Genomic DNA, 1,153,433 nt, shown 5'->3' with positions numbered 1-1,153,433 from the left:
GTGATGTAAGTAATGGGAACCAACCAGAATCTCAGGGCCAATTTAGAGTTTGGTGGATGGACAAAAGGCAGAAAGGGTGGCAGAGGACTTTATATCTGCCACCCTATCTTTACTCTGCCTGTCAAATTTAGAATTACCGTCTGACTGCGGTCAACTTTGTGGGTTTTTATGAACCGCAATTTTGGCAGCTCACACAAAGCTATTTACAAGTTTGGTGTGTGCTTGCCATTGGTGACAGATGCTCAACCCAAACATTTAAAAGTTTCTACTTTTCCAAAAACAAACTCCCAAAGCTGGAGTTTATGTTTAGAAAATAAAAACGAATGCCCCTAATTCTATGGGAGTTTTCCTACAATAGTGTAGCAGTATATTTTTATTCTTACTGTTCCTCACCACCAGGACGATATTACTGGAAGTAACAGAAAATAAAACAAAAGCCATCCAGCAACCCACTCTAAATAGGTTGGATGGTCAGATTTTAGTCTGTTGGTGTAAATCTGGTGGTCCGTCCAACTCAAAATGTGGTATTCAGACTGATAGGATAGGACAGGATACTCTGTCGCCATTGTGATGGAGTACCCTGTCCACCATACTCCAACCTGGGCTTTAAGTATCCTATATGTGTCTAAAACTTGGATATTGATGGAATGGTTCACTTCCTCAGTGCTTGTGCTGAGCTACCACCTCTCAAAGGCCACACAAAAATCTCTATGTGAAATAGATGTTTGTACTGTGCTGTCCTGTCAGAAACATTCGTACACTTGAGATGATGGTTTAATGAAAATAAGAGGATGTCTCCGCAGAATTGTTTCATTGCTCTGAGACCAGCCTCTCTATTTGTGGCGCTCAGGGTGCTCAAAGCCCTACCGCTGCAAAGGGCCTTTTAACACAAAATTGCAATCTACTTTCATTATGATTACTAACAGAAATCGGTTGCGACATCCATCCTAGTACTCACACTTACAATGTACCTTCCCTTAAGGGGACAGAATTCACAATATCGAAAACAGTGGCACAATGATTACGCAATGTAAGGAGTACATACAATGGCCTGCGGGACCATGTCTTCATACTCTTACACCTTCAGCCTTCACAAGCAGAGTGTAAACTGGCAAAAGATGACAACTTATACCGTTCGAATGATTTACCACGTGCACTTAGAAGGCCCTTATTCCAAGCTTTGAAATTCCAAAAATGGTTACAAAACATTTGTGCATCCCTTGTGGTGAATGCTTTAGGCCACCACTTTCCCTTTGCTACACACGTGCTTTCACAGAGCTTGCACTGTGATTCTCAATAGGTGTTACAGATCACTAAACATATTATAAATCTACAGTATTTCATACATCAGGCCCTGGGTCTTCAGCAGAGGGCCTTGGGAAGGTTTAGAAACAGATTAGTTATTAGTATTGAGCAATACATTAAACTATAGGCAACGGCATAGCGAGCCGTTCCACGTGCAAATAAAGGTTGTTCTGCCCTGATATTCAGAATGTGTTTTGTCCTCAGTAAGCAAGGTCTTGCACATAGAAAAAAAGCTTAGTGTGCTGTTGATGATGCTGCAACTAAGTTAACATTAACGAGGTTCCAATCACAGGAAAGTGAGGATCTTGTGCTCAAATAATCAGCTAAAACCATTAAGGAAAATGTACACAACTAGGCAACTTGCAGTTCTCAGTTTGTAGATGTATTTACAGGTAACATTCATCCGTACAGAAAGTAAAACGTTAGAATCAAAAGCCAATTAATTAATAGATGTAATAGTACAGCGGGCCTTTAAGAAATTCACTACCCAGAGTACATATGGCAATTGTCAAATTAATAATTACAAGTCCTAATACTGCGCAGTGCATCCCCAACACAAATCCGCCTCGCAGCAAACAGCATCTCATACAACAACAGTTTCAAAGCCATATTATAATTAGTTCTCAAATCAATGACTTATTGCAAATTCACTTTAATCAAATTAGCACCATTCCAATCATCTTTCGTTATGCTTTTCGGTAACACTGTAGATTCAGAGTCTCCATCCTCCACATGACTCAACACTGCTTCTTAAACCACTTTATGAGATGTCTGTCTCCATGTCAACATTTCTTTCTTTCTTTGGAGTTATATCTTCAGCAATACACTCACTGTTTGAGTGTTTTTTGGGGATTCCCCTTAATTTTGGCATTAAATTGCGGTATTCTACTGTTGCTATTTTTCATTCACAATGGCTGCCCCATCACAACGAAGAGGAATGATGGTGCTTCCACCAGCCCAAGTGTGTTGTGAGCGCATGATGCAGTACTTTAGAGTACCACTCCTGAAAGTGCTGGAGTCAAACTTGTCGCTGTCACTCAGATTGGTTCTGAATTGCATGCAGCCTGTCTTTCGATGTTTGTGGTGCCCATTCGAACACACACCCGAAGTGTGTCTTGCTATGCTGTGCGTACCTAATTTGGATGCAGGTCTGATTGTGTTCTCGCTGAGGGTTCAATACCAGATGGGCCCACCACCACCCAAGAAGAAGCTGGAACAACGTCTGATGACTACCTTCCACCAATCACCACCGCCGGTCACCACAGATGCCAACATATCAGCATGTAACTTTCACAAATGGATCTCCGGCTGCGCCAGTACTCTGGCCCCTCTCAAGAAACCCTCCGACAAGCAATCCCACAAGAAAGTTGGCTTCCCTGCCCTCAAAGAATCCATACACACCTGCAGACGGCTAGAGAAAAGATGGAGGAACAGCAACACCATGCAGCCTTCAAAACTGCCATCACGACATACCACCACCTCATCAGAACCACTAAGAAAACGGACATCCAAGAACAAATCAACGCCAACGCACACAACAGCAAAGAACTCTTTACCATGATCAAAGAATTCACCAAGCCCAGAGCGACACCCAGGACCGTCCCACTTCACATGCAACCACCACACCCATAGGACCTGGATCCCAGCCAACCCTGCACAGCTGGACCATCCTCTCCATGGACGACACCTGGAAGCTCATCAATATAACCCACTCTGGAGCCCGCTCAGACTGATGCTCTCATCACATCTTCAACCAAGCCTGCTCTGCCATTGCCCCCGAACTATGCAGCACCAACAACTTCTCTATTGGGCCTGCCACCTTTCCGTTAGACTGGAAGCATTTGGAAATCAACCCACTGCTGAAGAATCCCTCTGCCAAGTCAACAGAGCTCAAGAACTTCAGACCCATCCCGTTACTCTCCTTCTGGGCCAAAGTCATTGAGAATGTAGTCAATGCCCAACTCACTGAATTATTCTCAACCAACCACATCTTGGACCCCTCCCAATCGGGCTTCAGAAGCAACCACAGCACCAGGACTGCACCTCTCACAGCAACGGACAATATCTGCATTCTCCTCGACCGAGGTGAAGTTGCAGCCCTCATCCTATTGGACCTCTCTGCCACCTTCGAAACCGTCTCCCAACACACCTTCGGCACGAGTCTGCATGACCCTGCCATCTACATCAAAGCTTTGAAATGGATCAACTCCTTCCTCACCAGCCGAACCCAGAGAGTCAGGCTCCCACAGTTCACCTCACAACAGACAGAGATCAGCTGCGGAGTTCCTCAGGGCTCCACCTGAGCCCCACTCTCTTCAACATCTACATGGCCCTGCTCGCTGGCATCGTCAGAATCCACTGACTCAACATCATCTCCTGTGCAACGACACCCAACTGATCCTCTCCCTCACCAACAAGCCTACAACCGCAAAAACAAAATGTTCACAACGGAAAAAGAGCAATCACTGCCTGGATGAAGGACACCTGCCTGGAGCTCAACTCCAACAAAACTGAGGTCCTCAACCAGTGTTCCACACCCTCTGCCTGTGACGACTTCTGGTGTCCTTCAGCATTCAGAAGCCCCCCACATCCACTGACCACACATGCAATCTCTGTTTCATCCTGACTCCTTGCTCTCAATGAACTACCAAGTCAACCCCTTAGCATGCTCATTCTTCCACACACTGTGCCTGCTCCAAAAGATCTTCACAGTCACCCAGGCACTTGTCACCACAAATTAGACTATGGCAATGCACTCTATGCTGGCACCACCCAAGCACTCCAAAAGAAACTGCAGAGAATCCAGAACACCTCAGCCAGACTCATCCTGGACATACCCCACCGCTGCCATATCTCCAGTCACCTGATAGATCTTCACTTGCTCCCAACCAACAAAAGAATCACCTTCAAGCTCCTCACAAACGCATACAAGGCCCTCCACAACATCAGACCCGCATACCTCAATCACTGCCTGACCTTCCACACTCCCACCAGACACCCTCACTCCACCCAACTGGCCCTCGCTACGATCTCAAGGTTCTACCAGAACTCAGCTGGTGGAAGATCCTTCTCTTACCCCACCTCAAGACCTGGAACACTCATCTGCTACACCTCAGACAATCACCCTCACTACCTCAATTCATGAAGAACCTCAAAACCTGGCTCTTCAGCTGATCTTCTACTACCCGCCAGTGCCTTGAGATCCTCACGGGTGACTAGCCATGCTTTACAAATACCTGATTGATTGATTGATTGAAACTGCAGTTGCTGCGGGATGCTTCCTATGAGCCACCCGCCGTGGATCTGGTGGCTCCTGGTGCTAAAACAGCTGGCACTGCATGGAATGCTGCCTCCTCAACCAGATCTATGGCTGTGGCATCATAACAAGAGTGCTCCCTCAGTTTTATTGCCAACAAGCTGATTAACTTATCGTGCTGCCTGTCAGAGTAGGATCTTTTCTGGATGTCATCACTTTTGATATTGGTGATTTTTTGTGGATCAAAACTAATGCTGAACTTTGCCATTTGGCCTTTTTTCATTTATGTTCAAATTCTACATTAATCATTTTAATTTGGCCTGACTTTGGTCTGTCCTGCTTGTCAGCATGGACATGTGATATCTTTTCATATGCATTTTGAGCCTCCTTCAAATAGTAATTTAGGAGTAGTGATCTCAGCATACGATTTTAGGATTGACCTCTGCACGTTTGCACCAACAATGGGGAGGGTGTCATAGGGTTATTTTAGTGCTTTGCATGGGCACATTTATTTTTGCTTTGGGCCTCGGGCCAGTGCCCTTATACCTAGTTCATTTCATTTATTCCTTTTTATTATTTTAGCAAGGCTTCATTTTAGTGGAGATGTGTTATCATTTTTTCATCTTGTGCTCAGCCCAAGGCTGTACTTGATAGTTTACTGAGTATTGCCTGCCCAAGTGTAGGATATCTACCTTACACAGAAAAGACACATTATCATGTCAGGGCAGTTTTCAGAACAATATGGTTTGTTCTTAAACAACACACTGCCTCAAACTAAGTTAGAGGGGACATTCCAGCCATCCATCTCACACTCTACCATGTTGTCGCAGCTCTGCTGAACTTGGCCTCATCGCTCCATCTACTTAGGAGGACAGTCAGCAGATTATAGGCAGGAAACTCATGTTTATTACTCCAATATGGGGGTGGGGCTTCCTTGTAGAGGATAGCATGAGCAGATTAGGACAAACACTGCTATCGCTCACATGTAGATTTTTATTAGTGCAGGTAGGAATTTTAGATTCACTAGTGTGACAGAATGTTGGGACTTTTCATCTGTTTGTTTCACTTTCCTGGTCACAATAATTGTTGTGTTGCTTTTCATCTTCCTAATAATCACAATGTATGCCTTTGTGCATAGAATGCAGTTGCTTCAATAAATGTATTGAACTAAATCTTGCTCCTGTTTGTCTTTGCATGTATGAGGCGTGTGTAACTGAGAGAAAAGCGCAAGATATGTTCCATCACAACTTCCCTGAGAAGTCGGAGAGTGTCATGCGTAAGGGTACCACAAATCACATTTACTTTTAGGTTTAGGTTAGGTGCTGCTAGGTAGCTGAAAGGGTTAGACGGACAGCTACTAGAAGGTGTGGGATTGACTCAGTCCCCCACACACAGTGGTGCTGCCGCCCAAAACCAGCAGTGTCCTCCCCTTGACCACAACAGTCCCACACCTCATCCTCTCCATCAGAATCCCTCTTTCTCTCATTTTGTACATAAACACCTTTGATTTACCTGTTGTCTGAACCTCAGCTATTGCAGGGAGCAAACCACCCGTTTCCAACACTGTAGTAGACTATTATTTTTTCTTTAAATACAACTTAGCATTCATCCAGTCATGAACAGCTTTACCAACCTGGTCTTTCAACATTTTCTGTTGTGCTTTCATATTGGCCCTAGTATATCCCACTAATTTAATATTTGAAAGTGTGCAGGCATTTGTTGTGTAGTTGTAGTAAACATAAGTTGTCTCAAGTAAGCAATTTTACTGAACTCAAAAGTACCATTCTCTGGAATTTCCTTGTTTTTTGTCCCCCTCAATACACTTTTCCCACTCTTTAAGCCATTAAAAGCGTGTATTCTGTCATTCAAATGCATCTCATAGGCTGGACTTTCAACTGGCAGTAGGGATTGTGCTTCTGCTAACAGCTTAGATTGAGACTTTTGCAAACTTGCACTCATTTTAAATCCAGTCTTCCTAATGCACTACACAGTCAAACACAATGTAACCACAACACACTATGGGGGGTCGTTATGACCCTGGCGTTCCTGCCCTGTCACGCCCGCCGGTGGCGGCCAGACTGCCGACAGTGTGGTGGTGCAGGACCGCCAAATTATGACCACTGCAGTTCACCATCTGTACCACCAGGAGGGGTGGGACCGCATGGCCGAAGGTTGACCACCTTCGGCCCGGCAGTCCACCTAGCACTGCCTGGGGTATAATGAGTATCCTTACCACCAGGGATTCCGTGGCGTCAGCCCCGCCATGAAATCCCTGGCGGTAAAGATACTGGTGACAGGAATATTAATTCCTGTCGCGACTACAGGAGCCCTCCTCCCCCAGCCCCATCAGGAGCCCCCCACCCCCTCCAAGCAGCGACACCCCTTTCCCTGATCCACATACTGACCCTCCTCCCCTCAATCCCCGTACTGACCCCTCTACCCACGATCCCCGTACTGGCCCCCTGATCCACACATGCACACACCACACATACTGACATACACGCACACATCCACACATACATACATACATCCATGCTCACCCATTCACACAGACATGCACACATGGCCACAACACTCTCCCCACCCCCACATACACGCATTCACACAAGCACACAGACACTTGCACACACACGCATTCTCACAAACACACACCATATCCTCCCACCCCCCTCCATTCACACACACACACACACCCATTCATGCACACAACACTCAACACCCCAACCATCGGTCGATCGCCTTACCAGGTGGTCATCCAGGAAGGAACGGGGTCCATAGGGCCTGCTCCGTCATCACCTCCCCGTCACCACAACCATCAGGCCGATTACAAGGTTGTAGTACAACAGGCTGTGTTTTGATGATGTGGCAGTGCCAGCAGAGCAACCTCCACTAGACCGCTGACCGCCCGTATGGCTGCTGGCAGCTTTCTGCCCAATTCATGGCAAAGAGCTGCCAGGAGTTAATATATGGCGGTCTCCTGGCGGCGATGACTTCGGCGGTCAACTATTTTGATCGCCGAATTCATAATGAAGGGCGGATTTTCAAATACAATAATTCACACGCAATACAATAAAATCTGTGTCTGTGTTAAGGGAAATGAATGAAAATTAAACTCACAACAAGGGCAGTGGAGCTTCAAGGCACCACGCAATCACACATCGAGATGGGCTTTGCCCGGAAATGACCGACCTTTGGACCTGAAATAGTTTACTTTGTAAATTGTGTGTACAGAATACTTTACCACTATGCCACTCCATAATAGTACAGTCATAACTTGACTATTAAGAAAATCATAAACTCAGAAACTTGATGCCTCACCTTTTGACTTCCATAAACAATATACCCAACTTGTGAGTTCTCTAAAAATCAGAAATCTAGGGGAGCGTGGCTTCGGGCATCAAGATGGCAGTCGCACTCTAAGAGTGTTCCGGACCCCTCTGTCATCTGCCGGCAGAAGCCCCCACCATCCTGCACCCAAATTGCCCCGACGGTCCCTGGTCGAGGGGTGAGTCTGGGGGTCGGCGAGGGCCAAGTGAGCGCCGCAAGGGAGCGGTGGTTGAGCCAATGAGGCTGGGGTCAGCAGTGCGGCCTGGGTGGCCGCGGCTGGAGATTGGGGCTGCCCCTCAGGCATCGCGCCATGGCGGAGCCCGGCCATCGATGGCACAGCCACATCAGAAAGTGGAGAGGAGGTGTGTAAACGGCCTGTGAGGACAAAATTGGATCCGGGGGCGACCAGAGTCGCGTTGGGCGGTGAAGAGCCAGAGCGGCCCCTGTGGGAGGTGTGGGGCCAGTTCCCGAGACCTGGTGGACGGCGATGCGGCGGTGGCGGGTCAGCCACCATCGAACGCGGAGTGCAATGGCGTGGTGACGGTCACCTGAGGTGGAGTCTGGAGCCGGGGCGGCAGAGCAAAGAGGACCCACGCGGCTGGAGGGCGAAGGCAGCAGAGCTGGGGCCTGGGGCCTGGTCGGCGGCGGCGAGGCAGGGACGGGCTGACCTGCTTGAGGTGACGGGCCCCAGAAGTAGAGGCCAGAACCAGGAGTGAGTTGAGGCATATCAGACGGAAGCAGGCCCGTGCAGCAGTGGAGCGTGAAGAAGCCGCAGCTGGTCCTGGGCCTGCCCAGTGGGTGAGGCGCAGTGGGGGCCCGAGTGCCAAACAGCGATGGTGTGACGGTGGCCGGCCGGACTGCTCCCCAGGTCCGGTGATACTATTGGGGCCCGCTGAATACGTTGTGGTGTGGAAGGGGGGGCTTTTTTTTTCTGGTGGTGACCGGGGGCCCTGAATGTGTGGTGCCACCCCCGGTTGGGGCCGACAGGTGGAGGCCCCAGCGAGCAAAGCAACGAGGCATGCCAGGGCCTGGGGCCTGAGCCTAACGGCTGCCCCGGCAAGAAAGGAGTCAGGAACGCCAGGACTGCGGTGGGGGACCCGCCAAGAGGACTCCTGAGACCTGCAGCTGAGGAGCAAGGTAAGCGGGGTGTGGTAGGAGTCTCCCCTTCCCCCCTCCCGGAGTCTTTTACCTCCGTGGTGCCGAGTTACATCAGTTAAGGCGGCCTTGAGAAGGGAACATAACGCACTAGATGAAGTTTTGGGGTGCTCGGCCCAGTGAGGCACTATGGGGAAAGACAGAGCTGGCAAGCAGCCCCCCGCGACCCAGCAGCGGATTGATCAGTTCGCTACGCAAGCACCCCCCCAGGGTGTGGGAGACCTGGCGTCTGGGGGGTCTACACCGGACGGAGTGAGCACAATCCTCCAGCCTATCCAGTCCTCGTAGCTTGTAGTAGAAACCAAGATTGGTGAGGGACGTGAAGATGTAGGCCTGTTGCGACAAGACCTCCAGACTGCCGTGGGTCGAATCACAGAGGTAGAAGTCCGTGTTTCCCAAGCGGAAGACAAGCTTGCAGATCTCAAGACTAAAGTAGCCCAGTTGCTGACCCGCACTGGCTAGTTGCACCGCCGTGCTGAGGATGCAGAGAACCGCTTCAGGTGCAACAACCTGCGCTTCTTTGGCTTCCCAGAGGGGGTGGATGTGAACCAGGCGCTTGAGTTCTTGGAGAGCTGGATTCGATCCTGGATGCCAGAGCAGCGTCTCTCCCCCTGGTTTGTAATCGAACGGGCGCACAGGGCGCTTGCACCCAGACCCCCACCCGGAGGACCTAGGAGACCAATGATCGCCCGATTCCTGAACTTTAAAGACCGGGATATCATCCTTAAAAAGGCCAGACTGTGTCCAGACCTCCGGTGGGAAAACCACAAAATCCTAGTATTTACGGACTACACCCGGGAGGTCCAGGCTCGGTGCCGCTCATATGAAAATGTCAAGCAAAAACCCACGGCGATGCAGCTCACATAGATGCTCCTCTTCCCCGCTCGCTTGAAAGTCCTCATGGATGGGAAATCTTTCTTCTTCGAGTCACCTGAGGCGGCATGGGAGTGGCTGACTGAGAAGGGCCGTTTGGTTCGGAGGTCCCGTCGCAGGAGGCGGAGCGGTCCGGGCAGCCCAGCTGAGAAGGATTCGTGGTGGGGGCCTGGTTGCCCGACAGGAGAAAATCCCCTGGACGACCCCAGGGTCCAGGGACCCGCACGAGGGGAAGAGGAGGACCATCTCAGCCAGACTCCTGCGCTCATCTGATGGGCAGAAATGTGGCCTCCGGGCTGGTGAAAACACCTGAGGACGCATCCTCCTTGGCAATGGCTGGTGCGGTTGGGGGGCCTAGATTGCAGATAATCCGGCTGAATGGAGGGGTCCACCGCTTCATACCAATGACAGGCCACTTGGTCTTCAGGTTTTGGTTGGGTCTTTGGGCAACAGATGTTTCAGGGGTAGAAGTATGGGGTGGGGGGCACTTGTGGGGAGAGGAGTTACTTAATTTGCTAAGTTGTGATGTTTCACCAGGGTTAAGCTGTTGTCACACTACCTTTTCCTTTTCTTCTGGGTGGTCACTCCTGGGCCCACTGGCAGGCATGCAACACACAGTCTCATTGGTACACCCCACGCACGGCGCCCTTTGATGAAGGCCCTTTCATGGAACGTGAACGGGCTCCTGGACAATCAAGAGATCCGCGGTTTTGAACACTGTTCGCAGATATGCCCCCCCTGTGGTTCTGCTCCAGGACACTCATTTGCTTGGCACTAAATGCCCCATGCTCACACGGGGTGATATGACAGAGTCTACCACGTAGGGTTTTCTAGGGGCCCCAAGGGGGTGGCGGTCTTGTTACACCGCTCCCTGCCCATAGTGATAACTGCTGCCCAGTCAGATCCACAAGGGCGCTATGTTGTGGTGCCCGGTACGCTCCAGGGGCAGGCGATTAATATTCTGAGCGCTTATGCCCCTCCTGGAGCACTTGACCTCTTTTTTCTCGCTCTCTGGGACGTGTTGTCTGGGCTCCCGCCGGGGCTGACCCTACTGGGCGGCGACTTCAACTCTGTACTAAATCCCATGATGGATGTCTCTGGTCCCATGTACGCGAGTCGCTCCCATTGGGCGTCAGGGCTGAGCAGTTGGGCCGAGAGCCTTGGCCTGTGTGAGGTATGGCGAATATGGCATCCCAGAAAACGGCAATACACTCACACTTCGGCGGCACATCATACACATGCCAGAATTGATCTCATCTTCATGCTGGCACTGGATAATTCTAGTGTCACTGAGGCGGAGATATTGCCGCACGGGGTCTCGGACCATGCACCATTACAAATCCATCTGGGAGATACAGACCCAACCCTGCGACCTGTGTGGCATCTGAATGCCTGGTACCTCCAAGATAGGGAGTATACCCAAGCGGTGAAAGACCACCTCACTCAATACTTCGATCACAATCTGGGGTCAGTGCAATCACCTGCCATGGTCTGGGCGGCATGCAAGGCCACCCTCCGGGGGCAAGCTAAACATCTCCTACGCATAAGGGAGAGGGCACGTAACCTCAAGGTGTCAGACCTTGAGGCCAGGGCACTATGACTCGAATGTCAGCTCGCTGTCTCCACGCAGGCCTCCACGGCAAGGCAACTTACCCTGATTAGGGAAGAGATGAGACACTCGGTTCTTGAGACAGCAAAGCATATCTGGCGAGCCTCAGCAGCCCGGGTGTATGGCTGGGGGGACAAAAATGGAAAGCTCCTGCACTGGTTGGCGACCAGGCCGCTGGCAGATAGAGTTGTTTCTGAGATAGTTGACGATTCAGGAGCTCTTTCCAAAATTCCTAGCAAGATTGCACAGAGATTCATACGTGACTTTAGGAGGAGCGGCCCCAGCAGCAGTCAGAAAAGGAGGCCCCCCTGTTGGGAGATGTTGTCCTCCTAAGGCTTTCACCGACGGACAGGTGTAATTTGGATGAGGCCATCAGCCTCGAGGAGGTGGGGAATGCGATTGCAAAGCTAGTATCGGGCCTGGACGGCTTCCCGGCAGAAATATATAGTAAGTGTAGAGATATTATAGGCCCCCACTTGTCCGCTTTGTATGAGGAGGCCGAAGAAACAGCGGCTTTCCCTCGGGTATCGATCAGGCCACTATAGTGGTAATTCCCAAGACTCATCCCCCGTTGCGGCATTGCTCTGCCTATCACCCCATCTCCCTTCTTAATACTGAGATCAAGATATTGTCCACGATCTTTGCAACTAGATTGAAAGGGGTGCTGCCCTCGCTGATTCACCCAGATAAATGCGGCTTCATGCCCACGCGAAGCACTAGGCACTGCATCAGACACCTGCATGTGGCATTGGCTCACCGGGGCATCCTGACCCCTCCATAGCGCTCCTCCTGCTGGATTTTGAAAAGGCCTTTGACACCGTGGACTGGACTTACCTGGACCAGGTGTTATTGAGTAATGGGTCCGGTCCCAGGCCAACCCCGCCCGCAGTGGACCCCGGGCACTACAGATCCTAGGCCTGTTCTCAGAGGCTTCCGGTTTGACTCTAAATCCTAGTAACTCCCTGCTGGTGTCGCTACACCCTTCCAGAGACTGTGTGGACTGGCAGCAGGGCATCCCTATTAGGCATAACAGCTTCAGGTACCTGGGTGTGCAGGTGGCCTTGTTGCCAGAGCTGGCCTGGGGGCTTAACGTCTACCCACTCACCCGACGGGTCAGGGAGGATCTTCAGCGCTGGCAGACCCCGCCCCTTAACCTGCTAGGCAGAATAGCACTCTATAAAATGATGATCCTCCCCCAGTTCCTTTATCTGTTGCAGAATTTCCCCTACCCAGTGCCTTGGAAATGATTTGGGGAAATGGATGCATTAGCGCAACAGTTTCTGTGGTGCGGCACTCGACCCAGGCTAGCCCTTGGCACTTGCCAGAGAGATGTTTATGCGGGCGGGCTGGGGATGTCTAACATCTATTATTACTATCTTGCAATGCACCTGCTGGTGATAAATGACTGGATGGGGGAGGCTGGTCAGACCCGGCGTACCAACTGGAGCTTCAGATGATGGGTTTCCCCAAGGTGCTTGGAGCTCTGTATGGCTGCTCCCTCCGCCGCGCATTTCCGGATGTCACAAGAGTGGTTTTGACGGGCTGGCGTGAGGCCCACAGGGTATCAGGTTGGTGGGGCCGTCTCACTCAGCATACCCCACTATGGCACGGGGGTGGTTGGTGGAAGTCTCAACCTTGGAGGGATTTCAGAGATGGGACCTCATAAGAATCTCTTTACTTGGAGATGTCTGAGAGGGGTCGCATATGCGGTCTTTCGAAGAGCTTCAATGGCACTTTTCACTTAATAAGACCCAGTTCCACAGGTACCTGCAACTCCGGCATGCACTACATGTACGTCCGGGCGGGGGAAGTCCTTCCTGAGTTCAGTCCCATGGAGGCGAAGGTGTTGATGAGAGGTGTGGGTAGGGTGGGTATTGCGGATCTACCGCTCTCTAGTTACCAACACTGCTCAGTCGATGGACAAGCTCCATCAGAGGTAGGAGGAGTGGCAGGGCCCTATGGATGAGGAGGACTGGAGAGATGCACTGATGGCCCCCAGGGCCCTGACCATGGCCACCCGCTTTCACGTATTACAGACATACTACCTGCACATAGCTTACCTCACACCCATTAGGCTACATAAGGCACGTCTCAGATCCCACGCGAACTGTCCCCGATGCTCTGGTCCATGAGCCTGTAGTAAAGGGTAGTACATGTACCCAGGGCATGTAAATTAAATAAACATGTCTCAGGCCTGGCACTGCAGCCTGTTGTGCAGTTTTAGACTGCCATCTCGACCTGGCAAAATAATCCTTTTGCCATGCGTAAATATTCTGTTTAAATACTTATAGGTCACCCCTAGGGTAGGTCCCAACAGTTCCGAGGGCAGAGGGCATGTATTTAAGATGTAGGACATGTGTACTTAAGTTTTACATATCCTGGCAGTGAAAAACTCATAAAGTAGTTTTTCAGTGTGGTAAGGCCTATCTCTCCCATTGACTAACACAGTGTTACCTTATTACATTTAATGAGTGCTAACTTAAGATTGGGACCAGATAGAAAAATGCTATTTAGATTCAAATTAATTTTAATTTAAATCCTTCTTTAATTGTAAAATTGGACTTTAAGTGACTATTAATAAAAGGTCACTTTTAGATACACATCTTTCAGCCTAAACCAATTGTGCCTTTCTGCCAATGTCCAGGGTCACATGACTGCGATTGGCTTTCCTGTGTTGATTTGTGTATTCCTTCTTGACATGGGAACAAAAGGGCCATGGGTGTTGGGAAGGGGATTCTCTTCTAAGCAGGATGCCCTGAGGTATTCTACTCAATCTTCCTGAGCTTCAAAAGGTTGCCTCAGTGCTTTGCTTACCCCCTTACTGTAGAGACTGGGCCACTCACCTGAAAAGCAGGATGTCTGCAGGGGCGATGGTATGCCCCCCGACCTCCTGGAACATCTCTCTGCACTTTCTGGTGGACACAGACACCCTAGCAGGTGTCCCAAAAGGAAAGGGGGAGTGGAAGAGAAAGAGACAAAACACTGCCATGCCTTGCCGGTCCAGCCAGACACCCTGTTTTTTGGGGGGGCAGGTCGTCATTGACAGAGTGATAGTAGAGTAAGTGCACTCAACTTCCTTGACACTGAATCTCTCTTTCTGATATGGGCACGGGAGCGGTAGAAGAACACTGGGATGCTCCAGCACTTTTCTTGGATAATAATAACTGTTGGCACAATTACTAACACTGCATTACCAAAAACCCAAACTGAGTACCATAACAATAAGTACTGCGACACTGTGGTTGCACTTATCATGCACAAGAAGGATTAACAAGGGCATTAATTATATCACGTATAACTTTCCTGCATGCATAGGGTTAAACTAAAAGGAACAAAAACACTCCAAGAAATACAAATGTCCACTCTGGGTTTAAACAGTTAGGGTGGCAGAATTTGATTTGGTTTCACTGTGTGTGTGAAAAACCCTTCAAAAGCATATTCCTCAAACCTGAAACACAAGCATGAATGACACAATTTAAATCAAAGAGTTATGCTATTAGAGAAAGAAAAGTCCCATAAATGCTCTTTTAAAATTGCACTGTCACTTTTTGTAGTACTTGAGCTCAAGCAAATTTCCTGAAGCACATTTAGGCAAGTAACTACAATAATAATGTAGAATGTTCAGAAATGCATGTGTCTCTTCAAGATAAGCCAAAATACGAGGTCTGAAATACACCAGCTTTTCTAGGAAAGCTTGGTGCTCAAAGAACAAACTCCCTGGAGAATACTAGTCACTTAGCTGCAGTCTTTTCCGGAGTGCTGGAGGAATGCCTGGTGTCAGCTGCTACAGGAATGAAGAAAATAATTCCCTCAAAAGTCCTGAATACGAGGATGACAGCAGGGGCTGGACTGCCAAATCAGATGCTGAGATCAGGAAGCAAAACAAAGATAAGCAGGGAGGCATGCTTCACTCTGCTATTTATAGCCAATCAGGAAAGCAGTTGAGTTTCCACATGTGGATGAGTCACCACACCCAATTAGAAGCACATGTCTACACCACACCCAATTAGAAGCATGTCTACACCTGCTCACATTAGCAAACAAGCATTGGTAAAATAAGCATTGATAAAACCAATTGTGTAACACAGCACATTATGTGCACTTAGAAACATGAAGGTTTAACAAAGAACAGAGATACGATTTAACCCTAATCCCTGGGGTTTCTGACAATGCAGGAGGCACCTTGGGGATTCCTGACACTGCCTGGCTTCCTTTGGCTGCCTGTTCTGCCACACACTCATACCTAGCCCTTCATGCCCTTTCTTACCCTAAACAGTTTTTGACTGGGGAACTGTTAGACAAATGGGGCATCCCCACCCACAAGCAGGCACTGAGGATACAAATGCCACTTCAGAACCTCTCCTTAGAAAACTCCTGATCCTGTGGAAGTTTCAGAAGAAGGACTGCCCTGCTGTGTGAAGAAGGAAGACAGGTTCTGTTTATCTTGATCTCAGGCTTCCCAGAAGTGACTCCAAGGATCAAATGGCTAGCCTCCTGTTTGAGCTACAGGGACACAACCAGCTTCTAGAGGTCTTTCCTGTAATTGCCCAGCTGACCAGCACCAAGTTGACCTGCTTGAGTCCTAGTACCAGCCTCTGCTGCAGTGAGTCCTGATCTCCAAGAGGTGCTCCTCAAGGTTGTGGATCCTTGGCTGGTATCAGAATGTACTCTTCCTGACTCAAAACCAAAAGTGTTGCAATCCAGGTGAAGATCCAGATCTTTTTGGTCTTTTGCAACTGCAAGGACCATCCCTGATGCCCACTAAAGCGAATCTCCAGTGATGGCCTGCTCTTCACATCCTGTCCTAGTACCAGCACCAATGACAACCTTCCACTTCGACCCCTGCACAGGAGGCACAGGGGGAGTGTTTGAGTTGGGCACACAGGAACTGCTGCAAAATTGGGTAAGGTTACCCCTGGTAAATATTTCCCTAGTGGTTACGGAGGGGGCAAGAGTCACCCCCCTACCCACAGGCTAGTGCAAGGCATAAATGTGGAACTGGAGGCACCCTCGTCAGAACACTACTGGACCTATGGAAGACAGAAGGTGGACTGCACCTGTTGTTAAGACCCATGAGGAGATCTGAGGGGTTGGACCTGCTCCCACTTATACCCAGCACTAAGAAGTGAACTCCAAGGGTCAGTTGGATGACCTCCTGTTAGGCAACAAGGACACAAAGCTGCTTGATGAGGCACCCTTTCCTGGAAGAGCCCAGCTGACCAGTTTCAACTGGAACTGCTTTGGACTGTGTTGGTGGCTTTTGGTGAAGTGAGAGCTGACTCCTCCTAAGTGCGGTTCCCGAGGTCCTGGAACCCTTGGTTGGTATCAGAATGTACTCCTCCCACCTAAACCTGGAAACATGGTACTTAGAATTTTTTTTGCAAACATTTTGCATGGAGATCCATAAAGAAACCAGGGCCAACCTGCCAGCCGATCCACTAAGGGTGCATCACCAATGGTCGTGACTTAGCCACAGCTCCCGCTATATTTTTCTCTGCAGCTTCAAATACACTTAAGCAGGCCCAATGTCAACCAGCATTCAACAACATCAATCCTCCCTTGGCTACAGTTTGCTGCCTTGCCCCACTGAGAAAATTGACTTCCAGAAAAGAGTCCAAGTCCAAAGGTACGAAGCTTCACTGGACCCGATGCCGAGCAGCATCCAATTGACTTGAACGTATATCTAGGCGTGAACTTGGGTTTTTCCAGATGGAGATTTTCCCACCTTTACTGCTGGCTTCACCTTGTCCTTCATCAATCTGTCATTGATGATCCTGTCTTGCTTGCATCCATGCCCTGCTGAAGACTCTCCTTTCTTTTACATTTTTAAAATGTGAAGATCATTTTTCATTTGGGGCCAATCCAACCTGTGTATCTGACATGCACTCCATTGTGTCAACCTTGCCTTTGTCCTTGTCTAGAGTGACCAGTTGCCCGCAGTTTGCACTTTGCATTTTATGGAACTATTTTTATTTAAAACATTAAAAAGTCATCTCTCAGGTTTCCTTTATTGTTTTTTTGTCAATTCTGTGTTATTTTGATCAATACAACATCCTCTATTTATCTAAATTGGAGTGGGATACTTAATGTATTGAGTTTTTGAATTTTTAACTGATTTGTTCCTTCTAAGTTAAGTTAAGCATATCGGCTCTGTGCCAGCTGGGGTTGAGCTCAGGTTCAAAACACTAAAACGTTTACCTGGCCTTACAAAAGTAGTGACATTGTAACTTGTGGTTATCCACCATCCACCACAACTAATAATCCACTTTCTCACACCTGTAGACACTACACCAAGTAAAATTACTTTCTAGTTAATTGCTCCATTTACAGACAATGGCTGCTGACTACTGTTCCTTGTTCCTGTGTATCTCCTGGTCAAATACCTCTGTCTGCCTTTCAGATTCCTTGAACATGTAGAACTTTTTTTTGGGGCTATGTATAGTTGTTTAAATAGCTGGGTCACAAAGTGTGAATCTCTTACATGGCAGTCTGTGTAATGAGAGACCAGTAAAAAAGACAGGCCGAAAGTGGCTAAGCAAAGGGATCACAGAAGTAACTGCAGAAACAATAGCAGGTCTCATTCCACCCTTGAGCCCATCCATTGAGCTGAGTATTACCAAGGTAGGTACGCTAAATATATGCAACTCTATGGTTTATCCTGTGGCATGGCATTTTTTTTATGTGCATATCAAGGGATTACATTTGTGTAATAGGATAAAATAGCATTGTAGAAGCCGCCTGACAAGCCCTGCCAAGTGACATACATTGCGGGTCGACTGAATGTATTTTAGTGCATGCCCATCTTCAAAACACTAAGGCCCTCATTATGACTTTGTCGGTCTTTTCTTAAGAACGCCGAAGCCACAGGCGCCAGAAGACGGCCAGTGCTGGCTGTCTTCCGCCTGCCATATAAGGGTACTGCCGGATTTCAGCCACACTTTGGGTGGGAATCCGGCAGTATCCATGCTGATGGTCGGAGGAGTCTGGGTGGTGCTATCCCCTGCGCCACCCCACCAGAAAGACGTCGCCAGCTGTAATAAGACCATTAATACAGCCTGGTTGTGTCCTGCTGGTGGGGCTCTGCTGGTGGTGGCAGCACCCCTTCCATTCCCTGCTGGATGACCTTCTCACCGGACAATGTAAGTCAGACATCTGACAGGGGAGGGGGGTGTTGTGTGTGGTGTCTGCCCGTGTGTATGAATATGTGTGTGCATGTGTGAATGCGTCTGTGAGTATTGTGGTGTATGCGTGGTTGTATGCATGTAACTGAATGCTTGTATGAATGTTGCGGTGAGTGCGTGTGTGCATGTCAGTGTGTATGCGTGCGAGTATGCATGTGAGTATTTGTGAGTGAATGCATGTATGGATGAGTGTGAGTGGATGCGTGTCTGAAAGTTGAGGTGAATGGGTGTATGCGTGGTGCGTGAGAGTGTTAGTGTGAATGTGTGCAGGGAGGGGGTTGGTGGGCACTATGTGTGGGGAGGTGGGGGCAACATGTGTGTAGGGTGGTGGGGGTGATATATGAGTAGGGGGTGGGGGTTGGGGGGCGACATGTGTAGGGGGTGGCAGCGGCCAACCCGCCACACTCATAATGTGGCAGTATACACTGCCAATGCCACATTAACTCTGGCGGTCAAACGACCGCCAGGGTCTTAATGTGGGCCTAAATACCAATGTCACGCCTATTAGTTGCTCTGTGCATTGCTAGGGAGGCACTCTACTATCAGCAACTTGGTACAGCCAGTGCTAGGTGTGAATTATACATTGTGTGTGCCCCAGGCAGTCAGAGTGTGAGGTGGACTCAGGATGGAGAGCTAGCTGTTGTTGCCACAGCTGCAACATTCAGCCTGGGCGAGGTTTGTTTACATAATGTGTTGCTTCCAGGGTCAGATTGGGAAGGTGGGCAGTCAGGGGGCCGGTGCCTCAGGGTCACCTGTGGGCTGATTGAAGGCACCAGCAGGCTGGCGGAGACCCAGTTACCTTCGGACTCATTACAAGGTTGCACACCACCAACATTTCCGCCGCGGTCGGACAACCACGAAAAGGCAGCCGGAAATTAACTATATAGAGGAGACACTCACCTCCAGCGAGCCATAGTCATCTGGAGCCGCCATGGAACCACAACTAGATGTCAACCCACTGCTCCTGCTTGCCGAACGACAATGGAATATTCGCAGCTGACGACGACAGCAACCATAAGTGCACACACTCACCTGTTACAGTTGTATATTGTGACAATATTGTACAGTGACATAACATTCCTTAGGGAGGGGGATGCAAGGGCAACACTCACACGTACACAGCACACACTGCAACCAGCACACACACACACCACACATCAATAACACACGCTTGCGCATGACAATACAGGACAGGCCCATTCTCACACAATCACACAACATTCCAACAAATCACAACAACACTACAACTGCAACATCATAAACACATTGTCAAGCACTCACAACTGACACTGGCGAGGGGCTCTTCACACATACAACTCAAAGTACAACTAACAAGGGATGAACACACACAATTAAACAATCATACAACTTAGCAATTTACACACACATCACACAGCACATCATACCTATCATACCATGAACAATACACGCACACTCACACAGTCAAAGCACACAAAGCCACACACCACAACAACAGACACATCTCAACACAAGCATCATACAATACCATCAATTTAACATGTCTGTCACATACACATGCGCATCACACAACACTCACCCTATCCCTGGGGGACAAAATCACTGCACATTCACACACTGCCCAAACAATACAGGAAGCGCAACCACCACACACACAAGTACTCACACACAACCAATGCCAGGCGGGAACGATGTAACAAGTAAACCAACATAGTTGAAGTCTATTGGCCAGTCCAAAATATATACATATGGGTATGCCAAAGGCACTATACAGTGCCACAACTTGACTCCTGACTGGCATGTAACCTCCACAGGTAGGGGCATCAAGGGAGCAGGCAAGCATCTCAGGGATGATCTGGAGGGGGTGGTGGAGGGAAGGTTTAGGCTTAGGTCAGGGAGGGGGGTTTTGGCTTTGGCTTGGGAGGGGGGCATTTGGTTTTGGCTTAGGGGAAGGTTGAGGCCTCTTGGGAGGGGTCAACTTCTTGGCAGGGGAGGGGCATATATACTGGCAGGGGGTAGGGGACGCCTTGGAGGTGGCAGGGATGGCCTTGGGGAGGGAACCTGCATGTCTAGGGGTGTCATGGGGGAGGAGTAGGGAAAAGGTCAAACTTCAAGAGAAAATACTTTTTGCCCACATGGGGACGGTCATAACAAAAGAGTTTAGGTGTTGAGGGAGAGGGAGTGGTTGTATGAGGTGTTTGTGTGGATGTCTTGGGTGCATGTTTATGGGAGGTATCCTTGTGGGTGATGGGTGTCTGTTGGGTGGCTGAGAGCAGGTGTTTATGGGAGTGATTCTGATATTGGCGGGCGGCGGGAGCCGCCCGCCAAGCGGGAACCGCCAGAAGACCGTACCGCGGTCGAAAGACCGCGGCGGTCATTCTGGGTTTCCCACTGGGCTGGCGGGCGACCGCCAAAAGGCCGCCCGCCAGCCCAGTGGGAAACAGCCTTCCCACGAGGACGCCGGCTCAGAATTGAGCCGGCGGAGTGGGAAGGTGCGACGGGTGCAGTGGCACCCGTCGCGTATTTCAGTGTCTGCATAGCAGACACTGAAATACTTTGTGGGGCCCTCTTACGGGGGCCCCTGCAGTGCCCATGCCATGCGGGGAGACCCGCCAGGAACAGGATGGCGGTAGGGGGTGTCAGAATCCCCATGGAGGATTCTCAAGGGCAGCGGAAAGTCGGCGGTACACCGCCGACTTTCCGTTTCTGGCCGCGGCTGAACCGCCGCGGTCAGAGTGCCCAGCGGTGCACCGCCAGCCTGTTGGCGGTGCTACCGCGGTCATTCGCCCTTGCGGTTTTTACCGCCAGGGTTAGAATGACCACCTATGTGTCTTGGGCTGAGGAGTGGTGGAGGTGCTTGGGGATGCCATGGTTGGCTGTTTGTTGGGGTGTTGACTATAGGTATGGTGGATGTGCTGCATGTAGACCTGTCAGTTGCTATTGTGTCTGCTATTGTCGAGACTGGGGTGGATGTCTGAGTGTCTGCTGGGGTGGTGTCTGTGGGTAGGATGGGTGTGGTGGCTGGATCAGTGAATGTTGGTGTGGTGTCCGTAGGTATGTCAGGTATTGTGTCTGTGAAGCTAGAGGTGGTGGGGGGGTGAGGGCTTAAGCGTATGTTTGTTTGCTGTACTCTTGGATGTTGAGGTGGATGCATGCCTGTCTGTGTGCTTTTGGTGGGTTGGGTAAGGGGGGAATGGGATTGGGAAGAGGAAGATGGAGGGGTGACGGTAGACAAAAGGTAACTGGCTGCCATCAGTGTGGAGGCCAGAGCCTGACATGATCTCTGTAGGCTAGCCACTGTGAATGCTCTCCAGGAGCACATTACCCTGTTGTATCTGAGTTGCCAGTCCCTGGATGGCATTCATGATGGTCAACTGACCCACAGAGATCAACCTCAGGAGGTCAATAGCCTCCTCACTGAGGGCAGCAGGGCTACTAGGAGCTGGGGCAGAGGTGAAGGAGATGCCCACCCTCTTGGGTGAGCGGGCACGGCCAACTGGGTGGGGAGTTACAGGGAAGGCAATGATAGAAAGGGAGTGGTGGACAGGGATGGTGCTGGGGTGGTCCTAGATAGGTCCGCCACCGCCAGGCAGTGTCCACTGGAGGAGGACACCGAAGATGATTAACTAGAACCAGTCTCCCTATGACAATACCCTCATCCTCCAGGCCACTGGGTCCCTCTGTGTTCTCATGACTGGAGGTGCAGTGGCCAGAAGCTTCCCCACTCGGCTGTACCCTGTCTCTTTCACCTGCCGATGCTGATGCAGGTAAATATAATGTCAGGTAGGGTCATCACATTCTTAACATACCACTCACATCACATTGTACACATTAGAAACATCATATCTAGTTGTATAACACCTTCAGGTAGTACCAGTTTAGTGCCAACATCATGTCACAATAAGATACAATGTATATCCCTCAATCAGAACATAGTCACACTCCAGCTAAGCTACCTATGTCACACGTACAATACCATGATATCAATAGAACCACACTAACCATTGCATGACAAGGCGACTTGGCCACATGATACTGGGTCCCTACACACAGCAACATAGTCAACCAACAACCAAGCTATGGGAAATAGATGTAACATAGACTTCCATATATCACCTTTACAAACTAAACACATACTAACTAATTGGCCTGATGTCATGTACCAGGCAGGAAAACATATAGCACAGTAAACACAAGCAAACATGTTGCACACAAACCATACCCACTTCATTTCACTGACAATAGATCCTTCATAATGGAAAGTTGCAAACATGCAACAACTCAAATTGGCATAACCAAATGTGAAAAATGAAAGAGTCAGAACACATGTCACCTACACATGTACCAATAGTGATGTAAGAAAGGATTACACATACTTTGTGGACCAAGTCATCTAAGTCATTGTCCTCCTGAAAACAAATTATAGCACTCTCATATGGGCCTAATAAGCTCAGAGCTTTTACTCACACACAACCACAGGTAGTACATCTACTATTTCAAGACAATGGACACCTGTTATGTACATGAAGGTGACATACAGTGCAACGTATCATGCAAGTGTTCCATCATTAGCCCAATGACTGATTGGCAACATCACTAAACACACATCAGACATGACTAGCCCTATATCTGTTTGGGGAAAAATTCAGAGAGGCAAACCACATCTGAGGCTACTATGGCAGGTACACCCACGATGATGCAAGCCAAAGGCCTGAGCACACATACCATACCATTCACATGTGTATGTCATCTACCACACCTACACCACAATGGTGTCAGTGCAAACAATAGGTTTCCATACAACAAGGACTCGCAACGTATCCAAAATAGCAACAGAAATAATGTTTATAACTCTTTTAAATGTTGACTCATAATGTAACCTTTCAACGTAAACATGATGTTGGCAAAAAAAAACAGTTGAGATTGTAACTGTCAAGAATATGTTTTGGCCTATTTATCATGCCTTCTACACTATGGCTAAGGAAATACCTCTGTAACCACTTCCCACCCACAGAACATGACACCCTGAAAACCAATGTATGTGATCGAATAGGAGTCTAGCAATACCAACATGTAGGATGTCCAGTTAGATGACACATTACACAGGCCTATGTACATGCCTCACTTACCAATGGGGTTCACCTTGTAACAGGTTTGAATAAGTCATGCAAGTATGGCATGTGAAATGTCAGATGGACATCGCAGCCCTACATGATGCTGTCACTCATCAGAAACCTTTTGAAAAGTAGGAAGGACTTCAAATTGTCAGATTATATGTTGCACATAGACATGGATGAAGGGACATTGAAGTGGAGAGAGGGCAAAGACCAGAACAACTTACCATCATGATATTGGGAGTATTGACCTGTAGGTGGAAAGGAACAACCACAAGGGTATGAAAAACTATTTAGTGGTACACACATTTGACACAGTCACATGTGCATCATCATATGCTTCTGTACAGAGGGAACATCATAGGTGAGTAATATGTCCCTATACAAATTAGAATGTGCACTTCTGTGTATCAATGTTGGGGACTTAACATCAATGTGTACTTACAACATTGCCACAGCTTAGAAACCTCCACATCATAAACTAAACTGTTAAACTAACCTGTTAAAGGGATGAAAATGTGCCAAGTCCGGACTTACCCCCTTGTGGCTTCTGTGCTGCCCTCAAACGCCCATCCAACTCTGGGTAGGTAGCATCCAATACATGGGCCATTAGAGGGGTCAAGGTCTGACAGGCACCCAGTCCTCGTTGGGAGCATCCCTAGCTGGACCTCTGCGGTCTTCCTGGCCCAGCGTCTCAGGTCCTGCAGTGGGTGCTCTGCCCAGCTGTGGACCCATGGGGTATGCACCTTCTTGTTGATGGCACGCCAAACCCTTTTTTCTGTTGAGCGTTGACTAGCATGGCTGACACAGACAAGAAGAGAATGGCATGTCCACATACACAATACCAAAACAAGCAGGGTGAAAATACAAGTTAGTGCAACTAGCCATCCACAGACTGCCTTCAGCTTCCCTACATGAGGGACGACCATCTGCAGTCAGCCCATGTGTGATGATAAGACAGGCATACAACATGCATATCCAGAACCAGGTATCAGCTTGAAACATGTGACCAGACCACAAGCATATCTCTAAAAATTGTATATCTTTCCAACAATTTTTCAGACTACATTCACTGATCATGTATTACAGTCTGCATTTGGGTCAGGCTACATGCGTCTCACACACACTCTGCTGTGCCTCAGTGCTCAAAAACTATCTGTACACATATGCACATGCCCATCTGTTCACACATTTACCACGATCCTTCATTCCACCACATTCCCTGGACTTCATCATACACATAACCCTTAAAACATTGCACTCGCATTGCAATTACCTGTTCCCCTGGTGCACCATAGAGCTGTCCATACAGTGGTAGGACCTCCTCCACAAGCTTTTCAAGCTCTTCAGGGGAGAAGGCAGGGGCCCTATCACCTGTAGGACATGGCATGTGTGCTCCTAGAGGCAGTGCACAGCAACTCAGGTTGTGGAGGTCTTGCTGGCAGCAGTGTCAGGAGTCAAGTCAGAGATGAAGTATGAGATGGCAGTCAAGTCCACCAGGTAAAAGAGTGTCACCCCAAGCAGCATCGCCATTGGCCCAAAACCGCCAAAGGCAGCAATGTGTTCCAATGGCACTGTCCACCGCCCTTGTATCTGCTTACCGCCATGATGACCTCTGCCGGTGGACTTAGGTCACTTCCTATTGTCCAGTACACTAGGTCAGGCAGCTGCCATTTTAAGACTCATCTATGAACAAAAAATACATTTTAAAGTTGCCTCACAAGCTGTGAAGCATACAAACAACATTGTGCTCACTGCTGGCTTTGATGCCAAATTGATGTGTTTTAAGAATTGTAACTGTAGTAGCATAGTCAGCAGAGCAATTACAATCTGACATGTGATATATATGTCCCATATAAGTGCTACATGTTACTAATATTAATGTTACATAGACTGTGACATGCTTTCCCATTTCTAACATATGCTAGAGGAAAGTAGATGTGAATGCAGTAAAAAGCCATTATTTAGGTAGATATGTTCAGTGTTCATTTCAACGGTTTCATGTGGCATTTTAGAGCATTATATGCAACATAGATATGAACACACTCATGGTGTACAGAATGAGTGATACACATACATTCTGATTTTCTCCCACATAGTTACTCTGGCATGAGAAAAGGGAGACAACCTTCATTGTATTGTCCACTAGCAGACCTACAGACTATGGAGGAGCAACATGTGATTCAGATCTAAGGCCTGAATAGGCATACAATTATGTATTTCTATTGTCAGTTGGAGCCAGATCTGATGCTTGCCATTTGTAATTCCCATAGCAAACCATCCATTGTACAAGTTATGTCAGTTTTGCACTTCCTGGCCAGAGACACCTTTCAAAATACAGTGGCCCTAACTCCAGGGATGTCAGAGGCTATGTTCGGTCTGGTCTTGAATTCTGTACTGTCTGCTTTGTTGAAACACTGGAAAACTACACCAGATTTCCACAATGTGAAGATTTGGCCCATATAAAGGCAGATTTTTATGTTTTGGGATACAATCCACATGTAGCTGGGGGCCATACATGGCTCCCATGTAGCCTTAGTTCCCCCAAAAGCCAAGGAACAGGTGAATAGGAACTGGGAAAACTTCCACTCCATCAAGTTCTTTGGTCTGTTTGGCTTACCTCTACATTTCACAAGTTTGAGCAAGGTACCCAGGGTCATCATGCAGAATTGCAAAATCCTACTGGTGAATGCACAGCAATACACAGAGAGGGCCTGGCTGGTTGGTTAGTCACATATGTCATGTGTGACTGGAACTTTTATCTGCTAACTAGTGTGTGGGTGTCTGTTACTTAGGTTTTCCTTTCTAAACCCAAACCTTCCCTGGTTGTTGACGCCAGTGAGGTACCCAAGCATGCCAGGGGAAGTCCGCTTCAATGAGGCCCATAGAAGGACAAGGCAGGTCGCAGAGCAGAATTTCGGCCTCCTGAAGTCAAGATTCCGTAGCATTGAAGAAAAGAAAAAAGCAGCCTGGTTCACCGACGAACTCATCACCTCCAAACGTACCTGCCAGAAACTAAAGAAGAAATGGCTCCTCGAACGCACACCGGACAGCCTGGCAACCCACAAGGAAGCCACCCGCAAGCACCACCAACTAATCCGACTCGCCAAACGGTCCCACTTCACAGAACGCATAAACAACAACGCACACGACAGCAAAGAACCCTTCTGCATCGTGAAAGAGCGCGCCAACTTCAACGACATCCCACCATCCCAAGAACTCTGCGACGCCCTGTCCACCTTCTTCTTCCAGAAGATCGCCGGCATCCACGACAGCTTTAACACCACGCCTCCGCCTGACCCAACCCCGATAACTCCGCCCACGCCAACCGCCTTACCGCCTGGACTCACGTAGACGATGCCGAAACTTGCAAGACCATGGACTCCATCCACTCAGGATCCCCTTCAGACCCTTGCCCACACCACATCTACAACAAAGCCGACTCTACCATCGCCCCCCAACTTCGAAAGGTCATCAACCTATCCTTCGAAACCACAACTTTCCCGGACAGCTGGAAGCACGCCGAAATTCACGCCCTCCTCAAGAAACCCAAGGCTGACCCCAACGACCTCAAAAACTTCTACCCGATCTCCCTCCTCTCCTTCCCGGCAAAGGTCATTGAGAAGATCGTCAACGCTCAGCTCACCCACCACATCGAGGACAACTCCATCCTGGACCCCTCCCAGTCCGGTTTCAGACGCAACCACAGTACCGAGACTGCGCTCCTTGCCGCCACAGATGACATCAGACTACAAATGGACAACGGCGAAACTTCTGCCCTCATCCTCCTGGATCTTTCCGCTGCTTTCGACACAGTCTGCCACCGCACCCTACTAACACGCCTCCACGAAGCCGGAATACAAGAAAAAGCCCTCAAATGGATCTCCTCATTCCTCTCCGGCAGAACCCAGAGAGTCCGACTCTCACCCTTCCACTCTGAGGCCACCAACATCATCTGCAGCGTACCCCAAGGCTCCTCTGAGCCCAACGCTGTTCAACGTCTACATGGCCCCCCTCGCATAACTGGCCCGTCAGCACAACCTCACCTTTCTCTCCTACGCCGATGACACCCAGCTCATCATCTCCCTCACTAAAGACCCACACACCGCCAAAGCAAACCTCCACGAGGGATTGAAATCCATCGCCGAGTGGATGAGAAACAGCCGCCTGAAATTGAACTCCGACAAGACGGAGGTCCTCATCCTCGGACACACCCTCTCGGCCTGGGACGACTCCTGGTGGCCCACTGTGCTGGAACCCCCTCCAACGCCAACCAACCACGTATGCAACCTCGGTTTCGTCCTCAACTCCGCCCTCACCATGTCCAAACAGGTCATCGCAGTTTCCTCCTCCTGCTACAACACCCTCCGCATGCTCCGTAGAATCTACAAATGGATCCCAACGGAAACCAGAAAAACAGTGACTCAGGCCCTCGTCAGTAGCAGACTAGACTACGGCAACGCACTCTACACAGGCATCCCAACAAAAGACCTCCGACGACTCCAACGCATCCAAAACGCCTCTGCCCGATTGGTCCTCGACGTACCCCGCCGATGCCACATCTCCCACCACCTGAAGGACCTCCACTGGCTCACCGTGGACAAGAGGATCACCTTCAAGCTCCTCACCAACGCTCACAAGGCACTTTACAATGCCGGACCCACCTACCTGAACAACAGACTCAACTTCTACGTCCCCTCCCGCCAACTCCGCTCTGCCAGCCTCTCCCTCGCCATCGTTCCCCGCTTCCAACGCAAGACATCGGCGGAAGATCCTTCTCCTACCTCGCTGCCAAAACCTGGAACTCCCTCCCGACCCCCCTACGACAGACCCAGGACCTTCTCACCTTCAGGAGACTCCTCAAGACCTGGCTCTTCGACCAATAGCAGCAACCGACCCCCCCACCCCCCCACAGCGCCTTGAAACCCTTACGGGTATGTAGCGCGCTTTATAAATATTGTGATTGATTGATTGATTGATTGGTAATTCTGGTGGAGCCCTCCTCTACTCACCCACCAAAGTAGGTTAAATTATTGTTGCCTGCTGCATGCTCCACAACCTTGCCCTGAGATGTAAAATTCCATTAATACCAGATGATGGGGAGCCAGCAGTTCTAAGTGGGTGAGAATGCAGATGTGCCAAGTGAGGATGAGAATGATGAGGATGAAGCTGGAGACATCAGGGCAGATCTCATCAATCAATACTTCATCTGACTTTAGGTATGTGATGTTTGTGATGTGATTTCAGGTACTCAGTGGGGTATTGGTGGGGTTGGGGATGCTTGATAAGGGTCTTAGTATAACCATCAGACAGTTCATAAGTAGCTTCAAAACACATAACTCTGGTGCGCATGCAGAATGTTACATGGAGTAGTGTGAAGGTTTTTGATCACCAAAGTTATTTTCTCATAATGCACAGTCTGAGTCAACATTATATATGGGAATTGGCTGTATGATGTTTTAGTTTCACTGCGGCCTCTACCTTATGTTTGTCTTCTATAATTTGCGGATTACCTCATAACCTCATCATCATTTGGCAATATCTGACAGTGTTACAGGCAGGTGGAACTTGCTGACTGACAAGTGAGGGGAACATGGATTGTACAAGGTACTGTCAGGCATGAGAATTGTGGTGTGTGTCAGGACATTGGTATGGTAGTGTCCTATTCCACTCAATAGACCTGTATGGCATTGGAAGTTTGTTTAGTGGTGCCATGTATGTGTTTATTTGTCTCTCACGAGTCATCCTGTGCTATCCATACCCTCAAAAATCTGAATGATTTGTATTGGTAATAAGTGACTTGTATGTAGCAGTCACTGTGTTTCCTCACTGCAGGCCACTGTAGGTGTGCATCAAAACTGACATAAGAGAGTGGTATGCCTACTGATACCTGACCATGGTAAGTGTAAGTTTCCATGACTGGAGACATTTGTACTGACCTCTGCCTGTATGATGAGGTATGCTCAATTGGGAGCTATGGTATGGGTATGTGATAAGGCTTGAGCTGATGATACATTGAAACAACATGTTTGCCTATTGGGATACAGAAAGACTGACAAGTCCGTAACTTCAGTAGTCTATGTGTTGGTAGTATATGGTACCTATGCTGATACACTGAAGTGAGCAGCAGTACTTCACTGTGTAATCATTGGCATTCTCCCAACCTCTATGTGAGAAAGTTTGATGAAAGTGGTAAGAGTAATGTCTATCATTAGTATTAAATGCAAAATCTACCCAGACTAAACAGTAGACCTGAGATGGAACATTACAAATGTCTTACATTTGAGAGAAACTTCTTTGTGCAGGAGATGTTATAAATGACATTAAAATATGATTGATAAATGACTCTCACAAATGCTCCGTGGTTAAGTAGCATTAATTGGGGACTGCACAGCAAAATTAGTAAATTGGATCAAATATAACAGAAAGGAAACAGTGAAGGGTTCTGTCATGGTGGATGAAATCATCAGGGTAGCTGCTAAAACATTTGGAAACACAAGTCCAGTATCCTTGTACCATAGGAAAATGGAGATATGTTTCAGAAAAGTCAACAGGGTGTATATGCACCACACAAGGGATACCTATCTGTTTGCCATGGACTGTACAATAGTGGAGGGGACAGATGGGTTGAACTGATTGTTAATTTCACATGGAAGGCTATTTCACTTGCAGTACAGAGTTCTGTTTTCGTTAATAGTAGTACAGTTCATGCTCGGAGTTGTAGTGCTGTCAGTCCCTGTACTACCCATGCCATACACAGACGGTGTGCCTCCTGGTGAGTTAAGTTGACATGTGGTATGCCAGAGAGGGGTATTTGAACATTTGGACACAGGAGTGGTGAGTGTGTTGGCCGTTAAGGTGGCCAAAGGTGATTAGTGAGCATACAGGATATTGCAGTTTATTGACAGTTATTGAATTGTGGCTGACACAGCTCCACTCCCCCAGGTATTCCTCTCAAGCCCTCCAGATGCAGGATGTACAAGACCTTCTCCTCCCATGATGTGAATTGTGGGAGAGGAGGTGGGGACCCACTACCAGTCTTGAGGACCACCAGCTGGTGCCTGGCAGCCTTGGAACATACCTTCCCTCTGAGATTGTTCCATGTCTTCCTGATGTCCTCTCTTGTGCATGGGTAGCTGCCTACAGAATTGACCCTGTTGACTATTCTTTGCCACAGCTCCATTTTCCTGGCTATAGATGTTTGCTGGACTTGTGCTCCAAATAGTTGTGGCTTTACTCTGATGATTTAGTCCACCATGACCCTCAATTCATCATCTGTGAAACAGGGATGTTTTTGTGGGGACATGGTAGTAGTGGACGAGATGCTGCGGAAGAATGAAATAATTAGATAAATCAGTGGTGATGAGGTGTGGGTGCTGTGATGCGAGTTGTTGACCGGTGGTGTTGAATGTGTGTGGTATTAATTTATGTGTTGCGTGTGTTGTGCAGGCGTGGGATGAGTTCTATGTGAAGTGTGTAAGGGTGCCTATTCTATGTTTAAGAAATATTTTTGTGTGGCCTTCCTCTCGCGGTATCTGACATTCTGGTTGCAAAGAATTGAGGGGTGAGAAGGGGTGTGTTTTGTAGTGCAGTGTGTAGGTGTGTAGGGTGTGTGGATATGTCAGATGTGGGGTTTTCAAACTAATCAATGTGGTGTGATGTATATCTGATGACCACCGCAGTTTGCACTGCCACTGGCATTCCACCATGGAAGAACCGCTATTGTGAATTGTGGCTCGGAACAGGATCAGAGGTTTTTTGGAAGGCTGGCGGAAGGACCATCTCAATTCCCACCCTCAAGTGTCCTGGCGGTTTCGGAATTTTGTCTTTCGTCGGGCTTGTCTGTGTAGCTAGTAATATGGTGGTCTGTATGACCGACAACATGGCGGTCTTTTGGTTGCCGCCATTATGGCGGTCTTACCGTCAGACCGCCAAACTTGCAATGAGGCCAAAATATGTTCTGCTGTCCCTGTCAGACCACTATAATGTGACATCAGTACCATGGGCACTCCCTTGCCATGCAGTCAAACTAAGGCTGTGGCGCAGGTGTTGTTCTGGCTCTTAACCTTGGCACCCTGCTTCGAGTGGCCTGCCCAGCCCAGAAGCAGATCCCCTGCTGGGACACCACTTTCAGGCCATGGTGAGCATGAGAATGTGCAGAGGCCTCACAGGGGGGGCATTCTTACCTAAGCCCCCCCCTGGAATAGCAGCAGCAGATCTGTGCATTTCTTGACCCCCCTCCAAACCTGCCAGGGCATACCCTGAGGCTACAATGGGCTGGGGAGGGCATGAGTAAAATCAAGGGCCTCATTTCAACCTTGGCGGGTGGCGGAGGCCGCCCTCCAAGGTTGGACCGCCGAGCGGCCGCAATCCCGCCGGCTGCATTACGACATCCTCTAGTCCCGACGGCCCAGCGGGGATGTCGGCCGTATCATGGGAGCCGGCTCCTAATGGAGCCGGCGGTGTTGCGGCCGTGCGACGGGTGCAGCTGCATCCGTCACGCTTTTCACTGTCTGCTGTGCAGACAGTGAAAAGCAGGGTGGGGCTGTGCCTAGGGGCCCCTGCACTGCCCATGTCAAGTGCATGGGCTTTGCAGGGGCCCCCAGGGGCCCGGCGACTCCCCTTCCCACCAGCCCTTCTATGGCGGTCTCTACCCCCATGGCCAGGCTGGCGGGAAGGGGAGTTGTAATCCCCTGGGCAGCAATGCAAGCAGCGCTGCCCTGGCAGATTAAAACCGCCGGGACAACCATGGCGGGAAACCGCCGGCCCCGGAGGTGCGACTGCGGCGCTACCACCGCGGTCATAATATGCCAGATTGTACTGCCAGCCTGTTGGCAGTACAGTCGCCAAAACAGCCCTGGCGGTCTTTGACCGCCCAGGTTTGTAATGAGGCCCTAAGTGTCCTCGTCAGCAGCCAGGTGTTGTCCCACGTGTCCCATGTCTTTTAGGCCTTGATAGAGAGGAACTGGTGAGGCTTGTTCGTGTTCTGGTGTTAGTACAACATCCAGTTCTGTGGACAAATCAGTTACTTTTCCTATCTGATATGAAAATGAATTTGATCTTGTGCAATGTAGCGAGTGTTCCTGGTAATTCCTCCAAAGGGTTTGGGGCACGTTCTCGCCATATAAAACTACAAAAAAATAATAGCGATTTGGGAATATGGGCCACTTTTTTGGGGAGTGCCTGGGCCAATTTGTGATCCTAATCGGACCCTGGTGGATTAGCTCACAGTCTCTTTATGGAATCCAGACTGTGTACTCCGATTTGGGCTGTGCAGCGTGAGGCTGAAAATCATGGGCATTGCCTTTTCTTTACTGCCCACACAGACCGAAGGTCATATTCACAATGACCTGGGAGTCGGTGTTAGGAGAACAGACCCCGTCCAGGACTGACCAGGACTGCAGTACTCGAAGAGCAGCACTTTCAGCGGTGTAGCACACTGCACTCCAGACAGGCCCCCAAATGAAAGCGACCTCACAAAAATACAGTGCCTTATGCAGCTCAAGCTCAAAACTCTCCAACCAGGTGAGCTCTCTTACTGCAAAGACAACTACCCTCCCATCAGCCATGCACAACCTTCATGTCTGCCGGCCTTCACATTTTTCAGTGCACCATGACTTGCCCTGGTCATTGTGTGCAGGGGCCACAGTTAATTTTGAGTCCTACACATAATTGGAAATGAAGAGGAGCTGAGACTCATGAATAACTCTGCCTCCCAGAACTCACTGTCATCACAGCAGCCCCGATCAATGCTGTACAAAGATCAAACACAGCAAATAAAAATAGTGCCATAAACCGCAAGGTGTGAACCCATGGATATCATTTAGGGGTTACCAGGGGTCGTAGCTGGGACCCTGGCTTGCCCCTTGCAATCTCTGGCACCACCTTTGCAACCCTGGCCTCAGGGATGGCAAAATGAGTGCCTGGACCACAGGGACAGGGCGGCCTCATGAATGTCAGTTGGACTCCCACTTTCCTGGTTTAGTGTCAATTTCATTTTTTTTATTAATTCACTAATTGTCTAACAAAAATGGCATACAATTAACTAGAATATGACTTTCTCTGGCAGTTGAGGTAAATAAAAAATGCTTTTAATTGTGTGTTGTATGCCTGCTTGCGTGAGAGTGTGTTATGTGAAAGCAGTGCTTGAAATGGAAAAACAGAAGTGCAGGTACTCTATATCAGAGTACCTGCTTGTTTCTGAGAAGTGCTGGTACTCTCCAATTAAAAGTATTATGTTTATCTTGAGATACTCTCCCTCTCAAAATAAAAAAAAGTGCTGGTACTCAGTACCAGACAGTACCCGCCCATTTAAAGCACTGTGTGAAAGAGAGCGTGTGAATGTGTGTGTTTATGTAAACGTGTGTGTGAGTCAAAGTGAAGATCGAATGGCATGGCATGTGATGTCACTTCTGCTACCACTGGGATTTTGGTGAATTGATGTGCATGTGTCAACCACGGGCAACTGGTCAATCTAGGCCAGGAGAAGGGTAGGGTTCAACGCAATGGGACCTTGGCATGCTTACGGACTTTTCTCATTCTTTCCAATAAGCAGTTTCTGCTGGTGGGGATTCCTGAGGGCGGGGCAGGCAGCGCGCGGTGGGGCACGAGGGGAATTAATAACAAAATAAAATAAAGAAAAAAACTTACCTCTGACCCCGCAGCGCTCCTCTCCTTCTTCAGGATGCTCCCAGCCTGCCCTGTGGCCAATCCTGACCCTGCTCAAAGCAGCAACAGGATTGGCTGGGAGCACCCTGACTGGGTGCTCTCAGGCAGACTGGGAGCCTGTGCAGGCTCTCTCCAGCCCAGTAGCTGTGTTGCAGCTGCTGCTGCTGGCAGGGAGGCGACGCTCCTCCGCTCTTATGGAGGAGCCGCCCCTGCCAATAAGTAAATACAAGAACGCAAGAACGCGGAAACAGTTAATGTAAAAGTCGGAAGGCCTTTTCAACAGCCTGAAGCTAAAATACATCATGTGTAGGAGGTGATCCTTAATCGCAAAACGTTTTAAAAAAAGGCCTCATTTTTGGAGATCAAATCTGTTGAGCATTACTGAACTCAGTAAATGATTAAACTTATTTCATCATCAAAATCCTTGATTTATCAGCTGTAGAGTCTGTGACAAATATGAGTTTTGATTGCTTGATATTTCCATACCTCTCATGTAAGTCTTAGAAACATATCGCACATTCTGATCGTTTGTATTTCTACATAAATAGATCATGAATGAGCAACCGACCCATTGCCCTACATTAAGAGCAAGTTTTAAATTAGTGCTGATCAAGCAAATCCATCTGTCTTTTAGTATTCTTACCTCACCTTTAGTCTGGTGCCATTTTGTTTGCCTTTTGCCCCTGTTTAGAATTAAACTAGTTCTGAAATGAGAAGTTTGCACCTTTTATTTGAGGTGTTAATATAAATACTACACCTTGGAGTTCATCCTCATGGAGCATCCGGTGCAATAATGTTTTTGGCATGTGACACACTTTTAGCGAGTATTAACATTGCATCCAACAGCCAAATAAAAAGGAAAGTTACAAGCCCCAGAATGCAATAGTGGTATTGGGAAGGGACTACTTTTGCCTGGGCTCAGCAATTTATCAACTCTTGCTTTGCCAATAAATAATGCTACTGCAAAGCAGAAGCCAACTCCTTGCACCACAGTGCAAGAAGTAAGCATATCCCAACGTCCTGGCCATTGCATCTGTTATAAGGCCATTTGTAGTAGCTCACAGGGTTGTGAGTCCAGCTGTGGTTGATTAATAAACTGCATTTCGTGGACATAATAACTGCTTTGTTGTACTCATAATGAAGTGTCACTCAGAGTGTCACATAAGGGGTTAGAATGCCACACAAACATGCTGAGAACATTAAAATCACACCCTTCTGCAATCTGAAGACTAGGTCTGACCATTACGAGAAGTGTAGCCCCATGTAAATTAATTGTTACATATAATCTGTGAGGGAACAATGACTGTTTTTCTAATAAGAATTTTGTTATACTGTTTATTAACCTCAAGCAAATTAACTAAATATAATGCGCGTTGATGGGTTTGCAAAGTCATGTTGGTTTGGAAATTACCAAATAATTCTACATATCTTGTTCGCAGCAGACATAAGAAGTGGCAGCAAAGAGACCTAATTTGTCCAAGATCACGCAACAACTGATTTTTCATTTTGTGATCTCTGTTCCCGAGTGGCTGAAGCAGTACTGCAGGCTTTTCTGCTGCTCGGCTAGTTCACTCCGAAAGACTGATGGTAGGATTGGTTAACTCTCATGACTGTCAATGGAGATTAGAAATGTTCTGATTGATGAGGGCTTTAGGTGAGCTCGCAGGCTGGAGAGATGGATAAAGAGTGAGCTAACCCCTGGGGCCTATGTTTTCTGGGCTTGTTATCACTGCTCGGCGGTGCAGACCACTACATTACAGATATGGATCAATAGCGGTAAATCATGCAACAGAAGATCAAAATATTGAAAAAATAGTTAGGGTTCACTGAGTAAGTATAGGACGCAATAATATACTCAGCAATAATATTATAAAACAGGGAGAAACACTGAATGGCCATTTTCTTATGATGGGCCCCTATTCTCTAAAGAAGTTGATCCCCTTTGAGCATCCTAATCCAACTAGTAAACACAAAAACTGAAGATAGTGAAAAATCTAGTCACAGATTGATTACATGTACAATAAGTTTACTTGTGTTAAAAGATGGGATGTAACATACTTTTGGCATTCACAACTACTGAGAGAAGAGGGTCGAACAAATCACACACCCGTCACTAAATCACATTCTTTCATCTTCTTCAAGTGTGGTGATCAACTCAAGTGGTGCTTTCAGTAGTGTCCTGAGACTAACTTGTCTATGTGCTTCAGTTCCAATTCAAACAGTGATGACTTCCAATATAATTATAAACCCCACTCGAGATACACCTAAGTGGCACAATATAGATGCCTGGCTGGTGTAATATGCTGATGCTTTATTTACCATCACAAATGTCTAGGAAAGTTGACTGTGTGGCCTTCTTAACCAAACACTCTAGCACTATCACACAGTGAATGTACCACAATTCTTCAAACTGCCCTCACACCTTTTCACACAACTCAGGCTTCATTTGTCCCCTTTAATGTCTACTGATGCGAACAAACACTATCTAAACCTACATGAAAGTGGAAAAAAATCATTTCAGCAACTTTGTATAATTCCTGTCAAAACAGTTGTGCAAAACCAGTAGGTACTGGAACGCACGTTTAATGCGCTTTCCAGTGATTCCACTGAATCTTCATCTTTGCACTTTCTAATGGGCGAAATCTCCACCTTCTGCCCAAAAGCAGTGTGGGCTACAATAGAAAGGGGTTGTATTGGGACTCAAATACCACAGTAGTGAGCATGTAATTCAAGACTCTCCTAGAGTTCAACTGTGGACTTCACTGTGGTATTTTTTACAAGAGTATGTAAATATAAATCATCCCCGCATCGAGTGTGTCATTTGACAGACTAGTAGTTATAGCTTTTGAAGCTATAGTCACTGTCTTGGTCCGCCAATGTACTTGTATTGGAGTACAAACTCGCTAAGGCAACATTTCAACACTCTCCGGGTTAAAGCTGCATTTCATCCCCCTGGATTTGCAGCTTCCCTGAGCTCTCTTACGAAGTCATGAAATATTTCTATGATGCCCTCACTGGTCACAACTTGCGGTTGATTGCTTCATTCAACGAGATCCAGCCCACCTTACAGCTTGATCAGTCTTGGACACTGACACTATAAACGTAATATCCCTCCCCTTCTTGCCCCTAATATCCCTCCCCTTTCCCTCTTCTACTGCCAGTTCATTGCCCCTGCTTACCCTGCTTTCATTTATATTATTTATGGTATGTTAAAAGGTGTCCTACCTCTAATTTAAAAATTCACACTGCCCCTGACTGCGTCCTAATAGTACCTGATAGTAAAGTAAAGACTAAACAGCTAAGCCGAATGAAGAACAGCTCTTAGAGTGCAAAGATTTAAAACAAATGAAGAGCTTTTTTAGAGCTCCCTCTCCCTCATAGGATGCTTGTGTAGGAACTGGTAAAGATTCATCATTGAAGTCTGCAGAGAAAGTTTCAGTAGCAGGCGAGCAGCCATGTTTATACCAATTGCAATTAGCGAGTGGTGGAAGATGGAAGACCAAGGTAGTGAGCATTAGCATAATCAATCCGCAAAAACAATAAGTCTTGCAAAATTCAGTGTAGATTCTACTGAACAAAAGTTAGGCTTTTCCTCAGCATTTTAGAGTTGCAAAAGCAAGGTGATGACACTTTAGCAAGTTGTGCTGTCAAGGACAGCTCACCCCCATACAGCAGCGAGTCAGCACTTCTGGCTGTCACTGAACATCTATGTGTCTTTCTCGATCAAGGGGGGTGGCGGCCTTAATGCTCTTAAATCTCTTGAAGCATTTAACGCTGTGCCCCACTCTACCCTCATTAACTGTCTTCACAAACTAGGAATGTGCAAGTCTGCCCTCAGTTGGTTGCTTTCTTTCTTCACTGTCCAATGCTGTGTTGTAAAAATGTATTACTTGACACTCCTCTATCCATAGCTCTATCCGACCACCAAGATCTCTCAGCTGACCAATCAAAGCTACTTGTCTGTGGTTGATAAATGGAAAGAAGACAGAGGTGGGCAACCAACCCTTCCTTTCGTCTCCTACCTGGTGGCCTAGCGATCTCAGCCCTCCCTCTACGCCCAAACGTGAGGTAAATGGTCAAGGTAAATGACCAAGGTGGACTTGTGTTGGGGGGACTGACGCCTAGAACATGAGATGAACCCCGGGGACTCATAAGTCCATCCTTGCTGAGGGGGCCAGACCTCCACAGACGATGCGCTTAAAAGTGCTTTTGACATCCTGCAGCACGGTACATTACTGTGTGCTTGTGTTAGGGGGACTGACCCTTAGAGAATAAAAGTACTCCAGGGGACTCAACTCTATCCTGCAACGAGCAAGGAGGCGTGGTTGCTGTTGTGTGCTTTCCTGAGGAAGTAGGGCCTCTATTGATGATGCACTTAAAATCCCTTTTGACATCCCACAGTGCAGGACAATACTTTGTCCTTATGTTGGGAGGACTAACCCCTTGATCGTGAATGGACCCCAGGGACTCAAGAGTCAATTATGCAATGCACCAGGAGGCGTGGTTGCTGCAGTGTAATTTCCGAAGGGGGTGGGACCTCCACTAATGATGCATTAAAAAGTGCTTTTCACGTCCTGCAGTACAGGACATTACTGTGGCCTTGTGTTGGGGGACTGACCCCTGGAATATGAAAGGGCCCCCTGGGGACTCAAGAGTCCATCGTGCAACATGCCAGGAGCCGTGGTTGCTGCCCTTCGCTTTCCTGAGGGAGGCGGAGCCTCCACTGAGGACAGGCTTAAAAGCGATTTTGACATCTGACAGTGCAGGTCACGCAGGCCATGCCGGGGCAAATCTGGGCCAAGGGTGGGCCAATTCTGCACCCGTCTGCGACAGTAAGAGGTGGGGCACGGCCACCCCCTTGGCCTGTCTCTCCAGAGAGCTCATGCCTGTTGCAACTAGAATTAGTTTAGTTTCTGGGATTTGTTGTATTATACTGTGGACTGCCTGGAGGTTTCATTTTATGTTTTTTGGGGGGCTTCAGTTTGGACCATTGTTGATGGGAGGTTTGTCCTCATCTGTGGAGCTTTCTTTTTCAGGGGACTTAGGGTGTGAAAGGGTAGAAGAAGTATGGGGAAATGCAAAGTGATTTCCGGTAAGGTGCCTCCCCCACTTGATGCTCCCTGTGTTTCTACCATGGAGGGTTTTTTAAATCAGGCAGTATCTAAATAAATTGAACTGGCAGAAAGAAGGCTCTCCTTGATAAGGGATAGCTGCCTTTTACCTTCCCCATTCCTCATCTGAATGCAGTAGGGCCTTGGGAACGCCCTGTGACCTGATTGTTTCATGTGACCTGGGTCATCAGGGGGGAAGTTAGGAAGGGGGAGAGGTGGGGCATACTCTGACCATTTCCCCTTTGTTTCCGGTGGCTAACCCCAGACACAAGCGGAAAAGAAGAGGACCTGCCCCTACTCAATGCTCAAACAATGCTCATTTCAATTCCCGGGATGATCTGTTGGCTCAAACCGACTTCGACCCCACCTGTGTAGAGAGAGGCAATCTGTCCACCAAGGATTTATTAACTAAGGCTAAGGACAATCTAGATGTGAATCTCAATCCTATTCTGTCCAGAATCACTCACATTGAGGCTTGGATGGTAGAGATTCTGGTTCATATATAGTCCTAATAGTACAGACAAATTCCATCATTTCTGGTCGCCTTGCCCCAGGTCCTAGCCCTAGGGGCTTGCCTGGTGTGAAGGGGCCTTCTTTGCCTGCTCCTACACCCCAGAGTATGTCAGGGAGACCACAGGCAGCTCATTCCTTTCAAGCCGCATCTAGCAAGCTGGTTAGCCCATGTGTTTCAGCCCTTCCTCCACTTATAAACCCTGGTGTGGTGCACAACTTACCTCACCTCCGGAGGATACTCTCTATGTTGTGGTTTTAGGGAACGTCCCACCTCAACCCAACCTAGCCCCAGATTCCTTCAATGAGCTTAAAAAGTGATGCATTTCTCAACCTGCATTTTTACAGAGGCAGGGCATTGTCTGAATCCATTATAATGGCCCAAAGAGTCAGCTGGGTGGGTCCAGATAGGAAAATATGGAAGGGGGATTGGGTGGTGGTCTATTTCAACAATCCTCGGATTGTTGCTGATGTATTGTCTGCTCTGTCACCCTGAGGACAAGCAATCCATCTGGGGTACTTGCTCTACCTTTGGGATTTTAAGTCCAGCACGCAAGCACTTTGACTTGTTGTAAGGGTTGTGGGCTTTTAACCACGCACACATCATGTCCATCACTTTCATTTGTTTGTGGGCTTGCCTTTCAAAAATCACTTGATGTAATTGGTGAATGCTTTACGTTTGTCCCAGCTTAGGGTGGTTTGATTACCACCGTGGACACTGACGCTGTTACAGGGATAATTGCATGGTTGCCGATATACTTCAGCGTGGGCAAACTACTTTTTTATTTTGCCTGTGCTTCGTGCCTGCCATGGCTCTCACAGTTCTCAGAGCACAAACTCGATCAGCGGTATCGTTTTTACATTATATGGATTCTGATCTGTTAGTACAATTCTTTGCAGCAGGCAACCCAGTGTGCTACCTTATGATGACTCCAAGCTTCCACTAGACAAAAGTACATTCTCTTGGCTGCCATGGCACTCACAGCGCAAACTAGATCAGCGATATAGTTTTTACATCATATGCACTCTGACTACCTGAGTACACGTTGTTTGCAGCAGGTATATTAACCCTTTGCGCTACCTTATGATGACTCCAAGCTTCCACTAGACAAAAGTGCATTCTCTCTCCAGAAAGAACATAAATCGCCAAAATTAGTTTATCATTTTTGCATAATATGCATTTAGTGATTTGCCTAGCACACCTTCTTTGCAGCAGGGACAGAAACTCTCTGGCTACCTTATAATGAGTACACTGTTCCTAACTCTAGGGTGAACAATTAAAGTTTAGAAGCTAGAGCCCTCACACACCCAAAGGGTGTCATGCTTCATCATCGGGAAGCTCCTCGTCAGACCGGCAGGTGCAATGTCTGACGGGCTCCCCTTTCGGGGGCTCTTTGCCGGAGATCTTTTTATGTATGGTGGCTGCCGTTGAATCAAGAAGGTCAGGCACTCAATATGGCAGGAGAGTAGAGAAAATATTAAGATTGATTATACATAAAGGTGTGGTTATTCATGATTGTGTGGAAATTATTGACTCCTATGATTGTTAATGCTGTTGATTTGTGTTGGTACGGAGTCTCAGTGTGGGAAGTACTCTAAGCGCAGTCAAAAGGTCCATCGACCTACAAATGGATCCCCTTATAAATTAATGTCAATTAACCAAATAAGGTCAGACGCGCTAACATTAAATTAACAACAGCAAAGAAGAGTTCACCTAATGTAACCAAGTATTAATTATATTCACACTGACTCAAGTGTTTTTTTTAACTGCCCTGCACCTTTGCCCATTTCTGTATGGTCTACAGCAACTATACCATAATGTGGAAGAAGAGCAACAAACATTTTTAATGCAATGGGTCTCGCATTTGCTTGAGTTAGAGCTATTGGCATTGTAAATTCATAACTGTACTTTTCTTGCCACATAAATTGATCAACTCTGCTGCAAATTAGTGTTTCTTCAAATGCATCATTCAAAAAAATACATTTAATGCAAATATGAACAAACTTCAGACAATCTAATATCATCAAGGCCTTTGTAATAAACGCTTTGAAACTTATTTGCTCCTGGATTGAATACAATGGCAAGGAAATGTTGCCATTTAAAGATGTCATACAATTAACTTTCCCTCAAGCAGTGACTTGTGACCGATTAAATAACAAGGAACGACTTGGGAGGGGTGGTGGGGATGTCAAACACAAACAGGAAACTGAGGGACGGGTGGGGGGTGCAGGGCGGCAGTGTGAGCCGATTCAAACCACAAAGGAGAGACACAGAAGTCCAGGGAGGACCTGGCTTGGCAGGTCGGGCTGGACTGTTCCCATAAGGAACAGCGTCAAGACTGATTTGCATATGGCTGGGTCCAAACTTGGGTGGCCTGGTGAGCAAACAAAAGATGGATTAAACCCAGATCTTTACGACTGGGGGTCAGCGTTTGCATTGTTCAGCATTCCGTCCATCATTTGTTCTTTTTGCTTTTGTCAACATCTACAACAGACATAAAAGCGTGCCCTTCAGTGTGGGGTGTGCACGTTCAAACAACTTTAACATTCACTGAGTATACAAAAATTGGCTGTTTTTGGTTCTTCTTGGTGCTGAAGGCTTCCCCTCCAAATCCTTGAGAAAACACCACAAGATTATGTTAATCAGCTTCATTGGCTGCCGCAAATGTCAAGGGGAAGTGCGGGGGTAGTGGCGACGGGAGAAACGACATTTAAACGACAAAACAAAAAAAACATTTTTGTTGCACCGCCCGTCTCCTGCCACCTCAAGCTGCCTCACTCTTTTTGTGGTTCCCAGCATTCACTGGGACACCAGAAGAGGCTCCCCAGCAATCCTGGGACTGCTTTCATGCTAAACATAGCATGAATGCAGCATCAGGATTGGTCTGTGCGGCAGTGACTGTCGCAAAGACACAGCCCTGGGGTCTGTGCTGTTTCTCCAGCCCGGCTGTTAAACACAGTTGGGCTGCAGAAACCTAAGTGTGCATGTGTGTTTGGCCGGCCTGAGACTGCTGGCCAAAAACACATGCGCACTTAGGTGCACTCCCTTCTCCTCCCACCTCCCATGGCCCTGCCTCACCTCTCCCTGTACTGCTGGCTGCGTCAACATATGAAAACCAGCATATTTTATTTTTCATTAGGTGGCTCAGCCGGTGGGGCGACGCTCCTCCACCATTGCGGAGGAGCCTCCCCTGCTGTATTTATTAAGAAGAGATCTGGAATAGACCAGCTTTCCAGTGATACCAAATGTTTTGTATCATGCTTTGCCAACTGTGTTTCCAAAAGAAAAGCATTTGTTGTCTTTTTTAAAAGGCAATGAGGTATTTCCCCAAGCGTAAGGCGTGCAGCTGAGCAAGACAACTGCTTTGGCACCTAAACAAATATAAGCCAATAACTTAAAAAACATCTGCTCCTGGTGTGAAATGCACCTTTGTTCAACTCACTGTATACTCTGCAGAAAGGGTCAGTGAAAGGTTGCTGCATTTTAAATCTGGTGACAGCATATCACTCAATTTAGCTCATTTCAATGGATACATCCCAGCCAAGATCGGTCTAGGACTTACACAGTGTATCTTTACAATAGAATAACTGAATAATATTTCTTAGCCCTGCACAATCTATTCAAATAAATGCCGATATTACTGATGTAAAATTTGATACTTCTAGGGGGATTGTATGTCTCTCTTCGTGGTTGTACATCACCCTAGTGTAGAAGGCTGCGTGCATGAAAATAAGTCGATGGGTCTGTTATGAGGTGCTGTATTACGATGGACTGTAAACGTTTGTCAGTGGTTTCTTTAGCATTTGTGAGAACTGTTTTTATGTTTATAGGACATGTAATTAACATGTGAAGGTTGGGTGGTGTTCTGATTTTACACTAAATTGACTGCTGGCGTAGCAATAAATAGAAGAGAGTTGAATAATCCTTGCATCCAGAACGAAAATGTTCTGTTGTGAAAGCTACCAAATTTCACATTCACCCACCTTAATTGCACCTCAAAGCCACACAGAGGCAAACAAAAACTCTCAATTTCTGCTCCTCATGCTCTCTCCCCACTCCCTCTTTCTTTCCTTCCTTTCCTCCCAAACTCTCCCCAGCCTGACCCAGATTTGGAGCCCCATCTTTCTCCCTGCTCTTTTCCTCTTCTATCTTTTCAATCACCAGTCCCTCTCACTTACCCTTTCTCATTCTTCTTTCTCTCTCCGTCTCTCTACACCTCTGCACCAGTTGCGGCTCACTGTGCAGTGAAGGGGCGGAGCAGAGCATGACAGGGGGGCCAACATAATAAACATTCAATTAAAAAAGAAATAAATAAAAACTTACCTGCCTCGCTGCTGCGCCAGTCCTCTTACCTGGTCATTGAAGGCACAGGCTCCCAGCCAGCCCTGAGGCCAATCTTAATGCTGCATGAAAGCAGTGTTAGGATTGGCTGGAATGGCCTAGCTGGGTGCTCCCAGGCAAACTGGGAGGCAGTGCCTACTCTCTCCAGCCCGGCAACACAGTGCCAGGTTGGAGAGAGCACAGTGCGCATGTGTGTTTGGCAGGCCCGAGGCGGCCGGCCAAACATACATGCCAAATGAGGGGGGAGTGCTGGGCACTCCCCCATTGTCCCTGTCACCTCCCATGGCCCCACCCCTTTAACAAAAAAAAGATAACAAACAAAGTTTATTATCATTTTATTGGTACAGGTTTGTAGCAGCTGCTACTCGCAGGTAGTTAATTTCTTGTATACAATGTTGAGGGAATGGTTGTTATGGCTTCCCTTTGTTTTTTCTCACGTACTGATCAGAAGCAGTCTGGATGAATCTCCAGTTTTACCTCTTTGAAGTGTCAGTTATCTTCAGCAACTGATGAGTTGGATCCCAGGTTCAGAGCCCGTGCCTGCATTGGTGGATCGGTCTGCATGCAAGGAGAAGTTTCGTATTTGGTTCCAGTTTTGGGAGTTGAGGAACATTTGATGTTTCATAATACTGTTTCAGCATATTGACAGACTCAAGTTTGATTGCTGTTTATTTACAAAGAAAGAGGAAGTCTGATGATGTCAAGAGTTTATATATGTGGGCCATTTCTATGGTTTTTCACATGGTTATGAAAGTTATGGAAAGTGTAGTTTTAAAAAAAGATCTTTTTACTTGGCTGCTAAAAAAAAAAAAGCATAGAAAGAGAAGAATAATCTGAGCCTCCGGTCCTGACATAGAATTTACAGTTTACATGTGGTTAGTGTTTGATTCGGATGGGTTTTCAGTGAGGGTGATTGAAAGTACTTTTGTTATTGACAATTTAGTTGTAGCTAGTCTACCATGGTGGGTAAAGTAGTGTAGTGTGGTCATTTGTATGTATCCTTTGTGCGTTTGCTTCAGGCGTTAGGCCTTCGTACACTTTGCCCTGGATGTATTTTATTCCTTTGCTCACAGCATCGGGCCTCTGTGCACTTTGCTCTAAATGCATTTTATTCAGCTTTGTACTGTTATTATTCAAATAGCCAGTTCTACGGTCTTGTTTTATTTTTTATATCACACTGTTCAGCCTACTTCAGCACTGGAGTTCTCAATAACACATTCTTGCTCACTCTGTGCTTCAGTCAAGGATACAGTGTGGTACATTGCCGATAGAATTGGTAGGAGTTTAGTCTTTGGGTTGCAGCTTGCGTAGGGACGTTTTGTTACCACATCGACATGTTAGTTATAAAAACACTTCCTTGTCCTAATACACGTAAGAGAGAGATTCCGACCAGGGAACCACAACTACACGCTGACTGCCCTGTTGCAGATGCTGATCCAGATCACAGGTCTTTGCTCAGGTATGATGGTTGATGTCTTCCCAGGGAATCTGAAAGGCAAGCTTAGAGCTTAACATGCTGTGCTCGAAATAGAACTTACTTAGAGAGAACGTAACCTATTAACACTATGATAGCATTGTTCTTAAGTTTCACTCTCCTCATGACTATTTCAATCCTAATGTGTTGTATGGTTCTGGTTATTGCGGCTCACGCCTTATTATCTAAAATGCAGTCATTTTATTAAAAACAATCTATAAAACTTAAACTGCCTTTGTCATTTGTATATGAGATCATACTGTAAATGAGAGAGCTGGTTGGGATCTGAGCGACCACGACTTCCCTGAGAAGTTTTAAAGATGTCATGCGCTCGGCTGCCCAATCATCCCTTCCCCTTGGAAGAGATGAGGCACTGCTAGTTAGCCGGAGCAAAACTGGACTAAAGGTGACAGTGGTCCTTCTTAGTGGGTCAGACTCAGTCCCCCACAACCGGAATGACCCTGCTACCTAGAAATCCAGTAGTCTCATTTAGGATAATGAGAGCCAACGCGACATGGCGCCGCCAATGTTTGGTCTGGCTCTAATTTTCGGGTCCAGCTGACTCTCTCGGTCTCATATATATATTGACTCCTCGGTTCCGTTAACGGAGACGTCCGTGGCACTGAGGACTTCCGCCACCGCAATATAGGTAAATCCTATTTATAGAGGTTGGTTGTTCAAGCTTGAACTCTGAAATGAAAACCCTGATATTGGTGTGCCTTCTCTGAACTAGCGCTGTTTTCAAAATGGCGAGTCCCCAAGTAATGAACAAAGCAGTTAATATGCGACAACCGCTCACGGCTCATCTGCTAGCACATGGTCTAACAAACCAGGGGGGTCCGCTCACGTTTGTGGTGGACGCTCATGCAGCCTATAGAAAAGAACTTTTTTATTCTTGGGTCATATTTCCAGCAGTTGATGGGAATTCTAACACATTTCGTGATTACACCTAAGCGAATGTCCCTGGACAATACAGGGCATATGCATATTTAGAAATACCTCTCTCTTAACAAGAACATAATAATTGGCTTAATGGCGCCCTACCCCACACCATAGCACCTGTTAGGCTAGGTCCACTGAGTAATGATGGTCCTACCTGGCCTTTATTGGCTACATATACACCACATCCAGCGGTTGCTAGTTTGACGGTGGCTGAAGTTCGTCGTTTATATACAGAATTAACGGCTACATATAGACGCTTAGTACAGTTTGTGATGCAGACACTAAACACAAACCCAGCGCATGCTGCTCCAGCTCAACCACATGCAGTGGTTCCGGGTATCAATCCGGCAACTGTGCACTCTGTAATAGGCAAGGTACCGGCTAAACTAGAGGAAACTCCATTTTGGACGGCGCAAAAAATTAATACGCTGGAGGCAGTATTTCCCCATACGGGACCTCAGGATAAACATAGAATATTAACGATGTGTTTGCCGTTTGGTATGGTTCATACAGTGGACCATTGTAATACATGGGGCACGGTGTTTGCCGGGCTCTACACTACAGCACACGGTACACCGACATTGGCTAACTTACCGGAAGTGCTCAAACAAATTCAAGATGAATGTGGGGCTTAGATTTGGGGATGCAACTGATAGGCAATTTTGCCACGGTTTCTTCCATCATATTGAGTAATCTAAAAGGGGAGGCAATGGCACTAGCGGTGCGTATGCATCTTCGTGACGTCCCGCAACTAGATCAGGAGCGGGAACTGTCGAGAATAATAGCAGTATTGGTCGTGATAGCCTTGGGGCTAGACCACAGAAACTACAGTTTCAGGGAAATGGTAGTAAAGATACTACTAAACAACAGCAGCCTTAGGGTAATAAAAAGCGCTGGGAGAAAAAACAACAAACACCTAAAAAAGAAAGGGGAGAATCTCCGAGACCGGAGACTCCGCAGACAAGGTATAATCTCAGAAATAGGAATAATTTGAAGACGCCTGATAGATATCAATATACTGATACACGCCAATCTTGTTCCTTTCAGGACTCATCGGAAAAGAGAAATGAGAGAGGTGGGCGATCAGAGCGGCTAACAGAGTACGTGAAGCCAAGACAGGATTCACAACGCTCATCGGAGGTTTCTGTCAAGAAGGAAGAGAAACCGATCCAACAAAAACAGCAGTTTAAAAAGAAAAAGGTGGCGGCAGTCTCAGTTAGACATGCCCCACAGGAAGAGAGTTTTCTTGAAGAACAAGACATGGGCACTAGCACTGCTAGACAGCGCGGCAGAGGTCACAACAGTTCGCCGGAATCTTCTAGAGCATCTGGAGGTGAAAGCATCTGATGACTTCATACAAGTCGAAACAGCAGATATGCGTGTCTCTGATCCCGATAGAGTTTACACAGTAACTTTACAATTAGAAGGGGACATTGAGCGCACTATAAACGCCATCTTTTGGGCTTGTGTAGTCAAGATATATGACATTCTGCTGGCCGAACATGATTGGCCCCCTGACTTTGTTCGTGACTGTCCAGTTGGGGAGGAGGTTATTACACCTTCGTTCTCACCACTTGTTCCGGGAGAACTCGCAGAGTCCTTTAGCATTAAATGGGCTCTGGCACAAGCACCCGCCTTATATAGAAATCACGTAGGGTGGGATAGGGATTCTCCTTATCATGTAATTCCGATTAAGGGCGAACCTCAGCCACAACCGCAATATCCTATAAAATTTGAAGCAAGGGCATCAGTAAGAGATATACTTACACAGTTGGAGTACCAGGGAGTTATTGAACCCTGTGTCTCGCCGATGAATAATCCCTTATTCCCTGTAGCTAAACCAGACCATTCTTATAGAATAGTGGTGGACTACAGACATTTGAACGGACATGCACGCACATATGCTACACAAAATTCACATAGCGCAGCACTCATGAATAATATTGTGCGTAAAATATACAAAACCACTTTAGATATCTCGAATGGTTTCTTCTGCCAGAATATAGCGCCCAAAAGCAGGGATTTTACGAGCTTTAGTGCGTTTGGCTCTTGGAAAAAAATGTTTTGTTTGCCTCAGGGTATAAGGATAGCCCAGGACTGTTTTCGGCTTGTGTGACTGAAATATTGCACGAACTGGACCCTGAGGCATTGTCATATGTTGATGATATATATCTCACAGATGGCGAGTTACTACAACATTTAAGGCGGGTAGCCCGCATTGTTGTGGGATTTGCCGAAATTGGCTACAAATTTAACTTCAAAAAGTCGAAAATTGCCTTCCTCAGCGTCATTTTCCTGGGATATGAGCTGTCGAACGAAGGTAAGAGCTTAGCGCCACACTTTTTAGAATAATGTTCACAATTGCAACCTCCTAATACGATTAAGAAACTCCAATCGTTGTTGGGTTTTCTAAATTTTGCAGAACTTACATTCCTGATTATGCTACATGTATAAAACCATTGTACGAGTTGATTCACCCAGATTTTTCGAGTAGATTTTGGACGATTGAACATACACATATTCTACGAGACTTGCAAAATGATCTCTTAGCTGCAAAGCATTTAGACACACAGGACAGTAAGACACATCTGGTCATCAGGGTTATAGCTGGGGCCGTTGGGTTTACGTATGTCACCTTTAATGAAGGTGAGACAGTCCCGATCAGATACAAGTCTCATTTGTATTCGGCTGCGGAACAACATTTTGCACAAACTGAGAAAATTCTCACTGCTGTACAGATGGCTGTTTTTAAAGAACGACCTCTTGCCCAGGTCCAACGCATCATTGTCGTTTCCCCCATTCCAGCTTTAGAGGCTGTTACAAAAACGAGTGTTCCTAATGCGAAAGCACTACACCCGCGATGGATACAATGGGCTACGTCTTTGACAGCCACTGATGTAGATTACATTTTTGACCCAAAACTGCAGACACGGGAATTCCTCCAATATGAAATAGAATACCCGGTTCCTGCTGGCACGTTGCCTATTGATCAATATCAAGTAGTCATGTACACCGATGGCTCTGCGCAACCTGCGGTGGGAACTAAACAACAATATTCTGCTGCATGTGCGGTAGTGAGCGGCTATATGGAGGGGGAGAAGTTCTGCCCCCAACATACTTATACACAAACATTGGGGGACTGTACAAGACAGTTGGCTGAGCTGAAAGCTCTATTGTTAGCCTTAGAACATACGGATCTGGCACAGTTTACACTGTTTGTTTGTGATTCCTAGTACTGTGTTCAGTCTTTTAATGAATATTTGCATTACTGGAGATTAAATGGGTTCAGAGATTCCAAGGGTAACACCATAAAACACAGATTGCTGTGGGGGAAGGTAGCGGATCTGAAGGAGACGCTTCCTAAAGTCCATGTTGTACATGCTCTTGGACACCAGCGCATTGGAATACACGTTGCTGGAAATACTTTGCCTGATGAAGCCGAGAAATCGGCAGTGGCAGTTGCCACTGTGGCCGCCGTAACTCGTTCGAGTTCCAAACCAGACACAGAGATTTTGGCAGCCATAAAAGCTACGGCTGATGGCGCGCCATATCCTAAAGGATTTCCGTCTAAATATCATTACTCAATGGGTGGTATGCTGAACGCTGAAGTTAAGATTCCAGGCGTTGGTGTACGCGACATGCCCAATAAAGTTGTGCGACCTCAATTAATTCCTGCAGCACATGAGGGGGCGGCATCTGCACATGCTGGCGTGACTGCCACAATTTTGCTGTTACAGGCCCGTTACTGGTGGCCTGGTCTCTATAAAGAGACGAAGCAGTATGTCCTTTGTTGTGAAATCTATCAACAAATTAAAGTTTTAACGGCTAAACGCCCACAGCAGACGCCCCTTCTCATATCAAATAAACCATTACAGTGTGTGTAATTGGATCATTGTGGTCCGCTGACACCAGATAGTGCATACAAATATATTTTGGTGGCTGTAGATTCGTGCTCCAGATTTGTGTGGGTGTGGCCACAGCGCTCGGCTGACACTCGAACTGTTATCAAAGATTTGCGCATCTTTGTCGGTACATATGCAGTTGCGGCTTTCCATTAGGACCAGGGCCCTGCTTTTGCCTCTAAGGCATTCAGGGATGCCATGGCTTCGTTGGGGGTCCAGCTCCAGTTCTCGTCTCCATTTCATCCTGAGGGAAATTCTGTTGTGGAGCGTTTAAATAGCGATTTAAAGCAATCCTTAATGGCTAGAGTTATAGGTACGGGTCGTAGTTGGCTAACCCACCTGTATGGAGTACAGAGAGCACTGAATAACTTGCCTAGAAGGTCACTGGGGGGTCGTACTTCATATGAGTGCCTGTTCGGAGCACGTATGTTTGTTCCAGATCTAGATGGTCCTGGTGTGGAGGCAGCGGAAACACCGTTTGACATAAATGATCGTGTCACTATTTTGCAGGATTTACAACAATTCCGTGAAGATAACTCTTCTGCCAGTGCTGCCTCCACAGGAATTAAGGATGAACCAGTAACGCCTACTGGTTGGATTCCCAGAGTTGGGGATCTAGTGCGTGAAAAGGTCACAGTGAAGAAAGAATTTGGTCCTTCATTTCGAGCACCAGTCCCTGTGCTGGGAATCCACGGAACAAGAACTGTGATTTTGCCGCCATTGCAAGGTGCCAAGGGAATTCGCTTTGTCTCAATCGACAATGTCAAGTTACAACAAGTGGCCGATTCTGCACAGCAGACCAAGAGGAACCTTCTTCCGCTGCAGGTGATTTGCACCGATGCTTTTTCCTCTCCGGGCGTGGGGAGGGTGTACGCTGATCTTGCGATTGTTCCACTGACGGCAAGTAATTTGGACTCTTTTGATCAAGTTGCAGTGACTACTGATGTTACTGATGGTGTTATCTACAGCGTGCCACGGCGAGAGGCACCTGCTGCTCCTTTGTTTACGGTGGCATCTTTTGTGAGAACTGCCTCCGGATGTTTTAATACCAATGATGATGGTATGTCGGACTCTTTGTCCTCTTCTACACCAGGCTGGGGTCCACGTAAGCTGATGATTGGCTTAAAGATACAAATTTTGTTTTTCCATGGAACTATCTGTGGCTTTTCATGACTCTGTTGGCTTTTTTTCTGTGGATAGGGTTTGTTGTTACCTTTTTTCTAGTAATACATGGTCATTTTCTTCCTGAAAGATCAGAGGTTGAGCAAGTGGAGAAGGTGTTGAAACCACATTTTTCATCCCATATGGTTCGAAGAGACTTGTCCTTTGTGAACATTTCCGCTGTACCTATTCCGGATGGGATTGTGTGGGATAGAGTAATGTTTGATAAATATGGTCTCACTGAGATAATTCAGATTCCGTATGTTCTAAAGTTATCAATGAATGATATAGTTATACCAGGCATTGTATCTGATGATTGGGATGTGAAGACAGTTGATTCTATGTTGACGGAATTGCAATATTATACTGTCTATGAAAATGAAGATGCTTACTAGTTTAGGGATAATTATGGTGACATGTTTTGTTACAATTATTATGGACACCACTTTATTCATAAAGCCAGTAGCCCTAAAACGATATTTGATTATAAGCAATGGGAACATTGTCCAACTCCTCCGGTTGGGAGTTCTAAAGCATATTCTGACAAATTTGCATATTTTTCTGGGCATCATCAAAAAAATGCTAAGTCGTATTATTTTCAGATAAGTCTGCATGGACATAAGCAAACACTGTTGACTGATACCAAATTTCTGTATTCAAATTAGTTTGTTTCCCAACTGTCTATTAAAGGGTATGAATATTGGGTCAAGAATGTGGATTTAAAAAGTGTTTGGGGAACAAAACATTGGCAAGCGCGGGGTAGAGAAATGTTTTTTAGGGCATGTATTATTCCTGTCCAAATGATTTTCTTAAATGACACTGTACAACAGACTAGCTGTTTGGGCTTAGCATCTATTAGAGACTTGAATTTGCCTAGCATACCTGCCCCTTCCAAAATGAAAGATTGGCAGCACTATATTAATGCCACTTTTACTGAGCTTACAGAGTGGGTCCGGAATGGTACGTTTAACACTTCATTGACACGTCCAGGAGGGTGGTTATTGTGGCCCATTGACACTAATGGGTGTCATCAACGCTTTGTTACCACGTCCGGGGGTTTCAGGACAAGTAGGGCAGATCCTCGCTACATATCACCTGAACATGCTGATATAATTACTACATATAGCGTGGGGAAGCTATGTCAACAATGGTTAAAATCATCCACGCTAGATGCAGTTAAAACACATCTCACGCATCTGTCTAATTATACTGACTTGCAACGTTTTTTGTACGAAGTGTACAATGAGATATGGAAACTTTCTCAACAGGAGGCTTGAGGCAGATAGATCAGGAAAATTTAAAACAAGCATTGTCTGTTGTGGATAATGGAATACATATCCCGTCCGACCGTATATATGCGATTGACAACATTGTTTCCTCGCTATAGACATTATTAGATCAGATATGTCTTCTTTATATTATGGACAGAGTCAAACGCGGTCCATTATGCAGTTGGTTTGGACGATTCAGACACTGAAGGCGGGTCGCGTTCCTTGGCAGCACATCAGAGCCAGGGAAATATTTTTTTCTTTTAATTTGACACGTCAACAACAACTGATGGCGAAAAAGGAAGTGACATATGTTATGTTGAATATTGAAAAATTGGAAAGGTTGCCTTTTACTGTGGCCGAGATTCCCTCAGCTGAATGGTTGATACACGGGGTTATTAATCTGCCTATTTCTACTTTGCAATTCACTTCTTGTTTAAAACATATTCCGGTGGGGATAATATGAAAAATTGGGAGACAGTTATATACATGCGGTGGTAACTTCACTTTTTATACAGATGTCTTAATGGCATGAGAGAGGTTTTTCTTAGCGGTAGTGAATGCGAAACTTCTGTCAGCCATTCGATGGTTTGTAAGCAACTGTCCTTGCACAGGGCGTGTAATGCCTCGGTTGCGAACTTGGCTTGCTATCTGAAGGGAGTTCCAGTCCCCGTGATTAAAAAAAGCACAGGTGCTTTCAAACGGCAGCTACTTCCTCCTTAACAGTGAAGACTGTTGTGGCATGCGTGCCGGAATAGTTTACGTGGTTTTGGTCACCAAGGCCGTTACTTGCTGCGGGAATGTGTTGTTTCCCCCCACTAAATTAAGGGAGGTGGCAGACATCTGGCCTCGCGTTGCTACTTCCAAGGTGAATTTCGACAAGTTGAGTCGACTAAAGGCTCTATTGTTTCAAAAGCATGTGGCCCTTTCATCTGCACGCGAGACCTACGCACTTCAAGTGGCGAGGTCATCAGCAGAAATAGAGTCCCTGTTAAATACTAACTTTCCAAGCCACTTAGGTGAACTCGTGTGACGTATATTTAATGCGTCCAGCACTGCTGGGATTGCACATTTTTTCAAAGCTGTTGGTGCTGGTTTTGCTCATGCTTTCTCTTCCATATTCGGTTTAATACCTTCGGCTATTCATTCTATTTTCGGAAGCATTTTTGGAGGATTTCCGATAACTTTGGCTTTATTGGCTGGTGTTTTGCTGTTGCTGTTGTTCTTCTGCAATGGCTGTCCCGCCGCAACGAGACCAAATGTGGGCGCTCCCATTGGTGCAGCTGTGTCGTGAGCGCATGATGCATCATTTTGGAGCAACACTCCTGGGACATATGGAGTGTGACTGGTCTCTGTCATTTCGACCAGTTTTGGATTGTGTGCAACCTGTGTTTCGGTGCCTTTGGTGCTCGTTTGAACATGCACTGGCTCTCTGTCTCTCACTGCAGCGCCCCCAGTGGTTGATGCTGATCTGTTGATGTTCCCGGTTAGGGCTCATTCCCAGACATGTGCCCTGTGGTTGCATTTGCTTCGTGAGGCAGTTTACGAGATTCCCTTCCTGGAGGGAGATGGTATTGTCTCGTTCATAGGCCCTACACGGGATGCCGCATTGGATGGTTCTGGGGCTTTGGAACACACCTGCTCCATGATAGTGTTTGGTGTGGATTTTCCGGTGCTGACATCTGCCGAAGTGGAGAATATCCTGCCTTCCATGGCTTCCGTTTGAATTGGGTTTCTTCAAAATTGACATTGTATAAATTTGGCTCTTAAGTCACATGCTTACAAATTTACATTTAGTTTTGGTGCTTTGGTGTCCTCTGGACTTGTCGAAATGTAGGATTGTAGATTTTTATATCTAGGGCATATTTTTTATTTACGTTTTGATTAGAACAACTTTCTACCGACAAGGGGAGGGTGTAGTGTGGTGATTTTTATGTAACCTTTGCGCGTTTGCTTCAGGCGTTAGGCCTTCGTGCACTTTGCCCTGGATGTATTTTATTCCTTTGCTCGCAGCATCGGGTCTCTGTGCACTTTGCTCTAAATGCATTTTATTCAGCTTCGTACTGTTATTATTCAAATAGCCAGTTCTACGGTCTTGTTTTATTTTTTATATCACACTATTTAGCCTACTTCAGCACTGGAGTTCTCAATAACACATTCTTGCTCACTCTGTGCTTCAGTCAAGGATACAGTCTGGTACATTGCTGATAGACGTGGTAGGAGTTTAGTCTTTGGGTTGCAGCTTGCGTAGGGACGTTTTGTTACCACATCGACATGTTAGTTATAAAAACACTTCCTTGTCCTAATACACGTGAGAGGGAGATTCCGACCAGGGAACCACAACTAGACGCTGACTGCCCTGTTGCAGATGCTGATCCAGATCACAGGTCTTTGCTCAGGTGTAAGGAAATGCCTCCTTGGCATGGTTACCCGCTGACTTTTTGCCTTTGCTGATGCCAAGTTTTGATTTGAAAGTGTACTGAGGCCTGCTAACCAGGCCCCAGCACCAGTGTTCTTTTTCCTAACCTGTACTTTTGTTTCCACAATTGGCACACCCTGGCATCCAGGTAAGTCCCTTGTAACTGGTACCCCTGGTACCAAGGGCCCTGATGCCAGGGAAGGTCTCTAAAGGCTGCAGCATATCTTATGCCACCCTGGGGACCCCTCACTCAGCACAGACACACTGCTTGCCAGCTTGTGTGTGCTAGTGGGGATAAAACAACTAATTCGACATGGCACTCCCCTCAGGGTGCCATGCCAACCTCACACTGCCTATGAAGTATAGATAAGTCAACCCCTCTAGCAGGCCTTACAGCCCTAAGTCACTGTGCACTATACCATAGGTGAGGGCATAAGTGCATGAGCACTATGCCCCTACAGTGTCTAAGCAAAACCTTAAACATTGTAAGGGCAGGGTAGCCATAAGAGTATATGGTCTGGGAGTCTGTCATGCACGAACTCCACAGCACCATAATGGCTACACTGAAAACTGTGAAGTTTAGTATCAAACTTCTCAGCACAATAAATGCACACTGATGCCAGTGTACAATTTATTGTAACATACACCCCAGAGGGCACCTTAGAGGTGCCCCCTGAAACCTTAATATACTACCCGTGTAGGCTGACTGGTTTTAGCAGCCTGCAACACACCAGACATGTTGCTGGCCACATGGGGAGAGTGCCTTTGTCACTCCGTGGCTAGTAACAAAGCCTGTACTGGGTGGAGGTGCTTCACACCTCCCCCTGCAGGAACTGTAACACCTGGCGGTGAGCCTCAAAGGCTCACCCCCTTTGTTACAGCACCCGAGGGCACTCCAGCTAGTGGAGTGGCCCGCCCCCTCCGGCCACGGCCCCACTTTTGGCGGCAAGGCCGGAGGAGATAATGAGAAAAACAAGGAGGAGTCACTGGCCAGTCAGGACAGCCCCTAAGGAATCTTGAGCTGAGGTGATTCTGACTTTTAGAAATCCTCCATCTTGCAGATGGAGGATTCCCCCAATAGGGATAGGAATGTGCCCCTCTCCCCTCAGGGAGGAGGCACAAAGGGGGTGTAGCCACCCTCAGGGCTAGTAGCCATTGGCTACTAACCCCCCAGACCTAAACACACCCCTAAACTTAGTATTTAGGGGCTCCCCAGAACCTAGGAACTCAGATTCCTGCAACCTAAGAAGAAGAGGACTGCTAAGCTGAAAAACCCTGCAGAGAAGACGGAGACACCAACTGCTTTGGCCCCAGCTCTACCGGCCTGTCTCCCCACTTCTAAAGACACTGCTCCAGCAACACTTTCCACAGGGACCAGCGACCTCTGAAGCCTCAGAGGACTGCCCTGCATCTAGAAGGACCAAGAACTCCCGAGGACAGCGGCTCTGTTCACCAAAGACTGCAACTTTGCAACAAAGAAGCAACTTTGAAACAACACGCGCTTCCCGCCGGAAGCGTGAGACTTGGCACTCTGCACCAGACGTCCCCGGCTCGACTTGCGGAGAACAACCACTTCAGGGAGGACTCCCCGGTGACTACGAGACCGTGAGTAGCCAGAGTTGACCCCCCTGAGCCCCCACAGCAACGCCTGCAGAGGGAATCCCGAGGCTCCCCCTGACCCGGACTGCCTGCTTCAAAGACCCGACGCCTGGTAAAGACTCTGCACCTGCAGCCCCCAGGACCTGAAGGATCCGACCTCCAGCGCAGGAGCGACCCCCAGGTGGCCCTCTCCCTTGCCCAGGTGGTGGCTACCCTGAGGAGCCCCCCCTTGCCTGCCTGCATCGCTGAAGAGACCCCTTGGTCTCCCATTGCTTTCTTTTGAAAACCCAATGCTTGTTTGCACACTGCACCCGGCCGCCCCCGTGCCACTGAGGGTGTACTTTCTGTGTGGACTTGTGTCCCCCCCAGTGCCCTACAAAACCCCCCTGGTCTGCCCTCCGAAGACGCGGGTACTTACCTGCTTGCAGACTGGAACCGGGGCACCCCCTTCTCCATTGAAGCCTATGCGTTTTGGGCACCACTTTGACCTCTGCACCTGACCGGCCCTGAGCTGCTGGTGTGGTAACTTTGGGGTTGCTCTGAACCCCCAACGATGGGCTACCTTGGACCCAAACTTGAATCCCGTAGGAGGTTTACTTACCTGCAAAAACTAACAAACTCTTACTCCCCCCAGGAACTGTTGAAAATTGCACTGTGTCTAGTTTTAAAATAGCTAAATGTGATTTATGAGAAAGCTGTATATGCTATTTTGCTAATTCAAAGTTCCTAAAGTACCTACCTGCAATACCTTTCATTTGAAGTATTACATGTAAATCTTGAACCGGTGGTTCTTAAAATAAACTAAGAAAATATATTTTTCTATACAAAAACCTATTGGCCTGGAAATGTCACTGAGTGTGTGTTCCTCATTCATTGCCTGTGTGTGTACAACAAATGCTTAACACTACTCCTTTGATAAGCCTACTGCTCGACCACACTACCACAAAATAGAGCATTAGAATTATCTCTTTTTGCCACTATCTTACCTCTAAGGGGAACCCTTGGACTCTGTGCATACTATTCCTTACTTTGAAATAGTGCATACAGAGCCATCTTCCTACATTGGTGGATCAGCGGTGGGGTACAAGACTTTGCATTTTCTGGACTACTCAGCCAATACCTGATCACACGACTAAATTCCAAAAATTGTCATTAGAAACAGATTTTTGAAATTTGAGCTATTTTTCTAAATTTTTAAAAGTCCTGCTAGGGCCTTGTGTTAGTTCCTGTTAGCATTTCTTTTAGAGTTTAAAAGTTTTGTAAAAGTTTGAATTAAGCTCTAGAGATAGTTTTAGATTCTTAAAAAGTATTCCAACTTTTAGAAACATAGGCCCTCATTCCAACCCTGGCGGTCTGTGACCGCCAGGGCGGAGGGCAGCGGAAGCACCGCCAACAGGCTGGCGGTGCTTCCTACCGCCGCGGTCAGAAAAGGGGAACCGGCGCCGCCATGGGGATTCCGACCCCCTTCCCGCCAGCCTGTTTCTGGCGGTTGTCACCGCCAGAACCAGGATGGCGGGAACGGGTGTCGTGGGGCCCCTGGGTGCCCCTGCACTGCCCATGCCACTGGCATGGGCAGTGCAGGGGCCCCCTAACAGGGCCCCATACAGATTTTCACTGTCTGCTTTGCAGACAGTGAAAATCGCGACGGGTGCCACTGCACCCGTCGCACCCCTGCAACTCCGCCGGCTCCATTCGGAGCCGGCTTCCTCGTTGCAGGGGCTTTCCCGCTGGGCCGACAGGCGGCCTTTTGGCGGTCGCCCGCAGGCCCAGCGGGAAAGTTGGAATGGCCCCTGCGGTCTTATGACCGCAGGGCGGTCATTCGGCGGTAACCGCATGGCGGGCAGCGACCGCTGCCCGCCGCGGTCAGAATGACCACCATAATGTCTAATGCAGAAGAGAATGTGATAGAACTCGATCTCACCCCTTACCTCTATCTTAGGATGAGGGAGTTAAGGTCTCTCTGCAAATTAAAAAATATTAAAGCTGGTTTAAACCCTACCAAACTACAGCTCCAGGAGCTGTTGGCAGAGTTTGACAAAGCCAAACCCTCTGAGGATGACCTACCAGAGGAGGAAGCTAGTGATATGGAGGAGAATTCCCCCCCTCCAGTCCTAGTTAGGGAGAACAGGGTCCCTCAAACCCTGACTCCAACTGTGATAGTCAGAGATGCTGCTTCCCTCACAGGAGGGTCCAGCACCTCTGGAGTCACTGAGGATAGCTTCAGTGAAGATGACCTCCTGCTAGCCAGGATGGCCAAAAGATTGGCTTTAGAGAGACAGCTCCTAGCCATAGAAAGGGAAAGACAAGAGATGGGTTTTGGTCCCACCCATGGTGGCAGCAACATAAATAGGGTCAGAGATTCTCCTGACATGTTGAAAATCCCTAAAGGGATTGTAACTAAATATGAAGATGGTGATGACATCACCAAATGGGTCACAGCTTTTGAGAGGGCTTGTGCAACCAGAAAAGTAAACAGATCTCACTGGGGTGCTCTCCTTTGGGAAATGTTCACTGGAAAGTGTAGGGATAGACTCCTCACACTCTCTGGAAAAGATGCAGAATACTATGACCTCATGAAGGCTACCCTGATTGAGGGCTTTGGATTCTCCACTGAGGAGTATAGAATTAGGTTCAGGGGGGCTCAAAAATCCTCGAGCCAGACCTGGGGCGATTTTGTTGACTACTCAGTGAAAACACTGGACGGTTGAATTCAAGGCAGTGGTGTAAATGATTATGATGGGCTGTACAATTTATTTGTGAAAGAACACCTGTTAAGTAATTGTTCAAATGATAAACTGCATCAGCATCTGGTAGACCTAGGACCAATTTCTCCCCAAGAATTGGGAAAGAAGGCGGACCATTGGGTCAAGACTAGGGTGACCAAGACTTCCACAGGGGGAGACCAAAAGAAAGGGGTCACAAAGCCTCCCCAGGGGAAGAGTGTTGAGACATCCAAAGGGAAAAATAGTAAAGAGTCTTCTACAGGCCCCCAAAAACCTGCACAGGAGGGTGGGCCCAGAGCCTCTTCACAATCCAATTTTGGGTACAAGGGTAAAAACTTTGATCCCAAAAAGGCCTGGTGTCGTAGCTGTAATCAGCCTGGACACCAAACTGGAGACAAGGCCTGTCCCAAGAAAGGTTCCACTTCAAACTCTACTCCAGCTAACACTGGAATGGCCGGTCTCCAAGTGGGATCAACAGTGTGCCCAGAGCAAATCAGGTGTCACACTGAAGCTACATTAGTCTCTGAGGGTGGGGTGGATTTAGCCACACTGCCTGCCTGGTCCCCTAACATGCAAAAATACAGACAGCAGCTCTTAATTAATGGGACAAGTGTAGAAGGCCTGAGGGATACAGGTGCCAGTGTCACCACGGTGACAGATAAACTGGTTTCCCCTGGTCAATACCTGGCTGGACAAAGTTATCCAGTCACCAACGCTGACAATCAAACTAAAGTACATCCCATGGCTATGGTAACTTTAGAGTGGGGAGGGGTCAATGGCCTGAAACAGGTGGTGGTCTCCTCAAATATCCCTGTAGACTGTTTGCTTGGAAATGACCTGGAGTCCTCAGCATGGGCTGAGGTAGAACTGAAAACCCATGCAGCCATGCTGGGTATCCCTGAACTGGTGTGTGTCAATACAAGGGCACAGCGCAAGGCTCAGGGTGAAAAAGTGGTGTTGGAGCCTGGAAAAAGGGCCCAAACCACCAAGAGAAAAGGAAAGACAACTGGGGAACCAGTTGCAACACAACAAGAAAAAGAGAACCTCTCTTCTCAGGAAGAAGTTCTGCCCTCTGAGGGAACTGAGCCTCTGGAGTTAGAACCTTATCAGGTTGAGCTCCTAGGCCCAGGGGGACCCTCAAGGGAGCAGTTGTGTAAGGGGCAACAAACCTGTCCCTCTCTTGAAGGCCTTAGGCAGCAGCTGCTGAAGAGTCCAATGGAAAGAAAACAGGAACACATAGGGTCTATTGGGAAGATGGACTCCTTTACACTGAGGCAAGAGATCCCAAACCTGGTGCCACAAGGAGAGTGGTAGTGCCTCAGGAGTTTAGGGAGTTCATTCTGACCTCAGCCCATGATGTTCCTCTTGCTGGGCATTTGGGACAAACCAAGACGTGGGAGAGACTAGTAAACCACTTCTATTGGCCCAACATAACCCAGAAGGTCAAGGAGTTTTGTGTCTCCTGTGCTACCTGTCAAGCCAGTGGTAAGACAGGTGGACACCCAAAGGCCCCCCTCGATCCACTTCCAGTGGTGGGGGTCCCCTTTGAAAGAGTGGGTGTGGACATAGTGGGTCCACTTGAACCTCCCACAGCCTCAGGGAACCTGAACATACTCATAGTAGTGGATCATGCTACTAGATACCCTGAAGCAATTCCCCTTAGGTCCACTACTGCCCCTGCAGTAGCCAAAGCACCCATTGGTATTTTTACCAGAGTGGGTTTTCTTAAGGAGGTGGTGTCTGACAGAGGTACCAACTTTATATCAGCATACCTGAAACACATGTGGAATGAGTGTGGGGTGACTTACAAATTCACCACACCATACCATCCACAAACCAATGGTCTTGTTGAGAGATTCAACAATACATTGAAAGGCATGATCATGGGGCTCCCTGAAAAACTCAAAAGGAGATGGGATGTCCTCTTTCCATGTCTGTTTTTCTCTTACAGAGAGGTGCCTCAGAAGGGAGTAGGGTTCTCCCCCTTTGAACTTCTGTTTGGCCACCCTGTAAGGGGACCACTAGCTCTTGTAAAAGAAGGCTGGGAGAGACCTCTTCATGAGCCTAAGCAAGATATAGTGGACTATGTACTAGGCCTACGTTCCAGGATGGCAGAGTACATGGAAAAGGCAAGCAAAAACCTTGAGGCCAGCCAACAGCTCCAGAAGTTTTGGTATGACCAAAAGGCTGCTATGGTTGAATTCCAACCAGGGCAGAAAGTCTGGGTTTTGGAACCTGTGGCTCCCAGGGCACTTCAGGACAGATGGAGTGGCCCTTACCCAGTGCTAGAAAAGAAGAGTCAGGTCACCTACCTGGTGGACCTAGGCACTAGCAGGACCCCCAAGAGGGTGATCCATGTGAACCGCCTCAAGCTCTTCCATGACAGGGCAGATGTGAATCTGTTGATGGTAACAGATGAGGACCAGGAAGCTGAGAGTGAACCTCTCCTGATCTCCTCTCCACAGACCCTAAAGATGGCTCAGTAGATGGAGTGATCTATTCAGACACCCTCTCTGGCCAACAGCAATCTGACTGTAGGAAGGTCCTACATCAGTTTGCTGAGCTCTTTTCCCTAACCCCTGGTCAGACACACCTGTGTACCCATGATGTGGACACAGGAGACAGCATGCCTGTCAAAAACAAAATATTCAGACAGTCTGACCAAGTTAAGGAAAGCATCAAACTGGAAGTCCACAAGATGCTGGAATTGGGAGTCATTGAGCACTCTGACAGCCCCTGGGCTAGCCCAGTGGTCTTAGTCCCCAAACCTCACATCAAAGATGGAAAGAGAGAGATGAGGTTCTGTGTGGACTACAGAGGACTTAATTCTGTCACCAAGACAGATGCCCATCCCATTCCAAGAGCAGATGAACTGATTGACAAATTAGGTGCTGCCAAATTCTTAAGTACCTTTGACTTAACAACAGGGTACTAGCAAATCAAAATGGCACCAGGAGCAAAAGAAAAGACAGCATTCTCCACACTTGATGGGCATTATCAGTTTACTGTTATGCCTTTTGGTTTAAAGAATGCCCCTGCCACCTTCCAAAGGTTGGTGAATCAAGTCCTTGCTGGCTTGGAGTCCTTTAGTGCAGCTTATCTTGACAATATTGTTGTCTTTAGCTCCAGCTGGCAGGATCACATAGTCCACCTGAAAAAGGGTTTGAAGGCTCTGCAATCAGCAGGCCTCTCTATCAAGGCATCCAAATGCCAGATAGGGCAGGGAACTGTGGTTTACTTGGGTCACCTTGTAGGTGGAGGCCAAGTTCAGCCACTCCAGCCTAAGATCCAGACTATTCTGGACTGGGCAGCTCCAAAAACTCAGACTCAAGTCAGGGCATTCCTTGGCTTGACTGGGTACTACAGGAGGTTTGTGAAGGGATATGGATCCATAGTGACAGCCCTCACAGAACATACCTCCAAGAAAATGCCCAAGAAAGTAAACTGGACTGTAGAATGCCAACAGGCCTTTGAAACCCTGAAACAAGAAATGTGCACAGCACCAGTTCTAAAAGCTCCAGATTACTCCAAGCAGTTCATTGTGCAGACAGATGCCTCTGAACATGGGATAGGGGCAGTTTTGTCCCAAACAAATGATGATGGCCTTGACCAGCCTGTTGCTTTCATTAGCAGGAGGTTACTCCCCAGGGAGCAGCATTGGAGTGCCATTGAGAGGGAGGTCTTTGCTGTGGTTTGGGTCCTGAAGAAGCTGAGACCATACCTCTTTGGTACTCACTTTGTAGTTCAAACTGACCACAGACCTCTCAGATGGCTGATGCAAATGAAAGGTGAAAATCCAAAACTGTTGAGGTGGTCCATCTCCCTACAGGGAATGGACTTTATAGTGGAACACAGACCTGGGACTGCCCATGCCAATGCAGATGGCCTTTCCAGGTTCTTCCACTTTGAAAATGAAGCCTCTCTGGGGAAAGGTTAGTCTCATCCTCTTTCGTTTGGGGGGGGGTTGTGTAAGGAAATGCCTCCTTGGCATGGTTACCCCCTGACTTTTTGCCTTTGCTGATGCTAAGTTTTGATTTGAAAGTGTACTGAGGCCTGCTAACCAGGCCCCAGCGTTCTTTCCCTAACCTGTACTTTTGTTTCCACAATTGGCACACCCTGGCATCCAGGTAAGTCCCTTGTAACTGGTACCCCTGGTACCAAGGGCCCTGATGCCAGGGAAGGTCTCTAAGGGCTGCAGCATATCTTATGCCACCCTGGGGACCCCTCACTCACCACAGACACACTGCTTGCCAGGCTGTGTGTGCTAGTGGGGATAAAACGACTTAGTCAACATGGCACTGCCCTCAGGGTGCCATGCCAACCTCACACTGCCTATGAAGTATAGATAAGTCACCCCTCTAGCAGGACTTACAGCCCTAAGGCAGGGTGCACTATACCATAGGTGAGGGCATAAGTGAATGAGCACTATGCCCCTACGGTGTCTAAGCAAAACCTTAGACATTGTAAGTGCAGGGTAGCCACAAGAGTATATGGTCTGGGAGTCTGTCATGCACGAACTCCACAGCACCATAATGGCTACACTGAAAACTGTGAAGTTTGGTATCAAACTTCTCAGCACAATAAATGCACACTGATGCCAGTGTACATTTTATTGTAACATACACCCCGGAGGGCACTTTAGAGGTGCCCCCTGAAACCTTAACCGACTACCCGTGTAGGCTGACTGGTTTTAGCAGCCTGCCACACACAAGACATGTTGCTGGCCACATGGGGAGAGTGCCTTTGTCACTCTGTGGCTAGTAACAAAACCTGTAATGGGTGGAGGTGCTTCACACTTCCCCCTGCAGGAACTGTAACACCTGGTGGTGAGCCTCAAAGGCTCACCTCCTTTGTTACAGCACCCCAGGGCACTCCAGCTAGTCGAGTTGCCCGCCCCCTCCGGCCACGGCCCCACTTTTGGCGGCAAGGCCGGAGGAGATAATGAGAAAAACAAGGAGGAGTCACTGGCCAGTCAGGACAGCCCCTAAGGCCTCCTGAGCTGAGGTGACTCTGACTTTTAGAATCCTCCATCTTGCAGATGGAGGATTCCCCCAATAGGGATAGGAATGTGCCCCCCTCCCCTCAGGGAGGAGGCACAAAGAGGGTGTACCCACCCTCAGGGCTAGTAGCCATTGGCTACTAACCCCCCAGACCTAAGAACACCCCTAAACTTAGTATTTAGGGGCTCCCCAGAACCTAGGAACTCAGATTCCTGCAACCTAAGAAGAAGAGGACTGATAAGCTGAAAAACCCTGCAGAGAAGACGGAGACACCAACTGCTTTGGCCCCAGCTCTACCGGCCTGTCTCCCCACTTCTAAAGACACTGCTCCAGCGACGCTTTCCACAGGGACCAGCGACCTCTGAAGCCTCAGAGGACTGCCCTGCATCTAGAAGGACCAAGTACTCCCGAGGACAGCGGCTCTGTTCACCAAAGACTGCAACTTTGCAACAAAAGATGCAACTTTGAAACAACACGCGTTTCCCGCCGGAAGCCTGAGACTTGGCACTCTGCACCCGATGCCCCCGGCTAAACTTGCGGAGAACAACCACTTCAGGGAGGACTTCCCAGCGACTACGAGACCATGAGTAGCCAGATTTGACCCCCCTGAGCCCCCACAGCAACACCTGCAGAGGGAATCCCGAGGCTCCCCCTGACCGTGACTGCCTGCTTCAAAGACCCGACGCCTGGTAAAGACTCTGCACCCGCAGCCCCCAGGACCTGAAGGATCCGACCTCCAGCGCAGGAGCGACCCCCAGGTGGCCCTCTCCCTTGCCCAGGTGGTGGCTACCCGAGGAGCCCCCCCCTTGCCTGCCTGCATCGCTGAAGAGACACCTTGGTCTCCCATTGCTTTCTATTGAAAACCCGACGCTTGTTTGCACACTGCACCCAGCTGCCCCGTGCCGCTGAGGGCGTACTTTCTGTGTGGACTTGTGTCCCCCCAGTGCCCTACAAACCCCCCCTGGTCTGCCCTCCGAAGACGCGGGTACTTACCTGCTTGCAGACTGGAACCGGGGCACCCCCTTCTCCATTGAAGCCTATGCGTTTTGGGGACCACTTTGACCTCTGCACCTGACCGGCCCTGAGCTGCTGGTGTGGTAACTTTGGGGTTGCTCTGAACCCCCAACGGTGGGCTACCTTGGACCCAAACTTGAACCCCGTAGGTGGTTTACTTACCTGCAAAAACTAACAAACTCTTACTCCCACCAGGAACTGTTGAAAATTGCACTGTGTCTAGTTTTAAAATAGCTAAATGTGATTTATGAGAAAGCTGTATATGCTATTTTGCTAATTCAAAGTTCCTAAAGTACGTACCTGCAATACCTTTCATTTGAAGTATTACATGTAAATCTTGAACCGGTGGTTCTTAAAATAAACTAAGAAAATATATTTTTCTATACAAAAACCTATTGGCCTGGAATTGTCTCTGAGTGTGTGTTCCTCATTTATTGCCTGTGTGTGTACAACAAATGATTAACACTACCCCTTTGATAAGCCTACTGCTCTACCACACTACCACAAAATAGAGCATTAGAATTATCTCTTTTTGCCACTATCTTACCTCTAAGGGGAACCCTTGGACTCTGTGCATACTATTCCTTACTTTGAAATAGTGCATACAGAGCCAACTTCCTACATCAGGTATGAGGGTTGATGTCTTCCCAGGGAATGTGAAAGGCAAGCTTAGAGCTTAACATGCTGTGCTCGAAATAGAACTTACTTAGAGAGAACGTAACCTATTAACACTATGATAGTGTTGTTCTTATGTTTCACTCTCCTGGTGACTATTTCAATCCTACTGTGTTGTATGGTTATGGTTATTGCAGTTCACGCCTTATTATCTAAAATGCAGTCATTTTATTAAAAACAATCTATAAAACTTAAACTGCCTTTGTCATTTGTATATGAGATCATACTGTAAATGAGAGAGCTGGTTGGGATCTGAGCGACCACGACTTCCCTGAGAAGTTCTAAATATGTCATGCGCTCGGCTGCCCAATCATCCCTTCCCCTTGGAAGAGATGACGCACTGCTAGTTAGCCAGAGCAAAACCGGATTGAAGGTGACAGAGGTCCTTCTTAGTGGGTCAGACTCAGTCCCCCACAACCGGAACGACCCTGCTACCTAGAAATCCAGTAGTCTCATTTAGGATAATGAGAGCCAACGCGACAGTAGTGGTAGTTAAAACATATGTTTAAAGTCTCATGATGATGGATTCTCAGAAAATGGGCTTCTGTATAACGGTTTCCATCAAAATTAAAAGGATCCCTTGCACAGTAGCGTCAAAATATTGGTGTAACTTTTAGATTTCCTTGCGCCATTTTTTTGCCCCCCAATGGGTGAATGCCCCCTTTGCATACATTATGCTTGCCGCAGGCATGATGTAGCACAAAGAGTTACAAAGTACTGCAAAGCATGCATTATAAATATAGCGTGAGGATTTTGGCCTCATTGGCCCACATTAGTATCAAATAAAATGACGCTAATGTGGCGCAGGGTGGCGCTAGGGGCTTATAAATATGCCCCCAAATCTGCTATAAACGTTGTTTCAATATATAACAACAATGCCTTCTCTTCCTTCCAAAGTATTATTTTCAACATAAAAGCAACTCCATTTGGGTGACGTTTATTCCAACTAACAGATTCGAAATGAGTATGCGGACTTCATAACTTTTTAATATGATCTAGGTAGCACGATTACTGCGTGTGTTATACTGTTATATTACGGAGAAAAAACCAAAGCCACAACTGCCTATTTCAAATAAATAAAATGTAAGAACAACGTTGATAAAAAAAACTATAAAAGGAAGTCTGCAAAGAAAATAAATACAATAAATGCAAAGTATGACAGCAAATATATATATTTTTTCTCCAGAAAGAATGTCCAGCCTGCTAATAGGTACAGAAAACATTTCAGCCAAACATTTCATCCACAATCACAAAAGATCCGAAGTCAACAAATGGTTACGAAGTAGTGAGAAAGTATAACTTGAGGACATGTGGCAATGTATATGTGCAGGGGGAGGGTGCAAGGGGGTGTGGATGGGAACGGAGGAAATTTAGAAAAATATATTTTTTTAAAAACTAGTGTGATCACGCTGTGTAAAACCAAGCGAGATCAGGCTGTGTAGGAAATAAAAAGAAAAACTATTCCAGAAGCCATGCTGAAAACATGGAGCCTCGCATGTTTTCAGTAGTTACCCGTTGCGCTTGAGGTGGGCTAAACACCGGAAAAGGAATGATGTATGCATGCCTTTCACAAATGAAATCAAGCGGCTTTTAAAAGGCAATCCCACAAACCATCAAAGTGACAAGTGTGACAGGGGCATGTTTAGAAGCCCACAGAGAGGGTTACAACAGAAGCCAGAGTGCTGAAAATCAGAATTAAGCAAACAATGTAGCGCTGTAAATAGACAGATTTGCAGTCCTTTAGCTGCAATTTGGGGGTTATTTTATAATCAAGTTCTGAAGAATTCGCAAACACTAGTAACCACTCATCTCTTGAATGTATTTTTTTATGAATTTAACACTATCAATCTATTTTGAATCTCTCTTTTACCGTCTGAGCACGACATTTCAATAAACCTATTGTTACCCTCATAGGTGGACAAAAAATACCGGTTTCCTGTTGTATCATGAAACCATCGATCCAACCTCACTAAGATTCAATAAATGTTACAGTCTGGCTTTTGGGTGGACGCTTACAACCATTATCATGGAAGCATAGTACTTTCTCAATTTGACAACCACTTCAAGAGGAACTGGGATTGTAATTATTCGACTGTGTCTGTGGTTCGTCAGTTTTATGATGTGCGAGGTTGGTAGATGGTTTGTTTAATGTTTAGTTTAGAACCGGTTTGTTACGTTCGATTGACAGTAAAATAAATGAACATGATCTTGGAAGACCTTTATTGTGTCTTAAGTGTATGGACCGTTGTTTGGAAGGACTTATCAGTTTTTTGCTTACTGATGAGTTTAATCGGACCTGTGTTTTAATGTCAAAGCATCTATATTACAGTTTCGAATGTTAGGAATTTGTGGTGTAGCAGTAAATATAATTAGAGAACAACCCCAAGGCCCCTGCCATGAAAAGAGGCGCAACTGTTTAAGAACGGGGCAGCAGCAAAGACGATTAGAAAAGTAAAACGATGCACCAAGGTTACAAAGGCACCGAGGGCTGAGGTTGCACCTCGGAAGTAGTGGACACTGAGAAAAGACCAATTAACAAAATTAAATAAAAGCATTGAGGAGGGGACACATGGAACTGGTCACTGAAATACACCTGCACAGTCAGAGGACGAAATAGGACACTGATACGACTATCAGGGCAATCCAATGTAACACACATTACCCAACATCAGCAGGACACATTAACAATATCAACATCCATATCACATCATAACATTGCCATGCATAGGATAGGCTACATGTCAATTACAATTAAGTCGATGTGAACGCTCAGGGATTGGGGCAGGTCCTGAGAGTCAAGTGTGCTGCCAGGACCATCAGAACGCCAACAGCCAGTGAAAGGTCTCGCCATGAGAATGGATATACACGGAGGGTCGAGTAGGACAAAAAGGTGGCTATTCTCTATTTGGCATAAAGCAACACCTAGAGTCGATGAGGCTGACAAGTCTGATAACTCAATAACACACATGTGACACACAGGTGGGCCATAGGCCTGAAACAATGCCCATCTGAAGGACAGCAGATATCAATACAAAACAAGATCACAAAGTGAATTCATCAAAAGGCAGGCACGTCACGTCAAAATTGTCACAACACAGACACACTAATTGTACCCTGTTTCATTGCAGAGGAAGATGGATCTCCTGCCGATATGCCAGTCCCAGATTTCCCTGATGACATGGATGACGAGCCCATAAACATTCCCCAGGAGACCATCCAAAAGGTCCTTGAAACCCTCCAGACCCCACCTTCAGTCACAAGGAGGAGCACAGAACAAGTAGCCAGCGCAGAGGAACCACCCACCACCCCAATTGCAAGACCTGCCAGCTCCAATTCAGCTGAGGACTCTGACGACACTGGCACCAGCTTTGAAAGAACTGTAGTTGGAGTACAGCGGGAGCTGGCCAAGGAGGTGCGGGTGGGAATGCAAACTATGGCAGCCAGCCTTGAGGGGGTGCGTTCGTGCATGATGTCATCTGCAGATCAGACAGCAGCTATGCAAGCCCTAACATCCATACTGCAAGGACTACAAGAAACTGTCAAGGAATTCACCTCTGCAGTAAGGGAGTTGCCACAACACCTCGCACCCCAAACATTCCACTGCATGCACAAATGCAATCATGACTCCCTCAGGGCCGACCTGGCTGCCTACCATCGTGATGTGGCTGCTATTCCCAAAAAACAGCAGACCCTCCTTGCTGCAGTACTGCCCTTAAGACCTTCACAGGGAGCAGCAACCGGGATGTCTGACTCCACGTCTTCTAACACTGAGGTGTGTGTTGCCCCTTCACAACCAACAACAACAAGGACAAAGCAGGCAACACACACATCAGAAGAAGACATGGAACAGATCACATTCACTGTAAGTGTGCAAAACATGAGCTGCCTGACTGCTAGCATTTGTCATCCTTCACATAGTGCATCAATTACCCTGTATGTTTCCCTATCATTACACACAGTCAGCTACTTATCTGGCATTTTGGGTACCAATCATCTCATATCACTACACAGCTTTTAATTGTGAACATTTACATGATCTGTACTCACCAACATGGCCACCAATCATGATTCCCAGGTGGTCCAGCAGATCTTGCTCCCTGGAGATCAGGTCAGCCCAGCGGTGCTTCAGTTGATGCTCATTCCGTTGGCTCCCATACAGACGCACCAAGTGATGGTGCACCTTCCACCACCGGACTTTTCGGGACTCCGTGTGATACCCCTGTATCACCCTACCCCCAGCCTCCAGCATCAGTGGGAGGAAATGGCAAACCAGCCATATGAACCCCCCCAATTCCTCCTCACCCATCCTGGAAAGATGTGGCCTACCAGACATTTAGGCACAGAAAAAGGGGAAAAAGTAGTAGTCAAAAAAAAAAAAGGGGGAAATGGGGAAAGTTTGAGTGAGGAAATACAAAGAAAACTTAACAAATAGAAGACCCCAACTATCCCCTATATAACAGTACCCACAACAGACTCCCACAGACAATAAATACAACACTGGACTGGACAAATTTATACAACACACACTCAGACAGTATTCTACAACAATATATTGATGACAAAACAAAAAGTAAGATGGCACTCTGGACACAAAAGCACAAATTCACAGGACAACACTTTGCACACAGCCACACAGTCTAGAATAATCAGAGACTGCAAAGTGAAAGTGAAAGTACACCCACTGTACAGATTCTGTAAACAGGATATCCTATTACATCACATCCTGCATAACATGGCCGCCGTTTTTTTCCATTATGCGTCATATTTTCACGCATACAGGTTGTGCGTCATATTTTTTGACTCACAGGAGAGCAAATAATGCAGAGTCAAAACATTTTTAATAATTGGTAAATAATATTTGTTTGCGGCATAATTTACAGTTCCAGAGGTGAAAATTAAGCCACAGCCAAATATTATTTCTATTTATAAAAAATTTTTGGGACTCTGCATTATTTGCACTCCTGTGCGTCAAAAATTATGACGCACAAGCTGTATGCGTGAAAATATGACGCATAATGACAAATATGTATTTCATTTGTCCAAATGAGTGATGGAATTTTGCTTGACCAAACGGTGCTAAGTGACAAACACTGGGGTTAGCTATAGCAAATGTCCCTTATAGGATGTATAGAAGGTATTCACAGTGCAATAGTAATGATTGGCCATAATGGATATTACTCATAATTGCGCACACATTTAGGTAATTGCTGATTGCAACTTTCAAATTATGAAAGAGCTAACAGGATGTCTTCATTAGCTAATTTGTGAGCACATGTATCAAGCTATTCCAAATAGAAAAATGGCCATTTAGGTAATGCAAGTGTCGCCTAAACCTTTTTTGGGGTAACCATGTGATAATTACGAGTTAATGTAGCTAAAATATGTTTCACTATTGACATGTAGGGCACACATGCCCCTTATGCATGTGTGTGCTTCACATGTCCGTAAAAATGTCTAATTGGGGTGCAGCAGAGGGGGACTTAGGCCCCCAGCACCCTGGGGTTTGCTGTTCCTGACTTGCAAATTTATCAAAGGCTTTCCCAAATTCAGTAATGCTAAACCATTGGCAGCAGGACCATAGATGCAAATTGAGTATGATTCTCTTTTTGCAAATCTGTAATACCATTTGCCCATTTTAAGTTTGCCCTATTACTTCTTTAGAGAATTCTGACATACCATTTAGCATTGATTTAATAGCAAATTCTCAACGTTCCTTATGTCATGATAGCAAATAGGTTTTTGATGTATGTGGCCCTTTATGCATTACCTGGTTTAGTGGCATGTTTCAATCTTCCTGCTAGGTTACAACTGGGACACTACTGTGATAGGCTGCTTGCAACCATTTTGTTGATTGGATGGTACATGTACATGTGTGTGGTCCAATGTTGATCCAGTATCAACTGTTAAGGTGTATGTTTTCACTGTAACGTCCAGGTCTCATCATGAGTTATTGGCAGCTAATCTTGTATCTAATGAGTATCGTTTGTAGCTAAATGTGACTAAAGTCATTGAGGACATGGTAACCTACACGTGGATGGTCCCACCCTGTCACTGAAGACATGTAATGAGACTTTCAACTGGGCAACCGTGGTGTGCTGAGTGAGAGAATGTCTCAGGTGTCTGGATCCGGCATGTGTCATTGCAACAATTGTACTCAAGTTGGCCTCTGTGGATGGAAATGCATCAGGAAACATCATAGCCTCTGTGCAGAATTAAATGGCTGGTATTCACCACACACGAGCCATCTCTATTATTTGAACAATGTTACTCAGCGTGTGAACTGTCAGGGTCCTCATATGTGTCGACTTTTCATGGACATTATCTGAGGTTGCTGGTTCTGCTGGAGGCCACGTACACCATCAAAGGCTATGGCCAAGGTACACTGTCACACTTTGTAGTTTGGGCATTAATGAGGCCCAGACAATGGATGGGGCATGAATTCGCTATTCAAGGGCACTGTAACAAATATGATACAAATAAAAGTCAGATGATGCAATACAATGTATTTGAGTATACATTGATGAGGCAAATGACAAATTAGCCTCTGAGGAAAGAGAGGTTTTGGACAGCAAGTGTGGTCCATATGTGGCCACCGGGTATCTTTAAGGTGACCCACGGACAGATGCCAGTCAGGCTGACAGGATGCTGGGTCAATCAGGAGCCAGCTCTTTGACAAATGACATGATCAGTGGTCTGACTAGGACTGGTCAGAGGGAGCAGTAGACAGTTGACATGTCACACTGTGTATGTCCTGTGTTGTTTTGAAGGTGACACATGAACCCTGATAAAGTGTTACACGGCAACATTAGTAGCAATGCTTAATGGTGTAATTGCCCAAATGACAACATCTAGAAGTCATCAGCAGGGACGGGGCATGTAAATTTGGGTGGTGTGCATGGAGGGGATCACTGGTGTGGCCTCCATCACTGTCTCACAAGTCCTGTCGGATGAGATTTGCTTTAAAATGGCCTACAGTACCTTTCACACGGGAAGCAATCTACAGGTGATACCAGGCCTTAAAAACTCCAAGCCAGTGTATTATTTGAGCTGACTTCCATGCAGTGAGATGGCACTATGACAATGGTAGGCATAGGAAAGGGTGTGGCACACTGGATGACTCTTGTGAGTGTAAGTGTGTAGATTAGGGAATCTCAGGGTACACATATCAGCATTCCAGGGACCTCTTAAGACAGGTGGGGTGTGACCAGGCGCATGGGTGTGTAAGGTTTTTAGAAAAGGGCTGACATGTAGATTGGATGTGATGTGCTGGATGCCTGTCATATGTGTGGCACTTGTGCTGTGTATGTTCTGCTTATGTGTAACTCTAGTGACAGATAGTCATTGCAAAGATTGTATGTAGTTGGAATTACTGCTGCCTAGAGTCTGGTCATACCTTCCTGTTCCTGAAGCAAAAGCATGTCAACTGCCTGATGTATGAGGCCTGTTTTCCCCTAGTTGAGTGATGATGTTTTAGTTGTGTGCCATGTGCTGCGATGAACCATGTTTCCAACATGTATGTGTGTAATAGGTGTTGTCCTCAGCTATTGCCCTTCAAAGGTGAACTGTACAGGATGTCAGTCATATACATTGTGTGTGTATGTGACCGTTGTATGATAGGCATCACATTTGTAGTGTATTTTTCAGTGTCCTGATTGTTATATCATTAATGCTCCATGAGGCAACACTCTTCTTCTGATATTTAGAGCTAAAGGTGTGCCAAAATGAATAGCCAGACCATGATGTGGTGTTTGTTATCAGTGTTTATTTACAATAGTTCATTAAGTGGTGATGGTGATAATATTTTTAAAAAATTGTTCACAATGTGTTGGCGCCTATGCACTCCAGCAGCCGTGTTTGGTTGTTCCCCCTCCTGTTGCAGGGCAGCATCCTCCTCTTCCTCGTCTTCAGGCATGTATGGGTCTGGTTCCAAGAGGGGAATGTTCCTTTTGACACAAATGTTGTGCAATATTGCACATGTGAGGATGATCCTACAGACCATCTTGGGGGAATATAGGAGGCTACCACCAGTGATGTTGAGGCAGCGGAGCCTTGACTTGAGGATGCCGAAGGACCGCTCGACAATGCTGCGTGTCCTCTTATGGGCCTCGTTGTATGCACGCTCTGCAGCAGTACTCGGGTTGCCAAATGGTGTCATTGTCCATGGCTGGATGCCATACCCCTGACCAGCTGAAAGAGAAAAAGAATGGTATCATGTTGATGTAGATGGCCCTATTGAAAAGGCCTTTCATGGCAGTAGTTGTCTTGTGTTGTCTTTGACTCTTTTGTGTACTGATGTGACATCCTATACTTGTAGGCTATACCATCTGCATTGTGTTGTTTCCTTGGCTGAGCAAGTGTTTGTCTGCTAATCGTTTGTCATCAGTATGTTTGGGGATTTTCAGTGCAGTGTGCCCTCCCTAGCATTGTGACTTGTCATACAAGTGTCCTTGTGTCTTCACTTGGGGTGAGTTGATAGTTCAATGTAGAGTTTAAATTGTAAGTGTTGTTAACACGTCCCTATCAAAGTACCCTGGACATCCCATACCTTTAGGCTTATGCAATGTATTAATGTAAAGGTCATTGGGACACTTACAATTTTCAAGGTGACATTTCGGCAACCACACTCATTAATGTCTTCACATTAGGCTGTACAGTAAAATCCAATGTGTGACAGGTTCAATGGTTACTTAAGAAACATGGCTAGTGATGTAAGGACCTCAGTGTGTTCCTGTCTAGATGTTGCTGTTGTGGTGTATGTGTTGTTTGTCCTAGAGGGTTGCTGTGCAGTGTGTACATAAGTAGGTTTTTGTACTTACCAACAAGTAGTCCATTGCCATACCGTCCATCCTGGAAGTGTTGGTTGATGGTGCAGTGACAGAAGATGAATGAGTCATGTACACTCCCAGGATATCTAGCCACGATGTTGGTGATCAATCCCTGGTGATCGACTATGGCCTGCACGTTGATTGAATGTGTGTGCTTCCTGTTGCGGTAAAGGTGTTCAGTTGCAGCAGGTGGCACAAGGCGCACATGTGTGCAGTCGATTGCACCAAGGACGTGTGGGAAGCCACTGATTGCGTAGAACCCCTGTTTAGTTTCCTGCTGCTTCTGCAGTGTGTTAGGGAAGCAGATGTGGGGGGGTGTCAGGCGAATGATGGCATCCAGTACTTTGGGCAGAAATTAGGAGAATTATGGTTGTGATATTCCGCCTACCAGGGCACCAGTTGTTTGAAAAGAGCCACTTGCCAGCATGTGGAGTACGGCAAGCAGCTTTGTTTCTGTTGGTATGGTGTGGGGTGTCACCAAAGTGGGGGCCAACTGCTGTTCAATGTTTCGCAGCAGCTGCTGAATGGCCTGCCAGTTCAACCGGTACCTCTGTATGATGTCGTGTTCCCTGAGGCCCTGAAGGGTGGTTCTTGAACGGAATATCCTCTCCTGCCTTCTGCGCTGCCTTTGGGGTCCCTGCTGTTGTTGTTGTAGCTGCTGTTGCTGCTGCTGGGCTCTGCGTCTGCGTGCACGCTGGATTAGAATGACTTCCATGTCTCCCTGTTGCTGCTCTGCTGCTCTGCTGGTTGTTCTGTGTGTTTTGATTAAATACAGGTGTGTTTGCCCCATTTTAACGCCTGCCCTGACCCAGGAGTTAATTTTTGACGCAAATCGGGCTGTGCGTCATTTTCTGGCTCCGCCTCCCGTCCGTGCGTCATTTTTGCCTGAAAGCATAAATACGACGCACGGCCGTTTAAGCCACTTTTTGGACGGGAACGCCTACCTTGCATATCATTAACGCAGGGCGGGTTGCCGCATCCAAAAAATTATGCACACATCCTCGGGCGTCAAAGTTTAAATACGGGGCAACGTTTGCGCTGATTGTGCGTCAACATTTTTGACGCACAATTGGCGCAAACGAAGTATAAATATGCCCCCTAGTTCTTTAAACTATTTCAAATCATTACTTACGTTAGTCAGATTAGTAAGTAAATCTCTTATTTCCTTACTATTGTTAGGTATGTAAGAGCAGTAATGCCTAGAGTTAATCATTTTACAGACTCCACCATTGTTTGCTAAAAGAATGTCTAAAGCAAGAGTATTTTGAAGAGTCATAGCTCTATCCGCAGCTAATACAGTATCTCCACACCACACCCACACCACTATTAAACACACACCCACATTACCCACAACCCCTTACAAATACAAACAATTGCCAGCAGGGAGAGACAGCAAGAGCACCCACAAAACCAGAGCCACATACCATCATCACCTATACACCACCCACTTACCTTACATCACACACCCCATCACATCACCCTACACACCCTCACCCACACCACTCACACAACACCCATGGCACCACAACTACACCCCAGATTCTCTGAGGAGGAGCTAAGGGTCATAGCGGAGGAAATGATCTGGGAAGAGCCACAGCTATTTGGATCACAGTTGCAGCAGATATCCATTGCTAGGAAGATGGAGCTATGGAGGAGGATCGTGGACACGGTCAACGCCATGGGACAGCACCCCAGAACAAGGGATGACATCAGGTTGAGGTGGAACGACCTACGGGGGAAGGTGTGTTCCAAAGCAGCAAGACACCAGCTCACAGTACAGAGGACTGGCTGTGGACCTCCTTCCCCACAACTAACAAAGCAGCTTCAGGGATGAAGATCACAAGGCATGTTGCCCCCACCAGAGCATGTGGGCAAGTCACCCACTCCAGAGACTGTGGCCTTGCACTCCCCAGGATCAAGCACATGGCATTTTGCCGCCTCCACAGCATGTGGGCAAGTCACCCACTCCAGAGACTGTGGCCTTGCACTCCCCAGGATCAAACACAGGGCATGTTGCCCCCTCCACAACATGTGGGTAAGACACCCACTTGAGAGACTGTGGCCTTGCACTCCTCAGGACCAAGCAGTGGGCAAGTAACCCCCTTGAGAGACTGTGGCCTTGCACTCCCCAGGACCAAGCAGTGGGCATGTTAACCCACTTGAGAGACTGTGGCCTTGCACTCCCCAGGACCAAGCAGTGGGCATATCACCCACTTGAGAGACTGTGGCCTTGCACTCCCCAGGACCAAGCAGTGGGCATGTTGGCCCTTCTAGGACCAGTGGTGTTGTTCCATCTGCCGGCTGAGGGCCCCCCCGTTCCCCATCCCCCTGAGGTGCCTGCCTATTTTCGAACTGATACCCCTGCAGTGTTCTCTCTCTGTTGTTGCAGGAGTAAAGTAGGGCCTTGGATTTTGTGATGTGGCACTGTGGCCCTGTGGCCCACGAACATTGAGGACTGGGCAGTGTCCTTGATTTGTAAATATGTATATACTTTTAGACTGAATGCACATATTACTACTATATTTATCTTATTACACTCACTTTAATCTATTGGTGTTGTCCTTGCATTATTCCTGAGGGGTACGGGGTATGTATGTTATGTTAATGGATCTGCTTGTATGTATGGTGTTGGGGGTAGGGGTGTTGCGTGTTGCATGTGTGTGTCACTCTCTTTTCCCTCCCTCCCTCCCCTGTGTGCTAGGCGGCTGTACTTACCGCGGTTGTCTTCGCCGTCGTTGGTGTTCGTGATGGAGCAGGACGTGGAACAGCATTGGAAATATATGCAGTTCGGGCTCCATGGCGGCGTGGTTCTTCCCTGAGTCTCCACAGGTGAGTCATTTCCCATCTGTGCAGTGTTTCCGCAAGGCTTTTAATGTCGTTGGTACCACCCCAGAAAAGGTGGCGGATTGGTGAATCATAATACAGTGGGCGGTACATCTTCCGCCTGGCTGTTGGCAGCTACCGCCATGGTGCCTGTTGATTCCTCTCTGGCGATCGGTGTGTTAAAGTGGTTGTCTGTCTGAGCTGTTTCCGCCATAGTCATAATTTGGTGGTATTTGCCGCCAGCCTGTTGGCAGTATTACCGCTGCTTTATCACCGACTGCAAGGGTTGTAATGAGGGCCTAAGTCCACAAATATAATATATCCCTGGAATCGCAGGTTCCTGCCCATTCAATGTAAATGTCCATTTAATCTGAAACAAAAACACATGTTTACATTCACTCGTACCCACAAATAAAGTGTCAGTATGTGATTTTGGCCTATATATACAAAGCTTCCCTACGTGTAATGCATCTAAAGCTAGTTTCCCTTGCTTTTTAATTGCACTATAAACATAATCATTCTTGTAAGTTCTTTTCTCTAAGTCTTTTTCTAATTTCTCTTTCAGTGCCTTTCTCCTGTCATCAGAATGGTCTAAGATGCTCTTCTCTAAAGGTGTACGCAAGCATGTGAGGTTATTTTTGTGCGCATAAGCTGTGCCGAACGTTAGTGTAGGCTCAAATAATCCTCTAACTAATACTATGTCATTGTCCTTAGCTATTCTACTCAAATACCTATTAATAGGAACAAACGAAAAAACAAAGTCATAATTGGAGTAGAAATACTGAATGTACTCCTGGTTATAGAACCTTGTTAGTAACAGACTACAACTTATTCCAGAGGTTAATGGAATACTATGATAGGTGACTCCTTCCTCAACTGCTGAAGGAATCTACGTACACACAAGACAATCCCTTGCATCCATTGTCTCAATATACTCACTCAACAAGCGATAGAAAACGTTAGAAGAAAGTTCTCCTTCTGCATTAGTATAATCATGCAAATACTTCTCATCTAGCTTAAACCTCTCTAAAGCCGTTAGTGCAGCACTCTCAAGTAGTATGGTTGGCTCCTTTGGCATCAAGAACAGACATACCCACAATCAACACTATAAACAAAATCCCACACATAATTGCCAAACCAATGCTCATATTTTATTTTATTTTTAAATCATCACACACGCTTTATTTGGTCGTAAATAACCATCAAAGCAATACAAAAAAGCACATTAATCCAAAAGTTTAAAATCTTAAGAAAAAGGAGTTAAAATCATGGGAGTACATTTGCAATAAGTTAAGACCATTCATTTCCTATCCTATAATATACATATTTACAGACTTCTAAATATTTAAAAGATGGGTGCGTATATGCCATGCAGCCACAAGAAACTTGCTAACTGCATAGATTATAGGAGTCGAAGTGTCACTCTTCAAGATCCTTAAAGCAATACCACATTGTCTTCTGCCCAGTTTCTGACACTTACGTTGGGGACAGGCACACACTGGGCAAAAAAACTTAAAATGTTCAACAGATTTGAAAGCGTCATTACAGCCAGGATATAAATCGGATGTTGATGATAATCTCCAGCTGCCGGTTAAGGATAATAATGGTAGACATCCAAAACTAAAACGGGCGTACAAGCTCTTTCCCAATGAATCAGGAATAAGATCTAAATATGATTCAAACTGGAAATACCACCTAAAATCAAGAACTTGATTAGTCAATCGACCATATGACATAAAAAAGAGGTGATTATTTCCAAGGTCCAAGAAAACCAGAATCAAGGGTGTACTACGTGGGCACACAAGTATTGCTCTAGCAAAGCAATTTTCGCCCAGAGACAATTTATTAGTGTTACAAAATCCCCACGCCTCAGCACCATAGGCAGCAGCACCCTGCGCTTTTGCCAACTAGATCTTAATAGCCTGGAAGACAGCTTTCGTGGCATTACTTTTATAAAAGCGCAGGATAGCACCTGACCTATGTTGAAGGAAGTGTCACACTTCTGCTAATCTGATCCTCCCAATGAAAGTTGTTTGAGATCCTCACTCCCAAATAATCTATTGAACTGACCTCAGGGGGGCCCCATCTAAAATGATGGTACATCTCCTTACTGGTCCTGAACTAAAACCATTAGTTTGGTTTTACTAGCATTTAGTTCCAATCATTATCTACACAGAAGGACTTAAACCTGTCAATAAGAATCTGAAGACCAATTTGGGTCTTAGAAATGAGGAGAGAGTTATCTGCAAAAAGTAAAATAGGAATTTTCTGTCCATTCAGGGACGGGCATCGTTTTGACAGAGAGACACAGCTTGTACCACCTCATTTATAAATAGAGTAAATAGAGTTGGTGCCAGGACACATCCTTGGTGAACCCCTTTTAAAATAGGAATGTGATCTGTTAATTATCCCTGGTCATCCCATCTCACCTGAGCATATGTCTTCAATATGCTCATATATTTACAGTGCCTACCATCCCTAACCTCCTTATCAAAATCAGCCATGATCTGTAAAGAATCAGAAAGGAGAAGTAACTTAGAAAAGGTGCAGGGAAAATCTAAAATAGACAATTCTTCTTTCAACAGTTCAGTTTCACTTCCAGGAACCCTTCTTCCTTGTCAAAATCGGTTAGCAGCTTGTCAAAATTAGGTTTACAAAAAGTCAAATCAGGTTATCAATGTCTGTTCCGGTTACTTTCAGCAGTCTTTTTCTCAAACATATTTTCTCAGATTGTTTCAACAGTTCAGTTCATAAATCTTCTTCAGGTTACCTCAAAATATTCACTCGGAACGTGCCTATCAAAACAAAAAGACATAAACTCTTGCTGCCATTCATTTGTAGTTGCATATGCCCGTTCAGGACCTGTGTATCTTCGACTTGCTAGTCAACTTTCGATCACCATTCAGCTAAACTTCATTTAATTCTTCCTTTCACATAGTATCTACTTCTTCCCTATCATTGGTTCGACAATCACCTCTTTCCTTTTCTCAACTTGTGATTTCGGCCCCTGATCTCCTTTTTGTGAAACCTCTGTCAGAATTCTCTTCAGGATTGAACTTGAGTCCTTTTCTTTCTCTGTGGTGTTTTCTCTTGACGGACCTGCAACAGGTTCAGGAGGAGTCGGATCACTTTGACTTTGATCCAGCTCAATTCCTTCTTGGTCTGGCACTTGCTCTATTTGTCTCTCGGAATTGTCTGCTTCTGAGAGAGCTTCCTCTGTACTAGGCTCTGCTGCTGGTTCAGTTGAGATAGGTTCCCCAGCACCTTCCTGGAAATCTCCACCTTCGTCCCTCACAGAGGTGATGGAACAGTCCTCAACGAGCTCAGGTTCAGCTTCAGTTCCTCCTCACTCCTTTTCTGGTGCTGTAATTTGTCTCACTGTTGTTGGTACTCTCAACAACGCTTCTTCATGATCCAGTGGTCATGCCACTTTCTTTGTGTGACTCGCGTGAATCCAGTTCGGGATCCCAGCACACTTCACAGCTGTCGTAGTCGTTAGAACCACTTGGTATGGTCCCTTCCAACGAGGCTCCAAACATGTCTTACGCACATTTTCAGACAACAACCCAGTCACCAGCTCTCAGGTTGTATCTTGGATCATGGATCGGTAGCAGTGTGGTGGCCTCCACCTGCTGAGAGCGAACTACATCAGCCAGACCCTTGCAGTAATCCAACACCATATCATTTGTAATGTTGACAAGTGCATTAGCTGGAACTGCTGGAAACCCCATTGCTCTGCCCATGAAAATCTCATGGGGCGACAATCCTGTTTTCCTGTCAGGTGTGTTTCTCCTTGACATCAACACCAAAGGCAATGCATCAGGCCATTTCAATTTCGTAATTGCTCACATTTTTGCAATTCTTGACTTCAGAGTACCACTCATCTGCTCCACTAGTCGTGATGCTTCAGGGCAGTAACTGCAATGCAACTTCTGCTCAATGTTCAATGCTGCACACAACAATTTAATCACCTCATTATTGAAGTGCATTCCCCTATCTGATTCTAAAGAGATCGGAAATCAGAAGAAGTGCTGTATCATTTCCCTAAGCAACAATTTAGCTACAGTAAGGCTATCATTTCTTTGTGTGGGGTATGCTTCGATCCAATGACTAAAGATGCCCACAATCACCAACACATATCTCAAACCTCCACATGCAGGCATCTCAGTGAAATCCAATTGCATTCTGCTGAATGGACCTCCTACTCTTCAAATGTGGCTCAAATTAACCACTGTCCCTTTACCCGCATTTAATTGCTGTCAAATGACACAACAATGGCATACTGCTTCAGCTGCTTGTCTAAACTTGGGTTAAACCAGTCAATTTTGAACAGACGAACCATGGCTTCCCTCCCAATGTGTGCCTGACCATGATAGTACCTCGCCATCTGAGACAACAGGCTATTTGGCAAAACCAGTTGACCTTCTTCAGATACCCACAAATAATCTTGTCTTTGGACTATTTCATTTTGCTCCATGAACGTTTTTCCTCTTTGTCAACATTACTGTGTAAAGATTTTAACTCTTCCAATGTGTCAATCACTTTTAATGTAAAGCTTGTACATGTAGTGTCTTCTTCAGGTAACTATTCCCACTTGTCTTTGAACGATATACAGTTCAATGCGCAAAACCTTGCAACTTGATCCGCATATCCATTCCCCAATGGCACATAGTCCGGCGACTTTATATGTGCACTGCATTTCACCACAGCAATTTCTTCAGGGAGTTGAATCGCATACAACAACTCCTTTATCCTCTCACCATTTCTCACTGGTGATCCAGTAGAGGTTAGAAAACCTCTCTTCGACCACAATTGACCAAAATCATCAACTATTCCAAATCCGCATTGGTTATCTGTAGAGATAGTGACTCTCAGTCGAGCAGAAACATGGAACGCTCTAGTAAGGGCGACCAATTCCGCTACCTAGGCAGAATACACTCCTCGAAGCCAGGAAGCTTCTAAGGTACCTGTAACTGTGCACACAGCATATCCTGCTCTCAGAGTCCCTGTGCTATCTCTCAGAAAAGAACCATCAACGAAAACAATTTGATCATTTTCTTCCAATCGGGTATCTCTAATGTCAGGTCTCGGTTTTGTGCACAACTCAGTTACTTCGAGACAATCATGTTCAACATCTTCTTCTTTTTCAATTTCATTAGTATCGCTTGGAAGTAAAATTGCCAGGTTCAGCACTGTACATCTTTTCAATGTCACGTTTGGAGCACCCAAAATACTTGTCTCATGCCTAGTCAACCTAGCACCAGTCAAGTATTGGGTTTTCATCCTTGTCAATAAAATCTCAATCAAGTGAGGGACCATTACAGTCAGGGGATATCCAATCACTACGCCTTCACAGTGTGAAAGGCTCCGACCAACTGTGGCAACTGCACGCAAACAACCTGGTAAGGCTTCTGCAACTGGGTCCAAGGTAGCTGAAAAATACGCTACTGGGTGATGAGCTCCTCCATGGACGTGCGTCAAGACAGACAATGAACATGCATCACGCTCATGGCAAAAAAATGTGAAAGGTTTTGTGTAGTCAGGCATACCCAACGCTGGAGCTCAACACAAACCCTCTCTCAACTCAGTGAACGCTTTAATCTCATCCTGGTCTAACACTGTGGGATCTGTGACATCCTTATGAGTCAGCTTCTGCAATGGTTTTGAAATTTCAAGAAAATTTGGGATCCATTGGCGACAATAGCCCACCATTCCCTGGAACATCCTAACATCTCTCTGTGAAGTCGGGGGACTTATCTGCAGTATCATTGTCATCCTTTCTCTGGATATTTTCCTCAACCCCTTCTCAATCTGGTGACCCAAATATTTCACTACCTTTTGACAGTACTGCAGTTTCAGTGGTGACACTTTATGACCATACTTTCCCAAATGATTCAACGGGGCAACTGAGTCATACTTACACTCGTCCCTTGTCTTGGATGCAATCAATAAGTCATCAATGTACTGCACCAGAGTCGATTGAAAAGGAAATTCTAACAAATCCAAATTCTTTTTCAAGGTCAGGTTAAACAAGGAAGGTGACTCTGGGTACCCCTGAGGACGTCAACACCAGCAGTAGACTCGATCTAAGAATTTGAAACTAAAGAAAAATTGACTATCCTCATGAAGAGGCACAGAAAAGAACGCTTGTGACAAATCAACCACTGTGAACCATTCTGCATCACATGGAATCTGGAACATTATTACACCTGGATTTGGCAGTCTTAAAATGGCAGCTGCTTAACCTACTGTACTGGACATTATAAAGTGACCTAAGTCCACCAGTGGAAGTCGTCATGGGAGTAGGTATATACAGCTGCAGTGGACATTGCTATTTGAATACACTACTGCCTTTGGCGGTCTTGGGCCAATGGCAATGTCCGCTGGTGGTGACGGTCTTTTATGTTGCGGACATGACCGCTATCTCATGCTTCATCTCTCACTTGACTCTAGACACTGCTGCCAGCAAGACCTCCACAACCTGAGCTGCTGTGTACTGCCTCTGAGAGCAATCATGCCACATCCTACAGGTGATAGTGTCCATCCATTCTCCCCTGAGGAGCTTGAGAAGCTTGTGGGGGAGGTCCTACCCTGTATGGACAGCTCTATGGTGCACCATAGGAGCAGGTAATTGTAATGCAATTGCAATGTTTTAAGGGGTAAGTGTATAATGAGGTCAAGGGAATGTGGAATGAAGGACTTTGGTAAAATGTGTGGGTTGATGCACAGCCAGCGGAGAACCCACTGTAGGAAGAGGTGGGAGGACCTAAGACACTGGGCCCGGAAGACTGCAGAGGCCCAGGTGGGGATGTCCTCCCAAGAAGAACAGGGTGCCCGTCGGATCTTGACCCCATTAAAGGCCCACATATTGGCAGTGGCCTACCCAGAGTTGGATGGGCATTTGAGGGCAGCACAGCAGCCACAAGGTGGTACGTACAGACTTGGCACTTTTTCATCCCTTTACCAGGATAGTGTATGATGTGAAAGTTAATAAGCTGTGACAATGTGATAAGTGCAAATGGTCAAAGATCTCCAAGGAACATATTGGTGTACAGTCTCCAACATTGGTAAACAGGTGTATACAGTACATACTCATTTGTATAGTCACATATTACTCTCCTATGTTGTCCCCTCTGTACAGAAGCATATGATGATGCACATGTGACTGTGTCGTGTGTGCCGCTATTCAGCTTTTCCTGCACTGGTGGTTGTTCCTTCCCACCTACAGGTCAATACTCCCGATATCATGACAGTAAGTTGTCCAGATCTTTCCCCTCTGACCGCTCCAGTGTCCCTTGATCTATGTGCATCATAAAATCTGACCGTTTGAAGTCATTCCTACTTTTCAAAATGTTTCTGATGTGTGAAAACATTATGTGAGGCTGTGATGCCAACCTGACATTTCACATGCCATACTAGCAAAAAATATTCAGACCTGTTAAAAGGTGAATCTCCTTGGTCAGTGGAGGATGTACATAGGCCTCTGTAATGTGCAATCTGAGTGGACATCCTAGATGTTGGGAACCATGGAGGTATTCCTAGTGTTAGACTTTTCATCCTTGGCGAGGTCTCCTTTAACTTTGTGCCTCTGTTTGTGCTTGCTGTTTTTGTTACTATGGGCACTTTTCCACTGCTAACCAGTGCTAAAGTGCAAGTGCTCCTATACAAAATAGGTATGTAATTGGTTCAACCATGATTGGCATATTTGATTTACTGGTAAGTCCCTAGTGCAGTGCACTAGAGGTACCCAGGGCCTGTAAATCAAATGCTACTAGTGGGCCTGCAGCACTGGTTGTTCCACCCACAATAGTAGCTCTGTAAACATGGCTCAGATCTGCCACTACAGTGTCTGTGTGTGCAGTTTTTAACTGCCAATTCGACTTGGCAAGTGTACCCACTTGCCAGGGCTTAACCTTCCCTTTTCTTGCATGTAAGGCACCCCTATGGTAGACCCTAGGTAGCCCCAGGGGCAGGGTGCAGTGTATGTTTAAGGTAAGACATATACTAATGTGTTTTATATGTCCTAACAGTGAAATACTGCTGAATTCAGTTTTCACTGTTGCAAGGCCTATCCTTCTCATAGGATAACATGGGGGTTGCCTTTAAATATGATTAAAGTGTAGAGTCCCTTTGCGAATGGATAGACATGTGGAGTTTTGGGTCTCTGAGCTCACAATTTAAAAATACATATTTTAGTAAAGTTGATTTTAAGATTGTGTGTTTAAAAATGCCACTGTTGGAAAATGAAAATTTTCTTGCTTAACCCCTTCGCTGCCAGGCCTTTTCCCCCTCCTGTGCCAGGCCTTTTTTTGCCTATTTGGGGCAGTTCGCGCTTAGGCCCTCATAACTTTTTGTCCACATAAGCTAACCAAGCCAAATTTGCGTCCTTTTTTTCCAACATCTTAGGGATTCTAGAGGTACCCAGACTTTGTGGGTTCCCCTGAAGGAGGCCAAGAAATTGGCCAAAATACAGGGAAAGTCTAGTTTTTTTCAAAAAAATTGGAAAAAGTGGCTGCAGAAGAAGGCTTGTGGTTTTTCCCCTGAAAATGGCATCAACAAAGGGTTTGCGGTGCTAAACTCAGCAGCTTCCCAGCTTTCAGGAACAGGCAGACTTGAATCAGAAAAAACAATTTTTCAACACAATTTTGGCATTTTACTGGGACATACCCCATTTTTGCAATAGGTTGTGCTTTCAGCCTCCTTCCAGTCAGTGACAGAAATGGGCATGAAACCAATGCTGGATCCCAGAAACCTAAACATTTCTGAAAAGTAGACAAAATTCTGAATTCAGCAAGGGGTCATTTGTGTAGATCCTACAAGGGTTTCCTACAGAAAATAACAACTGAAAAAGAAAAATATTGAAATTGAGGTGAAAAAAACATAAATGTTTCTCTACGTTTTACTATGTAACTTTTCCCTGCAATGTCAGATTATCGAAAGCAGTATACCGTTACGTCTGCTGGACTCCTCTGGTTGCGAGGATATATAGGGCTTGTAGGTTCATCAAGAACCCAAGGAACCCAGAGCCAATAAATGAGCTGCACCCTGCAGTGCGTTTTCATTCTATACCGGGTACACAGCAATTCATTTGCTGAAATATAAAGAGTAAAAAATTGCTATCAAGAAAACCTTTGTATTTCCAAAAAGGGCACAAGAAAAGGTGTTGAGGAGCAGTGGTTATTTGCACATCTCTGAATTCCGGGGTGACCATACTAGCATGTGAATTACAGGGCATTTCTCAAATAGATGTCTTTTTTACACACTCTCCTATATTTGGAAGGAAAAAATGTAGAGAAAGACAAGGGGCAATAACACTTGTTTTGCTAATCTATGTTCCCCCAAGTCTCCCGATAAAAATGATACCTCACTTGTGTGGGTAGGCCTAGCGCCCGCGACAGGAAACGCCCCAAAGCGCAACGTGGACACATCCACATTTTTGAAAGAAAACAGAGGTGTTTTTTGCGAAGTGCCTACCTGTAGATTTTGGCCTCTAGCTCAGCCGGCACCTAGGGAAACCTACCAAACCTGTGCATTTCTGAAAACTAGAGACCTAGGGAAATCCAAGATGGGGTGACTTGCGGGGCTCGGACCAGGTTCTGTTACCCAGAATCCTTTGCAAACCTCAAAATTTGGCTAAAAAAACACATGTTCCTCACATTTCTGTGGCAGAAAGTTCTGGAATCTGAGAGGAGCCACAAATTTCCTTCCACCCAGCGTTCCCCCAAGTCTCCTGATAAAAATAATACCTCACTGGTGTGGGTTGGCCTAGCGCCCGCGACAGGAAACACCCCAAAGCGCAACGTGGACACATCCATATTTTTGGAAGAAAACAGAGGTGTTTTTTGCGAAGTGCCTACCTGTAGATTTTGGCCTCTAGCTCAGCCGGCACCTAGGGAAACCTACCAAACCTGTGCATTTCTGAAAACTAGAGACCTAGGGGAATCCAAGGAGGGGTGACTTGCGGGGCTCGGACCAGGTTCTGTTACCCAGAATCCTTTGCAAACCTCAAAATTTGGCTAAAAAAACACATGTTCCTCACATTTCTGTGGCAGAAAGTTCTGGAATCTGAGAGGAGCCACGAATTTCCTTCCACCCAGCGTTCCCCCAAGCCTCCCGATAAAAATGATACCTCACTTGTGTGGGTAGGCCTAGCGCCCGCGACAGGAAACGCCCCCAAAGCGCAACGTGGACACATCCAAAGTTCTGGAAGAAAACAGGTGTTTTTTGCGAAGTGCCTACCTGTAGATTTTGGCCTCTAGCCCAGCCGGCACCTAGGGAAACCTACCAAACCTGTGCATTTCTGAAAACTAGAGACCTAGGGGAATCCAAGGAGGGGTGACTTGCGGGGCTCGGACCAGGTTCTGTTACCCAGAATCCTTTGCAAACCTCAAAATTTGGCAAAAAAAACACATGTTCCTCACATTTCTGTGGCAGAAAGTTCTGGAATCTGAGAGGAGCCACAAATTTCCTTCCACCCAGCGTTCCCCTAAGTCTCTCGATAAAAATGGTACCTCACTTCTGTGGGTAGGCCTAGCGCCCACGAAAGGAAATGGCCCAAAACACAACGTGGACACAACATATTTTTTCAGAGAAAACAGAGGTGTTTTTTGCAAAGTGCCTACCTGTGGAGTTTGGCCTCCAGCTCAGCCGGCACCTAGGGAAACCTACCAAACCTGTGCATTTCTGAAAACTAGAGACCTAGGGGAATCCAAGGAGGGGTGACTTGCGGGGCTCGGACCAGGTTCTGTTACCCAGAATCCTTTGCAAACCTCAAACTTTAGCTAAAAAAACACATGTTCCTCACATTTCTGTGGCAGAAAGTTCTGGAATCTGAGAGGAGCCACAAATTTCCTTCCACCCAGCGTTCCCCCAAGTCTCCTGATAAAAATGATACCTCACTTGTGTGGGTAGGCCTGGCGTCCGCGACAGGAAACGCCCCAAAGCGCAACGTGGACACATCCAAATTTTTTGAAGAAAACAGAGGTGTTTTTTGCGAAGTGCCTACCTGTAGATTTTGGCCTCTAGCTCAGCCGGCACCTAGGGAAACCTACCAAACCTGTGCATTTCTGAAACCTAGAGACCTAGGGGAATCCAAGGAGGGGTGACTTGCGGGGCTCGGACCAGGTTCTGTTACCCAGAATCCTTTGCAAACCTCAAAATTTGGCTAAAAAAAACACATGTTCCTCACATTTCTGTGGCAGAAAGTTCTGGAATCTGAGAGGAGCCACGAATTTCCTTCCACCCAGCGTTCCCCCAAGTCTCCCGATAAAAATGATACCTCACTTGTGTGGGTAGCCCTAGCGCCCGCAACAGGAAACGCCCCAAAGCGCAACGTGGACACATCCAAATTTTTGGAAGAAAACAGAGGTGTTTTTTGCAAAGTGCCTACCTGTAGATTTTGGCCTCTAGCTCAGCCGGAACCTAGGGAAACCTACCAAACCTGTGCATTTCTGAAAACTAGAGACCTAGGGGAATCCAAGCAGGGTTCACTTGCGGGGCTCGGACCAGGTTCTGTTACCCAGAATCCTTTGCAAACCTCAAAATTTGGCTAAAAAAACACATGTTCCTCACATTTCTGTGGCAGAAAGTTCTGGAATCTGAGAGGAGCCACAAATTTCCTTCCACCCAGCGGTCCCCCAAGTCTCCCGATAAAAATGATACCTCACTTGTGTGGGTAGGCCTAGCGCCCGCGACAGGAAACGCCCCAAAGCCCAACGTGGACACATCCAAATTTTTGGAAGAAAACAGAGGTGTTTTTTGCGAAGTGCCAACCTGTAGATTTTGGCCTCTAGCTCAGCCGGAACCTAGGGAAACCTACCAAACCTGTGCATTTCTGAAAACTAGAGACCTAGGGGAATCCAAGCAGGGTTCACTTGCGGGGCTCGGACCAGGTTCTGTTACCCAGAATCCTTTGCAAACCTCAAAATTTGGCTAAAAAAACACATGTTCCTCACATTTCTGTGACAGAAAGTTCTGGAATTTGAGAAGAGCCACAAATTTCCTTCCACCCAGCATTCCCCTAAGTCTCTCGATAAAAATGGTACCTCACTTCTGTGGGTAGGCCTAGCGCCCACGAAAGGAAAGGCCCAAAACACAACGTGGACACAACATATTTTTTCACAGAAAACAGAGGTGTTTTTTGCAAAGTGGCTACCTGTGGAGTTTGGCCTCTAGCTCAGCCGGCCCCAGGAGGTGGTGGGGGGGGCAGAAATGCCCTAAAATAAATTTGACCCCCCCCAAACCTCCCCTGCCCGGGAACGACCGTTGCCTACGGGGTCGCTCCCCCTGCGTGACATTGGCGCCAAAAAACAAATCCCCGGTGCCTAGTGATTTCTGCCCCCTTGGGAGAAGATTGACCTAAAATTGGCCAATCTGCCCCCAGGGGGGCAGAAATGGTCTAAATACAATTTGCCCCCCAGGGGAGCGACCATTGCCTGATGGGTCGCTCCCCATCTCTAAAAAAAGAAGAAAAAAAATGGCCTAAAATAAATTGCCCCCCCCCCAAGGAATGACCCTTGCCTAAGGGGTCGCTCCCCTTGCGTGAAATTCCCGCAAAGAAAAAACTCCCTGGTGTCTAGTGGTTTCTACCCCCCTTGGGAGCAGATTGGCTTCATCAAAATAGGCCAATCTGCCCCCAAGGGGGGCAGAAATGGCCTAAATATAATTTTCCTCCAGGGGAGTGACCCTTGCCTAAGGGGTGGCTCCCCACCCAGGGGGGGCAGAAAAGGCCTTACCGAAAACATGCCCCCCCTGGGAGCGACCCTTGCCCAAGGGGTCGCTCCCTTTTGTCAGTATCAGTGAAAAAAATAAAATCCCTGGTGTCTAGTGGGGTTTCAAAAGCCGGATTGCAAGCAATCCGGCTTTTGAAACCCTCGGAGAGACTTCAAAGGGAAGGAAATACATTTCCTTCCCTTTGAAGCCCCTCCGGGCCTCCCCCACGTGATTGAAAGAGAAATGCTTAGCATTTCTCTTTCAATCGCGCTGGAAGCTCTGCTTCCAGCGTGATGGGGGAGGCCCCTGTGACTAATCAGCACGCGCTCGCGCGCTGACGTCACAGAGGGGTTGGGGGGGTCGGCTTGGGGGGGGAGGGGGGTGCACAGGGGGCGCGCTAGCGCTCCCCCAAGTTCCCATGTGCCATGGACGAGATGATCTCGTCCAAGGCACAGGGGAACTGTAGCCTTGGACGAGATCATCTCGTCCAAGGCACAGAACAGGTTAAACCATTTCTGTGACTATGGGGGTCATTACAACATTGGCGGTAAAAGGCGCTTACCACAGTGCAGAAGACCACCAATACACCGCCGCGACGGCGGAATCCCGCCACAGCTATTATGACACACATCTCGGAATCCACCGAAATTCAGTCACCCACACAAGCCCACCACACCAAAGGTCAGTGTTAAAATGGCGAAAACAAAACCTCCACCTCCACGCCAACAGAAACACGCCCATGCTATTACGACCCACGAATCCACGCGGCGGTCTTTCAACCGCGGTATTCCATTGGCGGTACACACCGCCGCGCTCAAAATACACACACATCTCCAAAACTCCGGCACATTGGACAATTCCAAATACACACACCTGATGCACATACAAACACCACACCCACAAACCCCTAAGACCAAAAATTGCGACAGAAGGCCAGAGAGACAGCACTGATTAGACAATCCCACCACACAGAGGCACACAACACCATCACCCACACACCATCCACGCAGTAAACACCACACACCACTACACATCACTACACTCATCACCAGATACACCACCTCACACATCACACACACCACCTCATGGCACGCCAAAGACACCCCCGCTTTTCCGAAGAGGAGCTCAGGGTCATGGTGGAGGAAATCGTACGGGTAGAGCCACAGCTATTTGGCTCACAGGTGCAGCACACATCCATAACCAGGAAGATGGAGCTACGGCGCAGAATAGTCGACAGGGTCAACGCTGTGGGACAACACCCAAGAAATCGGGAGGACATCAGGAAGAGGTGGAACGACCTACCGGGGAAGGTGCGTTCAGCGGTCTCAAGGCACAACATGGCAGTACAGCGGACTGGCGGCAGACCCCCACCTCCTCCCCCTCAACTAACAACATGGGAGGAGCAAGTCTTGACCATCATGCATCCAGAGGGCCTCGGAGGAGTCGGTGGAGGAATGGACACTGGTAAGTCAAATCTTAACTATCATATCCCCCACCCTACCTGCATGCTATCACACACCCCCACCCTCCCCTATCACTCCAAATCCTGACTAATGTACAAATAACACAAACCACATATCCCAACACCAAGCCCTGCATGACACAACTAAGCATGGTCACCACTCACCAAAGCATGCCCACTGCACATACCCAGAACAACCCCCTAACCATCATCACACAAGCCCCCACACAGGAATGCTAGCACTGGGGTACACAAACACCCACCCATTGCACACCATGACACACACACATGCAATAATCATGCTCTTATGCCCCTGCAGGATCACAAAGGACCGTCACCACACCGGAGGGTCCAGACATCTCCACTCCACCCACAGAAGAGGCCCACAGTGACGATAGAAGCTCTGCCCTACTGGAGCCTGATGACCAGCCCGGACCATCGTGGGCCTCGGGACAGTCAGTTCCCCTTGCACAGGCACAGCCCAACACTGACCTTCCACCCTCTGGTAACACCAGCACAGCACCCACCCAGCGGGCCCAAACCTCCGTACCCAGGACAGGTCAATCAGCTGTGTGTCCACCACTACAGGGAACCCAGGATAACCCACCACCCCAACAACAACAGGGACCTGGGGGCAGTGGCAGTGGGCACACGGTCCAGGGGACGGAGGCACAGGAACACAGGGGAACTGGGAGGGCTGCTGTGCGACAGGGGTGGACAGGCCAAGGGAACCCACTCTCCAGGAGGCCCTCTCCTCCATCATGGGAACATACCACCACTCCCAGGAGATGATGGCGACGGTCCTGGTCAAGTTTCAGGAGACCCAGCGCATGCAGGAGGAACAGTATTTGGGCTTCAGGGAGGAGCTCAGGACCATCAGCTCTGCCTTGGGCACCATCGTAGGGGTGCTGAAGGACATACAGCAGACCTTGAGGGACACCGTGGCACTCCAAGGGGCCCCTGACACTATCCAGGACGATGAACTGCCCACCACCTCCGCCGGTGCTAGTGGACAGGACGCCCCGCCACAGGACCACCACACCAGCACCCCACCCCCTGCAGACAGACAACCGCCACGCAAGCGGTCCCTGAGATCCAGGAACAGGATAGAGCAAGATGGCAAGACCCCCGCCAGGAAATGAGACCACCCTGATTGTCCCCCCACCGTCCCACTTTGTTACCCTGTCCATACTTTAACTGCCCCAGCTCCACTTCCTATGCCCAGATGGGCAGTGCACCTGTGAGACTAATAAGACTGGACTCTGCCATGGACATTCCTCCACCATCAACCCTCACCATTTTACAACCCCCCTCCAATATTGAGCACTTAAATAAACACCCTTGAACCACAAAACATTCTGGAGTCAGTCTGTTTTTGTAAAATGTATTATCAATGACAGTGTCAAAATGCGTTTATAGTTGTTAAGGCAACATACCAATGTCACACATCACAAGTCCTTGAAGGATGCTTGCAGATGACACACGTTGGTAACCACACCTGTGAAACCGTAATGGAAAGGAACAACTCAGTTACCAAATAATCCCATTAAATTACACACAGGATAGAGTAAGACGTGTGACAGTGAATGTAATGTTAAAAATGAAAATGTTCTCACCTATGTGTCACTGGAAACATTGCAGTATGACTGACTCCCTGTTGTCGTTGTCTTCTTCCTCAGCTTCCTCCTCATCACTGTCCACAGGCTCCACAGCTGCCACAACACCGTCATCTGGACCATCCTCCTGCAGAAAAGGCACCTGGCGTCGCAAAGCAAGATTGTGAAGCATCGGGCAGGCGATGATGATCTGGCACACCTTCTTCGGTGAGTAGAATAGGGATCCACCTGTCATATGGAGGCACCTGAACCTGGCCTTCAGGAGGCCGAAGGTGCGTTCGATCACCCTCCTAGTCCGCCCATGGGCCTCATTATAGCGTTCCTCTGCCCTTGTCCTGGGATTCCTCACTGGGGTCAATAGCCAGTAGAGGATGGGGTAACCAGAGTCCCCTAATAGCCACACACGGTGCCTCTGGAATTCACCTATCATATCAGGGATGCTGCTATTCCGCAGGATGTAGGCGTCATCCACTGAGCCAGGGAACATAGCATGTACTGGTCTGCCAAACAGACCATCTGTACATTCATGGAGTGATAACTCTTCCGGCTCCTGTACACCTGTTCACTCCTGTGGGGGGGGACCAGAGCTACATGGGTCCCATCAATAGCACCTATGACGTTGGGGATATGTCCAAGGGCATAGAAGTCACCTTTCACTGTAGCCAAATCTTCAACCTCAAGGAAAATGATGTATCTCCTTACGTGTTTCAGCAGGGCAGACAACACTCTGGACAGCACGTTGGAAAACATAGGCTGGGACATCCCTGATGCCATGGCCACTGTTGTCTGAAAAGACCCACTAGCAAGGAAATGGAGCACTTACAGCACCTGCACATCAGGGGGGATTCCAGTGGGATGGCGGATTGGTGACATCAGGTCTGGCTCCAACTGGGTTACATAGTTCCTGGATTGTGCTACGGTCAAACCTGTAGGTGAGGATTAAATGTCGCTCTTCCATTGTCAACAGGTCCACCAGCGGTCGGTACACCGGAGGATTCCGCCATCGTCTCAAATGTCCCAGCTGACGGCGCCTAGGAAGGACAACAGCGAGGATTGAGTCAACTTTTTTCCAGGTATGTACCCACAGTTAGACAGAACACGACACCAAACACAAAACCCTTCCTGTATGTGTGTTGAGTGTAGGCCTAGCTATGTGTGACACAGAAGTAAATGGAGCCATGTGGGCCCCTGAAATGGCGGCTGCCTGATCTCTAAACTGGGGCAATGGGATTGTGGGGTAACTGCGCTGGCGTTGCACACCATCGCGGTAGGCGGTCGTAGACCGCGGCGCAATGCTGCATTGGTTAACATTGGACCCTAGGGGTCCCAGGAGCCAATGAGGAAGTGCGCCGGCGGTGATGATACGCACCGCCGTGGACGTCACCGCCATTTTCTATCTGTTCAATCACTAGATACCTGACCTTTGTCAGGAGAGGACCTACACTGCAAGTGCTGCTGTGACCTCGGTCTGGAAGCGACAATGGCTGCTGCGTCTGGGGAAAGGGCCCCTGCCTTCACTGCTCAGGAGTTGGAGAAACTGGTAGATGGGGTCCTCCCCCAGTACACGCTACTCTACGGTCCTCCAGACCAACAGGTTAGTACACAGGGAGCACGTTGTATGGGCTAGGCCTGGGTGGAGAGGGCTGGTTGGAAGAGAGAAGGGGGCAGAGTTCAGGGAACATGAATGCATGTGAATGAATGTGCCACATGGCTAGGGTAGGGAGGGGGGCCACGCACATTGACGGTGCGGTTGTTAATGACTTTGCTTCTTACCTTGTGCATGTCATGTAGGTCAGCGCCCACCAGAAGAACGACATTTGGCGTACCATCGTCAAGGACGTCCGGACCCTGGGGGTCCACCAGAGACGGGGCACCCACTGCCATAAACGATGGGAGGACATTCACAGCTGGAGCAAGAAGACAGCAGAGGCTCAGAAGGGGATGGCCTCCCAACGTGGGAGAGGTGCCCATCGCCCCATGACCCCCCTGATGTTCAGGATCCTGGCGGTGGCCTACCCTGAGTTGGATGGGCGCTTGGGGGCATCACAGCAGCAACAAGGGGGTGAGTACACTATCATTCTGCTGACTTTGCGCGCAGTGGAGGGGTCTGGGTGGGGCAGGAGGGCTGTGGGTGTACCTTGGCCAGGCAGAAATACGTAGGCTAGGCCCCTCCGTACTGCAGGCCATGTGGCACCCTACCCCACCTCAGTAGAGTTGCAAGTACAGGTATAGATGCCCCTGTGGCATCCATGTGTGCAGATGTCCACCATAGCCATGTAGGCCAGATCCCAGGAATTGCATCTATAGAGGCCAGAAGCACAGCGTAGTGCAGGGCGCTGCTGTGTCTGTATTGTCCGCCAACGGTCGCGGTATGCCATGCACTCAACCTGTCTTTCTTCTGTCTTCCCTCCCCCTTTTTGTGCTCTCCCTGTTCTTTTGTTCATCAGCATCATCAGGCAGAGGTACAGTGGCACCGGAGCACGAGGGAGCTGCATCCCACATGGCCATGGAGGGCCACACCACGGACTCAGAATGCACCAGTGGGACGGAGGACGAGGGGAGCTCCACGTCGGCCACCGGATCAGCAACCAGCGACACGGACTCGTCCGACGATGGGAGCTCCCTTGTTGTGGCGGCACCATCTGTGCACCCCACTTCTACAGGTACAGCCGCCACCTCCCCTACCAGCACCGCCCTCCCAGCAGCCCCTCAGCGTTCATCCCGTGCCCGCTCACCCAGGAGGGTGGGCATCACCTTCGCCCCAGGCACCTCAGGCCCTGCCCCAGTCACCCCAGCTGCCCTCAGTGAGGAGGCCATTGACCTCCTTAGGACATTCACTGATGGGCAGTCTACCATTGTGAATGCCATCCAGGGTGTAGAAAGGGAGTTGCAACATGGTAATGCATTCCTGGAGGGCATTCATTCTGGTCAGGCTGTCCTTCAGCGAACCCTGCAATCTCTGGCCTCAGTACTGATGGCAGCCATTGTCCCTGTGTCTAGCCTCCCCCCTCCAACTTCCTCCACCCAGACCCAATCCTCTGTACCCCAGCCTATCACAAGCACACCTACAGACCAGCATGCACACACCTCAACACACAAAAGTAGCTCAGGCAAACATAGGCACCACACAACCCACAGGCACACACACAAGCATCACCCACATGCAGACACTGCAACATCCACTGCCTCCACTGTGTCCCCCTCCTCGTCGTCTCCCTCCTCCCTCCCAGTCTCGTCTACACTCTCACCTGCATGCACTACATCTACAGCCACTAGGACTGGCAGCAGTACACCCAGCACCACACCCCGCTCACCTGCACTCACCACCTCCACTCCCATTTACACGTCCCCTGTGTCCTCTCCCAGTGTGTCTGTGACGCCCCCCCCAAAGTACACAAACGCGGGCACCCACACACCCAACATCCATCCACCTCACGACAGCCTCCAGTACCTGCACCTGCACCCAAAACACCTAAAGTGACACCTCCTACAACCACCTCCTCTTCCTCCACTCCCAGACCCCCTCCAACTACCCACCCCAGTGTTTGTCAGAAACTGTCCCTGTGTAAAGTTGACCTTTTTGCCCCCCCTCCAATTCATCAGTGCCGTCGTAGCGCCGCAGCCAAAAAGCCTCCAAAACCAGTGGTGCCTGTTCAAGGTATGTGGAGTGCACCGGCCACCAGGGCAGGCAGTGTGACCCGGAGCCAAGGCACTGGCAGCCCACCCCCTGTAAAGGCTCTGAAATTGGAAAGTGGGCGACGGGACCCTGTGAAGACTCCTGGAGGCAAAACAACTCACAGGGGTTCCAGAGGGATTGCAGAGTCAGCTGTGACTCCTCCAAAGGTGGGGAAGGGCCAGAGGAAGTCTGCACAGCCTAGTGTGAGCAGCACGGCGGAGAAGGGCGGCATCCTTCCCGGCGGTCGGGACGCCACCGCCAGCACCGTCGTCACTGGTCAGGAGGCCACCGCCGGAGTCATTGCCCAGGAGGGCCCAAGTATCGTCACTGGTCAGGAGACCACCGCCAGAGTCAGTGCCCAGGAGGGCCCAAGTATTGTCACTGGTCAGGAGTCCACCGCCAGAGTCATTGCCCAGGAGGGCCCAAGTATCGTCACTGGTCAGGAGACCACCGCCAGAGTCAGTGCCCAGGAGGGCCCAAGTATCGTCACTGGTCAGGAGACCACCGCCACCGCCAGAGTCAGTGCCCAGGAGGGCCCAAGTATCGTCACTGGTCAGGAGACCACCGCCAGAGTCAGTGCCCAGGAGGGTCCAAGTATCGTCACTGGTCAGGAGACCACCACCGGAGTCAGTGCCCAGGAGGGCCCAAGTATCATCACTGGTCAGGAGACCACCGCCACCTACGGAGTCATTGCCCAGGAGGGCCCAAGTATTGTCACTGGTCAGGAGGCCACCGCCAGAGTCAGTGCCCAGAAGGGCCCAAGTATCGTCACTGGTCAGGAGACCACCGCCACCGCCGGAGTCAGTGCCCAGGAGGGCCCAAGTATCGTCACTGGTCAAGGAGACCACCGCCACCGCCAGAGTCATTGCCCAGGAGGGCCCAAGTATCGTCACTGGTCAGGAGACCACCGCCAGAGTCAGTGCCCAGGAGGGCCCAAGTATCGTCACTGGTCAGGAGACCACCGCCAGAGTCACAGCCCAGGAGGGCCCAAGTATCGTCACTGGTCAAGGAGACCAACGCCACCGCCGGAGTCATTGCCCAGGAGGGCCCAAGTATCGTCACTGGTCAGGAGACCACGGCCAGAGTCAGTGCCCAGGAGGGCCTAAGTATCGTCACTGGTCAGGAGACCACGGCCAGAGTCATTGCCCAGGAGGGCCCATGTATCGTCACTGGTCAGGAGACCACATCCAGAGTCAGTGCCCAGGAAGGCCCAAGTATCGTCACTGGTCAGGAGACCACCGCCACCGCCGGAGTCAGTGCCCAGGAGAGCCCAAGTATCATCACTGGTCAGGAGACCACCGCCAGAGTCAGTGCCCAGGAGGGCCCAAGTATTGTCACTGGTCAGGAGACCACCGCCACCGCCGGAGTCAGTGCCCAGGTGGGCCCAAGTATCATCACTGGTCAAGGAGACCACCGCCACCGCCTGAGTCATTGCCCAGGAGGGCACAAGTATCGTCACTGGTCAGGAGACCACCGCCAGAGTCAGTGCCCAGAAGGGCCCAAGTATCGTCACTGGTCAGGAGACCACCGCCACCGCTGGAGTCAGTGCACAGGAGGGCCCAAGTATCATCACTGGTCAGGAGACCACCGCCACCGCCAGAGTCATTGCCTAGGAGAGCCCAAGTATCGTCACTGGTCAGGAGACCACTGCCAGAGTCAGTGCCCAGGAGGGCCCAAGTATCGTCACTGGTCAGGAGACCACCGCCACCGCCGGAGTCAGTGCCCAGGAGGGCCCAAGTATCGTCACTGGTCAGGAGACAAGACCACTGCCGGAGTCAGTGCCCAGGAGGGCCCCGGCTGCCACAGCCCCACTGGGCAATGAGGGAACGTCATGCCCAGCACAGAGAAGGTCATGCCACACAGCAATGCCCAGTCTAGACAACGTCATGCCACACACCAATGCCCAGTCCAGACACCGCCATGGCAAAGCACCGCTGAAGATTCCTGTACCGCCATGGCAAAGCACTGCTGAACAGTCCAGAGACCGCCATGGTAAAGCACCTCTGAACAATGCATGCACCTCCATGGCAAAGCACCGCTGAAGAGTCCTGAACCGCCATGGCAAAGCACCGCTGAACAGTCCAGAGACCGCCATGGTAAAGCACCTCTGAACAATGCATGCACCGCCATGGCAAAGCACCATTGAACAGTCCAGAACCGCCATGGCAAAGCACCGCTGAACAGTCCAGAGACCGCCATGGTAAAGCACCTCTGAACAATGCATGCACCGCCATGGCAAAGCACCGTTGAACAGTCCAGAACCGCCATGGCAAAGCACCGCTGAACAGTCCAGAGACCGCCATGGTAAAGCACCTCTGAACAATGCATGCACCGCCATGGCAAAGCACCGCTGAACAGTCCAGAACCGCCATGGTAAAGCACCGCTGAACAGTCCAGAACTGCCATGGCAAAGCACCGCTGAACAGGGCATGCACAGGGTAAGAATGAAAAGGCCGCCACATCAGGCATTGTTAACCCATGTGCAGGTGGGACAGTGATGGGACAGGAACTTCCACTGGGAGACTAATCCAGTCTGGGCACCAGTCCCCCTCCAGAACCAGTGGAGGCTGTTATCTACTTGCGAAACTGTGGCTTTGCACTCCCCAGGATGGAACAGTGGGCAAGCCTCCCACTGTAGAGACTTGAGAGACTGTGGCTTTGCACTCCCCAGGATGTAACAGTGGGCAACCCACCCACTGTTATCGACTTGAGAGACTGTGGCTTTGCACTCCCCAGGATGGTACAGTGGGCAAACCACCCACTGTAGAGACTTGAGAGACTATGGCTTTTCACTCCCCAGAATACATCAATGGGCATGGACCCCCGTTGTGGATCTGGCTTTGCACTCCCCCGGCTGAGGTGCCCCCCCTTCCCTTCCCCCTGAGGTGCCTGTAGTCTTTCTATCTGATGCCCCGGCAGTTTCTCTCCGTGTGTGGACAGGTATCTATTGTGGGCCTCGCCCATGCATTTTTGGACTAGTGGTGCACGGACATTTCTATGTGCATATCTGAACTACTTCTCAGAATGTATATACTTTTGTATGATTTTCTAATATATCTGTATATTTTTGAGACATGTATATTTATACATTACAATGTTTGGACTGATTTAGTTTTGTCTTTGCATTCTTCCGGGGGGGTTCTGGGTTGTTACTGTGATTTTTGTGAATGCATTGGTGTGTGTGTTGTAATATGCGAGGGTGGGATTGGGGGTGGGGGTTTTGCGTGTGTGTCCCCCTAACTTTTGCCTCCCCCCTCCCTTATGTCATAGATGCTGTACTCACCGTTGTCATCGCCGGCACAGCAGTTGGCCTTCATATATGAGTAGGAATTCAAGGGCGGTAGGATTTGGAGTTCCGGCTCCATGCTATCCTCCTTCCTCGTGGGATGTGTTCAGGTGAGTGTATTCCCATTGCAGTAACTGTTTCCGCCGTGTTTTTATCCACGGAGAATCCGCCCCGGAAAAGGTGGCGGATTGGCGGGTTGTGATACTATGGGCGGTACATTGTCCGCCTGTCTGTTGGCGGTGACCGCCGCGCTGCTTGTCTGTTCTGCCGTGGAGGGCAGTGTGTTAAAGTGGCTGTCTTTGTTGGCGGTTTCCGCCAGGGTCATGATTCCCTTTTTTTGTCCGCCGGACTGTTTGCGGTAATACCGCCGCTTTAACACCGTCCGCCAGGGTTGTAATGACCCCCTATGCCTGTTTGTGGATTCCCTGTCTGGGTCAGTTGGACAGCTGGGCTGGTTACACCTCTCACTAGACAGTGACACAAAAGGAGCTGGGGGAAGCCTGCATATCCTGATGAGCCATCTGTGCTAGGAGGGAGGGGAGGAGTGGTCACTCACACCTGAAAGGGATGTTTCTGCCCTCACACAATGCAGTCTCCAACCCCCTGGTGTGTGTCTGGGGTCTGGCCTGGGAAAGGCAGGATTTCACAAACAAGAGAGACTTTTCTTTGAAGTAAGCCTACTTCAAAGGGCAAAATGGGTATAAGAAGGGCACCCAAAACCACAGACTTTAGATCACTTCTGGAAACCAAGAGGAACCACTGCCTGGAGAAGAGCTGAAGAGCTGAGGAAGAAGACCTGCCCTGCATGTGACTGTGCTTTGTGGAGCTATCCTGAAATTGCTGCTTCTGCCTGTGCAAAAGGACAAAGACTGGACTTTGCGTGCCTTACTTCTTGTGAAGAACTCTCCAACGGCTTGAAACTGAACTTGCCTCCTGTTGCTGAAGTCTCAGGGACAGCAAAGACTTCTCTCTGCCAGCACCTGAAGCCTCTGCTGAGACTCCTACCCTGCCAAGTGGTGCCCATCCAGTTCCTGGGACCCTGAAAGGAGAAGCTGGCAGGACAAGAGTAAGAAATCCACGCACAGACTGCCTTGTGGGGAAAAGATTGATGCAACTCCGAGACGCGGGTGAAAAATCAACACACCGCCAGCTTTATGGCTGAAATCGACACTTGCCTGCAGCGCAGCGGGAAGATCGATGCACGCAGCTGGAGAAATGACACGCAGCATTGCTGACGGAGGCTGGTGCGATCTCAACCTGCGCTGCGTGGTTTTCAAATCATCGTGCGGCAGGATTTCCGACACAAACATCACTGGGCGTGTAAAAATGACGCAAGCCCACCCGGACCCAGGAGTATTGTTCGGATCGAAGTATCGCTCTCCTGCGGAGAGAAGAATCGACGTATGCTGACCCGACTGAAGGAGAAACGACGCAAGGTCTCGCTCATGAGTGATACTGCCGCATTGCAAGTCCCTTTTGAATCACATTCGCCCATGCGGGTTTATTTTTGACGCGCCCAGGAACATTTCCACATTAACAGTGTTAGCGTTGTGGTTAAAATCACATGAAGACTCTTTTTGCTTTTTAATTGATAACTTGACTTGTGTATTGTGTATTTTTGTCATTTTGGTCCTGTTTTGTTTAGATAAATATTCTCTATTTTTCTAAACCTGTGTTGTGTCATGTTTTCATTAAGTTACTGTGTGTGTTGATACAAATACTTTACACCTAGCACTCTGAAGATAAGCCTCCTGCTTGTGCCAAGCTACCAAGAGAGTGAGTGGGGGTTAGCTGAGGGTGATTCTCTTTTACCCTGACTAGAGTGAGGGTCCTTGCTTGGATGGGGGTAACCTGACTGGCAACCAAAACCCAATTTCTAACACCTAGACTCCTATTGGATCACATACATTGGTGTCAGGGCTATGAATATTAGAACCATGTTCCTGTTCTGTAGGTGGGAAGTGGCTACACAGCTATTTCCTGAGCCATAATGGTGTAGGCATGATAAATAGGCCAAGATATACTAATCACAGTTACAATATGAACTGGTTTTTGCCAACATCATGTGTACAATGAAAGGTTATGTCATGAATCCACATTGTGATGAGTAATGAACATACTTCCTCTTGCATTTTGGATATGTTCTGAGTCCTTCTCATGTGGAAATCTATTTTCCGCACTGAGACCAATGTGGTGCGGGTGTGGTAGTCCACATACACATGTGATTGGTATGGTATGTGTATTTAGGCATTTGGCTGGCATTGGGTGTACTTGTCATGGTAGCCTCAGATGTGGTTTGTCTCTAAAAAAAAAATCCCGAACAGATGTAAGGCTATTCATGTCTGATGTGTTGATAATGATGTTGCCACTCATTCATTGGGCTATTGATGGAATAATTTATGATACGTTAAACTGTATGTCACCTTTATGCACAAGACAGGTGTCTATTGACTTGGAAGGGTAGATATACTACTTGTGGTTATGTTTGAGTAACTGTTCTGAGCTTATTAGACCCTTATATGAGAGCTATACTTTGTTTTTAGTGTAAGAAGGCTCTCATTATTCAAATGAGACTACTGGATTTTGAGCGGCAGAATCGCCTGTGGTGTAGAATACTGAGTCTGACCTACTACAGATGACACCTGTCGCCTCAATCCGGATTTTGCTCTAACTATCAGTCCCTCACCTCCACCCATTTGCAGGGATGACTGGGCAGCCAAGCACATGACCTAATTAATTTCTCAGGGAAACCGTGGTCACTCAGGTCTCATCCGTTTCTCCCAGTTACATTAGTCTCACATACATAATGACAAACAGAGGCAGTATATGTTTCAATAAGATTTCAATGAAGCAACTGCATTCTAGATAGCAAAGCATGTGCTGCAATAACCAGAACGATACAGCATGGCAACATTAAAATAGTGACAAGGAGAGTATAACATAGAAATAACGCTACCATATTGTCACTAGAGTCAATAGACTAATTCCTACCTTGGCTATAATATAGCACAGCATGTTAAGCTCTAATTTTGCTCTTCAGGTTCCCCTGGGAAGACATCATCCCTCATTCCTGAGCAAAGGCCTGAAGTCTGCATAAGCAGCTGTAGCGAAGCGTTCAGCAATCAGCATACCGCTGTGGTTCTCTGGCTGGAATCTCCCTCTAATGTGTAAGGGACAGGGTAGTGTTTTTATAATAAAACAGCTGATGTTCTGAGAAAATGTCCCTACCTAAGGATGTGTGTTTTTCTATAAATGTCAGAGACAAAACTTGTACCATGTTCACCGGCAACCTATCTTACTGCATCCTTGAAAGAAGCACAGAGTGAGCAAGAATGTCTTGTTTGAGAACGTAGTGCTGGCCTAGACAAAAACAGCTAGATAGAGAGAAATAAAACAAGACCTCAAAATTGGCTATTGTAAGAATAATAAAACAAAGCTGAATAAAACATATCTAGGTTAAAGTGCACAGCGGCAGGCCTAGTGTTCTAAAATAACTTGCATTGAGCTATAACTAAAATGGCTACACAACACCAGGAGGACAATAACTTAGATACCTTAGTCCACAAAGCATGCATAATCCTTTCTTACATCACTATTGGTACATGTGTAGGTGACATGTGTTCTGACTCTTTCATCTTCTAGCATTTGGTTATGCCAATTCGAGTTGTTGCATGTTTGCAAATTTCCATTGTGAAGGTGGTGAACTCTGTGAAATTAAGTGGATATAGCTTGTGTGCAACATGCTGTCTTGTTTCCTTGCCTGGTACATGACTTCAGGCCAATTAGTTAGTATGTGTTTAGTTTGCTATATGTGATATGTGGAAATCTATGTTACATCTATTTCCCATAGCTTGGTTGTTGATTGACTATGCTGCTGTGGCTAGGGACCCAGTATCAAGTGGCCAAGTCATCTTGTCATGGAATGGTTAGTGTGATGGCTCTAGTGATATCATGGTATTGTAGGTGTGAGATAGATAGCTTAGCTAGTATGTGACTATGTTATGATTGAGGGATGTACATTGTATCTTGTTGTGACATGATGTTGGCACTAAACTGGTACTACCTGGGGGTGTTATTCAACTAGATGTGATGTTACTAATGTGTACAATGTGATCAAAGTGGTATGTTCAGAATGTGATGACCTTAACTCACTAGTCTAATTTGGCATGCCTAATTAATATTCTCATCATGTTGAGGGAACATTGTGTATTATTTTCTGCCCATTCTGTCAACAGTTCAGGTTTGATTCCAGTATAAGTTGGCATTAAAAAAATACGTAAGCCCCTTGGAATCCTTTTGACCTCGATATATTTTTCTAAAGATAAAATTTCCCAACTCTTGTTAATTTCCTTGTTGTAATATTTTTCCAGTTCAAAAAATTGCTGTCTTAGAGAAAGCTCCTTTCTTGAATTTACATCACCTGATGTCGATTTTTCTTCCATAGATGCGGAACAGCCATGGGTATCTCCTTTTCTCCGAATTATGCCAACCTAGTGTTGGGTTGGTGGGAAAGGGAGATAGCATGGAATAAACAAAATGAGGAATTTGCTGAGAAAGCATTATTATGGGTTCGTTTCATAGATGACCTTTTTATAATTTGGAATGGATCAAAAGATGAATTTATGCAGTATTTTAATATTCTGAATAATAATGAAGTTGATCTAAAATTCACTTGTGAAACTAGCAAAACATCTATAAATTTCTTAGACATTACTATCTATGTTGAGAACAATAAAATTTAAACTACGGTGTACCGGAAGGAGACCGCTTGTAATAGTGAACTACATGGCAAAAGCTTTCATCCCAAACACTTGGTAAATAGTATCCCCTTTGGGGAATTTATTAGAATGAGGAGAAACTGTTCTCATGATAGAGATTTATTAACAAAATTGGATGAAACATATGAGAGATTTAAAACTCGAGGATATAATGAGAAGATCCTTAAGAGTAATATGAGTATTATTCAATCTAAGAAACGTGAGGAATTTTTGTTTAACAAAAGAGAAAGAGAATCTGAAGAAAGAGTGCGAATGATTATGCAATACACCAAGGAAAGTACATAAATTAAAAATATTCTGTGCAAACATTGGGGAATAATAGGAAAAGATTCGGATTTGGGACCCATAATAGGTTTGAAACCCTTGTTCTCATACAAAAAGGCACCTAGTATTAAGGATATATTGGTTAAAAGTCATTTTGTGTTAGAAAAAGATAGCAATTGGCTTGAGGTGGAGAACAAGGGCTTCGTCAAATGTAATTCCTGTAAAGCATGCAAAATAGGGCAATCAATGAAAAAAATCAACTTACCAAATGGGCAGGAATGGTTCATAAAACATAAAATTACATGTGAAACTAAATATGTAATCTACATAATAGAATGTCATTGTGGTCTAAAATACATTGGCAGTACAATTTGTGCACTCAAAAAAAGAATCCTTGAACATACTAGAGCTATTACTCACAAGGACTGTACATATGCGACAGCCAGACATTTACAAACACATACATCGAATGATTGGAGGACATTGAGATATTATGGTATAGATCATATCCCAGATCATGAAAGAGGAGGGGATCGAGTTAGAAAGTTAAGGCAATTAGAATCGAAGTTCATAATTCGAATGAAAACTAAGGCCCCTTTAGGGATGAACAATGATGAGGAACTTTATGTTCATTTATGAGTGTATAACCTAAGCAGCATAAATGAACTACGACAGTGACATCTTGGATCGGCTAAACTCTCAAATATTAATTATCCGAATTATCATTGTGAGCATTGGATACAAATGAAATTTGATTTTCTTCTGTTCTTAGAGCAAGTTCTAATTTATATGAAATTAGTTAAACAATAATAAAAAACTTTCATAACAGCACCACTAGAACAATTGAGTTAAAATATCAGTATATAGTTAATGAAGGCAACAAGGGAAATATGAGATTGAAATCATATACAAATGAAGTAAATTTGTAAGATATAAAAATATGGAAATTTAATTATGATTGTGTTTTCACTATGAATAGATTGTTTGCAAAATCATGTAATTCTGAAAATCTGTATTTAATGTATGCAATATTTGTTTAACTACAGCTCCCAGCATGCACTATATGAGTTTAATATATTCCACTATAAAAGGAACTTGCTTTGTGAATTGTTTGTTGAACTTGACAAAGACCATCCGGTCGAAACGCGTTGTTCTGCTCTTTTTTTGTTTCAAAATAAAATTCAAGAATTATTTTCACCCTGGTGGAGTGCACGGCTAAATTTTTGATGCAATATATATATATATATATATATCTTATTTTTTAAAAATATTTTTGGATCTATTTTTGGATCTTAGCATTAAAGGATATTTTTTTCAACATTTTTGTACTTATATGTTATGTTATATGTATAGGAAAACAATATTTATGTGCTCAATATTTTTGACACAATATTTAGGAGTTCGATATTTTGTCAGCGAAACCCTCTAGACAACTTTGAAAATGTTTTGTCAGAGCAAATTTGGCTAAAGAGACATAGGGATTACAGGCAATTATGGAAATTCTTGGTATGTTATATTAACATTTAATAAAGTGCAAACAGCTCACTCTACCAGGAGTAGCCTGGTACTATAAACTATTTTAAAGGAGGCGAGTAGCAGGCAGACCAGAAAAAGGGGCTGAATAATCAAAACAGCCACATATTAAAAACTTTTTGAAAACATTAAAACTGTGCCAGGAACGAATATGAAAAGACATCTCATTCCAGTGATAAGGTGCAAGGTAAGAAAAGGAGCGTCCTTCATTTTCAGTAGTCTGAATGCAGCAGAGGTGTAGCTAGTGCAATGTCAGATAATCTAAGTTTCCTGGCTGGCTATCAAAACCTCCTAATTCTTGTATGTGGGTATCTGCCTAAGCAGGATTCCACACTTGACTGTTGGCCTTTGGCCAGCAAGGGGAAATCACGCTCTGGCAGGCTGTACTATAATAAAGAGTTTGTTGTAAACATCACTGAAGACTGTGGGCCTCATTACGAGGCTGGAGGTCTTGAGACTGCCAGCCTTGCAGTGGCAGTCAGGACCGCAGCTAATGTGACGTTCCGACCACCACATTAAGACCCTGGCTGTTAGACCACCAAGATACCACCATCACCGCCAGGATCTATGATCCCGACGGGTTGGCGGAGGCCAGAATCAGCCAGGACGGATCTGCATGCAGTGCGCCCATGCTGATTATGACCTGGTTCTCCGCCAGCCGTTTTTCATGGCGGTATTATCACCATGAAAAGGCTAGCGGAGAACAGGTGCCGAGGAAAGGGCAGTGCAAGGGTCCCCCTGCCCAGCACCTTCACAATGTGGGCATTGCGAGGGTGCTGGTGCACCCTGCGGTGGCAGCATTGTCGCTGGCTCGATTACAAACTGGCAACAACGCTGCCGTCAGTTTCCAGCTAGGCTGGTGGGCAGAAACTGAGGTTTCCGCCCGTCAGCCCATCAGGAAACTCGTATTGAGTCCAACAGGGAGGTAGCCAGTGTGGGAGCAACCTCCCCGCCGGAAGTCGCAGATGGTTCAAACCTTCTGCTGAACTCCTAATCAGGCCCTCTGTGTTCATCACTACATTTTGGTGATGACTAGCCAACCAAGGAGCAGATGGATTTATGACAGACAGTAGACCTGTGATGAGCAGCTAAAAGTGCCCCTGCTTTCTGATTATCACCACATCGCAAACCTGCAACGCTCAATAAAAACTCGAGCTGCAATTCAGAAGCATGTCACCACATGAGATGCTTGCAGCCTTCAGTAGCTGCTTGAGCCCTGCTTAGTGCATGCGCATCCATTTGCTTCATGCAGTAGTAGGAGCCAATGCAGCCTTGTCTGTAGCTCGGCGTGCACATTGTAGTTTTACAAAGAGGAGGTACACACAATCTATCTTGTGAAAAGAGATAAAAAATGCCCTTACCTCTTTGAAGCGGACTGTGGGAAATTTCGAGATCATGGAGGCCCGCTGTACTGCATACGCACTCGACCTTGAATAACAGAAAGGAGAGCCTCACATCAGTGAGGCAGCAGCATCATGTGACAATTAGAGGAAAGTACCTTCCTTTAGAAACAGTCACCATAAAAAGTGGACTGTTTAACTTTACTACAGTTATCACGATTATCAGTATGGATTCTTCAATTGTTTTTCCTCCTCCTTTTTTTGCCACACCATAGTACACCTTCTATTCAGGGGGAGGACTGGATAGATTTATTTAAAAATACCTGATTACATTAGACTTTAAAGGAAAAAAAGCCCTATTGTTAAGTACTTTGGAAAAAGAAGGTCATCACAATTTTAAGTTTCTTGCTGAAGCGCTTGACATTAATGACCAACTAATTCACAATGGGCCTCATTCTGGTCTATGACCGCCAGGGTGGAGGCCGGCTGAAGCACCGCCAACAGGCTGGCGGTGCTTCATTTCTTATTCCGACCGCGGCTGTGAAGCCGCGGTCGCCCAGCCGGGTCCGGCGGTTTTCCGCCGGATTTCCCCCGGCTGAGGGAATCCTCCATGGCGGCGCTGCTTGCAGCGCCGCCATGGGGATTCCGACTCTCTTCCCGCCAGCCTGTTTCTGGCGGTTTTCACCACCAGAAACAGGATGGCGGGAACGGGTGTCGTGGGACCCCTGGGGGCCCCTGCACTGCCCATGCCACTGGCATGGGCAGTGCATGGGCCCCCTAACAGGGCCCCACAAGGATTTTCACTGTCTGCATTGCAGACAGTGAAAATCGCGACGGGTGCAACTGCACGCGTCGCACCCCTGCAACTCCACCGGCTCCATTCGGAGCCGGCTTCATTGTTGCAGGGCCTTTCCCGCTGGGCCGGCGGGCGATCTTTTGGCGGTCATCCGCCGGCCCAGCGGGAAAGTCGAAATGACCCCCGCGGTCTTTTGACCGCGGAGCGGTATTTCGATGGGGCATCTGCCGCCCGCCAAAGTCAGAATGACCCCCTATGTGTATAAACAGGGAAAGTTATGTTTGGAGCTCTGATCTGCCAAAGAGGAGTATATAGTCAAGATGCAAATTTTATACTAATCTACAAAAGTCAGGACAGTCAATGGATACATTTGTGTCAAGTTTGTGTGAACTTCCTGTCAAGTGTTGTTTTGGCCAAATGACTGTAGAACTCATTCGTGATCAAATGTTTAATGTAGGAGCAAAAAGCCAGTAGAATGGTGGTGTGCAGTGAAAACCCCTTCCTTGAAAGATGGTCTCAGAATAGCTAAAGTAGTAGAGGAATCTAAATTATGCATCAAGGAAATGAGTAAGAAAGATATGGCGAGTGGTGGAGATGAGGCATCTGTGGTAGACAAAAGGGAGGATCTCCATGAGAGCACTGGTGGTCTAAATGCTAACAACAAAATAGTCAAAGAGTGTGCAGAAGGGGGCAGTAGCAACCTTAAATCCTCTAAGGTCTGTTATAGATTTGGGAGTATTTTTGTGAGACAATGGCCACATTTGATGTTGACAACCAGGACCAATGATCCAAATAGACATAAAGGGGAAAAATAATTTATTTGGATATTTCCAGGCCTAAATTAAGTCCTTAACCTGAGAAAGCAAAGGGAAAGTGTATGTGGCAGAGGATGGACCGCTAATACTGTGTTGAGTGCATCAATATGATTTATAAATCATGATCAATCTGCATGCTTCCAATCACATTATGTTGGTGGAGAACATTGGCACTGATGATGTGCTTGGTAAAATATATGTTTAGAGTAAAGTTGGATCAATTAATGGGATATGTCCACAAATCACTGTGAAACAGGGAAACACAGCCTGAGAAAGGTAACTGTAGTGGTTAGGAGTAGAGTAAAAAAAAATTGGAAAACATGATGAGGGAGGGTAGCATTGAACCTGTAGAAACATCAAGTTGGGTCTCACCGGCGGTAACAATTAGAGAATCTGATGTCCGATTTAGGGTTTGTGTGGACTTGAGTAGTGTAGACCAGAATATAGTAACAGACAAGTTCCCTTTGCCCAACATCAATAAATTAATTTTAATACTTCAAGGGGGAAAGTATGATCTTAAGAGTCCATATCACCAGGCCCAGTTGCATGAGGAATCAAAGAATTTAACACAATTTGTTGTGATGGAGGGCAAATTTCAGATTATCAGAATGCACTTTGGTTCGTCATCAGCTGCAAGCATCTTTCAAAACATGATTGCTGAGGTATTTAAGGAGCTTTTGAATGTCAGCTATTTTCAGGATGACATATTGGTATCTGGTGAGAAAGTGCAAAAACATAATTGGACTTTAAAATCAGTCTTGAATAGGTTTCAAGATGCTTGACTCACCCTACAGAAGGACAAATAAAAATTTCTGGTAGAGGAAATGAGTATTTGAGTGACACCATTTCAGACGAGGGGGGTCAATCCTAAGGAGGCATCGCTTAAAGCTATTACTTTGTCTCCCATGCCCCAAGATAAAGGCCAGTTACGATCTTTCATGGGTCTCATTGAGTGCTACTCAAAATGTGTGGAGATTTTTTCTGGGAAGGCTGAGGGTTTGAGGCGTTTGTTGAGAAAAGGGTGTACATCTGAGTGGGAAAATGACTAGCAAGAATCATTTGATTGCATTAGGAAAGATGTTTTTGGAGCAGATATTTTACTACCATTTGATACCTGATTGAAGTCTATTGTGAGTGTGGATGCAAGTGGTTGTGACGTGGTAGCTGTTTTGTCCCAGTTACATGGAGGAGTGGAGAAGACTGAGACTTTTACTTCACACTCTCTGACTAATAATGAACGCAAGTATTCAGCCATAGAGCTTGAGGTTTTAGCTGCTGCTTGGAGCGTTGAGTACTTTAAAACATAATTATGAGGTTTGGGGTTTCCACTCAGCATGGATCACAAACCTTTAATCAAGGGACTAAAACCAGGAGGGGCTGGCAAGGGTTCGGCAAGACTGAAGAGACTAACTTCTAAGTTACAAGAGTTTTGATATGAGATTGAATACATTCCTAGTTGGCGGAAAGCGCAAGCATACTGTCTGTCATGTATGTCCAAGACTGGACTGAATTTGACAAAAAGGCAGTTTTGGCACAAGAACAAGAGGGAGCTGTGGCATGGATGTCGGATATAGAGGAGTATGGTTGTGGAGCTTTCACTTCAAGAGAATTGGGTGAGAGTATGGAGGTGGATGATGTTTTGAAGGCTGTTGAACATATTATTGTTGACGGAGGACAGAGGGGAAGCACTGCTTCTCCTGCTGTGAGGCCTTATGTTAGTATTCTTGATTAGTTGTCATTGTGTGGTAAAAACATTAAAATGAGGAATGATAAATTTGTTCTCCCTGAAGGGCTGAGGAGGAACATCATTGGTATAGCACGTCAGGGGCATCTGGGACAATATTAACCAAGAGAAGAGTAAAGGATCATTTTTGGTGGTCAGGGACGGCCAATCAAATCGCATTGTGGGTTGAAAACTGTAAGGCTTGTAAGGAGGGGGTGTGGCCAAGGTGGCCGCCGAGTAGGAGCATCCTGCCAGAGCTCTACCGTCGGATGGCACAGCAACCCGGATCGGGAACACGCTGCCGGTTGGACTAGGGGGATGCCCTGGGCCCCTTGGATGCTCCGGTGACCGGTTGGTGGCGCAGAAAGGTGATGTTCGGCCTTGTGGGGCCCGGAGCTGCAGACCGCCGAGGGCCGCAGCCAGAGTGGCTTCAAAATGGCGGCCGTGTGACAGTCACAGCCCGCAGGGCAAACAGCGGCTGTGGGTACGGAGCTTTTGTATTGGTTCCCCCGCAACAGTGTTGCTGGGGGAGACCGCTGCACCACATTGAGCTGCCCCCCGATTGCAGCGGCGGCAGCACGGGGAAAGCCCACCTAGCGGACCTGCAGCAGAGTGAGGGGGCAGGGCCCGGTCGGGGCCGGCCCGTGCAGAGGTGTTCGTGAGGGGCCTACGTGTAGCACAGATGAGAGGCGTCTGACGGCCTGGCCTACCAGATGCAGTAAAGCTGAAACAGAATGCGACTGGTGGAAGACGGTCTCCCATAGGGCGGGGTGCTTGGCAGGCCACTCCCGGGAGAGGAACCTTGGCTGTAAACAGTGTGGAGCAGAGGTGAGAGGCCGGCTGAACCAGAGGTACGGAAGGGGGTGGCTCGTGAGGGAACCCCGGAGTGGCGGACGGGGAGCCGACGGGAACGGACCCTGCAGTGCTGGGCCACAGAATAGAGTGAAGGTGGCCCAAAGTAAACCAAAGCCCAGCTGAGTACCCTGGCCGAGGCGATTTTAGAGAGGTGACACACCCACGGATTACATCAGTCATGTTGGGGCTTTTGGAATGGCATCCCAGAAGCATAGCAAAATGGAGGGGTCCTTCAGAGATTTTTTCGCCAAAACCCCTGCCAAAAGATTGGCGCAATCAGGACCATAAGAACCGGAGGGTGGTGATGAGACGGGACCTGCGCCGTCGGAGGGTGATGGAACAACTCTTTGGGTCCTTACGTGAAGACTTCACAATGCTGAAATGGGACATAGCGGCAGACATTAAAGACCTCAAAAAGGAGGTGATAGATCTGGGCCAGTGAGTGGACTCAGTAGAACAAATGCAGGATGTGAGAGAGGAAGAGCTGGACTGTCATAGAAGAGAACTCCTCACCCTACAGGATAAGAACCAAGACTTGCAATATCAAATAGAGTACCTCAAAAACAGATCACGTCGCTCTAATATTCGGATAAAAGGGATTCCGGCTCAGTCAGTGGCGGGGTCCCTGGAAGATTTTGTGGTGCGTCTCTTCCATCACGTGGCGCCGTCTTTGAAGGAGCAGGACATTGTGCTTGATAGAACGCACAGGGCAGGCAGACCCGCCCGCACTCCTGGACAGGCTCAAGACATATCAACTTGCTTACACTGCTATAAACAGAAAGAGGTTATCATGGCGGCAATACGAGACACAACAACTATCGAGTTTGAAGGCCATCGGGTCGGGCTATCTCAGGATCTTTCTACGTTAACACTACAGCGCCGTAGACTGCTCAGACCAGTGACTGAAATCCTCAGGGAGGAAGGCATCAAGTACCAGTGGGGTCACCCCTTCCGACTACTCTTCACATGGTGCAATGAACTACGCAGTATCCGCACCCTAGAAGAAGCTCAGAGACTGGGGGGGATGCCACAGAATCCTGAAGAGCGGGCCCAGATGGCGGCACTAATTAGAAGCCTACGCAGCCAGGATAGTGTGTCCGAAGTGGACTCGGACCACTGAACTACATTACGCAGCCATGCGCAATTTTATATGCCCTCTTGGACTGGACTCCCGTGAGTGGCCTTGGTGAATGCCTAACCGATGACATGGCCACAGCTATGAAGGACTGGGATATCCGGATGGCGGATCTCCACTTCAACAGAGAGATGGTCGAACCCTTGGCGGTTCAATGTACAGGAACAGACCCCAGACGATGTTGAAGACTGTTCCCAGGCGGGGAACGTTGTTTCAAGTTTTCCCCCTAGTTATTTGTTCACCTTACCCTATCCCGTACACCATCCTTGAGGAGACAGATGCCTTTTACCCTATCAATTCTGTCTACACGGGGGGAGTCACCTCACGCTTTACTCACTAAGACGACATATAACACAGCGACATCTGTCAGTTTTTAGATGATAACTATACTGAGTCTTAATGTGAGAGGTCTTAATGCTCCGGTGAAGAGACAGGTCCTCATGCTCCAGCTTCTAGACATGCACCGCCATATATGCCTACAGCAGGAGACACACTTACTCCGCCAATACTGGAAGAAGATGAGGACGCGTTGGTTTGACCGACAGTTCCACTCATCGGGCCCTGGGCGGCGGGGGGGGAGTGGCGATCCTGCTGTCCACGAACTTCCCGGGAAGGGTGAACCGAGTGCAGGCTGAGATCCCTGGCCGGCTCCTCTTGCTGCAAATTGATATGCAAGGGCATCACTTAACGATTGCTAACATATATGGTCCAAATGACTATCAAGAAAGCTTTCTAAGGGATGCACTGGGGAAGGTTCTGACGACACCTGACGAAGACATAGTGGTGGGTGGAGACTTTAACTTGGCACCAGATTCCCAACTAGACAGGTCAGCTCAAAGATACGGTCAGACCGGCGCTTTCACACAGGGTTTCCAGGATTGGCTTCAGGGGGCGGGCCTGACGGACATCTGGCGACAAGAACACGCAACAGATAGAGCATACTCTTTCTTTTCAGCTGCACACCAAACATACGCCTGTATAGATCTCTTCCTTACCTCACCACGCATCACCACCTTGTCCACTAGTTAGCTCGGCTATTAGGGTAGCCTCGATCTCAGATCACTCCCCACTCACACTTTCTCTCACGCTACCGGCCCACAAACCAGGTAGACGACAATGGCGTCTTAATACAAGGCTTTTAGCGTATGAGGACACCCTAACGGAAATTAAGGACACGGTCAGCCACTTTTTGGCAGAAAATGATACTCCTGAAACCAGTATTGCAACCCTCTGGGAGACTCAAAGTGGTCGTCAGAGGACAATTTATAGTGATAGCTGCAAGACAGAACGCCCTGCGTCGTGACAAGCATCAACAGCTAGAGGATGACATACGAACATTAGAAGAGACACATAGACAGTCCGGTTCCCTGGCAGTGAGAAGACAGTTCACCGTCCAACGAAAACAGCTATGAGCTTTAGATGAGGGTAAAGCGGAGTATGCTCTACTCCGCACTAAGCACAAATTCTACACAGGGGGGAACAGAGCGGGACGATTGCTTGCACATAGACTCTGTATGCAGGCCACGGAGCGCCAAGTGGCAGAGCTCAGGCTGCCTCATGGAACTCTGACCTGCCGGGAAAAGACAATCCGCCAACAATTTGAACGATTTTACGCAGACATATACTCCGCGGAGGGGGTTGACCAGTCGGAAGTGGAGGACTACTTGGACTCTGTGCCGGTGGCCCGTCTCCCCCCTGGTGGTTAGTGCTGCACTGGAGAAGGATATAACGCCCACGGAGGTCTTCGAGGCTAAACACTGCTTGAAGCCAGGCAAGGCTCCGGGTGCGTATGGCTTTGGGGCAGAGTTTTATACATCGCTAGGTGCACAGTTGGCTCCAATTCTGGCCAGACTCTATAATGCGTTGGGCCCATCTCTCTCCCTCCTGCCCATGATGCAACTGGGCATAGTGACAGTCATTCCTAAGCCCGGGAAGGACTTCCGGAGCTGTTCTTCCTATCGCCACATTACACTGCTCAATGTAGACGTGAAGATCTTTAGGGGCATATTGGCCCGCAGGCTGAACCCGTACATGCAGCACCTGATTGACCCAAATCAGACCAGCTTCATACCTGAACGGTCTTGTAGTGACAACACCAAGAGACTATGCCACCTACTGGACAAGGTTCATCGAGCTAAAATCCCAGCACTTCTCCTCTCCATTGATGCGGAGAAGGCATTTGACCGAGTTCGCTGGCAATACCTCCACACAGTTTTAAAAAGGATTGGACTGGGCCCCAGATTTCGAGGGTGGATTGGGTGCAGTTATGATAAACCTAGAGCAGCGGTTGCAGTGAATGGGGGCCTATCCCGGCCGTTCCCCATACAACGGGGCACTCGTCAGGGCTGCCCTCTATCACCACTACTATTTGCATTATAAATAGAGCCTTTTGCTGAGCACATACGAAAAAAAGCCCAGATGTTTCAGGAGTGCCAATGGGTGGCAGAGAACATAAGCTGGCCCTTTACGCAGATGATATGCTCCTTCACTTGGTACAGCCCCAAACTTTGCTCCCCAGCGTTATGGCGGAGCTGGCGGCTTTTGGAAAGGTGTCAGGGTTTAAAGCCAACCTAACTAAATCTTCCATACTGAACCTTACTACCTCGGAGGCCGACCAGACCTCCTTGGAGTCTGCCCTCCCCTTTCCGAGAGCCAGGCAGGGGATTATGTACCTGGGTTTGCGTATCCTCCCCACTATAGCGGCTACAGTTGACAGTAACTACAATCACTGGACACTACTCGCTCCGACTTAACCAAATGGAAGTCACATGGCCTCTCCTGGCTGGGGCGGCTAGCGGCAGTAAAAATGACACTCTTGCCTATGATACTTTATCTCATGCAGACCTTGCCACTGCAGCCCCTACCCACCCTATTGGACAAAATGCAAACCCTCATTCGGGAATTCATATGGGGCGGGAGGAGGGCTAGGATGTCAAGACCTCAGGCATATTTACCACAGTCCGAGGGCGGATTGGGGGTCCTACACCTTTTAAGATACTACCAAGCCGCACAGCTGCGCTATATGGTTGAATGGCACCGACGCATGACAGAGAAATACTGGTGCTTTATAGATCAGGCGGTGACAGGAGTTCATATTTGGAGGGTACCATGGCTGCCGAAGAGACACAGACCACCTGGGGTATATGTCTCACCGATCTTGAGGGCCACACTATATGCCTGGGACAGGGTACAGATCGCGAAAGAATTTTCCACATTGGTGTCACCGCAAACGGATAGGCGACCTTTTTGACGAAAATGGCGTCATGGACTTCAACACCCTCCAAAAAGAGTATGGCTCCCTTCCTTGGCCTACTGGCAATTCGTGGCCATTCATCACTGGGTGACTTCACCCACATTACGCCCACATGCCGGCCACCCCCTCACAAAATTTGAGCAATGGATACTGACCAGAGACACGGACAAACGGGTCTTGTCTGACATTTACGCCTTCCTGACCACAACACCTACACTCCCCATGACACCAGCAAGATGTAAATGGGAGGGGGAATGCAAGCACAGTTTCACAGATGGGGAGTGGCAGGATATCCTTCACCGAGCATGAGTCACAGCACAAGCGACGAACACCAAAGAAATGTTTCTGAAAATAGCACAGTACATGTACTACACACCTGTACGGGTAGCACAATGGAGGGCACACGGGGATGGCGAGTGTTGGCGCCGATGAGGTCCGAAAGGCACACTTACTCACATATTATGGCATTGCCCAGAGAAAGCCCCCTTCTGGCAAGCCATCCTCACCGCAATCGATGACATGTACACTACCGCTCCACTGCGCTTTCCAAGTTACGTGCTGCTGGGCCTTCCCAATCCTCAAACATATCCACTCCACACACCTAAGGGGAAAGCAATTACCCTGGCACTAGGGGCTGCTAAACTGTTACTGCTTTCTCACTGGGGTACAATGACCATCCCCACACACAATGTCTGGCTACACAGACTATGGGCACTCTTGGGCATGGAAAGGCTGACAGCCGCAGTGACTGGCTCATTGCCATGGGGACCATGTATACAATACCTGTCGGACGAATTTCGGGAACTAACCTGCCCTTCCTACTTGTACATCTTATGCCTGACGAACCCATCACAGACCTCCCGCAAACCAGACTGACGTTTGAGGCCTGAGTCCTTCTCCCACATCGTGCATGATTAGAATTAGTATGCTGAACAGGGTGCCTTCCATGACATAGGCTCAGCATTCATCTTCCCCCTCCTCTCTTCCCCCCCCTTCCTCACGTTCTCTGTTATCCCACCGGCCTGTGGTTGTAGGTGGGTATGTTGTACTTCTTTTGCATTACAAAACCAATAAAAGAGATTTAAGCCATAAGGATTGTAAGGAAAGTGAAAAAAAAACTCAGAACTGGTTTTCAAATAGTACCGGGTCACATTGAGCATCCGGGTAGACCAGGTTTGGACTTCATTGGGCCTTTAGTTGATGTAAGGAACAAAGTAAAGAAATATTTGGTTTTGGTGTATGTATACTCTAAATTTTTGGTGATGACATTTATGAGGGAAATGGCCATGAAGTGCACCATTTCTGTTCGAGAGAGGGGGTTTATGGAGGAGGGTTTCCCACAAGTACTTATTACAGATAATGGTACCCAACTCACCTCACAAGATATGAGAACGTTTTTGGAGCATTATGGTACATTATCACACAGCACTACACAACCCTCAAGCCAATAGTGTAGTGGAGAGGGCAAACCATCTGGTCATAGGGGTGATTTTAATGGCGATACAACGGGGGTATAATCTGGAGGAAATGGTGAATGACATGGTGTGGGCACATCACACTATAGAGAAAGGAATAACTAAGATCTCACCATTTGAGAGCATGAGAGGTAGGAAACCAGACACCAAATTGACTCTTGCATGGTTATTAAATTGTGGTGGTGGTGGAAAGGAGGGTAAATCTGGTATGGTGACCAATGGAGTCATTGAGGTGGGAGATTGACTGAAGGTGAGACATAGAAGGGTGAGTGCGAGTTTGTCCAAATTTTGGGGTTTATTTAAAATGAAGCAGGTTTGGAGTGATATTTGGAGCTGGGAAATGGTGACAAATGGAACCATCTCAAAGTGGCTTTGTATCAGAAAGGTGGTGTGAGATGCAATGTGGAACATAGTGACCAGGTAGGGATTAGGAGTTTCATGTTGATGGATGATGCAGAATTGGTTATAAACTCCAATGGGTGCATGAAGGGAGGTGAGAATGATTGCAGGATATGGGAAATAATGACTGCAGAGTGAATTCCCCTTCATCTGGTGGTAGTGAAGGGGGGGTTCAGAGCTGTCGTAGACCACCTCAATATTTGGAAGATTACATACAAGGTAATTGATTATTGGGGTAGCATGCTTAGTTTTACATTGTTGTGCATAGTATTTTTATAGACAGAGGCTATTGTGTTTATGCTATTTTGTTTTTATTCCTTTTCTTTTCCATGTCTTTCATTTTAGTTTTGGGTAGAAAGGGATGGAATGTGTAGTAAAGAGTTATGTCTTTAAGCGTCTTTAAGCCATGGTGTAATACCTTTCATGTAATGTATTCTACATGCCTTTGTGCTTTGCCTGAGCAGAATTCCATGCTTGACAGTTGGTCTTTAGCTGGGAAGGGGGAATGAAGCTCTGGCAGCCTGTACTCTATTAAACAGTTTGTTGTAAACCTCACTGAAGACTCTGGGGGTCATTACAACCCTGGCGGTCGGTGTTAAAGCGGCGGTAAAACCGCCAACAGGCCAGCGGTAAAACATTTGGAATTATGATCGTGGCGGAAACCGCCAACAAAGACATCCACTTTAACACTCCGACCGCCACGGCGGTACAGACAAACAGCACGGCGGTCACCGCCAACAGACAAGCGGAGGACATTGTACTGCCCACAGTATCACAACAGGCCAATCCGCCACCTTTTCCGGGGCGGATTCACTGCGGATAAAAACACGCCAGAAACAGCCATTTCAAAGGGAAAACGCTCACCTCTACACACCCCACGAGGAACGACGACACCATGGAGCCGGAACTCCATATTCTCCCTGCGATAGTCTTCCTGCTCCTATACGAGGATCAACAACGCCGGAGGCGAAGAGCACGGTGAGTACTGCACCTACGACATAGGGGAGGGGGAGGGAAAAACACAGGGACACACACAACCAACATCACAACCCCCACCCCGACCCTCACCCACTACAACACACACACCAATGCATATCCAAACATTACAGTAACAACCCCCAACCCCCCCGGAAGAATGCAAAGACAAAAGGAAATGAGTTGAACCATTGTAATATATCAAAATACAGTAACCAAATATATACATATATATATATATACACATTAAACAAAATATATACCACGATTAGTAGTGCAGGTAATGCCCCATTCATTGTCCGTGGACCACTGGGCCCAAAATGCATGGGCGAGGCCCACACTAGATACCTGATCAAAACGGAGAGAACACTGCAGGGGCATCAGATAGAAATACAACAGGCACCTCAGGGGGAAGGGAAGGGGGGGCACCTCAGCCGGATGAGTGCACCACGCCAGATCCACAAGGGGGCTCCATGCCCATTGATGTATCCTGGGGAGTGCAAAGCCACAGTCTCTCAAGTCTCTACAGTGGGTGGTTTGCCCACTGTACCATCCTGGGGAGTGCAAAGCCACAGTCTCTCAAGTGGATAACAGTCTCCACTGGTTCTGGAGGGGGACTGGTGCCCAGAGTGCTTCATCCTGTGCAGGACAGACGGAGTGGATGCATGTCTCCACTGGTTCTGGAGGGGGACTGGTGCCCAGAGTGCTTCATCCTGTGCAGGACAGACGGAGTGGATGCATGTCTCCACTGGTTCTGAAGGGGGACTGGTGTCCAGAGTGCTTCATCCTCTGCAGGACAGACGGAGTGGATGCATGTCTCCACTGGTTCTGGAGGGGGACTGGTGCCCAGAGTGCCTCATCCTGTGCAGGACAGACGGAGTGGATGCATGTCTCCACTGGTTCTGGAGGGGGACTGGTGCCCAGGGTGCTTCATCCTGTGCAGGACAGACGGAGTGGATGCATGTTTCCACTGGTTCTGGAGGGGGATTGATGCCCAGAGTGCAGCACTCACCCCGTGACGGTCCCAGTTGGGTCACTGCCCCTGCCGCTAATGGGCTAGCGGTGCTCGTCTTGGCGGTCTTTGCCCTGTTCAGCGGTGCATTCCATGGCGGTCTTTGCCCTGTTCGGCGGTGCTTGAGTTGGCAGTTTCTGACCTGTTCAGCGGTGCTTGCCCTGTTCAGCGGTGCATTCCATGGCGGTCTTTGCCCTGTTCAGCGGTGCTTGACTTGGCAGTTTCTGACCTGTTCAGCGGTGCTTGCCCTGTTCAGTGGTGCATTCCATGGCGGTCTTTGCCCTGTTCAGCGGTGCTTGAGTTGGCAGTTTCTGACCTGTTCAGCGGTGCTTGCCCTGTTCAGCGGTGCATTCCATGGCGGTCTTTGCCCTGTTCAGCGGTGCTTGAGTTGGCAGTTTCTGACCTGTTCAGCGGTGCTTGCCCTGTTCAGCGGTGCATTCCATGGAGGTCTTTGCCCTGTTCAGCGGTGCTTGAGTTGGCAGTTTCTGACCTGTTCAGCGGTGCTTGCCCTGTTCAGCGGTGCATTCCATGGCGGTCTTTGCCCTGTTCAGCGGTGCTTGAGTTGGCAGTTTCTGACCTGTTCAGCGGTGCTTGAGTTGGCAGTTTCTGTCCTGTTCAGCGGTGCTTGCCCTGTTCAGTGGTGCATTCCACGGTGGTCTTTGCCCTGTTCAGCAGTGCTTGCCCTGTTCAGCGGTGCATTCCATGGCGGTCTTTGCCCTGTTCAGCGGTGCTTGCCCTGTTCAGCGGTGCTTGCCATGACGGTCTTTGCCTTGTTCAGCGGTGCTTGCCATGGCGGCCTTTGTCTTGTTCAGTGGTCCCTGGCCTGTTCAGCGGTGCTTGCCAAGGTGGCCTCTGCCTTGTTCAGCGGTCCCTGGCCTGTTCAGCGGTGCTTGCCAAGGCGGTCCTTCATTGCCCAGCAGGCCTGTGGCTGGCGGTCCTTCATGGGTCAGCTGGGCTGTGGCTTGCGGGGCCCTCCTGGCCAGTGACGATTGGGCTGGCCTCCTGGGCAGTGACTCTGGCGGTGGCCTCCTGGCCAGTGACGATTGGGCTGGCCTCCTGGGCAGTGACTCTGGCGGTGGCCTCCTGGCCAGTGACGATTGGGCTGGCGGTGGCCTCCTGGGCAGCTGGGATGATGGCGGTCTTCTCCGCCGTGCTGCTCCTTCCAGACTTTGGAGATTTCTTCTGCCCCTTCCCCACCTTGGGAGGAGTCACAGCTGAGTCAACACTACCCCCGGGACCCTTGTGAGCGGCTTTGCTGGCTGGAGTCTTCCCCCCTCCCGCCGGGCACTGTCCAACTTCTGGTACTTCACAGGGGGGGGACTGGCTGTGCTGTGGCTCCGTGCCACACTGGCTGGCCTGGTGGCCGGTGCACTCCACATGCCTGTAACAGGCACCACTGGTCCCAGCGATTTTTTGGCTGAGGTGCTAGTACGGGACCTATGAGTTGGAGGGGGGGCGGGAAAGAGGTCAAGGTTGGCCAGGAAAAGTTTCTTAGGAACACTGGGACAGGTAGCTGGAGGGGGTTTGGGAGTGGAGGAAGAGGTAGTGGTTTTAGGAGGTGTACGTTTGGTGACTTTGGGTGAAGGTGCATGCGCTGGAGGCTGTCGTGAGGTGGATGGCTGTTGGGTGGGTGTGTGCCTGCGTTTGTGTATCTTCGGAGGGGGCATCACAGACACACTGGGAGAGGACACAGGGGATGTGTAAATGGGAGTGGGGGTGGTGACTGCACGTGAGCGGGGTGTGCTGGTGCGGGACGTAGTGGCTGTAGTGGTAGTGCATGCAGGTGAGAGTGTAGACGAGACTGGGAGGGAGGAGGGAGACGACGAGGAGGGGGACACAGTGGAGGCAGTGGATGTTGGTGTGTCTGTATGTGTGTGATGCTTGCGTGAGTGCCTGTGGGTTGTGTGGTGCTTATGTTTGCCTGAGCTTCCCTTGTGTGGTGAGGTGTGTGCAGGCTGGTCTGATGGTGTGCTTGGTATAGGCTGGGGTACAGGGGATTGGGTCTGGGTGGAGGAAGTTGGAGGGGGGAGGCTAGAGACAGGGACAATGGCTGCCATCAGTGCTGAGGCCAGAGTTTGCAGGGTTCGATGAAGGGCAGCCTGACCAGAATGAATGCCCTCCAGGAATGCATATGTGTGTTGCAATTCCCTTTCTACACCCTGGATGGCATTCAAAATGGTAGACTGCCCAACAGTGAGGGACCTGAGGAGGTCAATGGCCTCCTCACTGAGGGCAGCAGAGGTGACAGGGGCAGGGGCTGAGGTGCCTGGGGCGAAGGTGATGCCCACCCTCCTGGGTGAGCGGGCACAGGGCGTAGGCTGAGGGGCTGCTGGGAGGGCGGTGCTGGTAGGGGGGTGGCGGCTGTACCTGTAGAAGTGGGGGGCACAGATTTTGCCGCCACCACAAGGGTGCTCCCATCGGAGGACGAGTCCGTGTCGCTGGTTGCTGATCCTGTCCCCGCCGTGAAGCTCACCTCGCCCTCCGTCCCACTGGTGTATTCCGAGTCTGTGGTGTGGCCCTCCATGGCCATGTGGGATGCAGCTCCCTCGTGCTCCGGTGCCACTGTACCTCCGCCTGATGATGCTGATGCACACAAGAACAGGGAGACACAAAAAGGGGGGGGGCGACAGAAGAAAGACAGGTTGAGTGCATGGCTTACCGCTACCGTTGGTGGACAATACAGACACAGCAGCCCCCTGCACTACGTCGCGCTGTTCGGCTCTACAGATGCAATTCCTGGGATATTTCCTACATGGCTATGGTCGACATCTGCACACATAGATGACACAGGGGCATGTATACCTGTACTTGGCACTCTACAGAGGTGGGGTGGGGTGCCACATGGCCTGCATTACGGAGGGGCCTAGCCTCCGGAACTCGCCCTGGCCTAGGGAAACCCACAGCCCTCCTCCCCCACCCAGACACCTTCACTGCGCGCAAAGTCTGCTGAATGATGTTGTACTCACCCCCTTGTGTCTGCTGTGATGCCCTCAAGCGCCCATCCAACTCAGGGTATGCCACCGCCAGGATCCAGAACATCAGGGGGGTCATGGTTCGACGGGCACCCCTCCCACGTTGGGAGGCCATCCCCAGCTGAGCCTCCGCCGTCTTCTTGCTCCAGCGGCGAATGTCCTCCCATCTTTTCCAGAAGTGGGTGCTCCGTCTGTGTTGGACCCCCAGGGTCCGGACGTCCTTGGCGATGGCACGCCAAATATCCTTCTTCTGGTGGGCGCTGACCTACATGACATGTACAGGGGAAGAAGAGAAGTCATTACCAACTGCACCGTCGAAGTGAGTGGCCCACATCCCTATCCTTGCCATGTGGCACATGCATTCACAGTCCTTCATGCACGCAGAACTGTGCCCCCTTCATTCTTACAACCAGCCCTCTCCACACAGGCATAGCCCATACAACGTGCTCCCTGTGTACTTACCTGTTGGTCTGGAGGACCGTAGAGTAGCGTGTACTGGGGGAAGACCCCGTCCACAAGCTTCTCCAACTCCTCTGCAGTGAAGGCAGGGGCCCTTTCCCCAGACGCACGAGCCATTGTCTCTTCCAGACCGAGGTCACAGCAGCACTTGCAGTGAAGGTCCTCTCCTGTCGAAGATCAGGAATCGAGTGATTGAACAGATAGAAAATGGCGGTCACATCCGCGGCGGTCACGTCCGCGACGGTGCGTACCATCACCGCCGGCGTACATCGTCATTGGCTCCTGGGACCCATAGGGTCCCATGTTAACCAATGCAGCATTGTGCCACGGTCTTCGACCGCCTACCGCGACGGTGTACAACGCCAGCGCAGTTACCTCACATCCCATTGTCCCACTTTAGAGGTCAGGCAGCCGCCATTTCAGGGGCCCACATGGCCTCATTACCAACTGCGTCACACAGACCTAGGCCTTGTCGCGCAACACAAATACAGGCCAGATTTTGTGTATGAATGGTGTTCTGTGTACACTGTGGGTACATACCTCTGAGTTGTTTGACTCTGTGGTCGCTGTTGTCATTCCTAGGCACCGTCCGCTGGGACATGTGAGTAGATGGCGGAATCCTCCGGTGTACCGACCGCTGGTGGACCTGTCGACAATGGAGGAAAGACATTTGATCATCACCTACAGGTTTGACCGTGCCACAATCCAGGAACTGTGTGCCCAGTTGGAGCCAGACCTGATGTCAGCAATCCGCCATCCCACAGGGATCCCCTCTCAAGTGCAGGTGCTATCAGTGCTCCATTTCCTTGCAAGTGGGTCATTTCAAACAACAGTGACCATGGCATCAGGGATGTCCCAGCCTATTTTTTCCAACGTGTTGTCCAGAATGTTGTCTGCCCTGCTGAAACACACGCGGAGCTACATCGTTTTCCCTCAGGTGGAGGATTTGCCTACAGTTAAAGATGACTTCTTTGCCCTTGGACATATCCCCAACATCATCGGTGCCACTGATCGGACCCATGTAGCTCTGGTCCCCCCCCACAGGAGTGAACAGCTGTACAGGAACCGGAAGAGTTATCATTCGATGAATATACAGATGGTATGTTTGGCAGACCAGTACATCTCCCAGGTAACTGCTATGTTCCCTGGCTCTGTGCATGACGCCTACATCCTGCGGAATAGCAGCATCCCTTATGTGATGGGTCAACTCCAGAGGCACTGGGTGTGGCTATTAGGGGACTCTGGTTACCCCAACCTGTCATGGCTACTGACCCCAGAGAGAAATCCCAGGACCAGGGCAGAGGAACGCTATAATGAGGCCCATGGGCGGACTAGGAGGGTGATCGAACGGCCCTTCGGCCTCCTGAAGGCCAGGTTCAGGTGCCTCCATATGACAGGTGGATCCCTATTCTACTCACCAAGGAAGGTGTGCCAGATCATCATGGCCTGCTGTATGCTTCACAACTTGGCTTTGCAACGCCAGGTGCCTTTTCTACAGGAGGATGGTCCAGATGACGGTGTTGTGGCAGCTGTGGAGCCTGTGGACAGTGATGAGGAGGAAGAAGACATTGACAACAGGGACTCAGTTATCCAGCAATATTTCCAGTGACACACAGGTGAGAACACATTCCTGCCTACTACAAGTACTTTCACACTTCTACCTCTATCCTGTCTGTCGATTTCACCCAGTGTATGGTAACTGAGTTGTACATTTCCCTTATGGTTTCACAGGTGTGGTTTACAACGTGTGTCATCTGCTTAGATTCCTCATGGACTTGAGATGTGTGACATAGGTATGTTGACATCACATTTGAAAACGCATTTTGTCACTGTCATTGCTAATACACATTTTCGAAATCACAGACTGACTCCATATTGTTTTGTGATTCAAGGGTGTTTATTGAAGTGCTCAATATTGGAGGGGGGTTGTAAAATGGTGATGGTGGAGGAATGTCCATGGCAGAGTCCAGTCTATTAGTCTCACAGGTGCATTGCCCATATGGGCATAGGAAGTGGAGCTGAGGCAGTTCCAATATGGACAGGGTTACAAAGTGGGACAGTAGGATGACAATCAGGGTGGTCTCATTTCTTGGCGGGGGTCTTGGCATTGTGCTCTGTCTTGTTCCTGGATCTCAGGGACCGTTTGTGGGGTGGTTCTCCGTTTGCAGGGGGTGGGGTGCTGGTGTGGTGGTCCTGTGGCGGGGCATCCTGTCCACTAGCGCCGGCGGAGGTGGTGGGCAGTTCATCGTCCATGCTAGTGTCAGGGGCCCCTTGCAGTGCCACAGTGTCCCTCCTGGTGTTAAGTATCTCCTTCAGCACCCCTACAATGGTGCCCAGGGCGGAGCTGATGGTTCTGAGTTCCTCCCTGAAGCCCAAATACTGTTCCTCCTGCAGCTGCTGGGTCTCCTGAAACTTGGCCAGTACCGTTGCCATCGTCTCCTGGGAGTGGTGGTATGCTCCCATGATGGAGGAGAGGGCCTCTTGGAGAGTGGGTTCCCTAGCCCTGTCCGCCCCATGTCGCACAACAGCCCTCCCAGTTCCCCTGTGTTCCTGTGCCTCCGTCCCCTGGACCATGTGCACACTACCACTGCCCCCAGGTCCCTGTTGTTGTTGGGGTGATGGGTTATCCTGGGTTCCCTGTAGTGGTGGACACACAGCTGATTGACGTGTCCTGGGGACGGAGGTATGGGCCCGCAGGGTGGGTGGTGTGCTGGTGTTACCAGAGGGTGGAAGGTCTGTGGTGGCCTGTGATTGGGTGTGGGGAACCGACTGTCCCGAGACCCACGATGGTCCGGGCTGGTCATCTGGATACAGTTGGACAGAGCTGCTGTCATCACTGTGGGCCTCTTCTGTGGGTGGGGTGGAGATGTCTGGACCCTCCTGTCTGGTGACGTTGGGTAGTGGTCCTGCAGGGGTATAAAAGCATGATTATTGCATCTGTGTGTGTCATGGTGGGCAATGGGTGGGTGAGCGTGTACCCCAGTGCTAGCATTCCTGTGTGGGGGCTTGTGTGATGATGGTTGAGGAAGGTGTTATGGGTATGTGCAGTGGGCATGCTTTAGTGATGGGTGTCCATGCTTTGTTGTGTCATGCAGGGCTTGGTGTTGGGATGGGTGGTTTGTGTTATTAGTACATTTGTGAGGAGTTGGAGTGATAGGGGAGGGGGCGAGGGTGGGGGTCTGTGATAGCATGCAGGTAGGGTGGGGGATATGATAGTTAAGATTTGACCTACCAGAGTCCATTCCTCCACCGACCTTACGGCATTCGTGTATTAGTTCTTTAGGTGAATAGGTAATTTGTTGGCACTATGATTGAATTGATTTAACTGTAATAAAGAAATTACGTTTCAGTGAAAAATTTAGGTTTTCGCTTAGATATTTGGTTATATATTTATCTCTGTTGGATATTTTGTTTTCTGTATCTCTAGTTTGATGGACATTTCTAAGTTGTATATTGCCACATCATAAACAATTGATAAGGTAATAATTCTTCATTTGTTTATTCTTTATATTAATCAAGAGATACAACAACAATTGTTCAATAAAGGAATGTCCACAATTTGTTATGGTTGTATACTTGTATGTCAGCGTCAGCCAAAGTGATGTTGGAAATGCCACTGGGCACTATTCTAACTATTAGATGATGGCCACCATTATGCGAGGGATACTCACAAGCATGCAAGCATGGGCACAACATGTCAAGGATGGGGATCATTATATCATGATTGTAAGAAACTGGGTTATTGTTTGAGAGGTGTGAAGCCCTTTCTCAAGCAACAACCTCAGTCCCTGTCAGGGTGAAAACTAAGATAACCTGTGTTTAACCCTCTGGTAACTTGGCACAAAAGAAGTCAGGCTTAACTTAGAGTCACTGTGGTATGTATTTATGAAGCACTCAAACATCAAGAAAATGAAAACCCTGCACAAGAAAAATCTCACACTAATTTAGAAAAATAGTCACATTTTCAATAAATAAAATGGCACAAAATGAATTAAATCCTATCAGTAGAATCTGTGTTATGTGTTATGAATGTTTAAAGTTTTTAGTGAAAAATAGCACCTTAAAGAACAAAGGGGGTGATTCTCACCCTGGCGGGCGGCGGAGGCCACCCGCCAGAGTTCCCCCCTCCAGAATACCGCACCGCGGTCATTAGACCGCTGCGGGTATTCTGGGTTTTACACTGGGCTGGCGGGCGACAGCCAAAAGGCCGCCGGCCAGCCCAGTGTAAAACAACCTTCCCACGAGGACGCCGGCTCCGAATGGAGCCGGCGGAGTGGGAAGGTGCGACGGGTGCAGTGGCACCTGTCGTGAATTTCACTGTCTGCAATGCAGACAGTGAAATTCACTGTGGGGCCCTCTTACGGGGGCCCCTGCAGTGCCCATGCCATTGGCATGGGCACTGCAGGGGCCCCCAGGGGCCCCACGACACCCCATACCGCCATCCTGTTCCTGGCGGGCGAACCGCCAGGAACAGGATGGCGGTATGGGGTGTCTGAATCCCCATGGCGGCGCAGCTCGGAGGATTCAGAAGGGCAGCAGAAAACCGGCGGGAGACCGCCGGTTTTCCACTTCTGACCGCGGCCGAACCGCCGCGGTCAGAAAGCCCTGCGGGGCACCGCCAGCCTGTTGGCGGTGCCCCTGTCATTTTAGCCCTGGCGGTCGACGACTGCCAGGGTTAGAATGACCCCCAAAGTGCCATCCATGGGTATCTGGTCACGCGAGATCAGGGCAAAGTCAAATGTTACAGCTGACAACGATGTGTGGTTTGGGTACAGTAGGTGGATTGGGCTTGGTCTTGGCTTACCTTCAGACTTAGAAAAGATTTGGAGAAAAAGTTGAGGAGAAGGTTGAATTCAGCAAGGCAGCAGGCTGTGTCCGAGGAGTCATCATTGACGGGAAGCACTGGATGAGGTCTTGGTGAAGCCATTTACATTGGCAGGTATTAATCTCAGAACAAGAGAAGCCAGAGTTCCAGACCAAAGAGGTCACTGTCATTGATGGGGAGCTTGTTGCAATTGAGCCCGTTCAAGGTTTTTACCTTTGGAATTAGACAACTTCTTCAAGGTCAAAAACTTTCAATGGGCTGAAGCTGCAAGACTTAGGCAAAGAGGGCTCCATTAGGAGGGATACAGTCACTTGGAAGTCCTGCCAAACAGGATTTTCTGCTGCAGAGAAGAAAGTAGCGGGAGCTATACTGAATTTAAGTCAACCATTGATATCCTTTGGGTGGATTGGCTAACATGCAGGTCCCAGTCATCTGCTGGTTCTTCTGGCAATGTTTGCTGAAAATTTCTGTGAGTCACAACTTTTATAGTTAGGCAGGAGCAGCACCTCTATCATCACTTACAAGAGTCCAGAACCAGGGGGGCACAACTTGGTGGATTCGCGACTCATTTCAGCAGAGGTCATATGGAAGGTACAAGGTTTCTGGGGCTTTTTATGTCCCTGTAATTTACATAGGAGGCCAGCCAACTAGCTCTTGGAGTTACTCTACTGGGTTCAGGGAGATTGTCCTCTCACTTGCAAGCAGCAAGGCAGGCCTCAAGCAACAGGGCAGTCCTCTGAAGAACAAGTCAGGCCTCAGGCAGCAGGGCTGTCCTCTGATAGCAGCATGGCAGTTCTCTGGAGTACACGGCATGCTGTGTGATGTCTTCCACATGTTCAGGAGTATACTGAAGAGGTGGTTCAGGAGGTCTAATACTCATAACTGGTGCCAGCCTTTGATGTGGAAGTGACATCCTGGCTACCCTCATATCTGGTTCTGGAAAGTTATTCCTTTCCCCTCCGAATGCTCCAAATAGTCTGGGTGACAAAAGTTTAATGTCAGGTTCCTAGTGTGTGCATAAGGCAGCCCCTTGAAATGTAAGCGGGGGGCAGGAAACAGCTCTGCTCCACCTATCCTGGCAGGAGGTCCCATCCTGCCAACACTTAGTCCCCTTTTATCTCACTTTCTGGGAGGAATACACAAAGGCCAACTGACAAGCTATTCACAGTCATATGACCCAGGCGGCTGGTAGCAGGCATGAAATGGATAGGACAAGAAAATGGCAACTTTGTAAAAGTGGCGCTTTCAGAACTGCGACTTAAATTCAGCTTTACCAATAAAGAGGATTTTGAATTACAATTCATTTGAATCCACACATGGCATTCCTATCTGCTCTGAATCAAAAGTCAGCACTTATTATGTATAATAAGGTAACCCAATGTTATCCAATGGGAGAGATCGATTTTACAGTGGTGAAATGCAAATCTAGGAATTTTTCACTAGTAGGACATGTAAATAGTAACTTGTAAATTGTCCTACTTGTTAAATACAATGTACCCTGCACTATCAGCTTTTAGGGTACATTAATGGTGGAATATGCATTAAAAATGAAGGTTTAGGACTGACAAAAGGATAATTTTGCCAGGTTCAATTGGAAGTTTTAAAACTTCAATACAGGTTGCAAGGCAGGCCTGTGCCATGTTTTAAGGTGTTACTTAAGTGGGTGGACAACAACTGCTGTAGGCCCACTAGTAGCATTTAATTTACAGGCCCTGGGTACATATAGTACTGTATCTTAGATACTTATAAGTATATTATATGGTGCCAATCAGATTTAAGTGAATTGCACAATGTTTAAGGGAGAGAGCACAAGCACTTTAGCACTAGTTAGCAGGAGTCCTCATGCCAACAAAACTGGAATTAAAAAAACAGGAGGGGTTAAGGAAAAAAGTTTGGGTTGACCCAACAGAGAGGGCTGAGTCTAATAAGGAGTATGTTTTATTAGGTTAAGAATCACCCAATTTATCAGGCAGGAGTACACATTGGGCAAGAGCTACGATTGCTAAGCTATTTCCTTTATTTCACTAGTAGGACATGTAAATAGTAACTTGAAAATTGTCCTACTTGTTAAATACAATGTACCCTGCACTATCAGCTTTTAGGGTACATTAATGGTGGAATATGCATTAAAAATGAAGGTTTAGGACTGACAAAAGGATAATTTTGCCAGGTTCAATTGGACGTTTTAAAACTTCAATACAGGTTGCCAGGCAGGCCTGTGCGATGTTTTAAGGTGTTACTTAAGTGGGTGGACAACAACTGCTGTAGGCCCACTAGTAGCATTTAATTTACAGGCCCTGGGTACATATAGTACTGTATCTTAGATACTTATAAGTATATTATATGGTGCCAATCAGATTTAAGCGAATTGCACAATGTTTAAGGGAGAGAGCACAAGCACTTTAGCACTAGTTAGCAGGAGTCCTCATGCCAACAAAACTGGAATTAAAAAAACAGGAGGGGTTAAGGAAAAAAGTTTAGATTGACCCAACAGAGAGGGCTGAGTCTAATAAGGAGTATGTTTTATTATGTTAAGAATCACCCAATTTATCAGGCAGGAGTACACATTGGGCAAGAGCTACGATTGCTAAGCTATTTCCTTTATTTATTAGACAACCATTCTGCCACTGGTATGGCTTCACAGTTTAATCCATTGAGGTACTTTTTGCTCTGTTTTCGGAAGCCTGGTCATTGTTATTGCACAGACAAGAAACATTATTATGATTACTATTATGATCATTAATAATAACAACATTATTATTATTATTATTATTATTATTATTAACAATAATAATAATAATAATAATAATAATAATATTAAGTAATAATAACAACAATTATATATTTTAAAAGGGTGCACAATATTTACGGTGAACACCATTATGCCAGAGATGGCCACAATTAAGTCATGTGTCCACAAAAAAAGAAGGGATCCATCATACTAGCGAATGTTAGGGTGCACACAAAATGCCAATACGTCACCAGAGCAGCAGCTCTACCAGGGATATTCGCAAGTATGTTCAAAGTGCTCCAATATGCCCACTTCATATTTGTCAATAGAAAACTGTGGTAGTGAACAATCTGATGCCCCATATTCTGGAGGTTTTGTAAGGAATAGTGTTGTATTTTCCTTTGCTTCCAATTTAAGAATAATGTGTGTTAAGTAAATATATCCCTTAACGTTACACAAAGGGTCTTATTACGACCTTGGCAGATGGGATACGTGATGGATAACCTGCACGCCATTTTACAAGTTCCATACTATATAATGAAACTTGTAATACAACAGGTGGGACATCCATCAAGTTTGTGAAGGAATATCCCATCTGCCAAGGTCACAATTAGGCCCAAAGTGTCAGTAATCTAATTATCATAACCCTTACTAAGCCTAACCTCACTAAGCCAAAATAATTGATTAGATGTACCCACCCCCATATGTATATCCTCAAAAGTCATAGAATCTGTAAGAGACCTACAAGATGGTTGTTCAACAACTGGACTATTGACCAGCTACCTAATTGAAACCAAATATATTTAAAGTATATTTTCCAGATGGTTGCTGTAATAGTTTGGCAAAACGATCCTGGAAGTAGATGCCCTTTTCCTACCCACACTAGATTTAGGGGGGGCAGTCAGCAATGCAAAGACTAAAGGATAACTTTTCACTTAGATGAGAAACAATGGGGGTATCTTGTAATAAATCCATGCCTAAATGTTATCTTTGTATTTTGGGACTTAGATGTTTCCAATTATAAATGCAGAACTAGTAGTACCAGAATGCAAAAAAGATCTTTCTGACATATTTGAAGGCAAATAAGACCACAGCAGCCTCTTACCAATGCATTTAAGTGATTTCTTTACAAGAAAGGAAGCTTTTGTGGGTGCATATCATAATTAAAAATAACCCATTAAATAGAAATAACACACCAGGAAATACATGGAGACAAGCACAAGTCACATATAGAAACAACCACATACATGAACACGTGCACATCTACAATGTTCCAATTGGAACCATTTCATGTACTGTGCCTTCAGGGCATTCTGGATTTTAAGATCTGGACTGTCAAACTTTTTTTCTAGCACTAAGGGCCCAATTATGAGTTTGGCGTCAAACGACCAGTTCGCCTCCGTGTCGGTCTCCCGGCCGCAGTATTACGATATATGCAGGTTGAACCACCAACCTCATCCAAATCTTGTTTACCACCAGTGGCATGGCGGGCTGCAATGTTGGCGATGAATACTCCATCGCCGTCATGGCAGCAGCCAACCACTGAGCCTATTACATAAACACAGTTGACATGGCGGTCCCCTTGCTGCAGTGAGCTGACAGCAGTTGGCTGTTGCAGTACGCTCACAGCAAAGCACCAGAAGAGTGACCATTGGATAGATTCAAAAACAACACAGCTGACAATCATTGGCCAAGTGGACATACCTGCCAATCACACTATGAAACTAACTGCATCCCAGACCATGATACTTTGCCTCTCCACTGCAGCACAGCAAGGTAGAGATCACACTTCTTTTTTTCATTTTCGTTCCACAAGGCAGCCCTTTTTTTCTGATTTTACACCTTTGACAACTTCTTCTATTCTTTATCCTCCAATATCACTTGTCTTGTTTCGTTAGTCACTGTCACCCACTTTAATATTTAGTCATGTCACAGTCCAAAAATCCATGTTTTTCAGAGGATAAGTTGAGAGATGGTAGATTAAATCATAAGAGTAGAGCCACAATTATTTGGAGCCCAAGTCCAACATACTCCTCTCAGTAGGAAAATGGAATTTGGCAAAGGATTGTTGACAGAGTGAATGCTGTAGGCACCACCTTGCACACAAAGGGGGATAGTAGGAAAAGGTGAAATTACCTGAAGGAGAAGGGGACGGGCCATTCACTGGCCTCTAGGCAACACCTGGAGTCGCTAAAGACTAGTGGTGTCCCTCCAAGAGACTCATTACATTTTGTCCCTGGGTGGAGACAGTCTTGGCCATCCTGCATCCTGGGGGCTTGACAGGAATAGCTGGGGGAGCGGAGTCTGGTAAGTCACAGCACAAAACCTGTCAAAAAACTTCAATGTCCTGTATGCTCACATCTCAGCTTTTGCCATTGTGTTGTTCCTCTACTTTCAAAACCTACAATACCCCAAGTATCAGAGACGGTAGATTGTCAATGTGAAATTTCATACATAACATCACATGTATCAATCTCCATTACATGGCATATGTTGGAATGGGGTCTGTAAGTGTTTTAATATCAAATGATCATCACATGACCCATGGTATGTGTCAACATGTAAATGAAAGGTCCAACATAACTGCAGTGTTGCCACAGGTATGTCAGACTAAACATTTGTCAAGTGTTGAGAATTAGAGAGAGTGGCATGACTACAACTATCATGAGGCCCTCTTTCTGTAACTCAAAACAAGAGGCCATTGTGCACTTGCCCAAAGATGCTTGCTAACCATGTCACAACTGATGTTCACTTATCATGAAGTTCACCATTCGTCTAGTGTTGGTAGTTAGAAAATGGCATGACTACAAACCATGAGGCCCTTTTTCTGTAATTCAAAACAAGAGGCCATTGTGCACTTGCCCCACCTGGTATATTAGACTTTTGGGAGCTGCCACAGCAGGCGGAATTTGACTGCACGGTGGGAGTTGTACCTGTACGCCACAGTTTGAAAAATAACTCACTTCCCTCCTGATACTACTGCCATCAATGCCTGCTCCACTTTAGCTGCTGGGTGCTGCCTCTGGGAGCAATCATGCCAGGCAGGTAAAAAGTCCTCTGCCTTCTCTCTTGAGGAGCTGGTGAAACTTGTTGAAGAGGTCCTCCCCCTGTATGATCAGCTCTGTGGCTCACCAGAGGAACAGGTAACACCATCCTTTCCCTTCCCACAGGCTACAATGTGCCTCTGAGTCCCAGATATGTTTTTGGATGACTGTAGTTACATTCTGTAGTCCATACATAGGATTTACCTGCCATGGATTGTGGAGCCCTGTACTTTGTGTATTTCAAATGACCATTGTGTTGGGTGATGTAAGATAAACCCTAGATTCTCCTTCTGTTGCATTCACATGTCTTTGCAAGTAAACGTTTCAGGGTAACAATGATATATATGATGATCAGATGATGGGAAATGAGAAAATAAATGTATTTGCATTAAAACATGAGCTGTGTATGTATACTGTTAGAAGCAGTTGAGGAGGATGTTAGCAATGTGTACAGTCCCACATATCACTCAGCCCAGTTCAGGCCTGTTGTCTGAGAGCTAGTTAAATCTAACTGACCCATTCAGAGTGCCACACAACCTTGAGCTCACATATAGGATGGCTACAAGATATCACATATAGGATGGCCACAAGATGTACTGTTATGCATTGAAGTGATGGAAATGTGATGTTCCTGTTGGTTTAGTATGCACAGCCTGCAGAGTGCAAGGCCTGTCAAAGGTTTTCCCATTAGGGGAAATAGACCAGGCTGGGGCTGAGGGTAAAAACCCTTTAGACCTGCAGATCCTTGCATGTTCCCAAAATGAGACTTTGGAATGAATAGTAGGCCTGAATGCTTTTACATTGACTACATTTGGAATGGTGGCTGAGGTAACCCCTGACCACTACATCTTTCCATGGACCCACATTCTCAATGGGTGACATTTACTGCTAACAGGCCCCTTACTCCCACAGGCCTGTTGTCACTTTTCCCAAAGTCATGTTTGCACTGTACTGGCCTATTGCACAAGTGACAAACATACAGTGCAGATAGTTGGTCAATTCCGGAGAGATCATTACATGTGAATCTCTAGCTGTTTGTATTGAACCAATCAGACCAAACATACCTTGGTATGTTGAATGTTATCTCTGTATGAGTGCCACATATGGTAAAAGGTGTGTCCTGTGATACCACTACAAACCACACAACCTCAATCAGATGCAGCATGAGATTCCTTTAGGTAGTTCACACTTCCACACATCTATAGAGGGGAAGCTCTCAGTGACACCCATGCTAGTCCTTTCATTGTCACCTAAGTCTTAGGGTGCAGTCTTTACTATCGTAGTAGCCTGTATGGACCATATGCATCCATAAGTCAATATGCCTGGATGTAACGGTGTCTGTACAGTCATGCCCAAGTAGTTTACCCTTCAGAAGGTCACAATGGTGTGTTGTGTTTCTTAGTGGCTCACATCATAGTACATGTTGGTTAGCCCTGGGCTACATGATGTTAGTTGGCTTGGTTAGTCATGGTAGGCCATGACCAGGGTTGTGGAGAGTAAGCAGATGACTGCAAAAGTGTATATGTATATCCCTGTACTTATCAGCATGTGAACTTTCCACATGTAGTGTGCTAACATTACAAAACTGCTTGTGCTAGATGTCTACAAAATGTGTGTGGACCAAAAGGATATCCTAAATTATGCAATTATGATTTCTTCATTGGTCTGTTGTATGTATACAGGTCAACCCTCATCAGAAGCAAGACATTTGGTGAGAAATTGCATGGAAGGTGTGGACCCTGGGAGTTTATCGCCGACGAAGCATCCATTGTTGGAAGAGGTGGCAGGACGCTGGGCCCAGAAGATCATGGAGGTCCAGTTGGGGCTGTCCTCCCAACATGGACAGGGTATGCGCCGGACCCTGAACCCCCACTAATGGCCCACATACTGGGCAGATTTATACATGTTAGATTGCCACATGTATGCGTTAGAAGCAGCCATCTCCCCCTGAATATTGGAGGTGGCCCATGTGTGATGTAGAAGAAGAGTTGTTGTTTGTGTAGGTCTGGTAGTAGGTGCATGCCGATGTGCCTTGCTTATTGTCCAAAGGACCATGTACAAAACAGAGTCCAGTCCACTGCCACTATACTCTCCTGAGCAGACACATGGCTGAGTAAAGTGATCAATCAGCTTATGCTGTTTGATGTTGTGAGTGACATTTGTACCCAACAGGCTTGCTTGAAAAAAGATACACCGTTGTACCTTCAAATTGGGAAACAGACTAAACCACCTCTTCAGGTAATTGAGTTTCCCTGAGCCTCAACAACATTCAATTGACTATTGGCTTTTAGTTATGCAATTTATAATGGAGTTCCCACATGTACCAATCACAACTGGTGATTTGCCTAGGCCTGGATGATTGAATGTGCTGTGGATATTTGTTGACAAATCTCCCAGACATTTTGAGCAGTGTCTCCAGTGTACGTTTCTGTGCAACATGTTTTATAAGCTACATTAGTACTACTTTCATGAGACTATTTTGACAATGGACCTATTAGGAAGTTACAAATGGGATGTTTCTATAGTATGACACAGTTTTTCAATGCCATCTTCTTCCAGCTTCTGTACATCTTGCTGCTACATAGCTGTATTATTTAACCATCATTTCATCATGATGTGGTATGAGGCATCTGAACATTTGCTGACTGCAGGTCCTTGTGTGGAATCAGTAGGAATAAATTTGACATTGCCATAGTATTTGATGACAACAGATTACTGAGGTATGCTTCAAGAGCCAAACCATTCAAGGTGACAAGGTTTCCTACTTAAAACATGGGTATTGTGATTGCACAACTTCACTAATGCAATTGGAGCTGTCTGTGATTCTGGCTTTACAGTGGGCAACTGTTTACAGTTCATATAGAATGCATGCATATGGCTTTGCAAATGTTGAAACCACTTTGATGGACCTTGTAGCTGCGGTCTACTGTACATTATAGTAACGTTGTTATACTTACTGTTGGTCAAGTGTGTTCTGTCACATGCAATAAACCTATTTGTATTTGTCATTTCAGAATCATGCCAGGCAAGCAGAGAAGACGAGGTCCACATCTGTGGGGAAGCAGCTGGCCACAGTACCTCTAGTCATGACACTACAGACACAGAGGGACCCACTGGACCAGAGGATGAGGGGAGTGCCACAGAGGACACTGACTCCACATCATCATTGTCTGAGTCCAGCTTCAATGGACACTCTCTATTGGGGGTGGGACATGCAGGACCAGTTCCTACACCATCCTTGTGCACCACCCCCCTACCCACTCCACCCTTTCTGGTGCTCCCCACCCAGTTGGCTGGCCTGCTCACCCAAGAGAGGTGCCATCCCCTGCCCCTGTTCCCCCTGCTGCCCTGAGTGAGGAGGCTATTGACCTCCTGAGAAACATCTCTGTGGGTCACACAGCACTATTGAATGCTATCCAGATGCAGGGCAGCCATCTGCAACAGGTGGTTGCCTGCCTGGAAGGCATCCATGGTGCTATGTCTTCCCCACAAAGATCTTTTCACGCTCTGGCCTCCTCCTTCATGGATGCCTTCCACCCATCCCATATTTCCACCCCACCACCTGCCTCTTCCCCATCCAATTTCCCTATTCCCATACCTGTCCGAACCAGACTCACACATAAGCATACACATACCTCAACAGCCCCAAGAAGCACACATGAACAAAAATACCCCAAAACGCGCAAGCATGCAACCACTCACCAGACACTCATCCCACTCGCAACCACCCCCACTCCTACCATATCCCCAGACGCCACACCCGCAGATCCACCCACTACCCCACCGTACCCCAGACACCACACCCATACCTACAGACACATCCACCACTGCCAACATGCCCCCAGACACCACTCCCACACCAGCAGACACATCCACCACTCCCACCATACCCCCAAACACCACACTCAAACCAACAGACACATCCACCACTCCCACCATACCCCCAGACACCACAACCACACCAACAGACACACCTCACCCTCCCACCAAACCCCCAGAAACCACACCCACACCAACATACACATCCACTACTCCCAGGATACCCAGCACATCCACATCACATACCACAAAGAAATGCAAATGCTCACACTCACCCACACAACAGACACCTACAAAACACTAACATCATACTTCAGACACTCAAACAGCAGCACCAACAATACACACACCCACACCCTCCACTTCCACTTCCTCAACCTCCAAACCCCTAATCCCTCAAGGACACCCTACCGATTTCCCTAAAGAAAGTTTGATGTTTGCCCCTACCACTGTAAAAACTGCCCCCTCCCAAAGACAAAGGGACTACAGCCACACCCCAACCCATCCCTTCCACATCCAAGTCTTCCCCTGTGACACCTGATCCACCCCACAGAACCCAGCCATACCCCCAAAGAAACCCAAAAAAGGCCATTCCTCCAAAAGACAGGCCCACCCTTCCCAAAACCAAACCCACCTATCCCCAAACCAACCCTCACCCCTCCCAAAGGACATCATTAGGGGGCCTGGACTGCCCACTAGATGACCCTTCCTAGTGAGGTTCCCATGACAGTGTTCTGAGAGGCAGGTTTAGTGGCATAGCAGTGTGCTAGACCACCCATTGGACCATTGAATTGGCCTTTTCTACATGTGTTTTTCTTTCAAATGAAAAGAAGTTGTTAGTTTTTGTACACTAGTCATGCCATTACTTTTCTGCTGTTTTAATGTTAGTGGATACTTTGGGATGTATGACTACAAATGTGTTTGTTTCACCCTGATTGATGATCCATATGATCTGATCATGTAACCAGTGCCGGAGTCACCCAGGACAAGGGGAAATGTTCAATGGATGGATATATGGGATGTAGTGTTACTGGGGCTGACATTGCATTGGATGGAGTTTCATATGGTAACTATTTCATCTTGGCTTGGCCAATGTGAACATCAGTTAGGTTCCCTTTCTCCCTATGATGTAGGTTGGACATCTGTTTCATGTGTACAAGCTAGATTATTCAATTGTCATATCTATAAATAAATGTGTGACCTATGCTGTTACTGCTGTATTTTCTTTCATGACTTGCACTTACACCTCTTCCACATATGCATGGCACTTGGTTATACTACTGGTTGCCCCTGATATACATCAAGTCACAGTTCCTATGCAGATAGTGGTTTTGAGGGATGTGCAAAGTGGTATGTGACCCAGGGCACCAGTCTTGAGGGGACCCCCTGGTAGAGGCATAGCTATTCTGCACGGATTCTTTACATTGTAACCTTTGAATGTTTCTCTTACACTGAATATTTTGCATCCCAATCACCTTGCATTATCTTGAAATGTGACTGATATGTGGAAGTCCATACCTTAGGTTTAGCAGAGTGGGTGTGGTTCAGTTTCATGACACATCCATACAAATTTATCTTTTTTATCACAACAGGCGGGCCATGGCATGGCATGTGTACAACGTAAGGGTGTCACTTAGCTTTGTATGACACAATGATATGGACACATCACTTTCCCTGAATATTGGTTGTGCACACATTTAAAACTTCGTAGAGTGCAACTGTGCAGTGTCAGTGACCACGTACCCCATGCCAGGTCCATGGCGGGGCATCAATTTGCTTTGGAGTTGATTGTAACAGGTAAGTGTTTGGCTTACCATCAGTTGCGTCCTTGACGTTGTCAGTTTTGGGTGTCATCTAGCAGCAGAAGAGCATGTATGATCTGCTCCATGGCAGCACAGGATATGTGAAGCTGAGTACAGGTGAATTTCAGCCTTATATGCCTCCCTTTCCGCCAGCTCAGATGTGGTGGTTAGACTGCCACAGTCACGTCAGTGGAACACCACCTCGTAATTGGTCCTGCAGTTGCACTGGCGGTCTGCCCTCCGACAGACGCATTGGTCTATCTCACCAACGCATCAGTCTAGATTTGCTGGTGGTATCGGTGGGACCGCAGTGGTCTTTCATCTCTTTAACCGCATGCATCGTAATATGGCAGTCCAACTGCCAACACTGCGGTAGTGTGACTGTCGCTGCCAACATGGTGGTCCCAAGAACCACAAAGTCGTAATCAGGCCCTAAGCCTAAAACCACAATTCAGACTGAGCTAAAAGTCTGAATTGTAGCAGTGGACACATTTGGAGCTATTCACAAAGGTAAACTTACACAAGTTAATCTACACATGTATGTTTAGTCTTACAGTTCTTGGTAAATTTACTAGTTTGGGCTATTCCTCATTTCCAAGAGTAAATTTATCTCAAAGTGTAGACATACATGCCTCCACTCCCTCAGTTGACGGATGGAGTTAGAATAAATGTAATTTATGACTATAAAACTCCTAGTAGTATTTTATGTTCAGCATACTTTGTGGGACCGCCAATCTCTAGCAGAGATCCCCACACATACGGCAGACACCTGCATAACCTGGGTGGAGACCTCCACAGGGAAGGGAATAAGAGAATTATATATACCTGAAACCAGTCTTACACACCCAATGCCCCTTCCCTTCCAAAAACATAAATACTTTCCACACCAGAGGATCTTTTTTTTTTTTTATCTCTTCAGCATTCAGATCCTGCAGTCACTACCTTCTGCTTGAAGAATGCAGACCAGAGTTCGGAAGTGGAAGAAAAATTTCAATGATTTCAATGAGGAGACAGACCGTGTAGTTAAATGTGTGGTAAAATACAACAAACAACTACAAAAACTGTCAACATTCATCCTAGGTGAAGCCCTTGAGGCACTAAGTGACATACTCTATTAGTTCTTTAGGGAAGAGGCATGAACCTTGGGGGATATGAAAAAGTAGTGGCAAGATGAGAGGAGGTGGTTGAAGGAATTGTTCTCCAGCATTCAGCTGGCAGACGTTCTTCCTGGAGGGCCAACTGGATAGTGTATTCATCTCACCCCCCCTCCATATTGTACCCTGACCTGCTATATGGACTGCCTCTTTATGACAACACTGTTGTGTGATGGTAAAACACCCCCTCTCTCCTCTCTACGAAAAGCCAACCTACAATTACCCTGTCCTTCACACATTTCTCTATTGTTAGGAATACATATATATACCTCTCTAGCACAAGATCTACAAAATCCTTCTTGTTGTCTAATAATATTTGTATACACATATTTCATATAACTCTTTTGAATACATTGGTTGCTTCAGGTGGAGCAGGAGTAATTGCAACTGCAGCAGGTAAACACACAGGGCAGGTCTTGCAAAGCAACCAGTCTAAACACAGAGACATGTCCTTATGCCAACAACCTGAATAACACATTATAGAGTATTTTGATCACTTGTTTTTTTACAACCTAACAGTATATTTGACATGTTGGACAGAAGTGGTTTTTAATCTTGTTCATACGTAATCTTTACATTTATACTGTTCCACCATTACATACTCATATTTCTGTTTCAACCATTTTAAGGCCCTGTGTTGTCATCCCTTTCACCGCCTGCCACAAGCTTGACTTCTTTTCCTTGCAGAGCATCAAACCCTGGACTGGTCATACTATACACATGGAAGGCAGAGTCCGGTAAGTTAAATGTCTACTCTTTTGCCTTTGACTCTAACCTCTTTATTAAATTACTGACAGAGAGTAGGTGTGTGTTTTTGTCACTAATCCCTATAGGTACCATGCTCAAAATGCAATGCATATTGTATTACATGTTGTACATTGTCTTATGAAATTTCCGTTTGACTTGCCAATATAAACTCTCAAAATCAGTTCTTTCAATAAGTCATTTATCACTATTTTGTAAGTATATAAATTGTTATTATTATTTTTAATGATAATGTGTCAACAGTTGTGATCACAATGACTTTTTATAGATTGACAATATCCATTAAACATAATTTATATCTGTATAGGTGCTGGATCTGAAGATACTTTGAAAACAAAACTACAAGGACACAGGATCAGCAGCTGCCATCACAGAGGATCTGCAAAATTTGAATCTCTATGGCTGGAGGTAGTGAAATAGCATGTTGAGGTACAATAATTTGATCTGTGGATCAATCCTTATTTTCATGGTTCATCATACGCACTGGTACTAACATTAATAATTAATTGCAGAGCAATGTTTATTAAAGTAATGGATTGAAATATAGACACAAAACTGTACTTCAGGTGTTGAAATAGTCTTCTTCCATTCTTCCATGTACTGGGGATATTGCTCCAGATGGTGATGCTGAAACATCTACAAGCAGAGAATAGCGGAAGTCTGAGGAGAGAATCCAATGATCCTCCAGGCAATATCAGTGGTCAGCACTGCTTGACAAGATGAGGAGGGGAAAGAGGAACAGTAGCTGGTCAAGAAGGAAGAGGAGTAGGAAGAAGACCGGGATGAAAGGAGGACATTATTGCCCTTACACAAAACATCTCAAGAAGACTCCTTGATGGTGGGGCAGCAGTGCTCCTCCTAAATGACTTCTGACGATTACTAGTCCCCATTCATTAGCTAAGCAGGCACAAATGTGTGTTCCCCTTATGCTACAGTCACTTCCACACAGTCCTCAACTAACAAATACCTCTATACAATTTCCTACACACTATTTCCATGAAGGTGCATCTCCTGTGTTCTCCTGAGAGAAAGAACACCCATAGTGAGGAGCAGGTATCCCTTATTCATCATTCTTCACCCCACAAATACTCTGATGCACCCCTATATGTTAGACAGGAAAATATATGGGGGATGGTATGATATAAAGCTGCTCGCTGAAAGAATCAGTTTTATCAAGATCAGTTTAATGTACAAGGAGATATTCATTCACTGGGGGCTACTTTCCATGATATGACTGTCTCCATTAAAGGACTCCCTCAGATTATTCACAGGTAGACCCTTGCATAACATTACAAAATGTTACAAAGACATGACAATGATACACCAAGAATGTCTATGAACGTTTAGGGAAGAAAGCGCATGGCAACTGTTGGACTTTTGTGTTTATGCAGGGTCATCCCCAATCTTTTTGCCCCTGCCTCCTATTTTTTCTGACCTGTTGCTGTTGGCTTTTGAACTCTGAGCACTTTGCCACTGCTAACCAATGCTAAAGTGCACATGCTCTCTGTGTAAATTGTACGGTTAATTGGTTAATCCATGATTAGCATATTTGATTTACTGGTAAGTCCCTAGTAAAGTGCACTAGAGGTACCAAGGGCCTGTAAATCAAATGCTACTAGTGGGCCTGCAGCACTGGTTGTGCCACCCACATAAGTAGCTCTATAATCATGTCTCAGACCTGCCACTGCAGTGTCTGTGAATGCAGTTTTAACTGTAAATTTGACTTGGTAAGTGTACCCACTTGCCAGGCCCAAACCTAAGACACCCTAAGGTAGGCCCTAGGTAGCCCCAAGGGCAGGGTGCAGTGTATGGTTAAGGTAGGACATATAGGGGGTCATTACAACCCTGGCGGTCCAAGACCGCCAGGGCTGTTTTTACGGAAGCACCCACAACAGGCTGGTGATGCTTCCAAGGTCATTATGACCGCGGCGGAACCGCCGCGGTCGCATTGCCAGGGCCGGCGGTTTCCCGCCACATTTGCCCCGGCGGTGATAATTCGCCAGGGCAGCACTGCCCAGGGGATTACGAGTCCCCGTACCGCCAGCCTTTTCCTGGTGGTTTGAACTGCCAGGAAAAGACTGGCGGTACGGGGAGTCGCGGGGCCCCCTGACAGTGCCCTGTGCAGCTTTTCACTGTCGGCATAGCAGACAGTGAAAAGCGCGACGGGTGCAACTGCACCCGTCGCACGGCCGCAACACCATCGGCTCCATTTGGAGCCGGCTCCTGTGTTGCGGTCGAGATCCCCGCTGGCCCGGCGGGCAGAAACCAGGTTTCCGCCCGACAGCCCAGCGGGGATCTCAAAATGACCGCAGCGGGAGTGGGGCTGCTTTGGCGGCCGCCCGGCGGTCAGATCTTGGTGGGCAGCTGAAGCCACACGCCAAGGTCATAATGAGGGCCATAGTAATGTGTGTGCTTATATGTCCTGACAGTGAAATATTGCTAAGCTTGTTTTTCACTGTTGCAAGGCCTACCCTCTCATAGGTTAACACAGGGCTACCTTTAAATATGATTAAAATGTAGATTCCCTTTGGGAGCAGATAGACATCAGGAGTTTGGGGTCTCTGAGCTCACAATTTAAAAATACATCTTTTAGTAAAGTTGGTTTTAAGATTGTGTGTTTAAAAATGCCACTTTTAGAAAGTGAGCATTTTCTTGCTTAAACCATTTCTGTGACTCTGCCTCTTTGTGGATTCCCTGTCTGGGTCAGTTTGACAGTTGGGCTGGTTGCATCTCTCACTAGACAGTGACACAAAGGGAGCTGGGGTGTAGTCTGCATTTCCTGATGAGACATCTGTGCTAAGAGGGAGGGAAGGAGTGGTCACTCACACCTGAAAGGGCAGTGCCTGCCCTCACACAATGCAGTTTCCAACCCCCTGGTGAGTGTCTGGGGCCTGGCCTGGGCAAGGCAGTATTTCACAAACAAGAGAGACTTTGTTTTGAAGTAGGCTGACTTCAAAGGGGAAAATGGGTATAAGAAGGGCACCCAAAACCACAGACTTTAGAACACTTCTGGAAACCAAGAGGAACCTCTACCTGGAGAAGAGCTGAAGAGCTGAGGGAGAATAGCCGCCCTGCTTGTGACTGTGCTTTGTGGAGCTATCCTGCAGTTGCTGCTTCTGCCAGAATAGGAGGGCAAAGACTGGACTTTGTGTGCCTTCCATCTTGTAAAGATCTCCAAGGGCTTGATTTAGAGCTTGCCTCCTGTTGTTTGAAGTCTCAGGGACAGCAAAGACTTCTTTCTTCCAGCACCTGGAGTCTCTGGAGAGACTCCTACTCTGCCAAGTGGTGCCCATCCAGTTCCTGGGACCCTGAAAGGAGAAGGTGGCAGCCTAAGAGGAAGAAATCCACCCACTGACTGCCGTGCTGGGAAAAGATCGACGCAACTCTGATCTGTGGCTAAAAAATCGACGTGCCACCGGCTTTGTGGCTGAAAATCGACGCTCACCTGCAACGCGACCCGAAGATTGATGCCTGGAGCTGGAAAACCAATGCACCGCATCGCTGACGGAAGCAGGTGAGATCGCAACCCGCGCTGTGTGGTTTTCAGATCATCGTGCGACTGGATTTCTGACGGAAGTACCGCTGGGCATGTAAAAACAACGCAAGGCCTGCCCGGACCGGAGAGTGCTGACCGGATCGACGCATCGCTCTCCTGCAGAGAGAAGAAACTACGCGCCCGACCTGACGAAAGGAGAAATAACGCATGGTCTCGCTCGTGAGAGAAATCGACGCATCGCAAGCCCTTTTTGACGCACACTCGCCCGTGCATGGTTATTTTTGACGCACCCAAGGTACATTTTCATGTTAACAGTGTTAGTGTGTGTTTAAAATGACATGAAGACCCTTTTTGCATTTTTAGTGGTAACCTGACTTATGTATTGTGGATTCTTGTCATTTTGGTCTTGTTTTGTTTAGATAAATATTTTCTATTTTTCTAAACCTGTGAGGTGTCATTTTGTAGTGTTTTCATTAAGTTACTGTGTGTGTTGGTACAAACGGTTTACACCTAGCACTCTGAAGTTAAGCCTACTGCTCGTGCCAAGCTACCAAGGCGGTAAGCAGGGGTTAGCTGAGGGTGATTCTCTTTTACCCTGACTAGAGTGAGGGTCCTTGCTTGGACAGGGGGTAACCTGACTGCCAACAAAAGACCCCATTACTAACAGCAACATTATTTGGCTGCCAAGATGAGTATCAATGCAAATCGTCACAGCCAATGCATGTAGGAAATTCTGGAGAAAGGTCAGTGTAAGAGGGACACACTAGCTGCAAACTTCAGACAACCTGCACCACCTCTGGAATGAGAAGAGAGAGTCCAGCCAGTTGACTTCCTTAAAATGCCGAATTAATGAAGATGGTTGTGAGAGCTCCAAACCGGAGGCCTGGACCCTAAACCTCCCAAGTAATTAAGGTACTAGATTAATTGTAGGTGAGCTCCCACTCCAATTTTTTTTTCCGATAATGAGCACAATGCTTCAGTAGTTGTTTGGGAGTGGGAGCTCACCTACAATTAATCTAGAACCTGCACCACCTCAACCTGCACTGCCTGAACCTCCAACTCCACCAACGCATCCACCCACAACACAAGCACAGTCTTAATTAATCTTACCACTAGCATTGAATACGACAACCAACATAAAAAAGGTTTTACTGTGTCACAAATGCCAACTCTATCACTAACACTGTCACTATGACTGTAATTATGTTTGATTAATGAAAATATGGACCTCTTTCTGATAACAAACCTGAGTTACTTTCACCTGTGTTGCATGCTTCTTTTACAATATAGGAAAGTGTTATATAAGTTATGTTCTTTGTTTAACTCTAAAGTGTAATGCCATTTAAAAATCATTCTGATATAGAAAGCAACTTCTAGCTACTTATCTAACAACCTACAATTGTTTTTAAAAAAGTGAACAGCAAGAAAGACAATGATTGAGATTTATTTTGTATATATTGAAAAATACATTCTAAGAGGAAACAGAAAACTGTCCCTGGGAAAGGCCGATATATTAAAAAAGAGTCTTAAATCAGAGGGATAATGCTAACCTGTAGGGGATGGTTAATAAAGAAAACATGTCAGGAAACTTCAAGTGAGCAGTCTGTGCACAGAGGGGGAAAAGGTCAATAGTCCATAAATAGTCAAAAAACAAAAGTCTATTGCCTATCTCACATTAGAATTAAGGCATAGCCTCAAGAAAGAGGAGAAGTCCCAAACATCTTCCTAGCTTAGGGGAAAAAGTACTTAGCAATCATTGCTTTCTGTCATCACTCCAAAAGACCGATTGCGGAGGGATCTGGCACTCCATGGTAAGGAGGAAACACAGGGGTAACAGGAGTAATAGATTTCTCAGACAAACTGGAAGCTTGGGATAAATGAAAGACCTGCTGTCAATGAGATCATAAGGTAACATAAAGTTCAGAGCTGTTCATTGACCATCTCTCAGGGTATCCAGACCTCTTCGATTAAGTCCCAGATGTCCGGAGAGATCACCCTGTGAACCTTTCTCATTGGCTTCAGGGCTTCATTGAGAGCACCTAATGACACATATTCTGGAGGAAGGGAGTGGGCTACACAGGGTGGCCATTGGTGTCGGGGCTGAAGTGTCCATTGAATGTTAGTGTTCTTCAGGGCGGGTACTGAGAAGAAAGATGATACCTGTGCAGGGGTGCAGTTGTAGGCCATGTTGGAATGGATCTTCTGGACTTAAAGAAGGACTGGGGATGGGCCATAATGGTAGTGGTTTCTGCTTTTCGGACACTATAGGTTGTGAGTTCAAGGTGAGAAGGATCCCAAAGATCTGCAGTCTGCTGGCTGGTAGTGTCTATATACCCCATGCTCCCAGTTATGCTGTAACAAAATGGAGAACGTTAAAAGCATTGCTGTAATATTAGGATCAAATGTTTAGTCAATACAAACAAAACAACCACTATACTTAGATGTTAGCAATGGCAAAGTTAAACTGTTTTACATTTCATGGCACACAAATAACGCATGTTAAAGACAACATGCAAGGTTATAACAAAGCTCAAAGTGAACGCGTGAGGGGACACCGCTATCATAATACATTTACACTTAAGTGTATATTCAAAAAAACACTTACAGTCTCTCTGCTGCTCATATTCTTCTAGCTGAGCATGGAGGGCTGGCCAGGCAGCTCTCACGACCTTCCTGTACAGTGATGCCACATGGGAGTGCCGAGAATGTGGCTGGTAGATCACACCCATAATGATCTAAGTCTTTATTCAAGCCCAGCATTAAAAGTCCTCCCAGCTCTTGTGGCAGAACAAACTACAGCAGGTGTGGACATCCACTGCATTGCAGCATGTGGTGATGTCCAGCCAGATTTAGGCCCTCGCTGCATTACTCAGCTGGGTTGCCAGAGTGCAGTTCAGCTGAGGGTACTTTTAAATGACCCACCCCTTTTATGGTGTTTAATTTAGTACTGAATGGGCATACTACTCATCAAGTCTTGCAGCCATTTTGGGGGCAAGATTGTAGCAAAGAGCATCAGGAGGGATTGTAGTGGATCCTGTTTAGTATTAATAGGTCTCATTAGTTTAGCTTAGCCTTCTAGCTTGCAGGCTTGGGCCCCTGTCACCTAGTGACTTTTAACCTACTTAACTTGCTCTGTCTTAACCTATTTATTTTATTATTTATTTTAAAATGGCTGCTATGTTTATAGTTAGAGAAATGCTTTGATTTTATGTTATCAGTGCCACTCTGTGAAGGCATCACAATCAGCATCAAAGTCAAGTGATGTGCGTAGCTATTCACATCATGTCCCTTTGGCATTTACGTGTGAGAGGAACATAATTTATTTTTGGAGGGAATTGTTTACATAATTGCCGCCACAAGCCTGCCCCTTATCTATTGTTTGGGAACATACCTGCCTCAGGGGTCCTACAAGATCAAATGTAAATACATCATACACAGACAAGGTTATCAGAGGGATTCCTACCAGATCCTGTAGATGCCATTTATGTTGCACATCGGCTTGATGGAGATTCAGCCTTTGTGTCACCATGAAGTCTGACATAGATCTCTTTCCAAGGTAATGACGGTTGGGTGTGCGCTTCTCATAGACATGGTACTGGCAGATTAGGTTTATCCCACCTAGCTTGTATTAGTTAGGGATTAGGGGCCAGATGTACAACATGTTTTGCATAGCGCAAACTGCGAAATTCGCAGTTTGCGCTATGCAAAACACGCATCGTGATGCACATTCCCATTTTGCGAGTTGGTACCGACTCGCAAAATGGGAATACGACTCGCAAATAGGAAGGGGTGTTCCCTTCTTATTTGCTTTTCGCACCGCAGTGCAAAATTGCTTTGTGACCGCAAACGCGGTCGCAAGGCAATTCGCAGTTAGCACCCATGTGAAGTGGGTGCTAACTCATTCGCAAAAGGGAAGGGGTCCCCATGGGACACCTTCCCCGTTGTGAATGTCGCCAAAAGTAATCTTTCAGAGCAGGCAGTGGTCCAATGGACCACTGCCTACTCTGAAAAAATTAAACCAAGTGGTTTCATTTTTTCTTTTGTATCGCAACTCGTTTTCCTTTAAGGAAAACGGGCTGCAATAAAAAAAAAAAAACTGCTTTATTAAAAAAGCAGTCACAGAAATGGTGGTCTGCTGTCTCCAGCAGGCCACCATCCCTGTGAGTGCAGGGAATCGCAAGGGGGTCGCAAATTGCGATCCACCTCATTAATATTAATGAGGTGGGTCTTTGCGACCCCCTTACGATTCGCAGATGGTGTCAGGGACACCATTCTGCATATGGGATTGCGACTCGCAAATTGCGAGTCGCTCCGACTCGCAATTTGCGAGTCGCAATCCCAAACTTACCTACATCAGGCCCTAGGTTCTCTATGCTAGGGATTTTAAATTCTGTGTTTGTTGCAATATGGTGGGGTGTTTGTATTCACGATCCTCATCCTTGCAATCATGTTTCTTTTATTATGCATTATCCTAATTGTTGCAGCTCATGAATTTTATCGTAGATTGAAGCCTTTTTAATAAACATATTGAAAACTCTTCTGCATCTCCTTTATTGCCTGTGTGTGACTAAGACTTATTGCTCACGTGAGAAAAGGACAACTTCTGTTCCATCAAGACTCCCCTGAGATGTCGCACTCTAGAGTCCATGCATAAGGCTGCCAGAAATCACCTTATACTGTGGGTTTTTGGTGAGGTACTGCTTGTGAGCCTGCAGGGTTGGGCCAACAGTTGTGACTTGTTGTAGGATTGCCCTAGTCACCTACAAACAAAAGTGCTGTCATCCCTAAACCAGCAGTAACTTCTAGGAGAGAGAGTTTTGGCACTAATTTACAGATATCCTGAGTATCTCTGTCTCACACACAACAGTTACCCTAAGCAGCGTTATACAGAGCCATCCGTGGTATTGAGTAAGATCCTCCTTAGTTGAACAGGGAGCACCTAAATAGGCTGTAGGTTGTTCAAGCTTTGACTTTTAAAAGGACTTCTCCCCATTTGGTGTTCCTTCTCTTTACCCATTATCTAACATGGCTAACATCATAAATATTCCAGAAAAAACTAGACATGCATTAACACTACATCTAATAGGACATGGAATGAAAGATGAGGGTGGGGATGGTACATTCATAGTGGAAGCTAATGTAGGTTACCAAACAGAATCATTCTATTCCTGGTTCTCTTTTCCTGAGGAATAAACTACAACATATACATTTAACACATATGAAATAGAAAACGTACAACAATGGTACCAAGCTTCCCAGTATCTTGAAATACCGGTTACATATAAAGAACATCAGAATTGGTTTAATGGCACCCTACCACATGTAATACAACCTGTGCGATTAGATCCTTGAGGTAATGACTGACCAACGTTGCCAATGTTTGCCATGTATACACCACATTCAGGTGTACAAAACATGCAGACAGCTGATCTGTGCAATCTTTACAATGAACTAGCAACATTATATAGATTACCTGTTCATCTAGTATTGAGAACTTTGAACACAACACCAGTGCGCCCAGCACCACTAACACCAGCTGGATATCAATTGGCCGTTACCGTACATTCTATCATGGGCAAGGTGCCCACTGAACGAGAGAAAATCCGGTTCTGGATAGCACAAAAAACTAATCAGCTGGAAGCTGTGTTTCCCCATATGGGACCACCAGAAAAACAGAGAATTCTCACAATGTTGTTGCCATTTGGAATGGTTTCCTCAGTGGACGACTGCACCACATGGGCTACGGTCTTCGCTGCAATATACAGTACCACGCATGGTACCCAGACACTTGCGAATTTGCCAGAAGTGTAAACAAATTCAAAATGAGCATGGGGCTGCACCAGCCCTGGATTTGGGGATGAAACGATTATGTAACGTTGTCAGTCTCCTCATTAATGTTCAGTAACATTAAAGGGGAAGTGGTTGCATTGGCCATAGGCCAGTGGCTCCAGGAGATTCCACAGTTGGAACAGGAATGTCAGCTGTCGAAAATTATTTCTAGCACCTATACTAGTATAGGAGGGTATAGCTTTGGAGTCAAGATGAAAAAGCCTGATATTCAGAGTACCACCCTTAAGAATGGTACTAATCAAGCATAAGTGGGTTCCAAAAAGCACTGGGATAGACAAAAAAAGACAGATGAGGTCAGAGAGCAGACTCTCCACATCCAGAGAGCTCGACAAGGAGCTATAATCTCAAAACGAGAGAAAATATCAAGGCTCCTGACAGGTATACTGATTCACATCCCTCTCGTTCCTTTCAGGGTGCACCAGATAGATGTAGCGAGAGAGTGGGACAGTCAGAGCATTGTCCTGACTGTGTGAAACAGAAGCAAGACTCACAGTGGTCTTCAGACAAGAAAGAAGATAAATCCCTACAACAAAAGCCACAATTGAAAAAGAAAAAGGTGGCAGCAATTTCGATTAAACATACCAGAAAACTTGAGAACACTGCTGAAGAAGAAGACATGGGCAGTGACCCTACTGGACAGCACGACAGAAGTCACGATATGTCATCAGATTCTGAAAGATCATCTGGATGTGACAGCAACTAACATCTTTCTTGCAGTTGAGACTGCGGATGGATGTGTTCTACCACCCGACATGTTCTATTATTTAAATGTCCAGATTGAGGGATACATAGGGCTCACCATTAGTGTACTTTTCTTGGATGAACTTAATTGTGATATCCAATTGGCAGAAAGAGACTGGCCACCCGAACACGTCCGTAAGCTCCCACATGGGGAAGATGTAATTTTACCCTCTTTCTCTGATCTTGGTCCAGAGGCAGTAAAGCAAGCCTACGCTGTCAACTGGGCTACACCACAACCACATAGGGTGGGATAGAGATTCCCCCTACTATGTAATATCGATCAGGTCTACACCCCAGCCTCAGCCCGAATATCCTGTAAAACATGAGGCTAAAGCTCCAGTGAGAGAGATCCTCACTCAGCTTGAGTACCAAGAAGTAATAGAGCCCTGTACCTCTGCAATCAATGACCTGTTATTCCCTGTTGCAAAATCAGACAATTCATATGCAATAGACTGCAGACACTTCATACAAAATTCACACAGCACAGCACTAATTAACAACATAGTGCGTGAAAAATACAAAGCAACCTTGGATATTTCAAATGTTTTTTTCTGCCCTAACTTGGCACATGAAAATTGGGACATGAGTGCATTCTCATTTGGCTCCCAAAAATTACTCTGTCATCTGCCCCAGGGCTATAAAAAACGCCCACGGTTGTTCTCAGCCTGTGTAACATCACTATTGCATGATATTAATTCTGAGGCGTTATCCTATGTGGATGGCATCTATCTCACAGATGACGACCTCAACATTCATCTTGCCTGGGTTTATCGGTTTGTTCTAGGATTCACAGACCTTGGCTACTGCTAGAAATGGGGTCTTTGGTTGGCAGTCCGATTACCCCTGTCCAAGCAAGGACCCTCACTCTAATCAGGGTAAAGGAGAATCAGCCTCAGCTAACACCCGCTCATCCCCTTGGTAGCTTGGCACGAGCAGGCAGGCTTAACTTCAGAAGCAATGTGTAAAGTATTTGTACCAACACACACAGTAACTCAGTGAAAACACTACAAAATGACACAACAAAGGTTTAGAAAAATAGGTAATATTTATCTAAACAAAACATGACCAAAACGACAAAACTCCAACATACCCAAGTCACGATATGAATTTTTAAAGAATAAGGAACTCATTCTGACCCTGGCGGTCCATGACCGCCATGGCGGAGGGCGGCGGAAGCACCGCCAACAGGCTGGCGGTGCTTCCTGGGCGATTCTGACCGCGGCGGTAAAGCCGCGGTCAGAAAAGGGGAGCCGGCGGTTTCCCGCCGGTTTCCCGCTGGCCCAGGGAATCCGCCATGGCGGCGCTGCTTGCAGCACCGCCATGGGGATTCCGACCGCCTTCCCGCCAGCCTGTTTCTGGCGGTGTCCACCGCCAGAACCAGGATGGCAGGAACGGGTGCCGTGGGGCCCCTGGCATGGGCAGTGCAGGGGCCCCCTAACAGGGCCCCACAAAGATTTTCACTGTCTGCTGTGCAGACAGTGAAAATCGCGACGGGTGCCACTGCACCCGTCGCACCCCTGCAACTCCGCCGGCTCCATTCCGAGCCGGCTTCATTGTTGAAGGGGCTTTCCCGCTGGGCCGGCCGGCGGTCTTCTGGCGGTCACCCGCCGGCCCAGCGGGAAAGCCGGAATGGCCGCCGCAGTCTTTTGACTGCGGAGCGGTCTTTCGGCGGGAACCGCTTGGCGGGCGGCAGGCGGCGACCGCCGACCGCCGCGGTCAGAATGACCGCCTAAGTCTTAATCCTTAAAAAACAGTGAGAATGCTGTTATTGCACAAAAGTACCTGGGTAGTGTCAAAATAAAGTCTCACAGACGAGCGTATGTCAAAAAAAGCCACCGATGCATTGATTTCTCACCAGCAGGCGAGAACATGCGTCATTCCTCCTCCAGTCGGGTCGGCATGTGTCATTTCTTCTCTCCCACAAGACAGCGATGCATCGATCGGGACGGGCACCTCGGATCCGGGCAGGCTTTCCGTTGATTTTCCGTGCCCAGCGATGTTGCATTGAAATACGGTCACACACTATCAAGAAACCGCACTTGTGTCGTTAACAGCAGTTGCTGAGGGTGTTGCATGTTGTTTCTCCAGCTGCGTTGCATTGATCTCCCAGCCGCGATGCAGGTGGAGCGTCGATTTTAGCCATGAGGCCGACGGCGCGTCGCTTATCAGCCGCAAGGTTGGTGGTGCATTGAAAGTTTCCCCGCAAGGCAGTCTTTGCGTGGATATCTGTCCTTGTCCATCAGCTTCACCTTTCAAGGGCCCAGAGACAGGTTAGGGCACCTCTTGGCAGGCGGGAATCGCAGCAGAAAGCCCAAGTGCTGGCAGAGAGAAGTCTTTGTTGTCCCAGAGACTTCAACAACAGGAGGCAACCTCAGTTTAAGCCCTTGGAGATTCTTCACCAGTGGGATGTCACACAAAAGTCAGTCTTTGTCCTCTCTCAGGCAGAAGCATCTACTGCAGGCCAACCCAGCAAAGCACAGCCACAGGCAAAGGGGCAGTACTCCTCCTCCAGCTCCTCCAGCTCCTCCAGCTCTTCTCCTTGGCAGAGGTTGCTCTTGGTTCCAGAAGTAATCTGATTTTCAGGGGTTTTGGGTGCTCTTAAACCCCTTTCTGCCTTTTAAATATGTCTACTTCAAAGAGAAGTCTCTATTGTTTTCAAGATCCTGCCTTGCCCAGGCCAGCCCCCAGACACACACCAGGGGTCAAAGACTGCATTGTGTGAGGGCAGGCATAGCCCTTTCAGGTGTAAGTGACCACTCTTCCCCTCCCCTCTGCCCTGATGGCCAATCAGAATATGCAGGCCACACCCCAGCTTCCTTTGTGTCACGTCACATATAGAGGAGAGGTGCAAACAGCCCAACTGTCAAACTGACCCAGACAGGCAGAGTCACAGACTGGTTTAAGCAAGAAAATGCCTACTTTCTAAAAGTGGCATTTTCAAACAAGCAATCCAAAAACCAACTTCACTAAAAGATGTATTTTTAAATTGTGAGTTCAGGGACCCTAAACTCCAAATTTCTATCTGCTCCCAAAGGGAATCTGCGCTTTAATCACATTTAAGGGCATCCCACATGTTAACCTATGAGAGAGATAGGCCTTGCAAGTGTGAAAACTGTCAGGACATGTAAAACACATAAGTACATGTACCACCTTTAACATACACTGCACCCTGCACATGGGGCTACCAAGGGCCCACCTGGCCTCCCTTTTTCTACATGTAAGGATACATAAAACCTTACATGTATAAAAAGGGAAGGTTTAGACCTGGCAAGGTGGTACACTTGCCAAGTTGAACTGGCAGTTTAAAACTGCACACACATATACTGCAGTTGTAGGTCTGAACCATGTTTACGGGGCTACTAAAGTGGGCGGCACAACCAGTGCTGCAGCGCCACTAGTAGCATTTGATTTACAGGCCCTGGGCACCTCTAGTGCACTTTACTAGGGACTTACTAGTAAATCAAATATGCCAATCATGGATAAACCAATCACCAATACAATTTACACAGACAGCATATGCACTTTAGCACTGGTTAGCAGAGGTACAATGCCCAGAGTCCTAAAACCAACAAAAACAGGTTGGAAAAAATAGGAGGAAGGAGGCAAAAAGATTGGGGATGACCCTGCAAGAAGGGCCAAGTCCAACAGTTACATTCAATTTGAGGAAAATAGCCTTTCTCAGTGTATTGTTCCTGAGATACGAGCTATCAAACGAGGGCAAGGGCCTGGCCCTGCACTTTTTAGAAAAATACTATCAATATCAACAAACTGCAGTCTTGACTTGGTTTCTTCAACTTTGGCAGAACTTACATTCCTGATTATGCACAACGCATCAACGCATCAAGCCACTCTATGATTTAATATGCAGAGATTTCTTAAGCAGACAATGGACAATTGAACACACACGCATCCTTAGAGGATTGCAGCAAGACGTGCTACAAGCAAAACACTGACATACATGTGACAACAAAACAAATTTGGTCATCAGAATAATTGCTGGTGCCATTGGGTTCACCTATGTCACCCTTAATGAGGGTGGCATGGTGCCCATATCATATAAATCACATTTATACTCCAATGCAGAACAACGCTTTGCACCCACAGAAAAGATTCTGACTGCTGCACAGATGGCTGTCATCAAGGAGAGGCCACTTGCCCAAGGGAAACACATTATTGTCGTTACCCCGATGCCAGCTTTAGAGGCTGTCATCAACTGAAGCATTACTAACGCTAAAGCATTGCATCCACATTGGATTCAATGGGCAACCTCCCTGACTGCCACTGATGTTGATTACATCTTTGACCAAAAATTTCAAACATAAGAATTTCTCCTATACGAACAGGAGTACCCCACACCTCTTAATATCTTGCCACTTGACAGATACCACACTGTCATTTACACTGATGGTTCAGCACAACCAGCTGTAGGTACAAAACATCAATACTCAGCCATTTGCCCAGCTGTGAGGAGAGTGATGAAGAATGGTGTACTCCACACTCAGAATACCTATATGCAGCCCCTGGGGGACTGCACAACCCAGCTGGGTGAACTTAAGGTTCTTATCTTAGCGCTAGAACATTCGGATCCAGGACAACTCACATTGATTGTTTGTGATTTGTATTACTGTGTCCAGTCCTACAATGACTATTTTAATAATTGGCAGCTGAACAGGTTCAGAGATTCAAAGGGGAACACCATATAACACAGAACTCTGAGGGAGAGGGTGGTTGAGCTTAAGGATAAACTACCTGAGGCTCGTGTAGTACATACATTGGGCCACCAACTTGTAGGAGTACACAGTATTAGAAACACCCTGGCTGATGAAGCAGACAAAGCCGCAGTAGCTACGGCTTTTGTTGCTGCAGAGACTCATTCCCACAGAAGATTGGATAGTGAAATACTGGCTGTCATGAAAGCTTCGGCTGAAGGCAAGCCTCTCCCACAAGCATTCCCTACAAAGTATTCTTACCAAATCAGTGCACAGAATGTTGCCTTTGCAACAATTCCTGGGATTGGAGATTAAGTGATCCCCAAGCAAGACCAGAGATTAGATCTCATGAAAGCAGCGCATGAGGGTGTTGTATCCGCTCATGCTGGTGTCCAGGCCTCAATAACACTCTTACAGAAATGTTTCTGGGGTCCGGGTCTATCCAAACAGACCAAGCAATATGTTCTTTGCTGTGACATTTGCCACTTAATAAAGGGCTCAAACATCAGACGCCCACCGCAGACATCCCTCTTAGTGTCCCACAGGCCACTACAATGTGTGTACCTGGACCATTGTGGTCCCCTACAACTTGATTATTCATACAAATATATCTTAGTTGCTGTTGACTCTTGTTCTAGATTCCTGTGGGTATAGCCACAGTGATCGGCTGACACTCAAACTGTTATAAAAGACTTGCTTATCTTTATCGGTAAATATGCTGTTGCAGGATTTCTTTCGGACCAGGGCCCTGCCTTTGATGCTAAGGAATTTAGGTACACCATGAGGTTGATGGGTGTTGAACTCCATCCCCCCCATCCTGAGGGTAATTCAGTCATGGAGAGGAGGAATTGAGATCTAAGGCAGTCTTAAACAGTTAGAGTATTAGGTTCAGGTCACAGTTGACTTCATCACCTATATGGGCTCCAGAAAGCACTGAATAATCTGCCAAGACAGTCCTTGGGAGGACGCAGTCGTTATGAGGTCCTCTTTGGGATACCTATGTATGTCCCAGATCCAGATGGCTCTGGTATGGTGGCAGCAGACATACCTTTTGACATAAATGAATGTCTCACTGTCTTACAGGACCAGCAGCAATTTTGTGAAGATATTTCATCCGACAATTCTGTCACCTTAGGAATAAAGGATTTGCCAACAATTTATACAAGCTTGATTCCTAAAGTTGGAGATCTGGTTTGTGAGAAGATTGCTGTGAAGAATGAATTCGGCCCATCTTACAGAGCACTGGTTCCAGTCCTGGGAATTCAAGGCACTAGAACTATCATCCTACCACCGCTGCCAGGGTCCAAAGGGAATAGATTTGTCGCTATCAACAATATTAAATTGCACCATGTGGCCGAACCTGCACGGTAGACCCTGAAGTCCCTTGGGTAGTTACCGATCCCCTCTCACTACTCAACAGGACTAACAATGCTATAAAGGCCTCCTCAAGCATGGGAAGGGCAGAAAATGAACTTCTTCTGATACCTGTTATCAATTCACTAACAAGAACTGTCAAAGATGTGGATGTCTTTTACTCCAACTCAACACAACCAGATGACACCGTCTACTATGAGCCACCCTCCACGCGAAGTGGATCCATCTACTACTAATGCACCTGCTCCTGTTTTTCTACAGACTGCTTCTGGTTACTTAATCAACCAAGGTGTCTTTTCTTCAACTTCATCTACACCTGCAACTGAAACTGTTTCAAAGACATGTAAGATGTGCATATGGCTTAAAAATAACTATTTGGTTTATCCATGGTATTATCTTTGGATATCTTTGACATAGCTTGCCTTTCTATTATGGATTGGTTTTGTGACTCTTTTCTTTCTTTTCATAAATGGTAATTTTCATCCTGAACGCTCTTCTGTCGAGCCAATTAATGAAGATTTAACACCCTATCTTTCCTCACATAACATCCAAAGAGACTTGTCCCTTGTGAACTTTTCAGCACTACCAATTCCAGATGGGATTGTTTGCGATAAAGTTCCCTTTGATACATATGGGAGGTTATACAAATTCCATATGTCTTCAAAATTTCAATGACTGATGTAATTACTCATGGTGTTGTTTCTGATGACTGGAATGTTCAAACAGTTGATTCAATGTTTGCTGAGCTGCAGGATTGTACTTTATTTGAAAGTGATGATGTGTACATTAACACAGCGAATTATGGGGAAATGTTCTGTTACAATATTTGGGGATATTACTATCTGCATCAAGCAACCAGACATAGATCAGTATTTAATTACATGCAGTTGGAACACTGTTAAACTCCACCAGTGGGGAGCCCCAAAAACTATATAGACAAATTTACATTCTTTTATGGGTATAACACTAGAAATGCAGAGTCATTATAATTTTTAACTTCCATCTTCCAAGATGTGGAAAATTTTGCTAACTGACATCAAAGTAATCTTTTCAGATTCCTTTGTTTCCTGACTTGTAGTTGAAGGATACGAATACTGGAAGAACACTATTGATGTAAAAAGTTTATGGGGAGCACAAGATTTGCAAATTCAGGATAAGGAAGCTTGGTTTAGAGCATGTCTTATTCCTGTACAAATTATCTTTTTAAATGACACAGTTCAACAGACATCCTGGCTAGGGTTAACAAAAATAAAGGAAATCAATGTGCCCAGTATCCCTACAACAGCCAAATTCACCAATTGGCAATCATTCCTCAATATCACCAAGGAGGAACTAAATGCTTGGGTTCAGGATGGTACCTATAATTCCACACTTTCAAGCACTGGCCGGTGGTTATTGTGGCCAATAGACACAAATGGGTGTCAGTCGTGGTTTGTTAAATCCTCAGGGGGTTTCTAGATTAGGCGGCCGGACCCTCGCTTTGTCTCGGGTCAGCACTCAGGTATAGTTACCACATACAGTGTGGGTAAACTGTGCCAACAATTGTTACAGAGCAACACGTTAGCAGCAGTCAAGGAACATCTTAATGTCCTATCAGAGGGAGTAGACTTGCAAGATTTCTTGCTAGGTCTGTGAAAGCCACGCTCTAAACTATTCCTGTATGCCATATATAATAAAATATGGAAGCTTTCTCAAATGGAAGCAGCTGCACGTTTAAGGCAGATAGCTAAGGAAAATATAGAAAAAGCTTTAGCTGTTGTCGATAATGGCATGAATACTCCGTCGAACAGAATATACACCCTTAATAACATAGGCCCTCATTAGGACCTTGGCGGTATATACTGCCTACTGCCGCTGCGACGGTCGCCAAAAGACCGCCGCCGCGGCTACCAGCCGTCCGCCGTATCGTGACCATAGCTGGATTTCCACCAGAAGGATGGCAGAAATCCAGCTGTGGCCATGCCGGCGGATGGCCAGCAGCAGCGCCACGCCAGTAGACCGTCGCCAGGCGGATTATGAGAAATAATACAGCCTGGCAGTGTTCTGCTGGTGGACGTTGCTGCTGGCAGCAGCGCCTCGTCCTGTCTCCTGCCGGAGGACCCCCTGGATCCAGGTACGTAGATGCTCCGACAGGGAGGGGGGGTGTTGTGTGTGTGTGTGTGTGTGGGGGTGTGTGTGTATGTCTGTGCGTGCATGTATGCGGGTGTGTGTTGTATGTTGTATGTGTGTGCATGTTTGGGGATGTGAATGCATGTATGTTGAGTTGTGTGAATGCGTGTCTGCGTGTATGTCTGTAAGTGTGTGTGAATGGGTGTATGCATGCATGGATGAATGTTGGAATCGGTGAGTGTATGTGTGTGTGAAGGGAGGGACTTATATGATGCAGGGTCTGGAGAGGAAGGGGAAGTGGTGGGGACCCTGTCACGCATTCCTAGTCGCTGATAGTGCCTACCGCCATGGTGTTCGTGGCAGTAAGGATGCCGTGAAAACCATGGCGGTAGGCGGGGTCATAATCCCGCAGACGGGCAAGTGACGGCCGCTGGGCTGGAGTTGAAGACCGTGGCGGTCGGTGTGGTACATTGGCAGTTTGGGAGTACTTTCCTCCATATTAACACCGAACGCCAGGGTCATGATGACCCCCATAGCGTCTTCTGCAATAGACATCATTCAGAACGACATGTCCCTTTTACACCATGGACAAAGTCATCTGCGCTTCATCATGCAGTTAGGTTGGACGTTACAGTTAATGTAGCTGCGTCCCATGCAACTACATTAACAGTAGTGACTTGTTTTCTGCTTTTAATTTATCTGGGGAGCAACAGAAAATGTCTAAAAAGGAAGCAAGTTATACCATGCTTAACATTGAAAAGTTAGAAAAGCTGCCTTTCACAGTAGCAGAAAGTCCTTCAACAGTATGGCTTATTCATGGCATTATAAATCTGCCAATTTCCACCTATTGTTTCACGAAATGTTTGAAACATTTTGCTGTAGGCAGATATGAGCGGCTAGGAGATAGCTTTATTAAAGAAGAATGTGAGTTGCCTTTCGAGTACAAATGTCTGAACTGCAAAACAGAGGACTTTTTGAGCGGAAGCAAATGTTAGACTACTTTTAGTAATTTAATGATCTGCAAGCAGGTGTCACTTCATGACTTCCGCAATGGGGGGGGGACACAAACTTGGCATGCTTACTAAAGCGTACTCCTGTCCCTTTGTTTCGTCCAGCATTTCATATACTTTCCAATGGAAGTTATGTGGTCATGGTCGATCAGAGCTGTTGCTGAATGAGACCAGGAATTGCCTACGCAATCTTGGTGTCTCAAGTTGTAACTTGTTGTGCACATGTTCTATTCCCCCCACACAAGAGATAAGAGTATCTTAAATGTCACCTCACATTGCTACTACTAATGTAAATTATGCCAAGCTGAGCACACTAAAGGTGCTACTTTTCCAGAAACAAGTTGTGTTTACATCGGCCAGACAAAAGCATGCTCTCCAGATAGCAAGATCATCAGCCGAGATAAATCCCTATTAAATAATTAAATACCAACTTCCCCAAGCTCTTTGGAGAGCTGGTTTCCAGAATACTCAATGCTTCAAGCACTAGTGGGATTGTACATTTCTTTAAGGATGTTGGGTCTGGATACGTTTTCATCTTCCAGACTGTATTTGGAGTCATCACATCGGCTATCCATCCACTCTTTTCAAGTCTGTTTGGCAGCTTTCTGGTGACTTTGGCGTTGAATTGTGGGATACTGCTGCTGTCGTTCCTAACACGCAGTGGTTGTGCCTTCTCAGCTATGCAGAGTGATGGAGATACGACCACCAGCCCAGCTGGGCCATGATCATATGGTACAGTTCTTTGGTGCTCCGTTGCTAGAAAAATTGGAGCATGATTGGTCATTGTCATTCCGACTAATCCTGTGGTGCTTGCAGCCAGTCTTACATTGCACCTGGTGGCTCTTCAAGTGTCTACCAGTGGTGTGCCTTGCTGTTCCGCCAGTGCCTCCTGTGGACAGAGAACTGTTAATGTTCTTGATGAGGGTTCATTCACAGTCGTGCCCCAGGAGACTGAGGCTGATTTGCGAGGCCACCTATGAGGCCCCCATGGTGAACTATTTGGCTATTTCAGGCACTTTGGATGGTGCTGCCTTCGTGGGTGATTTGAGCTTGGGCTTCTGCACACTTCTGCTCCTTGGACATGAGTGCCAATCCTGTCATCGATCTGACATCTGATGATGTGGAGTAATTCCTGGATTCACTCCCATTCGATGACTTCAGAGACATTCTTCAAGATCAAGATCATTGTTAACTAATTTGACCATTGCCTTCATTCTAAAGTTTAAAATTATGCTGCATCAACATTGGCCTGCTATGCTTGTCATGGTCGACATTTTATCTCTTGTATGTTTTTAGCTAGTTTTTAATAAGATTTTATACATGTTTTAGATGTTTCAGCTTAGAGCATTTTTAGCGTTTTCTATGTTGTCATCATTATGGCATCATCCTTGTTCCGACAATGGGAGGGTGTAGTGGATCTTCTTTATTTTTAATTGGTCTCAGGAGTTTAGCCTAGCCTTACGGCTTGCAGGTCTGTGCTCCTGTCACCTAATGACTTTTAACCTACTTGGCTTGCTCTGTCTCAGCCTGTTTATTTTATTATTCCTTTTAAAATGACTGCCATGTTTATAGTTAGAGAAATGTTTTGATTTTACGTTATCAGTGCCACTCTGTGAAGGCGTCACTATCACTGTCAAAGTCAAGTTATGTATGTAGGTATTCACATCATGTCCATTTCCCACTTATGTGTGACAAGAACATAATGCACTTTTGGAGGGAATTGTTTGCATAATTGCCGCCACAAGCCTGCCCCTTATCTAATGTTTGAGAACATACCTGCTTCAGGGGTCCTACAAGATCTGCATAAATACATCTTGTTGGAAAGTGGATTATTGGTAAGGGCAGTTAAGTACCTACACTTAGCAGCAGGCCACTAACCTCCACTTAGGTGTAGTTAGGTCTCAATAAATTAAGCCCAGCTCAACCCTTGGTAGCTTGACAACGAGCAACAAGGCTTAACTTAAGAGACAAGTGTGTAAAGCATTTAAAAATCACAAAACAGTAAATAAGTAAACCACAAAACACAATAAAAATCCAACACTATTTTATCAAAATAGACTAAATGTGTATCTTCAAAATGGCACCCAAATGATTAAAATTAAATAAGGGGAACCGGGGATATGAATTTTTAAGGAAGTAATGTTTTCTAGCTCATAGAAGCACCTAGCGCTCAAAGAGTTAAAAAAAGTCACACTAGAAAGGGATAAAGTCCAGTGTTCAGGCCACCCATGAGATAACACTGTCACACTTACTTTCAAAAGTGTTTATTGATTCAGGAAAGTGGTCCACTGCACCAGCCAAGGGTTCAGAGGCTCTGGTTTGCTTCTTGGGGTCTGGGACTACAACTCCCACAATGCACCTCTTCAACTTATGGAGTTGCTCCAAACATTTCCAAACTTCTGGACCTGCTTCATGGGGTCATTTTGGGGTCCTTGAAGTGTCCACAACTTGATCCAAGGTTCCAGAAGCTCTGAGTTGCTCCTTGGGAGTTGGGACTACAATTCCCAGAATGCACCTGCTCAGAATCCTCAAATGGCCACTGGACGCTGGTCAGTTGGGCTCTGCTTGCAGGACTTGATGCAGGGGACTCAGGGCAGCTCCTTTGTACCTGTAGCAAACAAGGAGTCCCTTCTTGAAGCAGTAGAAGACAGGTAAAGTCCTTTTAGTGGTGAAGCCCAAGTGTGCAGCTGGTGCGGTCCTTCAGGGTGCAGTGTCCAGGTGCAGATCAGGGGTTCAGCAGGACAGTCCTTCTTCTTCTTTGTCTTGTTCCTTGTAGGGATCTGAGGTGTGGGTGCAGCTCTGCCATATTTATCCTTGTTCTTGGGTGGAAAGCAAGGGGGCCCTGGTTATACAGTCACAGGCAGGCTCCTTCCCCCTTGATGACCCCTTCCTGGGAAGTGTGGCAAAAATCAATCCCAGGGAACAACATTCTTCAAAAATCCAACATGGCTGAAATTGATTTTTGGAGGTTAGATCTGGCTGAGCTTACCCACTGGTGTTGCTAAAAATCCCAAACACTCCCCTCTCCTGCCCTCTCCTAATCTAATCAAAAGGGCACCTAATTGTCTGGGGTTGCAGGATTTGAGAGAGGGCCTGAGCTGCTCCAAATGTCTTTCCCTGCCTTTGATGACCAGTTTAGCCGCTCTCCCCCCATCCTGCTTCACCATCTGCTGAGGCAGATCTCCACCCCCAGGTACATCCTTTGTGTTCAGCCCAGACCACTTCACACCTCATCAAGGCAGCCTGGCTGGCCAATCAGAAAAGGGCACTACCGAGCTGAAGCTGGCAACTTTCAGGTAGAGTTTTAAAACTCTTTACCTGAACTAGTTATATTAAATCCAATAATTGCAAGTTGTGGGATTTATTATAACAATTCATTTGATTCCAAATTCAAGGTATCTGGCACTTAAGGGGACTTTGTTAATGAAAATAAGCCTCCCCCTTTTAGCCTATGGAGGCCCTTCACTACAGAGAGGAAAACACAAATTTGGCTACTTTACCTCACCAGGGCTTATAAAACAATTTTTATAAGGTCCCTGTCACATGGCAGCACACCCTAGGGGCACAGAGGGCACACCTTAGGGGTGACTTATATGCAACAATAAGGTAGTTTAAGACTTTGGCAGTACTTTGGCAGTACTTTTAATTCTAAAGACGAATTTGCATATAACTTTAGTTTAAAAGCAGCCAGCAAAGCAGGCCTGCCTTTAAAATCACACTGGGCATCTCTGCAGTGCACCTATCGGTGCACTACCTTTGCTGCGGTCCCTAAACCTACATATACTAGGGACTTATGGGTAGGTTGACATAGCCAATTATAACTAGCCTAATTTGCATACTCATTTTACACATAGCACAGGCCCTGGGACTGGTTAACAGTACCCAGGGCACCATTTGAGTCAGGAAAACACCAGCAAAAAGTGAAAAGTGTGGGCAAAAAGTTAGGAGGCCTCTGCAATCAGCCTTGTTTTCTCACACATCTCAAACAGACAAGGTTAGCAGATGGATTCCTACCTGATGCTATTGATGCCATCTATGCTACACATCACTTTGATGAAGATTTAGACTCTGTGTCACCACGAAGTCTGATATAGACCTCATTCCAAGGTAACAAGCATTGGGGAGCGCTTCCCGTAGACATGTTACTGGTAGATTGGGTTTATCACACCTAGCTCTCGTTAGGTTAGGGATTAGGTTCTCTATGCTAAGGATTTTACATTCTATGTTTGTTGCAATATAGTGGGAATTCTTTGTATTCACAACTCTCATCCTTACAATCATGTTTCTTTTATTATGCATTATCCTAATCATTGCAGCTCATGCATTTTATCATGGATTGCAGCCTTTTCATTAAACATATTGAAAACTCTTCTGCATCTCCTTTATTGCCTGTATGTGACTGAGACTTATAACTAACATGAGAAAGGGACAACGTCCGTTCCACCACAACTCCCCTGAGATGTCGCACTCTAGAGTCCATGCCTAAGGCTACCAGAAATCACCTTTTGCTGTTTGGGTTTTTGGTGAGGTACTGTTTGTGAGCCTGAAAGGTTGGGCTGATAGTTGCAACTTGTTGTATGTGAGAAACTGGGGCTGATTGCAGAGGCCCCCTAACTTTTTGCCCCCATTTTCCACTTTATGCTGGTGTTTTCCTGACTCTGATGGTGCCCTGGGTACTGCTAACCAGTCCCAGGGCCTGTGCTCTGTGTAAAATGGATATGCAAATTAGGCTAATTATAATTGGCTAAGTTAACCTACCTATAAGTCCCTAGTATATAGTAGGGCATGTAGGTTTAGGGACCACAGCATAGGTGGTGCACACCTAGGTGCATTGCTGAGGTGCCCAGTGTCATTTTAAAAGCAAGCCTGCCTTGCTGGCTGCTTTTAAATTAAAGTTATATGCAAATTCGACTTTGGAATTAAAGGTACTTCCAAAGTCTTCAACTACCTTATTTTTACATATAAGTCACCCCTAAGGTGTGCCCTATGTGCCCCTAGGGCTGGGTGCCATGTAACTATAAGCAGGGACTTTATAAAAATAGATTTATAAGCCCTGGTGAGGTAAAAACAGCCAAATTCGTTTTTCCCTCATTGAAGTAAATGGCCTTCATAGGCTAGAATGGGCAGACTTTATTTTAAATTTTAAAGTCCCCTTAAATGTTACATACCAAGAATTTGGTATCAAATTGATTGTTATAATAAATCCCCCAACTTCCAGTTGTTGGATTTAATATAACTAGTACAGGTAAAAAGTTTAGACTTTACCTAAAAAGTTGCCAATTTCAGCTCTGCATTGTTTTTGCTGCTGTGCTCTGATTGGCCAGCCTGCAGCAGCTTCTGCCAGGCTACTTTAATGAGGTGTGAAGTGGCCTGACTTCACACAAAGGAATGTGCTTGGGGGAGAGAATCTCCCCTCAGCAGATGGTGAGGCAGGAAGGGGGAGGGCTGCCAAACTGGTCTTCAAAGGCAGAGAAGGACATTTGCAGCACCCAGCAACACCCCCACATCCTGCAAACCCAGACAGCTAGGTGCCCCCTTGATTAGATTAGGAGAGGGCAGGAGAGGGGTGTGTTTATGATTTTTAGCCACACCAGTGGGTGGGCTCAGCCAGATCTCTCCTCTAAAAATCAGATTCATCCATTTTGAATTTTTAGAGACTGTTGCCTTCTGGGATGGATTTTTGCCACACTTCCCAGGAAGTGGTCATCACAGGGGGACAACCCTGTCCCTGATTGGAGGACCAGGGCCCCCCTGCTTTTCACCCAGGGGCAAGGATAAAACTGGCAGACCTGCACCCACGCCTCAGATCCCCACCAAATTTCAAGAAGAAAGAACTACAAGGAGAAGAAGGACTGCCCTGCTGGACCCCTGGCCTGCACCTGGACCCTGCACTCAGAAAGACTGCACCAGCTGCACACTTGGGCTTCACCACAAGAAGGACTTTGCCTGGCTTCCACTGGTTCAAGGAGGGACTCCCTGTTTGCTACAGGTGAAAAATTGCTAACCAGAGTCCCCTGCACCAACTCCTGAAAAAGTGACCAGCTGACCACTGTCCAGTGGCCAAAAAGGAGTTTGCGCCAGGTGCACTCTGGGAGTTGAAGTCCGCACTTCCCAAGGACCATCACAGAACTTCTGGACCCTTGGGGTGAGCTGTGGACCCCAAAAGAACCTTAAAAGAACATCTGGGTGAAGCCCCAGAAGTTTGGAAAAGATTGGAGAAATTTTGGAAAAAAGCTCCATAAAGTGACCGACCCGACGCGGAAATTCTAGCCGGCTTGCCTCAACCGCGACCCGGCCTGACTTCGTGGTTCGTCCCGGTAAAGAAAAACATCCAAAAAAGAGACTAAGTCCGAACGTAAAAAGTTGACCGGGACCTCCCAGCCATCGTATCCGAGAAGGGCTCCATGGACGTTGGATCAAGATCCAGGTTTACCCCGGTCGAAGGATTTTCATCTCGAAAAAACGACTAAGTCCGAAGGTAAAAATCACCACCGAGGAAACCGACTTCGCGTATCCGGACAAGGGCTCCAGGAGGTCGGATTCAACTGGCAGGTTCGTCCCGGTGAAGAAAAACTTCAAAATAAAGACTAAGTCAGAAGGTAACTTTTTAACCGAGGCCTCCCGCGACTTGTAGCCGAGCAGGGCTCCATCGCGGTCGGCCTGAAAGTTTGACTTTGCCCCGGTCCTGGTGCAACCAGATGACCCGATTGGCGCTTTTTGTTTCTAAGCGCTAGAAAATAATAATACTTTAAAAATTCATATCTCCGGTTCCCCTGAACCGATTTTAATCGTTTTTGTGTCATTTTAAAGATAAAAATATAAGCTATTTTTATAAATTGGTTTTGGATTTTTAAACTGTTTCCTGTGTTTTATTTAATTACTGTTTTGTGATATTTGAATGCTTTACACTTTGTCTCCTAAGTTAAGCCTTGACGCTCGATGCCAAGCTACCAAGGGTAGAGCTGGGATTAATTTATTGAGACCTAACTGTACTTACGTGGAGGTTTGTGGCTTGTTGCTAGGTGTAGGTACCTACCTGCCCTACCAATAACCCATTTTCCAACATAATTGGAAGCAGCGACGGGATCCTGTACTTGTGTTCAATATCACGTTACAGTTTTAGATAAAACAAATTAAAAATCCTTTAAATTGTCCTAGTGCAAAAAATTTTTTTAATTTTTAATTTTATTTTTTTTCAAAAAAATTAATTTGGATTAATTTCAATTATTGAATTTTTGTAATTTTTCTAAATTCCTGTTACCAATTTTTGCAAAACGTTTTTGTTGACACAAAACTAGGGAACCATGGAGCTTGATCTGGCTAGCCTACCTACACTGACAGTAGTCCAGCTTAGGGGGTTGTGTGTTGAGAGAGGGTTGCCTGCAACCACTAATCTCAGGAAGGAAATCCTAATTAAATCCCTGACAGCATGGCCTGAGGCCCAAGAGGTAGAGACAGAGGAAGCTCCAGAGGAGGAAGAAAAAGAGGAAGATGCTAACTCTAACCATTCAGGGGAGGGAAAGCATCAGACCCCAAGTGAGGAAGAGGAGGAACGGTCCTCACTGGATACAGTCACTAGGGGCAGACCCAAAGCTAGTGGTAGGAAGAGGGTCCTTTCAGGAGGAGAGAACCCATCCATCAGGGAAAGAGAGCTGGAAGCCCAGCTAGCCTACATAGCTTTGGAAGCAGAGAAGCTGGCCCTAGAGAAGAAAAAGTGGGCATACAAAGAAAAAAGAGATGGAAGCAGCGATAAAGAAGCTGAGGTGTCCATGGGTGGGGGAGTTTGCCCCAGATTACCCAAGGGGGTGGTCCCTGCTTATGTAGAGGGGGATGACATAGATAAGTGGCTAGGGGCCTTTGAGAGGGCACTCCAAATGAGAAGGGTTAAGCCTCAATACTGGGGTTCCCTTTTGTGGGAGTTGGTCCCCAACTCAGGGAGGGATAGGCTTCTGACCTTAAGGGGGGAGGAGGCAGATTCATACCCTAGTATGAAGAGGTGCTTAGTCAAGAAGTTTGGTCTGACCCCAGAGCAATATAGAATGAAGTTCAGGGACACCCAGAAGGTCAGTACCCAGTCTTGGGTTGACTTTGTAGACACCTCACTAAAAGCACTGGAGGGCTGGATTATTGGCAACAAAGTTAATACTTATGAGGGGTTATACAATCTGATCATGAGAGAGCACATCTTGACCAATTGTATCCAAGAAAGGTTACGCCAGCATCTAGTGGACTCTAAGCTGACCAACCCTAGAGAGCTAGGGGAGGCAGCTGATGAGTGGTTGAGAACCAGGGTGGTTGTCAAGTCCCAGGGGGGAGACTCCAAGAAGGGGGGGACAGGTCCCCAAAAACCTAAGGAGGGAGGTGGTAAGCCCACCACAGAAACTCCCTCTGTACCCCAGAACCCTAAGAAGGAGGAGAGTAAATCCCACTCCACTCTGACATGCAGAGACAGGGAGACCCAGGGTTAAAAAAGCTCTTGGACAGTAGGGCTTGCTTTGACTGTCAGCAGACAGGTCACTTCAGAGGAGATGCAGCCTGTCCAAAGAAAGTGGTTAGCACTGGGCTGTCCAGTGTAGCCATAGAGGAGGATTCCTCAGATGATGAAGTCCTCCTAGCATTGTGCTGGGAGACAGGACCAGATGGTAAGCTGGTGATCCCTGAGGGTGGGAGTAGGCACTTCCACCACATTCAAGTGAATGGGATCCCTACCACTGGCCTGAGAGACACCTGTGCCAGTCACACTGTAGTGAGTGACCGGTTAGTGACCCCAGACATGTATGTCCCAGGAAAGACAAAGAAAGTCAGGATAGCCACAGGGGAGGTCACCTCCAAACCTGTAGCCATAGTGCCCCTAGAGAGGGAGGGTATCCTTGACTGGATTAGGGTGGTAGTCAGTGCTGACCTTCCCCTAGATTGTATCCTGGGCAATGACCTCCCAGAGGTGAGTCTGGTCACAGATGGGGTGGTCGCCCAGGGCGCCCCCCCAACCCAAAGTCCTGGGGAGTCAGTCCCTACAGTTAGGAGACAGGGGTCCTCAAGAAAAGGAAAAAAGAAAAGGAAGGGTAGGCCACTCTTAAAGAGAGTTCCAGGAAGCCAAAGGCCTTCTGCCCCAGTAGGGGGGGAGCCCAGAGTTGGCACTGGTGAGGCCTCACCTGACCCCAAGGAAGTCCTGAGAAGTCAGGCAGCTGTCCAGATGCAAGGTGTTGCCCCTGCACTGACAGAAGGGAGAGTGGAAGGAGGGTGTCTGCCACAGGAGGTGGTAGCCCCCCACTCTAGACAGCAAGAGGGGTGCCAGGACCCCAAAGATGCCCCTAAAGCAGCTCAGCCACCTGTCAGTGGAGAGCTTAGGGTGTGGTTCTGGGTACTGACAGCTGTCAGTAGCCTCTGCTGGGTGCTAGCCTTCCTGGCAGCACTGTACTTGGCCTGGGAGGCAGACCCCAGGGCCAATAGCAAAGTAGGCCCCCTGACCCTATTGGTCATGGTGGGGTTGCTCAAGTGTTGGGTGACCTCTTTGGGTAAGCTAGGTGTTGCCCTAGCAAAGTTTGGAGTAGGGGAGGTGGGCACCTCACTACCCAAGTTGGCAGAGAGAGAGGAGGAAGACCCCCCTAGAGGGAAGTTTCAGTTTGAGTTGGGTCCTTTTACTGTTGGGATGGCTTCACTACCCAGAGGGAGTGACCCTGACAGGAGGATATAAGGCAGAGTAGGCCCTGCAAAGGGACAGCCAGTTTTCTTCACTGTCTTCCTCGCCTAACAAGCCAGGAAGACTCTCCCAGGGTTGGGCTGAGTCTCCTGGGCGTGTGGGCTGGGGGGGGTTGTGTGAGAAACTGGGGCTGATTGCAGAGGCCCCCTAACTTTTTGCCCCCATTTTCCACTTTATGCTGGTGTTTTCCTGACTCTGATGGTGCCCTGGGTACTGCTAACCAGTCCCAGGGCCTGTGCTCTGTGTAAAATGGATATGCAAATTAGGCTAATTATAATTGGCTAAGTTAACCTACCTATAAGTCCCTAGTATATAGTAGGGCATGTAGGTTTAGGGACCACAGCATAGGTGGTGCACACCTAGGTGCATTGCTGAGGTGCCCAGTGTCATTTTAAAAGCAAGCCTGCCTTGCTGGCTGCTTTTAAATTAAAGTTATATGCAAATTCGACTTTGGAATTAAAGGTACTTCCAAAGTCTTCAACTACCTTATTTTTACATATAAGTCACCCCTAAGGTGTGCCCTATGTGCCCCTAGGGCTGGGTGCCATGTAACTATAAGCAGGGACTTTATAAAAATAGATTTATAAGCCCTGGTGAGGTAAAAACAGCCAAATTCGTTTTTCCCTCATTGAAGTAAATTGGCCTTCATAGGCTAGAATGGGCAGACTTTATTTTAAATTTTAAAGTCCCCTTAAATGTTACATACCAAGAATTTGGTATCAAATTGATTGTTATAATAAATCCCCCAACTTCCAGTTGTTGGATTTAATATAACTAGTACAGGTAAAAAGTTTAGACTTTACCTAAAAAGTTGCCAATTTCAGCTCTGCATTGTTTTTGCTGCTGTGCTCTGATTGGCCAGCCTGCAGCAGCTTCTGCCAGGCTACTTTAATGAGGTGTGAAGTGGCCTGACTTCACACAAAGGAATGTGCTTGGGGGAGAGAATCTCCCCTCAGCAGATGGTGAGGCAGGAAGGGGGAGGGCTGCCAAACTGGTCTTCAAAGGCAGAGAAGGACATTTGCAGCACCCAGCAACACCCCCACATCCTGCAAACCCAGACAGCTAGGTGCCCCCTTGATTAGATTAGGAGAGGGCAGGAGAGGGGTGTGTTTATGATTTTTAGCCACACCAGTGGGTGGGCTCAGCCAGATCTCTCCTCTAAAAATCAGATTCATCCATTTTGAATTTTTAGAGACTGTTGCCTTCTGGGATGGATTTTTGCCACACTTCCCAGGAAGTGGTCATCACAGGGGGACAACCCTGTCCCTGATTGGAGGACCAGGGCCCCCCTGCTTTTCACCCAGGGGCAAGGATAAAACTGGCAGACCTGCACCCACGCCTCAGATCCCCACCAAATTTCAAGAAGAAAGAACTACAAGGAGAAGAAGGACTGCCCTGCTGGACCCCTGGCCTGCACCTGGACCCTGCACTCAGAAAGACTGCACCAGCTGCACACTTGGGCTTCACCACAAGAAGGACTTTGCCTGGCTTCCACTGGTTCAAGGAGGGACTCCCTGTTTGCTACAGGTGAAAAATTGCTAACCAGAGTCCCCTGCACCAACTCCTGAAAAAGTGACCAGCTGACCACTGTCCAGTGGCCAAAAAGGAGTTTGCGCCAGGTGCACTCTGGGAGTTGAAGTCCGCACTTCCCAAGGACCATCACAGAACTTCTGGACCCTTGGGGTGAGCTGTGGACCCCAAAAGAACCTTAAAAGAACATCTGGGTGAAGCCCCAGAAGTTTGGAAAAGATTGGAGAAATTTTGGAAAAAAGCTCCATAAAGTGACCGACCCGACGCGGAAATTCTAGCCGGCTTGCCTCAACCGCGACCCGGCCTGACTTCGTGGTTCGTCCCGGTAAAGAAAAACATCCAAAAAAGAGACTAAGTCCGAACGTAAAAAGTTGACCGGGACCTCCCAGCCATCGTATCCGAGAAGGGCTCCATGGACGTCGGATCAAGATCCAGGTTTACCCCGGTCGAAGGATTTTCATCTCGAAAAAACGACTAAGTCCGAAGGTAAAAATCACCACCGAGGAAACCGACTTCGCGTATCCGGACAAGGGCTCAAGGAGGTCGGATTCAACTGGCAGGTTCGTCCCGGTGAAGAAAAACTTCAAAATAAAGACTAAGTCAGAAGGTAACTTTTTAACCGAGGCCTCCCGCGACTTGTAGCCGAGCAGGGCTCCATCGCGGTCGGCCTGAAAGTTTGACTTTGCCCCGGTCCTGGTGCAACCAGATGACCCGATTGGCGCTTTTTGTTTCTAAGCGCTAGAAAATAATAATACTTTAAAAATTCATATCTCCGGTTCCCCTGAACCGATTTTAATCGTTTTTGTGTCATTTTAAAGATAAAAATATAAGCTATTTTTATAAATTGGTTTTGGATTTTTAAACTGTTTCCTGTGTTTTATTTAATTACTGTTTTGTGATATTTGAATGCTTTACACTTTGTCTCCTAAGTTAAGCCTTGACGCTCGATGCCAAGCTACCAAGGGTAGAGCTGGGATTAATTTATTGAGACCTAACTGTACTTACGTGGAGGTTTGTGGCTTGTTGCTAGGTGTAGGTACCTACCTGCCCTACCAATAACCCATTTTCCAACATTGTAGGATTGGCCTAGTCGCCTACAAACTAAAGTGCGGTCATCCCTAAACGAGCAGTCTTGCGAGAGTCCAACTACGACAGGAGGAGGATGGTGCTGCGACGAACAGAGAATAGCTCTGAATGATCCCAAAAAGGCAAAGTTCCTCTTCCTTTAAGTCATTTCCTGTTTGTTGCGGTAAGCAGAGGTCTCTGACGCCTCTGCGGCATTGCTGCCTCACATTCTACAAAATATAGGGCCTCATTATGACCCTGGCGGGCGGCGGAGGCCGCCCGCCAGGATGCCGCCCTCCAAAATACCGCGCCGCGGTCAAAAGACCGCGGCGGGTATTACAAGTTTTCCCCTGGGCTGGCGGGCGGTTGCTGAAAAACCGCCCGCCAGCCCAGGGGAAAACGACCTTCCCACGAGGATGCCGGCTCGTAATCGAGCCGGCGGAGTGGGAAGGTGCGACGGGTGCAGTGGCACCCGTCGCGTATTTCAGTGTCTGCAACGCAGACACTGAAATACTTTGCGGGGCCCTCTTACGGGGGCCCCTGCCATGCCCATGCCATTGGCATGGGCATGGCAGGGGCCCCCAGGGGCCCCGCGACCCCACCTACCGCCATCCTGTTCATGGCGGCTTTCCCGCCATGAACAGGATGGCGGTAGGGGGGGTCAGAATCCTCATGGCTGCGGAGCGCGCTTCGCAGCCATGGAGGATTCACACGAGCAGCGGAAAGTCAGCGGGAGACCGCTGACTTTCCGCTTCTGACCGCGGCTGAACCGCCGCGGTCAGAATGCTCGTTGGAGCACCGCCAGCCTGTTGGCGGTGCTCCCGTGGTCGGTGGCCCTGGCGGCCACCGGCCGCCAGGGTCAGAATGACCCTCATAGTTTGTCCATAGGCCTGTTAGAAGTTATGTTTGTGGAAGGATGAAGGTAAAAATATAAACATTTCCTCTTCATGATGCTTACAATTTGATTTGTAATTGTGTGCTGCTTATTAGTGTTTTCTGCTTTTTAATTGTCCTGAATTCTTAACAAAAACTGTTCTGAGTTACTACTTGACTTATTTGTATTTGCTGTGCTCCTTTCAAACGTTTTCTAGCCAGTGTTTAATACAGGCATGAAGCATCCCATGCGATAAATTATTGTAATGGTAAAGACAGCCTGCAAGAATCATTAGCATCCCTGGTCAGGCAGCCAGTTCCCGACTTGAATGATTGATGTATAAAACTAATCTTTTTTGCCCATTTTCTTAAGCAAATCTGGAATCCGTGCTTCCTTTCTGGTGGAAGACATTGGCAGTTCAACCAATCGAAAAGCCAGCAATTCCCTTGTTCTAAAATCTTCCAATGCATTTCGCACTAGACATTGCATTTAATTAAAAATGGGGTGCAATTGGAAACCATCACTTTCTACACTCTTGTTCATCCTGTTTGGATGAAGATAGTATAATAAAAACGTTATGTGCATTATTGCTTCACGGGAGCACAGATTCATAGCAGAGAGTAGCTATCACATCCCAAAACGCCACCTTTGTTGTAAGATAGCTCGGTGCTCTGTCAAAACTGATGCTGCCGTCATCCTCTGCTGCGACTGAATATGCATAAAACAGGTTTGTGCTCTTGCGCTGAAGAATAACACTGCTTGTTATTAATATGTCAGAATAAAACTCATTATTGTGCTAACCATCACTGACAAGGTTCCATGTCTGCAGATTATAGCTACTAATGCATATCTGATTTCAAAGGTCACTTAAAAAAAACACATTGGGAGGTTTCAAGTAAAAAGCTGCACACTGTTGTGACTGGAGAAAGCAAATATTATTTTAAGTACATGTAGAAAGGACATTTTGTTCACCTCAACTACATCAACCCAAGAAGAGAAAGGAAGAGGAACAGAAATACAAATGAAAAACCTATGAGTGACACGTGCATTTTATGTTGTATCTCAAAAAAAGCATGTGCGCATGCTAGTTGGTACAGAGAACCAACTAGCAAACACAAGGGACTTGGAAGGCCCTCATATCAAAGGCACACCCTAATTAAAGAGAATATTCAACTCCATCTAGGATGGAGTAGATGTTACCACCTGATCCCTTCATATCCATCAACTCTGTTAGACTTCCTGATAGTTGTTGGCAAAACAGTCAAATCATCTTTCTTTTACAAAAAACTACCCTGATAACATCCTTCAAATATCAATTATTCATGCTGGCGTTTTGTGAAGTGAAATTCAACTCTGCGGTACCTTTAAACTTCGCAACATGCCACCTAGAGGTAGCTTTATGCAAGGTCATTAACACTAGTTATTGCAGGTGGTATTTATGCCACAAAGGTCTCCATGTTGTTCTTGGGTTCTTTTCACCTGAATCCAATGCCACTGCTGAGTATCCACGTCTCTCACAATTTAAGAGTGAAGACTACTTATTCAAATGAGCAGCAAATACCATGCATACCTAGAGGATTAAATTCAGTAAAATGATAAGCCCCCTAACATGCCAGTTAACCACAGGGTCATTACATAAGGTAGCATAAAACAATGATGAAGAAGTATCCTTCGCACATACGTAAATTCAAAACTTATTAAAGAAGAAGTCTCCTCATGGACATGACCCTATGTGTGATAAGTCCTATTACCTTGCAATTCAAATCATTAAAACACCCAGTTATCCCATATCGTCTTTTGGTCATCAATACATTTATAACATGTGTTGGAAGGCGGATTATTAGTAGGGGTAGGTACACACCTACCACCAGCAATAAGGCCACCAATCCAATGTTAGGTCCAGTCAAGGTCTCAAAACATCGGCCCCTTACTCAACCTCTGGTAGCTTTACACTGAGCAGGCAGGCTTATTTAGGAGACAGCTATGTAAAGCATTTAAATACACCAATATAGTAAATCAGTAAGACACAACACACAATAAAAAATCTCACATTAATTTACAAAAATAGGAAATATTTATACCTTTAAAATGACACTAAAATGTCAAAATCCAATATAGGAAGCCAGAGTTATGAATTTTTAAAGATTAAATCAAAAATGTGCTTTCAAGTTCTTAGAAATCAATAGCGCCAACCGGGGACATCTGGTCGCACTAGACAAGGACCAAGTCACAATTTTAGGGCAACCACAATAGAGCCCTGCATGTATACACTGAGCGGGCAGCCTCAGTCAAAATTTTACCTTCGCACTTAGAAACTTTTGTGGAGTTTTTCTCTCTCGACATCATGCAGTCCTCATCTGGAGCTTTTCTCACTCAACATTGTGCAGTCTTCTGAAGCAAAGCTGATTTCAATGTGACATAGTCGAATTGCTTTCCTGGGAAGTCCCAGTCAAATCCTGGAAGTCTGAAGCTCTGGAGCTTTCAGCGGGATGAACCTGAAATTCAGGCCACGTCGCGGTTGAAGGTAGTCGGCTTGCCTCACAACATCAGGTCAGTCCACTTATTGAGCTTTTTCACAAAGTTGGTCTAAACATCTCCCAACTTCTGGAACTTCTTCCTGAAGTTCCTCTTGAGGGTTCAAAGTGTACAAAACACAAATCCAAGGTTCTAGAAGCTCTGAGATGGTCCTTTGAAGTTTAGGACTACAATTCCTACAATGCACCTGGCCAAATCCTTAAAAGTCCACTGGACGCATTACAGGCTGGGGACTTTTGTGACAGTTGGTGCCTTTTTGAACCAAAGCAAAGTTCTTAGGGCTGCTGTTCAAATGTGCAACAAGAGCAGTACATAAGAGTGCAATCCATTGGGTTGCAGACATGAGTTCCAGCAGGGCAGTCCTCCAGTTGGTGGTTTCACGCAGCAGATCCGAGTTGCAATTCTGTTCCCAGATATTTATTCAATTTGTTTGGGGGGCAAGCAGGAGGCACCGCTGTCAAGTGAGATACAGGGTGCCACCAAAAAGCATGACATCTTCCTCCAAAGTGTGCCATTTTCTTGTCCCACAAAGTGCTGCACTTTAAAATCCAAGATGGACGATTTCTCTCCAGCAGAGAAAGACCTGGCTAAATCAACATACTGGTATGGCTCATATCAATTAACACTCCCCCTCCAGACCATCTGAAAATTCATTTTCTGGGCCTGCTATCTGTCTGTGGAATACAGGGCGAGAGGGACGACCTGGCTAGCATTCCTTTCTGGCCTGCTTCCTTTGAAGCCCAGTTTGATTAACCCAGCCCCCCTCCTGGCCTGGCCTGCAGCTGCAGAACTCCCCCCATCAGATAACCTCTGCTCTTGGCAGGCCACCTATAACCTCATCAAATCATCCTGGCTAATACTGTTAAGGCTGATCAATCAGGAGAGGTCACTAGCAGGCTGGATTTTGAGTCACAGAAAAGAAACGTATTTTCTGAATGAGTTATGATAAATTCAACAGTGGCAAGTTGTTGGATTTAGTATTACCAATCTTGTGAGTCCGTTCATGGCTCATTGAGCTCCTTCCTAGCAATATTTATGCTTATGTGAAATATCCCCATGTTATCCTATGAAGCTAAGTATCTACAATGGGGGGAAATAAAATCAGTAGTTTTTCCCTCATCAGGGCATATAAATCACCTTTTATCATGTCCCTGTTTATAATTACATGCTACACCACCCCTGCAGCACCTAGGGGAGACCCTAGGGGTAACCTATATGTAAAAATATGGTAAATTATCAGTTTAGAAGTACCTTTAATTCCAAAGTCAAATTTGCACACATTTTACTTTTTTAAGGCAGTATGCAAGAGAGGGCTGCCTTTAAAATGACAGCAGGCAACACAGCAGTGCACACTCCAAGGCAGGAAATCTACTGGGACTCTAAACTTCCCTGCCCTATTATATACTAGAACTTATAGGTAGTTTGAGTACCCCTTGCCCAATTATATACTAGGGACTCAGAAGAATCTGTCATTGCCAATTGTAATTGTACCACTTTACCATATATCTTTTGATCAGAGCACTGGCCCTGGGCCTGGTTTGCAGAGCCCACGGCACAGTCAGGGTCAGTTTCTACCAGTATCAGAGGGACAAATTGAGTGTGAACATGCTAAAAGGATGACTTTCTCACAGCATGATATTCTTTCCTAATAATTTTACCTACTGTCTCAAACTCCCACCGACTGGTATTTGGGAATAAGTATAGAATAAAAAAATTAAGGGCCTGATTCAGGGTTTGACGGATGAATGGGTTACTCTGTCACAATGTGAATATTCTGTCTGCCTCATTAAACGTACCCATAACATCAGGGAAAACAAATTCATGCTTTGTAGGACAGACATTCTACAGAGGCAGCCAATGACCACTTTCTGTGAACTGATATAACAGAAATTATTGTATTGTCCCTCATGTCACAGAGATCATCTATATGTGACAGTTTATGAATTATGTTAATCACAGTATTAATAGTTTAGTTGTTAAGTGGTGCACTGAAAGCCATATCAAGGTATGTTCACTTTAGGTCAGCAGAATGAAACCCATGTGTTATAACGTTTTAATTTTATGTATCAAATAAATGTATCAAATATGCATGGAAGAGTACAGATGGAATCCAGTCACAAGAAAATCCTGTGAAACTTCACCGATATTGCATTTTGAATCGAATGACTGTCATTGGACATTTCACCTTTTGTGTCATGTGGAGTGACGGATGGATGAATCAGCTTGCCCTATGAACTTTAATATACTGTTCTCTAATTGGACTTAAAGCAGATTCTCCCTCGCAATACTCTTTGTACCTTCCTAGAAGGGAAGATTCATTTCCAGTCTTCACTGCTGCTGAACCCCTTGGACTCCAAGATGTATAGTACTCTCTACCATTTGTCTCTTTGAAATGCCTTACTGAGATTTAGAAAGATTTTCCTTTGATCCAAAGAAGAAGACTCTTGACTGAGCTTCTGACATGCTGACGCCTTCCCTTTATACTTTGTTTTTGCTAACCTTAGTTAGTCTCACGATTCCCCAGATTTCCTTTTTCTAAATTATTTTTGTCCTTTTTGTGCTTTTTGTCTTTTTGTCCACTTCTGATTGTCCCAGCACATGGTAAGTGGATTTGCTAATTCTTAAGGTATCCCTTTGTCAAGCTTATTGAAGAAAGAAGGCTTAGAAAAGCTAAATGACTAACATACCTAGGCCGGAGCACATTTCTTCCTTTTGGATTTTTGTTTTACTCTTGTGTGTTGCTGTGATTGTATTAGTCCAAACTTCATTAGGAGATTTAGACAGCCTATAATGGTTGTGTATCTTTATAGTCTTGTTTCGAGAATCATTTATGTTTATTCTGAGCATTGATTTATGATACGCTTTTGTTCAGCTTGGAGTATCATTTGTGTGGCTTAATGAGTCACAGTGAAAATTGTATTTCATTTTTGAAGTTTCATGCCAGGTGTCTCTGGCATGTTGGGTGAAAAAATCCATGTACCCTGTCCTAGCGTGTAATCTGCGAAGGAGAATGTGCTTCAGCAGAACCAATGCCATTTTAATGAATTTGGAATCAGTTTAAGGATTATCATGAAAGCAAAAACTGGAACACTTCCAGTCTTTAGACCTTTCAGACTGTAGGGAGAAGCCTGGGTGAATAGAAGAGCACCACCCTCCCTTCCTGCTTTGCATTTTTCGTAGACAGCAGAGGTACACTAATTCAGTATCCTTGTTAAATAAACAGACATGCGTACGAGCCTAGAGCTTGTTATTGAATTTCCTAAAGAATCAGTCAGCATTTTGATGAAGGACACTAATTTGTTTAAATTGATTTTCAATTTGATGATCATTTCACTACGAGCACTCAAACCGTTCTTCTTAAGTACAGTCCCTAGACAAAGAAGTAGTATGAACATTGAGTAATGCTAATCAATCTTCAAATTCTGCCATGAACAATAGAGAATAAGAGAGTATTCAGATCGTCTTTATTTTATTGCAAATAGTAGCCTAGAAAGTGAATATAAATTTTATGAAAATGCATGGAGACCAGTGTTAAGCATTGCTTAACTGTCTTATCTCAGCAGCAAAAACAGACCTTGGAACAAAACTGGGCAACATAAACCAATATTATCAGGGATTCTCCCCTTTCTTTGGATCTCTCATGTTGTGTTCTGTCTTTTATGCAAAGAGAATCAGAACTGTTATCTGAATTTGTTTCATTCCTTATATTTGTTATATTCTTACATCGGTTAAAATACATCTAATGGTTATATTACTGTAGTAGTGTGCAATCTGATGCAGGATTTTATTGTAATTGTACATGTAAGTTACATTTATATAGCAACTGCTTCCCTCGATGAGACACTGAAGCAACTTTTCACTGAGCAGAACACTACTCCACAACCCAAAGTTAGAGCTTTTTAGTTAATAGATTAGTAAAAAGGTTTTTTTTTATTTTCTTGGGGGATTAGTGATGGAAATTGTGCTAGGTAAGTACTCATTGAGAATTCATGCCCTAAGTGAATAGTATAGAATGGATAGATTTTGTTTATGTGGGATTAGTAGAGGGAAATTTATATTTCTATTGGGAGTGGTAGATATGTTCTCCTATTGGTTGGATTAATAGGATAAAGGAGGAATAAAGGAGTTTGGAAAGGGTTATTTAAGAGTTCAAAGAAGTATGAGAGTTTCAAGAGGAGTCAGAGAGTGCTGGTAGGTGCATAGTTTGAAAGAGGTTTAGGTTGAGTCAAAGAGTAGAGGAATGAGCAGAGTTGTAAAGAGTTTTCCCTCAATATTTCAATTGTTAAGCACTTAGACATACATTTCCTAAAACATTTTTACACATTGTGACAGACATGTGTTACAATAGAAAATAAACCCTTAAGCATACACTCATCAACTTATATGTTATTTATGTATGTGTCCTTACAGAGGATAAGGATTATATATGTATATACACGGTCCTTATTGTGACGCACATTCTTAGCTGGTGCACACGGAAGGGACGGACCTTCCCTTATTTCAATCTCCAAACAAAACAATTGTAAAACAATTGTAAATCTGTAGCACTCCAGGAGAGTTAATCCTTTTATTAATTATGTAATACAACACCAAATCCACCACCAACGCGTTTCAACCAACACGTCTTGTTCACAGTTTGTGAGTACATTTTCTATGTCTCGCTTTTATATTGTTACAAATACCTCTCTAATAGTGCATTGTGGGAAACAAAGTAAAATACTATTAAATCTGCTTCAATTGCTTAAATCTTTCCATGGAATCAAGGCTAACAATTCTTCTTTAAACATTGAAAATTAAATTAAAATTAAAGATTACAAAAGTTATTTTCCAACAATGTAAACACCCTATCCTTATTTATTCTCTCTACTAGTTAAATGCCTTCCTTTATTAATGATCATGCTGTTCTTCTATATCTGGACTCACTAATTGCAAGATATTATTCAATTTCACTTCCAACTCGATAGCCATCATGGTCATAAAAAACTCAGAATTACAGTGTATACCAATTTGCTTAATTCACTTATCTATAATAAGCAGCTTTTTCTTTTTTGTATTATTTATTAATGACTGTAAAGTTCTTCATCTCCATTTAGACTTAGTCTGTAATCTTATAATCAACCGTGATTCTAAGCGTCTTAATTTCAATTCACGATCTTCTGCTCTTTCACTTTTGTCAATACTAGTGATGCCAAATAAACTCATATTCATCCAGTCTTTTCCCTCATGTGTGGATAGATGTTTTGACATGGCATAATTCAAATCTTTATTTTGGACAGCTCTGATGTGCTCCAAGATTAATTTCTTCAAAGAACATATTGTGCTGCCAACATACCGTAATCCAGAAAAGTACTCTATTATATGCACTACATAAGTAGTGTTGCATGTGATCCTTTTATTGATCACCATTTTCTCCCCTGTAGAATCTTTATATTCTTTTGTGTTGATACCTATCCGGCATGCTTTGCATTTTCCACAACATGTAAAACCATTTCCATGTGCCTCTAGCCAATTCAGCGGTTTTTAGTTTGAAAATGGCTCCTCACCAGGAGATCTTGTAGTGATGGAACCTTTTTGTACATGGTGGTCGGTCTGGCTCCAAGTAGTTTACCTATGTCTGGATCTTTCCTTATTATGCCCCAATGTTTGTTAAGAATATTTAGGATTAGATGATTTTCTTTACTAAATGTCATCACCATTCTTATACTCAAATCTTCCTCCTTTTTCATTTTTTCATTGTTGCTGATTTATTCAGTATTTCAGTTCTAGTTAGAGACCTTGCTTTCTGTTCACCAGATTTAATGTCTCTATTTTTGTATTTCCTCTGGATAAACCTTTGTCTAGTCTCAACAAATAATATATATATATATATATATATATATATATATATATATATATATATATATATGCACATATACATCAAACGAAACCCAGAATGCGGAAGCTATGACGCAGCTGTCCCAGGCAGGCTCTGGAACTCCCAAGTATGCAATTATTTTTTCCTCTGAATTGAAGGAAAAGCCGGCACACCTCCAAGTTGCTGACAATAAATAAAGATTTATTTGGAAAAATGGATGGGAGTCAGTTTTCCAAATAAATAAAAGTGCATTACATGTGCCCAGGGCCTGTAAATTAAATGATACTAGCGGGCCTGCAGCACTAATTGTGCCACCGACATAAGTAGCCCCCTAACCATGTCTCAGGCCTTCCCTTGCAAGGCCTGTATGTGCAGTTTCACTGCCAATTCAATTTGGCATATAAAAGAGCTTGCCAGGCCTAAACACCCCTTTTTCTACACTTAAGTCACCCCTAAGGTAGGCCCTAGGTAACCCATAGGGCAGGGTGCTATGTAGGGAAAAGTACCTGTGTATTTTATATGTCCTGGTAGTGTAACACTCCTTAATTCGTTGTACACTGTTGTGAGGCCTACTCCTTTCATAGGCTAACATAAGGGCTACCCTCATATACTGTTTGAGTGGTAGAGTCTGATCTGAAAGGAGTAACAAGGTCATATTTAGTATGGCCAGAATGGTAATACAAAATCCTGCTGACTGGTGAAGTTGGATTTAATATTACTATTAGTAGTCAGCTCCCTTGTGCATTTGACTCAGTCACAACACCAAACACAGGATGCTCAGTCTCACCTGCACACATCTGCATACTGAATGGGTCTCCCTAGGCTGGGAGGGTGGAGGGCCTGACACTTACATGTCAAAGGACAGTGGCCTGCCCTCACACAATGGACTGACAAACCCCCTACTGGGACCCTGGCAGACAGGATGGAACTGAAAGAGGACCTTGTGCACTTCTAAGCCACTCTTTGAAGTCTCCCCCACTTCAAAGGCACGTTTGGGTATTTAAACCGGGCCTCTGACCCTACCAAGTTAGACAGTTCTTTACAAGATACCTACTGGGAAAGGAACTCCGAACCAGAACCTGCAACCTGCTAAGAGAAGCTGCCTGGCTGCCCAAAAGACTCACCTGACTGCTTTCCTGAAAAGGACTGCTGCCTTGCTGTTGCCCTGCCGTCTTGCTGCCCTCTGGCTCTGCAGAGAAGTGCTCTCCAAGGTATTGAGCTTGCCTCTTCTTTTCTGAGGTCTGAGGGCCAAAAAGACTTCATCTCTGCAAAGAACTCCTTGTGCGGCAAAAATCGATGCACAGCCTGCCGGAATCGATGCACAGCCTGCACTGCAGTGAGAAAATCACTGCAATGCTGAACTGGAATGACGCAGCCCAGCTCCCTGAGTGGAGATCGACGCAGTGCCAGTGTTGCGACCAGAACTTCAATGCACAGCCCACTGGATTGACGCACAGCCGAGTCGGAACGACACAGCATGACTTACTGTGAGAGGAATCGATGCAGCGCCTGCCGTGCGACAAAAAATTTCCCAGGATTAATGCAGCTCCTGTGACTTTTCCCTGCACGCCCAGGATTTCTCTGCATCGTTCCCAGGGCATCTAAATACCCCATAACCCGAAGAGGATCCAAGTCTGCACGCCGGAAATCAATGCAAAGCCCTTGTTGCATGAAAAAGCATCAACGCATCGTCTGTGTGCGCCCGGAGAAACCGACGCACACCTCCCCATTTTCCAGACATCCCCTCCTCTGCGGTCCCATGACGATAATTTTGACGCAAACCAGGTACTTTGTGCTTGCAAGAGACAATTATTGCTTTTTAAGAACTAAAGACTCTATTTATCATCAAATGCTATTTCAACTTGTACTTATCAAACCTTGATCATTTTGACCTTATTCTACTCACATAAATATTCTATATTTTTATGGTGTTTATACTGTGTTATTGCATGATTTATTGCACAAAAACATTACACATTGCCTTCTAAGTTAAGCTTGACTGCTCAGTGCCAAGCTACCAGAGGGTGGGAACAGGATGATTTGGATTTGTGTGACTTACCCTGACTAGAAAGAGGGTCCTTGCTTGGACAACCAAAGATCCTATTTCTAACAATATATACATCCTTATCTACTCCAGGAATTATCAGAATATATTAATAATAAATTACCCAGTGGTGGTTGCCACAGAGTACTTATAGTTAGGATTGTGTTACCAAAAGAAATGCATTTTGGTGTTGCTAATAATGTTAGCGTAGTTAGACTAACTTCCACAGAACTTTCCAAAAAAGTGCGCTTTTTTGGCTAGTATCTACATGGAAAGTTTCAGGATGATCATTCAACAGAAAAAAACATGTTCCCAAAACACATTTTCCTTATTTATTTTCCCACAGGAGCTTTAGACACAGCTACAGCTTAAACTGCTGAAAGGATTTGCACAAAATATGGCAGAAAGCTAGACAGGTCCAGAAAGAGCACTGTTTGTGTATTGCTGTTAATCTGTTTAGTAGTTTTTGAGTAATTAATGATAAAGTCACTTTGTATATATAGGTCCACAGAGTCTCTGTGAATCTCAACTGACCTAAAACTGAAATCGGATTGACTGCCACCACCTCGGCCAGGAAGTGGTGGCAGCCATGTTAGGACTTGGGACTCGGAATACGTTGATCACCTAGGCATAGTGGTTGTTCATAGAGGGATGCAGCCTGGAGCCAAAAATTAGTTTTTTCAAAATTTTTGGCAGAAATTAATTCGGGGAGGATCTGCAAATCTGTGGCAAAATGTAAAAAAAAAACAAGCATGGTCTCCCGCACTTGTTTTTTTAAGACCCCTCGGTGGGTCAGGCCCTGGGGGAAAGATATTTATAGTTTGAAGAGGTGGGAGTGGACCTCCTCCCCTGGCCACTTTCAGCCCCAGGAACTTCATCTTCTGGGACCCAGCTGTATTGGTAAAGGGGAGGGAAGCTTATGGTCAACCTCCCATCCTGTTTTTAGCCCCAGGAACCCAATCCTCTGACACTGGCTGTGTAGTAAATAAGGGGGGCATGCAGCCCCTCTCCCTAGCAGTTTTTGGTCCTTGGGATCCTACACCCGGGGCCCTGCCATGTAGTAAATGAGAAGAGGGCATGCACCAGCCCTTCCCAGGCTGATTTCCTCCCCTGGCACCTCATCCCCTGTAGCCCAGATGAATGTGGATAGGGGGAGGAAGACCCCTCTCGCTGACCCAATAATGTCCCTAGGGGGCCCAATCCCAGAGCCACCTCATATGCAATGTCCCAGGCTCCTGAACTCTGGGACATAGAGGTTTCCCTACCTGCAATTGCACGGGCAGAGAAACCTGTGTTTGCTCTCGTTTGGTGGGAGTAATTTGAAATCTCCCACCAAGCTGAAACAAATACAAAGTCTGCTCCCAGCACTTGTCCCCATCCCCTTAATTTTAATTAGTGACCCTGGGAGACGGGGTCCCCAGGGCCATAATAGGCTTGAGGAGGAGGAGGCCACTCGGCCCACCTCTTCTTTAAAAAAAAGGCCTTGTGGTCACCAGGGACAGGCCATGTGTCAACCCCCGCCCTACACTGCAGAAGGCTGCATGCTGTGTGGCCACCTCCCCCCGACACTGCTATTTACCCTACAAATTACATCATTCATGACATCTCCTTTGACATCATTGATAATATCACTGTGCATGGCAGGGGCACAAGTCATAATTACCTTAGGGCATGAGTTATAGTTACTTGGGGAAATTCTAAAAATAATTGGTGAATTTCAATGGTTTTTACAGTACAAAACTTTTCACCCAACTATAACATTAATTTAACCTTTGGTTTTTTTCAGTGATAGATATATAGATGCATACTCACCGATATAATTTAGGAGGGAAAACGTATACATATTTAGACACCATAATACACATAAGAAATGTATGCAAAAGTTATGTAACACTGAAGATCGCAGTACATCATAAACACTGATCTTTTAATGCATATCTTACTATTTACAGTCTGAGGCATTCATATGTAGTTATGTGAAAGATATATATATATATATATTTATATATATATATATATCTTCACACCAGTTTGACAATTGAGTCAAAATTGCTGCACTCACAGGATTACAGCAAGTTACTTTTATTTCATGACAGGACCCCAAACAAACTAACACCAACGCATTTCGACCCTCACGGTCTTGATCACGCAAGGGTCGCTCCCCTGTGGGGGCAAATTGTTTTTAGGCCATTTCTGCCCCTCTTGGGGGCAGATCGGCTTATTGAAACCACTAGATTTGTTTGCACCAATTTCACGCAAGGTTGTAATCTGAGTGTGTGATGATAGTTCTCTGATAGAGCATATTAGGTTTGTCAAACCACATGTTTAGGTCCTCAAGGATGCATAGGTTTGAAAATAGTGCAAAAAGGTTTAAAACTGTGTCTAGAAATGAGTCTAAGAATGGCTCATTACTAGGTGATGGTCTGCAAAGAAGGAAGATGTTACAGGAGAAAGTTGGTTTAAGATTGCATGTGGCAAGAAGAAACTCTCAAACGTGTCTGAAAACATCCTTAGCTTTGGTGAGATTAGTTGTTTCCTTCAATATAACAACTCTTCCTCTTTTGCCTTTGAGATTTTGTGTGACAGCTTGGTGGCATGGAGAAACAGCTTCATGCAATATTGGAGAAATATCTTCCCCAACCATGATTCAGGTATGAAGAGTAGGTTAGGTTGTGTGTCTGTGAGCTGGTCAAAGATGTGGCACTTGTTTTTAGAAAGGTGCTAATTTTATCACATTTTTGTTATTTGTTTATTGATGTTGCAGACATGAGTGCTATTTGAATAGAGCTTTGCAGGTTTTATCTTACCATTGGGTTCGAATGGTTTGACAGCTGTGATTGTTCCACTCTACTGTGGTGCACATTGGCAGCATGAGTGACAAGAACCGTTTTGAATGTCTCGAACTTGCTGCCTAATGTTCTTATTTGAAGATATCTCAAGATCTCTGAAAGGATAGCTAGAGTACCTTTTCAAAGCTTCATTTTTTTCTGCTCATACATTACACCCATGAAAGCAAAAAGTTGTGTTTAGTGGTAGGAAACTCAGGATTTAGAGAGTTTCCTGAAGCCAAATCCCACTTATGAAAAACAGATTATCCACTGTTATAGGTCCAGTGTTTTGTGTCGAACCATGAGTGCTTCCCAGAAGAGTGACTATAAAGAAATATCAAAAATAAAATATTTGCGGTTTTCATAAGAATTCATGCACAATTTGCACTCCTAACTTTAACAACAAAAACTGTCTGAATAAGTAGGCAGTCTGGGTTGGAAAGTGCCCCAAATACACTTTTATGAGTTACTGGGTTAAAGGTTTGTCCACCTGAACTGAGAAGCATTTGTACCTTAAATCTAACCCAAAATCTGGCCACAGAAAATGTGGTCGTGTTGTGTTATGTGTATCTATGGAAATCACTGCTTTCTCAGAATCCAGATTTATAGTTTAATGAACACTTAAAAATGAGTGTCATTACAAAAATCATTGCTGCGTTCCTCGGATCCTGAAGTTAAAGGTGTAAGGTACTACTTCAAATGTATAATCAATATCTATCCCATGTGCACTGAGTTGTGTCATCACCTCAGTATCGGACATGCGTTCCCTGTGCGGCACTCTCATAACCTTTATCAATCCTGCCCATATTGTACACTAAAATATGAAATAAAAAAACACTAAATGGATATATTGTAGCATCAGTATACTAATATCATTTAGGGTTTATCAAACTGCCAGGGGTGTTGCTTGCTCAGTAAGATTGGGGGTTGTAAGCTTCAGATTTCCAAACAATCACGCTGGCAAATAATGTTAAAATACGGCAAGCAGGGTGCACAGGAGGGGCTTAAAGGGCAGTGAAAATGGAAAGAACAGAGGATGGGTAGCCGTACTAAGTGAGAGAAAATAGTATTTCCAATTACAGTCAGGAAGAGAGTGATTGTGTGCGTTTTCGTCTGCCAGTGTAAAGATTCCTTGTGAAATCCTACAGACATCTCACCATATCGGTTGAAAGCACCTGTATCCAACTATTTCTTGCGAAATACATTTATAGGGGTGGAATTCCTCAAACACCCTCTTGAAACTATGACCCAGCAAATTGTGTGGCCTGTGGGGGAACAGAGTAGCAAACCTCTTTTGCAGGTGTAACTGGCGAGTGAAAAATACACACATGCTCTCAGCTACCCGAAGCATCTCCCGTGAAATGTTTCACATTCACATTGGACACACACTTATGAAGATATATTGTCTTTGCTCACAACCTGAATGCGTCCTATGGGAAATTAAGTACAGAATAAAATGGCAGCTTGCGGGCATGCCTCAGGCTGTGGCATGAAGTCTATTTTCATGTGATTACAGACTTTCAAGAAGGTAGGGAGGTTTAGTACAACTTAAAAGGACATTTATCACAGCATGTCGAACAGATCACGTATATAGTCAAATATCACAGTTCCTTCCAAATGTAAAAATAATCTCGAATAGAAGCGTTTACCACAGAGGGCAGGGTAAACTGGGTAACATGTAGATTACCCAGTTTTGTGATATCTTTTATGCAGATACATTGAAAAAGAAAGTAAGTCCAAGTGATACCACTATGTTTATAAACATTAATGAAAATCACCGTTGGCTTCCCAGAGAACTCGTAGGTTACTTTAAGAGCGTGAAGTACATGGAGCCAGGCCACAGATGACGAAGGACACATCCCCAAATGCACGAACAGGGGTATATCACACCAAAAGGACTACCTCTGAAGAGTCCTGTTCTCATTCCCTCACAACCTCAGGGTCTCAATCCATGAACTGGTTAACTTAACTATTATTGGCTCCACACAATACAGTCATGCTCCCTCTCACTCTGCAGGCCCACAGCTCTATGGAGATCCCTTACACCCGCCGACTAAAGCTGCAGGCCTGTATAGAACGCTACACATATCTCACCAATAAAGAGCGTCCGGAGTGTAGTTCTTCCCTCATACAGATAATAACGACGCGCATCAGATGATAAATCTGTCACTGACATTACAGGGAGACACCACACTCCCACGCTGCATAAACCATGTTACTCAGAGTCTTTTGCTCACTCATGCAGCACACCATCTTCTGTCACTCCACCTTGGGCCTCACGTTGCTAAGCTAGTTTACCACTTCTTCCTTTTTCTCATCTTCTTTTTAACGTAAAGCACTTTCTATATCCTATATCCTGCTCTAGTATTGGTTTGACTCGCTCTGCAGGCATCTTTCTCAGTATGTTGCTCGGGCAGTTCGCCTAATGCCTGAACAGACTCCATTCCCATCATTCTTAGATTTTTCAGACATGACCCGCCAGCCACTCATTATGATTTCCCTGAATATGATTGGCTTAACCCATTACATTAAACACAAGTAAACACTGGCCTACCTATTCTCCAAACATGTGGACAAAGCATCTATATAAGAAACGCACTTTGTGCAGGTTGAAACTGAGAAACTCATGAGGGACTAGGGGGAGAAAGTCATATTTAGTTGTCGCAAAACCCCGATAGAACACACAGGTAGCACACCCAAGGGTGCTCCAGACAGTGCTGGGCTGCCATTATGGTGCTGAAAACATTCCTGTGTGTGGGTGGTACAGACATTGTTGGATGATGACGGACGCTATGACTTTCACCAAACTTCAAATTGGAAACAGGATAGGTGGGCTTTGTTTAAGCTCTGAATGGAGTCAAATCGGTCTTCCTCTTCAATAGGGTCATCTCCAAAATGGCCAAGACAAGAAGAGGCTGTGGCGGAGGTGATTACATGGATTTGGAACAGGAGGGACCTGGAACATTGACACTGGATGCATTCATAGACTGCGCAGGCCAAATTGACAAAATCAATAATGGAGACAGAGCAATCATAAAAGACGACAAGGCTGACAGAGTTCTTCTGGATATCTGGCGCTTTCTTCATTCTGCTGGCAATTAATATTCTTACCTTTCAAACATTCACAACACCCAATCCAGACTGGATTACTCCCACACCACCTACCCACTTCCACCACTATTCCTTGACTGCTTGATGTTAGAAGGCTCCATAGCTGGCCCTTCGCCACTATAGCAATCAGTGGACAGGTGAATGTCCAAACTAGAACAGACACTATGGTACCTTAACACGTCCTATTACAAAATGTCCTCTGAAAAGCGTATCCCAAAATGCATGTTAAAGGCCTACATAGAAGAAAACAAAGGATCAGTGACCTTGGCTCAAACCCTTTAGACAGCTGCCAAGGCAACTATTCAAGGCCAATTCATGAGAGATACCATCACTAAAAACAGATATAAACAAGAACAAGCAGCCCTTGAACTCAATATTAAATCACAGACCCACCTATATACTGCAAATCCCAGTGACTCAATTAGACAACAGCTGAAAAAAGCAGAAGTGGAACTTAATCATCTGTATACTTCCAAGGTGGAATACGTGCTTTATAGAGTCAAGTCCTGATACTACAAACAGCGCAAGAAAGCGAGTAGATTATGTGCCACACAATTTAAAGAGGTAAGCTATGATGGCTGTCCCAGCCGTTCAAAATCAGATGGCTCAGACAGACAGCAATCCTTAGGAGATTGGCCCAATGTTTGCCACATACTATTGAGAATTGCATAGCACTGAAGTGGTAGAAGAAGCAGACCGCATAGATAAGTTCTTCAACACTCTACAACTCCAGCCACACCTCAATGAGAAGAGCGGAGAGCTACTGGATGGGGAAATAACCAAAGAAGAAATAGTCACAGCAATCTCCAACTTTCTGTACAACAGAGCCCTTGGGGAAGATGGCTTCCCCAGGAAATTCTATAAGAGAATCAAAGCTGAAATTCTGAATTTATTATACATTGTCTTTGAGCAGGCAGAAAAAATTGGTAGCAATACGACACTCTACAATAGACCCCTTATAAAAGTCTTCCCAATTACGGGCAAACACATCTTGTTATTCGGCAGCTATTTCCTGAATTCTCTTCTTAATGGAGATGGCAAAATTGTAGCATGGATATTGACCACCTGGCTCAAGCGCGTCATCATTACAATCATAGACCCATTCAGGTGCGCTTTGTGCCCAGGAGAATGTCTTAGAATCATTTATGAAACTTAGTACATTTCCTCTGTCTCTGTAAGGATACGACTGAAGAAGCCTTGAGTTTATTGCTCAACGCCAAAAAGACATTTTACTTAGGAAAGTACTTTACAGCTAATGTCAAATACTTATACGAGTCCCCACCGTTCAGGACAACTGCTGAGGTTTTCTGTGAGACCCCTTCGACATCAAGAGCGGAACATGACAGGAGTGCATGTTATTACCCTTACTGTTCCTCCTGGTGATGGAACCCCTGATGGCGGCTATCAGTTAGTCGAGAGAGATTGTCAAAATCCATACATTGAGTGGACCAAGACTAAAACTATTGTACACTGATGACGTTTTGCTAATGCAGTTCTCTTATCCATTATTGCAGAGTTTGTAGGGATTTGAGGGTAAAAAGTAAATTGGGAAAAAGTGAGGTGCTGCCCATGTCAAGTGTTATGCCGAAAGCATGCATCTTTGCTTATTAGTTTCAATGGACACCGGCAACACTCAAATACTTGGTAATATATATAAACAAAGGAATAAAGTGCATGGTCCTTCACAACATTGAACTAAATGGTCTCAACTACAGCTGTCCTTCTGGGACAGAATTCAAGAGGTGAAAATGGTGATAGCCCTCAGATTTATATACGCTCTTGGTATGCTACCATTACCGACCCCCATTGTCACTATTAAAATGGTGATATGTTTGTGTAAATTGATGCAACGTCCAAGGTCTCTAGCCAGATGATAAATCTGTCACCGACATTACAGGGAGACACCACACTCCCTCCCTGAATAAACCATTTTACTCAGAGTCTTTTGTTCACTCATGCAGCACACCATCTTCTGTCACTCCACCTTGGGTCTCACGGTGCTAAGCGAGTTTACCACTTCTTCCTTCTTCTCATCCTCTTTTTAACGCACAGCACTTTCTATATCCTATAACCTGCTCTAGTATTGGTTTGACTCTCTCTGCAGGCATCTTTCTCAGTATGTTGCTCGGGCAGTTCGCCTAATGCCTGAACAGACTCCATTCCCATCATTCTTAGATTTTTCAGACATGACCCGCCAGCCACTCATTATGATTTCCCTGAATGTGATTGGCTTAACCCATTACATTGAACACAAGTAAACACTGGCCTACCTATCCTCCAAACATGTGGACAAAGCACCTATATAAGAAACACACCTTGTGCAGGTTGAAACTGAGAAACTCATGGAGATGGAGAAAGTCATATTTAGTTGTCGCAAAACACAGATAGAACACACAGGTAGCACACCCAAGGGTGCTCCAGACAATGCTGGGCTGCCATTATGGTGCTGAAAACATTCCTGTGTGGGGTGGTACAGACATGGTTGGATGATGACGGACGCTATGACTTTCACCAAACTTCGAATTGGAAACAGGATAGGTGGGCTTTGTTTAAGCTCTGAATGGAGTCAAAACGGTCTTCCTCTTCAATATGGTCATCTCCAAAATGGCCAAGACAAGAAGAGGCTGTGGCGGAGATGATTACATAAATTTGGAACAGGAGGGACCTGGAACATTGGCACGGGATGCATTCATAGGCCGCGCAGGCCCAATTGACAAAATCAATAATGGAGACAGAGCAATCATAAAATACGTCAAGGCTGACAGAGTTCTTCTGGATATCTGGATATCTGGCACTTTCTTCATTCTGCTGGCACTGAATATTCTTACCTTTCAAACATTCACAACACCCAATCCAGACTGGATTACTTCCACACCACCTACACACTCCCACCACTAGTCCTTGAAGCCATTGTGTCTTCTTATCAAAGAGACATTTTCCACCTCGTTGATGAATTAGGTGATAGCTTGGTTATATCATCTCATTGACGTTATGAAGAGTCTGAGGAACGTAGCATTCGTCGAATCCATTTTGTAATAGGTTGAAAAGTTTATCTTTAATCTTCTGAGTGGGGTCCGATTTCTTTACATCTACCTTGTACGCAATTGACTAGCACAAGGAAAATATATGTCGTTTGCAATCACTATCACAATCGGGGCGGGTGGCACATTCACTATAATGTATATTAATCTTAAAGGATTTATTTAGCCCAACCACTCCGCTTTGTTTATTGCATAGGCTTCCCAGATCACCGTCCTGAGGAGACCCCAGAATCAGTGAGGTCGAAATGAGTCATCACTTGCCCAGAAGAAAGAAGGGCCTTATGTAATACTTGCTTCCATTAGATAGTCACATACACAAGGCATATATTAACCAACAAAGGCACTCATGGCCTTCGATATAATGAACTTGCTTTAAATATGTCGGCATTGAATTTACGCCTAGAGAGATGAGCTGTACCTTTGAAAATTTTGAAAGTGGCATTTGTGTTTGATTTTGTTCTCTTTTTGCTCTGTTTTTACTAAAATTAACGTTTTTCCGTGCTTGAGTACAATGTTGTGATATGAATGAGTTTATTTTTTTAATGAAGTCATAATTTAATATTGAATTGAAGAATGGCCGATAATTGATTTATTTTTCCCTTGAGCTGTATAATATTAATTTAATCTGCATAATTTTCCATGCGAGGTACTCCAATTTCTCGGCAAAACGTTCTGTATCAAAAGCATTGAAAGAATGCTTGAAAGAACACATATGGACAATCGAGCAAAGAGAAATCACACACATCTTGCAAGTAAGCATACGTTAAAAAGCACGTGGTATTCAACACATGGCACAAAATAGAAGAGACAGCTGCATTTTATATAACGTTTTGTCTTAAGAGATTTCATGATACACGCTATCAATGTATGTTCTGATCACAGAAGATACATATTAATGAAACGGGAATGTGTTAAGAAGTACTTGGTATATAATTTAAGGTGTCCTAGAAGTGTTGACTAGGTCTATTACACTTTGGTCTTGATTACGAGTGCCCGTGTTTTTAATGTATCAAGCAAGTTAATTATATCCTACTTGGGTAGTATTTTGCTGCTTACTACAGGAGACCTCTGCGTGTCTTAGTATCAACCCCTGGTAAATATGGTTAGGTTTGAAATGAATCTGAGGGTGTGTGGATTTTATTGTACCTAGAGGTTATTGAGTGCCATAACATCCGAACTTATTCCGACAAGTGCAATCACAGATCCTTCCCGTCACAATGCAAAGTGAGAGGAAAGAGCAGTGTGTCTTTTTGCTACAATTTCTGGGAGAAACAGGTACCCAAAAGCTGTAGATTTCAGTGAAGTAAGAATATTTCAAATTCAGCCAATGTTTAATTTTCATAGATGGCTCATGCATTTCCTAAGTAAACTCATAATAGAGATAAAAGCAATGACTATAAGTGGAAACAAATTGGTAACTGTTGGACCTGAGAGTCTTAGTTGTGATCTCTGTTGGACCTGACAGTCTTAGTGGTGATCTTCCCTCAAACTTTTTTCCTTCTCGCTTCCTGTTTCCTCAAATTCTTTTTTGCTAGCACAAGGCCTCTGTGCACTTTACTACTGCTAACCAGTGCTACAGTGTTTGCGCACTCTCCTTTAAACATGGTAAAGTTGGAGTGCGTCCACTTGGCACATTTAATTTGCTCATCAGATCCCAGTAAAGCTGTTCTACATGTACCCTGCAACTGTAAATTATATTCTACCAGTGCGCCTGCAGCACTTATTGCCCCACCCTCTTAAGTAGCCCTATAAAACATGTCTCAGGCCTGCCATTGTGTGCAGTTTTAAAATGACAATTTGACCTAGCAAAATGAACCTTTCCCAGGCTTAAACCTCCCTTTTAATAAATATACATTTGGGTGAGCATCAACATTGTTGGGCCCTAATCCCTAAGACATGCTTTAGGCAATACGTTTATTCTGGTCTTGGGTGACATGCATCTAGATACCCAGAAGACATACATGTGAGGACTGCATATGCACCTGCATTGGCCAGGGCCCTGATGAGGTTTTTTACCAGGTGGGGTTCCCTAAAGAATTATTGTCTGACAGTGGCACAAACTCCATGTTTGTCTACATGAGGTCAGTGTAGGATGAGTATGGGGTAACTTACAGGTTCTCCACACCCTATCACCCTCAGACCAATGGGTTTGATAAAAGGTACAACAAGTCCTTCAAAGGCATGGTTATGGGCCTACCACAGCCCATGAGGTGCAAATGGGATGTCCTCTTCAATGCCTTCTTTTTCCTAAAGGAGGTGCCACTGAAAGGAGTTGGGCTCAGTCCGTTGGAGCTCCAGCATGGCCAACCTGTTAGGGGAACTCTCAGTCTGCTGAAGGAGGGGTGGGAGCAAGCTCCCAGTTGCCTCCCTGGGATGCAATTAGCTACATGTTAGCTCTCAGAATTCGAATGCAGCTGTTCAGCAAGAAGGCTTCCAAGAACCTGGAAGCCAGCTAGGATGTAATGAAGCTCTGGCATGACCAGAAGGCCACTTTAGTAGGCTTTCAGCCTGGCAAAGCAGTGTGGGTTATGGAGCAAGCGGAACTTAGGGCTCTTCAAGACCACTGATCTGGGCCTTATGAGAGGGGAGGTCACATACCTGGTGGACCTCATGACCCCCATTTACCCCTTAAGGGTGCTTTGTGTTAACCGCCTCTAACCCTACTGTGAGATGTCTGAAGTCACTATGCCCCTGGTTACAGATGGAGGGGAAAAAGGTGATTGTGAACTTCTTCACGACCTCCTATCTTCCAAGGAGCATGATGAGTCAGTGCAAGGTGTCAACCTCTCCACTAGAATATGAGATGGAATAACTAGGTCCTAAACAACTATAGCCTAAACCACTACTGCTAAACAACTAAAAAGTCTCTACAACGAAGTACTGAACAACTACTGTCTAAACAACGATTTTGCCTGAATAACAATTGCCTGAACAACGAATTTTAAGGTACGTTTTTCTTTTTTTTTAATGGTTTATTGGTTGTCTAGAATTTATATTCATTATTATATATATATATATATATATATATATATATATATATATATATATATATATATATACATTCTAAACAACTTAGATATTTATATACATATCTATATTATTTAGATATATATATTCTAAACAACATATATATATACTATATAGATATATATGTTCTAAACAACTAATAAACCATTAAAAAAAGAAAAACTTACCTTAAAATTTGTTGTTCAGGCAATCGTTATTCAGGCAAAATCGTTGTTTAGACAGTAGTTGTTCAGTACTTCGCTGGAGAGACTTTTTAGTTGTTTAGCAGTAGTGGTTCAGGCAAGTAGTGGTTCAGACCTCGTTGTTCAGGATGTTTCCCTCTCCACTACCCTGACCACAAAGCAGCAGATGGACTGTTGCCAATTGCTGGACCAGTTTGCCTAAAGTTGCCCCACCTGGCGAAGACCCAGAACTCAGGTGGACTATAGTGGACTCAACTCAGTTATAAAAAATGACGCACGTCCCATCCCCACATTCATGAGCTCATAGATAGTGTGGGAGCCAACAAGTACTTTTGTCTTATTTTCTGGGTGCTGGCAGATTGCCTTAACCAAGGGGGCGAAGTAGAGGTCTACATTCTCTACCCCAGAGGACCAATTCCAATTCAGGGTGATGCCCTTTGAGTTAAAGAATGCCCCTGCCACTTTAAGAGGTTGGTTAACATAGTCCTGGTTGGGGTGGAGGCTTTCAATCGTGGCTACCTACATGACATTGGTGTCTTTAGTTACAGCTGGGAGGATCACCGTGTCCACCTCTAAGAGGTGTTATAGGCTCTGCAACAGCAGGCCTGACTATCAAGGCAACAAGTGCCAGATAGGGCAGGAAACTGTGGTGTATCTGGGATACCAGGTAAGAGGGCAAGGTGCAGTCCCTCCTCATCAAGATTGAGACCATCCTGGCCTGTGACCCTCCCAAGAATTAAAAAGAAGTGAGGGGTTTCATGGGCCTCACTATATATTACAGGAGGTTTGTCAAAGAATATGGCACCATTGTTGCCCCCTTGGCTGTGCTGACCTCCAACAAGCAGCTCAAAAAAGTGATCTGGACAGATGCCTGCCAGAAAGCTTTTGATACCCTTAAAGAGGTCATGTGTTCTTAACAAGTACTCAAGGCTCCTGGATTCTCCAATGAGCTTTTTGTGCAGAAAGATGCTTAAGAGCATGACATAAGGGCTGTGCTCCCACAGCTAAATGAAGAGGACCTAAATCATCCTGTAGCCTTCATCAGTAGGAGGTTACTCCCCAAGGAACAGAAGTGAAGCCAATTCACATGAGAAGCCTTTGCTGTGATCTGGGCACTGAAGAAGCTGAGCCCATACCTGTCTGGGACTCACTGCCAGGTTCAGCCATACCACAGGTGCCTCTGATGGCTCGAGCAGATAAGGGGTGACAATCTTAAACTGTTGAGGTTATCCATCTCTCTACAGGTAATGGACTTTACGGTGGGAAACTGCCCTGGGTCTGAACACTCCAGTGTTCATGGTCTATCCTGTTCTTTCACCTTTGTGATTAGAATTCTCATGAGGGTGTGTAGTTCAAAATGGTAACTGTTAGACCTCACAGCTGTTGTTGTGGTCTTTCCTCAAACTTTTTGCCTTCTCCCCTCCTGTTTCCTGAAGTTAATTTTTGCTGGCATTAGAACTAAGTTCACGTTATCACTGTTAACTGGTGCTAAAGTGCTTGTACTCTCTGTTTAACCTCTCGATTGCCTTGGACGAGGTCACCTCGTCCAAGGCATGGTAACTTGGGGGAGCGCTAGCACTTCCTCCCTGTGCTCCCCACCCACCCCCCCCAAGGCAGTGATGGAAGGGAAAGCCCTTCCCCATCCACCCCCGACCCCCCCACCCCCTCTGTGACATCAGCGCGCTCGCGCGCGCTAACAATCACAGAGCCTCCCCCATCGCGCTGGAAGCTGAGCTGGGGGCAGATCGGCTTATTGTTATTAGTCCGACCTGCCCCCAGAGGGGGCAGAAACATCTAGGCGCCAGGGCAATTTTTTTTGGGTGTTTTTTTGTGTTTTTTTTAGAGATGGGGAGCGACCCATTAGGCAAGGGTCGCTCCCCTGGGGGGTAAATTGTATTTAGACCATTTCTGCCCCCCTTGGGGGCAGATTGGCAGATTTTAGGTCAATCTGCCACCAAGGGGGCAGAAACCACTAGGCACCGGGGATTTTTTTTTGGTGCCAATGTCACGCAGGGGGAGCGACCCCGTAGGCAAGGGCCGCTCCCGGGGTGGGGTTGGGGGGCAAATTTATTTTCGACCATTTCTGCCCCCCCTGGGGGCAGAAACCTCTAGGCGCCAGGGCAATTTTTTTTTGTGTTTTTTTTTGGTTTGTTTGTTTTTAGAGATGGGGAGCGACCCATTAGGCAAGGGTCACTGCCCTAGGGGGCAAATTGTATTTAGATCATTTCTGCCCCCCTTTTTGGCGCCAATGTCACGCAGGGGGAGCGACCCCATAGGCAAGGGTCGCTCCGGGGGGGGGGTTTGGAGGGTGGTGGATCAAATTTATTTTAGGCCATTTCTGCCGGCAGATCGGCCTATTGTTATTAGGCCGATCTGCCCCCGGGGGGGCAGAAACCTCTAGGCGCCAGGGCAAATTTTTTATTTTTTTTATTTTTTTTTTAGAGATGGGTAGCGACCCATTAGGCAAGGGTCGCTCCCCTCGGGGGCAAATTGTACTTAGACCATTTCTGCCTCCCTTGGGGGCAGATTGGCCGATTTTAGGTCAATCTGCCCCCAAGGGTGCAGAAACCACTAGGCAAGGGTCGCTCCCGGGGGGGGGGGGATTTGGGGGGGTTGGGGACACATTTATTTTAGGCCATTTCTGCCCCCCTGTGGCCGGCTGAGCTAGAGGCCAAAATCTACAGGTAGGCACTTTGCAAAAAACACCTCTGTTTTCTTTCAAAAAATGTGATGTGTCCACGTTGCGTTTTGGGGCATTTCCTGTCGCGGGCGCTAGGCCTACCCACACAAGTGTGGTATCATTTTTACAGGAGACTTGGAGGAACGCTGGGTGGAAGGAAATTTGTGGCTCCTCTCTGATTCCAGAACTTTCTGTCACCAAAATGTGAGGAAAATGTGTTTTTTTTAGCCAAATTTTGAGGTTTGCAAAGGATTCTGGGTAACAGAACATGATCAGAGCCCCACAAGTCACCCCATCTTGGATTCCCCTAGGTCTCTAGTTTTCAAAAATGCACAGGTTTGGTAGGTTTCCCTAGGTGCCAGCTGAGCTAGAGGCCAAATTCTACAGGTAGGCACTTTGCAAAAAACACCTCTGTTTTCTTTTAAAAAATGTGATGTGTCCACGTTGCGTTTTGGGGCATTTCCTGTCGCGGGCGCTAGGCCTACCTACACAAGTGAGGTATCATTTTTATTGGGAGACTTGGGGGAACATAGATTAGCAAAACAAGTGTTATTGCCCCTTGTCTTTCTCTACATTTTTTCCTTCCAAATATAAAAGAGTGTGCAAAAAAGACATCTATTTGAGAAATGTCCTGTAATTCACATGCTGGTATAGTCACCCCGGAATTTATAGATGTGCAAATAACCACTGCTCCTCAACACCTTATCTTGTGCCCATTTTGGAAATACAAAGGTTTTCTTGATAGCTATTTTTCACTCTTTATATTTCAGCAAATTAATTGCTGTATACCCGGTATAGAATGAAAACGCACAGCAGGGTGCAGCTCATTTATTGGCTCTGGGTACCTAGGGTTCTTGATGAACCTACAAGCCTTATATATCCCCACAACCAGAGGAGTCCAGCAGACGTAACGGTATATTGCTTTCGAAAATCTGACATTGCAGGAAAAAGTTACAGAGTGAAACGTAGAGAAAAATTTATGTTTTTTTACCTCAATTTCAATATTTTTTTTTTTCAGTTGTTAATTTCTGTAGGAAACCCTTGTAGGATCCTCACAAATGACCCCTTGCTAAATTCATAATTTTGTCTACGTTTCAGAAATGTTTAGGTTTCTGGGATCCAGCATTGGTTTCATGCCCATTTCTGTCACTGACTGGAAGGAGGCTGAAAGCGCAAAAAATAGTAAAAATGGGGTATGTCCCAGTAAAATGGCAAAATTGTGTTGAAAAATGGGGTTTTATGATTCAAGTCTGCCTGTTCCTGAAAGCTGAGAAGATGGTGGTTTTAGCACCACAAACCCTTTGTTGATGCCATTTTCAGGGGGAAAACCACAAGCATTCTTCTGCAGCCCTTTTTTCGCATTTGTTTTAAAAAAACGAAATGTTTGCTGTATTTTGGCTAATTTCTTGGTCTCCTTCAGGGGAACCCACAAAGTCTGGGTACTGCTAGAATCCCTAGGATGTTGGGAAAAAAGGACGCAAATTTGGCTCGGCTAGCTTATGTGGACAAAAAGTTATGAGGGCCTAAGCGCGAACTGCCCCAAATAGCCAAAAAAAGGCCTGGCACAGGAGGGGGAAAGGGCCTGGCAGCGAAGGGGCTAAACATGGTAAAATTGGCTTGCACCCCATTGTCACATTTAATTTACTTATCAAACCAGAGGATAGTGGTAATACATGTAACCAACACCTTAAAGTTAGATTCTACCTGTGGGCCTCTCACACATATTGTGCCACCAACTTAAGTAGCCCTCTAAAATATGTCTCAGAACTGCCATTGCAGCTTGTGTAGAGTTTTAAACTGACAATTCAACCTAGTAAAATAAACCTTTTCCAGGTCTAAACCGACTTTTTTAATATATATGCATCACCACCCATGGTAGGCCCTAAACAGCCAATTGAGCAGGGAAATTGTATTCAAAAGGTAGGACATGTGTTGTTAAGTTTTACGTGTACTGGTAGAGAAAATCTCCCAAATTCATTTTTCACCATTGCGAGCCCTACCTCTCCCATAGGATAGCATTGGATTACCTTATTGCATGTAATAAGTGCTAACGTTTGATTGGGAACAGGTAGAAATGTTGTGTTAAGTCTCAAAAGAATTGGAATTAAAAATCCTCTTTAAAGCAAAAGTCGGATTTTAAGTCACAGTCCCGAAAATGCCACTCTTAGAACTTATTTCCATGTCCTAAACATTTGGTGCCTGCAGCCTGTGTCCTGGGACACTTGACTGAATAGTGGCTAGTTGGCCTTTGTGTTTTCCTACCAGACAGTGAGACAAAGGGGAGCCAGGTGATGGGCCATCCTGCCAGGATAGTTGGGGCAGAGAGGTTCCCTGTTCAACATACATTGCAAAGGGCTGCCTCCAGTACACCCACAAAGGAAATTGGCACCAGCCTTTTGTCACCCTCGACTACTTTGAGCCTGAGGAAGGGAAATAAGGATATGTCCAGAACAGATGAGGGAATTGCCTTGAAGTTTCCTCCACTTCAAAGGGTGGCACCATGAATACATATTGGATGCTCAGACCAGCTCTTCAGTACACTTCTGGACCTGCAGAGGACCCCCAAAAGGACTGCTTTATACTTCAGAAGACTGTTCTGCTGCTTGAGGCCTGCTTTGCACCTCAGAGGATTGCCCTGCTGCTGCTAGAGGACTTTCCTGGTGCTTGAGGCCTGCCTTGCCTCTTTATCCCAGGACTAACAGGGTGACTCAAAGAGCTACTTGACTGCCCTTTTGTGTGAGATACTGAGACATAACAAGTGGAAGAGGCCTTGAACCCTGCACCTGGCCTCTGTCTGGAGTGAGTCCTGCCACCCCCACATGGTGCCCAACCAGACCTGGACCTTTGAGAGTGGGGCTAAAAGTGCTTCTCCAGTCAAATCTTAAACATTTTCACAAAAAGGTGATCACAACTCCGACAGAAGACCAGGACCTACCTGCTTGCCTACCTACCCAAGGTACATCGCCGATCAGCCCGACTTCGCTGCTTCTCCGCAGCATCCAATCCTGTTACGGTGGACCTCTCGGAAGGGGTTTCTGGCCGTGTGGAGCCTCCTTCATCAGCTACAGTCTGCAGAGTCATTGTGCTGGAGATGTTTGACTTTCAAAAAGGTGACTAAGTCTGAATATAAAAAGCTTCAATGCAACTTAATTCTGCAGATCGCCAATAAGGATGCCTCTTCCTTGGACACCACTGGCTGGCTTGCCCTGCAAAACATTGCCTTCTCAGGAGCATTTCTTCCAATTTTTTTCTAAGTTCGAAGGTAAGCCAAGACCGGGCCCAAGCCAACTCATGGAGCCAATCCATACTCCATCGTGGTCAGCCATAAACTTTTGAATTTGCACAACTCTCAAACGAATAGATTTCCTCAGTTGGTGCTTTGATTTTTTAGGCAGTATTCACCACAGAAAGCTTTAGACATTCATAACTCCTTTTTATTGATTTGATTTAATTAATTTTGTGTCATTTTAACTATTAACATTTTCTCTATTTTTCCGAATTGGTGGGGATTTTTCTTATGTTGTGTTTTCACTTTATCGCGGTATGTGTGCTGCATAAATACTTAACACAGTGTCTCTACGTTAAGCCTGACGGCTTTTGTGCAATGCTACTAGAAGGTTAAGCACAGGTTCATTTACTGACTTTTGTGGTTCACCCTGACAAGGATTGTGGTTGTTGCTTGAGAAGTGTTTCCACCCCCTCCATTAAAAAACACATTTGTTACAGTAACAATGTTTTCACCTGCATTTTGTTTGCACAGGTGGGCAATTCTCAAAGCTGATATATGATGATTTTTGTTAGAATAATATGATTGCATACATTTGTATAATTTATAGTCTATTCAAAAACCCACAATATCCAGAGTCAACAATCAAGCTGTGGTTTGCATTTTTTTCACTGTACACCTATTATGAGTTGCTTGACAGAAAAACTCTAATGACTGCACATCTGATGGGCATTAAAGTTATCTATTTTTTAAATGTCTCCATAAATCTGAGTTTACAAATAGGGCGTCATTTTAATCACAGTGAATTTTGGTTGCATAACTCATAGTGCCAGGTTATTCTGCTGACTGTTTTTAAAATTGTTGCAGGAACGTGACTTACAGTAGGAAGGTAAAACAATAGGGAAATTAAATAGATAATAAGAAATGGCCCTGTTTCCATAATCCTCCTTGTTAAAATGGTATGCAAGTGTATGTGGACTTATCCCCTGGGGCAAAAAAGACCCACGGAAGTTACAAATTAAGTTGATTCTTGGGATGTGGATATATGCTTTATTTTGGCCCGAGGTTGGCCAGAACCTAGGAAATCAAACCAATCCTGCATATTCTGAAACCAACAGACTGGGGGTGCTGGTGTGGATTACCATGATGGCAGCACTTGTCCATGTGCAAAATGCCATGCAAACATAAAACATTGATTCTAAAGTCAGAACTTGCTCACATTTCCATAATGGCACTTGGAATTTCTGGACAACAAAAAAAAACTCTGCCCAGTGTTCCCACACTTCTTCTGATGAAAACTCACCTCACATTTGTGGGTGGGCCTATTGCACCTGACAGGAACAGATCAACACTGTGATATTGTAAAGCCGATGTAGCATAAATAAAGGCTTGATGCAGCCAAATGTTTGGCTTATTCCTGGCCTATGCCATAGGTGCAACCACACATATAGGGTACCCTTTTTACCAAGAGAAGCATGGGAATATCAAATGGTGGGACTTTTGTCATTTGCCAGATGTTCTGGAGCATTCTGTCACAGGACATTGATAAAATTATGATTTTCTTTATCCATGCTTTGAAGTTAGCAGTGTATTTGTGTGTGATCGAGCATGCTGGGATTAATTGAAGCTGTAATGCCCTGGATTTCACTGAATCTGTATTTCCTTGAGTGCTGGCCAAACCAGGATCTCAATACTGCAGTCATCCGTAAGGATTCTCCCTTATCAAAATCTTTCCATGGCCCCTACTGTGTAGATCCATGCTCAAGTCCACTGACAACCCATGCATTTCTGGCACACCCACACTCAGGAGACCAATGTAAACACAGATGTGTGTCAACCCTTGGCAGGAATATCTTTATGTATGAAGAAGTCTAAAGGGAATTGCCATTGTTTGAAAAAACAGTTGCTCAAAATCTGACAAATGTCATATTTATTGTTTTGTTGAGATCAGCCATGGCACGATTGGCATGGCATGATTCAGGCATGGCACATTGAAACATTAGGACATGTAGATGTTGATGTTGAAAATATAGGGTTACAGTGGACTGTCATTCAGCCAGTGGTTGATACCTGCAACCAAAACTGTTAAGGTACATTTCCATTCAACACACACTAATTACTTTTATCTAACCCTTGTCTGCTGTGAGCTTCTCAAGATTGCAGACTCTTAAGACTGAGCAGTGATGTGACCGTTCACCTGGTACAGCCAGTCTGACTCCATGGCTGGCAGGTGCTTGCTTCTACATTTGGCAGGGCAGTTTCTGTTGTTACTGATACAAGTCCTATTTGCACTGGTCATTCTTCTCCTGACTTTTGGACGTGGACCTCTTGTCTCAGACTGAAGAGGGTGACTACGGGTGAGCTACTCCAGAACACTGGTGGCATCACATGGTCTCTGTCTCCTGCCTCTCATTGGCAGTTCTGCATGAATGTTTATGATGTGGTTTCTGATACTGGGGAGTTTGATACCCAAAGCTCTTTGTCATGTTTTATCAACTGGGTTAGAGCCATTTTAGCTTAGGTATTCTACCAAATATTCCCAACTCAGCATTTCTACAATTACTTCCTATGATATTGCCTTCCATCTTTTCACCACTTCTTAATTAGGAGACTCAGGGATGTGACTCAGTGTGTTAGCTCATCACAAAATCGCTTCATGATGGATGCTTGCATTTTATCCTCCTGGTGCTATTTGTTCCTGACACATCTGCATGTCTGCTACCCTCCTGACTCAGGGTTACATAGAGCAAGAGAGAAATAAGATGCGCATCAAGCAATTCCTTGAAACTAAAAGAACAATTTCAACATAACAAAGACCAACCATAACAAAAACAGAGGTACTGTAAACCATAATTTCACTTTCAGTTGCTTTCTAAATGTCCCAAATGCACTGCATCTAGTTATTACCTTTAGGCACCCCACAGTCATGGAAAATTCCCATATGTCTGATACTGCCATGCTCAAGAGCCTCAGAAGAACGTATACAGGGGTATTCTCTTGCACAAGAGAGGCTAAAGGAAATTAGTAAGTTTTGGGAAAAAGCTGACAAAAACTTGACAAACACATGTTCAGCTTGTGCTAGCCAGTCAGTCTAGATATGGGAGCTCTGGCTTGCACCGATAGTTTCTTTAGGTTGTACAGAATAAAAAAAGATATAGGTCCAAATTCAGACATTGGCGGTAAAAAACACCTACCGCTGCGTCGAGGGCCGCCAAAAGATGGCGGAAATCCAGCTGCAGCCATGCCGGCAGATGGCGGTTATGTGGTGTTGCTGCCAACAGCAGCGCCACGCCAGTAGACCGCCGCAGACCGTATCATGACACATGATATGGCCTAGCGGTGTTCTGCTGGTGGACGATGATGCTGGCAGCAGCGTCCCATCCCGTCTCCTGACGGAGGACCCCCTGACATCAGGTAAGTTGGGTGCTCTGACAGGGGAGGAGGGCGGGGGGGGAATTGTTTGTGTGTGTGGGGGTGGGGGTGTATGTCTGTGTATGCATGTATGCAGGTGTGTGATGCATGTTGTATGTGTGTGCATGTATGGATGTGTGAGTGAGTGTATGTTGTGTTGTGTGAATGTGTGTTTGAATGTATGTCAGTGTGTGTGGATGTGTGAGTGAATGGATGAATGTGGGTATGAATGTGTGTATGCGTGTGTTCATGTGTGCATGAAGGTGCATGTATGTAGTGGGGGGTCTGGGGAGGAGGGAGGTAGGGGGAATCTGGGGAGGGGGGCAAGGAAGACCTCTATCAGTGACAGGGAAGGCATTCCCTGTCACTGATAGTGCCTACCGCCATGGTTTTCGTGGCGGTAAGGTTGCCACGAAAACCATGGCGGTAGGCGGGGTCATAATCCTGCAGGCAGGCAAGTGATGGCTGCCGGGCTGGAGACTGGAGTCTCCAGCCCGTGGTCATTACCGCCATGGCGGGCAGTGTGGTATATTGGCGGCTTGGCTTGGGCCAAACTGCCAATGTCTTAATATGGGGAAAAGTACTTCCAGCCTGTTGGCAGTACCTTTCTCCATTTTACCGCCATCTGTCGGGGTCATAATGACCCCCATAGTTTTTAGACTTTCCAAAATAATTTAGTTTAGTAGTTTTTACATGGCGCGAAGCTACCTGACTAGGCCTCCCAGCACCTAATGCAACAACCACTATCGTTTCCAAGTGATCTTGTAGTAGTAATTGCCAATTAGAAGTGGTGAAATTTTAAAAGTTATCTGAAACATATATCTAATTCTTGACTTCTGAGGGAGAGAGGAAGACTACACCACAGTTTGGGTACCAGGTTAAGCGAAGGATTGATTGCCAATTCTTGCCTTTCTGGTCCTATGTATCCATAAGCGTGGGACCACCCTCAACTAGAACATCCAGGTCTGAAGGGGATTTTGACAATAGATCTGAGGGTGATTTCTATATTCCTGACTCTGAACGGGGAAGGCTGACAGAGTGGGACCTGACCTATGTCTTATCAGGGGATTCTTAGTGACAGTAGCAGATGGTAATGCATTTCACATTTTATTCACTTACTCAAGAAAATGTTTGCTAACAAGTTGCATTGTTTGATAGAAGGCGGGGACCTGTAGAACAGGAAGGGAGACTCATTAAATCTTTTACTACCTTGAATAGTTCCTTTGGGTATTGGGCATGTCTTCTATTTTTTCCTTAAGATGGTCACATCTGGCCTGCTGTATGGTCTTTAAAGGCCCTTCTATATGAAAATTTGATGTCTTCATTATACACCTTCCTCCATTCTCTTTCCCTTCTCTTTGCTTCTTTCTTACACATTGTCAATTGTGGTGTATATCATGGGGCCATTAGGTCTGGGTACTTTAAGGGGAACTCAAGGCTCTAGTGTACTAGTAAACCAGTTCTCCAGGATATTATATCTGTCCGGTGTGTCACCCTTCAGAGTGGGAATTGATTCATTCAGCGCATCCTGCCATTCCCTCAGATTAAGGTTTGACCAGAGTCTCTAAGGTTTTTGAGGCAGGGGATGTCTTGCTGTTGTTTGTAAAACTTCAAGCATGAAGGGGACTATGAAACGATCACACCAGAGTACAGGAAGGGGCTCATCTACAGCCAGCATATTTAGATTCATGAACGCAGGATCAGGAAGATGCCCCTGGTCATAGGTAGATTTTTTTATAATTTGGCACAGTTGAAGTGCTTCCAGATCTTAGATTGTTTTTTGCATTTTCACAACCCATTTCCACAGAGTGCAAATTGAGATCCCCTAACAAGATGAAGTTGGCTTTCTGTAGGCTATGTTCAGCTATTAACGCCGGTAGATCTACGGTAAATTAGAAGACTGATCCAGAATGGCGGTATGCTTTGATCTCAGAGAATGAAAAGGTCAAGCTCACCTCTAGAGCAAATTGAAGTCCCTCACATCCCTGCATAATAATGGGAGTAAAAGTGACAACACACTCCTCTTTATGTATTGTAGCTAACCCCCCCTTCTACCTTCCCTGTTTTGACTTGCTATTAAATAGCTGGGTGGCAGGGCCACAGCAGTGTCTGGGGTTGACTCCTTCATGAGCCAGGTTTCTATTAGAAACATGGCGGCAGGTCTCCTCCTCTATAAACAGAAAAAGCTCTGCACTGTGCTTAGAGAGAGATCTGCATTGCAGGGGGTACATTTGTCGTTTGTAATGATAGCCCGGTGCTGTAGCACTCTTAGTCTTACCAGTGGGTGTACTACCACAGCTTCCCTTGCAAATGCAATTTCGGCATGATGAGGGTAAGTTGTCAACTTGCATTGTCCTCCGACAGCTGTTCTTTATGGAACTGTTAATTTGATGCAGTTCTTCTGATGAGTATATTCGACCCATCTTAAAAGAGCAGAGTTTACAGCCCCTGGCCCCCGGCTGGACATTCTGGGCGTGTCTGCTGCATGCCCGGGCCATGGTGTGCCTTAAATACCGGGCCAGACTTCTGCAAAACGACTAGATCGCACTGCCAACATGGCAGAACTAGTCAGTAATGATGATGACCTCGGAAGTGGCTCTAAACACAGCCATGATAAGCTCATGAAGTATCCCTTTTCCTTCAAAATTGCATCAAAGGTTCCTCCTTCAATCAAATAAACAATTAGCAGCACAAATTGGATGAACTAAACCCACAACAGGCGACCAAGCAGTTAAAATTATTAAAAGTCAGAAGTTTAAAAATAGGTTCAAAATAGAATCCACCGATACTGAGGTGGTGTTGCATTTAAAATAGTTCAGAGTTTGATATCTATCATCAAATAGACAGTGCTCCACAAATTGTGATTCTGTCATGTTTAAATTATTTATCTCAAAATTACATAATTGAGTGAGCAGTCTTATTTCCCTAGGAAAACCCACACATCTTTGCAGCTTCTGCACTCCAAATTTTCATAGCAATATTTCGCTAGTTATCATTCCCGGTTTTATGTTTGCCTGTTTGGGAAATGTAACAAAATATTGAAATAAATATTAAAAAATTAAACACATCTCCACATTTTTCAATATGTATTTAGGCTGCCATTATATTGACGTGAGGTGTACACCAATGCATATTCATGAATATTCTGAAACAAACACATAGGGTCACATTTACTATTATTTCACAACACCAACGCAGGTATCCTCAATATGCAGGATTGTTTGTGTGCAGGAAAGAAGACCTTCCTGCACAATAACAATTCTTAGATGCATATTTCTCTTTGTAACAGAGATGAAAAGATGAAGTAACATGAAGAAATAAAGATACTTCTCTTTATTAGTCACCTATCGGCCATTTCCACCATTTTACCACAAACCCAAGTTTACACGTTTTTGCATACATGGGTGGATGCATGGGAATGCCCATGTTACACCCAGGTAATGCCTACCTGATGCAAAGTAATGCAAGGCAGTGTTATGTGCTGCCTTGTGTTACTTTGTATTTACTAAACCAAATAAAGTGGCTTTGCATGGCATAGCAGATGCAAAAAATGGTTTTGCATCAGGGTTGTATGAAATTCATTTTGAATCTGTGGCGTAGTTTGTGTAGGTCATGAAGAGACTTAAAAAGTATGTGTATCTGAACATCTTAACAACCAAAACATCCTAGCAGTGAAAGAGTTAGGGGGTCATTATGACCCCGGCAGTAGGTGATAATGGGCCATAGCACCGCCAACAGGCTGTATACCGCCACATTATCACACTGGCATTCCTACCACCATGGCGGCAGCAGCCACCAGGCCAGAGATAACAATCTCCAGCCCGGTGGCCACTATTGTACCGCTGGCGGCATTTTGAGCCTGCCTACCGCCATGGTTTTCCAGGCGTTCGCAATGCCACGAAAACCATGGTGGCAGGCCATACCAGTGACACGGAATTCCTTATCCTGTCACTAGTAGGAGGCTCACCCACCCCCCCAAACAGTCCCCAGATGCCCCCCACACTCCCTCCATACATGCTCCCCCCTTACGATTCCCCACCCCCATACACGTACACACTCTCAGACACGCACCACGCATACACACACTTACTCATACTGGCATACATGCATTCATTCACGCATGCATCCATATATTCTCGCACACATCCGTACACACATTCACACTGACATCCAGACACGCATTCACATTTCCATTTGTACATGCATTCCCACACATGGATACACCCACGCAAACAACACTACACACACAGTCTCATTCATGCACAAACTCACAAATTCATGCACACAACACCACACACACACACAACACCCCTCACCCCCATCCCCTGTCAGAAGCCTAACTTACCTGCATCCAGGTGGTCTTCTGGAAGGGAACGGGACGGGCGCTGCTACCGCCAGCAGCGCCTGCCAGCAGAACACTGCCAGGCCGTATCATGTGTCATGATATGGCTTGCGCCGGTCTACCAGCTGTGGTCATAATCTGACGAACGGATGGCAGCAGCGGGGACGGTCTTTTGGCTCCCATCACCGCAGCCGTAGGCGGCTTATACCGCCATTGTCATAATGTGGGCCTTAGTGTTTTAGATGCTTCATAGTCACATGTTGAGTAACAAGTGAATGAGCTAATAATTTACTACTAAGCTTAATATACAATCTCCTAGTCAAGTGCTGGAGTTCTTAATTACTTAAAAATTTATATATATAAGTTGTTATTGTTTGAGCACATTATGTTTGTGTCCACTGGAATTATGTGACAGGGAAAGGCCCAAATTATGCAGCAGGGTTGATAAATTATGTAGTAAGAAAAAGTAAACTATGCAGCATAATGTGGGGCTTTTTGAAGCAGTAATATTTCAGTATTTTAAATTTTTTACACATATTTATACTGTATGGACAAAGATTTCACCTCCTTAGTATTAGTTTACCATCTGAAGTTAGCAATCGTCAACTGAAAGGTCATCTTCCTCTCCACTATAAAAGGCTTGCCTCTGTTCAGCAACGTGTGATAGCATTTTAGTAACATTGGAGCTAGAAACAACACTTTCTAGCCTCTAGTATCCCTATGACTCAGACTGGGTGTGGCCAGATGCAGTAGGTATTTAAACCACACCCACCCTGAGTGAATTGCTTGCTGTAAAGGTCACCGGCTGCAGAGAAGGAGTCTCTGCTTCTCCACATTTGATCTTCACGTTCAGTCCTGTATCTTGGATGCCACTTTTAGGGAGAGGAAGAGATCGAGAGAAGTAACTATGAAAATGGTGTTATGCCCATGTTACACCCAGGTAATGTCTACCTGATGCAAAGCAATGCAAGGCAGTGTTATGTGCTGCCTTGTGTTACTTTGTATTTACTAAACCAAATACAGTGGCTCTCTCCCTCTCTCTCTCTCTCTCTCTCTTTTCATCCAACCCCTTTCCCTCAGGACATTCTGGTGCTGATCATGTGCATTTAAGTGGGAGGCATGCAATGTCTAGGAGGAATTGGGAATAAGCAACTTGGTCAACATTGTGTCACCGTGGGACAAAAAGGCTAGTGCTTTTCACTACAACAAGCCCACGTTTAATTTTTCACCCAGACACACAAGAGGTTTACCTGGTGGATTTGGCACACGTTAGGGAGTTTGCAATGTGAAACCCAGGTATTGTCACAGCCTTTGGATGCTGTTCAGCCCACACTTGCAGCCCACCGCCTCCTTTGAGTAATCCTGCATTCTTTGGAGTAAGGCCTTAACTATTTCTAATAGGTGCTGCTCAGGAACAATCACTGAATAATGTCTTGTTATTCAGGTCACTCGACCATTTCCGGTACCTTTAACCCCACCACCGAGCACAATGCAGTAGATCCTGCTAACTTTGCGATGTTTTAAAATCAATGCCACCTTCATAATTTATGCCAACAAACCTCTTTGCCCGATGAGCAGTATAAGGTGGCATTTGTTCTCTCGTACTCGGCTGGTACTGCTGCCTCATGGGTAATTCCTTTACTAGAATGGAATGATCTGTTATTATGGGGGTCATTACAACATTGGTGGTATAAGGCGCTTACCGCCGTGCAGAAGACCGCCAATACACCGCCGTGGCCGCGGTAGACCGCCACAGCTATTATGACACACATCACGGAATCCGCCGAAATTCAGACACCCACACAATACCGCCACACCAAAGGTCAGCGATAAACTGGCAGAAACACATCCTCCACCTCCACGCCAACAGAAACACGCCCATGCTATTACGACCCACGAATCCACGTGGCGGTCTTTCAACCGCGGTATTCCATTGGCGGTACACACCGCCACGCTCAAAATACACACACATCTACAAAACACCACCACATTGGACAATTCCAAATACACATACACATACCTGATACACATACAAACAACACTCCCACACACCCAACACTATATAAAACACACACCCACATCACCCACAAACCCCTAAAACCAGAATTTCTGAGAGATGGCCAGAGAGACAGCACAGCTATTGACAACCCCATCACACAGAGGCACACAACACCATCACCGACACTACATCCACGCACAAAACACCACATACCACTACATTCACCACACTCATCAACACATACACCACTCCACACATCACACACACCACCCCATGTCACGCCAAAGACACCCCCGCTTCTCTGAGGAGGAGCTCAAGGTCATGGTGGAGGAAATCGTACGGGTAGAGCCAAAGCTATTTGGCTCACAGGTACAGCACACATCAATAACCAGGAAGATGGAGCTATGGCGCAGAATAGTCGACAGGGTGAACGCTGTGGGACAGCACCCAAGAAATAGGGAGGACATCAGGAAGAGGTGGAACGACCTACGGGAGAAGGTGCGTTCCACAGTCTCCAGGCACAACATCGCAGTGCAGCGGACTGGCGGCGGACCCCCACCTCCTCCCCCACAACTAACAACATGGGAGGAGCAAGTCCTGACCATCTTGCATCCTGAGGGCCTCGGAGGAGTCGGTGGAGGATGGGACACTGGTAAGTCATATCTTAACGATCACATCCCCCACCCTACCTGCATGCTATCACACACCCCCACCCTCACACCCTCCCCTATCACCCCAAATCCTCACTAATCTACCCATGACACCAACCACCCATCCCAACACCAAGCCCTGCATGACAAAACTAAGCATGGGCACCCCTCACTAAAGCATGCCGACTGCACATACCCAGAACACCCCCCCCAACCATCATCACCCAACCCCCACACAGGAATGCTTGCACTGGGGTACCACCTCACCCACCCATTGCACACCATGACACACACAGATGCAATAATCCTGTTCCTATACCCCTGCAGGAACCCGAAGGACCGTCACCACACCAGAGGGTCCAGGCAACACCACTCCACCCCCAGAAGAGGCCCACATTGACGACAGCAGCTCTGCCCCACTGGATCCTGATGACCAGCCCGGACCATCGTGGGCCTCAGGACAGTCGGTTCCCCTTGCACAGCCGCAGCCCAACACCGAGCTACCACCCTCTGGTAACACCAGCACAACACCCACCCAGCGGGCCCAAACCTCCCTACAGGTCAATCAGCGGTGTGTCCACCACTACAGGGCACCCAGGCTAACCCACCACCCCAACAACAACAGGGGCCTGGGGGCAGTGGTAGTGGGCACACAGTCCAGGGGACGGAGGCACAGGAACACAGGGGAACTGTCAGGGCTGCTGTGCTACAGAGGGAGGACAGGCCAAGGGAACCAGCTCTCCACGAGGCCCTATCCTCCATCATGGGAGCATTCCACCACTCCCAGGAGACAATGGTCAAAGGTCCTGGACAAGTTGCAGGAGACCCTGCGTCTGCAGGACGAACTGTATTTGGGGTTCAGGGAGGAGCTCAGGACCATCAGCTCCGCCCTGGGCACCATCATAGGGGTGCTGACGGACATTCAAAAGACCGTGAGGGACACCGTGGCACTCCAAGGGGCCCCTGACACTAGCCAGGACGACAAACTGCCCACCAACTCCACCGGCGCTAGTGGACAGGACGCCCCGCCACAGGACCAACACACCAGCACCCCACCCCCTGCAGACGGACAACCACCATGCAAGCGGGCCCTGAGATCCAGGAACAGGACAGAGCAAGATGGCAAGACCACCGCCAGGAAATGAGACCACCCTGATTGTCCCCCCACTGTCCCACTTTGTCACCCTGTCCAGATTGGAACTGCCCCAGCTCCACTTCCAATGCCCAGATGGGCAGTGCACCTGTGAGACTAATAGACTGGACTCTGCCATGGACATTCCTCCACCATCACCCATCCCCATTTTACAACCTTCCTTGATTTTTTTGCACTTAAATAAACACCCTTAAAAGTCCCAAAAATCTGGAGTCAGTGTGAGAAAGTAGCCTCTTTCTAGCCTTGTTACCCCCACTTTTGGCCTGTTTGTGAGTGTATGTCAGGATGTTTGTCACTGTTTTCACTGTCTCACTGGGATCCTGATGGCTAGGCCCCAGTGCTCATAGTGAAAACACTATGTTTTCAGTATGTTTGTTATGTGTCACTGGGACCCTGCTAGTCAGGACCCCAGTGCTCATAAGGTTGTGGCCTATATGTATGTGTCACTGGGACCCTGTCACACAGGGCCCCAGTGCTCATAGGTGTGCATGTATGTGTTCCCTGTCTGGTGCCTAACTGTCTCACTGAGGCTCTGCTAACCAGAACCTCAGTGGTTATGCTCTCTCATTAGTTTTAAATTGTCACTAACAGGCTAGTGACCAATTTTACCAATTCACATTGGCTTACTGGAACACCCTTATAATTCCCTAGTATATGGTACTAACGTACCCAGGGTATTGGGGTTCCAGGAGATCCCTATGGGCTGCAGCATTTCTTTTGCCACCCATAGGAAGCTCTGACAATTCTTACACAGGCCTGCCACTGCAGCCTGAGTGAAATAACGTCCACGTTATTTCACAGCCATTTTGCACTGCACTTAAGTAACTTATAAGTCACCTATATGTCTAACCTTTACCTGGTAAAGGTTGGGTGCAAAGTTACTTAGTGTGAGGGCACCCTGGCACTAGCCAAGGTGCCCCCACATTGTCCCTGAACTTTGTGAGTGCGGGGACACCATTACTCGCGTGCACTACATACATGTAGCTTCACAATGGTAACTCCGAATATGGCCATGTAACATGTCTATGATCATGGAATTGCCCCCTCTATGCCATCCTGGCATAGTTGGCACAATCCCATGATCCCAGTGGTCTGTAGCACAGACCCTGGTACTGCCAAACTGCCCTTCCTGGGGTTTCACTGCAGCTGCTGCTGCTGCCAACCCCTCAGACAGGCATCTGCCCTCCTGGGGTCCAGCCAGGCCTGGCCCAGGATGGCAGAACAAAGAACTTCCTCTGAGAGAGGGTGTGACACCCTCTCCCTTTGGAAAATGGTGTGAAGGCAGGGGAGGAGTAGCCTCCCCCAGCCTCTGGAAATGCTTTCTTGGGCACAGATGTGCCCAATTCTGCATAAGCCAGTCTACACCGGTTCAGGGACCCCTTAGCCCCTGCTCTGGCGCGAAACTGGACAAAGGAAAGGGGAGTGACCACTCCCCTGACCTGCACCTCCCCTGGGAGGTGTCCAGAGCTCCTCCAGTGTGCTCCAGACCTCTGCCATCTTGGAAACAGAGGTGCTGCTGGCACAGTGGACTGCTCTGAGTGGCCAGTGCCACCAGGTGACGTCAGAGACTCCTGCTGATAGGCTCCTTCAGGTGTTAGTAGCCTATCCTCTCTCCTAGGTAGCCAAACCCTCTTTTCTGGCTATTTAGGGTCTCTGTCTCTGGGGAAACTTTAGATAACGAATGCAAGAGCTCATCCGAGTTCCTCTGCATCTCCCTCTTCACCTTCTGATAAGGAATCGACTGCTGACCGCGCTGGAAGCCTGCAAACCTGCAACATAGTAGCAAAGACGACTACTGCAACTCTGTAACGCTGATCCTGCCGCCTTCTCGACTGTTTTCCTGCTTGTGCATGCTGTGGGGGTAGCCTGCCTCCTCTCTGCACCAGAAGCTCCGAAGAAATGTCCCGTGGGTCGACGGAATCTTCCCCCTGCAACCGCAGGCACCAAAAAGCTGCATCACCGGTCCCTTGGGTCTCCTCTCAGCACGACGAGCGAGGTCCCTCGAATCCAGCGACTCTGTCCAAGTGACCCCCACAGTCCAGTGACTCTTCAGCCCAAGTTTGGTGGAGGTAAGTCCTTGCCTCACCTCGCTGGGCTGCATTGCTGGGAACCGCGACTTTGCAGCTACTCCGGCCCCTGTGCACTTCCGGCGGAAATCCTTTGTGCACAGCCAAGCCTGGGTCCACGGCACTCTACCCTGCATTGCACGACTTTCTAAGTTGGTCTCCGGCGACGTGGGACTCCTTTGTGCAACTTTGGCAAGCACCGTTTCACGCATCCTCGTAGTGCCTGTTTCTGGCACTTCTCCGGGTGCTACCTGCTTCAGTGAGGGCTCTTTGTCTTGATCGACGTCCCCTCTCTCTTCAGGTCCAATTTGCGACCTCCTGGTCCCTCCTGGGCCCCAGCAGCGTCCAAAAATGCCAAACGCATGATTTGCAACTAGCAAGGCTTGTTGGCGTCCTTTCAGCGGGAAAACACTTCTGCACGACTCTCCAAGGCGAGAGGAATCGGTCCACCAAAGGGGAAGTCTCTAGCCCTTTTTGTTCCTGCAGAAACCTCAGCTTCTTCTGTCCAGTCGAAGCTTCTTTGCACCCGCAGCTGGCATTTCCTGGGCATCTGCCCATCTCCGACTTGCTTGTGACTTTTGGACTTGGTCCCCTTGTTCCACAGGTACCCTAGATTGGAAATCCACAGTTGTTGCATTGCTGGTTTGTGTCTTTCCTGCATTATTCCTCTAACACGACTACTTTGTCCTTAGGGGAACTTTAGTGCACTTTGCACTCACTTTTCAGGGTCTTGGGGAGGGTTATTTTTCTAACTCTCACTATTTTCTAATAGTCCCAGCGACCCTCTACAAGGTCACATAGGTTTGGGGTCCATTCGTGGTTCGCATTCCACTTTTGGAGTATATGGTTTGTGTTGCCCCTATCCCTATGTTTCCCCATTGCATCCTATTGTAACTATACATTGTTTGCACTGTTTTCTAAGACTATACTGCATATTTTTGCTATTGTGTATATATATCTTGTGTATATTTCCTATCCTCTCACTGAGGGTACACTCTAAGATACTTTGGCATATTGTCATAAAAATAAAGTACCTTTATTTTTAGTATAACTGTGTATTGTGTTTTCTTATGATATTGTGCATATGACACTAGGTGGTACTGTAGTAGCTTCACACGTCTCCTAGTTCAGCCTAAGTTGCTCTGCTAAGCTACCATTATCTATCAGCCTAAGCTGCTAGACACCCTATACACTAATAAGGGATAACTGGGCCTGGTGCAAGGTGCAAGTACCCCTTGGTACTCACTACAAGCCAGTCCAGCCTCCTACATTGGTTGTGCAGTGGTGGGATAAGTGCTTGAGACTACTTACCACTCTTGTCATTGTACTTTTCATAAGAGAAAAATATACAAAACAAGGTCAGTGTATATGCACATAGCCAAAAAGTTTTGCATTTCCTCTTTTCACTCTTTTCTAAGTGCTGAAAAGTACTTCTAAAAACTTTCAAAAAGTTCTTAAAAGTTTAAAAAGTTTTTTTTCTGTCTTTCCAAAAAGTTCTGAAAACTTTTTTCTCTTTGTCTATCACTTTAACTCTCTCTAAAAATGTCTGGCACAGGCCAAAATGTTGATCTGTCCAAACTTGCATATGACAACCTTAGCTGGAAAAGAGCAAGGAGTCTCTGTATAGAGAGAGGTTTGAGTGTAGGGAAGAATCCTTCCTTGGAACTGTTACTTAACATGCTTAGAGAACAGGATAAGGCCATAGGTGCCTCATCTGTTGAAAAAGTACCTAATAGTTCTCAATCTGATTCAGGGACTCCCCCAGGAAAAGATTCAGGAAAGAAACTTCCTAGCCTGCCCATTACTAGACAATCTAGCATAGATGGTAATGATGATGAGCCACACCATATAAATAGTGTTGTCTCACATCATAGCAAAAGCATTTATTCTCACCATACTGGTAGTAATGTTTCTGTTAACCAAGCTGTTAGGGTGGCTTCTGTAAGGGACAGGTCTCCTTCTGTTCATTCCCATCATAGCTCTGTTTCTAGGAATGTCCCTCCCACCAACCCTGATGACAGAATGTTAGAGAGGGAACTCAATAAGTTGAGGGTGGAACAAACCAGACTGAAGCTTAAAAAGCAACAGCTGGATTTGGATAGACAGTCTTTTGAATTAGAGAAGGAAAGACAGAAGTTGGGTTTAGATACCCATGGTGGCAGCAGCAGTATTCCCCATAGTCATCCTGCAAAAGAGCATGATTCCAGGAATCTGCACAAGATAGTTCCCCCTTATAAGGAGGGGGATGACATTAACAAGTGGTTTGCTGCACTTGAGAGGGCCTGTGTTGTACAGGATGTACCTCAAAGGCAGTGGGCTGCTATCCTATGGCTATCATTTAGTGGAAAAGGTAGGGATAGGCTCCTTACTGTGAAAGAAAATGATGCTAATAATTTCCAAGTTCTTAAGAATGCACTCCTGGATGGTTATGGCTTAACTACTGAACAGTACAGGATAAAGTTCAGAGAGACCAAAAAGGAGTCTTCACAAGACTGGGTTGATTTCATTGACCATTCAGTGAAGGCCTTGGAGGGGTGGTTACATGGCAGTAAAGTTACTGATTATGAAAGCCTGTATAACACAATCCTGAGAGAGCATATACTTAATAATTGTGTGTCTGATTTGTTGCACCAGTACCTGGTAGACTCTGATCTGACCTCTCCCCAAGAATTGGGAAAGAAGGCAGACAAATGGGTCAGAACAAGGGTGAACAGAAAAGTTCATACAGGGGGTGACAAAGATGGCAATAAGAAGAAAGATGGTGAAAAATCTCAAGATAAGCATGGGGATAAGGGTAAAACCAAAGATCCCACTTCAAATCTTAAACACTCTTCAGAGGGTGGGGATAAAACTAATTCTTCCTCTTCTTCTCAACCTGCACACATTAAAAAGCCTTGGTGCTTTGTGTGTAAAAACAGAGGCCATAGGCCAGGGGATAAGTCCTGTCCAGGTAAACCCACTGAGCCTACCACCACTAATACATCAAGCTCTAGTGCCCCTAGCAGTAGTGGTACTAGTGGTGGGACTGCTGGCAACAGTCAAGTTAAGGGTGTAGTTGGGTTCACTTTTGGGTCCATAGTAGAAACTGGGGTAGTCACTCCCAAGACAGTTTCTGTCACACCTAGTGGCATTGGCCTTGCCACACTGGCTGCTTGTCCCCTTACAATGGATAAGTACAGTCAGACAGTTTCAATAAATGGTGTTGAGGCCTTGGCCTACAGGGACACAGGTGCCAGTTTCACTTTGGTGACTGAAAACCTAGTGCACCCTGATCAACACATCATTGGACAACAGTATAAGAATATTGATGTCCATAACTCCACTAAGTTTCTTCCCTTAGCTATAATTCAGTTTAGTTGGGGTGGAGTTACTGGCCCTAAGCAGGTGGTGGTATCACCTAGCTTACCTGTAGACTGTCTCTTAGGTAATGACCTAGAGGCCTCAGGTTGGGCTGATGTAGAGTTTTATGCCCATGCAGCCATGCTGGGCATCCCTGAGGAATTGTTCCCTCTCATTTCTACTGAAATGAAAAAGCAAAGGAGAGAAGGCCTGAAAACTCAGGAACCCTCTCCATCAACAGGTAAAAAGGGTATCACAGTATCCCCTAACCACCCTACCATTCAGGATACCATTCCTGTGGTGGGAGAAACCTCTCCTGGGGTGGCACCTGTTCCAAGGGAATCATCAGTTGGCAAAACTGTACTCCCTGAGGTGGAAGTACCTTTCTGAGGGATAACTAACATTGGTTAGAAAAAGAGCACCATTTTAGTTAACATGGAGCATCCCTCCAACCCTCCCAGAGAAACTTTAGTGCAGAAACTCTGCACTGCCTCACAACACTTAGGACAGCATCCCTGCCCTAGTGTGGAGCTGATAGGACAGCATCCCTGCCCTGCTCCAACCCAAGAGAAACAGCACCCCTGTTCTCTCTTCCAGCCATATGGACAAAGTTTTTGCCCAGCTATGGCTTTTCTGAGACAGCATCCCTGTCTGGCATTTCCATCACTACAAATAGGTTCAGTGGACAATTCCCACTGCTCTAAACTAAAACTTACTGATAGAAACTCTGAAAATACATCTTCACATTGTTGCTTAGCTAAAAAACTTCAAACAGGGTGGTTTACATCCCCACAGGGAAGTAACCATATAGTGGATGATAAAGGGAGTAACCCGTCTATTGCAGAGCTACTCTCTACTTATCACCACTTAGACAATAAAGTCTCAACTGGCCAAGGTTAGCCTTATTGTCCTTCGTTTGGGGGGGGGTTGTGTGAGAAAGTAGCCTCTTTCTAGCCTTGTTACCCCCACTTTTGGCCTGTTTGTGAGTGTATGTCAGGATGTTTGTCACTGTTTTCACTGTCTCACTGGGATCCTGATGGCTAGGCCCCAGTGCTCATAGTGAAAACACTATGTTTTCAGTATGTTTGTTATGTGTCACTGGGACCCTTCTAGTCAGGACCCCAGTGCTCATAAGGTTGTGGCCTATATGTATGTGTCACTGGGACCCTGTCACACAGGGCCCCAGTGCTCATAGGTGTGCATGTATGTGTTCCCTGTGTGGTGCCTAACTGTCTCACTGAGGCTCTGCTAACCAGAACCTCAGTGGTTATGCTCTCTCATTAGTTTTAAATTGTCACTAACAGGCTAGTGACCAATTTTACCAATTCACATTGGCTTACTGGAACACCCTTATAATTCCCTAGTATATGGTACTGAGGTACCCAGGGTATTGGGGTTCCAGGAGATCCCTATGGGCTGCAGCATTTCTTTTGCCACCCATAGGGAGCTCTGACAATTCTTACACAGGCCTGCCACTGCAGCCTGAGTGAAATAACGTCCACGTTATTTCACAGCCATTTTACACTGCACTTAAGTAACTTATAAGTCACCTATATGTCTAACCTTTACCTGGTAAAGGTTGGGTGCAAAGTTACTTAGTGTGAGGGCACCCTGGCACTAGCCAAGGTGCCCCCACATTGTTCAGAACCAATTCCCTGAACTTTGTGAGTGTGGGGACACCATTAATCGCGTGCACTACATATAGGTCACTACCTATATGTAGCTTCACAATGGTAACTCCGAATATGGCCATGTAACATGTCTATGATCATGGAATTGCCCCCTCTATGCCATCCTGGCATAGTTTGCACAATCCCATGATCCCAGTGGTCTGTAGCACAGACCCTGGTACTGCCAAACTGCCCTTCCTGGGGTTTCACTGCAGCTGCTGCCAACCCCTCAGACAGGCATCTGCCCTCCTGGGGTCCAGCCAGGCCTGGCCCAGGATGGCAGAACAAAGAACTTCCTCTGAGAGAGGGTGTGACACCCTCTCCCTTTGGAAAATGGTGTGAAGGCAGGGGAGGAGTAGCCTCCCCCAGCCTCTGGAAATGCTTTCTTGGGCACAGATGTGCCCAATTCTGCATAAGCCAGTCTACACCGGTTCAGGGACCCCTTAGCCCCTGCTCTGGCGCGAAACTGGACAAAGGAAAGGGGAGTGACCACTCCCCTGACCTGCACCTCCCCTGGGAGGTGTCCGGAGCTCCTCCAGTGTGCTCCAGACCTCTGCCATCTTGGAAACAGAGGTGCTGCTGGCACACTGGACTGCTCTGAGTGGCCAGTGCCACCAGGTGACGTCAGAGACTCCTGCTGATAGGCTCCTTCAGGTGTTAGTAGCCTATCCTTTCTCCTAGGTAGCCAAACCCTCTTTTCTGGCTATTTAGGGTCTCTGTCTCTGGGGAAACTTTAGATAATGAATGCAAGAGCTCATCCGAGTTCCTCTGCATCTCCCTCTTCACCTTCTGATAAGGAATCGACTGCTGACCGCGCTGGAAGCCTGCAAACCTGCAACATAGTAGCAAAGACGACTACTGCAACTCTGTAACGCTGATCCTGCCGCCTTCTCGACTGTTTTCCTGCTTGTGCATGCTGTGGGGGTAGCCTGCCTCCTCTCTGCACCAGAAGCTCCGAAGAAATCTCCCGTGGGTCGACGGAATCTTCCCCCTGCAACCGCAGGCACCAAAAAGCTGCATCACCGGTCCCTTGGGTCTCCTCTCAGCACGATGAGCGAGGTCCCTCGAATCCAGCAACTCTGTCCAAGTGACCCCCACAGTCCAGTGACTCTTCAGCCCAAGTTTGGTGGAGGTAAGTCCTTGCCTCACCTCGCTGGGCTGCATTGCTGGGAACCGCGACTTTGCAGCTACTCCGGCCCCTGTGCACTTCCAGCGGAAATCCTTTGTGCACAGCCAAGCCTGGGTCCACGGCACTCTAACCTGCATTGCACGACTTTCTAAGTTGGTCTCCGGCGACGTGGGACTCCTTTGTGCAACTTCGGCGAGCACCGTTTCACGCATCCTCGTAGTGCCTGTTTCTGGCACTTCTCCGGGTGCTACCTGCTTCAGTGAGGACTCTTTGTCTTGCTCGACGTCCCCTCTCTCTTCAAGTCCAATTTGCGACCTTCTGGTCCCTCCTGGGCCCCAGCAGCGTCCAAAAACGCCAAACGCACGATTTGCGACTAGTAAGGCTTGTTGGCGTCCTTTCAGCGGGAAAACCCTTCTGCACAACTCTCCAAGGCGAGAGGGATCCGTCCACCAAAGGGGAAGTCTGTAGCCCTTTTCGTTCCTGCAGAAACCTCAGCTTCTTCTGTCCAGTTGAAGCTTCTTTGCACCCGCAGCTGGCATTTCCTGGGCATCTGCCCATCTCCGACTTGCTTGTGACTTTTGGACTTGGTCCCCTTGTTCCACAGGTACCCTAGATTGGCAATCCATAGTTGTTGCATTGCTGGTTTGTGTCTTTCCTGCATTATTCCTCTAACACGACTACTTTGTCCTTAGGGGAACTTTAGTGCACTTTGCACTCACTTTTCAGGGTCTTGGGGAGGGTTATTTTTCTAACTCTCACTATTTTCTAATAGTCCCAGCGACCCTCTACAAGGTCACATAGGTTTGGGGTCCATTCGTGGTTCGCATTCCACTTTTGGAGTATATGGTTTGTGTTGCCCCTATCCCTATGTTTCCCCATTGCATCCTATTGTAACTATACATTGTTTGCACTGTTTTCTAAGACTATACTGCATATTTTTGCTATTGTGTATATATATCTTGTGTATATTTCCTATCCTCTCACTGAGGGTACACTCTAAGATACTTTGGCATATTGTCATAAAAATAAAGTACCTTTATTTTTAGTATAACTGTGTATTGTGTTTTCTTATGATATTGTGCATATGACACTAGGTGGTACTGTAGTAGCTTCACACGTCTCCTAGTTCAGCCTAAGCTGCTCTGCTAAGCTACCATTATCTATCAGCCTAAGCTGCTAGACACCCTATACACTAATAAGGGATAACTGGGCCTGGTGCAAGGTGCAAGTACCCCTTGGTACTCACTACAAGCCAGTCCAGCCTCCTACAGTCAGTCTATGATTTGGAACTTTGTATTATCAATTACAGTGTCATAATGGGTTACCCATTGTAAGGCTAACATACCAATGTCACACATCACAAGCCCTTCAAGGATGCAAGCAGTTGACACGTAGGTAACCACACCTGTGAAACTGAAATGGAAGGGTACAACTCAATTAACAAATAGTGAGTGAAATGTAGGTACAGGATAGAGGTAGACGTGTGAAAGTTAATGTAATGTTAAACCAGAAAATGTTCTCAACTGTGTGTCACTGGAAATATTGCTGTATGACTGACTCCCTGTTGTCGTTTTCTTCATCCTCAGCTTCATCCTCATCAGTGTCCACTCACTCCACAGGCTCCACAGCTGCCACAACACCGTCATCTGGATCATCCTCCTGCAGAAAAGGCACCTGGCGTCGCAATGCTAAATTATGGAGCATGGAGCAGGCGATGATGATGTTGCACACCTTCTTCGGTGAGTAGAATAGGGATCCACCTGTCATATGGAGACACCTGAACCTGGCCTTAAGAAGGCCGAAGGTGCGTTCGATAACCCTCCTAGTCCGCCCATGAGCATCATTGTACCGTTCCTCTGCCCTGGTCCTGGGATTCCTCACTGGGGTCAATAGCCAGGAAAGGTTGGGGTAACCGGAGTCCCCCAATAGCCATACATGGTGACTCTGGAGTTGACCCATCATATCAGGGATGCTGCTATTCCGCAGGATGTAGGCGTCATGCACTGAGCCAGGGAACATAGCATTTACCTGCGAGATGTACTGGTCTGCCAAACAGACCATCTGGACATTCATCGAATGATAATTCTTCCTGTTCCCGTACACCTGTTCACTCCTGCGGGGGGGACCAGAGCTACATGGGTCCCATCAATAGCACCTATGACGTTTGGGATATGTCCAAGGGCATAGAAGTCTCCTTTCACTGTAGGCAAATCCTCCACCTCAGGGAAAATGATGTATCTCCTTACGTGTTTCAGCAGGGCAGACAACACTCTGGACAACACGTTGGAAAACATAGGCTGGGACATCCCTGATGCCATGGCCACTGTTGTCTGAAATGACCCACTTGCAAGGAAATGGAACACTGACAGCACCTGCACGTCAGGGGGGATTCCAGTCGGATGGCGGATTGGTGACATCAGGTCAGGCTCCAACTGGGTACATAGTTCCTGGATTGTGGCACGGTCAAACCGGTAGGTGACGATGATATGTCTTTCTTCCATTGTCAACAGGTCCACCAGCGGTCGGTACACCGGAGGATTCCGCCATCTTCTCATATGTCCCAGCTGACGGTGCCTAAGAAGGACAACAGCGAAGAACCAGTCACTATTCCTCCAGGTATGTACCCACTGTTACACACAAAAGTCCAGTCTTTGCCCTCTTACTCTGGCAGAAGCAGCAACTGCAGGATAGCTCCACAAAGCACAGTCACAGGCCGGGCAGCACTTCTCCTCAGCTCTTCAGTTCTTCTCCAGGCAGAGGTTCCTCTTGTTTCCAGAAGTGTTCTAAAGTCCGTGGTTTTGGGTGCCCTTCTTATACCCAATTTCTCCGTATAAAGGAGGCCTACTTCAAAATAAAGACTCTTTTGAATGTGAAATCCTGCCTTTCCCAGGCCAGGCGCCAGACACTCACCAGGAGGTCGGAGACAGCATTGTGTGAGGACAGGCACAGCCCTTTCAGGTGTAAGTGGCCACTCCTCCCCTCCCTCCTAGCACAGATGGCTCACCAGGAAATGCAGACTACACCCAGCTCCTTTTGTGTCACTGTCTAGTGTGAGGTGCAACCAGCCCAACTGTCAAACTGACCCAGACAGGGAATCCACAAACAGGCAGAGTCACAGAAATGGTATAAGCAAGAAAATGCTCACTTTCTAAAAGTGGCATTTTCAAACACACAATCTTAAAATCAACTTTACTAAAAGATGCATTTTTAAATTGTGAGCTCAGAGACCCCAAACTCCACATGTCCATCCGCTCCCAAAGGGAATCTACACTTTAATCAGATTTAAAGGTAGCCCCCATGTTAACCTATGAGAGGGACAGGCCTTGCTACAGTGAAAAACAAATTTGGCAATATTTCACTATCAGGACATATAACACATTACTATATGTCCTACCTTAACCATACACTGCACCCTGCCCTTGGGGCTACCTAGGGCCTACCGAGGGGTGTCTTACATGTAAGAAAAGGGAAGGTTTAGGCCTGGCAAGTGGGTACACTTGCCAAGTCGAATTTACAGTTGAAACTGCACACACAGACACTGCAATGGCAGGTCTGAGACATGATTACAGAGCTACTTATGTTGGAGGCACAACCAGTGCTGCAGGCCCACTAGTAGCATTTGATTTACAGGCCCTGTCACCTCTAGTGCATTTTACTAGTGACTTACTAGTAAATCAAATATGCCAATCATGGATAAACCAATTACATGCAATTTTACACAGAGAGCATATGCACTTTAGCACTAGTAGCAGTGGTAAAGTGCTCAGAGTTCAAAAGCCAACAGCAACAGGTCAGAAAAAATAGGAGGCAGAAGGCAAAAAGATTGGGGTTGACCCTGCATAAGCAACAAAAATCCAACACTTAGGCCCTCATTACAACCCTGGTGGTCGTGTTAAAGGCCAACGGTAAAAAGAAATTGAATCACGACCGTGGCGGAAACCGCCAACTTAGACAGCCACTTTAACACTCCGACCGCCACGGTGGTACAAACAAACAGCGCAGCGGTCACCACCAACAGACAGGCGAAAGACAAGGTTCCGCCCACTGTATTACAACAGTCCAATCCACCACCTTTTCCGGGTTAGATTCACCGCAAACAAAAACACTTTGGGGGTCATGGCGGAGGACGGAGGAAGCACCGCCAACAGGCTGGCGGTGCTTCCTGGGCTATTCTGACCGCGGCAGTAAAGCCGCGATCAGAAAAGGGGAACCGGCCCAGGGAATCCACCATGGCGGCGCTGCTTGCAGCACCGCCAAGGGGATTCCGACCCCCTTCCCGCCAGCCTGTTTTTGGCGGTGTCCACCGCCAGAACCAGGATGGCGGGAACGGGTGCTGTGGGGCCCCTGGGGGCCCCTGCACTGCCCATGCCAATGGCATGGGCAGTGCAGGGGCCCCCTATCAGGGCCCCACAAAGATTTTCACTGTCTGCTTTGCAGACAGTGAAAATTCGCGACGGGTGCCACTGCACCCGTCGCACCCCTGCAACTCCGCCGGCTCCATTCGGAGCCGGCTTCCTCGTTGCAGGGGCTTTCCCGCTGGGCCGGCGGGCGGCCTTTTGGCAGTCGCCCGCAGGCCCAGCGGGAAAGTTGGAATGACCGCCGCGGTCTTTTGACCGCAGTGCAGTCATTCGGCGGTAACCGCATGGCGGGTGGTGACCGCCGCCCGCCGCGGTCAGAATGACCGCCTTTGACTTTGAAGGGAAAACGCTCACCTCTACACACCCCACGAGGAATCACGATGCCATGGAACCCAAGCTCCAGATACTGCCAGCCTTTATCTTCCTGCTTCTCTACTAGGAACAACAAAGACAGCGGCGAAGACCACAGTGAGTACTGCACCTACGACACAGGGGAGGGACAAAAGAGTGACACACACATGCAACACTCCCACCCCCACCCTCACACACTACAACACACGCACAAGTACATGTTGATACATTACATTAACAACCTCCAACTCCCCCTTGAAGAATGCAAGGACAAAAGGAAATGATTCGAACGTTTGTAATCTATTCAAAAACAAAAATCAAAAATATAAACATTTGTATACATATATTTACACTAGAAACAAATATATACACCAAGAATACAAGTCCAAGGTATTCCACCATCATAGTCCGTGGACCACTGGGCCCAAAATGCATGGGCGAGGCCCACACTCAATACCCGATCAAAACGGAGAGAACACTGCTGGGGCATCAGATAGAAATACAACAGGCACCTCAGGGGGAAGGGAAGCAGGGGCACCTCAGCTGGATGAGTGCACAACGCCAGATCCACGAGAGAGCTCCATGCCCATTTATGTATCCTGGGGAGTGCAAAGCCACAGTCTCTCAAGTCTCTCCAGTGGGTGGTTTGCCCACTGCTTTATCCTGGGGAGTGCAAATCCACAGTCTCTCAAGTCTCTCCAGTGGGTGGTTTGCCCACTGCTTTATCCTGGGGATTTCAAAGCCACAGTCTCTCAAGTCTCTCCAGTGGGTGTTTTGCCCACTGCTTTATCCTGGGAAGTGCAAAGCCAGTCTCACAAGTGGATAACAGTCTTTACTGGTTCTGGAGGGGGCTTAGTGCCCAGAGTGCTTCATCCTGCAAGGACTGAGGTAGTGGATGCCTTTCTCCACTGGTTCTGGAGGGGGCTTTGTGCCCAGAGTGCTTCATCCTGCCAAGGACTGAGGTAGTGGATGCCTTTCTCCACTGGTTCTGGAGGGGGCTTTGTGCCCAGAGTGCTTCATCCTGCCAAGGACTGAGGTAGTGGATGCCTTGCTCCACTGGTTCTTGAGGGGGCTTTGTGCCCAGAGTGCTTCATCCTGCTTGTGGCGGCCTCAGTAGCGTCAGAATCTTTGGCGCTCACTGGCCTGCGGTGCTGGTGGCGGTGGTGTCATGTTCAGCGGTGCTGGTGGAGGCGGTGTCCTTGGCAGCGGTGCTGGTGGCGACGGTGTCCTGTTCAGTGGTGATGGTGGCGGCGGTGTCCTATTCAGCAGTGCTGGTGGCAGCGGTGTCCTTGGCAGCGGTGCTGGAGGCGGCGGTGTCCTGTTCAGCGGTGCTGGTGGTGTCCTGTTCAGCGGTGCCGGTGGTGGGGGTGTCCTTGGCAGCGGTGCCTGTGGCGGTGGTGTCCTTGGCAGCGGTGCTTGTGGGGGTCTTGTCCGCAGTGCAGGTTTTCCCAGACTTGCCTGTTTTACTGTGTCCCTTCCCCACCTTGGATGGTGGCGCAGCTGTCTCCACACTCCCAACTGGTCCCCTGGGAGAGGCTTTGGTGGAAGATTTATTTCCTCTCTCCCGCCGGGCACTGGCCAACTTTTTGTGCTTTTGAGGTGGGGGGCTGTCTGTGCTCTGGCTCCTTGGCACACTGGCTGCCCTGCTGCCTGGCGCACTCCAGAAGGCGATTACTACTGGCACCACTGTTCCCGCAGATGTTGTGGCTGAGGCGCTGGATTGGGACCTGGAGAGGTGGGCCCTAGGAGACTGAAAGGGTGGGGAAGGTGAAGGGAAGAGGTCAAGGTTGGACAGGAAATGTTTTTTGGACACACTGGGACGGGTAGAGGAGGGGGTTTGGGAGTGGAGGAAGAGGTAGTGGTTGTAGGAGGTGTACGTTTGGTGACTTTGCGTGAAGGTGCATGGGCTGGAGGACGTCGTGAGTTGGATGGCTGTTGGGTGGGTGTGTGGCTGCGTTTGTGTGCCTTGGGAGGTGGGCTCACAGACACACTGGGAGAGGACACAGGGGATGTGTGAATGGTAGTGGGGGTGGTGATTGCACATGAGCGGGGTGTGGTGGTGGGTGTGCTGGTGATGGAGGTAGTGGCTGACGATGTAGTGCATGCAGGTGTAAGTGGAGACGAGACTGGGAGGGAGGAGGGAGACGAGGAGGAGCGGGACACAGTGGAGGCAGTGGCTGTTGGTATGTTTGCATGTGTATGCTGCTTGCGTGAGTGCCTGTGGGATGTGTGATGCTTATGTTTGCCTGAGCTTCCCTTGTGTGTTGACGTGTGTGCATACTGGTCTGATGGTGTGCTTGGGATAGGCTGAGGTACAGGGGTTTAGGTCTGGGTGGAGGAAGTTGGAGGGGGAGGCTAGAGACAGGGACAATGGCTGCCATCAGTGATCAGGCCAGAGTCTGAAAAGCTTGCTGATGGGCTGCCTGACCAGAATGAATGCCCTCCAGGTATGCATTGGTCTGTTGCAACTGCCTCTCTACACCCTGGATGGCATTCAAAATGGTAGACTACCCAACAGTGAGGGACCTGAGGAGGTCAGTGGCCTCCTCACTGAGGGCAGCAGGGCTGACTGTTTGAGGTGCCTGAGGCAAAGGAGATGCCCACCCTCCTGGGTGAGCGACCACGGGGCAAATGCTGAGGGGCCTCTGGGAGGGCGGTGCTGGTGGGGGGGTGGTGGCTGTACCTGTAGATGCGGTGGGCACAGAGGGGCCCGCCACCGCAAGGGAGCTCCCATCAGAGGAGGAGTCCGTGTAGCTGGTTTCAGCTCCTGTCCCTGCCGTGGAGCTCCCCTCGCCCTCCGTCAAACTGATGGCTTTTGACTCCGCTGGGTCGCCCTCTAGGGCCATGTGGGGTGCAGCTCCCACCTGTGCCGGTGCCACTGCTCCTCCGCCTGATGACGCTAATGCACACAGGCACAGGGAGACCACAAAAAGAGGGGGAAGGCAGAAGAAAGACATCTTGAATGCGTCCAATACCGCTACCGTTGGTGGACACCACAGACACAGAAGCCCCCTGCACTACGCCGTGCACTTGGAGTTCCCTAATCAATCACAGGGACATGTGTTACAAGGCTATGCCCGATTGCTGCACACATGGAAGTCACAGGAGCCTGACTAGGTGTAGTTGGTTCTGTACACAGGTGGTGTGGGGTGCCACAGGGCCTGCCTTAAGAAGGGACCTTGCCTACTAAACTCGCCCTGGCCTAGGGGAACCCACAGCCCACCTCCCCCACCCAGACACCTACAATGCGCGCTGAATCAGCTGAATGAGAGTGTACTCACCCCCTTGTGGCTGCTGTGATGCCCTCAAGCACCTATCCAACTCTGGGTACCCCACCGCCAGGATCCTGAACATCACGGGGGTCATGAGGCGACGGGCACCCCTCCCACGTTGGGAGGCCATCCCCAGCTGGGCCTCCGCCGTCTTCTTGCTCCAGCGGCGAATGTCCTCCCATCTTTTCCGGCAGTGGGTGCTCCGTCTGTGGTAGACCCCCAGGGTCCGGACTTCCTTGGCGATGGAACGCCAAATATCCTTCTTCTGGTGGGCGCTGCCTTACAGGAATAGTACAGGGGAAAAGGAGAAGATGTAACCCTCCGCACCGTCACAGTCATTGGCCGGCATCCCTACCCTTGCCATGACGCACATGCACTCACCGTCGTTTCATGCACGCCTCATTCTCCCCTCCCCCATCTTTCATCCACACCACTCCAAACAGGCATTCCCCATACAGTATGCTCACAGTGTACTCACCTGTTTGTCTGGAGAACCGTAGAGTAGCGTATACTGGGGAAGGACCCCATCCACTAGTTTCTCCAACTCCTCCGTGCTGAAGGCAGGGGTCCTTTTCCCAGACTCACGGGCCATTGTTTTTTCCAGACTGAGGAAACAGCAGCACTTGCAGTGTAGGTCCTCTCCTGTCGAAGATCAGGTATCAAGTGAGTGAACAGAGAGAAAATGGCGGTGACGTCTGCAGCGGTGCGTACCATCACCGCCGGCGTACATTGTCATTGGCTCTTGGGACCCATAGGGTCCAATGTTAACCAATGCAGAATTGCGCCACAGTCTTCGACCTCCTACTGCAACGGTGTACAACTCCAGTGCAGTTACCTCATATCCCCTTGTCCCACATTACAGGTCAGGTAGCCGCCATTTCAGTGGGCCACATGGCATTATTTTTGACTGTGTCACACATATCTAGGCCTTGCTTAAACACTAATACAGCCATATGTAGATTTTAAAACATTTTCTGATTAAGTTGTTTTTACTTATCTCAGTGTTGGTTGACTGTCTGCTCGCTGTTCTCCTCCATAGAGTACGTCCGCTGGGGCAGGTGAGGAGATTGCGGCATCCTCCGGTGTACAGACCACTGGTGGACCTGTCGACAATGGACGAGCGACATGTAATTATCACCTACAGACTTGATCGTACCACAATCCTGGAACTGTGTGCCCAGTTGGAGCCAGACCTGATGTCAACTATCTGCCATCCCACAGGAATTCCCCCTCTAGTGCAGGTGCTGTCAGTACTCCATTTCCTGGCAAGTGGGTTTTTTCAGTCGATAGTGGCCATAGCATCAGGGATGTCCCAGCCTATGTTCTCCAACGTGTTGTCCAGAGTGTTGTCTGCCCTGCTGAAACACATGCGCAGCTACATCGTTTTCCCTCAGGTGGAGGATTTGCCTACAGTGAAAGGTGACTTCTATGCCCTGGGACATATCCCCAACATCATAGGTGCCATTGATGGGACACATGTGGCCTTGGTACCCCCCGCAGGAGTGAACAGGTGTACTGAAACCGGAAGAGTTACCATTCTATGAATGTGCAGGTGGTGTGTTTGGCAGACCAGTACATCTCCCATGTGAATGCCAAATTTCCTGGCTCAGTGAATGGCGCTTACATTCTGCGGAATAGCAGCATCCCTTATGTGATGGGGCAACTCCAGAGACACCGTGTGTGGCTATTAGGTGACGACATGGACCCAATACAGTGTGACTAGGTGTCTGGGGATGTCCCTAAGAGTTAGTGTGTGTCTATCAGTTGTCCCTCGACATTTGCAGGTGACTCTGGTTACCCCAACCTGTCATGGCTACTGACCCCAGTGAGAAATCCCAGGAAAAGGGCAGAGGAACGCTACAATGAGGACCATGGGTGAACTAGGAGGATTATAGAGAGGACCTTCAGCCTCCTAAAGGCTAGGTTCCGGTGCCTCCATATGACAGATGGTTCCCTATTCTAATCACCAAAGAAGGTGTGCCAGATCATCGTGGCCTGCTGTATGCTTCACAACTTGGCTTTGCGACGACAGGTGCCTTTCCTGCAGGGTGATGGTCCAGATGGAGGTGTTGTGGCAGCTGTGGAGCCTGTGGACAGTGAAGACGAGGAAGCAGAAGAAGAGGACATAGACAACAGGAACTCGGTGATCCAGCAATACTTCCAGTGAGACACAGGTAAGAAGACAACACTGCCTGCTACATCTGATTTAATTCTTCTACCTCTCATCAGTCTGTCATTTTCACCCAGTGTATGGACACTGAGTTGTCACTTTCCCTTACAATTTCACAGATGTGGGTCCCATTGTGTGACATCTGCTTTGTTTCCTCATGGACTAGAGCTGTGTGACATAGGTATGTTGACATTACAATTGAAAGAGCATTTTGCCACTGTAATTGCTAATACACTATTTCGAAATCACAGACTGACTCCAGATTGTTTTGTGCTTCAGTGGTGTTTATTTAAGTGCTCAATACTGGAGGGGGTTGTAAAATGGTGAGGGGTGATGGTGGAGGAATGTCCATGGCAGAGTCCAGTCTATTAGTCTCACAGGTGCATTGTCGAAATGGGCATAGGAAGTGGAGCTGGGGCAGTTTGAGGATGGACAGGGTGCCAAAGTGGGACAGAAAGATGACATTCAGGGTGGTCTCATTTCTTGGCGGGGGTCTTGGCATCATTCTCTGTCTTTGTCCTGGATCTCAGGGACCGCTTGCGGGTGGTTCTCCATCTGCAGGGGGTGGGGTGCTGGTGTCGTGGTCCTGTGGCGGTGCCTCCTGTCCACTAGGCCCGGCCCTCCATCCCACTGGTGGCTTCAGACTCTGTTGTTTCACCCTCCAGGGCCAAGTGGGATGCAGCTCCCTCCTGCTCCGGTGCCAAAGCTCCCCCGCCTGATGATGCTATTACAGACAAGAACAGGGAGACCACAAAAAGGGGGGGCAAGACAGAAGAAAGACATGTTCAGTGCATGCAACACCACTACTGTTGGTGGACACAACAGACACAGCAGCCATCTGCACCACGCCATGCACTTATAGTTCCTAGATTAATCACATGCCCATGGGGTACAAGGCCTAAGCCCGATTGCTGCACACCTGGAAGTCACAGGAGCCTGACTAGGTGTAGATGGCACTAACCAATAGTGGGGTTAGGGTGCCACAGAGCCTGCCTCACAAGGGACCTGGCCTAGGGGAACCCACTGCCCTCCTCCCCCACCCAGACACCTCGTAATGCGTGCAGAGTCAGCTGAATGAGAGTGTACTCACCCCCTTGTGGCTGCAGTGATGCCCTCAAGCACCCATCCAACTCCGGATATGCCACCGTCAGGATCCGGAATATCAGGGGGGTCATGGTGCGACGGGTACCCCTCCCACGTTGGGAGGCAATCCCCAGCTGCCCCTCCGCCGTCTTCTTGCTCCAGCGGCGCAGGTCTTCCCATCTTTTACGGCAGTGGGTACTCCGTCTGGGGTGGACCCCTAAGGTCCGGACATCTTTGGCAATGGCACGCCAAATATCCTTCTTCTGGTGGGCGCTGACCTAGAGGAATAGTACAGGGGGAAAGGACATTCTTTACCCGTCCGGACCGTCATACTCATTGGCCCACGTTCCCACCCTTGCCCTGACGCACATACACTCACCGTCTGCACATGCAGGCCTCAGCCCCCCCCCATTTATCTTCCATCCACACCACTCCAAATAGGCATTGCCCATGCAGTATGCTCACAGTGTACTCACCTGTTTGTCTGGAGGACCGTACAGTTGTGTGTACTGGGGGAGGACCCCATCCACTAGTTTCTCCAACTCCTCCGAAGTGAAGGCAGGGGCCCTTTCCCCAGACACTGTAGCCATCGTTGCTTCCAGACACAGGTCACAGCAGCACTTTCAGTGTAGGTCCTCTCCTGTTGAAGGTCAGGTATCAAGTGAGTGAAAAGACAGAGAATGGCGGTCACGTCCGCGGCGGTGCGTACCGTCACCGCCGGCATACATCGTCATTGGCTCCTGGGACCCATAGGGTCCAATGTTAACCAATGCTGGATTGCGCCGTGGTCTTCGCCCGCCCACCGCGATGGTGTAGAACGCCAGCGCAGTTGCCTCATATCCCCTTGTCCCACGTTACAGGTTAGGCAGCCACCATTTCAGGGGTCCACATGGCATTAATATTAACTGCATCACACCAATGTAGGCCTTGAATACACACAGTTACAGGCACATTGCAGATTAATAAATGTGTGCAAATGAATTTTTGTGATATGTCAGTGTTGGCTGACTCTCTGCTCGCTGTTCTCCTCCATAGGGCACGTCTGCTGGGGCAGGCGATGGTATGGCGGCATCCTCCGGTGTGCAGACCGCTGGTGGACCTGTCGACAATGGAAGAGAGACACATAATAGTCACCTACAGACTTGATCGTGCAACAATCCATGAACTGTGTGCCCAGTTGGAGCCAGACCTGATGTCAGCTATCCGCCATCCCACAGGAATACCCCCTCTAGTGCAGGTCCTGTCAGTACTCCATTTCCTGGCAAGTGGTTCCTTTCAAACAACAGTGGCCATTGCATCAGGGATGTCCCAGCCAATGTTCTCTAACGTGTTGTCCAGAGTGTTGTCTGCCCTGCTAAAACACATGCGCAGCTACATCATTTTCCCTCAGGTGGAGGATTTTCCCACAGTGAAAGGTGACTTCTATGCCCTGGGACATATCCCCAACATCATTGGTGCCATTGATGGGACACATGTGGCCTTGGCTTCTATGCCCTGGGACATATCCCCAACATCATTGGTGCCATTGATGGGACACATGTGGCCTTGGTACCCCCCGCAGGAGTGAACAGGTGTACAGAAACCGGAAGAGCTACCATTCTATAAATGTGCAGATGGTGTGTTTGGCAGACCAGTACATCTCCCATGTGAATGCCAAATTTCCTGGCTCAGTGCATGACGCTTACATTTTGAGGAATAGCAGCATCCCTTATGTGATGGGGCAACTCCAGTGGCACCGTGTGTGGCTAATAGGTGAGGACAAGGACCCTATACAGTGTGACTAGGTGTCTGGGTCTGAGGTTATCCCTATGGGTTAGTGTGTGTCTAACAGTTGTCCCTCCATATTTGCAGGTGACTCTGGTTATCCCAACCTCTCATGGCTACTGACCCCAGTGAGAAATCCCAGGACAAGGGCAGAGGAACACTACAATGAGGCACATGGGCGAACTAGGAGGGTGACTGAATGCACCTTCGGCCTCCTGAAGGCCAGTTCTGGTGCCTCCATGTGACAGGTGGTTCTCTCTACTACTCACCAAAGAAGGTGTGCCAGATCATCGTGGCCTGCTGTATGCTGCACAACCTGGCTTTGCGACGGCAGGTGCCTTTTCTGCAGGAGGATGGGCCAGATGGTGGTCTTGTGGCAGCTGTGGAGCCTGTGGACAGTGAAGAAGAGGAGGCAGAAGAAGAGGATATCGACAACAGAAACAACATAATCATGCAATACTTCCAGTGAGACAAAGGTAAGAAGATGTCACTGCCTCCCATATCTCATACTATTATTGTATCTAGCATAAGTCTGTCATTGTTACTCAGTGTATGGACCCTGACTTGTCACTTTGCCTTTCCATTTCACAGATGTGGGTCCCACTTTGTGCCCTCTGCTATATTTCCACAAGGCCTACAGCTGTGTTACATCGGTATGTGCACAAGTAAATTGACATTGCTATATTCCATGGTTATTGCAATTACACGTTTGTGAAAGCACAGACTGACTGCAGATTGTTTTGTAATTGAAGTGTGTTTATTTCTGTGCAAGGAAGTGGAGGGGGTTTTAAAATGGGCATGGGGGATGGTGGAGGAATGGCCATGGCAGAGTGCAGTATATTTGTTTCACAGGTGCATTGTCCAAAGGGGCATAGGAAGTGGAGAAATGGCAGTTGAAGGATGGACAGGGTGACAAAGTGGGTCAGAAGGGTGACATTCAGGGGGGTCTCATTTCCTGGTGGGGGTCTTGGCAATGTTCTCTGTCTTGTTCCTGGATCTCAGGGACCGTTTGCGGGGTGGTTCTCCATCTGCAGGGGGTGGGGTGCTGGTGTTGTGTTCCTGTGGTGGTGCCTCCTGTCCACTAGCGCCAGCGGAGGTGGAGGGCTGTTCATCGTCCAGGCTAGTGTCAGGGGCCCCTTGGTGTGCCACTGTGTCCCTCCTGGTGTTGACAAGGTCTTGCAGCACCCCTACAATGGTGACCAGGGTGTTGTTAATGGACTTCAGGTCCTCCCTGATCCCAAGGTAGTGTTCCTCCTGCAGCCGCTTGGTCTCCTGAAACTTGGCCAGTACCGGTTGCCATCGTCTCCTGGGAATGATGGTAAGCTCCCATGATGTTGGAGAGGGCCTCGTGGAGAGTGGGTTCCCTGGGCCTGTCCTTCCCCTGTCGCACAGCAGTCCTCCCAGCTTCCCAGCTTCCCTGTTTTCCTGAGCCTCTGTCCCCTGAACCGTGTGACCACTGCCACTGCCCGAGGTCCCTGATTTTCTTGGGTTGGTGAGTTTGCCTGGGTTCCCTGTAGTGATGGACACACTGCTGATTGATGTGTCCTGGGGACAGAGGGATGGGCCCGCTGTGTGGGTGCTGTGCTGGTGTTTCCTGAGGGGGGAGGCTCTGTGGTGGCTTGTGCCAGTGTCAGGAGAACCAGCTGTCCCGAGGTCCCTGATGGGCCGGGCTGGTCATCTTGATCCAGTTGTGCAGAGCTGCTGTCATCACTGTGGGTCTCTCCTGTGGGTGACTGGATATGTCTGGTACCTCCTGGCTGGGAAGTTGGGTTGGGGTCCTGCAGGGGTGTAAAGGCATGATTATTGCATCTGTGTGTGCCATCGTGTGCAATGGGTGAATGACCCTGTACTCCAGTGCTTGCATTCTTTGCTTGGTCCTTGTGTGATATTTGGTTTAGGGTCTGTGTGGGTATCTGTAGTGGACATGCTTTGGTGATGGGTGTCCATGCTTTGGTGTTGCATGCAGGGCCTGGTATTGGGATGGGTGCGTTGTGTTAGTGGAGCATATGTGAGGTGTTGGAGTGATGCGGTGAGGGTGAGGGTGGGAGTATGTGATCGCATGCAGGTAGGGTGGGGGGAAGAGGCAATAAAGATTTGCCTTACCATAGTCCAGTCCTCCTGCTACCCCTGCAAGGCCCTCAGGATGCAGAATCGCCAAGACCTGCTCCTCCCATGTTGTTAGTTGTGGGGGAGGAGGTGGGGGTCCGCTACCAGTCCGCTGAACCGCAAGGTGGTGTCTTGAGACCATGGAACGCACATTCCCCCATAGGTCATTCCACCTCTTCCTGATGTCATCCCTATTTCTTGGGTGCTGTCCCACTGCGTTAACCCTGTCCACTATTCTTCGCCATAGCTCCATCTTCCTAGCTATGGAGGTGTGCTGCACCTGTGATCTGAATAGCTGTGGCTCTACCTGGACAATTTTCTCCACCATGACCCTGAGCTCCTCCTCAGAAAACCTGGGGTGCCGTTAAGGTGCCATGATGTGGTGTGAGTGATGTGTAAGGTGGTGTGTGTTGTGATGTGTGAGGGGATGTGTTGTGGGTTGTTTGAGTTGCGTGGATGTTGTGTAAGTGATGGTGTTGTGTGTCTGTGGATGCTGGTGTTGTGTTAGGTAGTGTCTCTCTCTGGTCTTCTTTCACATTTTTGGTTGTAAGGGTTTTTGGGTGATGTGGGTGTGAGTTTTATAGTGTTGTGAGTGTGTGGGTGTGGTGTGTGTATCAGGTGTGTGTATTTCGAATAGTCAAATGTGGTTGTGTTTTGTAAATGTGTGTGTATTTTGAGCGTGGCGGTGTGTATCGCCAATGGCATACCGCGGTTGAAAGATCGCTGCGTTGATTCGTGGGTCGTGATAGTGTGGGCGTATTCCTGTTGGCGTGACGGTGGAGGTTTTGTTATCACCAGTTTATCTCTGACCTTTGGTGTGGCGGACCTGTGTAAGTGTCTGGATTGTGGTGGATTCCGAGCTGTGGGTCGTAATAGCTGTAGTGGAATTCCGCAGCCGCAGCGGTATGTTGGCGGTCTTCTGCACGGCGGTAAGCGGCATTTACTGCCAGAGTTGTAATGAGGGCCAAAGTCTCTTTCAAGCACAAAGTCCCTGGTTCACGTGAAAAATCTCTGCAAAGGGCTGCAGAGGAGGAGAAGCGTGGAAACAAATGGGTGTGCGTCGATTTCTCGAGTCGCACACGGCGATGTGTCATTTAGTTTCTGCACAGGGACGGCTGTGCATCGATTTCCAGTGCTCGGTCGTGGATCCTCTTCAGGTTGCAGGGTTTTCAGACGCCTGGGGGTCTGTGCGTGGAATCCTGGGCACAAGTGCTGCATCGATCCGGTGGGCATTGCGTGGAATTTTCTTCTGCACGGCAGGCGCTGCGTCGATTTCCCCTCTGGAAGTCAGGCTGTGTCATCCCAGGTCCACTGTGCGTCGATCTGGTGGGCCGTGCGTTGAAGTTCCGGTCGCACCACAGGCACTGCATCGATCTTCTGCTTGCGAAGTAGCGATGCGTTGTTCCGGTTCGGCGTGCAGTGAATTTCTCACCGTGGGGCAGGCTGTGCGTCGGTTTTAGCAAGCTGTGTATCAAAGGTCCGCTGCACAAGGAGTGCAGTTGCAAAAGAGAAGTCTTTTTGGTCCTGAGACTTGAGGGAACAGGAGGCAAGCTCTATCCAAGCCCTTGGAAAACACTTCTTCACCACAGCCAGAGAGCAGCAAGACAGCAGGCCAACAGCAAGGCAGCAGTCCTTCACAGAAAGCAGTCAGGTGAGTCCTTTGGGCAGCCAGGCAGTTCTTCTTGGCAGAATGCAGGTTCTGGTTTCAGTTTTTTTCTCCAGGAAGTGTCACTCTTGGAAGGGGCAGAGGCCCTGTTTATATACCCAAATGTGCCCTTGAAGTGGGGGAGATTTCAAAGAGTGGCTTAGAAGTGCACCAGGTCCCCTTTCCGTTCAATCCTGTCTGCCAGGGTCCCAGTAGGGTGTGTGGCAGTCCTTTGTGTGAGAGCAGGCCCTCCACCCTCCCAGCCCAGGAAGACCCATTCAAAATGCAGATTTATGCAAGTGATGCTGAGAATCCTGTGTTTGGGATGTGTCTGAGTGAATGCACATGGAGCTGTCAACTAAACCCAGCCAGGCGTGGACTGTAAAGCACAGAAAGATTGAAGTCCAGAGAAATGCTCACTTTCTAAAAGTGGCATTTCTAAAATAGTAATATTAAATCCAACTTCACCAGTCAGCAGGATTTTATATCACCATTCTGGCCATACTAAAGATGATCTTCCTACTCCTTTCAGATCAGCAGCTACCACTCAAACAATGTATGAGGGCAGCCCCAATGTTAGCCTATGAAGGGAGCAGGCCTCACAGCAGCATAAAATCGAATTTAGGAGTTTTACACTACCAGGACATGTAAACTACATAGGTACATGTCCTGCCTTTTGCCTACACAGCACCCTTCCCTCTGGGTTACCTAGGGCATATCTTAGGGGTGTCTTATATGTAGAAAAAGGGGAGTTTTAGGCTTGGCAAGTTCTTTTAAATCCCAAGTCGAATTGGCAGTTAAACTGCACACACTTGCCTTGCAATGGCAGGCCTGAGACAAGGTTAAGGGGCTACTGAAGTGGGTGGCACAATCAGTGCTGCAGGCCCACTAGTAGCATTTAATCTATAGGCCCTGGGCACATATAGTGCACTCTACTAAGGACTTATAAGTAAATTAAATGGTCCAATTGGGTATGATCCAATGTTACCATGTGTAAAGGGAGAGAACATTTGCACTTTAGCACTGGTTAGCAGTGGTAAAGTGTGCAGAGTCTAAAAGCCAGCACAAACAGTGTCCAAAAAGTGGAGGGAGGGAGGCAAAAAGTTAAGGGTGACCACCCTAAGGCTGTCAGGTCCAACACCCATCTAATATTCACCTAATAATATATTCTTTGCATTATCTCTTGTCAGTAATTCACTCAAATATAAATGCACAATGTCTTCATGTTAAATGTAATATCAAATACGAATGGCAGCCACAATGTCCACCATGATTTAAATGTGCACATTTTTACATTTCCATGTTAGTTTCTCCGTTAGACTTCTAAATAAAGGTAAATTACTGTCCATATGCTAACTTCTATGCCACTAATGTATTCATAAAATGTGATCTCTCGCAGCATCGTTGCATGAGATCATCTCAGCGGAGTAACTGTGTTGCTGCCTGCACTTTTGGTAGTCCAAGATGCTTACCACATGCAGCTTCCAAGAAATGTGCCGCAACTCGCTTGACCATGGCGGACTTTGCAGAGAGTCTGGAGCCTCCCTTCTCTCACATAAAGTCATCTATGCAAGCATGCTGGCCCACATTTCTAGATGGCCTCCTATGTGCTGATACTGGTGCAAATTGCAAGAATGTGCCAGGAAAGGCTCACAGGATTGTCTTTCTTATAGCAGGATCCACCCAGTGTCTTGAGTTGTGCTTAGAATCATGTGTATTTGTAGGATTCTCTTCACCCCGACTGTAATTCCCGGTGTCTGCCTTTGGCTAGTCTTCTTGATAGCTTTGGTTTCCCTGAGACATCAAAAGGTATTCCCCCTCTGTAATCCACCATGGTAGGATTCTCCATCCTGATGGTGGAAAGGTGCCCAGGGTCCCTCGTCAACCATTTGCATTCACAGTACAACCATGTCTCTTCCATGCCTCACGGAATTCACAGTCAACACTGTGCTTTACAACATATACTACTGCTTAAGGCACTATGCCACTGATGGACCCAACCGTGTGAGTCAGCACTCGTAACTGTAAGGGGAAATCATGGACTCCTGGGTACCTAGAGACAGGCTCCCTATAGAGACAGCGCATGTAACTGCTGGCTTTGTCACCAGCTTCTCCCATTCTGTTGCTACAGTCTCTTGTTTTGGGACTTTTCACAGTAACACGCATTATTCCTGCTAGTGTAGGCACGATTGTATGTTGTACTCTTCATTTATGCAGTTGCTCTTCCAGGTTACGTTCCACCATCCCCAGTTTTTAATTTAGATTATCCTTACGGCTATTTTTAATCAAATAACACATACCTTTACCCTGCTTTTTATAACTTTAGTTTGTCAGTGTAAGGTCATGTAAAGTAATTGTGTAAATATAATAATTGGGCGGTATAGTGGTCGGGAGATGCTGTTGGCAGACAATATAGTTGGTCTGTAGTTCACACACCATTGTGAGGAGCCCCGTGTAAACCCTTAAAGGGATGCTTAGATAAAGTCAAACCCTCCATGCTGATGCCATGTCAACTACCTCTCACTAGGCCATCTCTGGTAAGGACACCGCCCAGTTGTATGGTGATAGCGCGTCCAGTCTTTATAAATTACTTGTCTTTGGACACGCAGGAGGTCGGTGAACCTTTTAACCGAGTTTTGTTCTCCTCATCCAAGAATAGTCGGATCACTCAAATCAATAATCAATAACCATTATAATCAATACCCAATACTCTATTAATAGATCAAACAACACATTTAAGAATCAATAACAATCAGTAGTTTGTCGCAACATGACCTTTCAGTCATGAATAACCACACCAGTCTATTAAAAGTTAACAAGTTTATTTCCCTATATTAACAAAGCTAACACAATATATATGAGTCTCAAAATCAAATGATATATGTATACGAACATTACTAGCTGTCCATAGCGATGGAAGAAAGGCAATCTATGCAAAATCTGGATTATAATGCACTCGGTTATAGCAATGCAAATTACTAATATAAGTAACAGAATTTTCCTAATTGCATACATCGGTCAGCATAACAAGATTTCAATTCAACATGGTGCATCAAGTGAATACCTCAACTAACCTCTAATTAGCATTGGCATGTGGGGCTTCATGCAAAACGAATTTAGTCAACACAAATTTAGAAAACTTCTAGCTTGGGCCCTATCAAAATAAGCAGTTGGTACCTAAGAAGGAAAACACAATGCATAATACAATTATCCTTTCATAATTACCAAATACAATCAGCATTCAAGGTAAGTCTTCGTCCTTCAGGTACCGGTTCGATCAGCATGTGGCAGATTTCAAAGGGGCAAAGTTAAAGCAAATTTCCTTGCGGCAGCAAGGAGAGTGGGGAAAAAGTTACTGCATGGACAGGACGGGGCAAAATTAAGGTTAAAGTCTCTAGGATGAGAATTCTAAAGTCTCTTTCACTGCGACAGAGAAAAGGCATCAAGGTGTCATTTAAAATGGCGTCTTGAATCAGGCTTCAAAATGGCATCAAGGAAAATGGCTGACTTCTCTTTGTCCGGTGGGTTTAAGTAAGAAACATTCCAAATTCTTCAGGGTCTTCCATTGGAGGGTTCATATGGTGGCTTCTTTTTGACCAATGAATTGTGTCTTTCTCTTAGTACTCATTTATGCATAAGGTGTCCTTGGAGCCTTGGAACACAAGTTGCAACAAAGTTTGCCAATTAATTCTATATCAGTGTCTTCATTGTCTGCACCTGCAGAAGCTGACCTTGCTTCAAAGGGGATGAAACTAGCCTAGCACGAAACCTTGAGATAAGTGTATTAGTCATTTCTACTGGAAAAATACAACCTTAAAGTAAATGAATATGTCTTTGTTAATACAAGTGAAAACAACACAGTTAAATTTGAGACCAGGCAACTAGGCCAAAGCCTCTGCTAAATTTAAGCTAAGCATAAAACAGTTTCAACAAGAAAATCATGGAATACATCTGCAATTATGACGGATTACTAAATTGTCAATTCTTCATGATTAATTACGCTCGTTTATAATAATGGCGAACTACCTCGTGGGCACATTTTCCCACGTACATTATTTTTCTTTGCTAAAATCACACTACCTTAAACGATTTTGTTACATGATATATGAATATTTGTTAATCTTTCTTTTTCTGTTTCCTAAATCCCTCCTCTGATGACTAATTATGTCATCACATCAAATCTTCCAGCACAAATCTTATTTCATTAAAATTCTGTTTTAGTAATTTGGCACTTCAGTCAATTCCCTCTCCCTTTTTGTTCCCTTGAATTTTTCTCTGTATATTTCTACTATTTTATTTTGTTCTTTCTCTTCTCTTCTCCTTTTGTTTCTTGATTTCAATATTTTAATAGCTTTCCAGATTCCCCAAATACCTAATAAGCAAATTAATGTTATTAATATTCCTTTTACTATTTTCAGTAATAGTCCGTTCCAAACGTTGCTGAGCCAATTTCCCACAGAAGCAAATCCTTTTCCAACCTTTTCCCATACTCCTGGTTCCTTCAATTCTTTCAAATCTGCATTCTAGTTAAATTTGTAAGCATTTTCCTAATTTGCCCGCTGTTGTCCGGAATATAAGAACAACGGTGACGTGCACTAAGCATTTTGCAAACGCCTCCATTCTTTGCTAAAAGAATGTCTAAAGCAAGCCGGTTTTGAAGAGTCATAGCTCTTTCTGCAGCTAGTTCAGCATCAATCAGGATTATGGCTCCTGAGAATTTTGTCAGCATGTTATCCACAATAGTAGACAACTTTCGTATTTTAATTGAATTCAATATGACTCCCACTGAAGGAATCATTGCTCCAAATATATCTCCTACCACACCAGAAGCTGTCTCCCTTTTCTGAATGCGATGTGATTCAGACAGCTTTGGAAACTTCTTTAAGTCATCCAGTTGATAAATCTTTGGAAATACTATTCCCAAATAACACATTCCATACCATGCTTTAGGAAGACGATAATGGGCGTTAAGTCCACAAATATAATATACCCCTGGAATAACTGGGTCTTGTCCATTCAGCATGAACGTCCACTTAGCCTGAAATGAAAACGTATGTTTACATTCACTCGTTCCCACAAAGATTGTGTCATAATATGATTTAGGTCTATATACACAAAGTTTCCCTATATGTAATGCATCTAAAGCTAATTTCCTTTGTGTCATTATTGCGGCAAAAGCATAGTTATCTACAGATTTCCTTTTGTGTAATTCCCTTTCTAATTTTTCCTTTACCATTCTCCTTCTATCTTCAGTGTGTTCTAAAAAACTATATTCTACCGGTGAAAGTAAGCATATAAGGTTGTCTCTATGAGCGTGGACTACAGGAAAAGGCAATAGTGGTTCAAAGAAACCTCTAACTGATTTTATATAATAATCTCTTGCTGTTTTACTCAAATATTCAATTATGGGGATATATGGAAACACAACATCATGATTGGAATAGAAGTATTGAATAGATTCCTGGTTATAGAATCTGGTTAGTAACAAACTACATGAAATTTCATACGTAAGAGGCATGCTATGATATGTCACTCCTTCTATTACTGAGGTAGGTATTTGTGTGCACACATAACAATCTTTCGCATCCATTGTCTCAACATACTCATTCAGCAAGCGTTAGAAGACGTTCGAGGAAAGCTCTTTCTTGTTGTGTAAATATTTCTCGTATTGTTCGAGTTTCTGCAAAGGAGTTAATTCAGTAGTAGTTTTAGAAGTAGAAGCATCATTCGCGTCTCTTTCATTCTCTCCATGCATTCCAAGAACTATTGCTATAATTGTTAGTATACATGCAATTATCAGGCCTATACACATGTATTTACAACACTTCATTTTATGTCCCTTTGTAGTACTGCCTGGCATGATCTATATAGAATCAGAAAGTTGAAGACACTTTTATCAAATCAAATTTGCAGATATATATAAAGCTGAACGAGTTCAATGTTTACACGGTTTTCTTTAGCAACTTAGGTGGTCATTACAACCCTGGCGGACGGTGTTAAAGCAGCGGAAATACCGCAAACAGGCCGACGGACAAAAAAAGGGAATTATGACCCTGGTGGAAACCGCCAACAAAGACAGCCACTTTAACACTTCGCCCGCCACGGCGGTACAGACAAGCAGCGAGGCGGTCACCGCCAACAGACAGGCGGAAGACAATGTACCGCCCACAATATTACAACTCCCCAATTCGCCATCTTTTCCGGGGCGGATTCACCGTGGATAAAAACACAGCGGAAACAGCTTTTGCTATGGGAAAACGCTCACCTGAACATATCCCACGAGGAACGAGGAATCCATGGAGCCGGAACTACAAATACTCCCTGCCCTTGTGTTTCTGCTCTTCTACGACCAACAGCTACGTAGGCGCCGCAGACAACGGTCAGTACTGCACCTACGACATGGGGGAGGCAAAAGTTAGGGGGACACCCACCAAACACCCCCACCCTCGCATATTACAACATACACACCAATGCATTCACAAAAATCACAGTAACAACCCACAATCCCCCCAGAAGAATGAATACACAAAGCGAAAATCGGTCAAACAATGTAATGTGCCAATGCACATGTCATACAAAAATATACAGATATCTATTTGAAAATCAGTCATAATTATATACAATACGAGAAGTAGTGCAGATATGTACATAACAATGTCCGTGCACCATCTGTCCAAAAATACATGGGCGAGGCCCACAAACGATATCTGACCACAATCGGAGAGAACACTGCCGGGGCATCTGATAGAAATACTACAGGCACCTCAGGGGAAGGGAAGGGGGGGGCACCTCAGCCGGATGACTGCAAAGCCAGATCCACGACGGGGCTCCATGCCCATTGATGTATCCTGGGGAGTGCAAAGCCACAGTCTCTCAAGTCTCTACAGTGGGTGGGTTGCCCACTGTGCCATCCTGGGGCGTGCAAAGCCACAGTCTCTCAAGTCTCTACAGTGGGTGGGTTGCCCACTGTGCCATCCTGGGGAGTGCAAAGCCACAGTCTCTCAAGTCTCTACAGTGGGTGGATTGCCCACTGTGCCATCCTGGGGAGTGCAAAGTTGTAGTCTCTCAAGTTGATGCAGGTCCCTACTGGTACTGGGGGGGGACTGGTGCCCAGACTGGATGAGTCTCCCCATGAAAGGTAGTGTCCTGTCACTGTCCCAGCTGCACATGGGATAAGGATGCCTGATGTGGCGGGCCATTCATTCCTACCCGGTGCATTGCCCTGTTCAGCGGTGCTTTGCCATGGCGGTCTCTGGACTGTTCAGCGGTGCTTTGCAATGGCGGTCTTTGCCCTGTTCAGCGCTGCTTTGCCATGGCGGTCTTTGGACTGTTCAGCGGTGCTTTGCCATGGCGGTCTTTGCCCTGTTCAGCGGTCCTTTGCCATGGCGGTTCAGGACTGTTCAGCAGTGATTTGCCATGGCGGACTTTGCCCTGTTCAGCGGTGCTTTGCCATGGCGGTTCAGGACTGTTCAGTGGTGCTTTGCCATGGCGGTCTTTGCCCTGTTCAGCGGTCCTTTGCCATGGCGGTTCAGGACTGTTCAGCGGTGCTTTGCCATGGCGGTCTTTGCCCTGTTCAGCAGTGCTTTGCCATGGCGGTCTCTGGACTGTTCCGCGGTGCTTTGCCATGGCGGTCTTTGCCTTGTTCAGCGCTGCTTTGCCATGCCGGTCTTTGGACTGTTCAGCGGTGCTTTGCCATGGCAGTCTTTGCCCTGTTCAGCGGACCTTTGCCATGGCGATTCAGGACTGTTCAGCGGTGCTTTGCCATGGCAGACTTTGCCCTGTTCAGCGGTCTTTGCCCTGTTCAGCGCTGCTTTGCCATGGCGGTCTTTGGACTGTTCAGCGGTGCTTTGCCATGGCGGTCTTTGCCCTGTTCAGCGGTCCTTTGCCATGGCGGTTCAGGACTGTTCAGCGGTGATTTGCCATGGCGGACTTTGCCCTGTTCAGTGGTGCTTTGCCATGGCGGTTCAGGATTGTTCAGCGGTGCTTTGCCATGGCGGTCTTTGCCCTGTTCAGCGGTCCTTTGCCATGGCGGTTCAGGACTGTTCAGCGGTGCTTTGCCATGGCGGTCTTTGCCCTGTTCAGCAGTGCTTGCCATGGCGGTCTCTGGACTGTTCCGCGGTGCTTTGCCATGGCGGTCTTTGCCTTGTTCAGCGCTGCTTTGCCATGCCGGTCTTTGGACTGTTCAGCGGTGCTTTGCCATGGCGGTCTTTGCCCTGTTCAGCGGACCTTTGCCATGGCGATTCAGGACTGTTCAGCGGTGCTTTGCCATGGCAGACTTTGCCCTGTTCAGCGGTGCTTTGCCATGGCGGTTCAGGGCTGCTCAGCGGTGCTTTGCCATGGCGGTCTTTGCCCTGTTCAGCGGTCCTTTGCCATGGCGGTTCAGGACTGTTCAGCGGTGCTTTGCCATGGGGGTCTTTGCCCTGTTCAGCGGTGCTTTGCCATGGCGGTTTTGATAAGGACATTGGTGTGTGGTATGACGTTCTATACACTGGACATTGGTGTGTGGCATGACGTCTTCTACACTGGACATTGGTGTGTGGCATGACGTCTTCTACACTGGACATTGGTGTGTGGCATGACGTTTCATCATTGCCCAGCGGGGCTGTGGCAGCCGGGGCCCTCCAGGACACTGACTCCTGCGGGGGTGGTGGTCTCCTGACCAGTGACTATACTCGGGCCCTCCTGGGCTGTGACTCCGGCGGTGGTCTCTTGACCAGTGACGATAGTGGGGCCCTCCTGGGCACTGACTCCAGTGGTGGCGGTGGTCTCCTGACCAGTGACGATAGTGGGGCCCTCCTGGGCACTGACTCCGGCGGTGGCGGTGGTCTCCTGACCAGTGACGATACTCGGGCCCTCCTGGGCTGTGACTCTGGTGGTGGTCTCCTGACCAGTGACGATAGTGGGGCCCTCTTGGGCACTGACTCCGGCGGTGGCGGTGGTCTCCTGACCAGTGACGATACTCGGGCCCTCCTGGGCTGTGACTCTGGCAGTGGTCTCCTGACCAGTGACGATAGTGGGGCCCTCTTGGGCACTGACTCCGGCGGTGATCTCCTGACCAGTGACGATAGTGGGGCCCTCCTGGGCTGTGACTCTGGCGGTGGTCTCCTGACCAGTGACGATAGTGGGGCCCTCCTGGGCACTGACTCCGGCGGTGGCGGTGGTCTCCTGACCAGTGACGATACTCGGGCCCTCCTGGGCTGTGACTCTGGCGGTGGTCTCCTGACCAGTGATGATAGTGGGGCCCTCCTGGGCTGTGACTCTGGCGGTGGTCTCCTGACCAGTGACGATAGTGGGGCCCTCCTGGGCTGTGACTCTGGCGGTGTTCTGTGGACCAGTAACGACGGTGCTGGCGGTTGTGTCTCGACCGCCGGAAATGATGGCGCACTACTCCGCCGTGACACTCACAACAGGCTGGGCAGACTTCCTCTGGCCCTTCCCCACCTTTGGTGGAGTCACAGCTGACTCTCCAATCCCCTTGGAACCCATGTCAGTTGTTTTCCCACCAGGAATCTTAACACGGTCCCGTCGTCCACTCTCCAATTTTAGAGCCTTTACAGGGGGTGGGCTGCCAGTGCCTTGGCTCCGGGTCCTACTGCCTGCCCTGGTGGCCGGTGCACTCCAAAAACCTTGAACAGGCACCACTGGTATTGGAGGCTTTTTGGCTGAGGCGCTACGACGGGACTGATGAATTGGAGGGGGGGGTGGGGGCAAAAAGGTCAACTTTACAGAGGGAAAGTTTCTGACGAACACTGGGATGGGTAGCTGGAGGGGGTCTGGGAGTGGAGGAAGAGGAGGTGGTTGTCGGAGGTGTAACTTTAGGTGTTTTGGGTGCAGGTGCAGGTACTGGAGGCTGTCGTGAGGTGGATGGATGTTGGGTGAGTGATTGCCGGCGTTTGTGTACTTTGGGAGGGGGCGTCATAGACACACTGGGAGAGGACACAGGGGACGTGTAAATGGCAGTGGAGGTGGTGAGTGCAGGTGAGCGGCTTGTGGTGCTGGGTGTCCTGGTGCGATTCATGGTGCCTGTAGATGTGGTGCATGCAGGTGTGTGTGTAGACGACACTGGGAGGGAGGAGGGAGAAGAGGAGGAGGGGGACACAGTGGAGGCAGTGGATGTTGTTGTGTCTGTATGTGGCTGAGGCTTGCGTGAGTGCTTGTGGTGTGTGTGGTGCCTATGTTTGCTTGAGCTACTTGTGTGTGTTGACTTGTGTGCATGCTGGTCTGTAGGTGTGCTTGGGATGGGCTGGGGTACAGGAGATTGGGTCTGGGTGGCGGAAGTTGGAGGGGGAGGCTAGACACAGGGACAATTGCTGCCATCAGTGCTGAGGCCAAAGATTGCAGGGTTCGCTGACGGACAGCCTGACCTGAATGAATGCCCTCCAGGAATGCATTACTGTGCTGCAACTCTCGTTCTACACCCTGGATGGCATTCACAATGGTAGACTGCCCAACAGTGAGTGACCTGAGGAGGTCAATGGCCTCCTCACTGAGGGCAGCAGGGGTGACTGGGGCAGGGCCTGAGGTGCCTGGGGCGAAGGTGATGCCCACCCTCCTGGGTGAGCGGGCACGGGGAGAACACTGAGGGGCTGCTGGGAGGGCGGTGCTGGTAGGGGAGGTGGCGGCTGTACTTGGAGAGGTGGGGGGCACAGATGGTGCCGCCACCACAAGGGAGCCCACGTCGTCGAACGAGTCCATGTCGCTGCTTGGTGATCCGATGGCCGACGTGAAGCTCCCCACGCCCTCCGTCCCACTGGTGAATTTAGAGTCCGTGGGGTGGCCCTCCATGGCCATGTGGGATGCAGCTCCGCCTGTTGATGCTGATGTACAAAAGGGCAGGGAGAGCAGACAAAGGGGGGGAGACAGAAGATAGAGGGTTTTAGTGCATGGCATACCGCTACCGTTGGCGGACAAGACAAACAGGTGCTGTCAGTGCTCCATTTCCTTGCAAGTGGGTCTTTTCAGACAACTGTGGCCATGGCATCAGGGATGTCCCAGCCTATGTTTTCCAACGTGTTGTCCAGAGTGTTGTCTGCCCTGCTGAAACACGTAAGGAGATACATCATTTTCCCTGAGGTGGAGGATTTGCCTACAGTGAAAGGTGACTTCTATGCTTTTGGACATATCCCCAACGTCATAGGTGCTATTGATGGTACCCATTTAGCTCTGGTCCCCCCCCACAGGAGTGAACAGGTGTACAGGAACCGGAAGAGTTATCATTCCATGAATGTACAGATGGTCTGTTTGGCAGACCAGTACATCTCCCAGGTAAATGCTATGTTCCCTGGCTCAGTGCATGATACCTACATTCTGCGGAATAGCAGCATCCCTGATATGATGGGTCAACTCCAGAGGTACCGTGAATGGCTATTGGGGGACTCTGGTTACCCCAACCTGTCCTGGCTATTGGCCCCAGTGAGGAATCCCAGGACCAGGGCAGAGGAACGGTACAATGAGGCACATGGGCGGACTAGGAGGGTGATCGAACGCTCCTTCGGCCTCCTGAAGGCCAGGTTCAGGTGCCTCCATATGACAGGTGGATCCCTATTCTACTCACCGAAGAAGGTGTGCGATATCATCATCTCCTGCTCCATAATTTGGCTTTGCGACGCCAGGTGCCTTTTCTGCAGGAGGATGATCCAGATGACAGTGTTGTAGCAGCTGTGGAGCCTGTGGAGCCTGTGGACAGTGATGAGGATGCAGCTGATGAAGAAGACAACGATAACAGGGAGTCAGTCATACAGCAATATTTCCAATGAGACACAGGTGAGAACATTTTCATTTTTAGCATTACATTAACTTACACACGTCTACCTCTATCCTGTTTTTCAATTTGAGTCAACATTTGGTAACTGAGTTGTACCCTTCCATTACGGTTTCACAGGTATGGTTACCTATGTGTCAACTGCTTGCATCCTTCAAGGGCTTGTGATGTGTGACATAGGTATGTTAGCTTTAGAATGGTACACCCATTATGACACTGTCATTGATAATACATTTTTACTGAATCATAGACTGACTCCAGATTGTTTTGTGTTTCAAGGGTGTTTATTAAAGTGCTCAGAAATGGGAGGGGGTTGGAAAATGGTGATGGGTGATGGTGGAGGAATGTCCATGGCAGAGTCCAGTCTATTAGTCTCACAGGTGCACTGCCCATCTAGGCATAGGAAGTGGAGCTGGGGCAGTTAAAGTATGGACAGGGTGACAAAGTGGGACAGTGGGGGCACAATCAGGGTGGTCTCATTTCCTGTCAGTTGATGGTAATTTCAGCGCTTCAATTTCCTCTTCTGTGGGGCACGTCACCCTTTTCGTGTGACTGGCATGAATCCAGTTGGGAACTCCCGCACACTTCACAGCAGTGGTAGTTCTCAGAATCACTTGAAAAGGTCCTTCCCAACGGGGTTCTAGACACGACTTCCTCATGTGCTTCTTTTTCACGACCCAGTCACCTGCTTTCAGATCGTGTCCTGGACCATGGATCGGTGGCAAGGTGGTTGCCTCCACCTGGTGAGAAAAAGAGCGTACCACATCAGCCAGACCTTTGCAGAAGTCCAATACCATATCATCGGTGATATTTACAAGTGCATTTGCAGGAACTGCTGGAAGTCTCATGGCTCTGCCCATGAGGATTTCATGCGGTGATAGTCCAGTTTTCCTATCAGGTGTGTTTCTCATTGACATTAACACCAAAGGCAACGCGTCAGACCAATTCAAGTTTGTGGATGCGCATATTTTCGCCATCCTCGATTTCAATGTGCCATTCATTTGCTCCACTAGTCCTGATGCTTCAGGGCGGTAGCTACAATGCAATTTTTGTTCAATGTTCAGTGCTGCACACAATAATTTGATTACTTCGTTATTGAAATGACTTTCCCTATCTGATTCTAAAGAGATCGGGAATCCGAAACGTGGTATTAGTTCTCTCAAGAGTAATTTTGCAACTGTGAGACTGTAATTTCTGTGTGTAGGGTATGCTTCAATCCAGTGACTAAAAATACACACAATCACCAACACATACTTCAAGCCTGCATGCATAGGCATCTCAATGAAATCCATTTGCATCCTGCTGAATGGCCTACCTGCTCTTCCAATGTGGCTCAAATTTACTACTGTTCCCTTCCCTGCGTTCATTTATTGGCAAATGACGCAACAATGGCAAACTGCTTCAGCAACTTGACGGAATTTGGGATTGAACCAATAAATTTTGAATAGTCTAATCATGGCATCCCTTCCAAGGTGGGCTTATCCATAATACAACCGGGCTAACTGCGGCAAAAGACTGTCTGGCAGAACCAATCTCCCTTCACTTGAAACCCACAAATCATCTGGTTTCTTCACGCATTGTAATTTGCTCCATGAGAGTTTCTCATCCTTACTCACATTATTTTGTGGGAATTTCAATTCTTCAATTGTATCTACAGCTTTTAGAGCAAAGGCTTCACTTGGTTCAAGTTCTGGTTCATTTATTAAGTTGCATTCGTCTCTGAGCAATATACAGTTCAATGAGCAAAACCTTGCGACTTGATCTGCATATCCGTTTCCCAAAGAAACGAAGTCTTGTGATTTCGAGTGTGCACTGCATTTTACCACTGCTACTTCTCCTGGCAACTGGATGGCATGTAACAATTCTCTTATTCTTTCACCATTTTTCACTGGTGATCCTGAAGAGGTCATGAAGCCTCTCTGTGACCACCATTGACCATAATGATGCACTATTCCAAATCCGTACTGACTGTCAGTTTAAATGGTAACTTTCATTAATGCGGAAAGTTGGCAAGCTCTAGTAAGGGCTACTAGCTCCGCTACCTGTGCAGTGTGAACTCCTTGAAGCCAAGATGCTTCCAGAACACCTGTTATTGTACATACAGCATATCCTGCTTTCAATATTCCTAGTGCATCTCTTAAACATGAACCATCAACAAAAATAATTAGATAATTTTCTTCCAGTCGGGTGTCTTTGATATCAGGTCTTGGTTTCGTACAAAATTCAGTCACCTAAAGACAGTCGTGATCGATGTCTTCAGCGTTCTCAATTTCGACACTTTCACTGGGAAACAAGGTTGCTGGATTCAACGTAGTGCACCTTTTCAGCTGCATTATTGTCTCGTACCTTGTAAGCCTAGCACCGGTCATGTGCAGTGTTCGGGAACGTGTCAAAAGTATTTCGACTGAGTGAGGGACCATGACTGTTAAAGGATATCCCATCACTATTCCTTCACTCTGATTTAGGCTGATACCAACTGCTGCCACGGCGTGCAAGCATCCTGGTAAGGCTGCTGCGACTGGATCCAAAGTAGCTGAAAAATATGCTACTGGTCTGTTTACACCACCATGGGCTTGAGTCAAGACAGACAAGGAACATGCATCACATTCATGACAAAACAATGTGAAAGGCTTTGTGTAATCAGGCATACCTAAGGCTGGAGCTCTGCACATGCATTCCTTTAATTCAATAAAAGCATCCATTTCATCTCTTTTCAACACTATTTCATCCAGTGCATCTTTCTGGGTCAGTTTCAGTAAAGGTTTTGCTAGAGTTGAGAAATTGGAAATCCATTGGCGACAATAGCTCACCATTCCCAAAAACTTTCACACCTCTTTTCTCGTCTTGGGTGGACTCATTTGAAGTACACTTGTTATTCTTTCTTTCGTGATTCTTCTCGACCCTTTCTCTATTTGGTGACCCAAATATTTCACTTTCTTCTGACAGAACTGTAATTTGGAAGGAGGCACTTTGTGTCCATTCCTTCCCAAATGGTTCAATAAGGCAATAGTGTCAACCGTACAGTCATTTTCTGTTTTGGATGCAATCAACAAATCGTCAATATACTGAACCAAGGTTGATTCAAATGGTAATGCCAATGATTCCAAATCTTTCTTTAGAATCTGATTGAAAATTGATGGTGACTCCGAAAACCCTTGAGGAATTCGACACCAACTGTAGACTCTGTCCAAGAATTTGAAGCAAAAGAGAAATTGGCTGTCCTCATGAAGAGGCACAGAAAAGAATGCTTGTGACAAATCGATGACTGAGAACCACTCTGCATCACAGGGAATTTGAAACATTATCACAGCTGGATTTGGTACCACAGGACAACATTTGACTATTATGTCATTTATTTTTCTCAAATCTTGAAAAATTCAGACCTTTCCATTTGGTTTTATTAGTCCCATGATTGGTGAATTACATGGACTACTTAGTACTTCTTTCAATACTCCCTGTTTCACAAACTCGTCAATGAGTTGGGCGACTTTCATGAGGGTGTCTTGCAACATATGGTATTGCGGAGTCTGAGGAAAATTTACATTAGGTTTAGCAGTCACTTTCACTGGTTCTGCTCCTTTAACCAATCCTACCTCTTTCCCTGTCTTAGCCCACACTTCTTTTTCAACTGTTTCCTGTAACTCTGCATGAATATCTGCTTCGGTGAGCATTGGATAAAGAGTAATCAGGGGATACTCTTCATCAACAGTTTCCACTTCGTCCCCTCCTAAACTGTCCTCTTCTTCCTCATCACTATTTGTCTGAATTTTAATTCCATCATTTGAGCACATAATCGAGCATCCCAATTTGCACAATAAATCTCTCCCTAATAGGGATATCGGACTTGAGTCACACACCACAAATTTATGTGACCCTTGAAAGTTACCAATTCTGACTTGCACTGGATCTGTGATTGGGTTTGTCAGATACCTATTTGCTACTCCCACTACTTGAACTGTTCTCCCTGAAAGTGGCAAATTTGGTACTTCAATACTTTCTCACTGTAGAGCGTGTAGCTCCTGTGTCAACCAAGAATGAGACGCTGTGACCCATGACTCTTCCTTCCACATATGGTCCCTTTTGATCAACTTCCAAAGATGCTGCAAGCACACAATTTCCCTCCTCATCTGAACTTTCACTCTCCCATTCATTGTTTATTCCATTCTCACTGCGTAACGGGAATTGGTGTACTGTGTCATTTTGATTCATTCCTTGACCCGTGACCTGTTGAGGAAGCATTACTTGTTGCTGATTCATTGGTGCTAAGGGTATTTGCATTTGGTGATTAGGTACCATAGGAAACTGCTGTTGCATTGGCTGCAACTGTGCCATTTGTACACAGGGCATTTGCACCTGCTGTGATTGTATGGGTTGTAAACCCTGCATCTGATTCACATTATTTTGGAAATCTGGATTTGGTCCTCTCAATTTTGGTCCTCTCATATTCTGAAATGTATTGACATCATTGTTTTGCTGACCTACACCTTCCTGCACCAAAATTGGGCACTCCCGTTTCCAATGCCCGACGATTCCGCACGTGTGACATGGCATCACCTTCTTCATTGCCTGTATACCATTTGGAATCACAACAGTATTTAAATCAGGACCATTATTCACAAAACCTCCTCGGCATCTGCCTCTCATCTGTGGGTGAAACATAGCAGTTCCCTGTTGTTGCTGCTGCGGCAACTGTTGTTGGAAACCTTGCAAACCTTGTAAACCAGTCTGAGCTGCTCTAATCTGCATCACCATCACGTTTTCCTTCAACCTTTTCTGTTTTGTCTCAGTCTCATCACTGCAGTATTTTGCATAGTTCAACACTTCATCGATCGATTTTGACTGCCAACAAATCAAATGCATTTTAATCATCTGGCTGATTTCGGGTCTCAATCCTTCCACAAATCTGGTCACAAAATGGAGCATGTCCTTTGCCTCAATCGTTTCCGTACCACTGTAATTTTTAAACGCTTTCAACAATTTCACATAGTATGAATGTATCGACTCTTTAACTTCTTGTGCTGTTCTGTCAATTCTCTGCCAATCCACATTTTTCGACGCAACCTTTGTTTTCAAATGCTCAATCATCTTATGGCATAAACTCATTACTGTAGGCGATGGTGCACCTGTGTCCCTATCTTTTTCTGGTTCACTTATTGGCCAACCTACAGCCCTTTTACAATCTTCCCACAAATCTGCCGGAACTACAATTTTGAATAAAGTATTCAGGTCTTCCCAAAGACATTTTGCGAGTTTCACAAATCTATCTGTTTGTTGATACCATTCGATCGGTTTCTCTCTTAATTTAGGGAAGTCATCCGTAAAGGATTGAATATCACACTTGTGCCATGGTACATGGACAAGCTTTCCCCCTGCGGTTTCTCTCATTGGTAACATGGTTATCAGATCATCATTCTGTTGCACTTTCTCATTCCGGTCTGGGGTACTTTCTTTCTTCTTGTCCTTTTTCTTAACCCACCTGCTCTCCCATTTGTCTAGACATCTCCAAACCTGCACGCTTTGTAGTATCTCTTTAAGGTGTGTTTTCATTCCTGCAGATCTCATGTGTTCAAAATCTTTTGTCTCAAAGTCTAACCTGTAACTTATGCTCAAGTGTTTGGTCTTACCTATGTAAACCTTGTTTCTGTCTGCAATTTCTTGTAACTTCTTATGTATGTTGCTTACTTCTCTTGTAATTCTAGGGCACATGTATCTCAGCTCTTCTTCTGTGTATGATTCTAACCTGTTCAGACCTGTTCAGACCCATCGTTCCCTCTACTAGTTCATCTGCTTCCATGCCCAATCTTGTTTTATTCAAATCGTCTTCTCCCTTCCCGCTGGGTGTACTCTGTGGGGAGTTCAGGCTGTTCAACCATTGTGTCAACTGTTGCGCGTTTAGTCCCATCAATGTAGCACTTACATCGACTGCTACTGATGGTTTCTGTAACGTTTCTGTTTTTGAAGTTAGCGGTACTATTAATGGTGGACCTGACCTTACCACAGTTGACGGAGCACAAGCTGGAATTGGACTGAATTCCAACAAGGACCCAGATCTATTTAGCACTGTTCCTACTGGAGTCATTTCTTGAGTATTTTCTATGCATCTCCTTCCCCGTCTCATTTTGTGTCATTACCCCTTGGTCGCATACATTCGGCTTTGCCTGCATATACAATGGTACTGGCGGACCTACAGTGATAGGCAAAGATATTGCATCCGGATTCTGTCTGTTCCCCGAATTCTGTGGCATGTTAATCATTGCTGGCATGTCTAACTGGTTTTTCTGCTATTTGAATGTATTTCGGCACTTCTTGCATCTGCTTTTGAGGCATCAACATTTGTGTTGATGCGGTTTGAATCAATGTCGGTCTTTGGTAATTCTGTCCTCCCTGCGCCATTAAACTAGAAGTCATTTCCAAATGATGCTCATCACAATAGCGCCTTTGAACCTGTGGCTGATAATCATTGACAGGTTTCAGTTTAGGCACGTCGGGATATATTCTCGGAACTTGTGGTATTTCTGGTGTAAAAGGCTTATCGGAACTGCTTTGCCTCTGCGATATTCTCAAATTCGGTGTTACATTACCCTGTATTGGTTCTGGAGGGGCAGTACTAGTACTTGAGCCATTTTCGCTTTCCACATATGGTGGCGGGCGGTCATTTAGCAATTGCATAATGAACTCCTCATCGTCTGACTCGTCTGACCTTTTCGAATTTCTATTGTTTTCTCTATCTCTGGACTGACTCCTGTTTGTTTTATAGGTAGCTTTCCTTCCTTCCGTTTCTGCTTCGTCAGTAATTGCCAGAAACAATTTAATTCCCTGCAATACGTCTGACCTCCAAACCTTTTGGGTACTATACCATCTAGCATCCGCTAGTGTCTTTTCTACTTTTCTCACTCTTGTTTCAAATTTCTTTTGTTGTTGCCTTCTAGCCATTTGCTCCCAAGTTGCTAATGCTTCAAACTGTGCTGGTCTTGGAGGTACTTTCATGTCGTATAGCGCGAATCTTAAATTCTCCGTAACTCTTAGATTAAACGACCCGTGGATAGGGAACGCTACACTTCCATATTTTTCTGTTAATTTGCACCATTGCTTTAACCAAAGACATGGTGCAACACCCTTTTCTTCAATCACTATGTAAGCTGGTGTACCCTCAGGCGGTGTTTCTTCTCCTACATTTGCTTTAATATATACATCTCCCCTCAAGGCACTCTTAATTTCATCTTTCCGTCTTTTATTTTCTTTAAAAAATGTAATCAATAAGTGACTTTAATTCCCGGAATACTCTTCGCTTGCCTTTCCCCACCAATTGCGCTTCACGGACTGCGTCTAACCCGTGCGCGACCCTTCACACCAACCAACCTATCCCAGCGCGGCTCCTACTGACGTCACACCCACACACTGCGGCTGACAAAGTATTGCGGCTTGTCCTCCTTTATTCAGCTTCACTCAAAACTAATTTCTGCAATATATCGCGAGCACTAACCAAAAAGAAGAAAACAAATCTGTCGGTTTACTACAGGAAGGGTAATACAATCGCTTCAGAAACCTTAGGGATTTTTCACTAGCCTCTGCAGTTATTCCATCTTTCTCGGTTTCCCACTTTCGCAAGTAAAATTTGACCCGCAAATTTCACTCTCAACTGGTCAATGAACTATTCTAGCGCACCTCAGAATTAGTCAAATCTCAAAGTCGAAAATTATCTTTCAATCCTCAATTTTCATAATGACTTGTTGACCACGCCCGATCAACCTATTAAACCGAACAGATTACAACATCAATCAAGTGACTCATACACTTTTCAACATACTCCGGAGATTCTTGACCTCGCAGGGCCCGTCTCAACATCAACAACCACGTGGACAATTTTCTGCACAAAGCGGTACACACATGTGAAGTTCGACGACTTCCCTACTCTCACACTTTGGAGTATCACTCCTCTAAATTTTTTATTGGAGTTCGTAACCCCCTAAAATCCTCACAAACTTCACAATTCATCTGTGGCATAAGCTGTGCAAGCGCGAAACCCTAACTTCACTCATACCGTCACTAGGAACGCCTAAAACATTCTCACACCTCCATTTCCTCCATTCGCAAGCTCCGAGAATCCGGGAAAGTCATTGGGGATTTAGGGCATCATCATCTCTCCAACTTGTTTTATCAAAGAAAATTCTAACTTGAATCCGTCTACTGTTCGGATGGGGTCCCAAAGGGCGAAACCATCCTCTACTACCATCTACTGATAGCGCGTCCAGTCTTTATAAATTACTTGTACTTGGACACACTGGAGGTCGGTGAACCTTTTAACCGAGTTTGGTTCTCCTCATCCAAGAGTAGTCGGATCACTCAAATCAATAATCAATAACCATTATAATCAATACCCAATACTCTATTAATAGATCAAACAACACATTTAAGAATGAATAACAATCAGTATTTTGACGCAACATGACCTTTCAGTCATGAATAACCACACCAGTTTATTAAAAGTTAACAAGTTTATTTCCCTATATTAACAAAGCTAACCCAATATACAGTATATGAGTCTCAAAATCAAATGATATATGTATACGACATTACTAGCTGTCCATAGCGACGGAAGAAACGCAATCTACGCAAAATCTGGATTATAATGCACTCGGTTATAGCAATGCAAATCACTAATATAAGTAACAGAATTTGACTAATCGCATACATCGGTCAGCATAACAAGATTTCACTTCAACATGGTGCATCAAGTGAATACCTCAACTAACCTCTAATTAGCATTGGCATGGGGGGCTTCATGCAAAACGAATTTAGTCAACACAAATTTAGAAAACTTCTAGCTTGGGCCCTTTCAAAATAAGCAGTTGGTACCTAAGAAGGAAAACACAATGCATAGTCCTTCAGGTACCGGTTCGATCAGCATGTGGCAGATTTCAAAGGGGCAAAGTTAAAGCAAATTTCCTTGCGGCAGCAAGGAGAGTGGGGCAAAAGTTACTGCATGGACAGGACGGGGCAAAATTAAAGTTAAAGTCTCTAGGGAGAGAATTCTTAAGTCTCTTTCTCTGCGACAGAGAAAAGGGATCAAGGTGTCATTTAAAATGGCGTCTTGAATCAGGCTTCAAAATGGCATCAAGGAAAATGGCTGACTTCTCTTTGTCCAGTGGGTTTAAGTAAGAAACATTCCAAATTCTTCAGGGTCTTCCATTGGAGGGTTCATAGGGTGGCTTCTTTTTGACCAATGAATAGTGTCTTTCTCTTAGTACTCATTTATGCATAAGGTGTCCTTGGAGCCTTGGAACACAAGTTGCAACAAAGTTTGCCAATTAATTCTATATCAGTGTCTTCATTGTCTGCACCTGCAGAAGCTGACCTTGCTTCAAAGGGGATGAAACTAGCCTAGCACGAAACCTTGAGATATGTGTATTAGTCATTTCTACTGGAAAAATACAACCTTAAAGTAAATGAATATGTCTTTGTTAATACAAGTGAAAACCACGCAGTTAAATATGAGACCAGGCAACTAGGCCAAAGCCTCTGCTAAATTTAAGCTAAGCACAAAACAGTTTCAACAAGAAAATCATGGAATACATCTGCAATTATGACGGATTACTACATTGTCAATTCTTCATGATTAATTAAGCTTGTTTATAATAATGGCGAACTACCTTGTGGGCACATTTTCCCACGTACATTATGTTTCTTTGCTAAAATCACACTACCTTATACGATTTTGTTACATGATATATGAATATTTGTTAATCTTTCTTTTTCTGCTTCATCAATGGCAAGGACAAGCGGCGAATGTGCCCAGATGAACTCCCTGTTATCACATTGAAGTCTGCATTTAGTGCTATGATGTCAGTGTGGCTACACTTTGCAGTGGTACTCTGATGCCACAGCTACCACCTATTCATCTTTTGGAAGAGGTGAATGGCCGCCCTCCTCTCTGTGCCACCCTCTCACCCCAGGGCTGGATGCAGTCATCAACTAAGGTCCATTTACGTCTTGAGGATGCATTGCTCTAACAGTGAATTGCATTCTGCCCAAGCAGTTCATCCATGACCTGAACGTAGAGCTGACACACCCATCAGTGAATCAGTGCATCAGTTCTTGCCAGTGCAGATACCACACACAGGAGATTTAATCCTGGCTGCTACACTGTGAGATAAGAAGCCCCCTGTAATCGCAGCAGCGTGGAAGCCCAGGGTAAGGCATGCTAGACACCAGCCTGCTTCTCAAGCAATATTGTGAGCGGTTACATTGAAGAACATGAGCCAGACATCACTCACAGATAAAGAAAATGTCATTTTGGCTTTGGCTGCTGCGCCCTTTCAGGCTGATGTGAACGATAAAGATTGATTTACTAACACTGCCTCTCCTCCAGATAAATTATGTTTAACTATCTCCTGCAGGGGAAAGTTCCTCAGCCAGATGGGTTCGCAGCACTTTTCTAAAGAAATGTTATACATCATCCAATCCCCAACCACTTTATGAAAGCAGTGAATCATTCTGAATTTGTAAGAAGATATGATGTGCCGTGAATTCTCTGGCAGTGTCTCCAACAATAATACAAAAACAAAATCTAAAGGTTCTATCAAAGCATATTGGTGTTTCGCACTTTTTATTGAGCACAGCATCCGTGAGAATGCTAAACTATTTCGAACTCCAAAGAATAAATCTAATTTCTTTGACACATGCATATTTGCTTCTCGAGATCATAAATACAGCCAAGTAACTCAAGCTCCCTCTTCTCATTAAGGTGGGTGGGGTGGGTGGAATAGGTATCAGAACATATCAAAGAGATATGATTCTTACTTGATAACAGAACAATAAAGAATTAGTTTCTCCATTCCAGGGTTTTCAATGCACAGACAAGTCTTAAAAAGTCTGCGCTCATCCGCCCTGGAATAAGAAGTGCCACCTAATCTGCGTATGTCAAGCAAAATCTGGGCCTTGGTCAATGTGGGGCATCGGCCAAAAAATAGCTGATGCCCCATTCATCAATCTTGTGATTCCCTTGTCCCATTTAAAGGTGGAAAAGGGATAGGTTTCCACCACTGGGGTTCTGCAATCAAAAGCCCGAGACCTGCCACCCAGAGACGTTTCAATGCATGGGCAAAATGGGCCTTCGCCCAGGGCACCAAGCTTCTAAGGGCCTCCCTGGTAAAGTGATATTTCTCAGTTTTTCTCAACCTGTCTTACATTTATTAATTTCTATCTCAGAACCTCCCTCCACCTCTTTGTGTGCCTCGACCTCTAACTGTCTTTCTCTACCCACTGCCATTTTAAAGGATTTTTGGGCCATGAACAAGACGTATATCCGCTGTTTTGATGTCAACGTTGAAGTATAATATTGTTGGGCATCATGCATGCTTGGTGTAATAGGTTATAAGATTCAAAGTTGTCCCAAAATATGTCTTGCCCAGGGTCCAAAAATCCTTAAGACACTGCTGACAGTCTGTCCACCACTGGTCTGCCCGGTCACCCCACCCTGCTTAGCTAGGACTCAGGGACAATCACTCATTTTTCCTGTTCAGACATGATAGACACAGACAGGGAAAACTTACAGTGGCCCCATTTGCATGGAGAAAATCCCCCACATCTAGGCCTTTGATTTTTTGTTTTGCACAAACTTTTAAACTGGTAGTTTTTTTTTAAATAAAAAACATGCTGCCCGATTAGCATTCAGCCCTACCATTTAGTGCACGCCCACAGATGCTTGAAGGCATATAAATCAAAACTAGGCAGGAAGAGATCTCTAAATGTGGTGGCTGACCCTCCAACAGAGATGTTGGAGCATGGGCATTGTATAGCACACATTCCAAGTGATAAAAACAGTAACGCATGCATTTTGTACTGGAAACGACCGAAAACAAAACCTCTTCTTAGCAAATTATGATTATTAACTGAAGGCACTTCCAACTGGTGCTGTTTTTACAGAGGCCTCCAGAGCCCTTGATGAGCAGTTACTGGCAGTAGGAAGGAGGTGGGAGCCCACAATGTCTTATAACGAAGCGTGCCACCTAACAGCACGGAAAGCATGCAGGCCTTGCCTTTGCTGTACCCAGGCCAAGACCGGACCAATAGTGGACCTGTTTACGTCCGTCCCAGCTCGGAGGAGGCTGGGCCGGGGCCACTCTCTTACTTCCAGTACATAGCATTTTGAACTATAAATAGGCTTCATTTGACAGTTAAGTCATCAAAGCACATAAAATGAATAAAATACATCAACCCAAAAATATTAAAACAGTCAGGTGTTAGAACCTAGTCATCACAACATAGACAAAAACATCAAAATATAATAAAACAATCAAAACCATACTCATATACCCATAATACACCAAAGATTAAATAAAATAAAATAACTCCGTCGTTTCAGACTAACAAATACACCAAAGCACATAGACAATCATAAAAGGAAGATTACAAAAACATGCGATTGCATTCAGATACAAAGTGTAAAAGCCAAGGCACTGCACTATGCAAGAGCATTGTGGTATGATGAAACAATAAAATCTCATCCCTAGGTACCAAAGAGAAAGGCTGCATAATGGTTCCATCATGAGATCCAGCTTAACCTATAAATAGACCAAATAGTCCTACACAAAAGGAATTAGTCACAATAAAACATATGCATTCAAATATGAGAACCAAGGCATCAAAACAGTAAAAAATGATAAAATATCATAACTGAGAATAGGGATAACCCGTCATAATTTGATCATAGGGACAACTCCAAGTAACATCATTTATAAACATAGATTAAAACATTAGGATACACTGAGAGCCCTGGCTCTAATAACCCACAAGCATGTGTAAGTTTGGGGTCAGCCCTAAGGATCCTCAGTGCTGACCAGCTACTACAGGTGCTCACTAACCTATAAAGTGGCTTAATCCATTTTGACTGCGCTAAAATGTAATCTGGACAGGCAAAAAATACATGGCCCACTGATTATATTGAGATGTTGCAAGCTGGACATAAAAGGTCGCCATTTTGAAACCGATTTAGTGGAAAATGTCCTCAGGGCAAGGGTATAAACCCTGAATTGAAAGTATAATTTCCTATCTAAGGGAACAGTGATAGCGTCCCAATACGGCCCAAGGTGGCTGTTATTTTTAAAGTCAAAAAAATCCCCAGTTAGGAAGAGACTGACGGCTGATTGAACCCCACTTTGCCTGATCCAAAGCCAATAAAAAATGTTGATCATCAAAGAAGAATAGCTTGCTGCTAAAAGAGGATTTCCCAAGGGGGCTGAAGAATGATAGTTATTAATAACTTTTTAGTTTGTCGGAGCCAAGAAATTCCATTATATGTGTCAGCCTCTAGGACATTCTGCAGGGCTATTCTATAGTGTGCCAATTCAGGTTGAGACCACAGCCTTTGCCAAAATAATTATCACAACTGTTCTCCTTCCCCAATCAAGCATTAATTAAAGATACCAGTGGAGTGATATCAGAAAGACAAGTCAAGCTCCACAAAAACGTATTTTCTGCATTTTTTAGAGGGAAAAGATTAGCGAATCCCCACAGCTCAAAGCCACACAGCACCCTCCTCTAGCTTCATAAATTTGTAGAGCTGGAGCAAGAGGTTTAGTAAAAGAGGAACTATTGTCTTTGATGATGGCACCTGCAATCTGCTTGTGCTTTAGAGTCATTAAATCAATTTGCGGCTTCCAAGCCAGAGTCGATGATACAGTAATGCCCACATAAGTGGAGAAGTGTGGCTCAATGGTTAGAGCGGCAGACCCTGATGCAGAAATCTGGCCCAGGACCAGGGTTCAATTTCTTCAGACCTGATAATTCTCGCATTGGTGCCTAATCTAATTCATGGGTCCCACTCTGTAACTCTGGGCAATAGCTTGCTTGATCTCCACAACGGCCCCGCGAGTGCTGGGATGCCTGGCTTCACCTTGGAGGTTGCCCAGGAGTGGGCACCTCACAGGGAAAAGCCAGGAGGGGTTCCACAGCAGTATGCGTACAGCACCTTGAGACCCTAATGGGTGAGTAGTGCGCTATACAAGTACGAAGTTTTATAAGTGAAGACATTTACCCTTTCCAAGCGGGTGCGCCTCCAGCTCATGTCTTCCCTCAATCATTTTTTGTTTGTTGAGAGCCATGAACTTGTTTTTTGCGGAATTAATCTCAAGGCCTTGGTCCGTACAAAATTCCTTGAAGCACAATAGCAAATGCTGAAGGCCATGCTGAAGAAATGAGGAAGGTATCATCCACAAATAAAAGAATGGACATCTTTTTACCTGCCAGCATAGGAGCATCTGAAGAGACACAAGAGAGGAAGGGAACTACATAAATCAGGAATAGGGAAAATAAAGTGGAAGCCAAGACACAGCCTTGGCGCACCCCCTTTAACATTCAAAAGAGATCAGTCAACTCCCCCTGGCCAGTCCAGCGAACCTAAGCATAATTGCCCTCATGCGAATGAATTAAGACTTGAGACGTTCCCGAGGCATAGCCATATCTAAAAGTACCTGCCAGAGTTTACTCTGAGGAACCAGGTCAAAAGCTAATTTGAGATAGACGAAAGCAATAAACAAGCTACCTCCGCCGATCTTCACCATCCTCCAGAACAGGAGCAAAAAGCAAAATACCTGATCTTTGGTGATTATTTTACTACAAAACCTGGTTTGATAGGGTGACAGTACATCATTGGCCTCAGTCCATTCCTGGATCTTACTCAGAAGAAGACGTGAAAAAACATTTTGTGCACAATCAATTAAGTTGATTGGTTGATAATTACATGGCAGGGATTTGTCCCCTTTCTTATATATAGGGATGACTTCTGCTCCCTTCCAGGAATCTGGTATGGCAGGTCCTACAAAAAATGGCATTTGCCAGAATAAGAAAGTATCAGGACCAATTTTTCCTATTGGGTAAAAAGAGATCTGCTGGTATGCCTTCTGGGCCAGGGGCCCTAACTCTGGGTATAGCATCCAGAGCTACCAAGACATGTGCGTGTTCAAAAGGAGATGTTAGCGTGCAGTGACATTATCGGTAAAAGTAGCACACACTAAACCCTCACTGGGGAAGGTGGAGTGTTTAGAGAAATGTAAATCAGAAAAATATTCCACCCAATTGCTAGGAGCAATGTGACCATGAGGGATGGGGCAGGAACCCTGCCTCTCCCATTCAACCAGAGACCAGAATTTGAATCAGTCTTTCGATGAACATGCTGACTTCAAGTCCTGCTCCCTTAGTTGATCCCATTCTCTTTTAGCTCATAATTTTGCCTGTTTATACAACTTCCTAGCTATGTGGATCCACAAAGTATCTTTAGATCTTAGCGCTGATCCCAACTGTCGGCAAAAAAGCCTACACTCCTCATTATACCAAGTCTTGGCTCTGTTTGGATAGTTACGTAGATTGGATTATGTAACTGTAAAGTGAAGAAGGACTTTCTTAAAAAGATTGTTATGAAAATCAGTAACAACTGTATCACCACTTAATGTGGAAGATCCTGCAGTCATATCAGCCAATCAAAGCTGAATATCAGTGCCTATTGTAGGAGACTCAATAACTTGGGACTACTTTAAGCGGCGTGTGTCGTTCATGAGATATAAGTCCCTGGTACTAGCTGTAATTTGATCACTAAGTTCCAGTTTAGGGCAAAGTGCATTCAGAGTAAGGCAGATAGGATTATGGTCACTTTCGACCCTAGAGTCAACGATCAAATTGTTGAGTAATGGCCACAAATGAAGCTCAAATAAAAGATAGTTGCGACTCGAATGAGATGAATTATCAAACGTAAAAGCCCCATCCCTGTCAGATTTAGATCTTCCGTTCACAGATCTCACCTCAAATTCTAGGGACAACGATTTAACTGCAGAGCAGCCTTAGTCCACTTGGATATCAGGGTAAATCAAGATGTGGAATACCCCAGATCTCGTCCTCTTCTGCCTCTTGGATGTCATCATCCCTGTTTAACAACTCAAAGGTGGTATTGAAGTTCCCGGTGAGTACTATAAGTGATTCACCAGGGTGTTTCTCCAGAGGCTCTTCAAGAATTGCCACGGTAGATGATCTAAGCCCTCCCCTAGCCCCTATGGCATAAACATTGTAAATATCAATGGGACTTGAGTGGTCTATCATGATTCAGACAACAAGAATGTCGGAGGAATCTACATTAAGCTGTTTAATTGTTAAGTCCAGATTTAGTTGAGTCCAAGTTGGTAGGCCACAGGCTGGTCTACCTACAGGACCGCATCTGGCCAACGTGAACAAAGTTGAGCAACCTGGTTTAAAAATCGGATTAGGCAACCAGGTTTACTGTAACAAACATATGTTCATATGCCTCTATAAAGTTGTTTCACTCCAGAAAAACAATTTTAGTTTTCAAGCCAGCGATGTTCCAAGAGACAATAGAAACCATGTCAGTGCCCTGCAAGGGGGTGGGCAAAGAAGGTACACCCTGTGATGTAAAAATCTCATCATTCAAAATGACATTGGCATGAGTAATAGGGCCTAGATGTGAAGAACTAGAATGTTGACCACAGCATCCATCTTAAGAAGAATTATCAAAAGGATGGACAATAGAAGCAGGGAAGAAGTCAACTATATGCTAATCAAGTAGGCTCAACAACAACGAATTGTCTGAAAAAACAAGATTTATAACAGTCTCAGTTTGTCAATCAGTTGCCCTGAACAGTGAATCCGCCACAGGAATTAAACAGGGAATGCCCCCATCCTTTGATTGGTGAGGCTCATAGGGCCTGAATTTGAAATACATATTTGTGTTGAACTGGGTAGAAGTCTGCAAATCGAACACCACCAAGTTCTCCTATATGGGGGTCATTACAACATTGGTGGTAAAAGCCGCTTACCGCCGTGCAGAAGACCGCCAACAAACCGCTGCGGCCGCGGAATTCCACCACAGCCATTATGACCCACAGCTCGTAATCCGCCAAAATCTAGGCACCCACACAAGTCTGCCACACCAAAGGTCAGTGATAAACTGGCGATAACAAAACCTTCAGCGTCACGCCAACAGGAATACGCCCACACTATCACGACCCACGAATCCACGCGGCGGTCTTTCAACCGGGGTATTCCATTGGCAGTACACACTGCAGCGCTCAAACTACACACACATTTACAAAACACTACCCCATTAGACAAATCGAAATACACACACCTGATACACATATACACACCACTCCCACACACCCAATACAATATAAAACACACACCCACATCACCCACAAACCCCTACGAATACAATTGCGACAGAAGGCCAGAGAGAGACACCACCAGAAAGAACAATAGCATCCACAGGCACTCAACACCATCACTCACACAACATCCACGCACCTCACACAACACACCTCTAAATATCACCCCACACATCACAACACACACCACCCCACACATCACCCACACCATCCCATGGCACTGCAAAGACACCCCAGGTTTTCTGAGGAGGAGCTCAGGGTCATGGTGGAGGAAATCATCCGGGTAGAGCCACAGCTATTCAAATCACAGGTGCAGCACACCACCATAGCTAGGAAGATGGAGCTATGGCGAAGAATCGTGGACAGGGTCAACGCAGTGGGACAGCACCCAAGAACTAGGGATGACATCAGGAAGAGGTGGAACGACCTACGGGGGACGGTGCGTTCCGTGGTCTCAAGACACCAGATTGCGGTTCAGCGGACTGGCAGCGACCCCCACCTCTTCCCCCAGAACTCACTACATGGGAGGAGCAGGTCTTGGCTATACTGCATCCTGAGGGCCTCGCAGGAGTAGCTGGAGGAATGGACTCTGGTACGTCAAATCTTTAACTACTTCATCCCCCACCCTACCTACATTCTATAACATACACCCACCCTCGCCCTCACCCCCATCACTCCAACTCCCACTATCACAAACCATACATCCCAAACCCAAGCCCTGCATGAAACACTAAAGCATGGACACCCGTCACCAAAGCATGTCAACTGCACATACCCATACACCCCTCTAAACCATTATCACAGTAGTTCCCACATAAGAATGGAAGCACTGGGATACAGGGTGACTCACCCATTGCACACCATGGCACATACAGATGCAATAATCATGCTTTTACACACCTGCAGGACCCCTACCCAATGTCACCGGACAGGAGGGTCCAGACATGTCCACTCCAACCACAGAAGAGGCTAACAGTGATGACAGCAGCTCTGTCCAACTGGATCTAGATGACCAGACCGGCCCATCTGGGACCTTGGGACAGTCGGTTCCCCTCACACTGGCACAGGCCACTACAGAGCTCCCCACCTCTGGAAACACCAGCACAGCACCCACCCAGCGGGCCCCTACCTCTGTCCCCAGGACACGTCAAGCAGCAGTGTTGTGTCCACCACTACAGGGAACCCAGGCTAACCCACCATCCCAACAACACCACGGACCTGGGGGCAGTGGTAGTGGGCACACGGTTCAGGGGACATAGGCCCAGGAAAACAGGGGAACATGGAGGGCTGCTGTGTGACATGGGGATGACAGACCCAGGGAACCCACTCTCCACGAGGTCCTCTCCAACATCATGAGAGCCTACCACCATTACCAGGAGACCATGGCAACGGTACTGGCCAAGTTTCAGGAGACACAGCGGCTGCAGGAGGAACAGTATTTGGGGTTCAGGGAGGAACTCAAATCCATCAATTCCACCCTGGGCACCATTTTAGGGGTGCTGAAGGAACTCGTCAACACCAGGAGGGACACTGTGTCACAACAAGGGACCCCTGACACTAGCCTGGACGATGAACTTCCCACCATCTCCTCCGGCGCTAGTGGACAGGAGGCACTGACACGGGACAACGACATCAGCACCCCACCCCCTGAAGATGGAGAACCACCCCTCAAGCGGTCCCTGAGATCCAGGACAAAGACAGAGAACAATGCCAAGACCTCCGCCAGAAAATGAGACCACCCTGATTGTCATCCTTCTGTCCCACTTTGTCACCTTGTCCATCCTCAAACTGCCCTAGCTCCACTTCCTATGCCCCTTTGGACAATGCACCTGTGAGACTAATAGACTGGACTCTGCCATGGACATTCCTCCACCATCACCCCTGACCATTTTACAACCCCCTCGACTATTTAGCTCCTAAATAAACACCCATAAATCATAAACCGATCTGGAGTCAGTCTGTGCTTTCACAAATGTGTATTAGCAATAACTGTGGCAAAATGCTATATCCACTGTAATGTCACATACTTATGTCACACAGCTCTAGTTCATGCAGAAACAAAGCAGAGGTCACACAGTGGGACCCACATCTGTGAAATCGAAGGGAAAGTGACAACTCAGTGTCCATACACTGGGTGAAAATGACAGACAGATGAGAAGTAGAAGAATGAAAACAGATGTAGCAGGCAGTGTTGTCTTCTTACCTGTGTCTCACTTGAAGTATTGCTGGATCACCGTGTTCCTGTTGTCTATGTCCTCTTCTTCTGCTTCCTTGTCTTCACTGTCCACAGGCTCCACAGCTGCCACAACACCTTCATCTGGACCATCCTCCTGCAGAAAAGGCACCTGTCATCGCAAAGCCAAGTTGTGAAGCATACAGCAGGCCACGATGATCTGGCACACCTTCTTTGGTGAGTGTAATAGGGAACCACCTGTCATATGGAGGCACCGGAACCTGGCCTTCAGGAGGACGAAGGTCCTCTCTATAATCCTCCTAATCCGCCCATGGACCTCATTGTAGCGTTCCTCTGCCCTTGTCCTGGGATACCTCACTGGTGTCAGTAGCCATGACAGGTTGGGGTAACCAGAGTCACCTGCAAATGTCGAGGGACGACTGTTAGACACACACTAACTCTTAAGGACATACCCAGACCCCTAGTCACACTGTATTGAGTCCATGTCCTCACCTAATAACCACACACAGTGCCTCTGGAGTTGCCCCATCACATAAGGGATGCTGCTATTCCGCAGAATGTAAGCGTCATGCACTGAGCCAGGAAACTTGGCATTTACATGGGAGATGTACTGGTCGGCCAAACACACCATCTGCACAGTCATAGAATGGTAACTCTTCCGGTTTTTGTACACCTGTTCACTCCTGCGTGGGGGGACCAAAGCCACATGTGTCCCATCAATGGCACCTATGATGTTGGGGATATGTCCCAGGGCAAAGAAGTCACCTTTCACTGTAGGCAAATCCTCCACATGAGGGAAAACGATGTAACTGCGCATGTGTTTCAGCAGGGCAGACAACACTCTGGACAACACGTTGGAGAACATAGGCTGGGACATCCCTGATGCAAAGGCCACTGTTGTTTGAAAAGACCCACTTGCTAGGAAATGGAGTACTGACTGCACCTGCACTAGAGGGGGGATTCCTGTGGGATGGCGGATAGCTGACATCAGGTCTGGCTCCAACTGGGCACACAGTTCCTGGATTGTGGTACGATCAAGTCTGTAGGTGATAATTACATGTTGCTCCTCCATTGTCAACAGGTCCACCAGCTATCTGTACACCAGAGGATGCCGCCATCTCCTCACCTGCCCCAGCGGACTTGCTCTATGGAGGAGAACAGCGAGCAGAGAGTCAACCAACACTGAGGTACGTAAACACAACTTTATAGGAAAATGTTTGAAAATCGATATATGGCTGTATTAGTATTTAAGCAAGGCCTAGATATGTGTGACACAGTCAAAATTAATGCCATGTGGCCCCCTGAAATGGCATCTGCCTGACCTGTAATGTGGGACAAGGGGGTGTGAGATAACTGCACTGGCGTTGTACACTGTCGCGGTAGGCGGTTGAAGACTGCGGCGCAATCCTGCATTGGTTAACATTGGACCCTATGGGACCCAGGAACCAATGACGATGTACGCCGGCGGTGACGGTACGCACCGCCGCGGACGTCACTGCCATTTTCCCTCTGTTCAATCACTTGATACCTGATCTTCGACAGGAGAGGACCTACACTGCAAGTGCTGCTGTGACCTCAGTCTGGAAGAGACAATGGCTTGTGCGTCTGGGGAAAGGGCCCCTGCCTTCAGCACAGAGGAGTTGGAGAAACTAGTGGATGGGGTCCTCCCCCAGTACACGCTCCTCTTCGGTCCTCCAGACAAACAGGTGAGTACACTGTGAGCATGCTGTATGGGCAATGCCTTTTTTGAGTGGTGTTGATGAAAGATAGGGGGGGAGAATGAAACGTGCATGATACGATGGTGAGGACATGTGCGTCAGGGCAAGGGTAGGGATGCGGGCCAATGACAGTGACGGTGCAGACGGTTATGTCTTCTCCTTTTGCCCTGTACTATTCCTGTAGGTCAGTGCCCACCAGAAGAAGGATATTTGGCGTGCTATCGCCAAGGAAGTCCGGACCATGGGGGTCCACCACAGACGGAGCACCCACTGCCGGAAAAGATGGGAGGACATTCGCCGCTGGAGCAAGAAGACGGCGGAGGCCCAGCTGGGGATGGCCTCCCAACGTGGGAGGGGTGCCCGTCGCACCATGACCCCCCCTGATGTTCCGGATCCTGGCGGTGGCCTATCAGGAGTTGGATGGGCGCTTGGCCTCACAGCAGCCACAAGGGGGTGAGTACACTCTCATTCTGCAGATTCTGCAAGCATTGTGGGTATCTGGGTGGGGGAGGTGGCTGTGGGTTCCCCTATGCAAGGGCAAGTTTAGTAGGCAAGGTCCCTTCTTAAGGCAGGCCCTGTGGCACCCCACCCCACCTGTGTTCAGAGCCACCTACACCTAGTCAGGCTCCTGTGACTTCCATGTGTGCTGCAATCGGGAATAGGCCTTGTAACCCATGTCCCTGTGATTAATTAGGGAACTCCAAGTGCACGGCGTAGTGCAGGGGGCTTCTGTGTCTGTAGTGTCTGCCAACGGTAGCGGTAATGGATGCACTCAACATGTCTTTCTTCTTTCTTTCCCCCCCTTTTTGTGGTCTCCCTGTTCTTGTGTGCATTAGCATCATCAGGCGGAGGAGCAGTGCCACGGGAGCAGGAGGGAGCTGCATCCCACATGGCCCTGCAGGGCGACACAACGGAGTCAGAAGCCACCAGTGGGACAGAGGGCGAGGGGAGCTCCACGGCGGGGACAGGAGCTGAGACCAGCGACACAGACTCCTCCACTGATGGGAGCTCCCTTGCGGTGGCGGGCCCCTCTGTGCCCCCTGCATCTACAGGTACAGCCGCCACCCCCCTACCAGCACCGCCCTCACAGCAGCCCCTCAGTGTGCGCCCCGTGGCCGCTCACCCAGGAGGGTGGCCATCTCCTTCGCCCCAGGCACCTCAGCCCCTGCCCCAGTCAGCCCTGCTGCCCTCAGTGAGGAGCCCATTGACCTCCTCAGGTCCCTCACTGCTGGGCAGTCTACCATTTTGAATGCCATCCAGGGTGTAGCGAGGCAGTTGCAACAGACCAATGCATACCTGGAGGGCATTCATTCTGGTCAGGCAGCCCAACAGCGAGCTTTTCAGACTCTGGCCTCAGCACTGATGGCAGCCATTGTCCCTGTGTCCAGCCTCCCCCCTCCAACTTCCTTCACCAGACCCAAACCCCTGTACCTCAGCCTATCCCAAGCACACCATCAGACCAGCATGCACACACGTCAACACACAAGTGAAGCCCAGGCAAACATAAGCACCACACATCCCACAGGCACTCACGCAAGCATCATGCACATGCAGACATACCAACAGCCACTGCCTCCACTGTGTCCCCCTCCTCCTCGTCTCCCTCCTCCCTCCCAGTCTCGTCTCCACTCACACTTGCATGCACTACATCTTCAGCCACTACCTCCATCACCAGCACACCCACCACCACACCCCGCTCACGTGCAGTCACCACCCCCACTACCATTCACACATACCCTGTGTCCTCTCACAGTGTGTCTATGAGCCCACCTCCCAAGGTACACAAACGCAGCCGCACACCCACCAAACAGCCATCCAACTCACGACAGCCTCCAGCCCATGCACCTTCACCCAAAGTCACCAAACGTACACCTCCTACAACCACTACCTCTTCCTCCACCCCCAAACACCCTCCATCTACCCGTCCCAGTGTGTCCCAAAAACTTTTCCTGTCCAACCTTGACCTCTTCCCCTCACTTCCCCCACCCCTTCAGTCTCCTAGGGCCCGCCTTTCCAGGTCCCAACCTAGCACCTCAGCCACAACATCTGCGGGAACAGTGGTGCCAGTAGTAACCGGCTTCTGGAGTGCGCTAGGCAGCACAGCAGCCAGTGTGCCAAGGAGCCAGACCACGGACAGTCCCTCACCTCAAAAGCACAAAAAATTGGCCAGTGCCCAGTGGGAGAGAGGCAAAACATCTTCCACCAAAGCCTCTCCCAGGGGTACAGTTGGGAGTGTGAAGACCGCTGCGCCACGATCCAAGGTGGGGAAGGGGCACAGAAAACCAGGCAAGTCTGCGAAAACCTGCACGGCGGACAAGACCGCCACCAGCACCGCTGAACAGGACACCGCTGCCACAAGCACCACTGAACAGGACACCGCCGCCACCAGCACCGCTGAACAGGACACCGCCGCCACAAGCACCGCCGCCAAGGACACCGCCGCCACAAGCACTGCTGAACAGGACACCGCCGCCTCAAGCACCACTGAACAGGACAAGCCGCCACAAGCACCGCTGAACAGGACACCGCCGCCACAAGCACCGCTGCCAAGGACACTGCCGCCACAAGCACCGCTGCCAAGGACACCGCCGCCACCAGCCCCGCTGAACAGGACACCGCCGCCACCAGCACCGCAGGCCAGTGAGCGCCAAAGCTTCCAACACTACTGAGGCCACCACGAGCAGGATGAAGCACTGTGGGCACAAGGCCCCCTCCAGAACCAGTGGAGAGATACATCCACTATCTCTGTCCTTGGCAGGATGAAGCACTCTGGGCACAAGGCCCCCTTCAGAACAAGTGGAGAAAAGCATCCACTACCTCTGTCCTTGGCAGGATGAAGCACTCTGGGCACAAGGCCCCACCCAGAACCAGTGGAGTAAGGCATCCACTACCTTTGTCCTTGGCAGGATGAAGCACTCTGGGCACAAGGCCCCCTCCAGAACCAGTGGAGAAAAGCATCCACTACTTCTGTCCTTGGCAGGATGAAGCACTCTGGGCACAAGCCGCCCTCCAGAACCAGTGGAGAGATACATCCACTACCTCTGTCCTTGGCAGGATGAAGCACTCTGGGCACAAGGCCCCCTCCAGAACCAGTGGAGAAAAGCATCCACTACCTCTGTCCTTGGCAGGATGAAGCACTCTGGGCACAAGGCCCCCTCCAGAACCAGTGGAGTAAGGCATCCACTACCTCTGTCCTTGGAAGGATGAAGCACTCTGGGCACAAGGCCCCCTTCAGAACCAGTGGAGAAAAGCATCCACTACCTCTGTCCTTGGCAGGATGAAGCACTCTGGGCACAAGGCCCCCTCCAGAACCAGTGGAGAGATACATCCACTACCTCTGTTCTTTTCAGGATGAAGCACTCTGGGCACAAGGCCCCCTCCAGAACCAGTGGAGAGATACATACACTACCTCTGTCTTTGGCAGGATGAAGCACTCTGGGCACAAGGCCCCCTCCAGAACCATCCACTTGAGAGACTGTGGCTTTGCACTCCCCAGGATAAAGCAGTGGGCAAACCACCCACTGTAGAGATGTGTGAGACTGTGGCTTTGCACTCCCTAGGATAAGGCCGTGGGCAACCCACCCACTTGAGAGACTTGAGAGACTGTGGCTTTGCACTCCCCAGGATAAAGCAGTGGGCAACCCACCCACTGTAGAGACTTGTGAGACTGTGGCTTTGCACTCCCCAGGATAAAGAAGTGGGCAACCCACCCACTTGAGAGACGAGAGACTGTGGCTTTTCTCTCCCCAGGGTAAAGCAGTGGGCAAACCACCCACTGTAGAGACTGTGGCTTTGCACTCCCCAGGAGAAAGCAGTGGGCAACCCACCCACTTGAGAGACTTGAGAGACTGTGGCTTTGCACTCCCCAGGATAAAGCAGTGGGCAAACCACCCACTGTAGAGACTTGAGAGACTGTGGCTTTGCACTCCCCAGGATACAGCAGTGGGTATGGAGCCCCCTCGTGGATCTGGCGTTGTGCACTCATCTGGCTGAGGTGCCCCCCTTCCCTTCCCCCTGAGGTGCCTGTTGTATTTCTATCTGGTGCCGCAGCAGTGTTCTCTCCGTTTTGATCGGGTATTTAATGTGGGCCTCGCCCATGCATTTTGGGCCCAGTGGCCCACGGACTATGATGGTGAAATACCTTGGACTTGTATTCTTGGTGTATATATTTGTTTATAGTGTAAATATATATATATATGTATATATGTTTGATTACTGTATTTGAATAGATTACAAACGTTCGACTCATTTCCTTTTGTCCTTGCATTCTTCCAGGGGGGGTTGTTAATGTAATGTATCAACATGTACTTGTGTGTGTGTTGTAGTGTGTGAGGGTGGGGGTGGGAGTATTGCGTGTTGTGGGTGTGTGTGTCACTCTTTTTTCCCTCCCTCCCCCCTCCCCTGTGTCGTAGGTGCAGTACTCACCGTGGTCTTCGCCACCGTCTTTGTTGTTCCTGGTAGAGGAGCAGGAAGATAAAGGCTGGGAGTATCTGGAGCTCGGGTTCCATGGCGTCCTGATTCCTCGTGGGGTGTGTAGAGGTGAGCGTTTTCCCTTCCAAGTCCTGTTTCCGCCGTGTTTTTGTTCGCGGTGATTCCACCCCGGAAAAGGTGGCAGATTGGACTGTTGTAATACAGTGGGCGGAACCTTGTCTTCCGCCTGTCTGTTGGCGGTTACCACCGGGTTGTTTGCTTGTACCGCCTTGGCGGTCAGAGTGTTAGAGTGGCTGTCTATGTTGGCGGTTTCCGCCACGTCGTGATTCCATTTTTTTTACCGCCGGCCTATTGCCTGTTTTACTGCTGCTTTAACACCAACCGCCAGGGTTGTAATGACCACCTATGTCCTTAGAGGGAAGAATCAACTCAATAGTATTGTAATTTGAGTCCATTTGAGAGCACCTGATTGCATGGAGAATATCCTCTCATATGATGGAATGACAAACTCTCTCCTTCGAATCCAGCGAATGGATTTATTTATTAAAGAGCCTTCACCCTCTTTGTATTTGGTTTGAGTACATTTAGCAGTATTAACCAAAAAAAGGTAACTCCTAGTTTGAGAGAGAAGAGAACCCTGCTCCTGATTTACATGTTTTGGGCGGTACTTGGATGTTTTCTTACTTGACCAAAGCCTTCCTTGTAATCAATTGGAGGATACACAGGACACATGGGATGTATAGCATGTGCAGGAGGTTCCACCTTAGTAGGGTCCCATACACTTACCCTATTAGCTTGATCTGAGTACTTAGGAAAAAAATGTAATATATTTTGGGTGGGGAGGTTTATCAGGCTACAAAGATTTGCAAATCCCCCCGAAAGATGTTTCTCTAAACATGGTGGGATACAAGGTTCACAACCAGTAGGGGTTCTTTCATCTTGCAACAGTTCATTCATCAGATCTAAGAGTTACGCTACCATAGTTTTGAGTCCCCCCACCTACTTCCTTAGTTCACCAATTTGTTAGACTAAATGCAGTGGTGCATCAGCTGCTGGAGACACTATAGTTTGTACTGAGTAAGAACCTAAATTAGGGTGCTGCTGAGGTAAGGACTGTGTCAGTTGGGTAACGGGAAGAAAACAATTAGTGCAGGGTATGGAATATGAGTGTGTGACATCATTCTTATCGATTGAGGCATTGTCTATGTCTAAAGCACAAGATGTTTGAGTTAAGGACAAATCACTGGCTTTGGTTTTTCTAGAATGGCCTTCAAAATATCTATGTATACTCGGTGCCAAAGAAGTGTGCTTACTAGTCATCTCAGCGGTTGCATTAGCTTCTTGAGCTACTATATTGAAAATTGCACCCACATTATTAGAAAGGGTGATTCGGTTAGTGTTATTCTCAATAGCCCCTAGTTGTACCAGAGACAACATGCTCTGCCCAGCCTCTGACAGGCAGGGATGGGCCCACCTTTGTCACAGGCTTTGCATGGGCGTGGCCCCCCTGTGTCCAGTGCTGCTGGTCTGCAGCATGCCTAATATTGTTCTAATGGAACACACCTCATGTGTTGTGGCACAGAGGATTGTGGGACCTGTAGTACTCAACAGCAGCTGCAACATCCGCAGTGGCTGGTCCCAACAAGTGTCTTGTCCAGTTAAAACAGGACTCTGCAAATCTGTGCAACAGGTGCATTAGCCAGGTTCAAACAGGCTGAGGAGATATGCTCAGGACTCTTCGTGGCAACAGATAATGTCACCCCAAGTCTCGTCCCAAGGCAAGGACACACAGTCAGGCACAGCCCCCAGTTAGCGGGTCTGTAGCACGCTTACAATCATTGTGGTGGAGCACGCCTCAGGTGTGGTGGTGCAGTAGATTGTGGGACCTGTAGTTCCCAACAACAGCTTGAAAGTCTGAAACAGCTTGTCCCAGCAAGTGCCATGTCCAGTTACACCAGGGCTGTGCACATCCATGCAGGTGTCTTGGCCAAGTTCAAACAGGCTGGGCAGATCCATTCATGACTCTTTGTGGCAAAAGATAATCTCGCTGCAGGTCTCGCCCCAAAGTCAAAGATCACATAGTCAGGCGGAACCCCTAGTGAGTGTAGGAGGCTGGCCTGGCTTATAGTGGGTACCTGATGGTACTTACACCTTGTGCCAGGTCCAGTTATCCCTTATTAGTAGATTAGTAGTGTTCTAGCAACTTAGGCTGATAGAAGTAGCTATTGCAGAGCAGCTTAGGGATGAACTAGGAGACATGCAAAGCTCCTACTATATATACACATATATCATATAGCACTATATCATAAGAATCACAATACTCAGAGTTACTAAAAATAAAGGTACTTTCTTTTAGTGACAATGTATCAAAAATATCTCAGAGGATATACTCCCTTAGGAGGTAAGTAAAATACCCAAAATATACACACAAATCAAAATCAGGTAAATAAACAGTTAGAAAAGTATTGCAAACACTGTGGAATACAATAGGATGCAATGGGCCTAGGGGCAGCACAAACCATATACTAAGAAATTGGAATGCAAACCACTTAGGGACCCCAGGCCTAGTGTAGTGTGTAGAGGGTCGCTGGGAGTGTAAGAAAACACTAAGGGTGTCCAAGATACCCCACCCAAAAACCCTGACAAGTAGGAGTAAAGTTACCCTACTTCCCCAGATACACACTAAAGTCGTGATAGGAGATTCTGCAAACACAATAATTGCCTGCAAAGCACTGAAGACGGATTCCGGGACCTGAGGACCTGCAAAGGAAAGGGACCAAGTCCAAGAGTCACAAAAGTGTCCGGGGGGGCAGGAGCCCACTAAACACCAGATGAAGGTGCAAAATGGCTGCCTCTGGGTGGAAGAAGCTGATGATTCTGTAATAATGGAAGATGCCAGGAACTTCTCCTTTCCACAGAAGATGTCTCACGGCGTGCTGGAGGATGCAGAGTTTTTTCCACGCAGAAGACCACAAACAAGCCTTGCTAGCTGCAAAGCTCACGGTTGAAGGAAATGGGTGCTGCCCGGGCCCAGGAAGGACCATGAGGTCGCCCCTTGGAGGAGGAGACAGAGTAGGGGCCCTCAGCAACACAAAGAGCCCACGCAGAAGCAGGCAGCACCCGCACAAGCACTTGAACAGGGGTTCAAGAAATCTGAGCATGGCGGTCAGCTCAACACTACAAAGGAGGGTCCCACAAAGCTAGTGGTCAACTCAGCGAGTTGAGCAATGCAGGACCGAGGGCTGGGGACCTGGGCTATGCTGTGCACAAAGGATTCCTTGTAAAAGTGCACACAAGCCTTAGCAGCTGCAGTTCACGAAGTACACAGGATTACTGTCTGGCGTGGTGAGGCAAGGATTTACCTCCACCAAATTTGGACAGATGGACCACTGGACTGTCGGGGTCACTTGGATCCAGCTCCTATGTTCCAGGGACCATGCTCGTCAAGATAAGAGGGGACCCAGAGGACCGGCGGAGCAGTAGTTTGGTGCCTGCGTTAGCAGGGGGAAGATTCCGTCGACCCACGTGAGATTTCTTCTTGGCTTCCAGTGCAGAGTGAAGGCAGACAGCCCTCAGAGCATGCACCACCAGGAAACAGTCGAGAAAGCCGGCAGGATTAGGCGCTACAATGTTGCTGGTAGTCATCTTGCTACTTTGTTGCGGTTTTGCAGGCATCCTGGAGCAGTCAGCGGTCGATCCTTGGCAGAAGTCGAAGAGGGAGATGCAGAGGAACTCTGGTGAGCTCTTGCATTCGGTATCTGAAGAGAAACCCACAGGAGAGACCCTAAATATCCCTCAGAGGAGGATTGGCCACCTAACCAGGTAAGCACCTATCAGGAGGGGTCTCTGACGTCACCTGCTGGCACTGGCCACTCAGAGGCCTCGATTGTGCCCTCACTTCTGCATTCAAGATGGCAGAGGTCTGGGACACACTGGAGGAGCTCTGGGCACCACCCCTGGGGTGGTGATGGACAGGGGAGTGGTCACTCCCCTTTCCTTTGTCCAGTTTCGCACCAGAGCAGGAGCTGGGGGATCCCTGAACCGGTGTAGACTGGCTTATGCAAGAAGGGCACCATCTGCACCCTTCAAAGCATTTCCAGAGGCTGGGGAGGCTACTCCTCCCCAGCCCTTAACACCTATTTTCAAAGGGAGTGGGTGTTACACCCTCTCTCAAAGGAAATTCTTTGTTCTGCCTTCCTGGGATTGGGCTGCCCAGACCCCAGGAGGGCAGAAGCCTGTCTGTGGGTTGGCAGCAGCAGTAGCTGCAGTGAAAACCCCAGAGAACTAGTTTGGCAGTACCCGGGGTCCATGCTGGAGCCCCGGGGATGCATGAGATTGGCACCCCAATACCAGATTTGGCATAGGGGGACAATTCCATGACCTTAGACATGTTACATGGCCATATTCGGAGTTACCATTGTGAAGCTACATATAGGTATTAACCTATATGTAGTGCACGCGTGTCTCCGCACTCACAAAGTCCGGGCAAATTGCCCTGAACATTGTGGGGGCACCTTGGCTAGTGCCAGTGTCCCCTCACACTTAATACCTTTGCACCTAACCTTCACTAAGTGAGGGTTAGACATATAGGTGACTTATAAGTTACTTAAGTGCAATGTAAAATGGCTGTGAAATAACATGGACATTATTTCACTCAGGCTGCAGTGGCAGTCCTGTGAAAAAATTGTCTGAGCTCCCTATGGGCGGCAAAAGAAATGCTGCAGCCCATAGGGATCTCCTAGAAACCCAATACCCTGGGTACCACAGTACCATATACTAGGGAATTATAAGGGTGTTCCAGTGTGCCAATCAGAATTGGTAAAAATGGTCACTAGCCTGCAGTGACAGTTTTAAAAGCAGAAAGAGCATAAGCACTGAGGTTCTGGTTAGCAGAGCCTCAGTGACACAGTTAGGCACCACACAGGGAACAAATTCAGGCCACAAACTATGAGCACTGGGGTCCTGGCTAGCAGGATCCCAGTGAGACGGGCAAAAACAAACTGACACACAAGTAAAAATGGGGGTAACATGCCAGTCAAGATGGTACTTTCCCACAGTGAGTCAGACTGCTGCGCGCCTAATATTGCGCTGGTGGAACAAGTTTCAGGTGTGGTGGCGCAGAGGACTGTGGGACCTGTAGTCCCCAACACAGCTGGAATGTTCTCAATGGCTGGTCCTAACCAGTGCATTTTACATGAACTGCCAAATACAAGTAAAATCTTATGTCGGTAAGTACTTTTGATTTATCATTCATCTGCCATTAACATTGGGAAAAGAAAAATGACTAATAATGCTACTGCACCTTTTAAAGGAACCATGGGAGATAAAATATTGGAGCGAGCTGTGGAGGTTTGAGAAATTGTGTTCCTGGTTAAGGAGGCTGAACACCTACTTAAGCAACCACCACAATCCTGTTCAGATAAGGCACAAGCAAACCGCAAATTGACCTGTTCTCAACCCTGTGGTAGCTTAGCACAGAGCCTTCAGGCTTAACTTAGAGGCAATGTGAAAAGCAGAGGACCGCGGCGGTCCACAGCAGCTTTCCCAGGGGAGCACAAATGCTTCACTAAGCGCCACATTAACATCATTGTTTTTGACATTAATGTGGCTCAACGAGGCGGAAATCCCAGCGCTTTATTTACAGGGTGGCGCAATGCATGCATTGAGCCACTCTATGTCCATTTTGTGCTACATTATGCCTGTGCCAGGCATAATGTATGTAAAGAGGGTGTTCTGCACTTTTAACGCCTGCTCAAGAGCAGGCGTTAAAAGGGGGCCTCCATTTTTTAGAATGGGGCCCACATGTACTCTGCAGGAGTAGCAGCAATATTTTGGCGCTACTCCTGCATAGTTCACCAATAGCATCATGAAAAATGATGCTATTGCCCCCCTACGCTGCGCCATGGTGTGCCGTATTTTAAATACGACCCACACATGGTGGTGGTAGGGGGGCTGCTAAGGGGTGCAGGGAAAGTGGCGCAGCACTCTGTGCAGTGCCACTTTCCACAAATATGCCCCTAAGTACTTGCAAATAATGATGACCTGGAAGCGCAACTTTCTTTGTTTCACCTGTTTCCAGCCTCTCCTCATTTACATGAAGCAGCTAAGGTCAGGTCTGCCACCTTTCACAAGGAAAAATACCAGCTATCAGTTCATGTGTTAAGATTCTGCAAAGGACCAGACACCTATATTCATTCTTAACATGCCTTTTCTGTCTTTGCAATGCTTTAATTATCAGACAGAAGTCATTAGGACAGCAGTAGAACACTTTTCAAAGTGTTATCTTGTAACATTTTCTATTTAGAGTAAGTAATATTAACAGGAAAACATACCGTCTGTGATTTTTCTAATATTTGTATCAATATTAACTTACTGGTCATGCCAGCAACTGTGTTAATGAGTCCTGTAGTGGTGATGTCAAAAACCTGCCAAATAACAACAAATATTCTATAAGTATTTTCATACTTTTTCAACTTCACAGCAACTACATATAAAATGATGCACACACCTTAAATGATACCTTAAATACAAAATAAATGCAAATTAGATTGATTGGTAGAAAATGCACTCTTTTAGTTATGAAACATTAATTGGCTAATGCAATCATTGCAGGTGTCTTTTTGTGAGACAAGAGAGTCACAGAATTTAACCCAGCGTGGCACAGTGCAGAATACTAGCATGTATTTATAGTTCTATGAGGTCTCAGCAAGTAATAGAAAGCATTGAAAATATTTGTCATTATTTTAAAATTGTACCAGTATAAGATAGGCTGATACAAAATAATTTGCTGTATACGATGATAACAAGTACCTTCCAAGAATACATATTTGTAATAGCTAACCTAGTGTAGACATTTTTATAAGTCCATTAAAGGGCCTAACACATTATATGGGAACTGTTTTGTAAGATTAAGAACATCCTGGTCCCCATGCACTTGGCTATCCTCAACCACTGTTTACATGCAGATGTCCTCTCAGGTAAGTAGAAGGGGGGGGAGAAGGAGGCCAAAAGGGTCATATTCAGAGCCCTGATCGTCCTGACTCCTGGGGCCTCAGAAAAATGGCTCAAGAAAAAGTGGAACAGAGCAAAATCCATGGATAGCACCAAAGAAAAGACTGAGAAGAGAGCGCAATGCATTGTCAACTTCTTTCATTCACAAATGGATAGAGACTTCCCCACTTCCTGAATGAGATGCCCTAAAAAAGGTTTTGAGAAATGTGGGCTCATTTTTTTAAAGTGCTACGATTAGTGCAGAAGGTGCATTGGCACTGGGGCAATGGCAGTAGTGTTAGGGATCATTGCACCCCAATTAAGAATATGCCACTAGCAAAAGGGGGGGGTATTTTCCTTGTGAGCATTGGGGCCCAAGTCCCCCTTGCTGCACAGTGAACAACTCCCAAGCAACGGGAGGAGATGTGGGCTTTTCATGCTTTTTCTTTTAACAGAAATGAGCAGACAACCTGCTTTGGGCCTCAGGCCTAACAGTAATGGTCCAGTACTGTCGGCAGGGGAGTAGGTATCATTGGTGCTGTAGGTGAAGTGTCACCAGGAGCCAGGAATCTGAGGGCCCAACTCAACCCTTACTGTGGCTGTTTTAACATAATTATTTTCTTACACTAAGGCTCAATGCACCTTTGTTTTGCCAGTGTTGTTTGAGCATTGAACTAATGGCACCAAAGAGAAGAACATTGACGCAGAGGAGACACCTTAGCTAAGGCCTCAGAGAGATACCAGAAAAGAGGGTGGGGGGTTAACAAGGGGCAGCGGAGACTCCATGTCTCACAAGGCATTAATGAGGCAGGTGCAGTGCCACCGGGGCCTAGAAGTGTGAAGGGCCCATTGCATCACAGTTAAGACAGTCTTACTTTAGAATAGAGGTATGCTGCATAGCATTAGGGCTGAGGGCACCCTTGTTGCAAAAAGGTGGGAAATACATAGGAGCTAATTATTTCTGAAAGGGGCAGTCTGTTTCAAAATTTAAGTCATGGCCAGGCTTAGTGGGGAAGGAACGAAAGGCAGAGGAAATATCCTGCTGTTCAGAGCTACAACTATCATTAGTGCAGAAGGTGCTGTTGTATTGGGGCCCAGGAATGTGAAGAGTTCATAAAACCCCAAATAATGGGAGTAGTGTTTTTGTTTATTTCAGGTTTTTAATGAATTTTCTCATTTATAAGTCTCACATTTAGTGTGACTTATGAGATACTGAAATATTGCTCATGAAATGATCTCCTGCACGCCCCCCCCTGTGATCCGCTCTGTAACTTCCGCTTCCTCTAGTCTTTCCATAACGTTTTGAAGAGGGACCCAACTTCAAAACATTTTTAAAGGGGGGCTCTGAGTAAAAACATTTAAAGACCTCTTGTGTAAATGAATCACTTCAAACACTAATAGTGAGATAACACAACACAAGGAAAATCCAACACCAATATCGAAAAAATAGCAAATTTTAATAATTAATCAAGACCAAAATGGCATAAATCCATGACAAAAAAACTTTCAGAAGAGCCAGTGATATGCAGTTTTAAAGACTTAAGTGAAAATAGTGCCAGAAAGTCCAAAGCGGCACCCGTGGCTATCTGGTAGTGCAAGACCCGGAGACAGTCACAAGCTTAGGCAGATCGTAATGGAGTGCGGGTCAGATACAGAGACCAGGTTAGTCCCACTGAAAGTTACCTTCTCAGTCCAGCGGAAAGAGTCCTATTCATGGTGGAGGGGGCCTCCAGGAGCAGAGAAGTGTTGCAGATGTCGTTGATGTAGTGTGAAGAGAAAGCCCGGCATTGCAGATGGTTGTTGCTATAGCGCAAAGACCACATTGGCACCACAAGCGGGTGGCTGGAGCTTCTCAGTGCTGCTTCCCGTGCGTGGTCAATGCTGTAGCACAAAGAGTCGAGTTGATGGAACTTCACATTGGTAGTCTGTGTGAGTGACAACGTTTCACCTCAAGCAGGCCCATTTGTGGTCACAGAGAGTCAAAAAACATCAATTCAGCCTCTTTCAGGCCACACCAAGGGTTCGGGACCTGAGGGGCACCACCTTCCCCAGCAACCAGTTGGTTCTGGTTGCTGAACATCTGTAATGCCCCTGTGGCTCTGAACAGTAGCCCACCATACTAGCCATTGGAGTCACTATGGGAGTCCAGAGTTCAGTTGCAGGTCCAATTCCTGTGACTCATGCAGGAGGGCAGCACCCCAGCAACCCAGCAAGGCAGCAGCCCAGCAAGGCAAAAGTCCAGCAGAGAGTCATTCCTGTCAGTAGCACAACATTCCTTCTTCCTGGCAGAGTCTCCACAGGTTCAAAAGTTTAATAAAGAGTTGAAGTCTGAGGTCCAATATTTATACTAGGTACCCCCTTTGAACTAGGAGAAGCTTCTAAGGATTTTACTTTGAAGTGCAAAGGTTTCCTGCCTCACCTCTGCTGGCTCGAGACTACCTCAAAGGGAGGGTGGGTGCAGTCCTTTGTGTGGATGCAGGACATAGCATATTCAAGTGTAAATATGGCTGTGCCCAGCTCCTGCCTCCCATCCTACCAGTGGTGGCCCATCCAGGCATACCTAAGCTCTCTATCATGTGTGGCTGTCTAGGAGGAATACACAAAGCCCAAATATCAGCCTCACCGAGTCATGTGACCTTGTGTCCCAGAGGCAGGGTGCAGGCACTAAATTGCTAAGGCAAGAAAAATGCCAGCTTTCTAAAAGTAGCATTTTCAAAATTGCAGTTTTAAATCCGGCTTTTCTATAACAGAGGATTTTTCATCAAAAATCTCAACATACCAAACATGAACTAGGTACCTGTTCTCATTGGAGGTTCACGCTCATTAAATGTGTAGAACAAAAAGTGTGGTAGCAGTGCTACAAAGATTGTCACACTTCTCTTAAGTAGGAAATTATACAGAGGATATAAGTAATATGCTCAAAAGGTGAAGGCAGTATGCTACCAAAATAGGGTCAGAAATGTGTGAGAGAAACCCTCATACAAATGTAAGCACAAAATACACCAAGAGCATGTAAAGTAGTCCTTAAACAGTGAAAGACCATCAAGTTGGACCAATTATTAGACTAGAACGATTAGGTTCAGTGGTAGGGTGAAGTATTTATTCCACAAATACCTGGCAGTTGACACATGTTTCATCTATGATGACTGTTTCAAGGCTGCAAAATCAACATTACAAACAAACATTTAGTTCATAAATATGTGTGGCTTCAAAACACATAAAGCAACCTGCATCTGATTGTGCACTTGGTGGGCATAAGAGCATCTAAAAGTAATGAAGGAAAATTCCAGTAGCTTACAGAAATTAAAATAGCACCACAGGAGGTATTTTGTATGGACAGTGCAAAGAGACATCCATGTACAAACAATGGTGAACAAAGTGAATGGGACAGTCCACAAGGAAAACACCAACCGTGGATAGGTATCTAAAACCTACATGCAAGACGATCGAGAAAGAACCAATATTGTAGTGTCCAAGCAGAAAGATCAGTATTGATTGTTACCTGTATGGAGAAAAAAATGACCGCCAAATCTGTACAATGGCGGTATTGTGATGGAGCAATACAAGTATCATTCCTAAAAAAAATAGAAGCCTCTGTACAGGCTTTTACATTTACACCAAAACCAGCAGAAGAAAAAGGGAAAAGAATGTGGAGGTAACTCATAAAAAGATGATAAAAATGTCAAAAAATGTGCCCATTGGATGGAGGCAAACACTAGTCAGGGAAGAAGTGCATACCTGAAAGGTAAAGTAAGCCACTCCAGAAAGTAGTTATGGAATGTGCCCAGAGAAAACCATGATAAGTCCCTGAGTTCTGTAAACTGAGGTGAAAATGCATAAGAACATAGTTTGAAAAATAAAAGGGATGACGAACAACAACAGGACAGTATGTAATTTCACCGGTAGAATCCACATGTGCTCTTGGTGTGAAGGCATAGCCGACCCCTCAATTGCAGGATGCTTAAGTGGCTAGTGTGATAAATAAAGATAAGGGACTATTTGGCAAATAAAGCTTCCAATCCTGAGAATGAGAAATAAGCAGCATATTACCCACAGTTAGTCCAATGTAAAATGCCTCAAATGCTGGTAAAAAATAATCATGCATACTGTGAATGTAATCAAGATACAATGGAGCAAGGACTAAGAACAAGTAGAAAACAAAAGCAAGATATTTGTGGGCCATATTAGAAGTGTGTGCTGAGTATTGTTAATTATATTCACAGGCAATCAATCTTGATATTAAGCGAATGAGCTGCAAATGAGGCATAATTAATCAAATGCAAATCACACCAAATAGTTAGTCAATTAGAAAGGTGGAACACGCCGAGAATGTAATCAGTGTATCCTAGACATTGCACCCCTAGAAGCGTTTGCTCCAAACTTGGACAAATCAATTCCAGCTTCAGGGATCACTGCCCTTACCTACAAAGAAATAGTAGCAGTTGATACTGCCTTATAAGGTTTTGCATATGAAATTAATATTTGCATCTGTTCTGAATTCTAGCATCCTTTGTTCATAAACTTTCATAACATTCACAACACATAGCTTCTTGCAATCATTGAAAACAGGATAGAAAATATTCTCAGACATCGTCTTGGTCCTTTTTAAAATATCAAAATGAACGCCATCTGGGGAGTAGAGCCTATTGCATATTTTTAAAGCCTTAACATCTGATACTCTTCTAAAAGAAATTATACAAAGCAAAGTTGCCAATTTCCAAGATATTTGCCTCTGCAAAAAATAAATATTATCTGGGCAAGAAATAAAGAAGTCAAAAACCTGATTGACGTTTCACAAAGAATCATAAAGAGTTTTAGGGGGCTGCTTAAGGTTTATTTTCTTCATTACTCTGTGGTCCAAAGGGTCACTGCCAATAGCAAAATTATTTACCAAGGAATGTCCTGCTGAAAAACCTGACCTATAACAGTTAAGCGTTCCGTAAGAGATACCTGGCTTGAACAGCTCAGCAAGATTATGTGTTACTTTTATTGTAGGAGCCTGTACGGGTTCCTTTCCATGCACCAACAACCCCATTTCCTCCATACTCCCCTATATCTTTTCCTTGTACCTGGTGCCCAAGACTCATCCAATAAATTCTTAGCCTCTCCTGAAAGGCCTGAGTATCTAGTGGATCCTCTGATAACATCCAAACAAGAAGGTTTATGTTCCATCTTAGCACTAAAGAATGTTCCTCTCTGTCCTGACCTTCCAAAAAGCCTGGAATCACTGATTTCAAATTGGGCATTTCCACTGCTAGTTTGATTACCATGGGAAACAAAACTTGAGAAGTCCAAAAAGGAGTTATCAAGAGAATTTTTTTAACTTCCCTTTAAATCTTTAACACTCTCTGAATCAGAGTAAATGGTGGGAATGCATAACAATTGTCTCCATTCCAAGTCTGTGAAAAGGACCCCATAAGTTCTGAATCTGTTCAAAATACACTGGATTTAAATTCCAGTTGCTGGTATCCCTCAAAAACCTCGAGTTCCAGTTTTCCCTCTGGTTCTGATGACCTGGTTCAAATTCTGCTTTGAGTACAATTTTCTGTTCCCAACCAAAATACCAAATCTCCTTGGCTAGATCTGACAGATGTTTTGATCTTGCCCCCCCTAAAAGATTGATGTAAGATACAGCAGTGAAATTGTCCATTTGGACCAACACTACACTGTTGGTTAATATAGATTTGCAACTCATAAAAACATTCAGGCCTGCTAGCATCTCTAGACAGTTCATGAGTAAGGATTGTTTCTCCCTGGACCATTTCCCTCCAGTTTCTATGACTCCTAGTCTCGCACCCCAACCAAGGTTGCCTGTAAATTCCGGAAAGTTTCCAAATATTGCTTTGCCATTCCAATTCTCCAGGTTGTTCAACTACCACTCTAAGGGACATATGTACGAAAACATTTTCCCATAGACACAGAATGGGCAAAACTGCTTGCTACATCTGGCCCTAAATCCTTTAGAGCCTCCTGGGACAATGGGATCACATCTGCATACCAAAGACCTTTCCTTAGTCCTACTGTTTTCAATCTCTGGAGAGCCATGTAATGTAACAGGCCTGGAGAATTAGCCTGAATGGAGGATGACAAAAATCCTACCACCCTTGCTAGATCCCTCAAGGTCACCACCTCCTTTGTTAGGGCATGACCCACTTCTTTTTTTATTTTTGATAGGTTTTTTTACGAGGAAGACAAAGCTGGGCCAGATTGGTATCCACCTGAAATCACAGAAATTCCAAAACTTGTGAAGGAGTCAAGACCGATTTTGCTACATAGATAATAAACCCTTGGCATTCCAGGAGCTCTCTTGTACACCTAATGTGTTTTAACAACTCACCTTGATCTTGAAACATCATTAATTTATCATCTAGGTGGATTGTTAAGAGAACACCTTTCTTTCTCAAAAAAGCAACCACTGGTCTCATCACCTTGGTGAAACACCAAGGGGTTGATGATAGACCTTGAGAAGACATTGATAACTGGTATAAAATGCCTCTCCATCTGAATTGTAAAAACCTTTTTCGGACTTGCGTCCATAGTGATTGTGAAATATGCATCTTTCAGATCCAACTTCTCCATCCAGTCTCTGTGCTGTAAAATGTCATGTAAAAGATGGATTCCCTCCTCTTTAAATGCCTGTACACCAAGAATTTGTTAAAATACTTTAGATTTATTACTGGTCGGCAACCTTTTTATTCTTGACCAGGAAGACTGTGCTTACAAAGCCTATCTCTGACTCTACAGCTTCGGTAAGTGCCCCTTTTTGTAACATTAGAGCAACCTCTGGTTCTACTAGTGTCATTTGCTCCTGGTCCAGAGATAACTCTCTTGGTTCAAAACATTGGTAAGGAGTATCCCAAAATTCTATTCTGAAGCCTTTCAGGATCTGCAACACCCATGAGTCCTTTGTTATGGCTAACCAATTATGAGTAAAGGTTTGTAATCTTCCCCCTACCTTTGTATGGGAAGAACCAATTAAAGGGTTTACACTTACCTCGATCCCCAGCTCCTTGAGATTTTCCTCTGCTGCCACGGGAGAGAGGCGATTTGCCTCTCTGAGGGAAGAAGCCAAAGTTGGATCAGAAAGTTCTTCTATAGCTTTGTTGATCCTGGTAACAATAGTTGGACCTTTGCATCTCACGGCTGACAGCCAGTCCCCCTCCTGTCAGCCCTCACAGTGAGGACCTCTTTTTCTTTTGTTGAAAATAACTTTTACAGCTTCCTTTAGGGTAGATTTTAGTTCCTTATCTAAATAATTTTTAAGAATATTGTCATTGAGGGAAGGGACAAAGGATACCTGAGAAGAGGATTCCTCTGCCATTTTTAATACTAGGTCTCTCAAAGAAAATCTTTATCAAAAAACCTTTACGTTTTTCCCTTTACTCTCTTTCCTTTTAAAAAAAATATAGATATCATCCAGGAATATCCCTTTTGCCTGTTGCGTCACTGCAGAGATAAACAGCAACTTTTTCAATTTGCGTTGCCATGGTAACGCTCACAAGGCATCCAAAGGAATAAAGAAAGGGCTGAAGCCCAAATAAAAAAGCCAGAAATAGGCTGTTTACAAAGGAACGCAGAGTCCCCTGATTCTAATGAGGACTCGTCAATGAAGTGAATATTAAAAAACGCACTCTCAGGAGCGAAGTTTCCATACCCATGTACCAGGCAGGACTGACACGCTTCTGAAAAGGGAAGGACCACATCCACAGAGTCTGGTCCCTGGCCCTAGACAGATGTGCTCTCTTGAAGAGGGAGGAAGCGTGTCTGTAAACCTGGCCCTGCTGCAGTGGCACAGGCCCTGTTGAAGGGAAAGGAGCCCGTCCCGGAGACCTGGGTTGCAGCCTCAGGCAGAGAACGAAGTGGACATCTTTCAAAAGATGCCATGAGTCCTAAAACGTATTTGCCAGCAAAATTAAACGCTTGACATGCAAGATGTACAATATTCTATATGCAAATCAATCTACCTTACAGTACCTAGACAAAACTATGAAAAAGAATAATTACCAAGAAAAACATTGAGGAAAGCAAGAAACCTGACCATACATTGGAGGGGTGAAACATTTATCTATCTGTGAAGTAAGTAGTCTTTGCCAATAAATACTGAAACAATAACATTCAAGCACACATCCAATCATAGAAGAATTCTACTGTACTTATCTTTATCAGGAGCAGCCAATAAAGAGGAATGTGCATATGTGTTATGGACTCATATTGCTTTGAAATGTTTATGATGTATTTGATGTTCTTTAAAGGGCTGCATGTTGGGGTAGCAATAAAGGATTATTGCATAATAGTAACCTTCGGTCTTCTAATGAAATTGAATTATATAGCTCTATTCAGGCAGGGATCTCTACCTCCAGCATCACAATGTAAAACTCTTCCGGGATCCCATCTGGGCTTACTGTTTTCCCTCTTTAAAGCTTCCTCACTGCTCTCAGAATTTTATCCCCCGTAATCCCCCTACTCTGGAGGAGCTGCTGCTTAGAAGAAAGCTTCAGTAGCTGCTTATGTGCGAGCCTACTATCCAGCTGCTACTTATTCACCTCAAGCGATTCCAGATAAAGGCCCAGAAAGAACTTATGAAACACACACCCTATCTCTTCCAAATCCTCTATCACATTATTCTTCTCTTTATCCCTAATCTTCCTAATGGTGTTTATTGTTCTGTCAATCCTTGCCTTCCATTGTAAGCAGATTTCCACATCTCTGCCCCTGCTGATATTCATTTAACTTACTTGCCTCCCACTGTAGTTGCACCTTTGCCTCCATCTTAACTTTGAACATCAGTTGCAGGTTTTCCAGTTTTGTTTTTAACCTCTGCCTGTCTTCCCCCGGTATGTTGGGAGATTGTAAGTACTTTCCCGCTAAGACTATGTCCTCTTCCAATTGTGAAATCTGCCTCTTTTCTCTACTAAGCCAGACAACAGGGGGGCCCCTAAAGGCCCCCCTTAGCCAAGCTTTAAAAGTATCCCATTCTAAATGTCTGAGTGCCAATTAAAAAAGACTGCTGAGCCTTCCTTTATCTCATGCATAATTCCTGGTTTCAGAAACAATTTTTATTTATTGTCCACCTCCTTATAGCTTGACTGTTAGACCTGACAGCCTTATGGTGGTCACCCCTAACTTTTTGTCTGCCTCCCTCCACTTTTTGGACATTGTTTTTGCTGGTTTTAGGACCAAAGTGCATATGCTCTCTCCCTTAAAACATAGTGACATTGGTTCATACCCAATTGGCTTGTTTAATCTACTCATAAGACCCCAGTAAAGTACACTACATGTGCCCTGGGCCTGTAGATTAAATGCTACTAGTGGGCCTGCAACACTGATTGTGCCACCCACATAAGTAGCCTCTTAACCATGCCTCAGATTTGCCATTGCAAGGCCTGTGTGTGCAGTTTCACTGCCACTTCGACTTGGCATTTAAAAGTGCTTGCCAAGCCTTAAACTCCCCTTTTTCTACATATAAGTCACCCCTAAGGTAGGCCCTAGGTAACCCATAGGGCAGGGTGCTATGTAGATAAAAGGCAGGACATGTATCTGTGCAGTTTATGTGTCCTGGTAGTGTAAAACTCATAAATTTGTTTTTACACTGCTGTGAGGCCTGCTTCTTTCATAGGCTAACATTAGGGCTACCCTCGTATACTGTTTGAGTTGTAGATTCTGAACTGAAAGGAGTAACAAGGTCATATTTAGTATTATCAGATTGGTAATACAACATCCTGCTGACTGGTGATGTTGGATTTAATATTACTATTTTGGAAATGCCACTTTTAGAAAGTCAGCCTTTCTCTGCACTTAAATCCTTCTGTGCCTTAAAATCCACGTCTGGCTGGGTTAGTTGACAGTTCCCTTGTGCATTCAACTCAGACAAACCCCAAGCACAGGATACTTAGTCACACCTGCACACATCTGCATGCTGAATGGGTTTTCCTGGGCTGGGAGGGTTGAGTGCCTGACACTTACATGTCAAAGGACAGTAGCTTGCCCTCCCACAATGGACTGCCACATCCCCTACTGGGACCCTGGCAGACAGGATGGAACTGAAAGAGGACCTGGTGCACTTCTAAGCCACTCTTGGAAGTCTCTCCCACTTCAAGGGCACATTTGGGTATTTAAACAGGGCCTCTGACCCTACTAACTCAGACTGGACAAGGTACCACTGGAGAAGAATCTCTGAACCAGAACCTGCACCCTGCCAAGAGGAACTGCCTGGCTGCCCAAAGGACTCACCTGAGTACTTTTCTGCAAAGGACTGCTGCCCTGTGGTTACCCTGCTGCTTGGCTGACCTCTGGCTCTGCTGAAAAGTGCTCTCCAAGGGCATGGATAGAGCTTGCCTCCTGTTCCTTGAAGTCTCAGGACCAAAAAAACTTCATCGCTGCAAAAGAACTCCTTCTGCAGCGAAAACTGGTGCACAGCCTGCAAGAAACGTTGCACAGCCTGCATCGCGGTGAGTAAATCACTGCACACCGAACCGGACCGATGCAGCCTGTCTCCCCGAGAGGAGCTCAATGCAGCGTCAGCGCCAGCGTTGCGACCAGAACTTCAATGCACAGCCCACTGGATCGTCCCAAAGCTAAACCGGAATGACGCAGCCCGACTTCCTGCAAGAAGAATTGACACAGTGTCTGCCATGCGACCGAAATTTCCACGCAACGCCCACTGGATTGACGCAGCCCCGATGACTTCATACTGCATGCCCATGATTTCTCTGCATCATCCCGGGGCATCCAAAAGCCCTGCAACCCGAAGAGGATCCCAGTCTACACGCCGGAAATCAAAGCAAAGCCTGCCTTGCGTGAGAACTCAATGACGCATCACCAGTGTGCACCAGAAAAATTGACGCACACCTCCCCATTTTGCACGCATTTCCTCCTCTCCGGCCCCTTGCAAATAATTTGAATGCAAACCAGGTACTTTGTGCTTGCAAGAGACATTTATTGCTTTTTAAAGACTTCTTTTGTCATTTCCTACAGTAATAATTCAAATCTTAATCGTTTTGACCTTCATTTAACTAGATAAAAATTATATATTTTTCTAAACACTGTTTGATGTATGTTTGGGGTGTTATACTGTGTTATCGTATGATTTATTGCACAAATACTTTACACATTGCCTTCTAAGTTAAGCCTGACTGCTCAGTGCCAAGCTACCAGAGGGTGGGCACAGGATAATTTGAATTGTGTGTGACTTACCCTGTCTAGAGAGAGGGTCCTTGCTTGGACAGGGGGTAACCTGACTGCAAACCAAAGACCCCATTTCTAACACTAACCAGTTGGCACCCGGAGTTTCAACAGTAATGCTGCATAGTCAGAGATGTGTATAGGTAGATACTTCATGTCCATGATTCTCTCAGCCTCCCCTTCATCTGTGAAAAAGTAATACATTCTCGAATAATGGCCATTCTTTTTACTGTAGACGGAATAGATCCTGTTTTGAAACCTTAATCTACGCCATGTGTCACAAATATTCAAGTTTTCTAACATAGAAAGAAGATATGCCCTAGTCTTTTGAGCACCAATTTATATGCGCACTGACGACCTATCCAAGCTGTTATTCAACAAGACATTAAAATCCCCACCTAGGACAATCAGTGCATCAGAGTGTAATAATACAAAGAAGAGGGAGCTCAATGATGTAAAATCATATAGATTAGGACCATTATAACTGGCCAGAGTATACCGACTCTGTCATATCTTAACTTCCGCTAGTATTCACCATCCTCCATCGTCTGCCTTATATTCACTTTGAGCAATATGGCTTTCCCCTTCGTACAGCATGACTGATCTGTAGCCACTATCTTCTCCAACCATCGTTGTTTTTCAAAAAGGCTCATGCACTCTGACCTTAGTAGGTGAGTCTCTTGTAGTATAATAACTTGGCCTGATCTCTCTCTCAGGTATTGTAGGACCAAGCGTTGTCTCATCTCAACCTGTAACCCATGCACATTCCAACATAAAAAGGGGGAAAGCCTTAGTAAGAAGATGCACCACAAAATGTTTAACGTCTTAACATCCAAAATGTTCATATTGTTCCACCTTGAGTTGCTCTCCATTTTATCCAGCTCATCTGCCAATTCCTTCTCTTGAAGCCCTAGCAAAGCTACCTCTTGTGTGTTTCTATCCACTGCTAGGCTCAGCTCCAGAGTCCTACTTTCTAGTACATCTGTTTGCTGTGTGAAGCTAGACATTTTATCCTCCAGACACTAACATTTGGCCTATATCTCCATTTGAGTTAGTTTATGAGATTGAAAAACATTCCTTGATCTCTTGAGATAACTTATTAAACATTGCCTGGACTGCATTCCAACCTACTGGACCTACTGCCCCGAATGGGAGTCGCCTCTTCTGACTGGTTCACTGCTTCTAGCGGCTGCAACATCCACTCCTCACACAGCTCCCTTTATTCCATCCTCACTATTCTTCAGGGACTTCAGTGACTCCAATGGTGTAAATTGTCATAAAAGAAGCAAGCAAAGAGGACAACATTGTCATAATGAATAAGCATTATTAGATTGGAGAAATTGACAGACAACTCTCTGACTTAACAGCATATGTTAGATTGGATAATCATCCCCAGAAAAACATCACTTGTCTTTGGGAAAGAAACTCAAGGGGTGGAAGGATTTGTGCCTCATTTCAGGCCTAATACATGTTCAATCCACAACCTAAGGCACCTTGCATTTACATCTCACCCAAGTTTCATAAACAAGGAGCCTTTCCCCCTGGGCAGACCTATAATGTTAGGCATAGGATCGCCCACTAAGCACCTCTCTGAATATATTGATCTATTCCTACAATCATACAGATGTAAATGTCTTTCATTTGTCCAGGACACTAAAGACATTCTGAATCAACTCACGGACTTCACTTGGACTGAGGACTGTTGTTTTGTGACTCTAGACATGGTCTCACCGTACACTTCCATTCCCAAGCCTATATGTATACAAGTGGTGCACAATTCTCTCTCCTTCAGAGATGCAACTTTACTTGAACACGCTAATATGTTGATTGACATGATCTTTTTGATACTGGACAACAATGTCCAAGTGCCAAGGTGTGGCAATGGGCTGCAAATGTTCTCCCTCTTGCAAACCTGTACATGGGATGGTTAGAGAAGTACATCTGGTCAAAATGCCTGCCAAGGCTTATCAAACATGGGGTTTTCTAGGGAAGATACATAGACTATATACTTGTGATTTGGATGGTTAGTGTACAGCTATTATATGAATTAGTCTCCTTTCTAAATAACAACTCTAGTAACATTTCTTTCACACACCAATTCAATCAAAAACAGATAGCATACGTGGCCCTTACCCTTTACAGAAAGGTGGCAAGATTCTGCACTGTACAGAAAACTCACTGCATGTAATTCAATTCTCTATGCCACTAACTCATATCCCAGGTCTCAGTTACAGTCCATCCCCTATGTGGAAATGACCAGACTTAGGCACAACTGCAGTAAGGAATCCACTATTTGTACCAAACTCGCTAATCTGGAGAAGAGACTTTTGTCCAGAGGCTATCCTGCTGCAGTTATCAATAAAGCAAAACACAGGATTTTAAAAGTTTAATCTCAGACTTTGTTAAAGTATAAGCCCAAACCATTAAAGGGGGCATCAAGGATGGCACTTGTTACACCATACCATAGTTCCAGTCATGTCCGCCACAAGATCCTTCTTTGACACTGGCATGTATTAAACTTAGACGCATTTCTGAAAGACTTTTTTAACAAACTTTCAATCACGTATAGCAGGGGTAGAACTCTATGCAACATACTATGCCACAGTTTCCTGGCCCAGGTCAAAAGGCAAACTACATCTGGCTGGCTTATGCCACAACCCTGGGGCTTCTTTAAGTGTGGGTGTTGTAATAAGTGTAATTTTGCCCTACACAGACTCAAATGCTTCCAGTACAGTGCTCTAAGTATACTAATAATTCTTCCATTACTTGTAACACCAAATTTGTAGTCTACTGTGATGTTTGTATTTGTCATTGCATCTATATAGGAAGCACCTTAATACCACTTAATGAAAGAATTCAAGAGCACATCCACGCTATCAGGAATGGAAAGGAGAATTATCCTCTTGCATCCCACTTCAAAGTGAAACACAGAATCTGTGAACTATTTGAATTCAAGTTTCATGCTATAGGAGTGTCCCTAAAACATCTAAAAGGAGACGACAGAGTCCGTGCACTCTGTAAATTAAAAAGTAACTGGATCACCAAACTCAGAGCTGTGGACCAGCGGCCTAATTTGGATCGAGAGCTGCAAGTCTTTCTGGACGATTCATAAATATGTTTATGGTGATCACTGTTGTCGATTTTCCCTGACAACCCATATGACTTATACAAGTGTGCACGTATGGACTTGCTTCCTGTACTATTCTGGGTAATTCTCTCTTGTAGGACGTGTTCTTAACTATTAGTTCTTACCACATTAGCTATACATATGAATTATGTACACTGCTCTTTACAGTGAAGGACATACATATACTAATTTTCCAAAATGCATGCCATTACATCTATTTTCCTCCTTACTATTGCTTCTGGGCTTGGTACTATACTTCTATGGTTTTTCTCTCCCCTTCAGGAGCTCATGATAATTTCTACTCATGCCCACTTAGGCAATGGGATCTCTTTCCTTGTATTAGAGCTCTATACGCACCGGTTGTGTTTATATTTGCCTAGTTATTTTTCTTATTCACTCCATTTTTGGCGACATTTTCTGTTATACTTGCATATCTTGTTACTCTTAATTTTGCCTTTCTTTTTCACCAACAATTTGTGGCATTACCGCATCCACCCATCGGAAGTTTACCTGCCACATTTTTCCTCTACTTATTTCTCGTGTATATTTTGTGGATACACTGATTACATTCTCGGTGTGTCCCACCTTTCTAATTGACCAACTATTTGGTGTAATTTGCATTTGGTTAATTATAACTCATTTGCCGCTGATTTGCTCAATATCAAGATTGATGGCCTATGAACATAATTACCAATACTCAGAATACACTTCCAATATGGCACGCAAATACCTTGCCTTAGTTTTCTACTCGTTCTTAGTCCTTGCTCCATGGTATCAGGATTACATTCTCTGTACGCGTGAGTTTTCTTTTTTGACCAACATTTGAGGCATTTTTCATTGGGCTAACCATGGTTATTGTGTTGCGTATTACTCATTCTCATGATTGGAGGCTTGTGAATATCATTATTGGTACAAATTACACACTTCCAATATGATGCGCAAACTTGTCTTGCCCTTTGATTTCTATTTGCCAAATAGTCCCTTCTTTTGGTTTATCCCACTCATTAAGTGTCCTGCAATGGCGGGGTCGGCTATGCCTTCACCACCGAGAGCACACGTGGATTCTACCGGTAAGACCATGTACCATTCTATTGTTGTTCAACATCCCTTTTTTTTCAAACAGTGTTCTCGAGCGTTTTCACCTCACTTTACAGAACTTGGGGACTTATCATGGTTTTCCCTGCTCGTATTCCATATCTACTTTCTGGAGTGCGCTACTTTGCCTTTTGGGTACTCACTTCTCCTCTGACTAGTGTTTGCCTCTGTCAATTGGGCACACTTTTTCATATTTATATCACCTATGTATTAGTAACCTCTGCCTTCTTTTCCCTTTTTCTTCTGCTACTTACTGTTTCTTTGCAGGAGCCTATACAGAGGCTTCTATTCCATTTAGAAACTTTCTTTATTTCGCTCCTTAAGAATACCTCTATTGTACAGATTTGGCTGTCACTTTTTTGTTCATACAGGTAACAATCAATACTGCCCTTTCTGTTTGGGCACTAAAATATTAGTTTCTTCACAATCGTCTTGCATCCAGTTTTAAAATACCTATCCAAGGTGGTGTTTTTCTTGTGGACTGTCCAATTTGCTTTGTTCACCGTTTGTACATGGATATCTCTTTGCACTCTCCACACAAAATACCTCTTGTGGTGCTATTTTAATTGTTGTAAACTGCCAGAATTTTCCTTCATTAGTTCTAGATTGCTTATGCGTATGCCCACCAAGTGCACAATCGGGTGCAGGTTGCTTTATGTGTTGTGAAACTACACATAATTAAAACAAAATGTTTGCTTGTAATGTTAATTGCGCAGCATTGAAAAAGTTGTCAAAGACCTAACACCTGTTGGCTGCCTGGAATTTGTGGATTAAATACTTCACCCTACCAATGAACCACTGTCTATTAACTTGACCAACTTGATGGTCTTTCACTGTTTAAGAACTACTTTACATGCTCTGGGTGTATTTTGTAATTATTAAATGTATGAAGGTAACTCCACTGTTATCCTATGGGAAGAGTTTTCACTACCAGGACATGTGAAGGTTAAAAGTACATGTCCTACCTTTTTAAATACATTGCACCCTGCTCTCTGTGTTGTCCAGGAAAGGTACACAAAAAAGGTGATGGATGGAATTCTTAAATTAATCTCAGACACTGGTAATTACTCGGGGGCTGCATCCCAATCCATTGTTAAGTTGCGCACCATGTCACCTCGGTTTGGACCCAGCTATAAGCTTTAAGAGTTTTTACTACCAGGACATGTAAGCTTTAAAGGATACTTGTCTAACTTTTTAAATACACTGCACTCTGCCCTCTGGGCTGTCCAGGGCCTTCCCTTGGGGTGACTTGTATGTATTAAAAAGGAAGGTTTATTTTGTCAAGTCGAAATGGCGGTTTAAAACTGCACATACAAGCTGCAATGGCAGACCCGAGATATGTTTAAAGAGGTCATTAAGTGGGTGGCACTATCAGTGTTCCAAGCCTATTAGTAGCATTTAATTTAGAGATCCTGGATATATGTTCTACCACTTTATTAAGGACTTAACTATGCCAATTGGGTGTAGGCCGATTCTACCATGTTTTAAGTAGCGAGCACAAGTACTTTAGCAATGGTCAGCGGTGGTAAAGTGTGCAGAGTCCTAAAGCCAGAAAAAACAAAGTCACCAAAATAGAAGGGTTGAAGGCAAAAAGTTAGTGGGAACCACGCTAAGGATGCCAGGGGGGTTATTGCTACTGAAATTGCACTAATTGAGCACGGACTCTTCTTGGATCAAAGACCCAACTATGCGGATTTGAAGGGAATAGCAGTAATTGATGAAATGGATTGGCAACCAAGTATGAAAAATATTCCATCAACCATTCCATGAATTATGAATGAGCTGGGGGTACGAGGGCCTAGCCCCATGTCCCCTTCCTTTATCCCCACAATTTCCAAATCCCCCTGTTTCAAAAAAGGAAAATAAGGGGTGGCAGGGCACCCCTTGTGGATTCAAATGAACCAGGAAACAAACCCCCCACCAATTTGAGAACAACCACTAGCTAGTTCTTTGAGGACTGCTGTGAAGGGCTCCAAACTCCCATTCAGTCTGAATTGCAACCTATTTTGGAGCTCATTAACCTGATTGAATCTCACCTTGCAGCTATGCATCAACCACAACTACTAGATTCCTTGAGTACCCCTACACGCAACCCCTCATTAATAACTACTTCTCCAGTCAGTTTGCCCTTAAAGATCCCGCCTCTACCCCATCTACTGGCTGCCCTCCTACTAACAAGGCTGCAAATCTAACCATAGCTGTTAAGCATCTAAGGCCAGTGGCGAAACTAGAAGAGGTTATATGTCCCTAAGGCAGATTATTGAAGGTTACATTTTCTTCAAGGACAAAGTGGTCCATCATCAATGCCAAGGACAGGGCTTGTTGTGGCTGAAGAGGTGGTCCCCTAACTTAATGCCGCTAGTAACATCACAGCTTTTAGGTGGAGTACTAAAATCCCTATGGAATATGTGCCTAATTTGGATGTTATCTGTCTTCCACCTGCTGCAAGCCCTCATCACTAAGACTGTCCGGTGTCCTGGACACAAGAACAATGGAAACCCATAGTGACCTTCATAACAAAGTCCTGCAATGGCTAGTTAACCATAGTGGTTTCCTGCAGGTGTACAGCAATAAAACCCTTATGGTGAGAAGACTGGTCTGGATCGACACTCCAAAAAGGATATTTTGGGAACAGCACTATTATCAATTTCAATAATTCTGTTTAGGTAAGACATTTACAGTCATATCCTAAAACTGGGAGCAATTATGAGGCAGGAATGTTTCTGTACCTTTAGGTTACTTTTATAAACTCCCATTTGTGTCTGCACTTGCAGCATCCTTCCTTACCTTACATACAATTCAGTGCTCCTTTGGCTATGTGGCAAACCCCTCACTCTATTCACCAAGGCGGCAGCTTTTTAGCGAACTTGAATTCAAATGATTGACTTCCATCCTGTCCAAACTTTGTAATGAATGAGGGTTCCACTTCATTTTGCGAATGTCTATACCTTTAACTCCTGCCTAAATCGAATGGTTTGCCACTTACTAAACTTACAAAATATTGCTGGTATTATATTTAAAATGCTGATTCCTGCCTGGCTAACGTTTATTGAGAATTATTATATCATTTTTTCCAGGAAACCTGAGAGACAGGGTCTGTGCCTTAATAGGTAATGCTAAAGGGGATCTATGTTTAGGTCATGCTAAAGGGGCCTATGTATTTGGAATCAGTCACTCGTAGCTTAAATCTGGAGAAGTTATTTACTACACACCATGCCTTTTAACTTCAAGCAATCCATCTGAAAGGAGGAGGAAATCAGATGTATATCTGAGAACCTTTTATACCAATGATTTTAGTAATGGTACAATAGTAATTGTAGGCACTTATTCATTTTTCTTGCAACTCTACAAGTACAGCGCCAGTCGAATCAATTCAGTGTAATGTAGCGATCTGCGGTAACGTTCATGCAAAGTGTGTCTTTAAAATTCTGATGTGGATAATAGCACTACCATAGATAACCCCATTTATGTCATCGAAGGGGAGTGGAACTGCCAAGGTATCTTGCGATGTTTGGTTTAGAAGATATTGGCCCTCATTACGACCCCGCCCGCCAAGATCGGAACGCCATTCGGCCGCCATTGTGGCCGCACCCCCGCCGCAGCCATTTGGAGATCCCCGCTGGGCCAGCGGGCAGAAACCTGGAAAGCAGGGATCTCGGCCGCAACACAGGAGCCGTCTCCAAATGGAGCCGGCGGTGTTGCCGCCGTGCGACGGGTGCAGTTGCACCCATCGCGCTTGTCACTGTCTGCATAGCAGACAGTGAAAAGCAGCATGGGCCCTGTTAGGGGGCCCCGCGACTCCCCGTACCACCAGCCTTTTTCCTGGCGGTTCAAACCGCCAGGAAAAGGCTGGCGGTAAGGGGACTCGTAATCCCCTGGGCAGCGCTGCAAGCAGCGCTGCCCTGGCGGATTACAACCGCCGGGGCCATTGTTGTGGGAAACCGCCAGCCCCGGCGGTGCGACCACGGCGCTTCTGCCACAGTCGTAATTCCCTGGGAAGCACTGCCAGCCTGTTGGCGGTGCTTCCTCCAGAACAGCCCTGTAGGTCTTGGACCAGCAGGGTTGTAATGAGGGCCATTATGTCCTTTGTGGGAAATGGTGAATGGAACCTGCCTTCTGCTGGAGGCAAGGGATGTGCGATGACGATACTGTACAGTTCGTCTCTAAAAATTTCCTGACTTGTGTAATTAAGGGTAGTGTACATGAATCCGGTTGTAGTGATCATAATGCGTTAACAGTGCTGGTATCCTTGTGCGTTAGAAATGCTGGTATCCTTGCCCTTATACAGCAGTAAAGCAAAGTGGAAAGTGTTGCCGCTACATTTGGCTCATGCCAATGGTTAAAGGCTTCGTTGGAGTATGCATGATCCCAATTTAGGACTGGCAGCTTTGCTACATTGTAATGTTATTGCCTTTCAAAAATGACTTGGAGAACAGACCAATGGGTGTTATATACAGTGTGACTTTGAAGGATTATGTATCTACATTAGGGCAGTTCTTTTGGAGCCAGTTTTGCTCCCTTGCAAACAGGCAACTAAGGAAAGCTCTACCAGACACACCTAGGATTCTGCAGGAAGGCTCGTGGGACCGATCACATATAGGTAGAATTGTTACATTACAGAGAAAGAAAGAGTTTAATGATATAGACTTAGAGAGTCTTACTACTGCTGCTGCCAAGGAGAAAGATCAAAAGATCAACAGTGAAGCATTGCAGGTCAAGGAGTGCCCAGGACAACCTGATTTGCAGCAATATGAATTCAAGTGATTGGGTCAAGCACTTTGCAGCAATATACTGTAAAGCTACCAAAAACCTCCTGTCATATCATGTTTTGAGCTGTCAACTGGAGTTCAGGCTCAGCTAACAATTTCTATTGATGAGGTAATTGAATCTATACATCAAAGTCGTAGCTCTTAAGCACTGGGCCCAGATGGGTGGCCCATCAACTTGGTAAAATGTAATGTGGAGTTCTTGGCCCCGCTCCTTACAAATGCTTTTAATAATTTTGCTTGTGAAAATCTGCCAAGTTTGCGGTCAAGGTCAACAAATTGTGCCAAATTTCAAGAAGGCCAACAGGACTGAGCCTAAATACTAGTGCCCTATTTCTTTGATCTATACCTCGTCAAGATCGTAGGAAGAGTAATTTTAATGGAATGCAGAAATGGGCTTTAAATCACAGCATTTTACATCCTAGTCTTTATGGGTCCAGGTAGTGGCTGGGTATGGTGGAGCAGTGCCTGAACCTCCATCTTATTGTAGATGTGGGAAAATACACCATTGCCAGGCGCTGCCCACTGTACCTGGCTTTCATGGACCTTTCTACTGCTTTTGACTGCATGAACCATTGTAATCTCTGAAGACTGCTTAGACATAAGTCTGGATGTGGCACTAGTCAATTGTTTGCATATTCTGCATGTAAACCAGGTGACTACGGTCCATTTTGGTTCAAAGAGAGAGCTGAACAAACATTTTGTTTGAGGATTACTACGTTTGCATGCTGGTCCTTTTGCTTCTCATCCTTTACATCATCAATTTGAGCCCATTTATATTCATTACTTGTATGTGTTCCTCAAATTGGCAGACTGGCCATTCCTGCCTCGTTATAAGGTGAGGATGCAGTTTTAAGGGCCTGCGCGCTTAATGTATAGGGTAAATAAGTTGAATCCTTTGTTGAATTTATAGCCAGTTTGGATTTATAGAAGAATTTAAGCAAGTCGCAGATAGTGGTTACCCATTAAGAGGGACAATGTTAATTCTCTACCCTGTGGGAATGAACGCTTAGTAGGTGTTCACAATTTGTCATATTTGGGTGTTAATAAATCAATCAAAAATCTTTATTCGGTTTAGAACAAGTGAACCGTAAATGACAGTCAAAATTTCAAAATCATTAAGTTTGCAGTATTATAGATAAGACCAATAAGACCAATATGGCAATAAAAACATTATAAATCCATCTCAAAGTGTAGCTGAAAACAATGCGAAAGTACATTTATGACCATTACATCAATCTAAAATCATAGTAGTCTTACTTGGATTACACAATTTAAAAGTACGCCTTATGATAACTAGTTCTTAAATCAGTCAGCATCTACATATACATCAATGTGGGCTTGGCATTTCTGAAATTAAGCTCTGCTAAGATCCGTTTAAAAAGGTGCTGCATATGAACAGATAAAAAGGTCATATAAAGACAAAAGCATAATATCTTGAGCTGAACAGCCATCACATTGGCAGGGAGTGTCTAATTCATTGCATGTCTACCCCTTTGAAACACATAACAAATGAGGTATTAGGTTGATGGTGAAGCGAGTAAGCAAGAAACACTGATTATTAGAGAACCCATAGGTGAAATAAGGTTCCAATGAGAGTGAGGATTGGACCAAAATATAGAATCTCACCAAAGACATAGCCAGATTTTCTAGCTTCAGCTTTAAATAGCATAAATGCCTCCCTGACCCAGATATTGTCAGCCTTGGTTATGGACTCTGGGTGGCTGAACAGGTCAGAGTGTGCTAATTTATAAAACCACTCCTTGACACATGTGAGCAATGGGATTCTGGGAGCATGATCAAGGTTTAGACAGTATTTGATAATGACTCTGTTGAGTTAGAACGCCTTTTTATCCAACCATCTAACAACAATATCAAGGGGTGGAACTGAATTAAGTCAGAAACAAAGACAGCAGCGAGCTCTTCATGGACATTAAAGGAAGACACACTGCTGGGTAATGAAAGTAACCACTTAATTAACTTATTCTCATTAGTTTATACAGGGAACAAGTTTGAGTACCCCCGTATGTCAGCATAATTTTTTGCTATTGTGAGACATTAAGCTTCATACATTTTCAACATTGCAGGCACACACGTTTGCCTGATTTTAGAAGAAAAGTAAAAAAACAACGAAAAACGACCTTGATGAGCATGTTGCTTTTGACAAAATGGGCTCTGCTGTTGGTGTTTTTAGGGCCCAATACCATGATGTTTGAGTTGGTATAGTTTGTGGTGAGATTGTGGCTGTCCATGAAATCGAAAAGCTGCCCAAGAGTTGCTGCAATCCATCAGCAGTTCTCAATATCAGGACTGCACCATTGGTATAAAGAACAAGCATTTGCAATGCAATAGGTCTCGCATTTGTGAGCATTGAAGCTATTGGTGTTGTTTATATATTGTATTAGAATACAAATAGTATTGTGAGCATCTAATATTATATTTGAAGCAACAATTAAGTGTAATCTCAGAAAATAGGGTACTTTTTTTATTGACACTTTAATTATAAATTATAGTTTTGTATATACATATACAGTATTTTAATTTTGGTGCAAATTTTTTAGTTGAATATAAAGCATGTAAATTTATTTGGTTATCTTGAAAACATTTCTTGAAGAATGTCTTTGATGACTCCATTATTGTAAATTATTTCAAATGTTACTGGTAAATGTGTCATTAGTTCATCTGCCAAGTTTTCTACTTGTGGACTGATAATAAACCAATCTATTAATGTTTCATATTTAATATCCATTGATTGTAAGTTTTCATTCCCCTGAACTTGTGTTGTTAGTGTTGTTATTTCTTGAGTTGTTTTTTCAATTCCATATATGTGAACTGTTATTTTTTCTGGTGGTGCTTCTGTAGTCTGTGAATAAAACACATGAAAATATTAGTATTACATACATATATAATTCCAGAAATTTAATTTTTAAAAAAAGTTTTCAATGTATAATTGTAAGTGTTTATTTTTAGCTGAAGTTATTTTGGTATTATGCTTTTTTTGTGGGAATATTAGAAGTGCAAATAGTGTTTTAAAGATGTATTGGATTTCATTTCATTTAGACATATGTTTTGAGATTGAATGTAGATTTTTAAATATGTTATTTAATAGGGAATATAGAGTGGTTTACAGATGTGTAATTCAATGTTTTTTATTACCAGAATATGCGTTTGGCTCGCAATTTGTTGGCTGCTATGTTTATGTAAGGCCCCTGTAGGTGTGCTTTTTTTCTAGTGTGAAGACATCTGTTATAGATGGTTTTAGTACCGCAGGTTTATGTGTTTAATTTTTTTGTGCAAGTATTTCAAATTAATAGAAGGGTATTAACGACATTGTTTGTTATATTTTGCTATGTTTAGTGTGTATAATTTTGTTTGGTTATGTGGCTTTTGAACTCACTTGAAGTTTGCTGTGCCTTGTTGTATTTAATATTTTTTCTTCATTGAATTCATGGACCATTACATGTGTAACTTTAATGTAGTCTCCAATTTTTATTGGGAATTTTGTTGCTTCCCTCCATAAAGTTATTTTGATGTAGTCGGTTGAGTCTTTAATTGTAATTGATTTTAGTTCTGTATCTTATCCTCCAATGAAAACATTTTTTATAGGATCCTCCTGTAAAAGAAATTAGAAACAGTGTTAGCTTATTTTAATGAACTAAAACCACTTGGAGCAATAGCTGTATATTGTAGAGTTTTAAAGTGTTAATGTATTTTAACTTATTTGTAAGAAGAAAGAGTTATATTTTTCTATGTAGTAATTTTGAAAGTTAGAATGTGATTAAAAGCGGTGTGAATAAATATAGGAGAGGGAATAAGAATTAAAGGAGTTATGGATTTATGTTGAGAATATTGAATGAGTGAATAATGTTAAATGTATAAAGAAAGGATATTAAAAAGTGACAAAGAAAGGATATAATTAGTGAAATAGAAGGATGTTTGTTAAAAATGATAAATGTAAAAAAGTTAATAGGGAATGTTTTTTTCAAAAAGTGAATGATTTATTTATTTATGTTAAAAGATTTAGAAAAAGGAATGCGATAGTGATGTGAAAGCAAGTAAATGTTGAAAGTTTAGGTATAGTAACTAAAAGTGTTTTTTACTACAATGCTTTTTTGTTTTAATAAGGATATAATGGATGTTAAATTTATAATTGTAATTAATGTTTTTAGTGTTGTTTAGATGGAAGGAAAAAGTAAATGAGAAATGAAAAAATTTAATAAAGTGTTTAACATGAATCATTTATTGTAAAAAATACATTAGAAAAAACGTGTAAAAGATTAGAATGTAAGACATTTGGGATAGATAATATGGAATTGTGTATTGATGAAGATGTGGCAGCTAGTAAGGTTGAGTAGTAAATTTAACTAAAACTTAAGACTACTAAAAAAGTGAATGAAAAATTTACAAAGAATGAAATAAAGATAGATATAAAGAGTGTTAAGTATAGATATTTGAAAATACATGACAGTAAAGAATGCAAAATGTAGTAAAAAGATGAACTTATTTATGAAATAATTATTTTGAAAAAAGATGTAATTATATAGAAATGCTGAGAATGTAAGTAGAAGTACTGTGAGAAATGAAAAAGCTGAGAATTTGAAAATGTGTTTATATTTTCCCTTTAAATATAGATATATGTAGTTAAAGGTAAGTTGTTGCATTAGTTTTACCTCTGCGATTGTTCCACAAACTGTCATCATTGTTTTAAGTTTTGCTTCTCTTATTGCTTTTATTGGTGATGCTGGTGGAGCCGGTGGTTGTGATAAAAATGTTGCTTCTTGTACAATGGCTTCCAGAATTGTAAATGGAGGTATTCTAGTTATTCTTGTTTGTTTTGTTATTAAAATTGAATTGTTTCTTACCATAAAATTGCGTATTAAAATGCTATTATTTTCTATTTTATTTTGTAACAAGTAGCTTTGATGTACCCATTTGTGTCTGCTAAAGCCATATGATAAAGAATTGTAGTTTCTTGTTTTGCTGTTTTATAGTATGTCTTTCCTGAACATTTGAAAATAATTGCTTTCAAACCTTTTTGGTAAGGTTTGTTATCTTCAGTTGTTTTTCCATTAATGTCTTGAATAGAGATCATCTGAAATGAGAGAGAAAATGTTAATTAAGTAGAGCATTATTTTTTATAGTGCTATCCATAGAGCTTTGTGGTCAGAGTAATAGGATTCTAAAGTTCCATAGTTGTTTATATGTGCATTAGTGTATATATGATCTAATATTGTTTGGTAATTAGTAGTTGAAGTATTAATAATTTGACTGCATTCAAATTTTGTGTGCATAAATTCTAGTAGTAAGTAACTTTGTTGGTTTTTCGATATTAAATCTATGTTAAAATCGCCCATGATGATATATTGTAGATTTGGAAAGAAGTTAATAATGTTTGTTATTGATTGTAGCAGTGTCTGTATTGGTACCTGTGGTGGATTGTACAATATGATAATTAAGTACATTTTTTCATTTATATGTGGTGTGAAATATATAATGTCAATTCCTTGCTGTACTTCATATATTGGTAGTATGAAGAGGTCTTTTTTTGTAGTATATTGCAATGCCATGTTTTGTTTGTTGATTGTGGTATGTATCAAAGATCATATGATGATACTGTGGTATTGAATATGCTTTGTTTGGTGCATTCCTGGTAGTGTTTATTTCTGTTAGAATAATAATATTTGCATTCATAATATTTGTATTGGATATTATTGATTTGAAATGCATTTGACGTGAACGTATATTTTGTACTAAAATATTTAAGTTGTTTCTATATGTGGCTAATTGTGGTATAGATATATGTAATGGCATTTCTGTGCGTAATCGATGCATTTCTTCTTTTACTCTGTAATGTACAATTATTTTTGTTTCATCAACGTTTTGAATATATATATTTGAGATTGATTTTGCTCTGCTTAAAGTAACATAATGTAAGTGATGTATTTTGCTTGTATATAACGTGGCTCAATAGTTTCACCTTGTGTCCTCTGTATTGTTCGTGCTGATGCTTGCCGCAATGGAAATTGTTTACGTACAATAATTATAAACTTTTTGGTGTATTGAAATTGCCTTGTTATTGGATATATTGGTGTCCAATTAGATGATATTTGAGTATGATATAAATGTTTGTTTTCTGCCCTTGTTATTTTGCCAATTGTTTTATTATCAAATGCAATCCAAACTACATATGGCTTATTGTTGATAATTTTTACTAATTCTACAATTCCAGTTGCTCCATTAGTTAACCCATCATTAATAGCAACATTACAAGTTAGATCACAACGTAATTTTAAAGCAATGTGTAAGGGTGTGCAAGTCCCATAGTTTTTGTTCGATCTGTTGGTAAAGTTTTTAATATTGTTTGTTTTACTGCTTCATTTAAATCAGAACTAACTGTATCATTTGCTATTATTGTGAATACTGGATATTGTTGTATATGGCCTTGCAAAACATTATTATTAATGTTATTTACTTCTTTGTTTGTTGACATGATATATGGTATATTTTTGATAATACTTTTATCTGGCAGTTTTTCGTGTTGTTTAATGTGTAAAATATATGTTTCTGTATGATTTCCTTCTCTCAATCGGTTTAGCAATTCTGCAAATGGTAAGTCATTTAGTTGTCTCATTATTTTTGTAAGTTCATATAGTTTAAAATGTGTTACCCATAAATTAGTACTTAGTGGTCCATATGAAGGTTTTGCATTTTCAAAAATGTATGTGTCAAAAACTGGTTTTAATTGATAAAAGTCTCCAATAGCTATAATAGAGATACCCCCCAAATGGCTGATTTTGATGCTTTAATTTCTTGTAATTTATTTTGTATAAAATTGTACATATTTTTCTCAACCATTGAAATTTCATCAATTATTAGTACTTTGAGATGTATTAATTGACTTTGAAGAATAGTCCTCTTTTCATGAGTTAAGGGCTTATATGTATAAGTTTGTGTCACAGGTATTTTAAATGTGCTATGTAGTGTTTTTCCATTGATGCTGCTTTTCCAGTTGGTGCCAAAAGCAATATATGAATGTTCTCTGGATTTTCACCAGCTTTATTATTGTAATAACGTAATAATGTTTGATAAAGTGCTGTAATAAGATATCTTTTCCCAACTCCTGTTCCGCCAGTACAGAATGTATAGCATGGTGTTTCTTTATTTTTGATTCAATGTAAATGATGGTAAAAAAAGTTCAGTTGTTCATCTGTTAAATTATGCATGAGATTATAGTATTCATTGTTTGATAAAAACAGAATTAGCTAGTGTATCTTCATCAGTAGTGCCTCTAATACCTAAATCTAATATGTCATATAACATCTGATGTTCAGGATATTGTTGATCAGTATATATTGCATCAGATGGTATTATATTGTTAGTGGTATTAGTTATTGGTGATGATAGAGGTGTTAATGTTGTTTCATTGTTTATGTTTAAATTTGATTGAGTTATTAGTTCATTGTATTTGTTATACTTGTCATAATGTTTATTTACAATGTCGTTAACTTGAATATATCTTTCAATGTATGTTTTGTTATTCAAAATGATTATTTTTTTTTCTCTCCATGGATAGTATAGCATTAATAGCTCTCTATAATAATTTTCAGAGTCATTGTTTTTGTTAAATCTGCAGTAGCATATACATTTCTTAGATTTGTGTTTAATTCATGTATTGGTTATTTCCATATTTATATTGTCTTTTATGTGATCTAAGTTGTCTATTTCAATTTCCTCTTCATCTGAGCTGTAGCAATTTGTTTCTGTGAGTAAATGTTCATTGTCATTTTGTGTTTTTGTTTGCTTTCTTGTGCTTTTATGATTATACAATGAAGCATAATCTGCTAATGTACAATTTTCTAACGCTTTTGGTCGCTTGCTATATTGTGCTATAATATTGTCATATTGTATGTTAGTTGATGTATCTGGTAAAGAATTTATAGTATCTTTGTCTTGCATTAAATATGTTCTCTTTTCTGGAGTGTTAGTATTAATAAATACAAATGACCGAGAACTTTTACGTAATGGAATTTGAAGAATAAGGTAAGCAGCTTCTTGAGCACTTATTTCTGTACAGTTTAGGAATTTGTTGCCTATGTGCTTCAATTGTTCTTTTATATTAGTATTATAATATACTTTTTTGGCTGCTTGTGCTATTATTTTGCTTATTCCTCTTTGTGATTTACTAATATATGAAATTATGTAGACAGCACAAGCATAAGCATCTAATACAAACTGTAAGTCTATATTTGCTTTCCAATTGTAAAATAATGGAATTATAATTATTTATGTAGCATTCTGCTGGTGATCGCTTTAATTTTTTTTTATTTTTTTGTAACATTGATCTTATAGATATAATGTGTTGCTTTATATCTAAATGTTTTTTTTTTAAATAATTCAAAACTTAAAGTATGAAAATCTCGCTTATTCATATTTTCCTGAATGTTTTTAATGCTTTGTTGCATATGTTTATTTATTTGGTCTAGTGATAAAGGTTCAAGAATCATAGTTTCTGGCATTGGATATTTGGGATATTGATATTTACATTTTTGTATGTTTTTCTGTCGGCAATGTTGTGTGTGCATGTTTTTGTAGTGGTATTAAACGTTGAAGGTGGATCTTGTGATTTACCACATGTGATATATTTATCAATAAATTGAATTACTTCTTTTAGGTTTGTTTTGCCATACTGTGGAGCATTTTCTATCCATAATAAAGGATGTACATGTGGTGAACTTCGTTGTTGAAATTCTACCATGTAAAAGTAGTCTGTTATTTTACCAATAGGGTTACTTTCATGCAATAAAATGCAATTAAATAACTTCCGAACTTGAAAGTCAAAATGTCTTGCACATGTAATTGGATCTTGTTGTATTAATGTACACTTTGTTTCCCATGGCATATTTTCAAACAAGAACTGTGTATTCATTTAATTTTTGTACTCTTAGCAGCATATTTATTAAATGCTGCCATTTTGTTTCTGCTGCAGATAAAGTGAGGAAAAATGTTGGTATTCCTAGTTGTCGTATCATAGCAAAAAGATATTTTTTACAATGTTCCCAATATGGTGGTGAACTGAGAATAGTTTTTAATATTTTATATACTTCATTGTATTGTAATATATTTTCTAAATTATATTTTATGTCTTTTGCAGTTATACATTTTCCATTGTTAAAATGTTTTTTTAGTGATATGTTAATTTTACGTTGAATTTTTTTTATATGTAATTTTTTAGTTTAAAGAAAATATTAGTAAATGATTTTGCTACTCTTCTATCACAGCTTCTTAATTCCCCTTGACATACTGTACTGTAATGTACAGGTACAGGTACAAGTCTATTTTTATTATTGGGTCTTCGTTCTCCACACAAAAGTGTTGGAAAATCTAAAAATTCTGAATCTTTGTCTTCATATAAACCTCTAGGTGTGTTATGTTCTGCAGGTGCTAAACTTAATACATTAATTCTATCAGTCGTAATAGTTTTGTTTGTTAACATAGTATCTAGATTTCCACCTGCTATATCATCTGAAGTATCTGAAGAATCATATGTTTCTGATGTTTCACTGTAATCATTTATTTCTTGTGGTATATACTTCCAATTTGGATTAACAGTGAATCCATATTCTTTGAACATGTTACTATGTATTGCTAACCATAATGCTGCTTGTTTTACTCTATTTGGTCTGACATTTTCAAAATGTGGATAAGATTTATAGGGTAATTTTCTTTTTAATTTTATAGGAATTGTCATGTCATCATAAATTTGCCTTGGTAATATTGTAACTGTGGTCATAACATTGGCAGGTACATTAACTACAGCACCTGATAATGATTTCTGAAAGCCACGAGGCAAAGTTCTTATTTGAAGAAAGGGAATTCTTGGTGAAACTAATCTTTCTTCTAAATTATGCAAATGTAATTGTATTGGAATATTTGGAAATTTCATTCCATGTACAAATGAACAGGGTGGGATTTCATTGCTGTTAATGTGTGCATAACAAGTGCTGCATATATTGTTTGTTTGATTTGGTGTTACATTACATTGTATGAATGTGGGATTTGTAAGAATGTTGTTTATTTTTTTAATGATTTTATGCCATAATTGATTACAAATAGTACAAATGTATTCTGGACCATAAAATATTTCCTTATGGAAATGGCTAATAATATTGTTTGTTGTTTCCATGTTTTTTCAACATTTAATTCACTATTTGTTAAGTTGCATATGTTGTTTTTGTCCATATGTATTTTTTAGAGGGATTAAAATTATCCAATGGCAAAATATTTTGTTTCCTTTTAATTGACTGTGCAAATGTTTTTTTTAATACTAAATGGAATTGTCTGTAGATTTGTTTGTGATATAGAGGTTGGTGTTGTTGCTATGTTTAAGTCTATAAACTTATTAAAGCCAAGATTGGTATACAAAGCATTTTCTGTGTTATATGTATGTGTCTGATGTGCAAATAATTTTTGGGTAGTAATATTTTCTAAGCTTTTTTTATATCTTCTGTGTGCATCTTGAAGTGTTTTTTTATTGTATTGATACTTATGGGAGTTCATTCAAAAACAACATAATTCTCATTTGGAACTTTAATACTGTTTCCAAGTTTATAAATATATTGAATTAGATCTTCAAAGCTCATTATTTCAATAGTGATACATGTTCCTTTTGGATTAGGCATTCCTTTGCTATCTCGGCTATGTGAATCAAAAATTAAATAAGTATGTGCACTTGTGAAAATTGAAATTGTATATGTGTTCATGCACAGTATTATTCCAGAATGCAAATTTATTGTTATATTTACTGCAGTTTTTAAATCAGGATATAAAGGATCAATACAATGCAGTATGTCACCATAATAAGGTATTCCTGGTTTAAGTGAATATATTGTATTATTATGTTGTTTATACTTTGGTAAATCATCTGGATGCATATGCATTTCATGATTAATAGAATGCATTTGAGTATATAAATTATCTCGTAGATCCATAATATAGTGTAAATCATTTTGATCCCAGTTTTGTGCAGGTTTATAATAGTTATGTAATATTGCAAAAATACTATTTGGTAGGCATTGTTTTCCCCTTGAACTGATATTAACTTTTTCATGGCCTTGATGATAACTAGCTTTTAGAATTTTATTCATATTAACTATTTGTAGATATTTTTTATTTTTTAAAATATATAAATGTTATTGTTTTGTGTGTATTTGTTGGTTATAAAAAGTTACTGGGGTTGTAATGTGTTTTAGATATCCTGTATTTTATTGTCGTGGTTGTAGAATGGTTGAAAAGAAGCCGTTATATATATTGTAAATAATTATTTTGCTAGTATGCTATGTGGTTTTGTTAAATTGTTTAAAGTTAGTTACTCTACTGTTACTATCCTGTAAACTGTTGTAGCTGTTAAAATGGTAGAAAATTGTAATACATATGTTACTTACTTTGTTGATTTTTGTTTCCTGCAAAACATAAAAAGAATAATAAATATATTTTTGGGGGAAAATAAATCGATTTAAAGATATTGTTTTGTATTGTAGTTGGATGCAATGGGGTGTGGATTGTATTTTAGTTGTTTGGGATGAACTGGAACAGAATACTAAGGATTTGTTTGGACTGCTGGGATTTGTAGTGTACGGGATTGTAGTAGATTGTATTAAAATGGGGTAGATTTAAGTGTGGTGAGTTGAATAGAATTGTATTGTAATGTGGTGCTCTAAAGTAGGATATAGTGGTTTGGACTATGTTGGAGTGTGGTGGATTATAATGTAGTAAGGTAAATAAGTGTGCTGTAAATTTGGATTAATGTGTAATGTATTTGAATGTGGTTGTAGATTGTGGAGTATTGTAGATTGTGGTTTGATTTGGTGTTGGATTGATTAGAGTAGGCTGGGTTGTGATTGGGTGAATTGTATTGACATGAGAAATTAGGAGTGGAATGGAATAGTTTGAAGTGCAATGGTTTGATTCAAGAGTGTTGTATTGTATTGTACTGAAGTGTTACAGATTAATTTCGTTTAGAGTGCAGTGGGTTTAATTGGAGTAGGATGCATTAATGTGGAGTAGATAGGAGTTTGTGGAATGGATTGTACTGCATTGTATGAGAGTGAGATGGGCTGGATAGCATTAGAGATGTTGTGTGCGGGGTAGATTACATTTGTATGTAGTGTGTTGGAATACAGTAGATTAGGTTTGTTTGGAGTGGTTTTAAATGATTAGAGTGGGAGTGGGATAATTAGTGTGCAGTGGGTTGTATTAGAGTGGGCTGGGATGGGTTTCATTGGAGTAGGGTGGATTATTCTGCAGTGTTATGGATTAGTTTGGGATGCAATCAAGTGCAGTGTTATGTATTGGTACATGGTAGATTGTGGCGAGAAGTATTTGTTTGGAATGCAGTACATTAGTTTATGATGTATTGGGATGGATTGTACTAGAGTGTATTGTATGCAATAGAATGTTTTGTATTGATATTGGGTGTATTGTTATAGTATGGAGTGTTTTGTAGTATATTAGAATGAGTGTGTTAAATTTTGTGGTGTTGTGGATTATACTGAATGTTATGTATTGGATTGAAGTGTGTAAAATAGGGTCAGGATGTAGTGGTTTGTAATGGAATTAACTTGAATTGTTATGATGTGTATTAGAGTGGAGTACATTGTTCTGGATTGGACTGGAGTGGGTTGTATTGTATTGGAGTGTGGTAAAATTGTTTAGAATTTGCTTTTTTATAGCCATTAATTTATTCTATTGAAGGGAAGTAGATTTAGCTTATTTGTAGTTTTGAATCTTTAGGAATTCATTCAACATTACAGGTAAAAATAAAACATAAAACAATGCTGAACACACACAACTTGCCCTCAGTGATATTTAGTCATGTTTATGAAATTAGTAACCAAAGCTCTGCAAACACAAATAAAAGGTATGAAAACATACAGAATAATGTAAATGGCTACACTACAGAAATAGATTAATATAATTTTGTCTAATAGTAGTAACTAATTAGTTTAAAAAAGACATATATAAGTGACTTACCTAAGTGTTTAAGTAAAAACCAATGTAGTAGGCTTGATAGTTGGCTCTGTAAGATTCTAAAAAAAAAAGAAGACTGGTTTGTTTTAGCTATATACAGTGTTTAAATATTATAAAAGATAATGAAAATTAGGAAAAGCTACAATAAAGTAATGAATAAGAATGAAATAACTGTAAAAAATGTATTTTTATTGGCTAAAAAGAAAATGAAATTGTAATTAGCTTTAAAGGTAATATATGTATGTACGTGAGAGTGTGTGTGAGACAAAGTATGTGTGTTTGTGTAAAAGAAAGAGGGAGGATAAAGTGAAAAAGAGGGACAGTATGTATGTGAGAGAGGGAAAGAGAATAAGAAAAAGAGAAAGAATGCTGTGTGAATGAGAGAGTGGGAGAGAGACAGTAAGAGGTCAAGAGTTTGTATGTGTGTGAGAGAGAGAGAGAAAAATAGAGTGTGTGGGAGAGAGAGCAAAACTAATAGTGTGGAAGAGAGGATGCGTGTATGTCAATGTGAGCATGTATAGGTGAGATAGCATGTGGGTGTTATGAGGACTAATGTACCGGTTGGAAACTTTGCTAATATAATGTTAGTTAATTATTAATGAAAACTGTGTAAACAGGAGATGAAAAGTAATGCGTGTACAGCTATACATAAGCACATTTTGAAAATTAGTAATGAAAGTAACAATGTAAACATAAACAGTGTGAATTTAGAATAATATGTTTGTCAATGTTTGTGTGAGTGAAGTTTGTGAGACACAGTACATGTATGTAAAAGAGAGCGATGTGTATGATATAAAGTATATGTGTGTGTGTGTGAAAGCTTGTATGTGTGAGAGAGCATGTGTGTATGTGTTAAAGAAAGAGGGAGGATAAAATGAAAAAAGAGACTGTGTGTGTGAGAAATAGTGCTGTGTGTAAAGGAAGGAGGGCATGAGAGAAAAAGAGGGAGTGTTATGTGAATAAGAAAGATGAATGAGACAGAGAGAAAGAAAAACAGAGATTGTATGTGTTATGAAGAGAAGGAAAAAACGTATGTGTTTGAAAGAGAATGTGTGTATGTTTGTGAGAGCATATATGTGTGAAAGAGCGTGTGAGTGCTATTAATAACAATGTAACAACATAAAAAGTGTGCTAATATCACTGTAAGGTAATTAATAACTTAAAGTGTGTAAACATAATATAAGAAGCAATGCACGTTTCATAAATTGCTTTCGAATCTAGCTATAGAAACAAGAAATAAAGGGAAAGCACATGCTGCAGTGTAAAAGTGAGATAGTGAAAACTTGAAATCAAAAGTATGTAAATACTTCTATAAATAATGTGCGTGTTACGAGTACGTGTGTGTAAAAGAGAGCACTTCTGCATAAAGACAGGATGTTTGTATGTGCGTGAGAGGTTGTATGTGTGTTTAGTGAAAAGTGAATTAGCATACTTATAAAAATCACCATCCAGATCCACATGTGCTGGTTAGGTTCATGATATGGATCTTTATAGCTATGCTAATTGTCTCCCTACTGAAGCTAGTCGATATCTTTCGCAACACATAAAACAAACTACATAACCGTGGCTGCCCACTACAAACTCGTTGTGGCTAAATTGCTTTTGTGCCTTGGGAAAAAGTAGCAGAAGATGCCTTTAAGGATGGAAAACAAAGTTGTCACTGATGATCTCAAAGTTGATGTTAATAAATAATATATTTTATGCAGGCACATCTAAACCGTAACTGGTGTTATTTGAAGCTGTGCGAAAGTAAAATAAAAGTTTACGATAGCACTTATGGGCTTTTAAAAAATGCTAATACATACTAAAATATAAAGCAGACACAACAAAGCCGGAAGTGGTAGGCATTGGAATTGTGCCAGTTAAACTAAAAACTGTGCTAACACTGTGTAAATCTGTCAATTAACAGCTCGAAAAGTCAACATAATATGGCAGCAAGGTAATTAATAACTGAAACTGTACAAATACAACTTGAAAGTTAAAGCACATGCTGCAGTATTAACCTGACATAGTTAAAACTGTGAATAAAATGTTTATGAATGTCTTTGTAAGTGATGTGGGTGAGACAGAGTACGTGTATGTAACAGAGAGCACGTGTGTATTTGATAAACAATGTATTTATGTGCGTAAAACTTCTATAGGTAATACAGCATATGTGTGTGAAAAAAAGAGGGATGATAAAGGGAGTAAGGGAGACAGTTTGTATGTGAAGAAGTTAGTGCAGTGTGTGGGAGAGGGAAAGAGAGAGAGTGTTGTGTAAATGAGAAAGTGAGAAAGAAAAAAATGAAAAAGAGTTTGTGTGTGACACAGAAACAAAAAACATATGTGTGGAAGAGAGGATGTGTGTATATCCATGAGAGCGTGTATATGTGAGAGAGTGTATGTGTAAAGAAGCCAATATAAGAGCCGATAAACTTTAAATAATATAGCTGCAAGCTAATTATTAATGAAAGGTGTACAAACCTGATAAATATAAATGCACACACTGCTATATTTAAGTACGTTTTTAGAGTTAATAACTGAAGTAATATTACAAACACTGAATACAAGTTAATGCGCCCAGTGTTATATTTAAGTATGTTTTACATTTTTGAAATATTTGAGAACCCAAAAATTGAAAATACAACATGAAAAACACAGCGCACACTGCGATGTAAAGCTAACAGTGTAACTTTAGAATAAAATATATGTGAATGTTTGTGTGACTAATGTTTGTGAGACACAGTACGTGTTTGTAAAAGAGATGAAGTGTGTATAAGAGAAAGGATGTGTCTATGTGCCTGCAGGCTTGTATGTGTGAGAGCGTGTGAGTATCTGTTTAAAAAGAGGGAGATTACAATGAAAAAGAGAGACAGTGTTTGTGTGTGAGAAATATTGCTGTGTGTAAAGGAGGGTGAGAAAGAGAGAGAAAAAGAGAGTGCTTTGTTAATATGAGAGATAGATGAGACACAGACAAAGAAAAACAGAGAATGTATGTGTTGCTGAGAAAAAACTTATGTGTTGGAGAGAGAATGTGTGTCTGTGAAAGCATGCCTATGTGAAAGAGAGCGTGTGTGTTATTAATAGCAATGTAACAGTATAGAAGGCGTGTGTAATATCGGTGCAAGGTAATTAGTAATAGAAAGTGTGAAAACATAAGATAAACAGCAAGGCACACAGTGCTATATTTAAGCAAGTTTAAATAATTACTTTCGCCAATAACTGTGCTAACAGGAGATAAAGGCGAAAAGCACGCTGCAGGGTTATAGTGATATACTGAAAACTTCCCCCCAAAAGTTTGTGATTATATATTAACTAATGTGTATGGGACGAGTGTGTCTGTGTAAAAGAGAGCGCTTCTGTGTCAGAGACAGGATGTGTGTATGTGCGTAAGAGCAGGTATATGTAAAAGAGCGTGTGTGTGTTATGAATCTGATGTAACGGCACGGCAACTTTGAAAACTGTAGCTGTGAGCTAATTAATAATTAACACTGTGCATACGTAATAAAAACAAAAGCACGCACTGTTATATTTAAGCCTATGTTAAAATATAGTAACCCAATGTAAGACTGTAAACACCACATCAAACCTAATCTGCACACTGCTATATTTACATACTTTCTGAAAATTACTAAATGATAAAACAAAAAACACAAAATATAAACCAAAGACTGCTCATGGATGTTGACCTGACATGCTGTAAATGCTGAATAAAAACGATCTTAATTTCTCTGTTAGTGATGTGAGTAACACAGAGTACGTTATTAAGAGCGAGGGCTTTTGTGTGAGAGAAAATATGTCTATATGTCCGTGAGTGCGTGTATATGTGAGAGAGCATGTGTGTATTATGAGAACTAATTACTAGTATGGAAACTTTACTTAATATAGATGCTAGGTAATTAGTCATGTAAATTGTGGAAACAGAAGGTGAAAACAAATGTGTTTTTTGCTTCTGTTCGGCTGACTTGGAAAAAATGTATAGGCTACACATGCATGTTAAAAGCTAAGAGTGCACTTTTGAAATATAAAACAGTGCCAATGAATATTGAAACTTTAAAGACACACAGCTTTGTCAAAACTAGTGTAGAAGGGAGGAAGAGAGAGATAAAAAAAAAATCAAGTCATTTGTGAATTATAGCAGCAGACACACATAGAAAAAGAAAGACAGTGTATATGAGAGATAGAAAAAGCATGTTAAATATCAATAATCTGTTTAAATTGGCATGCAGTTAATAAACTCCATAATTTTGACCCACAGTACTAATGTTTAAATTTATAAACATACATATAGAACACTTACCGAAGTTGAAAATGAACAACCAATATGCTTTGCGTAATCTCCAGCTGTGTAAAAATCTGAACCCAAAAAATGAGACTGTTTAATTTTAGCTATGTACAGTGTTTAAATATCAGCAAGGCTAAAGTAAAGTAGCAAATAAAAATGAGGGAATGTTTAAAACGTGTGTTCTTATTGGGTAAAAAGAGAACGAAGTGGTAATTGGCTGGAAAGGTTTAAAGAAAAAGTTTAGCCTGCTTTTAGCACTTAGGTGTAATGCAAATAAACCTTGCTGTTAAATAAGAATGGTATGCTCAGAAAGTCTGGAGTGGTGTTAACATTTGCAAAACGAGGCTGTATCCATCAAAGATCCCACTTGTCTTCAGTGAACAGCCAATTAGCATACTTGTAAACATCACCCTCAAGATCCACATCTGCTGTTTAGGTTCATGATTTCGATCTTTATAGCTATGCTAATTCTCTTCCTACTGAAGCTAGGCAATATATTTTGCAACACATCAACAAACTACAGAACCCTGTCTGCCCACTGCAGACTCTTTGTTTGTGGCTAAATTGCTTTTGTCCCTTGCAACAAAGTAGTTGAAGACGCATGTAAGGATGAAAAACTAAATTGGCAGTGATGGGCTTTAACTTAATGTTAATAAATGATACATTTTAAACAGGTACAAATAAACCGTAACTGCTCTTATTTTAAACTGTGCAGAATTAAAATAGAGAGTGGGACAGTCTGTATGTGAAAATGTTAGTGCAGTGTGTGAAAAAGGGAAAGACAGAAAGAGAGAGAGTGCTATGTGAATAAGAAAGTGAAAAAGAATTAAAAAAAAAAAAATTGTGTGTGAGAGAGAGATAAAAACTGTTTGTGGAAAAGACATAGAGGGTGATTCTAACCTCGGCGGGCGGCGGAGGCCGCCCGCCGAAGTTCCCCCACCAAAATACCGCTCCGCGGTCGAAAGACCGCTGAGGGTATTTTGGGATTTGCCCTGGGCTGGCGGGCGGCCGCCAAAAGGCCGCCCGCCAGCCCAGGGCAAATCAACCTTCCCACGAGGACGCCGGATCAGAATTGAGCCGGCGTAGTGGGAAGGTGCGACGGGTGCAGTGGCACCCGTCGCGTATTTCAGTGTCTGCATAGCAGACACTGAAATACTTTGTGGGGCCCTCTTACGGGGCCCCCTGCAGTGCCCATGCCATGGGGGTGCCATGCCCCGCGGCACCCCCTACCGCCATCCTGTTCCTGGCGGGAGACCCGCCAGGAACAGGATGGCGGTAGGGGGTATCAGAATCCCCATGGCGGCGGAGCGCGCTCCGCCGCCATGGAGGATTCTGCAGGGCAGTGGGAAACCGGCGGGAGACCGCCGGTTTCCCGCATCTGACCGCAGCCGAACCGCCGCGGTCAGAATGCCCTGCGGGGCACCGCCGGTCTGTCGGCGGTGCTCCCGCCGACCCTGGCCCCGGCGGTCTCCGACCGCCGGGGTCAGAATGACCCCCATAATGTGTGTGTGCCCGTGAGAGCGTGTATATGTGAGAGAGTGTGTGTGTTATGAAGCAAATGTAACGGCACAACATCTTTTAATAATGTAGCTGCCAACTAAAACATAATTAACACTGTGCAAATCAGATGAAAACAAATGCACGCACTGCTAAATATAAGTACATTTTGAGAATTAGTAACTGAAGTAATACAGCAACCACCAAATAAAAGTTAATGCGCCCAGTGTTACATTTAAGTACGTTGTAGAAACCTAAAGAATTATTAAATGAAAACACTGAAAACACAAGATTGAAAAGCATAGCGCACACTAAGATGTTAAGATGACGGTGTAACTTCTGCAGAAAATCTATGTGAATGTTTGTGTGACTGATGTTGGTGAAACACAGTACGTGTGTGTAAAAGAGAGCGCATGTGTATGAGAGAAAGGATGTGTGTATGTGTGTGAAAGCTTGTATGTGTGAAACAGTGTATGTGTGTATCTGTTAAAGAATGAGAGAGGATAAAATAAAAAAGAGAGACTGTGTGATAGAAATAGTGGTGGGTGTAAAGGAGGGAGGCCAAAAGAGAGAGAAAAGGAGAGAGTGTTATGTGAATTAGAGAGATGGATGACACTGAGAGAAATAAAAACAGGAAATGTATGTGTTATAGAGAGAGAGAAAAAACGTATGTGTTGGAGAGTAAATGTGTGTATGTCTGTGAGAGCATATATGTGTGAAAGAGCGTGTGTGATGTGATTAATAGCAATGTAACAGTATAGAAGGCATGCCTAATCTTGTTGAAAGGTAATTAACGTTAGAAAGAGTGAAAACTTAAAAGAAAAAGCAACGTACACAGTGCTATATTTCAGCACGTTTAAAAAAGTACTTTTGACATACTCAAAAGTTTGTAAGAAAAAGGTATGTGAATATTTCTTAACTAATGTGTATAATACGAGTGCGTGTGTGTAAAACAGAGCGCTTGTGTGTCGAACACAGGATGTGTATATGTGTGTGAGAGGTTGTATGTGTTAAAAAGCGTGTATGTGTGTAAAAGAGAGAGAGAGGATAAAGTATGAAAGATTGTGTCTGTGTAAAAAAGATAGTGCTGTGTGTGAGTAAGGTGTGGATAAATTGAGAAAATGTTCTCTGAATGCAAGAGTTTTACGGTAGCCAAAGAGAAAGAAAGACAAAGAGTGTGTACCTAATTAAACGACCAATTGCGTATAAGCAAAAAGTGTCTGTCTGTGAGACTGTATATGTATGAGAGAGCGTATGTATGTTATAAAGACAAATGTAACAGCACATAAACTTTGCATGTAATTGCTGCAAGATAATTAATATGTAAAAGCAATTAAACCAAAGTGAAAAAAAACTGTGAAAAATGCTATAGTAAGCATATTTCATCTATTTGTAACGAAAGCTGTGCACACCTTACTTAAAACACAAACTGCGCAATGCAAACGTTAGGCATTTTTTCTATAGTGAAATCTATATATGTGCAAACAGAATGAAAAGGCCACGCACCCAATATGTGCTATATTTAGGAACATTTGTGAAATTAGTAACAGAAAATGAGCCAAAAGTTTGGCGTGGTGTTAATGTTTGGAAAAACAAGTCTGTATCCTCAAAAGATACCACTGACAGAACTATAGCATATTTAACAGATCTACATATGCTGTTTAGGTTCATGATATGGATCTTTATAGCTATAGTATTTCTCTCCCACAGGAAGGTAGGCGATATCTTTCGCAACACATCAACAAACTACCTAACCCTGTATGACCACTGCAGACTCATTGTTGTGGCTAAATTGCTTTTATCCCTTGGGAAAAGGTTGCGGCAGATGCATTTAAGGTTCCAATACAAACTTGTTACTGATAGGCTTTAACTTGATGTTACTATACAGTATAACAAATTTTAAACAGGCACAGCTAAACTGTAACTGCTCTAATTTTATGCTGTGCGTAAATTAAATAAAAATGGACATTAGCACTTGTAGGCTTTTAACAATGCCAATACATATTAAAATATGAAGCAGGCCCAACAAAGCCTTTACTGGTAAGGTTTTAAATTGTGTCAGTGTATAATATAAGCATTGATAACACTGTAGACATTTGTCAATTAACTGCACGAAAAGTCTGCATAATATGGCAGCGAGGTAATTAATAACTAAAACTGAACAAATATAACATTAAAGTGAAAGTGCAGGCTTCAGTATTAAGGTGACATGGTTGAAACTTTAAAGACAATCTATATGAATGTCTCTGTGAGTGATGTGGGTGAGACAGAGAATGTGTGTGTAACAGAAAGCACGAGTGTATTTCCAAAATAATGTAAGTATGTTTGTAAAAGCTTGTATAGGTAATACAGCGTATGTGTGTGTTAATGAAATAAAGAGGGAGGATAAAATGAGAGAGGGAGACAGTCTGTATGTGAAAATGTTAGTGGATTGTGTGTAATAGGGGAAGAGGTAGAGAAAAAGAGAGTGCTATGTGAATAATAAAGTAACAAAGATTTCAAAAAAATAGTTTGTGTGTGAGAGAGAGTTAAAAACCAATTGTGAAAAAGAAAGGATGTGTGTGTGTCTGTGGCAGTGTGTATATGTGATTATTCGTAACTAAAGGTGTGCATTCTTAACTTAAAACACAAATCGCCGGTGCCAAATTTAGGCATCATTTCTAAAGTGAAATCTAAAAATGTGCAAACACAAAGAAAAGGCCATGCACACAGTGCTATATTCTGGATCCTTTTTAAAATTAATAACATAAACTGAGCCAAAAGTCTAGAGTGGTGTGAATGTTTTAAAAAACGAGGCTGTATCAATGAAAGATACCACTCGTCTTCATTAGTAAGTTAATTAGCATACTTGTAACGTCAACATCCTAATCCACATATGCTGGTCAGGTTCATAATATCGATCTTTATAGCTATGCTAAATGTCTCCCTACGGAAGGTAGCCCATATCTCTCGCAACACATCAACAAACTACAGAACCCTGTCTGCCCACTGCAGACTCATTGTTGTGGCTAAATTGCTTTTGTTCCTTGCAACAAAGTAGCTTCACATGCCTTTAAGGATCAAAAACCAACGTGTTACTGATGGGCTTTCACTTGATGTTACTAAATAATATTTTTTAAACAGGCCCAGCTAAACCGTAACTGCTCGAATTTGAAGCTGTGCGCAAATAAAATAAAAGTGGACATTAGCACTTGTAGGCTTTTAACAATGCTAATACATACTAAAATATTAAGCAGGCCCAACAAAGCCTGTACTAGTAACATTTTAAATTGTGTCAGTGTATAATAAAACTGTGCTAACACTGTATTTATTTGTCAATTAACAGCACAAAAAGTGGTCATAATATGGCTGCAAGGTAATTAATAATTAAAATTGTACAAATATAACATTGAAATGAAAGCACAGGCTGCAGTATTAACCTGACATGGTTAAAACTGTGAAGCAAATAAATATAAATGTCTCTGAGTAATGTGGGTGAGACAGAGTATGTGTGTGTAACAGAGAGCGCAAGTGTATTTGAAAGATAATGTACGTATGTGCGTAAAAGCTTCTATAGGTAATACAGCATATGTGTGTGTGTTAGTGAAATAAAGAGGGAGGATAAAATGAGAGAGTGAGGCAGTCTGTATGTGAAAATGTTAGTGGAGTGTGTGTAAGAGGGAAAGAGAGAGCGAAAAAGAGAGTGCTATGTGAATAAGAAAGTAAAAAAGTATTTTTAAAAATAGTTTGTGTGGGATAGAGAGATAAAAAACGATTGTGTAAAAGACAGGATGTGTGTATGTCCATAGCAGCGTGTATATGTGATTAATCGTAACTAAAGCTGTGAATTCTTAACTTAAATCAGAAATCGCTGGTGCCAAATTTAGGCCTAATTTCTAAAGTGAAATCTAAAAATGTGCAAACGCAAAGAAAAGGCCACGCACACAGTGCTATATTTTGGATCTTTTTTAAAAATAGTAACATAAACTGAGCCAAAAGTCTGGAGTGCCGTGAATGTTTTAAAAAATGAGACGGTATCCATGAAAGGTACCACTCGTCTTCAGTAGTAAGCGAATTAGCATACTTGTATCGTCAACATCCTAATCCACATATGCTGGTCAGGTTCATGATATCGATCTTTATAGCTGTGCTAAATGTCTCCCTACGGAAGGTAGCCCATATCTCTCGCAACATATCAACAAACTACAGAATCGTCTGCCCCCTGCAGACTCGTTGTTATGGCTAAATAGTTTTTGTCCCTTGCAACAAAGTAGCGTCAGATGCCTTTAAGGATCAAAAACCAACGTGTTACTGATGGGCTTTAACTTGATGTTACTAAATAATATATTTCAAACAGGCGCAGCTAAACCGTAACTGCTGTAATTTGAAGCTGTGCGCAAATAAAATTAAAGTGGGCCTTAGCACGTGTAGACTTTTAACAATGCGTATACATACTAAAATATGAAGCAGGCCCAACAAAGCCTGTACTAGTAAAGTTCTAAATTGTGTCAGTGTATAATAAAACTGTGCTAACACTGTATACATTTGTCAATTAACAGCACGAAAAGTCGGCATAATGTGGCAGCAAGGTAATTAATAACCCTAACTGTACAAATATAACATAGAAAGTGAAAGCGCAGGCTGCGGTATTAAGCTGACATTGTTAAAACTGTGAATAAAATCTCTATAAATGTCTCTATGAGTGATGTGGGTGAGATAGAGTATGTGTGTGTAACAGAGAGCGTGAGTGTATTTGAAAAAGGATATATGTATGTGCGTAAAAGCTTCTATAGGTAATACAACGTATGTGTGTGTGTGTGTGTGTGAAAGACATAGGGAGGATAAAATGAGAGAGGTGGACAGTTTGTATGTGAAAATGTTAGTGCAGTGTGTGTAAGAGGGAAAGAGAGAGAGTAGTGTTGCTGAATTAAAAAGTGAGAAATAAAATAACAGAAAAGAGTTTGTGTGTAAATTAGAGACAAAAACTGTGTGGAAAAGAGGATGTGTGTATGTGTGTGAGAGTGTGCATATGTGAGAGAGCGTGTGTGTGTTATGAAGCCAATCTACATGCAAGTAAACTTTTAATAATATACCTGTGTGCTAATTAAGAATAAAAACTGTGAATACATGATAAAGCAAATGAACGTAGTGCTCTACTTAAGCATGTTTTAAACTTTAGTAACAAAAGTAAAAGTGCAAACACCACATCTAAGCAAATATGCGCACTGCTATATTTAAGTACGTTCCTCAACGTAATAAACCCAAAAAGTAAAAACTCCAAATATGAAGCAAAGCCCACACTGGAATGTTGACCTAACATGCTGTACATGCAAAATAAATTCTATTTCAATGTCTCTGTGAGAGGTGTGTGTAATACATAGTACGTGTGTTTAACAGAGAGCACTTCTATGTGGTGTGTTTTTGTGTGACAGCGTGTATGTGTGACAAAGCATGTATGTGTTATAAGGACCAATGTATAACGTAAACTTTACTTAATATCGCTTTTAAGTTTTTAAAAACGGAAACTGTGCAAACAGTACATAACAACAGTAACCCAACGCTAGCACTGCTATCTTTAAGCACGTTGAAAAATAACAACAGTAATCCCACACCTGCACTGCTATCTTTAAGCACATATAAAAATAAATGAACGCAAGCATTGCTATCTTTAAGCACATTTCAAAATCACAACAAACCAACACGCACTGCTATCTTTAAGCCTGTTAAAAAAATTACTAACCAAAGCTGTGAAAACACCAAAAAGAAACCCCCAAAAAAATTACACCAATGCTAAACAGACTGATCGCTGCAGTGCCACTACAAATAGTAAAAAAAAAAGTTCCACACACATATAAAAAAGAAAACCTGTGTAAGAATATTGTACTTGGTTGCTGCGCTTTGGGAGGGATAAACACAAAAGGAGGCATGCCAAATGCATGCCACAAACCAACAGCAATGACAGAATACTATTATAACAAGCACACAGCCAATAAGAAGCCAGTAGGTGGCCATTGAGCCCACAAAGCAATTACAACAGTCCGAGAGACAGCGCATGCGCGCTGCCTAGGCTCGACCTAAAAACAGACATGGGCCTTCAACTCACCCTAGGAAAATTATGCCCCTTTACACAGAGGACCTTCTCCAAGTTATTTCTATATAATATAAATAAAAAAAGCCAGCATACAACCTTGTCTGACACCAATTCAAGGCAAATTCAGTTGTACACTTCCCTGGGGGCCTTAACAAAAGCTAGCAGTAAGGTCTGAGTGGAAGTTACTGAGAAAAGCAATCACTGTTGTTGGAAATGGCCCTCACTGACTGGTCACCCCCAAACATTTTGCTTTTTTTGCTCCACTTTTTGCTGAATTCTTTTTTGTTGGTTTTTAGAATCCTGTGCACTTTACCACTGCTAACCAGTGCTAAAGTGCTTGTGCTCTCTCCCTAAAACGTGGTTTGATTCACATATACCCAATTGGCATATTTATTTACTTATAAGTCCCTAGTAAAGGAGCTGATTTTCACTACCCCACGCAGTGCCCAGGGTCTGTAAATTAAATGCTACTAATGGGTCGGCAGCATAATTGTGCCGCCCATTTAAGTACCCCTTTAAATATGTCTCAGGTCTGCCATTGCAGAACCTGTGTGTGCAGTTTTAAATGACCATGTCGATCAGGCAATTTCTTTTTTTTTGCCAGGCCCAAATCTTCATTTCTTATACATATAAGTCGCTACTAAGGTAGGCCCTAAATGGCCCCAAGTACAGGAAGCAGTGAATTTAAAGAGGTTGACATCTATTTTTACGTTTTACATATTCTGGTGGATTTTCACTACTGTAAGGCCTATCTCTCCCATCTCCCACTGCACACTGAGCAGCACCCTGACACACTGAGCAGCACTCTGAAACACTGAGCTGCACTTTGACACACTGAGCAGCACTCTGAGACACTGACTAGCATTCTGACACACTGAGCAGCACCCTGACACACTGAGCAGCACCTGGATACATGGAACAGCGTGGTGGTAAACTTAGATCTGCCACAGGATAATCCAGTTTTATGTTGCACACTGAGCAGCACCTTGAAACACTAAGCAGCACCCTGACACACTATGCAGCACTTGGGTATATGGTGGTGGGCAGTGGTAAACTGAGCACCATCCAGGGATACTCCAGTGTTATGCTGCACACTGAGCAGCACCATGACACACCAAGCAGCACCATGACACAACAAGCAGCCCCATGAGACACTGAGCAGCACCTTGAAACACTGAGCAGCACCATGACACACTGAGCAGCACCATGACACACTGAGCAGCACGCTGACACACAGAGCAGCACCTGTGTACATGAGGCAGGTCAGTGGTAAACAGAGCACCATCCAGGGATACTCCAGTGTTATACTGCACACTGAACAGCACCCTGGCACACTGAGCAGCACTCTGAAACACTGAGCAGCACCATGATACATTGAGCAGTACCCTGACCCACTGTGCAACACCAAGAGACACTGAACAGCACCCTGAAACATTGAGCAGTACCTTGACACACTGAGCAGCACTTGGGTACATGGAGCAAGGCAGTGGTAATCAGAGCTCCACCTTGGGATACTCCAGTGTTATGCTGCACACTGAGCAGCGCCCTGACACACTGGGCAGCACCATGACATACTGAGCAGCACCATGACACACTGAGCAGGACCTAGTTATATGGAGCAGGACAGTGGTAATCAGAGGTCTATCTTGGGATACTCTAGTGTTATGCTGCAAACTGAGCAGCATCCTGACACACTGTGCAGCACCTTGAAACACTGAGTATCACCTGGGTCCTTGGAGGAGGGCGGTGATAATCAGAGCTCCACCTTGGGATACTCCAGTATTACGCTGACACACTGAGCAGTGCTCTGACACAGTGAGCAACACGTGGGTACATAATGGTGGGCAGTGGTAAACTGAGCTGCACCCAGGGATACTCCAGCATTATGCTGCACACTCAGCAGCATCATGACACACTGAGCAGCACCCTGACACACTGAGAAGCACCCTGACACACTGAGCAGCACTCTGACACAATGAGCAGCACCCAGACATACTGAGCAGCACTTGGGTACATAAAGCAGGACGGTGGTAAACTGAGCTCCACTCAGGGATACTCCACTGTTAAGCTGCACACTGAGGAACACCCTGACACACTGAGCAGCAACCTTATACACTGAGCTGTACCCTGACACACTGAGCAGCACCTGGATACATGGAGCAAGCAGTGGTAAATGGAGAGCCTGCGGATGCTCCAGTGTTATACTGCACACTGAGCAGCGCCCTGACACACTGAGCAGCACCATGACATACTGAGCAGCACCATGACACACTGAGCAGCAACTGGTTATATGGAGCAGGACAGTGGTAATCAGAGGTCTATCTTGGGATACTCCAGTGTTATGCTGCAAACTGAGCAGCATCCTGACACACTGTGCAGCACCTTGAAACACTGAGTATCACCTGGGTCCTTGGAGGAGGGCGGTGATAATCAGAGCTCCACCTTGGGATACTCCAGTATTACGCTGACACACTGAGCAGTGCTCTGACACAGTGAGCAACACGTGGGTACATAATGGTGGGCAGTGGTAAACTGAGCTGCACCCAGGGATACTCCAGCATTATGCTGCACACTCAGCAGCATCATGACACACTGAGCAGCACCCTGACACACTGAGAAGCACCCTGACACACTGAGCAGCACTCTGACACAATGAGCAGCACCCAGACATACTGAGCAGCACTTGGGTACATACAGCAGGACGGTGGTAAACTGAGCTCCACTCAGGGATACTCCACTGTTAAGCTGCACACTGAGGAACACCCTGACACACTGAGCAGCAACCTTATACACTGAGCTGTACCCTGACACACTGAGCAGCACCTGGATACATGGAGCAAGCAGTGGTAAATGGAGAGCCTGCGGATGCTCCAGTGTTATACTGCACACTGAGCAGCGCCCTGACACACTGAGCAGCACCATGACATACTGAGCAGCACCATGACACACTGAGCAGCAACTGGTTATATGGAGCAGGACAGTGGTAATCAGAGGTCTATCTTGGGATACTCCAGTGTTATGCTGCAAACTGAGCAGCACCCTGACACACTGTGCAGCTCCTTGAAACACCGAGTAACACCTGGGTACCTGGGGGAGCACGGTGATAATCAGAGCTCTACCTTGGGATATTCCAGTATTAGACTGACACACTGAGCAGTGCTCTGACACAGAGAGCAACACGTGGGTACATAATGGTGGGCAGTGGTAAACTGAGCTGCACCCAGGGGTACTTCAGCATTATGCTGTACACTCAGCAGCATCATGACACACTGAGCAGCACCCTGACACACTGAGCAGCACTCTGACACAATGAGCAGCACCACGACATACTGAGCAGCGCAATGAAACACTGAGCAGCACTTGGGTACATAAAGCAGGACGGTGTTAAACTGAGCTCCACTCAGGGATACTCCACTGTTATGCTGCACACTGAGGAACACTCTGACACACTGAGCAGCAACCTGATGCACTGAGCTGTACCCTGACACACTGAGCAGCACCTGGATACATGGAGCAATCAGTGGTAAACGGAGAGCCACCCTGGGATGCTCCAGTGTTATGCTGCACACTGAGCAGCACTTGGAATATTCGGGCTGCATGTTGTTATCTGTGCCACAGCGCAGCTGTCACGTGCCATTTTTGACAATGATTCCAGTGTAATTTTGATAATGTAAGGGTACAATTTAATATTTCCACGTACTGCCAAAAACATCAGATTGCTATTCGGTAAGTTCTGGAGCTGCTGGTAATGCCTGTCAGTGCCCCAATATCAAAAATGTCAGACAGCTGTTAAATATGCTATAGTTCTGTCAGTCGGTTCAGGGTTAGGCTTGTTTCACCTCCGTGGTCCTGGTAACGGAAGTATATATATATATATATATATATATATATAGAAGGCAGCAATTCCTCTGGATTCATTAGTAATAAACAGGGCAATGCTAAAGTGCTTGCACGTGAAACCAATGAGTGCTAATGGGCCCAGTAAATTCTTAAACAAAGCCATGACTATTTACAACAAGCATTTGCAATGCATTTGCTCGAGTTAGAGCTATCAGCATTGTAAACTCCTAACCGGACTTTTCTTGCCACATAAATTGAAAATGAAAAGTAATACAGTTTCACATAAGCAAGCCAATTCAAAGCACCACAACATCAGCGTGAAGGAGCACCACAAAAGGAAAAAGAAATTTGCTCACAGTCAAACATATCGGCAAAAGTGCAATTAGCCATGTGACAGGGGTGATGTCCAAGGCGGTAACTAAACCACCTCAAGGAGGGACAAAAGTAAAGCATTTACCAGCAAAAATAAAGGATTTTTGAAGGGATGCCCATGAACGAGTGATAGTGATGGGAGTGAGGTGTGCGTGGTTAAAAGCCCAGATACATGCCAACACTTTTAAAAAGCAGCGCTTGCGCACTGCTATGTACTACCTCAAAAGGGAAGGTTTAGGCCTGGCAAGTGGGTGCACTTTCCAAGTCAAATTGCCAGTTTAAAAACAGCACACACAGACACTGCAGTGGCAAGTCTGAACCAGTTTTACAGGGCTACTCATTTGGGTGGCACAATAAGTGTTGCATTTGATTTAAAGGCCCCAGGCACCTCTAGTGCACTGTACTAGGGGCTTCTAGTAAATCAAATATGCCAATTATGGAAAAGCCAATTACACATATAATTTCACATAGGGAGCACTTGAACTTTAGCACTGGTCAGCAGTGGTAAAGTGCCCAGAGTAACAAAAACAGCAAAAACAGATTCCAGCACACAGCAACAACCTGGGAAGTAGAGCCAAAAAGTTAGGGGAGACCATGCCAGGGATGCCAGATCTAACAAATAGCCTCTCTGATTTGGCTAAATTAATGACAAAGGAGTTCATGCCATCAACCTTCGACATCTGATGTTGAGTCAGAGAAACCACCATGCAGACTTTCTGAAAGATGTGTGTGTGATACTACATGGAGGAAATTACTTTAGGGGTGAGGATAGTGAATTAAGAAATTAGACCCAGAACTGGATGTTGATGTATTAGGGTGATCAAGAGTTTAAAAAGCAGCAGAGAATTCCTTGATGAGTATCAGCTAGCAGATTAGTAATATTTAAGGTTAAAGGGCCACCATCCCAATCTCAAAATTACTCCATGCTAAAAAGAATGAATTTTAAAATTAGTCATAGCTCCAGTACCTTGGGTCAAAATTAAATTGTGAAGGTCTGCACTTAGGGTCCGTCAATTAAATCATTAGCTGCCACTGTTGGAAATGTAAAGTTTTGGAGTTTTAAGTAATTCCAAGAGTCGTGGAGTACACGGCCATAAGTTTAGAGCTTATCAATGTGCTCAGCAAAGTGCAGAAAGTATGTGAATAACATATTCTGTTTTCTAGCTTTATAAAAGGATATAGTTGTAACTGTGTATATGATACACCTTTTTTCTCCCAAAGGCCATGTGCAGTGGTGGCTGGATACCCAGGGTGGTTTGAGTGCATGGCTGGGCTGCAGTGTACATGCTGGGACCAAACCGCTAAAGTTAGGTCTTATGCACTACTCCTAATGTGCACGGACAAAGGCCATGTGTAGCCAGAGTTGGCTGCTTCAGGCAGATGGGGCCCACTGCAGAGGAGGTCCACATCCTAAGGCAATGCATGGCAAAAATTGTGTGCCTGAGTGTGCCCATTGAGCAAATGGCAAGCTCTGGCTATGCCCAGCTTCCGCTTTGTGTGGCTGCAACAGGTTGCAATGGTTTAGAATGAGAGTAATGCATCCAGCAATTAAAAATAAGACTTAACTATGACTTATTTTTAATTGATTATCTTCCATTGAAGCTTACAGGCTCATATTTATGGAGGAGTTGAATGTACTATTTTGAAGCTTGCAGTCTTTTACAAGCCATTCACCTTATCACTGAAAAAATAATTCAAATTGTCTAAACATGCACCACACTCCGAACATTTTCATAGTTAGATGAGCTTTTGTTTTAAATTGTCAATTATACTGTTCAATTATGATAAACTGAGGTTTATTTCTTTTTCCTAAAGTTGTAAGCTTGCATCCCTGGAAGCTTGTTAGTCAGAAACAGAAAGTCCCAATTTAAAAGGTAATCTCAACTTGAAAGGGGGATCACATCCCTGGACCACCCGGACTAAACTGGTTTTATGCCACATAGAGGCACAAGGCTAAATCTGAGGAGGCTGTATGGAGTCCTACATATGACAGAAGCGTCAGACTATGAGGACGATGTCCTGATGTCTCTGGATGCCTGAATGGTATTTGATAGTATTGTAGGGACATATCTCTTTGCCATCCTGGCCAGGATGGCGTTGGGAACCACCTTCTATGCATGGATTATGCTCCTGTATCAGGCCCTGAAAGCGGAGGTGCAGGACAGCTGGCGACCTCTTTTCCCTTTGCCTTGCGGATGGTAACTAAACAGGGATGCCCCCTCTCACCAATGCTTTTCGCTCTTACACTGGAGACGCTGGCAGCCTGGATTAGGCAGGATCCTATAGTGACAGGAATAGAGGGTGCTGGAGTGTGGGAGGAACGTATATCTCTTTACACAGATGGCATTCTATTGTACGCCACCAGACCATGCACCACGGTAGATAGGTTGCTCCATATCTTCCAGATCTTTGGCTTATATTCAGGGTATGAAATTAATTGGGAAAAGCCTCTGGTCTTTCCCCTAGTGGGGTCATCCCTTTCACTCCCAGCGAGTTGCAAAGCCCTGGTAGTATGTGGGGCTTCAAGTACTTAGGAATATACATTACTAGATCGGTCAATGCTTTCTTGTGGTAGAATCTACAGCATCAGCTGGAGCGACTCTGGACAGATGTGGAGCATTGGCAGGTACTCCCAATATTGTAAATGGGGAGGGCAATTCTCTTCAAGATGATGGCCCTCCCACACCTACTATATGTCCTACAGAATACACCTTACCGGTTGCTGCCTGAGCTGTTCAGGAAGGTCACCGGAGAGCTTTGCCGGCTCCTGTGGGATAGAGGGCGCTCTTGTCTCTCTTTGCCCAAGCTCCAACGTGGAGTATATGAAGGGGGATACCGGTGCCAGAAATGGGCCCCTATTATTGGGCAGCTCACTTAAGTAAAATAAACGAATGGGTCTTTGCCACTCGGGATGGCCCGGCATATCGGATGGACAGAGAGGTTATGGGAGATAGGGGGTATCTGTTGCTCCACTGTGGGACAAGGGGAAGGGCCTGATGCCGCAACACACTCAGATACTGGTTCGAGCCCGGAGGGAGGCTAGCAAGTTTCTTGGTTGTGCGAATAGACTGGCAAACTGGACACCTCTCTGGTATAGCACAGAACTGCACAAGGTTGGGAAATTACAGCGATTTAGACAGTGGTGGCTGATTGGAATTGAGTATTTGGGGGATGTTTGGAGAGGGGGGATGCTGGTTCCTTTCACAGCCTTGGCGCAGGAGTATGAATTGACTAACACAGAGCAATTTAGATATATGCAGTTGAGAGATGCCCTGAGATGTCACATTCCTGAGGGTAAGCAGCTCCCGGAGTCTGCGCCGCTGGAGGATAGACTCCTACTGGAGCCAATGCCAGCTAAAGCTATCTCCCTAATATATATGGGAAGTTACTTAATAACTCACCTGACCTGCTACAGCACCGGGGAGGCCAACATAGTACTGTTAGAAGATGATGAATGGAGGGAGGCCAGTCGGAGACCCAGGGAGATTGCCATTAGAGCTCATACAACTAAGAATCCTACACAGGGCATACTACTCCAGGTCACTCTTGCACAGGTTGGGGAGGAGTGCAACTGACCTTTGTGTCAGGGGCTGTGGTATGACGGGATCGCTTTTTCATATAATATGGGTGTCCAAAGCTACAGGAGCTCTGGAGGGAGATTAGACAAATTATGTCCAAAGTGACGGGTTTCCAAATGCTGTTGGAACCCAAATGGCTCCTACTGCATATCACAGGGTAAGAAATATGGCCCAAACACCTGAAAATGTGGTTAAATCTGTTGGTGGGAGTGGCGAAGCGGAACATAGCGCAATTGTGGTTGGCGGTCGGGACTCCAGGGGTTCCCTAATGGAAGGGAGATCTGGACTGGTGCCAACACGCCAAGAGGGTGGTATATCAGAGTTGTGGCTGTCCATGGAAGTATGAGAAAGTATGGTTGTGATGGTCGACATTCAGGGACTTTGAAGATTAACAAAACAAGAGGAGTAGGGAGGGCCCAAAGGGAGTGAGAGAAGAGGAGGTTGGGTGGAAATAGCGACCAAGATGTTTGTCCAACTGTCTTATGTAACTCTGAAATTTCACACTGTAATATGTGCTATGAAAATAGGTACTATGGCTATAATGAACATATTCTGCAGTATCTGCTCAAGGCATTGTATGTTGTGCTCTGTTTCAATAAAAAAGAGTTTTAATACAAAAAATAAAAAAATAAAAGATAATCTCATAGGTTGGCTGACTTGAGCCCGAGGGATCACAAGCTTAAATAATAGAAAACAAACATAAATTCTGCAAATGTAGGAATGCCTAATTACACTTAATGTGTAGGCAGTTCTTAGGCCTCAGATTGTGAATAATAGTGTGCAATTATGATAAATTAGACTTCTTTGGAATGTTACCTTAAAACGTCTTTGTGTCGGCAAACGTTCTGTCACGGGATCGTGAGCTCAGAAAAATGCATCAAAGTATTTATCTGTTTGGATAATACATTAGTAAACTTTTATTATAAAAATAAGTTCCTATTGGAGAAAGAAAAAATGACTTCCCTTAGAGAACTCTAAAGGAACAACAGCAAAATATTTGAACAGAGAGGAGCATGGATTCCACTGACAGGAAGTCCAAAGTGTGCATCTGTGGTAGGATCGCCACCATTGTTGTCATCTAGACACTTAGCTGCTAGTCACCAGCCAATATCTCCTCCGAATACTTTGGAGAAAAGAAACGTTTTTTTTATTAACGCACGTCATCAAATCATTTCCCCAAGTTTTTTTTCTAGTAGACTAGAAAACTTATCATAAGAAAACCGTTCTAAGCGTGTACTCATCCCCCAAAATTGTTTGCCTTGAACACGCCGCTGTAGAATTTAGAGATAAAAAAAACTGAGTTTGATCAATACCAAGGAAAAAATTTAGTGCACACATTACATCTCAAATCTGTGTAGCAATACATGATCAGTCGCCCTTTAACTTATGCCGTGTAAGTACTATTGAATGAAATGTCAGCGTTTAATGTGCGCGAAGCGGCTACTCAAACAAATGACATAATTACAACAGAATAGCAGACAGAAAAATCAATAAAGACATGGGTGATGAATGGTGGGGTTAGTTTGTATGCACGCTTACTGGCTTTTAAAGCCTTATACGAAACACTTTGAAGAACAGGCCACACAAGTGAAAGATCAACATAAAATATACACATAAATCGTGAATGAGGACTTTATTGGCTAAAGACTTTGAATCTCCATTAATAAAACTACAGTAAGACTATCATGGATAATAAGTGGGTGCCAGCGTTTATAGAGGTTACATTCTACTGACAGGTTGCAGAACATCAGAATGTGCAAGAGTGAATGAGTGAACTAGTGAGCGAGTGAGATAAAAAAAAAGTCAGTGAGTGGAAGTCTGAAAGAAAGAGTGAGCGACTGAGATAAAGGTGAGAATTAGAGTAAAATAATGAGAGTCTGCTCGTGTAAGATCGGGCAAGAAGGGCTGAAAGGCTAAAACAATGTGTCAGTAAGTGAATGTGAGTGAGTGAGATAGAAAATGATTCAATGAGTCAGGGAGTGAGAAAGACTGAGGGACTGAGAGAGAAAGAGTGAGTAAGTGTGACAGGTTGAGAGTGAGCGCATTTGCTAGTAACAAAGTAGTCAATGAATGAAAGTCTGAGAGAAACGGTGAGTGTGTGCGATAATTTGTAAGTGAGTGAGTTAATCTGAAAGTGAATAGTTACAGTCAGTGAAAGGTGGGTACTCGTGTGATACAAATTACCTTTATTTATTTTCTACTATGAGCTCTCATTAAGAGTGTGGCCCACAAATCGACCCAAATTCTGCTTTGGAAAATACTGGTGCTGTGGGACAAACCTGATGCAAGTATGACTTTTCCTCGTGCCCGCAGAATTGTTATTTATCACAATTGGTATGAAGGATACGGAAAATATATTGCAGGTGGGTGTATTGTATGTCTTAAAGAACGGTGTTATACTTAGCACCTGCACTATTTAGTACGTACTACCTTTTGTGCTCACGGGGAAAATGCAGAAAACACACCCTGAAACCAGTCCCAGGATGCTTGTTTCTGGTTCAGGGAGGACCTGGCCTGGCAGTTTGGGCTGGACTGTTCCCATGGGGAACAGGGTCAAGACAGATTTGCATATGGCTGGGTCCAAACTGGAATGGCATGGCAAATAAAAAACTGTTGAATTAAACCCAGATCTGTGACTGGGGGTGAATGTTTGATTTGCTCTGCATTCTGTCCATCATCTGTTGTTTTTGCATTTGTCTCCCCAAGTGGGAAGGGTATGCCCAGACGTGGGTCCCGTGCTTGCTATGCCACCAGATTCAAGCTAGCCTGGCTGATGAAGGGTGATACCCTGAAACTGGTCCCAGGATGCTTGTTTCGGGTTCAGGGATGACCTGGCCTTGCATTTCAGACTGGACTGTTCCCGTGGGGAACAAGGTCAAGACTGATTTGCATATGTCTGGGACCAAACTGGAATGGCATGGCAAGCAAAAAACTGATGGATTAAACCCAGATCTGTGACTGTAAGTGAATGTTTGATTTGCTCTGCATACTGTCCACCATCTGTTGTTTTTGCAGACACAGGCTAAAGGCACTAACTGGATAAGGCAACAAAATGCCAACTTTCTAAAAGTGGCATGTTCAGAATTGAAATCCAAAATCTGACTTCACCAGAGGTTTTAAACTGTGATTCCAACGGCACCAAACATGATCTGGATATTCCTTCCCATTTTGAAATTACAGTTAAAAAATGTAATAAGGCACCATCAATGTTATCCTTTGGGAGAGATAGGTCTTGCAGTAGTGAAAAACAAATTTAAGAGTTTTCTACTACTAATCATATAAAAGTTAAAAGTATGCGTCCTACTTTTTAAATATATTGCACCCAGCCTTCTGGGCTGTTTAGGGCTTCCCTAGGAGTAAGCTATATGTATTCAAATTGAAGATTTGGGCCTGGCAAAAAGTTTATTTTGCCAGTTTGAAATGGCAGTTTAAAACTGCACACACAGGCTCTGCAATGACAGACCTGAGGCTAAGTAAGTGTGTGGCACAATCAGTGCTGCGGTCCCACTAGTAGCATTTAATTTACAGACCCTGGGCACATGTTGTGCCACTTTACTAGGGAGTCATAAGTAAATAAATATGCCATTTGGGATAAGCCAATATGACTAAATTTTGAGGAGTGAGCACAAGCACTTTAGCACTGGTTAGCAGTGGTAAAGTGAACAGAATCCTAATGCCAACAAAAATGAGATCAGAAAAAATGGAGAGGAAGGCAAAATGTTCGGAGGGGAGAACACCCTAAGGCTGAAAGGTCTAACAATCATCTTACATTTATTTTGTTTTATTAATAGTTAAGCATTATTATTTTTCATTTAAGGAAGAGCTCTGCCCCATAGCAGAAATTTCCGCCTACCTATAAAAAGGTGCAAGTACTAATTTTACATGTGTAAATCTTACTGTAGAAGGCTCCACTACAGGGCAGATACCTGAAAATCTGCACCTAAATGGTCACTACCAAAGAGTAGTAAAGTTACTCTAACATGTTAGTAAAGTTACACTTACATGTAGTAGTCCATTTACACATTAGTAAGTCTATGGCCCTCATTACAACCCTGGCGGTCGGTGATAAAGCAGCAGTAATACCGCCAACAGGCCGGTGGTAACAAAAATGGAATGATGACCACGGCAGAAACCGCTCAGACAGAAAGCCACTTTAACACACCGACCGCCAAGGCGGAATCAACAAGCACCACGGCGGTAACCGCCAACAGCCAGGCAGGAGACAATGTACCACCTACTCTATTATGACCGGCCTATGCACCACCTTTTCCGGGGCAGTACCAACGACATCAAAAGCCTGGCGGAAACAGATCTCAGAAGTCAAAGGACTCACCTGTGGAGACTCAGGAAACAGCCTCGACGCCATGGAGCCAGAGCTGCAAGTTTTCCCCATGCTCGTTTACCTTTTGCTTCATTATGAAAACTAATGCCGGTGACGACGACCACAGTGAGTACTTCAGCCTAGCAAACAGGGGAGGGGTGAGGAAAAAGAGAGTGACACACACACGCAACACGCCTACCCCCAACCCCAACACCATACACACAACCAGATGCAGCAACATAACATATTTACCCTGTACCCCTCAGGATTAATGCAAGGACAAAATGATTTGAAGAAAGTGAGTGTAATACGATAAAATACTATGACTAAGTGCATCAATATCCAAACGTATATACATATTTACAAATGTAGGGACACTGCCCAGCCCTCAATGTCCGTGGGCCACAGGGCCACAACAAATAGGCCAAGGCCCCACCTCATTCCTGCAACAACACAGAGAGAAACTGCAGGGGCATCAGGTCGAAAATAGACAGGCACTTCAGGGGGACAAAGAAAGGGGGGGCACCTCAGCCTAAAGATGGCACAAAACCACTGGTCCTGGAGCGGGCAACATGCCCTGTGCGCTGTCCTGGGGAATGCAAGGCCACAGTCTCTCAACTGGGTGGTTTGCCCAATGCTTGGTCCTGGGGAGTACAAGGCCACAGTCTCTCAAGTGGGTGACTTGCCCACTGCTTGGTCCTGGGGAGTGCAAGGCCACAGTCTCTCAAGTGGGTGGTTTGCCCACTGCTTGGTCCTGGGGAGTGCAAGGCCACAGTCTCTCGAGTGGATGGCTTCTCCACTGGTTCTGGAGGGGGCATTGTGCCCAGTGTGCTTCATCCTATGAAGGATGGGGTGGGTGGATGGCTTCTTCCACTGGTTCTTGAGGGAGCATAGTGCCCAGTGGGCATCATCCTGGAAAGAATAGGGTGAGTGGATGGCTTCTTCCACTGGTTCTAGAGGGGGCATAGTGCCCAGTGTGCATCATCCTGGGAAGGATGGGGTGAGTGGATGGCTTCTCCACTGGTTCTGGAGGGGGCATTGTGTCCTGTGATGCAGATCTTGGGGAGTGCAAGGTCACAGTGTCTCACCTGGGTATCAGACCCAGAGGATTTGTAGGGGCCAGGCCGCACAACAGCCCTGGAATGCAGGACTACACACTGTCCGCCGGCGATGAAGGCTCCTCAGTGGTGGCAGTGGTACTGGTGGCAGTGCTAGCAGTCGTGGGGGGAGGCTCCAGCCCATCCCCTGCAGCCTCGGACGGCTGCCCACTGGGGCTGCTGCTGCTGGCAGTGGTGCTGGTGGCGGTGCTATCAGTGATGTGGGGAGGCTGAACCCCCATGGTTGGTGGTGGGGCTCCAAATGAGTCTCCTGTCCTTCCTGCCTCCTGGTGCAGGCCCCTTGCCCTTCCTGTCAGCAGCCGGGGATTGCTCCTTGCCCTTCCCTGTAGCAGCTGGGGGTGCCTCCTTGCCCTTCCTTGACAGAGCTGGTGGTGCCTCCTTGCCCTTCCTTGAAGCAGCTGGGGGTGCCTCCTTGCCCTTCCTTGAAGCAGCTGGGGGTGCCTCCTTGCACTTCCTTGATGCAGCTGGTGGTGCCTACTTGGCCTTCCTTGCAGCACCTGGTGCAGGCATCCTTTCAGTGTCTCTGGCGGGGTGCCCGGTATCCTCTACCACCTGGAGTAGCTGTCGACACTACTGTGGCCGTGGACTGGGTGGCTGAGGTGCTTGTCTGCATTCTGACCACCCTGGCCCGATGTGAAGGATGGGGGGGGGGAGTGGTAGGGAAGAGGTCAACGGTGGAGAGGAAAAGCTTCTTAGGGACATTGGGGCGGAAGAGGGTGAAGGTTTGGGAGTGGAGTAAGAGGAAGTGGTTGTAGGAGGTGTCTGTTGATTTTGGGTGCAGGTGCATGGGCTGGATGCTGTTGTGAGGTGGATGGCTGTTGGGTGTCTGAGTGCTTGCGTTTGTGTACTTTGGGAGGAGGGGGCACAGACACAGTGGGAGAGGACAAAGGGGACATGTTCATTGATGTGGGGGTGGTGACTGCCAGTGAGGGGCGTGATGGTGATGGTGGTAGTAGATGAGGATGTAGTGCATGCAGGTGTGAGTGTCAACACAACTGGGAGGGAGGTGGAGGCAGAGGAGGAGGGGGGCACAGTGGAGGCAGTGGATTTTGGTATGTGTGCATCTGGATGGTGTTTGTGTGAGTGCCTGTGGGATGATGTGTGGTGGTTGTGTTTGCCTGAACCACTCCTGTGTGTTGTCCTGTGTGCATGCTGGTCTGCCTGTGTGCTTGGGATAGGCTGGGGCTGAGGGGAATGGGATTGGGTAGAGGAAGCTGGAGGGTGGAGGCTAGAAACACGGACAATGGCTGCCATCAGAGAGGAGGCCAGAGCCTGGATTGATCTTTGTTGGGCCGCCATGCCAGTGTGAATGCCCTCCAGGAATGCATTGGTCTGTTGCATCTGGGCTACCAGCCCCTGGATTGCATTCACAATGGTTGACTGCCCAACAGAGATAGATCGCAGGAGGTCAATAGCCTCCTCACTCAGGGCAGCAGGGCTAACTGGGGCAGGGCCTGAGGTGCCTGGGGCAAAGGAGATGCCCACCCCCTTGGGTGAGCGGGCACGGGAAACACGCTGAGGGGCTGCTGGGAGGGCAGTGCTGGTACGGGAGTGGCGGCTGTACCTGCAGTTGGGGTGGGCACAGAGGTGTCCGCCACCACCAGGTAGCTTCCATCGGAGGAGGTATCACTGTCCGAACTGTCCCCTCCAGTCTCTGCCATGGTGCTCCCCTCGTCCCCCGTCCCACTGGTGCCCTCACCATCGGTCGATTCGGCCTCCTGGGCCCTGTGGGATGCAGCTCCCTCCGTCGCTGGTGCCCCTGCTCCTCTGCCAGATGATGCTAATGCACAAAAGGACAGCGTGACAAAACAAAAAGGGAAGAGACAAAGAATACACTGGGTCAATGGCAGCAACAACACCACCATTGGAGTACACGACACACACAGACAGGGAACAGTCCTACACACTAGGCAATGCAATACCAGTCGCAATGATAGTCACCAGCCCATGGACAGGAGGGACACCTAACGCCAATTGCAGCATACCAGAGACCCACAGACCCCTGCCCAGTAGTGAATGCCTACTAGCTTGGTTGGAGGAAGTTTACATCAGACCCTGCCCAACATGGGACCTACCCTGCAATGTCCTACCTGGCATAGGGGCACCCACAGGCCCGCATCCACCACCCGGATACCACCCCACCACGTGCAAGTAGTATATTGGGGCACTGTACTCACCCCCTTGTGGCTGCTGTGATGCCCTGAAGCACCCATCCAGCTCCGGATAGGCCACCGCCAGTATGCAGGCCTTCAGGGGGGTCAGGGTTTGATGGGCACCCCTTCCTCGTTGGGAGGCCATCCCCAGCTGGGCCTCCGCCGTCTTCCGTGCCCAGCGTCTCAGGTCCTCCCACCGTTTTGGACAGTGGGTGCTCCACCTGCCATAGACCTACAGGGTCCGCACGTCCCTGGCGATGGCACGGCCATATACCCTTTTTTTGATGGGCGCTGACCTGCATAGAACTACACATAGGAAAAGGTATCAGTCAGACCATCCTGCCTGTTACACCCATGGCCCACATAGCCCTTCCATCCCCTTATGCACAGACATGGCCAAACATACATGCAGCACGCTGCCCAGGGCCCTTCCACCAACTCCCCCCACACGAGGCCTTCACACACACCACTCCATGCATTCATGCTCCATTCATTGTGCTCACAGTGTGCTCACCTGTTGGTCTGGAGGCCCATACAGCATTTGGTACTGGCGTAGGAGTCCATCCATCAGTCTCTCCAAGTCTGCTGAGGTAAAGGCAGGGGGCTTTTCCCCAGTCACTCGAGCCATGGTCGGTTCCAGACACAGGTCACAGTAGCACATGCAGTGTAGGTCCTCTCCTGTTGAAGGTCAGGTAGTAAGAGAGTGAACAGATAGAAAATGGCGGTCACATCCGTGGCGGTGCATACCGTCACCACCGGCGTACATCACCATTGGCCACTGTAACCCATAGGGCCAATGATAACCAATGAGGAGTTGCACGGTGGTTCTAGACCGCCTCCCGCAACTGCGCACAACGTCAGCGGAATTACCTCATTTCCACATGTTCCTCCATACAGGACAGGCGGGCGCCATTACAGGGGGAGCAGGCCACGGCACCTAACTGCGTCACAGTACACATAAGCACCATTTGGGCCTATCCAACAATATACTGTTACAATCACAACATGCAATGAAGTGTAGTGTTTGGAAATTTTAGATACTGACCAGCTGCTCACCGTTTTGCCCCATAGATTGCAACCGCTGCGGATGAATAGGAGATGGAGACATCCCCATGTACAGACCCCTGGTGGACTTGGTAACAATGGAGGACTGACACATTATCCTCACCTTTAGACTGGACAGGGCCACAATCACAGAGCTGTGTACCCAATTGGAGCCTGACATGATATCTGCTAGCTTTCACCCCCCGAGATCCCCCTTCTTGTGCGAGTCCTACCTGTGCTCATTTCCTGGCAATTGGCTCCTTCCAAGTGACAGTGGGCTTGGCAGCAGGAATGTCACAGCCAATGTTCTTAATAGTGCTGACAAGAGTGTTGTCTGCCCTGACATGCGCAGCTACATCGTTTTCCCGCAGGTGGAGGATTTGGCCACAGTGAAAGCTGATTTCTATGCAATGGGACATATCCCCAACATTACTGGGGCAATTGATGGTACACATATTGCATTTGTCCCCCCCCCCCGGAGAAATGAACAGGTGTTCAGAAATCGAAAGGGCTTTCACTCAATGAATGTGCAGATAGTGTGCCTGGAAGAACAGTACATCTCCCATGTCAATGCAAAGTATCCTGTGCATGATGCCTTTATCCTGAGGAATAGCAGCATCCCATATGTGATGGCTCAACTCCAGAGGCACTGGTTGTGGCTAATAGGTGAGCCCTGGTTCCCACCCAGTGGATGTTAATGTATGGGTATGGTGTGGGGCCTAAGGGTTAGTGTGTGTCTAACAGATGTCCCGCGATATTTGCAGGTGACTCTGGTTACCCCAACCTCGCATTGCTACTGACCCCTGTGAGGAATCCCAGAACAAGGGCAGAGGATCGTTACAATGAGGCACATGGGTGAACAAGAAGAATTATAGAGAGGACATTCGGCCTCCTGAAAGCTCGGTTTCATTGCCTCCATCTCACAGGTGGATGAGGACAACAGAAGTACAATAATTCATCAATACTTCCAATGACCCACAGGTAAGATAGTGTAAATTCACATTTAATTGGCAGTTTTGTGTTTGACATTGTCATTGGCAGGCTGTTTTTTCCACTTCTATGGCCACTCACTGTACCCTTTGGCATCTCTGTTTGCAGATATGTGTGCCCCACTATCGCTCCTGGTGTGTTGACTGCAGCCAACTACATGTCATTCCTATGTATTGTTAAACAAATACATACTTAAATCATTTAACATACTCCATACTTATCTTTTCAAAGGGTGTTTATTTAAGTGCTAATGAGTAGAGGGGGATGTGCAATGGGCTGGGGTGATGGTGGAGGAAAGTCCACAATAGAGTCCAGTCTATGTGGATCTCAGGTGCATTGTCCAAGGGGGCATAGGAAGGGGCGCAAAGGCAGTTCATGGTGGACAGGGTGGGACAGAAGGGTGACATTCAGGAGAGTCTTATTTCCTGGTGGGGGTCTTGGCAATAGTCTCTGGCTTCCGACTGGATCGCAGGGGACATTTGCGTGGTGGTTCTCTTTCTGCAGGGGGAGGGGTGCTGGTGGCCTGTTGGTCCTGTGGCGGGGCCTCCTGTCCACCAGCAGAGGTGGAGGGCTGTTCATTGGTTTGGTTAGTGGTAGGGGCCGGGTGGTGTGCCACTGACTCCCTCATAGTGTTGGCCATATCTGCCAGTACCCCTGCAATGGTGACCGGGGTGGTGCTGATGTCCTTCAAGTCCTCCCTGATTCCCAGGTACTGTCCATCCTGCAGCCGCTGTTGCTCCTGCATCTTGTCCAGTATCTGGCCCATCGTCTCCTGGGAATGGTGGTATCCTCCCAGGATCGCAGTGAATGCCTGTTGGATAGTGGGTTCCCTGGGCCTGTCCTCCCCCTGTCAGACAGCAGTCCTCCCAGCTTCCCTGTTGTCCTGTGCCTCTGCCCCCTGAACCGTGTGCCCACTGCCACTGGCCACAGGTCCCTGATCATCCTGTGTTTGTCGGGTGGCCTGGGGTCCCTGTGGTGGTGGACACACTGCTGAATGATCTGTCCTGGGGACAGAGGTATGGGCTCGCTGGGTGGGTACTGTGCTGGTGTTTCCTGAGGGGGGAGGCTCGGTGGTGGTATGGGACTGTGCCTGGTTAACCGACTGTCCAGTGATCCCTGATGGGCCAGGTTGGTCATCCAGAGCCAGGCGTCCAGAGCTGCTGTCATCACTGTGGGCCTCTTCTGGGGGGGACTGGATGTTTCTGGCACCTCCTCTCCAGTGACCTTGGCTGGGGGACCTGTGAGGCTGTACATGCAGTGTTATTGTTTCTGCGTGTGACAGCTTGTGCATGGGTGTGTTGCCCTCTATGGTTGTTATTGCCCTGGCAGCTTTGCCTTGTGAGTTGTTATTTGGTGGGCTAGCTGTTTCCCTCTAATGTGCATGCTTTAGTGATAGGTGTCCATGCCGGTCTGTGATGGGTGTCCTTGCATTGGTGTTGCATGCAGGGCTTGGTATTGGGATGGGTGGGTTGTGATGGTGGGGTGTGCAGGAGGTGGTGGATTGATGGGAGTGAGGGTAAGGGTGGGGGTATGTGATGGCATGCAGGTGGGGGGGAGTAGTAAAGAGTTGACTTACCAGAGTTTAGTCCTCCTCTTACTCCTGCCAGGCCTTCAGGATGCATGATTGTCAAGACCTGCTCCTCCGATGTTGTTAGTTGTGGGGGAGGAGGTGGGGGTCCACTGCCAGTCCTCTGTACAGCTATTTGCTGTCTTGCTGCCACGGAACGTACCTTCCACCTCTTCCTGATGTCATCCCTTGTTCTTGGGTGCTGTCCCACGGCATTGACCCTGCCCACGATTCTCCACTATAGCTCCATCTTCCTAGCAATGAATGTCTGCCGCACCTGTGATCCGAATAACTGTGGCTCTACCCGGATGATTTCCTCCACCATGACCCTTAGCTCCTCCTCAGAGAATCTGGGGTGTCGTTGTGGTGCCATGGGTGTAGTGTGAGTGGTGTAGGGTGATGTGTTGGGGTGTGTGATGTAAGGTGTGTGAATGGTGTATAGGTGATGGTAGTGTGTGGCTGTGGGCTTGTCTGTGGTCTTGCGATCTCTCTTGTGGCACTTGTTTGTAGTCGTAAAGTGTTGTGGATGAGGTGGGTGTGTGTTTTATAGTGTTGTGGGTGTGGTGTGTTTTGTATGTGTGTGTGTACTTTGAGTGTGGCAGTATGTACCGCCAATGGTTTACCGCCATTGAATGTCCGCGTTGGTGATTCGTGGGTCATAATGTTGTGGACGTAGTTCTGTTGGCATAATGGTTTGGGTTTGGACACCGCCAGTTTGTCACCGACCTTTGGGCTGTCAGACTTGTGTGTGTAGCTGTATAGTGACGAATTTCTATGTGTGTGTCATAATATGGGTAGTAGTAATCTGCTGCGGCAGCGGTATGTTGGCGGCAGTGAGTATGGCGGTAAGCGGTACTTACCGCCAATGTCATAATGAGGGCCAATATGTGTAAAGTTACCCATGTGAACATCTCAAACAGTGCAAAGAAAAGTCAGCACTGCCTTGAATAATATTTGTACTCCAGTAAAACTTCCAATGCAATACAACGGTTTAAGGATAAGCTGAGTAAAATTTAGAATTTTGCAGTAAATTACACAATTCAGTCATAGGCACTAAGACCATCTGAAAAGTCAGGTTATGCTATTTTAGTAGGTCCAATTTTGTGTGGAAATCTATGGGTGCTTGTGTTGTTCCTGGCTTTTTACACTATTTTTGCATAGTTAAGTGAGGGCTGATGCTCTGCAAAGCACAGCAAAATACATCTTGCACAAAATGTTGATTAACACTGCTGTATGTCTGTGTGTCATATGTCATTGAACAATTCTACTTTTGCCCTAATTCCCTGCTAAATGATTGCAAATCTTGGCCTATATGTACAGTTCTACTGTGCTTGTGTAACATGTTGGTGCAAGAACTGGTAAGAATGGGACAGGAGCAGGTCTGTTGGTTACCAGGGATTGAGTCACTCCTCATACAGTACAGCAGTTGGGAGTTTAATATACAATATGGGAAGACAGTACAATGAAATTACAAATTCAGGGGCAGATTTAGACTTTTTCACGCAAAACTGTGTTAGCGCAATTTTGCATGAAAAAGTATAGCGCCAGCTACCACCATTCCAAGACACCTGCCGGGCGCCATATTTATGGGATGGCGCTAATGCCCTGTCAGCGTCCTTGGAAAGGATGCTAACAGGGCTGGGGAGGCTTTGGGGAAACCAGGACTTGTGCGCCGACTTATGGGGCTCCACTGTTCAGAGGCAGAAACATTGTCTCTAAGCGGTGTAGCGCCATTGTCTGGCACACAACCCCCATGGACATGGCTCCTGTATTAGTAAAGACAGGAGCCCTGTCCACCACATCAGTGGCCATGCCCAAGGGACAAATGTCCCCTGGGTATTGCTATTGGGGCCAGTGCCGTACAGGTGGCCCCAAGTCAGGGACCCGAGAGGTGTTGGATAAAAAAAATATAAATACTTACCGGAACTTACCTGTGATAGGTCCCCCATCCTTAGGTGTCCTCCTGGTGTAGGTGGGGGGTGGGCGGGGGTGTCCATGGGGCCAGGGACGGACACCTGCAGGCAATTTCCATGGTCTCTGACCATGGAAATATGCCTACAGGTCCCCTTACACCTGCCCGTACCCAGGCGTTAAATAATGGCGCTAAGCAAGCTTAGCGCCAATATTTAACGCCCCCATTCCCTCTGTGCTGGATTTTAGCACCAGGGATAACTATGGTGCAAAGGCCATACCGTCCTTTTGTGGGCGGGAACACCTACCTTGCATCTCATTGATGCAAGGTAGGTGTTCACGTCCAGAAAACAACATTAACTCCATAACTTTGGCATTAGACGTGTTTAGCACCAAAGTATAAATATGGAGTTAGATTTGCGCAGAATTAGCGTTAAAAAAAAAATGACGCTAATTCAGTGCAAACAGAGTATAAATATGGGCCTCAGTCTCTATCATTGTTGTGTTCAACTGAGTGGCATTATGACAGGCTGCTATTGATGTGAACATGTTGACACAGGATGTAATAGTACGAATGTTACAGTGCTCCCGACCAGGTTTGGACTAAAGTAGCAGTTCAGATATGTGTTCCAGTTCCCTGAAATTAAAAATTATAATTTTAATTGAAAAGCGCCCCTGTAATTAACTGCAACACATGTTTTTGCCACATATTCTGTTAGATGAGTGTTGGAGTGTTGAGTGTTGGAGTGTGTTCTTTTAAAAGCAATACTAATACGAAAAGCTTGCAATATATTGTGTGATTAAGGGCCAGATGTAGCAAACTTTTGCGAGTCGCAAATGGCCCGAATCGCAATTTGCGACCCCGCAAAATCGGAAACGGGATGCAAAAATCCTATTTCCGACTCGCAAAATGCGACGCGAGCCATTACCGACTCGCAATAAATAGCGACCCCATTTTGCGACCCGCAAATAGGAAGTCGCTATTTGCGAGTCCCAAACCAAATGCAATAGCCACTCGCAAATTGCAACTAGTCTCAAAAAGCCCATTTTGCACTTCCAATTTACCACTAACTCAGAGCAGGTGGTAACCAGAACCAAAGTATAAAAGGAGACCCAGAAGGCACCTGGGTTAATCAAGATGGCGGAGATATATGTGATAGCAATGAGGAGGAGAGCCCACGCCGCACAGCAGATCAGGAGGAGGAGCCAGAGACAGGAGAAGATATATAGAACCAGGCAGACACTTTTCCAACAAACTGAGGAGGAGATATATGATAAATACAGACTTAGCAGTGCAGCAATACTAGATTTAATAGATTTACTCAATCCGCAGCTTCAACGCCAGACTGTGCGCGGCTGCGCCATCCCTACGCATGTGCAAGTGCTATGCTCACTGCACCTCTTGGCCTCGGGTAGCTATCAGGGGGTCATTGCTGTGGCAGGTGGGGTATCCCAAAGTGCACTCTCACGGTTCTTCAGAGCATTCCTAGATGCCTTACTCACACACATGTCCAGATACATATACCTACCCAGGAATGAGGCAGAAATTAACAGCACCACGTTGGAATTCTACAGGATTGCCAACTTCCCCCATGTAATAGGGTGTGTGGACGGGACACATATACAAATCTGCCCTCCTGCAAATCTGGAATATCTGTTCCGCAACAGGAAGTGTACCCACTCACTGAACATCCAGGTGGTATGTGACGCCCATTATGTTATCACTGACATGGTTGCCAAATTTCCAGGGAGCACACATGACTCCTACATTTTCAGGCACAGTGGGATACACCAACACCTAGAACGTGGGGAGTTTGGAGACGGATACCTCCTAGGTACAGCTGAATACACCATGCAGACATACACACAGGTCAATGTGGAACCCATCTATGCCCAGCTAACATTGTACATTTTGTGCCAAACAGGTGACAGTGCATATGCACTACGACCATGGATACTTACCCCGTACTTAACACCCAGCAATGAGAAAGAGAAGAGATACAACAGTGCACATAGGAGGACCCGAAATATCATAGAGAGGACCTTTGGACTGCTGAAGGCACGATTCAGATGCCTCCACAGAAGTGGAGGTGGCCTCCAGTATACCCCAATAACAGCTTTCAAGATTGTTGGCACATGCGCTATCCTGCACAACATTGCCACCAGACTTGAGCTACCTCTCACCCCAGAAGACCCAGATTCGGAGGATGAAGAGCAAGAGCTACCACATCGCCATCATGGGGATAGAAGCATTGCAAATCAAGGCAAACTGAGACGGGACCACATTGCAAACCAATACTTTGGAAGGTACGTGCTAACTGTCACCACACTCACTAATGTCACACACAGAGTCCAGGTGTGAAGTGGAACAAACAAGGGATTTAATAATGTGCACCAAAAAGACTATATACATTAACTACAGTTCAGGGGCTGTATTAGTCCACCTGTCATGAGGACACATTGACCTCATGTGCCTCTACTCCAGGACAGTGCGGAGCTCACATTCTACGCCGGCCTTGCCCAGCATGGCTGGTTCCTGGTGTGTCAGCAGTGCCCTGCCTTGCGCTATCACTGCGCAACACCCTGGTGTCACTGGCTGAGACACTGCTGACGGTGGAGCCCTCCTCGCTGTCCTGCGGCGTGTCAGACGCGCCCCTAGCCACTTGTCGGGCCTCCATGATATCTACGGCATGGCTGAGACATCCCAGTCCACGTTCCACATCACTGGCAAAGTGGTCCATGTCTACCTGGAGGCTGACCGTGCGCCAGGAAAGGCCAGTGGTGTTCACTGCCAGCCTGACGATGGAGGCAGACATGCGGTCCAGCCGGTGCATTAGCTGCCTGTCACAGCGCCTTGCACCCTCTCTCTCAGTTATGAGTTCTGCCACCAGTTGTCTCATTGAGAGTGCAAGGTCACCGACATGGGTATTGAGTTGTTGCAGCTCTGTGTGTACCAGCTGCAGCCCACTGTTCTGGTTTTGCTCCATGCGCCGCATGGCTCCTGATATTCTCCTTATCTCCTGTGTCTGCAGGCGCTGACCCCGTAGGAGTGCAGCCTCGGCGGGCGACATGGAGGCGTCCCCTGACTCAGCCTGCGGCACTGGAGGGACATTTACACGTTGCCTGCGAAAGAGCGGAGGCTCCGTGTCATCTACAGCGGCACTGTGGCTGGGACCAGGTGCTGGCTCAATCACCAGTATGGCAACTGGTGCATCATGAGGGGACTGAGTGTAGGTGGTGCAGGTCCCTGTGGTGGCTGGTCCTGACTCCTCTGCAGGCTGGTGGCTGACCTGTGGCCCCTGGATGCTTTAGCTGGCGGTAGTGTCGTTTGGGAGACCCGTGGGACATAGGGAACACACTGTCAATATCTACCATCTGTTATCAACTTCCTAATAAACTGTTGCCTATCAACTGCCTACTTGACGACATTGCCCATAATGCACCATGCAGGTGGTTGGTACTCTGAAATGGAGCTATTTTGGTTGTGCATGCTGCTGTGTACAAGGTTCGTGGGGGGTGTGGCATATATGGGTGTACATGCATGTCTCATGGTACTCAGGGCTCTGAAGTGTCCAGCTCTCCCATCCCGCACACTGCCTCTGGCTCCAAGGTCTCCTCCACTCTTTCCTCCAGGGGTGTGGGTGGTGGTATAGTGGATGCTCCCCCTCCAGTGCCCCTCATCTCCCAGAGCCGCTCTGCCACCCTCTCCTTGGTCCGGGAGCGCAGGTCATACCACAGTTTCTTCAACTCTTCTGTACTCCGGTGGCTGACACCAATGGAGTTCACCTTGTCCTGTATTTCGCTCCAGATTCTTTTCTTCTCCACCTCTGGCACACTGAGGGCTGCCCTCCCAAAAAGTTGTTCATGGTGCTGACAGCATTCCTCAGTCAGCACCTCCAGCTCTTTTTCTGCAAATTTCAATTTGCGCTTTCTTGGTGTCTCTGCCATGGTAGCTGCTGTTCTTCCTGTTTGCAGTTCAGCAGTTTAAAATGGGTGTGGTCCTCCCTCCTCCCAGGTGTATTTGTAAACTTCCTGGCTGTGATGTCATCATCAGGAGCCAGGAAGTGTTTTCCAGAGTGTTCTGCTGCACCTGCATTCAATTTCCAGCACAGTCGCAATTTGCGACACCCACTCGCAAATTGCGTGTTCGTTTTTAGCGCGGTCGCAAAAAGCGACCTCGCAAACAGCGGACTCGCAATCTGCGGTGCGACTTCATTTGCGAGTCGCAAATTGAAGTCGCTATTTCTTCTTGGATACCATTTAGCGAGTCGGAAATTGCGAGTCGCAACGACTCGCAATTTCCGACTCGCTAATTTTTTCCTACCTACATCTCGCCCTAAGTTGCATAGAAAATGTGTTAACATAGAAAATAATGCACACGTTTGAAATGTGCCCACGGGGAGTGGTCACCAATGTATACGAAGACTAATGAAAAGGCTTGTTAATTCTGAATTATTATGCAATGATGTTTGAAATTGTATTAGTATATCATAATTAGGGTTATGTGTTAAAATTTTGCTTTATTAACTTAGCGAGGGCTTGGGCCTAGCTGCCTGGCCTCATTTTTAATTGCATTTTCTAAAACGTGTAGTGTGCTGTTTTTCCCGAAGGACACAAAGCTGTATTTTTCCAGGAGTTATATGTATGTAGCCGTAGTAAATTCTTTCTCATGAGAACCGGCTTGCTCAAGGCAATGTTCTTGCTAGATGCAACAGTGTAATTTGTAACAGGTGCAAGGTTAACCGTACTAGGAGAAGACAATGAAGACACTGACTGGAGCGCAAAGTGTAACATTTTCTACCTGACATTCCAACCGTTGAAGATGTCAATAACGTGGACCAATCTGTTGTGTGGGAACTGTGAACTGTGGAAAATTCTAGCAAGGTGCTTACCAAATTATTGGTCAGAGATAATGATGCACCAAACTTTATCCAATGAGGAACTAGGGAATAGTTAGCCAGTTTTGATTTAACAGCGTAACCCGAGGAAAACGGGAACACTTCCACTACCACTTACACTTACACTTTGACTTTTACTTTTACCATTTGCCATTCCTTTTGCTATAAGACTTTTGCTAGAGCAACTTTGCTAGTTGCCATATAATAGTTTAGTTGTCCTGTTACTTTAAACCATCCTCTACCCCATTCTTGCCTGATGCTAACTTCTCCTCCATCTGAGGGAAGTAATCCGTTCCTTAGCTATGCTATCTTACGCGTCTTGAAAGAGAGTTTGCTTTGCCTTAACGCTAAAGGCTTTGCCCCGTCCTGTCTCTGCTGATGGTGAATCGACTGATGTCCTGAGGACAAAGACTGACGCTGCTTGCTGATCTGTTGGATTGGAAACTATCTGATGCAAATTGTGATTGTCTGTTTGCCTTTTCTTTCTAGGTACCAACTGCTATTTTGATAGAGACCTTAGTTTAGATGTTTTCCAAATTCGTGTTCAATAAATGTTTTGCATGAAGCCCAACATGCTAATTCGAGGTTAGTTAAGGCGTTCACTTATACTTTGTGCCAATAGACAAATGATTGAGATCTTGCTTTGTTGACTCATGTACTAATGAGACGCTGCTAAGTTTATTCAGATTAATGATGTGCATAAATATTGAATGAATATAGCCGATGCATTAAGTTGTGCTCTGATTGCTAATCGGTAGTGTGTTCTGATGAGTTTGTTGCTATTGAGATTAATCAATATGATATTACATTGTAATAAAGAGGGAAATAAATATCTTAACACTAAATTAAACTGGTGTGGTTATTCATGACTGAAAGGTCATGGTGTGTTCTAATTTTCGATTACTATTGATTGTTCATTGATTAGTGATTGTCATTATTGATTATTTATTGACATTGTTGGTTGATGATTGTGAGGAAAATACTTCGTACTGGGAAGTCTCCAAATGCGGTCCAAAGGTTTGTCGACCTAGATGCGTCTCCTTGTAAGTTTACTTATTAAGGCTCTGATGCGCTAACAGTTTTTGGTAGCAGAGTTGATGGTTTGGCCCTTTGGGGCCCCAGTGCAAAGGATCACGGGGTGCGAGAATTAACAGTTTTGTAGCAGTATGGCCCCAGTACGAAAAGATCAACAGTTTGGTAGAGATTGATGGGGTTGGTCCTTTGAGGTCCTGGTACGGAGTGTTTGGTGGTAGCCAAGGTGTACCGAATAAATTGGGTTTTGTGGGGTTTTCTTTTCAATGATGCAAATTGGAGGGATGATGTGTCCCTAAGTCCTAAATGACTTTCCCGGAATCTCAGAGTTTGCTGAAGGGAGTTTGAGTATGTTCTCAGCGTTCTAGTGATAGTGTGAATGAAGTAGGTTTTGCGCTTGCACAGCTTATGCATATAGCAGGTGAATTGTGAGGTTTGGGAGGATTTTAGGCCAGATGATGATGTTTTAGTAGATGTTGGCGTACTCCGCAGTGTGAGAGTAGGGAAGTCGGCAAACTTCATGTGAGTGTGACGCTTTGTGCTCAAAAATTGTCTATGTGGTTGTTGATGACGTAGAGACCCTGCGTGGTCTAAGACTCCGGAGTATATTGATAAGAGTCGAGTTTGAGTAAAGTGAGTGAATGAAAACTTCGATCGAGATTAGGTGAGCTCTAAAGTGCACTAGAACAATAATCCATTGACAAGTCGAGAGTAGAATTTGCAGCTCAAATTTTGCTTGCGAGTGCGGGATCTGGGAAGGAGAGAGTAGCGGCCGAGGCTAAGCAAAATCTCTGTAAAGTTCTGAAGTGATTGTGTTACCCTTCCTCTAGTAAACCTGCAAATTTGAGTTTTATTTTGGTTGGTGCTCGCAATATATTGCATTAGTTTAGTGCGAATCGAGAGTGGGAAGACAAGCCGCAAGACTTTGTCAGCCGCAGTGCGTGTGAGTGTGATGTCATTGGAGCCACGCTGGGATAGGTTGCTTAGTGAGAATGGTCGCGCACAGATTGGCAGCCGTCCTTGAGAGGCAATTGGTTGAGAAGGTAGGCGAAGAGAATTTTGGGAATTAAAGTCACTTCCTGATTTGATTGTGAACAAAATAAAAGACGAAAGATGACATTTTTCAAGGCTTTAAAGAGCGCTTTGAGAGGAGACGTATATATTACCGCGAGCGTAGGGGAGGTCACACTGCCCTAGGGTACACCGGCTTACAGTGTAATGGAGGAAAAGGATGTCTTTGGATAAAGCAATGGTGCAAAGCGACGGAGAAAAGTGGGATCCTAGCGTTTCCTGTAAATGGGACGTTCAATTTGAGGATTTTGGAAAATTTGCGGAGGGTGCTATATGATCTGAAGCCACCTCCGAAACCAGCACAGTTTGAGGCGTTAGCAATCTTGGAGCTAATGGCAAGATAGCAACAGCACCAGAAATTTGAGAGGAGAATGAGGAGAGCGGAAAAGACACTAGCAGAGGCTAGATGGGATTGTGTGCAGAGAGTTTGGAGAAGAGAGACATTAGAAGGGGTTAAGTTGTTTCCAGCGATAGCCCAAGAGGGTGAAGGCAAAGGGAGGAAAGCTACTCGTAAGACTGACAAAAGTGCTTCCAGAGACAAAGAGGCTAGAAAATCCTCGATAGGGACAGAGGACTCAGATGATGATGAATTCCTTAATCAGTTACTAAATGATCGTCCACCACCATATGTGGCAGACGAGAATGGCCAGAGTACCAGTGCATGTCCTACAGGTTCGATACAAGAGAAGGCGACAATGAATCTGACACAGGTTAGTCCTGTCTTGACACAAGTCCTGATGCAGAGTAGTATTGGCATGCCCACTATCCAGGTTATGGAACCTCAGTTGCAACCGCCACAGGTTCAGAGGCTTTACCTTGATGTACCCGTTTTGGAGACTGCCACTAATCTGATGGTGCCGACAGAGTCGGTATGTGCGATACCAAAGTTGATTCAGACTGAACCGACTCCACTTTTACTGCCCCAGGTGCAGCTGCAAATGATCCAGAGATACACTTCGGTCACAGGACAGCAGTCAGACATGACGCCAGTGATGAGCCAGAATATGGGCGTTAGTCTTCCACAGGTCTTGGGAAACAGACAGACACCAGATGCCATATCGTTGCCTATTACAGTTGGTCCACCAGTAGCATTGTATGCGCAGGTGAAGCCTAGAGTATGCGATCAAGGGATAATGACACAAGATGCGACAAGAGGAGGGTTTGTAGGAAGCTCCCAAGGGACGATTCCAGTGGAACCGACATTTGAAGGATCTAGATCTTTGTTAGATTTCAGTCCGATTGGGGCTCCTCCAGAAGCCATGAGACAGTCAGGCTCGAGACTGCTGACACCGTAGGTCTCGAATGCAAATGTACAACAGACACCTTTAGTGCAAGCTGGGAATATCTTGTTGCAAGGTTTGACAGCACAACAGCTGACCGACTGGTTAGACAAGCTTAGTACTCCACAGACTGCTCCTGTAGCAGCAGGGAGAGCGGAAGGAGAGGGGTACCTGAACCATATGAGGTTGGGTATGGAAGCCAATGAACTTGTTGAAGGGAGCATGGGTGTGAACAGGCTAGAGTCATACACGGAAGCAGAGTTGAGGTACTTGTGCCCAAAGATAACTAGAGAAGTGAGCAAAGTGCACCAGAGGTTGGCAAACTTGGCAGACAAATACAGTACAGATTTAGAGAATGCCAAACATTTGAAGAGAAGTTACACATTAGATTTTGAGCCAAAGGATTTTGAACACATGAGGTCTACTGGAATGAAAGCACACCTCAAGGAGATACTACAAAGTGCACAAGTTTGGGGAGCCTTAGAGAAGTGAGAAGGATGACGGGTGAAGAAAAGAGATAAGAGGAAGAGTGATTGCATAGAACAGTCAGCTAAAACATTGCCGGATACAAGTACGGTAAAGATGTTACCAATGAGAGAGACTGCCGGAGGGGTTCTTGTCCATGTACCGTGGACTAGAGGTGATATTCTGTCATTTACAAATGATTTCCCCAGTCAGAGGGAGAAACCAATAGAGTGGTATCAGCAGACAGGCAGGTTTGTGAAGCTGGCGAAGTGTCTTTGGGAAGACCTGAATACTCTCTTTGAGATCATAGTTCCATCTGATTTGTGGATTGAGTGCAAAAGGAGCGTAGATTGGCCGACTGAAGAACCAGCAAGGGACAGAAGCACAGGTGCGTCGTCTCCTGGTGTGATGAAGTATTATTATAAGGGGATTGAGTTTCTGAAAACAAGAGTTTCGCCTAAGAACATTGATTGGCAAAGGATTGATCGAACGGCTCAGGAAGTCAAGGAGTCGATACATGCCTATTATGAGAGGTTGTTGAAGCGTTTAAACATTACAGCGGCACAGAGGTTATTGAGGCGAAGGACATGAACCATCTTGTGTTCAGATTCGTGGAAGGGTTGAGACCTGAGATTGGCCAGATGATTAAGAATCATTTGATTTGGTGGCAAGCAAAGCCGATTGATGAGGTGTTGCAGTATGCAGCGATGAGATTGAGTTGAAGCAGAGGAAGTTGAAGGAGAAAGCGATGGAGATGCAAATTAAGGCGGCACAGACAGGGATGCAGGGAGGTTTTCTACAGCAGATGATACAGCAGCCGCAGGGAAACGGGATGTTTCAGGCACAGGAGAGAGGTAGAAGTCGAGGAGATATTGTGAACCGCGGTCCAGACTTGAATACTTTAGTAGTTCAAAACGATGCACAGGGAATGAAGAAGCTGTTACCTTGTCATGCTTGCGGGGTTGTTGGACACTGGAAGCGGGAGTGCCCAATGATGGTGCAGGAGGGTGTTGTTCAACAAAGCAATGATGTCAGTTCATTCCAAAATAGGAGAGGAGCAAGATTGAGAGGTCCAAATCCAAATCTTCAGAATAATGTGAATCAAATGCAAGGTTTTCAATCCATGCAGCAGGTGTAGATGCCACGTATACAGCTAATACAGTTACAACAGATGCAACAGCAGGTCCCCAGGGTACCTAGACAGCAAATGCAAGTGCCTTTAGCCCCATTGGAACAGCAACAGGTGATGCTTCCTCAACAGGTCACAGGTCAAAGAATGAGTCAGAATCACACAGTGCAACAATACCCATTGCGTGGTGAGAATGGAATAAATGATGAATGGTCGAATGAGAGTTCAGACGGAGAAGAGTGCAGGCTTGCAGCACCCTTAGAGGTAGATCAGAGAGGACCCTATGTTCAGGGGAAGGTTATGGGTCATATGGTTTCATTCTTGGTTGACACAGGAGCTACACGCTCCACAGTCAGAAGTGCAGAGGTTCCGAAACTGCCCCTTTCGGGACAGACAGTTAAGGTAGTAGGAGTAGCAAACCAACTCCTGAATAACCCGATCACAGATCCGGTTCAGGTTGAGCTTGGGACCTTCCAAGGATTACACAGATTTGTGGTTTGCGATTCAAGTCCCATATCCCTATTGGGAAGAGACTTATTGTGCAAAACGAGTTGTTCAATCACCTGTTCCAATGAGGGAATTGAGGTCCAGACAAACAGTGATGATGAAGGGGAGGAGAAGGTTTCAGAGCCTGAAATTGAGACCACAGATGAGGAATGAGGAATATCCTCTGATTAATTTATTTCCGATGTTCACAGGGGCTGATCTTCCGGCAGACTTACAGGGAACAGTTCAAGAGAAAGTGTGGGATTTGACAGATAGAAGTAGGGTTGATAAAAGGAGTAGAGCCAGTCAAAGTCAGTGTGAAGCCAAACGCTGTGTTCCCCCAGATACCGCAATATCATATGGCGTAAGATGTCCTTATAAAGGTTGTTCAAATCATTGCAGAATTTGTGAAACAGGGAGTTTTGAAAGAGCTGATGAGCAGTCCATGTAACTCACCAATAATGGGACTGAGAAAGGCTTGTGGGAAGGTTCGGATTGTCCAAGATTTGAGAAAGATAAATGACATAGGGGGTCATTCTAACTCTGACGGGCGGCGGAGGCCGCCCGCCAGAGTTCCCCCCTCCAGAACACCGCTCCGCGGTCATAAGACCGCTGCGGTGATTCTGGGTTTCCCACTGGGCTGGCGTTGACCGTCAAAAGCCAGCCCGCCAGCCCAGTGGGAAACACCCTTCCCACGAGGAAGCCGGCTCCGAATGGAGCCGGCGGAGTGGGAAGGTGCGACGGGTGCAGTTGCACCCGTCGCGAATTTCACTGTCTGCAATGCAGACAGTGAAATTCAAAGTGGGGCCCGCTTACGGGGGCCCCTGCAGTGCCCATGCCATTGGCATGGGCACTGCAGGGGCCCCCAGGGGCCCCACGACACCCCATACCGCCATCCTGTTCCTGGCGGGCGAACCGCCAGGAACAGGATGGCGGTATGGGGTGTCTGAATCCCCATGGCGGCGCAGCGAGCTGCGCCGCCATGGAGGATTCAGAAGGGCAGCGGAAAACCGGCGGGAGACCGCCGGTTTTCCTCTTCTGACCGCGGCCAAAGCGCCGCGGTCAGAATGCCCTGCGGGGCACCGCCAGCCTGTTGGCGGTGCTCCCGCCGACCCTGGCCCCGGCGGTCTAGTACCGCCGGGGTCAGAATCACCCCCATAGTGGTGAAATGTTGCCCAGTGGTGCCAAATCCAGCTGTGATTATGTTTCAGATTCCATGTGATGCAGAATAGTTCACAGTAATTGATCTGTCCCAAGCATTCTTTTCCATGCCTCTTCACGAGGACAGCCAATTTATTTTCTGTTTTAAACTCTTGGACAAGGTTTACAGTTGGTGTCGAATTCCTCAAGGGTTTTCAGAATCACCTTCTATATTCAATCAGATACTGAAGAAGAATTTAGAGTCACTGGAGCTTCCTTTCCAATCGACTCTAGTGCAGTACATTGATGATTTGTTGATTGCATCCAAAACAAGGGACGAGTGCAAATATGATTCGATTGCCTTACTGAATCACTTGGGGAAAAATGGGCACAAGGTATCCCCCAAGAAATTGCAATATTGCCAGAAAGAAGTGAAATATTTGGGTCATCAAATTGAGAAAGGGTCAAGGAAGTTATACAGAGAAAGAATAACTGCAGTGTTACAGATGAATCCCCCGACGACACAGAGAGATGTTAGGATGTTTCTAAGAATGGTGGGTTACTGTCACCAGTGGATCACAAATTTCTCAGTTAGTTCCAAGCCATTGCACAGGCTGACAGTCAAAGAGAGTCAGGATGCCATAGTTTTGGGAGAGAAGGAAATGAGAGCATTTACTGAGTTAAGGGAGAGCATGTGTAGGGCCCCAGCTTTAGGTATGCCTGATTACACGAAGTTTTTTGTTCTGTTTTGTCATGAACGCGATGCATGTTCTTTGTCTGTCTTGACACAGGTCCATGGAGGTGTAAACCGACCAGTAGCATATTTTTCTGCTACTTTGGACCCAGTTTCAGAAGCCTTATTGGGTTGTCTGCGTGCAGTAGCAGCAGTTGGACAAAGCCTCACACAGTGTGAAGGCATAGTGATGGGACATCCTTTAACTGTCATGGTCCCTCACTCAGTTGAGATCCTCCTAACCCGAACGAAAACACAGCATATGACTAATGCAAGATTGACCAAATATGAAACGATTATATTGGGGTCACAAAATGTAACATTAAAGAGATGTACAGTGTTGAACCCGGCAACTTTGCTCCCAAGTGAAAATACAGAGGTGAAAAATCTGGAAGATGTAGAACATGATTGTCTTGAGGTAACGTAAATGTGTACCAAACCAAGACCTGATATTAAAGATACCCAATTGGAAGAAAATGACCAAATTATCTTTGTTGATGGCTCATGCTTGAGAGACTCAGTAGGAGTGCTGAGAGACGGATATGCTGTATGCACGATTTCTGGTATCCTGGAAGTGTCCTGGCTTCAGGGAGTGTATTCCGCTCAAGTAGCTGAGTTGGTAGCTCTTACCAGGGCTTGCCATGTTTCTGCTCAGATGAGAATCACTATCTATACTGATAGTCGATACGGATTTGGAATTGTTCATGATTTTGTCCAACTATGGTCACAGAGGGGTTATTTGACCTCTTCTGGTTCGCCAGTGAAAAATGGTGAAAGAATTAAGGCGCTGTTGCATGCGATTCAGTTACCTCATGAAATTGCCATGGTGAAATGCAGTGCACACCTGAAGTCACAAGACTTTGTTTCAATGGGAAATGGATATGCGGATCAAGTCGCAAGGTTTTGCGCATTGAACTGTATATCGTTTAAGGATCAATGGGAATTGTTACCTGAAAAAGAAAATGAGATGCGCACAGGCTATGCATTGAGGGTGATTGACACGTTAGAAGAGTTGAAATTGTTGCAGGACCGTGTCAGCAAAGATGAGAAACGTTCTTGGGTTAGGATGCAATGCATACAAAGACCAGATGATTTGTGGGTTTCAGACGAAGGGAAAATGGTCTTGCCGAACAGTCTTTTGTCACAGTTTGCGAGGTTTTATCATGGCCAAGCACACATTGGGAGGGATGCCATGATTAGGTTGCTCAAGATTGACTGGTTTAACCCAAAGTTTAGACAAGCTACAGAGTTGATGTGCCATTGTTGCGTCATCTGCCAACAGATGAACTTGGGGAAAGGGACAGTGTTGAACTTGAGCCACATTGGAAAAGCTGGAGGTCCATTTAGCAGAATGTAATTGGATTTCATTGAAATGCCTGTGTGTGGAGGTCTGAGGTATGTGTTGGTGATTGTGTGTGTCTTTAGCCATTGGATTGAAGCTTACCCTACATGTAGAAATGACAGCCTCACACTAGCGAAGTTGTTGCTTAGGGAACTGATATCGCGTTTCGGTTTCCCGATCTCTTAAGAATCAGATAGGGGAAGTCACTTAAACAATGAGGTGGTTAAGTTACTGTGTGCATCATTAAATAAACATTGAGCAGAAGTTGCATTGTTGATACCGCCCTGAAGCATCAGGACTAGTGGAACAGATGAATGGTATCCTGAAGTCAAGAATGGCAAAAACGTGTGCAGCCACAAATTTGAAATGGCCAGACGCATTACCTTTCGTGTTAATGTCAATGAGAAATACACCTAACAAGAAGACAAGACTGCCTCCGCATGAGATTCTCAAGGGTTGAGTTATGAGACTGCCCACAGTGCCTGCGAATGCTCTTGTGAATATCACGGATGATATGGTGTTGGACTACTGCAAGGGTCTGGCTGATGTGGTCCACTCTTTTTCTCACCAGGTGGAAGCTACCACCCTGCCACCGATTCATGATCCCGGACACAACCTGAAAGTTGGTGACTGGGTTGTCATCAAGAAACACGTAAGGAAGACTTGCTTGGAGCCACGTTGGAAGGGACCCTACCAAGTGATACTAACGACTACCACTGCTGTGAAGTGTGCAGGAGTTCCGAACTGGATCCATGCCAGTCACACGAAAAAAGGTGACGTGTCCAACTGATGAGGAAGTTGGGTTGTTGAAAGTACCAACAACTGACAGGGTAGTCTCAGGGCCGGAGAGTGATCGAAGGGGAACTGAGACAGAAGGAGAGCCCGTTGAGGACGGCTTGGTCACTCCAGTAAGAGATGAGGGAGAAGAGATCCAGAGGGGTGACGGTGAGTCTATCTCAACTAAGGCAGTAGGGGAGCCTAGTCAGAGGAAGGTTCTCCAAGAAGTAGACGATTATGAGAATGAGCAAGAGCACTTGACAGACCCAGAAAGCGAAGGAGTTGAGGCGGAAGAGAGTCATAGTGTCCAGACTCCTCCTGAGCAGATTGCAGGTCCATCAAGCGAAAACACCATAGAGCATAGAGAGAAACAAGGGGTGCCACAGGAAAGACCAAAAACTAAAGAGACACTGAAAGGAGACAAGTGGCCAGAGTTACAAGTGAAGAGGAGAGAAGTGGTTGTCGAAGATGCCATAGAGGAAGAAGTAGATACAACAAGGAGAGAAGATCTAAGTGAAGGAGAGTTGCAGGGTGATCGCAAGTTGAAAAGGAAGAGAGTAGCAAATAGAAGGTACGCAGGTCCTAATGGGCATTTGCAACTACAGCCGAATGGCAACAGGAGTTCTTGGCATTTTGTTTTGATCGAGAAGTCCCAGGTCAATACTTTGGCACCTGAGTCTGGCTGAAGGAAACTGAAAATTGGTGTAAAGATTTCAGATAAGATTGAAATTGAGAAAAAGAGACTGAAAAATTTACCGGATGAGACTTTGAAAACTTGAATTTGACTTTTGGAAACCAATTTTGACAAGTTGCTAGCCTGAGTTGACAAGGGATCCTGGGAGTGAGATTGAAAGCTGTAAATAATTGCTGAAAGAACATTTTGCTTGTTTTGACTTTGCTGCGGGAGAAAATTATTAACCATCCTCTGTTGTTGTTTTAAATAACCATTCTTTACTTTCTGATTCTTTACAGATCATGGATAATACTAGGCAGGAGAATAGAGGGAGTAGGCGTTATAAATACTTGGGTGTTGGTATAGGCGTTGTGTGGGTGGTTTTCATTGTGGTTGTGATTGTGGGTATGACGCTAATGGATAAGAGTGGGACTAACAATGCTTCAGTTCCTGAAACAACCACTTTACTAACAGCTTGGGAGAGGTTTGAGCTGGATGAGAGATACTTACATGAGGGAACTAATGCAAAGGGGAACTTTCTATTAACGTTTTCTATCGCCTGCTGAATGAATATGTCGATACAATGGATGCGAAGGATTGCTTTGTGTGTACACAGATTCCTATATCGGTACAAGCAGGGGTTACCTATCATAGCTTGCCACTAACCTATGGGATAAGCTGTAATCTGTTAGTAAAAAGATTTTATAACCAGGAGGAGATCCAGTACTTTTATTCTAATCATGACTTTGTGTTTTTTTATTTGCCTATAATAGAGGAGTTGAGTGATGTAGCTAGATACTATAGTATAAAGTTAGTTAAAGGATTCTTTATGCCGACACTGGAAATTAGTACATCTTATGCTCACTGCAATAACTTGACATGCTTGCTCACACCTGTAGAGAAAAGCTTTTTAGATCACACGGGTAACAGCAGAAGGGCATTAAAGGGTAAATTAGAGAAAGGATTACAGCAGCAAGCTTTTGCTAGTAGTGAAGGTTATGGTGCAATTAGAGAGCAAGGGAAGTTAGCTTTAGATGCATTACACATAGGGAAGCTTTGTATATATAGGCCGAAATCATATTATGACAATGTGTTTGTGGGAATGAGTGAATGTAAGCATGTGTTTTTGTTTCAGAGTAAATGGGCGTTCATGTTAAATGGACAGGATCCGGCAATCCCAGGGATATACTATATATGTGGGCTTAATGCTTATTAGCGTCTTCCAAAAGGATGGTATTGGGAAATATTATTTGGGGATAGTTTTCCCAAAGATATACCAACTAGATGACTTAAAGAAGTTTCTGAGATTGTCTGAATTACATCGTACTAGACAGAAGAGAGACCGCTGCTGCTGTAGTAGGAGACATATTTGGGGGCGATAATTCCTTCAGTGGGAGTTATTTGAAACTCGATAAAGATTAAAAAGTTGTCTACTATTGTGGATAACATGCCGACAAATTTTTCAGGAGCTACACTCCTAATGGATACTGAACTTGCTGCGGAGAGGGCTATGACTAATCATAATTATGGTTATGTGTTAAAATTTTGCTTTATTAACTTAGAGGGGGCATGGGCCTAGCTGCCTGGCCTCATATTGAATTGCATTTTCTAAAACTTGTAGTGTGCTGTTTTTCCTGAAGGACACAAAGTTGTATTTTTCCAGGAGTTATATGTGTGTAGCCGTAGTAAATTCTTTCTCATGAGAACTGGCTTGCTCAAGGCGATGTTCTTGCTAGATGCAACAGTGTAATTTGTAACAGGTGCAAGGTTAACCGTACTAGGAGAAGACAATGAAGACACTGACTGGAGCGCAAAGTGTAACATTTTCTACCTGACATTCCAACCGTTGAAGACGTCAATAACGTGGACCAATCCGTGATGTGGAAACTGTGAACTGTGGAAAATCCTAGCAAGGTGCTTACCAAATTATTGGTCAGAGATAATGCTACACCAAACTTTATCCAATAAGGAATTAGGGAATAGTTAGACAGTTTTGATTTAACGGCGTAACCTGAGGAAAACGGGAACACTTCCACTACCACTTACACTTACACTTTGACTTTTACTTTTACCATTTGCCATTCCTTTTGCTGTGAGACTTTTGCTAGAGCAACTTTGCTAGTTGCCATATAATAGTTTAGTTGTCCTTTTACTTTAAACTATCCTCCACCCCGTTCTTGCCTGATGCTAACTTCTCACCCATCTGAGGGAAGTAATCTGTTCCTTAGCTATGCTATCTTATGCGTCTTGAAAGAGAGTTTGCTTTGCCTTAACGCTAAAGGCTTTGCCCCGTCCTGTCTCTGCTGATGGTGAATTGACTGATGTCCTGAGGACGAAGACTGACGCTTTTTGCTGATCTGTTGGATTCGTAACTATCTGATGCAAATTGTGATTGTCTGTTTGCCTTTTCTTTCTAGGTACCAACTGCTATTTTGATAGAGGCCTTAGTTTAGATGTTTTCCAAATTTGTGTTCACTAAATGTTTTGCATGAAGCCCAACATGCTAATGCTAATTCGAGGTTAGTTAAGGTGTTCACTAATACCTTGTGCAAATAGACAAATGAATGAGATCTTGCTTTGTTGATTCATATACTAATGAGACACTGCTAAGTTGATTCAGAATAATGATGTGCATAAATATTGAATGAATATAGCCGATGCATTGATTAAGTTGTGCTCTGATTGTAATCGGTAGTGTTTTCTGATGAGTTTGTTGCTATTGAGATTAATCAATATGATATTAGATTGTAACAAATAGGGAATAAATATCTTAACACTAAATTAAACTGGTGTGGTTATTCATGACTGAAAGGTCATGGTGTGTTCTAATTTTTGATTCCTATTGATTGTTCATTGATTAGTGATTGTCATTATTGATTATTTATTAACATTGCTGGTTGATGATTGTGAGGAAAATACTTCGTACTGGGAAGTCTCCAAACGCGGTCCAAAGGTTTGTCAACCTAGACGCATCTCCTTGTAAGTTTACTTATTAAAGCTCTGACGCGCTAACATGAGCTTCTTCAAATGTGCACTAACTAATGGCAAATGTAATTTGCCCATTTGCTGTAATCACAGCAAAAATCAATTGTGCAAACTGATGGTTAGGCGTCTGCATGTCACTGTGGAATACTGTACTCCTTCACTCTGTTACATTCGATCTGGCTTGTTCACCTGAATTTTATGACTGGTACAGACTGTCTAACACCCGTAAATGACATGGTGCATTAAACTGTGTAGAATATGGAATTCTGACCCCTGTGCAAAAATAGGTTTGCGCGACGATGGAAAACTCCTGAATTAACGGGTGCGGTACACTTCGTAGAATATGGAATTCTGACCCCTGTGCACACATAGGTGTTGGAAAATGGGTTATTGGTAAGGGCAGATAGGTACCTACACTTAGCAATAGGCCACTAACCTCCACTAAGGTCCAGTTAGGTCCCAGTAAATTAAACCCAGCTCAACCCTTGGTAGCTTGGCAACGAGCGTCAAGGCTTAACTTAGGAGACAGAGTGTAAAGCATTCAAATATCACCAAACAGTAATTAAATAAAACACAGGAAACAGTTTAAAAATCCAAAAGCAATTTATAAACATAGATTATATTTTTATCTTTATATTTTTATCTTTAAAATGACACCAAAACCAATAAAATCAGATAAGGGGAACCGAAGATATGAATTTTTAAATTTTGTTTTTTTTTAGCGCCTAGAACCAAAAAGCGCCAATTGGGTCATCTGGTTGCACCTCGACCGGGGCAAAGTCAAAGTTTAAGGCCGACCGCGATGGAGCCCTACTCGTCTACAGGCCACGGAAGGCCTCGGTTAAAAGTTTACCTTCACACTTAGGTGGTCATTCTGACCGCGGCGGGCGGCGGTCGCCGCCCACCATGCGGTTACCGCCGAATGACCGCACCGCGGTCAAAAGACCGCAGCGGTCATTCCAACTTTCCCACTGGGCCGGCGGGTGACCGCCAAAAGGCCGTCCGCCGGCCCAGCGGGAAAGCCCCTGCAACGAGGAAGCCGGCTCCAGAGCCGGCGGAGTTGCAGGTGTGCGACTGGTGCAGTGGCATCTGTCGCGATTTTCACTGTCTGCAAAGCAGACAGTGAAAATCTTTGTGGGGCCCTGTTAGGGGGCCCCTGCACTGCCCATGCCAGTGGCATGGGCAGTGCAGGGGCCCCCAGGGGGCCCACGACACCCGTTTCCGCCATCCTGGTTCTGGCGGTGGACACCGCCAGAAACAGGCTGGCGGGAAGGGGGTCGGAATCCCCATGGCAGTGCTGCAAGCAGCGCCGCCATGGAGGATTCCCTGGGCCAGGGCAAAACCGGCGGGAAACCGCCGGTTCCCCTTTTCTGACCACGGCTTTACCGCTGCGGTCAGAATAGCCCAGGAAGCACTGCCAGCCTGTTGGCGGTGCTTCCGCCGCCCTCCGCCATGGCGGTCATGGACCGCCAGGGTCGGAATGACCCCCTTAGTCTTTTTTTCGAAGATTTTCTTTAGCGGGACGAACCTGCCAGTCCAATCCGACCTCCTGGAGCCCTTCTCCGGATACGCGATGCTGGAATCCTCGGTGGAGATTTTTACCTTCGGACTCAGTCATTTTTTTGAGGTGAAAATCCGTCGACCGGGGTAAACCTGGATCTTGATCCGACGTCCATGGAGCCCTCCTCGGATACGCTGGCTGGAAGGTCCTGGTCAACTTTTTACCTTCGGACTTAGTCCCTTTTTCTGAGATTTTCTTTACCGGGACGAACCAGCAAATCAGGCCCGGTCGCGGTTGAGGCAAGCCGGCTAGAGTTGCTGCGGCGGGTCGGTCCCTCTATGGAGCTTTTTTTCAAAAGTTGTCCAAACTTCTCCAAACTTCTGGGGCTTCGCCCAGATGTCCTTTTAAGGTTCTTTTGAGGTCCACAGCTCACCCCCAGGGTCCAGAAGTTCTGAGATGGTCCTTGGGGGTGCGGACTACAACTCCCAGAATGCACCTGGTGCAAACTCCTTTTTGGCCACTGGACAGTGGTCAGCTGGTCGCTTTCTTCAGGAGTTGGTGCAGGGGACTCTGGTTAGCAATTTTTCACCTGTAGCAAACAGGGAGTCCCTCCTTGAACCAGTTGGAGCCAGGCAAAGTCCTTCTTGTGGTGAAGCCCAGGTGTGCAGCTGGTGCAGTCCTTCTGAGTGCAGGTTCCAGGTGCAGGCCAGGGGTCCAGCAGGGCAGTCCTTCTTCTTCTGTTGTTCTTCCTTGTTGGATGTGGTAGGGAACTGAGGTGTGGGTGCAGGTCTGCCAGTTTTATCCTTGCTCCTGGGTGAAGAGCAGAGGGGTCCTGGTTCTCCAATCAGGTGCAGGGTCCTTCCCCCTGTGATGACCACTTCCTGGGAAGTATGGCAAAAATCAATCCCAGAGGCAACATTCTCTAAAAATCCATCATGGCTGAATCTGATTTTGGAGGTTACATCTGGCTGAGCCCATCCACTGGTGTGGCTAAAAATCATAAACACAACCCTCTCCTGCCCTCTCCTAATCTAATCAATGGGGCACCTAGTTGTCTGGGGTTGCAGGATGTGGGGGTGTTGCTGGCTGCTCCAAATGTCCTTCTCTGCCTTTGAAGACCAGTTTGGCAGCCCTCACCCTTCCTACCTCACCGTCTGCTGAGGGGAGATTCCTTCCCACAAGCACATTCCTTTGTGTGAAGCCAGGCCACTTCACACCTCATCAAGGCAGCTTGGCCAAGCTGCTAGAGGCTGGCCAATCAGAGCACAGCAGTAAAAACAATGCAGGGCTGAAATTGGCAACTTTTCAGGTAAAGTTTAAAACTCTTTACCTGAACAAGTTATATTAAATCCCACAACTGAAAGTTGTGGGATTTATTACAACAATTAATTCAATACCAAATTCTTGGTATGCATCATTTAAGGAGACTTTAAAAATTAAAATAAAATCTCCCCATTCTAGCCTATGAAGGTCATTTACTACAATGAGGGAAAAACGAATTTGGCTGTTTTTACCTCACCAGGGCTTATAAAACTATTTTTATAAAGTCCCTGCTTATAGTTACATGGCACCCAGCCCTGGGGCACATAGGGCACACCTTAGGGGTGACTTATATGTAAAAATAAGGTAGTGTTAGACTTTGGAACTACTTTTAATTCCAAAGTCGAATTTGCATATAACTTTAATTTAAAAGCAGCCAGCAAGGCAGGCCTGCCTTTAAAATGACACTGGGCACCTCAGCAGTGCACCTATGGGTGCACTACCTATGCTGTGGTCCCTAAACCTACATGCCCTACCATATACTAGGGACTTATCGGTAGGTTAGCTTAGACAATTATAATTAGCCTAATTTGCATATCCATTTTACACAGAGCACAGGCCCTGGGACTGGTTAGCAGTACCCAGGGCACCATCAGAGTCAGGAAAACACCAGCAAAAAGTGGAAAATGAGGGCAAAAAGTTAGGGGGCCACTGCAATCAGTCCTGTTTTCTCACAATAGGTTTGCACAACGATGGGAAACTCCGGCCCAGTCATACTCATTGCACCCATGTCTCTGAGCTGTACTGTCTACAGCTTATTCTCTAACTCACAATATTATAGACATTTAGAATTAGAATTTTATAGATAAAAACAGTTTGCGTCTGTGTGAAGGCTCAGAATATGTTGTTGATATAATTTTCCTAAAAAGGGGCATCTGCATAGAAAAGACTGGCGTAGCAGCACCCTCAAATTACACCAGTGACCTCAAACTGATTTGTTACAAATCCACAGAATTAAAAAAACGGTGATCAGCACAATAGTTGTGTTATCAACTTTGCTTCTCAATCCAATATATAATAATAGATCATCTTATAAATAGGGCAATGCATGTTTCTCTAGAAAACACCTTCCACAGGGCCATGTGGCATTAAGTCCACCACTAAAAACAAAAAGATGCAAAGCAAAATCAAAGCCTGCTTTACTGTTTAGAAAATGTATTTCTAACACAAACAATTAAAATATATTAAAATGGTACACAAATGTTTATTAGTGGTTGGTGCATGTGTTCAAACGTACTCAAAGTCGGACAACAATATCTTGTACTAGGAAAAGTTATAGCGAGGGAGAGAACATGGCATCCGGCTAGCTGGGGGCCACAGGAGAGAATGCCCGCTTCATGGAAGAGGAGGCAAGTCAGACACAAAACGCAGTAGGTCCTGGGCTTGGATAGTCAGAGTAGTTGGGTGAATCAGCATCGGCCCAGCTCAGGGAAAAGTACAAGATGCCTAGGGTCTTCTCAACTTCTCGACCTAGGGTAAGGAAACGGGGCGGCAGAAACTTGGAGGGAGTTGTCAGTAGAGGCGAGAAAGCTGGGCAGGAACCCAGCTTATGCATTAAGAAGCAGATTAGTAAGATCCAAAGAGGAGCTCACAGTATATGGTTCTGCGCCAGAAAATGATTCAGAAAAAGATTTAGAGGCGGCCTCATGGGATAATATCCATAGGCAGGTGAAGAAGTTAATCTCCATTGGAAAATGTAAGGGGCAAGTAAGCAGAACAAAGGCTACACATACCAGCCCCAAAGTCAGTAGGGGCTGGCAACTAGAGGCATCAAGATCACCCCCTCATTGCGGAAGTACTTCAGGGTTCTGCCTAAAACACTGATATTAAATGAAAAGACGACAAAGTCCCCTTTGGGGGATTTGCATCCACTCAAAATCTGTTTGAGATCGTTATGGAGACCGATAAAAATGAGATAGTGTGCAGCTCCAATAGATACCAGGCTGTAGAGAGGTTGAACACTGGAGATGAAGGTAGAGTGGTAAATGGGGACAGTGGTGCCTGTCTAGGTCCTGGGGACAGTTTGCTTTTGATAAATGACCCCCCCCCAGTGCCCCAGTTCGAGCAGCTTGAGCAGTCTAACTGTCCTTGTGAGTTGTTGGAAGCTGCAGCCGCAGCTCCTATGAGGGTTTTCCACAATCAGCCCTAGTAGAAGAAGGAGCAGGGCAGGTGTAAAGTTCTAGAGGGGACCCTCCTAGCCAGTCTATTGCGGAGATGCTAACGTCCCTGTCCCTGGAAGTTAGGAGCGTGTTTGTGATCTCTAAAGATGAACTTGCAGGTAAGACAGTTGTGTTAGATGAAACTGTAGGGGACCTGAAGATAGCTGTGAAACTAAACAAGGAAGAAATCCGGAAATTGAAAGTAGGTGGGGATGGAAACATAACAAAATTAGAATCATTGGAAAGCAATCTAAAGAGGAACAATTTGAGAATTTTAAATGTTCTGGAGGGGATGAGGGGGTGGTGATCTGAAAGCCCTGGTGGTCCATTTGATTAAAGCAGGGGTGCAAGTGGCGGAATTGGAGGAGGAAATCGCAAATGATATTCAAAGGTTACATCGGGACCCATTTAGGAAGCCCCCCCAACAGAGATAAACCAAGGAAGATCTCGGTTCATTTTCACACGTACTCTATTAAAAAGCATATCTTATCGCCTGCGCTGAAGCAGAAGGTGTTAGCTGTGGAAGAGGTCTCCTTTGAAATGAGATCTGACATTTCCAACATAACTCTTAACACACAATGGGATTTGGGGAAGAAAATCAATGGGGGCTGCATCCAAGTTGAAGTTCCCCTCCTCTTTCAGAGTCATTTTAAACATCAAAATGTATAACTGCAGGGACTGTAAAACAGTGATACTCTAATTAAGGATTTGGAAAGGGGCAGCCAAGAGTAAAAGATTGCAGTCCTTCTCTCTGCCCTTGCCAGTGTCCTTCCTGATGAAGAGGTGTAGTGCTATGTGATATATTTTGTTTAGGATTTTGATTTTTGGTTTGAACTCTCCCAGTCGTCATCTAGATCCTGGTTAACAAATATAGAAAACAGAAGATTGAAACAAGACTGTGCTCAGCGGGGGACCTTCTAAAGGCGGTGACCCCATGAGGAGGAAGGTAGGGAAGGATCTCCCAGGGTGTGATGTGGGTTAGGATGTGGGAAGGTGGGAGGTGTGTAGGCACACGGTGGGAAGCAAATGACAAACACTCCCAAAAATGATGTCCTCAGAAGAGGATGAGAAGTTAATGGGATTTTAGGGTGTTTGAAGCAGGTCTGATCCTGGATTAAGAAGGTGGTTTCAGGGGATCACCCAGGGTTGCCAAGGAGGTAAACTTCATGTCAGATGGACAGGTTAGAGATATTGAGGTTCCTGTCTTGGAACGTTAATGGTTTACGGGTGAGAAGTAGGCAGTGAAAGCTGCTGCAGTATCTGAGAGACACCCAGGCAAATGTGTTGGTCTTATAGGAAACTCATCTGACTAAGGAAGAATGTATAGAGGTGTTCAATCCATGCAGGTGGATACAACAAGATGTATGCACCAGCCAGAATGTGGGTACTAAAGGAGTAGCCCTCATACATTCTAACCTCACCCTCCGGGAATGTGTAGTGAATAAGGCTAGGAGGTGGGTTATTGGGAAATGGGTAGTGTATGAATGCGCATACACCCTAGTAGGATATTACAGACCATATGACATCGGACCATTGGTAGATCTGTTTCAATATCTGTTGCAGTTTGCAGACCCTATTATCTGGATGAGGGGTTTTAATGTGGTGCTGAACTACAAGATAGATAGATCATCAGACAGTAGGTCAAAGGTAAATTAAAAAATGCAGTTGAAAGTGATATCCATGATGACTCAGCTGGGAATTTATGATGTATGGAGAGAAAGGATGGGGTTGGTGAGTGAGTACACTTACAGAAATAAAAAATTTAGGCCTCAGTCAAGGATGACAATGTCCTGATAAATAGAAGATTAAAGGATAGAGTGCAGGAAATGTTACATGTGGGAGCTCAATTGTCAGATCATTTGGCGGTCAGTTTGCCTATCCAGTTAAAAGGGAAAAATTGGTCAGAGTAGATGGACTCTAGACAGAAATGTATTATTAGATGAGAGAGTGGTAGCGGAGCTGTGATCTCAAAAGGATGAGTTCTTTCATTTAAGTTTAGGCTCAGACACTCAGAAGGTGAGGTTCAAGCTGTTGCAAGATCTGGCAGAACTCTGGTATCGTGTTAGGAGGCCTGCAAACTTACCATACTATAGCAAACATGCACCTATATGGGACTCCCCAGGTTCCCCAAAGTGGGCTAATGATAGTTTGGCTATACCTTTGAGGGAGGCGGGGTTTCAACTCTGTTATAGTGGATGCTTTTGTCATGGGAGGACTTCAACTCTGAGATGTGTAGAAAAGTCTCTACATTTAAATACCTCCTAATGAAGAGATGGATGCAGAGTGTGAATGAGGAAGTAGGGGGATCAAATGGGTTGGAAGCGATATTGTCTCACAAGGCCCCAATGATGAAGGAAATCACAAGATGGTACTGGTTGGTGATGAACATCACCCACAGAGACTTCACACTGCCAGAAGAATTATGGGAAAAATGTGTGTGTGGGATGCAGATAAGAGATCTATGGCAAGTATCTACTACTCTTTGTATGACACGGTTCAACCTGCCTGTCTAAGGATAAGCCACTTGTTTTCCATCCATAGGGCTTTTTGGACCCCAGAAAAATTCTGACGCCAGGCAATTTGGTCAGCTGTAAGAAATGTGGGCTTGATCGTGCTAATGGTCTACATATGTTCTTGGAATGCCCGAAGATCAGCAAATTCTGGGAGAATGTTTGCAGGGCACTGGATGAGATTCTCTCTATAAACTTTAAGGTAAGCCCTTATCCTGTTATTTTTGGAAGTCTACAAGATCAAGTTAAGATGAATAGAGATTGTGCTAAGTTACTCTTTTATATAATTTTACTTGCCTGGAGGAAGATATGTAGAAGATGGCTTAGTTCTTCCCCCTGTGTTTCCTGAATTGAAGGGTTCTTTATCATATAACTTAAAACTGGATGTGAAAGACGTAGAAAACAAAAGATATAAGTTTTGGCTTGCACTAATAAATTGGCTACGAATGGAAATTCTTTGAGCTTCTAGGTGAAAAATGTCCTCTGATTACACCAATCAAGGCTCTATTTATGCTCTGACATCAGACTGCATGGTCTGAATGCATCAGTGACTCGAACTTCTTCAGACAGGTGCCTCCTCAGAGATTCTAGATACAAGATTTGAGACAAGGTTATCCCCTAGTCCCAAAGAAAATCTGGAGGTGCCTATCCTGTTTTTGGTTTTGGCATAAATGAGGACAATAAAAACAAAGAAAAAGAGCAGTATCTTATAATATATGAGGGCTTGAAAATATAAAGACTGGTATCTTGATCGTTTTAAGAAAGGTTAAATATGGATCACCTGATATAGGTTGATGCCATAATACAATATGGACTATAACAGAAACCATTTTTAAGTCCAGTAGTTAGTAGTATCATCAGGTATCAAGTACATTTCGTTAAGGGATTTTTGATTCTTGTTTATATAAAAAGTTTGAGTAAGTTGTACACACGCACCAACTGTTGATGGCATAGAAAATATGGCTAGCCTGTGCAATGGGTATTTTTGCAAACTTTTTATTGCAAGGTTATGTGACAACATAAAAACAAATACTGCCAGCTCAATGTAGCAGGCATATGTTTGCAAAAAAAAGTGACTTTTTCTTCAAAATATCCATTGAATATAATTGTAATAAAAGAATACAGGTGCTTTAAAGTAGACAGGTAGACCTAACCAGGAATAAATAATTGTTTTCAGATGTAATGCCCTTTGCAGTACACATGATTCTTACTGGAGCAAAGAAAAGGTACTCCTGGCTTTGAATTATTGCAATTCTGAAGACACAGTTTAAACACATGAGGGTGACTAAACAAGGCATTGGTAATGCAAATAGGGATTATGACTGGTGTGGGAAGGAGGAAAGACTACACTTACCAGGCTGCTGTTGTGCTGATGTGAGCGGAGGGGAAGGATGGGGCCACTTCACGTTTATAGCCTGAGTTCTCCCCCGTGACATTGGATTGGCGACTGCTCCTGTTGTGCCTGAGAGGAAGGAGGGACTAAATCTCCCAGGTTGGAATTGTGATGGTGTGGGTAGAAAGTAAGGAGAAGGGTGAGCACTTTGACCTTATAGCACAGACATCTCTTTCACAGTGTGGGATGTGCATGGGACATGCCCAGGCTCTGCCTGAGCGAAAGCCAGGCCAAAAGTGGTACTGGGCCAGGTGCATTCTTTTTAATTTCACTGTTCCCACCTTTCAGCAACATGGTTAAAAGGAACGCCATCTCTGTCCCCAGGTGTGCCAGTGAGGCACCAATCCACTACCTCAATAATGAAGTTCCTGACAGTTGCTGTGGGAACTCTGAATGTTGAAATTGCAAGTATGGAAGAGCAACATGGCACCTTAAATTCTAGTCTATCTGTGCATCCTCTGACAGGTTCTGCAGCCAAGCCTATTTTTTCACACAGTAATATTAATATAGTCCATCCAAGCTTATGTATTTTCACTAACCCTCTACAGGTGGCAGCCAACATGTATCTTCCTCCCCATTCAGTCTAAGCCATCTTGGTTTTTTTCCTTCTGCCAGAAAAGAGGAAAGAACACTGTAAAAACCATAATAAAACCTTAATACTCAAACCAAGCATACAATTCAGCTGTTCCTGAGTCTTCCAATAATTTGCCGTTAATGGAACTTTTATTCTGTAAATCAAGACTCTAGTCCTGAATTCCTTTGAGATTGTTAACAAGAGGTTGGCTGCCATTGAATCCAATATCTTGGTTTTGCCCAGGCACTTTGATGTACATTTTGCTCACTTTTTTTACTAATCCTCAGGACGTGCTAGATACTTTCCACACATCAGAATTTACTATGCCTCATTTATACCTGGTTCCACCACCCTCTCTGGGTCCGAAGCCTTGTCCTAATCTTCCCTTATCTATTCCATTGCTATGTAAAAGGACTTCTGAATCTGTGGCTCCTCTTGCTACTCTGCCCTGTTCTACCTCTGCTTTTTTATCAGTTTACTCAGTATAAGCCTCGCCCCTTGTTCACATTCACATAACCCTTCTTTTATGTACCCTCACTGTTAGACCTGACAGCCTTAGGGTGGTCACCCCTAACTTTTTGCCTGCGTCCCTCCACTTTTTAGATACTGTTTTTGCTGGCTTTAGGGCTCTGCACACTTTACCACTGCTAACCAGTGCTAAAGTGCATATGCTCTCTCCCTTTAAACATGATGACATTGGATTATTTAATTTACTTATGAGTCTCTAGTAAAAGTGCACTATATGCGCCCAGGGCCTGTAGATTTAATGCAACTAGTGGGCCTGCAGCACTGATTGTGCCACCTACTTATGTAGCCTCTAAACCGTGTCTCAGGCCTGCCATTGCAAGGCCTGTGTGTGCAGTTTCACTGCCAATTCAACTTGGCATTTAAAAGTACTTGCCAAGCCTAAAACTCCCCTTTTTCTACATATAAGTCACCCCTAGGGTAGGCCCTAGGTAACCCATAGGGCAGGGTGCTGTGTAGACAAAAGACAGGACATGTACCTATGTAGTTTACATGTCCTGGTAGTTTAAAACTCCTAAATTCGTTTTTGCACTCCTATGAGGCCTGCTCCTTTCATGGGCTAACATTAGGGCTACCCTCATATACTGTTTGAGTGGTAGCTGCTGATCTGAAAGGGGTTGGAAGGTCGTATTTAGTATGGCCAGAATAGTAACAAAAAAGCCTGCTGACTGGTGGAGTTGGATTTAATATTACTATTTTAGAAATGCCACTTTTAGAAAGTGAGCAATTCTCTGCACTTAAATCTTTCTATGCCTTACAATCCACATGTGGCTAGATTCAGTTGACAGCTCTCTTGTGCATTCACTCAGACAAACCCCAAACACAGGATGCTCAGCCTAGCTTGCATACATCTGCATTTTGAATGGGTCTTCCTGGTCTGGGAGCGTGGAGGGCCTGACACTTACATGTCAAAGGACAGTAACCTGCCCTCACACAAAGGACTGCCACACCCCCTATTGGCTGGGACCCTGGCAGACAGGATTGAACTGAAAGGGGACCTTGTGCACTTCTAAGCCACTCTTTGAAGTCTCCCCCACTTCAAAGGCACATTTGGGTATTTAAACAGGTCCTCCACCCCTACCAACTCAGACACTTCTGAACAAGACACTTCCTGGAGAAGAGAACCTGAATCAGAACATGCAACCTGCCAAGAAGAACTGCCTGGCTGCCCAAAGGACTCACTTGACTTATTTCTGTGAAGGACTGCTGCCTTGCTGTTGCCCTGCTGCCTTGTTGCTCTCTGGCTGTGCTGAGAAGTGCTCTCCAAGGCCATGGATAGAGCTTGCGTCCTGTGCCCTGAAGTCTCAGGACCAAAAAGACTTCTTTCCTGCAAGACAAACTCCCTGTGCGGCGGAAATCGACGTACAGCCTACCAGAAACAATGCACCTTCTGCATCGTGGTAATAAATTCACCGCACGCCAAACCTGAATGATGCAGTCTGACTACGCAACGAGAAGACCGATGCAGCACCAGGGTGGCGACTGGAAATTCGACGCACGGCCCACTGGATCGACGCACAGCTGAGCCGGAATGAAGCAGTCCGACTTCCAGAGAGGAATCGACGCAGCGCCTGCCGTGCTGTAGAAATTTTTACGCAACGCCCACCGTATCGACGCAGCCCCTGTGACTTCATCCTGTCAGTGCTGGAATCCAACACATTGTCCCCAGGGCATCCGAAAACCCCACAACCGGAAGAGGATCCAGGTCCGAGCACCGGAAATCGACGCAAAGCCTTCCCTGCGTGAAAAATAAACAACGCATCACCGCGTGTGGCCTGATAAATCGACGCACACCTCCCTGGTTTTGGCATTGCCTCCTCTGCGGTTCCTTATGGAGATTTTGACCGCAAACCAGGTACTTTGTGCTTGCAGAAGACATTTGCTGCTTTTAAGAGAATAAAGACACTTTATATAATTTTTACAGTGATAACTCAACATATACTTATTGCATTTTAATGGTTTTGACCTGCATTTATCCAGATAAATATTATAGATTTTTCCAAACGCTGTGTGGTTTATTTTTGTGGTGTTCAACTGTGTTATTGCATGGTTTATTGCACAAATACTTTACACATTGACTTCTAAGTTAAGCCTGACTGCTCAGTGCCAAGCTACCAGAGGGTGGGCACAGAGTAATTTGGATTGTGTGTGACTTACCCTGACTAGACGGAGGGCCCTTGCTTGGACAGGGGGATAACCTGACTGCCAACCAAAGACCCCATTTCTAACATTGGTGATCAGCGGTGAGGGTAAGACTTGTATTTGTGCAGTGACATACAATAGCTACCAACAGTTGAAGGTCAACTTGATTTTTGTATCTTTTTCTGCAATTTCTTTTTCTACCTGACCTTTTTAAACTAAAATCCTCATTCAACATGTCTCTGGCTGGGTCTCAAGTAGGAGATGAAGATTTTGACTTAGCCATGCTGGAGACATATACTGTCAAACAGCTAAAGGGGTTCTGCAGGGATATGGGAGTACCTACCCAGAAGGCCTCCAGAAAGAAGGAATTCCAAATGGCGCTGAGGGCCTGGGACGAAGCCCATTCTGATGAGAATGTTGAGGAGGAGGGTCCAGAGGATGGCCTCTCACAGGATTGTTTGTCATTAGTGGAGGATGTTACCACTGTAATTGTGCCTCCTGCCAAACCAGGGAGCTGTGTCTCTGATCAGGGCCTGATGCAGAGGAAAGGAGAGAGGAGAGAGAATTCCAATTACAAATGGCAAGGTTAAAAATTGAAGCTCGACAGGAAGAGAGGAGGGCAGAGAGAGAAGCCAAACAGGCTGAAGTGGAGAGAGTAGCCAAACAAGCTGAAGCTGAAAGAGCCTTGGCTGAAAATAAACTTTTGTTGGCTCATGAACTGAGTCTCAAGGAGCTGGAGATCAAGGCAAGACAGTCTGAGTCCAGCATTGATGGTAGCAGCATACATGCAGGACCTGTTGGGGAGAAAAAGGTTCAAATACCCAAAAGTGTGGTGCCAAGTTATGTGGTGTGAGATGACATTCATAAGTGGTTGGCTGCCTATGAAGTTGCACTAAGGGCTCATGGGATCTCTGAGGAGCAATGAGGGGCGGCATTGTGGTTACAGTCAGAAGTTTAGGGACAGCACCAAGCTTTCCACACAGACTTGGGTAGACTGTTTTGATTTCTCTAATAAGGCACTGAATGGATGTGTGTGGGGCAGCAAAGTAAATGATTACAAAGGATTATATGATGTGATTCTGAAAGAGCATATTCTCAGTATTTGTTTTACAGAGTTGTACCAGCATTTAGTAGACAGTAAGCTGACTGATCCCAGGAAGCTTGCTGAGGAGGCGGACTTCTGGGTTAGCACCAGAGTGTCCAAAAAGATATCTGTGGGGGTGTTGGAAAATGGGTTATTGGTAAAGGCAGGTAGGTACCCACACTTAACAATAGGCCACTAACCTCCACTTAGGTCCAGTTAGGTCTCAGTAAATTAAACCCAGCTCAACCCATGGTAGCTTGGCAACGAGCGACAAGGCTTAACTTAGGAGGCAGAGTGTAAAGCATTCAAATATCATAAAACAGTAATTAAATAAAACACAGGAAACAGTTTAAAAATCCAAAACCAATTTATAAAATTAGATTATATTTCTATCTTTAAAATGACACAAAAACTAATTAAATTGGTTAAGGGGAACCGGAGATATGAATTTTTAAAGAATTATTAGTTTTTTAGCGCCTAGAAACAAAAAGCGCCAATCGGGTCATCTGGTTGCACCTCGACCAGGGCAAAGTCAAAGTTTAAGGCTGACCGCGATGGAGCCCTGCTCGGCTACAGGCCGCGGGAGGCCTCGGTTAAAAGTTTACCATCACACTTAGGGGGTCATTACGACCCTGGCGGCCGGCGGTAAGCTGGCGGTAAGACCGCCAACAGGCTGGCGGTCTTCCGCCAGCTATTATGACTGTGGCGCAATAGCCACGGCCATACCGCCGGCCCCTCCAACATACCGCCAGGCTTCCACTTGGCAGTCATAATCCCCAGGGCAGCGGTGCAAGCACCGCTGCCCTGGGGATTATGAGTCCCGACCGCCAGCCTGTCCGTGGCGGTAAACACCGCCATGGAAAGGCTGGCGGTAAGGGGACTTGGGGTGCCCCTGGGGGCCCCTGCACTGCCCATGCACTTGGCATGGGCAGTGCAGGGGCCCCCAGGCATAGCCCAGTCACGCATTTCACTGCCCGAATTTCGGGCAGTGAAATGCGTGATGGGTGCTACTGCACCCGCTGCACATCAGTATTGCCGCCGGCTCTATTACGAGCTGGCAGCAATGTTGATGTGACTTTTCTGCTGGGCCAGCGGACGGTAACACTGTTACCGTCCGCTGGGCCAGCGGAAAAGTCATAATAGGGAGCCAGGAATACCGCCGGCAATGGCGGTATTCTGGCTCCCGCAGCCTCGACGGTCTTTTTGAAAGACCGCCAAGGTTGTAATGAGGCCCTTAGTCTCTTTTTTGAAGATTTTCTTCAGCGGGACGAACCCGCAAGTCCAATCCGACGGAGCCCTCCTCCGATACGCTGGCTGGGAGGTCCCGGTCAACGTTTTACCTTCGGACTTAGGGGGTCGTTATGACCCTGGCGGAAGGCGGAGAAGCGGTGGTAAGACCGTCAACAGGCTGTCGGTCTTTGTTTTTGTATTATGACCATGGCGGTTACCGCCATGGTCATCCGCCGGTTCTCCGTTCCGCCCGCAAGGGCAGAGACGACCGCCGGGCCGGAGACCTGGGTCTCCAGCCCGGTAGCTGTCACTATACCGCTGGCGGTATTTTGACCCGGCTTACCGCCGTGGATTTCCTGCGGTAGGAACTGCCATGAAATCCATGGCGGTAAGCACTATCAGTGCCAGGGAATTCCTTCTCTGGCACTGATAGGGGTCTCCAACACCCCCCACCCCGACTCCCTCCCCTACACCCCCAACCACCCCTGCCACCCCCCAAAGGTGGCAGGGCCACCCTCCCCACCCCGACCCCCAACATCACAGAACTCACACACACGACACGCACGCAGGCACCACCAACACACACACACACACCGACATACATGCCTACATCCACAGACACGCACACCCACATACAAACATACACGCACACATCCATACAGACATACCCACAGACATACACGCATTCATTCCCAAAACACGTAACACACCTGCAAGCATACACGCACTCACACACCCCCTCTACATACACAGACGCACACCCCCATGCACCCACACAACACACAACACCCACCCACCCCCCTCCCCTAATGGACGATTGACTTACCTGTTCCGTCGATCCTCTGGGAGGGGACAGGAGCCATGGGGGCTGCTCCGCCAACACCACACCGCCAACAGAACACCGCCACGCCGAATCACAGGACGTAATTCAGTGGGCGGTGTTCTGTTGGCGTGGCGGTGAAGGTGGAGCAACCTCCACTTCCCCGCCGCCCACCAGTATGGCTGTTGGCGGCTCTCCATCCGAAAAAGGACGGAGAGCAGCCAACAGTCATAATACGCCAAGCGACAAACCGCCACTACTGGCGGTCTTCCGCACGGCAGTCCCACGGTTGTTTTGTAAAAAGACCGCCGAGGTTGTAATGACCACCTTAGTCTCTTTTTCAGAGATTTTCTTTACCGGGATGAACCAGCAAATCAGGCCGGGTCGCGGTTGAGGCAAGCCGGCTAGAGTTGCCGCGGCGGGTCGGTCCCTCTATGGAGCTTTTTTTCAAAAGTCCTCCAAACTTCTCCAAACTTCTGGGGCTTCTCCCAGATGTCCTTTTATGGTTCTTTTGAGGTCCACAGCTCACCCCAGGGGTCCAGAACTTCTGAGATGGTCCTTGGGGGTGCAGACTACAACTCCCAGAATGCACCTGGCGCAAACTCCTTTTTGGCCACTGGGCAGTGGTCAGCTGGTTAATTTCTTCAGGAGTTGGTGCAGAGGACTCTGGTTAGCAATTTTTCACCTGTAGCAAACAGGGAGTCCCTCCTTCGAACCAGTTGAAGCCAGGCAAAGTCCTTCTTGTGGTGAAGCCCAAGTGTGCAGCTGGTGCAGTCCTGAGTGCAGGTTCCAGGTGCAGGCCAGGGGTCCAGCAGGGCAGTCCTTCTTCTCCTTTGGTTCTTCCTTGTTGGAATCTGATCTGAGGTGTGGGTGCAGGTCTGCCAGTTTTATCCTTGCCCCTGGGTGAAAAACAGGGGGGTCCTGGTTCTCCAATCAGGTGTAGGGTCCTTCCCCCTGTGATGACCACTTCCTGGGAAGTGTGGCAAAAATCAATCCCAGGAGGCAACATTCTCCAAAAATCCATCATGGCTGAATCTAATTTTTGGAGGTTACATCTGGCTGAGCCCACCCACTGGTGTGGCTAAAAATCCTAAAGACACCCCTCTCCTGCCCTCTCATCTAATCAAGGGGTCACCTAGTTGTCTGGGGTTGCAGGATGTGGGGGTGTTGCTGGTTGCTCTAAATGTCCTTCTCTGCCTTTGAAGACCAGTTTGGCAGCCCTCCCCCTTCCTGCCTCCCCATCTGCTGAAGGGAGATTCACTCCCACAAGCACATTCCTTTGTGTGAAGCCAGGCCACTTCACACCTCATCAAGGCAGCCTGGCCAGGCTGCTAGAGACTGGCCAATCAGAGCACAGCAGCAAAAACAATGCAGGGCTGAAATTGCCAACTTTTCAGGTAAAGTTTAAAACTCTTTACCTGAAAAAGTTATATTAAATCCCACAACTGGAAGTTGTGGGATTTATTATAACAATTAATTTGATACCAAACTCTTGGTATCCATCATTTAAGGGGACTTTAAAAATTAAAATAAAGTCTCCCCATTCTAGCCTATGAAGGCCATTTACTACAGTGAGGGAAAAACGAATTTGGCTGTTTTTACCTCACCAGGGCTTTTAAAACTATTTTTATAAGGTCCCTGCTTATGGTTACATGGCACCCAGCCCTAGGGGCACATAGGGCACACCTTAGGGGTGTTTTATATGTAAAAATAAGGTAGTTTAAGACTTTGGAACTACATTTAATTCCAAAGTCGAATTTGCATATAACTTTAATTTAAAAGCAGCCAGCAAGGCAGGCCTGCCTTTAAAATGACACTGGGCACTTCAGCAGTGCACCTATGGGTGCACTACCTATGCTTTGGTCCCTAAACCTACATGCCCTACCATATACTAGGGACTTATAGGTAGGTTGACTTAGCCAATTATAATTAGCCTAATTTGCGTATCCAGTTTACACAGAGCACTTGCCCTGGGACTGGTAAGCAGTACCCAGGGCACAGCCAAGAGTCAGTAACCACCAGTACCTGTCCAAAAAGTGTGGGGGTGACCAGGGTAAAAAGGAGGACTTTCCTACAGGGGGACACCCACAAAGGTGGTCAGGGTTCCCAAAAGAAGAAAGAGGGGGGAGAAAAACATAAAGATAAGGAACTCTCAAAAGGCCCCCAAAACAATTCCCAAGGGGGCGTGGCAACCAGTCCTCATCTAACTTTGGGAAGAAGCCAGGGTACTTTGACAAAAATGATAATGAAGTTTATCCCCAAATGCTTAGAGTGGTACCAGCATGAACACTCTAAGGGAGCCTCCCAGTGTCCCAAGAGGGCACAGCCCACCACTGGAGGTCAGACACCTGGATTGGCTAGTGTAGCGCTCGGGGGGGACAGTCCCAGTTAGTTTTGGGGAGCAGATAGAGATGTCCCTAGTATCCCTGGGAGATAAGGAAACGGTGCCAAAAGCCCACATGCCTGCCAATACTTCCAAGTATAGGCAGTGGGCCACCATTGATGGGCAAAGGGTTGAGGCTCTACATGAGCCAGTATGACTACTGTCAAGAGTCAACAGAGCAGATAATCCCTAATGCATTCCACCAGGTCATAGTCACTGACAATCCGAGAGTCACCTACCGGTGGCTCTGGTTCATTTTGAGTAGGGGGGTCTCTGGTACTCTAAAAGTAACTGTGAGTCATGCCATGCCTGTAGATTGTCTGTCAGGCAATGATCTTGAGCATACTGCATGGAAAGAGGTAGAGCTCAGATCCCACCTGGAGATGTTGGGTTTGCCACAAGGTCCATGGCTGCCCGTGAAGGGAGTCTAGGCCGTCTGGAACCTGGAACAATGGCCCAGACAGTTGCACAGAGGAAGGGCAAGAGGTGCGGGAAACCAGCCTCAGATATTCCCACAGTGGTGGACGAGGTCCCAGAGGAGGAGGCCCCTGAGCCAACTGAAGAGGATATTGCTGACCTGAGTAACCTGCTGGAACTTGCTGGCTGGCAAGTAGAAGGTGGGCCAACCAGGGAAGAGTTCTGCAAGGTGCAGAAAGAGTGCCCCATTCTTGAGGGTCTGAGGCAACAGGCCGCAGCCCAAGCAGCAGGTGAAGCCTCTGGCGATCACCATATCTACTAGGAGAATGATCTCCTTTACAGTGAGCCTAAGGCTCCGGCCATAGGGGCAGCACGTGTGCTGGTGGTCCCTCAGTGTTACCGGGCCTTCCTACTGGGCCTGGCTCATGACATTCCCCTGGCAGGACATTTGGGCCAAGACAAGACCTTTTCCAGGCTTGTCACCCACTTTCATTGGCCTAGAATGCGGGTAGCCTCAGAGAGTTTCTGCAGGGCCTGCCCCACCTGTCAGGCTAGTGGGAAAACAGGGAAAAGGCTTAAAGCTGCCCTGATCCCACTCACCATCGTTGGCACCCCCTTTGAAAGGGTGGGCATCGACGTCATTGGTCCCTTGGAACCCAAAACTGCCTTGGTTAACAGGTTTATCCTGGTTTTGGTGGACCATGCCACCCGCTACCCAGAGGCAATCCCTCTGAGAACAGTGACTGCACCGGTGGTGACCAGAGCCCTGAATGGGAATATTTACCTGTGTGGGGTTCCCAAAGGAGGTTTTGTCTGACAGAGGCACTAACTTCATGTCGGCGTACATGAAGTCCATGTGGGATGAGTGTGGGGTAACCTACCGGTTTACCATCCCTTACCATCCTCAATCCAATGGGCTTGTTGAGAGATTCAACAAGACCCTAAAAGGCATGATCACTGGTCTACCTGAGGCCATGAGGCATAAGTGGGACGTCCTTTTGCCATGCCTTCTCTTTGCTTATAGGGAGGTGCCCCAAAAGGGGAACACCCAGCATAGTGAAAGAGGGCTGGGAGAAAGCTCCCAAGACACCTCCCCAGGATGTGGTCAGTTACATGCTGGCCCTCCGCAACCAGACACAACGCTTCTGGAAGCAGGCCAAAAGTAACCTTGAGGCCAGTCAGGAGGTGATGAAGGAGTGGTATGACCGGAAGGTCACTCTGGTTGAATTCTCACCTGGAGACAAAGTTGGGTAAGCCAGTAGGGCCTAGAGCTCTCCAGGTCCACTTTACTGGCCCCTTTGAGAGCGGAAGGGGGAGGCCACTTACCTAGTGGAGCTCAAGACCCCTAGACACCCCCTAAAGGGTTCTCCACCACAACCGACTCAAGCCTCATTTTGAGAGGTCTGAGGTCAGTATGCTCCTTGTGATAGATGAGGGCATGGAAAAGGAGAGTGAGCCTCTCCCCAACCTCCTCTCTGCCAAAGAAGGTGATGGGTCAGTGGAGGGTGTCATTCTCTCTGACTCCCTGACTCTAGATCAGAGACTGCTACGAGTTATTGCAGCAGTTCTCTTCTTTATTTTCCCTTACTCCTGGACTCACCCACTTGTGTGTCCACGATATTGACACAGGAGACAGTACCCCTGTAAAGCACATAATGTACAGGTTGTCAGATAAGGTGAAGGCCAGCATCAAGGAAGAAGTCACCAAGATGCTGGCCCTAGGGGCTATTGAGAAGTCTAGTAGTCCCTGGGCCAGCCTTGTGGTCCTGGTACCCAAGGCTGCTGCACCCGGTGCCAAGCCAGAACTCCGGTTCTGCCTGGACTACCAGGGTCTCAACTCAGTCACATGAACTGACTCTCACCCCATCCCCTGAGCTGATAGGCTTGCAGACAGACTAGGTGCTGCCAAATTCCTCAATACTTTTGATCTTACATCAGTGTACTGGCAGATCGCCTTGACTGAGGGGGCTAAAGAGAGATCTGCATTTTCCATACCTGAGGGCCATTACCAATTCCGGGTGATGCCCTTTGGGTTGAAAAATGCCCCCACTACTTTCCAATGGTTGGTTAATGGGGTCCTAGCTGGCAAGGATGCCTTCCGTGCAGCCTACCTATACAACATAGCCATCTATAGTTCCAGCTGGGAGTAATACCTACTCCACCTCAAGGAGGTGCTTCATGCTCTGCAACAGGCAGGCCTGACTATCAAGGCTAGTAAGTGCCAGATTAGGCAGGGTTCCGTGGTGTACTTAGGACACCTAGTAGGTGGTGGCAAGGTGCAGTCTCTCCAGGCCAAGAATGAAACTATCAAGGCCTGGCAAACACCTAGAATACAGATAGAGGTGAGAGCCTTCTAAGGCCTCACCGGAAACTACTGTAGATTTGTCAAGAGCTATGGATCCATTGTGACACCCTTGACAGAACTTACTTCCAAAAGGCAACCTAGGTTGGTGAATTGCACAGAGGCTTGTCAGAAAGCCTTTGACTCCCTGAAGGAAGCTATGTGCATGGGTTCAGACAGACCAAAGGCCCTTCAGATGGCTCATGCAGATGAGGGGCAAGAATCTTAAACTCTTGAGGTGGTCCATTTCCCTACAGGGGATGGACTTTACAGTGGAGCATCGCCCAGGGATTGACCACGCCAATGCTGATGGTCTCTCCAGATACTTCCGCCTTAGCGATAAGAGCTCCCAGGAGGTTGGGTAGCTCTCCCCACTTTCAGCTGGGGAGTCACATGTTAGACCTGACAACTTTAGGGTGGTCACCCTTAACTGTTTGCCTGCGTCCCTCCACTTTTTAGATACTGATTTTGCTGGCTTTAGGACTCTGCGCACTTTACCACTGCTAACCAGTGCTAAAGTGCATATGCTCTCTCCCTTTGAACATGATGACATTGGATCATACACAATTGGATTATTTAATTGATTTATAAGTCCCCAGTAAAAGTGCACTACATGTGCCCAGGGCCTGTAGATGAAATGCTACTAGTGGGCCTGCAGCACTGATTGTGCCACCCACTTAAGTAGCCCTGCAAGGCCTGTGTGTGCAGTTTCACTGCCAATTCGACTTACCATTTAAAAGTACTTGTCAAGCCTAAAACTCTTCTTTTTCTACATATAAGTCACCCCTAAGGTAGGCCATAGGTAACCCATAGAGCAGGGTGCTGTGTGAACAAAAGGCAGGACATGTACCTATGTAGTTTACATGTCTTGGTAGTGTAAAACTCCTAAATTTGATTTTACTCTGCTGTGAGGCCTGCTCCCTTCATATGCTAACATTAGGGCTACCATCATACACTGTTTGAGTGGTAGCTGCTGATCTGAAAGGAGTAGGAAGGTCATATTTAGTATGGCCAGAATGGTGAAGTTGGATTTAATATTACTATTTTAGAAATGCCACTTTTAGAAAGTGAGCATTTCTCTTCACTTCAATCCTTCTGTGCCTTACAATCCACATCTGGCTAGGTTCAGTTGACAGATAGAGCTTGTGTCCTGTTCCCTGAAGTCTCAGGACCAAAAAGCCTTCTTTCCTGCAAGAAGAACTCCTTGTGCAGCGGAAATCGATGCACAGCCTGCCAGAAATGACACACAGCCTGCATCGTGGTGAAAAATTCACTGCACGCCGAACCGGAATGACCCAGCCCAACTTCGCAACAAGAAGATCAACGCAGCGCCAGAGTAGCAACTGGAAATTTGACGCATGGCCCACTGGATCGACGCACAGCTGAGCCAGAACGACGCAGCCCGACTTCCAGAGAGGAATCGGCGCAGCGCATGTCATGCGGTAGAAATTTCCACGTAACGCCGACCGGATCGATGCAGCCCCTGTGACTTCATCCTGTCAGCGCCGGAATTCAACGCATCATCCCCGGGGCATCCGAAAACCCCTCATCCCAAAGAGGATCCAAGACCGAGCGCCGGAAATCGACGCAAAGCCTTCCCTGTGTGAAAAATAAATGACGCATCACTGTGTGCGGCCCGAGACATTGATGTACACCTCCCTGTTTTTCCATGCATCTCCTCCTCTGCGGTTCCTTCCGGAGATTTTGAACGCAAACCAGGGACTTTGTGCTTGCAAGAGACATTTATTGCTTTCAAGAGACTAAAGACACTTTATATCATTTGTACAGTGATATCTCAACATATACATATTGAATTTTATTCGTTTTGACCTGCATTTACCCAGATAAATATTAAATATTTTTCTAAATACTGTGTGGTGTATTTTTGTGGTGTTCTACTGTGTTAATGCATGGTTTATTGCACAAATACTTTACACATTGCCTTCTAAGTAAAGCCTGACTGTTCAGTGCCAAGCTACCAGAGGGTGGGCACAGGATAATGTGGATTGTGTGTGACTTACCATGACTTGAGTGAGGGTCCTTGCTTGGGCAGGGGGTAACCTGACTGCCACCCAAAGACCCCATTTCTAACACTGACCTTAACCCAGATTACTCACTCACCACTAAACAGCCAGACAGTTAACCACAGTTCCTGTTCCCCACCAGCATGCTTCGTGTGCTGTGTCTGCTGTCCTTGATCCAGTTGTGTCACCACCCCCCCAAATTCCCTTCCTAGTATTAATTCTTCCCCTGTAGCCACTCCCTTTGTACGGAACCTGGCAAATGTTCCCCCACGACAAGTAACAAACTAGAGAATCACGCTCAATTGAAGAACAAGGTAGTGCACTGGATCTATCGGAAGATTGTTGGTGGGGACTTTTGTTTTTAGCACATTATAATGGTCAGGCGTATTTCTTGGATGGCCCTGACATAGAGGGCCTTATTTGAGTGTGGCAGTCTGAGGACCCTCACACTTGCCCTGACGGTCAAACTGCCGCACTCCAGGCAGTCCAACTGCCCAATGACACCCACTTAAAGACTGTCATCCCCGCCAGGATCAAAGATTACAACAGGGTGACGCCGGTTGGGCTTGTAACCAGCCATGGCAGCACTGAATTCAGTGCCTCCTGGATGAGTACAACCCCACTTTCTGCCAGCCTTTTCATGGCTGGGACCCCACCATGAAAAGGATAGTGGAAAGCCAATGCCTAGGGCATGGGGAGTGTAGGGTCTCCCTGCCCAGCACTGTCAAGATGCGCACTGTCTGCTTTGCACATAGTGCGCATTCCTTGGGTCCTGGTAAGCCCCCTCTGTGCTATTGTTTAGGACTCTGCTCTCTTAAGGGACTGACTGGTGGGAATGCTCATCAAATGGCAAAAAGTCAGTCTCCCTCCCTTCCAATCCTCCGCCGCCAAAATCACCTGCGGAGTCCCACAAGGCTCCTCCCTCAGCCCCACACTCGTTAACATCTACATGGCCCCACTAGCCAACATCCTCAAACTCCACGGCATCACCATCCTCTCATACGCTGATGACACACAACTCATCTTCTCCCTCACCCGCAACCCCACCACCGCCAAAACCAACCTACACGCTGCACTCCTTGACACCGCTGCCTGGATGACAGCCAACCACCTGAAACTCAACTCCAACAAAACCGAGGTAATCATTTTTGGCCCACACAAAAACACTTGGGACCCCTCTTGGTGGCCCACCACATTAAGCCCCGCACCCACCCCCGCAAACCACGCACGCAACCTCAGCATCATCATGGACCCCTCCCTCTCTATGGCCCAGCAAATCAACACCCTCATCTCCTCATGTTTTAACACACTCCGCACATTGAAAAAAACATTCAAATGGATCCCCACAGAGACCAGAAAGACAGTCACCCACGCACTCATCAGCAGCAGGCTTGACTACGGCAACGCCCTCTACGCTGGCACCACACTAAAACTCAAGCGCAAACTACAGCGAATCCAGAACTCAGCAGCACGACTCATCCTCGACCTGCCCCGCCATGAACACATCTCACCACACCTCAAATCCCTCCACTGGCTCCCCATAGACAAAAGGATCACCTTTAAGATCCTCATCCGCGCACACAAATCCCTCCACAACACCGGCCCAACCTACCTTAATGAAAGAGTGACCTTCCACACTCCCACACGCCACCTCCGCTCCCCGACCTCTCTCTCGCCACAGTTCCTCGCATCAAACACACCACCACTGGAGGCAGATCCTTCTCCTATCTGGCCCCCAAAGCCTGGAACTCCCTCCCCACCCACCTCCGCAAGACCCAGGACCTCCTAGTCTTCAGGAAGAGCCTTAAAACCTGGCTTTTCGAACAGTGATCTCCCCACCACCTCCCCCCCCCCAGCGCCTTGAGACCCTCACGGGTGAGTAGCGCTCTATAAGTCTCTTTGATTGATTGATGGTGGGAACATAGTAATAGCGTGGGGGGATGGCACTGGTATGACGGTGGTGTCCTCCCCTCGGCATTGGCGGTCCACTCTTCCAACCGCCAATGTGATAATCAGGCCCTAAGTGACATTAAGGGGGTTATTCTAACTTTGGAGGAGTGTTAATCCGTCCCAAAAGTGACGGTAAAGTGACGGATATACCACCAGCCGTATTACGAGTTCCAAAGGATACAATGGACTCGTAATACGGTTGGTGGTAAATCCGTCACTTTTCCGTCACTTTTGGGACGGATTAACACCTCCTCCAAAGTTAGAATAACCCCCTAAGTCCTTTCTCAGTGTGACTCTCGTCTCGTCCTGCTAATACCCCTGCATTCATCATTAGTTATAGTGCCCCCATTCACAAGAGAAACATTTCCCTTTCATCTTTGGATAGCAAGAGTGACTTGATAGACTTATTTTTGTATTGTGATGTAGGTCCTTGTTAGACCTGGCATCCTTGGCGTGGTCTCCCCTAACTTTTTGCCTCTACTTCCCAGGTTGTTGCTGTGTGCTGGACTCTGTTTTTGCTGTTTTTCTATACACTTTATGAATCTGGACCAGTGATAAAGCTCAAGTGCGCCCTATGTGAAACTGTATGTGTAATTAGCTTTCCCATAATTGGCACATTTGACTTTCTAGTAAGTCCCCAGTAAAGTGCACTAGAAGTGCATAGGGCCTTTAAATCAAATGCTACTAGTGGACCTGCAGGACTGATTGTGCCACCGACATGAGTAGCCCTGCAAACATGTCTGAGATCTGCCACTGCAGTGTCTATGTGTGCAGTTTTCAAACTGCCAATTCGACTTAGCAACTGCGCCCACTTGCCAGGCCCAAACCTTTCCTTTCTATACATTTAAGGCACCCCTAAGGTAGGCCCTAGGTAGCCCCATGGGCAGGGTGCAGTGTAAGTTAAAGGTAGGACAAGTAGTTATGTGTTTTACATGTCTTAACAGTCAAATTCTGCCAAATTCGTTTTTTACTGTTGCAAGGCCTAGCTCTCTCATAGGTTAACATGGAGGCTGCCTTTCAATATTCTTAAAGTGTAGTTTCCCTTTGAGAGCAGATAGAAATTTGGAGTTTGGGGTCTCTGAACTCACAATTTAAAAATACATCTTTTATTGAAGTTGGTTTTTCGATTGTTAGTTTGAAATTGTCACTTTTAGAAAGTGGGAATATTTCTGGCTCAAACTATTCTGTGACTCTGCCTGTTTGTGGATTCCCTGTCTGGGTCAGACTGATAGTTGGGCTGTTTGTGAATCTCCTCTAGACAGTGACACAAAGGGAGCTGGGGTGTAGCCTGCATATCCCGCACATTGTCTCTGGGTTAAGCATTTCTGCTCATGCCAAGCTTCCAAGGGGGTGAGCTAGTGTTAACCGGGTGTGTTTCGACTTTGCCCTGACTAGAGTGAGAGTCCTTGCTTGGACAGGGGGTACCTGACTGCCAATCAAAAACCCCATTTCTAAGAGCACTAGTTTCATATCTGCTGTTCCAAACGCAATGCCCTCTTACAGGGCGAGGTTGAACATTTTGTTTTTGCTAGGCTACAAACAAAAAGGAGATAACATGGACTGGATTTCCTTTATGAAGTCTTATGATATTATACTGGAAACATGGTGCATGACAAACCACTTTTTTGGATGCTTTTTTTTCCCCAGGCATGTCGGGTTGCTCATCATGACCGTACTTTCCCTAGACTGTCACATTTCTCTGATCGACAATAAGGGCCTGATTACGAGTTTGGCTGTGGTGGTGGAGCGGACCACCAAATTATACGTTTGGGGGTGTTGCACACAGAACTCCACTAGCGGTCAACTGGCACCGCCAGCCATCAAGACCGCAGCGGTCATCTGGAGGCACAAACAGTTTGGAAGAGACCATGTTTCCACCAGATCTATAAGGAGGTTGCACACTGTCAATATAACCACCGTAGTCCAACCACCACACATCAGGAGGCTGAAATTGACACAACAAAGGGTGACACTCACCTCCAGGAAGCCATACATGTCTGGAGCCACCATGGAACCAAACTAGACGTCATCGCGCTGCTCCTGCTCACCGAAAGATAACAAAATCCTCGCCAACGAGGACAACAACAAGCTTAAGTACACACACTCACCTTTTTTTTTGTTGCTAAAATGAGGTAACTTGTACCGTTACAAAGCATACCAGAGGGAGGGGATGCAAAGGACTACACTTACGCTTAAAAGCAAAGTGACACACACACTTGCATTCTGCATCAAGGACACCCACACATACACATCATGCACACTTCACCCAGAACTCACACTGCACGTCAATGCCACACATACGCACGGCAACACAGCACAGGCCCAGGGTCACAGAACTTGCCCCACCCCACACAACATACAAACGTGTTATACCAGCACAACAACTGCACAAATACATTTCACACACTCACACTGGCCTAGGACTGAACACACATACAACACACATGTACACCCATGTGTAATGGAACACACACAACACCACCATCAAACAACCCAGCAATCGACACACACATCACACACAGCACATCAGACCTATCATGCCATGCTCAATACACGCACACAAACAGTCAAAACACATCATATCAACACTGGCAAAGCAGTGGTGGGAGCAGCAAAACCTTACAAGGAAGAGGCCGTACTGGGACACATCTATGTTGAACACGGCCCACAAATACATGCACACATGAACAGGCCCCACTTAGATCTTGTGGACAAGCAATACCAATAACAAATGTACTGCACAGTCACTCATATGGGTGAAGGGCAAGGCTATAAAGCATACACTACTCCAGACACCATACAAGCCAGCTCTGAAGGACACACACCTAAATAGTCACATGCATACGAAAGCAAAGCAAACATGCACACCTCAACACACTTCATATCTGCACTGACAAAACTCCAGAACACACACCACATGTACACAATAGCCACATTCGGGGACAAGTCATACACCGTACAGGACCAAATCACACATTAGTACAACAAAAACACATCACTACAAACACAACACTATACTGTGACACCAATTTTTTAGCTACATACACATACCTATCATACAACACACACCATATCGTTGGGGGACAACAGCACTGCACACAAAATCACATACTGCTAAGACAAAACATGAAGCAGCAAGCAGCACACACATAAAAATACTGGCACACAACCGATGTCAGCCAGGAACAACAGAAACCTAGGAAAGGAAATACAGAAAACAGTTGTAACAAAGAAAAACAACTGGTTGGCTTTAATGAGGTAAAACTGGAATAAATATGAAAGTCCACAACCATAGACCAGTCCAAAAGTCTTTTTTTGGCACCAAAGGCACAAAATGGTGCCCCAACTTGACTCCTGACTGCCATGTAACCTCCACAGGTAGGGTCAACAAGGAGGCAGGCAGGCACCTCAGGGATTATTGGGGATAGCGGGGGGATTGGGCTTGGGAGGGGTTGGTTTTGGTTTGGGAGGGGGTACCTTCTTGGGAGGGGTGGACTTCTTGGCAGGGAAGGGACATAGGTGCTGGCAGGGGGGTAAGGAAGGCTTTGGAGGTGGAAGGGAGGGCCTTTGTGAGGGAAACAGCTCTTTTGGGGGGGCGGCTGAGTAAAGAAAAGGTCAATATTACAAAGGAATACATTTTTTGACACAAGGAGGGGGGTTGGGTGTGGAGGGTGGGGGAGTGGTTGTTTGACATTTAGGTGTGTATGACTTGGGTGCATGTTTGTGGGATGTGTGCTTGTGTGTGGTGAGTGTCTGTTGGGTGAGTTAGTGAGGGCTTTTATGTGTCTTGGGCGGAGAGGGGGTGGAGGTGCTGGGGGATGCTGTGGTGAATGGGAAGTCTGTTCGGGTGGTGACTGCAGGTATGGTGGATGTGTTGCATGTAGGGGTATTAGTGGTTGTGGTGTCTGAGGATTTCGTGACTGGGGTGGATGTCTGAGGGTCTGCTGGGCTGAGTCTGCGGGGAGGATAGATGCGGTGGCTGGATCAGTTTATGTTGTTATGGTGTCTGTAGGTGTGCCAGGTATAGTGTCTGTGATGCGGGGGGTAGTTGGGATATCAGGGCAAGTCGTGACTGCTGCTGTGTCTGCAGATGGATGTTCATTGTGTGCATGCTGGTTGTGTGTATTGTTGTGCTTATGTTTGTGTGCGCTTCCACTTGTCTGTTGAGGTGGAAGCATGCCAGTCTGTTTGTGTGCTTTGGCTAGGTCAGGGAAGGGGGGTTTTGGACTAGGAAGAGGAAGGAGGAGGGGGGGCGGTAGCAAGGAGTCACTGGCTGCCCTCAGTGTAGAGGCCGGAGTCTGAAAATATCTCTGTAGGCCAGCCATTGCACCATGAATGCCCACCAGCAATGTATTGCTTTGCTGGACCTGCGTTGCCAGTCCCTGGATAACATTCACGATGATGGACTTACCACAGAGATGCTTCTCAGGAGGTCAATATCCTCCTCACTGAGGGCAGCAGTGCTAAGTGGGGCTGGAGCAGAGGTGCCTTTGGCAAAGGAGATGGCCACTCTCTTGGGTGAGTGGGCATGGCTTACTCGTTAGGAAGCTACAGGGAGGGCAGTGATAGAACAGGGGTGGTGGATAGAGATTATACTGGAGGGGTCCCCAATGGGTCCACCACCACTAGGGTGTGGCCACTGGAGGACTCCAAAGATGATGTTGCAGATCCAAGCTCCCCTGTGAAAGAAATGACATACCATCATGTCAACTGACCTCCTGCAGGAAGTGCCAGCAAAGTACCAACATCATGTAACAACACAATACAATGCATGTTTTCAAAATTTACAAATGTAACACACCAGCAAATGTAAGCTATCTGAAAATGACCATAGCAGGAATAACATTTAGCAACCACACTAGGTGACTATTTCACCCAATACAGGTGCCACATTCTGCACAACATAGTCAAGCATTAGACAAGCAATGGATTCCCATTGTAAGGTACCTTAGCAAATACACAGACCCAATCCTTACCTTACAAATCCCTTACCCTGATGTCATGTATCAGGCAATAACATTTGTTGCCAAGCAAAGGCAGGCAACCATGGTACAAACAAGCCATACCTTTATCAAGTAATATTGATTCAGCCATATCACTATGGAAACATACTATCATATGACATATGAACATATAACACCTGCCAAATGTTAGTCAAGGAGGGAGTGCACATTTTACACACACATGCCCCAATTGTGATGTAGCAAGGAGTAACAATGGACTGTAAATTCTTTGTGTATATATCAAATATACTACTGTACTGTGCAGGAAGGAGGGAGTCAGACCTTGCAATCACTAACATGAGTAAACCAATTTGTTGCAGAGTGAGAAGCAACATCAGTACCCACCGTCCTTGTTGGGAGGACAGCCCCAGCTGGGCCTCTGCGATCTTCTGGGCCCAGCATCTCGGCCTTCCACCTCCTCCAACAGTGGACGCTACGCCAGCTGTCGACCCCCAGGCTCGCCAAATCCGCTTCTTCTGATGGGCGTTGACCTTTATGGATGCAAAAGACAAGCCAGAAAATCTTGTCCACAAGTTTCACACAAGAAGAGGCAGAGTTAACTACAAGCCAGTCCAACAAGACAATAACAACCTGTCCTGAACATCCTGTTCACCTACGGCACAAAGCAGTCACTGGGTAGGTGGACGTTACTGCAAACACTCCCCATAAGTGTACCCAACACAACCACTAGCTCAGCCCCATGCACTGACTAGTTAGTAAAGCAGTGTGTTTTGTGTGACATGAGCAATGCACATGTCATTGACTAGGAACACAATTCAACATATCACACCAAATGGCAAGTGGCAGGTTCATCAAATCACAAATATTACACACAAACATCCACAACCCCTGAAGATCACACACTTCATATGGTCCCCACAGGTCAAAGCCAGGCTACTAACAGGCCCATATTGCTAGGGCAACATACAAAAGAGTCACATGGTGTGCACACAAAGATGCAAGCCTTTACATGTGTGCACCTATGCACATATACATACAACCACATGCTACTTCGGGGAGTGGGGTTCTTTGTGTCTGTCCAAACAATTTTAAACATACTCCCAAAACATGTGTGCACACAAAAACTGTGTCAAAGCAAGATGCACCTGGCCTTGCATTGGACAGGTCCCACATCATGTCCAAAACACAGGCTCATATATCATGAACATCATGGCACAACACACTTTTTTCAGATGTTCAATGCCCAAATAATTAGTAGCATGCACAGTATGAATCAGAGCTGGATTAAGGAGCCAACAGGATAGTGTGACCATGGGATCTGACAAGGATATGTAACTCAAATGGCCAGAGCTGATCTGAGCATATCTGTGACAGTTCGCCACCACGCCCCCAATGCAATGACAATAGTAATCACTGGGTATAGGCTCACGTCAATGAACCTTAGTAGTGAGGCATGATTTTCAACCTTCACATGATGTTTATGGATAGAGGGTGTGGCTACAGGCTCACACTTGCAGTGCTAAATCTATTCAGTTGTAGCTCAGATAGCAATATTTACAGAAAATGGCAATAGAAAAGGCACTTTTCTCTGCAGGCAGACCACACAAATCAACACATAGTACCATGTCCCAAAAGGTGAGATGCCTCACAATACTTCATGTATCCCACAGTCAATTGCCAATGGATGTCATTGTGCAGAGCTTAGGGCCATAGAGTGTTATTAGCTGTCTTCAGTAAAACACTACAAGCCTAGATGTGGCAACAGATGTATGAGAAGATACAGAAAGGGCACAAGTATGGGGACAAACCAGCAAAGAGCATGCATTGATACCTCCTGCTGTCATGTTACCACATATTACCACACACCAGGCACATCTAGGCCCTGAGTTATACTTTTTGGTGCAAAGCTGCACCAACGTAGTTTTGCACCAAAAAGTGTAGCACCAGCTTGCACCATTTCAGAACACCAGCCGGGCACCATATTTATGGAATGGTGTAAGCCAGGGTAAAGGGTAGGCGAGTGTAAAAAAATTACGTTAGCTGGGTGGGGCTGGCGGTATGGAAGAAGGGGGTTTTGCACCAAAGAATGACATTAGGCAGGTTAAAGTAAAAAATAATTACTCTAACCAGCCTAGCGTCATTTCCTGACGCAAAACCATCTATACCACATGATTCCTGTCTTAGAAAAGACAGGAGCCATGCCCACCACCCCAGTTGCCAGCACAGGGGACCAGGGTCCCCTGGGCATGGCCATTGCACCCAGTGCCATATAGGAGGGCCCACTTCAGGTCCCCTGACGCCTGCCCTGAACCAGGCATTAAATAATGGTGCAAAGCAAGCTTTGCACCATTATTTGACTCCTACTCCCCCCGTGCGTGATTTTAGCACAGGAGAATAAATATGGCACTAAGGCCATAGAGTCATTTTTTTGCACCGGAACGCCTACTTTGCATCTCATTGACGGATACCTGCTTCCTTACTATCAATTTCTTTTATTTACGGTCACTGAAAACTAACCTAGACAACATCTCTTATTGTTATACAGTTCCTACAAACTTAGTAGGACTGTGTATATGACAACAAGAACTTCAGAATATAGTGACTTTACCGTTATAATCAGTAATTGTCAGTTTGTTTCAGCTAGCTCACAGTGTCACATCCAAAACCCTAAACTGACCAGGGAAATAGATGTTGTCGGCAACCTCGAACATTACACTCTGATGCTTAAGGAATCCATGGAAGCAGATCTACCTCTTTCATTTGATCACTCTTGCATGAATAAGGTAAACACACGAAAGGGCCTGATTATGACCTTGGCGGAGGGGATTACTCTGTCTCAAACAAATATCCTGACTGCCGTATAGCAGGTTCCATTGGATAGAATGGGACTTGTAATACGGCAGGCGGGATATCCGTCACATTTGTGATGGAGTAATCCCCTCTGCCAAGGTCGTAAGATACAAAAATGCATTTTCAAAACATGAATTGAAATGATAGTATTCTTGCATAAAACATATGAGTTGTGATTATTAGTGTTACTGTTATCAGCATTGTTAGAATGGTAAAGAATATAAACAATTCAAAAATGTTAATTGATACTAATGTTTACTCATTCATATCTATATTTAATACTATACTAAAGAGAGCATACTGGGAGTACCCTTTTGCCAGATCAGTTGGGATAGTCTAACCTCCATACCTTGGTCTTAGACGTCAGGAAGATTGTCTCAGTGTACAGGTTATCCTCCTCAGAACGATGGAAGTCCGAGTCACCAGGGCTGCATCTCAGTCAGAATTCACAGCAGTTCCAGGATCAGCTGGCATGAAGTGATCTTCTCAACAAGTGTAGCACAGATGAACAAACTCTCTTCTTATCATACTGTGACAGAGGTGCAGAACAGCGACTTTGGTTTGTCTAGCAAAAGCGTGTTGTCTCCTAACAAGCACAGAAAATGAAAACAAAATCATTGCGTACTGATTGTATGTCCCTGTACTGGATGTGCAGACTACAGGATGACAATGCCTACCAAGAATAAAATACGTAAGCAGCACATTCTTGTGTTAGCAAAAAACAATGTGAAAAGTCACCATTAGAAAAAGATGTCAGCGACCCTCTTAGTTTGAATACTATCTGACTTGTATTCCAGATTTCTATAGTTGCCTTGAACTGGCTTCTGCTGTAGAAGTGGTAATGAATTAATTTAATGTCATCTGTTCCTTTATCGATACATTCTGGACTGTTTCTTCTGCAGCCAAGTTGAACCATCAGCCTAAGGGGTTTGCCCACACTTGTTCCCTTGCCCACCGCAAATGTATTCTGGCCTTAAAAAAGAAGCCCTGCTCAAGTTCAGAAGTAACCCTTTGTATAACCAACTATAAAAATGTTACAAAAGTGAGAGGTCACACTCTCTGATAGTGGTTCTTTTAAAAAATGGAGAAAACAAAGTTACCCATGTTGCTATAATGTTATAATAATACTTTTAACAAATATCAGTGTGCCATTATTGACTCCTTGAAGTCTGTTCTGGTATCTACCTATTTTCCTTATTGAATCGATAGTCGCGGGCTGAGTTCCTATGGAGTGGCTAAATAGTTGGGTAAATGAGAATCTCAATATTTCTGACTTTCAGCATGGTTTAGACCTGGCTTGGGTACAATTGATTAGTGTTTAAATTTTAATCTTATTACACAAACATGTAACTTGGCTATACAGGGCCTGTACACCTGGCTTTTCTAGACTTTAGTTTGGCCTTTAATTGTGTGAATCACAGCAAACTTTTGTCCATAATGATGTCTTTATTGGTAGACTTGAGCATCATTAGATTCCAGAGTGATCTCCACACGAATCTCATACCAAGTGTAAGATATGGGCCAGGGTGTGAACATACTCAGGGCCAGATGTAGGAAATCCATGAATTGTGACTCGCAAATTGCGAGTCAGTGAGACTCACAATTTGCGAGTCGCAATTCAGGATGCAGAACAGTGTCTCAGACACCGTCTGCAACTCGCTATGGGGTCGCATAGACCCACCTCATCAATATTCATGAGGTGGGTCGCATTTTGCGACCCCATAGCGAGTCCCTGCACTCACAGGGATGGTGGCCTGCTGTAGTCAGCAGACCTCCATGTCTGTGACTGCTTTTTCAATAAAGCAGGTTTTTTTTTCATTTTGCAGCCCGTTTTCCTTCAAGGAAAACGAGTTACAAAATGAAAAATAAAGCCTGCTCTGAAAAAATATTTTTATCGACATTCACAAAGGGGAAGGGGTCCCATGGGGACCCCTTACCTTTTGCGAATGTGTTACCACCAGTGTGACACTGGTGGTAACGGCGAGTTGGTTTGCGCCCGCATTCGCGGCCACAAAGCAACTCAGAATTGCGATGCGAGTCGGAAATAGGAAGGGAACACCCCTTCCTATTTGCGAGTCGCATTCCCAAATTGCGACCGACTCGCAATTTGGGAATGAGCATCGCGTTTGGCCGTTTGCATGCCGCAAACTGCGATTTTTGCAGTTTGCGACATGCAAACGGCTTACAACATCTGGCCCTTAATCTTTTAACTTAAAGAGAGGGAATTCGACAATTTTTTTGCTTGGCTCAACTTCTTTTTATTTTATACATATACCAAGTAGAGAATTTGCTGCTCTCGTTCGTTAGCTTTATTTCGGTAAAAGTAAATACCACAAAAGCACACCACAATTCACAGTTTTACAAAGCAGCAGGTTGTGTACAAAATGTTTCAAGCATAAGAGGTTGGGCTACATAAAAAAATGTAAAACATGAGGATTTTCCTTCTGGAAGTTCAAACCGTATTATAAAATCATATAATAGTGCAAGATTTTGTATGTTAGACATCAAGATTCAAATACAAGCCTAACCGATCTATTTAAAAGTATAAGAATATCTAAGCATATAAAAGTGTATATATTAAACATAAAAATGTTCCCTTTAAAAATTCAAGCCATATTATAAGATCATGTGAGAATGCAAAATTTTGCATAGTAAATATCAAGAATCAGATACAGACTTAACCAAAAGTATCTAGACATAAGAATACTTTAAGCGATAAAAGGTAATAGATGCGTACGTTAAAATTCAAGGGTGAGTTTGTCAACAGCCACTCCCCACATCTATAGTTGAGTTTACCTCTATTTTTTTAAGTATGTTTGATCTACAGTGCCAGATGGAATCTAAATATTTTGCCAGACAACAAGCCACTAGAGCGATTTAAAAATTCTCAAGGCCAGTGGACAGTTCTTAAAACCCATTTTCCTACACAAGGTAATGATCCAACGAACTCTCTGATTATGATATGCAGGACATTGAAAAAGAACATGGTTTATAGATTCTTCCCTGGCACAACCCATTGGGCACATCTTCGAAGTGCAGCTAGTGTTGACCCATTTGTGTGTTAGAATGCGCAAAGGGAGAGAGCCTATCCTAAATCTAATGTACAATGCACGTGCACGTGGAGAGAGAACTATGTCCGTATATTGCGCGGATTCATAATGGCATTTTATTTGTAAGAAACTGCCCGTCATGGAAGATGATGAAACAACAGACAGTTGTGAAAGATGCACATGGAGCCAAAATGCATCCTTTAGTGTCTGTGTTTGCTCCTCTCAGACAGGAAGTATTTGGCAGTAATCAATTATTGCTCTATCCTGGCATTATTTGATACCAATAATGCTGTTTTACTCTAGGATAGCAAATGGGCACACATCATTTACGATTACTTTGTTTCATTCATGGACAATTTGGACCATTGTACACATTTTATTATGTCACATTTTATGATTCTGGGCCCTAAATCTACCAAGTTTAACATTTTTAAAATAAAGGAGCCTGTGATTACTCAGGTTAAATCATTACCTTATCTGGGGGCACTTATTGATTCTTCTAATTCCTGGTCTAGTTAATTAACTACAACTATTCTGTAACTCTACTTTCTCTCTTTTGTACCTTACCTCAAGGTTTGGTAACAAGCCTTTTCTGGACAAGGTGAAAATCTATCAAGCCAAATGTGCTGCTATCGCTCTATATGGTTCAGGTGTTTTAGACTATATGAACTCATCTGTTATGCAAATTTAGGAAAATACGTTTTCCAGGCGTCTCCTATCCCTAGCACCAAGTTCACCATCATATCATATTCATAAAGATCTACGATTGGGTCATTTCGATGAGCTTATCAAACTGCGCCCTCTTTTATTTTAGCTTTCTATCTGGCTTAAATTTGAGACTGGACTTAGTAAATCATAAAGGATTGTCTTAATTAGACCCGGTCACATAATTCCTCTACTGAATTATATCTAGTCTTCTTTTCTTGAACTCAGCCATGTAGATGTGTTTCTTAAACCAGACCTACTTGTTAAATTAGCGGTCACGTGGATCAGAATGGCATTTTTAAAACGTTATATACTGCGTCAAGAAGAAGTAGAACTTCACAAAGCATCGGCTTGATTGTTTAATCTCTTAAAAATGGTAACCTTAATTGACTTTTAACTGACATTTGTTTCAAACAGTCAACACTGCTTTTAATGGACTCATTTATGGATGAATTTTCTAATTTCTTTTTTGTCTGTTCCTAAATGTTGGTCGCATGCCTCTCCCCTTACTCATTGTTACTCTGATTCTTCTACCCCTCAAGACACTTAGCGCTTTCTTATGTTTTCACATGCAGCTGAACAAGTCATATCCCATTCCTTCACGTAAGCAATTAGTCTTTAGACAGATCAGACCAGCCTTGGTCTACCTGCAGATGATACTGAAGCGGCACAAATGTTACTATTTTCTCAATTTCTTGCAATGTGCTGCTATATGAGATGTTCTTTGGATTTTCAACTTTGAATTTTTGATTCACTCTGATCAGCTGGATAACTTGTTTATTTTTATTTTTCTCTCCCCTCGATATGCTGGGTTTTTAATCACTCTTTGTATATTTGGTCTTTTGATTGTTTTAACCTGTACGGTTTTGTGAAACGAAAATAAAATAAATATTTATTGATTTATTTACTATAAGAAAAAGCAGTTGGCAATGACAATAGTTCAGGCTTATATCTGAAAGTGCTTTTTAAGTTGCTGGTGTGTTCAGTTGCTCGTGTGTGTACTCTGTCACTCATCCCTATACATATGTATGAATTCGTCCACCTACTGACTTTCAAACATTCATTCAACCACTCACAATAAAACATGCACCTAAACTTAAGAAGTATATGCAACATAAGCAAGATAAATTAATAGAATACAAACCGAAAACTGTAACTGCCATTAATAGCAAATAATGAAACATAGCAGCTGCAGGCATCTTGAATATCGTATAGTGCATAGTGTATACTCATGGTGTAATAACAATTTACCGGTAAAGGCCTACAGGCTTTAATAGATGCTTTTCACAACAACTTAATGAAACTTTCTGTCTTTGCCAAAGCGTTTTTTTAAATAAATAGATCAGATGTACAGCATCCGGCATAGCCTTCCTCATGAACCAATCAGGCCTATGGCTGTTATCACTCGCTTTGCACCATAACTGACAACAAACGCAAAGGGCCTTCGGGGGAGGGGACAAAAAATTACATTACCCCCACCCACCATCATTGCCTCCCTTCCTGCACTGTGGCCACGCCCTCCTTTCAAATATCCATTGCTAATGATATACAACATAGTGAACATAGAAGACAGACACAGAACCTCTGTTCTCTAAAGTTAAGAAATGAACAACAAAAATACAGACATGACCATGAAGGAGATCACCCCTGATAAAAGGCTTTCGACTGCTTGATCCACATTCCTTCAAAATCAAATACCCATCCAACCTCTCCAGAAATGCAGTTAATGTAGTGAAGAACTGTGAGGCTCTTAAAAACCCTCCCTGAAATCCTCATCTCTGAACTCTACTTCTGTTCGTAAAAAGGAGCCCTTAAATCAAATCATGTCTCCTTCACGTGCTGGACAAAATACTTACAATTTGGTATACATCTTCATTTCCATGCCATTAAAAAACGAATACATTCCCTAGAATTTATGAATTGGACCACTGCAATCACATACTTGTAGTCCTCCCACAACATATTTACTTTCCAATAGACATAGGGGGTCATTCTGACTCCCGCCGGCCGCGGTAACCGCAGGGCCGGCGGGAGCCGCCGAATGACCGCACCGCGGTCAAATGACCGCGGCGGCCATTCTGGCTTTCCCGCTGGGCTGGCTGGCGACCGCCAGAAGGCCGCCCGCCAGTCCAGCGGGAAAGCGCCTTCAACGAGGAAGCCGGCTCCGAATGGAGCCGGCGGAGTTGAAGGCGTGCGACGGGTGCAGTGGCACCCGTCGCGATTTTCAGTGTCTGCTTGGCAGACACTGAAAATCTTAGTGGGGCCCTGTTAGGGGGCCCCACGACACCCGTTACCGCCATCCTGTTCCTGGCGGGGAAAACCGCCAGGAACAGGATGGCGGTAAGGGGGTCGGAATCCCCATGGCGGCGCTGCAAGCAGCGCCGCCGTGGAGGATTCCCTAGGGCAGCGGGTTTTCCGTTTCTGACCGCGGCTGTACCGCCACGGTCAGAATGCCCATGAATGCACCGCCAGCCTGTTGGCGGTGCATCCGCGGTCCCCGGCCCTGGCGGTAGTCAACCGCCAGGGTCGGAATGACCCCCATAGCTCTTACCAGAACACTGAACCCTTTATAATCTGCCACGTATACACATACCACTTGTGTTTGCCATTAAGCTACATGGCTCGCTGCTAAACAAAGGAACATCTACAAGTCACTGAAGATTGTATTAAAAGTAGCCATTGCATTTTCCAGCACTACGTTGCCAACATACATACTACACATTCATCTGGTAATTAGTATCCATCAACTAGCACTTGCTGATAAACTAAAACCACCACATACATCATACATCAACACTGGAACTCCCTGCCTACTGAGCTCTGAGCTTGCCCCTCATTCAGTTAGTTCAAAACTACTCGTCTTATGCTTTTGGAACACAAGAACGAATATGCTTGTATATTGTATCGAAATTGGGGATATGTATATTGTGGGACTCTATCAGGTACCTTGTCTAAATACTTTCTTGTTTGGTGTATATCCATCTCAAAAAGCGTCATTGTGCAAAGCCTCAAACACTCACTGTGGCTTACACTAGCCATACTTTAAGCCTATGAAGCAGCATACCACTATTGTCTTTATGTGCATTTCTGCAACTCATGTAACAAAGTAAACTACTATTCTGTGATTTGAGAACCATCTTCGCTATTATGCAGTTTTTTTACCACCTAAAAATGAATAAGCATTTATAGTCTTCAAGAGAATTCTTCCATGCTTGTGTACCCTTGGGAATATGCAAGATCACCTTTCTTTCAACAAAAACTATATTTTTTGAGTCACTGGTACGAGGCCAAATGTGGCCGCCCCTTCATAAAAGCCATTGGTTCAAAAAGGCTTTCTATCTGAGCACCTCAGTGGACACAACATTAACAGTATGGGATGCCTTTGTCTCGGCCGGACGACTGGTGACATATCTGCGGGGGCTTTCATAGCAGCTTGATATACTGGCCTTCTAGGCTGGGAGGGAGGGAGGGGAGCTGCCGGATGATTTCTGACAAGTTCAGTGCCTCCTCACCCAAAACCTTTTTGAAAGGTAAAGCTGAATTTCCCCTTTCTGATAAAGGAACATCTTTGTTATGCTCAAATCCATCACTGGGTCATGAACTCTGAGATCTGACAAGCTTCCATGCAAGATACCACCCGAGTTGACGTTTTTTTTCTTCTACTCATTTGCACTAAATGTACTAGTTCTAATGTGTACTGCAGGTTTCTCTTTTAGGACGCACCACAGGACTGGAAACATAGCCTGATAAGCAGCGGGAGAAGCTGGGGAGGGACATAGACTTATCCTCCGCATCTCTCCAGGATAAGGAAATTCTATGTAAGGCTTGGTTAGGCTGGTGCTCTGCTTCTTGGTGTCTACACCACATGTTTCCTACTGTGAGCCCTGACTGTAGTAGATGGTGTGGAGTGCCGCATGGCAAGTTATTAATTGGTGGTGCCACCCCACGCTCCCCCAGTTCTGGCAAAAGGAGATGACATATTGAAAAAGACATTCTTGCATTCCCTCTGCTCTTTGCCCCAAGGTATTGCTGTTGGGGATCAGGCCCCCTGTACTTGAGTCAGTGATGAAATGCGAATGGCATATGGCACTGCAGTGCCTAGTACTGCCGAACTGAACAGATCACATGTTGGACCTGACTGCCTTAGGACAGTCATCCCCACAACGTTTAGCCTACCTTCTCCACGTTTCTGACCTTGTTTTTGCTGGTTTTAGAACTCTGTGCACTTTACCACTGCTAATCAGTGCTAATATTCTTGTGCTTTTTCTTAATTTTGTTCAACAGGCTTAACTGGGTCTCTGTAGCTGGTGCGCTGTCCATTGCGGTCAGCTCAAACGCTTGACTTTGTCCTAATCTGACGTGACTAGATATACCCACTTGGAGCTTCTTGCTTCTAAGCACTATTTTACAGTTTAATCTTTAAAAAGTCATAACTCAAGTTCTACTTATTAGTTTTTTGTTGTTTCGGTCTTGTTTTATTCATTAAACCTTATTCTATTTTTCTAACATGGTGTAGGTTCAATTCATTATGTGTAGTGTTTTCACTATTTTAATGTTTGAAGTGTTACACAAATACTTTCTTCACTGCCTCTAACTTAAGCCTGACTCCTCTATGCCAAGTTACCAGAGGCCGAGCAAAGGTTAATTTTTACTTTATCTGGCACTTACTCTAACTGGAATTGTGGTTACTGTTTGACTACGGTTTAGACCCCAGTCAACCTACAATCCAATTTGTAACATTACACAACCAAAAAAGACACAAAATGTCCTCTGGTCACTCAGTGGATCAACAGGCTTTGGTCTCTTGGCAATAGAGCAACTTACATGTAGTGTGAATGGAACACATTTTCAGTTCAAGGCTAAGTGGACACCTCTGCATAGGCTAATGTGTGAAGGCCTTCCAAACACTGTCCAGATGGCATTCTCAAGGCCATTTTAATTGAATCTGACCAACTTCTCTCTTTGAGGCATTTGCATCGGTGTGTGTTTACTTGTGGACTGAGCAAATGGTACATTATATAACTGATTTAATGGTGGTTTCTTTGGTGGGGGTTAAGTCCGTGTCCTTCCAACCTGGGGGAGGATGGAAGGGATATTCCAGGTTTGGGTTATGTAGTTTTCACAATTCACAGCTATGTGTTCTTTATTTCGGATACATAGGGACATGTTGACTTTTAGTCAGACCATGGAACTGTATCCTTGCCAGTAAGGGCCATTCAGGTGGTACCTGTAGTTTTTTTCTGTCCCGACGCTAGGAAGATCACTTCACTTTAACAATTAACAACTTCAAATACAAACTTCTGTAGCTTTTACATAGACAAAACACCTCCAGAAGCTGGTTGGTCTTGTAAGATTAGCCTTTCTCATAATCAGCTTCCTAACTGACAGAATACTCAACCACTCAGAACACTCTGCAGCACACGTTTCATCAGTTATATTAGTTTCCTTATGCATCAAACAGAGGGATTGGGGATGAAGTGCCCGCAGTACCTCGAACTCCGCAAAGATTAACTGAGCTACTTAGAAAACGAAATGTGCACAGTCTGACCCAATATTAAAAGGCACAAAACATATGGCCTTCAAGTATTGAAGGCCCTGACCAACACAGTCCACTGATGTCCACACTGAATTTGCAGCACATTAACCATATCCATGCTGAATGCCCTTGGACAGTAGATATAACTGTGCTCAGCCTATGCACATCAGAACTCCCTGCTCATTTTCACTGGAAGTTACCCCAGCTGCGACAAGCTGAAACCTTATGGATTTGGAGCCTAGGTTAAAGTAAGGGCCACTTATACTGCCATGCAACATCAATACATCTTCTTTGTATTTTTCTGAAATACAAACCAGCAGCATCACGCTTTTCTTTAGTGTTACCTGGCAAAACAGTAAAATCAGCCTTCAGATTTCACTTTTCTTTCTCTTTTCATTATTGAGCTGCAGAGGAATCCAATCAACATCTATGCTGCTCTACCTCTGCCTTCTATAACCGTACATAAGAACAATAAAGTGTACAAAAATGTGATGGGTGGAAAGCTTGAATTAATCTCAGCTACTCATAATTACTCAGGCCGCATCCCAGTCCATTGTTATTTGGCTCCTCAGTTTAGACCCAGCCATATGCAAATCAATCTTGATCCTATTCCAATGGAAATACTCCAGCCCAAACTGCCAGATCAGGTCCTCCCTGACCGGAATGCAGGATACCTAACACATGTTTCACCCTGATTGGGGCTCATCACTCAGATGTATCTTGGTCCCAGTGGCACAGTGAACATGGAACCCATGTCTGGGTATATTCATCTAATTTAGGGTGTCACACTGAGGTATACCAAAAAGTGATGGATGGAATGTTGAAATTAATCTTAGCCACTGATAATTACTCCAAGCAATATCCCAGTCCATCATTATTTCGCACACTGTACCACCTCAGTTTGGATCCAACCCCACCTTGACATTGCTTCAAGAGGAGCAGTCCAGCCTGAACTGCCAGACCGAGTCCCTCCTGAACTGGAACACAAGCGACCCTATACTGGTTGTGCTCTGAGTGGTATTCTTCAGTCAGGTGTATTTTGGTTCCAGTGGCACAGTGAGCATGTGTGCACAAGAACAGATTGAAGCTCTTTTCAACATGCTGCAGACACTGACAATTTCCTTGAGCTGCTTGATGTTGTTTCTGGACTACAGGGGTCTTCTTCTTTTTGCAGTACCTTTCTTGAAAGGTTCCCGGGAATCCTTGGAGCTCCACACATACTTAGGGACCAAAGTGTAGACTCATCACCAATTGTTGTATTCACTATCCACATGCAGGTTGTTTGACTTTATTAGTTTATTTAGCTAAACTCAAGTTTAGGCACAAGCTGCAGTGGCTTTCATATACACAAAACTCCACCTTGCGATAGGTGCTAATATAAACTCTGCCCTTCACCCAATTAGCTCTTAATTGACTTCCAGCAAAATGCTCACACAGTCGGACACTCCTCAGCATTCATTCCATTTACCAGTGAGCTTACTCATGCATGTTCAACTCACAAAGCAAATACCTCCTACCTAGATACTATAATGCGCCCTCCAAATGTCTTGGAGATGACAGGGAGAAACCACATACAAGAAAGGTGGAATGACAATGGATAGTTCAAGCAGTTGTAAAGCTGCAGAATTGCTCAAACAAATGGATCCAGAGAATACTGCAATTAAGATGTAAGCACACAAGTTCAAGACCCACTTAGAGTACAATTTTAGAAATCAGGAAAAATTATCTCCCAGTTATAAAACATTTCAGACATTAAAAGATTCTTCAGTACGTATTCTAGTGCACCGGAAAAAGATCTAAGGGTACATCCCCAAGAACAACTGTGATACAGTAAGAAAGTACTTACACTGCGATTAATAAAGAAGTTACTTACATTTATACAAATAGACAAATAGTGGTCACAATTTACACACTGATTGATTGTCACATTGCAAAATCACCAGCCATAGGTGGGGCAGCAAAACAATATAATGAATATTAATTATGCAGGTGACATTGCGATCCCCTGTGATTTAGCAGAAACGCAGGTATGGTGGCCTGCAAGGAACAGCAGACCAAAATCAGTGCATTTGCATTCCTAAACTGGAAACAGTTTTAAAGTAGCATGTCTTTTCTTCAAGGAACCTGTGCTGCTTTAAAAAATATTTCCCATTCGTTCACAGGCTATTAATACATCGCATTGTAATTTGCAATGAGGAAGGGATACTTCTTCAGGTCCCTTCCTAATTGCAATTCTGAATGAGCTGGTACTTTCGGTTCAGTTAGACAATGCCACAACATAAGACAGTTTTAGAGCAAACAATATACATATATAGTTTTATTTTATTTGGGATCACAAGGGACATGTCTGATTTGCCTAATTAGTCAGGACCTACAGCCAAACAATTGCTAAACACTTGATCAATGCTCATTTTCATCTCTCATAGCCAAAACCCAATACTTAGGAAGAACGTGATTTATTGCTAGCACAGTGCAGGACATTCAAATATCTGATCGTTGTATCAGCAAAGAAAACAGCATCTATGCAAAGCATAACTAATTCCTTTAGTCTCAGCAAAGAGATAGTTCAGACCTTTAAGGAATTAACAGCATCAGGTGCCCCATCCTCTCAAATGCAAGCCTCACAAGGCATTTGGAATAAACGGATTCTTTTTTGATACCAAGCCGCTAATATGAATGCAACTGTTCTCCACATCAGCTAATGACATATTGGTGGCAGAATCCCTAGTACTATGGATTTCGGTGTTTTTGGACCCTGCAAAGCCCTTTAAGCCCTCTATTTTAAAAGGTTGCCTGGCCCTTGATCTCGCGACCAGTATTCCGTGGATCAGTTACATCAAGGCTGGTTTTATCAGGTTGGGGCACCCCGAAATGTTCAATCACCCTGAAACTCTAGTTGCTGAAGACTACCTTTGGACTAAGAAAGCCTTTGCGGAATGGGGGCCAATGTGAGTGCATCACTGGCCAAGGATAGGCCAACCATAATAGCCTATTTACCACTGCAGACCACGTCACAAATTGGACCGTGCCCCATGTATGACATGCCTGATTATCATCATTCCTTTTGATACGTTTTTGTTTGAACCTAATACATCATTTATTAGCAGTTCCCCAAGGCAGCTCTCACGGTTCTTTCACCTTTCCAGGTAGCTGTAATAATCAGTCAGCCCAAGATACTATGCACTTTATTATGTTTTGCACTTTCTACAAAATTTTAAGAAGGTCTTTTATCAAATCATTGTTCGCAGATGAGCACTTTGCTCAAGTTCGCCCTGAATATTTTTATTTAATATTCTTATCGGATGAGTTTACCTGTTTTAATATAGCCTTTTCTTATCTGGTGCTGCCCGTGTGAGGAAAGTGCTTTTTGAATCGTGATGGGAAGTTAATTTTTCTGTAGACAGTCTTGGGAACAGTTTTACTTGCCATTTTATCTGAGGATGTTTTTATTTATATTTCACTCTTGCTCTTTTTTGGTTCTTGTGAAAAAACAGAATAAAAATTGTTGACTGACTGACAACGCTGATATCTGTCACCCTTAACTAATAAGTACTCCCCTAGGCAGCGCTTACGAGTATTTAAAGCTCTCTCCAGCAGTGACTAAGGCTGTAATTACTCAGAAACTGGGGGCATTTTCAACACTAGATCTATGCCCTAGTAATGTACTGAAGACATACGGAATAGCCTTTGCTCTATGGCACCAGTGATTAATAGCTCATTGAGTTAGTTCACGTTATATCCCAGTATCCTTCATTACAACACCAGTTCCACCCCTCCTGACGAAAACTTCTCTTAATACTGCAGCGCTGAGTACCTTTTGCCCTATCTCCAATCTTCTTTACTTGGCCAGGTAAGAATACATACACATCAGTAACCCAACAAACAGTATTTTGTGAAGAGCATCAATCACCTTAATCCTTTTCAGACAGTGTTTTCATCTGGGGTAATTATGGAATCAGTGCTATTAGCTAATGGTCTCCAGCTGACAGATGATTATTGTTAGCGTGTCTGACCTTAATAAGTGAACTTACAAGGGGACGCGAATAGGTCGATTAACCTTTTGACTCGCAATTAAGATGTTCTTACCATAGCTCCAGTACATAATGATTACACAATAATCAATAACCAACATCAATCAATAACATCAATAATCAATGGAGTCAGTAATTGTCACGCACCATGACCTTTCAGTCATGAATACCCACACCTTTTAGTAAAAGGAAGCATATTTATTTCCCTATATCAACAATGCTAAAGTCATGTAGATTAATCTCAAAATCAAATGAAACATATACAGAAACAAAACTGGCTGTCCAAAGCGGCGGAAGAAAAGCAATCTAATCAAAGCTTGAACTACAACACATTCTAAAGTTATGGTGCAAATTAATAGCAAAGCCTACTGCATCAAAGTAATCGCGTACATTAAGTTTAGCAGAGAACTTCATCAAGCATTAATCCCTGTTAGTATGATTTCAGTAGTGTGGATCCTTAACTAACACCAGATTAGCATCAGCATGTTGGGCTTCATGTAAAACAATTCAGTAACACAAATTTGGAAAAACATCTAACTATGGTTCTATCAAACAGTGCAGCTGGTACCTAGAAAGAAAAGGCAAATGCATAACAATCAACAGTCTGGGTCATTATACCTATCCTCAATGTGGATCAGCAAGCAGAGTCAGTCTTCGTCCTCAGGACATTAGTTGATCAACAAGGCATCAGGATTCAGCATCAAAGTTCAGAAAACGCAAAGTTTCTAAGCATTAAAGTTAAGCACGCCTTTTGTCAAGACGCATAAATTTTTTTGACCTTACGGCCAGCAAGAAAATGCGCAATGAATCGATGGCAAAATGCAATATGCTTAAGGCAAAATGCTCAGGCAGAATGTTTGTCTCTTTTCAGTGTAGTCCCGTTAAGGCAAAACTGCTAAAACTACCTCCCAAATCCCTATTGGTCAGTTAATCTTATGTTCACACTTTGTCCAATAAAACTAAAACTCCAAATCTATGAATTCTACTATTACTCCATTCACATGTCGTTGATTGGTTTGGCTTGCAATGTCCTCATCATCCGGCTTGTCAGGTAACAATATTGTTACAGCTTCCACTCTAGTCAGTATCTCCATAGTTCTTCTCTTGAGAAAGTCAGTCTCACACATATAACACACAAAATGTTACATTAACAGGAACATCAACTTCTAGCAGTCAGTTCTCATGAGAAAGCTTCTGTTACGAGCACATTTAAACAATACAATAGAAATCACAGTTTAACTCTCTAGGACAGCCATTCTATTAAACGCTAAAAAATACAGCTTTTACTTGAGGCCTGACAAGTAGGCCATGACATTTGTTAAGTTAAGGCCTACAATAAAAAAAAAAGCTAAAGCTTACTGCATAACCCTTCATATGGCATATTACTACATTAATCTAACAAATGCTCAATATTTCATTAGTACATTTTGTAAACATTGGTGGCCATTCTTTGTAATCACATTTTCAAATGCGTGCATTATGTTTCTACATTATTTTATTTTCTACACAAACTTATTGTTCAGAATACATAAACAATCATTAATATTTTTTATTAACCCCTTCCCTTCCAAGGACGTAATGGTTATGAGGCGCCACGAACGTAACCATTACGTGTTGGTAGAGGCCCTCGTGGGAAGCGCTGGCGCTCCCCCCGAGGGCCTAGGGGCAGGGATAGAAGGGGAATTGCTTCCCCTTCCACTCCGACCCCTACCCTTCCTTCCCAGTGACGTGTGATGACATCAGCGCACAAACGCATGCTGACCTCATCAGAGGTCAACTCCCGTTGCGCTGGAAGCAATGCTGTCAGTGCGACTGAGGAGAAACTGATTAGTTTCTCCTCGGTACAGGGGGCAGGGGAGGCAGAGAGGAATGAAAACGGAAGGAAAGTCTTTCCCTTCCCTTTTCATGTCTCTCTGTACATTCCTGCAGTACGATCGCATAGCGATCGTGCTGCTTAGAGCCACTAGACACCAGAGATTTTTTTTTGGGGGGGGGGCATTGTCTTAAGGGGGACAGCCCCTTGGGTAAGGGCCGCTCCCCAAGGGGGCATTTTATTTAAGGCCATTTCTGCCCCCCTGGGGGCAGATCAGCCTAATTAATATGGGCCGATCTGCCTCCAGAAGCCATTAGGAACTAAGGATGTTCTTTATATATATATTGATAAGGGGAGCAACCTCTTAGGCAAGTGTCACTCCGGGGGGGGCAATATTTTTATTAGCCTATGTTAATTAGGCTGATCTGCCCCCGGGGGGGGCAAAAGCCACTAGACACCAGGGATGTTTTTATTTCTATTTATATTGATAAGGGGAGCGATCCTTTAGGCAAGGGTCGCTCCCTGGGGGGCAGAAGCTACTAGACACCAGGGGCAGATCAGCCTATTTTTGGAAGGGCCATCTGCCCTTGGGTTTTTGTTTTACATTTGGGCCACAAGAGCTTGGCTAACTCTCAAAATCGTCCCACTTAGAATGGTGGGGGCTGCACTTTTTGGAGTTTAGGACGCTGCCATTTAGAAAAATCTACAAGACCTAGACACATATGAAAACTAAACATCTGGGTGAGTTCAGGGTGGTGTGCCTCACATGCATCCCGCACCATTTTCTTACCCACAATGCCCTGCAAACCTCCAACTTTGCTGGAAATCATACATTTTTGTGATGGAACCTTCCGGAATCTGCAGGAATCCACAAAACTCCTACCACCCAGCAGTGTGTCATCCATACCGATAAAAATTCTGCCCCACTTGTCAGCCTGAATTTTTTTTGTTCAAACTTACTTTTTGGACCAGCTTTGGATCCCCCTCAATTTCTACATATTTTTGGCTCTTCCCTGTCACAGGCACTTGGCCCACCTACACAAGTGAGGTATCATTTTTACCGGGAGACTGAGGGGAACGTTGGGTGGTAGGAACTTTGCCCAGGTGTGGTGATCCCACACAGAAATGTGAGGATTCTGGGTAAGAACACACTGGGGGATCCATGCAAGTCACACCTCCTTGGACTCTCTCGGGTGTCTAGTTTACATAAATGTCTGGGCTTGGTAGGTTTCCCTGTATGGCTGCTGAGCCCAGGACCAAAAACGCAGCTACCCCTGCAAAAACAGGTTTTGTGTTTGATAATTTTGATGTGTCCAGATAGTGTTTTGGGGCATTTCCTTTTGCGGGCACAAGGCCTACCCACACAAGTGAGGTACCATTTTTATCAGGAGACTTGGGGGAACGCTGGGTGGAAGGAAATTTGTGGCTCCTCTCAGATTCCAGAACTTTTTGTCACCAAAATGTGTTTTTTGGCCAGATTTTGAGGTTTGCAAAGGATTCTGGGTAACAGAACATAGTGAGAGCCCAAGAAGTCACCCCATCTTGGATTACCCTAGGTGTCTATTTTTCAAAAAGGTACAGGTCTGGTAGGTTTCCTTAAGTGCCGGCTGAGCTAGAGGCCAAAATCCACAGCTGGGCACTTTCCAAAAAACACATCCGTTTTCTTTGGGAAAATGTGATGTGTCCATGTTGCATTTCCTGTCGTGGGCATTAGGCCTAACCACACAAGTGAGGTACCATTTTTATCGGGAGACTTGGGAGAACACAGAATAGCAGAACAAGTGTTATTGCCATTGTTTTTCTCTACATTTTTTCCTTCCAAATGTAAGACAGTGTGTAAAAAAGATGACTATTTGAGAAATGCCCTGTAATTCACATGCTAGTATGGGGACCCCCGAATTCAGAGATGTGCAAATAACCACTGCTTCTTAACACCTTATCTTGTGTCCATTTTGGAAATACAAAGGTTTCCTTGATACCTATTTTTCACTCTTTATATTTCAGCAAATGAATTGCTGTATACCCGGTATAGAATAAAAACCCATTGCAAGGTGCAGCTCATTTATTGGCTCTGGATACCTCGGGTTCTTGATGAACCTACAACCCCCATATATCCCCGCAACCAGAAGAGTCTAGCAGATGTAATGGTATATTGCTTTTCACAAATCTGACATCGCAGGAAAAAGTTACAGAGTAAACAGTGGAGAGAAATGGTTGTTTTTTTACCTCAATTTCAATATTTCTTTTATTTTAGCTGTTATTTTCTGTAGGAAAACCATGTAGGATCTACACAAATGACCCCTTGCTGAATTCAGAAATGTTTAGCTTTCTGGGATCCAGCATTGGTTTCACACCCATATCTGTCACTAACTGGAAGGAGGCTAAAAGCACAAAATATAGTGAAAATGAGGTATGTCCCAGTAAAATGCATAAATTGTGTTGAAAAGTATGGTTTTCTGATTCAAGTCTGCCTGTTCCTGAAAGCTGGGAGGATAGTGATTTTAGCACCGTAAATCTTTTGTTGATGCCATTTCCAGGGAAAAAAACACAAGCCTTCTTCTGCAGCCCTTTTTTCCCATGTTTTAAAAAAACACGAAATGTTTGCTTTATTTTGGCTAATTTCTTGGTCTCCTCCATGGAAACTCACAAACTCTGGGTACCTCTAGAATCCCTAGGATGTTGGAAAATAAGGACGCAAATTTGGCGTGGGGAGTTTATGTAGACAAAAAGTTATGAGGGCCTAATCTCAAACTGCCCCAAATAGCTAATAAAAGGCTTGGAACCTGAGGGGGAAAACGCCTGGCAGCGAAGGGGTTAATACACCTGCGCTAGCTTTATCGAGATACTACATCTGTCATTTTGAAATTATTTTGGCAGCTATAAGCACTATCCACCATGGAGTTATGAAGAATCATCAGTTAGAGATGGCGACTGGTGACTAGCACTTTATTATCTGATTAAATCCTACTGGGTGCCATGTGTCTTGCTTCCATGTCATCGCTTTAAAAAAATAGAGGGTGGGAGCACGCTGCCTCATATCCCAGCGCTCGGTTCACCCCAATGCATTATGGTGGATGCAGTGCATAATAAAACGTACTGTAATGACAGTCTTTAGGTTCTCATCCTTGTCAGGGCAGCCACTGCTGTGTATCTTTACACATGTGTTTCAGGACAGTTGCCCTTCTTCACTAGAGAGCAACACATCATTTTGGACGTGCTGGAAATTCTGTCCAAAGTATTCTCGGGTCTCACTTGGTGCAGGCGCATCAACCAGAACTCATTAGCTCCAGGGTGCCTTTTCAAACAGAAGGGGTGGGAGCACACTGCCTCACATCCCTGCTCTCGGTCCACCCCAATGCATTATGGTGAATGCAGTGCATGATAATACATACGTCTTTAGGTTTTCACCCTTGTCGGGGAAGCCAGTGCTGTGTATCTCTACACATCTGTTTCAGGATAGTTGTCCTTCTTCACTAGAGAGCAACACATAATTTTGGAGGTCCTGGAAATTCTGTCCAAAGTTTTCCCAGGGACCTGTACCACTCACTAGGTACAGGCACATCAAACAGAGTTTGTCAGCTCATTAGCTCAAGGGAGCCTCTTCAAACAACTAGAGGTGGGAGCACACTGCCTCACTTCCCAGCACTCAGTTCATCCCAATGCATTATGGTAGATGCAGTGCATGATAATTGTTAGAAATGGGGTCTCTAGCTGGCAGAGCTATACACCCTTGTCGAAATAGGGACTGAAATCCTAGTCAGGGTAAGTCACAACACAATCCAAATTATCCTGTGCCCACCCTCTGGTAGCTTGGCAATGAGTAGTGAGGCTAAACTTAGAAGGCAACGTATAAAGTATTTGTGCAATAAATCATACAGTAACACAATGAAAACACCACAAAAATACACCACACAGGTTTAGAAAAATAGGTAATATTTATCTGAATAAAATAAGATCAAAACAATAAAGATCCAATAAGCACCAATTGAAATATAACTTTTAAAAGGTATCAAAGAGTCTCAATGCTTAGAAATCAACACTTATTTCTTTCTTTCACACAGTACCTGGGATGCATAAAAAATAATGACACACGGGGACCGCAGAGGAGAAGATGTGTGGAAAAATAAGGTGTTGCATCAGATTTTCCAGCGCTGCACAGACAATGTATTGATTCTTTCCACGCTGCAAGGGGTTGCATCATTTTTCAGGCACTCAGTTTTGGTTCCTCACTGCGATGCGGGGATATTTTGACACCCAGGGATGATGCGTTGAAAATCATTGGCATGCTGGTAGAAGGAGCAGGTGCTGCATCAATCTGGTAGGGAATGCATCAAACGTTCCGTCGCAAGGCAGGTGCTGTGTCAAATTTCCCGTCAAGAAGTCGGGGCTGCGTTGTTAAGGTCAGCCTTGGGACGATTTCCCAGCCGCAATGCAGGCTTTGCATTGATTTCTGCAGGTGTTGCATCGATCTTTGACCCAGACTGATTTTGTTGAAGACGTGAAGTCTTTGTTGGCCCTGAGACTTCAGATCAGGAAGCAAGCTCAATCCAAGCCCTTGGAGAGCACTTCTGGGGGAAGGTAGAGTACTTCCAGCAGAGTCAGAGACCAGCAGTTCAGCAGAGCAACAAGCAGGGCAGCAGCCCTTCTCAGCAAAGCTGTCCAGATGAGTCCTTTAGGCAGCCAGGCAGTTCCTCTGACAGTGCAGGTGTGGGTCCAGAAGTGTCTGATTTGGTGGGTCAGATACCCAGTTTATGTACCTAAAAATGCATTTTCAAGTGGGGGAAACTTCAAAGAGTAGTTTTGAATTGCACAAGTTCCCCTTTTAGCCCAGCCCTGTCTGCCAGGCTCCATGTGGGGGGTTAACAGTCCTTTGTGTGAGGGTAGGCCACTGACCTTCGAAATGTATGTGTGAGCCCCTCCACCCTTCCTGCCCAGGAAGACCCATTCAGTATGCAGATGAATGTAGATGTGACTGAGTTTCATGGTTTTATGGTTGTCTCGATGGAATGCACAAGGGCAGCTGTCAACCAGCACAGACTAGACATGGATTGGAAACAGGTATAAGGCACAGATGTCAGTAGGTGCAGAGAAATGCCTACTTTATAAAAGTGGCATTTCTAAAATAGTAATATTAAATCCAACTTCAACAGTAAGCAGGATTTTCTATTACCATTTTGGCAATGCTAAACAAGGCATGGCTACTCCTTCCAGATCAGAATCTACCACTTAAGAGTATCTGAGTGCAGTTCTAATGCTAGTATATAAGAGGAGCAGGCCTCACAGTAGTGGAAAACGAGTTTATGAGTTTTTCACTACCAGGACATGTAAAACACATAAAGACATGTCCTGCCTTTTATAAACATAGCACCCTGCCCTGTGGGCTACCTAGGGCCTACCTTAGGGGTGACTAATATGCAGAAAAGGGGGAGTTTAAGGGTTGGTAAGTAGTTTTAAATACCAAGCCGAAGTGGCAGTGAAACTGCACACACAGGCCTTGCAAGACATAGTTAAAGGGATACTTATGTGGGTGGCACAATCAGTGCTGCAGGCCCACTAGTAGCATTTAATTTACAGGCTCTGGGCACAGGTAGTGCTTCCTAGGGACTTACAGGTAAATAGAATATGCCAGTTGGGGTAGGAACCAATGTTACTAGGTTTAGGGGAGAGAGCATATTCACTTTAGCACTAAACAGCAGTGGTAAGGTGTGCACAGTCCGAAAACCAGCGAAAACAGTGTCAGGAAAATGGAGGAAGGCAGGCAAAAACTTGGGGGATGACTAGCCTATAGCTGTCAGGTCTAACAATAATACTCAGTAATTCTTCACCCTTGTTGGTGCAGTCAGTGTTGTGTATCTCAAGACACTTGTTTCAGTGTAGCTGACCTTCTTCAGTAGAAAGCGTCCAGTCCAGTCATCCCAGGTCTCTGTACCACTCCCTATGTGCAGCCGCATCAACCAGAGCACATCAGCTCATTAGCTCAAGGGAGCCTTTGAAAACAAATAGAGGGTGGGAGCACACTGCCTCAATTCCGGGCACTCAGTTCACCCCACTGCATAATGGTAGATGCAGTGCATGATAACACTTCAACAGCAGTCTCATGTTTTTCACCCTTGTTGATGAGCTCTGGGGTGCACCTGTGCTCTGGAAGTGGCGTTAAACCTGAGGAAAATGAGAGCAGCATTGCAGCACCTCTAATTGTCATTTGTTACTCTCTACTGAAGAAGTGCAACAATCCTGAAACACGTGCCTAGAGATACACAGCACTGGCTGCAACAACTATGGTGAATACTATAGACTTTCAACCAAATTGAGTGTTATCATTCTCTGTATTTACCACAAAGCATTTGGGCTTATAGTGGACTTGTATGCCAGGCAGTGTGCTGCATCTTTGCTGAGTTGGTGGCTGATGATGAGCACATTGATGAGCTATGGCATGCACCTGTGCTCCTGGAGTGGTAGTAAACCGAGGAAGACTGAAAGCAGCAATGCAGCACCCCCAATTTTCACTTCTCTAGAGCTTCACAGTGTCTAGGGCTACACGTCTAGAGCTACACAGCATTGTCTGTACCAACAATTGTGAATACAACTGTATAGATTTTCAACTAAAGTGAATGTTAGCATGTACTGCATTTACCACAATGCATCTGGGCTTATTTTGTGCAGGTATACCAGGCAGTGTGCCTCCTCCTCCTTTTAGAATTGGGTCCTTGCTGAGTCAGTGGGCTGATGAGCTTTGGCATGCACCTGTGCTCTGGGAATGGTTCTAAAGAAGACTGTGAGCATCATTGCCAGCACTTCCAATTTTCACTGCATTTACTACAATGCATCTAAGCTTATTGTGTGCTGGTTTGCAAGGCAGTGTCCCCCCCTCCCTTTTATGTCATGTTTTTCAGAGTGCCCCACAGGCCTCTTACCTTGGTCCTCTTCTCTTCAACATCTACCTGACTGCTCTGGCTCCACTAATTTGCATCTTTGGGATGTGTTTGTGTGTATGTGAACAATATGCAGATGTTTGTCAGTATTGATTAGAGCTGCTGAAGTATAGACCCCTTGCAACCATGATGCAGTGGGAATATCCGAAACTGATGATGACCAGACTGACATTGTTATCTGTGTTAAGAGAACAACCTGGACATTTGTCTTTCAGCCAGAATACTAAGGATCTGATTTAGAGTTTTTGGGGCAGTGTGCTCTGTCACAAATGCAACAGGGTACCCTGTCACCTAAACTAACAGTTCACCCACCTCATTTAGAGTTGGACAGACCATAAGTACTCTGTCAATGGAGCAACAGTTGGCTCCATTGATGGAATATTTCCTCTGACGGCCTGACAAAAGAAGGACTTCACACAGCAGCCCTTTTTAAAGGTTTTATTCCTGTTGAATACTGCCAGAAAACCCTGGTGGGTATGGACAGGAAACAAACAATAAAGACCCCCACACTCTGAGAGAAAACTCCAAGAGAGTGGGGGTAAATATTATTTTTTCAATTGTCAAAAACAAGCTCACACAAAGTAGTGCCTGGGGAAAAGAACCAAAAACCTTGCTGCCTCACTTTTCATAGTTAACTCCTAAGTCCTCCAATTTTTGACCTGTTTTTGATCCCAGTGATCCGCTCCGGTCCTGTGTATGCTTCTCAGAATGCTGTGTCATAAGAAAATGGCACACTAGTTAGATGAGAGAGAGCCCTACTCAAATACTAAACACAGTCCTTGTCAGGCTGAACCACAGATGTCACTAAATAAACCTGTACATAACACTCTGGTTAGTTTGGCCCAAAAGCAGTCAGCCTTATCTTAGAGGCAACTTGAAAAGTATTTAAGCGGTACTCAAATAGTAACAAAGTAAAAGCAGAACACAACAAACATCCTAAAGCAATTTAGACAAATAGAGTACATTTTAATAAATCAAATGATTCCAAAACAACAAAAATCTAATAAGTTGGACCAGAGATAAGGTTTTCCAAATGTTTAGCTAAAAATAGTGCACAGAAGCACAAATATCACTTGTGCTTTTCTGGTCGCACTGGACCAAGTCAAAGCCAAAGTTCAGGCCAACCACAATGGAGCACGGGTTGAATACAGGGACCAGGTTTATCCTGGTGACAAGTTTATCTTCTGACTCAGGCCAGGACCAGGTAAGGAGCCTCAATCAGAGCTTCAAGCGGGGGACTGCAAGGAAATTGTTGGTGGAGCAAAGTGTGATTCGCTGGTCGGAGCTTTGCATTGGTGGAAAATGCGGGGTGGTTGTTACTGGCGTGAAGAGCATAGTGTGGGTGAAGTCCAGAGTCTTTAGCCGGGGAGGTCACAATGGCAGTCTGATGCAGGCCATGCATTGGCCTTGTTGAAATCGGCTCACATTAACAAGCCAAATGGGTGTGGTTCTTTTCATTGAAAAGAGTCCAGATCATCTGGTTCTTGCTGTTTGTAGGTTGGAGCAGTCCAGGACCTAGTGGGGCGCCCTTGGGGTTCAGGTCACACTTCAGCAAAAGCCAGTAACTAAGTTCCGGCAGGTCCAGTTGGTGGTGGTCAGCTGAGCAGTTGCTTTGAAAAAAACTGAAGTTTGTTGTGTCCCTGTAGCTTAAACAGGAGGTCAGGCAAATGACCCTTAGAATCACTTCTGGGATCCTGGGTTCAAGGCAAGCAGGTCGAGTCTTCCTTCAGGCTTCATACAGCAGGGCAGCCCTTCTTCGGACTCTCCACAGGTCCAGGAGTGTTCTGATAAGAGGTTTAAGTGTGCCACTTTTAAACCCAGAACCAGCCTGTGTCAGGTCACCCTCTTTGCCTAAACCTAAACTGGTTCTGAACAGTTCTATCCTTCCCCCTGGGTTTGGCTCCCATCTGTCTAGGGTAGGCAGGCCCCAGTTGTGGGTTACATTTGCCAGGGACCAGGCAGGCAACTTCAGAATTCAGAACTGGGTGGGCACTGCCCTAGCCTACGATTTGAAGCTCAGGAAGAGCTGAGTACAACCACTAGGCCACCATGTTGAGGAGAAGAACTCCCTTTCCCACACCCATGGTCCTTTTGTACTCTGTGTTGAAGGAATACACATCACACCACAGGAGTGTCATTAACAATCATGTGACTGTGGATCCTGGCAGAAAGGTGCATTTGGTGTAGACAGAAAATTGCCAGCTGTCTAAACGTGGCATTTTGATAGTAGTAATTTAAACTCTGACTTTACTATTTAATGATTTTAAATTACAATTCAAATGAATGAAATTAGTATTCCTCTGTCCGCTCTCAAACTGCAGGTTATCACTTGTTCAGTGTAATTCCGGAACCCAATGTTTTTCAATGGGAGAGCTAGCCTTACTGCAGTGCAAAATGACTATCGGAGTTATTCACTGTAAGTACATGTAAAACTCAAGTACACATCTCCTACTTTTTAAATGCCAAGCACCCTGCCCCATGAGCCGTTAGGGCCTACCTTAGTTGTGACCTATAGTATTAAAAATGAAGGTTTGAGTGTTGCAAAAGGTTTATTTTGCCATCTGAAAATGCCAGTTTAAAACTTCACTACAGGCTGCAAAGGCAGGCTCGAGACATGTTTTACATGCTACTTAAGTGGGTGGCACAACAAGTATTGGAGCCCACTTGTAGCATTTAATGTTCAGGCCCTGGATATATGTAGTACTATATACTAGGGATTTATAAGTGAATTAAATGGACCAGTGAGGGGTATCCCAAATTTAAGAGAGCCATTTTGTTATCCTCCCCAGGCAGTTGGCATGACTGGTTCCCATACAGGGCTGTCTGTTTGACAGAGCAGAAGAATGTTTGTCTTTACCTTTTGTGCCATTCCTGTCTCTTGCTTCCTTCCTGTCCTTTTTCTCAGTGATGGTGGTCAAAAAACCAAACTGATGTCTGATATAAAGAGACATCCAAATAAGTGGGAACGTTTTAAATATACATGGAATTGAAATCATGGAATTGAAATCACATGTGAAATGACACATTCAACACACATGGGGGGTTATTCCAACTTTGGAGGAGGTGTTAATCCGTCCCAAAAGTGACGGTAAAGTGACGGATATACCACCAGCCGTATTACGAGTTCCATAGGATATAATGGACTCGTAATACGGCTGGTGGTATATCCGTCACTTTACCGTCACTTTTGGGACGGATTAACACCTCCTCCAAAGTTGGAATAACCCCCATGGTGTTCAAAAAATCTTGGCAGAGTTTAAGAAGATGCAAGGAGATAGAGAAACCTGCCCCTCTAGCTGATGGGAAAAAAATAGCTATTTTCAAAATGATTACATACATTCTACAAAATACTCCCTTTTTAGTCACTGATATGTATTTGAAGCAGATGGAAGGAAAACATTAAAACCTGATGTGGGATGGGGGACACTACACACTGCACTGTTCACCATTTATCAATCAATTTAAATGGAGTTTTAGGGCTCCTTAAGATCCACTGGCTGTCCCAGAGCCATAGATCAAACTGGATAGACATGTTATGATGGATCTCCATTATATATACAGAAGAGGAAAAGAATGGCTTTTGCACTGCCCTCTAGTGCTGTGATCTAAGCATGGAGGGCAGCAATGGCAATGACAATGTGGAATAGCAGGCTGTCTAAAAGGAAAGGTACAGCTGAGAGGTTTCCGGCAGTGGGACCTCATTGTCATCTCAAAACCAAGTGAGGTAATAGGCACAAATGAAATGAAGACTCTCACTCAAACTAGGGAAGAGCATGAGCTAGAAAAACATAAGAATACAAATAAATGTAATTGAAACATGTTCTTGCCATAGGTGACATAAATTTGGATGAATATACCCAAGGCCACCCCCATACAAAGTTGAGTTTTAACAGAAGGGCTCACAAGAGAGGCCATATGGTACATTTATAAAACACTACTATGCAACATCACTGACCACGTGATATGCCTAAGGAAAGCGGAAAGGAAAAATAGGCTTGATTGAAGATGTTGACAGTGAGGTAGCTTTGATGCATTCTAAAGTAGTGATCATAATAGCAAATCTGAGGCAATTTCAACTCCAAATCCAGCATACAGCAGATTTTACTACATGAGTCTTATACTTACTAATTTTTGTGTAATATTTGTCAGGAAAGTAGGCATCTTCTTAAACACTATATTGGGCTGTGGAATAATGAGGATATACTGGCAGATCAGCAGTACTCTATCACCAGACATAGGCCCTCATTCTGACCCTGGCGGTCTTTGACCGCCAGGGCGGAGGACCGCGGGAGCACCGCGACAGGCCGGCGGTGCTCCAATGGGGATTCCGACCGCGGCGGTAAAGCCGCGGTCGGACCGGCACCACTGGCGGGCTCCCGCCAGTGTACCGCCGCCCCATTGAATCCTCCACGGCGGCGCAGCTTGCTGCACCGCCGCGGGGATTCCGACCCCCCCTACCGCCGTCCAGATCCCGGCGGTCCGACCGCTGGGATCCGGATGGCGGTAGGGGGGGGTCGCGGGGCCCCTGGGGGCCCCTGCAGTGCCCATGCCACTGGCATGGGCATTGCAGGGGCCCCCGTAAGAGGGCCCCTACATGTATTTCACTGTCTGCTGCGCAGACAGTGAAATACGCGACGGGTGCAACTGCACCCGTCGCACAGCTTCCACTCCGCCGGCTCGATTCCGAGCCGGCTTCATCGTGGAAGCCCCTTTCCCGCTGGGCTGGCGGGCGGTCTGAAGGCGACCGCCCGCCAGCCCAGCGGGAAAGTCAGAATTACCGCCGCGGTCTTTCGACCGCGGAACGGTAATCTGACGGCGGGACTTTGGCGGGCGGCCTCCGCCGCCCGCCAAGGTCAGAATGAGGGCCATAGAAACAATAGGGCCCCTTAAAACATAATACATCATCCTGGAAATCCCAAACTTTATTGCTACACTAGAAGGAAGCTCATCTGGTGCTTGTGGCAAAAACAGACATTGCACAAAAATGAGGAAAAGTGGTCTTCCCGACTAAAGAAAAGTGGTATATGAAAATAGACCAATATATGGGGATTAAGAGGGTGGTTTATTTAAGTACAAGATGTCTATACAAATCTAAAAAAAGATCTGGGGACAATGGATTGTTTACTTGCTTTTTTAATATTAAAAATGTAATTATTAATACTTCTAAAAAATGATCTAAAAATTAACTTTGCAGGATTAGCAGGTAGTTAGGGTTCAGTTTTATTGTTATCTAATACCAAATACATTGATGATCATAATAAATTCAAACTATATTCATTGAACTTGCATAAATGGGTGGGTAATTTTCAGGCTTAAGGAAAAAATCATACCTTCTAATAAGATATAATAAGATATAGAAGATGATTTGGAATTATGGAAAGCAGAAGCTGATTAGTTCTAATTACACTCAGTTGGCAGCCCTGGCCTATTTCCAGACACCATTCTAGCTCTGTTTTTGTTGATGGAACTTTTAGCACAAGGTAACATTATCCTCTTAGCCTGATGTATGAATATAATTTAAGGTACCTAAAAGACTGCATGCTGTTTAGCAACTAGATGTCTTTAAATTTGTATAACTCCTGCTGTAATCTAACTTCTGCACCATAAACCTTTGCTGTCAATTTGTAGAGGGGGAATAGCATAAAGGAAGCATTTTAATACACATAAAATGACCTTTGTTTAGTGACCAAGGGCCAGATGTATCAAAGGGTTTTACCCATTTTGTGTCTATGGGAAAATGTGTTCGTACATATGCCTCCAAGAGTAGTTTTACCACTTTAACTTTTGTTGTCCATGAAGTAGGTATTAAGATATTGATCAATCTCCTATTTAGAACAAACCTCTGCAAATAGTGCAAACGAGTACAGAGATACATTCTCTAAGATGTACTGCTCAGGTGTTTACAACTTAGAATCCAGAAACCAGAAACAAGAGAACATTATAAGAAAGCATTACATCTTCTAAAGATAGGGAGCTCACTCATCAAAACTTTACCACATCCTGAACCTTCATCAACATCATTACCCCCACCCAAGCACTCTGCTATAACCTATAAAATGTCTTCCACAGCAAAACTGCAAACATCTACAGCAATTCTGCACACCATCCTGACCCTAGCAAACTCACCACCAACCTACCTATCACCAGACAAGACAGTCACATGACCGAATAGAAAACCCTCACCAGAGACAACACAGCAAAAATCAGGCAGACCATTCACCCAGGGGCTTCAATAGATCCATGCCCCCACCATGTCTACAACCTGGAAACACCAGCAATCAGCACCACCCTCACACACATCATCAGCACCTCTATCACAACCACCATATTCCTGGATGACTGGAAACATGCAGAAGTCAATGCTGTCTTCAAGAAAACATCTGGTCACCCAAACCAACTGAGCAACATCCAACCCATCTCCCAGCATCCGTACCAAGCTAAGTGATTGGGAAAGTTGTCAACATGCACCTCGAGATTCACCACTGGCTGGACAACCCCCAATCAGTTCTTAGAAAGAGCTACAGCACCAAAACAGCACTCATCGTGGCCAAAGACGACATGCAGCTCAACCTGGACTGAAGAGAAACAGAGGCACTCATCCTGTGCAACCTCTCTGCGGCTTTCAACACTGTCTCTCTAAACACGCATCAGCAGACTCATCAAGATTGCCATTCAAGGATCCGCACTGAAATTAATCTGCTCCTTCTTCAAAGGAAGAACCCAAAGGGTCAGATTGTCTCCCTTCATGTCAGAAACCAAGAACCTGATCTGTGGTGTTCCCCTGAGATCATTTCCTCAGCACCACCCTGTTCAATATCTACATGATATTCCTAGCAACACATCTCACCCCAAGACATCACCATCATATGCTACACCGAAGACACCCACCCATCCTCGAGACAAACAAGACAACCACCACCAAAATCAATTTCACCAACTACATGACCATGGTAGCAGAGATGATGATAACCAACTGCCTGAAGTTCAGTTCTGACAAGACAGAAGTACTGGTCTTTGGAAACAAGACTTCCCCATGGGACTCCACTAGGTGGCTGTCGGAGCTAGTACCAACACCTACACCCATTGACCACAAAAGAAATTTGGGGATCATCCTAGACAACAAGTTTAACATGTCGACACAAGTCATGGCAGTACACACCTCTTGCCTCCACATTCTATGCATGGTAAGAAACATATTTAAGTGGCTGCTACAAAACATCATGGACCGTCATGCAAACACTCATCACAAGCAGGCTCGCCTACAGCAACGCACTCTATGACAGAATCTCCAAGCAACTCTTACATAGACTTTGGACCATCTAAAACACCGCTGCAAGACTCATACTCCACCTCCAATGCCGCACCCACACTGCACCTCGGAGAGCATTACCAGTTCCCATTCACAAATGCAGCCAATTCAAACTCATGCATACATACAAAGCCTTACACAACAATGGTACAACAAATCCTTACACAACAATGGTACAAGTGTCTGTGGCTGTTCAGATTCCAGGATAGTCACATACACTTTCACCAGCCTGCCAGACATCAATGCTCTGCCTCATACGCACACACCTCTTCTGCATTCACAAAAGCAGAGCAGGAGGCCCCTCATTCTCCTACATCGCACCCAAAACATGGAACAACCTCCCTCAAAACATCAGATCTTAATCTTCACTTCTTGAGTTCTGCAAGAGGCTGAAAACCTGGCTCTTTGAGTATTTCTGTGGGGACTATACACTTAGACATCTGCTCAAGTGCCGGGATACACTCATGGGTGATTAGTGCGCTATACAAATAGTCATAACATAACAGCATATTATGGAATGTGCCCTGGCTTTCTGATGAGCAACTCAATTTCAACTGTATGTGCCCGACTAACAACTCTACTCAGATTAAAGTTTTCTGCTTCAAGTAGGTGCTTTTCACAAAGTTTGCATGGGGTTGGGAAGGGTCGAACAGGAAAACCCAAAGCAGCCCTGGCAAAACTTCTGAAACCAGCGCTGCTCCCTTAATCTCTGTTAGACTTGGCATCCTTGGCGTGGTCTCCCATAACCTTTTGCCTATGTTTCCCAGGTTGTTGATGTGTGCTGGACTCTGTTTTTGCTGTTTTTGTTACGCTGGGCACTTTACCACTGCTATCCATTGCTAAAGTGCAAGTGCTCCTATATAAAATGGGTATGTCATTGGATTTCCATGATTGGCATATTTGAGTTACTGGTAAGTCCCTAGTACAGTGCACTAGATGTGCCCAGGGCCTCTAAATCAAATGCTACTAGTGGGCCTGCAGCACTGGTTATGGCACCCACAATAGTAGCTCCGTAAGCATGGCACAGACCTGCCATTGCAGTGTCTCTGTGTGGTTTTAAACTGCCACTTCAACTTGGCAAGTGTACCCACTTACCAGACCTAAACCTTCCCTTTTCTTACATGTAAGACACCCCTAAGGTAGGCCCTAGGTAGCCCCATGGGCAGCATGCAGAATATGTCCTAACAGTGAAATACTGCCAAATTTGGCTTTCACTGTTGCAAGGCCTATCCCTCTCATAGGTTAACATGGGGGCTGCTTTTAAATATGATTAAAGTGTAGATTCCCTTTGGGAGCGGATAGACATTTTGAGTTTGGCGTCTCTGAGCTCACAATTTAAAAATACATCTTTTAGTAAAGATGATTTTAAGATAGTGTGTTTGAAAATGCCACTTTTAGAAAGTGAGCATTTTCTTGCTTAAACTATTCTGTGACTCCGCCTGTTTGTGGATTCCCTGTCTGGCTCAGTTTGACAGTTGGGCTGTTTGCACCTCTCTCTAGACAGTGACACAAAGGGAGCTGGCGTGTAGGCTGCATATCCTGATAAGTCTAGGAGGGAGGGGAGGAGTAGTACCTCACACCTAAAAGGGCCGTGCCTGCCCTCACACAATGCAGTCTCCAACCCCCTGGTGTGTGTCTGGGGCCTGGCCTCGGCAAGGCAGGATTTTATAAACAAGAGAGACTTTTCTTTGAAGTAAGCCTACTTCAAAGGCCAAAATGGGTATAGGAAGGGCACCCAAACCACAGACTTTAGATCACTTCTGGAAATTAAGAGGAACCTCTGCCTGAAGAAGAGCTAAAGAGCTGAGGAGAAGTGCTACCCTGCCTGTGACTGTGCTTTGTGGAGCTATCCTGCAGTTGCTGCTTCTGCCTGGTGAGAGGGGACAAAGACTGGACTTTGTTGTACATTCCTGCTTGTGAAGAAATCTCCAAGGGCTTGTCCTGAGCTTGCCTGCTGTTGTTGAAGTATCAGGGTCATCAAAGACTTCCTCTGCCAGCACCTGAACTCTCTGCTGAGACTCCTGCCATGTCAAGTGGTGCCTTATCCAGTTCCTGAGGCCTTGACAGGTGAAGCTGGCAGACCAAGCTTGAAAATCCATCTACAGACCGCCGTGCTGGGAAATTTCCGACACAACCTCCGAGAGCGAGCGAAGAAATGACACACCGCCGGCTCTAAGGCTGAAATCGACGCACCACCTCCAGCGTGGCTGGGAGATCGACGCACCACTTACCTTTTTTGACACACACTCGCCCGTGCGTGTTATTTTGATGCTACCCAGGTACTTTTTAATGCTAACAGTGTTTTAACTGTTCACAAAAGGATTTAAGACTCTTTCTGCTTTTAAAATCAATATTTTGACTTGTGTATGTTGGATTTTTGTCGTTTTGGTCTTGTTTGTTTAGATAAATATTTTCTATGTTTCTAAACCTGTGGTGTGTCATTTGGTAGTGTTTTCATTAAGTTACTGTGTGTATTGGTACAAATACTTTACACCTAGGTCTCTGAAGGTAAGCCTGCCTGCTAGTGCCAAGCTACCAATGGGGTGAAGGGGGTTTAGCTGAGGGTGATTCTCCTTTACCCTCACTAGAGTGAGGGTCCTTGCTTGGACAGGGGGTAACCTGACTGCCAACCAAAGACCCCATTTCTAACAATCTACTTGTACAGTCTCTCTTTCAATCAATCCTTTCTCTCATTCGCCTTCTTTCTTCTCTCTCTCTGGTTATTTTCTCTCTACCTTCCCCCTTTCTCCCTCTCTTTCTCTTGTGAGGCCTCCATGTGCCTCGTTGAGACAGGGAAAGTGAGAGAGGCAACTGGAGCAGCCCTGAACTTTTAAAACTGACATCTGTTATGTTGTGGGTCGATCCCACTGATGAGGGGAGGAACTCGCACAAGGAGGATCTTATCCCCCTTCCTGTGTTTGAAGAGTGATAGTCTCCTGACATAAAGGGTAAGTGTAGGAGGCGAGTCTGGCTTATAGTGGGTACCTTGTGGTACTTACACCTTGTGCCAGGTCCAGTTATCCTTTATTAGTAGATTTGTAGTGTTCTAGCAGCTTAGGGTGATAGAGGTAGCCATAGCAGAGCGGCATAGGCTGAACTAGGAGAAATGCAAAGCTCCTACTATACCACTTATATAACTTAGCACTATATCATAAGAAAACACAATACTAAGAGTTACTAAAAATAAAGGTACTTTATTTTAATGACAATATGCCAAAAGTATCTCAGAGGATATAATCCCTTAGGAGGTAAATAATATACACAAAATATCCACACAAACCAAAATCAGGTAAGTAAACAGTTAGAAAAGCAGTGCAAACATCGTAGAACACAATAGAATGCAATAGGAGACAATAGGCCACAAACGATATACTCCAAAAGTGAAATGCGAACCACGAATGGACCCCAGGTCTAGTGTAGTGTGTAGAGGGTCGCTGGGAGTGTAAGAAAAAACTAAGGGTGTTCAAGATACCCCACCCTAAGACCCTGAAAAGTAGGAGTAAAGTTACCCTACTACCCCAGAAAGACAGTAAAATCGAGATAGGGGATTCTGCAAAGACAACAACTGACTGCAAAGCACGGAAGATGGATTCCTGGACCTGAGGACCTGTAAAGGAAGGGGACCAAGTCCAAGAGTCTCGCAAGTGTCCAGGTGGGGCAGGAGCCCACTAAACCCCGGATGAAGGTGCAAAATGGCTGCCTCCCAGTGGAAGAAGCCAAAGATTCTGCAACAACGGAAGGTGCCAGGAACTTCTCCTTTGGTCAGAAGATGTCCCACGGTGTGCTGGAGGATGCAGAGTTGTTTTCATGCAGAAAGACTGCAAACAAGACTTGCTAACTGCAAGAGTCGCGGTTGAGGATTTTGGATGCTGCCAGGGCCCAGGAAAGACCAGGAGGTCGCACCTTGGAGGAGGAGACAGAGGGGGCGCTCAGCAACATGAAGAGCCCATGCAGAAGCAGGAAGCACCCGCAGAAGCACCTGAACAGGCATTCAGAAGATCTGAGCATGACGGTCGACTCAGCACAACAAAAGAGGGTCCCACGAAGTCGAAGTCCAACTCAGTGAGTTGGGCAATGCAGGATGGAGTGTTGGGTACCTGGGCTAGGCTGTGCACAAAGGAAGTCTTGCAAAAGTGCACAGAAGCCATAGCAGCTGCAGTTCACGCAGTACACAGGATTACTGTCTAGCATGGGGAGGCAAGGACTTAGCTCCACCAAATTTGGACAGAAGGGCATCTGGACTGTCAGGGACACTTGGATCCAGCTCCTGTGTTCCAGGGACCACGCTCGTCAAGATGAGAGGGGACCCAGAGGACCAGTGATGCAGAGGTTTGGTGCCTGCGTTAGCAGGGGGAAGATTCTGTCGACCCACAGGAGATTTCTTCTTGGCTTCCAGTGCAGGGTGAAGGCAGACAGCCCTCAGAGCATGCACCACCAGGAAACAGTCGAGAAAGCCGGCAGGATGAGGCGCTACAATGTTGCTGATAGTCTTCTTGCTACTTTGTTGTGATTTTTCAGGCATCCTGGAGCAGTCAGCGGTCGATCCTTAGCAGAAGTTGAAGAGTGAAGTGCAGAGGAACTCTGGTGAACTCTTGCATTCGTTATCTGATGAGATACCCACAGGAGAGAGCCTAAAGAGCCCTCAGAGGAGGATTGGCTACAGAGAAAGGTATGCAGCTATCAGGAGGGGTCTCTGATGACACCCGCTGGCACTGGCAACTCAGAGGTGTCCATTGTGCCGTCACACCTCTGCATCCAAGATGGCAGAGGTCTGGGACACACTGGAGGAGCTCTGGGCACCTCCCCTTGGGAGGTGCTGGTCAGGGGAGTGGTCACTCCCCTTTCCTTCGTCCAATTTCACGCCAGAGCAGGGCTAGGGGGATCCCTAAACCGGTGTAGACTGGCTTATGCAAGGAGGGCACCATCTGTACCCTTCAAAGTATTTCCAGAGGCCAGGACAGGCTACTCCTCTCAGGCCCTTCACACCTATTTCCAAAGGGAGAGGGTGTGACACCCTCTCTCAGAGGAAATCCTTTGTTCTGCCTTCCTGGGACTGGGCTGCCCAGGCCCCGGGGGGGGGGTGCAGAAACGTGTCTGAGGGTTGGCAACAGCAGTATCTGCAGAGAAAACCCCGGAAAGTTAGCTTGGCAGTACCCGGGCTCTATGCTGGAGCCCCAGGGATGCATGGAATTGTCCCCCAATACCAGAATGGTATTGGGGTGACAATTCCATGATCCTAGACATGTTACATTTTCATGTTCGAAGTTACCATGGTGACACTACATATAGGTATTGACCTGTATGTAGTGCACGCGTGTAATGGTGTCCCGCACTCACAAAGTCTGGGGAATTTGCCCTGAACAATGTGGGGGCACCTTGGCTAGTGCCAGGGTGCCCTCACACTAAGTAACTTTGCACCTCACCTTCACTAAGTGAGGGGTAGACATATAGGTGACTTCTAAGTTACTTAAGTGCAGTGTAAAATGGCTGTGAAATAACGTGGACATTATTTCACTCAGGCTGCAGTGGCAATCCTGTGTAAGAATTGTCTGGGCTCCCTATGGGTGGCTAAAGAAATGCTGCAGCCCATAGGGATCTCCTGGAACCCCAGTACCCTGGATACCTAGGTACCATATACTAGGGAATTATAAGGGTGTTCCAGTGTGCCAATGAGAATTGGTAAAATTAGTCACTAGCCTGCAGTGACAATTTTAAAAGCAGAGAGAGCATAAACACTGAGGTTCTGGTTAGCAGAGCCTCACTGATACAGTTAGGCACCACACAGGGAACACATACAGGGCATACTTTATGAGCACTGGGATCCTGGCTAGCAGGATCCCAGTGACACAGACAAAAACAAACATTCATACAAGTAGAAATGGGGGTAACATGCCAGGCAAGATGGTACTTTCCTACAGAAAGTTAATAAAATGACCGTTGGCTCGGCAGCAAGGGTCTTTCTCAATAACTAAAGTGGTGTGCTGGTGTTTTATTTTTTATACTGCTCGGGGTTTCCCATGTTCAGGAACCCAACAACATCCAAGGGCCCAAGCCCTGTCCAGCCCTGGGGCTGAGGGTTACAGCTCCACTAGCAACATGAAAACCCTGGATAAATGTATTAGAAATTAATAGTATTTTTAATCCTAGGAGAGATGACGAGTTGAATGAAGCGAGTGGGATTCAAACAACTGACTTTCATGATGTACATAGATCTCAGTAGCAAGCAATTAACTGGATAAACTAGAAAGATATGAACAATATTATGCTTTCCTATCCAGTTTCTTTATTGGACAAGTATTATCCCGGAAAATTGATTTTTAATCACATACATATTACCATTCGTCTTGATTGGTGAGCTGTATCACAAAAATACAACCTATGGTTAACACTGGCTTGAATAGGAGGAGCTGCATTACAGTGGTGATGTCATTTCCACAAGCACATATACAGGAAGAGGGACTTCCTCTGTGCTTTCCTAGTGAGACTGGTGTACCTTTGACTTTAGTTCCATGCACAGTAGTCCAGACAGAGGAGTATCTATAGGGAATGATATTTCACAAGAGGGAGGCGTTTTGAGAAAATGCAAAGCTGGCAATAATGTCAGGGCTTTCCCATCTGACAAGAGAAATATACTATAACCTGTGCTTAGCCCTGACTCATTTAAATATTGATGAGTTCGTTTTTAAATCAAGTCAATTGCCATTAATTATTCATTCATGTACACCATTATCACCTTCAGTTTAGCATGCATTGACTTATAAAAATAACGTTTTTCCAGACCAGAAATGCTATATTTGCTACCTTCAATGGATCTCTGACAGCATTCCTCTCGAAAGCAATGTATATTAAACAAACACGATATCAGCACAACATACCTACAAGCCAAGATTTAAAAAAAAACATCAACCATTCCACACTATATGCGCCACAGGTGAAAACCTTCAGGCTATAGGAAGATCCAGAACCAAGTGTGGAGGCAGCAGAAATGTGCATCTCTGGCGCCCCTCATCGCCCCTCTCTCAAGCTCTTCAGACCAAACTAAAAACACAGCACTATTGCAGTTCTCATATTAAATGTATAAAAGTCTGTTTCTGAAGTAATTTTTATTAATGAGCTATTGTTTCACCTAATGTAGTTTACACTAAACTTGATCTCAAAATATCTGTAAAATCATAATTTTCTGCTAACTGGAATTTATTACTCTGGTGTATGACCCCTTTCTGTTCACATGGGTACTGCATGTAACAACTGTATTAAGTGTACCACCTACAAGTAACTCAATTGTGCATTGTCAATCACGCAAAAACATATATATGGTGGGCACATTATTGATTTCCTTTTTGTGCTTATGTACCAACTTTTGCGGGTTCTTATTTACCTGCATACAAATCTTTTTCATTAAATAAGCAGCCGATTAAATTATTTAAAAGTGGTTTTTGATTATTTTACGAGCTGGTTTTGGAGGATGTGCAGCCCTTGGTGTGCGATTACAATGCACCAGTTTCTTTGAATATATATATATATATATATATATTTATTTATATATACATATATATATATATATATTTATATATACATATATATATATATATATGTAATGCAAAAAACATATTACAGCAAATTGCAGCACACAAAGAAAGAGGAAATAACGAGGAGAAATATTTTTTTTTTATTTCTCCTCGTTACACCATCCTGTGGGAGGCGCAGCGATTTCATGCAATTCCAGGTTTATAAACTTTTGTAAATCTAGGATTGCTTGAAATCCATGGGTGGACACATTGGAACGCCTATGTTCCAACCATGGATGCCTCCCCGATTGAAATGGAACGCAATGCAGCACCACACACTGCATTGTTTTACTTTCATTTTTACAAAGCCACGCAAGGAGGCTCAAATCGATCCTTGTGTGGCTTTGTAAATATCCCTTAATGTTTTATTACATTGCAATGAATGTAATGGTTGCCTTAAACTGGTGTTTGTTAAGGGTGAGCTGATGTGTGACTATTATGAATACTAAAGCTGTTCTTTATAATGCAACATTCTGCATTTGTTACAAACCGTCGTTGCTTCATAATTCAACGATGGCCTTTATTTACACTATGCAATAAGAATATTATAGATTTCATGTTCCTAGCACCATAAAGTAGAAAGTTAGAAATCCCAGTCGTTTGAAACACATTGATTTGATTTAACTACAATACCTGAATAATATTGATCTGCTGAGGGCATTAGCATGTATAAACAAATGGTTATGTTTCGATTAGAGCATCTTCATTATTGGGAAGATTTGTCAATCAGATCAAGGGTCGGGTGAAGACAACGCGCCAAAACAAAGTACATTTCAGAAGGTGCTGTCACGATGGGGTCGGAAGTGAACAGGAATTTCATCATTGCAGTCAAGGTAGCATGTGGAAGAGCAGTGGTACTGTGAGATCCACGCATGCTTTCAATGCAACTTCAAGGGCCTTGTGCACAAAAGACTTCGCATTACTAAAGTCAGTGTGACTTTGGAAATGTCTCAGTTTGGAATTGTTAACGCTGGGTTTTAATAGTGAATATTCATGTATTCTGAGTGTCGAATTTGCGTAGATAATGTATTAACTTAGAGAAAAATAATGCACGCCTTTGATGTTGCGCCCATGTGAGTGGCCGCCAATATTCACAAAGTGTACTTATAAATGTCTTATTAATATGAAATGTTGAGCTTTTGTTTGATTAATGTAGTAATATGTCAGATTGAGGGTTATGCATTTTGTATTAGCTTTATTTATCATAGGCCTTAACTTAGCAAGGTCTTGGCCTAGTTGCACGGCCTCATGTCAAGCTGCATTTCTTAGGCAACTTATAAAATGGATGCTTAGAGAATTAAGTTGTGATTTTCCACTGTACTGAAAAGAATAATAAACAGGGGGATGGGGAGGAATTATGGTCCAGTGTATGACCTCCCGATTAGTGATACTATGTAAATGAATACAATACACTGTTCCAACGGAAAGAGGAGAAAGGATACAAAGGAGTCCTAAATTTTAAGAGCAAGAAACCTCACACACCCAAATGGGTGTCATGCTTCATCATCGGAGTTGCTCCTCGTCAGACCGGCACTGTAATGTCTGACGGGCACCACCCCAAAGGGGGGGCTCTTTGCCGGAGATCTTTTTGTGTGATGATGCCAAGACCCCAAGAGTGAGTTTGGGAAGGAGAAAAATGGAAGAATCAAGCTAAAGGTTAAAATTGGCTCCCAAACCTAAACACAGGGTAATCAATTTATTACTCCACACGGAGGATTGAGGGCAAGATTAAAAAATAGTCAAAGAGTGAAACAGAGGTAATGGTCAATCACTTTATACCACAAGAGAAGAAATGGTGGGGAACTTCCAAACTATCCCTAACAAAGGGTCAACATGTGTCTTTTCCTTGTTGAATCTAAATGTACGCTATTTCATTTGCACAACTATTTGTAATATTGATTTGTACTGCAACTTTAGAATGTGTGGTTGCTCAAGCTTTGATTAGATTGCAATTCTTGCGCCACTTTGGTCACCAATATTGTTTTTGTATGTTTATCATTTGATATTGAGACTACGTTACGTTACATTAGCATTGTTAATATAGGAAAATAAACGATCTAACTTTTACATGAAGGTGTGGTTATTCATGGGCGAGATGTCATGATGTGTGGAAATGACTGACTCCTATTGATTATCGATGTCATCAATTGTTATTTGGTATTGATTTGTATTGGTACGGGGTTACATGGTGGGAACAACTCGAAGTGCAGTCAAAAGGTCCATCGGCCTATACGAGTCTCCCTTGTAAGTTTACTTAATGAGGTCTGACGTTCTAACAGAATTAGCAAAAGTATAGCGTAATTGCTAGAACACGCCGTAATTAATGCAGTGTGATTTCTTATTAGTCACTAAAGAAAGGGAGCCCAAAGCCCCTACAACTCACAATGGAATGTAGAAATATGGTGTGTAATCATAGAATGTTTAGCTTCTGCCGAGGGCAGGCAGTGCCCTTTCACAAAGTATAAGCTGCCAATATGTGTTCATACTAGGCCTGTTGGGGAGACCAGGAGAAGAACACAGTCACACCACACCCCAGTGCATGCACTTCCCATGAGCACTTCACAATGTGCCACTATTTTTGGTATTGCGACCATGTTGCTGCAAGAGACAGGGGTCTAATTGTCTGCACATTTTGAATTTGACTGGTGGGATGGAGGCCCGTTTTCCCACGCAGGCCTCACCGCAGCATTAAATGAAGAGAAATGGGTGGCTTGTGAACGTTGGCAACAAGTACCATTGTGTTGCAAAGGATTTAGAAATCCATTTAGGAATCCATTGCACAACAAAGGGTGAGGCTGACCAGAATGCAATGCAAATTACTGTTCTGTGGCTAGCCTCTTCAGCCTACACTTGGGTCACTAATAATTGTTTGTGCAATGCAGGGATACAACTCGATCCCTTTTCCATGCTGCATTATTTGCACCATTCTTCACCATACAAAACAGCCATTCTCACTCAGGGATTTAAAGAAATCTTGAATCATACATATTAATGTGTGTGAATCACTGCGGATAGCTGTGAATGCAAGAGTAGAGGTTCTAAGGGATTGTAAGGATGGCAGACTGCTGTCCCTCTATTTGCAATCATAAAATGCCATCCATGCAGCCTCTATGCCTTACAGTTGCAGGGCTGGTGCAAGGGGACATCTGTCATGTGCAGCCATCCCATGGACCACTGTCTGCTCCCTCACATCTCCGAAGCTGTCATTCACATAGTGGAAGCTGTCTGCCATGGAGAGTTCCACATTACAAATGGAAACTACCCCATTCCAGTAGTTGGTATTCTATTAATATTTAGGAACAAAATACTTGTTAAGGAGGTGAAGCAACAATTTTAGGGAGAGGAGTATTGGAGATAACTCAATAGAGACACTGTGGCGAAGATGGTGAGTTATATGTTCTGACTTTAGAAACAGGTGACCTCAATCTTATCCAAGCTTTGCCATTTAATTAATCATTGTCTGAGTTTAAGCTGGTGTCTCTGTTCCTTTATTCATCAAATCAAGGAGTATTTCAAATCATGTGAATTTCAAGCATTAAGTAATTTAAAGGGAAGCAGACAATTCTGTTAAAGCATGGATCTGCGCTGCCCAGTGTGTTGCACCATCCTTCCTGGTAGTTCATCAAACACAAATTCTCACAGTTTTGTGAAAAGGGTGCCTCAAAAGACAGCATTAACACATAGCTACCTTGGCACCACCACAAGAAATGGTAGTGTGCTTTTTTAATGAAACTATTCAACAGTTCAATAGCATATCAACAACAGTAGTAGATTTGCAAACCATAAAGGTTTTATTAGCAGACTGGCAAAGTTACAACTCAAATCAGATTAGTCATAAATCAATAATCACCACCTGACAATTAGACTTCTCTGTCTTCTGACTCCCTCCCCTTGTGAGCCCAGCAAGGAGCTATTGTCAACTAGGGGGAGGAACCACAAGTCCCACACTCTGGGTGCCATGAATTGGAGATAAGCACAATTCCCCTTGTGCACAGGGGGGCCCTCACTTACTGAAAGACAGGGGCCTGGGGGCTCTCCCAGCAGCAGATGCAATGTGGTTTCCACTTCTAAAAGAGAATATGAAGAATTGGTGTGGGAAGTGTATGTGATCCCAAAGGGAACGCAACACTATACAGACTCCCTGGGAGATAAAGATGATCACACAAGGATTTTCTCATTGCGGTGGATTACCCTGATTTCAGGGCACCTGCTGAGTGGAAAAGCATCATACATTAAGGGTAGCTAACATTTCTGATGTTTTGGGCACTATTAGCACTATGTAATGGGATTTTCTTACCTAATTACCAGCCACCAAGAGTGATGTTAATAGGCCTATAGCTCCAACGAATTTTCTAGTTTTCTAAGGGCCATAAGTGCTAAAATGCTAGTTGCAAAAATTGTCACAGATTGTATATCAACATTTTGCAACCAGTATCTGATTTTGCAAAGCAACATATGTACTACCAGACCAATTAAAAAAATCACTACTCACAGGGGTTCACAGAATTACCTGCATATGAATATTAGGGATGGGCAAAATTAGTATAGTTTTTTTTTATGTAGTTACACAAAATTTCAGTAACAATCGAAATTGCATATAGTTACTTGAAATCCAAACCCTTAATGTTGCTATATTTTAGTACAAAAATAATCCTTGCATCAATTTTTGATATAAGAATGCATTTTGTACTAAACAAAGTTGCAAAACACAAAAGCATTGTGAACAAAGGTCACTCATGCGTTGTAAATTTTGGATCATAAATACACAGAGTGACAAAGATCACACACCAAATATAGCACACAATTCCCCAAATTACTGTGGTGTAATTTAAATTTCACCCATGCCTAAAATTAATTAGGCAGGTCACTATTTTCCTCCCACTGTGATTGGATACAAACACTGGGATGGTGGCCTTCAAGGGACAGCGGTCCACAACCCATGTTTTTGCAATTTCATATGGGAATTATTTTTTTAAAGCATGGTCTACTAGAATTGTGTGATTCCATAGCATTGTAATTGCCCACATAGAGAGATATGCCTTTTATTCTACAGATTTCCTCAAAAATGTTCCTAGTCCCAGCGGGCCAAAGTTACCAAAACAGCAGCTCAGGGATAAAAAGCATACTGTACACAACCTGATTTTTTCATAATTTAATTGATCACCTTTCAGCTTTTGATTGCTGCATTTAGAGATTAAACAGGTTCTTGGGTTGTGTTAACATGTACAGTGGGTGGACTGGGTAAGTGCTTTTGTGTGTAGTAGGAAACAAAAGCATTATAAACTTAAATGTAATTTAAATAGGGTGGAAATAATGATTCCTTATCAGGAACATGGTTTATTTCACAACCAATGTAAATTAGTGTTTATATTTTAATCGCACCGGTCATTTCATGACTTTAGGAGAACCAAAAACCATTTGCATCACGTTGTAAGTTCAGACATTAATTTTAAAGTTTCTGCTACTGAGAAATGCACATATTATATATATGGATTAAAGTACCCTGTGGGACATTATAAAGATGTTGCATGCTGGTGAGGAGTCCGTGACCATATAGGAACAGGGCTGCAAGAGTTCATTTATTAGGTTATGGAACACCGAGGTGACTTGCAATATGCTTTTAACTTACAGCAGAGAGCATTGTGATCCTTATAATACATGATGTCTTTCTCTTTCATATGAAAGAGGTAGTAGGGTTGCAGACTTGAAGAATAAAAGTAAAATATTTAAGGCAATATGAAACTTATAAAAAAAAGCACTTAGTAATTTATTGCCAAAAATAATAGAATTTTAATGTAGATTAGATTTTATTTAAATGCTGCTGCTGCTCAGAATGTTCGGAAACATGGAAAGAAATTCTGTCTTTCCTGTAATGCTTCAAGAGAGCAATGAAACAAAATGTATTAGTCCACAATATGTCCATTCTGCTGATCATTGCTCATTTTAGAAAAACGGATCAAAAGACGGAAAATACAGTTGTTGTTACTCTGTGACCTGTTGGCTGCCAGCAGCAAGCATTACAATGTCACTACCCAATTGAAGTGTGTTATTGTAGTTATTGTATCCCTGTTACAGATGACTCGATATGTCAGAACTCATAAGTAATAAGGAAAATTAGGGCCAAATGTAAGAACTGTTTGCAAATTGGAAATCGGTTGCAAATAGGTTTGTGACTGGAAAAAGGTTGGTATATAGTAACGTGGTTTCAGTTCCAACCTTAAAAATTAATGATGCGAACCGAGGGCCAGATGTATCAAGCGATTTTGTATGCGCAAACGGTGCGAATCACAAAATTCGTCCGTTTGCGAATGCAAAAATGCCTTTCAGAATGTATGAAAGGCATTCACAGTGCAATTTTAAGGAATCGCTATAATAGCGATTCCTTAAAATTGCAACCCCATTTAGAGAATCGCGAATTGCGATTCTCTAAATAGGAAATCGCAAATAAGGAATCCTTATTTGCGATTTCTTAAGCACATGTATCAAGCATTTCATAAATGCGAATTGGGCATTTAGGAAATGCAATTACCACCAACAAAAGTTTGGTGGTAACCATGTGCAAATTTTAAAAAAGCATTTTAAATGCATTTTTAAAATTAACATGTAGCGCACACATGCCCCTAAGGCATGTGTGTGCTTCACATGTCCGTAAAAATATTTTTGGGGTGCAGCAGAGGGGGCCTTAGGCCCCCAGCACCCTGTGATTTGCATTTCCTAAATTGTGAATTCCTAACAGGAATTAGTAATTTAGGAAATGCAAAACCATTTGCAGCAGGCCCATAGGTGCAAATGGAGTTGGATTCTCTATTTGCGATTCGGTAATAGCATTTGCGAATTTTAAGAAATCGCTATTACCGAATTGCAAAAATCATACATACCATTTTGCATTTCTTAAATAGCGATTTCTTAAAATTCGCTATTTAAGAAATGCAATTTGGTTTTTTGATACATCTGGCCCCAAATCTTATTCCACCTCACTATTACTATTACTGATTCCCAATTTGCCTTTCCTGTTTTGAGATGTACTAGCTGTTCGCACATTAGGAATAGTTTAAAAAAAGGGTTTTGCACTCACAAATTAAAATAAAGTGGAAGTAGGTGGTAATCAGGTGCAAAATATCAAAGTGGTGGAATCTTGTTTTTTCCACAAGGGGTGCTATGGCGAGGAGGATAAGTATTTTTGCTGCACACCAGCATAGGAGAAGGGAAAGACAGAAACGCATTTTCACTGTAAGGTTGACTTTATTTCAGCAGATTGAGGAGGAAATACATGACACGGATAGGCTAAGCAGTAATGTTTTTATAGATTTCATTTCTCACACACATTTGGGTACTTTGCTGTCTATGCTTTTGAGCCTCAAGAAACTAGCAGGGGTGTTGCCACAGCAGGACGGGTTTCTCAAAGCTCACTTTCATGTTTTTTTTCCATAATTCTTTGGATGCAATGCTATTAAATATTCATAGATATATGTAATTTCCAAGTACACAACAGGAGCTGCAGAAAAATAAATTGGAGGTTTTTCATTAGGCACATTTTCCACAAGTTATAGGCTGTATTAGTGGCACTGATGTCTTAATTTGCCCTCCAAGTGATACCAACTTTTTACATAGGAATACAAAGGTCTAGCACTCCTTAAACGTACAAATAGTTTTTACTGCCGACTCCTTCTGCTGTTATCTTGTGGCTATATTTCCTGGTTTTGTTTTACGTTTTCATATTTCCATATATTTACATGTATTAATGCTCCCTCTCTCTCTCTCTCTGTCTCTATATATATATATATATATATATACATATATATATATATCTTTTTAGTCAGGTTGGGGTCAGACAACGCTTCTTTTTGCACATGTTGCACATGTTTTCATGAATTTTCACTAATTATTCACAAAATAATCGTAAAATATTAATGTCCAGGGCTGTACAACTGTATTTGTCCTTAAATATCTCCTAAACTACTAAACAGATTTACCCCAAACAACAGAAAGCATAATCTGTTTTCCAGCAGCTAGCTTTCTGCCGAATTTGGTTTAATTCTGTCCAGTGATTCAGGCTATAGACGTGTTGACAGATCCCATGGTAATTAATATGGGAAACACAACTTTTATTAGCCCCCTTTTTCTCGGTTCCCAATTGACAGATCACCCCAGGCCACTTTTGGGGGAAAATTTAATGAAGATTTGTTAAACAGTGCCAAAGGTACAGGCAAGTCAAAAATAGCTTTTTCTATGGAAACTTTGTCCTAACTATAACTACCTAGTGTCAACCCCCGGTTGGTTTTAAATAATACTTATATATATATAAGTATATATATACACTATGTTACCTACTGTGGTTGCGTTTTCTGACTTGGCTATATCTTTGACACCGTTTGATGTATTTTCATGATTTTATTTTTTTAAAGTGTCTTTTCGGTCTTGTTGTGCATGGAAAGTTTTGGGGTGAGTCGTCATGCAGGGCAGAGAAAAAGGGGGGTCAAAAAAGTGTTTTTCCCATGTTAATTCAAATAAAGGTTTTAGACACAACTGCAGCCCAAACTGCTGAGTGGAATTACTCCAAATTTGGCAGGAAGGTAGCTCATGGTCGAGAAAGCACACTTTTCGTTACTTTTGTGTAAACATGTTCAATGGTTTTTGAGATATGAAAGGAAATAAAAATGTGTATACCCGGGCAGAGCCTAAGCACACATCTCATGGTGAGATCTGATTGGCTGTCAGCACTTCGACCAGAAAGTGATGGCAGTTATCTTGGGATCAATATACATGATAGCACCCTATTGAAATGCATTATAGTGAATGGCTGGTTTTGAGGGTTACATAAAGTAGAACGAATAAAGGGTGATAGCAAATTTTAGTTACAATATAAATCATTTGTTGCTATGTTGATTTTGCCCTGTGAAAAAGCCTTTTGCTGGGATTTCATGAATTATATTTGAGAGAAAACAGTTTTCTCATGATTTTCCCATAGAGGTTATAGAAGGTGCTCCGTAAACTACACTGAGAGCATATTGTTTGTAAAGTCAAGCTATCTTTCTCAGCCTTATGAGAATGAAGTCTGAAATTCTCAGTAAAACATGTACTTCTAACAGGTTGATTCCCTTGTGTTCTGCTGCAGCCTCCCAGAGTGTTCTAAAAACAACTAGACTGCTAACAGTCTTACTTATTGCAGAGGTGTGGCACCCGTAAAGCCATCTTGATTGAATCAAACTGGAAAACATAAAACATTTAATTTAAAAAGGAACAAAATGAGGGGTTTCATTTTGTCATAGAAATTACGATTAGTGCTATAGAAAGAGAAATTATGACATGTTTTAAGTGAGCTCTCAAATATCTTCCTCCTCAATTTCATTGAAACATTCTGACATGTTTCTGAAATAAGCACTTTCAACACCAGCAGCGGACTGCCAGTTAACTCACTGGTGATCAACAGGTTACCACAGTATTTTAATGAGCGACTAGAGTGCTAAGATTCTGAATTTATGCCAGAAAAGTGGCACATCTGAGCGCTATATTGATGGAATAAAAGTGGAAAACTGAAAGCATTTCTACTGAGGATACTGCAGTAAATGAGGAAGCTTCATAACAAATAAGGCTCTGAAGATTGCCACCCCAGAAAAAAGAACCCAAATGTGGCACACATATCACCCAAATGTAGCAAAAGTATAGCCCATGACAGAAGTGTGTCAAACACTTTTTTTTGCAGTTGTATATAGTGCAGACTTGACCCAAAGGTATTGGAGTGCTATAAATGAGCCTCAGTTACATTACACAAGGACATATTCCTATTGGGCTTTAGGCATGGAAAGATTATGTGATTTGCCCAGAATCACAGGATGTCGAGCTGACGCCAAAACTCAAACTTGGTTCCCCGTTGCAAAGTCTGCAGCTCTGGCCGTAACACCACATTCTCTTCACTAAGTGCAACATATAATCAAGTGATCAACTGGATAAAAAAAATCAAGATAGCAAATAATTTAAAAGTGCTTTGCCACTATTTGAGAACTCAGAAAATATGTCCTCATTTTAGCTTTTTAGAGCACTAACCATAATTTCCATGGGAATAAGACCCTCTCATGTTTATAGTTTCTAATGGAAATGCTTTATGTATTATCTTTTTGATCACATCAAGATGATATGAGGAGTCCTACACCTTTGCAATAAATATAGATTGCTATCAATCTAGTTGTTCATTAGACTACTGTAGGAAGGCAGATGTCAGGGGAACGGACTCAGATAATCAAGTGCAGGGAGGAGCGTGCAGAGGCAACAAGTTGACCACTCTGGACAGGCGGGAGGGGCAGTGGCAGCACAATGGACCATGGAGGGCAGGGGAATATGGGGCAGGGGCAACAAACCAATCATGCAGGACAAGCAAGAGAGGCTGTGGCAATATAAAAGACCATTGACGGAAGAAGGAAGAGGCAGTGGCAGGGCAACCATACATGCCAAAAGAACTGATTCAGGCATAAGACTCCTCATGATTTTAAGCCCAGAAGGGCTTTATTTTCTCTGTCTCCTGTCTAAAATCTCAGGGTAAGCGGGGTGGCAGTGCAGCACAAAAGTCCATGGAAAGCAACAGGAAGGGGGCAGGGCCTTGCACATGGACAACACAGAGCATAGGGAAAAGAGGCAAAGGTATCAAGCTGGCCATATTGGACAGACAAGAGGGACAGTTGAGCATAATGGACCATGAAGGGCAGGAGGGAGTGGGCAGATGCATAACAATGGACCAGACTAGGCAAGAGTGAGGGGATAGTGGCCTCCACATGGAAAACTGAAAGAAGGGGAAAGGGGGCATGGCTGGAGCAGCAAGCTGACCCTGGAGGGCAGGTGTGATGGGCACTGGAAGCAAAACATACAATGGAGGGCAACTGTGGAACTATAATGGCATATACACAGACAATTGAGGGAAGGTAGAAGGGGGTCGGGGCAACAAGACGATCACACAGGGCAGTTGGGAGAGGCAGGGGCAGCACAGAAGGCCATGCATGGCAAGTAAAAAGTTTAGTGGCAGCACAGCGGTCATAGAAGGCAAGGGGGAGGGGGTAGGGGCATGCACAAAGAACTATGGAGAACTGAAGGGATGGGTAGGGGCTGGACACAGGCAAGAGATGGCAGGAGAATGGGTTTCACTTCACAACAGCCCATGCAGGGTAGGCAGGAGGAAAAGTTGCAGCACAACAGAGCATGGAGGGCAGAAGGGAGTGGCAGCAAAATGGACCATGGAGGACAGGAGGGAGGGGATAGGGGCATGGAACTCAGACAGGCAGGGTGGAGGTGGCAGGGGCAGGTGGCAGTCATCTGAATATGCTAGGCAGGTGGGAGGGGCAGACCAGCTCAACATAGCACTCAAAGTAGATGGGTGGGGCAGTGGCAGGTCCATGGAACATGGCAAAGAAAAAGGCGGGAGCAGGGGAAAGCACACAGACATCGGAGGGTAGGGGCAGCCAACCTAAGCATAGAGGCTAAGGAGAAGGGCAGGATGGGGCATAGAACTGGGCAACGGAGAGCAGGGGAGTGGGCAGGGACATCAAGCTAAATAGAGGGCAGGGGCAGCACATCGGACCATACAGGGCTGTAATGAGGAGGTGGATGGGGCAGCAGGCTAACTGTTCAGGACACATGGGAAGGGCAGCGGCAGAACAATGGCCACAAAGGGCTGTAATGAGGGAGCAGGGGCATGGACATAGGCAATTGATGGCAAGGAGGAGGAACAGAAGGAGCAGCAAGTCTGGGTGGGGGCAGCGCAATGCCAGGCCAGGTCCTGCATCTAACTCCACCCCCATCATGCATTGTGATGGCCATTTAAATTCATGTAAAAAAAAACTCGAAATTTATAGTTAGGTTCATATTTTACACGCACAAAACCATAGAAATTCAGCTGTTATAGCTGGAGTTATTTCAAATAACTATAACTTGTGCCCTAAGGTAATTATAACCTGCACCCTTGCCATGCACTGCTAATTACCCCAGATATTACATCACTCTTGACATCTTCTATGACATAATTGATAATTTCACTGTAACATTTGCAGTAAAATTATTGATGAGAAAACTATGCATTGCGAACCGGATACATGTGAGCCACACTCGCAAAGTTCATGGTCCCCTAGATGAAATAGCACTTGTTCCAGATGGGTCATTTACAGTGAGTGAGAGGGATCATGGCAGTCAAGCTGTTGGGACTGGACAAGTGGCTGCTACATCAAGGTCTGTTGGGGTTCTGAATGAGTCAACAACAGTGAATGGTGCAGAAGTGTCAAAACGGAATCAGTTGACTCATGCTAGCTTGGATGCTGACGAAGGACAAATTGCTGTAAGTGATAGAGCTGTACCAGGAGACAAGTGGTCTAAAAAGAAAACTGTGCCTGCTGTACAAGTACCTTTGACTATCGCTGAAGAAACTGAAGAGTTGAGTCAAAGTGACAGTGGTGCTGAAAGCTGAGTGAACAGAAGGTCAAAGAGAAAAAGAGTGCCAAGACGAAAGTACTCATCACCTGAATGGACATATTTTTCTCCTGACGGCTGGAAACCGGAGTTTGTTACCTTTTGTCTTTTGTGCTAACAATTCAAATCCAGCTCAATATTTTTGAGATGGAAATTGCATTGGAGCTGAACTCTGAAATCTTATTGCCGTTTGATGAACAAAGACATTACGTTTTGAAAGTGATTATTATTGATTACGAACTGTGCCTTTAATAAATACATTTGAACTTTTAGTAGATGTTTTGAACATTTGCAAGTAAATAAAACTCTTAATAAATGTTCTAGAAGATCAAGGAACTTTGTGAGTAATTCCTTTAAAAAATATACTATTTTTGATTTTTGCATTGCTCACAAATATAAAAGGACTGAAAAGAGACAATGATCTATTAAAACTGCCTGCATTTTTTATTTTAGTTTTTTTTAATTCAGACTTTGGTCTAGAATCAGAAAAATCATGGGGTTGAGTCAAAATAGAAGTAGTAATTAACGGTACATATGCATAGGTTTCAATCAATCAATAGTTTATTCGGTCCAAATTTAGGCCATTTTTAAAAGTAAACATACATACATAGAAATAAAAACCATAAACCAATGTATAGTAAAAGAAAGGATAAGAAGGGGTCGTATAGCTAAAATATTTCCATAAATAGTTGTAAAAAGAAGAATACTCAGGGTGGTCTCCGGATCTTGCCCTGTACATAATGCTGGACACTAAAATAATACTAATCAATTATTAAAAAGATAAAAACTGTTCTAGAACCAATCTAATCGATTATTAAAAAGATAAAAACTGTTCTAAGACCAATCACTATATAAAATCAAACATTAAAACTCCAGAAAATAGCACAGATTAAAAAAAAGAAAGTTAAGAGGTCGGGCCATAAGGAATGGTACCCATGATTGGTCAGTTCTATTAAATAGATTGGTCAGAATAGGATATAACTTAGCATTTATAAAATTATATAGTTGTGGTAACCCACTAAACAGCATACTCGGGGATACAATCTAATATCCATGATAGGTCTCGGTTTTCGTTAGAGTCCCAGACTAATATGATCGAATGCTGGTTTACTGGCTGCTAGACCGCTCTTCAACTGATGGATTGGGATCTGAAATAATCCTGCTGCGAATTTTCCATGCTGCTGCCAAATATTTGGAAACAGAGCACACTGTCAGTATGGAAGTATTATATTTACATATTCTGAGTACACTATTGCGAGATGGCGAGGGCAGTGTTCTGCACAGAGGGGTAATCCACTTCCCTCGAGGACATTTATACAGAGGGCAAAAAAATAGAACGTGTTCATAAGTTTCCTTACATAGGTGACAGTTTATACATTTGTCCGATGGAGAACTGTTAGTCGACCAGCCGGCCGTGAAACTGTTGACTGCCAATGTTCCGTACCTAAGTTGGAGTAATAAGGAGCGAGCGTGGGCTGGTATAGGGAGGTCCAGGAAGCTTTCAGACAGAGGAACATGCTTTACCAGCAGGAACTCTTCTGTCAGCCGACCTGAACTATTTGAGCCGAGGGATTCCTCATAGATCTTTTCCCAATAGTGGTCTTTGATCAGGCGTTTAGCATTGCCAGGAATCATCTCGGGATTCTCCCAATAATGGGATAGACTCAGTTTGGTCCATGCTGCTTTCATCTCCCTAAGCCACCGTACTTTTTCCCATCCATGACGAGGTGGCAGTAGTTCTTTAACTGCTGCCCTGTAGGGTTCGAGTTCATCCGTTTTCCATAGTCTGACCCAGTACAGGAGTGGTCTTAGATATGCTATGTCTTTGATACTGTGTAGACCCAGGTCCAGTCTGAGGGGGAGCATTGGTGTGCCCCTCCCCAGTCTGGCTATGTGTCTGAAGAAGTTATTTTCTTTGGTTTGAAGAGTATCCATTTGTCTGTGGGATCCCCAAAGTTCTGCTCCATACAGGGCAGCAGCACGGATTTGTACTTTGTATATTTCAGAGATGAGGATCAGAGGGGGGCTTGTTGCGGTGCTAGCTTTACGTCCTATTACTCCACATCTTTGGCTGATTGTTAATGCCCCTTTCCTTATAGCTGGATCCCAACCGCCCTTGTCAGATAGTCTGATGCCCAGATAATCATATTCCGTTACTCTCTCCACAAGGATTGAATCCATCTTTGTGTTTGCGCTGAGCTTCTTTTTCCTGGCGCTGTATATCATGAGTTTGGTTTTCTTAAGATTAATGTCTAACCCAAAGTCTCTGCAGTATGCACCGAACTGGTTGACCAGATTTTGTATTCCCATAGATGATTTAGACAGAAGAATAGTGTCGTCTGCATAGAGTAAGCAAGGGACTTTGGTTCCAGCCTGCATGGGGGAGTCATTTGTGCAATTTTCTAAGTACTTGATACAGTTATTGATATATAAAAGAAAAAGAGTTGGGGCCAACACACACCCCTGTCTGACTCCTCTCTCGATAGCCACTGGTTCAGTAAGATCACCATTCTTGCCATTCCTAATTTGGGCATAGGTATTCTCATGTAGTCGGGCGATAAGTTTCAAAAGGCCATGCGGGACACCCATGTTGGCTAGTGTCAGCCATAACTGATTTCTAGGGACCAGATCAAACGCGGCTCTAAGATCGATAAAAACTACATAAAGGTTACCCCCTCCTACTTCTACAGTATTCCATTTTATTGTTAGAAATCTTAGTACTTGATCTATGGTACTGATTGCTGGTCTAAACCCTGCTTGTAAATCAGAAATGGCATTGTTTTCCAAAATCCATTCCTCTAGACAAGACAAAGTTTGCTTTGCAAACATTTTTGGGAAGTTGTCGAGTAAGGAGATTGGGCGGTAGTTAGCAGGGTTAGAGGGGTTGCCTTTCTTAAAAATGGGAACTATCTCTGCTCCTAACCAGGAGCTCGGAACAGGTGCTCCTGCAGCTATCACATTAGAGATGAGGTTTAAATATGGAGCCCAAACATCTGGGTCAGTCTTGTAGAGATCACCTGGTATTTTGTCAAGGCCGGGGGCCTTTCCCCATTTAAGTGAGACGATCGCAGCCTTGGTTTCTGCCAGGGAAAATTCAATTTTGGGGGTCTCAGTGGTCATGATGTGGGTCAGTTCCCTGGCGGTGGCACCAATGGTCCCAAGATATAATCGGGAAAAATGATCGGTCCACTCTACAGGGAGTATTGAGGCGCCAGGCAAACAGTTAGGTTAATCGCTGGCATCAGCCACCAATTTCCAAAATTTAGAGGTGTCGTTTATTTTAGCAGATTCCAGAAGGGAGACCCATCTTGATTCGTCCCATTTCCTACGGGCTCTAGCTTGTTCCTGTTTATAGGCTTTCCTAGTTTCCCTTATAAAGTCTATCTGACCTCCTCTTAGAGCTCTCAGCAATTTGTGCTGTGCTTCTCTACATGCGGCGTTGAACCATCTTGTATTACATTTCTTTTTAGGTTCTCTCACCGACTCTTTGGTAAATAGATTTTTTAAGGAGTTAAAAAATTGTGTGTGGGCTGCTATAAGCCCACCACTATCTTCTGGAAATTGAGATATATGGTCCATATGATCTGCCAGCTGCCTATACGCCGTTGTCAAAATGGTTGTGTCAGTGTTCAGGGATTCCCATCTGACATTACGTCTATTGTTGGACAGTGCGAGCTGTTGTCCGTAGGTCTTGGGACAAGAGACTTCAGGAAGGGGTAATAAATTCCTAAGAGATAAAATCAGTGGTTCGTGGTCACTTTCCTCATGTTCTACAATGTTCATGTCGACCATATGGCCCCACAAGCGGATATCGAGCAAGATATAATCTATTTGGCTCTTCTGTGACCCGCGCCTAAATGTAGGGTGGAGATTAGGGTCCGAACGGGAGCGACCATTACAGGCCCGCAAGCCATGTGCCAGTGTAATGTCAATGACCTGGTGAGATAATCTATTAATTTTTGGTCTTTTTCTTGACACCAGCTGGGGAATACCCCAATAAGCGTCTTCATCTTTATATAATTCCTGGGCCAGCGAGTAGGGTTCAAAAGTGGCATTAAAATCTCCAGCAATGAGAATAAAATGAGAAGGTGATTTATAAGTAAGAAAACTATCCAAAATAGTCAGTGCGTCGGACTCATACTTGCTGCCCAGACTCCTATTGTAAATATTAATTATTAAAAATGGTTTCTCTCTAAGGGATGGTATTAATAAACCCATTAAATCAGGGCAGCCCAAGTCAGTTATTTCAATCCGACATTTAAAAGAGCAACTGAGCCATATTAGCAGGCCGCCTGAGGGCCTCCCTGAATTCGTCTTAATTGCTGGGACCCAGTAGCTTTTATAGCCAATTCTATATTTGGGTTCCAGTGCCCATGTTTCTTGGAAAAGACATAGATTGTGTTCGTCTATAAATTTGTCCCATTCAGGGTTATTCATTTTGTTCTCCAAGCCTGCAATATTCCAACTAAGGATGGTAACTAGGCCGTCTATTTTGTCATGGGGAGCTTCAGCCACAGAGTTCTCTCTTGGAGATCGGGTACCGTGGGGAAATTTTATACCCTTTTCAATCGAATTTGGAATTCCTACTACGTTAATGCCCGGGGTGTTTCTTGCCCCATCTGAATCGGATAGTAACCTGAGCTGTTCGGATGCCTGGAGTGGGGGCGGGTCTCTGTGTTTGCTACAATCTGGTAAGTCTGTGACTAAGTTAATCTCAGTCACCATACGCTCCTTGTCTGCACCCCCGATAAGGATTTCAGAACTCTTGGATGGATCTAACTGAGCAAGTGCGGGAATTGGGATAGGGTCACTAGTGTCGATGGTAAAAGTATGTTCAGCCGCATGATTGTTTTGCCCAACTTCATAAGTTTCAATTTTCCCAGCTATAGGAGACTTTTTATCCCGGTTGTTTGGGCCTTGGGAGTAGGGTAAACTGTACATAGTGCTTACTTTTAGTCAGTCGTTTTCAGAAAGTGTGGGCGAAGAAGCATTGCAACTTGGCCGAAAATCAGGTGACGTCCGTACCCTATGCATAGGTTTATCAGTAGTGAAAATTATCATGATTATATTAATGCTCATTGGATTGAGTTTGCCCATTGCAAATAATTCAGAAAAGATTGCATCCACATTTGTCCTGAATTTAGCAAATTCCATTGTAGATCACAATCTACTTGACAAAGGTGAGAAATATTCAGACACTGAGGGCCGTATTTATACTTTTTGGCGCACAACTGCGCCAACGCAGTTGTGCGTCAAAAAATTTAACGCCGGCTAACGCCATTCCAAAGCGCCATGCGGGCGCCTTATTTATGGAATGACGTTAGCCGGCGGGGCTGCCTGGTGTGCGTCAAAAAACTGACTTACACCAGGCAGCGCCGGCGTAGGGGAAAATGGAGCTTGGGTGTCAAAAAATGGGGCAAGACAGGCTGAGGCAAAATTTTCGCCTCATCCCGATTTGCGCCATTTTTTTTGACTCCCAACCCCCATTTAAATGACTCCTGTCTTAGCAAAGACAGGAGTCATGCCCCCTTGCCCAATGGCCATGCCCAGGGGACTTATGTCCCCTGGGCATGGTCATTGGGCATAGTGGCATGTAGGGGGGCACAAATCAGGCCCCCCTATGCCACCCAAAAAAAAAAATATATACTTACCTGAACTTACCTTAAGTTCCCTGGGATGGGTCCCTCCATCCTTGGGCGTCCTCCTGGGGTGGGCAAGGGTGGCAGGGGGTGTCCTGGGGGCATGGGAGGGCACCTCTGGGCTCCTTCCGAGCCCACAGGTCCCTTAACGCCTGCCCTGACCAGGCGTTAAAAAATGACGCTAAAGCGGCTGGACGTCATTTTTTTTTACCCCCCCACTCCCGGGCGTCATTTTTGCCCGGGAGTGTAAATACGGCGCACATGCCTCGGAGTAATTTTTTAGAAGGGAACGCCTACCTTGCATATCATTAACGCAAGGAAGGTGTCCACGCTAAAAAATGACGCAAACTCCAAGATCTTTGGCGCTAGACGGGTCTAACGCCAAAGTATAAATATGGAGTTAGTTTTGCGTCGGATTTGCATAAAAAAAAAACGACCAAATCCGGCGCAAACACAGTATAAATATGCCCCTGAGGGTTCCAGAGGTGAGTTATCAAGAAATATATATTATAAACTTGTGTAGGCATATGTTGACACCATGCAAGCTGTTATGTTTGTGCACAGTTGTCTCCATCAGTAAGTGAGGGAATCACATATCATAGTTTGCCCCTAACCTATGGAATTTCATGTAGTTTGCTGCTAGCACTGTTTTAACAGCAGTAGTACTATCAATACTTGCAGTCTAATTGTGAATTAGTGTTTTCAATTGTCCCCATCATTAAACATTTGAGCAACATTGCGAAAAACTAAAAACATTGACACTGTGGGAAGATCCTTTCAGCCTACATTGACATGTGGTACAACATACACACACAAGAACAATCTGACCTTCATTTGTAGCCCCGTAGGAAAGGAGTTTATTGGACAAGTTGAGGAGAAAAACAATGGAGGAAAAGATAGAAAAGGGAGTAGTTTTACAGAATTGGGAAAATTATGCAACTCATTCCGTAGCTGGAAATCAAGGATTCCTGGCTATAGATTAGCAACCTGTAGGAAACTTATGTCTATGTAGACCTAAATCAAAGACTATTACACCTTATTAAAGAAGTAGTGAATGTAGTCATGTATTTTTGTTTGAGAGTGTTTGAACTTTCATGTTAAACTGCCAAGACCCGCCATACCAGGTGTTTATTTCATAAGGGAAAAGAATGGCTATTGCAAGCTGCAGAAAGGCTGGTATGGTGCATGTTAACTGGAAATAGTTTTTCCAAAGATTTATCATGTGGACCATTTTAGTTATCCAGTATGGAGTGAGAAATAATTAAACTCCTGAGTCAAAAGAGGAGCTAGTGCTTCAGAGATTAAAGGAGACATTTTTGGTGCCATAATTCCATCAGAAGGTGTTGTCTCGAATGATCTCAAGATTAGAAAGTTGTCCACAATAGCAGATACGTTATCTACAGACACTGCAGGTGCCATATTGTTAATGCACACAGAAATGGTTGCTGTGAGATCAATGGTTTTGCAAAATCACCCTGCGTTAGACATACAGGGAGTATGTCTAACGCAAGGTGATTTTGCTAAAGGGAAAGCGGAGTTTGCAAAATGTTACATGTGCAACAGTGTTGCACTTACTTACCTGACAATAGTAAGGAGATAAGAAAGCACTTTGCAGACATGACTGACTTGAAACAAGGCCTGAAAGGATTAACAACAGCAGGTGCATGGGAAGCCAGAGGTAGTGGTTTTGTAGCCATTAGAAAGTGGTTTGGAAATCTAGGAAGTGGTACTTTGAGAACCATTTTGAGACCCTGATTGATCGTGTTTTTGTGTGCCCTAGTTGCAGTTGGGTTTTACAAATTATACAAGAAGCTAAAAGACAAAAGAGCAAAGAGCAGATAGAGAAAATAGGAGACTGAAATGGAGACTAGGACAAGATTATACTATAGTAACATCAAGCAGTTAGAGGTCTTCAGAAGACCTTATGTCAATGAACCACGGAAATCTTGAGCTATCTATTTGAAAATTAGAGTTGGAGCATTTTGTGATGACTTAATTCGCCATCAAAGGAAGGCCTGATGTATTCTAAATTTTAGTAGAGTCCCTTGTGTCACAAAAGTCATTGAAATGTCAGCCTTTATGTCTTATGTTAATCAAAACACTAATGGTTTGAACATAGAAACTGCACTGGCACATAATTCAAATGTGCAGTCGCTTATATTGTAGAGTTCGGCATAGGTGGGATTTGAATTCAATCAAATACTAGAAGGATTAATCTGATATCATAATGTAATTTAGGCTTTAGGCTAACAGAATATATTGAAACAATATTGAATTTCTAATGATTAATGAATCAAATATGCATGCAAAAATGGAAGAAATGTATTTCCCCATTACACATATTGAAATGTATTAACATAGGCCCTCATTATTAAAGTGGCGGTAATACCGTCAACAGGCCAGCGGTAAACAAAATTGGATCACGACCATGGCGGAAACCGCCAACACAGCCAGCCACTTTAAAACTCCGACCACCACGGTGGTAGCAACAAACACCACGGCGGTAACCGCCAACAGACAGCCGGAAGACAATGTACTGCCCACATTATTACAAGGCACCAATCTGCCATCTTTTCCGGGGCGGTACCAACGCCATCAAAAGCACAGTGGAAACAGTACACAGAAGGGAAACCACTCACCTCTCTACATTCAAGAAAGAACCAGGACACCATGGGGCCCGAACTGCAGATCCTACCCATGTTGCTGTATCTATTATTACACCACGAAGTGGAAAGAAGGCGGCGGCCACGATGACGATGGTGAGTACTGCACCTTTTACACAGGGGAGGGGAGGAGGCAAAAGAGAGTGACACACACATGTGACATGCAGCACCCTCACCCCCCGCCCACAACAACATACACACACACATATCCAATAACATCACAGATACTCCCCGTCACCCCCTGAAAGACCGCAAGGACCAACCGAAATGAGTTTAACTAGTGTAATATTCGAACAATCAGATAGATCAAGAGAACAGAAAATAATCAGTATACACAAATATTTACAGCAAGTACACAAGTCCGTACACTGTCCCATTAAATGTCCGTGGACCAGTGGTCCCAAAAAGCATGGGCGAAGCCCACACATGACACCTGCCTCAAAACAGAGAAAACACTTCAGGGGCATCAGGTCGGAAAAAAACCAGGTACCTCAGGGGGAAGGGGAGGGTGGCACCTCAGCCGGATGATGGTACAACGCCACTGCTCCTCGAGGGGGCTCCATGCCCACTGCCTGGTCCTGGGGAGTGCAAAGCCACAGTCTCACAAGTCTCTCAAGTGGATTCACTGCCCACTGCTTGGTCCTGGGGAGTGCAAAGCCACAGTCTCTCAAGTCTCTCAAGTGAGTTCACTGCCCACTGCTTGGTCCTGGGGAGTGCAAACCCACAGTCTCTCAAATTGATGCCTTTCTCCATTGGTTCTGGAGGGGGCATTGTGCCCAGAGTGCTTCATCCTGCCAAGGACTGGGCGAGTAGATGCCTTTCTCCACTGGTTCTGGAGGGGGCATTGTGCCCAGAGTGCTTCATCCTGCCAAAGACTGGGTGAGTGGATGTCTTTCTCCACTGTTTCTGGAGGGGGCTTTGTGCCCAGAGTGCTTCATCCTGCCAAGGACTGGGTGAGTGGATGCCTTTCTCCTCTGGTTCTAGAGGGGGCATTGTGCCCAGAGTGCTTTATCCTGCCAAGGACTGGGTGAGTGGATGCATATCTCCACTGGTTCTGGAGGGGGCTTTATGCCCAGTGCTGCTGCACCTGGGGTGTGGCAGTTGACTTCGTCTCACCTGGGTGTCTTAGCCACGCCATGTACCTGGAACAAGCAGCATGATACCTCATTGAGGCAGAGCCACACATCATCCTGGGGTGACTTAGGTTGCCAATTGCTGGTTCGTGTCAGTGCTGGAGGTGGTGTCTCAAGTGGCGTGTCCAGGGTCCTAGACGTCACCTGCCGACTCTGACGGCTGCACACTGGGGATGGGGCTGACGTCCGACAGAGTGGCATCTGCTGTACACGTAGCGGTGCTGATGGTGGTGCAGGTGGCGGTGTCTGCGGCGGAGATGCTGGCAGTGCTGGCCGTGGTGCAAGTGACTGTTATGGTGGATGGAGATACCATAACAACTCCGGCAGCCTCGGATGGCTGATCCTTGGGGAGGATGTTGCAGACTGAAGTATTGGCAGCGGCGGAGGTGGCAGTGCAGGTGGCGGTCGGAGTGGCGGTGGTGACTGTGGTGCATGTGGCTGCCATCCCTGATGATATGGTGTTCACCAGGAGACATCGTGCCCAGAGGTGATGTGTCCGTTGGCTTGTGGCCCTTCCTCATCTTGACAGTGGCTACAGGGACCTTGGCACTGTCCACTCGATGTTTGGGCAAGGCCTTCCTGGATGGGTGGTGTGACTGTCCCCTGCTGGAAGCCGGCCCCTTTTTGACTTTTGCAGGTGGTGGATTAGGGTGGTCCTTCTTTTCTGTCGGTGGCACACTGGCAGCTCTGACTGGTGCCCCCTTAGACCGTACTGGAGTAGCAGGGACCACAGTGGATGCAGATTTGGTGGCTGAGGTGCTGGGCTGAGATCTAGACATCCTGGCCCTAGGGGAAGGACAGGGGGAGGTGTAGGGAAGAGGTTAATGTTAGCTAGGAAATGTTTTTTAGACACACTGGGACTGGAAGATGGAGAGGGTGTGGGAGTGGAGGAAGAGGAAGAGGTAGTGGTTGTAGGAGGTGTACGTCTGCTGGGTTTGGGTGAAGGTGCATGGGTTGGAGGCTGTTGTGAGGTAGATGGGTGTTGAGTGGGTGTGTGCCTGCATTTGTGTAATTTGGGAGGAGGGCTTACAGACACACTGGGAGAGGACACAGGGGATGTGTGAATAGTATTGGGGGTGGTGATTGCACGTGAGCGGTGTGTAGTGATGGGGGTGCTGGTGATGGAGGCAGTGGCTGATGATGTAGTGCATGCAGGTGTGAGTGGAGACGAGACTGGGAGGGAGGTGGAGGACGTGGAGAAGGGGGACACAATGGAGGAAGTGGATGTTGGTATGTGTGCATGGGTATGGTGCTTGTGTGAGTGCCTGTGGGATGTATGGTGCTTGTGTTTACCTGAGGCATTTTTGTGTGTTCATGTGTGTGCATGCTGGTCTGAAGGTGTGCTTGGGATAGGCTGAGGTAGAGGGGATTGGGTCTGGGTAGTGGAAGTTGAAGGGAGGAGGCTGGACACAGGGACAGTGGCTGCCATCAATGCTGAGGCCAGAGCCTGAAATGCTCTCTGTTGGGCCACCACGCCAGAATGAATGCCCTCCAGGTATGCATTTGTTTGATGCAAAGGCCTCTCGACACCCTGGATGGCATTTAGAATGGTTGACTGCCCAACAGTGAGGGATCTCAGGTGGTCAATAGCCTCCTCACGGAGGGCAGCAGGGCTGACTGGGACAGGGCCTGAGGTGCCTGGGGAGAACGGAGATGCCCTCCCTCCTGGGTGAGCGGGCACGAGAAACACACTGATGGGCTGCTGGGAGGGCGGTGCTGGTAGGGGGTGGTGGCTGTACCTGTTGTTGGGGTGGGCACAGAGGTATCCGCCACCACCATGGAGCTTCCATCAGAGGAGGAGTCACTGTCGCTGGCATCCCCTCCTGTCCCCGTCGTGGAGCTCCCCTTGCCATTCCTCCCACTGGCGCCTTTACCCTCCGTGGATTCACCCTCTAGGGCCATGTGGGATGCAGCTCCCTCGGTCACCGGTGCCTCAGCTCCTCCGCCAGAAGATGCTAATGCACACAAGGACAGGGTGACAAAACAAGAAGTGGGGGAAAGACAGGAAACACACATGGTCAATGCCAGCAACACCACTACCGTTGGCGGACAAAACACACAGGGAGCAGCCCTATGCACTAGGCCATGCACTAGCAGTTAGTAGGGAATTCACCAGGCCATGGAGTACAATGCCTAACAATATTTGCTGCACACCTGGAGCCCAAAGGAGCCTGCCCGGTTGTAGATGCCCATTAAAAATATTGGGGTTGGAGTGCCTCAGAGCCTGACCAACAAGGGAGCTACCCTACCAAATTTGCCCTGGCCTAGGGGAACCCACTGCCCACATCCCCCACCCTGAAACTTCGTCAAGCGCGCAGAGTCAGCTCAATGACACTGTACTCACCACCTTGTGGATGCTGTGATGGCCTCAAGCGCCCATCCAACTCCGGATATGCCACCGCCAGGATCTGGAAGATGAGGGGGGTCATGGTGCAATGGGCACCCCTTCCATGTTGGGAGGCCAGCCCCAGCTGGGCCTCCACCGTCTTCGGGCTCCAGTAGCGCAGGTCCTCCCATCTCTTGCGGCAGTGGGTGCTCCGTCTATGATAGACCCCCAGGGTCCACACTACCTTGGCAATGGCATGCCAAATACCCTTCTTCCGGTGGGCGCTGACCTAGAGGAAAGGTCCGGGAGGAAAGGTAATTACCCACCCGCCCGGACCGTCATAGTCATTGCCAACCAGTTCCCACCCATGCCATGAGGCACATACACTCACCATCCTCACAAGCAGGCCTCAGCCCCACCCACATGTATCTTACAACCACACCACTCCAAACAGGCATTGCCCACGCATCATGCTCACAGTGTACTCACCTGTTTGTCTGGAGGACCATAGAGTAGCGGGTACTGTGGGAGGACCCCATCCATCAGTTTGTCCAACTCCTCTGCGGTGAAGCTCAGACACTCAAGCCATTGTCGCTTCCAGACTCAGGTCACAGCAGCACTTGCAGTGTAGGTCTTCTCCTGTTGAAGGTCAGGTATCAAGTGAGTGAACAGATAGAAAATGGCGATGACGTTCGCAGCGGTGCGTACCGTCACCACCGGCGTACATCGTCACTGGCTCCTGGAACCCATGGGTCCCAATGATAACCAGTGCAGAATTGCACGGTGTTCTTCGACCGCCTACCACGACACTGCACAACGCCTGCGCAGTTACCTTATTTCCCCTTGTCCCTCCTCACAAGTCAGGCAGCCACTATTTTAGGGGGGCTCATGGCATGGCACCTAACTGCGTCACAGCATAATTTGGCAGATATACGGACAAACTACGCCACACACAGATTTACTCACATTACTGCAAACACATTTGTGTAAACTATGTGGTACATGACCCTCTGCTCACCATTCTCCTCCATAGGGCACATCCCCTGGGGCAGATGAGATGGCGTCATCTTCCGGTGTACAGACCCCTGGTGGACCTGTGGGCAATGGAAGACAGACACATCAATATCACCTACAGACTTGATCGTGCCACAATCCAAGACCTGTGTGCCCAATTGGAGCCAGATCTGATGTCAGCATCTGCCATCCCACAGGTATCCCCCCTATAGTGCAGGTCCTATTAGTGCTCCATTTCCTGGCAAGTGGCTCCTTTCAAACTACTGTGGCCATGGCATCTGGGATGTCTCAGCCAATGTTTTCTAACATGTTGGCCAGAGTGTTGTCTGCCCTGCTGAAACACATGCACAATTACATCGTGTTTCCCCAGGTGGAGGATGTGCCTACAGTGAAAGCTAACTTCTATGCCCTGGGACATATCCCCAACATCATTGGTGCCATTGATGGTACATATGTGGCATTTGTCTCCCCCTGCAAGTGCACAGGAATAGAAAAAGCTACCATTCGTTGAATGGGCAGATTGTGTGTTTGGTGGACCAGTACATCTCTCATGTGAATGCCAAGTATCCTGGCTCTGTGCATGACGCCTATATTTTGAGGAATAGCAGTATCCCTTATGTGATGAGCCAACTCCAGAGGCACCGTGTGTGGCTAATAGGTGAGTCCAAGGTCCCCACACAGTATGAGTAGGTGTCTGGGTATGGGGTAGTTCCTAAGGGTTAGTGTGTGTCTAACAGTTATCCCTCGACATTTGGAAGTGACTCTGGTTACCCCAACCTCTCATGGCTACTGACCCCAGTGAGGAATGCCAGGACAAGGGCAGAGGAATGCTTCAATGAGGCACATGGGCGAACTAGGCGGATTATTGAGAGGACGTTCGGCCTCCTGAAGGCCAGGTTCCGGAGCCTCCATCTAACAGATGGCTCCCTGTACTACTCGCTGAAGAAAGTTTGCCAGATATTCATGGCATCCTGCATGTTGCACAACCTGGCATTGCAACGCCAGGTGCCTTTTCTGCAGGAGGATGGGCGTGATGATGGTCTTGTGGCAGTGGTGGAGCCTGTGGACAGTGAGAAAGAGAAGGCAGAGGAAGAAGATATTGACAACCGAACGAACATCATCATGCAGTACTTCCAGTGACACACAGGTAAGAGATTGTAACTGCTCCTCACATTTCAGAAAACTGTAGGACATTGTATAAGTCAGCCTCTTCACCTCTGTCTATGGACACTGACAGCTCACTTTGGCTTTCAATTTTTCAGATCTGGGTACCTCATTCTGCCTTCTGCTATATGTACTGCTGCCCAAAAACTGTCATACATTGGTATGAGAAAATGAACATTTACATTGATATTTGTTGGTGATGTTGCAATAATACATTTGTGAAAGATCAGACTGACTCCAGATTGCTTTGTGATTCAAGGGCGTTTATTTAGGGGATAATGTGTATAGTGGTATGTGGAAGGGGCTGGGGTGATGGTGGAGGAGTGTACATGGTAGAGTCCAATCTCTTGGTATCACAGGTGCATTGTCCAATGGGGCATAGGAAGGGGAGAAATGGCATTTCAAGGTGGACAGGGTGACATAGTGGGACAGAAGGGTGACAATCAGGAGGGTCCTATTTCCTGGCGGGGGTCTTGGCAATGTTCTCTGTCTTCTGCCTGGATTGCAGGGCCCATTTGCGGGGTGGTTCTCCTTCTGCAGGGGGTGGGCTGCTGGTGGGCTGTTGTTCCTGTGGCGGGGCCTCCTGTCCACTCGCGCCGGCGAAGGTGGAGGGCTGTTCCTCAATTTGGCTAGTGTCAGGGGCCCTTTGTTGTGCCACTGCCTCCCTCATGGTCTTGCCTATGTCAGCCAGCACCCCTGCAATGGTGACCAGGATGGTGTATATGTTGGTGAGGTCCTCCCTGATCCCCATGTAGAGTCCCGCCTGCAGCCGCTGGGTCTCCTGAAACTTGGACAGTACCGTGCCCATGATCTACTGGGAATGGTGGTATGCTCCCATGATGTTTGTGGAGAGTTGGTTCCCTGGGCCTGTCCTCCCCCTGTCACACAGCAGTCCTCCCAGCTTCCCTATTTTCCTGTGCCTCTGTCCCCTGAACCGTGTGCCCACTGCCACTGACCCCAGGCCCCTGATCGCCCTGTGTTTGTGGGGTTGCCTGGGGTCTCTGTAGTGGTGGACACACTGCTGATTGACGTGTCCTGGGGACAGTGGCATGGGCCAGCTGGGTGGGTGCTGTGGTGGTGTTTCCTGAGGGGGGACGATCTGTGGTGGCTTGGGACTGTGGCAGAGGAACCAACTGTCCAGAGGTCCCAGATGGGCCAAGCTGGTCATCTTGATCCAGGCGTGCAGAGATGCTATTGTCACTGTGGGACTCTTCTGTGGGGGGACTGGATATGGCTGGCACCTCCTGTCCGGAGATGTCGGGTAGGGGCCCTATGGGGGTGTAAATGCATTGTTATTTTATCTGTGTGTGCCATTTTGTGCAATGGGTGTGTTTCCCTCTATTACTGTGCTTGCGATATCGCCTTGGCCCTTGTGTGAGTGGTGATTGTGTGCCCTGGGTCAGTCTCTCTATTGGACATGATTTGGTGATTGGTGTCCATGCATGTCTGTGATGGGTGTCCATGCATTGTTGTTGCATGCAGGGCTTGGTTGTGGGAGTGGTGGGGCGTGATGGTGGGGTGTGTGGGAGATGGTGGAGTCATGGGAGTGAGGGTGAGGGTGGGGTGGGGGTATGTGATGGCATGCAGGTAGGGGGGTGATAGTTATAGAGAGTTGATTTACCAGAGTCCAGTCCTCCTGCTACTCCTGAGAGGCCCTCAGGATGCATGATCGCCAAGACTTGCTCCTCCCATGTTGCTAGTTGTGGGGGAGGAGGTGGGGGTCCACCGTCAGTCCTCTGTACGGCTATCTGGTGTCTTGCAACCACGAAACGCACCTTCCCCCGTAGGTTGTTCCACCTCTTCCTGATGTCATCCCTTTTTCTTGGATGCCTTCTGTTAGAAATTGGGTTTTTGGTATGCAGTCAGGTTACCCCCTGTCCAAGCAAGAACCCTCACTCTAGTCAGGGTAAGTCACACGCAATCCAAAATTATCCTGTGCCCACCCTCTGGTAGCTTGGCACGAGCAGTCAGGCTTAACTTAGAAGGCAATGTGCAAAGTATTTGTGCACTAAATCATACAATAACACAATCAAGCACCACAAAAATACACCACACAGTGCTTAGAAAAATATATAGTATTTATCTGGATAATTGCAGGTCAAAACGAATAAAGATGCAATGTGAAATTGTAGAGATATCACTGAAAAGTGATATAAAGTGTCTTAAGTCTTTAAAAAGCAAACAAAGGGGGTCATTCTGACCCTGATGGGCGGCGGAGGCCGCCCGCCAGAGTTCCCCCCTCCAGAACACCGCTCCGCGGTCATAAGACCGCTGCGGTGATTCTGGCTTTTGCACTGGGCTGGCGGACGGCCGCCAAAAGGCCGCCCGCCAGCCCAGTGCAAAAGAGCCTTCCCACGAGGACGCCGGCTCAGAATTGAGCCGGCGGAGTGGGAAGGTGCGACGGGTGCAGTGGCACCCGTCGCGTATTTCAGTGTCTGCAATGCAGACACTGAAATACAATGTGGGGCCCTCTTACGGGGGCCCCTGCAGTGCCCATGCTATTGGCATGGGCACTGCAGGGGCCCCCAGGGGCCCCACGACAACCCATACCGCCATCCTGTTCCTGGCGGGAGAACCGCCAGGAACAGGATGGCGGTATGGGCTGTCAGAATCCCCCATGGCGGCGCAGCAAGCTGCGCCGCCATGGGGGATTCCCAGGGCAGCGGAAAACCGGCGGGAGACCGCCGGTTTTCCCTTTCTGACTGCGGCCAAACCGCCGCGGTCAGAATGCCCTGCGGGGCACCGCCAGCCTGTTGGCGGTGCTCCCGCCGACCCTGGCCCCGGCGGTAGTGAACCGCCGGGGTCAGAATCACCCCCAAAGTCTCTTTCAAGCACAAAGTACCTGGTTGAAAGTGGAAAATCTCCGCAAAGGGCCGCAGAAGAAGAGATACGTGGAAAAATGGTGTGTGCGTCGATTTCTCCCCAGCACACACAGACTTGCGTCGTTATTTTTCACGCAGGGAAGTCGTGCGTTGTTTTCCGGTGCGCGGACAGTCTCTTTCTGTGGTTCACGGGATTACCAGATGTCCCGGGGTCTGTGCGTGGAATCCTAGCCTTGTTTTCCGGCTGCGCGTCGTTCCGGTGGTCTGTGCGTGGAATCTTCTCCCTCACGGCAGGCGTCGCGTCGATTTCCTTTCTGGAGTCGGGCGCCGTTTGTCCAGGCGAGGCCGTGCGCCAAAGTTCCGGTCGCACCACAGGCGTCGCGTCGAGCGGCGTCTTTCCGGATCGGCGTGCAGTCAATTTTTCACCGCGGAGCAAGCTGTGCGTCGAATATTTTGGCGCACAAGGCGTCCAAATGAAAAAGAGAAGTCTTTTTGGTCCTGAGACTTCAGGGAACAGGAGGCAAGCTCTATCCAAGCCCTTGGAGAGCACTTCAGCAGCAAGGCAAGAGTTCAGCAAGGCAGCAGGGCAACAGCAAGCCAGCAGTCCTTTGTAGAAAGCACTCAGGTGAGTCCTTTAGGCAGCCAGGCAGTTCTTCTTGGCAGGATGCAGGTTCTGGTTCAGGTTTCTTCTCCAGCAAGTGTCTGATGAGGTAGGGCAGAGGCCCTGTTTTATACCCAAATGTGCCTTTGAAGTGGGGGAGACTTCAAAGAGTGGCTAAGAAGTGCACCAGGTCCCCTTTCAGTTCAGTCCTGTCTGCCAGGGTCCAAGTAGGGGTTGTGGCAGTCCTTTGTGTGAGAGAAGGCACTCCACCGTTCCAGCCCAGGAAGACCCATTCAAAATGCAGATGTATGCAAGTGAGGCTGAGTACCCTGTGTTTGGGGTGTGTCTGAGTGAATGCACAAGGAGCTGTCAATTAAGCCCAGCCAGAAGTGGATTGTAAGGCACAGAAAGATTTAAGTGCAAAGAAATGCTCACTTTCTAAAAGTGGCATTTCTAGAATAGTGATATTAAATCCAGCTTCATCAGTCAGCAGGATCTGGTATTACCATTCTGGCCATACTAAATATGACCTTCCTACTCCTTTCAGATCAGCAGCTACCACTTCAATACTGTATGAGGGCAGCCCCAATGTTAGCCTATGAAGGGAGCAGGCCTCACAGTAGTGCAAAAACGAATTTAGGAGTTTTACACTACCAGGACATATAAACTACACAGGTACATCTCCTGCCTTTCACCCACACAGCACCCTGCTCTAGGGGTTATCTAGGGCACACATTAGAGGTGACTTATATGTGGAGAAAGGGGAGGTTTAGGCTTTGCAAGTACCTTTAAATGCCAAGTCGAGGTGACAGTGAAACTGCACACACAAGCCTTGCAATGGCAGGCCTGAGACAAGGTAAAGGGGCTACTTAGGTGGGTGGCACAACCAGTGCTGCAGGCCCACTAGCAGCATTTAATCTACAGGCCCTAGGCACATATAGTGCACATTACTAGGGACTTATAAGTAAATTAAATAGTCCAATCAGGTATGATCCAAGGTTACCATGTTTAAAGGGAGAGAGCATATGCACTTTAGCACTGGTTAGTAGTGATAAAGTGCGCAGAGTCTAAAAGCCAACAAAAACAGTGTCCAAAAGTGGAGGGAGGCAGGCAAAAAGTTAGGGCTGACCACCCTAAGGCTGTCAGGTCTAACACTGTCCCACTGCGTTGACCTTGTCAACAATTCTCTGCCATAGCTCCTTCTTCCTTGCAATGGATGTCTGCTGCACCTGTGATCCGAATAGCTGTGGCTCTACCTGGATGATTTCCTCCACCATGACCCTGAGCTCCTCCTCAGAAAACCTTGGGTCTCTTTGAGGTGCCATAATGTGGTGTGAGTGATGTGTGAGGTGATGGTTGATGTGATGTGTGGGGTGATGTGTTGGGGTGTGTGGTGTGATGTGCGTTGATGGTGTATGAGTGATGGTGTTCTGTGCCTCTGGATGCTGGTGGCGTCTTTGCTGTTCTCTCTCTCTGTTTCTTTAAAAAAAATCGTTGTAAGGGGTTGTGGGTAATGTGGGTGTGTGTTTTATAGTGGTGTGGGTGTGGTGTGTGTATGTGTGTCAGGTGTGTGTATTTTGAATTGTCCAATGTGGTGTTGTTTTGAAAGTGTTTGTGTATTTTGAGCACGGCGGTGTGTACCGCCAATGGATTACCGCGGTTGAATGTCCACCACGTTGATTCATGCGTCGTGATACTGTGGGCGTATTCCTGTTGGCGTAACGGTGTGGGTTTTGCTATCGGCAGTTTATCACTGACCTTTGGTGTGGCAGACTTGTGTGGGTGTCTGTATAGTGGCGGAATTCTTAGTGTGGGTCATAATACCCATTACGGATTTCCGCCGGGGATACAGTATGTTGGCGGCCGTCGTCACGGCGGTCAGCAGGATTTACCGCCAGGGTGATAATGAGGGCCATAGTCTTTTTTCCTCACTTTTAACACACTTATGCCCTCATTATGACATTGGTGGTATTTTCCGAATACCACTGTGGTGATGGCTACCAACATACCGCCATGGAGGCGAACATCTTCCTGCCAGATTATGACACACACGTACTTAAAAAACCGACAGAAACCAGCCACAACTACAAATCCGCCAGACCAAAAGAAGTTGAAAACCTATCGGAACTAGCACCCATACCGTTATGTCAGCAAAACAACGTCCTCCAAATAATGACCCATGAATCACCACAGCTGACATTCAGCGACGGTAAACCATTGGCAGTGCACACCGCCCCTGCCAAAATGGCCACCCAAAACCAAAATAAGCCAACATTGGCCAGCCCAAAAACCCCACACCTGACAAAAATACACACACCCCAAACACCCACCAACAGCACTATAAAACACCTCCCACATCACCCACAATCCTTTGCAAACACGAGAAGACCGCTACACCTTGCCAGGCCAATCTGTTAGAGAACTGCACACACAAACACACACAACAACCACCCACTCATCCGTCACACAGCATACCCCACACACCCCACCACATCACTCAACACCCTCTGAACAACACAAACACCACACAACACCCAAGTCCACACAAAGGCATCCCTGTTTCCCTGATGAGGATTTGCGGGTGATGGTGGAGGAAATAATCAGGGTAGAGCCACAGCTGTTTGGAGCACAGGTACAGTAGATCTCCATTGCCAGGAAGATGGAGCTATGGTGGAGGATTGTGGACAAGGCGAACTCCATGGGACAACATTCAAGCACAAGGGATGACATTCGGAAGAGGTGGAGCGACCTACGTCCACCCCCACAGCTGACAGCATTGGAGGAGAAAGTCTTGGCAATACTGCATCCTGAGGGCCTCACTGGAGTAGCCGGAGGACTGGACACTGGTGAGTCACTATACCAATCTCACCCCCTCACCCTGACTCCCTTCACCCCACTCCATCCCACACAGGGCACCACCTCAATTAGCACACCTAAACGTCTACCTCTGCATGCCACACCCACTGCAAGCACATCCCTCCCAGCTCTGCATGCACACCCACTAGCAATGCATGGACAGCATGTAGAACTACCAATCCCACAATCCATCACCATACACTACCGAAAGGTCGGAGGGAACACCAATATCATTGGGAAAGGTCGAAATGCAGAATATCACTTACATCCCCACCACAGGTGCCCCAGCCAATGTTAGCGACGAGGAGGTGCCATGGCAACCCAATCCCCCACAAGAAGATGCCTTCAGTGATAACAGCAACTCTGGAGGTCTTGATGTGGATGAACTCCCTGGCACATCTGAGACCACTGGTCAGTCAGCTACCACATCTGACAGCCAGTCCACCACAGGCCCCCCTATCCCCTCAGACTCACACACCACAGCAGCCAGCCAACGCCCCCGAAACCTCTGTCCCCAGGACATGTCAATCAGTAGTGTGCCCACCTGTACAGGGACCCAAGTCAACACCACACAGGAAAGACGATGAAGGTCCTGGTGTCAGTGGGAGTGGTCACACCATTCAGGGGACACGGGCAGAGGGGGCCAGGGACAGTCGGAGGACAGCTGTGGTTCAAGGGGATGCCAGGCCCAGGGAACTGACTGCCCTGGAGGCACTCACAAATGCCCTGGCAGCATACCAACAATCCTAGGACAGGATGGGTCATGTGTTCGACATTGTGCAGGAGAACCAGCGGCTGCAGGGGAAACACCACCAGGAGGTCATGCAACAATTGCAGGCCTTGAATACCACCATGGCCTTCATTGCAGGGGTGCTGAGTGACATGGTATACATCATGCATGAGTACACAGCACACCAGCGGGCCCCTTCCACTAGCCAGTGTACTGACCAGCCCTCCACATCTGCTGCAGCTAATGAACAGGAGGCCCTGCCACAGGACTCACAGGCCACCAGCACCCCTCCCCCTGCAGAAGGTGAACCACCCCACAAACGTTCCCAGTGACCCAGACAGACACCAGAGACAGTTGCCAAGACCACCGCCAGGAAATGAGCCCCTCCAGAATGTCCCCTTTGTGTTCCACTGAGTAACCTTGTTCACTTGGACTACCATTGCTCCTTTTCCTATAGCCCCATGGACACTGAACCTGTGCTGCAAACAGACTGGGCCACTACACTGGTCTTTTCCTAACCATCACCCCACTCTATTGCACTTTCCATTGTTATTTTTGTTATTCAAATAAACACCCTTGAACACAACTTGAGTAATAGTGCTTTATCAGAAACAAATGTGCAATGTATTGAACTGGATTGAACTGCATGATCCTGCACAGATGTCCTGTAATGTGTGAATCCATCCAACAAATGTGTCTAAGCAGTCCGTAGTCATCACATCAGTACACTATTGTAACCACCCCAACAGCTGCAATAAGTGAAGGCAAAGCCGACAGCCAATTGTGATTGGCACAACACTACAGCCACACAGCACTTTACTAAAATGGAGACATGTATAGATCAACAGTCTTACCTGAGTGTCATTGGAAGTACTGCTGAATGATATGTGTCCTGTTCTCCACATCCTACTCCTCCTCTTCCTCCTCCTCATTGTCCTCAATGTCCACTGCTACCACAGGTGCATTGTCACCCCCCCTCCTGCAGATAGGGCACATGGCGTCTGAGGGCCAATTTGTGCAGCATGCAGCAGGCCACCACAATCTGGCAGACCTTTCAGGGGAGTAGCATAGGGATCCACCTGTCAAATGGAGGCATCTAAACCTGGCTTTCAGGAGACCGAAAGTGCATTCCACAATCCTCCTGGTACGCCCATGTGCATCATTGTACTGATTTTAAGCCCCATGTTCTCGATCCCTAACAGGGGTCAACAGCCAAGACAGGTTTGGGTAGCCGAAGGCACCTGGAAGAAGTGAGGGACACACATTAGCCATTCACAATGGCATGGGTTATGACTCCAGTGGGCATATACTGACATACATTGGGTGGGGAGTCAAGCTCACCTATAAGCCACACTCTGTGCCTCTGTAGTCATGCCATCACCTGTGGGACACTGCGATTCCTCAAGACATAGGTATCATGCCCAGATCCAGGATACTTGGCAGTGATGTGGAAAATGTACTAGTCAGCAAGGCACACCATCTGGACATTGAGAGAGTAGAAACTCTTCCTATTCACCTACTCATTTGCCCTGGGAGGGACTAAGGCACTATGGGTCCTGTCAATGGGCCCAATCACATGTGATATGTGTCCCATTATGTAGAATCCAGCCTTCACAGTGGGCAAATCAACAACCTGGGGGAATGCGCTGCAGCTTCTCATGTGTTTGAGTAAGGCAGGCAAACCCCTTCCAAGCACAATCGAGAACATTGGCTGCGACATTCCTGCAGCCAAGCCCACAGTCACATGAAAAGAACCAGTTTACCAGGAAATGGAGCATTGACAGTACCTGCACAAGAGAGGGGATTGCTGTGGTGCTATAGATAGCAGGTATAAGATCAGGTTTCAATTGTGCACACAGCTCTGTTATTGTGGCCCTGTCCAAATGATAGGTGAGTATCTGATGTGCCGGTCCTCCAGTGTAGCTAAGTCCACAAGGGGTCTGTACATGGGTGCCTGCCTCCTCCTCATATTCTCCTATACAGTGGTTGGTATCTAAGTGAGCCAAAAGTAAAATGGTTGTGACAACAGGGCCTATTGGCACACAACATCATAGTACACAGAGCATGTATGTATGTAGGATGCTAGAGTTGTATAGGTGTGTACAGTCAACACCAATGACACACATATTATTTCAAAACATGAGCACCAGCAGTAGGAAATGGCAGCCGTTTGTCCTGTATGCAGGGACCGGTGGAAGTGACCTCACTCTGCCAGCGTTAGGCATCATGGCGGAAGGCGGTCTGCACCGCCGTACAATTCCTCTTTTGCTAACATGGGGCTCTATGAAGTACAGGAACCAATGATGATCAACGCCGACAGTGACTGTGTCCACCGCCGCGGACGTGACCGCTATTTTCTTACTACCACTTCGCTTGATTTCTGAATATCCACTGAACGACATTTCCATTGCGTGTGCTGCTGTGACCTGTGTCTGCAACCTGCCATGGCCCGTGCTACAGATGAATGGGCCCCAGCCTTCAAGTCGGAGTTGGAGAGGCTTGTGGATGGGGTCCTACCCCTGCATGGGCAGTTGTATGGCCTCCTGACCAACAGGTGAGTACATCATGGCTGCATGTAGATGTATGTGTGTGCTAGCAGTGTGTCTTTTGGGGAGTATGGCTGAAGGCACTGTAAATGCAGAGGTTTGGGTCATGTGTGAGGGTTATGTGTGTGCTTGAATAGGGACAAATGCAGTATGTAGGCCATTTGTGTGACAGGCTGGATTGTATGGTTCACAGTGTCCTTCTATCTGTGTTTCCTCTGCAGGTCAGCGCCCAACAGAAGAAGGGGATGTCGCGTGCAATCACCAAGGAAGTGTGGACCTTGGGGGGTCGATAGCCGGCAGAGCACCCATTGCAGGAAACGGTGGGAGGACCTAAGACGCTGGGCCCAGAAGACCGTGGAGGCCTAGCTGGGGGTGGCTTAACAACGAGGGAGGGGTGCCCGTCGCAGCCTGACCCCCCTAATGGGCCGCATACTGGCGGTGCCCATTCCTGAGTTTGGTGGGTGCTTGAGGACAGCACAGCAGCCACAAGGCGGGGAGTACAGACTGCGTGGTATTTTGTAGATGTTGCCAGCCATGGGTTTTGGGTGCAAGGTTCTAGCCAGTGGATGCCCCAATTTGGCGGTTTAGCCATTCCTGCATGGCCGTGCTTAGCTATGTAGGGTGGGATGCAGTTTTTGGTATTACTAGGTAGCTAGCATACCATGGCAGACACGGCTTAGCTGGTCCCAGTAGGTTTGCAGATGGTAGTGTTTGGGTTTCTTCCTGATGTAGTACCTAGGCATTGGTTGTCACTGTGGTCCATACTGCACAATGTAAGTCCCAGGGAGTGATTGTGATGTGTATGCCATCAGTGCTGTTGGTGCTGTAATTGACCCTGTGCTCCCTTTCTTTCTCCTGCACCCTCTCTCCTTTTGTCATCCTGTCCATGTGTGCATTAGCATCATCTGGTGAAGGAGCAGGGGCACTGGCGAGTGAGGGAGCTGCAGCTCACGGGACCCAGGAGGCAGAGTCCACCAATGCCGAGGGGACTAGTGGGTTGGACGGCAAGGTGTGCACCATGGGGGAGACTGGTGCAACGACTACAGACTCTGATTCCTCCTCCGATGGAAGCTCCCTGGTGGTGGCAGACCCCTCTGGGACCACCCCAGCTACTTCATCTTCTGCCACCCCATGCCAACACCACCCGCCTAGTAGCCCCCCACCCAGTTGCCCGTGCCCGCTCACGCAGGAGGGTGGTTGTCTCCTTCCCCTCAGGCACCTCAGGCCCAGCCCCAGTCAGCCCTGCTGCCCTCAGTGAGGAGGCTATTGACCCCTGAGATCCATCTCTGTAGGGCAGTCAACCATAGTGAATGCCATCCAGGGTCTGGCATCCCAGATGCAGCAATGCAATGCCTATCTGGATGGCATTCACGGTGGCGCGGCTGGCCTACAGAGATCGTTTCAGGCTCTGGCCTCCTCTCTGATGCAGCCAGTGTACCTGGTCATTCCATCCCCCCCTACAACTACCTATTCCCAGTCCCATAGCCCTCTCCCCCAACCCATCCCACGCACACAATCAGACAAGCATGCACTCAAAACAACAGACAGGACTCACACAGACAAACACAGGCAGCACACTTCACTCAACAAGCACACACACTAGCCAACACACAGAAGCACATACAACAACAGCCACTGCCTCCACTATCTCACCCTTCTCCTACCCTCACAGTCACATCAGCACTCACACCTGCATGCACTGCATCATCAGTTCCAGATCCTACCACCTGTACAGCCTTGCCTACAGTCACCACAACAACAGACACACAGACATGCACTCCACACACCACATGCACAGTCACCACCACCACCTCCATCACCACCTCATGCAGCACACCCACATCACTTGCAGACACCACCAGAACATATATCCACACGTCCTGTTTGTCCTCCCCCACCCTGTCTGCCTCCCCTCCAAAGGCACATAACTGCTCCCATTCACACTGTCCATGCACCTGCACACCACGTCACCGGAGAGGAGGTGGCAGCAACATCCAGTCCCCCCACAGAAGAGGCCCACAGTGATGAAAGCAGCTATGCTCGCCTGGATGACCAACCTGGCCCATCAGGGACCTTCAGACAGTCGGTTACCCATGCACAGCCCCATACCATCACAGAACCTCCCCCCTCAGGAAACACCAGCACGGCACCCACCCAGCGTACCCATCCGTTTGTCCCCAGGACACGTCAATCAGCAGTGTGTCCACCCCTACAGGGACCCCGGGCAACCCCACAAACACAGGCACTCACCAACATCCTGTGAACATATCACCATTCCCAGGAGACCATGCGCCAGATACTGGCCAAGTTGCAGGAGACCCAGTGGCTGCAGGAGGGACAGTACCTGGGGATCAGGGAGGACCTGAGGGACATCCACACTACTGTGATCACCATTGCAGGGGTGCTGGCAGACATGGCCAACACCATGAGGGAGGCTGTGGCACACCAACGGGCCCCTGACACTAGCCACACCTATGAACAGCCCTCCACCTCCTCTGACGCTAGTGAACAGGAGGCCCCGCCATAGGAACAACAGGCAACCAGCACCTGAAGAATGTGAGTGTAATAATATAAAATACTAGAAATACGTCCTCAAAAATCAAACAGTATTTACAGATATACAAATGAAGGGACACTGTTCAGTCGATAATGTCCGTGGGCCACAGGGCCATATCACATAGGCCAAGGCCTCACTTGACTCCGGCCTCAACACAGAGAGAACACTGCTGGGGCATCAGGTCAAAAATACACAGGTACCTCAGGGTTAAGGGGAAGAGGGGGCACCTCAGCCACAAGATGGTACAACACCACTGCTCCTGGAGGGGGCTACATGCCCTCTGTGATGGCTTGGGGACTGCACGGCTACAGTCTTTCAAATGGGTGGTTTGCCCACTGCTTGGTCCTGGGGAGTGCAAGGACACAGTCTCTCAAATGGGTGGTTTGCCCACTGCTTGGTCCTGGGGAGTGCAAAGCCACAGTCTCTGTAGTGGGTGGTTTGCCCACTGCTTGGTCCTGGGGGTGCAAAGCCACAGTCTCTCAAGTGGGTGGTTTGCCCACTGCTTGGTCCTGGGGAGTGCAAGGCCACAGGCTCTCTAGTGGGTAACTTCTCCACTGGTTCTGGAGGAGGGCTTGTGCCCAGTGTGCCTAACCCTGGCAAGGATGGGGTGAGTGGATGCCTTATTCCACTGGTTCTGGAGGGGGCCTGGTGCCCAGTGTGCTTCATCCTGGCAAGGAGGGGGTGAGTGGATGCCTTCTTCAACTGGTTCCGGAGGGGGCCTAGTGCCCAGTGTGCTTCATCCTGCCAAGGATAGGGTGAGTGAATGCCTTCTTCCACTGGTTCTGGAGGGGGCTTTGTGCCCTATGATGCAGATCTTTTGGAGTGCAAGCTCACCGTCACTCACCTGGGTGTCAGACCCACACGATTTTCTGTGGGCAGGATGCATGACACTCCATGGAGGCAGGACTACAGTCCATCCCCTGGGGGGACGGCTGTACAGTGGTGGCAGTGCCGGTGCTGGTGTCGGTGCTGCCAGTGGTGGGGGGAGGCTCCAGCCCTTCTCCTGCAGCCTCAGACGGCTGCCCACTGGGGCTGCTGCTGCTGCCAGTGGTGCTGCTTGCTGCGGTGCAGGTGGCGGTGCAGGTGGTAGTGCTGGCCGCGGTGCAGGTGTCGGTGCTGCCAGTGGTCGGGGAGGCTCCAGTCCTTCCCCTGCAGATTCAGACGGCCACCCACTGGGGCTGCTGCTGCTGGCAGTGGTGCTGCTTGCGGCGGGGCAGGTGGCGGTGCTTGCGGCGGTGCAGGTGGCTGTGTTTGCCGCAGTGCAGGTGGCAGTTGTGGTGGTAGCCTCCAGGCCTTCACCTGCAGCCTCGGATGGCTGAAGTGTCCTGGCTGGTGTTCTGTGCCCCTTCCTGCCTTTGGCAGATGGTGGTGCCTCCTTTCTTCTGCCAGTTGGAGTCGTTGACTTGGCCTTGCTGGCTGGTTGTGCCTCCTTCTCCTTGCTGGATGCTGTCCCCTTCTTGCCCTTGCCAGGTGGCGGAACCTTCTTGGCCTTGCCAGGTGTTGGTGGCACACTGGCTGGGCTGACAGGTGCCTCCTTAGAGCCTCTCACAGCTGCAGAAACCACAGCGGACATGGACCTGGTGGCTAAGGTGCTGGGCTGGGTTCTGGCCACCCTGGCCCGAGGTGAAGGACGTTGGAGGGGGTAGGGAATAGGTCAATATTGGCTAGGAAAAGCTTCTTAGGGACATTTGGGCGGGAAGAGGGTGAAGGTTTGGGAGTGGAGGAAGAGGGAGTGCTTGTAGGAGGTGTCAGTCTGCTTTGTTTGGGTGCAGGTGCACAAGCTGGATGCTATTGTGAGGTGGATGACTGTTGGGTGGGTGTGTGCTTGTGTTTGTGTACTTTGGGAGGAGGGGTCACAGACACAGTGGGAGAGGACTCAGGGGACGTGTGCATGGATCTGGGGGTGGTGACTGCCAGTGAGGGGCGTGTAGTGATGGAGCTAGTAGATGAGAATGTAGTGCATGCAGGTGTGAGTGGAGACGCAACTGGGAGGGAGGTGGAAGAGGAGGAGGAGGGGGACACAGTGAAGGCAGTGGATGTTGGTGTGTTTGCATGGGGATGGTGCCTGTGTGAGTGCCTGTGAGATGAAGTGTGGTACTTGTGTTTGCCTGAGCCACTTCTGTGTGTTGATTTGGGTGAATGCCGGTCTGAAGGTGTGCTTGGGATAGGTTGGGGTTGAGGGGATTGGGACTGGGTAGAGGAAGTTGAAGGGGGGAGACTGGAGACAGGGACAATGGCTGCCATCAGTGCAGAGGCCAGAGCCTGAAATGCTCTCTGTTGGGCCGCCACACCAGAGTGAATGCCCTCCAGGTATGCATTTGTTTGTTGCAAATGCCTTTCGACACCCTGGATGGCATTCAGAATGGTTGACTGCCCAACAGTGAGGGATTTCAGGAGGTCAATAGCCTCCTCACCGAGGGCAGCAGGGCTGACTGGGGCAGGGCCTGAGGTGCCTGGGGCAAAGGAGATGTCCACCCTCCTGGGTGAGCGGGCATGGGAAAACATTTGGGGTGGGCACAGCGGTGTTTGCCACTGCCAGGGAGCTTCCATCGGAGGAGGAGTTGCTGCCTGTAGTGTCCCCTCCTGTCTCTGTCGTGGTGCTCCCCTCGCCCTCCATCCCACTGGTGCCCTCAACGTCGGTGGATACGGCTTCCAGGGCCATGTGGGATGCAGCTCCCTCCGTCGCCGGTGCCTCTGCGCCTCCACCAGATGATGCTAATGCACACAAGGACAGGGTGACAAAACAAGAAGGTGGGGAGAGACAGAGGATACACTTGGTCAATGCCAGCAACAACACTACCGTTGGCGTACACACAGAGATCAGCCCTATGCACTAGGCCATGCACTACCAGTTACAAAGGTAGTCACCAGCCCATGGGGTACAATGCCATTAGCTGCACACCTGAAACCAACAGGACCCTGACCAGTAGTAGATGCCCACTAACACTATTCGGGTTGGAGTGCTTCAGAGCCTGACCAACAAGGGACCTACCCTGCCATTTCACCTTGGCCTACAGGCACCCACAGCCCACATCCCCCACCCAGGTAAAACCTTAACGCGAGCAAAGTCATGATTCAGAGTCTGTACTTATCCCCCTGTGGCTGCTGTGATGCCTTCAAGCGCCCATCCAACTTCGGATAGGCCACTGCCAGGATGCAGAACATCAGGGGGGTCAGGGTACGATGGGCACCCCTTCCTCATTGGGAGGCCAGCCCCAGCTGGGCCTCTGCCATCTTCCTTGCCCAGCGGCGCAGGACCTCCCTCCATTTACGGCAGTGGGTGCTCCGTTTGTCAAAGATCCCCAGAGTCCGCACCTCCTTGGCGATGGCACGCCAAATACCCTTTTTCTGATGGGTGCTGACCTGCAGGACAAAAACAGCAGAAAAGGCATTAGTCATACTGTCCGGACTGTCATACTCATGGCCCACCATATACCTCCCATCCTCTTACGCACAGACATTGACCACCATACATGCAGCACTCTGTCCAGGACCCCTCAGCCCCCCTACACAAGGCTTACACAAACAGCACTCCATACATGCATGGCCCATGCATCATGCTCACAGTGTACCCACCTGTTTGTCTGGAGGACCATACAGTAAAGTGTACTGGGCTATGACCCCATCCACCAGTCTCTCCAACTCCTCTGAAGTGAAGGAGGGGGCCCTTTCCCCAGACACTAGAGCCATTGTCGCTTCCAGACACAGGTCACATCAGCACTTGCAGTGTAGGTCCTCTCCTGTTGAAGGTCAGGTAGCAAGTGAGTGAATGGACAGAAAATGGCAGTCACATCTGCGGAAGTGCGTACCGTCACTGTCGGCGTACATCACCATTGGCTCCAGGAACCCATAGGGCCCAATGATAACCAATGCGAAGTTGCACAGTGGTCATCGACCGCCGACCGCAACGGCGCACAACCCCAGCGGAATTACCTCCTTTCCACTTGTCTCTCCTCACAGGTCAGGCAGCTGCCATTTCAGGGGGGCACAGGCCATGGCACCTAACTTCGTCACAGCAGACATTGGCACATCAACTGACTTTCGTATTCACAAACTGTTTCTGTAAAGAGAAAAATGCATTTTTATTTTCACACATGTGTGAATATGACCCTCTGCTCACCGTTTTACACCCTAGAGTTCAACCGGTGAGGATGAATAGGAGATGGAGACATCCCCCCATGTACAGACCCCTGGTGGACCTGGCGACAATGGAGGACAGACACATTATCCTAACCTACAGACTTGATAGGGCCACAATCCAAGAACTGTGTGCCCAATTGGAGCCAGACCTGATTTCAGCTATCCGCCAGCCCACAGGGATCCCCCCTCTAGTGCAGGTCCTGTCAGTGCTCCATTTCCTGGCAAGTGGTTCCTTCCAAGCAACAGTGGCCATGGCATCAGGGAAGTCTTAGCCAATGTTCTCCAAAGTGTTGACCAGAGTGTTGTCTGCCCTGATGGAACACATGAAAAGCTATGTCGTATTCCCCCCAGTGGAAGATTTGGCCACAGTGAAAGCTGACTTTTATGCTCTGGGACATATCCCCAACATCATCGGTGCCATTGATGGTACACATATTGCATTTGTCCCCCACCCCTTGAGAAAAGAACAAGTGGTCAGGAATAGAAAAAGCTTTTACTCTCTGAATGTGCAGATGGTGTGTTTGGCGGAGCAGTACATCTCCCATGTGAATACCAAGTATCCTTGCTCTGTGCATGATGCCTTTATCTTGAGGAATAGTAGCATTCCATATGTGATGGCTCAACTCCAGAGGCACCGGGTCTGCTAATAGGTGAGCCCATGGTCCCCACCCAGTTTATGTAGGTATATGGGTGTGGGGTTGTCCCTAAGGGTGAGTGTGTGTCTAACAGGTATCCCTCGATATTTGCAGGTGACTCTGGTTACCCCAACCTCTCATGGCTACTGACCCCAGTGAGGAATGCCAGGACAAGGGCAGAGGAACGTTACAATGAGGCACATGGGCGAACAAGGAGGATAATTGAAAGAACCTTTGGCGTCCTGAAGGCCAGATTCCGGTGCCTCCATCTGACAGGTGAATCTGTGTACTACTCACCCAAGAAGGTGTGCCAGCTCATTGTTGCGTGTTGCATGGTGCACAACCTGGCCTTGAAACGCCAGGTGCCTTTTCTGCAGAAGGATGAGCCTGGAGATGGTCTTGTGGCAGCGGTGGAGCCTGTGGACAGTGAGGAAGAGGAGGCAGAGAAAGAAGATGTGGACAACAGAAGTTCACTCATTCAACAGTACTTCCAGTGACACACAGGTAAGCCACTGTAACTTCACTTTCCATTGCAGTTTTGTGTTAGACATTGAACATGGCAGCCTGATTTCCCTATGTCTATGGCCACTTACTGTACCCTTTGGCATCTCTATTTTCAGATCTCTGTGCCCCACTCTGGCTCCTGGTGTGTTTACTGCTGCCCACTACAGGTCATACCTATGTATATATAACTGTACATTTGAATTGCAATGTTTACAGCTTGTTAAGCTAATACATATTTCAATGATTGGACAGACTCCATACTTGTATTTGTTCCGAGGGTGTTTATTTATGTGCTAATAAGTGGAGGGGGTATTGCAATGGGCTGCTTTGCTGATGGAGGAAAGTCCAGGGTAGAGTCCAGTCTATTTGTATCACAGGTGCATTGTTCAAAGGGGCATAGGAAGTGTTCAAGGTGTACAGGGTGACAGAGTGGGACAGAAGGGTGACAATCAGGAGAGTCCTGTTTCCTGGCGGGGGCCTTGGCAATGTTCTCTGTCTTCTGCATGGAATGCAGGGACCTTTTGCGGGGTGGTTCTCCTTCTGCAGCGGGTGGGGTGCTGGTGGCCTGTTGGTCCTGTGGTGGGGCCTCCCGTCCACTAGTGCCGGTGGAGGTGGAGGGCTGTTCTTCAGTTTGGCTAGTGTCTGGGGCCCGTTGGTGTGCCACTGCCTCCCTCATGGTGTTGCCCATGTCTGCCAGCACCCCTGCAATGGTGACCAGGGTAGTGTGGAGGTGTTTGAGGTCCTCCCTGATCCCCAGGTACTGTCCCTCCTGCAGCCGCTGGGACTCCTGCAACTTGTACAGTATCTGGCCCATGGTCTCCTGGGAATGGTGGTATGCTCCCAGGATCCCAGCAAGTGCCTCGTGGAGAGTGGGTTCCCTGGCCCTGTCCTCCCCCTGTCGCACAGTAGTCCTCCTAGCTTCCCTGTCTTCCTGTGCCTCTGTCCCCTGAACCGTGTGCCCACTGCCACTGACCCCAGGTCTCTGATTGTCTTGGGTTTATGAGGTTGCCTGGGGTCCCTGTAGTGGTGGACACACTGCTGATTGACGTGTCCTGGGGACAGAGGTATGGGCCCGCTGGGTGGGTGCTGTGCTGGTGTTTCCTGAGAGGGGAGGCTCTGTGGAGGGTTGGGACTGTGTCTTGGTAACCGACTGTCCAGAGGTCCCTGATGGGCCAGGTTGGTCATCGTGATTCAGGCGTGTAGAGCTGCTGTCATCACTGTGGGCCTCTTCTGTGGGGGGACTGGATGTTGGTGGCAACTCCTCTCCGGTGATGTTGAGTGGGGGTCCTGTGGGGATGTAAATGCAGTTTTATTGTATCTGTGTGTGACATCTTGGGCATGGATATGTTTCTCTCTCTGGTTGTTATCAGCAAGGCACCTTTGGGTTGTGTGAGATGTTATTGTCACTAGTTTGTATGCTGTGGTGATGGGTGTCCATGCAGGTCTGTGATGGGTGTCCATGCATTGGTGTTGCATGCAGGGCTTGGCATTGGGATGGGTGGGTTGTGATAGTGGGGTATATGTGAGGTGGTAGAGTGATGGGATGAGGGTGGGGTAGGAGTTTGTGATGGCATGCAGGTAGGGTGGGGGATATAGTAGTAAAGATTTGACTTACCAGAGTCCAGTCTTCCTCCTACTCCTGCGAGGCCCTCAGGATGCATGATCGCCAAGACTTGCTCCTCCCATGTTGTTAGCTGTGGGGGAGGAGGTGGGGGTCCACAGCCAGTCCTCTGTACGGCTACCTGGTGTCTCGCTACCACAAAACGCACCTTCCCCCATAGGTCATTCCACCTCTTCCTGATGTCATCCCTTGTTCTGGGGTGGTGTCCCATGGCGTTGACCCTGTCTACGGCTCTCCACCATAGCTCCATCTTCCTTGTAATGGACGTCTGCTGCACCTGTGATCCGAATAGCTGTGGCTCTACCCGGATGATTTCCTCCACCATGATCCTTAGCTCCTCCTCAGAGAACCTTGGGTGTCTTTGTGGAGCCATGGGTGTAGTGTGAGTGGAATGTGTGAGGGTGTGTGGGGTGATGTGTTGGGGTGTGTGCTGTGAGGTGCGTGGATGGTGCATGGGTGATGGTGTTATGTGGCTCAGATTCAGTGGGTGCTCCTGGCTTATCTCTCTCTCAGTTGGCAATAATTTTTTTCATCGTAAAGGGTTGTGGGTAATGTGGGTGTGTGTTTTATATTGGATTGGGTGTGTGGGTGTGGTGTGTGTATGTGTGTCAGGTGTGTGTATTTTGAATTGTCCAATGTGGTGTAGTTTTGTTAGTGTGTGTGTGTGTTTTGAGCACAGCGGTGTGTACCGCCAATGGTTTACCGCGGTTGAATGTCTGCCGTGGTGATTCATGGGTCCTGATGCTGTGGGTGCATTTCTGTCGGCGTTATGGTGTGGGTTTTGGTTCCGCCAGTTTATCACTGACCTTTGGGATGGCGGACTTGTGTGGGTGTCTGTATAGTTGCGAAGTTCTCTGTGTGGGTCATAATACTTGTAACAGTATACCGGCGTGGTAACCGTATGTTGGCGGCCATCACCACGGCAGTCAGCGGCATTTACTGCCAGGGTTGTAATGAGGGCCATAATCACCAAAGGTTGCCCAAGGTGACTAAATACATTTAGACAGACTAACATAAATAAAACTAAGCATCCAAGAAGGACAATACATATCATCAAAAAAATATCTGTGATATAGAAATTAAGCATTGCTTAGGACTAGCAATCATCAGATAATTCAATTTAGCAGAGTCTTAATTTAGCTGGGCATGGAGAAACCCTACGACTAACCAGGGAATTAGGGAAATACATTTGTGGGGTGGAATACATAAGGGCAATTGACAAAGAACATAAAAAGGGCAAAAATAATTTGAAAAAACAAATCTTGGATTGCTAGTTACAAGCTAAGGTGGTCAAAAGATATGTAAAAGGGAAAGCACTAGCATGTCAGAATCTCTATCAAGAGTCTTCTGAGGGGATTTGGAAAAAATTCCTAAATCTAAAAGTGACATCTCAAAGATGCTGAACAGAGGGGAAGAAACCTCCTCAAGGGGCACAGCATACGCGGACTCTTCATCAGGGGACTAGAACGCTGGAGATCTTCTTACTAAAGTCCAACTGGTCATCGATATATAAAAGTTTATAAAAGCGTTCTGATTTGTCAAAGGTATCAGTGCAATTTACGTTGAAGGGGCATCATCCAATACAAATCGGATCACACAACTCCAAACTGCAACATCTACATCTTCTCCCAGGTCTGCCATGGGAGCATCTTCCATCTGAGTGACTCCACGTAAGGTTGAAACAATTGCATACAACGGCAGTCCATGTTCCACAATGTTCTGCGTTCTAGGACGTGATACATTCTCTCTATGCCTAAACAATAGGGCCTATTACCAAAATCTAGTCTTCTCATGAGAACGAAGTCTGAAAGAAAACTCATGTTAGGGAATGAATCACTATTTCTTGCACTGTCACAAAATACAAACTTTAACAGGCCCCACTTATGCTTAAACATAAAAATTACAGCAATACATTAAATGAATATGTTTAATAAAACGCATATAATATACAAACCTATAAACTCAGCATTCATAAAACTTCATGACTAAGGTGGTCATTATGACCCTGGTGGTCTTCCAACCTCCAGGGCTAATGTGGTGGTATCAACGCCAACAGGCTGGTGGTGAAGACCACCACATTATGAGTGTGGCGGGTTGGCTGCTGCCAACCCGCCACATCTCCACCCATACCAGCATGGCGGTATGAACCGTCAGGCCGTAGAAGTTCTTCTCTGACCCGGTGGTCCACAGAGGACTGCCAGCGGTATTACAAGCCAACCTACTGCCATGGTTTACGCTGCGGTAGCACAGCCACAAAAACCATGACGGTAGGGCTACCGGTGACAGGGAATTCCTTAGCTGTCACTGGTAGATGGCTCACCCATACCTCTTCCAAGCACCGGACTCCCCCCAACGCCCCTACAGTCACAGCACCCTCATGCCCCCTACTCACATAGCACCCTCACCCTCCCTTCCCTCATACATGCACACAGACAACCACATGCACCATGCATACACCCATTCACCTACACTTCCAGACAGGCATCCACTCACACTCCTCTATACACGCATTCACTCACACATACTCACACGCATCCATACATGCATTCACTCACACATACTCTCACGCATTCAGGTTGCATACACACAAACATGCAAACATGCAAACTCACACGCATGCACACTGACATGCAGACACACACTCACTTAAACATTCATACACGCATTCACTCACACGCATACAACCACACATACACCACAACACTCACAGTTGCATTCACACACGCACACACACACATTCATATACACACGCAGACACCACACACTCACACACAACATCCCCCACCCTCCCACCCACCTTCCCTGTCGGACAACCAACTTTCATTGTACGGCGTGGAGGTCATCATGCAGGGAAGGGGCTCTGCCACCGCCAGCAGCGCCCCGCCAGCAGGACTCCACCAGGCCTTTTTAATGGTCTTAATACAGGTTGCAGTGTCCTACTGGCGGGGCGGTGCAGGTAGTAGCAACGCCAGAGCACTGCCGGGCGCCAGCATAGCTACTGCTGGATATCTGCCCACAATATGGTGGAAATCCGGCAGTACCCATGATATGGTGGGCAGAAGACCGTCAGCACTGGCAGTCTTCTGGCATCCGTGACTTTGGCAGTCTCGCTCAGAGACCGCCAAAGTCATAATGAGGGCCTAAGTGTGTTACATTCACTCTATAACTAACATTTAGGCTACATTACACTCATCTTCAAATTGTACACCCTCCATCCCCACTTCACTTTCAAATGTTGCCACTCTCCAGTGGCAGTTAGCAAAGATCAGTGAGAAGGACTGGACGAAAAGTGCTGGGATGTGATCTTTGGATTCTCCTATGTCTCATTTTAATTCATGCTGTGGCTTTTGATACAGTTGTTTTATAACCTTGACAGTTACGGTATTAGACCGACTATGTCGAATAATTCAAAGCCTATCTCTACTGTGCTTTTTTCCATTCCCAGTCCACAACCATCTTCCTGATCCACTCTCTGTTACAGTGCTTAATTTGTGTTGGTGGTTTCCACTGCTGGGCACCGGCACTTATGTCTGAGGATGACACTTATTTTTCTGCCTCAAGCATTTATTGTGAGCTAAAGACAAACATGGGAAAGATGGAGGAAGAGAAAAACGAAAAACCGTCACAAAGGGATAAAGCAGAAAGGTGCAAGAGTGAGCTTAAGAGGCAGGGAGTGGCTGTAAATGGATTAAAGAGGCCCGAGTTGGCTTCAGGAGGCACATTCAGTTGCAGCAGCCATGTGCTTCAGAGCAGAGCTTTGGAGAGTTTGGGCATGTCACGTTTTTATTTACAAATTAAGCACTACTCTGTTATACTCGTTCCCTTCGCTCTCTCTCATCACCCTCCCTCTATCTACTGAATGTCTCCTCTCAACTTCCCTCATCCACCTCATTTCCTCTCCAGGCACACAATTCTGATCTATTCCTCAGTACCTCTCTCTCTCTCTGTTTCCCTCACTCCCTCCCTCCCTTGCTCTCTCTCCCACAATGATCACCTCATTACATTTTAATTTCATGCGGCTCACTGATCCAGCTGACTGGCCATAGTTTGCCTGTTTATTTTTCCATTCACGAGCCTCATTAGATTTTCCTGTAATTCTCCCCCAATTCAGGGTCGTAGAATGCCGCACACTTTGTATTATTATTTTGTAGCTTACTGCTTGTGGGTGAATTACTGTTCAATTTATTGAGCAGGAGTTATTTCGCCTTCAGCTGATGAATACATCCCTTTGCAATTACACGGCAACAAGGGGCGTGCAGCCAAATGGAAGAACGGGATCAGACATCTCCCATTCTGCTTACGGCACGCTCTCCGGTATAAGAGGGAAGAGTGCCGCACTGTGTTCCATGTACACACATATTTTTATTCAAAGCGAAGGTGAAGCCTGAGAAACAGAATGTGATATAGGCTATGAACACTGTGGTGTTCCTCTTAAACCGAGTGGGTTGGGTCAATATAAAAGTACAAATACAATAAACCGAGGAGTCCGGGCATGGGAGGAAGTGATGTCTTGTAGTTTTAGATTAGTATATAGCACTTATTCACTGCTGTGTGAAGTCACTTCCTGTGTTGTCAGCAGGAGCAAAGCTCTTGTAAATTCATTTCTGCCTCCCCTGTGATTTGTGCAAAAAAATGTAGAATTACCATGGCGAAATTTTTTCAAGCTTTTTGAGCATGTGAACAGACATCAACCGGCACAAAACACACTTTACATCGGTCATCATACAGCATATATGTATATCAGTCCACAGTTCTACATGTTACTTACCTCTTCACACCACAAGAACAAATCAGGACCAGCATGCAGGCATGCAGGGCTGCCCTTGTTCATATAGAACACACAGATAACTATCTGTAGGCTGAGGTCCAGGGGTCTGCTTTTAAGGATGCATGGAAAGATGACAAGGTCATCTCTCACTCGCTACATTCACTCACCACTGTCTACACCAGAGGTCTTCAAAGTTTTTGATGCCAAGACCCCCCTGTCAAATTTTTATAGGAGTAAGGACCCCCTCCTGACAGAAATGTCTAGCACCTGGTACTCCTCAACCATAAATGGCCCCCATTCCCATAGTAAATCATATTTACAGTAGAGAAATAATATTATACAGTGTTTAGCAAACCAAAGGTTTGAGGGCAACTCCTAGTTATGTTAGTTTGCTGTTGTTGTTGGCTTCAGTCATGTTTGGGAGGCAGGCAGGAGGGCCTTGGGAGTCTGAGCATGGAGAACCATGTGATAGTGCTTCCCGACCCGGTGGTATAACATCCTGTGCTGTGCCCTCATGCACCACAGGGCTGAATTAATGTGTGTACCTGCAACTCACTGCCTTCTTTTTCTGATGGTGCCCGGGAGTTTGAGCTGGCCTAGGTGCAAGAGTGCAGCCATATGCTGAGGCAGGCAGTGTCTGGGCAGGAGAGCAGATGTGGCAGTAGCTAACACAGTACTGTAGGACAGGGCATGTCAGCTCCACTTGAAGGTGAGGTGCCCCTCACATAAAAAAAAAAACACATACAAGGTTCAAAGTAGCCGAAAAGTAAGGCAGTAGTTGCACCTTGAGACCCTCATGGGTCAGTAGTTGTTCTACATAAGAACCCCAATCGAATGAGGCATGCACCAAAATTAGGAGGCACAGGCAGCAGCACAAAAAATAAACATAACTGCTGCTTGCCACCAGGTTTGAGTGAGTCTCAGCTGTGGTCAGACCACTGCAGCCAGCACAGCTGAGCCCCCAGACCAGTGCTACCAGTGCCAGCTATACTGTGATGAGTGAACTGTACTCACTGATGCGTCAGTGCTATGTGCAGTACAGTGCTCAAATTCTTGTCAACCTCCCCCCATCCACAAGAGAATGGGCAGCCAGGCCAACTAGTTGTCGAAGTGCATTAAAAAAAATGGGAACTGGGATCCTGGATGCAATAGAGGTGGTGTCATTGAGCGTGGGGGTTGAGTCAAAGGTGTGGCCAAAAACAAAATATTCTGTACGTTTCTTAGGTCTCTCAACGTCGGGGAGCTACATATAAAATAACACACAGCTTAAAAGAAAATTGAAAACAAAAGTTGTTACTCATTGGGAAATGCACAATTGTAGGTTCTGAAACCTCTATTAGTTACCTGTGACAGAAAGCACTGTGAATATGTAAGTCATTATTTTAATTTTGCATTACACACAGTATAAAATATACTGCTACAAAACGCATTACAACTTTTATGATAAAATGGTGCTTCCAAAATATAGATTTTAGCACTACACAGACTCTGTGATGCAATTTCTGCCCTTTCAACACATCTTTGGGATAGTAAGTGCTATGTAAATACAATTACAATTAAAAGCACTCACATCACAGCTCTGTTGTTAACTGCACTACCACTCAAAAAGAATAAATCTCTGTTATCACAAAGATTAATCAATTAAAACCAGTATCGTCTCCCAAGCGTCCTTTACATTTGCAGATTAACTTCTAGTGCACATCTGTATTTCTTTCAGGCAGCAGGCACCCTAGCAGGAAGTGGTTTATCTGTCTGCCCCGCTTTGGTTTCACACTGCAGGACACTCCGTGAATGACACTTCAGCTGAAGCATTTACAATATTGGAATTAACCATCCCGTCACATGTTTTACAAAAAGTAGGAGAACAGTTTTTCATAAATCCTTTTAGTGCTGACAGTATGGCTGGGGAATGTGCGACCCCCTTCCCAATAATCCATGCCCCCCCTGGGGGTCATGCCCCACAGATTGAAGACCTCTGGCCTACACTAACTTAGTACAGTGTGAGGCTGGTATGAACAAATTTTCCAGGGCTGCACATAGCTCCCAGTCAACCACTGCATACATGCAGGTAAAACATTGTATCTATAGCAGTTGAAATTAGACGTTCAAATGGCACCTAAACTGCCTGTAGCAAAGTTTGCTAGAAAAGTCCACCACAACAGCATTGACACTGCACCACATACAGGGCCTGATTTAGAGTTTGGTGGATGGGGTAAAAAATGTGATGGCTATCTTGTCTGTTGTATTACAAGTGCCGCAGGCTATAACGCATTACTAATATGGCATCCACCACATTTGTGACAGAGTATCCCATCCACGCAACTCTATGTAAAGCACATAGGGGGTCATTCCGACCCCGGCGGTAAAGGACTGCCGGGGCCGGGGTTGGCGGGAGCACCGCCAACAGGCTGGCAGTGCCCCGCAGGGCATTCTGACCGCGGCTGTTTGGCCGCGGTCAGAACAGGAAAACCGGCGGTCTCTTGCTGCGCCGCCATGGGGGATTCCGACCCCCTCACCGCCATCCTGTTCCTGGCGGTTCCGCCCGCCAGGAACAGAATGGCGGTGAGGGGTGTCGTGGGGCCCCTGGGGGCCCCTGCAGTGCCCATGCCAATGGCATGGGCACTGCAGGGGCCCCCGTAAGAGGGCCCCACTTTGTATTTCAGTGTCTGCTTTGCAGACACTGAAATACGCGACGGGTGCCACTGCACCCGTCGCACATCCTCCACTCCGCCGGCTCCATTCGGAGCCGGCATCCTCATGGAGGGGTGTTTCCCACTGGGCTGGCGGGCGGCCTTTTGGCGGTCGCTCGCCAGCCCAGTGGGAAACCCAGATTACCCGCGGCGGTCTTTTGACCGCGCTGCGGTATCCTGGCGGTTCCCTCCAGGCGGGCGGCTCCCGCCGCCCGCCGGGGTCAGAATGACCCCCATAGTTTCAGATTTACACTTACATTGAAAAGCAAAACCATGCACAATAGGGCAGACTCTTGGTGTACTAAGTGGACCGTGGTAAAAGCTGTGAAGGAGCACCACATGGAAATAGAGTACTTAGCTGCTCTAACAAATGACCAATCTATAATTGCACAACAATCTGTGGACTCCACAAGGCAACTGCTTCACAAGTAAAAAAATGGACGTGTTGCACCCACATGTCCACATCATCACCTGAATATACTTCCATGCAGTGGCATGTGGAACTTGGCAGCTCAAAGTATACAACCATCATACTGCACACATCACAACACCAACCACTGATCTGGAAAAAAGCAAGGCACCACACCATGGATTACACACTACAGCTTGTCTAAACGATCCAAATAAATATTTGAAGATAACACAATATAATTAGCAGTCCAGGACTTCAGATGTAGATCGTAATCAGAATACCAATAACTTTTTCTGTCACCTGTGAGGTGAGCCAAAGTCTAATACCTAAAAGTCAGTTCACAACATGAACTGGATACACATTGTGCCCTATTCTGGAACTCAAGCTTGCATTTACATCCTTACCTCACATATTGTAAGCAGCAACTTTCAGATGTAATGCCTTTCCTTTCACCTAGATTCATCAACGTGTGCCTTTGTTAAGATATAAAAATGTTTTCATGAAGGAAGAAGATTTTTAAAGCATTTTTTATGCATAGGTGCAGGTCAAACAGTATAGGTAGAAGGCCCGCTACATCAAACCAGAGACAGCAGAAACTTATGGTGGGAATTACAGATGTAGGTGAGGGCTAGTCCAGGTGGAAGCTGTAAATGTCATCCTGAGTTCAGTACACAGGCCACTCTACTATAGCTGCAGCAGTGTGTGAGGCCTAGGTATGGGATGGAGCATCATTGAGCAGGAGTAGCAGGAGAGAAGGATAGAGGAGAGCACAAGGGCTAGCATGCTTATGATGCACAATGTTATAAACAGCCCTCTCTGCAGGGTCACCCCTAAGCCTTTTGCCTTTTTCCCTCCACCTTTTGCTGAATTCGTTTTTGTTGGCCTTAGGACTGGTTCTGGAGGGGGACTGGTGCCCAGAGTGCTTCATCCTGTTAAGGACAGACTGAGTGGATGCATGTCTCCACTGGTTCTGGAGGGGGACTGGTGCCCAGAGTGCTTCATCCTGTTAAGGACAGACTGAGTGAATGCATGTCTCCACTGGTTCTGGAGGGGAAATGGTGCCCAGACTGCATCAGGCTCCCTGTGATGGTTCCTGTTCCGTCACTGTCCCAGCTGCACATGGGATAACGATGCTTGATGTGGCGGTGTTTTCCTTGTTCAGCGGTGCTTTGCCCTGTTCAGCGGTGCTTTGCCATGGCGGTCTCTGACCTGTTCAGCGGTGCTTTCCCTGTTCAGCGGTGCTTTGCCATGGCGGTCTCTGACCTGTTCAGCGGTGCTTTGCCCTGTTCAGCGGTGCTTTGCCATGGCGGTCTCTGACCTGTTCAGGGGTGCTTTGCCCTGTTCAGCGGTGCTTTGCCATGGCGGTCTCTGACCTGTTCAGTGGTGCTTTGCCCTGTTCAGCTGTGCTTTGCCATGGCGGTCTCTGACCTGGGCATTGGTGTGTGGCATGACAGTCCCTCATTGCCCAGCGGGGCTGTGGCTGCCAGGGGCCTCCTGGGCACTGACTCTGGCGGTGGTCTCCTGACCAGTGACGATACTGCTGCCCTCCTGGGCACTGACTCCGGCGGTGGTCTCCTGACCAGTGACGATACTGCTGCCCTCCTGGGCACTGACTCCGGCGGTAGTCTCCTGACCAGTGACAATACTGCTGCCCTCCTGGGCACTGACTCCGGCAGTGGTCTCCTGACCAGTGACGACAGTGCTGGCGGTGGCGTCCCGGCCGCCGGGGAGGATGGTGCCCTTCTCCGCCGTGCTGCTCTTACCAGACTGTGCAGACTTCTTCTGGCCCCTCACCACCTTTGGAGGAGTCACAGCTGACTCTGCAATCCCCGTGGGACCCTTGTGAGCAGTTTTGCCGCCAGGAGTCTTCACCCTGTCCCGTCGGCCACTTTCCAACTTGAGGTGCTTTACAGGGGGTGGACTGGCAGTGCTTTGGCTCTGTGTCATACTGGCTGCCCTGGTGGCCGGTGCACTCCACACACCTTGAACACGCACCACAGGTCCTGGAGTTTTTTTGGCTGAGGTGCTACTACGGGACTTATGAATTGGAGGTGTGGGGATGGGGGCAAAGAGGTCAACGTTGCTGAGGAAGAGTTGCTGACGAAGACTGGGATGGGTAGCTGGAGGGGGTCTGGGAGTGGAGGAAGAGGAGGTGCTTGTAGGAGGTGTAACTTTAGGTGTTTTGGGTGCAGGTGCAGGTACTGGAGGCTGTCGTGAGGTGGATGGATGTCGGGTGTGTGGGTGCCCGCGTTTGTGTACTTTGGGAGGGGGCGTCACAGACACACTGGGAGTGGACACAGGAGACGTGTAAATGGTAGTGGGGGTGGTGAGTGCAGGTGAGCGGGGTGTGGTGCTGGGTGTTCTGGTGCGAGTCCTAGTGCCTGTAGATGTAGTGCATGCAGGTGAGAGTGTAGACGACACTGGGAGGGAGGAGGGAGACGACGAGGAGGGGGACAAAGTGGAGGCAGTGGATGTTGCTGTGTCTGTATGTGGGTAATGCTTGCGTGAGTGCCTTTGGGTCATGTGGTGCCTATGTTTGCCTGAGCTACTTGTGTGTGTTGAGGTGTATGCATGCTTGTTTGATAGTGTGCTTGGGATAGGCTGGGGTACAGGGGATTGGGTCTGGGTGGAGGAAGTTGGAGGGGGGAGGCTAGACACAGGGACAATAGCTGCCATCAGTGCTGAGGCCAGAGATTGCAGGGTTCGATGATGGGCAGCCTGACCAGAATGAATGCCCTCCAGGAATGCATTAGTGTGTTGAAACTCCCTTTCTACACCCTGGATGGCATTCACAATGGTAGACTGCCCAACAGTGAGTGACCTGAGGAGGTCAATGCCTCCTCACTGAGGGCAGCAGGGGTGACAGGGGCAGGGGAAAAGGTGCCTGGGGCGAATTTGATGCCCACCCACCCAGGTGAGCGGGCACGGGGCGAACGCTGAGGGGCTGCTGGGAGGGCGGTGCTGGTAGGGGAGGTGGCGGCTGTACCTGTAGAAGTGGGGGGCACAGATGGTGCCACCACCACAAGGGAGCTCCCATCGGCGGACGAGTCCATGTCGCTGGTTGGTGATCCGGTGACCGACGTGAAGCTCCCCTCGCCCTCCGTCCCACTGGTGTATTCGGAGTCCGTGGTGTGGCCCTCCATGGCCATGTGAGATGCAGCTCCCTCGTGCTCCGGTGCCACTGTACCTCCGCCTGATGATGCTGATGCACAAAAGAACAGGGAAAGCAGGAAAAGGGGGGGAACGACAGAAGAAAGACAGGTTGAGTGCATGGCTTACCGCTACCGTTGGCGGACAATACAGACACAGCAGCCCCCTGCACTACGCCGTGCTCTTGGCCACCAAAGATGCAATTCCTGGGATCTGGCATACATGGCTATGGTGGACATCTGCACACATGGATGCCACAGGGGCATGTATACCTGTACTTGGCCCTCTACTGAGGTGGGGTGGAGTGGCACATGGCCTGCATTACGGAGGGGCCTAGCCTACGTAGGTCCCCCTGGCCTAGGGAAACTCACATCCCTCCTCCCCCACCCAGACCACTCCACTGCACGCAAAGTCCCCAGAATGAGAGTGTACTCACCCCCTTGTGTCTGCTGTGATGCCCTCAAGCGCCCATCCAACTCCGGGCAGGCCATCGCCAGGATCTGGAACATCAGGGGGGTCATGGTGCAATGGGCACCCCTCCCACGTTTGGAGGCCATCCCCAGCTGAGCCTCCGCCATCTTCTTGCTCCAGCTGCGAATGTCCTCCCATCTTTTCCGGCAGTGGGTGCCCCGTCTCTGGTGGACCCCCAGGGTCCGGACGTCGTTGGCGATGGCATGCCAAATGTCCTTCTTCTGGTGGGTGCTGACCTACATGACATGCACAGGGGAAGAAGAAAAGTCATTACCAACTGCTCCATCGATGTGAGTGGCCCCCATCCCTACCCTTGCCATATGGCACATGCATTCACAGTCCTTCATGTTCCCTGACCTCTGAACCTTTCCTTCTTACAACCATCCCTCTCCACCCAGACAGAGCCCATACAATGTGCTCCCTGTGTACTTACCTGTTGGTCTGGAGGACCGTAGAGTAGCGTGTACTGGGGGAGGAACCCGTCCACGAGCTTCTCCAACTCCTGAGCAGTGAAGGCATGGGCCCTTTCCCCAGACGCAGCAGCCATTGTCTCTTCCAGACCGAGATCACAGCAGCACTTGCAGTGTAGGTCCTCTCCTGTCGAAGATCAGGTATCGAGTGATTGAACAGATAGAAAATGGCGGTCACGTCCGTGGCGGTGCGTATCATCACCACCGGCGCACTTCATCATTGGCTCCTGGGACCCATAGGGTCCAATGTTAACCAATGCAGCATTGCGACGCGGTCTACGACTGCCTACTGCAATGGGGTACAACGCCAGTGCAGATACCTCACATCCCATTGTCCCAGTTTAGAGGTCAGGCAGCCGCCATTTCAGGGGCCCACATGGCTTCATTTACTACTGCGTCACACATACCTAGGCCTCCACTCAACATACATACAGGAAGAGTTTTGTGTTGTGTATCTGTGGGTACATACCTGGAAATTTGTTGACTCTGTGGTCGCTGTTGTCCTTCCTAGGCACCGTCAGCTTGGACATTTGAGAAGATGGCAGAATCCTCCGGTGTACCGACCGCTGGTGGACCTGTTGGCAATGGAGGAGCAACATTTAATCATCACCTACAGGTTTGACCGTGCCACTACCCAGTTGGTTTCAGACCTGATGTCACCAATCCGCCATCCCACAGGAATCCCCCCTGACGTGCAGGTGCTGTCAGTGCACCATTTCCTTGCAAGTGGGTCTTTTCAGACGACAGTGGCCGTGGCATCAGGCATGTCCCAGCCTATGTTTTCCAACGTGTTGTCCAGAGTGTTGTCTGCCCTGCTGAAACACGTAAGGAGCTACATCGTTTTCCCTCAGGTGGAGGATTTGGCTACAGTTAAAGGTGACTTCTATGCCCTTGGACATATCCCCAACATCATAGGTGCTATTGATGGCACCCATGTAGCTCTGGTCCCCCCCCACAGGAGTGAACAGGTGTACAGGAACCGGAAGAGTTATCATTCCATGAATTTACAGATGGTATGTTTGGCAGACCAGTACATCTCCCAGGTAAATGCTATGTTGCCTGGCTCTGTGCATGACGCCTACATCCTGCGGAATAGCAGTATCCCGTATGTGATGGGTCAACTCCAGAGGCACCGTGTGTGGCTATTAGGGGACTCTGGTTACCCCAACCTGTCCTGGCTATTGACCCCAGTGAGGAATCCCAGGACCAGGGCAGAGGAACGCTACAATGAGGCCCATGGGCGGACTAGGAGGGTGATCGAACGCACCTTCGGACTCCTGAAGGCCAGGTTCAGGTGCCTCCATATGACAGGTGGTTCCCTATTCTACTCACCGAAGAAGGTGTGCCAGATCATCATCGCCTGCTCGATGCTTCACAATCTTGCTTTGCGACGACAGGTGCCTTTTCTGCAGGAGGATGGTCCAGATGGCGGTGTTGTGGCAGCTGTGGAGCCTGTGGAGCCTGTGGACAGTGATGAGGAGGAAGCTGAGGAAGAAGACATAGACAACAGGGAGTCAGTCATACGGCAATATTTCCAGTGACACACAGGTGAGAACATTTCTTTTTTACCATTACATTCACTTTCACACTTCTACCGCTATCATGTCTGTCATTCCATAGCACTATTTGGTCACTGAGTTGTACCTTTCCATTACGGTTTCACAGGTGTGGTTACCAACGTGTGTCATCTGCTTGCATTCTTCAAGGACTTGTGATGTGTGACATAGGTATGTTGGCTTCACAATTGAAAACGCATTTTGACACTGTCATTGATAATACAAATTTACCAAATCACAGAGTGACTCCAGATTGTTTTGTGGTTCAAGGGTGTTTATTTAAGTACTCACAAATGGAGGGGGGTTGTAAAATGGTGATGGGGGACGGTGGAGGAATGTCCATGGCAGAGTCCAGTCTATTGGTCACACAGGTGCACTGCCCATATGGGCATAGGAAGTGGAGCTGGGGCAGTTAAAGTATGGACAGGGTAACAAAGTGGGACAGTGGGAGGACAATCAGGGTGGTCTCATTTCCTGGAGGGGGTCTTGCCATCTTGCTCTGTCCTGTTCCTGGATCTCAGGGACCGCTTGCATGGTGGTTGTCCGTGTGCAGGGGGTGGGGTGTTGGTGTGGTGGTCCTGTGGCGGGGCGTCCTGTCCACTAGCACCGGCAGAGGTGGTGGGCAGTTCATCGTCCAGGCTAGTGTTAGGGTCCCCTTGGAGTGCCATGGTGTCCCTCATGGTCTTTTGTATGTCCTTCAGCACCCCTACGATGGTGCCCAGAGTGGAGCTGATGGTTCTGAGCTCCTCACTGAACCCCAAATACTGCTCCTCCTGCAGGCGCTGGGTCTCCTGAAACTTGGCCAGGACCGTCGCCATCGTTTCCTGGGAGTGGTGGTATGCTCCCATGATGGAGGAGAGGGCCTCGTGGAGAGTGGGTTCCCTTGGCCTGTCCGCCCCCTGTCGCACAGCAGCCCTCCAAGTTCCCCTGTGTTCCTGTGCCTCCGTCCCCTGGACCGTGTGCCCACTACCACTGCCCCCAGGTCCCTGTTGTTGTTGGGGTGGTGGGTTATCCTGGGTTCCCTGTAGTGGTGGACACACAGCTGATTGATGTGTCCTGGGGACAGAGGTATGGGCCCGCGGGGTGGGTGCTGTGCTGGTGTTACCAGAGGGTGGAAGGTCAGTGTTGGACTGTCCCGAGGCCACGATGGTCCGGGCTGGTCATCAGGATCCAGTAGGGCAGAGCTGCTGTATTCACTGTGGGCCTCTTCTGTGGGTGGAGTGGAGATGTCTGTACCCTCCGGTGTGGTGACCTTCCTTAGTGGTCCTGCAGGAATATGAGAGCATGATTATTGCATGTGTGTGTGTAATGGTGTGCAATGGGTGGGTGTGCGTGTACCCCAGTGCAAGCATTCCTGTGTGTGGGTTTTTGTGATGATGGTTAGGGGGTTGTTCTGGGTATGTGCAGTGAGCATGCTTTGGTGAGGGGTGACCATTGTTAGTTATGTCATGCAGGGCTTGGTGTTGGGATGAGTGGTTTGTGTTATTAGTACATTAGTGAGGATTTGGGGTGATAGGGGAGGGGGTGAGGGTGGGGGTGTGTGATAGCATGCAGGTAGGGTGGGGGATATGATAGTTAAGATTTGACTTACCAGTGTCCATTCCTCCACCGACTCCTCCGAGGCCGTCTGGATGCATGATGGTCAAGACTTGCTCCTCCCATGTTGTTAGTTGTGGGGAGAAGGTGGGGGTCCGCCGCCAGTCCACTGTACCGCGATGTTGTGCCTGGAGACCACAGAACGCACCTTTCCCCGTAGGTCATTCCACCTCTTCCTGATGTCCTCCAGATTTCTTGGATGCTGTCCCACAGCGTTGACCCTGTCCACGATTCTGCGCCATAGCTCCATATTCCTGGCTATGGAGGTGTGCTGCACCTGTGAGCCAAATAGCTGTGGCTCTACCAGTAGGATTTCCTCCACCATGACCCTGAGCTCCTCCTCGGAAAACCGGGGGTGTCTTTGGCATGAAATGGGGTGGTGTGGGTGATGTGTGGGGTGGTGTAAGTGTTGAGGTGTGTGGTGATGTGTAGAGGTGTGTGGTGTTTTGTGCGTGGAATGTTGTATGGGTGATGGTGTTGTGTGCCTCTGTGTGGTGGGGTTCTCAATTGCTGTGCTCTCTGTCTCTCTGGCCTTCGTTCGTGAATTATGGTCGTAGGGGTTTGTGGGTGATGTGGGTGTGTGTTTTATATTGAATTGGGTGTGTGGGAGTGGTGTTTGTATGTGTGTCAGATGTGTGTATTTTGAATTGTCCAATGTGGCGGTGTTTTGGAGATGTGTGTGTATTTTGAGCGCGGCGGTGTGTACCGCCAATGGAATACCACGGTTGACAGACCGCCGCGTGGAATCGTGGGTCATGATAGCATGGGCGTGTTTCTGTTGGCGTGACGGTGGAGGAATTGTTTTCGCCAGTTTAACACTGACCTTTGGTGTGGCGGAGTTGTGTGGGTGTCTGGATTTCGGCGGATTGCGAGATGTGTGTCAAAATAGCTGTGGCGGAATTCCGCAGCGGTGTTTTGGCGGTCTTCTGCATGGCGGTAAGCGGCTTTTACCGCCAATGTTGTAATGACCCCCAAAGTGCACTACGGCAGAGAAAGACAGAAAAGACAAATATTACTTCACAACCATTTATTCTTCAAGTACACACACATACTGGTTGGATATGGCAAGAGGGTGATGAAGGTTCAGAATGTAAAATGTTATTCACAACAGATTTCACAAAAATGAAATGCACTGTTAATAACTGAGAGTTGCAAAAAGTGAACCAATGACTTGTGAGCTGTTAGCTGCAAAGCCGAAACAAGGCACCAATCACTTTACAGGCCCTTCACACACCTTTCATACGTGACACACACACACTAGCCACTGGCCTAGCACATTACAACACTCACATCAACAAACAGTTCCTCTCAAGGGCCCATCACTGTCATATGCCCACATGCCTGACACAGCAATCACACCAGCTGAAGGCATATGGCTAGCAGTGTGCATCGTGACCAACAGCAAGCCACTACTAACACACCGCCAGCCAAATGCCAGCTAATACATACCACCAGCCAAGCGCCAGATCGCGCACACCACCAGCCAAGCGCCAGTCCATGCTCACCGCCATCACATTTATTTTTAATGAAAAAGAAAACAGAAACCAATCGGAAGAAATACAAAACTAGAGCTACAAGCACAACAGCTCTAACTAAATGCATCACACCAATGTCAACCGTTAAATCTAAACAAAACAAATAAAACAATATAACCAATCAGTTTACTTTTACGCTCAAGGTTGCTCCCAAAAACTCATTTGCGTGTGGTACAATTTAAAACATGTGGGCGCACACAGCCCCAAGTTAGAAGAACAGTTGGGGCAGTACATACAACTCTCTTTTTGCACACCTCTTCGCATAAAGATTCTACATCTCCTACTGGGAAAGTCTTTTTTTGGGCATGGGAGGAAAAGCCACATCCTCCACCACATCAACTATAGGAACACTTGCTTGTTATAAGGCGTCTATCACAGTCTGCTGAAACTGAACAAATGTTATCTTTGACTCTGGAGAACAATCTTTGAATACAACAAAAGCATGAAAGGTTGTTAAATGAAATAATTGGATAGCCAACTTCTTATACCAAATATAAGTCTTACGAACATCAGCGTAAGGTGCCAACCTCTGATCTACTCCATTAACACCACCCATTTGCTTATTGTAGTCTAAAATGCGCCCAGGTTTGCTCACTTCTGCAACCTGACCCCAAACAGACACAGGTGAAATACTTTTATCATGGATGGTATTCAGCATGTAGACATCTCTCCTGCCTGCAAATTTCACATCTAGAAGTTCATCACTATGCAAGGCACTGCAGTGTCCCCTCTCATGTTTTTCACAAACAGGCTTTTTTGGGTAACCTTTACAGTTAGAGTGGGTTGTGCCACAAGCAACAGTGTCCACTTTGACCAATTCCCTGAACATGTGCATAACAGTGTAGAGGTTTTCTACGTATAAATGGTGACCTTTATTAAAAAGTCCTCTACCAAGTTCCCACACAATTTTCTCACTAACTCCAAAAGTGGAGGGACAAGTAGGGGAGTCAATACTGGAATCCCTACCAGTGTACACCCTGAAATTATTGACATATCCAGTCCTACTCTGAGACATCTTAATTCCATAATGTGCCCTCTTGCTAGGAATGTACTGCCTAAAAACCAAACGGCCCTGGAACATGACCAAAGACTCATCCACAGCTATTTCTTTCCCTGGAACATAGATCTCTGAAAACTGATCTACAAGGTGGTCAGGGACAGGCTGAATCTTAAACCAACGGTCACAATCAACAAGGCAATGCCGGCTGCACCATGTTTGGGGCAACCCAGAGTTCAGCATTCCGACGGGACTCCAGATGCCTCTTGCTGCACCATCGGCACATCAGTGTCCTCCTCTAAAAGAGACACTTCCTCCACACTGAGGGGTCACTTCCATGAACAAAAAAGCATCCCTGGTGCTAGTGGTGGCACTCCTGCGGCGCAAATGTGACTTCATGCATGATTGTGGAGCAGGAATGCCCTGCACAAATACATGGGGGTAAGGAAAAACTCTAAGGCTAAGTTTTAATAACAAATTAACAATTCCAACACCCAAAAAATCTTATCAAATGTAACAATTCCGGAAGCAAGTTAGCCCTCATTACTAGAAAATAGATTTCTACTGTCATAAAACAAGGTTGAGGAGAGGTGCAACCACCCGAATCGAATTCCCCAAGCCCTATATAAGAGTGACCCGACGTTTTGGGCAGAGAAACTGAGCTTCTTGTTCATTTACAGCTTAAAAACTGAAATAATTGTGGAATGCTGGAGAGGCTCAATAATCAGCTCTATTTCCAATGGTGCAGACAGAACAGACCAGGCGAACTATGGACTGATAGCGCTATTAAATGTTGAAGCTAATCAGTTCGCTACAGTCCTCTTGAAAGATCTTACCAGACGGGCAGAGAAGAATGAACTATTTCTAGTAGAGCAGTCAGGCTTTGTAAGGGGTATTGAAACCGCTGTAAATATCATGCTGCTCTCCATCTTCATTGACAAATAAAAGAAAAAACGAAAAACTTGGATCTCTGCTTTGTGGACTAGAAGGCAGAGTCCGATGTCCTCTGGGCCAAATTACAAATGTCCGGATGGCTATTAAAGCTGTTCAGCTGCTCTATTCAAAGACTTGGATCCGAATAAAACTGAAATAGAATATCAACAAAAACTCCAACAATGCAGGGCTGAAAACAGGGTTGCACCCTCGCATCGTATTTGTTTAACTGGTTTATGGCTGACCTTTCACAAGCATTGGACAATGTCATATCACACTCATCCAGATTGAAAAACGTTAGTATTTCCAATTTACTATATGCAGAGGAGGTAGTTCTAGTCAGCCAAACTAGGATGGGCCTACAGAGACTAATTAACGCACTAACACAGTACGCTGTAGAACATATGGTGGAGATAAACTGCATAAAGACGCAAACCCTGCTAATAAAAAGAAAAAAATCAACACTACACAAATGGTACTTAAAGGATCACCACTTGGAGAATGTTACAAATTACAAGTTCCTCGGTGTCATGATAGATGCAAAAGGAATATTTGTGGAACAAAGATTGCTAAGTACAAGGAAAGGGGCAGCACTGATATCAGCCTGAAGGTGTTCTTCCTCCTAAAATACGTATCACCTGCACACATACACCTAGAGTTTGGAATCCCAAAACAAATGCTTTCAAGATACGGAACTTATATGAAGATCTGTCATAGTGATATTGGCCCATAGTGGAACTCTAAGTGAATTTTTATGGACTGCCATAAATGAGAACCGTTTAAACCCAGCGAAGATGTGTTGGAGTGTAGTTTTTATAATCAAAATTAACTAAAATGTTTGTGAATTAATGCATAATAATGGTGCCACATCGAAAATGTATTAATGTGCTTTTTTTCTAAACGTGTGTGAAATGTGCCCACAGGGAGTGGCCACCAATGTATACGATGACTAATGAAATTGACTAATAATGAAACATTAATGAACTAATGTATGATTTGTATTAGTATCAAGGGTTATATGTTAAGATTTTGCTAATTAATCTCTAGGCCTTAGTTAGCATGAGTAGGGGCCTAGCTGCCCAGTTTCATATTAAATGTGTTTTTCTAACATGCAATGTGCTGACTTGCTGAAGGACATGTAGTCGTACTTTTCCAGAAGCTAGTCTAATGTAACCGTAGTGAATCGTTTCTCATGAGACTCGACTTGCTCAGGGAGATATTATTGCCGAATGCAACAGTGTAAACTTGCAACAGGTACAAGGTCGCCTAAACTGGTACAGACAATGGAACCACTGACTGAGCTTGAGAAACTAAAAGTTTGTACCTGACATTCTACCTGTTGGGGGCGTCAATTACAGGAGCCGATCAACTATGTGAGAACTGTTATGGGGTGACAATCTTAATGAAGCGACAAGTAAACTATTGGATGGAGATAGTGGTGACTCAAAACTTGCCCAATTGGAAATTAGGGGACTGTACAACAAGTTTGATATAATTCTTGGACACGAGGAGAAATCAGTTATTATAAGCCATTATTTGCTATTACCCAGCCACTCTGTCACTCTGCTTAAAGACTTTGCTGTCTGACTCTTCAAACCTTCCTCATCCTTGCTTGCCCGTTCTATACTTTTCCTCCTTATGAGGGAGGTATTCCTTATTGCCTGGTCTTGCTGAACATTGCTGTGTTTCCTGGCGGATGGCGAATCAACTGATGTCCTGAGGACGAAGACTGACTCTGTATGCTGACCCATTACGGAGGGTAATTATATGATGACAAAATTGTAATTGTCTGTTTGCCTTTCCTTTCTAGGTACCAACTGCTCCTTTTGATAGAGACCCTAGGTAGATGTTTTCTAAATTTTGTTGCTAAATTGTTTTGCATGAAGCCCAACATGCTAATGCTAATTTGAGGTTAGCTAAGGAGTTCACTAAACTGACGCAAATAGACAAATGACTGAATCTATGCTTTGTTGAATAATGCGCAAATGTTACTCTGCTAAAGATAACCCATGTTGACATCGTACTATGTTCTAATGTTTATGATCTTTGCTTTGATGAAATCTTATTCGGGCTGCCATATTGTGACATTGATGATGTGTTTTATGGTTTTGAGACTAATAAACTTACTAGTAGAAGTGTAATCAATAGGGAATAAAGTCATACATTTTACTAAACCCTGTGTGGTTATTCATGATTGAAAGGTCATGGTGTGCTTCAATTCTTCCTAATCTCATTGATTAATTTTGATTGATTTGCTATTGTGATTATTGATGAGGGTATTGATCTATTGATTGGCATGTTGACTAATTGTCTCGTTTTAAGGTGTCTTCAATCAGGGTCAAAAGATTCATTGGCCTAAAACGAGTACCAGACAAATTAAATTATCTAAGACGGGACGCATTGTCAGTTCTGGTAGCAAAGGATGGTTCAGGCCCTTTGGGGCCCTAGGACGAGGGATGATCATTTTAGAAGTGTTTTTGAGATAATGCAAATTGGAAATATGATGTGCCCCTAAGTCCCAAATGTCTTTCCCGGAATCTCTGAGCTTGCAGAAGTGAGTTGGGTATGTTCTCGGCGTTCTAGTGATGGTATGAGTGAAGTAGAATTTGCGCTTGCTCAGCTTATGCATATCGCAGGTGAATTGTGAGGTTTGTGAGAATTTAGGCCAGGTAATGTTTTAGTAGGAGTGGGCGTACTCCCCAGTATGAGTGTAGGGAAGTCGGCGAACTTCATGTGATGTGGCGCTTTGGGCTAAACAATTGTCCACGTGGTTGTTGGTGATGTATGGACCCGGCGTGGTCTAAGACTCCAGAGTATATTGATAAGTGTATGAGAAATTGATGTTGTAATTTGTGCCGTTTAATAGGTCAATCGGGCGTGGTTGACGAGTCGAGTGTGAGTCAAAGTGTGTGAGTGAAACCTTTGATGGAGATTTGGCAAGTTCTAAAATGCACTACAACGAACCATTGACAAGTTGAGAGTAGGATTTGGGGGTCGAATTCTGCTTGCGGGTGCAGGATCTGAGAAGGAGAGAGTAGCGGCCGAGGCTTCAAGTGAAATCTCTGTAAAGTTCTAAAGCGATTGTGTTACCCTTCCTGTAGTAAACCGTCAAATTTGAGTTTTGTTAAGGTGCTCACAATATATTGCATTAGTTCTGTGTGAATTCGGAGTCAGGAAGACAAGCCGTAAGACTTTGTCAGCCGCAGTGTGAGTGACTGTGACGTCATTGGAGCCGCGCTGGGGTAGGTCAGTTTTCGAGAGGGGTCACGCACGGATTGGCAGGCGTCCGTGAGAGGCAATTGGTTGAGAAGGTAGGTGAAGAGAGTTCTGGGAACTAAAGTCACTTCCTGATTAGATTCTAAACAAAATAAAAGATGCAAAAATGACGTTTTTCAAGGCTTTAAAGAGTGCTTTGAGGGGAGATACATATATTACTGTGAGTGTGGGGGAGCCTACACCGCCAGAGGATACTCCGGCTTATGCCGTAATGGAGGAGAAGGGAGTAGCGCCATGCCTTTGGCTAAAGCAATGGTACAAAATGACAGAAAAGGAAGGATGTTTGGCGTTTCCAGTGCACTGAACTTTCAATATAGGGATTCTGGAAAATTTGCAGAGCGTGTTAAATGAGCAGAAGCCGCATCCGAGACCAGCTCAGCTTGAGGCGTTAGCAATTTGGGAACTAGCGGCGATTCAGAAACAGCGGCAGAAATTTGAGAGGAGAATGAGGAAAGCAGAAAAGACTTTAGCAGAAGCCAGATGGGATAGTGAGACCAGGATGTGGAGAAGGGAAATAATTGACGGAGTTAGGATGTTTCCGGCAATAACTCAAGAAGCCGAAACACAGGGAAGGAAGGCAACTTGTAAAACAGACAAGGGCTCTAGTAAGCAAAAGGAGACTCAGAAGTCTTGGGTAGATGCAGATGATTCAGATGATGAGTTTCTCAATCAGTTGTTACATGACCGACCGCCACCATATGCCATAAATGACAACAGACTGAGTACTAGTGCAGATCCTGTAAATCCGATACAAAATCAGGGAACCACAAGCGCAGCACAGGCAAATAACGTTATCACATCAGCTCCGATACAGAATGGTGCTAGTGTATCCACCGCACCAGAGACGCAGATACAGTTGCAGCCACCACCAATTCAGAGGCTTTACCCTGATGTCCCAGTATTAGAGACGACTACGAGTTTGATGGTGCCGCCTGATCCAGTATACACAAGATCAAAATTGGTGCAGATTGAGCCAGCTCCACAATTGCTGCCCCAGCCGCAGCAACAGGGGGTCCCGAATTACACTTCGGTCGCAGGACCGCAGTCAGTTACAGCACCTATGATGAATCAAGGTATGGGAGTTAATACTCCACCGGGATTGGGAAACGGACAGGCACCAGCTGCTATATCGTTGCCTATTACTGTTAGTCCGCCAGTACCGCTGTATGCGCAGGCGAAGCCTAGCGTATGTGACCAAGGAGTAATGACTTAAGAGGTGATAGGAGGGTTCACAGGAAATTCCCAAGGGATGGCAAAGGGAGAACAGACAGTCGAGGGATCTAGATCCTTATTGGACTTCAGTCCGATTGGGGTTCCTTTAGAAACCATGAGACAAGCAGGTTTGGGTATGCTGACTCCACAGGTAATGAGTGCAAACACGTCACAAACCCCGATGGCACAGGCTGGGAATATCTTGTTGCAAGGCTTAACTGCGCAACAGTTGAATGAGTGGTTAGACAAGCTTAACACTCCACAGACTACTCCTGCGACAGCAGAGCGGTCAGAGAGAGAGGGATACTTGAATTTTGTGAGGTTGGGAGTGGAAGCAGCAGAGCTAGTTGAAGGAACTATGGGAGTGAACAGATTAGAATCATACACCGAAGCAGAATTGAGGTTTCTGTGCCCAAAAATAACCAAGGAAGTTAGTAAGGTGCATCAGAGGTTAACAAACGTAGCAGACAAATATGGCATAGACTTGGACAATACTAAGCATCTGAAGAGGAGTTACAGGTTAGACTTCGAGCCCAAAGATTTTGATCATATGAGGTCTACTGGAATGAAGGCACACCTCAAAGAGCTATTACAGAGTGCGCAGGTTTGGGGAGCATTAGAGAAGTGGGAAGCAGATGGGCAAAGAAGAGAGATAAGAGGAAAAGTGACTGCCTGGAACTGCAGCAGGCAAAAGCTACGCCAGACACGGGAACAATAAAGATGTTACCGATGAGAGAAACAGCTGGAGGGAATCTAGTTCATGTACCGTGGTCTAGAGGTGACATTCTGTCATTCACTAATGATTATCCCAGTTTGAGGGAAAAGACTATAGAATGGTATCAGCAGACAGACAGGTTTGTGAAGCTTGCGAAATGTCTGTGGGAAGACTTGAACACATTGTTTGAGATCATAGTTCCAGCTGATTTGTGGCTTGAGTGCAAGAGAGGTGTGGATTGGCCGACAGAGGAACCGGCAAGGGATAAAATTATCGGAGCACCATCTCCTGAGGTAATGAGGTACTACTATAAGGTGAATGAGTTTTTGAAGCAGAAAGTGTCGCCAAAAGTTACTGATTGGCAGAAAATTGATCGAACGGCACAAGAGGGCCAAGAGTCGATACATGCTTACTATGAGAGGTTGTTAAAGGCATTCAAAAACTATAGTAGCACAGAGGTCATAGAACCGAAAGGCATGAATCATCTTGTGTTCAGATTTGTTGAAGGACTGCGGCCGGAGATTAGCCAGATGATTAAGAATCATTTGATCTTTTGGCAAGCGAAACCGATTGATGAGGCGTTGTAGTATGCGAAATACTGTAGTGACAACATTAAACTGAAGCAGAGAAAGCTGAAAGAGAAGGTGATGGTGATGCAAATTAAGGCAGCTCAGGCAGGGATGCAGGGAACTGGAGTACAGCAGATGGTACAACAGCAACCGCAAGGAAACGGAATGTTTCAGGCGCAACCAAGAGGTCGAGATCGGGGAGGTTTTGTGAACCGGGGTCCAGACTTGAATGCTGTTGTGGTTCAAAATGACGTGCAAGGGATAAAAAAGATGTTACCATGCCGTGCGTGTGGGGGCGTGGGACACTGGAAGCGGGAGTGCCCAATGATGGTGCAGGATGGTGTTGTTCAACAAAGCAATGATGTCGGTACATTTCAAAATGTGAGGGCTCCAAGAATGAGGGGTCCAAATCCGAACTTCCAGAATAATATGGTTCAGATGCAGGGTTTCCAGCCCATGCAACAAATGCAAATGCCACGTGTACAACCAGCGCAGATGCAGCAAGTGCAACAGCAGATTCCCATGGTACCTAGACAGCAAATGCAGTTGCCTTTAGCTCCGATGGGACAGCAACAGGTGATACTTCCTCAACAGGTCACAGGCCAAACAATGAGTCAAAACAATACAGTACAACAGTTCCCATTGTGTGGTGAGAATGGAATAAACGATGAATGGTCGGATGATTTTTCAGATAGTGAGGAGTTCTGGCTTGCAGCGTCCCTAGAAGTAGATCAGAGAGGACCTTATGTGCAAGGGAAGGTGATGGGTCACAAGGTTTCGTTCCTGGTTGATACAGAAGCTACACGCTCTACAGTCAGAAGTGCAGAGGTTCCAAAATTGCCCCTTTCAGGGCATACTATAAAGGTGGCAGGAGTAGCAAATCAGCTCTTGACAAATCCGATTACAGATCTGGTCCAGGTCGAGATTGGCACCTTTCAGGGATTGCACAGTTTTGTCGTCTGTGATTCAAGTCCTGTATCCCTGCTGGGAAGAGACTTACTGTGTAAAACGAGATGTTCGATCACCGGTTCCAATGAAGGGATTGAGGTGCAGACAAACAGTGATGACAAAGGAGATGATGGTCAGATCTCAGAGCCTGAGATGGAGACCACAGATGAGGAATACCCTTTGATAAGCTTTTTCCCGATGTTCACGGTGACCAATTTGCCAACCGAATTACAGGGAACGGTGACAGAGAAAGTGTGGGTCTTGACGGTAAAGGAGGTAGGACTCATAAAAGGAGTAGAACCAGTCAAGGTAGATGTGAAGCCAAATGTTGTGTTTCCCCAGATACCGCAGTACCACATGGCACAAGATGTCCTTATACAGGTGACGCAGATAATTGCGGATTTTGTAAAGCAAGGGGTTTTAAAAGAAGTGATGAGCAGCCTGTGCAATTCACCAATCATGGGTCTGAGGAAGCCTTGTGGGAAAGTTTGAATTGTCTAAGACCTGAGAAAAATTTATGAGATAGTAGTAAAATGTTGCCCCATAGTGCCCAATCCAGCTGTGATCATGTTTCAGGTTTCATGTGATGCAGAGTGGTTCACAGTGGTGGACTTGTCTCAAGCGTTCTTTTCTGTGCCTCTTCATGAGGACAGCCAATTTCTCTTCAGTTTCAAATTCTTGGACAAGGTTTACAGTTGGTGTCGAATTCCTCAAGGGTTTTCAGAATCACCTTCCATCTTCAATCAAATATTGAAGAAGGACTTGGAAGCGTTAGTGATTGCGTCCAAAACCAAAGATGACTGCAGGTATGATACTATTGCCTTACTGAATCATTTGGGAAAGAACGGACATAAAGTGTCCCCAAAGAAGCTGCAGTACTGTCAGAAAGAGGTGAAGTACTTAGGCCATCTGATTGAGAAAGGATCGAGGAAAATATCCAAAGAATGAGTGACAGCCATACTGCAGATGAATCCCCCGACATCCAAAAGAGACGTGAGGATGTTTCTGGGAATGGTGGGCTACTGTCGCCAGTGGATTCCCAACTTCTCAATTATCTCTAAGCCTTTGGTGAGATTGACCGTTAAGGAGATTAAGGATGGCCCGGGTACTCTAACTATGTCCGAGAAAGAAATTAGGGCATTCATTGAACTGAGAGAGTGCATGTGCAGGGCTCCAGCTTTAGGTATGCCTGACTACACAAAGCCTTTTATATTGTTTTGTCATGAACGTGATGCTTGTTCTTTGTCTGTCCTGACATATGCCCAGTAGCATATTTTTCAGCTACTTTGGACCCAGTCGCAGCAGCCTTACCGGGTTGTTTGCGAGCAGTTGCAGCAGTTGGTCAAAGCCTTACTCAATGTGAAGGCATAGTGATGGGACATCCTTTAACGGTAATAGTCCCACATTCAGTCGAGATCCTACATACCTGAACCAAGACTCAACATCTGACAAATGTCCGCCAAACCAAGTATGAGACGATTATACTGGGGTCACCTAATGTGTCTTTGAAACGATGTACTGTGTTAAACCCGGCAACTTTGCTTCCTAATGAGAATACAGATGTTGATGATGCTGAGGAGGTAGAACATGATTGTCTTGAGGTAACCGAACTGTGCACCAAACCGAGACCTGACAATAAAGATACTCAATTGGATGAAAATGATGACATTATCTGTGCTGATGGTTCATGCCTGAGAGACTCAGTAGGAGTACCACAACCCTCATACTCTGTGTGTACAATCACCGGTATCCTGGAAGCCTCTTGGCTCAAGAGAGTGTATTCTGCTCAAGTGGCTGAATTGGTTGCTCTTACTAGGGCATGCCATGCCGCTGACAAACTAAAAGTGACTATCTATACTGACAGCAGATACGGATTTGGATTGTCCATGATTTTGGCCAGCTATGGTCACAGAGGGGTTTCATGACCTCTTCTGGTTCTCCAGTGAAAAATGGTGAAAGAATTAAGGAGTTGTTGCACGCGATTCAGTTACCTCTTGAAATTGTCGTGGTGAAATGCAGCGCTCATGTTAAATCACAAGATTTTGGCGGTCATCACAACATTGGCGGTAAAAGGCGCTTACCGCCGTGCAGAAGACCGTCAACACACCACCGCGGCTGCGGAATTCCGCCACAGCTATTATGACCCACGTCTCGGAACCCGCCAAAATTCTGACACCCACACAAGTCCACCACACCAAAGGTCAGTGATAAACTGGCGAGAACAAAACCGACACCATCACGCCAACAGAAATGCGCCCACAGTATCAGGACACACGAATCCACGCGGCGGTCTTTCAACCGCGGTATTCCATTGGCGGTACACACCACCGCTCTCAAAATACACACACTTACAAAACACAGCCACATTGGACAATTCGAAATACACACACCTGATACACATACACACACCACTCCCACACACCCAATACAATATAAAACACACACCCACATCACCCACAAACCCCTACGACAAAAATTGAGAACGAAGCACACAGAGAGACACCACCAGCAAGTACAACAGCTTCCACAGGCACATAGCACCATCAGCCACACAACTTCCACGCACCTCACACAACACACCACTACATATCACCACACTTATCACCACACACCCCACACATCACCTACACCACCCCATGGCACTGTAAAGACACCCCAGGTTCTCGGAGGAGGAGCTCAGAGTCATGGTGGAGGAAATCGTCTGGGTAGAGCCAGAGCTATTTGGATCACAGGTGCAGCACACCTCAATTGCAAGGAAGATGGAGCTATGGCAAAGAATAGTGGACAGGGTCAATGCAGTGGGACAGTACCCAAGAAATCGGGAGGACATCAGGAAAAGGTGGAACGACCTACGGGGGAAGGTGCGTTCCGTGGTCTCAAGACACCACCTGGCAGTTCAGCGGACTGGCGGCGGACCCCCACCTCCTCCCCCACAACTAACAACATGGGAGGAGCAGGTCTTGGAGATTCTGCATCTTGAGGGCCTCGCAGGAGTTGGTGGAGGAATGGACTCTGGTAAGTCAAATCTTAACTATTACATCCCCCACCCTATGCCATCACATAACCCCACCCTCGCCCTCACCCCTATCACTCCAACTCCTCACAAATGTACCAATATCACAAACCACACATACCAACACCAAGCCCTGCATGCAAAAACAATGCATGGACACCCATCACTAAACCATGCCCACTGCACATACCCATACACCGCCCTAAACCATCATCACACAAGCTCCCACACAGGAATGCAAGAACTGGGGTACATGGTCATGCCTTTCCACCCCTGCAGGACCCCTACCCGACGTCACCAGACAGGAGGGTCCACACATGTCCACTCCACCCACAGAAGAGGCCCACAGTGATGACAGCACCTCTGTCCAACTGGATCTAGATGATCGGCCCGGACCATCGGGGACCTCGGGACAGTCGGTTCCCCTCACCCAGTCACAGGCCACCACAGACCTTCCCCCCTCTGGAAACACCAGCACATCATCCACCCAGCGGGCCCATACCTCCGTACCCAGGACACGTCAATCAGCTGTGTGTCCACCACTACAGGGAACCCAGGGTAACCCACCACCCCAACAACAACAGGGACCTGGGGACAGTGGCAGTGGGCACACGGTCCAGGGGACGGAGGCCCAGGAACACAGGGAAACTGGGAGGGCTGCTGTGCGACAGGGGGTGGACAGGCCTACGGAACCCACTCTCCACGAGGCCCTCTCCTCCATCATGGGAGCATACCACCACTCCCAGGAGACTATGGCAACGGTACTGGCCAAGTTTCAGGAGACCCAGCGCATACAGGAGGAACAGTATATGGGCTTCAGGGAGGAACCCAGAACCATCAGCTCCACCCTGGGCACCATCGTAGGGGTGCTGAAGGAAATAATTAACACCAGGAGGAACTACTTACCACCACTGTGGCACTACAAGGGGCCCCTGACACTAGCATGGACGATGAACTGCCCACCACCTCTGCCGGCACTAGTGGACAGGACGCCCTGCCACAGGACCACCACACAAGCACCCCACCCCCTGCAGAGGGAAAACCACACCGCAAACGGTCCCTGAGATCCAGGAACAAGACAGAGCACGATGTCAAGACCCCCGCCAAGAAATGAGACCACCCTGATTGTCATCCCACTGTCCCACTTTGTCACCCTGTCCATAATTAAACTGCCCCAGCTCCACTTCCTATGCCCATATGGGCAATGTACCTGTGCGACTAATAGACTGGACTCTGCCATGGACATTCCTCCGCCATCACCACCATTTAACTTCCCCCTCCAATATTTTGCATTTAAATAAACACACCTAAAGCACAAAACAATCTGGAGTCTGTCTGTGATTTCGAAATAGTGTATTTGCAATTACAGTGACAAAATGTTCTTGAAATAGTAATGTCAACATACCTATAGCACACAGTTCTAGTCCTTGAGGAATCTAAGCAGATGACACACGTTGGGACCCATATCTGTGAAACCGTAAGGGAAAGTGACAACTCAGTGACCACACACTGGGTGAAAACGACAGACAGTAGAGAGGCAGTAGTGTAAAAGTACATGTAGTAGGCAGGAATGTATTCTCACCTGTGTTTCACTGGAAATATTGCTGGATCACTGAGTCCCTGTTCTCCATGTCTTCTTCCTCTGCTTCATCCTCCTCACTGTCCACAGGCTCCACAGCTGCCACAACCCCGCCATCTGGACCATCCTCCTGCAGAAAAGGCACCTGTCGTCGCAAAGCCAAGTTGTGAAGCATACAGCAGGCCACGATGATCTGGCACACCTTCTTTGGTGAGTAGAATAAGGATACACCTGTCATGTGGAGGCACCTGAACCTGGCCTTCAGGAGGCTGAATGTCCGCTCGATCTCCCTCCTAGTCCGCCCATGGGCCTCATTGTAGGACTCTGCCCTGGTCCTGGGATTCCTCACTGGGGTCAGTAGCCATGACAGGTTGGGGTAACCAGAGTCACCTGCAAATGTCGAGGGACAACTGTTAGACACACACTAACCTGTAGGGATAACCCCAGACAACCATTCCCACTGTCTTGCTTCCAGGGGCTCACCTAATAGCCACACACTGTGCCTCTGGAGTTGACCCATCACATAAGGGATGCTGCTATTCCGCAGGATGTAGGCGTCATGCACTGAGCCGGGGAACATGGCATTCAAATGGGAGATGTACTGGTCTGCCAAACATACCATCTGTACATTCATCGAATGATAACTCTTCCGGTTTCTGTACACCTGTTCACTCCTGTGGGGGGGACCAAAGCCACATGGGTCCCATCTATGGCACCTATGATGTTGGGGATATGTACCTTTCACTGTAAGCAAATCCTCCACCTGAGGGAAAACGATGTAGCTCCGCATGTGTTTCAGCAGGGCAGACAACACTCTGGACAATACGTTGGAAAGCATAGGCTGGGACATCCCTGATGCCATGGCCACAGTTGTTTGAAAAGACCCACTTGCAAGGAAATGGAGCACTGATAGCGCCTGCACTTGAGGGGGGATTCCTGTGGGATGGCGGATTGCTGACATCAGGTCTGGCTCCAACTGGGTACACAGTTCCTGGATTGTGGCACGGTCAAACCTGTAGGTAATTATCAAATGTCTTTCCTCCATTGTCGACAGGTCCACCAGCAGTCGGTACACCGGAGGATGCCGCCATCTCCTCACATGTCCCAGCGGACGGTGCCTATGAAGGACAACAGCGAGTACAGAGTCAAACAACTCAGAGGTACGTACCCACAGTTTACCCAGAACACCAATCATACACAAAAGTTGGCCTGTATGTGTGTTGAGACTAGGCCTAGGTATGTGTGACGCAGTTGGTAATTAGGCCATGTGGGCCCCTGAAATGGCAGCTGCCTGACCTCTAAAGTGGGACAATGGGATGTGAGGTAACTGCGCTGGCGTTGTACACCGTTGGAGACCGCGGCGCAATGCTGCATTGGTTAACATTGGACCCTATGGGTCCCAGGAGCCAATGACGATGTACGCCGGCGGTGATGGTACGCACCGCCTCGGACGTGACCCCTGCGGACGTGACCGCCATTTTCTATCTGTTTAATCACTCAATACCTGATCTTCGACAGGAGAGGACCTACACTGCAAGTGCTGCTGTGACCTCAGTCTGGAAGAGACAATGGCTCGTGCGTCTGGGGAAAGGGCCCCTGCCTTCCCATCGGAGGAGTTGGAGAAGCTCATTGATGGGGTCCTCCCCCAGTACACGCTACTCTACAGTCCTCCAGACAAACAGGTAAGTACACAGGGAGCATGTCGTATGGGCTATGCCTATGTGGAGAGAGCTGGATGTAAGAAGGAAGGGGGCAGAGTTCTGCGTGCATGAAAGACGGTGGGTGCATCTGCCACATGGCAAGGATAGGGATGGGGGCCACTCACTTTGACGGTGCAGTTGGTTATGACTTCTCTTCTTCCCCTGTACATTTCATGTAGGTCAGCGCCCACCAGAAGAAAGATATTTGGTGTGCCATCACCAAGGACGTCCGGACCCTGGGGGTCTACCACAGACGGAGCACCCACTGCCAGAAAAGATGGGAGGACATTCGCCGCTGGAGCAAGAAGACGGCGGAGGCTCAGCTGGGGATGGCCTCCCAACGCGGGAGGGGTGCCGTCGAACCATGACCCCCCTGATGTTCAGGATCCTGGCGGTGGCCTACCCAGAGTTGGATGGGCCCTTGAGGGCATCACAGCAGACACAAGGGGGTGAGTACACTCTCATTCAGCTGACTTTGCACGCAGTGGAGTTGTCTGGGTGGGGGAGGAGGGTTGTAGGTTTCCCTAGGCCAGGGCGAGTTCCGTAGGCTAGGCCCATCCGTAAGGCATGGCCCTATGGCCCCCCACCCCACCTCTGTAGAGTGCCAAGTACAGCTATTCATGCCCCTATGTCATCTATGTGTGCAGATGTCATCCATAGCCTTGTAGGCCATTTCCCAGGAATTGCACTGTACAGCCCAAGTGCGTGGCCTAGTGCAGGGGGCTTCTGTGTCTATCTTGTCCACCAACGGTAGCCGTAATCCATGCACTCAACATGTCTTTATTCTGTTTCCCCCCCCTTTTTGTGGTTTCCCTTATCTTGGTGCATTAGCATCATCAGGAGGAGGAGCAGTGGCACCGGAGCACGAAGGAGATGCATCCCACATGGCCATGGAGGGCCACACTACGGACTCTGAATTCACCAGTGGGACCGAGGGCGAGGGGAGCTCCACGGCGGGGACAGGAGCTGACACCAGCGACACGGACTCGTCCTCTGATGGGAGCTCCCTTGGGGTGGCGGCAACATCTGTGTCCCCCGCATCTACAGGTACAGCCACCACCCCCCCTACCAGCACCACCCTCCCAGCAGCCCCCCAGCCTTCGTCCCGTGCCCGCTCACCCAGGAGGGTGGGCATCACCTTCGCCCCAGGCACCTCAGGCCCTGCCCCAGTAACCTCTGCTGCCCTCAGTGAGGAGGCCATTGACCTCCTCAGGTCACTCACTGTTAGGCAGTCTACCATTTTGAATGCCATCCAGGATGTAGAAAGGCAGTTGCAACAAACTAATGCATTCCTGGAGGGCATTCATTCTGGTCAAGTGGCCTTTCACGAGCCTTTCAAACTCTGGCCTTCAACACTGATGGCAGCCATTGTCCCTGTGTCTAGCCTCCCCCCTCCAACTTCCTCCACCCAGACCCAATCCCCTGTACCTCTGCCTATCCCAAGCACACCATCAGAACAGCCTGCACATACCTCAACACACAAGGGAAGCTCAGGCAAACATAAGCACCACACATCCCACAGGCACTCACGCAAGCATCACACACATGCAGACACACCAACATCCACTGCCTCCACTGTGTCCCCCTCCTCGTTGTCGCCCTCCTCCCTCCCAGTCTCGTCTACACACACGCCTGCATGCACTACCTCTTCAGCCACTACGTCCCTCACCAGCACACCCACCAGCACACCCCGCTCACGTGCAGTCACCACCCCCACTAGCATTCACATGTCCCCTGCGTCCTCTCCCAGTGTGTCTGTGACGCCCCCTCCCAAGATACACAAACGCAGCCACACACCCACCCAACAGCCATCCACCTCACAACAGTCTCCAGCGTATGCACCTGCACCCAAAGTCACCAAACGTACACCTCCTACTACCACCACCTCTTCCTCCACTCCCAAACCCCCTCCAGCTACCTGTCCCAGTGTGTCCAAAAAACTTTTCATGTCCAGCCTTGACCTTTTTCCCACACCTCCCCCACCCCGTCCATCTCATAGGTCCCGAACTAGCACCTCAGCCACAACATCTCTGGGACCAGTGGTGCCTGTAGTCACAGGTATGTGGAGTGCACCGGCCACCAGGACAGCCAGTGTGGCACGGAGCCACAGCACAGCCAGTCCCCCCGTAAAGCATCAGAAGTTGGCCAGTGCCCGGTGGGAGAGGGGGAAGACTCCAGCCACCAAAGCCGCTCCCAGGGGTCCCGGTAGGAGTGTGGACTCAGCTGTGACACCTCCCAAGGTGGGGAAGGGCCACAAGAAACCCAGCAAGTCTGGGAAGAGCAGCACAGCGAAGAAGACCGCCATCATCCCCGCTGCCCAGGAGGGCCCCGCCAGCCCCATCCCAGCTGCCCAGGAGGCCACCGCCAGTCCCATCCCAGCTGCCCAGGAGGCCACCGCCAGCCCCAGCCCAGCTGCCCAGGAGGCCACCGCCAGCCCAATCCCAGCTGCCCAGGAGGGCCCTGCCAGCCCCATCCCAGCTGCCCAGGAGGCAACCGCCAGCCCCAGCCCAGCTGCCCACGAGGGCCCGCCAGCCCCATCCCAGCTGCCCAGGAGGACACCGCCAGCCCAAGCCCAGTTGGGCCACGAAGGACCGCCAGCACAAGCACCGCTGGGCCATGAAGGACCGCCAGCACAAGCACCGCTGGGCCATGAAGGACCGCCAGCACAAGCCCCGCTGGCCATGAAGGACCGCCAACTTAAGCACCGCTGGGCCATGAAGGACCATCAACTCAAGCACCGCTGAACAAGGCACCGCCAAATCAAGCACCGCTGAACAGGGCAAGCACCGCTGAACAGGGCACCGCCAACTCAAGCACCGCTGAACAGGGCACCGCCAACTCAAGCACTGCTGAACAGGGCACCCACCGCTGATTTGTATTAGTGTGTGTGTTGTAGTGGGTGAGGGTGGGGGTGTTGCATGTGTGTGTCCCTGTTTTTTCCCTCCCCTATGTCGTAGGTGCAGTATTCACTGTGTTCTTCGCCGCCTGCGTTCGTGATCCTGGTACAGGAGCAGGAAGACTATCGCAGGTAGGATTTGGAGTTCCGGGTCCATGGTGTCCTCATTCCTCGTGGAGTGTGTAGAGGGGAGCGTTTTCCCTTCAAAATTCCTGTTTCTGCCATGTTTTTAGCCGCGGTGAGTCCGCCCCGGAAAAGGTGGCGGATTGGCCTGTCATAATACTGTGGGCGGTACATTGTCTTCTGCCTGTCTATTGGCGGTGACCGCCGCGCTGTTTTTTTGTACCGCCATGGCGGTCGGAGTGTTAAAGTGGCTGTCTTTGTTGGCGGTTTCCGCCACGGTCGTGATTCTAAATTTTTTACTGCTGGCCTGTTGCCGATCTTAAAGCCGCTTTAACACCGACCGCCAGGGTTGTAATGACCACCTTTGTGTCAATGGGAAACGGATATGCAGATCAAGTCGCAAGGTTTTGTGCATTGAACTGTATATCGTTCAAGGATCAGTGGGAATCGTTACCTGAAACTGAAAATGAGACATGCACAGGTTATGCATTGAGGGTGGTTGACACAATGGAAGAGTTAAAATTGTGGCAGGGACGTGCCAGCAAAGATGAGAAACGCTCTTGGCTCAAAATGCAATGTGTACAAAGACCTGATGATTTGTGGGTTTCAGGTGAGGGGAAAATGGTTTTGCCAAACAGTCTCTTGTCACAGTTTGCAAGGTTTTACCATGGGCAAGCACATATTGGAAGAGATGCCCTGATCAGGTTGTTCAAAATCGATTGGTTCAATCCAAAATTCAGGCAAGCTGCAGAAGTAATATGTCACAGGTGCATCAACTGTCAACAGATGAATGCGGGGAAAGGGACCGTGGTGAATTTGAGCCACATTGGGAGAGCAGGAGGTCCATTTAGCAGGATGCAGATGGATTTTATTGAGATACCTGTGTGTGGAGGTTTGAGATACGTGTTGGTGATTGTGTGCATCTTCGGTCACTGGATTGAAGCTTACCCTACACGTAGGAATGACAGTCTCACATTAGCGAAATTGCTGCTTAGGGAGTTGATACCACGTTTCGGGTTTCCGATCTCTTTAGAATCAGATAGGGTAAGTCACTTCAACAACGAGGTGGTTAAGCTCTTGTGTGCCGCACTGAACATTGAATAGAAGCTGCATTGTAGCTACTGTCCTGAAGCCTCAGGACTAGTGAATGGTACCTTGAAGTCGAGAATGGCAAAAATGTTTGCAGCTACAAATCTGAAATGGCCAGATGCATTGCCCTTAGTGCTAATGTCAATGAGAAATACACCCAACAAGAAAACAGGACGGACTCCTCATGAAATTCTCATGGGCCGAGCCATAAGACTGCCCGCAGTGCCTGCAAATGCTCTTGTGAATATCACGGATGATATGGTGTTTGACTACTGCAAGGGTCTGGCTGACGTGGTCTGCTCTTTCTCTCACCAGGTGGAAGCAACCACACTGCCACCAATAAATGATCCAGGTCACAACCTGAAAGCCTGTGACTGGGTTGTTGTCAAGAAACACGTGAGGAAGTCGTGTTTAGAGTCACATTGGAAGGGGCCATACCAAGTGATACTGACAACTACCACTGCTGTGAAATGTGCAGGAATTCCAAAGTGGATCCAGTCACACAAAAAAGGTGACGTGTCCAACTGATGAGGAAATTGAATTGTCGAAAATAACAGCTACAGAAAAGGATGTCTCAAGGCCGGAGAGTAATCAAAGGGGAACTGAGACTGAAGGAGAGCCCGTTCAGGACGGCTTGGTCACTCAACCAGTAAACAAGATCCAGACGGGTGACGGTAAGCCTATCTCAACTGAGGCACCAGAAGCAGACGGATACAGGTTTGAAGTTGAACCCCTGACAGACCCGGAAGGCGAAAGAGGTGAAACAGAAAGAGGTCAAAGTATTCCGATTCCTCCTGAGCTGCTTGCAGATCCATCAAGAGAAAACACCATAGCACAAGAGGAGGGCTTTGACCAGCAACATGAAAAGCTGAACAGTAAAAGGACACTTAAGGGAGATAAATGGCCAGAGTCACAAGCTGCAAAAGAGAAAGTGGTCATACAGGAAACAATAGAGGAAGAAGTTGATACCACAAGGAAAGAAGATCTCAGTGAGGGAGAGGCGCAGGGTGATCGCAAACTGAAAAGAAAGGGAATTGCCAACAGGAGATACGCAGGTCCTGAATGGGCTTATGCAATGACAGCTGAGTGGCAACAAGAGTTCTTGGCGTTCTGTTTTGATTGAGAAGTACCAGGTCAATATTATGGTACTTGAAGTTGGTCACAAATGAAAGAGACTGTGTTAAGCTGAAATTGAATAAAGAAGAAAAACCTGAGAAAAGAGACTGATAAATTAGCGGATGTGACATTGTTAACCTGAGTTGACTTTTGAAAAACGATTTTGACAATCTGCTAACCTGATTTGACAAGGATCCTGGGAGTGAGTGAAACGCTGTAAATACTTGCTAAAGAAAGACTCTGCTTGAAAAAAAACAAAAAAAGAGAGGGAGCTTTAGACCTTCCTAGAGATAACAATAAGGGGAGTAAGATTTGTAGATGGTTAGATATTATTTTGGGTGTTGTGTGTGCGATAGTAATAATAGCTGTGATTGTGGGAATGCCATTGGTGGATAAGAGTGAGACTAACAATGCTACAATTCCTGAGACTGCTACACTAACACCCTGGGAGAGATTTGAGCAGGATACGAAATACTTGCAAGAGGGAACTAACACAAAAGGGGAACTATCTACTAATGTTTTCTATTGCTTGTTGAATGAGTATGTTGAAACAATGGATGCGAATAATTGTTCTGTGTGCACAACAATTCCTTTGTCAGTACAAGAAGGGGTTACCCATCATAGTTTGCCGTTGACATACGGGATAAGTTGTAGTTTGTTATTAACAAGGTTTTATGATCAAGAATATATTCAGTACTTCTATTCTAATCTAGATGTAGGGGGTCATTCTGACCCTGGCGGTCCATGACCGCCATGGCGGAGGGCGGCGGAAGCACCGCCAACAGGCTGGCGGTGCTTCCTGGGCTATTCTGACTGCGGCGGTAAAGCCACGGTCAGAAAAGGGGAACCGGCGGTTTTCCGCCGGTTTTCCCCTGGCCCAGGGAATCCGCCATGGCGGCGCTGCTTGCAGCACCGCCATGGGGATTCCGACCCCCTTCCCGCCAGCCTGTTTCTGGCGGTGTCCACCGCCAGAACCAGGATGGCGGGAACGGGTGCCGTGGGGCCCCTGGGGGCCCCTGCACTTCCCATGCCACTGGCATGGGCAGTGCAGGGGCCCCCTAACAGGGCCCCACAAAGATTTTCACTGTCTGCTTTGCAGACAGTGAAATTCACGACGGGTGCCACTGCACCCGTCGCACCCCTGCAACTCCGCCGGCTCCATTCGGAGCCGGGTTCATTGTTGAAGGGGCTTTCCCGCTGGGCCGGCCGGCGGTCTTCTGGTGGTCGCCCGCCAGCCCAGCGGGAAAGCCGGAATGGCCGCCGCGGTCTTTTGACCGCTGAGCAGTCTTTCGACGGGAACCGCTTGGCGGGCGGCGACCGCCGCGGTCAGAATGACCGCCGTAGTGTTTTCTTTTGTGCCTATAAATGAATATTTGAGTAAGATAGCTGGAGATCATAGTATAAAAATAGTTAGGGGTTTCTTTGAGCCCGCACTGATATTTGGTACAGCTTATGCGTATCGCAATAATCTAACCTGCTTACTAACGCCTGTAGAGAAGAGCTTTTTAGATCACACGGATGATAGAAGATGAGCGTTAAAAGAAAAGCTAGAAAAGGGATTAGAGAAACTGACGTTTGCAAATGATTATGGTTATAGTGCAATAAAGACACAAGGAAGATTAGCTATAGATGCATTACACGTACGAAAGCTTTGTATAAACAGGCCAAAATCTGACCATGACACTTTAATTGTGGGAACGAGTGAGTGCAGACTTGTGTTTTTGTTTCAGAGTAAGTGGACGTTCATGTTAAATGGACAGGATCCAGCGATCCCGGGGATCTATTACATATGTGGACTTAATGCTTATTACCGTCTTCCAAAGGGATGGTATGGGACATGTTATTTGGGAATAGTTTTTCCAAAGATTTACCAATTTGATCGCTTAAGGAAGTTTCCTAAAATGTCTGAATTACATCATACTAGACGGAAAAGAGAGACAGGGGCTGCTGTCGTGGGTGATATATTTGCAGCAATAATTCCTTCAGTGGGAGTTATCTTAAATTCCATAAAGATTTGAAAGTTGTCTAATATTGTGGATGACATGCTGACAAACTTCACAGGGGCTATACTCCTGATGGATACTGAACTTGCTGTGGAGAGGGCTATGACTCTTCAAAATAGGCTTGCTTTAGACATTCTTTTAGCCAAAAGTGGCGGAGTCTGTAAGATGCTTAATGAGCGCCACAGTTGTGCTTACTGACCTAACAAGAGATAGTACAGATTTGAAGGAACTGAAGGAACCTGGAGTTTGGGAACAGGTTGGAAAGGGACTTGCTAAAGTGGGAAGTTGGTTTAGTAGTATTTGGCATGGGTATTGGGAAAATTAATACAGGGAATACTGATTGTTTTAGCTTGTTTATTTGTACTGTGGTTATCATGTAAAATTTGAAAAAAGAATTAAAGAAAAATTGGCAAAACATAATGCGAGGAGGGAAGAAAAGAAAAGGGAGAAAATATTCAAAGCAAAATACGAAAAGTCAAACATGGAGGAAGAAATTTAAATGAATGAACTAAGAAAGTGAAATGTTGTGGAGGGAAAGGATTTGTGTGATGACAAGTGTCATCAGAGGAGGTATTGTTGGAGTGTAGTTTTTATAATCAAAATTCACATAAAATGTTTGCGAATTAATGCATAATAATGGTGCCACATAGAAAATGTATTAATGTGCTTTTTACTAAACGTGTGTGAAATGTGCCTACGGGGAGTGGCCACCAATATATACGATGACTAATGAAATTGACTAATAATGAAACATTAATGAACTAATGTATGATTTGTATTAGTATTAAGGGTTATATGTTAAGATTTTGCTAATTAATCACTAGGCCTTAGTTAGCATGAGTTGGGGCCTAGCTGCCCAGTTTCATATTAAATGTGTTTTTCTAACGTGCAATGTGCTGACTTGCTGAAGGACATGTAGTCGTGCTTTTCCAGAAGCTAGAAGATGAATGTAACCGTAGTGAATCCTTTCTCATGAGACTCGACTTGCTCAAGGAGACATTCTTGCCGAATGCAACAGTGTAAACTTGCAGCAGGTACCAACTGCTCCTTTTGATAGAGACCCTAGGTAGATGTTTTCTAAATTTTGTTTCTGAATTGTTTTGCATGAAGCTCAACATGCTAATGCTAATTCGAGGTTAGCTAAGGAGTTCACTAAACTGAGGCAAACAGACAAATGACTGAATCTATGCATTGTTGAATAATACGCAAATGTTACTCTGCTAAAGTTAACGTCGTACTATGTTCTAATGTTTATGATCTTTGCTTTGATGAAATCTTATTCGGGTTGCCATATTGTGACATTGCTGATGTGTTTTATGGTTTTGAGACTAATGAACTTACTAGTAGAATGTAATCAATAGGGAATAAATGTCATAAATTTTACTAAATCCTGTGTGGTTATTCATGACTGAAAGGTCATGGTGTGCTTCAATTCTTCCTAATGTCATTAATTAATTTTGATTGATTTGCTATTGTGATTATTGATGAGGGTATTGATCTATTGATTGGCATGTTGACAAATTGTCTCGTCCTAAGGTGTCTTCAATCCGGGTCAAAAGATTCATTGGCCTAAAACGAGTCCCAGACAAATTAAATTATCTAAGACGGGATGCGTTATCAGATGTACCTGGAGGAAGGTAGAAATAGACTTCATCTACAGGAGCTCTGGGACTGTTTGTTCTCTGTCTGCTTTTAAAACAACAGTAAAACCACAAAATTATTTAGGTGAAATGTATGCTCTTTATGTGAAATTAAAATACGTGAGATACAAATTTGGTGTATCTTTATTTGATCCACTAATGTGGGAGAGGTCAAATGCTCAGACTTAGTCCCAAAAGAAGACACAATGCACTTTATTTGTATCTGCCCTGCACTAATGGAGGAGAGAAGGGAGGGCTTCTGAATTCCCTTCCCGGAACACGGTCTGCGCTTCTGCAGGCAAGCCCTAACATTTGATGAGTTCAAAATAAAAATCAGGGTCCTGCATTTCAAATTAGTTGATGCCAGTAATGCGTTTGACCTTTCTTAAATTTACATCACGATGTAGTTCCTTGGTGGATAAGTTTTAGACTACTGAAAACTGCACTTTGATATTTATACATGAGGTCATTGTAGATGATATATGTAATAAGTATTTTTAGTGTTACCTCCAGTAACTGAATTTATTTGACATTACTTAAAAATAGAACCGGAGGCATGTTGCTTTTAGAATTTTGGTTTTAGCATGAATTGTGAAGCTGCTTGTTATGGTTTTAATTAATTAAACAATACATTAAATCACTCAATAACAGTACCAAGTAAACAAATACATTAATACAAAAGATCATTATCAGAACTCTAAAGAAATGATATTCTACACAAAAAATTCATACTATGACACAGGGCAATATCTTTAATGCTGACTCTATTGAGTTGAGTGTGCAGCGTGCTGTGAGAAACAGTGTCATAAGCTGTGGATAAATGTAGTAGAATCAGGGTGGCAGAGCCACCTAGATCCACCAGTAAACGGAGATCATCCAAGATAGATAATAGGTCTGATTTGGTGCTGAATAAAGGGTTAAACCAGGATTATGATGGATCCAAGAGCCTGTTATACTCAGGAAATTAAGCAAAATTAACAGTAGACTTATTTTCTCAGGATTGTAAAGGGGAACGGTGAGCAGAGAGATCAACAAAAGCTCCTGAGCATGGATGGATCAACTATATGGTTTTTCAAAAGAAGTACCACCAAAGGCTCTTTCCAGGCTCTGGGCATGGACTGATTTGTGGATAAATAGTTGCACAGATCAGAAACTCAGGTTTGATAGAGAAGGCAAGGAAGTGAAAGGCAGAAGAAGGAGAGTGGTCAAGTGGGGTGCCTCAATTGACAGAATTCAGAATGTGCGCTGGGCGACCACCGGTGTGAGGAATGAAATACAGCAAGGAAGATGTCAGTATTAAACTTGTTTGTGGGACTGAAGCAGAACAGGGTTGTGGAGAGACTGGAGAAAAGAACCACCAAGTTTTAACCTTGTTATTGGAGAAGATGAGGAATTGCAGACAGAGTAGGCAGAGTAGGGCGATTGAAACATAAAGCATTAATGAGTTTGTTATCAATTTTGAAAATGTCTCAGCTAGAGTTTTTGGAATGGTAGATGTGCCAGGAAAAGAAAAGAGCACAAGTATCTGATATCTTTACTGTACGTGCACAAAGCCTTTTGATAGCTAAAATGGGCTTTGGAGAAGCAGTCCACCCACCAGAATGTTTCAACTTTTTAAAAGAACTGGTTTTCTTTCGCAAGTCTTGGGAACACCATGATGCCAAAGGGAAATGTCAATGACATTTGATTGACTTGGTGTACATTATTTTTTTGTTAAGGGATTGGCAGATCCAAGAGAAAGAATGGGAATGGAGATAGAGGTATTGAGGATAAGGTAATGATCTGAAAAAAGAGATTGTTCCATAATTGCTTGTAAGTGAAACTGGATACAGGAGGAGGTGGTTGGTGAGAAGGTGTGAGCTATGTTAAAGGATTTGATAAGAAGATCCAGTGATGACATGGCCTAAAGGAGAAAAAAGTAGATTCTGATTATATCCCGCTATGTGCGTGGAGCCAACAACTGTTTTGAAAAGGCCAAGGTTGCCACATGGATCAATTAAGGAGAAGGAATTTAATCAAATTTGTGGGACAACCCAAATCTTTCTAACAATGATGTTAGACCTTACAGCCTTAGGGTGGTCACCCCTAACTTTTTGCCTACCTCCCTCCACTTTTTTGACACTGCTTTTGCTGGTTTTAGGACTCTGCACACTTTACCACTGCTAACCAGTGCATATGCTCTCTCCCTTAAACATGATGACATTGGATCATACCCAAATGGCTTTCTTAATTTACTTGTAAGTCCCTAGTAAAGTGCACTATATGTGCCCAGGGCCTGTAGATTAAGGGCCTCATTACGAACCTGGCGGACGGCAGTAAGCTGGCGGTAACACCGCCAGCAGGCTGGTGGTGTTCCGCCAGCTAATATGGCTGTGGTGCAATAGCCACGGCCATTCGGCCGGCCCCTCCACTATAGCGCCAGGCAAAGATAGCCACGGCTATTCCACCAGCCCCTCCACTATACCGACAGGCTTTCGCCTGGCAGTCATAATCCCCAGGGCAGCAGTGTGCAAGCACCGCTGTCCTGGGGATTATGAGTCCCCAACCGCCAGCCTGGCCACAGCTGTAAACACCGCAATGGAAAGGCTGGTGGTAAGGGGGACTTGGGGTGCCCCTGGGGGCCCCTGCACTGTCCATGCACTTGGCATGGGCAGTGCAGGGCCCCCATGCATAGCCCTGTCGCGTATTTCACTGCCCGAATTTCAGGCAGTGAAATGCGCGACAGTGCTACTGCACCTGCTTCACATCAGCATTGCCGCCGGCTCTATCATGAGTCGGCAGCAATGTTGATGTGACTTTTCCCCTGGGCCAGGAGACGGTAACACTATTACCGTCCGCTGGTCCAGCAGAAAAGTCATAATAGGCAGCCAGGAATACCACCGGCACTGGGCGTATTCTGGCTCCCGCAGTCTTGAGGTTGTTATGAGGGCCTGAATGCTACTAGTGGGCCTGCAGCACTGTTTTTGCCACCCACTTAAGTAGCCCCTTAACCATGTCTCAGGCCTGACATTGCAAGGCCTCTGTGTGCAGTTTCACTGTCAATTCAACTTGGCATTTAAAAGTACTTGCCAAGCCTAAAACTCCCCTTTTTCTATACATACGTCACCCCTAAAGTGGGCCCTAGGTAACCCATAGGGCAGGGTGGTGTGTAGACAAAAGTCAGAACATGTACCTGTGTAGTACATCCCGGTAGTGTAAAACTCCTAAATTCGTTTTGCACTGCTGTGAGGCCTGCTCCTTTCATAGGCTAACATTTGGGCTACCCTCATATACTGTTTGAGTTGTAGCTGCTGATCTGAAAGGAGCAGGGAGGTCATATATAGTATGGCCAGAATGGTAATACAAAATCCTGCTGACTGGTTCAGTGACAGCCCACTTGTACATTCAATCAGACAAACCCCAAACACAGGATGCTCATCCTCACTTGCATACATCTGCATATTGAATGGGTCTTCCTGGGCTGGGAGGGTGGAGGGCCTGACACTTACATGTCAAAGGACAGTAGCCTGTCCTCACACAAAAGACTGCCACACCCCCTACTGGGACCCTGGCAGACAGGATGGAACTGAAAGGGGACCTTGTGCACTTCTCAGCCACTCTTGAAGGTTCTCCCACTTCAAAGGCACATTTGGGTATTTAAACAGGGCCTCTGCCCCTACCAACTCAGACACTTTCTGGAGAAGAAAACCTGAACCAGAACCTGCAACCTGCCAAGAAGAACTGCCTGTCTGCCCAAAGGACTCACCTGACTGCTTTCTGAGAAGGACTGCTGCCTTGCTGTTGCCCTGCTGCCTTGCTGCTCTCTGGCTGTGTTGAGAAGCATTCTCCAAGGGCTTGGAAAGAGCTTGTGTCCTGTTGCCTGAAGTCTCAGGACCAAAAAGACTTAAACCCTCATTAAGAACACGGCAGGAAAGACTGAACCACCGGCGGTGGAGGTAACTACCGCCAACAGGCTGGCGGTTTGGACCGTCAAATAATGAAGCACATGAAAATAAGGCAGCCTGAAAACCACTCACCGCCAGCAGAGGAGTGTTGACAATGATGGAAGACGCCGCCCACAGGCCGACGGAAAGGCCCTACCTGCCCAACAAATAATGAAGCACAAGACCGCTGTCAGGTCCGGGGCGGGAACCAACGCCACTCAAAGCCTGGTGGAAACGAACCAAATAAAAGGAAACACTCACCGGAGGCACACACAACACGCCAAAGCAGACATGGAGAGAGAATTGGAAATCATACCAGTGCTGCTCCTTGTCATATACCTCTGCGACCGTGACCGCCGAAGAAGATAACAACGGTAAGAACCGCAACCTACTAAACAAGGGAAGAAGGGGCACGGGAATGGGAAGGGCAGGGAGGACTTGGATGTGGAAGGAGTGGACAGGGGAAGGAGGTGGACACGTTTAGGGATGAGACTGGATGGGCCAGTGTGTTCAAAAAGGTCAACACAGGACAGGAAAAGTTTTTTAGGGGCAGTCAGGTGGACATGGAGGAAGGTGTGGGAGTGGAGGTAGAGAGAGTGATTGTAACAGTTGTAGGAGTGCGTGATGTGGATGAAGGTGCCTGTATAGGATGCTGAGTTTTGGGGGATGTGTGTTTGGTGGGTGTCTTGGAACGTTTGAGTGTCTTGGGAGGAGGGGGGAGGACACAGTGTGACAAGACAGGCTGCCAGTGTAAATGGATGTTGTCTGGGTGTCTGCAAGTTTGGTGAGTGTGCTGCAAGTGTTAATCAAAGTCGTTGTGGTGAGTGCAGGTGTGGTGTCTGGGGTGCATGGCAGGATGTTTGATGTTGTGGTGACTGCAAGAATGGGGCCAGCAACAGTGAATGAGGGTGCAGTGCTTGTGAGTGTGCATGTAGAGGTGACAGACAGGGAGGCGGAAGAGGTTGACACACTGGGTGAAGTGGATGTTGTTGTGTGTGCCTTTGTATGTTGGCTGTGTGTATGTCTGTGGTGGGAAGTGTGGTGCTTGTGTTTCTCTGTATGTTTTTTTTGTGCTGAGGTGTGTGCATGGCTGTCTGAACGTGTGCTTGGGATGGGTGAAGTGAGTGGGGTGCTGGAAGGGGTAGAGGTGGTTGGAGGGGAGGCGGAAAGACCAGGGACACTGTCTGCCGTCAAAGAGGAGGCCAGAGCCTGAAAAGATCTCTGTAGGCCAGACATGGCACTGTGAATGCCTTCCAGGTATGCATTGCACTGCTGCATCTGGGATGCTAGCCCCTGAATGGCATTAACGATGGTTGTCTGCCCTACAGAGATGGTCCTCAGGAGGTCAATAGCCTCCTCAGTGAGGGCAGCATGGCTGACTGGGGCTGGGGATGAGGAGCCTGGGGCGAAGGAGACACCCACCCTTCTGGGTGATCGGGCACGGGAAACTGGGTGGGGCGCAACTGGGAGGGCGGTGATGGTATGGGGGGTGGAAGATGTCAAAGATTGGGTGGGCCCACTAGGGTCCGCCACCACCAGGGAGCTCCCATCGGAGGAGGTATCAGAGTCACTACCTCCAGTGGTAGTAGCCTTCCCCATGGTACTCCCCTCACCCTCCAACCCACTGGTCCCCTTGGCATCAGTAGACTCTGCCTCCTTGGAACCATGGGCTGCTGCATCCCCACTCACTGGTGCCACTGCTCCCTCGCCAGATGATGCTGATATACACAGACAACACAAGAGTACAGGGGTGGGGAGACAAAACAGGAGAGAAATATGTTAACACCTGAATGGATGTACATATTTGGTTCACTCATACTCCCACCCAGCTAATACACCAACATGCAGCACCTACAGCTATAGTCATGTCTATGCCCCTGACTAGTGGCCCCAACTCTAGCATACAACCATCTCCCACATTACAGAAAGACCTGAGGAACTACAGTCCTGCCCCTTATCATCTAATTGCCCGTGGGGGCCATATTGCAATAAGACACCAGTCAGGGTCCCTGCCACTAGACAGTATAGATACTACTGCACCCTCAGACATCCATCAAGGAGGCAGAAGATTGTCTCGGTACTCACTCCCTTGTGTCTGCTGTGCAGCCTTCAAGCACCCATCCAAGTCTGGATATGCCACCGCCAGAATGCAGTGCATTGGGGGTTCAGGGCCCGATGGGCACCCCTTTCTCGTTGGGAGTATTTCCCTAGCTGGGCCTCACAGGTCTTCCTTGCACAGCGCTGCAGGTCCTCCCACCACTTCCTGCATGGGGTGCTCCGCCGGTTGTATACCTCCAGAGTCTGCACCTCCCTTGTGATGGCCTGCGAGAGTCCCCTCTTCTGATGGGCGCTGACCTGTAGGAGACACACAGAAAAGTAACACAGAGGTCAGACAATGCCCATTTGAAACCGCTGGCTATACGTCCCCTATGGGATGGACACTTAACAACTTCATTCCACCACCTCACTCATGCTAATTGTCAAACATTCAACACCTGTGCAGTTACAAATCGTGCACACATGCATACAGGCATCCACCACCATCACACACATCCATGCACCCCATCCGCCTACTCACCTGCACCTATGGTCGCCCATATGACTTGGTATACAGGGGTTGGACCCTGTCCACCAGCTTCTCTAGCTCCTCCGTTTTAAAGGCCGGGGCCCTTTGTCCTGTGACTCGTGCCATTTGAGTAACCAGAGTCAGAACACAGCAGCACACTCAGTGGAGTGCTTGCATGCATGGAATCCGGGAGTCAAGTGAACCTGGTGTGACGAAATGGCGTATGCTTCGCGCCAGTATGGACCGTCACCTCCGGCGGAGATCATGATAGGCCCATATTCCCCATTGACATCCATGTTAACCAATTAATGGGTGCACAGCGGTGAACACCACCTTTCGCCATTACAACATCCGCTAGCGGTATGAGGTCACTTCCACTGCTACATATCTGGATGACAGGGGGCTGCCATTTTGCAAGTACTACGCAGATATTTCCTGGTCATGGGCCCCATGCATGCCCTATGGACCCTAGCCCTCATTCGCATGCCCAAATGACTATTTACTCACCACAACAGTCCAGACATATCAGTTAAAACATGTCACTCCAGTTGTACACCCTACAATGCTTATGTGTAACCTACATGTTGGACAGTAGTGTTTTATACACAACAGGTTGTGCAAATGAATGGGTGTCCCTCACATGTGTTCTCCACACCTCCTAGGTACAGACCCATGTGGCTAGGGAGGGCCCCATCTGTGTACAGATCTCTTGTTGATTTGGAGACCATGGTGGAACGTCACATCATTATCAATTACAGACTCACTTGTGCTAATATCCATATACATTACTGGATCCTCTACTGAAACCAGCAAATCGGAATCAGCATGCCATCTCTACTGAAGTGCAAGTGCTCTGTGCACTCCATTTCCTGGCCACTAGCTCATTCCAGGTGACAGTCGGCATAGGTGCAGGGTTCTCACTGCCAATGTTTTGCCTTATCCTGCCCAAATTCCTGGATGCATTTGTACAACATCTGCAAACATATGTGAAGTTTCCCCAAAGTGCTGAACTCCCTGCCATCAAGTCAGATTTGTATACCTTTGCCAACATTCCCCATGTGATAGGTGCCATCAATGGCACCCACATAGCTCTCATCCCCCCAAGAGTAAGTGAACAGGTGTACAGAAACAGGAAGAACTTCCACTCCATGAACATACAATTGGTGTGTACTGCAGACTGGTACATTTCTCATGTGAATGCCATATTCCCTGGATCAGTCCATGATTCATTTGTTCTGAGGAACAGCAGTGTGCCACACATGATGGAACAACTACAAGGGTACAGAGGATGGATCAAAGGTGAGCGTATTTGACACTTTTTCTGTACATAGCTGGCAGCCAGGGTGTCTGCAACTGAGGGTAGTTTGTTACAGTCCTGTTTTGCCCACTTTTGCAGGTGATTCTGGCTTCCCCAACGTGCATTGGCTCCTGACACCAGTGAGGAATCCTAGGACAGATGATGAGAGGAATTATAATGAGGCCCATGGACATACTATGAGGGTGATAGAGAGCACTATAGGTCTCCTGAAGGCTAGATTCCGTTGCCTCTATATCTCTGGGGGATCCCTGTGCTATGGCCCTGAGAAGGTGTGTAGAATAGTGGTGGCCTGTTGCATGCTGCACAATGTGGCTGTGAGGAAATCTATCCCCCTACTGAAGAAGGAGGGGGTACTGTATATCTAGACCAGCTTCCTGTGAGAGGGAATGAGAGTGATGGTGATGATGAAGAAGGGGAAGATGTTCACTCCAGGAACCAAATGATCCTACTATACTTCCAGTGACTATGAGGTACTGTTCACTGATGATGTTGTCAGCACTGCATAATGTTTGTCTGACTTATTCACTATGGGGATGTGGGGTCTGTAGTCATTGACACTCTTGCTTGAATTTCAGGTGCCATGTGACATGAAAACCAACATGGTGTACATTTATGTTTACTCCACACAATGTTGTGCATGGGGTGCCATTCCTGCAATAAAGGTCTGATTTTTTATTTTACTGGCAAATGCATTCACACTTACAATTGATTTAACATAATGACAGGGGACATTGAAATTGGTGTACATGTGTTTTAATAGTTGTCAGGGATGCATTGGTGGTCTTTACAGTGATAGGGAGTGGGCTGATGGTGGATGTCCATACTGGCTACATGGTCTCAGCGATTGGTGGCAGTGGGTATATGTCCATCTGTACCTTGCAAGTTGTTGAGGTGCTATTGGCCGGTGAGAATGGTAGCACAGCGGCACATTTGGGAGACAGTTTGTGTCAAAGTCACTTCTTTGAGGGTGCCTTGGTCTTGGCAGGTGTTCCAGTGCCATATCTGGGTCTGAGGGACCGTTTGAGTGGCTGGTGCTGGGCTGTACGGGTAGGGGTGCTGGTCTCCTGTGTGTCCTTAGACAGTGACACCAGTCCAGTTGCTGCTGCTGATGTTGATGGCCGGTCTGTGTCCTGGACAGTGGTAGGGGCTTTCTGGTTTGTGGGGGTCACAGGCTGGGTTGGGTTGTGGTGCTGCAACACCCCTGCAATAGTGGCCATGGTGGCATTGAGTTGTTTCCACTGCTCCATGGTCTCTTGATGTTGGGCTATCTACAGCCTTTGACTCTGCTCCAGGGTGGCCAGGATCTGGCCCATCATGTCTTGGGTATGGTTGTATGTATGGACCTCTGAGATCACCACCTGGGCTCCAGCATCCATCCATTGGCCTCCCCCCGGGCCACTGATGCCCTCCCACTGGGCCTAGCCCCCTGTGCCTGTGTCCCCTGCACAAGTCTGGCCGTACCACTTGTACTAGGGCCATCGTCATCCTGCCTGTTGGTAGGTAGTGACTGTGGCCTCTGTACTTGTGTACCTCCAGTCTGTGGCCTGGATACACTGGTGTGGGGTCATTTGGCATGTGCAGATGTTGGTGGCTGGTTGGTAGGGGTGTCAGTGGTGTCCTGGGTGGGGCTGCTGGAGGGTGACAGTCCAGGACTGTGTGACGGATCAGGGTATTCCTCAGTGTCCACAGTTCCCTCTCCAGTGTCCTGAGTGGTACCTCTGTCTCCAGGTGGGGCGATGGCACTCCTTTTCCTTTCCCTCAGGTTGGCATGGGTGGTGGTGCTTGTGGGGGAGAATGGACATGTATGTTACATTTACTAATTCTGATGAGGGTGCACAGCTCTGGCCTATTTTGTGCAGTTTATTCCCCTGTTGGGCCATGCAGGGACCTTTTGTGGGGTTGTCATTGCATTGTGCATGGGATGTGGTGGTGCACTGTGGGTGGTGTAGTACTACTGTCATACCTTGCAGGGGTGGGTGGCTGTGCACAGGGGGAGGGATGTGAGCCGGTTGGTGGGTTTGTGGGAATGCAAGGTGACTGGATGTAGTGTTTGAGACCAGGGTGGGGTGTGATCCTGGTGGTGGTTTTGAGGGGTGAGGTGGTGCATGCATTACAGGTGTGGTGGATATGGGGTAATTGTAGATGACTTACCCGAGTCCATTCCTCCAGTGAGTCCTTTGAGGCCCTAAGGGTGCAGGATGGCCAGTACCTTTTTCTCCTAGTCAGTGTATTCGGGGGGTGTAGGTGGGGGTCCTCCCCCAGGTTTCTGGACCGCAATGTGGTGCCTGGATGCCATGGACCTTACCTTCCCACATATCTCTTGCGGATGTCATCCCTTGTGCGTGGATGGTTTCCCACTGTGTTGACCTTGTTCACTATAGTCTGCCATAACTCCATCTTCCTGGTGATGGGTGTGTGCTGGACCTGTGCCCTGATGATTTGTGGCTCAACCTTGAGTATCTCATCCACCATTATTCTTAGCTCCCTTTCTGTGAAGCGTGGGTGCTTAGGGGGTGCCATGGTGTGTGTTGTAGATGCTGTGTTGTGTGGATATTGGTGAGGGTGCTCTTGGGTCCCATTGCTGGCTATGGCGGTCTGTACCGGCAATGGTCGTTCAGCATCCACTAACCTCCGCTGTGATTTGTGCATCATTATTTGGAGGGCGGGGGATTTGTGTGCTTGGCAGTGGCGAGTGGGATGTGCAGCCTTTCGGCGGATAAGGACCTGGCGGTTGCTGGAAGTAGCAGAATTTTTGGAGGTTTCTGATTTTGGCATCTTTATAAGGCGGGTTTATGTTTGCTGCCAATGGCGGTCTATTCAACGTTGCCACGGCGGTCGGCGCTGTTTTCTGCCATGTTCGTAATGACCACCGTAATTCCTGCAAGAAGAAATCCCGGTGCTGTGAAAACTGACGCACCGCCTGCCAGAAATGACACACAGCCTGCATCTTGGTGAGAAAATCACTGCACGCCGAACCTGAACGACGCAACCTGATTTCGCAAGGAGAAGATCGATGCAGCACCAGCGTAGCGACCGGAAATTTGACGCGCGTCCCACTGACTCAACACACCGCCTGCCAGAAACGATGCACAGCCTGCATGATAGTGAGAAAATCACCGCACGCCGAACCGGAACGACGCAGCCTGACTTCGCAAGGAGAAGATCAACGCAGCACCAGCGTAGTGACCGGAAATTCGACGCACGGCCCACTGGATATACGGCCCAGCCGAGCCGGAACCATGCAGCCCAACTTCCTGAAAGGAATCAACACAGCACCTGCCATGCGGTAGAATTTTCCACGCAATGCCCACCGGATCGATGCAGCCCCTGTGACTTCATCCTGCCAGCACCGGATTTCAATGCATCGTCCATGGGGTGTCCGAAAACCCCGCAACTCGAAGGGGATCCAAATCCAAGCTCCGGAAATCAACGCAAATCCTTCCCTGCATGAAAAACAAACGACGCATCACTGTGTGTGGCCCGAGAAATCGGCACACACCTCTCTGTTTTCCACGTCTCTCCTCCTCTGCGGTTCCTTGTGGAGATTTTGCACGCAAACCAGGTACTTTGTGCTTGCAAGGGACATGTGTTCCTTTTAAGAGACTAAAGACACTTTATATCATTTTTACAGTGATACTTCAAAATATACTTATTACATCTTAATCGTTTTGACCTGCATCTTACCAGGCAAATATTATATATTTTTCTAAACACTGTGTGGTGTATTTTTGTGGTTTTCTACTGTTTTATTGCATGATTTATTGGACAAATACTTTACACATTGCCTTCTAAGTTAAGCATGACTGCTCAGTGCAATGCTACCAGAGGGTTGGCACAGGATAATGTGGACTGTGTGTGACTTACCCTGACTAGAGTGAGGGCCCTTGCTTGGATGAGGGGTAACCTGACTGCCAACCAAAGACCCAATTTCTAACAAATGAGAAGGAGAACCTGGGGTGCACCCATAAGAATAGGAAACAGGACATCAGCTAAAGCAAGGTCAAAGGATTGCCAGGGCCGTGTGGGCAATAAACCACAACCCATAACATTGGGACGGTGGGAAAAGAAGAAGTCAGAATTTTGAAACTGAGGAGATCAGCATAAGGAAAAGGAATGAGCAGGAAATGGGTGACAATTAGGGAATATTTAACAATAGCACCTAGCTTTCCACCTTTTTCAACCACACATGGGGCGCATACCATTTTATGTCCAACCGAGGAGGGGAGGGCAAGTACAGCAGCCAAAGCATTGCGGGAGCAGGATTGTAGTGTGAAAAGCATATCAATTGTGAGCAAAAAATGAAATCATGAACATTAGTACTATGCTTTTTCAAGGAGAGAACATTAATGAGCAAAATGTTGAATTTAAAATGTTCAGATGGCTCAAAGTTTAACAGAAAGGTGGGGTGAGAAGGCTGGGGAAGTCAGTAAACCAGGAGGAGGAGAAGGTGAGAGAGGCAGTGGAAGTGATGGATGTGACTAAAATACCAGGCTCAGGGTTAAGGATGAATAGAAAGGAACAAAAGTGGCAAAGTTGATGGCCCTGGTTGTGGTTATCTGAGGGGAAACCAATAATGTGGCTAGTCGTGTGTGGACAGACACAAACAGGTTTGGCTTTGGCATGCCTTCAGTTCACTACCAGCACACCTGCTGCAGACATCCACAGAGCATCTGTAGATGCTTTATTACCAAAGCATATTGAGGAAGGCCGATGGGTGGATTCTATTGTTTATTGCTTATGTAGCGATAATACATAATCACAACGCTAACTGGTCTGTCATTTAAATGAAAGTGCCTTCTCAGTCAAAGATGGGTTTAGAAATTCACACACATGCACACATACATCCAATACATGCAAAAAAACATAAAAGAATGAAAGTAGATCAAGAAAACAAGCTGCTAGTTTATGGCATGCATATATGTGCAATAACAAAATAAAATTAAACATAGCATAGAGTGGCTGCTTGCAATAGTATTGTGAATGGTGGTCTTCTGCTCTGCTTCAGACTGAGAGGAAACTAAAATTAAAGGAATGCAAAGAATGCAGCACTCTTAGTCTGAGTAATTAATTTATTAAGGCACTTCCCTAATTTCATAAATGAAAAGAATAATGTGAGCTTTTATTTCAAATGCAGCAACACACGTGCAATTCTAAAAGTAATCACAGCAGTAGAATAATAATGATCACAGAAACAAAGAAAATGCGCTACTTCAACAATTAATGTAATGCATGTATACATATAGTGACTACGTATTCATGTATGCACACCACAAAGCTAAAAATAAGAATTAAAAATGCTTCACCATGGCTCTTGACACCGACTTCATCCCATTGTCTGCCAACTTCAGGTTGTGGAACCCTGGACAACCGAAACAGGAGGGATACTACTTGCAATGGGATTTATTTTCTGGGCAAGGTGCCCCTTCCCAGAGGGGTTCCTTCTTCTCCCAATTGTGAAGCTCCCCACCTTATACATTTAAGCAAAGTTAAGAAGAAGGTTCTAGATACCCCCCTCCCTTTGAGTAAGTTGTGAAATTCATGCTTTGGCTATGTCTGGTCAGTGTTGAGAAAACACGCATCAGACTGGCCAAATCTCATTGTGTTTTTCCAAGGCCAAGCTGTACCCTGTTCTATCATAAATATTCTCAGCCTGGTATATGCTTATCTTCATTGCAACCCCATGTGTAGTTTCTTTCCCTGGTGAGAAGAGCGAAAACAGTTTAACAAGCTGTGTACGGAAAATACCTGCGCCACCAATGTGACGGTGTTTGAACCTAAGCTAAACACAAAATGGAGTCAGTGGTCAAGATGGAGCTGGTGATTAAATACAACTAGCATTACAGGTGGTTTGTTCTTTTGAAGTTCCAAAACTGCTGCCACATTAGAACCAATGTGTTGGTCATATTAGAAAGGTAACACAGAGAAACTATCAACAATATCATTCCATGACAGTGGCCTGGTCTAGAGGCTGTGCCCTCGTGGGATGTGGCTCACTGGAGATTAAATGAATGGTAAGACAGCAGCCTGTTTGCTGTGCAAGGGGATCTGTAATATGTCCTAAACATAATTAAAGTATAAGTATCAGGAAATAAATTTGTAGTAAAAATGGGAAATTAAAGGACTGGCCCACCAGTCCTGGGACAGAAGCATGCTCATTTTCATGTGGATGTGCATGTGATCAAAAAGTGCTGTTACTCAAATGGAAATAGAGCCAATGTCTGATGCACCCTTTCAGGCATAGAGTGCTGTATAAATTAAGTAGAAAATGAAGCAGGGAATCATGGGAAGTTCCCAAATCTTAGGTGGAGAGCAGCTCTTTAATTTGGAACACTCTACAACACCTGGGACTTTAAATTATAATTCATGTGAGTGTAACCAGCATTTCTCTATCTGCTCCTAATCCAAATGTAGTGCTTACAAGTAAATTAAATGTTCTAATTAGATGTATACCAGGCTTACCATGTTTAAGCGAGATAGCCAAGTTTACCATGTTTTAGGGAGACTGTTTAAGATTGCATTTTAAAAACTACCTGCCTACAGGCTTAAACCACAATATAATAACAATCAATGTTAAGAGTCAATTGCCTTTAAAACATGCATTTCACATTAAGTAAGTCTAGCCCACAGGCTTTCTCATAACTCTTCACACTAATCAGGTCAAAATTATGAAATCTGACATAGCATTTCACAATAAACCAATAAGGCCTGTAGCCTTCAACACTGGTGTGATACCATAACCAACATTGGCTTCTTGATGTATGCATATGCTAGAAACCATCTTGAATACAGTCATAAAATTACAGATATGTGCACAACTATATGTGACAAAACAATATACAGCCCTTCTCAAAAGGGGCATAACGAAAATAGTTACAATTAGGATCTGTAAAGCAGTGTAATTACAATCCACAATTAGCGGCCTAATCACTTTAACAAATGCTTTTGCCTTCATCATAATTGTTTTTTGATAAAGAGCTCAGACATATGGCTTCAGGCATAACTTCTATTAGTGAACCAATCAGGCCTGTCCCCTTTATCACTGGCGTGTCACTTTAACCAACTCAGGACTACTTTATTGAGTATGAGCTTTCCAACAAGGCAACCATCAGGCACAAAGTCACAAAATTAGCAAATTAGGAATGTAAACATTACAGTTCTCAAAGGAAAATTCTAGGGGCCTGTTGGACTTTTTTCCTTATGCAGGGTCCTCCCCAATCTTTGTGCCTCCTGCCTCCTATTTTTCTGACCTGTTGCTGTTGGCTTTTGAACACTGAGCACCTTACCACTGCTAACCAGTGCTAAAGTGCATATGCTCTCTGTGTAAAATTGTATGTGATTGGCTTATCCATGATTGGCATATTTGATTTACTAGTAAGTCCCTAGTAAAGTGCACTAGAGGTGCCAGGGCCTGTGAATCAAATACTACTAGTGGGCCTGCAGCACTGGTTGCCACCCACTTAAGTAGCTCTGTAATCATGTCTCAGACCTGGCACTGCAGTGTCTGTGTGTGCAGGTTTAACTGTAAATTCGACTTGGCAAGTGTACCCACTTGCCAGGCCTAAACCTTCCCTTTTCTTACATGACAGACACTGCTAAGGTAGGCCCTAGGTAGCCCCAAGGGCAGGGTGAAGTGTATGGTTAAGGTAGGACATAAAGTAATGTGGTTTATATGTCCTGACAGTGAAATATTGTTAAATTCGTTTTTCACTGCTGCAAGGCCTGTCCCTCTCATAAAGGTTAACATGGGGGCTACCTTTACAACTGATTAAAGTGTAGATTCCCTTTGGGAGCGGATGGACATGTGGAGTTTGGGGTCTCTGAGCTCACAATTTAAAAATACATCTTTTAGTAAAGTTGATTTTGAGATTGTGTGTTTGAAAATGCCACTTTTAGAAAGTGAGCATTTTCTTGCTTATACCATTTCTGTGACTCTGCCTGTTTGTGGATTCCCTGTCTGGGTCAGTTTGACAGTTGGGCTGGTTGCACCTCACACTAGACAGTGACACAAAAGGAGCTGGGGTGTGGTCTGCATTTCCTGATGAGCATTCCGTGCTAGGAGGGAGGGGAGGAGTGGTCACTTACAGCTGAAAGGGCTGTGCCTGCCCTCACACAATGCAGTCTCCAGCCCCCTGGTGAGTGTCTGGGACCTGGCCTGGGCAAGGCAGGATTTCACATTCAAAAGAGACTTTACTTTTAAGTAGGCCTACTTCAAAGGAGAAATTGGGTATAAGAAGGGCACCAAAAACCACAGACTTTAGAAACACTTCTGGAACCAAGAGGAACCTCTGCCTGGAGAAGAGCTGAAAAGCTGAGGAAGAAGAGCTGCCCTGCCTGTTACTGTGCTTTGTGGAGCTATCCTGCAGTTGCTGCTTCTGCCAGAGTAAGAGGGCAGGTACAATTTCACGCTAGCAGCGCTAGTGTGTGTTTAAAACTACTTATTGACATTTTTATTGATGACTTGTGTATGTGGATTTTTGTCGTTGTGGTCTTGTTTTGTTTAGATAAATATTTCTTATTTTTTTAAACCTGTGTTGTGTCATTTTGTAGTGTTTTCATTAAGTTACTGTGTGTGTTGGTACAAATACTTTACACCTAGCACTCTGAAGTTAAGCCTACTGCTCTGCCAAGCTACCAAGGTGGTAAGCAGGGGTTAGCTGAGGGTGATTCTCTTGTACCCTGACTAGAGTGAGGGTCTTTGCTTGAACAGGGGGTAACCTGACTGTGAACCAAAGACCCATTTCTAACAGGGACAGATGTATGACCCAGAGTTTTGCGACTCGCAAATTGCGAGTTGCAAAACCATATGTACAACAGTGTACCTCACACTGTTTGTGATTCCTAATGAGTCGCAAATGACCTACCTCTTTAATATTCATGAGGTAGGTCGCAATTTGTGACCCCATCAGGAATGGCTACACTCACAGGGATGGTGGCCTGCTGGGGACAGCAGACCACCATGTCTGTGACTACTTTTAAATAAAGCTGTTTTTTTTTAAATGCAGCAAGTTTTTCTTAAAAGAGAACGAGATGCATTTCAAAAACAAAAATGAAAAGCTTTCTTTTCATTTTTTCAGAGCAGGCAGTGGTCCGTGGACCACTGCCTGCTCCGAAAAATCTTTTTTGCTACTGTTCACAAAGGGGAAGGGGTCCCCGTTTACGAATAAGTTAGCGCCAATTTGAAATTGGTGATCACTGCGATTGTTCTGTGACCGGTCATACAAAACAATCATACATCGCACTGCGACTCGCAATTAGGAAGGGAACGCTCCTTCCTAATTGCGACTCCCAAACCCTATTTGCGATTCGGTAAAGAGATTACTGAATCACATGGTTTGTGCTTCGCCAAATGCTTTTTTCTTGTTGCAAACTGCCCGATTCTGTGAATCGGGCCATTTGCGACGAGAAAGAACCTTTGTACATGTGGCCCTAGGTCTCCTAGGAGGGCCTAACAAGGATTATCATAGTACAAATCTTACATTCCCAGGTTTTATCATTTGAAACTAATGCTATTGCATACTACATTAAACTGTGAGATCCCATGTAACAAATAACTTTTCGCTGATATTTATACAGCAATAATCCATCATTAAATTACTATTGCCTTTAAGGTATCTTTTCCACAATAAACAAGCCAGGTCCACTGATTTTGTTGTAACTTAAGCATGTGAATACACACATGGCAAAAAGAGAACCGACACCATCATTTTTTAATTATCTAGGAAAGGTTATTTAATAGTGTCACACTGGCATTTATTTTCCCTTAAAGGGCAAGCTTAATCGCTCACAGCTTGAAAAGGTAAAAAGAAATTCGCTTTTCTTGATAAAGAACCTGGCTAATACTTCTAAATGCACAAATGATACCTGCAGGATGAGCACTCTGTCAGTGGAAACACACAGATTTTGACAAATCAAAAGCTGTACTTAGATGAACATCTTAGCGAAGCCTTAGTCCCTCTCTGTAATACCCCTGAAAACACTTTTTTGATCACATAAGGTTGAGAAACAGCTGCACTGTCAAGCCAGACCTAAAAATGACACTGAAAGTAGGGAACCAAAAGAAAGGTAAATCAAGTTGTTTTTAGAGCAGGAAGAATGTGCATTCCCAAGAACGTTCTGGTAAAATATTTCATATAAAAGTGTTAATACAAATCCCAAGCCTGCGAAGCACTAAGCATCATGCCTACCATTATAATATTGAGCTCAAAAAAGGACGTCATGGGGCCAGGCACCCCTAAACTTACAAAGAAAGTAATGCGGTGTAACCAAATTAAAAGGTCAAATCTGTGGTCAAAAGCCAGCCACCAATTTATCACAATTCCTTAACAATGTTAAGGAATTAATACCTTAACTAAGCCCAAGGCCATGCTTTAGGGTGGTGCAACCATTACAACCACACTAGGCATTGACCTGGGGGTGGAGGAGGCACTTCAAGGGTGGTGCTGTTTTTTAAAATAACATGATTAAAATTACCTGCTGCAGAGTTCATTGAGAGTCCAAATTTCAGGCAACAGTAAAAATGTCAAGGTAACTCTTGTTATTAATATTCCTACTAGAGCGAGAGATCAGAGTGTTGTCTAGTGGCAGTTTTGACTCACTATAAAGTAACACAGCAGGTTATTACGCCTGCTGCAAAGAACATATCTGTATTTTATGTGGATAGGCTGGATTAGTAAAGCCAGCCTTTACCAGCACTTTAAAACAAATGACATGTATGTGAGGCAGAGTCTATGGAGAGATGAGGGGTACTTTAGCCGTGTGGTACTGCGGAGTCTGCGGAGGAGGTCATGGGTGCAGGGCTGGCTTGGGAACCCAAACAAGCCCCCAGGGAGGCTGTGGGGACGTGGGTGGGCGGTGAGGAGCAGAATGCGAAGCACTGATCCTTCTCTTACTATGGGCCAAGTTTGCAGCACTGCTGCAAAACCTGTCCCCAATAACAAAACTGGCCCTCACTGCTTCAAAACTGGCCCTCATCCTTCTAGCCCACAGGTAAAACGCCTGACGGCCGCTACGGCCAGCCTAGCCCGGATGGGAGGCACTAAAAAGAAATTGTTGCCCCATGCACCACCAGCACTAAAGCTGACCCTGCCTAAGCCCCTATTCACCAAAGCTTTGTGTGAACACTGGCCAAACCACAAGGGCAGTAAAATAGACAGCATCAGCTTACTAGCTATTTTAAAGGCCCATGTGCGGTGCGCTAAATTGCAATACATCACGCAAGAGCTCGCTCAAACGTCAGTAAATAAATATTATTTAAAAAAATATATATTTTTAGCTTCCACATTAGAAATATTATAATCCGGAGTTTAGTATCTCTTGTGTTCTTGTCAGGGGTGGCTACTCCGCAAAGGCGGAGGAGTGTTGCCCCACTGGCAAAGAGCAGCAGCTGAAAAATAAAACTATATTTTTTTATTTTTTTATTTTTCTGCTGCTGGCTCAGCCAGTAGTTGTAGGGAGGGGCGGGTCTGGGCCTTGGTAAGTGGGAGAGGGATGAGGACCTGTGTGCACTAAGTGTGCATGTGTGTTTGGACTGCTTAAGACGGCCTTTCTAACACACATGCACACTTAGGTTAATCCAGCCCGGGTGTGTACACAGCCAGACTGGAGAAAGTGCACAGGCCCCAGGGTTGTGTCTGGGCAGCAGACTCTGCCCCTCAGACCAATCCTGATGCTGCTTACATGCTAAGTTTAGCATGTAAGTGGCAACAGGATTGCTGAAGAGCCTCTTCTGGGACACCTGGACAGGAAAGGAGGACGAACGAGGTGGCAGGAGAGGACGGCGATGGCGAATGTTTTTTCGTTTTTTAAAATTTATTTCTCCCCGCTCCACCCTTGCCCCTCCCCTTGATATCTGTGGCAGCCACCACTGGTTTTTGAATGATACTTCCAATTCTACTAAAAAGGTTTGTAAAAGAAGTAGTTCAACAGCGCCCAATAAGCCAATAAATTTCCAAAACTTATTAGCAGAGATAATTAGGTTCATTTACTGCTTCTAACCCACCATTAAGTGTACCAGGCATGCATGTAGTCTCTCAAAAACGAACATTAGCAGTACCAAATACGTGCAATAATTGCCCTAAAATGCGTGTTGGCAATTCTAAATAAGCTCATGCCTCCCTGAAAATGTAATTTATTAGCAAAACAATTGCCATTTGGCCCAGAAAAGATAAACTTTGCACAAAAGTTATTATTGCCTTCCAATAACAAACAACTCTAGAGGTTTGAAGCAAAAAGGAGAACTTTCCGCAATATTTGCACAGCCTTACTTAACGTGTCCGGCAGCTTTTTAGTACACAGAAAAATAATAACAGCAGAAACGTACTAGGGTACAGCACATCAAAACACTCAAAACACAACATAACACAACACAAAGATCACATAGGAATGATGCGGCAGAAATGCAACACTACAAAAAACACAACAGCACATCACTACAAATACGAAAAAGAAATTCATGTCACACATGACATTGCCTCCTCTACCAATATGCTTTTACAATACGGTGGTAATATATGTTTGCACCAAACACTTGCTTAAAGCCATGAAATAACACCAGGTAACATTTTTATGACACAGTTCCAGATCTCAGCATTTGGGGAAAGGGAGGCTATGTGGCGGTCATATGGAAAGATTATTTTCTGCTGTCAGGCGTCTGTTCGATAAGAGAAGACGGCTGCATTATAAGTGGGATGGAAATATCTGTATTGTGAAGCTGCGCGAACATTCTGCAAGAGTTATCCTGCCACTCACAATTCTGGCACTTGTGAGCAGGCGAAGGGACAGCCATCACAGAGAGAAGCACATCACTTCCAGATACGAACTTCAATTTACAAAAGGCCTGGAGCTCTACAATTGATTTCTGCGACAGCTCACTTTTTAATCACAGCACAGTTTGTATGGGCCGAAGACAACTGTCACAGCTGAAAGTCATCAGTGTTTAGTTATGATAGCACTGTCTGCTGGAAACCACGTTCCAATAAGCAGGCTTAATTAAAAACATCCATGGCCACATACATTTATAAAGAGGATTAAATAATTTGGCTGACTAAACACAGATGTAAGCTCACAGTTCTATCTGCATTTGCCCAGTCAACCACCACAAAGTCTGCCACAATTAATGCCACCTCAGTTGGATTCACTATTTATGGACAGTGAATCTATCACTAGATTGAATTTTTTGTCAAGTCCGATATTATGCAGTAAATCCTTTATTGTCACCACTCAGCAGCCGTTATGAAGCTAAAGAATTTAGGGGCATATTTACAAGGAACTGCCACATCGTCTCCGATGTGCCAGTTTCTTTGCATCACCCTGCACCCACCTTACGACACCATGGTAACGATGTATTTACAATACAGTGTACCATGGTGCTCCTTAGGACAATAGCGTCACAATTTTTGACGCTATTGTGGCACTTTGTGGACTAAGCTTGTCTGGCAAAGCTTGAGGAGGCCTATAGGAAACAGCCCCGCGTCACTTTAATGCCTGCTTTGGGCACGCATTAAAAAAGGACGCTCAAATGGCACAGTAAAATCTTGTAAATTTTACTGCACCGTTTTGGGACTCCCTGTGGGGGAACGCCCCGCTTGCATACATTATACCTGGTGCAGGTATAAGGTGGAGCAAGGGTTTCCAAAGTGGCACCATGCTAGGGCTGCGCCACTGTTGGACCTGGCCCTTTTTGCAGGGTTATCCCTAAACCTTTTGCCTCCCTCCTCCTATTTTTTCTGACCTGTTTTTGTTGGCTTTAGGACTCTGGGGACTTTATCACTGCTAACCAGTACTAAAGTGCATATGCTCTCCGTCTAAATTGGATTTGTGATTGGTTTCTCCACGATTGGCATATTTGATTTACTGGTAAGTCCCTAGTAAACCAGTGGGCCTGCAGCACTGACTGCCACCCACATGAGTAGCCCTGTAAACATACCTCAGACCTGCCATTGCAGTGTCTGTGTGTGCAGTTTTGCACTGCCAATTGGACCTGGCAAGTGTACCTACTTGCCAAGCCCACAACCTCCCTTTTACTACATGTAGGTCACCCCTAAGGTAGACTCTAGGAAGCCCCATGGGCAGGGTGCAGTGTATTGTAAAGGTAGGACATGTACTGATGTGTTTTACATGCCCTGTTAGTGAAATACAGACTAATTCGGTTTTCACTATGACAAGGCCTATCTCTCCCACAGGTTAACACGAGGACTTCCTTTAAATATCTTTTAAGTTCAGTCTCCCATTGGGAGCAGATGGGGATATGGAGGTTGGGGACTCTGAACTCAAAATTGAAAAATACCTCTTTTGGTAAAGTAGGTTTTTAGATTGTCTATATGAAAATGCCACTTTTAGAAAGTGTGCGTTTTCTTCCTTAACCATTCTCTGCCTCTGCTTCGTTGCTGAATACACTTCTGGGTCAGACTAACAGTTGGGCTGTTTGTGAATTCACCCTAGACAGTGACACAAAGTGAGCCAAGGTGTGTCCTGCATATCCTGATGAGTTTTCCTGGGCTAGAGTGGGAAGGAGGAGCCAACACCAGCACTGGAAAGGACTGTGCCTGTCTTCTCACAATACAGTCTCCAACACCCTAAAGTGTGTCTGGGGCAGAGCATGAAAGAGGCATGGTCTTGTACACTACGAAGACTTTCCTTTGAAGTTTTCCTACTTCAAAGGCAGAAAAGAGTTGTGACCCCACAACTTTAGATTATTTCTGGATCAAAAGGAATCTCTGCCAAGGAGAAGAGCTTGATGCTTGAGGAGGACCTGTTACTCTGCCTGTTGCCTTGGTGTGTTGGCCTGCTGCCTCTGCCTTAAGAGGGAAAGGACTGGACTTTGCTTTATAGAATCCTGTTTGTAAAGTTTTTCCAAGGCCTTGGGCTGAGCTTACCTCCTGTTAAGAAATCTCAGGGGCATCAAAGATTTCACCTGCCAGCACCTGGTGTTTTCACTGTGTTACTGTGTGTGTTTATACAAATACTTCACACATTGCCTCTGAGATAAGCCTGACTGCTTGTGCCAAGCTAACAAATGGGTGAGTAGGGGTTATCTGAGCTATGTATCTCCCTTACCTTGACTAGAGTGAGGGTCCCTACTTGCACAGGGTGTAAACTGCCTGTCAATTAGAGACCTCATTTCTAACAGCCACTTTGTAAACACGGCGCAGTGTGAGGGCCCGTTTAGCACCACTGTAGCATCAAAAAACATGCTGATACAGTGGCGCAAAGGGGTGCAAGGGGCTTGTAAATATGCCCCTTAGAACTTTCAAACATTCCAAAGCTTAAAAAAACAACCAGTCCTCTTCCTTCTTTTATTGAAACTGCTCAGAGAGATGAGTATAACGAATATCACATTTTTCTCTATTATTCTTTGTACTTTTCAGTTGCATTATTCTTGTGATTTTCTGTTGTAAAGAGAGAAAATATGCCTTAGATAACACTTTGCGTGTTAGTTCGGTGAGTCATTCTGTATTAATTACTTTCAGATGCGAGCTGTAAGTTAGCTGTTTCACTCACTTTGTTTCAATCGCTTTGTTTTCACTTTGCAATTTCCTTTTCATTTGTGTTTTCTTTGTTAAACATGTAATCATAGCCAAAGTGGGTGTCAGAGGTGTTTCAGTTACCACGTGCTCACTGTTTCAGTTGAGGTGAGGGTGCGTCTTTAACAGTTTCTGGCTCGCGCAGCAGTTTCCCTGCCTCACGCTTACTGCCTTTTTCCTTCACACAACATTAGGCATAGTTGTGTGGAGATCGCAGCTGTCCTCGCACCCATTCCTTGTGTGACAAGGGCATGCGGCTCAACCCTGAGGGCTATTAAGCATTGCACTTAGTCCTGTGAATGTAATTGTATTGGTGTGCGCATGTGCAGCGGCTGACATAATATGACTAACAACTAGACCGATACATCGCTTAAGTATTTACCTATCACAGATTCTACAGTTTGGACTAAAAGGCTTAATGTACAATTTCACACAACCATTTTTCCTTGTGAGGAAAGCTTTGGAATACATTATTTCAAGAGTTCACTGGGAGGTAATTTGAGGGCATTGACATAGCTTTATCATACTCTAGTGAGTAAAGGATATTTGTGGGCGATTGTTAAGTTGTTAAGTAATTAATTAGCAGAATGGAACAGGCTGAAGGTTCTCTGGGTTTGAGTCCAGAGGAAGAGCTTAATGCTTAATAAAGCAATTGAATTAATTAATGTGGAAGTGTCTAAAAGAATGGTTAAAAAATTGGAGATGATTCTTAACAAAACAAAGGCTTTGGAAGAGTCAGCGAATGAGACCACGTCTAATGTTAAACTAGGGGGTAAAATTCTTAGGATAATAATGCATTTGGATGCTGCCATGGAAGTGGCTAACAAAATGAAGAGATCTGCAGAAGCAGAACATAGTGTCTGTGCTGACAGACATGATGATAGTGCTGAGGGCACTCTAGGAGGGCGCTATAAAGGCCCCAAAAAAATAAAAGAAAGAAAGGCCAAGGGTCAAAAACATAGATCTGTGTCATGTAATGAATCATCTGGAAGTGCAGATGTTGAAATAAGTTGTTCTTCTGATTTTAGTTACTCCTGAACTGGATCGTAAAATAATTGTCTTTGTTTGTAGTAGTGGACAAGATTCAAAGAAAGGGTTGGATAAAGGTTTGCGATCTTGTCAGGACAGGCTTCTTGATGTAGAAGGGCTTTTGATATGACAAAAGATGCGGATGTGTTTAATAAAACAATCGATGTGGATGAGTTACAATAGTGGGTTCAAAGAGCGGTGTACCTTTAAGGCAATGCAAATACAGCTTTTTCTGTGAAAGTAGGAAAGGTCACATGTTTCAAATTGGTCCAAAGCTAGTGGAACTTGCTAGTAAGGAGACAGGTCCTTCTAGAAATGGGTTTATTATTTGGGGATGCTTTCATTAAGGATCTATCAAAGTTTGTGGGAGCTTTTTGCTCCCTTCATGATGGAGGGTATCCATTTGCTGAAAAATATTCTACAGAAGGGGGATTTGATGACTCAATTGAATCTAAAGGATGCATATCTGAGGGTTCCATGTGGAAAGACCATCTAAGATTTCTGAGAATTATCTGGACAGAGCAAGTTTGAAAGTCTGTGTGTCTGCCTTTTGGCATTTCCTCAGCTCTGTGGTGCTTTAAGAAACTCCTTTGTCCAGTGGCAGCGTATCTGAGCGAGAGAGCGGAATATGTATGATAATTTGTTTGGACGATATTTTAATCTTGTATCAGAGCAAGAATTTTTGAAAGCACATACGAAGTGGGCAGTAGAAGTATTGGTAGATTTGGGTTTTGTGGTAAACAGAAAGAAAGTGGATTTGGTTCCAAAGCAGCAAACTCAATTTCTGGAATTTGTTGTGGATACAGTGGAAGGATTGTTAAAGTTACCAAAGGAGAAATTGAAGAGAATAAGGAAAGAGATAAGGAATACTCTAAATTTGAATATGGTTTCATCAAGAATGTTAGTTCGGATTGTGTGTCTTTTGTCGTCTACAATTCAAGCTATTTTCCCAGGTTTTTTGCACTATCCCGCCTTACAGAGCCTAAAGGTGAAACACTTAAGAAGTGGGTTACGTTATTCACAAACACTTTCTCTGACTTTGGATGTGAGGGAAGAAGTGACATGGTGGTTAAGGAACATCGATGCATAGAACGGGCGTGCAATTTTTTTAGAGAGAATCCAAATTTGATTGCGGATTCGGATGCGAGCTTGGAAGGATGAGGTGCAAGATGTGGATTAGAAAGCACTGGTGGTTAGAATTATTAGCAGGATCTTTTGCTGTAAAATGTTTTGCAGCTAAAACTCAGATGCTCAGTCCTGATGAGGGTGGACAATGTCTCAGCAGTGAGATACATCAACAAGCTAGGCGGTCCACATTCAAAGGGCTTAGTGGACTTGGTGAAAATCTTTTGGGAGTATTATCTTCAGAGATGTCTGAGGGTTCAGGCAGAAAATATTCCAGGTTTAAGAAATGCAGAGGCAGATTGGTCGGCAATAAATGTCCTCGATTCAAGCGATTGGAAGCTAGATCTGAATGTTTTCAGAGAAAAAGAGATGATAATCAGACTGAATGCTCAGTTGAAGATGTTCTTCAATTGGAGGTCAGATCCAGAGGCACAGAGAGTAGATGGTTTCCTTCAGAATTGGAGGGGCCTTCTTCTACATGCTTTTCTACCCTTCGCAGTAATAAGCAGGGTTACAGATATGATATGCAGATGGAAGGAGAGAGCAGTGGTGGTCACTACATTGTGGAGGTCTCAGGAATGGAATTCAATCATGTTGGAAATTAGTGTAGACTTTTCTCAGATATTTCTAAAGTTTCTGGAAATCCTATGATCCTATGATTCTCAGGGAGAAACTCACAAACTAGTAATTTCAGATCAGTTAGTGTTGGCGGCCTGGACACTTTTAGGAGAGTATGGAGAAAGCCAAGGCTTTTATCTGAAACTTCTAGCCTTATCGAGGAGTTGTGGGCACCAGGAACTAGGAAGGCGTATCGATTGTCATGGAATAAATGGGCTTGCTGGTGTATGGAGAGGGATCTTGATCTCTTTTTAGTTGGCGTAGTTCAGGTGATAATTTTTCTTTCTGTGTTATACGCTAAAGGTTTGGCTTACAGAACAGTGAGCATTTATAGGTCAGCAATTGCACTCAGACATGATCTGATAAATGGTTTATCAATAGGTCAGGCTATTATGATGAGGAGAATTTTAAGGAGCATGAAGATTGCTAAACTTCCAGGGCCTAGGTATACCTCCCATTGGGATGATGCGAAGGTAGTGAGATTCATTTAGAGTTGGGACTGTAATGATAAACTAAGTTTGAAGGATTTGTCTTTGAAACTAGCAATGTTGCTGTCCTTGGTCTCTTTTAGGAGAGTGTCAGTTGTGCGTTGCACTTGAGATATTGTATAGGTCTTGTACATCAGAAGGAATGTTTTAATTTAAGACAAAGAACATAGACGTATTCAACTTCAATTTTCTACCCATATTTTAAAGTGAGACAGAAATTGTGTGTGGTTAGATGCATGAAAAGACTATGAAAGTACAACAGATTGTTTAAGACCATCTGAAGAGATTTAGGGCCAGATGTATGAAACATTTTTGTACTCGCAAACGGTGCGAATCGCAAAAATTGTCTGTTTGCGAGTGCAAAAACGTGGTCTGCGATGCATGTAAGGCATTCGCAGACTAAAAATAAGAAATCGCAAAATCTGATTTTTAGCGTTGCGACCTGGTTTTGCGAGTCACATTTTGCGATTCGGTATTCCCAGTAGGAAATTGCAAGGCGCAAATTGCGATTCGCAAAATCCAAGTCGCAAAGAGATGCATCAAGAAATCGCAAATTGTGATTTTTTGCAGAATGGCATTTTGCACATGCAAAATACCATGAACTGAAACCAGGTGGTAACCAGGTGCAACCTATATAAAGAGGCCCAGAATGCCTCAGACTCTTTTCCACAATGGCTGCATTCTCTCATGGCGAGGAGGATGAGGATCTTGGCAGGTTTGAGGAGAGGGAGGAGGAGACAGGAGCACATTTTCAGAGTGCGCATTACACTTTTTGACCTGACAGAGGAGGAAATATATGAGAGGTATAGGTTGAACTCAGCCATGATACTTGATCTGATAGCTGAGCTACAACCCATACTGCAGCACAGAACACTAAGGACTCACAGCATACCCACCCATGTGCAGGTATTATGCTCCCTCCACCTACTTGTCTCAAGGAGATATCAAGGGGTCATTGCAGCAGCTGGAGGGGTCACACAGAGTACCCTCTCCAGATTTTTCAATGCATTCATCAACACCATGCTGACCAAACTACACCAGTACATCAGATTCCCCCACACCCCAATGGAATTACAGCAGACAAAAATAGAGTTTTACCAGATAGCACAGTTCCCCCACTTCACAGGTGCCATAGATGGCACACATGTGGCAATCTGTCCACCATCAGCCACAGAGTATGTGTACTGCAACAGGAAATACCAACATTCCATGAACATACAGGTGATGTGCAATGCCTCCTACATCATTACTGATCTCGTGTCCAGATACCCAGGGAGCACACATGATTCTTACATCTTTCGCCACAGCGGGATACACACAAAACTGCTAGCTGGGGAGTTTGGTGAAGGATATCTACTAGGTAATGTCCCTCTGTACACTGGTGCATAGATGGCGTACCCATGTCAGATGGCTCAGTTACTCATCACACCCTCTGTCCCTTCCAGGAGACAGTGCTTACGCAGTGCGCACCTACATGATGACGCCCTACCTCAATCCTACAACACCAGCTGAACGGAGATACAATGCAGCACACAGGGCAACCCGCAACGTGGTGGAGCGCACATTTGGACTGCTGAAGAGTCGCTTCCGGTGCCTCCACAAAAGTGGAGGGGCACTACAGTACAGCCCAGAGACAACATGTAGAATAGTGGCTACTTGTGAAATCCTGCACAATATAGCTACAACCAGGGGCATACCTGTAGAAATCAGTGATACTGAATCAGATGAGGATGACAATCCCATACCATCTCTACAGCCAGCAGACAGGACCAGTGCAGCAGAGGGAAGGCAAAGGCGTGCCAACATCACACACAACCATTTCAGACGTGAGTATTAATGACACAAATCCTCTGACAACTGTACCTGTAGTGAAATAAATATATTACCTTACGTCAGGTAATGTATGTGTGAGTAAGAAAAAAAACAGGTGATGTGACGAACGCAAACCAACGAATAACCGGAGTTATGCACTATTTCTTCATAGTGGCAACAGCAGTCCAATGGCAGCAAGAGTCATTTTTTTCTACCACGCACATCACTCGGGTGCCCAGTTACGTCACTGGCACCTCTATTGTCACCCTCAGTGGCAGTGCTGTGCCTGGCACTGCGCCGTCTGGTGTCTGCTGCTGGTACGGCAACACTGCTGAGGCTGGAACTGTCCTCAGTGTCCCCCAGTGCTAGCTCACTTGGAGTGGCTGATCTTGGTCCCATGATGTGTTCGATCACATTTGTGATCTGCACAAGTCCATTGACAACGTCCCTCCTGCTGTGTGCAGCCTCCATTTGCGCAGCCACTGCGCGACGGGCAATCAATGCTGTCGAATTTGCCATCCTGTTAGAGGACCGACAGAAGCTGGCAAACATTGTTCGGAATCTGTGCTCCTGTCTGCGCTGGCTCACCCTCTCATGGCGCAGCTCCTGGCAGAGTTCACGGACAGCACTTGTAAGGTCCCTGGTGTCCTGTGAAGCCTGCACCTGTCCCTCACGCAGCTGCACAATATTACTATTGAGTGAGTCAAGTTGGCGATGCAGGCCCATCATGTTGCGGTTGTGTTTGCACAGGTTTCTGTCTAATGCAAGGATCCGCTTATTTTGCAGACGCTGCTACTGCAACATAGCAGCTTCCAGGCCACCGAATAAGGAGGGACCCTCACCTGACTAATGCTGCTGTGCCCAGGACTCTGTCGCAATCCTGCGTGGTGCTGTGGTTGGCTGACACCTGCCCTCCGGAATCTGGCTGCGCCTGTCTGGTGCTGATGGTGTGCTTGGCCCTTCCTGCTGCTCATCAGAGTCATTGCTGAGCTCTGGCAGTGGCAGTGCCCTGGGCCTGTGTCGTCCAGTCGACATGTGGAGGGACCCACTGGTGTTCGAATCTGAGGGCAGATGGGTGTCTGTCTCTCCTACACATGCAGATGCTGTGGCTGTGGGCCTGGCCCACCTGCAACAACAATATGCAGCATATCAGTTCTGTATGTTACATTTTCTGTCAGACAATGGCAATAAAGGTACAGGTACTGCTCTACACGATGTTGTGTGTGTTGTGTTACTCTGGGTGTCACTATACTTAATGACACTGTTGTGCTACTTTCAGTTCTAGGTTGTGGACTGCCACTCCCATAATGCATTGTAGTGCTGCTTCTAAGATGTGGACTGGACTACTTCTCACACTGTTTCACATTACTTGCTAATTCCTAAGGGGCTTTTGTGCATACACATATAGGGTTACAGAACAATATTGCACTTACCTTGGCTGGTACTCGGTGTGCCGGAGGTTTTGATCTCTGTGACCCCAGTCACAGCTTCAGGGAGGAGTGTGGACTCCACTAGTTCCTCCAATGGTGTTGATGGTGCCTCTGTTGGTGGACCGCCTCCTGTAGCCCTGGCCTCCGCAAGTCTCCTTTCCACCCTCTCCTTTGCACAGGACCGCAGGTCGTACCACCTTTTTTTAATCTCTTCAATGGAGCGCTGTGCCACTCCAATAGCGCAGATTTTGGACTATATGTCCAGCCATAGTCTCCTCTTTTCACTCTCAGGCACCTGGAGTGAGCTTTTTCCAAACAGTCGGTCATGGCTCCTCACCACCTCCTCAGTTAGTACCTCAAGCTCCTGCTCGCTGAATTTCAGCTTGCGCTTCCTTTCAACCTTCTCCTGTGCTTGGCCTGGGGTATCCATCCTGGCTCAGGTGTTCTTGCTCCTTCTGAGTGCTGCTCTGTGCGGCTGGGCTGCTCTCTCTCAGGATGCTGGGTTGGGTGTGGCCCCTGAAACTGCCTGGGATGACTCTTTTTCTGCTGGTGATGTCATCAGGCTCCTCCAGGTGTGCATTCTCGAACTTTCTCGCATTTTGCGATTTTTTACCGAATCGCAAAAAAATCGCAATTTGCGATAATGCAAATTGTGATTCGGTAAATGGGCCTCACAAATAGCGATTTTTAAGAAATCGCTATTTCCGAAATGCAATATTGTTACATGGCCAATTGCGACTCGGAAATAGCGATTTCTTAATAATCGCTATTTGCGATTCGCAAGCTCCATTTTTCATACATATGGCCGTTAGCTTCTTATTTTTTTTTAAGCAACCACATAAGGAAGTTCCTTCTCCTACCCTAGCTAAATGGGTGAAAGTATTAATGCATAGAGCTTATGTGGATGTGAATGTGTTTAGTGCTCATTCACTGAGAGGAGCTGCAGCTCTTAATGCTTGTTTGATGGGTGGTAAATTGCAGGACAGTTTACACTGTGCTGATTGGTAATCTGATTCTGTGTTTAGACATTTTTATTTTAAACCTGTTGAGAGTGCTGCAAATTGTTTCATCGCAAAGCTTTGCACATACGCAATATTGGCCTCCGGGTTGTGACATAAAATGTAGATTTTCAATAGCCCTGGTGATCAGAAAACCTGGATTTTATTAAAGACACACAGCCTAGTACCATACAGTAAATCCTTTATTGTCACAGCTCAGCAGCCATTATGAAGCTAAAGAAGTTAGGGCCAGATGTACAAAAATGCACTTCTACATTTCTTAAATAGCGACTTCATAGAAATCACTATTAAGAAATGTAAAATGCTATGTACAGAGATACCGATTTCCTAATAGCGATTGCTATAAAGTAGGAATCGCTATTAGGAAATCGGTATTAATAATTCTTGTGAGTTGTAGAGCACATGGCTGCCTCAGGTGGAGCTTTCCAATGCTAACAAACAGATACTACAGGACAACAGGCACATGCCTGCAGGGTTACAAAAGCAGTTATTAAGGTGTTTCAGGAATATTCCTTCACTCGGGCTCTGGCGCAGCTGTAGAGGTAAAGTGTTCCATAATGTCGGTGCCAAAAACCTACAAGAGTGGCCACTCTGCCTGGACCGATGGATCGAAGGGACAAGATGAACTGAACCACATTATGAATCACATTATAATGTGGCTTTCACAACCTACTTCTAAATTCTATTGGAGGTTCTTGCCTTTGAATTTCCTCCTTCACTAGTGTCAGATATTGGGTTATTGGTTGAGGGGGGTGAAATATTGCTCAACCCTCTGGTAGCTTGGCAGAGAGAAGTCAGTATTTTATGCAGTGCTTCAAATACAACGCAATAAAAATCCCATACCACTTTAGTCCTGCTATATCAAAGCAAATTAGATGTTGAACCTGCAATCCCAAAATATTAATAAGTAAATCAATACCAAAAAGACAAAAATTCCAAGCAGTAGAACTGAAGATATGCAGTTTTAAATATTTCAGTGAAACTAAGTGCCAAAAAGCACAAAGCACCAGCTCTGGTTATCTGGTTGTGCCAGACCCAGACAATGTAACAAGTTCAGGCTATTCTGATGGAATGCAGACTGACTGAACAAAGTACCTTAAATCCTGATGCGCGATCTGAGCAGCGTTGTTTTGCAAGACTTTGCATTGTCTGCCATTGGTTCCATTGAAGCTGTTTGCAAGGCTTTGCAGCACTTTGCGTCAGTTCTGATGTGCCTGGCAGATATGTGTTGAGGCTTGAAGGGGCTTGCCACAACACGGTGTTGATTCTGATGAGGCTGGCAGCTGTACGACGAGGCTTTTGAGAACCAGTAATGGCCTGTTCAGGCACATGCAAGCTCTCTGTTGTGTGGGCTGACTAGGAAGAATACACAAAGCGCAGCTGTCAGCTACACCCAGTCATGTGGCCCAGAGACAGGCTGCAGGCACTAAATGGCTAAGGCAGGAAAATGCCAATTTTCTAAACTGAGCATTTTCAAAACTATAATATAAAATCCAATGTTACCAATAAAGAGGGCTTACAGTTGTTTAAACACCAAACTCAACCTCTCAACCTATTCCCTATTGGAAGTCACATCGTATTAAATGTAATAAGGTAACTGAAATGTTATCCCATGGGAGAGGTAGGCCTTGCAGTAGTGAAAAACGGATTTAGGATGTTTTCATTACCAGGACATGTAATACCTAAAAGTACATGTCCAAATACACTGCACCCAGCCATCTGGGCTGTGTAGGGTGGCATATGTATTAAAAAGGGAGGTTTGGGCCTGTCAACAGGTTTATATTGCAGGTCTAAAAGGCAATTTAAAACTGCACACACAGGCTGTAATGACAGGCCTGCGGCATGTCTAAAGGACAACTTAATTGTATGGCAGATCCAGCATTTAATTTACAGACCCTGGGTTCATGTAGTGCCACTTCACTAGAGGCTTACGAGTAAATTAAATACGCCAATTGGGAATAAGCCAATTCTACCAGGTTTTTAGGAGAAAGCACTTTAGCACTGATTAGCAGTGGTAAAGTGTGCAGAGTCAAAAAAGCAAACAAAAACAGATTCAGAAAATGGGACGGTAAAGGCAAAGTGTTTGGAGATGACTCTGCAGGAAGGGCCAAGTCCAACAACTGGGAATTCCTTGATAACATTTATTATTTAGACAATGGCTGTCAATCGAGGCCACATTACATTGTGTTCTTCATCAAGACTTTGAACTGTTCCTCACTTTAGACCTGCTTTTACACAGCAAATTTGTTGTTGAACCGGCAATCCCAAATCTTGTTCCTAGCTTTATCCTCTGCCCTGTCGACGTGCTTCATTTTCTAACCAAACTAATTGCTGACATATTTTAACACTAGATTCACTTTCTATTCTATCACCTTTTCTACCCTACGAAAGGACAAGTGCTTGATAATGAACTAAGGAACAAGTCAATATTTTTCCAGGAGCTTATTTATGTATGGTAGATATTTTGCCAATAGATGGTTTCAGTATGATTTTTGTAGTCTATATTTTGGGGGAATGTTTTTACATGCCATTAGTAACTACCATCCTTCTAAAGAATAATGTACTTATGATTACGCTTTGCAATGAGGTAAATAAATCTTTTTACCCAGCATGAAGGGGTGGAAAGATAATTCAATCAAAACTTCAAAATAGCATAACTTAAATTGCAGTATGATCACATGGGTCATACAAGGAAAGCTCCAGTCTGGCTAAAGTTAAAAGGGTTTTATTACAAGCTCAGACTCAAAGTCATGTAAACAATTCTCAAAACAAAGCTATAAAGATACAGGTTCACCATTGGTTGACCATGGCAATGGAAAAGATTGAAATGAACTAACATGAATAGGACTAAACATTCAACACAAGCAATACACAGTATCCACAGTATGATCAGGTGTACAGAAAACAAGCTCTGTTCAGTTCGTTTAACCATTAAGGCAATTCAAAAGTCATCTAAGCTCAGCAAGCTGGGGTGAGGAAACATCAAACAGATTAGCGAGTCAAAAGTTACATGTGCTGGGCTAAACACATGTGGACAAATAAGAAAAGAAAAGAGGGTAAAAACAATTTGAAAAATGATATCTGGGGCAAAAGGCGACTAATCAAAGTTGGCAAAAAGAAGGAAAAAAGAAAAGGCATCAGCATTTCAGAAGCTCAGTCAAGAGTCTTCTTCTTTGAGTTGGTGTAAAAGTTCTAAGCCTCAGCAAAGCATTGTATAAGAATGGTAAGAGTAGAAAGGTCTGTACCTCTCAGAGTCCAAGAGGTCTAGCATGAAGAGTGTGCTGAAAAAGGGTGAGTTGAAACAATTGCATACATTGTCCAGTTCTAGTGGTCCTGAATCTACTGTGCTCGAGGTTACTTTCTCAGGCTCACTATGTGTAAAACGATAGGGCATCTATTACTAAGCTAGTATTTCTTGGGAACGAAATCTGAAAAGAAAGTTCACATTAACAAGACTGTCTGAACATTTTTCTATACAGTCAGGAAACAGGGCCTTGCAGGTGTCACTTAGACTAAGCAAAGTTAATTAAATGGCATATTAATTTAAGCAAATAATGCACATAGAGCATTCAAAATTATGAATTCATCATTAATAGCTGTTGCCTGTGTTCACGTTACAGTAGTTTTTAAAACAAAATAACTCCGTTAATACATTGCTATAACTATAGTGCAGAACCGCAATTTCGACTTTTGCGTGCAAGATTTAAAAGATTAATTTTCTGAAATTCACTGTCGTTTTAGTGCAAAATATGAATTAACACCATACAGATTCACATAGAACTGAATTAATTGATTAAACATGAAGTTTAAACGCTACCACCACACTTTAGACCTCTACTCTACAATTAATGCACATACATATGGGCTTCAGTGCACCACTTTAGAACTAGCTTATTAGGACTTCAAATAGCAAAATGCATAGTCACATATAGATGATCACTGTGACATCAAGGGTAGCAATAACATTTGTTGGACCTGGCTTTTTTGACAGGGACATCCCAAAACTTTTTGCCTCCTTCCTCCTATTTTTTCTGACCTGTTGTTGTTGGCTTTTGAACTCTGGGCACTTTACCACTGCTAACCAGTGCTAAAGTGCATATGCTCTCTGGGTAAATTGTACTACTGATTGGTTTATCAATGATTGACTATTTAATTTACTTGTAAGTCCCTGGTAGAGTGCACTACATGTGCCTAGGGCAGGTAGATTAAATGCTACTAGTGGGCCTGCAGCACTGGTTGTGCCACCCACCTCAGTAGCCCCTTAACCCGGTCTCAGGCCTGCCATTGCAAGGCCTGTGTGTGCAGTTTCACTGCCACTTCGACTTGGCATTTAAAAGTACTTGCCAAGCCTAGAACTCCCCTTTTACTACATATACGTCATCCCTAATGTGTGCCCTAGGTAACCCCTAGAGCAGGGTGCTGTGTAGGTAAAAGGCAGGACATGTACCTGTGTAGTTATATGTCCTGGTAGTGTGAAACTCCTAAATTCGCTTTTACACTACTGTGAGGCCTGCTCCTTTCATAGGCTAACATTGGGGCTGCCCTCATACACTGTTGAAGTGGCAGCTGCTGATCTGAAAGGAGCAGGAAGGTCATATTTAGTATGGCCAGAATGGTAATACAAAATCCTGCTGACTGGTGAAGTCGGATTTAATATTACTATTCTAGAAATGCCACTTTTAGAAAGTGAGCATTTCTTTGCACTAAAATCTTGTTGTGCCCTTCAATCCACGTCTGGCTAGGTTTAGTTGACAGCTCCTTGTGCATTCACTCAGACACACCCCAAACACAGGGTACTCAGCCTCACTTGCATACATCTGCATTTTGAATGGGTCTTCCTGGGCTGGGAGGGTGGAGGGCCTGCCCTCACACAAAGGACTGCCACACCCCCTACTGGGACTCTGGCAGACAGGATTGAGCTGAAAGGGAACTTGGTGCATTTCTTAGAGACTCTTTGAAGTCACCCCCACTTCAAAGGCACAACTTAGTATAAAACAGGGCCTCTGCCCTACCTCATCAGACACTTGCTGGAGAAGAAACCTGAACCAGAAACTACATCCTGCCAAGAAGAACTGCCTGGCTGCTCAAAGGACTCACCTGTCTGCTTTTCTACAAAGGACTGCTGCCTTGCTGTTGGCCTGCTGCCTTGCTGAACTCTTGCCTGGCTGTAAAAGTGCTCTCCAAGGGCTTGGATAGAGCTTGCCTCCTGTTCCCTGAAGTCTCAGGACCAAAAAGACTTCACTCTTCCTCTTGGACGCTCCGTGCGCCGAACTTTTCGACGCACAGCTTGTTCCGCGGCAAGAAAAACGCCGCACACCGACGCTGATCAACGCGACGCCTTCGGGACGACCGAAACTTTGACGCACGGCCTCGCAAGGACAACGCCGCCCGACTTCCCGGGAGAAATCGACGCGACGCCTGCCGTGAGATCAAAACTTTGACGCACGGCCTCGCAAGGACAACGCCGCCCGACTCCGCAGGAGAAATCGATGCGACGCCTGCCGTGAGATCAAAACTTTGACGCACGGCCTCGCAAGGACAACGCCGCCCGACTCCGCAGGAGAAATCGACGCGACGCCTGCCGTGAGATCAAAACTTTGACGCACGGCCTCGCAAGGACAACGCCGCGCGACTCCGCAGGAGAAATCGACGCGACGCCTGCCGTGAGATCGAAACTTCGACGCGCAGCCCCGCAGAACGACGCGCAGCCGGAAAACAAGCAGGAAAATCCACGCACAGACCCGGGACATCTGGTAATCCCCGCAACCCACAGAAAGAGACTGTCCGCGCGCCGGAAAACGACGCCCGACTTCCCCGCGTGGAAAATAACGACGCAAGTCCGTGTGTACTGGGGAGAAATCGACGCACACACCCTTTTTCCACGCACCTCTTCCTTTGTGGCCCTCTGAGGAGATTTTCCACCAGAAACCAGGTACTTTGTGTTTGAAAGAGACTCTGTTTACTTTCTAAAGACTTAAGACACTTTATATCACTTTTCAGTGATATATTTACAAATTCATATTGCAACTTTGATCGTTTTGACCTGAAGATACCCAGATAAATATTATATATTTTTCTAAATACTGTGTGGTGTATTTTTGTGGTGTTATGCTATGGTGTTGTATGATTTATTGCACAAATGCTTTACACATTGCCTTCTAAGTTAAGCCTGACTGCTCGTGCCAAGCTACCGGAGGGTGAGCACAGGCTGATTTTGGATTGTGTGTGACTTACCCTGACTAGAGTGAGGGTTCTTGCTTGGACAGAGGGCAACCTAACTGCCAACCAAAAACCCCATTTCTAACATTGGTGATCAGCGGTGAGGATAGGACTTGTGTTTGTGCAGTGACATACAGTAGCTAAGTATTTCACTACCTACCCACAGTTGAAGGTCAACTTGATTTTTCATCTTTTTTGGCTCTTGGTTCTCTGATGTCCTCCTGGATATACTATTGATATTTTGGACTTTGGATTTTGGTTTTTGCTGATAAGATCTTATCAAAATGGGATTGTGTACCTACTCATTCTTTGTTCGTACTGACCACCTCACTAAGGCTGACCTAAGGAAGCTTTGCAGACAATGGGGCCTTCCTGTAGCAAGGAGATCTACTAAAGCGGAGATGCTCCATCACTACATAGTCTGGGGGGAGGAAAGATGGGCAAAGAGAGAGGCAGCAAGAAACCAAATGACTAAGTACCCCTCAGATGAGGAGGAGGACTACGCACATGAGGAGGAAGACTACTCAGATGAGGAGGAAGACTACTCAGAGTTGGACAGTGACCCAGAAATAGATGAATGGCTCCGAAGTCAAAGGCGACAGGAGCAACAATTAGAGGAGTATCTTGCAGAGGTTGAGGCAAAAAGACTCTTAACCCTGGAAGAAGAAAAGATTGCAGCTCAAGAGCTGAGCTGTAAAGAGCTGAAACTGGAGGCCGTAAGGGCTGAGTCCAGTTCAGATGGTGGCAGCAAAAATCTGGCATCTAGTACTGCTGAAGAAGGGCACAAGCCCAGAGATGTGGTGCCCAACTTGAAGAAGGGAGTTGACACACCCCAGGCAGTTCAAGGGTATGAGGTAGTTCCCGTTATGCACAGGGTCCCTGAGAAGGATTGGGGAACTGGCACAGGGAGTCATATTCCTACTGGGGGAGGGACACTTTACTGACTCTAGCAGAGAGTGACAGAGAAAAGGGTTCCCCCCTGGTGGACGTCCTGGATATAGAGTGTAGAGACATCCCAGAAGAGTTTGGGTTGAGTGTCAGGGACAGACAGATACTGTCTCACCAGTCTCAGGAGGGTGAAGTAGAGTGCTTTTCCAAGGTTGAGTTACTGGGTGGTTGGGTGAAGGGTACTGTGGTTAATACATGTGAAGGGCAGAGTGATGTAATTGCTGGAGAGCATATGTCTGGTCCTTATTTTCCAGAGCTACGCCAACACCAGGTGGAGTGTGAGTTCTCTGACCCCAGGGAACTTACAATGGAGGCAGACTTCTGGGTGAGTACCAGAGAGTCTGAAGAGGCATTTGGGGGTGCTCCTGAAGGGAGTGGTCTAGGTGGTTCCCAACCGAGTGTGGTGGGAAAGGATTGTAGTGTCCCAGGTAGGTCCCAGGTCCTAGAGGGTTCCATTAGGGAACACCAGGAGGGAAGCCTAGCCTGTACCGTAGGGCCACCTTTTGAGGGAAGCCCCGCAGTGTCAGAAGAACTTGGGGGGGTGACTGTAGCCAGCATCCCAACAGTTCTGGTGTCTGGCAGTACCCCTCCTAGTGAGGGGGTGCAGAAGTCCAGACATAGGGTTGAGAGGGGGTTGCAGACCCCAGTGGAGGACCTTGAGAGTCAGGGGACAGCTCTGAGAGCAGAGCCCCCCAGGAATGACCCAGGTGAAACCGTTTCTGGTTTGGGGGAAACCCAGACTCTGCCGGATGGGCAGAGGTCGGGAGACCTGCGCCAACCAGACTCTTGTGTGGCCCTTGGGGACGGTGTGTCCCTTGTGGGGGGTGAGAGTGCCCCCCAGGAAGTCCTGGCATGCCAGGCAAAGATTCAACCTCAGGGTGGTGACTCTGGGTTGGATACCCAGGTTCAGAGGTTAAACTCTGACCTCGTGGGAGGTAGATGTGCCTCCCAAGAAGTCCTGCTGTGCCAGGCAATTGTCCATCCTCAGGGTGTTGACTCTGGGTTGGATGACCAGGTTCAGAGGTTAAACTCTGACCTGGTGGGGGGTAGGTGTGCCCCCCAGAAAGTCCTGGCGTGCCAGGCAATTGCCCAACCTCAGGGTGGTGACCCTGGGTTGGGGAACCAGGCTCAGAGGTTAAACTCTGACCTGGTGGGAGGTAGGTGTGCCTCCCTGGAAGTCCTGGCCTGCCAGGCAATGGTTCAACCTCAGGGTGGTGACTCTGGGTTGGCTAACCAGGTTCAGGGGATAAGCTCTGACCTGTTGGGGGGTAGGCGTGCCCCCCAGAAAGTCCTGGTGTACCAGGCAGTGGTCCAACCTCAGAGTGCTGACTCTGGGTTGGATAACCGGGTTCAGAGGTTAAACTCTGACCTGGTGGGGAGTAGGTGTGCCCCCCAGAAAGTCCTGGCGTGCCAGGCAATTGTTCAACCTCAGAGTGCTGACTCTGGGTTGGATAACCGGGTTCAGAGGTTAAACTCTGACCTGGTGGGGGGTAGGTGTGCCCCCCAGAAAGTCCTGGCGTGACAGGCAATTGTTCAACCTCAGGGTGGTGACTCTGGGTTGGATACCCAGGTTCAGAGGTTAAACTCTGACCTGGTGGGAGGTAGGTGTGCCTCCCAAGAAGCCCTGCTGTGCCAGGCAATTGTCCAACCTCAGGGTGTTGACTCTGGGTTGGATGACCAGGTTCAGAGGTTAAACTCTGACCTGGTGGGGGGTAGGTGTGCCCCCCAGAAAGTCCTGGCGTGCCAGGCAATTGCCCAACCTCAGGGTGGTGACCCTGGGTTGGGGAACCAGGCTCAGAGGTTAAACTCTGACCTGGTGGGAGGTAGGAGTGCCTCCCAGAAAGTCCTGGTGCGCCAGGCAATTATTCAACTTCAGGGTGGTGACTCTGAGTTGAATGGCCCAGTTCGGAGGTTAAACTCTGACCTGGTGGAGGGTCAGTGTGCCCTCCAGGAAGTCCTGGCGTGCCAGGCAATTGTTCAACTTCAGGGTGGTGACTCTGAGTTGAATGGCCAAGTTCAAAGGTTAAACTCTGACCTGGTGGAGGGTCAGTGTGCCCTCCAGGAAGTCCTGGCGTGCCAGGCAATTGTTCAACTTCAGGGTGGTGACTCTGAGTTGAATGGTCAGGTGCAGAGGTTAAACTCTGACCTGGTGGAGGGTCAGTGTGCCCTCCAGGAAGTCCTGGCGTGCCAGGCAATTGTTCAACTTCAGGGTGGTGACTCTGAGTTGAAATGGTCAGGTGCAGAGGTTAAACTCTGACCTGGTGGGGGGTAGGTGTGCCCCCCAGGAAGTCCTGGTTTGCCAGGCAGTGATCCAGTCTGAGGGTACAGACCCTGGGCTGGAAGACCAGGTTCAGGGTGTCCCCCCGGACCTGGAGGGAGGGGCTACTGATATCAGTGCCCCTACCATGTTGTCTTCTGAGGAGGCCACTCCTAGTTTGAGGGTGCTGGACCCCAGAAGGGAGGGCAGGGGGAGGGAAGCCTCACCCCGGGCCCTAGTCCAACCTGAAGGTACAGGCCCCAGGTTGGAGGGCCAGTTGCAGGTTAACAGCCCTGCACTGGTGGAGGAATGGTACAGGGTGACTTCTGTAAGCACCCTGACCATGTTGGACTCTGGGGGTACCGCTCCAGGAGGGAGGGTACAAAGCCCCAGAGGGGAGGACCAGGTTCAGGCTGTCATCCCTGACCTGGTGGAAGGGTGAGTGGTTAAAGGGTGCCCAGCACCTGGGGCTACCGCCCCCCACTCTCCACAGCCACAGTGGTTGGAGAGCTTTGAGAGGCCTGGGGCCTGGCTCTCATCCCTGGCAGCTGTCAGTAATCACTGTGGCTTGCTGTCCGGGTGGACAGAGTTATCCCTGGGGAGGGGACAAGTGTCACACCCCAGGAGTAGAGTGGGCAACACCACTGTGTTGGTCATGGTGGTACTATCCTGCTCCTGGGATACATCTGTGAGCAAAGTAAGGTTAGGTGCTGCACAGATGGGATCCGCAGATAAGGAGAAAGGTCCCCCATGGGTTGGCTTAGTGGGCCCTGAGAGTATGGACAGAGTGATCCAATTGGAGTCAGGAAGGCGAAGAACCGGAGCATGCCCCTGCTGTTGTGGGCCTGGGTCCTTGTTCTGTCGCCTCAAACAGGGAAGTACATCAGGATAGTGATTGTTCTCCCCTGGCTTTAGGCTGGTAGGGGGTCATGTTGGACCTGGCTTTTTTGACAGGGACATCCCCAAACTTTTTGCCTCCTTCCTCCTATTTTTTCTGACCTGTTGTTGTTGGCTTTTGAACTCTGGGCACTTTACCACAGCTAACCAGTGCTAAAGTGCATATGCTCTCTGGGTAAATTGTACTACTGATTGGTTTATCCATGATTGACTATTTAATTTACTTGTAAGTCCCTGGTAGAGTGCACTACATGTGCCTAGGGCAGGTAGATTAAATGCTACTAGTGGGCCTGCAGCACTGGTTGTGCCACCCACCTCAGTAGCCCCTTAACCCGGTCTCAGGCCTGCCATTGCAAGGCCTGTGTGTGCAGTTTCACTGCCACTTCGACTTGGCATTTAAAAGTACTTGCCAAGCCTAGAACTCCCCTTTTACTACATATAAGTCATCCCTAATGTGTGCCCTAGGTAACCCCTAGAGCAGGGTGCTGTGTAGGTAAAAGGCAGGACATGTACCTGTGTAGTTATATGTCCTGGTAGTGTGAAACTCCTAAATTCGCTTTTACACTACTGTGAGGCCTGCTCCTTTCATAGGCTAACATTGGGGCTGCCCTCATACACTGTTGAAGTGGCAGCTGCTGATCTGAAAGGAGCAGGAAGGTCATATTTAGTATGGCCAGAATGGTAATACAAAATCCTGCTGACTGGTGAAGTCGGATTTAATATTACTATTCTAGAAATGCCACTTTTAGAAAGTGAGCATTTCTTTGCACTAAAATCTTGTTGTGCCCTTCAATCCACGTCTGGCTAGGTTTAGTTGACAGCTCCTTGTGCATTCACTCAGACACACCCCAAACACAGGGTACTCAGCCTCACTTGCATACATCTGCATTTTGAATGGGTCTTCCTGGGCTGGGAGGGTGGAGGGCCTGCCCTCACACAAAGGACTGCCACACCCCCTACTGGGACTCTGGCAGACAGGATTGAGCTGAAAGGGAACTTGGTGCATTTCTTAGAGACTCTTTGAAGTCACCCCCACTTCAAAGGCACAACTTAGTATAAAACAGGGCCTCTGCCCTACCTCATCAGACACTTGCTGGAGAAGAAACCTGAACCAGAAACTACATCCTGCCAAGAAGAACTGCCTGGCTGCTCAAAGGACTCACCTGTCTGCTTTTCTACAAAGGACTGCTGCCTTGCTGTTGGCCTGCTGCCTTGCTGAACTCTTGCCTGGCTGTAAAAGTGCTCTCCAAGGGCTTGGATAGAGCTTGCCTCCTGTTCCCTGAAGTCTCAGGACCAAAAAGACTTCACTCTTCCTCTTGGACGCTCCGTGCGCCGAACTTTTCGACGCACAGCTTGTTCCGCGGCAAGAAAAACGCCGCACACCGACGCTGATCAACGCGACGCCTTCGGGACGACCGAAACTTTGACGCACGGCCTCGCAAGGACAACGCCGCCCGACTTCCCGGGAGAAATCGACGCGACGCCTGCCGTGAGATCAAAACTTTGACGCACGGGCTCGCAAGGACAACGCCGCCCGACTCCGCAGGAGAAATCGACGCGACGCCTGCCGTGAGATCAAAACTTTGACGCACGGCCTCGCAAGGACAACGCCGCCCGACTCCGCAGGAGAAATCGACGCGACGCCTGCCGTGAGATCAAAACTTTGACGCACGGGCTCGCAAGGACAACGCCGCCCGACTCCGCAGGAGAAATCGACGCGACGCCTGCCGTGAGATCGAAACTTCGACGCGCAGCCCCGCAGAACGACGTGCAGCCGGAAAACAAGCAGGAAAATCCACACACAGACCCGGGACATCTGGTAATCCCCGCGACCCACAGAAAGAGACTGTCCGCGCGCCGGAAAACGACGCCCGACTTCCCCGCGTGGAAAATAACGACGCAAGTCCGTGTGTGCTGGGGAGAAATCGACGCACACACCCTTTTTCCACGCACCTCTTCCTTTGTGGCCCTCTGAGGAGATTTTCCACCAGAAACCAGGTACTTTGTGTTTGAAAGAGACTCTGTTTACATTCTAAAGACTTAAGACACTTTATATCACTTTTCAGTGATATATTTACAAATTCATATTGCAACTTTGATCGTTTTGACCTGAAGATACCCAGATAAATATTATATATTTTTCTAAATACTGTGTGGTGTATTTTTGTGGTGTTATGCTATGGTGTTGTATGATTTATTGCACAAATGCTTTACACATTGCCTTCTAAGTTAAGCCTGACTGCTCGTGCCAAGCTACCGGAGGGTGAGCACAGGCTGATTTTGGATTGTGTGTGACTTACCCTGACTAGAGTGAGGGTTCTTGCTTGGACAGAGGGCAACCTAACTGCCAACCAAAAACCCCATTTCTAACAACATTTCTGCTACATCAACTCTGAAGCAGCCTCCCGCCCGTAGCCTACATGGTGATTGCTCCAGGTGCCATTAGGTAAGCCGAGTATTGACCTTCAAGATCATTGCACGTATGACCAGCTCCTATGGCCAAATTCACTGGGCCCTGCAAAGTCGTTTTAGATTCTTCATTTTGTGTTTGCTTCTGTGATGTGTTTTTTAACTATCAAATCATAATTCATTGCTTGATAAGGTGTCCTAGGATTGTTGATATGCTGATAGGAAGATGGCTTAAAACATATCTTAAATGGCGTTAGCCAGATGGCGTCAACCAATGTCGCTTCACTTTATTTCCGGCAATCCATTAGGCATTGGGCTCTTCATCTTGCAAATCTGGGTAAAACCTTGGTTCCTGGAGCAGAAACATATATTGGTTTCCTGTCTGCCAGTTTCACATCTCTTCACCCCATGTCTGTGTAGCTGTGCTGTTTATCATATAGCATACATATGTACTAGCTACAAAAAGTACGGTATGTGCTTTCATGTTTCCAGCCTTTCTCTAGTTTTATTTTTTATATTTATTAGCGGGTAAACAATGAATTTAATAATGCTGTGCACTAGCCGATCAATGTCAGATGATGATATCAACACTAATTATTTGAGCATCGGGAGACAATTCAGTTACTGCCGTGTGCTGTATAAATGGTCAGCACATATGCAATATATGAAGAACGACTCCCTCACCCCCAACAGTAATATCAGTGCCTCTTCATGGAAGCGCCAACCGTCCCTTCAGGTAGACAATGAATTTAATAATGATGTGCACTAGCCGATCAATGTCAGATGATGATATCAACACGAATTATTTGAGCATAGGGAGACAATTCAGTTACTGTCGTGTGCTGTATAAATGGTCAGCACATATGCAATATATGAAGAACGACTCCCTCTTCATGGAGGCGCCAACCGTCCCTTCATTCTCAAAGACGTAAAATAGGCGGGGGCGTGTGCCACCATTTCACCACGCGCATTTCAAGGGGAGCGCATCAGCACCATATTCCTTATTCATAAGGCGGCCAAACCCCTGCCCCACAGCTCGAAAAAATCATTATGTTATGTTTAGACAGTGCCAGGTGACACAGCAGATAAGCCAACTCATTAAAACGCTCTATTCTATAGCAGGAGGGAGGGAGGGCTCCGGTCAGGATGATTAATATTGCCTCCTCTTGCCTTTGTGCCGGAGGATTGTCACAAAAGACAACCAAACAACAAGAGGCGCGACAAGACGCCCAGGGATGGATTGCCCAGGAGTGTACGTCCAATTTCAGTTTTCAATAGTCATCAGTAAAAGCGTGTGCGCCCGCAGGTTCAGCTTTAGAACAAATGCGGACATGAAAACCTTCATTGACCCCTTGGAAAGGGTGACGCAGCGCCCTGCATGATCATGTGGACAGCTCCTTCACTCACATAAAGATCGAACATTTCCTGTGGGGATGGATCAGTTTTCAGAGTGGGGGTGAGGCCATTTTTGTTAAATAACTGAAATCAGGGATTGTAAAAAAAAAGTGTTTCACAAAACGCAAGTACTGCAAATGAGAGTGGTATGGGTGTGGTATGTAGCCGGTCATACATTTTGTAGCATACTGTCTGAAATTTATTGCTAAAGCATGGTATGTTCATTTACGGATAGCACATTTTCCATCGAAATGGCCACCCAATTCACACTGACATGCAGTTTTCTCTGATATACCTCTATAGCACACTGTTGGAAATTGCCCTTTTTGCAGGTTTATCCCAAAACATTTTGCCTCCTTCCTCCTAGTTTTTCTGACCCGCTTTTGTTGTCTTTAGGACTCTGGGCACTTTACCATTGCTAACCAGTGCTAAAGTGCATATTCTCTCTGTGTAAATTGTATTGTTGATTGGTGTACCTATGATTGGCATATGTAATTTGCTAGTAAGTCCCTAGTAAAGTGCACTAGTATGGCCTGTAAATCAAATGCTACTAGTGGGCCTGCGGCACTGGTTGTGCCACCCGTAAACATGGCTCAGACCTCCCACTGCAGTGCCTGTGTGTGCAGTTTTAAACTGCCAATTCAAAGATAGTCTCCATAGGACAGCCTCACATTAGAAACCTGGGCTGAAATAATGCATAGGGCTCACTGGCTCGTACTGTATTGGGTTCCACCTTTAACTCAGTGTGATCACCACACGTGCACATGATTTACCCTGGTGAATGTACCATCTGCAGCACAGAGGTGATCTGCCTGCAGTTTGATACCACTGAAGCATTGTCTTTCACTAGAGGAGGAGTAGCCTCTATTTAAAGAGAGGGGGTGATATCTCCTGGCAAATAGGTGCTTGGAGTAACTGTACCTGCCTGCAGAGGGTTGCCTGGGGAGTTATTGGGACCCTTTTTCCAAGGGGCAACATCGGGGGAGGGGTTCAGAGGCTTGAATAATGACATGGTGCAGTCAGTGCATCTCCACCAGGTTTCATGTCTCTACAGAGGAAAAGATTGTCTTCATTTGCACAGGCCATGTCCCTCAAGCACATGGAGGAGCACCCATTTGTGTTTGCACCGGCGCACCTTTAGCGTCGACATGACCCATGTTAAAGAAAGGGTTCATACTAGCATCAGTGGCCCTTTCTTTAATACTAAGTGCTCCGGGGCACATAAAGCAGATGCAAACACCTGTCGCACCCCTGGACACCTTCTATAATGTGGTCCCTGGTTTCTTTCATAGTCTGTCTTGCTTTCAGCAGTTGAACTGGTGCAACAAAAGATGCAAAGTTTTGACAGAGGAGAACAGGACTGCCGGTTTTCAAGCACAGAAGTGATCGGTCCAGATGTGCCTAATCTCCTGGCTCCGTGGTCCACCGCCCACTGAGGTCAGCTTGCAATTGAGTATACGAGGGAGTGGTACTCAAGTCTTGGGTCCCAAACACTACATGATAGAGCTCACAAAAGCTCAGAGAGGTTATTTGTCCTGGATCCGCTTATGGCCTATAACTGGGGATATATGTGATAAAAGAAAATAGAAAAAACTCAAGAAGCTGGTGAATTGTGGTGAACCCAGCAAACAGGCATCTGCAAAAGCTTTCCCTTTTAGTGATCTGGGAATGCGGACTCTCCATGGACAACCACTAGTAGCTAGTACTGATTAATGCAACTTACATTTAAATTATAACAACAAAAATGATTGCCCCTTGTGTACCAATGCCTTCTACAACCTCCCACTTTCGATGTGAAAACACCATACCTTATTTAGGCCAAGGGTTGACCTAAATAGTGAATGGTGGTTTGAACTTCCATTGGTACAAAATGGGAGATACTTTTTGTTGTTATAGTTGTGAACTACCCTGTCCCTTTTACTATAAAGGGCGACTCTCCCTGTGTTTGGAGTTTGTTGTACTGGCATTTGAATTCCAAATACAAGGAGCATTAGAGCTGCAAGGAGGCCACGGAGAGGTGATATGGTAAGAGCCTGGTGTGCTCATGCTGGACCCTGCAGAAAATTTCCCAGGCTGTCGAGCTCAGTCGTGAGGTAACCGTGGGGTCGTGGAGTGTGGAAGTCACGCAGCCTTGGTGAATGCTGGCACATAAGCAGGGGGCTTAGCAGTATCAGGGCAGTTTGTGGCTAGGTTGCTTTTAGGATTAGACAAGATCACGAGGAGAGCAAGAGCAAGTGTACCAGATGCTATTACCTAAGAAGTGGTTAGTCAGGCTGCAGAAGTGGTCACTTTGTGTTCTGTTTTTGAGCTTGATTAAAGCTTCTAAAAGCTAACAAGAGCCAAGAACCATAGAAAATGTTCCTAAGGAGAAGAATGGCCTTAAAATTCAGATGGAAATTCATCCTCACCTAAATAAATGTCTGTTCCAACAAGATAATGATACACCTCTGAAATAGACCTATAAGACAAGGCCACAGTTAACCCAATCATCTAACATACAAAGTATGCACATTCGCCCTCACAAAAGTCTGGAGCAACCTGAGTCTTATATGAGGCTACTCGATGAGAATCAGGGGTTAAGCAGGGTAAAGGTACACAAAAGAAGACAGAAAATGAGCTTTATGAAGCCATAATAACCTTCATACTGGACGATGATATACAGTAACAGCAAGGGGGCTCATCTCAGTGTAATAATGTCAATAGTAAACGGTCAGGCACTCCGAAGCAAAGAATAGGCTATAACAGAGTGAGGGAAAACTCCATATTAGAAAACATCTAATTAGCTTGAGAATCTAAGGACATGAATAATATGCCACTGTGCTTCATTTTGTCAGTGAAGTTTGAACTATTAGTAGCTAAAAAACCTCTAGGGCTATACTACAAGATCATGTTAGGCAGAACCTAAATCTGCTTAACGACGAATCAGCACTGAAACAGGGCAGTTTCTTATTTCCCTATAAAATTGACACATCAATCTTAAATGGTAGTGTTAGATGCAGTGCCCAATGGTAGTAAAGGAAACTACTCTATATGAGGGGTGAGTAGATGTGTGATATCGGAATAAACTCGATCTTACCTTCCTCACTGATGGTTGCGCAATACATCCTGTATCCATTCGTAACCTTTCAAAAAGGTAGTTAAAGACTCTGACCATAACATTGACCTTATGTAATCTATATTAATACATTCTATGGATATTAAGTTAGAAAATCATATGGGATTTGTAAAATAACCTACCACACTTGTTTAAAGGAACAAGAGTACCTTAACCCCTAGGGACTCAAATTATCAGATAGGAGGGAAAGCTGATAACATTCCTCTAAAAAAGATACAGTCTGCACAACTGATGTAAGCAGGCTTGAAAAACTACTAATAATAACAGATTAGTACCCCGATAAAAAAAAGTCCTCAATGTTTACAATGCTTGGTGTGTAATTTCGATCTAGTAAGGTTTATTAAAAAAGACCCTGGAAAACATGAAGAAACCAGTAGATAAATGAGGTGATGAGGGTGCAAAGGAAGTCTTTGATGTTCCAAAAGAAACAACAAAGAAAAGGCTGTGCAAAAAACAGAATAGGTAAATAACAAAAAAGGACATAGGCAGCTCTGCATAGGTCTTTCCTGTGAAAACCCAAAAGAGGTGTGGGGACTGATTATAAATGAAGGTCCCTTAAAACGGTCATCCCCATCAGACAGTGGTTTAAAGAAATATGGTGAACCGACTGAATAGCCCCCCAGGAAGTAATAATAATACAAGGTGCAGAGACAGATAACAACAAGATGAAAATGGAGCCAAGCAAGAAGAAAAACAATATTGCAGATAATATACAGAAGTCCAGTGTGATCCTGGAGGACAAGGAGTTAAAATTGGGGCGTATTTATCAAACTCACTGATATCTGTGAAAGAAAACTCTGAGCCCTACAATATTTGGTCCAAACTCTACCCATAAGAATTGTAGACATTTTTGTAGATTGGGTCTTCCCTAATTCATACCTAAATCGGTCTAGAATGTTAATGATTTTTAACGCTATACCATTATTAGCAAAATGTTCATCAAGTGACATTGCTCTTGTAGCTACACCACTGGATAAGGAGACTAAAGCCTTTTGGTCAAATGCAATGGTGCACTTTTATTTAAGAGTAGGGGTAGAGTTAGTTTTAAAAGGTATTAATGACCTAACATGCTTAGGTTTGACATCTATAAGGGACAAGGGAACAAACAATCCATAAACCAGCACACGAATCAACAACAGACAGGTTAGATGAGAAAGATCAATATGGTCCATCATGTTTCTACCCTTGCCCTAAGAGTAATCCTAATAGTTTCCATCATGAGCCAGTGAGTAAAAGAATAATAATAATGGAAATTGACTCCTAGCGATGTATAAACACAGTAGCCAGGGGCATGGCCAAGATGGCGGCGTGAGTGGACGCGTTCGTCCGAGCTCTGCCGCCCTGGCCCCAGAACACTGACGCGCGGCCCGGCAGGGGGATGGCTCGAGGCGCGAAGCGCGGGCGAGGAGCGGCTGGCCTTGGCCTGCGCCCGAGGCCGCCGAGTGCTCTGTGCAGCGGACCGAGCCGCGTTGTGGGCCCTGATCTGGCTGCTCCCTTGGAGGTGGAGCCGCGGGGGCGGAGGCCCAGGAGGACGGCGCTGGGCCCAGAATGCGGTGAGGGCAGCGCTAGGGCCTGAGGAGCTGAGAGCCGCGGGTGACCCGTGAAGTGGAGGTGCCCTGTATGCTGGGCTTTTCTTGGGAGTCGGGTGGAGGCCCCCCCCCAGCTGGACTTTCCCTGGTCGACGTGAGGCCTAGAGGTGGCGGCGGAGGTACGAGGGTGCATCGGGTCGCCCCAACTTTGAAGTAGGAAGACGCAGGGCGGAGGGGCAGGACTGGGCCCCTGAGTGATGGTTCTGGCGATATAGTAGGGAGACGATTGGCAAGAGGAAGCACAAGAGCACAAGGCCAGTTGCGGTCCCAGGCACGGGGGGATTCTGGTGGTCTGGTCCCAGAGGGAGCCTGAGAAGGGGCCCAGGAGGGCAGCCTGCTCGTTCGAGTTAACATGCACGTGCCATGGCGGCGTCCAAATCCAAACGGGAGCGATCAGTTAAAGAAATGTTGGCCGGGGCCCGCCTGGCACCGGGTGGCGCGGTTGAGGAGCCACCGGCGACAAAGTCCCCAGAGATGTGGGCGGAGACGGAGCTGGACGAGAGCTCCCCGGTCACGAAGGGCTTCCTAACCTCCTTGTTTGACTCGCTCCGGAGTGATATCCAGGATTTTCGTAGGAACATTTCTCAAGAGGTGAGAGAGCTGCGAAGTGAGGTCACGTCCCTGGGGGAGCGAGTAGCACAGATGGAAGACTGAGAGATCTCTCGGGGCGAGGAGGTGGAGGGCTTGCAACAGGAGGTCGTCCGCCTCCGGGAGCAGCAGGACCTCCTCCAGATAGCGGTGGAGGATTTAGAAAATCGCTCAAGGAGACATAATATCCGCATCAGAGGGGTCCCGACGGGGGCTGAGAAGGAGGACATTGGAGACTTCGTGGTGGGCCTGTTTCGCGCATTACTTGGCCTGGATGAGACCCAGGAGATTACCTTGGACAGAGTTCATTGAGTGGGCCGTGCCGGTGGGGCTGAAACCGACCACCGGACATTCGAGCCTGTGACCACAACTACGAGCTTAAAGAGCGTATCTTGCAGCAGGCCCGCAATCTACAGCAGGTGCCTTTTAGAGGTCATGAGCTCCAATTATTCCAGGACCTCTCCGTGCGGACCTTGCGGAGGCAGAGAGAATTTAAGCCCATTACGGAGCACCTGCGAGCGCACAAAGTGTCTTACTCCTGGGGCCATCCGTTCCGCCTTGTCTTCCGGTGGGAGGAGCAGCTTCGGCAGGTGAGGTCCATATCGGAGGCAAACCAGATTCTGGGCTTGGAGGATCCCAGCCAGGATTCGGGCGAAAGGGTGGGCTTGACTGGCGGGGATCGCCCAGGCTGGCGGCGGAAGGAGAAAAGGAGGAAACTACGGCGCCCTACGGCTTCGGAGCTGAGGTCGGAGCGGGAATCTATCTTGAGCAGCGTAGCCGCTGGAACTAATGCCTAGGGGAGCGGTGGCCAAGGAGAGTTGGACTGCTGATGGTCGTTCTGTTTTCGCCCCGATGCCCACTGAAGAGGGGCCTGGGCGGCGGGGGCGATGGACCTGGTTTGATGAACTTGTGTGGTTCTACAGCCGTGCAGAGACTTTACCTCGTGGAGATGGACGTGCGAGGACTTTTTGGTTGTGAGCACCTGTTGTGCGCACTGGTTGTATGTTGGCGTGTTTCCCTGAGATGCTGGCTTTTATGTGGAGGTGTGTTCTGGCCCCGGTGTTTGCAGTGGTTGATGGTCTGGTCTGGAGTGTGGTTCTCCCGTGGGGTTTCTCCCTTTTTAACTGCCTTATTCGTCTTGAGGTATGACTATTAAATGCATAAGCTTGAATGTCTGGGGGCTTAATAGTCCCACTAAGAGGTTAGCCATCTTGTCGGCCCTAGAGAGGTCGGGGAGTCATATCTGCCTGTTGCAGGAGACACACCTCACATGCGTTCTAAGTGGTTCCCTAGGCAATTCTAGGCTTCAGTTTCCTCGAAGCATGCAGGGGTTGCGATATTATTAGCGTGCTCATTCCCCGGGGAAGTGGTAGCAAAATTACATGAGGTACAAGGCAGGCTTTTGGCCATAAGAATGAGGATGGGGGCCTTTTCTTTTACTATTGCTTCCCTATATGCTCCTAATACCCAACAGGAAGTCTTCCTGAAGCAGGCTCTGACCCCGCTGCTGCACTCGCCGGATGGCACATTTTGGTGGGGGGCGATTTTAACCTGGTGATGGATGGTGATCTGGACCGCTCCGGTCACCGCCATGGGCAGACCGGGTCCTTGACAGTGGCTGGCCGCCAGTGGCTGGTTGAGTGTGGCTTGGAGGACGTGTGGAGAAGGGCACACCCCACGCTTAGGGATTATTCCTTTTACTCAGCAGCGACCAAGACATATGTTCGGCTCAACCTTTTCTTGGCTTCGCAAGAGTTCCTTTCCCGAGTTAGGGAGTCGGCGATTGAGCCTCGGGCCCTGTCGCACCATGCTCCTGTCACTGTAGAGGTTGCTATGACCATGGAGTAGGTGGGGGCGTCGGGGTGGCGATTCAGGGACTCGATGCTTCAGAATGTCGCAACAGTGTAGTCAATCCGACGTGCAATAGCGGACTACCTTAGTTTGAATGACGATGGGAGCACCTGCTTGGCGACGCTGTGGGAGGCACTGAAGGCGGTAGTGTGAGGTGAGGTGATGTGGTTGTCTGCTAGGGATAATAAAGCAAGGAGATTGATGAGGGAGGAGCTGTAACAGAGGGTGGCGGTATTGGAACGCTCCCATAAACATACGGGTGCCCCTAGAGTTTGGCGGGAGCTGGAGAAAGTAAGGAAGCAGCTGAAACTGCTAGATTGGGACAGGGCAGAGTATGCAGTGGCACGCCTTAAGCACAAGTGTTATATTGGGAGTAATATATGTGGGAAGCTTTTGGCACACTGGTTACGAGCGCAACACGCAGAGTCGACGATGAAGCTGGTTCGTTCTCCCTCGGGATCGGAAACGCGAATGAGTGACCGAATTGCGGAGGCGTTTGCGGAGTTCTATCAGGGACTGTATGAGGCTGACGACCGGGGTAATGTGGTTCCTGATGCTTTCTAGAGGGTATAGCAATTACTCCTCTGGGCGAGAGGGAGGCTGCTTCAATAGATCAGCCTGTAAGGGCGGAAGAGGTCATATCAGCAATCTTGCGTTTGCAGGTGGGGAAGTCCCCTGGTCCGGATGGTTTCACGGCTCTTTTTTATAAGACCTTTTGTGTGGAACTTGTACCGATATTAGTGCAGCTTTTCAACTCCTTCCGAGCGACGGGAGCTCTAACAGCCAGTATGTTGGATGCCACTATTGTGGTTATTCCTAAGCCGGGGAAAGACCCCGAGGAATGCGCCTCCTATAGGCCGATTTCGCTCTTGAATATTGATGCCAAATTATTTACAGGGAATACTTGCTCGTTGCCTTAATTACTACATGCCAGGCCTTGTGGATCCTGACCAAGCAGGTTTTATACCGCATAATACGAAGCGATTGCTTCATCTGCTGGACAAAACGGACCGTTCACGCAGGAAGGCGCTTTTCCTTTCTATTGACGCCGAAAAGGCGTTCGATAGAGTCCATTGTCCATATCTGTTCAGGGTGCTTGAACGCTTTGGGTTGGGCCCGGGCTTTATGGCATGGATCCGTTGTATCTACCAGGCGCCTCGGGCGGCGGTCCGGGTCAATGGGACGCTATCATTGCCGTTCTCAATCCAGCGAGGGACTCGGCAGGGGTGTCCACTTTCACCTCTATTGTTTGCGCTTTATATGGAGCCCCTGGCACAGCGGCTGCGTGATAGTCCTCAGATCACTGGTGTGAAATTCGGGGGCGATGACCATCATTTCCCTGTATGCGGAAGACATGATTCTTTCCCTGGCGGAGCCCGCGACCTCGCTGCCTGCGCTAATGAGGATACTTGATTAATTTGGCCGGGTCTCGGGATTCCGGATGAATATGCAGAAGTCACAGGCCCTGAGTCGATTTATTAGCGCTGAGCATGAAAGTGACCTGAGGGCCCGATTCCATTTATATGGTCGTCCTCGCGAGTTCCTTATTTGGGGATTGATTTGGCGCCTTTCGTAGTTGGAACGGCGACTCTGAACTACACAAAATTGGTTCCCGAGGTGCAGCGGGATCTAGAGACCTCGGGGAGACTTAAGCTGTCTTGGTTGGGCAGGGTGGCGGCGGTGAAGATGACTATCCTGCCACGTGTCCTGTATGTGTTCCAGGCGCTTCCCCTGACGCCTCCGCCCGAACGATTGCAACCCTTCAAACGGTGGTTCTGAGATTCATTTGGGAGGGTAGAGTGACGCATCTTCCACGTCGGGTTCTGTACCGCCCCAAGGCGATGGGGGGATTAGCGTTTCCTGCCTCTTACGATATTTTCAGGCAGCGCAGTTGCGTTTTTTACTTGAGTGGAGTCGCCTGTCTACTGAGAAACATTGGTGCTTCATGGACCAAGCGGTGGCGGGCTCCCATATATGGAAGGAGCCATGGCTCCGACGCCGGCACAAGGCGAGCGGTCTTTATTCATCCCCGATTACGGAAGTAACATTGCGTGTATGGTACATGGTGGCTGGTCGATTGGGACTGACGACGTTCCCATCCCCAATGACCCCTCTGGGTGCGAACCCTGACTTTGGACCGGGCCTACAAGTGGAAGCATTGCGCCAATGGTATGAAGGGGGCTGTAAAAGGGTGGGGTGTCTCTTTGATGAGCAGGGGGTGATCTCCTTTGACCAGATGAGGGAGACATATGGCTTAACAGAGGCAGACAGGATGATGTACTATCAAATACGGCATTGGGCCCTGTTGCCAGCTAATAGGGCTTAATTAATAGGCCGCTAACGCCGCTTGTAAAATGGCTCCTAGTGAAGAAGGATGATAAACGGGTGATCTCGGAACTCTACGGAATACTGCAGGGGGAGGGTCGTCCACCTAAATCTAAAGGTCAGTTGCGATGGGAGAGGGAACTGGAAAGGGAACTGTCTGACGAAGATTGGGATAGTGTCTTTTATAGGACACACCACACAGCTTATAATGCGTCAGGCACAGAGACAGCATATAAGGTGGCCTCCTATTGGTACTTCACCCCAGCAAGGATTCACGCTTGGGATCCCACTAAGTCTAGCTTCTGTTGGAGGTGGTGTGGGGGTGGGGGTACGCTTGTGCACTTACTCTGGCATTGCCCCAAACTTCATAGATACTGGGAGAGTGTTATAGACACTATTGATGCAGCGTTTGGTACTCAGATCCCCATCGTATATCTTGTTGGGCCTGCCCAACCCGCTCACATTCCCCCTGAGATCATTGAAAGGGCGGCAGAAGGCCCTGGCCCTTAATGCGGCGTTGCAGCTGATATTAGAGATGTGGGGTACTGACAGGATTCCGACATTTACATCGTGGCTTCATAAGCTGTGGTTCATTCTCGCTAAGGAGAAGCTTACTCTGACCTCACAGCAGCAGGGCGGTGATTTCAGGGATCTATGGCAACCATTCTTGCAGATCTTATCCACTGAGTTCACGGAGTTGACATGTTCGGCTTACTTGAGAGTGCTGGGCTTGACCTTAGCTTTTCGGAGTGTGTATGTGGGAGGGATTCCTGGGAGAACCGGGACCATGCAGGGGTAGGGCGGGGGATTCGAGTGATTGCTGTATGGCGGGCCACTTCAGGGAAACAATGATGGTGTTTTACTAATCATTCTAAGTTGTATATTACCATGCATGGAGATCGCTTCACAGTGCACCACATGATGGTGGGCGACCACCCAACGGGTGGGAGTACATAGAGGAGGCAAGGAGGTGGTTGACCAGGAGTGGATTGTTATGGACTACCCCCACGCTTCCAGGCTGGTACTGCTGCATTGTGACTGTCTTATTGTGAAGAGTTGTACTTGCCATGTTAATAACTTGAAAATAATAAACAGATTTGATGCATAAACGCAGTAGCCCAGGTTAAAGAAACAGATAAAGAGACAAGACTGGAATTGGATTGCAGCAGCAATAAACACCGGGCCTACACACACACGCAACACCCCCACCCCCACCCTCACCCACAACACCATAGACACAAATACATGCTGCAACATTACATATACGCCCCCCACCCCCCATTCAATAATGCAAGGACAAAAGGAATTGATTTGAACCAATGTAATCAATAAAAATACAGTACTCAAAACTCTAAATACAGTATATACAATTATGTACACCAACTACACAAGTCTGGATAGTGCACCAATCATTGTCCGTGGACCACTGGTCCAAAAATGCATGGGCGAGGCCCACACTCGATACCTGACTCCAAACGGAGAGAACACTGAAGGGGCATCAGATGGAAAATAAACAGGCACCTCAGGGGGAGGGGTAGGGGAGCACCTCCGCCTGATGAACGCACAACGCCACTGCTCCACGAGGGGGCTCCATGCCCAATGCTGTATCCTGGGGAGTGCGAAGCCACAGTCTCTCAAGTCTTTCCAGTGGGCGGTTTGCCCACTGCTTCATCCTGGGGAGTGCAAAGCCACAGTCTCTCAAGTCTTCCCAGTGGGTGGTTTGCCCACTGCTGTATCCTGGGGAGTGCAAAGCCACAGTCTCAAGTCTTTCCAGTGGGTGGTTTGCTGACTGCTTCATCCTGGGGAGTGCATAGCCACAGTCTCTCAAGTCTTTCCAGTGGGTGGTTTGCCCTCTGCTTTATCCTGGGGAGTACAAAGCCACAGTCTCTCAAGTCTTTCCAGTGGGTGGTTTGAACACTGCTGTATCCTGGGGAGTGCAAAGCCACAGTCTCTCAAGTCTTTCCAGTGGGCGGTTTGTCCACTGCTTTATCCTGGGGAGTGCAAAGCCACAGTCTCTCAAGTCTTTCCAGTGGGTGGTTTGCCCACTGCTCTATCCTGGGGAGTGCAAAGCTACGGTCTCTCAAGTCTTTCCAGTGGGTGGTTTGCCCACTGTTTTATCCTGGGGAGTGCAAAGCCACAGTCTCAAGTCTTTCCAGTGGGTGGTTTGCTGACTGCTTCATCCTGGGGAGTGCATAGCCACAGTCTCTCAAGTCTTTCCAGTGGGTGGTTTGCCCTCTGCTTTATCCTGGGGAGTACAAAGCCACAGTCTCTCAAGTCTTTCCAGTGGGTGGTTTGACCACTGCTGTATCCTGGGGAGTGCAAAGCCACAGTCTCTCAAGTCTTTCCAGTGGGTGGTTTGCCCACTGCTTTATCCTGGGGAGTGCAAAGCCACAGTCTCTCAAGTCTTTCCAGTGGGTGGTTTGCCCACTGCTCTATCCTGGGGAGTGCAAAGCTACGGTCTCTCAAGTCTTTCCAGTGGGTGGTTTGCCCACTGTTTTATCCTGGGGAGTGCAAAGCCACAGTCTTTCAAGTGGATAACAGTCTCCACTGGTTCTGGAGGGGGCTTTGTGCCCAGAGTGCTTCATCCTGCCAAGGACAGAGGTAGTGGATGTCTTTCTCCACTGGTTCTGGAGGGGGCTTTGTGCCCAGAGTTGTAGTGGATTTCTTTCTCCACTGATTCTGGAGGCGGCTTTGTGCCCAGAGTGCTTCATCCTGCCAAGGACAGAGGTAGTGGCTGTATCTCTCCACTGAAAGTGATGCATCATTGAAGCTGGCCAGGCTCCTGGAACTCACCACCAGCCTCGGACGACTGACCACTGGGGACGGCAGCTATCTCTGCGGTGGTGCCACTGGCTCAGGATGTGGCGGGCCGCTGGAGGTGCTTGCGGCGGTGTCATTCACGGCGTTGCTTGCGGCGGGCTCTGTGGCAGCGGTGCTTGCGGCGGTCTCAGTGACTGCAGTGCTGGCGGCGGGCTCAGTGGCAGCGGTGCTTGCGGCGGGCTCAGTGACTGCGGTGATGGCGGTGGGCTCAGTGACTGCGGTGCTTGCGGTGGGCTCAGTGGCAGCGGTGCTGGCAGCGAGCTCTGTAGCAGCGGTGCTGGCGGCGGGCTCAGTGGCAGCGGTGCTGGCAGCGGGCTCAGTGACTTTGGTGCTGGCGGCGGGCTCTGTGGCGGTGCAAATGGTGGTCTACTCCTCCATACAGTTTGGCGTCGATGTGGACAGAAGGTGTGACACTGGCCTGCCCTTCACTTTCTGGCCCTTCCCCACCTTGGATGGTGGCGCTGCTGTCTTGCCACTATCCCCTTTCGGTTTCCCTGAGCCCTTGGTGGCAGGTGTCTGTGGCTTCTCCCTCTGGGATGTGGGCAACTTTTTTAAGTTTAGCAGGTGGAGGAATGTCCTTGCCCTCGCCCGAGGCACACTGGCAGCCCTGATGGTTGGTGCACTCCAATAGCCCGCAGTTGCTGGCACCACTGTGCCTGGTGATGTGGTGGCTGAGGTGCTGGGTTGGGACCTGGAAAGCCTGGCACTAGGGGAAAGGCAGGGGGGAGGTGTAGGGAAGAGGTCAATATTAGCCAGGAAAAGATTTTTAGACACACTGGGACGGGTAGATGGAGGGGGTTTGGGAGTGGAGGAAGAGGTAGTGGTTGTAGGAGGTGTACGTCTGCTGAATTTGGGTGAAGGTGCATGGGCTGGAGGCTGTTGTGAGGTGGATGGCTGTTGGGTGGGTGTGTGCCTGTGTTTGTGTACTTTGGGAGGAGGGCTCACAGACACACTGGTAGAGGACACACGGGATGTGTGAATGGTAGTGGGGGTGGTGAGTGCACATGAGTGGTGATGGGCGTGCTGGTGATGGAGGTAGTGGCTGAAGATGTAGTGCATGCAGGTGTGAGTGGAGACGAGACTGGGAGGGAGGAGGGAGACGTGGAGGAGGGGGACACAGTGGAGGCAGTGGTTGTTGGTATGTGTGCATGGGTATGATGCTTGTGTGAGTGCCTGTGGGATGTGTGGTGCTTATGTTTGCCTGAGCCACTTTTGTGTGTTGAGGTGTGTGCATGCTGGTCTGAAGGTGTGCTTGGGATAGGCTGTGGTACAGGGGATTGGGTCTGGGTGGAGGAGGTTGGAGGGGGGAGGCTGGACACAGGGACAATGACTGCCATCAGTGCTGAGGCCAGAGCCTGAAATGCTCTCTATTGGGCTGCCTGGCCAGAATGAATGCCCTCCAGGTATGCATTTGTTTGTTGCAAATGCCTCTCAACACCCTGGATGGCATTCGGAATGGTAGACTGCCCAACAGTGAGCGATCTCAGGAGGTCAATAGCCTCCTCACTGAGGGCAGCAGGGCTGACTGGGGCAGGGCCTGAGGTGCCTGGGGCGAAGGAGATGCCCACCCTCCTGGGTGAGCGGGCACGGGACACACGCTGAGGGGCTGCTGGGAGGGCAGTGCTATTAGGGGGGGTGGTGGCTGTACCTGTGGATGCGGGGGCACAGAGGGGCCCGCCACCTTAAGGGAGCTCCCATCAGAGGAGGAGTCGCTGTCGCTGCTGTCACCTCCTGTCCCCGCCGTGGAGCTCCCCTCGCCCTCCATCCCACTGGTGGCTTCAGACTCCATTGTCTCTCCCACCAAGGCCAAGTGGGATGCAGCTCCCTCCTGCTCTGGTGCCACTGCTCCTCCGCCAGATGATGCTATTGCACACAAGAACATGGAGACCACAAAAAGGGGGGGGAAGACAGAAGAAAGACATGTTCAGTGCATGCAATACCACTACCGTTGGCGCCACTAACTAAAGACACTGCAGACCTCTGCACTACGCCATGCACTAACAGTTCCTAGATTATTCACAGGGCCATGTGGTACAAGGCCTATGTCCGATTGCTGCACACATGGACGTCACAGGAGCCTGACTAGGTGTAGATGGCTCTTACCACTGGTGGGGTTGGGATGCCACATAGCCTGCCTCACAAGGGACCTTGCCTACAAACTTCGCCCTTGCCAAGGGGAACCCACTGCCCACCTCCCCCAGCCAGACACCTCGTAATGCGCGCAGAGTCAGATGAATGTGTCTGTACTCACCCCCTTGTGGCTGCTGTGATGCCCTCAAGCACCCATCCAACTCCGGATATGCCACCGCCAGGATCCGGAACATCAGGGGGGTCATGGTGCGATGGGCACCCCTCCCACGTTGGGAGGCCATCCCCAGCTGGGCCTCCGCCGTCTTCTTGCTCCAGCGGCGAATGTCCTCCCATCTTTTCCGGCAGTGGGTTCTCCATCTGTGGTGGACCCCCAGGGTCCGGACTTCCTTGGCAATGGCACGCCAAATATCCTTCTTTTGGTGGGCGCTCACCTAGAGGAACAGTAACGGGGAAAAGGTACATCTTTCACTGTCCAGACCGTCATAGTCATTGGCCCACGTTCCCACCCTTGCCCTGACGCACATACACTCACCGTCCGCACATGCAGGCCTTAGTCCCCCCCATGTATCTTCCATCTACACCACTCCAAACAGCCATTGCCTATGCTGCATGCTCACAGTGTACTCACCTGTTTGTCTGGAGGACCGTAGAGTAGCGTGTACTGGGGGAGGACCCCATCCACTAACTTCTCCAACTCCTCCGAAGTGAAGGCAAGGGCCCTTTCCCCAGACACATGAGCCACCGTCGCTTCCAGACTGAGGTCACAGCAGCACTTGCAGTGTAGGTCCTCTCCTGTTGAAGGTCAGGTATCAAGTGAGTGAACAGATAGAAAATAGCGGTCATGTCCGTGGCGGTGCGTACCGTCACCGCCGGCGTACATCGTCATTGGCTCCTCAGACCCATAGGGTCCAATGTTCACCAATGCAGGATTGCGCTGCGGTCTTCGACCGCCTACCGCGGCGGTGTAGAATGCCAGCGCAGTTACCTCATAACCCCTTGTCCCACCTTACAGGTCAGGCAGCCGCCATTTCAGGGGGCCACATGGCAAGAATAATAACTGCGTCACACCTATTTAGGCCAGGAATACTGACAGACAAAGGCACATAGAGAAAATGTAACGTTTTTGCAAAACAATATTGTGATACCTAAGTGTTGTATGACCCTCTGCTCACCGTTCTCCTCCATATGGCACGTCCGCTGGGGCAGGTGATGAGATGGCGGCATCCTCCGGTGTACAGACCGCTGGTGGACCTGTCGACAATGGAAATTAGACACGTAATAGTCACCTACAGACTTGATTGTGCAACAATACATGAACTGTGTGCCCAGTTGGAGCCAGACATGATGTCAGCTATCCGTCATCCCACAGGGATCCCCCCATCTAGTGCATTTCCTGGCAAGTGGGTCTTTTTAAACAACAGTGGCCATTGCATCAGGGATGTCCCAGCCAATGTTCTCCAACGTGTTGTCCACAGTGTTGTCTGCCCTGCTGGAACACATGCGCAGCTACATCGTTTTCCCTCAGGTGGAGGATTTGCCTACAGTGAAAGGTGACTTCTATGCCCTGGGACTTATCCCCAACATCATAGGTGCCATTGATGGGACACATGTGGCCTTGGTACCCACCGCAGGAGTGAACAGGTGTACAGAAACAGGAAGAGCTACCATTCAATGAATGTGCAGATGGTGTGTTTGGCCGACCAGTACATCTCCCATGTGAATGTCAAGTTTCCTGGCTCTGTGCATGACGCTTACACTCTGAGGAATAGCAGCATCCCTTATGTGATGGGGCAACTCCAGAGGCACCGTGTGGCTAATAGGTGAGGACAAGGAGCCTATACCCTGTGAATAGTTGTCTGGGTGTGGGGTTGTCCTTACGGGTCAGTGTGTGTCTAACAGTTGTCCCTCGACATTTGCAGGTGTTTCTGGGTACCCCAACCTGTCATGGCTACTGACCCCAGTGAGAAATCCCAGGTCAAGGGCAGAGGAATGCTACAATGAGGCACATGGGCGAACTAGGAGGATTATAGAAAGAACCTTTGGCCTCCTGAAGGCCAGCTTCCGGTGCCTCCATATGATAGGTGGTTCTCTCTACTACTCACCAAAGAAGGTGTGCCAGATCATCGTGGCCTGCTGTATGGTGCACAACCTGGCTTTGCGACGGCAGGTGCCTTTTCTGCAGGAGGATGGTCCAGCTGGAGGTCTTGTGGCAGCTGTGGAGCTTGTGGACAGTGAAGAAAAGGAAGCAGAAGAAGAGGATATCGACAACAGAAACAACGTTATCCAGCAATACTTCCAGTAAGACACAGGTAAGAAGATATCACTGCCTCACACATCTCATACTATTGTTTGAACTATCAAAAGTATGTCACTTTCACCCAGTGTATGGACCCTGACTTGTCACTTTGGCTTTCCATTTCACAGATGTGGGTCCCACTGTGTGACCTCTGTTATATTTCCCCTTGGACTAGAGCTGTGTAACATCGGTATGCTGACAATAATATTGACATTTCTATATTCCATAGTTATTGTAAATACACATTTGTGAACGCACAGACTGACTCCAGATTGTTTTGTGATTGATGTGTGTTTATTTTTGTGCAAATAAGTGGAGGGGGTTGTAAAATGGTCAGGGGTGACGGTGGAGGAATGTCCATGGCAGAGTCCAGTCTATTTGTTTCACAGGTGCATTGTCCAAAGGGGCATAGGAAGTGGAGCTAGGGCAGTTTAAGGATGGACAGGGTGACAAAGTGGAACAGAAGGATGACATTCAGGGGGGTCTCATTTCCTGGTGGGGGTCTTGGCAATGTTCTCTGTCTTGGTCCTGGATCTCAGGTACCGTTTGCAGGGTGGCTCTCCATCTGCAGGGGGTGGGGTGCTGGTGTCGTGGTCCTGTGGCGGTGCCTCCTGTCCACTAGCGCCGGCGGAGGTGGTGGGCTGTTCATCATCCAGGCTAGTGTCAGGGGCCCCTTGTTGTGCCACAGTGTCCCTCCTGGTGTTGACTAGGTCCTGCAGCACCACTACAATGGTGACCAGGGTGGTGTTTATGGACTTGAGTTCCTCCCTGATCCCCAGATAGTGTTCCTCCTGCAGCCGCTGGGTCTCCTGAAAGTTGGCCAGTACCATTGCCATCGTCTCCTGGGAATGATGGTACGCTCCCATGATGTTGGAGAGGGCCTCGTGGAGAGTGGGTTTCCTGGGCCTGTCCTCCCCCTGTCGCACAGCAGTCCTCCCAGTTCCCCTGTTTTCCTGTGCCACTGCCCCGAGGTCCCTGTTGTTGTTGGGGTGGTGGGTTAGCCTGGGTTCCCTGTAGTGGTGGACACACTGCTGCTTGACGTGTCCTGGGGACAGAGGGATGGGCCTGCTGGGTGGGTGCTGTGGTGGTGTTTCCAGAGGGGGGAGGCTCTGTGGTGGCTTGTGCCAGTGTCAGGGGAACCAACTGTCACGAGGTCCCAGATGGGCCGGGCTGGTCATCTTGATCCAGTTGTACAGAGCTGCTGTCATCACTGTGGGCCTCTTCTGTGGGGGGAGTGGACATGTCTGGAACCACCTGTCCAATGACGTTGGGTAGGGCTCCTGCAGGGGTGTAAAGGCATGATTATTGCATCTGTGTGTGCCATTGTGTGCAATTGGTGAGTGACCCTGTACTACAGTGCTTGCATTCTTGTCTAGGTCCTTGTGTATTATTTGGTTTGGGGTCTGTGTGGGTATTTGTAGTGGACATGCTTTGGTGACGGGTGTCCATGCTTTGGTGTTGCATGCAGGGCTTGGTGTTGGGATGGGTGGTTTGTGATAGTGGTACATATGTGAGGTGTTGGAGTGATGGGAGTATATGATGGCATGCAGGTACGGTGGGGATATAATAGTTAGGATCTGACTTATCAGAGTCCATTCTTCCTGCTACTCCTGCGAGACCCTCAGGATGCTGTATTGCCAAGACTTGCTCCTCCCATGTTGTTAGTCGTGGGGGAGGAGGTGGGGGTCCACCGCCAGTCCTCTGTACTGCAATCTGGTGTCTTGAGACCACGGAACGCACCTTCCCCCGTAGGTCATTCCACCTCTTCCTGATGTCATCCCGTGTTCTTGGATGCTGTCCCACTGCGTTGACCCTGTCGACGATTCTGTGCCATAGCTCCATTACCTAGCAATGGAGGTGTGCTGCACCTGTGATCCGAATAGCTGTGGTTCTACCCGGACGATTTCCTCCACCATGACCCTGAGCTCCTCCTCTGAGAACCTGGGGTGTCATTGTGGTGCCATGATGTGGTGTGGGTGATGTGGGGGGGTGGTGTGTGTTGCGGCAGGATTTCCGATGCAAGTACTGCTGGGCATGTAAAAACAACGCAAGGCCTGCCCGGACCCAAGAGTGCTGAGTGGATCAACGCGAAGAAACGACGCACCCCGACCTGATGAAAGGAGAAACGAAGCAAGGTTGCGCTCGTCAGTGAAATTGACGCATCGCAAGCCCTTTTTGAAACACAACAGCCAATCAGGGACACTATGCCAGGGGGAATGTTAAACATGAAAGTAATTGTAAGAATACAAATGCAAGGTGAACATCATGATTGACAGGCTGTGCATTGTTGTTGCAGATGTTCTGGTCCCTGATGCAGCGGAAAATTGAAAAGGGGGGATGATGAAAGTCAGCCACAGTCAGATTCTAACACCAGTGAGTCCATCATACCAGCACCAGCCAGACACAGGGCAAGAGTTCAGGCCCTTCCTGAGTTTACACTGGACTCCGATGAATTGCAGGAAGATGTACCCAAACCACCTTTAGAGGGTAGAAGCACCAACAGACAGCAGTCCTGTTCTAGCGTCAGTCTCCTCCCCTCAGGAGCTGTCATGAAGAAGGCAGACAGAGCACAGAGGATGGTGAGGGCCCATCACTGTTCGGTGGTCTTGAGGTATCCATGCTGAAAGTGCAGCACCTGCAATGTAAACACATGTGATCAATGCACAGGCAGTTGGTGTCTCTCAATCATAACATGTGCAATCTGCATGAGGGACAGCAAGCTATAGCAGAACTCATAAGGGAGATGACAAATGCCATTAAGGAACTCTACACTATAATACAGCAGGAGCAGGTCACCCACCATAGGCTCCATTACCAATTGATGAGTAGGTTGGATGGCTTCGGCAGATCTGTCAATTGGCTCACCAACACTACTGCTTTGCTGTCATGATGTGCTTTGGGCATGTAAGTGGAAATGGCACACTGCAGTCAGGACGTTGCACGAGGATTGGTACAAGTCACCAATGTATTGGAGACAATGCAGACAGCCCGGAGTGCTGCAAACAGTGATCTGGGTGGTGGGGATAGTGAGGAGCTCTCTATCCTCAGCAGTGTCACAGCCCCTGTGATGGATCCTAGGTGTCGCAGTTCCAGACACAGTTCTGTCTCTGAACCCGCAACAAGAGATGCCACTGAGCCTACTGCGGGTTCAAGTGGAGTGCATGGTTGTAAAAAGTAATGTTGAGAAGTTCAGGGCCCTGCATATTATGTGGAAATGCATCGATACTATGATGTTAATAGTAACACACTGTAATTGGGACCTGATTGTGTCTTTTGATTACCTGTGGCCTATTCACACATACATTTCCTGAAGTCAAGGCAATAAATGTGATACCTACAGCAATAAATGAAAGTAGACATGGTGCTGTCATTACTTACATAAGAAATAGTTGTGCGTAATCTCAGCATGTCTTTGCCTGCCCTCTGCTGCTCTGGTTCTGTCTGCTGGCTAAAGGTGTGGCAAGGGGTCGTCATCCTCATCAGAGTCCATCTCTGTGGGTTCCACTGGTATGCCTCTTGTTGTTGTGATGTTGTGCAACATTGCACATGTGGCCACAATCTTGCAGGTGGTGTCCGGACTGTATTGCAGTGCGCCCCCATTCTTATGACGGCATCGGAAACGACTCTTCAGCAGGCTGAAGGTCATTTCAATCACGCTTTGTGTCCTCCTGTGTGCCCCATTGTATCTCCGTTCACTTGGTGTGGCAGAATTGAGGTATGGTGTCAAGATGTAGGACTGCACTGCATATGCACTGTCTCCTAGAATGACAGGAGTGCAATATGACTTTTTATTATCTGTGACATCACATATATGTTATGCAGCATTGTTCACTGTTACATTACCAAATAGGTATCCTTTGCCAAACTCCCCAGCAAGTAGTCTTGTGTGTATTCCACTGTGCCTGAAGATGTATGAATCATGTGTGCTACCAGGGTATCTAGCCACAAGATCAGTTATTATGTTGGAGGCATTACATATGACCTGGATGTTCATTGAATGTGTACTTTTCCTATTCCTCTATACGTTGTCTGTTGCAGATGGTGGACAGATTGCTACGTGTGTCCCATCAATGCAGCAATGCCGTGTGGAAATTGGGCTTCCTGATTGAAATCTAATTTAGTTTTTTGCAAATCCTGTGGGGTGTTGGGGGAAGAGTTCAAATTGTACTTGTCAAAAATCTCCTCATCTCTCTGATCAAATAGGGTAATGTGCACCCTAAAAATGCGCTCCTGTCTCCACCTCCCTCTCCTCAAACCTGCCAGGATCCTCATCCTCCTTGCCATGACATAGATTGCATCCATTGTTGAAAAGGGCTGCTGCATTCCGGGCCTCTTTCTATAGGTTGCACCTGTTTACCACTTGATTTAAATTTGTGGTAAATTGCACATGCAAAACCCCATTTTGCGACTAATCACAAAATGGGTCATACATTGTATTGCGATTCATTCATTGTGAATCGCAGTCTAAAATTTGCAAAATCTAGTCGCAATTTTAAGGAAACGCTATTTTAGCGATTCCTTAAAAATGCACTGCGAATGCCTTTCATACATCGTGAAAGGTGATTTTTGTATTCGCACACAGTGGAATTTACCGATTAGCACTGTTTGCGAATGCAAAATTCTTTGATACATCTGGCCCCAAAATCCTTCACCTACTGTTTCCTGAACATTTGCATGTTCCAAGTCATTCAAATCATGTCTCAAACTTGTCAGATTAGATAAGTATCTCCTTGCTGTTATTAGGTATGCACGTGCAACAGTGTTGTCATTTCAAAACTTGACAGACTCTGTCCTCTTTTGCTAAAAGAATGTCTAACGCAAGGTGATTCTGAAAAATCATAGACCGCGCCGTAACCATTTTTGTATCCATTAGGAGCATTGCACCTGAAAAATCAGTTGACATCTTATCTACAATTGTTGATAACTTTCTTGTTCGAATGTCATTAAAGATCACTCCCACCGATGGAACAATAGCTCCAAAAATATCAACTGTAATTTCTGAACCACTTGCTCCACTCCTAAATCTCATTTTAGGTCTCTCAATCCCCTCAAGATTGTCATTGTTGTCCACTTGGTACATTTGCGGGAAAACCACTCCCAAACAGCATGTGCCATACCAACCATTTGGCAGTTTGTTATAAGTGTGTTTACCACAGATGTAATAAACACCAGGTACAGCGGGTTCTTGTCCTTTAGCATAAAATCTCATACATTTGTAAACAAAAACACATGTCTGCAGTCACTTGTTACTACAAACCTATTGTCAACCTTCGATTGCGGCCTATATATACAAAGCTTTCCTACATGTTGCTAATCTAAAGCTAAGCCTCCTTCTGCATCAAGTGTGTTGTAAAATGTTTTTTTCTTACTAACTATACGCTTATCTATCCTTTCTTTCATTGCTTTTCTTCTGTCATCTACCTGATTAATGAACTCTTTTTCTACCTGCGTGAATATACATATCAGGTTATTCTTGTGTGCATATGCTCTGAGAAAAAGTCAGTGTAGGCTCAAGGAATCCTCCTACTGTATTTATGTTTCTAGCTTTTGCAATGCTGTTCCAATGCTGATTAACGGGAACAAAAGAGAAAACTAGATCAAAATGAGAGTAAAAATACTGAATGCACTCCTGGTTGTATAAACCTGTTTCTTTCTTTCCTTCTTTCTTTCTTTCTTTCTTTCTTTCTTTCTTTCTTTCTTTCTTTCTTTCTTTCTTTCTTTCTTTCTTTCTTTCTTTCTTACTTTATTCGGTTCATATGGACCATAAAAGACATACAATATATACATACATACAAATTTCTTAACATTAAATTAATAAATAACATTATTCGTGCAAATTTCGAATTCTAAAAGCAGCATATATATAGTTTAGCACAGCCTGTATTGTCTCTACGTCACCCAGATTGTGTAAATGCGAGAAGGCAAGGCGGCTAGTTCTAATGCTTTTAGACAAAAAAATGGGGCATAAAAACCTTTTTCTTGGAGTATCATAAAAAGTGCAAAAGAGTATAAAGTGCAAGGTGCTTTGAGGTGTTTTTCCATCACAGCAACACGGTGGAAGATTCTTGAACCAAGTTCCACGAATGGAAAATGCTACCAAGTAATGTAATGAATTCAAACGTAGCCTGGTGAGTAAGAACCTTTGTCGCTTAAGGCTGGTAGTAACCAAGTATGACATTGGATGTAATTGCTGTGACTGGTTCCTCTCCTGATTTTTATCTATAACTGTGTTTAGCTTTAAATCATATATTTGCTGCCAATATATTTCCTTTACCCTTTTAATGTCCAGCTTTGTCAAAAGGTTCGGCTTGAGGAAAAACTCCCCTAATCCAAGGGAGAAGCGTGGACATATCTAAGCTAGGGTATGTCCAATGTTCGTGATAATGAGAGGCAGTCCTGAATCACCGTTCTACATAAGTGGGCTTCAGGTTTTGACCAAATTTTTAACCATAGCAATACAGGTTGAAGCTTTATGTAATGAGATATACCTCTCAAGCCCACTTCTTTGTGACAAAACGTTATGGAAGTTGATTGCAGAACTGCTAATAACCTCCTTAGGAACTTATTTTCCGCAACCTGGAGGCTCGAACATTCAGCATGACCCCAGACCCCTGCTCCAAATGTTGCAATAGAGAGACATTTACTAATAAAAACAGTCACCATCTCTTTTACAGGTTTATGTCCCAACTTTTTCGAAAATCTAAAAGCAGCATCTATGGCTCTTTGGAATTGTGTTAGACGTATATTTACTAAAAATTTCCAATTAAAATCAACATCAATGGGAACCCCCAAATACATAAAATATTGGACCTTTAGTATTTCTTTCCCTTCCAAAATATTGCTTTTGGTTTTTGCTAACTTTGGCCCACTCTTCATCACAAATTACTTTGATCTATTGGTTTTAAGACTGAGGTTTCCCATAAATGTGTTAAAAGCATTCAGTAAAATTTGGAGATCATTTTCAGTCCTTGAGATAAGTACGCCGTCATCCGAGTACAAAAGTACTGGAATTGTGGAGTTAGTAATAATTGGCAGATCCTTCCCCATTTCACAAAGAAATTTCTCTAACCCATTTATATAAAGAAGGAAAAGAAAGGGGGCCAGCACACAACCCTGCCTGACCCCCTTTAATGAGGGGAACTTCTCTGTTAAATCCCCCTCCTGGGAATATCGAACGCGCGCAGAGGTACAAGTGTGAAGTCTACTAAATAAAACAATTATATCTTCATCCACCCCCATAGTTAACTTAACCGTCCACAATTTCTCTCTGTTGACTGTGTCTAAAGCACAAGACAAGTCCATGAATGCTAAATGTACACATCCCCTTTTAGCTTTTGTGCATTTTTGGACTATGAAAGTCAGGTTGAATGTTTGTTTGACTGTACCCAACCCTGGTCGAAACCCGAATTGCACCTCTGTCAAAAACTTGTCTCCATTGTCCAGTTTTCCAGCTTATTTAAAAGCACTCACCCTAGAATCTTAACTGAGCTGTCCAAAAGGGAGATTGGGCGATAGCATAAAGGGTCTGCCCTATCCCCCTTCTTAAAAATCGGGACAATAATCACCTCTCTCCAAGTGTCTACTAATGGGCCTATCATGGAGGATCTCAAAACATTAGTAAGCAGTGGTCCCCAAAAATCTGGGAGCGCTTTATATGAATCAGATGGAATTCTGTCTGGGCCAGGGGCTTTGTCAGAGGGGCAATCTTGAACAGCCTGTTTTACATCAGCTACACTTATTGTATTACTAAAAGCCACACTAATCGGAGCATCTGTTATTGTCATAGAACAGTTCACATCATCTTGAGAAACATTATTCTCTATGGTAAAAGTTTTAAAAAAATAATCCACCCAAGTAAACCTGTTAATAATAGACTACAACTAATTCTATAAATGAGTGGTAAGCTGTGATAAATTAATCCTTCAGAAATGTGTACATACATAACAATCACGCACATTCATCATGTCCACATACTCATAGAACAAGCTATATTATACATGAGAAGATAAATCTCCCTGTGTGTGTGTCATCTAAGTGGAGCAATCCCTCATCTTTATAAAAATTATCCTGCTTGGATGTTGTCATTCTTAGCACTGGAGATGCTGTGCTTTGAACGTCTTCTTTCATTGAACAATCATTCCTGTAAACAATAAAATGCACACAATCATACCTACTATTATCAAACCAATGCGCACGTATTTACATCTACTGTGTTTGCCCCGTCCAGGATTCATTACTTCTGTAGCATCAGAAGCAAATAAAAAGAAAAATATAAAAAGGCAAAAACAAGCAAAATCAAAACATTTTTTTAAAGTCTCCTGCACTATTTAAGAAGTTCTCAGTCTTCAAGAAACTTCTTGATTTCTGCAAAAAATTGTCAAACATCAGTTCAAATGCTTGTTTTAAATATTTAAATATTTCCAGTGTGTAATGTCTTTGTTGATCTATTGGCAAGGTTACTTCAAAGCGTAGTCCAAATGCAATTTCAAGTTCCAGAATGTTCAACTGAGATCTCATGGTCAAAACAAAAGGCCTTAAACTCCTTCTCCCATTCATTTGTGGCAAAAAAGATCCATTCAGAAGAAGAGTATCTGATACATGGCACTCTTTTTCTTTTCGTTCTTCCTACAGCACCATCTTCATCTTCACTCTGATTTGGCTCTTCGACTGTTTCTGTTACTGATGGGCGTTTATCAACAACCGGTTCATGTGTTCACACTTCTCCATCCTGGTGCAATTGCTTTCACAACGTTAGCTGTACTTACAGGAATCAGTTGATTTTGACTTTGACTTTGCTCTCCTGCACTTTTGTCTTTTTCCAGGATGCTTGCACCTTTCTCTGCACCTTTATCTGCAGGGAGGCAGCTTGTGCCTTCACCCCTTTGCGCATTTTCTGCTTCAGCTACAGGTACCGTCCTCACAGCTTGGTCAAGTCAAACTCCTTCTTCATCTGCATTTGCTCTTGCAGGATCAGACTCTGTGTTTTCAAGAGGACACAGAACTTTGCACGTGTGGCTTGCATGTTTCCAGTTTGGAAAACCTGCACACTTCACAGCTGTCATTGTCAACAAGATGACCTGAAATATACCTGTCCACCTTGGTTCGAGGCCAATCTTCCACACATGTTTCCTAACAATCACCCACTCCCCAGCCTTCAGGCTGTGGCACTGTTCTTGAGCTGGTTGAACTGTTACTGCTTCAACCTGATGAGACAAAGGGCAAATCACATCAGCTAGACCTTTGCAATAATCCAGCACTAAGTCATCTGTTATGTTCATAAGTGCATTTGCAGGTACTACTGGTAGTCTCATTGCATGACCCATCAAGATTTAATGAGAAGACAGTCCTGTCTTCCTGTCACGGGTGCTAAGCATGCTCATCAGGACAAGTGGTAATGCGTCAGGCCATTTCAACACAGTCGAGGCACAAACCTTTGCCAATTGATGCGTTCAGTGTTCCATTCATCTGCTCCACCAATCCAGGTGCCTCTGGTCTGTAACTGCAGTGTGCAATCTTTGCTCAGTGTTCAGTGGTGCACACAACTTTATGATCTCATTAATAAAATGAGTTCCTCAATCTGATTCCAAAGAAGTCAGGAATCCATAATGTAGTATTAGTTTCCTGAGCAGCAGCTTAGCTCCAGTGAGACTATCATTTCTACATGTTGGATAAGCCTCAACCCATCTGGAAAACACACGCATGATGATTAACACATACTTCAATCCATTGCAGGCAGGCATCTCTATGAAGTCAAGTTGCATTCTGTTAAATGGGCCTCACGATCTACCTATGTGGCTCAAATTAACCACTGTGCATTTCCCTACATTCATTTGTTGGCATGTAACATATCTGTGAGAAACCGTTTCTGTAACCAATCTAAATCTGGGGTTGTACCATGTCTGTTTGAATGTGTGAATCACTGCATCTCTGCCGAGATGAACCAAACCATGATTTTACCTACCCATCAAATTCAGTAAACAATCTGGAAACACAACTTTCCCTTCATTTGAAATCCAGACATCATCTCCCTCTCGTTGAGCACAACCTGCTTTTATCCAAACTCTATGTTCCTCCTCTGTTGCCGCTTTCTGCAACCTCTTAATCTCATCCCTGGTGTCAACCACTGACATCAAGAAATTTTGATTTGTTTCACTGGTATCACTTTCAGTACTCCACTCTTCGAAGAAGGTGGCACAATGGAGTGCACAATACCTGGCAATTTGGTCAGCATACGCATTACCCAACATTACATAGTCATTTGATCTTACATGTGCGGTACATTTTATAACCATAATCTTCTCCGGTAACTGTAAAACATTAAACAAATTATGAATTCTTTCACCATTTTGAATGGGTGATCCAGAAGAGGTTGTAAAACCTCGCTGGTGCCATAACTGCCCGAAACCATGCACAACACTAATTAGATAATGGCTATCTGTGAATATTATCACTTTGAGCTGCTCAAACACTCAGCATGCTCTTGTAAGAGCAACCAATTTGCATACTTGGGCAGAAACAACTCCCCAAAGCATTGAGGCTTCAACAACTCCTGAGAGGGTGTAAACTCCATACCCAGCTCTCAGAGTACCTTCACTGTCTCTTAAACAGAAGCCATCAACAAAGACAACTTGGTAATTCTCCTCTAAAGGAGTATCCTGAATATCAGTTCTGGGTTTGGTGCACAGTTCAGTGACATCAAGGCAGTCATGTTCCATTTCATTAGCATCATTTGAGTCATCAACATTTTCAGGCATTATTTCATTAGCTTTATTTCGGTAAGTATAAATACCATAAAAGCACATCACATTTGACAATTTCATAATTAAAAAAAGAACAACGAACTACATAATAGACAGTTTTAGTCATAAAAAGTTAAAAAAGAAAAAAGAAATGTTTGGGCATAAGCATTTCCCTACTGTAAAATCACACCTTATTATAGATTTGCGTAAAAATACATAGTAGGTATTAAAAATCAAATACAGACCTGGCCAAACGTATCAGATAAAAAAACATTTCTATTTAAAAGTGTAAAAGTATCTAAGCAGAACAAATAAAAAGGGCGGAGGGGAGATGCGTCTAGGCCAATTAAAATAGTAAGTGCATACAAAGATAGATTCATCAATGACTGCTCCCCACATCCGTTGTTAACTCTTCCTCTATTTTTTTGAGCGTGTTTAATCTAATATGCCAGATTGAATCTAAATATTTTGCCAAACAGCAAACCACTAATACAGATGAGTCAAATTTAAAAATTCTCAGAGCCAGCGAACAATTTTTAAAACCCATTTTCCTGCATAAAGGAATAATCCAGCGGACTCTTTGTTTGTGGTATGCGGGGCATTGGAAGAGGATGTGGGTTATAGATTCTTCTCTGGCGCAGCCCATCGGACACATCTTAGAAGTGCAGCTAGAGTTAGACCATTTATATGTAAGGGTACGCAAAGGAAGAGAGCCTACCCTAAATCTAATATATAATGCACGAACGAACGGAGAAGAAACTATGTCCATATATTTTACAAATTTGTAGTGGCATTTGAATTGTAGGAAATTGCCCGTCATGGAAGATGGCGAGACAGCAGACAATTGTGAAAGTTGGACATAGAGCCAAAATGCATCCTTTAATATCTGTATTGCATTTTTTGGGATAGATAGCGGGTCCTTCCAATAAGACCCCAAGCCAAGTAGTGAGAAGGTCCGTTCTACTTATACACACCACTTGATTTTTGGGCTGGTGTTGTTGGCCATCAAATTAGCTAGCCCACATCTATAGGGGGCGAGAGAATCTAATGACCATAGACGAATCCAATATAACAGGGGCCTAAGTGCGACGATCTGGCTAATGGAGGGCAAATTTAGGTCCATTCGTATTGGGAGCAATGGGGTGCTGGAAGGAACTCTTAGCAACGACCTTAAGAAGGAGTTTTCCACCTTTGTCAGATCATCTAAGCTACAGTGGCCCCACAATTCGGCTCCATAAATTGCTCCCCCTCTTGCTTGTAATTTGTAGATTTCAACGGCGGGTGTCATGGCAAAGCTAGGAGATCTAGCTGCGAATCTTATAATGCCACTCGCTCGCTGTTTCAATCGTAGGGTGGCCTTCTGGATATGACACTGCCACTTATGCGAGTCTTCTCATTTCAAGCCTAGGTAATCAAAGTCGCTGACTCTTTCCAGCGCAGCACCCTCTAAATAGATAGGTCGTCGCATCCTTCCTTTTTTGTCCCCAAACACCATACACTTAGTTTTTGATCGATTAATTTCGAGGCCTTGGTCATTGCAAAAATCCATGAACCTCGAAAGCAAAGTTGAGAGGCCTGTGGCTGTTTGGGATATCAGCAGGGTGTCATCGGCAAATAGAAGGCAGGGAATCTTCTGCCCTCCTAGTTTGGGGGAATCATTGGAACACTCCATAAGATAAGGAATACATGCGTTTATAAAGAGGAAGAATAAGGTAGGGGCAAGCACGCAGCCTTGTCTTACACCACGAGCAGTAAGACATTTTTCAGTTAATTCACCTTGGGGGCCCCATCTGATTCTTCCATAATTGCCAGTATAGAGATCTCTGATAATGTTTAAAATAGGGCGAGGGACTCCTGTTTTGGACAAGACTTCCCACAGTTTGTGGCGGGGTACTAGATCAAAGGCCGATTTTAGGTCAACGAATGCTACATATAGATGACCTAAGTCTACATCGACAACTTTCCATTTGATAGAAATAAAACAGAATATCTGATCTATTGTGCTAGTTTTTTCTCTGAAACTCGCTTGAAGATGATTTAGGATTTGATTTTCTACTGTCCATTTGTTCAGCCTGCTCAACAACTGATAGCAGAATATTTTTTTAAGGTTGTCGAGGAGGCTGATAGGTCTGTAATTTCCCAGGATGTTCCTCTCTCCTTTCTTGTGTATGGGCACAATAATTGCCTCTTTCCATGAATCAGGATAAATTCTGGTAGTCAAAATGGCATTAGAGAGCCTATTGATATATGGACCCCAGGTGTTCTGGTCCACTTTAAACATGTCAGAGGGAATCCCATCCGACCCAGGGGCTTTCGCTGCTTTTCTGAGCAGTGATAGCCAGCACAGTTTCGTTCAGTGAAAAGGGAGGCAAGAAGGGCGTGGGCTCACCCAGAGTTGTTGACTCCCCCAAGGTTATGTCAGGAATATGACTGGCCAGTGAAGGGCCATACAGTTCCTTAAAATAAGAGAGCCAAGTGTCAGGAGAAATATGAGACTCCAGATAAGGTGCTCGGTTCTGATCGCTGCAAGAGACCAGAAGCCAGAACCGTTTGGAGTCGTGGACTGTAGCTGCCTCAAGTAGATTGCGCCAGAGCCCCTACTCAAGTTTGCTTTTGTTACATGTAGAGGCATAGTGACGTCTAGCATTGATAATACCTGATCTATCCTTTGTCCTTAACACATTGACCAAAGTATTTTTAGCCTCCCTACACCTCTTGTTGAACCATTTAGAGTGAGGTTGGATACAAGAGATAGTCGATGGCCTAGGGCATTTAGTAAACAACTCTTTCAAGGTAGCAAAGAGGTCCAAATGGAGAGGCAGTACTTCGGTTGGAGCCAGAGTAAAGTTATCGTCAAATAGCTGATGGGAAGAAGTTAAGGCACACAATTTTCCTCGAAGCTTATTTGATTGCACAAAGGAATCCCATCTGACCGTACGCCTATTACTAGACAACTCCATAGCAATAGAAGAGACAGGAGGGAGTACAACTCCTGCCAAGAGAGGTCTCCTATATGTAATCTGGAGAGGTGCATGATCGCTAGTATGTGGGTTGCCCACTTCCACATCTAGTATATGGTGCCAAACTCTTAAATCGAAAAAAATATAATCCAGTTTATTACTGTATGAGCCCCTAAAAAAAGTTGGTCTGGCAGGAGTGTCAGCTGGGAAGCGGCCATTACCAAAACGGAGGCTGTGGGATATCATAAGGTCTATTATCTGTGTAGCCCTGGCACACAGTTTATATGAATTTCGCTGGATGGAGTGAGGAATCAAAATGGAAGGGATGTTCCATACACTATCTTCAAGCTGCATGATCTCTATGTGGTCTACATTAAGTTCAAGTTGAACATTAAAGTCTCCTGCTATTATGATATGGTATTTAAGACGGAGGTCTGGGATTAAGGTATTCAATAGCTCGATAGTGGAAGAGCGGTGGTTGGAAGGTCCCGGCCTACTATAGGTGTTTATACAAAGGACAGGAAAACCTGAGACTGGGTGGATGGCAACAGCCAAAATGTCATAAGAATCCACGTATATCTCCTTTATACCTCTCACCTCTGTAGATTTTACCCAAGTGATTAAACCCCCTGCCGCCCTACCTGCTGAAGATGGCTTAGCAGGTTTAAAAAAGGAGCTAAACCCTTGTTTGTACGTACAATGTGTTGCCCATGTTTCCTGGAACATACAGACATTAAAATGTTCGACAAATGCCCCCCACTCAGTATCGACGAGTTTGCCATTAATGCCAGCCACATTCCAGGACAGAAGTTTTGCTGTGTCCTGGGTGGTAGAATTACTTGAGTTCGTAATAGTATCAACTGGAAAATAGCTGTCAGCAGGATTCGCCTTAGATGAATTTGTGGCTTTGTTAATAGTTCCAGGTTGTAGATCCCGATGGAAGAAAAACGCCCGGGCTAAATGGATTAGGTGGAAAGTCCGTAGCCACTGAGTCTGGACTGAAAATGGAAGTGCAAGGGTTGGTAAAACATAGTCAGTCAATGTCCGAGGTAGCCCCCTGAAGATCGAGATCGTGTACTGTTTGGGCCCTTGAGACAGGACCGGAGCTGTTCATAGGAGCCAGATCGGATAGTGGGTCTCTCTGAGCCTGGTGGCCTAGTGGTCTTAGGTCTTGAATATTTGTAGAGTGGTTCGGGACCAAATTGACTGTTCTGGTGGAAGAATTTGGCCACATGTGAGTGACAGTAGGACAGCTCGCTGAAAGAAAAATTGCTATGGGCTTCCTACTTGTAGTCCGCGCTTCCATTTCCGAAAGGCCTGCTACCAAATGTGAATTTTTGAGATTAAGTATTATAGAGTCACTGCGACCAGGAAGACCAGAAGAACCATTGGATCGTTCGACAGATAAAATGTCGTCATGAATGATTGAACCACAGCCCCTGACATGTCTCAACCAATGCGAGACCTTGTTGGCTAGTGAAGCTTTGTCTTCTCTCGTGTTTGGGGGCAAAGGTGGAACATTGCACATATATATGTAGTTGTTATTAATTAAATTAGAGTTGTAGCAGGAAGCTTTTGAGTCATCAACATTTTCAGGCATTACTGGGCAGGGTTCAAAGTTGAACATCTCTTGATTACAAAATTTGGGGATCCTAGAATTAATAACTCATAATAGGTAAGTCCGGCACTGGTCAAATACTGGGTCTTGGACCTAGTCAAAAGATTTTTGACTGAGTGTGGGTCAAAGACAGTTAAAGGATGTCCTATCGCAATGTCTACACATAGACTGATACTACCACCAGCCGAAGCCATGGCTTTCAGACAGCCGGGCAAAGCAGCAGTGAAAGGATCCAATGTGGCAGCACAATATGCCACTAGCATGTTCATTCCTCCATTTGACTGCATCAAAACTGAAAGAGTACAACCATCACGTTCCTGACACAACAGTGCAAAACGTTTCATGTAATCAGGCATTCCCAAAGCTGCAGGTCTGCACAAACTCTCTTTCAATTCAGTGAAAGCTTTTATGCACTCTTTTTTGGAAGGGACTGGATCTGTGACTTCCTTGTGTGCCAACTTCTGCAACGGTTTGGAAATTAGTGAAAAATTCAGAACCCTTTGGCGGCTATAGCTCACCATGCCCAAAAACATTCTGAAATCTCTCTGTGTAACTGTGGGATGTATTTGAATAATTGCTGCAACTCTTTCGAGACACTTTTCTCACATCTTTCTCAATTTGGTGACCCAAATCCTTCACTTCTTTCTGACAGTACTGTAATTTAGCAGGGGAAACCTTGTGTCCATTCTCACCCAAATGATTCAACAATGCTATGGTATCTTGTCTGCAACCTTCATGTGTATTGGACGCAACCAACAGGTCATCAATGTACTCCGCCAAAGCTGACTGAAATGGCATGTTCAAAGATTCTAAATTCTTCTTCAGGATCTGGACAGTGATTCCAAAAACCCTTGTGGAGTACGACACCATGAGTACACACAGGTGCCGAATCGGAAACAAAAGAGGAACTGACTATCCTTGTGTAATGGCACTTAGAAAAATGCTTGTGACAAATCAATCACTGAAAACCACTCTGCTTCACATGAAATCTGAAATAAAATCACTGCTGGATGTGGCACTACATGACAACACAATACTACAATTTTGTTCACTTTTCTCAAATCCTGAACCATGCGATATTTCCCATTTGATTTTCACAGACCCATAATCGGTGAATTGCATAGGCTGCCCCTCATTTCGTTTGACACACCCTGCTCAACAAAATCCACAATTACTGGGGTAATACCTTTAATCACTTCAGGAGTCATGTGATACTGTAGTTTTCCAGGGATAACTGCATTTGGCTTTACTGTCACTTTAACAGGTTCAACACCTTGAATAAGTCCAATATCTTTTCCAGAGAGATCCCAAGCTCTCAGTTTTACTGCCTCTTGTAATTCATCTGGCAAGTCTTTCACTGTCATGGCAGGAAACAATGTAATGAGAGGAGACATCTCATCAGTTTGACGGAAAGTTTCATCATCACTATTAGTCTGAATTTCTATTCCTTCTTGTGTTCAAGTGATAGAACATTTTGATTGGCATAGCAAGTCTCTTCCTAACAGACTCACAGGACTAGAATCACACACTACAAATTGGTGCAGACCTTCAAAGGTTCCTATCTTAACTGGAATTGGCTCTGTAATGGGGTTTACCAAAAGCTGATTTGCTACTCCTTCAACCTCAACCTGAACTTTTCTTTCTGAAAGGGGCACATTTGGGACTTCTGCAGCTCTGACAGTGGAAGAATTTACTTCTGTGTCAACCAAGAATGAACCACGCTGTTCAACCTCTAATGAGGCAGCTAAAACACATTCTTACTCTTCTGAACTCTCACACATTCCATTACCACTGAAATCAATCAACGGGTATTGTGTGATTAACTGATTTCCATTTGCATTTACTCTTTGGTTCATGTTCTGCCAGTGAACCACCACGTGCTGCTGTGCCATTGGAGATTGTGTTATCTGTGTTTGCTGTGCGGCATGAATTTGCTGTTGGTAAAATTTAGGTTTTTGCTGGGGAACCTGCATTTTACTGCTCCATTAGGGGCATTCATCCTTTGATTTGGGGCATTTGAACTTTTGCATTTTGAAATTGACTGTTGTCAACTATCTGTGCAACACCACCACCTTGCACCAAATTATTTACGTTATTAAAGGGACACTCCCACTTCCAATGTCCGACGTTGCTGTACGCATGACAAGGCAGCATTTTCTTCATGTTCTGAAGATCAGCCACATCATCATTCTGATCTGCTCAAATTCCACAACCTCTACCTCTGAATTGAGGCACCATATTGCTCTGCTGATGCATCCCTTGCATTCCTCCTACCTGAGCAGAGTTTATCTGCATCACCATTGCCTTTTCCTTCAACCTTTCCTTATTCAAATCAATCTCATCACTACAGTAATTTGCATATTGCAGCACATCATCAATCAGCTTTCCTTGCCAGCAAATCAAATGATTCTTAATCATATTGCTAACTTCAGGCTTCAATCCTTGAATGAATCTGAACAAAAAATTTATCCTGTCTGTCATCTAAATAGTTTCTGTGCCACTGTATTGTCTGAACGCTTACAGCAGTCTCTCATAATAAGCATGAACAGACTCTTTTGCCTCCTGAAATGTCCTGTCAATCCTTGACTATCACTTTGTAATAGTTCTTCATCACCTCTTTAGACGGCGCACCTGTTGCTGCATTTCAGGTGTTGGACAATCAATGCTCTGCTTACACTCAAGCAACAAAGCTGCTGGAACCACAATCTCAAATAAAGTGTTAACCAACCTCTCTGATTACTGGTACCATTCCACTGGTAATCACTTGTAAATGACAATATATCACTTCTACTCCAAGGGACATGAACAAACTTCCCTCACAGAATTTCTCTCATTGGCATCCTTTTTATAGCTCCCTCAGCCTGCTGCACATCATTTGAAGATGCATTCTGCTTTTTCTTCTGATCTCTTTTGTTTGCTCATCGGCTTTCCCATTTAACTAACACTCTCCATGTTTTAATATTCTGAATTAATTCCTTAATGTGAATTTTCATTCCAGGTGATCTCATGTTTGCAATGTCTCTCATTTCAAATTCTAATCTGTAACTCTTCTTAAACTGTTTGGATTTATCCATCTCAATTTCATATTTCTCAGCCAAATTAATTTCTCATAAACTCGTCCTGCTCAAAGATTAACATCTTTGCAATTTGTTCTCATCGTAAGAATCTAATCTATTCAATTTAAGTGTTCCCTCAATCATTTCATTTAATTCCAATTTTAATCTAGCCATGTTTAATGTCTTTTCTCCCTCTGGTGTGTTTTCTGATACTGATGCTCCACTCAAATTATTTAACCATTCAGTCAATTGTTGGGCTGTTGACCCTTGTAAGCTAATATTATTAGTGTTGTTTCAGTGTGCAAACTGTGGTACATTGCATGGGGCTCTCATAACCTGCTCCTAGGCAATCATAGATGATCTCATTGCGCATGGGTGCATGTCACCTCAGTTAGTGGACCAACTCCATTATGGGTCTGGTTTGAACCAAGAGAGTTCATAGGGATCATTGCTGGCACAGCAGTGCCCAGTCTCTCTATTTCTGCATTAGTTCCAAAGGGTGAATTCATTGCTGATACTAGATTTGAAATTATGGGACCATTCTCATTGTTACTCTGGGCATACGAGGGGACTAATGGACCTATGGTTACAGGAACTTTTACCGATTCTGGTCCTGACAAATTCAATTGTTTTTATGGGAACAATAATCCTTTACGTTGGCCAGTCAATAATGTACCAAAAGTCTGATTTGACATACATTCTGAAGTGTCCTTACTGGAGAATACATTGGCATGGTCTGTCTCTGTTTCATGACTTGTGCAGGTGCCTGTCCATTAGGTGTGGACTCAAATTGAGTCATTCCTGCTTTCTGAACTGGCTGTGGCATAGGTTGAGTTGGAAAATTCTGAACTGTGTTAGCATTTGGAACTGTCGGATAAATTGCAGGCACTTATGCAACATTAGCAATAGGCACATTTGAAATCATCTGAACCTGGCTTTGTGCAACTGGAGCTGTGGCAACAGTCGGGACTGATTTCGCAACAACTGAGTTATAAATTCATCAATGGAATGACTCTCGACATCTGTTACCTTTTTATTTTCACCTGAATTTTGTTCTGTATCTTCCTCAGATTTCTTTTTGGCTTTAGGCTTAACACTTCCATCACCTTCCTGCGTAATCAGTGGAAATAACTTCACTGCCTGTAATATATCTGTTCACCACATTCTCTGCTCTGCATCCCACCTAGCTTCTGCTAGCATAATTTCTGCTTTCCTCATTCTCCTTTCAAATTTCTGAGCTTCTTTTTGTCTCCCAACTAATTCCCACATAGAAAGTGCTTCAAATTGTGCAGGTCAAGGAAGGGGGTTTGATTCATACATCACCCTCTTCAGATTCTCTAAAATTCTCAAATTAAACATTCCATAACTAGGAAAAGCTAAGGTGTCTCCCTTCTGAGTTATTTTCCTCCATTGATTTACCCAAAGACATACTGAAAGTCCTCTCTCTTCATTACCACAAATGCTGGTGTGCCTTCAGGTGGAGTAGGCTCACCCTCCCTACCTGTAATAAAGACTTTTCCTTTCAACACACCCCTTAAAGCTTTGAAAAACTTCATTTCTACACAAATCTAATTCACAAACACAAAATCTACAAAACCAGGGAATAATTTTCAATCCCATAATTCTTTCAAAAGCTTTTCTCAACCAATAGCATTGCTGTCTTGTTCAGCAATCCATACATGGCTTTTCTCACCAACTGACCTATCCCAGCGTGGACCAAATTAAGTTACACTCACTCTGTTCAGCAGCTGTGACTCACTTCAGAGCCGTCTTATACACCTCTCATGCAAAAAACAAATGCAAAATATTGGGAACACAAAAATCAAAACCTGTCTACTCACTATGGGTAGGACCCAAACACTTTGGAAGCTGTACGGAAATTTCAACTGTGGCCTTTCGCTCAAACAGCTACTCTTCTGGCTGTGGCTTTCTCACATACGCAAGTAAGATTCGACCAGCAAACCTCACTCTGATTAGTACAGATCCTCCATGTTTACTCAGGATTCACCTAATACCAAGCAACAACACACACACTCAAGAGAAATACCTTGTGTTTTTGACAGGGCTCAATCGACTTACACCTTACCCTGCATACAATAAACTAACCAAGTGTCTCCATACACTTGTACATATAATCCGAAGTCTTAGGCCTCGCAGGACCCATTACCAACAGCAACCACGTGGGCATTTTTTTTGCACAAAGCGCCATATCCATTTGGAATACAGCATCTCCCCACTCTCTTACTTGGAGTATGCAAATTCCCTACTCAATTACCTTGGAGTATGCAAACTCCCTATTTCGATCATACTTCACACTTCACTGCGATTGCCAAAGCACTGCAAGCACAAAACCCTACTCAAAACACATATTATACATATGTAACACAACGCTGTGTTTTCATCAGCCCTTACACTACACCAAGAACAACTCACAATGTGGGCAAATTCGGACTCTCATCCTCACAAGACATAACCGTAACTCTACTAGCAAAACTGCTGGAGAGCTGAGGGCCCCAGGAAAATTCCTACTCTCCAGTTCCGGGCTCAACTACCACCAGCGCTTGGGAGTGGTGAGACACATGATCAACACCAATCTCACCCCCTGAGGTCTACTGGATCTCTGGACTTGGCGAAGAGTGTAGTAGTTAGAATCATTCAACTACAGATCAATTACATTATACCATGAACAATACTAAACACAATAACAATTTGAACACTAAATCAAAACTCCAAACTGAATAAAGTTTCAAGGCTTTATTACAATCCCATAATTAATGTCACGTAAATGGTGCACAGTACTAAATTATAAACAAACATGAAAATCATAGGCTGACTGAAATGTCTGAAAAGGTTCAACCTGCTAAACATTAATACTGTTAAACACTCCAAAAGAATGAAATAGATCAGCAACAGCACAACATGAACATGATTATTAACATTCAAAGAAAATAATGGTGACATCAGTAAATCGTAAATAGTTTTAACAATTAATTTCAGAGCTGGGCCATTCCTAACACTAACCAGAATTGGGACTTGCATGTGTGGGAACTGGCTAACACATGTGGGCTAAACAAAAAATAAAAGAAAGATAAACATAATTTGGAAAACATCTCACTAAAATAACTCACTATAAAAATATGCTGATGTTAGTGACTAAGCTAAAGAAAGGAAACAAAGAAACACATTTAGTTATACCTCTCCTCGTAGGACAGCGTACAGAAGTATTCCACAGGAACGGTTACCTTCTTGCCGTGTCAGTAGATAGCAGCATCAGGATGGTGCAGAACATGGGCTGCACATAGGACAGTTCAGCAGTTCGGAATTAGTTAGGCATTTTAGTAGTGAACCACATAACAGAATAGGGCAGTTAAGACTATGATGAGAAAACTCATCAGAAAACTCAGAGAACAGGCATGTGAGAGCAAACTAAGCAAGCATAGAACTGACTCTGAGGAGATCTCAAGACGGACTGACTTCAAGAAGGTTCAGAAGGGAACTGACTTCCATTCCAAAGTTCTTCACTAATTGAATTAACCAGAATCCATTTGATTAGTCCTTCAGGTGGGCACATACAGGGTGTCAATTTCAGCATTTAATGGTAAGCGATGGCACCACCAAGTGCTGATACTTTTACGAATCTTCTCAGCAAAACTGCATTGTTTGATTCATGAAACTATATAATTCTGCCAAAATATAACATTTTCTAATAATTAGCTACTTACAGTTCCTTTCACATGATCCACAATATACTAAACTAATATTCTTTCACATGAACACTATGATTTCCTGCTCTGTTCAACAAATAGTGTTGCATTGTTGCATAAAACATGTCTCTTGCCTACAAAGCAGTAGGATATTGATCATTACATTAGCTGCCTAGGGAATACATTTAGGTCAGAGGGGACAGAATAAACAAGTATTTTTCCATTACTGCTTGCAAAATTAATCTTAAGGCCTAGTCAAGTTAAGAAACCTAAATGCACATAAATATAGTTATTACATTAAATAAAACCTATCGTGCACCTGAAAATTCAAATCAAATATAAAAAGCAAATCATTTGTCTAAAACATCACTCATGTTATGTCAAAACAATTTTAAACATATGTTTATTTTTCTTCATACGTTATGAAATCCATTTAATTCAATACAAGTGTGTTTAATTCAAATTCAGTTAATACTTATACCATATTTTATTTCTATGGTTTCTACCTAAAAATTATACTTCCAGGTTAATATTTATTATTAATTCACTCAAAATACAAATGCATGTCTTTCTGTTAAACTGAAGTCAAAAATACGAATGGCAGTCACAAATGTCCACCTCTATTTAAACATGCACATTTTCATTTCTAGATTATTTTCTTCTGTTAGGCCTTTGAAACTACAGATTTATTAGCTTCAATCTGGTACTTTTATGCTACTAATTTATTAATAACACTATAATCTTATACATCATATATACTTTGTTTAGGTTTTGCAGATTAACAGTTTTCAAGTAAGTAACACTTTTCAATTTCAAAAGTAGACACTTTGGGCCTGATTACAACTTTCATGGTTGGGATACTCCGTTACAAGTGTGACTGACATCCCGTCTGTGGTATTACAATTTCCATTATACCCTATGGAACTTGTAAAATGGTGGGCAGGATATCCATCACGTTTGTGTCAGAGTATCCCATCCACCAAGTTCGTATTCAGGCCCCTAGTACAATTTCTCATAAGAAGCAATGCAGTCCTAGGGCAGGAAAAGTGTTAATACAGTTTGCAGATAAGCACTTAAATTATTTTCCCAGTCTTCGGGGATTAGGATGTCCACACGTTAGGGTTCAAGTTGACCCCAAAAGCGCACCACCAGCAACACAGGGCCGAATTGGTGTTGAGGTCAAAGTTGGTGTTGGGTTTCTAATGGAATCATATGGAGACTGGGTGCACTCGGAAGGAAACAGGTTGCAGGTAAGTATGCATGATTTCAGGGCACACGCCTCGGGGTTTAGATGAGCACCAGGGGGTCCCACAGGTCAGCACCAAACAGACACCCTCAGGGGCACAGGGGCAGCCGGGTGCAGGGTGCAAACACAGCGTTAGGCACCCAATGCTTTTCAAAGGAGGAACCCCGGGAGTCACAAAGATACTGCAGGCTGGGTCCAAGGAGATGGTTGCGGAAAACCAAAGGCAGGACAAGTAGGAGACCAGCTCGCTGGACACTGCTGGACTGACTGTTTGAGTTCCCCAGACCAGGGGGCTGGGGATGCATGGGTACCTTTGGGTGTTGGGAATCTTCATCAGAGGGTCCTCTGGATTTAGGCTGCAGGTGTTATTGTGTTGGCCAGGAGGGGTCAACCCAGAGTGGAGTCAAGGTCGGAATTGCCTGGGGACCTTCCCTGGACCGGTGGGCCACCTGGACTCGGGCCATGGGTGTCGGGTGCAGAGTGGACAGGACTCGCGGATCAAGGGAGGCTCTGAAGTCCTTTTGGAAGCTTTCTTGTGGATAGGGCCACTGTCCTCAGGAGGTCTTGGTCCCCTGGTGGGCAGGCAGTCCTCTGGGGGTTTGTAGAGGTTCTTGATCCTGCAGGATGCATTGCCTTTTTGTAGCAGGAGACTTGAAGCTACAGTTAGGCCAGTATGGCTGGGGCCGAGTCAGTTGTCATCTGGAGTCTTCACTGATGTGGTCGGCTCTTCAGTCCTTCTTCTTCTTATTGAGGTTGCCAGGTATCAAAGAGCCTAGTTCAGGGGTGCCCCTAAATACTAGATTTAGGGACATTACAATGGTCTGCGGGCAGTAGCAAATGACTACTGTCCCTAAGGGTGGCTACACCCTTCCTATGCCACGCCCTTTGGGGAGGGGGCACATTCCTAACACTATTGGCTGTCTCCCTCGAAGAAAAATGGAGGATTCTGCCAGGAGGTGGTCACTTCAGCTCTGGGCACCCTAGGGGTGGTCCCAGCTGAAGTGGTCACTCCGCCTTGTTTTTTCTAATTTTCCAGCTGGACCTGCCGACAAAAGTGTGGCTTCATTCGGGTGGAGGCATCTCCACTAGCCCTGGGTGCCTTGGGGCAGTGTAACACATGGCAGGAGCCTTTGAGGCTCACCGCCAAGTGTTGAAGTTTCTGCAGGGGGAGGTGTGAAGCACCTCCACCCAGAGCAGGCTTTGTTCCTGATCCCAGAGAGCACAAATGCTCTCACCCCAGGGGGTCAGAAACTTGGATGTTAGTGGCAGGCTGGCACAGACTTGTCAGTCTTACACTTAAGTGTTGGATGATATACAGGGGCCTCTGTGTGCATTTTTCAATAAATCCAACACTGGCATCAGTGTGGGTTTAATGAGCTGAGAAGTTTGATACCAAACTTCCCAGTCTTCAGTGAAGCCATCATGGAGCTGTGGAGTTCGTAATGACAAACTCCCAGCCCATATACTTAACATGGCCACACTGCACTTACAGGGTATAAGAATGGGCTTAAAAACTGTAGGGGCATATTGTTCATGCAGCTGTGCCCTCATCTGTGGTATAGTGCACCCTCCCTTAGTACTGTAAGGCCTGCTAGAGGGTGACTTGCCTATGCCAAAGGCAGTGGTTTGTGGGGATGGCCCCCAGGGAGGGAGGCCATGTTGACTTTTCCTTTTTCCCCCCGCCAACACACACAATCTGCATTGGCAGTGTGCATGTGTTAGGTGAGGGGTCCCTTGTGGTGGCAGAATACATGCTGCAGCCCTTAGAGACCCTCCTTGGTCACAGGCCCCTTGGTACATCTTGTACCTTTTACAAGGGACTTAACTGTGTGACCAGAGGTGTGCCAATTGTGGAAGCAATGGTACAGTTTAGGGAAAGAACAAAGGTGCTGGGGCCTGGTTAGCAGGATCCGTACTGCAGCAAAGGGGCCACGTTTCTTAAACATACCCCCCCTCAGCCCACAGGCCTAGAGACTCAGCCAATCCTGGGAGAGTCTTCCTAGTCTGTCAGGCAAGGAAGAGTAGGGAAACAGGTTGTTTTGTTGTAGGGCCTAATCTGCCCTACATACTCCCGTCCAAGTCATTCCCTCTGAAGAACTGACCTTTTTCAACAGTAATAGGACCCAATCTAAATTGCCGCTTTTCTGTGTTTCTAATGTCTTCACCCATTCATTTTATCTTGGGGCCAGAGGCATCCACCTCTGCTAATTCTACCTTAGCCAGGGCCACCCCCAGCTTACCCAAAGAGGTTACTCACAGTTTGAGTAACCCCACCATGACCAACAGGGCCAGGTGGCCTATCTTGCTATTTGGTATGGGGTCAGACCACCATGCCAAGGACAGTGCAGCCATAAAAGGAAACACCCAGCAGAGGCCACTGACACCTGTCAGTGCCCAGAACCACAGCTTTAGAGCTTCACCTACAGGGGAATGGGCTAAGTTACAGGCTTCTTTGGGTTCGGGTGCTTCTCTGCTATGTTGGAGTGGGGGGTTGCTACATCTTGTAGTAGACACCCTTCTTCCACTTGCTCTTCTGTTAGCTGAGGAGCCACCAACCTTTGCTTAACAGTTACCTGACTGGTCAGGTCTTTTTGTGGGTCAGGCTGGACTTCACCAGTGCCAAATTTGAAGTTCTCCCCTCCTGGAGCAGAATCCCCTTGGCTTACTGGAACCGTCGATAAAGACTGCCCACCTTTCCTGCACTTCTGTTTCCTGTTTCTCTTCTAGGGCCTACTTGCAGATATGTCATCGGCAGCACCTCCAGAATCCTTGGAAGAGGACTGTCACTGGACCAGCTCATCTTTTGGGCTCTGACCAACCTCTGGGAGGTCATTTCCAAGGAGACAATCAAGGGGGGGGGTCTGGACTGGTTACTACCCTTCTCCCGCTAAGGGACCTAGCTAGCTCTTACCTTGGCAGTCTCACCTCGAATGTACTGGTTTGAGAGAACCAGCCTGTCATGCACAATTGTGTGACTGGCACAGGTATCTCTCAGGGCAGTGGCTGGGATTCAATTCGCCAGTAGGTGGTAGAAGTGTCTACTCTTCTCTGTAATCTCCAACTCACCTGTGAAGCCCACTTTCCAGTTGAAGGCTATGAGGACCTCCTCATCTGAGAAGTCATCCCCAATGGTTACATTGGTTACCCCTGGGGGTTTGCTAGTGAGTTTCTTTTCGGAACAAGAAGTGTTCTTGGTGCAGTGCCCTGTCATTCTACAGTTTTGGCAACATGCCTTAGTGGCATCCCAGTTTTTACCCTGGTACCCACTTTTGTTTTGTGAGGTTTCCTGGGGACCACCCACCGGGACAGGTTTTTGGGGGCCTACAGAGGACTCTTTTATTTCTAGGAGTGTCACCCACTTTCTCCTGAAGAGGATCTGTAACCCCTTTCTTTTGGTCACTCCCAGTGGAAGTCTTGGTCTCCCTAGTCTTGACCCAGTGGTCTGCCATCTTTCCCAATGCTTGGGGAGCAATTGGACCTAGGTCTACCAGATATTGATGCAACTTTTCATTAGTGCAATTACTTAACATGTGTTCGTTCATAAATAAATTATAAAGCCCATTATAATCATGCACTTCATTTCCAGTTAACCAACCATTTTGTGTTTTCACTGAGTTGTCTATGAAGTCAACCCAGGACTGGCTTGAGGTTTTGTGAGCCCCCCTGAATCTAATACTATACTCCTCAGTGGTGAATCCACAGCCCTCAATCAGAGTAGCCTTCATGAGGTCATAGGAGTCTGAATCTGCTCCAGTGAGTGTGAGGAGTCTATCCCTACACTTATCAGTGAACAGTTCCCAAAGGAGAGCTCCCCAGTGAGACTTTCTCAACATTTGCATTCCACAGGCCCTCTGAAAGGCTGTGAACCACTTGGTGATATCACCCTCCTCATACTTGGGGACAATCCCTTTGGGGATTGTATGGGCATCAGATTGCTCTTTGTTCCTAGGTTGTATGCTGTTGCCACCATTAATGGGTACTAAGCCCATTTCTGCTCTCTCCCTCTTTATAGCTAAGAGTTGTCTCTCCATACCTAGGGGGTTATTCTAACTTTGGAGGAGTGTTAATCCGTCCCAAAAGTGACGGTAAAGTGACGGATATACCACCAGCCGTATTACGAGTTCCATAGGATATAATGGACTCGTAATACGGCTGGTGGTAAATCCGTCACTTTTCCGTCACTTTTGGGACGGATTAACACCTCCTCCAAAGTTAGAATAACCCCCCTAGTCTTTTACCCATGTTTGCTAAAGTGGGGTTCTCTTCACTAAGGCTACCCTCAGTGATCCCAGAGGAACCTGACTCCCCTGTGGTAGACCCAGGTCCTGTGACTACTGTCCTTGGAGTCAGGGGTACAGAGACTCTGTCATCCCTAGTTAGTTTAAGACGGGGAGGTCATCCTCCTGATCCTTAACTTCTTCCCCATCTTAGGGGAGGTCATCCTCCTCCGCAGGGTGTTCCTTAACATACTGTGCCAAGAGCTCCTGGAGCTGGATCTTGGTAGAGTTCGAACCAGTTTTTATTTGTCTGAGACTGCAGAGATTCCTTAGCTCTCTCATTTTGAGATGGAGGTAAGGGGTGAGGTCGAGTTCCACAACCATGTACTCTGAGCTGCTCATTATGTTACTAAGGTTGGGGATTTCTTTTGGAAACTAAAACTACTTCTAGTTACTTTACCCCTAACTATAATAACTTTTAACCTTAAAAGGAAATGCTAATGGGGATTTAACTAGGGCACAAGCAGGACTTTTAACATTTTTTTAAAAATTGTCAATTCAAAAATCAATGGAATCTAAAGGCAATTTTCTAACTTAGTCGTGTGATCAGATGTTGGCTGAGTAGTCCAGCAAATGCAAAGTCGTAGACCCCACCACTGATCCAACAATGTAGGAAGCTAGCTCTGTATATACTATACCAAAGTAAGGTATAGTGTGCACAAAGTCCAGTGGTTCCCCGGAGGTTTTACAGAGGATAAAGAGATAATATTAATGCTCTCTTTTGTGATAATGTGGTTGAGCAGTTAGGCTTATCAGAGGGTAGTGCAAAGCATCTGTTGTACACACAGAGTCAAGAAATGAGGCACACACTCAATGACTAACTCCAGGCCAATGTTGTTATATAGCAAATATATACTTTGTTACTTTATTTTTAGAACCCAAAGGATCTTTGTTGCAGGTAAGTACAGATGTAAGTTGTTATCAATCCTATATATCAAATATACTTTGTTTAGATGTTGCAGATAAAACAGTTTTCAAGTAAGTAACACTTTTTAATTTCAAAATGAGACACTTAGCGCAGTTTCTCATAGGAAGCAATGCAGTCCTGGGGGACAGAAAGTGTGAATAAAGTTTGCAGGTAAGTACTTGACTTACAATCCCAGTCTTCGGGGGTTAGGATGTCCACATGTCAGGGTTCAAGTTGATCCCAAAAGCACATCACAAGGCCAGCCAGATGCAGAGGTCAAAGTTGGTGGCAGGTTTTTAATGGAATCCTATGGAGACTGGAGGCACGCGGAAAGAAACAGGTTGAAAGTAAGTATCTGTGACTTCAGGGCACAGACCTGGGAGGCCACAGCTCAGCACCAAACATATACCCTCAGCTGCACAGGGGCGGCCGGGTGCAAGGTGCAAACACAGCATTGACCGCCTAATGCTTTTCAATGGGGGAACCACAGGGGTCACAAAGATGCTGCAGGCTGGGTCCAGGGAGTCGGCTGCAGAAAACCAAAGGCTGGACAAATAGGTGGGGAGTCCGCTGGATGTTGCTGGACTGTCTGTATGATTCACTAAGGCCAGGTGGCTGCTGATGCTGGGGTACCTTTGAGCATCATGAATCTTTTAAAAAGCATTTGGCACCCAACGCTTATAACTAGCTAAACAAACAATAGGCACCCCTACACATTACACCCAGGACACGTCACACACTTAAACAACATACACAACACACAATTACCAGAACCACAAAATAAACAACAACCGTCATCCATTCATATCACATACATTTTACATCCTTTTTTCACTACCTCATTGTCTTTACCACCACTACCATGTCCCCACAAAGACATCCATGTTTCACTGATGATGAGTTGAGGGTCATGGGGGACGAAATTGTCAGGGTAGAGGCAAATCTATTTGGAGAACAGGTTCAGTAAATATCAATAGCCAGTAAAATGGAGTTGTGGCAAAGGATAGTTGACAGGGTGAAAGCAGTAGGCAATTACCCACGCACAAGGGAGAACATGAGGAAGAGGTGGAACGACCTCAGGGGGAAGGTTCGTTCCATGTCACCCAGGTACCAGCTGGCGGTTCTCAAGGCTGGTGGTAGGCCCCTACCTCCTCCTCCACAGTTCACATCATGGGAGGAGGAGGACTTGGACATCCTGCCTCCAGAGGGCCTGACAGGAATACCTGGGAGAGTGGAGTCGGGTAAGTAACAACAACATTCATGTCACCAAACAGTTTTGTCTTGCATGCTCATCCATCACTGTTCCCCACCCCAATGACGAAACCATTCTCCACCCCCTGTCCAAATCTCCAAATACCCTCAGTGGTATGCAAAATGTCAAGTAAACTCACCTTGAGCCACAGTGTTTGGGAAGGGCATGTGAAGTCCTGGGAACTGACGGCACTACAATTTTCAGAAGGCACTGTCCAACATTAACAAAACCAGAACAGTGCACCAAATTTGAAATGTCTTGCATGTGAAACTAACAATCAAAGTGATCCATCCTGAATCTTCCACCATTTAACATTTCTTGGCAATGACAGCCATGCAATGGCCCGCTACCAGTACCATTACAAGCAAATCACAGCTACAGGTATGTCCCATACCAAACTGGACTCAGAGAAAATATCCCTAATAATGTCCTATACTCACCTGGGGGGTGGGGGCTAAATGGCAAACTGGTGGCACTTGCAGGGCATCCAGACAGAGGCCCAGGTCACATTGTGACACCTATTTTGTGTGCCAGCTCTGACACCATTGTGCATTGTCCAGCTTCTAGTTGGCTCAATGATGCCATACACCTTACTAGGAGAGAAATGTACATTGTCATGCCTTCACTCAGACAAGAGATGAGGATATTTGCAGCCATTTAAACACCAACATACTCCAAGAGCATGGAGCATGCTGTGTGAAATTGCAAATCTCTGTGTCCCACATTGCACTAACCAAGATTAAGTAGCAGTTGTCATTGTAATGTCAGGGGATCATGTAAAGAAAGTGTGGGCATCTCACATACCATGTTTAGTTGTCTAATTTATACATCATTTGTTGCATCACTTACACCAACTGTGTGTTCCACTAATCCTACAGGTAACCTTGCCATCCCCAACATGGAGAGGACACCAGAGACTGACACTACCCCTCTGGATAAAGGCCCGAGTGAGCCTTGGATGTCTGGACACTGAGGATGAAGCTGGCCTATCAGGGACACCTGGTCAATCAACACAACTGTCAGCCTCACCCTGACTACAATGACTCCTCCCAGCCTTGTTGCAACTACATCACAGGCAACCATTCGCCAAGTACAGGTAACTGAGTATCCTAATGTCACCCATGGCACTGATGGTCATGCCACCAGTGGGACTGGACACACTGTTTAAGGGGCACAGGTATGTGGGGGTAGGGTATGTGGGCCAGAGGATGGGGGCTCAAAGGGACACAACTCACCAGGAGACCATCTCCCAAGTCTTGGGAGCCTACCAAAATTCCCAAGGCATGATGGGCCAGGTACTGACCATTATTGGGGAGATCAGATAGCTGCAGAGGAATGTTAGACTTCGTATCCTTAGTGTGGTCTCCCCTAACTTTTTGCCTCTGCTTCCCAGGTTGTTGATGTGTGCTGGACTCTGTTTTTTCTGTTTTTGATACGCTGGACACTTTACCACTGCTAACCAGTGCTAAAGTGAAAGTGCTCCTATGTAAAATGTATGTGTAATTGGCTAATCCATGATTGGCATATTTAATTTACTAGTAAGTCCCTAGTAAAGTGTACTAGAGGTGCCCAGGGCCTGTAAATCAAATGCTACTAGCGGGCCTGCAGCACTGGTTATGCCACCCACATTAGTGGCCCTGTAAACATGGCTCAGACCTGCCACTGCAGTGTCTGTGTGTACAATTTTAAACTGCTAATTCGACTTGGCAAGTGTACCCAATTGCCAGGCCTAAACCTTCCCTTTTCATACATGTAAGGCACCCCTAGGGTAGGGCCTAGGTAGCCTCATGGGCAGGGTGTAGTGTATGTTAAAGGTGGAACATGTACTGAAGTGTGTTACATGTCCTAACCATGAAATGCTGCTAAATACAGTCTTTACTGTTGCAAATCTCTCTCATAGGTTAACATGGGGGCTGCCTTTAAATAACTTTAAAGTGCAAATTCCCTTTGAAGGAAGATAGAAATATGGAGTTTGGGGTCTCTGAGCTCACAATTTAAAAATACATCTTGTAGTGAAGTTGGTTTTTAGATTGCTAGTTTGAAAATGCCACTTTTAGAAAGAAGGCATTTTCCTGCTTAAACTATTCTGGGACTCTGCCTGTTTGTGGATTGCCTGTCTGGGTCAGTTTGACAGTTGGGCTGTTTGTGAATCCCCTCTAGACAGTGAAACAAAGGGAGCTGGGCTGTTGCCTGCATATCCTGATGAGCCATCTGTGCTAGAGTAGAGGGAAGAGTGGTCAGTTACATCTAAATGGGCTGTGCCTGCCCTCTCACAATGCAGCCTCCAACCCCCTGATGTGTGTCTGGAGCCTGGCCTGGGCAAGGCAGGATCTTGTGAACAACAGAGACTTTCCTCTGAAGTATGCCTACGTCAAAGGCAGAAAGGGGTATAAGTATTGGACCCAAAACCCCTGAAAATCAGATCACTTCTGGAACCAGGAGGAACCTCTGTCAAAGAGAAGAGCTGAGGAGGAGTGCTGCCCCTGCCTGTGACTGTGCTTTGTTGGGCTATTCTGCAGTTGCTGCTTCTGCCTGTGAGAGGGGCCTAAGACTGGACTTTGTGGTATATTCCTGCTTGTGAAGACTCTCCAAGGGCTTGAACTGCGCTTGCCTCCTGTTTTGAAGTCTCAGGGCCATCAAAGACTTCCTCTGCTAACATCTGGACTCTCTGCTGAGACTCCTGCCCTGCCAAGTGCTGTCTTATCCAGTCCCTGGGCCCTTGAAAGATAAAGTTAGCAGACAAGAGCTGAAAATCCACGCACAGAACACGGGGGAAATTTTTGACGGACCATCTGCAAAACGGCTGATAAACGATGCGCCGCTGGCTTTGCGGCTAAAATCGACATCCCACCTGCATTGCAGCTGAGTGATTGATGTATCACGGCTAGAGAAATTACACACAGCACCCGCTTGCGGCTGCTGATAAGGGCGCAAACCCCACGCAGCGTGGTTTTCTAACACCATGCAACAGGATTTACAGCGGTGAGGATTGGACTTGTATTTGTACTTGACATAGAGTGATTAAGTGTACACTACTGTTTTCAGTGCAGACCATTACGTAACCACATACTACTTGTTTAGCTTTTTCTCTTTTTGAACTTGTTTTTTCTATCTCCATATTTTTGGTGATCTTTTTATTGATTCTTGAACTTCTCTTTGGGAACTCTTTTCCTGCCTTGGAACTTTGCACTTTACTGATTTGCCATCATGTCTTAATCTGGAGATGCCCCAGCTGGAGCTGTGTTTGAATTAACAAAACTGGAAAATTACACAGTTGCTCAGTTGAAACAGTTCTGTAAGGATATTACCTGTCCCAGTAGGAGCTCCACCAGGAACAAGGAGCTGCAAAAAAGGGCCTGGGTGACAGCCAATGAGGCAGGGGGCACACAGAGGAGGAGGATGAGGATGAAGAGGTGCAGAGTATGCACAATGGTGTAGTGGGTGGACTTGTTATGCCTGGGGGAGGGTCTCCAGTGCAGTTAGCAGTGTGTCATCCAAGGGTCTGACTCCTGAAGAGTTGCAGAACAGACAGACAGAGAGGGCTCACCAGTTAAACTTAGAGAACCCAGGATGGTCATAGAAGAGAAGAAGATCCCACTGGCTCATGAACATAGTTTGAGGGAACTAGATCAGAGGAGCCAGTCTAGTAGAGATGGTGGCAGCAGTACAACAGTGCAGCCTGAGAGGAGGGTGCACATTCCTATAGACCTAGTGAAGGATTACAAGAGGGAAGATGACATATACTTGTGGTTTAAAGAGTATGAGTCTGCTCTCCACATGAACCTGAAGCATATTGGGGGGTGGGCCTGTGGAAGCACTTTGAGGTAGAGGGGACGGATACTCTGACAGCCTTTGGGGATCCTCAGGGGCTCAGTTACTCTATCATGAAGGATGCCCTACTTACAAGGCATGGTCTCACCCCTGAGCAGTACAAGGACAAGTGCAGGTCCTTTAAAAAGAAGGAATCCAAACAAGGTTGGAAGGTTTTGATTCTTTTTGCAGGTCACTGGATGGTTGGGTGAAGGCCAGTAAGGTAACAACTTTTGAGGGGGCTGTACAATTTGATTGCTTGGGAGCATTTGTATAGTCTTTTTGTTTTCCAGAGCTGTGCCAGCACCTGATTGAAAGCAAGCTGACTGATCCCAGGAAGCCTGCGCCAGAGGTATGGGGGAGACCACGCCAAGGGTGGGCAGGGTCCCTCTCAGAAGAAAGGGGGAGGTAAGGGTAAAGAGGGGGGTTCTCTAAAGGGCACCAACCTAGTTCCCAGGGTAAGGATTTCCAGCCCCCCCAGTGAGAAGAAACCATGGTTCTCCAAAGGGAAACTTGTGGAGGGTGGTCCCCGCAAGTGCATTGCATGTGACCAGGTGGGTCATGTGAGGGGAACCCCAAGGATATACTGGCACCCACTGGTGCTCAGTCACAGGGTTTGGACAGTGTAGTGCTTGGGGAGGAGTTAGTTCCAGGTGGGTGGGAGCCAGCTGAGCTGGCCCTTGTCTCACTAGGGGACACTTAGATGGTCCAGAGAACCCTAGTACCTGAGAACACTAAGAAATATAGGCAGTGGTGACCATCAATGGATAGAGGGTAGAGGCTCTGAGAGACACAGAGGCCAGTGTGACTACAATGAGGAGTCACCTGGTGTCTGAAGAGCAGATGGATCCCCGTGTACTTCACCAAGTAGTTGCAGTGTACAACTCAGAGCGCCTGTGTAGAGTGGTGCAGGTTCCCTTTGATTAGGGGGCGGTCTCAGGTTCCTTGAAAGTAGCTGTGAGTCCAACCATGCCTGTGGATTGTTTGCTTGCCAATGACCTGGAGGATTCCTCTTGGAAGGAGATGGAACACAGGTCACGCTTGCATGTGCTGGATCTGCCTGGGTGGGTATGCGTATCTACCCGGTCAATAGCATCCCACCAGGGTGGTCAGAAGTCTCTGGAGCCTGAAACAGTGCTCCATGGGTTCACCAGTAGGAGGAAGGGCAAGGGGCATGAGAAACGGGCCCCAGAAGTTCCCAGGGTCTGGGAGGACACTGAGCCTGAGGGTGATGCCCAGGAGCCCACAGGGGAACAGGTGGCTGAGCTGGGGGGTCCCTGAGCTCTCACAGTGGCAGCAGGGAAGGTGGCCCACCCGGGAGGCATTCTGTGAGGCACAGAGAGTATGCCCTAGTCTAAAGGGTTTGAAGCAGCAGGCTGCAGACCAGGCGGCTGGCAAGGAGACAGGATCCCACCCGATCTATTGGGAGAACGGCCTCCTATATAGTGAGCCTAAGGTTGCTGAGCCTGCGTCAGCCCGTGTGCTGGTGGTTCACCAGTGCTTCAGAGCCTTCTGGGTCTGGCTTATGATGTGCCTTTAGCTGGACATTTGGGGTGGGACAAGACCTTTGACAGGCTTGTCACCCACTTTCATTGGTACCAGATGCACAGGCACTCAGATTCACATTGTAGGTCTTCCCAGACCTGCCAGGCAAGTGACAAGAGTGGGGGGAAATGCAAGGCTCTGTAGTGAATCCTAGTTTGTTTTAATGGGATACAGGAGTTAGCTTAGCCTTTGGCTTGCAGACTCGAGCCCCAGTCACCCAGTGACTTTTACCCTACTTTGCTTGCTCTGTCTTAGCGCATTTATTTAATTAAATCTTTTAAGATGGCTGCATTGTTTTTAGTTATGCCCGTGTTTTAGTTTACGTTACCACACTAAGGCGTCAATATCAAGCGACAAAGATAAACAGTAGGTGTTCACTTGAGGTACTTTCCCTCTTCACGCTTTTGAGGGAATCGTTTATATAAATTACCGTCCCAAGCATGCCTTGTTATCTATTGTTTGGGAACAAACCTACGTCAGGGGTCCAAGTAGATCTGTATAAATATTCTTCACTTAAACAGATAGTCAGAGGGATTCCAACTAGATGCCATTGCTGCTATCGATGCTGCAATTCCCCTTGACGCTGACCCTGTCTTTGTGTCCTCACGGAGTCTGAGCAAGAGGCCTCATTCCAAGGTAACGAGGGTTGGGGCTCTTGTCATGGAATGGCCTTGGCAAATTAGGTTTAACACGCCTAGCTCTCTTCAAGGTTAGGGATTAGGTACATGACCTTACGGAATTAGGACATATTGCATATCTCATGTCTTTTCATGTTTTTGAAAGATGGTGGGGGTCTTTGTATTAATGAATCTTGTCTTTACCATTCATTGCCCTTTGCCCTGTTCATTATCCTTATCATTGCAGCCCATGCAGCTTATCGCATAATGCAGTTTTGATAAATAAAACCTATTGAAACTTTATTGTATCTTCTTCATTGCCTGTGTTTGATCAAGACGTGGTGTTCATGTGTGAAAAGGGTAAAAAGGGTAATCTCCATTTAACCATGACACTCCCTGAGATGTCACACCTTTGAGTCCATGCGTAAAGGCTGCCATAAATCACCTTTTACTATTTAGGTTTCTTGTGAGGTGCTGCATGTGAGCAGGAAGGGTTGGGATGACAGATGTGATCTGTTGTAGGACTGGCATAGTCACCTACAGACATAAGTACGGTCATCCTTATACCAGCGGTCTTGCCTAGGGCAAGAGTCCACCTACGACATGGCGCCACCAACAATGGTGTTTAAGCCATAATTTATGGATACCCTGATTATCACTCTCACAGACAACAGGTACCCTAAGTACCATTAAACGGACACGTCATCCGTGGTCTTGGGAAAGATCATCCTCAGCTGAACAGGGACCACCTAATTAGGCTGTAGGTTGTTCGAGCTCGAACTCATAAAAGGACTTTACTCCCCATTTGGAGTTCCATCTCATTTCACAATATGGCTAACGCCATAGACATTCCTGAAAATGCTAGACATACATTAACTTTACATTTAGTAGGGCATGGCTTAACAGAAGAGGGTGGGGATGTTACATTCATAGTGGAAGCTAGTGAAGCTTACCAAACAGAAACATTTTATTCCTGGGTACACTTTCCCAAAGGAAGACAACAAACACTACATTCACATTTCACACATACAGAATTGCAAATGTACCAATACGGTACCAAGCATACCAGTATCATGAAATACCACTCACTTATGAGGAGCATCAGAACTGGTTTGAAGGCCCCCTACCACATGTAATACAACCCGTGTGATTAGGTCCCTTAGGTAATGATGGACCGACATGGCCTTTGTTTGCCACATACACATCTCGAACTTTGAACATTACACCAGCGTGTCCAGCACCACCAGAACACGCTGAATACCAATTGGCTAATGGGATTAATCCACAAACAGTGCATACTATCATGGGTAAGGTACCCAAAGAATGAGAAAAAATCCCATTCTGGATAGCCCAGAAAACAAATCAGCTGGAAGCTGTGTTTCCCCATACGGGACCACAGGAGAAACATAGAATTCTCACAATGTGCTTGCCCATTGGGATGGTTCCCTCGGTAGAGGACTGTGCCACATGGGGTACAGTCTTCGCTGCAATATACACTATCACACATGGTACCCCGACACTTGCCAATTTACCGGAAGTGTTAAAACAAATACAGAACGAGCACGGGCTGCACCAGCCCTAGATTTGGGGGTGAAATTACTGCGCAGTCTCCTCGATCATACTCAGTAACATTAAAGGGGAAGGGTAGCACTGGCTATACGCCAGCATCTCCAAGAGATTCCACATTTGGACCAGGAGAAAGAGCTACAGAAAATTATTTCCGACACCTATACTAGTAGAGGACGGGATAGTTTGGGAGCCAAGTCCAAGAAACTCGAATTACAGAGTACCACCCCTAAGGAAGTTACTAAACAAGCAAAGGAGGGTTCTAAAAAGCACTGGGATAAGCAGAAACAATTTAAAGATAGACGAAATCAGAGAGCAGATTCTCCACATCCGGAGAACTCTGAAAGAAGACACACTCTCAGAAATAGAGAAAGCATAAAAGCTCCTGAGAGATATACTGATTCATGTCCCATTTGTTCCTTTCAGGACGCACTGGATAGGCGTAGCGAGAGGGGTGGCCGTCCTGATCAATGTCCTGAATACGTGAAACAAAAGAAAGACTCACCACAGTCTTCAGACAAAAAAGAAGCTAAGTCCCCACAGCAAAAGCCACAGTTTAAAAAGAAAAAGATGGACGCACTGTTGATTAAAAATGCCAGTACACTTGAGAACATTGCTGAAGAACAAGAGGTGGTCAGTGACACTGTTAGACAGTGCAGCAGAGTTCACGATGTGTTGCTAGAGTCTGAAAGATCATCTGGATGCAACAGCAACTAGCGATTTCATTGCAGTTGAGACTGCGGACGGCCACGTACTCCCACCCAATAGGGTTTATGATTTAAATATCCAAATTGAGGGAGACGTAGAGCGCACCATTGGTGTGATATTCTGGGATGAACTTAGTTGTGATATCCTGCTGGCCGAAAGGGACTGGCCACCTGAGCACGTCCGTAGGCTCCCACATGGGAAAGATGTCATTTTGCCTTCTTTTTCTGATCCTGTTCCAGAAGCGGTAAAAGAAGCCTACGCTGTGAATTGGGCTTTGGTGCAGGCACCTGCGTTGTACCACAATCATGTAGGTTGGGACCAGGACTCTCCTTGTTATGTAATACCTATCAGGTCTATGCACCAACCTCAGCAACAATATCCTATTAAACACGAAGCAAAAGCTCCAGTGAGAGAGATCCTCACTCAGCTCGAGTACCAGGGTGTAATTGAGCTCTGTGTCTCTTGAATGAATAATCGGTTATTCCCCGTTGCAAAACCAGACCATTCATGCAAAGTAGTCCTAGATTACAGACACTTAAATAGTCATACATGTACATACGCTATACAAAATTCACACAGCACAGCACTGATTAACAATATAGTGTGTACAAAATACAAAACAACGTTGGATATTTCGAACGGGTATTTCTGCCAGAACTTGGCACACAAAAGTCGCGACCTGATTGCATTCTCATTTGACTAAGAGAAACGCTTCTGCCGTTTGCCCTTAGGCTATAAGAACAGCCCAGGGCATCAATATTGCATGATATTGATCCTGAGGCGTTGTCCTATGTGGATAACATCCATCTCACAGATGACGACCTCAACATTCATCTTGTCAGTGTCGATCAGATCATTTTAGGATTGGGAGCTCTTGGCTAAAAATTCAATTTTAGGAAAACTAAAATAGCCTTCTCAGTGTACTGTTCCTGGGATATGAGCTATAAAACTAGGGGAAGAGCCTGGCCCCACACTTTCTAGAGAAATGTGCACAACTACACCCACCTAACACTCTCAAGAAACTGCAGTCTTTACTTGGTTTCTTTAATTTTGCCAGAACATACATTCCAGACTATGCACAACGTATCAAGCCACTCTATGACTTAATACGCCCAGATTTTTCTAGCAGACACTGGACAGTTGAACACCCAAGCATCCTTAGGGAATTGCAACAGGACATGCTAGAAGCCAAACACTTGCACACATGTGACAACAAAACAAATTTGGTCATCAGAATAATTGCTGGTGTCATTGGGTTTACTTATGTCAACTTTAACGAGGGCAACACAGTGCCCACAACATATAAATCACATTATACTCCAATGCAGAACAACGTTTTGCACCCACAGAAAAAATTCTAACTGCAGTTCAAATGGCTTTCATAAAGGAGAGGCCACTTGCCCAAGGGAAACTCATCATTGTCGTTACACCGGTGCCAGCCCTAGAGGCTGTCACCAAGGCAAGCGTTCCTAACCCTAAAGCATTACATCCACATTGGATTCAGTGGGTAACCTCCCTGACCGCCACTGATGTTGACTATATCTTTGATCCAAAACTTCAGACACAAGAATTTCTCCAATACGAACAGGAGTACCCCGCTCCTCTAGATATTTTGCCCCTTGACAGATACCATACTGTCATTTACACTGATGGTTCAGCACAACCAGCTGTAGGTACCAAACATCAATATTCAGCCGCTTGTGCAGCCGTGAGTTGAGTGATGAAGGATGGAGTTTTCCTCCATCATAATACCTGCACGTAGACCCTAGGGGACTGCACAGTTCAGCTGGCTGAATTTAATACCCTTCTTCTATCGCGAGAACACACAGAGCCAGGATTGCTGACTTTAATTGTCTGTGACTCATACTACTGTGTCCAGTCCTATAATGACTACCTCAATCATTGGAAGCTGAACAGGTTTAGAGATTCCAATGGAAACACCATAAAACACAAAACATTGTGGGGGAGGGTGGCTGATCTCAAGGATAAGCTACCATGTGTCCATGAAGTACATACATTGGGCCACAAGCGTGTAGGAGTACACATTATCGGCAACACTTTGGCTGATGAAGCAGCCAAATCCACAGTAGCTACGACTTCTGTGGCTGCAGTGACTCGTTCTCAGACGAGATTGGATAATGAAATTCTGGCTACCGAGAAAGCTTCGGCTGAAGGCAAGTCTCTCCCAAAAACATACCCTACAAAATAGTCTTACCACATCAGTGCACAGAATGTTGCCTATGCAACAATTCCTGGGGTTGGAGATCGAGTGTTCCCCAATCAAGACCAGAGACTAGATCTAATAAAAGCAGCGCATGAGGGTGTCACTTCTGCTCATGCTAGTATCTTGGCCACAGTCACACTCTTACAGAAACGGTTCTGGTGGCCAGGTCTATACAAACAGGCAAAACAATACATCCTGTGTTGTGACATTTGACAGCAAATAAAGGGCTCTAATATCAAACGCCCACTGCAGACATCCCTCTTAGTGTCCAGCAGACCACTACAATGTGTGTATCTGCACCATTGCGGTCTACTTCAACCTGATGGTGCATACAAATACATCTTAGTCACTGCAGATTCTTGTTCTAGATTCTTGTGGGTATGGCCTCAGCGGTCGGCTGACGCTCAAACTGTTATAAAGACTTGCTGATCTTTATCGGTACATATGCGGTTGCAGCATTCCATTCTGACCAGGGCCCTGCATTTGCCTCTAAGGCATTCAGGGACACTATAGGGACGATGGGTGTTGAACTCCAATACTCCTCACCATTCCATTCCGAGGGAAATTCGGTTGTGGAGAGGCAGAACCGTGATCGAAAGCAGTCCTTAACAGGTAGGGTATTAGGTTCTGGCCGTAGTTGGCTTCATCACCTGTGTGGGGTCCAGAAAGCACTGAACAATCTGCCAGGGCGGTCCTTGGGGGGACGTGCACATTATGAGGTTCTCTTTGGGATACCTATGTATGTCCCAGATCTTGATGGCCCTGGTTTGGTGGCAGCAGATACAACGTTTGACATAAATGAGCGCCTCACTGTTTTACAGGAGCTTCAGCAATTTTGTGATGATAAGTCATCTGCCAGTGCTGCCACCTTAGGAATAAGGGATTTACCAACAACTTCCACTGGCTGGATTCCTAAAGTCGGGGATCTGGTTCGTGTGAAGATCACTGTGAAGAAGGAATTCGGTCCGTCCTACAGAGCACCGGTCCCAGTCCTGGGAGTACAAGGTGCCTGAACTGTCATTTTACCACCACTGCCTGGTTCCAAAGCAAACAGATGAATTTCCATTGATGATGTCAAAGTTCACAATGTAGCCGATCCTGCACAGTAGACCCAGGGGTCCTTTAGGTAGTACCCGATCCCCTCTCACTACCAAACAGGACATACCTCTTCAAAGTAGAATAAACAACACTACTTCGGACTACATAACAATGTCTAACGATGCTACAAATACCTCCTTGATCGTGGGGAAAGCAGAAAATTAGCTCTTGCTGATTCCAGTTACCACTTCAATGACAGCACCTGTCCAAGATTTGGCTGTTTTCTACACCAACACTACACAGACTGATGACACCATCTACTATGAGCCTCCAAGTGAAGTGGATCAATCCATCAGTAATGCACCTGCTCCCACGTTTGCAGAGACTGCCTCTGGTTATTTCATCGACATTGATGGCTTTTCTTCAGACTCATCCACTCCAGTGAATGAAAATGTTTCAGAGACACGTAAGCTGTATCTATGGCTTAAAGATAACTACTTAATACACCCATGGAACTATTTATTGTTCTGCTTGACATTTTGTGCATTGTTTCTATGGATTGGTTTTGTGACTGTTTTCTTTTTGCTTCTAAATGGTCATTACCTTCCTGCATGCTCCTCAGTTGAGCTTGTGGATGAAGTCTTAACTCCATATCCTTCCTCACATATGGTCCGAAGAAACTTGTCCCTTGTGAACATTTCATCTGTGCCAATTCATGAAGGGATTGTGTGGGACAACATTCCATTTGATATATACGGGCCTACTGAGGTTATTCAAATTCCCTATATATTCAAAATGTCTATGACAGATGTAATTACACCTGGTGTTGTATCTAATGATTGGGATGTCCAGACAGTTGATTCTATGTTAACTGAAATGAAGGACTATTCAGTGTTTCAAAGTGGTGATGTATATAGACATACAATTAACTATGGGGAAATGTTCTGTTATATTAACTGGGGACATCACTACCTGCACTGTGACACTAGACACAGACCAGTACTTAATTACACACAAAATTAAGCCCAAAACTTTATTCAGATAAGTTTGCTTATTTTTCTGGGCATGACACAAAAAGTCATATTATTTCAAATTACCTCCTCCCAAAATTAGAAACATTTTGCTAACTGATACAAAGCTGATATATTCAGATTCCTTTGGTTCCCATCTTGCAGTTGAAGGTTATGAATACTTGGAGAACACTGTTGATTTAAAGAGTGTATGGGGAACACAAGATTGGCAAATACACAGTAGGGAAGCTTTATTTAGAGCATGCCTGATCCCTGTGCAAATGATCTTTTTAAATGACACCATTCAACAGACGTCCTGTCTGGAGTTAGCAAAAATAAAAGAAATGAACATGCCAGTATCCCCACACCGGCGAAGTTTAATGATTTGCAATTCTTCCTGAATGCCACAGAGGAGGAGCTAGATGCAAAGGTTCAGGCTGGTTCCTATAATTCTTGACTTTCCAGTCCCAGCGGGTGGTTGATTTGGCCAATAGACACCAATGGATGTCAGGTACGTTTTTAGAATTCCTTAGGGGGTTTCAAGATTAGCCGGCAAGACCCTTGCCTTGTCTCGGGTCAGCACACAGGTATAGTTACAACATACAGTGTGGGTAAACTGTGCCAACAATGGGTACAGTCTAACACATTAGCCGCAGTTAAAAAACATATTAACACTCTTTCTGAAGATGTAGACTTGCAAGACTTTTTGTTAGGTCCTAGGAAGCCGCGCTCTAAAAGATTCATATATGCTGTGCATACAAGTTCTGGAAGCTTTCTAAGATAGAAGCTGCTGCGTGTTTAAGGCAAATAGATAAGAACAATTTAGAAACGGCTTTAGCTGTTGTCGATAACGGCATGAACACTCTGTCCAACAGAATGTATTCACTTATAAACATGGTGTCATCTGCGATAGATATAATTCTGATAGACATGTCTAATTTATACCATGAAGAAAGTCAACTGCGTTCCATCATGCAGCTAGGTTGGACGTTACAAACATTGAAAAATGGACGAATTGCATGGAAATACATTGATGGTAGCAAATTGTTCACTGCTTTTAATTCATCCAGGGAACAGGAGACAATGGCTAAAAGGGAAGTGAGTTACACCATGCTTCATATAGAGGAGTCGGAAAAGTTGCCTTTCTCAGCTGCAGAGAGTCCTTCAACAGTAAGGCTCCTACATGGCATTATTAATCTGCCCATTTCCACTTTTCGTTTTTTTATATGCCTTAAACATCTTGCCGTGGGCAGGTACGGGCGACTAGGCGATAACTATATTAAAGAAGAGTGGGAGTTGTCCTTTGATTATAAATGTCTGAACAGCGAAACAGAGGTGTTTCTGAGCGGAAGCGAATGCAAGACTACTGTTAGTCATTCAATGAGCTGCAAGCAGGTGTCCCTTCACGCCCTTTGCAATGTGGGGGTCGTGACCTTGGCCTGTTTTATGAAGGGTACTCCTGTCCCTTTGATTCAACCAGCATTTCATGTACTTTCGAATGAAAGTTATGTGGTGCTGAGCAGCCAAAGCTGTTGTGGTATGCGACCAGAAATTGCCTACGCAATTTCAGTCTCTAAGGTCATTACGTGTTGTGGACAAGTTTTATTACCCCCACACAGGAGATAAAAGTATCAGAAATGTGGCCTCACATTGAAACTGTTAATGTAAATTATGGCAAGCTGAGCAGACTAAAGGCGCTACTATTTCAAAAACAAGTCGCAATGACATCAGCTGGAGAGACGTGTGCTCTTCAGATAGCGAGATCCTCAGCCGAGATACAATCCCTATTAAATACCAAGTTCCCCAAGCACTTTGGAGAGCTGGTATCCAGAATTTTCAACCCCTCGAGCACTACTGGGATTGTCCATTTCTTTAGGGCTGTTGGGTCTGGATTTGTGTCCATCTTCCAGACTGTCTTCAGAGTCGTCCCATCGGCCATCCATTCACTCTTTTCAAGCATGTTTGGCAGCTTTCCTATAATTTTGGCATTGATTGGCGGAATACTGCTGCTATTTCTTCTGATTCGCAGTGGTTGTGTCTTTCCAGTTACACAAGGCAATGGAGCCGCTGCCATCAGCTCAACTGTGCCATGAACGAATGGTTGAGAGCTTCGATGCTTCCTTGCTGGAGGAATTGGAGCGTGATTGGTCATTGTCATTCCGACCACTCCAATGGTGCGTACAACCAGTCTTTCGCTGCGTATGGTGCCTCTTCGAACAATTGCCTAAAGTGTGTCTTGCTGTTACACAAGAGCCTCCTGTGGACCAAGAACTGCTCATGTCCCTGATGAGGGTTCATTCACGGTCGTGTCCTTTGAGACTAAGGCTGATTCGCAAGGCCACTTATGAGCCTTCCTTGCTGAACGAGTTGGCTCTTTGCTCTATGGAAGATGCCACTCCTGCAGGAGGACCTGCCCAAGAGACTACTATGCACTACTCATCCGTGGATCCGTCTGCCCATCCTGTGATCAATCTAACATCTGACGATGTGGCCTCTTTCCTGAGGTCCTTTCCATTCCATGGCTTCGAAGATGCTCCTCAACATCATAACTATTGTTAAGCAATTTGATGATTGGCTTATCACACCAAATCCAAAGTATACATTTATTGCCCTTACTTTGGCCTGCTCTGCTTGTCATGGTCGACATTATATCTCTTTGTATGTTTTTTAGCTATTGATTTTAACACATTTAAATGTGATTTGTTAGCTAGTTTTTATGCTTTTAGCTTTTAGTCCAGAGCATTTTTAGCATTTGGATTCATTCACCTTCAATGGCGTCAAGTCATGGCGTCATACTTGTTACGGCAACGGGGAGGGTGTAGTGAATCGTAGTTTGTTTGAATGGGATACAGGAATTAGCATAGCCTTTGGCTTGCAGACTCGTGCCCCGTCACCCAGTGACTTTTACCCTACTTAACTTTCTCTGTTTTAGTGCATTTATTTAATTAAATCTTTCAAGATGGCTGCCTTGTTTTTAGTTAGATCCCTGTTTTAGTTTGCCACCGCACTTAGGTGTCAATATCAAGCGACAAAGATAAACAAACTGTAGGTGTTCACTTGAGGTACTTTCCCTCTTCACGCTTTCGAGGGAATTGTTTATATAAATTACCGTCCCAAGCATGCCTTGTTATCTATTGTTTGGGAACAAACCTAAGTCAGGGGTCCAAGTAGATCTGTATAAATAGTCCTCACTTAAACAGATAGTCAGAGGAATTCCGACCAGATGCCATTGCTGCTATCGATGCTGCATGTCGCCTTGATGCTGACCCAGTTTTCGTGTCCTTACGGAGTCTGAGCTAGTGGCCTCATTCCAAGGTAATGAGGGTTGGGGGCTCTTCTCACGGACATGGCATTGGCAGATTAGGTTTAACACGTCTAGCTCTCTTCTATGTTAGGGATTAGGTACATGACCTTAAGGTACTGGGACCTATTGCACATCTCACGTCTTTTCATGTTTTTGAAAGATGGTGGGGGTCTTTGTATTAATGACTCTTGTCTTTACCATTCTGTTTCTTGCCCTGTTCATTATTCTAATCATTGCAGCCCAAGCAACGTATCGCAGAATGCAGTTTTGCTAAATAAAACGTATTGAAACTTTACTGCATCTTCTTCATTGCATGTGTTTAATCTCCTTTAACCACGACACTCCCGGAGATGTCACACCTTTGAGTTCATGTGTAAAGGCTGCCACAAATCACCTTTTACTATTTGGGTTTCTGGTGAGGTGCTGCTTGTGAGCCAGGAGGGTTGGGCCGACAGTTGAGATCTGTTGTAGGACTGGCATATTCACCTACAGACATAAGTACTATCATCCTTAGTCTTGCCTAGAGCAAGAGTCCAACTACAACATCTCCCCTCCAACTTTTTCCAGTGATTAGTCCCCTCTTTGAAAGGGTTGGTATTGACATTGTGGAGCTTTTGGATTCCCAAGACAGCCATGGGCAACAGATTTATCCTGGTCTTGGTGGACCATGCCATCTGGTACCCAGAAGCCTTTTGGCTGAGGTCAAGCACTTCCCCTATGGTGGGACGTGCATTAATGGGGGTTTTTACCCTCATGGGGTTCCCCAAGGAAGTGGTATCTGTTAGGGGTACCAACTTCATATCTACTTATATGAAGTATCTGTGGCAGGAGTGTGGGGTAACATATAAGTTCACCACTCCTTAACACCTCCAAAGAAATGGTCTGGTTTAAAGGTCCAACCGCACCTTGAAAGGCATGATTATGGGCCTGTGAGAACCATTGAGAAGTAAGTGGGACGTAGTCTTGCCATGCCTTCTGTTCACCTACAGGGAGATGCCTCAAAAAGGGCTTGGATTTAGTCCTTTTGAGCTACTGTATGGCTACCCTGTCAGGGGACCTTTGAGTCTGGTGAAGGATGGCTTAGAGAAAGCCCCCAGTAACCCTCCCCCGGATGTATTCAGTTACATGCTGGCTTTTAGAAACCAGATTGCCCGGCTTCAGAGCTCTCACACAAGAAAACCTAGAAGCCAGCCAGGAAGACATGAAACGATGGGATGACCAGAATGCCACTCTGGTTGAGTGTCACCCTGGACAAAAAGTGTGGGTGATGGTGCCAGTGGAGCCTAGGGCACTCCAAGACAAGTGGACTGGGCCATTTGAGTTTGTGGAATGCAAGAATGAAGTCATCTACCTGGTGAACTTGTAGACTCCCAGGAACCCCTTAAGGGTCCTGCATGTGAACCTCCTCAAACCGCACTTTGAGCAGACTGAATTGTTTATGCTCCTAGCAACAGATGATGGGGTGGAGGAAGACCGTAAGCCTCTTCTTGACCTCCTGTCTGCTGGAGAGAAGGATGGGTCTGTGCAGGGTGTGAACCTCACCCCAGAACAGCAGAGGGACTGTCACCAAGTGTTGGGTCAGTTTGCCTCCCTGTTCTCCTTGATCTTGGGGTCACACACTTGGGTACACATGATATGGACACTGGGGACAGTCCACCTGTTAAACAGAAGGTTTACAGGGTGCCTGATAAGGGCAGGGCTAGCATCAAAGATGAGGTATCAAAGATGTTAACCCTAGGGGTAATTGAGTTTTCTAGTAGTCCTTGGGCCAGCTCTGTGGTCTTGGTCCCAAAGGCTGCTGCTCCTGGTGCCACACCAGAACTCCGGTTCTGTGTGGACTACCGGGATCTCAATGTGGTCACTAAGACTGACAAGCACCCCATCCCACAAGCTGGTAAGCTCATTGTTTGGTTGGAAGCTGCCAAATACCTTTGCACCTTTGACTTGACGTCTTGGTATTGGCAGATTGCCTTAAACAAGGGGGCAAAGGAGAGGTCAGCATTTTCTACCCCAGATGGGCACTTCCAATTTAAAGTGATGCCATTTGGGATGAAAAATGCCCCTGCCACCTTTCAGAGGTTGGTCAACAAGATGTTGGCTGGACTGGCTGATTTCAGTGCAGCCTGTCTCGGCGACATTGTTGTGTTCATTTCTACTTGAGAGGAACACTTGCTGCACCTCTGCAAAGTGTTGGAGGCCCACAAAAGTCAGGCCTCACAATTAAGGCCATTAAGCACCAAATAGGGAACGGTTCTGTGGTGTACTTGGGACACCAGGTGGAGAGTGGCCAGGTGGCACCCTTACACCAAAAATTGACACCATTCTGGCTTGGGAGCCTTCCAAGAACCAGACTAAGGTGAGGGCCTTTTTGGGCCTCACTGACTATTGCAGAAGTTTTTTCAAGGGTTATGGCACCATTGTTGCCCCCATAAATGACCTGACTTCCAAGAAGCAACCAAGGAAGGTGATCTGGACAGAGTCTTGCCAGACAGCTTTTGATGCCTGAAGGCAGCCATGTGCACAGCACCTGTGCGGAAGGCACCTGATTTCTCCAAGGAGTTTGTTGTGCAAACTGATGCCTCAGAGCATGGTATAGGAGCAGTGTTATCACAGCTAAATGAAGAGGGCCTAAATCAACTTGTAGCCTTCATTAGCAGGAGGTTACCCCAGGGAACGCAGGTGGAGTACAATAGTGCGTGAAGCTTTTGCAGTGGTCTGGGCGATGAAGAAGCTAAGAACCTACTTGTTTGGGACTCACTTCTGGGTTCAGATAGACCACAGGCCCCTTAGATGGTTAAGGCAGATGAGGGGTGAGAACCCAAAACTGTTGAGGTGGTCCATTTCCCTACAGGAGATGGACTTTACGGTGGACCACCGCTCTGGCACAGAACATACCAATGCTGATGCAGCACTGGTTGTGCCACCCACATTAGTAGCCCTGTAAACATGGCTCAGACCTGCCACTGTAGTGTCTTTGTGTGCAGTTTTAAACTATTAATTTGACTTGGCAAGTGTACCCACTTGCCAGGCCTAAACCTTCTCTTTCTTTTCTTACTTGTAAGGCACCCCTAAGATAGGCCCGAGGTAGCCCCATGGGCAGGGTGCAGTGTATGTTAAAGATGGTATGTACTGTTGTGTGTTACATGCCCTAACAATGAAATACTGCTAAATGCAGTCTTCACTGTTGCAAGGCCTATCTCTCAGATAGGGCAACAAGGGGGCTGCCTTTAAATAACTTTAAAGTGCAAATTTCCTTTGAGAGTAGATAGAGATGTGGAGTTTGGGGTCTCTGAACTCACAATTTAAAAATACATCTTGTAGTGAAGTTGGTTTTTAGATTGTTTGTTTGAAAATGCCACTTTTAGAAAGTAGACATTTTCTTGCTTAAACCATTCTGTGACTCTGCCTGTTTGTGGATTTCCTATCTGCGTCAGTTTGACAGTTAGGCTGTTTGTGAATCCCCTCTAGACAGTGAGACAAAGGGATCTGTGTTAGAGTGGAGGGAGGAGTGGTCACTTACACCTGAATGGGCTGTGCCTGCCCTCTCACAATGTAGTCTCCAACCCCCTTGTGTGCGTCTGGGGCCTGGCCTGGGCAAGGCAGGATCTTGTGAACAACAGAGACTTTACTTTGAAGTATGCCTACTTCAAAGGCAGAAAGGGGTATAAGGATTGGACCCAAAACCCCTGAAAATCAGATCACTTCTGGAACCAAGAGGAACCCCTGCCAAGGAGAAGAGCTGGAGAGCTGAGGAGGGGTGCTGCCCCTGTCTGTGACTGTGCTTTGTTGGGCTATCCTGCAGTTGCTGCTTCTGCCAGTGAAATAGGCCAAAGCCTGGACTTTGTGGCATATTCCTGCTTGTGAATAATCTTCAGGGGCTTCAACTGAGCTTGCCTCATGTTTTGAAGTCTCAGGGCCATCAAAGTCTTCCTCTGCTAACATCTGGACTCTCTGCTAAGACTGCCCTGCCAAGTGGTGTCCTATCCAGTCCCTTGGCCCTTGAAAGGTGAAGTTGGCAAACAAGAGCTGAAAATCCACCCACAGAACGCTGTTCGGGGACATTTTCGACACACCATCTGCAACGCGGCTGATAAACGATGCGATGCCGGCTTTGTGACTAAAATCGATGCTCCACCTACATCGCTGTAGGGAGATTGACGCATCGCAGCTGGAGAAGCGACGCGCAACACCCGCTTGCAGCTGCTGATAAAGACGCAAACCTCACTGTGACGGGCTGGAACCTGTTCGCCCGTACTCGGACTTCACTTGTGCTGACACTGCCACTGGTGGGCCCAGGCAGCCCAGTTTACCTTCCCGTGATTGGCTGGACGCTTTCAAGCGGCGGGATGTCAGGAAGTTAAAATCGCCGCTACCAGAGTTCACGGCGTCCGGGGTTTGTGAGGAAGGAGTTAGAGGCGATCGAGGACCAGTGAACTATCATCAAAACAAGGAGACGGGCGGAAACCATACAGACGTCGGGAGGGGAAGACAGAGCCAAAGGACTACACAGAGGCAGGTGGAGCACTTGTATCCTGGAGGAGACGGCTGGAGCCGAGCATCGGACATACTGAAGCCCAGAGACCGGGAGGACGAGCTGCTGCATCCCGCCACGCTTCCGGAGAAGCGTGTCAGTACAGGTGCGTGGGATCATGAGCCTGAACCTGAGTAAAAGCGGGGAGAGAGAGAGAGAGAGAGTCGAACAAGGGCACAAACACAGCACAACAAGGGGGAAGGAGTGAAAGGAAGGGAGGGGGAGGGCTGGAAAACACTTACCACTAACACCGTAGAGTACAACAAGAGTCTAAATCACCGAAGTCATCGCGCACAAGATCACGAGCACTGTAGGGGGGGGGGAAACAAAACCATAGAAAGAAAGGATGTTAAACATAAAAAAACACTGGAATAACTAGTATCAGGAATAGAAAGTGAGGATAAAAGGAAAATAAAAGCAATACTTACCATACGACAGAAGTGCCTAGTCCACTTACCACTACTGTTCTCTTCTTTCGGCATGTACCTCCTGGGGAATCCCTATGGAAGCGGAACAGAAAAGAGGAGAGTGAAGACCTGACTACAGACACCCCATACCACCCTATACCCAGCAGTTAATGACCATAAAAACGTACCTGCACTTGCTTCATCTATAATATTCCAATAAAACGTCTTTGTTTTCACACTTGGAACTCTGTCGGAGTGATTCATTCCCTACCATCCGGTCACAAGTGGTGTCAGAAGTGGGATGTGAAGGAAACCGCCACCATGGAAGAAAAAGCGACAATGGCCGATGTTATCGCCCAGTTGGCTGAGGGGCAACGGCACCTCCAATTGATATGGGAGCAACAAATGAAAGAAGCCAAAGAAGAAAGAGAGGCGTTGCAGACTGCACTTAAAAGCCAGGCAACAATTATGGCTAATAATCAGCTGGTACATGAAACCGCATTAGGCAAGCTCACTGATACCATTGCTCATACTAAAGTACATCCTACGGTGCCCAGTAGTGTGTTACAAAAGTATCAGGAGCAGGAAGATCCAGACTCTTTTTTCACAAACTTTGAAAGAATGGCCAGCACTGCTAACTGGCCTGAGGACAAATGGGGTCAGTACATCGCCCCCCTGCTCACTGGACAATTACAAACCACATACCAAGCCATTAATCCAAGTGGTACCTTGCCGTACAAGGACATTAAAAAGACTATTCTAGAACGAGTGGCCTTAGATACTGAAAGTTATCGCACCAAGTTTAGACAGACGAAATGGCAGCATCAGGAGAACCCCCGCACTTTATATTACCGAGTTCAACATGCTGCCGGGAGATGGGTTACAACCCACGGAAAACACAAAAGAAGATATGTTTAATGTCATAGTATTAGAACAGTATTTGGATGCTTTACCACCCACCACCAGGAACTGGGTAAGACAACATCCCGGGCTAACGAATGAAACCGCAGTAGATCTTGCCTGTGCCTATCATAGAGGTTCAGATTTTCGTGCTACCGCAAGTCGGGTTCCCACCCCTCCTATGCGACCGACCATATTGAGAAATAATCTCCAGTGACCTGTATTGACTCATGGTACAGATAGATCATCCGCAGCAGGCCCAGGGCTACCCGGATATGCGGGCCCTGGACCCCAATGCTACAGTTGTTCGGAGTGGGGACATATTGCCTGTAATTGCCCGCATAAGAAAGAAACCGAAGAACCCATGGAGATAGGGCTGACTAAGGGAAAGGTGTTCTGGTCTGGAGGAGACAAACCCAAATATATCCTTCCCATTGTCATCAATAATGTGAAAAGAACAGCCCTCATTGACTCTGGTTGTAGTCAAAGCGTGATAAGAGGAAATCTAGTATTGCCAGGACAAATAGAAAACGGGCAACAAGTCCTAATCACATGTGTACATGGAGATCAGCGGTACTATCCCTTAGCTACAATAAAATTGCAGTGGAGAGAGCGGTCCGAGAACCTCAGAGTCGGGTACTCTCCAAACTTGAGGAGGACATAATCCTTGGTACCGACTATGAGGATTTTTCCTCATTATTGGAGCGAGCAGGGCAAGAACACATGCTGACGTCTTGGTGGGCAGAAGCACCAGAAGGAGAAATTACGGAGGAACCAGGAAGGATACGAGTTACCCTCAGTAAAACACAAAAAAGAGAGCAACGACACTCATATTTGCAAAACCTCCCGTCCGATGAAGGTTCTACTCTGTCTGGGAGAATTTGCACGATTACAGGAGATTTACGGCGGAATCAGAATGAGGATCCCTCCTTAAAACACACATGGCAGCAGGCGCAGTCTGGAGCAATACAAGGGGTAGGTCCCAGGTTTATAATTCGTGACCAACTACTGTATCGCAATCCCACACCCACCCAGGGAAATGACCTTCAGTTAGTGGTACCCAAAAGTCATTGTCAACAAGTGTTACAACTAGCACATGGGGATAACGGGGAATGACACTTGGGAAGGGAGAAAACTGAAGAGGCAGTACTTAGACGGTTTTATTGGCCGGGGGTTTATGGTGAAATATGTAGACATTGTGCTGAATGTCCCAAATACCAATTATACAACCCTTCTTCACAAATCCCTGCTCCACTCCAACCCCTTCCGATTATTGATATCCCCTTTACCCGAGTTGGGATGGATCTCATTGGCCCCCTCACGCCCTCCACTCGGGTTAGACAATACGTCCTTGTGTTGGTAGATTATGCTACACGGTATCCGGAGGCCATAGCTCTTCCCAGTATACACACTAAAACTATTGCCCAAGCAATTATTGAGTTTTTTTCGAGGGTGGGGTTCCCGAAAGAAATATTGACAGACCAAGGGACCCCATTTATGTCCCGACTGATGGCGGAAGTATGCCACTTATTAGGGGTCAAACAAATTCGTACCTCAGTCTACCATCCGCAAACCGATGGACTGGTCGAAAGATATAATAAAACCATTAAATCCCTCCTCAGAAAAAGTATATCAGACACGGGCAAAGATTGGGAGAAGAAGTTACTGTTAGTCTTATATGCCATCCGTACACATGTACAGGCATCCCTAGGTCACAGCCCATTCGAATTACTGTTCAGCCGCCAAACTCGTACATTGTTGGATATGATAGCCGAACAATGGGAGGATGCGGAGGAAGAAGTAAAAGATTTGTTAATCTATACCCGGGAGTTAAGAGAGAATTTACATGCGGTATGGGAAGAAGCCCATACTGCTTTACGGGAGGCCCAGAATAAAGAGAAGAGACTATATGATACCCGAAGCACAGTGCGTACCTTGACAGTAGGAGATAAAGCACTGGTGTTACTCCCTAGTACAGATAATAAGTTGTTGGCCCGATGGCAAGGGCCATTTGAAGTGACAGCTCAGATTAACCCCACCACTTACAAATTGGCCATACCCCAAGGAAGTGGCAGGGAACAGATCTATCACATTAACCTGCTTAAAAAATGGTTAGATCCTACAGAGGACCATAATATTCGGTACATCAATACTGATGTTAACGAAGACATTCCATACCCCACACTAACCAAGCCTGAACTCCCTAACCAGTTCTTACCCTGGATCAATCCCGAACTTACTGGGTCTTATCACAACCAACTAACTCACCTAGTACGTCACAATCATGATGTCTTCTCCAAATATCCAGGAAGAACCCCCCTAGTCCAACATCCCATCCGCCTTAAAACAAATACGGTTCACCGCCAGAGACCATACCGCATCCCTGAAGCCAAACAGACGATTATCGAAAACGAAGTCCAAGCCATGTTAACAGCAGGAATTATGGAACCGTCAACCAGTCCTTGGTGTTCGCCAGTCGTATTGGTACCTAAGCCAGACGGCAGTACCAGGTTTTGCGTAGACTATAGGGGGGTCAATAATGTAACCTATTTTGATGCATATCCTATGCCGAGAATTGATGAACTCATTGAGAGATTGGGTCAGGCCAAATACTTATCCACCCTAGATCTTACGAAGGGGTACTGGCAGATACCCTTAAGAAAAGAAGATAAAGAGAAAACTGCGTTTGCTACCTCTTTGGGATTGTATCACTTTACTGTCCTCCCTTTTGGGCTCCACAGGGCTCCTGCCACCTTCCAAAGACTCATGGACGAAATCCTACGACCCTTTAGACAGTATGCCGCAGCCTATCGGGATGACATTGTTATCTATAGCAATACCTGGGAAGAACACATGACCCATCTCAATACCATTTTACAGGCTTTACGAAACGCCCAGTTAACTGCCAATCCTGAGAAATGCCGACTAAGTCAAACGAGCATCAGATATCTGGGTTACGTGGTAGGGGGTGGTAGGATTTTTCCCCAAGTCGAAAAGGTAGAAGCTATCTCCAATATGACATTCCCCAAAAAGAAGAAAGATGTTAGGGCTTTTTTGGGATTGGTGGGGTACTATAGACGCTTCATTCCTCACTTCTCCACAGTAGCAGAACCCCTTACGGAATTGTTAAAGAAATCCTATCCCAACACCCTGGGGTCCCCTTCAGTGACTGCGCTGCAAAGCTTTAACCGTCTTAAAACTGCTCTTATTTCTGAACCTGTATTATGTTGTCCAGATTTCAAAAAGCCCTTTGTGTTACTCACAATGCCTCCGATGTGGGTCTTGGGGCTGTATTGTCACAACCCCAAGAGGATGGGACACCCCACCCCATTCTCTACATCAGCCGGAAATTACTGCCACGTGAAACACATTATCCGATTATTGAGAAAGAGTGCCTGGCGATAAAGTGGGATGTGGAATCTCTCCGATACTATCTATCTGGCAGAACCTTTACCCTCATCACTGATCACGCTCCTCTTACATGGCTCGCCCATAATAAGGACACTAACTCCCGCGTTCTCCGGTGGTTTCTTTCCCTACAGCCTTTCTCATTTCAGATTCAACATCTTCCCAGAAAACAAATGGTGACTGCTGATTTTCTCTCCCGCTATCCGGTCTCGGAGCGGCTCAACAGGCCGCTCTCTAGGGGGAGTGTATGTGACGGGCTGGAACCTGTTCACCCGTACTCGGACTTCACTTGTGCTGACACTGCCACTGGTGGGCCCAGGCAGCCCAGTTTACCTTCCCGTGATTGGCTGGATGCTTTCAAGCGGCGGGATGTCAGGAAGTTAAAATCGCCGCTACCAGAGTTCACGGCGTCCGGGGTTTGTGAGGAAGGAGTTAGAGGCGATCGAGGACCAGTGAACTATCATCAAAACGAGGAGACGGGCGGAAACCATACAGACGTCGGGAGCGGAAGACGGAGCCAAAGGACTACACGGAGGCAGGTGGAGCACTCGTATCCTGGAGGAGACGGCTGGAGCCGAGCATCGGACATACTGAAGCCCAGAGACCGGGAGGACGAGCTTCTGCATCCTGCCACGCTTCCAGAGAAGCGTGGCAGTACAGGTGCGTGGGATCACGAGCCTGAACCTGAGTAAAAGCGGAGAGAGAGAGAGAGAGTCGAACAAGGGCACAAACACAGCACAACAAGGGGGAAGGAGTGAAAGGAAGGGGGGGGGGAGGGCTGGATAACACTTTCCACTAATACCGTAGAGTACAACAAGAGTCTAAATCACCGAAGTCATCGCGCACAAGATCACGAGCACTGTAGGGGGGGGGAGAGAACAAAACCATAGAAAGAAAGGATGTTAAACATAAAAAAACACTGGAATAACTAGTATCAGGAATAGAAAGTGAGGATAAAAGGAAAATAAAAGCAATACTTGCCATACGACAGAAGTGCCTAGTCCACTTACCACTACTGTTCTCTTCTTTCTGCATGTACCTCCCGGGGAACCCCTACGGAAGCGGAACAGAAAAGAGGAGAGTGAAGACCTGACTACAGACACCCCATACCACCTTAAACCCAGCAGTTAATGACCATAAAAACGTACCTGCACTTGCTTCATCTATAATATTCCAATAAAACTTCTTTGTTTTCACACTTGGAACTCTGTCAGAGTGATTCATTCCCTACCATCCGGTCACACTCACACAGCGCGGTTTTCTAACACAATACAACAGGATTTTCCACGCTTCCCTGGGTGTCAAAGACAACCCGACTCTGTGCGGATCCGAGGTGCCTTGTCTGGAAATCGACGCATCACTTCCTTGCAAGGGAGAAAAACGACATATCGCTGACCCAACCAGAGAAGAAATGACGCACGGCCTCACTTGCAAATAAGGAATTGACGCTTTGCTGCTTTTTCCAACGCACGTTCGTCACTGCGGTTATATTTTGTAAGCTAACCAGGTACTTTGTGTAAAATCATCGTTTCCATTGTTTTCTATGGAGTAAGGCTGTTATTCTTTTGAAAATTCATATTCTAATTTGTGTATGTTGAATTTTTTTCATTTTGGTCTTGCTTGATTTAGAAAAATATTTCCCATTTTTCTAAACTGGTGTGGTGTCCATTTTGTAGTGTTTTCACCGTATTACTGTGTGTGTCGGTACAAATACTTTACACATTGCTTCTGAGCTAAGCATGCCTGCTCGTGCCAAGCTACTAAGAGGTGAGTGGGGGTTAGCCAGGGGTGTTTCTCCTTTGCTCTGACTAGAGTGAGGATCCTTGCTTGGACAGGAGGTAACCTGACTGCCAACCAAGGACCCCATTTCTAACAAGGGACCACCACCAGGAACCCATGCAGCAGTGGCAGGCTGAAAATGCCATCCTGGCTGCCATTGCTTGGTACTGAGGGACATGAACACTACCCTGAGTAGGTTTGACACCCAACATCAGGCCTCTTCCACTAGGCATGAGACATCAGGCCCCTCTACATCTGTGGCTGCTAGTGGAATTGGGGCCCTGTCTGGGGAAGGGAATGCCTCAGACACCCCACCCTCCATAGCTGAAGAATCCCTCCACAAACATGGAGATCCACCCAGAAATCCAAGAGGAGCAGATGCTAAGACTAAATCCACTGCCAGGAAGTGAACCTCTCCTGATTGTTTCCCTTGTGTGTCACTGATAAGCACTGTTGACTGTTCTGATACCTTTCTCCATTTTTCTATGGTGCAAGGACACTGGACTTGTGTTTCCAAAAGGCGTAGCAACTACCCTGATGATTTCATTCCTCATGACTGAACCCTTCAGTAACTTCATTTCATTTCTGTTTCAATTCACTCATTTGTGTACTCCCTAATAAATACCACTTAACCACAGATCCTGTGTAAGTGTGATGTATCAACCAAATACAACTGTCATGTATGACAACTATTGTACCAAAATGTTCCTCTTCAATGTTATACATTTGTTATGGTCATCACACGTGTACTGGACAACTATGATACATATTGCATTGGTATTGTAACATAGACATGACACAAGTCACCTGTATTGTACACCTCCACAGATTTATTTGGAGAATGGCAATCAGCACATTGTGAAGTCATGCTGTGGACTTCAGTATTTCAGCCTAGGTGTCATTCATCCCACATAATACAGATGTTAGGGACATGTCAGTCTATCACCATCCCAGGAGGCAGACAGATTGGTTTAATGTATCATCAGTTAAAGCCTTAACACATACCCATACCTTACCTCCCAAATGACCATACTCCATGAAACAGACAGAGGTCAGTACTAATCTCCCCAGTCATGGAACCTTCCACTTACCATGGTCAGGTATCTATAGGCTTGCAATGTGACTTGGATTGTGCATTATCTGAACTATAGACTATGTACATAACAGTTCTGTACACAACGCCAAATAACATTCTGCATGGATATCTGGGTCATGGCCTCTGGAGCCACTTGACCACACTGATGGAAGTGAAAAGAACATTACATGGCATCCATAGCCTTAACAATACTCCATGGAATCTCTATTGTAACATCACATCACATACCTTGAGTCAGTTGAAGTACTGATTGATGGCATCTGCCCTGATGTCTCCAGCTTCATCCTCATCATGCTCACCCTCACTTGGCAAATCTACATTTCCACCCACAGGATCTGCTGGATCCCCCGCTTCTGTTATGAATAGTATCTGAGGGTCTCAGGGCAAGGATGTGGAACATGCAGCAGGCAACAATTATTTGACATACCTTGTAGGGTGTGTAGAGGAGGGCTCCTCCAGATTTGTCTATACTGTGAAATCTTGCCTTCAGGAGCCCAAAGGTCCACTCCATGACACGCTTTGTCCTTCCGTGGGCCTCATTGAAGGGGACTTGCCCTGGTGTGGTGGCATGTCAATAACCAAGGACAGTTTGGATAGCCAGAGTCCCCTGTAAGATATGGTGAAAACCAATCCAAACTTTAATCTTGGACATCCCCATATATGATAGCTGGGAAAAAGGTACAGACATGTATGACATATATGACTACTAACCAGCTAGCTCCTCTCTGTGTACAGACGTGTCATCAGCAGTGGGATATTGCTGTTCTGCATGATGAAGGAATCATGGCCTGATCCTGGATACCTTGCACAAACTTGTGAAATGTAGAGGTCAGCCAAAAAGACCACTTTAACATTTATGGAGTGGACGTTTTTCCTGTTCTCATATACCTGTTCATTTGCACTTGGGGGACCCACGGCTCCATGGGTGCCACCTATGGCTCCAACTACATGTGGAATGTGTCCCAAAGCATAGAAATCTGCCTTCACATGGGCCAAATCCTCATATTGGGGAAATCTGATGTAGCTGTTGAGGTGTTGTAACAATGCAGACCGTACAGCCTTCAACACCAGACTGAACATGGGCTGAGACATCCCTATAATAAGGGCCACTCTATTCTTAAAGGACCCAGTGGCCAGGGAGTGCAGCACTGACACAAATTGATTGATGGGGGTATGCTATTGGGATTGCAAATGGCAGGCATCACATCTGGCTCCACCTGACGACATAGATCCATTATTGTATGCCTATCCAGGAAATATATTTGGATCACATGTTGCGCCTCAAAGGTCTGCAGGTCTGACGGTACAAGGGAGGCTGTCTTGCTCTCCTCAGGCCAGGGTAACTATGTGGGACAACACTAGAATGTATGTGAATGACTCAATCCAGACATCACAATTATGATCACAACAACGTCACATAATTCCAAATCATGTCACATGAAACTGTTAATATGTGGTATTCAGCACATAGCAAGGCAAAATATGAAAGTGTATCGGATTCTAATCCCCTCAACCCTCGCATGTTCTATACATGGAGATACATGTCACTGACAGTGAACGTTACATCAACTCTGTTGACATGTAACACATATTTGTTGCACTTATACCATCTTCATATTGTCATTTCTATGGTGACAACACTGTTTCATGTACATAACCCAAAATACCTCATGTCACTTCCTCTACTAATGGCATACATATTGATACATGTGAACAGTAAGCCTGCACTTTACACATTGTCACATATATGAATTTTCAGTAAATGACGCAACTTTCATAACTTCATCATACATATTTGAGCCCTAATATGGCAGCTGCCTGACCTACAGTACTGGACATAAGGAAGTGACCTGACTCCGCCAGTGGATGTCGTCATAGAAGGAGGCAGTTACAGTTGCGGTGGACATTGCCATTGAAACACTTTGCTGCCTTTGGTGGACTTGGGCCAATGGTGACGTCCGCTGGCGGTGACGGTCATCTAAGTGGCAGGCCATCTTCTGCACAATCCCTCTCTGACTCCTGACACTGCTGCCAGCAACACCTTCATGTCCTGAGCTGCTGTGTACTGACTCTGGGAGTAATCATGCCACATCCTGTGGGTGAAAGGGCCCCTGTCTTCTCTCCGGGAGAGCTGGACAAGCTTGTGGAGGAGGTTCTATCCCTGCCGGGACAGTTATATGGTGCACCAGAGGAGCAGGTGAGTCCAATGCAATAGTAATGGGTGAAAGATAGAGTGTATAATGATGATGAAATCTGTAGAATTTAAGGATTGAGCTATCATGTGTGGGTAGATGGTTATGTGCACATGTGCACAGAAAGTGTTACTCCAGATACATAGTTGGTAGTGTGTGATGAATGTACCCTGATCCACATATGTACAATACAGCATTTACATCAATGTTGGTGTGACAAATAGTTGTAGAGATGTAGATGTTAGGGACATACTTGTGGTCTGGTCATATGTTTCTACTCAAAACCTGGCACTGGGTATGCATGTTGTATGCCTGACTCCAAATCACACATCGTCTGACTGAAGAGAGTGACTTGCAAAAGAGTTTGAAGTGTGATGAAGAGTATGTTTGGCTACTTGCACTAACTTGACTGTTCACCATACTTGTTTTGGGATGAAGCATATGTACATGACTTTCTCCTCTTGTCTGTGGTATCCATGCAGGTCAACGCCCATCAAAAAAAGGGGATCTGGCATGCCATTGCCAAGAAAGTGTGGACCCTGGTGGTCCACAGCCGGCAGAGCACCCACTGTAGAAAGCAGTGGGAGGACCTTAGATGCTGGGCCGTAAGACCGGTGAGGCCCAATTGAGCATGTCCTCCCAAGGAGGAAGGGGTGCCTGTCGGACCTTGACCCCCTCTAATGGCCCGCATATTGGTGGTGGTCTACCCTGAGTTGGATGGGCATTTGAGGGCAGCACAGCAGCCACAAAGGGGTGAGTACTGACTACACTCATTTACATTCCTCTGCAAGGTCAGTGTACAATGTGACAGACTCTGAGCTTTGACAATATGGTAAGTGCAAAAGGTAAAATGTCTCCTAAAACTCCTAGATGTAGAGCCCTTGTGTATAGGGACATGTTTCTCACCTATGTCATCTCTGCTGTACAGTAGTATATGATGATGCACATGTGACTGTGTCATATTAGTGGTGGTGGTCTACCCTGAGTTGGATGGGCATTTGAGGTTTGAGGGCAGCACAGCAGCCACAAGGGGGTGAGTACTGACTACACTCATTTATATTCCTCTGCAAGGCCAGTGTACAATGTGACAGACTCTGAGCTGTGACAATGTCGTAAGTGCAAAAGGTAAAATGTCTCCTAAAACACTGAGATGTTGATCTCTTGTGTATAGAGACATATTTCTCACCTATGTCATCTCTTCTGTACAGTAGCATATGATGATGCACATGTGACTGTGTCATATGTGTACTACTATACTGCTCCTAATACCCTGGTGGTTGTTCCTTGCCACCTCCAGATCCATACTCCCAATAGCCTGATGGTAAGCTGTCCTGGTCTTTGCCCTGTGTCCATTCAACTGCCCCTTGAACCATCTCTATGTGCAACATAGAGTCTGACAAGTTGAGAACATGCCTACTATTCCTGAGGTGTCCAATGAGTGTCAACTTAATGTAAGGCTGTATTTTCTATCTGACATTTCAAATGCCACACTTTCTACACTTACTCAGACCTGTTAGGGGGTGTCCACATTGGTGATGACTAAACATTGGCACATGTAATGTTTCATCTGAATGGACATCCTGCATGTACTAAACTATGGTAGTATAACTGGACTCCTAGTGCAACCCATATACTTGATATGAGAGCTAAGATTATTGGTACCATGTACATGTTCCCTGTTTAGTAAGTGGCTACACAGCAATTTCCGATTCCAAAGTGTTGTGGGCATGTTAAATCGGCCACAACATCTTAGTAGTAGGTACAATCTACACTGGTTTTTGCCTACATCATGTGTACATTGTTAGGTTCTGCCCTTTATATTAACATTGTGATGCAACTTAAACATACTTATTTTTGCTAATGTGCATATGTTTTGAAGGCGTTTGGTATGGAATCCTATTGTTTGTATTGACTTAATTGGGTTGCAGGTGTGTATTTCGCCTTCACATGTTGTTTGAATGGTATGTGTAGTCAGTCATTTTGCTTGCCTCAAGATGTATGGCTCTATCATGTTAAGCTCAGAAGTGTGTTGTGGCATTGTAAAGTTCATATGCAGATGTAAGATTGATCATGTCTGAAGTGTGGATAGTGATGTTGGCACTTGTATTAAGGGCTATTGATGTTGCCACTCATCATGATTGTACTGTATGTGGCCTTCATGCAGGTGTACATTAAGGTGTTGGTATGGTACCTTGGGTTGTCTGTGCCTGGATTCTGTGGGCTAAGTTGGCCCCTAAAAGTGTACATGACTTTGTTTACAGGTGGAGAAAGACTAAGTGGAGTGTCTCCACAAAGAATGTATCATCATTTGCTACATGACTATTGGGACATGTGTTGGTGACGTGTTTAGACTCGATCATACTCCAATTAAAGGAAAAGACAGGTATAGTTCCTGCATGTTTGCAAATGTCAATTGTGAAGGCAGTGAACTCTGTGACATGAAATTGTTTTGGCTTGTATGCAACATGATGTCTTGTGTTTGGCGTATTATGTGGTTCCTTTCCTGGCACATTACATCAGCTAATAATGTAGATATGTGTGGATTTTGTGTATGCGATATGTTGAAATGAATGTTGCAACTATTTCCCATTGCTTGGTTGTTGGTTGACTATGTTGCTGTGGATAGGGACTCAGATTGATGTTGGCAAGTCAGGTTGTCAGGGAATATTTATTGTGATAGCTCTATTAACATATTGGTATAGTAGGTGTGCAATAGGTAGATGTGTGACACTGTAGTAGTGTAGGGGTGTAGATGGTGTCTAGTTCTGACATGATTTTGGCACTAACCTGGTTCTACCTCAGGGTGTATTACAAGTGGTTGTAATGTGATTGATGTGTACAATTTGATATTAGTGTTTAAAAAGAATATGATGACCCTACCTCGCATTCTGTTTTCCAGCATCGGCAAACAAAGGAGACGGGGCACCATTGAGTGTGGAAGCTGATGCCCACTGGACCTCAAATCATGATACCACCGACTTCGAGGGACCCAGTGGCCTGGAGGGAGAGGGGAGTGTCACGGGGGAGACAGGATCCAGTTCATCATCTTTGGAATCCTCCTCCAATGGACACTCCCTGGAAGTGTCAGACCCATCTGGAATCACCCCACCACCATCTCTGTCCGCCACCTCCCTTTCTACCACCGCCCTCCCTACTGGTTCCCACCCAGTTGGCCGTGCCGGCTCAGCAAAGAGAGTAGGTGTCACCTTTGCCACAGGCACCTCTGCCCCAGCCCCTGTTAGCCCTGCTGCCCTCAGTGAGGAGGCTATTCACCTCCTGAGGTCGATCTCTGTGGGTCAGTCAACCATCATGAATGCTATCCAGGGACTGACAACTGAAATCCAACAGAGTAATGCAATCCTTGAGGGCATTCATGGTCTACTGGCTGGCCTATAGAGATCCTTTCAGGTTCTGGCTTCCACACTGATGGCAGCCAGTCACCCTTTGGCTACCGTCTCCCCTCCACCTTCCTCTTCCCAATCCCAAATGCCTCTTCCCAGACCCAGCCAAAGCACACAAACAGATAGGCATGCATCCACCTCAACATCCAAGGGTAGCTCAAACAGGCATAAGCACCACAAGACACACCACTGGCATGCACACAAGCAACATTCAGATGCACACACAGCAACAGGCACAACCTGCCCTGACACCCCCACCACCCACAGCATCACAGACAGCACACCTGACACACCTGCAGAGACCACATCAACATTCACAGATCCATCCACCACATCTATCTTACCCACAGACATCACCCCAGCGGACCTTCAGACATCCACCCCAGTCACCATACCTGCAGACACCACAACGACTGACACTCCTACATGCAGCACATCCACCATCCCTGCAGTCACCACCCCAACCGACAGTCACCCACCCATCACTGTATCCCCCTGCACCTCCAACCCCCTCATCCCAAGACCTATAAATGCCCTCACTCACCCACCCAACAGACTCCCACCACCAACAAGCATACCTCGCACAAACATGCACACAAGACATACACACCAACACCTCTTACAACCACTCCCTCTCACTCCACACCCAAATCCTTTTGCTATGACCATCCCTCTGTGTCTAAAAAAGCCTTCCATTTGGGGTTTGCCCTTTTCCGTGCTCCTCTCCCCTTGTGAGACTGCTAAACATTCTGTTTCCCTCCCCAAGTCTGTCCCTTCCACCTATAAGGCCTCCACTGCTCCCGTAAGTATCCATGCCTCTTTCCCTGCCAAGATGTCTACCCCTCCCAAAAAACAACCCTCCCCTAAGCCTAAACCTAACCCCCCCCCAAGCCTCATTGTAGGAGGATGGCCTGGCTTGTAGTGGGTACCAGAGGTACTTATACCTTGTGCCAGGTCCAGTTATCCCTTATTAGTGTAGAAGAGGTGTTTCTAGCAGCTTAGACTGATAGAAGGTAGCTATGGCAAAGCAGCTTAGGCTGAACTAGGAGACATGTAAAGCTCCTACTATACCACTCGTGTCATATGCACAATATCATAAGAAAACACAATACACACCGTTACTAAAAATAAAGGTACTTTATTTTTATGACAATATGCCAAAAGTATCTCAGTGAGTACCCTCAGTATGAGGATAAGTTATATACACAATATATATATACACAAACCAAAATTAGGTAAGTAATAGCAAGAAAAGTAATGCAAACAGTGTAGAATTACAATAGATTGCAATAGGAGCACATAGGTATAGGGGCAACACAAACCATATACTCCAAAAGTGGAATGCGAACCACGAATGGACCCCAAACCTATGTGAGCTTGTAGAGGGTCACTGGGACTGTAAGAAAACAGTGAGGGTTAGAAAAATACCCCACCCCAAGACCCTGAAAGGTAGGTGTAAAGTGCACCTACTACCCCCAGAAAGCACAGAAGTCGTGATAGGGGGATTCTGCAGGAAGAACAAACACCAGCAATGCAACAACAGTGGATTTCCGGACCTGAGTTCCTGCAAGACAATAGTCTCGACAGTGTCGAGAGTGGGCAGGATCCCAGGAAATGCCAGCTGAGGGTGCAGGGAAGCTGCTACCTGTTGGAAGAAGCTTAGAGTTCTGCAAGAAAGAAGAGGACTAGGAACTTCTCCTTTGGAAGATGGATGTCCCACTTCGCGATGAAGCTTGCAGAGGTGTTCCCACGCAGAAAGACCGCAAACAAGCCTTGATAGCTGCAAGGGTCGCAGTAGAGGTTTTTGGGTGCTGCTGTCGCCCAGGAGGGACTAGGATGTCGCCACTTGGAGGAGGAGACAGAGGGGCGCAACTCAGGGAGCCCTCACAGAAGCAGGCAGCACACGCAAAAGTACCTGAACAGGCACTTGGAAAGAAAGTGAACCAGAGTCCATGCAAAGTCACAAAAGGGAGTCCCACGACGCCGGAGGACAACTCAGAAGATTGTACACTGCAGGAAGGAGTGCCGGGGACCCAGGCTTGGCTGTGCACAAAGGAAATCCTGGAAGAGTGCACAGGAGCCGGAGCAGCTGAAAATCACGCGGTACCCAGCAATGCAGTCTAGCGTGGGAAGGCAAGGACTTACCTCCACCAAACTTGGACTGAAGACTCACTGGACTGTGGGAGTCACTTGGACAGAGTTGCTGAGTTCCAGGGACCACGATCGTCAGGATGAGAGGGGACCCAGAGGACCAGTGTTGCAGTCTTTTGGTGCCTGCGTTAGCAGGGGGAAGATTCTGTCGACCCACAGTAGATTTCTTCGGAGCTTCTGGTGCAGGGTGAAGGCAGGCTACCCCCAGAGCATGCACCACCTGGAAACAGTCGAGAAACCCGGCAGGATGAAGCGATACAACGTTGCTAGTAGTCGTCTTGCTACTTTGTTGCGGTTTTGCAGGCGTCCTGAGCAGTCAGCGGTCGATCCTTTGGTAGAAGGTGAAGAGGGAGATGCAGAGGAACTCTGGTGAGCTCTTGCATTCGTTATCTGAAGAATTCCCCAAAGCAGAGACCCTAAATAGCCAGAAAAGGAGGTTTGGCTACCAGGTTAGGAGGATTGGTTACCAAGAGAGGTAAGAGCCTATCAGAAGGAGCCTCTGACGTCACCTGATGGCACTGGCCACTCAGAGCAGTCCAGTGTGACCCCTACACCTCTGTTTCCAAGATGACAGAGCTCTGGGACACACTGGAGGAGCTCTGGGTACCTCCCCTGGGAGGTGGAGGTCAGGGGAGTGGTCACTCCCCTTTTCTTTGTCCAGTTTCGTGCCAGAGCAGGGCTGGGGGATCCCTGAACCGGTGTAGACTGGCTTATGCAGAGATGGGCACCATCTGTGCCCATCAAAGCATTTCCAGAGGCTGGGGGAGGCTACTCCTCCCCAGCCTTCACACCTATTTCCAAAGGGAGAGGGTGTGACACCCTCTCTCAGAGGAAATCCTTTGTTCTGCCTTCCTGGGCCAGGGCTGCCTGGACCCCAGGAGGGCAGAAACCTGTCTGAGGGGTTGGCAGCAGCAGCAGCTGCAGTGGAGACCCCGGAAAGGCAGTTTGGCAGTACCCGGGTACTGTGCTAGAGACCCGGGGGATCATGGAATTGTCCCCCCAATACCAGAATGGTATTGGGGTGACAATTCCATGATCTTAGACATGTTACATGGCCATGTTCGGAGTTACCATTGTGACGCTATACATAGGTAGTGACCTATGTGTAGTGCACGCGTGTAATGGTGTCCCGGCACTCACAAAGCCGGGGGAATTTGCCCTGAACGATGTGGAAGCACCTTGGCTAGTGCCAGGGTGCCCACAAACTAAGTAACTTTGCACCCAACCTTCACCAGGTGAAGGTTAGACATATACTGTAGGTGACTTATAATTTACTTAAGTGCAGTGGTAAATGGCTGTGAAATAACGTGGACGTTATTTCACTCAGGCTGCACTGGCAGGCCTGTGTAAGAATTGTCAGAGCTCCCTATGGGTCGCAAAAGAAATGCTGCAGCCCATAGGGATCTCCTGGAACCCCAATACCCTGGGTACCTCAGTACCATATACTAGGGAATTATATGGGTGTACCAGTATGCCAATGTGATTTTGTAAATTTAGTCACTAGCCTGTTAGTGATAAATTTGGAAAGCAGAGAGAGCATAACCACTGAGGTTCTGGTTAGCAGAGCCTCAGTGAGACAGTTAGGCATCACACGGGGAACACATACAGGGCACATACTTATGAGCACTGGGGCCCTGTCTGGCAGGGTCCCAGTGACACATAGACTAAAACAACATATATACAGTGAAATATGGGGGTAACGTGCCAGGCAAGATGGTACTTTCCTACACTCATCCCAAAGGCCCCCACTCCCAAACCTAAGCCCAAATCCCCCTCTACCCCTGATAATCCCTGAGGTGTCTACCTTCCTCCTTGATGGCCCTAAGTGTTGAGGTTACATGGCAGTCAGGAGTCAAGTTCGGGGCACACATATGTGCACTGTATGAATTCAAACTGTAGTTGCAGCACTGGCATATGGCCCTTGACTTTCAAATATCAGATTTTTCAATATATTTACAACCAACCTGTTTCTGTTTTTAGTAGTTACATCTTTGTCATGCACTTCTTTTCCTAGTATGGAGTTGTTCAAAGCTGACATTGGTTGTTTGTCAGTATTTCTGTGTGTGTGGTGCTTGCGCTACCTATATTGTTTGGGCAGTATGTGAGGATGTGTGCTGTGCTTTTGTCCCACAGTGATAATGTGTGTGTTGTTTGATGGGCATGTGTATTTTTGCAACATTTTGTTGTCATGCTATTGAGCATGTGCATGTTTGGTGCATGGTATGATTGCTACCATGTGCTATGTGTGATGTGCATGTCAATTGGTAAGTTGAATGGTTGTGTGATTGTGTGTGTTAATTGCATGTTGGGTATAGGTTAAGTTGTATGTGTACCTGGGTGGTGTCCATAGTGAGTGCTTGCCAACGTATTGACGATGATATGGTTGTGGTGTTGTTGTGACGTGTTGTGTGTTATTGTGTGTTAGTGGGCCTGTGCTGTGTTTCCGTGCGTGTGTGTTTTTGACGTGTGTGTTGGACGTAGTGTGTGTACTGTGTACGTGCCGGTGTGTGTGTGGCTGTATGTGAGTGTGCATGTCATTGTGTAGCAGCATGTGGTTGTCACCATTGCATCCCCTTCTCAATGGTATATTGTGTGAGTGTGTAGGTAAGTATGTGTACTTACGGTTGCTGTCGTTGTCATCGGCCAAGACTACTTGGTCTTTGTGCGAGCAGAAGCAGCTAGATAATATGTAATTCTGGTTCCATGGTGGTTCGGGATGAGTATGGCTTCCCAAAGATGAGTGTCTCCTTTTATGCAGTTCATTTCCGCCTGGGTTTCTGTGGTGGTTTGACAGTGGTGGAAATCTTGGTGGTGTTCTGCCTTGTAATCTATCCAGCAGTAAAAGGGTCTCCGCCGGCCTACAGTTGCCTTCCGTAGTTTGTTGCGGTCTGACCGCAGTGGCAGTGCTTCGACTGTATTCTATTGGGAATACTCCCAAGGTCATAATTTGGCAGTCTCCTCCGCCAGCTTGTTGGCGGTACGACCGCCTCCGCCAACATGGCAGCCATGGGACCCCCAAACTTGTAATGAGGCCCTTAGTCTTTTTCTTGAAGATTTTCTTCACCGGGATGGTCACAAGTTGGATCCGACCTACCTGGAGCACTCTTCGGATATGTGTCGCAGGAGACCTCAGTGGAGAATTCTATGTTCGGATTTTTCATGAAGGAAATCTTCATGCCGGACTAACTTGATATTGAAGCGGACCTTCCTGGTGCTCTCTTCGGACATGCTGCACGGGAAGCCTCGGTCAAGATTTTACATTTGAACTTAGAAACGTTTTTGTAGCTTTTTCTCTTTAACGTCGGACAACTCTCTACAGCAAGCCGATTTCGAGTCCATGGCATCGGATTGCCTTACTACAAGCCCCCTGGTGGATTCCTGGAACTCTGGGGCTCCGTAGCTTTTCAGCAAGACAGACCTGTAAGTCAGGCCGGGTCGCAGTCGATGTAAGCCAGCTTGGCTCACGACGTTGGGTGGGTTCACTTATGGAGCTTTTTTCCAAAGTTGTTTCAAACTTTTCAAAACTTCTGGATCTTCTTCCTGAAGGACTTTGAAGGGCCTTTATGAGTCCACTGCTCACCCCAAGGTTTGAGAAGCTCTGAGTTGCTCCTTGAGGGTTAGGACTCCAACTCCCAGGATGCACCTGGCTCAAATTCAAAAATGATGACTGGTCACTGGTCAGCTGGTCAGTTTCTTTAGGGTTTTATGCAGGGGCCTCTGGTCAGCTTTTTTCTACCCTTCTTGAAGCAGTTAAAGACAGGCAAGTCATTTTAGTAGTGAAGCCCAAGAGTGCAGCTGGTGCAGTCCTTCAGAGTGCAGTGTCCAGGTGCAGGTCAGGGGTCCAGCAAGGTAGTCCTTCTTCTTGTCTTGTTCCTTGTAGGTATCTGAGGTGGGGCACAGCTCTGCCAGTGTTATCCTTGCTCCTGAGGTTGGAAAGCAGGGGGGCTTTGTCTAATCATGTGCAGGCCACCACCCTCTTGAGTGACGACCAGTTCCTGGGATGTGTGGGAAAAATCTATCCCAGGGAGCAACATTCCCCAAAAATACAAGATGGCAAAAATTAAATCTCAGTGGTTAGGTCTGGCTGAGCCCACGCACTGGTGTGGATAAGTTTCTCTTGGCACACCCATTTCCAGCCCTCTCTTAATCTAATCAAGGGGCGCCTGGCTATCTGTTTTTGCAGGACATGGGGGAGGTCCACTTGCTGGCCCAAATGTCCTTCCCTCCTTTGAAGTACAGTTGGGCCCCCATCCTTTTTGACCATCTGCTGAGGCATTTCTCCTCCCCCGGTACTTCCTTTGTGTTCAACTCTGGCTACTTCACACCTCATCAAGGCAACCTGGCCAGTCTGCCAGGGTCTAGCTAATCAGAGAAGGACACTACAGAGCTGAAACTGGTAACTTTTAGAAAGAGTTCTAAAACTCGTTCTAGGCACAAGTTATATTAAATTCAACAGTGGCAAGTTGTTGGAATTATTATAACTTTTAATGCAATACTGGACATGCCATATTTTGGTCCTTCCTATGGAAAATAAGACTTTATTACTTTAAAATAATGCTAGCCATGTTAGGCTATGGAGCCCATTCAATACAATGGGGGGACAATTGAATTTATCTATTTTGCTCTCACCAGGGCTTATAAAACACTTTTTATGAAGTCCCTGCTCATAGTTACAGTACATCCAACCCTTGGGGCACCTAGGGCACACATTAGGAGTGACTTATATTTAAACATAAGGTAGCTTAGGACTTTGGAAGTACTTTTAATTCCAAATTCGAATTTGGGGTTAACTTTAATTTAAAAGCAGCCAGCAGTCAGGACAGGGTATTAAAAATGCCTCTTAAAAGGGGAGAATACTTTTCTTAATGATACTGCCTGGAAATTCCTTTATGATTGATTCAAAGCCTCTGATTGAGGGGGATAAATCTGTTTGCATATGAGATGTTAGGGCAAGTCTCCTATCCATGAAATTGTTGATCATCCAGGAGCAAGACTGATGACAGGTATAGTACAGAGACTTATGGACCAATCTCCTGGACTTAAGGTAAGTATTGGGCAAGGGACAGGACTACACACCCAGGTCACACCAGTCGGTGCTGTGGCGGCTGGTTGCAGAGGTGTAATAATCATTGGGTGCCCAATGTTAGCCAATAGGGATAGCCTAGTTGAAAAGAGGCTGCAGGCTTGGACAGGGAGTCCAGTTGAGGAGAACCAACAGGTGGATTCAAATCTTGAGATCCTCTGGGATGGAGAGAAACCTTTGGTCCTCTTCTCCATGGGCCAGGGGTGACGGGTGCAGAGTTGTCCTGAGATGTCATGTTTTTTCCATCGGGAGCACTTGCGGTTGAGATGACCTGCGGGCAGAGGCTGCAGATGGCGTTGGTGAGTCCACAGTGGGCAAGTCCAAGATGAGCTTTGTTTCTGGGGGGCTAGGGGACCACAGTGGCACCACTGGCCCACTTCAGCTTGGGCTAGGCATCACAGGTGCAGTGGTGCTTTCAGATGTCAGGTTTTCAGTGGTCCAGAGTCCTCGCAGTTCTCTTGCAATTTGCAGGAAAGCAGCTGCGCTGCTGCACAAGAGTTCCTAGTCTTTGCTGAAGGCAGGCAAGTCTCCCAGGCTTTAGGAGACACAGCAGCTTGCAGGACAAGTCGACTTTGAAGCAAATAGGTGGGGACAGCACACACGCCAGCAGGGCTGGGGACAAGTCAGGTGTTTCTTCCTCAAGTTTTGCTGTTGCAGCTCTTGGGTGTCCTTCTTCTTCTTCGTAGGTCAGCAGGAATCTGATTTCCTGGTGCCAGGGGCTCCCCTAAATACTGAATTTAGTTGTGTTTAGGAGAGTGTAGGGTAGCAGACATAGAGCTACTTACCCTTTGGGTCACTGCGCCCACTATATGACCACTTCCAGTGGGAAGTGGGCATAACACTGTCCCAGAGTTCCTACTTCTGCCAATACCAAGATATAAGATTTCTAAATGTGGTGTCCACATCAGGCAACTCAAATGGGCCCTAGGGCAGGGGAGGGTCAGCATCGCTCCTTTGGGTGAAGCCAGATCTGCCTACCAAGGGTAGTGGGCTTCTTTGAAGCACCCTGCCATGGAATGCAGATTCACAGGTCATTCTGTTGGGTGGGGTATGTAAACACCTCTTCTAGAGTAGGCTTTTGTTCCTGTCAGTTTGAGATCAAAGACCCTCACCCTTGGGGGTCAAAAGCGTGTTTGGTAGTGGTAGGCTAGTTAGAACTCGTCAGCCAGCGCAAGGATGAATGGTAGATTTTCAGAGGGCACCTCTAAAGTGCCCTCAAGGTGCATGTATTAACAAATCCATCACTGGCATCATTAAGGGTTTATTAATATGAGAGGTTTGATACCAAACATTCCTATTTTCAGTGAAGCCATCATGTAGCTGGGGAAGGCAGAGGGAGTGCTCTTAGGCCTGTTCAAACTGAAAAAAACGCAACTGGTCACAAATAGGTTCTTTGATTTGGCACTGTTTATTCTCTGCCATTTCATAGTCATGCATTGGAAAGCTGCCACCCTAGCGGGTTTGTGACACAGGTGTGCTGCTACACTTAAATGGGCTAACGCTGAGGCAATAGTGCTAAAAAGTGAAAAAGTGCGCGGCTTGTGAAGGATCCCCATAGCTGCCTCTTAAGAAATGTTGTTGCTTGATCTGAAAACCTTCCAAGACACCCTCATTGACTGAAAACCTCCCTGCAGATCAGCCCTTCGTAGTGCCCCCTCCCTCCCATTATGATACTCATCCTCTCACTACCACCATCCCCCTGCTCAAAGTCCATAGGCTTTGTTACCTCTGGGAAATGCATGACTAATTTGAAGGGAATAGGCAATATAAAACTGAGAAAGCAAATATATTAGGGGACTCTGTGGGGATGAGAAACGGAAATTACAAATTGCCAATGTTTTTTGACACCATGATCTTTGTTTTTAGTCTGTTCTTGATAATGCAATGTTTTTATGAACCAATTCCATCTATTGAACTACTGACCCACGCACTGCCCTACGGCAATCATACAGCGTGTTTTATACGTTTGTACTCTGTACAACTGCTTACGTTTGGAAAACAATAAAATTGGTTCCAAAAACAAATCATGTAGCTGGGGAACTCGTAGTGACCAGTATTCAGCAGATGTACTTAAAATGGCTTCCCTTTTCACTCACTATGTCCAAGAATCGACAAAGACATTGCATGTAATGTAATGCACCCTGCCTTAGGGCTGCAAGGCCTGCTGCAGGGGTGACTTACATATATTGCATGCAGTGTTAGGGGACAGGGCACACAGGTTGTGTGCCATATTGTGTTTTAACTTTTAGCTGCACCAAGACACACAGCCTGCAATGACAGTCTGCATGTGCTAGGTGAAGGGTCCCTGAGGGTGGCACAATACATGCTGAAGTCCTTTGGGACCCTCTTTAGTATCCATTCCCTAGGTGCCAGGGATACCATTCACTAGGGAGTTACAGGGTCCCAAAGGTATTGCCAATTAGGGAACAATTGCACAGTTTTAAGGAAAGAGATCTGGCACTGGGGACCTGTTTAGCAGTTACCAGGTGAAAAGTGGGGCTGACCATGTCAAAAAGGGGCACTCTCTTACACTGACCTTAGTAAAATCCTGTTCTATTGTTGCCGCATGGTCTTGAAATGAATAGGTTTTAAGTGATATTAAACTGGCCACTGTGTCCTGGAATTATCCCAGCAACTGGGTAATTTGGCCACAGAGCAGTCCGGTGGTAAGACCCAAACCCTAATAGCAACAGCATTGGTGTGCAGTATTAGCAAGACTACATCCCAATATTGATTCCACATATGGACATGCTTTACAGTGAGCCTCTGCCATTTGGACATCTCGCCAATACAACAAGGAAAGCATTTATAACTGACCTACCCAAACTAGGTCACATTCACTCTAAATGCCCCTCCTATCAGTTGGTCTCTCTCCTAGGTTTTCATACAAACATTTAGCTAAGATATTAGCAAGGACGTTTGATGGCATACCTCATTGAAACAAAGAGGGAGGCGGAGAGTGAAAGGCAATTGCAGGTCTGAAACATACCCTCCATATTTAAGTTAAGCATATATTGCAGAATAAATGAACCTCAAAAATAAAGATTATGGGGGTTATTACAACTTTGGAGGAGGTGCTAATCTGTCCCAAAAGTGGTGGTAAAGTGACGGATTTACCACCAGCCGTATTACGAGTTCCATAGGATATAATGGACTCGTAATACGGCTGGTGGTATATCCGTCACTTTACCGTCACTTTTGGGACAGATTAACACCTCCTCCAAAGTTGTAATAACCCCCTATGAGTTCTAAGTCTTGTGTGGTAGACAATAATGGTCCACTTTCACAGGCAAAGGTATGCCCGTTCAAAGGACCGAAGGCCCTTACTCACCAGCAGTGCTTAATTTGAGCTGGTGGCGAGTAACTGGGAAAAACACTCAAATGGGAAAGAAGGGCGAAGAGAAACATGAAAAAACTGGCACAAAGGGAGAAAGCAGGTATCGTCAAGAGTGAGATCAAGCATTAGCCAAGCCAATAGGTCTCACTTATGTGAGATCTATTGGCTTTGTCAATGTTTCTTAGCAATGACGCAAGATGGCTGAAAATAAAGAAAAAAGTGTTATGAGATGGTCAGTATTGACTGTGTCATAGCGCTTTTATGTTTTTTACTTTCAGCCATGCTGCATTGAAGCCAATAGATCGAGCATAGACGAATCCTATTGGCTTTGGAAATGCTTGTTTTTTTAACTTTCATCCATGCTGCACTTAAAATGGCTTCCCTGTTTGTGAGAAAGTAGCCTCTTTCTAGCATAGTTACCCCCACTTTTGGCCTGTTTGTGAGTGTGTGTCAGTGTGTTTTTACTGTGTCACTGGGATCCTGCTAGCTAGAACCCCAGTGCTCATGGATAAAAACATATATATCAGTGTGTTTTGCCTGTCTCACTGGGATCCTGCAAGCCAGGACCCCAGTGCTCATAGTTTGTAGCCTAATGTATGTGTTGTCAGTAGTGCTTGACTGTGTCACTGAGGCTCTGCTAAACAGAACCTCATTGCTTATGCTCTCTCTGCTTTTATATTTGTCACCGTAGGCTAGTGACTTCATGTACCAATTTCAATTGGCACAATGGAACCCCCTTATAAGTCCCTAATATATGGTACCTAGCTACCCAGGGCACTGGGGTTCCAGGAGATCTATATGGGCTGCAGTATTTCTTTTGCCACCCATAGGGAGCTCAGACAAACTCTTGCACAGGCCTGCCATTGCAGCCTGCGTGAAATAACGCACACGTTATTTCATAGCCATTTTCACTGCACTTAAGTAACTTATAAGTCACCTATATGTCTAACCTTCACTTGCTGAAGGTTAGGTGTAAAGCTACTAAATGTGAGGGCACCCTTGCACTAGCAAAGGTGCCCCCACATAGTTCATGGCCATTTCCCCAGACTTTGTGAGTGCGGGGATGCCATGACATGCGTGCACTACATATAGGTCAATACCTATATGTAGCTTCACAATGGTAACTCCGAATATGGCCATGTAACATGTCTAAGATCATGGAATTGTCCTCCCATTCCAAATCTGGTATTGGGGAGCCAATTCCATGCATCCTGGGGGCTTCACCATGGACCCCAAGTACTGCCAAACCAGCTCTCTGAGGCTTGCACTACAGCAATAGCTGCTGCCACCTCACAGACAGGGTTCTGCCCTCCTGTGGTCTCGGCAGCCCAGTCCAAGGAAAGCAGAACAAAGCATTTCCTCTGAGAGCAGGGTGTTACACCCTCTCCCTTTGGGAATGGGTGTTACAGGCTGGGGAGGGGTAGCCTCCTCCAGCCTCTGGTAATGCTTGGAAGGGCACAGAAGGTGCCCTCCTTGCATAAACCAGTCTACACCGGTTCAGGGACCCCTTCTCCCCTGCTCTGGTATGAAACTGGACAAAGGAAAGGGGAGGGACCACTCCCTGTCCATCACCACCCCCAGGGTGGTGCCCAGAGCTCCTCCAGTGTGTCCAAGACTTCAGCCATCTTGCTTTGAAAGGTGTGGGGGCACTATGGAGGGCTCTGAGTGGCCAGTGCTAGCAGGTGACGTCAGAGACCCCTCCTGATAGGTTCATACCTGATAAGGTAGCCAATCCCCCTCTCAGGGCTATTTAGGGTCTCTCCTGTGGGTTCTCTTCCGATTCTGCTTGCAAGTTTCCTTCAGAAATCATCTGCAACAACTTCAGACTCTTCTGACCTCAGATCAACTGCAGCCTACTCCAAGAAACGCTGTAACTGCAAAAAAGTGTCTACAAGAAACACTTTTCTTCAGCAACCTCAGCTCCAAGTCAGCAACTGCAACAGTTTCCACGGTGTGCACGCTCTGGGGACTCCCTGTCTTCATCCTGCACCAAAAGGACCGAAAAGATCTCCTGTGGAGTGACGGAGGCACTCCCCTGCTCCAAGCAGGCACCTTCCAAGATGACGACCAGTACCCTGGGACTCCTCTCACAGCAACGAGCGTGCTCCTAAGGACACAGAGGGTGGACATCATCGACATAGACTGTCCTGAGGTCCTGCTGATGCAATTTGGAGGAGGTAAGACCTTGCTTTCCCCGAGAGTGATGGTACCCCTGTGTACGGCGTCTTCATCGCCTCCTAAGGCCTCTGTGCACTCTTTGTAAAAATTCCATCATGCACAGCCTGGCCCATGTCCCCAGCACTCCATCCTGCGATGCTCAGCTCGCTGAGTTGTTCTCCGGCGGCGTGGGACCTTCTTTTGTTGTGCTGCATCAACTGCGTTTTGCACCTCCTTTGAACCTGAATCCTGTGACTCCTGGGGATGTTGGCTGGCATCCTGAGGGCTCTCTAAAGTGCTGAGAGACCCTTCTTCCTCCTCACACAGAGTTGAGGCCCCCAGGTCCCTCCTGGGTCCATCTAGTGCCATTTTGACACAAAACACACTTTTGTCATAGCCAAGGCTTATTGGTGACTTCCAACACAAAATCTCGTCTGAAACGATCTTCACGCCGTGGGACATCTTTTGCATCATGCTGGAACCCGCTGGCATCTTCCTAGGGTGCATTCCTGCAGTCTTCGACTAACCGGAGACTCTTCTTTTGCACCCTCTTCTGGGTTAGCAGGGGCTCCTGTCCTTCCTGGAACTTCTTTCGACATCTGGACTTGGTCCCCTTCCTTTGCAGGTCTTCGTCAATAATCCAGCAGTTGTTCTTTGCAGACTTGGTTGGCTGCTGCAAACTCCCAACAACGAGGTGTAGTGTGTCCTAAGGAAACTTGCAGTACTTTACTCCTTCTTTTCTGGGTTCTGGGGTGGGGTAATTTACTTACCTTTACTGTATTCTTACTCTCCCTGCGATTCTGCACACACTACACCTGTCTAGGGGGGAATTTGTGATTCACATTCCACTTTCTTAGTATATGGTTTGTATTGCCCCTAGACCTATTTTCTCCCATTGCATTCTATAGGATTTCCTACTGTTTGCATTGTTCTATGACTATTTACTTGTCTAATTTTGGTGTCTAGTGTATATATTGTGTATAATATTTACCTCCAGAAGGAGTATTGTCTCTAAGATATTTTTGGTACTGTGTCACCCAAATAAATACCTTTATTTTTGGTAACACTGAGTATTGTCTTTACTTGTGTATGAATACTGTGTAACTATAACTGGTATTGCATGAGCTTTGAATGTCTCCTAGTTCAGCCTAAGCTGCTCTGCTATAGCTACCTCTATCAGCCTAAGCTGCTAGAAAACTACTACTTCACTAATAAGGGATCACTGGACCTAGTACCCACTACAAACCAGGCCAGCCTCCTGCACTCTTCACCCACTATGTCTACGAATCGACAAAGACATAGAATGTAATGTAATTCACCCTGCCTTAGGGCTGCAAGGCCTGCTGTAGGGTGACTTACATATATTGCCTAACCTAACTGCTGTACAACATGGTAAAAAACACTGACAAACCTAAATAGTTCTACTGTTTGGCTTTGTCAATAGTTTTTAAGCACTATGATGTGGCCAGCATTGACTGAGCCTTAGCAACTTTTTCTTTTGTTTGCTTTCAGCTATGCTGCACAAAAGCTGTACAACATGGCTAAAAAACATTGACACAGCCAATTGATCTCTTATAGGTGAGACCTATTAGCATTTACAATGCTTGGCATTACTACCGGGTGAGGGACCAGGCCCACATAAGTGGTATTTCTGATGGGTCGCTAATACTAGGGCTTAATAAGTCACTTGTGAGACATCCATGAACGTTTGAAAGGCAATGGGGGGAGGCAGTGTCATTCAATTGTGTGGCAGGTTGATACTTCTGAAGGGCTGTTAATATTGGGACAGATTCAGTGACTTGTGAGACAGAGTTCCTGAAGAGCCAGTAGGGCTGGGTTAAAGTTGGTCACTTGTGAGACAGTCTGGAGCTTCTGTAAATCCTGTTGTGGTAAATCAGCCAGTCTCTCAGGCAGTACGTCGATGTCTTTGCTAGTCTAGTTGAGCGTCTGTCAGAGATCATAAGTAAAGTGGTGCATCTAAATGATATAAACAGTTGGGGAAGAGTCAGACACACGCCACAGAATATAATTATTTGATTTAAAAAACGTAGGATGTACAGTGGACGCAGAGGCAGGAGAAGTATGAGGGAAGGTAGAACAAAAAAAATGAATTTCCGTTCAGTAACAACATAAGAATCGCTGGTGGCAAAAAGTCTGTTTGCGAAGTCCCTCAAAGCACCTTCCACAAACCTGATCTCATGAGCTCTATCTATAGTTTTATAGCTCTCTTGGTGCTGACAGTAGATTGGCTAATGCGGGCAAGCTTGGACAGGAACCCACTCCACCCCCGTGGACAAAAATATTCCTCTTACACCTTACGCTGCTGTTCCCTCTGCTGAGATCTCTAGGGACTGCCTGAGATCACTGGTGAGAGCTGAGACCAAAGAGACGCTCTAGCTTCCACTGCCAAAGAGTTTGATCAGTAAGCTCGCCCCTTCCAGAAAGGGCCTGATTATATGAAAAGGCTCCAACCAGGCCAGCTCTGACTGCAAGTATAGACTCTGAGATTTACCAGGAAGGGCTAGAAGTCCATGTCCAGAGTGCTAATACCAAGTGTAAGCCTATTCTCTTACCCTCAATACTGGCCAAACACTCCACCGGAAGAAGGCCCAGTTCCAGGATTCTGCATCTAGGTGGGTTATGAAGAAGCGTGGGTTAGCTACGAAGATACATGGGGGAAGCGGGCAAACATCACCGAAATATTTTTTGAGATCTGCTATTTAAATTGACAATATTTGTCCTATGCAGACATGCATAAAAAGTGAAAGTAAGATATTTATTAATGTTGGATCTGGTGGGTCGGCCTGTGGTCATGCGAAGAGCTCTTTTTCTGTCTGACTTTAAACTACCTACTAATGGGAGCTTGCATTCACTCTCTTTAGTTGTACTTGAGTGTTGTGACATACCCCGCATAGACGTTTTAAGGCATGGACAGAGTGCGCTCTGGCCCAGGGCCCCAGCCTTCCCTAGGGGTCCCCTGATAGAGCCAGCTCTGTTCTACTGAGAGTCTTAACGTGATGACATTGAATACTTCTTAAACAGATTGTTTGAAATACCGTTTTTCTTTCATTTATTTTTCAATGTGGGTAATGTGTGTAAGTAAATATTGCAGATAAATGTTGTGATTATATTTTATGCAACATCCATTAAAAAAAGTTTCCTTTGGAGCAAAAGGAGAACCCCAGATAAGAGAAATGGGAGGGTGTTACAGGTATTATTTGCAGTAATATTAGTGAGCTGCTGCTGTGTTACAATATTGAGAAAACACATCACTATCCATGAATATTAGATGTAAACACATTTACAATGTGAACGGGTGCGCCAGAGCACTGTCAGTGGCCTGGCCAAAGAGAGCTGAAATTGGATTATAAATTCAAAACTATTCTAAACAGGGGCCCACAAAATAAGTTTGGCCTAGGGCCCCAAAGACCCTTAAAATGTGCCTGATACCCTGCTATTAATTTGCAAATGGGCAATGAATATGACAACATCAGCTTTCCTCCTCACTGAATTTACAACTCTCCACATAGCAGCCTACTCATAAGAGTTCGCGGGACACTGGCGAATAACTGCTTGCAGGATCTCATTCATGATTCTCCACCAAAATGTTTTCGACTATCGGTTACACCTGTTTTACTTCAATAGATAATGCATGCAGTTCCACTGGTCAAAAGTTGAGAGTATTTAAATACATTTGTACACATGGTGAGGAGTTCTCTTTGAGATCTCTTGGGCCAGTAACTTTGCATAAAATACAACATGATTTAAATAAGATTTTACATGGGCTTATTGTTTCTCTAATTTTTTTTAAAAAAAATTATTGTGCATTTAAAGCACTTTGGGACAGTAGCAGTGATCAACACTTGGGTGGCTGTGAGGAAAACGCACACACGAGAATTATATTAAAATGTGGTTAGAAATAGTTGATTGTATGGCTTCATAAGACGTTGGTATGTATGAAGGTGGGGAGAAGCTGGGAGTGAATCAAGCACGTGCTGAGCAACAATATCACTGAAGTATTCTGTGATATGTTATTGATTCTGGCATAGCACTATCAGCTTTTCAGAAGCACTATCTGTAATGAATTACCATTAATCATCAAATTGTTATTGAAACATTTTTATATTGCTTTCAGCTCCTAGTAGGCTACCAGTTAGGACCCTGTTGCACACCTGTGGGTGGGTGTTAGCTGAAGCGCCATCTAAAGTGAAGAGTTTTCATGTCATGTATGAGCACCTTGAGAGTGTACTTCAAAATTGTCATAGTAGCCCATACATAAAGCTGTGTACAAAGGTGAGTGTGAGCATCATTCAAGTTAATATGCATTGCTTTTAGGAGAGCCCTTGTCTTTGTTGGTGATCTAAATACCAGTAACTTTATACTGATTGTTCATTATGGAGACAAGATCCAAAGTTTGCATGTCAGGACGAGAGAAGGTGCACCATGAAGGGGATATGGTTGAAGTTGGTCCTGGCATGAAAATAGCCTAACCTCTTTAGGCACTATTAGGTCACCAGCAAATCGCTTTATTGGGCCCACCCAAGAGCAAAATGAACCCAACCACTGGAGGAGCTTCTACACCACCAGTAGACCACTTTGTGGATCCATCTAGGAGCAGTAGTAGGCTCAAGGCCATGGAGGCACATTCAGGCCAGGGTACAATAATTACTAAATATTGTGCACTCCATAATTGTAGACAGACAGTCCCCATCAATGAACATGTGCCTACACAAGTTAAACCTATTTTTGTTGTCCTTGGTTGCTAGCAGTACTAGATTAATGAGTAACAATAATAATGCTGCAAATAATTAGAATTGAAAATGTTTCAGATCTGGAAATAATAGACTGTGAATTAACCATGTCTAGTGGTCTTCAGACTCTCTCAGTTACTCCAGGGCACACGTCAAGGCTACACACAAGTAGATGACATCTACCCAGTCTTTTCAGATGCTGTCTACCTTGCCAAAAAGTTGGGCCCTACCTAAATATGCCAAACGTGTTGCAGTGTAATTTTCAGTCATCGAAACACATTCAGTAGCACCTGAGTGTTGACTGCCTTCATTCCAAACAGCAACATGTAGGCTAAGATGGCTTTGTTATTTTAAATTACAGCTCAGCTCAAAACAAAGGTAGAAGTTAGAGGGCCATCAGGCTTTCTTTTGATTGGCTATTAGCTAGCTTCCTGGCTTGCTAGGAGCTATCTGGACCCTAATACCTTGCTACAAATACAAAGGAGGGGAACAGAGGCTCACATCTTGTCATTACTTTCCAGGTACTTTAGAGAGGCATGCTTTTGACTTTTTTTAGTCCATGTATAGAATATATATGCATGCACTGTAACAATCTTGGAGGTGTTGGTCTGTTCCAGTATTTACACAAATAATAATTTAAAATTCCACAATTTTGTTTTATTTCTTTAATAGCGCTACTCACCCAATCTAGGATGTTAGAGTGCTTTACATCACACATTGTACATTGACAATAAATTGTTTTTGTGTAAATCAATGTGCAGGATGTTTTATAGAAGACAATGAGGGTTACAGGGTGTAGGAGTCACATGTCCTTGATAGCTGACTGTGCCATATTAGAAGGATTCCGATTTATGAATTGCAAGTAACAAAAGGATCTCCGTGTTAAACACTTAACCCACTCACCCATCAACATAAAATAAACATCTGACATATGAGTGTCATATGATGTGCCTTGCAAGAGACATATTAACCCTCTATGCTACTTTGATTCAAAACTGTGACTAGACAAAACACAGATCTCTCCAGCATGAGCATTAACCCCCAGAGTTATCTTACCAGTATGATTATTCCCTGAGATTCACTAGCCACACAAAGATCTATGCAGCAGGTGCCCTAATCCCATAAGATATTTTAGAAAGCAGACTTTGCAACCAATTAAGCAGAACAGATTTACTACCACGTTTCTCCTTGTTGCCAATTTCTTCGTGGCACAATTAAAAAAATAAATGTATAAGCTGAGGCCCATATTTGGAGTCCTGGTGGTGTCACTTTTTTGGCAGAATTCCAATTCAAAATCTCATTTGTTAAATATTTTAATGGGCTCAACTGTACTCATGATAGACCTGCTAAACACATGTGCGAAGTCTTAAGATGTGATGTCACTTCTTGTGACATCGCTTCCTGTGAGGTCATGGGTTATGATGCCACTTCCTGTAATGCTGCATGCGATGTTACTCTCCCGAATGTCACATGCTGTGATGTCACATGCCATGATGTCACTTGCATACTGCATAACTTAGTTAGTACCGCCACTTCTTTTTCTAAGACTTATACCCTGAGTCACTCCCTTTCTCCCCTCAATACCACATTCCTGTGCAATCTCTCACTTTGAAATAATCCATTTGCATATCTCACACATCTCCTTCGTGTTCATCTTTGCCTTTTCAGCCAGCACTTCCTTGTTTTACCTACCATTCGGCACCCCTTCTCTCTATCTCTCTGCAGTTGTAAACACAGTATTTTCTTTTCTTTTTACTCTGTCAATATTTCACAGTTTTGTAAACTCCCTTCAACCACCGTCACATAAAATCACAATTACAATTGGCAAATAAGTGACCATTGTTCTGGGCACTCTTGAAGAGACGCTAATGATTTCATAGGCATGAAACCTGAACACCTTTACAGCAGACTGGCATGCAGTGTGAGACATGTGAGACACTCGCACTACCTTCAGCATCAACTCTACAGCTCTCAATCTTCGCCATCAGTGAACAGCCATACTCACCCTGATCTGACACAGACACCTAGGTGTGATTCAGTTCACAGACTAATATCTTTCATTAGAAAAACACACAGAAATACAACATCTGGGAAAAAAAGCAAGATGAAATGTAAACTGCATCTCTGACATGGAAAAGGTATTCTACAGTCATTGTTGGGAAATATGTCAGTGTTTCTGCTTGTTAAGTGAAGCACACGAATATAGGACCCTACATGGACCCGTTACAGATTAAAGGACTCATTTACCACAAACTGGTGCATCTCTCACCATGCACCAGTTTGCTTATGTTGCCCTGCACCCTCCTAACGACACCATTGTGGCGCTTATTTACAATACAGTTCACCATGATGCTTGTTAGCACAGCTGCATCAGAATTTCTGATGCAGTTGTGGTGCTTTGCTGGACTAGCGTCAAAAATCTTGATGCTAGTCCAGCAAAGCTTGGGAGGCCCATAGAACAAAGCACAGCATCACTTCAATGCCTGCACTGAGTAGGCATTTAAAAATGACAGTAGAATGATGCAGCAAAATCTTGTAGATTTCACTGCTCCATCCCTAAGGTCCTCCTTGCGGGGTAACACCTCCCTTGCATACATTATACCTAGGGCGAGTATAATATGGTGCAATGGTTAATCAATCAATCAATCAGAGTTTGTAAAGCGCAACTACTCACCCATAACGGTCTCAAGGCTCTAAGGGAGTTTGTCCTCTGAGCTTCAGTCGAAGAGCCAGGTTTTAAGGTCCTTCCTGAACTGAAGTAGCAATGGTGACTGCCTGAGGTGCAGGGGCAGGGTGTTCCAGTTCTTTGCCGCGAGGTAAGCGAAAGATCTCCCACCAGCTGAGGTCTTCCGTATGTGGGGTACGGTGGCTAGTGCTTGTTGAGCAGAGCAGAGAGGTCTGGAGGGGGATGCACTGGTTGAGGTAGGCGGGTGGTAGGACATGGAGGTCCTTGGAAGCGTGGATGAGGAGCTTGAAGTTAATTCTCTTCTCGATAGGGAGCCAGTGGAGGTCTCTTAGGTGAGTGGAGATATGTTCATGACGGAGAATGCCCAGGACGAGTGTGGCGGAGGCATTTTGGATGTGCTGTAATTTCTTGGGGTTCTTCCGGGTGGTATCAGCGTAGAGGGTGTTGCCATAGTCGAGTCTGCTCGTAACCAAAACATGGGTTGTGGTTTTGTGGCAGTCCTTTGGGATCCATTTGAAGATCTTCCAGAGAAGTCGGAGTGCGTGAAAGCAGAAGGATGCGACTGAGTTGACTTGGCGGGTCATGGTGAGCGATGAGGTCAGGAATGCTCCGAGGTTGCATGCATGGTTTGTTGGGGTGGAGGGTGCTGAGGGTGGATGGCCACCATGAGTTGTCCCAGGTTGAGGACCTCGGTCTTGTCAGAACTGAGCTTGAGGCAGCTATCCTTCATCAAGGCAGCAACGGCTTCCATTCCGTTGTGGAAGTACTTCTTAGCAGTAGTGGGATTTTCAGTCAGTGATATCATTAGCTGGGTATAGTCGGTGTAGGAGACGATGTTCAGTCCGTGGTCCCTGCCGATGGATGCAAGTGGGGCCATGTAGACATTGAAGAGTTTGGGGCTCAGGGAGCAGCCATGTGGAACTCCGCAGCTGATCTGACAGGTAAGCCGAAAGTCAAACTCTCTGTTCGGCTAGACAGGAAGGAGCTTATCCATTGTAGGGTCTTTCTGCAGATGCCTGTTGCGTGGAGCCTGGGTCAGAGGGTGAGGTGTAAGACCATGTCGAAGGCAGCTGATAGGTCCAGTAGGATGAGGGCTGCTGTATAGCTGTGTTCAAGGAGTGAGCAGATGTCATTTGTGGTGGCGAGGAAGGCGGTCTCCATACTGTGATTGCTCTTGAAACCTGATTGGGAGGTGTCTAGTATGTTGTTGTCCTTGATGTGCTTACGGAGATCAGCGTTGATGGCCTTTTCGATGACCTTGGCTGGGAAAGGCAGCAGAGATGGGGTGGTAACTCTTGAGGTCCAGGGGGTCGGCTATGGGTTTCTTCAAGACCAGGTGGATCTCGGCATGCTTCCAGTCCTCTGGGAAATTGGCTGTCTCTATGGAACAATTGAGGGTGTGTTGGATCTTGGGTGCAATGGCCTTGTTGAAAATGTGGTGAGGACAGGGGTACGCAGGGGCTCCAGAGTATAAGCTGCTCATGATGGTGTGGGTCTCGTCTGTGGTGAGGATGGTCCAGCGGTGTAGAGTCTGTGGTGATTTGATGGGATGGATCTGGGAGGGTTGTTGGAGGGCTCGGAGGGTCTTGGGATCCTAAGCTGTTGTGTATGTCTTTGATTTTCTGGTGGAGAAAGTTGGCTAGCCTGTCGCAGAGGTCTTGAGATGGAGGGATACTTGCTGTTTCTGATTGGGAGTTGGCTAACTCTTTGACCATGGCGAAGAGCTCTTTGGTGTTGTGAGTGGTGGCACTGATGCTGTCCTGGAAGGCAGCTTTCCTGGTGACTCTGATGAGGTGGTGGTGGGATTTGTTGGCCTCTTTGAAAGCCTCAAAACTTGCTGTTCCTCCATCATTTCTGTAGCCATCTGCAGGTGTGCCTGGAGTCCTGGAGTGCAGAAGAGAACCAGCTGGCCTTCTTGCTGTGGTATTTGGCTGAAGTCTTATAGAGAGGTACTAGGGTGTTAGCGCATTCAGAGATCCATTAGTGGAAGTTCTGTGCCGAGATGTAAGCGTCTGCGGTGAGGGGCGGGAAGACTTGCTGAGGGTTTTGGAGAGCTGTTACTCGGTGATCCGGTTCCATTTTCTGCTTGGGGCTCACAGTATGTGGAGGTGGATGGTCGGTGAGATGAGGGTGAAATGGATGCATTGGTGGTCGGTCCAGTGAAGTGTTAAGGTGTTGTTGACGGTGATATTGTTGCTGGTGGAAAAGATGGCATCTAGTGTGTGTCCTGCGATGTGAATTGGAGACGTGACCAGTTGCTTTAGTCCTATTGTGGCGAGGTTGTTGAGCAGGGAAGCACTGTTGGTGTTGTCACTGCTGTCAATGTCGTAGTTGAGATTGCCAAGGAGTAAGAAGGTCAAGGAGGCGAGAGTGTGAGGAGAAATTATGTCGACAGTGGAGTCGCTGAAGGCTGGATGGGGACCGGGTGGCCTGTAGATGAGCGTGGAGTGGAAGGTTGACTTGGGTGTGGCGTGTATTTCGAAGTGGAGGTGCTCCATGAAGGGGAAGTGTTTTTCTGCATTGGTTGTCAAGTGGAGGGAGGATTTCTGTACGATGGCCAGGAAGCTGCCTAGGCGAGAAGACTGGTCTTTGTGGAGCAGTTTGTAGTCACTGGGAATGGCGATGTCCCTTGTAGATGCTGGGTTTGTCCAAGGTTCAGTGAGGAAGACGATCTCCGGGTGGGTGGAGTCCAGTAGGTCCCAGAGTTCTATGGCGTGTTTGTGGAGAGTGCAGCTGAGATGCTCCGGTTGGTGTTTGAAGGTTTCGTGGTGGGAGGGTCCGGTGTTTGGTGTAGGCTAAGGGTGCCATGGCAGTGGAGGCAGGACAACAGTCCGTAGGTGTCTCTGGGTGATGCGAGACGGCAGGCGGCAAATTGTCCTGTGTTTAACACATGAAGGGTCTCTGCGTTGTAGTGATGGAAGGTTGGAGGGCCAGGGATCATGGCGCTGGGCGCGCTACACGTGCAGAAGGGATTGCCTTTGGCACAACTTTAGTGCACCAGGGGCGCGGCCACCATTAAGAAGGGGAGGGAGGCAATAGTCCAGTCAGCTAGGAGGTGGGAGGGCGGGAAAGCGCTTTATAGGGAGGGAGGGGGCAGGCCACAGGGGAAGCAGCAGCATGGGAATAAAGGGGGAGAGTGACAGGAGAGAGAAAGAGACAAGAAAGAAAGAAAAGCAAAATGAAATAAAAATGACAGAAAAATAAGCAGAAGTAAAAAGCAGAACTAAAACCAGAAGCAAAAAGCAGGAGTAAAGAGAGACAGCAAGATACTTACATGTAGATGACCACTAGGCCACCAGGGATGGGCCTGGAACAGAGAGTCAGGCAGGCTCTAAGTTCACTCGCAGCAGAGGCAGCAGCAGCACCAAACAGGTGGAGCTGCACAGAGGAGGGTGATAAGACGCTAACCAGGAGGTCAGCGGAGTCGCCCTCTCAGAGAACAGGAGTCGCCATTAAGAGGGGGAGGGAGGTGGGGGTCCGGTCAGCTGGGAGGCGCGAGGGTGGGAAAGCGCTTCTCAGGGAGGGAGGGGGGGCGGGGCATCAGCAGCAAAGGAAAACATGGGGAGAGTCAAAGGAGAGAGAAAGAGACAAGACAGAAAGAAAAACAAAATGAAATAAAAAATTACAGAAAAATAAGCAGAATGGTCCCAAACTGCCACAACGGTCCCATTGCAGCAGTTTGAAAATACGACGCAGGGTGGGGGACTTTTCTGCGCCACTGTAGCCTCAGAAAGAATTACACTACGGCGGTGCAAGGGGCTTGTTAATGAGCCCATATGTTTTTAATTATTGCTGGGTCCGAGCAATGGCAGGGCTCATTCCATTTAAAGCTCTACAAGGGTCACAGTAGCTGCTGCTCTCATAAAAAAAACAAGGCCTGTTCTTTTCTTAGAATGCCCCTCTCTGGGGGGCCCTTGGCACTCAGATTTTGAGATTAAGGGCCCAATTGCACCCGCGCTCTGGGTCTCCATTTAAATAGACAGAGTGTATCCAAAGTCACTGCTTGTTATGCAAGTGAGTGGACAGAAAGCACAAGCCCCAATCACACATGAAAAATTCAAAATAACCCAAATGGACACGCTTCTATTTGTGGGTGGGCTACCCCTCTAGAACCGGGCTTGACTACAAGATATGCAAATCAATTCCTCCATATTTATCGTTACTGGCCTTCAAAACTTTCACTTCATTTTAAGTTAGTGTCAGTTCCCAAAGCTGGTCACAGATTACACTTTGCAAAGGAAGTGACAAATTTCATACCATCTACATAGGTGCAACCTTGTTATATTACATTCAATCACATATGTTTTTAAGCATGCTTTTTGTTGTGTGACAACCTTGATTACTGTGTTTGGCCTTAGCCTCAGGCCCACGTGGCAGGGACATCGTGAATGATGACACACACACACCAAGTTATGTTGAACAGACCATGAGGTCTTGGCTTCACCCCTATTTACTAACCACCCTCTGCACGTGACCGGCCATACCATAACTTCACCTGTGCAGAGAGGGGTCGACACGGTGTCCCTGCATCTGCAATTACAGTGGGACCAACATAACACTTCTCCTTAACTTTGACAAAGTAGAAAAACAGCAACAAAACCAGACACAAAAAGTACAAAAACCCACCTACTAACATAAACTCCCACTTGAACACAGATCCACATCCAGACATAACAAATAAAAAAAAAACACACATAGGGGGTCATTACAACCCTGGCGGTCCAAGACCGGCAGGGCTGTTTCGACTGAAGCACCGCCAACAGGCTGGCGGTGCTTCCTGGCATATTACGACCGCGGCGGTTGTAATCCACAAGGGCCGCGCTGCCCAGGGGATTACGAGTCCCCGACCGCCAGCCTTTTTCTGGCGTTCTGAACCGCCAGGAGAAGGCTGGCGGTACGAGGAGTCGTGGGGCCCCTTGGGGCCCCTGCACTGCCCATGCCACTGGCATGGGCAGTGCAGGGGCCCTGTGACAAGGGCCCCATGCAGCTTTTCACTGTCTGCTATGCAGACAGTGAAAAGCGCGACGGGTGCAACTGCACCCGTCGCACGGCCGCAACACCGACGGCTCCATTTGGAGCCGGCTCCCATGTTGCGGCCCACATCCTCTCTGGGCCGGCGGGCGGAAACTTGGTTTCCGCCCGCCGGCCCAGCGGGGATGTCCAAATGGGCACCGCGGGAGTGCAGCCACATTGGCGGCCGCACGGCGGTTACACCGCCGCCCGCCAATGTTGTAATGACCCCCATAGTCCTGAGATCCATACTTAGTAAAAATGCAAGTCCAAACCTACCATATTAAAATTAGCATCAGTTTAGCACAAAATCTTTTAACCTGGATGATCCAACTGGATGCGGCGTGAGATGATCTCAAGTTGTACCTTTGCGACACACGCAGAATTGGTCTCACTTGGCTCTACCTATTGTTGTTGGTCTTCTCCACACAAACCCTCACTTGCATGACCTCTGGTGCTGTTTTCTGTGTGGCGACACGACCAGCAAGACAGGCTCTGACTGCCAGACTCTATCAGACATCCAGCGCCCTCTTCGATTGCACTCTTCACAGCCCCCAGGAAAAAGTCCTCATCATACCTATCCCCTTTCAACTGGGATAGTGACTGACCAACACCTGACATCGGGCACTGAGGCTTGTACTTCTTGAAAAATGCCACATTCCTCATCACTACCTCATCTCCTCTTTCTGCTGTGATCAACTCCCCTTTCACCGCAGAGACTTTCCATGTATCAACTTCAAAAGGAAGTCTGAACTTGCTCCTCAGATGTCGATCTCAGACAAGTACCATGTGGTAGATTGTAGAATGTTTGTGTGGGTCTGATGTCACTCTGACATCAGATTACAGTATTAGGGGTGAGAGTTCTTTGTTGGATCTTTTTGGGAGAGCGGTTGGACAGGAGGAGAGCTGATATACAGAAGGTGTTTTCCTGCATTTGTGGATAGGATACTTTTAATAAAGAACCTACAAGTTATTTTCCGGGTTCCTCTCATCTTTACATTTGGAGACGAGGATGGGATTACGTTGGAGTATCCTAACACAAGAACATTGAAGAGTCTACTGTATGGACATTCATAATTTCCTGTTTGCTACATTCAAGAACTGCCTTAACTGGGACTGTCCACGTTCACTGGTGAGATCGTAAATTTTTCGTTTTTCAAACTTTTTTTAATGCGCACGGTTACTCGCGTGCTCCTGCAGTTTGAAAGTAAACGCGCGAGTGACTGTGCGAGTCAAGTGGAACTGTTGAAAGCATTGCGTGCCCCTGCGCGCGTGTTGTCTTCTCGCCGGTGTACTCAGGATCGCATGCCCCTGCGCGCGTACTATCACAAGGATCGCGTGTCCCTGCAATTGTTAAACTAAATGTGCAGTGGAGCTACCTAAAGGATCACGTGTCCCTGCGCGCGGATCCTTCCCTTTACACCTTAATTACAATCACAAGGATCGCGTGTCCCTGCAATTGTGAAACTAAATGTGCAGTGGAGCTACCTAAAGGATTGCGCGTCCCTGCGCGCGGATCCTTTCCTTTACACTGTTACTTCCTGCAGTTTTCTTTTCCTATAAACAGTTCTCTTACTGGGTTTCCTTTAATATAAGTGGATTTTCCCTGCTGTTTCACCTTCTTCTTCTGAGCCTCTCTACGTCCGATGCCCAAGCCTAGAATGCTGTAAAAAAAAAAAAAAGACGAAAATTAGTAAAACAAGGTGTGTAATCTAATGAAAACAACCTTAAAGTCGACTGGATGCATAATGACATGGAGAAACTACTAAAGTGAATTATTTTTTGTTTTACTACACATCCTGAACATATTGCAGTTTCCCACTTTACAGTTATTGAAGCTATATTATTATTTTATTTTTTTAAATATACTGAAGATTTCTAGAACACACACGGTATGCAGAATATTTCACCTCCACCGTTTTTTCTTACTGTACCAGGGGAACCATCTATCAAGTGGTCCAAATGGAAAAAGACGTTTCTTCATTATTCTAGAGTATGTGACACCAACTTGTCCAATGAAAGGAAAATTGCTTTACTTATGCACTGTTTAGGTTGTGAAGGACAAGAAATCTTTGAGACTTTACCAGATCCAGGAGATGAAGGTACTGATTTAAATGAATTTGAAATATGTTTAAAGAAGTTAGACCTACATTTCCTGCCCAAAGTTAGCACCATATTGGAGCGGTCATTTTGGCATGAGAGAACAAAAACCAGGAGAAACTATCGAAGAGTATATCACAGCTTTAAGAAAACTAGCTTCTACGTGTAAATTTGGAAGCACGATCGATGAGCGAATCAGAGGCCATTTTATGCTGAGATGTTTGAGTTATAAAGTGAGACAGGAATTGTGGAGTAAGGATGACCCACCTTTGCATGAAGTTATCATGCTAGCTAAAAGTGTGGAACACACTTTAGCATGTGTTGAAGAATTGGAAAGAGGGAGAAACTTATCAGTACATAAGATTACTGCAAGGAAAGAAAATGATTGTGACAAGGGAGACGACAAAGCCACTCAAGATCAATGGTCCAAATTCAAGGATGCAAGGTGTTTTCGTTGTGGCAACAATGGGCATTATGCTTCCTATAGGAAATGTCCTGCCATAAATGTGACCTGTAGACTGTGTAACAAAAAGGGACATTTCGCTAACTGGTGTAAATCAACTAAAAGTCAAACGTCAGTGAAGGTGGTTGAGGATTGTGTACTTTCTGTCTCTTCTGATGCTCAAAAGAAAAATTACCCAAAGGATAAAGTTACCATTTTAGGAGTGAACAGTGAAGTCTTATTTGACTGAGGAGCGTGGTTAACTTTAGTATCAAGTGAGTTCCTTGACGAACATTTTAGCCACAAAGTTGTTTTAAAGGAGCCGGATGTCATTCTGGGTGCCTACGGTGGTCAGAGTATAGATTTGAGAGGATATTTCGAATCGGAAATCACATTTAAAACGAACACTGAGTTTGGAAAAATCTATGTCCCTGTAAAAGGATATAGTGTATTGGGCTGGCCGCACCAAAGGGATCTAAATATTATTCTAGATCCCAATTCTTCCACACCAGTTATGATTAAAGAAGAGTTCATTGCAAGATGTCAAAAGGTTTGTGCATTTTCTATTGAGAGTGGGAATGCAGAAGAGTCACCAGGATTTGTCAAAGAGTTCAGTGAAGTGTTCAGTGACAATTTGGGTTGCTTGAAAAAATATGTTCATCATATAAAGATTAAAGAAGGTTCTGTACCAGTTGTGGCAAAAGTACGTCAAATCCCCATCTTGATGAAGGATGATGTTGAAAGAGAAATACGGAGATTGTGTAATGAAGATATAATTGAACCAGTGGAAGCATCCGAGTGGGTTTCTCCCATTGTTGTGGCACGCAAACAAACAGGAAGAATCAGGTTGTGTGTGGATTTAAGGAATTTAAACAGGTGCGTTGTCAGCGATCAATTTCCTCTGCCAAACATTACTGAGATGGTTACGTTATTACATGGGTCAAAGTTTTACAGCAAGTTGGATCTAACATCGGCCTACCATCAGGTCATGCTAGATCATGACTCTAGAGACTACATGACTTTTAGCACGCCGTTTGGGACCTTCAGATATAAGAAGATGCCGTTTGGTTTGGTGTCTGCAGCGGCAGTGTTTCAACGCATCATGTACAATTTGTTTGGTTCGGAGCCCGGGGTAAAGTGCTTCCAAGATGACATTCTAATACATGGACGAACAGAGGAAGAACATGAGATGAGAGTCAGAAGGGTTCTTACCATTTTGAGGGAGCATGGTTTAACCCTAAAGCTTAAGAAATGTTCTTTCTGCAGAACTGAAGTTGAATATCTGGGTCACAAAATAACGTCCAAGGGAGTGTGTCCAAAGGAAAGTCTAGTAACGAACATTGTAAATCTACACAGTCCGGAGAAGAAAGAGGAACTGTTGTCATTTCTTGGAATGGTAGAATTCCATGCCAAGTTTTTACCGAATTTGGCTTCAAAGACGGTGCACATGCGGAAGTTACTTAAGAAGGGTTGTGAATTTGTCTGGAATGAAGAATGTAAGGAAGAATTTGAGTGTATAAAAAGGGAATTGTCAGGTGCTGAAAGTTTGAAGTCGTTTGATCCGGTAAAACAAAGTGTCATTATGACGGATGCAAGTATGAAAGGTTTAGGTGCAGTCTTGTTGAAAGAAACAGATGAGAGGGTTCTCAAACCTATAGTTTATTGTTCTAGAACTTTGCGGGGGTGGAAATCAACTATTCCACGATTGAGAAAGAAGCCTTGAGTGTATTTTGGGCTGTTCGCAAGTTAAGAAATTTTCTATGGGGAAAGGAATTTTTGGTCTTCACTGATCATAAACCTTTGGTGGAAGTGTTCATGTGTAAAGGTCTTGATACTATTTCCAGTAGAATCAGTAGGTGGGTTGTTGGTCTACAGGATTTTGCATTTAAAATACTTTATGTTCGAGGATCTGATAACAGGATGGCTGACTGTTTATCTAGACTTAGTACAGAGACGGAAGTGTGTATGGAAGATAGTCAGGAAAGTGAAATAAGTGTGTGTAGTATAACGGAAGGAATTTTAAGTCGAGAAGAATGGGTGAGTGCGGTTATAGAGGATGATGTATTGCAACGGGTGTGCAAAAAAGTCAGTGAGGGATGGAGTAATGCCAAACGTGAGAAGGAATTAGAAGGATTTAGAAAAGTGAAAGAGGAGCTATCTGTAGATGGTGGTGTACTGTTTCGAGGTTGCAGATTGGTAGTTCCTGCTAGATTGAGGGAGAAGATAATGGATTTAGGACATGAAGGGCACCAGGGAATGGGCAAACCCAAAGCCAGAATTCGTCTCAATTACTGGTGGCCAGGCATGGATCTCATGATTGAAAGAAAAATTTGAGATTGTCCAGATTGTTGCAATAGTGACAAAGTCTATAGAACCAGAGTACCACCTATGGGAGTTAGAGAATTGTCACACAAACCATGGGAGGTTGTGGCTCTTGAAGTGGTGGGACCCATTCATGTGAGGGGAGGATGTAACTATATTTTGGTGTTAGTCGATCAATTTTCTAGATGGGCTGAAGGATGCATTGGCTGTAGTATGGAAACAAAAAAAATACTTGATTTTCTGAGCGAGATTTTCAATCGTGAAGGTTATCCTAATGCTATTGTGACGGATAATGGTCCACAGTTTGTGTCAAGAGAAATTGAATTTTATCTTAAAGAAAGAGGAATTAGACATAATAAGTGCTCCCTATATCATCCTGAAGGAAATCAAATGGTTGAGAGATTTAACAAATGTGTAAAGGAGTGCATACAATTGGAGGTTGCGCAAACAGGAATTGGAAGGAGGGTCTTAAAAGTTTTCTGCATGCGTATAGGTTCTCGCCCCACACTACAACTGGTAAAGTTCCTTTTGAATTGTTTAGAGGACGGAAAGCCAATACTTTGTTAGCACCAGGTTTGGTAAGTTGGGGGAAGAATGACTGTGTGTTGTGGGATGACATGAGAGAGAAGGATGAGCATGAAAGGAAATGTGTGCAGAGGAGAAAGGAATATTATGATGATAAGAAGAACACGTGTGAAATTAATGTGAAGGTGGGGGACAAAGTTTTAATTAAGAAACCAACGTTGTGTAAAAGTGGAAGTAAATTTATGGGTCCATTTGAAGTCATAAAATTGTTTAGAAATGCTGTGAAGATCAGAGATGGGAGAGTATGGAATCTCAATAGGGTGGTGGTTTCAAAGAAAAATTAATGTATCTAAATGTTCGCATTTACTCTTTTGTAATGTTTGTTCTATATATTCTAAGTTTTTCTTTGACGTAATATTTTGTCATTCTAAGGGGGAAGGTGTGTGGTAGATTTTAGAATGTTTGTGTGGGTCTGATGTCACTCTGACATCAGATTAGAGTGTTAGGGGCGAGAGTTCTGTGTTGGATCTTTGTGGGAGAGTGGTTGGACAGGAGGAGAGCTGATATACAGAAGGTGTTTTCCTGCATTTGTGGATAGGATACTTTTAATAAAGAACCTACAAGTTATTTTCCGAGTTCCTCTCATCTTTACATACCAGATCACCGACCTTCAGGTTTTTCACTCTGGTTTTTCATCTGACCCATATTTTGTCATTTTGTCCTTTGCATTGAGGCAGTGCATCAACCACTCTATCTCTGACCACAGACTACTTCAGAATGTGGGGGATGGTGTCACTAACCACCCTCTTCATGCACAGAGAGTTGGTGCTGACTTTTGTGGTAGCATGAGGAGTGAGTTGGTATTTTTGAAGAGATTAGTGCAGGGCACACTCAATGTTCTGGTTGTCTGCCAATGTAACCCTTATCACTTTGTTGAATGTCATCATAAAATGTTCAGCTTTTCTGTTTGCTTGTGGCAATCTGGGAGTTACCTTTCAATAAGAAATGTCTTTTGACATTAGCTATTCAGTGCATTTTTGACTGGAGAATGGGGGCCCATTGTCAGTATGGAGTACATTCAGCAATCCATGAATGACCATCATTTTCTCCAAATGAGGCATGGTCCGAGCGGTGGTCATAGGTTCAAGGATTTCCACTTCAGGATATTTTGAAAAGTCATTGATTACCACCAGCATATGCTGGTCATCAGGCAGACTTCCAAAATCGGCACTCGCCTTGTGCCATGGAAGAGGAGTGACATTCTCAATAGTGATGGGTGCAGTGGGATCTAACGGTCTGGCTGCCTAGCATAGCGAGCAGTGTTACACTGTTTGTTTGACAAAGTCAACAAGCCCAGGGAGCCAAACAATGCTCCATAGTCGAGACGTTGGCTTGGCCAGACCCTGATGAGCAGCATGTGTTAGATCAACCACCTCCTATAGATGTTAAGCTATCACCAACCTCACCTGTCTCAACTAACAGCCCTCTGGAGAGGCTGCAAATGCATGGCAGACATGATGCAGCAAGAACACAGATTGTCAGTTCTCAGCGGTTCAATGAGATGAATCTTCAATCAACACCTTCCAGCTTCCTGATTCTGCGGAGGAGCAAGCTAACTGAAGATACCTGTCCCCCTTGGTGGCATCCACAATCTCCTTCATGGAGATTGGTAACAGGAGGGACAGTTCCACCACAAATCTTACATAAACCTCGATCTCGTCAGGCTTTGAAACCTCACCACTGGTGGCCAGTGTTGCGTGCCTCGATAAGTAATCTGCTGAGTTCTGTCTTCCTGGTCAGCTCTCCACAGAGAAAGGGTATTCTCTTAACTTGAGTATCCACTTTTTGATCATTGGAGACTTCTTGGGAGAGTATCCATTAAACAAAGGAATAAGAGGCTTGTGGTCAGTGTGTAGCACAAAGGGATTGCCATAAAAGAATTTATGGAAGTTGCAACAGCCCCAATGGATTGCTATGGCCTCCATCTGTTGTGAATTTTTTGTTCTGCCACTGGCGGGCACTGTACATGGACCATCTGCTACCTGGAAATCATCATTAAAACTCATCCAAAGGACCTCTCCGACTTCTGCCTGTTTCCCCATTTCAATTTAGTATGCAATTGAAAATCTACGTTTGCTTCCATGGACTTCAGGTCCCATAATGCACTGCATAGTATTCAATAAGACCTAGAATCAGTTGTCCATTGCTTTCTATGACAATAACCCTGCTGTTTCTCAACAATGGATTCTCTCATCAGGGAGAGATTAGAACTGCACACACCTGTGACCAGTCTTGTGCAGCCCAGCCATGTGACTCTGGCCTGGGCTTGCTGCTGCCTGGAACTGCTTATATGCCGTTGTTTGCTGAAGCTCCTTGTTCGTGCACTGAAGTTTGGTCCTCTGTGTACTGAGCCTCTTGTTGGCTTGTTTTTCAGTCAAGTTCTTGCTTTGCTTCAGCCAAAGTCTGTGCCCTGTTCCTGTGCAGCCTGCTATAGATTTTCCGAGTCCTGCTTGTTATTACTTACTCCATTGTCTGGCTTTTACTACACTTAGTGCAGCCCTTTAGCTGCTTCTTTCAAATTCTTCTTAGTTTGTTACTGTGGGGTCTTTGGTTGGCAGTCAGTTTACCCTCTGTCCAAGCAAGGACCCTCACTCTAGTCAGGGTAAAAGAGAATCACCCTCAGCTAACCCCCACTTACCCCCTTGGTAGCTTGGCACGCGAAGTAGGCTTAACTTCAGAATGCTAGGTGTAAAGTATTTGTACCAACACACAAAACTTAATGAAAACACTACAAAATGACACAACACAGGTTTAGAAAAAGAGGAAATATTTATCTAAACAAAACAAGACCAAAACGACAAAAATCCACAATACACAAGTCAAGTTATCAACAAAAATGCAAAAAGACTCTTCATGTAATTTTAAACACAATGCTAACGCTGTTAGTGTGAAATTGTACCATGGGCGCCTCAAAAATAACCCCACACTGGTGAGTGTGCATCAAAAAGGGCTTGTGATACGTCGATATCACTCACGAACAAGACCGTGCGTCATTTCTCCTTCAGTTGCGTAGGCGTGCATCATTTCTTCTCTTCACAGGAGAGCGATGCGTCGATCCGGTCAGCACTCTCGGGTTCCGGGCAGGCCTTGCGTCGTTTTTACACACGCAGCTGTGTTTGCATCAGAAATCCAGCCGCACGATGATCCGAAAACCACGCAGCGCGGGTTGCAATCTCACCAGCCTCAGTCAACGATGCTGTGCATCCTTTCTCCAGCCGATGGCGTCGATCTTCCGGTCGCATTGCAGGCGAGCATCGATTTTCAGCCGTGAAGCTGGCAGCGCATCGATTTTTCAGCTGCCGATCGGAGTCGAGTCGATCTTTTCCCCGCATGGCAGTCTTTGCGTGGATTTCTCAGTCTTGTCTTGCCAGCTTCTCCTTTCAGGGCTCCAGGAACTGGATGGGCACCTCTTGGCAGAGTAAGAGTCTCAGCAGAGGCTCCAGGTGCTGGCAGAGAGAAGTCTTTGCTGTTCCTGAGACTTCAAATAACAGGAGGCAAGCTCTAAATCAAGCCCTCAGAGAGTTCTTCACAAGAAGGAAGGCAACACAAAGTCCAGTCTTTGTCCTCTAGCACAGGCGGAAGCAGCAACTGCAGGACAGCTCCACAAAGCACATTCACAGGCAGAGCATCTCTTCCTTCTCAGCCCTTCAGCTCTTCTCCAGGCAGAGGTTCCTATTGGTTTCCAGAAGTGTTTTAAAGTCTGTGGTTTTGGGTGCCCTTCTTATACCCATTTTGCCCTTTGAAGCAGGCTTACTTCAAAGAAAAGTCTCTTGTTTGTGAAATTCTGCCTTGCCCAGGCCTGGCCTCAGACACACACCAGGGGGTTGGAGACTGCATTGTGTGAGGTCAGGCACAGCCCTTTCAGGTGTGAGTGACCACTCCTCCTCTCCCTCCTAGCACAGATGGCTCATCAGGAAATGCAGACTACACTCCAGCTCCCTTTGTGTCACTGTCTAGTGAGAGGTGCAACCAGCCCAACTGTCAAACTGACCCAGACAGGGAATCCACAAACAGGCAGAGTCACAGAAATGGTTTAAGCAAGAAAATGCTCACTTTCTAAAGGTGGCATTTTCAAACACACAGTCTTAAAATCAACTTTACTAAAAGATGTATTTTTAAATTGTGAGCCCAGAGACCCCAAACTCCATATATCTTTCCGTTCCCAAAGGGAATCTATACTTTAATCATATTTAAAGGAAGCCCTCATGTTAACCTATGGGAGGGACAGGCCTTGCAACAGTGAAAAACGAATTTAGCAGTATCTCACTGTTAGGACAAATAAAACACATTAGTATATGTTCTACCTTAAACATACACTGCACCCTGCCCATGGAGCTACCTAGGGCCTACCTTAGGGGTGGCTTACATGTAAGAAAAGGGAAGGTTTAGGCCTGGCAAGTGGGTACACTTACCAAGTCGAATTGGCAGGTTAACACTGCACACACAGGTGGTCATTCTGACCTCGGCAGTAAAAGGCGCTTACCGCCGGTCAGAAGACCGCCATAACACCGCTGCGGTCGCGGTAAACCGCCACGGTCATTCTGACCCGCAACTGGCAAACCGCCAAAAACCCGACATTAACAAAAGTCCGCCACAGCAACGGGCAGCGCAAAACTGGCGATGACCAAACCTCCACTGTCACGCCAACAGAAATACGCCCATGCCATTCCGACCCACAAATCCCCGCAGCGGTCTTTCAACCGCGGTATTCCATTGGCGGTACACACCGCTGCGGTCAAAATACACACACCTTTACAAAACACTACCACATTGGACAATTCAAAATACACACACCTGAGACACATACACACACCACTCCCACACACCCAATTAAATATAAAACACACACCCACATCACCCACAAACCCTTACGACCACAATTGCGACTGAAGGACAGAGAGAGACAGCACAGCATAGAGTAGACCATCACACAGAGGCAAATCACAACATCACCCACACAATTTCCACGCACAAAACACCATACACCACCACACTCACCACACTCTACAACACATACACCACCCCTCACCTCATCCACACCACCCCATGGCACCCCAAAGACAATCCAGATTCTCTGACGCTGAACTCAGGGTCATGGTGGAGGAAATAGTTCGTGGAGAGCCCCAGTTCTTCGGGGCACAGGTGCAGCACACCACCATTGCCAGGAAGATGGAGCTATGGAGCAGAATAGTGGACAGGGTCAACACTGTGAGACAGCATCCACGCAATCGGGACGACATCAGGAAGCGGTGGAACGACCTACAGGGGAAGGTGCGTTCCATGGTATCAAGGCACAACATTGCGGTACAGCAGACTGGCGGCGGACCCCCACCTACTCCCCCAGAATTTACAGCATGGGAGGAGGAAGTCTTGCACATCCTGCATCCTGAGGGCCTCGCAGGAGTAGGCGGAGGAATGGACTCTGGTAAGTCAAATCTTCACTACTTCATTCCCCCCACCCCACCTGCATGCCAAATCATACCCCCACCCTCACTCCCACCCCCATCACACCAACTCCTTGCAAATGGCTCACCATCACAACCCACCCATCCCAAAACCTAGCCCTGCATGCCTCCCCAAAGCATGGACACCCATCACCAAAGCATGCCTAACTGCACATACCCATCTCCCCCACAAGCCACCGTCACAAAAGCCCCCACAAGGGAATGCCAGCACTAGGGTACACGGCCACCCACCCATTACACGAAATGCCACACACAGAAGCAATAACCATACTCTTATACCCCTGCAGGACCCGAACGCCACCACACCGCCCAGGAGGGTCCAGAGATGTCCATCCCACCACCAGAAGAGGCCCCCAGTGATGACAGCAGCTCTGTCTCCCTGGACCCAGATGACCAGCCCGGCCCATCGGGGACCTCGGGACAGTCGGTTCCCCACAGACAGCCACAGGCTACAGCAGACCTAACCCCCTCTGGGAACACCAGCACAGCTCCCACCCAGCGGGTCCATGCCTCTGTCTCCAGGACACGTCAATCAGCGGTGTGTCCACCACTACAGGGCACCCAGGTTGACCCACCACCCCAACAACAACAGGGACCTGGTGGCAGTGGTAGTGGGCACACGGTCCAGGGGACAGAGGCCCAGGGAAACAGGGGAACTGGGAGGGTTGCTGTGCGACAGGGGGGAGACAGGCCCAGGGAACTGACTCTCCAAGAGGCCCTCTCCTCCATCATGGGAGCATATCACCGCTCCCAGGAGACGATGGCTACGGTACTGCCCAGGTTCCAGGAGATCCAGGTACTGCAGGAGGAACAGTACATGGGGTTCAGAGAGGAACTGAGAAACATTAGTTCCGCAATGGGGACCATCGTCGTGGCCCTTAACCAGATAGTCACCACATTGCGGGACCATGTGGCACCACAAAGGGCCCCTGTCACTAGCCTGGACCAGGAACAGCCTACCACCTCCGCCGGCGCTAGTGGACAGGAGGCCCCCACACAACGACAGGCCACCAGAACCCCACCTCCTGCAGAAGAAGAACCACCCCGCAAGCGGTACCTGAGATCTCACAAGAAGACAGAGTAGGATGCCAAGACCCCCGCCAGCAAACAATACCCCCTGATGTCATCCCACTGTCCCACATTGTCACCCTGTCCAAACTTAAACTGCCCCTGCTCCATCCTTCCACAGGCATATGGACAATGCACCTGTGAGACTGAAAACTGGACTCTGCCATGGAAATTACTCCACCATCACCCATCACCGTTTTACAATCATGTCCCTAAATTTAGCACTTTAATAAAATCACTTATTGCACTTAAAAAATCTGGAGTCTCCTTGTATTTTGAACAAATGTATTAGACATAACGGTGCCAAAATGTTCAGTTACATTGTGATGACAATATACCACTGTCACACAGCTGTAGTCCATGGGCGAACAAAGCAGAGGTCACGCAGTGGGGCCCACAGCTCTGAAAACGGAAGGGAAAGTCACAACTCAGTTAACAGGAACTGGGGGGAAACACAGACAGTAGAGAGGCAGGAGACTTTAAGTAAATGTAAAATGGCGGGGTTGATTCGTACCTGTGTGCTACTGAAAATACTGTTGTATCACTGTGTACCTGTTGTCTGTGTCGTCCCCGTCGTCTTCCTCCTCTTCACTCTCCACAGGCTCCACAGCTGCTACAACACCACCATCTGGACCATCCTCCTGCAGGAAAGGCACCTGGCGTTGCAAAGCCACGTTGTGAAGCATACAGCAGGCCACGATGATATGGCACACCTTCTTTGGCGAGAACATTAGGGATCCACCTGTCATATGCAGGCACCTAAACCTGGCCTTCAGGAGGCCGAAGGTCCGCTCGATCACCCTCCTAGTACGCCCATGGGCCTCATTGTACCGTTCCTCAGCCCTTGTCCTGGGATTCCTCACTGGGGTCAGTAGCCATGACAGGTTGGGGTAACCAGAGTCACCAATTAGCCTCACACGGTGTCTCTGTAGCTGTTCCATCATGTAAGGGATGCTGCTATTTCGCATGATGTACGCGTCATGCACTGACCCAGGGAACTTTGGATTTACATGGGAGATGTACTGGTCACCCAAACAGACCACCTGGACATTCATCGAATGATAACTTTTTCTGTTCCTATACACCTGCTCACTTTCACTGGGGGGAACCAAAGCCACATGGGTCCCATCAATGGCACCAATGATGTTGGGGATATGGCCAAGGGCATAGAAATCACCCTTCACTGTAGCCAAATCGCCCACCTCAGGGAAAACAATGTATCTCCGCATGTTTTTCATCAGGGCAGACAACACTCTGGACAAAACCTTAGAAAACATAGGCTGAGACATCCCTGATGATATGGCCACTGTTGTTTGGAATGATCCACTTGCCAAAAAATTGAGTACTGACAGAACCTGCACCAGAGGGGGAATCCCTGTGGGTTGGCGAATGGGGGACATCAGGTCTGGCTCCAGCTGGGCACACAGTTCCTGTATAGTGGCTCGGTCAAGTCTGTATGTCACTATGACATGTCTTTCTTCCATTGTCGACAGGTCCACCAGCGGTCTGTACACAGGAACATTCCTCCATCTCCTCGTAAGTCCCAGCGGACGGTGCCTAGGAAGGACAACATGGAGCACAGAGTCAAGCAACCCACAGGTACGTAACCACAGCTTGCACAGAACACGATTCCCTATGCATTGAATGGCTTGTATGAGTGGCAATGCAAGGCCTAGGCCTGTGTGACGCAGTACAAATTAAGCCATGTGGGCCCTTGAAATGGCAGCTGCCTGACCTGTGAAGTGTGACAATGGGATGTGAGGTCAATTCGCTGGCGTGGCACACCGTGGCGGTTGAAGACCGCGGCACAAAGCAGCATTGGTTAACATTGAACCCTATGGGTCTCAGAAGCCAATGACGATGTGCGCCGGCGGTCGCGGTACGCACCGCCGCGGTACGCACCGCCGCGGGCGTGACCGCCATCTTCTATCTGCTTAATCACTCGAGACCTGATCATCCACAGGAGAGGACCTATACTGCAAGTGCTGCTGTGACCTCGGTCTGGAAGATACAATGGCTGCTGCGACTGGGGAAAGGGCCCCTCCCTTCACATCTGAGGAATTGGAGAAACTTGTTGATGGGGTCCTCCCCTAGTATGCGCTACTCTACGGTCCTCCAGACCAACAGGTAAGTACACTGGGACCATGCTTTGTGGGCAATGCCTGTGTTGAGTGGGGTGGATGAAAGATGGTGGGGAGGGGAGCGAATGAGGCATGCATTGCACGACAGATGAGAGCATGTGCCATATGGCAAGGTTGGGGAGGGGGGGCCACTCACATCGACCATGCAGAAAATTATGTTTTTTTTTTCCCACCCTGTCCATGTCACATAGGTCAGCGCCCATCAGAAGATCGACATTTGGCGTGCCATCGCCAAGGACGTCCGGACCCTGGGGGTCCACAACAGACGGGGCACCCACTGCCGCAAGAGGTGGGAGGACATCTGCTGCGGGAGCAGGAAGACCGTGGAGGCTCTGCTGGGGATGGCCTCCCAACGTAGGAGGGGTGGCTCCCGTCAATTGACCCCCCTGATGTCCCGGATCCTGGCGGTGGCCTACCCCGATTTGGATGGGCGCGTGAGGACATCACAGTAGACACAAGGGGGTCAGTACCAGCACATTCTGCTATGTTAGCGCACAGTGGAGGTGTCTGGGTGGGGGAGGAGGGCTGTGGGTATCTCTAGGCCAGGGCGACTTCTGTAGGCTGGTCCCCTCCGTAAGGCATGGCCCTGTGCCCCCGCCCCCCACCTCTGTAGAGTGCTAAGTACAGCTATCCATGGCCCTGGGTCACCTATGTGTGCAGTTGTCGTCCATAGGATTGTAGGCCAAGTCCCAATAATTGAGTAGTGTACACCGAGTGCGCGGCGTAGTGCAGGGGGCTTCTGTGTCTGTCCTCTCCGCCAACGGTGTCGCCAATGCATGCACTCAACATGTCATTTTTTCTCCCCCCCCCTTTTTTGTGGTCTTCCTGTTCATGTGTGCATTAGCATCATCAGGCGGAGGAGAAGTGGCATCGGAGCACGAGGGAGCTGCATCTCACATGGCCCCGGAGGGCCATGCAACCGACTCCGAGTTCACCAGTGAGACGGAGGGCGAGGGGAGCTCCACAACGGGGACCCGTGGAGACGTCAGCGACACAGACACGTCCTTGGAAGGGAGCTCCCTTGTGGTGGCGGCAACATCCGTGCCCACCGCTACAACTGGTACAGCCGCCACCCCGCGCACCAGCTCCGCCCTCCAAGCAGCCCCTCAGCGTTCGCCCCGTGCCCGCTCGGCCAGGAAGGCGGGCATCTCCTTCGCCCCAGGCACCTCAGGCCCTGCCCCAGTTACCCCTGCTGCCCTCAGTGAGGAGATCATTGACCTCCTCCAGGCGCTCATTGTTGGGCAGTCTACCCTTTTCAATGCCATCCAGGGTGTAGAAAGGGAGGTGCACCGGAGCAATGCATACCTGGAGGGCATTCATTCGGGTCAGGCTGCCCATCAGCAATCGTTCAACGCTCTGGCCTCAGCACTGACGGCAGCCATTGTCCCTGTCTCCTGCCTCCCCCCTCCAATTTCCTCATTCCAGTCCCACTCCCCTGTTTCTCTGCCTATCCCAGCCACACCTACAGACCAGCCTGCACACACATCAACACCCAAGGGCAGCTCATCCATACATAAGCACCACAGATCACACAAGCATTCACACATGCAACATCCACATGCAGACATGCCAACAGCCACTGCCTCCTCTGTGTCCCCCTCTTCCTCCCTCCCTGTGATGTCTCCACTCACACCTGCATGCACACCACCATCAGCCAGTACGTCCATCACCAGCACACCCACCAGAACACTCCGCACACGTGCAGTCACAACCCCCACTGCCATTTACACGTCCCCTGTGTCCTCTCCCAGTGTGTCTGTCACCCCCTCTTCCAAACCACACAAACGCAGGCAGCCACCCACCCAACAGCCATCCACCTCATGACAGCCTCCGTCACAAGCACCTACACCCAAAGACAGCACACTTGACTCTCCTACAACCACATCCTCTTCCTCCACTCCCATACCCACTGCACCTACCCTTTCCACTGCTCCTAAAAAGTTTTTCCTCTCCAAAATTAACCTCTTTGCATCACCTGACCCACCCCCTCCATCTCGTAAGAGTCCAAACAGCACCTCAGCCACCACAAGCCCCGCACCTACAAGGACCATAGTCCAGGGCTATTGGAGTCCACCAGCTTCTAGGGCAGCAACATCGGCCAGCAGCAAGGGGACAGCCAGCCCATCCCCTGGGAAAAAAACTAAAAAAGGGAAGGGCCGGCGCGAGAGGCCAGAGACGGCAGCCCCCAAAGGCAATACCCTGGCACCGTCACCTGGCACATCCACAAAGGGAGGCAAGGGCCCCAGAGAATTGGCGAAGGAGGGCAAGGGCAGCAGGGCGGACATTTCCGGCAGCAGGCGAGCTGCCCTGGAGGGCCCCACCAGCCCCATTTCGGGTGTGAAGGAGGACACCCACGGGCCCAGGACTCCAGCACAGGAGGGCCCCGCAAGCGAAAGGTCAGATGGCGACTGAGCGGAAAATATTGGCCCGATCTGGTTCCCTGGGAACACATGTCAAGCACCGCTGAACAGTGCCCCGCCATGACAAGCACCGCTGAACAGGGCCCCGCCGTGGCAAGCACCGGCGAACTGGGCCCCGCCGTGGCAAGCACCGCCGAACTGGGCCCCGCCGTGACAAGCACTGCCGAACAGGGCCCCGCCGTGACAAGCACCGCTGAACAGGGCCCCGCCGTGACAAGCACTGCAGAACAGGGCCCCGTCGTGACAAGCACCGCTGAACAGGGCCCCGCCGTGACAGGCACCGCTGAACAGGGCCCCGCCGTGACAGGCACCGCCGAACTGGGCCCCGCCGTGGCAAGCACCGCTCCGCTGGGTCCTTCCTGTCAAGCACCGCTCCGCTGGGCCCTTCATCTCAAGCACCGCTCCGCTGGGCCCTTCCTGTCAAGCACCGCTCCGCTGGGCCCTTCATCTCAAGCACCGCTCCGTGTGCCCATGTGTTTAGGCCCATTGGCCCACGAACAATGGATGATAGCCAATATGGGCCGGACTTTTGACTTATGTATATATTGTTCATGATGTAATATATTTTATTTATATTTTCATATTTCACTTAACTTCAATTATGCTATATTATACTTCATTTTTAATGATCATTTTATTTTGTCTTTGCATTCTTCCGGGGGGGTTGGGGGGTGTCACTCTGACTTGTTGCTCTGCATTGATGTATGTGTTGTAGTGGGTATGGGTGGGGGTGGGTGTGTGGCGTATGTGTGTCCCCGTAATTTTTTGCCTCCCCTGTGTCGTAGGTGCAGTACTCACCGTTGTCTTCTGCGCCGGCGTTCGTGCTCCTGGTAGAGGAGCAGGTAGACAATAGCTGGTAGGATGTGTAGTTCGGGTTCCATGCTGTCCAGATTCCTCGTGGGGTGTATGGAGGTGAGCGTTTTCCCCCGGAAAAGGTGGCGGATTGGTGAGTTGTGATAGGGTGGGCGGTACATTTTCTGCCGCCTGTCTGTTGGCGGTGACCGCCGCGCTGCTTGTCTGTACCGCCGTGGCGGTCGGAGTGGTAAAGTGGCGGGCTGTGTTGGCGGTTCCCACCAGGGTCGGAATTCCATTTTTTTGGCCGCCTGCCTGTTTGCGGGTTAGCCGCCGCTTTAACACCGACCGCCAGGGTTGGAATAACCCCCACAGACACTGCAGTGGCAGGTCTGAGACATGATTACAGAGCTACTTAGGTGGGTGGCACAGCGAGTGCTGCAGGCCCACTAGTAGCATTTGATTTACAGGCCCTGGGCACCTCTAGTGCACTTTACTAGGGACTTACTAGGGACTTACTAGTAAATCAAATATGCCAATCATGGATAAACCCATCAACCATACAATTTACACAGAGAGCATATGCACTTTAGCACTGATTAGTAGTGGTAAAGTGCTCAGAGTTCAAAAGCCAACAGAAACAGGTCAGAAAAAATAAGAGGCAGGAGACAAAAATATTGGGGATGACCCTGCAAAAGGGCAAATTCCAACAGTTCCTTCTGTACCTGCTAGTATGTTCTCTTTGCTTATTCATTTTTCTTCAACGACAGCTCATGTAATTTCTTTTCAGTGTCTTAGATTTTGTCCCTAGTTTATGTTCCTTTTCTCTGTGATTTATATTCAGTCTCTTGTTCTCTTAAATTTCAGGTCCCTTGTTTGTTACAGTTCCTGGAATCCTTGTGTTTGAGTTGCCTGTTCTCCAGTTTTTTATTGACTACCCTGCTCCTAACTATTTGCTACAGTTCTTAGGATGCTTCCTAGGTCTTGCCCTATATTTTCCTGTTGGGCTATTGTGTCTCCTAAGTGTACTATTTGGTCCTCACCCATTTATAAGTATATTTCTTTGTACTGTGGTTGGCCCCTTTCTTCCACAAGGCAATTCCTGCCCCATCTTGCATCGTGTGTTGTATGTAGTCTTAAGTGCCTTATCTGTGACAGTGTGCCAATTCTATTTTTCTTAGGAGTTGCCACTGTAGCTCCAGATGGACCAATGAGGGCTTGTCTTGTGTATCTAAGTACAATCCCTGTTTGTGCCTTAAGGGTCCAGGGACAGAATCACTTCTGCTGCCTCCCTTCTCTGGGACTTGCAGGGTGGCTATCTGTAAGAGTAATCTGCATAGAAGCATAGATATTCCCTGTTGCTGTGGGAAGCTTACCTGTGTAGAATCCTAGTGATAATCCAGAGTGTTTCTCTATTATTGGTCCATTCCCTGTTTGTTCACATTAGGTTGCCAGCCTTCTCTATCCTGTTCCTGTGCTTTACTCAGTATCTGCTCCTTCCTGGTGTATGTCTTATCTACTCCTCTACTTCTGTACACTACAACCCTAGAGAGATATTCGGTGACCTTGAGGGGTGCTCCACTTGGATTTCCTGACACCTTATCAATGTGCGAATAGTGCTGCTCCATTTCAGTCAGCGCACAAATGGCATAAGCTATGGGGGCCCACTCTCCGTTGTCTTGTTTTTATAACAGAACAGCCTCCAGTCCGATTGGACAGACATCTACAGATAGTTCAGATTCATGACGAAAATCAAAATAGGTCAAAGTTGTGTGTTCTGACAGAGCTTGTTTGGTTGCTTGGAATGTCTTCTCCTAGACAGGGCCCCATTCCCATACGGTGTTGACCATAGTTAGTTGTCTTAGCAGGCCAGATGTGGTGGTGAGAATTTGAATAAAACAACCAGAGTAAGTTGCCATCCCTAAGAAACTGCGTACTCTTGTTATGCTGGTAGGGGCAGGAGCAGACTGGATATCTGTAACTTTTTCAGGATCAGGCATCATGCCACATCAGAAAGCCTGTATCCAAAGAAACAGATCTCTCTCTGAAGGAAAGCACATTTCTCATGATCGCGTATGAGAATATTCTCCAACAGCTGCCAAAATGTGGCCTTTAATCTTGTCACGTGTTCTTCAAGAGTGGGGACATGCACCAAGATGTCATCACCGGTGTTTAAAAACATGGAAGACCTGCGAGCACTCCCCTGATTGTATCTTGCAACACCTCAGCTGCGCTGGACACCCTGAAGCTAAGGCATTTGTATCTTCGTAAACCCATGAGTGGAAAACATGGTAACAGGTCTGGATTCAGTTGCCAGCAGTAGCGAATGATATCCAGCTCTCAGGTCCATGTTAGAGAACCACTTCGACCCACCACTTCAGAAAATATGTCATCCATTGTGGGTGTTAAATACCTCTCAAGCTTGATCGTCACATTAGGTAGTCAGATAGCAACGCAAATTCTGACCTCTCCTGGTTGCTTGAGTTTTTGGGACACAACTATTGGGGATACCCAGGGAGTGGGACCTTCAACCCTCTTGATAATGTCAGCCTGTTCCAGCTTTCGGAGCACTTCCTTAACCTTGGGATGTTGGTGAAAAGCAACACTGCAACATTTCAAAGCAACAGGTTGATTTTTTTTGTCAACATGTAAATGTACAATGAGGCCCTTGAGGCATCCAATCCCCTTGAACAATTGTCCAAATTCTGCTAGTACGGCATCAACATGAAAAAAGTGTACACTCAAGGCAAAGGTCACTAGAGGGGTTCTGCTGTTTGGCAACTCATCAGCATTCCCCACCTCTCCTTTGTGACATGGATCTTGGCTCCAGTTGTGCGAGACCCATGAGTCATTTTGGTGGTAAACACACTAACTAGCTAACGTCCAGCCATGGGCATACACGTGCGTCTCTGTGTGGTGAAGGATTGGTTGTTGTGGAAGCGTTTGCAGAACATTTTGTGCCATGATGTTTGTTGAGGCACCAGCATCAATCAGACCAGGAATTTGGTGACCTGCGATCACGCAGCTTGGCACATGCCGCCTATAAGGCTCCTCAGGTTGCATGGCGTGTATGACATGCAGTAACCCTTCCATATCATCATCATCCATGTATTTTTCCTCTTCCTGGATTGCCAGAAGGATCACAGCATTTACTGACTTTTGCTTTTGTGTTTTCTGGGGCAGGGTGGAAGGGAAGACTTTGGAGAAATGATTGAGTTTGTTGCAGAGAGAGCATCTTTTCCCTCTTGCGGAAGTCTCTTTGATGTGGATAAGGGCTTCCACCCAAGTGGCACATTTTAGGGGTAGATTTGGGAGAAACTTTCTTCTTGTCCGGACCAGTTTTTGCAAATAGATTGACAGGTTCAGGTTAATCAGGTTGTTGGAGGGCCACCTCCATATGCGCAGCGCATGTTTTTGGAAGTTCTTTTGATTTTTGATTGGCTTATGGTGCAAATGTTGGCCATGGATATTTCAGGAACTTACAGAACGTGTCCCTGTAGTTCTGCTGAAGAGCAGCCCTGAATGAATTGAGCCCTGATCTCATCATCCACATAGGGAGTTCATGTGCTAGCTAACTCTTTCAAACGAGCGTAAACTGAGTCCACTGATTCCTCAGGCTGTTGTCTGACTTGGGGTAAGAGGAACCACTTATAATCCGGGTTAGCAAGAGGTTTGAAATTTTACATTAGGACTTGTTTCAGGTGTTATATGTGAAATGTGGACCAGTTTCTACTATGTTCTTTGCAATCTTGTGAATGACAGCACCTGCAAAGTGTAAAAGCATGGATCACTTTCTATCACTGTCCAAACCTAGAGCAGCAAAATAAGTTTCTAGACGCCCTACCGAGGCTTTCCGTTTTGCTGGCTGTTATGATGAAGGTCCTTCCACCACAAACGGCTTAAGAGCTGGCACTGACGCCATGGTTGTTTTTTTCACACTGAAACACGGAAGATGAATGGAGCAGCTGGAAAACACTGCACAGCTGGGGGCAACCAAGAGTTATAGGGAAAACATTCAGTGGCTACCCTGCCGAGGCATGAGACAAACAGATGTGAGATATGATCGCCTCTGAGTGTCAGATGATGACTGGAGGTCGGCGAAATACAATGTCACTGATGAAGTCCTGCAAAGGGTTTCATGAATTAATGGGCAAGAGGCTCCCATTAGACTCAGTAGTTGTGAGAAGAGAAAACAATACCAAATGGGGTGGCCACAGGCTAACATTGCAGGTCCTGAGTTGGATGCTAGTGTACCATCTGATTTTGGCACTATATATAATGTGTTTCTGCCTTAGTTATTTCTTCCCTTTAGTTTTTTTTGTTGTGTTTATTTATTTTTTCATTTTTTTTTCAGGGCAAGGAAACAAAGGTTTGTTCCCCCTGGGCCGGCCAGTTTAAGTGCAGTTCGGGACGCTAGCAGGCTGAAAAATGCAGGCGGGACAGTAGGGTGCGGTTCTCCTCGAAGGGAACCGCCAATCCCAATGATCAAAGCCAGTTTCAAGGATGAGCGCCAGAGGCCCTGTTTCACCAGGGTTCCAGAGCAGGTGGGAGGGAGGTTGCTTCTCTAAAGAGGGGAATGTCACGGGGCACACGCCTTCCAGGCACGTAGGGTTTTGCAGGTTCACAGCTGCATTCAGGAGTCACTGTGCAGCACAACCTGCCAAGAAAGACCTCGAGACAGCAGCACAGGCTCATGCAAGACAGCAGCACAGGGGTCCGACACACACCCTTGCGGCCAATTGTTGTGTGACAACCTTGATTAGTGTGTTAGGCCTTAGCCTTGGGCCCACATGGCAGGGAAATCTTGGGCACCGCAAATGATGACACACACACCAAGTTATGTTGAAAAGACCACAAGGGCCGGGCCTCGCTCCCATTTATTAACCACCCCCTGCACATGACGGGCCATACCATGATCTTGCGCCTGTGCAGAGGGTAGTTGACACAACACCCCTGCATATGCAATAACAGTGGAAACAAACCAGCACAAACATAACACTTGGATTCGTACTCTCATTATATTAGCAAAAAAGGCTTAGTGCCGTGGGCTGAAAAACTGGACCCTCTGATTATCCCCCCCATGACATATGGTTAATTGACAATGGAGCAACAGCTACTTGGGTCAGTGGAGCTGCAATGCAGATGTTTAATTTTCACGTAATGTGCTTGCATCTCAATCATCCAGACTCAACTCAAGGAAGTACAACAGGTCCCACTGCTGTCTGTTGCTTTGTTATACACAACATGTTTGCAGAGTCAGAGGCTCCTTAAGAGCAAAGAAAAGAGAACCTGCATATCATGGAGTAGCTGTCAAACCCCGACTTGTCTGTATTCCATTAAAAAGACAAAACTTGCTTATGGGAGTAGTGGAAAGACATTTGTTGGTGAAATTTACAAGCCTTGACTGGGAATCAAACGAGGCAGGAGGGGTGGAAGCAACAAGGCAGTAGGTGGGACCTGGAAAGATGCAGTAAGATCACAGAGGGCGGGAGGGGGCAGGACAAAAGAGGATGGGAAGAGAGAAGACGTACTGCAAACACATGAACTGGTAGGAGTGCTTGAAATAAATACCTCCAAATTTGCACTGCCAGTGGAAGGACTCTCGCCACAGGATGCTTGACTGACACATGAAGAGAAACAAAGAAGAGGGAGATGCCTGGGAGGAGCAAACCAATGAGAAACAAAGCAACAAGACCAACCTTGAAGCCAAATAATGATAAGTAATGGCTGCGCTTTCTGCTTAAAGTTTTTTTTAATTTTAAGAACAATATACTTGCAGACAGGGAATGCGCTATCTAGGCAGACCTAAAATGGGTGGGAGCAATGTCTCATAGTGGTTTATAGAGGCCTGAGGTAAATGTAAGGCTACTGCAGCCTTGACATTCGGCGCGCTGACATTTAATTGCACCAGCTGCAGGCGGCAGAGCTTCGGGCATCAGCACTCTATCTTCTGCAAATTAAGCACTGTCCACCTGAATGACATGCTTCATCAGAAATCAGGAGTACAGACTTTGGGAGACCTATCTGTACAGAATGAGTTTATCTTTTAAGAATGGATTCTATAGAAAAAAGGGATGCAAGGCATAGAGGTTTCCCAGAAAACCCCTCGAGTAGTTCACTTTTAATTGTTGAAAAAACAGCAGCGTAAAGGTTAGATTTTGCCACACTACTAGTCACCATTCTGCAGTTGTACTACCAAGAGTTGTGGAAGTAGAATTAAGTATAGGGAGTGTGTACAGACCTATGTCTGATTCAAATTGTGTGTTAAACCTAGGTTAAAAAAATGTCTGTGAATGCAACATTTTTATTGATGCTGTTTAAGTTTGTCATAGAATGTATTAAACTCTGGTCAAGTTCCACATGAGAGACAATGGGAGAAGTAGATGTTGCATGAGATGTCCAGCATTCAGAGGAACACTGAGTGAGTGCCCTGAAGTCTGAAGCTTGTGGTAGGAGGTGGTACCACATCTAACACCTTTCATAGACTCCACTTGGATGAATCACCAAGGATATGTGTTCTGGGATTGACTAAGTCCAAAGGAATCTAAACAAGTGTGGAGGTTCATCAACCCTCCTTAGGTCCTACCAAAATATCACCACACAATGGTGTGGGTGACATTGAATATCTTGAGCACAGCACTATGGAAATGTTATACTTACTGATGAGTGATAATTGAGCCTAATAAAAAGGAGACTGCCCAGGGGTGGGTGCGGGAGGACTTGGGGGTTGAGGGAGGGGGCTGATGAGATAAATTTGTGACAGAATGATCTTGATTAGTGCAAGGATCAGTGGGACACCACAGATTGTGATTACCCTAAGTACCTAACTGAGATGTGTAACTGTGAGTGCCCGGAATGTTTGGGAGGCATCCTAAGATGGGTGAGTGACTTATTGTGAACATTGTTTGACCAATATGTTGTGGGGAGTCTGTTTGGTGCTCTTAGGAGAATATTTGAGACATTAATTTTGTAAGCTTTGTTCATATGAAAATAAATATATATTTTTTTAAGTGCTGGTCAAAAATGTGTTGTCAGGGCCTTCCTGATAGCCATGGGAGAGGCGGAAAACCCAGTTTCTTCTGGGACTGCACTCCATAATCTAAGGGCCATATACATGATACCACTTTCTTGAACTTTTGGTTCTGTAGTCCTCACAGTATTAGATGACATTTACTTCTTGTTTTTCTGACTCCGTATACATGCACCAGTTTTAATGTAGGTTTGTAGTCTGACATAGAATTAACTTATAGGTAATGGAGAGAGTTTTGAAGGTTGTAGTTGCTTCAAGGATAGTCTAGTGTGGTCTGATTAGTATTGGAGTTATTTGATTGTGTTTTATTTTCAACTCCACGTACTGATCTAGTTGCTGCTTGTCCGATCCTTCTGACTGGTGACAGCTTAGTGCTGTGTGCTTCTCAGGTCTGGCGTTAGCCAAGACCCTTTGATTTTACTGAAATATGAATAATATAGTTACATAAAGGGGTTTTCAACCACTCTCATCATCAATTGATCTGTTGTTGTATCATTCACATTTTGCTTCTGCACATTACAGCATAAAGCATGGGGCAGTAGGTCAGGCTACTTAAGCCACTGGTTAACTTCACAGTTACCTTAGTGTTGCCTTTGGGTTTAGATTCTGAAGTGATGCCAGGATGCTTCTGGTGCACATTCCATTTTTTTCATATTCAGCTCCTGCCAATGCTGTTGTAAATTCTTTTTGGAGTGTTTCGATTCTCTGACGGCTGCTATTCCACAGCATACCCAATTGTGTCCATTCGAAACTGTTCTGTGTTAAGTAGTCCTCTTTTTTTTTCTTTCTTTCTTTCTTTCTTTCTTTCTTTCTTTCTTTCTTTCTTTCTTTCTTTCTGCCTTTCTTCCTTTCCTTCTTTCCTTTATTTTCCTTTCCTTTCTATTTATTCTTCTTTTCATTATCATTTTCTTTCTTTCTTTATTTCTTTCCTTCTGTCTTGCTTTCTTTCCTTCTTTCTTTCCTTCTTCCTTTCCATGTATCTTTCTTTCCTTCTTTCTTCCCCTCTCTCTTTTTCTTTCTTTCTTTCTTTTGGTCTTTTGTTTCATTGTTCCTTCTTTCTTTCCATCTTCTCTTCTTTCTTCCCATCTTTCCTTCTCTCCTTCGTTCCATCTTTCCTGCCTTCTTTCCTTCTTGCTTTCTTGCATTTTTTCCTTCTTTCTGTCTTTCTCACTTTCTTTCCCACTTGCTTACCTTTCCTTTTTCTTTCGTTTGTTCTTTCTTTCCTTACTTTTTCCATATTGTGTTATTTCTTTACACCTTTCCTTTTTTCTTTCCATCTTTCTTTCTATCTTTCCACCTTTCCTTCCTGCCTTCATGCCTTCTTTATTTTCCTCTTTCTTCTTTTTCTCCTTCATTCTTTATTTCTTTCTCTCTTTCTTTCTTTCTGGTTCTTTGTTCTTTCCTTCTCTTTCCACCTTTCACTCCTTCCTTCTTTCTTGCATTCCTTCTTTTCCTTTTTTAATCATTTCTTCCTTGCTTTCCTTTTTTATTTCATTCTTTTTTGTTTTTGCTGGGAGCCTAATTTACTTTAAATATATGTTTTATGGGGGCTTTCAGGCAGCCCTTTTCATCCATCAGTCTGCAACTCTGTTACTCAAATGTGTCTTCCACCCACTACTGCATAAATATTAGGGCAATAGGTCAGCCCACTTTAACCACTGCTGATTTCACTGTGTCGTCATTCTAACTGTTTTGCAAGACCCATGACAAAACAAAACAATCATTGACAAATCGAAAAGGCTAACAGCCAAAGTCAGGCCTTTTGGGTTTGCCAATGCTTGTTTCATAATGAGATAATGGAAACAGAAAATACCTTGAAACAGATTGAATGGCGACGTATTGCTGACGGAGGTGGAACCCAATGGGCTTCGTACAATGGCAGGGCTATGGAAGAGACGTGAGTGGCACACAAACACTGTCCCTCTGCACTACACACTACACAACACACCACATTCACACACTAACGTATTTCCATTCCAACACAACACTGCCCTGGCCCCAAACATACTCCATGGGTCGGAGACTACTTTGTGTAAGGTCAGGCACAGCCATATTCAGATGCAAGTGTCAGCTCCTACCACCACTCAAGCCCAGGAAGATCCATCAGGATATGCAGGGCACACCTCACCTCCCTTTGTGTCACTGTCTAGAGTGAATTCACAAACAGCCCAACTGTCATCCTGACACAGATGTGCATTTCACAGTCAGGAACAGGCACAGAATGGTTAAGCAATAAAGTGCCCACTTTCTAAAAGTGGTGTTTTCAAACGAACTATTTAAGAACCAACTTCACCAAAAGGTAGATTTAAAATTGTGAGTTTAGAGACCCCAAACTCCAATATCTATCTGTCCCAATTGGAAATTACACTTAAAAGATATATCAAGGCAATCCCCATGCTAACTTATGGGAGAGATAGGCCTTGCAATAGAGAAAAACGAATTTAGCAGTATTTCACTATCATGACATGTAAAACACACCAGTACATTTCCTACCTTTTAAATGCAGTGCCCTCTGCCCATTGGAATGCCTTGGGCCTACCTTAGGGGTGACGTACATGTAGTAAAAGGGAAGGTTTGGGCCTGCCAATTGGGTGCACTCGCAAGGTCAAACCTGAAGTAAAAACTGCACGCATAGACAATACAATGGCAGGTCTGAGACACGTTTTACTAATACCATTTTAGACAGTACATTTGCACTTTAGCACTAGTCAGCAGTGGTAAAGTGCCCAGAGACCTAAAGCCAGCAACAAGGATCAAAAACACTGGGTCAGCAGGCAAAAAGACAGGGGAAACCAGGCTAAGAGCTGACAGGTCTAACACACTCACATGCATAACTACACACATCACGACAATGTCCGCCATACAACAACCACACTCACCTGAATGTGTCACATGGCTACACAACATACACAACAGCATTGGTCTGACATGCAAGTCACACACATGCAGACACAACCACATCACCAACTGCAGCTCCCTCCAACTCATCCATCCAATAGCATCACAGTCACACATACACATGCTGACTCACACACACAACTCTCTGCACAACATAATAGGTACAGGTCTCTTGGCAATGTGCACTGATGGACACAGTTAACAGGGGTGAATGTACCGTCTTTTTGGTGCCAGCATTAATTTTCCAACGAATACTGGCACGATAATGACAGTTGTGTAGGTGTGCGATATGTGTTGTGTCCCCATCCATATCTAACCCACTTGTGTCCCCGACAGATGCATGTCACGGTAATTCAAGAAAATTACTGTGACATGTATATGTCTGCAGTAGCCCGACCTCCTATGCAGTGGCCACCCAATGTACCCTGGCAATGTGGCGGCGTCCCTACCTTTGAGCCCGGCGATGTGGGGGGGGTCGTGTTTTCTCAGTGGCAGCAATGGCAGTCGAAGACATGGCTGAAATAGGGTAAAAAGGTGAGTTTTCACCCCCTTGCCCCTCCCAATCCACCAACTAAAGTATGAAGGTTGGACCACCACTTATTTCATGGCGGGAAGAAACATCCACATTTTCAAGGTTAGAAGTGTGTCTGGGTTTCCACCGTCGGCCATTTTTCCCTATTGCGCCTTCACCGTGGGTGGTGTCCATTAGCGGAGACAGTGGTTCGTTTATGAAACTGCCAACATCTAAACACGTCTGGCGGACCGTCGTGGCAGTGAATGGGTTTTCAGTCGAAAAGTCAACGGCGGTGCCATTACCGCCAAGATCTAAATAAGGCCCTTAGATCTCTTTGTACCTTTTTTCTGATTTGCTTAGTTTCTTTTCATCTGCCCTTGTTTTGTGGTGTGCTCCCTTTTCCCACTCATAGCCACAGCAATTATTTTTTTATGAGAGTGTTTAAGAATCCGCCAGCTTTGGTACCTGAACATTTCATCTTTTTTACTCTTATTGTTAGAAAAGGTAATTTTCTAGTCATTTGAGGTGTGTACTGCCAACTATCGCGGTTGCCTCCAAACGAACTAAACATTTTTTTTATTATTTTTTAGAGTGAGGTTTCAACCAGCATCAATGTTCTCCAAGCACTGTAAAGGCTGACGGAGCAAAAATGGTCAGTTCTTCTAAGCCGATCAGATTACAGCAGTTTGAGAACCTGCTTCTGAAGCTCTCGAACTTTGAAAGTGCTGAAGGGACGTTTTCAGTCTCAGCCAATCAGAGTGACATTGTAGTTCAAAACTAGGTTCCTGCTCTTGTTCCCAATTCACAACATCAATACAGCATTAAAGGATAATTTCTTAATATCTCAAAACTATTTACACCCACTCAAAAAGACTGAAGACAGACAGTGGTGCCAGTCTATGGAGTAAGGGCGTTCAGAAGCCATGGGAACATTTTTGGAATAATTGGCATTGCGGGAGGTTCGATTCGGTCGCGTTCTGAAGCACTGTAAAATGAACTGGCTCAGACCCAGCAAAGCTTTTTAATGACACAGCCTTGGGTTAGAGAAGGCTCTCAGAGCTGGTAACCAGTGCGTGAGAGGATATGATTAGCCTGATAATGGAATATGAGTCAGGCACACTGCTGCACTTCTTCAACTGACTTCAGTGTCCATGAATGAATGCGTGACCTATTTCTAAGGTACACTTACACCTGCAGGCCTCAAAGTACTTATGGACCCTTTTATAGTTCAAAGCAACATATTACACCAAGAGCCAGACCTTAAAATGTCAATGAACAGACATGGCGCAGGAGATAACTGTTGAAGTACAATAAGCGAGAAGAGCTTGAGCGAACAGAAGAATATTCGGCAAAAATCACCGTTTGAAGAAAGACATCAGTTCAAAAAAAGACACGAATAAGTAGGTGCAGTATTTGGAAGTTGAAGTAGTCCTTGGATAGCTGGGAACTTTCAATGTAGAATTTAGTTCAAAATCTCTTAATTTCAGGTCACAATCAAAGGAACGGCAATGCCCCACCAGGAGCAAAGGTATATTTAGAGCTCAGCGCTCTGGTCACATTGACTCAACCAACTGCCACTGTCAGAAGACTCAAAAACAAAACACCATGAACATCACACATTCCAAAGGATGATGTAGAAACACCATTGAAGCAAAGTACACTGATCAAGGGGATACACACCTGGGTACAGTACACAACAAACCTCCCATTTTTATAGAAAAACAAGCTTCAATAAAGCCTACCCACCAAAAAAGCACAAATATAAACCCTGACATCACAGAGTGTATCACCAAACAAACAGTGGTGTAACAAAGGCCCCCGCAGCCACTGCAGTTCGGGGCTTGCCGAGCTCCAGGGGGACCCCTAGGGCACTGTGCGTGGGTGGTGGGCCCCTGGCTTATGAGCTCCTGACTGGGTACGAAGTGTGCGTTCCCCCTCCATAATCTCACAAGGGGGGCCCTCAGGTTTTGTTACCCCCTGCAAACAATTAAAAACAAACACTCCTTTTGCTTGCCTTGCACAACTATCTCACCAACCAAAAGTGACAACAAATGAGGCTATGCTTTCAAGCACAGAGAACACCAGTGTCCACACAGCATAACACCAAACGCACAAACAACAAACTTCCACTTGCATTTGCCCACAATGCCATGCATGAACAGACTGCTATCAAAATCCGTAAAACAGTCCAGTCAGCTTCATATACAATATTTACCAAGCATTGGCAGAACCAATAGGTCCAAGTTGCCAGCATATTGGCTTTGCCAACGTTTTTAATGTTTTTTTTTAAACTTTACTACAAAAACGTTCAGTGATGGATGCCTGTGGGGGCGAACACAGAGGTTGATGCTGTTGAATGATTTTATGATACAGATTTCGAAAAACAGTCAAAGGTGGCCACCCTTGCATGCCTATGTGGAAGCATGCACACGTTCTGGCAGCCATTTTAGAATGGGGTGAAAGCCCACTCAAAAATAGCAGTCCTTGCTTGAGCGCATGCATGCAATGACAATGAATCTATGTCAGGACCGGAGGCTTCGGATTATGCGTTCTTTTTCTTTACTGATAAAATTACAGCAGCAAATCAACATTAACTAAAACAGAAAACTACATTTCCCAACATTCCTTGTAGTCCATAACATGCACAATCTCAGGCCTGCTCTCCTTATCTCTCTGCCTCCATAGGACTCCCTGTAAACTTCACACTTGTATAGCACACTACTCACCCATTAGGGTCTCAAGGCACTGTACCCATACCACTGTGGAACCCCTGCTGGCTTTTCCCTGTGAGGCCCCCACTCCTGGGGACCCCCAGGGTGAAGCAATGCATCCAAGCGCTGTCAGGGCCATTGTGGAGATTAAGCAAGCTATTGCCCAGAGTGGGACCCATTAATTAGATTAGGCACCAAGGCCAGAATTATCTGGTCCAAGGGAATTGAGCCCAAGACATGCTAAGGTGGGAATTGAAACCCGGTCCCAGGCCAAATCTCTGCATCAGGGTCTGCCGCTCTAACCATTGTGCACACTTCTCCACACTCTTTCGTTGCTGCTTGCAGCCAGAGATAAGTACCCCCTTTCATTTTTACCTTATTGCATTATCATATATGGTATTTACCGCTAGCACTTGTGCTATTTATCAATTTCGGCCATCGAGTGGGAGCAGGGGTTTGAACGGCGCGTCACTTAGGAGGATTTCCTCAGTTTATTCTTGCACACCGTCGCGCTCGCTCGGCAGGCGATTCCACCATTCCCGCTAGATCGCCCACGGCGAGCGCTGATGTCACACAACCTCACTGTTCCTTCGGAGTGCCCATGCAGGGAGCTCCATGTCAGCTGTCGTGCAAGTGTTGTTGGCACCCGGAGGAGCCAAGTGAGCACTGGATTACAGAGACCTCAGTCCTCTTTCTACTTTTATGCACACTCATGCACAAGACGATCTCTGACATCATTTAAACACAAAGAACTGCTCGTGAGCAGCGCTTCGATTCTCCACACGTGCTACATCCCTTCAGAATGCCCGACGGGGTGCAAAAATGAGATAAGGCTTTGCCTAGAGGAAAATCTGAGGAGGTGCTCCCTCCACTTTGACTCTGGCTGCTTTTTCAGAGCTATTTTGTCTCTCATTGAATTAGGAGTTTTCTCCTCTTTTGACCTGCTGGGCCTATATCCCCCCCCTTTCAAACTCCTCCAATCCTCTTACTATACCAGCATGGCGTATTATGCAGAAGAGGACGAATATTACCAGGATGAGACAGAAATGCCCTATGAGCATCAGATGGAGGAGAGACTAGTACAGGCCCTAGGCCACCATGTACAGGACTCTGTTAATCAGGCTCTGATAAAAGCTTTAGAGCCTTTCATTCAACCTCTAGTGAGGTTTGGTCAGAGACCATTGATGGGGTGAAATCCCTCTGAGACACTGACTAGGGAAAGTCAGTCTTCTGATGTGGGCCTTGCCCTGAGAGCCTCAGTGGGACCTACTTTCTCGGCAGACATTTTTACGCAAATGGCTACTTCGGTCCTAAAAGATCATGAGTACGGGACTGGGGCCTTCTTAGATTCATCTAAGTTCCTTCCAGTCCCTTCAGTACCTCGTACTGAGGCATCTCATTCCTCAGATTCACATAGTCACAACTCAGACAAAGCGGAAGCTGAACCCAAACAGCCTGCCAAGCAAAAACGCAAGGCCTGTGATACCACGTCTGAATCTATAGGGCAAAATAATCTTTTATTTGACCCAGAAGATATTATACATCCAAGGTCTACAGAGTGGGTACCATATCTGGAAGTGGCAGATTATGTGAAAGAAAGGCTGCTTAAAAGTGTTGATAAGGATTATGTAACACCTTACGCCTGAATGTCCTTGCCCTTCTCTACTTGGCAAAGTGGCTGATACCCTGGAACTGGACACGAGTGTGGCCACGTTCCCCAAAAAATTTGCTAAAGACCCCAAAAAAGGCCTGGATCAGGCCTGGAGAGGTTGCCAGGACAAGCTCCTCGACATATCAGGGCCCATCACTTGAATTGGCGGTGCAAGCAAAAGACTCCAGTACGCCATAAGACCCTGATGCCATTTTGGAATGGGCACAAAGGGCAATATGCCTCCGGGAAAATGCCAATTGAGCCATATCCACAGAATGGGGAAAGTCCTTATTGATGAGAATTGACCCTAAGCTGGCTGAAATGGCCCCATCTGAACCTGGAACCATTGCGAATGGTCTGCTTTTTGGGGATAAATTCATGAAAGACCTAGGCAAATATGTCTCCACCTTTTCAGCCATCGACAAGGCTCAAACTTCTATGAAGTGAATGTTTAATAGAGGCCTATTTACCAGGGCTGGACGCTATCGAGGCCGAGCGCCAGGCCGGGGTTTCTATCAGGCCTTTTCAGATTATCCCCAGATAGGTTGTGGCTCCTACCAAGCTGCGTCAAGATTCTACCCTTCTCGGACCAGGGGAGGTTGTGATCGCACCTACAGAGGCGGGAGTCGAGGTGGCTTTAACCCCACAGAAGTCACAGCATCAGGTGAGAATAATCCCCTTTTCAGAGGTTATTCTGGGGGGAGGCTGAAATGGCATCTATATGCTTGGGAGCGCGTTTCTCAGGACCTTTGTGTCTTACAGACGGTTCAGGGTTACAGTCTCCAGTTTTACTCTCCTCCCATACAAGAAGTTGTTCCTCTTCCACTTCATTTTTTCCCAGAGAGCAGTTTCATAGACGACGAAATTGCTTCACTCATTCGCAAACACGTAACAGTCAGGACGGTTGCCCACCCAGTAGGGTTTGTCAGCACCCTCTTTTTGGTGCAGAAAAAAGGTTGGGGTTAATGTTTAGTCCCAAACCTTAAAACATTCAACTCATGGATAGTGTAACGTCATTTCAAAATGGAGGGCATCCATCTGTTAAGAGATCTCTTACAAGTTCGGTTAGATCTCAAAGACACTTACTTAATAGTGCCAATTTTTTTCCCTGCATCAAAGTTTTCTTCAATTTTGTTGGAGAAACCAGTGGTACGAGTTCACCATCCTTCCCTTCGGACTGTCCTCAATACCCTGGTGTTTCACCAAACTGGTGCAATTCCTTAGAGAATGAGGTGTTCGCCTCATTATTTATCACGATGACATCTTGCTCTTGGCCCAAACCAAAGATTTGGTTCTATTGCACCTTTCTTGGACTGTTCAAGCTCTGCAGTTCTGGGTTCCCTGATAAAATCAGACAAGTCAATCACAAATCCCTGTCAATGTATCTAATTCTTAGGTTTCCAAGTAGACTCTATCAAAGAACAGTTGAAATTGCCTCTAGTGAAACGTGCTTCAATCAAAAGAGAGTTGCAGAGAGCCCTTGGCTCTCCCACTATATCATTGAGGACTCTTTCTCACCTGTTAGGACTTTTAGCCACTTCTTTCCAAGCAATATTTCCAGGCCCCCTGCTTTACCGGTCCCTTCAACACCTGAAAATCTTACATCTTTGCAAAGGGCTGTCATACTCATAGTAGATTCTATTAACAGAAGAAGTCAAGATAGATATAATGTGCTAGCTGGACCACATTGATGCGTGAAATGGCAAGGCCAGTTTTGCATCCTCTCTGGAGATAATAATTGAGTCTGACGCCAGTCAATGGGGCTTGGGAGCTCGGTGTGGAACGGTAGAGACGGGGGGCCGGTGGTCCCCAGAGGAGTTAAACCTCCATATCAATTCTTTGGAGCCTCTGGCGGGAGCTTTTGCGATCCGATCTCTCTCTGCCCACAAGGCCAGTTGTTGCATACTGCTACATATGGACAACATATCAGCGGTGATATAAATAAATCACCTAGGAGGGACCAGGAATTGGGTTCTGGTGGAGATTGCCAAGGAGTTTTGGCACTTTTGTCTCCAACACCACATATTGGTGACAGCGGAGTACATTCCGGGATGTTCAAATGTGGTAGCGGACTGGAATTCACATTTTTTGAGGGATAGCAGCAACTGGAAACTCCATTAGTCCATTTTTCACAATCTAGCGAGTCGCTGGGGCGAATGTTCGATGGACCCTTTTGCATCTCAACTCAATGCTCAACTTCCACAGTTTTACAATTAAAGGCTGGATCCCCTAGCCCTGGGGTTGGATGCGTTCCTCCAGGATTGGCCCCTGGGCCTTCTTTATGCCTTCCCTCCACTTTCTATGATTCAGAGAGTACTTTCTCATGTGAGGAAACAGATGGCGTCTTCTTAGTGTCCCCTCTCTGGTTTCCAGTAGCGATGTCCCTGTTATGTGCTCCTCCGGTTCTCCTTCCATCCTTCCCATCCCTACTCCTGGATCCGTGGGATCTCCCTTGACTCACATGGCTTGGAGACTTTCCCAAGACGCTGGCAAGTGCCAGGAGTTTTGAAGGACGCTATGTTCTTCTTATCCCAATCTTGGGTGCCTTCCACCTATAAATGTTATGAATCCTCTTGTAAATGATGGATGGATAGGTGCAGTGAATGGGGTATTGATCCACATTAGTATGATTGTCAATTTGCTTTCGGATTTGCCAACCCAAGGCTTAGCGTTTAGCACCATTAATAATTTTAGATCTGCTAATTCTGCAGGACATCCTCATCTTGAGGGTAAACCAGTGGGGGAATACCCTTTAATTTGTAAACTCTTTCGAGGCATCCAAATGGTCAGACTCTCCCAACCTACGTATACAACTTTATGGGACGTAGATATTGTTCTGTGTTTTCTGAGAAACTGGCCATGTGACAAAGATCTCTCTCGTATGCAGTTGTCGGCCCAACTCACTGTACTTTTGTGTCTCATTTCTTGTTGGAGACTGTCTGATGTTCATGCCCTGGATTTAGCAGGTAGAGTATTTAGTTTCCTTCACTATTTCTAGACGTTCAAAGACGGAAACTAAGTGTGTTTCATACCCAGCTTTTCCCCATAATCAAAAGTTGTGTGTTGTAAAATGTTTAAAGGCTTATGAAGATTGCACTCGAGAAATTCGCAGAGATGCCCAAGGCCAATTGCTTGTATCACTACAGAGTCCTTTTGCTCCATTGTCATCAGCTACCTTGGCCAGATGGGTCAAATGGTAATTGGGGGAGGCTGGTATAGATACCACCACATTTGGGGCACGTTCGCTCCCATTTAGAGGATATCGTGGCTGCCACAGACTGGTCTTCTGACACTATGTTTAAGATTTTCTGTCATAAACCTATGGCCTATGTGGCATCAGCGGTGGTGGATCAGCTTTGAACTAGCATAATCCGAAGCCTCCGATCCTGACATAGAATTAAAAAAAATCTAGCCATTGCGTCAAGAATTTTCAATTCTATTAAGGACACGGAGGTGAGTATTATCCCACCCAATATCAGGATTTTATTCTTAAAGATGTTTATTGCAACAATTATGTGCTTACATGTAATACAATTCGATTTTCTATGCATGATCTGTTTTTTCTCATGTATTTTTTGTTTCTACCCACCCATGTATTGCATAGTCGTTACCAATTTATTAGCACATTTTCTTTCATTCATAGGATCAGACAATAAGGGCGCATGAATAATTCAGAGTTACGCATATGGATAAGATGGTCGCACCAGTTTCAGCCGGTGACTAAAGTTCGTTGTTCCTCGTTGGGACTTTGGAGAATCCAGTTTGTGGAGATCAGGTTGTCTTGGTTTTATTATTGCAAAGAAAGAGGAAGGACTACGGAGGCAGAGACATTTATAAGGAGAGCAGGCCTGGGAATGGGCACGTTATGGACTACAAGGAATGTTGGGAAATGTAGTTTTCTCTTTTAGTTAATTTTGATTGGCTGCTGTAATTTCATCAGTAAAGAAAGAGAAAGCATAATCCTCACCTCCGTGTCCTTAATAGAATTGAAAATTATTGATGCAATAGCTAGAAATTGTTTTATTTTGTAATAGGTTGAACACCCATTTCAAAACATGGCAGATGCACACAGTGTATGTATGGAAAGTGACTCACGACAAGTGATGACCAGGGACCAGTCAGTGTCTGTAAATCTGACAGGCCCTCAAGACGTTGAAAATTAGTAAACAAGAAGTATCTATTTAAGTGTACAATGGCCCACGAGTCCCTGGCACTGAAAGTGACTATTTTCTTTTTTTCTTTGTGGATACAAACATCGTGATTTGGCAGAAAGCCACAGAGGAAGAAACTAACGGCTGAAGTGAGCTGACACATTCCCCTTGTGCATGCTGTGATGGGCAGAAGCAAAACATGAATGACAGTTAAACAAATCAGCGGGTGACAAGTAAATCGCGGTGCAGTGCAAACTTTGGCTCCATCCCTGACATCACAGCTCCAGTCTATGTGCACATGAAACATTTCTTATAATGTGTTTTCTAGCATTAATGTAAAGTGTACACTCAATTTTGGTAATGAAGTACATTCAGTGTAGAACTAGGGAATCATATACATTGTGTGCATTAACCTTATTAAATTAAATGTAATCATTTGAAGTGAATTAGAAACCATCCTCGCATTAATGAGGTGTATTTACCTTAGAAACGAGAGGAATTTCTGTAGAGGTGTGCACTAATGTTTTACAGTTCAATATAAGAATGTAGTTCTCAGTTGCATTAATGTTCATGTATTTAAAGATGAATTGCCTTTGTTTTAACTGGAACATGAACTCTATTTGAGATCACTTAACTGACATTTATGTGATTTGAAGTTAAAAATGAACCCAATTAACACAAATTACAAGCGCATTAGTGAATTATACTCGGAACTGATATAAGTAGGCTTGCATTTCTTTCAACGTGAGAAAACGTTTTCTATTTCTGTTTGCATGACTTTTCTTTGCAGGTGCATTCCATGAATTGTTTAGTTTGGAGATAAATGTACTATTGTGTTAGTAATAGAGAGCTGGGGAAAAAGACCTTGATGGACAAACATGGATAAACCAAGTATGAGCTGACAGTCCTTTATTCAATTTTGGTTACAAGCGATGCCCAGATGACCAAGGACAGTATCATTCTCAGGACCGGTTTGATAAAATGTGTGAATGGGTGTTAGCTAACTGATTTGAGTTGTATTAGCTAGTGTTCTCACAGATTCATTTCAGTCATTGTTCATTTAGACTCTAAGAGATATAAACCTCTCTTTCCTTTTCCCTTGCTTTGTTGAGTGTGGCTTAGGCTACCATGTAACTTTCTGTAGAAGACCTTGACAAAGTTTCTGAAATGCCGACACCTTTGTTCCTATATGCTTGTTGTTAGACCTGTCAGCGCTTGGCATAGTTTCCCCTGTAATGTTTGGCTTCTGACCTCCTGTTTTTTTGATCCTGTGCTTTAGGACTCTGGGCACTTTATCACTGCTGACCATTGCTAAAGTGCAAGTGTGTTCTGTCTAAATTGTATTCGTAATTGGTTTATCCATGATTGGTATATTTGATTTACCAGTAAGTCCCTAGTAATGTGCAGTATGTGTGCCCAGGGCCTGTAAATCAAATGCTTCTAGTGGGACTGCAGCACTGATTGTGCCACCCACATGAGTAGCCCTGTAAACATGTCTCATTCCTCCCACTGCAGTGTCAGTGTGTGCAGTTTTGCATTGCCAGTTTGACCTGGGAAGTGCACCCACTTGCCAGGCCCAAACCTTCCCTATTACTACATGTAAGTCATCCCTAAAGTAGGCCAAAGGCAGCCCTATGGACAGGGTGCAGTGTATTTAAAAGGTAGGACGTGTACTGGTGTGTTTTTCATGCCCTGATAGTGAAATACTGCCAAATTTGTTTTTCAACATTGCAAGGCTTTTTTCTCCCATAGGTTAACATTGGGATTGCCTTTAAATACCTTTTAAGTGTAATTTCCCAGTGTGAGCAGATAGAGATATGGAGTTTGGCGTATCTGAACTCACAATTTAAAAATATATGATTTGGTAAAGTTAATTTTTAGATTGTAAGTTTGAAAATGCCACTTTTAGAAAGTGGGCATTTTCTTGCTTAACCATTGTGTCCCTACATGGCTGCTGGATCCACATCTGGGTCAGACTGACAGTTGGGCTGTTTGTGAATTCACTCTAGACATTGACACAAAGGGAGCTGAGGTGTGTCCTGCATATTCTGATGAGTCTTCCTGGGCTGGAGTGAGAGGGAGGAGCTGACACCTACACTTGAAAGGTCAGTACCTGACCTCACACAATACAGTCTCCAACTCACTAGAGCAAGGCTGAAGCAGGGCAAGGAAGAGGCAGGGTATAGTGCACTACAAAGACTTTCCTTTGAAGTTTGCCGACTTCAAAGGCAGAAATGAGAATAAGTATTGGACTGCTGACCCCCACAATTTTAGGACATTTCTGGATCAAGAGGAGACTCTGCCAGGGAGAAGAGCTGGATGCTTGAGGAGGACCTGCCAATGTGCGACCTGCCAATGTGCCTGCTGCTTTGCTGTGCTGACCGAATGCGGCTGCTTCTACCCTGGGAGAGAAAGAACTGGACTTTGCTTTCTACATCCTGCTTGTGAAGGGTCTCCAAGGGCTTGGACTGAGCTTGCCTTCTGTTGTGAAATCTCAGGGGCATCAAAGACTTCATCTGCCGGTGCCTGGGCTCTTCTGCTGAGAGTCCTGACTTGCTAAGTGGTGCCAAATTCAGTCCCTGGGCCCTTAGAAGTGGAAGCTGGTACCCTGAATGAAAATCCATGCACCGGAGCCGTTGCAGCAGAAAAATCGATGCAGCACCTGTGAAATTAATGCATTGCTTGCTTCAGCGTGGATCCATTGTTGCAGTGTGTATGGATTTTCCACACAGCATACCTGGGTATAAAATCTTCAACATCACCACACAGACCCGAGGTTGCGTGTCTGGAAATCGACGTATAATCCTCCTGCTGAGAAAGAAACAATGCATTGCCTGCCCATCGGGGAAAGAAACGATGCACAACCTCACTTGTGAGTGAGGAATCGACGCATCACTTGCTTTTCTGATGCATCTCCTCTCCTGCTGTTTTATTTTTGACGTATACCAAGTACTTTGAGCTAAAGCAATGCATGCATAGATGTCTATGAACTGGGACTCTTTTTACTTTAAAAATTGATATCTCTTTTTGTGTATGTTGGATTTTTGTTGTTTTGGTCTTGTTTGATTTAGATAAATATTGGCTATCTTTTCTAAACTGGTGTGGAGTCCTATTGTGGGGTTTTCACTGCACTACTGTATGTGTTTGTGCAAATACTGTACACATTGCATCTGAGATAAGCCTGACTGCTTGTGCCAAGCTACCAAGGGGGTGAGCCGGTGATATCTGAGCTGTGTATCTCTCTTACCCTGACAAGAGTGAGGGTCCCCACTTGGACAGGGTGTTAACTGACTGCCAACTAGAGACCACATTTCTAACACTTCCTCATATATTTGTTCCCTTTTTTAATAGCTTCCTGACTTTTTGAGATTTTATCCCATCAAGTTATAGAATATTTTAGGTCGATGATCTTAGATTTTACCCATGGAGAGGAGGGAAGATCAAAGACTTTTCTCTGAACATTAAATTTTATTAAGAACATTCTATATTGCTGTAACTGAACTTCTGGTTTGCCATATGCTAAATACCCTAAACTTCTTCATGTTTGTTGTCTTGTTGTTATTCTGAATCTCTACAGCATGTTTTTGAGATATGTTTCTATTGACCTGACTGCTAACCTGGAATAAAATTCCTTTACTTTACATTCAAATATGGGTCTTTATCATGTGACTGAACTGGTTACACTGTATTAATGTTGATTTGGCTGAGAGCTAACTCCTTACATCATTCCTTTCCACAAAAAAAGACCCATCACCTAAGAATTTATGAAAGACAGCCCAATGCTCCATCAATCTGGTAGCAATATAGGATGGGTGTTGTCAAGGAAGTGAGGGAGTTAGGGTGACCCATTAAGAAATTGCCCAGACCTAGCCCAAATTGCAAAGCCCATGGTTCGTTCGGAGGATTAATGGAGTTCCAGCGGTTCTGGAACAAGTTGTAATGATGGAAGCGGGAGTATTAATAGGGTTGCACTTTGGTGTGTTTAGTTTGTGGTGTTTTGCAGTGATTATGAAGTGTTTTGGAGAGAAATGTTAAGTTGCTGTGTGAATGCGGTGCTTAATGCAGAGAAGTGGAAGTGGTTATTGGATCCATCATGGCCTAGGATCCTGGGATGGTATTGAAAAGTGTAGAATACACTGTTTTGTTCTTGTCTGATGTGTTGTGGCACTAGTCGTGAGACACCATCAACAGTACTATTGAACAGGACTTTTCTTTTGCATGATAGTGAAGTAAGGTTGAATCTCAGTGCACAGGGAAGAACTGTATCAATATAAGTGAGACCCCAATGGTTGAGGTTTCATTCAAGAGTGTGTGAGAGTAGGTAAGAAAGTGTTACTCCAAACTATTTCTTCAGTGATTGAATATCCTGAACCCTTTAGAGGAGCAAAGTTAGTTGTTGAAATTATTTTCATTTGTCTTGCATGTAAATAGTTAAGAGAGAGAGTGTTTAAGGAAAATTGTAAAGGAGGGTAAGCCACTGCAAGGAGTGAGGTTGACCTCACAGTGTGCAACACTAATATTGGTCAACTGATGTGAAGCTGCGCTGGTATTGGCGGACTATGTCATAGAGAGACGCACTAGTCCTGGTTGTGAACACCGAACAGAGGATTGTAGGTGAAGAATCATCTCCTGGTTGAAAAAGAAAAGTCATTGTAAAAGCTGTAGCTTGATTGAAAATGAAATTCTTGAAAGCATTGCGAAGTTTGATAAAGTAAGATGAGACTATACCTGTTAGAGTGGAAGAAGAAGTGCCTCCCAAAGGTATGCAAGGTTATTATATGGTAAAAAATGTGGGTCTTTATACATGTATTTGGCTTGAACAATAGCATAGGATCACTGAAAAAGAGGATGCACTGGCATTTCCCCGCTATGAAACTCATAATTTGAGAATCATTTAACATTTGAGACGGATGTTGGATGACATGAAATCGCCTCCTAGACCCGCACAATATGAAACACTTAAAGCTTGGGAACATATAGCTTATCAGAAACAAAAGGCGAGTTATGAGGGAAGAGTAAAGAAAGCAACACGCATTTGTGCAAATGATAGATGGGATGCACAACAAAAGACTTGGAGAACAGATGTGATTGACAGAACTAGATTATATCCTGCCTTGACAAGTGAGGAAGAGGGGACAGCTAAACAAGTAGAAACTAAGAAGAAGGAAGAGTTAGGAGACATTAAGAATAGAGGCAAGAACAGTGATAGTGATCTGGATGAGGGTTTCCTAAATTAGCTATTGTTGAATCGTCCACCTCCAGATAATATGACCCAAGTAGGAGGAACAAGTATTGTGATTGGAAATTCTGATGTACCTACAGCACTAGTAGATATAAATTCTAATTAAAAGGGGAGAGTTTAGGGATGACGGTTCCTCAGAGTTCCAGATGCACTGACTGTTTCTGTAACAATGGGTCCTGAACAGCAATTGTGGGTGCTTGATAATGAGAAGACTTCCTCCAGTCCCGATACCAAAGAATACACCATGCATCACAAGTACTCATACAACAATTAATCAAATGGGATTTTCCTTGAATGCAAGACCATCTGCAGTACTCCTCAGATAGGGATGCCCTTGAATTAGCCAAACTCTGTCCATTGTGAATACACCAGATAATGTAATGAGACTGTCAGCAATAAAATTGCAGATCAGAGAATTAATTGGCTACATTTGAAAATTGAGTGAATTAGTTAGATGGGAAGGAAGATGGGTAAAGAAGAAGAAAACAAAGAAGGTAATGCTAAATCTGTCACCAGCTGGAGCAGAGGAGGAGAAGGAAGCTATTCAAATGCTCCCAATGAGAGACGTTCCTGGTGGTTCATGAGCCCTGGAGTAGGACTGGTCTTGTGTCATTCACAAATGATTTCCCAAAGTTGAGGGAAAGCCCAGTGTAGTGGTACAGACAGGTAATTCAATTTATGAATATTTCAAAGTCTTGTGGGGAGATTTGAATACTTTTTTTGAGATTGTTGTCTGAAGTGATTTATGGGTTGAATGTTAGATAGCTGGGGAATGGCCTGAAAAAGAACCTATGAGACATCCATAGATGAAGGGTCTGTCTCCAGTGATGATGAGGAAGTAACATCAAGTGATTACGTTTTTGAAATCAAAGGTGTCTCCTAAAGACATTGACTGGGCTAACAGTGAAAGAACAACTCAAGAGTCTAAGGAGTTGATACACTCTTATTACGAGATTTTGCTACAGGCGTTTAAACAGTATAGCACCACGGAGACTATTGAAACTAAAGACATGGGACATTTTAGTTTCACATTTGTGCATGGATTGAAACCTGAAATTGGTACAATGATCAGAAGCATTTGACATGTTGGTAGAGCAAGTCAATTTATGAAATTTAGAGATATGCAAAACATAGCAGTGATGAATTGGAGATGAAACAGAAAACATTCAAGCAAATGTTGATGTTGGTGCAGATGAAAGCTGAAAAACTGAGTTAGAATTCACAGTTTGTTGGGAATATTGCTGCTATGCAGGTAATATCTTAGCAGGGATTTCCAATGATGCAAGGAGGTAATGGATTCCAACAGCAGAATCAAAATTGTGGTGTCCCAAAAGATCCGAATTAGGGATTGAAAAATATTAATACTTGTCTTGCTTGCGGCAGAATGGGCCATTGAAAACAAGAATGCTGTTTTAATTCCATTAATATGGCGAATGAGAACGAGATACACTATGGTGGATTTGTACAGAACCAAGGTAATAATCCTGTTCAGTCACAGCATATACAGAGACAGAGAATGCAAAACTTTAGTGTGCCCCAAGTTCCTTCGATGCAGGTTCCACAAGTCCTGATGCCCCCACAAAATGCAAACACTCCAGGATTTAACTTGAATCAAGTCCTTAATGCAAATGGAAATACTTTTGTGAGTCAGGGATTGCCCTAAAAGTACCCTGTGATACCAGTAGATGAGGTTTGAAATTCTGATCTGTAAAAATGATGGTACCTGAGAGGGGAGGAGAATGGCTTACTTGGCGCATCCCTAAAGGTAAACCACAGTGATCCATTCGTGAATGGTGAGGTGAGTAGACATGCCATGTCATTCTTGATAGACACAGGTGCTACCCCCTTGACTGTGAGAGCAGCAGAGGTTCCCAATGTACCCCTTTCGTGTGAAAGAATCCATGTTGTGGCAGTTGCAAATAAACAATTGACGAGCCCCGTCACAGAAGCTGTACCTGTTAAAATAGGGTCTTTTGAGCAGAATCACCAGTTTGTGGTGTGTGATTTGAGTCCTGTGAGTCTGCTTGGACATTACCTTTTATGTAAACTCAACTATTCCATCTAAGTTACCCCAAGAGGTATTGAATTTCAGACTCATGATGAGGATGTCACATTCAAAACTGTGAATCAGAACCCAGATGTCAGACTGTACCCCATGCTGATAAGCGATGATTTACCTTGAAACCTGTGAGACACAGTACTACCTGAAGTATGGGACTTTTCAGGCAGGGACATAGGTCTCATCAAAGGTGTTGAACCTGTTCCAATAACTGTGAACTCTAATGTTGGGTATCTAAGAATCCCACAATAAAATCTGACCCTTGAGACCATTTCAGGAATTCCTCCTAAGATTGAATCAATGATTCAGCAAGGGATACTTAAGGAGATTATGGGAAGTTCATGTAACTCACCAATTATGGGCCTGCAGAAGCCTAACGGCAAGTGCTGCAGAGTGCAGGATCTGAGAAAGGTTAATGATACTGTAGTTCCTTGTTGCTCTGTGGTACCAAATCCAGATGTGATTTTGTTTCAGATTCCATGTGAGGCTGAGTGATTCACTGTGATTGACCCTTTGCAGAGTATTTTTCTCCATACTGTTGCATGAGAACAGTCAGTTCCTCTTCACATTTCGGTTTGTTAATTGTGTTTTGGCATTGTGCTGAGTCACAAAAGGGTATACTGAGAGTCCCTTCATCTTTAACCAGATCCTTAAAAATAATCTGGAGCCCTGGTGCTGCCCTATGATTCAGTTTTAATCCAGTACATTGATGACCTATCTGCAGTGCCTAATTACAACAAATGTTTTACTTAGTTTTGCAGTGAGAGGGAGGGCTGCCCTCTCTCAGTGCTAACTCAGATACACAGGAATAGTCACAGACCTGTTGCCTACTTTTCAGTTACCCTTGACCCAGTAGCTGCTGCGCTGCCCAGCTGTCTTAAAGTTGCAACACCGACCGGTGTCAGCATTGAACAATGCAAGAGCATTGTTATGGGTCATGCCCTTAATGCTTTTCTCCCCCACTTTGTGGAAACTGTGTTGACCCGTGCTAAGACACAGCATCTCAAAAACAGTCGACTGATACACTATGAGCAGGTCATACTTGTGGACCTAATGTAACCCTTAAGGGATGTATGACATTGAGCCCTGCAAATTTACTGCCTGTACCTGTGTATGATAATGATGTTGAAAATGAAGCTGAACATGACTGTCTCGATGTCACCAAGCCAAAACCTGACATACAAGAAGTGCCACTTCCTAAATCATATTATGTAATGTTTGTCAATGGCTCCTGCTTACGAGACCATGACAGAAGCCTAAAAGCTACCAATGCAGTCTGCACTGTCTCAGGTGTGGTTGAAACTTCCTGGTTTCAAGGAGTATTTTCGGCATAAGTGGATGAATAGATTGCCCTTACAAGAGCATGCTTTATTTCAGACAAGCCAAAGGTGGCCGTTTTCACCGATAGTATGGCTTTGGTGTTGTCCATGACTTTGGACAGTTATGGTCACAACAGGGATTTATGATCTCTTCTGGGACTCCAACCCGAAATTGGGAAAGAGTGCATAATTTGTTAAAGGCATTACTGTTAGCTGCCCAAATTTTGGTTGTACAGTGCTTTGTACACTGCAAGGGAGATTATATAACAGTGGTAAATAAGTATGCTGATGAGGTCGCAGATATTGTGCTTTAAATGCTTGTGCTTTCAATGGTAAATATCCAAATTAGGAAACAGATGAGACCATTCACAACCTCTTGTTAATGGCAGTAGATACATGGAAGGAAGTTAAGAGATTGCAGGAGGAAGTATCAGAAGAAGAACAGCAAGGCTGGATTAGAGCAGGATGTGTCAAATGAGATGAGAATGATGTTTGGTTTTCAAGTGATGGAAGACCTGTGTTGGCAGATAGCTTGTTTCCCCTGATAGCAAGGCATTACCATGGTACAGCTCATGCGGCAAGGGATGCAATGGTGAGATTGTTTCAGCGGACATGGTTCAATCCAGAGCAGAGTTGCAAATACACAGTTTAGGATCAAGGTGCCTGGCGTGCCAAGACTTGTAGGATGGTGTTCCTTTGCTGATGATGAACGAAGAATGATTTGCCAAAATAAACTGTGCATTTGCAACTCAGCTTGAAGCGTGCATGATTCCGAGCAGGACTGGCATGTGAGAAAGAATTTTGAGGTTTTTTTGGGCTGCCTTGCTGCATGTGCACCACTGCCACAGGGACCGGGGTTGGAGGCCTCTGTGAAGACAGAATATATGTATATCTTTATTTCCATATATAAAGATAGCCATTGACATATTGACATATAAATAGGATGAAATATTGGCACTGGTCAGTGCAGTGTCAACATTTAGTCCTATTTCTATGCCAATGATTGTCTCGTTTTTTTTGTTCTGAAAATCTGGTCACTTCATCTAGAGGAGATTTTTCACTAGACTAGTTTGCCAAAATGAACTGTGTATTTGCAACTCTGCTTGGAATGTGCATGATTCTGAGCAGGACTGGCGTGTGAGGAAGAATTCAGGCTGCCTTGCCCACACTTGCACCACTGCTACAGGGGTTGGAGGCCCCTGTGAAGATGGAATATATACATCGAAATAGCCATTGAATTATAAATAGGACTAAATGTTGCCACTGGTCAGTGCGGTGTCAACATTTAGGGGGTCATTCCAACCCTGGCGGTCGGTGTTAAAGCGGCGGCCAACCCGCAAACAGGCAGGCGGCCAAAAAAATTGAATTCCGACCCTGGCGGGAACCGCCAACACAGACCGCCACTTTAACACTCCGACCGCCATGGCGGTACAGACAAGCAGCGCGGCAGTCACCGCCAACAGACAGGCGGCAGACAATGTACCGCCCACCCTATCACAACTCACCAATCCGCCACCTTTTCCGGGTCGGGAGCCCCGCCGATAAAAACACGGCGGAAACAGACTACGAACGGGAAAACGCTCACCTATACACACTCCACGAGGAATCTGGACAGCATGGAACCAGAACTACACATCCTACCAGCAATTGTCTACCTGCTCGTCTACCAGGAGCACGAACGCCGGCGCAGAAGACAACGGTGAGTACTGCACCTACGACACAGGGAGGGGGAGGAGAAAAGATTACGGGCACACACATACGCGACACCCCCCCCCAACTACCTACACAACAATGCAGAGCAACAACTCCGAGTGACACCCCCAAGCCCCCCGAAAGAATGCAAAGACAAAAAAATATGTTATTGGAATACAAATATATTGTAAGGCTAAGTAAATAAGTAAGTCGAACATCCCATAACTATATACACATATGTATATTGTCCCATCAGAATTGGCTTTCTGTCATTGTACGTGGGCCAATGGTCCTCAACACATGGGCAAAGCCCACACATGAGACCCGAATCCATTGGAGAGAACACTGCAGGGGCATCAGATAGGAAAACTACAGGCACCTCAGGGGGAAGGGAAGGGGGCCACCTCAGCCACATGAGTCCACGACGGCAGATCCACGAGGGGCCTCCACGGCCACTGTTCAATCCTGGGGAGTGCAAAGCCACAGTCTCTCAAGTCTCTACAGTGGGTGGCTTGCACACTGTGCCATCCTGGGGAGTGCAAAGCCACAGTCTCTCAAATCACTACAGTGGGTGGCTTGCCCACTGTGCCATCCTGGGGAGTGCAAAGCCACAGTCTCTCAAGTCTCTACAGTGGGTGGCTTGCCCACTGTGCCATCCTGGGGAGTGCAAAGCTACAGTCTCTCAAGTCTCTACAGTGGGTGGCTTGCCCACTGTGCCATCCTGGGGAGTGCAAAGCCACAGTCTCTCAAGTCTCTACAGTGGGTGGCTTGCCCACTGTGCCATCCTGGGGAGTGCAAAGCCACAGTCTCTCAAGTGGATAACAGACTCCAGCGGTACTAGAGGACTCTTGGTGCCCAGAGTGTATCGTGCAGCCCTGTCCGACACCGACCTGGGCCTGCCCCTTCTGCAAATGTGTCAGCGGTGCTTGAGATGAAGGGCCCAGCGGAGAGGTGCTTGAGATGAAGGGCCCAGCGGAGCGGTGCAGAGACGGCGGTGCCCAGCGGAGCGGTGCTTGAGATGAAGGGCCCAGCGGAGCGGTGCTTGAGATGAAGGGCCCAGCGGAGCGGTGCAGAGACGGCGGTGCCCAGCGGAGCGGTGCTTGAGATGAAGGGCCCAGCGGAGCGGTGCTTGAGATGGAGGGCCCAGCGGAGCGGTGCTTGAGATGAAGGGCCCAGCGGAGCGGTGCAGAGACGGCGGTGCCCAGCGGAGCGGTGCTTGAGATGAAGGGCCCAGCGGAGCGGTGCTTGAGATGAAGGGCCCAGCGGAGCGGTGCTTGAGATGAAGGGCCCAGCGGAGCGGTGCAGAGACGGCGGTGCCCAGCGGAGCGGTGCTTGAGATGAAGGGCCCAGCGGAGCGGTGCAGAGACGGCAGTGCCCAGCGGAGCGGTGCTTGAGATGAAGGGCCCAGCGGAGTGGTTCTTGAGATGAAGGGCCCAGCGGAGCGGTGCAGAGACGGCAGTGCCCAGCGGAGCGGTGCTTGAGATGAAGGGCCCAGCGGAGCGGTGCTTGAGATGAAGGGCCCAGCGGAGCGGTTCTTCAGACGGCGGTGCCCCGTTCAGCGGTGCATGTCTTGAAGGGCCCTGTTCAGCGGTGCTTGTCATGGCGGTGCCCAGTTCAGCGGTGCTTGTCTTGAAGGGCCCTATTCAGCGGTTCTTGAGACGGCGGTGCCCCGTTCAGCGGTTCTTGAGACGCCGGGCCCGTTCAGCGGTGCTTGTCTTGAAGGGCCCTGTTCAGCGGTTCTTGAGACGGCGGGGCCCTGTTCAGCGGTTCTTGAGACGGCGGTGCCCCGTTCAGCAGTTCTTGAGACGGCGGGGCCCTGTTCAGCAGTTTTTGAGACGGCGGGGCCCCGTTCAGCGGTGCTTGTCTTGAAGGGCCCTGTTCAGCGGTTCTTGAGACGCCGGTGCCCCGTTCAGCGGTTCTTGAGACGGCGGGCCCTGTTCAGCAGTTCTTGAGACGGCGGGGCCCTGTTCAGCGGTGCTTGTCACGCCGGTGCCCCGTTCAGCGGTGCTTGTCTTGAAGGGCCCTGGTCAGCGGTTCTTGAGACGGCGGTGCCCCGTTCAGCGGTCCATGTCTTGAAGGGCCCTGTTCAGCGGTGCTTGTCACGGCGGGACCCTGTTCAGCGGTTCTTGAGACGGCTGTGCCCCGTTCAGCGGTGCTTGTCTTGAAGGGCCCTGTTCAGCGGTGCTTGTCACGGTGGGGCCCTGTTCAGCGGTTCTTGAGACGGCGGGGCCCTGTTCAGCGGTTCTTCACATGTGTCTCCAGGGCACCAGATCCGGCCAATAGATGGTGTTCACTCGCCATCTGACTTCTCGCTTGCTGGGCCCTCCTGTGCTGGTGTCCTGTGCCCGTGGGTGTCCTCCTTCACCCCCGGAATGGGGCTGGTGGGGCCCTCCTGGGCAGCTCGCCTGCTGCCGGACTTGTCGGCCATGCTGCCCTTGCCATCCTTGCCTGATCCTCTGTGGCCCTTGCCTCCCTTTGGAGATGTGCCAGGTGGCACCCCACTCCCTGACGGTGCCAGGGTGGTGCCTGTGGAGGCTGCCGTCTCTGTCCTCTCGCGCCGGCCCTTGGCTTTTTTTGATTTTTTCCCAGGGGGTGGGATGGCTGTCCCTTTGCTGCTGGCCGATGTGGCTGCCCTCGAAGGTGGGGGACTCCAATATCCCTGGACTATGGTCCTTGTAGGTCCAGGGGTTGTGGTGGCTGAGGTGCAGATTGGACTCTTACGAGATGGAGGGGGTGGGTCAGGTGATGGAAAGAGGCTAATTTTGGAGAGGAAAATCTTTTTAGGAGCAATGGGAAGGGTAGGTGCACTGGGTATGGGAGTGGAGGAAGAGGATGTGGTTGTAGGAGAGTCAAGTGTGCTGTCTTTAGGTGCAGGTGCTTGTGACGGAGGCTGTCGTGAGGTGGATGGCTGTTGGGTGGGTGGCTGCCTGCGTTTGTGTGGTTTGGAAGAGGGGGTGACAGACACACTGGGAGAGGACACAGGGGACGTGTAAATGGCAGTGGGGGTGGTGTCTGCACGTGTGCGGAGTGTTCTGGTGGGTGTGCTGGTGATGGACATAGTGGCTGACGAAGTGGTGCATGCAAGTGTGAGTTGGGACGTCACAGGGAGGGAGGAGGGAGACGAGGAGGAGGGGGACACAGAGGAGGCAGTGGCTGTTGGCATGTCTGCATGTGGATGTTGCTTGTGTGAATGCTTCTGTGATGTGTGGTTCTTATGTTTGGATGAGCTGACCTTGGGTGTTGAGGTGTGTGCAGGCTGGTCTGTAGGTGTGTCTGGGATAGGCAGAGGAACAGGGAGTTGGAGGAGGGAGGCAGGAGACAGGGCCAATGGCTGCCGTCGGTTCTGAGGCCAGAGCGTTGAACGATCGCTGATGGGCAGCCTGACCCGAATGAATGCCCTCCAGGTATGCATTGCTCCGATGCACCTCCCTTTCCACCCCCTGGATGGCATTCAAAAGGGTAGACAGCCCAACAATGAGTGTCCGGAGGTACCTGTTGTTGCGGTGGGCACGGATGTTGCCGCCACCACAAGGGAGCTCCCTTCCGAGGACGTGTCGGTGTCGCTGATGTCTCCACGTGTCCCCGTTGTGGAGCCCCCATCTCACTGGTGATATCAGAGTCCGTTGCATGGCCCTCCGGGGCCATGTGAGATGCAGCTCCCTCGTGCTCCAATGCCACTTCTCCTCCTCCAGATGATGCCAATGCACACATGAACAGGAAGAGCAGACCAAAAAAGGGGGGGGGGGAAATAAAGACATGTTGAGTGCATGCATTGGCAACACAGTTTGCGGAGAGGACAGACACAGAAGCCCCCTGCACTACGCCGCGCACTTGGGGTACACTACTCAATCATTGGGACTTGGCCTACAAGCCTATGGACGACAACTGCACACATAGGTGACACAGGGCCATGGATAGCTGTACTTGGAACCCTACAGAGGTGGGGGGTGGAGGCACAGGGCCATGCCTTACGGAGGGGCCTAGCCTACAGAAATCGCCCTGGCCTAGGCCCTCCTCCCCCACCCAGACACCTCCACTGCGCGCATAGTCAGCAGAATGAGAGTGTACTCACCCCCTTGTGTCTGCTGTGATGTCCTCACGCACCCATCCAAATCTGGGTAGGCCACCGCCAGGATCCGAGACATCAGGGGGGTCAATTGACGTGTGGCACCCCTCCTACGTTGGGAGGCCATCCCCAGAAGAGCCTCCGTGGTCTTTCTGCTCCCGCGGCAGATGTCCTCCCACCTCTTGCGGCAGTGGGTGCCCCGTCTGTTGTGGACCCCCAGGGTCCGGACGTCCTTGGCGATGGCACGCCAAATGTCGACTTTCTGATGGGCGCTGACCTATGTGACACGTACAGGGAGAGAAAATACAATATCATCATTTTCTGCATGCTCGATGTCAGTGTCCCCCCATCCCCACCCTTGCCATGTGGCACATGCTCTCATCTGTCCTTTGATGCATGGCTCATACGCTCCCCTCCGCACCATCGTTCATTCACCCCACTCAACCCAGGCATTGCCCACAAAGCATGGTCCCAGTGTACTAACCTGTTGTCTGGAGGACCGTAGAGTAGCGCATACTGGGGGAGGACCCCATCAACAAGTTTCCCCAATTCCTCTGCAGTGAAGGCAGGGGCCCTTTCGCCAGGCGCAGCAGCCATTGTCTCTTCCAGACCGAGGTCACAGCAGCACTTGCAGTATAGGTCCTCTCCTGTGGATGATCAGGTCTCGAGTGATTAAGCAGATAGAAAATGGCGGTCACGCCCGCGGCGGTGCGTACCGCGGCGATGAGTACCGCGACCGCCGGCGCACATCCTCATTGGCTCCTGAGACCCATAGGGTTCAATGTTAACCAATGCTGCTTTGCGCCGCGGTCTTCGACCGCCTACCGCCACGGTGTGCCACGCCAGCGCATTGACCTCACATCCCATTGTCACACTTCACAGGTCAGGCAGCCGCCATTTCAAGGGCCCACATGGCTTAATTTCTACTGCGTCACACAGGCCTAGGCCTTGCATTGCCACTCACACAAGCCATTCAATGCATAGCGAATCGTGTTCTGTGCAAGCTGTGGTTACGTACCTGTGGGTTGCTTGACTCTGTGCTCCATGTTGTCCTTCCTAGGCACCGTCCGCTGGGACTTGTGAGGAGATGGAGGAATGTTCCCGTGTACAGACCGCTGGTGGACCTGTCGACAATGGAAGAAAGACATGTCATACTGACATACAGACTTGACCGAGCCACTATACAGGAACTGTGTGCCCAGCTGGAGCCAGACCTGATGTCACCCATTCGCCAACCCACAGGGGTTCCCCCTCTGGTGCAGGTGCTGTCAGTACTCCATTTTTTGGCAAGTGGATCATTCCAAACAACAGTGGCCATATCATCAGGGATGTCTCAGCCTATGTTTTCTAAGGTTTTGTCCAGAGTGTTGTCTGCCCTGATGAAATACATGCGGAGCTACATTGTTTTCCCTGAGGTGGGCGATTTGGCTACAGTGAAGGGTGATTTCTATGCCCTTGGACATATTCCCAACATCATTGGTGCCATTGATGGGACCCATGTGGCTTTGGTTCCCCCCAGTGAAAGTGAGCAGGTGTACAGGAACAGAAAAAGTTATCATTCGATGAATGTCCAGGTGGTCTGTTTGGCTGACCAGTACATCTCCCATGTAAATGCCAAGTTCCCTGGGTCAGTGCATGACGTGTACATCATGCGAAATAGCAGCATCCCTTATGTGATGGAACAGCTACAGAGACACCGTGTGTGGCTAATTGGTGACTCTGGTTACCCCAACCTGTCGTGGCTACTGACCCCAGTGAGGAATCCCCAGACCACGGCAGAGGAACGGTACAATGAGGCCCATGGGCGAACTAGGAGGATTATAGAAAGAACCTTCGGCCTCCTGAAGGCCAGGTTTAGGTGCCTGCATATGAAAGGTGGATCACTAATGTACTCACCGAAGAAGGTGTGCCATATCATCGTGGCCTGCTGTATGCTTCACAACCTGGCTTTGCGACGCCAGGTGCCTTTCCTGCAGGAGGATGGTCCAGATGGTGGTGTTGTGGCAGCTGTGGAGCCTGTGGAGAGTGAAGAGGAGGAAGACGACGGGAACGACACAGACAACAGGGACACAGTGATACAACAGTATTTTCAATAGCACACAGGTACGAATCAACACCGCCATTTTACATGTACTTACAGTCTCCTGCCTCTCTACTGTCTGTGTTTCCCCCCCAGTTTATGTTAACTGAGTTGTGACTTTCCCTTCCGTTTTCAGAGATGTGGGCCCCACTGCGTGACCTCTGCTTTGTTTCCCCATGGACTACAGCTGTGTGACAGTGGTATGTTGTCATCACAATGTAACTGTACATTTTGGCACCGTTATTCTAATACATTTGTTCAAAATACAAGCAGACTCCAGATATTTTTAGTGCAATAAGTGATTTTATTAAAGTGCTAAATTTAGGGACATGGTTGAAAATGGGTGATGGGTGATGGTGGAGTAATGTCCATGGCAGAGTCCAGCTTTTCAGTCTCACAGGTGCATTGTCCATATGCCTGTGGAAGGATGGAGCAGGGGCAGTTCAAGGTTGGACAGGGTGACAATGTGGGACAGTGGGATGACATCAGGGGGTATCCTTTGTTGGCGGGGGTCTTGGCATCCTACTCTGTCTTCTTCCTAGATCTCAGGTACCGCTTGCGGGGTGGTTCTTCCTCTGCAGGAGGTGGGGTTCATGTGGCCTGTTGTTGTGTGGGGGCCTCCTGTCCACTAGCGCCGGCGGAGGTGGTAGGCTGTTCCTGGTCCATGCTAGTGACAGGGGCCCTTTGTGGTGCCACATGGTCCCGCAATGTGGTGACAATCTGGGTAAGAGCCACAACGATGGTCCCCATTGCGGAACTAATGGCTCTGAGTTCTTCCCTGAACCCCATGTACTGTTCCTCCTGCAGTACCTGGATCTCCTGGAACCTGGCCAGTACCGTAGCCATCGTCTCCTGGGAGCGGTGGTATGCTCCCATGATGGAGGAGAGGGCCTCGTGGAGAGTCGGTTCCCTGGGCCTGTCCCCACCCTGTCGCACAGCAGCCCTCCCAGTTGCCCTGTTTCCCTGGGCCTCTGTCCCCTGGACCGTGTGCCCACTACCACTGCCCCAAGTCCCTGCTGTTGTTGGGGTGGTGGGTCAACCTGGGTGCCCTGTAGTGGTGGACACACCGCTGATTGACGTGTCCTGGAGACAGAGGCATGGGCCCGCTGGGTGGGAGCTGTGCTGGTGTTCCCAGAGGGGGGTAGGTCTGCTGTGGCCTGTGGCTGTGTGAGGGGAACCGACTGTCCCGAGGTCCCCGATGGGCCGGGCTGGTCATCTGGGTCCAGGGAGACAGAGCTGCTGTCATCACTGGGGGCCTCTTCTGGGGGTGGGATGGACATTTCTGGACCCTCCTGGGCGGTGTGGTGGCGTTCGGGTCCTGCAGGGGTATAAGAGTATGGTTATTGCTTCTGTGTGTGCCATAGTGTGCAATGGGTGGGTGGCCGTGGACCCCAGTGCTGGCATTCCCTTGTGGGGGCTGTTGTGACGGTGGCTTGTGGGGGAGATGGGTATGTGCAGTGGGCATGCTTTGGTGATGGGTGTCCATGCTTTGTGGACGCATGCAGGGCTGGGTGTTGGGATGGGTGGGTTGTGATGGTGAGCCATTTGCAAGTAGTTGGTGTGATGGGGGTGGGGGTGAGGGTGGGGGTATGATTTGGCATGCAGGTGGGGTGGGGGGAATGAAGTAGTGAAGATTTGCCTTACCAGAGTCCATTCCTCCGCCTACTCCTGCGAGGCCCTCAGGATGCAGGATGTGCAAGACTTGCTCCTCCCATGCTGTAAATTCTGGGGGAGTAGGTAATGTTGTGCCTTGATACCATGGAACGCACCTTCCCCTGTAGGTCATCCCACCGCTTCCTGATGTCGTCCCGATTTCGTGGATGCTGTCCCACAGCGTTGACCCTGTCCACTATTCTTTGCCATAGCTCCATCTTCCTGGCAATGGTGGTGTGCTGCACCTGTGTCCCGAAGAGCTGGGGCTCTACCCGAACTATTTCCTCCACCATGACCCTGAGTTCTGCATCAGAGAACCTGGGGTGTCTTTGGGGTGCCATGGGGTGGTGTGGATGAGGTGTGGGGTGGGGTATGTGTTGTAGATTGTGGTGAGTGTGTTGGTGTGTGGTGTTTTGTGCGTGGATATTGTGTGGGTGATGTAGTGATTTGCCTCTGTGTGATGGTCTACTCTATTCTGTGCTGTCTCTCTCTGGCCTTCAGTCGCAATTCTGGTCGTAAGGGTTTGTGGGTGATGTGGGTGTGTGTTTTATATTGTATTGGGTGTGTGGGAGTGGTGTGTGTATGTGTATCAGGTGTGTGTATTTTGAATTGTCCAATGTGGTAGTGTTTTGTTAAGGTGTGTGTATTTTGAGCGCGGCGGTGTGTACCGCCAATGGAATACTGCGGTTGAAAGACCGCTGCGGGGATTTGTGGGTCAGAATGGAATGGGCGTATTTCTGTTGGCGTGACGGTGGAGGTTTGGTCATCGCCAGTTTTTCGCTGGCCGTTGGTGTGGGGGACTTTTGTTGATGTCGGGTTTTTGGCGGTTTGCCAGTTGCGGGTCAGAATGACCGTGGCGGTTTACCTCGACCGCGGCGGTGTTATAGCAGTCTTCTGACCAGCGGTAAGCGCCTTTTACTGCAGAGGTCAGAATGACCCCCTTATTCCTATTTCTATGTCAATGACTGTCCCGTTTTTTTGTTCTGAAAATCTGGTCACTTCATCTAGAGGAGGTTATTCACTCAATGTCTATTCAAAATTGCTTTATGAGTATGTTGACACTATGGATGCTAGGGATTGCTACATGTGTATGCAGTTTTCTGCATCTATTGCAAAGGGCATAACGTATCACCATATTCCTCTGACTTATGGTGTGTCCTGTAGTTTGTTGCTGAGTCTATTTCATGGAAAGATTACGGCTTGGTCTACAACTTAATCTTGAACTAAGGCTAAGGATATGACTTTGTTTTTTGAGAAATTCCTTCGCTGAAACACTTGAATCATCAATCTGATACTATATCATTAGACATAGTTCGACATCATTAGATACAGCTTATGCACATAGACACAACCTCACATGCATACTGACGGATGTGGAAAAGAAGTTCATAGATTCAGTAGAAGACAGAGGAAGAAACATAATGGCGGGAGGAGCTTGAACTTAAAGTGGCAGGAGACATTTCAAATTTAGCATTAGATTGGCAACATAATGGGAGATTATGTGTATACACTAGGAAGTCCAAATTAGTTTTGTGTGAAGGAGCGAATGCGACCATACCTTTGTACTTAAAGGAAATTGGGGATTATATTTCGATGGTGACTATCCTGGGATTCCTGGAGTTTATTATGTTTGTGGGAAAAAGGCTTATCATATGTTGCCCAGGAGGTGGTATCGAACGAGGTATATGGGAGTAGTTTTTCCAAATATTTATCACGTGAAACATCTTGATAACCCCACAGGAGCAGATCCAGCAAGGGCAAAAAGGGGTGCTAGTGCTAGTGAAATATTTGGAGACATATTTGGTGCAATTATCCCATCTGTAGGAGTGTTACTGAATTCTCACAAGATTAGAAAGATGTCCACTTTAGGTGATGAGCTGTCTACCAATAAATAATAAAGTCTACAAATAAGCTAGAGCATTTTTAGTTATAGATACTGAGATGGTAGCAATTAGATCAATGGTTTTGCAAAACAGACTTGCATTAGACGTCCTCCTCCGGAGGAGGGCAGAGTCTTTCGGATGTTAAAAGTTCAGCAATGCTGTACTTACATCCCATATAAAATTAAGGCCTTGAAAAACTATATTAAGAACATTACTGACTTGAAGAAAGATGTGAAAGTGCTGGAAGCAACAGGTGCTCATGAAGCAATGGAAAATGGATTGTCTGCTATGGGCTGATCGCTTGGAAATCTTGGGAGTGGAATTGTTGGAAGCATCTTGGGACCTCTGTTGATAATTGCTCTTTGAGAATGAATCGTATTTGGACTCTACGAGGGATACAAGAGAATACAGATAAAGAAGGGAGTAAGGAGGAGTAGGGCAGATATAGAACTTGAAACCAGACAAAGCTGATACTATGATGACATGAAGCATCTGGAACAATCCAGATGATCCTTTCTGCACCAACCTCTGAGGTTTTGAATGGTCTATCTGATAGGAGATTACCGTATAGTGGAATGGCTTGATTCGCTATCAGAGGGGCAATTGATGCAGCGTAAATTTTGGCTGCACCTCTTGTGTCACAACTTCAGTCTATCTATACACAAAACATTCCATATGTTTGTTCTAATGTTATTAATATAAAGTTTTGCACTCAAATTGAGTAATGAAGAGCATTCCTTGTAGAACTAGGGAATTATATATATTTTTTGCCTTAACCTTATAAAATGAGTGCAATCCTTTTAAGTGAATTAAAAACCATCCTCGCATTAATGAAGTGTATTTACTTTAGAAACTAGAGGAATTTCAGTAGCAGTGTGCACTAATGTTTTACAGTTCAATGCAAGAATGTAGTTCTGAGTCACATTTATGTTCGTGTATTCAAAGACGTATCATCTTTGTTCTAACTGCAACATGAAGTCTATTTTAGATCACATAACTGACATTTACTTGATTTGAAGCTAAACGTGAACTCAAATAACACAAATTAAATGTGCATTGGTGAATTATACTCTGAATTGACATAAGTATGCCTGTTTTTCTTTCAAAGTGAAAAACTGTTTTAAATTTGTGTTTGCATGTCTTTTCTTTAAGAAAGAAAAATCCCACCTCCTATCTAGATTCCAAAACTAGAATCCCTATAACAAGTTCTTAAATGTCAAGCAAAAACATTATACATGCAGAAACAATGATAAACATAAATGTATTTATTTAATTAATCAATAAGCATAATATATTTTATGTCATCATGTGCAGTATTGATAAAAATAGGACCTGTAAACATACTCCCTACCACTCTCATACCAACATACTCGCATCATACTAACTAGCTAAAAACTAAGGATGACCAAAAAATCAATCAAAAGGCCTAGCAGGTATCTCTCAAGTGCCCACCACCTGTAAAAAAGCATGGATATCAATAAAATGTATTGCACTATAGTACATTTACAGGATTCAACCGTATACAGTAAAACCCGTTCCAATTCTTGTAATATTCCTAGAAATTGATTGTATTGTATTGATTATTTCCTTATAGTGATCGTCTGTCAAGTCCATAAATTCATAAATCCATCAGTGCAAAATGTACGGGATCCAATGAGAGAGTCACACAAGTAGCTTTGTCCGGCCAAGAATCGTGGCGACGCACATTTCGGTGCCAAATGACCAACTGGTCATACACCTTCTCCAGGGCACGTCCACTGTAACTGGTTCAAAAACACGCAGGGGTGAACCGATAAATCAAAAAAATAACTAAATAACTAATTGCTTGATTTATACTATATCGAGGTGACTGTATCATACGAGTGTACTGGTTAGTGAAGTGGACCCTTGCATGCATATGAAACCTACCACCAACTTTAAACCCATGCATCAATTGTGTGTAATACATCCATCAGTAGGATTCCGATAGTGATGATTATAGCCCCTGAGACAAAGATAAAAACACCAAAAGAAAGAAGGGAATTGTCACGGTTTTGGGTGGGTCTGATCAGGACTCTGGTTGGGACACCCCTTGAGGTAACCGAATATCCTAAAGAGGTAGTGTACTGGGGCAGAAGAGCAGCTAAGGGCATACACAGAAAGGACAGCCTTGGACAGACACAGGAAACAGGAAAGTAAAAGCAGAGCAACCTTTGTGTGAGCAAATAGGAAATGGATTACTAGTGGACAAAGACCCTGGGGTTGTACACAGAGTAAGGCGCAGAACCTCCCACAGTGACAGTGAATCTCAATGCCACTGTGCAGTTTGCTCTTACAGATAGTCACCCTGCCAGCCCCATAGAAAGGAGGCAGCAGAAGTGATTCTGTCTCTGGACCCTAGAGCACAAACAAGGATAGTACTTACATACACAGGACACGCTCGTGTGGGTCCAGCTGGAAACACAGTGGCGATTCCTGAGAAAACAGCAATAGCACACTGTCACTGTTAGACACGAAAGACAACGTATAACACTAGACAAGGATCGGGGCTGGAATTGCCTCCTGGAAACCGGGAGCCAACCCCAGTACAAAGGAGGACACTTATATACTGGTGAAAACTGATAGAACACTTACCAGACACAAAGAACCAAGAAGAAACAGAAACAGAAGGGAACAAACAAAGAGGCAGAGTCGAGAACTGGGAACAGGCTCAGGCTGAAGTAAAGGCAGGACTAGGACTTAAAAACAGGGTGCAAACATCTGGCTGGAACAAACAGATAGGACTGGGAAACTGAGAGCAGGCTCTTGCTGGAACAGGCAAGGACAGGACTGGAATACAGGGAGTAGGAATGAGTAGTAAACAGGACTGGGAAACAGAGAGCAGGTTCAGGCTGAAACAAGGCAGGAGCAGGGCAGAGAAACAGGGAGCAGGCTCTGGAAGAAACAAACAGGTACAAGGCTAAGAGATAGGGGGCAGACTCTGGCTTGAACGATCAGGAGCAGGGCAGAGAAACAAGAAATAGGATCAAGCTGGAACAGCACAGGAACAAAACTGGAACACCATCCGACAAGGGGTCTGTAACACAAAGGGATCGAACTCCAATGCACGACAGGGATCTTGAGGAAATGGCTGCTTATAAGCAGTTCCAACCTGGGTTGCACAGGAGCGGTCTCAGGTGTGTGTAGTTTCAGACACTTGCAAGTCCTGGAGGAGAGGATCCAGTGAAAAGGAGCAACTGGACTTCTCCCATAGAAAACAATGGGAAACAGAATCCAGGCTTCCCTGACTACCAGGCTGTGCATTATGGGATTTGCAGTCCCAGGAAACAAATGAAGTACTACACAAGTGTACCATGGAAAAAAAAGAAACAAACAGGTGTCAGCAAGGGACTCTAACTAAGTGTTTAAGGTGATTCCCAGGCTTCTGACAGTCCCCTTACAGCGCCCCCTAGAAATGGGCTGACAGAGTCGTAACAGGAACAGAAAAAAAACAAATAGAAAAACCAACAGAGAAAAAGAAGAAGGGAAAAGGAAAAAAGAAAAGAAAAAGAAGAAGAAAAGAAACAGGGGAAGCTTACCAACTACCTGTTTATAAATGAATTCACATCATTGGTGGCAATGGATACTTCCTGTTCAAAATTCGGACATCTGGTAATGTCACGATAGAAATCTAAAGATGAAGCAAAACAAGCCAATTTCACTAACTACTGCTGTAACATACGCCTTTATTGCCAGTCAAACATTCTCCTAAAGCCCAAATATAACTACAGTCTAATTATGGAGTCACAGTGTTACTCACCCAAGACCTGAATTATTTAAGTTTACCTGGCCACTAGGCATACAGAGGTAAGCATTAGATGTGGTGCCAGACATTCATGGCGCAATAGCTCTCCAATGAGCAAGGTATAATGGAAAGAATACTTTAAGACCGATATCACAACCAGGTGACAACTATTTATTGCCATATTGAAACTCTCAAAATATTCCAGGTAATCTTTGCTCACTTTTCCAGAGGCCCCCTGATATTCCTGTATGAAGGGTTCCTTCATCGGAGAAGCGTCTAACTGGCACTCTCCTCTATAGTATGGTACATTGTCCAATTTCTCCGGTTGCTCCAAGAGATTGTTACGAGCTAAACGCCAAAACGGCCTGTGTATCTGATAAGTCTAATAAGAAATTGAAGAAGGACTACAGAACTCACCTTCAGCGCTGATCTAAATCTACTGAAACGTGGCAGCCATCTTTGAAGAATAAAAAATTTAAGAATAGTATCTTGCTGGAATTGAGGATATCTATCTTCATGTATATGGGAACATACATGTTCTTATCAGTAGTCATACTCACTTTAAGTAATTCCTAGAGAATCCTATACTACCAAAAACCTCGATGAAGCCAGCATTTATCTCCCCAGCTCCTCTTCAGGGAGAACCTTTATCTTAGTCATTTACACTGCTCAAAACACTCTAACAAAGTTAGGTGTTATGACCAGAAAATAAATAAACAACAGGTACATAATCCTCAAGACCAATAAAGAGCTCAGGATTGAAAAAAATAGAAAAAAAATAGAAAAAATAGGAAAAATAGAAAAAGGACTGGAACATCCCTTCGATAGCTGTCCTAAAAAAGGATCATGTTTTTTCTTTTCAGGTGCGCTCTCATGAATTATTAGTTTGGAAATAAATGTGCTATTGTGTTAGTAATAGAGAGCTTGGGAAAAAGACCTTGATGGAAGAACATGGATAAACTGAGTGTTCATTATTCAAATTTCGTTACAACTATTGTCCGTATGACCAAGGATGGTATTGTTCTTAGGACTAGTTTTAGAAAATCTGTGAATGTTGCAAGTTTACAATGTGAGACTGGAGAAGGCAATGGAGGTCCTGGCGGCGCGATGATGGGTGTTACCTAACTGATTTGAGGGGTATTAACTAGTGTTCTCAGATTGATTTCAGACACTATCCCTTTAGACTCTGAGAGGTACAGACTTCTGACTCTTTCCTTGTCCCTATGCTTTGTTGACTGTGGCTTAAGCTAAAACTTAACTTTCTCTAGGTAACTCTTGCCAAGCTTCTGAAATGCTGAAACTTTCTTCCCTATATTCTTGTGCATATAGTTTCCTTTTTTCAAGAGCTTCCCGACTTTGTGAGATTTTTCTCCATCAAGTTGTAGATTATTTTAAGTCCATGATCTTGGATTTTAGCCATGTATAGAAGGAAAGACTAAAGACTCCTCTGAACATCAAATTTTATTACTAAAATTCTGTATTGCTGTAACTGAACTTCTGGATTGCCTTTTGCTAATTTGCATTAACTTCTTCAGGAGGTTTGGTTATCCTGTTGTTATTCTGTATCTCTACAGCATATTTTTTAAATTTGTTTCTATTAACCTGACTGTTAACCTGTAATAAAATTCCTGTACTTTATATCCAAATATGGGTCTTGATTATGTAATCAAATTTTAACACTGTAGATTAATGTTGTTTTGGCTGAGAGTGAACTCCTTACATCATTCTTTTCAACAAAAAAAGACCAATCGCCTAAGGATTTATGGAAGACGGCCCAATGCTCTTTCAATCACTCACCAACCAAAGTTGTGCCTGGCATGTACATTACCTCGAATAACAGGACTTAAAATCTGCACAAAAAATAACTACCATCAACAGTGCTCCAGGTTTAAACATCATTTGCATCTTTATTTCACAGGATCAGGAGGACAAATCTTCCCCTCTACACTCTTAAACAATAAATAACAGATGGCTTCTGTTTGAACCAAAAAAGTCTGTCCTTTTACTTCTCTGTGCACACATGCAAATATTAGCTAGATACCAAAGATTCTTAACAGGATGCACCAGATTTTTCTTCCTAGACATTAAGATTATGTATGAATTGTACAACTTCTATTCCAGTGACATTTTGTGAAAGTCCTTCTTCCAGTTGGATTATCCCAGGGTCTACATAAGGGGTTATTGCACCTGTTTACGCCACCACACACCTTTAAAAAGGTCTCCTAGGTGTAAACAGGTACAGTGCACCCTATTATAGATAAGGTGCAGCCCGCAGGACAGATACTGATGCATGCCTGCCCTGATGGCAGGGCTTTAGTGAAAGTTGGAGCTCCTGTTTGCAGCAGTCAATCTGCCTTTCACAGTGCAGGCAGCACCTGGCCTGTACTTCAAAGGAGAGTAGAGATCCCCCTGCAGGCAGCTGCAGTGAGTGGCTGCACCCACCTTCAGGAAGAGTTCTGGAGGATCCACAGGACTACTTTTCTCCTTCCAGAGTGCACCATAGGGGCTGCACTGACTGTGCACCATCTCTTTATGGCTCAGGGTGGGCGGAACTCACTGAGTTTTGCTATTCGGAATTCCACAGACTTACATAAAAACTCTGTGGGATGACTCTGAGTTCCGCCCACCCCTGGTTTTAAGATGGGGGGGTCAATTCTTGGCAGAAAGCCATCCCCCTGGTGCAAGTACTAAGCTTAAGGTCATTTAAACCATCAGCCACCTCACGCGCTAACATTTGTCTTAAAGTTGGCAGGCGGGCTACTGCCGGGCACTATAAGAAGAAGCACAGTCAATCAATCAATCAAAAAATTTATAGAGCGCGCTACTCACCAGTGAGGGTCTCAAGGCGTTAGTGGGTGGGGGGGTGAGGGGTGTTACTGTTCGAACAGCCATGTCTTGAGGTTTTTTCTGAAGAGTATGAGGTCTTTGGTTTTGTGGAGATGGTTGGGAGGGAGTTCCAGGTTGTGGGGGCGAGGGGCGGAGAAGGCCCTGCCTCCTGTGGTGGTTCGATGGATGCGGGAGACTGTAGCTAGTGTGAGGTTGGCTGATCGGAGGTTGCAGGTGGGAGTGTGGAAGTTCACTCTTTCGTTGAGGTAGGTCAGGCCAGTGTTGTGGAGGGATTTGTGTGCTTGGATGAGGATCTTGAAAGTGATTCTCTTGTCAATGGGGAGCCAGTGAAGAGATTTGAGGTGTGGTGAGATTCGTTCGTGGTGGGGGAGGCCAAGGACGAGGTGTGCGGCTGAGTTCAGGATTCACTGGAGTTTGCGTTTGAGTTTGAGTGTGGTGCCGGCATAGAGGGCGTTGCCGTAGTCAAGTCTGTTGCTGATGAGTGCATGGGTGACTGTCTTCCTGGTCTCTGGGGGAATCCATTTGAAGGATTTTTTTGGAGTGCTGAGTGTGTGGAAGCAGGAGGAGGTTAGTGCATTGATTTGTTGTGTCATGGAGAGGGAGGGGTCCAGGAAGATGTCGAGGTTGCGTGCGTGGTTTGCGGGGGTGGGTGCGGGGCATAGGGCGGTGGGCCACCAGGAGTCGTCCCATATGGTTTTGTTGGGGCCGAAGATGATGATCTCGGTTTTGTTGGAGTTAAGCTTGAGGTGGTTGTTTGTCATCCAGTTGGCGGTGTCGAGGAGAGCAGCGTGTAGGTTGGTTTTGGCGGTAGTGGGGTAGCGGTGAGAGAGAGGATGAGTTGGGTGTCATTTGCGTAGGAGAGGATAGTGATTCCGTGTGGTTGGAGGATGTTGGCTAGGGGGATCATGTAAATATTGAAGAGTGTGGGGCTGAGGGAGGACCCTTGGGGGACTCCGCAGATGATCTTGGTAGCGGTGGAGTGGAAAGGTGGAAGGCGGACTCTCTGGGTCCGGTCGGTGAGGGAGGAGGTGAGCCAATCTAAGGCTTTGTGGCGAATTCCTATGTTGTGGAGGCATTTGCGGAGTGTGTGGTGGCAGACAGTGTCAAAGGCTGTGGAGAGGTCCAGGAGGATGAGTGCAACGGTCTCGCCTTTGTCGACTTTGGTCCTGATGTCATCAGTGCATGCGATGAGGGTGGTTTCCATGCTGTGGCGCATGCGGAACCCGGATTGTGAGGGGTCAAGGGTGTTCTTTTCTTCGAGGAAGTGGGATAGGCGGGCGTTGACTAGTTTCTCGGCAACCTTGGCGGGGAAAGGGAGGAGCGAGATGGGGCGATAGTTGGAGAGGATCTCCGGGTCGGCTTTGTTTTTTTTTAGGAGAGCAGTGATTTCCACGTGCTTCCAGGGGTCTGGGTAGGTGGCGGAGTTGAAGAGGAGTTGATTATGTCGCGGAGTAGGGTGGTGATGGTTGGGCTGGCTTTGTTGTAGATGCGATGTGGACAGGGGTCAGAGGGGGATCTGGAGTGGATGGAGTTCATAGTTTTTTCGGGTTCTTCGTGTGTGGTGGGGGGGTCGTGAGTGGGGGTTGAATTAGGTGAGTGAGGGGTGTGTGTGGTGGGTGTGTGTGGTATGAAGCTGTTGTGGATGTCCAGGATTTTGTGGTGGAAGTGGTTGGAGAGGGCGTCACATAGGGGTTATGGGTGTGTGGGGCCTATGTTGCTGGCTTTGGTTTTGGCTAGCTCCTTATTGATGGTGAAGAGTTCTTTGCTGTTTTGAGAGTTGTTGCCAAGGCGTGTCTTGTAGTGATCTCTTTTGGCGGTGCGTATGAGTTGGTGATGGGTGCAAATGGTGGCTTTGAGGGTGGAGAAGTTGGTTGTAGAGGGTTCTTGTCGCCATATTTTCTCAGCTTGGCAGCATTTGCGCTTGGAGTTCGGGGGTGAACCATGGGGCAGGTGGCGATGTGTTTTCTGAGGGGGGCTAGTGTATCCACGCAGGTAGTTATCCATTTAGAGAGGTTGTGTGCTCCTGCGTTGGGGTCGTTGGTGTGGGGGGAGGTTGTGAGCCAGTTAGGAGTTCAGGCGTTCTGTGGGGATCTTGTCCCATATGCGGTAGGGTGTGGTGTGTTGATGGTGGTGTGTGGAGGGTTTGGTGAAGGAGAAGTGGACGCAGTGGTGGTCAGTCCAGAGGAGTTCGGTGGTGTGGGTGTAGGCTATGTGTTGGCTTGAGGTGAAAATTGCATCAAGCGTGTGTCCTGCTGAGTGGGTGGGTGCGGTGACCAGTTGTTTGAGTCCGAGGTTGGTGAGGTTGTCTATGAGGGAGGTAGAGTTGTGGTCTTGAAGGTTCTCCAAGTGAAAGTTGAAATCACCGAGGAGGATGTAGTCTGTGGAGGTGAGGGCGTGCGAGCTGATGGTGTCGCAGAAGGCAGGGCGTGGTCCTGGTGGTCTGTAGATTAGTGTACCTCTGAGGGTGGAGTTGTTGTTAATGTGGATTAGGAAGTGCATGTGTTCTGTGTTGTCGATAGTGTCTTGGGAGCTGGTGGTGACTTTGATGGTGTCCCTGTGTAGGATGGCGATGCCACCACCTGGTCTGTTGAGGCGTTCTTTGCGTTGGAGTTTGTATCCATTATGGGGTGGCGATGGCTATGTTGGGTTCCGAGGAGGGGTTGGTCCAGGTTTCCGTGAGGAAGGCAATGTCAGGTGAGTGTGATGTGATGAGGTCCCAGAGTTCTATGGCATGTTTGTGAAGGGAGCAGGTGTTGAGGAGCAGGCAGTTGAGGTGGTTGTGGTGGGTGGTGTTGGTGTGGTGCATGAGGGTGTTGTTTCGGGTGTGTTCTGGTTGTGGGGTGGTGTGCTGCGGGGCTGGTTGGTGGGGGTGAGGGCAGAGCATGTGTGTATTGCGTTGGGGGTGTTGTGTTTTATGTCAGGGGAGTCACTATGGTTGGTGTGTGGTGTGAGGGATGAGGAGCAGGAGAAATGACAGGTGTGGCAGGTGAAGGGGCCATGAGTGTGTGTGGGGCAGGAAAGGGTGCCGGTGGGGCGAGGCCCTGTGTTGAGTGAGTGGAGTGTGAGGGGGGAGTAGATTTGTCTGAGGGGACCAGGGGGACTGGCGCTGGGCGCGCTCTTGGCGCGGACGGGCACAGATGGGCTTGCCTTTGGCACGTCTTCGGCGCGCCAGCCGCGCATCCGCGCCGCGGCTGCCATAAATGGGGAGGAGGGAGGGAGTGGCAGCTGGGAGGAGGGAGGTTTGGGCGAATGGGAAGGCTGGGGGGGTGTGGCCGCAGGGGTTAGCAGCAGCGGGAAAACACAAAAGAAAAAATGGATGGTGAGGAGGGGGGGAGGGGCCGCAGCGGCAAGGGGAGAGAGGAAAATTGGAAAAATGACGGTGAGGAGGAGGGGGGAGGCAGGAGGGGCCATGGGGACGCAGTTGCAAGGGGAGAGAGGAAAAGTGGAAAAAGGATGGTGAGGAGGAGGAGGGAGGCGGGAGGGGCCGTGGGGACGCAGCGGCAAGGGGAGAGAGGAAAAGTGGAAAAAGGATGGTGAGGAGGTGTGGGGAGGCGGGAGGGGCCACGGGGACACAGCGGCAAGAGGAGAGAGGAAAAGTGGAAAAAGGACGGTGAGGAGGAGGGGGAGGCGGGACAGGCCGCGGGGACACAGCAGCAAGGGGAGAGAGAAAAAGTGGAAAAAGGACAGTGAGGAGGTGGGGGAGGCGGGAGGGGCTGCGGCGACGCAGCAGCAAGGGGAGAAAGGAAAAGAGGAAAAAGGACTGTGAGGAGGTGGGGGAGGCAGGAGGGCCACGGGGACGCAGAGGTGGGGATTTTAGGCAAAAGGGAATGGCCAAGTGGAGGCGGCACGGGGCGGTGGTGCGAGGAGCGACCAAGGGTTGCTCCTTGTTACCGCGCTGCCATAAATGGGGAGGAGGGAGGGAGTGGCAGGGTGAATGGGAAGGCTGGGGGGGTGAGGCCGCAGGGGTTAGCAGCGGCGGGAAAACACAAAAAGGAAAAACGGACGGTGAGGAGGAGGGGGAGGGGCCGCGGGGACGCAGCAGCAAGGGGAGAGTCGAAAAGTGGAAAAAGGACAGTGAGGAGGAGGGGGGAGGTGGGAGGGGCCGCGGGGACGCAGCGGCAAGGGGAGAGAGGAAAAGTGGAAAAAGGATGGTGAGGAGGTGGGGGGAGGCGGGAGGGGCCACGGGGACACAGCGGCAAGGGGAGAGAGGAAAAGTGGAAAAAGGACCGTGAGGAGGAGGGGGAAGCGGGACGGGCCGCGGGGACGCAGCGGCAAGGGGAGAGAGGAAAAGTGGAAAAAGGACAGTGAGGAGGTGGGGGAGGCGGGGGGCCCGCGGTGACGCAGCGGCAAGGAGAGAAAGGAAAAGTGGAAAAAGGACGGTGAGGAGGTGGGGGAGGCAGGAGGGACGCAGGGACACAGCAGCGGGGATTTTAGGCTAAAGGGAACGGCCAAGTGGAGGCGGCGCGGTGCGAGGAGCGACCAAGGGTTGCTCCTTGTTACCGGACCGCTGCTGCCATAAATGGGGAGGAGGGAGGGAGTGGCAGCTGGGAGGAGGGAGGTCTTGGTGTATGGGAAGGCTGGGGGGTGGGGCCGCAGGGGTTAGTAGCGGCGGGAAAGCACAAAAAGGAAAAACAGACGGTGAGGAGGAGGGGGAGGGGCCGCGGGAACGCAGCGGCAAGGGGAGAGAGGAATAGTGGAAAAAGGACGGCGAGGAGGAGGGGGAGGCGGGAGGGGCCACGGGGACACAGCAGCAAGGGGAGAGAGGAAAAGTGGAAAACGGACGGTGAGGAGGAGGGGGAGGCGGGACGGGACGGGCCGCGGGGACGCAGCGGCAAGGGGAGAGAGGAAAAGTGGAAAAAGGACAGTGAGAAGGTGAGGGAGGCGGGGGGCCCGCGGCGACGCAGCAGCAAGGAGAGAAAGGAAAAGTGGAAAAAGGACGGTGAGGAGGTGGGGGAGGCAGGAGGGACGCAGGGACGCAGCGGCTGGGATTTTAGGCAAAAGGGAACGGCCAAGTGGAGGCGCCGCGGGGCGGCGGTGAGAGGAGCGACCAAGGGTTGCTCCTTGTTACCGCACCGCGGCTGCCATAAATGGGGAGGAGGGAGGGAGTGGCAGCTGGGAGGAGGGAGGTCTTGGTGTATGGGAAGGCTGGGGGCTGGGGCCGCAGGGGTTAGTAGCGGCGGGAATGCACAAAAAGGAAAAACGGACGGTGAGGAGGAGGGGGAGGGGCCGCGGGAACGCAGCGGCAAGGGGAGAGAGGAAAAGTGGACAAAGGACGGCGAGGAGGAGGGGGAGGCGGGAGGGGCTGAGGGGACGCAGCGGCAAGGGGAGAGAGGAAAAGTGGAAAAAGGACGGTGAGGAGGTGGGGGGAGGTGGGAGGGACCGCGGGGACGCAGCAGCAAGGGGAGAGAGGAAAAGTGGAAAAAGGACGGCGAGGAGGTGGGGGGAGGTGGGAGGGGTCACGGGGATGCAGCGGCGGGGATTTTTTATGCAAAAGTGAATGGCCAAGTGGAGGCGGCGCGGGGCTGCGGTGCAAGGAGACACCAAGGGTTGCTCCTTGTTACCGCGCCGCGGCTGCCATAAATGGGGAGGGGGGAGGGAGTGGCAGCTGGGAGGAGGGAAGTCTGGGCGAATGGGAAGGCTAGGGGGTGGGGCCGCAGGGGTTAGCAGCGGTGGGAAAACACAAAAAGGAAAAACAGATGGTGAAGAGGAGGGGGGAGGGGCCGCAGGGATGCAGTGGCAAGGGGAGAGAGGAAAAGTGGAAAAAGGACAGTGAGGAGGAGGGGGGAGAGGGGAGGCGGGAGGGGCCGCGGGGACGCAGCGGCAAAGGGAGAGAGGAAAAGTGGCAAAAGGACGGTGAGGAGGTGGGGGAGGCGGGAGGGGCCGCGGGGACGCAGCGGCAAGGGGAGAGAGGAAAAGTGGAAAAAGGACGGTGAAGAGGTGGGGGAGGCGGGAGGGGCCGCGGGGACGCAGCGGCAAGGGGAGAGAGGAAAAGTGGAAAAAGGATGGTGAGGAGGTGGGGGGAGAAGGGAGGGGCCGCGGGGACGCAGCGGCAAGGGGAGAGAGGAAAAGTGGAAAAAGGACGGTGAGGAGGAGGGGGGAGAGGGGAGGCGGGCGGGGCCGCAGGGACGCAGCGGCAAAGGGAGAGAGGAAAAGTGGCAAAAGGATGGTGAGGAGGTGGGGGAGGCAGGAGGGGCCGCGGGGACGCAGCAGCAAGGGGAGAGAGGATAAGAGGAGAAAGGACGATGAGGAGGAGGGGGGAGGTGGGAGGGGCCGCAGGGTCGCAGCGGCAAGGGGAGAGAGGAAAAGTGGAAAAAGGACGGTGAAGAGGTGGGGGAGGCGGGAGGGGCCGCGGGGACGCAGCGGCAAGGGGAGAGAGGAAAAGTGGAAAAAGGACGGTGAGGAGGTGGGGGAAGACAATGTCACACTATTTCCAGCCCAGAGGTGCCCGCAGACTTCAGACCACATGATCTCCGGCTATCTGCATCGATTAGAAAGCACGCTAGCTCTAGAGCGAAGATTCCAATGGGAAAGAGACTTCGACCACTGTGGCCATTAAAGTCAATCTAGTTAATCAATTTGGGTCCTGATGATTGCCTATCGCTATCGCACAGACTAAACACTCACCTGGTAGTCAGTGCAGCCCCAGGCCAGGACCTGAAAGATCTGCAGTTCAGCCTCCAGCGTGCCCTGCTGCACAGCCCTCAGAGAAGCCAAAGAGAAAGCTAAGGCATTGGAGCCATCCTTCTGCAACCAGCTGAACTCAGCATATGCCCTTGGATAATGCCTACAGCACCCCACGTCATTGACAAGCAATATAGACACAAAAACAGGGTTCAGCCCTGGGAAGTGGCTACATAATTAAATTAGGCTCCTGAGCCTTGGCAACAGAAGAAGGACTACATTTGACAACAATCTCCTGGAGTCTGTGTGACATGGTATTGCCTCCATTTTGCTTCTGATGCAACCTGGAGCATGGTAGGAACAGCAGATTAGCTGGACTTATACATGTTTGCTTTGGCTACAGCATAAAGGGATTCCAAACCAGCAAGCTAAAAATATAATTCCCCATGTTGTGTGGAGGAGCGGGAGGGATCATGTCAAGAGTTGACTAAGTCAGTGCCACACCACATAGGTGTTCATTATGAATATGGAGGTAAACACTGCGCCGCCGGCGGTGGCTGTAACTACCACCAACAGGCTGGCGGTCCGGACCGTCAAATAATGAAGCCAATGAGAAACAAGTATTTTTGTACTCCCGACGATGACAGAGAAGGCCACCCTCAGGCCGGCGGAAAGGCCCTACCCTCCCACCAAATAATGAAACACCACACCGCCATCAGTTCCGGGGCGGGAACCACCGTCAGGGAAAGCGCGGCGGAAACAAACAATATAAAAGGAAACACTCACCTGACGTACACAGAACATGCTGATGCAGACATGGATCAAGAGTTGGAAATAATGCCAGTGCTTCTCCTTGCCATATTCCTCCAGGACCGTGACCGACGACGAAGACGACAACGGTAAGTAACACAGCCTAGTACAGATGGGAAGAAAGGGCACAGTTACACATCCACCCCACCCGCCCCGCAACGCACTCCCAACCCCTCCCACCATCCCAAGCCACACATACCATAACAAGATGTACTTACCAGACACAAGCCAACAGTTTCGTGCACCAATGCACACACCTGTGCACACCACACCCCTACAGTGGAACACTGCACAACGTCTCTATATTGTGCCAACAGCACTGCTGGGCACTCAAATTGTAATGTGAGTAACACCAGGAATGTCCAAACAAGACCATTGGCCAGTCCATTATAAAGTTCCTGAAGGGCAAATATAGCCCAAACGTGACCCCCACGTGTGTAAAGGAAACTCTACTGGTTAGTGGCATCAATGGGGCAGCCAGGCACCTCAGGGAACAGGGGCAGGTGGGAGCGGGGGTGGGGATTCAGGTCTTGAAGGGGGGTCTTGGGTTTAGGTTTAGGAGGTGGAGGGAGTTTGGGCTTGCCCTTAGAAGGAGGGGGAGTGGGCCTGGACAGGGGGTGGCAGAGGGACCTTGTGCAACACGGGGCTTCTTCCTCCCTGGGGAAGGGGCACATGAATGGGAAGGGCAGACTGGGGCAGACTTAGACAAGGAAGGAGTGGACTGGGCAAGGGCATGGGAACATTTAGGGACAAAACGGGGTGGGCCAGTGGGTTCAAACAGGTCAACGCGAGATAGGAAAAGCTTCTTAGGTGCAGTTGGAGGGGATCTGGTGCCAGGTCTGAGAGTGGAGGTTGAGGGCGTGGTCGTACCAGGTGTAGGTGTGCTGGACGTGGATGCATGTGCCCGTTTAGTATGCTTATGGATAGTGGATATGTGTTGATGTGTGTGAACTTTTGAGTGTTTTGGGAGGAGGGGGGTTGGATACAGTGGGAGAAGACAGGCTGCCAGTGTAGATGGATGTTGTGTGGGTGTCTGCAGGTCTGGTGAGTGTGCTGCAAGTGTCTGTGAATGTAGTCGTGGTGAGTGCAGGTGTGGTGTCTGGGGTGCATGTCTGGATGTTAGCTGTTGTGGTGACTGCATGAATAGGGCAGCAGCAGTGACTGAGAGTACAGTGCATGTGAGTGTGCATGTTGAGGTGACAGACAGGGTGGTGAGGAAGGTTGATGTTGTTGTGTGTGCTTTGGTATATTGGGTGTGTGCCTGCCTGTGGTGGGAAGTGTGGGGCTTGTGTTTCTCTGTGTGCTTCTTGTGTGTTGATCTGTGCGCAAGGCTGTCTGTATGTGTGCTTGGGATGGGTGAAGGGGGTGGGGTACTGGAAGGGGTAGGAGTGGTGGGAGGGGGGACAGAAAGACCAGGAACAGTGGCTGCCATCAAAGAGCAGACCAGAGCCTGAACAGATCTCTGTAGGCCAGACATGGCACCGTAAATGCCTTCAAGGTATGCATTGCTTTGCTGCATCTGGGATGCTAGCCCCTGGATGGCATTCGTGATGGTTGTCTGCCCTAGGGAGATGGTCCTCAGGAGGTCAATAGCCTTCTCCGTGAGGGCAGCAGGGCTGACTGGAGTAGGGAATGTGGTGCCTGGGGCGAAGGAGACACCCACCCTCCGGGGTGAGCGGGCACGGGCTACTCGGTGAGGAGCAACTGGGAGGGCGGTGATGGTATGGGGTGGTGGAAGATGACAAAGAATGGGTGGGCCCAGTAGGTCCGCCACCACCAGGGGGCTGCCAACTGAGGAGGTATCAGAGTCACTACCTCAAGTGGTAGTTGCCTCCCCCGTGGTACTCCCCTCATCCTCCAACCCACTGGTCCCATTGGTGTCTGTCAACTCTGCCTCCTTGGAACCATGGGCTGCTGCATCCCCACTTGCTGGTGCCTCAGCTCCCTCACCAGATGATGCTAATGTACACAGGGACACAAGAGCACAGGGGTGGGGAAACAAAACAAGAAAAGAGTATGTCAAATCCCTGAAATGGGTACATTTTGGTACACAGACACTCCCACCCAGGTCAGGCACGAACCCTCAGCAGACACAATACACATTATGAATGTGCTCCTGACTAGTAGGCATGACCCCGGAATACACCCCATTACCTTCCTGAAACACAACTCTGATACACTGTGTGAAGTGAACCCATGAGAGACTATGCCAAGCCACTACATCTACAAGTTCATAAGGCCACAATGAATACCAGATGACAAAAATGGGACCCCTCACAGGCTACAGACCCTGACAAAACTAGCTATGACACTATCCCAAGGACGTGGAGGGGGGCAGGACTGCAGGGACACACCTGTCTAAGGGCCTGGCACTAAAATGCATGCATCCGACAGCACCTAAGTACACCCATCATAGTGGTATCACAACAGTGTTGTTCCTCAACCCCTTGTGGCTGCCGTGCTGCCTTCAAGCACCCATCCAAATCTAGATAGGCCACCACCAGAATGCAGGCCATTAGTGGGGGTCAGGGTTCGATGTGCACCCCTTCCTCGTTGGGAGGCCTTCTCCAGCTAGGCCTCTCCGGTCTTCCTGGCCCAGCACCTCAGGTCCTCCCATCGCTTCCTGCAGTGGGTGCTCTGCCGGTTGTAGACCCCCAGGGTCCGCACTTCCTTGCCAATGGCTTGCCACAGGCCTCTCTTTTGATGGGCGCTGACCTGCATGGGACACACAGAGTAAAGAAACAGACGTCAGTGTGGGTGCCCCATACACATATGCCACGCCCGTTCATGCTGACATGGCCCATAAAGACTAGCAAATAAACAAATTACTAGCAGAAAGTGCCAGACAAACCACAGCTGGGGAGGAGGGAGGGAGTGGCAGCTGGGAGGAGGGAGGTCTTGGTGTATGGGAAGGCTGGGGGGTGGGGCCGCAGGGGTTAGTAGCGGCAGGAAAGCACAAAAAGGAAAAACGGACGGTGAGGAGGAGGGGGAGGGGCCGCGGGAACGCAGCGGCAAGGGGAGAGAGGAATAGTGGAAAAAGGACGGCAAGGAGGAGGGGGAGGCGGGAGGGGCCACGGGGACACAGCAGCAAGGGGAGAGAGGAAAAGTGGAAAACGGATGGTGAGGAGGAGGGGGAGGAGGGGGAGGCGGGACGGGCCGCGGGGACGCAGCGGCAAGGGGAGAGAGGAAAAGTGGAAAAAGGACAGTGAGAAGGTGGGGGAGGCGGGGGGCCCGCGGCGACGCAGCGGCAAGGAGAGAAAGGAAAAGTGGAAAAAGGACGGTGAGGAGGTGGGGGGAGGCAGGAGGGACGCAGGGACGCAGCGGCGGGGATTTTAGGCAAAAGGGAACGGCCAAGTGGAGACGCCGCGGGGCGGCAGTGCGAGGAGCGACCAAGGGTTGCTCCTTGTTACCGCACCGCGGCTGCCATAAATGGGGAGGAGGGAGGGAGTGGCAGCTGGGAGGAGGGAGGTCTTGGTGTATGGGAAGGCTGGGGGCTGGGGCCGCAGGGGTTAGTAGCGGCGGGAATGCACAAAAAGGAAAAACGGACGGTGAGGAGGAGGGGGAGGGGCCGCGGGAACGCAGCGGCAAGGGGAGAGAGGAAAAGTGGAAAAAGGAGGGCGAGGAGGAGGGGGAGGCGGGAGGGGCTGTGGGGACGCAGCGGCAAGGGGAGAGAGGAAAAGTGGAAAAAGGACGGTGAGGAGGTGGGGGGAGGCGGGAGGGACCGTGGGGACGCAGCGGCAAGGGGAGAGAGGAAAAGTGGAAAAAGGACGGCGAGGAGGTGGGGGGAGGTGGGAGGGGCCACGGGGATGCAGCGGCGGGGATTTTTTATGCAAAAGTGAATGGCCAAGTGGAGGTGGCGCGGGGCTGCGGTTCAAGGAGAGACCAAGGGTTGCTCCTTGTTACCGCGCCGCGGCTGCCATAAATGGGGAGGAGGGAGGGAGTGGCAGCTGGGAGGAGGGAAGTCTGGGCGAATGGGAAGGCTAGGGGGTGGGGCCGCAGGGGTTAGCAGCGGCGGGAAAACACAAAAAGGAAAAACAGATGGTGAGGAGGAGGGGGGAAAGGGGAGGTGGGAGGGGCCGCAGGGACGCAGCGGCAAAGGGAGAGAGGAAAAGTGGCAAAAGGACGGTGAGGAGGTGAGGGGAGGCGGGAGGGGCCGCGGGGACGCAGAGGCAAGGGGAGAGAGGAAAAGTGGAAAAAGGACGGTGAAGAGGTGGGGAGGCGGGAGGGGCCGCGGGACGCAGCGGCAAGGGGAGAGAGGAAAAGTGGAAAAAGGACGGTGAGGAGGTGGGGGGAGATGGGAGGGGCCGCGGGGATGCAGCAGCAAGGGGAGAGAGGAAAAGTGGAAAAAGGATGGTGAGGAGGAGGGGGGAGAGGGGAGGCGGGCGGGGACGCGGGGACGCAGCGGCAAAGGGAGAGAGGAAAAGTGGCAAAAGGATGGTGAGGAGGTGGGGGGAGGCGGGAGGGGCCGCGGGGACGCAGCAGCAAGGGGAGAGAGGATAAGAGGAAAAAGGACGATGAGGAGGAGGGGGGAGGTGGGAGGGGCCGCAGGGACGCAGCGGCAAGGGGAGAGAGGAAAAGTGGAAAAAGGACGGTGAAGAGGTGGGGGAGGCGGGAGGGGCCGCGGGGACGCAGCGGCAAGGGGAGAGAGGAAAAGTGGAAAAAGGACGGTGAGGAGGTGGGGGGAGATGGGAGGGGCCGTGGGGACGCAGCGGCAAGGGGAGAGAGGAAAAGTGGAAAAAGGACGGTGAGGAGGAGGGGGGAGAGGGGAGGCGGGCGGGGACGCAGCGGCAAAGGGAGAGAGGAAAAGTGGCAAAAGGACGGTGAGGAGGTGGGGGGAGGCGGGAGGGGCCGCGGGGACGCAGCAGCAAGGGGAGAGAGGATAAGAGGAAAAAGGACGGTGAAGAGGTGGGGGAGGCGGGAGGGGCCGCGAGGACGCAGCGGCAAGGGGAGAGAGGAAAAGTGGAAAAAGGACGGTGAGGAGGTGGGGGGAGATGGGAGGGGCCGCGGGGACACAGCAGAAAGGGGAGAGAGGAAAAGTGGAAAAAGGACGGTGAGGAGGAGGGGGGAGAGGGGAGGCGGGCGGGGCCGCGGGGACGCAGCGGCAAAGGGAGAGAGGAAAAGTGGCAAAAGGACAGTGAGGAGGTGGGGGAGATGGGAGGGGCCGCGGGGACGCAGCGGCGGGGATTTTAGGCAAAAATGAATGGCCAAGTGGAGGCGGAGCGGGGCTGCGGTGCGAGGAGCGACCAAAGGTAAATACCTTGCCGCCCCATACACTAAAATATACATTTAGTAAGTTGGAGAGGGCCTTGTGGACAGCATTTTTTGGAAAGAGACTGAGCTTTAGCAAGTAGTGAAGGGACTAGAGTGTCCATCAGCAATGCAAAGTCACATTATAGGAGTAAATAGGAGGAGCCAAGCCATTTGGACGATTGCCGATCAATGTAGATAAGTGTGGTGCAGCAACAACTCCTACAACTACAACTATCTCCCATGCTCTATTTTCCACAATGTCACACTATTTCCAGCCCAGAGGTGCCCGGAGACTTCAGACCACATGATCTCCGGCTATCTGCATCGATTAGAAAGCACGCTAGCTCTAGAGCGAAGATTCCAATGCGAAAGAGACTTCGACCACTGTGGCCATTAAAGTCAATCTAGTTAATCAATTTGGGTCCTGATGATTGCCTATCGCACAGACTAAACACTCACCTGTTAGTCAGTGCAGCCCCAGGCCAGGACCTGAAAGATCTGCAGTTCAGCCTCCAGCGTGCCCTGCTGCACAGCCCTCAGAGAAGCCAAAGAGAAAGCTAAGGCTTTGGAGCCATCCTTCTGCAACCAGCTGAACTCAGCATATGCCCTTGGATAATGCCTACAGCACCCCACGTCATTGACAAGCAACATAGACACAAAAACAGGGTTCAGCCCTGGGAAGTGGCTACATAATTAAAATTAGGCTCCTGAGCCTTGGCAACAGAAGAAGGACTACATTTGACAACAATCTCCTGGAGTCTGTGTGACATGGTATTGCCTCCATTTTGCTTCTGATGCAACCTGGAGCATGGTAGGAACAGCAGATTAGCTGGACTTATACATGTTTGCTTTGGCTACAGCATAAAGGGATTCCAAACCAGCAAGCTAAAAATATAATTCCCCATGTTGTGTGGAGGAGTGGGAGGGATCATGTCAAGAGTTGACTAAGTCAGTGCCACACCACATAGGTGTTCATTATGAATATGGAGGTAAACACTGCGCCGCTGGCGGTGGCTGTAACTACCACCAACAGGCTGGCGGTCCGGACCGTCAAATAATGAAGCCAATGAGAAACAAGTATTTTTGTACTCCCGACGATGACAGAGAAGGCCATCCTCAGGCCGGCGGAAAGGCCCTACCCTCCCACCAAATAATGAAACACCACACCGCCATCAGTTCCGGGGCGGGAACCACCGTCAGGGAAAGCGTGGTGGAAACAAACAATATAAAAGGAAACACTCACCTGAGGTACACAGAACATGCTGATGCAGACATGGATCAAGAGTTGGAAATAATGCCAGTGCTTCTCCTTGCCATATTCCTCCAGGACCGTGACCGACGACGAAGACGACAACGGTAAGTAACACAGCCTAGTACAGATGGGAAGAAAGGGTACAGTTACACATCCACCCCACCCGCCCCGTAACGCACTCCCAAACCCTCCCACCATCCCAAGCCACACATACCATAACAAGATGTACTTACCAGACACAAGCCAACAGTTTTCTGCACCAATGCACACACCTGTGCACACCACACCCCTACAGTGGAACACTGCACAACGTCTCTATATTGTGCCAACAGCACTGCTGGGCACTCAAATTGTAATGTAAGTAACACCAGGAATGTCCAAACAAGACCATTGGCCAGTCCACTATAAAGTTCCTGAAGGGCAAATATAGCCCAAACGTGACCCCCACGTGTGTAAAGGAAACTCTACTGGTTAGTGGCATCAATGGGGCAGCCAGGCACCTCAGGGAACACGGGCAGGTGGGAGCAGGGGTGGGGATTCAGGTCTTGAAGGGGGGTCTTGGGTTTAGGTTTAGGAGGTGGAGGGAGTTTGGGCTTGCCCTTAGAAGGAGGGGGAGTGGGCCTGGACAGGGGGTGGCAGAGGGACCTTGTGCAACACGGGGCTTCTTCCTCCCTGGGGAAGGGGCACATGAATGGGAAGGGCAGACTGGGGCAGACTTAGACAAGGAAGGAGTGGACTGGGCAAGGGCATGGGAACATTTAGGGACAAAACGGGGTGGGCCAGTGGGTTCAAACAGGTCAACGCGAGATAGGAAAAGCTTCTTAGGTGCAGTTGGAGGGGATCTGGTGCCAGGTCTGAGAGTGGAGGTTGAGGGCGTGGTCGTACCAGGTGTAGGTGTGCTGGACGTGGATGCATGTGCCTGTTTAGTATGCTTATGGATAGTGGATATGTGTGGATGTGTGTGAACTTTTGAGTGTTTTGGGAGGATGGGGGTTGGATACAGTGGGAGAAGACAGGCTGCCAGTGTAGATGGATGTTGTGTGGGTGTCTGCAGGTCTGGTGAGTGTGCTGCAAGTGTCTGTGAATGTAGTCGTGGTGAGTGCAGGTGTGGTGTCTGGGGTGCATGTCTGGATGTTAGCTGTTGTGGTGACTGCATGAATGGGGCAGCAGCAGTGACTGAGGGTACAGTGCATGTGAGTGTGCATGTTGAGGTGACAGACAGGGTGGTGGGGAAGGTTGATGTTGTTGTGTGTGCTTTGGTATATTGGGTGTGTGCCTGCCTGTGGTGGGAAGTGTGGTGCTTGTGTTTCTCTGTGTGCTTCTTGTGTGTTGATCTGTGCGCATGGCTGTCTGTATGTGTGCTTGGGATGGGTGAAGGGGGTGGGGTACTGGAAGGGGTAGGGGTGGTGGGAGGGGGGACAGAAAGACCAGGAACAGTGGCTGCCATCAAAGAGCAGACCAGAGCCTGAACAGATCTCTGTAGGCCAGACATGGCACCGTAAATGCCTTCAAGGTATGCATTGCTTTGCTGCATCTGGGATGCTAGCCCCTGGATGGCATTCGTGATGGTTGTCTGCCCTACGGAGATGGTCCTCAGGAGGTCAATGGCCTTCTCCGTGAGGGCAGCAGGGCTGACTGGAGTAGGGAATGTGGTGCCTGGGGCGAAGGAGACACCCACCCTCCGGGGTGAGCGGGCCCAGGCTACTCGGTGAGGAGCAACTGGGAGGGCGGTGATGGTATGGGGTGGTGGAAGATGACAAAGAATGGGTGGGCCCAGTAGGTCCGCCACCACCAGGGGGCTGCCAACTGAGGAGGTATCAGAGTCACTACCTCAAGTGGTAGTTGCCTCCCCCGTGGTACTCCCCTCATCCTCCAACCCACTGGTCCCATTGGTGTCGGTCAACTCTGCCTCCTTGGAACCATGGGCTGCTGCATCCCCACTTGCTGGTGCCTCAGCTCCCTCACCAGATGATGCTAATGTACACAGGGACACAAGAGCACAGGGGTGGGGAAACAAAACAAGAAAGAGTATGTCAAATCCCTGAAATGGGTACATTTTGGGACACAGACACTCCCACCCAGGTCAGGCACGAACCCTCAGCAGACACAATATACATTATGAATGTGCTCCTGACTAGTAGGCATGACCCCGGAATACACCACATTACCTTCCTGAAACACAACTCTGATACACTGTGTGAAGTGAACCCATGAGAGACTATGCCAAGCCACTACATCTACAAGTTCATAAGGCCACAATGAATACCAGATGACAAAAATGGGACCCCTCACAGGCTACAGACCCTGACAAAACTAACTATGACACTATCCCAAGGACGTGGAGGGGGGCAGGACTGCAGGGACACACCTGTCTAAGTGCCTGGCACTAAAATGCATGCATCCCACAGCACCTAACTACACCCATCATAGTGGTATCACAACAGTGTGTTACTCAACCCCTTGTGGCTGCCGTGCTGACTTCAAGCACCCATCCAAATCTAGATAGGCCACCGCCAGAATGCGGGCCATTAGTGGGGGTCAGGGTTCGATGTGCACCCCTTCCTCGTTGGGAGGCCTTCTCCAGCTAGGCCTCTCCGGTCTTCCTGGCCCAGCACCTCAGGTCCTCCCATCGCTTCCTGCAGTGGGTGCTCTGCCGGTTGTAGACCCCCAGGGTCCGCACTTCCTTGCCAATGGTTTGCCACAGGCCTCTCTTTTGATGGGCGCTGACCTGCATGGGACACACAGAGTAAAGAAACAGACATCAGTGTGGGTGCCCCATACACATATGCCACGCCCGTTCATGCTGACATGGCCCATAAAGACTTGCCAATAAACAAATTACTAGCAGAAAGTGCCAGACAAACCACAGCTGGGCAGTCACACAGAGAACACAAATGCATACAGGCATCCGCCACAATCACACAAATCTGAGGATGACAGATAGCAACTCACCTGCTCCTCTGGTCGCCGATACAACTTTGCATACAGGGGTAGGACCACGTCCACCAGCTTCTCAAGCTCCTCCGCGATGAAGGCCGGGGCCCATTCCCCTGTCACATGTGCCATCTCAGGGACCAGAGTCAGGACACAGCAGCACACGCAGTGGAGCTCTACCATTCACGTAATGTAGGAGTCAAGTGTCATGGATCTGTCAGAATGGCGGTAGATACTGAGGCAGTGTGCACCGTCACCGCTGGTGGCAATCATGATTGGCCCAGGTTCGCCATTGACAACCATGTAATCCAATGATCAGGTGCACAGCGGTGAACATGACGACTAACGCCAGCGGAATTAAGTCACTTCCACACTACCACACCTGGATTGCAGGAGGCTGCCATTTTGCTTTCACCACGTCTAAATAGGCTGGCTGGGGGCCTTATCCATGGCCCCATTCTCTCTCCCCTTCGTTGATTACTGACATGATTCTTTGATCCCCACATGTACTCATGGTTTGAAGTGTGTCTACAATGTGATGCCATTATGACAGAGAAACCTCTACATACATTAGCCTGACGGTGTACCTCATTTTAGAAAAGTATAGTGACATCATGTGAAGCAAGTGTATGTCAAAACTCAAAATGTGTTCCTTCATTACCCATAGGTACAGACCCATGTGGCGCGGGAGGGCCCCATCTGTTTACAAACCCCTGGTAGATCTGGCCACTATGGAGGAACATCACATCATTATTACCTACTGACTTAATCAAGCTACAATCCTCGACCTCTGTGCAGTAATGGATCCTGTTCTGAAGCTGGCCAATCGGAATCAAAATACCATACCTACAACTTTGCAAGTGCTATCTGTGCACCAAATTGTGGCCATGGGCTCATTTCAGGTGACAGTGGACATGGCTGCAGGGGTATCACAGCCAATGTTCAGCCACATCCTGTCCAATTTCCTGGATGCATTCCTTCAACACTTGCAAACTTATGTCCCGTTTCCCCAAAGGGCTAAACTCACCGCCATCAAATCTGGATTCTATGCCTTTGCTAATATCCCCCATGTGATTTGAGCCATTGATGGAGCCCACATAGCCCTCATGCCCCAAAGAGTGAATGAACAGGTGTATAGGAATCATAAGATCTATTACTCCATGAACGTCCAATTGGTGTGTACTGCTGATCAATACATTCCACATGTCAATGCAAGGTTCCCAGGATCAGTCCATGATTCATTTGTCCTGAGAAACAGCAGTGTGCCACACATGATGGGACAACTACAGGGGGGCAGAGCTTGGCTCATAGTTGAGTATGTATGACATTGGATCAGTGACATAGCTGACAGGCAGGCTGTATGCAAGTAAAATGTTTGTGTTCAAGTACTCTTTCGCCCACTTTTGCGGGTGATTCTGACTACCCCAACATGCAATGGCTCATGACACCTGTGAGGAATCCCAGGAAAGATGCAGAGAGGAAGTATAATGAGGCCCATGGACATACTAGTAGGGTGAGAGAGCGCACTATAGGACTCCTGAAAGCAAGATTTTGTTGCCTGCATCTCTCTGGAGGATCCCTGTGCTATGTCCCTGATAAAGTGTGTAAGATAGTGGTGACCTGCTGCATGCTGCACAAGTTGGCTGTGAGGAAAGCTATCCTACTTCTGGAAGAGGGTGCTGTTCAACAGGGGTGTTGGATGGGCCAGGGATTTCTTCTGTGTCTAGACATCCCTCTGCACTCTCCAGAGTGGTGCCTCCGTCTTCAGGTGGAAGACTGGCACTCCTTGACGTCTTCGTCCAGGTGGCATGGATGGTGGTGCCTGTGTGCGAGAGAATAGAGATGAGGGTGTCCTGTACGTATTTGTCAATTGCAGCACTGGTTAGCACCAATTGATGCTTAAATTCCCATGTAGTGGCATGCAAAGTCCCTTCGTGTATATTTAGGTCAATTTTTGAGGGGGGTGGAGGTGCATTGTGGGTGCTGTAGTGCCACTGGGATTCCATGCAGAGGTAGGTGACTGTGCACAGGGGGCTGGATGGTGATTTGTTTGGGGGATTGTGGACATGCAGGAGAATTGGATGTGGGGGTCTGGGGGTTGTGGACTGGGCAGGGGATGGGGTCCTGGTGGTAGTGAGGGGATGGGGTGACACACGCATTGCAGCTGTGGTGACTGTAAAGGTATTGTAGTTGACTTACTGGAGTCCAGTCCTCCAGTGAGACCGGTGAGGCACTCCAGGTAAAGGATAGCCAGGACCTTCTCCTTCCAGTCCGTGTATTCAGGAGGGGAGGTGGGGGACCACCACCAGTCTTCTGTATGGCGATGTTGTGCCTGGATGCCATGGACCGAACCTTCCCACGCAGGTCGTTCCATCTCTTCCTGATGTCCTCCCTTGTGTGTGGATGGTTTCCCACTGCATTGACAATCGTCTGCCATAGCTCCCTCTTCCTGGCCACGGGTGTCTTCTGAACTTGTGCCCCGAATAGGTGTGGCTTGACCCTGAGTATTTCGTCCACCATGGCCCTTAACTCCCTGTCGGTGAAGCAAGGGTGCCATGGTGTGTGTTGTGGGTGGTGTGTTGTAGGTGTATTGGTGAGGGTGCTGTTGTGTGGTTGGGTGTGTAGGTTGTGATGGTGGTTGAGCAATGTGTGAGTTTTGGTGGTGTTTGTGTGTGTGTGACTTGTGTGATGGTGAGTTCAGTGTATGCATGTTGTGTTGTCAATATCTGTTGTGCTATTGGCGTTGCAAAGGATTGAGGGGTGTGTATCGGTGTGTTTTTTTCAGTGTTGTGGATGTGTGTCAGGTGTGTGGGTTTCAAACTTGACAATGTGTGCATTTGTTGTTAGTGGGTCCCATTGCTGGCCGTGGCAGTCCGTACCACCAATGGTCGTTCGACATTCACTGTCCGCCAAGCTGATTTGTGCATCATTATTTGGTGGGTGGGGGATTTGTCTGCATGGCGGTGGTGGGGTGAGGTGTACTGCCTTTCCGCCGTCGTTGGCCCTGGCGGTGGGTGGTGGTTGCAGGATTTTTGGAGGTTTGTCTTTTTGGCATCATTATTCGGCAGTGTGCAGGTCACCGCCACTGGCGGTCTGTTGTTCACCGATAGCACAGCGGTCAGCAGTGATTGCCGCCAAGTTCATAATGATGGCCATAGTCTTACCGTAACACACGATATTGCCTTTACTCACACTCTCGCAGTGCTGAGCCGATTTTACACGCTGGTAGAATGAAAGAGATGTAAACCCCTGTGCAATATGGCTTTCCTGCTTTTGTTTGAGAACTGGGAACTGCTGATGATGTCCATGGGCCATTTGCAACGTTGACAAGACATTAGCAGGATCCTCGAAAGCTTTTGTTTAGGGTAGGCGCCGGATGGTAAACTCTGCCACACTGTGGTTGGCACAGTTTTTGCCAAACTCCATGCTTCAAGTGGAGCGCGAAGTGTCAAAACTCTATGAACTGCACTGGCGGAGCAGAGTTTACCACCGTCTCCTATTTATGGTGCACAGACAGTGTGCCTACTGACTGCCTGAGGGAATGCTCTTTAAATATAGAGCCGGCACTGTATGTTTGCTGTATTACAGGACAGGCCGCACAAGCATCTGCGGTACCTTCTATAATACGAAAGTACATACAGAATAATACTTTGTCTAACACAGCCTCCAACTGTCAATGTGATAAACTGGTTTGGAACACAAACTAAATGGCACAGAAACATAGGTAGGAAAGAGTGATGCACTACACTTGCTTACTGAGGCATAGGTATGATGACCCCAACACATCATTGCTGCACAGGTAACTCACATATATCAGTCATGCCAGCATTCCCACACACATGATAAGAGCTGGCAGTCGGCCAGAACAGCACTCAGATATCAAATCTCTGCATCCCCTGGTCATGTGCCTTTTTATAGATTAAAAACTTAAGGAATGCCAAACCTCATATTCATAAAGTTTCAGTCATAAGCAAGTCCTAACCTATTCAGATACATTTTTATGCTTTAAACCATCTTAAATGATTAAGAAAAATGGATTGCATAAGTGTTTACAGTGCTCATTTTTAGTAGGAACACTGTTAGAAATGGGGCCTTTGGTTGACAGTCAGGTTACCCCCTGTTCAAGCAAGGACCCTCACTCTAGTCAGGGTAAAAGAGAATCACCCTCAGCTAACCCCTGCTTACCTCCTTGGTAGCTTGGCAGAGCGGTAGGCTTAACTTCAGAGTGCTAGGTGTAAAGTATTTGTACCAACACACACAGTAACTTAATGAAAACACTACCAAATGGCACAGCACCAGTTTAGAAAAATAGGAAATATTTAAACAAAACAAGACCAAAACGACAAAGATCCACAATACACAAGTCAAGTTATCAATAAAAATGCAAAAAAAGTATTTAAGTAGTTTTAAACACACACTAATGCTGTCAGCATGAAAGAGTATCTTAGGCATGTCAAAAATAACCTCGCACGGGCGAGTGCGCGTCAAAAACAGCTTGCGATGCATTGATTCCACTCAGGAGCGGGGCCATGCATTGTTTCTCCTTTCGCCGGGTCGGGCATGTCATTTCTTCTCTCCGTAGGAGAGCAATGCTTCGATCCGGTCAGCACTCTCGGGTCCGGGCAGGCTTTGCGTTGTTTTTCCACGCACAGCGATACTTGAGTCGGAAATCCAGCCACACGATGATCCGAAAACCCTGCAGTGCGGGTTGTGATCTCCCAGCCTCCGTCAGCAACGTTGCGTGTCATTTCTCCTGCCCTGTGCGTCGATTCTTCGGTCGCGTTTCCTGCGAGCGTTGTTTCTCAGCTACGGAGCCGGCGGCATGTCGTTTCTACAGCCGCAGATCCGAATCACGTCGATCTTTCCGCCACACGGCGCTCTGTGCGTGGATTTCCTTGTCTTTAGGCTGCCAGCTCCTCCTTTCAGGGTCCCAGGAACTGGATGGGCACCACAGGGCAGAGTAGGAGTCTCTCCAGAGACTCCAGGTGCTGGCAGAGAGAAGTCTTTCCTGTCCCTGAGACTTCAAACAACAGGAGGCAAGCTCTAAATCAAGCTCTTGGAGATTTCTTCTCAAGATGGAAGGCACACAAAGTCCAGTCTTTGCCCTCTTACTCTGGCAGAAGCAGCAACTGCAGGATAGCTCCACAAAGCACAGCAGCTCTTCTTCCTCAGCTCTTCAGCTCTTCTCCAGGCAGAGGTTCCTCTTGTTTCCAGAAGGGTTTCTTAAGTCTGTGGTTTTGGATGCCCTTCTTATACCCAATTTCTCCTTTGAAGTACACCTACTTCAAAGTAAAGTCTCTTTTGAATGTGAAATCCAGCCTTGCCCAGGCCAAGCCCCAGACACTCACCAGGGGGTTGGAAGACTGCATTGTGTGGGGGCAGGCACAGCCCTTTCAGGTGTGAGTGACCACTCCTCCCCTCCCTCCTAGCATAGATGGCTCATCAGGATATGCAGGCTATACCCCAGCTCTCTTTGTGTCACTGTCTAGTGTGAGGTGCAACCAGCCCAACTGTCAAACTGACCCAGACAGGGAATCCACAAACAGGCAGAGTCACAGAAATGGTATAGGCAAGAAAATGCCCACTTTCTAAAAGTGGCATTTTCAAACACACAATCTTAAAATCAACTTTACTAAAAGATGTATTTCTAAATTGTGAGCTCAGAGACCCCAAACTCCACATGTCCATCCACTCCCAAAGGGAATCAGATTTAAAGTTAGCCCCCATGTTAACCTATGAGAGAGACAGGCCTTGCAACAGTGAAAAACGAATTTAGCAATATTTCACTGTCAGGACATATAAAACACATTACTATGGTGGTCATTACAACCCTGGCGGACGGTGTTAAAGCTGCGGAAATACCGCAAACAGTCCGGCGGACAAAAAAAGGGAATTATGACCCTGGCGGAAACCGCCAACAAAGACAGCCACTTTAACACACCACCCGCCACGGCGGTGCAAACAAGCAGCGCGGCGGTCACCGCCAACAGACAGGCGGAAGACAATGTACCGCCCGCAGTATTACAACCCGCCAATCTGCAACCTTTTCCGGGGCGGATTCACCGTGGATAAAAACATGGTGGAAACAGCTTTTGCTATGGGAAAACGCTCGCCTGAACACATCCCACGAGGAACGACGACTCCATGGAGCCGGAACTCCAAATACTCCCTGCCCTTGTGTTTCTGCTCCTCTACGACCAACAGCTACGTAGGCGGCGAAGACAACGGTGAGTACTGCACCTAGGACACGGGGAGGGGGAAGGCAAAAGTTAGGGGGACACCCACCAAACACCCCCACCCTCGCATATTACAACATACACACCAATGCATTCACAAAAATCACAGTAACAACCCACAATCCCCCCGGAAGAAGGAAAAGACAATGCGAAATTCGGTCAAACATTGTAATGTGGCAATATACATGTCATAAAAAAAATATTCAGATATATCTTTGAAAATCAGTCATAAATATATACAATACGATAAGTGGTGCAGATATGTAAATTACAATGTCCGTGCACTACAGTCCAAAAATGCATGGGCGAGGCCCACAAAGGATACCTGACCAAAATCGGAGAGAACACTGCCGGGGCATCAGATTGAAATACTACAGGCACCTCAGGGGGAAGGGAAGGGAGGGCACCTCAGCCGGATGACTGCAAAGCCAGATCCACGACGGGACTCCATGCCCATTGATGTATCCTGGGGAGTGCAAAGCCACAGTCTCTCAAGTCTCTACAGTGGGTGGTTTGTCCACTGTTACATCCTGGGGAGTGCAAAGCCACAGTCTCTCAAGTCTCACAAGTGGGTGGGTTGCCCACTGTTACATCCTGGGGAGTGCAAAGCCACAGTCTCTCAAGTAGATGCAGGTCTCTACTGGTACTGGGGGGGGACTGGTGCCCAGACTGGATGAGTCTCCCTGTGAAAGTTCTTGTCCTGTCACTGTCCCAGCTGCACATGGGATAAGGATGCCTGATGTGGCGGGCCATTCATTCCTACCAGGTGCTTACCCTGTTCAGCGGTGCTTTGCCATGGCGGTCTTTGCCCTGTTCAGCAGTGCTTTGCCATGGCGGTCTTTGCCCTGTTCAGCGGTGCTTTGCCATGGCGGTCTTTGCCCTGTTCAGCGGTGCCTTGCCATGGCGGTCTTTGCCCTGTTCAGCGGTGCTTTGCCATGGCGGTCTTTGCCCTGTTCAGCGGTGCCTTGCCATGGCGGTCTTTGCCCTGTTCAGCAGTGCTTTGACATGGCGGTCTTTGCCCTGTTCAGCGGTGCTTTGATATGGCGGTCTTTGCCCTGTTCAGCGGTGCTTTGCCATGGCGGTTCTGGACTGTACAGCGGTGCTTTGCCATGGCGGTTCTGGACTGTTCAGCGGTGCTTTGCCATGGCGTTTCTGGATTATTCAGCGGTGCTTTGCCATGGCGGTCTTTGCCCTGTTCAGCGGTGCTTTGACATGGCGGTCTTTGCCCTGTTCAGCGGTGCTTTGCCATGGCGATCTTTGCCCTGTTCAGTGGTGCTTTGCCATGGCGGTTCTGGAATGTTCAGCAGTGCTTTGCCATGGTGGTTCTGGACTGTTCAGCGGTGCTTTGCCATGGCGGTTCCGGACTGTTCAGCGGTGCTTTGCCATGGCGGTTCTGATACGGACATTGGTGTGTGGCATGACGTTCTCTACACTGGGCATTGGTGTGTGGCATGACGTTCCATCATTGCCCAGCGGGGCTGTGGCAGCCGGGGCCCTCCAGGGCACTGACTCCGGCGGTGGCGGTGGTCTCCTGACCAGTGACGATACTTGGGCCCTCCTGGGCTGTGACTCCGGCGGTGGTCTCCTGACCAGTGACGATACGTGTGCCCTCCTGGGCTGTGACTCCGGCGGTGGTTTCCTGACCAGTGGCGATACTTGTGCCCTCCTGGGCTGTGACTCTGGCAGTGGTCTCTGGACCAGTGACGATACTCGGGTCCTCCTGGGCTGTGACTCTGGCGGTGGTCTCTGGACCAGTGACGATACTTGTGCCCTCCTGGGCTGTGGCTCTGGCGGTGGTCTCCGGACCAGTGACGATACTTGTGCCCTCCTGGGCTGTGACTCTGGCGGCGGTCTCTGGACCAGTGACGATACTCGGGCCCTCCTGGGATGTGACTCTGGCGGTGGTCTCCTGACCAGTGACGATACTTGTGCCCTCCTGGGCTGTGACTCTGGCGGTGGTCTCTGGACCAGTGACGATACTCGGGCCCTCCTGGGCTGTGACTTTGGCCGTGGTCTCTGGACCAGTGACAATACTTGGGCCCTCCTGGGCTGTGACTCTGGCAGTGGTCTCTGGACCAGTGACGATACTCGGGCCCTCCTGGGCTGTGACTCCGGCGGTGGTCTCCTGACCAGTGACGATACCTGTGCCCTCCTGGGCTGTGAATCTGGCGGTGGCCTCTGGACCAGTGACGACAGTGCTGGCGGTTGTGTGTCAACCGCCGGAAATGATGGCGCACTTCTCCGCCGTGACATTCACAACAGGCTGGGCAGACTTCCTCAGGCCCTTCCCCACCTTTGGTGGAGTCACAGCTGACTCTCCAATCCCCTTGGAACCCATGTCAGTTGTTTTCCCACCAGGAGTCTTAACACGGTCCCGTCGTCCACTCTCCATTTTCAGAGCCTTTACAGGGGGTGGGCTGCCAGTGCCTAGGCTCCGGGTCCTACTGCCTGCCCTGGTGGCCGTTGCACTCCACAAACCTTGAACTCGCACCACTGGTATTGGAGGCTTTTTGGCTGAGGCGCTACGACGGGACTGATGAATTGGAGGGGCGGGGGTGGGGTCAACTTTACAGAGGGACAGTTTCTGACGAACACTGGGATGGGTAGCTGGAGGGGCTCTGGGAGTGGAAGAAGAGGAGGTGGTTGTAGGAGGTGTCACTTTAGGTGTTTTGGGTGCAGGTGTAGGTACTGGAGGCTGTCGTGAGGTGGATGGATGTTGGGTGAGTGATTGCCGGCGTTTGTGTACTTTGGGAGGGGGCGTCACAGACACACTGGGAGAGGACACAGGGGACGTGTAAATGGCAGTGGAGGTGGTGAGTGCAGGTGAGTGGCGTGTGGTGCTGGGTGTCCTTGTGCGAATCATGGTGCCTGTAGATGTGGTGCATGCAGGTGTGTGTGTAGACGAGACTGGGAGGGAGGAGGGAGAAGAGGAGGAGGGGGACACAGTGGAGGCAGTGGATGTTGCTGTGTCTGTACGTGGGTGAGGCTTGCGTGAGTGCCTGTGGTGTGTGTGGTGCCTATGTTTGCTTGAGCTACTTGTGTGTGTTGCCTTGTATGCATGCTGGTCTGTAGGTGTGCTTGGGATGGGCTGGGGTACAGGAGATTGGGTCTGGGAGGAGGAAGTTGGAGGGGGGAGGCTAGACACAGGGACAATGGCTGCCATCAGTGCTGAGGTCAGAGATTGCAGGGTTCGCTGAAGGACAGCCTGACCAGAATGAATGCCCTCCAGGAATGCATTACCGTGTTGCAACTCTCTTTCTACACCCTGGATGGCATTCACAATGGTAGACTGCCCAACAGTGAGTGACCTGAGGAGGTCAATGGCTTCCTCACTGAGGGCAGCAGGGGTGGCTGGGGCAGGGCCTGAGGTGCCTGGGGCGAAGGTGATGCCCACCCTCCTGGGTGAGCGGGCACGGGCGAACGCTGAGGGGCTGCTGGGAGGGCGGTGCTGGTAGGGGAGGTGGCAGCTGTACCTGTAGAGGTGGGTGGCACAGATGGTGCCGCCACCACAGGGGAGCCCCCATCGGCGAACAAGTCCGTATTGCTGCTTGGTGATCCAGTGGCCGACGTGAAGCTCCCCTCGCCCTCCGTCCCACTGGTGCATTCAGAGTCCGTGGTGTGGCCCTCCATGGCCATGTGGTATGCAGCTCCCTCGTGCTCCGGTGCCACTGTACCTCCGCCTGTTGACGCTGATGTACAAAAGGACAGGGAGAGCAGAAAAAGGGGGGGAGACAGAAGAAAGAGAGTTTTAGTGCATGGATTACCGCTACCGTTGGCGGACAAGACAGACGCAGCAGCCGCCTGCATTACGCCGTGCTCCTGCCCTCTGCACATGCAATTTCTGGGATATGGCCTACATGGCAATGGTGGACATCTGCGCACATGGATGCCACAGGGACAACTGTACCTCGACTTGGCACTCTGCTGAGGTGGGGTAGAGTGCCACATGGCCTACATTACGGATGGGCCTTGCCTACCTTACTCGCCCTGGCCAAGGGACACCCACAGCCCACCTCTCCCACCCAGACACCTCCACTGCACGCAAAGTCAGCAGAATGAGGTTGTACTCACTCCCTTGTGTCTGCTGTGATGCCCTCAAGCGCCCATCCAACTCCGGGTAGACCACCGCCAGGATCCGGAACATCAGGGGAGTCATGGTGCGACGGGCACCCCTCCCACGTTGGGAGGCCATCCCCAGCTAAGCCTCCGCCGTCTTCTTGCTGCAGCGGCGAATGTCCTCCCATCTCTTACGGCAGTGGGTGTCCCGTCTCTGGTGGGCCCCCAGGGTCCGGACCTCCTTGGCGATGGCACGCCATATGTCCCTCTTCTGGTGGGCGCTGACCTACATGACATGCACAAGGGAAGAGGAACAGTCATTACCAACTGCAGCGTCGTTGTGAGTGGCCCCCTTCCTACTCTGGCCATGTGGCCCATTCATTCCCATGCATTGTTGTTCTATGAACTCTGCCCCCTTCCCTCTTCCAACCAGCCCTCTCCACCCAGGCCTAGCCCATACAACGTGCTCCCTGTGTACTAACCTGTTGGTCTGGAGGACTGTAGAGTAGCGTGTACTGGGGGAGGACCCCGTCTACCAGTTTCTCCAACTCCTGTGCAGTGAAGGCAGGGGCCCTTTCCCCAGACGCAGCAGCCATCGTCGCTTCCAGACCGAGGTCACAGCAGCACTAGCAGTGTAGGTCCTCTCCTGTCGAAGGTCAGGTATCTAGTGATTGAACAGATAGAAAATGGCGGTCACGTCCGCCGCGGTCACGTCCGCGGCGGTGCGCATCATCACCGTCAGCGCACCTGTTCATTGGCTCCTGGGACCCATAGGGTCCAATGTTAACCAATGCTGAATTGCGCTGCGGTCTACGACCGCCTACCGCAACGGTGTGCAACGCCAGCGCAGTTACCCCACTATCCCATTGTCCCAGTTTAGAGGTCAGGCAGCCGCCATTTCAGGGGCCCACATGGCTTAATTTACCTCTGCGTCACACATAGCTAGGCCTACACTCAACACACATACAGGAAGGGTTTTGTGAGTGGAGTAGTCTTCTGTGTAACTGTGGGTACATACCTCTGAGTTGCTTGACTCTGTGGTCGCTGTTGTCCTTCCTAGGCGCCGTCAGCTGGGACATATGAGAAGATGGCGGAATCCTCCGGTGTACCGACCGCTGGTGGACCTGTTGACAATGGAAGAGAGACATGTCATCGTCACCTACCGGTTTGACCATGCCACAATCCAGGAACTATGTACCCAGTTGGAGCCTGACCTGATGTCACCAATCCACCATCCGACTGGAATCCCCCCTGACGTGCAGGTGCTGTCAGTGCTCCATTTCCTTGCAAGTGGGTCTTTTCAGACAACAGTGGCCATGGCATCAGGGATGTCCCAGCCTATGTTTTCCAACGTGCTGTCCAGAGTGTTGTCTGCCCTGTTGAAACACGTAAGGAGATACATCATTTTCCCTGAGGTGGAGGATTTGCCTACAGTGAAAGGCGACTTCTATGCCCTTGGACATATCCCCAACGTCATCGGTGCCTTTGATGGGACCCATGTAGCTCTGGTCCCCCCCCACAGGAGTGAACAGGTGTACAGGAACAGGAAGAGTTATCATTCGATGAATGTCCAGATGGTCTGTTTGGCAGACCAGTACATCTCCCAGGTAAATGCTATGTTCCCTGGCTCAGTGCATGACGCCTACATCCTGCGGAATAGCAGCATCCCTGATATGATGGGTCAACTCCACAGGCACCGTGTATGGCTATTGGGGGACTCTCGTTACCCCAACCTTTCCTGGCTATTGACCCCAGTGAGGAATCCCAGGACCAGTGCAGAGGAACGGTACAATGACGCCCATGGGCGGACTAGGAGGGTGATCGAACGCACCTTCGGCCTCCTGAAGGCCAGGTTTAGGTGCCTCCATATGACAGGTGGATCTCTATTCTACTCACCGAAGAAGGTGTGCGACATCATCATCGCCTGCTCCATGCTCCATAATTTGTCTTTGCGAAGCCAGGTGCCTTTTCTGCAGGAGGATGATCCAGATGACGGTGTTATAGCAGCTGTGGAGTCTGTGGAGCCTGTGGACAGTGATGAGGATGAAGCTGAGGAAGAAGACAACGACCACAGGGAGTCAGTCATACAGCAATATTTCCAGTGACACACAGGTGAGAAAATTTTCATTTTTAGCATTACCTTAACTTTCACACGTCTACCTCTGTCCTGTTTCTAGATTTAAATCACTATTTGGTAACTGAGTTGTACCCTTCCATTACGGTTTCACAGGTGTGGTTACCTACGTGTCAACTGCTTGCATCCTTCAAGGGCATGTGATGTGTGACATAGGTATGTTAGCCTTACTATGGTAAACCAATTATGACACTGTCATTGATAATACATATTTACTAAATCACAGACTGACTCCAGATTGTTTTGTGTTTCAAGGGTGTTTATTGAAGTGCTCAGAAATGGGAGGGGGTTGTAAAATGGTGAGGGGTGATGGCGGAGGAATGTCCATGGCAGAGTCCAGTCTATTATTCTCACAGGTGCACTGCCCATCTGGGCATAGGAAGTGGAGCTGGGGCAGTTTAAGTATGGACAGGGTAACAAAGTGGGACAGTGGGATGACAATCAGGGTGGTCTCATTTCCTGGCGGGGGTCTTGCCATCTTGCTCTGTCCTGTTCCTGGATCTCAGGGACCGCTTGCGTGGTGGTTGTCCGTCTGCAGGGGGTGGGGTGCTGGTGTGTTGGTCCTGTGGCGGGGCATCCTGTCCACTAGCGCCGGCGGAGGTGGTGGGCATTTCATCGCCCTGGCTAGTGTCAGGGGCCCCTTGGAGTGCCACGGTGTCCCTCAAGGTCTGCTGTATGTCCTTCAGCACCCCTACGATGGTGCCCAGGGCGGAGCTGATGGTCCTGAGCTCCTCCCTGAACCCCGAATACAGTTCGTCCTGCAGGCGCAGGGTCTCCTGCAACTTGTCCAGGACCGTCGCTATCGTCTCCTGGGAGTGGTGGTATGCTCCCATGATGGAGGATAGGGCCTCGTGGAGAGTGGGTTCTCTTGGCCTGTCCGCCCCCTGTCGCACAGCAGCCCTCCCAGTTCCGTCCCCTGGACCGTGTGCCCACTACCACTGCCCCCAGGTCCCTGTTGTTGTTGGGGTGGCGGGTTAGCCTGGGTTCCCTGTAGTGGTGGACACACCGCTGATTGACCTGTCCTGGGTAGGGAGGTTTGGGTGGGAGCTGTGCTGGTGTTACCAGAGGGTGGAGGGTCAGTGTTGGGCTGTGCCTGTGCAAGGGGAACCAACTGTCCCGAGGCCCACGATGGTCCGGGCTGGACATCAGGATCCAGTAGGGCAGAGCTGCTCTCGTCACTGTGGGCCTCTTCTGGGGGTGGAGTGGTGTTGTCTGGTCCCTCTGGTGTGGTGACGGTCCTTCGGGTTCCTGCAGGGGCATAAGAGCATGATTATTGCATGTGTGTGTGTAATGGTGTGCAATGGGTGGGTGTTTGTGTACCCCAGTGCAAGCATTCCTGTGTGTGGGTTTGTGTGATGATGGTTGGGGGGGTGTTCTGGGTATGTGCAGTGGGCATGCTTAAGTTAGGGGTGTCCATGCTTAGTTGTGTCATGCAGGGCTTGGTGTTGGGATGGGTGGTTTGTGTTATGGGTAGATTAGTGAGGAGTTGGAGTGATAGGGGAGGGTGTGAGGGTGGGGGTCTGTGATTGCATGCAGGTAGGGTGGGGGATAGGATAGTTAAGATTTGACTTACCAGTGTCCCATCCTCCACCGACTCCTCCGAGGCCCTCAGGATGCATGATGGTCAAGACTTGCTCCTCCCATGTTGTTAGTTGTGGGGGAGGAGGTGGGGCTCCGCCGCCAGTCCGCTGTACCGCGATGTTGTGCCTGGAGACCGTTGAACGCACCTTCCCCCGTAGGTCATTCCACCTCTTCCTGATGTCCTCCCTATTTCTTGGGTGCTGTCCCACTGCGTTCACCCTGTCCACTATTCTGCGCCATAGCTCCATCTTCCTGGCTATTGATGTGTGCTGTACCTGTGAGCCAAATAGCTGTGGCTCTACCCGGACGATTTCCTCCACCATGACCCTCAGCTCCTCCTCGGAGAAGCGGGGGTGTCTTTGGCGTGACATGGGGTGGTGTAGGTGATGTGTGGGGTGGTATATGTGGTGATGAGTGTGGTGAGTGTAGTGGTGTGTGGTGTTTTGTGCGTGGATGTTGTGTGGGTGATGGTGTTGTGTGCCTCTGTGTGATGGAGTTGTCTATTCTGTGCTCTCTCTCTGGCCTTTGTTCGTGATATTTTGGTCGTAGGGGTTTGTGGGTGATGTGGGTGTGTGTTTTATATAGTGTTGGGTGTGTGGGAGTGGTGTTTGTATGTGTATCAGGTGTGTGCATTTGTAATTGTCCAATGTGGCAGTGTTTTGGAGATGTGTGTGTATTTTGAGCGCGGCGGTGTGTACCGCCAATGGAACACTGCGGTTGAAAGACCGCCGCGTGGATTCGTGGGTCGTATTAGCATGGGCATGTTTCTGTTGGCGTGGAGGTGGAGGATTTGTTTCCGCCAGTTTATCACTGACCTTTGGTGTGGCGGTGTTGTGTGGGTGTCTGAATTTAGGCGGATTCCGAGATGTGTGTCATAATAGCTGTGGCGGAATACTGCCGCCACTGCGGGGTATTGGTGGTCTTCTGCACGGCGGTAAGCGCCTTTTACCGCCAATGTTGTAATGACCCCCTATATGTCCTAACTTAACCATACACTGCACCCTGCCCTTGGGGCTACCTAGGGCCTACCTTAGGGGTGTCTGACATGCAAGAAAAGGGAAGGTTTAGGCCTGGCAAGTGGGTACACTTGCCAAGTTGAATTTAAAGTTAAAACTGCACACAAAGACACTGCAGTGGCAGGTCTGAGACATGATTACAGAGCTACTTATGTGGGTGGCACAACGAGCGCTGCAGGCTCACTAGTAGCATTTGATTTACAGGCCCTGGGCACCTCTAGTGCACTGTACTAGGGACTTATTAATAAATCAAATGTGCTAATCATGGATAAGCCAATTACATACACATTTTGTAAAGGAGCACTTGCACTTTAGCACTGGTTAGCAGTGGTAAAGTGCCCAGAGTAACAAAAACAGTAAAATCAGAGTCCAGCACACATCAACAACCTGGGGAACAGAGGTAAAAAGTTAAGGGAGACCACGCCAAGGATGAAAAGTCTAACATGCACAAAATAAACATATTTACGTTACTAAACAGTTTCTTTTTTATTTTGTAAAAACACTTTTAAAATGCACAACTAATATTTATATTTTTTACATTGAAAAACATTATGCTAGAGCATTTGTTTGTTGAGAGGATGTGGGTAGTTATTTGAGTCCAGAGGTGTCAAGTAAAAAAGTATGAGAAACAGTTGGCCCATCTTCATTATACTGCTTATTATTGTACTTTAATTTGCTTCTATTTTCTGTTAATAAATTTTAATAAGCATAGCTTTGTTAATAGAAACATGATTTATGATGGGTATGTTTCAAATAATAAAAATCCTTCAACTAAATCAGATGGCTCAAATTATCAATGTTTTCTTCATATCCCGATAATGAATAAACTGAAATCCTTTATCTGTTATCATTTTGCAACCCTTGGTTTCCTCTCTGAGCTGGGCCCAAACTGCAGAAAATTAACATGTCGAACAATGTGCAGAAATATTAGTATTTGATCAAATTGGCTCAATGAGGTCAAAACTCAATGAGTTTGAATTAGGGAAAATATCAATCTCTGTACGAGCTACTTACAGTTGTACTAGCAGTATTACTGAAAGCATTAGTGGGAACCTTGGAGATGACGCTAACAGTACTAGAATTTATTGCATGAATAGTTGATAAAGAACTGCAAGCAACATCAGCAAAAGACCGAATTGAATATTTAGATGTAATACTATTAATAGCTTAACCTTTACTTGTAATGTTTAATAAGTGCTAACTTTTGATTGGAAGCTGGTAGAAATATCATGTTTGGACTCAAATTAATTGTAATTTAAAATCCTCTTTAATGGTAAAGTCGGATTATAAGTCAGAATTCTGGAATGCCACTTTTAGAAAGTCAAGATTTGAATGCTCTAATTGACACGGTTTCAGACGGGTCTGATCAGGACTCTAGTTGGGACACCCCTTGAGGTCACAGACTATCCCAAAGAGGTAGTGTACTGGGGCAGAAGAGCAGCTAAAGGCATACAAAGGAAAGGACAGCTATGGACAGGCACAGGAAACAGGAAAGTAAAAGCAGAGCAACCTTAGTGTGAACAAACAGGAAACGGATTACTAATGGACAAACACATTTGGGTTACCACTAAGATTGTACACATGGTAGGGATCAGAACTTCCCACAGCAGCAGGGAATGGCAATGCCTCCGTGCAGATTGCTCTTACAGACAGTCACCCAGAAGCCCCATAAAAAGGAGGTAGCAGAAGTGATTCTGTCTCTGGACCGTTAGAGCACAAACAAGGATTGTACTTACATACACAAGACAAGCCCTTGTGGGTCCAGCTGGAAACACAGTGGCAATTCCTGGAAAAACAGCAATAGCACACTGTCACTGTTAGGCACTAAAGACTACGTATAACACTAGACAAAGGATAGGAGCTGGAATTGCCTCCTGGAAACGAGGAGCCAACCCTAATTCAAAGGAAAACACTTATACACAGGTGAAGAATGAAAGTACACTTAACAGACACTAATACCCAAGAGGAAACTGAAACAGAGGAGGAACTGGGAACAGGCTCAGGCTGAAGCAAAGGCAGGAATAGGACTGGAAAACAGAGCACAAGCTCTGGCTGGAACAAGCAGAAACAGGAATGGCAAACAGAGAGCAGGTTCTGGCTGCAACAAGCAAGAACAGGACTGGAATACAGGGAGTTGGAATAAGCAGGAAACAGGACTGGGACACCGAGAGCAGGTTCAGACTGAAACAAGGCAGGAACAGGACTGAGAAACAGGGAGCAGCCTCTGGAAAAAAACAGGAACAAGGCTAAGAAACAGGTAGAAGACTCTGGCTGGAACAAGCAGAAACAGGGCAGAGAAACAGAAAGCAGGTTCAAGCTGAAACAGAAAAGGAGCAAGACTAGAACACCATCCGATAAAGAGTCTGGAACACAAAGGAATCGAACTCCAATGCACGGCGATGATCTTGAGGAAATGGCTGCTTATAAGCAGTTCTAGGCTGCAGCAAACCCCAGGTGGAATCACATGACTGGGCTGCACAGGAGAGGTCTCAGGTGTGTGTAGTTTCAGACACTCGCAAGTCCTGGAGGAGAGAATCCAGTAAAAAGGAGCAACTGGACTTCTCCCATAGAAAACAATGTATAGCAGAATTCAGGCTTTCCTGACTACCAGGCTGTGCATTATGGGATCTGCAGTCCCAGGAAGCAAATGTACCATACAAAAGCATACAATAGCGAAAAGGGAAACAAACAAGAGTCAGAAAGGGACTCTAGATGAGTGTTCAAGGTGACTCCCAGGCTACAGACAGTCCCTTTACAGCGCCCCCTAGAGATGGAACGACAAAGTCGTAACACTAATCATTTGGTGCCTGCTGCCAGCATCCTGGGTCACATAACTGTAAATGTCTCTGCTGGTGGGGTTTGTGTATTCCTGACAGACAGTGAGGCAAAGAAGTCTGGGTGTGGGCAGGATGGGCCACACTACCCGAATAGCTGGGGGAGGAGATGTTCCCTGCCCCACTTAGACTGCACATCTCCCTTCATCCCAGGTGAAACTGAGTGACTCTCAGGGTCAGTTGGATGATCTCTTGTTCAGAGCTACAGGGCACAACAAGCTCCAAAGGGCACCCTGCAACTGCTCAGCTGACCTGCCTCAACTGTGTTGGCCTCTGCTGGTGTGAGTTCCTGGTCCCCATTAGGTGCCTCCCCAGGTCCTATAACCTTAGCTGGCATCAGTTGAGCTCCTCCTGTAAGGAAAGGTGAAATCCTGAGCTTTTGAGCTCTCCGTAACCACAGATGAGCAGTTTATGCCAATACTTTGCCACCAGCAACAACCAGCAACAACCACCAATGTGAATCACCAGTGAACCTGACTCTTCGTGCTAACGCGACTGCCAGTGACAACCAGCAATGTAAAAGCTGCACTTCACACTACAGCAATGACAGTCTGCAGTGTCAACAACCATGTACAATGACCAACCAGATATTTATGCTACAGCCACAACCGTCCACAACACCAGGCCTGCTCTTTGTGCCACAGTGATGACCACTGCAAAGCTCTCTGCTCCTCGCAGCTTTTTCCACTGTAAACAGAACTCTTTGCACCGGACTCTGAGATGGTAACTTTTTCGGCGGGACAAACCTGGTACCATTTTCTGGCCTGCACTCCATCGCGGTTGACACGGTTAGCCTGATATTGCGACCTTTCCTCAGTCTAGCACAACCAGATGACAGCAAGTGGTGCTTTGTGCTTTTAGGTGCTATATATAGGTATCAAAAAATTTAAAATTGCACATTTCAGTTCTGTTTGGATTTCTGTCAATTTTGAAATCGTTTGTTTATTAAAATGTACCCTATTTTTCAAGTCTGGTTTGGGATTTCTCTGGTGTTGTGTTGTTACTTTATGGCTATTTATGTGTGGCATAAGTACTTTACACAGTGCCTCTGAGTTAAACCTGACTGCTTTGTGCCAAGCTACCAGAGGTTTAAGCACAGGTTGATTTATTTACTTTTTCCATTCACCTTGACAAGAGTTGTGGCTGTTTCCTGAGTGCAGCTTCCATTCCCCTCAACCAATTTCTTACAGCTACTAGTTAGTGACTCATGGGATGCTGGAATCACATTACTGTCAAAAGTGAGAAAGATGATAATTAGTTGTGTCACTTTAAGTAGCTCATTTTGGTTCAAAGAGAGTGAGTTCTCCTTAGCACTGGGGAGTCATCGCTTTGACCGATGAGTTAAGATTCATGATAGTGACATATGACTAAGGGAGAGTCAACATACACATTTTCGTACACAGAAATAATGATTCAGCATGCCACACAGCTAATGTGCAGCACAGGACAATCCCCATATCAAGGACGTCTGATAAAATCTAGATACACGCTCAAAGTAAATTCTCCTGGCAGACTAAAGGATAATTAAGGTCATAGATGTTCACATGTTTGTGGTCAACGTCCCACAAACCTTCAAGGGCAATCTTATAGTATCCTAGTTATCGTGGGAGATCACTGATGTTCTTTTTAATTTGGATTGATAAATCCTGTAGATAATCCAATAAAAAGGCTACCAAATCGGGACGATCACTATTTACTTAAAATCTGTAATAAACTTAGAATCAATGTGTAAAGTATTTGTGCAACACTTCAAACAGTAAAAACCGTAAAACACCACACAAAAAGATTCCACACTAAGTTAGAAAAATAGAGCAACATTTAATAAATAAAACAAGACCAAAAAGGACAATATTCCAATGAGTAGAACCAGAGATATGACTTTTTTAAAGAATGAAGTGTAGGATAGCGCCTAAAGCAAGACCAAAATGACAAACATCCAATCAGTAGAACTTGAGTTATGAATTTTTAAAGAATAAACTGTAGAATAGCGATTAGAAGTGCCAACCAGGGATATCTGGTCACACCATAGTGGGACAAAGTCAAAAGTTCAGGCGGACCTCAATGGAGCGCAGGCCGGCTTCGGGGACCAAGTTAGGCCCACTGAACAAAGGACCTAATTTAAGAAACATTGCGCTGCACTCAGTGCAGCACCACTTTTCTTGCGCCCCTTAGCGCCCCCCTAATACTACCATGTGTGCGCCATAGGTAAGATATGGCACACCATTGTGGTAGTTAGGGGAACTAGCTTAAAAAATGCTTATACTAGTTCAGAGCTTTGCAGAATTAGCGTAAAAAATGTTGATGCTAATCCTGCAAAGCCTATTGAGGCCCATCGTAAACAATGGTGTGCTTCCTTTTAACACCTGCTCTGAGCAGGCGTTAAAAGTGCCAAAAAAACTGATGCAAAGAAATCTTTATACATTTCTTTGTGCTATTTTTTAGGCCCCCCTAACGGGGAATGCCCCCTTTGAATACATTATGCCTGGCGCAGGCATAATGTAGCACAAAGGGTTCCACAGAGGCACAATGCTTGCATTGCGCCACTTCGTAAATTTGGTGCGCCAATTTTGGCCTCATTGGGCCACAGTAGCATTAAAAAATGACACTAATGTGGTGCAAAGAGGCACTAGGAGCTCTTAAATCTGCCCTGAAGTACCTCAAATCCTGGTAGCAGTGAGTTGTGTGGATCCAAAGCAATGCTGTAATGCTCAGCCGATGCAAATTGTTGATTCTAGGATACGGTGAGACTGTGCTGCAGGGTTCTGTTGCATCAGCGTCAAGGATCCGGCTGATGGGGCTTGCACCAGTGCCAGGGATGCATTGCACAGCCAAGGCGATTTCTCAGTTACAATGAGCAGTGAAGTTGGGAAGCAGAGCTTTAATGTCATCATTGAGGCTGCCATTGATGAAGGATGCGAGGACCTGCTCCAGTAAAGCATCGCACAGCAGTGGCACAGAAGGCAACGCGTCGAACCCAAGGTGTGGTATACACAATGCATGTCTTCTCCACAAGGTCCAATTTACACAGCATCTTAGCAATGCATATGTTCAGCTCGAGGATACACAGTTCAGTCGAGGAGATTCGTCAGCTCTGTTTGGGGTTGAACCACTCAACAAACAGGATTCATCAGTTCGGCTGGGAAGCACCTTAGGCCCACCTTCTAGGACCCAGGACTGGGATGGCACCATTTGGCATGATAGACCCACAGGTGGCAGAGTCGTGGTGCAGAAGCAGGGGGGTTGGAAGTATTTTCTATCCCTGAGACTTCAGATCAGAAGGCCAGCCAACTAGCCCTAGGAGTCACTCTCGGTTCTGGGTTTGAGAGATGCGGATCTAGTCCTTCTCACGCCAAGGCAAGAGGACAGCAGGCAACAGGTCAACACAGCAAAGCAGGAGTCCAGCAGAGTACAGTCCTGCACAGTGACAGTCCTTCAGCAGCACAGCAGTCCTTCTTCTTGACAGAGTATCCACAGGTCCAGAAGTGTACTGAAATGGTGGTGTCTGAGGTCCAGTTCTTATACCCAGTGGTGCCTTTGATTTGGTAGAGACTGCAAAGACATCCCTTTGAAGTGCACAGACGTCCTGCCCTCCTGCCCTTGTCCAGACTAACAACAGGGGGTATGCAGTGAGGAGACAGGACACAGCCTATTCAGGTGTAAGAGAGGCTGTGTCCAGCTCCTCCCTCCCAGCCTGCCCAAGATGACCCATCAAGTCACAGATGACCCATGAAGTCACACCTAGGCTCCCTTTGTGTGTGGTTGTCTGGGAGGAAAACTACATCCAGTCATGTGACTAGAGACAGGCTGCAGTCACTAAATGGCTAATGCAAGAACATGCCCACTTTATAAAAGTAGCATTTTCTGAATTGCAATTTAAAATCCTACTTCGTTTTAATTTTAAATTGGATTTCCAGAGACACCAAGCTTGAAGGGTTTATCTCTTCTCATTTTGAAACTATGCTCATAAAATGTAATACAGCAACTCCAATGTTATCCCATGGGAGAGACAGGCCTTGCAGTAGTGCAAAACAAATGTAAGAGTTTTTTACTTCTAGGACATGCAAGACTTAAAAGAACATGTCCAACTTTTTACTTACACTGAAACCTGTCCTTAGGGCTATCCAGGTCCTACTCTAAGGGTGACATATGAATTAAAAAGGAAGACTTGGGCCTGGCAAAAGGTTATATTTTTCAACATCCACATGGCAGTTTAAACTGCACACACAGTTTTGAGGGCTAATTAAGTGGGTGGCAGAATCAGTGCTGCAGGCCCACTTTTAGCATTTAATTTACAGGCTGTGGGCACACATAGTGCACTTTTCTAGGGACTTATAAGTAAATTAAAAAAGCCAGTTGGGTATAAGCCAATGTTACCATGTTATATGTTATAAGCAGAGAGCACAAGCACTTTAGCACTGGTTAGCAGTGGTAAAGTGGCACAAGTCCTAAGGCCAGCTACAGCAAAGTCTGTAAAAGTGGAGGAGGAAGGCAAACTGTTTGAGGGAAATCCACCCTAAGGCTAACAGGTCTAACAGATATGAAATGTCTTGAGAATGCTTCAATTAGATAACAGTAATATTACTTAGTCTGAGCTTTTGATTTTGTCATCAATGTCTATACACAAATGAGGAAATACATCAGCTTGGAGACACACATCTCACCTGCCTTTTCACTGAAAGAGAATATTTTGACTCCTAACTATTTGGTTTATGTCTAGATTTTAAGTCATACCTTCATTTTCAGTATAACATTTCATATTACTAACTGAAGCTTGTTCTGTACAACTATGAGCTGAGTTAGTTCTCATTGGATCACTGGTTGGTGCCACAAGATGACTTTGTCCTGGTCCCACATAAAACTTGACTGGGGTCAAACCATCAGATTGCATAGAACTTTGTTCCATCAGCAGTCTGCCTCAGAGGGTACCTAGATCCTAGTCAACTAGACCCCATTGGATGTCATTGTAGATCCTACGGTTTTCCTTGACATTTCTTATAATAATTTAATTACTGATGATCCCTACATCATGTTTTAGTCAATCCAGTGGCATTTTTATCTTTAGATCATATTTGTTTTTCCACTGAATCAAGTAGGCATTTTTCACATATTTTTAAATTGCAATGTTGTTTTGAAGCTGCCTTTCATTACCACGTACAATTTTCCATAAAGAAGGTGTTCATGAATTAGCCAAACTAACAAAGTTCTACACAGAACTCTGTTTATCTTATCACAAGATTGTTCTGACATTGTGGAATCTCATACACAGCATATATAAAGACTGACAGCATCAGTCACATTCTGGCACACAGCCCACCATCCTGCCAGGTCAGTAGAAGCCATGGCCCCTGTTTCCCAGGTGGAGAACTGAACTCCAAATTTAGAGAATCACACTTTAGGATGGACGTGTGTGCTCCTACTGAAATCTCTGAAACTTGCCATATTTATTTTGCCCGCTGTGCAAATATTTGTTTTTTCTAGAAACAAGCTCCAAAAGTATAAATGTGTTTCTTGAAAAGAAATATAACAGTCCTGACTTGCAGGGAATTTTTCCCCTCACATCAGAGTAATTTCTTGATTTCCCTGCCTGGGACCACAGTGCTTCACTTGGCTGTCCTAGGAAACTGGTGGCAGCAACCCTACCCTCAGAGGGGTCAGGTAAATGTTGCTATGAGTTGGTGGTCCAGTGGAAGATAAACCAGCATGTCAGAGGTTTACAGTGACAGAGCCAGCTAGGGCTCCACTATTGTAAATGTGGTGCTTCTTCACCTCCAAATGAGGCAGGTGAAGCATGATTTTAGTCAAGTAGTAGGCCAGCTAGCTTGTGATTGGGCTCCCACTCCACCAAACTCTAACAACTTCTCTCCCCTGTAGTTTAACAATCCAGGTTCCTGCATAGGAGAATGAGGAACCATGAGCTGGGATCAGGATTCATTAGAGGAGAAGGCCCTCAACAAGGTACAACTTCCATATAATATCTTATAACACATCTTCTTCCCAACGAGTAAATAGTACATAATGAGGTTATGAGGTTAACTGGGAATCCTTCTCAGGCAATATAATCTTTATGCAAAAGCACTACTTTCCAATGTCTTTGTCCTGAGATATTCTTGTATCATGGGTTCTCTTTCATTTGAATCACACACTTATTTTGTCACTGTTGCATTTAACAAGGCTTTCAATGCTCCACATCTGACCATTTTTTAAGGTTATGACATTCTTCTTTATTTCGGTTATCTTCTTAGGTTGAGAAAATGTGGAGCTTCCAGCATATGTGTGGCTTGGCAATTTGATTATAGCTAGATCCCCAGAATTTAATGGCATTCTTCGGTCATCCAACTTAGTATTCTATTGCTCTGCAATTTTTTCTGGTAAGAATGCACTTTCTTCATTATAGTTTTTCTATTTACTTCCACCGGCTTATCTTCACACAAACACAAGAGCACTTAGTTGGCCCTCAGTGTTCTATCCTTCAAGGATAAGAATGGTGAAATACCAGCAACACTGTGTTGTGTAGTGCGATATGACCATATCATTTCAAACAAGGCATTTGTTAATTAAGTTTCATTAGTCAGGTGAAGTTGAATGCCTTCTTAAAGCATTCTGCTAGTCTATTCAGCTAACCCATTGGCTCCAGGGCAGCATAAGACAGACGGACAATGAGTTAAATCTATTCTACATAGAAAATATTTCATCTGCTTGAGGATGAATTGCACTCTTTGCCAGTTACTACAGCTTGTGGTACCATAACGTTGGTGTGGGTGTCCTGAACTATTTTTACTTCTAACCATTTAGTGTGGTAGTCAGTTATGCGTAAGATGAACCCACCTCAACCAGCGCAATGTAATAGGCCAATAATATCACAGCCAACTTTACTCCATAGTTAGAAGGAATCTTCAGCAGTGGAGATAGGAGGCACCTCCTCACATGCTTAGTCTTTTCACTGTGAGCCCATTAAATACACACAATATCTTACCTTCTCCTCAATCGTGGAGTCCATGCTGGCCATCAGTAATGCAGTCACCCTTTATTTTTCACTAAGGCTGCATCCTAAGTGACACTCCTGGGTCAGGGCATTTAGGGGGTGATTCTGACCTCGGCGGTAAAATGCCCTTACCGCCGGTCAGAAGACCGCCATAACACCGCCGCGGTCAACCGCCACGGTCATTCTGACCCATAACGGCCAAACCTCCAAAAATCCGTCCTCCACTGCAGCCCGCCACATCGGCGGGCAGCGATAAACTGGAGATGACCAAACCTCCACCGTCACGCCAACAGAAATACGCCCATGCCATTACGACCCACGAATCCACACGGCGGTCATTCAAACGCGGTATTCCATTGGCGCTACACACCGCCGCGGTCAGAATACACACACATCACCAAAACACAGCCACATTGGACAATTTGAAAAACACACACCTGATACACATACACACACCACTCCCACACAATCAACCAACTATAAAACACACACCCACATCACCCACAAACCCCTGCGACCCCAAATACTGAGAGAAGGAGAGAGAGACACAGCAGACAATCCAAAGGAAGACACACTGAGGCACACTACACCATCACACACACCACATAGTAGCACAAAGCACCACTCACCAACACACTCCTCATCACATACACCACCCCACACCTCACCCACACCACCCCATGGCACCCCAAAGGCATCCACGATTTTCGGACCAAGAACTCCGGGTCATGGTGGAGGAAATCCTAAGAGTGGAACCCCAGCTCTTCGGCTCGCAGGTGCAGCACACCAGTATAGCCAGGAAGGCGGAGCTATGGCAGCGGATCGTGGACAGGGTCAACGCGGTGGGACAGCATCCCAGGAATAGGGAGGACATCCGCAAAAGATGGAACGACCTACGGGGGAAGGTCCGGTCGATGGTCTTGAGGCACAACATCGCGGTCCAGAAGACTGGCGGCGGACCCCCACCCACCCCTCCCGAATTTACATCGTGGGAACAAGACGTCTTGACCATCCTGCATCCTCAGGGCCTCGCAGGAGTAGCCGGAGGAATGGACTCTGGTAAGTCCCATCTCAACTACTATATCCCCCACACCCCACCAGCATGCCAACCCACACCCCCACCCTCACCCCCAACCCCCCAGCGCACATCCTTCCTGACAATGTCTCACCAGCACAACCCACCCATCCCAACACCAACTCCTGCATGCCAACACAAACCATGGGCACCCATCACCTAAGCATGACCACTGCACTAACCCCTCCCCCCCACTAAATACCCTCACAACACCTCCCTCCAGGGAATGCCTGCACTGGGGGACAAGGGCACCCACAACACACATGCTATTGCACACACAGAAACAATAACCAAACTCTCTTACCCCATGCAGGACCCGAACGACAACACACCAGCCAGGAGGGTCCAGAAGTGTCCATCCCACCACCGGAACAGGCCCACACTGAGGATAGCAGCTCTGTCGACAGTGAACCTGATGACCAGCCCGGACCATCGGGGACCTCTGGGCAGTCGGTTCCCCTCACCCAGACACAGGCCACACCAGACCCGACCCCCTCTGCCGACACCAGCACAGCTCCCACCCAGCGGGCCCATGCCTCTGTCTCTAGGACAGCTCAATCAGCGGTGTGTCTGGCACTACAGGGCACCCAGGCTAACCCGACACCCCAACAACAACAGGGACCTGGGGGCAGTGGGAGCGGGCACACCGGCCAGGGGACAGAGGCCGGGGGAAACCGGGCAGCTCGGAGGGCTGCTGTGCGACAGGGGGGGGAGGAGAGGCCCAGGGAACCCACTCTCCAAGAGGCCCTCACCACCCTCATGGGGGCCTACCACCACTCCCAAGAAACGATGGCGACGGTACTGGCCAGGTTCACTGAGATCCAGGCACAGCAGGAGGAACGCTACATGGGCTTCAGGGAGGAGCTGAGAATCATCGGGACCGCAATGGGGACCATCGTCCTGGCCCTCCACAGGATAGAGGACGCGTTGCGGGACCATGGTGCACCACACAGGGCCCCTGTCACTAGGCCGGACCAGGAACAGCCTACCACCTCCGCCGGCGCTAGTGGACAGGAGGTCCCAACACCTCAACAGCCCCCCAGAACCCCACCTCCTGCTGAAGAACAACCACCCCGTAAGAGGAGCCTGAGACCAAAGAAAAAGACAGAGTAGGATGTCAAGACCCCCGCCAGCAGGACATACCCCCTCAAGTCTTCCCACTGTCCCACATTGCCACCCTGTCCAACCATGAACTGCCTATGCTCCATCCTTCCACAGGCAAAAGAACAATGCACCTGTGAGACTGAGAACTGGACTCTGCCATGGATATTCCTCCACCCCCACCCATCACCCTTAGAATCACATGTACCGGTATCTAGCACTGTAAATAAATCACTTTTTGCACACAAACCTGTTTTGAGTCATGCTGTATTATTAACAAAGGGATAACATATTACTGTTCAATTTCTGTCCTGTCAATTAGTCATGACAACATACCAATGTCAATACGCTGTATTTCATGGGCGAACCAAGCAGAAGTCAGGTACTGAGTCAGACAGCACTGAGAAGGGAAGGGAAAGGCATAAATTAATAAAAAACATCTGTGGGGAACTACAGAAAGTATAGATGCAGGAGGCTAGAAGCAATTGTGAAATGGCGTGGGTGATTCTTACCTGGGTGTTACTGGAAATACTGTTGTATCACTCTGTCCCTATTGTCTGTGTCGTCCTCAGAGTCTTCCTCCTCTTCACTCTCCACAGGCTCCACGGCTTCTACAACACCACCATCTGGACCATCCTCCTGCAGGAAAGGCACCTGGCGTCGCAAAGCCAGGTTGTGAAGCATACAGCACGCCACGATGATATGGCACACCTTCTTTGGTGAGTACATTAGGGATCCACCAGTCATATGCAGGCACCTAAACCTAGCCTTCAGGAGGCCAAAGGTTCGCTCAATCACCCTCCTTGTACGCCCATGGGCCTAATTGTAGCGTTCCTCTGCCCTTGTCCGGGGATTCCTTACTGGGGTCAGTAGCCACGGCAGGTTGGGGTAACCAGAGTCACCTATTAGCCACACACGTTGTCTCTGTAGCTGCTCCATCACATAGGGGATGCTGCTATTTCGCATCACATACACGTCATGCACTGACCCTGGGAACTTGGCATTTACATGGGAGATGTACTGGTCAGCCAAACAGACCACCTGGACATTCATCGAATGATAATTCTTTCTGTTTCGGTACACCTGCTCATCGTCTTTTGGGGGTACCAAAGCCACATGGGTCCCATCAATGGCACCAATGATGTTGGGGATATGTCCAAGGGCATAGAAATCACCCTTCACTGTGGGCAAGTCACCCTCCTCGGGGAAAATGATGTAGCTCCGCATGAGTTTCATCAGGGCAGACAACACTCTGCTCAAAATCTTTGAAAACATAGGCTGAGACATTCCAGATGACATGGCCACTGTGGTCTGGAATGACCCACTGGCCAAAAAATGGAGGACTGACAAAACCTGCACCAGAGGGGGAATCCCTGTGGGTTGGCGGATGGGGGACATCAGGGCTGGCTCCAGCTGGGCACACAGTTCATGGATAGTGGCACGGTCAAGTCGGTATCGAAGGATTATATGGCGTTCTTCCATTGTCGACAGGTCCACCAGCGGTCGGTACACGCGAGGATTCCTCCTTCTCATCCCAAGTCCCAGCGGACGGTGCCTAGGAAGGACAACATGGAGCACAGAGTCAGCCAAACCACAGGTACGTACAGACAGCTTGCACAGTTAAAGAATGGCAATGGGTTGAAAGGCGTGTATGTGTGGCAATGCAAGGCCTAGGCCTGTGTGTCGCAGTCAAAATTAAGCCATGTGGGCCCTTGAAATGGCGGCTGCCTGACCTGTGAAGTGGGACAATGGGATGTGAGGTCACTGCGCTGGCGGGGCACACCGTGGCGGTAGGCGGTCGAAGACCGCGGCGCAAAGCCGCATTGGTTAACATTGAAGCCTATGGGTTTCAGGAGCCAATAACGAAGTGCGCCGGCGGTCGCGGTACGCACCGCCGCGGTACGCACCGCCGCGGACGTGACCGCCATTTTCTATCTGCTTAATCACTCGAGACCTGATCATCCACAGGAGAGGACCTATACTGCAAGTGCTGCTGTGACCTCGGTCTGGAAGATACAATGGCTGCTGTGACTGGGGAAAGGGCCCCTGCCTTCACGTCTGAAGAATTGGACAAGCTCGTGGATGGGGTCCTCCCCCAGTATGCGCTACTCTACGGTCCTCCAGACCAACAAGTGAGTACCCCGGGTGCTAATGGAATGGGCTATGCCTGTGTGGATTGGGGTGGATGTAAGTTGGTGGGGTGGGGTGGGGGGCGAATGAGGAGTGCAACGCCCGACAGATGAGAGCATGTGCCATATGGCAAAGTGGGTGGGGGGGGCCAATTACATCTAACATGCAGGCCATTGATGATTTCCTCCTTTCCACCCTGTACATGTCTAATAGGTCAGCGCCCATCAGAAGATCGATATTTGGCGTGCCATCGCCAAGGAAGTCCGGACCTTGGGGGTCCACAACAGACGGGGCACCCACTGCCGCAAGAGGTGGGAGGACATCCGCCGCGGAACAAGGAAGACCGCAGAAACACTGCTGGGGATGGCCTCCCAACCTAGGAGGGGTGCCAGTCGCACCATGACCCCCCTGATGTCCCGGATCCTGGCGGTGGCCTACCCTGAATTGGATGGGCGCTTTAAGACATCACAGCAGACACAAGGGGGTGAGTATCAGCACATTCTCCTATCTTTCTGCGCAGTGGAGGCGTCTGGGTGGGGGATGACGGCTGTGGGTGACATTAGGCCAGGGCGCTTTCTGTAGTGTAGTCCTCTCCCTTAGGCATGGCCCTGTGCCCCCGGCCCCCACCTCTGTAGGGTGACAAGTACAGCCATTGAAGGTCCAGCATCTCCCATGTGCGCGTTTGACGTCTCTTGGCCTGTTGTCTTAGTCAGTAGTACTGAGTAGTGTACCCCGAATGCGCGGCTTAGTGCATTAGGCACCTGTGTCTGTCCTCTCCGCCAACGGTGTTGACATTGCATGCACTCAACCTGGTCTTCTTTTTTCTCCCCCCACCCTTTCTCTTCATCTTCTTGTGCATGTGTGCATTAGCATCATCAGGCGGAGGAGATATGGCATCGGAGCACGAGGGAGCTGCAGGACACAAGGCCCCGGTGGGCCCAGGAACAGACACCGAGGGCACCAGTGATCCGGAGGGCGAGGGGAGCACCACGACGGGGACCGCTGGTGAGAGCAGCGAAAGCGACACGTCCTCGGATGGGAGCTCCCTAGGGGTGGCGGCAACATCCGTGCCCCCCGCCTCTACAGGTACAGCCGCCACCCAGCGCACCAGCCCCGCCCTCCCAGCAGCCCCTCAGTCTTCGCTCCGTGCCGCTTCGCCCAGGAAGGCGCGCGTCTCCTTCGCCCCAGGCACCTCAGCCCCTGCCCCTGTAGCCCCTGCTGCCCTCAGTGCGGAGCTCATTGACCTGGTAAGGACGCTCATTGTTGGGCAGACGACCCTTCTGAATGCCATCCAGGGTGTGCAAAGGGAGGTGCAACAGAGCAATGCGTACCTGGAGGGCATTCATTCGGGTCAGGCTGCCCATCAACGAGCGTTCACTGCTCTGGCCTCAGCACTGACGGCAGCCATTGTCCCTGTTTCCAGCCTCCCTCTTCTGACTGCCTCCAGCCTGTCTCTGTCTCCTGTTCCTCAGCCTATCCCATCCACACCATCAGACCAGCCTGCACACACCTCAACACCCAAGAGCAGCTCATCCAAACACAAGCACCACAGATCCCGCAAACACTCACCCGAGCAACACCCAGATGCAGACATGCCAACAGCCACTGCCACCCCTGTGTCCCCCTCCTCCTCGTCTCCCTCCTCCCTCCCTGTGACGTCTACACTCACACCTGCATGCACCCCAACATCAGCCAGTGCTTCCATCACCACCTCACCCTCCAGTACAGTCCACACTCGTGCAGTCACCACCCCCACTGCCATGTACACGTCCCCTGTGTCCTCTCCCACTGTGTCTGTCACCCCCTCTTCCAAGACACACAAACGCAGGCAGCCACCCACCCAACAGCCATCCACCTCACGACAGCCTACAGCACCAGCACCTTCACCCAATGACAGCACACCTGACTCTCCTACAACCACCTCCTCTACCTCCACTTCCATCTCCACTACTCCTACCCTTTACCTTGGCCCTAAAAAACTTTTCCTGGCTAACCTTAACCTCTTTCCCCCCGATGACCCCCCCCATCCATCTTCAAAGAGTCCCAAGAGCACCGCAGCCACCACCAGCCCAGCTTCGGGTGTCACTGTTGTGCCTGGGTTCTGGAGCCCACCCTTTGCCAGCAGTGACACATCGAGCTGCAGCAAGGACACGTCCAGCCCCCCCCCCGGCAAGAGGACCCGCAAAACCAAGGACCACCGTGCGAGGACTGACAGGGCTGCCCCCAAGGAGCAATGTGCGGCCACTTCACCACCCACACCATCAGGGGGAGGCAAGGGCCCGAGAGCCCGATCAAAGGAGCGGAAGGGCAGCAGGAGCGCGGAGAAGGTGGACCCCACATGCCACATCCCAGCTGGGAAGGAGGACACTAAGGAGGCCAGGAGTCCGTCCCCGAAGGGTCCAGATACGTCACGGTCCGAGGGCGACTGAACAGGGAGTCCAGGCCAGGTCTGGCTCCCTTGACCTGCTGGATGGGCACCGCTGAACAGGGCCCGCGGTGCAGACGAGCACCGCTGAACAGGGCCCCGCCGTGGAGATAGGCACCGCTGAACAGGGCCCGCGGTGCAGAAGAGCACCGCTGAACAGGGCCCCGCCGTGGAGATAGGCACCGCTGAACAGGGCCCGCGGTGCAGAAGAGCACCGCTGAACAGGGCCCCGCCGTGGAGATAGGCACCGCTGAACAGGGCCCGCGGTGCAGAAGAGCACCGCTGAACAGGGCCCCGCCGTGGAGATAGGCACCGCTGAACAGGGCCCGCCGTGCAGAAGAGCACCGCTGAACAGGGCCCCGCCGTGGAGATAGGCACCGCTGAACAGGGCCCCGCCGTGGAGATAGGCACCGCTGAACAGGGCCCGCGGTGCAGAAGAGCACCGCTGAACAGGGCCCCGCCGTGGAGATAGGCACCGCTGAACAGGGCCCGCGGTGCAGAAGAGCACCGCTGAACAGGGCCCCGCCGTGGAGATAGGCACCGCTGAACAGGGCCCGCGGTGCAGAAGAGCACCGCTGAACAGGGCCCCGCCGTCTCAAGCACCGCTCCGCTGGGCCCTTCCTCTCAAGCACCGCTCCGCTGGGCCCCGCCGTCTCAAGCACCGCTCCGCTGGGCCCCGCCGTCTCAAGCACCGCTCCGCTGGGCCCTTCCTCTCAAGCACCGCTCCGCTGGGCCCTTCCTCTCAAGCACCGCTCCGCTGGGCCCCGCCGTCTCAAGCACCGCTCCGCTGGGCCCCGCCGTCTCAAGCACCGCTCCGCTGGGCCCTTCCTCTCAAGCACCGCTCCGCTGGGCCCTTCCTCTCAAGCACCGCTCCGCTGGGCCCCGCCGTCTCAAGCACCGCTCTGCTGGGCCCCGCCGTCTCAAGCACCGCTCCGCTGGGCCCCGCCGTCTCAAGCACCGCTCCGCTGGGCCCCGCCGTCTCAAGCACCGTTGATGGTTCATTGTGCCCACCATGCCTCCTCCTTGACCAGTGGAGACTGTCATCCACATGATGGACTGTGGCTTTGCACTCCCCAGGATGGTCCAGTGGGCAATCCACCCACTGCAGAGACTTGAGAGACTGTGGCTTTGCACTCCCCAGGATGGCACAGTGGGCAGCCCACCAACTGTAGAGACATTGAGAGACTGTGGCTTTGCACTCCCCAGGATGGCACAGTGGGCAGCCCACCCACTGTAGAGACATTGAGAGACTGTGGCTTTGCACTCCCCAGGTTGGTCCAGTGGGCAGGCCACACACTGTAGAGACATTGAGAGACTGTGGCTTTGCACTCCCCAGGATGGTCCAGTGGGCAATCCACCCACTGCAGAGACTTGAGAGACTGTGGCTTTGCACTCCCCAGGATGGCACAGTGGGCAGCCCACCAACTGTAGAGACATTGAGAGACTGTGGCTTTGCACTCCCCAGGATGGCACAGTGGGCAGCCCACCCACTGTAGAGACATTGAGAGACTGTGGCTTTGCACTCCCCAGGTTGGTCCAGTGGGCAGGCCACACACTGTAGAGACATTGAGAGACTGTGGCTTTGCACTCCCCAGGATGGTCCAGTGGGCAATCCACCCACTGCAGAGACTTGAGAGACTGTGGCTTTGCACTCCCCAGGATGGCACAGTGGGCAGCCCACCAACTGTAGAGACATTGAGAGACTGTGGCTTTGCACTCCCCAGGATGGCACAGTGGGCAGGCCACCCACTGTAGAGGCATTGAGAGACTGTGGCTTTGCACTCCCCAGGATTGAACAGTGGGCAGCCCACCCACTGTAGAGACATTGAGAGACTGTGGCTTTGCACTCCCCAGGATTGAAAGGTGGGCATGGTGGCTCCTCGTGGATCTGGCGTCGTGGACTCATGTGGCTGTGGTGCCCCCCACTTCCCTTCCCCCTGAGGTGCCTGTAGTTTTTACATCTGATGCCCCTGCAGTGTTCTCTCCAAAGGACTCAGGTCTCCTGTGTGGGCTTTGCCCTTGTTTCTCAAGACTTTGGCCCACGGACATGCTGAATTGGTAGGATGTGCAGGACTTGGTACTTCAGTCATACACTGATGTGTATGTCATTAGTTTTGTTGTGGATATCTTTCATGGTTGTACGCTAATTTTCTGGAGCTTTTTGGTACATAAATATTTATTCCAAATATGATTATGTCCTAGCATTTTTCAGGGGTGTTTGGGTGGTGTCACTGTGACTTGGTGCTCTGCATTGGTGAGTACATGATTGGGGGGGGGGGGGTCGCATATGTGTGTGCCCGTAACCTTTCCCCCTCCCCCTCCCGTGTGTCGTAGGTGCAGTACTCACCGTTGTCGTCTGCGCCGGACTTCGTACTCGTGGTAGATGAGAAGGTAGACGAGAGCAGGTATGATGTTCAATTCGGGTTCCATGCTGTCCTCCGTCCTCGTGGAGTGCGTAGAGGTGAGCGTTTTCCCGTTCGTAGTCTGTTTCCGCCGTGTTTTTATCGGCGGTGCTCCCGCCCCGGAAAAGGTGGCGGATTGGTGAGTTATGATAGTGTGGGCGGTACATTGTCTGCTGCCTGCCTGTTGGCGGTGACCGCCGCGCTGTTTGTCTGTACCACCGCGGCGGTCGGAGTGTTAAGTTGGCGGGCTGTGTTGGCGGTTCCCGCCAGGGTCAGAATTCCATTTTTTGGACCGCCAGCCTGTTGGCGGGTTGGCCGCCGCTTTAACACCGACCGCCAGGGTTAGAATCACCCCCTTAATCTATTAAAATTATAATTTGGGGTATTAATTTATTTAAGCATATTTTCATCTAACAAGTAACATTTGTTACAGGCTTCCCAGTAATCTTGACAGACTCTTCCAGGTGTATGCATCTCTTTGGCCAACCATGGAGTACTTACTTTCATTCCATTCTTCTGGTGTTAAACCTTTCATACTAGCCAAATCCAGAAATAAAAATTCCATAATAGATTCTTCTTCCATTTCCTGCGATACAGGCATTCTGAAAAGATAGTCTGAGGCTAAGTTCTTAATACTAGGAATATAACTCATGTTAAAATTAAAACCACCTAAACCCAGGGACATCAAGCAATTCTGAGAGTAGATTTTTCCACACCTTTTGCAGTAAAGGCAAAAAGGAAAAGTTTGTGGTCTGTTCTCTGGATGAATGATAAAACCTAAAGCAGATGTGAGCTTCTTGCTCAACCACAGAATCTGTGAGCTATTGAGGTGAGAATGTAATCAATGTTTTTTTTTCTCCAAATACTTGACTGAGAGTAGCTCCCAAACTTTGGGTCTGGTGTCAGTTGAAAGGGTAGTGGTTTTGTAACATCAAAGCTGCCATGGGAAGAAGCATTCAAAATTTCAATTTTTATGGCCAAAATGTTTTTTTTTTGTTTCACCTCATATACATTTCTAATTTCTCATTTTTTAAATTGTCTCCTCAAGGGTTCCAGTCAGAACTGAAAATTTTTTTAAAATTTAGAATAGTATTCCAATAGTTAAAGGAATGATTTAAATTAAGCTGTATTACTAGGAGGAGGGTTTTTTCAAATAATTTTATATTAAGCTGTAAAGCATGACTTGGTTGAAGCTTTATAGTTCCAACCAAGTTGTGCTTAGGTTTTACTCCATCTCTATGCAGCAAATGAGCTAAGTAGGTAGCTAAACCTACTCCAGTTTGGCATTTCTCATTCTCTAAAGAGAGCCCAGTATTTCATAATCTGCACAAGGCTGTTTTCAACACTTTCTTGCGTGCTTCCACAGCATCACCAAAGATTAGATTATCCTGGAAACAAAGGACATTTCCAATATTCTTTGCAATGTGATGCATCATCCTCTGAAAACAGCTGCATCTGATGCATACTCAAAGGGCAGTCTTCAGAATCTATATGCCCCAAAAGGCATGATGAGAGAAGTGAATGAGTTAATATCAGGGTGTAATTCTACCTGGTGATATTAAGGAGATAGGTCAACAAAATAAAAGTAACTGGCATTGCCTATCATGCACAGCATTTTGTTGATCTTGAGCAATAAGTGATGGTCCACCCATATGCTATCGTTAAGATCAATGCATAACCACTGTGAACTTTCTTTAGTATCAATTAGCCTTTGTTCAGTTAACTTTTCTAACTCTTTCATTAAAGATTCCTTCATCAGGTGAGGTGTAGCATTCATTTTTCATTTGATTTCATGCTGGACATTGTTTAGGAGTACAATCCCAACCAAATAAACTTTGGGAAATCAACACATATTTCCTTCCCACTGATTGTTCTTACAACAAATAATACTGCTTCTTTCTTGCTAGTGTCTATTTGTATCCTAATTTTCTTAGGTGCCTCCACGCTAAATGATTCAACTCATTTTTTGATTATATTTACTTTTCATACTGACTTTCTATCTGTAAAGGGCATTTACTGTGTGACCATACCTCGTAAAGGGAAATGATCTTTTTTTATAAGCAAATAGGTTAATGTCTGGTTTTCGGAAGGTGGATCAAACTTAGAATGGAAAATGTTGGTATCTATCAAACTAGATGGTGAGCATGCATTTGCAAAAAAGGTTATATTTTGTTCATCCTGTTTGATTTCACAGCTAGGCAATATCAGATTATCTTCATCGCCATTGATCTGGAAAATCAATTTCTTTTCATTAGTATTCGGTTCAAAATTTACTAATATTCTCTCATCTTCTTTACGAACACAAAGTGGCATTTTCTTCATATGGCATTTTTGCATAAAACGTTGGGGTATTAGACAAATGGCCACCACATGCACATCTGTAACATTTTACTTGTTTTTAATAGAACTATTTTCTCTGTTAGTGTTAGGTTCCATCCCTTTCTTTATAACTAGACTTTTCATTTGATCCCCCACACGTATGTTATTCTATGACAACTTCATTTCCTTTACACATTATAATGTGTGCGTAATGCTCGTAGCTATGTCAGTCGCTACATTCAAATTGGGATTTGTCACTAATAGCTTTTCGTGAAGTCTCTGGTTATTAATATAATGACTAGTTGGTCCCTTATGAGATAATCACATAAAAGCTCAAAATCACGTGTTAGACCCCTCTGAAAACAGCAATAGAATTTTCAATGTTTTTCTGTTTACCTTGTACCATTCCAAAAAACCTGTGCCTCTTCAAAAGTACAATTTCCCCAAAATGCACTTCCAATTGTTTTGTAGGTTGCTTGGAAACTATTGACCTTCCCCCAAACCCTTTGTTATGAGGTCTGAAAGGCTTTCAAATACTTTCCAACCTTCAATGTCTAAGTTGTATTAAATAATATGTTATTTTCTTAGTGGTGAGTATTCTTGCTTCGTTAGCAAATAAATACAACTGAAACAATTTCATTTATTCGCTCATGTTGAACATAGTTCAGTTGAATCAAATTGACATGGAACAATACAGATCAATATATAATGCTACATTCGGAAAGGATAATATTTTTTCACACACTTAAAAACAATATTATGGTGGTCATTACAACCCTGGCGGATGGTGTTAAAGCGGCGGTAAAACCGCCAACAGGCCGGCGGTAAAAAAAATGGAATTACGACCGTGGCGGGAACCACCAACAAAGACAGCCACTTTACACTCCGACCGCCACAGCGGTACAGACAAACAGCGCGGTGGTCACCGCCAACAGACAGGCGGGAGACAATGTACCGCCCACAGTATCACAACCGCCCAATCCGCCACCTTTTCCGGGGCGGATTCACCGCGGATAAAAACACGGCAGAAACAGCCATTTCAAAGGGAAAACGCTCACCTCCACACACTCCATTCGGAAGAGGGTCCCCATGGAGCCGGAACTCCATATTCTGCCAGCGATAGTCTTCCTGCTCCTATACGAGGATCATCAAGGCTGGCGGCGAAGAGCACGGTGAGTACTGCACCTGCGACATAGGGGAGGGGGGAGGCAAAAAACAGGGACACACTCAACCAACATACCAACCCCCACCCCGACCCTCACCCAGTACAACACACACACCAATGCATATCTATACATTACAGTAACACCCCCCAACCCCTACGGAAGAATGCAAACACAAAAGGAAATGAGTTGAACCATTGTAATATATCAAAATACAGGAAGCAAATATATACATACATACACTATCAACAAAATATACACCACGATTAGTAGTGCAGGTAATGCATCATTCATTGTCCGTGGACCACTGGGCCCAAAATGCATGGGCGAGGCCCACACAAGATACCTGATCAAAACGGAGAGAACACTGCTGGGGCATCAGATAGAAATACAACAGGCACCTCAGGGGGAAGGGAAGGGGGGCACCTCAGCCGGATGAGTGCACCACGCCAGATCCACAAGGGGGTTTTATGCCCATTGATGTCTCCTGTGGAGTGCAAAGCCACAGTCTCTCAAGTCTCTGCAGTGGATGGGTTGCCCACTGTACCATCCTGGGGAGTGCAAAGCCACAGCCTCTCAAGTCTATGCAGTGGGTGGGTTGCCCACTATACCATCCTGGGGAGTGCAAAGCCACAGTCTCTCAAGTCTCTGCAGTGGGTGGGTGGCCCACTGTACCATCCTGGGGAGTGCAAAGCCACAGTCTCTCAAGTGGATAACAGTCTCCACTGGTTCTGGAGGAGGCATTGTGCCCAGAGTGCAGCACACACCCCGTGACGGTCCAAGTTGCGTCACTGCCCCTGCCGCAAATGGGCTAGCGGTGCATTCCATGGCGGTCTTTGCCCTGTTCAGCGGTCCCTGCCCTGTTCAGCGGTGCTTGCGTTGCCAGTGTCAGACCTGTTCAGCGGTGCATTTCATGGCGGTCTTTGCCCTGTTCAGCGGTGCTGGCGTTGCCAGTGTCAGACCTGTTCAGCGGTGCATTCCATGGCGGTCTTTGCCCTGTTCAGCGGTCCCTGCCCTGTTCAGCGGTGTATTCCATGGCGGTCTTTGCCCTGTTCAGCGGTCCCGACTGTTCAGCGGTGCTTGCGTTGCCAGTGTCAGACCAGTTCAGCGGTGCATTCCTTGGCGGTCTTTGCCATGTTCAGCATCCCTGCCCTGTTCAGCGGTGCTTGCCAAGGTGGTCCTTCATTGCCCAGCAGGGCTGTGGCTGGCGGGCCTTCATGGGTCAGCTGGACTGTGGCTTGTGGGGTCCTCCTGGCCAGCTGGGCTGTGGCTGGCGGTGGCCTCCTGGCCAGTGACTATGGGGCTGGCGGTGGCCTCCTGGGCAGTGACTCTGAGGCTGGCCTCCTGGGCAGTGACTCTGGCGGTGGCCTCCTGGCCTGTGACGATGGGGCTGGCCTCCTGGGCAGTGACTCTGGTGGTGGCCTCCTGGCCTGTGACAATGGGGCTGGCCTCCTGGCCAGTGACGATGGGGCTGGCCTCCTGGCCAGTGACTCTGGGGCTGGCCTCATGGGCAGTGACTCTGGCGGTGGCCTCCTGGCCAGTGACGATAGGGCTGGCCTCCTGGCCAGTGACGATGGGGCTGGCCTCCTGGCCAGTGACTCTGGGGCTGGCCTCCTGGGCAGTGACTCTGGCGGTGGCCTCCTGGCCAGTGACGATGGGGCTGGCCTCCTGGCCAGTGACGATGGGGCTGGCCTCCTGCGCAGTGACTCTGGGGCTGGCCTCCTGGGCAGTGACTCTGGCGGTGGCCTCCTGGGCAGTGACGATGGGGCTGGCCTCCTGGGCAGTGACTCTGGGGCTGGCCTCCTGGGCAGTGACTCTGGCGGTGGCCTCCTGGGCAGTGACGATGGGGCTGGCCTCCTGGGCAGTGACGATGGGGCTGGCGGTGGCCTCCTGGGCAGCGGGGATGATGGCGGTCCTCTCCGCCGTGCTGCTTCTCCCAGACTTTGGAGATTTCTTCTGCCCCTTCCCCACCTTGGGAGGAGTCACAGCTGAGTCGACACTCCCCCCGGGACCTTTGTGAGCGGCTTTGCTGGCTGGAGTCTTCCCCCTCTCCCGCCGGGCACTGGCCAACTTCTGGTGCTTCACGGGGGGGGCTGGCTGTGCTGTGGCTCCGTGCCACACTGGCTGGCCTGGTGGCCGGTGCACTCCACATACCTGTAACAACAGGCACCACTGGTCCCGGAGATTTTTTGGCTGAGGTGCTAGTACGGGACCTATGAGTTGGAGGGGGGGTGGGAAATAGGTTAAGGGGGGCCAGGAAAAGTTTTGGGGAGACACTGGGACGGGTAGATGGAGGGGGTTTGGGAATGGAGGAAGAGGTGGTGGTTGTAGGAGGTGTAAGTTTTGTGGATTTGGGTGCAGGTGCATCGGCTGGAGTGAGGTGGATGGCTGTTCGGTGGGTGTGTGCCTGCGTTTGTGTATCTTGGGAGGGGGCATCACAGACACACTAGGAGAGGACACAGGGGACGTGTAAATGGGAGTGGGGGTGGTGACTGCACGTGAGCGGGGTGTGGTGGTGGGTGTTCTGGTGCGGGTCATAGTGGCTGTAGTGGTAGTGCTTGTAGGTGTGAGTGTAGACGAGACTGGGAGGGAGGAGGGAGACGAGGAGGAGGGGGACACAGTGGAGGCAGTGGAGGCATGTTGGTGTGTCTGTATGTGTGTGATGCTTGCGTGAGTGCCTGTGGGATGTGTGGTGCTTATGTTTGCCTGAGCTTCCCTTGTGTGGTGACGTGTGTGCATGCTGATCTGTAGGTGTGCTTGGGATAGGCTGAGGTAGAGGGGATTGGGTCGGGGTGGAGGAAGTTGGAGGGGGGAGGCTAGAGACAGGGACAATGGCTGCCATCAGTGCTGAGGCCAGAGTTTGCAGGGTTCGATGAAGGGCAGCCTGACAAGAATGAATGCCCTCCAGGAATGCATTTGTGTGTTGAAATTCCCTTTCTACACCCTGGATGGCATTCAAAATGGTAGACTGCTCAAAAGTGAGGGACCTGAGGAGGTCAATGGCCTCCTCACTGAGGGCAGCAGAGGTGACTGGGGCAGGGGCTGAGGTGCCTGGGGCAAAGGTGATGCCCACCCTCCTGGGTGAGCGGGCATGGGGCGAAGGCTGAGGGGCTGCTGGTAGGGGGGTGGCGGCTGTACCTGTAGAAGTGGGGGGCACAGATTTTGCCGCCACCACAAGGGAGCTCCCATCAGAGGACGAGTCCATGTCGCTGGATGCAGATCCTGTCACCGCCATGGTGCTGCCCTCGCCCTCCGTCCCACTGGTGTATTCTGAGTCCGTGGTGTGGGCCTCCATGGCCATGTGGGATGCAGCTCCCTCGTGCTCCGGTGCCACTGTACCTCCGTCTGATGATGCTGATGCACACAAGAACAGGGAGACCACAAAAAGGGAGGGGACGTCAGAAGAAAGACAGGTTGAGTGCATGGCTTACCGCTACCGTTGGTGGACAATACAGACACAGCAGCCCCCTGCACTACGTCGCGCTGTTGGGCTCTACAGATGCAATTCCTGGGATATGGTGTACATGGCTATGGTCGACATCTGCACACATAGATGACACAGGGGCATGAATACCTGTACTTGGCACTCTACAGAGGTGGGCTGGGGTGCCACATGGCCTGCATTACGGAGGGGCCTAGCCTACGGAACTCGCCCTGGCCTAGGGAAACCCACAGCCCTCCTCCCCCACCCAGACACCTTCACTGTGCGCAAAGTCAGCTGAATGATAGTGTACTCACCCCCTTGTGTCTGCTGTGATGTCCTCAAGCCCCCATCCAACTCAGGGTAGGCCACCACCAGGATCCGGAACATCAGGGGGGTCATGGTTCGATGGGCACCCCTCCCACGTTGGGAGGCCATCCCCAGCTGAGCCTCCGCCGTCTTCTTGCTCCAGCGGCGAATGTCCTCCCATCTTTTCCGGCAGTGGGTGCTCCATCTGTGGTGGACCCCCAGGGTCCGGACGTCCTTGGTGATGGCACACCAAATATCCTTCTTCTGGTGGGCGCTGACCTACATGACATGTACAGGGGAAGAAGAGAAGTCATTAACAACTGCACCGTCTAAGTGATTGGCCCCCATCCCTACCCTTGCCATGTGGCACATGCATTCACAGTCCTTCATGCACGCAGAACTGTGCCCCCTTCCTTCTTACAACCAGCCCTCTCCACACAGGCATAGCCCATACAACATGCTCCCTGTGTACTTACCTGTTGGTCTGGTGGACCGTAGAGTAGCATGTACTGGGGGAGGACCCCGTCCACGAGCTTCTCCAACTCCTCTGCAGTGAAGGCAGGGGCCCTTTCCCCAGACGCATGAGCCATTGTCTCTTCCAGACCGAGGTCACAGCAGCACTTGCAGTGTAGGTCCTCTCCTGTCAAAGATCAGGTATCGAGTGATTGAACAGATAGAGAATGGCGGTCACGTCCGCGGCGGTCACGTCCGTGGCGGTGCGTACCTTCACCGCCGGCGTACATCGTCATTGGGTCCTGGGACCCATAGGGTCCAATGTTAACCAATGCAGCATTGCGCTGCGGTCTTCGACCGCCTACTGCGACGGTGTACAACGCCAGCGCAGTTACCTCACATCCCATTGTCCCACTTTAGAGGTCAGGCAGCCCTTCAGGGGCCCACATGCCCTAATTACCAACTGCGTCACACAGACCTAGCCCTTGTCGCACAACACAAATACAGGCCACATTTTGTGTATGAATGGTGTTCTGTGTAGACTGGGGGTACATACCTCTGAGTTGTTTGACTCTGTGGTCGCTGTTGTCATTCCTAGGCACCGTCTGCTGGGACATGTGAGGAGATGGCGGAATCCTCCGGTGTACCGACCGCTGGTGGACCTGTCGACAATGGAGGAAAGACATTTGATCATCACCTACAGGTTTGACCGTGCCACAATCCAGGAACTGTGTACCCAGTTGGAGCCAGACCTGATGTCAGCAATCCGCCATCCCACAGGGATCCCCCCTCAAGTACAGATGCTATCAGTGTTCCATTTCCTAGCAAGTGGGTAATTTCAAACAACAGTGGCCATGGCATCAGGGATGTCCCAGCCTATGTTTTCCAACGTGTTGTCCAGAGTGTTGTCTGCCCTGCTGAAACACATGCAGCGCTACATCGTTTTCCCTCAGGTGGAGGATTTGCCTACAGTTAATGGTGACTTCTATGCCCTTGGACACATACCTAACATCATAGGTGCCATTGATGGGACCCATGTAGCTATGGTCCCCCCCCACAGGAGTGAACAGGTGTACAGGAACCGGAAGAGTTATCATTCGATGAATGTACAGATGGTATGTTTGGCAGACCAGTACATCTCCCAGGTAAATGCTATGTTCCCTGGCTCTGTGCATGACGCCTACATCCTGCGGAATAGCTGCATCCCTTATGTGATGGGTCAACTCCAGAGGCACCGGGTGTGGCTATTAGGGGACTCTGGTTATCCCAACCTGGCCCCAGTGAGGAATCCCAGGACCAGGGCAGAGGAACGCTACAATGAGGCACATGGGCGGACTAGGAGGGTGATCGAACGCACCTTCGGCCTCCTGAAGGCCAGGTTCAGGTGCCTGCATATGACAGGTGGATCCCTATTCTACTCACCAAAGAAGGTGTGCCAGATCATCGTGGCCTGCTGTATGCTTCACAACTTGGCTTTGCGACGACAGGTGCCTTTTCTGCAGGAGGATGGTCCAGATGACGGTGTTGTGGCAGCTGTGGAGCCTGTGGACAGTGATGAGGAGGAAGCAGAGGAAGAAGTCATTGACAACAGGGATTCAGTTATCCAGCAATATTTCCAGTGACACACAGGTGAGAACACATTCCTGCCTAATACAAGTACTTTCACACTTCTACCTCTATCCTGTCTGTCGATTTCAACCAGTATATTGTAACTGAGTTGTACATTTCCCTTACGGTTTCACAGGTGTGGTTTACAACGTGTGTCATCTGCTTAGATTCCTCATGGACTTGAGATGTGTGACATAGGTATGTTGACATCACATTTGAAAACGCATTTTGTCACTGTCATTGCTAATACACATTTTCTAAATCACAGACTCACTCCAGAATGTGTTGTGCTTCAAGGGTGTTTATTTAAGTGCTAAATATTGGAGGGGGGTTGTAACATGGTGAGGGGTAATGGTGGAGGAATGTCCATGGCAGAGTCCAGTCTATTAGTCTCACAGGTGGATTGCCCATATGGGCATAGGAAGTGGAGCTGGGGCAGTTTAAATATGGACAGGGTTACAAAGTGGGACAGTGGGATGACAATCAGGGTGGTCTCATTTCTTGGCGGGGGTCTTGGCATTGTGCTGTGTCTTGTTCCTGGATCTCAGGGACTGCTTGCGGGGTGGTTCTCCGTCTGCAGGGGGTGGGGTGCCGGTGGGGTGGTCCTGTGGCGGTGCCTCCTGTGCACTAGCGCCGGCGGAGGTGGTGGGCAGTTCATCGTCCATGCTAGTGTCAGGGTCCCCTTGGAGTGCCACAGTGTCCCTCCTGGTGTTCAGTATTTCCTTCAGCACCCCTACCATGGTGCCCAGGGCAGAGCTGATGGTTCTCAGTTCCTCCCTGAACCCCAAATACTGTTCCTCCTGCATGCGCTGGGTCTCCTGAAACTTGGCCAGGACCGTTGCCATCGTCTCCTGGGAGTGGTGGTATGCTCCCATGATGGAGGAGAGGGCCTCGTGGAGAGTGGGTTCCCTTGGCCTGTCCGCCCCCTGTCACATAGCAGCCCTCCCAGTTCCCCTGGGTTCCTGGGCCTCCGTCCCCTGGACCGTGTGCCAACTACCACTGCCCCCAGGTCCCTGTTGTTGTTAGGGTGGTGGGTTATCCTGGGTTCCCTGTAGTGGTGGACACACAGCTGATTGACGTGTCCTGGGGACGGAGGTATGGCCCCGCTGGGTGGGTGCTGTGCTGGTGTTACCAGAGGGTGGAAGCTCTGTGGTGGCCTGTGACTGGGTGTGGGGAACCGACTGTCCCGAGGCCCACGATGGTCCGGGCTGGTCATCTGGATCCAGTTGGACAGAGCTGCTGTCATCACTGTGGGCCTCTTCTGTGGGTGGGGTGGAGATGTCTGGACCCTCCTGTCTGGTGACGTTGGGTAGTGGTCCTGCAGGGGTGTAAAAGCATGATTATTGCATCTGTGTCTGTCATGGTGTGCAATGGGTGGGTGACCCTGTACCCCAGTGCTAGCATTCCTATGTGGAGGCTTGTGTGATGATGGTTTAGGGGGGTGTTATGGTTATGTGCAGTGGGCATGCTTTAGTGATGGGTGTCCATGCTTTGGTGTAGCATGCAGGTCTTGGGATGTGTGGTTTGTGTTATTAGTACATTAGTGAGGAGTTGGAGTGATAGGGGAGGGGGCGAGGGTGGGGGTCTGTGATAGCATGCAGGTAGGGTGGGGGATGAAGTAGTTAAAGGTTTGACTTACCAGAGTCCATTCCTCCACCTACTCCTGCGAGGCCCTCAGGATGCAGAATATCCAAGACCTGCTCCTCCCATGTTGTTACTTGTGGGGGAGGAGGTGGGGGTCCGCCGCTAGTCCGCTGGACCGCCTGGTGGTGTCTTGAGACCACGGAACGCACCTTCCCCCGTAGGTCGTTCCACCTCTTCCTGATGTCGTCCCGATTTCTTGGGTGTTGTCCCACTGCGTTGACCCTGTCGACTATTCTTTGCCTTAGCTCCATCTTCCTTGCAATTGAGGTGTGCTGCACATGTGCTCCAAATAGCTGTGGCTCTACCCGGACGATTTCCTCCACCATGACCCTGAGCTCCTCCTCCGAGAACCTGGGGTGTCTTTGCTGTGCCATGGGGTGGTGTAGGTGATGTGTGGGGTGGTGTATGTGGTGATAAGTGTGGTATTATGTAGTGGTGTGTGGTGTTTTGTGCGTGGAAGTAGTGTGGGTGATGGTGTGGTGTGCCTGTGGATGCTTGGTAGTAGTTTGTAGTGTCTCTCTCTGGCCTTCTCTCTGTAATTGTGGACGTAGGGGTTTGTGGGTCATGTGGGTGTGTGTTTTATATTGTATTGGGTGTGTGGGAGTGGTGTGTGTATGTGAATCAGGTGTGTGTATTTCGAATTGTCCAATGTTGCTGTGTTTTGTAGAAGTGTGTGTATTTTGAGCGCGACGGTGCGTACCGCAAATGGGATACCTCGGTTGAAAGACTGCCGTGTGGATTCATGTCTCGTGATAGTGTGGGCGTATTTCTGTTGGCGTGACGGTGGAGGATTTGTTTTCGCCAGTTTATCACTGACCTTTGGTGTGGCGGACTTGTGTGGGTGTCTGAATTTTGTCCGATTCCGAGTTGTGGGTCATAATAGCTGTGGCGGTATTCCGCGGCCGCAGCGGTGTGTTGGCGGTCTTCTGCACGGCGGTAAGCGGGTTTTACCGCCAATGTTGTAATGACCCCCTATGTCCTAATGGATGGATATAATTCTAATTGTCCTAACATGGAAGAGTAAGTGTGCCAGTATGTTGGAAAATGGCCCTCTCTGAAGGGTAACCCCAAACATTTAGCTTTCCTCCTCCTCTTTTCTGACCTTTTTTTCTGTTGTCCTTAGGACTCTGTGGACTTCACCACGGCTAACCAGTGCTAAAGTGCGTGTGCTCTCTGCCCTAAAACATGGTAACATTGCTCATACCCAATTGGCATATTAAATGTACTTATAAATGTCAAGTAAAGAGCTCTACAATGCCCAGGCCAGTAAACTAAATGCTACTAGTGGGCCTGCAGCACTGATTGTGCCACCCACCTAAATAGCCACTTAACTTTGTCTTAAACGTGCCATTGCAGAGCCTGTGTGTGCAGTTTTTAACTGCTATTTCGACCTAGCAAAGTAAACAAGTTTGCCAGGCCCAAATCTTTCATTTTCTAAACACATGACACTCCTAGGGTAAGCCCTGGACAGCCCAGATGGCAGAGTGTAGTGTATTTAAATGGTTGGAAATGTAGTTTTAAGTGGTAATGAACACTCTTAAATTACTTTTTCAGTACTGCAAGGCCTACCTCTCCCATAGGATAACACTGAAGTAACCTTATTATTTTTATAAGTATACTTTCCAAATGGGAATAGACACATTTTTGGTGTCTCTGGAATACTAATTTAAAATCCTAACCTTTCTGATTTTAAATTACAGTTTTGAAAATGTCACTTTTAGAAAGGTGGCATTTTTCTGCCTGTAGTCTTTCTCTGGTCACATGAATGAGTGTAGCTAACAGTTGGGCTTTGTGTATTGTTCCTAGACAGTCACAGACAATAAGTAGCTAAGGTGTGCATGGATTGGTCGTCACCGACAGAACTTTAGACACCGCCACTTCAGTAAACGTCTGGATCTTTTGATACTCTGCGAGGAAAAGGGACTGTTGTACTGCTGAAGAACTGCCACTCTGCTAGATTACTGCCTTGCTGTGCTGCTGCTCTGCTGTGCTGGCCTACATACCGATGGTCTCCTGTAGGGTTGAGAAGGATTGGACCTATTGAACCCAGAACCCAGAGTGACTCCAAGGGTTACTTGGCTAGTCTCCTGACTTGAACCTCAGGGACAGAAGACTCCAAAAACCTTGAACCTGGACTCTGCCATTTGTGAGTCTACTTTGCCAAGTGGTGCCACCCCAGTCCTGGACCCTTAGTAGTGGGCCTGACGTGTTCTGCCAGCCCCTGTGGACCCAACAGAACAGACACATGTATTGCTGTGCAGTGCAACCTTGTCATTACCGATGCAGCGTTGCTGCTGCATTGATTGAAACCACCGCAAAGCCTCACACCACAGCCCATCACTCTCGCCGACTGCTACCTCGACAACAACGATGAACTCTGCATTGCAACCTTGAAGCTCCTTTGAACAATGAATCGCCCAAAAGCTCGACGCATCTTGGTAACGGACTTCACATTGCAACCCTCATCAATGGGATCTTCAATGGCGATGTAACAGGCCTTCGTACCACGGCCTCGATGCGCCTCAGAACCAATGCATCACTTCGGCTGCGGAACACATCTTCAACACGGATCCTCACAACTGTTAGCATGTCGGGCCTTAATAAGTAAACTTACAAGGGGTCGTGTATAGGTCGATGGACCTTTTGACTCCTTTAAGATGTTCTCACCATAGTTCCAGAGCAGGAACACAATGATCAATGCACAATAATCAATAATCATTAGTCAAATCAGTAATCAATGGAGTCCGTAAATTTCACACACCATGACCCTTCAGCCATGAATAACCACACCTTTAATTAGAGTTTAGTAAGTTTATTTCCCTATTATTAACAATACTAATGTCATGTAGATTAATCTCCAAGTCAATCAAATGTAATTATTAATAATTGTTAACCAAAAAGATGCAAGAGACATGATCTAATCAAAGCTTGAATCAAAAGGCATTCCAAAGCATCAGCACAAATCATTAGTAAAACCAATTTCAATAATACTACGAAATCCATAGAGTTCAGCAAAATAGTTTGTCAAACATTTGTCCCTGCAATTGGTCAGTCGTCATGTGAATAGCCTCAACTGACTCAGATTAGCATCAGCATGTAGGGCCTCATGCAAAACAATTTAGAACACAAATTTGGAAAACATCTACCTATGAAAAATATTAAGACAGCGCAGTTGGTACCTAGAAAGAAAAGGCACAAAAATGCAATTCAGTCACATTGTCATATCTACCTATCCACAGTATGGGTCAGCAAGCAGAATCAGTCTTTGTCCTCAGGTCATCAATCGACCAGCAAAACATCAGGCTCTCAGTCAGAGAGTATGAGCCCAATGACAGAATCTCAAATCTCTTCTTCTCAATGTTGCATCTCATAACGGGGTAAGATCGAATCTATCTGTGTTCTCCTCTGTCACATTGTTATATCAAAGTCACCCAAACTATCCCCTAATTTCCAATTGGTCAATTAATCGTACGTTATTACTCTGGCCAATAATTTTCATATTCCAAATCTATGAATTCTAATATTTCACATTTCACGCGTCGTTGATTGGTCTGCTTTACAATATTCTCATCATCCGGTTCGTCAGGTATCAAATTTGTTGCATCTTCATCTCTAGTCAGTGTCTTCCTTGTTCGCGTCCTGGGAAAGAACCTCTTCCACACATTACACACAGTTGTTACACTTTTAAGGACACTGTCTCCTGCTAGTTGGTTCTCATGCAAAGCTTTTGCTAAGCATTTTAACAAGACAATGAGCATTTCACAGTTAGTTCACTCTGTCAGCATTTTTCATTAAAGGCTAAATACAGCTTCTGCATGAGGCCTGGCAAAACTAGACCAAGACACTTGCTAAGTTAAGGCCTACAATCAATAAGCTAAAACATATTTCGTAACCCTTAATATGACATATTACTACATTAATCTAATATATTTTCAATATTTCATGTGGATTAATAATTATTTAGTACAATTCGTGAACCCTGGTGGCCGTTATTCGAGGTCACAATTTCAAATGTGCACATTATTTTTCTACGTTGTCATTTTCTACATAAGTCATTATGCAAAATACATAATAACTCATTAATAAATTCTAATTACGATATCTGCTTCAGCACAACACTCCACAAACCAGGATTAAAGGTACTGTGCTCAGCTGGCCTAACTGGGTCCGTGTAGCCAGCCCACACATCATCGCAGTCCGCCTGAACTTGTGACTTTGTTCCAGTCCAGCGCAGCCAGATATCCACAGTTAACGCTTACAGCTTTTTACGCAAGTTCTTACTAAAATCTTCAAAATTGAATAGCTCTGATTCTACTGGTTGGATTTTTGTCTTTATGCTCTTGTTTTATTTATTAAAAACACTCTGTATTTCTACCAGTGTGCTGAGCTCCTTTTGTGGTCTGTTTTCACTGTGTTGTTGTTTAAAATGTGGTACAAATAATTTACACATTGCCTTTGAGTTAAGGCTCACTGCACTCTGCCAAGCTACCCAAGGGTTGAGCACAGGCCAATTTAAGGCTTCCTTGTGACTTGAATTGTCACCCTGAGAAGAATCATGGTTGCTGATTCAGAAGGGTTGCCTCCCCTCCTTCAACCAGTAACCCGGTTTCTTACAATCAGCACTAGAGTAGAATTGACAGCCAGAACATCAAATGAAAGTTCTCTCAACGAAGGAAGTGCAAACTCAATACTAGGCACCACAAGTTGTAATATAAAATGACTGCCTTATCAGCAATGTTGTCAGATCTGTCCCCACCACATCAAACGTCTCATCACCAGGGTTGTAAGTAAAGCATCTCTCCAAACAGTATGTAGAACTCAGGTCTACGGAATGACAAAAACATGAGCTATGACTTCTCACAGTAAAATTCTCTTTCAGTGAGGTCCCTCCTCAACTATCAATTTTGTATCTAGAATCTTGGATTCCTAACATTCTAAAGCCCAGCAGGAAAGAGTGAAAGGTTCCGAAAAGATGGGGAAATCAAGGAAGGGATAAGCCAAGGGAGGGATGTAGGTAATCTTTTATACACAGGTTACTGTTCAACTTATGTAATAATTATAACAAACACATAACCTTCTGCATAAAGTTTGAATGGATCATGATGGCTTGTTAGCAGAAATGAGCATTCTCATTTGAGTTGGACTATTGACAAGGAAAGAGGATATTTTTCTTTCATAGAGTGCTTCATAAGGCAAGCAACCACTTTGGGAACAACAGACACACAAAGAAATTCTATTATTCTCAGACCAGTTTACAAAACTTTACTGCAGCATGCACTTCATGTGCTGCCTCCCTTCAGAGATTTTTTCTCTCAAGGTGGCTGCTCCCAAGGTATCTGTTGCTAAGCAAATATGATCAAATGTTGTCAGACTTAAAACCTTCATGCTGCATCATCAAGACAATGATAAATACAGATTTATATGCATCATGCTGGCAAATACTTGTAGTAGAGACGCCTTGGACATTGGTTCGGTTCTGTGACATGTACCTTGGACCAGTGGTTCTTAACCTGTGATCCGGGGGCCACTGTGGTTCCACAAAAGGGGTAAGCAACTGCTTAGCAAATGCACTGATACCAACAGATCAAAGTGTGTACAAGTGAAGAAGCAAAATTGAAAATTGAAAACGTAAATGTTCTGTAAATGTGGTGGAATTTAAAATTGGATGCTAACAATTAAGTTAGTATCCTGAGATTGATTTTTGGGAGCAGTGCAAGAGCATTAAATTAAATATAGCATGGATGATGAGTGGCCTCAGTTGAATTTAAAAAAGCTTTCCCATTGAAATTAAAATGCAGATTTTATTTTTAATTTATTTGTGAATTAAATAAAATAGCGCATCTTTTTGTATTTGTTTGAGGAATGTTTGTTTCTGTGTTTCTTGTATATAGAAAATGCTTAGGCCGGGGTCCCTGGCTACCAGTAATGACTCAGCAGGGTCCCAGGATTCCAGGAATGAGCCAGTGGGGGGTCTGGGTCCCAGTAATGATCAAGGGGGATCCACAGAAGTCAAAAGATTAAGAACCACTGCATTAGACAGAACAACAAGTTCCATGGAGTCATGGAGAGTCGTCTTTTTAAGTTGGAGAGCGGTGCTTGTTTTTTGTTTATTTGTTTTTTTGAAAACCAAGAGGAATAAAAAATGGAGTGCATTGCTTCTATGTTCATTATGATTATCTAGTAGTGCTGGCATAGTTGATTGTCAATAACTTGTGTTTCTATTGCAAATAGTCTTGAAAACACTGTGGTCCTCATTACGAGTTTGGCGGTCTGAGGACCACTGCGATGGAGGTGCCAGTCGCACTGACGCGGGCCCGGCGGAGCACACCACCATACCATGACAGTGTTCCAACCGGAACACAGCCAAGTCACCGCCAGTCCCGCCAGTGTGGACGAGCCACCGTGGCTGGCAGTAGGCACCTCCAGGCCGGCGGGGACATGTTTGCATCGACCATATTACGAGGTCGCACACACCGCCAGGATTTCTGCCGCGGATGCCCCGCCACAAAAAGCCTGGCGGAAATGAAGAACATAAGAGGGGACACTCACCTTCAGGAACACAGGCATTTCCACAGCTGTCATGGAAGCCAAACTGGAAGTCTTCCCAATGCTCCTGCTAGCCAAACAACTTCAGAACCAGCGACGGTGACGAAGACACCAACCATAAGTATAGCCGCCTAGCACACACTGGAGACATTAGTAGACACCCTCACACAGCACACACACCTGGCACGGCTAGCAGCAGACACATACATACTCAAACAAACACCCATAGCAACACACACACACATACACACACACATACAAACCGCACACAACAAATCACACATATGCAACACATACATGTGGAAGGAAAGCCACAACAAGGTTTTTACCCTCAACACCAAAGGGTCCCTGGTACAGATATAATATATCGCAATTGGACAACCATAAATAACTATATACAAGAAAGGCCTACTGGCTAGTCCAACTGTATTGTTCGCCCCAGGCACATAGAGCAATGTCCATGGCTCCAACTTGACTTCTGACTGCAAAGTGATCTCCACATGGCAAGGGCATCAATGGGGCATGCAGGCACCTAAGGGGTGAGAGGAGGAGAGTCCGGTGTGGGGGTTTGGGTTTTGAGGGGGGCTCCTTAGGTGTGGGGTTGCTGGGGGGGGGGTCCTTTGGTTTGGGTTGAGGGTTAGGTTTTGACTTTGATTTTGGGAGGAGGGATTGGGTCTGGGTATAGGAGGTGTACCTTGGCCTTTGTGGGGGTAGAAGTCTTAGGTGGGAGAGGGGCATGGCTTGTACCGGGGGACCATGGGAGGACTGGGAGGTGGAAGGCAGGGGTTTGGGATGCGTAACAGGGCTCTTTGGGGGAACACGGACTGGGTCAGTGGGAGGGAACAGGGAAAACTCTTGCAGGAAACATTTCTTAGGGGCACAAGGTTGGTCATTGGGTAAGCATTTGGGAGTGGAGGGAGAAGTAGTGGTTGTGAGGTGTGGACGGTGAGGTGCCTTGGGTGCAGGTGCGAGCGTGGATGCCATGTGTGTGCTGTGTGACTGTTGGGTGGGTGAGTGCAGGTGTTTAGGTGTAGTTGGAGTAGGGGGGAGGAGATGCAGGGAGACGGCAGGGTGGATGTGTGAAGTATGTTATGGTGGTGTCTGCAGGTAAGATGATGTGCTGCACGTGGGCATGTTGACAGTTGTGCTGAGTGCACATGTAGTGTATAGGGTGCATTCATGGGGGTCTGCTATTGTGGTGATGGGGTAATGAGTGCACTTGTGGCAGGATCTGGGAGGGATGATGTGGTGTGTGCAGTTATGAGTGGTGTGGTGTCTGTGAGAGGGGAGGTGGTGGGGGAGTCTGTGTAGAGAGTGAATTTTGTTGTGTCTGCATGTGTCTGTTGTGTGTGTGCATGGCAGTGGTGTCTTCTGTGGTGGTTGCATTTGTCCTTGTGGTCCATGTCTGTTTATGTGGATGCACATTGATATGATTGTGTGCCTTGGATGGGTGATGGGAAACGGCTGTGGGATTAGGAACAGGTAGTTGGCGGGGGGATGGAAGAAGAAGGGACAGTGGTTGCCATCAATGAGGAGGTCAGAGCCTGAAAGGATCCCTGCAGGGCAGCCAGGGCACTGTGAATGCCTTCCAGGTAGGTATTTCACTGCTGCATCTGTGATTCCAGTCCCTGGATGGCATTCACGATGGTTGACTACCCCATAGAGATGGCCCTCAGAAGGTCAATAGCCTCCTCTTTGAAGGCAGCAGGGCTGACTGGGGCCGGGGCAGGGGCAGAGGTGCCTGTGGTGAAGGAGATGCCCACCCTCCTGGGTGAGCGGGCACAGGCAACTGGGTGGGGAGCTACAGGGAGGGCAGTGCTGGTAAGGGGGGTGGCGGACAAGGATGGTGCTGGGATGGTCCCAGATGGGTCTGCCACCGCCAGGGAGCGTCCATCGGAGGAGGAATCTAAAGATGTTGTCAATGATCCTGTCTCCCCCATGGCACTCCCCTCACCCTCCATCCCACTGGCCCCCTCGGCTCCAATGGTGTCAGCCTCCTGGGTCCCTTGGGCTGCAGCTTCCCCACTCCCTGGTGGGTGCCCCTTCTCCTTCGCCTGATGATGCTGGTGCACACAAAGACAGAGGAGGAAAGGGAGTGAGGGTGGCAGGGTAACAACATTATCTGCTGCTATGCCATGGCAGGCCATGCCTTCACCTATGCATGCTACCACAGTAGGATACCATGGGGGATTCTACAGCAATGCTGATTTAAACTGCTGATGGTGGAACAATAGCACTCATGTACTTGATGTGGGTCATACTGGTCACACTTGCCCAGTGCTTGGCACATTCTCATGGTTGTTTTTGGAGACATATTCTGTATCCATTACTCAACAGTATCCTGCATGGGTAGGTAGCATGCCCACTTATCTGTTGACAAATAGCACAGTGACATCTGGGTCCACTGTGCCTATCTACACATACAGTACATGGCAGCTGATTGAGGACTCACTAATTACCTCTGTCACAGTGGTAGGCTGGTACTGATGGCAATGCCCTGACACCTCAGGTGTACTGATGCTGATGCTAGGAGCTGGGCTCTTAAACTGTGTTTAGGGTGACCACAAAAATCCCAAATTGGAAGGAAATGCCCTCATAAGTCACTGTCTGCATGGTATGGGCACACATCTTTGAAACCAATCCTGCCAGGGTGGCTGATTCCCATAGTTGATGTCCATCTACCAATGACCTACGCTACATCTTCCCACTAGTAGTCAACCCAAAGCCATACAAGCATTGCATTATCAAGGTGTGAGTGTATACTTATCATCTTGTGGCTGCTGTGCTGCCCTCAAGTGCCCATCCACCTCAGGGTAGGCAACCACCAAAATGCGGGCCATTAGGGGGGTCAGGGTCCGATGGACACCCCTCCCTCATTGGGAGGACGCCCCAAGCTGGGCCTCTGCGGTCTTACGTGCCCAGCGTCTCAGGTCCTCCCACCGCTTTGTGCATTGGGTGCTCCGCTGGCTTGGTGATGGCAAGCCAAATCCTCTTTTTCGGATGGACCCAGACCTGCATGGGTGACACAGACATAAGGACAAAGTCATGTAGAGTGGCATCACAGGGACAGCAGTGAACATCGTACATCAGACACATCTCATGATCACACTCATGTGTCATCACGCCACTAACGCTCAGACTCCTCACCCATCTCCATCTATCCACTCCGTCTGCCTCATCTCACCACCCAGCACCTTTCATCCTCACACATATCACTATCAGACAGGACAGTGGCATACGACTCACCTGCTTTTCTGGTGCCCCATACAACTGTACAGGGGTAAGATCCCATCCACAAGCTTCTCTAGCTCCTCCTGGGAGAAGGATGGGGCCCTATCCCCTGCAGGGCATGGCATATTGGCCTCCAGAGTCAGAACACAGCAGCACACACAGAGGAAGTCTTGCTTGCACGAGTGTCAGTAGTCAAGTGAGCTATGCCACTGTAAATGGCGATCACGTCTGCTGCGTACATGACCGGCACCACCGGCGGCGATCACCATTGGCCCAAGTCTCCCATAGGCAACAATGTTATCCAGTGAAGAGTTGCACGGCGGTTGAGACCGCCTAGTGCCACGACGAAAATTTTTGGCAGAATGAGGTCAGTTCCATCTGTCCTGTCTGTCCATGCCATTTTACATGTAACCAGTGTTTATTAGTTGAATTTTAGGTGCGTTGTGGATGAAATATAGTGACTACTGCATAGATTGACTATGTCCACACGTTGAACACATCAACTTTTGACTTCTCCACTCTCCTATTCCCAGATATGGTAAAATGTTGATAATGAGACATGCCCCTGTGTACCGGCCCCTAGTCGACCTTTCTACCCTGAAAGAGAGACACATCATACAGATGTATCGTCTGAACCTTCAGAACATCATGGAGCTGTGTACCCAGTTGGAGCCGGATCTGTTGCTTGCTATATGTCATTCCTCCCACAGTACAGGTGTTGTCAGTTCACCACTTCCTTGCCTTAGGGTCGTTTCAGATTACAGTGGGCTTGGCAGCAGGGATGTCACAGCCGATGTTCAGTAATGTGTTGAAGGACGTACTGTGTGCTTTCCTCAAATAACTGCCCTGTTACATCAGTATTTGCCCCAACATGCAGATTTGGCCACTGTTAAAGCTGCCTTCTACGATTTGGCACATGTCGCTCATGTGATAGGGGCCATAGGTGGCACCCACATTGCCTTGGGTCCACTCAGGATAAATGAACAAGTGTACAGGAACCGGAAAAACTTTTATTCCTCAATGTCCAGGTGGTGTGTATCGCTGAGCAATATATCTCCCAGGTTACGGCCAAGTTCCCTGGATCTGTGCATGACTCATTCATTCTGTGGAACAGCAATGTCCCACACATGATGGCACAACTACAGAGGGACTTGCCCTGGCTCATCAGTATGTATCCAATAGTATGTTTGCCCCTGTAATCTCACCTCTCTTCACAATCTGCCCTGTGTCTCCACCAGTATTGAGATGGGTCCAACCTTTGTGCACACAGGTGATTTTAGCTGCCCTAACCTTCCCTGGCTGCTGACACCTGTGAGATACCTGACTACAGATGGGGAAAACCATTTCAATGAGGCCCACGGCAGGATGAGGCGTGTCAACAAGAGGACCTTTGGGCTACTGAAGGCCAGATTCCAGTGTCTACACGTCTCCACAGGTGCTCTACTCTACAAACCACTTAAGGTCTGCTAGATCGTTGTTGCCTGCTGCATGCTACACAATCTGACCCTGAGACGTCACATCCCATTGCTGAATTTAGAGGAGGTGGCAGCTGGACCAGTGGCTGATGAAAGGGACATAGTGAGGCATGAGGAGGAAGATGATGAGGATGCAGCTGACTCTAGAGCAGAGTTAATTCAACAAAGGTTCCCATGAGAAACATATATGTGTCATCTATTTTGTATGTGACCTGTACTCCTGTCTGCCTTGTGACATAGCTCTTCCTGGTGTCTGTCATCAGTGGAGGTGTTGAGTGCAGCTCTCCCTCTGGGTGGGTTGGGGGGTACATTGTGCCCATCAGAGGAGGTGTTCCTGTTCAAATGTCAGTGCTGTTTTCACTCAGCTGTTGTGTTCCCTGTACTGCAATGTCAACTGCAATTGTGGTGCCAAACGAAGTGGTGTCATCAGTAATGCTACTTATCCTCACAGTCCACACTGGGAGAATGTGTAACCTAACTGTTACTGACTGTGGAACATGCCTTTAGTTGAGTTTTGTCAGCTGTGAGGGAAGGACCATTGGGTATGGATGTATAGGAAATGTGGATCTGACATGGGCATATGGTTTGAGATCCCACCTGCCAAATCGCACTGGGGATTTCAAAATTGTACTGCATGTGTGTTGAGTGGCCAACATTGTCTCCTATTGTGATAGTTGTCCCTGTCTTGGTCTACTTGCAGGGCATTCGTGTGGTGCAACGCTGGTTCCTGCTTTGCCTGTTGTCTTCCTTGACACAAGTATCCAGAATATGCCTGTTCTGCTAACATCCTTGATGCATGTTGATCCCCCTTCTGTCTATCTCACAGACCTTTGCAGGACAATGGGTTGACTGATATGACATGTTTACAACAGATAATCTTACTTATTACAATTAAGAAATGTAGGCATTAGCTTTGCACAAAGGTGTTTAATGTTATTCGCAAGTGTAATGGGTGATGAGTGGGGTCATGGTGGGTGAAATAATCAGTGTAGTTGCCCCAGCTGTAGGTAGTCCAGGTCCAGTATGCAAGGGGCCATGGGAAAATGGAGATATGACAGTGGACAGTCAACAGGGTGTGTCAGTGGCAGGCAAGGGAGAATGTTCATGAGAGGGTCACTGCCTGGCAGTGGTCTTGGTCTTGACACCAGGTCCTGAAGGATGACGGGCTGGACATCCTTGCTTGCCCGGGGGTTCCTCAGCTAAAGGGGAATGGTGCTGGTGGTCTGTGGGTCCTCTGGCAGGGCCTCCATTCCAGTAGCTGCTGCAGAAGTGGAGGGTCCTGTTGAAATATGGCTAATGGAAGGGGCCTGCTGGTGGGTGGAGGATGCACGCAGGATGGTGGTCAGTTCCTTGAGACCCCTGCAATGAAGGCCATGGTGGCATTGAGGGTCTGCTACTGCTGCATTGCCTCCTGGTGGTATTCCCTCAGCAGCCTCCGGTTCTCCTGCACGGTTGTGAGGATCTGGCCTATAGTGTTCTGTGATTGGTAGTATGCTCCCAGGACTTGGGAGATGGCCTCCTGGCCAGTCATTTGGTGTGGGTGCCCCATCCCTTGGGCCACAGGTGTCCTCCCAGTGCCCCTGACCCCCTGTGCCTGTGCCCCTGGCATAGTGCCCACTCCCAGTTGCAACAGAACCTTCATCCTCTTGGGTGTTGCCTTGACTCTGGTCCCAGTACTGTGGGACACACTGCTGATTGAACACAGGTTTGGGGCTGAAGGCTTAACTGTGCTGTAGTAGCCATATGGGTGGGGGATTCTGATGTGTCCAAGGTGGGGCCGGTGGTAGTGGACTCTTGGCCCTTCATCTTGGGGAGGGCTGTCTGTCTTTGGCATCTGCTGCCAGGTGGCATTGGCAGCGGGACCTATGGATGGGAAGGGAGGGAGTTACATTGTGGAGATATACTTGTTGGTATCATTGTCTGATGCATGGAGTAGCTTGACTTGCTTCCCAGTGATGGCAATGACAGATGCAGCACTGCAGACATTACTGGTGGGTGACGGATTGTGCCATTGTTTACATTTTTCATTGAGGTTTTAGGATAGTGCATTGCCATGTGTTGGAACACTGTCAAAGCATCCAGTTGGTGTGGCATGTGGTATGGTTTTCCATGCAGGTGTTCCACTGTGAAGTGGGACTGTGATCTTTTGATGTGTATCGAGTGATGCATTGTGGGAGTTATGGTGCTTGAAATTGTGATTGGTATCCGTGCATTAGGCAGGGACTGTGTGGGGATAGTGGCAGTGGGGTGGGGTGGTGTGGCATGCAGGGGAGGGGTGTGGGATTATTGGGAGGGTGTAGAAGTGTGAGATGGGGTGGATTAGGGAGTGATGGATGGTGGGTATGCATGCTGGACAGGAGAGGTTGGTACCTGGGGAGTATTGTTCACTGACCAGAGTTGAGTCCTCCGATTATTCCAGTCAGGCCCTCAGGATGCATGGTGACCTTCTCCTCCCACAATGTGAACTCAGGAGGAGGAAGGGGGGGCCATCGCCAGTCTTGTGGATGGCAATCTGGTCATTCCACCTCTTCCTGATGTCCTCCTTTTGTGAGTGGATGGGTGCCCACTGAGTTGACCCTGTTGATGATCCTCCGCCATAACTCCATTTTCCTGGCTATCAAGGTTTGCTGGACCTGAGCTCCAAACAGTTGTGGTTCTACCCAGATGATTTCATCTACCATGACCCTCAACTTATCATCTGTGAAACGTGGGTGGGACATGGTGGTAGTGTTGTGGGTGGGGGTATGTGTTGTGTGTGTAGGGTGCAGTATAGTGTGCTGGTGGGATGGGGTGTTTGGCTGTGAGTGCTGGTGGTACCTGGTGTTTGTGTGCAGTGGCGATGTGTGTGTTGTGTTGCGTCTCTCTCCCACCCTTTGTGGGCCTGGCAGTTTACGATTTGTGGCTGTATTTGGGTGGTCTTCAGTTTGTGACTCGTAATACGGTGGTCACTGTACCGCCATCCCTGGCGGTCTTGCCATTAGACAGCCAAACTAGTAATGAGGGCCTGGGTATGATCGGAGTTTGGACTCTTGATTTCTGGTAACTTGAAGTGTTGACAAATATTAATTTTGTGCTAAGTGCTATATTAATTTTGTGCTTGGCAAGCAATTTTACTACCTGTTAAGTCTGACATACTTGGAATGTGGGCCTAAGAGGTGCCTGTTGACTTTGTTATTCTCCATTTGTCAGAATATGATTTTGAGATTGGTGGTAGTCAGGGCATATTTTAATGCTGTTCTCATAAGTAGTATATATAGAATTATAGCTATGTAGCTATGAATAACATGGTTGTTCTTAATGAGGGCAACATTAAGGGCAATATCTAATGTAAGCATCAGAGAAAATATCTTTCCTAATTCTAAATTACACATAAACATCGTTCCTTAAACATAAAACAATTTAGGAAAATGCCCTAAGAACCTGAATGCAACATTACAACAGTATCAACCGTGTAGACAGCTGAAATTTGATGATGGATTAAATCTTGTTCCCAAGTTTGTTAGGAGAGGTATGGAGGAAGGATGATCATTTGCTCTCCCGGTGTTATCAGTGTGGAGTGAACTGCCTGAACATGTAACCCTAACAAGGTAATTGTTGCGACTTAGAAAGAGGGAACAAGTCTCCTTTTTCATGGGCAGTAAGTTTAGTAAACTAATCATCCAATGCACACTTTTCCCAATTTTCTGATTACTTGCTACTGTGTAAAAACAAGTAAATTGGAAATTGGTTCTAAATGGCACTGTTGGTACCGAGAGTTAAGCTTTTTTTCTGTCCTCACTAAACGGATCACCTTGAAACATTCGAGGCAGCAGTTGAAGTGACTGGAAAACTAATACTGAAATTTTCATGAAGAGTTGTCAAACAGTGCCAAAGTTGTTAGCAAAACTAAAAACTCTCTTCTTCTGGAAACTAGGTCCTAACTATACCTACTACCTATCTGCCTACTAGATAGATAGATAGATAGATAGATAGATAGATAGATAGATAGATAGATAGATAGATAGATAGAGAGATAGATCTCCCTAACCTTCTTTTGCACACAGAATCAGTTTATAGCCGCCTTGCACTTTCAGTTCTAAGCCAGACCTATTGGCTCTGCCAGTGCATGTTGGGAAGGAGTGAGGATAGATGACTTGGCCATCTGCTTGATGCATGGTAATGGTAAGAGCAGGCTGAAGACTCTGAATTTGGATAGGTCCTTCTCCAACAGATTACATTTCTATGAGAGGGTATGAAATTAATAACTCCATTTTATGTGACTAAGGCTGGATCAGGCTGAAGGAACACTTGATGTGCACCCATGTGGCATTCATGTATGTCAGCGAGCAATTGCAAATGCGATTATTGGTAAATTGAAAAATGTGAATAGTGCTATGTTATCAAATTGTTAAAAAGGTAGAAAGACTATTTCGAACTGCCAAAGCAAGCATATACTGGTTCACAAATTGGATACTCAGGATATGTACTGTAAATAAAGAAATAAAGATATTTCTCCTTGTCATGCCTGCCCTGGGTAGGCACACTATTTTGGTGCAAACCTGTATTTAATGTTGTTAGTACATATGGGTCCGTGTCAAAATACATGGGTGGATGCATGGAGATGTCCATGCTCGAGCCAAATACTCTCTGGCCCAAGGTAATGCACAAGGTAATGCAAGGCAAGAAATTGGGTTAGTGTGTGGCCAGCACAAGTAATAGTTCCTCAATTATCCTCAGTGATAATCAAACACCTCATTGAAGCACTTGTCTCTGACAAGGTAGCGAGGCGAAGCAGTCTAAGGCCTGCTCGAGGGAGGTGGTGTAGGCGAGTAATCACCAACCACTGGCACTCAATAATAACACTCAATAAATGACTGTCTCGCCAATACATTTTCTTTAAAAAAGGAGAAGTACATTTATCTCAAACACACACTACTAAATACTATGCAGTAATTTACAAATATACATTGGCAGACAGAACATACCATAGATTACATTGTGTAATCACTGGTGACCCCCTACAGGGCTCATCCAGGGAGTCACCCAACCATATTGTTGTGTAGCCATTTTAACAATAGCTTCATGCACGTTATTTTTACACACTAGGCCGCTGTGCACCTTTTCCTATATGTATTTTATTCGGCTTCATTTTCTTATTGTTACAATAGCCACTTTTACGGTCTTGTTTCATTTTCTGTTTATCTAACTGTTTTTGCCTATGCCAGCACTCTATTCTCAAACAAGAAATTCTTGATAACTCTGTGGTTCTTCCAAGGCGACAGCACAGTACATTGCCGGTGAACGTGGTAGAAGTTTAGTATCCAACATTCGTAGAAAACACACATCCTTACGTAGGGACATTTTCTCAGAACATCACCTGTGTTTAAAAACACTTCCTTGTCCCTTACACGTTCGAGGGAGATTCCAGCCAGAGAACCACGACTGTATGCTGATTGCCGAATGCTTCGCTACAGATGCTAACGCAGACCGCAGGCCTTTGCTCGGGTAAGGGGGATGATGTCTTCCCAGGGAAACTTGAAGGGCAGAATTAGAGCTTAACACGCTGTGCTCTATCAATAGCCTAGGTAGGAGTTAGTCTATTGATCACAGTGACAATATGATAGCGTTATTTCTATGCTTCACTCTCCTAGTCACAATTTTAATATTGTATGCTGTGTCGTCCTGGTTATTGCAGCTCATGCTTTGCTATCTAAGATGCAGTTGTTTTTATTAAAATCATTATTAAAACATATACTGCCTCTGTTCGTCATTTATATTTGAGACTAAATGCAACTGAGAGAAATTGATAAGACCTGAGTGACCACGGCTTCCCTGAGAAACCAAGTATGTCATGCGCTCGGCTGCCCAGTCATCCCTATCCTTGGGTAGAGACGAGGCACTGCTAGTTAGCCGGAGCAAAACCTGGATTGGAGCGACAGATGTCACCCGCAGTGGGTTAGACTTAGTCTCCCACACAGCGGGCAATTCTGCCATTCAAAATCCAGTGGTCTCATTAGAATAATGAGAGCCTACGCGACAATATCAAGTGAGTTCAAACAGTCATGGTGTATTAAGGATATCACTTTGGCATGGATCATTGTCATAACTGTGATAGTGATGGATTGATAAAACATATGCAATCATAATGGAAACCCAATAAAAACATTTACCAGAAATATATTTTGGCCCTAATTACAACTCTGGCGGTCTGTGTTAAAGCGGCGGTAATACCGCCAACAGGCTGGCGGAAAAAAAAATGGGATCACAACCATGGAGGAAGCCACCAACACAGACAGCCACTTTAACACTCCGAGCGCCACGGCGGTAGAAACAAACACCGCAGCGGTAACTGCCAACAGACAGGCGGAAGATAATGTACCGCCCAGTGTATTACAAGCCACCAATCCGCCACCTTTTCCGGGGTGGTACCAACGGCATCAAAAGCACGGCGGAAACAGTACACAGAAGGGAAACCACTCACCTCTCAACACACTACGAGGAACCAGGACACCAGGGAGCCCGAGTTACAGGTGCTACCAATATTGGTTTACCTCATCTTCTACCAGGAGCAGCCGGATGAAGGGACGACGCCACTGCTCCACGTGGGGGGCTCCATGCCCACAGAATGGTCCTGGGGAGTGCAAAGCCACAGTCTCACAAGTCTCTCAAGTGGGTGGTTTGCCCACTGATTGTTCCGGGGGAGTGCAAAGCTACAGTCTCTCAAGTCTCTCAAGTGGGTGGTTTGCCCACTGATTGGTCCTGGGGAGTGCAAAGCCACAGTCTCTCAAGTCTCTCAAGTGGGTGGTTTGCCCACTGATTGTTCCGGGGGAGTGCAAAGCCACAGTCTCTCAAGTCTCTCAAGTGGGTGGTTTGCCCACTGATTGATCCTGGGGAGTGCAAAGCCACAGTCTCTCAAGTCTCTCAAGCGGGTGGTTTGCCCACTGATTGGTCCTGTGGAGTGCAAAGCCACAGTCTCTCTAGTGGATGCTTTTCTCCACTGGTTATGGACGGGGATTTGTGCCCAGAGTGCTTCATCCTGCCAAGGACTGGGTGAGTGGATGCTGTTCTCCACTGGTTCTAGAGGGGGCACGGTGCCCAGAGTGCTTCATCCTTCCAAGGACTGGGTGAGTGGATGCTGTTCTCCACCGGTTCTGGAGGGGGCTTTGTGCCCAGAGTGCTTCATCCTGCCAAGGACTGGGTGAGTGGATGCTGCTCTCCACTGGTTCTGGAGGGGGCTTTGTGCCCAGAGTGCTTCATCCTGCCAAGGACTGGGGTAGTGGATGTATCTCTCCACTGGTTCTGGAGGGGGCTTTGTGCCCAGAGTGCTTCATCCTGCCAAGGACTGGGGTAGTGGATGTATCTCTCCACTGGTTCTGGAGGGGGCATGGTGCCCAGAGTGCTGCACCTGGGGTGTGGCAGTTCCCATTCCCTCACCTGGGTGCGTGTGCCATGAAACTTTCTGGAAACAGGTAGCATGATACTCCATGGAGTCAGAGACACACTCCACCCTGCTGCGACTTTGCCTGCCAACTGCTGGTACTAACAGTGCTGGTTGTGGTGCCTCATGTAGTCTGTGCAGGGGCCAGGACGTTTCCTGCAGCCTCGGACGGCTGCCCACTGGGAGTGTTGTCCATGTCGGCTGTGATGGCACTGTCTGTGCCTGTCGCGGGGCAGGTCTCCTGCAGCCTGGGACAGCTGTCCACTGGGGATGATGCTGGGGACTGTTGCTGAGGCAGCAGATGTGCAGGTGGCGGTGCAGGTGGCGGTGGTTGCGGCAGTGTCCACCGCCGTACAGCCTGCTGTCCTGTTTGGCAGAAGGGGTGACACCAGTCCCTCAGCCAGAGGCTCCGTGCCCTGAGCTGACTTCCTTTTAGCCTTGTGTCCCTTCCCCACCTTGGAAGTTGCTGCTGGAACCTTGGCACTGTCCCGTTTTGTCTTGGAGGAGGCATTGCTGGGTGGTTGGTGTGGCTTTTCCCTACAGCATGTGGGCCCCTTCTTCACCTTGGCAGGTGACGGATTATGGTGATCCTTGGCCTCGCTAGGTGGCACACTGGCAGCCCTGACAGGTGCCTCCCGCAATGTTACTGGACTTGCAGGGACCACAGTGCTGGAGGATTTGGTGGCTGAGGTGCTGGGCTTGGATCTGGACATCCTAGCCCTAGGGGAAGGACGGGGGGTGTAGGGAAGAGGTCAATGATAGCCAGGAAAAGATTTTTAGACACACTGGGACGGGAAGATGGAGGGGGTTTGGGAGTGGAGGAAGAGGTAGTGGTTATAGAATGTGCATGGGCTGGAGGCTGTTGTGAGGTGGATGGCTCTTGAGTGAGTGTGTGCCGGCGTTTGTGTAGTTTGGGAGGAGGGTTCACAGACACATTGGGAGAGGACACAGGGGACATGTGAATGGTAGTGGGGGTGGTGATTGCACGTGAGCGGTGTGTAGTGATGGGCGTGCTGGTGATGGAGGTGGTGGTTGAGGATGTAGTGCATGCAGGTGTGAGTGGAGATGAGACTGGGAGGGAGGAGGAGGACATGGAGGAGGGGGACACAGTGGAGGAAATGGATGTTGGCGTGTCTGCATGGGGATGGTGCTTGTGTGAGTGCCTGTGGGATGTGTGGTGCTTATGTTTGCCATGTCCACTCTTGTGTGTTGATGAGTGTGCATGCTGGTCTGATGGTGTGCTTGGGATAGGCTGAGTTACAGGGGATTGGGTCTGGGTAGTGGAAGTTGGAGGGGGAGGCTGGACACAGGGACAATGGCTACCATCAGTGCTGAGGCCAGAGCCTGAAATGCTCTCTGTTGGGCTGCCATGCCAGAATGAATGCCCTCCATGTATGCACTTGTTTGCTGCAAATGCCTCTCAACACCCTGGATGGCATTCAAAATAGTTGATTGCCCAACAGTGAGGGATCTCAGGAGGTCAATAGCCTCCTCACTGAGGGCAGCAGGGCTGACTGGGGCAGGTCCCGAGGTGCCTGGGGCGAAGGAGATGCCCACCCTCCTGGGTGAGCGGGCATGGGAAACACGCTGAGGGGCTGCTGGGAAGGGGGGTGCTGGTAGGGGGGGTGGTGGCTGTACCTGTTGATGCAGTGGGCACAGAGGTGCCCGCCCCACAAGGGAACTCCCATCAGAGGAGGAGTCGCTGTCGCTGGTGTCTCCTTCTGTACCCATTGTGAAGCTCCCCTCGCCCTCCGTCCCACTTGTGCCTTCAGACTCCGTGAATTCACCCTCCAGGGCCATGTGGGTTGCAGCTCCCTCCTGCTCCAGTGCCAATGCTCCTCGGCCAGATGATGCTAATGCACACAAGGACAGGGTGACAAAACAAAAAGGGGAGGAAAGACAGAAGAGACACATGGTCAATGCTTGCAACACCACTACCGTTGGCGGACACAGCACACAGGGAGCAGCCCTATGCACTAGCCCATGCACTAACAGTTCAAGGGAAAATCACATGCCAATGGGGGACTTTGCCTAGACCCATTTGATGCACAGCTGGAACCCACAGGACCCTGACTAGGTGTAGAGGGCCACTACCACTTTTGGGTTTGGAGTGCCACTGAGCCTGCCAAAACAATGGATCTACCTTGGTGCGTCTGCCCTGGCCTAGGGGAACCCACAGGCCACTTCCCCCACCCAGAAACCTCATAAAGCATGCAGAGTCAGCTGAATGAGACTGTATTCACCCCCTTGTGTCTGCTGTGATGCCCTCAAGCGCCCATCCAACTCAGGATATGCCACAGCCAGGATCCGGTACATCAAGGGGGTCATGGTGTGACGGGCACCCCTTCCACATTGGGAGGCCATCCCCAGCTGGGCCTCCACCGTCTTCTTGGTCCAGCGGCGCAGGTCCTCCCATCTTTTCCGGCAGTGGGTGCTCCGTCTATGGTAGACCCCCAGGGTCCGCACTTCCTTGGCGATGGCACACCAAATCCCCTTCTTTTGGTGGGCGCTGACCTAGAGGAAACGTGAAGTAAGAAGGATGTTACTCCCTCATCCGGTTGTTCTTACTCATTGGACACAAACCTCCCACCCTGGCCCAGAAAAACATACACTCACCATCCTCACATGCTGGCCTCTGCCCCCCCTGTATCTTCCATCTACGCCATTCCATACATTCATGTGCCATGCATCATGCTCACAGTGTACTCACCTGTTTGTCTGGAGGACCGTAGAGTAGCGTGTACTGGGGGAGGACCCCATCCACCAGCTTGTCCAACACCTCTGCGGTGCAGGCAGGGGCCCTTTCTTCAGACACTGTAGCCATTGTCGATTCCAGACTCCGGTCACAGCAGCACTTGCAGTGTTGGTCATCCCCTGTTAAAGGTCAGGTATCAAGTGAGTGAACAAATAGAAAATGGCGGTCACATCCGCGGTGGTGCGTACCATGACTGCCAGCGTACATCGTCATTGGCTTCTGGAACCCATAGGGACCAATGATAACCAATGCTGATTTGCGCTGCTGTCTTCAACCGCCTACCGCGACACTGCACAACGCCAGTGCAGTTACCTAATTTCCCCTTATCCCTCCTTACAGGTCAGGCAGCCGCCATTTCAGGGGGGCACATGGCAGGGCAACTCACTGCGTCACACCACTTTTGGGCAGGAATACAGACAGACAGCGCCACACACCGATTACATCACGATTGTTCTAAACACCCTTGTGAAACCTATGTGGTGTTTGACCCTCTGCTCACCCTTCTCCTCCATAGGGCACTTCCGCTGGGGCAGGTGATGAGATGACGTCATACTCCGGTATACAGACCCCTGGTGGACCTGTTGACAATGGAAGACAGACACATCATTATCACCTACAGACTTGATCATGCCACAATCCATGAACTGTGTGCCCAGTTGGAGACAGACCTGATGTCAGCTATCCGCCATCCCACAGGAATCCCCCCTCTAGTTCAGGTACTGTCAGTACTCCATTTCCTGGCACAACAGTGGCCATGGCATCAGGGATGTCACAGCCAATGTTCTCTAATGTGTTGTCCAGAGTGTTGTCTGCCCTGCTGAAACACATGCACAGCTACATCGTTTTCCCTCAGCTGGAGGATTTGCCCACAGTGAAAGGTGACTTCTATGCCCTGGGACATATCCCCAACAGCATTAGTGCCATTGATGGTACACATGTGGCATTTGTCCCCCCCGCAGGAATGAACAGGTGTACAGAAACCGCAAAAGCTACCATTCTATGAATGTGCAGATGGTGTGTTTGGCAGACCAGTACATCTCCCATGTGAATGCAAAGTATCCTGGCTCAGTGCATGATGCTTACATTTTGAGGAATAGCAGCATCTTTTATGTAATGGCGCAACTCCAGAGGCACCGTGTGTAGCTAATAGGTGAGCCAAAGGTCCCAACACAGTTGACATAGGTGTCTGGGTATGGGAGAGTCCCCAAGGGTTGGAGGATGTCTAACAGTTGTCCCTCGATATTTGCAGGTGACTTTGGTTAACCCAACCTGTCATGGCTACTGACCCCAGTGAGGAATCCCAGGACAAGGGCAGAGGAACGCTACAATGAGGCACATGGGTGAACTAGGAGGATAATAGAGTGCACCTTCGGCCTCCTGAAGGCCAGATTCCGGTGCCTCCATCTGACAGGTTGCTCCCTATACTACTCACCCAAGAAGGTGTGCCAGTTCATCGGGGCATGCTGTATGTTGCACAACCTGGCTTTGCGATGCCAGGTGCCTTTTCTGCAGGAGGATGGGCCTGATGTTGGTCTTGTGGCAGCTGTGGAGCCTGTGGACAGTGAAGAAGAGGAGGCAGAAGACGAAGATATAGAAAACCGAAGCAACATCATCATGCAATACTTCCAGTGAGACACAGGTAAGAGACTGGCACTGCTCCTCTCATATCATACTACTGTTGGACATTGCCTGAATCTACCTTTTTACCTCTGTGTATGGACCCTGACATGTCACTTTGGCTTTCCATTTTACAGATCTGGTCACACTTTCTGCCATCTGCTATGTTTACTGATGCCCAACAATTGTTGAACATTGGTATGTGAACATGAACATTGACATTGCTATATTTCTGAGAGGTTGCAATTACACATTTGTGAAAGTACAGACTGACTCCAGATTGATTTGCGATTCAAGGGTGTTTATTTCTATGCTAATTAGTGGAGGGGGCTGTGCAATAGGCTGGGGTGATGGTGGAGGAATGTCCATGGTAGAGTCCAGTCTCTTGGTATCACAGGTGCATTGTCCAAGGGGGCATAGGAAGTGGAGGAATAGCAGCTCAAAGTTGTCAGGGTGACAAAGTGGGACAAAAGGGTGACAATCAGGAGAGTGTTATTTCCTGGTGGGGGTCTTGGCAATGTTCTCTGTCTTGTTCCTGGATCTCAGGGACCGTTTGCGGGGTGGTTCTCCATCTGCAGGGGGTGGGGTGCTGGTGGCCTGTTGGTCCTGTGGTGGGACCTCCTGTCCACTAGCGCCGGCGGAGGTGGAGGGCTATTCATCATTCAGGCTAGTGTCAGGGGCCCGTTTGTGTGCCACTGTGTCCCTCATGGTGTTGGCCATGTCTGCCAGTACCCCTGCAATGGTGACCAGGGTGGTGTTGATGGACTTCAAGTCCTCTCTGATACCCAGATAGTGTTTCTCCTGCAGCCGCTGGGTCTCCTGAAACTTGGCCAGTACCGTGCCCATGGTCTCCTGGGAATGATGGTATGCTCCCATGATGTTGGAGAGTGCCTCGTGGAGAGGGGGTTCCCTGGGCCTGTCCTCTCCCTGTGGCACAGCAGTCCTCCCAGTTTCCCTGTTATCCTGTGCCTCTGTCCCCTGAACCGTGTGCCCACTGCCACTGACCCCAGGTCCCTGATTGCCTTGGGTTGGTGGGTTTGCCTGGGGTCCCTGTAGTGGTGGACACACTGCTGATTGACGTGTCCTGGGGACAAAGGGATGGGCCCGATGGCTGGGTGCTGTGGTGGTGTTTCCTGAGGGGGGAGGTTCAGTGCTGGTTTGTGACTGTGGCAGGGGAACCGACTGTCCAGAGGTCCCTGATGGACCAGGCTGGTCATCTTGATCCAGGCGTGCAAAGCTGCTGTCATCACTCTGGGCCTCTTCTGTCGGGGTACTGGATATGTCTGGCACCTCCTGTCCAGTGACGTTGGGTATGGGTCCTGTTGGGATGTAAATGCATAGTTATTGTATCTGTGTGCACCATCTTGTGCAATGGGTGAGTTACTGTCTACTCCTGTGCTTGCATTAATGTGTTTGCCCTTGTGTGATTAGTGATGTTGGGTTCTGGGTGGGTATCTGTACCGGACATGCTTTGGTGATGGGGGTCCATGAATAGGTGTTGCATGCAGGGCTTGGTATTGGGATGGGTGGGTTGTGATGGTGGGGCATATGTGAAGTGTTGGAGTGATGGGGTGAGGGTGAGGGTGGGGGTATGTGTTGGCATGCAGGTGGGGTGAGGGATGTAGTAGTAAAGATTTGACTTACCAGAGTCCAGCCCTCCTGCTGCTCCTGCGAGGCCCTCAGAATGCATGATTGCCAAGACTTGCTCCTCCTATGTTGTTAGTTGTGGGGGAGGAGGTGGGGGTCCACTGCCAGTCCTCTGTACTGCTACCTGGTGTCTGGATACCACGGAACGCACCTTCCCCCCTAGGTCGTTCCACCTCTTCCTGATGTCATCCCGTGTTCTGGGGTGCTGTCCCACTGCGTTGACCCTGTCGACAAATCTCCACCATAGCTCCATCTTCCTAGCAATGGAGATCTGCTGCACCTGTGATCCGAAAAGCTGTGGCTCTACCCGGATGATTTCCTCCACCATGACCCTGAGCTCCTCCTCAGAAAACCTGGGGAGTCTTTGAGGTGCCATAATGTGGTGTGGGTGATGTGTGAGGTGCTGTTTGTTGTGCTGTGTGATGTTTTGGGTTGGTGTATGTTCTTTGAGGTGCGTGGATGTTGTATGAGTGATGGTGTTGTGTGCCTGTGGATGCTGGTGTTGTGTTTGCCATTCTCTCTCTCTCTGCTTTTGGAAAAAATTTTGTTGTAAGGGGTTGTGGGTAATGTGGGTGTATGTTTTATAGTGGTGTGAGTGTGTGGGTGTGGTGTGTGTATGTGTATCAGGTGTGTGTATTTTGAATTGTCCAATGTGGTTGTGTTTTGTAAATGTGTGTGTATTTTGAGTCGGCGGTGTGTACCGCCAAGTGATTACCGTGGTTGAAAGACCGCTGCGTTGATTCGTGGGCCGTGATAGTGTGGGCGTATTACTGTTGCCGTGACGGTGTAGGTTTTACTATCGCCAGTTTATCACTGACCTTTGGTGGGTCGGACTTATGTGGGTGTCTGTATTGTGGTGGATTACGAGATGTGGGTCGTAATACCTGTAGCGGATTTCCGCCGCGGCCACAGTATGTTGGCGGCCTTCAGCACGGCAGTAAGCGGGATTTACCGCCAGGGTTGTAATGAGGGCCTTTATGTTGCCATACTTGGAATTAGACTGTAATGGTCAGAATAGTCCCTAGAGGGCACCAAAATCAAAATTGCATATTGAACAAGCATTGTAGTGTAACCATATAATTAGCCTATAAAGGGCGTAACCAATTGAAAACAGCATGGTGAAAAACATTGAAGTGTAACCAGACATTCAGCCTCTAGAGGGCATAACCACATGAAACAGCATTACAGTATAATCACATTAATAGGCAATACAATGTTATCATACAATCAGCCCCTGGAGGACACAGTGCATTATACATATTTAGGCCTTCAAGGCTTTCTAAAATGTTACCATAGACAAGGTATCTAGAAAAACAAACTACTCCCAGATGTAAAACAAAAGCTGCAGTCACAGGAGAGCCTGATAATACACTGAATAGTTGGAAAGGTGATGAATTTTGGGTCCCCCCAACCTAGTGTGGGGACCCAGAAGATGGTCCAAGGATCAAGAGCTCCTCATGCTGAGTAATTTCATGCGGGTCCCATCGTCCTAGGACCGCCACAAGAGAAGATATGGCAAACTTGTGTTTTGAAATGAATGCCCCGCAAAGCATGGGGTGAGTTTCCTAAGTGCAGTGAATATCATAGTATTGGCTCTCCCGCTGAGCCAAGGAGACTCATGGTGATTTTATTGTTGTTTTTTTCCATTTGTATGTAGCCTCGCTCTGTGCTTCTCGTGTTTTTGTTGGGGGTGCCAGGTCCTACTTGGGCACCCCAGAGATTGCCTTCTTTGGAGGGCAGCACTGGGAGCCCACCCATGGCTGACCCGCCAGCTCACTGCACTGTCAGCAAGACTGTGTGCTGCAGCAGGAGCCAGCAGCCTTTCTGGGTGTCTGTCTGCCCCAGCGGGCAGATGTGTACAGTAGGGGAAGCCTATCCTGGGGCTCAGGGATGGGGTCCTGAACCCCTCTTGCCTCCTCCTGGGGAAGAGTGATGTCACTTCCCTGTACATAAGACTACACAGGGGTTCGAGACCTCCAGAGTGGTGCAGTCCTCCAAAAGCTGGTTCTCCTGGCTCCCTGTTCCAGTTCTCGTTTGTGGCTTTGTGGGTGGGTGCAGAAAAGTCCAGGGTGTCATGCAACTGGTCTTCAGGGGGAGTAAGGTGGCCAACCTCACTGACCCTTGGTGAGACTCACTGGTCCTGGGGTCAAATGGACAGAGTCCTTGGGCTTGAGTGGGGGTCAGGGGGTTCCTACAAGTTCTCCATGGCAGCCCCACAATCCAGCAGCACAGTAGTTAGAAAATCCACAGGTAAGAGAGAGTCTTTCCCTTGAGCAAGAGTTTATAGAGGGGAGAGGAAGGTTCTAAATGACAGGCTCCCCTAATCAAGCCTGGGGTGCCACACCACCTCTCCACCTCTATCCCAACCCTCCTGTACAGCATGTTGGGACAATCCAGAATGGCATCATTAAGGAGCCACTGGTCACAGCAGCACCAACCCTCACTGACATCACTGCCAGGGACTTGCACACTAGAATTCCAAAGGCACCCCCTTCACCCCACCGCTGATTTGGCTCCATTTGTCTGGGCACCCTTCTTTGTTCAGTGGGCTTTGGCAGGACCATCCCTGGTGCAGTGTGACAGCTGGGTGATTGATACAGAGCATTGTGCCCCACTTTCTTTCCTGCGTTGGAGCAAGGAGAAGTAGTGTTAATTCCTCCTTTTATGTGGAGTGCCCTTCGTTCCTGCTGCTGAAAAAAAAAAAATACTGGACACAGCAGGGTGACAAAAGGCCTGGGCTCTGATTCTGACCTGAGCCAGGAAAACATGTAACTCTGAATGTCCTACAAGATGTACAGTTATCATTTTAGAAGTTGCATATTTCGTTGTCTTGCATAAGTTGCACTCTAATTCAAGACATCAGTGGTCTCTGTAGTCCAAGGGAAGGGAAACTACAATCTAAGGTAGTTCTCTTCCTATTGGTATAATGGATTGTCACTATAGTTAAAACAGTAAAGAACACTGACTTTCTGTATAAGTGTACACTACACTGAGGAAGCCTCTCCCAGATGAATACCTATCTCTGCAGAGTCCCCATTGCACCAAGCTACCTGTGTGCTGCTACTGGGCTATGCAGGACAGTAGTCTCCCACATGCAGTCCACACATGTGCACACATGTGTTCATGTGTAACCAACCAAGTGAACCATACCCTTGCTGCGTCGCAGTGGCCTTATCTTAAAAGGTAGACACTGGAGGTAAAAATGTGCAGTCCGTTTACTGTGTGTTGACCATGGGTGAGGCACCATTAGTGAGGCTCGCCCCCAGTAAAAAAATCCAAAAAACGGGTGATCAGAAAAGCAAAAATATCTGGGTGTACAGTTAAGTAGAACCCAGTGCAACACATACTATGCGCTATTTTGCATTACTTTGATATAAAACCCTGTGCAAAGCCACAAAAATCTTGATTTGCATGGCTTGGTAAATCCCAACATGGACTTTGCATAGGGCTGCACCACACCAGGGGCAAAACTCTGGAGCAAAATCTTAGTAAATCTGGGCCTATATACCTACTTTCCAAGTAAGACTAATACCTCTATTCAAGCACTTGACCAGCCATAAGAACACTAAGGACACAATCAGGTCGTTTTAAATATGATTTCTGCCAGCCAATGTGTTCTGGCCTCTACAAAAAACAATTGCCTAACACCCTTAAAAAAGAAAAGTTAAAATGAAGATGCAGTTCTTTGTCTTTAAAGATGTTCTCATGTTCCGCTCTGTCAGTGATGAAAGGAATATCTGTTTGTGATCCTCCAGCAGGCACATCACTCCTCTTAGCAAAATCACCCAGAGTCATCTTAGCTAAACACACCATGTTATTTTCAAGGCACATCAGATTATTCTTCTTGGGAGTACCCCACCCTCTGCTCTGCTAGTGAGCCTGACCCTGTGCCCAAATGATCATCACAGTGGCCCCCTGCTACAGACAGTGAATATGACTGCTGGTCCATGATGTACAGTGGTGCCTGTATATTTGTTGACTTGCTGATGGATGCATGTTTAAGGGCCTTAAAAGCGAGCAACATCAAATCAGAGCTATGAGTTGACCGTCAAAACAGTTTGACTTAGAGTTAGGATTGAGTCTATATTTTTATATTTCAAATAACATATGAACAATACAGGAAATGCCAGGTGCAATATATCTTGTAAACGTCCCTATCCTACAATATGAATTTAAGTTCCTCTAGCATTATAGATAGTTTATATTGGCTTACTTGCCAAATGTCTATGAAAATCAAGCAGACTGGAGACAGTCAACCGTAGGTGTTCACTCAGTAGTCACATAGGAAGAAATACCAGACCTTCTTTGTTCTGGTATGCTTTAATCAAACTCACCAAATTTGCTTAACATCCCTCGAGTTTGCTAGGAGAGCCTTCAGAGTTTCAAAGAAAGAATGTGTCCACAACTGATAGTAGAAAACATTCCATGATGGACAGGAGATTATGGAACTAAATGGATACAATTATATGTAGAGTAGGCTGGATGTACTTTCCCAGGACTCAAACAATAGAGACTCTGACTGAAGAGGAAGATCCAACATTTTCGATACCTGAAGAGCCAGATGATGAGGACATCGCACAGCGAACCAATCAATGAACTGGGAACGGTGAAATCTTAGAACTTATAGATTTGTAAAATAAACATTATTGGTTAGGTTCATAACTGCTGATTAGTGAACCAAGTAGGAATTAGGGGGGTGGACTGAAAAACTCTAATAAAAAGTCATGACAAGGGGCTAAAACTTCAGAATTTAGGGAGCTGTGGCAGATGTGAGAGGAGCTTTGATGACATCAAAAGACGCGTTCCGAGATCTTGTCATTGGGCTTATGCACTTGAAAGCCTGATGCGTTACTGATCGATTGATGACCTGAAGACGAAGACTGACTGTTGCTGAGCCATACTGTTCATAGGTAGCTATGACAATGTGACTGATTAACCTTGTGCCTTTTCTTCTAGGTACCAACTGCACTGTTTTATAGTTTTCCTTTTAGCAAGTCCCACATGCTAAATGCTAATCTGGGTTAGGTAGGATTTTTTGGGTGATGTTGACGGTGACAAATTATTGACAAACTGATTGCTGAACTTTGCAATTAATGTTGATATATTCATCTTTGTTGGCTTATGCTGAAGCTTTTGAGCACATGTTTTCTCAAGTTCTGATTAGATTGTGTTATTGGTGGTTGCTAATAAACTAATTCTGAGCTGATTCAATAAAGTTTTGAATTAAACTTATGCCTTAGTATTGTAACCAATAAGCAAATAAAATTGTTAAAACGTTTATAGAGTCGTGGTCATCCATGAATTGTTGATGTAAATAAACAGTTGATTAATGTTTCCTCTAAGGGGTTTTTGATTGTGTATTGCTTATTGATATCCACTGATCACTACATGGCTAGGATACTCCATGCGATCCAAAAGGTTCATCGGCCTATACGTGTCCCCTTGTAAGTTTACTTACTAAGGACCAGGCGCGCTAACAGTTTTTGGTAGCAGCTTGATGGTTAGTTTCCTTGGAGAATTGGTTATGTGGTGATTAATGCTTATGGTGGTAGTTTGAGTTAAGGTTAGTTGTTCATTATTATTGTGATTTGAATTTTTGTTTTTTGTAATGACAATTGTAGCAAAGATGATGTCCCCTTAAGCCCAGAAATGACTTTCCCAGATCCTGGATCCCGCTAGTAAAGTTGGGCATGTTCTCGGTGTGTTTTGAGAGATAGTGTGAAAGTGGTAGGTTGCGCTTGCAAAGGCTTATACAGATCACATGGGAATTGTGGCATATGAGAGGTAAAGTAGGCAGTTTGCGTACTTCAGTTGAAGTTTAGTAGGAGTGTGCGTACTCCGAGGTATGAGAGTAGGGAAGTCGTTCAACTTCATATGTGTGTGGCACTTTGTGCTAAAAAATTGTCCATGTGGCTGTTGGTGATGTACGGACCCTGTGTGGTCTAAGACTCCGGAGTATATTGTCAAGTGTAGGAGACACTTGGTTATATGTTGTAATCTGTCTGGTTTAGTAGGTTGCTCGGGCGTGGTCAACAATTCAGTGTGTAAGTTAAGTGAGTAAGAGAAAATTTTCGAATTAGATTTGATGAGTCCTATGTGCACCAGGACAGACCCATCAGTTGAGAGTAAAATTTGCGGGTTGAATTTCACTTGCGAATGTGGGAGACCAAGAAAGAGGAATAGCTGCATGAGCGAAAAGTGCCATCAGTGAAAATCAGTAAGGTCTCTGAAGCAATTATGTACCTTCCTGCAGTAAATCAGCAGGTTTGTTTTTGGTTATTGTTTTTTTGCTTAGTGCTCGCAATAATTTATGCATTAGTTCTGTGTGAATTGGAGTTCTGGAGGACAAACCGCAAGACTTTGTCAGCCGCAGTGTGTGAATGTGACATCAGAGTGAGCAGCGCTGGGATAGGTTGGTTAGTGAGAAGAGTCGCAAGCAGATTGGCAGCCGTCCATAAGAGGCAATTGGTTGAGTAAGCGGGTGAAAGAAATCCTGGGAGTAAAAGTCATTTCCTTATTGAATTGAATACACAAAAGGTAGAAAGATGAAGTTTTTAAAGCCTTCAGAAGTGCCATGAAGAGTGATTCTTACATTAAGGCGACAGTTGGGGAGCCGACCCCACCGGAAAACTCTCCGGCATTTATTGTGATGGAGGAGCGAGGTGTCGCGCTATGCCTTTGGTTAAAGCAGTGGTGTAAATTGACAGAGAAACACAGAGCGTTAGCGTTTCCAGAGCATGGAACGTTTAATTTGAGAATTTTGGATCAGTTGCGAATGACATTATATGAGAATAAGCCACTTCTGAGACCAGTACAGTTTGAGGTTTTAGCAGTTTGGGAGCTTGTAGACAGACAGCAGCAGGGAATGAAATTCCAGAGGAGAATAAGGAAGGTAGAGAAGTCCTTGGCAGAAGCAAGATGGGATTGGGAACAGAAAAAGTGGAGAACGGAGACGTTACAGGGTGTTAAATTGTTTCCTGCTATTTGCAGAGGAAGATGAGTCAGAAAAGAGAGAGGATGCTGACAAGAATGACAAGAGTTCGGGGAATAAGAAAAAGACTTATGTAGACGAAGAAGATTCAGATGTTGAGGATCTTATTGCACAGATATTGAGGGATTGACCTCCGCCATATGCGGCACATGAAGGGGGTCCAAGTACTAATTCTGTTCCAACTGCCCCTGCACAGGCATCGGGGACAACGGGACCAGTGCAGACAGATAATGGACAGGTACAAGGGATAGTGCAGAGTACTCCTAATGCTGTGACTACTTTGGTGGTACAAGAGCAGATGCACCCACCAATGATACAGAGAATTTATTCAGATGTACCAATGCTTGAGACACCTTCGAGCTTAGTAGTGCCATCGGAGCAAGTGCTTCTGAGGCCAATGCTAGTTCAGACTGAGCCGACTTCAATGTTGTTGCTTCAGGCACAGCCACAGGGTTTGCCAAAGTTTACGCCAATGACAGGGACACAGTCAGATATGACACCAGTGATGAATCAGAGTATGGGAGTAGCCCTTCCACAAAATGCAAGTGTCAGAGTGGCACCAGATGCAATATTGCTGCAGATTACTGTTGGTCCAGCAGTACCTTTGTTTGTGCAGAAAAAATCGAATGCAGGAGAACAAGGTGGAATGTCACAGAGCCTCGTGGGGAATGGAGTGAGTGATCATGTGCAGGTAATATCGTCTATGGGTCAGAACTTTGATGGATCTAGACCATTAATGGATCTTAGTCCACTTGTTGCGCTTCCGGATGCCGTAAATGGTCCGAGTGTAAGTCAGACCTTGAAGCTTCTGACACCACAAACTTCGGGTGCAGTGGTACAACAGGTACCATTGCCTAATGCAACTAATATCTCATTGCAGGGATTAACAGCACAACAGTTAAGTGAGTCTGAATACTCCTCGAAATACGCCCAAGAGTGAGGAGCAAACTGATCGTGTAAGGCTAGCTACAGAAATAACTGAACTAGTTGAGGGATCGATGGGAGTGAATAGGTTAGAATCCTACACAAAAGAAGAGCTGAGATATTTGTGCCCAAGAATTACGAAAGAAATGAGCAAGGTACATCAGAAATTGGCAGACTTGGCTCATAAACATGATATAGAAATTGAGAGAACAAAGCACTTGAAAAGGAGTTACAGACTAGATTTTGAGGCAAAGGATTTTGAACATATGAGGTCAGCGGGAATGAAAACACACCTAAAAGAGCTATTGCAGAGTGCTCAGATTTGGGGAGCACTAGTGAAGTGGGAAGGCAGATGGGCAAAGAAGAAGGATAACGAAAACGAGACTCACAGGAAGGGTCTGAAGGTATTCAGAAAGAAAAAGATCAAGTAAAAATTTTGCCGATGAGGGAACTTCCAGGAGGGCAGTTTATTCATGTTCCGTGGCACAGGAGTGATATTTTGTCATTCACAAATGATTACCCAAAACTGAGAGAGAAGCCGTTAAGTGGTATCAGCAGGCAGATAGGTTTGTAAAGCTTTCTAAATGTCTGCGGGAAGACTTGAATACTCTGTTGGAGATAGTGGTTCCAGCTGACTTGTGGTTGAGTGCAAGAGAGCAGTGGATTGGCCAACGAGTGAACCAGAAAGGGATAGAGTTACAGGTGCACCATCACCTGAAGTGATGAAGCATTATTATAAGGTGATTGAGTTCCTGAAGACGAGAGTCTCGCCTAAAAATATTGACTGGCAGAGGATTGACAGGACAGTGCAGGAAGCGAAACAGTCAATAAATACCTACTATGAGAGATTGCTGAAGGCGTTCAAAGAGTACAGTGGTAAAGAAGCAATTGAGGCGAAAGACATGTTGCACTTTGTTTTCAGGTTCGTCGAAGGATTGAGACCTGAAATAGGGCAGATGATTAATAGTCATTTGATTTGCTGGCAAGCGAAGCCGATTGATGAGGTATTGCAGTATGCGAAATACTGTAGTGACGAGATTGAGCTGAAGCAGAAAAAGTTGAAGGAGAAGGCGGTGGTGATGGTGATGCAAATTAAGGCAGCTCAGACAGGAGTGCAAGGAGCTTTAGTGCAACAAATACCGCAGCAGTAGGGAACTGTCATGTTCCACCCTCAGATGAGAAGTAGGGGTCGTGGAGTCAATATGAGTACGGATTTGAGTACTGTAGTGGTTCAGAATGATGTGCAAGGGATGAAAAAGATGTTGCTGTGTCATCTGTGCGCAAATGTGGGACACTGGAAGCGGGAGTGTCCATTGATGGTGCAGGATGGTGTTGTTCAACAAAATGGTAATGTCAATACATTTCAAACTGAAAGTACCTAGAATGAGAGGACTTAGGGCCACATGTACGAACACTTTTTCCCATAGACACAGAATGGGTAAAACCCTTTGCTACATCTGGCCCTTAATCCGAATGTTCAAAATCAAGTGCAGAATTCGATCCATGCAGCAGGTGCAAGTGCCGTGTGCACAAGTGACTCAGTTACAACCAATGCAGCAGAAGGTTTCTATGGTACCTAGACTGCAAATGCAGATACCTCAAGCACTGATGGAACAGCAACAGATGATGCTTACTCAGCAGGTCACAGGTCAGAGGCAAGACAGAAGTAGTGACACAGTGCACCAATTCCCATCACATAGTGAGAATGAAATAAACGATGAATGGATGAGTATTAGTTCGGATGAAGAGCAATGTATGCTTGCAACCTCATTAGAGGTAGACCAGAGGGGACCCTTTGTGAAAGGAAAGGTGATAGATCATAGGGTCTCATTTTTAGTGGTCACAGGAGCTACACGCTCTACAGTGAGAAGTGCAGAAGTTCCGGACTTACCTCTTTCAGGCAGAACAGTTCAAGTTGTGGGGATAGCAAATAGACAATTGATAAATCCGAACACAGATCCAGTACAAGTTGAGATTGCCAATTTCCAGGGACTGCATACGTTTGTAGTTTGCGACTCAAGTCCAGCATCCCTACTGGGAAGGGACTTGTTGTGCAAGACCAAATGCTCCATTAGTTGTTCGACTGCAGGAATAGAGGTTCAGGCTAATAGTGATGATGAGGAAGAACAGACATCTGTTATGTTATGTTATAATGGTTTATATAGCGCCTAACCGCCCAACGGCCTCGTAGCGCTTATACTGCCATGGCGGTGACAAACTGTTTATATTTATACAAGAGATTTAAATTTTAAATAGCCAAGTTTTCAGTTCCTTCCTAAACGACAACTCTTGAGGGTTTGCTCTCATCTTGAGAGGGAGATTATTCCAAAGCAAAGCGCCTTGGTATGCTAGCGATCTTCCTCCCCATCTGGCTTTCCTCGTTGTTGGAATTATGGCCAGATTAGCTGAGGAGGATCTAAGTGGCCTGGCTGGAATGTAAACCTGTGCCAGTGTTTTCAGCATTTCAGGTCCCTTATCAAATATGGATCTATGAAAGTGGCACAGGGTCTGGAACTGAATCCTTTCCGCTACCGGGAGCCAGTGTAGGGAGACAATTCCTGGCTGTATCGAATGTTGTTTAGGAATATTTAGTAGCATACGAGCCGCTGCATTTTGTACCCTTTGTAGTCTTTGAATTACATATTTCGGAGAGCCTATAAACAAAGCATTGCCATAGTCAATCCGAGAGCCTATCAGTGCCTGGACAACCATTCTTCTGGCTGAGAATGGTAAAATAGTTAAAACCTTCCTCAGGGTCCTTAGCAGAGCAAAAGCAGTTCCTGCTATTCTATTCGCATGTTGGGCCATTGAGAGAAGAGGGTCCAGCCATACCCCTAAGCTTTTAATGAGACATTTAGGGGGTGGGAGGGTAGGCACCCCTCTCAGTAGGCTGGAGTTGAATGGGGGCAATTTATTTCCAAAAAACATGACTTCCGTTTTGTCATCGTTAAGCTTCAATTTACTTTCAGACATCCAGGTTGCAACTGCTTTCATGCAAGGACCTAGTGCTGAGCCCATATCTGGGCGGGCATTGGAAAAGGAGACTATCAGTTGCGTATCATCTGCATATGATACCAGATTCAGTCCGAAAGGCTCGACTATACCTGCTAGTGGCCGCATATAGATGTTGAAAAGTAATGGACTTAGAGCCGAACCCTGAGGAACACCACAGCTACTGAAGGTGCTCCTAGAGATATACTCTCTCTCAAGTACCTGAAATGACCTCCCATATAAAAATGAGCAAATCCAGTCTAACGCAGTACCGGCAATTCCACATCCTCGCAATCTGTCTATGATTTTTAGGTCAACTGTATCGAAGGCCGCACTTAGGTCAAGGAGGATAATCGCGGTTTCCATACCTTTATCCATCCTCTTCCTTGCTTCTTCTGTGATGGCAATCAGTGCGGTTTCTGTGCCATATTTAGGTCTAAAACCCATCTGAGTAGGGTGTAAAAGTTTATTTTCTTCCAGAAGCGTGGATAACTGAGAGTGTACGTGTTTCTCCGCAAGTTTGGCAATTAGAGGCAATAATGAGATTGGTCTATAGTTGCTCAGAATCTTAGGACCTAGATTAGTTTTCTTCAAGAGCGGCTTGACAATGGCCTGTTTCCAGTGGTCAGGTACAGTGCCGTCACTTAATGAGGTGTTAATAAGTTTCGTTATTATCGGTCCTAATGCTGAAATTCCCAAGGATAAGATCTGGGGGGGGCAGGGTCTAATGGGGAGCCCGATTTCGTTGAGCTCAGTAAGTTGATAATTCTATCAGACTGATAGGTGTAAAGTTTGTGAGAAGAGTTACCTCCCCGACCTCTTGGTTCATCTTCTCCTGCTCTTTACTAGGGGGGTTAGGGAAGGCTTGATAAATATTCTGAATTTTATTTAGAAAGAAACTGGCCAGATCTTCTACATGTTGTTGTGGGGAGTCCCTAATTTCTGCTTCCTCCCTTGGATGAATGAGATCTTTTAGGGCATTAAAGATCTCCTTGGGTGAATTAGCTGCTGCTTCGATTTTTCCTGAGTAATAAGTCGCCTGAGTTTTTTTAATTTCTAAATGATATTCTCGAATCAGATTTTTATAGTCCCTTTTCATGGATTCATCTTGGGTGCATCTCCATCTCCTCTATTGCTTCCTACACTCTCTTTTCTTCTCTAATAGGCATGCATTGTACCATGGAGCCGACTTCTTTCGATGGGTGCTTTTGGACAAGGAGAGAGGTATAGTCTCCTCTAGGCTGTCCTCTATCCATTTATTAACAGAGTGCGAAAAATCTGTTATGTTATTTATATTTATACTTCCTGGTCTATTTTTCTCCAAAGCAGAGATGAAATCTGTGGATTTTAATCTGTGCCATTTCCTTCTGCGGGGGGGTGCCCCCATGTGGGTGATCTTGTAGTAAGTGAAATGTAATTCCAGTTCTAGAAGGAAGTGATCCGACCATGCTAGCGGACAAGATGATAGAAATTTTATACTTGGGTCATTAGAGAAAACCAGATCAAGTGTATGACCCTTAACATGAGTAGGTCCTTGAATAAGTTGTCTTAAGTCACATGCATTCATGTCTGCTATCAGCATCTTAGTGGAAGCATTATCTGTATTCTCAGCATGTAGATTAAAATCACCCAGCACTAAGAAGTTTGATTTAGTATATATTAGTTGTGAAATGTTTTCTGCCAGTGACATTATGAAATCTCCCATGGGACCAGGTGGATGGTAAATCAAAATACCCGAAAGGGTGTAATGAGGGTTCACATTGATGGAGAAAGACATACTCTTGCAGTCTTTAATTAGGGAGGAAGCGATATTGATCTTACATGTGTCTCTGAAAATGACTGCAATGCCTCCCCCTCTACTAGGTCTGTCCACTCTGCTGATCTTATATCCTGTGGGAAGGGCCATAGCGACATCTGGAGCAGAGCTTTCATCCAACCAGGTTTCTGTTAGAAACAAGGCCAGGGGTTTAATTTGTTCAATTAAAAGATGAATATCCATTATATGAGCTCCTAATGAGCGGCAATTAACTAGGAAAATGGATAATTTATCACAATTCTCCGCTTGTAGATAATCTGTGTGCGTTTTGAGAGACCATGCGCACCTGGGGCATCTAAATTTGTCCCTATGTGGGTCTAGGCTTTTACTACACAGTGCATGAGATTTATTGTTAAGGAGGAGTTATTCATCTTTGGAGTAAGTGATAACTAACTTTTCTGTTCGGACTCGGGCATAATTTCTTGGCTATTGACTCGTTATGGCGCGCCCGCTGCGCGCGTCCGCTGCACGCCGGGATCATAGTGTGATTAAATAGCTCTCTAGCAGTAAAAGCTAGAGTGCTAACCCCCAAAATGGCGGCAGATTTTTCCGCCTTATATCGAGAGTGGGCTGTGCTATTTCCTGGTTTTCCCCGTGACCTATTACTTATATGCCTAGGTCGCCGTAAAAATATGCTCAGTATTCACAAATATCTCTTTGCCAACGAATTCTACGCAGACATTTAAAAACGAGTTTTCTTTAAATTAAAATCGAGCGTTTAGCTCCTTCAGGTACAAAGTGCAAAGTGCAATAAGGATTCAATTTCAATTCATCAGATTCAATGTTTCACAATTTACATTAACATTAAAATTCAATTAAACAGTATCTCGCCGTTTTAGCCAAGCGTGGGAGAGGCACAGGGAACCTCTGCCTACCTTCCACTGCGCGCCGCGATCATAGTGTGATTTAATAGCTCTCTAGCAGTAAAAGCTAGAGTGCTAACCCCCAAAATGGCGGCGGATTTTTCCGCCTTATATCGACAGTGGGCTGTGCTATTTCCTGGTTTTCCCCGTGACCTATTACTTATATGCCTAGGTCGCCATACAAATATGCTCAGTATTCACAAATATCTCTTTCCCAACGAATTCTACGCAGACATTTAAAAACGAGTTTTCTTTAAATTAAAATCGAGCGTTTAGCTCCTTCAGGTACAAAGTGCAAAGTGCAATAAGGATTCAATTTCAATTCATCAGATTCAATGTTTCACAATTTACATTAACATTAAAATTCAATTAAACAGTATCTCGCCGTTTTAGCCAAGCGTGGGAGAGGCACAGGGAACCTCTGCCTACCTTCATCTGAAACTGAGAAAGAAAATATTAACAAAGAGTACCCGATGATTGAGTTTTTCCTGATGTTTACTGTGAAAGAATTGTATGCAGACTTGCAGGGAACAATACAGGAGAATGTGTGGGACCTGACAGGTAAAGAAGTGGGTTTGATCAAGGTAGTGGAGCCAATTAAGATCACATTGAAACTGAATGTAGTGTTTCCGCAGCTTCCACAGTATAACATTGCACAAGATGTTCTGATGAAGGTGGCGCAAATAATTGGAGATTTTCTGAAACAAGGGGTTTTGAAAAAAGTATGGGGCAGTCCATGTAATTCACCGATAATGGGCTTAAAGAAGCCGTGTGGGAAATTACGCATTGTGCAGGACTTGCGAAAAGTGAATGACATGGTGGTCAAGTGTTGTCCTGTAGTATCGAACCCAGCAGTGATACTGTTTCAAATTCCATGTGATGCAGAGTGGTTCACAGTGGTTGACTTGTCACAAGCTTTCTTTTCTGTGCCTCTTCATGAGGATAGTCAGTTTCTTTTTAGTTTCAAATTCCTAGACAGAGTCTACAGCTGGTGCAGGCTTCTACAAGGGTATACGGAGTCACCGTCTCTGTTCAATCAGATCCTGAAAAATAACTTGGAGTCATTGGAACTACCATACCAATCAACTCTAGTGCAGTACTTTGATGATTTGCTCATTGCATCCAGGACAAGGGATGAGTGTAAGTACGACTTGATTGCCCAGTTAAATCATTTGGGAAAGTTTGGACATAAAGTGTCACCTTTGAAATTGCAATACTGTCAATAATCAGTGAAATATCTGGGACACCAAATTGAGAAAGGGTCGAGGAGAATTTCCAGAGAAAGGATTACAATGATATTGCAGAGACGTCCTCCGACTTCACAGAGAGATGTCAGGATGTTTCTGGGAATGGTAGGTTATTGTCGACAGTGGATTCCAAATTATGCTGAGATTGCCAAACCGTTGCAGCAGCTGACACACAAGGATGAAACAGATCCCATTACTTTAGATGAAGATCAGATGAAAACATTTAATGAGTTGAGAGAGAGTTTGTGCAGAGCTGCAGCGTTGGGAATGCCTGATTACACTAATCCATTCGCATTGTTTTCTCATGAACGCGATGCATGTTCTCTGTCTGTTTTGACACAGGGCCATGGAAGTGCTTATCGCCCAGAAGCTATTTTTCAGCTACCTTGGACCCAGTCGCAGCAGCTTAACCAGGTTGTCTGCGTGCAGTTGCCGCAGTTGGTCAAAGTCTTTCTCAATGTGAGGGAGTAGTGATGGGGTACCCTTTGATGGGAATGGTTCCTCATTCTGTCGAGATTTTACTGACAAGAACGAAAACACAGTATTTGACTGGTGCAAGACTGACAAGGTATGAGATGAGCATTCTAGGTGCTCCAAATGTAACATTGAAAAGATGTACAGTGTTGAACCCGGCAACATTACTTCCAAGTGATACTGTTGAAACTGAAAAAGAAGAAGATATTGAGCATGATTGTCTTGAGGTAACTGAACTGTGTACAAAACCAAGACCTGATATCAGAGATACCCGATTGGAAGAAAATTATCAAATTGTCTTTGTTGATGGCTTGTGTCTCAGAGATGGTACAGGGACATTGAGAGCAGGAACATTAGAAGCTTCCTGGCTTCGAGGTGTATATTCTGCATAAGTGGCAGAATTGGTAGCTCTTAATAGAGCATGCCATATTTCTATGAGATTGAGAGTCACAATCTATACTGACAGCCAATATGGATTTGGAATTGTTCATGATTTTAGTCAATTGTGGTCGCAAAGAGGTTTCCTGACCTCATCTGGTGCACCAGTAAGAAATGGCAACAAGATAAAAGAATTGCTCTATGCAATACAGTTACCTGAAGAAATTGCAGTGGTGAAATGCAGTGCACATCAGAAGGCACAGGATTACATTTCATTGGGAAATGGATATGCGGATCAAGTTGCAAGGTTTTGCGCATTGAACTGTAAATCATCCAAGGACAAGTGGGAATTGATGTCAGAAGAAGAAAAGACATGTACAAGATTTGCATTAAAAGTGATTGATACTTTGGAAGAGTTGAAAACATTGCAGAGTAATGTTGACAAGGAAGAAAAATGACTCTGGGTGAAGTTAAAATGTGTTCAAAGACCAGATGAAATTTGAGTTTCAGAGGAGGGCCAGATAGTTTTGCCAAACAGTTTATTGTCCCAAATGGCCAGGTACTATCACGGGCAGGCACACATTGGGAGAGATGCCATGGTTCGGTTGTTCAAAATTGACTTGTTTAACCATACGTTTAGGCAAGCAGCAGAGCCAGTATGTCATCACTGTATAGTTTGTTAGCAATAAAATGTGGGAAAAGGGGCAGTGGTGAATTTGAGTCACATCCGAAGAGCAGGAGGTCCATTCAGTAGAATGCAATTGGATTTCATTGAAATTCCTATGGGTGGAGGTTTGAAGTACGTGTTGGTGATTGTGTGTGTTTTTAGTCACTGGGTTGAAGCACACCCTACGAGAAGGAATGACAGTCTCACAGTAGCAAAGTTATTGCTTAGGGAGTTGATACCACATTTCGGGTTTCCGATCTCTTTAGAATCAGATAGGGGAACTCACTTCAATAACAAGGTGATTAAACTCTTATGTGCAGCACTAAACATTGAGCAAAAGTTGCATTGTAGCCATCGCCCTGAAGCATCAGGACTAGTGGAACAGATGAATGGTACCTTGAAATCAAGAATTGCAAAGATGTGCGCAGCTACGAATCTGAAATGGCCAGATGCACTGCCTTTGGTATTGATGTCGATGAGAAACACACCTGACAGGAAGACAGGGCTGTTGCCCCATGAGATCCTCATGGGAAGAGCAATGAGATTACCAGCAGTTCCAGCCAATGCACTTGTAAACATTCCAGATGATATGGTGTTGGACTACTGCAAGGGTCTGGCTGATGTGGTTCGCTCTTTCTCTCAGCAGGTGCAGGCCACTATCCTGCCACCCATCCACGATCCAGGGCACAATCTGAGAGACGGTGACTGGGTCGTTGTCAAAAAGCATGTCCGCAAGACTTGTCTAGAGACGCGTTGGAGGGGTCCTTACCAGGTGGTGTTAACAACTATGACAGCTGTGAAACGTGCAGGACTCCCGAACTGGATACACGCAAGCCATATAAAGATGGTGGTATGTCCATCAGATCATGAAGAAGTGTTGTTGAGAGGACCAACAACAGGGAAACAGGTTTCCCCACACTAACCAGAGAAAAGAGCCAACAAAGCCTGAAGTTGAACCAGAGCTTGTGGAAGATGGTTCTATTACCCCTGTAAGAGACGAGAATGACGAATTACAGGAGGGTGCAGAAGAATCAATTTTAACGGATACAGCAGAGGAGCCTGGCTCAACAGAGGTTCTTCCAGAAGCAGACAGAGATGAAAAGCAAGCAGAGCAAATGCCAGACCAAGAGGGGGAAAGAGTTGACACGGATCAAAGTCAAAGTGATCCGACTCCTCCTGAGCCCGTTGTATGTCCATCAAGAGAAAACACCATAGAGAAGGAGAAGGAGAAGAGCTCAATCTTGAGAACAATATTGACGGAAGGATCAAGAAAAGGAGATAATTCGCCTGAAACGCAGATAGGAAAGAAAAAGGAATTGGTCATATACGAAACAATAGAGGAAGAAGTAGACACTACGAGAAAAGAAAAATTCAGTGAAGGAGAACTAAGTGGTGATTGAAAGTTGAAAAGAAAGAGAATAGCAAGTCGGCTCTATGCAGGTCCTGAATGGGTGCATACAACTACAAATGAATGACAACACAAGTTTATGTATTTTGTTTTGATAGAGATGTTCCAAGTCAGTATTTTTGATGTAACCTGAAGGTGATCAAGAAGCTGAATTGTTGAGCTAATCTGAAAAAATTAAGAAATAGTCTGATTGAAAATAAAACCGAAAGAGACAATTGTTAACCTGATTTGACACTGAAACCTGGATATGACAAGCTGCTAATCAATCTTGACAAAGGAAAAAGGGTTCCTGGATGTGAAACTGATCTGTGAGAGAAGGATTTTTGATTTTACTGTACTTTATCTAAGGGTTACTTCTAATTTCTGATTCTTTACAGATCATGGCTGAGTTAAATAATCAAGATAGAATTACTAGGCGCTGTAGATACATGACTGTTGGAGTGGCAGTTATGTGTGGGATTTTGTTTATAGTGATGATTGTGGGAATGTCTATTCATGAGATGAAAAGAGCTATTTTTATTTCTGCTCCTGAAACAACTACACTAACAGCTTTAGAAAGGTTTAACTTAGATGAGAAGTACTTCCATGACTATACTAATGCTCAAGGAGAGCTTTCTTCTAATGTTTTCTATTGCTTATTGAGTGAGTATGTTGAAACAATGGATGCGAGGAATTGTCTTGTGTGTACGCAAATTCCTTTGTCAGTAGAAGAAGGGGTTACATACCATAGTCTTCCACTAACTTATGGAATAAGCTGTAGTCTGCTACTAACAAGGTTCCATAACCAAGAGTATATACAATATTTTTATTCTAACCATGATGTTGTGTTTTCATTTGTCCCTACTATTAGATATTTGAGTAAAATAGCTAGAGAGCATTATATAGGCCCTCATTACAACATCGGCGGTAAATCTCACTTACCGCCGTGCAGAAGACCGCCAACACACCGCCGCGGCCGTGGAATTCCGCTACAGCTATTACGACCCACTGCTCAGAAACCGCCAAAATCTAGACACCCACACAAGTACACCACACCAAAAGTCAGTGATAAACTGGCGATAATAAAACCTCCACCGTCACGCCAACAGGAATACGCCCACACTATCACGACCCACGAATCCATGCGGCGGTCTTTCAACCGCGGTATTCCATTGGCGGTTCACACCGCCGCGCTCAAAATACACACACATTTACAAAACACAACCACATTGGACAAATCGAAATACACACACCTGATACACATACACAAACCACTCCCACACACCTAATACAATATAAAACACACACCCGCATTACCCACAAACCCTTACTGCCCACAAATCTGAAGAAGGCCAGAGAGACAGCAAACCAAAGACAACACCAGCATACAGAGGCACACAACACCATCACACATACACATCATACCCCTAAACATCACCCCACACATCACAAAACACACCACCTCACCCATCACCCACACCACCCCATGGCACTGCAAAGACACCCCAGGTTTTCTGAGGAGGAGCTCAGGGTAATGGTGGAGGAAATCATCTGGGTAGAGCCACAGCTATTCGGATCACAGGTGCAGCACACCAACATAGCTAGGAAGATGGATCTATGGTGCAGAATCGTGGACAGGGTCAACGCAGTGGGGCAGCACCCAAGAACACGGGATGACATCAGGAAGAGGTGGAATGACCTACGGAGGAAGGTGCGTTCCGTGGTCTCAAGACACCACATTGTGGTTCAGAGGACTGGCGGCAGACCCCCACCTCCTCCCCCACAACTAACAACATGGGAGGACCAGGTCTTGGCTATACTGCATCCTGAGGGCCTTGCAGGAGTAGCTGGAGGAATGGACTCTGGTAAGGCAAATCTTTCACTACTTCATCCCCCACCCTACCTGCATGCTATCACATACCCCCACCCTCGCCCTCACCACCATCACTCCAACTCCTCACATATGTCCCACTAGCATAAACCACACATCCCAACACCAAGCCCTGCATGCAACAACAAAGCATGGACACCCATCACCAATGCATGTCCACTACACATACCCACACAGACCCCTAAACAATTATCACACAAGGTCCTACATAGGAATGGAAGCCCTGGGGTACAGGGTCACCCACCTATTGCACACCATGGCACACACAGATAATAAAACCATGCATTTACACCCCTGCAGGACCCCTACCCAAAGTCACCGGACAGGAGGTTCCAGACATGTCCACTCCCCCCACAGAAGAGGCCCACAGTGATGACAGCAGCTCTGTCCAACTGGATCTAGATGACCAGCCCTTGCCCATCTGCGACCTCGGGACAGTCGGTTCCCCTCACACTGGCACAGGCCACCACAGAGCCTCTCCCCTCAGGAAACACCAGCACAGCAACCACCCAGCAGGCCCATACCTCTGTCCACAAGACACGTCAAGCAGCAGTATGTTCACCACTACAGGGAACCAAAGGATAACCCACCGCCCCAAGAACAGCAGGGACCTGGGGGCAATGGTAGTGGGCGCATGGTTCAGGGGACAGAGGCACAGGAACACAGGGGAACTGGGAGAGCTGCTGTGCGACAGGGGGAGGACAGGCCCAGGGAACCCACTCTCCACGAGGCCCTCTCCAACATCATGGGAGCCTACCATCATTCCCAGGAGACGATGGCAACGGTACTGCCCAAGTTTCAGGAGACCCAGCGGCTGCAGGAGGAACAGTATTTGGGGTTCAGGGAGGAACTCAAATCCATCAATACCACCCTGGGCACCATTGTGGTGGACCTCGTCAACACCAGGAGGGACACTGTGGCACAACAAGGGGCCCCTGACACTAGCCTGGACGATGAACTGCCCTCCACCTCCGCCTGCGCTAGTGGACAGGAGGCTCCGCCACAGGACCACGACACCAGCACCCCACCCCCTGCAGATGGAGAACCATCCTGCAAACGGTCCCTGAGATCCAGGACAAAGACAGAGAACAATGCCAAGACCCCCGCCAAGAAATGAGACCACCCTGATTGTCATCCTTCTGTCCCACTTTGTCACCCTGTCCATCCTTAAACTGCCCTAGCTCCACTTCCTATGCCCCTTTGGACAATGCATCTGTGAGACAAATAGACTGGACTCTGCCATAGACATTCCTCCACCATCACCCCTGACCATTTTACAACCCCCTCCACTTTTTGCACTGAAATAAACACCCTTGAATCACAAAACAAGCTGGAGTCAGACTGTGCTTTCACAAATGTGTATTAGCAATAACTAAGGAAAATAGCAATGTCCATTCTATTGTCAACATACCTATGTCACACAGCTATAGTCCATGAGGTTACATAGCAGAGGTCACACAGTGGGACCCATATCTGTGAAATCGAAAGGGAAAGTGACAAATCAGGGTCCATACACTGGGTGAACGTGACAGACAGATGAGAGGTATAACAATGTTATCAGATGTAGGAGGCAGTGATGTCTTCTTACCTGTGTCTCACTGGAAGTCACCTGGACCATCCTCCTGCAGAAAAGGCACCAGTCGTCGCAAAGCCAAGTCGTGGAGCATACAGCAGGCCACGATGATCTGGCACACCTTCTTTGGTGAGTAGTAGAGGGAACCACCTGTCATATGGAGGCACCGGAACCTGGCCTTCAGGAAGCCGAAGGTCCTCTCTATACCCCTCCTAGTTCGCCCATGTGCCTCATTGTAGGGTTCCTCTGCCCTTGTCCTGGGATTCTTCACTGGGGTCAGTAGCCATGACAGGTTGGGGTACCCAGAGTCACCTGCAAATGTCGAGGGATAACTGTTAGACACACACTAACCCTTAGGGACAACCCCAGACCCAGACAACAATTCACACTGTATAGGGTCCATGTCCTCACCTAATAGCCACACACGGTGCCTCTGGAGTTGCCCCATCACATAAGGGATGCTGCTATTCCTTAGAATGTAAGCGTCATGCACTGAGCCAGGAAACTTGGCTTTCACATGGGAGATGTACTGGTCAGCCAAACACACCATCTGCACATTCATTGAATGGTAACTCTTCCGGTTTCTGTACACCTGTTCACTCCTGCGGGGGGGACCAAGGCCACATGTGTCCCATCAATTGCACCTATGATGTTGGGGATACGTCCCAGAGCATAGAAGTCACCTTTCACTGTAGGCAAATCCTCACCCCGAGGGAACACGATGTAGCTGCGCATGTGTTTCAGCAGGGCAGACAACACTCTGGACAACACGTTTGAGAACATAGGCTGGGACATCCCTGATGCTATGGCCACTGTAGTTTGAAAAGACCCACTTGGCAGGAAATGGAGTACTGACAGGACCTGCATTAGAGGGGGGATACCTGTGGGATGGCGGATAGCTGACATCAGGTCTGGCTCCAACTGGGCACACAGTTCCTGGATTGTGGAACAATCAAGTTGGTAGGTCACTATTACATGTCGCTCTTCCATTGTCGACAGGTCCACCGGCGGTCTGTACACCGGAGGATGCCGCCATCTCCCCACCTGCCCCAGCGGGCATGCTCTATGGAGGGCATTCATTCTGGTCAGGCAGCCCAACAGCGAGCTTTTCAGACTCTGGCCTCAGCACTGATGGCAGCCATTGTTCCTGTGTCCAGCCTCCCCCGTCCAACTTCCTCCACCCAGACCCAATCCCCAGTACCTCAGCCTATCCCAAGCACACCATCAGACCAGCATGCACACACCTCAACACACAAGGGTAGCTCTGGCAAACATAAGCACCACACATCCCACAGGCACTCACACAAGCATCATACCTATGCAGACACACCAACAACCATTGCCTCCACTGTGTCCCCCTCCTCCACGTCTCCCTCCTCCCTCCCTGTCACGTCTCCACTCACACCTGCATGCACTACATCCTCAGCCACTACCTCCATCACCAGCACGCCATCACCACACACCGCTCGCGTGCACTCACCACCCCACTACCATTCACACATCCCCTGTGTCCTCTACCAGTGTGTCTGTGAGCCCACCTCCCAAACAACACAAAAGCAGTCACACACCCACCCAACAGCCATCAACCTCACAACAGCCCCCAGGCCATGCACCTTCACCCAAAGTCAGCAAACGTACACCTCCTACAACCACTACCTCTTCCTCCACTCCCAAACCCCCTCCATCTACCCGTCCCAGTGTGTCTAAAAAACTTTTCATGGCAAACCTTGACCTCTTCCCTACACCTCCCCCACCCCTTCCGTCCCCTAGAGCCCGCCTTTCCAGGTCCCAACTCAGCACCTCAGCCACCACCTCACCGGGAACAGTGGTGCCAGCAGTCACCGGCTTCTGGAGTGCGCCAAGCAGCAGGGCAGCCAGTGTGCCAAGGAGCCAGGCCAAGGACAGTCCCCCACTTCAGAAACTAAAGAAGTTGGCCACAGCCCGGAGGGAGAGGGCAAGACACCTGCCACCAAGGGCTCTCCCAGGACTACAGTTGGGAGTGGCAAGACAGCTGCGCCACCATCCTAGGTGGGGAAGGGCCAGAGACTGAAAGGGAAGTCGCCGCCAACCTGCACGGCGGATAAGACCGCCTCCGGCACCGCCACATGTACCGCCACCACGGGCACCGCCACTCATGAACCCCGCTGCCAGTAGCACGCTCACTGAGCCACCCACCAGCACCGCTGCCAAGGACACCGCCGCCAGCAGCACGCTCACTGAGCCACCCACCAGCACCGCTGCCCAGGACACCACCGCCAGCAGCATGCTCACTGAGCCACCCGCCAGCACCGCTGCCCAATGAGCGCCGCAAGCACTGCCGCTACTGAGGCTGCCGCCAGCACCGCCAGCAGCCACGCCACATCCTGTGCCAGTGGCACCACCGCAGACATGGCTGCCATCCCCAGTGGTCAGTCGTACGGGGCTGGTGGTCAGTTCCAGGGGCCTGGACAGCTTCCATGTTGGCCCACCGTCAGTGGAGTATCACATCCACTCCCTCAGTCCTTGGCAGGATGAAGCACTCTGGGAAACAAGCCCCCTCCAGAACCAGTGGAGTATCACATCCACTACCTCAGTCCTTGGCAGGATGAAGCACTCTAGGCACAAAGTCCCCTCCAGAACCAGTGGAGAAAGGCATCCACTACCTCAGTCCTTGGCAGGATTAAGCACTCTGGGCACAAAGCCCCCTCCAGAACCAGTGGAGACTGTTATCCACTTGAGAGACTGTGGCTTTGCACTCCCCAGGATGCAGCAGTGGGCAAACCACCCACTGTAAAGACTTGAGAGACTGTGGCTTTGCACACCCCAGGATGCAGCAGAGGGCAAACCACCCACTGTAAAGACTTGTGAGACTGTGGCTTTGCACTCCCCATGATGCAGCTGTGGAAAAACCACCCACTGTAAAGACTTGAGAGACTGTGGCTTTGCACTCCCCAGCATGCAGCAGTGAGCAAACCACCCACTGTAAAGACTTCAGAGACTGTGGCTTTGCACTCCCCAGGATGCAGCAGTGGGCAAACCACCCACTGCAAAGACTTGTGAGACTGTGGCTTTGTACTCCGCAGGATGCAGCAGTGGGCAAACCACCCACTGTAAAGACTTGAGTGACTGTGGCTTTGCACTCCCCAGGATACATCAATGGGCATGGAGCCCCCTCGGTGAGTTGGCGTTGTGCACTCATCCAGCTGAGGTGCCCCCTTCTCTTCCCCCTGAGGTGCCAGTTTTATTTCGATCTGATGCCCCTGCAGTGTTCTCTCCATTTGGATCAGGTATTGCGTGTGGGCCTTGCCCATGCATTTTGGGCCCAGTGGTCCATGGACTATGTATGTGCAGTACATGGACTTGAAATCTTGGTGTACATATTTGTTAATAGTGTATATATATTTTTGAATGATGGATTTTTCCTGATTAAAATCGTTCAACTCATTTCCTTTTGTCCTTGCGTTCTTCTAGGGGGGAATAGGGGGTGTAAATGTAATGTTTCGACATGTATTGCTGTGTGTGTTGTTGTGTGTGAGGGTGGGGGTGGGGGTGTTGCATGTGTGTGTCACTCTCTTTTCCCTCCCCCCTCCCCTGTGTCGTAGGTGCAATACTCACCGTGGTCGTCGCCGCCGTCGGTCGTGCTCCTGGTAGAGGACCAGGAAGACAAGGGCAGGTAGAATTTGGAGTTCCGGCTCCATGGTGTCCTGGTTCCTCGTGGGGTGTGTAGAGGTGAGCGTTTTCCCTTCCAAGTCCAGTTTCCGCCGCGTTTTTGTTCGCATTGAATCCATCCCGGAAAAGGTGGTGGATTGGTGTGTCATAATGGTGTGGGCGTTACATTGTCTTCCGCCTGTCTGTTGGCAGTGACTGTCATGCTGTTTGTTTGTACCGCTGAGGTGGTCGGAGTGTTAAAGTGGCTATCTATGTTGGCGGTTTCCGCCACGGTCGTGATTCCATTTTTTTTTCCACCGGCCTGTTGGCGGTCTTACCGCCGCTTTACCACCAACCGCCAGGGTTGTAATGAGGGCAATAGTATTAGTTAGAGGATTCTTTGAGCCTACACTAACATTCGGAACTGCTTACGTGCACAGAAATAACCTCACATGCTTGCATACACCTTTAGAGAAGAACTTCATAGGGCATTCTGATGACAGAAGAAAGGCATTAAAAGAAAAACTAGAAAAAGGGTTAGAGAAAAGGACTTAAAAGAAAGATTATGCTTACACTGCAATTAAAACGCAAGGGAAATTGGCATTAGATGCCTTACACATAGGAAAGCTTTGTATATATAGGCCAAAATCACGCACTGACACTTTATTTGTGGGAACGAGTGAATGTAGGCATGTGTTTTTATTTCAGAGTAAGTCGACTTTTATGTTGTATGGCCAGGACCCTGCGATTCCTGGAATCTGTTACATATGTGGACTTAATGCTTATTACCGTCTTCCGAGAGGATGGTATGGGACATGTTATTTCGGGATAGCTTTCCCAAAAATTTATCAGATGGATGACTTAAAGAAGTTTCCGAAATTGACTGAATTACATCATAACCGACAGAGGAGGGAAACCTCTTCTGCAATTGTGGGAGATATCTTTGTTGCAGTGATTCCTTCAGTAGGAGTCATACTGAATTCGATCAAGATACGAAAGTTGTCTACTATTGAGGATAACATGGTGATGAACTTTACAGGGGCAATACTCCTGATAGATACTGAATTAGCCGCGGATAGAGCTAAGACGCTTCAAAATAGGCTTGCTTTAGACATTGTTTTAGGGAAAGACGGCGGAGTCTGTAATGATTAATGCTAGGCACTGTTGTTCGTATATTCCGGACAACGATAAGGAGATAAGATATTTGCTAACTAATCGGACTAACTCAAGTTAGGATTTGAAGGAATTGCAAGAAGCAGGTGTTTGGGAAAAGGTTGGAAAAGGATTTGCTTCAGTGGGAAATTGGCTTAGTCAAATTTGGAATGGGCTATTATTAAAAATCATACAGAGAATATTAATTGTAATTGCTTGCATATTAGGAATATGGGGTTCATGTAAATTATGTCAAAAGATCAAATTGAAAAGGTTTAAAAATAATCAGAGGAGAGAAGAACCAAACAGGGAAAGAATTTATAGGAAAGATTTGAGGAGGAGACAAAATACAGCGGAAACTGAGTTATGAAATGATGAAAAACAAAGGTGTGATGACATATTTAATCATCAGAGGAGGGACTGTTGAAGCAAATATGCTAATTAGAGATTATTAATGAAATGTTTATGTGTTTTGATTAACAAACGTTCATAGAGAAATTGATTGTAGAGAAAATAATGTGCACTTTTGAAAATGTGCCCACGGAGAATGGCAGCCACCTATACGAACTTGCACTAAAAGGACTAAAAATGTGTGAAATAATGAGAATGTGTAATAATAATGTAGTAATGTGCCATATTAAGATGTATAACCTATGGTTTGCTTTATATTGTAGAGTTAATTTAGCTGAAGTTGTGGCCTAGTCTTTCCAGGCCTCATGCAGAAGCAGAATTAATAACGCATGCTGTAGAAATTGCTGGTGCATTTAAACCGACCGTGAACTGTATGTTTAGCTAGAAATGTTCTGCAATGTAACAATGAACAGGAGATGATGGAACTAAATGGATACAATTATGTGTAGAGTAGGCTGGATGTACTTTCCCAGGACTTGAACAATAGAGACTCTGACTGAAGAGGAAGATGCAACATTTTCGATACCTGAAGAGACGGATGATGAGGACATCGTACAGCGAACCAATCAATGAACTGGGAATGGCGAAATCTTAGAACTTATAGAGTTGTCAAATAAATGTTATTGGTTAGGGTCACAACTGCTGATTAGTGAAACAATTAGGAATTAGGGGGATAGACTGAAAAACTCTAAAAAAAAAGTCATGAAAAGGGGCTAAAACTTCAGAATTTAGGGAGATGCGGCAGATGTGAGAGGAGATTTGATGACATCAGAAGACGCGTTCCGAGATCTTGTCATTGGGCTTATGCGCTTAAAAGCCTGATGCATTACTGATCGATTGATGACCTGAAGACGAAGACTGACTTTGTTGCTGAGCCATATTGTGGATAGGTAGCTATGACAATGTGACTGATTAACCTTGTGCCTTTTCTTCTAGGTACCAACTGTGCTGTTTTATAGTTTTCCTTTTAGCTAGATGTTTTCCAAATTCACGTTCCTAATTTTTTTTCGCATGAAGTCCCACATGCTAAATGCTAATCTGGGTTAGGTAGGATTTTTCGGGTGACGTTGACGGTGACAAATAATTGACAAATTGATTGCTGAACTTTGCTATTAATGTCGATATATTCATCATTGTTAGCTTATGCTGAAGCTTTTGAGCACATGTTTTCTCAAGTTCTGATTAGATTGTGTTATTGGTGGTCACTAAGAAACTAATTCTGAGCTGATTGAATAAAGTTTTGAATTAAACTTATGCCATAGTATTGTAACCAATAGGGAAATAAAATTGTTAAAACGTTTATAGAGTCGTGGTCATCAATGAATTGTTGATATAAATAAACAGTTGATTAATGTTTCCTCTAAGGGGTTTTTGATTTTGTATTGCTTATTGATATCCATTGATCACTACATGGCTAGGATACTCCATGCGATCCAAAAGGTTCATCGGCCCATACTCGTCCCCTTGTAAGTTTACTTACTAAGGACCAGACGAGCTAACAAGACCACCAATCGCCTCAGGTGCCCTCCCAACTGGCCACTATGTTTTAAAGGGCTTCTGAAAAGTGACAGGAGTTATATCTATAGTGCATGCTCTGTCTCCAGTTCCAGTTATCCTACATGCAGGTATCTTTCTTCATTTGGACTTGTAAGGCATATCTGGAAGCTAACAGAATTCCATTTTGAAAGTCTGAATTTTAGTATAGTTGGATTAGAGAAGTTTAGAAAATATAACTTGATTCTTACTGCTTTAGCACATTATTGAGTTTTTGAGCTTTCAAGACAATGCTGTAGTGGTTCTACGCAAATAATTGAGGAACAGTTCATGTTTTAATTTGCCTGAAAAGGCACAAAGAGAAGCAAACCATCCTTCTTCTATTTTCTACTTGCAACCAATTGTAAAAGTCATACTTGCATAACTTGGCAGTAGACAACAATTATTATCTGTGCAACCCACTAATTGAAAGGGAGTTAAACCTGAATATTTGTGTAACTAATGTTTTGCAAAAGCTGGGCTGACTTAAGTAACTCAGAGTATGTTGCGGCTGAGCCCTGGGCTTTTGCCAGGAAGAAATGCAATCGCTGAAGGGCTGACGGCACAAAAGGCACAGCTCAAATCGGATACAACATGGAGATCGGTGGGGCGGGGGGACAACCGTCCTGTGAGAACCTACACCATCTTGTGCAGCCCCTGACCACAATCCATTAGCAGCTTTTGAAGGGAAGCCACTGACATTTGACTCATGCATGTCTTCTCAGTCGCTGTTAAAGGGAGGCTGCCCAGCTTTGATATGGAGATTAGAGGGCCATACAGCTATCAAACGATAACACTGGTAGCTCGCTTTCTTCTCCCTGGAAGTTTGGTCAAACTTACAACCGCTAGCTGATGCAGGTTGTCTGAGACAATGAATCTAGGTTTTTGTTACATAAGATTCAATGTTACCCATTCTCCTCTGTCTGCCTGATCCTATTAAGAAGGTAGCTCTTTCTCCCACCTTATATCAGTGGCCATCGGCTTACGAAGTGAAGGGTTTAAGATGCTTTCAAACATAATCTTTGCTCCAGCATGTCATATCCTCAACTGGTTCATTTTGTCCAGCTACCGGTAATAAATGGCACATGAAAATCAATGCCTGGCACACATCATGGAGACCACCATTATTTCCAGAAAACCGCCTTTCAGCCAACTGCAGCGCCTCCCTTGAAAGACATCAACCTTAACATCCTTCTAAACAAATCCGCACAGCCCTGTCAGGAATAACTATGCTTCAAAGTAGCCAATGTGCTCACACTTTAAAGAGCTGCACATCCTGACAGTCCTCACATCTTCCCTCGGTTAGAGAGCAGTAGTGCATTGTGGCAATATCAAATCTGTCAATTATTTTACATGCATGTGTTCCCGATTAATGGCACTGCTTTCGAGATTCAGACACTTGACTGTTGTAAGAGTGTACCTTGTTTTCCTTGAAATTTATCATTTTGTAATTTCGGTCGTTTCTGTTTTTACATCAGGGGCTGCGCTCTGCCACTTAATTTGATTGGGTTGTCTGTGTGCATATGATTTCATGTTGATGTGTGTGTGGCCTTTTCTTCTGCATATGTTGTGCACACGAAGAGACTCTTTTACACTGTGTAATCTTCTGGAGCGTCTGCTCTTTTTGTATGTGCGAATGCAGCTCATTTTTCTGGTGCATTAAGTTGCCATGTTCCCCCATAACTCGCTCTCCTGGTTCTGTGAGGAGCCCAATATTATACTGGATGGTCTTAAAATACGGAAGAGGTAGAAAGGCTAAAACTGTCTAAAGGTCAATTCCGCTTCTTTGTGTTCACTGTACGTTGTCCCTCTTTGAAATCTTCCTAACGTGAAGTTACGGAATTGTGGCATTCTCCCGCGCCTCCACAGAATTTAAGTAAAGTATAGCTTATTTATGTATTTTCAAACACCTCAGCGTATTACCTGATGTTTTTCATGTCTGTAAAATGCGAACTTACATCTCTTTACGGTGAGCCAAGGCAAGCTGCGACACCTAGAGGTTGCGTGAAAAGCATTTCTCGATTTCTATAGATAACTTAAAGGCCTGTTCTTACCATTTGGCTCGTCATATTAACTTAATATATGTAAAACTACTTCACGACACCATAGACCTCTCTTGGGAGGCAGCACTCCCATTTGCACGCAACTGGAGACATTATTATTTAAGAAACAGGCACCCAGCAGTTGGATGTCATTTGCTGGTGATTAACCTTCAGCAATAAAAATAAATGGACGAGAAACTCAGACGCATAAAGAATGATGTGAAATATAGCTTTCAATCGCTGTTCAATGTTTTCCAACACATTTAACAGAATCACTTCCCATGTGCAGGGCCGCGGGCGCTTCAAAGCGGCCACCATCCACAATGATACACAGCCTGCTTCTTGGCAAGTTCAAAATGAAGCGCGGCGAAGAAGACGTAGCTCCAGTCTAATAGGACTGTGCACACGGACATGCAGCGAGGCGTGAATGACAGCATTTTAGCATTTGCTCTCAGTAGGAGCTGGTCACAAATTACGCATTCTCCTATTTTAGTGCTCACACTTCGGGGTCGACTTCGCGCCACATAAAACTGCAAATAAAAAATGCTCTCAAGCCCAACCTAAATGTAACGTTCTGGTTGCAAGTATCCCGTTTGCGTAGAAACTGCAAGTCACCTCGATATAACGTGACCAACGTAGTGTCCTGCTGGATACACACGTGCCCTTCTGCAAGTTTAGTTTGCTAGCCACTCCCAGAGGGCTGGACTTTACGCCCACCCCACATCCATCCAACACAGGCGTCACTGGTCAGGTCACCCTGCTAATAAAGGAGCCCGAGTGTACCTGATCGAGGCTCGTTCTACCCAGGATACATAGGTGTCCGTATGGTCCTTTAGTTAGCATAAGGGCCTAAAGCCCATGTCACATTAGCAATAAGCTGGTCTAACCCCGCGTGGACGCTAGCTGCAGCTCTGCCGTCCTTTGTGTAGAACAAAGTAGCCTGAGCACAAGACAACCCCACACCTGCTGCTAGCGAGACAGCAACTGAGGCAGGACAGGACAAAGACAGGGCCACCCTTTGTGCACACCGGCATCCACTGGTAAGGCCCTGAAGCCGCCCGCAAGCTCATGCCCCTGTAGCTGCCGGCCATTCTGGCCAGCCCTGCAGTGAAATGAGAAGAAAGTACGGTGAAAGCCTGCAGTTTTTAAGCACAGCACGAGCCAGCGTGTTGCACAGGGTACACAATCAATTAATCAATCAAGAGATTTATAAAGCGCCCTACTCACCCGTCAGGGTCTCAAGGCGTTGGGGGGGGTAGCTACTGGTCGAAGAGCCATGTCTTGAGGCGTTTCCTGAATGTCAGGAGGTCCTGGGTCTGGCATAGGTGGAGCGGTAGGGAGATCCAGGTCTTGGCAGCGAGGTGAGAAAAGGATCTTCCTCCGGCAGTGGTGCGGTGGATGCGTGGGACGGAGGTGAGGGCGAGGCTGGCGGAGCGGAGATGTCGGGTGGGAGTGTGGAAGGTGAGTCTGTCTTTGAGGTAGGCTGGACCTGTGTTGTGGAGGGCTTTGTGTGCGTGGGTGAGGAGCTTGAAGGTGATCCTCTTCGATACGGGTAGCCAGTGTAGGTCTTTGAGGTGGGGGTGAGATGTGGCTGCGGCGTGGAACGTCGAGAATGAGGCGGGCGGATGCGTTCTGGATTCTTTGCAGCTTTGTTTGGAGTTGGCCGTTGTTTCTGCATAAAGTGCATTACAGTAGTCCAGTCGGCTGCTGACCAGGGCGTGGGTGACAGTTTTCCTGGTTTCAACGAGGATCCACTTGAAGATCTTGCGGAGCATGCAAAGAGTGTTATAGCAGGAAGAAGAGATTGCGCTGACCTGCTGAGTCATGCTGAGAGTAGAGTCCAGAATGAATCCTACGTTACGTGCGTGGGTGGTGGGCGAGGGTGCAGTTCCTAGGGAGGTGGGCCATCAGGAGTCATTCCATGCTGAGGGGTTGGTGCCGAAGATGAGGATATCTGTCTTGTCTGTGTTTAACTTGAGGCGGCTTGACTCCATCCAGCCGGCGATGTCGTGAAGTCCATTGTGGAGGTGGTTTTTTGCAGTTGTAGGGTCTTTCGTGAGAGAGAGTATCAGCTGGGTGTCGTCTGCGTAGGATACTATGTTGATGTGATGGGTTTGTGCGATGCTGGCGAGTGGGGCCATGTAAACGTGAAAAACGTTAGGCGGAGGGAGGATCCTTGGGGGACGCCACAGATGATCTTGGAGGCTGCGGACAGGAACGGCGGGAGGCGGATTCTCTGGGTTCGCCGGTGAGGAATGATGAGATCCAGTCGAGAGCCTTGTCGCGGATTCTGACATTGTGGAGGAGTGTGCGGAGGGTGCGATGACATACAGTGACTGAGGCTGCAGAGAGGTCCAGGAGGATGAGTGCCGCGGTTTCTCCTTCATCGAGCATGGTCCTGATGCCATCCGTGGCAGCAATGAGAGCGGTCTCAGTGCTGTGGTTCTTGCGGAATCCGGATTGGGAGGTGTTGAGCGCCTTGTTGTCTTCCAGGAAGTGGGAGAGTTGGCTGTTCACGCTCTTTTTGATGACCTTTGCTGGGAAGGGGAGGCAGGAGATCAGCCAGTAATTCTTGGGGTCGTCTGGGTCCACCGGGGATTTTTTCAGCAGGGCGTTGACATCTGCGTGTTTCCAGCTTTCCGGGAAGGTGGCTGAGTCAAAGGAGCTGTTGATGATGTTGCAGAGGTGGGGAGCGATGATGTTGCTGGTTGTATTGAAGATATGGTGTGGGCAAGGGTCTGATGGGGAGTGGAGTGGATGGAGGCCATGGTGTTGGCGGTGCCTTCTTTGTTGAAGAGGGTCCAGGCGTGAAGGAGGTTGGTGTTGGTGTTGCTTGTGGCGTTGGGTTCGCGGGCATCTGTGGTCTGCTGGTGGGTCTGGGGGTTGAAGCTGTTGTGGATGTCTTCTATCTTTCGATGGTAATGGGAGGCGAGGGAGTTGCAAAACTCCTGTGATGGCGGTGGTTCATTGGTGCAGGTCCTGGGGTTGGAGAGCTCTTTGATGATGCCGAAGAGCTCTTTGCTGTTGTGAGTGTTGGTGTCTATGCGGCTTTTGAAGTAGGTTCTCTTGGTGTTGCGGATCAGCTGGTGATGTTTGCGGGTGGCAGTCTTGAGTGCGATGTGGTTGGATTCGGTAGGTTCAAGGCGCCAGGTTCTCTCCATTCTGCGGCATTCCCGTTAGGAATCCTGTAGGTCGGAGGTGAACCAGTTGGCCTTGGTGCTGTGGAGGATGTCTGAGGGTTTATTGAGCGGCGCGAGGATGTTGGTGCAGTTGTCTATCCATCGATGCAGGTTGGTGGCGGCTGTGTCGGGGTCCGGGGTCCCAGGGGTTGGGACCTGGGCGAGGGTGGAAAGCAGTTGCTCTGTTGAAATTTTGCTCCAGTAGTGTTGGGGGGTTGTGTTCGATGATGGTGAGTGACAGGTTTTTGGTAGGAGAAGTGGATGCTGCAGTGGTCTGTCCAACTGAGTTGGGTTGTGTGGCTGAAGGTGACGTGGCTGCTGGCTGAGAAGATGGGGTCGAGTGTGTGGCCTGCGGTGTGAGTGGGCGATGTGACAAGTTGTTTGAGGCCGAGGTTGTCGAGGTTGTCGAGCAGGTTGGTGGTGTTGATGTCGTTGTTTTCTAGGTGGACGTTCAGGTCACCGAGGAGGATGTAGACTGTTGAGGCGAGGGCCTTGGTGCTGACGATGTCAGCGATGGCATCGCAGAATTGAGGTCAGGGGCCTGGGGGTCTGTAGATCAGTGTTCCTTTGAGGGTAGTGTTGGCGTTGATGTGGATTTTGATGTGGAGGTGCTTGGCGAGGTTGAGGGTGTTGTGGGTGCTGGTCGTGACTTTGATGGTGTTTTTGTGGACTATGGCGATTCCTCCTCCTGGTTTGTTGGTGCGGTCTCTTCTTGTGATTTTGTAGCCTTCTGGGATGGCTATGGCTATGTCGGGTTCTGAGGCCGAGTTTGTCCAGGTTTCGGTGAGGAAGGCAATGTCCGGTGATGTTGAGGTCAGTAGGTCCCAGAGTTCTATTGCGTGTTTATGGAGAGAGCGGGTGTTGAATAGAATGCAGCTGAGGTGGTTGTTGGCAGGTCTGTTGTGGTGCTTTAGGGAGCAGGTGAAGTAGCAGGCTCGGCAGGAGAAGGGCCCCTTGGTGTTCATCAGGGTGGACTTGAAGCAGGTGGAGGAGCATCCTGTATTGAGGGCGTAGAGGTCACTGGCAGTGTAGCGGCGTCTGTTGGTGCGGGGGCCCGCGGTCCAGGGGGACTGGCGCTGGGTGCGATCCAGGCGCGGACAGGCACAAACAGGCTTGCCTCTGGCGCGCCTCTGGCGCATCCGCTGCACGATCACGCAGCAACTGCCATTAAGAAGGGGAGGTGGGAGGGAGGAGCAGCTGGGAGGCGGGAGGGGAAAGCGAATGGGGGTGCGAGGGGGGCGGGGCCACAGGGACGCAGCGGCGGGAATTAGAACGGCTCAGGGGAGCCGAAAACACAGCGCAAGGGGCAAAAGCAGTACAACAAGGGAATATAGGCACAATAAGAAAAAACAGAGCAAAATACAGAAAAACAAGGCACAACTGGAACACTTACCACTAGACACCAGGGATGAGGTGGTGAAGGGCCTCGAACACGCAAAGCGGCGGGGGTCAGGGACACAGGCACAGCTAGGTGGTGCTGCTTGCGTGGTGGAGCGAGCTCTAGACCAAAAAAAGGTCAGAGGTCACTCCCTGTGACACGCAGTGACCGCCATTAAGAAGGGGAGGTGGGAGGGAGGAGCAGCTGGGAGGCGGGAGGGGAAAGCGAATGAGGGTGCGAGGGGGTGTGGGGCCACAGGGATGCAGCAGCGGGAAGCAGAATGGCTCGGGGGAGCCAAAAACACAGCGCAAGGGGCAAAAGCGGTACAACAAGGGAATATAGGCACAAGAAGGATAAACAGAGCAAAATACAGAAAAACAAGGCGCAACTGGAATGCTTACCACTAGACACTAGGGATGAGGTGGTGAAGGGCCTCGAACACACGAGGCAGCGTGGGCGGGGGTCAGGGACACAGGCACAGCTAGGTGGTGCTACGTGCATGGGGGAGTGAGCTCTAGACCAAAAACAGGTCAGAGGTCTTGCAAACCGCATCATCTTGGTGAGCACCAAGCACCCCCTGCTAGCCGCACACTACTGCCACTGACATGAGTGCGAAGTGACTTTTTATACTGCCCATGCTGTAGTGTCACCCCCACCCCTGCAGCCTCTCATACAAAGCGCGCACCAGCTGGAACTGACCTGTATGAGGCAGCCCTGACAGGGGTAATGTGGGGAAATGGAGCCGCAGTGGCACACGTAAGAGTTGCCAGTCCCCAGGCTGCCCTCAGTTCCTCAGTTGTAGTGGGACCGCTGAGGTGGTGGCTGCGGCCCAGCAACAAAGAGATGACCTGCGGCATTAAGGAAACTGCAGCGAGCCAGGGAAAGTGGCGACAGTACCACCTAGCAGTATCTTCAGGCACCGCACTTCAGCCCAGCCCATGGACATGTCAGTGATTTGTACGGGAGCAGCCCAATTTAAATGTTCACAGGGCATAAGCTCAAGCCCCTTGACGCAACCAGACATTGCCTGCCAAGGCATTGTTAGGACTGTGAAGGCTCACACTTTGTGGAAAGACTGCCCCAGTCTGTAAAGAGGGGCATTCGGCTGTGTGCACCAGCAGTTTAGTTGTAATAAAGGAAGCATGGAGAACACAGCTTGCACCCCATGGTGGCCGTCTGAAAAGACTGTGTGCCTCCAATAGCAGCACTCCTGTACTGCCAAGCACCACTACTCGCACAGTAACCCGGGTGGCAGAAACAGGGAAGCAGTGAAAGCAGAGCTGCCTCTTTGTAGTGACTCGGTCTGAATCAGTTCCCTCCGGTAACCAATCACTGCCACTGCATGCTGCAATGGAAGAGAAATGGACCATGTGGAGAAACTACAGGGTGGCCTTAGTGCTCTCAGCAGGTCATGAGAACTAGCAGAAACAGAGCCTGACCTCCTTTGCTGTGATCGGGACCAGGCTCACCTGGGCACAGAAAGCACTAGTGCCCCAGGTGGCAGTCTGCAACCACCACAAGGGAGAGGACCGGTAATCTCCTGCCATGCCCCTGCAACCCACAAAAAAAAAAAACAGGAAGCCCAGAGCTGGCACAGTCAAGAAAAGCCCAGCCGTGGCAATGAGACCCAAAGCAGCCAAGCCCCAAGCAGCAAAGCCAAAGCCAAAGACAGCAAGCCACTCCAGACAGTTAGCAACCCATGAGGAGCTCTGTGCGCTGCCCGCTCACCAACTAGCAGCCATTTGCCACCACCGCAAGTGAGAAGACAGCATTCAATCCCCCTAGTAGTGATTGCCCACCACCACAACCAAGAGGACCAGCCATGCAAGATGCCAGGTGAGGTCACCCACGAAGAGGCTGCCTGATTGCCCCACCACTGACTGAAAAGGCACCAACTAAAGGGGTGCAGAGACAATGCATGACTGCAAGGAGGAGACCATGCCAGCCAACCACGCCAGCACCGAATAGCCACCATTAGCCCTTCAAGGAAAATGTCACATGGAGTGACCCACCCTGCCAAACCTACACAAAGCAAGCAGGACGGAGTGCCACTATGGCGCACCCTTGTGGCTCAAGCACCGATGACAGGCAAGAGGATAGTCGCACACCCCAGAGTACCTAACTGTCACCATCGCAAGAGGAATAGAAGACTCCTAGTCCTCAGACAGGACTGGACCTGTGAGAGGTCCATGAAAAGTGAAAACATGTGGCTGGATGCCACATTACACCACAGCAAGCAGGACGAGAGCGTGGCATGATGCCATGCTGAAAACAAGGAAGGAAAGGGAGAGGAGAGATCGTGTCACAGACCTGTCAGACTGGAAGACTGGCAACCACAGATGCTCAAGAGCGAAAGATCACAGGGTGAAGAGATGGAAGACTTGTGCCATCACCAAAGAGTGCACCTACAGACAAGCCAGCCACTGAGGTGCAGCGACGTCACTGAAGACAACTCAGCAGCAGTACCAAACATAAGCCTCCTGTATGTGCAAACCACATACCTGCCCCATGCCTCACAGTGCGACCACCAGCCACTTGTCATCGGCTGCTTGAAGCAGAGCCTTCACTGCTAGCAACTGCACATACCGTAAAAGAAGAACTGTGCCAACTAAGTGACAAGTCACGTGGCTGCGAAGTCCCTCCAGTCACCCTCACTCCAGCAAGATATCACCACCTATCGTCTAAGTCATCTAATGGCAAACATCATCATTGACATGTGCATCACCTTATCTAAAGAAGGAGCATCCATCACCAAAGTGGAATCGTACCTCCGCAAGACATCAAGAGACTGACAAGGTACTCCCGGCAACATGTGAGATCAATTGTCCACAGAGGGCGTCAAATCAGCACAGATATCTTCCTAGTCTTCGCAGGATTGGCCCTCATGAAGTCAGGATGTCTCATGAAGAGTCTCTGCTTCAGAATCCACCAACGCTCCTGATGCACCAAGTTTAAATTGTTTTGACACAGAGAGAGCGTAGTTTAAATATTACATTTTATAGATGTGAAATGCTTATGTTTAACAATGCTGCATTAATAATATTATTCATTGAAACATATTCATAAAACGTGGAGAATTGTTCATATGTGTAAACTAATGTCGTCTGTAAGAAATAATTGTTTATAGTTTGCCTAACTGAGCACATTGAAATGTATAAAACTGCATTCATTAGAACTCGTATATCTTAAGTTAGCGTGAGTCGAGAACTAGCTGTGAAACTCTCATATTAAAGCGTATTTTTCTGTTTCTCCAGTGTGCTGACTTGCAAAAGGCCATGACCCAGCGATTGTTCTTTTTTCCTTACTAGTTTGCAACAATACCCAACTCTCTCATCCGCATGCTAGTAGCTTTATTATAAAATGTATAAGCTTTGCAACCAACATGGACACTTTCAAGGACAATAAAGCGAGGAGAAGAGAACTTTTGACCTGACGAGTGTCAAGGAGATGAAGTAACCCCGGATATGCCACCTACGAAAAACGTCAATTGTGAAGACCAATTAGGAATTAGGAAATTATCGTGAAATGACAAATGCATTACTTAATGTATAATTTGATAGGTTACAGATAGTGGGGTGTAGTGACTGACCAATAGAATTTTGGGGGAATGTATTACGAAAAAGGGATAAAAACCCATGACACAAGAGACAAAAAGCATTAGGTAGGGAATGATATCGATTGCATCCAGAAACTCTGTCACTCTATTTGGTGACTTGAGACTTAGACAAAACCATCCTTGCCCATAGACTGCCCCATTACACTTTCCTCCTTATGAGGAGAGTGTCCCTTGCCTCTAACTTAGATAGACTGACGGTGATCTAACTGATGTCCTGAAGACGAAGACTGATCCTGTATGCTGACCTATTCTGAGGAGGGTAATTACAATTATTGCTAATGGAAATACAGTTATTTGCCTTTTCTTTCTAGGTACCAACTGCTGTATGTTTTTGATTAGAGACCTTAATTAGATGTTTTCCAAATTGATGTTCTAAATTGTTTTGCATGAAGTCCAACATGCTAATGCTAATTAGAGGTTAGATGAGGCATTCATCCCAACTGACAAACTGACGTGACTGACGTAGTGCTATGCTGAACTAGGATCTCTAGAAGGTTCGATGTATTACGATCTGCTTATATTCATCTGATTGTCTATGCTTCTGATCTTTGCATTATTGAAAGCTTATTATGGTTGTCATCTTGTGATTATGTTTATTTGCTTCTTGGTTTTGAGATTAATGCATTTGCTATTAGATTGTAATCAATAGGGAATAAAATTCACAAAACTCCATTAAGGTGTGGTTATACATGACTGAGAGGTCATGATTGCGCCAAATGTTTATTAATGACTAATGTAAAGTATATTTTGGTGTTAACTGTTGACAATGTTATTGACATATTGATTGATATATTGATCAGTTATCTCGTCTTACGGTGTCTCACCACTGGGTCCAAAGATTCATCGGCCTAAAAGGAGTCCTGATGTGTATAAATTAACATAGACGGACACGTTAACAACACCAAGCGCATCACTGCAAGAGCCCACAGGACTGACCAACAATGCGTGAGTGGACCTTGAACCAACTGGTTGTCATCCAATCCAGACTCTAACTACACAGCGTTCAGGCCCAGTAGAAGCTGGTTAAATCATGGATGAGTGTGGACATGCCCGGGTGCTTGTAGCTGCACCTGTCCACTGCCATCCCATGGAGTGACTCTCGAGGCTGAGAGACTTAGTTGGTGTTTTATGTGTGTTTGTGTTTTATCCTTAAAGGTTGGACTTGTTCTATTTTTAATAACGTTTGGGTGGAATGTAGTGTCCTGCATGACACACGCATGCCCTTCTGCACATATTAGTTTACCAGCCACTCCCTGAGGGCTGGACTTTACACACACCCCACACCCATGCAACACAGGCATCACCGATCAGGTGACCCTGCCAATAAAGAAGCCCAAGTGCACATGCTCGAGGCCAGTTCTACCCAGTATACATATGTGTCTGTGTGGTCCTTAAGTCAGCATGAGGGCCTAGGGCCCACGACATGACAACCATGTAGTGGAACTCCACCTCATGTGTCTTTCCTCTGTATGTTTACTAATTCCTTGAGGATTCAAAACATCCCTATATATTGTCGTTTAGAAGGTCTTTATTATCTCAAAACAGTGGGTAGTATGCCCGTGGAGGAATACAGACCACTTGGTAAACATACAAAATATCCCCAGTTATTCTTAATACTACATGCTAATTTGTAAAGTGTACCATAATGTGCGTATACACATTGGAGTTCCAAGCTTATTGTTTTATCGAGGTGATGCCCGTCAAGGCCACGCTGGAAGTGTCATAAGCCCACATTGGAAGTGTGACAGGAGCAGCCTATTGAAAGTGTCACAAAACACATTGCAGTTTAATATGGCGCAAATTCGTCCCGGAGTTATTGGAGCGCTGAAACAGGAGAAAGCTTAGTTTGTGACCAGCTCCTAGTGAGAGAAAATGTAAAAATTGGTGGGAAATTCCAACAAGAATTGAAACACTCTAAACAACTCAATAAACCCATATTAGCAAATATCATCTTTTGTCCCTGAGATATGATGAGCACTTCCATCTTTTATATAATGCATATGATGAAGCATATTTCTCGATCAGAAGCAGACACAGACTAACGTTTCATCAAAAGGATTTTTTTTCCACACTATATACTCAGTGGTTGCATCCAATCGTCTGTTAATGAGATGCAGAGCTGAGATGGATTCACCCCTGCTCATCGCGAGAAGGAGACTGGTCTGTGACAGTTATTTTCTGTCAGGGAGGGAACAACAGACACTCGCATCCTGTCCCTTTAGAGTTTGTGAGGGAGATGGAGACACTGCCAGCAGAAAAAGGAGGGGTTGGGTTTTCTCCATCATTCTAGTACACATTTTGGTCAGGAAGTGCGCCACTTTCCACGAGGCAGTGTTACATAACTATTCGCTTGTAATAATTTAGTGCAAGAGAGTAGTAACATAACTGCCTGATTGTGGGCGTCAGTAATACAAAAAATAAAAAAAAATGAAGATTGTAGAAAATAGCACTCTCCCATACCTTTATACCACATAGATGTATTAGAACTTACATATCATATAGGCAGGTGGTGTCCCCACCCCCTAGGACTTATCTGTGACCTGTTCTCTGATTGGTCAATGCCCTTTAGGACCCAGCTCTAGCGCCTTGAGGGTCCCGTCTCTCTCCTCTCATGCTTCATCTCGGTACCTCTCTTTCCCTCTTGATCTTCATTTCTTTCACCCGTTTTTCACCACCTTTGCTCCTTCTGTGACTGCTTTGCCTTTCACTGCATTTTTGCCAAATGTCTTTTTCATTCTATTTTCACCCGTTTCCCCTGTCTTTTTTCTGCTGTTGCACCCTTGCTGAAGTCTTTATCTCGTTCCGGGTTTCTGCCTTTTTTCTTTCTGCTGGACCTGACATTCTTGGTGTGGGTTTGCCCCAAACTTTTTGCCTGCCATCCTCTTGTTTTTGCTGACTTCGTTTTTGATGACTTTGGGCCGCTGCTTACTTTGCCAGTGTTAACCAATTGGCACATTCAGTTTACTTGAAAGTCCCTTGTGAAGTGGTATTACATGTCCCTAGGTCATGAAAATAAAATGCTACTAGTGGGCCTGCAGCACTTACTGTGCCATCAACTTAAGTAGCCTTTTTTAGACATGTTTCAAGCCTATAATTGCAGCCTGTGCGTGCAGGTTTAAACAGTCAGTTCGACGTGACAAAATAAACTTTTTGCAAGGCCTAAACCTTCCTTTTTAATACATGTAAGCCACCCTTAGAGTAGGCCCTAAAAACTCCAGAGGACAGAGTGCAGTGTATTTAAAAAGTTAGACATGTACTTTTAGCTTTTACATGTCCTGGTAGTGCCAAAACTCCTAAATGTGTTTTTCGCTACTGCAAGGCCTACACCTCCCCTAGGATAACATAGGGTTACCTGATTACATTTAATAAGTGCTAACTTTCAATTGGGAGCAAGTAGGAATCAAAAGTCTGATGTCTAAAGAATTGTAATTTAAAACTGTCTTTAATGTAAAGTCAGATTTTAGGTCACAATTCTGAAAATGCCACTTTTCAAGTCAGTCAAAAGAATCTTTATTCGGATTTTAATAGTAATCCATAAAAGAGTAAACATATAGAACATTACATATGCTAATTATCAAATTAAAATCATTAACAAAGTTAAAAACTTAAAAAACCTTATGGGTTAATAACAGATGATATTACAAACTGAAATTATGTGTTAAAATTGTATTACATTCCACCATAGAAAACAATGAAGTGTGCAAAAAGAAAAAAGAAAAAAATGCATCATGAACAGTTTCCATCGACATCACTCATGCATATAGAATCTTACTAGACAAAACAATTTAGAGTCAATGCAAACCTAAATTTTGTTATTAGAAATAGATGCATATTAAGGAGAAAGTAGTGGGGAAAGCTCTGTTTCAACCCACAGCAGACACTATGGTCTATCTTTCCCTTATCCTATCTCATATAATATACAAATTAAAATAACACACTGCTCCCTAAATTTATAAATCATTTCCCCACCTTTTTCTCTCTTTTACAGCCAACAAAATAAAATGATAATTAGCATCACACACCATATCAGTTTGTAGTAACTGTAAGTACAATATTACTTCCTTACCAGTCCTGATATTTAATATCCTTAGTAATGGGATTAAAAAGGCCCTTCTCTAATTGCTATATAAGTCACAGAATAGGAACACAAGCAATTGTGTTTGCGATGTCCGAGAGTCACGTCGGCAGGGTATTAAAACCCTGGAGGTGTATGCCTTTAAAGGGTAAGCAACCAAAAAATTAGCCATTCCCAACCGAAACCTTATCAAATAAAATTTATAGTGTCATGGAACATTTAAAAGATATGGCTCAATTTTCAAAGTAGTTCATAAAGGAAGATATGCTGCCACCATAGGTTTCCCCAAATTACATCTCCATCTATCCTCAGCGATTTTTGTACACAACTCATTTTTAGTCAATACAACAACCTGTTTAGTTAAATACCTAAGGTTAGTGTACAGGTCAACTCTCTTAATGCTACCCAACATTTCCCTCATGTACAATAACCACGTGCACCTCCAAACCCCTTCCATTTTCATGCAGTCCAGAACCTGTGACTCAGTAATAGCTGTGTCTGGTCTAGTCCATAAGGAAAACCACAGAAATACTGGGGCTAACTGAACCACGTGCTCTATGAAAGGAAGTCCCACTTCCTCATGTGGAATAATAGCAGGTACACTGGTGGAAAGTGAGAGCAGACTCCCCAGGAATTTATTTTCCCTTATTTGTAGAGGTTGTGTGCCTGTATATCCCCAGGCACCCACCCCATATGTAGCAATGGATATAGGCCTTGCTTTACAGACTGCAATAATTGATTTAAGTGGCGCACAGCCAGATTGGAGATGAATTTGCTCAAAGCTACCACCTGATTGTATTGCGCAATCTTAACTTCTTTGGGATGGTTCCACTTACACTCACTGTCAAAGGGGAGTCCCAGGTAATTAAATGTGGTTACACAATTTAAATGGGTGTCTCCAATATAAAATTAGGGAACCGTACTTCTAGGGTGAGCACACCCCGTAGTAAAAGATTGAGCTCTTTTGGTGGTCAGACCCAACATTGTCATAAACTCCACAAATTTCTTTAGCAACTGTTGAAGCCCCCTCCGTGTTCTCACCATAAGAACACAATCATCAGCATACATTAATACAGGTTGTGGTCTATTACTGATCTTAGGGGGGGCTGTTTTTTCCTCTGCAAAGGTCTCTTCTAGACAATTAACATAAAAGGTAAAAACAAAGATGGCCAGGACACACCCTTGTCTGACCCCCTTCCTAATCTTAAAAAAGAGAGCATTCCCCCTTCAACCCAAATTTAACCTTCACTTCCACATCGCTATGAGTTCCGCCAACAAGTGCAACTTCTTAGGATTTGCTCCTTGATTAATCAGCGTTGCCCATAATTTGCTCCTGACAACATTATCAAATGGCACATTTAAATCCATAAACACCAGGTATAAACAACCTTGCCTGGCCCCTACATAGTTTTCTTGTAACAAATGTAAGTTCAGACATTGATCAACCGTCCCCACCATCCTCTGGAAACTATATGTGCCTGGGATAAAATATTATTTTCAATTGCCCACGATTCCAGATAATCTAAAAGAATCCTACCAAACATTTTCACTTAGAAAATTCCCATTTTGTTGTCCCAGCCATTTGGTGCCTGCAGCTTGTATCCTGAGTCACATGACTAGATATAGCTGGCAGTTTCTCTTTGTGTATTGCTCCCAGACAGTGAGACAGAGTGGAATAGGTGTTGGCAGAAAGAACCACCTCTGACATGATGAGAGGTAGGAGCTGTCACCTACCACACTTGAATCAATCAAAAATAAAGGGATGGGGAGGAATAGTGGTCTAGTGTACACCCTCCCTCTAAACTATACTATGCTGCAACAATAAGATACACTGTTCCAAAAAAGAAAGTGACAAGAGAAAGAACAGAAGGAAGTCCTAATTCTAGGAGCAAGAGTCCTTACACACCCAAATGGGTGTCATGCTTCATCATCGGAGTTGCTCCTCGTCAGACTCGCGCTGCAATGTCTGACGGGCACCCCCCGTAGGGGGGCTCTTTGCCGTAGATCTTTTCTCAATGACGCCAAGACCCCAAGAGTGAGTTTGGAAGAGAAATGAGAGAAGGAGAGACACACTAAGAGTTAAAATTGGCTCAAGACCCAACCTAGGGATACTCCTTAATCAGTCGCTAGTGGCTACAGGCCAAGATTAAAAACCGATAAGGAGAGTGAAGCAGATATAATGATCAATCACTCTCAACCAAAACTTGTTAGAACAAGGGGGATGAGGAACTACCTAGACCTCCCTGGATAAGGGTCAACATGTTTCGCGTCTGTTATGGTCCAGCCGGATCCTGTGATGCTTCTTCAGGACCTATGAATAGTACTTCTCCTATCGCTAAACTGTAAAGACTCCTATGACCTGCAACTGTCAGTCATACTATCTCCAGTCACTTACATTCGTTCGGTGTCTTTCGAACGTACTGATCCTAAAAGTCGCCCCTCCTTATTTGAGAAACGTGCTTCATGGGACAGCACAGGCCTATGTCCGGGCGCACATTTTGGCTCACTCCAGGATCTTACAGGGTCACGTACCCCTGGCCGCACTCCCGCATTAGTCAATTATGTTTTGGTTGAGAGTGATCGATCATTATGGGCTTAATTACAACTTTGGAGGAGGTGTCAATCCGTCCCAAAAGTGACGGTAAAGTGACGGATATACCACCAGCCGTATTATGAGTCCATTATATCCTATGGAACTCGTAATATGGCTGGTGGCATATCCGTCACATTTGGGACGGATTAACACCTCCTCCAAAGTTGTAATCAGGCCCTATATCTGCTTCACTCTCCTTATCGGTTTTTAATCTTGGCCAGGGGTAGGTGACCCTGTAAGATCCTGGAGCGAGCCAAAATGTGCGCCCGGCAAAAGGTATAAAAAATAGACCCTCAGACCCAACTCTTCAGTACTCCTCTGGAACTGTGGAAGACACAGAAGGACTGTTGTGCTGCTCTGCAAGAAAGACTGCTACTCTCTTGCCTTGCTGCCTGAATGAGAAGCACATGTGCTCTGTCTGCTGTGAGTCCTACCTCCCAAGTGGTGCCACCTCAGTCCTGGACCCTTGGAAGTGGGCCTGAGAGTTCTCTGCCAGGCCAGCAGTGGTTCAAGCAGAATCGACACAGTGTGACGCATTGCTTCGCAGCTCTGCATCAGAACTGCAGCTGTGCAACACAGTCCTACTGCAGTATCCTGAAGCTCGTCTAAAACCCCAACTGCACAATGCATCCTTGATGCCGGTGCTCAAATTGCAGCCACGCAACTGCTCAGAACCACTGCTACATGATGCACCCTCAACACAGGAACTCTCATCACAGCCCCACTGCTCCATGGTATCCCTGCTGTGTGATGTATCCTCGGCGCAGGACTTTGCATCGCAATCCATAGTTCATCGAAACCACGCCTGTGCAATGCATTCTCCATGCAGGATCTCACAATGCTCTGCAGCCAAGATTTAAAGTACTTTGTTCAGATGGTCTAACTGGGTCTCTGTATCTGGCCGTGCTCCATCACGGTTGGCCTTAACTTATGACTTTGTCTCGTTTTGACACAACTAGATAACCACAGTTGCTGCTTTGTGCTTCTAGAAGCTATTTTTACTTAAAACTTTGAAAATGCAAATCTCTGGTTCTACTGGTTGGACTTTTGTTGTTTCGGAATCAAATAATTAATTAAATTGTACTCTATTTTTTAAATTGATGTGGGATTGTTCTTGTTTTGTGGTTTCACTTAATTAATGTGTGTGTATTACATAAATACTTTACCCATTACCTCTAAGTTAAGGCTGACTGCTTTTGTGCTAAAGTACCAGAGATTTAAGAACAGGTTAATCTGGGGTTTGCTTGTGTTTACCCTGATAGAGTATATGGTTGTTGCTTGAGTAGGGTTTCATTCTCTCAGCCAGTAACCCAATTTCTTACACTTTCCATTGCAGCCGTTTTTTTCAACCTTTTATATTTTACTGTACCCTTGTTTCTTGCCTTTTTCTCATTTCCTGCTATTGATGTTTGATGCCATTTCACTCAGTTCTCTCTGCTTTTTAAGTGTAATGTATAGTGCTTTGTTACTCCGGGGAGTGTCCTGATGGTCTGCACTGCAGGTATAGACCGTGTAATGGACTTTACTATTAATCTGGATTAAAAAGCAAAGTTTTTAATTTTTTCCTTAACAGGGAGGTGGCTGAAATGCTCTGTAACTCCAAAGGGAACCTGCCGCCAATCCTAGACCGTCAGATCCTTGGAATTTTGGGCAAAAAATCTGTTAGCTGAACGCAAGCGTCTGGATGGGACATGAAAACAGATCCTTGTTCTAAGGCACCCAGTGCCAGTCAGGTAGAGAGCCATATGTACTAGCAGCAGGGTCTTAAAAAAAGGATCTTCTTCCTTATGGGAAGCCAATGCAGCACTCTGAGGTATGGGGAAATGTGTGTTCTCAAAGGCAGGCCAAGAAGAGTCCGAGCTGCTGAATTTTGGACCACCTGCACTTTACTAATCAGGCAGTCAGACAGGCTTAGATACAGTGCATTGCAATAGTCAAGCCTAATTGTTATTAAGGGCTGTACTACCTGTTTCCTTGCTGAGAGAGAGAGAAAGTGAAGAAACTTTCTTAGCACATGCAGCAGACCGAAACAAGTCCCTACCACTGCATTGACTTAAGGCAGAAAAGAGAGCTCACCGTCAAACTTAATGCCTAAATTCTTAACCAAGCTAGCCTGGCATACTGGAGGAGAAGCATCTACAAGCACTGCCAGGGCTCTTCTACCCTATTACCAAAGAAGAGTATCTCCGTCTTTCCAGCATTACATTTAAACTGGTGGTATGTCAGCCATTGAAAGACGGCTCTTAAGCAGGTTTTTTCACCCATAAAACACCTTATCCCTGCCCCATGAGAATAAAAGATGGGTGTCTTAAGCATAGGAAATTATATTTGCTCTCAGGGCCTCTGCCAAGAGAGCAAGGGGGATGAGATAGATATTTAAAATAGTTGGGCTCAAAGCAGAACCATGTGGCACTGCCACTTGCAACTCACAAGACCCAGATAAACATGGGGGCACCAGACCTCTTGACCTCTTCCTTCTAGGAATTAAGCTAACCATTCCCACACAAACCGCCTAATTCCAATTGTTTAAAATCAGGCTAGAAGAGTGGAGTGGTGTACCATGTCGAAGGCAGTTGACAGATGAAGCATAATCAGCACAGCCCTGCCCCCGACATCCAGGACACCCCCGATACAATCTACCACTTCTGCTAGCGCCGTCTCTTTACAGAAACTGGGGAGGAACCAAGATTGGCTTGGATGCAATGTGTTGTTACTTTCCAATTACTGGGAATGCTGGTAGTTAACATGCTTCTCCGGAACTTTCGAGAGGGCTGGCAGCAGAGACATAGGTCTGTAGTTAGACATTTCACTAGGGTCCGTCTGGGGTTTCTTCAGAAAAGGCAGACTTTTTGCCTGCTTTCAGGTACCCAACAGTATGGCTGATGACAGAGAAGCATTCAAAGGTTTGTTGGTCAGAGGCTTAATGACACCTGCCTTTAAGGACAACAATCCCAAGGGGCATGGGTCAGATGGAGAGCTGGATTTAAGGCTACAGATTGCTGTGTAAGATTCTTCCATGGAGATAGGGTTGAACCTATTATGCAGTAGGCTAAGATGCAAAAAGCACCCAAAGTCACCTCCAGCTGCCTGGAAGGGAGAAGACTCACTTGATTATCTGTGATCTTGGTCTGAAAATAGTGAGGCAGTAATTCACACCATTCCACTGTGGGTACCTGGCTCACTACACGGGCCTCTGGCGACATAAAGGATTTCATTATTTTGAAGATTTCCCTACATGTTGTACTAGCATTTGCAATTCTATCCTCAAAATTGATTTTTTTGTAATTTTGATCTCTTTCTAATATTTTTTTAAGGCCGCTTTAACCCTAGCTTTAGCAGTCGTATCATATGACTGTCTTCACTATCTATAACCCCTTCACTGCCAGGCCTTTTCCCCCTCCTGTGCCAAGCCTTTTTTTGGCTATTTGGGGCAATTCGCACTTAGGCCCTCATAACGTTTTGTTCACATAAGCTACCCACGCCAAATTTACGTCCTTTTTTCCCAACATCCTAGGGATTCTAGAGGTACCCAGACTTTGTGGTTTCCCCAGAAGGAGGCCAAGAAATTAGCCAAAATACAGTGAAAGTTTCGTTTTTTTTCAAAAAAATTGGAAAAAGGGGCTGCAGAAGAAGGCTTGTGTTTTTTTCACTGAAAATGGCATCAACAAAGGGTTTGCGGTGCTAAAATCATCAGCTTCCCAGCTTTCAGAAACAGGCAGACTTGAATCAGAAAACCCATTTTTTCAACAAAATGTTGGCATTTTACTGGGACATACCCCATTTTTACAATTTTTTGTGCTTTCAGCCTCCTTCCAGTCAGTGGCAGAAATGGGTGTGAAACCAATGCTGGATCCCAGAAACCGAAACATTTCTGAAAAGTGGACAAAATTCTGAAATCAGCAAGGGGTAATTTGTGTAGATCCTACAGAAAATAACAACTGAAAAAAAAAATATTTAAATTGAGGTGAAAAAAACTGCAATTTTTCTCTATGTTTTACTCTGTAACTTTTTCCTGCAATGTCAGATGTTTGAAAGCAATATACCGTTACGTCTGCTGGACTCTTCTGGTTGCGGGGATATAGGGCTTGTAGGTTCATCAAGAACTCTAGGTACCCAGAGCCAATAAATGAGCTGCACCCTGCAGTGGGTTTTCATTCTAAGTTGGGTATACAGCAATTAATTTGCTGAAATATGAAGAGTAAAAAATAGTTACCAAGAAAACCTTTGTGTTTCCAAAATGGGCACAAGATAAGGTGTTGAGGAGCAGTGGTTATTTGCACATCTCTGAATTCCGGGGTGCCCATACTAGCATGCGAATTACAGGGCATTTCTCAAATAGATGTCTTTTTTACACACTCTCTTATATTTGGAAGGAAAAAATGTAGAGAAAGACAAGGGGCAATAACACTTGTTTTGCTACTCTGTGTTCCCCCAAGTCTCCTGATAAGAATGGTACCTCTCTTGTGTGGGAAGGCCTAGCACCCGCAACAGGAAATGCCCCAACACACAACGTGGACACATCCCATTTTTTGACAGAAAACAGAGGTGTTTTTTTGCAAAGGGCCTACCTGTAGATTTGGGCCTCTAGCTCAGCCGGCACCTAGGGAAACTTACCAAACCTGTGCATTTTTTAAAACTAGAGACCTAGGGGAATCCAAGATGGGGTGACTTGTGGGGCTCTGACCAGGTTCTGTTACCCAGAATCCTTTGCAAACCTAAAAATTTGGCTAAATAAACACATTTTCCTCACATTTCGGTGACAGAAAGTTCTAGAATCTGAGAGGAGCCACAAATGTCCTTCCACCCAGCGTTCCCCCAAGTCTCCCGATGAAAATGATACCTCACTTGTGTGAGTAGGCCTAGCGCCTGTGACAGGAAATGCCCCAAAACACAACGTGGACACATCCCATTTTTTGACAGAAAACAGAGGTGTTTTTTGCAAAGTGCCTACCTGTAGATTTTGGCCCCTAGCTCAGCCAGCACCTAGGGAAACCTACCAAACCTGTGCACTTTTTAAAACTAGAGACCTAGGGGAATCAAAGATGGGGTGACTTGTGGGGCTCTGACCAGGTTCTGTTACCCAGAATCCTTTGCAAACCTCAAAATGTGGCTAAAAAAACACATATTCCTCATATTTCGGTGACAGAAAGTTCTGGAATCTGAGAGGAGCCACACATTTCCTTCCACCCAGCGTTCCCCCAACTCTCCCGATAAAAATTATACCTCACTTGTGTGGGTAGGTCTAGCGCCTATGACAGGAAATGCCCCAAAACACAACGTGGACACATCCCATTTTTTGACAGAAAACAGAGGTGTTTTTTGCAAAGTGCCTTCCTGTAGATTTTGGCCTCTAGCTCAGCCGGCACCTAGGGAAACCTACCAAACCTGTGCATTTTTTTAAAACTAGAGACCTAGGGGAATCCAAGATGGGGTGACTTGTGGGGCTCTGATCAGGTTCTGTTACCCAGAATCCTTTGTAAACCTCAAGATTTGGCTACTAAAACACATTTTCCTCACATTTCGGTGACAGAAAGTTCTGGAATCTGAGAGGAGCCACAAATGTCCTTCCACCCAGCGTTCCCCCACGTCTCCCGATAAAAATTATACCTCACTTGTGTGGGTAGGCCTAGCGCCTGCGACAGGAAATGCCCCAACACAACGTGGACACATCCCATTTTTTGACAGAAAACAGAGGTGTCTTTTGCAAAGTGCCTACCTGTAGATTTTGGCCTCTAGCTCAGCCGGCACCTAGGGAAACCTAACAAACCTGTGCATTTTTTAAAACTAGAGACCTAGGGGAATCCAAGATGGGGTGACTTGTGGGACTCTGACCAGGTTCTGCTACCCAGAATCCTTTGCAAACCTCAAGATTTGGCTAAAAAAACACATTTTCCTCACATTTCGGTGACAGAAAGTTCTGGAATCTGAGAGGAGCCACAAATTTCCTTCCACCCAGCGTTCCCCCAAGTCTCCCAATAAAAATGATACCTCACTTGTGTGGGTAGGCCTAGCGCCCGCAACAGGAAATGCCCCAAAACAAAACGTGGACACATCCCATTTTTTGACAGAAAACAGAGGTGTTTTTTGCAAAGTGCCTACCTATAGATTTTGGCCTCTAGCTCAGCCGGCACCTAGGGAAACCTACCAAACCTGTGCATTTTTTAAAACTAGAGACCTAGGGGAATCCAAGATGGGATGACTTGTGGGGCTCTGACCAGGTTCTGTCACCCAGAATCCTCAGTAAACCTCACAATTTGGCTAAAAAAACACATTTTCCTCACATTTCGGTGACAGAAAGTTCTGGAATCTGAGAGGAGCCACAAATTTCCTTCCACCCAGCGTTCCCCCAAGTCTCCCGATAAAAATGGTACCTCACTTGTGTGGTTAGGCCTAGCGCCCACGAAAGGAAATGGCCCAAAACGCAACGTGGACCCATCAAATTTTTTCACAGAAAACAGAGGTGTTTTTTGCAAAGTGCCTACCTGTGGATATTGGCCTCTAGCTCAGCCGGCCCCAGGGGGGGCAGAAATGGCCTAAAATAAATTTTCCCCTCCAACCCCCCCGGGGATCGACCCTTGCCTATGGGGTCGCCCCTGCGTGACATTGGCGCAAAAAAAAAGATCCCCAGTGCCTAGTTGTTTCTGCCCCCTGTGGGGGCAGATTGACCTAAAATCGGCCAATTTGCCCCCAAGGGGGGAAGAAATGGTCTAAATATAATTTGCCCCCCAGGGGAACGACCCTTGCCTAATGGGTCGCTCCCCATCATTAAAAAAAAAAACGCAAAAAAAAAATTAGCCCTGGCGCCTAGAGGTTTCTGTCCCCTCTGGGGACAGATCGGCCTAATAACAAGAGGCCGATCTGCCCCCTGGGGGGCAGAAATGGCCTAAAATAAATTTGCCCCCCAACCCTCCCCGGGGAGCGACCCTTGCCTACAGGGTCGCTCCCCTTGCGTGACGACACAAAAAAAAAGATCCCTGGTGCCTAGTGGCGGCCGATCTGCCCCCAAAGCGGGCAGAAATGGCCTAAATACAATTTGCCCCTCCAGTGGAGCAACCCTTGACTAAGGGGTCGCTCCCCATCTGTAAAACAACAACAACAACAAAAAATCCCCGGTGCCTAGTGGTTTCTGCCCCCAGATCAGCCTAATTAAAATAGGCTGATCTGCCCCCCTGGAGGGCAGAAATGGCCGAAAATAAATTTGCCCCCCAGGGGAATGACCCTTGCCTAAGTGGTTGCTCCCCTTACGTGAAATTCACACAAAAAAACTCCCTGGTGTCTAGTGGTTTCTGTCCCCCTTTGGGGCAGATTGGCCTCATAAAAATAGGCCAATCTGCCCCCAAGGGGGGCAGAAATGGCCTAAATATAATGTGCCCCCTATGGCAGCGACCCTTGCCTAAGGGGTCGCTCCCCACCTCTAAAAGAAAAAAGAAAACAAAAACAAAACAAAACAATTTTTTTTTATCCCTGGTGCCTAGAGGTTTCTGGGGGGGCAGAAAAGGCCTTAAAAAAAAATGCCCTCCCTGGGAGCGACCCTTGCCCAAGGGGTCACTCCCTCATGCCAGTTTCATTTTTTAAAATAAATCCCTGGTGTCTAGTGGGCGTTTCAAAAGCCGGATTGCTTTGCAATCCGGCTTTTGAAACGCTCAGAGAGGCTTCAAAGGGAAGGAAATTCCTTTCCTTCCCTTTGAAGCCTCTCTGGGCCTCCCCCACGTTATCGGAAGAGAAATGCAAAGCATTTCTCTTCCGGGAGGAGGCCCTGTGACAATCAGCACGCGATCGCGCGCTGACGTCACGGGGGGTGTGGGGGGGTCGAGGGTGTAAGGGGAAGGGCTTCCCCTTCCATCCTGCCTATCCCCACAGAGGGAGAGCTAGCGCTCCCTCTGGGCTCTGTGCCCGGGACGTAATGGTTACGTCCTGGGCACAGCAGCACTGTGCCTCAGGACGTAACCATTACGTCCTGGGCACAGAAGGGGTTAAAGATGCTTCCACTTACTTTTAACCTCTTTGAGGGAGTTTTTGTACCATGGACAGGAAGGCTTAGCCCTGTGCGAGAGCCACTGCAATTCAGGAGCCAGCTTAAGGGTAGTAGAGCTAATCCAACTGTCCAGAAGGCCAACACCAATACCCACGTCACCCAAAATAGAAGGCCTTCTCTACTCTAGTGCCTTACTAAAGGCCTCCGACTAAATCTTATGAAAGGCTCCCAACATCCAAGACTTATACCCACCCTAAAGATGAATCCTCCCTACAGATCCCACCTAAATCTAATCAGATGGTGATGAGACCAGACAAGCGGAATGGGGATATCCACTTCCAGTGCTACATTTACGAAAACATGACCTGCTTGATGTGTGGAGTTAAAAACAAATTGGGACATGGCCAAGGAAGAAATTCTCTCATTTAGGAAAATCACCTCCTTCTCCTCTATGTTATCCACATGGAGATTAAAATCTCCCCGTAGAATAAAGTGGGCATACCTAAGGACCAGCCTTGTGCCTGCAGTTGCCCCCCTGCTTTAGCTTTTCTCTCATTTGGTGCAGGGTCACCCTCCAAACGTTTTACCTTCACCCCTCTTGTTTTGCTAAATTCATTTTTGTTGGCTTTAGGACTCTGTGTACTTTACTTCTGCTAACCAGTGGTAAAGTGTTTCTGCTCTCTCCTTTAAACATAATAAAATTGCTCACAACCAAGCAGCCCATTTAATTTAAGTCTCTAGTAAAGTGGTACTACATGTACCCATGACCTGTAAATGAAACGCTACGAATGGGTCTGCAGCACTTATTGGAAGCAGAACATCATCCGGACACAGAGCAGAGAAGGAACAGAGAGCGAAACATGACTCCGCATCTGTGAGACCATAGACCGTGCCTCAGTGAGCTACACATGGCAAGCAGGGGGATGAAGAATCAATCCATTAAGGTACATGGAGCAGCCCAGTAACCCAGCAGCAGGGGCAGGGGCAGGGGCAGGGGCAGAGGGGGAGCAGAGGCGATAGAGCCTCGGCAATAGGTTGAGCCCCCTGGTCATGGAGGAGGCCCGACTAGGTGCAGGTGTGACTTGTGGTTAGGGCTGTGCACCGGCCCCCCTCCGACACCCACCTCTGACACCCTTCGACTCCTCAATCCTCAACAGTGACGAGAACCAGGAAGGGAGGCCAACATTCAGCAAGTTACAAAGGAAAAAGCAGAAAAGCAAGCAAGCAAAATGCCCAGAAGTGTGCCTAGAAAGTGGCCCTAAGAGAACACTGGGGGTGCCAATAAAAAAACAAGGGATAGACCGATGGCAAGCCAGATGGAGGCAGAGGGAAAAAACGGATGAGAAAGCCAAGCGTTTTGCAGCTGGCTGGAAGGTCACCCATAGGGTCTTCCTATAAGGGAAGGCAGTTACCATGCAAAAGGGGGAAGAAGGAAGCAGTAAATAAGACCCAGCAGTCCGAGCAGGCCCCAGGAGGCAGCAAAGGTGACTAAGTCCCTGGTTGAGTACTTCAGGAGCACCCAGAAGGCACAGCATGGAAACAAACTCTCAATAGTGGGGCGGCCTGGCTCCACACCACTCCTGAAGCTAGATGCAGGCAGCCAAGAGTCTCCAACTCCCAGGGAGACCACCCGGGCAAAGGGAAAGTCTGATATTGACATTAAACATGAAAGAGATCATGATAGCCCACAAAGTAAGGGAGAGCTACTAACTTACAAAAGAGCCACTCAGAGTAGTGCCAGGAAAAGTGCCAAAAAAGGTGCACACCTTCTATTTTCAACCAGGGAAAGTCAGGAAAATGAAAATGTACTCACAGTGATAGAGCTCTCTTTAACCCCACTTGTAATGCCCTGCTCAGTGGGCACAGAAATTGTTGAGACCCCGCCAAGGATATCAGGACATAGGGCCTCACAGCAGTCACGGCAGGGGTCACTATAGCAGAAGTACATACTAAGGACATAGCAGGGCATAGTGCAAATATGTCTCAATGAGTCCACTGATACCAAGGAGCCCAGAAGCAGACAGTTGCTCTGGCCTGAGGAACACCAACAAGGTAAAAGCCCAATCAGTGTGATAGATACAAAGACCAGTTAGACGACAATACCCAGGAGGGCAACCCAGAAACAAGCAAAAAGACCCGCACAAAACTCAAGACACACTGCTGACATCAATCAATGCCACTCTCATGGCAGCCACAAATGCCCTTACTTGGCAGTCATATAAGTTGGAGGTTCAAATGGACACTATGCAAAAATTAGCACTTTTTATAGAAAACATGACTGCCAGGCTAGAAGAGATGGAAAGAAATAGTTACCTCAAAAAATGGCATTGTATTGTTATAGTTGAGGAACTATCAACGTTATCCAAAGTACTCACAACAATGATTAGGGAAGCCTTAAGCTGACCAACAGCCCCAAAATAAGAATGAACAGAGAGATAACCAATACAAATAATAAAGGGCCAGTAACACTAGTAACACTAATAGGGGCACAGAGCCAGGGAGATGATGGGGCTAAGGCTATTGCTTCAACACCAAATACCTGCCTACCAGACATCTGGAATGAGCAGTTATTCTTGCCAAACATAGTCAACAGCACCAATAACACTAACTCCAACCAGACTACTGGCATGAGTTCAACTAGCAACAACAACAATAACAATAACAATAACAGTACAATCAAGGATAATAGTTCATTGACAAAGCTTGAGAAAAAAAGGTTAAAGAAAAGGCACAAAACACTAAGGCAGACTCTCGTACGAAGGAGTTGGGGGCAGCACCCCTTTGTAGGGGAGAAAACATCAAAGACAGAGAAAACAGCAAGTGTAAACTTCTCCCCAATATCTGAGAGAAAAGCTGCACCTCAAGGGGACTCAGGAGATCTGGAATCCAAGGCTGCTGCAAGAGAGGGCCAGGCAATAGGACAAGAGAAAGTATGTCAGGAACTCTGGCCATTTAAATTAGCCTCCTCAGCCGGCCAGGGTGCAGAAAAGGGAGCGCATGCAGACACAGCCTGCCAGGTTAAGTAGGCAGAATCTATCGAAATACATGGAACATGCCTATGTCCAGTAGCCTTACATGGTGACTCGAAACATAGGGGAGAGCAAACTGTTAGACCAAAAGGCATCCAGTCAGAAAGTATGGTTCAACAACCTACAACAAACAAAAAGGCAGACCCTATGGACCATGTAGCCGAAGAAAGGAGATGTGAGGGCCAGGGTGCACAGTATCCCACTTGTGGGGTAGAACCAACAACTATCCCTAGCACAAAGGAGTGAGTGGCCTGCAAAAAAACAAGTAATTAAAAGTGAAGGAGCATACTATAGAGCAAAAAAGACCAGTTAGAAACTCATTTCTTAGAACATTACAGGCATTACAAGTGTGCTAAACAGTGAATCCGGCATGAAAGAGTTGCAGGAGGGGATATTCTCTGCCTACAAGAGACTTGGGAAATTAATGGCATACACCTAAAAGGTTTTGCTGGCCTGCACACACCAGCGAGCAAACTACACTTCAATGGCAGGTCTTTGTGTGGCCTTTCAATATACATGAAACACTCTCTAGAAATCACCACTAAAGAACATAGGAGGATCTCAGACACGCTTCAGAGCATTTTAGCAGTAGTACAATGGTGAAAGAGGGAAGGAACTGGAGATCATTAATGTCTACCTTAACGGGCATAGAGCTTCAAAGCTAGAGACAACTAAAAAGGCAATCTCCACTTTAGTAGAAGTAGTGTGCGAGTATCCGTCCATGCCTACAGTCAAATAGGGGACTTCTACCTCCATCGTCTGGGAACTGAGGTGGCCAATAACAGGAGTAATATTCCTGCAGAAAGAGCATTTAGCAGCTTCCTTTGTGCTTACAACCTTGTCTCACCAGATTCCTGAGCCAATTAACTACATCTTAAGGCTCCATGCATCCTCTCCTTTAATACCTCTACTACATAGGTTGTGGACTGGGGACATCAAGATGGCGGTTGCACTCTGAGAGTGCGTCGGACACCTCAGTCATCTAGCGCCATCCATGCCGTTTGAAGACCTGCCAGACTCAAACAGTTATCCCCGATTCACCCCAGGGAGGCTGTAGACCCAAGGAGAGGCACCGCGGTGCTCATGCATGCCATTGGGCCCTACTTTGCCAGGAGGACAGAGGCGGAGTGACAAAATGGTGGCGGCGGGCACCCACTGAGCCTTCCCAGCCTTCCTGCAGTGTGCCACCAGTGCCCACATGCTTTGTGGCCACGCACTTGACCCCCGATGCGGGGAGCTCCTTCAACCTTGCCTGGACCCCCTGCAGACGGGGCCCACCGATTCTGACGGCCAGGAGGCCTGTGGCTGTGCTGGCCGTTAGGCTGCAATGACCTGCTGGACTTGTGCCTGTCCCGGGGCACTGCGAGCGGGCCACTTGAATGGACTCAGCCCTGGGCGATGCTGGTCTTGCAGCGGACATGACCCCTCCTCCCGGAGGCCTGGTTGAGGACGCAGTGTGAGCCACCTGCAATCTGCTGCTGCCTTGGTCGGGGGCCATGTGGGAGGAGCCACAGCCCTGCTGACCCTTGGCACTGAGGGGGCGTGCTGCCTGGCCAACACAGCCGACCTCATGGTGGACGCAACCCCCCTGGAAGCCTTACTGGAGGTGCCGCATGAGCCGCTCCCATCTGCTGTGGCCTTAGACTCCCAGGCCACGCGGGAGGAACCATGGCCCTCCCGGACCATGACGGGCCCCATTTTCCTTCCCAGGCGGGCATCAGGGAACTTCAGCGCATCTGATCCATCCCACCGGCGACTGCCGACAGGTGGCCACGCGAGGACATCACAGTTGCAGACCTCGTGGTGGGGTACTGGCTCACCATGTGACCTACTGATGAGTGCATTGGGATGGGGGTCAGTGCGGGTGGCTTCTCCCCCCTCTCCAGTTTTCACCACATTAACCCCCAGCCCTCAACTACTGAACACGTACATTACACCAAAAGGATCCCAGCCATACTCCTTGAGGCCGGGGAGGGCCCTCTGCTTTCTTATGCACATCAGCCGGAGGACAACCTGATTTGGTGGGGTCTTTTGTGTTCAAGGGAGCCCCATCCGTGGTCCTCACTGACTCGTCCTCGGCCCCCAAAGACCATTTGGGCCCCATCTGCATCACTCCCCACTATCAGTGTTACAGGTTGAGGTGCCATACTCTGCGGTCCCCGAGAGTTAGTTCAAGTGTATGGGGGCCGGGGTTGTGAGACTGGGGAGGTGCAACTCCCTCCCTCACAAGAATAATTGTTGCAGCGATGATACGATTGGCCTCGCAAGGCCACACACTCATATCCCTACTGCTTGAGCCAGGGGAGTACCTGCCGTGGAGTACTGGCACCAACCATCCGGGAGATTCAGGTCATGGGGAAGGACAAGAGGTGAAACCACACTCTTCCCTAACCCTCAATGACAAACACAACTTTGGCTGGGGCTCAGGGTGGAGACACCATGGAGAACTCTAACTCCGTCATAGGAGACACTGACAAGATCCTACAGGCCATTCAGTCCTCACAGGTTGCAGTCGAGAATAAGATCGGGGAGGTGCGAGTGGACATTGCCCTACTAGGGAAGGACATCAAGAACCTCACGGCGTGCCTCACCGAAGCAGAGGTACGTGTGTCCTTAGTGGAGGACCAAGTTCAGGACCTGAAAACCAAGGTGACTCACACTCATGAGCTATGACAGCGCACAGAGGACACAGAGAATCGATCAAGAGACAACAACCTGTGCTTCATCAGATTCTCAGAGGGGGCCTAAGGTCCCCAGCCTGTTGAATTTCTAGAGATGTGGCTCAAGTTGTGGATGCCCTCCGGTGGGCTGTCCCCATGGTTCACTGTTGAGCGGGCCTACGAAGCACTTTTCATCAAACCTCCGCCTGGTGCACGAGCCAGGGCGTTGAACACCCATTTCCTCAACTTCCGGGATTGTGACTGTATCTTGCGAGAGGCCCGTATGCAAGCTGAGATCTATTGCCAAAACTCGAAGATTCTGATCTTCCTAGACCTCTCTTGTGAAGTCCATGCCAGGCGATGCTCTTATGAACAAGTTAAACAAAAACTGAAGGGCCGACTTAAGGTCCTGCATGCCGACAAGGCCCACTTCTTCAAAACTCTGGAACACGTATGGGAGTGGGCGACAGAGGAGCAGCTACTCCGAAGGCGCCCTGATGCACCATACTCCTCCCATTGGGCCTCCCCCCATGCACCTGGGATTTCTGTGAAGGGAGCCGATTGCCCTGGGCTCCCCCTCACTGGCTTTCAACGCAGGTGACGGAAGACCCAGCTTGCCTCAAGATGCTTCAGCTCGGAGTCTTTTGCCCCTCTGACCTCTCAACAAGAGGATGCCTCCCACAACATGGTCCCCTGGGATCAGAGGCCTCCGGGGGGAGGGTGGGGGAAATTAAGTCAAACACTGCTACTTTAACTTGTCCTATTGGTTCGAGGAGAAGTTTGGACACTCATTCTACTGGCCTCCGCAAGGAGATTGAACATTATTTTCAAGATAACGAGGATACAGTCCAGTCTAACATAATCCTGTGGGCTGCTGGCAAGGCTCCAAGCCACGGTCACATCAAGGCCCATTTGCAGCACCTGAAAAAGGAGAAACAAGCATGTATAGTACATCTTCATGCTCAAGCACTCCAACTGGAACACAAACTAGATGGGGGAAGGCGCGGGCCGTGCCTTGGAGATGGTGTGGGAGGAAATCAGGACTCACTCCATAGAGGAAGAGCAGCAAATATGGCATTCCTCGCAGGTGCCCATTTATGAATGTGGTGATAAAAATGGTAAACTGCTCTACTGGCTAGCCAGCAGACCACTGGTGGGGAGGGTGGTTCCTGAAGTGGTGGATATGAATGGGAAACTTCATACAACTCCCTATGACATAGCATCAACCTTGGCTTGGTATTATGCCGCCCTGTAGGTAGTGGTGCCCAAACCAGTTACTGAATGTGAGGCGCCACTCCTGAACAAGATATATATGGCTCATCTCCTGGCCTCCGTTGGCAGGTCTAGATGAGCCTATAATGATAGAGTAGATCGGTGAGGCTATTGCAGTCCTGAAGTCAGGCAAGACTCCTGGCCTAGGCGGTTATCCTGTAGAATACTAGAGTTGCCCATGTTTGGAAGATACATGACAAAAATCAAAACTGAGCTGAATAAGGCAACAGGCTCCGGCAGGCAACAGCAAACATTAAAAAGAGAACAAGCGAGTTGGTAGTGGCAGAAGCAATTAGCCACAATGTGCAGGATAGCTTTGCTATTCTCCAATAGGTAGCATAGAGAACATAGAACACTTGTCTGATTAAGGGAAGTATATATGGGTGTCTTGAACTTTGAACTTTGTGGTGTTACACAGCAGGCCACAACTGGTAATGTAGAACTTCCAGGAACCAAGCAAGTGATAAGTCAGCTGCTGAACACTTTCAGGCAAACCTGTGCACATTGGTATTCGTTTTTTAGACCATCTGCAAATAGCTCCCAAGGAATATGCTACACATCGTTATCTTAGTTAAAGTGCTGGGATGGAGAGGCGATGGCCAAGCCAAATCATACAGCACACACACTTTTCATGCCATGTCCATCTGCTCTTGAAAAGCACAGAGTAGATTTCAATACCGTGACTTTATTCAAAGTGGTGGGATGGATTCCTCATATGCCATACCATAAAGCACAGGTACTTTACACATTAGGACCATATGTATATATGTCTTCTGAGCCAGCTTTTTATTTTATTGTGATCTTGACGAGAAGTATCCTCAAGACAGAACACACAGATGCACTGTCTCGCTTTCTCACCTTTTTATTCTATTTTTAATCGCAGAACTTTAATGTCCCATAGCTGCTGTGTGAGATTTTTAGTAATTATGCAATAAAATGTTCATTCATTCATCTATTGTGCCCTCCAATTAAGTAGCTTCTTTAAACATGTCTCAAGTCTGTCATTGTAGCCTGTGTTTGCAGTTTTAAACTGTCACTTCAACCTGGCAAAATAAACCTTTTATCAGGCCTAAAATCTGTTTTTTAATACATATGTCACCCCTAGGGTAGGCCCTACACAGCCCATAGAGCAGAGTGCATTGTATTAAAAAACTTTAAGGTTTACATTTATATTTCTGAGTAGATATTATTGGTCTACCTCATTATATTTAATAAGTGATACATTTTGTTTGGTAGGAATGTCATGTTTGATGTCTGAGGACTGGAATTTAAAATCCACTTTAATGGTAAAGTCAGATTTTAAGTCACAATTCTGAAAATGCCACTTTTGTAAAGTTGGCATTTTCTTGTCCTAATCATTTGGTGCCTGCAGCTTGTTTCCTGGGTCACATGACCCAGGTAAAGGTGACAGTTGGCCTTTGTGTATTCCTCTCACACAGCCACACCGTGGAGGGTCTGGGTGTTTGCAGGATGGGACATCTTGACTTGATGAGAGGGGTAGAGCTGGCACCTGTCATGCTTTCACTGCAAAGACACTGCTTCAGCTCACACACAATGGACTTCACACTAAACTGTTATGCCTGCAGACTGACTGGGACCAGGGCGGGGAAGCAGGAAATTCCAGATACTTCTGTAGGGGGAGACTCCAAAAGTTTCTTCCATTTAAAAATTGGCACCAGGTATAAAAAGGGGACTCTCACTCCCACTCCTTAGTACTCTCCTGGACCTGCTATTACTACAGAAGAAGGACAGCCCTCCTGTCAGAGGACTGCCCTGCGAACTGCCCTGCTGCTTGACGCCTTCTTTTCTGTCTGAGAAGGATGACTGGAACCACACCCTTCATCTTAGGCTACCTGAGTGACTACAAGGGCTAGTTAGCTTGTATCCTGTTCTGAACTACAGAGATACAACAAGGTCCAGAGGTCTCCCTTCTGCTGACCTGCTGCTCCATCTCCCTCCTGATCCCCAAGAGGTGCCTCCCAAGCCCTGGACCCTTGGTTTGGCATCAGTTGAGCTCCTTCTAAAAGAAAAGGAGAAATCCTTAGGTTTTGCTATCTCCGTTACTGCAAATGTGCCAGTTCACACCAAGATTTTGCCACACATGCTGACTGGCAACGCAAAGCTCCGGTGAATCCGACTCTTCTCGTTACAGCATTTGCCAGCATCAAAATGGCAACGTGAGATCCACACTAATTTCAAAAGCACTGACAGCCCATGGTGACTGGCACCGCAAAGCTCCAGCAACAACTATCCATGATGCCCAACACGATCTTTACACTACAGTAATGACCCTCAACCTGCTCTTTGCGCTAAAGCAATGACCATCCATGACACTCTCCTTTCTCCTCGCGGCCTCCTCTACCACAAACTGGATGTTCTGCACTGGCCTTTAGAAGGTAACTTTGTCAGTAGGACTGACCTGGTCCATGTATCCTCCCCATGAACCATCATAGTCAGTCTAAACTTGTGACTTTCACCCAATCTTGCACGACCAGATAACTGCGAGAGGAGATTTGTGCTTTTAGGCCCTGCACTACCATTGGTATAGGATTTTTCTTGTATTGTGTTCTCAATTTATTATTGCTTGTGTGCTACATAAATACTTCACAGATTGCCTCTAATTTGAGCCTGACTGTTTTTGTGCCAAGCTACCTGGGTTAAGCACAGTTTAATTTAGTGACTTTTTGTGGTTCACCCTGACAAGGATTGTGGCTTTTCCTTTTGACCCAGTTCCCCCACGGCCACACAGCTTCTTCCTGCTCTCTCCAGCTCCCGCCTCCTGTGCCCCTCCCAACCCGCACACCAATAGTGTCCACAGCACAGACACGCAGCGGCTGTGCACATCAGGTGCCCATGCCTGGAAAGCACTCAGCATCAGAAGTCCTGTCCCTCCACTAACCCACCACTACCCCTCTGCATTCCTCCATGCCCTCAACCCCGGCAGCCACACACCACACTGCTGCTGCACCACACCATACAGCTCAGAAGTATCCTTTGCATGCACCTCCTGCAGTTTTACATGCACCTCCACACCCATTGCTTCACTACCAAACTCAACCACACCAACAGTTTCCAACACTCCACCCACGAAACAAAACCCATCTGCACTCCACTCCTTGCTTTGGTGCATGCTCTTCAACACCCGATCACTCAGCAAACACTCTAACGAGATGTGGCATCTACTGGATGACACCTCCCTAGACTTCCTTTTCCTCACTGAAACACAGCAGTATCAACACCAGACCTCACCACAGCTTTCCCCATCAGCTATAATATCCCCAGGCAGAACCACCAACACAGATCTGGAAGAGGAATGGCCATCATTTACAACAATACCATCAGGTGCTGCAGCAACTCAGAAACCCGGAGCAACTATATGGAACACCTCAATTCAAAGTACAAGTCACAGCCAACTTAACCTAACCAGAACTCTGATCCACCAACCCAAAGCCAACTTCACCAACAACATTTTGGACGTTTTCACCTCACTAGCCATCGGTTACAGCACCTACATCCTTCTAGGAGACCTTAACTTTCACCTATAAGACCTGGCCAACCCCAACTCAACTCACTCCTTGGAAGTCTCAGAAAGCTCGGACTGACCCAATACGTGACAACCCCAACCCATGCTATGGGACGCATCCTGGACCCAGTATTCACTATATTCAATGGTATAATAATCAACAACCAACTCCCATCACCTAGACTGACCACACTATCTTCAGTTTTGCCATTAACATTCCCCACCGCAGAAGAAACACCAAGACTGGCCCGATCCACCGACACTGAAATAAACTATCTGAAGTGGATTGGGCTTCTGCCCTCCACAAAAGCCAACCAGAACTTACAGGCCACCTATCAAGTGACATCAATACCTATAACAACTGGGCCACTGCCTATGCAGATACCCTGGCACCGTAAAACGAGCCAACTAGCAAGAACTCAAATTCAAGCAAGCTGGTGCCCAGAGGTGCTACCACCAGCTAATCTGGGAAACCAAAAGAAAGGTCCTAGCCAGTCACATCCACAACAGCTCAAACAACAGCAAGGACATTCTCCCCATCATCAGCGAGTGCACCACATCAACCACCAGCAAAATCACCCCCCCACCCAAGAACTGCGCAGCAACCTTTCAGACTTCTTCTGCAACAAAATCACAGCCATCTTCACCAACTTCAACCCATAACTGGAATCTAACAACTTTGCAATAAGTCTTCCTATGCCAGACAAAAGTGCCACCATGACAACATGGAACCCTATCATTACAGAGAAAATCACATCAATTATAAGGACCATCCACTCTGGGGTCCGGTCTGGCCCTTGCCCTCACCACACCTTCAACAAAGGTCCAGACCCTATCAGCAAAGCTTTCACCCTCATCCTCAACACCTCCATCAACACAGCCACTTTCCTGGAAGCCTGGAAACATGTAGCCACCAATGTCCTCTTGAAAAGAGCCAGCCAACCCAGCCTAACTCATGAATTATCAACCAATCTCCCTTCCTCCATAACCGGCCAACGGTCTTACGAAAAAACATCTTTCCAACTACCTCGCCAACCACCAGCTCTACAACACCACACAATCAGGCTTCAGACCCAACCACACTACAGAGACAACCGTCATAGTAGCAACAGACAACATTCAGATGATAACAGCATGACTGAAGTGGCCACCTAGAAGAAGTTCAACTGTCTCAAACCTAACACAGACAAGAACTAAGTGGTAATCTTCGAAAATGATACCTCATGTGGGACTTGCCCTGGTGGCCAATTGACCTAGAACTCTTGGCACACAAGCAAGATATCTCAAGATCGTTATCAACAGCAAGCTGGACTTGAGTGCCCAGGTCAATGGCAACACCACAACCTGCTTCCACACCCTGAGAATACTGAAAAATATATTCATGTAGCTACCTGACAACACCAGCCCTCATCACCAGCAGGACTGGACTACAGAAACACACTTTCTACTGCTATCTCCAATCAACACACCAAAAGACTTCAGAATGTCCAGAACACAGCAGCCATACTAGTCCTCAACCTCCCACGCTGGTCTGATGTCAAACCACACCGTAGGGATCTACACAGGCTACGTATACATTTGCAAGCACAATTCAAGTGCTTCATACACACACACACACACACACACACAGAGAAGTATAATGTGCTACAAACACAGGTCAATCCTGCCTAAACAGCCAAGTGCAGTTCTATCAACCCTCCAGGCACCTTTGCTCATGCGGGCTCTCAATTGCACACATGCTCAAGCCAAACCGCCAATGTACCACTTCGTCCACCACGGCGGTAACAGCCGCCGGGCTGGAGACTTCAGTCTCCAGCCAGGCGGCTGTCACTAGCCCGCCTGTGGGATTATGACCCCACCTACTGCCATGGTTTTCGTGGCTCCCTTACCATCACGAAAACCATGGTGGTAGGCACTATCAGTGACAGGGAATCCCTTCCCTGTCACTAATCGGGGTCTTCCCGCCCCCCTTCCATCCCCAGGTTTACCCCCCATCCCCACACTCCAGACCCACCCCCCAACATACATGTACCTTCATGCACCATCATACAAACTCATACCCACATGCACCCACGCATGCATACATCTATTCACACACACAAACACACTGACATACATACAAGCATACACACATTCACACAACACAACATACACGCACTCACACATCCACACATGCACACACATTCACACGCAACGCACTCCCGCATTTACGCACACACAAACATACACACATACAACACCCCCCACCCCCTCTCCTGTCGGTGCACCCAATTTACCTGATTTCAATGGGTCCTCCGGCAGGAGACAGGACGGGGCACTGCTGCCAGCAGTAGCGTCCGCCAGCAGAACACCGCCAGGCCGTATCATGTGTCATGATATGGTCTTCGGCAGTCTACTGGCGAGGCGCTGCTGCTGGCAGCATCGCCACCTTACCGCCATCAGCCGCCATGGCCGCAGCTGGAATTCCACCATCCTTCTGGTGGAATTCCGGCTACTGTCATTATATGGCGGATGGCTGGCAGCCATGGCAATGCTCTTTTGGTCACCGCGGCGGTAGGCATTTTTTACCACCAATGTAATAATGAGGGCCTCAATCATTTTGTGTCAGCCTATTTTATACACAGAACACTGGAATTATGTACGTCTGCAGCACTTTCTGCATAGTTATGGATTTTCCACGTTTGCCACATAATCTGTCATCTGCTGAGCAAAGGTTGACTGGCCATCTTTCAATTGCTTATTGCTGTATTTGGTTGTTACACTGCTACTTATGAGGTGAATCTTTTCCTATGAAGTATCATATGTACAAAATGACAAAAAAATGGAGTAAGACTATCACAAATTATGTCGGATTACGCTGCATAATTTGCCTTTTCTTGCCGCATAATTTAGTCAACGCTGTCACATAATGTGCTCCTCTCATGCATATATATTTCCAGTTGCCCTGCTTATACTGTGTGTAGTAAAAAATTTAAATAATTACTTATATTTACAGTGGTTTCTGTTACAGTTTGGGACCTTAAAGCACTATAACTACATAAGTGTCTATTCCAAACTTCGCCAACCAGATTTAATTCTGTGACTCTCTGGTCTCAGAGTTCTAGAACGAACGCATCATAATGTAAAAGAGAGCCTCTCAAACCAGTTACTTTAATTTGCATTTATTCAAGATTTAACATGTATGCAGTACTTTATTTCCAGTTGTCTAAAGGCAACAAAAAAAAACACACACATGTTTGTTCTTTTATGCCACTTTTTTGACCCCACTGACGCAATGCTCAGGATCACAGTTCCCATACTTTATATTTACTTCAGACTCTGTATGTAAATGAAGACAGCCTGTAAACGAGACAAATAAAGTCGGGATTGCAGACCATCTTTGTTTACAAGTACCTACTGAGGCATTTGTGTTCCTAAGGGAACAAAGCCACTGGCTGCCTACCAGGGGGACGCTCCCCACAGTTTGAAGACCTATGGTTTATGCACTGGATAATTCTGCATGTAGGCTGTGGATGAGAAGCAATATGTTATCTCACTCCTGGCCACTCTCCAATGCAAATTTAGTCGTAATTTGTGGGTCAGTTTTATTACAAAATATTTACAGAAAATGTGAAACTGCACAAACAAATTGCAATGTAGAATATCATCTGGATGCAAAATTGAGTTCAAGTGCCTCAACTGGACTCATGTTCTCCTTCTAAGGATTTACTGATTAGAAGTCAACACAGGGCACACCAGATCCTTCCACATGGACCAGTGGAACGTGGTGGCAGTTTTAGAGGAGCCAATGGCAAGGGCCGCACACCTGGTAACAAAGTCAAACCCTCCGGCACACACCCGTGTAAAAAGCAGTTGTATCATCCAATATGATTCATACTCAGCAATATGTGGGGGCTCGCCCCCCAAATTGCTACATTTTCTTTTGCCACCGGAGCAGGCGGAAGCCACCAATTTCACACCTACTTATACAAATGTTCACCAAATGTATACAACCCTGGCACCTTTTCACAAGTGTACCGTCATATCTGGAAAATATAACGTATACCGGTAGCTACATTAAAGCCAGATGTTAGCAGCACTGTCCCTACATTCCACCCTGCTTGTGACCACATTGCCGTCAATGTTGCAGTCAGAGGTATTTTTATCTGGGTGTCAGACCTGCAATAATATCTATGTTAAAAGGAGGGGGCATTAGGAAAATCGTGAGAATGACACATAACGACAATTCATGAGCAGGACAAAATCAGCAAAATTTCAAACAAGCAGTGGCAATGTCAAGAGACCTGTCATTTTTATAATGAACAGTGAAATGTGAACCACTGCAGCTATATTTCCAACCAAAAGCAGCTCCCCATTCACAAAGCAGCTCATGCCTTGAACGTTCATGTACCAATAAACCTTTTATTACTGTATAAGGTGGTAAATAGAGCTGCTCTTGCTATTTAGAAGGCGTTAGCCCAAAACATCAGAAGACACTGTGGCTTAATTTTGCGCTCCCAGTGCGCACTTTAGGCGGTACAGCACCTGGTATTTCTCATGATAATCCCCTATACGCAATGCTGATTCTACTCAACCTCCCACTGGCATTTGACAATTTCGGCCACGCAACCCTTCTGATGTTTCCAAAGAAAATAGGCTGAAGTGAATTACAAGTGCCAAAATAGTGAAATACAGTAATATATGTCTCAAAGTGGGTTGCCGGCTGAAAATGTTGAGCTGCAGCCACCTTAGGGAGGTGCGTCTAAGATAAAAAATCAAATGAGATATTAAGCAGGCGCCATTATGTATTTACTTTGCTAGTTCCTTTATCCTCTTCAATTACTTTTTAATCTTCTGTTCATAGCAAAGTCTTTTTTTTATTTTTTAAACATTTATTAGGCATTTATTATTTACAGATTTTTGTGAGGCATCAAACAGTACATACAGGCTATGGAGCCTTACATTAAAAAATACAGTTGCATATCACCATTGACCACTAGAGGGACCCAAAGACCAAACAGTTTGGAAACTGCATCTCCGGTACCAGTATTTTTAAAGTGCTAACAACATCTGCGCACAGTAGTATGCGGTGCAGGATTTCTACTGGCTTCAGTTGCAGCATAGTATTCTGTGGTAAAATGTGCTGGAGTTTGTCTACAGCATTTATGTTATACATGCTCAAACCAAGTAAACAAATGCATAATAACAAAAACCTGTTAAATTTGACTGCAGGATTTCAGCTACGTAATAAAAAAAAATAATCGAATAGGGTGTACATTCGTAGTGAAAGGGCTGGGGGGTAGTTTTTTGAAAAGTAATGAAGGACAGCATAGGGGAACTAGGTAGATTGAAATCTCCAAAAATGGCTGCATTGCTGAAAGAGGACAGTTTAAATATATAGAAATGTAATCGTATAGCCCAAACCCTGACCAATGAGGAACATTATTTCCACCAGTTTTAAGAAATGTTGCACCCGGGGCCCAATTGGAGAGGCGTGTTATTTACTTTTGCACTGTACAATCGTCCAATAGTCAATGGGAGATTGGACTGGTCCAAAATTGACTAGATCGGTGTCAAACTGGAATGCACCAGTTCAGCTTCCTGAAATGCAATTTCCACCTACCTACAAAAGCAGTCAAAGAGAGTTCACAGGAAGGGAACAAGAATTCAATGCCAGGTTGTGGCCTTCCTCGAAAAGAACAATCCATCATCCTTGCCGGAAGGATCGCAGACGTGAACGTCCTAAACCTGTCTTTGCCATCAAGCCCTGCTTGTTGCAAAACATCTGGTGTCTGATTCATAAGTGTTCACTACTTTCTGCTTAAAGTCGCTAGGGACACAGGAAGCGTTCATGTGAATTACAAACCCCGTAATCCGTTTTGTTCTGTCGGGAGGGTATTACAATAACAGCAGCACTGCTCTGCTTCCAAGGGTTGGTACAAAACAAAATGTCTGGTCTCTAGAGTAAGGCATGCATTAGCCCTAGGAGGTAAGAGCTACACCGAGGTACAAGGTGGGGGTGGGGGGGGGGGGGGGCTTATTACATTGTTAACGCGTCCCTTTATGTTAATTTATACACATTAGGACTCGTTTTAGGACCATGAATCTTTTGACCCAGTGATGAGACACCATAGAACGAGATAACTGATCAATATGTCAAGCAATATGTCAATTATGTTATCAACATATATCACCACAATATATTTCACTTTAGACATTGGTTAAACTACTGACACAAACATGACCTTTCAGTCATGAATAACCACACCTTTATTAGAGTTTTGTGAATTTTATTCCCTATTGATTACAATCTACTAGCAAGAATATTAATCTCAAACCATGAAGCAAAGAACATAGTCACGATATGGCAACTGTGATAAGGTTTTGACAACGCAAAGATCACAAACATGAACATCGATATATGAGGCACGTAAATCAGAATGTATAGAACATTATATACGTTTAGTTCAACATAGCACAATGTCAGTCACATCTGTTGGTGTCAGTCAAAGTGAATACCTAATCTAACCACTAATTGGCATCAGCATGTTGGACTTCATGCAAAACAATTTAAAACACCAATTTGGAAAACATCTAACTAGGGTCTCTAATCAAAAATACAGCAGTTGGTACCTAGAAAGGAAAAGCATTTAGACAAATTACAATAGCAATTGTCATAGTTACCCTCCTCGGAATGAGTCAGCATACAGGATCAGTCTTCGTCTTCAGGACATCAGAAAGAGCGCCAACAGTCTATCTCATCTAAGGACAGGGGACACTTCCCTCATAAGGAGAGAAAGTGTAATGGGGCAGTCTATGGGTGAGGATGGTTTTGTCTAAGTCTTAAATCACCAAATAGAGTGACAGAGTTTCTGGATGCAATCGATATCATTCCCTACCTAGTGCTCTCGAGTCTCCTGTATCATGAGTTTTTATCCCTTTTTCATAATACATTCCCCCAAAATTCTATTGGATAGTCACTACACCCCACTATCTTCAGCCTATCAAATTATACATTAAGTAATGCATTTGTCATTTTATGATAAATTATAATACTTTGATTGGTCTTTATATTTGACGTTTTTGTAGGTGGCACATCCAGGGTTACTTCATTTTCTGGCACGTTCATCAGGTCAAAAGTTCCTTTGTCCATGGTCGAATGTCCTTGGAAGTTTCCATTTTTGTTGCAAATCGTATAAATCTTATACTAAAACATCTAGCAAGCGGATGGGAATATAACTGTCATTGATACAATAAGCGGAGAAAAGAACAAATGCTGGGTCATGGCCTTTTGCGAGTCAGCACACTGAAGAAACAGAAAAATATGCTTTAATATGAGAGCTACACGACTAAGGGGGTCATTCTGACCCTGGCGGTCGGTGATAAAGCGGCGGCCAACCCGCAAACAGGCCGGCGTTAAAAAAAATGGAATTCTAACCCTGGCGGGAACCGCCAACACAGGCCGCCACTTTAACACTCCAACCGCCACGGCGGGACCGACAAACAGCGCGGCGGTCACCGCCAACAGGCAGGCAGCAGACAATGTACCGCCCACCCTATCACAGCTCACCAATCCGCCACCTTTTCCGGGGCGGGAGCCCCGCCGATAAAAACACGGCAGAAACAGACTACGAACGGGAAAACGCTCACCTATACACACTCCACGAGGACGGAGGACAGCATGGAGCCCGAATTACACATCCTACCAGCTATTGTCTACCTGCTCATCTACCAGGAGTACGAACGCCGGCGCAGACGACAACGGTGAGTACTGCACCTACGACACAGGGGAGGGGGGAGGAGAAAAGCTTACGGGCACACACATGCGCCATACACCCACCCCCCCACCACTAATACCTACACCCAATGCCGAGCAACAAGTCAGAGTGACACCACACAAACCCCCCGGAATAATGCAAAGACACAATTTAAATTATCTATAAAATATATGTATAAAGAGCTCCATTGAAGGAATGGCAAATATGCCATATAAAAGATACAAAAATAAGGAATGAACATAGTCAACAATATATCCATAGGCAAAAAGTCCTGCACATTCCGTCAAAGTTCCATAGTCCGTGGGCCAATGTGCACAAACACATGGGCAAAGCCCACACAGGAGACCAGATACCATTGGAGAGAACACTGCAGGGGCATCAGATGATAAAAGTACAGGCACCTCAGGGGAAAGGGAAGGGGGGGCACCTCAGCCACATGAGTCCACGATGCCAGATCCACGAGGGGCCTCCATGCCCACTGTCCCATCCTGGGGAGTGCAAAGCCACAGTCTCACAAGTCCCTACAGTGGGAGGCTTGCCCACTGGACCATCCTGGGGAGTGCAAAGCCACAGTCCATCAGATGGATTACCGACTCCACTGTTATTGGAGGAGGCATTGTGCCCCGAGTGCTTCCTGAAGCCCTGCTTGACACAGAACCGGCACTGTCAATGGGCCAGCGGTGCTTGAGATGAAGGGCCCAGCGGAGCGGTGCTTGAGATGAAGGGCCCAGCGGAGCGGTGCTTGAGACGGCGGGGCCCAGCGGAGCGGTGCCTGAGATGAAGGGCCCAGCGGAGCGGTGCTTGAGATGAAGGGCCCAGCGGAGCGGTGCTTGAGATGAAGGGCCCAGCGGAGCAGTGCTTGAGATGAAGGGCCCAGCGGAGCGGTGCTTGAGACGGCGGGGCCCAGCGGAGCGGTGCTTGAGATGAAGGGCCCAGCGGAGCGGTGCTTGAGATGAAGGGCCCAGCGGAGCAGTGCTTGAGACGGCGGGGCCCAGTGGAGCGGTGCTAGAAACGGCGGGGCCCAGCGGTGCGGTGCTTGAGATGAAGGGCCCAGCGGAGCGGTGCTTGAGATGAAGGGCCCAGCGGAGCGGTGCTTGAGACGGCGGGGCCCAGCGGAGCGGTGCTTGAGATGAAGGGCCCAGCGGAGCGGTGCTTGAGATGAAGGGCCCAGCGGAGCGGTGCTTGAGACGGCGGGGCCCAGCGGAGCGGAGCTTGAGATGAAGGGCCCAGCGGAGCGGTGCTTGAGACGGCGGGGCCCAGCAGAGCGGTGCTTGAGATGAAGGGCCCAGCGGAGCGGTGCTTGAGATGAAGGGCCCAGCAGAGCGGTGCTTGAGATGAAGGGCCCAGCGGAGCGGTGCTTGAGACGGCGGGGCCCAGCGGAGCGGAGCTTGAGATGAAGGGCCCAGCGGAGCGGTGCTTGAGATGAAGGGCCCAGCGGAGCGGTGCTTGAGATGAAGGGCCCAGCGGAGCGGTGCTTGAGACGGCGGGGCCCAGTGGAGCGGTGCTAGAAACGGCGGGGTCCAGCGGTGCGGTGCTTGAGATGAAGGGCCCAGCGGAGCGGTGCTTGAGATGAAGGGCCCAGCGGAGCGGTGCTTGAGACGGCGGGGCCCAGCGGAGCGGTGCTTGAGACGGCGGGGCCCAGCGGAGCGGTGCTTGAGATGAAGGGCCCAGCGGAGCGGTGCTTGAGACGGCGGGGCCCAGCGGAGCGGAGCTTGAGATGAAGGGCCCAGCGGAGCAGTGCTTGAGACGGCGGGGCCCAGCAGAGCGGTGCTTGAGATGAAGGGCCCAGCGGAGCGGTGCTTGAGATGAAGGGCCCAGCAGAGCGGTGCTTGAGATGAAGGGCCCAGCGGAGCGGTGCTTGAGACGGCGGGGCCCAGCGGAGCGGAGCTTGAGATGAAGGGCCCAGCGGAGCGGTGCTTGAGATGAAGGGCCCAGCGGAGCGGTGCTTGAGATGAAGGGCCCAGCGGAGCGGTGCTTGAGACGGCGGGGCCCAGCGGAGCGGTGCTTGAGATGAAGGACCCAGCGGAGCGGTGCTTGAGATGAAGGGCCCAGCAGAGCGGTGCTTGAGATAAAGGGCCCAGCGGAGCGGTGCTTGAGACGGCGGGGCCCAGCGGAGCGGTGCTTGAGATGAAGGGCCCAGCGGAGCGGTGCTTGAGATGAAGGGCCCAGCGGAGCGGTGCTTGAGATGGCGGGGCCCAGCGGTGCGGTGCTTGAGATGAAGGGCCCAGCGGAGCGGTGCTTGAGACGGCGGGACCCAGCGGAGTGGTGCTTGACATGAAAGGCCCAGCGGAGCGGTGCTTAAGATGAAGGGCCCAGCGGAGCAGTGCTTGAGATGAAGGGCCCAGCGGAGTGGTGCTTGAGATGGCGGGGCCCAGCGGACCGGTGCTTGAGAAGAAGGGCCCAGCAGAGCGGTGCTTGAGATGAAGGGCCCAGCGGAGCGGTGCTTGAGATGAAGGGCCCAGCGGAGCGGTGCTTGAGATGAAGGGCCCAGCGGAGTGGTGCTTGAGATGAAGGGCCCAGCGGAGCGGTGCTTGAGATGAAGGGCCCAGCGGAGCGGTGCTTGAGATGAAGGGCCCAGCGGAGCGGTGCTTGAGACGGCGGGGCCCAGCGGAGCGGTGCTTGAGATGAAGGGCCCAGCGGAGCGGTGCTTGAGATGAAGGGCCCAGCGGAGCGGTGCTTGAGACGGCGGGTCCCAGCGGAGCGGTGCTTGAGATGAAGGGCCCAGCGGAGCGGTGCTTGAGACGGCGGGGCCCAGCGGAGCGGTGCTTGAGATGAAGGGCCCAGCGGAGCGGTTCATGTCCGGGCGGGGCCCTGTTCAGCGGTTCTTGTCCCGGCGGGGCCCGTTCAGCGGTTCTTGTCCCGGCGGGGCCCTGTTCTGCGGTGCTCCTCCCGGCGGGGCCCTGTTCAGCGGCTCTTGTCCCGGCGGGGCCCGTTCAGCGGTTCTTGTCCCGGCGGGGCCCTGTTCTGCGGTGCTCCTCCCGGCGGGGCCCTGTTCAGTGGTTCTTGTCCCGGCGGGGCCCGTACAGCGGTTCTTGTCCCGGTGGGGCCCGTTCAGCGGTTCTTGTCCCGGCGGGGCCCTGTTCAGCGGTTCTTGTCCCGGCGGGGCCCTGTTCTGCGGTGCTCCTCCCGGCGGGGCCCTGTTCAGCGGTGCTCCTCCCGGCGGGGCCCTGTTCAGCGGAGCTCCTCCAGGCGGGGCCCGTTCAGCGGTTCTTGTCCTGGCAGGGCCCTGTTCTGCATTGCTCCTCCAGGCGGGGCCCTGTTCAGCGGTGCTCCTCCCGGCGGGGCCCTGCTCAGCGGTGCTCCTCCCAGCGGGGCCCGTTCAGCGGTTCTTGTCCCGGCGGGGCCCTGTTCAGCGGTGCTCCTCCCGGCGGGGCCCGTTCAGTGGTTCTTGTCCCGGCGGGGCCCGTTCAGCGGTGCTTGTCCTGTGTGTCTATGGAGCCAGACCTGGGCAAGACTTCCCGCTCATTCACCATCCGAACTTGCGGTCGCGGCGCACTCCTGTGATGGAGTCCTGGGCCCGTGGGTGTCGTCCGTCACACCCGGAATGGGGCTGGTGGGGCCCTCCTGGGCAGTTCGCCTGCTGCCTGACTTCTCCGCCCTGCTGCCCCTGCCCTCCTTCGCTGGAGCTCTGTGGCCCTTGCCTCCCTTGGATGATGTGGCAGGTGACGGGGCAAGGCTACTGTCCTTGGTGGCAGCCGTATCAGGCTTGTCGCGCCGGGCCTTTTTCTTTTTTGTCCTCTTCCCAGGGGGGGGGCGCTGGCTGTCCCCTTGCTGCTGGCCGATGTTCCTGCCCTAGGATCTGGTGGACTCCAATAGCCCTGCACTATGGTCACAGTAGATGCAGGGCTGGTGGTGGCTGAGGTGCTTTTTTTAGTCTTACCAGATGGAGGGGGTGGGTCAGTGATTGGAACGAGCTCAAGGTTGGAAAGGAAAAGGACTTGGGGAGGACAGGGACGGGTAGGTGTAGTGGGTTTGGGAGTGGAGGAAGAGGATGTGGTTGTAGGAGAGTCAAGTGTGCTGTCTTTGGGTGCAGGTGCTTGTGACGGAGGCTGTCGTGAGGTGGATGGCTGTTGGGTGGGTGGCTGCCTGCGTTTGTGTGCTTTGGAAGAGGGGGTGACAGACACACTGGGAGAGGACACAGGGGACGTGTAAATGGCAGTGGGGGTGGTGACTGCACGTGTGCGGACTGTAATGGAGGGTGTGCTGGTGATGGAAGTACTGGCTGATGGTGGTGTGCATGCAGGTGTGAGTGGAGACGTCACAGGGAGGGAGGAGGGAGATCAGGAGGTGGGGGACACAGAGGTGGTAGTGACTGTTGGCATGTCTGCATCTGGATGTTGCTTGGGTGAATGCTTGTGGGATCTGTGGTGCTTATGTCTGGATGAGCTGCCCTTGGGTGTAGAGGTGTGTGCAGGCTGGTCTGATGGTGTGGATGGGATAGGCAGAGGAACAGGAGACTGGGACTGGGTGGAGGGAGTCAGAAGAGGGAGGCTGGAGACAGGGACAATGGCTGCCGTCAGTGCTGAGGCCAGAGAGTTGAACGATCGCTGATGGGCAGCCTGACCCGAATGAATGCCCTCCAGGTATGCATTGCTCCGATGCACCTCCCTTTCTACACCCTGGATGGCATTCAAAAGGGTAGACTGCCCAACAATGAGTGTCACTGAGGGCAGCAGGGGTAACTGGGGCAGGGACTGAGGTGCCTGGGGCGAAGGAGATGCCCGCCTTCCTGGGCGAGCGGGCACGGAGCGAAGGCTGAGGGGCTGCTGGGAGGGCGGGGCTGGTGCGCTGGGTGGCAGCTGTACCTGTTGTGGCGGTGGGCACGGATGTTGCCGCCACCGCTAGGGAGCTCCCTTCCGAGGACGTGTTGGTGTCGCTGACGTCTCCACGGGTCCCCGTTGTGGAGCTCCACTCGCCCTCCGTCTCACTGGTGTACTCGGAGTCAGCTCCCTCGTGCGCCGATGCCACTTCTCCTCCGCATGATGATGCTAATGCACACATGAACAGGAAGACAAAGAAAATGGGGGGGGTGGAGAAATGAAGACAGGTTGAGTGCATGCATTGGCAACACCGTTGTCGGAGAGGACAGACACAGAAGCCCTCTGAAATAGGCCGCGCAATGGGGGTACACTACTCAGTTATTGTGACTAGTCCTACGGGTCTATGGACGACAAATGCACACATGGGTGAGGCCAGAGCATGGATAGCTGTACTTGGCACCCTACAGAGGTGGGGGGCGGGGGCACAGGGCCGTGTCTAACGGAGGGGCCTAGCCTACAGAATGCGCCCTGGCCTGGAGATAGCCACAGCCCTCCTCCCCCACCCAGACACCTTCACTGCGCGCAAAGATAGCAGAATGTGCTGATACTCACCCCCTTGTGTCTGCTGTGATGTCCTCACGCGCCCATCCAAACTGGGGTAGGCCACCGCCAGGATCCGGGACATCAGGGGGGTCAATTGGCGGCTGGCACCCTCCAACGTTGGGAGGCCATCCCCAGCAGAGACTCGGCGGTCTTTCTGGTCCTGCAGCGGATGTCCTCCCACCTCTTTCGGCAGTGGGTGCCCCGTCTGTTGTGGACCCCTAGGGCCCGGACGTCCTTGGCGATGGCACGCCAAATGTCGATCTTCTGATGGGCGCTGACCTATGTGACATGTACAGGGTGGTAAAGGAAATCGCATCAGTTTCTGCCTGGTCAATGTGAGTGCCCCCCCCCCCAACCTTGCCATTTGGCACATGCTCTCATCTTTCGTGCGTTGCACTCCTCATTCGCTCCCCTCCCCACCATCTTACATACACCCCACTCAACACAGGCATAGCCCATTCAACGTGCACCCTGTGTACTAACCTGTTGGTCTGGAGGACCGTAGAGTAGCGCATACTGGGGGAGGACCCCATCAACAAGTTCCTCCAATTCTTCGGCAGTGAAGGCAGGGGCCCTTTCCCCAGTCGCAGCAGCCATTGTATCTCCCAGACCAAGGTCACAGCAGCACTTGCAGTATAGGTCCTCTCCTGTGGATGATCAGGTCTCGTGTGATTAATCAGATAGAAAATGGTGGTCACGCCCGCGGCGGTGCGTACCGCGCCCGCCGGTGCACATCGTCATTGGCTCCTGAGACCCATAGGGTTCAATGTTAACCAATGGTGCTTTGCGCCGCGGTCTTCGACCGCCTACCGCCACGGTGTGCCACGCCAGCGCAGTGACCTCACATCCCACTGTCACACTTCACAGGTCAGGCAGCCGCCATTTCAAGGGCCCACATGGCATGATTTCTACTGCGTCACACAGGCCTTGCATAGCCACTCATTCAAGCCGTTCCATGCATAGCGATTCGTGTACTGTGCAAGCTGTGTGAATTAACCTGTGGGTTGCTTGACTCTGTGCTCCATGTTGTCCTTCCTAGGCACCGTCCGCTGGGACTTGCGAGGAGAAGGATGAATCCTCCCGTGTACCGACCGCTGGTGGACCTGTCGACAATGGAAGAACGACATATCATACTTACATACCCCCATCCGCCAACCCACGGGGATTCCCCCTCTGGTGCAGGTTCTGTCAGTACTCCATTTTTTGGCAAGTGGGTCTTTTCAGACAACAGTGGCCATATCATCTGGGATGTCTCAGCCTATGTTTTCTAAGGTTTTGTCCAGAGTGTTGTCTGCCCTGATGAAATACATGCAGAGCTACATTATTTTCCCTGAGGTGGGCGAATTTGCTACAGTGAAGGGTGATTTCTATGCCCTTGGACATATCCCCAACATCATTGGTGCCATTGATGGGACCCATGTGGCTTTGGTTCCCCTCAAAGACAGTGAGCAGGTGTACAGAAACAGAAAAAGTTATAATTCGATGAATGTCCAGGTGGTCTGTTTGGCTGACCACTACATCTCCCATGTAAATGCCAAGTTCCCTGGGTCAGTGCATGATGCGTATGTCATGCGAAATAGCAGCATCCCTTATGTGATGGAACAGCTACAGAGACACCGTGTGTGGCTAATTGGTGACTCTGGTTACCCCAACCTGTCGTGGCTTCTGACCCCAGTGAGGAATCCCCGGACCAGGGCAGAGGAACGGTACAATGAGGCCCATGGGCGATCTAGGAGGATCATAGAAAGGACCTTCGGGGTCCTGAAGGCCAGGTTTAGGTGCCTACATATGACAGGGGGATCCCTCATGTACTCACCAAAGAAGGTGTGCCAGATCATCGTGGCCTGCTGTATGCTTCACAATCTTGCATTGCGACGCCAGGTGCCTTTTCTGCAGGAGGATGGTCCAGATGGTGGTGTTGTTGCAGCTGTGGAGCCTGTGGAGAGTGAAGAGGAGGAAGACGACGGGGACGACACGGACAACAGGGATACAGTCATACAACAATACTTTCAGTAGCACACAGGTAAGAAACAGCCACCCCAATTTACATTTACTTGAGGCCTCATGCGTCTCCACTGTCTGTGTTTCCCCCCAGTTCCTGTTAACTGATTTGTGACTTTCCCTTCCCTTTTCAGAGCTGTATGACCCACTGCCTGACTTCAGCTTTGTTTGCCCATGGACTAAAGCTTATTGAAATTGGTATGTTGTCATCACAAAGTAACTGGCCATTATTGCACCGTTATGTGTAATACATTTGTTAAGAATACAAGCAGACTCCTGTTTTTTTAAGTGGAATAAGTGATTTATTTTAAGTGCTACATATAGGTAAATGATTGGGAAGCGGGGATGGGTGGGGGTGGAGTAATGTCCATGGCAGAGTCCAGTTCTCAGTCGCACAGGTGCATTGTCCATATGCCTGTGGAAGGATGGAGCAAGGGCAGTTCAAGGTTGGACAGGGTGACAATGTGGGACAGTGGGATGACATCAGGGGGTATCTTAGGCTGGCGGGGGTCTTGCAATCCTACTCTGTCTTCTTGTGAGATCTCAGGTTCCGCTTGCGGGGTGGTTCTTCTTCTGCAGGAGGTGGGGTTCTGGTGGCCTGTCGTTGTGTGGGGGCCTCCTGTCCACTAGCGCCGGCGGAGGTGGTAGGCTGTTCCTGGCCTGGGCTAGTGACAGGGGCCCTTTGGGGTGCCACATGGTCCCGCAATGTGGTGACGATCTGGGTAAGGGCCAGGACGATGGTCCCCATTGCGGAACCGATGTTCCTCAGTTCCTCCCTGAACCCCATGTACCGTTCCTCCTGCAGTTCCTGGATCTCCTGGAACCGGGCCAGTACCGTCGCCATCGTCTCCTGGGAGCGGTGGTATGCTCCCATGATGGTGGAGAGGGCCCCTTGGAGAGTCGGTTCCCCGGGCCTGTCCCCCCCCTGTCGCAGAGCAGCCCTCCCAGTTCCCCTGTGTTCCTGGGCCTCTGTCCCCTGGACGGTGTGCCCACTACCACTGCCCCCAGGTCCCTGTTGTTGTTGGGGTGGTGGGTCAACCTGGGTGCCCTGTAGAGGTGGACACACCGCTGATTTACGTGTCCTGGAGACAGAGGCATGGGCCCGCTGGGTGGGAGCTGTGCTGGTGTTCCCAGAGGGGGTTGGGTCTGGTGTAGCCTGTGGCTGTCTGTGGGGAACCGACTGTCCAGAGGTCCCCGATGGGCCGGGCTGGTCGTCTGGCTCCAGGGAGACAGAGCTGCTGTCATCGCTGGGGGCCTCTTCTGGGGGTGGGATGGACATCTCTGGACCCTCTGTGGCGGTGTGGTGGCGTTCGGGTCCTGCAGGGGTATAAAGGTATGGTTATTGCTTCTGTGTGTGGCATTTCGTGTGATGGGTGGGTGTCCGTGTACCAATGTGCAGGCATTTCCTTGTGGGGGCTCTTGTGAGGGTGGCTTGTGGGGGTGATGTGTGTGTGCAGTGGGCATGCTTTGGTGATGGGTGTCCATGCTTTGTGGTCGCATGCAGGGCTTGGTGTTGGGATGGGTGGGTTGTGATGGTGAGCCTTTTGCTAGAGGTTGGTGTGATGGGGGAGGGGGTGAGGGTGGGGGTATGATTTGGCATGCAGGTGGGGTGGGGGTGGGAAGCAGTAGTGAAGATTTGTCTTACCAGAGTCCATTCCTCCGGCTACTCCGGCGAGGCCCTCAGGATGCAGGATGTGCAAGACTTCCTCCTCCCACGCGGTGAATTCTGGGGGAGTAGGCGGGGGTCCGCCGCCAGTCTTCTGCACCGCAATGTTGTGCCTTGATACCATGGAACGCACCTTCCCCCGTAGGTCGTTCCATCTCTTCCTGATGTCCTCCCGATTGCGTGGATGCTGTCCCACCGCGTTAACCCTGTCCACTATCCTTTGCCATAGCTCCATCTTCCTGGCAATTGTGGTGTGCTGCACCTGTGCCCCGAAGAGCTGGGGCTCTACACGGACTATTTCCTCCACCATGACCCTGAGTTCGGCGTCACTGAACCTGGGGTGTCTTTGGGGTGCCATGGGGTGGTGTGGTTGAGGTGTGGGGTGGCGTTTGTGGTGATGAGTGTGGTGCGTGTGGTGGTGTGTGGTGTTTGGTGCGTGGATTCTGTGTGGGTGATGGTGTTGTGTGCCTCTGTGTTGTGGGATTCTCTATTCTGTGCTCTGTCTCTAGCCTTCGTCAATGATTTCGGGTCGTAGGGGCTTGTGGGTGATGTGGGTGTGTGTTTTATATTGTGTTGGGTGTGTGGGAGTGGTGTTAGTATGTGTATCAGGTGTGCGTATTTCGAACTGACCAATGTTGCTGAGTTTTCTATGTCTGTGTGCATTTTGACCGCGGCGGTGTGTACCGCCAATGGAATACCGCATTTGAAAGACCGCCGCATGGATTTGTGGGTCGGAATGGTATGGGCGTTTTTCTGTTGGCGTGACGGTGGAGGTTTGGTCAGCGCCATTTTTTCGCTGACCTTTGGTGTGGCGGATTTTTGTGGATGTCGGGTTTTTGGCGGTTTGCCAGTTGCGGGTCAGAATGACCGTGGCGGTTTACCGCGGCCGCGGCGGTGTTATGGCGGCCTTCTGGCCGGCGGTAAGTGACTTTTACCGCCGAGGTCAGAATGACCCCCTAAGTTTTTAACTCACGCTAGCTTAAGACTCATGGATTCTAATAAGCGTAATCCTTTTATATGTTAACATATTCAATTAATCATAATGCAAGTAATTATTTCTTATAATCGACATTAGTATATAAGTACAATAGCAGCTTCACACTTATAATTGCGTTAAAAATACGTTCAAGTGGATAATATTTTGTGATCGTTTTTGTATGCAGCATTGTTAGGTATAAGCATTTCACGTCTAATATGTAATGTTTAAACTACGCTCTCACAGTCCCTCCTCTGATGACGCTCGTCATCACACAATTTTTTTTTTTTTTTAATCTTAATTTTTCACCTTGCGCATAATACGCATTTCAACATCTTGCCCTTTATGTGAGCTTTCCCATATTTCATTGAACATTTTCTCTCTTTCACTTTCTTCATTTCTCTGGCTCTTTTTGTCCAATTTCTTTTTACTTTGTCATTAATTTTACATGCCCCCCATAATCCTAATAGACAAATCAAAACAATCAGTAAACCCATGAGAAGTTTTGCAAGCACCCCATTCCAAATGTTGGTAAACCAGCTTCCAACTCGGGCAATTCCCTTTCCAAAGTTCTCCCAAACACCAAGTTCCTTCAGATCCTTTAAATCTGTACTATCTCTAGTAAGGTTAGTAAGCATGCTTCTGATTTTCTTACTGTTATCCGGAATAAATGAGCAACAATGACGCTCATTAAGCATTTTGCAGACTCCTCCACTCTTTGCTAAAAGAATGCCTAAAGCAAGCCGATTTTGAAGAGTCATAGCTCTTTCTGCAGCAAGTTCAGTATCCATCAGGAGTATAGCTCCTGTAAAATTTGTCAACATGTTATCCACTATAGTAGACAACTTTTGGATTTTCATGGAATTCAAGATAACCCCTACTGATGGGATTATAGCTCCAAATATATCACCAATGACAGCCGCCACTGATTCTCGTTTTTGTCTAGGATGTTGTCATTCAGACGTTTTAGGTATTTGTTTTAAGTCATCAATTTGGTATATCTTTGGGAATACTATTCCCAAATAACATGTCCCATACCATCCCTTAGGGAGACGGTAATAAGCATTTAGCCCACAGATATAATAGATTCCAGGAATCGCTGGATCTTGTCCATTCAGCATAAAGGTCCACTTGCTCTGAAACAAAAACACATGCCTGCATTCACTCGTTCCTACAAACAAATTATCCTGTTCAGATTTTGACCTATATATACAAAGCCTACCTACATGTAATGCATCTATAGCTAATTTGCCTTGTGTTTTGATTGCAGTGTAAGCATAATCATTTGCATATGTACGTTTCTCTAATCCTTTTTCGAATCTTTCTTTCAGAGCTTTGCGTCTATCATCTGTGTGATCTAAAAAGCTTTTCTCTACAGGCGATAGTAAGCAAGTCAAATTATTGCGGTGTGCATAGGCAGTGCCAAATGTAAGTGTTGGCTCAAAGAATCCTCTAACTATCTTTATATCGTGCTCTTTAGCTAATTTATTTAAGAACTCAATCACAGGCACAAAAGAAAACACAACATCCAAATTTGAATAAAAGTATTGCACATGCTCTTGATTATAGAATCTTGTTAGTAGCAAGCTGCAACTAATTCTATAAGTAAGAGGGAGGCTATGATAAGTGACCCCCTCCTGCACAGATGAAGGAATTTTAGTACATACATAACAATCTTTCGCATCCATAGTTTCCACATATTCATTTAGTAAGCAATAGAAGACGTTAGTAGAAAGTTCCCCTTTTGCATTAGTTCCCTCATGCATATGTCTTGCATCCTGCTCAAATCTCTCCCATGGTGTTAGTTTAGTAGTAGTTTCAGGTTTTGAAGTAGCGTTAATAGTTTCTTTCTCTATCCATGGCATTCCTACAATCACTCCCACAATTATCACTGCACACACAACACCTATTATAAGACCTAACCAACCACACACCTTACTTCCCTTGCTACTATTTCTATTGTAAGCCATGTTTGTATAGAATCAGAATAGCAGATCAACAATAAACTCAAGGAAAAAAAAAAAAAAAATCTGCGTATATTACAGCGTCTTCACTCACTCCAGGACCCTTTTCGTCAATTCAGGTTAGCAGCTTGTCGTAATCAAGTTTCTTTAAAAAGTCAAATCAGGTTTCAGTGTCACATTCGGTAGTTTCTAAGTCTCTTTTTCTTTCTAGTTTTCAATTTAGCCAAAAACGTTTTCTTGAACTCATTCAGGTGCCGTAGTATTGGCCTGGCACTTCTCGATCAAAACAAAATGCTAGGAACTCTTGTTGCCATTCAGAGGTTGTAGCATATGCCCATTCGGGACCTGTATATCTTCTGTTTGCAATTCTCTTTCTTTTTAATCTTCGTTCACCTTGTTGTTCTCCCTCACTTAGATCATCTGCTTGTGAGGTATCACTCTCTTCTATTATGGTGTCATCCGATACCTCTCTTATCTTAGGATGCAACTTGTCTGGCCAATTATCGCCTTTATGTGTCTTGGTTCGATGTTTTCCTTCAGGACGTTGGACAGCACCCTCCTCTTGTGATATGGTGTTTTCTCTTGACGGACCTGCAACTGGTTCAGGAAACTCTGACACGTTTGTATTTACAGTTTCTCCTTCTCTTTCTTCTTCCGGTTCTAAGTTGGGTTCGGGCTCTAGTCTGTATTTGTCTACTTCTGGGAGAACCTCTCCTTGACTTAGTTCTCCTGTTGCCTCTACTGAGATAGGCACTCTGTCACCTCTCTCGAACTCATTGACTGTTTGAGGGATAAGACTGTTCTCAGTGGGCTCTCCGGTAATTTCAGTTCCTTCTAGATTGTTCTCTGACCCTGAGGCACCTCCCTCCAAGGTTGCTGTACCGGAAACTTCAAGTTCCTCTTCAACAGGACACGTTACCTTTTTCATGTGACTGGCATGTATCCAGTTGGGAACCCCGGCACACTTCACAGCAGTAGTAGTCATTAATATTACTTGATATGGTCCTTTCCAACATGGTTCTAGACACGATTTTCTTACGAGCTTCTTGACAACCACCCAATCACCGGCTTGTAGAGAGTGGCCTGGATCGCCAATCGGCGGCAACGTGTTAGCTTCCACCTGGTGGGAAAAAGAGCGAATCACGTCAGCCAAACCTTTGCAGTAATCCAACACCATATCATCTGTAATATTCACTAGTGTATTTGCAGGTACTGCTGGTAATCTCATAGCTCTGCCCATGAGGATTTCATGTGGGGACAGTCCTGTCTTCTTGTCTGGTGTTTTTCTCATTGACATCAGCACTAGAGGTAAGGCATCTGGCCACTTCATATTAGTTGCTGTGCACATTTTTGCCATTCGTGATTTCAAAGTACCATTCATGTGCTCTACTAGTCCTGATGCTTCAGGACAATAGCTACAATGCAGCTTTTGTTCAATGTTAAGTGCGGCACACAAGAGTTTAATCACCTCATTGTCGAAGTGTCTCCCCCTATCTGATTCTATAGAAACCGGAAACCCGAACCTGGGTATCAGTTCTCTGAGTAGTAGTTTTGCGACTGTAAGACTGTCATTCCTACGTGTGGGATATGCCTCAATCCAATGACTGAAAACACACACAATCACCAACACGTACTTCAATCCTCCACAAACAGGCATTTCAATAAAATCCATTTGCATTTTGTTGAATGGACCTCCAGCTCTTCCAATGTGGCTCAAAGTTACCACAGTTCCTTTTCCGGCGTTCATCTGTTGACAGATGACGCACCTGTGGCAAGTTATTTCCGCGGCATGTCTGAATTTTGGGTTAAACCAATCAATTTTAAAGGACCTGATCATGGCATCCCTTCCCAGATGTGCCTGCCCATGATAGAGCCGGGCAAACTGTGACAAAAGGCTATTTGGCAAGACCAACTTTCCCTCGTCTGAAACCCATAGATCATCAGCTCTTTGTACACATTGCATTCTTTGCCAGGAGTGTTTTTCTTCCTTACTAGCATGACCTTGTAATGTTTTCAGTTCGTCTAAGGTATCAACCACCCGTAATGCTAGATTTAAACTTGTGTCGTTTTCAGTTTGTGGTAACAATTCCCATTGCTCCTTTAACGATATACAGTTTAGTGCACAAAATCTTGCGACTTGATCTGCATAGCCGTTTCCCATAGACACAAAATCTTGTGATCTGGTGTGAGCACTGCACTTTACCACGGCAATTTCGAGAGGTAACTGAATTGCGTGTAACAAATCTCTTATCTGTTCACCGTTTTTCACAGGGGAACCAGAGGAAGTCATAAAACCCCTCTGTGACCAGAGTTGGCCAAAATCATGCACAATTCCAAATCCATATCTGCTGTCAGTATAGATAGTGACTTTCAGATTTACAGCTGCGTGGCATGCTTTTGTAAGAGCAACCAATTCTGCCACTTGTGCAGAGAACACTTTATCGAGCCAGGAGGCTTCGACAATGCCAGTTATAGTACATACTGCATAACCAGCTCTCAGTGTTCCTGCAGAATCTCTTAAACAGGAGCCATCAACAAACATAATGCAGTCATTTTCTTTTAACTGGTTATCTTGTATGTCTGGGCGAGGTTTGGTGCACAGTTCAGCCACCTCAAGACAATCATGTTCAAATTCTTCCCCATCTTTGATCTCAGTACTTTCATTAGGAAGTAAAGTTTCCGGGTTCAGTACAGTGCATCTTTTGAGAGTGACATTAGGTGACCCCAGTATGGTTGTCTCATACCTAGTGAGGCGTGCATTTGTCATGTGTTGAGTCTTAGTTCGTGTCAACAGAATTTCAACTGAATGTGGGACCATTACTGTCAGAGGGTATCCCATGACTATGCCTTCACATTGTAAAAGGCTCTGACCAACTGCTGCAACTGCACGCAAACAACCCGGTAAGGCTGCTGCGAAAGGGTCCAAGGTAGCTGAAAAGTATGCTACAGGGCGATTTGCATCTCCGTGGACCTGTGTTAAGACAGACAAAGAACAAGCATCACGTTCATGACAAAACAACAGAAAAGGGTTCTCGTAGTCTGGCATTCCCAGTGCTGGTGCCCTGCACAGGCATTCTCTTAATTCCAAAAATGACTCAAGTTCTTCTTTCAATAAGGTTATAGTATATGGCTCATCTTTGATTTCCTCTCCTGTCAGTTTTATTAATGGCTTTGAAATGATTGAGAAGTTGGGTATCCACTGACGACAGTAGCCCACCATTCCCCAAAACATTCTGACATCTCTTTTTGTTGTTGGGGGATTCATTTGCAAGACAGCTGTTATCCTCTCTTTTGATATCCTTCTGGACCCTTTCTCAATCAAATGTCCCAGGTATTTCACTTCTTTCTGACAATATTGTAATTTTCTGGGTGACACCTTGTGTCCATTCTTTCCCAGATGATTTAGTAATGCAATGGTATCGTATTTACAACTGTTTCTGGTTTTAGATGCAATTAGCAGGTCATCGATGTACTGCACAAGGGTTGAATTAAAAGGCAGCACAAGAGGTTCCAAATCCTTTTTCAATATCTGATTGAAGATGGATGGTGATTCAGAAAACCCTTGAGGAATTCTGCACCAACTGTACACCTTATCCAGGAATTTGAAACTGAACAAAAATTGACTGTCCTCATGTAGTGGTATTGAAAAGAAGGCTTGTGATAGGTCTACTACGGTAAACCATTCAGCATCACAGGGAACTTGGAACATTATTACTGCTGGGTTAGGTACCACAGGTCAGCATTTTATCACAATTTCATTTATTTTCCGCAAATCTTGGACAATTTGAACTTTTCCACAGGGCTTCTTTAAACCCATTATGGGAGAGTTGCATGGACTGCTCAAGACTTCTTTCAGGACTCCCTGTCTGAGGAAATCTGCAATTATTTGTGACACCTCAATGAGGACGTCTTGGGTCACGTGATATTGTGACACCTGTGGGAACACTGCATTCGGCTTGATCTGAACTTTTACTGGTTCTACCCCTTTTATCAATCCTACTTCTTTTCCGGTCAAATCCCACACTTTCTCTGTCACTGTTCCTTGCAAGTCGACAGGTAGGTCGATCAATGTATGCATTGGGTATAAGGTAATCAATGGATAGTCTTCATTTGTCCCTGCTTCCTCCTCTATAAATTGACTTTCATCTCCTTCATCGTCGCTATTTGTCTGTACTTCAATTCCATCACTGGAACAGGTAATTGAGCATTTTGTTTTACAGAGTAAGTCCCTTCCCAATAGGGATACTGGACTTGAATCACATACTACAAATCTATGTAGCCCTTGGAAGTTGCCAATTTCAACTTGTACTGGATCTGTAATCGGGTTGGTCAGGTACTGATTTGCTACTCCAACCACCCGTATAGTTCGCCCTGAGAGAGGTAATCTTGGAACTTCTGCACTTCTAACTGTGGAGCGCGTATCTCCTGTGTCAACCAGGAATGAGACCTTATAGCCCATTGCCTTCCCTTCTACATATGGGCCTCTTTGATCTACCTCTAGGGATGCTGCAAGGCTGCACTCCTCACTGTCTGAGCTATCATCTGACCAGTCCTCATTCATGCCATTTTCACCTCGTAGTGGGAATTGTTGCACAGTATTGTTTTGATTTGTTACCTGACCCGTGACCTGCTGAGGAAGCATCACCTGTTGCTGTCCCATCAGAGCCATTGGTAATTGCATTTGCTGTCTAGGCACCATAGGAATCTGCTGCTGCACTGGTTGTATTGGTATTGTTTGGAAACGTGGCATTTGCATCTGCTGCATGGGCTGTACCCCTTGCATTTGTACCTGATTATTCAGAAAATTTGGGTTTTGATGTCTTATTCTTGAGCCCCGTGAATTTTGTAAGGTACCAACATTAGTGCTTTGCTGAACTGCACCATCCTGCACCATATTCGGACACTCCCGTTTCCAATGCCTCACGCCCCCGCACGCGTGACATGGTGACATCTTTTTCACCCCTTGGACATCATTTTGGACAGCAACATTATTCATGTCCGAACCGCGGTTCACAAACCCTCGACCTCGGCCTCTCGGCTGTGCCTGAAACACACCATTCTTTTGCGGATGAAGCTGTATCATCTGTTGAACTCCATTTCCCTGTATTCCAGCCTGTGCAGCTCTTATCTGCATCACCATCACCTTTTCCTTCAGCTTTTTCTGCTTCAGCTCGATCTCATCACTCCAGTACTTTGCATACTGCAATACCTCATCAATCGGTTTAGCTTGCCAACAAATCAAATGATTCTTAATCATTTGGCTAACCTCTGGTCCCAACCCTTCGACGAATCTAAACACAAGGTGATTCATATCCTTCGGTTCGATAGTCTCAGTACCACTGTAATGTTTGAACGCTTTTAACAATCTCTCGTAATAAGCATGTATTGACTCTTTAACCTCTTGAGAGGTCCGGTCGATTTTCTGCCAATCGGTCACCTTCGGCGACACCTTTTGTTTCAAAAACTCAATTACTTTATGATAATATTTCATCACCTCTTCTGAAGGTGCACCAGTCACCTTATCTCTTGCCGGCTCCTTCGTTGGCCAATCTACCCCTCTTTTGCACTCGAGCCACAAATCAGGCGGAACAATGATCTCAAACAAAGTATTCAAGTCTTCCCAGAGACACTTTGCAAGTTTCACAAACCTGTCCGTTTGTTGATACCATTCAATCGGCTTCTCTCTCAATCTAGGATAATCGTTCGGAAAAGACAAAATATCTCCTCTGGACCACGGCACATGTACTAAAACACCGCCAGCTGTTTCTCTCATAGGCAATATTTTCACCAATTCCAGATCAGGCGATGTCTTGGCTTGATTAGACCCTGGGCTATCACCCTTTCCTTTATCCCTTTTCTTTGCCCATCGGCCTTCCCATTTTTCTAACACACCCCAAATTTGTGCACTCTGCAACAGTTCTCTCAGATGTGTCTTCATGCCTGCAGACCTCATGTGTTCAAAATCTAGTCAAAATCTAGTCTGTAACTCCTTTTCAAATGCTTAGTGTTTCCGATGTCAATATTGTATTTGTCTGCCAAGTTCGCTAATCTCTGATATACTTTGCCTACCTCTTTGGTAATCTTGGGGCATAAGTATCTTAATTCTGCCTCGGTGTATGATTCCAATCTATTTACTCCCATTGTCCCTTCCACTAATTCAGCAGCTTCTGCCCCTAATCGTACAAAATACAAATATTAATCTTGTTTTTCTTTCTCAGGTTCAATTGTAGCCACTGCTGTCTTTTGTGAGGTATAAGTTTTCTCTAACCATTTGTTTAACTGCTGTACTGTAAAACCCTGCAGTGAAATATTCCCTGCATGTATCATTGGGGAGCGTGAAGTATTTGTACTCATGGTTTGGGGAGTTAAGACTCCCAATCCTGCTTGACGCATCGCTTCGAGCGGTGCCCCCACTGGACTAAGGTCCATTAAGGGCCTGGGCTGTTCAATTACTTGTTCTCCTGGAGCCATTATCTGGGGAGTTCCCATAGACCCTCCTCTTATTGCTTCCTGTGTCATCACTCCCTGATCACACATCCCTGTTTTACCTTGTGCATACAATGGTACGGGGGGACCAACAGTAATGGGTAACGATATAGCGGCAGGTGTCTGACCTGGACCCAGACTTCTTGGAGCCTCAACACCATAGGTCTGTTCCAATGTACCCGGAACAGGTACTAACGGTAGTCCCGCTACAGGGTTATACCCTGGTATCAACTGTGGTGGTGGTTGAGACATTAATTTCGGAGTCGATTCAATCTGTATTAGCTTTGGCTTTGTATATATCGGGTCTGGCGGCACTATCAAGTTTGTAGTAGTCTCAAGCACTGGAACATCAGGGTAGATTCTCTTTATCTGCGGTGGAGGCTGCAACTGTATCGGTAAGTCTGGTGCAGTGGGTACACTGACACTATTCTGTGTCAAAGCTGTATCGCTAGTCTGTGCTGTATCAGTAACTCCCTTTTCTTGCGTCTGGTTCCCAGGATCCAAGCTAGTACTTGGAGCACTATCGCTCACCGCATATGGTGGCGTACGATCATGTAACAATCTATCCATGAATTCCTCATCGTCCGAATCATCTTCCTCTTCCCAGGACCTTTTATTTTCTTTAGTTTTGCCTGAGTCCTTATCGGTTTTACAGGAGGCTTTCTTTCCCTGTGTCTCTTCTCCCTATGTTATTGCTGGGAATAACTTTAACCCATCTACAATTCCCCACCTCCACATTTTGCTCTCATTGTCCCATCTAGCCTCTGCGTAGGATTTTTCTGCCCTTCTCAGTCTTCTCTGAAACCTTTCTTGTCTATGTTTAATAGCCATCAAGTCCCAGATCGCCAAAGCCTCGTATTGTGCCGGTCTTGGAGGTGGTTTCTGCGTACTTAACATCCACCTCAAATTTTCTAGTACCTTTGGATTAAACGTCCCATGTTCTGGGAACACTAGACACCCCTCTTTCTCTATTAATTTGCGCCATTGTTTCATCCATAAACAAGGTGCAACACCCTATTCTTCCATAACTGTATAAGCTGGAGTACCCTCATGTGGTGTAGGTTCCCCGTCGGTTGCGACAATGTATACATCTCCCTTTAGAGCGCTCTTAAATGCTTTGACAAAATTCATTTTTGTGATTCTCTTATTTCGTATTTAATCAGAAATGGCTTAGTTCCCAGGACACTCTTCACCCGCCCTTTCTCAACCTATTGCCATTCACGGACGGCAGCCAATCCGTGCGCGACCCCTCTCGACATCTGACCTATCTCAGCACGGCACCACTGACGTCACACTCACACACTGCAGCTGACAAAGTCTTGCGGCTTGTCTGCTCTTCACTGAACCCTATAACGCACACAAACTAATGCAAATTATTGCGAGCACCTTAAAATGACAACACAAATCTGTCGGTTTACTACAGGGAGGGTAACACATTCGCTTCAGAACTTTACAGGGATTTCACTTGAAGCCTCAGCCGCTACTCTCGCCTTATCAGTTCCTGCATACGCAAGCAGAATTCGACCCGCAAATTCTACTCTCGACTTGTCAATGACTCCTTCTAGTGCACTTTAGAATTTGTGAAATCTCCATCGAAGGTTTCATACACACATTATAGCTCAAACTCGACTTGTCAACCACGCCCGATTGACCTATTAAACCGCACAGATTACAACATAAGCCACATTTATCTTCATACTCCGGAGTCTTAGACCTCAACAGGTCTGTACACAACAACCAACCACGTGGATAATTTTGAGCAACAAGCGCTACATTCACATGAAGTACGCCGACTTCCCTACTCTCATACTGTGGAGTACGCCCACTCCTGCTAAACAACACTGCATTTGGCCTAAATACACACAAATTTTCACAACCACCTGCAAGGTGCATAAGCTTTAGGCAAGCACAAAGACCCTAACCACGCATACTATGGCGCCGAGAACATTCCCAACTCATTTAGGCAGGCTCCGAGATCCCGGGAAAGCCAATGGCGAACTTAGAAACCCATCATACCTCCGAATTGCATTATCACAGAAAAACAAATTAAACAATAAATCTCCGTCCTAGGGCCCCAAGGGCCAAACCGTCGCTCTGCTACCAGAACTGTTAACGCGTCCCTTTATGTTAATTTATACACATTAGGACTCGTTTTAGGCCGATGAATCTTTTGACCCAGTGGTGAGACACCGTAGAACGAGATAACTGATCAATATGTCAAGCAATATGTCAATGATGTTATCAACATATATCACCACAATATACTTCACTTTAGACATTGGTTAAACTACTGACGCAACCATGACCTTTCAGTCATGAATAACCACACCTTTATTAGAGTTTTGTGAATTTTATTCCCTATTGATTACAAACTAATAGCAAGAATATTAATCTCAAACCATGAAGCAAAGAACATAGTCACGATATGGCAACTGTGATAAGGTTTTGACAACGCAAAGATCAAAAACATGAACATCGATATATGAGGCACATAGATCAGAATGTATAGAACATTATATACGTTTATTTCAACATAGCACAATGTCAGTCACATCTGTTGGGGTCAGTCAAAGTGAATACCTAATCTAACCACTAATTGGCATCAGCATGTTGGACTTCATGCAAAACAATTTAAAACACCAATTTGGAAAACATCTAACTAGGGTCTCTAATCAAAAATACAGCAGTTGGTACCTAGAAAGGAAAAGCATTTAGACAAATTACAATAGCAATTGTCATAGTTACCCTCCTCGGAATGAGTCAGCATACAGGATCAGTCTTCGTCTTCAGGACATCAGAAAGAGCGCCAACAGTCTATCTCATCTAAGGACAGGGGACACTTCCCTCATAAGGAGGGAAAGTGTAATGGGGCAGTCTATGGGTGAGGATGGTTTTGTCTAAGTCTTAAATCACCAAATAGAGTGATAGTGTTTCTGGATGCAATCAATATCATTCCCTACCTAGTGCTCTCGAGTCTCCTGTGTCATGAGTTTTTATCCCTTTTTCATAATACATTCCCCCAAAATTCTATTGGATAGTCACTACACCCCACTATCTTCAACCTATCAAATTATACATTAAGTAATGCATTTGTCATTTTATGATAAATTATAATACTTTGATTGGTCTTTATATTTGACGTTTTCGTAGGTGGCACATCCAGGGTTACTTCGTTTTCTGGCACGTTCATCAGGTCAAAAGTTCCTTTGTCCATGGTCGAATGTCCTTGGAAGTTTCCATTTTTGTTGCAAATCGTATAAATCTTATACTAAAACATCTAGCAAGCGTATGGGAATATAACTGTCATTGATACAATAAGCGGAGAAAAGAACAAATGCTGGGTCATGGCCTTTTGCGAGTCAGCACACTGAAGAAACAGAAAAATATGCTTTAATAAGAGAGCTAACTTAAGACTCATGGATTCTAATAAGCGTAATCCTTTTAGATGTTAACATATTCAATTAATCATAATGCAAGTAATTATTTCTTATAATCGACATTAGTATATAAGTACAATAGCAGTTTCACACTTATAATTGCGTTAAAAATACGTTCAAGTGGATAATATTTTGTGATCGTTTTTGTATGCAGCATTGTTAGGTATAAGCATTTCACGTCTAATATGTAACGTTTAAACTACGCTCTCTCAACAGTGTCCATCCATAACCATTTCCACTTAAACGTGTGTGAAACGTGCACCTGAATAATGCTTATTAAGAAGAAATCCTTCCAGCGACTGTGTCCCATTTGTAATACCTAATGCTCACAAAATGACCATAAGCACAAGTTGTTGCGCCCACACCCACTGCTGAACTTGAGCGGGTGGTTTAAAACTCACTGGTGCTCTTTATTTGGGGTCAGAAGCTTATTTTTCCTCATAGACTTCGACTCAGAACAAGAGAGCGAAAGGCAGGAAACGGGGAAAGAAAGAGGAAGAGGATAAAAACAGTGACAAAGAGGAAAAGCAGCAACGAAAAAGAACCTGTAAGTGTGAGGTAAAGGGGTAGGGGTGGTGGATGAAAATGTTATGGTTTGGAATCAAGACTGGACAGCCCTAGTATTTGGCAACCCCAATATTCCGCAGCTGTCTTCTGAGAAAATGTTTGGGCTCTTGCCCTTATTTTACAATTTCAGGATTGCACACTGTTAGACTTTTCATCCTTGCCGTGGTCTCCCTTAACTTTTTGCCTCTGGTCCCCAGGTTGTTGATGCGTGCTGGACTCTGATTTTACTGTTTTTGTTACTCTGGGCACTTTACCACTACTAACCAGTGCTAAAGTGCAAGTGCTTCTTTACAAAATGTGTGTGTAATTGGTTTATCCATGATTGGCATATTTGTTGTACTAGTAAGCCCCTAGTAAAGTGTACTAGAGGTGCCAGGGCCTGTAAATCAAATGCTACCAGCTTTGTAATCATGTCTCAGACCTGCCATTGCAGTGTCTGTGTGTGCAGTTTTAACTATAAATTCGACTTGGCAAGTTTACCCACTTGCCAGGCCTAAACCTTCCCTTTTCATACATGTAAGACACCCCTAAGGTAGGCCCTAGGTAGCCCCAAGGGCAGGGTGCAGTGTATGGTTAAGGTAGGACATATAGGGGGTGATCCTAAGCTTGGTGGGCGGCGGGAGCCGCCCGCCAAGCGGGAACCGCCAGAAGACCGTACCGCGGTCAAAAGACCGAGGCGGGCATTCTGGGTTTCCCACTGGGCTGGCGGGCGACCAACAAAAGGCCGCCCGCCAGCCCAGCGGGAAACACCCTTCCACGAGGAAGCCGGCTCCGAATGGAGCCGGCGGAGTGGAAGGGGTGCGACGGGTGCAGTAGCACCTGTCGCGAATTTCAGTGTCTGCTAAGCAGACACTGAAATTCTAAGTGGGGCCCTGTAAGGGGGCCCCTGCAGTTCCCATGCCATTGGCATGGGCACTGCAGGGGCCCCCAGGGGCCCCATGACACCCGTTCCCGCCAGCCTGGTTCTGGCGGTCAAAACCGCCAGAACCAGGCTGGCGGGAAGGGGGTCAGAATCCCCATGGCGGCGCTGCCTGCAGCGCCGCCATGGAGGATTCTGCAGCCCAGGGGAAAACTGGCGGGAAACCGCCGGTTTCCCTTTTCTGACCGCGGCTTTACCGCTGCTGTCAGAATGGGCCTGGATGCACCGCCAGCCTGTTGGCGGTGCATCCGCGGTCCCCTACCCTGGCGGTCTCGGACCGCCAGGGTAGGAATGACCCCCATAGTAATGTGTTTAATATGTCCTGACAGTGAAATATTGCTAAATTTGTTTTTCACTGTTGCAAGGTCTGTCCCTCTCATAGGTTAACATGGGGGCTACCTTTAAATCTGATTAAGGTGTAGATTCCCTTTGGGAGCGGATGGACATGTGGAGTTTGGGGTCTCAGAGCTCACAATTAAAAAATACATCTTTTAGTAAGGTTGATTTTAAGATTGTGCGTTTGAAAACGCCACTTTTAGAAAGTAAGCATTTTCTTGCTTATACCATTTCTGTGACTCTGCCTGTTTGTGGATTCCCTGTCTGGGTCAGTTTGACAGTTGACCTGGTTGCACCTCACACTAGACAGTGACACAAAGGGGGCTGGGGTGTAGTCTGCATTTCCTGATGAGCCATCTGTGCTAGGAGGGAGGGGAGGAGTGGTCACTTACACCTGAAAGGGCTGTGCCTGTCCTCACACAATGCAGTCTCCGACCCATGATGAGTGTCTGGGGCCTGGCCTGGGCAAGGCAGGATTTCACATTCAAAAGAGACTTTACTTTGAAGTAGGCCTACTTCAAAGGAGAAATTGGGTATAAGAAGGGCACCCAAAACCACAGTCTTTAGAAACACTTCTGGAAACAAGAGGAACCTCTGCCTGGAGAAGAGTTGAAGAGCTGAGGCAAAAGAGCTGCCCCACCTGTGACTGTGCTTTGTTGAGCTATCCTGCAGTTGCTGCTTCTGCCAGAGTAAGAGGGCAAAGACTGAACTTTGTGTGCCTTCCATCTTGAAAAGAAATCTCCAAGGGCTTGATTTAGAGCTTGCCTCCTGTTGTTTGAAGTCTCAGGGACAGCAAAGACTTCTCTCTGCTAGCACCTGGAGTCTCTGGAGAGACTCATACTCTGCCCTGTGGTGCCCATCCAGACCCTAAAAGGAGAAGCTGGCAGCCTAAAGGAACGGAAATCCACACACAGAGTGCAGTGTGGGAAAAAGATTGACGTGACTCGGATCTGCGGCTGAAGAAATGACGCGCCGCTGGCCCCGCAGCTGAGAATCGACGCTCGCAGGAAACGCGACTGAAGAATCGACGCACGGAGCAGGAGAAACGACGCGCAGCATCGCTGACGGAGGCTGGGAGATCACAACCCGCTCTGCGGGGTTTTCGGATCATCGTGCGGCTGGTTTTCTGACTCAAGTACTGCTCGGCGTGAAAAAACAACGCAAGGCCTACCTGGATCCGAGAGTGCTGACCGGATCGCCATATCACTCTCCTGCGGAGAGAAGAAACGAGGCGCCCGACCCGGAAAAAGGAGAAATGACGCAAGGTCCCGCTCATGAGTGAAATCAACGCATCGCAAGCCCTTTTTGACACACACTCGCCTGTGCGTGGTTATTTTTGACGCACCCAAGGTACTTTTTCATGCTAACAGGGTTAGTGTGCGTTTAAAGACTCTTTTTGCATGCATTTTTATTAATAACTTGAGTTGTGTATTGTGGATTTTTGTAGTTTTGGTCTTGTTTTGTTTTGTTTAGATAAATATTTCCTATTTTTCTAAACTGGTGTTGTGTCATTTTGTACTGTTTTCATTAAGTTACTGTGTGTGTTGGTACAAATACTTTACACCTAGCACTCTGAAGTTAAGCCTACTGCTCTGTCAAGCTACCAAGGGGGTAAGCAGGGGTTAGCTGAGGGTGATTCGCTTTTACCCTGACTAGAGTGAGGGTCCTTGCTTGAACAGAGGGTAACCTGACTGTCAACCAAAGACCCCATTTCTAACACACACTAAATCAATTTTACGGGCCTGATCATTTAATTAGTAGAGGTTTTATCCATCTCTTCACACATGTATTTTATAGCTAGATAAAAACAACAGACTTTAATGTACTGTGCATCCATTTAGCCCAGTGTCCTACCTCTAAGTAGGAAATAACATGCATTGCATCACTTTGTAAATATGGCACATGGAAAAAGCCACTTTATCGCTGTCTTAGCGTAAAAAAATGATGCTATGGTGGCGCTAAGGGCTCTCAGATATGCCCCTTAGAGTTTGAATTTTGAATGTCAAGACAGAGGTCTATTGTTCAATATAGGCCTTGATCCCAGAATTTGGTATTGTAAGCAGTGAGACGCACTATCAGTTTCAAGCTTATCAGTATTCATTACGTCAGGATGTGTGCACCTCATGGGCAGAGCCCCTTTTCACAGTTAAAGATCAGTGTATGTTCAATACTGGATCTGAGAGTGGTATTTCAGAGTGAAGTAAGTATAGGCTTTATTCAGGGCTGCTGAAATTATGGAGCAGCTGAGGACCAATTTATGAGGCAGGGTTGGCAAAGTTATGCAGCAAGAAAAGGCAAAATATCTGATGTAATCCTCCTTAAAACTGACCCTCTTCAATGCATACATGACCACTCTAGCCAGCATTATCCTTTCTCACATCAATGTCCTTTCCTGCACAGACAGCACACAACTCATTCTCTCGCTCATAGCCAAGACATTTAGGGGGTAATTCTGACCCTGGCGGTCATTGACCGCCAGGGTCAACGACCGCGGGAGCACCGCCAACAGGCTGGCGGTGCTCCCAAGGGCATTCTGACCGCGGCGGTATGGCCGCGGTCAGAAACGGAAAACCGGCGGTCTCCCGCCATGGGGATTCCGACCCCCTCACCGCCATCCTGTTCCTGGCGGTTTTGACCGCCAGGAACAGGATGGCGGTGAGGGGTGTCGTGTGGCCCCAATGGCATGGGCACTGCAGGGGCCCCCGTAAGAGGGCCCCTAAAAGATTTTCAGTGTCTGCCATGCAGACACTGAAAATCGCGACGGGTGCTACTGCACCCGTCGCACCCTTCCCACTCCGCCGGCTCCGAATGGAGCCGGCTTCCTCATGGGAAGTGGTTTCCCGCTGGGCTGGCGGGCGGCCTTCTGGCGGTCGCCCGCCAGCCCAGCGGGAAACACTGAATAACTGCGGCGGTTCTCTGACCGCGCAGCGGTATTCTGGCGGCTCCCGCCGGCACCGCGGTTACCGCGGCCGGCGGGAGTCAGAATGACCCCCTTAGTTCCCAGATCAAGTTCACTGCCTGCATGTCCGAAATCTCCCACTGGATGAATACCAACTGTCTAAAGCTGAACACTGACAAGACTGAGATCATGATCTTCGAGAAGGGTACATTACTGTGGGACTCCACCTGGTGGACAACAGAGTTATCATCACTACCCACCCACGCCAAGAACCTCAGAATCATCAATGACAGCAAACTCCACATGACCACCCAAGTCAACGCCATCATTGCCTCATGCTTCCATACCCTGGAGATGCTGAGGAAGAGTTTAAAATGGCTCCTCATCAGCAACAAGAAAACCATCACACACTCCCTAGTCACAAGCAAGCTGAACTCTGGGAACACAGTTTATGCTGGGATAAAAAAAAAGCTCACCAGAAAGCTGTAGACCATTCAGAACCTGACTGCCAGAATTACTCTCAACCTCACACACTGCACTCGTATCACACCACACCTGTAGGAGCTCCACTTGCAATTCTTAATTTGTGCTTGTTGTTTCCAGTGCTGAGCACCGGCACTTATTTTTGAGGGATGGGGCTTATTCTTATGCCTCAAGCATTTGCTGTGAGCAAAAGACACATATAGGAAAGATGGATGAAGGGAAAAACGAAAAAGCGTCACAAAGGGAGAAAGTAAAAAGCTGCAAGAGTAAGCAGAAGGGGCAGGGAGTGGCTTTATATGGATTGAAGAGGCCTGAGATGGCTTCAGGATTACACTGCATCTGTATTCCCTGTTCACACATTTAACAGCGGCATGTTTAAGAGGAGGGCTGTGGGCACCGGCACATTTGTATTTACAAATTAAGCACTGTCCACTTGCTCCCCATTCATAAACAGGCTCAATTCCAACTCCTCACCCATACTTTCATGGCACTACATAACACTGGCCCAGCATACCTCAAAAATTGCATCTGCTTTCACAAACATCCCAGACACCATTTCTTGTCTAGACTCCTACTTGCACAAATCCTACAGATACGTAAAACCGGATCAAGCAGTCAAGACTTCTCTTACATCGATTCTAAAGCAAAGAACAATCTGCTGCTAAATATAAGAACCTCCTTCTCACTTCTTCAAATCCACAAGAAGCTGAAGACCTGACTTTTCGAGTAGTCTCACTGTGCTGTAGGCATAGCTAGAGTCACACCTACTCAGTGCCAGGATACCCTCCCAGGTGATGGTGAGCTCCACAAACATGCATACGATGTTGCACGCTCTAGCAACACAGAGAAAGCCTTCTGTAAACAGACCTCCAAAGCAGATCAAATTTTCATCAATTTCACTACCATTTCAAAATGTTTCCAAAAATGAGCAATTGAATAACAGAGTTGTCTTAGACTTCACATTAGTTAAAGTTATTGATTGTGCTCTATTAGCTTTTTAATATGTTACAAACAATTGTCAGAACCAGCTTTCGTCACTGCTGAGGATCAGGAAATGTTAACAAAATATGTTTTATAGATTTCAGAATGTGGCAACAAACAATATGTGCATTGTCCTTTAGGGGTTCCCATTCAGACATTAGTGACTCTCAAAACCAATGCCATGGAGAATTTTCAATTGCCGTTATTAGTCACAATGCACATATTGCACATCTTTGCGTCTGACATGGGGTGGAAGGCAACTAAAGATGATTATTCCTTCCTTGCTCCTCACAAAGGAATACACAAGCACATTGCACCTATGGAAGAGTTACTAATGGCCAAGGGGAAATTGTAACCAATTTAGACTCTGCCCCTTCTAAATGTAGGCAACTGGAGGAGCACATAGCAAACCCACAGACCACTGCTTTTCCCCCGATGTCCTTTTCACAACATGTCACATTCTATGATATTATGACTGCAGTGTTTTAAGGGGAAAGAGTTTCAGTGTTAGCACATTTAGGGCCAAATTTAAGAAAAGTGGTGTTGCATCATTTGCATTGCCACTTTTCCTGCGCCCATTAGCGTCCCCTAACGCCACCATGTGTGCACTGTATTTAACATACAGTGCACCATGGTGGTAGTTAGGGAACTAGCGTCAAGATTTTTGACACTAGTTTGGCGCTTTGCAGGATTAGCGTAAAAAATGTTGACACTAATCCTGCACCTAGAGGTCAATTGAAAACAATGGTGTGCCTCATTTTAACACCTGCTCTGTGCAGAAATTTAAAAAAGCCGCAAAAAATGGCACAAAGAAATCTTTTAGATTTCTTTGTGCCATTTTTTTGCCCCCTCTAACCGGGGAACGTCTCCCTTGCATACATTATGCCTGGTACAGCCATAATGTGGCCGAAGGGGTTACAAAGAGGTGCAATCCCTGTATTGCGCCACTTTGTAAGTATGGCACATGCAAAAAGCCACTTTAGCGCTACCTTAGCGTAAAAAAAATGATGCTGTGGCGGTGATAACGGCTCTTAGATATGCCCCTTAGAGTTTGAATTTTGAATGTCAAGACAGCGGTCTATTGTTCCATAAAGGCCTCCATCCCAGAATTTGGTATTGTAAGCAGTGAGGCGCACTGTCAGTTTCGACCATATTAGTATTCAATAAGTCAGGATGTGTGCACCTTTTCACTGTAAAAATGTTGACGTAGCTTCCAGCACAATGCTGCGTATAGTGCTAAAATCAACATGATTAAACTTTGGGCTCCTATGTACAGCCAGGCTTCCTTTCCTATTCCAGGATGTCAGTTTCATTAAAAATGCCACCCTAAGAGTTTGTTTCAGGTTTCTTGCAGCTTAAACAAATGTATGGCATAAGAAAGTGAATTATTAGTTGGGTTGCTTGTAGTCCTCCACAAATAATAAAGTTGTTAACCTGTTAGGTCCCGGCAAAGGTTCATTCATTCGAACCTCAGCTCAGCCCCTTGTAGTTCTGGCACAGAGCAGATAAGCTAAACATAGAGAAAAATATGTAAAGTATTCAGAAGTAACAAAACGGAAAAAAAGTCAAAAACACAACAAAATAAAAATCCTACTCTAGTTTATAAAAACAGAAATAATTTAATAAGCAAAGTGAAAAAAAATGCCAATAATCCAATAAGGGGATTTAAGAGAAAAAACACCAAGAATAAGTAAACAGGCAATGAGTAATTACTGTTCGCTGGTGACCGGGCCTAGGCGTGATTTCAGGCTGGCCACAATGAAGCATAGATTGGATACCACAAGCAGCTTCATCCCAGTTAAAGATTTTACTTTATGAATTAGGGTCTGATTTAGAGCTTGGCGGTAATGGCCGTGGCGTCAACTTTTCGACTAAAAGCCTGTCCACCACTGTGATGGTTCACCCGCTGTATTTAAAAGTTGGAGGTCGCATAGACAAAAGCCAGCATTCAGACTGCCACTGACCCATAGAGAAAACACAACCCCCACCCCCATTAATGGACACAAAGGTAGGGAGCCTACATTGCCAGGATATGTTGGGTGGGTGCTGCAAGGGAGGTCGGGACCACAGCAGGCATATACATGTCACAGTATTTATTTTTAATTACTGGGACATGCATGACTGGTACACAATGGTGTCAGACATTTCTGGAAATACACATGCACAACACACATATCGCACACATACACAACTGTCAATATGGTGTCATCATTCAATGCAAAATGAATGATAAAAACACAATAATGGTACACTCACACTGGACAATGGTGTCTGTTGGACCTGGCATTCCTGCTGTGGTTTCCCCTGTCTTTTTGCCTCTGCTTCCTGTATTTTTGACTGTGTGCTGGGTTTCATTTTTGCTGGTTTTAGTACTCTGGGTACTTTACCAATGCTGATCAGTGCTAAAGTGGAAGTGCTCCCTTTGTAAACAGGGATTATGATTAGTTATCCATTATTTCCATATTTGATTTACTATTAATTCTCTAGTATTGTGCACCAGGTGTGTCCCAGGCCTGTAAATAAAATGCCACTAGTGGGCCTGTAGCACTGACTGTGCCACCCACAAGAGTAGCCTGGTAAACCTGTCTCAGACCTGCCATAGCAGTGTCCGTGTGTTCAATTTTAAACTGCCATGTCGACCTGGCAAGTGCACCCACTTGCCTGGCCCAAACCTTCCCTTTAAGTTCATGTAAGGCACCCCTTTGGCAGAACCCTTGGGCAGGGTGCAGTGTATTTAAAAAGTAGGACATGTACTGGTGTGTTTTACATGTCCTGAGAGTGAAATACTGCCCAATGCCGTGTTCACTATTGCAAGGCCTATCCCTCCCATAGGTTAGCAAGGGTATTGCCTTGAAATATATCTTAAGCATAATTTCCCATTGGGAGCAGATTGAGATCTGGAGTTTGGGGTCTCTAAACTCACAATTTAAAAATACATTTTTTAGTGAAGGTAGTTTTTAACTTGTGAGTTTGAAAATGCCACTTTTAGAAAGGGGGCATTTTCTTGCTTAACCATGCTCTGCCTCTGCCTAGCTGTGGAATACATGACTGGGTCAGGATGATAGTTGGGCTGGTTGTGAATTCCCTCTAGACAGTCACACAAAGGGAGCTGAGGTGTGCCCTGTATAATCTGATGGGTCTTCCTGGTCTAGAGTGGTGGGAGGAGCGGACGCTTACACCTGAATAGGACTGTGGCTGTCCTCTCACAATGCAGTCTCCAACCCCGTAGCATGTGTCTGGGTCCAGGGCAGGAAAGACTGGGTCTTGTGCACTACAAAGACTTTGCTTTGAAGTTAACCTACTTCAAAGGCAGAAATGAGTATAAGTATTGGACCCAAAACCCCAGACTTTTAGAACACTTCTGAATCAAGAGGAGACTCTGCCAAGGAGAAGAGCTGAAGATCTGTGAGGAGGAGTACAGCTCCTTTGCTGTGTGTGCTTTGCTGGGTTGGCCTGCAGTTGCTGCTTCTGGTTTGGACAGGACAAAGACTAGACTTTCCTGTGTATCCTGCATGTGAAGTTTCTCCAAGGGCTTGGACTGAGCTTGCCTCCTGTTAAAAAGTCTCAGGGACATCAAAGACTTCACCTGACAGCCCCTGGGTTCTCTTGCTGAAGTCCCTGGCTTGCCAAGAGGTGCCCACTCTAGTTCATGTGTCCTTGGGAGTGAAATCTGGCATAAAACAAGAAGAAAAAGGTGCATTGACTCCGGATGACTTCAGTTCTGGCACTGCTGCTTGAATCTGTGCTGCTGCCTGTACCCGAAGATGTGATCGACAAATGACACCGCAGGCGTGATGCCGCCGCAGCACCTCTGAAGTCCCGCAACATCGTGAGTCTTGAGTGCCGTGTTACCGACATCCGTGAAACCCTACTCTGCCACGTAGCTTGTGACCCTGTGGTGTGACAGCAACACTGCAAAGTCACCCCATTGCGTCCTGACCAGCTGGACTCATCGACCCCGCCGGAATATAAGGAACTGATACCTCACCTCCTGCTTAGCAGTACGGAACCAATGGTGCACTGGCTCCAGTGATGCCTCACCTCCCCGACTCTGTGCTAAGTCTTTGACTCTACCTCATTTCTAAGGTACTGTACCTGGGGCCCTTGCGACTCAGAGACCAGTGCCACACTCCCTTGCGAGTGGCATTAGACTGTTTGGAACGACTGTCAAGATGCTGTGATAGCACCAGTTGGAGCTATTGTGTTTCTGAGCATTTTATTGAGATTCAAGACCTCATTATGAGTCTGGTGGTCACTTGACCACCAGACTCACGGGATCACTTCAATCGCCGCCAGTGGGGTGGTCCGAGCACATTTTAGGACCATGGCAGTCGGGGCGTGGTGAGAATGCCAGCTCCGCCAGAATCAGAGATCCAGCGGTGTGGCAGTTGCTGCAGTCCTAATCTGCCAGGGCTGGTGTGGAACAGGTGCAGGGGGGCACTTGCACTTGGCATGGGCAGTGCAGGGACCTCCCTGGCCAGCACTGTCGCAGACAGTGAATATTTAGAGGGGCTGGTGTACCCTGCATCCTACAACATTGCCACCAGCTCAATAACGAGCCAGAGACAATGCTATAAGCTGTTTCCCACTAGGCCAGTGGGCAGAAACTCAGGTTTCCTCCCACTGACCTAGTAGGAAACTATTAATGGGCCCGGCAGGGAGGCAGCCACTATTGCGGCAACCTCCCCATTGGAAGTTTGGCGGGCGGCCCAAAACATCCACTGAACTCGTAATAGGGCCCTCAATCTTTAAAAATTCATATCTTTGCTTGTGTATGTTGGACTTTTATTGTTTTGGCCTTGTTTTACCTAGATAAATATTGGCTATTTTTCTAAATTGGTGTGGTGTCCATTTGTAGTGTTTTCGCTGTGTTACTGTGTGTGGGTACACTTACGTAACACATTGCCTTTGAGATATGCCTGACTGCTCCTGCTAAGCTACCAAGGGGGTGAGCAGGAGTTATATTAGGAGTGTGCCTTCCATATCCCTGACTAGAGTGAGGGTCCCTACTTGGACAGAGTGGAAACTGACTGCCAGATAAATACCCCATTTCTAAAAGTGCCCAGCTGTGTGCATTGCAAGGGGACCTGTATGGGTTTATTTGTGCTACCTGTTGTGTATGTGAGTGAACATCTGTAGGAGGCTGGACTGGCTTGTAGTGAGTACCAAGGGGTACTTGCACCTTGCACCAGGCCCAGTTATCCCTTATTAGTGTATAGGGTGTCTAACAGCATAGGCTGATAGATAATGGTAGCATAGCAGAGCAGCTTAGGCTGAACTAGGAGACGAGTGAAGATCCTACAGTACCACTAGTGTCATATGCACAATATCATAAGAAAACACAATACACAGATATACTAAAAATAAAGGTACTTTATTTTTATGACAATATGCCAAAAGTATCTCAGTGAGTACCCTCAGTATGAGGATAGCAAATATACACAAGATATATGTACACAATACCAAAATATGCAGTAATAGTATTAGAAAACAGTGCAAACAATGTATAGTTACAATAGGATGCAATGGGGACACATAGGGATAGGGGCAACACAAACCATATACTCCAAAAGTGGAATGCGAACCACGAATGGACCCCAAACCTATGTGACCTTGTAGAGGGTTGCTGGGACTATTAGAAAATAGTAAGGGTTAGAAAAATAGCCCACCCCAAGACCCTGAAAAGTGAGTGCAAAGTGCACTAAAGTTCCCCAAAGGACATAGAAGTCGTGATAGGGAATTCTGCAGGAAAGACACAAATCAGCAATGCAACAACGATGGATTTCCAGTCGAGGGTACCTGTGGAACAAGGGGACCAAGTCCAAAAGTCACAAGCAAGTCGGAGATGGGCCGATGCCCAGGAAATGCCAGCTGTGGGTGCAAAGGAGCTGCTACTGGACAGTAGAAGCTGAAGATTCTGCAGGAACGACAAGGGCTAGGAACTTTCCCTTTAGAGGACGGATCCCCCACGCCGTGGAGAGTTGTGCAGAAGTGTTTTCCTGAAGAAAGACCGACAACAAGCCTTGCTAGCTGCAAATCGTGTGGTTAGGGTTTTTGGATGCTGCTGTGGCCCAGGAGGGACCAGGATGTCGCCAATTGCGTCTGGGGACAGAGGAGGCGTCGAGCAAGACAAGGAGCCCTCTCAGAAGCAGGCAGCACCCGCAGAAGTGCCAGAACAGGCACTACAAAGTGGAGTGAAACGGTGCTCACCCAAAGTCGCACAAAGGAGTCCCACGTTGCCGAAGGACAACTTAGGAGGTCGTGCAATGCAGGTTAGAGTGCCGTGGACCCAGGCTGGACTGTGCACAAAGGATTTCTGCCGGAAATGCACGGAGGCCGGAGTAGCTGCAAAAGTCACGGTTCCCAGCAATGCAGTCTGGCGTGGGGAGGCAAGGACTTACCTCCACCAAACTTGGACTGAAGAGTCACTGGACTGTGGGAGTCACTTGGACAGAGTTGCTGGATTCAAGGGACCTCGCTCGTCGTGCTGAGAGGAGACCCAGGGTACCGGTGATGCAGTTCTTTGGCGCCTGCGGTTGCAGAGGGACGATTCCGTCGACCCACGGGAGATTTCTTCGGAGCTTCTAGTGCAGAGAGGAGGCAGACTACCCCCACAGCATGCACCACCAGGAAAACAGTCGAGAAGGCGGCAGGATCAGCGTTACAGAGTTGCAGTAGTCGTCTTCGCTACTTTGTTGCAGTTTTGCAGGCTTCCAGCGCGGTCAGCAGTCGATTCCTTGGCAGAAGGTGAAGAGAGAGATGCAGAGGAACTCGGATGAGCTCTTGCATTCATTATCTAAGGAAATCCCCAAAGCAGAGACCCTAAATAGCCAGAAAAGAAGGTTTGGCTACTTAGGAGAGAAGATAGGCTAGCAACACCTGAAGGAGCCTATCAGAAGGAGTCTCTGCGTCACCTGATGGCACTGGCCACTCAGAGCAGTCCAGTGTGCCAGCAGCACCTCTGTTTCCAAGATGGCAGAGGTCTGGAGCACACTGGAGGAGCTCTGGGCACCTCCCAGGGGAGGTACAGGTCAGGGGTGGGTCACTCCCCTTTCCTTTGTCCAGTTTCGCGCCAGAGCAGGGCTAAGGGGTCCCTGAACCGGTGTAGACTGGCTTATGCAGAAATGGGCACCATGTGTGCCCATGAAAGCATTTCCAGAGGCTGGGGGAGGCTACTCCTCCCCTGCCTTCACACCATTTTCCAAAGGGAGAGGGTGTAACACCCTCTCTCAGAGGAAGTCCTTTGTTCTGCCATCCTGGGCCAGGCCTGGCTGGACCCCAGGAGGGCAGAAGCCTGTCTGAGGGGCTGGCAGCAGCAGCAGCTGCAGTGAAACCCCGGGAAAGGCAGTTTGGCAGTACCAGGGTCTGTGCTACAGACCACTGGGATCATGGGATTGTGACAACTATGCCAGGATGGCATAGAGGGGGCAATTCCATGATCATAGACATGTTACATGGCCATATTCGGAGTTACCATTGTGAAGCTACATATAGGTAGTGACCTATATGTAGTGCACGCGTGTAATGGTGTCCCCGCACTCACAAAGTCCGGGGAATTGGCCCTGAACAATGTGGGGGCACCTTGGCTAGTGCCAGGGTGCCCACACACTAAGTAACTTAGCACCCAACCTTTACCAGGTAAAGGTTAGACATATAGGTGACTTATAAGTTACTTAAGTGCAGTGTAAAATGGCTGTGAAATAACGTGGACGTTATTTCACTCAGGCTGCAGTGGCAGGCCTGTGCAAGATTTGTCAGAGCTCCCTATGGGTGGCAAAAGAAATGCTGCAGCCCATAGGGATCTCCTGGAACCCCAATACCCTGGGTACCTCAGTACCATATACTAGGGAATTTTAAGGGTGTTCCAGTAAGCCAATGTAAATTGGTAAAATTGGTCACTAGCCGGTTAGTGACAATTTGAAAAAAATGAGAGAGCATAACCACTGAGGTTCTGGTTAGCAGAGCCTCAGTGAGACAGTTTGTCATAATACAGGTAACACATTCAGGCACACTTATGAGCACTGGGGCCCTGGCTGGCAGGGTCCCAGTGACACATACAACTAAAACAACATATATACAGTGAAAAATGGGGGTAACATGCCAGGCAAGATGGTACTTTCCTACAGCATATGTATGTGTGGTTGGTGTATTGGGTGGCTGAGGTGGAGGGAGATGGAATGGGTGATGTGGTGGCATCTGTATGCGTCTCACTTGCATGTGGGATCAGTGTTGCTGTGTATGTTGTGTTGCCGTGTGACACATTCAGGTGAGTTTTGTTGTTGTGTTTTGGACATTGTTGTGATATGTTTAGTTGTGCATGTGTGTGTTTGTGTAGCTGAGTGTATAGTTGTATTGGTTGATGCAGTTGTGTCATGTGTGTGTGCGATGTCAATGATGTGTGTATGTTGTGGCATGGATGAATGTCAATGTGTGTTTTCAGCATGCACGGGTTGTGTTGTGTTGGAATGGCAATGAGTTATTGTGTGAATGTGGTGGGTTGTGTAGTATGTAGTGCAGGGGTACACCTATGGCTAAGGGACATTGGGCCTGATACCGCCGCCCGCCTCGCGGGAACCGCCATATGGCCGCTCCGCGGTCGAAAGACCGCGGAGGCCATTCAGGCTTTCCCGCTGGGCTGGCGGGCGACCGCCAGAAGGCCGCCCGCCAGCCCAGCGGGAAACCCCTCCCCACGAGGAAGCCGGCTCCAAATAGAGCCGGCGGAGTGGGTATGTGCGACGGGTGCAGTTTGCACCCGTCGCGTATTTCAGTGTCTGCATTGCAGACACTGAAATACACAGTGGGGCCCTCTTAAGGGGGCCCCTGCAGTGCCCATGCCATTGGCATGGGCACTGCAGGGGCCCCCAGGGGCCCCGCGGCACCCCCTACCGCCATCCTGTTCCTGGCGGGAGACCCGCCAGGAACAGGATGGCGGTAGGGGGTGTCAGAATCCCCATGGAGGATTCTCCGAGCAGCGGAAAGTCGGCGGGAGACCGCCGACTTTCCGTTTCTGACCGCGGCTGAACCGCCGCGGTCAGAATGCTCGACGGAGCACCGCCAGCCTGTTGGCGGTGCTCCCGTGGTCGGTGACCCTGGCGGTCACCGACCGCCAGGGTCAGAATGACCCCCATTGTGTGCATGCCACTTACCTGTATTCCATACCACCTGCCACTGTACGAAGTCCATTGGGTCCCACCGCCTTCTCCCTCATCGCAAATCTATTGCCAGTCCATCCACTTTCAAAGCTCTAACATCTAAATACGGCGGGCAGAAGACCATCGACTTGACGGTCTCCTCGGGTCCACGGCTGTCTCGGTTTGGCAGTGCAACTTCCAAGACTTAACTCAACCCCTTGGTCTCTAAAATGGAAACCAAAATCCTTCAGCAGAGCAAGGCCGCAGTCAGGATCTGGGTAAGCCCCCCTCAAACCTGGATAGGCATTGAGCAAGGTCTCGCTGAAGTCACTGGTTTTGGTTGGAGATGCTCAGTTTAGAAAAAGTCAGATTTCATGCCAAGAGAAGTACTCTTGTTGGTTGAATACATTTGTCCCCAGCTGCCCTCCCCGTCTTCCTTTATCCCTATGCTGTAAGACCTCGACTAATGGGGTTGTTGGTTTTCCTCCAGAAAGGATTGTGTGTCTTCACATTGCTTGTGTGTGACAGCAGTTCTAAAAGTCATTGCATTGCATGGAAAACTGTATCCAGTAGGCCATGACAAAATTACGTCAGCTTGTAACCCAGTATCACTCAGTTTCTCAAGAGTCGTGGCAACTTGTGCTCAGTACAGGCATGGTTGTGCAGTGCTTAATTTGTTTAAACAATTGGTGGCCCCCCAAAATGTTTTTCTAGTAAGGCTTTTCTGACAGCCCAATGAGCTAGATTTGCTGCTTCTGAGAAGCCCCAATTTGGAGAAAATTGTTTCTACAGACCAGTAAAGTTGCACCTTAGCTAGTTCGACTTGGGTGGTTGTTCCCTGTCCTCCAGCAGCTAGAAGTCAGAATTTTGTTTAAGTCCTACAGATTTTCAGAGATTGTAGGAGAAGTCCAGGTGGACATAGCCAAGGGTCACAGGACCTCAGGGATAGCACTAGGGGTCAGAAAGCAAACTATCAGCAGATCCAGTCCATACCCAGGTGAAACTGGTCAGGAGAACACTTAAAAAAGGCCTCTTGATGCTTGTTCTGTCCATATAGCCATAAGGGATATCAGGCAACTGATCCTTGGAGTCCACTTCTTTGTCCTAGGTACAAGTGGGAGCAGTTTCAGGCTTTCAGTTCTCCTCGCTGGTCTCAAACAACAGGTGCAGCCCTTCATCCTTTTCTCCACAGGTTCAGAAAGGGTTCTAAGGAGGGTGCCATGGGGTGCCGCATTTGTGACTGACTCCAGCTATTGGATGGTGTGACTCCTGGCTGCAAAGGGGTAAAAGTTCCCTGGGGCACTTTTTTTTAGCAATACATGTTTGCAAACAATCCTGCTGTGCATCTTAGTCCAAAACTCCAAGATGAAGAAACCCTTTCTCCTTTGTGTGGAGCCTATGTGCCCAGCCAGACATGTGGCTATGGAAATGAGCAGTCCCCTTCTCTTTTGTTACTCAAAACAAATTTTGGGGTATTGGAGCCAGCCTGACTGAGGGAATAAATGTTTGCCTTCCCCTAGTCTCATCTTTCATTTACTTGTGACAAGACAGGCCCTTTACAAGTTAATGAAGTTCCTGAGTCAACTCTAACTGGTCGTCTTGCAAGGGGTAGAAAAACACCTCCCCTTGTCCAGAACATTTTTTCTTTTCTGGAAGCAGTTGTCACACTCATTACTTTCAAGCACTGGCAAACTAGCTGTTGGAGAGTGAATGCAAATAAGCTTCCAGGAGCTTCATGCAGGGAAAATATAAATTTCTCAAACTTGCTTTTGCTATCGATTTATAAAAAAACAACTTTACAATTTAATTCATCGTTTTATAAGTATTATAATTGTGGTTGGACTATTTTTCTAGCTAGTCCCAAACTTGAGATAGCAGGATTGATATTTTAACCTGCACCCTAGTTTTCCTCAGAGTGCAGCCAGAGAAAACCACCCACAGTGAAAATAGCTTTGGGGCGTTGTCACCCTAGGGACATGGTAACATTACATTTCTCTATGTGCCACTTTTAAATACCATGCACTCTAATTTGTGGGATACAAGACCTACATGACGGACAGTTATCATTATTTAAACTTAGGTTTTCCTGTCAAAATGTGTTATTTTGACAGGTCAGCGTGTAGGTTTAAGCTGCAACAGTCAGGGTACACTTATAGGCCTGAAGCCATGTTTTCCCTGTCACACTAGTGGATGGTACACAAGTGCTGCATTCCACAAGTGACATTTAACTTTCCATGCCAAGAGGGTATTTCTGCACCATGTACCATGGCCATTAGGAAAGTTAAAAATGCCAATTAGGTAGCCAATTTTACCATAATTTAGGGGTCAGAGCACAACCACTGGGACCGATTAGTAATGTCCCAGTGCACAATCAAAATAACAGCAGCATCAGTTCAACAAGCATTTGCAATGCACTAGAGCCTGCATTTTCTTGAGTTAGAGCTATTTGCACTGTAAATGAATAACTGGACTTTTCTTGACACATAAATTGGTCAACCCTGCCACATAATTTCATCTTTTCCTGCCATATAATTCCAGTGGCCCAGCATTTAACTAAAGCACTTCCATTTACCTTATTCCTCTATCTTAAAACATATACAATTATCACGTAAACCTTCATCAGAAATAAACTTTTGGCATTAGAGTGTAATGCTCAAAACAGCATAACAAAAATATAATTTGGGTTGGATTGGAGGGTGAATGGAAAGAGCGAGTCAGGAGTAAAGATGGAGAGGACAATTGGCATAGTAATGGTGTCACGGGCCCTGGAGTAAGAAAGGAAAATGATTGCCTGGCATTTCGGTAGGAAAATACAGCAGTAATTAGAGTTGAGTGAGGTCCGAAGGGACCTGGACCCCGGTGCCACTGTACCTGTTGCTCCATTGATAACCAGGCATCAGGAGAGAAAGCAGATGGGGCAGATAAAGAGAAGCGAAAGGAATACAACAGGCAAAAGGAAGAAAGAGAAGGGGTCCCAATGAAGAAAAAAAAGAAGGGAAATAGAGAATGTGCAAACACAACTGAGAAGAAATAGAGCAAACATGTGAGACAAAAGAAAAAAGGGAAGGAAGCTAGTGAATGAATGATAAAGAGGAAAAAATAATGAAAGAAGTGTGAAAATAAGAGAAAAATGAACATTAGAGAAAAAAAGAGAGATGGTGAGAGAAACAAGCAGCGAAAGAACCAGGGCATGTATGTGCTGACACATTTCCCACAGACACAGGATGGGAAAACCACTTTGACACTTCGGTTCCCGACAAGTAACTTGTGTCTTCCACAAACAGATGGGAAAAAGAGGGATTTATAGTAAAATGTGAATTGACAGATAAAGATAAGAAAAACACCAGAGAAAGGAAGGAAGAAAGATCTAAAAATAAAAAAAATGACACATACCGAGTCAAAGGAAAGAGTAAATAAAAAAAGACAGAGAAAGAATGGTGGGAACAGACCAAAATAGTGAAAGAATTAACACCTAATGAAGAAAAAAGAGAGGAGCGAACCAAGGAAAGAAAAAAACAAGTTTTTACGAGTTTGAAAGAGGAGGTAGGAAGAGGAAGATGGGAAATTTAAAAAAGTGAGATGACTAGAAATAACCAGTTGAAAGAAAGAGAGAAACTTTTAATGTGTGGATTTTGAGAGCTGGAAAGAGAAAAGTGGAGGAGAAAGAAAACATTGGGAGTAAACAAAATAAAGGAAAGAAGGGAGTGAGACAGGTGAAACAGACCCTCCCAAATAAAGATGGCAGCTAAGAATAGATTTAATTGGCTCCCCCACGTCCTCATGCAGAGTGTAGAACAACAGGGGGCACTGCAGAACAGCAGGAGGTGCATCAGTAGAGTTGTATGTGAACCCCAATATAGCAATATTGGGGCGCTTCAGATCACGATTTGGGGTATAGACAGAGCTGTGTCCCAGCCCACTGCTGGAAATACAGGAAGGCAGTCAGTGAGGAATGAGAAATGGAGCACTGTGTAATTTCAGGTATTGGAATAATGGGGCACTGCAGGTTAGGGTTGAGGTACACTGACAGAGTTCCATGTGGGCTGCAGTACTGGAATAGCAACAGGTGCCCAAGGTCAGAAGTGAGGTATGTTAATGGAGCTTTGTGTGGAACCTAGTATTGGTGTGGCAGTGTTGCCGAGTGTTAGCCTGACGGTGTCCTGGTGAAGCTGCGAGTGGGGCCCAGCTTGAGAGTGGCTTTGCCTCTGAACCACAGAAGCAAGGGGCGTGTGTGTAAGCTTTAGTACTGAGAGAAGAAACTTGCACTGATTGTTAGAATTGATGGATTCTGGCAGAGATGTGGTGGTTCCCATCAACAGTGGTGTTGGACGTTAGACTTGAGGTGCACTGGCTGAGCTGTGTTTTGCTCTTTTGGGTCCAGTATTGGCTTGGCAGTGGGACTGAATAGCAGAATTGAGCTGCTGTAATGGACCTGTATGTGAGCATGGTCCCAGTATAGGAAAGGAAGTGACCTTCCTGGAGTAGATCTGAGGTGCACTGATGGACTGCACATGAGGTCTCAGTACTGGAACAGCAGAGTGCACTGACTGTAGGAACTGAGGTGCTCTGGCACGCAGCGTGTGTGGGGTTCTGGCACGGCTGAGGGGCTTGGAGTGTGTGAACTGAGATGCACTGATGGAGCTACACCTGAGGCCCCAGTAATGGAACAGCAGTGTCTATGGACTGTAAGAACTGAGGTGCTCTGGCAGACAGCATGTGTGGGGTTCTGGTACAGCTAACACTGAGGGGCTTGGAGTGAATGAACTGAGGTGCACTAATAGAGCTGCACCCGAAGTCCCAGTACTGGAGCAACAGAGTGTACTGACTGCAAGAACTGAGGTGCTCAGGTAGACAGCGGGTGTGGGGTTTTGGCACTGGCATGTCTGAGGGGCTTGGAGTGTGTGAACTGAGGTGCACTGAAGGATCTGCGCCAGAGGTCCCAGTTCTGGAACAGCAGTGTGCACTGACTGTAAGAAATGAAATGCTCTGGCAGACAGTGTGTGAGATTCTGGCACAGCTGAGGGGCTTATAGTGTGTGAACTGAGCTGCACTGACAGAGCTGCACTCAAGGTTCTAGCACATGAACAGCAGTGTGTACTGACTGTGAGAACTGAGGTGCTCTAATAGACAGCGTGTGTGGGGTTTTGGCACGGTTGAAGGGCTTGGAGTGTGTGAACTGAGGTGCACTGATGGAGCTGTGCCCGAGGTCGTAGTACTGGAACAGCAGTGTGTACTGACTGTAAGAACTGAGGTGCTCTGGAAGACAGCATGTGTGGTGTTCTGGCATGGGTATGGCTGAGGGGCTTGGAGTGTGTGAACTGAGGTGCACTGAAGGAGCTGTGCCAGAGGTCCCAGTTCTGGAACAGCAGTGTGCACTGACTGTTAGAAATGAAATGCTCTGGCAGACAGTGTGTGAGGTTCTGGCACAGCTGAGGGGCTTATAGTGTGTGAACTGAGCTGCACTGACCAAGCTGCACTCAAGGTCCTAGCACATGAACAGCAGTGTGTACTGACTGTGAGAACTGAGGTGCTCTAATAGACAGCGTGTGTGGGGTTTTGGCATGGTTGAAGGGCTTGGAGTGTGTGAACTGAGGTGCACTGATGGAGCTGCGCCCGAGGTCGTAGTAATGGAACAGCAGTGTGTACTGACTGTAAGAGCTGAGGTGCTCTGGCAGACAGAGTGTGGGGTTCTGGCATGGGTATGGCTGAGGGGCTTGTAGTGTGTGAACTGAGGTGCACTGATGGAGCTACACCCGAGGTCCCAGTACTGGAACAGCAGTGTGTACTGACTGTAAGAACTGAGGTGCTCAGGTAGACATCTTGTGGTGGGTTCTTGCACAGGCGTGGCTGAGGGGCTTGGAGTATGTGAACTGAGGTGCACTGATGGAGTTGTGCCCAAGGTCCCAGTACTGGAACAGCAGTATGTACTGACTTTTAGAACTGAGGTGCTCTGGCAGACAGAGTGTGTGGGGTTCTGACAGTGGCACTGCTGAGTGCTTGGAGTGTGTGAACTGTGGTGCACTGATGGAGCTGAGAGTGGGATCCCAATATGGAGCAGAAGTGGACACTTCCTCTAAGGATTGCAGAGCCCTGGTAGAAGTGGATGCCTAGGATATAGGCATTTACAAACAATCCTCTGCCCTGGGGACCACAGGCAGGCACACTTGGTAAAGAAAATCCAATCCAAGGAAGGGCGGGAGCCAGGCAGCTGAGAGTCCAAAAAGTCCAGATGAGACCAACCTAATATCCTGATTTATAGCCTTGTTTACAGCTAAGCTCAGAGCAAGAATGCTCTGCAAATGAAAAGGGAAGCTTCCCTGGACAGGAGCAGGAAACAAAGTTAAAAAAGTCCCCACAGACCAAATAAACAGAATAAAGCATAATTATACAGCACCTGGTCCCTGATCCCACAAAGAAGGAGGGACAAAGAGGCATGACTGGCCACTAGCAAGCAAGGATTTTTAAATAACACTGAAACTAACAAATGAAATAGCTGGAAGCTCACAGAATAAGTATACTTAAAAATATGCAAGAGGTCGTACTCTTACGCTTGACCTAAAAATGGTGTTGATAATGATAAAAAAGGGACTTTCTCACAGTTATTAAAATGATGCACATAGTAAGAGGTGCTATTCAGAAATTTCAAAAATTATCTAGTTACCTTTCAGCGGTTGGGTACTATATTTAAGCACTTGAGACATAAGGTTTTTAACTAGGATGGTGTTACAATCCTTAACTGAATTATGGATTAGGGCGTGGGTATTTTCCTGCAGCAGGACACAAATACCTTCCATATTTTTATGCAAAGAGGGCACAAAGAATAATTATTGATTTTATATCTACATTAGAATACTCTTTAGGCAGACTTTTTCTTCAAGAGGGCACTCTGAATTTAGAAGAATCCCAAATATGTAAGACCTCTTTTTATGACTGATTCCTTCACTTTCAAAGTGCAACTGCAACTTTAAAATAATGCCTTAGTGTAACTGTAATTGCTGCAGCCAAGTTTTCTTTTCTCGTCTGCTTCAAGGAAGTCTCTATCTATGATGTTTTATGTGTCTCTTTCACTTCTTGGCCATTGAGACAAGAAAGTGTTTCTCTTGCTCTGCGAAAAAAATGTACAATCTTGTAACGACTTAAAGTCTTCTTCTGTCGTCATGTTCTCAGACTCCAGCGCCTTAGTACACCCTTTGTTTAAAGATGACATGAGTCCCATTGGAAGTCTATATATTAAATCCTATACATTTGTGCCTTACCTTTACTTAGGGCGCTCGCTTATTTTATGGTTGCTGGGGGGCACACTGATCGACCAGTTTTCTTTCGTTAATAAACCCTTTCAGACTTTAATTGGCTCTTGCACAGACCTTGCACATCCTAGGGATACACGTACATATTACACAATCTACGGTGAATTTCTGCATTGTAGCTTCTTATTGGTAATGGTTGCACTACGATATGAACACAGCGTGCTCCCTAAAATGAAGACGAGTTTAAAAATAAAGCTGATATTTGCTGAATAACAGAAGTGCATCTTTCTTTTCAATACATGAACATGTAGACTTGCTTTTCGCTGAGTGCAATATTTCACATGTTTTGTGCAAGCTTATTCGGAGAAGTTGAAAGATGTTAATAAAATGGTGTTCCCTTGCAGGACAAAAACTTTAACCATTGGTATTCAATGGTTGAATAGGACCTACTCACCTGCAGTGTTCTTTCTTGGAACAGCTGTGTATTTTCTACTGCGATTTTGTATCAATTTGCTTTCTCTTGTCAAAATACCTTTATTATAGTGTCTGCAGTCTTTTCCCCTGGTTGAATACAGAGGTTGTCCTAACCAATGTATGGTTTATGGGATATAGGGGTCCTGTGGTGCAGAAGAAAATGATATCCTGTCTGGTAAACACTAAAATAAAGAAAAAGAACCGCCGTAGCCGTGAGTAAGAGGACAGTAACTCCAGTTTATCTATAATCTGAGGAATAAAAGTCACTGTGGTCCACGTTAGTGTGAAGTTGAGGGTTATTTGCCTCAGTTTGTGTTGATGGTCCATCGTGATGCCACATCTTAACTGCACGTTATTTCTACTTGAGAGAATCTAAGCACACTGAAGTCTGACCACAGAGATCCCTAAGCGCAAATCCGCCTCACCCTCATACCTAATGACTGCCTGATGCTACCACACCTATTACCTTACCACACGCGACCTCATAACTAATGTCTACCTCATACTACCACACCAATTACCTTACCACACGTGACCTCATAACTAATGACAGCCTGATGCTACCGCACCTATTACCTTACCACACGTGACCTCATAACTAATGTCTACCTCATACTACCACACCTATTACCTTACCACACGTGACCTCATAACTAATGACTGCCTGATGCTATCACACCTTTTAGCTTACCACACGTGACTTCATAACTAATGTCTGTCTGATGCTACTACACCTATTACCTTACCACATGTGACCTCATAACTAATGTCTGCCTGATACTACTGCACTTATTACCTTACCCCACGTGACCTCATACCTAATGTCTACCTGATACTACCGCACCTATTATCTCACCACAAGTGACTTCATATCTAATGTCTATCTGATACTAGCGCACCTATTATCTTATCACACGTGACCTCATACCTAATGTCTACCTGATACTACCGCACCTATTACCTTACCACATGTGACCTCATACCTAATGTCTGCCTGATACTACTGCAACTATTACCTTACCACATGTGACCTCATACCTAATGTTTACCTGATGGTACCACACAACAAAACAGCATAAATAACAGCAGGTCGGTCTTCAGAAAAAAAATAAGCCAAAAGCATTAATATCAAGTATAAATGTATGAAAGCACACGAAGTTATAAGTGAGATAATATACTAGATTGACGAAAACAGTATTATACAACCAACAATGTACAAGCCATCATGTGATAGGCCTCGAGTAAGACAGTCCTCCAACTATTCTTTGGGGCCTCATAGTTACTGCGTTAATTAACAGGACGCCTGAATCAAATTCCTTCTAAGCCAGTGTCTCCAGTCCGGTGTACAGGGAGGCTAGCTTGCAGGCATGAGTCTGTGTACCCTTTGATCCATCAGCATGGGGGAGTCATTGGGTAGGAACTTGTTGACGATTATGTCATTGAGCTATTTTGTCCAGGGAGGAGGACAGGGTCCAAATTTATAGAGGAATCTAATTTACATTCTAGAGACATGGCCAAACACACATAGGGCAATCCCAGTAGGTCTGCAATTGTTCTGCAGCCTTTTGACAATTCTTGTTTTATTTTGTCATTGCTTTTGCAAAACTTGATTGTTTGGGAAGCTGCCAGGCAATTGTGAATCTAAAAAAACACCGACTAAAGGCCAACATGTTTTTGAGGTCTAAAAAAAAGCCCACATTGCCATCATAATCCCTGGCACAGAAGGGAACTACTTTGTGAATGTGCTTCTTGTGAAAGGGAAGCATCCCATAACTCATAGTGAAGTCAGACAGTAGCTGAAGTGGTGTGATGTGTAGCTCCATGATGCATGCTTGAGTGGATCGGAGAAAGATGTGACTGACAAAACCACAGACAAATGGATGAAGTGTGGGTTTAACCACTATAAGTAACTATATCATACACATAAATTTAGCAAAGCCAAAAGGTCTTGGCTAACACAGACCTAAAACATCCAATCAGTGTGCCATTGACTGCAAGCCTCTGCCTTTGAGAAAGAAAGAACGAAAAAAAGGAAACAAAGCAGGAATTAAAGGAAAGAAGAAAGAAAGGGAAGGAAGGGAAGAAGGAAACAAATAGGAAATCAAAAAATGAAGGAATGAAAACAAGTAAAAAGAATGGAAGCTAGAAAGAAGGAATTAAAAAAGAAATAAGGGAAGAGGCAATAAAGGAAAGAAGGAATGGAAGAAAAAAGAAAGATGAGAAGAGGGAATGAAAGAATGGAAGAAAAAGTTCAAGTGATAAAGAAGAAATTAAAGAAAAAAGACAATAAAGAAGGAATAAAAAGAAAAAAGCAAGAAAAAAGGAAAGAAGGAATGAAAGAAATATGAAAAGATAGAATGAATGAAAGAATGAATAAAACAGGGAAGAAAGAAGGAAAGAGGAATGAAAGGAATGAAAGAATAAAGGAAACAATACAAAAATAAAAGAAACAAAAAAGCAAAGGAAGAAGGAAAGAAAGGAAAGAAGTATGAACATATTTAAAAAGTGTTGTGAGTGCTTTAAATTAAACATGATAAACGCTAGTTTTCTTCGAGGGCAAAGTTTATTACAGACCAATTGTCGAAATTGAGTCCCTTTAGAAATGTGTTCTGAATAATTGTCTGCTCATGAATTCATATGTATAATATTGAAACTTTTGATAAATTAGTATATACCACTTAATACAAACTGGTTTCAAATAGATACAATCTGTTATGCTGTGAAATACCATCAGTCAGATAAAGGACACTACAAAAAGAACAAAATTGGCAGGAAGACAGGAAATGATAAAGGGTTGAATGTGGCCTGTGCTCACATCTGACAAAATAAATCCTGCTGTCAAATCAGACTCTAAACACAAAGGCAACATCAAAGTAATAAATTAAAAACAAAAACATTGGCACAGAATGGAACTGGTTTGTGTGTGGATGCGTTCCTTGTGAAAAGAGCAAAATGCAGTCATTCAAAGTGAAGTTATCCAGTGGCTAAAGTGGGCTGGCTATCTGCCCAATTCTGTGCGCTGTAGTTGGCAGAAGTAAAGTGTGAATGACACAACAACAGACCAATGGATGAGGAAAGCTGATTGAAAGCCCCTTTACATATGTATATTGTACATATATTTAAAAAAAAATCAAAAGGTCTTGGTTCATGCCAGACCTAGAAAGGACCGGTTTCAGGTTTGTTTTTTCTTGAAGGCAGGAGTTTTTAGTAAAAGACGATTGGTACTTCTCAGCTGGTGCAAACTCCCACAGTGTTTCAGATTATTTGCAAGGTAACATGATTAATCATAGTGAATGATTTGTGGACTAAGCAGGTCATTTTAAACATGGATCTCGCTTCAATGGGCAGGCAATTTAGGGAATACAAGATCAGGGTAATGTGGTCAAACCTTTTAGTTCCTTGGGCTAGACAAGTGGCAGCATGAAGTTATGCTTTTAAAGGAGCGGGTATGATTTTGAGATCCCAGCAAGGATATTATTCCCATAATCCAATCCCAATAGACTCAGGGCCTTATTTACAAGAAATAATGCATCACTGTGTTGCATCAGCAATGCGTCAAAATAACTTGCGCCCGGTACGACAGAATCCTACACCATAGATAAATTGTATTTACAATATGACACACCATGGCGTAAGGATCCTGCTGGCGTAAAAAAATGACGCATCCGTATGTGCCATGTCGTGACAAATTCTGACCCTACTGCTGCAAAAGTGGCGCAGGGCTGACTTGCGGCACGTAAATTGACACAAATCGGCCCTGTATCACTTTTGAGTGCTAAATGCATCAAAAAGTACAAAAACATTATGCATCATGAACAAAAATGGTACACATCACAGAAGGCAGCCATGGAGCAGGCAGTAGCAGCAGAGTCAACAACCCCAGCACCAGCTAGGATGTCCAGACAGACTCACAGGGGAAGAGGAACAGGAAGTGTAACTTCAGTGGTGAGGAGAATGACATCTTCATCACCGAGGTGACAGAGCACCAACCCCAGCTATTTGTCATCTCAAAATTGCCACAAGGGATGAAAGAGGCAATTTGGCAGGCCATTGTGGGAAAACCCAACAGTGTGGGACAAGTGAGAAGGACCATTACAGATTGCAAGAATCACTGGCACGATATTAAGCATTGGGCAAAGGAGAAACTGGCAAAGAACTTGAAGGCAGCAATGCAGACTGGAGGAGGGATGACTTCACCTCAAGAGGAGTTGGATGCCGTTGAGGGGTAGGGTGGCAGCTGTCATCCCTGATGAGTTGGTGGCTGGAATCCCTGGATAAGACAGTGCAGCATACAATGAAACACCACAGACACTGGGTAAATATCAACAAGGGGCCATGGGTGCAACAAATGCAAGGTATGCACTTCCACTAGCTATGTCTTAAGGCTCCACTGTGCTGTCTGCACGGCATAGAATGGGAATATGGATCATGTCTTGTCAAATGTCACTGAAAGGTCACTCACAGTGCCCAGTAATATGTTGCATAGATCAGAAAGGCTGTGTCACATGTAACCATAAAAATTTGAATGTGCAGCACCAGTCCATCCTAACCTGTACATTGTGGGATATGTAGTTGAATGCACAAAATGAGTCTACAAAACTACAGACCATAATTTCAGGCAGCTAACACCGCTGGTGCATCTCTTTTTTGGAAGTGTCTTTGCATTTCTTTATAGATGTGTAGTAAAGCAATGCAACACAAGTTGCTGTATTGCCTCGCTCTGCATCAAAGAGGCATTCATTTGGTGCTGTGGTGGGTATTCTCAACCAACACACATGGATATTGTTGCATTCCCAGATTTTCAATGATTTGAAAACTTGGGACTGTATCAAAAGCTGAAGACTCCCAGGGGAGGTGTAAGGGAAGTGCAATGTCGAGATGTACCTTCATTTATTCTTGCTTTTTTTCCTTTCCCCAGGTGTGCTGCATTATACATCACACATAAAAAGAAGAAAATGCCTCTTGGCATTGTTATTGTACAGGAAGGTGTCCCTTCATGCACAAAAGGAATCATCCACGCAATGCAGACACCCTAGCACCATGGATCAAGCGTATCTGCATTGCAGGAATGAACATTTTTGTGCAGGAAGGAACACCTTCCTGCACAAATGCAATCATGTCAGGCTCTGTCCACTTCTAATGTGTGTGGCAGAATGCAGCACACATATAATAAAAATTAAAACTAGGAAAATCAGTGACAAAACTCCTTGCTATGGGTCACCTGGGGAGGTGTTATATTTATTGGTAATACCAGAATCACAAAAACTTATAAGTGATGTCTGTGTAGATTGTGTCTGAATGGGGAGACAGTGCATAGCAAGTATAACATAATGGCTATGTGTTTTGAAAGGTAACATAAACAAAGAACATGCACTGCAGTGTCTGACAGTGTTACACATGTGTTGCAGCTAGGAACAGATGACACAGAATTAACTGTTGTCTACATGTTATGTGGTTCTGGGTGAAGATGTAGCATCAGGCAGGAGGGAGTTTGCGGGGAATTTGTTTCACCTTGCTACATATTTCCCTGTTGGATGATGTGAAACATGGATCTATCAGGGGACATAAAAACTTCAACCCTAGAACACATACTTAGTAAAATATGTAAAAATACACTACCTACTACTAAATTAACCCTACCTAAAATTATACTTACATATTGTCTAACTACTAAAATATGTAAACAGTAAGAAGACATTAGGGAGGGCCAGATTGGCTGAGGGAGGTCTACAGCTGGTCCAGGATGCAGTCCACAGACTGCTGCAGGTTCAGGACCATGCACATCAGCGTGCCCACCTCAGTCTCAGGTTCATCCAGCTTTAATTCAATAGTCACTGTCCTTTTAAAACATGTTTACCGCGGCTTCATATTGTCCACTGTTGCCTTGTGGAGGCAGGGGTGGCACAGGTATAGGTGCAGATGATGGTCCAGCAACAGAGTTTTGCCCTCCTGCCTCTCCCATGTCCTGGGCAGCCATGGTGTCCGGTGTGGTCTGAGCTGGTTTTCTACGAGGAGGTGAGAGCAGGACCTGAATGTATTCTCTCTATCAAATCTCTGGCCCATACTGCGGAAGCCTTGGGCAAAGTGCCTTAGGTGGTGGTACATTTCCAGTTGGATGCAGTACTAGTGTTCCTGCTCCGATGTCATGTTGTCTATAGGTGAAGAAGGACATATGTATCAGACATTGTGGTCATAGATGACACTTCCAACAGCCACATCTATGATTACATTTTTGCTGCACAAGTGTGATGTACTGAAAAAAATCAACATTTGGTGGACAACCCATCAAACATTTACACATGTGGCTTGTTCATCACATTCAGTCAGAGCACATGAGCAGCCTGGACTTCAGCTGGTGGGTTCAGGAAATAGCAGTGTCTGTTATGAGAAACGTAGAGCCCTGTCAATCTTGAATCTAAATTTGGGGACCAATGTGGTGTACACACAAATCTGGACACAACGGCCATCTTAATACTCCGTGGGGATTTTCATGCAGCATACAAGAATTTAACAGCATTTAACAGCAATTTAAGGGCATTTACACACTACCAAACATCTGGCACCCAGTGTTGGGCATTTGCCAGCTTGTACAAATATAGACCTGTATGTGGCTAGCATCTCACATATAACTGAGGTGTTGGACAACTTTCCAAGACTGACACATGTACAGACCTGGGACACAATAACCTAGTTCATAGTATGGCTACCTCACCAATACATCCATCTGAAATGTTCAACTGTCAAGCCAATTGCAGTCCATCCCTCCCATATTCCCATCTGTTTCTTTTGCAACTTCCCAATAGGCCTCATGCAGATTTCACATGTGCTCCACTGTCACCCAATATCACACGTCACCCACATGAAGTACTCAGAGGGATGTGAAAGCTCCCCTGATGCAGGCTGACATGAGCCAAGTCACATGTTTGTACAATGGAGGTGTACCCTCCCTGCATAATATGGGTTAAGAGGTATTGAACACTTGCCTCGAGATCATGAGAGATTCATGTGCACTATGTTACCTCACTCTTACATATGACTGTTCTAGACAAGGCAGGATTTTTGATTTGGGACATTGACCCTGTTAACATGTTCTGGGAAGTACATCTAATTCACAACTTCACCAAGATGCTGTCCTACTGGGCCATGTTTTCTTCATGTAACGCATTCAATTTAAGTGGCATGATTTATTGAGATGGCTTCTATCACTTAAACAGTTTCAACATCAATGGGGTTGAGTAACGTACATTGCAGGCATGTGCATGGTAATATGTCCACACACACTGGAAGTCTATTTCATTGTGAAGAGATGTGCACAGTGCACATGTCGACATCATATATGCTGTAGGCCAAGCAGAGTATACGTGGGGCTATTTGGCATACAGCTAACACACCTGTGCAGTGCTACAATCTGGATCTGACCAAACATGCCATGTCCGTTAAGACCCAGGCCATCCCATGCCACATTACCGTCACATATGGCTGTGATGTTAGGATCTGTACTTTGTGCAATATACATCAGACCACCAGTTGCAACTAGGGCATGTGATGAAACGTCTTCCATGAGCATCCACAACATTCAAGTCACTACAGATTCACTGCATATTAAGAGTCACACATCAAATGTGCCTGCATGGAATGCATTTTGACTGGATAAACATTATTTCCTTGCTAAGTTTAGATGTTGATTTATTCCAGATAGCATGGCAAACCATATGTATGGTACAGCCTGTCTGCATACAGTGATTTTAGTCCTTGCACATGTTTGCTAACAGTGTCTGCAAAAATTACTACTACCCTTACAGAGCACCGAAGATATAAGTTGACACGCTCTAGTAGTACTGCAGTCCTGGAAGCGTTCCACCTATCCTCATGTGTAGGGCTCAGGCACACCTATGAGATAAAAACAAAGGATCATTGACCTGTGAATGCAGAAAATGTATACAAAAAGCACATTACATTCCCTTCACACAAGCCTGCGATTGTCTTACTATGGTGTTTGTAGCATGAAGCCCAGTTCGAAAACCTAAGTGATGCTATTTGGCTTGCCATGTTGCTTTCAAATAAGTATATACCATCCATATCACCTATGAGGAGCACTGAGTGCAGACCAGGTATGAGACCTGGCCTAGCTTGCTACATGGGTCAAAGATGTTAGGCTTTCAGGTCTGTGTGGACAGTCCATTTGGATGTCCCACACTTGGCATTATAAGCCAATGGTGAAATCACAAGTCATTATGTGTGCCCTCATGTACAACAGACATGCCACAGATCCCATGTTTCTTGGTCTTTTTCCCTTAGCTTGCGACATGTGGCATATGCAATCTTAATGGTCTATGGGCACTTTAGGCACATAGTTGCTCACTTAATCCTTGCGTACCATATTCACACATTGTTAACATGTGTGTGAGGGGATGGGCATCAACACACCCTGTCCAACTTGTGAGGGGGTAGATCAATTGTGAGTGTAATCCCCTCCAACATCCATGGCAAGGGATCCACACAGTTCTGAGTCAGTAATGAGCTTGTATGCCCGCTGACAATATTCCCTGCACAGTGGCCCCAATGTCCTGCCAACGCACAGTGCCTCACCTGCACTGTGTGCTCATGGCTGACTATAGTGATACCCTTGTGAACAGGCCTCAGCGGCATGTTCTGTAGATGTAATGGAGTTACCCTGTATCATGTTATAGTAACCTATGTACACGCCTGGACTTACCGCATATCTGTCCATTCACAGATTTATGTAGATACCACACAGCTATTGGTTTATGGCACATTACGACTTACCAACAGAATCACTGATTTCCAGTCCCAGATCATCCAGAAGATTTTTCTCCCAGCTTATGACATCTCCCCACCAGTGCTTCAGCTGGTGGGCATTGCTTTTTACACCGAAGAGCCACCCCAACTGGAACAGCACCTTCTCACATCTTTGGCGCGGGTCTTGTGTTGAGTAGCCTTTGCTGTCCCGGCCACCACTCCCAATCATGTTAGGTAGATAGTGCACGATCAGCCACATCAGGTCTCCAAACTCCTCCTCTGACAGATTCCTGGCTGCCTCTGCCTGACATATTCCAAAATGTTTGTCTACAAACCTACACTAAAAAAGAAACTTACAATCTACCATTCCCTCTTTCATTATTTATCCCAAATATGCCAGACACCCCACAATACAAGACACAAAAGTACACAATGTATTAAACAGCACAAAATACACACTTTTGGGACAAACCTGGGACTGCACAGGCACCAAAAAACATAACAATTCAACACACAATCTCTCTCCTATTAACAACACCTCCACCACCCAGCATATACAAAGTGAAAGTGAAAGGAACTTCATTCCCAGCATGGCTGAGCCACTGCGTCATATCCTGTGTGAATGTGACACATTTTAAATGCCAGCATCATTTTCCTCAACTAAGCATCATTGTTTTATGACGCATCATACAAAAGTGTCACGTTTGGGACTAAAGTATCATATTATTTTAATCAAGCAATAGGATTACAGCACTGGCGTCACTTTTTATAGAAAAGCGTCACAATTGGGCCTAAAGCGTCATATTGGCATTTCAAGTTGTCAGAATTTATCATGCTGCAACACATTTTGTGCTGATGTGTGTTTTGAGTATGACATGATTGTTCAACAGGCGATGCACATGTTACACACAATACTTTACGAAGATCAGTGCATTCTGTCTGGCACTTTGAGGATGATGTCAACATCCAAAGTGATTGGCAGCTGTTGTGGCCTACTTAGAGTTGCCAAGATGTGGGTAAGTTGTTGTTTCCTGGAATTCTGACATAAACGCAAAGACAAATTATGCATTTGGTTATCTATTATCCTCTGAAAGTGCAGGCATACATGGTTTGGTGATACATTCACAGACATGTGATTCGGGTGAAGTCTTCCTGTGCTGTGGTTGTTCCCCAGGGGACATTCATGCACACACATATGTTGTGCAGTACAGTTGTACTAATATCATTTTGTAGACCAGGGGAGGAGGGGTGCTAGCACAGAACCTGCCCTTGAGCAGGCCAAAGGTTCGCTCCACAGCATTACGAGTTCTGTTATGTGCCTGGTTGTATGCCTTCTCTGGATCTCTCTGAGGATGTCCATACAGGATCATTACCCAGTGCTGCATCCCATATCCTTAGTCAGCTGATATTGAAAATTAGAGATGGTGTCAATGGTTAGTATGACTGCACTGGTATATTCCTGCCCATGTGTGTTATGCGTAGTGGCACTGTCATGCACTTCTCCAAGATGTAATCACATGATGTGTCACTCATACCGGTGTGCTTACTTTTAAAGGGCACTTTTCCATCACTCTATGTGATGTCAAATATACTGCATGGGCAGATACATCATCCAATTCTACATCATGACTATCCTGCTAATGCAGCAGAATTCGGTGGTGGCTGTTTGCCACCATTCTAGTCCACTTAATGTTATGTGTTCACACTATATGTGTGAAGAAATGGAATGTGGATGAGAGATCTTTCTTGGAGGTACTCCCTAGGTAGGTAGTGACATACCGGAGATGGCTTACACAGACACCTGCATGGGTCCATGGTCATCCACAGATGTTGGTGCTGGCCTACATTACATTGGCACAGGCTTTTGAGTGTAAAATATTATCCAGGGCAGTTGACCTGATACCATCCACACAGGAAACACTCACACATACCACCTGAGTGACATGGTGTCACAAATGCGGCTGGCAGATCCATGAGGGCAAGTCCCGGTGGGGGAACATTATGTACATGTGTGACGGTATTGTGCCCAATATGTGCACATGACACATGGATCCTGAAGATTTGGGAGTGGTCCTCTGCGGTCCAGCTACAAAACTTCCAGCACTGCACAACATCTCTGAGAAGGGGAATTAGTACACAATATTTGGGGCACCCTGCATTTTAAAGTTCCTTCTGAATACACTTGCACACAAGTTGCCTAGCAGGTACACATGCACACTTGTATCATGAGTTGTAGGGGGTCGTCATTGCATGCAATATTGCATTTGTGTGTGTGTAGGAGAACCTTCCAGCCAAGGCTCCTGCCTCAAAGGAGTGGTGAGTGATGGATGTTTGCTGCATTGCACAGTATATAAAGGACATGGAAGTGATTTTGATGATTACTATTAATTTGGACAGTTACAACTCATCGGCCCACTAACCATGGTGTGTCACCTTGCACCTAGTTCCTGGTGTGGGATCCATGACATGCCTGATGGACTGTGGGAATCGCATAGGGACACCACCACAATGGACATGGAACACCTCTCTTGCACACAGTGATGGTAGCCAGCATTTCTGCTTGCCATGCATTGCTCTGTGACTTTACACCATGCAACTGCAAAACTCACATGTATGGCTGGGAGATTTGCATTGTATATGTAACATGATGTATGGTGCATGTATGTGAAACAGCCCTCATACTGAAGTCCATATCTGTACAGGTAGACACTGAGATGTGTATTTTGTTACCCATTTCTAATTGTTAGTGGGATTGTTAGGTACTTGCGTTTTGCTTACCTACAAGTAGACCATTCCCATAGTGTTCATCTTAGAATCGGTCATTTATGATGGAATTCTGGAATATGTATGCATCATACACATTGATGAGGTATTTTGCCAGTACGTTTGTGAATAACCCATGATGACTGACAATGGCCTGGACATTGATGAAGTGGGTTGTTTTCTGTTGTGGTAGAGATGGATGGTTGCAGCAGGGGGCACCAGTTGCACATGCCGGCAGTCCATTGCACACAGCACATGTGGGAACCCAGCGATGGTATAAAAACCTTGTTTGATCTCCTGCTGCAGTTGCTGGTGGTTGGAGAAGAGGAGGTAGTGGGGTATCAGACGGATGATGACATCCAGGACAGAGGGTAGGAATGAGGAGAATGATGATTCTAGCCACTTGGGCTGCATTTATCTGGATGGACCCTGAGGCCAGCATGTGGAGTACATCCATAAGCTTTGTCTGTGAAGGGATGTTGGTAACACTATCCACTGTTGCCTAAAGTCTTGGTGCAATCAGGAGTAGCAGCTGTCATTGGACTCCCTCATCAGACAGTAATAGGTAATTACTTCTTCCTCCCTGAGTCCGATTAGTGATGTAGGCTGTCGATATATGCGCTCCCTTCTCCTTCACTGCTGGGTGGGGTGGTGAGAGGGTTTGTAAGGGGTTGAGGGGGAGTTGTTGGTCATCACCTTGGAACTCCAAGCTGCAATATGAGTAGGTCCATGCCTCGTTTAGCTTTCCAGGCTGTTGTGTCAGGCCTTTCTTTATGTAGCAGGGCCAATGTGTCATTTCCTATGTGTGGGTTTCCTAGGTGTAGGAATTTTGATGCAGTGCATGCACTGCACAGCGTATTTATATGATGCATCAAGTTCAAGAATAGTCATTAATATCACTGTGTCAGCTTCCTGATAGAAATTACAATGGAAAGCCTACCTTGCATATAATTTACACAATGCAGCCTATTTCGATGTATGTGAATTCCGGCGCAGACCTACTGAAAGTGACATATCTGTCTAGATGTGTCACTTAGTAAATATGGAGTAAAAATAAATCTGCTGGTGCATCACAGAAAGTGATACACCGGTGGCACAAACTCCTTGTAAATGAGGCCCTCAGTTCTTAGGTGTGTACCAATGGTTTGATATTGTAAATTAGTTTTAGTTTGTCGAGCTTGCTGCCACACTGATGTGGGTAAGGAAGTTTAGTTTTCTATCCAGAGTGAAACAAAGGGATTTGACGTTCTCAGGGATGATAACTGGAAAGTTAATGAGGTTAACCATTACTCAATTACAATCAAAGAAGCATTAGGTGAGAGGAGAAACTTGTATTTTGTGAAAAGTTGTAGCCAGTGGGCTATTTCTACCTGCAAGGAACCTCTCATTAAAGTTGGGTGTTATTTCCAAATTGATGACACTATGGCCCTCATTCTGACCCTGGCGGTCGGTGATAATGCGGCGGCCAAGCCGCCAACAGGCCGGCGGTCCAAAATATGCAATTCTGACCCTGGCGGGAACCGCCAACACAGCCCGCCGCATTAACACTCCGCCCGCCACGGCGGAACAAACAAACAGCGCGGCGGTCACCGCCAACAGCCAGGCGGCAGACAATGTACCGCCCACCCTATCACGACCCACCAATCCGCCACCTTTTCCGGGGCGGGAGCACCGCCGATAAAAACACGGCAGAAACAGACTACGAACGGGAAAACGCTCACCTCTACGCACTCCACGCGAGATTCCGGCAGTATGGAACCCGAGTTGCAGGTCATCCCCGCACTCCTATACCTGCTCATATACCAGGAGCACGCCCGGCGGCGCGGAAGACATCGGTGAGTACTGCACCTACGACACAGGGGAGGGAAAAGATTACCGGCACACACCCACCCACCCATACCCACTACAACACACACATCAATGCATTCCCACAGATCACTGTCACAACCCACAAACCCCCCCCCCCGAAATAATGCAAAGACCAAAAGAAGAGATCATAAACGGGCAGATATATTGAAATATGGACACCAGTAATCCCAATAAATAAATAAACTATGTACAAAATATATACAGCTACTAAATGTAGTCCAACCACTGTCCGTGGACCACAGGGGTCCTGTGCAAAGGGGCAAGGCCCAGTCCCACGACAAGAACTCCACGGAGAGAACACTGCAGGGGCATCAGAAAGAAAATAGGATAGGCACCTCAGGGGGAAGGGAAGGGGGGGCACCTCAGCCACTTGAGTACACGACGCCAGATCCACGAGGGGACTCCATGACCACTGGGCCATCCTGGGGAGTGCAAAGCCACAGTCCATACAGTCCATACAGTGGGTGGCCTGCCCACTGGGCCATCCTGGGGAGTGCAAAGCCACAGTCCATACAGTCCATACAGTGGGTGGCCTGCCCACTGGGCCATCCTGGGGAGTGCAAAGCCACAGTCCAAACAGTCCATAGCAGACCCCACTGCCACTGGAGGAGGCATGTTGGCCAGAGGACATCCTGCAGCCCTGCCCGAGATAGATCCTGCCCTGCCACGTCTGCCAAAGGGCCAGCGGTTCTTGCCTGGAAGGGCCCAGTTCAGCGCTTCTTGCCTTGAAGGGCCCAGTTCAGCGCCTCTTGCCTTGAAGGGCCCAGTTCAGCTGTGCTTGAGACGGCGGGGCCCAGCGGAGCGGTGCTTGAGACGGCGGGGCCCAGTTCAGCGGTTCTTGAGACGGCGGGGCCCAGTTCAGCGGTTCTTGAGATGGCGGGGCCCAGCGGAGCGGTGCTTGAGACGGCGGGGCCCAGTTCAGCGGTTCTTGAGACGGCGGGGCCCAGTTCAGCGGTGCTTGAGACGGCGGGGCCCAGTTCAGCGGTTCTTGAGACGGCGGGGCCCAGTTCAGCGGTTCTTGAGACGGCGGGGCCCAGTTCAGCGGTGCTTGAGACGGCGGGGCCCAGCGGAGCGGTGCTTGAGACGGCGGGGCCCAGTTCAGCGGTTCTTGAGACGGCGGGGCCCAGTTCAGCGGTGCTTGAGACGGCGGGGCCCAGTTCAGCGGTGCTTGAGACGGCGGGGCCCAGCGGAGCGGTGCTTGAGACGGCGGGGCCCAGTTCAGCGGTTCTTGAGACGGCGGGCCCAGTTCAGCGGTGCTTGAGACGGCGGGGCCCAGTTCAGCGGTGCTTGAGACGGCGGGGCCCAGCGGAGCGGTGCTTGAGACGGCGGGGCCCAGTTCAGCGGTGCTTGAGACGGCGGGGCCCAGTTCAGCGGTTCTTGAGACGGCGGGGCCCAGCGGAGCGGTGCTTGAGACGGCGGGGCCCAGTTCAGCGGTTCTTGAGACGGCGGGGCCCAGCGGAGCGGTGCTTGAGACGGCGGGGCCCAGTTCAGCGGTTCTTGAGACGGCGGGGCCCAGTTCAGCGGTTCTTGAGACGGCGGCCGGTCTATGGCCAACTGCTCATTGCCTGGTGGTGCCCTCCTGGGCAGCGGGGATGGTGCTCCTTCAATGCCCACCTGGGCTGTGGGTGGTGGGGCCCTCCTGGCCAGCTGGGCTGGGTCCTCCCTGGGCAGCGGCTATGGGGGTGGTGGGCTCCTCCTGGGCAGCAGGCCTGCTGCCTGACCTCTCCGACTTGCTGCCCTTGCCCTCCTTAGTCGGGAGTCTGTGGCCCTTTCCTCCCTTTGGAGCTGTGGCTGGTGACTGTCTCTGGGTGGTGTCCGGGGGGGATGTAGAAGCCGGGCTCCTGCGGCGCCCCTTCCGCCTTCTGCTCCTCTTCCCAGGGGGTGGGCTGGCTGTCCCCTTGCTGCTGGGCGAAGATCCAGACATGCGGGCTGGTGGGCTCCAATACCCCTGCACCCTTGTGAAGGGGGCTGCAGGGCTGGTGGTGGCTGAGGTGCTCTTCTTACCCAGACGAGAAGGAGGGGGGGGCTCAGGGTCAGGAAAGAAGTTAGCAGTGGCGAGGAAGAGTTTCTTGGGACAATGGAGAGTGGTAGGTACAGTGGGAATGGGAGTGGAGGGAGAGGATGTGGTTGTAGGTGAGTCACGTTTGCTGTCTTTGGGTGCAGGAGGGATAGGCTGTCGTGAGGTGGATGGCTGTTGGGTGGGTGGGTGGCTGCGTTTGTGTGGTGTGGAAGAGGGGGTGACAGACACAGTGGGAGAGGACACAGGGGACGTGTAAATGGCAGTGGGGGTGGTGACTGCACGTGTGCGGACTGGAGTGGAGGGTGTGCTGGTGATGGAAACACTGGCTGATGGTGAGGTGAATGGAGGTGTGAGTGTAGACGTCACAGGGAGGGAGGAGGGAGACGAGGAGGTAGGGGTCACAGAGGTGGTAGTGACTGTTGGCATGTCTGCATCGGAATGTTGCGTGTGTGAATGTCTGCGTGATCTGTGGTGCTTATGTTTGGATGAGCTTCTCTTGGGTGTTGAGGTGTGTGCAGGCTGGTCTGATGGTGTGGGTGGGACAGGCAGAGGAACAGGAGACTGGGAGGAGGGAGTTAGTAGAGGGAGGCAGGAGACAGGGACAATGGCTGCCGTCAGTGCTGAGGCCAGAGCCTGGAACGATCGCTGATGGGCAGCCTGACCCGAATGAATGCCCTCCAGGTACGCATCGCTGCGATGAACCTCCCTCTCCACCCCCTGGATGGCATTCAAAAGGGTAGTCTGCCCAACAATGAGCGTTCGGAGGAGGTCAATGACCTCCTCACTGAGGGCAGCGGGGGTAACAGGGGCAGGGTCTGAGGTGCCTGGGGCGAAGGAGATGCCCGGCTTCCTGGCAGAGCGGGCACGGGGCGAACGCTGAGGGGCTGCTGGGAGGGCGGAGATGGTGCGCTGGGTGGCGGCTGTACCTGTAATGGCGGGGGGCACGGATGGTGCCACCCCCGCAAGGGAGCTCCCTTCCGAGGACTTGTCCGTGTCGCTGCAGGGTCCAGTCGTCCCCGTTGTGGAGCTCCCCTCGCCCTCCGTCTCACTGGTCCAGTCTGACTCTGTGGCATGGCCCTCCTGGGCCATGTGAGATGCAGCTCCCTCCTGCCCCGATGCCACTTCTCCTCCGCCTGATGATGCTGATGCACACAAGCACAGAAAGACAAACAAAAAGGGGGGGGGAGAGAGAAATAAAGGGATATTGAGTACATGGATCTCCGGTACAGTTAGCGGACATGACAGACACAGATGCCCCCTGCACTAAGTTGCGCACTTGGGGTCCGCTACGCATTCCGTGGAACATGCCCTACACGCCTAGAGTTGACAACTGCACCCATGGATGACACGGCCCAGGGATGGCTGTACTGACAAACTACTGAGGGTGGTGGCTGGGGACACAGGGGCTTACGGGGGTGCCCAGCCTACAGATATCGCCCTGGCCTAGGGGGACCCACAGCCCTCCTCCCCCACCCAGACACCTCCACTGCGCGACAACAGAGTAGGTAATGCTTGTACTCACCCCCTTGTGTCTGCTGTGCTGCCCTCACGCGCCCATCCAAATCAGGGTAGGCCACCGCCAGGATCCGGAACATCAGGGGGGTCAGTTGACGGCAGGCACCCCGCCTACGTTGGGAGGCCATCCCCAGCAGAGACTCGGCGGTCTTCTTGGTCCCGCGGCGGATGTCCTCCCACCTCTTGCGGCAGTGGGTGCCCCGTCGATGGTGGACCCCCAGGGTCCGGACTTCCTTGGCGATGGCACGCCAAATCCCGATCTTCTCATGGGCGCGGACCTATGTGACACGTACAGGGAGGGAGAAATACCACGTTCAAGTTTGTCTGCATTTTCCTTGCCAGTGGCCCAATGCCCCCCATCCCCGCCAGGCCCCCCGCCAGCCCCAACATGCCCCCCCATCCCCGCCATGCCCCCGGCCGTGCCCCCCGCCATGCCCCCCGCCAGGCCCAACATGCCCCCCATCCCCGCCAGGCCCCCCGCCAGCCCCAACATGCCCCCCCATCCCCGCCATGCCCCCCGCCATGCCCCCCGCCATGCCCCCCGTCAGGCCCAACATGCCCCCCATCCCCGCCAGGCCCCCCGCCAGCCCCAACATGCCCCCCATCCCCGCCAGGCCCCCCGCCAGCCCCAACATGCCCCCCCATCCCCGCCATGCCCCCCGCCATGCCCCCCGCCATGCCCCCCGCCAGGCCCAACATGCCCCCCATCCCCGCCAGGCCCCCCGCCAGGCCCCCCGCCAGCCCCAACATGCCCCCCATCCCCGCCAGGCCCCCCGCCAGCCCCAACATGCCCCCCATCCCCGCCAGGCCCCCCGCCAGCCCCAACATGCCCCCCATCCCCGCCAGGCCCCCCGCCAGGCCCCCCGCCAGCCCCAACATGCCCCCCATCCCCGCCAGGCCCCCCGCCAGCCCCAACATGCCCCCCCATCCCCGCCAGGCCCCCCGCCAGCCCCAACATGCCCCCGATCCCCGCCATGCTCCCCGCCATGCCCCCCGCCATGCCCCCCGCCAGGCCCCCCGCCAGGCCCCCAAGCCAGCCAGTGGCCCCAAACCCAGATTGAATTAAACTCACTTGTTGGTCTGGAGGACCGTAGAGTAGCGCATACTGGGGGAGGACCCCATCCACAAGTTTCTCCAACTCCTCTCCAGTGAAGGCAGGGGCCCTTTCCCCAGGCGCAGCAGCCATTGTCCCTTCCAGACCGAGGTCACAGCAACACTTGCAGTATAGGTCCTCTCCTGTGAAAGTTCAAGTCGCAAGTGGATAAGTAGATAGAAAATGGCGGTCACGTCCGCGGCGGTGCGTACCGCGGCGGTGCGTCCCGCCACCGCCGGCGCCCTTCGCCATTGGCTCCTGAAACCCATAGGCTTCAATGTTAACCAATGCGGCTTCGCACCGCGGTCTTCGCCCGCCGCCCGCCGCGGTGTGCCACGCCAGCGCATTGACCTCACATCCCATTGTCACACTTCACAGGTCAGGCAGCCGCCATTTCCAGGGCCCACATGGCTCAATTTCAACTGCGTCACACAGGCCTAGGCCTTGCATAGCCACTCAGACACGCCATTCACTGCATAGAGAATCGTTTACTGTGCTAGCTGTGAGTACGTACCTGTGGGTTGCTTGACTGTGTGCTCCATGTTGTCCTTCCTAGGCACCGTCCGCTGGGTTTGGCGAGGAGACGGATGAATCCTCCCGTGTACCGACCGCTGGTGGACCTGTCGACAATGGAAGAACGCCACATTATCCTGACCTACCGTCTTAACCGTGCCACTATACATGAACTGTGTGCCCAGCTGGAGCCCGACCTGATGTCCCCCATCCGCCAACCCACAGGGATTCCCCCTCTGGTGCAGGTCATGTCAGTACTCCATTTCTTGGCAAGTGGTTCATTTCAGACAACAGTGGGAATTGCTTCTGGGATGTCTCAGCCCATGTTTTCGAAGGTGTTATCCAGAGTGTTGTCTGCCCTGATGAAATACGTGAGGAGCTACATCATTTTCCCTGAGGTGGGCGAATTGGCTACAGTGAAGGGTGAATTCTATGCCCTTGGACATATTCCCAACGTCATTGGTGCCATTGATGGGACCCATGTGGCTTTGGTTCCCCCAAGAGACAGGGAGCAGGTGTACAGGAACAGAAAAAGTTACCATTCAATGAACATCCAGGTGGTGTGTTTGGCTGACCAGTACATCTCGCATGTAAATGCCAAATTCCCAGGGTCAGTGCATGACGCCTACATCCTGAGGAATAGCAGCATCCCTTACGTGATGGAACAGCTAGAGAGACACCGTGTATGGCTATTGGGGGACTCTGGGTACCCCAACCTGTCGTGGCTACTGACCCCAGTAAGGAATCCCCGGACCAGGGCAGAGGAACGGTACAATGAGGCCCATGGGCGTACTAGGAGGGTGATCGAACGCACCTTTGGCCTCCTAAAGGCCAGGTTTCGGTGCCTGCATATGACAGGTGGATCCCTAATGTACTCACCTAAGAAGGTGTGTCACATCATCGTGGCCTGCTGCATGCTTCACAACCTGGCTTTGCGCCGCCAGGTGCCTTTCCTGCAGGAGGATGGTCGAGACGGTGGTGTTGTGGCAGCGGTGGAACCTGAGGAGAGTGACGAGGAGGAAGACGACGGGGCTGAAACAGACAACAGGGACAGAATCATTGAACAGTACTTCCAATAGGACACAGGTAACAATTCAAAGATAATTTAGTAAATCTGAACTACTCTCCTGCATCTCTGCTGCCTGTCTATTTGCCCCAGTGTATGATGACTGAGTTGTGGCTTTTCCCTCCCTATTTCAGATCTGGGGTCCCCACTACGAGTCCTGTGCTTCGTTTCCCCATGGACTACAGCTTTGTGGCAGCTGTTTGTTGACTTCACTATGTACAAGGACATATTTGCACTGTCATGTCAATTACAATATATTGAAATCACAGCCAGACTCCAGATAGTTTTGTGCAAAATAGGTGTTTATTTAAGTGCTCAAAATGGGATGGGTGGTTTCAAGTGGGTGGGGGCTATGGTGAAGGAATGTCCATGGCAGAGTCCAGAGTAACAGTCACACAGGTGCATTGTCCAGAGGCCTGTGGAGAGATGGAGCATGGGCAGTTCAAGGATGGACAGGGTGACAATGTGGGACAGTGGGATGACATCAGGTGGTATCCATTGCTGGCGGGGGTCTTGACATCCTACTCTGTCTTCTTGCGAGATCTCAGGGCCCTCTTGCGGGGTGGTTCTTCTCCTGCAGGAGGTGGGGGTCTGGTGGGCTGCTGCTGTGCGGGGGCCTCCTGTCCACTAGCGCCGGCGGAGGTGGTTGGCTGTTCTTGGTCCAGGCTAGTGGCAGGGGCCCTTGGGTGTTGTTGAGTGTCCGTCCTGGTGTTGACGAGGTCCTGCAGCAGCCCTACCATGGTAACCAGGGTGGAGGTGAGGGCTCTGATGTCCTCCCTCTACCCCCGATAGTGTTCCTCCTGCAGTACCTGGATCTCCTGGAACCGGGCCAGTACCGTCGCCATCGTCTCCTGGGAGCGGTTGTATGCTCCCATGATGGTGGTGAGGGCCTCGTGGAGAGTGGGTTCCCTGGGCCCGTCCCCCCCCTGTCGCACAGCTGCCCTCCGAGTTGCCCTGTTTCCCTGGGCCTCTGCCCCCTGGCCGGTGTGCCCACTACCACTGCCCCCAGGTCCCTGTTGTTGTTGGGGTGGTGGGTTATCCTGGGTGCCCTGTAGTGGTAGACACACCGCAGATTGACGCGCCCTGGAGACAGAGGCATGGGCCCGCTGGGTGGGAGCTGTGCTGGTGTTCCCAGAGGGGTTTGGGTCTGTAGTGGCCTGGGCCTGTGTGAGGGGAACCGACTGTCCAGAGGTCCTCGATGGTCCGGGCTGGTCATCGGTGTCCAGGTCGACAGAGCTGCTGTCATCGCTGACGGCCTCTTGGGTGGGGGGTGTGGAGAATTCTGGGCCCTCCGCGGCGGTGTGTTGACGGTCGGGTCCTGCAGGGGTATAGAGGTATGGTTATAGTTTCAATGTGTGGCATATGGGTGTATCTGTGGGTTCCCGTGTCCCCAAGTGCTGGCATTCGTGTGTGGGGGCTTTGGTGAGGGTGGCTTGTGGGGGGGATGTGTATATGCATTGGGCATGCTTTGGTGATGGGTGTCCATGCTTAGTGGACGCATGCAGGCCTAGGTTTTGGGATGTGTGGGTTGTGATGGTGAGACATTGGCAGGGAATAGGTGTGCTGGGGGTGGGGGTGAGGATGGTGGTGGGGGTGAGGGTGGGGGTGAGGATGGGGGTGGGGGTGAGGGTGGGGTTCGAGGATGGGGGTGAGGGTTGGGGTATGATTTGGCATGCAGGTGGGGGGGAAGCAGTAGTGAAGCTTCAACTTACCAGTATCCATTCCTCCGCCGACTCCTGCGAGGCCGTCAGGATGCAGGATGTTCAAGACTTCCTCCTCCCATGTTGTAAATTGTGGGGGTTGAGGTGGGGGTCCTCCGCCAGTCTTCTGCACGGCGATGTTGTGCCTGGATACCATGGAACGCACCTTCCCCCGTAGGTCGTTCCATCGCTTCCTGATGTCTTCCCGATTTCTGGGGTGCTGTCCCACAGCGTTGACCCTGTCGACAATCCTCTGCCATAGCTCTGTCCTCCGGGCAATGCTGGTGTATTGGACCTGTGTGCCGAACAGCTGGGGCTCTACCCGAACGATTTCCTCCACCATGACCCTGAGTTCTTCGTCTGAGAAGCGGGGGTGTCTTTGGGGTGCCATGGGGTGGTGTGTATGATGTGTGGGGTGGAGTATGTGTAGTTAAGTGTGTTGAGTGTGGTGGTGTGTGTTGTTTTGTGTGTGGATAGTGTGTGGGTGATGGTGTGGAGTGGCTGTGGCTGCTAGTTTGTGGATGGTGGTGTCTCGCTCTGGCCTTCTTTCAGAATTTTTTGGCGTAGGGGTTTGTGGGTGATGTGGGTCTGTGTTTTATATTGTATTGTGTGTGTGGGAGTGGTGTGTGTATGTGTATCAGGTGTGTGGGATTCAAATCGTCCAATGTGGCTGAGTTTTGTTCGTTTGTGTGTATTCTGACCGCGGCGGTGTGTCCCGCCAATGGAATACCGCGTTTGAATGACCGCCGCGTGGATTCGTGGGTCGTAATGGCATGGGCGTATTTCTGTTGGCGTGACAGTGGAGGTTTTGTCACCTCCACTTTTCCGCCGACCGCTGGTCTGGCGGTCTGTTGTGGCTGTCGGATTTTCGGAGGTTTGCCTTCTGTGGGTCAGAATGACCGTGGCGGGTTTCCGCGACCGCGGCGGGATTATGGAGGATTTCTGACCGGCGGTAGGCGCCTTTTACCGCCGAGGTCAGAATGACCACCTATATGTCAGAGTTCTTGAGGGGATCACTTAGTGGTTCCAGGTAAATGATGCACAGTGTAAGAGATATGATGGAGTCTTTAGGAACTCCTTGAGAAATGTTCACTGTTTTGAAGAATGCCTGTCGTACTTTAATCACTTGCAAACGGCGCTCCAGTTATGACCTAAACCATTCCAGTACTTTCCTTCCCAATCCCAGGTGACTTTAAAGGTGCTGATAAGGAGATCATGATTGAGTGTATCAAAATCCACCAAGAGGTCAGGTCCGATAAACAATCATGACTCTCCATTTTCCATGATTCTAAACACATGATCAATTATTTGTAAAGTAGTTGTCTCAGTGCTTCCACATTCTCAAACCTCTGACTGAAATTCCTCAAGTATATTGTTGTTCTTTATGAATTGTTTGCTATGAGTTGATGCATCACTCAAGGATTTTTGGCAAGAATGAGATTCCCGACTTTGGAATGTAGATGATGAGGTCCTCTGGATCATCGTTATGTCTTAACAGAGAAACAATTTGCTGTATGTTTAGGCAAACTGGGAAGAGACCTGGTTAAGGAGAGTGGTTTGTAGTTTATGCAGATGGAGGCATTAGTGAATTACACATTCATTTTGCTAAATCGTCTAGCAGTAAATGTAGGAAGTGATTAGAGGGTTTGATCTTAGAGATGGTGTTTCAAATTTCAGTCTTGGAGATATCTCTAAAGTAGGACTAGGTTTTTGCAGATCTTATGGTCATTGTGGTGCTAGTGTTTGGTACAGGAAGAGATACTTCAGTGTTTTTGATTTTATCATCGGAGTGTGCAAATTTGTCACATCTTTTTTCAGATTCTACTAGTCGATGAGTGTTACTTGGTTTGGATGCAACTTTGATAATTTAGAAATGCTTCTAATATGTGATGTTTTAAAGGATTGCTTTGAGCTCCAAAGGAGTTCAGTATTTTTGCTGCCACAAACATTCATGCATTCTGAGGTATTTTCTTTTTTTATTACGATCCTTTCTATGCCACATGTGTGTTCTTCTTATTTTAAATATGCTTTCTTATAAAGGCACAGTTTAATCTATGATTGCTGTTACTGAGTTGTTGAAGTGAACAGTTGTCGTATTAAACATCCTAGTGATCTGAAGCCCAGGGAAGCCTTTTGTTAGGCATTTTTCCAGGGCATGTCAGTTGAGATTTTTTGGTATCTCTCGTCCTGGGTAGGGGCCATTTAGGTTGCCCACGTTTCATGGTTTTGAGAAGGAACGATTGAAGGGGATCTGGAGGTGACCTGGCAAGCCACCTATAACAGGATCTGAAGCAATAATGAGATCTTTATTTGTGATAGTCAGATTCAGCAGGCCCCTTTGATTTAATTGGGTTTAAAAGAGTATTGGATCTAGTCACAGACAGGAACGTGGAAATGATTTTATAAGATCTGTCTCTTCCCAGTGGATTTTGAAGTCACCAAGAAATATATGATGGTGGTTAGAAATTATGGGCCATATGTACGAACACTTTTTCCCATAGACACAGAATGGGTAAAAACCTTTGCTACATCTGGCCTTATGATCTGTAATGCAAATAAATCTCTGCTTTGCTCTATAAGTATTTTGTTGTCTCATCATGGATGGTAAATGATGATAAGTCTTGTTAGGCTATCATAGGTTTCAGACATGTAACCAAACACTGAACATTTTTTAATAGGGTATACATGTGGGTGTTGCCACTCCTTGGAGATTTCAACTCCTTAGCTAATGCTGACCACCCCCAGTCTGGTGTTCTATGATTCATAGCTCTTAATAGATACACTAAAAGACTTACATCCTGAAGCTGAAGTTTATCTTCAACACTATATTCATGTACATTTATTGAACCATTTTCTAATTAGTGTAAGAAGAGGTTACATTTTGACCAAGTTATTAGGCTTTATCCCAGTATTGTGGAAACACTGTCATTTTGTGGTAAATGTACATTAAACATTTTTTTCTGCATTGTGTACTAGTGTTTATAGTACTGTTACATATGATAAAAAGCAATATGTTTTCATGTACCAAAGGCAGTAGTGTGAGTCACACAATATATTTGCTCATATTTAGGGGGATTAGTCCACTCTGTTAAAAAAAATGTGATTACAAAATACTTCCATTGAAGGATTCATTCATGGTGAAATAACATGAATTGGTTTGCTTGACTGAAAGGACTGCTTTTCATTGGAAGCAATTGGATGGTTTTGCGTATGCAAGGAATTTATTTGTATTTAAGTCCTTTGAGTCAACCGTCATAGTTACTGCTCCTCAAGGTCCTACATAAATGAGATCTGGTCAAACAGTCTGCTTAGAAGCTTTGGCTTGTTCAAAGTTCTAGTCTTGAATCCACTCACAGTAACTCTTTGGTAAAGCCCGTCATTACCTTTGAAGTGAAATGGCTTCTACTCATTTCTTCTACCCCTCACCTCCACCGTGTCACCAGCCCTGTTTTACATTTTGTAGAACGTGGCACCCCATTTTCTGGAACTGTCCCCTCAAACATATAATAACAAAATAACTTTCAGTTTTTCAACCTCTTCAACTTATAATGCCCAGTAGGCCTTGCCTGGGTCTGAACATGCAGCCTGCAAAATACACAGCGATAAGACCATTAGCAAGCAACTAACTGGCACATGGCTAGATGCCCTCTGCTGCGCTCCAACATGAACACTTTAAAACCTGTTTTTGCTCTAAACCCTTTGTCATTCCTGTTTTTGCAGCTGCAGCTCCCGATTAACTGTCTAGAAGACATGTTAATTCATGATGACTTGTACCACTGTGATATCTTTACTTTCTCAGGGCAGTAGCAGTGACTAGGCAGTATCCTGTGAGTACTGTTGTTTACCAGTCATATCGAGAACCTCAATACTTATGCTGTCCATGGGAACACAACAATGAATCCCTTTAGGCACTTCACTCTTTCATGGTATCATGAGCAAGGAGCCATGCTTTTCCCCAGCATGTAGAGAAAGTCAGAAATTAAGATTTGTCTTGACATAGTAAATAATACAGTAACATAAACATCCAGTCAGTGCTGCACTGTAGAAAAAGAAGAGCACTTTATTTACCAGGTAAGTTAACAGTTCAGTTACAAAACAATACAGGCTCACGAGAGGAAACTTGGAAGTGCTCAGGTGTATAGATCCTAGCCAGCATTGAAGTCTCACAAAAGGTCTGATAGAAGAAGGGATACAGATGTGGGGACTCTGGATCCACCTATGGACATTGAACACCACTTTTGTACTAAGGACCATCACTTCTAAAACTAAGCACATGCCAGAATAAAAAGCATTGTCTTAAAAATATAATACCCAAAACCCACCGTCTGATCAACGATGAGCCCAGTGGTCCTCATGCTGATGCCCTAGTGACTGGAAGTCTGGACAGCCTTGTCCAGATAGGGACACAAGCCACAGACAAATGAATTCTATGGACACATTTAGGACTGAACTGCTACCTTTACCCCCTTGGAAGCTGATATGGATAGTTGGCCAGCTCCCACCATTGGTTCCCAAGGCTGCTTTTCCATTTGTGGGCTACTATCCCAGACTTTACCAGTCATATATCACACATTTCTTTGGGATTCCACTCAAAATCCTCTCTGTTTGCTACTGCCTGATGGTATGTTCAATTTGTGTTCACTGTACACAGGAACATGTAGTTTGTAACTTGTCATAGACCTCATAGAAATATAACTGCAGTGCATACGTACATAGCTTAACATAACACTTGAAATCACTTATCTGCATGCTGCAAAAAATTGCATTAATACACTGTGATGTGACTGTACTCCACGACAACTTTCATTGTAACATAACTACCCATACTCATATACTTTGTTTGTCTACGCATTACACTACCCAGAACCCTAGGTCTGTATCACCAACAACACTACTCACCACAAAAAGTAATCATCCCCCTTCATCTATGCCACTCCGAGTAAGCTTAAAATAAACTACTGAGTTATCTTGAGATTTCTCAAATGGACTCCCTCTGCTTATGGAACACTTTCCCAGTCTTCAATAAAAATGCTTCATCACTGATCATTTTCACTTCAACATCCATCAATAACACTCCCCTCCAATCATAGAGACCTGTATTGATCATAAAAACATTTAGTTTCTCAAGCAGATTAAACCTCATGTTCACACAAAACCCTGCAACAACCGTGTAGCACAGGATGTGGACCTTCTCAAAGAATCACTCAAGCCCATCTCCACTTCCATGCATTTCACCCTTGCTTCAACATTCAAATTCCCATCCATATTAGTCCTTGTACGTATTAAAGCACAAAAACAAGCCGTCATTTAATCATTTCTATGATGGACTTTACTCCATCATTCACTCACCTATACCATCCATACCTATGATCCTTCTTTTCCAGATTTATAGTGACCTAATTCCATACCTACACAAAATGTAATTTAAGCACTTTTGCAGTACCTTCAAACAAGTTCTCAAAACAACTTGCCTCACTTCAGCTTCACCCTCAGACACTTACATACAATATAAAACACCTGCTCTTTTCTTCATGGTCTACTATCTATGACCCATCCCTAATGGGCAATAACTTTGCCTTATACACCTGAAAACTTTCAATTGTATGGCACACCATGAACACCCTACTTTCTGCCACTCCAACACCACAATCATACATCTCCACTAAACTCCAACCCTCTTAGCCACACTGTATCACGTCAGCGCAATATCCCCATCTGAACTATTCAAAACAATATTCAAAACTGCCAAGACATCAGGTATCTTTAACTCCCAGACCATCAAACCTTTTATCCTCAGTTCTATTGTTCTTCTTTGATTGATCTCTATTTACCCTAAACATCAATAATTTGGGACCATTTTTTATCAAAGTGTGTAAGGACCTCCCTCAAATTGGTCAGGATCCAGCCCCTCTCTATGCAGACAATGCCATGCTTATTGCCCGTACCCCTATTGCTCTGCAACACCTACTGATCTCTTTCACTGAGTTCATGCAGGACCTGGTATTACTTACAGTGGGAGGCAGCACATTCTGGTTGGCAGAGGCGAGGCCTTCGCCAGGCAGAACCTACCACTCCAGTCAGGAGTGGGTGATTTTACTGATTGTATAACCTGCGCTCACCCTTGGGCAGCTTGGCTCAGAGCAGTCAGGGTTATCACAGAGGCAATGTGTAAAGCACTGGCACAGCATGTCCATGCAATAAGTCCACTGAGCATCACAAATGAGATTTCACAAAGGTGTATGTAAATTAAGTTTTTATTCAACACACACATGAATTAACACCACATGAAGATCATGTAAATCTGGGCATAAATCACAGTATGTATACGTAAGAAATATAATACTTCCTCTCCCCCAACCACATGCGGTATGACCACGTTCACAGCACAAGATCCACCCCAACGATCACCCCAATTCAGTTGTAGGATACATCCCAGTTCCCAACGCTAGCAGCAATGTATAAATACAGAGACTATAGCACTTTTGAAACAGCTCCGCGGCCTAGACCACACCAGTTAGTGTCAATGTCAACCACAATAGTAAACAACCTGCATGGCAATGTTGCAGCTCAGTAAAATCAAGCCCAGACTCTCACTCCCACACACTCCCTCTGCACTGCTACACAGTGCCATGGATGTCAGCTACGCTCGCCTACACGCACTCACTTCCAGCACCCTAATGTGGTGCACCGACAACCGGCAGGTGAGGTGTAAATGAGTTCATAGATCCCTCTTGGACCCAAACCTCACTCCACCTTCCAACCAAATCCCACTCCCTCAGAGTTCGAAATCAAGCAACCTTTCACCAGATACTTGGTCGCTCGTGGCCACTGGTTACACATAGTCAAGATCCCAGGGAAAAGGTCAAGGGGAAGAAGGAGATAATAGCTGATCAGGCAACAGTTGCCAAATGGAGTTTCTGGTCCCCACTCAGGAAGTTTACTCAGTGTTGGAAAATTATTTATTAGTAAGGGCATGTAGGTACCTACACTTAGCAATAAGCCACTAATCTCCACCTAGGTCCAGTTAGTTCTCAGTAAATTAAACCCAGCTCAACCCTTGGTAGCTTGGCAACGAGCGACAAGGCTTAACTTAGGAGACAGAGTGTAAAGCATTCAAATATCACAAAACAGTAATTAAATAAAACACAGGAAACAGTTTAAAAATCCACAACCAATTTATAAGAATAGATTAAAACACAAAAACAAATAAAATTGGATAAGGGGAAGCGGAGATATCAATTTTTAAAGAATTATTGTTTTCTAGCGCCTAGAAAACAAAAGCGCCAATCTGGTTATCTGGTCACACCTCGACCGGGGCAAAGTCAAAGTTTAAGGCCGACTGTGATGGAGCCCGGCTCGGCTACAGCCCGAGGGGGCCTCTGTCAAAAGTTTACCTTCGCACTTAGTCGTTTTTCTGCAGATTTTCTTCAGCGGGACGAACCTGCGTGTCCAATCCGACCTCCTGGAACTCTTCTCCAGATACGCGTCGCAGGAGCCCTCGGTGGAGAATTTTTCCTTCGGACTTAGTTGTTTTTTCAAGGTGAAAGTCCTTCGACCGGGGTAAACCTGGATCTTGATCCAACATCCTTGGAGCCCTCCTCGGATACGCTGGCTGGGAGGTCCCGGTCAACTTTCTACGTTCAGACTTAGGGGGTCATTACAACATTGGCGGTAAAAGCCACTTACCAACGTGCAGAAGACCGCCAACACACCGCCGCGGCTGCGGAATTCCGCCACAGCTATTATGACACACATCTCGGAATCCGCCGAAACTCAGAAACCCACACAAGTCCGCCACACCAAAGGTCAGTGTAAAATTGGCGAAAACAAATCCTCCACCGTCACGCCAACAGAAACACACCCATGCTATCACGACCCACGAATCCACGCGGCGGTCTTTCAAACGCAATATACCATTGGCGGTATACACCGCTGCGCTCAAAATACACACACATCTCCAAAACACCGCCACATTGGACAATTCAAAATACACACACCTGATACACATACACACACCACTCCCACTCACCCCAACACAATATAAAACACACACCCACATCACCCACAAACCCCTACGACCACAATTCAGGACCGAAGGCCAGAGAGACAGAGAGCACAGCAACTGAGAACCCCACCACACAGAGGCACACAACACCATCACCCATACAACATTACACACACAATACACCACACACCACTACACATCACCACACACATCAACACTGACACCACCCCACACATCACCCACACCACCCCATGTCACGCCAAAGACACCCCCGGTTTTCCGAGGAGGAGCTCCGGGTCATGGTGGAGGAAATCCTACGGGTAGAGCCACAGCTATTTGGCTCACAGGTGCAGCACACATCCATTGCCAGGAAGATGGAGCTATGGCGCAGAATAGTGGACAGGGTCAACGCAGTGGGACAGCATCCAAGAAATCGGGAGGACATCAGGAAGAGGTGGAACGACCTACGGGGGAAGGTGCGTTCAGTGGTCTCCAGGCACAACATTGCAGTTCAGCGGACTGGCGGCGGACCCCCACTTCCTCCCCCACAACCAACAACATGGGAGGAGCAAGTCTTGACCATCATGCATCCAGAGGGCCTCGGAGGAGTCAGTGGAGGAATGGACACTGGTAAGTCAAATCTTCACTATCATACCCCCCACCCTACCTGCATGCTATCACACACCCCCACCCTCACCACCTCCCCTATCACTCCAACTCCTCACTAATGTACTATTAACTCAAAACACCCATCCCAACACCAAGCCCTGCATGACACAACTAAGCATGGTCACCCCTCACTAAAGCATTCTCACTGCACATACCCAGAACACCCCCCAACCATCATCAAACCAACCCACACACAGGAATGCTTGCACTGGGGTACACACACACCCACCCATTGCACACCATTACACACACAGATGCAATAATCATGCTCTTATGTCCCTGCAGGACCACAAAGGAACGTCACCACACCGGAGGGTCCAGACAACTCCACTCCACCCACAGAAGAGGCCCACAGTGACGATAGCAGCTCTGCCCTACTGGATCCTGATGACCAGGCCGGACCATCGTGGGCCTCGGGACAGTCGGTTTCCCCTTGCACAGGCACAACCCAACACTGACCTTCCACCCTCTGGTAACACCAGCACAGCACCCACCCAGCGGGCCCATACCTCCGTACCCAGGACACGTCAATCAGCGGTGTGTCTACCACTACAGGGAACCCAGGATAACCCACCACCCCAAGAAAATCAGGGACCTGGGGGCAGTGGTAGTGGGCACATGGTCCAGGGGACGGAGGCCCAGGAACACAGGGGAACTGGGAGGGCTGCTGTGCGACAGGGGGCGGACAGGCCAAGGGAACCCACTCTCCACGAGGCCCTCTCCTCCATCATGGGAGCCTACCACCACTCCCAGGAGACGATGGCGACGGTCCTGGACAAGTTTCAGGAGACCCAGCGCCTGCAGGAGGAGCAGTATTTGGGGTTCAGGGAGGAGCTCAGGACCATCAGCTCCGCCCTGGGCATACAGCAGACCATGAGGGACATCGTGGCACTACAAGGGGCCCCTGACACTAGCCTGGACGATGAACTGCCCACCACCTCCGCCGGCGCTAGTGGACAGGACGCCCCGCCACAGGACCACCACACCAGCACCCCACCCCCTGCAGACGGACAACCACCACGCAAGCGGTCCCTGAGATCCAGAAACAGGACAGAGCAAGATGGCAAGACCCCCGCCAGGAAATGAGACCACCCTGATTGTCCTCCCACTGTCCCACTTTGTTACCCTGTCCATACTTAAACTGCCCCAGCTCCACTTCCTATGCCCATATGGGCAGTGCACCTGTGTGACCATTGGACTGGACATTCCTCCACCGTCCCCCATCACCATATTACAACCCCCCTCCATTTTTGAGCACTTAAATAAACAATGTGGAGTCAGTCTGTGTTTTTGTAAATATGTATTATCAATGACCGTGTCATAATGCGTTTCCAATTGTAAAGCCAACATACCTATGTCACACATCACAAGTCCTTGAAGGATGCAAGCAGATGACACACGTTGGTAACCACACCTGTGAAACCGTAATGGAAAGGTACAACTCAGTGACCAAATACTGGTATGAAATGACAGACAGGATAGAGGTAGACGTGTGAAAGTTAATGTAATGGTAAAAATGAAAATGTTCTGACCTGTGTGTCACTGGAAATATTGCTGTATGACTGACTCCCTGTTGTCGATGTCTTCTTCCTCAGCTTCCTCATCACTGTCCACAGGCTCCACAGGCACCACAGCTGCCACAACACCGTCATCTGGACCATCCTCCTGCAGAAAAGGCACCTGGCGTCGCAAAGCAAGATTGTGAAGCATCGAGCAGGCGATGATGATGTGGCACACCTTCTTCGGTGAGTAGAATAGGGAACCACCTGTCATATGGAGGCACCTGAAACTGGCCTTCAGGAGCCCGAAGGTGCGTTTGATTACCCTCCTAGTCCGCCCATGGGCCTCATTGTAGCGTTCCTCTGCCCTGGTCCTGGGATTCCTCACTGGGGTCAATAGCCAGGACAGGTTGGGGTAACCAGAGTTCCCTAATAGCCACACACGGTGCCTCTGGAGTTAACCCATCATATAAGGGATGCTGCTATTCCTCAGGATGTAGGCGTCATGCACTGAGCCAGGGAACATAGCATTTACCTGGGAGATGTACTGGTCTGCCAAACATACCATCTGTACATTCATCGAATGATAACTCTTCCGGTTCCTGTACACCTGTTCACTCCTGTGGGGGGGGGACCAGAGCTACATGGGTCCCATCAATAGCACCTATGATGTTGGGGATATGTCCAAGGGCATAGAAGTCACCTTTCACTGTAGCCAAATCCTCCACCTCAGGGAAAACGACGTAGCTCCTTACGTGTTTCAGCAGGGCAGCCAACACTCTGGACAACACGTTGGAAAACATAGGCTGGTACATCCCTGATGCCATGGCCACTGTTGTCTGAAAAGACCCACTAGCAAGGAAATGGAGCACTGACAGCACCTGCACGTCAGGGGGGATTCCAGTGGGATGGCAGCTTGGTGACATCAGGTCTGGCTCCAACTGGGTACATAGTTCCTGGATAGTGGCACGGTCAAACCTGTAGGTGATGATTAAATGTCGCTCCTCCATTGTCAACAGGTCCACCAGCGGTCGGTACACCGGAGGATTCTGCCATCTTCTCAAATGTCCCAGCTGACGGTGCCTAGGAAGGGCAACAGCGACCACAGAGTCAACAAAATCCCAGGTATGTACCCACAGATACACAGAACACGACACCAAACACAAAACTCTTCCTGTATGTGTGTTGAGTGTAGGCCTAGCTATGTGTGACGCAGTAGTAAATGAAGCCAGGTGGGCCCCTGAAATGGCGGCTGCCTGACCTCTAAACTGGGACAATGGGAATGTGAGGTATCTGCGCTGGCATTGTACACCGTCGCGGTAGGCGGTCGTAGACCGCGGTGCAATGCTGCATTGGTTAACATTGGACCCTATGGGTCCTAGGAGCCAATGACGAAGTGCGCCGGCGGTGATGATACGCACCGCCGCGGATGTCACCACCGCGGACGTGACCGCCATTTTCTATCTGTTCAATCACTCGATACCTGATCTTCGAGAGGACCTACACTGCAAGTGCTGCTGTGACCTCGGTCTGGAAGAGACAATGGCTGCTGCGTCTGGGGAAAGGGCCCCTGCCTTCACTGCTCAGGAGTTAGAGAAGCTAGTAGACGGGGTCCTCCCCAGTACACGCTACTCTACGGTCCTCCAGACCAACAGGTAAGTACACAGGGAGCACGTTGTGTGGGCTATGCCTGGGTGGAGAGGGCTGGTTGTAAGAGGGAAGGGGGCAGAGTGCAGGGAACATGAAGGACTGTGAATGCATGTGCCACATGGCAAGGGTAGGGATGGGGGCCACTCACATCGACAGTGCAGTTGGTAATGACTTCTCTTCTTCCCCTGTGCATGTCATGTAGGTCAGCGCCCACCAGAAGGACATTTGGCGTGCCATCGCCATGAAGTCCGGAACCTGGGGGTCCACCAGAGACAAGGCACCCACTGCCGGAAAAGATGGGCGGACATTCGCCGCTGGAGCAAGAAGACGGCGGAGGCTCAGCTGGGGATGGCCTCCCAACGTGGGAGGGGTGCCCGTCGCACCATGACCCCCCTGATGTTCCGGATCCTGGCGGTGGCCTACCCGGAGTTGGATGGGCGCTTGAGGGCATCACAGCAGACACAAGGGGGGTGAGTACACTCTCATTCTGGGGACTTGGCACGCAGTTGAGGGGTCTGGGTGTGGGAGGAGGGCTGTGGGTGTCCCTAGGCCAGGCAGATTTACGTAGGCTAGGCCCCTCCGTAATGCAGGGCATGTGCCACTCCACCCCACCTCAGTAGTGGGCCAAGTACAGGTATAGATGCCCCTGTGGCATCCATGTGTGCAGATGTCCACCATAGCCATGTAGGCCATATCCCAGGAATTGCATCTGTAGAGGCCAAGAGCACGGCATAGTGCAGGGGGCTGCTGTGTCTGTATTGTCCGCCAACGGTAGCGGTAAGCCATGCACTCAACCTGTCTTTCTTCTGTCGTCCCCTCCCCCTTTTTCTGCTCTCCCTGTTCTTTTGTGCATCAGCTTCATCAGGCGGAGGTACAGTGGCACCGGAGCACGAGGGAGCTGCATCCCACATGGCCATGGAGGGCCCCACCACGGACTCTGAATGCACCAGTGGGACGGAGGGCGAGGGGAGCTACACGTCGGTCACTGGATCACCAACCAGCGACACAGACTCGTCCGCCGATGGGAGCTCCCTTGTGGTGGCGGCACCATCTATGCCCCCCACTTCTACAGGTACAGCCGCCACCTCCCCTACCAGCACCACCCTCCCAGCAGCCCCTCAGTGTTCGCCCCGTGCCCGCTCACCCAGGAGGGTGGGCATCACCTTCGGCCCAGGCACCTCAGCCCCTGCCCCAGTCACCCCTGCTGCCCTCAGTGAGGAGGCCATTGACCTCCTCAGCTCACTCACTGTTGGGCAGTCTACCATTGTGAATGCCATCCAGGGTGTAGAAAGGGAGTTGCAACACACTAATGCATTCCTGGAGGGCATTCATTCTGGTCAGGCTGCCCATCATCACACCCTGCAATCTCTGGCCTCAGCACTGATGGCAGCCATTGTCCCTGTGTCTAGCCTCCCCCTTCCAACTTCCTCCACCTTTACCCAATCCCCTGTACCCCAGCCTATCCCAAGCACACCATCAGACAAGCATGCAAACACCTCAACACACAAAAGTAGCTCAGGCAAACATAGGCACCACACAACCCACAGGCACTCACACAAGCATCACACATGCAGACACAGCAACATCCACTGCCTCCACTGTGTCCCCCTCCTCGTCATCTCCCTCCTCCCTCCCAGTGTCGTCTACACTCTCACCTGCATGCACTACATCTACAGGCACTAGGACTCGCACCAGAACACCCAGCACCACACCCCGCTCACCTGCACTCACCACCCCCTCCCATTTACATGTCCCCTGTGTCCTCTCCCAGTGTGTCTGTGACGCCCCCTCCCAAAGTACACAAGCGCGGGCACCCACACACCCAACATCCATCCACCTCACGACAGCCTCCAGTACCTGCACCCAAAACACCTAAAGTGACACCTACGACAACCACCTCCTCTTCCTCCACTCCCAGACCCCCTCCAGCTACCCATCCCAGTGTTCGTCAGAAACTCTCCCTCTGCAACGTTGACCTATTTGCCCCCACCCCTCCAATTCATCAGTCCTGTAGTAGCGCCTCAGCCAAAAAGACTCCAGTACCAGTGGTGCGTGTTACAGGTGTGTGGAGTGCACCGGCCACCAGGGCAGGCAGTGTGACACGGAGCCAAGGCACTGCCAGTCCACCCCCTGTAAAGCATCTCAAGTTGGAAAGTGGCCGACGGGACCGGGTGAAGACTCCTGGAGGCAAAACTACTCACAAGAGTCCCAGGGGGATTTCAGAGTCAGCTGTGACTCCTCCAAAGGTGGTAACGTGCCAGAAGAAGTCTGCACAGCCTGGTAAGAGCAGCACGGCGGAGAAGGACGGAATCCTCCCTGACGGCCGGGACACCACCGCCAGCACCGTCGTCACTGGTCAGGAGACCACCGCCGGAGTCAGTGCCCAGGAGGGCAGCAGTATCATCACTGGTCAGGAGACCACCGCCGGAGTCAGTGCCCAGGAGGGCAGCAGTCAGCAGTATCATCACTGGTCAGGAGACCACCGCTGGAGTCAGTGCCCAGGGGGGCAGCAGTCTCGTCACTGGTCAGGGGACCCCCGCCGGAGTCAGTGCCCAGGAGGGCCCCGGCTGCCACAGCCCCGCTGGGCAATGAGGGACCGTCATGCCACACACCAATGCACAGGTCAGAGACCGACATGGCAAAGCACCGCTGAACAAGGAAATCACCGCCATGGTGAAGACCGCTGAACAGGGCAAGCATCGCTGAACAGGCCAGAGACCGCCATGCAAAGCACCGCTGAACGGGGCAAGCACCGCTGAACAGGCCAGAGACCGCCACAGCAAAGCACCCCTGAACAGGGCAAGCACCGCTGAACAGGGCAGAGCACCGCTGAACAGGGCAAGCACTGCTGAACAGGCCACAGACCGTCATGGCAAAGCACCGCTGAACAGGGCAGAGCACCGCTGAAGAAGGAAAACACCGCCACATCAAGCATCGTTATCCCATGTGCAGCTGGGACAGTGACGGGACAGGAACTGTCACGGGGAGCCTACTCCAGTCTAGGCACCATTCCCCCTCCAGAACCAGTGGAGACATGCATCCACTCCGTCTGTCCTTAACAGGATGCAGCACTCTGGGCACCAGTCCCCCTCCAGAACCAGTGGAGACTGTTATCCACTTGAGAGACTGTGGCTTTGCACACCCCAGGATAATGCAGTGGGCAACCCACCCACTGTAGAGACTTGAGAGACTGTGGCTTTGCACTCCCCAGGATGGTACAGTGGACAAACCAACCACTTGTGAGACTTGAGAGACTGTGACTTTGCACTCCCCAGGATGGTACAGTGGACAAACCAACCACTTGTGAGACTTGAGAGACTGTGGCTTTGCAGTCCCCAGGATAATGCAGTGGGCAACCCACCCACTTGTGAGACTTGAGAGACTGTGGCTTTGCACTCCCCAGGATGGTATAGTGGACAAACCAACCACTTGTGAGACTTGAGAGACTGTGGCTTTGCACTCCCCAGGATGGTACAGTGAACAAACCAACCACTTGTGAGACTTGAGAGACTGTGGCTTTGCACTCCCCAGGATAATGCAGTGGGCAACCCACCCACTGTAGAGACTTGAGAGACTGTGGCTTTGCACTCCCCAGGATAATGCAGTGGGCAACCCACCCACTGTAGAGACTTGAGAGACTGTGGCTTTGCACCCCCCAGGATAATGCAGTGGGCAACCCACCCACTGTAGAGACTTGAGAGACTGTGGCTTTGCACTCCCCAGGATACATCAATGGGCATGGAGCCCCGTCTTGGATCTGGCGTGGTGCTGTAATCCGGCTGAGGTGCCCCCCCCGTTCCCTTCCCCCTGAGGTGCCTGTTGTATTTCTATCTGATGCCACTGCAGTGTTCTCTCCGTTTGTGGACAGGTATTTGGCCCAGTGGTGCACAGACATTGATATGTGCATATCTGCACTACTTCTCGTAATGTATATACTTTTGAATGTGTATATATATATCTGTATATATTTGGTAAATGTATTTTGATACATTACAATGTTTGAACTGATTTCCTTTTGTCTTTGCATTCTTCCGGGGGGGTTGTGGGTTGTTACTGTGATGTTTGGAAATGCATTGGTGTGTGTGTTGTAATGTGTGAGGGTGGGGGTGGGGGTGTTGCGTGGGGGTGTCCCTGACTTTTGTCTGCCCCCTCCCCTATGTCGTAGGTGCAGTACTCACCGTTGTATTCGCCGCCGCTGGTGTTCGTAGATGAGTAGGAAGACAAGGGCAGGGAGGATTTGTAATTCCGGCTCCATGGTGGCCTCCTTCCTCGTGGGATGTGTAGAGGTGAGCGTTTTCCCATTGCAAAAGCTGTTTCCGCCGTGTTTTTATCCACAGTGAATCCGCCCCGGAAAAGGTGGCGGATTGGCGGGTTGTGATACTGTGGGCGGTATATTGTCTTCCGCCTGTCTGTTGGCGGTGACCGCCGTGCTGCTTGTCTGTACCGCCGTGGTGGGCGGAGTGTTAAAGTGGCTGTCTTTGTTGGCGGTTTCCGCCACGGTCATAATTCCCTTTTTTTGTCCGCCGGCCTGTTTGCGGTATTACCGCACCTTTAACACCATCCGCCAGGGTTGTAATGACCCCCTTAGTCTCTTTTTTGGAGATTTTCTTCACCGGGACGAACCTGCCAATCAGGCCGTGTCACGATTGAGGCAAACCGGCTAGAGTTACCGTGGCGGGTCGGTTCCTCTATGGAGCTTTTTTCCAAAAGTTCTCCAAACTTCTCCAAACTTCTGGATCTTCTCCCAGATATTCCTTGAAGGTTCTTTTGGGGTCCACAGCTCACCCCAAGGTTCCAGAAGCTCTGAGATGATCCTTGGGGGTGTGGACTACAACTCCCAGAATGCACCTGTCACAAACTCCTTTTTTGGCCACTGGACAGTGGTCAGCTGGTTGATTTCTTCAGGAGTTGGTGCAGAGGACTCTGGTTAGCGATTTTTACCTGTAGCAAACAGGGAGTCCCTCCTTGAACCAGTTGAAGCCAGGCAAAGTCCTTCTTGTGGTGAAGCCCAAGTGTGCAGCTAGTGCAGTCCTTCAGAGTGCGGGTTCCAGGTGCAGGCCAGGGGTCCAGCAGAGCAGTCCTTCTTCTCCTTTGGTTCTTCCTTGTTGGAATCTGATGCGGATCTGGTAGGGAACTGAGATGTGGGTGCAGGTCTGCCAGTTTTATCCTTGCTCCTGGGTGAAAAACACGGGGGTCCTGGTTCTCCAATCAGGGGCAGGGTCCTTCCCCCTGTGATGACCACTTCCTGGGAAGTGTGGCAAAAATCAATCCCAGGAGGCAACATTCCTCAAAAATCCATCATGGCTGAAAGTGATTTTTGGAGGCTACATCTGGCTGAGCCTACCCACTGGTGTGGCTAAAAATCATAAACACACCCCTCTCCTGCACTCTCCTAATCTAATCAAGGGGGCACCTAGTTGTCTGGGGTTGCAGGATGTGGGGGTGTTGCTGGGTTGCTCCAGATGTCCTTCTCTGCCTTTGAAGTCCAGTTTGGCAGTCCTTCCCCTTCCTGCCTCACCATCTGTTGAAGGGAGATCCCCTCCCACAGGCACATCTCTTTGTGTGAAGCCAGGCTACTTCACACCTCATCAAAGCAGCCTGGCCAGGCTGCCAGAGGCTGGCCAACCAGAGCACAGCAGCAACGACAATGCAGGGCTGAAGTTGGCAACTTTTCAGGTAATGTTTAAAACTCTTTACCTGAACAAGTTATATTAAATCCAACAACTGGAAGTTGTGGGATTTATTATAACAATTAATTTGATACCAAACTCTTTGTATCTGTCACTTAAGGGGACTTTTAAAATTAAAATAAAGTCTCCCCAATCTAGCCTATGGAGGCCATTCACTACAATGAGGGAAAAACTAATTTGGCTGTTTTACCTCACCAGGGCTTATAAAACTATTTTTATAAGGTCCCTGCTTATAGTTACATGGCACCCAGCCCTAGGGGCACATAGGGTACACCTTAGGGGCGACTTATATGTACAAATAAGGTCGTTTAAGACTTTGGAACTACTTTTAATTCCAAAGTCGAATTTGCATGTAACTTTAATTTAAAAGCAGCCAGCAAGGCAGGCTTGCCTTTAAAATGACACTGGGCACCTCAGCAGTGCACCTATGGGGGCACTACCTCTGCTGGGGTCCCTAAACCTCCATGCCCTACCATATACTAGGGACTTATAGGTAGGTTGACTTAGCCAATTATAATTAGCCTAATACTGATTTTACACAGAGCACATGCCCTGGGACTGGTTAGCAGTACCCAGGGCACCATCAGAGTCAGGAAAACACCAGCATGAAGTGGAAAATGGGGGCATCTGCAATCAGCCCTGTTCTCTCCCACTCAGGAATTTCCACACAGGCCTTCTGGCACAGGCACTGGTTTGCAAAGCACAGGGGAAGGGTAGCCTTAGGACACGCTGTTCACAGTGGCACCCAGCCAAGTCAAACACCTCACTTCACAGATAGTTACTAATGTGGCACCTCTCTGGACAGGAGGCACCATGTCTGGGGTGCGATGATTTGGACCACCCAGGGTGTCCAGGTTGCACACACAGAGTTTACCAAATTCCATGCCCTCCTGGTATGGGCATAATGTCCAGTGCATGATGACCTGAGTCACACCAGACACTTCCGAACACAGACACAAAGTGGTCAATGCAGGGCCTCCCTCGAATGAGGCCCAGCGTCTGATGCACGAGGACTTAAGCCGCACCAGACAATCCCACTTGCACACAATAATTTACCAATGTAGTGCCTCCCTGAAATGAGGCACAATGTCTGGTGCGCAATGACTTAGGTTGCACCAGACAATACCGCTGCACACAAAAAGTTAACACTGAAGTGCGTCCCTGGAATAAGGCACAACATCTGGTGTGCAATGGCTTGAGTCGCACCAGACAATCCAGCTGCTCACGAAAAGTTACCAATGCAGCGTCTCCCTGGAATGACACACCAAGCCTGGAGTGCAATGACTTGAGTCGCACCAGGCACTTCCAAACACACAATCAGTTAATGTTCCGCACCTCCTGGGAATGAAGCACAACATCTGCTACACGATGACATGAGCCGCACCGGACCAATCTGGTCACACACACAGAGATGTCAGTTCAGCTGTACTGCACTTGGTGGAATGAGGCACTGCTCCGGGTACACCACCTCTGACGGTCAGAACCGGTGACTTGCACATTACTCACAATGATGTGCAATTGGTTGTTGCACAAGAGAAATGCTGCACACTTGACAACAGCAGGCCTCGCAGTGTACCGCAACCAGTAATCCATTCACTAACAACCAAAAGCCTATGTGTGATGTGACCCCCACGATTAAGGGCCACACTACTTGAATGCCAGCTGTACTTTGCAGGTCCCGCACCAGGCAAATGAGGTCTCCAGGTCCAATACTTAGTTCAACGCTCACACCGCTGCCACCAGGTGGAGTCCAGCAGATGGTGAAGATGCATAGGAGGGCACTGCTCCCCAAATGACATGTTGACACTGTAAGTCCCTTGCAGGAGGACTTTGATGCCCCTGAGACCACCATGCAGAGCAAGGGGCAAGTCAACAGGCCCTTAGAGAGCACACTTCAGAGTGTCACACTGCAGCAAGCAATATTCCCAGGACAGCCACGATGCAGGAAGTGTGCACGATCCCTTCCCAGGACAGTAAATACTGCTGTGCACAACAGATTCCTCTGACAGTGCAAACCACACAGTACAGGGACTCCATCCTGCGCTCCTGCAAGTGTAGCTCTACCTTGCGGAAGTGTGGTCCCCCAAGTTATAATGAAGTGGGCCTTTTTTAGTTGGGGCCGTTGTCTCTCCTTAATTCCAGTCCTGTCTGACTTGGGACCCTGGAATGTAGACCCTTATCTTTAGTGGTTCCATGATCTGACTCCGAGAAACCAAGTATCAAAATCTCTTTCTCCAATCTCTCCAGCCAGGCCCTCAGATGGCAGAGGTCTGTCATTTCAGCTGTCCCACTTTTATAGTTGTCGCTGGGGAACTTTCCCCTCAGCTCCCAGTGAAATGAAGCTTGAACTAAAAAGGCCCACAAAGCGATTTTAGAACATGGAACTTTCTAGAAGTCGCATTTCCAAAGTATTACTGACAAAACCACCTCTACCATTGGAAAGGGTTTGTCATTCGGAATCTAATGATAGTAAAAATGATGACGCTGCTCCAGTTCAATCCACTATTGCAGCTAAGGGTTAATTACAAACTTTCCCCCACATTAACCTATGGGAATAGCAGCTCTCAATGGCAGTGAAAACACACATGGGTATTCTTCACTCCACTGACACATGTGCCCTGGCACATGCACAAGCCTGCAGGGTCCAGCTGAACACAAGCTTTGAGAACACTCAAAGGGTGCAAGTGTGCCCTACAGGAATGTGGTGTCAGGCTCAATGCATACATAAAAACGCTAATGTGGAGGGGGGCAAACTGCCGATTTGTGCCAGGATCAGTATACATATGAAATGCACAAGTAGGCAAGCCTTGCTAGGCTCAGTCTATACATGAAAACACCAGTGTGCAAGTGTGTACATATTGGCAGGCACCCCTTCCTATTATATGTAGGGAGGATACGCACACACTTTCACAGTGTACTTACAGTGGGAAAGTGCCCAGGCCCTAAGGCCACTCAGAGAGAATCAGCAAAACCTCAAGGAAGGGAAACCCCCTGCCTTCTGCCCACCACCTGCTCTGCCCTCTGGGGGGGTGCTATAGGAGTAGCGGAAGGACTACTCAGGACTAACCCCAATAAGGAAAATGCCACCCTGAATGTAGGCGTACCTGCACCTCCACCAGCCTGCAATACCAGGCCTAATACATGCTAGTCAGGCTACTCTGGTGAGTGGCACACTCAGTGCAATCTCGCACTAGTGGCCAGGGCCATACCTACCCCAGGTATGAGGTGTATATTTTTACAGGGCACTTTAGAGCATGGCACCTCAACCAATCATGGAAGCGCCTCATCCTGGCATCAATATGAAGGACTAGTGCACTTTACCCCTGCAGTACAGTGGGAAAGTGCCCAGAGTCCTAAATCCACACACACAGTCAGCAAAAAACTGGGAGGAAAAAGCAAAATGTTTCAGGTGTACCCCCTAAGAAGGGCCATGTCCAACACTTACCAATCTGGATAAAACATTTGTAATGAAGTGCAGGAAGGGCACAGTGAAGTGCCGTGATTTTTTCATTAATAACACCAAGTTAAACTGCACTTCGTTTTAGTATCTGGGTGTCATTTTTCACAGAGTAGGTCATGGAAGCTTGTAATTAGTTCTGGAAAATTCAATTTTGTAAAATCAACTGCTGCTTTGACTAATTTTGCACACAAATGTTGTAACAAACGATCAATGAAATGCTTACTATACATAAGGCTAAGTGTGTAACCACTGCACTTTATGGGGCTTAGCTTTGGGGTTCTTGTGATACTAACTCTCTCCAGGTGGTGAAGAACTCCTTTTTAGATCCTTATTGTCAGTACCCCAGAGCTGTTCGTCCCAAGTTTGCCACTCAGAACTGGGGATGCCTTTTTTTAGCTGACATATCATGGGCTCGCCCCATTCAATTATGGCATAAAGTTTGGACTAGTGATGACAGCATCCTAAATCGCAAGGTGATTAAGGGTTGCCTTAAACTGCCTACATTTTCTCAAGCACCTTAGTTGAAATATGTTTAACAGGTTTGTTATGATCTGGGACCCCTGGAATATTTTGAGTGCCCCAAAACATTGCTATTATGAGAAGGAAAGAACTCTATGAGAGGTGTCTCGCGTTGTTTGAGGAAGCCAGGCTGTCAACGGAACTGATCAGGAATCAATTGATTTTGATCATTTTTTCTTTGCAACCATATTTAGTTTATGTGCACATTATTCAACACAAGTTTGTACTGACCCGCTTTAGGCTAGATATATTCCACCTCTTAGTGACTTTTACTACCCCGAATGATTGGTCAAAAATGTTATCCAATTGCTAATGTGATAGTACTTCTGTACAAAGCACTTTGCACAACTTATTCTTTTGAAAATTGTTAAGGATTTGAAATAACATTATATTATACCAATTTTATGCAATCTGAATTTAAGCAGTGTCGTCCTGCATTTTTGTATTTGCAAATATTCCCCTTACTACCGATCTGCTATTCTATCACAATTTATATGTGTAAAGTTTTGATAATCGAGGAAAACTGATTTGACAAGATTGATCCTGTGATGGTTTTCTATCGATCTGCTACCCTGTCGTAATTTATCTGTATAAAGCTTTGCAATTGAGAAAAAATGGTTTTACAGATTGATTTTATGATGATAAAAACTATATACAACTGTTTTGTTTTACAATAAATGTATGCTTTTATTATTTCTGCTGAAATTGAACAAAGTTGATTTGATTTGATATGACTGATCTTGCTCTTCAACTCTTCTCACAGTACTGAATCGTGCTCGATATGCTTCAAATCTAACGTTATCCTATCTTTTCTAAAGAAAAACTACTGCTGATACATTCTCTCACTAACTACTGACTAGTATCACAACCTCCCTTCTTCTACAACATACTGAAGCATTTAGGGGGTCATTTTGACCTCGAGGGACAGCCGTGCGGAAGAGCGCCAGTGGTGGCGGTTTTCCGCTCGGCCTATTATGACCGTTGGCAGCTCTCCGTCCTTTTTCGGACAGAGAGCCGCCAACAGCCATACTGGCGGGCGGCGGGGAAGTGGAGGTTGCTCCACCTCCACCGCCACACCAACAGAACACCGCCCAGCGAATCATGTCCTGTGATTCGCTGTGGCGGTGTTCTGTTGGCGGTGTGGTGTCGGCAGAGCTGCCCCCATGGCTCCCGTCCCCTCCCGGAGGATCGTCGGACCAGGTAAGTCGATCGTCCGTGAGGGGAGGGGTGTGGGGTAGTGTTGGGTGTTGTGTGACTGCATGGGGGTGTGCGTGTGTGTATGTGAAGGGGGGTGTGAGTGCGTGTATGCTTGCGGGGTGGTGTGTGTATGTCAATGAGTGCGTGTATGTCTGTGGGTATGTCAGTATGGATGTGTGCATGAATGTTTGAATGTGGGTGTGTGTGTCTGCCTGTGTGTGTGTATGTAGGCATGTATGTTGGTGTGTGTGAGTGTGTAGGTGGTGCCTGCGTGCGTGTTGTGTGGGAATGGGTGATGTGATGTTGGGGGTCGGGGTGGGGAGGGGGACCCTGCCACCTTTGTGGGGTGGCAGGGGTGGTGGGGGGGGTAGGGGAGGGAGTCGGGGTGGGCGGTGGGGGAGACCCCTATCAGTGCCAGGGAAAGAATTCCCTGGCACTGATAGTGCTTACCGCCATGGATTTCATGGCGGTTCAAACCGCAGGAAATCCACGGCGGTAAGCAGGGTCAAAATACCACCTGGCGGGCGGAACGGAGAACCGGCGGATGACCATGGCGGTAACCGCCATGGTCATAATTCCATGAAGGGAGACCGCCAGCCTGTTGGCGGTCTTACCGCCGGTTCTCCGCCTTCCGCCAGGGTCGTACTGACCCCCTTAGTCTTCATCAGCTCACACTCTATCTTTCCTCAATCTACTTTATCCCCTTCAAACATATTTCTGTACATTCCACAGAAACACATATTTAACTTTATTTTTACATCTCACCAGATTTGACTTCCATCTTAATATTTGCAGGCCTATCCTTTGCATACTCTACTCTCATCTCTAGACTATTGAGGGCAGGTCTGGTTACTCAGTTGAATAATGTTGTGCACTATAATAGCCTGTGTTTTACCTCATGATCACAGATTCAAATTTGGGCAGGTCCGCTCAGCCTTTTATCCTTCTGAGGTCGATATTGATCAAATGTACCATTGAGTAGGGTAACAATAAACATCTGTTATTTCAGCAACAGGATAACATTCATGATGAATGCCTGCTTTACAAATACTTATGTAAGGGGCGCCTGGCCTCTGCCTATGCTGCACACGTATTGTGCTCCGACCAGGCATAGCCCTTTCAGACGCAGCTCTAGCGCTGACAAGAAGGTCCTCATCTCGACCTCCTCTCTCTCTCTCTCCTCTCCAACCTTCTTCTTCTCTCTCTTTCATGCACTCCTGCTCTCTCCCTCCTTCTTGCTCCTTGTGCTTTTGCCTTTTTGATCTTTTGGTCATGGCTCTTTGTCAATTTGCCCCTTACTCATTTTGTCTTGGTTAGGTCTCTTTCTTGACTGTCTCTTTTCTCCCTCACTCTTTGCCATTTTTCTTTGCCTGTCACACTCTTGCTTCGCCAATTTTCTTTGCCATTCACAATCATTCTTCAAAGCTTTGTTTTTACCTTTCACACCAATACTTTTCTGTTATACTGTGCCGTCCACGTTTGCTCTTTGTTGCGTTTTTTTTGGATTTCCTCTTTCTTAGCCTTGTTGGTCTCTTTTGTCACTCTTTGCCTTGCCTCATTGGCTTCTCACTCATAGCGTGCCCCTTTTGCTCCTTTACTCTAATCTCACACTCTCTAGAGCTTCTACTGCCTTTACCTCCCCTTCTTCATCCTTTCCCATTCCTTTGCTACTCTTCACACCCTTTTCCACCCAAGGTTGCTTTTACCGCTTATTCTCCCACACCTGATTCTTACTGCTTGCTAAGCCCCGTCTACTGCTCCCTAAGCTCCTCCCCATCCTGCTGCTACTTAATAGCAGTGCAGCACAGGAACGCTACAGATATGCACAGGGAGTGTGCCCCTGGTGCACCAAAGGGAAGTATGTCTGCACCCGTACACACCCCGGCTGCACCAGTGCCAGGACCCTTGGTCTTTCTCTCACCCACCACCCCACCAAGCTACTCTCCTCGCTACAAATGAAAATGCACCTCTCAGCACTGCTGCAAGCCTCACCAGCCAAAACGGAAGCTATGTTCACCTGCTTCACCAGCCACTTCTCCTGCACATGCCTCAACCCACATACTGACTCCACCCAGTACAGACTACACACAAGGCCACACACACCCAGCTCCTGCTACTCTCCACTTCTTCTCCATGTCCTTCCCCCTCCACAACACCCACTACCTCAAGAAACACTCCAACGAAATCTGAGACCTTCTGCATTACCAGTTACTGGGCCTGCTCTCCGTGACCAAAACCTGGCTGTATCCTACATCAGCTCCTGATATCGCTACAGCTATCCCCCTAGATATAAGATCATAAGACAGGACAACACTACCAGACCAGAGGACTCACTATCAACTTCAAAGAACACCACCAAAGAGCTCCACTACCTCAACAAGCTCTAACAGCAACATAGAACACCTGACTTTCAAAGTCCAGATTACACTCAACTACACCCCGAGAGGCATCCTCATCTACCATCCCCTGGGACCATGAGCCAACTTCAGGAGCACAACTACAGATTTAGTCACCCCACTGATATTCATCTCCAGCGCTTTTCTCCTTCTCAAAGACCTCAACTAAACTTGGAGGACCTCACTGACCCCAACACGACCAACCTCCTTGAAGACCTAATGAAGCTCAAACTCACTTAGGGAGAAGAAGGCCCTCCTCCGCACCAGACACCCATTAGAGTCCATCTTCACCAGCTTCAACTACATCACAATGGCAAACTCACACCAATCACCTGGTCCGACCACATAGTCATCCACTTCAACTTACCCACCCCACATTGTCTTAGGAATGCCATCACCAAATCTTCACAACAATAATGGAATAAGGTCTCAGAAGAATCTTGGTCCTAGGAATTCATACACCACTAACTGGAGTAGCTCAAGAACCTCTTCAAATCCACCTTCAACTTCAATTCCCTGGATAACCTCCTTCACAGAAACCTTAGCGACACTCAAAACCACCAAGGCCACCAGAACTAGACCATAAGCAAGCTGGTACACAGAAGGGCTCAGATTCACCAAACACCACTCCAAGCAACTAGAACAGAGATTGAGACAAAGGCTGAACAACAACAAAAAGAGCACCAACATATCAGTTCTCAGATGCTACCATTACCAAACCATGGGAATCTTCGCTATTGTAAAAGACTTCACATCTCCGGCAGCAAACTCCACCGGTGTAACGCCCTCACATGACATCTGCATCAAGCTGTCCCTCTTCTTAAGCAGCAAGATCACCAGCATCTATAACAGCGTTGAGCCTGAACTGGACTCCTTCACACTTGCAGCCCTCCTGCCCACCACAACCAACATACAGCCCATACATTCCAGGGCACCCAAAAAACCCTGCCCATGTCATGTCTTCACTAAGGGACTGGACCCCATCAGTGCATCCCTCACCCTAATCCTGAATGACTCAGTCAACACAATCACCTTTTTGGTTGCCTGGAAAATCATGGGAAAATGTCTAGCAGCCACCCTAATGACAGCCACCTCTTCTACACCAGTCATTCCGGATTCAGATACAACCATAGCACTGAGAACAAATCACAACCACAGATGACATATGATTGATAATGGACCGAGGAGACACCTTGGCCCTTGTTCTATTGGACCTATCTACCACCTTTCACACTATTTTCCACCCTATCCTCATTCAACACCTGTACAAAGCTGGCATTCAAGGACCCATGGTCTGCTGGAAATGCTCCTTTCTAACAGATCTCAACCAGACAGTGAAACTGAGTCTTTCACTTTGGCCTCTGCCAATCTCATCTGCGGAGTACCACAATCATCCCTGCTTAGTTCTATACTGTTAAACTTCTCCATGGCCCCACTCACAGGCATCATTCATGCCTGCGTAATCCTTGTCGTAAAATTCGCAGATAGCAACGAGCCTATCCTTCCCCTCTCAAATATAACAAACACCTGGACCAACTTCTCCACATGCATGTCTCAAGCTCAACACAGACAAAACGAAAGTAGTCATCTTCAGCAAAAACACCTTGCTATGTGACTCCACCTGGTGGCTGGCGAACTTGGACCCAACCCAATTCAGCCAACTGTTCAAAGAACCTAAGAATAGTAGTCGACAAAAAGTTCACCATACCAGCAAGTAAACGTGGTCTCTGCCTCATGTTTCCACACATTAAAGATTCTCAGGAAGATTTTCAAGAGGGCTCTTATCAACAGATGAGGAACTGTTACCCAGGCCCTCATCACCAACAAGCTGGACTACAGCAACTTGCTGTATGTAGAAATGAACACACAATTGTCCAGAAGACTGCAGACTATACAAAACTCAGCAGTCGGACTCACACTCAGACCATCCCCCCAAGTACCCACATTACCAAACTCCTCAAAGAGCGCCACTGCCTCCCAATTCCCAAGGCACTCGTAAAACCCCTCACATACATATACAAAGCCATGCAAAGCTCTGGCTCCACCTACCTCAACAACTGCATTACTTCCACAAACCTACCAGACATGTTGCTCAGTCAGACTCCTACCCCTCCACCCCACCCCATATTTGCAGAACCAATATTTGGCAGTTGTGTTTTTTCCTTCTTCCCCTCGTCTACACAACAAAGCCACATCCTCAGTTCTTGAATTTCTCAAGAAATGGAAGACATGGCTCTTCACCTGTGTAATGGTCATGGCATGGACTATGTAGCTCATGCTTTCAGTGCCAGGATATCCTCCTCGGTGAGTTATGCATTCTACAAATATGTATGTTAGACCTGGCATCATTGGCATGGTTCCCCCTAACTTCATATTTTCAGACATCCTGTTTTCGCTGACTAAGTTTTAGCTGGCCTTAGGATTCTGCACACTTTATCACTGCTAACCAGTGCTAAAGTGCTTGTGCTCGTTCTCCAAAACATGGTAACTTTGGTATATACCCAATTGGCACATTTAATTTACTGATCCGTCTCCAGTAAAGTGCAATACATGTGCCCGGGACCTGTAAATTAAATGCTACTAGTAGGCCTGCAGCACTGATTATGCCACCCACTTAAGTAGCCCTTCAAACATGTCTCAGGCCTGCCACTGCAGAGCCAGTGTGTGCAGGTTTGAACTGCCATTTCGACCTGGCAAAATAAACCTTATGCCAGGCCCAATGAGTCATTTTTAATACATATAACTCACCCCTAGTGTGGGCCCTAGACAACCCAGAGGGCAGGGTGCAATGTATTTAAAAAAGTAGGACACATACTTTTTAGTTTGCTTGTCCTGGAGATGAAAAACTCAGAAATCAATTTTTCACCTCTGCAAGACCTAAATCTCCCCTAGGTTAACATTGGAATTGCCTTATTGCACTTTATAAGGATAATTTCCAAATGGGGAGCGGTAACCCCTTCAAGTATGGTGTCTCTGCAATGACTAATTAAAACCCTTAATTCTGGTGAAGTCAGATTTTTAAAAAGCAATTCTGAAAATGCTACATTTAGAAACCTGGCATTTTCTTCCTTAGTGTTAAGTATAATCCAAGAACGGTGAAGCTTAGGTGAGGGATAGCATAATATTTATTCAGGTCCGATCTAAGATAGCGGCACCGACAGACCCGGCGCTGCTGCCTCCGACAGTCCGCGTTTCAAACGCTCTGCGCGCGTCCCACATTCCATTTCTGAATACCTACTGTAGGAAGTTGTCTCTGTATGCACTATTTCAAAGTAAGGAATAGTATGCACAGAGTCCAAGGGTTCCCCTTAGAGGTAAGATAGTGGCAAAAAGAGATAGTTCTAATGCTCTATTTTGTGGTAGTGTGGTCGAGCAGTAGGCTTATCAAAGGAGAAGTGTTAAGCATTTGTTGTACATATACAAGCAATAAATGAGGAACACACACTCAAAGACAATTCCAGGCCAATAGGTTTTTGTATAGAAAAATATATTTTCTTAGTTTATTTTAAGAACCACAGGTTCAAGATTTACATGTAATACTTCAAATGAAAGGTATTGCAGGTAGGTACTTTAGGAACTTTGAATTAGCAAAATAGCATATACAGTTTTCACATAAATCACATATAGCTATTTTAAAACTAGACACTGTGCAATTTTCAACAGTTCCTAGGGGGAGTAAGAGTTTGTTAGTTTTTGCAGGTAATTAACCCACCTACGGGGTTCAAGTTTGGGTCCAAGGTAGCCCACCGTTGGGGGTTCAGAGCAACCCCAAAGTTACCACACCAGCAGCTCATGGCCGGTCAGGTGCAGAGGTCAAAATGGTGCCCAAAACACATAGGCTTCAATGGAGAAGGGGGTGCCCCGGTTCCAGTCTGCCAGCAGGTAAGTACCTGCGTCTTCGGAGGGCAGACCAGGGGGGTTTTGTAGGGCACCGGGGGGGACACAAGTCCACACAGAAAGTACACCCTCAGCGGCACGGGGGCGGCCGGGTGCAGTGTGCAAACAAGCATCAGGTTTTCAATAGATTTCAACGGGAGACCAAGGGGTCTCTTCAGCGATGCAGGCAGGCAAGGGGGGGCTCCTCGGGGTAGCCACCAACTGGGCAAGGGAGAGGGCCACCTGGGGGTCGCTCCTGCACTGGAGGTCGGATCCTTCAGGTCCTGGGGGTGCAGAGTCTTTACCAGGCATCGGGTCTTTGAAGCAGGCAGTCGTGGTCAGGGGGAGCCTCGGGATTCCCTCTGCAGGTGTCGCTGTGGGGGCTCAGGGGGGTCAACTCTGGCTACTCACGGTCTCGTAGTTGCCGGGGAGTCCTCCCTGAAGTGGTTGTTCTCCGCAAGTCGAGCCGGGGGTGTCGGGTGCAGAGTATCAAGTCTCACGCTTCCGGCGGGAAACGCAAGTTGTTTCAAAGTTGCTTCTTTGTTGCAAAGTTGCAGTCTTTGGTGAACAGAGCCGCTCTCCTTGGGAGTTCTTGGTCCTTCTAGATGCAGGGCAGTCCTCTGAGGCTTCAGAGGTCGATGGTCCCTGGGGAAAGTGTCGCTGGAGCAGTGTCTTTAGAAGTGGGGAGACAGGCCGGTAGAGCTGGGGCCAAAGCAGTTGGTGTCTCCGACTTCTCTGCAGGGTTTTCCAGCTTAGCAGTCCTCTTCTTCTTAGGTTACATGAATCTGAGTTCCTAGGTTCTGGGGAGCCCTTAAATACTAAATTTAAGGGCGTGTTTAGGTCTGGGGGGCTAGTAGCCAATGGCTACTAGCCCTGAGGGTGGGTACACCCTCTTTGTGCCTCCTCCCAAGGGGAGGGGGTCACATTCCTATCCCTATGGGGGAATCCTCCATCTGCAAGATGGAGGATTTCTAAAAGTCAGAGTCACCTCAGCTCAGGACACCTTAGGGGCTGTCCTGACTGGCCAGTGACTCCTCCTTGTTTTTCTCATTATCTCTCCTGGACTTGCCGCCAAAAGTGGGGGCTGTGTCCAGGAGGCGGGCATCTCCACTAGCTGGAGTGCCCTGGGGCATTGTAACACGAAGCCTGAGCCTTTGAGGCTCACTGCTAGGTGTTACAGTTCCTGCAGGGGGGAGGTGTGAAGCACCTCCACCCAGAGCAGGCTTTTGTTTCTGTCCTCAGAAAGCACAAAGGCCCTCACCACATGGGGTCAGAAACTCGTCTCTCAGCAGCAGGCTGGCACAGACAAGTCAGTCCTGCACTGAACAATTGGGTAAAATACAGGGGGCATCTCTAAGATGCCCTCTGTGTGCATTTTTTAATAAATCCAACACTGGCATCAGTGTGGGTTTATTATTCTGAGAAGTTTGATACCAAACTTCCCAGTATTCAGTGTAGCCATTATGGAGCTGTGGAGTTCGTTTCTGACAGACTCAATGTCTAAGGTTTTGCTTAGACACTGTAGGGGCACAGAGCTCATGCACATATGCCCTCACCTGTGGTATAGTGCACCCTGCCTTAGGGCTGTAAGGCCTGCTAGAGGGGTGACTTACCTATGCCACAGGCAGTGTGAGGTGGGCATGGCACCCTGAGGGGAGTGCCATGTCGACTTAGTCATTTTCTCCCCACCAGCACACACAAGCTGGCAAGCAGTGTGTCTGTGCTGTGTGAGGGGTCCCTAGGGTGGCATAAGACATGCTGCAGCCCATAGAGACCTTCCCTGGCATCAGGGCCCTTGGTACCAGGGGTACCAATTACAAGGGACTTACCTGGATGCCAGAGCTGTGCCAATTGTGGAGACAATGGTACATTTTAGGTGAAAGAACACTGGTGCTGGGGCCTGGTTAGCAGGGTCCCAGCACACTTCTCAGTGAAGTCAGCATCAGTATCAGGCAAAAAGTGGGGGGTAACTGCAACAGGGAGCCATTTCTTTACACCTACGTATTGCCACACATCCCCCTCTCAACTAAATAAATTTATAACAAAAACATAATAACTACGGAACAAACCTATCTAACAATAAATTAGAAATATATAGCATATAATGAATATCAATTAATAGGCAAAAATAAAGAACAACATTTCATGTAAAAACAGAGGACAACATTTCATTTGTGGATTACATAGTCCTTTAGATATGTAGGCATTTTCTTATTCCTCTCACTACGGCGCAGCACTTCACACTCATTGTCATAATCACTATGACACCCAGACTCACCCATACCAGTAGGATCACATCCAAATAAATATCCACTGCATTCCTCTCTGCACTCTGCATCCTGTGTCACAACATTAGGCTCTCCCCTACATATAGACACAAGCCTTACATTCCAAACCTTGCCATCATCCAATTTCACCGCATTCCTCAAAACTCTCACAATCTTCTTCGGTTCGGACCATTGAGATTTTCCTTTTTCCACAAATCCAGGTAACTTAACTCGAACACTTTGTCCCACTTTGAGTCCACCAATACTGGATCTGACACTATGGTTCAACTTAGTCTGAGATTGCAACACCCTATTCTTCATCTCCTGATCACAAACTACCTTAAACATCTCACGATTTCTTTCCATCAACCACCAAGGAACTAAACCAGTAGAAGGCTTCCTTCCCCTTAACAGTTCAAAAGGCATTTTCCCTGTCACAGAATGTGGCGATGCCCTGTAGGAAGAGAGCATCTTTCTTACTGCTTCCTTCCATGGAATTCCAGACTTTAAAGCTAGTTGAATAGTTTCCTTAACCACCCTGTTAAATCGTTCAACTCATCCATTAGAAGAGGGATTATACAAAGCTACTCTGATATGCTGAATGCCATTTCTTTTCAAGAATGCTGCCATTTTTGTAGAAGTAAACTGCACACCATTATCAGACACTAATGTCTCTGGAACCCCTTCTCTAGCAAAAACATTCTCCAAAAACTCTATAACAACCTCAGTAGAAGTTTTGCTCACAAACTCAACCTCAGGCCATTTGGAGAAATAATCCATCAAAACAACAGCGTAAGCTTCTCTTGCAGGTAAAGTGGAGAACAGACCAATGAAATCAATAGCCAGTTTCCTCCAAGGCCTGTCAGGTAGTTCAACTGGCAATATCGGTGCAAAACAAGGTTACGCACTCTTATCACTTTGGGCACAAGTGACATAATTTCGCACATATCTGTCCACCATTGCATCCACTACTGGCCACCAGAAAAATTCCTTTACCTGACGTTTATTCCGAGACATTCCACTGTGACCAACATGACTTCTTTGCACAATCACCTCACGTACTCCCTTTGGAGGAATTATTCTGTCGCCACGCATGATTATACCATTTTCTAAACTAAGTTCATTTTGCAATTTCCATAACACTGCACTCTCACCTCTCATCAATCTCTCACTAGGCCACCCATCACTTATATATTTTATTATCAATTGAATTTCATTATCTTTCATCATTTCCTGTTCCCATACTTGTTCAGTTAGTACTGTCAACACCAGGACAGTGCGCACTCTACGGGCATCTAGAATGCAAAAACCCAACACTCGCAAGATAATGTAATTTATGCATTGTGATGATATGTTATTGTTTAACCTTTTGCATTGTAGAATTCCATCCAAAAGATTCATTTTTAAGGTGCTTATAAATACTGATCATTTGCAATGTATTGCTGCAGACATTCAGAGTGTGTTAGGGTGTGGTCCCTTTCCAGGGCCTTCTAGAGACTTTCCCTGCAACATGCCTGGGCGTGGTTCTAGGCTGGGCCAAGACTCTATAAAAGAGAGTCAGACCAACTTCCAGTGCTCACTATTCAGAGGTCCCGGTGCAGAGCAGCAGCTTCTTCCTGAGCTCCTCTACCGGCGGCCTATTTGGATTTTCCAGTCTTCTGCACTCATCTCTCATTGGTGAGCACTGTTTCCAGGCGGTAAGACGGTGTTTGGACATTTCCCAACACCGTAATTGAGAATTTTCATATTCTTGATTTTAATTCTTAAATGAATAACAGATTACTTGTGTGCTGCCATTTTTTGACATTTGTATGGTGGTTTGCAAATAGGGAGGACGCACAATTTATTCCATAAAGATTTGACTTCGTTATTACATTGTTGTTCATTGCGCGCTGATGTTTCTTGACATTTACATGATGTTTTACGAGTTGGCAAGATGTGCAACTCGTTTCATGAGCATTTAACTTTGTTGTTCATTGCGCGCTACCTTTTCTTGACATTTACATGGTGGCATTCGAATCGGCGAAACGCGCGATTCACTTCTCGTGTGTAATTCATGCTGTTCATTGTGTGCTACCATTTTCTGGCATTTACATGGTGGCATTCGAATTGGCAACACGTGCGATTCTTTCCTTGAGTGTTTTTTCATGTTATTCTTTGTGCGCTACCATTTCTTGGCATTTGCATGGTGGCATTTGAATCGACAAGACGCGCGATTCTTTCCCTGAGTGCTTTTCATGTTGTTCATTGTGCGCTACCATTTCTTGGCATTTGTATGGTGGCATTTGAATCGGCAAGACGCGCAATTCTTTCCTCGTGTATAAATAATGTAAATTACTGTGCGCTACTATTCTAAGACATTTTCTTGGTAGCATTTCAAGTTGACACGTTGCGTGATTTATTCCTTGAATCTACGTTGTGTGATTTCATGGTGCACAATCCTTTATGGTGTTTAATACTCATATAAAAATCTGCAATGTGCGCAGTTCACTTCCCAATGTTTTTTCTGAGATGAACACAACAATACCAGAGTTCTAGATGTAATGCTGTGTGTTCCTGATATATATTCTTAAAAGGAGATTCATATGGTTGTTTAGAAATTGCTCAGAGTGTTTCCTGATTCTCATGCTAAAGAAAGTACTCGAATCTGAAAGTCCTATTTAACTTTTCCTGTTTCCTCCTCAGGCATTCGGTCATCTAAAGCCTAGTCAGTTTTAGGACTATTTTAGGGTTGTTCATGTTTTTTCGGAAAAGACGAAGCTTAGAGTTGTAGCATGGTACTGATTTCATGAGATATAATTTTGATGTTGTGTTTTAACCTTTTGCTTCCTACTGGTCTCCTTCCCAGCTGTTCCCGTCCTAATCCCCTTTCCCCCACTTAGACTCTCTTAGACTCTGTGATAAATCTAATCAGAGTATTGGAGCTGTCTTGTGGTGGAAGTGTTGGGAACGTGCACAGACCCCAAGGATCTGGTGACTCTGACAGAATAGTGAGCCCACGAATTATTATCCTCCTGGTTTGTGTATGTTCTCAGCATGGCCACACTGGACGAACTAGTCAAGGCTATCACCCAGCTCCAGTCAGAAGTGGTATCATTAAAGGATTTGACAAATAGTCTAGCTGAGAGGGTGAGTCAGTTACAGAATAAGGTTGAGAAGAAAGAACAAAGTCCCACAGGTGTGTCTTGGCCAGGTACTTCTTCTCAGACTTCTGGAGGTAATCCGACTAATATTTCCCTCAATGTTCCTTCAGCCATTCCTTTAGCTCCCCCAGAACGCTTCTCAGGTGATCCCTTGAAAGCGCAATCTTTTCTGGTTCAAGTGGAACTTCACTTCACCTGTAGACCACATTCTTTCCCCGATGCCCAGTCTAAAGTAGCTTTCTTGTTGTCATATCTGTCTGGAGATGCAGCTACCTGGGCTATTCCTCTTGTGTGTAAAAATAGTCCCCTGTTGTACAACTGGAAAAATTTTGTTCGTGAATTTGAGAGAGTTTTCGATCGTAGAACTGTAACACAGTCAGCAGATCGTGAATTATTAGACTTACGCCAAGGGAATCAGGACTTAGTGTCATATTTAGCCAACTTTAATCGGCTGGTCGCTGAGACATCCTGGCCTGAAGAAAAACAAGCGGCCTTGTTTTACAGAGGACTCAAAGAGGAGCTAAAAGACATCTTAGCGCAAATCCACCCACAACCTGCAAACTGTCAAGATTTAATAAACCTTGTCTTGAGGCTTGATCATCGTTTAAATGAACGAAAAGGAACGCGTAAAAAGACTGAAAAACATTCTTGGCATGCTCATGATAACAAAGACTCAAGAACTCCGAGAGAAAGAACGCCGGAACCGATGGAAATTGAAACCATCAGGAGACCTTTGACCAAAGATTAAAAGGACCTACGCAGAAAAAATGGGCAATGTCTCTATTGTGGGGGGAAAGGTCATTTCCACAAAGATTGTCCAATCAAAACAAAGAGCAAGCGAGGCCCAATTCAGAAAGTTGCAACCAATGCATCAGTCGAGTCGGAAAATCTAAAGCACCCAAGTTGCAGAAAAGGGTTGCTCTTGGGTGTCACCGTGGATCCTTCACAATCCAAACATCTAAAATTGGGAATAAGAGTTGAGGTCAAGAAAAAGACCTATTTCAAGAAGGCTCTAGTCGACTCTGGGGCTACCGGAAACTTTGTTGACGCTCAATTGGTTCGTGAATGGGGGATCCCATGTATTGAAAAGAAAACCCCAGAAACCATCCAGGCAGTTGATGGAAAACTCTTGACTGGAGGTCCGATAACTCTTCAGACTGTCCCCTTGACAATAATTTGTGAAGGTAAAAATCAAAGAAAGAAACATAAAGAGGAACTCATCCTTGACGTGATCCATGCTCCCCAGTATGGGATCATCCTTGGCTTGCCATGGTTAACTCATCACAATCCAGAGATTAATTGGGCAGAACGAAAGATCGTGTTCTCATCAGTGCTATGTAAAGAACATTGTCTCCAAAGGACTCAAGAATCGGAAGTTCGCCATTCTTACATAGCTACCGCCGCAGAGAAAGAAGTTCAGTTGCCCAAACAGTATTTGTCTTATGAAAATGTATTTGATGAGAAGGAAGCAGAGAACTTACCTCCTCATACATCTTATGACTGTCAAATTGATCTAGTCCCAGGGGGGATACTTCCCAACTCTCGTGTGTATGCCCTGTCAGAACATGAAAATCAACATTTACGAAAATACTTGGATCAATTCTTAGAGAATGGTTTCATCCGCCCCTCTAAGTCTCCCACAGCTTCTCTTTTATTTTTTGTTCCAAAAGCGAACGGAGAGCTTCGAACTTGTATCGACTATAGGGGCTTGAATAAAATCACCATCAAGAACAAATATCCTTTGCCTCTAATTCCGGTCTTACTGGAACAAGTAAAGAAAGCAAAAATCTACACGAAGCTTGATCTTCGAGGTGCTTACCATTTGGTCAGAATGAGAGAGGGTGACGAATGGAAAACGACATTCAAAACAAGATATGGCCTTTTTGAATACACCGTCATGCCTTTTGGTCTGTGCAATGCTCCAGCAGCATTTCAATTTTTCTTAAATGACGTTCTAAGAGAGTACCTCGATATCTTTGCCATAGTTTACATTGATGACATTTTGATCTACTCAGACAATGAGAATGAACATGTTCAACATGTCAAGAACATTTTGGCAGCCCTTCGTAAACACCATTTATATTGCAAGCTAACCAAGTGTGAGTTTCATGTTACCACAGTTGAGTTTTTAGGGGTTATCCTTACCCCTCAAGGTATGGTGATGGCAGAAAGGAAAGTAAAAGCTGTATCTGAATGGCTCATCCCAAAGACTGTTCGTGATGTACAATGTTTCCTGGGCTTTGCAAATGTTTACCGGAGGTTCATCAATCATTTCTCCCAGACAGTGGCTCCAATTACTAAGTTATTAAGAAAGAAAGAAAAATTTGTATGGTCCCCAGAAGCAGACCAAGCCTTTTCAACTTTGAAAGAAGCTTTCTCCACTGCCCCAGTCTTGACTCATCCAGATGCGGATCGACCTTTCATAGTGGAAGCTGATGCTTCAGATGTGGCGATAGGAGCAGTCTTGTCACAACGAAACAAAGACACTGGTCAGCTTCATCCTGTAGCTTACATGTCTCAGAAGTTGAACGAAGCCGAACAGAACTATGTCATTGCTGAAAAAGAGCTTCTGGCGATTCGTGACGCCTTTAAAGAATGGAGACATCATTTGTTGGGAGCTAAATATACTGTCACAGTATATACTGATCATCGCAATCTTCAATTCATGAGTTCTGCCAGACTTTTGACTCCTCGGCAATTACGCTGGATGCTGTTTTTTGCCGAGTTTGATTTTGTGGTAACCTTCCGGCCTGGTAAAGATAATCGCAAAGCTGACGCCTTGTCCCGCCAAGAGTCTAACACATTGCCTGCAGTACAAACCTCCAGAGCTATCATTGCTCCTGACAAGGTCCTATGTATCATAAAAACAGAAGATTTCTTTGAAGACATCCGCAATAGATTCACTGTTGAAAAATGGCAGGCGTGGGCCCAATTAGATCCGAAAAGATCAATCAAGCAAGGATTACCCTTTCACAATGCTCGTTTGTTCGTGCCCACTACCAAACTTCGCAAGATAGTGTTTCATTGGTTGCATGTTATACCTACAGCAGGTCACCCTGGTACTCCTAAAACTCTTGAATTAATCCAACGCTATTTTTGGTGGCCTACCTTAACAAAGGATGGAAAAACAATGGTAAACAACTGTGAAGTCTGTGCTCGCACTAAAACAAGTCATTCAAAACCGAAAGGGTTGTTACACCCACTCCCAACCCCAAGTCGTCCGTGGGAACACATCTCTTTAGACTTTATTACAGGTCTGCCAGTGGTTCAACAGCATTCACTAATTCTGGTGGTAGTAGATAGTCTCACGAAATATGGACATTTCATTGCCTGTAAGAAATTACCCACCTCTAGTGAACTGGCAACTATCTTACTGAATAGAGTGGTTCGTTACCATGGACTGCCAAAAGTGATCCTCTCCGATCGGGGATCGCAATTTGCCTCCAACTTCTGGAAGGCATGGTGTAAAACACTCCAAGTGACATCTACCCTATCTACTAGCCACCATCCTCAAACAGATGGTCAAACGGAGAGACTAAATCAGACTTTGAAGCAATACCTACGTGCTTACGCTGAAAAAGCACTTAATTCATGGACATCAATGCTCTGGTTAGCTGAGTTAGCCTACAACAACTCCTTCCACACGTCTACTGGCGTTACACCCTTCTTTGGTTTGTTTGGCTATCATCCTGACACCTTGCCCATCACAATTCCTCAAGAAAGTTCTCTCACTCCAGCTGTGTCAGAAATCATTCAATATTTGCATCAAACTCAGAAATCGATTCAACAACATTTAGAAAAAGCCAAAAAAAAATAAAAAAACATTATGACAAGAAACATTGTGAGGGACCGCAGTATCAACCTGGTGACAAAGTGTGGCTTTCCACAAAACATATAGACTTCAAGAAGAAGCACATGTTCAACCCCAAATTTATAGGTCCTTACACTGTTCTTCAGCAAATCAATCCTGTGACCTATAAACTACAATTGCCAAAATCAATACGGATTCATCCAGTGTTCCATACTTCCCTCTTAAAAAAGGCAGTCCAAAAGGTCCACCCTCATCCAGCTCCTGTTCTAGTACAGGGGGAAGAAGAATATGAAGTCAAGAAAGTGTTGGACTCTAAACTGAGAGGGCGTAACCTATGGTACTTAATCTCATGGAAAGGTTATGGCCCTGAAAGTAATTCATGGGTTTCCGCATCTGATGTTCATGCTCCAGTACTTGTGAGACGCTTTCATCGTCTCAATCCAGATAAACCAGACCCTAGAGCGCACCTGGGAGAGGGGAGTACTGTCAACACCAGGACAGTGCGCGCTCTACGGGCATCTAGAATGCAAAAACCCAACACTCGCAAGATAATGTAATTTATGCATTGTGATGATATGTTATTGTTTAACCTTTTGCATTGTAGAATTCCATCCAAAAGATTCATTTTTAAGGTGCTTATAAATACTGTACATTTGCAATGTATTGCTGCAGACATTCAGAGTGTGTTAGGGTGTGGTCCCTTTCCAGGGCCTTCTAGAGACTTTCCCTGCAACATGCCTGGGCGTGGTTCTAGGCTGGGCCAAGACTCTATAAAAGAGAGTCAGCCCAACTTCCAGTGCTCACTATTCAGAGGTCCCGGTGCAGAGCAGCAGCTTCTTCCTGAGCTCCTGTCCCGGCGGCCTATTTGGATTTTCCAGTCTTCTGCACTCATCTCTCATTGGTGATCACTGTTTCCAGGCGGTAAGACGGTATTTGGACATTTCCCAACACCGTAATTGAGAATTTTCATATTCTTGATTTTAATTCTTAAATGAATAACAGATTACTTGTGTGCTGCCATTTTTTGACATTTGTATGGTGGTTTGCAAATAGGGAGGACGCGCAATTTATTCCATAAAGATTTGACTTCATTATTACATTGTTGTTCATTGCGAGCTGATATTTCTTGACATTTACATGATGTTTTACGAGTTGGCAAGATGTGCAACTCGTTTCATGAGCATTTAACTTTGTTGTTCATTGCGCGCTACCTTTTCTTGACATTTACATGGTGGCATTCGAATCGGCGAAACGCGCGATTCACTTCTCGTATGTAATTCATGCTGTTCATTGTGCGCTACCATTTTCTGGCGTTTACATGGTGGCATTCGAATTGGCAACATGCGTGATTCTTTCCTTGAGTGTTTTTTCATGTTATTCATTGTGCGCTACCATTTCTTGGCATTTGCATGGTGGCATTTGAATCGACAAGACGCGCAATTCTTTCCCTGAGTGCTTTTCATGTTGTTCATTGTGCGCTACCATTTCTTGGCATTTGTATGGTGGCATTTGAATCGGCAAGACGCGCAATTCTTTCCTCGTGTATAAATAATGTAAATTACTGTGCGCTACTATTCTAAGACATTTTCTTGGTAGCATTTCAAGTTGACACGTTGCATGATTTATTCCTTGAATCTACGTTGTGTGATTTCATGGTGCACAATCCTTTATGGTGTTTAATACTCATATAAAAATCTGCAATGTGCGCAATTCACTTCCCAATGTTTTTTCTGAGATGAACACAACAATACCAGAGTTCTAGATGTAATGCTGTGTGTTCCTGATATATATTCTTAAAAGGAGATTCATATGGTTGTTTAGAAATTGCTCAGAGTGTTTCCTGATTCTCATGCTAAAGAAAGTACTCGAATCTGAATGTCCTATTTAACTTTTCCTGTTTCCTCCTCAGGCATTCGGTCATCTAAAGCCTAGTCAGTTTTAGGACTATTTTAGGGTTGTTCATGTTTTTTTCGGAAAAGACAAAGCTTAGAGTTGTAGCATGGTACTGATTTCATGAGATATAATTTTAATGTTGTGTTTTAACCTTTTGCTTCCTACAGGTCTCCTTCCCAGCTGTTCCCGTCCTAATCCCCTTTGCCCCACTTAGACTCTCTTAGACTCTGTGATAAATCTAATCAGAGTATTGGAGCTGTCTTGTGGTGGAAGTGTTGGGAACGTGCACAGACCCCAAGGATCTGGTGACTCTGACAAGTACTATTTGTTCAGTCTCACAATTTATCCCAGAACCAGAGATTACATCAGCATACGTATATGCAACATCACATTCTACGTCATCATGCACGTCCTGAATAGGTAACCTAGACAGTCCATCAGCAATGAAATTATTTCTACCAGGTACATATTCTATATCAAAGAAATACATCTGCTGTTTGGAAGCAAGCCTTGCTAATCTTGAAGACAAATTTCGTCCACCACCCGGTTGTAGAATATACAATAGAGGTTTTTGATCTGTACGCAATTTAAATTTCCTTCCCTACATATACATTCAAAATCTTTCTAGAGCCCATGAAGCTGCCAACAATTCTTTCTCAATTACTGAATAATTTCTTTCAGATTGAGATAAAGTACGTGAGGCATAAGATACAATCCAATTCTCACTATTACTTTTCTGCGATAAAACAGCCCCAATGCCATAATTGCTTGCATCAACTTCAATTACACAATCAGCATTCGTTACAAATGGTTTCAGACATGGAGAATTCACAATTTCTCGTTTGATACAATCAAAACATTCTGACTGTTCTTGCTCCCACACAAATTGAACGTTTTTCTTTAAACTTTTCCTCAAATTCTCCACCTTGGTTGCATAATTCTCTATGAACCGAGAATAAAATTCAGTAAGACCCAAAAACGACATCAATTGTTCTTTAAACTCTGGTATAGGTGCGTCCACTATAGCTTTTACATGACTTACTTTGGGACGGATACCTTCAGATGAAATTACACGTCCTAAATGTTCTACCCTGGACTGGCCAAAACTACATTTATCTTTCCTTACAGTTAAGCCATTTTTGTCAAGCAGTGTTAGAACATGCTTGAGGACTTTGTCATGTTCCGCCTTATTCTTGCCATATATCATATGTCATCCTGGAACACCCTTGCATTACACACGTCACGAAAAATCTTGCTCATCTCTCTTTGAAATACTGCAGATGCACTAGCAAGACCAAAGGGCATTCTTATGTACTGAAACACACCTTCCGTCGTTACAAATGCCGTATAATGCCGTGAAGATTGATCCAACTCAATTTGATGATATGCGCTGGATAAGTCAATAGTAGAAAAGACTGAAGCTTGGCACACAGACGAAATCAGTTCTTGCAGATTCGGTAACGGAAATGTGTCAACCCAGATCACTTCATTTAGAGATCTTAAGTCGACACACAGTCTAAGATCACCATTTTTCTTGAGAGATAAAACCACTGGAGATATCCAATCAGAACTCTCAATCGGTTCAATAATATTCTTCTCACACAAATCCCTCAACAATTCTTTCAATTTAGGTCTATAATTTATCGGAACATTGCATACTTTGTGCCTCACAGGGCTGGCATTTTCCTGTAATACAATTTTATGTTTAAATCCTTCTAATTTGCCTAAGGACTTCGAAAACACTGTAGGATACCATTCTTCCAATTTATCATATTGCAGCTCGCTCAGGGAATCATGATTCAACACCGCATACACGGGATGAGATTTCGTGGAATCAATCTTAATCCCTAATTTCTTTATATGTGGCCATCCTAAAATTGCTTGACCCCTTTCAGCCACATATAGCTTACCTGCACACAACCTTTTCCCAAACTCCATGTGCACATTGACATAACCAACAATAGGAATTTTATGCCCTGTGTAACTCCCAGGATTCACATCTGATGGTATCAACTTCCTACCGGGCCACAAACTCTTAAATTTACCCAAATTCATGATCGTGAAACATGCACATGAGTCAACCATAGTAGTCACTACCACACCATCTATGCGCAGGTCACAAGTGGGTAAACCAGCCACTCCTACACAATCGAGATCTTCTTGCTTGGAAATATAACTGACCCCTTTCATGCTTTTACACACTTTGGTAAAGTGTCCCATCTTCTTACATAAATTGCAACACTTGTTAATCGCAGGACACTTCTTATAATTTGCTAAATGGTCAGCAGCACCACATCTGTAACAACTCCTAGTAGCACTCTTCTTCCATTCAATTTTTTTTTCAACACCTTTCAAATCTTTAGAGATAGCACTAACATCAACCATACCATGTTCAGTATCATTCATATCTTTCCTTACAGTTTGAATACATTTTTCAGACACTTCCATTGTTCGAGCTACATCAATTGCATGGTTCAAGGACAGGTCACTCCCACACGACCACAATTTCTCTTGAATTTTGCGAGATTTAGTTTTCATCAGAATCTGATCCCACAATACTTGGTCATACAACATTTGTTCAAATTTGCAAGTAACTGCTAAACCTCTAAGAGCAGCTACAAATTGATCAATAGATTCTTCATCCTGTTGAGATCTTGAATAAAACTTGTAGCGTTCCAATACTACATTTATTTTTCTACCATAACGTTCCTGAAGTTGTTTCTTAGCAAGTTCATATACGTTAAAATTTCCAACATTCTCAACAGGTGGCAAATTCTTAAAATCTCTTAATCCAATAGCGGCCAATCTGTGCTTCAATAGCACCAAATGTCTTTCAGGAGGACACTCCTGCTCTTCCAAAACTTCCACATAAGCTTCAAATAAGTCTATCCATAGTTCCCATTGAATAGGAGGTTCACCAGGTTCAGCAAGAAAAAATGGTGGAGGATGGATATTTGACATACTATAAATCCAAAATTCCAAAGTAGCAAAGAAGTATATGTAGAAAAAACAACGAGTCAAAACAATGATGCATTATAATCCAACATCATAATGTACATGCATAAAAATATCCACTTTGGATCAACATGCACTGTCTGAGCAGTAAATTAAAATTGACGAATTAAGTCAAAATCAATTCAAGATGGTCGCTGCTGCATCATCATACAGGTACCAGAAAATATGCACAATTTCTGATGTTACTTCAAGATGGCCGCCGTAATTTCCATTTCCCTTTATTTCGAAAAACGCGCTCCAGCTTTTAAATGTACACACCCCTAGGCTTACAGTTGCCAATAAGCAGGCATAAGGACTTCAGGAAAACATCTGATCGTCATTCAGGACTTCAGGAACACATCCGATCGTCGAGGACAGCAATTTAAAAGGACATCTAATAACGTCCTGAAACGCCGGTAAAATGAAGATCAGGAATAGCAATAGACGCGTTTTGAAGATCAAAAATACTTCGGTGCCGCTAACTGTTCCCCTCGTCGCCAATGTTAAGTATAATCCAAGAACGGTGAAGCTTAGGTGAGGGATAGCATAATATTTATTCAGGTCCGATCTAAGAAAGCGGCACCGACAGACCCGGCGCTGCTGCCTCCGACAGTCCGCGTTTCAAATGCTCTGCGCGTGTCCCACATTCCATTTCCGAATACCTACGTATTGCCACACTTAGCCATTTGGTGTCTGCAGCCTGCATCCTGCATCTTGGGTTCTACGCAGCACCTTTGCAACCACCACTGCGCGACACCTCCCTGGAGCAAGTCCTCACATCCCTTGTCAACGGCAGCCTCGATGACACCATAGCTCCGCATTTCACCTTCACAACTCATCGAAATTGATGCATCGCCTCTACTGGGCAAAGCATCCCAGACACCAGCCTTCGTATTACAAACCCAGTCGATCGGATCCTCGACGTCTGCACAACAGTATTTCCCACTGAAGCCTCCCTGCATCTTGGAACCAAAGCACTGCATCCGCTATGCCCCACATCTTGGACTCAGGCCCACACAACTCTTCACAACCAGGATATAAGGTACTTTGTTCAGTGGGCCTAACTAATGTAGGTAGGTAAAAATTAGCGACTCGCAAATTGCGATTCTTTGCGACTCGCAATTTCCGACTCGCTAACTGCAATGCAGGTAGAAAATGCGAGGACAGTTTGGACTCGCACACGGAGTCGCACCGCAGATAGCGAGTCCGCTGTTTGCGAGGTCGCTTTTTGCGACCGCGCAAAAAACGGACACGCAATTTGCGAGTGGGTGTCGCAAATTGCGACTGTGCAGAAAATTGAATGCAGGTGCTGCAGAACACTCTGGAAAACACTTCCTGGCACATAATGATGACATCACAGCCAGGAAGTTTACAAATACACCTGGGAGGAGGGAGGACCACACCCATTTCAACTTCAGCACAGCAAACAAACAGAGCTCCTGCAACCATGGATGAAAACCCAAGGAAGAGGAAACTAAAGTTTGCTGAAAAAGAGTTGGAGGTGCTGACTGAGGAGTGCTGTCAGCACCATGACCAGCTGTTTGGCAGGGCAGCCCTCACTGTGCCAGAGACAGAGAAGAGAAGACTCTGGCAGGAGATCCAGAACAAAGTCAACTCCCTGGGGGTCAGCCACCGGAGTGTGGAAGAATTGAAAAAAAGGTGGTCCGACCTGCGCTCCCGGACGAAGGAGAGGGTGGCAGAGCGGCTCCGGGAGATGAGAGGCACAGGAGGGGGACTATCGACAGTACCACCACCCATACCCCTGGAGGAAAGGGTAGAAGAGACCCTAGAGCCTGAGGCTGTAAGTGGGATGGGAGATCTGGACACCTCTGAGGCAGGACCATCAACCGGTGAGTACCATGTGACATGCATGTACCCTCATTAATGCCATACTCCCACCCACCTTGTACACAGGAGCATGCACAACCAAAATAGCTCCATTTCAGAGTAGCAAACACCAGAATGATGCATTATGGGCAATGTAGTCAAGTAGGCAGTTCATAGGCAATAGTTTATTAGGAAGTTGATAACAGATAGTAGATACTGACAGTGTGTTCCCATGTCCCACAGGTCTCCCACAAGACACCCCCACCAGCCCAAGCAGCCAGGGGCCACTGGTCAGCCAGCAGACACAGGAGAGAACAGGACTAGCCACCACTGCGACCTGCACCACCGACACCATGTCCCCTCGGGAAACACCTGTTGCAGTAGTGGTGAGCCTGCACCAGGTACGAGCCAGAGTGCCATGGGAGACATCACAGGGCCTCCACCGCATCGCAGGCGATGTGGAACACCATCCTCTGAGCGGCAGGCAGAGTCAGGGGATGCCTCCACATCACAAACCGAGGCCGCACTCCTACGGGGTCAGCGCCTGCAAACACAGGAATTAAGGAGGATTACCGGGGCATTGCGGCGCATGGAGCGCAATCATGGCAACAGTATGCAGCTGGTACAGTCAGAGTTGCCGGTGATCAGTTCCAACATGGGTGACCTTGCACTCTCCATGAGCCAACTAGTGGCAGGACTGCTAACACAGACTGAGAGTGCACGGCGCAGGGACCGCCAGCTGCTGAACCGCCTGGACAGGATGTCCTCCTCAATAGTAAGGCTGGCTGTGAACACAACAGGGATGTCTAGGTGCACAGTCAGCCTCCAGGTGGACATGAGCCACTTTGCTAGTGACGTGGCACTGGGACTGGGCCGTCTCAGCCATGCTATAGACCTCATGGAGGCACGGCAGGTGGCCAGGGGCACAGGCAACACGCCACAGGACAGTGAGGAGGGCTCCACTGTCAGCAGTGTCTCTGCCGGTGACACCAGGGTGCTTCGCAGTGGAAGCACAAGGCAGGGCACTGCTGACCCCCCTAGTACCAACCATGCTGGCCGAGCCTGCCGTAGGGTCTGAGCTCCACACAGTTCTGGGGTTGGGGCACATGACGTCAATGTGTCCCATGCCAGGTGGACTATTGAAGCCCCTGGACTGTTCCTATTGTACATAGTTTTGTTTGTTTGCACTTATTAAATCACTTGTTCTTTCCCCTTAACAAATGGACTCTTTGTGTGTTACATTGGTGAGTATGGTAAAAGTGAGCACGTACCTTCCAAAGTATTGGTTTGCAATGTGTTCCCGTCTCAGTCTGCCTTGATTTGTGATGCTCCTATCCCCATGATGGCGATGTGGTAGTTCTTGCTCTTCATCCTCAGAATCAGGGTCTTCAGGGGTGAGAGGTAGCCCACGTCTGGTGGCAATGTTGTGCAGTATAGCGCATGCAACAACTATTTTGAAAGCTGTTATTGGGGTATACTGGAGGGCACCCCCACTTCGGTGGAGGCATCTGAACCTTGCTTTCAGCAGTCCAAAGGTACGTTCGATTATGTTCCTGGTCCTCTTATGTGCACTGTTGTATCGCCTCTCTGAATCATTGCTGGGTGTTAGGTACGGAGTTAGTATCCATGGTCGTAGTGCATATACACTGTCACCTGTTTGGCACAAAAAGTACAATGTTAGCAAGGCATGGGTGGTTTGCACATTGACCTGTGTGTATGTCTGCAAGGTGTATTCAGCTCTACCTAGGAGGTATCCGTCTCCAAACTCCCCACCTTCCAGGTGTTGGTGTATCCCACTGTGCCTAAAAATGTAGGAGTCATGACTACTGCCTGGAAATTTAGCAACCATGTCAGTGATGACATAATGGGCGTCACATACCACCTGCATATTGAGTGAGTGTGTACACTTCCTATTGCGGAACAGATATTCCAGGTTTGCAGGAGGGCATATTTGTATATGTGTCCCGTCTACACACCCTATGACATGGGGGAAGTTGGCAATCTTGTAAAATTCCAACTTGGTGCTGTTGATTTCTGCCTCATTCCTGGTTAGGTATATGTATCGGGACATGTGTGTGAGTAAGGCATCTAGGAATGCCCTAAAGAACCGTGAGAGTGCACTTTGGGATACCCCACCTGCCACAGCAATGACCCGCTGATAGCTACCCGAGGCCAAGAGGTGCAGTGAGCATAGCACTTGCACATGCGTAGGGATGGCGCAGCCTCGCACGGTCTGGCGTTGTAGCTGTGGTTTGAGTAATTCTATTAAATCTAGTATAGCTGCGCTGCTAAGTCTATATTTATCATATATTATCTCCTCAGTTTGTTGGAAGAGTGTCTGCCTTGTTCTGTATATCTTCTCCTGTCTCTGGCTCCTCCTCCTCCTCTGCTGGGCGGCGAGGGCTCTCCTCCTCACTGCTATCAGGTATATCTCCGCCATCTTGAGCAACCCAGATGCCTTCTGGGTCTCCTTTTATACTTTGGTAATGGTTACCACCTGCTCTGAGTTAGTGGTAAATTGGAAGTGCAAAATGGGCTTTTTGCGACTAGTCGCAATTTGCGAGTTGCTATTGCATATGGTTTGCGACTCGCAAATCGCAAAATGGGGTCGCAAATTTTGCGAGTCGGTAATGGCTCGCGTCGCATTTTGCTAGTCGGAAATGGGATTTTTGCATCCAATTTCCGATTTTGCGGGGTCGCAAATTGCGAATCGGGCCATTTGCGACTCGCAAAAGTTTGCTACATGTCACCCTAAGTCCCTGTAGCCAGCCTGCACTCCATTATGGTCAGCCTTAAGTTTTGACTTTGTCCCGGTCCGGTGCAACCAGATATCCCCATTTGACACTTTTTGCTTTTATGCACTATACTACAGTTTATACTTTACAAAATCCTAACTCAAATTCTACTGATAGGATTTTTTTTCACTTTTGGTCTTGTTTTATTTATTAAATTAAGGTCTATTTTTCTAACCTGGTGTGGGATCCTCTTTATGTGGTGTTTTCACTATTTCACTGTTTGAAGTGTTGCACAAATACTTCACCCATTGTCTTCAAGGTAGGTCTGACTGCTCTGTGCCAGTCTACAAAAGGGTGAGTGCAGGTTAATTTGGGGTTTGCTTGTGTCTTACCCTGACAAAAATTGTGGTTGCTGCTTGACCAACGCTCACACCTTAGTCAACCACCAACCCAATTTCTTATAACGCATAACATAACACATGTTATGGTATGTTAGGCTCATTACCCATGACAAAAGCATGACCAAAAATGGTCACTTCATACCTCTGTATACTGCTCCTTCACAATCACCTGGAAAACAAATACATCATCACTAACCCCTCTTTCAATGGGCATCTGGGGAATCTCTGTCCTTGGCCTAATGTCTTTGTCTCTGTACACCATCTCTCTTGATGATTTTGTCTCCTCCTTTGGTTTTCATATCACCTTCTTGCTGTTTTCATCTCCTCCTTTGGCTTTTTATATCACCTTCTTGTCCGCTGACATTTCACCTCCAGTCACGTTGGTGCCTGCATCCACATCCCGCATCCTGCATCTTGTGTTCTACGCAGCACCGTTGCAACACCTCCTTGGAGCAAATCCTCACATCCCTCGTCAATGGCAGCCTCGATGACGCCATAGTTCTGCATTGCAGCTTCACCGCTTATCGGAACCAATGCTTTGTCTCGACTGGGCAACGCGTGACTCACTGCTATCAGACATGAGATGGCAAAACAATCCCTCATCATGCTTCAACAACTGATTTCCTACATCACCCACCTTCCACAGCACCCATCGCTCTCAACAACACTATGAAATTTCTCACAGACTCATTGAAATTTGACCCATCAGTGAAAAATCCAGGCGTTAGATTCAGCTTATCAATGAAAATAGAATCCTTCATAACCAACATAGGCCCTGTTGCACTGTAACTCAACTTATGTAATATACACTTACACATACTATTTGGAACAAACACTATTCACTAGTATTCGGTAGACTGACTACTGAAATATGCTTCTAGTAGGCCTTCCTAATAACTCATTCACTCAATTTTACAAATCCTTAACCACTACCTAAATGCTATTCAACCTACCTTCAAATAACCCAAGTTAGCATACCGTCACCAACTGTGGTGACTCACTGACAAGTATAGGACCTTATACAAGCTTTTGACACTTGTATACAAAGCAGTAAATGGTGTGGCCCTAAACCACCTCTGTGGCATGTTATCTCCATACACACCAACTCAGAAGCTAAGATACACCAACCATAATATTCTTGTTACACTCAAGCCACCTGATACTGTCTCCAAATTCAGAATTTTAAATATTCTGGGCCTTTTTCACATGAACTCCCTACCTCCACACATTCACACAATTCCACCTCTTCATTAGTTTAAACTGGTACTGAAAAGTAAGGGTGAACCCAGGTTCCTTTTCAGAGTTAGGCGGATGGGAAGCATCAGAACATGGCAGATGTCCTATCCTTTGTGATACAAGTAAACATAGGTGTAGGGATGTATGCTTCCTTCTGCCTTACGCGTTCCTTAGAATTTGGAATATGGAACGTGGAATGTAGTAATAGGCATTCAGATTGTGGGATTCTAATTGAGTCCGATGCTGAATGAAGGTAGTTCTGGGCTGTGGCCAATAAACCTACATACACAGACTGGTGTTTCATGAATAACTTAATTTGAACCCCACAAATTGGCGACGACTTGGCCACAGTCCCGACACCACATGTGTGATTGAGTCTATGAGCTGATGTAGATTTTTATACTAGTTGGGCTCCAGGATTTTTGAGCGAGCACTGCAGGGAAAGAGCCAGACTTTCCAGAGAGTCCACAATGCCTGTATTGGACTTTAAGTTTGTATGTGTATTTGCAGAAAGTTGGCAAGTTTAACATTTGGCATCACACCCACAACTATCTACAACCTGTCATTTTCCTCACATGCGTTGTAACAGTGTGTTGTGCACGCAACTGGCCTGTTCATGACTGCTGTGGGTGGCATGGCATAATCCTCTTCATGGACATTTCAATATAGTGTTGCACGTGCAACCCACTTGACTGGTTGTGACCCCTGCACGTGTATCGACAGTTTGATGTCCATGGTGTTGCATGTCATCTGCATTGTGGTCCAGGGTTCCTCCTCCTGATGTGTTGTTGGAGTGCCTTTCTCGCTGGATGCCACACATCATTTTCCTGAGTGTGTGCCATGTCCGATGGCCATTTTAATAGTTCCTAGACATTCTACACTGCTACGATACGCACACATTACAGCTTAACAAGAGCACATCTATCAGTTTTCAGCGTGTGCTCTACGCCTGACGGCCATTTTTGTAGTTCCTAAATGTTCTACATTGCCGCGATATGCACGCTTTACAGCTTAGCATTATAGTTTAACATGTGTGCATCACGTGAGGAGTCTAATGTGACACATGCATATTACCTAGAGCAGTGTGTTGAACATTTTTGTTCACCACCAACCTATTTCTGAAATGTGCATCACTTTTGAGAGGTGCATTCTACTGTGACGCACACACACATTTTGTTCATTACCAACTTATTTCACTTTTGGGGGTGTGCCCTACTGTGACACAAACACATTTTAATAATGGCTGCGTGCTACTGTTATAACATTTTATTCAAAGCAGCGTGTTTCACATTTTGGTCACAATTAGGCTCTTTATGTCTGTAACACGCATGCATTTCAATCCCACAAGTGCATATCACATTGGGGAGGTGTGTTCTACTGTGACACACACACATATGTTTTCTTGATTAATCTAATTATAATGTGGTGTCACCTTTCCAGTGCATTTGATAAAACATTTCCTATTTGCCACGAGGATAGTCATCATGCTAAGTGTCAAAGCCTCTCCACCTGTTCTGCAATCTCCAGGTGAACCACCCAGTCCATGGAGGAATTGCTTCAGGGCTTTTACAAAGTATTTGGCCACAATTAGTGGGAACAGATATTGTCCGGAGAGAAAGCAATTCCTTTTAGAACACAATTTAGGGTTTGAATGAGAGTCCATATGCAAACACTTTTCACCATATGAAAGAATTGAGGAAGACAAAGACATTGATGAGTTCCAATTAGCTGTTCATAGAATGGAGAAGCAATTTGATGTCCAGCCCAGTTTGATAGTAAACAGACAGATTCTTTACTAGGGAACAATGTCAAGATGACTCCATAGATTGCTATGGGTCAGTTTTGCGTATGTTAGCAGCCAAATGTGAATTAAATGTTTTTTTTTATGTCAACTGATTCTTGATCAGATTGTAGTACGGTGCTGGGATAAAAAAGTTCAAGAAATTTTTTTTAACGTAAAAAAACCTACACTTATAGAAACAATTGGCAAAGTGATTGTGGTAATCGGTGCTACCTGTGTCAAGCCTTTTTTTCTACAGAAACGATTGACATAGTCAAAAGTAGAGGTGAGCGATGAATTCAGCTCCTCTGGTGAAGTTCACTGAGTTTTACCTGCTCTGCACGGAGCGTGGAGTTCTGAAAATAAACTGTGCAGAGCAGAGTTTTTTCTCTCTTGCGGCTCGCCAATGTTAGGTTGGTGAACGCGAGCCAGAAAAATCACATGCTAGACCACCTCCTGGCAAAATTTCTCAATTCGGGCAGTCGCAGCCGGTTGCTATTGCTCATGTTGAGAAACCTGCGCTGACGTTGAGGAAGCTGCTACTGGAGTAGAAAATCTACTCAAAGTGCAGAAAGAACCAGCGTCCTCTTGCTCTGCGGGTTGCACCGTTCACGTGGGACAAACTCCCAATTCTAAAAATCAGCATGAGCAGCACGACTTACCGCACTGTGCCACTCACAGAACTCCGGGGAGCACTGTGGGGTTTTTTCAGCACTTTGTGGAATTCCGCATAGCAGAATTCTGCAAACTCCACCCAGACCTAGACAAAAGTATTGAACTATCACAGAAGTCATGCAGGGAACTAACACGTAAGGAGCCAAATGGAATAGCGATTGTTAAAGAGAGTGTGAATTCAAAACAAAAGAGTCAGTCTAAAAAATTAAAAAGAGAGAGAGTAATGAGTGATTTTTCAGCCAGAAAAATATTTGTTGTAGATGTGAGTATCCCAGGCATCTATCTAATGGACGTCCATATCCTGCCAAGAATGTCAAGTGCAGAACACGTGGTAAGGTTGGACATTTTGCCAAAGTGTGTCAATCTATTAAGGATAAAGTTAACGCAGTGCCCTATAAAATGCTGAGTGACAATTCCGATGGAAAATTTGAACTAGAAAAAAATGTTGTATTGGTAGCCTAGGGGGTAAAGCAAATTTTGCTGAGCCATATGAAGATATATTGGTAGACTGGAAAGTTTTACATTTGTTGATTGGTTCTGGTGCAAGATTGACAATGATTACAGAAGACTGATGGTATGAAACATGGGGTGGCATCAAGAAGCTATGTCTGCTTTATGGGAATCCTGTCACATATGATGGTAGAATAATAGAACTATCAGGATATCTTAAATGTCCAGTGAAGTTCAAGCAACGAGTGTTGGCAAGTTTAAGTTGCTAGAAAAAGTTTAAACATATTAGGATGGTATCATCAGGGTTTGTTTGGTATGACGTTAAGACCAGGAAGGAAAGTACAAGTGTCACTTGTCACCAATGGTTCACTCAAAACAGTGTTTGACAGGCGTGAGCTCAAAATCAAATGGTTCGAGAAATACCTGAATGTTTTTAGTGACAAATTAGGTAGAATTAATGGATTTAAATACAGAATCAAAATTCAAGATAGATTTTCACCGGCTAAGCACAAGCATAGGACAGTAGCATTTAGTGTGCAACAGGATTTGTCTGAAATACTCAAGAAAATGAGTGATGAAGGGGTTATTGAACCAGTGGAGCTCTTTATGGTTATCTCCTCTAGTCATGCAGGAAAGAACAAATGGCCATCTGAGAGTCTGTGTGGATATGAGAAGTCTTAATAAAGTAATTTGGGTAGATTCTTATCCCCTTCTTCGGATAGACAATATCATTACAACATTTGAAGCTGCAAAAGTATTCAGCAAAATTGATTTGGCCTATGCCTATCGTCAAATAGAACTTCATGACTCCTCCAAACACAGCATTTTTATCACCAAAGGGCACATTCCAATTCAAAGGATGCCTTTTGGATGGGCATCTGTAGACTCCGTTCCTCTACCTATTTTCGACGGTGTGTTGAAAGGAATTGATGGTGTAGTAATGTTCCAAGATGAATTCTTGATTTCTGGGCACAATTTTCAGAGTGATGATGAACACATGCACATGGTTCTCAAAAGGTTATATAAATTTGGAATTGTAGCAAGTGGAAAAAGAAATGAATTTTCTTAAACCAATACAGACTACTTAGTACATGTTATTTCTGACAAAAGGGTGGAGCCAAGACCAGGTTTGATGGATGCTATAACAGAGGCACTGTGTCCAACTAGTATGAACAAGTAGCATCATTTTTAGGACTATGTGATTTTTATGCAAAGTTTATAAAAAATGTTGCAGGGAAAACTGTACATTTGAGAGGATTCTTAAAAAAAGAGTCGTCCTGTGGAGTGAACAATGCCAAAATGAATTTTCTGCTCTAAAAGGTGGCCTAGTTTCTGCCAACGTGTTGGCACTATTTGACCCAAAAAATGAATGAATTATCACAGTGAAAGTATTGATGGGTTGGGAGCTGCACTCGCACAGAAAATAAAAGATGGAAGTGAAAGTACTGTGGGATTTGCTTCCAGAGCATTGAAAGAAAATGAGAAAATGTTTTAGGTTATAGACAAAGAACTGTTAGCCTGTTGCTGGACAGTTGAACAATTCAAATGTTTTATCTGTGGCAGGAAATGTACTCTTAAAACTGATCACAAAACTCTGGTTAGCATTCTGGAAGGTACGGTGATAAAAGACCACACACCTAGACTGACTCAATTAAATCAAAAACTTTTACAGTACAATTTTTGTGTTGAACATATTTCAGGTGGTAAAACCATCATATATGTATGTATAGACATTGATTTAATTTGATTTGAGGGAAGAACTGTAATCATGTTTGCAATGTACCCGAAAGAACTTGTCAAGAACTCTGATTCTAAAAAGATGATGTTGATGCAGTAAGTCTTATAAATGTATTTAATGAACTTTAAAGTATTAGCTTGGAATATACAGTTAGACTACATATACACCTTTGACTATCTTTAGGATTAGAGGCAGATTTAAGAAAAGTGGAGCTGCACCACTTTCCTTGGGCCCCCTATCCCCACCATGTATGCTCTGTATTTAATATATGGTAAAGCACACATTGTTCATGGAGGAATCATTTGCATACAAATATTTCAGCGATATTAAATACTATTAATATTGTACTTAACCATAGATTAAATTCCATAAATGAATAAATCTTCAATCAGTGTGTCATTTGTTTCTGGGAAAATGAAGAATATTTATATATTCACTAATAATATATAGACCAACATAGGAAAGCAACAAAGAGATTTTTTGTGTTTTTATACAAATGCACTGGTGACCCCTCTTGTCCACTATCCCTTTACATCCAAGGGATAGAAGGAGAGCACCAACCCTCCTGACTCTCCAACCACAAAATGTTTGAGTCCTGTATGCAGTCTTTCAAACAATCAGAAAATCACTCCTAAGAGACCATCCTCAGGACAATGTGTCAAAGTGTATTAAACACAATAATTGTTGCTCTACAACACAATAAATAACCCACATTAATAAAACGCTAAACAACACTAAAAGGCAGCAGAATACCAAACCATGCTGTAAATGCAAGTAAATTGCCCACTTACAGGGCACCCCAAAAATAGCCTACATAAACCTCAGTGTAAAACATGCATTTTTCAGTTCATCATAACATGCAACACCAAATTTATATACGCATATATTTACATACATATATATACAGCTTTTTGATTGATTCAAGCCTGGTGGGAGTAGACGTATCTGTAGTGAATTAAGTAATATTTGTGTCTAATGTATTTATGTTCCTTAGCGACTTGAAGTTGAGTGTGTCTGTGGGAATATGGTTAATGGATTGGCATTTATTTGGGGTTTCTTAAAACATTTGTGAAAGAAGGGTGGCCCAAAGAGAAACCATTTCCTATAAATATACAATCTTACTTTAAAGTTGCTTATGAGTTATCTGCAGAGAAAGGTGGAATGCTGATGCATGGGGGCAAGTTAATCCTTCCAAGTGATTTAAGAGAAAAAATAATTGTGTGTGGTCATGAAGGACCCTTGGGGCAAACCATTACCAAACAGAAAATCAGGGATAGTTACTGGTGACCAGGTGTGGAAAATTAGGTCATTGCAAGTGTGAAAGCTTGTGTTTGAAGATGGAGGCTGTACCATTAAAGCCTTGTGTTTTACCAAAGGGGCTTTGGATGAAATTAGCTGTCGATTTTATTGGCCCATTCATCAGTTTATCAAGTAAATTCAGCTCTGCCATAGTAGTGGTTGACTAATACAGTAAATGGTGGACGGTAGGTTTCGTGGAGGAAACTAATACAATAAATTGTGTCTGACAATGGAGTACAGTTTGTGTCAAGAGAGATGAAGGAATTTCTGGAGGGTAATGCGATAATCCATAGGCGCATAGCACTTTACCATCCCCAACCTAATGGCTTGGTGGAGAAAATGAACAGTATGTTGATGGAATGTATTCAGTGGGCCATCCAAAACAAAATCGAGTTGGGGAATGATATTGAATGTATGTTGTGGTCCTATGGCACATGTCCGGATGCTGTTACTGGTTTGAGTCCTTTTGAGACGTACTCGTTCATCCAAGTTGTGTCCTGCATGGTTAAGACAATTGCAACCACAAACTAATCACACCATTTCTGTGGACAAAATAATGGGACTCTGTATTGAAGCTTTTCAGGAAAAGATGGAAGAAGGGTATGATGCAAGACAAAAAGTGAAGGAAGACAGGTGTGGCATTAAGGTGTGTGAGTGGGTAATGATCAAGGATCCTACTCTTGATAAAGGAAATGACTGAATTCAGGTCTCAGGAGAAGGTGGATGCGGTGACCAAGAATGCAGTCTGGATAAAACAACATGAGTGGCCATGAGTAAAGTACAGTTCTGAAAGTCTTGGAACCTGTTTGAAGGAATGGTGAATCTAAAGCTGAACATGAGCTGGTTAGTTCAAAGCCAAACCCCGGATGGAAGAAAGGCAAGCCATCCAAAGTTGTGCAGAGGTTTACATGTAATAACCAAACCAGTGAAGTATTGTGATGCATAGGTACTGATGTGTTGGTATTTTCTCCCAAAGTCATTTTGGGTCATTCTTCCTACCATTCAGTTTTGGCATGGGAAATATGTTTTATGTATGGCGTTAATTTGTAGAATGAGCTTTTTCCTTAAAATTGTAAGTTTCTTTTTATCTGTTGTTTATATTCGAAATATTGGGGGTCATTCTGACCCTGGCGGCCACCAACAGGCTGGCGGTGCTCCCACGAGCATTCTGACCGCGGTGGTTCAGCCGCGGTCAGAAGCGGAAAGTCAGCGGTCTCCCGCCGACTTTCCGCTGCTCGGGGGAATCCTCCATGGCTGCGGAGCGCGCTCCGCAGCCATGGGGATTCTGACACCCCCTACCGCCATCCTGTTCCTGGCGGGTCTCCCGCCAGGAACAGGATGGCGGTAGGGGGTGCCGCGGGCCCCTGGGGGCCCCTGCAGTGCCCATGCCCATGGCATGGGCACTGCAGGGGCCCCCGTAAGAGGGCCCCGCAAAGTATTTCAGTGTCTGCCATGCAGACACTGAAATACGCGACGGGTGCAACTGCACCCGTCGCACCCCTGCAACTACGCCGGCTCAATTCTGAGCCGGCGTCCTCGTTGCAGGGGCATTTCCTCTGGGCCGGCGGGCGCTCTTTTGGAGAGCACCCGCCGGCCCAGAGGAAATGTTAGAATGGCCGCCGCGGTCTTGTGACCGCGGTGCGGTCATTTGGCGGCGGAACCTTGGCGGACGGCCTCCGCCGTCCGCCAAGGTTAGAATGAGGCCCATTGTGTTTTGTTCATCTTGCTTTAATATTGTCATAAAATTTGTAGAATTTGTAGAATGTGCTTTTTCCTTAAAATTATAATTTTATTTTAAACGTTTAAAACACGTTGGGTGTCAGGGAGCACAAAGGGAAGGAAAGAATACCAGGAATTCCCCTCCAGCACACAGCAATCACGAGCCGATCTCTTTCAAAAGCGAAACTGAAAGGACCGGCCTTTGAAGTAGCGCGTGCCCAAGAAGGAAAAGGGCATAAAGGAAAGACTAGGCGTGTAGCATGCTCCCGCTCCACATGAAAGGGGGCTATTAAAGTCAGCACGAAGCTGATAACAAAACAAGCACGCAAAGCGCTAATAACAGGCAATAAAGCGAGCAAAATTGCATCACTAGTAAAAACAAACAATCACAGTGAAAATACAAGCATAAAAAATGAGAGGAAATAAAATAGTACTTATCTGCTGCGGAGCAGCAAAGAAAGAGGAAGTGACATTAGGGGTCATGGTATTTATGGACAGAGGTCGTGGCTGGTGATTGGCCCATGTGATTATGTATCAAGCATCATGGGATGTGTAGTTTTTCTTTTACTGTTAACTGATTGGCTGCTGTGTTTTGGACATTAAAGAGAGAGATAGCATAATCCTTGCCTCCAGTCCTGAAATAGAATTAGCAACAGAGAGAGGCAAAATATGAATCACCCATCTCAGCCAATGAGCCGCAAAGAAACGAGGAAGCGGAATCCCTGGCAAAGGACATTATAGTGGGCTATGGACCCTGATAGGTGTTGTGTATTTTGTTTGTGTTTATTACAGATTCATGGGATCTGTAGTTTTTGTATCTATGTGTTAAGTTTGTTTTTTGCTGCTGGTGAGTAGTACAGATTTGGGAGGCATAATAGGACTCTTCCCTTCTTGTCATAGAATTTTGACCAAGTATATGAATTTTCGACAAGCTAATGCTTCTGGTCTGTATACAGACCCGAACGACCCTGTCACAATGTTAACTTTCGACCAAGTAATACTATGAATTTGACCCAGTGATGAGATTAAATATAATGATATCACGCGCCCTTCTGTCCATGACAAAATAACATCGACAATCTTTGACCTTGATAACGGACTGCTTTATTTAATAAATATTTGTAGAAAACTGGAGGCCCCACTATGTTAATGAATTGTGACTGGTATAAAACACCAACACTCCGTTATGATAACCACCTAAATACTAGTTTAATAGCGTAAATGTCAAATTATTTAAAACATAAGGGTCTCAAAAGAATTCAGAGAGGTCTTATTTAGCAGCGTAGGGGTAAAGGTCTGAACCCTGGCTACCCAAAATGTCTAATATATCACACGCCAGGCTATCGAATTGACTGTGAATGAACACATATTTTGGTTGGCATATCAAAAAGGGAATGATAGTCCCCACACGAAATGAATGCCATATGTTTCAAACAATCACATATTGCACAATAGAGGAAAACTACAGGCATGTAATGGGTAGCAGATATTTAGATTCCCGGATTTAGTTTTCAGAATACAAAGTTCACATAAAGGACATGAGGCGATGTGGCAGTACTAGCGCGGGGAACGAGGTTGGCTAAATCAGGGCGTTCTTTTTTAAATCTGCAGCTCGTACATGGAAAATAACAATTTGGAAAGATGTTTAAAAAAACACACTCGGCGAAAAAATGCAGAAGACCTCCCAGATGAAGTGATGAGGAAATCTGACTAGGATTAAACACTACCAGCCTCCCCTCTAGCTGCCAGGCTTTCACTTTTTAACCGTCCGATGTTGCAATATTAATATTTCTATCTTCACCGCAGATATAATATCGAGTTAAAATGTGCCTAAGGTTCTCCCTTGTCAAAAATCAAATGAAATGTTCATATATGCGTTTAGAGTGATGCAAAACAAATACCAGTATATTGGACTCTGGATAGACTTTGAGACAAAGGTGCACTGCATGGTTCGGAAGAGCTGTGCTGCCTTGTCCTTGAACCTTTTTATGACTGCGTTTTTTCTCCTGTGGGCTTGAGAGTCATGCAAGCCCACTGGAGGTGCTGCCTGTCCTTTCTGATTTTGCTGTTGCCTGCTCGGGTCCCAGATGTCATGTCAGGGGGACACCAAAAGTGTACCGCCCCCTTAACCCGGACTAAGCAGTGACTAACAGTGATGACAATGAAATTACAATCGAGTGGCTTGCACCTATCAGATCTGCCCCAGTCCCCAAAACTGAGGTTCTCTACATTTGTCAAATGGTGACACGCGCACTGTGTGTGTGTGTGAGAGAGAGAGAGAGAGAGAGTGTGGGGGGATTATGTGGTTCACAGGAGGATCACTGAATGCATGTTCTGTATTTGTGGCATAACATGGTGCTCTCCTTTGTGTCGAGAAAGTGAACTCCATCTTCTGCATTCCAGCCTGCATTTATAGCCTTCCTGCCCCTGCCTCCCTGAAAACAGATTTCCAGGTGTAAAGGTAGGTTAGACATTACCTTTTATCCAGTGGTGATTTCCTCTGACCTTAGGGGAACTCAACCATTTCTTATTTCTTGCATTGTGCTCATCCGTATTGGCTATGTGAGTCTGAAGTGAATACACATGAAATCCTGACCAATCAGCATTGGTCTGAGTGTAGACTGTGACCTCAAAAGCTCATGGAATATGATCCACTACAGATTGTTCCACCAGGGAGGGTGGAGCTTATAAACCTTTGAATGGTGCAGACCCTTTTGTTTGCTCTGGCACCTGGAATTTCGTTTTGTCTAACAGGGGGCATAATTACGTTTTTCACTGAAAGAGAGAAGACATAGGGGACAGAGGCGGAATCTTTGTTACCCTCCCTCTAGTCTGTGCCTAAAACGATAAAACCTGGAGACTTGTCTTAGTGATCTTTCAGAGAAAGGTAATCTGCCTGCCAAATAGTTGCACTGCGCCTGGTACAATGGGTAACCTCATACTCATCTTCAGCTCTAGATGAGCCGGGGCACAATTGGCCTTGGAATACCCAATGTGGTGGGTGCTTCTTAGAGCTAGAAAAGGCACCCTGATCAGGACCCCGCATACCGCCATGGATTTCATGGGGTCTTGTACTGTCACAAAATCCATGGCGGTAGGCACTATCAGTGCCAGGGAATATGTTCTCTGGCACTGATTGGGGTCTCCCTCTGCCCCGTCCCCCTCCCCAGAGTCCTCCCCCAACACCCACGACACCCCTACCACCCCACAAAGGTGTTAGGACCCTCTCCCCACCCCCGATACAAACACACACACACCCACCACACCCCCCACACGCACTCTCACACCACTCATACATGCACACATACATGCACACATGCACACAGACATTTGTCACATTTACCATACACACAATACACCCACCACATGCATACACGCATTCACACAACCCCACTACACACTCACACCCCCATGCACGCACACAACACCCCCCAACGGACAATCACCTTACCTGTTCCGGTGAACCTCTGGGAGGGAACGGGATCCATGGGGGCTGCTCCGCCACCAGCACCCCGTCACCAGAACACCGCCACGACGAATCCTGGGTTGTGATTCGGTGGGCGGTGTTCTGATGGCGTGGCGGTGGAGGTGGAGCAGCCTCCACTTCACCGCTGCCCGCCAGTATGGCTGATGGCAGCTTTCCGTCCGAAAAAGTGCGAAGGGCTGCTAGCAGTCATAATGCGCTTGGTGGGAGACCGCCTGCACTGGCGGTCTTCGGCCCGGCGGAACGTCAGAGTTCTTGAAAAAAGACCCCTGAGGTCCAAATGAGGGCCAAAGTGTCTGACACTCCTGAAATTGACCCCACTATGGTCACTTTCATGAAACAATTTGCTAAATACCCTAAGAAGAGATTGGATAGGTCTTGGCGCTTATGCCAAGATAAACTATCGGATCTGTCAGATCCGTTAACTAAGATCCTGGACATGGCCTTTCTGGCCAAGGAGTCCGATACACCTGTGGACACTTGCGTTCTTATCGGATGGGCTCAGCAAGCCATTTGCCAACTGGGCAATACTATTTGCGCTATTTCTTCTGAGCGCAGACAATCTGTTCTCATGCAAATTGACCCGAAGTTAGCTGACTTATCCTCTTCAGAGGCAGGCCCAGCAGTGGTGGCCTTCTTTTTTGATCTGCTTTTATCAAGGAGCTGGCCAAGTTTTGTTCTACCTTTTCTTCACTTGATAAGGCACAAATGTCTCTTAAAAAGGTCTTCAGACAAGGACTTTTTGTCAGGGCTGGTCGTTATGGAGGACGAATGCCCGGCCGAGGTACCTTCTCAGGTCCTCAGAACTACTATCCCAGAGGGAGAGTGGGTTGGTATGGAGACCAATCAGACCCCACCTTCTATCCCACTCACTCCAGAGGAGGTCGCTCCAGATTTCGTAGAGGACCCCGTAGAGGACAACAAGGAGTAATCCAAGAAGCTGGTTACTCAGGTGATTCTTGGGGGCAGAATGGGATTGTTTCTAGAAAACTGGAAAAAGATTTCTGGAGATCCCTGGGGTTTCATCTAGAGTTTATTGGCTCTCCGAAGCAAATTACTCCTCCGATTCAAATGACTTTTTCCCACGCAGATAAGACTTTTATAGACGCAGAGGTTCAAGCCCTGCTAGCCAAAGGAGCAGTAAGCTTTTCAGTCCTTCACCCTTCAGGATTTCTCAGTCCCATTTTTGTGGTAGACAAAAATGGAGGGGGTCATCGCTTAGTATTGAATCTAAGGAATTTCAATTACATGATCTTGTACAGACATTTAAAAATGGAAAGGATTCACATGTTAAGGGACATTCTTTTGGAAGGGGATTGGATGGTCCGCCTGGACCTAAAGGATGCTTACCTTTCGATCCCTGTCTTTCCCCCCACACGAGATTCCTTCAATTTCTTCTATTCCTTTGGAAGGGTCAATGTCGGGAGTTCAATGCACTTCAGTTTGGCCTGTCGTCAGCCCTTTGGTGTTTCACAAAACTGTTGAGACCAGTGATGGAATGGTTGCGAACCAAGGGAGTTCGATTGATCATTTACCTAGACAATATTTTACTGATGGCTCAGGACCCTCAATCTCTTCTGAATCGCTTTGACTGGACCATCAGCCTTTTGCAGAATTTGGGTTTCCTTATCAATGTGCAGATGTCGTTATTGATTCTGACCCAAGTGATAGAGTTTCTGGGTTTCAAGATTGACTCAGTCCGCACTCAGTTAATTCTCCCCTCGTAGAAGATTTGCAATATCAAGAGGGAGCTGAGGTCTGCTTTAGTTTGCCAACCATTTCTCTGAAGAATATTGCCAAAATAGTGGGCTTTCTGGCCTCATGTATTCAGGCAATCTTTCCAGCCCCACTTCACTACCGTGTCTTGCAGAGACTCAAAATCAGACATCTGCAACAGGGTCTGAGTTACTCAGAACTGATTCCTTTAACAGTAGAGGTCAAATCGGAGATTCTTTGGTGGCTCCAGCACATGGAAGCCTACAATGGCTATTTTCGATTCTCACCCAGAGGTGGTGATCGAGTCCGACGCCAGTCGCTGGGGTTGGGGAACCCGTTGTGGTTCCCTCATGACAGGGGGTCGTTGGTCGAAATTGGAACAGACTCTTCATATCTTTTTTCTGGAACTCCTGGCAGGCTCATTTGCCATAAAGAGTCTTTCTCCTCAGAAGACAGACTGTTGCATACTGCTGAGGATGGACAACATCTCAGTGGAAAGGTATGTCAACAAGCTAGGGGGTACGAAGTCCAGGATCCTGGCAGAAATTGCCAAGGATTTCTGGCACTATTGTATCAAACACCACCTGATTATCCTAGCAGAATATCTCCCAGGAGATCGGAATACAATAGCGGACTGGAACTACAGGTTTCTGACAGATTACAGCGACTGGAAACTGGATCCTGTGATATTCTTTCAGATAATCAGGGAGTGGGGCCCTTGCGAAGTGGATCTATTTGCATCTCGCCTCAACTCTCGGTTTGCAAAATTCTTCAGCTGGCGCCCGGATCCTCTGACACTGGTGACGGATGCTTTCCTTCCGGATTGGTCTCAGTTTTGGGGATATGCCTTTCCTCCTTTTGTTATGATTTCCAGGGTCCTGTCTCAGGTGCGGAGACAGAAAGCAGAACTTATATCGGTGACTCCATTTTGGAGAGCTTAACCTTGGTTCTCCATTGTTCTGCAATTAGCATGTGCTCACCTGCTTCTCATTCCTCCTCATCAGGATCTTCTCAACATCCACTGATCATTTCAGGGAAACTGACATTGATGGCCTGGATGGTTTTGGGTCGAGATGGAATTCCCCAGGTCTTTCGACACAGGCTGCACATTTCATCAAACAGGCTTGGGCGTCAGGCACGCATAAGCGATATTCATCAGCATGGTGCAGATGGGATACTTGGTGTGATGGAAGGGGTATTAATCATGTGGAGTCGGACGTTGAGCTGATTGTAAATTTCCTAGCAGGATTGGCTGGTTCAGGTTTGGCGTATAGAACTGTTAATAATTTCAGATCAGCCATTTCCGCTGGTCATGTTCATCTTGATGGTAAACCAGTAGGTGAAAATCCTCTGCTCTGCAAATTGTTGAGGGCTATTCGTTTATCTAATCCTCCTCAAACCAGATAGTCTGTATTATGGGATGTGAATATTGTTTTGAGGTTTATATACGCATGGCCTTCCAATAAATATTTATCTCGTAAGCAGATTTCAGCAAAACTGACTACGTTATTGTGTCTGATTTCCTGTAAGAGAGTTTCGGATGTTAAGGCTTTGGATTTGGCTGGTAGGGTGTATTCCCCTGAAGGTGTTACCTTTACTTTTACCCAAAGAACAAAAACTAATTGCAGGTCAGTAATTTATCCAATGTATCCGGAGAATTCAAAACTATGGCCCCTCATTAAAACCCTGGTGGTCTTTGACCGCCAGGGTTTTTTTGGCCATCGTACCACCAACAGGCTGGCGGTACAATTTGCCATATTTTGACCACTGCGGTAGCACCGCAGTCATACCGCTGGGATTGGCAGTTTCCCGCCATCGTTGTCCTGGCGGTTTCCCGCCATCGTTGTCCCGGCGGTTATAATCAACCAGGACAGCGCTGCTTGCAGCCCTGCCCTGGGGATTATGACTCCCCTTCCCGCCAGCCTGTCCATGGCGGTAGAGACCGCCATGGAAAGGCTGGTGGGAAGGGGAGTCCCGGGGCCCCTGGGGGCCCCTGCACTGCCCATGCACTTGGCATGCCCCACCCTGCTTTTCACTGTCTGCACAGCAGACAGTGAAAAGAGAGACGGGTGCAGCTGCACCCGTCGCACGCACGCAACACCGCCGCTCCATCAGGAGCCGGCTGCAATGTTACGGCCGGCGGGGATGTTGTAATGCAGCCGGCGGGTTTGCCGCCACTCGGCGGTTCAGCCAAGGTTGTAATGAGGGCCTGTGGGAGGCTGGCCTGGCTTGTAGTGGGTACCAGAGGTACTTACACCTTGTGCCAGGTCCAGTCATCCCTTATTAGTCTAGAAGAGGTGTTTCTAGCCGCTTAGGCTGATAGAAGGTAGCTATGGCAAAGCAACGTAGGCTGAACTAGGAGTCATGTAAAGCTCCTACTATACCACTGGTGTCATATGCACAATATCATAAGAAAACACAATACACAGAAGTACTAAAAATAAAGGTACTTTATTTTTATGACAATATGCCAAAAGTATCTCAGTGAGTACCCTCAGTATGAGGATAAGTTATATACACAAGATATATGTACACAAACCAAAATTATGCAGGTAATAGCAAGAAAAGTAATGCAAGCAGTGTAAAGTTACAATAGATTGCAATAGGAGCACATAGGTATAGGGGCAACACAAACCATATACTCCAAAAGTGGAATGCGAACCACGAATGGACCCCAAACCTATGTGAGCTTGTAGAGGGTCGCTGGGACTGTACGAAAACAGTGAGGGTTAGAAAAATAGCCCACCCCAAGACCCTGAAAGGTAGGTGTAAAGTGCACCTACTACCCCCAGAGAGCACAGAAGTCGTGATAGGGAGATTCTGCAGGAAGAACAAACACCATCAATGCAACAACAGTGGATTTCTGGATCTGAGTACCTGTAAGACAAGGGGACCAAGTCCAATAGTTGCAACAGTGTCGAGAGTGGGCAGGAGCCCAGGAAATGCCAGCTGAGGGTGCAAGGAAGCTGCCACCAGATGGAAGAAGCTTGAAGTTCTGCAAGAAAGAAGAGGACTAGGAACTTCCCCTTTGGAGGATGGATGTCCTATGTCACATTAAAGCTTGCAGAGGTGTTCCCACGCAGAAAGACCACAAACAAGCCTTGCTAGCTGCAAGGGTCACAGTTAGGGTTTTTGAATGCTGCTGTGGACCAGGAGGGACCAGGATGTCGCCACTTGGATAAGGAGACAGAGCGGGCACCCAGCAAGTCAGGGAGCCCTCACAGAAGCAGGCAGCACCTGCAGAAGTACTTGAACAGGCACTTGGAAGAAGAGTGAACTGGAGTCCACACAAAGTCACAAAAGGGAGTCCCACGACGCCAGAGGACAACTTAGAAGGTTGTGCATTGCAGGTTAGAATGTCGGGGACCCAGGCTTGGCTGTGCACGAAGGAAATCCTGGAAGAGTGCACAGGAGCCGGAGCAGCTGCAAATCACGCAGTACGCAGCAATGCAGTCTAGCGTAGGGAGGCAAGAACTTACCTCCACCAAACATGGACTGAAGAGTCACTGGACTGTGGGAGTCACTTGGACAGAGTTGCTGAGTTCCAGGGACCACGCTCGTCGTGCTGAGAGGGGACCCAGAAGACCGGTGATGCAGTCTTTCGGTGCCTGCGATTGCAGGGGGAAGATTCCGTCGACCCACGGGAGATTTCTTCAGAGCTCCTGGTGCAGAGAGGAGGCAGGCTACCCCCAGAGCATGCACCACCTGGAAACAGTCGAGAAAGCCGGCAGGATGAAGCGATACAAGGTTGCTAGTAGTAATCTTGCTACTTTGTTGCGGTTTTGTAGGCGTCCTGAGCAGGCAGCGGTTGATCCTTTGGCAGAAGGTGAAGAGGGAGATGCAGAGGAACCCTGATGAGCTCTTGCATTTGTTATCTGAAGAATTCCCCAAAGCAGAGACCCTAAATAGCCAGAAAAGGAGGTTTGGCTACCAAGGAAGGAGGATTGGCTACCAAGAGAGGAAAGAGCCTATCAGAAGGAGCCTCTGATGTCACCTGATGGCACTGGCCACTCAGAGCAGTCCAGTGTGCCACAGACACCTCTGTTTCCAAGATGGCAGAGGTCTGGGACACACTGGAGGAGCTCTGGGCACCTCTCCTTGGAGGTGCAGGTCAGGGGAGTGGTCACTCCCCTTTCCTTTGCCCAGTTTCGCACCAGAGCAGGAATGGGAGATCCCTAAACCGGTGTAGACTGGCTTATGCAGAGATGGACACCATCTGTGCCCATCAAAGCATTTCCAGAGGCTGGGAGAGGCTACTCCTCCCCAGCCTTCACACCTATTTCCAAAGGGAGAGGGTGTTACACCCTCTCTTAGAGGAAATCCTTTGTTCTGCCTTCCTGGGCCAGGGCTGCCTGGACCCCAGGAGGGCAGAAACCTGTCTGAGGGGTTAGCAGCAGCTGCAGTGAAGACCCCGGAAAGGCAGTTTGGTAGTACCTGTGTTCTGTGCTAGAGAACCGGGGGATCATGGAATTGTCCCCCCACTGCCAGAATGGCATTGGGGTGACAATTCCATTATCTTAGACAGGTTACATGGCCATGTTCGGAGTTACCATTGTGACGCTGTACATAGGTAGTGACCTATGTACAGTGCACGCGTGTAATGGTGTCTCCGCACTCACAAAGTCCGGGGAGTTTGCCCTGAACGATGTGGGGGCACCTTGGCTAGTGCCAGGGTGCCCACACACTAAGTAATTTTGCACCCAACCTTCACCAGGTGAAGGTTAGACATATAGGTGACTTATAAGTTACTTAAGTGCAGTGGTAAATGGCTGTGAAATAACGTGGACGTTATTTCACTCAGGCGGCACTGGCAGGCCTGTGTAAGAATTGTAAGAGCTCCCTATGGGTAGCAAAAGAAATGCTGCAGCCCATATGGATCTCCTGGAACCCCAATACCCTGGGTACCTCAGTACCATATACTAGGGAATGATATGGGTGTACCAGTATGCCAATGTGAATTGGTAAATTTAGTCACTAACCTGTTAGTGACAAATTTGGAAAGCAGACAGAGCATAACTACTGAGGTTCTGGTTAGCAGAGCCTCAGTGAGACAGTTAGGCATCACACAGGGAACACATACAGGGCACATAGTTATGAGCACTGGGGCCCTGCCTGGCAGGGTCCCAGTGACACATAGACCAAAACAACATATATACAGTGAAATATCGGGGTAACATGCCAGGCAACATGGTACTTTCCTACAGGGCCTATGTGTGGTTCAATGTTTGAATCATTATGAAGTGGCCAATGACGAATTTAGACAGGTTGCTAATGGTCAATTACTAATTTACTTATAAAAACCTTTTAAACCCGTATCTTCCACCACTCTTTCAAGATGGGTGAAATGGTTAATGAATGAAACAGGTATAGATACCAGTCAATTTGGTGCTCACTCTGTTCAAGGGGCTATGGCCTCCAAAACGTATGCCTTAGGTTCTCGTTTGGAGGACATAATGAAGGCAGCTGATTGGTCTTCTGAATCTCCATTTCGTAACTTTTATCATAAACCTGTGGTAGTCGTTGCTTCAGTAGTAATTGGACAGGTTTAAGCGAGCATAATCGGAGCCTCCGGTCCTGAAATAGAATTAAAATTTTTTAGCTTATGCGTCAAGAATTTTCAATTCTAATAAGGACATGGAGGCGAGGATTATCCCTCGCTTCGATATATGGTTATGTTATGTGCAAATAATATATATTTATGTCATATGGAGAATGTTGATTTCATTTTACCCCGCCTTTTTTTAATATATTAGAATTATTATGGTCTTTTTTGACTGGCATGAGATATTACCTTTTATTATTTTATGTTCATAGGATCTGAACAGAAGACTACTTGAAGTTTCTTTCCGTTTGTGGGTAGATGACATCATCTATATGCGGATCAATTCCTTTGGAAGTTCGGTTGCTTCTGGCTCCTGTTGGGCTTATTTAATGTAGCCAGATCTGGTTGGAAGATCGATGGAGCGACATCTACGTAAGAAGCTTCAGTTCAGAAGTTTTAAGGATTATCTGACTTTTACAAAGAAAGAGGAAGTGACATTGCGGGTCATGGTATTTATGGACAGAGGCCGTGGCTGGTGATTGGACCATGTGATTATGTATCAAGCATCATGGGATGTGTAGTTTTTCTTTTACTGTTAACTAATTGGCTGCTGTGTTTTGGACAGTAAAGAGAGAGATAGCATAATCCTCGCCACTGTGTCCTTAATTGAACTGAAAAATCTTAACACGTAAGCTAGAACTTTTTTTATTGTAAAGTGCAATTTTTGCTAAATTCTTTCTTATGGGAGAACTGTACGTCCTTAGAAGTAGGCTAAAAACGTTTGTGTTAATTTCGGAATGTGTAGCGCTTCCAACTTAGCTGTGGACCGAGGTTGCTTAAGGACATGCTGCGCAGAGGCAGGTCAGAGGGAAGCTGAGTCACTGTCTCAGTGTGGCAGTCATGTTTCCAAAATTGAATCCTTTGCTGCTGTGCACAGTGGAAGATGCGGGAGGACAGAAAAAGAAGGGGGCTTTGGAACCCTGAAGAGCGCAGCACCCACTTAAGCGTTGCCGACTTCTTTTCTCCCGACCTTCGACAGTACTTGTCAGCAGTCAGAGACAGCCAAACAGGCTTGTGCACTATGCAGCTAAGAGGCACAAACCCAGAAAATAAAAAACTAAACAATCAATCTGGTATTGAGGTGGGTAAAAACCCACCAACCAAATAGGTCACTTATTGTACTGTCTTGCATGATTTAGAACGGATCCTTTCTTGCTCCCGGCAGACTCTGTATCAGTGTGACGTAATCATTAGAATGGAACGCAATGAAAGCTTGGTTTAGAGTTCACAGATACAAGAAAAGGAATAAAGTCATTTGATTTACAGCTTTGTGTGTGACCTTGTCATTGGTAGGTACCCAGGCTTGGGAAGACAATACAACTAACGACGAGATAAGGGATAAGTAACCTGGAGAAGAAATTGCTTTCCTGGAGAGTTTGCCATAGTCCAAGCAAACTGTTTGTGCATGCCATGTGTACCTTTGTCGAAGTGCTTAGTTGACGATTGGTATATGTGGAGTCAAGGCATAACTCCAGCCAGTGTGATAAAGCTTCACTAAGAACTCTACACATTGTTGATCAAGAAGTTACGAGCAAGATCATGCAAAAAGGCATCACACTGCCACGTAAATAAAGTTATACATTGTACTGAGCATTAAAGATGAAGGCGGAATCAACCAGGTATAGAACATGCAAGCTGAAATGCAAAAATAATCAAATTAATTACTTACCAACCCAGAGAAACAGAGTCATCATACCACAGTTGGCGGTGGCTGCAAGAGACTGGAGTTGTGCTAACGGAGTAGTCCATATTTACAGCAGCCATAACTTGGCAGAAGGCTGTTGGTGTAAGAACATGCAAGCTGTAGTGTAAAAAGAATAAAATAGATGACTCATAGGCCTGATGAACAGAGTCATAATATCACAGTTGACGTTGGCCCCAATGGCTTGGAGTTGTGTTAATGGAGCAGCCAATATTTACAAGGGCCATTAACTTGTCTGAAGTCCGTTCTACCGATGGAGCCTATCAAGGATGACCCTGAGGTCAGCCAATCACAGGACCAAGACCGGTGCATCAATGGAACTGATCCAGGTTTCCAGTCAGGAGGGGCAAAGAGAGCTCCAATCCCCACGTCAGTAAATTCCACACTGGTCAACAATACTGCCACCACCAGAACCTTTCAATACAGCCACAAAACAAAATATTGTTGATAGATGGACTGCATTGATAGAGGCATTTGAAGATTTCATTGATGCACTTTCAGAGACTGATAACAGAAAGATGATCAAATATCTCAAAAACCTTGCTGATAATGGGGTGAAAGAATTCATAAAGAATATGCAGAGAATTGGCAAAGAAGTCACATACCGTCAGATTAAGAATGCATTGAATCTCAAATTCAATCCAGTACCAAACATTGATTATGAATTATACGTTTTCAGTCGAGAACGTCAAAGAGTTGGTAAAACAAAGGATGACTTTGTGGAAAGACACAGCACATTCATCAGACACTGTAAGTTCAATTAATTTAATGATGAAGAAGCTATATGGCTTAGAGTTATTGATGGATGCTTGCCTGATTCATTCAGACGAAGAATGCTGACAGAAACTTTCAGTCTGGAGCAAGTGTTGATGGCTGCCAGAGCTGAGGAATGTGCTGAGAAACAAGCCACTCACATGGAGGCTGGAGGTGCCCAGAGCGAATCAGTCATGAGTGTGAAAAGTAATTCGAAACAAAAGACTGAAGGACACAAACGCATGCCTACATGTAAAAAGAAGTTGTGTTTCAGATGTGGATTTTTGTTTCCACATGGAGGAAAGTGACCTACCATTGGACAGATATGCAAAGGCTGTGGTAAAGAGAGCCATTTTGTGATGATGTGTAAAGAAAAGGAAAAAGTAAGTGCACCATGGTGCAAAGACAAAATGGCTGCCAGAACATTCCAGAAGCAAGGTTCATCTCATGCCTACAAGACCAAGATGCAACTTCAATCAATCATCATCTACATCACGGTCAAACAGTTCTTCCGCCTCAATAATCAGTGAAAGTGAAGAAAGTGATTATGCCATGTCAATGTTTACCTCAGAAACACATGCACATGTTTGAATGGTCGCGTGACAAGAAAAAAAGCAAGTCAAAGAAAAGTTGACATGTCAAAGCAACAAAATCTTACAAACACTGTCCAAACATTACAATGAAAATAAACGGATGTTCAATACCTTTCATTATCTAAAGCAGCGCATCAAAAAATATAGGCCCTCATTATGACTTTGGCGGGCTTTACTGAAGACCGCTGTGGTGATGGCCGCCAAACAACCGTCACAGAGGAGGCATTCTGCCTGCCGTATCATGACCCACAGAAACAAAACCACCACAAAGTAGCCAGAAGTACAACACTGCCAGAGCCAATGAAGGCGGGAGATAGTCGGTCACACCACCCAGACCGCCACGCCTACAAGAAACCGGCCTCCAAATTACAACCCACGAATCACCACAGCGGTCCCTCAACGACGGCAACCCATTGGCGGTGCGTACCACCGCAGTCGATTTGAACACTCCACAACAACAGAAGCCAACATTGGCCAAATTGAAACACCCACACCTGATACACATACACACACCATACACACCCACCAACAGCACTATAAAACACCCCCAACACAACAATACAATTCTTTGCAAAAGCCAGAAATCTGCAACACATTGCCAGCCCACATATCGCCAGAACTGCACACACAAACCACATCCAGCTATACACCCTACACGCATCACACACCACACATCATACCACTACACCAAACACATACAATACCACTGCACTGAATGTGGACATCACAGCATCCCACATGCTCACACACCCTGCGCCCCCACAAAACAATCCATCCTCTGCATACACAATCAGCATATCCCAACAAAAGAACCCCCGTTTAACTGATGAGGGGTTGCGGGTCACAATAGACAAAATTGTGAGGGTAGAGCCACAGCTGTTCAGTGCACAGGTCCAGCAGCCTATCCACGTACAAGGTACAACATAAGGAAGAGGTGGAACGACCTACGGGGAAGGTGCAGCCAGGCACCACACTGCCGTCATGAAGACTGGTGGTGGACCCCCACCACCTCCGCCACAGTTGACAACATGGGAGGAGAAGGTCTTGGCTGTCCTGCATCCAGAGGGTCTAACTGGAATAACTGGAGGGCTGGACACTGGCAAGTCACCATTACTTCCCTACAACCTTGTACACCTGCATGGCTTGTCTTCCTGTCACCCTATCTCCATTCAACCCACTCTATCCCAAACCAAGAACCACCCCCATAACCACGCTCAACAATTTTCCCCTACATGCCCAACTCATTGATAGCACACCTCGCCAAGGTCATCAGTAACACACCTGAATAATGCATAGTCAGCATGAAGCACTACCAATTCCACAATGCATCACCATACACAAACCAAAGGTGGAGAAGCCACACCCATCCCATAGGGAAACCCATAGATGCTGAATATGTATCTGAGAATGAAATTAACAAATATCATACATGTCCACAGGTACCCCAGCCAATGTCAGCTCCCAGCATGTGCTACGTCAACCCAGTCCTCTACCAGAAGAAGGCCCCAGTGATGGCAGCAACTCTGGATGTCTGGATCTGGAAGATCTCCCTGGCCCATCTGGTACCACTGGTCAGTCAGACACCACAGGCAAGCCGCAGTCCATCCCAAAGCACCTCACATCGGACTCCACTACCACAGCAGCCACCCAACAACCCCAAACTTCTGTCCCCAGGACACGTCAATCAAGAGTGTGCCCACCTGTACAGGGACCCGAGTCAACACCCCACAGGCAAAATGTAGAAGGGCCTGGTGTCAGTGAGAGTGGGAACACAGTTCAGGGGGCCAGGCCAGTGGGAGGGGACACAGGCACAGGGGGCCAGGCCAGTGGGAGGATATCTGTGCACCAAGGGGTGGGCCAACCCAGGGAACTGACTGCCCAGGAGGCACTATCACATGTCCTGGGAGCATACCAGAAATCCCAGGACAGGATGGGCCATGTACTTACCATCTTGCAGGAGAACTAGAGGCTGCAGGGGTAACACCACCACAAGGTCATGCAGCAGTTGCAATCCTACAATGCCACCATGAGACCCATTGCAGGGGTGCTAAGTGATATGGCTACCATCATGTGTGAGTACACAACACACCAGCTGGCTCCTTCCACTAGCCAGTGTACAGACCAGCCCTCCACATCTGCTGCAGCTAGTGGACACGAGGACCTGCCACAGGACTCACAGACCACCAGCACCCCTCCCGCTGCAGCTGAAGAAACACCCCACAAACGTTCCCTGCAAGCCAGACATGCACCAGAGACTGTAGCCAATACCAAAAACACTGCTAGGAAGTGAGCCTCACCAACATGTTTCCCTTGTGTGCCAATGAGACACCTTGTACACTTTGGACTGCCACTGCTCCTTTGTCCCGTGGCTCCATGGATACTGACATGTGCTACAAATTAACTGGGCCACTACACTGAAGATTTCATCCACCATCACCCCACTCTATTGCACTATCCTTTCACATTTGTAATCTCAATAAACACACTTAAAGACAACTGAAGTTTTTGTGCTTTTATATAATCAATATGTAATGTCATGGCCCTTATAGTCCTGTGCAAATGTAATGTAAAGTGTGAACCCATCCACTATACAGTCAGCTTACAAATGAGCAGTAAAGGGAAGGAAAGCAACATGAGCCCCTGTCACATAACAGTCATATTTCATCTGGTCACATCAACCTGATATTTTGTACTGCAATTGACTCCATGCACTAGTAGTGACAAGAAACAACTGATGTAAGGGCCGAAGACACCACGTTTTTCTCCATGCCATATTGTCAGCATGCCAATCCCTCCTCTGGTATACTGAGTCCAGGCCAAACTGTAAAGGCAATGAAGTTACAGAGCAGTTGTGAAACCACATTGAAACTCACACTACACAGCAACAAATGCAAAGTACTGTATGGAATGAGGACACAGTTTGACATGGGCATGTATCTGAAACTGCTAAACAGCTGACACAGTGCATAGGCTGAATCATCTTTTTCCTAATCATACTACTGGCTTGACTTACCACAGTGACAGGGTACAGATTACACACATTTAAGCTTGGTACATCATGGCTGCCACATATCTCTTCATTGACATGGTAGAATGGACAGAACTATAATCTTACCTGACTGCCATTGGAAGTACTGGTGTATAAGATGTGCCCTGTTGTCCACATCCTCCTTCTCCGCCCCCATCTCCATCACTGTCTTCAGTTTCCTCTGCTGCCACAGTTGCACTGTCTCCCTCTCCTACTGCAGGAATGGCACATGCCATCCGAGGGCCAAATTGTGAAGCATGCAGCAGGCCACTACTGTCTGGCAGACTTTTCCAGAGGAGTAGAGTAGGGATCCATCTGAAATATGGAGACACCTGAACCTGGCTTTCAGTAGCCCAAAAGTTCTTTCGATGACTTCTGGTCCGTCCATGTGCCTCATTGTATCAATATCTGCCCCTGTCATCAGATTCCTCACTGGTGTCAACAGCCAGGATAGGTTTGGGTAGCCAGGGTCACCTGGAAATAGTGAGAAACACACATTACATGTGTATAATAGCACAGACGATAAGTCCAGGTAACATATTGTGACATACATTGTGTGAAACATCATGCTCACCAATAAGCCAGAATCTCTCTCTCTGTAGTTGTGTCATCATCTGTGAGACACTGCTGTTCCTCATAACGTAGGCATTATGTGCAGATCCTGCAAACTTGTCAGTAACGTGGGAAATATATTGATCAGCAAAGCACACCATTTTCACATTTATCGAATGGTAACTCTTTCTATTTCGGAACACCTGCTCATTTATCCTGGGAGGGACCAAAGCAATATGGGTCCCGTCAATGGCCCCAGTTACATGTGGAATGTGTCCTATTGAATAGAAAGCAACCTTATCAGTGGACAAATCATCACTTTGGGGGAATGTTATATAGCTGCTCATGTGTTTCAGCAAGGTTGTCAAAACCCTACTCAGCACATTGGAAAACAATGGCTGTGACATTCACTTGAAATGATCCATTGGCCAGAAAGTGGCACACTGACAGCAACTGTATGGTAGGAGGAATAGCAGTAGGACTACAAAGAGCAGGAGTGAGATCTGGCTTCAATTGTTGACACAGTTCAGTGATTGTGGCCCTGTCCAGATGATAGGTCAATAGTATATGGCGTTCCTCCAGTGTAGCCAAGTCAACCAGGGATCTGTACACGGGTGGATGCCTCATTTTCCGCAGTGGTTGATATCTGTACACACAAAACATCACAAGTGTGTGAGAGCAGGAAGGATAGCAACATACAACATCACAGTAAATTGAGCTGTTTCCTACATTTCTGCCAACCAATGATTGAGATCTGATCTAGCGAACTCTACATGCAAACGGACTTCTGATACCATATATTCTCAATAATCTGTCATACTGCTACACAGATGCCATTGCAGTTGTGAGACGTGATAACTACCATCGCATTTTACATGTTTTGTCAACTACTCCTCTGCAAGTAGTGCACTGGTATGAGCTCTCTTTGAAGAGTCAGATTCTCTCAGCAAATGTCATATGTTGACATGTAGCAATTGCCTTGGTATGTACCATCTGTACCTATGATGCACATTTATTTGACTAACATGATTACAATCCTCAGGAAACAGCAGCCGCCTGCCCTACATGGAGAGTACAGGTGGAAGTGACCTCACTCCGCCGGCGTTTGACATCATGGCGGAGGGCAGTCTGAACCGTCGTGCAACTCCTCATTGGTTAACATTGAAGTCTATGGAGCACAGGGGCCAATGATCATCACCACCGGCAGTGACAGTGATTACAGCCACGGGCATGACTGCCATTTTCAGGAGCCCATGTCATTTGACTCATGACTTTACCCTATCAAGAACTCCACTGCGTGAGCTGCTGCGTCGTGTGTCTGGAACCCACAATGGACGGTGATACAGGGGATAGGGCCCCAGCCTTCACATCCGAAGAACTAGAGAAGCTTGTGGATGGGGTCCTACCCCTGTATAGACAGTTGTGTGGGCCTCCAGATCAATAGGTGAGCACCTTTTAGGTAATTTGTATGCAACATGGCTGTATGTTGATGGATGAGTGTGCATGAAGTGTGACCTTTAGGGAGTGTTGTTTGCTGCCAGCAATATGGACACAGAGGTACGAGTGATGTGTAAAATTATCAATGTAGTATGTAGTCCATTGCTGTAACTGCATGTAGTGTGTAGTTAATGGTGTCCTTCTGTCTGTGTTTCATATGCAGGTCAGCGCCCATCAGAAGAAAGGATTATGGCGTCCTATCGCCAAGGATGTGCAGACCCTGGGGGTCCATAGCCAGCAGAGCACCCCATGCAGAAAACGGTCGAAGGACCTGAGACGCTGGGTCCGGAAGACCGGGGAGCCCAGCTGGGGAAGTCCTCCCTCCGAGGGAGGGGTGCCAGTCGGACCCTGACCCCCCTAATGCCCCACATACTGGTGGTGGCCAACCCAGAGTTCGATGGGCACTTGAGGGCTGCACAGCAGCCACAAGGGGGTGAGTACTCATTGTGTACATCTGTTTCCTAATGCCTGCCATGGTCTTTGCATGGCAAGGTAATAGCCAGTGTATGGCCTTGTAGGTATTTTATTATAGGTCTGCATTGCTATAGTGAGTGTCATGTACAATTAGTATCAGTCATTTGCTGGGATTTCTGCTTCAGTAAGGGCCTACATCCTGACTCACCACTGTTGGAGTGATGCTCTGTTGTCCAATGCCTATGTGGTGTGACCTGGCAATTGCAAGTTATGCAGGCACTATAACGGAGTAAGTGTAGCTGTGCCTTTCTCAACAGGCAGACATGGATTAGTGAATCACAGTAGGATTGTAGATGGTAGTTTATTCTGAGTTCATTAAAGCTGACCCCTTTACAATGGTGTGGTATTGTGGTTGTCACTGCATAGTGTTACTTACCAGTGAGTTTTTGTGATGTGTATGCCATACGTGCTGTTATTGCTGTTATTGACCCTATGCTCCCTTTCTTTTTCCACCACCCTCCCTCCTTTTCTTTTCCTGTCCTTGTGTGCGTTAGCATCATCTGACAAAGGAGCAGGGGCACCGGCGAGTGGGGGAGCTGCAGCCCACGGGACCGAGGAGGAAGTGTCCGCTGACACTGAGGGGACCAGTGAGTTGGAGGGTGAGGGGAGCACCTCGGGGAGACAGGAGCCGATACTACAGACTCTGATTCCTCCTCCAATGGGAGTTCCCTGGTGGTGGCAGACCCCTCTGGGACCACCCTGGCTACATTACCTTCCACCACCCCCTGTTACAGCACTGCCCACCCAGTAGCCCCCCACCCAGTTGACCGTGCCCGATCACCCAGGAGGGTGGGCATCGCCTTCATCCCGGGCACCTCAGCTCCTGCCCCAGCCAGCCCTGCTGCCCTCATAGAGCAGGCTATTGACCTCCTGAGATCTATCAGCCCCCACCTGAGATCCGCCAGCCCCTGGATGGTGACCATAGTGAATGCCATCCAGGGGCTGGCATTCCAAATGCAGCAATGCAATGCCTACCTGGAGAGCATTCACGTTGGCCTGGCTGCCCTACAGAGATTGTTCCAGGCTCTGGCCTCCTGTTTGACAGCAGCCAGTGTCCCTAGTTCTTCCATCCCTCCTCCAACTACCTGTACCCAGTCCCAGAGACCTCTCCCCCCACCCATCCTAAGCACACATTCAGGCAAACATGCACCCAAGACCACAGACAGGACTCGCAAAGACAAGCACAAGCACCACAGATCACACCACAAGCATACACACAGCCAACCCACAGAGGCACACACAACAGCCACTGCCCCCACTGTCTCCCCCTCCACCTCCTCCATCACAGTCACATCAGCACTCACACCTTCAAGCACTGCACCCTCATTCCCAGATCCTGCCACCTGTTCAGCCTTGCCCACAGTCACCACAACAGCAGACATGCAGACTAGCACCCCATTCACCACATGCGCAGTCACCACCACCACCAGCACAACCACATGCAGCACACCCATCTCACTTGCAGACACCACCCCAATATATATGCACACGACCTGTCCTTGCCCTCCCTCTCTTCTTACCCTCCTCCCAAAACACATATATGCTCCCACTCAGACACTCAACAGTCATCCACCGCACACACGCACACTTTGCATGCACCTACAACCCATGCCAGCACACCTACATGTCCTACGACCACTCCCTCTACCTCCACTCCCAAACCTCCTCCCCACTGTACCTAAGAAACCTTTTCTTGCCGGCTTGACCTCTTCTCTCCTCTAGACCCACCCCATGTTGTCCTGAAATGAAAGGTCCCGGCTCCCCCAATCCAGTCCCTTCAGCTACCAGTCCTCCCATGGTCCCTCCAGTGTTTCCAATGTCCCACCCCCTGCTAAGAAGACTTCCACTCAGGGACACAAATCAGCCAGTCCCACCCCCCACTCCAGACCCACTCCCCTGCCCGCCAAAGAGAGAAGCATGAGCACACCCCATCCCAAACCCAATTCCAAGGACCCCCTTCCAAGTCAAATCCCCCACCTCTCCACATCCCGCCCCTTGAGGCGCCTGCCCCCAACATTGATGTCCCTGCCCATTGGAGTCACTCTGGCTGTCAGGAGTTAGGTTGGGCCTCACACGTTGCCCAATGTAGTAACACTTTTGGACTGGGCAATGGCCCTTTGTTTACCTGATGTGTAATATTGTCGGTGATATTCCCAGCAGAATACAGTGGTTGCCTCACAGGTATTTGTCCTGACTTTCTTTTCTTATGGCTTATATGGATGTTGTATTTTTCAGCGGCTTGTTCTCTGTGTGTGGTATGTGTATATGGTGTGCGTTGTGTGAGTGGGTGTGTTACTCTCCCCTCCCTCCCTTGTGTGTTAGGCAGCTGTACTCACCGTTGTTGTCTTCGTCACTGCTCCTGGACTCCCATCATGTGATACAGCATCGGCAGGACTTCCAGTTCGGGTTCCATGGTGGCCGTGGACTCCTCCTGTGTCCCTGGAAGTGAGTATCTCTTTTTATATTGGTCGTTTCAGCCAGGCTTTTCGAGGCGGTGGGCCCGCCCCAGATATCCTGGTGGTCTGCTATGTCGTAATATGGTGGGATGTGAATGGTGTTCCTCCAGGCTAAAGATGGCAACAGCCGTGGTCGGTGGCCGGACTGCACTGGCGGCTCAAGCAGTCCATTAACTGCATATGGGTGGGATCACTGCAATGGTCAAGCGGTCCATTGGCTGTATATGGGTGGGATCACTGCCATGGTCAAAATGTGGCAGTCATCACCGCCAGCCTGGCGGCAGTACTACCGCCATCACCGGCCATGACCGCCAAAGTCATAATGAGGGCCATAATGCCTGAAGAGAAGTACAATGAACTATCTCCTTTACTGACAGTCAAAGACCAAAGTGAATACTTGGGCTGCTTTGACACCCATGAAGAGTAAAGGTTCATTTGTAGTGACAGTGAAACATAAGAAAACAAAGGTACAAGTACTGATCCAGGTGCTTCATGGCACAACTGCAAGTGCCTGCTTGCTCATTTTCTACACTGCTGCAAACAAGGGACTGATTTCTGTGAATTACAATGTGAATGCTGCTCACGAAATAGTAAGTCAATTCCCTTCATTGATTCATGGTTTAGGAAAGTTAAAGACTCTGAAAGTAAAGCTGCATATTAATGAGGATGTCCGTCCAATTGCTCAGAGACATAGACAGTTGCTTTTCATTTCCCAGAAGCTGTTGAAAAAGAACTTGAATCATTACTTAAGCATGATAATATTGAACATTCTACTGGTCCAGCAGCATGGGTTTCTCCCACAGAAGTAGCCTCCAAAAAGGATTGTGAAGGAGTTGTGTGCATATACGTTCACATGCACCAGGCAAACGAAGCAAATGAATGAGAACAACATCCAGGTCTGCACATTATAGTCATGAAAGTGCATTTGAATTATGCTAAGATCTTCTCTCGACTTGATTTGAATAAAGGTTATTATCAGTTGGAACTTGAAGAAAGTTGCAGGTATATTACAGCCTTTTCTGCACATGTTAGTTTGTTTAGAGATAAGAGAATTAATTTTGGTGTGCCATTGGCGCAGAACTTTTCCAAGATGTCATTTGATGTGTCATACAACCTGTTGTGATTGCATTCAATTATAGCTATGACACATTCGTCTTCTAAGCTACACAGAAAGAGCATGATAGAGCTTTCACACAAGTATGGCAATTACTCAGTGATGCCGGTTTGACTTTGAATGTCGACAAGTGTGAGTTCAATAAAATAATTTTTAAATTCTTTGTCCACATCTTTTCCAACAGGGGCATGATGCCTGATCATGCAAAAGTACAAGTTTTCACAAATGCTGAACCACCACAAGAAGTTTCAATGGTATGTTCTTTCCTTGGAATGGCCAGTTACTCTTCAAGATACATACAGGAATTTGCCACTGTTAGTGCTCCATTACAAGAGTTGGCAAAGAAAAATGTTCAATTTTAGTGGTCAAAAGAATGCGAGAGAAATTTCAAGACAATCAAACATGCCATTAAAAATGCTATGGGAATGGCATATTTCAATCTAAAGCTCCATACAGAGATTGTGGTCAACACTAGCTTGGTTGGGTTAGGCACTATACTTGCTCAGCATAGTGGACGCCCAAATGCTAGGAGACATATTGTGGCCTATGCTAGTAGAAGTCTCAATTAGAACCTGCTCACTGTATGGAAAACTGTTTACACTGGTGACTGATCATCAAGCTTTGCTGACCATCTTTGGCAATATAAAAAGCCCAGATGCCTCCTCAAATTGAATGATGGGGATTGAGATTGCAAGCGTATGACTATACAATTTGTCCAGGAAAGGATCATAATCCTTCTGACTACTATGCAAGAGTGCTCATAGTACTCCATATAAGATGGTTGAGGCCTACATCAATTTCATTGTCAAATCAAGTACACCAGCTGCTGTATTGTTAGTCTAGAATGTCACTGCAATGAGTCATGATAGTGACCTGCTGAAGTTAAAAGTCAAAAGGCTTGATTTAGATCTTGACAATGTTACTACCAAGGTGCGTCGACAGTGGACTCCAGAAGACCATGAAGACGAAAGTGTTCCGCCCACCATATTTAGATGTTACAGCTCTGCAAGCAGAGGTCTGGCGACGGATTGCTGATGGAGGGAGATGGTGGCGAGACCCAATGGGCTTCGTACAATGGCAGGAGATATGGAATTGAGGTAAGTGACACACACACACACACACATACACACTTCCCCTTAGCCATAGGTACCCTCTGCACTACACACTTACACACTACACAACATACCACATACAGCCCATACATGTCGAAAACATACATAGACATAGATCCATGACACAACATAAACACACCATTAACACTGCACCCACACATGACACATGACACAGCCACAACAGCCAACACAACTACACACTCAGCTATGCAAATACACACACACACACCCAACTACACACATCACAACAATGTCAGACACACAACAATAGCACTCACCTGAATGTGTCACATGGCAACACAACATAGACAACAACATCAATCTCACATGCAAGTGACACACATACAGACACAACCACATCACCCACTCCCGCTCCCTCTACCTCAATCCACACACACATGTACTGACTCACACACTTAACAGATATCACAAACCTACCCATACCCATCACCTTGCAATGAGCACATGTGAACACTGTTGTCCAGTGTGAGTGTACTGTCATTGTGGTGCCAGCATTCATCTGGCAATGAATGATGACACCACAATGACAATTGTGTGTGCATGCAATATAAGTTTTGTGCCAGTGTTCCCTCAGCTGTGTGTGACACCATTGTGTACCCCACATATGCATGTCACAGTGATTTAAAAAAAATACTGTGACATGTATATTGGTGCAGTAGTTCCAAACACCCGTGCATTGCCGACCCAATGTACCCTGGCAATGCAGCATTCATTTGAGTTTGGCAATTTGGGGGAGGAGATTTGTGTTTCTTCTATGGGTCAGTTGCAGGCAGGGGTTGTCCAGTCGTGTACCGTCAAAGATGGGGGTGGAATTGGGAAAAAAGGTGAGTTTGCACTTCTCCCCCCCCCCGTCCGCCAACTCAGACATGGAGGTCGGACCACCACTTTGTCTTGGTGGTAAGGCACAACCAAATCTGAACGGTGGGAAGCATGGCTGGGGTCCTGCCGGCATACACTTTCCCCTCTCCCGCCATTGATGCCAGCAGTGTTTGTTGGCAGCGGCAGCGGTTCTAATGCAGGCTTTCATCAATGGGACAGCCAACATCTAAATACAGCAGGCAGACCATCATGGCAGCGGATGGGTTTTCAGTCAAAAGTCGATGGCGGGACTGTTACTGCCAATATCTAAATGAGGCCCATAATTACACATCATTCGTGGAACAAACACAGTCAGCCTCTCAGTAATGATGATGAATATCAAAAATACAAAAATATCAAAGATGAATTGTCCATAACTCAGGAAGGTGTTAAATTGTGGGGATCAAGGATCCTGATTCCAGAAAATCTACTACAAAAGTGACCTCACGAAGGACATTGGGGTATTGTTGCCACAAAGACAGCTCTCTGAGACTGAGTTTGGTTTCCATAGTTAGACATATATGCAATTGTCTGTCAACCAGAGTTACTCCTAACCTATCAGAACGCCCAAAAAATGAATGGGAGAGAATAGCCCTTGAGTTCTATGGTCTACTTGATAATCAATGTAATTTATCGATGATTGCACATAAATACTCAAGATTTCCTTTGGTTCAAGTTCTTACATTCATGACTCGTGAATGAGTAATCGAGAAATTTGATGCCATATTGCAACATGGGGCATACCAGCTACTGTAAAATCTGACAATGGTGCACTGTTCACCAGTAAATAATTTAAAGAATTTCGGAAGCATCTGATTATAAAGCATCAAAAGTTCACACCTTTATGGCCACAGGCCAATGGACTTGTTGAGAGTTTTATACGTATAATAAAAGATCAGTGCAGCACGCAACTCTTGAGAATCTCAATTAGAAAACAGTATTGAATTCTACTCTACGATCTTATCGTTCGACACCTTACTCGATCACAGGTGAAAGCTCTGCGACTTTGATGTTTGGGAGAGCAATGACAACCAAGTTACACAATGGACCACCGTAAGAGATGAAAATGAAAACACGATTGTGCCAGATGTACAAAGATTTTTTCTGTTCACAAACAGCCAGATTCGAAGAATCAGGCCATTTGCGAACAGAAAAAAAGCATTTTTGAATGTACAAAATCCTATTTTGTGATTGGGTAATCTAATACCCAATTGTAAAATTGGTAGAGATTCAGTATTAGGAACGGGCTTGCCAAGGGCGTCACTTCCTAATAGCGAGTCACACCAGTATGAAAATATGTTTTTTGACTGGGAATGTGTTGTGATGAGACGTCCGAGTCAGATTTGAAGTTGAAATATTTATTATCATGTGCGCAAGGTTCAGCGCCACTCCTTCTTACCGGCTCCTCGTAACTGCCGCAATGACCAGATAAACCTCCGTAGCAACAGAACGTAGGAACCGTCAAGAGCTCACGTGCTGGAATCTATGATGACAACAACCTACATTACAATATATCTTCCTCTTTTCATTATCCAAAAGAACTTACGTTACTACAATATTAAACACTAGTATTTGTAAGGATTAACAGGATAAAATGCCACACAAAAATGAAAGGAACATGAATTGGTAACTGATTGATACATATGTTTGAATAAAATAATAACCAGACAATACGTGAATGTAGATCCAATTAGCTTTTCCTAATTTACATAGTCATCCAAATATGCTGGTGCTTTCTTAACTCTTTTAGGTCTCTCCTTCATTACTTCTTCCCTGGATTCAATATTCTCTCTATGTCTCTCTCTACCATCTTCACCACCACAATCACAATGGTCTGCAAAGCCAGGCATATAACCTGTTCATCTAGTGTACTGTGCAATTTTTGGACCTAAAGGTTTCCTTCCCAGCTCATCAAACATAAATCCACTGCATTCATCACTACTCACTTCTTCTGTAATAATGTTTTTTTTTAATTAAACTTAGCCACTCTCCTGAAATTCCATCTTTCACCATTGTTCAAAATTACATAACAAGGATGAACTTCCTTGACTTGAAATGGCCCTTTGAATTTATTTATCCCTCTCAAAATTCTTCCAGACTTAACTTTCACCCAATCACCCGGCCAAATTTTGTTCTTACCTCTTTCACCATCTGCAGAACTTCCACATTTATTCCCTCTTCTAGATGCTGCCACGTCAGCACTAGCTAGTTCTCTCAACCAAAAAGGAGTCAATTTAGAATTTGGTCTTCTACCCCTCATCATGAAAAAAGGTGAAGATCCCGTTGCACAATTGACAGTGGTGCGATATGCCCACACAACATCCGCAACCATACTTTCCACATCCATACCACTAGCCAACGCTTGTTGCATGGCACCCTTAACCATCCTGTTGGCCCTTTCCACCATTCTATTCGCCTGTGGATTGTAAAGTGCCGTCCTTGAATGTTTAACACCATTCGATGAACGGAACTCTCTTATTTCATAAGAGGTGAGTTGTGTACCATTATCCGTCACCAAACATACAGGGAATCCTTCTTCCTTAAATATCTCGGACAAGACTCTCACTGTAGATGCGGTGGTTATTTCTGACATAAACTTCACTATTAACCATTTTGAATGAATATCCATCAATGCAAATGCAAATCTTGACGTGTGTTTAACTCCACATAAAGGACCAATGAAGTCCCCACATACAGTACGCCATACTTGAACAGGATCCTTAATGTGACCTATTAGGGATTGCTGGCCATGCACTTCTCTTTTCTCAACGTTAAACCTGACTTAAAATGTTTATCTAGAACCAGCTTCAGCGTCAAATTGTGATTCTCTACAGTGTCTCCAAAAATTAATATGTCATCCTGAAAGTATATAACGTTCAGAATTTCTTTAAGTAAGTGTAGGAGGCTGGCCTGGCTTGTAGTGGGTACCAGAGGTACTTACACCTTGTGCCAGGTCCAGTTATCCCTTATTAGTGTAGAAGAGGTGTTTCTAGCAGCTTAGACTGATAGAAGGTAGCTATGGCAAAGCAGCTTAGGCTGAGCTAGGAGACATTTAAAGCTCCTACTATACCACTTATATCATATGCACAATATCACAAGAAAACACAATACACAGACTTACTAAAAATAAAGGTACTTTATTTTTATGACAATATGCCAAAAGTATCTCAGTGAGTACCCTCAGTATGAGGATAAGTTATATACACAAGTTACATGTACACAAACCAAAATTAGGTAAGTAATAGCAAGAAAAGTAATGCAAACAGTGTAGAATTACAATAGATTGCAATAGGAGCACATAGGTATAGGGGCAACACAAACCATATACTCCAAAAGTGGAATGCAAACCACGAATGGACCCCAAACCTATGGGAGCTTACAGAGGGTCGCTGGGATTGTAAGAAAACAGTGAGGGTTAGAAAAATACCCCACCCCAAATACCCTGAAAAGTAGGTGTAAAGTGCACCTACTACCCCCAAGAGCAAAGAAGTCATGATTGGGGGATTCTGCAGGAAGAACAAACACCAGCAATGCAACAACAGTGGATTTCCAGACCTGAGTGCCTGTAAGACAAGGGGACCAAGTCCAATAGTCGCGACAGTGTCGAGAGTGGGCAGGAGCCCAGGAAATGCCAGCTGAGGGTGCAAGGAAGCTGCCAATGGGTGGAAGAAGCTTGGAGTTCTGCAAGAAAGAAGAAGACTGGGGACTTCTCCTTTGGAAGATGGATGTCCCACGTCGTGATGAAGCTTGCAGAGGTAATCCCATGCAGAAAGACTGAAAACAAGCCTTGCTAGCTGCAAGGGTCGGGTTGAGATTTTTGGGTGCTGCTGTGGCCCAGGAGGGACCAGGATGTCGCCACTTGGAGGAGGAGACAGAGGGGGCGCCATGCAACTCAGGGAGCCCTCACAGAAGCAGGCAGCACCCGCAGAAGTACCCTAACAGGCACTTGGAAGAAGAGTGAACTGGAGTCCACGCGAAGTCACAAAAGGGAGTCCCATGACGCCGGAGGACAACTCAGAAGGTTGTGCACTGCAGGAAGGAGTGCCGGGGACCCAGGCTTGGCTGTGCAGGAAGGAAATCCTGGAAGAGTGCACAGGTGCTGGAGCAGCTGCAAATCACGAGGAACACAGCTTTGCAGTCTAGTGTGGGGAGGCAAGGACTTACCTCCACCAAACTTGGACTGAAGAGTCACTGGACTGTGGAGTCACTTGGACAGAGTTGCTGTGTTCGAGGGACCATGCTCGTAAGGATGAGAGGGGACCCAAAGGACCAATGTTGCAGTCTTTTGGTGCCTGCGTTAGCAGGGGGAAGATTCCGTCGACCCACAGGAGATTTCTTCAGAGCTTCTGGTGCAGGGTGAAGGCAGGCTACCCCCAGAGCATGCACCACGTGGAAACAGTCAAGAAAGCCGTCAGGATTAGGTGCTACAATGTTGCTGGTAGTCATCTTGCTACTTTGTTGCGGTTTTGCGGACGTCCTGAGCAGTCAGTGGTCGATCCTTTGGTAGAAGGTGAAGAGGGAGATGCAGAGGAACTCTGATGAGCTCTTGCATTCGTTATCTAAAGAATTCCCCAAAGCAGAGACCCTAAATAGCCAGAAAATGAGGTTTGGCTACTAAGGAAGGAGGATTGGCTACCAAGAGAGGTAAGAGCCTATCAGAAGGAGCCTGTGATGTCACCTGCTGGCACTGGCCACTCAGAGCAGTCCAGTGTGCCCTGGACACCTCTGTTTCCAAGATGGCAGAGGTCTGGGACACACTGGAGGAGCTCTGGGCACCTCCCCTGGGAGGCACTGGTCAGGGGAGTGGTCACTCCCCTTTCCTTTGTCCAGTTTCGCGCCAGAGCAGGGCTGGGGGGATCCCTGAACCAGTGTAGACTGGCTTGTGCAGAGATGGGCACCATCTGTGCCCATCAAAGCATTTCCAGGGGCTGGGGGAGCCTTCACACCTATTTCAAAAGGGAGAGGGTGTAACACCCTCTCTCAGAGGAAATCCTTTGTTCTGTCTTCCTGGGCCAGGGCTACCTGGACCCCAGGAGGGCAGAAACCTGTCTGAGGGGTTGGCAGCAGCTGCAGTGGAGACCCTGGAAAGGCAGTTTTGCAGTACCCGGTTACTGTGCTAGAGACCCGGGGCATCATGGAATTGTCCCCCCAATACCAGAATGGTATGGAAAGAAGAAACACGCCGATTTGTAACTTGGTGATTTCTATTCTTATCATTTGATTTATATTTTTTTGGGGGGGCATGAATTTCTCAGATTGGTTTATCATGTTTTGCAAGGATTAGGCAGGCGTTACTGTCTGGTACCTGCATGGAGAGGAGGGCATCATATGGCTGTTGTTGGGTTTGCTTATGTGCAATAACCTGCTGGCCGGTCTCACAAGAAAAGAGAGAAAGAGAGAAAGAAAAGAGAGATAGATAGAGAGAGAGATATTTTCTCTCCCTCCACACATTTAAAAGTTGTAGATATACATTCATATGTATGTTTTTTTTTTTTTTTTTTCTGTAAACAGAACATGATCTTAGACATGTTACATGGCCATGTTCGGAGTTAGCATTGTGACGCTATACATAGGTAGTGACCTATGTATAGTGCACGAGTGTAATGGTGTCCCCGCACTCACAAAGTCTGGGGAATTTGCCCTGAACGATGTGGGGGCACCTTGGCTAGTGCCAGGGTGCCCACACACTAAGTAACTTTGCACCCAATCTTCACCAGGTGAAGGTTAGACATATAGGTGACTTATAAGTTACTTAAGTGCAGTGGTAAATGGCTGTGAAATAACGTGGACGTTATTTCACGCAGGCTGCACTGGCAGGCCTGTGTAAGAATTGTCAGAGCTCCTTATAGGTGGCAAAAGAAACGCTGCAGCCCATAGGGATCTCCTGGAACCCCAATACCCTGGGTACCTCAGTACCATATACTAGGGAATTATATGGGTGTACCAGTATGCCAATGTGAATTGGTAAATTTAGTCACTAGCCTGTTAGTGACAAATTTGGAAAGCAGAGAGAGCATAACCACTGAGGTTCTGGATAGCAGAGCCTCAGTGAGACTGTTAGGCATCACACATGGAACACATACAGGGCACATAGTTATGAGCACTGGGGCCCTGCCTGGCAGGGTCCCAGTGACACATAGACTAAAACAACATATATACAGTGAAATATGGGGGTAACATGCAAGGCAAGATGGTACTTTCCTACAGTAAGTCATTCATTACCCTTTGAAAGACACTTGTAGCCGAACACAAACCAAAAGGCATCCTGGTAAACTGAAATGTGCCTTCCATTGTGATAAATGTAGTCAAAACGTTCGATACAGGATGTAATTTTACTTGATGATACGCATGCTTTAAGTCAAGTTTTGAAAAAAACTTTCCTCCTTTCAGCATCAAAACTAGCTCAATGATATTTGGTAGAGGAAAATTGTCCATTACAACATTCTGATTCCAGCTTCTCAAACTGACACAAAATCGAAGTTTACCATCAGCATTCCTAGTTATCACAACTGGAGATACCCAATTTGATGCTTCCACTAGTTCAATAACACCACTATTTAGCATTTCATCAATCAAGCCTTTAACCTGTCCGCTAGCCAATATTGATATTCTCCTCACCCTATGCCGTACTGGAATAGCACCATCTTTGAGTTTAATCTTGTGACAGTACCCTTTCAATTGACCCATTTCCTCTCGAAAGACATCCTTTGCATCTCTGAGAATATCTTGCAAGGTTACTTCTTCTACAACTAATATTTGCATTTTAGCTCAAGGATTGATGATGACATGAAGATCATATTGATGGATCCATCCAAGGATTGTTGGACCTGATTCAGCTACATATACCTTCCCTTTGGTGCTCCTTCCCTCAAATTGGATTTCAGCCATCATATAACCAATGAGGTCTATTTTCTCACCTTGATATCCACCAGGACTTATATCTTCAGGGAATAACCTTGCTTGTGGCCATTCGGAAGTGAACTATTTTCTTGGAATTATGGTATATAAGGATCCCAAATCTACCATCTATTCAACAGGTTTTCCTCGAATTACAAATTGAGCCTTGGGTATTTGTTCCTTTGATCTTTCTATTTCTTTATCCTCAATAGACAATATTCTGTCTGTACCCAGATTCATCTCACACATGATATCCTCTCCCTCTTCTTCCGAGAGTGTTGCCACATTTTTTTTACCTAAACCGCAGCACATTCTACCAAAGTGACCCTTGAGTCCACACTTCCTGCACTCCTTCCCTATAGCAAAACAAAACCTTGCATCCGACGTGTGATTAAAACTTCCACATTTATTGCATCTTTTATTCTCAGTTTCTCTTACAGATTTATTGTTGCAGTTCTTAACTTTGGTTGGAAAAGTGTCCCGTTGCTTGCCTATGGCCGCTACTTCATCTTTTGTCTCCTTCTTTTCCATTGCTTTCATACAATACTCAGATTCTTCCACAACGTTTGCTATATCAATGCCTTCTTTTAACGTGGGATCCTTTGCTGCCCATAACCTCTCTTGCGTTTTCCTGCTTCTACATTGGACAATCAATTGATCCTGAATCATTTAATCTTCCATCTGTCCAAATTGACCGCTAATTCTCTGAACCTAGAAATAAAATCATCGATAGACTCTCCGTCTCTTTGAGGTTGGGTATAAAATTTGTGTCGTCTCATCACAACATTTTGAGTTCTTGCAAATCTTAGATCAAATTTTTTCAGGGGATCTGTGTATACATCCACATCTGCTTCATCACCCTGAACTAGAAAGTCTGGAAGATACTTATAAATGTGTTGGCCTTCTTTTCCTAAAGCATTTTCCTGCTAGGACGAAACCTCTGACCGTCTAAAGCTTCTAAATAATTATCAAAAATATCCAGCCACTCCTCCCATTCTATTGATGGCTGTCCTGGTAATGGTAAGAATGGAGGAGGTGCTGTGATTGTTGGCATATCAAAACTCAGTTCATAGTAAGATTTCTATGAAACCAAACTGTATGTACTTGCAACACTAATGAAATGACAAAATAAATAAAAACGAAATATCTCAAGGCAGTCAAGGTACCTCGCTAGGGTACATTACAACATTACAACAGAATGCAGTTGCAAAACATTCACAGTTAGCACTAACTTTAAGTTGCTCCCAAGGGACCCCTTCCCCTTTGTTACCACTGCCTACTCTTAAAATAATTTAAGAAAACTTTTAATTTTTCTTTTGGTAATGCAACCTGTTTTTCTTTAAGGAAAATGGACTGCATTACCCCAAAAAATGGCTTCAAAGAAAAAGATATCACAGACATGGTGGCCTGCTGACCACAGCAGGCGACCATCCCTGTGATTGTAGCCATTCACAACGGGTTGCAAATTGTGACCTGCGTCATGAATATTGGTGCGGAAGGTCCATTTGCAACACTTCTGAGAATCACTAAATGTGTCTGAGACACAGTACATCACAATTTGCAATTTCATAATTGCAAATCTTTGCGATTCGCAATTAGGATATCGCAAACTGGATTCTTCGTACATATGGCCGTTGGTTAACAAACAGAAAAATAAAGTTGATGCAGACAAGAGGGGACATGCAATAGACCTCTTGTTCAAAAAAGGAAATGTGGTAATCACTTGACAGATATGCAGAAGAAAATCTGATGTGCCAAAACATGCTGAACCTTTTTTAGGGGTGTCCACCAAAGGAAACATGGTGACTGCCCAGCACCCTGGGAAGTCTATTACCATAGACTCTTTTCACTTCAGGCCGGTGTTTCATCAGTCTTCAGCTCAAGATGGTGAAAGTAAAACTGATGCTGAAAACTCAGTGACCGTTGTTGATTCCTTCCCATCTTTAATAATTTCTGACCCTGAAGATGACAGTCTACAGCTTCCAGTAACCAGTTCGGGTCAGATGATCAAAGCTCCAAGGGGATTGATTGAAGAGATATAATTGTATATGTTTCTGTATATATGTGTGTGACTAATGATTTTCTAAAAAAAATTCATTTTTCATTTAACAGAGGGGGGGATGTAGTGTCTTGTATGATTTAGAGCATAACCTTTCTGGCTACCTGCAAAGTCTGTATCAGTGTGACATAATCACTAAAATGGAATGTAAAGAAAGCTTGGTTTAGAATATTGGAGTTCACTGGTACACGCAGGGGAATAAAGAAGTGTGATTTACAGCTCTGCGTGTAGCCTTGTCATTGGTGGGTACTGAGGCTAGGGAACACACTACACTTGTTATACACACTAAGAGCCAAAGTGTGGGGTGGGGCAGTTCATTTCACCACTTTGCTGCATTTTGCCTGGAAAGATGGAATTTTGGCTTTTAAACCCTCAGACACAGTAGTGTACTCAAGAATCCCTTTTCTTTCTGTATGAATCAGGTAAAGGCAGTCAACAATGTCTCAGAGGATGAATTTCCAGGATGGCTAAAAAGAACACCCCAATGAGTTCAACGAAGAGGGATCAGATGAAGGTGGCTCCTCCTTGGCCTGCAACTTCAAGAGGGTCTTGGTGTATCTGCGGACAACACAGTGTGTAGGGCAGTAGCCAAACTTTGGAACCTATACAACAATAACTGAAAAACTGACAAAACCTGTGCCTCGCTGATCTCAGGCATGACGTTCTGAATAAAGCTGCTCAAGACACTGACGTACCAGATGAAAAAGTATGCAAAGTGGCAAAGGACGACCAGGGATCTTGAAGAGAGCTGCAGCAGCGCCAGCTGAAGAGAGGGCTCAAAAAGCTGTGTGAATCTGTGCTAGGTACTTCAAAAGATGCTGATTCTTTAGGGGGCAGAGGCTCGGAACCATTAAGTGGCAGCAGACCATAGAGAGGAAGTAAAACATTCAACCATGATACATACGCAGGTAACGCCCTCCAAAGAGTTGTCCTGTTTGGAGGGCAGATTAGCTTTTTGTGAACAATTGTGTACAAATGTCCCAAGACACTTAGGCCCTCATTATGACATTGGCGGCAAATTCCGCCTACCGCCACGGCAATGGCCTCCAACATACCGTTGGCGTGGCTACCAGCCGCTAACCGCATTATGACCGTAGGCAGAATTCCACCAGAAGGCTGGCAGAATTCCATCGACGGTGAAGGCGGCGGACGGCGGTAAGGTGGCGCTGCTGACAGCAGCAGCGCCACGCCAGCAAAACACCGCCTATCGTATCATGTTCCATGATACGGCCTGGCGGTGTTTTGCTGGCGGACGCTGCTGCTGGCAGCAGCGCCACGTCCTGTCTCCTGCCGGAGGACCCCCTGCAAGCAGGTAAGTCGAGTTCTCCGACAGGAGAGCGGGTGTGGGGTGTTGTGTGTGTGTCTCTTTTTGTATGCGTGCATGCGGGTGTGAGTTGTGTGGACTGAGTGCGTGAATGACTGAATGTGAGTGTAAGTGTCTGTTGTGTGTTGTGAATGCGTGTGTGCAACAATGTATGTTAGTGTGAGCTGCGGAGTGTGGGTATGTATGTGTGCATGCGTGGGTGGATGTGGGTATGCGTGTGTGTATGAGTTTGTATGTGTGCGCATGTGGGTGTGTTGATTTCGGGGGACCGTCGGGTTGGGGAGCGGGAGGGGGAGGACTCTGTTGAGGGGAGGGGCAGACTGATAGTACCAATCGCCATGGTTTTCATGGTTGTAAGATTGCCAAGAAAACCATTGCGGTAGGCGGGGTCATAATCCTGAGGATGGGATTGTGACGTCCACCTGGCTGGAGACTGCAGTCTCCAGCTCGGCGGCTGTTACCACCCTGGCGGACGGAGTGGTACATTGGCGGTTTGGCTTATGCCAAACTGCCAATGTCATAATTTGGGAAAAGGTACCGCCAGCCAGTTGGCAGTATCTTTCCCCAAATTACCGCCGTCCACCAGGGTCGTAATGACCCCCATAGACACTACAGACTGCAAGAGGTTTTATTTGGAGTTTGTCACTATTTGTATGCAGAGACAAGCCCGAAAACCCATAATATTCACTTAAGAGGAGTCTTGCTTAGTGGACAGAAAATAGAAAAGTCATGAGAAAAAGAGTCCCTACCCGGGGTTCGTTCACCACAGCCTGGCTTCCTGAGCAATGTCTTTTTAGTGGCAAAAAATGAGCCCCTAGATGAGAGATTGGTTATCAATTTGAAGGATTTGAAAGTATGGTTGGTATATCATCACTTCAAACTAGAAGGCAAATACTTTCTTTGGAATGTTGTATGACTAGGTGACTGGATGGCTCATCTAGATTGAAAGATGCAGCAATGCCAATCGGAGAGTCACATAGACATTTTCAGCAATTTCAGTGGGGCGGAAAGACATGGGAGTTTTTTAGTCTGCTATGTGGTTTGTCTTCTGCCCCATGGTGTTTCACGAAATTGTCAAAACCAATGGCATTTTACCAGAGGTCCAGGGGCATCTTAATTATCCTTTATCTGTTCAAAATTTTGTTCATGTCGCAAGCAAATACATACTGCAACAGCAGGTGCAGACGTAATATTACTCCTACAAGATTTAGGTTTTGTGACCAATTGGTAAAAATCACTCATGTACCCTCAGAAGAGAAGGAGTATTTGGGTTTAGAACAGATTAAATTCAGACTGCCTTGAGGCTTCCTATGCGTTAAATGGATGAGCCATCTTTGGGGTCAAATTAGACATAGAGATATATTCAGGCATCAGTCATTTAAGTTGGACAGCAAGTTGCGGAAACATATCGGTGGGAGGTCCATGGTCACAAATAGAGACATAGCTGCATATCAATTTTCTAGAATTATTGGCAGACTCTGTTAAGGTGCAAACTTTCATTAAAGACAAAGTTCAATGCTGCGTTCTTCTGAGGATGGACAGTGTATCAGTTGTGCAATATGTTGGTCACCTGGAGGGCTCAAAGTGAAAGCTATTCACTGATCTGACAAAGTTGTCAGATCTCAGTGAAGGAAGAATACGTACTTGTTCTAGACATCCAAGTGGGAGATTGGAAGTCATAGCACCTGGTGGACGTTAAGGATTGGAGGTTATTGAATTGCGGGCACAACAGTTATTGAATTGTTGGGTCCATACCAAGTGGATCTTTTTTGCATTCAGAATGAATTTTCAGTTACAAAATGATTTCAGTTGGAGACCCAATCTGGGATCTCTAGCAACGGATGCCTTCATGCAAGATTGAGGAAACAAACTGAAATTATGCATTTCTACTATTTAAGGTGATCTTGGGATGATTTTTCTGGTCAGGTGAGCTAATGGTTGACACAAGTGTGGTATTCAGATTTATTGGAAATTTCTGTGGATTCGCCTGTGCTCCTAGCACTCTGCCCGATAAGCCAGATGAAACTGTTAACACAGAATTGCTAATGGAATTATTAATGCATATTCATGTATTTTTAGTGTTGGATTTGCGTAGAAAACATAATAACTTAGAGAAAAATAATGCACGCATTTGAAGGAGCACCCACATGAGTGGCCTCCAATGTTCACGAAGTGTACTTATTAATGGCTTATTTATGTGAAATGTTAAGCTTATTTTTTATTAATGTAGTAATATGTCATATTAAGGGTTATGCATCATGTATTAGCTTTATTAAATTGTGGGCCTTAACTTAGCGAGGTCTTGGCCTAGTTGCACGGCCTCATGTCAAGCTACATTGCTTAGGCATTTCATAAAATGGATGCCAAGAGAATTTAATTGTGATATTCCACTGTACTGTCCATATGCTGGTAGCTAAAAGTCTTTCTCATGAGAAACTGCTTGCTAGGAAATTATGTACTTGCTAGTGCAACAATGTTTAATGTAATGTGGGTAAGACTGACTTTCCCAGGAGAAGACAATGAACTCACTGACTGCAGTATAAGCTGCAACAATATTGATACCTGACAAGCCGAATGATGGGAGCATGACATCAGGAACTAATCATCGACATGTGAACCATGTAGTAGTAAAATTATAGATTTGGGGGTTTAGTTTTATTGGACTAAGTGTGAACATGCGATCACCTGACCAATTAGGATGTGAAAAGTAGTTTTAGGAAATCTAACTTAACCGGACTGCACGGAAAAGAAGACATCATTTGCCATTTGCCCATTTTCTATCTTGCTATAACGATATTATTTTCTTGACCATCTTGAGAAGAGATGTGCTTAACTTTACTGCTTAGAGAGACTTTGCTTTTCTGAACTTTGATACTGAATCCTGATTAACTAGCTGACCGAACTGATGTCCTGATGACAAAGACTGTCACAGCTTGCTGCTCCAAACTGAGGAGAGGTATACTGACTATGATACTTTTTACTATGTCTATTTGCTTTGTTCCTAGGTACCAACTGCTAGTTTGATAGAGCCATAGTTAGATGCTTTTCCAGTTTGTGTGACTAAATTGTTTTGCATGAAGCCCAAACATGCTATTCTAATCTGTTGTTAGTTAGGATTCTCACTAATGAAGTTCCCTACATGAAAAAAACAGCTGATGTCTTTTCTTTGCTCAATCTAAATGTATGTAATATCGTTTGCGCAGTTATTCTTGCTATTAATTTGTACTGTAACATTAGAATATGTAGTACCTCAAGCCTTGATTAGATTGCGATTCTTTCGCCGCTATGGACAGCCAGTATTGTTTCTCTATGTTTATCAATTGATTTTGAGATTAAGCTATGTGACATTGGCATTGTTAATATAGGGAAATAAACATTCTAACTTTTACACCAAGGTGTGGTTATTCATGACTGCAAGGTCATGATGAGTGAAACATTACTGCCTCCTAATGATAATTGATCTTATTGATTGTTATTGTTTAGTATTGGTACGGGATATATGGTGGGAAAACCTCGAAGCAAGTCAAAAGGTTCATCAGCCTATTCGCGTCTCCCTTGTAAGATTAATTAATAAGATCGCAAAACCATTAGGGAAACACACTCATTGGTGCACAGAAACTTCTACATCTAGTAGCCTCGAGAATTACAGGGAACTTTTAGCCATTAGAGAGCTCTCAGAACACTCTGCTGATCTCCTCAAGGTGTCTTGGGCCACAGGTACTCGCAAGGGTTATAAGGCAGCCTGGGCTAGATGGTCTGAGTGTGGTTTGAAGCAAGAGATGCATCCCACTTCTGCAGCCATGGCCCATATACTGAATTCCTTTCATGGTTAGCTAAGAAAGGTAAGGCTTATAGAACAATAAACATATACAGATCAGTAGTAATTGCAGACCACATCTATGAGGATGGAAGTTTGGTATGAAAGGATCATTTTGTATGTAGGTTAATAGGGTTTAAGATGCAGGGACCCTCACAACCTTGTTACAATAAATTATGGGATGTTGAATAAAGTTTTAAAGATGATTATGAATTGGCTAGATAACTAAAATCTGTCATTCAAACAGTTGTCAGGTAAGTTAGTAGTGCTGCTGTGCAAGATATCACACAAAGGTGTTAGCTGTATGGGTGTCGAATGTGCCAGGCGTCTTTTTTCACATGTTTTTTTGTGTGGTGTGTAGTGTATTTGTGTAGTGAAATTCTGTGACATGGTGAATAGATAGGGGTAAGAGCTGCACAGAATAGAGAGAAAGGAAAATAAAGACATGTAGTTTGTGTACAAAGGGGTGTTTTAACTCTAGATAGAGGAGCAGAAAGAGTGTGTGAGAAAGAGAAAAAGAAGAGGAGAGTAGGCCACAGATCCATAATAATGTGTAAAAGAATTGTGTGCCTGAGAGGTGATAAGATTAATAGATATAGATAATATTAATGCCAATGTGGAGAGAGAATGAAGATGATTTTGTTAGGACTTTTTTAAGATTTAAGAGGAAAAGTGAAAGAGAAATTGTATTTATGAATTAGTGGGACAGCATATGAAAGGGTGTATGCAAAAAAATTAATTTATAACAGAAAGATATCATGAAACGTGTGTCACAAAATAGACACCATACTGTTCAGAATGTTTTAATTTATGCAGTCTTCATTTTATGAAATCGTTCCGTACCATGTCATAAAGTTTTGGGTATTTTGTATTATTAAAAAACAACGAACATCCTTTTGATACAAAAAACACACACAGCAAACACAAAGATTTGGGTGCGCACTTCTAAGCAGCTATATTATGTCTCGTCTGTCGGGTAATATAAAACACAGAGGAAATGCAGCGGAAATGCAGGCACTTTGTTTATTTCGTGAGCTTGTCCTTATAATGATAGCGATAAAAAATAATTTACTGGCACAGTTTATCTTAAATTGCAACAACACAACACAAAATAAAAAAAGTTGTTCCCTCTCAGAAGCAGCTATTTTCTGTCTCCGTGCGGCCGCAGTGAAATGCACAAATTCGACGAAATGAAACTGCATTGCTGTCCCACGGGTTATTTCATAAGATCCTTTAAATAATATTAAAGATGAAATGTGCATCACATATATACCAATCAAACAAATTAAAAAAATATTATGTAAACACAAGTCCCTACAACATAGCCATATATATTCATTTGGGGACAAATTTGCCATGCGCTGCAAAGATATTATGTTAATATTAAATAAAATAGCTTAGATGCTTGTTAAAGTTAAACAAATGTTTTTATGTAAACATATGGATCTCACAATTGTGAGGACTTTCTTGGTTGCTTTCTTCCCGTTCTACTTTTTACTTGATATCATCTTAATTACTGACCCAAAAGGGAATCCAGACTACTAACCACACGGCCTTTGATTACTAAGCCTTGTCACCACAGGGCTATCTCCATCCTGTAGGACCCACAAAACATGTACAAAGAGGTCTCAATGCTTCACAGTAAAGTCTGCTTAAAGTAAACAAAATGCTGCTGCCACAGAAAGGGGACTGCAACTCCCTACTCCCCCCCCCCCCACACCAAATGCAATTACTAACACCCTGTGTAATTTGCGCCTAGTGGACACTATCTTGCATTTGTATAGGTAAAGAGTTTCAGTTATGTGTATTCAGAGCAAAAGTTAATGCTGAGTTATTTATATGTAAATAAATGCAGCGTTTCTCAAGTGCTGGTAAACAAGTGCAAACGTAACAAATTGTACAAAGTATTGTGCTTCAGATGAGCCGATAAGGCAGGGCAAACTTCGTTTTATTCAAATCAAAGGCAAAGTGGTACATTTCACTTGATTAACCGAATGTTGTTTCAGTCAAGCACGAAGGGTTGAGACTGTTTAAAAACACTTATGAGCATGGACATCAATTCACCGAAATGCCAGGGGTAGTGAGTGACATCACATGCCCCTTCACTTTCACTCACACACACTTACACATACATGCACATTCACACACATATGCACTCTTTCTCACATAATCACACTCTTACCCGCGAGCACGCACACAACATACATTTTAAAGCATTTTCTACATACCTCAGCTCCCATGGAAGGGCATAATCCAGCCAATTGTACTACATATTTATTACACTAATAGTGGAAAAGATATTATTATTCACTATCAGTGTAAAAACAATGGACAGAAAACAAAGAGAGTGGAGTCGCAACAGACATCCATAAGGAGGAGCTGCCACTGTGTTTCTGCCAGTGAATTTGCCACCTCTGAGGTCAGGGGTCGCAAAGACAATGTCAGGGGTCGCAAAGGGTAAATGATGTCCATGCTTATGATATAGATAATTGAGGCTTCAACCAGTGTTAAAGGCCATAAGTTACCATCTCTGCAAGGATACTTAAATATATGTTAGATGTAAATGTTAAACTGCTGGTTGATAGGTTTGTTTGGGGTAGACAACCATACCTGGGACAGCACCATAAGAGCGTAATCTATGTTCATATACCCTGCGAAAACCCTGTGCTAAAACCAATAGAGAATACACGAAATCAAACATACATGCATGCTGAACAGTAACAAAAGGTAAATAGAAATCCGATTTTAAAATAAAGCTCCTATCGGGTGAGCACGTTCTGGTTAGAAACACAACTATTTTTAAAGGCAGATGATATTGGCAATCAGTCCATGTTCATGTCCATGTCCATGATGTGCAAACAGTATATTTTTGAAGGCAGTTATGGTTGGGATATATTAGGTTACTTATAAAATCCATACAAGTTACATTAGGATAAATATGTTTAAAAAGCTTCTCAAAAAAGGTAATTACACAATACCACACTTGACATTTTCAAAAGATCCCATTGTCTGAGCGCGTTTAGGTGAAAAAGGACTGGTATGGCTGGGAATGAATCGGTTAGGTATGAAATACTTTCATGCCTATAAACAACTACTATGGGTAAAGCAGACAGTGTTAGAGGCCGAGCATGACCGTTTTTGTAAGAACACTTAAACGTGTGTTAGCTGTAAAAGGAACGCTGCCTTCTTTAGGGGGAGACAGTCACACCTGTGACAACAGCATAAACGCATTAACTTTGTTAACATACTTTGTAAAAGCTGCTGAACCCAACAATAATTACGGGAAAGTTCCCGTGCATGCTGAGGTTACGGAAGAGCGGTTTAAACATCGCCAAATATAAACAAGTTGTACTGTGTTACCAATAAAATTCAAGTACAAAATATTACACCAGCAAAAGAAATAATAAGGAACGAGACCATTACATTGATGCGACAGCGTCAGCCGCATAGCAGTGTCGACTATGAAAGGCCAGCATGGCAGGGGCAGAGTCAGTGGCATGCCAGGTACCCGCCTGCTTGCCCAAAGGATAGTACTAGAGTAATTATCCAGTTGAGCTTTAGATGAAAGTTATGTAGGGATGAAGCAATTGGTCAAATGTTAGAATCTGATCTAAAATCTGCTCGGGCTGGGGAAATGTCAGTCATATGTATCAGCTTGCTCCTAAAAGGCCAGAACGAGCAGAGTATAGCCAGTGGTATATCTGCAGATGAGCAGCATCACAGGAAACTGAATTTAACAGATTTTTCAGACAGCCATGTTTGGGTCATAAAGGCCTGTAGGGCTGGGCACGAGTCTATCACTTTTCTGACTTAACCTTGATAGCAATGTGTGCTTTGGGGAGGTGGTCCAATATAAGATAAATTATTGGACTAAAAAACAGTAAGGCCAGGGCCCCTCCACAAGTCGACGTAAGTGTTTTGCCTATCATTACACAGTTATTTGTTAGATTACAAGGCTGAGACTAGAACAGGGGTGTCGGGATGCAGAGGTTAGTCGTTCAGTGTAGTAATGTTAGGTCCTCTCCTTATTTGTGTTCAGCAGTTGTTAATTCTTATATTAACATCTAGAGGTGCACTGGCTGGAGATGTCACGAGGGGCTTGGGGCAGAATCAATGACATTTCAGCATTTCCAGAGTCCAACGTATAGGCTGTGATAGTGACAGTCGCATAGGAAGATCGCATGTGAAAGGCCAGCAGGGCAGGGGCAGAGTCAGTGGCATGCCAGGTGCGTGCCTGCAGGTCCAAAGGATAGTAGTAAAGTAATTTTCACTTTGTAAATTGTGCGGAAGTTGTAAGCCCAGTTAAACATTTGATAAATGTTAATGGCACAATGTAAACAGAATATAATAATGCATCAAACGCTTGCTGTTCTTCTGCTGTGGCTAAGGATCTAATGTTAGCAAGCATTTCAAAGTTCCACAGAAACCAATATATCCCTCTTGTAATAATAAACCCTTTGCTGCGATCAACAAAGACTGCTTGACCTTGCAAAAAAACAATACTGAAACCAACAGGAATTACGAACATTCACTCATGCTCCCTGGAGCGCCTCAAACATTGCCATCCACTTTGAAGTGTGAGTGCGGAGGAACGGGTGCTTGGTAAACATACAGTAACTCCAGGTGAAGAGGCTTCCCCGGCGTGGGACTGCTTGTATTTGCAGGGATGCTGCGGGTGCCTCACCCGGTCAAAAGGCTCCGAAGGGTACGATCTGCAGCCCTTCCAGATAATCAAACAGTGAAAGATAAAATATTGCCACTAAACCAGTTAAGGGGTTTGAGTCCCCATACTGGACGATGGCAGCAAACTCTCAAGAAGAGGTAAGCCACCGCCATGGGGGAGGTCATTCCAACCCTGTGAATTTTAAGAAGCCGCAGTGCCAGTAACGAAGGTTGGAAGAACCCTTTCTAACTGTAGCATGCAATCAAATTGCAGCTGCTGATGCCCTGAGTCAAACCAAACCAAAAACACATGCATTAAGAATAGCGGGTGCCAGTCAACAGGGCTCCTAAGGGTACAAAGTGCAGCCCTCCCAGATGATGAAACAGCGAAAGATAAACCCAGAACAACATATTGCATGCAACAGAGCTTGAATTAGAACGAGTAAAAGAAAAAAAAGAGTCCCTGAAAAACAACCCAAAAAGAAGAAAACGTAAATATATGGAAGTTTGACGAGCTCCCTGGGAGAATAAAAATGACACCAAGGTGGGATAAAGAAGAAGAATTAACCACTAGCAAGGAAGAGTTTTTGAAGAACAATCGAAGTGAGGAATAAGAAGGTAATGGGCTAGAATGGGCTGGATGTAATCCCACAAAGTGATTACAGCATGTGTTGAAGAGCTGCCTAGGCTCAACCTAAAAAGAATCCCCACATCATGGAGAAGCTCTCATGGTTTGGGGCTCATTAGTTTTACATTTTTCAAAAACAAACTTCTGCTTTGGGAGTTTATTTTTGAAAAATGTAAAATTTGCAAACGTTTGGGGTAACCATCTGTCACTAATGATGGACTTACACCAAACCTTTCAGTGGCTATTTTTGAACTGCTGTGATGACTGTTCATACAAATCCATAGTTCACTACTCTATTTGGCGGGTGGAGTGAAGGCAGGGTGGCAGATATAAAGTTGTCCACTACACTGTCTGCCTTAAATCTGCCCATCATACCTTAAATCAGACCCTTCATTTTTAAGAATTTATTTCACGCCACTTGAAAGAATTCCTGTGAATGCATTGATTATGGTTTTAAATAAGCATAATAGTAGATTCCATGCTTTTACATAAAATTGAGATTTTCCAGACGATGTTAAAGAAACTCTGGATTCTATTAAAGACACTGAGGGGAGAATTATCCCTCTCTATAGAAAAAAGGGGAGTGGATATGTAGGAATTAACTACTCAGAAATTATTATAACAATGTTATCATCAATTGATGAAACTCACACATATATAAGTCTATTGTTTTCACATGATGTTTATTTAGTTTATTCCTGCTGTTCATGGTAAAACACTGAAAACAAAAACCTTCACAAGGAGCATCTCATGAAGGGGGAGTAGAAGCTAAAAGACTCACAGGTGAGCACCAAACAGAGACAAACAAGAGTGATAGGGAAAAAATGTAGAAATCACTAACGAGAAAAACATAGTGATTAATCTATCAATGAGCTGTCTAGAGGAGAGACACAAATATAGAGTTAGGACTATCACACTGCCTATACACAGATCAGGAGCGATGTCTATAAATGTACCTATCAACTCAAACTAAGAAAATCTTGTGATCTGTGTAAAAATATAAGAAAGAAAATTCCTCATGGACCTCAAGCATCTGTGGACTATGAACCTCTTTGTTGATGATATTTTTAGAGGATTTCATGTTTTTTAAATATTATTTTTGCCATGGTTGATGTGGATGTATATTGGTAGGTTTGTTCAGAGTATGATGTTGGTTGTGTGGAAGAATGGGGGTGTTAATATAATGAAATATTAATGAGTGTTTATGCATTTTGAATTATAATAATAATATGTAGAAAAAATAATGTAGAAAAATAAATGGGCACATTTGACAATGTGTCCTCGGAGCGTGGTCAACAAGATTCACAAATGTACTAATAATATGAATAACATGTATGAAATATAGAAAACGTATTAAAATAATGTAGTAGTATATCATATTGAGATATATGACATATGTTTTGCATGATATTGTAGAGTTAACTTAGCCAAAGTTGTGGCCTAGTTTTGCCAGGCCTCATGCAGAAGCTGAATTACTAGCGCAATGTAGAGAAGCTAATGTGCTGAACTGACCCTGGACTGCTTATTGTTTAATAAAATCTGCTCAGCACAAATCCTGTGCGTGAACCGACGGACAGGAGATGATGGAATCATAAATGTAACAAAGACTGTGTAAAACAGACGAGATGTACTTTCCAAGGACTTGAACAATGGAGACACTGATTGGAGAAGAAGATGCAACATTTTTGATACCTGACGAGCCGAATGATGAGAACATTGTACAGTGAACCAATCGACACCTTGAGAATCGTGTAATACTAGAATACATAGATTTGAAGAACTGAAATTATTGGGTAGAGTCAGAGCTGGTGACTAATTGACCAATTAGGAATTGGGGGATAGTCTGGGTGATTTCGATATAATACCGTGACAAAGGGGGAAAAACTTCAGAACTGATGGAGAGATGTTAGGTGCAGATGTCTGGAGAGAGGCTACGAGATTCGAGATTCTGCCATTGGGCTCATGCTCTTGAGAGCCTGATGCGATGCTGATCGATTGATGGCCTGAAGATGAAGACTGACTTTGTTGCTGATCCATACCATGGATAGGTAGCTATGACAATGTGACTGCTTGACTTTTGTGTCTTTTCTTTCTAGGTACCAACTGCGCTGTTTTATAATTCTTCTCTTAAGATAGATGTTTTTCCAAATTTATGTTCTAAACTGTTTTCGCATGTAGTCCCACATGCTAATGCTAATCAGGGTTAGATAGAGTTCCTAATCTGAGATGCTGACATATATGATGACAAATGATTGACGGACTCATTTGCTGAACTCTGCTATTCATGTTAACATATTCATCGTTATAGGCTCATGTTGAGGCATTAGAATGCATGTTTTCTCAAGTTCTGATTAGATTATGTTATTGGTGGTCACTAATGAATTAATCTTGAGTGGATTTGAATAAAGTTTGGCTTATCCTCATGACTTAGTATTGTAACCAATAGGGAAATAAATTTGATATGCATATATTTAGTTGTGGTTTTTCATAATTGTTGACTAATGTTTTGTTTATTGGTTTGTGTATTGATTATTGATGACATTGGTTACACCATAACTAGGATACTCCATGAGAATCAAAAAGTTCATCACCCTTTACACGTCCCCTTTTAAGTTTATTTTCTAAGGACCAGGCGCGCTAGCAGGTATGTTGTCCTAAGATGTTGATTGTATGAACGTATGATGGTGGGTGAGTTGGAGTAGTAGTCTATTTGTGTGGATTTATGATTGTGGCTTTGTTGGTGAATGATGGTGGGTGTGCCCCTGCTCCCTTGCAGCTCCTCTCAATTTCTCCACAATCCTCTGCATCCCACCATTGTACTTCACATGCCTCTGCAATCCCTATGTGTGCCTCCAGCTCCCCTGCTGTCCGTGTGCACCCCCAACCTAGCCGTGTTGGCCATCTGTGGGTTCCTCTGACCTCTACAGCCCCTCTCTTTACAAATACCTGCTCTGCAGTCCCTTTATATGACCTCAATACCTTTGCAGTCCCTCTAAGAACCACATCTGCAGCACATTTGTATATCTAAGTCCCCAATGCAGCTCAGGCGTTTCACTATCCCTAAATCCCCTCTATGTGCCTCTCTGCCCCTCCTGCTGCCCCTTTGCACGTTTCCTGCTTCCCCTGAACCCATCTTTGCACCCAAACCCCTACAGTTTCTACATGTGTTCATTTTCACCATGCTGCCCCTGTGAGTCGGCATGTTACACCACTGCTGTCTCTCTGCGTTCCTCACTGCCCCACTCTAGCCTGTTTATGTGCCCCCTGTAGAGTCACTGCCGCAGTGACGTAACTGTGACACAGACTCATCCAATAAAATAAAGACAATAAAGGAACTGAAGTTTTTTCCTCCTGTCCTTCCAGGTGCCCGTGGGTCAGCCCAGGTGATGTGTGTTGGTAGTTAATAAAGACGGTGTGGCGGCTGCACGGGAGAAAGAGATCGGATCGAACGTAGGTAAGCTGCGCACCAGTTGTCCCAAGCATATTGATGTCTGCGCCTTTATTTTACAGTTGCCTTTGAAATAGAGCAACACACTTGACCAGAGAGCAACATAACACCCCCCATAAGCCCTGAAGCTCGTCTGCGTGCCAGCCTGTCTCACCCTTGTTGTCCACTAGGTTCCTCTGCCCACCTGCAGCCCCTTGGTGTTCCCTCGCCTACACTAGGTGGCCCCAGGCTCCTACAGCTCATGTTTGCCCCTGCCATGTCCTGCAGCCCTTGTATGCATCCTTGTCCTGCTCCCTGAGTGCTAGTTCCTTTCTACAAAGGACGACACATGCTTTTTGAAAGATTAGGGACTGGCTGGCCCTCCAGCGGCTTCAGTTTTGGAAGTAGGTTTAGCCACATCGTTGTTTGGATATATATAATCGGTGTGATTTCCCCAACCTGAAACTACAATTCGAGTTAGATGGTTGTGAGACACGGATGACTTTCCTCGTTGGTGAGTGTTGGAGAATGTGATGGGAAGGACAGGCTCCCTCAGGTAAATTGTACTGAAAGCTGGAATAACAATTGCCAGACACGAACAAAACCAAAAGCCAACACGACTGGAAAAGCTGGCGAAAAACAGAAATGTCTTAATTATGGAAAAGCATCTCTCAACAGAAATATCTAGATGTGCGCAAGCCAAGCGAGCTAAAACTTTTACTGATGTCCGGTTATGAAATTCAAATCCCTTCATGCTGGAGAAGTGGGCAGAGAATAATGCAGCGGCTTTGGGTTTGGTTATGGACACACTACCGCTGGACGGATGCTCTACAAATTTGACAAATAAAAAACAGATATCTTTTTAAAAGAACTGGAGTCAAAAAGACTGAAAAAACATGGAACAAATGGTAAAATACTGAAAACGAAAAACATTAGAAGCAGGCGCTGATGAAGGGGAATACAAGCTAAACAACGTAGAGGTGAACACCAAACAGAGACACACAAGAGAGATAGGAAGAGAATGTAGAAGTTTCTAAAGATAAAAACAGGTGATTAATCTATCAAAGAGTTATCTAAGGGAAAACCATAAATATTGAGTTGGGACTATCGCACTGCCCAGGAAACCTCCTTTAAGAACACAGATTAGGTCTGGTGTCTATAAGTGCATCCATAAACTCAAACTAATGAAATCTTGGAATCTGTATAAAAATATAATCAAGAAAATCTCTCAAACATCTATGGACTTTAACCTTGTTATTGACGATCTTGACATTATGGGCGACATTGCTTCCTGAGACATAGAAGATCGAGTGAGTATGGCTAACACAGGGAATGTCACTCTTGGAATTTATATGGTGGACAGTGCAGCCGCTAACCTCAAACCACCATGGAAGTATGTTCCACACATGCAACATGACCTTATTGATACTTTTAGGGCCAGATGTATGAACTGATTTTGCACTTGCAAACAGCGAAATCGGCCGTTTGCGAGTGCAAAATCGAGGTCTGCAATGCATCAAATGCATTCGCAGACCAAAAACAGAAAATCGCAAAAATTGCGATTTTCTGCGTTGCGACCTGGATTTTGCAAATCGCAATTTGTGATCCGTAAAATCCAGGTCGCAAAGCAATTCTGCAAAAAATCGCAAATTGCGATTTTTCGCAGAATGGTATTTTGCAAGTGCAAAATACCATGACCTGCAACCAGGTGGCAACCTGGTGCAAAATTTAAAAATGCAGTAAAACTGCATTTTTATATTTGATATGTAAAGCACACATGCCCTTTTGGCATGTGTGTACTTTACATGTGAAAAAAATAAAAAATGGGGTGCAGGAGAGGGGGCCTTAGGCCCCCAGAACCCTGGCCCTTTGCTTTTCCCAAATTGCGATTTCTGTTTCAGAAATCGCAATTTGCGAAATGCAAAAAATTGGGGCCAGTATCGCAATTTGCGATTCGGTAATTGCATTAGCGATTTTTAAGAAATCGCAATTACCGACTCGCAAATGTGATACATGGCCCTTTGCGAGTCGGTAATTGTGATTTCTCAAAAATCGCAATTACCGAATCACAATGGGCCAGATTCATACATCTGGCCCTTAGTGCCTAATGACTTCAATGTATTAAATTAAAAGATGAAAGCAAAACTCTAGAAATAAATGAAAAAGATGATTCTATAGGTTGAAAGCAGCAGACAAAGGGGGAAGTGGGGTCTGGAGCCCCAAATAACTTCCTTGAGTTGTATGATTGGTTGCAAAGAGGATTATTAAAACAGTTAAAAGTTTGTTTTTGAGAAATCAACATTCCGAAATTCCTTTATTTTATCTTGTTCCAAAAACTCGTCACTCGCTTACACTTCATCATTCAAACAATGGCCCGTTATATTTGAAAATCTGCAGACTTTCTCAAAATAATCTTTTATATAAGATGGGATATTGATGTTCTCACGTTGGCTTTAAATGTTAAGTCTCTCTAAATGAGTACTGAACATGCAAATCGTACTTGAGCATGAAAACACTTCATAAGTTTGAATGAACACATCAAAATGCTCCTATGAATGATGGAATGAAGCATATTTTATTTAACACAATCCTATACCCCCAACAGAGGTGGACTGTAGTGAGGAACTGTTTTGCACCACTATGCGACTCTGCATCTGAACTGGTGGATGGAGCAAGTGGTCCATGGAGAAGGTTTATGTCCATTTGAGGAGGTTATTTTACGGCTTAGAGTCATTGGTGATCTATTTGTAATATGGAGAGGCTGTGAGGAAAAGATGAAGAACTTTGCAACACTCAAATGCAATTGAATTACATCTTGTAATTACAAGTACCATGAGTAGGGCTGCCATTGTATTTCTACATATCCCATGAGTAGGGCTGCAATTGAATTTACAAATATATAAAAGTATATGTAGAAAATGGCCTTATTGAGACCTCTGGCAAAGCAAAACCATTTCACTTACATAATTAACACGATTAAGTAAAATGTGATTTTCATTGCTAAAGAACACATGCATATTAATCCTCTAATTTCTAGTAAGTAACCACACTTAGGGCCAGATGTAGCAAAACGCCAATTTGCGACTTGCAAATTGCGAGTCCCTGCGACTCGCAATTTGCAACTCGCAAATTGGTATGCAGTACGGAGTCTCAGACACCGACTGCGACTCGCTATGGGGTCGCAATGACCCACCTCATTAATATTCATGAGGTGGGTCGCTAATTGCGGCCCCATAGCGAGTCTAGGCACTCGCAAACATGGAGGCCTGCTGTCGTCAGCAGACCTCCATGTTTGTGACTGCTTTAAATAAAGCAGTTTTTTTTTTTTTTAAGTGTAGCCCGTTTTCCTTAAAGGAAAACGAGCTGCACTTAAAAAAAAAAACCAAAACCTTTAGTTTTGGTATTTTTTCAGGGCAGGGAGTGGTCCCTTGGACCACTCCCTGCCCTGAAAAAATATTTGTGGGTCCATTCACAAAGTGGAAGGGGTCCCCTGGGGACCCCTTCCAATTTGCGAGTGGGTTACCATCCACTTCAAGTGGATGGTAACTGCGACTCCATTTGCGACCGCATATGCGGTCGCAAATGGAATTGCATTCCACTCCGAATCGCAAATAGGAAGGGAACACCCCTTCCTATTTGCGATTCTGAAATGCATATTGCGAGTCGGTCCCGACTCGCAATATGCATTTCTGAATAGCAAAGAGGCTTTTGCGCCTCGCAAACGGCGATTTTCGCCGTTTGCGAGGCGCAAACCCTTTGCTACATCTGGCCCCAAGCTACTAAAAGCAGCAAACAAGCTAATATGTTGAAATGAATGTCCTATTATTTGCCTGTAATCTTCATTACTCCTGCTCCTGTAGTCCTCATCCCACAAACAAAACACAAAAGGACACTACGGCAGAAAAGCAGAACCCAAAAGTGATTTAATTACTGACAAAAAATAATTACAATAAGCATGCAAAACTCCGAACCCCAAATTAGTGTCCTCCCACAAGACATTCTGGAGCCAATAATGCCGAACAAAAGTGCTGGAAGATGTCCATGTAGCCGCCTGGCAAATTTCAGAAATGGACACCCCAGCAACTCAGCCCAGGAAGCTGACACCCCCCTGGTAGATTGACCCGGCACCCGAGACTGAGGAGGAACCTCATACATGGAATTGGCCAAATCAATCACTTGTTTGAGCAATCGACTGATGGGGGGCTCTTTGTCCCCCTTAGAAGAGCCCCCAAAAGACACAAAGAATCAGACTTCCAGAAAGATCAAACCCAGGCCAAATAGAGCTGTAAGGCCTGCTTCACATCCAGTAAGGACCAATCCAGTCCCCATCCCCTGCAGACTCGGCCCCTAAAGCAGGCAAGACCACCTTCTGGGAACGATGAAACTGGGAAGCCACCTTTGGAACAAAAGTGGAATCCAGCCTCAACACCACTCAATCTTCCTAAAAGGACAGGAAGGGTTCACAAGCCATAAGTGCCCCCAGTTCACCAATGCACCTGGCAGAGGTAACAGCCATCAGAAAAAAACACCTTGAAAGTGACAAACATAATATCAGACAATGCCATGGGTTCAAATGGAGCAGACACCAGGGCTTTCAGAACCAACAGTAAATCCCAAAAAGGACAAAGAGGCTTCACCACAGGATGGGTTAGAGAGAAACTGTATAACACATGAGACACCAAGTGATCCACATCCTCCAGATTCCCCCAAGGAGAGCGGAATGCCTTACTGGCCGACCACGGGGAAGGGGAGCAAGGACTCATCCAAGGACCCCGAATAGTCATCAAGCGAAGACTGGGGAATCAAGATTGCCAAGGCTAAAATGCCGCCACCAGAATCACCTCTCTGGATCCCCCCACCCATCAACCGAGCTAGAAACTGGGGAATGAGAGCAACTGATGGGAAGGCATACAACAGACGGTGTGACCAAGGAACCATAGGAGCATCAACCCACCAGGACCCTTCCTGCTTGGCATGAGCACAAAACCTGGGAACCTGTGCACTGAGCCAGGAAGCAAATAGGTCCAGGAAGGGCACAACAAACTTCCTGCACATTTGAAGAAAGGTTTCCTGAGCGAGAGAGAGAGAGTTCCTGAGAGGATTGAATACCCTCCTAGTTGTTGAGATACTCCACAGCCATGTGATTGTCGGAGTGCACCTTCAAGTTGTGCCCCACCTGAACATGCAGAAAATCCATGACAGACCAGAAGACTGTCATTAGTTCTTTCTAACTGGATGAATGTCTCCCCTCATAAAGAGACCACTGAGCCTGCAGAGACCTGTACCTAAGGGCCGCCCCCACCAAATGCACTTGCTTCCATTGTCAGGACCAATGGAGGATCTAGCTGCAAGGGATCACCCCTAGATAGATTGTCCCGCACTGCCCACCAACCCAACCACAGGAGACACTGGAACTTACATTTCGAAGTCCCTGGAGCATGGATCCCAAAAGGACAGAAGATGGAGCAACAGGGGACAGAGGGGAAATCAAGCCCAAGCCACACTGAACACCGCTGCCATCCGCAAGCCGAGATGGTTTCAGGATTACGCTGCCTCAGTATTCCGTGTTCACACATTTAATTGCAGCAGCCGCGGGTTTAAGAGGAGGGCTTTGGGCACTGGCACGTTTTTATTTACAAATTAAGCACTGCTGAAAAGGGTTTTCCTCCATCATCTTCCTGGATGCTAAGTCCCCCAGGGGCTTCCGGCTGGTTTTGGACTTGAATGCCCTGAACAAATTAGTGTGTCATATCCCCTTCAAGATGGACACATTGCAGCAGACTATTCCATTTGTGGTCAGGGGTCATCTGATGTGCATTCTCGATCTGATCTGCAAGATGCTTACTACCATGTTCCAATCCATCCTTTCTCCCAACAGTTTCTAAGGTTCTGCGTCCAGGGGACTCACTATCAGTTCAGGGTCCAATCTGCTTTGAGGGTGTTTAATAAGGTGGTGGCCCCACTGGTGACACCTCTCTATCTCTGAGGGATACACCTGTACCCTTATTTGGATTACTGGCTGGTTCACAGCCCGTCGATGGACCAGGTTCTTCAGGGCATCCAGGTGTGTGTGCTGCTCTCAAAGCTCATGGCTTTCTGATAAACTGGGAGAACTGTCAGCTGGTTCCTTCTCAGGATCTGACCTTTATAGGGGTTCGGTTTATTACTGATCTCAACAGAGTCTTCCTTCCAGCTTCCAGGGCAGCGGCATTGATGTATTTGGCTCAGAAGGTGATGGAACTTTCTTCTGTGCCAGTCCGCAGGTGGCTTTGCGTGTTGGAGTCTCGCACTGTTCTGCAGCGGCACAGAATAAAGAACAGAAGGAATGCTAGGTAAGTATGCATTATGTACTCCTGGAGGGAGGGGGTTGGGTAAGTGAGTCCGCATTACTTGTTTTTTTTTGTCATGGAGATAGGTTTACCTCCACTAGTAATGAATGGGACGAGGACTGGAGGGATTTGGGGGTAATTAAGTTAGCATAATATTGATGCCATTTTGAATGTCAACTTTTACACATTTTAGGCGAAGAGGCATGCACACATGTTCTTTATGGTTGCTTTGCACATTACGTTTTTTTCTTTCCAATGTAGATGCTGTGCTTTTTACAAGCCTTCTATTAATTAGTGAACAGTTGTTTTGTTATGAATTAGATGACTAATAGTGAGACTCCCATCTGGAGGAGGAAAGATGCCAGGATGGAAAACTCGTGGGAAGAGCTTACCGTACACAACAGTTTGTCCGATGCAACATCTTAAGGACAAAGTCATGCTCCCAGAGTCTAGAGAGAAATGATTGGCTTCTGAGAGTGAGAACAAGTTGGAATGTTGCAAATAATGTCTTTGTCGAAACATAATAGCGTGTTCCTTAGACTAGCTCAGACACACTTACACACTTGAGGACGGCATTTTTTCCTGCCGTCTATTGCTTCATAAGCATGGAGCTATGGGTATGAGTACCATGTAGCTGAGTTTCTGTTGTTTTCCTTGCACATTTGCATACACTCTCTTCCTTATTCACGCTATCATGTGCTAAGGAGAGACGTTTGCTGACTTCGACTGAGAAGACCCTTCTCACATCTTAAGATCTCCACCACTTGAATGCAAATGCTTTCTGACTAAGCCCTTATTTGACTTTATCAAGCTGTCACTTTACCTTATTTACCCAAACTAATTGCCCTTTTCCCTGAACCATATCAGTTAAATTAGATTAGGAACTTCCTCTATGGAACACACTTTCTGGATATGTAGTATTCTTTATGTACTTCTCACTAATGTTCTATTTTTCCTTATCCTGAAATATGTACTTTTGGGCTCTTTAAATTTGTAACTAATGATGTTTGAATTAGAATTCTTAATGGATTAATGCTATTACTATAATCAAAATTATATTAATAAACCCCTTTTGAATATATTTAAATTGCCCTTGTTGTTCCCAGTGGAGCCTAATAGTTTCAATGTTTATGGTAATGTATGTAAATGCTAGCTCCTAACAACCTCTTCATGTTGACTAACAAAGGGCCATATGACCAGTTACGAGGTTTGTATGACGATTATACCCATAGATTAATATCCAAGAACCCCAACTCCATCACCTCCTTATAAATCAAAAACCTAGGGCAGTGAACAGCATTCTTCTTGCTACCAATTTACCTCCCATCTCACAAAAATGGAACAATCCATACAGTGAATTATTGACAACAAAGATGAACTCTGGTACACAAGCAGCCTTAGAAAAGGAACAGGATGCCATGATTGAATATTTGAGAGACAGAGGTTACCTTTCCAAGCATTCTGGGGGCAGTGTTAGTAAAAGTGTATGATCAGAATAGAGGAAAATTAATATGTTTGGCAGGATCAAAGAAATCTTGAAAGACCCACACATTTGAGGAGGTTAGCCTAATACCAAGATACAGGACGGGGTATAACCAGTGAGTAATTTTTTGAGCCAACACTGTAAGTTCCACATTTCACAAGGAAACATGAACTATATTCTGTGTTTATAGCTTCCCTAAAAAATATGTTTTTTTTACCACGCTATGTTGTGAAATAAAAGAACTTGATCATGTTATATATAGTTTATTACACAAAATGTAGTACTATAAAAATTCATATTTCATAGGGAGATCCTGAAATGTGGAACATAATTGTGCAGCAAGGTTATCTAAATTATGAAGCAAAAACCCCAGATCTGCACATTATCATGGTGCCTAGCCATTGGGCAACTTGAGACTTTAAACTTTCTCATATTTATGTATTTGTGTTTTTTACAATTTTCATGTCGTGCATCCGATGTACCTCATTGCACATGGACACTATAATACATATATTACAAAGGTGCTTTTATAGGTTACACATTTCCAATTTTTTTGTTGTATCTCATTAATTTCATGCTCCTTAATATTGATCCCTTGTTTCCCTGCTCTGCGTTTCCAAATGCTACTTTGCTTCCTTCCTAGACATTTTTTATTGTTGTCATCATAGAAAGGGGTTTTGGTAATATATGAGGCAACTGTGGACTTCAGACAATTATGGTCACGTGATACCCCAACATTTTGCTAATATACAAGTTATCTTTCCAGATAACCCAGTGTTTACAAAAAGATTCTTTTAATTTCAGAGGATTATTTGTTATATATTGCTGTACGTGTAATTTTATATTTTTTCTTGATTTTCATTTCTTTGTGTTTTAATTATTAACTGTTTTCTATTCTTCAGTTTTGATCTTTCCTCTGCCCGTTTGATAGTCCATTGAGAAATCTTTTTTACTCTACAGATGTTTTTGGTGTCTTCCTCTGTAGAGGCGTTTCTTCTTATTCTCAACATCTCTCCTTCAGGAGCGCTCCACTTTAATTTCTTGTCTTGGTGGCTAGTGACGAATGTTATTTATTGTGGTGTCGTTTCTAAACATTGTTTTGTCTACTTTTCCCTGACACATAGATCAAGATGTCCAAACGCGATTTTCTGCTTGTTGATGGAATAAATGAAAAGGATGTTGTAATTGTTTTTATTTAGGTTCTTGAAAAAGATTGTAAATGGCATAGCACGCATGGTATGTCTCTGAAACAGGAGCTCACTTGTTTATCAAAAGATGCTTAAGCATATATATATTTGGAAGTATGTTCAAATATGGATCAATTGAGCAAACTGCTGGTCTCTCTGTTGGATGTATTTGATATTTATTAACCTTGGGTAGGGAGTAGATTGTAGGCATGATTGGGGTTTCAGGCAATAGGCATTTGTACTCAGTGTCAATCTAAAGCCAAAATTCCATCCAATATTTAAGTATTTTATCATATGTATCTTTAATATTAGAAGCTGGATTTTTATTTTTTTATTGCAACTACGGTTATGCAGTTGGTGATGTGCTTAGTTTAAATACCTTTCTTTTGTCTAGACTACTCTAGTGCAACATTGGATTTACCTAGGCCATTTAATGCTTTCCTTTCTACGTAGATTAAATTATATTTTCTTACATTGGTCAATTTATTTATTTTTCCCAAATCTTTACTTCTCTTCCTTTTTCAATTTCATCACTGTTTTTCCTTGTGATAAATCTACACGTCAGAGGATTCCATGGCATTTTGTCAGATTTGGTTGTGATCGTTTTCTTTCACTGCTTCAAGCAGCTCACTTTATCTGCCCTTCGATGATGGTATGATGTTTGGCTAATCTGACTTTTCTCATACATTTGTATCTAAATGCTGTTCGTGTTTATGAAACTGAAATGCATTACCAGACAGAAACCACGTTTTTTCTTCAATACTTGTTCTTACTCCAATGAGAGGTGTGTTTCCAAGAAGCAAGCATTCCCCCCAATAACATTTTGTGTGTTTGATGTAACACAATAAGTGGCAAGGATATGCCCAGACAAGGGTCTAGTTCTCACTGGAACCAATACTTGTAGGAGGCTGGACTGGCTTGTAGTGGGTACCAAGGGGTACTTACACCTTGCACCAGGCCCAGGTATCCCTTATTAGTGTAGAGGGGTGTCTAGCAGCTTAGGCTGATAGAAAAGGTAGCTTAGCAGAGCAGCTTAGGCTGAACTAGGAGACGAGTGAAGCTCCTACAGTACCACTAGTGTCATATGCACAATATCATAAGAAAACACAATACACAGATATACTAAAAATAAAGGTACTTTATTTTTATGACAATATGCCAAAGTATCTCAGTGAGTACCCTCAGTATGAGGATAGCAAATATACACAAGATATATGTACACAATACCAAAATATGCAGTAATAGCAATAGAAAACAGTGCAAACAATGTATAGTCACAATAGAATGCAATGGGGGCACATAGGGATAGGGGCAACACAAACCATATACTCTAGAAGTGGAATGTGAACCACGAATGGACCCCAAACCTATGTGACCTTGTAGAGGGTCACTGGGACTGTAAGAAAACAGTGAGGGTTAGAAAAATAGCCCACCCCAAGACCCTGAAAAGTGGGTGCAAAGTGCACCTAAGTTCCCCAAAGAGCACAGAAGTCGTGATAGGGGAATTCTGCAAGGAAGACCAACACCAGCAATGCAACAACGATGGATTTCCTGACGAGAGTACCTGTGGAACAAGGGGACCAAGTCCAAGAGTCACGATCAAGTCGGGAGTGGGCAGATGCCCAGGAAATGCCAGCTGTGGGTGCAAAGAAGCTGCCACTGGATGGTAGAAGCTGTAGATTCTGCAAGAACGACAAGGGCTAGAAGCTTCCCCTTTGGAGGATGGATGTCCCATGTCGTGAAGAGCCGTGCAGAGGTGTTTCCGTGCAGAAAGACCGCAAACAAGCCTTGCTAGCTGCAAGGGTTGCGGTTAGGGTTTTTGGATGCTGCTGTGGCCCAGGAGGGACCAGGATGTCGCCAATTGCGTGAGGAGGCAGAGGGGACGTCCCGCAAGACAAAGAGCCCACTCAGAAGCAAGCAGCCCCTGCAGAAGTGCTGGAACATGCACTACAAAGTGGAGTGAACTGGAGCTCACCCGAAGTCACAAAGGAGGGTCCCACGACGCCGGAGGACAACTCAGGAGGTCGTGCACTGCAGGTTAGAGTGCTGGGGACTCAGGCTTGGCTGTGCACAAAGGAAATCCTGGAAGAGTGCACAGGAGCCGGAGTAGCTGCAAAACATGCGGTTCCCAGCAATGCAGTCTAGCGTGGGGAGGCAAGGACTTACCTCCACCAAACTTGGACTGAAGAGTCACTGGACTGTGGGAGTCACTTGGACAGAGTTGCTGAGTTCAAGGGACCTCGCTCGTCGTGCTGAGATGAGACCCAGAGGACCGGTGATAAAGTTCTTTGGTGCCTGCGGTTGCAGGGGGAAGATTCCGTCGAGATTTCTTCGGAGCTTCTAGTGCAGAGAGGAGGCAGACTACCCCCACAGCATGCACCACCAGGAAAACAGTCGAGAAGGCGGCAGGATCAGCGTTACAAGGTTGCAGTAGTCGTCTTTGCTACTTTGTTGCAATTTTGCAGGCTTCCAGCGCGGTCAGCAGTCGATTCCTTGGCAGAAGGTGAAGAGAGAGATGCAGAGGAACTCTGATGAGCTCTTGCATTCGTTATCTAAAGAATTCCCCAAAGCAGAGACCCTAAATAGCCAGAAAAGGAGGTTTGGCTACTTAGGAGAGAGGATAGGCTAGCAACGCCTGTAGGAGCCTATCAGAAGGAGTCTCTGACGTCACCTGCTGGCCCTGGCCACTCAGAGCAGTCCAGTGTGCCAGCAGCACCTCTGTTTCCAAGATGGCAGAGGTGTGGAGCACACTGGAGGAGCTCTGGGCACCTCCCAGGGGAGGTGCAGGTCAGGGGAGTGGTCCCTCCCCTTTCCTTTGTCCAGTTTCACGCCAGAGCAGGGCTGGGGATCCCTGAACCGGTGTAGACTGGCTTATGCAGAGATGGGCACCATCTGTGCCCATCAAAGCATTTCCAGAGGCTGGGGAGGCTACTCCTCCCCAGCCCTGACACCTTTTTCCAAAGGGAGAGGGTGTAACACCCTCTCTCTGAGGAAGTCCTTTGTTCTGCCTTCCTGGACCAAGCCTGGCTGGACCCCAGGAGGGCAGAAACCTGTCCGAGGGGTTGGCAGCAGCAGCAGCTGCAGTGAAACCCCGTGAAAGGTAGTTTGGCAGTACCCGGGTCAGTGGTAGAGACTCGGGGGATCATGGAATTGTCTCCCCAATGCCAGAATGGCATTGGGGAGACAATTCCATGATCTTAGACATGTTACATGGCCATGTTCGGAGTTACCATTGTGACGCTATACATATGTCGTGACATATGTATAGTGCACGCGTGTAATGGTTTCCCCGCACTCACAAAGTCCGGGGAATTTGCCCTGAACAATGTGGGGGCACCTTGGCTAGTGCCAGGGTGCCCACAAACTAAGTAACTTAGCACCCACCCTTTACCATGTAAAGGTTAGACATATAGGTGACTTATAAGTTACTTAAGTGCAGTGGTAAATGGCTGTGAAATAACGTGGACGTTATTTCACTCAGGCTGCAGTGGCAGGCCTGTGTAAGAATTGCCAGAGCTCCCTATGGGTGGCAAAAGAAATGCTGCAGCCCATAGGGATCTCCTGGAACCCAAATACCCTGGGTACCTCAGTACCATATACTAGGGAATTATAAGGGTGTTCCAGTATGCCAATGTGAATTGGTGAAATTGGTCACTAGCCTGTTAGTGACAATTTGTAAAGAGAGAGCATACCCACTGAGGTTCTGGTTAGCAGAGCCTCAGTGAGACAGTTAGGCATCACACAGGGAACACATACATATAGGTCACAAACTTATGAGCACTGGGGTCCTGACTAGCAGGGTCCCAGTGACACATAACAAACATACTGAAAACATAGGGTTATCACTATGAGCACTGGGCCCTGGCTAGCAGGATCCCAGTGAGACAGTGAAAACACCTGACATATACTCACAAACAGGCCAAAAGTGGGGGTAACAAGGCTAGAAAGAGGCTACTTTCTCACAATCCTCACCAGACTGACAAGCCGTGGTCAGGCCAAACCAGTCTTAAGTTGCTGGTGCTCTAGTTCAGGGAGGACCTGGCCTTGTAGATCGTGCATTAATAAAGCAATGTTGACACTGATTTGCACATGACATCATGGGCCAACACGATGGGTTGGAATGATACCCAAGGTGATTGCCAGTGGTTAGACCTATTGCAAGCATTTCTGATTACTTTTTGTGCATTTGATGTTTTCAATAAGTTCATCACCACCACTACTAATTCTTGTAGCTGCGGTTTTGGTGTATCTAATGCTACGTTTCCAATTTATGCAGTTGTTTCCATTTTTTTTTACTTCCTCTACTTCGTTTCCTTTTTGGCCTCCTCATATTCCATGTGTCTTCCTGTGCTTGGAGTTTTGTATGTATGTAAAAAAAGCACATTTCGGCGAGGCCTATCTTATTTTTTTGATGTGTCTTCTTCTGTAAATGTAATTTTTAGCTGTTTTTAAATAACTTCTGTCTCGGTGTCAAGTTTTTTAAGGTTTCACATCTCTTTGTGTAGGTATAGATTAACCCTGTCACATAGTAGTTTTTCTTACGAAAAAATGTCTTCCTTACGTAATTGTACATTGTTTCCAATGTACGTTAAGGCAGATGCCACCATGAGACCGCTATGGTAGTAGGGCATATCAGAAAGCAAGCCCTTTTCACCATAACATTTGCAAAGATAAGGAGAGAAGGTAACGTTGAAGCACATGCACGTTTGGTATCTGATCCACAGAACAAGGAAGTATCCTTGCAAGTAGAAGAAAGATAGTTGCTGTGGTTCATCAGAGTCTTGAGCGGGGCAGGCTTTTGGGTAAAGAAGATTGTAAACATGAAGACGATGCAATCTGTTCATAATCTAGATGCACTGACAGTTATAGTCAGCTGTGAATATTCCACTAGAACAGCATTCCTCTCAGAATATATCTGGAACACAATTCTAGTTGCAGACACTAGCATAATGACCAATGGTTAATTTGTGATTGTTGTTTCCGGTGCTGAGCACCGGCACTTATTTTTAAGGGCCGGCGCTTAGTCTTCTGTCTCAAGCATTTGCTGCGAGCAAAAGACAGGCGGAGGAAGAGAAAAACGAAAAAGCGTCACAAAGGTAAAAAGCAGAACTCTGCCAGAGTGAGCTGAAGGGGCAGGGAGAGGCTTTAAATGGACTGAAGAGGCCCGCGATGGCTTCAGAATTACGATGCCTCAGTTTCCGTGGTCGCACAATAAATGCAGCGGCCGCGAGTTTCAGAGGAGGGATTTGGGCACCGGCACGTTTCTATTTACAAATTAAACACTGATTGTTTGGACTCAGCAATTCTACTTCATAAACATTAGTAAAGCAACACTTCTAGGCATTTTACGCTACAATTCTGGTACGAGAAATCATGCAAAACGTATAGTTACTTTCCTTCGCTTCATCGTGATCGTCTTGGCAGATACATATGATGTGGATGGCAAACCAGTGAGGTATGGCATTACACCCTTCGGAAATATTAGCCTGATTGTCCATAAACAGTAGAAAGGTTGCATTTGCTTTAATGTTGTAGATGTTTCTGCATAGTCAAATACTGCAAACGTTTGTTTACCACTCCGTTTTTAAAGTGCTTTCTTATTTAATTAAATGGTTTGAAAGTAGATGACACCATTTTTTAAAGTCATTTAATGCAATATTGCGTTTGAAGTTCACAAACATTTAAGTGATGTTTGCAAGCATTATTTTAAAAGTAAAAGAAAATATAATAATATAAATAAAATGTTATCTCTTTAAAGAGGCTAAGGCTTTTATAAATGGATGCTAGTGGAAGTAATTACAAAAACAACAAGGTGATGGATACAATGCTTAAATCTCATCCACTAGCAAACGTTCGAACAGCATCCCCATCCATTATTTTTTGCCCACCATGCCTCCTCAGTTTGGACCCAGCCACATGCAGATCAGTCTTGACTCTGATCTTCATGAGAACAGTCCACCCTAAACTGCCAGGTCAGGTCCTCCTTGAACTGGAAAATAAGGACCGGTTTCGCCCTTACTAGGATGGATTGGAATGTGGCAGAGTACCTGCTCAGGCAAACAGTAGGTATGCGTGCCTCATTTAGATACCTTCCTTCAGTTGGTCAACGGCTCAGAATACCCTGCCTTCACTGCCCACACATACTTCCGAAGGATCAACACAGTAAGGGCCATCAGAGGTTTCATCATTTGTCAACCTTCACGATTTAGAGTGGGCCAACAAATGGCAAATATTCACTGTTTCCTCTGCTAGGAAAACTGCAAAATGACACCCAGTCCATGGGAGAAGAGGTCATGGCAAATGGATCATTGTTTTTTTTCTTTCCAAAAACAAAATCCCTCTTTGGTATTTTGTTTCTGAAAACAAAAAAGTTTGCCTTACTCCTCCGTGATAAAAAGGAGAAGTCTGTGAAACTTAAAACACAGTCACAGGAACCAACATGATGCAAGTGTGTAAAATACATATTTAAAATAAAATGATAAAAAAAAAAAGTCAAAGGAAATTTGCTAAAAACTGAAGTTCGAAGGGAGTTAAGGTTGATCAATAGGTTTATATTGACAATGCTATAATAAAGTTGAGAAATTCTAGAGTTAAATTGCTACCTTCAACTCGTGAACCATTCACATTGTAGAAAGTCAACCTTAACTTCCACCTCAAACATACATTCTTCTCAACACTACACAACATTTGCAAATAAAAGTGATACAACACAAAACCAACACTACCATCGTTATTCATATATTCACACAACTCAAATCATACTTTTAGTAAACTCCAGAGGTTTGTAAAGACATCCACCTATGGAAGTGCATTCACTTACCATGAAATCACAACAGAAGCACCATAAAGCTGCCAGCTATCAATCTATCACCATATATAAGGACAGAAGCAATGTTATTACTCCACAGAAACAAAAGTACCTAACTACACACTCCATTATACAACCACAAAGCTATTTTAATACACACACTGCTGTATAGCTATTTTAGCCATATTTTAGACACATTATTTTAGCAAACTAGGCCTGCTGCTGTGCACTTTAGCCCAGTTACATTTTATTCAGCATTGCTTTATTTTTTCTAGCAATAGCCACATTTGCGGTGTTGTTTTATTTTCTCCACTTGTTCCTTTGCATATGAGAGCATCATGTTCTTAGCATTGTAATCTGTGCTTTCCTCAAGGCTGCAGTCAGAAAGGATTGCCAGCAAAATCAGTACACTGTGTCTCCGAAATTCACAGAAACACACACATCTTTATGTGGGGACATTTTCTCAGAACATCAGCTGTTGTATTATAAAAACACTTCTCTGTCCTACACACGTCAGAGTGAGATTCCAGCCAAATGACCACGACTGCATGCTGAGTGCCGAATGTCTTCTCTACAGCTGCTTGCTTGGACTACCTAATCCGTGGCCTACATGGGGACGTTGTCTCTTTAGACAATAGGCTTTCTTGCTCAGGTATGGGGGATGATCTCTTCCCAGTGGAGAAAACTGAAGGGCAGATTAGGGCTTATAATGCTGATCTCTAACATAGCTTAGGTAGGAAAGGTATATCAATCCTAGTGACAGTATGGTGGGACTGTTTTTGTGTTTCATTCTCCTTGTCACAATTTTGCTTCTATTGTGTTTTATCATCCTAGTTATTTCAATACATGCCATTTTATCTAAGATGCAGTTACTTCAATAAACCACTATTGAACTATATTCTGCCTCTATTCATCTTTGCTTGTGTGAGACTAATGTAATCAAGAGAAAGGGGTGATATCTGATCGACCACGAGTCCCCTGAGGAGCCTTTCTTGTCATACGCCAGTTGCCATAACTATCCCTGCTCCTGGGCAGAGATGAGGCGCTGCTAGTTAGCCACAAAACTCAGATTAGGGCGATGTAGGATTGTACTCAGTAACCTACAATTCAGGTGATTCTGCTGCCCAAATCTAGTAGCCATATTAGGAAAATGAGAACCTACGTGACATGGCGCTGCTAACGTTTGGTCAGGCACTAATTTTTGGATCCTCCTCAGTATCACTGTCTCGCTAAAGGCTAAAGACACCTCAATATTATATACGGAGATGCCCGTGGTATTGAGAATTTCCTCCTCAGCAGAGTAGGTAGTACCTAACTAACGCTGCAGGTTATTCAAGCTTGAACCTTAAAAGGATTACATCTCACCTGGTGTCCTTATCTCTGAACAAACACCTTTACCATAACGATGGCGAACCCACAATGGGTAGAAATTGCAGTAAACATTCAAGCACCCCTTATTGCATATTTATTGACAAATGGCCTCACAGGCCAGGGGGGTCCAGTTACATTTGTTGTTGAGTCTCATCCAGCGTACGGAACAGAAACATTTTATTCTTGGGTCACTTTTCCAGCAGTTGATCAGAACAGAAATACATTTCATCACTACACACATGCTAACATACCAGCACAGTACAGAGCATATGCATATTTAGAAATACCTTTATCTTATCAAGACCATAATAACTGGTTTGATAATGCCCTACCACACACAATATTACACATTAGGTTAGGTCTTCAGAGCAATGACGGCCCTACCTGGCCTTTACTGGCCACATATACACGACACCCTGATTCAGCAACCTTGGTGGTAGCTGAGGTTCGCCACTTATATACAGAGCTCACGGAAATATACAGACTGTTAGTACAGTTTGTAATGCAAACATTAACCCAGCATGTGCTGCCCTAGTGCAACCACATGCAGTTACGCCAGGCATTAATACTGCAACTGTGCATTCCGTTTTGGTTACCTCAAAAAATAAATGCGCTGGAAGCAGTCTTTCCCCATACGAGTCCTCAAGATAAACATAGAATTCTTACTATGTGCTTGCCATTTGGGGTGGTTCCTACAGTAGATAACTGCAACACTTGGGGCATGAATACGGGGCTGCCCTGGCCCTTGATTTGGGGATGCAATTATTGGGCAATTTTGTCACAGTATCCTCAATAATATCGAGTAACCTTAAAGGGGAAGCAGTTGCCCTAGCAGTGCGCATGCGGCTCCGGGACATTCCTGAACAGGATCAAGAACTTGAGCTACCAAAGACTATCTCTGAGACCTACTCTAGTATTGGTTGAGATAGTCTGGGGTCCAGACCCATTAAGCCACAATCACAAGGTAGATCTAATAAAGATTCTACTAAGCAAGCACCTGAAGGAACTAAAAGTTTCAGGGATGAAACACAACAAACACCTAAAAAAGAAAGGGGAGAATCTCCACATTTGGAGACCCCTCAAATAGATATAATCTCAGAAATAGAGATAATTTAAAAAAGCCTGACACATATCAATATGCTGATACACGCCAATCTTGTTCTTTTAAGGACTCACCAGAAAAACGCAGTGAGAGAGGTGGGCAGTCAGAGCAGCGAACAGAGTATGTGAAACCGAAAAAGGACTAACAACGATCGTTTGAAGTTTCTGTTAAGAAAGAAGAGAAACTCCTGCAACAAAAAAACCAGTTTAAAAAGAAAAAGTGGCAGCAGTTGCAATACGACATGCCACTCAGGAAGAGGGATTTGCTGAAGAACAGGAAGTGGGCACTAGCACTGCTAGACAGTGCAGCAGAGATCACAATAGTTTTCTGGGATCTTCAAGAGCATTTGGAGCTGAAAGCAACTGATGACTTCTTACAAGTTGAGACTGTGGACGTGCATGTCTCCACACCTGACAGGGTGTATAAAGTAACTATAAAGTTAGAGGGACACATTTAATGCACAATTGACGCAATCTTTTGGGACCGCGTCGTCACCATTAATGATATTTTACTGGCCGAAAAAGATTGGCCACCAGAACTTGTCCGTAATCTCCCCTATGGAGAAGAGATTATTGAAAAATCTTTCTCGCCCCTTGTTCACAGAAAGCTTGTAGAAATACGCATAATTGATTGGGCAATGGCGCAGGCAGCTGCGTTAAATTGCAACCAAGTAGGGTGGGATAAAGATTAACCCTGTAATGTAATACCATGTAAATCCCACCTTCACCGTCAACCCCAATATCCAATAAAGCATGAAGCGAAGGCACCCCTGAGGGACATCCTCGCACAGCTAGAGTACCAGGGTGTAATTTAACTCTGTGTCTCACCAATGAACAATCCATTGTTTACCGTAGCTAAACCCAACCAGTCATTCAGAATAGTTTTAGACTACAGCCATCTAAACAGCCATACACACATATTTGCTATACAAAATGTACACAGCACAACACTTCCGTACAACATAGTGTGAAAAAAATACAAAACGACCCTGAATATATACAATTGGTTTTTCTGCCAGAATATAGCGCCTGAAAGTAGGGATTTCACAAGTTTCAGTGCTTTAGGCTCTCAGACAAAATCTGTTGACTCCCACGGGATCCAAGAACAGTCCAGGACTGTTTTCAGCTTGTGCTATCTATTTAACACGACATTGACCCTGAGGCATTGTCATACATGGATGATATCTACCTTATGGTCAACGACCTCATGCAACATATAAGACAGCTAGCCCGCATTGTTGTGGGATTTGCCAAATTCAGCTACAAATTCATTTAAAACAAAAACAAAAATAGCCTTCCTTAGTATCCTGTTCTTGGGAGGCGAATTATCACATGAAGGCAAAAGCCTTGCGCCCCAATTTCTAGAAAAATGTTGCAACCACCAAACACAATAAAAAAGCTACAGGCTTTATTGGGCTATTTACATTTTGGCAGAATTTATATTCCAGACTACGTTCAATGCATTGAACCTTTATATGACTTGATATGTCCTGACCTTTCTAGCAAATACTGGACAGTCGAACACGCATGCATTCTCAGAACATTACAACAAAACATGCCTGCAGCAAAACACCTACATACAAGGGACAACAAAAACACCTAGTCATCAGAGTAATTGCTGGCGCCATTGGTTTCACCTATGCAACGTTCAATGAGGGTGAGACCGTCCTGATTGCATACAAATTTCATTTGTACTCTACAGCAGAACAACGCTTTGCTCCCACTGAGAAAATTATCACTGCTGTTCAGATGGTTGTCAATAAAAAGAGACCTCTGGCCCAGGGGAAACGTTTGATTGTCGTATCCCCTATCCCGCCCCTTGAGGCTGTTACCAAAGCTAACGTCCCTAATGCTAAAGCATTACATCCATGTTGGATCCAATGGGCAACATCTCTGACGGCCACTGATGTTGACTATATTTTTGACTCAAAATTACAAACTCAAGAATTTTTGCAATACAAATTTGAATACCCAGGCCCAGCGAACACATTGCCTATTGAACAATATCAAAAAATTATGTACACTGGGTTCAGCCCAACCAGCAGTAGGCACTAAATACCAGTATTCTGCTGCTTGCACAGTCGTGAGTGGCCTTTGAAGGATGGTGAATTCCATCTAGAACACACCTACACGCAGACCTTAGGGGACTGCACTGCACAATTAGCAGAGCTCAAGGATCTGGTGATGGCACTGGAACACGTGGATTCTGAACAGTTGACGCTGATTGTTTGTGATTCGTATTATTGTGTCCAGTCCTTCAATGAATATCTGCATTATTGGCGCCAGAATAGGTCCACAGATTCAAAAGGAAACACAATTAAACACAGACTTTTGTGGGGGAAAGTAGTGGATCTAAAGGAAACACTACCCGCTGTCCATGTTGTACATACACTAGGACATCAGCGTGTTAGAATACACTTTGGCTGATGAAGCAACCAAATCAGCAGCAGCTACGGCTTCTGTTGCTGCAGTAACTTATTCTAGAACAAAATTGGATGATGAAACACTGGCAGCTGTGAAAGCTTCAGCTGACGGCACACCCTTACCAAAAGCATAGCCTGCTAAATATTCCTACCACATATCATGCCTCAGTACAGCCCTAGCAGTTATACGGGGGTGGGTAATCGTGTGATTCCCACGAAAGATCAAAGACCAGAATTGATTGAAGCAGAACATGAGGAAGTTTCATTCCAGTAGGCAGATATGAACGATTGGGAGATAGTTACATACACAAGGTTTGGGAGCTTCTCTTTTCATACAAATGTTTCAATGGCATGAAAGAGGTCTTTCTTATCGGTAGTGAATGCAAGACTTCTGTGAGCCATTCAACGGTTTGTAAGCAACTGTCCTTGCATGGGGCATGCAAATCCTCAGCAGTAAACTTGGCTTCCTATCTGAAGGGAGTTCCAGTCCCCTTGATTAGACCTGAGTTCCAGGTGCTCTCAAATGGAAGTTATGTATTCCTTAACAATGAGAGCTGTTGTGGAATGCGAGCCGGAAGAGCTTATGTCATTTCGGTCTCCCAAATTATCACCTGTAGCAAAAATGTCCTTTTTCCCCCTACTCAAAAAGGGAGGTAGTGGAGATTTGGCCTCATATTGCTACTTCAGATGTGAATTTTGAAAAGCTAAGCAGACTCAAGGCTATTGTTTCAAAAACACGTGGCACTTACATCTGCATTCGAGACCCATGCCCTTCACGTTGCGAGGTCATCTGCTGAAATTCAGTCCCTTTTAAGTACAAACTTTGGTGAACTAGTGGATCAAATATTTAATGCGTCCAGCACTACTAGAATTGCACATTTCTTTAATGCAGCTGGCTCTGGTTTCGTTCACACCTTCTCCTGTATATTTGGCTCAGTACCTTCAGCCATACACTCAATGATTTTGAGGTTTTTCACGGAATTTCCGATTACTTTGGCTATAATGGTGGCATTTTGCTGTTGCTACTTTTTCTGTGCAAGGGCTGTCCCTTCATAACAAGGAAGACTGAAAGCGATTCCACCACCGCAACTGTGTCGTGAATGCATGATGCAGTATTTTGGAGCACCACTCTTGAAATAAATGGAGTGTGACTGGTCTCTGTCATTCAGACCAGTTCTGGACTGTGTGCTGCCCGTGTTTCAATGCATTTGGTGCCTTTTCAAATCTGCTCTGAAAGTTTGTCTTTCTACCCGGCCCTTACGTTCATTGGACGCTGATCCTTTGATGTTCTCGCTGAGGGCTCATTACCAGACATGCGCATTGCGGGTGCGTTTGCTACGGGAGGCTCTCTCTGAGTTGCCCTTTGTGGAGCATGCAACTCTTCACTCAACACTAGGCACAAATCGGAATGCTGCTGTCTCAGCTGGAGCTCAGGCTTTGGAACACAAGTGCTCTATGGTTTTCCTTGGCAATGATTTGGATATTTTACAACCTGCCGAAGTGGAACATTTCCTGGCTTCAATTGTCCTGGATATAATTGGCGATTTAAAAAATGACACTGACTTTTGAATTTGGTTTTATTGACGCCACTAATAAAGTTTAAATTGTCCTCTTCCTCCATGCTCAAGTGTCTTTTAACTTGTCATTATTGACATTCATATTTATATGTTTTTATAAATAGGTCTTAGTAGCTTTTATTTATTTTAGGCTTTGAACCACATTTGACCTGGCAAGGGGAGGGTGTTGTATAGCTATTTTAGCCATATTTTATACACATTATTGTATCAAACTAGGCCTGCCGTTGTGCACTTTAGCTCAGTTACATTTTATTCAGAATTGCTTTATTATTTCTAGCAATAGCCACATTTGCGGTGTTGTTTTATTTTTTCTATCTATTTGTTCCTTAGCCTAGGAAAGCATCATGGGCCATATGTACAAACACTTTTTCCCATAGACACAGAATGGGTAAAAACCTTTGCTACATCTGGCCCCATGTTCTTAGCATTGCACTCTGTGCTTTCCTCAAGGCTGCATTCAGATAGGGTTGCCTGCAAAAGTGGTAAGCTGTGTCTCCAACATTCACAGAAACATACACATCTTAACGTGAGGACATTTTCTCAGAACATCAGCTGTTTCATTGTAAAAACACTTCTTTGGCCTATATGCAATTAAATAAGAACCACAGCACTCAATCAAAAAATTATATAGCAGGTTAGGTAAATCGCTAAATATATGATAGTTTTTAAAAACACATTCTTAAGTGCACAGTAGAAACTGCAGCGCAATATCAGTTATTTTTCCTTGTAATCTTCTTGGTTTATTTCAGTCCAAAAATGTACACACAGTACATAGAGTAACAGCTCATGGGAGGCCCATTAAGCAACAGCCAACACCTGTTTCATAACACAGTGACTTTTTCAAGGCTGCAAATAATGGATACAAGTACTTATAAAAAACACATTCAACAATATATGGACATGACAGCACACCGTGCAAATCAAACTTGCTGAGCATTATAAAGGTAATACTAAGCACCATGCATAGATTTGTGTGGTACCAAGGGTCCCTTGTTCATAAAGAGGAAAACTAGTAACACCACACATGAATCCTAAGTATGACAGCTTACAAAAGTTTGCATATAATGCATATCAGGAGTTATTTGTGAAACCACAACCAAATTGAAGAATGAGTAGTATGATGCCCGAGGTAAAGGCAATAGCCGGTATGTCGGGCTAGGTGTAGTGTAGACCTACCCGATCGAGCAAAACATAAGGTCCCTATGTATTAGGATAATGTCAAAGATGAGTAAGCTGTAATAAATATTAAAGCAATGCATTAGCAACCTCACATGGAAGTTGGAAGATAAAGAGGCTTCATGGTTAAATAATCTATATTGAGCCAAAAACATACATATAAGGACACTCTGGTGAGAGAGAAAAATGAAGATCTAATGCAAATACCTGCATTCATTTTATATAAGCAGCGTGGTTCAAAGGTAGTGTGTTCTGCAGCATTGTCTGCATAAGTAGGATCCAACGTTCAAAATTTTTAGGTACAGGTAATAGTGCAACAGACCATGATAAGCCCCATTCTCTGTTGAAACAAAGAAAAAGGTCCATTGTGAGGATAGAGCCTTACCCCTAGTAGTTATTGACAAACATTTTTATAAGCATGTACAAAATCGTAGTAACCTCGAGAATAGACTACCCTAGTCCAATTAAAAATACATTTTGATATGCATATAGTGTGAAAGAGGACACGTTGGGGCATCATAAACTATAAAATATATGAAAAGAGAAATCCCTAGCATGATGATAAACATGTATCAATTGTCTCTAGTTAATACTCATGGATGAGCCTGTATGTAATCTCGGGGAAAGTTACCCAAGTACAAATTATAATTAAAGTGTCGCTCCCATATACTATGTACCGAGCACAAATAGGGGCATAATCAAGCATGTAAAAAAGAAGTCACTAGCATGGTAGTGTACATATACTATAAAGCTTCTGATTTGGGGTCATAGAGCTTAATAAAGGCCTGCACTGGATGAGCATGAGCTTTTGCCAAGTTACCTGATAAGTGATCCGCGCATAGTATGCTCTAGGTGTGGTGGAAAGAATCGCGGAAACATGTGTCAGTCGAGCATAAATATGTTTGTTTGGAAGAAGAAAGAGGATAAAAAGTGTGGCAGTCATATTGGAGTGTTCTGTATCGAGCCTAAGTATGCTCACTTGGACATAGAAAAAGGACCAAAAGTACTGCGGCCATATTGGAATGTAGATTGTCCATAAAATGCAACGAAGTCTAAACACAGAGGGACCGGCCTGCAAAGTGTTCATGTATGAGGTAGTGCCACATGGTGTGTAATAGTAAATCCTATATGATAACAGTTAATTAGACCCACCTAAGGTTGCTAGTTGAACTGGTGGAAAGAAGCGTGGAACATGTGTCGACAGACCATGAATATGCTCGTTTAAAAATAGAAGGAGGACAAAAAGTGTGGAGGCCATATTGGAGTATTCAGTATTGAGCCTAGGTGTACTCAACCAGTCATAGAGAGAGGACCAACCATTTAACGGCCATATTAGAGTATTAAGTGTCCATAAAAAACAATGAATTATAAAGATAAAGGTATAGTCCTACACAGTGTTGTATGGAGTAAGGCTAGTGCCACATGATGTATAGTAGTAAATCTTATTCAGTAACGGTAAGTCACACTCGCCTAGGATTACTAGTTTGTGATCAAAGGGAGGACTACGAGGGTGACAGCCATCCAAAAGTATACCGAACATATCTGCACCTGGCAAACAGTATATGTCACAGGGGAAAATCCTAATATGTACTAACATGTGATAATATATAATATAATAAAGAAAAAGTTATAAAGAACATCAGCAAGACGGAAAAAATATATAGAGAAAGAAGAACATTGATAAGTTGTGAAAAAGTGAGGAGCTAAAGGGAGTTAGGACTGGTCGTACCAACCACCATAAGTGCATGTATAATTCTACTTATATTTATGCCTAATCAGTAAAAATGTAGAGGTGTAACATAAATGTCATTCTTAGGTGATGTATTATACAGTGACGAGATTGTATGCACAAGATCATAAAATATACATTATAACATATCATCTACATTACTGTATTTATCTTAATATGATGTGATTTTAGTCATCAACTTATTCCAGAAACACATGTAGATCCCTATCTACATTGAGACCAAGTTCCACTGCTCATAGTTTTATGATCCATCCTGCCTCACGCTTCCTCAGTTTTCTGTTTCTGTCCCCTAACCTGGGGTGATTAGTGACCTGTACAATACCATGGAATCTAATCTTTATGATTTCCGATTCTCTATGTAAGAGGTTATAGTGTACTGCCAGTGGGTAATTAGGATTGTTATTTCAGATAGCTCTTATGTGTTCCTTTAAGGGGCTGTCCTATACACATCAGAGTGAGATTCCAGCCAGATGACCATGACTGCTTGCTGATTGCTGAACGTCTCCTCTACAGCTGCTTGCTTAGACTACTGACTCCCTGGCCTACATGGGGACGGTGTCTCTTTAGACAACAGACTTCCTCGCTCAGGTATGAGAGATGATGTCTTCCCAATGGGGAAACCTGCAGGGCAGGTTAGGGCTTATCACGCTGTGCTCTAACATAGCTTAGGTAGGAAAGGTATATATCACTCCTAGTGAAGGTATGGTAGGACTGTTTTTGTGTTTCACTCTCCTTGTCACAATTTTGCTTCTATTGTGTTTTATCACCCTAGTTATTGCCACACATGCCATTTTATCTAAGATGCAGTTACTTCAATAAACCCTTATTGAACTATATTCTGCCTTTGTTTGTCTTTGCCTGTGTGAGACTAATGTAACCGAGAAAAGGGAATGAGATCTGATTGACCACAATTCCCCTGAGGAGTCCTTCTTGTCATGCGCCCGGTTCCCACAATCATCCCTGCTCTTGGGCAAAGATGAGGTGCTGCCAGTTAGCTGGAAAACCTGGATTAGGCCGACAGGTTTCAGGTGGTGTGGGATTGTACTCAGTTACCTACATTTCAGGTGATTCTGCCACCCAAATCCAGTAGCCTCATTAGGATAATGAGAACCTACGCAACAATACCAAGCAACATGTGTCTCTATATCAGCAAATAGTCTCATGGCCAGCAACTCATAATCACACACATACCGTTATACATCAGCTCACCTGCCTTTATACAGCCAAAGACACACAACAGCATATATTCACAACCATCATGACATAGCAACATATACTACTGTATGCCAGTACAACAGCCATATGCTCACACAGTCACCCTTTACTTATTCTAGACTGCAAGAACTCAATCATGCAATCATACATCCTTTCACACACTTACAAACATAACAAACAATTGCCTCATACATGTGAAACTGCAAGCTTAATGAGTTAATAATGAAGATGACACAGCCACCATCATATACCCACCCCCCTACAATTATTCCCCAACATCACTAGGAGCATACATGTAAACAAGGCATCAAATATGCACACATCTATCAATGTACACCCAGCCCACCACCATTATGTATCAATATGCCGACAATACTACAACAATACAGATCTATTCTAGAATATTCAATGGTGTCACTTCTAAATCTTTATCACACCGTCACAAAACATTTCAAACACTTCTAAACTCAAGCTTTGCCAAGCGATAATGAGTAGGGGTGGTGTGGCTGTGAGGAAATTCGATTTTTAATACGATCGTATCGACCCGCCATTTTGTGGCCCGCCGCCATTTTATGTTGCCTTCACTCAGGCAGCACAGCGAACGAAGTCCATTCTGCCTTTTCTGCTTATTCTGCAACATGGTGTTCAAAACAGCCTTCTGCCTCTATCTTTACAAGGCTGGTATTAAGGTCTGACCGAGTACACTAATCCCTGTCTGGTTTTCTAATCCTTGTTTCAACTATCTGTAGACTCACACTATTCTCCGCCGATCTTATCTTATCGTCTGGCCTTCGCTGTCCTTTGCTAGTATTCTCTCATTTCACAACTGTCCTCCAAACGCACACAAACTTATCGCACCACATGCAACTTCGTTGTGGATCGGTTAATGAATTAGTTCAAGGGAGGGGTGACAAACACAGCTGGAGGGGAGGCAACCTTAAGTCACTTGATACTTTGTTTTCCAATTCCTTCTATTGGTGCTGTCTTGTTTTCCGACATTTCTATTGGCTCTGTTCTATCTTTACATTATTCTTACTGGCTCCTTTCTATGTGTTCTGGGAGTGTATGTAGTTAATAAATGGTTTTTATACGGTATATAAGATTGTGCGCCACAAAGTAAAGTGGCAGTCTCCTGAGAACATACCTTGTGTACTTCTTGGACAACTGTACTAGCTGCAGCTAATAAAATCTGATCTTTTACGCCTAACAGAGTGTCCCGTGTCTCTGTTAGTTGAGGCAGGTGAATCCAAGGAGATTTCAGGCGTACCCTGCGCCGCCAGGCCCATAAGGTTCTGGTTCTTCAACTGGCGCCCAACGTGGGGCGGCTTCAGCGGTACCGGTTCTGCCTGAAGGTCGTGAGGAACCCCGCAAGAAAATTCTGGAGGAATCGCGAGCCACGTCAAGCGACCCCTGTATGTCGAAGTGGTCCGAAGGTCTTTTTCAGCGCGGTTACTCCTTCCTGACGGCTACTGACGACTGCTGCCCTGACTGCCGCCCTGCCTTGGCCCTTTCTTTGATGATGTATGGTAAAGCGAGACGATAGACGGGCCTCTGTTGGTGTAAGAAGACATCCTTAGTTAAGTATTTGGTGGGTCGCGCCCACAAATTTTGGTCTTTGTTTTGTCCTTAGGTCCTTAGATTTGGCCATTGCAGTGGCCAAAGCCGAGGGGTAAGTGCATTTGTGCTGTGTAAACTGAAAGTTTTACCCCCTTGATGTTTGTGAACAGCCAGTAAAAATCGTGAGATGTCTGGTCTGACTAAGTTTGGAAAACTTTGTTGCTTTGGTTGTAATAGGGACTCCCAGCTTGAGGACTCCTGTCCGATTCCTTCGGTTGGAACTCCCACATATGAGCTCTATTCTAAACATGGTGTTGGTCCTATTGCCTTTAATAAGACATGGACCCGATATACAAAGAAAGATGGTGTTTTAAAATGGCCAGAAAATGGTAGTTTCGAAACTGATGTGCTAGATAATTTAGAAGCAACGTTATTTAAAAGAAAAGCCCGGCCGGCAATGTTTGACTCTTTTCGCCTTTGGCGTAAGGAAGCCAAACAGAGAGAAATTAAACAAGCGAAACGAGATAGGAAAACACAGGGAATGACGATTATACAGGCTGCTCAGCAATTCAAAGATGATGAAATAGATAATGCAATGGAAATTTCAGACAGACAGCATCGAATGGCAATAGATAAATGCTATCCGACGTTGCCTATCTCTTCCCTTGATAAGAGAAAAGATTTTGAGGAAGATTCCTTAATGTCCCACTTATTGAAATTGCCTCCGCCCTATGTACAAGGTGCTAATGCACCCCCGATGTTACAGCCTGTTCAGCCGCCAGTTGTGCTTCCGCCTGCTCCAGCTTTTCCACAATTGCCTCCTCAAGTATTGCCTATGCCAGCTTTGCCTTTAACTCCTTTGCCTTCTGCTCCTTTGGCAATTCCTAATGCTCCTTTAGTTAATTCACCTAATACCTTGTCCCCTATCCTTATGTCAAATTCTCCATCTATGCGTAAGCGATTTGCAGATACTGTCTCTGGTCTCTTATCACCTTTCTTTGAAGCTTTAAATGTGTCTCCAGCTTTTTCTCGAAGACAGTCTCGTAGTCAATTCCCAGACTCCGAAGAGCGAGAAAAATTGGACTCACTTGCTTGTAGATGGATCAAGAAGGGTCCCCAATATAGTACGTCTGATATTATGACCACCTTTCTGCAATGGAATGCACCTACGCAGAGATATGTTTTTAAAGTTATGTGCGATACTCTCGCTAAAGAATGGGAGGATATGAATTTGGGTTCGGTCCCACAGGATCTGTTAGATGTTCAGGCTGACTTTGACAAAGGACTTATTGTGGGTCCTAAGGTTGAAAACGCTGTCAGAACACTTATTTCTTTCAGATCCCTATTGTTCTCACAGACTTTTCCTGATTCTGATCCTTCAGTTAGGACAGCACTGAAAAACTATCCCATGAGAGAGGTTTCTCCAATATGGAAGGAAGAAGTTGCAGCAGCAGGTGCTAATCCAGCTATTCCTACGCATTTACAGTGCATATGGATACATGTCCCCTGGAAAAGGTCTGAAGTTTTAGCACTTAAACAGTCACTACCAGATTCACGCAAAAATCCTGCTGGTTACTATAAAGAGTTGTCGCAAACAGTTGATGCATGTACTATGAATCTAGCAGATATTGACATGTTGATGGGAAATGTAGTTCCACAGACAATATGGGCTAAAATTCGTAGAGAGGATCACGCTCAAGAATTAGGCGGCGATTGGAACGCTATTATTGCCGCAGATAGAGGTCAAGTAGGTGGTGCAAAGCCCGACGCTTTGATCTCAGAACTCCCTGGTAGGATTATTACATTAATGAAAACAATGATGCCTGCTTTGAGAGTTAATTGGGATAAGCTAGCAGCATGTAAACAAAAGAAAGATGAAAGTGTTTCCGATTTCTTTACCCGATTCGAGGAGACATTCATTGATCACAGTGGTCAAGATATGGCTACAGAAGGGGGACAGCGATTATTTGTGGATAAGTTCGTACATAACTTGCTTCCTGAACTATCACACAAGCTAAAAGACTCCGAGAGTTCATGGGCAGTTTCTTCTTCCGCCCAGATATTGGCTACTGCACAATATTATGAAAATAGAGACAAAGAAGAAAGGGAAAAACAAGAGAAAAAGACGAAAGAATTAAAAACTAAAGTTCTCTTGCAACAGGCTTATCCTCCTCGTTATGTTCAGCCTCAGTTTCAACAGCCTCCGCAGTTTCAGAGGTTGTATCAAAAGCCTGAACCATTCATTCCAAGACCTTTGCTAGGTCCCAATCAATGTGCTTATTGTAGGGAGGAAGGTCATTTTAAGAACAGTTGTCCGGCATTGTTGCAGCGTAATGGAGCAACATCTGCTTCACGAGGTCGTGGTGGTCCTCAGTCAGCAAATAGAGGTAGAGGTCGAGGTGTGTTAACCCAAGAGCAGCGTTCTTTTGTTCCTCCAAATTCCGGAAATTACTTTGACCAGCAAAATGTTAGGTCTACACAGTATTACAGTGAGGATCAGTATATTGAAGGAGGGAATGAAAGTCTTCATTTTGAATAGGACAGCCATGGACAAAGTAAGGGGGTTACGTCAATTCCAGTGGATCAGAATGGACCTTATGTTAATGTCACTACAATGGGTGTTTCAGAGCCATTTCTTTTAGATACTGGTGCCATGAGAAGCTCTATCATTCATTCTAAACTCCCTGGCGCACCTTTGTCTGGCTTAACGAATGTATCTGTAGGATTTTCTGGCGCCCCTGTTCGCAATCCAGTTTCTTGCCCTTTACCTGTTTCAATAGGCCCTTATGATTTAGAAGCTCCGCTTCTTCTGACGAATGGTTGTGGTGAAAATCTGTTGGGTTTAGATCTATTAAAAAGAATGCATGCTACGATATATTGTTCACCTTCTGGTGTATACCTCACTCTAGGACAGAAAATGACTAGTCCAATGTACTTATCAAAAGATCAATTCCCACCTGAATTGCTTTCTCTTCCCGAAACGCTTTGGGCTACGGGTCCGAATGACGTTGGTTGTCTTGAGATCCCACCTTATGTTGTTACTCTCAAGCCCAATGCTGAAATGCCACGTATTCCGCAATACAGAATCTCTACTGAAGGTGAGAAAGCACTTCTGGAAATTGTCCATGATTTGATTCAGAAGGGTGTGGTTGAGGAAACGAGAGGAAATACATGTAACAGTCCTGTTCTTCCGGTTCTTAAACGCACTGATCCTTCTCAGCCTCCTGTTTATCGTTTTGTAATTGATCTTCGGGAGGTAAACAAGATTGTCGTACCGCAGTTTCCTGTAGTCCCAGATATCACTGCTCTGTTGACGATGATACCTTCTACAGCGACTTGGTTTTCAGTTATTGATCTAAAGAATGCTTTCTTTAGTATTCCCATCGCCGAAGAGAGTAGAGATATTTTTGGTTTTTCCCTCGGAGGCCGAAGCTTCCGGTTTAAACGCGCACCTCAAGGTTATTGTGAAAGTCCCTCTATTTACAGTCAAGCTCTAAAATGTCATCTTGATGCCTTTTCCTTACCGTCCGGTGCCGCTCTCATTCAGTACATGGATGACTTATTAGTTGCAGCTGATTCAGAGGAGATTTGCAAAAACGTGACCGTTGCACTGTTGCGTCATTTGTTTGATCTGAATCACAAGGTTTCTCCTTCTAAATTACAATATGTCTGTCGCGAGGTGACTTATTTGGGTCATCTCTTGTCAAAGGAGGGACGACGATTGACCCCCGAACGAATTCAGGCAATTGCACAAATGTCAGTGCCATCCACACAAAGAGAGGTACGTGCCTTTTTGGGCATTACTTCTTATTGTAGACAGTGGATTCCGAGTTTCTCTTTATTGGCTAAACCGCTGTTGGCGCTAACTTTAAAAGATACGCCTCAGCCTCTTCCGTGGACTGACGAGTGTCAGAAGAGTTTTACTGATTTGCGTATTGCTTTGTGTTCTGCTCCTGTATTGGGTACTCCTGATTACAGTAAGCCCTTTACGCTCTATGTCCACGAAAGAGAGGGTTGTGCATTGTCAGTCTTAACGCAGCGTTTTGGAGATCAACAGCGACCATGCGCATATTTCTCAGCTACGTTAGATCCAGTAGCTAAAGCATTGCCTAGTTGTCTTAAGGCGACAGCGGCAGCAGCAATTTCTATTCGACAGTCTGCTGGAGTAGTGCTAGATAATACTCTCATTGTTATGGTGCCACATGCAGTGGATACTTTACTAAATAGGACAAAAACGCAGCATCTTACGAGTGCTCGGTTGTCCGGATATGAGCTGACGCTTTTGGCTAGTCACATACACATCAAACGATGTAATACCCTGAATCCAGCTACTTTGTTGCCTCTTCCAGAAGAGAGAGATGTCTCTGAACAGCATGATTGTTTTCTTCGTACTGAAGAAGAGACTAAGGGTAGAATTGACCTAAAAGACACGCCATTAGTGAATCCAGATGGAACACTATGGGTAGATGGTTCTTGTTTCAAGCTCCCGAATGGAGATACAGTTTCAGCCTACGCTATTACTACTTTGCATACGATTGTGGAGACAGCACGCATTAGACATAATTCAGCTCAGGCAGCTGAATTGATAGCCTTAACTAGAGCGTGTGTGTTATCCAAAGGAAAAAGAGTAAACGTGTACACTGATAGCCAATACGCTTTTGGTGTAGCGTTTAACTTTGGGCGCTTATGGAAGGAAAGAGGATTCTTTACTTCCCATGGTACTAAGATACAACATGGTCAATTAGTGACTGAACTTCTTGAGTCACTTACAATGCCTACTCAGATAGCGATCGTGAAGTGTAGTGCACACAAAAAGATTGTGGACGATGTTGGTCGAGGAAATGCATTTGCAGATGAGGTAGCGAAAAAGACAGCCAGAGACAACACAAGTCGAATGTATGTTGCAGGTCCCGCAAACTGCGTAAGAGAAAAGGGAATGTGTGAAGATACAGTAGAGAGTGTGAAATCAATTCAAGGAGAGGCTACGGAGAATGAGTTGAGAAAGTGGAAGGAAAGTACAGGAATGTTAGATGAGATGGGATGTTGGGTTGAATTATCAGAACATCAACGTTGGCTGTTACCAGATGCTTATGTACTACCTGTAGTTACTATGGCACATGGTCCAGCTCACCTAAGTGCAAAAGGAATATGTAAACTTCTGGCTCCAGTGTGGCAAAATGAGGGGATCCCAAAGTGTGCAAATAATGTAGTAAAACATTGTATTGTTTGCTTGATGTACAATCCGGGAAAGGGAACCCCAACTCCAGCAGGTCATTTTGCTCCTCCAACATATCCATTTGAGGTGTTGCAGATCGATTATATTCACATGGAACGATGCAACAACCTCAAATATGTTCTGGTGGTAGTATGTGCTTTTTCTAGATGGGTAGAAGCCTACCCTCTGAAGGACAATACTGCTTTATCAACTGCCAAAATACTTTTGAAAGAATTCTTCCCTAGGTTTGGTTTGCCGCGCATTGTCTGGAGTGACAATGGGAGCGAATTTGTGGGTCAAGTCATGCAAAAAGTTTGTGCAGGTCTTGGCATAAAACAGAAGTTCCACGCGGCGAATCACCCACAGTCGGCTGGTTTAGTAGAATGCTACAATGGAACCTTGAAGCTTAAAATTGCTAAGGTGCAAGCTAGCACAGGACTTAATTGGCCTGATGCTTTACCATTGGCTCTTCTGTCCACCAGAACAGCAGTACACTCTCGTTTGGGGCTTAGCCCTTACGAAGTGATATTTGGTCGCCCAGCTAATGTATGGGGAGTTCCTCGCCCTAAGAAATACTCAGACTTGCCATACCCGATGTTGATTGACTACTTGCATGACCTTACAACTAAATTGCGTGTTCTACATCAACAGGTTCAGAGTGCTCTACCAGAGGCTTCCACAGACCCAGGTCATTCCATCCGACCAGGTGACTGGGTCTGCACGAAAAATTTCCAACGACAGAGAAATTTGGAGCCCAGATGGAGAGAGCCACACCTGGTTCTTTTGACCACAAGAACAGCAGTTAAAGTCAAAGGAAAGAAAAACTGGGTGCATGCCGTGCACTGCAAGAAAGTGCCTTTGCCCTTGCCTTTCGATCAGTGGGTCCGTAGAGGCATCAGTGACTCTGAAAGTGAGAAAGTTCCGCAATTTGTACCATTCAGTGATGCGCGTCTAATTGGAACACTTTCTGAGAAAGAGGACGACGACATCCTTCAAGAAGCAATACCATTGCATCGTCGCTTGAACACGACAAATCCAGGAACATTGTTTCAAAACCAGACTGCCTCTGGACAGGAACGCTATAATTTGAAACCAAGACCAAAGAACTTGTAAATTTCTCTCCTATGTAGTACTCTATCCCGGTTGCAGGGTCACGGTAGGAGTCTTAGTTACGACCTGAGTAAGTGGCAATAGGCCTGCAGGACCTCACAGTGTCATAGGACGGTAGATAATCGTGACTACAGTGATTGAGGAAGATTGCCGTGAGCATCCACTTAGAAAGATGGAGGCTACATTAGATAAAAGAGAAAGTAAAAATGTAAAGAATAATTGTAAAGAAATATGTAGTCGTTGTAGTATTGCTCTATGCGTCATTATATTGTCGTGTATTCTTTTGGCATCTGTAAACTGGATCATTATTACTCTGCAGCAAAAAGTTGTCTCTTCTCCTACCTCTACATCTTCTTCTACTATCTCTCCGCACCTATTTCACACTCTTCCCCAGCATGAACTCATCAGAAGAACTGAATACTTTAACAATTCCTTTGTCCAGTTGTTACATCAACATCAGTTAGTGATCAATACAACTGACTGTTGGGTGTGTGGACTCATACCACATACGGTAGAAAAAGGAATGCCATATTTAGTTCTTCCATTCTCCTATGAAGGTTCCGCTTGGGCTTATTTTGTCATTTTCAATAATGCATATCAAAGTAAAATTAAACAACCTGTCAGTTCACATAGTGTTGGTTCAAATTTCAGTCATAGTTTATTGATAAAGGGAATGGTAGCTATGGCTAAAATCATGGAAAAAAGTGAAGCTTCCATAGATGAAAGAAAAGCATATACCAATTGGAACATAACTAATTACATTTCCAGCCTCAATGATAAGGTTAAGCAAGGAAAATCTCCTCCGATACGGGTCATACCCCAACAAGGAAATTTCTGTCTGCAAATAAATGGTAGAACTCCAAACACCGGACAAAGAGAAAGTTTATGTTCCCATACATATGTTTATTCAGCCCTGAATTCACTGCCGTTAGTACCATCTCAAGGTACATACTTCGTTTGCCACGATAGGGCTTATACATGGTTGCCAGCTGATTTCTCTGGTACTTGTTATATAGCCTTTCTTCTTCCCCCTACATACACCGCTCCTGCGAACCATCATAAAAATAGATATGGCAGAGGGATTGTGGATTCGAAAGACACAGCAGGACAAGAGGGAGGAGATTTCCTCAAAGGATTTCTTCCCTTCTGGGGTCCAATGGCCAACAGCAGAAATATAAGGCAATTGGTTCGTGTCGTAGAAACCACCATAGACATCACTGTAGGAGCTTTAAGTAACATTACAGCTGAACTACAGGCTGATCGTCTTATGACCTTGCAGAACCGTGTTGCCTTAGACTTTGTTCTTGCGGACCGTGGTGGAGTATGCAAATTGATCGGATCAAGTTGCTGTATTTTCATACCTAATGACGCTCCGACAGTATACCAAGCTATCTCTAAGTTACACATAATCTCCGAGTCGATTCATCAGGACGAAGGAGATTGGTCCTTTTCAGAGTGGTTTTGGGGATTACTGTCCAAATGGGGTTGGAAGGTATTGACATTCTTTGGAGTAATTTTAGCTTTTATATTCTCTTGTTGTCTTTGTATGCACTGCGGTCCTGCCATCTGCAACCTATGTGCTACTGCATGTATTCCCAAACCCAAGTCACAAAGAGCAGAGAATATCAAAATGATGGTACAGCAACAGCTTGATGACCTCATGGCCATAGACATCGACTCAGATTAACATGAGTTTGTGTATCTTGCCTGAGTTCTGGCAAAAGGAGGGTCTGAGGAAATTCGATTTTTAATACGATCGTATCGACCCGCCATTTTGTGGCCCGCCGCCATTTTATGTTGCCTTCACTCAGGCAGCACAGCGAACAAAGTCCATTCTGCCTTTTCTGCTTATTCTGCAACATGGTGTTCAAAACAGCCTTCTGCCTCTATCTTTACAAGGCTGGTATTAAGGTCTGACCGAGTACACTAATCCCTGTCTGGTTTTCTAATCCTTGTTTCAACTATCTGTAGGCTCACACGTTTCTCCGCCGATCTTATCTTATCGTCTGGCCTTCGCTGTCCTTTGCTAGTATTCTCTCATTTCACAACTGTCCTCCAAACGCACACAAACTTATCGCACCACATGCAACTTCGTTGTGGATCGGTTAATGAATTAGTTCAAGGGAGGGGTGACAAACACAGCTGGAGGGGAGGCAACCTTAAGTCACTTGATACTTTGTTTTCCAATTCCTTCTATTGGTGCTGTCTTGTTTTCCGACATTTCTATTGGCTCTGTTCTATCTTTACATTATTCTTACTGGCTCCTTTCTATGTGTTCTGGGAGTGTATGTAGTTAATAAATGGTTTTTATACGGTATATAAGATTGTGCGCCACAAAGTAAAGTGGCAGTCTCCTGAGAACATACCTTGTGTACTTCTTGGACAACTGTACTAGCTGCAGCTAATAAAATCTGATCTTTTACGCCTGACAGAGTGTCCCGTGTCTCTGTTAGTTGAGGCAGGTGAATCCAAGGAGATTTCAGGCGTACCCTGCGCCGCCAGGCCCATAAGGTTCTGGTTCTTCAGCTGGTTCTAGAAAAGAAGGTAGAATATGAACATTAGACATTCTTGATGTTTATTTATGGAGATACCACCACAACAGTGCAAAAAGGTTAGCTAACATTATGCCACAGGATAGCAGCAGCATTTAAAACATGCCTACAGTATTTAAACTATTGGCAGCATTATTTCCAGGGATAGGCCCCATTATGCGGAAGAAGCCCAGAACATGGCCACCATTATGTAAAGGCCATAATGCCAGGGGCTGACACAGTCATGCCTACAATATTTGAAAAATGGCTACTATTATACCAGGTCTCATACCAATTAGACCAAGAGGACTGTGTATGCTGGTAAGGTGAACTCAGATGCCATTCATGGCCCATGATATCAGGGGTTAAGAGAAGATGGCTGTCAAGGATGGATATCGCTTAGCTAGGGTGACACTTTGAAAAGCAAACTCAAATCTTTCTCTCCCTATAACTCTATAACTGACACCTAGATTAACACATTCCCAGACGGTTTTGCACCCATACTGAAAGCCAAACATACACATGGAAACATGCACACATACAATGCATGTGATGTGTACAACTGAACATCCAATCCTCTGTAGCAGTTTTCTGCTCAATCAATCAATCAATCAGTCATTTGTTAAGCGCGCTACTCACCCGGAAGGGTCTCAAGGCGCTGGAGGTTGGGGGAGGGGGGGTTACTGCTCGAAAAGCCAGGCCTTGAGATGCTTCCTGAAGGTCGGAAGGTCCTGGGTCAGATGTAGGTTGATGGGGAGGGAGTTCCAGGTCTTGGCGGCGAGGTGGGAGAAGTAGCTCATGAACTGTTCCTCTGTTCCACTCCTGCTCCTCAGCTCCAGATTATATAGTATGGCAGGTCCAGCCATCACACAAGTATACAGTGAGTGTGATAAGTGGATGGGGCATGCAACACAGCCACTTGTCAAGTGGCATCCTGTAGTTGTTGAGTTATCGAATGAATGGCGGCACCTTGCTGTCAATCCCACATTGTCAATCCCACATTAAATAACACTTCCATGCTTGATTGCACCTACCACTGAGTCCCATGTCTGCATGCACTGTTGCAAGTCCAGATGATGCCTGCCTGGCAGATGATCCCAGACACATCCTCTATCACTGACCAGTATATGAAGTGCCAAGATCAAACCTTTATAACAGCATCTCCGCAGCAGCATTTCAAAACATTTCATGGATGTAATGTATTTACTTTTCAAAACCAAGTGATTTATGTGCACACTTCTACACAACTCTCATTGGTAATCAAAGTCCATCATAAGCCAGTCCCAGGGACACTTAAAGGATTACCCTAAACTTAACTGGTGCTCTGGTGCTAAACCCACTTCCTAGTAATAGTAGTATGTCACTATAGTCAAGGCTCAGGGAAGGTAAGCCTTGTCGGAGTTCAGAGGGATGTTTCATACAGTGGGTGATTACCTCTTACAGTTACACAGTAGGCATTATGTGGATAAGTCCCAGCGGGCAAAGACCCCAACCCAAACCTTCAGAGATAAACAGCTACTTGGGTGAAGAGTTGGACAAAAGCATTTTAACTCAAACCCAAACCCTCTATAGGGCGTGGTGAATTATCAGTGTAGAGCAACTAGATGAAACTGAAAAAGGATGATTTGTTCTGATGAAAGCAGCAGGTCCATTCCCTCCAGGTAAGACATTTAACTGGTGATTGATTTAATGATCCATGTTCATTGTTTCTTAGGCATGGATTCTTTGTTGATTTGGAGAGTTCAGTGTTCAGTTTCATGAAAGAAATGTTAATATTCAGAGTTCAACCCCCACCTCTATTGCCAATAGTCCCAAAACCTCTAACTCAGAGGAATTCAGAGACTATCTTTTTAAGTATACCGGACTCAGTAGAAAAGCAGAGGCAAACAGTTCTCCACTGATTAAGAATAGAAGAAAGAATGTACTTTAATAAACACGGAGGCATATTTACTAACATTGTGTGCTGGGTTTTCCTCTTAAAATATTTATTTGAATTTACTTTCCAGGACAAAACATGTTTAGATCTGGAAAGTTGTCTGGCACTGCTCTGAGTTACTTTGGGTCATGGGGATGGGGTTATTCTATGGGAAGTACATGGGCCTTCCCATGCAACCACCCTTATGTTTTGATGCAAAGCCCCATAGACTAACAGTAGAAGACAGTGTTTTGCATGTACCACCCACTGGTTTTGACGTAGAGCCCTTTCTACTAACAGTAGCAGAAAGGGTTTTATTTCACAGCTTTTCAAGAGTGGTGTTAACTTGGAGAAATGCTTTTATTTCTCCAAAACGTTTCCAATGCTGTATGTGTTGTGCTCTCTGCAGCACACATCCAAAGAGGGGATTTTAGAAAGTTTGTCTTGCCATAGTATTTTGTACTGGAATTTTACATTTCCAGTACAAAACCTATGTAAGACATCACACATGTACCCGTGCACTATGGTGCAAAGGATGTGTGGTGCTAGACAGCCTCATTCTGCACCAGTACCAGTGAGAGTGCAGGACAGTGCCATATCTTAGTAGATATAGGGGGTCATTCCAACCCTGGCGGTCATCGACCGCCAGGGTGGATGACCACGGAAGCACCGCCAACAGGCTGCGGTGCTTCCCTGCCCATTCTGCCGCCGCGGTCAGAAAAGGGGATCCGGCGGTTTCCCGCCGGATTTCCCCTGTCTGGTCTGAATCTCCATGGCGGCGCTGCAAGCAGCGCCGCCATGGAGATTCCGACCCCCTTCCCGCCACCCTGTTTCTGGCGGTTTTTACCGCCAGGAACAGGATGGCGGGAACCGGTATCGTGGGGCCCCTGGGGGCCCCTGCACTGCCCATGCCACTGGCATGGGCAGTGCAGGGGCCCCCTAACAGGGCCCCAGCAAGATTTTCACTGTCTGCTTAGCATACAGTGAAAATCGCGACGGGTGCAACTGCACCCCTCGCACCCCTGCAACACTGCCGGCTCCATTCGGAGCTGGCTTCTATGTTGCAGGGCCTTTCCCGCTGGGCCGGCGGGCGCTCCTTTGGTGGGCGCCCGCCAGCCCAGCGGGAAAGCCAGAATGGCCTCCGCGGTCTTTTGACCGCGGACCGGCCAAATGGCGGTGACCGCATGGCGGGCGGCTACTGCCGCCCGCCGCGGTCAGAATGACCGCCATAGTGCTTTCATCTTCTCTCCCTCTCATGTAATTCAGTGCAGTAAGTTTGGTTGCTGCATTGCATTGTGTAACAACTTTGTAAATCTGCCTCACTGTTTGGTTCATTGAGCCTTCTGATGGGATACATCAAGGTACAATGCACCCACTGGTCCATTCTAGAACCACAATGTCAGCAATTGAGATTGAGTAGGCTGAGGTATTTCTTTCTTGGCACAAGATATTTGAATCTTCTGCGGAGAAAATAAGACCGACTGACAATTATCTCAAATTGAATGAAACAATAAATCAATCAAACAAGCAATTGATCTCCCAGCAGCAGAGACATTTTCACATTGGACATTGTCTGCTGCTGATCTAGATGTTGGCCTCTGGCTATGTGAGCAGTATTTGAATAAACATACCCTTGGGTAATCATGTGGAGAACTGAACATCTGGTTAAAACAAACTATCTTCCTGGTGGTGTTACAATGCTCCCTTTATTAATTGTATCAACTACAACTCACCTTAACCGTTTCAACCACCGTAGAGTAATACAGTCGCTGGGGCACAGGGTCAGATTGGATAGTGCCATTCTTAAATTGTCTTATCCAACCCCTTTATGGCTCAGCCATCTTGATTGGACATTCCTATGCATTATTGGCAACTCCTTCCCCAAGGTCATGAAAAGCTCAGCACAGGGTCCAAATGAATATCAGTGATTAACCCTGGAAAGGTGGTAGCCTCACACAGCCTCAGAAGGTTGCTGCTCCTTTATGCTAATCAATGCAGCATCAATATGAAAAGCAAAAAAGGTCTGTCTTTCAGGTGTTAAAACGTGGTAAGAGTGTGTCTGCATGTCTGATTTTGCAAGCCCCAGCACACTAAAATCAGACCTATTGGTTTTGCCAATCCTTCTTTTTTCCACTCTGAAAATTGCCACCAGAACATGACAGTATGGAGCGCATTTCAAAGACATGTTTTAAAATCCAAAATTTACTACTATAGTTTGTCATTTGAGGATGAAAGGGAGGGAGATGTAGTCATAATGTAAACTGCCTATACATGGCCTGTGTTTATAATAGTGGAGGGGGGCACACTTTGCCGTGTAACTCACACTGTACAAAGAGAAATGTAGAACAATATCCCTCTTATATGTATGTATGTATGTATGTATGTGTGTATGTATGTATGCAGTACTGGTGTAGTGAAAACCAGTCTCACGCAAAGGTTTTAGGTACATGAGCCACACTGAGTTTCTGACACACAAAATCATCCACTTTTCTCAAATGGTACTGTGTTGCAAGTGTGGAATGTGTGCAGGAGGAACAGAATTCTGGGAACTGCTCTTAGTGGCTTCATTTGACTTCCACCGAAATCCCTGAATTTACTTGGGGTAAAGTCTGCTTGATTACCTAAGTACAACAACAAAACTACATTTTGTACAAATAGCCCAGATCATTACTTTACACTCTGCATCACTGGTACCCATAGTATAAATGTCCATTCAATAATATTCTTAGTTCACAAAATGGGATGAAAGTTAAAACTAAGGGCATGATTTAAATGTTGGCAGACGTGGTACTCTTCCACAAACGTTACAGAGTACCCAGCCAAACAAACTCTAACTCTGCCTGACTCAAAATAGACCAGGCAGACTTTCAGTTTTATGACAGGGGTGGTCCACTGGCAAAAAACCTACTTTGATGGTCCGACAGAGTGGGGGCCATCAGAAGAAGGGGACCAGACCGCCCCCCGATTTAGAACAGGCACTTTGATGTTCTTTTCCTGTCTGTCACCACCGGATAAAACCTGGCGGTCATGAACGAAAACAAAAAATGACTCATCGCTCCCCCCCTCCACACCCAGGGAGAAAATGCCCAGGGTGTAAAGGCCAATAGTGTTTTGTTTTTCAGAAGCAAACTCCCACGTTGAGAGTTTGTTTTTGAAAAAACAAACACATTTGGTGCATAACTTCCTAAAAAGCACCAGCCATGCAACAAACATTTAGCGCATTCACAGGAGCCTCCAAGGTGGCAGCTCCTGAGAACATGCAGAGAGCATTGCTGGTGGATTTCAGTCTGTCTGAGTGACAGGTTTATGTCCTTTGCTACTCTGACAGAGTTAGGACTGCCAGACAGATACCACAGATCAGAGTCGGAAACAGGCGAACCTTGCTCACTCTTTCCGAGCTGCACTACCTGAAAATAAAATAAGAACTCAGAGAGGTATCAGGTGACATGAATTCACCTTACACACTGCTGGCAATGCAACAGGCGGTCACCTCTGTTCTACACCAGCCAAGCCCTGATACCGCCTCAGTCATTCAATACAAGATAATTCCCAAATTAAAGCAGAGACAAGTAATGAAGTGAGTTGGGAGTGAAGTAAGTGGGGGAAGGTGAGGAAGAGGAAACGAGGAAAAAGAGAGATGGTACAAGGGTAGAAGGGAGAAGAAAAAAGAGAGCAAGGTAAATTATCATAAAGGGAGGAAGCAAAAGAAAAAAGAAGAGTGAGGCAGGGTCCAATTGCAATTCAATGACGCCCTGCAGCTAGAAGTCTAAAGACTGTTTGTGCTTTAATGTGGGATGAGAGCGAGGTGTAATGATCAGAGATGAGGGGTTGAGCTTCTATAGACACAAACACACACAAAAAAAGAAAAAGCCATATCCACATCACAAAGAACTTAAATACACTGGAAGCAAAAGACCAATCAAAGAAATCTTTCATCTTGTTATGAAGACCTACAATTAGCATGCATTGGTCCACACGTGATCTAAATTGTCTACAAATGTTTTCAAATAAAAAAAGACAATGCAACATTTTCGATAGGATTCGAAGTGGTGTAATTATAGGGCCTACAAACGTAACTTTTGAAAAAAATGGAAACAGTATCTAGCACATGAAGGCTTTTTCTTCTCAGACTAGATCTGTTGTAAGAAGCCACTTTGTATTTGCAATCTTCTAAATAACTAATGTTGTATTTATAAAATTTAGATTTTGTTGATTCATGTGGGAAAAACAATTGCAGCAACATTTGCTTTGACTTCCATCCAAACAGCTGCTCCGACATTGAAATGGAGCAGCTGGGACTGAAAAATGTCATCCAAAGTTTGAAAGTACAAAAATTAATCTTTCCTTCCATTTCCTTATCTGAAGTTCAAAAAGAGCCAGATGACAGCAATAAGGCACTTTGGATGTCAACACAGGTTGCTAAAAAAGCACCAGATGACTGCAATAACACCCTTTGGATGTTAACACGGCTTGCATAAGTCTGTACAAATTTTACAATCAACAGCTTTATTCCAAAAGGTTTATTATTAAGCACTAGAAACTGGAGCAAGAGACTGAATCTGTACACTCATAAAACACATTTGCAGCTCGAGTTGAATTTTTATACCAGTCAGAGGCCGTACTATGATCTAATTCTCTGCACTGCATCCATGCAGAAGAGGTCCTTGTTTCCCATCTTAAGCACATATATTAACTTTAAAAATCCCTGCGTTAGTATATGAGTTCCAGACAGCAGGGGTCGTACCAAGATCATGTTCTTTGCATCGCGGTGGTGCAGAAGAGGTCTGCGCCATTTCTTTTTCCTGTCTACAGCACAATATTAACTTGTGCTGTTTGTGCTGCTGAAAGCAGCGCACTTAGGGGTATATTTATACTTTTTCATGCAGTTTTGCGGGAAGATAGTATATCGCCGGCTAGCTCCATTCCAAGACACAGGCCGGGTGTCATATTTAAGGAATGACAGTAGCCGGTGGTAAGGTCCGGCTAGCGTCATAAAAACGGACGCTAGCCGGGTGGGGGAGGCAAAGGGGGAACAGGAGGTTGTGCGTCAAAGGATGACGCTAGTATGGGCAGAGGCATAAAAATGCCTCTAACCAGACTAGCGTCATTTGTTGACGTAAAACCCCCATGGACATGACTCCTGTCTTAGTAAAGACAGAAGTCATGCCCACCACCCCAATGAAGCCCATGACATACCACACCCACCATGCCCCTTCTGCTTTGGAGCAGTGCAAAGAATGGGATCATGATCCAGCCCAAGCTGTATCTCTACTCGTAGAGCTCGGAAATACAGGGCAGTAATTGCCCGTTCGCTTTTCTGAGATCTGCTGAGAGCAGTATGGGCACTAACTTGGACATTTTATGCATTAATATATATGACGAAGATAGGAAAATGAAACATGTAGACCCCTTCTGTGTCTTCATAGCATTAAGCATGGCGTCATGGTTTCAGACCCAGATTTGGCTCTGTTTTCAGCTCTGTTATGCGCAGAGTACTTCTCACTCACAGTCCTTTCATAAGAGGAATGGAGCCACTCTCTACATAAAAAGCTATATTTTATGTCAATACAAGGAGGCTATGGACTTCCCCTTTATTGCAACTACTCACAGCAGTACCTTTCAGAGAACAAATAACTTCACAACATTCCGCAATACCATAAAAGCTGTGAACATGCAGCCACCCCCTTCTGTTCTGCTGCTGCTCACAAACAGACAAGTGCTGTGTGCTTAGTGCTTGTGATTAATGTTTTGTGAGTTGTCTCACGAGGGAAGACATTAATATGTGATTGTAAGCAGGTCTGGATGTTGATTTGTATGACGACGATCTTTTAAGGATCAATTTTGTGGTGTTTGCAGAATTACTAGTGGCTATGTTTTGATTTATGTGAATCATATTTCAGGCTCAGTTTGTCCAAGTTTTACTCTGGAGAGCCGATAGGTGTTGTTTGTTTTAGGTATCTTTCTGTTCCCAGGGTCGTGGAAGTCCATTGCAGGGTTGTTACTCAAGGCATTCTTTATTCTGTTGAACCATCTTCTGCGGGCACAGGTCAGGCAGCTGGGTACATGCACAGAGCCAGCGCCTGAAGGCACTAGTGGCTTGGCCCGATGGACTCAGTATGCTGTGGTGCAAAAAGCCAGGAACAAAGGACAGTTTTGTATAGTGGGACTCACACTACGCACATATGCCGTGAAGCAGGTACGGAAATCTTGAAGGATTGCGCTGCTTACACTGAATAACTCCGAAGACGCTTTTTCTGAGCTAGTTTCAGAGGTAACAGGTGAGGCGTTTTGAGTCTTTAAAGCCTTCTTGGAAATTGGTTAAGGCAGATATTTTATTTTCATATTTGGTTATACGTTGAGAGCATCAAGAATGGAGGGAAGACAAGACCTTTGAGGATAAAATAGAAGACACTATTATTAAGGCTGCTGAGTACATTTCAGAAGAATGGAGAGAAAATTAGAATAGCTATTGAGCTCTCAAAGTTTTATTCAGTATTCAGAGGCTGAGTATTTCATGCTGGCAGGTACGGATGTTATGAGCAAAAGAACCATAGGTGTGTATGTCTCTCAGAAAAGAAAACATACTCAGGATTAGTTTGCAGCAGGGGGAAAAGGAAGAGTTTTATGGATAGTGTAGATGATTGATACAATTTTGATGGTGTGGAGGCCATACAAGGTGGGCAGTGTAAAGGTCTAGACAAAGATAAGTTGAATGGTTAAGAAGCACAAGGTGGCGCTTTGTGATGAGTTCTCTGGGAACTCTGAAGTTGAGCTGAGATGCTCCTCAGATTTAAAATCTGGTTCTCGAGAGGGAGGGGACTGGAAAGGAGGCAAGGCAGGTCCTTCAGGCATCAAGAATAAGGAAGGGAATGTTTTATTTTGCATCCTTTGGGAAGAAGTATGTTTGATCATTTAATTCTGAAGCATCTATTATCTCCTATTGAGCATTTGGCCAGTTATGGAGACTTTTGGGTATGTAGACAAATACCTAAGGAGATCAGTGTGCATCTTAGATATGAGTGCCCAAAATACACCTTACCAAAGAAGGTGGCATCTACAACAGAATTAGATGGAAAGAATATAGGGGGTCATTCCGACCCTGGCGGGCGGAGGGCAGCGGAAGCACCGCCAACAGGCTGGCGGTGCTTCCTGGGCTATTCTGACCGTGGCGGTAAAGCTGCGGTCAGAAAAGGGGAACCGGCGGTTTCCCGCCGGTTTTCCCCTGGCCCAGGGAATCCTCCATGGCGGCGCTGCTTGCAGCACCGCCACGGGGATTCCGACCCCCTTCCCGCCAGCCTGTTTCTGGCGGTTGTATAATCTGGTGTTAGTTAAGGATCCTCACTAATGAAATCATGCTAATGGGGATTAATGCTTGATGAATTTCTCTGCTAAACATAATGTATGTGATTACTTTGACGCAGTTGACTTTGCTATTAATTTGCACTGTAACTTTAGAATGTGTTGTAGTTCAAGCTTTGATTAGATTATGTTTCTTCTGCTACTTTGGACAGTCAGTATTGTTTCTGTATGTGTTTCATTTGATTTTGAGATTAATCTACATGACCTTAGCATTGTTAATATAGGGAAATAAATATTCTAACTTTTACTGAAAGGTGTGGTTATTCATGACTGAAAGGTCATGGTGCGTGACAATTACTGAGTCTATTGATTATTACTGTTATTGATTGCTGATGATTATTGACTATTTTGTATTGATTATTGGTTATGTACTGGAGCTATGGTAAGAACATTTTAATTGCGAGTCAAAAGCTTAATCGACCTATTCACGTCCCCTTGTAAGCTTACTTGTTAAGGTCAGACGCGCTAACAGATATAGTAGCAGAGGTAATGGTTAGTCTCCTTTAAAGCTTATCATAGACGTCCGGTACAGAGTAACAAGTGTTAACAGAGACGGTAAGAGAGGCTGATGGTTTGTCTCCTTAAGAGCCTATCATAGACGTCCAGTGTAGAGTAACAGGGGTTAACAGTGTTTGCAAAGAGAGGTGAAGGTTTGTCTTCCTAAGAGCCTGGTATAGGTGTTCCCAGAAATGGTAGCAGCTTGATGAGTTGGTCCTTTGAGAGTTCATTATTATAGAGATTTAGATTTAGTTTTTCAATGATGCTAATTGGAGATTTTTTTTTCCCTTAAGCCCGGAAATGACTTTCCCAGAACTCTGGATCCTGCTAATGGTTGTTTGAGGAGCTTCTCGGTGTGTTAGTGACAGTGTGAATGAAATAGGTTGCGCTTGCACAGCTTATGCAAATCGCAGGTGAATTGTGAGGTTTGTGGGGGATTTAGGGAGTTTGTGTACTCAAATGAAGTTGTAGACGGAGTGTGCGCACTTAGCAGTGTGAAAGTAGGGAAGTCGTCACACTTCACATGTGTGTGGCGCTTTGTGCTCAAAAACTGTCCACGTGGTTGTTGATGTACGGACCCTGCGTGGTCTAAGACTCCGGAGTATATTGAAAAGTGTATGAGACACTTGGTTTTAGGTTGTAATCTGTCTGGTTTAGTAGGTTGATCGGGCGTGGTTGACAAGTCAAAGTGTGAGTAAAGTGAGTGAAAGAAAATTTTAACTGAGATTTGGCGAGTCCTATGTGCACCACTACAGACCCATTGATCAGTTGAGAATAAAATTTGCGAGTCGAATTTTGCTCGGAAATCTGGGAGACCGAGAAAGAAAGAGTAGTTATAAGTGCGGGAAGAGCCATCAGTGAAAAATCCGTAAGGTTTCTGAAGCGATTGTGTTACATTTCCTGTAGTAAATGAGCAGATTTGCTTTTAGTTTTTGGTTTTTGATTAGTGCTCGCAATTTTTGCATTAGTTTGTGTGAATCAGAGTTTGCGAGGACAAGACTTTGTCAGCCCCAGGATGTGTGAGATCATTGGAGCCGCGCTGGGATAGGTCGGTTAGTGAGAAGGGCCATGCACGGATTGGCAGCCGTCCATAAGAAGCAATTGGTTGAGAACGTGGGTGAAAGGAATCTTGGGATTAAAAGTCACTTCCTGACTTGATTTTGAATAACAAAAAGGTTGAAAAGATGAAATTTATCAAAGCTTTAAAGAGTGCCTTTAGGGGAGATATGTATATTACAACGAGTGTAGGCGAGGCTACGCCACCAGAAGGTACACCAGCTTACATTGTAACGGAAGAGAAAGGTGGTGTGCCATATTTTGGCTAAAGCAATGGTGCAAATTGACAGAAAAGGATGGGAACTTAGGGCCATATGTATGAAAACATGAGCTAGCGAATCGCAAATAGCGATTTTTAAGAAATCGCTATTTCCGAGTCGCAATTGGCCATGCAACAAAATTGCGATTCGGAATTCACGATTTCTTAAAAATCTCTATTTACCGAATCGCAATTTGCATTCTCGCAATTTGCGATTTTTTTGCGATTCGGTAAAAAATCGCAAATTGCGAGAAAGTTCAAGAATGCACACCTGGAGGAGCCTGATGACATCACCAGCAGGAAATGAGTCATCCCAGGCAGTTTCAGGTGCCACACCCAAACCAGCATCCTGAGAGAGAGCAGCCCAGGCACACAGAACAGCACTCAGCAGGAGCAGAAACACCTGAGCCAGGATGGAGACCCCAGGACCATCACAGGAGAAGGCAGAAAGGAAGCGAAAGCTTAAATTTAGTGAACAGGAGCTGAAGGTCCTGACTGAAGAGGTGGTGAGGAGCCATGACCGCCTGTTTTGGAAAATCTTCACTCCAGGTTCCTGAGAGTGAAAAAAGAAGGCTATGGCTGGACATTCAAGGAAAAATCTGCACCATTGGAGTGGCACAGCGCTCCATAGAGGAGATTAAAAAAAGGTGGTACGACCTGTGCTCCCGTGCAAAGGAGAGGGTGGCAAGGAGACTTGCGGAGGCCAGGGGTACAGGTGGCGGACCACCAACGAAGCACCATTCACACCATTGGAGGACCTGGCGGAATCCACACTCCTCCCTGAAGCTGTGACAGGGGTCACAGACATCGACACCTCCGGTACACCGAGTACCAGTCAAGGTAAGTGCAATGTGTTTGAGAACCCGTTATGTGTATGCACAAAAGCCCCTTAGGAATTAGCATGTAATGTGAAGCAGTGTGTGAAGTAGTCCAGTCCACATCTTAGAAGCAGCAAAACAATGCATTATGGGAGTTGCGGTCCACAAACTAGTAGAGACAGTAGCATAACAATGTAATGAAGTATAGTGACACCCAAGGTAACACAACACACACAACACCGTGTAGAGCAGTACCTGTACCTTTATTGCCATTTTCTGACAGATAATGTAACATACAGAACTGACATGCTGCATATTGTTGTTGCAGGTGGGCCAGGCCCAGCAGCCACACACAGTCCATGTGTAGGGGAGACGGACACCCATCAGCCCTCAGACACCAACACCAGTGGGTCCCTCCACATCTCCACTGTCCACCGCAGGCCCAGGGCACTACCACTGCCAGAGTACAGCGGCGACTCGGATGTGCAGCAGGAAGGGCCAAGCACACCGTCTGCACCAGACAGGCGCAGCCAGATTCTGGAGGGCAGGGGTCAGCCAGCACCACGCAGGATTGCAACAGAGTCCCAGCAGCAACCTCATGAGGCAGGTGAGGGTCCGTCCTTGTTCGGGGGCCTTGAGGCTGCTATGTTGCAGCAGCAGCGCCTGCAAAACAAGCGCATACTTAGTTTGGACCGGAACCTGCGACTGCACAACCGACACATGATGGGCCTTCATCGGCAACTGGACGCACTAAATACCAACATCACACAGATGCATGAGGGACAGGTGCAGGATTCCGAGGACACCAGGGACCTGACTAGTGCAGTCCGTGACCTCTACCAGGAGCTGCGCCATGAAAGGGTTAGCCGGCGCAGACAGGAACACAGATTCCGGACAATGTTTGGCAGCTACTGCAGGTCCTCCAACAGGATGGCGAACTCAACAGCACTAATCGCCCGTCGCGCAGTGGCGGCACAAGTGGAGGCTGCACATACCAGCAGGGACGTTGTCCAGGGACTTGTGCACATCACAAATGTGATTGAACATGTGATGGGACAGAGATCTGCCACTCCCAGTGAGGTAGCCTTGGGGGACACTGAGGACAGTTCAAGCCTCAGTAGTGTTGGCGTACGAGCAGCAGACACCAGACGGCGCAGTGCCAGGCGCAGCACTGGCACTGAAGGTGACAATCAAGGTGCCAGTGACTTAACTGGGCACCCGAGTGGTGTGCGTGGGAGGAGAAAGTGACTCTTGCCGCCATGACACTGCTGTTGCCACTATGACAGAATAGTGCGTGACTCTGTTCATTTGTTCATTTGCGTTTCTTACATCACCTGTTTACTTTATTTATCACTCATTCATTACCTGACGTAAGGTAATAAATTTATATCACTACAGGTACAGTTGTCAGTGGATTTTTGTCATTCATACTCACGTCTGAAATGCTTGTGTGTGATGTCGGCACGCCTTTGCCTTCCCTCTGCTGCACTGGTCCTGTCTGCTGGCTGTAGAGGTGGTATGGGATCGTCCTCCTCATCTGATTCAGTGTCACTGATTTCAATAGGTATGCCCCTGGTTGTAGCTATATTGTGCAAGATTGCACAAGTAGGCACTATTCTACATGTGGTTTCTGGACTGTACTGTAATGCCCCTCCACTTTTGTGGAGGCAACGGAAGCGACTCTTCAGCAGTCCAAATGTGCGCTCAACCACGTTGCGGGTTGCCCTGCGTGCTGCATTGTATCTCCATTCTGCTGGTGTTGTGGGATTGAGGTAGGGCGTCATCATGTAGGTGCGCACGGCATAGGCACTGTCTCCTGGAAGGGACAGAAGGTGTGATGAGTAACTGAGCCATATGACATGGATTCGCCATCTATGCACCAGTGTACGGAGTGACATTACCTAGTAGATATCCTTCTCCAAACTCCCCAGCTAGCAGTCTTGTGTGAATGCCACTGTGGCAAAAGATGTACGAATCATGTGTGCTCCCTGGGTACCTGGCCACGAGATCAGTTATGATATAGGAGGCATTGCATATCACCTGAATATTCATGGAATGTTGGTATTTCCGGTTTCGGTACACATACTCTGTGGCTGATGGTGGACAGATTGCCAAATGTGTGCCATCTAGGGCACCTAGGATGTGGGGGAACTGTGCTATCTGGTAAAACTCTATTTTGTCCTGCTGTATTTCCTGTGGGGTGTGGGGGAATCTGATGTACTGTTGGAGTTTGCTTAGCATGGCGTTGATAAATGCATTGAAAAATCTGGAGATGTTACTCTGTGAAACCCCCCAGCCGCTGCTATGACCCCTTGATCGCTCCCTGACGCAATTAGGTGTAGGGAGCATAATACCTGCACATGGGTGGGTATGCTGTGTGTCCTTAGTGTTCTGCGCTGCAGTATGGGTTGTAGCTCAGCTATCAGATCAAGTATCATGGCTGAGTTCAACCTATACCTCTCAAATATTTCCTCCTCTGTCAGGTCAAATAGTGTAATGCGCACTCTGAAAATGCGCTCCTGTCTCCTCCTCTCTCTCCTCAAACCTGCCAAGATCCTCATCCTCCTCGCCATGACGTAGAGTGCAGCCATTGTGGAAAAGAGTCTGAGGCATTCTGGGCCTCTTTATATAGGTTGCACCTGGTTACCACCTGGTTTCACTTAGTGGTATTTTGCATGTGCAAAATGCCATTCTGCGAAAATTCGCAAATTGCGATTTTTTTTATGCATCTATTTGCGACTTGGAATTTGCGATTCGCATTTTGCGCCTCGCAATTTCCTACTGAAAATACCGAATCGCAAAATGCGACTCGCAAAACCAGGTCGCAACGCAAAAAATCGCAATTTTTGCGATTTCTTATTTTTGGTCTGCGAATGCCTTTCATGCATCGCAGACCACGTTTTTGCACATGCAAACGGACGATTTTTGCGATTCGCACCGTTTGCGAGTGCAAAAACTTTTCATACATCTGGCCCCTAGTGTTTACTACAAATGGGACATTCACTTTGAGGGTTTTGGAGCATTTAAGGATGGTGCTATATGAATCGAAGCCCCTTCCGAGACCAGCACAGTTTGAGGCATTAGCGGTTTGGGAGTTTGTAGCTAGACAGCAACAGCAACAGAAACTCGAGAGGAGGATGAGAAAGGCAGAAAAGACTCTAGAGGAGGCTAGATGGGACAGTGTTCAGAGTGTTTGGAGGATGGAGTTGTTTCCGGCAATTACACAGGACAATGAGAAGGAAGGAAGGAAAGCTACTAGGCAAGAAGTCCATCCGAAAGCAGGGAGGCTAAAAAGTCTTCAACAGTGGAGGAGGAATCAGATGATGATGAGTTTGTTACACAGTTATTGAGAGATCGCCCACCACCGTACACAGTACATGAGAGTGGGCCAAGCACCAGTGAAGATCCAACAGCCCGACACAGGTTGATGGGACAATGAGTCCAATGCAGGTTGATGCTAGCCTGACACAGAATGCGATGTAGAGTGGCCTTAATGTGCATACTACTCTTGTAGTGCAAAATCAGGTGCATCCGCCACATGTTCAAATAATTTATCCATTATGGAAATGACTTTGAACTTAATGGTGCTTACGGAACAGGTTTACCTGAGACCGATGTTGGTTCAGACAGAACAAACTCCACTTTTATTGCCCCAAGTGCAGCTGCAGTTAATGCCAAAATTCACACCATGAAACTGGGATACAGCCAGATATGACTCCGATGATGAATCAAAATATGGGAGTTACTCTCCCACAGAGCGTAAGTGCTATAACAGCCCCAGATGCTATATCGCTACCTATTACTGTTGATCCAGTGGTACCCTTATTTGCACAGAAGAAACCTACTGCAGGTGAACAGGGAGCAATGTCCCATAATATAATGAGGGGAGGACATAATGAAAATGCTTGAGTAGTCTCTCCTGTGGGAAAGACTTTTGATGGATCAAGATCATAACTAGACCCTAGTCCATTTGTGGCACTTCCAGATACTATGGCAGGATCAATCGTTAGTCAGAGTTTGAAATTGATGACACCGCAGACCCCGAATGTAGTTGCACAGCAGGTGCCACCAGTCCAAGCAAGTAGCATTTCATTGCAAGGTTGACAGCTCAGCAGTTGACTGAATGGCTAGACAAGCTAAATACCCCACAGAGTGCTCCTGAGGGAGAGGAGTATTTGAATTATGATAGGCTAAGCATGGAAGCGGGGGAATTAATTGAGGAAGCTATTGGGGTGAATAGGTTAGAATCCTACACAGAGGCAGAGTTAAGAAATTTGTGCCTGAAGATTACAAGAGAGGTGAGCAATGTACATCAGACACTAGCAGATTTGGCAGAGAAGTACAGCATAGAAATAGAGAATCAGAAGCATTTGAAAAGAAGTTACAGATTAGATTTTGAGGCTAAAGATTTTAAACACGTGAGATCTGCCGGAATGAAGACACACCTTAAGGAATTGCTTCAAGGTGTTCAGACCTGGGCAGCATTGGACAAATGGGAAGGCAGATGGGTAAAGAAAAGAGACAAGAGAAAAAGAGATTCTTTGGAACTGACTGCAAATGTGCAGCAGGATAAAGATCCAGTGAAACTTTTACCAATGAGAGAGATTCCAGGGGGGGAATTTTGACCATGTCCTGTGGAGCAGAAGTGACATTCTGTCATTTACAAATGATTATCCAAAATTGAGAGAGAAGCCAGTAGAGTGGCATCACCAGACAGACAGTTTTGTGAAACTTGCAAAGTGCCTATGAGAAGAATTGAACACATTACTAGAGATAGTGGTTCCAGCTGATCTGAAGATCGAGTGTAAGAAGAAGTGTAGATTGGCCAACAAGTGAACTGGAGAGAGACAATAATGCAGATGCACCGACTCCTGAGGTAATGAAATATTACTATAAGGTAATTGAATTTTTTAAAATGGGATTTTCAGCAAAGAATATTGAGTGGCAGAGGACTGACAGGACAGCTCAGGAAGCAAAGGAGTCGATACATGCATATTATGAGAGATTGCACAGGCATTCAAGCATGATAGTGGTACAGAGACAATGGAGGTGAAAGACATGTTCCATTTTGTGTTGAGATTTTTGGAACGATTGAGACCTGAAATTAGCCAAATGATTAATAGTCATTTGATTTGCTGGCAAGCAAAGCCAATTAATAAGGTGTTGCAACATGCAAAATACTGTAGTGATGAGATTGAGTTGAAGCAAATAAAGTTGAAAGAGAAGGCGATGGTGATGCAGATTAAAGCAGCTCAAGCAGGAGTGCAAGGGAATTTTTACACAGCAGTAACCACAGCGGCAGCAGGGGAACATGATGTCAGCCCCAGATGAGAGGTAGAGGTTGTGAAGGAAATATGAATTGTGGGCCAGACTTAAATATTGTAGTGTTTTAGAATGATGTGCAGGGGATGAAGAAATTACTGCCATGTCACATTTGCCGAGCCGTTGGACATTGGAAACGCGATTGCCCAATGATGGTGCAGGAAGGTGTCGTTCAGCAGAGTAATGACATCAATTCATTCCAGAATGCGAGAGGACCGAGAGTGAGCGGTCCTAATCCAAATTTTCAGAATAATGTGACTCAAATGCAGAATTTTCAGCCCATGCTGCAGGTGCAAATGCCACAGAGTTTCATTCTTGGTTGACACTAGAGCTACACGCTCTACAGTGAGAAGTGCAGAAATTCCAAATTTGCCCCTTTCAAGTAGAACAGTTCAGGTTGTGGGAGTAGCAAACCAGTATTTGACAAACCTGATTACAGATCCAGTTCAAGTTGAGATTGGCAACTTTCAGGGATTGCATAAATTTGTAGTCTGCGATTCAAGTCCGGTATCCCTACTGGGAAGAGACTTGATGTGTAAAACGAAGTGTTCGATAACTTGTTCAAATGATGGGATTGAGATCCAGACAAATAGTGATGATGAAGATGACCAAGCCCAAGAGACAGAGTGTGAAACTACAAATGAGGAATTCCCTCTGATTGAATTTTTCCTGATGTTCATAGTGAAAGAGCTTCCTCCTGATTTTCAGGGAACAGTTAAAGAGAAAGTGTGGGATTTGACAGGAAAGGAATTAGGTTTGATAAAGGGAGTTGGGCCAGTTAAAGTTACTGTGAAGCCAAATGTAGTTTTTCTTCAACTTCCACAGTACCACATGCCGCAAGATGTCCTTATGAAGGTTGCTCAGATAATTGCAGACTTTGTAAAGCAGGGGGTTCTGAAGGCGGTATTGAGCAGTCCATGTAATTCACCAAAAATGGGTTTGCAGAAGCCCTGTGGGAAAGTTCGAATTGTTCAGGATTTGAGAAAAATAAATGAGAATGTGGTCAAATGTTGTCCTGTGGTGCCACATCCAGCTGTGATAATGGTTCAGATTCCATGTGATGCCGAGTGGTTCACTGTCGTTGATTTGTCACAAGCCTTCTTTTCTGTGCTTCTTCATGAGGATAGTCAATTTCTCTTTTGTTTCAAATTCCTGGACCGAGTTTATTGCTGGTGCAGAATTCCTGAAGGGTTTTCAGAGTCACCTTCCATATTTAACCAGATCTTGAAAAATAATTTGGAGTCGTTGGAATTGCCTTTCCAATCGACCTTGGTGCAGTACATTGATGACTTGCTGATTGCGTCCAAAACAAGGGATGAGTGCAAATATGCTACGATGGCCCTGTTGAACCATTCGGGAAAGAATGGTCACAAAGTGTCTCCGCTTAAATTGCAGTACTGTCAAAAAGTAGTGAAATATTTGAGTCACAGATTGAGAAGGATTCAAGAAAGACATCCAGAGAAAGAATTACAACCATATTGCAGATAAATCCCCCGACCACACAGAAAGATGTCAGGATGTTCTTAGTGATGGTAGGCTATTGTCACCAATGGATTCCAAATTTTTCAGTCATTTTGAGACCATTGCAGAAGCTGACTCATAAGGAAGTCACTGATCCCATAATGCTAGACCAGGCTGGAATGAAAGCTTTCGCTGAATCGAGAAAGAGTCTGTGCAAGGCTCCAGCGTTGGGAATGCCTGATTAAATGAAACCTTTCACATTGTTTTGTCATGAGCGTGATGCATGTTCTTTGTCTGTCTTGACACATGCCTATGGAGGTGTAAACTGCCCAGTAGCATATTTGTCAGCTACTTTGGACCTAGTTTTAGCAGCCTTACCAGGTTCTTTGCACGCAGTTGCAGCAGTTGGTCGAAGCCTAACACTGTGTGAAGGCACTGTGATGGGACATCCCCTGACTGTATTGGTCCCTCTCTTTATTGAGATTCTACTCACAAGGACGAAAACCCAATATTTGACTGGTGCGAGGTTGACCAGATATGAAGCGAGTATTCTAGGGTCACCAAATGTGTCATTGAAAAGATGTACAGTACTGAACCCGGCAACCTTGCTTCCTAATGAAAATGTTGAAATTGAAAAGATGGAAGATGTTGAGCATGATTGTCTTGAAGTAACTGACTTGTGCACAATACCGAGACCTGAAATAAGAGACACCCGATTGGAAGAAAATGTCCAAATTATCTTTTTTGATGGTTCTTGTCTGAGAGACAATGCAGGGACACTGACAGCAGGATATGCTGTGTGCACAATTACTGGTATTTTGGAAGCTTCTTAGTTTCGAGGAGTATATTCTGCCCAAGTAGCAGAATTGGTAGCCCTTACTAGAGCGTGCCATGTTTCTGCTCAACTGAAAGTTACAATCTATGCGGATAGCAAGTATGGATTTGGAATAGTCCATGATTTTGGCCAGTTGTGGTCACAGGGAGGTTTCATGACCTCTTCCGGTTCACCAGTGAGAAATGGTGGGAGAATAAAAAAATTGTTGCATGCTGTTCAATGGCCTACGAAGATTGCCGTGGTGAAAAGCAGTGCACATCTGAAGTCGCAGGACTTTGGGGGTCATTCTGACCCTGGCGGTCAGTGTTAAAGCGGCGGCCAACCCGCCAACAGGCTGGCGGTCCAAAAAATGGAATTCTGACCCTGGCGGGAACCGCCAACACAGGCCGCCGCTTTAACACTCCGACCGCCACGGCGGCACAAACAAACAGCGCGGCGGTCACCGCCAACAGCCAGGCGGCAGACAATGTACCGCCCACCCTATCACGACTCACCAATCCGCCACCTTTTCCGGGGCGGGAGCCTCGCCGATAAAAACACGGCGGAAACAGACATTTCCAATGGAAAACGCTCACCTCGACACACTCCACGCGGAATCGGGACAGCATGGAACCGGAACTCCACATCCTCCCAGCCATTGCCTTCCTGCTCTTCTTCCAGGATCACGAACGTCGCCGCAGACGACAACGGTGAGTACTGCACCTACGACACAGGGGAGGGGGGAGGAGGAAAGGTTACGGGCACACACATACGCCACACACCCACCCCCACCCTCACCCCCACCGAAATACCTACACACCAATGCAGATTAAAAAGTCAGAGTGACACCCCCAAACCCCCAAAACAAAAAAGCAAAGACAAAAGGCAATGATTGTAAAAATAGAACTATATTATAGCAATAATTAAGTATGGCGAACTTAGCAATATATAAAGTATTATTACACATCTAGAACTATATATATATACAAGTAGCAAAAGTCTGGCACAGTTTTGCAAAGTTCAAATGTCCGTGGGCCAATGTGCAGCAACACATGGGCAAAGCCCACACACGAGATCGAGTCCATTGGAGAGAACACTGCTGGGGCATCACAAAAATAAAATACTGGCACCTCAGGGGGAAGGGAAGGGGGGGCACCTCAGCCACATGAGTCCACGACGCCAGATCCACGAAGGGCCTCCATGCCCACTGTGCCATCCTGGGGAGTGCAAAGCCACAGTCTCTCAAGTCTCTACAGTGGGTGGATTGCCCACTGTGCCATCCTGGGGAGTGCAAAGCCACAGTCTCTCAAGTCTCTACAGTGGGTGGATTGCCCACTGTTCCATCCTGGGGGGTGCAAAGCCACAGTCCATCAGGTGGATTACAGAGTCCACTGGTCATAGAGGAGGCATGGTGGGCAGAGTGCCTCGTGAAGCCCTGCCCGACACAGAACCGGGCCTGCCAATGGGCCAGCGGTGCTTGAGAAGAGGGCCCAGCAGAGCGGTGCTTGAGATGAGGGCCCAGCGGAGCGGTGCTTGACAGGAGGGCCCAGCGGAGCGGTGCTTGAGATGAGGGCCCAGCGGAGCGGTGCTTGACAGGAGGGCCCAGCGGAGCGGTGCTTGAGATGAGGGCCCAGCGGAGCGGTGCTTGACAGGAGGGCCCAGCGGAGCGGTGCTTGACAGGAGGGCCCAGCGGAGCGGTGCTTGACAGGAGGGCCCAGCGGAGCAGTGCTTGAGATGAGGGCCCAGCGGAGCGGTGCTTGACAGGAGGGCCCAGCGGAGAGGTGCTTGACAGGAGGGCCCAGCGGAGCGGTGCTTGACAGGAGGGCCCAGCGGAGCGGTGCTTGACAGGAGGGCACAGCGGAGCGGTGCTTGAGATGAGGGCCCAGCGGAGAGGTGCTTGACAGGAGGGCCCAGTGGAGCGGTGCTTGAGATGAGGGCCCAGCGGAGCGGTGCTTGACAGGAGGGCCCAGCGGAGCGGTGCTTGAGATGAGGGCCCAGCGGAGCGGTGCTTGACAGGAGGGCCCTGTTCAGCGGTGCCTGTCTTGGCGGGGCCCTGTTCAGCGGTGCTTCTCACGGCGGGGCTCTGTTCAGCGGTGCTCCTCACGGCGGGGCCCTGTTCAGCGGTGCCTGTCTTGGCGGGGCCCTGTTCAGCGGTACTTCTCACGGCGGGGCCCTGTTCAGCGGTGCTTCTCACGGCGGGGCCCTGTTCAGCGGTGCTCCTCACGGCAGGGCCCTGTTCAGCGGTGCTTCTCACGGCGGGGCCCTGTTCAGCGGTGCTCCTCACAGCGGGGCCCTGTTCAGCGGTGCCTGTCTTGGCGGGGCCCTGTTCAGCGGTGCCTGTCTTGGCGGGGCCCAGTTCAGCGGTGCTACTCACGGCGGGGCCCTGTTCAGCTGTGCCTGTCTTGGTGGGGCCCTGTTCAGCGGTGCCTGTCTTGGCGGGGCCCTGTTCAGCGGTGCTTCTCACGGCGGGGCTCTGTTCAGCGGTGCTCCTCCCGGCGGGGCCCTGTTCAGCGGTGCTCCTCACGGCGGGGCCCTGTTCAGCGGTGCTCCTCACGGCGGGGCCCTGTTCAGCGGTGCCTGTCTTGTGTTTCGAGTGAACCACACCTGGCCAATACTTCCCGCTCAGTCAGCATCAGACCTTTCCGTTGCGGGGCCCTCCTGTGATGGAGTCCTGGGGCCCTGGGTCTCCTCCGATACCCCCGGAATGGGGCTGGTGGGGTCCTCATGCCAGGTCGGCTGCTCCCTGCCTTTTGCGCTTTGCTGCCCTTGCCCTCCTTGGCAGACTCTCCGTGGCCCTTGGCTCCCTTACCCGATGTGGCAGGTGACGGTGCAAGGCTACCCTCCTTGGGGGCAGGCGTATCAGGCCTGTCGCGCCTGCCCTTCAGTTTTTTGCTCCTCTTCCCAGAGGGGGGGCTGGCTGTGCCTTTGCTGCAGGCCGATGTCCCTGCCCAAGGAAAGGGCAGACTCCAAAAACCAGACACGACGTTCTTGGGAGTTGCTGGGCTGGTGGTGGCTGAGGTGTTTTTGGAACTCTTACGAGATGGAGGGGGTGGGTCAGGTGAGGAAAAGAGGTCCAGTTTATAGAGGATTAGTTTTTTAGGAGCCATGGGAAGGGTAGCTGGAGTGGGTATGGGAGTGGAGGAAGAGGATGTGGTTGTAGGAGAGTCAAGTCTGGTGTCTTTGGGTGCAGGTGCTTGGGCTGGAGGCTGACGTGAGGTGGATGGCTGTTGGTTGGGTGCCTGCCTGCGTTTGTGTGGTTTGGAAGCGAGGGTGACAGACACACTGGGAGAGGACACAGGGGACGTGTACATGGCAGTGGGGGTGGTGACTGCACGTGTGCGGACTGGTCTGGAGGGTGTGCTGGTGATGGGTGTACTGGCTGATGGTGGTGTGCATGCAGGTGTGAGTGTAGACGTCACAGGGAGGGAGGAGGGAGACGAGGAGGTGGGGGACACAGAGGAGGTAGTGGCTGTTGGCATGTCTGCATCTGGATGTTGCTTGTGTGAATGCTTGTGTGTTCTGTGGTGCTTATGTCTGGATGAGCTTCCCTTGGGTGTTGAGGTGTGTGTAGGCTGGTCTGTAGGTGTGGATGGGATAGGCAGAGGAACAGGGGAGTGGGACTGGGTGGAGGGAGTTAGAAGAGGGAGGCTGGAGACAGGGACAATCGCTGCCGTCAGTGCTGAGGCCAGAGCGTTGAACGATCGCTGCTGGGCAGCCTGACCCGAATGAAGGCCCTCCAGGTATGCATTGCTTTGATGCACCTCCCTCTCCACACCCTGGATGGCATTCAAAAGGGTAGACTGCCCAACAATGATGGTCCTCAGGAGGTCAATGACCTCCTCACTGAGGGCAGCAGGGGTGACTGGGGCAGGGCCTGAGGTGCCTGGGGCGAAGGAGATGGCCGCCTTCCTGGCCGTGCGGGCACGGGCCGAAGGCCGAGGGGCTGCTGGGAGGGCGGAGCTGGTGCGCTGGGTGGCGGCTGTACCTGTAGTATCGGTGGGCACGGATGTTGCTGCCACCGCAAGGGAGCTCCCATCCGAGGACGTGTCGGTGTCACTGATGTCTGCACGGGTCCCCGTGGTGGAGCCCCCCTCGCCCTCCGTCTCACTGGTCATGTCGGAGTCCGTTGCATGGCCCTCCGGGGCCATGTGAGATGCAGCTCCCTCTTGCGCCGATGCCACTTCTCCTCCGCCTGATGATGCTAATGCACACATTCACAGAAAAACAAAGAAAATGGGGGGCGGGTGGAGAAATAAAGACAAGTTGAGTGCATGCATTGGGGACACCGTTGGCGGAGATGACAGACACAGAAGCCCCCTGCACTACGCTGCGTACTTGGGGTACACTACTCATTCACTGGGACATGCCCTACAAGCCTATGGGTGACAACTGCCCACACAGAATACACAGGTCCATGAATAGCGTTATTAGGCACCCTACAGAGGTGGGGGGCGGGGCACAGGACCATACCTCACGGAGGGGCCTAGCCCACAGAAATCGCCCTGGCCTAGGGATACCCACAGCCCTCCTCCCCCACCCAGACACCTCCACTGCACGCAAATATAGCTGAATGTGCTGGTACTCACCCCCTTGTGTCTGCTGTGATGTCCTCAAGCACCCATCTAAATCGGGGTAGGCCACCGCCAGGATCCGGGACATCAGGGGGGTCAAGGTACGACTGGCACCCCTCCTAGTTTGGGAGGCCATCCCCAGCAGAGCCTCGGCGGTCTTCCTGCTCCCGCGGCGGATGTCCTCCCACCTCTTGCGGCAGTGGGTGCCCCGTCTGTTGTGGACCCCCAGGGCCCGGACGTCGTTGGCGATGGCACGCCAAATATCGATCTTCTGATGGGCGCTGACCTATGTGACATGTACAGGGAGGGAAAAGAAACATCATCACTTTTCTGCATGCTCGATGTGAGTGGCCCCCCCTCCCCAAACTTGCCATGTGGCACATGCTCTCATCTGTCGTGCCATGCATTCGTAATTCGCTCCCCTCCCCTCCATCGTACATCCACCCCACTCATCACAGGCATTGCCCACTATGCATTGGCCCCCGTGTACTCACCTGTTGGTCTGGAGGACCGTAGAGTAGCGCATACTGGGGGAGGACCCCGTCCACAAGCTTCTCCAACTCTTCGGAACTGAAGGCGGGGGCCCTTTCCCCAGTCGCAGCAGTCATTGTCACTTCCAGACCGAGGTCACAGCAGCACTTGCAGTATAGGTCCTCTCCTGTGGATGCTCAGGTCTCGTGTGATTAAGCAGAGAGAAAATGGCGGTCACGCCCGCGGAGGTGCGTACCGCGGCAGTGCGTCCCGCGACCGCCGGCGCACATCGTCATTGGCTCCTGAAACCCATAGGGTTCAATGTTAACCAATGCTGCTTTGCGCCGCGGTCTTCGACCGCCTACCGCCACGGCGTGCCACACCAGCGCAATGATCTCACTTCACATTGTCACACTTCACAGGTCAGGCAGCCACCATTTCAAGGGCCCACATGGCTTAATTCCTACTGCGTCACACAGGCTAGGCCTTGCATCGACACTCATACAAGCTATTCAATCCAGAGAGATTCGTGTACTGTGCAGGCTGTGGGAACTTACCTGTGGGTTGATTAACTCTGTGCTCCATGTTGTCCTTCCTAGGCACCGTCCGCTGGGACTTGCGAGGAGACGGAGGAATGTTCCCGTGTACAGACCGCTGGTGGACCTGTCGACAATGGAAGAACGACATGTCATACTCACCTACAGACTCAACAGTGCCACTATACAGGAACTGTGTGCCCAGCTGGAGCCAGACCTGATGTCACCCATCCGCCAACCCACAGGGATTCCGCCTCTAGTGCAGGTGCTGTCAGTACTCCATTTTTTGGCTAGTGGATCATTTCAGACTACAGTGGCCATTTCATCTGGGATGTCTCAGCCTATGTTTTCAAGGGTATTGTCCAGAGTGTTGTCTGCCCTGATGAAATACATGCGGAGCTACATCATTTTCCCTGAGGTGGGTGACTTGCCTACAGTGAAGGGTGATTTCTATGCCCTTGGACACATTCCCAATATCATTGGTGCCATTGATGGTACCCATGTGGCTTTGGTCCCCCCAAAAGACAATGAACAGGTGTACAGGAACCAAAAAAGTTATCATTCGATGAATGTCCAGGTGGTCTGTTTGGCTGACCAATACATCTCCCATTTAAATGCCAAGTTCCCAGGGTCAGTGCATGACGCGTACGTCATGCGAAATAGCAGCATCCCTTATGTGATGGAACAGCTACAGAGACAGCGTGTGTGGCTAATTGGTGACTCTGGTTACCCCAACCTGCCTTGGCTATTGACCCCAGTGAGGAATCCCAGGACAAGGGCAGAGGAACTGTACAATGAGGCCCATGGGCGTACTAGGAGGGTGATCGAGCGGACCTTCGGCCTCCTGAGGGCCAAGTTTAGGTGCCTGCATATGACAGGTGGATCCCTAATGTACTCACCAAAGAAGGTGTGTCATATCATCGTGGCCTGCTGCATGCTTCACAACCTGGCTTTGCGACGCCAGGTGCCTTTCCTGCAAGGGGATGGTCCAGATGGTGGTGTTGTGGTCGCTGTGGAGCCTGCGGAGAGTGAAGAGGAGGAAGACGAAGAGGACGACACAGACAACAGGGACAGAGTGATACTGCAGTATTTCCAGTAACACACAGGTAAGAATCTACTCCTGCATTTTATTATATCTGTAACAGTACTGGCTCTCTACTGTCTGACCTTTCACCCCAATGTATGGTAACTTAGTTGTGAATTTGCCTTCCTATTTCAGTGATCTGGTCCCCACGGAGTGCCCTCTGGTTTATTTCCCCATGGACTACCGCTGTGTGACACTGGTATGTTGTCATCACAATGTATTTGGACATTTTTGGTTGGTTATATCGAATACATTTGGTTTAAAAAAATAAATAGCAGACTCCAGATGGTTTTTGTGCAATAATTGTGTTTATTGAAGTGCAAAAATTGGTGTATAGTTCAAAAAGGGTGATGGGTGATGGTGGAGGCATGTCTATGGCAGAGTCCAGACTCTCGTTCGCACAGGTGCATTGTCCATATGCCTGTGGAAGGTGGAGCAGGGGCAGTTCAAGGTTGGACAGGGTGAACAAGGGGACAGTGGGATGACATCCGGGGGGATCCGTGCATGGAGGGGGTCTTGACATCCTACTCTGTCTTCTTCCTAGATCTCAGGCCTTTCTTGCGGGGTGGTTCATGTTCTGCAGGGGGTGGGGTCCGTGTGGCCCGTTGCTGTTGTGTCAGGGCCTCCTGACCACTAGCGCCGGCGGAGGTGGTGGGCTGTTCTTCCTCCATGCTAGTGGCAGGGGCCCTTTGGGGGGCCACATGGTCCCGCAATGTGGTGACAATCTGGTTGAGTGCCACCACGATTGTACCCATTGCGGAACTGATGCTGCGCAGTTCTTCCCGGAACCCCATGTACTGGCCCTCCTGCATGGCCTGGATCTCCTGGAACCTGGCCAGGACCGTCGCCATCGTCTCTTGGGAGTGGTGGTACGCTCCCATGATGGTGGAGAGGGCCTCTTGGACAGTGGGTTCCCTAGGCCTGTCCTCCATCTGTCGCACAGCAGCCCTCCCAGTTCCCCTTTGTTCCTGGGCCTCTGTCCCCTGGACGGTGTGCCCACTACCACTGCCCCCCAGGTCCTTGTTGTTGGGGTGGTGGGTTGCCCTGGGTGCCCTGTAGTGGTAGACACACCGCTGCTTGACCTGTCCTGGAGACAGAGGCATGGGCCCGCTGGGTGGGTGCTGTGCTGGGGTTTCCAGAGGGGGGTAGGTCTGCTGGGGCCTGTGGCTGCCTGAGGGGAACCGACTGTCTAGAGGTCCCCGATGGTCCGGGCTGGTCATCAGGTTCTAGGTCGACAGAGCTGCTGTCATCCCTGGGGGCCTGTTCTGGGGGTGGGATGGACATTTCTGGACCCTCCGGGCCGGTGTGTTGGCGTTCGGGCCCTGCAGGGGTAAAAGAGTATGTTTATTGCTTCTGTGTGTGCCATGGCGTGCGATTTGTGGGTGCCCTTGTCCCCCAGTGCTGGCATTCCCTTGTGGGAGGAGTTGTGAGGGTGGTTTGGGGGGGGGATGGGTATGTGCAGTGGTCATGCTTAGGTGATGGGTGTCCATGGTTTGTGTTGGCATTCAGGGGTTGGTGTTGGTTTGGGTGGGTTGTGCTGGTGAGACATTAGCAGGGAGGATATGTGCTGGGGGGTTGGGGGTGAGGGTGGGGGTGGGGGTTGGCATGCTGGTGGTTGGGGGGGGTGAAGTAGTTGAGATTAGACTTACCAGAGTCCATTCCTCCGCCTACTCCAGCGAGGCCCTCAGGATGCAGGATGTTCAAGACCTCTTGCTCCCATGCTGTGAATTCGGGTGGAGTGGGTGGGGGTCCTCCGCCAGTCTTCTGCACAGCGATGTTGTGTCTTGACACCATCGTCCGCACCTTCCCCCGTAGGTCATTCCAGCGCTTTCGGATGTCTTCCCGATTTCTGGGATGCTGTCCCACAGCGTTGACCCTGTCGACGATCCTTTGCCATAGCTCCGCCTTCCTGGCTATTGTGGTGTGCTGCACCTGTGTGCCGAAGAGCTGGGGCTCTACCCTAATTATTTCCTCCACCATGACCCTGAGTTCTTGGTCCGAGAACCTGGGGTGTATTTGGGGTGCCATGGGGTGGTGTGGATGAGGTGTGGGGTGGTGTTTGTGGTGATGAGTGTAGTGGTGTGTGGTGTTTTGTTCGTAGATGTAGTGTGGGGGATGATGTTGGGTTCCTGTGTGTGTTGTGGTTTGCGTTCCCTGTGCTCTCTCTCTGTGTATTGCGCCTTGTCTCTGAATTTCGATTTGTGGGGGTTTGTGAGTGATGTGGGTGTGTGTTTTATATCGTATTGATTGTGTGGGAGTGGTGTTTGTATGTGTATCAGGTGTGTGTATTTGTAATTGTCCAATGTGGCTGAGTTTTCTATGTGTGTGTGTATTTTGAGCGCGGCGGTGTGTACCGCCAATGGGATACCGCGGTTGAAAGACCGCCGCGTGGATTCGTGGGTCGTAATGGCATGGGCGTATTTCTGTTGGCGTGACGGTGGAGGTTTGGTCATCTCCAGTTTATCGCTGACCGCTGATGTGGCGGCCTTCAGTGGAGGTCGGGTTTTTGGCGGGTTGGCAGTTGTGGGTCAGAATGACCCTGGCGGGTTACCACGGCCGCAGCGGTGTTATGGCGGTCTTCTGACCGGCGGTAACTGCCTTTTACCGCCAGGGTCAGAATGACCCCCTTTGTGTCTTTGGGAAATGGATATGAGGATCAAGTCGCAAGGTTTTGTGCATTGAACTGTATATCATTCAAAGACAAGTGGGAACTGTATTCTGAAGAAGACAAAACTTGTACAAGTTATGCATTGAAAGTAATTGACACTTTGGAAGAATTGAAAATGTTGCAGAATAAAGATGACAGGGAGGAAAACCGTTCATGGAGCAAAATGAAATGTGTGCAAAGATAAGATGAATTGTGGGTTTCAGAAGAGGGTCAATTGGTTTTGCCAGACAGTCTGTTGTCTCAAATGGCAAGGTACTATAATGGTCAAGCATGAGGGATGCAATGATTCAGTTGTTCAAACGTGATTGGTTCACCCAAGGTTTACACAAGTTGCTGAAGCAGTTTGCCATTTTTGGGTCATTTGCCAACAACTAAATGCAGGGAAAGGGACAGAGGGTTTTTTGAGCCACATTGGAAGAGTGGGAGGTCCATTCAGCAGAATGCAGATGGATTTTATTGAGATGCCTGTGTGTGGAGGTTTGAGATATGTATTGGTGATTGTTTGCATCTAGTCACTGGATTGAAGCTTTCCCTACAAGAAGAAGTGATAGTCTCACAGTAGCGAAACTACTGCTTAGGGAACTGATACCGTGTTTCAGGTTTCCGATCTCCTTAGAATCAAATAGGGGAAGTCACTTCAACAATGAAGTAATTAAATTACTGTGTGCAGCATTGAACATTGAGCAGATGTTGCATTGTAGTTACCGCCCTGAAGCATCAGGACTAGTGGAACAGATGAATGGTACAGTGAAGTCAAGAATTGCAAAGATGTATGCGTCCACAAATTTTAAATGGCCTGACGCATTGCCTTTAGTGTTAATGTCAATGAGAAACACACCCGACAGGAAGACAGGATTGTCGACGCATGAGATCCTAATGGGCAGAGCAATGAGATTGCCAGAGGTGCCTGCAAATGCACTTGTCAACATTATAGATGATATGGTGTTGGACTACTGTAAAGGTCTGGCTGATGCGGTTCGCTCTTTCTCTCAGCTGGTGGAGGCTACTACACTGCCACCGATCCATGACCCAGGGCACAATCTGAGAGCTAGAGACTGAACTGTGGTCGGAAACACGTGAGGAAAACGTGTTTGGAGCCTTGTTGGAAGAGACCTTATCAGGTAGTTCTGACGACTACCACAGCTGTCAAGTGTGCTGGAATTCCAAACTGGATTCATGCAAGTCACACGAAGAAAGTGGCATGTCCACCGGATCATGAAGCAGGAGAGTTGTTGAGAGTACCATCAACAGCAAGACAAGTCTCAGGGCCGGAAAGAGAACAAAGGGGAACTGAGACCGGATCTGAGCCCATTGAGAACGGTTCAGTCACTGCTGTGAGAGATGAAGGAGAAGACCCCCGGGAAGGTGACGGAGAGCCTATCTCAACTGAGGCAGCAGGAGAGCCTAGGCAGAGTAGGGCTTTCCCAGAAGCAGATGATTGTGAGAGACAGAGAGAGGAATTGCCAGACCCAGAGGGGAAAGGAGTTGAGGTGGATCAAAGTCACTGTTATCTGACTCCGCCTGAACTGATTGCAGATCCGTCAAAAGAAAACACTGCAGAACAAGGAGAAGGTTCAAGTTCGACTCTGAAGAGAACACTGACAAAGGGTCCACTGAAAGGAGATAAGTGGCTGGAGTCACAAGTAGAAAGAAGAAAAGAAGTGGTTGCTAAGGTAACAATAGAGGAAGAAGTAGTTACCACAAGGAGAGAAGATCTAGGTGAAGTAGAACTGAATGGGATTGAAAATTGAAAAGAAAGAGAATAGCAAGTAGAAGGAACACTGGTCCTGAATGGGCGTTTGCAACTACAAGTGAGTAGCAGCAAGAGCTTTTGTCTTTTTATTTTGATAGAGACGTTCCGGGTCACTACTTTGGCACTTGAAGGAAGCTGATGAACTGAACCGTTGAAACAATCTGAGAGAATTGTTTTAGAAAAAGACTGTTGAAAGTAACAGGAAGATACATTGATAACCTGATTTGACTTTTGAAAACTGATTTTGACAAAGCTGCTAACCGATTTTCAAAAGGGATCCTGGAAGTGAGACTGAGATCTGTAAATAACTGCCGAAGGCATCTATTTTTGATTTTTGCTGCAAGTTTTTCTAAATTTCATCTGCTTTCTGATTCTTTACAGATCATGAGTAACATTAGTCAACAAGGCAGGGATAACAGGCATTGTAAATATATGAGTATTGGTTTGGTGATTATGTGTGGGATATTGTTTGTGGTATTGATTGTGGGTATGTCTGTTCTTGATAAGAGTGAAGACAACCATACTTCTGCTTTTGAGATGACTACTGCACTAATGGCAGTAGATAAGTTTAGGCTAGACGAGAAGTATTTGCAAGGCAATACTAATGCGCAAGGAGAACTTTCTTCTAATGTTTTCTATCGCTTGTTGAGTGAGTATGTTGAGACAATGGATGCGAAAAAGTGTTCTGTGTGTACGCAGATTCCTTCATCAGTCTAGGAAGGAGTTACCTACCACAGTTTGCCATTAACCTATGGAATAAGTTGTAGTCTTCTACTAACAAGATTTTATAACCGGTAATACATACAGTAGTTTTACTTGAATTATGATGTCATGTTTTCGTTTGTTCCTATAATTAAGTATTGGAGTAGAGTAGCTAAAGATAATGACATAGTAATAGTTAAAGGTTTCTTTGAACCTACATTGACGTTTGGCACAGTTTATGCACACAGCAATAATCTAACATGCTTGCCTAAACCTTTAGAGACAAGCTTTTTAGATCCCTCAAATGACAGGAGAAGGGCATTAAAGGAGAAATCAGAAAAAGGCTTAGAGAAAAGGACTTAGAAGAATGATTATGCTTATAGTGCAATTAAGACACAAGGGAAATTAGGTTTAGATGCGCAACACATAGGGAAACTTTATATATACAGGCCTAAATTACACACTGACACTTTATTTGTGGGAACGAGTGAATGTAAGCATGTGTTTTTGTTTCAGAGTAAATGGACGTTTATGTTGAATGGACAGGATCCAGCAATTCCCGGAATTTATTACATCTGTGGTCCTAATGCTTATTACCGTCTTCCAAGAGGATGGTATGGATCATGCTATTTGGGGATAGTTTTCCCAAAGCTTTTTCAAATGGAGGATTTGAAGAAGTTTCCAAAAGTGACTGAATTACATCATATGAGACAGAGAATGGAGTTCTCTTCTGGTATAGTGGGAGATATATTTGGAGCAGTGATTCCTTCAGTTGGAGTTATTCTGAATTCGATAAAGATTTGAAAGTTGTTTACTATTGTGGATAACATGCTGCCAAATTTTTCAGGACCATACTCCTGATAGATACTAAGTTAGCTGCTGATAGAGCTATGACTCTTCAAAATCGTCTTGCTTTAGACGTTCTTTTAGCAAAGGATGGTGGAGTCTGTAGAATGATTAATTCTAGGCATTGTTGTTCGTATATTCCTGATAATAGTAAGGAAATTAGATGCTTAATTACTGATCTGACTAATGAAAGTGCTGATCTGAAAGAACTGAAAGAACCAGGTGTTTGGGAAAAGATTGGCAAAGATTTTGCTTCAGTGGGAAATTGGCTCAGCAACATTTTGAATTGGATACTATTGAAAATCTTCAAAGGGATATTAATTTTTGTGGTTTGTCTATTTGGAATGTGGGGATTGTGTAAATTATACAAAATAAGTAAATTGAAAGGGTCAAAGAATAATCAGAGGAGGGAAAAAAGGGAATAATTGTACAGGGAAAATTCAAAGAGGAAACAAAAGTATGAAGGGATTGAATTGACACATTTAGTCATCAGAGGAGGGATTGCTAGCGCAGGTATTTTAATAAAAATTATTAATGAGTGTTCATTTAGTCTGAATAAATGATTTATATAGAAAATATAATAACGTAGAAAATAATGCACGCGTTTGAAAATGTGATTACAATGAGTGGCTGCCAATGTTCATAAACTGTACTTACTAGTGAATTATTATTGTGAAATGCTGAATATATGTTTGACTAATGTAGTAATTCATCATACTAATGGTTATGCATTATGCTTTAGCTTTATTAATTGTAGGCTTTAACTTAGCGAATTTCTTGGCCTACTTGCCAGGCCTCATGTCAAAGCTGTATTTCTTAACGTTTAATAAATGGCTGTCCTAGAGAGTTAAACTGTGCTTTTCGATATAGTTTTGGGTGCTCGTAGCTGAGAAACCTTTCTCATGAGAAACAACTGCTAGAAGATGCTGTTCTCGTTAATGTAACATTTTGTGTGTAATGCATGTGAGACTGCCTTTCTCAGGAGGAGAACAATGGAGATACTGACTGGAGTGGAAGCTGCAACAATATTGTTACCTGACAAGCCGGATGATGAGGATATTGCAGGACAAACCAATCAATGACATGTGACATGGAGTAATAGTAGAATTCATAGATTTGGAGTTTTAGTTTTACTGGACAAAGTGTGAAGATACCATTAACTGACCAATATGAATTTGAGAAGTAGTTTTAGTAGTTTTGACTTAACGGGACTGCATGGAGAGAAGATAGCTCATTGCCTATTTTCTTGATGGCCGAAAGGTCAATATTTCTTGTGCGTCTTGACAAGAGACATGCTTAACTTTCATGCTTAAAGACTATGCGTTTTCTGAACTTTGATGGTGAATCTTGATGCCTTGCTGATCGTCTGATGTCCTGAGTACAAAGACTGACTCTCCCTGCTGATCCACACTGAGGATAGGTATAATGATGTAGACTATTGACTATTATGCATATTTGCTTTTTCTTTCTAGGTACCAACTGCATTGTTTTGATAGAGCCATAGTTAGATGTTTTTCCAAATTGGTGTTACTAAATTGTTTTGCATGAAGCCTAACATGTTGATGCTAATCTGGTGTTAGTTGAAGATCCTCACTAAAGAAATCATGCTTATAGAGATTAATGCTTGATGAATTTCTCTGCTAAACGTAATGTATGTGATTACTTTGACGCAGTTGACTTTGCTATTAATTTGCACCATAACTTTAGAATGTGTTGTAGTTCAAGTTTTTATTAGATTGCGTTTCTTACACCGCTTTGGACAGGCAGTATTGTTTCTGTATGTGTTTCATTTGATTTTGAGATTAATCTACATGTCCTTAGTACTGTTAATATAGGGAAATAAATATTCTAACTTTCAAAAAAAGGTGTGGTTATTCATGACTGAAAGGTCATGGTGCGTGACAATTACTGACTCTATTGATTATTACTGTTATTGATTGCTGATGATTATTGACTATTGTGTATTGATTACTGGTTATGTACTGGAGCTATGGTAAGAACATCTTAATTGCGAGTCAAAAGGTTCATCGACCTACTTGCGTCCCCTTGTGAGTTTACTTATTAAGGTCAGACGTGCTAACAAACACAAACTACTTCCAGCTGTAACACAAAAGTTCCAGTCATAAGAGAACTTAAAAAGACACTGAATGCTGGGATGAGGTTATTATTTTGGGTCCCCAACCTAGTCTGGGGATTCAGGGATGCCCTAGACAGAAAGAACACATTGTGCTGAACATTTTTATGGTTGTACCATTGTCCTAGGACCACCACACGGTGAGTTATGGGCAAAATTGCTTTGTAAAAAGAACTTCCCGCAAAGCATTATGGGACAAGTTTCTGAGTGCAGTGAATATTGGAGTATCTTTACTGTAATGCTCAGAACAGCTCCTAGAGAGTGTAGTGCATTACATATTTCCAGGCCTATTAGAATAATATTACAAACAAGGCCCTTAAAACACAAACTACTCCCAGCTGTAAAAGAAAAGTTCCAGCCATGAGAGAACTTAAATTAAAAAGACACTGAATGGTGGGAGGGGTTATTATTTTGGGGTCCCCAATAACCTATTGTGGGGACCCAGAGATAACATAGACAGAAAAAGTGTGTCGTACTGAAAGATTTGTTGGTGGTTCCATTGTCCTAGGACCACCACAGGCTGAGTTATAAGCAAAAATGTTTTGTAAAAGAAATGCCCCGCAAAGCATTATGGGGCGAGTTTTCAGAGTGCAGTGAATATTGTAGTATCAGCTTTCCCACTATGCCAGAAGACCCGCTTTGAGGATTTCTCAGGTTTTTTCTATTGAAATGGCTGCAGTTTGTATATTTTTCATCTGCTAAAGCTAGGAAGCATTTAGGATTTGAGTTATAAATTAAAATGACTCTGATTCCATAACAATGTGATGTAACTGGGGCTTATGCAAAACCCTCAAATACCTCCAATAGAGTTCACCCTTCAAACTGCCATGGCCGCCATGGAGCTCGATGGGGAGAGACAAAAGAAAAATGTAAATGACTTAGAATCGGTAACAGTGTGGTGTAACTGATACTCATGCAAAGCCCTGCAATATCTCCGATCTAGTTTGTGCTATATGAAACTTCAAAGCGCCATGGCCACCATGGAGTGCAAAGGGGAGAAACAAAAGAAAAAAATAGTGTGCACACACTAAAGTATATGGTCAATCGTGCAATAATCCATGTAACAGGGTCAGTCTGCAAGGCGTAACAAAGCAGCCTCAAGGAGCGACAAATGTAAAGCATTTACCTAGGAAATCAGGGGAATTTTGAAAGGCAGGCCCAGGAGCGAATGAAAGTGATGGGCCTGAGATGGGCGTGGTTGAAGCCCACAGAATGGATTACAATCTGTCGAGAAGAGCAGCACTTCGGAGCTGCTAGGCTCGTCCTAAAAACATAGATGTCACTACTTTCCCCATTCAAGATTAAGAACTATAGAATTTCCATGCTGCAAAGACCAGACTCACTGAGATTCATTTAAAGTTTGAAAGAATGGTTAAAACATGGTTATTCCAAAAAAATCCAACAGAGAATCTACATAATGTCAATTTCTGCCCTCTCTGCTTAGAGACAAATGTGCCTCAAAGACTCTTTATGATCAGTTAAGAACCAAAACGGCAGAATCCCTTTATAAATAACCACTTACTATTTTCAGGAAGAACCACATCCCCTAGAAGCACACCACCCATACGTTTGTTTCAGACTAATAAATGGCAGATAGACTCAATGCAAATCCCAGAGATGCAATTTATCAGGGGACTCCATGTCCTAGGTTTACAAGCGCCAGGAGGTCCCAATGCTGGTCGAAGGTGAGGAGGCAGCAACACCCTTCATGAGTGCTACAAAGTGCGACCTGCACTCCCGCTGTGCAGGGCGATTCATCAGGGGTGAACCAACATGAGTCGAAAAGGGAGGAGGCAGCCACAACCTCCATGAGGGCTACGAAATGCGACTTGCACTCCCACTGCATGGGGCAATTATTCAGGGGATTCTTTGTACCAGGTCTACCAGCTCCAGGAGATGCCAACATGAGTTGAAGGGAGAGGGGGCAGCCACACCCTCCACAAGCTCTACAAAGCACGACCTGCACTCCTTCTGCACGGGATGCACTCAGGCTGTGCCCAGGCAAAAAACCCAACCATGGACAAGCCCATTCTGCGCCCATCACGGACAGGAAGAGGCTAGGCTGGCCCACCCCCTTGGCTCTCGGTTTTACCTGGAAGTCATGGTGATCCCTTACACTAAGTGTACAGAACATTGCAATTTTTGGCAGGGTGTTTCCAGGGGCAGCATGCGAAAACATAGGCTACCCAGGGACGAAGATACCATACCTGCCAAAGCATCTCCCAAAAGAAGGACTAAACCCAAGCAAGTGGGCCGAAGAGCTCCGAGAAGACTATAGAGCCCTCCGTCCTACAGTCTAACCTTAGCTCAACATCTACAATGGTTGCAACTGAGGGAATATCAAATATTGACTGGGATTGTGTTTTGGAGAAATTCAAATCAATGTTGGTTGCATGTTTGGCCCCATTTATGGACAGGATACGCAGCTTGGAAGATGCTGTCACTCAGCTAACTAAGTCCCATGCACAACTGATGGCCCACCAGGTTCCAGCTAAGCACTCTATACTTGATTTAGCAAGTTGCCAGCCATGAGCAGAGCTTCTAATTCTAGTCAATATGTAACACAGGGAGCCACAAATTGTGTCACAAAAGCTGCTGAGGTCCAGCCCTACCCATCCATAACCTGGGAGTCCCGTTATCAGGGAATATGGTTGGAGGTTTGCAAAGGGGCTATAGAAGTTTGAAAGGGCCATCAGTGATAAGAACTGACAGTCAGGCATAGCCTCTTCCTAATCAATTCTGTTTGAATCTCCCTTCCGGCTGTTGTCCCAATGTTGCTATTCTGACTGACGTACCCTTTCTAAGCTCTCCTAGTGAGGAATCCAACACCCCCCTGAAAAATCAAGTTTGCCATTGGATGTCTATAAATTGGACTTCAAGATCAATTAATATAATGATATCCTGTTCGTGAGAAGGATTCGGTGAGTCGGTCCCAGAGTGAGCATTGTCTTATCATTATCGATATATATCCAGAGTTGGCCCACCAGCTGATTCACAGTGGGACTAAGAGGTATCTGCAGGGAGGCACCATTAACATCGTCCCTTTAGGCTTTTTTTTATAGACTTTTGCAGCCTAGGATGAAGATTGAATGGAGACCTTCAACTACTAAGAAAAATGAGACAGCTAGGTTCAGTGTTCCAGTTTCAAACAGGTTTCTTCCATTGTCAGATTTGGCCAGTGTCACCTGACGTTCACAGTCTTTGGGTGCATCCACAGAGTCAACTCATTCTTTAGGGTCTAATCTTATCTTGAGTGGGCAGGGCAAGGATGAGGGTATGTTACCAAAGATGGTTACATAGAACATTGCGGGGGTCAGGGGTAAACAGCAGAATCCTAAGTGGCTTGAATTCTTCTCACAATTTGAGGTAGTTATGCTGCAAGAAGCCTGGGCTCTGAGACAGCCTATATGGGATGGCTTTGAGAGCTATATAATACCTGCAGTGGCCTACCTGAACAAAGGCCACAGGGGGAGCTGGCGTTATTGATTTGAACCACATTGCCACTAAAAATCATACCAATAGACTTAGACCACAGTGGGATCCAGATAGCGTGGGTCGTGCTGGCAAATAAGTTTAACTTCTTCCTAATTCACTTTTAAAATTTCTGTGTACAAACTGGGCTGTCAGATAAGTATTCAAGTTGAGATAATGTTCACCCTGAATACTAGATCATCTACTTTGGGCTGTGATTTTAATGTTATTGTTGGAGGTGATTTTAATGCTAAAATAGGCACAGCTATCACAGTCTTTGACCCCTTTGCCTAACCACCATGTCCACCCGATAAAAGGGGGGAGAGGATATTACAGGCCTTGGGCAACTCAGTCTATCCAGTTGGGTGACCCATCAAATGAGCCCCCTACATTTGTCGGTTGGGGTTGTGGATCCACCATCAAATAATTTTGAGGGATTTGGAACGTAGTGTTTCTGCATGGGGGGGTCATTGAATCCTGTTTCAGTAATCACTACCCTATAGGATTCTCCCTGAAGCTACCTTATTCCCCTAACTTAATTAAAGCCTCTGGACCACTGACTAAATTGATGTTAGCAGGTAACCAGGAAATCTTGGTTGATTGCCTAAAATCCACTGACTCTATAGCCCCTGATAGCTTAGACGCCTTTGCAAACTTGGGATTTTCCATTAGATCGATCATGCTCAATCAATTTAGTCAAAGGAGGTCCAATAAGCAGGGGTGGTTTAACAAGGAGAGTAGTATTACCAATCAGAGACTTAGGTGGTCATTCTGACCCTGGCGGTCTTTGACCGCCAGGGCGGAGGACCGCGGGAGCACCGCCGACAGGCCGGCGGTGCTCCAATGGGGATTCCGACCGCGGCGGTAAAGCCGCGGTCGGACCGGCACCACTGGCGGGGTCCCGCCAGTGTACCGCGGCCCCATTGAATCCTCCGCGGCGGCGCAGCTTGCTGCACCGCCGCGGGGATTCCGACCCCCCCTACCGCCATCCAGATCCCGGCGGTCGGACCGCCGAGATCCGGATGGCGGTAGGGGGGGTCGCGGGGCCCCTGGGGGCCCCTGCAGTGCCCATGCCACTGGCATGGGCATTGCAGGGGACCCCGTAAGAGGGCCCCTACATGTATTTCACTGTCTGCTGCGCAGACAGTGAAATACGCGACGGGTGCAACTGCACCCGTCGCACAGGTTCCACTCCGCCGGCTCGATTCCGAGCCGGCTTCATCGTGGAAGCCTCTTTCCCGCTGGGCTGGCTGGCGGTCTGAAGGCGACCGCCCGCCAGCCCAGCGGGAAAGTCAGAATTACCGCCGCGGTCTTTCGACCGCGGAACGGTAACCTGACGGCGGGACTTTGGCGGGCGGCCTCCGCCGCCCGCCAAGGTCAGAATGAGGGCCATAGACTCTCATTACAACCCTAGCAGTAAAACCCACTTACCGCCGTGCTGATGTCCACCAACATACCATGACCAAGGCGGTATTCCGCTACGGGTATTATGACCCACACAGATAATACCGCCACAATACAGACACCCACACAAGTCCGCCACACCAAAGGTCAGTGATAAGACTTTGGTCTCTGACAAGTACTCTGTCTCCCTCTTTTAGAGATGATTCTTTGGCTTATCAGTGTCAACTGGCTATGTTATTGGTGATGCATCGCTTTCTCCAGGTACGTTAATCATTGGAAGGGGCAGGAACCCATTCTGGATGATGTGGTATGGAGTATTGGAGAATTTGCCCGATGACGAGATAACCAGGTGCCTGATTTATAGTTGAATGTGATGTTTGGCAATACACTCTTAGAAGGAGTATATGGACCACTCCAAGAGTTGTTGTTTGGCGTGTGCAATATGGATAACTTTGTTTAGTGTCCTCATAAACCACTCTACCTCTACATTGGCTTGGGGCCAGCAGGTGTGACTTTCCTGTGAGTTATGATCCAGGATCGCAGAACGCAGCTATCTCTTGGCTTTGAAATGGCGGGCAATTGTCAGTCTTTATTTCTTGCAACAGGCCATGGGTGGCCATCATCTTTTCTAGTTTGGGTAGTACTTCATGTGCACTTTGAAATTTGAGGATTTCCACTTCTGGATATTTGGAGTAGTCATCAATGAGGACAATCATGTTTCTACTGCCTGGGAGACTGCCAATGTCTAAACTTGCGCGTACCCAGGGTTGCTGTGGCCCACGTTCCTTTAACAGTGGAGCAGGTGGGAGAGAACCTCCCGGCGTTTGGCACCATGGACACAATGGCCCCACCTTCTCCACTAGCCCATCCATCAGCAGAAACAACACCTTGGCACGAAGGCAATTCTTTGTTTTGGCCATCTCTATGTGGCCTACATGTGCCAGTTGTACTGCTTAGTTAGTGAGACTGCTCAGGATGACAAGTTGGTGTCCGCACAGGAAGTAGCCACTTGAGTCAGCTGCCAATTCATGTCAGACACGGTAGAGACTCTGTAGGATATGTTGCGCTTCTGGCACGTGTAGCGCCAAGTGGGTTTTGAGTGTGTGTCATTGTCCAGTTTGGACTGCTCGTAGCACCTTTTGGAGACATTCATATGGGGCGGGATCGGTCGGCTATATACCAGATGTACTCCTCTGTCTCGTCTGCTTCGTCCACCTCTACAGGAGTTGCTGTTCGTGGGTGTCTTGATAGGTAGTCTGCCAGGTTGGCAGACCCTGGCCAATATTGTACTTCACAGTTATATTCTTGTAGCTGCAACATCCACTTCTCAATGCATGGTGGTGATTTTGATGCCATCCTTCGAAAGAGGGGGATGAGTGGTTAGTGGTCAGTAGTGACCACAAAGAGACGTCCGTACACATATAGGTGGAAATGGCGGTAGCCCCAATGTATAGTGATTGCCTCCTTTTCAATTAGAAGTATATTTGTTCTGTTGGGTTAAGGGATCTGCTGGCATATGCCACCGAGGCCCACTCGCCGTCTTCAGGTCTCTGTATTATTACAGCCCCTAGTCCTTTTGGGCTTGCATCCACAGCGATGGTGGTCTCCTTCCTCGAGTCATAGTAGACCAAGGATCGTGTCTGACGACAAGGTGTCCTTGATGGCATTAAATCACCTCTCTTTTCTTCACCTCATACCCAGGGAGTGGAAGTCTTGGTCAGATCTCAGAGTGGTTGGGTCAGGGACATCAGTAGTTTACCATCCCCAAGAACTGCGGACACTGTTGACGGCAGCTGTGCTTCTTGATGTCCTTCACCTTTTATGGATCTGGCATCACTCCTTCTGCTGAGAATGTGTATCCAGAAAATTGTATCTTTTGTTTCAGGAACTCACACTTGCACTTATTTAACGTAGGTCCAGCATCTTGCGGCCTTTGAAGGATTCCTTTGATCCTGGTGTTATGTTCTGGTGCTGATTGAGCATACACAAGGATGTCATCACTGAAGTTAATCACCCCAGGTAGGCCTGCCAATAGTTCTTGAATGGTGTTCTGTAATACTTCTGCAGCACTTGATATTCCAAAACTAAGCCTCTTGTACCTCCGTAGACCTATTTGTGTGGAGAATGTGGTGCTATATCTGATTCTTCTTCCAAGGGGAGTTGGTGATACCCCAAACGCAAGTCTACTTTTGAGAACCAGCAGACTACAATTAATTTGTCAATCAGGTCATCAATAGTGGGAATCAGGTGTTGTTCTGTTTTTTTCTGTGACATTGGGGAGCCGCATGTCAACAGAAATGCGTACCTCGTCTGGCTGCTTTGGTTTTCAAGTGATGACAATGGGTGATCCCCTTGGGGTGGGGCCTGACACCTTCTCTATGATTCCAGATGCTTCCAGCTTTTCTAATTCTCTCTCTACCTGTGGCCTCAGGTGGAAAGCGATGCATCAATGAGATAATGCAATGAGCAGTCAATGTGGAGCTTCATAGTCTTCCCTTTAAGGCATCCAATTCCAGCGAATACTGTTGGAAATGTTGCCAGTATTTGGGACACACAATCCAGATACACACCGAAGGCGAAGGTGACAATCCCCAGGGCCTCAGATGTGCGATGACCCAGCAACATGCTATGGTCTCCTTCCCCTATGTAGATATAGGTGTTTACTGTCTGCAATCTGAACGTGATTGCCGTTTTAAATTTTCCTTATATTGGCACGGGACTGTCTTGCCCATATGCAAAGACCCTGACCACTATGGCTTGTAGGGGTGGAGCAGGAGCGATAGTGACAAATGTCGTCGCTGACATGAGTTGATAGATGCGCCGGTATCCACAATGGCAGTGACTTGGTTATCTCCTGCTTGCATTTGTCATTGAGGAAGATGATTTGGGTCTTAGTTGCAGTTCCCACTTTGAACATAGAATGTATTGTGTGTTCTGTTTCTTCGTCATCATCCATATCACTGGCGGCTGTTTGTGCTTCTGGCAGTACATTGACAGTCTTCTGTGGTGTCTCGTTCTTACCAGATTGGCAGACTTTTGTGAAGTGGTTCAACTTTCCACACATGGAACATTGATTGCCTCTCTCTGGACATTCTATTAGAGCGGTGTGTCGGTCCTCCACAGTAGTCGCATGTCTGGGAGGGAGTCATTTCCTTCTTGGGCCTGTCTGGCCCTTTCTTGGGCGTGACTGCATTTGCAGTTTCTGTTTTTACCAGCCCCTGTCCGGCCGCTTCCATATGAGAGGCACAGGCTTTAGATAGTTCTTTTGACCACCCCATTGTGCGGCTATCTGCCAGTAACTTGCCCGACTCCTGTAGTATGTGTTCCCTCAATTTCGTTGATGCACACCCCTGGATGATTTGTCTTCATATTTCTTTATTTTCGTCTTGGAATCTGTAGGTGCTTGCCAGTTTCTTTAGTCTTGTGTAGAATTTGTTGATAGATTCTTCTGGCACAAGCTTGGCAAAAAATGAAAAGTTCATAGTCTCTGTGTGCCATTGGCTCAAAGTAGGTGTTGAGCACAGCTATGAGTGTTCTGTGCATTTTTGGGTACCCTCCTTAAGTGTCTTGGCTCTTTTATGGATTGCATTGCTGCCTAAGTGGACAAGCAAGGCACAATTTCTCTCATTGGCTATGGCTGTCACCTCAAAGAACAGTTCTTCTCTCAATACCAAATCTCACCATCGGGAGGCTTGGGCCAATAGGGCACCTTCAGTCACAAACTGTTCTATCGATGTAATTTGTGCATGGCGGTGGCGATGTTCTGCATGGCATATTGCTAGAGGAGTATGCAGTTTCATGAATAATGTCTCATACGTGCTGTTTTGATATGTGACTCATTGTTATTATGCTCTGTTATCTCTCTTTCCGGTTGTGAAGCAGTTCTCCTTCTTTGTGAAGCCTTTCAAGAGACCCACCTCACCATCACTGTTTGCGTGTTATAGTGACTTGCTGGTTCCCTGATACAGCCTGGATAGCTATTTGTACTACCCCAGGAGTATTGATGCTTGTTGTTTGTTTTTTACCTTTTAATGTTTTTGCTTTTGAAGACACAGGTGGGTTGGAGGGGCCACATTGTCCTACCTGGTGGTAAACCTTGGCAGGGAAGAGTCAAGCAGTGGCAGTGTGTTGTTACCCAAAGGCATCAGGTCTCAATGCAGTCACACATAGGGATTCCTTTCTTTTGTGTTATTACCCTTCTGGCAAGGATGGTGCACCCTAGGGACATGGAAAGTATGACTGTGAATGAAAATCTGGCTCCGTTGCCGTACCAGGTTTCTCAGACGGCACCACGTGGAGATCCCGTGTGGCATGAGCACCGCACTCAGAGCAGCCGCGTGCAGCCACCAACCACGCGAGTGCAGATGGCAACACGCCACAGTGAAGGTGCACGGACACAACCCTCATCACCAGTGTAGTGTCGGCAGTGCTGTGTGAAGCGTGGTGCACCGACACTGAAAGAAATACACGGATGCAGTGTTAGTGTTCCACTCCCAAACAGTACTAGCGCACCTCACTCAACTGGCCACACCCGACTGCTTGGGTCTATGTATTAATGCTGCCTCACATGGTGCGGGGTCGCATCACAACAATACAGTTTCAGTTTGCACCTCTCACCGTGTGGTTTGTCCTGATCGTCCCACCAGTTTCATCACTGGTGGGTCATCACAGTGAGGTCTGCTTTCCTTGTCGTGCAGGAGAGATCATAGTAGCTCTGTGCTGTGCCTCTGCCCTCAACCTCTTCCCGCCTCTTCTCCTTGTGCAGATCGCACTCCAGTGTTTCTGGATCCGGGATTGTGAGACCCCTGGTGTGTAGGCCTGGTAATCCCAAATCCAGAGACACTCTGGATTGAAAACCTGCCGGGATCGGATTGCTGAATTCTGCCAGCAGAGCATTATGAATCAAGATTATTGTTTTCTACATAACTTCCTTTCAGAACTGTGACATGAGGTCTTCCGTTTGATCCTAATAATATCAATGCAAAGCACTTTGTAAGAAGTGAAAAATACAGTCTTAGACACATTGGATCACGTGTTTTTTTATGTATTGCAACTGTAATTCTGTTTCCGTGAACAGGGCATGCTTTATAGAAACAACTGAGCATTGTAACCGTCTGGGTAAAAATACAAAACCAAAGAGGCTTTCCACTACACTATATCTGGAAAAAGCTGTGCATGTTTTTTTCTGGAAGAAAATAGGACCAGGAATGTTTTCTAAGCATGCATTAGGCAAACTTTCAAAGCTCTGATTGCGAAAACCGCTCAGTAACCCGAGGAAATGTTTTTAGTAGGAGAACACCATCTGCGTAGTAAATAACCTTTAACACTGAGAGCAGAGTCAGTGCTCGCAAAAGCTGGCAAGCAAAACTGTGCTAAAGTGAAAAAACAAACTATGTTTATTTCAGATATCAATCAGCTGAACCCACAAGAAGTAAAATAAAACAATGTGTTGTAGGAGACTGAATATGAGAATTCAAGAGGACCTAAGAGGGTCTCTATTTTTTTTCAACCCTTTGAAAAAGAATACTGCCTTTATATTTAACGCAGCTTTAGATTATTTAAACAACACTGAACTGAAAAGGACAGAATAGGATCAAATCAGTGATGTTCTGGCAAAACCGCATAGGTTCAAATGTATTCAAATTAAATAAATCTGAGAGCCAGCGGAGCAGAATAAGACCTCAGGGTTATTTGGTTAATTTACTCAATAAATATATCATGACGTGCTATTTACTGACATTATTCACTTCACCTTATTTTTTGTTATGAGTAGTGGTGATTGCTGAACTATTTGAGGGTTTTGTTGCTCCTTATTTGTAGTGTAGTAGAAAAGCGAGTGAACTGACTTTAACAAAAAAATACAAATCTTGTGATTTCACAAAAACACTCATAAATGTTGATTAGAAGTGAATGCAAGCTTCACGTGAAAACTAGTAATATTATTAAACTCAAGTCAAAAGTATGTTTTCATTTGCTATGAAATACATTTCATTGTTGTCACAAATATGTGCAGACCTTTTATTTTGTTTTTATTTCGTACTCAGAAGGATGTAGTTGGCCCCTTCCTTAATACATATCCCATTGCATTCTGGTCATCATAGCAGTTTGCTCTCATGAGCACTAAGACCATTTGCTGGACCAGAACCTCTCTTGCTCTTAATGCCAAATGGCTTGTATATTTAGGATCCTGGCTTTTTATTTTAGCTCTGGCATCACACTGATCTAAGCATCTGCACAGAAACAGGACAGTTTCATGACCTTTCTGAGACTGGGACAGGCCTATGCCTGGTCGTGAACTTATCCTGCGACCTCAAGTGGGGCACCATACATGCCCTCATTGTTGACAGTGGACTACTGTCTCTGCCATAGGTTTTGCACATAGAGCAGTGACAGTGCATTCTATGTTTAAAATAATCAATAGTGTGACCAGACACTAGTTTAAAGTTATGCTTCTACGCAAATGCCCAGACCATTACTTTGGCATCCCAAGCTCGCTTTAAGTGTGTTTGCGTGTAACCAGGAAGTAGCATATGCATGGTGTGTGAATGAGCCAGAGTATGAAGGAGAATAGGATCAATTGTCGATACTTATGGCCTGGCCTACCACGAGATGGAAGTTAAGAACTGTGCTCCCAGACAGTAGAAGTGTGTGGCTTGCATTCCTGCACCTAGAGGAAGGGTGCACAGACACAAAATTGAGAGGAGTTGGTGGCAGGGGCCCCTTTAGATATTCTATAAGGTACTTTGGCTAGTAAAGAGATGATGATTAGTCTTGCTGAGCACTGGCATTTGGCAGACGGTAGGGTTGAGGGTTGGGAAAGCAGAATCTGTTGTGAAAGACGAGGAAGTCTCTAGGTGGGTATTGCATTTTGCCTTTACTTGGTCACTCCTTGAGTTGGAGTCAGTGTTGTCCTTTCCTCAGAGCTTACACAAAGATCATAGGAGCTCACCTCCAGGGACCATCAACTCTGATTTCTCTTTAAACAAATGATTGGAGTGGCCAGGAGAGGAAAGGGTAGCTGAGGAAGGAACAGGTGGGAGGAAGATCTGTAAAAAGTAAACAAGGTCTTTATTTTGGCACTTCCTATGGTAGAACCCCTCTCTATCCCTGTTATAGTACACATCAGATGTTAAACTGCATTGAAGAAGTTTTTCGTCCCTCACTCCTTATTTCTTGGGAAAGATACCTGAAGCATCCTCTGAATTAGTGCCATCAACAACAAAAATTGAATCTTTTGAATATTCTCAAATTAATTGTGTAAACATAAATGAGTAAAAATACCACAATTATTGGTTCAACAACAGTCTTGTCTCTCTCCTGAACTTCTCACTAGCACCAAAGCTTCATCACCCTCATTATGAGTGACAATGTAATATGAAGCACTATTTATTTAAACAAACTGTGGATGCCGTCTGTGAGACTTCTCTTTCCTTTCAAGGATCCTTGTTTCGTTATCTTTCCTCAATCTTAAATACCTATTTGTGATTGTTGTCTTAAAGTACCTTGACTTCACTGAACCAGGATTAGTTCTTAGTTATGTCTTTTCACCAACAAACCTTCCAAAATATCAAAAAACTAAGTGGGCAATAAGGTCCATACTGGGACAGACCTGACCGCCCTCTTGATTCACTACAAGATCAAATTGGAATTTTCTTTTATCTGACAAGCTGAGTGGAATTTCACACAGGCCAATACCCAATGACCTGAAGAAAGATGAAGACAGCCACTGAGGCCTAAACAGCTGCTGACTTTTCTGATCCCAGGAGGGCGATAGCCAGAGAGCTGAACAGAGAAGCTACCTCCATGGTTTCTCTAAGAATAGTAAGCATGTGAGGTTGTATGGGGCCAGTTTTATTGATGTGCCATGCCTAAAATGACTGCCAAGCTGGGGCATCTGGGATTTGTACTTCCAAATTATTACATAGGCTGGGCAGCCCAATTTAGTATACCAGAATCTGTTCTTTACAAAGTGAACTGAGCAGTCACCTAAGCAACTTAAGCTGCATTTGCCCATAGTTTAAATATTAATCAAAGTACATATGGACACAGGGTAACCACCATCAATCTCTTTGTGAGAACAACTGCACTTTTCCATAAGGAAGTTTATTATGACTGTTATGCTTACCTTATACTGAAATTCCTGGAGTGCGTTCTACCGGAACCCTGACAATCAGGCTCAGGAAGGCATGTGCAGCTTAAGTTACCAGCATGAAAGCAGCGTCAGGATTTATTAGTGCTGTTTCCTGGACCCCACGGCCACGTTTGAGCCGCATTGGATCCACACCAAGAGAAGGAAGCTGTGAGGAGAGGAAGACGCAACGATGTCAGGTAAGTTCCTTTTCTTCTTTTTTTTTAAATTGTCATTATTGTTCCCCCCTGCCGTAAATACAAGCCAGCCACCACTGTGTTCATCATAATCTCCCTTGATCCACAATACAATAATATCTACTAGTGCAACACTTGCTGGGCAGCAGGGATGTTCTAGGGTCACACAATAAAAAAGCCTTCAACTCCCTCAAATGCCCTACTCTATGTCTCATCCTATAGGTCTCTCAATATATCCTCAACATCCACTCTCTGACTCAACCCAAACCTTATCTCACTACTTTGATCTACCTAAGATCATTTCTTGACTCTTCACTCCTCTATCCCTCCGTGACTCACCCCAAACCTGATTCTACTTCTATGAACTCCCATATAACCCTTTCTAGAGTCTTTCCTCCTCTGTTGCTCCTTGACTCACCCCAAACCTCATTTTACTAGTATGATCTCCATAATAACCCTTTCTAGACTCTTCCCTCCTCCATTCCTCCATTGACTCATCCCAAACCTCATCTCACTATATGAACTCCTAAATAACACTTTCTAGACACTTTCCTCCTCTATCCATACTTTATGCTATTCAGACAAACTAGCAGACTCACAGGTCCACTTCTCAAATTAACAACTTATATTTCCCTATACTAATCCACCACTAATCCTGTACATTCCGGAGTACTATGCTACTCTCAGAAAAAGCACTTCAACACCTCATCAGGGGTAGTAAGCACTATATAGATGCAATTACAGTACATTGGGTAAGTTTAAATGCTGAGCAAAGGAATCTGTAAAATATCGATTTTGATACTGTAATATGGCCCACTACAATATGGGCATTGACAGCACCTAGCAGGATACCCTTAAAACCGATATCTTGCTTACAAGTCAGATTAGGCCTTTTTGGCTTGATTCGCTGTTGCTTCCATGTCTTACATTCTGCAATGTAGTCAACTTCTGCAAGGACGTGTTATGAACAACTTGAAACCTTCTCATGTTTAAAGAGGTTGTACTCAATCAATCAATCAATTTATAAAGCGTGCTACTCACCCGTCAGGGTCTCAAGGCGCTGGGGGGGTGGGAGCTATTGGTCGAATAGCCATGTCTTGAGGCGTTTTCTGAAGGCCAGGAGGTCTTGGGTCTTGCGTAATTGGAGCGGTAGGGAGTTCCAGGTCTTGGCGGCGAGGTAAGAGAAGGATCGTCCTCCGGTGGTGGTGCGGTGAATGCGGGGGACGGAGGCGAGGGTGAGGCTGGTGGAGTGGAGCTGGTGGGCGGGGGTGTGGAAGGTGAGTCTGTCGTTGAGGTAGCCAATGTAGCTCTCTGGGGTGGGCAAAGATGTGGTTGCGGCATGGGACGTCAAGGATGAGTCGGGCGGAGGCGTTTTGGATACGTTGCATTTTCTTTTGTAGTTTGGCCATCGTTCCTGCATAGAGCACGTTGCCGAAGTCCAGTCGGCTGCTGACTAGGGCGTGGGTGACTGTTTTTCTGGTTTTGATGGGAATCCACTTGAAGATCTTGCGGAGCATGCAGAGGGTGTTGTAGCAGGAAGAAGAGACTGCTTTGACCTGCTGAGTCATGCTGAGTGCCGAGTCAAGGATGATGCCCAGGTTCCGTACTTGGGGGGGCAGAGAGGTTGCTGCAGAGGATGAGGACCTCTGTTTTGCCTGTGTTTAGCTTGAGGCAGATTGATTCCATCCAGTTGGCGATGGTGTGAAGTCCCTTGTGGAGGTTGTTTCTTGCTGTTGTGGGGTCTTTCATGAGGGAGATGATCAGCTGGGTGTCGTCTGCCTTGGATACTATGTTGATGTGGTGGGATCATGTGATGTTGGCGAGGGGAGCCATGTAAATGTTGAAAAGTGTTGGGCTGTGGGTGGATCCTTCAGAGACGCCAGAGATGGTTTTGGAGGATTCGGACAGGTAGGAAGGCGGACTCTCTGGGTTCTGCCGGAGAGGAAAGAGGAGATCCAGTTGAGGGCCTTGCTGCGGATCCCGGTGTTGTGGAGGCGTGTTCAAAGGGTGTGGTGACAGACGGTGTTGAAAGCTGCAGAAAGGTCCAAGAGGATGAGCTCTGCGGTTTCGCCTTTGTCGAGCATGGTCCTGATGTCATCTGTGGCAGCAATGAGTGCGGTCTCCGTGCTGTGGTTCTTGCGAAATCCGGATTGGGAGGTATTGAGCGCTTTGCTGTCTTCCAGGTAGCGGGAAAGTTGGCTGTTCACGATTTTTTCAATGACCTTCGCTGGGAAGGGGAGGAGGGAGATAGGCCGGTAGTTAATGGGGTTATCTGGATCTGCTTTGGGTTTCTTCAACAGGGCGTTGACGTGGGCGTGTTTCCATCTCTCCGGGAAGGTGGCTGTCTCAAGGGAGCTGTTGATGATTGCGCAGAGGTGGGGTGCAATGATGTTGCTGGCTTTGTTGAAGATCTGGTGCGGGCAGGGGTCCGAGGGGGAGCCGGAGTGGATGGAGGCCATGGTGTTGATGGTGTCTTCATTGTTGACGTGGGTCCAGGAGCATAGAGAGTTGGTGTTGTTTTGTGCGTTGGGTTCGTAGTTGTCTGTGGTTGGCCAATGGGTCTGGGGTACAAAGCTGTTGTGGATGTCTTTGATCTTTCGACGAAGTGAGTGGCGAGGGAGTTGCAGAGTTCCTGTGATGGCGAGGGTTTGTGGGAACAGGTCCTGGGGTTGGAGAGTTCTTTGATGATGCCGAACAGCTCTTTATTGTTGTGGGCGTTGGTGTCTATTCGGCTTTTGTAGTTGGTTCTTTTGGTATTACGGATCAGCTGGTGATATTTGCTGATGGCAGTCTTGAGGGCAGTGTGGTTGGATTCGGTGGGTGCAAGGCATCAGGTCTTCTCCATTCTTTGACATTCCTATTTGGAGACCTGCAGGTCGGGGTGAACCAGCTGGCCTTGGGTCTGTGGTGGGAGTAAGAGGGTTGTTTGGGTGGTGCGAGGGTGTCTGCGCATTCTTCTAACCATTTGTGCAGGTAGGTGGCGGCTGTGCTGGGGTCCCGGGTCCTGGGAGGAGGTGCCTGGGTGAGGGTGGAGATCAGCTGTTCTGTTGAGATTATTTTCCAGTAGCGGCCGGGGGCGTTTAGTGGTGAGGTGGTGAGTGACCGGCTTCTGAAAGGAGAAATGGATGCAGTGATGGCCGGTCCATAGGAGTTCGGAGGTGTGGCTGAAGGAGACGTGGTTGCTGGGTGAGAAGATGGGGTCGAGTGTGTGTCCTGCGGTGTGGGTGGGCGACGTGACGAGTTGCTTGAGGCCGAGGTTGGCGAGTTTGTCGATTAGGTTGGTGGTGTTGATATTGTTGTTGTTTTCTAGGTGGAAGTTCAGGTCGCCGAGGAGGATGTAGTCCGTTGAGGTGAGGGCTTGGGAGCTGATGGCATTGGCGATGTCATCGCAGGACTGCGGTCTGGGGCCTTGGGGTCTATAGACCAGTGTGCCTCTGAGGGTGGTGTTGGCATTGATGTGGATTTTGAAATGGAGGTGCTCCGCAGGTTTGATGGTGTCGTGGGAGCTGGTGGAGACTCTTATGGTGTTTTTGTGGACTATGGCAATTCCTCCTCCTGGTTTGTTGCTGCGGTACCTTCTGGTGATCTTGTAGTTTTCTGGTATGGCTATGGCTATGTCTGGTTCCGAGGCTGAATTCATCCAAGTTTCGGTGAGGACTCATCCACAAGCTTTGGTGCAGTGGTCAGTTATGAAACCTGGCAGGGAAGCCTCACTTTTAGTTTAGTGCTAGGGTCATCACAGTTGATCTAGTTTGTCTGCTATGCGTTTACAGTCCTTACGAATCACTGAAAACGTATAGCTTGTAAAAGTTTTGTTTATACGTGTAAATGATTTTCTGACTGTTGTTTGCTTTTACTCTATATTGTGCATTGGGTAAAAATGTAATTACAGGCAACATTATATTGAATGTACTTTTATAAAATACTGGTTTTGCTTTTTGAAACAATAAAGGTCTTTAAACGTATGGATAAAACTTTCAGTAATGGTATGAGGACAGTGGGTTTTGCCTTTTTATCGGGATACCTGACCTTCCCAATGTGGAAGAGAAACACAAAATGAGTCCTGCAGTCAAAACAGTGATACAAATAACAAAAACGTATTCCTTTCATATTAT

Source organism: Pleurodeles waltl, chromosome 6, assembly GCF_031143425.1.
Source record: "Pleurodeles waltl isolate 20211129_DDA chromosome 6, aPleWal1.hap1.20221129, whole genome shotgun sequence".
Classification (NCBI taxonomy): Eukaryota; Metazoa; Chordata; class Amphibia; order Caudata; family Salamandridae; genus Pleurodeles; species Pleurodeles waltl.
The sequence above is the reverse complement of the archived record's forward strand: the minus strand, read 5'-3'. Positions refer to the sequence as shown.